General features: G+C 41.5%; 5 protein-coding genes across 9 annotated transcripts; 2 read left to right on the top strand and 3 right to left on the bottom strand.

The window, feature by feature from the left end:
- Positions 1-86108: 86108 nt before the first annotated feature.
- Positions 86109-88335, bottom strand: HTR5A (5-hydroxytryptamine receptor 5A). Its single transcript, XM_030943470.1, has 2 exons — positions 87598-88335; positions 86109-86652 (listed from the first exon to the last, which is right to left on the bottom strand). Exons 1-2 carry the CDS (start codon positions 88333-88335, stop codon positions 86323-86325), a joined length of 1068 nt encoding a protein of 355 aa, XP_030799330.1. The 3' UTR covers positions 86109-86322.
- Positions 88336-108152: 19817 nt separating this feature from the next.
- PAXIP1 (PAX interacting protein 1) lies at positions 108153-140112 on the top strand. Its single transcript, XM_030971892.1, has 21 exons — positions 108153-108298; positions 113105-113239; positions 115136-115179; positions 117751-117814; positions 118160-118273; positions 120157-120801; positions 123583-124297; positions 125132-125226; positions 126179-126274; positions 126597-126734; positions 128033-128154; positions 129115-129299; positions 129425-129468; positions 132044-132111; positions 132482-132584; positions 134749-134917; positions 136459-136559; positions 137714-137848; positions 137932-138007; positions 138527-138587; positions 139062-140112. Exons 1-21 carry the CDS (start codon positions 108209-108211, stop codon positions 139075-139077), a joined length of 3216 nt encoding a protein of 1071 aa, XP_030827752.1. The 5' UTR covers positions 108153-108208; the 3' UTR covers positions 139078-140112.
- Positions 140113-187386: 47274 nt separating this feature from the next.
- DPP6 (dipeptidyl peptidase like 6) lies at positions 187387-749762 on the bottom strand. 5 transcript variants are annotated; one of them, XM_030965353.1, is made up of 26 exons: positions 601753-601953; positions 358903-359017; positions 352468-352566; positions 329154-329248; positions 326180-326254; positions 305517-305569; positions 288417-288498; positions 271271-271391; positions 241607-241761; positions 240011-240108; positions 236030-236153; positions 235168-235206; positions 228284-228391; positions 227644-227735; positions 225969-226016; positions 223919-224037; positions 202353-202400; positions 199139-199237; positions 196751-196820; positions 193730-193924; positions 192253-192307; positions 191308-191413; positions 190411-190469; positions 189076-189148; positions 188903-188976; positions 187387-187632 (listed from the first exon to the last, which is right to left on the bottom strand). In XM_030965353.1, exons 1-26 carry the CDS (start codon positions 601951-601953, stop codon positions 187486-187488), a joined length of 2550 nt encoding a protein of 849 aa, XP_030821213.1. In that variant the 3' UTR covers positions 187387-187485. The 5 variants fall into 5 exon arrangements, 4 of the variants coding, with proteins under 4 accessions (XP_030821213.1, XP_030821229.1, XP_030821238.1 ...); XM_030965369.1 differs by lacking the exon at positions 601753-601953 and adding an exon at positions 749456-749762 and having other exon boundaries at positions 187486-187632; XM_030965378.1 differs by lacking the exon at positions 601753-601953 and adding an exon at positions 686373-686626 and having other exon boundaries at positions 187486-187632.
- Positions 749763-1087116: 337354 nt separating this feature from the next.
- ACTR3B (actin related protein 3B) lies at positions 1087117-1114683 on the bottom strand. Its single transcript, XM_030970998.1, has 12 exons — positions 1114547-1114683; positions 1107144-1107199; positions 1105187-1105311; positions 1104135-1104245; positions 1103658-1103753; positions 1103397-1103504; positions 1102023-1102166; positions 1101257-1101430; positions 1098721-1098813; positions 1089127-1089252; positions 1088659-1088742; positions 1087117-1088060 (listed from the first exon to the last, which is right to left on the bottom strand). The coding sequence occupies exons 1-12, from the start codon at positions 1114588-1114590 to the stop codon at positions 1087965-1087967; spliced, it is 1257 nt and encodes a 418-aa protein (XP_030826858.1). The 5' UTR covers positions 1114591-1114683; the 3' UTR covers positions 1087117-1087964.
- A 22777-nt stretch (positions 1114684-1137460) lies between these two features.
- Positions 1137461-1151487, top strand: XRCC2 (X-ray repair cross complementing 2). Its single transcript, XM_030964101.1, has 3 exons — positions 1137461-1137504; positions 1141834-1141915; positions 1147479-1151487. The coding sequence occupies exons 1-3, from the start codon at positions 1137466-1137468 to the stop codon at positions 1148192-1148194; spliced, it is 837 nt and encodes a 278-aa protein (XP_030819961.1). The 5' UTR covers positions 1137461-1137465; the 3' UTR covers positions 1148195-1151487.
- Positions 1151488-1153433: the final 1946 nt, after the last annotated feature.

Here is a 1153433-nt window from a genome sequence, read left to right as displayed (position 1 = left end):
TTGGGGCTCAGGAGCAGGTTGGTGTGCAGTGAGGCTGTGTTTTGATTAATTAATGCTGTGACTAAATGAATCTGTCATTCCTTGGCTGATGAAGTTACCTTGCGACACAACAAACTGATTAGATTTTGCTGGGAGCCAGACTGTGATTTGTAGGGTGCATTTAAAAACCACTGTGCAAGCAACTATGTGCAGGAATCCTGGTACTGTTTTCAACCCCTAATTCTCTGCTCTTTCCCTTGAAAACATGTCCTGAGAGCTGCACAGTGGATTGATTAATAGGCCAACACTTCAGCTTTATATTGTGATGATAAAAAAGGGTGACACAGGATTGGGTTCCCAGTTACTTTATGCAGGAGCAAACAGCATCAGTGTGTGCAGAGGTCTTTGGGCACAGCCCACCTGTCAGGCAGAGCTGTGTGCCCCTGAGTCCCATCTGACAGGGAACATATTGCAGCACCAGGGAAAAAAATGACAAAACAGCCAAAGTGTGAAAAAGTGAGGGACACAGACCTTCAGCAGCCCTGAGTGCATGGAAGGACAGACCTCAGGGAGCAGGGCAGCAGAGACCAGCTGCAGCACAGAAACCTGATGCAAAGCCAGTCAGTCAATACCTTTAATACCATTTCTCCCCCAGTGTCTGGCACACTGGAGTGAGGACAGGGCCAAGGCAGAGCTTTCCTGCCCCCAGCCCCACACCATCCTCTGCTGCTCCCCTGCCCATACCAGAGCAGCAGAGCTGGCTGGCACCCCTCCAGCAGGCCCTGCATCCCAGCAGGACAGACATCCCACCAGCTGCATGAGAATGAGGGCTGGGCTGAGACAGGAGCTGTGCCCTTCCCCAGATGATGGATGGGGACTGTCGCTGTCTCCATGGGCAGCAGCCCCCAGTTGCTGTTGGACACGAGCTGTTTTGTAAATCTGATGGTGTTTACACTAACAGGGCTTGATGAGCCTCATCAGGTTGCAATGCAAATGTTTCTGCATCAGCTGCTCCCAGAAGGAGGAGGCCATCAGCACCCAGCAAACACAAGCTGCAAACAAATTTCAGTTCCCACACGTGCTCCAGAAAGGAGCCAGAAAACAGAATTTTGTCAGGAAATAGATGAAGAAGCTTGAAGGCTTTGGCAAGAAACTTCTACAGCCAGAATATCTTGGCAATGATAATAATATAGGCTTCAAACTAGGCAGTGTTTCTCCTGCTTGTAGAAGTAGCACCTCACTTAGGAAAGGGACCCAACCAGCTGGCACGAGATTCTGTCTGAGGTCCTTCCCCACTGGCTTGTTACTCAGGAAGCAAAGAGCTTGTGTTACCTGCTGCGCAGGTTGGTCATCCTGCTCTGGTTGAAACGGGCTGCAGTGGCATGGGTGCCATCTTTGGGTGAGACCTGTGGGTGAGGGCTGAGAGGGGGCACCACCCTGGCACACCTAACGCTAACCCTAACCTAACCCTGACCCTCACCTAACCCTAACCCTCTCCAGTGTCCCCAGGGCTGGGGGTGCAGAGGGGCAGAGCCCTGGCTGTGCCCCCCACCCTGGCACACACCTCCAGCAAGTTTCAGCAGTCTGTTCTCCAGCTCACTGCTGACACAAAAGCAAAAGATAAATTTCATGAGTAAATATCCTCTTGACCACCATGAGAAATCCCAAACCTATCGTGTAAAATTTTGAATTGTGCTTTGTTTAAAGCTTTGTTTAAAGCAGAGCAACAACAGAGTTTTCCCAGTCGCAAGGCTCCAGACAGTGTTTGAAGCCTAACTTCAGATGTACTTCAAATGTAGATATTTGTCCCCTGACACCAGACCAAATCTTCCTCTCTAAATATAACAAAACCAGGCAAACGGTAATGCTTGGTAAGTGTGAACCAGGCTCATGGCATTAAAATGGGAAGAAGTCCTGAGGATTCAATGCACCATCCATGCAGACTGTGCTGTTTGATGGTAACAATCACACCGAACTATTTCCCTGAGCTGGACCCCAAACATTTCTGGGAAAAGAAGAGAATGGTAAGTCAAAGTTTCCTTGCTGTATTCCAGTCTGAGGTGAGGTGGAGGCCCACCAGCCACAGGGTAGATCTTGGCCTCCCTCTAGTGATGGACCTACCAACAGCAATGGAAACCCAAGCTCCAGCTTCCTCCCACCATCCTTCACCTCCACTCCTCATGCTCAAACCCTTCACCCAGCCAAGATCTCCTCACAAAAATACTTCCTGACATCCTTCTACTCCTCATTGGTGTGCAGAATTCCCAGTGCCTGGCTCATGGGATAACCCTCAACACTGAACCTCTGAACGTGTTCTGCTCAACTGTGGTATTTTCTGGGGTCCCTGTTGTTGGAAGGAAATGGTGAATCTGACTCCATGTTTCTAGAAGGCTAATTTATTATTTTATGATAATATTAAAGAATGCTATACTAAACTATAATAAAGAATTAAATATAATAAATCAAATATAATAAAATTATATTAATTAAATTATATAAAATTTAATATAATATAATAAATATATAATTATATATTTAAATATAATATAATAAATATACTAAAGAGAAAGGATACATACAGAAGGCTGAAAGATAATAATGAAAAACTCATTACTCTCTCTAGAGCCTTGATACAGCTGGCTGTGATTGGTCATTAAGTTAAAACAACTCACACAACACCAATGAAACAATGACCAGTTGGTAAACAATGTCCAAACACATTCCAAAGCAGCCAAACACAGGAGAAGCAAATCCGATAATTATTGTTTTCCTTTTTCTCTGAGGTCTCTCAGTTTCCCAGGAGAAGAAATCCTGGGGAAGGGATTTTTCAGAAAATGTGAATGTGACACTCAACAACTTGGGCTGATATTTCATAACCAGATTCCTGCATTGTGCAGGAGCAAGGGACATGAGCTTGTACCTTTCACTGCTGCAGGGATTTCCTGAAGGACACCCATCACTGCAGCCCCCTGTGCCTGTCACCTCAGGAAAGGCAGAGACAAGTGTGACACCCATGAGTCGTGTGGCCCTTGGGGACATGTCCAGCCACCAGTGTTTGTACTCTGCAGGAGCATCCACCTCCAATCAGGAATGCTGGAGAAGCGGAAGGTCTCAAAGCAGCTGCTCTGGAGTGACTTGAGGTAGGAGCCACTTAAATAATGTCCCTGTGTCCTGTGGAAGTGAGATGATGCAGCCTGGGAAGCTCAGAGTACCCAAAATCTCTGGTCTTGGGTCATGAAGAAACTCAGAGCACATTTACTTCTGTGAAATCCTTCAGGATGCACATGAACATCTTGAGTCATATGTGGTGGGCCAGTTTTGTTGGTAACCATGAGCTGGATGAGCAAGGACTCCATGGGTCTGGTGGCATCAACAATTCTGTCTCCTGGATTTCACAGCAAGGTCTTTCAGTTCTGTCACTTTTCAGTGACATTGTCTCTTGCAGAGCTTCTCATTTTCCATTCAGAACTTCATTGCAGGATGCGATTAAAATGAGAAAGTTTCTGAAAGTCATGCACTTGAGAGGAATGAGCAAGGGAAAAATGCCCTGAGGAATGTGCCAACATGATCAGGAAAGGCAGTTGGGAAAATAAATGAATAACATTGTTTATGAGACATATTTTCCTTTCCTTTCTTTCCTTTCCTTTCCTTTCCTTTCCTTTCCTTTCCTTTCCTTTCCTTTCCTTTCCTTTCCTTTCCTTTCCTTTCCTTTCCTTTCCTTTTCCTTTCCTTTCCTTTCCTTTCCTTTCCTTTCCTTTCCTTTCCTTTCCTTTCCTTTCCTTTCCTTTCCTTTCCTTTCCTTTCCTTTCCTTTCCTTTCCTTTCCTTTCCTTTCCTTTCCTTTCCTTTCCTTTCCTTTCCTTTCCCCATCCCCCTTCCCCTTTTTTATGATTTTGCCGAAAGATTTTTCCTAGTATGAAAGTATCACTAAGGTTGCTAAAAATAATTGGATTCCCACCTTCAAATGAAGTGGATATGATCTTGTATGTAAACATTTTCAAGCCAGGAATATGAAGAATGACATATAATTACAAGAGGGTGCATTATTTGGAAAATGCAGAAAATAAGCAATGACATTTTTGTGGGCTGGACCTGCTGTTCTCCTGCCACAGAGCTGGCTTACCATAAAATAACACTGATTTTTTTTATTGCTGTCTTTCTTGCAGTCAGACTGCCAAATAAGAGAGTACATGAAAGTTAACAATTCTGTAATTCTCCTCATTTTTTATGTATTGAGATTTTGAATATTCTAACTCTAAGCATAGTACTAAATAGACTTCAAGTGCTAAATTTTTTAATCAAGGAATTGCTAAAGGCACTGACAGCAACAATGCATAAACAGTCAGATTTAAACTCCTCATTAAGAAAATTCGTTACTTCAGGTCAGGATAACACTTAAGATATATTTAAGGAGCTCATGTTTATGAAACATTTCTATTTGCCTAGTGATGTTTTCAAGAAAGGTTCCTTTCTGCTGAAGAGAAGGTGTGCAAAGGGGTGTTCAGTACCCAGAATCATTTGTTGAGATGGTTCCCCTATAGGCTGAAATATTAACAGGGAAAGTATTTCAGAGAATCACACAGAGAATGGTGTCTCCAACACTAAAGAAGCTGCTTTAGCTGCAGTTATGCCAATAAACTGCTCTGGGGTGTTTTTAAGGACTCTTGTTTTTGACAGAGCTGAAAGGAGAGCGTGATGTTTCACTACAGCATCGAGATGTTCTCTGTCAGGGTGAACCCAAGGCCTTTCAAAACCCTTCATGACAAGGCACATTAAGTTCAGACCAAGTGAAAAAAGGTGTTGAAAGTCAAAAAGCTCTCAGGTGCAGACTGTACATCAAATAAGAAATAAAGCAGCAGCCTCCACAGTTGACAGCTATGGCAACACTGCTGTCATATACGTGGAGATGCATGATGGATTTGAACATAGGTCATCTGGGTGCTAGCTAAATGTCTAGTGTCCTTGGGATGTGGTGCTAAACCTGAGAAACCCCTCTAGCAACTGTCTTGTTGAAGCACAGGGTGTTTTTCCTCACACAGTTTTGGTTTTGAGAAGCTCCACACGGGCCCAGCTTTGATTTTTTATTTAGAGTCTCAAAAGTGTCTCAGCTTTGTGTCATTGATTTGTTCTCTGTTCAAATCTCCTGGCACCTAGTGAAAGGCAAATGTGAGCCTGGCTCATTCCTTCATCCGGTACAGCCTTGTCAACTTCAGAGCAATCTGGGAATAAGGATTGGGAAGAGACCCAACAAAACCCTGGGGGGTCGATTCAGTTCCAACCTGGGCACGAGAGCTGAAGGGAGAATTTCTGAATACAAATGCTGGAGGCTTCAATGTCACCTGTTGATAAAATAATGGAAAAAACCCCATGTGGTCAGCCAACACTTCATAACTGTCTGTTCCACAGTAGGGGAAAATGGGTGGCTGAGGTTCCAGGTCCCATCTCCTGGGAAAAAGGTGAAGCAGTGCTCACAAACAGGGACTTGACCTTTCCATCAGCAGCCAGCATGGTCCTGTTGGGATCTCTGCCAGGAAAAGCTGATATGACTGTGAATGAGTCCTGAGAGGCTGAACAAAAGGTGGTTTTGATGTTCATGTGCTCACTCATGAGGCTGAATCACTGCTGTATGGGCTTGCCAGACTTCTGAGCCTCCTTGACTTCCTGAAGGGTATGTGGAATTTGCCCTCACACATGGATTTATTCAGATACCTTTTCTCTTTCTCAGATCATTAGAGGAATTAAAGAATAGGATGGTCATTGAACAGGGGGATGAAGCAACTGAAAACCCCACCAGGAGCACATCAGACATGCTCTCTGAATGGCCAGATAATTAAAGGAGAAGATGAGAGCCACAAAACAAGTGCATGTTTAATCACAAGCTATAATATTTGCTCTTTGATCCTGACAAACTGAAAAGAAAAACCGTTTATGAAAAGAATGGAAAAATATCCATTATTAACATCAAATAGGAAATCCTTGTTGTGGCAAGGAAATGAAATATGGATGACAGATCAAAGGTATGTTCTGCAGAAAAAAAACCACCTGTAATACATAAATGTCTGCTCCCTTAAACATGGGGATTTCAGTCTTTGCAGGGCCCTTTTGAGAAATGCATCAGAGAATTTAGAATTATAGGGGATGAGACAAAAAACTTGTAAGATCCAAAATGAAAAATGCAAGATCAGTATTCTGAGAGAGAGACAAAAACTGCTTTTCTTGTTACAAAACTTGAAGTTACATAAGAAAAATTTAAAAAACTGACCAATTATTTGCCCACAAACCAAGTAACCTCTTAAAATGAGATAAAGTCCACCAGCAGAGACATGAGTGCTCTGTGCCTTCATTATCTGCACAGCAGACCCTGCCAAGCACAGAACAAATGCTGGGTGTTGGTATGGACACCTCCTGTCTGTCCTTCAGGAGATACCAACACCATGATGAGACTGAAGGACTGGTTAAGCTTCACCTTAAATAATGTAATTTGGATTGGTTGCCATAACTTTCTTCCTATTGCAAGGTTAAGATCTGAAACAGCATCAGACAGGAGGCAGACAGAAAACTCCCTAAGAAAAACAGAATGAAGCTGCTCCAGCCAACAAGGCAGAAACTGCTCCAGCTGCTCTGTAGCCATCACCTCCCTCAGGGCCTGGAGTATCCCAGCCATCAGACACAACCTCATCCACCACCCCAAAGGCTGAGGTACTGCCCTTCCTCATGGGAGGAAGGCTGTGAAGAACCAGGCTCTGTCATTGTAATTCTTGCTGGAATGCTTCTTCCTCTCTGATCAACATAAATGATGAGGTGCCAGCTTAAAATTTTGCCCTCCCCAACTTTCTGTGGGGCTCTGCACTCTTAATGTTGCATAAATGCTGATTTTGGCATTTAATAGTCTGTAGCTCAGAGCTGCAATAAAGTCAGACTGATCTAATAATGAATGACAAGCTTAATAATGTAACAAACTGGGAGCTTAAGTCAGTCTCCAGGGTTTAATAAGGCTGCCAAATAAGAAAGCTTTAGTTATGTATTACAGCCCTAATAGCTGAAAATGTTGGTGTGAACAGAGAAATGACAAATGGGGCTGATGAGGGGTTTTTTTCTGATGTTTGATGGACATAAAACTGCTTGTCAGACAAAGAGATGTTAGGTGTCTATTATACTGGTGTATCTATGGAATGAAAAACAGCTGCCTTGTGTTTGCTGTTTTGTCATTCTCATGTGTTTTTTCTGGTTTGTTTGGTCAGGGAAGACAGGGAAGATGTAGGATCATGATTGGAAGGGACCTCTGGAGGTCCCCCAGTTCCAGGACACACCTGGATCAGGTGGCTTGCTTTGTGCCATCAAGACTCCCCTTGACACCTCCCCTGAGAACCCTTTTTTCCCTTACATCTGCTCAAGATTTCCCACATCCCATTTCAGATGATGTAGAAGATCTGGAGCAGAATGCCCAGGGAGGTCATGGAGTGTTCCTCTCTGGAGATATTCCCCCTGGACTTGTCTCTGCTCCAGGTGACCCTGCCCTGGCAGGGGGTTGGACTGGGTGACCTCCAGAGGTCCCTTCCAATTCTGGAATTTCCCTAACAATTCTGGGATTCTGTGATCCCACTCCCATTTCATTTCAAGATGAACACCTGGCTGCAAAAAACTCAGATCTGAACCTGAATGCCAAGTTCTAAGATGTTGCTTTGGTTTCTTCTGTAGCTTTACTGCCTGCACAGGTAAGGAGGGAGATCAGCAGTCAGGGTTGAGAAGAGCACCTGAAATTAGGAAATGCAATAGTTGTTGGAAGCGCCTCCAAAAACATTGACAAATGTTTTCAATGAACACTTGTGGTGCTTGAAAAATCTGTTGTAATAAAATACTTGGTGTGTCCCAAGGAGGTGGAGAGATGAAGGCTAAAATCAGCATGTCCTCTTGCCCAGGAAGAGGCACTGCTGGAACAGAAGGGAGTCATGAATAATCTTAATATGTGCTGCTAGATCCTGGTTCATTCAGAGAGAAAGACAGGCTGAAATGGCAAAAGAGAGATCTGATTGCCTGGCAACCCACAGGAAAAAAAAAGAAAAGGTGAATTAATCCTGCAATCTCAAATTAAGTACAGATAATGTGACTGCTGGGAAAATGAACACGAAAAAGTCAGAACCTCTCAAGAGCTCCATTTTTTCCATTAATTTTGGATATCTTATTGATATAACGTTTCTTTATACACTTTCAAAAGAGACCTAATACTTCCAGACCCATAATTCAGCCTCAGCTAAAGCAGAAAAAGCTGTTGCCTTTTATGACAGAGCTAATAAACTCATGTTTGCCACATAACCCATGTCAGAGGAGAGAAGTTATAATTTGCAATTTCCAGAAAATCTACCAAATAGTCTGAAGCTGCATTGTGATATACACAACAGGAAATCAACAAGACCCCTGTAAAACGACATTGGAGCCTTGGAGATAGAATATGCAGCAATTATAAAGCAGAGACATAGGCGTCATATTTCTCATAAGCATCATTAAAATTAAATTAGAAACAACGCTTCAAAGATAACAGATCATATTTTGCTTTAGCATTATCTTGGTTCTCTGGGGCTTAATAATAATTTCCAGAGAGAAAACGTCTCAGATCCACCAGGCTTTCTGGAGTTTGCCCTGTGGTACTGAGAAGAAACTTCTTGTCTGAGTCATTGACTACCTATTTTGGGTCATAACCCCTTGTTCATTTTCCTCCAGGCTTTGTCACAGCAAAATCAGCCAAGGGTGAGCAGCTGGGGTTTTGTAAAACTTAACACAAATGGCTGCACAGACAGGCCTGTGACCACTCATGAACCTGGAGTCAGTGGCTACACAACACTCGTGTAGCTGTTCATGCCATAACCTCTGCCATCAAGAAATCTCCAGAAAATTGCTTCAAATAATGCAAAATCTTTAATTGCAGAATTAAAAAAGCAGTTTTAGACAAGCTACACACCTTGGCTTGGCCCAGAAAGAACCTCAGTTAGAGCTGAGAGCAGATATTGAAATAAAGACAGTAAAAAAGAAGAAATAAGTAAGAGAACCTTGGGGAAATTAAAATGAAAATGAAACTCCAAGGAGCTAAATTAAATAACTGTGACACCATTAAAGTGATAAGGAAGTGTGTAGGAGGCATTTGCAGAAGAAGTTGGGAGATTTCTGAGCCTGGATGGCCAATGAGGTGTTACAGCACAGCCCCAAAGGCACAAGGGAGCACAGCAGCTCAGGGTGTGCCTGAAGCTCAGATTCTGCCCTTGGTGTTGGCCTGGTTTGAAAAGACAGGTGTCTGCTAAGGAAGGCAGGAGCCTCCCTGAAAGGGAAAATGTAAACCCCCTCCCTCCAAATTGTTATAAATCTGAGATTAAGTGGCTCTCAGGCAAAGATATGGGAGCAGGAATAACAGTTCTTTATAAGGGAAGAAAATTTTATAAAAACCAAAAAACCCAACCAAAAAAAAAAAACAACACAAACCCAAAAACCCCAACCAAAACACAAAAAATAATCCAAAACCAAACCAAAACAAAAACCAAAAAATCCCCAATACAGTAATACAAAACAACACTGGCAGAGTCAGACCATGCCCTGCCCCCTGTGTGTCAGGGGTGGCACAGCCCCATCCCATGGGGGCTCAGCCCTCCTGCAGTGCCAGCTGTGCTGCTGCTGGAGCAGGGATCCTGCACAAGGGGGGAGTTTTCCTCTGCAGCTCCAGGGCTGCTGCACATGGGCCTGGGCTCCCTCTGGCAATGCAGGGCAGCAGAAAGCTGCTCCTCTGGCAATGCACTGGGCAAAGGCTGCTGTGCTGTGCCAGGCTCAGATTGGATCCAGGTAGGAATGCTTGGCTCCTCCCCTGGGCGCAGCATCTCCCCATGGGATGCTGGAATTGGATCAGCCATGCAGGGACACTCACTGGCCATGGACAGAAGATAATTAGTAATTAATGGCCCATGAACAGAAGAGATCTCCTGGAGGGAGGATTGGCTGTGGAAGAGATAAAGAAAAAACTGCCCAGTGAGCAGAGATAACTGCCCCACCTCTGACAGATGGGAATAGAATTTCCCTATTTCCAACCTCAGGCAGGTGTGAAAGGCCAATCCAGGTGCACACAGCAGGAGCAGCAGTTGTTCCAGGATTCCTTTGGAAAGGATGAAGGAAGAGCCTTTTGACTCAGGCACCTCTTGCCAGGCTGCCCAAGGAGCCCTGGTGGGGAGGTGTCCTCATGGGCCAGATGGGGTGACTTCAGAGAGCCCCACAGGAGCAGGCTCTGATCACCTCCACATCCTGCCAGCTCCTTCTCACCCTCCTGGGAATGGGATGTGGGGTGGAAGGGCAGGGAGAGGTAGCTGCCCACCCTGGGGCAGCTGGAAGTGTTTCCAATAAACCTTTATGGCGCTTGCAATTTCCTTCTAGTGGCAGGTCATGCAGTCAGGTCTTTGCAATCCCTGCTGGTTTGATTGCCAAGTGTTAATCAGACCCTGAACAGAAGGAATTCTTAAAATAATTGCTTCAAACCCTCCTTTTTGCTACTTTCATATTTCTGAAAAAGTCTATTGAGAGTAAATGGCAAGAGAAATTCAGAAATTGATTACATATATTTTTCATCCTTAGAAGCAAGAAAATTATGGAATGGGGTAGGCAGGAATAAAAAATGAAAGAGCACATAGAGTTGGTAACAGAATCAGAGGCAGTGTAGGTTCAACCTTTTATAGGTAACACTTGAAACAAGAAGTGAGGCCTCTTTATTACATTGATAAAGGCTTTTTCTAGCTCCAAGTTGCCCATATAATAAGATTTTGTTTCCAGTCTCCACTTTCTTAGTCCCTTTCTGCTCACTTGTGCCACGTTCGTGCTGATGTAGCTTTGCATTCCTGCCTTCCTTTTGTTCTTTAGATCAGCCTGAAATTCTCTCAGTCATATTTATTGTGTAGTGTGAATGCAGGTTTTCCTGTCTGTCCTCCAGGCTCAAATCCAGGGAGGGAGGGAGGGAGGGGGAGGGAGGGAGGAAGGAAGGAAGGAAGGAAGGAAGGAAGGAAGGAAGGAAGGAAGGAAGGAAGGGCTGCTGGTTCTGCTAGGAAAAAGCCACTAACTGCCCCAGGAAATGGGAGAGTTTGGCTCTTATCCAGTTTCAGTTTTTGCATTTTGGCCATTCTTTAAAAAAAGTCAAGTAGATTAAAACTGTAGTATTCAAACTGGACCTGTCCATCTTGTTTGGATGTCTAGGACTTCTGAACACCCTGCTGTCTGTGCTCTGATAGCTGGACCCTGGCCAGATCATTTCCTTCTCTTTCTTCTTTCCAAACCAGCAACATAATTTTATTCATATTGAATTTATCTGGAGAGAATTGGTCACTGAGGGGAATGGTCCTTGACCCATCTTTTCCTCTGCTTTTTTTTTTTCTGCAGGCAGAAGAAAACCTCTGGGGTTTTCAAGTTTCTTGTGGCATCCCAAGTTCTCTCAGACCTGTGTGGTGAGGATGGGTGGGATGCAGCCTGCAGGTTCAACCAGGTTCTCAGGAGACTCTGCTCCTTTCATCTCCCACTGGACGCTGATGCTTGCCTTGTTACCCAGACACTCAGTCCAGTGCTCTAATGTCTACTATCTCTGCCAGAAAAGAACAAACATGATTTTTTTAAATGAAAATTTCTATGGCTGTAATGCCCAGAGGTGCCAGCCTGGTGCTGCACAGGCAATGAAAGCAGAGAGATATCCCACAGGTGTGGGCTGCTGCTGAGTGGAGCTTCCACGTGGGCTGAGCCCTTGGCTGTGCCAAACTGACCAGTGAAGTTTGAAAATCTTTCTGGAAGTTTTGCACCTGTCTGGAACTTTTAAACCATTCTGAACCGTTCATTCTGTGTTTTCCCCCTTTCTAGATGACATATTCCTATGCATATTTCTGTATTTTGCATCCTTTCCAAACAAGAGAGGAACCTGCTGGTAGAGGAGGAGAAGTTTGGTTTAGAGGGATGAAAATGTTTTTCTACAGTGCGTAGTGGTGTTGTTGTGAGGGTCCCCAGGATGAGGTGAGAGATGAGAATTGACCCCAAGTTCTCAGAAGGCTGATTTATATTATATTATATTATATTATATTATATTATATTATATTATATTATATTATATTATATTATATTATATTATATTATATTATATTATATTATATTATATTATATTATATTATATTATATCATATCATATCATATCATATTATATCATATTATATATTATATCATATTATATTATATCATATCTATACTAAAGAAAGAGAAAGGATACCGACAGAAAGCTAGACAAGAATGAATAATAAAATCTCGTGACAGACTCAGAGTCTGACACAGCTGGCTGTGATTGGTCATTAATTAAAAACAATTCACATGCTGGGTAAACAATTCTCCAAATCACATTCCAGAGGAGCAAAACACTGAGAAGCTGAAGCTTCCCAGCTTCCCAGGAGAAAAATCCTGGCGAAGGGATTTTTCAGAAAATATCACAGTGACAACAGTGTAAAGCCATTTGTCAGCCAGCACCATCAGAAGTAAAGCACAGGCATTTTGGGAGGTTGCAGAGTGTGCTTCCATAAGGAATTAGGCAAAGTCCAAGCTTGAATCTCACCTGAGGCCTGGGCAGGGGTGCTGGACCCCTCATGGGGGTGCTTGGTGGCACCTTTGGTGCTGCAGGCACAGGGAGGGGACAGGGAGCAGGGACACCATGGGATGTCCCTGGGGGTCTGGGACCTGCTCTGAGCAGCTCCAGGAGGGGCATGGGCAGGAGATCCCTGTGCTGGAGCAAGAATCAGGCACCTGGTGGTGCCCACACACCTGAGGCATTTCTGGATCAGCCTGGATTGCCATTTACTACTCATCTCCTTTGCTGTTTCCCTGCACAGGGTGAGAGCTGCTTTTGTTCATTACATGAGTTTCTATAAAGCCACGTGAGCTTTGTTTAGCTTGGCTACTCTCAAGCACGAAAATTAAAGCTAAATTAAAAAAGCAAAAGCCAGTGTAAATAGCCTTATGTCTCTAATTAAGTTGTTCTGATCAACCCTCTGCTGAACGTGTATTTTAAGGCACTTTTAGCTAATTTTTTAGAGATAATAAAATGTGATTTTTACAAGCTGTGGGCTGTAAATGAAACTCTGTGTTTCATTTCAGACACAAGGAAGAGCACACAATTGTAAACCAAGTGATAGGTGGTGCTCACAAAGTTGAAGCAAAGGTGCCTGGTTGTTTAACAGGTGGTGTTGGATTTGAGCCACCTGAGTTTCCTTTCAGAAGAAAATGCAACAGTTACACCCAAGCTCTTATGCTGCTAAGCTGGCCAGAATAAATTGGCTGAATTTCCACTTCAAGAGGCAACAAGAGCAGAAGAAAAATAAAAACCCACAAAGCTGAATCAGCCCCACTTTATTAATCACTGGCATCTAATTACCAGCAAGACACAGCATAGCTACCAAGTGTGATGTTTCAGGAAGCTGCTTATGCATCCTGATTGTGTCACAGAGTTGTGAAATTGCCGCATCTTTTTTTTTTTTTTTAATTCCTCAAGAAATGAGCAGCAATGTGGCTGCCAAGGACAGAGTCTGGGCTCCCTGTTTGGAGAAGGAGAGGAGCTCTGAGCAGGATGCTGGGGATGCCCCTGGACACCAGGGCCACACACAAGGTCAGCTGAGGGCCCCCTCTTGCCTCTCCTGGCAGAACTCCTCCCAAAGGGAGGAATGGATAGAAAACTGAATGTCTCAGGCATCCTGAGCAGCCATCACATCTTGGTGTCACCTTCTTTGGGGTTCCCACATCTCCAGAGCCCCTGGAGTCCTGTGGACTTGTCTCCTGTGCCCAGGAATCTGGCCTGGGTGAAGTTTATGCAGCCCTTGGGAAGTTGGGATGGAAGGTGAGTGCCCAGAGGTGTTCCTGAAAAATCTGTGTGTGTCACCCAACTGCAGCCTCTGACTTTTCTGTGCTTGCCCGGCCCTAGGTCTGCAATGAACACAGAGGGTGCAGAGTGTTTGGTAGTGGAGTTTCTATGCCAACAGTATTTGAATTGCTGATTTGTTTGTCCCTTTAAACCACCCAGCTGTCCTCACCACCCTCTCACTTTCACATCACCCCTCTCTGCCTTCACTGAGAGTTTTTCTCTCTGCACCTCAGGCATGGAGAATATTTGCAAAGAGCAGCTCTCCTGAAAGCTGGCACCTCTCCTCTCCACCAGTGCCAGCCATCATGCTGGGAATGGCACTGTGGATCACAGGAACCATCCAGCATCCCTGGGAAAGACCTCACAAGCCACTTCATCTCTCCTCAATGCTCTCCCTCCAAGGAGAGCTGTCCCTGCCCCTGGAGGAACTGATGTCATTTTCATCCTTGTGGTCACTGTTAGCAGTCAAGCAAGAGGATGTCAGATTTAATTACAGCATTTATTTACAAATATCTCTCCTGCTTTAAAGTGGAAGAGAGGAGCCCCTGTGCCTTCCTCACACAGGGCTCATGTGCTTCTATTAGAGAAACAAGTAAAACCCTTGCCAAAGGGGGTAAATCTCTAATCTTAGGTGGCAACACCTGCTTGTATTTCTTCAGAAAGCAAATAGCTGTAATTGATGACTTATTTAAAATATATGACAATTTTTTAAAAAATTGATTTCAGACTTACTAAGCAGGTGCTGTAGTAAATCTGGCATATCTCTGATGTACTGCTCTGGTAATCCCTGCTTGATTTTTTACTTTTACATGTATAAGTTTTAATCTTTATGACCACATTAAATAAAATAGGTAAGAGACTAGCAGACCTCTTTGGAGAAAGCACTTCAAGAAATATTATTTCAATGATTTTTCTGTGATCTGAAATTCCAGCTGTTTGGTTTTTCCACAGTCCCCTGAGCAGCTGTCCCCTGCCCATTTACCTGTCCTCATTTCCTTCCTTCTCTTAGTTCATCTAATACTTCTTTTTTTACAAACTTTTCCTGGTGCTCCTCTTAAGTCTGTCAGTCAGCACCAATGAGTTCTGAAGGGTTTTTACACCAGGTTTCATATTTTCTGGAGTGGCTGGTAATGGCTGGAGGGGGGGGAAATCACTTTACAGTTAACAGATCTTTTCATTATTGTGAGTTTATGCTTTCTCTGGCTGCTTTCTTTTGAACCTCTGACTAAGCAGAAGTCTGTTCTGATCCAGAGAACATGCAATTAGATCCATCCTGACTGATTTCCTGGTATTAGCCTTGTCTTTGACACTTTAATGGGCTTGTAGAAGGTGAAAAAGTTGAACTGTTTCTCTCCCTCTCACTTCTCATGACTTTTTAAGTCTGTCTGATGAGAACAGTGTGGAGAATGACCTGGGTACCAGATATCTCATCACAGCCACAGACAGACAAGCCCAGGCCTGGGAATCAGGCTGGTTCTGAGGGTTTGTGTTCTATACAGAAAGTCAGTGTGGAGGAAAGATCAGAGTCCCAATTCACCTGCTTTTAATATGCACCTGAATAAACTAATTGTTTATTGATTAATGACATGATTTCTCAGTGTTTTGAAGCCCAGAGGAGTGGAGTTTATCTGCATAAGGCAGTGACACTTTTGGCTATTAACCTGTGGCACTGAGCAGTGATTGCTTCCCTTCATCAGAAAACAGAGGAGGAACACCTTTGTTAGCCAGGAAATGAGAGACATCCCAGTGGATATGAGTTGGTGACACACTGGACCAGCCTGAAGGAGTCCTGTGCATTCAGTCTGCTGGAGCCTGGAGAATAACCCTGGGAATGCCATAAAAATGTCAAGGGAGGAGTTTGTTTTAAATTTAATGGAGTCCCTGCAGAGCAGGAAGCCTGCTAGGGTTTAGACATGCTAAGAAAGAAAGCTGCCAGGGTTTAGACATGCTCTAGGAAAGAAAGCTGCCAGGGCTGGAAATCCATTATGGGCATTGCCTGCCCTGTGAGTGCCCAACTCTGCAGCATTTGAAGCACTTTGGAGGAGCTTGGTGGTGCACTGTCATAGATATTCCCATGGCCATTCTCTTGCTGATCACTTTGGGCCTCCCTGAATCCCTTCTTTGGGCAGGGGGTGTGACCATGTTCACAGGGGTCTTAGGATGAGGGAAGAGACGAGGATCTGACTCCATGTTTCAGGAGGCTTGATTTATTATTTTATGATATATATTGCATTGAAACTATACTAAAAGAATAGATGAAAAAATTTCATCAGAAGGCTAGCTAAGTATAGAAAAAGAAAGAATGATAACAAAAGCTTGTGTCTCGGACTCTCTGTCTGAGCCAGCTGACTGTGATTGGCCATTAATTAGAAACAACCACATGAGACCAATCACAGATGCACCTGTTGCATTCCACAGCAGCAGATAACCATTGTTTACATTTTGTTCCTGAGGTCTCTCAGCTTCTCAGGAGGAAAAATCCTAAGGAAAGGATTTTTCATAAAAGATGTCTGTGACAGGGGGGTTTATGATGTTTAAGAGCATGAGATACAGAAGCAGCCTTCCCTCTTTCCTGTTAGCATGGATAATAACCAAATCTGAAATCTTCCTCTTACCTGGCCACTTCCCTTGGAACAGAGTTCAGCTTTACCAACAGCAAAAACCTCTGGAGCCAGGAGCATGATTTTAGCAGGCTTTTGGGACCATGGCCAACCTCTGGCAACGCTTCTGGAGAACAGAACCATGTCCTTGTTGGTGACAACCCTCCACATCCCAGGGCTGGAACCTCTGATTTCCTGTTGTGAAGGATCTCGCCTGGACAGCGAGCATGCCATGACGGGGCCCTGCTAACAATATCACTCCTTCAAGGCTGAAAGTTTACTTCCAGCATCCTTTTCCCCATTAATTGGATGACCTCTGCTGCCCAGCACTGGGCTGTGAATCAGGAAAAGGTCAGGCCTTTTTCATGGCTGCTCTTTCCAATTAACTTTTTGGTGTTCTCAGGCAGGGGTCTGCTGCCCTTCAAGCGTGGGAGATGCTCAGCATGCCACAGAGCTCAAAGGAGAACAGGAGGCTAAACAATCCTCCTGGGAGGAACCTGACCTGACTGCTAACTCTGGCAGAAGGAGAAATGGCCTCACTGTTTTCTGCAGAGATATCACCACAGTGAAGCAGCTCCATTTTCCGTCATCGGCTGCACTTCCATCCCTTCCCAGCTCTGTTACCTGCTTGGCCCAATCCATGCCTCTGATGTAGGAGTACCATTTTTTGTAGGACAGAACACTGCTTTCAGTATTCCCAAAATATGCCTGCAGAGGAATAACCATTTGGATTGAAACTCCATAAGCAATTTTTGACCCGATGGGTTTCCTATAACCTGCAGAGTTGTCAGTCTCTACCTGCCTATCCTCGCTTTCACCATTCCTCCTGAGGCTTTTTGGTCAGGCTTCTGCAGGTGAGAAGAAGTTTAAAGATAAGTAATTTTGTCTGAATTGGGCTAAATGAAAATGGGTGGCCAGAGAGAAGAGAAAGATGCACTGAAGACCTTTGTCAAAGAGAGAGTGGCAATGTGTGCTGAGACCATACCAAGTGCCAGCATATTCACAAAAATGGCAAAAACCCCTTGTATTTGTGAATGAAATGTGAATGAACCCCACTGAAGCGTGATGGGCTTGGATTTAAGCTCACTCCTTTCTAGAGCCAGCAAACAAGCAATGGGATAAAACCCAAAGGGCTTGAGGCTCTGGAAGCTCTGGTGCTCACTTTACACTAAAAGTAAATTCTCACCTAAAGGACAGGAACCCAACTCTGCCCTCCCCGTGACTCAACTACCTCCTGTTGGGAGGGTTTGTGTGTCCCTAAGTGTTTGGCTGATGCTCCACACCAGGAGATGTTCCACCAACCTCATTTCTAAGGATCTGGTCTGCCTGGCTTGGCCCTGAACCACGTCCTCTCTGAAACCAGTCTGTGGTTTCTCGTTGAACAAGAACAGCTTGGGATCATGGTTTTTTCCAGCTGAAATGGAGTTTCCAGCCTAACCCCTCAGGCACTCCAAATCAGTGGGTACTGCTGGCAGTTACAGAATCCCCCTCTGCCCCAGTGCCCCCTGCACAAGAGGAGGATGATAAATCTGCTGAAGGTGGTGAGTGCTGGGTTGTTGACTCCAGGAATGGCAGTGAAGTTCTGAGAGGTTTTGTGGGCACAGCCGTGAGCCCAGGAGCAGTTTTCAGTCAGAGCAGGCTTTGTGCAGTGCCATGGGCTGTGCCAAATCCCTGGGACACCTCTGTTCCTGGCTTTGCTCCCCCTCACTGGGCTTGCTCTGCCTGTCCCTGCCCAGTGGCCTGATCATCTCCTGGCACTGGTTTATACCATGTACACAGGCCAGCAGCAGCATCCCTTCAGCACAGAGGAGGGGAAAATGAAATTTCAGCATCCAGCAATAGGAAAGAAAGCTGCTGGGGCTGGAAATCCATTATGGGCATTGCCTGCCCTGTGAGTGCCCAACTCTGCAGCCTTTGAAGCCCTTTGGAGGAGTTTGGTGGAGCACTGTCATAGATATTTCCATGGCCATTCTCTTGCTGATCACTTTGGGCCTCCCTGAATCCCTTCTTTGGGCAGGGTGGTTTATGATGTACAGAACAGGATTTTTGATGTACAGAACAGGTTTTATGATGTACAGAACAGGGTTTATGATGTTCAGAACAGGGTTTATGATGTACAGAACAGAATTTATGATGTTCACAACAGGTTTTATGCTGTTCAGAACAGGCCCCTGTCCTGCCAATCTCACTCTGCTTTATCCCAAAGCATTTGACCATCTCACCAGCAAGAAATATTTGTTCCCATCAGAACATCAACACAGCAAAATCACCTGGTAAAATTTTGATTTCAGAAGCACCTGTTAATAAATGGGAATGCTGGAACTGGAAGTTGATGGGTATCCAAAGCTAAAGATTACCTTTATCAGTAGGGCATCTGTCATTGCTTAATTAAGATGCAAATCATCGCTGTCTCCATGGTGACCAAGTCACTTTTTGGTGTTGATGAAATACAAACAGCTGGATGTGCCCAGCTGAACTCTCTGTAAGGGAAGGGAAAACATGTCAGGGCTGGCTACAGCTCCAGCAGATTCTCTGCCAGATTCTGCCTCATCTCCCCCTCCAGCCAGCCAAAAGAGGTCTCTGAGCATGGCCAGGTCCCAGCACTCACACCAGTGATAACAGACCAAGGTAAGTGCTTAAAAAGCTGCAGTCAATCGAGAAATAACTGGCTGAAGGGATCTTGTTACTATTCGCTCATGGCTGAGATCCACCAGCCCTCCTGGGTTTGCTCAAAGATCAAATCCCAGCCAGGACAGGGGTTCTGCAGAGCTTTAGGAGCCACAGCCACATTGCTGTGGGTGGTGAGAGCCATCCTACCCAGCTTGCAGGGAGCAGAAGGGCTTTAATTACAGGCAAGTAAAATAATTACAGGAGCCATAAAGGTGTCTATGAGATGTACCTTCAGGAGGGATGCAGGAGTGAAGTTTTCTGCCCTGCAGTTGCCATTTATCAGGTTTGTCATGAAAAAACCCGGTTTTCTACACTTCTTTTGCCACACTCACCAGCTGGCCCATAAGGTCTTGTACACTCAAAGTGGGTGAAATACAAATATTCAGGCAAAAGGCCCAGGGCTACCAGCATCAGAGACTGATTTGTGCCTCTGGGTGTCTCAGACCTTGGGGCTAAGCTTGTCTGGGTATAGGAATCCCCACATCCACACCTGAAAAAAAGCTGATGAAAATGGGGGAATTCAGGACTCACATTAATTTTTTTTTTTAAGCCTGGACTTCTCCAAGCCTGTCTCCTGCCAAAGCTGGGTCCCTTGCCTGGTGGCTGTTGGTGTTTTGAAGCAGCCACTGCTGGCAGCTGTGAGACCCCAACTCATTGCACAACTCCAGGGACCCTGATGCTGCCTCCTGAGGGACTTTGGAGACTTCTCTGCCTGTCCTGCCTCAGTTTCCTTCTTCCTCACACCAAGGGATAACAATAGCAACCAGGTCAGACATACTGAGTCCTGTCACAGCACGTGGCCAGGGTACCTGTGGAAATCATGGTAGTCATGTTTTGGTTTGGTTTGGGCTCTGCTGCAGGAAATGCAGCAGATTTTCCTGCACAGACAAAGCCAGTGGTTGCACCTTGGACTTGGTGTGTGCTGTAGCCCCTGCTCTGGTGGCTCCTCATGCAGCTGTGTGTGTGCAAAGGTGCTTTGATACCACGCAGAATTTATCCTCCCTGCAAGAAAATGAGATTTTTTTCAGCAGGAATAGAGAGGTCAGCCCCACCTGAGCTGCAGCAGGAGAGTGGGATGGTGTTCACAGGGGTTTTTGGATGAGGGAAGAGACGAGGATCTGACTCCATGTTTCAAAAGGCTTGATTTATTATTTTATGATATATATAACATTAAAACTATACTAAAAGAGTAGAAGAAAAGGTTTCATCAGAAGGCTAGCTAAGCTAAGAATAGAATAGCAAAGAATGATAACAAAGGTTTGTGGCTCCGCTCTCTGTCCGAGCCAGCTGTGCTGTGATTGGCCATTAATTAGAAACATCCACATGAGACCAATCACAGATCTCCCTGTTGCATTCCACAGCAGCAGATAACCATTGTTTACATTTTGTTCCTGAGGCCTCTCAGCTTCTCAGGAGAAAAAATCCTAAGGAAAAGGATTTTTCATAAAAATATGTCTGTGACAGGAGAGCAACATTTGGGTGAGCACTTAGGCATACTTGGAAGGAAAGAAGCTTGACTGACTCCCAAGACAACGTCTTGAAGCAATGAGGAAAGAGTAATTTAAACACCAGCCACCTAGAGGCAGCTGTGGTAGCAGGGATAACACCCTCTGGCAGCAGCTGAGTGGCTAATTGCTCCAGTTTGGGATTTGTGTGATCATTCATTAGCTCTCATTTAATAACAATTTGCTCTGCACTGATGTGGAACCCTTCATCTCCTCTCCAGCAGCTCCACAAAGAGCAAACCTGGACTGAGATCATTGGCAAGGGAGATGCTGAGCTCTGGGTCTCTCTGTGGGGAAAGTGAGACCCAGGAGGGTTTAAGGGCTTAGCAAAGCTCTGCAGAGTGTCCTCTGCACTGCATCTTTGGGCTTCCATCCTCTGCACCTTCCTTTTCCTTTCACTTTCCTTCTCCAAGCAGTGTGAAGGCAAGCTAGAACTTCTAACTTTTGTTCCTTCTACCTTCTGATGTGAAAAAAAGAAACTCACAGCTGGTTCTGGAGGGTAAATCCCCCAAAGAGAAACTGTGCCCATGGAAGACACTGTCCTAGTCAGATATCATTGTCCAGAAGAGGGAAACTTATTTGAAATATGAGTCTCTGTCCTGGTTTAGGGCAAATATGGTAGAATCTCCAAAGGCCCTCCCCCCAACTGGTTCGGGAAGGATTCCTCAGAGAGAAGTGGAAAGAACCTGTTTATTTAACAGGCACAGCAACCCCAGCACACAGAATGAACAATACCGGATGGCACCGCTCTGAAAAAGATGACAAATTCAGAATGTCTCTCTTGGGGGTGGTCGCTCTGTTCTCAGTCTGTCCTGTGCTGGGGCAGCTGCTGCAGCCACAAGGTGCAAACTCTCGGTGTTCCCAGGTCCCAGTCCGGAGCAGGTTCAAGTTGGTCGAAAAAAAGGAAAGGAGAAACAGTCCAGGAAGAAATTTGGACTGTTTAGCTAAACTAGCTAATGAGCAGAAGCAAAAGCAAGCAGAAGCAAGAGCGAGAAAACAAAGCGAAAAGACGAAGCAAAGAGGCAAAAGCAGCACTATATACTTCCCTGTCTCTGTGTCCTGCCAGGCTGATAAGAAAACCCAAACAAAACTTTCACTCTTCAGAACCCACCTCAAAGGCACAGAACATAATATCCAGCATAAACAGAACACATGAATGGGGATACAAGCATCATAAAGTCACCCTAGGACAGTCTCCTTGAGCCAGGTCTCATAAGCTCTTGGAGATCTATTTCACACCCCAGATAGCTCAGCTACCTTAGAAGGCATAAAATCAGCAGGATGGCTTCTGTGGTAGTGTTGGAAATAAAGGCCAAAGGGGGAGTGTTTGACACTAGCATGGGTGTGTTGGTGTGCCAGCTGTTACCCAGAGTGCAGGAGAGCTTTCCCCTTTGGTGCAGCTGCCTTCAGGATGAGGATTTCACTACTGGGACAGGAGACACTGCCCTGGGAATGGGGGAGAGGCAGGACCATCAAGCAGAGAGGCATCACTGAGCTCAGGAAACACATGTGGTCCATCCTCTGCTGTCCTCAGTTTCCACCACGGAGCCTTCATTCATCCCAGCCACAATCACCAGGCCTGGGGAGCTGGGTCTCACCTGAGCCTGTGGCACAAGCAGGACCAAGCCTTGGGACGGCCTTTGGGATGGCCTGAGATGTGCATCCTGCAGCTGGTGGAGGCAGCCAAGGTCTGGCTGTGTCACTGCCATCCTCCCTCTGCTATAAATAAGAAGCTTGACTAGGCTAATATTTAAGCAGCAATCAATTTATTAATTAATATGTTAAAGTATGAGCAATACAGTGCTGGGTACAGTGGGGGAAGTTTTCCCTCCAACTGCACACCCATAGTTGGGGCTTACAGGTATTTATAGGGGTACTCATAAGCTTTCTCAGCAGTTTCTCTATACATTATTGTGATTTATTTTTTCTCAGGATGTATCCCAAAAAGAGTATCCCAGGTGGTGGTGGTCCAGTTTCCGAAAGAAGAAAGACAAATCTTATTTGGTGAAGTCCAGCTCCTCAGATGTGGGTCCACCTTTTAATTGCAAGGACTATAAATCTCATAACAGTGATGTCTAGCTTCTTTTGGTTGAAACTATAAATTTTTCAATTGATGTTCATCTTCTTTTCTCAAGCTGCTTTTCTCTGTTTTGTTAAGGCATGAGATAAGCATGTTTCCTTTATATATATTCTAAAGCTATACTTTCAAGGACACAAGCAATATTCTAAAATTATACTTCGAAAGGTTATTATTGCAAAACTCCTTAAGGCTTAACTACAAACAAAGAGCAACATCCTTAAAATGTTCTTAAATCAACTAAGGCTAATTGCAAACAAAAGACATTCAAAGGCCTTCTTCCATGCTTTACTTTCTTCAGTTATTATTAGAATTCATCTTTATAACTGTCTTATGGTAGGTTTCTATACATCTCACAATTACAAATACAGACATTGCTTGTGTGTACCTGACACGAAACACAGCTTTGTATTTCACACCTCTGTCCCTGGAGTGGTCACTGTGAGCACATGCTGTGCCAGGTGCTGGCCTCAGGGCATTGCTGGGGCCTGCAGCTGAGGCAAAGACCATCCATCCATCCATCCATCCATCCATCCATCCATCCATCCATCCATCCATCCATCCATCCATCCATCCATCCATCCATCCATCCATCCATCCATCCATCCATCCATCCATCCCACCCTCCCTCCCTCCCTCCCTCCCTCTCCAAAATCCCCTCTGGACCTGCTCTTCTGTCCATTTTCAGCCTTACCCACGTGCCTGATGGTGACTTCATGCAATCTCAGATGTCATTGTCACTGTCACCCACGTGCCAGTGGCACAGAGATTTCGCTTGATTTTGTCAGGAAAATTAATCCACAAACATCAAAGGTTTATGTCCAAAAAGGAAACAGAGGAGTCCTGTAACTTTATTTGAATAAAGGGAGAGGCCATGGGGCATTCCTCTAGGATCTCTCAAATTTTTGGAGGATGCAGCCTCCTTTTTTATCCCAATTTCTTTGCTGCATTTCCCTTCTCTCTTTCTCCATTGGCTGAGGTACTTGAGAGGTACAGACTTCCCAAAAAGCCTGATACCAAAGATTCCCCTCTAATGTAGAACCCTCCCTTTTCATTCTTAATTCTTATGGAATTTAGGGGTTTTTCTTCCCCATTGTCCTTTTGTCTTTCAATATCCAATTTCATTTATCAGCAAACCTAAAGTTTATTTATAAAAGCAAATATCGTTTTCCATTCATCAATCAGTGGAATCCTTCCCATTGTTTCTTTTATATCCCAGTGCTGGTTTTACCTACCAGCAGACCCACATCTTGTTTTTAAAGACAAATCCATCATTCCTCTCAACTTGAAGGCATCTCAAGAGCAGCCCCTGCTTGCTGGAGAGCTTTGTCACTGCCCTGACACAGAGAGAGGATTTCTCTCCTACCTTATGCCAGACTTTGTGCTCCTGGCCTGAGTAGAAACAATAACAGCAATAAAATAAAATTCCCTAATGAATTCCTCCATCAAGCTCCCTGGTGCATCCACACTGAAATGACTCTCAGGTGCCTGTCCTATACACCCAGAGCTCATTTTGGCCTGTCCCATCCACACAGAGCTCATTTCCTTGCCCAGCCCACACCTGGCCAAGAGCAATGAGCTGAGGCAGAGCAGGGCAGAGCCCAGGTCATGCTGGCCACAGCAGAGGCTGTTCTGGAGCTGTGATATTTGTTTTCTTCCCACATTAAAGGCTTGGGAAAGCACAGCACTTATCAAAAAGCCAGCAGGACAGAGCATGCATTGCTGATAGCAAGCTGCTGTTCTTCCTAATTAAAGGCAGGTCCTGGAAAGGGCTGCAGCTGTATTTATTATACCTGTGCCTTCATCCCTTCCCTCTCCTGCTTTCCTTTGCCACCTCCAGCCATTACATACCATCTATATCATGTCCAGATTGCTAATGAAGGCCTTGTTAGAACAATAATTGCTCTCTTATTTAGTAGGCTCATGATGATTATAACTGAAATACATTATCAGCCATAGGGCACAATCTATTTCAAACTGCAGTACACAGCAGCTGAGGTTTATGTTCCTTGGTGTGATTTCTTTTCCTTTTGTAGAAGCAATTATGTGCATTTGACTGTGTATTGCTATTGTTGAAGCCTTTTGTGCAAAAGTTAGTTGTGCACAATGTGATTAAAGATGGAAAAATCAAATTACAGGCAGCAATACAATGGGAGCAGCAAGTGGGCTCAACCAGAAAGGAAACCAAACACAGGAATGCAGTGTGCTCCCAAAAAGTGATCCGCTTCCACTCTCCTGATGGATTACCTTGTCAAGAGGCTGGATAATGGGGGAAATAGCAGTAACTGCATGTGTTCCTGTATTCCACATTCCAGGAATGGGGCTTAGCAGAGTGCTGATGGAGTTCATAGCTGGGTGATGCCAGCAACATTCAGGGACAGAGCCTGAGGAACCACTTTTTGCTGTTCCTTGTGTGGATAACAAAATATAGCTGCTACTCTTTGCAGTTATTTCAGCAGTAAAACATCTGAACTGGTGGTCTGAACCCCAGCCCTCTCTCTGGAAGCTGTTGGTGTGACACAGCCTCAAATCCAAATAGCCCAGAAGGTGCGCACACAAAGTACTGTGGCATAAGCTCCTTTGCCAAGTTCCTGGGGTAAGATAAAGCTTTAAAGACATTGAAAAAAGTTGTGTTGAGAGAGAATTCACCACACCTGCTTTGGAAGAAAAAAAAGATATGGAGATGTCCCGGATTGCCAAGCAAATTGTATTCTATTTGCCATCTGTATGGCAGCTGTCTTCTGTTCAGTGGGCAGTTTTCCTTATCTCTTCCACACTCACTCCTCCCTTGGGGGGGACATCTGCTGATAACAGCTATTGAATGTCACTGCATGGCTGATAAGAACTACAGCATCCCATTGGGAGTTGTGAGCCAGAGGGAGGAGCCAAGCATTCCTACCTGGATATAATCTGGAGATTCTGGAACACCAGCACAGCTTTTCTCCACTGGATTTCCCAGAGGAACAGCAGCTGCCTCTTCCACTGGATCTTCAGAGGAAGAATACACCCTTTTCTACAGGATCCCTGCTCCAACAGAACCACCCCTGACACTCCAGGAGGGCTGCAGCCACAATTCCAATGGGACTGCTACCAACACCCTGACCCACAGGGTGTCAGGTTGTGTTCTGACTCTGTCAGTGTTGTTTTAGTTTACTGCACTGTTTATTTTATCCTTTTATTTTCTTCCCTATTAAAGAACTGTTATATCCTGTTCCCATCTTTTTTGCCTGAGAGCCCCTTAATTTCAAATTTATAACAATTCTGAGTGAGGGGGTTTACATTTTCCATTTCAGGGGAGGCTCCTGCCTTCCTTAGCAGACACCTCTCTTTCCAAACCAAGACAGGAGAGAATGATGGGAAGCTTTTGGTCTTTATGCAAAATACTCAGTTTCCAAAAGCAACTGGACATCTGCGTACCTTGATTTTTGGCTGCTGAACTAAAATCTGTTAAAAGAAGTGTTTTGACAAGAGGTGGCAAACATAAATTTTCAACCAATAATCTACATGGATGTCTAAAAGGGAAACAACAAAGTAATTAGTAGCTTTAAATTTTGGGATTGAGAACAAAGTGTACTTGGCTTGAGCTTCCCAAGGAACACTTTCCTTTAGCCTTTTTCTCCAAGTTTGCTCACATTATCCAGTACATTTTTAGATCAAAAATTCATGTTATATACAGAATCTGAAACAATTTTTATTCTTACAGAAACGAAAACCCAAGGCTGCCCTTTCAGTTAGATGTTTCTTGGTTTTGCTATCATCTCTGTAATCTTGACTTAATCACTTCTGGTGTGCTGCAGGCCCCTTTTGGAAACTCCTGCCTCACTTGCTTTGTATTTCAACACTGGCAAAATGCTTGAGAAGAGGTTGTACCCCAAGATGTGCCACACTGGCTTTTCCTTGCAGAAACTGTCTTTGTCCATGTGATACCCAGGAGATTTTGGATGCATGTGGACAGATTCTTTGAAGGCTGCAGCAGGTCCAGCAGGTTTCAGAAGCATCAAACTCTGTCCTTGCCTAGCAAACACATTCAGAATCTCCAGGGAGATCCACAGAGCCCTTAAATCCAAACCAGAGGGCGTTGCCCAGCACCTGGAGGGCAGGTGTGCACAGGGCACAAACTGTCTGGGCTCATCCCTCATCTGAAATAATCAGAGCTGGGTTAAACCAGATGATTTATGGACATTCTATCAAAAAAAAAAAAAAAAAGATCCTAGGGGCAATTTTCAAGCTCTTGTGTGGGTTATAGGTGGTGTGGATGATTTAATGTAACCTACTGGACAGTGCTAGAGCAAGAGGTCCCAGGCTTGGATGGATTTTCTGCTGTTGCTGTGCGGCCCATAAATAACATTTACATGGGCAATTAATTACTTTATAAGGGTTTAGCTTGTCTGTGAGCCTCCAGCTGCTGCATGTAACAAAAACTAACATGTTTCCTGTTTTTCTTTTATAAAAGCTGTTTTACACCTCCAGTTCCCTTCTAATGTCTCAGAACTTAATTATCTTCCCCAAGACATTGGGAATTGGGATTTCTCCATGCTTACTGCAAATGCCAATTGCCAGTGCAAAAAAAAAAAAAATCCCCAGCCCACTGTATTCCCCTGAAAGCACCATTCCTAGGAGCTGTTTGCTTTGAATTAAGAAATGCTGCAATAAGGGCAATTAAATTAGGATGGAACTTAATATATAGAAAGAGTGGTAGGAGAGAAGAATGGGAGCCTAAATTCCACCTGACAGAGGTAATGTGTAATGGGACAGAGGTATGTGGCAGTACATCCAAGCAGAGGGTGGATGTTTTTTTCCCCTTTATTGGTACAACCCTGCCCAGTTTTTGGCATGAGATTTAGAATTTTGATAAGTTTCAGTGGCTTTCAGAAAGTCTGGATAATGACTGTTACAAATGCTTGTGATGAAGCATGATTTCAAAAAGTTAAGATTTCAGCTGAGGGTTAGAAGCAATTCATAGTGATCAGGATGTAAGTTAGATAGGTGGATGATAGGTTAATGATGATTAGATATTAAGCTAGAGCTGATTGTTATATTGTTTGTAGAAGGAAGTGGAGTAAGTCAACTGCTATAAGAACATATTGAAACCAGTAGAACAATGGTTGTGGTTTTGTTTGGGGTTTGTTTCCCCCCCAAGGAAGGAGAATCTTGCACAGGAGGCATTTATCTACTTCTCTTGAGAGCTTGGGTTGGCTCCTGGCTCCTCCACAGACTTCTTGTAACTTTGGTTCCTTCTTCCCTCTGAGGTGAGGAAAAGAGACCCACAGCTAGTTCTGGAGGGTAAATCCCCCCAAAGAGAAACTGTGCCCATGGAAGACACTTTCCTAATCAGATCTCATTGTCCAGAGGAGGGAAACCTGTTTGAAATATGAGACTACTCAAGCCAGGCATAAAATCAGCAGGATGGCTGCTGTGGTAGTGTTGGAAACAAAAAGGTTTTAATAAAAGGCAAAATAACAAAACTCTTTACAGAGAAAACCTGAGCCAGGTGCGAGAGGTTCTTGCTCTTGGTAAAACACCCCACAAAAGCCATTAGTTCCTTTGTTCTCTTCTTTTTCTAGTGAATTGCTCAGGTAGGACTTTTTGGCTCCTGTCCAATTGGCCATCCTTAAGTTTGAGGTGAAGTCTCTCAGGTCCTATGAGGTGTCTTTTTTACCTAATTGAGGAGAGAAACTTCTGGGCTTATTTCCTTTTTAAGGGGACGAAGGATAGTTTTGTCACTCCATCAACAGAGGGAACATTCCTGTACTTGTTCTTCCCAATCCAAAGGGAAAACTGGGGATGATGTTGTTCCAGCTTGGACTCTGCTGAGCACCTCTTGGCTCGCCAGCAGCAGATGGAGCTGCTTGCCAAGAACCAGGAGGAGGTGAGGCAGTGCAGGGCTGGCCAGGCTCACCAGGGGAGGGGCTGACAGAAGGACCAAGGCTGGGGACCCTGGGACCACCATGTCTATTTGGATATTGAGGGACATCCCCCTCTCTGGGACCCCCAACACCAGCAGGGCATCATCTCTTTTTGTGTGATTTTGTGTGATTGCCTCCCAGTTGCTCATAATGAACCTTTCCTACCCCTACCCATGGCTGCACCTCCCTGTCACTTGAGCCTGGGTGGTGACAGATGTGGGCAGCACTCAGGTGAGGGGGTGCCAAGGCTTTGTGTCCTGTCTCTGCTGCAGACACCATCCCCAGCCCAGCCCAGGGGTGTGACCGTGTTCACAGGGGTCCGAGGATCTGGGAAGAGACGAGGATCTGACTCCATGTTTCAGAAGGCTTGATTTGTAATTTTATGATATATATTATATTAAAACTATACTAAAAGAATAGAAGAATGGATTTCATCAGAAAGCTAGCTAAGAATAGAAAAAGAAAGAATGATAACAAAGCTTGTGGCTCAGAGTCCAATCCAGCTGATTGTGATTGGCCATTAATTAGAAACAAGCACATGAGACCAATCACAGATGCACCTGTTGCATTCCACAGCAGCTGATAATCATTGTTTCCATTTTGTTCCTGAGGCCTCTCAGCTTCTCAGGAGAAAAAATCCTAAGGAAAGGATTTTTCAGAAAATATCATGGCTACACAGGGGTGTTCAACCCAGTCCCTCCCGAGACTGTGACCACATTTGTCATTTTCATCACTTCATCACTCTCCTGGTGACCAGCTGGTACTCCTCAGTCATTTCCAGGAGGGGAGGCGCACAGGTATCAGAAAGCTCCATTTTTATTGAGTTCCCACATTCCTTACCTTGCATTTCACACCAGCGAGTTTTATCTCTCCCTGCCCACCTCAGTCCTCAGGATCATGAGCTCCTGTTTTATTCTCTCTGTTTACATATTGACGTTGCTCTGAGCTTTGCCATTAGCAGATTTTGTCAGGCATTTTCTGTGCCCAAGTAATTAACAAAAAATTGGTGTCAAAACTGCCTCTTAAAGAACTTTAGTAATAATTTCCCTCCCTCCTGATCCCTACCTTTACAGCAGTGCGTGTTTTTATCTCCCCTTCACACTGCAGCACATTTGCAGTTCATTTGGTTTCCACCTTCCCATCTGAGCTAATGCCTCAGATGCTGTTTAATCAAGTGCTTTCTCCCAGACACTCTGGATGAGCTCTACTACACTCTCTGCATCTGGAAAGCCTTATGAAAAATTATGTTCCTGAGCTCACTTTGCTAAGTCCATACTGTTATGTCATTATATCATATATACCAGTTATATCATTTATCTCCATTATGCTTTTCTTAACAATTTCATCTTAAATCTTGCACGTCTTTGAGGTCAAACTTGAGACTGATTTTACTCTTTTCCTTTCTTCTCTTTCCTTTAAACTTGCTATTTTCAGCCATTTTTGGCTAGACAGATGAGCTTAGAAGGCCTGCTGCTGCCCAGAGGTGTCACATGGGATTCAGGAGGGGAAGCTGATCCTTCAGTCTGGTGGATGTAAAACTCCTGGAGCTGGGGGTCAGTGTGACTCCACTTGCTTCCATGTTCATCCTCTTCACCACACTAAAGTTGTCTCAGATGCTCCTTTCACTTCTCTGAGCAACCCATCCTTGTGGGGGTTCCAGTTGTTGGTTTCTCTGGGTCTGGATTGAAGGCACTTGAGACAGCAGTTCACGTTCAGACTCAAGTGTTTATTTAATTTCTCATCAGTAAAACAGTCTCATTATTGTGAGTTGGGCAGCTTTTCATTACAAGGCACAAAATGGCCAACAATCTCAGGTTACAAGGTCTTTTAAGACTAAACTATCCAATTAAGAACTGACACCTGGATTATTTCCCCTTTTAACCCAATAACTGATCCCACAGAGCTGCAATGGGGACTTTCCTGCCCAATTACAAAATGCCACCCAAATCCATGGAGAAGAAGGAAGAAGAAGCATGAAGAAGAAACCCAGGACAACACCCTGTGCCCTCCATCTTGCTTCCATCCACAACACACTAAAAATCCCAAAACCTCAATTTCTCACCAAGTGATGCACCTACACTGCTCTCTATAATCTATTTCACACTTTTGTGGATTCTGGTCTATCTTGATGTCTAGAAAACTTCCTCCATGAATGAGGGTCAAAGTCAGTGTTTCCCTGGGGGTCAGGGCACACCAGAGCAGACAGAGAAATATTCCCATTTCTCTGTGTTTCCACATCCAACTTTTTAGAGATGGCTTCTGAAAATAATGAAATTCAGCTTCAATCTTTTTCTGCTTTATCCCTCTGTGTAATAACAAAATATCTTGATATTATCAACCCTGTGCTCAGCACAACCCCAAACCCAGCCCTACACCAGCCACTGGGAAGAAAAGTAATTCTACCTCAGCCAAAACCAGCACAAAAACTCTTGCAGTGCTCTCCTCTCCTTCCCTTTTTCTGACTCCAGAACAGGAACACCAGGTAACAGGATTAAGAAATCTCTGTTCTGGAGTGCAAAGTGTTCCTTACAGAGTCATCTTTTCTAACAAACTCCTTCTAAGGATAATTCAAATTAGGTCAGCCCAGGTTTTCTATTAGACTCCTTGTGATTTTTATTCTTTCACCTTAGGAGAGCATAAAATCCAACTATAAAAAGTTGAATTCTCTGATTTTGAAAATGTAGAGTCCTAAATGTATAACACAATACATTTAGGAGTTTTCTTGTACCACTGTGACCTCTTTGATGAAAGCAAGAGGAAAGTGTGTGTCTATGTGTCTATGCTTAATTTTTTTATTCCACTTTGCCTTCTAATAATAAATTCTATTAATATAGAAGTATTATAACAGAAGAAATAATAGTTTATAATAACAACAACAATAATTATTATCATTACTATTATTATTATTAATGTATTCTCTAATGCTGCTCTCCATATGTGGAGTCCAGAAAATCATCAATAACATTTATGCACAGAAAAATAGAATTTCTCCAGATAATATTTTAAGATCAAGTGGGATTCAGGACAAAAGCCAAGGCACCTATACTCAGGTGTCTCCAGACCTTATTCCTTTGTGAGCACCATGGCTGAGATCCATGGCAGGAAATTGAATTAACAGATCCTAGAGAGTTCTCCAGCTCACACTTGCTGAGCACCCAGCTGGGATTCAGGTTTCTCACAGAGTTGTCTAAAGGTTTTGGTGTCACTGTCATATTTCCTGGAAAAATCCCTCTGCCAGGATTTCTTCTCCTGGGAAGCTGAGAAGCCTCAGAGAAAATTCTCTGATCTGCTTCTCCCTGTTTTGCTGCTTTGGAATGTGGTTTGGAGATTGGTTCTCCAAGAGGGTTGTTTGATTGGTTCCGTGTGAATTGTTTTTACTTAATGGCCAGTCATGGTCCAGCTGTGTCAGACTCTGAAGAGAGGGTCACAAGATTTTCATTATTATCTTGTTAAACCTTCTGTAAGTATCCTTTCTCTATTCTTTAGCACAGTTTTAGTATAGCATAATATAATATAATATAATATAATATAATATAATATAATATAATATAATATAATATAATATAATATAATATAATATAATATAATATAATATAATATAATATAATATAATATAATATAATATAATATAATATAATATAATATAATATAATATAATATAATATCCTTCTAAGAACATGGAGTCAGATTCATCATTTCCTTCCTGCCACGGGGGACCCCAAAAATACCCCAGTTTTGGGGCGCCCTAACCTGCCCTGCCTGGCCCCCAGAGAGCAGCAAGAGCCTTTCAGATCCTGTTCCACTCTGCCTGCACCACCCAGAGCTCACAGGAGCCTGAAATGGCAGCAGATGCTCACAAATTCACAACTGAATTCCCTCCTCGCGTTTGTCCAGCTGAATCTCCCCCCAAACCTCCCAGAGGTGAAGCCCTTTGGTTTGCATCAGTGGTGGATCAGCAGATGTTTGCAGCTGGAGCCAGCATGGCAGTTTCTGTGTCACACGTTGATTTTCGTGCACTTTGAAATGCAGCTGAGAAAAAAAAACAACATCACAGAGCTGCTGCCCGGCATTCTGGGGCTTACAGGGGCTGCAGCTCTCTGCTGCAGGCAGTGCTGGCAGGAGAAAAAATGGGTATCAAATGACCACAAGTGCATTTGAACCTGCAAATTAATTGGAAGTTTCTAATTATCAGGACTGTAATGCTCCCCGAGCATTCCCAGGGGAACAGTACCAAATGCTTTTGAGGTAGATGAGTTTGCTAAACTGATCTGGAGACAAGGTTGCCATGGCTCTGGGTGAAAAAGCTTCATGGTGCAGGAGGCTCTTAATTGTCTCTGCAAAGTGGGACACTTTGAATTCACTTGTAATGATCTGTGCTCCACAGTGCAGTCTGGAGAGTCCACAGGTCAAAGTTGTTTCCTTGCTTCATAATGGTAAAAACGATCTGCCATTCCTTGGGGTTTTTTTATTGTTATTGTTTGGTTTAACTTAATATTTTAGGATTTCCTATCTAGAGAGAAAATTTGAAAATTCATCTGCTTTATGAATTTAAAAAAAAATTAAAATTTGCAACTTCTTTTTTACACAGCAGAAAATCCAATAACAATTAACTCTCTCAGGGTGTAAACATAAATAAGTGACCAATTGTTTCACTTGTTCTTATACATTTACTTCTCTGCACCAGTGAGTAAAACAGAAGTTTAATGAAAATAAGTTGAATGTATAAATTAAATCAATTATTTTTGTGGCTCACAGAACTTGTGAGTCTTCTGTGGTGTCACAGAAATACTTGGGAAGGATTTGCTTGGAGTGAACACAGTAGGAAGCACGTTTTGATGGATGCCATTTGCAGGGGATTGTACAGGCTTTCATTGATTTCAGTTTGTGGGAGTGCATCTCATTCAGATGAGAATAGAATTGAAGCTGAATTAAAAAAGGAAATAATGGGGTTGAACAGATTGTGAAAATTATGAATTCTGCTGTCAATGGGAAGATTTAAATAGCAAATGCTTCAATTATATTCACAAATACTTCTCTTAAATTGAGCTAACTGCAAATTTCAATATTATTTCCATATCTTGCCTATTACAGAGCTTTTTGAACCCATTTCTGTTTGATTCCTATGGAATCATCACAGCCCACATGGTTTTCCTCCTTGCAAGTTTCTTAGGAAATAGTCAGCAGTAATTTCCCTGACCCTTTTCAGTATTTCAATAACATTTAGTAGCAAAAGGTGCTGTTTAATGGAGTCATTGCCTTCAGACAGACTCTAGATAAGCAATAGACCTGTGCTGAATGAAGAAATTAATTTTTTTTTTCACATGGAGGTATGAAAAAAATTATATTCAAACTAAAATTCAACTAAAAATTATCAACATCTCAGAAAAAAAAAACCCAGATGGCCCATAACTTTAACTCTGTTTTTTGGGTTTTTTTCAGAAACCACCTACTATTTCTGTAGTCTTCCTAGCTCAGTCTTGCTCTCCTGAGATCACAGACCATTTTGGAAGCAACAGTAGATATGGTATTTTCTGGGTCCCCAGGATGAAGGAGGAATTGGGAATCTGACTCCATGTTCTTAGAAGGCTATTATATTATATTATATTATATTATATTATATTATATTATATTATATTATATTATATTATATTATATTATATTATATTATATTATATTATATTATATTATATTATACTATACTAAAGAATAGAGAAAGGATACAGACAGAAGTTTACAAAGGATGATCATGAAAACTCATGACTGCTTCCAGAGTCCCAACACAGCTGGCTGTGATTGGTCATTAAGTCAAAACAATTCACATGGAACCAATCAAACAACCACCTGTTGGATAAACAATCTCCAGACCACATTCCAAAGCAGCAAAACACAGGAGAAGCAAATCAGATAATTATTTTCATTTTTCTCTGAGGCTTCTCAGCTTCCTAAGAGAAGAAATCCTGGCGAAGGGATTTTTCAGAAAATATGACAGTGACAAGCAGATGCATGTTTAGAGATGACTTTTGCTGGGCAACCTACAAGGACCTGGAAGCCTCATCTCTCTCCATGTGGTGCTTAGTTGAAACTCTGCTTGTTTAAAAAAGAGTTTTGTGAACAGCTTGCAAAATGCACCAAAATAACAATGTGGTATAACATTTTAAAAAATACTTCAGGACAGGATGCTTTGCCCAAAAGTGGTAAAGCCCATAGAAGACTGATATAGCAGAGCTGGGATGAGGTCATAGGAGAAAAAATTGAAATAGAATTTTTTTTTTGTCAATGTCCACCTTAATGTATCCTGGGGATCACCTTTACTTGGGACTCAAAAGAAGCTTCATGCCAAAATGAGGTGCTGATAGAAGAGCTTATGAAAAAATGAGGAGTTACACTCAGGACTGGGAGCTATTTATCATTGTGAAGCCAGGGAAGAATCAGCTGAGCCATTACCAGTGGTGTATTTTGCTCCTTAAATATAGCTCATTATCAGAAAACTTCTCTAAAAATGGCTGGGGAGGGCAATGCAATAGGAAGTTTAAATCCTGGTGAAATTTAATAGAAGCTCACAATGCCTGATGTGCCCTGAAGGGCAGAAACATCACCTGTGTGTCTTTTCAGAGCCACCTGCAGATCCTCTTCTGGATTCCAGGAAAAACAAGCTCAAGCCCCTCAGTTTGTCTGCAATATCAGGGTTTGGTGATGCTCCACCTGCTCAGCTCTTGGACATTTGAGGTCCTCTTCCACCCTGCTTCCATCCTTCACCCCACACACAAACCCCTTCAGCTTTGGATCTCAGGGAAACCCCTGCTCTGGGAGACGGTCACTTATCTTTGGGGGCTGCAGCTGGTGAAATTATTTCTACAAAATGTTATTTTAACTGGTAAGTACAAGTAAGTGACAAGATGTGTAACCCGCGTAAATGTTTTTGAGTAAATATTTTGGGGGCAGAAAAATCAAGTAGTATGCAGAGATCATTTAGAAAAATGCTGATTAGCTTCAGAGTATTAGTGAAGCAGAAAACTGGCTTGGAACATGATTGTTAGCAGCTATCTTGAGAGCTTTATCCATTTATACCATGATTTTCCATACAAATGAGCTGAGGGATTAGTTTGCACTAAGTAGACTCAGTTTAAGAAAGACACAACAAATTCCATCTAAGAAAGAGCAGAGGACTTTTCCAGGGTTTTGGAAATGGACTTTCTTGTCAACTTGGCTGTTGCCAATGAACAACTTCTGGAGCTGGCTGCTCCCTACAACTCCTTCCTCCCTAAGAAAACTTGATATCCATTCTTTCAGTGGGGAATTCTGCGTTTACCCAGTGGGATCTGCAGAAATGGTTTGGGAAAGGCACCCCATTCCTGCCATGTTTGATTTGTCAGGTCCATCTACACCCTGTTTTCACTCTGGACCCAGACACTGTTTACAATTTGCTGCTGTCCCCTGTGCACAGCTCCAGGTGCAGCATCTGCCACAGAGCAGCTCCAAACCCTGTGCATGGAACAGTGCAGCTGCCTCAGAGAGGGATGCCTGGGAATCCTCTTGGATCTGTAGCCTTAGAGATGATAATTTGCAATCACAGCCGCATCCCAGCCAAGGAGCTTCCCCACACACATTTGGGAAGCAGCCAGGCTGCAGCTTGTGACAATCACTCATCTTTTAATGACTATCTCAAATCCTTGAGAATTGTTTCAATAATTCTTTGTTTACAGTTGGAGACAGGAGCTCTTGGGCACATCATCCTCTTTCAAGCAAACAGGCCACTTATTCAGTTTGCTTTGAACCCAAAGGCAGAGGTTTGCAGAGTCCTTGCAGCCTGACTGAGCATCCCCATCCCTGGAAGTGTGCAAGGCCAGGAATGGCAGATGGAGCACAGGCCCTGCAGCAGTCCTGTGCCCTTCCAGGGGAGCTCAGGCAGGGCACTGAGGGCATTGAAACACTGCCTGTGAGGCAAAGGAGGTGAAAGTTCCATAGGTTTTATGTATAATAAAATATTTTCTGATGTGGCTCATGTCACCATATCATCACCCCCAGCAGCTTCATGGAGCAGCTTTCCCCAGTTCCTACTCAGAACTTTCCTACCTGGCTGTAGCCTGGGTGGCCATAAATACAAAACTGTGCACATCTCAAATGTACCTCTTTGCTGTCATTTTCCTCTCTGAACCTTCATTCCTGCTCAGAACCTGTTGCACTCCTCTATTCTTCATCTGCAGGGTGCATAAATTAAATTAATTCATGTTGACTTATTGACTTTTTCCCCCAATTGACCTGAAAGCTTGAAGGGCCAAAAGATGATTGGGTATTTGCATGCATGAATTATAGGCTGATCAGAGCAGTGTGTAGAATAGGCAAGAACATTCTGAGAGTAGCAGGAAGACAGTTGCTGCCTTTTCACTGCAGGCTGAGCTGTGAGCTCCATGTACCTTGGTTCACAGGATCCAAACAAAATTGCCATCATCAAGCAGAGAAATTCTCATTTATGTAACCTCTGGGTCAAAAGTAACCACAGTGCTGAGGTGTTTGGGTCCAGCCAGTTCTTCTGTACCTGTATGTATCTGAATTACAGAATTGGCTGGGCTATGCCACAGAATCACAGAATTTTTGATGTTGGAAGGGATCTCTAGAGATGCCATGACAGGGTCACCTGGAGCAGGTGACACAGGGACACACACCCTGTGGGTTTGGAATGTCAGTTGTCACTGTCATATTCTCTGAAAAATCTCTTTGCCCAGGATTCTTCTCCTGGGAAGCTGAAAAGCCTCAGAAAAAAAGGAAAACAATATCATCTCATTTGCTTCTCCTGTGTTTTGCTGCTTTGGGATGTGGTTGGAGATTGTTTATCCAACATGTGAATTGTTTTGACTTAATGACCAATCACAGTCAAGCTGTGTTGGGACTCTGGAAGGAGTCACAAGTTTTCTTTAGTATCTTTCAGCCTTCTATCTGCATCCTTTCTGTATTCTTTCATATAGTTTAGTATAGTGTTCTTTTAATATAATATAGATCATAAAATAATAACTTAGCCTTCTGAGAACATGGAGTCAGATTTATCCTTCCTCCCATTGGACTGGGGGTCCCAGAAAATACCACAGTCAGTCTTTCCCAGTGTGGACAAACCTTCCAGAGAAAGCTGGGGGGTGGTGTATGAGAAGGAGCAAGGAGACAGGTGACAGCGGCTTGGGACATGCTGTGTCACAGGCATTTGCTGGACTTTGTTCACATTGTGACACCCAGGGCAGTTCCACCTGGAAGTAATAAAAAAAATCAGGGTATTTGGGAGCCCTTCAGGCTGTTGATCCTAACAAAGAGGAGGGAGAGGAGCTGTGTGGTTTCTGCAGAAGGCATTAGGGGAGGTAAGAGCTAATGCTGCTTGATGATGTGTGAGATAAAATAATCTATTCATAGCCTAAGGATCCTAAAAATGTGAGGGAAGCTAAGTCAGGTTAGACCACCCAGCCCAGGAATTTACCTCCACCAGAGGCCAATTGTGAGCACCTCAGGAACTGCACTAAGGCTCTCTCAGGATGCTGTCCTAGGCTCCAGTTACTTGTGCCTCATGGAACTGCTGGACCAGAGATAATGACCTTAATGAATATTGCTAATTATTTTTGAGATGATGGTCATAGATCCTCTCAGCTGTTTCCCTCCCTGATTTTTCTATTAAGAAATTTTTTTGACAGGAACTTCACAACATATTTGATCATCCCATCACTCTTTTCTTTAATTCTTCAATTTCTACAATATTAAATGTATACGATACTAATTTTCAGTAGTGCCAGAAGATCAGATCTGTTTTTGATGTACTAGCACAGCTTGTTTGTGTTCTTTGCTCCTTTTCTAACCCTTTCTTATCAATGTACTCTTTGTACCAAGCTGATATTCTCATGTAAACTCATGTTATAACCCCAAGATTTTCCTCCTGGTCGATAATAGCCCATCATTACACAAGCAAAACTATGATTATTTTCCCTGTACATCACTTCATTTTAATCTCCACAGACTTTCATGTGCCATTTCACTGCTTGGACACCTAGTGGCACACAGTGCTTTTGCAATTTTTCAGTTAACTCACGTCTACTAGCCTGAACTTGTCATCTGAGTTGTTGACCTGGATTGACTTTCTAAGGTTCCATTGATAAATACCCAAAGCAGTTTAGTGTGGGTGTGGCAGGTCTGATAAAGCAGAACAAAGATGGGTCTGTTCTCCACTTATACTGATTCAAAGGAAAAATTAAAAGCCTCCAAATCTAAGATTGGTACCTTACCTCTGACACTGTAGTTTTGTGCTTCAACTTCAGCATCCTCTGATGTGAACAAGATTCCTGTGCTCAACATGTGGCTTTTAGACAATAATATAAGCCAGCAAGAGGCTTAAACCAAAAAGCATGCTATGCAAGAAGTCTTTTCTTACCCAGAATTGTTCCAACAAACCTTGTGTGCAATTCTGCTGCAGAAATTCCCCTCCTCTTCTACTTTCCTCTAGACACATCACAGCAAACACATTTATTTTTGACACAGCACGAATTTCCCCACTATTCCCTTAGCTGTGTTTGTTTTCTACCTAAAAGCTGGTACCTGCTCTTTTAAAGAAAAGATGCTTTCAATAGAATTTTTCCCCTGCAAATCTGCCTTAATCTATTGCTGCCTGCAAAATAAACTACTTTAGCAGTGTTTCCCTGACCCCTTAGACTGAATCCTCCTGTCTGCTCGTGGCTGCCCCAGTTCAATATCTCCAGTTACTAGAGATGAATCTCTGCTGTGCTGAGATCATGCACAGCCCATGGCTGGGAAAAACTGTTTTCTCCTTTGCCAGGCTTGTATCACATTCAGTATTTGCCCATCTCACCACTTTCCTGGGAAATGGAATATGAATCTTCTTCTCCTGTGCTCCTCAGCCTCAGCACTGGGGGTATCTGAGTCATGGCAGGCCTGGGATGAATTTTTTGGTTTCTCTTATATTATTTTGAGGTGTGTACTACTGCTGCTGATAAATGCACACTTTTCTCTCTCTAGATATGAGCAGCTTGACATTTGAGCAATGAATTATGTTCCCCTGGTCATTTCCTAACTAATTTCTCAGATGAAACTGTCAGGCCTTGGCCTCTGCTCTCTTTAAACAAACAGCAGCCTCATGCAATTCGCACAAGGTATTGTTTTCCTTGCTTTGAAATGCCTTTCCTTGCCCATCACCATACAACCCTTTTCTCATTAGAATAGACAATTTCTATCATGATTTCTCATCCTCTGTCCTTTCATGCATAATGGCAATTTCATAACAAGGCTCTATTTCACCCTGCAGCTCTGAGATTGCAGGAACAAGTCCTTCTGCCCCATGGTCAGAGCATGACCATGTGCTGAACCTCATTTTCCTGAAGGTGGGCACACCATGGAAGTTGCCCTTGCCTGTGTGTGGATGCTGTGTGTGTGCAGAGTTGGGAAACAAATGACTGTAAGTGCCAAAAGTCTCCTTAGTGGACACCACCCCAGCAATGGTACCAATAACTTTCAACAAAGTAGTGACTGAGTGTGGCATTTTCTGGGGTCCCCCGTGGCAGGAAGGAAATTAATCTGACTCCATGTTCTTAGAAGGCTAATTTATTATTTTATGCACTCATATTAAAGAATGCTATACTAAACTATACTAAAGAATAGAGAAAGGATACTCACAGAAGGCTTAAGAAGATAATGATGAAAAACTTGTGACTGCCTACCCAGAGTCTGATACAGCCTGATGGTGACTGGTCCCTAGGTTAAAACAATTCACATGTTGGATAAACAATCTTCAACCACATTCCAAAGCAGCAAAACACAGGAGAAGCAGATCAGATAATTATTGTTTTCATTCCTCTCTGAGGCTTCTCAGCTTCCCAGGAGAAGAAATCCCAGTGAAGGGATTTTTCCAGAAAATTTGACAGTGACAACTGAGTCTATTGAAAATGGTCTTGATTTTGCATCCTCGAAGCCCTTCTGCTGTGGGGAAGGTGATCCCCCTGGAAAGCACAGAAAAAAGAGCCACTGGAGGTGTAATAACCCATGCAAGGGCTGTGTGTGTGTGAGAGTCTGTCCGAAATCCTGAATTTTCTGCCTCACGATTGCCAAAAAGACCACCAAAAAACAAGCTGAGCCAGTGCAGAGTGGGGAAGTTGCGTGCCTCGTAGCTACCTAGGTAGTTACCTGTCGACTTCATGGGGCATTCTGCCCCCTGATTCCAAACAATGGACCTGGACTCCCCGCCTCTCGGCCTGGCTGGCTTTGGACTGTGCCTATGGCCCCTTTCCAACAAGGAGACCCCCCCTGGCCTGCCTGCAACCATCGTGACAAATAAACAGAGATGCGGGCTTCTTCATCGACAGATCAAGACAAGAAGACCCTGTATCACCAGACCCCCATGTACCTTCTTCTAAAGACTGGGACTGAATTACCAAAACTTGCCCCCGTCGGGCGGTGGGGAGGGAGAGCTGTGCTGTTGGGAGGGGGGAAAATTGCCCAGAACCGAAGCGTGGGTACTGAAGCACGAAAACAATGGTACAATGGTTTCTGTTAGCCATCTGGACTCTGAGTTTATCTGGACTCCGTGTATCTGTACCCCGAGTTCTGTGTTTTTCCCTTTTCGTGATTTTGGTTGTGAAATCGATTCCCTTCCCCCAACGAAAGACAGTATAATTAGGGACCCTGAACAGCCGTCCTCCGAGATCTCCCCAGGACCTGGTACCCTGCTGAACTCCTGACGGCTGGACCGCGAGGATCAAGACCACGGTTTTGGTAGTTATGACCCATATCCCTTCCCTTTCCTCCCTTTCTTTCCTTGCCTTTTCCTCTTCTCTCCGGTTCCCCTTTTTCACCAACACCATTCTGCTGTGATTTTCAATAAAACTGTATCTGATTTGTTGCCGTAAATCCTCTGTGCCTTTCTGGTTATTTTGCACCCAAAAATCAACCCCGTCATCTGCACCCCCCCTGGGTCGGATCGGGACAGTGTGATGCTGAGGTGTGGGTCACAGGGCTTGGAAGCTCTTCAGGGGAGCACAGAATTAATCCCACTGCCCTGAAAATGGATCATAAAAATATATGTAGAAAATGGGTCATATATATAGAATATGGATCAATATATATAGAAATGGATAATAAAAATATATATAGAAATTCCTGGCAGCTGTCCCTAAATCTGTCCTAAGGGGAAGGCTCCACTGCCTCCAGGCACACATTGCCCTTCAGTGGTGCCTTTGCCATTTGCTAGGTCTTCCAGGGACACACAGAGCCCATCATTGTCCTCAGGTGACATTTCAGGTTTTACTTGGAAATTTTTTCTGTTTTTTCACAGGTTTTCAGTTCTGTGCCATTGTCCAGCTAATGCTTTTCAGTGGCTCCCTGTAAAAGGATGGGCACAATGCACACCATGATCCAGGGGATCTGGAGTCACTTCACAGCACAGAAGGCAGCATTTACTGTTCCAGGCTGGTATTTTCTTTTTCCAGGAGATCCCACTCTCCAAGGGCTCATATTCAAACAAAATCATTCTCTCTTTTCCTTCCCTGCCAACTGGCCTTTTCAAAGCTGCCTCTGGAAATACATGGGGCAAATTCTGTGATCCTTCAAGTGATGACTGTGAATAGGCTGATGTAATGGAACCAAAGATGATGAGACTTCAGTAACTGATGATGCATCATTTCTTCAGGGGGTGTCAGGTTGTTTTGTCTGCACACCATGGGCTGCATCCTCGGAAGATGATAAAATGCGTGAAGTCCCTCAGGAAAAAAAAAAGTTTGAAATTCTCTATTATTTTCTCCTCAAAATGCCAGCATCTATCAGACAAGGAGAGTTGTGCTGGTGTCTCCACCAGGCACCCTGCTTCCAAGGTGAAGGGAGCCACGAGCTGCAGGGTCAAGGCAGAGCTGTGCTGTCTGAGGCCAATGACTGCCTCTGAGTGGCTTTTTATCCCCATCTCTCTTATTTATTTAGTTTAATATTGACAAGCAATGCTAGAGCATGAGAGGAATTCCCTGTGGCCCTCCCTAAATCTGTTTTCTTCTCCTAAGTGCCCATGAGAAATATATGGAGGTGTTTTACCTCCTAGTACTTTATTTTTGTTGGGAGCTGTGGACACATAAAAAAAATCAGGATTCAGATATATGATAGCATGCCTTCTTCACTTTGGGATCTACTGCTCTAAGAAAAGTGCTTTTCCAATGGGCAGGTCACCAAATTTTAGCCTTTGTGATGCCACCAGTTTGCAAGGTGATCGGAAAGCAATGGACCCACAAGTTTGTAAAATTGTCCAGTTTGGGCTGGTCTAGAGTGGGTTCAGAACTGCATTGGATACTTTTCCTCACATCAGCTCTCTGGGGTGGTGGTGGTGAGGGAAGGTGTCCGGTGTGCACAGAGGTGCTCAGTGTGACCCAGAGCTGCTTGAACATGGACAGTGGCCTGGAAAGGGGGTCCCACCTCAGGCTGCCATTTTGGTAGGTTTGGAGTTTCTCTGTCCTCCCCAGATGCTTTCAGTACCTTGAACGAGACAGGAGAATGAGTCTGATGGTTAGATCACCTGTCACAGACAGATTTTATGTAAAATCCTTTAGTTAGGATCTTTTCTCCTGAGAAGCTGGGAAGCTTCAGCTTCTGCACGTTTTGCTGCTTTGGAATGTGATTTGGAGAATTGTTTACCCAGCATGTGAAATTGTTTTTACTTGATGACCAATGACAGCCACCTGTGTTGAGGCTGTGAGCAGTCACAAGATTTTATTATCATTCCTTTCTATTCCTTTCTAGGCCTCTGATGAAATCCTTTCTTTTCTTTTAGTATAGTTTTATTATATCATTTTCTTTTAATATAATATATAATAATAAAATAATAAATCAGCCCTCTGAGAACATGGAGTCAGATTCTCATCTCTCACCTTGTCCTGGGAACCTCACAAACACCACATGAGAGTTTCAGTAAACACTCCTCCAAGCTGGTGTGAATGACTTTTATTAACATTCCAGCTGATTTTCATGCTAAAGCTCAATATGCAGAAGTTCCTTTTTCATGCAGAAGTTTTCAAGTGAATCTGCAGTAACATTTAACTCAAGAGGTGTCTTCTTCCCTTGTTCTGTCTGTGGCACAGCTGGGAAGTGAGAGAATGTCCATCCCATTTTTTATAGGGAAGCAGCTTTCTCCAGGCTAGAGGATGACTGACTGACAGACCACACTGGCACTGTTTTCAACAGAAGTGGCTTTAAACTGGGTTTAAAACTGCTTTGGGAAACACACTTCCAATTACAATGCAGGCAGGGCTTTGGTGGATATGTAACTGCACATGTGTTTTGTGCATCCCTGAGAAAAGCCCCTCCAGACCCCATCACACGAGGATGAGCAGGAGATCTCCTCTCCAGCCCCTCATCCCCACCACCCTGCTCTTCCTCCTCCTGCTGCTCCACTTCAGCACCTCGGGGCATCGTTCTTCTCTAACACTTCTAATGCTCCAATTTCACAGGTTCCTGGTGTATAATTAGAAGTCCTGACATCCGTGTGTCGTTCCTCCCTGGTGCCATGGACATGCTGAGAGGAGGAGAGAGGCTTTGCTCCCTGTCTCATGCAGAGCCAGCAGCAGGCCCTTCTCCAGGACAATGATCTGTCAGCATCCCTCTGCCTCCCCGTAATTAGCTCTGAAGTTAACTGCTTTCCACCTCCCAAGAGGCCAACACCTCTGTGTTTACTTCTCACTGGAAAAAATCCTCCCACAGCCCCCTGAATGTGTCTGAAAGCCCCAAAATAGTGCAAATTCACAGTGACATGTAAATCTCTGCTTAATATCCTCTGACCTGGCATCACCACGCTTCTCAAACAGAGCTGTCTGGGCAGGAAATGCACAAAGCTGTGGCACTGCCAAGCCAAAGGGGCACTCAGTTAGAGGAGTTTTCAGGCAAAGAAAAGGCACAAGGGCTGTATTTTTAAAATGCTTGTATTTTATTTTTTCTCCCCACAGAACGGATTGTCACAATTGGGTGTTGCTGGGAATGGAATGGAATGGAAAATAATTGGGGAGCAGGAGGAGGTTTTGCACAACAAACTGGGGCAAGTTTTCCAGCAGAGCTGAACTCCAGGGACTGCACAGCCCCAGTGTGGAGCCCTCATTTTCGCTTTTTTCTCCTGCCCTTCTCTCTGGGAATGGACTTGGGCCAGTGGTGCAGCAGCCAAGGCAGATGCTATGCTGAAACCACACTTGTGTTTATTTTACCTCTGCCACCCATTGCCAGAGATTAGAAACATTGATTATAGCTTTCAGATGTCCAAAAGACTTCCACAAAAAAGGCTCTTTTTTTTTTTTTTTTTAAACATCTATATGACAGATTATTCACAGCAATGACTGCAGCCCAACTGAGCCCACCAAAAGGTTAATGAAAATTTTACCACTGTCTCTAGGGCAGCAGAACCATGTCAGAAACAGAACCTTTGTATCCAATGAAAAAAAAATTCTACTGGTTTCAAGTGACCTGGATTGGACTGTACATTTTTATATAGTGGGTCTTAACACTGTTAAGACACTTAACATGTGTCTATTCACATGGTAACTTATTTGTGTAGTTCTTAACAATTGCTTTTGTTACTGGGTTTGGGTTTTTTTAACACAAGATGACATTCCTTTCCCCCATTCCTGTTTGTGTGTATAAAGCACTTGGTAGGATGGAGTCTGGGATGGGTGATGGTGCTTCTGGAAGGGACCAGAGTGACTAAAACCAGGTAATATAAGGAAGAAAGGGAAGGGTGTGTTTGGGATTTAATGTTTAGGGATGTTAACTGTGTATCCTGTATAGAAGCAGGTCTGGGTTTGAGGATGATTGAGGAAGTTTTTTTCTATTTTGCCCTTGGAATCCTAAAGACTGAGGAACCAAATGGCTCAGGTGTAACAGAGACTGGCTTTACTCAACACACTTTTCCTGAGCCTGGAGTGTAAGCAGCCCTTTTTGGCTATAAATCTGAGCTGTGCTGAGATTTCAGCCACAATGGGGATTTGCATTGGTTCATCTGCAGCTCCTCTGGAAGCACTCCTTTACTTCATTTGAATTAAAGAAAGCTTAGTTCATATTTCTGGTAATGACTGAGGTTTAGATTGGCTTTGGATCACCCATTTTCTGTATTTATATGTACCAGGTTAGTGGGTGAGAGAATGGAAGTGTCCGATCGCATTTGTGTGATTTGTGCCTGACAAGGAGGAAAATATGGTTATGCTGTCGCTGCATAACTCATTCTGGGGTTAACCTATGGATACTTTGGTAGTTTGTTTCCCAAGGACATCAGGGATGACAGAGTCTAAGTTATTTCTCTACCCAAGTAACAAAACCTAAATAGCCATGAGCTATTTAGTAGTGATTCATTATCAGTTTATCCACTTTTCAAAGGCTTATATTTCTACACCTGCCATCCTTCTCCTTCTCTGTGTCTTGTAGAAATATCCTCAGTTAAGTAATCTTTTTGAGAGCTCTGACCAATAAAAGAACCTTTGTAGAATTTTGCTGGTTCTTTGAGCACAGCAGCAGCCTGGCTTTATAACTTGAAAAAAACTCCTATTTCTGTTTATTCCTGGTAAGCACCAGTCCAACTTTCAAGGACTTTTAGAGGTGATTACTATTATTACTAGAAAACACATTTCACTGAATGGCTGATTAATGCTTAGGTGGATTTCTGGGAATGTTCACTTTGTGTGTTGAGAGGAAAAGCTATGCATCAGTAGCATGTCCCAGCTCCTAAAAAAGTGTAAATGACTTCATGGTGAGATGATAGAAAATATCTGCATTCCAAGAAGCATTTGTTAGGATGGGCTTTCAACTCCTTCAGATCTACACTCAACCTAAGGGTTTTTTTTTCCCCCCAAAACATAAGATTCTGTTCTACCTTTCTTGTGCTTTCACAAATTAAAATTCAGTCCCAGCCATAGAAACTGCATTTTGGGAGAGTCTAAGTGGATTTTAAACATAATCTGGGTAATTCTGGAGACTAGCTCCCATCCTATCTTCTGTGCTTTTATCCTGCAGTGCGGACGATCTTCATGTATTAGTAAACAGAGTCAATATTCCAATATTCCTTCTGCCCCTAGCCAGCAAACCCACATGCTTTGAATTTCAGAATGAGTCTTTTGTGGCTGGCAAGCCTGTGTTCATAACAAGGGTGCCAAATATTCTGCATCATCTTGAAGTTCTGCCTTCCACTTCTGTGATCCCATTGATTTCAGGACTGCTAAGCCAAGCGGGGGAAAAATCCATCAAGCTAATTCTTGAAAAAATGCACTGAATATTCTTAGGCAGAAACCAGCTCAACAAAGCTGTGCCTTAGGTTCCATCAATATTGAAACATTCTTTTAAAAGTGGATTTTTCTTCTTTTAAAATAACAAGATATAACAATATGTACACAAAGGAAGTTAAAACCACTGATGAGCTGAAGACTTTGCTGTGTGCCACTGGGAACTGAACTCAAAGAATCCTGACATTTATTTCAGTGCAATTTGGATACTCCAAGATATAAAACCTCCAAGAGATGGTACAAAAAATGATGGCAAATGTACTCAACATGTATCCCATACTGTAAAACTCATGGTCCTTTTCAGATAGAAAGGCCAAAGAAATGTTAATTAGTGGACACCTATTTTCCTTTTTTAGTCTTTTTACAAAGGAGCAAAGCAATAGGAGAGACCAACAGTCAGGAGACATCCTGCATTTGGGATGGGTTTTCTTTTTCTATTTCCACCTACTTTGTTCCCTTCCCATCTTAATTCTAGATGCAAAAAACCCTAGAAAAATGCTGCAGAGTCAAAGGCTTGCACAAATGTGCATTGTTATAAAGCAGGTTGTGTTGTTACCTTTTGCATGGCTATTTCAGGCAGTGGCATCTCACAGGAATGCTCACAAGCCAGGAATATTTAAGAATAAACAGGACAATATTTGGAAATAGTTGATTTAAGTGAATATGTGCAACAATTTCCATGGGAAACCCAATTTCTCCTTGGCCAAGACAGGAGTGGCTCACTGCTCCTCAAGGGTTATGGCACGGAGGATGGAGGGGAAGGGGACAAGGACTGGCTTTAGCCCCCAGCTCTCCAGGCACTGACCCATAAACCTGTTCTGTGCAGACACAGGAGGAGGGCTCATGAGTGCTTTGCAGGCTGTCCTCCCTGTCAGCAGCTTATTTGGGTTCAGAAGCCCAGGGTGGATTTCCATAGTGCAATCAGGACCCTGGAAATCCTTGCTTCAAGGGACAGAGCTGCCACAGGGTTTCTTTACCCTACAGGCAGTGGGGAACTGATGCTGTTGTCCTCATCTGTTGGGGAAGATGAAACAGGAAAGCCTTATAAATATGGTTGCCTGGCAAAAGATTTTGGGAATATAGAAACTATAAGCGAGATTGAAATGAAAGCAAGCTTTGAGATACCTGAGCTACTGAACAACTGGAAAACAATGGTGTGGCTTGTGGCGGTGGTCACAAGGGTTCTTGGGTGAAGGAAGAGACGAGAAGGTTGACTCCATTATCAGAAGGCTTGATTTATTATTCTATGATATATACATATGCTATAACTATACTACAAAGAAGAAGCAGGAGAGCTTTTCAGAAGCTTGCTAAACTAAGAATAGAAAAGTAAAGAATGATAACACACGAGCTGGCCTTGACAAACTGCGAGAGCCAGCTCTGCTGTGACTGGTCACTGAACCAAAACATCCACACCAGACCAATCTCGGATCACCCTGTTGCATTCCACAGCAGCAGATAATTATTGTTTAGCTTTTGTTTCTGGGGCCTCAGCTTCCCAGAAGGAAAAATCCTAAAAAGAGGATTTTAGTGAAAAGGATGTCTGCGACAGTGGCTGGCTGAAGGTAATCCCCTTTTGATGAAACAATACCCTCTGCTTGCAGACAGCTCCAAGGGTCAGAGCAGACCCTACTATCTCAGCAGAAGGGGTCCAAAGAGGAGTTTTTAGGGTTTAAAATGTAACACAGTATAGTAATGTAATGATTCTTATAGGCTGTAGGTAAATGCTATAGGATTTGTATCTTGTACTAGATTGGTTAGTGAGAATCAGAATATTCAACACATAAGAAGATTTATTGTATTGTAATGGGAACTTTGCTCGCTTACCCCTTTTTACTCTCTTACCCCTTTTGCTCTCCTGCCTCTCTTACTCTCTTACCCTCTCATCCTCTCTACCCCTCTCTTCTCTCAGGCCTGCTCTGAGCTGTGGCTGGCAGCTCCCAGCAGGGCCCTGCACCCAGGCCCTTTGCAATAAACCCCAAGTTCCACAACCTGGCTTCAGAGATCTCTCATCTCTGTCCATCCCAACGATCCCACCCCCCGATGCTCCTACACTCATCCCTCCCCTTATGTCATCATATTGACCTTGGCTTGGGTGAAACCTCAATTCCCTTCCATTGGGGGCTGAGACTGTCAAGAACCAGCCAGAAATGCTCCCTGCTGACAGCACTGCAGCTATTGAGCTTGAGAAATGAGCTGTCAGCACTGCTGACTGAGCTACAATTATGGGTAGGAAGTAGCTGAGGAATAATGTCAAATCAGTGTGATGCTGTTTGTGCCACACTCCAATCTGCAAATGAAACAGGAGAGAAATTCTTCAAATAAATGATTTGTTTAATGAATTATTCAGCCAGCTTTAATTTACTCAATCAATCAGAAGTCCTCCAGCACCACAGGACATAAGTGGACTAATGTTTTTCCAGGCATCAGTACAGAAAGTAATTCCTGGTCAGCAGCACAAGTGCTCAGTGTTTTGGGCTGACAGATGTGTTCCTGGATATGGCTGAGTCAATGTCTTCTTAAAGCACATTTCAGCTGTCCTACACTGAGATTAAACTCATTTTCTTCTTCCTTAATCAGTTCTCTCCCCTGGAATGTCCCTGTAACACAGCAGCCCATGTGGGCAGCCATGCAAAGGTCTGTTCTGCAACGTCAGCCTGAGCCTTGAGGATGTGCAGGCAATGGCATTGTTGTGCACCATCCACCTGAGAAAGCAGGTGAGAGACAAATTCCATCATTTTCTCTTTGCTGTGAGGGGCCAAACCATTCCTCATGTTCAGCTTCTGTTCTGTTCCGAGATCTTGTTTTATAGGAACTCTCTGTTCTCCCCATTGCAGTTCCCATGCACCATAGAAACACTGACAGTGATATTTACATCCCACCATGAGCTTTCTGGAGGCCAAAAAGTTTCACAGCTGCTTTGTTTGGTAGTGGCTTCTCCTTTTCACGAGAGACTGGGCAAGCCACCTCATTTGCTCCTGTTTGTGTGGCACTTTCAATGTGATAAATTTCCCCAGCTACACACACCACAGAAAACTCTCCCTCTGGTGCTTGGCACTGGGGCTGTGCTGCCCCAAATACCCTCCCTCACCCGGTTTGGGCAGCTTTGTGCCTGCAAAGGGCACACAACAATTCACAGAGCTGTGTTTTATGCAGGCACAGGAAAAACTCCGTTCACCAGGCAGAGAAGTCTCATCCCAGGGGCAGTTTTGCCAGGATGATGCATCCACCACCATCACCCTTCCCTGGCCCAGCACTGCCAACAGAGCCCCAGAGCTTCAACCATGGGCTGCCAGAGCTGCCAGCAGGGATTGGCATGGGGACACAGCCAGGTTTTATTTTTGGTGTCACACCTGAAAAGCTCAGTGCAGTTCCATAGCTCAGGTTGGCTGGCACACACTGCTCAGTTCCAGGAGTACCAACTTGCCATGGGAGCAATCCCTGAATGAGGGATGCCATGGGAGCAATCCCTAAATGACGGATGCCATGGAAGCAATTCCTAAATGAGGGATGCCTGCAGTCCCCTGGCAGCTGCTGGTTGCTTGGATTTCTCTCCAAAATCGAGAGTCACACTGTCATCCTGCTCTTTTCCTGGGGATTAGTTTGGGTATTCCAGCTATTCAGGATAACTCAGCTCCAGCTGGAGATCCTCACAGGTGCTCAAAACGCTCCCAGGCTCCACCAGAATCATCTCGCTCATTTTTGAGTGAATTGAGGATCATGGAAAGCTAAAGGGCTTCCTAAGAGCTGCTGTGGGCTTCAGTGAGAAGCTTAGTGAGTGATGTCAGCTGAGGACAGATTCACAACCCCAAACCTCCAAATGACTCACATTCCCCTGCAGACTGAGGGCATTTATCAGCTTGGGTTTGATGGTAACAGTCCTGGGTCTCATAACCTAGGGAACATTTCACTGGTTTCAAATCACACCAGGAAAAGCCAAAACCAGAAACACCCAGAAGGAAGGAATGACCACACATGGTGTCTGAAGCCCAGAGTTGGGCATTTCTGCCTTTTTGGCTGTCCACAAACCCAATACTGATGGATTGGCAGCGAGTCAGGGTAAATCCTCTTAGCTGGGATTAGATGGAGAAGGTTAATGTGGTGTCTGGAGGCAAATGTTGGATGCTGGGGGTGGCTGGGCAGAGCAGAGTGCAGCTAGCTCCTGGCTCAGGAATGGCCATGGTGCTTCCAGGTGGGCGCTGGAGCTGTGGGGGGAACTGAGGAAGCAGAAAAGGGTTCAGGATCAGTGTGGGAACCCAGGACATCCCTCTGGCTGTCCAGGATGGCCAAGACCCCTGCCAGGGGGCTCAAAAGCCCTGTCATGGAGCCCAAAACACCTGTGGGTTTGATTATGACCCGTGGAGCAAAATACCAACCTTGTATGAAGATCTGCAAGCCACAGCAGTTTAAGTAGAATAATAGTGAAGTTATCATGGGGTGGAAAAGTAGATTTTGGGGTTTCTGGTATGGGGGTCCAGGAGGCAGGATGGAGGGAACTGGGTGTGTCCAGCCTTTCTCCTTCTTCTTCTTGGCCTCCATCTTCTGCTGTAATGTTGGCACTTTTAGATTGGTTTAGAGTAGCAGCTCAATGTCCAACATAGGTGATAGGTATTGGAAAGTAATTGTAAACATTGTACACGTAGTTTTTAGTATAAAGACATAACACTGCCCCGGGGCAGGCAGAGTGCCTGCACTGTCTTGCTGAACGGACCTCAGCTGGACAGGAGAAAGAATTTTATAGATAAGATACAATAAACAGCCTTGAGACCGAGAAATGAAGAGCTCTGACTCCTTCTTTGAGCATCAGGCTGGGAAAAGAGACTTCTAACAATCTCGGGGTCACAGCAACCCAGAAAGGCCCCGAGAGATCAGTAGGGGCAGGGGCAGGGCAGTGGAGGCTGAGCCACTGCAGCTACCAGGGTATGAGTGCTGCAGGCTGAGTTGTGGGTTTGAGATGCAAAACAGAGCTCAAGGGCTTTGTTTGGAGGTCATCTTCTGATCAGTGCCGCCACCACAGGAAGAGAAGTGCAGCCATGCTGCAAACAAACATCCTGAGCAACCTGATCCCATTGGAGAATGTCGCAGACATCTTTTATGGAAAATCCTTTCCTTAGGATTTGATTTTTCCTCCTGAGAAGCTGAGAGGCCTCAGGAACAAAATGTAAACAATGATTATCTGCTGCTGTGGAATGCAACAGGTGGATCTGTGATTGGTCCATGTTAGATGTTTCTAATTAATGGCCAATCACAGTCCAGCTGGCTCGGACTCCCAGTCCAGGACAGAAGCCTTTGTTATCATTCTTTGCTATTCTATTCTTAGCTAGCCTTCTGATGAAATCCTTTCTTCTATTCTTTTTGTGTAGTTTTAATGTAATATATATCATAAAATAATAAATGCAGCCTTCTGAAACATGGAGTCATCTCTCTCATCTCTTCCCTCATCCTGGGACCCCTGCGAACACGGTCACAGGAGATGTCCCTGCTTGTTGCAGGGGCCAGGGATGCTCTAAAAGTCCCTTTCAACCCAAACTATTCTATGATTCAATGAAACAACCCCTCTGCATCTTGGAAGTGACTTTCCCGTTCTCCTTGATGCTACTGTACAGTAGCTGAACAGCCTTTGTCACCCCCTGAAAGGAAATTCTGCATTCCCAACCCTGGATTGGAACTTGTAGCATTGTTTGTGATTAGGCTGAAGCAAAATCTTTTCTGTAAACCCCAAAGGATCCTTGTTTGCTTCTGACAGATGTGGTCAGATTCTCTGCTCTCTTTCACCACAACAAATCAATAGTTACTGTATTAAAGTCATTGGATTCACACAATCCAAAATCAATGCAAAGCAGAAAGAAAGCAAATCCACATTTTTATTACAGTAACAGGTATTGCAGTAAAAATTACAATTGTTATCACAGTACATTGTGATAATCATCATCAATCACAATACATTGTATTACAGGAACAGGTAATGTTTTGTCTACCCTCATATTGTGATTGTTATTCCATACCAAGGGTGCTTTCCCCTCCTCATTTGCATTAAGCCATTGCCTCTCATCTTCCTTTGCTTTTCCACCCCTCCTCTCCCACACCTGCCCCTTCCCACCCCACTGGCCAGGCTGAGGCAATCAGAGGTGGCTGTGCCTCTGTGATAACATATTTAAAAAGGGCAAAAAACTGCTGTGCAACAACAGCTGGGACAGAGGAGTGAGAAAAAGTGAGAGGAGCAGCCCTGCAAACCCCAGGGTCAGAGCAGAAGGACAGACAGGAGATTCCTCTGCAGCCTGTGGGGAGGCAGCTGTGCCCCTGCAGCCCAGGGAGGTCTGGGGGGAGCAGAGATCCTCCAAAAGCCCCTGGAGAACCCCAAAGCAGAGCAGGGGATGCTGGAAGGAGCTGGGACTCTGTGGGAAGCTCAGGCTGGAGCAGGCTCCTGGCAGGACCTGTGCAGAGAGGAGCTGAGGGTGACCCTATGGATGACCCTATGGTGGTGTTTGCAGGGGTCCCAGGATGAGGGAAGAGATGAGGATCTGACTCCATGTTTCAGAAGGCTTGATTTATTATTTTATAATATTTATTATATTAAAACTATACTAAAAGAATAGAAGAAAGGATTTCATCAGAAGGCTAGCTAAGAATAGAAAAAGAAAGAATGATAACAAAAGCCTCTGTCCTGGACTGGGAGTCCGAGCCAGCTGGACTGTGATTGGCCATTACTTAGAAACATCCAAGATGGGCCAATCACAGATGCACCTGTTGCATTCCACAGCAGCAGATAACCATTGTTTACATTTTGTTCCTGAGGCCTCTCAGCTTCTCAGGAGGAAAAATCCTAAGGAAAGGATTTTTTCAGAAAATGTGTCTGTGACATGACACGTTTCCATGCTCCTCAAGCAGCACACAGGGGAGAGACTGGTGCAATCTCTTCCCTGAAATCTGTGCTTGGATGTCAGCTGTGTGAGCCGCTGCTCGTTGATTATGCTCATGGCACACCTCTAGGGTGAAATTCAAGGCTTGAACCTTATTTTTAAAATTTTGCTTCTTGTTCTACAAGCAGGAAAAGTTCACAAGGAGGGAGAGAAACTAATCTGACTACAAAAGTTATTTCTCAGATGTTAAAAAATGCAAATGAAACAATGCCTGCCTGCTTTCTACAGATCCATCAGACTCACAACTGGTTCTCTTGGTCCTCCCACCATGCTTATTTTTTTGTTAATTATTTTCTCCAGAACAATTTCCCTGCTTTCTTGTCAACACTTCCACCCACCTTTACCTTCCCTCCTGTGTGTGATGAGTTTTCTTTCAGCATTTTCTTCTTTGGTTGAACCTAACAGGATGTGGAAAAGATGTTCCTTTCTTTCCAGGAGAAAACTCTTCTTCCTCTCGCTCCTTGAGCCGCCTGTACTGGTGCACTGTGCCTAAATTCCTCCCATTTGTGATTGATAAAAATCTAGACTTTGCTTCAGCATATTTCATGATACACAGAAGATTGACCAAGTACTTCTCATTAACTCTGCTGTAATTATTTTCTCACAATTGCACACTTTTCTTTAAGGAAAAACAGAAGGCAAGTAATCACTGAAATTATACGCAATTCTTGGAAGTCTTGAATGTTCCAAACTAATGACCAGGAGAACCACAAACTGTGCATTTCCACTTCTGCAATCTCTTTGTTCATTTGAGCTCTTTTTTAGAAATTATTCTTAATTTCAAAATGCAGCTGTGAGTGAAAAATTGGTTCCCATCTGTTCTGGGCTTCATGGTTTCTGCTTCATGAGATGCCTTCCAGAAATGCATTAGTTATACATTCTTGCAGAGCAAATGTGGGTATTGTCTGCAGAGGCATTTACTGTGGCAGCCACCAGGCATTAATAAACATGACACCTCTGCTGTGCTCTTTGAGCAGGGAGGTTTCTGCATTGTCATCCACCGAACAGCATCCCTGTTAAACAGGTAGAGCTGTGCAGTGATTATCAGGCAAAAAAAAACATCAGCTAATGAGTGAACCAGCCTTTGGAACAACTGGTAAGAAGTGTAATGCAAATCCCAGCCCTGAGTCTGAACTCAGCTGGGTGCTATCAGACACAGATATTTATGGCGCCTCTTGTGGGTACCAGCACAAATTCAGCAACAGGAGCTGGGTTTCTGAGCACAGGCCTTGGAACCCTTCATGTCTGCAGCAGAATGTGGATGAGGATTAGCAGAATAATGTGATGACAGATGACTGAGACTTTTCCCTTTTCTTTAGCACTGTTGTCATTTGGAGTGTTCTAGTACCACCTGCTGAATGCTGAAGAGGACCAAAGCATTTCCTCTGTGGTGAGACTCCTCATTTTTCCCATTTTACTTCTTTTCATCAAGGCTTTTCACAGCCTTTTCCTTGTGCAGAGTTAATAATGACATGCTTGGGTCTGCATGGCCTCCAATGTATGCAATTTTATCTGATATTTTGGAGTTGCAGCTGTAATTTCACCCTCCAGACCTGCAGCCCCATCCAGACAGGGCTGGTAGGAGGAACCAGAAGGGTTTTCTCCAGATTGAGAATCAGCTCTCAGAAGAGGAGCTCTTTCCAACAAGATTGTCACTGTCCATAGCTGAATTCCTGAACTCAAGGCTAGGATGGGAGCTGGAAGCAGTGCTACTGGGTATTTGGGACTGTTTAGAGTTAAACTCTGAAAAAACAAGTGAAGTCTTGTTCATGTTATCACACGTTATGGCCTGAAGTCCACTCAAAAAAACCTTCCAGGTCTCTTGTTTGTTTCTGTCTGAATTAAGAAAAAGGGAATTCATAGTTTGGAAACTCAAGAGACGTAGGAAACTGAGATGCACATAGAAATGATAGTCTTTGAGAAGGCTTTGCCTTGGGGATTTACTTTAGAGACTGCTGCTTTTTTTTATGTTTTGCTTACTGTCTTTTTTCCCCACCCCCAGGCATTTAGAACATGGCACAGAGCCATGGCTCAGTGGACAGCTTGGGGTGTTTTTGTGAGGAGCAGCTCTCATGCTATTTTCAGTTGCATTTTTTGTGTTGGTAGAAGAGCAGGTGTTGATTAACAGGATAATTCAATTTTGATTTCTTCCAGATTTATGAAGCCTTTGGACCTTCCATCCTGCAGCTCTCTCTGCAGGGAACCCCCAGACCACTGTGACCCACATTCCTCTTGGTGGCTGCACAAAAACCTCTGGATCTGGGATGGAGCAGCCTGAGCTCTCCCAGGGAGGGGCTTTCCTTGCTGGGTGGAGGGAGCAGCAGCTGAAGGGGTCAGTGGTGAATGCAGCACCCTCAGCTGAGTGAGCCCCACAGCTGGGGATGCAGGATGGCTGAGCCTTGCACTTGCTGTCTGTGTTGCTGCAAAAATGAAGGAGTGTGTGGGCTGTCCTCCCCAGCCATGGAATGAGTCTGTGAGCACCAGAATTTGGGTGTCTCCACCCCTTTGCCACGGGCTGCCTGGCCAGAGTAAGGCTGTGCTCTGCCTGCTTTGCCTGAGTCACCACTCATTCCTTGGTTTCTGCAGCAGGAAACTGAAACACTGCTTTTTTACCTCATCCTTTTAGCATTTGACCCCCATTTCTTCCCAATTCTGTAAACTTTTGGACCCGATGAGTTCTCTTCTACATTTTTTTTTGCACTTGTGTGATTTTGAGCTGTAACCCAGGCAACTCCTTCAGCTCTGAGAGCTTCTGGAGAGGCTGACTCTGCAGCATTGTCTGCGCTTCATCAGGGCTTTGCAGGGCTGCAGCTCACATTACCAAGCCCATGGGATGTGTTTAGTTATGGAGCATCCCTAGGACATTGTGGTCACAAACATGTTTGGTTTCCATGGTTTATAGAGGGAGAGGCTGACCTGGGTTTTTATTCTGAATTTCCCCACTGAGATTGTAGAGAGCTGGATCTCTACCTGTAAGTGCAAGAATGACAGTTCCCAATGAGGTTCAGTGGATATTTGTATTTTTTCTTGCACAGATTGTCTGGATAGTGGAGATGTGTCCCTTTTTTCTGTGTTCCTTTTTTTCTATATGCCTTGTATGTTCTCCATTTAGGCATACAGACATCATCTCCATATAGACAGCTCATTATCACAATATCTTTTTAGTTCCCTAAAACATATCAGGAGGGATTTAAGAGGTTAAAAAAACCCATCCTGATGAAATTTGTACTGGTGGCTGGATATATATTGTATTTGCAGGGAATGCCCTGATGAAGGCAGGAATGATGCATCTGACTCCATGTTTTCAGAAGGCTAATTTATTACTTTATAATACTATATTATATTAAAGAATACTGTACTATACTAAAGAATACAGAAAAGATACTTACTGAATGCTAAAAAGATAATAATGAAAACTTGTGGGTCTTTCCAGAGTCCCAACACAGCTTGGCCCTGATTGGTCAGAAAGTCAAAATAACTCACAGCAGAATCCAGTGAAACAATCACCTGTGGGTAAACAATCTCCAAACACATTCCACATGTGAGCACAACACAGGAGAAGCAAATGAGAGAAGAATTGTTTTCCTTTTCTCTAAGGCTTCTCAACCTCCCAGGAGAAAAATCCTGGGTGAAGGGAATTTTCCAGAAAATGTGAATGCCACAGATATATTTCAGCTGAATGAGTTTCCTGCACAGCTGAACACACTGTGTGCTTTCTGACAGAGCTGTGCAGTGCTTGGCTTTCAGTCAGTACCTCACAGAATCATTAAGGTTGGAAAAGATGCAGTGTTAGCAATCTGTGGGAGGAGATCACAGCCAGTGTCCAGAGCTGACATATTTTTTGCAAGTCCCATAACATTTAGTTTTTCTTAAGTGCCAGGTTTTGGAGTAGTGGCAGTGTGCTCTCTCCCAGCTGGAAAAATCTCACCTTAATAGACATATAGGAAAGTTTCATAGGTCAAAATACAGCCTGAAATTCAAAAAGGAGAAACTACCTACAGCCAAAATTGATAAAAGTTAGTGAACACCTGTGACTGTGTTCACAGTGGTCTGAGGATGAGGGAAGAGATGAGGATCTGACTCCATGTTTCAGAAGGCTTGATTTATTATTTTATGATATATATTATATTAAAACTATACTAAAATAATAGAAGAAAGGATTTCATCAGAAGGCTAGCTAAGAATAGCAAAAGAAAGAATGACAACAAAGGCTTGTGTCTTGGACAGAGAGTCTGAGCCAGCTGGACTGTGATTGGCCACTAATTAGAAACAACCACATGAGACCAATCACAGATGCACCTGTTGCATTCCACAGCAGCAGATAATCATTGTTTACATTTTGTTCCTGAGGCCTCTGGGCTTCTCAGGGGAAAAAATCCTAAGGAAAGGATTTTCCATAAAAGATGTCTGTGACAAACACCTGTGGCAGCTCAGTGAAGTGCAGTGCCTGAGTGTAGCATTACACTGGGCTGAAGTCTCCCATCACAAACCATGTGCAGAATATAAAGATGGTCCTTGACTCAAAATATTTATATACTGGTTTTTATTTTAAAACTCATTTTACGTTGGTGCTATGATTTCTGGCTTCTTGAGACAGTTATGAAGGGCAATACTTGTACTCAGAGTGGAGCTGGGCTGCTGCTGACCCCTGAAAGTCCTGAGTTTGATATCCTGTGGTGTCATGCTGAGATTTGCCATGACAAAAGCCCAGAGACCAGGTGGTGAACAGCTTCAAACCTCTATTCAGTGTGCTAGTTCATTAGATGCACCAAGGGTTTGAAGAAAAAGTCATTTAAAGTTGAATGGAAACACTGAAAAATGTCTACAGAGAGAAGAGAAATACCAGCTCCATTAATTTCTTGGGGTTTTTGTAATGAAGCTGAGGTAAAATTTAGAAATGCCATTTAGAACTGCAAAATACAAAGGTGACATTTTGAACACTGCAAAGCAAAGAAATTTTTCTCTCTGTGTTAGAAAATGAAATGGAGATTTTTCCCTTCCAATTCACTCTCCAGCCTCATCAGCTCTTCACCAAGCTTTGCCACCCCCTCCAGTCCTGGTGCTGTGAGGTGTGCTGGTGATTTACAGTCCTGCACACAGAGGTGAGGATCCTCAGTGGGGCCATGTGGAACAGAAACCTCATTGTGTTTGCTGGGCACCCCAGATGAAGGCAGGAATGATGAATCTGACTCCATGTTCTCAGAAGGCTAATTTATTACTTTATAATACTATATTATATTAAAGAATACAGAAAGGATACTTAGTGAATGCTAAAAAGATAATAATGAAAACTTGTGACTCTGTCCAGAGTCCAAGCTTGGCCCTGATTGGCCAATGAGTGAAAACAACTCCCACCAGAATCCAATGAAACAATCACCTGTGGGTAAACAACCTCCAAACACATTCCACATGAGCAAAACACAGGAGAAGCAAATGAGAGAAGAATTGTTTTCTTTTTCTCTAAGGCTTCTCAGCTTCCCAGGAGAAAACTCCTGGGCAAAGGGATTTTTTCAGAGAATGTGAATGCCACAAAATCTCACACATGTCTGGCCGCCCCCTTCACCCCATCATGGGCAAAGGCCTCCCCTGAGAGGGGCAGGAGGTGACAGGTTCAGGTGACAACAGCAGAGCCACTGCCCATTCTGGTGAGCCACCCTCAGCCATCCCTGAAGCACATGGGACCTCACAGGGAATATTCATTTATGGGTTCAGAGCTCATCTGGGGTTGCCTGGTACAATGCCATTCAAATTCTCCAACTCTTCCCTCTAGAAATTTCTTTTCCCTGCTGACTGTCCAGATCCTGTTTCCCTTATCAGCACAAGAAGTGGCGGAGCTGCTTTTTCCAACATCAAAGAGAGAGAAGAGAATTATTTAAAAGCCACCCAGGCATAAAAAACACATCTTGGGCTGGTGTGATCAGAGGCTACCTGCCTGCCATAGCCCTGCTGGGAAGGGAAGGGAAGGGAAGGGAAGGGAAGGGAAGGGAAGGGAAGGGAAGGGAAGGGAAGGGAAGGGAAGGGAAGGGAAGGAAGGGAAGGGAAGGGAAGGGAAGGGAAGGGAAGGGAAGGGAAGGGAAGGGAAGGAAGGGAAGGGAAGGGAAGGGAAGGGTGCTTTGTCATCATGGCACTGTGGGAGGTCAGCTGGTCAAATACTTCAACAAGAGTTGATGGTACCAGGAAGATCAGACAGAGGGACAAATAAGACTTATCAGTTCTATCTGGTCAATTTTTTTCACAAGGTTGTTTTGTGAAGGGCAGGAAATTAAATTTTTTGTCCTTTGACCCTCTGTCTTGTAGATTTCTGGCAGTGAAGTGAGATGCAAGGGAGTAACCATGACAGAAAAGTGGAATGATACAATGGCTTTGAGACTCCCAAACTCTGTATTTAGTGCTTAGTTTAGTGCTTTCAGCCTTAGCCAGGGCAGGAGAGAAAACTCCTTGCAGAAGTGATCTGCATATTGTGAATTGGATTGTAGGTGAAAGTGAAGTCAAACTTAGAATCACAGAATTGTTTAGGTTGGAAAAGACCTTTAACATCATCAAGTCCAAGCTCTAACTCAGCACTGCCAAGTCCACCACCCAACCATGTCCCTAAGGGACACATGTTCATGTTTTTGAAACTTTTCCAGGGCTGGTGACTCCACCACTGCCCTGAGCAGCCTGTTCCAATGCTTGACAACCTCCTTGGTGAAGAAATTTTTCCTAACATCCAATTTAAACCTCCCCTGGTGCAACTTGTGACCGTTTTCTCTCACTCTGTCACTTGTTACTTTGGGCATCCCGTGAGCAGTGTAAGGTGGCAAACAGATCTCCTTTGCTGTGGAGGTGTGTTGGGAAAAATCACTGCAGAGGGGGTTGGGAATTTCACTGCTGTGCCCATGATTTTTGTGAGAAAAAAAGGATCAGATTTTGCCCAAGGATTTTTGTTTTGTGGGGTTTTTTTGTTTGTGTGTTTGAGTTTTTTGTTTTTTGGGGTTTTTTTTGTTTGTCTGTTTGTTTTGGTTTTGGTTTTGGTTTTGGTTTTTTTTCTAGCTATTCCCTTGTAAGACTCCTAATATCAAATGAATCACCATGAGAAGTTTGAGTTGCTGCAGCTGTTACCTAAGTTACACCATAAAACACTGCAACTTCACCCCAGTTCCGTCCCTTGCTGATTTCTGCTCACGTCACTGGCATTTTTCTCCTGGTGTCAGAGTGGCTGAAGGGATTCAGGGGAAGAAAGCTGCTCAGTAAAGGAGCAAATCCAGGCAAGATGTTACAGATATGATGGACTTCTCTGGGGAGGGAAGCCAAGGCTGCCAGCACTGTGCCCTACAGTCCCAGTGGTGCAGCGCAGGCTTGGGGGTGATTTTCTCTGAGGTGGGTGAAACCTCTTTGGAAGTGAGACATTTAATCAGCACCTTTAATGTGAGGCAATGTCACAGATGCTTAAGCAGGAACTTGTATTCATAAAAGCAAATGTGAAATTACTCAGGAGTGCCAGCAGCCTGGGAGGAGATTTGCAGAGCATGGTACAGGAGGGAGCACGAGTGGGTGATGAGAAGCAGCAATTCAGGTAGTAACGAAAGCTTTAATGTCTCCTGCCATCCTGTGTGCCTCTGAGACTGGGCTTTGGGACCCAGTGCTGGCTGAGCAGGAAGCAGTGAGGTTCTTTGTGCTTGCTGGTTCATCCTACACTCAGCAAAGCTGTGCTCTGGATGTCTCTGTGCATCAAGGTGGTGAATCAGGGACTGAGCCTCTGCTTCTGCCTTGCACCCCATGCAGGACCCTCAGGTACAGAGCTCTGAAATAAAGAGAGGTCAGGGGTAAGACAGCAGAAGTAGCCAGGTTTTTAAGGAGAATTGTGAGCCAGGCAAGGCAGAGCATGAACTAGAAAAGGTCACAGATTTGGTGGTGGTTAAAAAGGATTTAAAGCCCAGAGGCTTTGCCAAAGGAGATAAAATCAGGTCTCTGTCAAGAGGAGCCTGTTTTCCTTGAAACACAAAACATCTGGGCAGCATCTTTCCATGACCAGCAAATGCTGAACATGTTGGGAGCCCACCAGCAAATCCCACCTTCTGAAACAGCAAACCAGCTCAAAAGAATGACACACAACCTGCTACAGAGCTTTTCCCATGGATCAGAGGAAAGCATGGATATTGAATTTGCAGGGCAGCCCTGATGAGGGGAGAGAAATGATGCATCTGACTCCATCTTATCAGAAGGTTAATTAATTATTTTATTATATCATATTGTTCTATATTATATTTTACTCTGTTACATTGCATCTAAACTGAATCTGCCAGGCACTCAACTCTGCTCACACTGCCCAGAATCTTGTGACTGTCACCCAAAAGTCCCAACACACACACACTGATAGGCCCTGACAGGCCAAGGAAACAAAACACCATCTCTTTGGGTAAACAATCTCCATATTGCATTCTACTTTGGCACAAACACATGCACAGCAAATGATAACAATTGTTTTTCCTTTCTCTGAGGTTCAGAGAATGTGAATCTCAGAAATATTCTTGGGAAGAATTGTGCCTTGCTTTTCTCTGTGAAGAGAAATGGGGCTACACATGGAAATATTGGGACTTACTGATATGCAGGGCAGCACAGGAGGCAAAAATCCATCAGCAGTAAAAGACTCAGTGTGACCCAGGGGCTGGGCAATGCAGTTGGCCCAGTTGGTGTCGTTGTGACATTCACAGCAGTTCTGTGGGGCTGGAGAAAACTTTGGGTTGGAAAGGTGTGGTGTTTGTGAGGGTCCCCAGGACGAGGTGAGAGATGAGAATCTGACTCCATGTTCTCAGAAGGCTGATTATATTGTATTGTATTGTATTGTATTATATTATATTATATTATATTATATTATATTATATTATATTATATTATATTATATTATATTATATTATATTATATTATATTATATTATATTATATTATATTATATTACATTACATTACATTACATTATATTACATTACATTACATTATATTACATTATATTACATTATATTGTTATGTTATGTTATGTTATATTTATTATATTATATTTTAAAACTATACTAAAGAAAAAGAAAGATACAGACAGAAGGCTTAACAAGAATGATCAGGCTTGTGACGGACTCCTCAGAGTCTGACACAGCTGGTTGTGATTGATCATTAATTAAAAACAATTCCCATGTTTGGATAAACAACCTCCAGACCACATTCCAGAGCAGCAAAACATGGAGAGGCTGAGGCTTCTCATCTTCCCAGGGGAAGAAATCCTGGCAAAGGGGTTTTTCAGAAAATATCACGGTGGCAGAAAGGACCTCCAGCAATTGGAAGTCACGTCAGGTTTCCTTCAACTTCTCCCCACTCGCCTTTGGATAAAGCAGGATCTCCCAGAGTTTGGAGGAAGCACAGCAGGAGGTGTTTCTTTCCATTTTCTTACTGTGACCTTTGCTAGAAAGCAAGAGTTTGGTGGAGCATGAGCTCTCTGTGCAGCTGGGTTTAATATGCATGAGGAAAAAATTGATCCTCAGCTGCCTTGTGACATTATGGGATTCTGAGTAAAAGTCATAAATCCAGCTTGCAGGACCAGGGAAATAAGTGATTATAGAGAAAAAAAAAAAAAAAGAGGGAGGCAGTTCTGTTAACTGCAGGCACAATGGAAAAACTGGCAAGAAAAAGGGCTACCACAAATGAAATACCATCCAGGAAAAATTAAAAATTTAATTAAAAACTGAAATTGCTCCTCAGTTCTCTGAAAGATGGACACTGAAATCAAGGAGCTGATGGTGGTGGGAGAAATATAATCTCTCTACATCTCATTTCCATCTGTGTGGGTTAACAACAACAGGAATTTGGTTCCTGTCATCATCAGATGTGTGGTGGATCCCAACTGAGGCACATCTGAGATGAGCTGAGCTGAGCTGTGGAGGTCAGTGATCAGATCCCATGGACAGCCACCTCTGTGGTGTCCACAGGTGACAGGAGGGACAGGTCTGCCTCTCCAAAAGATGTGGGGATTCAACAAGAGCCCTGGCCCTGCAAAGTGGTTGGGAAAGTCCTCTCTGGGGATTTCCTTCAGGCCAGTATGGGAGGTTTGAGAGATGCCCTGAAGGTTTGTCTGTGACATTTGCATTTTGAGATGGGGCTGCTCTGCAGGGAAGTTTTTGCAGAAGAAGATGCAAGAGCCTGAAGCTGCATTTTGGGAAGAGAGGATGTGCTTGGATGTGTCTGTATGTGAGGCAGGGCAGGGATCATGAGCTCAGTGTTGATTGTGGGAGAAATCAGGTTGGTGGGAGAAGAAATGGGGTGAGGATGAAGCTGAGCTCCTGCTGTTACTATCAAACACTTGAAATGTTGTCCAGCACTTGCTAAGGATCCTCAGGTCCAAGACTCATTTTGATCAGAATTTGGGAGATGCTCTTTGATGTGGATACAGCTTTGTTCAATACAAGATGTGCTGTGCTGGTTCAGCCAAAAAAAAAAGATACTGGGGGGAAGCAGATGGCAGCAAACAAAATTAAGTCACTTTTAAGATTCTTATCCATTAGCACAGACATATAACTCCCTGGAGACTGTACCAGGCTGGGTTTTGGTTTTTCTGTATTAAATTTTTAATATTGCCAGCAGAAGTAAATCCAGAGGATGAGGGGAAACTGCTTTTGGAGCAGAACAAAGCCTGCAGCACCTTGAAATGATGGCTCTGAGCCCGTGCATTGTTCCTGGCACATTTGGGAAGCTCGTGGAGAAAGCATTACAAAGCATGCCTATTGAATTTCAGATAAATATAAAGCACCTAAATCCTTCTCAATTTATTCATTGGAAATATCTTCTACCTTTTCTGCATATTGAACCCTCTACAAAACCTAGTTGTAGAAACACTAGTTGGGAGTAACTGGATTTGCCTGTTGGATGCTTTGATGTGCAGGATTTGAGCGCTTTGGAGGGGATTGAATAAGTGTCTCAGCATGCAAAACCAGCACAGATTTACCTGACAGGATCATCTGAGAGGCAATGCAAATAGAAATTTCGATAGAGAGATAACAGTGACACTAAGGCAGTCACAGATCCAATGGGTATAATCCAAAAGTATTCCCCAAAGTGGAGATTTCAGCTCCAGTGGTGGGTATTTTCTAAATGATCACTGCCTGCTTGGTTTAACAAACGAGACTTTTATTCCCTTCATTGATTTTACATGGGCAGAGAGTGATAGGACAAGGAGGGGGTGGGTTTTAAACAAAAGAGAAGAGATTTAGGTGAGATGTTCAGAAGAAATTCTTCATTCAGAGGGTGGTAAGTCACTGGTTTCCCAGAGAAGCTGTGGATGCCCCATTCCTGTCAGTGTTCAAGAGCAGGCTGTGTTGAGGCTCTGAGCACCCTGGGATAGTGGAAGGTGTCCCTGCCCACAGCAGAGGTGTTGGAAATGGTCTAAAGTTCTTTCCAACCCAAGCCATTCTGTGATTCCACATTTTCATCCATAATTAGCATTTTTTATCCTTCTCAAGCCATATATTGTGTTCCCAGTTCTTGAAAGGCCACGTGTCCACGCTCTCCTGGGTGATTTTGATTCTTGCACCAGGACAGATGCAAACATTCACAGCCAGAAGCATCCTCCAGCCCCCTTCACTGGCTGCAAGCTTGAAATTTGGCTTGTTTTCTCAAATTAAACTTCCCTGCTTTTCAACAGCTCCTTCACTTTAAAAACAGTTGAATTTGGAACCCCAAGGTCCAGACAAAAACCCATCTGCACATCACCAGGCTGCAAGCACACAGCTGGTTTCTATTATTTACAAGTGTCAATATTTCTAAACCACAAAGTGAAGAGCTCCCAGGGCAGCTGGGCAGTGCTGCATGGGAGCAGTAATGGGCATTACCATATATCTTCTTCTGAGGTTTATGTACTTTGCACTGCTTTCAAGGCAGCCCTCCTATTAAAAAAAAAACAACAGATTTGGGGAATCAAAGTTGTTCTTTGAACAAAAATGTTCTGAAAGAGCCATTCAGAAGAGAGGAGTTAAATGCTGCACTGGGTTTCTGAAGTGCTGGGAATATTCTCAGGCACTGCTTCATATGACAGGTTAAAAAAGGTATTATTTAAAGTATAGTTGGTTAAAATTATGGATGTTCAGCACTATGAAATACCCCCCAGCCAATCTTATCCAGGGATTTTTCATAAAAGCTTTTCACATAACAGGCAGAGCCTGCCTTGGTATCTTCAGTAGCTGCTTTTAAATTGCCTGCAAACTGTGAACAAAGTGGAGACAGCATGTGAAAACCCACACATTCCTTACTACAGAGGATTTAGTGCCTTTTCTGTCAAAAGATAACTACTACTATGAGCAGTTCAGGACAAGAAATCACAGCCCTGAAGCAAGCAGTGGGATACCAGGACAAGTTGAGTGTAATGTGTGGAGTGATCTCACTTTGTGACACTGATCCCACCTCTCAAAAATGCTTTGTGGGGACTGACTGGACCTGTGAAAGGGCTGCTGTGGTGTGGAGGGGCTGTTTCATGTGCCCCCCACCCTTTCAAGGTGGTCTCAGCATCCCCTCCTGCAGTGAAACCTCTCATTCTCCAGGTGGGCAAGAGATGTGGGACCCTTGCTGTGTAATGTGCCATTTGCAAACAGGAATAACACTGAGATTCAAAGGAAAAAAAGGAAAAAAAAAGCTCCATTTGCCTTGAGCTTGTGTATGTGGACTGAAAATACACAAGCAAGTGTCCTGGGTTGACTATACGATGCTTTTATCCCGAATTGTCTGTTCTGTTTATGCTGAATAATAAGTTTTGCACCTTTAAGACTCATTCCAGAGAATGAAGAGGGGAGAGAAGAAGCAGCAATTTGTTTTCACACACTGCACTCACTCCTCCACATTCCTGCTCCTGGACTGTGTTGTCTGAGAATGGACAGACAGTGGGACAGAGCTCTCCTTTGCTTTTAGTTAGTTTTAGCTAGCTGAGGCAAAGAAGTCCCTGGACTGTGGGGTTTTTTTTCCTTTTCTTTGGACCTTGTGAAAAATACATATTTTATGATTGGCTTTTCACAAATATTAAAATGAGTATTATATGTGTTGTGTTAGAAAGTAATGCTGTATTAATTCTCTTAAGTAGAGTGTTAAATATAGTTTTAGGTTATAACAAAATGTTAAAATAGAAACTATGCTATGTAGGATACTTTTTTTTTAAAGAAAGGGCTTGCACTGAGATAGCAGCCACAGGACACCTAAATCTTTCAGAGAAAGATAATTTATTGCCCTATTATCAGGAGAAATGAACTTTTTCCTGCCTCAATCAGGATTGGAGATGCCATCAGGATTCAGAGGAAGAAGCTGACACTGACCAGACAGAATCCTGTGTTTGAATGGAATTTATGCATCATGTATGAGGTGTATGAATATGAAACAGGCTGTTGGTTTTAAGGGTTAATCCTCTGTTAACGTGTATTCTGGGCTTATGCTGCCCAGAAAAAGGTACCCGGACGTCCGTAACTCTTTGTCTCTATTGTCTCATATTTGTCCTAATCCAAATTGTCCAAATTATTATTACTCTAATTGTATTAGCATTTTTATAACCATTTTTATTACTATTAAACTTATTACTAGAAACTATTTTTTTAACCATTTTTATTACTATTGACCTCTGGACTGAATAGCAGCAGAGCACCAGCAGCTCACGCCTGTGGCCACCGGGCCGGGCCTGGGCCACGGCATTTCCAGAGACTGGTGAGCTGAGCTGTACCCCGGGGAGGGGACTGTGAAAAACACCAATCACAAAACGCAAATGAGTTCACTCGGAGACAAAATAATTGCCAATGTATTGGGAAAGATGGTATAGACAGGATCTCCTAAATGGAAAACTCTTCTTGATGAAGATTTTATATTGGAACAAGAGACCTGGAGAGCCAGACTAAAACATCAACTCACTGCTTAATTGAAGAAAAGCATTGTTTTTGTAGATATAATGTATAAATAAGTGACTTCCCAATATCTGATGTCTCTATTTTCATTGGTGCTTGTTAGGCATCAGTGATCACTTTATATCTGCAGCATAGAGGAAAAATACAATTGAAAATGCCAAGAAATTATGTTCTAGATACTTTATTATTTGTAAAAGTAATTAGAATTCTACACTTGGTCTGATTTAGGTCTGATAATGACCTAAGTGAATGCTGCTGAATATTTCCAGATACGGAAAATGAATCTGTGAAGTTCATGCTTCTTCAGGGACAGTCTGGGAACACAGCACACATCCATCTTGAGTTTTTCCCTAATTTAAACAAAAAAACCCCATTCCAGACCAAGATACTTTCTTGCTTTCACATAAAATTCAGCTTCTGGTTCCTTTACTGTATGCGTGACATACCTAATATCTGATGCATGAGATATTTATAATTTTTGTCTCTTTTCTGACTGGTTACAGCTTCTGGCAGTCTGAACCAGCCATGTAGATCCTGCATGCAGATAAAATTGTGGCCACCAGCCAGATCTCCAGGCACATTCCCAGTGTCCAGGCAGGTCCATGACCAAACCATGGCAAGGTGAAGGTCAGCCTGGGATAATAGCCATGGTTGGAGAGGAAACTGCAGATCCTGTGTCCCTCACTGAGCCCCTGGCCAGGGAAAAGCTGAGGGTTTACAAAAATCTCCCACAAAAACTCATCTTTCCTGGTGTTGTCCAGATATTGTTGAGGCCACACCTGCTGCTGCTTCCTCAGGACAGTAGCTCTTCCAAAGGAATTGTAATTTTTTCCAAACCTTCATTTTTCTCTCTCATTTGTTTTGTCTTTAGCACATTTCTTAGTGAATTTTATGGCTTCATGGCCAGAAAGACCCCACAGCTGGGGAGGTCCAGGAGCATCTCAGATCCACCTCCTTGGTCATGAATTCAGCCTGGTACCAGGAAGCAGTTAAGGGGGAAAAGAGGTGGTCCCTGTTATCTCAATAGATAGTTTCTATCTTTATTTTTTTTTACTTAATTTTTTTTGGTAAATTAGCGAGTTGACCTGCCGGTTTTCATCCATATCCCAGGTAGTTACTGACTCTATCAGGGCACTTTGGATTAATCCAACCTGACAGGCATCCTTTGGGTAATTTTTGGGAAGTGCAGCCAAGGCTCAGTGATTAATTGTTCTAAATGGAGAGCAAGCTGTAAACAAGATTTTTGGCTCCTGCTCTGCAATGAGCATCCCCAAATCTTTGAGATGGATTTTTTTTTTTTCTGGCAATTTTCTTAAGCACAGCTAAATTTTGGCAGCAATCTGCATTCTGACATCTGGATTTAGATTAGTATGAATTCTGTAACTTTCCTACCAGGATGAGGAACAGTTTGAGGACCAAGGAGGCCTTGAAGTGATGTTCCAAGGGTGGGTGAGATCCTGGAAGTCTCCAGGTCTTTAATACCAGGCTCAAGCACTGCTCAAATCCAAATAGTGGTGTAATGTGTTTTTTTTTTTCCTGCCATTAACATGCCTCTAGGCATTTCTTGTACTCACTGCAGTTCTCTCAGTGCCTATCACTGACCATTTGGATCAAGAGAGTGGTTTACTGTTGGTTTTTTTTTGGATTAGCAGGCTGGGAGTCTGAGGCTGCATTAATGTTAATGTCAGCATCTCAGATTTTGGCTTCAGGGCAGTAATTTTTAAACATGAGGAAGAGGGAACATCGAAATATTTGAGGCAGCTGAATTCAGAACTCAGGCAGAAGTTGGAGAAATAATCCCAGATCTCTGAGTGACTGTTGGCACCATACCACAAGGTGCCCTCTAATTATCATTTCTATAGGTTTCCACCCTTGTTTTGTTCAGCAGCCTCAGGTCTTCTGCTACTTCTGGACAGAATATTTCAGAAAAAAAACCCAGATTTTTGCTTCCAAGTAATGGTAAGCTCTTGTAATTGGTAAGTAATTGGTTAGCTCTTCCCACAGTTAACAGCTTTGGAAAAATTAGCTTCTTTGGATGTGGCTGAATTTCACTTTGGCCCCTGCTGAGGAGGGTCCCTAATGTCCGAGTGTCCATGTGAGACAGGAAAGAGGAGGATGGAAAGCAGGCAGTGGGAGAAGCTCTGATCCATGGTTTCCTACAGGAAAGTGATGGCAAGAGCCTCATGAAGCTCCAGTGAGTTCCTCAGGAAGGAGATTTTTTTCCTCTCCCCACTTCATCTCCTGACATGTGAACATGGCTTCCAAACCACAGCACAGCAGCGAATCACCCATTCGAACCCAGATCCTGTGGCATGCAAACAGTCATGGGAGACACACCAGGGAGGGCAATACAGGTGTCAGGAGGCAGGGAATGTGCTGCTCCATGGTGCTACACTTGGTCATTACTTGCTGGGATGAAATTGTGAGTTTAGTGATTCCACTTTGTATAATTTGAGGAGATGTAAAACAGTTCAACACTACCACAACAGCACACATGTTGTGATTTGTCTCCATACCAAGCCTTCAGCTTGTGTCCCACTGAAACCCAGCACCAGCCCAGAGCAGCAACAAACTCAGCACTGAGCCCTGAATTCACAGAATTCCCAGAATGACCAGGTTGGAAGAGACCTTCAAGACCATTGAGTCCAACCCAGCCCCAGCACCTCAACTAAACCCTGGCACCCAGTGCCACATCCAGGCTTTGTTAAACACACCCAGGGATGGGGACTCCACCTCCTCCCCAGGCAGGCCATTCCAGAACTTTATCACTCTTTCTGTAAAAAACTTTTTCCTGATATCCAACCTGTATTTCCCTTGACACCGCTTGAGGCTGCGTCCTCTGGTTCTGTCAGTGCTGCCTGGAGAAAGAGCCCAGCCCCAGCTGAGCACAGGCACCTTTCAGGAGCTGTAGAGAGTGATGGGGGCAGCCCTGAGTCTCCTTTTCTCCAGGCTGAGCACCCCCAGCTCCCTCAGGGGTTCCTCACAGGGTTTGTGTTCCCAGCCCCTCTCCAGCCTCGTTGCCTCCTCTGGATGCACTTGAGCATCCCAAGGTCCTTCCCAAACTCAGGGGCCACAACTGGACACGCCCAAGGGGTGACCTCAGCAGAGTTCTAAACTCAGAACCTTAACTAAAACTGCTTCAAACTCATTCAACCTCTCAAACTTTTCTCCTGAGAAAATCTCCTTTCGTGAGCCTGCTCAGTTATGGTGACTTCTTTTCCATTCAGCCCAAAGGTGATGTCCTGAAGGCTCTTGCACAATGTCCTCAGTTGTTTTACCTGCTGCTCTGACTGCTCACTCAGGACTGTTTCCTTGTCCCAGCACTTTTCCAGTTGGACTCACAAAATGGCAGGAGATGTTTTTTGCACCCATATCTCTGATATCTGGAGAATGCTTTGAAATCTCCGAGAAATTTAAGAAATTCAGTTAGACATTTCCTTTCTAAGATGCTTTGAAAATATAAGCCCAAGTGTTCAGGTCCCTTCAAATTCTGTCTTCTGCTACTTTTTGAAAATGTAAATACTGAGTTCAGAACAACTTTCTAGTGCTCCCGCCACTGCTGCCAATATTTCTTTCTCTGTTTATTTACCCTCAGAAAGCAGAAGACCATTCCAGAAGCTCTGACTACATTTCTCTGACTTTTCACAGCCCAGCATTTTGTGGTGTGCCGATTTCAAGGGAGTCTGGCACAGCACCTGGCCAAAGCTCTCACCTCTCCTCCACCATTCACCATGACCATCTTGCAGGGCTACCTGCAGAGCTGTGCCCCCTCACAATGTATATTTGGGTCTAAAACAAATGTTTCCAAGCTTGCACGAGGAGCTCCTACATCTCTAAGCATTCAGGTGCCCTGGCATTCAGACTCACTCATTCTGTGTCTGCTGTTTCTCTCTGAAGTGTGGGTAAGACCAGACTCCACCAGGATGAGTGTCCAAGTGGGATCATGCACTGACAAGTTATTTGCATTTCACAAAGCCACCACTTCCCTCCCTGGGATGGATTCACTGCCCTCCTCTGTGTTTCAAGGGGCAAATCTTGTCAACCCTTACAGCTTCTCACTTTTTTTCTGCCTACTGCCAACTTTTGCCATTTTCCCCCACTTTAAAAGGCTTTGGGGATGAGTGGGTTCCAAAAGAATATGCACAATAAAATGTGGAATGATGACCCCAGAGCAGCCCATGGAGTAGGAGTGTGGGACCAGCCATGCTCAGAGCTCTTCTTGTTTTGGTGTTTTGTTTCAGCTAAACAGTGCTTCCCATGCAGATGAGCAACATAGCAAACTGGTGGTGTTCACAGGGGTCCCAGGACGAGGGAAGAGATGAGGATCTGACTCCATGTTTCAGAAGGATGATTTATTATTTTATGATATATATATATTATATTAAAACTATACTAAAAGAATAGAAGAAAGGATTTCATCAGAAGGCTTGAAAGGAAAGGACAGAATGGAATGATAATAAAATCTTGTGACTGACCAGAGAGTCCAATCCAGCTGACTGTGATTGACCATTAATTAGAAACAACCACACGAGACCAATCACAGATCCACCTGTTGCATTCCACAGCAGCAGATAATCATTGTTTACATTTCGTTTCTGAGGCCTCTCAGCTTCTCAGGAGAAAAAATCCTAAGGAAAGGATTTTTCATAAAATGTGTCTGTGACAGCTAATGTGCAAAAATTGTCTTCAGAAATACAAAAGATCATCTGATAAGTGGGTCAAAAGAGGACAATTCATATTCTGTAAGATTGCAGAGCTTGCTGGATCATCACTTCCAACTTCCAAAGCACAGGACAGAAAAGGGGATCCTGCAAGAGTGACCCTATCCTGCAGTGAGATGTCACTGCTTAATGTCAGTGTGTGTGCTCCGAGAGGCACAGAGTGCCACTGTGACCTTTGGGCAGCTGGAACTCACCTCTTCCATTGCTCTGTGGTGTTGCTGTGCCCCTTTCCTGCTGGTCTGACTCAGGGACAGGTGAGAGGCAGCTCCCAGGGGAGCTCCCAGCTCTCACTTTGTGGAAACCTGAGCTGCAAATGCCAGGAGTGTTTTGTTCTCCAGCACTGCCAGTCCCACCCTGCTCACCCGAAACTGTCTGCACTCAGAGCTCTTCCTCTCAGCCTTTCTTTCATCTTGCACCTCCCATAAATCCTTTTGGAATCTGCAGCTGGGGAGCAGCAAAAAACCCAAGTAGGGATCACAGCCCTTTGGAGGGAAGGATTTTACAACAGGTAGTAAAAGATAAAGGAGATGGGGTGTGTGTGCACAGATCAAAGGCAAGATCCACACTGCCTGTCTGCGTGCCTTGGGCATCTATCTGCAATGCTTAAACATGGGCTGGTGCCTGGGGTTTTCTGGGGTCTCCATGTCTGGTTCAGCAGCAGTGGAAGGGAGCTCAGGGGAGCAGCCCCTGTCAATGGCCAGAGGGGAACAGCAGAGCCTCCAGGAACCTTCTGCAGAGCAAGTCGTGGCCACAAACCTGGCACTTGGAGCTACAGATAAATATTTTATGTATTAACCTCATGGAAAGGGAGAAACAACCTCTACCCTCTTTCAACAGCATTCCCAAGCAAGTGCCATCAGCAGCAGCTCAGTGATGTTGGGCACCTCTGTGGGAATGGGGACAGGGATGAGCCAAGGCCAGGCAGGGCAGGGGGTCCACAGAGAGCCTATGGAGAGGCAGAGGCAGGGTGGCACCACGAGAACAGCACCAACCCAAAGGACACTGTCATGCTTTCAGAGCACAGCTCGAGCCAGGCATCTTCTATTCTTGCAGGGCAGAATTGTTTGGGGAATAACCTGACAATAATTGAGAAATGCAAAGTGCTGCCAAGAGAATAACACTTCTCTGGGTGGTGACTTCCTGCTCTTTGCCTGAAGGATTTTGAAAAACCAAATAAGAACCACATGGGACCTGTTTAAAACTCATCAGTAACAGGTATGTTTTGAAGTGCTGCTCCTACCCATGAGCCAGGTGCATCCATGTTTCACTTCTTGAGCACATTCTCAAAAATCCAATATCCACTTCCACTGAATATTGAAGGACTAAAAAGCAGTGTCTCTGGCATCTTTAGTGTGGGTGCTTTTGGCGTGAAACTGTGGGTTAGAAGTTCAGCCTGGTGCTTTGTCTTCATCTTTGAAAATAAGTGTAACACTTGCAGTCGTCAGTGGAAAAGCTTTTGGTGTGTAACACCCAACTGCAAGAGAGTGATTTCCTTTGGAGACCACAGGAGCCAGCACTTGAAACAGCATCAGTATTTTTGCCTTTGGACATTCATGTTCTTATTTACAAAGAATGGCCAGTAGTCAAAGAAGCAGTGTTTCTTTGTAAACCTGTTAAAAACCAATGGTTCTTTGTAAACCCGTTTAGAAAGCATAAATTTCCCCATTTTCTGGCAATGTAGCTGTAGTAGATCTGCTATTGTGCATGGATTTAATGAACCAGCTCCAAGGAGGTATTTGGGTAACAAGTTATTGAGCTAAAGAAGAAAGTCCCACTGAGCTCTCTCTCATTTCACCAAATAAAAAGAAACCCACATAATTAATTCCTGAGCTTTTCTCAGAACCGTGGTTTAGAGCAGCTAAATGTCATCTTAAATGAAGAGATGCTTTTATTTCCCAGACCCTCTCACTAACAGGCTGTGGAGTGATTTTCACACCTGGATTATCCTCAAGTGACAACCCCTGTTCGCACACCTGGGCTCTGCCTCTTTGCAAAGCCCATTTTAACTGTCTCAAGCAGAAGCACCAAGCAGCAAGAACAGCACAGGGCTGCCAAAAACTCTTCCTGTCCGACCAGCTCTTCCTTCACTTCCAGGAGCCAGTAGGAGACCCACACAGCCGTGAGTGAAGGTGCCCCCCAGCTGCCAGGCACATGGGGCTGCCTCCTTGGCACTGCACGGGGGTGGTTGGGCATTTTTGATCCCCACAGGGCATGTGGAGGAAGAGGAGTCTGAGTACAGAGCAGCAAACTGGCAGCTTGTCACCTCCCCAGCCAGGTGAGCAGAAACTTCAGAGATGTGCTGCCACATCAGCCCCAGCTGCACGTCCCTGTCTGTCACCTCCACACTCCTGACTTCTCTTTAATCCTCAAACCACTGGCTTTTCCCCCAAAATGCCAGTCAAATGAGTGATTGGAGGAGAGATGTTTAAGTTGTAGGCACAACTCCTTGTTCTTCCTCAGCTTCCCCCCGTGAGTTAGACACAGACATAACACACCCACACACCACCAAACAACTTCCACTCAACTCACACAGAGTTTTTTTTCCTAAAGGAAGAAAAAGAAGAAGGAAAAAAGAGGCTACTACATGTTTTACTATTTTTAATACTTGTGAGACATGTAGGTACAAGAATTCTCCTGATGATCCCTCAAGGCAGTAAGAAAAAGAAGACAATAACATTTTTTTCTCTATTTAAAAAGAAATATAGAAAAAAATTTCATTAATTCCTAGAACACTGTAAGTCAGAGTAGAGACTACATCCCTGCCTCCCACATGCAATCAGACAACAATACACTTCATTTAATTGCAGGCAAGGATGTGAATGTGAAGAGATAGAGCTGTCTGTCATATTGCAGTCCAAATGAATGAAGCCCCTGCAAGATTTTCCTGTCAGTCCAAAGCTAAAGACCAGTCAAAAAGGTCCAGTGGTACCCAGTGACAGGGCCAGAGGCAATGGAGACAAATGAAAACACAGGTAGCTCCCTCTGAACATCAGGAACTGTTTTTGCTGAGGGTGCCTGAGCACTTGCACAGGTTGCCCAGGGCAGGTGTGGAGTCTCCATCCTTGGGGACACCCAAAAGCCACCTGGACATGGTCCTGGGCAACGAGCTCCAGGTAGTCCTGCTTGAGCAGGGAGCGAACCAGGTGACTCCCACCCAACCTCAGCCACCCTGTGAACTCTCGGCCCCTTTCTCAACTCTGTCTGTAGCAGTCTCTGTCTATAACATCAACCCTCCATGCATAATGGTTAATAAAATAGCACTCATTCCTGAGGGATCACAGGGATTACCAAAACATTCTGCTAATCTCCTCCAGGAAGAGCTCAGGAGTTGTTTTATCTCCTCAAATCACATATAATTGATGCAATAAAAAAAAATTCAACAAGCTCTCTGAATTTTCCTTGGTAAAAATCAGTTTACCTTTGATTTACCTTTCCTTTTATCCTTGATCAGAGAGAGGCTTTAGTAATTAACATTTTGCTGAGACAGGTTTTTGTCCTTCACAGGTTCATTCAGTATTTCTAGTCAAGAGCAAAATAACCAAAAAACAGCAACAATGATGGATGCAGTGTGACCATTTCCCCATCCCTGGAGGTTTTCAAAGCCAGGCTGGATGGGGCATAGTGGAAATTGTCCCTGCCAGTGGCAGGGGGCTTGGAACTAGATGATCCTTAAGGTCTCTTCCAACACAAACCATCCTATGATTCTGTGATTCTAAAAAGAAATGCATGAGTGATTTTTTGTGTGTATGTTTTGTAGAAATATGTTTGTTTGTGTTGATATTTTCCAGTGTGTGGGGGCTGATTGTTGTGCCCAATATTTTCCTGGTATGTTTAGATATGTAGTGCTGTATGTTTGGTGGGAAAAACTCAGAGCAATTAATCTGGGAAACTGCTGTGTATATGTTCCTATGTGTCTTCTATTCTGCTCTGCTTGGAGAGCAAAGGATCCCACACTCACCTGTGTCTATAAAGTCTCATAAGGACATTTGTGGACAGAAAAGTTGCATCCTGGCCCCATAAAATAAACCAATCATTCTTCAGAAACAACATCACCCTACAATGTGGATAATTCTAGTTTTCATGTCTTTTTGCTGAAGACACACCCCACTTGGGGCTCCAGAGCCAGGCTGGGCAGCTGTGGCTTTGCCAGGAGTAGGAGTGATAGAGGATGCAAAGTTGGATAAAGAAAGGAGTCTGGAAATGTGCAGTGCTAATTCTGCTCTGAGGCATCTCAGAATTTAGGGCAATCAGAAGAGGCAGAGGAAGGAGGGCAGTGGATTTTACAGAACCACAGAATATGCTCGGTTGGAAGGGACCCACAAGGATCATCAAGTCCAGCTCCTGGCCTTGCAAAGAACCAACCCAAAGAGTCACACACATACCTGGGAGTGTTGTTCAAACACTTCTTGAGCTCTGTCAGGCTTGGTGTGGTTCAGAGGGCTGTTACAGCAGCTCTACACGGTAAGCAAGAAAGAAGTTTTCCACTTACAAGGGGGCTGTATGAAGCTGAGCGTTCAAATGCTGAACAACATGAACACAGTGCTCATTTTGCACAGTACTGAGACATCTCACAAAGCTGGAGGGGACCTGCTCAGTGACAGAGTGCATTTTTCCTTTCCTTCCACTGTCAGCACTAAGGTTTGCATTATTCAGGTTATTTAAGTGCTTCATTCCCATTCAAATAAGAATTAAAAAAAGAAGTCTCTAAGCATCCTATCATCTCTCAGGACTACATCTGGGGACAACAAAAAGGCTGTTGCTCTGTTTCCCCCCTGCAGCTGGCAGAAGGAAGCGAGTCACAATCCATCTCCCTCTGCCCTGTGCTGCCACCCTGGAGCAGATCCGAGCACACTCAGCTCACGTCTTGCCGAACCGATCTTGCCGCAGAGGAGCGAGAAGGCAAGCGGGCCAGATGGTAGTTTTGAATGCCCTCCATGCTGTGAGGAGCATCACCTCGCTGTGATCACCACGAGCATCACCTCGCTGTGCCACGCATCACCTCGCTGTGATCACCACGAGCATCACCTCGCTGTGCCAGAGGATCACCTCGCTGTGATCACCACGAGCATCACCTCGCTGTGAGCACCACAAGCATCACCTCACTGTGAGCACCATGAGCATCACCTCGCTGTGAGCACCACAAGCATCACCTCGCTGTGCCAGAGGATCACCTCGCTGTGATCACCACGAGCATCACCTCGCTGTGAGCACCACGAGCATCACCTCGCTGTGCCACGAGCATCCCCTCGCTGTGAGCACCACGAGCATCACCTCACTGTGCCAGAGGATCACCTCGCTGTGAGCACCACAAGCATCACCTTGCTGTGAGCACCACGAGCATCACCTCACTGTGACCACCAGGAGCATCACCTCGCTGTGCCACGAGCATCACCTTGCTGTGAGCACCACAAACATCACCTCGCTGTGCCATGAGCACCACCTCGCTGTGCCAGAGGATCGCCTCGCTGTGAGCACCACGAGCATCACCTCGCTGTGCCACCAGCATCACCTCGCTGTGCCAGAGGATCACCTCGCTGTGAGCACCAGGAGCATCACCTCGCTGTGCCATGAGCATCACCTCGCTGTGATCACCACAAGCATCACCTCGCTGTGCCACCAGCATCACCTCGCTGTGCCAGAGCATCACCGCTGCCCCGGGCGGCGTGGGGCGGGCAGAGCGCTCCATGTGCCGCCCGCAGCTCCGGCTCCGCTCCTGCAGGACAGAACCAGCGGCCCTCTCTCTGCTCGCCCTTCTCTGGGCATCCAGAGCCTCGTCTCTGCTCTCGGCAGGCTCTGGGCTTGTGCAGGAGCACACGGTCGGTAGGAGCAGGAGTGGAAGCACAGCGGTCTCCATCTCCTGGTGGCCGCGGGTCCCGCTGCGCTGCACGGGGTGAGCAAGCTGTGTTCAGACGGGTCTGAGGATGAGGGAAGAGATGAGGATCTGACTCCATGTTTCAGAAGGCTTGATTTATTATTTTATGATATATATTATATTAAAACTATACTAAAAGAATAGAAGAAAGGATTTCATCAGAAGGCTAGCTAGGAATAGAAAAAGAAAGAATGATAACAAAAGCATCTCTCTTGGACAGAGAGTCTGAGCCAGCTGACTGTGATTGGCCATTAATTATAAACAACTCTATGAGACCAATCACAGATGCACCTGTTGCATTTCACAGCAGCAGATAACCATTGTTTACATTTTGTTCCTGAGGCCTCTCAGCTTCTCAGGAGGAAAAATCCTAAGGAAAGGATTTTTCAGAAAAGATATCTGTGACACGAGCCCATCCCAGGAACGGGGGTCCTGAAAGAAACCAACGCCTCTCCCTTAACAGCGATGGAGAGACCGGGGCTGAGACAATTCCTGAGATAATTCCCTCTTCCCTCTTCATAAAGTAGGATCACACCTACTTTATGGTTTCGAAGTACCCAAGCCCACTGCAATTTCAGCGCAGCCCAGCAGCGCTTCATCACCCCATTTAATCTGGGGTTTCATGACCCATTCAGTTTATCAGGTTTATTCAGTTTACCTTCTCCATGGGCCCTTGAGGAGCAGCCTTGACTCTGGGAGCACCACCACGGCTCTGCAAAACTCCACCAAGCTATGGAAGAACTCCTCAGGGCATCTCCAAGACCAAGAAGGGAGCCAGGAGAAGTGGTGTGGACTGGGAGCTGCTGCTCAGCTGGGACTGCCAGACAGAAGGATGAGGAACAGGGGTCTGAAAAGCAGCCCAGCTGCTCCACACCCAGACACACCATGTACACATAGGTGTACCCTGGAGGCCAGATGACCAGGGAGGGGCAGGAGGTTCTGCCTTGCACCTTATGCTGGGGAATCCAGGACACAATCCCTTCAGGACAGTCACCTGTGGAATCACCAGGGGAAGGTGATGTAGTGCACACACACTGGGTGGGTATGTGGTGTCGTGGAGATGTGTGAGTAACAGTGGTGGACAAGCTGATCTGATGAGCAGCAGCAGATTTGCTGTCAAATAAATTTCATTTGAAAGTTATTTGCTATGCTCTGCATGCAAGCACTGGCCAATTTGATGGTTTCAGAAAGAATTTATAGGGTTTACGCTACTTCCAGTGTTCTCCAGGTGCCGTAAATGCTCACTTTAATAAGAAGCAGCCCTGACACTCATTTTGGTTGGCAACTATTAACAGCTTAAAAAGTAGCCCGGGGGCTTTAGTCAGAGTAACGTGCTCTGAAATCCCCTGTAAGGCCAAGGTTTGTGCTGCAAAGCTGCAGGAAGCAGAGAAGCTGCATCACCTCTCCTCAGCATCTACCTGCCTCCTTTTGAAAAGTCTCAGAAAAGCTTAATTACTTAATACCATGGGTTCTCAGTTTGTTTTTGCATTCAAATTCCAGATATTGAGTAACCCCTTGGGCCAGCAAGTGTGCTTGCACTTTGCATCTGCTGTCTGTTTAATATTCTCCCCAGCACTGTGATGGGAAGGTGGAAGGTCCAAGGCACGCAGCAGGAGCATCCTGCCTTAGTGCACCTGGAAACTTTGGCATCAGGTGAGCAGCTGAGGAGAGAAAAAACATCACAGAACTGCAGCTCCCAGGCAATTGTGAGAGAGGCTCCATATGCTCCAGTGCCCGCCTAAAGAGACATTTGGCAACGCATCAAAATGATTCCTCCCCCCTCCTCAAAGGCAGGTCTCCATTCAAACTGTGAAAATACGTGACCATGGCTCTGCTTTTCCCCTCTAAAGTCTGCCTGACAGCAGCACAGGTTGCTTGTGGGGCAGGATATGAGGCTGTTAGCAGATCTAGAAGGTGATCACATTCATTTTCACCACGCTCTATGTGACACAGGCTCTTCTGGGTGGGAAACAGCCTGTTTGATCCAGTTGTGCTGTGCCAGGGAGACACTGCAGAGGCAGCACCCTGAGCAACGTGTGATCAGTTTTCTGATAGCCAGAGCTCCAGAACAGCACCACAGGGGAGCAGTGAAAAGGTGGGACACGTGATGGACTTTGCAAGGTGAACCTGACCAGGCATGGTTTAAACTTTGGGACTGCCCAGCCCAGTGTCTTGTGAAGAACCAGGTGATCCAAACATTGAATTGGGCAAGAAGAAGCAGATCTTGGGGCTCTGTGGCACCTCAGCTATTGGTTTGGCATCTTGAGCCCAGAGACAAGGAGGTCTTCTTCACCAGCAGAGATGCTAATTTTGAAAGGCTGCCCTCCTCTGTACCAGCAACTGAGGCTGGTGGGACCTGTGCTTAACAGGGTGTGGGGATGGAAAGGCACAAGGAAGAAGCACTGATCACAGGCTGCAGCCCTGAACTGATGAAAAACGCAGTGTTTCCAACACTTGCACAGGACCTGGACTCAGGGACAGGACTCAGGACCTGGTGAGCAGCAGAAGTGTGGAATGGTACAGAGGTGTCCACCCTCTGCAGCCACCAGTGGGAAGGGACAGAGTGGACATCTCAGCCACGTGGACTTTGTGTCCTCTCCCAGAAGGGCAGTCAGGGCTGGGAAACTTTTTTTCCTGCAATTAGAGCTGCAGTGGAAGGCTTTTTTACTCCTCTCTTTCTCCTTCCTGCAGACATGACCAGATCCATGGTAGTGGCTGCCTGGCCACATTTGGTCTCACCAGAAGCAAGGAGGGGACTAGAAGCTGGATTAGGAACAGTTTTGTTGGGGATGGCTCCAGCAGAAAACCAAGGGGAGGGTACAGCTCCAGTTTTATCTTTCCCCATCCTAGGATAACCCCTGGAGCTGCACCCAGCCCTGTCTGGTCCCATCCATGGGGAGCAGTGAGGCTCAGCATCACAGGAGCTGCTGTTCCCCCTGCTGAACTGGATAGACAGAGAAAACAACAATGCACTGGGGGATCCAGGGAAAGGGCCCATCTGTCTTGCTTTTGAGGATGATTAGGGACAGTATTTGACTTGGCCAGCATGGAAAATGACACAGAATGGCAATGCTGAGGCTGACAGCCTGGCAGTGGCGAGGAGGAGGGAGGAGAAAAAGACGATGAACTGAAATCACAGCCTCTCCTCCAGTGACCAGAATAAAACCTACAGCTGGACAAAGGCAAGAAATAAGCCTGCTTGTTCCTGAAATGCTGAAAAGTCCCATATGTTCAGCTCCTGATGCGCCCCATCACAGCCTTGTCTCTCCTCCTGCAATCAGGGCCCCATCCCACTGCTCCTGGACACGTGCCATTCCCTCATGCCAGGTCGAAATGCTCCCAACCAGTTTTTATCCTCACTTCTCTGTAGAAGTGACCTTATTTTCTGTATTTACACCTTTCCCAGTCCATAAGTCACTAGCAATTATTGGACAGTTTGAACCTCACATTGGTTTCTTCTTCAATTTTTAATGGAGGCATTGAATGTTGTCAAGTTGGATTCATTATTGAGTGAATACTTTATATCACCATCAGCAATGAACCATGTGCTGCAATCAAAAGCATCAGTGTGATTTATTTTAATTATATTTATTTCCTGTAATTTTTTATTCACCAAGTTATTTATCAGCTCCTCCACTTCTTTTGCCAAGGATCAATTTCAAGCTGTAAATCAGTAACAGCATTTGTCTTAGAAATACTTGGCTGTCCAAATTTGCCTTTTTAAAATACTGGCACAACTCCAGCTCTTTTCCAGTCTTCTGCAACTTCCTCAGCACCTCGGTGTAACTGAAAATAATGAGGACTTAAAGAGCTCTTTGGCCATGTCCTAAATTCAATGAAATGGTGGCAATGTCATTATTTTCATGCCAGGGTGTATCCCAGTGGGGATGCTAATTTTGTCACGGATGTTTCACCCCACTGTTCTTACATGGAGCATTCATGGTGCCTGTATCATGTTCACCATGACTTTGCTGGAGCCCCAGGGGGATGCTCTACCCGTGATGGTAAAACAAGGGGTTCAAGAGTAAAACACAATGAACAAAGCAGCTCAAACCACTGCCTTGCAGAAATCCCTTTGACACTTCGTCAATCGCACCTCACCACTGCAATCACTGGAAGGAATAGTCATTAATTAACTTTGTCAGGTGAAATTTCTTTAATTACCGCAACTCTACTTCCAGGAAACTCCCACTTTCAGCTGCTGCTGACAGTCCAAAGGACACATCTCCTAGCAGTAATTTTTTTGGAAAGCCCTGGAAAATGACCAGGGGATGAAGTCATGTGTGGCTCACCTCTGGCTGTGTAGGGCCAGTGCATGTTCTGGAATCACCTGCCTGTGATGAGAAGAGAGCCCAACAGGCAGGGGGTGCAGGAGGAAGGTGGTTAGCCAACCTGTCCTGTAATCCATGGGCATTCTTCAATGACCTTTTCTTTCTTCCCTAAAAAGTAAAAGGAACCCAGAGCAGACTGCTCAGAGAGCTGCTGTTCCCTGGACTCTGACAGCACTGCAAGGATCAGCAGCAGCTGGAATTCAGCACACGCTGCCCTCACTACCGAGCTCCTGAGCAGATGTTCATTGGGTTGTCAGGGAACTGAGAGGGAACTAAATTAATTGTAAGTGGGAGCAGGTTAGTTAAATCTGCTCTGGAAGTATTATATAGCCATTAAACTGCGTACAAAACTCAATAATAATGGGTAATAATGTTCTTCCTATGAATTAAATAGAAGCTCAATTTATAATGCTGCTCGGCATTCAAACCAGAGTGTTCCACCTTCCTGGTACATGATCAACATTTTGTAATTAATCCTCACAAAGCCTCGGTGAGGCAGCTCTCTTCACACCACTGATTCTGTGTATAAATGGGAACAAGAAGGTACAAGATGCCTCCTTTGAAGCTGTGGTTGCCTATGTCTTCAAACATGATTTGCATCTCTGGGAGCCCACTCAGCATCTGTGTTTGAATAATGAGAGGTTTGTAAAAAGCCTCGGAGCCTGGATCAGGTGCCCAGGTCTCTTTGTGCCACTTCCCTGTGCTGAGATCATTGTGGCATGTTTCAGTAGGATTCTGCAGTGCAACCTCCAGAATAATGATATTTTCCCTGCCTGGTCATATTGCATTGCAGGGATGATCTTCAGAAGGAAAGCCCATGGTGTTAGGTCTCAAGTATGAGCTGCAGGAATCGGCCAATACGAAAGCTGCTAATCTTGTCAAGATTTAAAAGAACAAATCTTACCACCAACTGGAAGCTGTTTCTTTCCAGAAAATGATTGTATCAGATGTGGCCTGTCAAATAAATGTAAGTGTAATTTACACCAGGATGGTGGAATACTCATGACCACAGGCAAACTGGAATTATCTAGTGTCACTTCAAAATGATCTCCTGTCTCCCTGTCACTGTTTAAGGCACAGCATGAATAAACAGAGGGTGTAATGAAAGGGAGCTTCACCCCAGCACCAAACTGCAGCTAAAGTAGGGAATTTCCCACTGATTTCAGTTTAACTCCTGTCTGCTCACAGTGGACATTGAGTTCACAGCTGATTCCACACCCTGCACAAGGACTCCACACAACAGACACAAGAGAATCTGCAATACTGATCAAAGAGCAAATAAAAATGGCATGGACACAGCTGGGACTGGCATGGGGTTGTGCAGACATCATGTTAGCTGTGAAAAAGGGGATCTAAGGTCCAACTTCCCAGGTAATCCATGCTTTAAAGGGTTTTCAGTGTCACTCTGGGTGCCTAAGAAGTAGTCTCCTACTTTCAGGCACCACCAAGCTTAGCTGAAGTTCTTGAAGGCTTGAACAAGGAAGCATTTTTTCAAAGTAACTTTTGGCTAGACAACCCTTGTCACAACAAAAGCAGCAATTCCCAAACAGCACAACTCAGCATCAGCGATGGACTGTCCAGAGAAAGCAGCACAGCCTTTATATATTCAGTAAAAAAAGCAGTTTAAGAGTTTATTACAATTTTTGATACATCAGAGATGTCACTAATAATATTTTAATATATGTAGCAAAGAAAGAAAATGCTCTTTACTAGTTGGAAAGATTGGCCCATGGTTAGGGGGCAGGTCAGAGCCTCTTTCATGGGAGTTAGAAGATCATTCACATCCCACTCATCTTCTCCTTGAATTAATTAACATTAAAAATATGCTTTTACGAGACAAGACATGCCACATAAAAATCTGATTCACTGAAAAAAATTCTCCTTTGCTTTCAATGAGGGCAGGGTTTTACCCAATATTTCTGTCAGACTTTTATAAGATGGTGTTAAGGAAGATGTCAAGAGCTATCCTATTTCTCTTCTTGCCAAAAGGCAGGATCAACAATGTCCATGTCAGTGCTGATGGATGTTTGTCTAACTGGTCCTGAAAGGGCTGCAACACTTTAATAGCACCTTGACCTCTGCTTCCATTTTCACCTGTCCAGACACAGCAAAAGAAAAAGGGCTTTTATTGCCAACTCTGCCAGGATTTTTGCTTGGCTTAAAGGACCAGTGACAATTTTAACATCTGATGTCTCACGATCTACTACAGATAGAAATGAATACTACTCAACCCCAGGGAGCTTTACCATTCATTCATTGACATCTTTCCTTTTTATCTCTTCTTGAGATATCTGACATGAAATCAGGTCGTTCAGATTTCCATGCTGTATTTTTTTCCACCATTTTAATTGTGGTCTGATTTCAGTGGCTATCCCAGAACCAAGTTAATACTAAAGCTTTCCTTTATCTGCAGACCTGTCAGTCCTTCAGTAGGGCAGTTTAAAGTGTGTAATCCTAATTCTAGGAGTGAAATCCCAACTATTATAATTAAGTTGGCACCATGGAAAGGCAGGGAGGCAACAGAGCAGTAACAACCACATGGGATAGAGCCTTAGTGGGGCAGGCAGAGAAGGACAGGTGGACAAAAAAATAAATTTGCAAGCCTGGTCCTTGCAGAAGAGAAGCTCCATGGTTTGATTATGCTTCCAGAAAGAAATATCACCGGCCATTAACTGCCCTTTGCTTGCAACCCAGTGCTCATGGAAACAAAGTGGGGTTTTTGCTTTGGTTTCAAGTTCTGGATTGCATTCAGATATAGTAAAACACTTTCCTCATTGAAAGACAACTCGAAATATACCCCTTGCATCCCCTGAAACTACAGGAAATCTGCCCACAGCTGCTCAAAATACATTAATGTTTTAAAATGGGAAACAACAGGCAGGAAGATTAGCATTTACAGCTGGTATTTCTGAACATAAAGGTCTGAGGCAGATGCTCACACGTAGCAGCTGGGGAATGAGAGGTGAGTTTCCCATGCATTCTCTCTCATTCCAGGATACACCATGCATTAAGCTTTCACAATAAGTTTGTTTTTTTTTTTTTTTTAAAAAAACCCTGCTACATAGGATCCAAAAGCAAACAGACACAATTTGTTCTTCCCAAAGCATGTGAGAAAAAGCTTGGTACTTGTAGTCTGCACTCAACCCTTACCAAGAGTTTTATTTCCCAAAAAACCAAACACTTTGCAGTCTTTACCAGTGAAAGACAAGACAAACCATGTTTTCAGCCAAGCCATAAAATATGTACTCTCATATGTAATCACAAAACCTCCTGATGCTATAGAGTCCCAGCTCTGCACATGGGACAAAGGTGATTAATGCTGGGAGATTCCAGCAGCGGCCAAACCGAGGTTTCCTTGCCAGTGGACTCCTCTGCACCTTTGGTGCCACCAAACAGAGCATCACTGGGGAGGCAGGAGGAACACAGCAGGGCACTGGAGCAAGGATGCCAGGCTGCTGGCAGGAGAAGCCCTTACATGCTACTTGCTGGAAAAACAGCAGCTAAGAGGCTGGGATGGAGAGCCTGCCTAGGGACTGGGTCTGGGACATACGACCCATGGTGATGCATTTTTGGCATCACCTCAGTATCTGTGGCTTTGAACTTCCTCAGGAATTTGGTCAGAATCACTGACACTTAAAATCAGCTTCCTGGGGCAGCAGGAAAGCTTTTGCTGCTCACTACTGCCTAAAGAATAGGTTCCTGAAGGCGTTGTTGTAGTTTTTGTTGAAAGCAGTGTAGATGAGTGGATTAAAAAAGGAATTTGAGTAGCCCAGCCATAGAAAAATGCTCTTCCAAACGGGTGGGATGTCACATGAGCAGAGTGGGTTGATGAGCTCTGTGATGAAGAAGGGGATCCAGCAGAGCACGAAGACCCCAATAAGGATGCCCACCATGAGGGCAGCTTTCTTTTCCTTCTGCTCTCTCCACGTGTCTCCGTCCGTCTGGAACGTCACAGTGGCGTGACGGACAGTGAAGATCATCTGTGTCTGCTGGGCAGCTTCTTTCACCTGCCAAACACAAACACAAGTTGCACCACATGTACCCCCGTCAGGTGATCCCCCACAGCAGGTACAGAGCCCAGCAGTGCAAGCAAGGCCAGGGCTCCAGGGGAAACACAAGCCATGCATGTCACACTCTAACTGAGGGCAAGGTGGCTGTATAACCTCTTCTGGGTGATGGAGACTATTTAAGTGAGATTAGAAACTAGAGAGAGTACTGAGGGTACATGGGGTTACTCACAGTGCAGCACAATAAGATTACTTCCCCACTTACAATCTGATCAGAACACACACCCACATGCCGTGCACAGAAGACTGCTTACTTCCTCTAAACCCATTGAGTTTAAGAGCTCTTGGTAGGAGAGGAAAGAAAATTAGCACACATTTGCTTCCTCCCTGCAAGAAATCCTTACAGTGCGGAGTCACCGTGCCTGGGATGAACTGACACGATGCAGTCATGATTAGGAAAGATTTCCAAGGACATTCTGCACGAGTGCTTTCTGTCTGGGTGAATTCACAGTGTCCCCAAAGCCCAAGCTCGTTGCCAGGGTATCGTCCCCAGCAGACACAGCCGCCCATCCATCCACTGTCCCCTGCCCTCCCCAGGGGAGGGATGGTGACCCCTTACTCATGCTGGTGAGCACTGATTTAGCATTCCATGGGGGGACATCTGTGAGTCACCGCTCGCCCACGTGGAGCTCAGGCTCGCAGTATGTCCCAAAGTTGCTTCAGCTACACCTTGAGTGCTCACACACAGCTGGGGGCTCGGAAGGAGCCAACAGACTGGGTTTGCCAGCTTTGCAGTCTGCCTTCCCTTGGAAGCCTCCAGGATCCACAGGGCTTTGGTGGATCACTGTTCACTTGCACACTTTTGGTTTAAGTTTCCCCCACTTCTGCAAAGGCTTGCCTGCTGCCAGGGCTTGACCTGAGCAAAGCACAACCAAGCTGACCTACCTCCAGTGCTTCTGGTGTCACGGGGGTGATGGAGTTGCTCTTGTGAGATCCGATCCGAAACTTGGCAGCCCTGTAGATCTTCCAGTACACAAAGAGCACCACGCAGAGGGGCAGGTAGAAAGCCCCAAAGGTGGAGAAGATGGTGTAGGAAGGCTCCCGGCTGACTTGGCACTCTTCACTGTCCTCTGAGTAAGTCTCTCCCCAGCCAAAGAGCAGCGGGGCCAGAGAGATGAAGGCGGAGAGCGCCCAGGTGAGAGCAATCATGATGTTGGAGATGCGGCGCCGGGTGTGCAGCGTGTACTCCAGGTGGCGGGTGATGGACCAGTAGCGGTCGAGGGCAATGGCCGTGACGTTCCAGATGCTGGCAGTGCAGCACAGCACATCGAAGGAGATCCACACCTGGCACAGCGACCGGCCCAGCCGCCACCGCCGCCCGGACAACTCGTGCACCAAGCTGAGGGGCATGACGAGGGCCGCCACCATCACGTCAGAGACGGCCATGGAGGCCACCAGGTTGTGGGGCACCCGGTGGAAGCTGCGCACGCGGAGGATGGTGGCCAGGACCAGCCCGTTCCAGAGGAACGTGGCCACCACCAGCATGGCCAACAGAGTGAGAACCAACACGCTGAAGACGGACAGATGGGCCTGGCCGCCCTCGGGGCCGCCGGAGGAGCCGCTCCTGTTGCCGCTGTCCGGCGTCGTATCGGCGAGGCAGCTGAGGTTGAGCGGGCGCTCCATGCCGGGGCTGCGGGGCTGCTCCGGGCTGCGGCGGCGGCGGCGGGAGGCGCTGCGCTGTCCGCGCCGGGAGCGGGGGAAGCGCCGCCCTACCGCGGGCGCGGGGGTCCCCGGCCGCCCCCAGCGCCGCCGGCCGCGGGGGCTCCCGGGTGGCGGCCGCCGGGGGCTTCATCCCCGGCAGGAAGAGCCCTGCGCCAGCCGCGGCTGACGGCACCCCGGCCCGCCCCGGCGGCGAGCGGCGGCGGCTCCGCGGGCGCGGGGGGTGCGCGGCTGGAGCGGAGCGGAGCGGCGCGGCGCGGAGCGGCTGGAGCGGGGCGGCGCTGGCGGCAGAGCGGCCGGAGCGGGGCGGAGGAGCCTCGGGCGGCCCCTGCGGAGGAGCCGCGCCGCGGGCTGGCGGGGCCGGGGCCGGGCGGGCAGGTGAGTCCGCGTCGTGCGCGGGTGCGGGAGCGGCCGCGGAGGGAGAGGGAGAGGTGCTGCTGCTTAGTCATGTCCGTGCGCGGCTCGGAACCGGCAGCGGGCCGAGCGGGAGGGCAGAGCCGCCGGTCCCTGCCCCAGCCGGCTGTCCGTGCCCGGTACGTGCCGCCCCTGCCCCTAGCGCAGCCCGCTGCCCGCTGTCCTTGCCCTGCGCCGTGCGGGAATCAGCCCTGGCTTTGTCTCGGGGTGGCTTCGCCCCCTCCGGGCATATTCCGTGCCTGCCGCAGAAAGTTAGCATCCCTGTGAGATTGTCCCTGGGCTCCTCTAAAAATGTGTTAGTGAGGCGCCGCGGGAATTTCCTTGCTCCCAGATAGGCGACAGTCTGCGCCTAGGAAAGCTGTTAGTAACCCTGGTTATTCTGCGTGGGGGCAATGTGGCAGGGGATTATTTCTTTGAGAACTTCTGTGCTGGCATTTCCTAACTTGTTAGCAATTGTCGGGGCTTTTATTGGAGATAATAATTCACTTGACTGCTCTTATTAATTGTCTATTTAATAACATTAGCTATCAATGAAATGCTGGAGCATTTCCTATGGTTTTTAGCACACTAATTGTGATGAGTAGTGGGATTCTGGGCTTCCTAGCAGAAGTCAGAATCTAACCTCACCGAGCAGGATTCCCTGTGCCCCAGCTCCATGCAGGGATGCCAGCTCCAGCCTACAAGCCTTGGATGGCATCCAGGCAGGGCAGTGCTGGTGCTGGCACTCTGCTTCTCCAGACAGTCCTGGGATAACAGGTCCAAAGAGCTTTTCGGTCAGACAGGTGTGGTGAGAACCCTGCAGGCACTAACGTGGGGCTCACAGCTTGCATCTCTTGGGGGAGAGGGAAGGAAGGGCATCTGTGTTAAGATCAGGTGACAATGCCATTTGCTGGTGAACTGCAGTTTGAGAGAGAGAGTTGGGGAGAAGACACAGACAGAGATGTTCATGGAGTGCCCCATGCATTCCATGCTCATGGTATACGGAGGGTAAAGCCAAACTGGTGCTTCCTTCTGCCTCTCCTGAATCTCTCTGGAATTTTTAATGAAAACAGCTAGTCACAATAACAAAGGGTAATGAACAAGATGTTTTCCATTGCTGCTGCTTGTTCCTCCGTGCTACCAAGGGAAATGCAAAGCAGCGTTTCCAAAACAGGTCCAGGACCTTGTTTTAGTGGGACAGGATCTTCCCCATAAGAATTCATTCAGTGCTGTGCTACCCATTCTCAGAACCAGGGATCCTATTGTAGTACTGGAACAAATGCAGCCTTAGAGACTATATCATCCTTTTGGAAATAAACTGCCATCTTTTGTGGGGAGAAATTATTATTTTATCTTTTATACACAAGTACACAAGAATGCTGACAATTTTAGAATGATTAGGTTTTTTTAACTTACAACTCAAAGGACAAATAGGGTTTGCAGCCTTTCATAAAGCCTCTTGATTTAAAATTCCTGGTTTGTAAGGTGCAAAACATCATTGATTGTCATTATATTGATCAAAACACTTAGCAGCTCCAAGGCTGGGAGCTTTTTGTTGTGTGGGCTCTTCCCAGAAAAAAAAACCTATGACCCAGAATTAATAGAATCAACCACAAATGATAAAATATGTGCTCCTGAAAATCGATTATTATTTTTTGTTTCAGGAAAAAATAGACAAAAATTACATTTAAAGGGAAATGAAAATAAAATGTATTACATCTAAAGAAGTAAAAGTAGATAATGTTCTCGTTAAAAATCATTAATACTTTCATTATTTTACTTACTCACCTTAAAAAAAATATATATATTGGCAGATGCTGGAGCTGAATGGGTCAGTTGAGAAGTGAAGGGAAATACAGAATGTAGACTATATATATATATTTATGTGCAATTATATGTATAAGTATGTATATGGAAATGCAAAGATCTGCACCTGGGATGGAAAAGAATCCAGGTTGGGGACTGACTGGGCAGACAACTTTATTGACAGGAGGATCTGATGAGTCTCTTGGACACATCCTAGAGCAGGAGCATCCTGGCCTATATGAGCAATATTGTGTCCATCAGGTTTGGGTTATAACCATTTCCCACTATCCAGCAAACCCTGGAATTTTATGTCCTGTTTGGTGTTCCTCACTGGGACAAGTCCAGTTGTAGGTAATCAAGGCAATAAGCAGACTCATGTATGATGTGTAAAGACAAAAAGAACTGAGTTTATCACTCCTAAAAAGACAAGTTTAAGGGGGAAATCTTACTGCTGCCTCCAGTTACCTCAGGGGTGGGCATAGAAAGGGTAAAAGCAAACTCTCCTTTTGGAGGGGATGCAGTGAGTGAGAGTCACACCAGCAGCTGCCGAATTGGGGTGTTGGTTGGTGAGGAGCTCAGCATGAGCTGGCAATGTGCACAGGCAGCCCAGAAAGCCACCTGTGTCCTGGACTGCACCACAGGCAGCGTGACCAGCAGCTGGAGGGACCTAAAGGTAGTGCAAGAGAGCTGGAGGGGCACTTTTAAAAGGGCATGGAATGATAGAACAAGAGGTAAGAGCATTGGGATGATGGAGGGTAGGTTTAAATTGGATTAGGCCAGCATTAAATTGGAAGGAATTCATTCCTGTGAGGGTGGTGAGTCACTGGAACAGGTTGCTCAGAGAAGTTGTGGATGGCCCATGCCTGAAAGTGTTCAGGGACAGGCTGGACAGGGCTCTGGTCTAGTGGAAAGTGTCCCTGCCTGTGGCAGAGTGGTTGGAACTAGATGATGTCTCAGGTCCCTTTCTGCCTAAACCATTCTATGATTCTACCTTCCAATTAGAAATTAAGAAATAAATATTCACCTGGAGAGTGGTCTGAAATCAGTTAAAGTGGTTGTGAAATCTGCAACCGTAGCAATGTCCAATATTCCAATGGACATCACTGTGAATGACCTGATCTGACTTTGGAGTTGTCCCCTCTTCAGTGGGGGTTGGACCTGGGTGATCTCCAGAGGTCCCTTCCAACCTGCCTCATTCCACAATTCTGATCCTGCATTCTTTAGGTGTGTTGGCTGAATGCACCAGATTCTGGAGGTGACTAAATATTGTTGTTTTTAAGGACAAAATGCTGTTTACTTTACACAGATTAGTAAGAACATTCATTTTCTCAAACTGTTGATATTAAGCGAGCAGAAGGCCAAGATCTTTAGTTGAGTGGATAATGCTCGTGGAATGATCACATCTGTGAAAGACTCTGAGAAAAAGATCTGTGTTACAAAGTCAGGGTTATCTCACATCTTCACTGATGGAGCCAGAGGAACTAAAAGTGACAGGACTTCCCTGGGTTTAGCAGCATCCACTCCAGTAAAGACATTAAATCATGCTTGCTACTAAATGCCATTTACTGGAGGTACCTTCCAATTCAAAATATGTATCAGATGGTTGGAGGTTAGGAGGGAATTCACAATGTAATCTGTGTCCCTGCCTAAATGCACATCCAAGTATTAGCTGCTCCTGGGCAAAGGGTGAATGGGTTTCTGTTGTTAATCTCTGTGGAGATCTTTTGAACCTCTGCCCTTATAACTGGCAGAAAAGGGAGAGGAGAAGGCTCAGGAGTTTTTGCTGGGCATGCTCAATGAATCAATGAGAATTTCAGTCTCCAGGGTAGGTGGAGCTGCTAGGTTATACAAGGATTAAAGGAACACATATTCTCACTGTGTGTATACAGCGCTACTGAAAGCTGTGCTCAGTTGCCAGCCAGACTGCTCAGTAAGTGTGCATCCTGTCACAGCAATTTCTAAACCTCAGGTATTCATCACTTGAATTTCATTTAACTTTCAACCAGCCTCAGTCCTGCTTCACACCACATCCAGCCATGCTTTTTGAACACCCTGGAGAGCACCCACTCCTCTCCCGTTGTAAAATGGTCAAACATGACCACAGTGAGAATGCACAGTCTGTGAGGTTGCTCTCATACCCTCAGAGCCCATCCTCAGCTTGATGTCATTCTAGTCTTCTCAAACCAAGAGCACAGAATCATAGAATGGTTTGGATCAGAAGGGACATGAAAGATCATCTAGTTCCAACCAAGGCAACCAAGGTTCAAAACATCAAAACTCAGGCTGTGAGCTTGGATCATGATGCTTCATAGCTCATGTAAGAATTTCCACAGCCAAGCAGCTGGCTGCTCTGGGTAGATTTCTGGATAGGTTTCTCTCTTAGGTTTCTGGTGCTATAGCTGGTTAATAATCACATATTTACTGGAGCTTGGACTTACTTGAGGTTTTCTCACATGCCAGCCAAGGGCCACAGTTGGAATCACCCTTTCTCTCTACTTACTTCAAAGTGGAACAATTTTCTGACTGAGAAGCAGAGATTAATCCTGTTGTGTGTTACTAGGAGACTCAGTAGGATTGTGGGAGGACTTTGGAATAAGAACAAGGGGGACCTGAGTGCCCCACAGTGTCCCACTGAGTGACCGGTTTACCAACCTGTTTACCTGTTACCTGTTTGGGTCCTCTTGGTTTGGATGCTTTTGAAGAACTTTGAGAAGTCTTTCTGTCTTGGGAAAGAAATTAAAACAATGAGTTGAAATCCTGTTGGCTTTTTATTTGTATGACTGGAAAACTATTCCTCAGGAAGGTCTAATCCAGTTTAGGGCATGTAAGCTTTCCTTTAGGAAGCCACCAACTAACTGAATGACTGTAATCCCTTGAAGCCACTTGCTCCCCTCCCAAGTGAGGAGGAGAACTGGGAAAAAAAAGTGGACCTCATGGATTGAAAGAAGAAGTTTAATAATTGAAACAACATTAAGAATGATACTACTGCTAGTACTAATGAAAAAAGAGAGGAAGGGGGAATGAAATCCAAGAGACACACGGGATGCACAACACAATGGCTCAACACCTGATGGATGCGCAGCCCAGCCCTGAGCAGCAATCAGTGCTCTCAGCCAACTCCCCCCAGTCTATAACCTGGGCACAATGTTCTGTGGTGGGGAATGTCCCTCTGGCCAGCTGGGGTCACCTGTCCTGGCCGTGCTCCCTCCCAGCTCCTTGTGTGCTTGTTTGATGGCAGAGCACAGGAAGCCGGAAACTCCCTGACTTAGGGTGAGCACTGCTTAGCAACAACTAAAACATCAGTGTGTTACCAACATTCTCATCCTAAATTCAAAACACAGCCCTGTACCAGCTACTAAAAAGAAAATTACTGTGTCAAAACCAGGACAATGATTTCAGTGACATAACTAAGGTGTTGTTTAATTATGCAACAGGAACAAAGCAGAGCAAGAAGCAAAGCTGTTCAACAGAGCAGCCTCTTGCCTTGCCTAGAGCATGGTCCTCTCTATTTAAAGTCAGTGGGGTCTCAGTGCTTGTGTCTTTTGCATGTGGCCACAATTCCTTTGGCCTACAGGCAGGATGGACTCTGGTACCTTGCACTGCTGTGTATGTCTCAGTAAATGGACTGCCAGGAGTGCTCCTCTGTCTTCTGCCCAGCATGAATTAACTCCTGCTGGAATTAAACTCTTTGTTCTTGCATAGTGAAGAAACATGTTCATGGTCACAGGGCCAGCTGGAATGTAACTCAGTAAAGTCTGAGGGCAACTCCCACATCATTCACTGCCACAGTTAAAAGTTCCATTCTGGGTAAAGAAATTAAATGTAAATAAATTTATCTCTTCTTTCATACCTTAAGGGGCAACATTAATCATCTGTGTAATTTCAGGGGAGTCAGCAGAGTTATGCTAGGCATCAGACTGGCTTTTAGTCAAAGGTGCTTTGCAGTGAGCAGTTATGACAGTAATGCAATAACTTGGAGCATGCCTCGGGGGGTCCTGCCCTCATATGGCATCTGCAGTTTTCATTTATTACTCTGGTGGTAGAAATACTTCACACATACATACACCAGCACCTGTGATCTCTGATACCATGGTCAGTCCCTGAGAAGGAAGTCTCCCTATTGACTCTGGTGGACTTGGTGTCTACAGGCGGCTTACAAACCACAACAGAAAATTATCCATATTTCTGATTAAAAAAAAAAGGTTTAAAAATACTAAAATATGTTATGCTTCTGGGAGTACAGGGTATCCTGCAGTTCTGTGAATCATCTAGACTAGCAGGGCCATAGGCAAATAAGGAACTGTGCGTGGGAAGACTAGGTAAATCTAAGTTAATACATGAGCTTTGGCAATCAAAGCTGCCAATGCAAGCTGTCAGGACTCTGCCAGGGAGACAGATGGCATGATGACAGCAAATGGATGGGTCTCTAAAACTCAATTACCATTTCAGCTCAGACCCTTTTTCCATATGCCAAGTTGTGGAAGAGCTTTGTTTATCTTGAGCTTTATGCATTGTGACAGATAATTTGCATAGGTGTGAAGCTATAGGGAAGGCTGTTACAGTGTGAGGCTGAACATGAGTTCTTCTGTTTGGTGTTTTCCAGGTTACCTTTCTGCTGCCTCGCAGGTGGCAGGTTTCTGAACCTTTATTTACATAAATCTATCCATAGTCTAGAAATGTTCTTTTGAGCTGAGAGGCAAAGCGTTTTAGGATCTGTTTACCACATTAAGAATATAAATCACTCTCAACAGTTTTCTGAGCCAGAAGTTCTTCAACTTTTTTTCATATACCTACTTTCATCCCCATTACATTCCCTTTGACTCCTTGTCAGTGTGTTTCCATGCCCACTGGGCAGCCCACTTCCATTAGAGTGCTGGAGTGCCTTATTCCCAAACCTCCTCTCACTTTAACATCCAGGACTAGTTTTGTTATTGTTATTGTTATTTGTTTTGTTATTTTGTTATTGTTATTTAGTTGGTAATAGGTGCAAAAATTAAACCACTGATGCCATCCTCAAGGGATGTCTTTTCTCCCACTCCAACAACTTGATTTCCTTATAGGCCTTTGCTTGCTGCCTTCTTCCCTGGAGATCTCTGAGCAGCCACAGCCACATCCCTACCTGCCAAAGGAAGCACTGGCACAGTTGTACAGCTTTTCTCAGCTAGGGTACCATCTCAGTCTCTCAGATTCATAGTCACATTATGCTTCCTTCCAGCTCTGGAATATTTTTCCCCCTGATTATTCAGTGTAGCTGCATGTTTCCCTGCCCCGCCTGCCCAGGTCATGCAGGTCAGCAGAATGGGTCTTAATTTAAGGAAGGTAAATTCCCAGTATTTTAAAGCCATACAACATGGCAGGTCCTTAGAGAAAATAAGAAAGCTGTGGAATTTTGCTTATTTGTATTTCATACCTGCATTGCTGGGTGAGTGAGAGGTTCATACAAATGAGAAGAACTATTTACAAGTTTGAAAAAGTCAAATGGCAGGTTGTGACCACACACTTTCTGTCTGCAGCTAAAATGAATCTGCTCTCATGTCTCTGCAAGAAAAGTACTTGCAGATGTCTTCTGCAGGCTGATAAAGAGCTTGCCTCTGGATCATGGGCATGACAGCAAACTTTTCCAGCTATTTGAACAAAGACAACCATTTTTAATGGTCCCCAAACATAATTTCTCTTGTAGAATTTGACAATATCATGTGAGAAATATCGTGTTTTGGTCCCTTCTATCGCAGCAAGCACCTGATCAAGCAATCTACTTGCTACTGCTATGAAATTTTCTGAACCCTTGGGATGGAGAGGGTTGTATAAATGTGTCTAAATGTCTCTGTTTTTCACAAGGTTTTTTATTAGTAGCATCATTATTTTTAACAACCAGTATTCACTGCTATAACAGCAAAATGTTGCCAGACCTTTCTTAATTGTCTCGCACTGCATTTTATTAAAAACGGCAGATTTTTCTTCTGGCTGCTGATCTGTGATTCAAGATTGGAGATTGTAGCTGAGAGGTGGTGGCCCAGTGGTGTGTGAGCTGCAGCATCTCCCTGTGCTTCCACTCAGCTGCCACTTTGGGGACATGATGTGTGACACTGGGAAGATGCTCACACAAGAGCTGCTGGTGGGAAAACCTATCCAGCAGGAGGGGCTGGGGCCAGCATCTCTGGGCCACCCTGGGGTACAGCTGTGTGCCCTCCTGTGCTTGTCACACGGTGAAGCCACCAGGCTGCTGGCATCTGCCACCAGTGAGTTTCTCCTTTCCTTTCTGAGCCATCCCCTGCCTTTCTTTGAGTGCCTCCAGGCAGATGCAATGGATAATGTAATTCTTGTCCCTGCAGAGACTGACCTGCAAGAGACCTGCTTGGACTTGGTCATCTGGTGGATCCTGTAAGCTCATCTTTTGTAGTTAATTTTTCAATGTCTTCTCTGATTATTTTCTGCTTTCAGATTTTGACTGAAGCCTTGTTTTTTTCCGATTTTGTCAGGATTTTGGTGTAAATTTAGTAAAAAGTCTTCCATGTTGACACTACTGAATTATTCAGGGCCTGATAGGAACATACTTAGTGGTGTGTCTTCATTAAAGTCATCTGCACAGAAGGTAGATTTATATAGTTAAAATCTTGTCTTAGTTTGGAAAGGTGTCTGCTAAGGAAGGCAGGAGCCTCCCCTGAAATGGAAAAAATGTAAACCCCCTCCCTCAGAATTGTTATAAATTTGAAATTAGGGAGGCTCTCAGGCAAAAATATGGGAGCAGGAATAACAGTTCTTTACTAGGGAAGAAAATAAAAAGATAAAATATACAATGTAGTAGACTAAAACACTGACAGAGTCAGAACACAACCTGACACCCTGTGGGTCAGGGTGTTGGTAGCAGTCCCATTGGAATTGTGGCTGCAGCCCTCCTGGAGTGTCAAAGGTGGTTCTTTTGGAGCAGGGATCCTGTAGAAAGGTGCAGTCTTCTTCTGAAGATCCAGTGGAAGAGCAGCTGCTGTTCCTCTGGAAATCCAGTGGAGAAGCTGTGCTGGTGTTCCAGAAACTGAAGATTATATCCCGGTAGGAATGCTTGGCTCTCTCCCCCTGGGCTCACGTCTCCCAATGGGATGCTGTAGTTCTTATCAGCCATGCAGTGACATTCAATAGCTGTTATCAGCAGATGTCCCCTCCTGAGGGAGGAGTGGGTGTGGAAGAGATAAGGAAAACTGCCCACTGAACAGGAGACAACTGCCATACAGGTGGCAATAGAATACAATTTGCTTGGCAATCTGGGACAAATCTGAATCTCATTTTGGAAATAAAGGAATCACTGGTTTTTGAAAGGACTCCTCATCTGACTTGATACAACTTCAGCACTTTCTGGGCAGACTCTCAGTGTCTTTCCTCCTCTCCACATTTCAGCATCTTCATTGTATGCTCCTGTCTCTCCATTCTTCTCTGTTTTTCTGACCACTGGAGTAGTTAATATAAGCTGCTTTTACTACATCACCACTAGCAACTGACTTGGCTAGGATTATAAATGCAACTGCATAACCACAACAAAGAATTCAATGAAATACAACCCCAAACCCCACCAACATTTTCATGTTTTAAAGCCTTCCATTCAACATTCACACATATGACATCTCCTGTGCCTTGCTTTGACTCCTTGCAGTAGTCCCAGTCTTGCAGAGCTGCCCACACAGACATGTGCTTCCCATCCCTCCAGTTTTGGTGTCACTCCAGCCAGTCTGTAGGTGCTCAGTCCTTCTCCTGCCACCTTCCCTCCTGCAGTAAGGCCATGTCTTGATGGGAGGCTGCAAGTGGAGTCCTGGGTTTGAGTTGCACAAAGACATATGGTCTCTCCACAGAGAGACCTTCAAATGTTCTTCATTTCAAGGAGGCTTTCTGCTTTTATGACAGCTGTGACTGTAAGGAACCATAAATCCTGGTGTCCTTGTCCCAGGTAATCCCTCTTGCCCAGTGAGACACCTGCCCCATTAAACACCACATTACAGCCTCAGATTAATGACAAGTGTTACAAAAGAGCACCACAGGCCATGGAGAGCCACAGCAGCTTCCTAAGGGTGCGTCTTGCAAACAATTATCAACAAACAACCAGCTGGACTGTTCTGCAGAGTGAGGTTTACTGTACAGGCTGAGGCTGTGCAAACAGAGTTAGCCATCCATATGCCTAGCATTTATAATAAAAATTTATGGCAGCTGCTTTCTGTGAATGTCAGTGAAATAGGTGAGGAAATAGATTTTTTGAAGCAATCTATGGCTCTAGATGAATCTCTCCCATTCATTTCAAGGAGAATTATTATTCTGAAATGTAATAAGATTTTTTTCTATATTAAACTGAGATGTCTAAAATGTGGATATCTAAATCCTGTGGACTACTTAGTAAATCTCAGAAAGACATCCCTATCTGAAACAAGCTTTCTTTTCTTTAGCTAAATAATAATACTCCTCTACTATCTCTTATATCCTTTATCATTTCAAGTGAAGAGAGACATGCTTTTGCTGTACAAAAGCAAGACCACTCTCCAAGGTATGTTCAGTAAGCAATCAAGGCACCCTATTATGAGAAATTACCCTCCACAAATTTAGATACAGTAAAAGATGACATACATCCTTCTGTTCTTGTCAGCTTAAAATGCAAAGAGGGTTAGACCCACCTCTCTGCATGTCTCTCTTCCTTTCTTTGCACGGAGCCAGAGCAGGGGTCAGCCCACAGAACCAGAGAGGAAATGTAATCTTCTGATATTTACCAACTGGATTATTTATGGCTGTGTGAGTTGGTTCCCAGCATGCAGGAGAGTCACATGAAGCTGGGCCCTTCTGGGAGAGCAGATCTTCTCGTGGCCTGTGATGGACCTAAATATTTGCATTGATTAGATCCCACTTTGATGCTGTTATTTCATCATTATGAGCCCTGTGTGAATCATAAATTATGAGCATGTAGTATGCAGCACAGGATGTGCAGGGCACTACAGCTTGAGGTGGGCATGAACCTTTGGAACGTGGCCAGTGGATCCTTTTTAAGCTGGACTTATTTCAGGAACCCATCCTGATTCATGAATGTTTCATTTCAAGCATGTGCTTTAGTCCTATCCCAACGAGCAGAGTTTGAGGATATGCTTAAAGCTAAGAATGGGATTTTGAGGTATCCCTGACTCAAAGGCAAAGCATAGGAGAATTTTCACAAAATTTGAAGGCAAAAAGATTAGACTGTAGAGAAATGTAACTACAGGGAAGTCCCCTCCCTTTTAGGAGGGGGATACATTTCCTTTTAGGAAAAAGTGTAGAAATGTAGCCAGTTCTCTGAATGCAGACAACATTAAGGAAAATACTATACTACATATTTAGAATGAATTAAATCAATTGACAGCTATCCAGCCACAGAGAAAAATAATGTAATTTTAACTGAGCAGCAAAATGGTTCTGCCTAATAGTTAAACATCAGTGAGCTCCACTGTGTCTCATAAAATGCAGATCTCATTATCTGTTTGTTACATGCATTGAGAGATAACTGTTCAAGTTGAAAAGTATAAAAATTTGATTTAATTCAGTGACATTTTGGATACAAGAGGGTCAGGTTGGTCTTATAAGAAATAACAGCTTGGGGCATATGGAAGAGAGTGTAATTGAAGATAAGGCTCTAGCAAGATGAGTGGAAAATGTAATGAGAGTTCAAGGATACATTAAACAAATGCACCCTGGCCTTCACACAGTAATCACCTACGTGTGCCATAAGGCAAGCAGCAAATGTAATTGACTCCCTGAAGGAAGATCATTACAGCTTTGGTGCTTGCTGCCTCATGCCATGATCTCTTCTTCCATTTGCAGCACTGAGAATTCAGATGTGGGAAGTCCTGGGATCCTGAGGGGTTATGTAGGAAATAGAGCCAGCTCTAAATAAACCCAGAGACCTTTTGGTGGCTTTTTCAAAGATTAAGTAGATATCTGTGAGTATCTGCCTCAATGTCAAAGATTAAAAATGAACAACACTGACATGAATGGGGTAGAAGCCCCAGTGATGAAGGAGGGTGGTCCTTTGAGGAGGAGGATAGTCCTTTAAGCAAACAGGAGAAGTAAGAAGTTTGTCTGTAATAGGCCAAAATAAAGAGGAAACACTTTTTTGTGGCCTGGTGTCTTGAAGGGGTTCAGTGTGATCACAGTTTCTTGACTGTGGTATGGCAATTGTCCTGCTTTCCCAGTTCCTGGGCATTTAACCATATCAATTTAACCATCACCATATCTGACTGGGATGTAGGGGTATCAGGGATATGGCAGAAGTGAAAGACCTTACCAAAACCTCAGCCAGTTCCCAGAGGAGTTAGACCTGGAGGGATAAATGGATTGTAGGCTTTCCTGGTTCAGAGATCTATCTGCTCCTATTGAGGGAGCTCCAGCATATCACAGAGATATCTGTCAACTAACCAAAACATTTGGAGGCTTACAGAGCCTTTATTTCCCTGAAAGCTTCCTGTAAGCCAAAAAGGAGGATTAGAGCCAGAACTGGCCTAAAAGTACAAGCAGTTTACCTGCATTTGTCCTCAGCTTAGGCTCTAATGAGAAAGTCCTGACCGTGACACCTGTTTGTATGAATCCCAACTCCTGCTTAGTACTCAATAGTTGAAATCAATAAAATAGACATATTCTCGATATCAAATAAAAATTTTTTTGTTTTTGCATTGAAGAGTGGCAGACAATTTGGTACTTAAGTAACAAATGTCTCATTTCATAATGTTTCCTGTGTGGCATACTCAATCTGTTATTAATTAAGGTGGCACTGAGGTCCTGTTAAGATTGATCAGCTGAGCAGCAGTGGATTCATCTCTTGATGTCTTCAGATTAGAACTCAATGTTACCTTAGCTCACAGTAAGAGTATTTGGGGTGAAATTTAAGGGCAAATTATAAGGAAAACTGACTGGAAGACCTACTGCTTTCTTCTGGCCTCGAGGCTGCTATAAGAATGCTGTCAGAACACATTTTTCAAGAATGTCAGTTTAAGTTCTTCATTTCATTTGAAAATACGTGAGAAACAGAAATCAGGTTCCTTCTACAGAAAAGAAAAGTGGGATTTCAATCCAGCAGCAATAGCTACTTGTCTGCATAGTGCAGTCACATCCATGTCTAAGCACTGAGAACTTCCCAAAGCTGCAGCCACAAACATGTGACAAATACATTCAGCTTCTCTGTTTGTACTGTATCACAGGCAGATAATTTGCCTACCTGTGTCTGCATTTAAAGATGTGCAAGCACCTGTCTTTCAGCCACCCTGAAAATGCTTCTCTAAGCTTCAGCATTTGGGAAGGCCATAAAGCAGAAATGTGCTGCCAGGCTGGGGCTGCTTTTAGGGCTGCGACAAACAATGGGATGATCAATTCTCCCAGTGCTCCATGTGGAAGGTTAATCTAAGTGGCCTTCTGACCCTACACTCAGTAATTGGAGGAACTGCTTTGAAGATGATGCAGTTGCAGTGAAAATACATCAGCAATGAAACATTTTTCAATAGGTTTTACCACTAAGACCCCATGGCTACATATGAAATTCCCTGGTGGCACAGGTGGGCTGGTGGAGCTGCTGCCCTCTGTCTCTGCTCCAGAGGAGGAACCCTGAGTCACTGCCTGCTCCCAGCCAGCACTGGGTTAACTGAGTCAGGAGAACCTGTGTGAAAACAGCCACTTTTAATGGGCTGTTCCCAGAAAAATCAACACAGGTCCTCCCTGAGACACTGGAGCTTCTGTGTGAGCACAGGGATGCATCCTCAAGCAAGGGTCTTCTGGCCATTCCTCTTTCTGGATGAGTAAAGGGAATATTTAACTATCTGGACAACATACAGAAAGAGAGAGATGGGATGTCAATGTTTTATCAGCACAAATTTATGGTTTTCACTCTACTCAGAAGCACAAAGCCATAAATGAATCCTGGAGATCATCTCAGAGCAGTACCCAGGCTCACTCTTCACACTGTTCTGTAATATGCTCTGCAATGCCACCAACTTTAGTTGCCTTTTTATGCATTTATGCATTAATAATGTAAAAATAAACACAAGTGTTAGTGTTATTTGAATAACAACAACAAAAAAAGGATTTGGCACAAATAATGCCAAATTTGCTCATTTCTAGAAAAATTCATTTTGGTTACTTTGTGTTTCATTAGCTTTTTTCAAGCCTGCATGAATGAAAGCCCAGGCTCAAAGGAAAATTTGCATTCTCTATTGTTTTGCTGATACTAATTTACCCCAATGGAAGGCCTGTAAATGATGTTAATCTTGACAAGCTACAAAGAAGGGCTACAGGGATAATTACCCACCATATTTCTCAAACTCAGAAAATGCACAGAAATTGGTAGGTACCTTAGCTGGAGCAGAAGCAAGGACTTCTCTTGAGGTGCAGAGAATGGAGTCTATAAATTATAGTATCACATTTTATTTGTGGCAAATTATTTGTTCTTTCCCAGATCACTGGGAAGACTTGCATTCTTCTTTCCTGGTGCAATACAATCAGGTCCAAAACTCATTAAGAAAGTGTTATAATATTTTATATATGTATTTATATACATATGTATATATATAAAAAGTGTGTATGTACTTATATGTATTAATTATATGTAATTTATATAGAGGTGGTTATTGGCAGTCTGAGGGAAAGACAGAAAGAATTTATTTGTAATGGTGAATGAACCTTTCACATTCCTTAGCAGGTAACACAAAGGAGTATATCCCCTCTTTTAGCATTGTGTCTCACTTCTGACAAAAAATATCCTTACATTAACATGTGCTAATCAAAACATTTTCCCCCCAGCTCCTTTATGCTCAGTTATAGTAAAGGTAGAACTTGCTACTTGGCACTTGCAAAAAAAAACCTAAAAAAGTGTAACTATTATATTAAAAAAGAAAACTGTCAAGCAAATGACAGGAGATTCTCAGTGCAGTTCTGGAATTAGAAGAGAATAAAAAATGAAACTACCAGTTCCAAAAGAGCCTTTTAGGATTCAGTGTTGCTGTACAGATAATAAGAAAGTTTTTAATTATAAATCATATTTGCCATTGCAAGCAGTCCCACTGAAGGAAGGAGGAAAAATGCATAGACAGCTCAAGCCAAAACAGAGCCCTCTGTGTACCTGTTTTGCACATTTTGATTCTGATTAAAAAGCAGATCTTATTCAGGAAAGGAATAGAATTAGGAAATGGGAACGGAGATAATGCAGGCAGCATGTCTTTTGGGGTTTTCAACAACTTTCCAGGCACACTGAAACTAACATCAGCTTCTGTAAAACGCTGGGTACTTTGTGAAGATATATTTTGTTGGAAAACTAACATCTAGAGAGCCAGCTGCTACCAAACTATGTATTATTAACAAAGGACTCAGAAAGCCTTCTGCTTGCAGGAGTAAAACAAATACACAATTTAATCTAAACTTCAAATTTAATTAACTACAAATAAAAAACCAAGCTGTTGTTTTTTCACAAGCAATTACACCGAAATATGATACTGTAGGTGCATATGAATTTTTCATATAATCATTTGTGCACACAAATAAGGCATTTATGTAAGCATGCACAAGTCTTGTCAGCTTGGTGGGCTTTCACCTCGTGCAAGCAAAATTTAGATCACAGTTCTTCTGGAAACATGCTCATGAAGTTCTCTGTAGAGAGCTCTTGTAGTTAAGAGATCAGAGGAGTGTTTGTGGCACAGATAATGTGCTGTTCACATCTTTGTGGACTCTGGTGAAGACACACACCTGTACAAGGCCAGGGTCACATCAGCTCAGGGCGCTCCCAGCAGCAGGGGCAGCTCCAATGGCCTCACCCTGCCCTCCCTCTGGGGACACTTTGAGGCTCTGTGTGGTACCCTGGTTTGGGTTCCCACCCCCCTGTCTGCCCTGTGCTCATCTGGCTTGTGGAGATGGACTTTTGGTGGGCTGATGGTCCCTGGGATGGGCTGGAAGCAGCTTCAGAGGAACTGGGCTCCCCCTCCTTCCATTTCCATTGTCACTTTGTCACTCAGCTCGTGCAGATGAGCTTTACCTTATAACCTGACAAATGCATTTGAGGCTAAATACAGGTGAGCACTTTGCTCTACACCTGAGACCAGCCCACTGATCTGACTTGTTTCTGTCTGCTGACACGTGAGCAGAAGCCAGAATTTATTTCTGGCAAATTCAGGGGATATTTTTTCTTCTTCAATAACCTTTTTTCTTGTTCAAAACCACACTTTTTCCATCTCGTTTTCTGCTCTTGTGGTCTGGAAACAAGATTGCACACATGATGCAAAACTGGAACTATTCCTTTTTCGTTAGAAATAGTCTAATGACTAGGATTTAAATAATTTCTTGACAGGTGACCCACGAAATACACAAAGAAGTAAAAAATATGTTCATTAATCTAATTCCACTGCTTATTTAGAAGGTACTTAAAGGGAAAAACTTGTGACTTATGGGAGCAGTCTTTTCTTCTGGGAGTGGTCATTTTGAAGACAAAAAAAGTTTGAATAAAGAAAGCTATTTCTGTGTGAGAAGATTAGCAGCACTGCTGATAATACAACAACCTTTCTGCAATCTGGTACTGAGATCTACAGAATTTCTTTCTGGGGCCATTAGAACTGTTTAAAGTGCTTTAAGGCAGGTTTTGTGTAGAGTTGTTGCTGTGCATTGTTTCATGGCACATAATGAAAACTCCATTTTGTGTGTTCTGGCTGTGCTGCACAGCTGGTCACCTGCCTGGCATCTGCTCCAGTTGGGCAGGATTTTCCAAGTCCTCCTGCTTTCACCTGCTTTTTTCTGGGGCTTTGTCCAGGAGCTGCTTCATTTGGGGAGGGAAGTTGGGATGGTTTCATTCTTCTCATTTCTATAGAAAGCTCTGTGGCTAAAGAACACCCAGAGGATTTAGGCATCCCATGGCTATCCCTACCTTGTGCCTCAGCAAATTTACTTTTACTCCATTCAGGAAGAGGAGGACAGACCCAAAAGTCCATGTCCCACATCCCAGGTCAGGGCAACAACAACCTTCTCTTTGCTATATAGGACCAAATTTATAAAACAGTTTTCTTCTGGTAAACCTATTATAGTTAATTCTTAACCTTTCTCTTTTTTCACATTTCATTACATCTCCATACTGTGGATGGAACCACACTTTATTCTTGGATTTTTATCATAATTAGTGAAAAACAATGATTTACCTTTAAGGATAATTAAAATAACCCTTTTGAGTGGGTACCTTTTATTTGTGAAAAATTGATTTTACAGTGAATTTCAATGATTTGGTACAGTATTCTGACCTTATATTTCTACAGAATTTTCAAATTCTTGTGATTTAAAATAGCAAATTCATCTCATATTCTTCTGATATGACTAGCTGAACAAATGGGAGATCCAAGATGCAGTAACTGCAACTCCAGCTGAAACTTTGGGAAGGGGGAATGAAATGAAAAATGTGTGCAGGTTGTTTGCAGTATGGTTTTTGCCAGTATTAGCATAACTCCTGTTTTGAAATACTTGTGATCTTGGAGTTGTACAAAGAACCAAAAATTATGTGACTCTTGGAAAAAAATCCAAATAATTAAAAAAAAAAATAAGCAGAGAAGGAAAATCAAGAGCACAAACCCTCGGAGGACAAAACTTTGTTTTTCTTTGTGTGGAGCTGGAATATGTGATAGTGTAGGGACTTAAAATATAATGAAAGTATTCCTGTGGGAAAGGGCAAATTCTCAGTGATCACACTGAGAAAGATGAATCTGAGTAATGAATGGCATCAGGAAGAGGAAAGAACTCAGAGAAGAATGTGGAATAGTAACCTGAGTGATAGCTGTATTTATCAAAGAAAAGAAGTGAAAATTACCAGTGCTGGAAGATGCAGATGATTGCAGAGGCAATGAAATCCAACAGGAAAGGAAGCTCAGGAAGCAGCGGTGTTAATGAAATCTGATTGATCAAGAAGAATACAAAATGTATTTTGCTGCAGGTGAAGGAAGATTTCGGTGAAAGTAGTTCAGTTTGGTGTGAAGAAGTCAAAATGGATGAAAGATAGAGTTGGAAAGAGTGAAAATTATGGCACTAAGAAAGCAAAGGCTGGACATGGCAGCCTGGAGAGTGGCTAAAAGGGAAAGCAGAGCTCTGAGAAGTCTTTTCAAAGACAGCCCAGGACATACATGGCACAGAAGAAAATTACCCTGAAAAAGGATTATTAGAAAAGATAGAAAGTGAGATGAGAATATGAATTGTTGAAAGAAAGGGCTAAATGGATTTAAAAGCAGATGGTTATTTCTACTTTTTTTTTTCTCCTGCCCCACAACAAAACAGTGCACCATATAAAAGTTAAGGACTTTTTAGTTTGATTTTCACTTTAAAAAGTAAATTTCATTGTGAGGGTGGGCAAAACAGTAAAACCTTTAACCAAATGTCCTTTCTGGAGTAGAAGAAGAACAGGTGATAGGTTGGGTATTTCTTACATAGTTGGAATAGAAAGGAGACAATGTCATGTGGAGATTCAGGGGACCTGGGCGAAGCCTTTACCCAGTAAAATTTTATCCAGCAAAAGTAAATAAATGACTTGTAAACCCATTTATAGTTTCTACCATAGTTTCAAGAATAACATAAGTAAGAAAAGAGAGAGGCCTTGCAGGCAGGAGGGAAATAGTAGGTGCCCTGTCTTTTTATTTCACTAAGTCTTGCAATGCTATCTCTTAACATTGCTCCGAGTACGGGAGGGAATCATTGTCCACATCAAAGTATTATGAGGAGGTTCAAAACTTTGGAAAGCAGAATGCTTATTATATAGATACAATTATATATTATCTAATATTTATATTTTGAACATCCTTGTCAATGCAGCGATGTTTAAAATATACAACATGAAGCAGGCTCTGAAAGTGCTCGTTTCTTTCTATTGACTCTAACTTATAGAAAGTGATAATTATTGTTTTCTGTTTTCTAAAATAGGTAAGATACATCCCCCTCTAGGTGAGAACGCTTCGCTATCAATGTAGATGCATGCTTTGCAGTTTCTGAGGGAAAATAATTTATTTCGGTGGGGCTCGATGACCGTATAGGTCTTTTCCCACCTCAGCGGTTGTATGCAATGATTTCGGGAGCAGTCGGTGCACTCACTGAAGAGCTGGGTGTTGGAATACACACCACTGCCATCGGCCGCCGCTGCCATCGCCCGCGTCCCCTCACGGCGGGGCCGAGGGGCGGGGCCTGGGCGACCCGAGGGGCGTGGCCAGGGGCGGGTGGCTTCCCTCTCCCCGGCAATGGGCGGGGCCGGGTATCCCCGCTGCCCGCCTCTGTCGTTCGGGGCGAGTCCATTGCATCCCGCGCGGGGGGAGCTCCGGACCCGGATGCTGTCTGCCGGTCCGGTTCGGGGAAAGAGGGAGGAGCAGGGATAGCGCCTGTGGATCAGAAGCGGGCGCGGCCCTGCAGCAGCCGTGGTGGCTGATCGGGCGGGGGGAGCCGCTTTGTGGGGGCGGCTCTCCCCTCCCCCTTCCACCCCCCCTACGTCCCGGCGGGGGATGGTGTGTCCCGCAGCGCGCGCCTTGCTCGCGCGGTTCGGCGACTCTGCGGGGGGAGGGGGACGGGAGAGACCCGGGCCCCGGCGGCTTTTGCAGCGAGCGCGGGGGAATAGCGGGCAGGGGGGGAGCGCCTGCTGCTGCCGTCCGCAACCATGTTGGCGGACGACGAGGAGGAGCTGAAAGTCCCGGAGGAGATGTTCAAAGACGTCAAGTTCTTCGTGGTGGGAGACATCGACCCCAAGGTACCGGGTCATCCCTTCACATCGTTCCCGCCTTCCCCTCCGTCTCCCCCCCCATCCCGACGGGGGGGGGCACTGTGGAATCGTCCGGCTGCCGCGCGCGGGCTGGAGGCTCGCGCCGCCTCACGGGGAAAGGGCGGGAGTGGGGGGAGCGCGCGCCGGAGGGACCGTGAGGGATGGCCGGGGGGGAAGGGAGGCGGCCGGTCCTGATCCCGGCCCCGATCCCAGCCCCGATCCCGACTGAGCCCATGGGAAGCGCCGGTGCCGCCGCCGCCGCCATGGGAGCCGCGGCCCCGCCGCGCAGGCCCCGCCGGAGCCGCCTGAGCGGAGGAGGAGCGGGCGGAGGGACTTCCTGTGCCGTGCCGGGCCGGGCCGGGCGGGCAGCGGGGGCAGCGGCCGCCGCTCCTCCCGACTCGAGCGCTCCGCAGGCCCGGCCCCTCCCTGTGCCCGGTTCCGTACGGGTACACGGGGACAGGCCATGGGGAAGGTTCGTCACGGGGGGCCAGGCTGGCTCTTCCCTCCCACCCAGACCTTCCCGCCTTGGCGCGGCCCCGAGCGCGGCCCTGGTACCGCCCCGGGCCGCCCGGCGCGCTGCTGCTGTAGTTTAGGCCGGGGGCCGCCCGCCCCTCTGGCCGTGCCCTGGGTAATGCAGGTGGCCTGGCCGTGAGTAACAGCCGCGGTGGGCGAAGGTGGTTGAAACAAAGTTTTTGCGGCGTGTCCAATTAGACAGGTGTTTGAAGTGCACCCTACGGAGCTTTAGGACAGCGGCTTCCTGCAAGGAGGTTACTGCATGCTTCACGCTGAAGTTAAAGTCTTTGCCTCTCTGGTATTTGCTGCAGTAAAGTCTTAGTTCAGCGTTGGGTTACTTTAGCATCCTGTCCTGGCGCTCACTGAGCCTCGGATGCCTGTAAGTGACCTGGAGACACAGGCGCTGGCCTGTTCAGATGGTTTTCATTCCTATTGTGCTAAAACAAATACAATACACTGAAAGATCAGGATGAAAACTTATTTAGACAGGTCTCTAGATTTAAAATTTAGTTCTTAAGCCATTAAGTCTTTACACATAAAATTTTTAATAATGGCTTAGCACTCAAATAACAGATTCCTGTACTTACCAAAAAACCCTGCAGCAGCAATGTTAGTATTGTGTGTATGAGGATGAGTGCAAAAATCCTGTAGCACTCTTGCACATCATTTGTCACAGGAATAGTGTCCTGAAGAGCCTGTTCTTAGTTGTGTGTTGACATGGGAGGACAGTGAGCAGATTTCCCATAGAGCAAGTGGACAAGCATTCTCTTAAGCTGGTTTTCTTTCTCATCTTAAATTTTATTCTTCTTTGCAGTCAGAGTCATTGTCACAGGGCTTTGATTCAGAGCATTGAATTTGGGAATAGAGGTGTCAGTGTGAGGAGGTGGGCTGGGCTGGGCTGGGCTGAGCTCAGCTCCTGGGAGAACCCTCTGTACAGGCTTAAGCCCAGCTGGCAGCTAAGCACAACACAGCTGCTCTCTCACCCCCACCCCTGTGCAGTGTAATGGGGAGGAGATTCAAAAATTAAGCTTACAGGCTGAGATATAAGAACAGTTTAATCATTGAAAACCAGGTAAGGTACAATGGTAGTGGTAAATAATAATGGTGAGAAAAAGGGAAAGAAAGGAAGCCCCAAGCAAGTGATGTGCAATACATTTGCTCTCTGTGCACTGACAGGTGCCAGACTTCATTCTTGACTCCAGGTCAGTCCTTTTTAGGGGTAACTCCCCCAGTTTATATACTGGGCATGACCTGCTTTGGTGTGGAGTATCCCTTTGGCCAGTTTGGGTCACCTGTCCGGGCTGTGCTCCCTCCCAGCCTTTTCTGTATCTCCTCACTGGCAGAGCAAGACACAAAAAACTAGTCCTTGACTTAAGATAAACACTGCTTAGCAAAAACGAAAACATCAATGTGTTATCAACATTATTCCCACTCTGAATCCAAAACACAGAACTGTAGCAGCTACTGAGAATAAATTAACTCTTCTTGCTGAGACCAGGACACCCTCCTGTGGGTGTCCTCTGTGGTACCCTGGGGCACCTGAATGTGAGGAACATTTGTCAGGTGTGTTTTGAGCCAAGACAGAATGCAGGAATTGTAAATCAAACTCAAACAGTTGTTAGAGGGAAATTTGTCCCATTACTGATATAAGAATACAAATATCCTTGGCACTTTTTAGTGCTTCGTATACCAGTGGATGCCAAGTTGATTTTTTCCTCCTTCATCTTCTGGGCAGGAGCACACTTTGATCAGCTTAAATTTCTAAACGGTTTCACAGAAAACCAGTTACTGTAATAAATATTAAAACAGACCTAGCACAAGTGAGTATGCTAATCAAAACAAATCCAAGAGTAAGAGGAAAAAAAGTGATCTTTTTTCAGGTGAATAACTGCATACCTGCTGCCTATTAAAGCATGTGCAGCATAAATTGGAAGGGAAGCAAAAGTCTGGAATTGTGCCAAGGTGTTCTCTGGCAAATGAAGGAGAGTTCATCTTCAAATCCATTCCATTGGGTGCATTTTGCTGCTCACACCTTACTGAGAGTGATCAGTAGATGTCAGCTCCTCTTTTTGTTTTAATAAATGCGCTTCCTGCTTTCCTCAAACATAAAATCCCAAACCATCATGTTTTGGAAACACCAGTTAAAATCAATATTTCCTTCAGAAAGAGATAAAAAGTAATGCAATGCAGCACAAGGTCTTTGAACAGGATATTTGGGTTTTGGTTATCTTGTTTAATTTATTTTTATATGCCCATTGTCTTACTTCTTAATTTTGAGCTATTTCTCTTGTCTCTTCCAACACAGATTTTAGTGGGACAGAACATGATAAATTTTTTATTTCCCCTCCCCCCAAAAAATTAATTTAATGGGTATAAACCAATACTAAAAATGCAGAATTTTTACAGTGTTCATATTATGTTTTCTAGTTACAGGTATATGGTTGATACCAATGTAAGTGAGTTCTTTAATTGTGCCAATATAACTTTTCAGTCCAGGCACTACTTAATCTGAAGAAGTTGTGTATTCTGAGAGGAGTTTGGAAGTTGATGTGAGCTAAATTAGCCTGAGTCTTTTTTCATGACACATGAAATAATCAAATGCATTATTATCTTATCATATTTGTAGTGTTTAAACTACATGAAACCAGTGTAACTTTTTGTATAAGCAGATGCTTTGCACAAGTTCTGTAATGCAACATTTTTTTGATATTAAAAAATCATACTTTTAGCACCTTATTCGTAGCTACTTTGTGATGCTGTCAGATTTGGGTTCTCACTTTTCATGACGTTCACTCCTTTTTTTAGCCTTCCCCTAAATGAGCAGTTGAATTGGATTGTAGCTCAGGGGGAGCTGTGTGAGACAAGGAGCTCACGTGCTGAGACTGTTCTTAAATACCTTCTGTTTTCAAAAGTGCTTTATTTGGATTTAGCTTCTCCCTTTGGAATGATAGCATCCTGTGTTTCTTTATGGTTAACTGGATTGCATGAAGGAAGGTGTATCATGATTTAGGGGATTGGTGTGCGAAATGGAAACATGCACTTGTGTTTCTGGCACTGGTGAGAAGAACAGCAAGCTCTTGATCAATTTTCTTGGTTATTTTAGAGTAATTCTTCTGGTAATATTAATCCATTGCAGAAAAAAAAGTTGACTTTTGTTTTCTTTAATGGAGTTTTAAAGTCAGGTACTTCAGTCAGGAAGTCAGCCAAAATTGTCTCCTCATTAAGTGGTGATTTTTCTATCCCTGTTTTTCTGCTTGGCAGAAATGCTTTATAAAATAGCTTGATGCTGTGTTTTGAGAGTCTCTTTTTCAGTGCTTCTTTGAGGACCAATTAATTAATTAATACTTATGTTTGATGAATGCATTGCCTTGCTCTCTGCTGTTCACTGTTGTGGGCAGAGCATTCTGTTTTGAAGGGAATGTCCCCGGCAGGTTTGCAGGGACAGGCATCTGTCCCTGGCAGGTTTTGGAGGATGAACATCACCCCAGTTTTGTTCTAAATCAAAGGGAAATGAAACAATGATCTTAAATGGCATTTTTAACTTTTACACTCTTTTAGACTGTAATGTTTTAAAACATTTTTCTCTTCCTCCCCTCTACACCCTACTACCTCTCTGTTACCTTCTTAGTTTGAATGAAAGTCCTGGGTTTTGGGGCACAGGGCTGGGTTCATCACACAAATCTTTACAGCAGAACTGAGAGAACTCTGAACTTTTAAAGCAGCACCTGCTATTTGGTTCTTGCAAATTGGGAGTGAGCTGTGCTTGGGTAGTTGGGAGGTGTTTTCCATTCTCAGGGCACAGCAGTGGAGTGAGGCACTTCAGTTCCAGCTCCTGAAGGTACTAATTTAGGGAGCACGAGTCCTACTTGTTGAATTCTTTTATATTCAAACACTTCCAGAGATACCCTATGCAAAAACAAACACTTGGAAGATCTTTTCTTCCCTGCATGAAGGAAAATTGTTTTAATACATTTTTTGAGGAATACATGTTTTGGAAAAACCTTGACATTTCCCCAATTCCTACCCCATCATCAGTTATTTTGAAAAGTAGCTCTTCAGATGCAATGATGAAAATATAGAAGAGGTGTAAACCTTTGGCAGTCAGGATTTAAATGTGTTTGGCAGCTTCAGGAAAAGTTCTGGCCACCTACAGGAGGGCAGCCAAGAGAGAAGGTCATATTCATTCATCCATCCAGTGCCAGTGTCTTCTTGCAGTAATATTTTTCTCAAATAAAAGTTGCTAAAAATTACTGACTTCTCCCTGTCCTCTTTTGGGTTTAGGTTATCCAACTTCTGAAAGCTGGGAAAGCAAAGGAAGTTTCTTACAATGCACTGGCCTCACATATTATCTCAGAAGATGGGGACAATCCGGAAGTTGGAGAATCTCGAGAAGTTTTTGATCTCCCTGTGGTAAAGGTGAGTGATTCATCCATGATATTGTCAAGGTACTGACATAGATGCTTCATTCTTACCACAAAACATTCATCTTTGGATGATGACTGAATAAGACATGTCTTTAAAAATCTCACATTCTTGTAACACAAACTTTTATCCTGACTTGCAGATTCTGTTACAGTTCTGTTCTCTCCTTCTGCTTGTTGCTCTGTATCTATCAGTGGTGTGGGTAATTTTTAGTGTTCTGCTTTGGATTTTTTTCAGATTTTTCTTTCAGTCATCTGTGAGATGATGTCCTGTTAGTTCTACCTTAGAAGTATTTCTGAAGGAAAGGTTCTTAAAAGCTTTTGGCAGTGGAAAACTTCAATTTAGAATAAGTAGTAGATAGATGAAGGTTTTTTTAAAACATAAAATTGGCAAAGTGCAAAATAATTTTGTTGATTCTGCATATGTGTACTATGCTAATTATGGACTACAGAAACTTGCAGAAAATTAGGGTTTTTTTTTCCTCCTTACATAGTTTTTTAATGTTTTTTTAAGTATTTTTTCCTTTCTTACTTTGGAATTGCCAGTATTTTGTTACTACTTTCCAATAGCAGGGTATTTGTCAGTGAAAAATTATGGGCTTCATCTTTGAATACGTGAACTTGTCACTCTGGAAGTCATGAGAGAGATTGGAAGAAATAACACTGGATTTTCCCTGCTGCTACCTTTGAGTACATGATTTTGGGTTATTTTTTCCATACAGGTGCAGGTTGTGTTAGAGAATTTTGATAGGTTTTGTTATTAGAGCTCACCTGACAGTGCAGAACTGTGAATTAACTCCAAAAAATGAAAGGTGCTTGGCTAGGGACATATGGTAATACTGGGTGTGCTGGTTAATTTGTTGTTCCTTTTTCTGAAGTGGTTTTTGGTGTAATTTTAACTTCATAAGCAAGGAAACTGCTTCCATTTTCATGAGAAGGAAGGACATCAGCATCATAGAGAACACTTCCTGCTTTCTAATGCCACTTAAATAATTTAATTTGCTTCATAACTGCCAACTCATTTGCTGGAGGAGAGCAAATCTTTCACTAATGTCACTTGGCTTGACCTGAAAACATCACAGCATGATCTGTAATCAAGAAGATCAGACTAAGTATTAAAGGGACTGGAAGTCAGAGGCAGAAGTAGCTGGTTATAGGGAAAAAGGAAGATGAAAAACTTAAGGGAGGAAAAGATTTTTTTTTTCCCTGAGGACTGAGGAGTTAGAACTTAAGTATTTTTAGCTCTTTTTTGTATTGTGCCTTATAGGGGAAGGAGAATAACCAGAACTGGGACACCATAAACACCGTTGCCACAATATATTCTTTTGTTTGTCTTTTGAGGAAAAGTAATTCCATACTGAATGTGATGTCACTCTTTGCCCATTCTTCCTTACCTGCTGCACTGGGACCAGTGTCCTACATCTCCTCCACTCAGTGCCACCTCCCTGTGTCCCTTTGAGCCCTTCTGTCCCAGAATATTGTCAGAGGGGCCATCACTGCTCAGCGGCCAGCATTGTTCTGTCTTTAGAAAACTCATTCTGTGTAAGGCTATGGTTCTGCACTCCTTGCTGATGAGTGTAGGATAGGATTATCTGAATTATTTTTCTTAAAAGCAAGAACTTCAGAAAGGGAGAGGATGAATAAATACTGTAAATGACATGAGAGAAGGGGGTTGCTGCACAACCTTTGAGCTGTCTTATTGTGAACACTTGCAAATAAATGAAAAGTCTTTTTTTGCAGACTAAGTGCAATGTCTGTGAAACGCTTAGACTTCCAAAGCTGGGAAGCATATATTAAAACTAGCTATAGCATAAACTTGGAAGGTAATTCATATTTTGTGCATGTAGAGCAAGGATTTTAATGTCTAAAAACAGGTTTTTGTTTTTTCCAGCCTTCCTGGGTGATCTTGTCTGTTCGCTGTGGAGCTCTTCTGCCGTATCCTTTTAAGTTCAAAATTCTGTAGAATACATGTTAAAATGGATACCATTGAAGGATTCAAGACTGTTTCAAATAGCTACTGCTTAAACTTCTAAAATGGTCTCTTGTGCTTTGCCTGCCAAGATTGCAGTGTGCTTGGAGCTTCTTTGTCTTCAGTTTTCCTGTCCTTTTGCCTATTTTGTGCTTCACAGGCACTTACAGGACAAATGTTATCAAATGGAAAACAAGAGCTGGTAGGTGCAAGAATCCAGGTGTTCATATTAGGAATTTGGGCCTTAATGTGCTTCAGAGATTATAATTCCTGTTTCATACCCAGTAGTTTAAGGTGTGTGCCTTTGCAACTGACTGTGTTTCTGTGATGTGGTCTAGACTAGTGATTTGGGTCATTTTTGTCTGGACATAAAAATTCTGTTTGTTGTGCTTTCATCATCAGGATGAATGTTTAGTTGCTTATGTTACACGTTTCTAAACCTTTTCCCTGTCCATGAGGAGTGTTCACAAAAAAAAAAAAAGCTTGGAATTAGCTACATTTTCAGGCTTAAATAACCTAACATTTTGTTTATGATGTTTCTTTCACATGAAGAAGTTGCCCTATTAAAAATTTTTGTCTTCCATCTGCAACCAGGGTTTTTAAAAGGGTACTCTAATAGCTGACTGATACCCAGAAGAGAAATAAACAGATGAAAGAATGGAATGGTGCAGTCCATAACTAAATTGGAGCTATAAATGTGGGAATGTAGTTCTCAATGGCTATTGCTCAGGAAGTCTTTATTGTTGGAACAGTGGAATGGCCAAATGAAAAGACCAGGTCTCAGTAGTGACTTGTTCTTCAGTTGCATGGAAGGAGGAAGTTTTGTACACCTGTGAGCAATAAATGTGTCCTTGGACCTTTGACTTTCTAGCACTTCATGTCCTTAGAACATGGTGGGTTTAGGTTTTACTCTGAGCCTTATTGTGCTCACTAAAATGGGTTGTTAAGTCTTTACTTCATTTTAGCCTGTTTCAGTCTCTTTATGACTTCTAGTGCAGTGACATCTGGCCTTTCATTAGGGATTTAGGTACTGCCATAATGAAAAAAATACAGGAATTAATAGGAATAGCTTAGTTAATAGGAATAGCTTAAGTTTTTCTAGCTGATTGCTTTTGGACCCAGTTTAGGCAGAACATTTTTGTCTTTAGTTTATGTTTTAATTTGGTAATGCTCAGGGTGGTCATTGAATTTCTGAAGAACCAAGTCCTAGAAACATCTCGTGTCAGTTAGACATATGGATCTAATAAGAGCCATAAGCATTTTGTGTTGCCCTACCAATTCCAGTGCTTATTTGATGGGCATTTGCCTGTCAGTTGCTAAAGGTAAAGTTTAATATAGAAAGATTTTATACATTGTAAAAGCACAGTAATTTTTTTTCTGTTTCTTAGTGGAAGTTGTTTTCACCAGAGGGAACTTGAGATGGCAGAATGTTCTCCTGTGCTCTGCTCACTGATGTGTGCAAAGTCTGACTAACCTGCAGTAGAAGGGAAGTAGCAGAAAAATGAAGCTGGAAGCAGACTCTGTGAAGAAGGAAGGAGAGTTTCATGTGTGAAAACCGTGGCTATAATGCCTTAAAGAGGGCTGGCAATTTCTTTTGCAGCAAAAGCAAGAGTGAGGAGGGTGTATTTTTCAATGGTCTTGTATAGATAAAAGAGAATCAGAGCACTTCTGAGCTTTTGTTGATGGCAGGAAGAAAAGTGAGTTTTGCTGTGTTCCCTCTGTTTTATTGTGCTGCTTGTAACTTTTAAAAAAAGAGTCTCTTTCACTCCTGTTCTTTAGAGAGTGCTAGCTCCAGGTAAACTGATGGACCTCTTAAAAGTTAAATACGTCTGTCTCTGCTTTTATGTGCTAGCAGTGGGTACTCAGGCAGGGAGTAGACACATGTACACTTTTGAAAGATACAGTACTAAATTTCTGCCTTGGATGAAATGGAGAACAATTTAGGATGTTCATCAGGCTTTAACTTCTTGAGGTATGCTGGATTATGGCAGTAATTTATTCTGAAGTTTTAAAGTACTCTTGGCTTTGTCATCAGTTTGCTGTTTGCTGTCTCTTCTGGGCCTCAGATTGTGAGTGTTGCTGGCACATCTGTCAGCATCACAGAGAAAATAATTTTGTTTCATTTAAAAAATCTCAGTGTCTGCATGTGACACAATGTACACCCATTTCTGTAGTCATTTTTTTGTGACAAATGTGCATGGATCTTAAAACACAAGATCATATGAAAATGTGGAAAAGAGGGGCAAGTAGCAGAAGTCTGATGGTCCATCTGTCTTTCCCAGATCAGTTCTGGTTTAGAGTGTTACCAGAATTACTCATAATATTGGAGGTGTTCTGATTCAGTTTGTACATCAGGTTTTTTTCTTGATGCATAAACTTTTATTGCAAACAGACAATGTGCTTTCAAAGATGAAAATTTTTGAATGGTCAGATACTTGGTATGATCTGAGAACTACTGCACAGACTGTTTCATTTCCTTCTAATGTCCCTGAGGAAACTTATCTAATTATTTTGCATCCTTGACACCTGCTTTCCAGTGTAAATGGCTTTTCTCCAGAACCATGTCAGATCTTTTTTGGAGTCACTGCTTGTCTCTCTCAGGTAAGAAGTGAACCATATTTCAGTCTACTCCAACGTGCATTATGTGTGGGATGTTTGCTTTTTTTGAGGAGAGATACCAGCCTTTCTGTTGTACTATGACTTTTTTTTCCTCTTTGTTTTCTCTGTCTCTCTGCAGGTTAAAAATTACTCTTTAGTGGTTTTTCTTGTTGTGTGTCTTTGTCACCCTTTTTTTCCCTTTATTACTTTCTTGCTAATTTGGTATTTAAAAGTGATAGGTAATACATTAGCCAGCCTTGTAAATGGTGTGCTGTGGATTACTAACATTCTTACAGCTGAAGCCAGCTGGGTGCACAGAGCTAAAAGGCTTTTCCACCTTCTTTTTAGGTTTCATCTGAAGACCGAAGTACGCTGTGGGCTTTGATTACTTTTTATGGAGGGAATTGCCAGCTGAGCCTCAATAAGAAATGTACTCACTTGATTGTGCCTGAGCCAAAGGGGGTAAGAGTTTTTTACACGTACAGTTCTTGTTGTAGCTCTCATTTGCTTTCAAGTAGTCAAAAATTTTCCATCTGCCTGAAGTTAGAATTCTTAACACTGTTGATTAACAACTAAATTCAGCAAAATTAGGCATTGCAGCTATTCAGTTTGCACTTATTTTCTGCATGTTTTAAGCCTGATTAATTTAAAAGATGTCCAATTTCACACTGGTACTTGAATTCCAGTTTGAATAAAGAATTTTATTCTTCATCTTGTTTGTCTTAGCCTAATTTTGATACGTCACAGTTATTAGTGATTGTGATTATATTATAAATCCACAGATACAGAATCAGTGAAGAAAAACAAAGGACAAAATTGAAAAATTGAAGAATAAAACATGGGCTGGCACTGGGAGAAGAGAAAGTGTGGCTATGGGAAATGAATGCTTTCCCTTCTTTAAAATATAGGAAGCTTTGTAGGGCTGGGTTCTTTTTGCTGAATATGTGGTGTGTGTGTGTGTGTTGGTTTTTTTCTTTTAATTAAGTGCTTGATATTTTTTTAATTAAGTGCTTGATATTTCTTCTGTGGACTGTTTAGAAGGGTGTATTGAACACCATTCTAGTTGTCCATTTCATCACAATAAAATATAATGCTTGGGCAAAACTTTATTGCCTAAAATTTTGTTTGTAAGAACCAATGAAATGCATTAATAATACCTAACTTAAAAGCTTAAATAAGAAGCTTTTTAGAACAAAGGATGTTGTCTTTAGCTTGCCAGTCAAGAAACTTAAAAGAGGTTTTAGCATTCTCTGTCTGTAGGATACAAATATTTTAATGCACACAATCATTGAATAGGAACAATTTTATGGGATTATCACTTGCTACTTCCACTCCTGATGCTCTGATACACTACAAGAGAAACTGCAGCAGTTTGTAACAAGAACAGTTCTGTCACTAGGAAAACTTACATGATTGCTCTGACTAGATACAGGATGATAAAACAAGATTGTTAATAATTCTCACCAGAATGAAAGAATAAAATCTTGTGTTGGCAAATAAACTTGATTTCAACTCCAATCTCTTTATTGTGCATGAATGACACTTTCATTGTAGGAAATAACTTCAGAGAATCACTAAATTAATTTCCTCTGAATGTGCTTGTTGTTAATTTATGTTGTTTGACATAAAAGAAAATACCAGCTCAATCATTTCTAAATATTAGATCCTGAAGTAAGTTTCAAATTTTCGAAAGAAAGTTTTTTTTCTGTACTGTTTTGATGTATGTGAGGGGTTTCCATTAAAGAGGATATTCGAACTAATAGGACACTGATTCTGTGTCTATTCTATTTATTAGGAAAGGAAACAGTGAAGCTTTAAGATTGAAGATAGATTCCTGCTGAAGTGCTTTTTTTCCAGTGATCAACTTTTAAATATTTGTCTCTGTTTTGAAATTCTGACTTTTTCCCCAAATGCTTTTTCATAGTGGGACTGGTTTTTTTACTTTTTTTTACTTTTTTTTAACACTGGATGAAACATAAACTCTCTTTAGACTTGCATTAATGTCCTCCTAAAATCACTTGCATTTTAGTATTGACCATGATGTTCCTCACTGCTGGGTTGGAATATTTTGGTGATTGGGTTAGAGAAGAATTTTGCAAGTGAAGACATTCATCATCTGCAATTGTGCCTTCTGAGTCCTTTATAGTGTAAATGTGGAAAATTTGGTTTTTTTGCATTTTAATCTCTTGGAACTTGTAGTTCTGCCCAGTATAAGTCCTGTTGGATCTGGGCAAGATCACTCTCTTGGACAGCAGCCTTGTAATCTCTCTCTCCATGCTCTAGCCCTGATCTCAAAGAACTTGTGATTGTTTTTGTCTTTAAATCTTTTTTTTTTTTCCCCTCAGGAAAAATATGAATGTGCTTATAAACGGGACAGCATTAAAATTGTGACCCCAGACTGGGTACTGGATTCTATAGCTGATAAGAGTAAAAAAGAAGAGACTCCTTATCATCCTCGTTTAATTATATACGAGGAGGAAGAGGAGGAGGAGGAGGAAGAGGAGGAAGAAGCAGAAAATGAAGAACAAGATTCACAAAATGAGGCTAGTACTGATGAAAAATTATCAAGCCCAGCATCTTCTCGAGAAGGATCACCTTTGGGTGATCAAGCTTTTTCACCAAAATCTACTACTGCTGATAAGGCAAAAGGGGAACTGATGTTCGATGATTCTTCCGATTCCTCTCCAGAAAAGCAAGAAAGGAATTTGAACTGGACACCAGCTGAAGTCCCACAGGCATCTGCAGCAAAGCGTAGGTTGCCTCAAGGGAAGGACTCCGGGTTGATTAATTTGTGTGCCAATGTCCCACCAGTGCCAGGTAACATTTTGCCTCCTGATATGAGAGGCAACCTCATGGCTTCAGTGCAAGGTGCCCAAAGTTCTGACCGCCAGGAAATGATGGCCACGTGGAGTCCAGCCGTGCGGACGTTAAGGAATATTACTAATAGTGCTGATATTCAGCAGATTAATAGACCATCAAATGTAGCACATGTAAGTGTTGGATTTTTAATTTATAAGCTATTGGACTTTTTCTTGGGAGCTATAGTGTCCAAGAACTTCAGTTTCCTTTTGCTGTTCTTGAAATACCCAAAGTTAATACTTCCCCTTATTACTTAAAATTGTAGCCAAATTCATAACTTCCCCTAATAAGTAACTTAATTTCTAGCAGGTTCACAGAATGCATTTGGAAAAAAACATATGGAAGAGTAAAGCTGTGTATAACTGCAGCATGGTGTAGATTTTCAGTAAGGACTTCTTGGTAAGAGAGGGAGAAACATGAATTTAGAATTATTTTGCTAGTTCAGGAAACCTGGTTTCCTATCCTTCTAGAATTCTCAGTCAGTGCAAGGGAATTATTTATGCCATAAACTCATGAAATTGTGGAATTGATTGTTCCCACAACAGGTTCAGTTTATACTGCATTGTTCTGCTGGGCATCGTTAGGTTGTTATATAGTGTGCATATTTATGATGGAGAAGTCCTAACTTACACTTTCTTATGCCACTTGTGTAGTTGAAATAATTGCAGCTCTTGTGTTGAATGTATTTCTACAAGATAATAAAAAGCAAGTGAGCATGCTGCGCCTGCAGCATTGAAATGCTTAGATCTTTGTGGGAAGGGAGCATGAGTAAAGCAGGCACTGGTAAATGTTAGACATTTCTTCTACTTAAATAATTGCATTGGTGCCTTTCTTCATGTTCATCTGATGGTAAAACTTTGAAAGGTGCCAGAGCAGTACAGAGACTTACAGGCAGTACTTAAACACACAGTGTGGAGTCACTCAGAAGTGTTGATTCTGTGCTGATTATATGACATCTGAATACAAAGTGGAAATACAGGCTTATTTTAAATCTGATTGGATTCCTCTTCTCAGTGCCTTGAATTGTTTAAGGGCTGAGAGTTCTGGGCAAAGCCTGAGCAGAGCTGCCAATCATTTGCTCAGTTGGCCAGCATGGATAATTTGGCCACCACATCCTCTCCAGCCCAGTCACTGTGCCATCAAATACACATCACTGGTGTCCCTGTGTGAGTATTTCTCTATCAGCAATATTTGCAGAGCTACAGAGCGCTGGTGCTTGTGTGCTTTGGCTTGTCTCTGTTCACCCAAATTCTGCTGGAGCAGGGGCTGGGTCGTGATGTGTGAGGGCTGTACCAAGCACCCTCTCAGGCTGCTGGGCCAGCTCCAGCATGTGCAGAAAGGCTCTGCATCTTAGAATTGTGAATCTGCTTCCTGGAGGGAGGAATACCTGTTCTGCCTTTTCCCCTATAACTTCTCTTTTACTTTCTGCCCTAAATGATGAATGCAAGTCTTAGTGCAGTGAACGTTATTGGAAAGTTAGTGTTTAGTTTGAAGCTCAGATTTCTGCCAAGTAGCAAAATCTGTCATAAATCAGGTGTTTACAGATACATAGTTACTTTCTGAATATAGCCATAGAATGCTTTTGAAGGTTTTATCCCTTTATTTTGAAATACATGTCTTGAAGCTTCTGTAATTTTGGCTTTTGTTACTTGTTGTGGAGAGAAGCTCCTCACACCGAGCCATGGAAACATTTTTTGTGTGTGTTATTTTTAGTTATTGAATGTTTCTACTATGGTGCTGCTGAGACATGAGCAATGGGTGATGCATTGATAATCATGGCTGCGCATGTGTGCAATACCAGCCACATCAGAATTATTTAGATGACACCTGAGATGTTTTGGTGTGCATTGTGAAAACACTTGAGCCACCTCTCTGATGGAGAGTTGATGGATGGTTGAGAGGATACAGTAATTGGCTTTGTGCTCTGGTGATGGGCTTTGATTCCTCTTTTGCACACGCACGTCGCTGAAGGTGACACTGCGTGTGTTGAAGTAGTGAGGGTGAAGGAAACAAGCTTTGCAGGATTCATCAAAGCTGATTTCATGTTTAAAAGACTTCATGAATGGCAAGTCTAGAATTTCCTGTTGCTCCTTCTCATTTGTAATAGGTAGTTTATATTAAAATATTTTAATAAATATGTAGAACTCATCCTAATCGATTAGAACTTTGCCTAATTTTCCCTTTTCTGATGCATAAAAATTTGCTGCCTAACTTGTGTCTGCTTAGTGTGAAATGATTTTTCTCTTAACAGTGGATTATACATGTAGAAACAAAATTAAATTCTAGATTACTTCAGCACTCTGTAAACCTAAAATCTAGTATTCTTAAATAGGGAGGTTAAGTTGTTTTGGGTTTTTTCCCCAAGAAATCCTTAGTGCTCAGCAGATCAATGTTTCTTTGTTTTTTGGTATTGAGATTAAAATCAAGCTATATATTCCTGAATTAGTTCAAAACAGCACCAATTAATGAAGGTTTCAAACAGCACTAATTAATGAAGGTATCATTAGCAATTTTTAAGTGAAAATAGAACTATGGAACTAAACTCTGAATTTAATGGGCCAGTGGGATTTTAAAATTAATATTGCAGTTGATCAATGTAATTAATAATATAGTGTTAATAGTCATAATGCAGTTGGAAAATTATTAATAATACAGGGATGGGGTTTAATCTTAAATTGAACTAAAATGTGCATTGCTGTTTATTAGGAGTCACATGCAGCTCCACACTTCTCTTTGTGTAAGTCCTGTCTTTTCATTTTGCTATTAGGCAGTTAAAGATTTTTGTTTAGCTCACAAGGTATTTAGGTGTAGGGTTCTTTTCTTTTAGGAATTGTATTTTCCCAGTAGTTCTTTAAATATTTTTAAAACCGAATGACAACCAAAAGGTCACAAAAATAATCTTTGTTTTCTAGATATTACAATCACTTTCAGCACCTACAAAAAGTTTAGAACAACAAGTAAATCATAGCCAACAGGGACATCCAAATGTGGTGCTGTTTAGTCAAGTGAAACTAACACCAGAGACACATTTATTGCAGCAGTCACATCAAGCACAGCAGCAACAGCACCATCCTCTTTTACACCTTCAACCTCAGCAACTTATGCAGCTCCAGCAACAGCAGCAGCAACCCCAGATCTCCCAGCAGTCTTTCCAACAGCAGCAGCCTCACCAGTTTCCCCAGCAGCAGCAGCAGCAAGTCCATCAGCAGCACCAGTTCTCCCAGCAGCAGCTCCAGTTCCCGCAGCAGCCGCTCCACGCGCAGCAGCAGCTGCACCGCCCTCCGCAGCCGCTCCAGTTCCAGCAGCAGCATGTGCTGCAACAGCAGCTGCAACAGCTGCAGCAGCAACAGCAACAGCTGCAACAGCTGCAGCAGCAGAACCTGCAACAGCAGCAGCTGCAACAGCAACAGCTGCAACATCAGCAGCAGCAATTGCAGCAGCAGCACTTACAGCGACTGCACCAGCAGCACCAGCAGCAGCAAATGCAGAATCAGGCAGCGCAGCACTTAACTCAGACACCTCAAGCACTACAGCTTCCAGTTGCAGCCCAGCAGCCACAACACCACCAGCAGCAACAGCAGCAACTGCAGCAGCAGCCGCTTTTTGGGCACGATCCAGCAGTGGAGAGTTAGTAATTATTGCCTTCTGATCCTGGGAAAAAGTAGTTAATGACGTGAAGTGGGGTAGAATATCAGAAAGTAGTGCTGTGTTTACAGGATGGGATTGTAAGAAATGCCACTCCTGGCTCACAACTCTTGTTTCTGATTTTTAGGCAAATACTTATATAATATTACATATAATACTATTATAATGATAATATTATTATAATTAAAATATTATACTAATACTTACAATATTCTTTTATTCAAATAATAGCTAATGATGATCCAGCAATCTGAAAAGCATGAGAGTGCTGAAAACATTCTCTTTCCAAATATACAGTTGATACCACAAGCACACAACCTATACTTTCAGAACAGTGTTAGTAAATGCATAACAGATTGTTTTAAAACTTCTTTCCTTTGGAAGAGGGGGAGGAGGAAGCTTTCAAACAGCTACAATTCTGGAAATACCAGTAAATTCTTAAGATTCAGTATCAGAAAATTGTCACACTTACTTTGAATTATAGTAGAACTGAAAGCTTTTTGATTGTTCCGGCTGTTCATAGCTGAGCTCTTCAAAAGAGGAAGTAGTCTTTATGTTTTCTTTCTGGTGACCCTTTAGCCCCTTTTCATCCAGGAAAAAAAAACCTACTCTTAACAAAATCAACCTCTGGGTTGAGCTGTGCCTTAAAGGCTTTCAGATTTGGAATTTTGGATCTTACTTTTTCCAAGGAAGTACACTTAGGAGGTTTATAACCTGGTAATAGGAGGAGATCAGTGTAGCAAATGTGTTTTGAAATGAACTCCTTAGACTTTTAAGTATTTAATTGTTTGTTCTGTATGTGCCAAACTATTTCAGTTCCAGAAGAGTATTTCCTACTGGGCTGTGTCTTTGCAATTGCTGATTACCCAGAGCAGATGTCTGACAAGCAGCTGCTGGCAACCTGGAAACGGGTAAGATTGTGCATAATATAATAGAACATAATGTCATAGTCCCTAAATTCTAAACGAAAACATTGGAAGTACTTCAGCACTGTTCACTCTTCTTTAGGCATCCTTTTGTGTAATTCTTCTGTTACAAACTAAAAAAAAAATTATTCAACTGCTGCTGCCCAGGAAAAGGAATAGAAGTACTTCAGGTGTGCAGCCTGGTTGAATTAAGTCTTCAATCAGAACATAATCTAAATAAGTTGCAGCCTTAACTATTTCCCAGTTATTTATGCTTTAATCAGGCAGCTGTAGTACAGCAAATGTAATATAGCATCGCTGTCTAGCTTTAACTTGATTGTATAAAAACATTCTTTTTTGCATATAATTTTGGCATTTAGTAGCCTGTGAGGTATCCACCTGAGTGAATAAGATGGAAGAATAGAGTGTTTCTATTTTTTTGCCAACTTCTATTTTTCAGAAAAATCTGATTGTATCCTTTCCTAAGTAAGAGGACTTTGATGTTCTTCAGAAACCTCTGATGGATTTTATAGTTGAATTTTCCCTACAATTTTGCATAATCAAGTAAGCTGTTGACATTTTTAACAGCACTTGTGTTTATTGCTGAGATAGAATTGAATAGTTCATGAAAAATTGTTTAATAGTTATACTGCAAAAAATAAAAAACATGAGAAGGGTTATTTTTGTTTATATATCTTTATTTTGTTTATTTTTTTCCATTTCTTCTAAAAAATAGACTTTTTGTTCAGTGAAAAGCCACATATTTAATTTTATTTTTTGTTTTCAAAATTGTTCTAAAGCTTGATAACAAACCTAGTTTTGGGGGGTAACTCTTCAGTGAAGTGATGCTAATGATGGCAGTGTCCTAAAGGGTGGACTTTCATTTCAGACTTTTTGTTTCTTAATGTAATGTAAAAATAGTTATATCCTAGAAGTTCTGCACCTACTCTCTTACCAGATCATCCAAGCACATGGTGGGACAGTGGACCCAACCCTCACGAGCAGATGTACTCACCTTCTCTGTGAAAGCCAAGTCAGTAACATGTATGCTCAGGTGAGCCAGCTGGGAACCTGCTGGGTGCATGCTTTCATTTTATCCCTGGAAAGGCAGGGCTTTGCACTGTGTGCTTTATGCTTAGACAGCAAATATAAAGTTTCTCTTTTTTTTTTTATCATTTGTGGTTTTTTGGGGTACAAACTTTCATAGTGTATGTAGTAGACTTGTTCCAGAGAGCACTAAGGAAGATGCTATGAGAAAGAGGAGTCTAAAATGTGGAGAAAAACAATTAAAATCTAAGTTTTGATTTGTAGAAAAAGTGTAAGAAAAATAAACATATATTTTGGATTTTAAAAGCTGTTTGTGCCTGTATTCCTAGGCTTTAAGAGAAAGGAAGAGATGTATTACAGCACACTGGCTGAATGCAATCTTGAAGAAGAAGAAGATGGTCCCACCTCATCGAGCCCTTCATTTTCCAGTGGCATTTCCACCAGGAGGAAAGCCATGTTCTCAACATGTAAGAAGGAAAAGCTTACTTTGAAAGAATGCTTGCTTCATTCCATGAGCAGTATTAAAACAGAGCTAGAAAGTGCTTTACACATTTCTTTTGCCTTGCAAGAAAAGCTTCTGTTAATCCTAAGGTGCTGTGTTGATGTGGTGCTGCTGCCAGGTGTTTGTCAGTGCTTAGCGGGTCTTCCTGAGTTCAGAGTGGTGAGGAGTAACACCTGCTGCCTTTGTGAGTTACTGTCTCAGACACTGAGGGGCAAAGGTTGCCTGACTTACACACAGCAAAGTAGCAGCAATCCAGGCTGCACAGTTTAGAGCAACAGCACATCGAACAGCATGTACTTCCTTAGCATAACCCAGGATTTTGAGAGGATTTTTAAGGGTTTTTCATAGTCAGTGCTTAGCAAATACCTAAAAAGGAAGCCTGTGCTGCTAATCAGAGGATAGGAGGTCACAGTTCCATTGCCTGTGTAGTGAGGAGCTGTGAAAGTGGAATTTTGTGGAATTGAAAAACTCCAGTTCATTGAGAGGCATCTTGGAATGTACTATGCTGTGTAAACCAAGATGCCAAAGTATGTCTTGGCATTGGATTTCTTTGTGCTGGATGCAGACATATGGGATGATGGCCTTGCTAATAGCCTGTCCTGACTGACATAAAAAGAAATACAGATTTGGGAAAATCAGAGTATAACAACATGTGTGTCTACTCAGTGGTTAGTAGTAAATGTAATATGCAATGTAATAAACACGGTTTTAAACAGAAGTACTGTTGCCTTTCCCTATAAAAAAGGTGAGAATGGCAAAAACAAAAACCTGTCAGGATTAAAGATAATAATGGAAGATGAGGAATTGCAGTTCACCACCTATGATCAGCTGGCAGAGTTTATTTGGCTTTATTGCAGAGTAGAGCACAGTTTTCAGATTTTTAGAGTAGACCAAGTACGCATTTAGAGTACCAAGTAAGCATTTTTTTTTGTGTGTGCCTCTATGTAAATAGCAGCAGAAGGAAGATGGTGGACATGTGAGAAGCAAATTAGCTCTGAGCTCTTCCATAATAATGCTGTGGTCTCTGTAAATAAGAAAAAGCTGACCAGAAGAATGAAAATGATTCTTCCTGAATCAGAAGCCTGAAATTTTTATGTATAAACAAATCACTTTTAAATTGTACTGTTTGTGTCTTACAAGCCACGCTTTGAGTGCTTTATACACCATGCTGTGCATTTCATTGTAATGTAAAAAGTTAGTCATGGAAAAATATTTTGCGTGCCATCAACGTTCAGTTACTTAAAGCTGTCTTTCTGCCTGCAGATAATCTCTGTGACAGGATTTGTTGACAGTGACAGAGATGACCTCAAGCTCATGGCCTACCTAGCAGGTGCCAAGTACACGGGCTACCTGTGTCGCAGCAATACAGTTCTCATCTGTAAAGAGTAAGTGCTGCACTCCACAGTCCTTTGCTTTCTCAGCAGTCTCTTGCCAGGTAGTGCCTCTCTGAACATGTGAGGTGTCACTGACATATTTTATGGAAATCCTTTCACTAGGATTTTTCTCCTGAGAAGCTGAGAAGCCTCAGAAAAGAAATGTAAACAATAACTGTCTGATGGCTGTGGAATGTGGTCTGGAGATGGTTTACCAGCAGGTGCATCTTTGATTGGTTGCATGTGAATTGTTTTTAATTAATGGCCAATCACAACCATCTGGGTCAGAATCTCTGAATCTGTCACGAGATTTTATTATTCATTCCTTTCTAACTTTCTGATGTCTCCTTTTTTAGTACAGTTTTAATATATCATTTTCTTTTAATATAATATATATCATAAAATAATAAATCAGCCTTCTGAAACATGGAGTCAAGACTTTCACCTCTTCCCTCGTCCTGGGGACCCTCAAACACCACCCCAGTGAGGTGCTACATATGGCTCGTTATAATAGTGTTAATTGCAATCAGTTCTGCAGTTTGATAACAATAAACTTAGTGGTGTTGTTTCTTGAACTAAATTACAGCATATAATGAGTGATAATTTTGGCCTCTGAACATGGGCAAAACAGAAGTAATTTCTGACTTTCCTATTTTATAATATTCTTAAATGATGCTGACTCTTAGATCATCCATAAATAAAACACATTTTTTTAATAATTGTTCTAAAACATTGGAGGAGGGAAAATTTAAATCCAGGTCTAAAGGTTCCATTTGCAGCAGAAGTTCTCCCCTGACTGGCTTGTTCTGACACATAGAACAAAAGCAGTTTTTGGAATATCTCCTCTGTCACAGTGAAAACAAACAATAGACCAATAAAAACCACTGATATTTTAGGTTTATCATTAGAAATTGCTATTTTTACCGATTTCTTTGCAATACAAATTCTTTTTCCCTTTCTCTGCCCACCAAGGGCCAGCGGGCTGAAGTACGAGAAGGCCAAGGAGTGGCGGATCCCGTGCGTGAACGCGCAGTGGCTCTGTGACATCCTGCTGGGCAACTTCGAGGCGCTGCGGCAGATCCAGCACAGCCGCTACACCGTCTTCAACCTCCAGGACCCACTCTCCCCCAGCCAGCACCTGGTGCTCAACCTGCTGGGTAAGAGTCACAGAACCCTCTGCTCTGCAGCATTTTATGTGCCTGTTTCATCAGTAAGAGTGTGTTTCCTCTGGTACAAATAACTTGGCAATGTTGTCATTTTTATTCTGTTCTCCATTCCCTAGATGCTTGGAGAGTCCCATTAAAGGTGTCACCAGAACTTCTAATGGTATGTTGAATTATTGTATATATATACAGCTTGTTTTGATAAGATCACTCCTTGCCTATGCTGAAGCTCCTGGTTGTACTTCTTGCTATATTCTCTTTTACTTTGAGGAATCTTTTGCAAAATTAAGGAATTTTAGTGAGATATACAAAATTCAGTTACTGTTGACACACCTTGGGCTAGATGTTTCACTCTTCAATTTCTACATCAGATCTTTAGAAAGGGTTTAGTACTTTTTAAATCAGTGCCTAACACTGTGTATGTGAGACCACATAAGGGTTTTTAAGACAGAACACCCAAAATCAGTAAGAATTTTGTTAGAATATTGACTGAATTTTTAGTATGATACATAATGTAAGTTAAAGGTGGAACTACTTCATATCATCTCTCTGATGTATACTCAGAACTAAAACTGTGGACATATATACAGTGTGTTTTAAAATTAAAAAATATACCATAGATGCTAAAAAGTGTAGTTGATAACCCTGAAACGTCAGTGGGAATGAACAATGGAAAATTGTACCTTGAAAAACATACAAGAGAAGTAAATTTTTGTCATGAAGGATATACTGTGAACCGTGCAAAATGTAAGTTTTCTGCATATTCAGATTAAGCTGCAGTTTCCCTTTCAGCTCTAACACCTATCTCATGCTTTTGTATTGTAAATTTTCTTCCCATTTCAGATTTATACTCTATAATTTTTCACAGTGTGTCTTGATGTAGGTAAATTTGTACTACAGGGGACTCTCAGATGACATTTTATATTGCACAAAAACGTTTTGCCTCACCTCTTGTGTTTGGACCACTTGTATCTCAGTCACTTTTAGACTCTTTAGAAAAGAGGTGCTCAGTAACTCTCAATGTAATTTGCAGCAATTACATTTTTAAATGGGGGTTACATGTTTTCAATGGGGATTCTGGGCACTGTAGCTTGAATATCTTTTCAGCTCTAGAAACAGGCACTACTGTTTTCCTGACCCTAAGCTTGAAACATTCTTCTTATAGACCCTTGTGGATTTGTTTCATGGGCCTGTAGGAAACTCTCATTTAGAAAACGAAATGCTTTTAAAAATTTGTGGTCTTCATATTTTCCTGAAGATGGAAAACATTCTGTTGTTACAAAAGTCCTTGAGAAGATTCAGTATGCAATATTAGTATTTAAAATAGCTTTTAACTAACTCAGTTTTGGTTTTCTTACCACCACCCTTTGCATCCATATAGCAGTTGAGCTCATCTTAAAACTGGATACATTCTTTGTGTAGGTCATTTTACACCAGGTTTTTGTCCATGTTTTGTCTTGTGTAGCAAATGGAGACCTCAGGGGTCTATAATTTAGTACCTCCCCTTCTGGCCCATGTGAAGTGGGAATTTTGTGATTTAGATTGAAAGAAGGTTCTTGAGACAATCTAGTCCAGCTTTTTGTCCATGTTTTTGTCCATGTTTTGTCTTGTGTAGCAAATGGAGACCTCAGGGGTCTATAATTTAGTACCTCCCCTTCTGGCCCATGTGAAGTGGGAATTTTGTGATTTAGATTGAAAGAAGGTTCTTGAGACAATCTAGTCCAGCTGCCCTCTGGGTGCCCACCCAGGAATATGGTTTGGTAATAGAAAATGCTGGGCATGTGGAAGTGTCAGGGAGTGGCAGAGTACTTCACTGCCTTCACAGGAGACATTTCTATTTGTCTTGGGGTTTGGGGTCCTCTTCTGAGGACAGCTGTCTTGTCAGATGCTGTCGATGTCATCTACCTCTTGCATTTTCATAGTTGAAATGTCTATCAAAATGTGAAGATGTGCACTTTTCTTTCCAGCTGCTCATGCTCTGGGCTGACTAGCATAAAAATGCCTGGCCTGAGAGCAGGGAACAAACCCCTGTGGCTTGTTCCTCCCAAAGGAACATTCTCACAGCAAGGCTGGTACAATGCTGCCTGTCTTTCTGGTCATGTGCCTCTTAGCATTCTTCATTAAATTTCAGATATTGAAGGTTAAAAAGAAATAGATGTCACACACTCCTCCACCTGGGAGCTGTGGTTTCAAGTTACTCAGACCAAGGAGAACCTGAAAGCTACATTTGATCCCCCCTGGGCACCTGCTCTGGGGGCTGATCTGGTACTGGGGAGGTGGCACTTTCTATCCAGCTTCTGTTTATATAGTTAGGGAACTTGAGTTTATAACAGTATTTTCTGGGATATTACCATTCCATTAAATTTAGCACCAGGAAGAATATTGTATTCTTTATGTGCATAGCAAATGGACAGACTTTTCAGTCTCTTTCTCATTTAATTCATTGGCTTTTCCATTGATAGTTAGCAGTATTATTTAAATTAAAAACGTCCCAAAATATTTTATTTGGTGTGCATTTTCAGGGTTACCTAAATTGCAAAAGTGTGCATGTGTAATTTCAAAATTACAGTTTGTGGAGAAGCTTTGGCTGAATCTCAGCTTTGCTGTTGGTCTCATTGTGTCAGTAGTAGGTGCCCCATGTATTCAACATGGTGTAATTTTCATTTGTGATTAATTAAGGATAGAAGTTGTTTTCCCTGTTTAATTCAGATCTAAACATGGAACTGGTCTGATTTCAGGGTGTGAGGTTGCCTTTGAAACCAAAGCAGAATGAAGCCAGTCTTCAGCCGTCTTCCAAAAGAGCGAGGTAAGAACAGCGAGCAGCCAATGCCCCTTTATTGACTGTTCCTCAGAAGTGTCAGCTGCCCATCAGCCTGCACCATCCTGTGCCCTGCTCAGTGAAATAACTCTCAGTGGGCTTTGGATGTTGCCAGTTCCTCAGCTGGCAGGAATAAAACAATAACTGTGAGAGAGTTGGGAGAGTGCAGAAAGAGAAGAATATGTCATGTTTCTGCATGGTGGGGTTTTTTTTCCAAAAAAGTTGTGCCTAATTCTCATTCACATGGGTCATTCCATTGGTAAAACTTGCAAAAGTGTGCATGTCTAAATTTCAAAATTACAGTTCTGCAGCCTTGTGCCCAAACATCACATTCTGCTGTATTTCCCATATTCTGTAGGATTGAAGACCTGCCACCACCTACTAAGAAACTCACCCCTGAGCTGACACCAATGGTGCTCTTCACAGGATTTGAACCTATGCAAGTGCAGCAGTACATTAAGGTGACTTTCAGGCTTATCTCTTGTGAACTACATTGAAACATCTGACAGTTTTTAATGGATGTTGAATTTTTACAAAGTCTTGATAAGCATATACCTAGTGGATAAAATCCAGTACTTAGTTGCCCTGAGGTTAGGGTAGGTTTATGTGAAATGATTTTTATTTATATAGCTTTATATATAAAGCTGTTCTCCGTTAGTTAACTACTTTACATTACTGTGCTACTTGCTTTTCTTTTTTTCTATAGGACTACTTTAAAAAGCAAGAAAGCCCTTTTCATATTCGGTTTTAAATCAGCAAATTTCATGACCAAATTTAGGTGAGAAAAAGAGTGATAGTTGTACTGGATAAGACCCAGGATTCTTCTAGTGGAGTTGCTGTCTGTAGTACCAAATGCTTCAAAGACAGCTGATGACAAAGCTTGTGGCAGGTGTGAGATAAGTTCCTGTGGAGGTTTTGTTCTGTTCCCTAATAAAGCTGTGGTAAAACTTAAATGTAAATTATTTATAACATTCAGATAATGAGAAGTAACTGAGGCCTAGTTTGAATTACTGCATTTCTTAGAAATACACACTTTGATGTCCTCAAAAATATAAAGTATTTTCCTTATTACACCTATACTTGTTTTTAGAGTGGTTCAGCTTCAGAGGTCTTTTTTCCCCTGCAGTGTGTGCATGGAAGCTTGATACTGAATATTTTGGGACATAAAATATTTTCCAGTGTATCCCATAAAATTCCAGTATCAATTTCTTGTTTCTGTCCTGTTGGTTCCAGGTTAATTATATAGAGAATCTGTTTTGGTAACAGCTATGGCTCAGAAATTAGAAAAAAATCAACTTCAGCCTCAAAGCTCATGAAATTGAATGTAAACCTGGCAGCACTGATGATATCAAAACTCTGCAGAGTTTGGGTACCTAACTGGGGCTGGATGCTCTTCATCTTACTGAGATGGAGGAGTAATCTTTGTACCTGTATGGCCAAAGGGTCCCTTCCACATCAGAGTGCAAGTCTTGCAAGGTCTGCACGCATGGGTGTGAGTGCTTGAGGTGAACATAGAAAAGCAGCCTTTGCCTTTCAGAGGGGTACAATGTCCTGTTCACAAGGTGTTTGTTACCAGGAAGGAAGTAAATACTGGAGAGGTTCAGTGTCATTTTATAATACTTTCATGGGTCATCTTTTTGCAGACCATCAGAGCATGGTAGAGAAGAGCCACAAGCACTGTCTCTGTCTGTCCTGTATGCTCATCATCATCAGAGCAGTGGAGTGCACAGGGCTGCCAGAGACCTCTTAGGCCTTCCAGCAAAACTAACCCATTGTCCTTCTTGCTTTGGGACTCCCAAGCATTCATGCAATATAAACTTGTTAAATATTTATTCTTACAGATATTGGTATGGGTTTTATTTATTTGTGCAAATTGTTTGTCTTAATCTGAAGTCCAGGGTGCATGGTTACTAAAGCTGTCCAAATATTTTTTCATTCTTGAAATTTTTATGAGGGGAGCACTCTTTGTCTCTAACACCTGTGGTAATCTGATGTGCCTCACCAGCTCATTCATTGTGTCACTCATTCCTTCAGATAATGACTGGCTTAATTGATAAGGTAGCAACTGTGAGGAGCTAGTTTGAGTTTGGTGGCTTAACCAAGGAAAAGGGAATAGTTGCTCAGGATCATCAAAAATGAATGTGAAATATGTGTTTTTCATGAGATGCTTTCCTCTTTAAAGAAAAACCTAGAAAAATTTAAGTTTGCTGTAGCTACACTGTGTACTGCACTTTCCCTAAAAGAGAGCAAAATTATTATATATTCTTACTATTGCTTACTTCAAATTTAATATCCTGTTTCACTGAAAAAAAAAAATTAATTTGTGTCTTACAGTTAGTTCCTTGCTTTAAAAAAGCACAACCCAAAATCAAAAAACTGCAGAAGTGAGAAATAGTTTTCAGTCTTGCCAGGTGATATTTATGTCTGGAAATACCTGGATTTTCAGTGGCTGTAAATTCTGTCTAAATTAATCAGCTTGAGTAAAGGAATCACTGTAACACAGAAATCTACATTTACTATTTCATTAGGAGCTTAGTTTTATTTGATGATATGATACTAAGTTTCTTTTTTCCTCCATTTTTTAACAACTGTTCCATTCTGGTTTGTGTTTTGTACAACTTTCAGAAACTCTATATCCTTGGAGGTGAAGTAGCAGACTCTGCCCAGAAGTGTACCCATCTAATTGCCAGTAAAGTGACCCGAACTGTCAAGTTCCTGACAGCAATTTCTGTAGTCAAGCACATTGTAACTCCTGAGTGGTTAGAAGAGTGTTTCAAATGCCAGAAATTTGTTGGTAAGTTTAATTAGTGTCAATTCCTGCAGTAAAATAAATGTTCATTGCCGTATTTAAATACATTTTGTTGTTTTGTCTTCTGACTTCAATGTTTCTTACATTTTTCTAAGGAGTTCAGCTTCTGAAAGGAGAAATTTTAATTCTACAAGTCTGATTGTCATCATTCACACCTCTTGAAGAATAATCTGCAAAGTTTTTAAATAATGATATTAGCAGCTAGTTTGTATTCCACTTGAGTTAGAAGGTTGTCTTAGTATGGTTAAGCAAAGCTGTCACAAGAATTATGTGATTTTTTTTTTAAATCAGGTTCTCTTTCAGCAGAATATTTTGTTTCATTTAGTTTTCATTTGTTTTAATACAGTTTTTTCTCCTTAAAGGAAAGAAAAACACACTTAAAAAGTTAGTGTTAGGGTGATTAAATGGCTGGATATTGTTAAGTATTGTATTTCTTTCTTGTGTAGCCATTTTGTAGATTTTTACTCATGGCTGCATTATTTTTTAATTCACCCTTTCTGAAAGGGTGGTTTTTTGGTTTATGGTGATGATTGTTTTGTGCATACATAATTGTAAGAAAAAAATGTATAACATCACTGGCTAACCACTGTAAAGACTTGAATCTATGGATCATTAACTAATAAACCAGCAAACATTTTTAGAAATCTCAAGAAGGCAATTTGCTTATTTCAGCATCAGTGAACTGAGAAACTGATTAATTTGAAAACTCTTGGAAGATGAAGAAAAATAGAGGATTTAGGATGACTGTTGTGATCTAGTACTTGAAGTACTTTACTGAAATTCGGTTGATTTGTAGCTAATAGGCTGGTTCCAGTTTTGTACTTGCTGTAATGATGGAAAATACAGCAATTGTTTGCAAAAATTGTCTTGTTTCTTTTGTCCCTTGGAAGAGTATTAACACTGTCTCCAGCAAGTTGTCAGAATTGTCCTTGGACAGACCAGTTTGTACTCCGTATAATTTTTTTGTTTTGGTTTTTAGACTTACGGGTTTTGGATTAAATTTGATTTAGAAATGTGGTTTTTTTTCTTTATCTTTCCACATAGCTTTTGTAGAAAGATAAAGACTGAAATTCCATCCCTAATTAAAGAAGAAAAATTGGGTGAATAACAGGACAAATAAAACAGATGGAAAGTTCTTTCTGTTAAGACTGTGTGAGGACTTGAAGACCGTTTCTGGGCTCCCACAGGTGGTCACAGTAATGTGAATTTAAACTTAATCCTTCTGCTTGATCATTGTCCCTTGCAGAAAATCAAAAAATAAAAGTTTGCAAGTACCTCCAATAAGTTAGAAAAAGGGACTTGATAGGACAGTGATTGTTGTAAGGTATGCAAGTGTAAAACAGTTTAATTCTCCAGGTATTTGGGAGTCATCTTTGTAAGAAGCCTAATGAAGAGGGATATTTTAATCATGTTAAATTCTTGTAGATGTCTGCCACTCTGCCACCAGGATGTTCTGCTCAGATTCCATCCTGGGCCATGGGGATGTCTCTGTTTTGTGTGCCACATCATCAGTCTTTCTTTTTCAGATGAGCAGAACTTTGTGCTCAGAGATGCTGAAGCTGAGGTGCTTTTCTGCTTTAGTTTAGAGGAGTCTCTAAAGAGAGCACAAGTAGCTCCACTGTTCAAGGTATGCAGTTTGCCACAGCATTTAAATACTTGGGAGTTTTTCAACCTGATTTTTTCAGCATTGGGACCACAAGTTTTATAGCTGAAAGCAGTAGAGCAGGCTGGCATATAACATGAAACATTTGTTGTAAATTTTGGTTTTGACTTTATGCCTGTTTTCTGCCTAAGCATTGGGGTGGATGTAAACCCTCTGAATGACTGGATCCTGTAGATTTTAACCAGTCTCAGTATATTTGTTCCCTTCCAAAATTTAGAACATTGCTCTGTTACTTGCAAAAAGCCATTTATGGAAGGGACTTTCTTTTCTTTGTTTTCTCTTTTCTTTTTTACACCAGCCTTGTAACCAGAGCACTTGCCCTTAAAAATGGGAGTGTGAGAGTGAGTTTGCCCTCAGCCTCAGGGAGTTCTAGTGTGAATCTCCTTGGAGACTGCATTTCCACCAGGCTGTTTGCTAGGATGGTGTGAGATGTTTTTGTGCCTCTGGTTAAAATTACATTACAATGCAGAGAGGTATCGGGAGATCTGAGTTGCTAAAGATTCTTCAGCCTACCTGAATTACAGACTATTTATGGAGGTAAACCACCTAAACCAGGTATTTTTTCTACCTGTAATGAATAAGGATCTATATTTTCCATTATGTCTAAATGCTACATTTTGCTCTCATTTTTGCAGATTAAATAGCAAGGTGTTTTCTGGTTTCTATTCCTGACTGATAAACAGAGATAATCTACTTTGTGATTTAGTCACCTATCTCAGTCAAGTAGTAGAATAATTTTTGTAAGGAAGTAATAAATTGGGTGTTAATTAAAAGGTAAAAGTCCTTTTGTAACACTTGACATGTCCCTGTGCTCAAAGAAGTGAGGAGCATTGTTCTTATGTGTCTCACCAAGCTGTAGTTGTTACTTTGCAGGTGTGGAAATAGACACACCTGAACTATTCAAATTCATCAAAATTGTGCATTTGTCCCTCCAGGGGAAACATCAGCAGTAATTAAGGACAACTCATCAACTGATGAATCTGTGTCCATAAGCCCAACCCCAGCTTACAAAACCTGCCCTGTTGTATAAAAGTGTCACATGACATTAAAACTTCATGTTTTACAGAAATCAATTAGCATAATAATGCTTTTTCTTGTTCTTCCTTTTCTCTTTTTAGGGGAAATATTTTTACATTACACCTGGAATTTGTCCCAGTCTTTCCACCATGAAAGCCATTGTGGAGTGTGCAGGAGGAAAAGTATTGTCCAAACAACCTTCCTTTCGAAAACTCATGGAGCATAAGCAGAACAAAGTGTGTTAAGTGTTGCTTTGTAACATTTATTTATAATACCTTACCATGCTTTCCTGAGCTAACCATTACTTTTTTTCCTTTAGAGTTTGCCAGAGATAATCTTGATTTCCTGTGAAAATGACCTTCATTTATGTCGAGAATATTTCGCACGAGGCATAGGTAGGTGTAAGCTTTTGTTGTGATTGAACAGTATAACTGTGTCTTTGATTTTTTTTTCTATTTCCCAGTTATTATTATTATTACTATTATTATACAGATACAGAGATCTTTTGAAGCTTTCAGATACTAATAGAGGAATACATGGACTATCCTGCAAACCATGGAGAAATCCAAGCCAGCTGTTTGCTGGATATATCTAATAGTTATTTTGTAGACAGATCACCATAAATTTTTGAATTTTGCAACAACTGAAACATCAGTGTGTTACCAACATTATTCTCATCCTAATTCAAAGCACAGCCCTGTACCAGCTACTAAGAAGAAAATTAACTGAAACCAGGGCATCATCTCAGATTCATCAAGTGAGTGAGGGGTTTTCACTTTAGTTATTTTCACTTTAGTGTAGAGCCCCAAGAAATGCTGTACTTAGTAACAGTGCCAGGTGCAGTGTCAGGTGTGAGACACCTGCAGAATGAGGCAGAATTTCTGTGTGAACTGTATGAATTTTGATATTTCCAGATGTCCACAATGCTGAGTTTGTCCTGACTGGAGTGCTTACTCAAACACTGGATTATGAATCATATCCTTTTTGTGTAAAGACATTCTGCTGCTTAGGGGAGAATGGTTTACTAAAAGTTTTTTCTTAATTAGGAACTAATTAATTGTATTTTTTTAGGGTATGTAATGTTTACTTGGTAGAAGGATAGTTTAACACCCAGGAAAGTACCTTAAATTCAACATGGAATTACTTTTTGATGGGAAATACTTCAAAGGAGAAGGAAGGCAGGGTGGTCACAAAGGAGTAGTAAATATTAGTAGAATAAATTAGTCAATAGAAGAATATTAGGCAATGGGAAAAGAACTTTGCCACTGAGGGAACTATTTGGCACAAGTTACTTTCAGATGAGGAAAGCAGCTTTTTCTGAAGATCATAGACCCTGTTAGATAAATGCAGTGGAGGGACCAGTAAGGCCTCTGTGTCTTCATGCATGTTTTTTATAGAATTTGTATTTTGCTGTCATTTCTTACAGTGGTTATTCCTTAACAAGCTTACATATAAATTTACTTGATGGATAGTAAAATGCCTTACTGCTCCAGGATCCTTGGAGCATTATATCTAGCTGTTCAGCCATTGTACAAAACAACTAGAACTTCCTGTGGATGCTGTTTTCCAGCTGTTTTCCTAGGGATGATGAGCAGTTTAAAGCAGGAAAGCAAAAATAAACTGCATCTTTTTTAGGATGTGTAATTTTATTATGCTGAAACATAATTTACTATGTTTTGTATTATACTACCATTTTAAAAGAGTCCACTTTAGGTATCATGATGAGCCCATTTTTAAGCATTTTAAAATAAATTATGGTACTTCAGCCAAAAGTGTAATTTGGATGTAAAAATAAAAGGGCTTGCTATCTATTAAATTATGGATGTCGAAGATGAAAATGTTTTGTACTTTATTTTTATTTCTTATACTCTATTTTCTTTTATATTGATATTTTGCCCACATTTGAAATAAATGTACTTTTAAATGTTTTACTCTATATTTTAGTGGTCGTTCATTTTTTTGAATACTGTGCAAGAATGGCACTCTGGTAAGAGTAAATTACTCAAATCTTTTTCCAAGCAATGTGAAATTATTTTAAGCTTATTTTACCAAGTATGTTTTAATATATGAATCCCAGTGTTTAAAGGGAAATAATTGTAAATGTATATATGTGTTTTTACTGAAGCAGAGAAGCAGCTTGAAGGAGAAACTATAACCCTGCATATTCCACTGTTGTGATAACCTTTTGTTTGTATAGTGAGTTTTACTAAATAAATATTAAAAAACCAGTCTCCTGAATCTATATTCAGTGGTATTTCCTAAAACACACACAGTGCTAATAATCTGATTTGACCATTTTTGTCAGTTTAGATTCCAGCTGATGAAAAAGTGATCCTAAAAGCATTTTTTTTTCTTTCTGATCATCAAGGCAGTTCAGCTCTGATGCTGTATAGACAAGTGAGTATCTGCACCCCCCATAAGGAAATTACTGATTTCAAATCTCTTTTGTGTTGTGGCTTAAATCCAACTGGTACTTGGATTTACTGATTCTGTTGCCTTTCTCCCAGTGCCTTAGTTGAACAGAGTGCTTGAGTGAATGACAAATTGCTGCTGTAAGAACACAGTGGTAGTAAATGTCGAGATGAGTGAGGTCCCTCAGAGGTCACTGTGTGCCTGTTGCCTTTTATTGCTGCCTCTGGTTCTTCAGCTGTGTCTGTGTCCTGGCTTTTCTTTGGGAGCAATGAGGGCTGTATGAGGATCACTGGAATGACATTTCTACCAGTGTGACTTTTATAAGGTGGCAAAGTGGGATAAATGAGAATGTTGCACTTTGGTCACGTTGGCTTTAAGTGAATGAAAGGTTAAAAAGGTGTGGTAAGGATGGGAGGAAGTGGTAATTTTTCACAAATGCCATTTACTTATGTCAGGGTTCTGTGTTTATTCTTAGTGTGATGTTCAGCTCTCTGAAGTGCAGCTTCCTTTTCATTATGAGACAGATGAAGGAAAAGTCTGTAATGTGGAGACCTAAGGTTGGAAATTGATTATATGATTTTGTACTTTAAAAATAGTAAAAAAAGAAGGAGGGACTGCAGTGGGAGTTAACTGTTGATTGATGAGTTGTGGTACAAATTACTTAAATTGTTCAGACATGGACCTGGCAAGTCTGGTCTCCTTGTCAGTGGAGGGAGAGAACATCTCTGAAATCTGACTTAAAAAGCCCTGCAGAGACACATCTCTCAACAGTTCAACAAAGTAGTTTAGTTAGCTGAATCTTTCAGAACACAGAAGATAAATAAAGTTAATCCCACCCTAAAGAACGTCATAATACATTGCATGAATACTATTTTTACTGGAAAAATAAATGCACCTTTTTCCCACTTAAGAATGTAATACTGACATCATGTAAATCTCTGTTAATCTCTTTCAATGAAAAGATTTTCTTCATTGTACTCATTACCAAGAGACAGGAAGATTTTTGAGTGCCTTTTCCTTTAGAACAATTGTCAGCTGTTGCAGCTTTTGAATGCTTGGCAGTTTTGCGGCACACAGATCTTAACTTGAATGCATGTTTTGTACCTGTCATGCATTCAGCAGTCTGCTTTCCCAGAGATGTGTTGTCCTATTATATATATCCAGCAAACAGTAAATGCTGCTTTCAGAGAGACAGGAGTCAGCTCAGTTGTGCACAAAGTCAGGCCCAAGGCACAAGACATTGCTCCACCAGCTCCTAGCAGCTAAAGAGAGCTGCTGCAACAGCTGGGTGCAGATGAGAGCCTCACTGAGGGAAAACAGGTTTGGTTTGTGGGCAGTTTCAGCCTCAGCACCATAGACTGCTCCACTCCATGATGTATTTATGCTCATGAGGAGTGCTCAGCCTTGCAGGATTGGCTTCCTCCACGTTTTCTACAACGAAGCAATGTTGAGGATATGTAATACCTTTGCCAAAAGCTGTTAAGAGTTAAGACATGTGAATGCAGTAGCATCTGCAAGGTAAATTTCCTTATGAAAACTATCCAAAATGCTGTCAGATCCTGCACAGAGAAGCTTGAAGAAAACCAAATGTGATCATGGAACAAATGAACCCCATGGGAAACATGAGTGGTAGTGCATCTGTTTCATGATCAGTGAAGACAGTGTGTTTATTTAGCCAACATACAAGTATGACTGATTTGATTAACCTTTCAATTAGAGTGAAAAACACAACCTGCCAAGAAATAGTCTTTCAAGAACCACAGGAGCTGTCCAGAGCCAACTGGCTTGCACAGATGTTACTGTGTGTGTGATTAGTGATAGAGAAAGGGTTTTGATGGAGTATTCTGGTACAGCATTGCTGTTAGGAACATACTCAAGTGTAATACTCAAATGTCCATTTGATCCTGTCCTCTGTATCAGGGAAAAAAACCAAAACAACCATTTCATGTTGTTGGAAAAGATCCATAATACAAAGCACAAAACTTGAGTTGTGTAGAAAACCTGTTCTGATAAAGTAGTTTTTAAAGGTAAATTAGAACATGTCCAATAGCAAAGACATTCCATCAGTTAGGGATATGTTGGAAGTCAAGCACACTTGGTCTCCACTGGTCACTGTGCAGCTTTCTTTGCTGTGAGTCATCAGGTAGAATTGTGGAACTGATTTCCAGAAATAGAGCTGGAGTAGAGCTCTGCAGGTTAAGTGCCCAGTATCTCAAAGGATGGAGGTGCCATAACCTCTGTGGGCATTTTGTTTCTGTATTTTGCTACCCTCAAGAAAATAAATAAATAAATAAATAAATAATCTCTGTATTCAGTCAGAAAATGCATTGTTCCACAAGTGGCTGGTGATTCTCATTTCATCCCTACACCCTCTCTATGAGAGTCTGGCTCTCACCTTCTTTTTGTGAAGGCCAAGAGGCTCCTCCCAGGGGACAGGCATGCTTGAGAAGCTTCCTCAGTGGGACAGAGGAGCTTTCCCTGGAGGACTGAGCCCTCAGGAGATGAGCTCTTCTAAGGGAATTTTAACCTCCATACTGTGTATGCAGACAAGTGTGAAGAGTGAGGGATGCTTGGGAAAATGCTCCCACCTTCACCAAAGGGATAAATTTTTCTGATCTTTGAGCAGTGTTTTGTCAGAAAGAGACCAGGCTGGGTCTGCCAGGGAGGAAGCATCAGTAACAGGGAGCACTCCATATCAGACACAGCTTTGAGTGGCTTTCTCCTTGGAGCAAGCTGCATCAAAAAGAAAAACAGTGTTTTAAACTCAAGAGGCCAAATTTTATTAATATGTCAACCAAAATATTTTTAAATGAGGCAGCTTTATGAAAGAGATGGAATAGAAGTTTCCCTCCCTGCTTTTTGTGTCTTCTTAGGACAGATCCTCACTTAATTCTGTTTAACTTTGAGTGTTGTGGGCAATTATGCAGCCCTTTCTGGTGACAGGAATTTTCTTCTTACAGATACTGCAAACATCTCAACAAGCAATTAGAAAACCTCACAATTTTCATGGCTTTTGAGATTTGATACTTAAACTTGGTAAACTCACAACTAGTTATTGACAATAACTATGTCGTACAGTCCCTTCCTGACTTTGTGAGAGAAGATAGAGAAATGTCTTCGTTAGAAAAAAAACCAAAACTATTTGAACAGTATTTGTGAAGGCTGGATTAACCCCTGGGGCCCAAAAGAATGGAGCCCACCAGCCTTCCAGAGGCCAGGCTGGAGCAGAGGGAAGGAAGAGGAGCTCAGTGATAACTGCAGGCAAAGTCAGTCAGCCTTACCCAGAGGAACCCTCTGAAAAAAAAAGTGTACTTCAAAGCAGCTCAGAATTTTCCATGTTCTGTTAAAGCAATGGAAAATTTTCAAAGGAGAAAGGGAGAGGAGTGTGATTTTTCATATGACAATTGTGGCTTCCAGCCAGCATGGAGAGAAGCAGGCTGGAACCACTAGGCCAGCCTGGAGAAATCTGAATTGCAGATAAGTCAGGAGGGGTTAAAAAGTTACTGAGCTCTGTGGGGCTGGGAGCTGCAAGGATGTGACAGATGTGACATAAACCAACTTTGTTTATGCTGCTCACCTGGGACAGTGCAGCCACTGAGCCCTTGGGTGGTGACTCAGCAGCCTTCAAACCTGGGTGTGGCTGTAGCTACACAGATCCTGCAGGCAGGTGCAGGTTTGTGCAGAGACTCTGCAGATGTGACTGGAATGCACTGGAAAAAAAAGGGAGGGATCAAAAACAATCACATGCTCTTCCAGTGTAGCCAAGATATTTTCTGAAAAATCTTTCCTTAGGATTTTTTCTCCTGAGAAGCTGAGAAGCCTCAGGAACAAAATGTAAACAATGGTTATCTGCTGCTGTGGAATGCAACAGGTGGATCTGTGATTGATCTCATGTGGTTGTTTCTAATTGGTGGTCAATCACAGTCCAGCTGTCTCAAACTCTCTGGTCAGTCACAAGATTTTATTATCTTTCCATTCTTTCCTTTCAAGCCTTCTGATGAAATCCTTTCTTCTATTCTTTTAGTATAGTTTTACTATAATATATATCATAAAATAATAAATCAAGCCTTCTGAAACATGGAGTCAGATCCTCATCTCTTCCCTCATCCTTGGACCCCTGCGAACACCGTCACACTTCCAGCATCCTTTAGCTGAGGGGCTGCAAAGTTACAGCTCACATCACCTCAGGGGAGAGCTCAGACTGTACTGGCCTCTCCTGATTATCACTCAGCTGTGCTCCAAGGCATATTGAAGTCACCTCTCCAGCAATGTTTCAAACACAAACCCATGCAACTCCACTTGGATAGAGCGAGACTCCCACCTCCCTGCCAAAACCAGCACCTTCCCTGCTTCTCATTCAGTGAGTGTGTTGGTCAGTCCAATGCTTCCTACTCTCACATTTCACACTGCTTTTGCCCCTTGCTCCTTTTCCTTCTTTGCCTAGAGAAGGCTGCAGTAGCCATGAATTAAACTTTCCAGATTCTCTAGCTCCTGCTGGCCTCTAGAGTTCTTTACCTGGCCTCCCCAGTTCCACCATCTTTCTGACAGAGTACCCAGCTCAGTATGAAAACTATCCAGAAAAGTGCTATTTAGGGCATTAAAAGCAATATATTTTGTGTCCTTGGTCTCTGAACAGTCTCTAACCCTTCCAGGCTGCTGTCTGCAGCACGAGCAGCAACTCTCATTTCCATCTGTGCTCTTCAGCTTGGCTGTTGCTCACAGCAGGGCTCTGGAGTGGAAATCGAGCAGTTTGCTCAGGAGCAGATTCTCCACCGTTTCTTTGCAATGAGTATCTCAACATGTTGGGTTTATAGTGCATTTTCCTCTTGGAGAAGATACAGTTTTGTGTATCTTTATTTGTATTATTAATACAATATACAGTATTGTGAATTGCATTTCTACTCCCATGGAGCAGCCAATATAATGAAGTCCAGTTATTAAAGAAGTATCTCTCTTCATCTTGGTAAAAGGAAAGAATGTTTGTAAAATGCTTTACAAGGAGAGAGAATGTATTCCTAGAAGAGATGGCCAAGCTCTGAGCAATGTGGCACCTGGAAGAGAGGTTTTGTGACTGGAAACTCATTTATTTTATCATCATCTGATTAAGTGACATCATCCCTCAGCACAGGGCGAGCTGGGGGCTGTGGGAAGCCCTGGGAGCATCAGTCACCCCCCAGCAATACCAAGAGAGAACAAACCCTGCCTGGGGGCTGGAGCTGCTGTGCCTCTCTGTGCAGATCATTTTTGGATGATGAACTACTTACAGAGCCATTTTAAACCCTGTTCTCACATGGATGTGAGACACAGGGGCTTTCTGAGAACCAGGAAAGTTATAAGAACTAAATGAAATGCTGAACTCAATGGCAAAGGAATGCAGAAGATGTGGTGGGAGCTGAGCATCCCATGCTGGTGTGGTCTTGCTTGCTTTGAAAGATGCAGGGATAAGAGCAAGCAAGAGTGGAAACTTCATGTTAGTGCCTCTGAACAATGAAAGAAAATGTAGCCTGCCCAAAAAATAGGGGGTGTGTGTGGAATTTTTTAAGGATAGGAGCCTCTGGGAGCTGACAAATTGGTAATTATTCCATTTAAATTGATGTATATTGCAAAAAACTCGATTTTAATGAAACTAGTTTGGGGGTTTTTGACTAGGAAGGCAAAATGAATTATTAATGTATCAAATAATTAAGTAACTGATATTAAACTAATTGATAAAATGAAACAGAAACAAAACCACTATAATCAAACATGCTGAGTGTGGGGAAACTGAAATGGGAATTCTCATTTCCAGTTTTGCAGCAGCAACACTTCATAACTGCTGAAAAAAATTGTGCAGTTTATCCAAACTGAACAAACAAGGAGAGAAACTTTTGAATTTTTCCTCAAGCAGCACACTAGGCATAACTGCTAGCTTACCTCCTCCTCCTTGTGGCACCTCTCAACAGCAGGAGCATATCATGCAGCACTTCAGGGTGGTTCAGTCATTTATTCAGCTGATGTTATTAATTGTTTAACCTTCAGCTACACAGACCTCCAGAATTCATCACCCTCCCTCCACACACGAGCTGCAAACAGCCATGGAGCCCTTACTGAGCCCAGGTGAAGTTTCTGTCCTGAGCATCCTCTGAGGGGTAAGGAAAAAAGAGAGGCAGAAGTGGAAGGAGAAGTACATCCTTCAAAGGACTGTCAGGAAAATTACAGGTTTGATAGCACCATCCCATAAAATTTTCAAGCTCATCATGGGAAATATAAAGGCAGAAACAGCTCTTTTTTTACCTATAAAGATTTAAATCAATTTCTTCTCCTTTAAGAAACTGCCATACCAAACACCAGCTGGCACTAAGTTTTATTTCATAGTGGAAAAAACATGATTCCTGGGCTTCTCTGCTTTTCAAATTTGGCAATGACAAAGGAGGTTGAAGGAGCTGTTGCAGCCAGTGCCTCTTTGCTTTACCTTTTGCTGCAGAAAGTCTGGTTTGCTTTGCTGTGGTGAGTATGGCTCCCTGGATTTTTAGGAAAACAATATTACACCTTCACGCCCTATGGAGGGAATTTAATACATCAGCAAAAACTGAGTTGTTCTCTTTGGGTTTTGCCCTTTAGCTGCTGAATCCAGTGAAGAAAATCCAGGTAATGGATTTTCCCTGAAAGAAAACACGTGTTTAATGTGAAGCATGGGGGTAGCTGTACTGACCTCTCATGATTATACCAAATTCACACCCACCCCTAAAGCATCAGAGCTGGGGTTACCCAGACCAGATCCAGCCTGAAAATGAGCAACCCAGGCAGAGCCACAGCCACCTGCTCCCAGGAGAATGAAGGATTTTGTGAATCATAGAATTGTTTGAGTTAGAAGGGACCAGGTTGCTTCAAACCTCATCCAACCTGATCTTGAGGTCCAGGTTTTGTGCTGGATGCAGCACTGCAGGTGGGACCTCAGGAGGACAGAGCAGAGAGGGACAATTGTTGTCATCAAGTTTTAGGGGTTCCATGCAGTTGTTTCCTTAATGAAAAGTTTCTTACCTTCTTGGTGTTTCTCGTGGGCAGCTCCTCAGAGCACTGCCTCTTTCTTTCTTCTTCACAAAGCAACCACCTGACTCCAGTTCCACTCTCAGTCCACCACCCCACTCTTTTATAGCACTCTTCTTCTCATTGGTTACAGCTGTGGCATGTTAAAGTCAGGCCTGTTCCTAATCTTTGCTAAATGGCCCAGCTGCAACTCTTAGGGGTGAGATTACTTTCTACACTATTTTCTTATATTCTATCCCCCTACAGACAATCCCCTCCCTCCACATGCTGGCCATGCTGCTTGTGGTGCAGCCCAGGCTGTGTTGACTTTCTGGGCTGCCAGTGCACGTTGCCATTGTCATGTCCAGTTTTTCATCCCCCAGGTCCTTTTTGGCAGAGCTGGCTCTCAGTCCCTTCATTGGCTCTGTGTTGGTTCTGGGGTTTTCCCTGGCTCAGGATCTGCCCTTGGTGACTTCAGGAGCTGGAACTGACAGTGGCACCCAAAGCACGGTGAGCTGCAGAGCTGCCAGCTCCTGTGAGCTGCTCAGAGTTCCAGGGCCAAAGGAGAGCTGTGAGTGCTGCCCCTGTGTACTGAGCTGTCACACAGGGCACTGAGCTCTTTATAACACACAGAGCCCAGGATAACGATGGTAATTGAGTACTTAAAACAACAAAAAATCCTGTTGTGCCCTGGGTATGGAATACCAAATTAAATCATGTTTATTGCTCGGTGCTAGGCTGCTAATTTGCTTTGATTTAGAATTTATAAAGATAAATGTGGATGTGTGCATCTGCGTAGGCGGCTGTGAAAAGCCTTTCCCCTCTGTTTAATGAGCAGCACATTAATAGGGACTGCCTTCTTTTGCCTTCCCTTTTCCAATAGGATTGATTTTAGTCCCTTTGTTAGAGGGGATGGAGCCAGGGAAGGCCACTGCTCCCACCAGGGGTGTGGGAGATGGGGAGTGAGGAGCAGCCTCCTCTCAGGGTCTGTGGGATTCCCCTTGCCCTAGAGGAACCCTCAGGGAGACAGTAGGGACAGATGCTCACACTTTACAGCTCTGATCTTAATCTTCTTGGTGGCACATTGTGGAAGCCACTTGCACAAACTTACCCTGGTTTAGTGTTATTAAAAGTGGAATGAGCTGAAAGTTGGAGTAGATGTGGTGTCAGCATAACACAGAAAGTGATTCCTGTCTACCAGAACACTTTTCTTTAGGCCTAATTCCTACCTTCAGATGGTCCAGGGGATGACCCCCTGCTCCCACCTGCCTGTGCCCTGGTGCTGTTTGTTGCCCACCCTGTAGGAGCGTCAGGGGGTAGGACGGTGGGGATGGACGGAGATGAGAGATCTCTGCAGCCAGGTCGTGGAATTTGGGGTTTATTGTAAAGGGCACCTGGGTGCAGGGCCCGGCTGGGAGCTGCCAGCCACAGCTCAGAGCAGGCCCAAAGAGGAGCCCCAAAGAGGAACCTGAAAGAGAGAGAGAAAGCTAGAGGAAAAGGATGAAAGAGAAGATGAAAGAGAGCAAGGTTCCCGTTACAATACAATAAATCTTCTTCTGTGCTGAATATTCTGATTCTCACTAACCAATCTAGTACAATATACAAATCCTATAGCATTTACATACAGCCTATAAGAATCATTACATTACTATACTGTGTTACATTTTAAACCCTAAAAACTCCTCTTTGGACCACTTCTGCCAAGCTGTAGGGTCTGCTGTGACCCTTGGGCTGTCTGCAAGCAGAGGGTATTGTTTCATCAAAAGGGGATCACCTTCAGCCAGCCACACCATTGTTTTCCAGTCATTCAGTAGCTCAGGTATCTCAAAGCTTGCTTTCATGTCAATCTCTCTTATAGTTTCTATATTCTCAAAATCTTTTGCCAGACAATCATATTTATAAGGCTTTCCTGTTACACCTTCCCCAACACTGCCCTTTGCAGCCTGTCACACAATCAGACACTGCCCAGGCTGGGCACACCTGGAGTGCAGCTCAGCCACCCCTTTTTTGCTGTTTATTTCTCTCAAGAACGACTCCACAGATCACCCTGCCTCCACCTGCATCCAGCCAAGGCTCCCTCCCAGGGACCAGCACCTACCTGGCAGATACCTGTGGGTTTTGAGTCCATCAGTCAGAGCGGTTTTAAAGGTGATTGAACAAAGATATTATGAGATCATGTGTCTGGTGTGGGGAGCCTCCATGCTAGGCTGGTCAGCCTGGCCCCTCAGTACCCACATTTGTCAGAAAACACTAACTACAGACACCAAAGTGGAACAAAGATGACAACTTGATGGCTGCTCTTGGCAGCTCCTTCTCCCCCACTCATAAATCAGCCCCAAAATCATGGCAAAGGGGCTGGAGCAGCACTGCTGGGGTGGGATTGCACTGGCTGTGTTGCTGCAATAACCCAGAGTGGAGCTCAGGCAATTCTGCTGCTGTGTGTGCTGAGAGCAAAGCAGAGATGGTAAAGGACATCCTGGATGTTTGTCTGACATCCTGTGACCTTTGTCTGCCCTCTCCCTCCCCTGCCAACACGAATCTTCAATGGTCCACACAGGCACTGCTGCCATCTTCTCACATGGGCTTAATCACATACAGAAACAGGCATTAAAATTCAGAGATCTCCTTCCTTCTGATGTTTCTTGCAAAGAGAGAGGAATCAGTGCTTCTGGCCTTCAGGGATGGGAGCTTTCTCTGGAGATAGTTCTTGTCATCTTTTTTCCACTCATGGAAATGGTGATTAACTCTTTCAACTTTCCCAAAGTGGCTTAAAGTGACAGGCTGTTTGAAATATTGTTTAAAACCCTGAAGTCCTTGGCCACTCCAGGAGAAGTCTCATCATCCCAGTGTGACATCTCAAAGTCAACTGATCATGGGCAGGCCCCAGGGTGAGATCCAGCTCTTGTGCAGAAACAGCAGGAGGGTGCTGCCTGCCAGGGACCCTGGTTCAGCCTGTTTGCCCAGCGCCAGGCTCCTCTCAATCCCTGCTTCCAAGATCCATTCTGTGGCCTTAGGATTTCTAAATTTGGATTTTGCAATCTGTTTTGAGGGGAGAAAGAGCATCCCAGTTCAGCATTTGGTGTCACTGCCCCATTTTTAGCTATTCCCTCTCCCCGTAAATGACATTTTACCTAAGCTGGCCTGGCATCATTTCACATGAAAGTGATGTTGCCTGAGGGAATTCCTTGTGCTGGGTGGTTCCTGGTCCCAGGAGCAGCCTGGGCACGGTGTGAGGGCAGGGCTGCAGCTGCCAGCCCCAGGGATGCTGTGCAATCCAGACAAGGATGCAGGGAGCAGCACCAGGACGGGCAGACAGCCACATGTGTGTGTCTGGGTACCCTTTGGAGGGTGAAGGTTTTCCTTTATCTGCTCCTTCAGCAGCAGGAAACAGAAGCACCACTTAGAGTGTCTGCCCTCCCCAGGGGACAGCTCTGAGCTCAGCCTGCGTCTGGCACCTGCAAAAGATGAGCAGGTACAACTGTGCCCTCTAAACCTGGAAAAGAAACTGGAAAACTCCCCTGTTCACCTGCAAGGAATGTGCATTCCAAGGGATGCCTGATGCCAGCCCAGACAAAACATCTGCAGCCAGGGAGGGATGTCCCCACAACACCAAGCAGCAAAAGCTTTTCACCATCCATAGGGACCATGTCAGAACCTGAGAATCTCTTCTGCCACTTGCTCAGTCCCTGACTTGCAGCAGAACTTTCCCCTTGAAACTCCATTTCTCATGTTCACCAGCAAAGCAGGATTTCCTGAGCCCTTACAGGAGTTGTTTTCCTCTGTGTTTTGCACAGGAATTACAGCACATGAAGCAGATTTCTTGCATGATGAGAGGATGTTTTGCATACATCCCTTCAGAGAGCTATTGCTGCACCTCTGGGGAGCTGGACTGCTATATCTAATAATACACTTTAATTAAAATAAATAGTGCTCCTAATTATGTCTTGTCACACAGTTTGTACCCTATAATTTATCAGTGTGATGCAGCTATGAATAAAACATTAAAAACATATTCATATGTAATTTTACCCATACAAATGTACTGCTCATGGGCTTCTCAGAGTGCTCTTAGTCTTTTATGAAGATGCTGCAGGTCACATCATGGTTTTCTTAAACTGTGTTTTCATAACTTTAAGGAGCTCTGATTCAAGGAGCAGTTTTGTAGCTGTGAGGATGCTGAGAGCCATGAGAACAGTGTCTCCTAACAAAATATATCCATGAAGGGAAAATGGGAGGGAAGAAAATAAAAAGGGAGTTGCAATTTATAGCTAATGCCATGAATTAGGCCTACTCAAACAACAGGACCAACTTTCACAAGAATGAACATCACAATCATTCCAGGACTGGTGGAAATAGCTGGCACTTGTGGCTTCAGAAAGTTGTGGATTCATCCTGCTTGGGATGAAAATCATCTTTGCAGAGCATCATTTCACATCTGGAGTCTCTAAGTGATCCCTGCACTTCTGAGGGACAGCAGCCTCTGGCTCACTGCAATGGTTTGCTTTTATTCAGGATTCAGAGACAGTTTGAGCTCCATGAAACTTCTGGCTCTCTGAATCCAGGCTCATCTGACTCCCTCATATGAAAAGAAATTAAGAAGCTGATTGCACACATTCAACCTAAAAGAGAAAATGAAAAATATTGTCTGCAAGTATCTTGTCCCTTATTAGTCCTCCTGTTGGTAGAGAAGAGGGACTCTTCAGTTTTCAGAGTCATCCAGAATTGTTTTTTATTAACTAAAGTAGTTTAGTACTCAAATATAGGCTGTAATACTGGGTGTGGTACAGGAGGATCAGTGTGATGAGCACAGGGTCTGCTGGAGGTGCACTCCAAAATCAGCACTGACCAGGCAAAGGGAGCTGGGTTTAACAGTGGCTCCAACTCAAACCTGCTGCTTGGGAAGAAAGGTAACAGAAAAAGGAATTATTAAGCCAATTGTTTTTTGTTGCAATGGTCACTGAGGTATGTGATGACCTCCATGAAAATGTCACAGGAGGAGACACCTGGATTTGTGCTTAGCACTCCCTGCCTTCGGAGTTTCAATCCCAGACACCTGTGAAATTCTCTCCCTTGGTGCCCCTCCCTTGACTGAGATGGGTTTTCTACTTTTTATTTTTTGAGAGGAGATTGGGAGAGTGACAGAAATAGGAAATTTGTTTGGATATCAGGTCTCAAAAACACAATGTTGTGCAGTAGGGGCAGCAAATCACAGCACTGACCTGGATCCAGATCCTGAGCCCCCTCCCCAGGGTGATCCTCAGCAAACACAGGTCTGGGCTGGAAGAACTAAAGGCAAACTTCTCTGCAGAGGCAGGGGGGACACAGCAGCCAAAGCCTGAACCCTGGGGTTCCCTGCAGTGTTCCTGTGTCCTGGTTTAGGGCAAATGTGGGAGAAAACCTCCAAAGGGGGCCCCTCCAGAAAGCAAACCCTCCCCCCAACTGGTTCGGGAAGGATTCCTCGGAAAGAAGTGGAAAGAACCTGTTTATTTGACAGGCACAGCACCCCCCAGCACACAAAATGAGCAATACCAGATGAGACCACTCTTTCACTGCTCTGAAAAAGATGACAAATTCAGAAAGTCTCTCTCGGGGGTGTTCGCTCTGTTATCAGTCCCTCCTGTGCTGGGGCAGCTGCTGCAGCCACAAGGTGCAAACTCTTGGTGTTCCCAGGTCCCAGTCTGGAACAGGCTCCAGTGGTTCCAAGAAAGGGAAAGGAAAAACAGTCCAGGGAAAATTTGGACTGCCTAGCTAAACTAACTAATGAGCAGGAGCAAGAGCAAAGCAAAAGCAAGAGCCAAAAGCAAAAGCTGCGCTATGTACTGCTCCTGTCTCTGTGTCCTGCCAGCTGTTGGGCATCACAGACATCTTTTATGGAAAATCCTTTCCTTAGGATTTTTCCTCCTGAGAAGCTGAGAGGCCTCAGGAACAAAATGTAAACAATGGTTATCTGCTGCTGTGGAATGCAACAGGTGCATCTGTGATTGGTCTCATGTGGTTGTTTCTAATTAATGGCCAATCACAGTCAGCTGGCTCAGACTCTCTGTCCCAGACCCAAGCCTTTGTTATCATTCTTTCTTTTCTATTCTTAGCTAGCCTTTTGATGAAATCCTTTCTTCTATTCTTTTAGTATAGTTGTAGTATAATATATATCATAAAATAATAAATCAAGCCTTCTGAAATGCGGAGTCAGATCCTCATCTCTTCCCTCAACCTGGGACCCCTGTGAACACGGTCACAGTTGGGGGAGTGAGCAGGCTGATAACTGATTACAAAACAAAACAAAGCTTTGCTCTTCATAGCCAGTCTGGAAGGTACAGGACATAATATCCAGCATAAACAGAACACACGACTGGGGATACAAGCATCATAACGTCACTCTAGGACATCCTGTAACGCCTCACAGCGTGTGACAGGAAAGGCAAGGGTGAAAGTGCAGGATTTATGTCACTGCAGGGAGCTCTGAGCCGGGATGCGTCCCAGCAAAGCCTCCTGCACCCGCTGTCCCTCCGTGCTCCAGCTCTCGCCCTCCGAGGCCGCAGCCCCGGGAGCCTCCCGGGAGCCCATCCCCAGCAGCCCCAAAACAGCGCCGGGGGACACAGGCGCTGTGACAAGGTCCTGCCAGGCTGGTGTGTCCCGGGGACACCTCGTGCCAGGAGGGACACGGCGGATCCCGGAGCTCCCATGGCGTCCGCGTCCGTGTCTCTGTCCCTGTCCATGTCCGTGGCCGTGTCCTGTCCGTGGCAGGGGCAGTGGCAATAACAGTGGCAGTGCCCGTGTCCGTGTCTCTGTCCGTGTCTATGTGTCTGTCCCTGGCCGTGTCTCTGTCCCTGTCCATGTCTGTGTTTCTGCCCATGTCCCTGTCCATGTATCTGTCTCTGTCCGTGTCTCTGTCTGTTGTATCCGTGTCTCTGTCCGTGTCCATGTCTCTGTCCGTGTCTCTGTCTCGCTGTCTGTGTCCGTCTTTCTGTCCGTGTCTCTGTCCGTGTCCGTTTCTGTCCGTGTCCCTGTCCGTGTCCGTCTCTCTGTCCGTGTCTCCGTCCGTGTCTCAGTCCGTGTCCGTGCTGCGCTCCCGCTCTCAGCGCGGCCTCTGGCGCCCTCTGCCGCCCGTCCCGCGCCCCTGCGGGCCCCGCGCTGTGTCCGGAGCGCTCCGCTGGAGAAGCCCCGGGACCCCCGGGACCCCTCGGCTCTCACCGATGCCCGCCCCTCAGCCACGTCCCTCAGGGCCACATCTTCCCTTTAAAACACCTCCAGGGATGGTGACTCCATCACTGTCCCGGGCAGCCGCCAGTGCTCGGCAGCCCTTTTGGTGAAGGATATTTCCTCACATCCAATCTAAACTTCCCTTGGCACAGCTCGAGGCCATTTTGTCATGTCTATGTGACATGTCTATGTCTTGCTGTTTGGCAGAACAGACTGATCCTTTCCTGGCTACAACATCCTTTCAGGTGTCGTAGAAAGAGAGAAGGTCCCCCTGCGCTCCTTTTCTCTAGGCTGACACCCCCAGCTCCCTCAGCCTCTCCCCATGAGACTCGTGCTTCAGCCCCTTCACAAATGTGTTTCTTGTAGTGACAGCCCGAAACTGAACACAGGATTTGACATGTGGTGTCGCCAGTGCTGAATACAGGGGGTACGATCACTGCCCTGGTCCTGCTGGTCACACTGTTATTGATACAAATGAGGATGCTTGGTTTTTCCTCCTTTAAATATGAAGGAAAATATTATTTCCCTGCCCCAGTGCTGCCACAGCTTTCAGGGGTTTATTTCCAGGGATTTACTTTCCAAGAGAGAACTGAGATGTGGAGGTGCCACTGGCATGCAGGAGTGACATCTCTGCCCACCCACCCTTGGGCACCTCATCCTCACTTTGCTCACCCCAAGGGAACTTGGGCAATGTGAAAAATGTGTATTTTATGATTGGCTTTTCACAAATATTGAAATGAATATTATATGTGTTATGTTAGAAAGTTATGCTGTATTACTTTTCTTAAGTACTGTGTTAAATATAGTTTTAGGTTATAACATAATGTTAAAATAGAAACTATGCTATGTAAAATATTTTTTTAAAGAGAGAACTCGCACTGAGATAGCAGCCACAGGACACCTGAATCTTTCACAGAAAGAGAATTTATTGCTTCATTATCAAGTTCTTCCCACCTCGCTCAGTGCTGAAGATGCCGTCAGGATTCAGAGGAAGAAGTTGACACTGACCACACAGAATCCTGTGTTTGAATGGAATTTATGCATCATGTATGAGGTGCATGAATATGCAACAGGTTCTTGTTCTCCATCTCCAGAGGTTGCTCCCAGTTACAATTTGGCTAGGGAGCACTTGGAGAAGCAGATGGGTTTGGGGAGAGGGTCCCCACTGAACTCCTGAGCCTTGAGCTCAGGTGGCTGAGCTGCTGCTGAGGATGTGAGTGTGGGGCTGGAGATCAACCCCATCCCCATCCCTCTGCACATCCCTGCTCAGAGCTCAGTCCCTGCCTCTCTGTGAGGTTTCCTGATGGTCATCACTGAGTTTGGGCCTTTTGTGCTCATTCTGGGCTTACCCTGACTGTGCAGGTTCTGTGCCTGGAATGTGGGGAGTTTATGAACCAAGCAGCAATGTCAGTCCCACACCAATGGGAATTCGTGCCCATGAATTTGATTTACTCCTCTGACTTTTCCCTTCCTATTTAAAACTGCAGTGGCGGTACTGAGCCAGGTAAAAGCTGATCTCATCTCATCTCATCTCATCTCATCTCATCTCATCTCATCTCATCTCATCTCATCTCATCTCATCTCATCTCATCTCATCTTATCTCATCTCTCTCCACACTCCAGGAGAAAGAAATGTTTTCCAGAACAGCAGAACAAACATCATTTGCTTTCAGGGGACTTTCTCCTGTGCAACTTCACAGATCTGCAGGAATGTCACTGACTTTCCAAGAGGATATTTAAGGTTATCATTCAATGCAGGCACCTGCTCTCACTCAGAGCTCAGTATTTTGGGGCCTGTTATCTCTGCTAACACTCAGCAGTGGATAGGGGCTTGCAAGGCTTGAAGAGGGAGGACAGGCAGGAAAATTAGCACCTGCACCTGCACAGAGCATTGCATAAGACTTAGCCCAGCTAAAATTAGCTAAAATTGTAACATCCCATCCCAGTGTCCCTCTCCTTCTCATGTGACACCTTCCAGTTTTCTCTTTTATCTTCATAAAAAATAACTTTTTTTTTTTTTAAGGGGCATTTTCTCCTCTTTTATCTTTAGGCATTTTTTTTCTGGTTCTGTGGCTGAACTGACCTTTAACCTGTTTGACTGTCAGTGTGCTGGTGGGATTTACAGAGCAGCCAGTGATTCTGGGCTTAAAGAGTAACTTTCTGATCTAATCTAGTATGTCTTTAAACAAGAAACAAGGAAGTTTGAAAATTAAGGGATGGAGTTAAGTAGGGCAGTGCATCCCCAGAATGGAGGAGAGGGAAGGAGTGGAATGGAGCAGTGGAAGGTGGAGAACTCTCCTCTCAGATCCTTGCTTGGACTCCATGGAAATTGTCAGTTTGTCTGCACTGGGGTGGAGCAGGAGCACTCCCTCCTCGAGTTCAGGGTTTGTGCAGACAGTCAGCGCCCCTTGTGAGAAATGGTTACTCACTTTTCATAATTTAGAAAGGTTTATTAAACCTTACCAAAAATACAACAGAAGTGTGATGGATGAGTAATGCAATGATTGACTCTCACAATTAACAGACAAATAGCATGGATATAGGTGAAGAAAAGTTTTATAGATTTATAGCTATGTTGTACCCCCTTGTTATCAAGGGGTTGGGACATCTGGGAGGGCTGGCTTGTCACTATGGACATCTGACCTCCAATCAGGATCTGAGGAAGAGATCTCCACCCTTGGACAGTGAAGAAGGGGTCGATGGACAGAACTTTGGGAGGGGTTAAAGGGTTAAAAGGCAAAATCTCCATTGTGTGGGTGAGCTCATGGTAGGAAAATCCTTTGCTCCTGGTGCTGTAACCTTTTTCTTTATTCAGTCTTCTGTGAGAACAGCTACTCACTTTTCATAGTTTAGTAAGCTTTATTAAACCTTATCAAAAATACAACAGAAGACAGACTAAAGAAAAAAAGGTTACAGCGCCAGGAGCAAAAGATTTTCCCCCCCACATGCTCAGCCCCCTCACAATGGAGGTTTTCCCTTTTTAACCCTTTAACCCCTCCCAAAGTTCTGTCCATCAACCCCTTCTTCGCTGTCCAGTGGTGGAGATGTCTTCTTCAGATCCTGGATGGAGATCAGATGTCACCATAGTGACAAGCCAGCCCTCCAGATGTCCCTTGATAACCATGTGAGGGGGTACAGCATAACTATAAACCTATAAAACTTTTCTTCACCTATATCCATGGTATTTGTCTGTTAATTGTGAGTGTCAATCATTGCATTACTCACCTATCACACCCTAAGATCTGAATCCTTGCTTTGCTTTTGCCAGCCCTGGTGGATCCTCCCTCCCACCCGGATCCCTGTGGGTACCAAAGGAGGGCAGGGCTTGGAGCTTGGCTGCTGTGAGAAACGCCAAACACTTGTTTTTCAAATTTTAAAAGTTTAATAGCAATAAAATGGTTATAAAAATAGCAATATAATTAGAGGAATAATAATTTGGACAAATTTGAATTAGGACAATATGAGACAGTAAGAATAAAGAGTTACGGATATCCAGGTACCTTATCTGGGCAAAATAAGCCCGAAAAAGGACTCATGTGAACAGAGGATTAACCCTGAAAAACAATAACCTGTTGCATATTCATACACCTCATACATGATGCATAAATTCCATTCAAACACAGGATTCTGTCTGGTCAGTGTCAACTTCTTCCTCTGAATCCTGATGGCGTCTCAGTGCTGAGCGAGGTGGGAAGAAATTCATTTCTTCTGACAAGAAAGCAATAAATTATTTTTCTCTGAAAGATTCAGGTGTCCTGTGGCTGCTATCTCAGTGTGAGTCCTTTCTTTAAAAATAGTATCTTACATAGCAGAGTTCCTATTTCAACATTATGTTATAACCTAAAAATATATTTAACACACTACTTAAGAAAAGTAATACAGCATAACTTTCTAACATAACACATATAATATTCATTTCAATATTTGCAAAAAGCCAATCATAAAATACACATTTTTCACAGCTGCGGTGCCAGCAGCAGTGGTGACTGTCCCGGAGCCCTCCCTGTGTCCCACCCCTGGTGTCTCACAGCTTTGTGCAGCAGATTCCCACTAGATGGAGCGATGGCTGAGCCTCAGCAAACCCGTGGAAAGGCTTGGAAGTGGTTTCACAGGGGAAACAGCCACTGAACATAAAAGGTTTTATTTTCCTGAGACTTCTGTAGTAAAGTTTCCCAGCTGAGGTGTGAGGATGCCATGGGACAGAGAGAGAGAAACAGCAAGTGTTCCTCACAGCAGCTTGTGAGAATTTTTGGGAGCTGTAAGGATGTGATAACTTGTTAGTATAAACGATCTGCAGGTGATGTTTTTCTACTTCATCTTTCTGTTCTTCTCAAGGACGGTGTGTGAGGAAGATGTTTTTGTTAGTTAGCCAATCAAATAGAATCTATTGTACCACTCTATTAAAGCCATGCAGTTCTCTTTGTTGGGAAGGATGAAAGTTTGACAAGAAAGTCTCACAGATATGTGTGCTTGGCAGAAAGATTTTTGAATGTAGAGTCTGATGGAGGAATAGAGATGGAAGCAAGTTTTGATATAGAAGAATTGCTGAGCCAGTTTTACTGGAAAACCAAGGAGGCAAAGGGTGTGTTAGTTAGAAGGGGTTTTTATGGCTTAGAGCAAAGGATGAACCCACCCCAAACAAGAATATGTTTTTACCAAGCAGAAAGATTCCACAGGCAAACAAGTCAGCAAAGTTGCAAGGAGAAAAAAGGTCTCAGAATTTTCCAAAGAAAACAGAAAAACAACTTTTAGCCTAAACTGTAATGTACTAACTTTTAGTGATTGGAAAATAATAACATGAATATGGTAATTATAGTAGTGATGATAGGCTATAGATAACAGTTCAGGTATAGATTGGTTCTACTGTATTAAGATGCTCAACAAAGGAAAGTAAATAATGCACTGTAACCAAAACCAAAGGGTCTCCAGGCTTGCCTGCAGCTGGAGCTGGCAGCTGTTGGCACAGGCTCTGTCACTCACAGCTCTGGACTGCTGTAACCTCTTGGATGGAATAAACTGCATTTTGGAGAGCCCCTGGAGTCCTGCATCCCTCATTATGGCTCTTACACTCTTAAGTAAAGCCTTCTTTGCTCTTTCTACAATACTGCCTGTTCCTGTGTCATTCTCAGCACAAGAGTGGCAGAGGTATGTGAGGCAGAGCTCTGCTTCACCACATGGAAATTCAGTTTTCTTCCTGTAACCTGGGCTGAGGTGTCCTCCTGGCAGCTCCTGCTGAGGGAGGAGCAGCATTGGCACTGCTGCTCCTCTGTCACAGACTGTGACACCCTTGCACTGTGTCCCTGAGCCTGCTCCTGTCCAGAGACCCCTGCCCAGTGTCCCTCTCTCTGCCCCAGCCATGGCAGGACCCCATCATGGTGCACCTGTCCTGTGGCCATCCTCACAGCAATGCGGCATCTCCCTGGGGCTGGCTGCACTTTTGGCACCTGCATGTTCACCAGAGCCTCCCACCACCACCTGGGTGCTCGCTTCAGCTTGAGTGGGGTCCCCCAAATTGCAGCATGGATGGATTTCACCCTCTGGCACCCCGAGGCAGCCTGGGCCATGTGGCGCATGGGGCCCATGTTAGGAAACCTGGAGCTCAGGTGTCCAAATGCTGCTCCTCCTTCAGTCCACAGTGGTGTGCAGAGTGTGGCAGCACCCAAAGCCCCTGGCCACAGCCAGGGTGGGCACCTGGATGTGGGGGAGCAGAGATGCTCCCAGGGTTGGTGCTGCCCTGGGTCAGGCACATCCTCCTTTGCCAGCCCCTGGGAGAGCAGTGACCACTCTGGCTCTGTCCTGCATGGCCCCACATGCAGGGCAGGGTGCCAGGATGGCTCTGCTGGGGACTGTCCTCTCCCCTTTTATCCTTTTGGGGTGTAGCTCCAGCCAGGGGCTGAGTACAAATCACAAACGGGACAGGACTGCTGAGGAACGTGCCTTGAGCTGGTTTATTTTCCAGCATCAGCCTCATTACATGGTTATGCCAAGGGGAAGATGCCAGCAGCTCACATCCCAGGCAGCAGACCCAGAACTCAATGTTACAACTCACTTTAAAAGTTTTTTGACCAATCACACAAAGCAGAAGCACATTAACAGTAGTTCTATCCAACCACTGTAAGCACACGTACCTTTGGTTAAAACAATGCTGGCTTATTTTGAATACAATACCTGCTTGTGAGCCTTAAAACACAATGCACAGAGCTCCATTATTAAGCTTAGAACTCCCTAATATCTCTCTAGTGTGACCATGTTCACAGGGGTCCAAGGATGAGGGAAGAGACGAGGATCTGACTCCATGTTTCAGAAGGCTTGATTTATTATTTTATAATATATATTATATTAAAACTATACTGAAAGAATAGAAGAAAGGATTTCATCAGAAGGCTAGCTAATAATAGAAAAGAAAGAATGATAACAAAGGCTTGTGGTTCAGACTGTCTGTCTGAGCCAGCTGGGCTGTGATTGGCCATTAATTAGAAACAATCAACATGGACCAATCACAGATCCACCTGTTGCATTCCACAGCAGCAGATAATCATTGTTTACATTTTGTTCCTAAGGCCTCTCAGCTTCTCAGGAGGAAAAATACTAAGGAAAGGATTTTTCATAAAAGATGTCTGTGACACACTAGATATACTTTTATGCAGCTCAGAGAGTTATTCTAGCCAAGCATTAATACACAGACCATTGCTCTATTTGTCCTTACTTTTCTACTTTTTACATCATTTTTCTGCTGACCAATCTCATGGCTACTGCTTAGCTCTAACCACAGCTCTGCTGTCTCTGAGGCCTGCCTTTTGCAGCTTTCCCAAAACCCTCTGATTGTAAGGATTCCCCCAGGATTCCAGTGGCTCTGGAGGAGGGTGCCCTGTGCTGGCTGCACTCTGGGAACACCCAGCTGCTTCTCCTGACCTGGCTGTGTTTGGAGTGCTGCTCTGAAGTCCTGCCACGTCCACATGCCCAGGTATCCTGTGGTGCAGACATATGCTCCAGGAGCTGCAGTTCTGGCTGTTCCTGCAGGAATTGGGCTGTGGTAGAGGTGCTGAATCCCAGAGCTGCTGCCAGCAGGGTGGGTGCTGTCCCAGGGGGAGGATCTGGGTGGAGATGCTTCCATCTGACAGCAACCCCTCCTTCCTTGGAGATGATGCTCTGTGGGAGGAAACAGGCAGAGAGTGGCACATGGATGATAAAAGGGGAGAAGTACACAAGTTATAAAAGGTGAGAAGAACACAGGCGAGTTAGAGAGACATTTCCAGCTGCAGAGCAGCAGCCAGCCTGGGCTGGCCTCACTGATGGGTTTCACTGGGCAGTGGAACCTCTGTCCTTTTGCAGTTCCAGGTAATGTTGTGTTTCACAAGGGCAGAGGCTGTTCCTGGCTGATGCTGCAGACAAGTCTCCCCTCTTTGCAGCAGCCCAAGGATAAATCCATCTGCACAGCAGGAGGGTGGGAGCTGCAGGAACCCTCTGCCCACACACAGAATAAGGAATAACCACAGCCTGGGCAGCCTCAGGCAACACGTTTCAGAAGTGACAAGCTGGAAGGCTTGGCTTCCTCCAAGCATACCTGGTGTCCCCAATGAGTGATGAGGACAGGATCCAAGCAGGGAATCAGACATCCAGGCAGGCTGAAGGTCACCACACGCTCTCCATTCGAGCTGGGCTCTGGGGATGTGGCTGCTCTCCATGTGAGCCCTGCACAAATTCTGTCAAGCACATCCTGAAAACTTTACCCAACCTTGAAGTTTGGGGTTGGAGGAGCACTGATCTGTGGGAAATGGCAACTGATTCTCCCACTGAAAGGCTTCAGCTGAACATCACAGAGCTTCCACTCGAGGGCCTGAATTTCAGTTCGATGGCTCTTCTTGTTCCAGAGACTTTCATGGGTGTCAGGGATGGGAATTGTTTTACCCACCAAGAAACCACAGTAGGTTTGGGGTAATTATTCAGCAAAGATTGTGTAACACACAAAAGATCATTCTGGCAAGAAAGACTCTTCCAGGCAGTGCAGACAGACAGGTGGAAGAACATGCCTGGCATACTGGGCTGACCCTTCCTGTGGTTCATGGTGAGGTCTTTTCTGACATCTCTTCTGGAGATACACCCTCTGAACCCTCGTGGATTGATCCCTCTCTGTCACTGGGTTGCAGACCCAGCTGAACTTTGCTGAGTGTTTCACCTTTAATCCTAATGCAGGGGGGGGGTGAAAATGCAAGATAGAGAGTTTTGCAGCCAAGTTTTCTGGCCATTTGGCTGAAAAGGATGGGAAAAAAAGCAAAAAAAATTAATAAATTTACAAGCTTTAAAGATTTAATATTGATTAAGAATTATATGGTTTAATATGGAAATGTGCATATTAGCTGATTAAAATGCAGAAAAAATAATCTTATCTCTCTGTTACATTTGGAATGAAACTGACTTTTAAGTGAAATGTTTGCTGTGATTCAGCACTTATCTGAGCCTGAACTCCAGCATCATGACAGTATCCTGCTCCCAAAGGCTCCCTGAAACCAAACTGAAGCAATCCAAGAGGGAGAGTTTTCCATCAGAGCAGCTGCCAGCTCCCATGTGGGCATTTTTCCACCCTCTCCCACCAATCCCTTCCAGAGCAGTAGCTGCCAGCTGGGGGTGGCTCTCTGGGACCTTGGGATGCCCTCCTGCCCATCTGCTGCTGGCAGGCTGTGCCTGGTGCTATGCAGGTGTGCCCACGGAGTGCTGAGTGACAGGGGCTGTGAAATGCCCTAGAAAGGAGAAAACACAGATGTGTGTCCACTCAACACTTTTGTTTTTAGACCCACCTCAGTGGCATGGGGGAGCAGGGCTGCACTGGCAGGTTGGAAACGGAATGGTGGCAGGAGTTTTCCCATCTCATCTTTGGGCTACCCAGCGTGGTTGGCTGCTCTCCTGTTCCTGGCTCAGACTGTTTGAGGGTTTTTTGGTGGGCTCTGCTGGTGATGCCACTGTGTTTCCAGAAAAAAAACCCCAACCTGAAATAGCTGAACTTTTCACCCAAAGCCCATCAGACTTTCAGGGTGTGGGAGTGTGTGGGTGTATTGATCTGTTGTCCCAGAGCTGTGTCCTCAGCACACAGTCACTGTGTCCTAGTACAGCCCTCCTGTCCTCAGCAAAACTGCTAAATTGTCACAGACATCTTTTCTGAAAAATCCTTTCCTTAGGATTTTTTCTCCTGAGAAGCTGAGAGGCCTCAGGAACAAAATGGAAACATTGATTATCTGCTGCTGTGGAATGCAACAGGTGGATCTGTGATTGGTCTCATGTGGTTGTTTCTAATTAATGGCCAATCACAGTCAGCTGGCTCAGACTCTCTGTCCAAGCCACAAGCCTTTGTTATCATTCCTTCTTTTTTTACTCTTAGCTAGCCTTCTGATGAAATCCTTTCTTCTATTCTTTTAGTATAGTTTTAATATAATAAATATAATAAAATAATAAATCAAGCCTTCTGAAACATGGAGTCAGATCCTCGTCTCTTCCCTCATCCTGGGACCCCTGTGAACACTGTCACACTAAATAATGGATCTCCAGCCACAAACCAGACCCTGCACCAGAAGAAATCTGATTTGACCCCTGTGGTGCAGCTCTCACGAGCAGGGCTGTTGGATCACAGCACTCTCCTGGTTCCCAGTCAGAGCACACCCAGACCACAGCCACTGAAAAGCCACCAGAGTGACCCCCCTGCCCTGTCATGGGCAGGCTGTGGCCTTTTGCTGAGGGCTGCATGTGCTGCAGCTCTGTGCCAGGGCTGTGCTCCTGCCCAGGGGTCACTCAGAGCTGCCCCAGCGTCTCAGCCATGTCTGACTCTGGCTGCACTTCTGGTGAGTGCAGTGTAAAATAAAATAAAGCTGCCTTGTGTAAAATGCAGCTGCCTTGCTCTGCTCCTGTGGCATTTCTCTCTCTGCTGAGGGACAGAGCTTTGGCCAATGCCAGTGCAGGGAGGTGCCACTTGCAGCTCAGTTAATGTATGCTAAGTAAGAAATTTAATTAGCCAGTAGTCAGTCTGCAGGATAATTTGCTTGGTTTGATGTGCATCATTAACACTTCTTTCCTTTGTATGGGAATTATAAATTCTGCTTGCATGTGGGTTTTTTTTTTCTTCTATTTACAATTTCTTCCTTCTTCCTGTCACTGCCATCTCTCCCCTACTTGCTAATGAGAGATTAAAGTGAGCTTTGAATTGTACTAAATCATATGATAGAATAAGATAGGATAGGGTAGAATAAGGTAGGATAGAAGAGAGAGAATAAGGGGAAGGGAAGGGAAGGGAAGGGAAGGGAAGGGAAGGGAAGGGAAGGGAAGGGAAGGGAAGGGAAGGGAAGGGAAGGGAAGGGAAGGGAAGGGAAGGGAAGGGAAGGGAAGGGAAGGGAAGGGAAGGGAAGGGAAGGGAAGGGAAGGAAGGGAAGGAAGGGAAGGGAAGGGAAGGGAAGGGAAGGGAAGGGAAGGGAAGGGAAGGGAAGGGAGAACTTATTAAGAGCTTAAAGCATGATATTAAGGGCATTATTCCTCTAAAGGACTGACCATCTTGGGGCATGGACCACTTCACATTCTTCCCTTTTGTACCTTGTTTTGATAAAACTTGTCCTCTCCATGTGTCTCATACCTTGCATTTTCCAGGGAAGGGTACAGAAAAGTCTGTGCTCCCTCAGCCTAAAGAGGTCCTGCCTTCCTCAGCCTCCTCTTCTTCCCATTGCTGCTGGATGAAACATCCCTGAGGATGCCTGTGGCTGTCATGTGGCTGCTCTCTCCATATGATGATATTTCTTATTGACCATGTTCACAGACCACATCCATCCATCCATCCATCCATCCATCCATCCATCCATCCATCCATCCATCCATCCATCCATCCATCCATTTCCCTCTCCATTTCTTCCTCCCTCCTCTCCCCTGCTCCCTGCCACCACGCCACTGCTTCCTCGTCCCTGCTGCTTTGAAATCTTTTTTATTTTCCTGTTTGGCAGCCAGAGGTTGCTGCTGGGGGCTCACCTGTGGGCTGTGTGCTGCCTCACCTCAGTGCAATAAGAGGCCTCTTATTCAGAGGGCAGAGACAAGTTGATAGGTGGTGTTTTACCTCTCTCTGACACTCAGGGTTTGCTTTTTAGAGGCTTTTTCAGAAGCTGTTCATGCACTGTTAGCTTGAAATTGTACTTGCAATAACTTATTTCTGGAGCTTTTCTATTGTGCTGCCTGTGCTGGCAATCAATTATTAAGGCAGCTTATTTACAGGCAGTGCTGACTTTTGTCTAGCACCTCCAGTGAGATGTGAATAGCAACGTTTTTCCTTGCTGGCTCAGAGAGGCAGATTCATCCTCTTTCAGAGCAAGACTGTAATCCAAACAATAACTCTAACAGAATCAACCTTGCTTTTAAGAAAAGAAATTCAGCCTTTGAAATCACGTGTATGGGGCAGTAACCTTGGACTTGTTTGCTGTTGCTTTTTTGAAGTTTTTGTTTGTTTGTTTGTTTACTCTTTACAGCAAAGGCTGTTCTCAGTTATTCCCATGCTCCAAGGCTGTAGTCTCTGTAGCTCTTGCATTGGAGCAATTTACAGCAGATGATTAAAAATCTGGGAAAGGTGAGTCCCTCTTCCTCTCATGCCTATTCCTGGGAAGGAGAAGTGCAGTACTGACAGCTCAGCTCCCCTCCACCACGCTGCATTTTGCTGTGCAGCTGCAGGCTGGGGACAGTGCTGGCTCCTTTGTCACCCCCTGGCACACAACAGAGGCTGGACAGAAAGTCCTTTGGGACGTTTTTAGCATCAGCCTTCTCTGTCCCAGGGCTTTGGATGATCTCCTGTCCCAGGCTGGGGAAAAAGACAGGAGCTGCAGCCTCTGCTGCCTGAGGCCCAGCAGGAGAGGCCATCTGCAAGTCCCTGTGGGCTTGGAAAAGCCAACATGATGAAGGTGGGGCCCATGGCTGCACTAAGACCCGGTTAAAAGCCAAAATCACAATGGGGTTTGTGAATTTTTTCCCCCTTTCTGTAGGAGCATCGGGGGGTAGGATGGTCGGGACGGACGGAGATGAGAGATCTCTGAAGCCAGGTCATGGAATTTGGGGTTTATTGCAAAGGGCCTGGGTGCAGGGCCCTGCTGGGAGCTGCCAGCCACAGCTCAGAGCAGGCCTGAGAGAAGAGAGGGGTAGAGAGGATGAGAGGGGGAGAGAGTAAAAGGGTAAGAGAGCAAAAGGGGTAAGAGAACAAGGTTCCCATTACAATACAATAAATCTTTTTCTGTGTTGAATATTATAACTCTCACTAACCACTCTAGTACAATATACAAATCCTATAGCATTTACATACAGCCTATAAGAGTCATTACATTACCATCCTGTGTTACATTTTAAACCCTAAAAACTCCTCTTTGGACCCCTTCTTCCAAGCTGTAGGGTCTGCTCTGACCCTTGGAGCTGTCTGCAAGCAGAGGGTATTGTTTTATCAAAAGGGGATTGCCTTCAGCTGGCCACACCATTGTTTTCCAGTCATTCAGTAGCTCAGGTATCTCAAAGCTTGCTTTCATGTCAATCTCACTTATAGCTTCTATATTCTCAAAATCTTTTGCCAGACAATCATATTTATAAGGCTTTCCTGTTTCATCTTCCCCAAAACCTTTCCTTCATGGTAACTAGAATCCATCCCATCCAAGGCAGGTCTGGACCAACCAAAACCCAACCTGCATGAGCACTGGCATTCTTCCTTACCCTTGTGGTGCTCTGCTTGACTTCAGCTTAGAAAGTTTAACCAAGAAGTCAAAAATCCACCCCCTTTGAGACACCAGCTCTGCTGTTTATCTGCATTTTTCCAGTCCCAGCAACACTCACGATGCTGACGAGGCCATGGCTGTAACCACGTGCTGGAGGGGCCTCTTTCTGTCCAGAAATTTGGGGAATGCCTCTGTTCATCACCTTCCCCTTCCTCCAGTGGGACAGGAATCCTGTGGTGGGCTCAGTACCAGCATCTTGCTTCCAAGCCTTGCTCCTGAAACTGCCACAGTTCCTCCATGGACTTCCAACTGGACACCGCATCTGGAGGAACAGGCTCATGGACTGCTCTACAAACTGGCCAGGCATTTGTGCACTCCCTTAACTCATGATCAACACCTTCTCTTGCACAGGGACACACCACACAGATGCTGCTGGTGCTCACCTGGAGCCAGGGCTGCCCTACCTGTGCTTCCCAATGTTCTTTTCTCCTCCTTCAGGCAGTGCCTTTGGCAATGAGCAGCACCCTAAAGCAAGACCCCCATGGCTTTTCCTGACCCACTCTTCAAAATAACAGCTGTGTCCTTGGAAGGCTCTTTTTCACTCAAAGAAACACCATTTTATCCTCCTTTGCTCCCCCACAGCTGTGGCTCTGGGCTCTGGCAGCTGCAGGACTGAGCAGTTTTTTGGTGTTGTGAGGGTCCCCAGGATGAGGTGAGAGATGAGAATTGACTCCAAGTCCTCAGAAGGCTGATTTTATATTATATTGCATTATATATTATATTATATTATATTAATTATATTATATTATATTATATTATATTATATTATATTATATTATATTATATTATATTATAATTATATACTCAAACTATACTAAACAAAGAGAAAGGAGACATCAGAAGGCTAGACAAGAATGAATAATAAAAACCCATGACAGACCAGAGTCCTGACACAGCTGGGTTGGGATTGGTTATTAAATAAAAACAATTCACATGGAACCAAGCAAACATTCACCTGTTGGTAAACAACCTCCAAACCACATTCCAAGTAATCAGATAATTATTTTTTACATTTATTTTCTGAGTCTTCTTAGGAGAAGAAGGGTTTTTTTCATAAAATATCATGGTGACAGAGCAGGACCACAGGGCAGGTGTTTGCAGCCACTGGCACCAAGCCCAATGTTCTGCCCCTGGCACACAGCTGGACCCTCTGCTGAGGCACATCCAGGGGCTGCTCTCTCTCCCTGCCCTTTAAATATGTGCTTGAAAATAAAAAAAACACTGCCTGTGATGTTCCAGAGAGACAGATGCTGGAGAAAGTCCCCTGCCGATTTTGGGCAAGCAGGAGGACATGAAGAATGTTTCCAACTTTTCCAGAAGCAAAAGATCCAAAAGAAGCATTTTCTGAGGAGGAAGGCTCAGCTTCCTTTCATCTTCACAGTCTGCTCATCTTCACGGGTTCCCTTGGACCAAAACCCCTCAACCCTGGCAAGGACAGTGGATAAACAGAGGAGCAGCATTGGGTGTCTGGGTTTCAGGCTCCTGCATTTTTCTTTCCCCTCTCTCACCTCTTGCTCTCCAGCACAGTGGAGATCATTCCTATCAGCCACATTTATCTGCCTTCTGCACTTCTTTTTTCACCCTGTCCCAAAAGCTGCCAAGCAGATGGAAAGCTCTGAAGGATTCAATGGCCTTGAAGAGGTTTTGGGTTGTGCCCATCATGGGCTGTAGCACTGGAGACTGTTTTGAACATGCTCCTGCTGTAACCTGCTCACCCCAAACTTCCCAACTTAGCTATTCCTGCCTTTGAACATAGCAAATGAAAGCTTTAACTTTGCCGTGCTGCTTCCCTGCCCCTAACAGGGAGATTCCCCAGCCTCCCAGGGATGGGAGCTCCCAGTGCTGTGGGATGAGTGTGCAGAGAGACCTTCACAGCCACAGGACCCACAGGGTCCTCCTGCAGCCTCCCAAACCAGGCTGCTCAGGGAGGTTCATGGGCACCATCTAGGAAAGAGACACTCACAGAAAGTCCTTTGGGTTCCCCACTGCCCCAGGGATGTGCCCATCCTGAGTCACTGGCTCTAGAACTCATTCCAGTGATTTCTGCCCATGGGCAGGAGCAGCCTGACCTGGAGAAAAGGGTTTTTCATTCACATAGGGATTTTGGGGTTCAGTGTCTGTGAAGCTGCAGGTGCTCCAAAACATTGCTGGAAATGTTGAAACAATAAACAGCAGGGTTGGTGTTTTCCTTGGCTAATAAAACCAGCCCTTCTGTGTGCTTCCCCAGCCCTGTGGGCTGTGCTCCAGCCAGGAAGGTTCGTGCTGGGCTTATCCAGCAGCTCCAGGAGCTCTGCAGAGGACAAGGGGGACACTGACACCTTATCCTGATTAACACCATCCATCAGTGCCTGATTGAAACGAGCAGAAATGTTTCTTCCTTCTCTGCAGCAGAAGAGCTTTCTTATGCAGAAAGTGCTTCCCTTAATTACCACTCTGTAAACCCTCAGTGAGACACAGCACCAGCATTGTAGCTTAAGGCGGCATAATACCTATGGGGCTTTCCTTTCCTTTCCTTTCCTTTCCTTTCCTTTCCTTTCCTTTCCTTTCCTTTCCTTTCCTTTCCTTTCCTTTCCTTTCCTTTCCTTTCCTTTCCTTTCCTTTCCTTTTTCCTTTCCTTTCCGTTTTCCTTTCCTTTCCGTTTTCCTTTCCTTTCCTTTTTCCTTCCCTTTCCTTTTCCTTTCCTTTCCTTTTTCCTTTCCTTTCCTTTTCCTCCCTCTTTCCTTCCTTTTTCCTTTCCCCTTTCCTTTCCTTTTTCCTTTCCCCTTTCCTTTCCTTTTTCCTTTCCCCTTTCCTTTCCTTTTTCCTTTCCCCTTTCCTTTCCTTTTTCCTTTCCCCTTTCCTTTCCTTTTTCCTTTCCCCTTTCCTTTCCTTTTCTTTCCTTTTCCTTTCCTTTCCTTTCCTTTTTTCCTTTCCTTTCCTTTCCTTTTTCCTTTCCTTTTTTTCCTTTCCCCTTTCCTTTTTCCTTTCCTTTTTTTTTCCCTTTCCTTTCCTTTTCCTTTCCTTTCCTTTTTTTTTCCCCTTTCCTTTCCTTTTTTCCTTTCCTTTTTTTTTCCTTTCCTTTTTCCTTTTTTCCCCTTTCCTTTCCTTTCCTTTCCTTTCCTTTCCTTTCCTTTCCTTTCCTTTCCTTTCCTTTCCTTTCCTTTCCTTTCCTTTCCTTTCCTTTTCCTTTCCTTTCCTTTTCCTTTCCTTTCCTTTCCTTTCCTTTCCTTTCCTTTCCTTTCCTTTCCCTTTCCTTTCCTTTCCTTTCCTTTCCTTTCCTTTCCTTTCCTTTTCCTTTCCTTTCCTTTCCTTTCCTTTCCTCCTTTCCTTTCCCTTTCCTTCCCTTTCCCTTTCCTCTTCCCTTCCCTCTTCCCTTCTCTCTTCCCTTTCCCTTTCCTCTTCCCTTCCCTTTCCTCCTTTTTTTCTCCGCTATTTGCATCAGAGGTGTCCTTGTTCCAGTGATAGAACAGCAGAAAATGCACTGGCATGGCAATTCCTACAGCAATGAGAGGCAGAGCCCTGCTGTAACCCTCACATGGGGCAGGGGAGTTCAGGCTGAGATTGCAGATCCAGCTTTCACAGCTGGCTCATTTCTATTATCTGCTCATCTGTGCTCTCTCAGATTCTGGGTGAAACCTCAGCTTGGCTAACATCAGGGACAAAACTCCCATTTGCTTCAATAAGTTCAATATCTAATAATTTTTTTAAAATGCCATTACATGCTTCCTTTAAATAGATAAAGCTGTGTTTTAAAGTGTTTTAAAGCACAGATATCTCAGCCACTTAGAGAAGAGCATCAGTGGGCTTGTGAGAAGTGTGAAACTTTACTGTGAAACCTGATTGTGGCAACAAACCCCCCAAAAAAACTTGGACATAGCTTGGACACATGCACAGCAACAGCAGCAGAAGGGCATGTGTTGAACAGGGGTGTGTGCCTAATCCTGTGTGGGGAGATCTGGACAGGATCCTGTGAGGCAGAGAAAGGGATGAACAGATGTGCCTGGGAAGATGCTGTAGCCCAGAAATGCTGGCAAGCAAGCACTCCCAAAAAGGCATTGAGGAATTTTTTTGGAAATCAGGGCAAAAAGTGATTTTTGGCTGGGATAAATGCAAGAGAGTGAAGGTGAAATATAAAAGAAATGCAAGAATGGGTGGGTAAAATATAAAACAGTGCCAGTCACAGGAGGGGCTGTGAGGCAGGCACAGGGGGAGGGAAGAGCAAGAGTCACTCTGTGTGCACCCTTTGCCCTGCTGGAATGTGTAGAAAGTGAGAACAAAATCTTTATAATGGTTTTCCAGCTGTTGTTGGGTTAAGAAGGGATTGTTTCAGCTGAGCACATCAGCTGGTGTGATGGCAGGACAGAAAAATGCCACGGCACCTTGCACCTCAGCAGGGATCTGCTGTACCCAGCCCCTTCCCGAACATCGGGGCAAAACACAGCCTGTGAAATGCAGAAAATGCCTTTTGCACTTTAAATTGTGCTTTTTTTGCCTTCCATGGAGAGCAGTATAAAGCTGTGTGGTTCTACAAGCGAAGGGGACAGGGCAGAGGTGAGCTGAGGCTGGGGAGGCAGGGGGAGGGATGGCAGCCTCAGCAGGCACAGTGGGGATGTGGTGGTGCAGGGGGTGCCCAGATCCTGTGCTGGGTGATGGGAGGCTGGAGAGCCCTGAGTGAGGCAGGAATAAATGCTGAAAAAACCCTGGGCTGTCACAATCAGCAATTTGAGCTTTCCTGTGCTGTTGCTACAAGAGAAGAGGAAAATCTCCCTGTGCCAAAGTGGTTTCATGAGGTGGCTTTGACAAGGAGAATCAGCTCTCCATATTTGTGGGCAGCAGAAAGTGACCATGGAATATGGGAAAAGCAGAGCAACCCTGACGAAGGGAGGAATGATGCATCTGACTCTATTGATATCAGAAGGATAATTAATTACTTTATTATACTATATTATTCTATACTGTATTACATTGAATTTGCACAAGCACTTAACTGCTCAAACTTGTGACTGTCAGCTGCCAGTCCTGACTCGCACATGTGGATTCAATTGGTCAATAAATCAAAACACTCACATCCAATTATCAATTCCCTTCAGGTAAACGATCTTCCACAATGCATTCCACTTGTTCTAAAACACAGGAGGAGTAAATGAGATAAGAATTGTTTTTTTCTTTCTCTGATGTTCAGGGAATGTGAATCTTAGAAAATCCTCGGGAAGCTGTGCTTTGCTTTGCTCTGTGAAGAGAAATGCGGCCACAATGGAACCCAAAAATTCAGGAGCAAAGCTGTAAGCTTCACCTGGGTGCCTGAATTACAGTCCAAAAAAATACAAAACCCAACTTTCTGCTTCATGTTTTTGGAGCTTTTCAGGCAGCAAACAAACCCTGTTCCCAAGCAGAGAAATGGGGCAATCTCTGAGCACCTGTCAAAGTCCCAGTCCCAGTCCCAGTCTGGAGAGCCACGGTCCCTTCTCCACCCTGGTTCCAGACCTGCTCCTGGCAGTGAGAAGCAGAGCAGCTCCTGGCAGCACAGGGGAACAGCTGTGGGGTTTGCTGTGTTAATCTTCATGAATTCTTTAGCCCTGCAAATGTCTTTTCTCTTGCCTGGTGCGCCCAAGATATTGACTTCTCCCCAAGGAAGAAGGGATTTTTTCTCGTTTCCAAAGGGGCCACAGCCACATGAAATGCCAGAGGGTGGGGACAGCCTGGACTCTGAGCTTTGCTCCAGGCCAAGGTTTCACCTTCAATATCCTGAACAAATGACCAAATTGACACCCTGGAAAAAACAAAGTCCTGAAATGACTCTGCAATCAGTTTTACCCAGTTCTGGCATGACCACATTCAGGTCAGCCCTGTATGAGACACAAGAGACTCAAGAGTCCCAGGCAGACAAAGCAAACTGTAATCCCCAGAAGAAGAACAGGCTGTTTCAGCCTGATAGGAAATGTGGCTCTCCAGGGAGCTGCCTGGGGGCAGGACTGGTCTCCAAGTGGTGGGCCTGGCTTGCCACAGCATCAAAATGAAAAGATTGACAAAAGTTTTAATGGCTCCACAGCCCAAATAATGGATAATTGGTGTCCTCTATAGGTTTTTGATTGCTGATTCTGATAAGCAAATACACCCACCTCAGAAATCCCACAAATTCACAGGGGAAAATATTAATTTTTATAGGCCTTGCCCAAGACAATTTACCTAGCCCTCTGCCTTCCCTTCTCTCCAGCATCTCTGCATCACTGACATTTGAAAAACTTCCAGCAAGAATTTTCTCATCTTTCCTTGTTCTTCACCCTAATTTCTAGACATAGCATCTTTTTCACACCTAATTGTTCTAATTGCCTAATTATCTGTCTCACACAATTGTGATTCACAGCTGTAAAATGCTCTTTATCTTGTGGATGAACATCACATTCAGTTCCTCTCTTGGAAAGCAAGGTGAAGTCGTTTTGCTTGGAGGGAAGGATGCCCAGAAGCCAGAACACCATTTCCTACTGCAAATCCAACTGGATTTGGTTTCTGTCCCCATGCAGATGGCCCCAGGACCTCACAGGCCACATCTCTGTGTGCCACCTCTGCAGGCTCGTGGAAGGGAGCAGCAGGCAAAGTGCAAAATGTAGGAGAAAACTTCAGCATTCCTTTTTGCCCCTGGCAGAGCCAGATCTCCCTGTGCAATGTTTTGGGGTTCTACTGTTTGTGGCTTCTCAGGGCTTAAGGTCTTGGAGGAAGTAATTCCAGAGGTGAAACAACATGAAAGCAGGCAGAGCTGATTATCTGTCCTTCCTCTGCCTTTTGAATAAACTCAGCGTCCATCTAAATATCCAGTGTTCCTCTTCAACAACTCCTGAGGGCTCCATTAGCTGTTTGAGAGACTGCACTCGTACAACTCAACTTTTTCCAGTGTTTGAGTCACGAGTTTTGCACCACAGCAGGGTGAGATAAGTCAGGGTTGTGCTTCTGCAAAAGCAGTAACAGTGCCTGAATCTGTAATATTTTGGGGACTTCTTGCTAACTCCTGTCACAGACACATTTTATGAAAAATCCTTTCCTTAGGACTTTTTTCTCCTGAGAAGCTGAGAGGCCTCAGGAACAAAATGTAAACAATGATTATCTGCTGCTGTGGAATGCAAGAGGTGGAGCTTTGATTGGTCTCATGTGGTTGTTTCTAATTAATGGCCAATCACAGTCAGCTGGCTTGGACTCTGAGACCCAAGCTTTTGTTACCACTCCATTCTTTTTCTATTCTTAGCCAGCCTTCTGATGAAATCCTTTCTTCTATTCTTTTAGTATAGTTTTAATATAATATATATCATAAAATAATAAATCAAGCCTTCTGAAACATGGAGTCAGATCCTTGTCTCTTCCCTCATCCTAAGACCCCTGCGAACACCACCACAAACTCCAAATGTTCCTATCCTGAAGAAAGCATTGTTGGGAGACGTTGGAAAGCTGGGTGTTAGCAGCACAAACTACAGAAACACTGTGGAATGCTGAGCAAGGCTTGTCCCAGCACAGGGACACATCTCCAAATATCCATGGGATACTCTGAAATAAGTACAATCCAGCAGCCAGGGATCAGCCTCTTTCCCTCTGTACCCTGTTGAAGTTAAAGCTGTCAGAGGTGTGCACAGAAATGTGTCTGTTTACACCACTCTGCAGAGTGAGAAAGTGATGAGGTTTAAGCAGCAGACAACTGCCATATGTTCATATACTGACTGAAAGCCTAGAACTGCCAGTCTGTATTTGCTTTCCACAGTTGTATTTTCCACAACAGCAGCTAGACACTGTGGATATGCACTGGATTTACCAGGCTTGTGAAGTAAAAAAAGGTGCTGAGAACCTCTGGCTCAGATTCGTGGGGTTTAAAGTGTGTAGCAGGTGCCAGTGAATGTCCCTCTGCAAGTGTGAGCAAGGGTGGGGACAAGGCAGGTGGGTTTGTTTTCCTGTGTTTTCCATGAACATTATTACTGTTAAATTAAATAACCCACAGTACAAACACAACAAGACTCTGCCTCGTGGCTTCTGTGGACACCAAGCCCAGTGTACAAAATATGAGAGAATTTTAAGCTGTTCTCCCAGTGCCAGTGAATTCATTTGGAGGATTTGAAATTCCAGCAAGGATTTCCCTGGCAATACCCATGCCTTAAAGCAGGCTGGTTTCCTGTGCAAATGCAATTCCGGAGCACTGACCTGCCTTTCCCTGGGGTGTGTGGGGAGGGGAAGGCCGCACAAGAAGATTTTTGCTTCAACACTGGCACTTCCTTGCTGCCTGGGAATATGCTGGATGGTTTCTTGGACACCTCATATGTCTGCGCACTCTCTGGGAGAGCCAGGCACATTCATATCCAGGAGCACCAGAGCTCTGCTGTTGAACTGTGGTATTTGCTGGGTCCCCAGGATGAAGGAGGAATTGACAATCTGACTCCATGTTCTTAGAAGCCAAATTTATTATTTTATGGTATATATTATATTATATTATATTATATTATATTATATTATATTATATTATATTATATTATATTATATTATATTATATTATATTATATTATATTATATTATATTAAAACTATACTAAAGAATAGAGAAAGGATAAAGACAGAAGGCTTAACAAGATAATAATGAAAACTCATGACTCGCCAGAGCCTCAACACAGCTGGCTGTGATTGGTTATTGAGTCAAAACAATTCACATGAAACCAGTCAATGACCAGTTGGTAAACAATGTCCAAACCACATTCCAAAGCAGCAAAACACAGGAGAAGCAAATCAGATAATTATTGTTTTCATTTTTCTCTGAGGCTTCTCAGCTTCCCAGAAGAAGAAATCCTGGTGAAGGGATTTTTCAGAGAATGTGATGGTGACATTGAACCAGCACCACTGATGCTGCTCCCCTCTCCTTACAGACCCACGCAAGGACTGAGCTTACATGACATGTGTAGAGCCAAGGTTGGATTTGGAGTTGGAACTCTTGCTGCCACATCCAAATTGCCTGATTAGGAGAATAAGACACCCAGATGTTCTGTAATGTGGGTGAGCTCTGTAGGGGGATAGAATATAAGAAAATAAACATAGTGTAGAAATTAATCTTACCCCTAAGGAGTTGCAGCTGGGCCAATTAGCAAAGATTAGGAACAGGCCTGACTTTACCAGGCCACAGCTGTAACCAATGAGAAGAAGAGTGCTATAAAAGAGTGGGGTGGCTGGGTGAGAAGGAAACAGTTGGCTGCTTTGTGAAGAAGAAAGAGTTAGTACTCTGAGGAGATGCCCATGAGAAACACCAAGAAGGTCTGAAACTTCTGTGTTAAGGAGACAGCAGTATGGAACCCCTGCAATGAGATAGCAACAAAGCTCTAGAAAGTTTACTTTTTATTTTATTAAAAAGGAAGGAGGGAGAAGGGAGAGCTAGATGCAATTGGGTCCCCTAATGGGCATCAGAAGGGTGACACAATTCCCCTTTCAGTGATTCACTCCTGCTCTGTGCAGCATCACTGGCCCTGCCTGTGGAGCTTCCTGCAGCATGGGCCCAGCTCGGACTGGGCTGTGTGGCATTCTTGGGATGGGTTTTGTGGGAAATGCTTGAGCTACTGGCCTTGCACAACTCCCTAGGACACATCTGTGCAAAGGACACTGACCAAAGCACCATTCTTGCAGCACATCTGCCCCAGCAGCTCATATATATTGATAGATACATATTTCTATAAAGGGACCCTTTTCAGAGCCCCTTTGTTTCTGTTGCTTTGCAAAAGCCCCTCCAGACATACATTAAAGAGCTTCGCTGCTTTTGAAATGGCTTGTTTGCCTACTAGGGGAGGAAAAACCATCTCTGAAGTTGGTGCCTGAGCAGCACTTATATCTCAATTATCTGCACATTACTTCTCTGTGTGTGAGATTATGAGCTAACATGGTTTTCATGGCTTCATCAGCACCATTTAAGAGCAATATTTATCCCTGGTCATGTCAATCCTTTGGTCAGCTCAGCAACAAAGGTGATGCTTGCTGCCCTCTTGCCAGAGACTCCACTAATGAGCTGAGTGATTTATTCATTAAGGGCAGGGAAATCTGGGGCTTTATTCCAGAGGCCCTGGTGGGAAATTTGCATGAAAATTTCATGCTGTTCACTTGCAGGAGCCCTTCCCTGCTGTGCTGCCCTTCCCCTCACTGCAGGAAAAGGTCCTGCTGTGCTCCAGCAAACCCTTTAATAGAAATACTGAATTCAAAGGGGGTTTTTTTGGTAGTTGTTGTTGTTTTGAAAAAATCATGGGACCAGGAAGTTGTCTGTTAAAAAAAATAAAGAAAAGTTGGGCTTTGGAGTCCTGGGTGGCTTTTTGACAGCTCTGGCCATGTTGAAACATCAGAAATTTGCTCTGGTCCCATTAAAGATCGGAGAAACAACCCCTTTAAAAAGCTTTGGACATGCAAGAAAGCAGCTTCCCACTTCTGGAGCAAAGGTGTGGACCAAACTGGGTCAGCAGGTCTCCAGTACCTGGACATGAAATTAAATTTGAGTTTATTTTAGAAGTCAGGCTTCATATCCTCATATGGGACTTTCTGTAAGTCTGGTCACACTTGCAGTTTGACTCTGTCCTGCTTGCTTAACTGAAGGCATTGCAGGCATTGGCCAGGCTATCTAATATCAAATCCAGATAAAATTCTTTGTGTTGTTTCATGGAGGATGTGGGGATCCCAAACCCATGGGTGCACCCAGGCTGTGTGCTGCTCTGTGCTGGGCTGAGCCCCTGATGGCTTCTGGCCCCTCCTGGGACTCCTTTTCCCCCTTTTCTTTGCAGGAGGAAGGAACAGAAAAGAAATAAAAAATCAAACCAACATTTTATTTTTTCTTTTCAGAGGAGAAGTGTATTGGGCCACAAGACACAACCAGCAACTTCCACATGGTCCAGCCTGAAACCTGGCTTTAAACAGAGGGGGTTTGATGTATGGACCCCAGAGGAGGGGGAGCATGGGCAGGGGTGATGTGTGTGGGAGCTGATGCCACTGTAACCCTGACCTCAAACCCACCAGGAGCTGGACACAGCCTCTGCTCCTGTTTCTGGCACTCAAACACCATTGGGAGAGGGAGATACCTTCAGGAGGAAAAGCCTAGGGTGGCTTCAAGTGGGAGCTCCTTGGTGAAGACATGACTTGATCTGCTGGACTTGATCATTCAAGTCTGGCTCTGTCTGCAGGGAGGGTTCTGTCCTGCATGAAGGGTAAATTTGGGAGTGCAAACTTTGGGGTTGTTGGTTTAATGACCATTTGGGCAGCCCTCAGAGGGAGATGCTGAAGCAGACATGTCTCTGAAGGCTCTCAGGGACCACACACAACCCCTCTGAGTGCTGCCACCAAGCTCTAGCATTCCCTTCCTGTGGGGGGCTCAAGGCTTTAGGCTATTTTTTGAGGGAAAGGCAATTTTGTCCTCTTATTGTTGGTACTCCCAGCACTCCCTGTACCAAGTGCCTCAGGGGCCTGGGTGGCAACTGCTCTGCTGAGGCTCCCAAGCAATAGATACCTTCTGTAATTGCACCTTCAGAGCACTCAACTGGCTCCTGCAATGAGCTCTTGAATAATTGAAGCAATATTTGCAGGGTTTGCACTGAAGTACTAACAGCTGTGGTATGTTTTGATATTTATAAGCCAAATAAATTATGGATTAGTCAGTGCAGTGAGCCCAGCATGATGCTTATTACTTCTGGAGTGCCGGAGCTGATGGAGTGCTATTCATCCCCTTTTACTTCCATTGTGTGGCTGAGTATGACTGGTGTCTATTACTGGACTTAATAGAGCTTGCTTGCAGGTTTAAGTTCCAGTCCTGAGAGCTGATGGGGTGTTTTAATTTGTTCTTCACTCTACAGGCTTTAGAAAGCCATGCTGGGGCCATATCTCAGGGTCACAGGCCACCGCAGATGTGGAGGGGATTGTTTCTGTGGTAATGGGGATGGGTGCTGGCAGAATTAGCAGCAATTCTTAGCACTAAACTGGAAATGATACAAAATCCAATCTTCTTGGCAAGCTGGTCTGTGGGTAAATATTGTGTCTTCTCTAGGATGCCTTGTTCATTGCACAAACTTTTCTCCATAACTGAGCCAGCGCTTGTGAGATTAAACCCTTCATTCCATTTTCTATTATCTGAGAGTGTATTTTTTTATGGATGACAAAATTTGCACTTCACAAACGTTCTGAATATATTTCAAATTTCTCCTATTAGTGGGAGCTGCCCGCTGTGAAGGGATGAGGAGGGAGCAAGTAACCCATTGGAGCAGCAGATGGCATCCTACCCCTCCAAAGCTTCCCAGCACTGGAAAGTGTAATAAATACAGAATAGCAAGTGCCTGTTCTCTGCTCAGCAGCCTGGTAGAAAACGGAGGGGTTAGGAATCATTCCTTTACAAATAAAATGCTTTCTCTGTTTGCTTGTCCCTGTTTTCTGGGATGAAAAGAGATATCTGCAGCTGGTCTGCTCACCCACATCTGCTTAGCCCATGCAGCCCACAGAGCATGCCCTCAGGAAGTGGGCACAGGGAGCTGGCTGGATAAATTGGGTTGAAATAGGTGTTGGAACTAGGTGATCTTCAAGGTCCCTTACAACCTGTTCCAGTTCTGGGCAAATTTGGGAGGAAACTTCCAAAGGGGTCCCTGTAGAAACCAGATTCAAGTGGCGCTTCCTCCATCTGGTTCGGGAAAAGATTTCCTCAGAGAAAAGTGGAAACAACCTGTTTATTTAACAAGCAAAGTATTCACAAGCATAAAAAAAATGAATGATATTAAACAATCAAACCTCTTGCTGTTCTGAAGAGATGGCAAATTCACTCAGTCTCTTCTCAGTCCCTCCTGTGCTGGAAATGCCACGTCCCTGGCCCGAGTGGGCCACAGGTGTGAGCTCCTGGTGTTTTATTGGGTTTTCAGTCCAGAGAAGGGCTGAATAGTTCCAAGAAAAAGAAAAACCACAGTCCAGGGAACTTCTCTGCCTCAGCTAGCTAAAAATTAACAAACTAAAAAGGAAAGGAGAGCTCTCCCCCACGTGTCTGTGCTGCAGACAGCACAGTCCAGGAGCAGGATGTGGGGGACCAAGAGCAGTTTCTGATAACAAACTGTGCTCTTCTTCTCCCCCTTTGCTCTTGGAACCAGTCTTAAAGGAGCAGAATTTAATATCCAGCATAAACAGGACAGATCACAGGGGCTACAAGCACCATAAAGTCACCCTACGACACAATCCAAACCATGATTCTATGGAATTGTGCCACAAAGTGCCTGTTAGTCTGAATAAAAAGTTATAAAGTCTAGATTTGTTGTCTCAGCTGATGCCTTGTGAAGGCTGAGCTAGAACAGAGACTAGACAGAGTTAAAGAATAAAGCAGGGATTTATAAAAAGGCCTCAGTGGATGCACCTTGGGCAGCACAAGAGCCCAGCCAGGGCTACACCCAAGATGAACCAAAATGATCACAAAATGCATGATTGGTCATAGGGTCTCTCACTTTGATAAGTTCTGGTCCATTTGCATATTAGAGTTAATTGTCCAATTACAGCTTTAGGTTATGAAATCCCATCCTTCCTGTTTTTCTCTCTTCATTCTGCCATTGTTTATGCTCTTGGGCCTGACATTTGGATCATTTGTCCTTGGTCCCCAGCTAGAGAAGGAATTGTTTTGTCTCTCTACTCTGTGACAAGAGCTCACCATCCCCTAATATGAAACTCAAACCTACACACTAAAGCAGCACAATATCTGAAAAATATAAAGGCTAAAACCTGAGGTATCAAGCTGCAGAGATGTTCCATGTAGATGTTCCATGACATCCGCATTTTACTACACCCCTCCATGAGACTGGCTGACATCTGTACTGAAAAAACTGTGGCACTGTAACTTTTCCCTAAAAACAACTTTCTACAGGAGTTCCCAGAAGAGGTAAGCCAGGACTACTGCACATAAAGTCTTGCCTTCCAATGAAGTGGGGATTAATTGTTGCTGTGCAGAAGTCTGAGGCCGGCTATGCCCACAGAAGCACGCCAACAGCCTGTGTGTGACCGCTGCGTGGCCACACAGCTCTGACTCCGGGCAGGAGGCAGGCGAGGCGTACAGCAGCCTAAGGTGCTCTCCCTCGCAGCATGGCAGAGAACGCAGCACCTTGGGAGGCAAGGCAGACAGCAGCAGGAATGGGGCGCAGGCACGAAGAAGGCAAAGGAGGCAGACAGTTCTCCGCAGCAGGAACCGCAGTTATTGAGAAGGAGAGAAAGGCTGCAGAGAACTGCCCAGAGGGGCAGGGTGAACAGAACTTATAAATGATCCCAGAAGGGCGGAGCAACTCACCCCCTGGCCAGTCACAGAACATAACAGGATGATTGATACAATGAGACAACAAATGGGGGAGTTGTTGGGGAGGGGAAACCACTCCTGGTCCAATCACTCCCTGCCCAGTGTGGAAGGTTCTAGGGAGAGGGTGTGGGCAGAGAGTGACAGACAGAGTAGTTACCAGGGAAACCAAGGAGGGGCTAGGAAGGAAACCATAGATACAAGGGAGGGGACAAATGATCGACTTAAAGAGTTGGAGCACTCTCCTGGCGACCAGGGAGATGGACTGGGCTGTGGCGGGAAAAGGGAGCCCAGGCAGAACCACCTAATATAGAACAGGGGGGAACATGGAATGAACCAACCGTGAATAGCATAAACATTAGATATAACTTAAACATTAACTTATACAAAACACAATTGCGAACAGAAAAGCGGGAACAGAAAAGCGGCCGCGCCGCAACAATTAATTCCTCTTTTTTACTTTAGTTTCTGATGATGTTGAGTGAAGGGATGAAGGATATTTTCTCTTTAAAATCCTGATGTAGGTAAAGACTGTAGTTTTCCAACTATTATTGGCTGAGGCAGTGTTGCAGATACTTTAAAGGAAGTTTGGGCTGAGTTTGTGGCTGCTGTTGCTCTGTTGCAGATAAATTGTTTACAGCCTGTCTCTAAAGACAAGTGAAAAACTTTCTCCTATCCCAATTTCCTTGTAAATGATATAATTATCAGAATCATCACAGCAAAAACAGAAGTCTACTGGATCACAGAGACAGGAGGCTTGAATTTAATGTTTCTGGGGCTTCTACTTTCAAAAAATGCCTCTTCAAGAAGAACTGCAGCCCACTGTGCAGAGACGATAAGGATTAAAAATGATTCCACAGCTCTGGCTTTTGTTTCCACTCTGAGCTGGGACATTGTTTGCTCCTGTTCCTTACAACACCTTCATCACCATCATCTGACAAAAACCTTATCACCAGCTCTGGTACTGATAGTCCTGCAGCTGTGATTTCTGCTCCTGCCATGGCTCCAGCCCCTCTCTGACGCGTGCCTACTGCTCACATTCCAGTGCTAATTTCCTCAGTGACCATTACCTTCCATGAGCACAGCATTCAGGATAAAATTGCAGGCATGGCTGGTGGCTTTTGGGTGAAAATGTGCCCATATCCGTTATCCCTCAGCAACTCTCAGCATCATCATGGGTAAATGTGCTTCTTGCTCCTGGCAGTTCTGAGGGTGCTGGCTGTGATGAGCAGCTCCAAGGAAGAGCTGGGAGCCAGATCTCAGCTGTCTTCAGCTCACATTGATTTCTAGACTCCTACAGATTTCCTACCTAGCTTGATAGCTAGGAAATTTATGTTTAATGTGTTAGTCTTGCTTTTCTCATCTGCCTTTTGGCACCTGCCTTAGTGCACAGACTGAAAATGTCTGGAGAGTCTCCCTGTTACTCTAACCTTGTCAGAGGAGGGACTGTGTCTCAGGATGGGATATCCCACCTCTGGGCTTATTTCCCCTTTGCTCTGCAACACTTTTTAATAGATGACAAACTTTTGGCATCATGTGCCAGCCTCCTGTGGTGGCCACGTATCCCTGTGTGTGCCATGGCTCCTGTGATGGGAGCATTGCTCTGATGATGAAGGAGCCAAGTACAGGCAAAAGAACCTCCTCAATTCCCTGCCTTCTGCACATTCAAATGGGAATTTACAGGGAGCAAAAGTCAACCAGGGGCTGGCACAGACAGAATCTGGGCTCCTGACTCTCTGCACTCTTTTCCTGTGGTGTTTCAGAGCAGAACGTGGAGCAGAGGATTTGCCTTGTTCATGCTTTGCTCTGGGTTTGGTTTTTTTGGCAAAGGACTAACCTCACTTTGAGTGCTCCCAAAGAAGGTGGTGGGGAGCAGGTGTTCAGGATCTTCTGCAGGCAGGTTCCAAATACTCACTGGAAATTACATGTCAGTTCGAGTTACTGGAGCTGCTCAGCACAAACTGCAGCTCAGGACATTGACAACAGCTGTTACCACTGCAAGAATTCCTTTCCCAGCAAGGATGAGAGCATTCACATCAGCTCAGAGAGTTGTTTCTTGCTTTAAAATTACCTAAAAGATGGATTTAAAGTGAAGGAAGGAAAAAAAAAAACCAAAACAACCTGGAGGGAACCTTGCTATTCCACAGGAATATTGGAGCATGGTTTACTTTTGTGGTTTCCTGGGGCCTTGTTCCATCTGTATTTGCTTTTTACTCTTCTTTGCTCAGTCATGGAAATGGACATCTTGATTAAAGCTGTTCTTCCAGTGAGGAGGCAGAATGTAGCATCATGTAATCTGAGGCTTTTAACGAATGTCTCAAAGCAAAAAAAAAAAAAATTCATCATGCTTTAGCTATTAGAATAAAGAATTTATTTTGGTTATGGCTTATTGAGGGGGCTCACCATGCTAGTTTTATATTTGTCTCTTCCTAGTTTCTAAAGAGGTGTTTGCTTTCAGACTGTAACCATGTGAATGGGGAGAGGATGGAAGGTTGAAGTGGGAAGAGGAGGCAGATCTTAGCAAGTGCCCTAAGCTCCACTCTGAGCCTCCAGCTGGGAGCTTTACTTTAGACAGCAGAATAAAAATAAGCAAACATTGGGCTCAGTAAGACAACGCGATTAAGGAATTGGCAGCTGAGATCTTGAGCTTTTTCTGGTATCTTTTCCATTTCTGCCATTTACTCTTCATTTGCCAGTGGAAGCAGGCAGGAAGTCCAGGGAGGAATGACCACCACAGGGAGACAGCATTTACTCAGGTCAAGGAAGAAAGTTGTCCTCAGCCCAGCCCTCAGCCAGGCAGGTCAGGCAGCTCTGTGTCAGCCCCAGCAAGGGCTGCAGGGCAGATGAGCCCTGAGATCCAACAAGCAAAGTTAAAACATCCAGAGCCTGGTCACTGCCAACCTGAGTGAGGTTTGGGACAACATGGGGATGAGAGCAAATGCAGGAGTGTGACAGTGTTCACAGGGGTCCAAGGATGAGGGAAGAGATGAGGATCTGACTCCATGTTTCAGAAGGCTTGATTTATTATTTTATGATATATATTATATTAAAACTATACTAAAAGAATAGAAGAAAGGATTTCATCAGAAGGCTAGCTAAGAATAGAAAAAGAAAGAATGCTAACAAAGGCTTGTGGCTTGGACTCTCTGTCTGAGCCAGCTGACTGTGATTGGCCATTAATTAGAAACAACCAACATGGTCCAATCACAGATCCACCTGTTGCATTCCACAGCAGCAGATAACCATTGTTTACATTTTGTTCCTGAGGCCTCTCAGCTTCTCAGGAGGAAAAATCCTAAGGAAAGGATTTTTCATAAAAGATGTCTGTGATACAGGAGCACGTCCCAGGTACCAGAACTGGCCTTATACCTTTGGTCTCCCCCACGAAATGTCATTTTTCCCCAATGCAAACAGCAGACTCCATTGTTCTTCCTACAGGAACATCCCACATTCCCTTTCTTGTTCAATTTTTTTCCTTCCCACCCTTCAAAGAAGCAGTGTTTATTTGGGTTGAGTTCATGAGCAGAGCTTGGATAGGTTTATGAGCTCTATGCCTGAACCCACAGACAATTACAAACATGCCTGGCTGCCTGGCTTTGTTAATTAGCTACCAGCAATGCTTCATTTTTCCCTCTGTGGTTTCCTTCTGAATTAGTAGGGCACTGCTCATTAGTTCTCTTCCTCTTTGGGATGCCACAGTTGAACATTATGGCATCCACATATGCCAGGGAGCTGAGAGTACAAACTTGATTTGTTTGGACAATAAAAAGTAATAGTTGCGTTTAGATAATTGAACAAAATAACAGCAAAGCTATTTTGTACTGTTGCAATCTGTCCTTCCCTGTCCCAGTGCTCCATTTTCTTGTTTCCTGATCCATTGGAAAAAAAGACTGGAGTAAGTGTCCTCAATCATTTCTTGGTTTTGCTTTGAAATATGAAATTTCTCTTCTTCTAAATCTGGTTTGGTCTAGTGGGTGTCAGCTGATGGGACAACAGCAGCAAATCAGCATGTGCCAGTTTGGGCTCAATTCAACCAGAAACAGCACTTCCAGAAATTTAATGCTTATTTAGTAATTTAACACAAACTAACAACAGTAGCAACCAGGGTGGTAAAATAATGTTTTATTCCATGAATGAACAAACACTACCATGCCACATCCTAAAGTTCTTTCTACAAAAAGATTGTGGACAGAGCAGATTTTTACGTTTCTCAGTTCAAGTTCATTTCAGGCTCTTGAGCCTGTTCAGCGTAGCAAAATCTGGACACGCAGCATTCTCATGGTCTATTTGGCTTTTTGCCAGTTAAAGCAGATTTACACTGTAGTTCTTGTTCACACAATGTCGATGCACTGTAAATTAAAGGAGATAATCCCAACGAAACTAGGTAATTCCTGTGGTTTATCAATATATTTTTTCATGATGGTCAAAGTACAACCAACATTCAAAGCTTAAAATAAAGGTAAGAAAAAAGACACACTAAAGAACACAATGGAACATCATCATTGCTGTCAGGATGTGAGTTTACCCACAGTACTATGTAAAAAGTAGGAACTGGCATTGACATTCAAGCTGTTAAAACAAGAAAAGAAATGACATTAATTGTTATATTTCCAAGCTAGTGCTTCTAAGGAGTCCTGACCAGCAAAGAAGTGTTCCTGCATGCATGTTGAACACAAGACTAATATTGGATTGGGGATCTGACAAAGAGCTGACTTACATTCCTTTATATACAACAAAATGAAATATACAGTATTAATACTGGCTGTACATTTGGTCAGAATATTTTACAAGGAGCGACACTGTCAAAATTCTTATGATGCAGCACGTGGAAATGGATGGAGGTTGGATTTCTTTCTGAAAGCTGAATGTTTTCACAAGGAGTTTTAAAAGTTACTTTCCACTGCTCAAATGAACAGTTAGACCTTTTAAAGCAAAAAAAATCCTCCTTTTTTTTTTTCTTTTATGGTTGTCAAAACTAGTGTGAACAGAAGAGACAATTAAATGTGTTTGGAATATGCTAATCACTGACCTGGAATAAAACTAAGCCACAGACAGCATGTGCAGTAAATCTCTGCACATTGTCTCTGTTTAAATGGCTTTATAAGATGATGTGTGAGGTCTCTGGTACAAATTCCTGTGCCACAGCCTCACCTAGCTGTTCCCTAGCAGGTTACCAACCATTTGTTCCAACTCTAAAGAAAGAGAAAGAATAATCATGACTGTCGCATATTTTTCTACATTGCAATAAAAAATATCTCAATGTAAGCTGGTTTAGCTTATTTATGTGCATATTTTTCAAGGCTGCCAAAGAAAACACTCAATCTTGCTGGCAAGACCTATTTTGGGAATTCAAGAGTGAGTTTTTCTTTGCTTTATTCCAATAGATCTTTTAATATCTGGGTAGCTCAAGTCCCATTGCCTCATTAGACCCCTGAGGTCTAAAGTGAGTTGGTTAATTAATTTTATGTTTTTCCCCATCCAGAACAAGCTGAGAAGCTAATAAGGTAAGCATGAGACCCAATGAACAACAGAAGTAAAAGCCATACAGAATTAACAAATAATTACAGAGAGGTAAAGATCAGGGTAGCTGTAGTGATATTTTGCACAACTGGGTTTGTGTATCCTGTAGCAATGACAAACCTCCTGAAGATGGAAAAGAGCAGGCATGAATCTGTATCCTTGAAAATAATTGTGCTATAATCTTCTCTGTGTATTAGATTAGATTTTTTGTTCTGACACACTGTGATGCTAACTATAGCAACCTTAATGTGGATGATGGATTTCACTGCTACTGCTTGACTGCTTGACTGCAAAGAGACATCAAATCTTCCAGTCCTCAAAGTGGTTTCTTGAGGTGTTCCTTCAAGTTCAACGTCTTACCATTTTCATTCTATAAGTCATTTTGTGGCAAAACAAACAAAAAAAAAAAAAAAAAAAAAAAAAAAAAAGAAAAAACCCAACCAAAGAAAAAGAATATGTTGGTTGTGATGGATTTATTTCAGACAGCAGTTTCTGCTGAGTTCACCATGCTTAATGTTCTTCCATTTAGGAAGGAGTTGCTGTCAAGTAAAGCAGAGGAGCTGCTTTCAGTTTGGTTTTTTTTGTTTTGTTTTGTTTTGTTTTTAAATACATGCTAACAACATCTCTTTCTTCAGGAAAATGATCCAGTTGCATATTGTCAGAGAGATCTGCCTTGTGCTTAGCACGGACAAGTAGGGTTAATCATCCTCCTCCTCCTCCTTCAGTGGGGCCAGTGGGAGTTTGTCTGGAACCTGGAAACACTCCACAAAGAAGTTGACAATGGACTGGTACAAGTGCTGCTCCAATGCTGCATTGCTGAAGTAATGGCTTTGATCAGGGTAAATCTGTAAAGAAACAGGTAAATACACACCTTTTAGAGCTGAAAGTCTCAGGAGTGACGACCCACACCTGCAGCTTGAGCTGCATCTCCTCAGCATCCCAGGGCTTCCCACAGATGCTCGTGAGCCCTGCGGAATTTGGGCACCACAGTGCCCTGAGTGCAGACCTGCATCTTCCTTCACAAGGAACCTTTCTGGGGTGGAGGATTTTCTATTTAATTCTGGTTCAGTCTAAGAAGAACCAGCCCACACTTTCCTTGTGAAAACCAAAAAACTTGATGTTTTGGAGAGAAATTACATTAGGTTATATTGACTAAAATGAGGGCTTTAAAGCAAAAATGTCATTAATTAAAAAAAATGCTGGAGAAGTAATTAAATTGAAAAAAAAATGGTGAAGCCAGAAATTAAATTGTTTAAACTCAACTCAACAAATTTGGGCACCACAGTGCTCTCAGTGCAGACCTGCATCTTCCTTCACAAGGAACCTTTCTCGGCTGGAGGATTTTCCATTTAATTCTGTTCTCAGAAGGTTCAGTCTAAGAAGAACCAGCCCACACTTCCCTTGTGAAAACCAAAAAACTTGCAGTTTTGGAGAGAAATGGCATTAGGTTACACTGAATAAAATGAGGGCTTTAAAGCAAAAATGTCATTAATTAAAATAATTTAATATAATAAATATTGCTGGAGAAGTAAATAAATTGAAAAAAATTTGTGAAGCCAGAAATTAAATTGTTTAAACTCAACTTTGCAATAAAATGGAGCAGGTAACTTGAAGAGGATCATAATGGGTTGTCTAGGCAGGGATGCTAGGGTGGGTTAATTTTGGAACATTTAATGGCTTAGACATGGACCATTCAGCAAAATAGAGATATAATTTGGTGGAAGGTAGAGCTGTGCCATTCCCAGTGGGATGTCAGATTTAGGTGACATATATCTTTGTAACTTTTCTGGTTGATTTAATGTAAAACCCTGTTTCCCCAAAATTCATCCTGGATTTCTTCTGTTGTTCCCAAAGAAAGTCAACATGCAGAAATTCCTTATGGATATGTCTCTCACAACCTAATTTACTGTAATTCAATAATTGTTCTACAACTGTCCAGACCAAAACACTGATGTTGCATAAGCATGGGACTAATAGAAATGTTATATGCTGGTGCTACTTCTACTGCCAGGCTGAGTTTGCAAGTTGTTTTTCAAACCTTGCTTCATAACAGCAGCTCGAGTTCAAATAGGGAAATAACTGTTCAAATAGAAAAAAAAGAAACATATACTGTACCTGCAAGCTGTAATTAGCCTTTTCCCTAATTAGGTGTGTGATAAGGTCTGTAGTATGCTGAAAATGGATTTTTTCTGTAAAAATAGATCGCAATCATTAAAGAGACAAATTTAATTAACAAAAACCAAAGCTATCACAAACATATAATGAACTCAAATGATGGGCTAACTTACCATCAGCAGTAGGATGAATGATCAAAAATGTTTGGTCCTTTAGTAACGAGATTCTGTGTGATAATTTGCTGATCTGTGAAGGTAAAGGTTGCAATAAGATTAAAAATCTTGTTAGAAATTAGCAATTTATATGGAGGCAATTGAAGTGCTTATTTCCATTTAATACTTTATCACCAGGATTACAAGCAGACACCAGCACAGCATATTCTCCTGGCTACTTATAGATCTAGAGGTAAAATAAACCCCAGCCTGTGCTGGCAGGGCAGTGTCAGCAGCAGGAACACGTCAGAGACCCTCCTCTGTTCTGAAAATATTCAATAAAAGCCTGAACTGTAGAATACATGGAAAATATCAAAGCGAATAAAAAACTCTGATGAAAAGTGTGCCCAGGTTCCTATGCCTAATAATACTTCATGGGTCTGGAGGGACTTTGGTGTATTTTGGAAGCCAACCTCAATGAGTTCTGGCATTTCTGATACGAAATTCAAGTGTCCACTGTTGAGAACACCTTTGCCCTCAGCTTGTCCTTCAGATGCACAAGGGAATAAAAATACAAACAATTTCTAAAAGAACAAAAAGCATTTGCATTAATGTAGAGATTATGAGTGCAAAATTTGAGAGACAATGAGCTCAGAGTTTAGGTAGCCAGGAGAAACCTTCCCTTGTGAGGGCACAGGATGGAATCTGCTTTCTCTGTGAGAACAGTGCCAGACCTTTGCTACCTTCGTGTCTTCTGGCTGGAGACAAGGCTTGGAAGCTGAACAGATTTTCTCTATAACCAATTTTGTTTGTGTGACTATCCTTTATCAGGTTTTGTCTCCAAGTAATTTCAGCACAGGAGCCAACTGATCCCATCAGGTGTATTAAACAATGTCTTCATTAACTGCTGCTGTGCTTCCTTTTCCATGTCCTGCTCAGTTCTGGCACAGAGTTCTGCCTATCTGAAATATCACAAAGTTTGAGAAAGCCAAGCTGAGTTTCACTTGAATTTGTTTATCTCAGAGAGAATCAAAGTGGCAAGACCATTGGCAAGAACTTTCCAGGAGGTCATGACACTGTGTCCTCTTGGGCACATTTGAGTCACTCAGCTCCTTCCATCTCTAAAACTGTATTTACCCAATTTAGAGGGGCAGACACGAGGGCTAATCAATAAAAACTTCATCCATGATTACTATTAAAACAAGAAAAGCAGTAAGCAGGCTGAAGGACACCTTCAGAGCTTCACTAGAGAGTCCCTCTTGCATAACCTTGCTTCTTCCCAAAGGAGAACACATGGGAAGAGAGTTGAGAGCCAGTTCACATTTTATCAGGGAAATGCAGTGTCCATGCAGTTACCTCGTATGCTCTGTTATCAACCCCGTGCAAGCCCAGGTATCTTTCAGAAAAGGCTGAAGCTTGAAGAGAAGAAATGAAAATATCACTTTCAGTCAGGAATACACTGGTGCTTCTGAGTCAAATATGGCAAATGCTAAAAAAGCCCTTATTTTCTAACATGGCCTTAATTATAGAGAATGCATTTCTAAAAGTTTTTGAAAATGCACTAAGGATATGTGTGATACCACAGTCTGTCATCATCACCATGGACTTCTGGTCTCTAAATAAAACAGAAAAACCTTTTTTTTTTCTTTGTTAATGCAACTGAGATAGAAGAGCTCTATCAGGTTGTGTCTCTTTCTCCTTTCACATGGTCCCTTCTCCATCAGCAGAAGTTCCCTTTGGTCTCAGGGATAATTGCACAGCTCCTGAAGTCTGGCTGAACACCACTGAGGACCCTGGCAGCCCTCTGATTGTCACTGTCACTAAGTGCAAAGGGAACTGCTATCCCTGAGGGAAAGGACCCCCACGTGCAGGGCAGTGCTGTGGTCAGAGGCAGGATGGGCCAGGCAGACTGGACCTCAGCTTGCATGGGAGGATGCTTCAGGCAGGAAAGAAGCAGGTTCAAGGCACTGGGGGTGGTTGGTGGCAAAGGCTGGAGGGGTTTAAAAACAATTCACCTTTATTTAAAAGGACTCATAAAGTGATTTGATTGCTCTAACTACCATGACTGGTCCTACTGGTGCAGCTAAATAAATTGCTTTAGTGGGGAAAAAAGGTGTATGACTACTCCTAAAAAGACACAGAATGTAAAATAAGTAAGATCTTGGGAAAGAAAAGTGGCAGGTGGGAAAGGATAGGGAAGAAACATCACTTGTGGTCAGCAGGGGGGTCTGTGGGCTGAGGAATGGGATTTACCATATAGTCTGAAGTCTGTCACTGGGGAAAGAGCAGCTCCACAGGTGAACACCTGGTTGTCTTCACCAGCTGGAAGCATGTAGGTGCTGAGGTAACCACCATAATCCTGGAACAGAAATGGGATAGGGGTGTCACTGATCCTTCTGGGAGGCACTGCTGCTTTTGGGTTCAGAAACAGGGGTAGCTGAGACCTTGCAGCACATGCTTGGCCATTACAGAGCCTGTAACACCGTGCCCTGGAGAAACACAAACCAAGGGACATCTCCTGAAGGCAGGAGGGTGGTGTGCCCAAGAGCTGGCCTTTTTCATCTCACTTTATGGCTGTAGCTCTAACCAGATCTGTTACCTCTCCAAAATGTTTACTTTCTCTTACAGACTTTCTCTACTTAAAATGAGCATCACATTTCCTTGTCTGCTGCCAGCCTGTTAACAATTCCCTTCAGAGATGCTGCTCTACATGCAGCTCTCCTCGCCTAGTCCAAGCCCTTGTCTCTCAAGTAAACAATTTCTACTCACAGTCCCACTCTCATCTCAAACTGTTTGTACTTTACAGTGCCTGTTTCCCAGCCAGCCACACACAGCAAATCAGCCTCAGAAATCCACAGGCTTGTTGTACACATGAGTTAGATGTATCCACGTTCCCACAGGCTTTAGGAGACAAGGTGAAAATGAAATGGAAGTTTGCAATAGGAAAATATAATGAACTATCTGATGATGTTCTCTGAGCAGCAGTCACTTTTTGCACTTGGAAGTTAATTTAAAAGAAGTCATTGGTGAGTACATCGGTGAAATGAAAGCCTCCACCTTTAACAGCACTAAGCAAGGTGCAGTGTATCCCAAAAATAAAAGTCACCATTGATATATTCAATAAGTCAGGGTTTAACTCAGCTGTTTAGCCATATCAGCCAGCTGGGACAGCACACAGGAGCAATGTCACAGCATTACCTTCCCAAACACACCGACTCTTGTTTTATCAATGAAATGCTCCTGCAGCATTGTCCTAGAACATGAGAGAGGAAAAGCAATGGGTTAAAAATATTTTTCCCTTCAAGAGCAAAACCAATGTGATTTTAATCAGCTTTAAATTAAACTAGCCCCAGAAAAAAATCATAGAATGGTTTGAGTTGAAAGGGACCTTAAAGCTCATCCAGTTCTAACTTCTCTGCCATGGCAGGGACACCTTTCACTATTCCAGGTCACTCCAAGCCCCATCCAACCCGGCCTTGGACACTTCCAGGGATGGGGCATCCACAGCTTCTCTGGGCAACCCGTGCCAGTTCTCACAGCCTCTCACTTAAGAATTTCTTCCCAATATCTAATCCAAACCTGCCCCTTTTTCAGTTTAAAGCTCTTTCCCCTTAACACAGACAACCCAAATCACACCAAGCTGCTTTCACATGGATCTCTCTGATTTAATCTTGCAACCCCATGTGTTGGATTTGACCAAGGAGTGGCATCAAATAACCTCCCCCACTTCTGGAAGCCATAATAAGCTATTGCACTGCGATTGCAATACTCTGATAGTGGATTGAATGTGATTATGTGCAGAATAAATCTAACAATATGACAGGACTTGACATTTAGGGTTTTGCCCTGGTTATTCTGTTTAAAAAGTTTAAGGATTTAAAGATGGATTTTTTCCAACTACCAAGCAAGCAAAAGATTTATGTAGGAACAGATATTCAAGCTTGCTGGTTTGTAGCTGTATGACTGGATAGAGCTAAAAATAAATAGGCTTTGAACATGTGATACAGATAAGTGTGCTCTAATTTAGCTCTGTTTAAGGCTTGTTTTTCTCCCTCTGCTCTGGTTGACATGAGCTCCCTCTCACATGCAGTTGTGATTGCACAACATTGTCCATCCCTCCCATATCCTTGCTCTACCCTACACACCATTAAAGCAGCCAGGACTAATGAGTCTTGGATTAATTATCTGTGGTATTTTTGGGGTTCCCCGGATGGAGGAGGAATTTAGAATCTGACTCCATGTTCTTAGAAGGCTAATTTATTATTTTATGTTACTATATTATATTAAAGAATACTATACTAAAACTATTCTAAAGAATAGAGAAAGAATACAGCCAGAAGGCTAAAAAATAATAATGAAAAAGACGTGACTCTCTCCAGAGCCCCGACACAGCTGGATGGTGATTGGTTATTAAGTAAAAACAATTCACACGAAACCAATGAAACATTGTTGATAAGCAATGTCTAAACCACATTCAAAAGCAGCAAAACACAGGAGAAACAAATGAGATAATTATTGTTTTCCTTTTTCTCCAAGGCTTCTCAGAGATAATATTGTTTTCCTTTTTCTCTGAGGTTTCCCAGGAGAAGAATCCTGGGCAAGGAGATTTTTCCAGAAAATATTATGGTCACAATTATCCCAATAAACGAATTCCTTCTGTAACAGTGCCATTCACCTGACAGCTTCCAGCTGATCCTTCTCTTCCAGAAGGCCCAGCCTCCTCTTGACCTCGTGCAGCAGCTTGGCGCCCTGGAAGCCGCTGCCGCGCCCATCGAACTTGAGCACGATGGCGCTGTGGGAGCTGACCATGACGCTCTCCCACGTCACCTCAAACCTCTCTGTGACGATCTGGCTGCCAGGTGTGCCATCCCTGGAACAGAAACGGGCATCAAGGAAAGGTAACAGCGCCCAACGCCCTCCCCAGGGCTGTGGGATTGCCGTGGGTGGGGACCCACAGCCCCATCGGGCAGGGTGAGGGAACACAGGTTTCTGGAAGGGGACACCAGTCTCTGCAAGGATGGTGTTATACATGGATAATGAGATGATTGGCTCTCACAATTAAAAGATAACTATTGTGTGAATATTAAGAAAAGCTTTAGTGATGTATAGTTGTTATAAAATCGAATGAGGCCAGACTTTGACAAGAAAAAGGCTCTTGCTTATTAAAACCAACTACAGAGGACAGAGAGTCCGAGATAAGCTCAAACTCTCATGCAACAGCCCAAAAATAACAATGTGTCCCAAACACACTGGGTTGTCCCCCAAAAAGCAAGCCCCTCACAAGGAGAAGAACCCCCAACTCAACCAAAACCCTAATTTTTATAACCCCTCTCAGGTCCAGGATTGGTGGGTCTTGGATCCATGCGTTGATTGGCCAGTTTCTGGCGTTCTCATTGGTCCTTATCGATATTCATTCTGGACCAATCATTTCCTCAGGGCGTTGAATGATTGGCCAAGTCCCCTGTCCAATCACCTCCCACCCCCATTCGACCATCACCCCCACCAAATCCTGGATCTCCCCTCCCCAGGACCCACAACAAATATTCATCAACGCACCCCAAAACAACAATTCTCAACTCAGCACTAATTTAACACAAATTGAACACCATTTATAACACAGTTCTGTTGTTGTAGTTTAGATGTCCTCTGTTCTCCCCATAGTTCCCTTTCTCCCCTGTATTGTTGCCATCAGACAGCCTGGGCTGTGTAGGACAGGTAAAAGAAGGCTGCACATGTGCCCCTGGCATGGGGCAGCTGGGAATGGAAAAGCTTGGGGGTGCTTGGGGGTGGGCATGGCAACACCTGACCTCCAACCAAGTTACAAGAAAGCAGTTTCCACTGATAAATAGCAAAGAGGAGCTGACTGACAGACTTTGGGAAAGGCCAGGGCTGGTGATGCAACCCCCAGGGGTATAAAAGACTGAGCATCCATCTTGAAGACGAACTGGCCATGTGGTATGCACGAGGGGCAGTTCCCAGGGCTGCAGCTTTTTCCTTATATCGTCCTTTGTTATGTTTTTGTTAAGGTTTAATAAACTTTTTAAAATTTTCAGTGAGAAGTTGTCTCTCACAATGGTGTGCAAGAGGATGATTGTGTGGGATGGGTTTTGAGGCTGGGTGGAAGCTGTGGGTTGGTTTCTGCCTCCCTCTGTGTACAGCAGCCTCTAAGCTGAGGTTTGAACCACACCTGCAAGCACATTTCTAACAGGTCAGGATTCCTCCTGTGAGTAACCAGGTATCAGTCGAGTTTTGCCTTTATTATGTCTGCTCTAATGTATATCTGTTTTTTACCTTCCCCAGAGTTCTTTTTTGATTTCTGCTGAAGTCGTTCTGTCATCACTGCTTCACACAAGTATAGAGGGAAAGGACTTTTCTGAAGTTAAAAAAACAACTTAATAATGACCAATTTGCCTCAGAATTGAGAAGGGGAAAGGAGTGGGCAAGACGTCCTCTTCACCCTTCTGCTTAGGGTCTGATCCTGTACAGGGGAACCATCTTGAGAAATAGAGACCCTACTTCAGCCAGAAAAACCAAGGGATGATGATGATGATGGTGACGATGACTTTAAGCAATAATTTTAGGCTGAGATTACTGTAGAGCCACTGGCATATTTATCCACTTATTTTTTGTCAGTTTTGGGGTTCTCAGAGACATTGGGCACTTCACTGCAGGACTTCAATGCACATGTGTCTCCAGTCATTTACATTTATCCAAGTGAGACCCTGGCCCACCCAGCTCCAGGGGCAGCCTAATCAAGTGCTGGGTGCTTGATAAGAGCCAATCTTCCTCCAGCACTTTGGTAATGAAGCAAATTTTCTCTGCAGTAATTTAATGACTTAACAACATGCTCCCTGCAGTGGCTTTGTCCTTCATGGAGACTTTTGCAGGGTGGCACAGGCATTCACCAGGCATTCATCCCTCCTGCATGAGGCTTTCCTCTCATGGAGTGTTCCCTGGCAGGCAGCAAGTGATGCACTGGGATGCAGCCAGGGCCAAACGGGTTCTTCCAAGGTCAGTCAATTCCCTCCCGCAGTTTCTTTCCAAATTGTCAATAAAACCCACTCAGTAATGTGTATTATTGTTTCTAAGTGTTGCATAAAGAAATTCCCATCTGCTCTGCCTGCCAGGAGGAAAACCTATGTATTTAATATAAATGCGGTGATATTCAAAGGTTTCCAGCTCTCTCTTTGCTGTCACTTCAACAAACACCAGCACTTAAAAGGGAATGATTTCTGCATGAGGGCACCTAAAATTTGAGCTCTAGTAAGGCTGACTGAATTCCACTCTAAAATTACCTGTTAATCATAAGGTGGGTGCCCTAAGCAGTGGGACAGGAAGCCAAAATTCATCTTGCATTCCTGCTCCTCCCATTTCTGCCCCACAAGTGATTGAAGTGTGCATGAAACACCTTCAGAAAATCCCAAATTTACTCTGCAGGATTTCAACAGGGTGCCCTCCTGAGAGCTGAAAACCTTGGCTCAAACCTAGGAAAGAAGGAATGTACATCTCTTGATGTACATCTCACTTCAGCTGTGAAGTGAGAGAGGGTAGGAACCAATGTGCTGGACTCTGGCATTCTTTGTACAAAACATATCTTAAACATATCTTGTACAAAAACATATCTTTCTGATCATGGCCAAGGTTTCCAAGCTGCCCTGATAATGTGAACAGAAAGAAAGGACAAGAGAGAACTTACACAACCAAAAGCAAGGGGTAGTGAGCGGTGTCTGCAAAGGTTGCTGGCTTTAAGATCTGCATTGGCAATCCTAAGACAAAAAAAAAAAAGAACAATTAACATATATTTGATATGGGAATGTTGACATGATTCCAAAAGATTTTTCTGGTGTTTTGGCCACAAGTAAGTAGGAGCAAAATGGACTATCACCTTAGAAACACAGATGTTGCCAAAGAAAAGACTCACGTTGTGATAGCTGAGGTGACAAGAAATGTAAATGGGGAGTACAGTGTGAGCTGCTCAGTCATGCATCACTTTTACAGCATTCAATTAACATCTGTCAATAGCTACAATTTTCCTTTTTTGGCAGCTGGATGAGTGACGCAGAGAGAAATCAATATTTCAGGGCAGCAGAGAGGGAGGAAAATTGGCAATGAAAATGGTAATTTAAAACCCAATTAAGTATGGTGGCTGGGGGAGAAATAGAATTATTTTGCTATAATGGTGTGAGGACAGAGGGAGAAACAAGTATTTTAATCCTAACTTCCAAAGGGTTAAATTTTGTGGCAAACAGGAGGCAAAGGTGCTGAAGCCCAAGTCACACTGGTACAGAACCAATGTAAAGGAGGGGTGTGATCACTAAAGCTTCTTTTAACTGAATGTCATTTCTGTGGCTTTGTATCAGTAGCCAAAACTGCCTCCACAAAAACACTCTCTGCATCAACGACAGCACATTTATTTTTGAAATGTTAACTACAATCTAGATTAGCAAAGGCTCAGCAATTAAATCGGTATTAGGAGCATTTTCAGTAGATTAATACACAGATTAGCAGTATGGTTTAAGTGGTTTGCTTTGCAATCGTTGCCTGACACTCTGCCTAATTAGTTATTCCATCTGAATGCTAATAGCTGCAAATTGGATCAATGGCCCAGGGACAGCCAAAAAGGCCATGGATTGATTTTTAATATTACAAAGTGCTATGTGCAGTGTTCCCCAGGCTGCTCAGCCCAAAGCTTTGTAAACACAGGGATGGCACAGCAGAATGGGCAGTTTGTATTTATTATATATATATACACACAAGTATATTTTTGGTTAAATGAGAAGAATTGTAATGAGGCCTGTATTAAAAAAAATTTAGTATCAAGCTGAGTTATCCCTAGTAAACTGCCAGTCTCACATGAGCTGGCTCATGGGGGAAATATGGGTCCTTTATCCATCCTTTCCTGTCCATAAAACTTGGAATTGCATGTCTGTTCCTGTTATTTTATGCACTGGTTTATGTTCCTTATGCCCCTGTGGCAAACAGAACATTTTAGGGCCATTGTTACCCTTTTCAAATGGCAGCCATCTCTCAGCCTTTGTTTCACATTTTATAACATCTGGAAATGGCTGCAATCAGTAACCTGCCCCCAGCACAGCTCTCTGCTTTCGCTTCACTGCCTGTGGCCTGAGAAATACACTCCTGCTGGCATAGCAAACATTATGGGCCACACTTCGAACCCAGAGTCTTTGGGGTTTTGTTCTAGAGTTGCCACCATACGTGCAGGCTGGGATTTTGGGGAGCCTTTTTGCATCTCTAAATATGTGGATCTTCCCCATTATGGGGAAGGTAACTGCTTACAGCCAGAGGAGATGTTTCTTTAGGTTGTTTCAGGTACAGCTGCAGAGACAGGCTTATACTTTGGGTGTTTGCCACCAGGCTTTTCTCTCCCTCTTTGGTATATATATATATATGTATATATATATGTATGTATGTATATATATATATCCGTGGGGAATGATTATACAAGTGGTAGAAATAACACACCAGCTGCAGGTGCAAACTGCTCTAAGTGTTTGCTTTCTTTACTCCAGGTGAAATCTTCCTTTGTCTTTCCTCATAAAGTGGTTTTTTGGTTTTTATTTTTCTTTTTTTTTTAACCCTCCCAAATCATGGCTTTTTTGAAGAATCATAGTGACTCTAAAGGGCACTCATTCAAGAGTCATCTTCATTCACTGCAGCTCAGAGTGTGCACTGAGAGGCAGCCACAGCTGTAGGCAGCAAGCACACACATTATCCCACTCCAAACCCATTCCAAATGACACACACACCCAGGGCAAAAGCTTCCAGCAATGGGGCACCCCACCGTGTCATTTCCTAGAGTGGCTTTTTCTTCACAGAGAAAGTTTTAAGAGGAAAAAAAATCCAACCCTATCATTTTGCCTTTCTTCAGCTGAATTCTCATCAAATTCTGCCTCTGTAATAACCTCCTTATGTAGCACATTCCAGGAGAGTGCTTTGCAAACTGTGTGAGTTTATTGAGAGTCAAAGCCATTTTTCCTCCTGCCAGTCTAGTCAGGATGGCTGTATCATTTCACAGCTACAGCAGTGAAAGAGAAAAATAAGTGAGAAGAAGGGTGCTACTTACTGTAATCATCTACCTTGATTTCCATGTATTCTACCTTAGGCATTTGCCTGTCATTTACAGCCAGCTGCACATTTTCATTTACCTCCAGCTCAAAAATTTCTGAAAGAAGAACAAGACAAGATCACAAAAACTTTTGGCGCAGTTTGTGAAAATGCATTTTAGCATTTTATAGTCACCTTGATATATACAAAACAAGTTTCCTTACAAATGGATTTCCTTCTAGTCCTCACAGAAGTCTATTTCACTTAAATCTTTGAAACCCCTTCCAAGTTCTGCATTGGCAAAAAGCTATAGTCCTGAAATCAGAGTCATTCAGCTGATTTGCAGGAGGTGGGGAGGTGTCCTGGGACACTACCATGGGTCCCAGTCAGACATCCACTCATCATGCCAAGAGATCTCAAATGGAGAGGTCCTCAAGGCTGTGTCCAAATTATAGAAAATAAATAGGAAGGGGAGGAGACTATGGAGGCCAAAGCCAAAGTTGTGCTGCTGTGCAAGATAAAATCCATGGGAGGGAAAGCCAAGGGGACAGGAAGTGGACAAAGCCCATATAAACCTGCAAGGTCAGGTTTTGCAGCAGTCTTGACTTCTGGAGTGTTTCAAAATTTTTTCATTTTGCTTGTGTGTCTGACCCAAGGACTTCTGGGTCTGAAATAGAGGATTCCTTCCTCCTTCCTGGGATTTAGCCTTTATCCCCTCATCCTGGCCATGTGCTCTACCTGCTGAGCCTCTTCTAGAAAAAGCAGCGCCCTCCAGCAGCAGAAAGAATAAATCCTTCCCAGCTGTCAGGGAAAAGGCTCCTCTTTAGGGGACACCTCAGGCTCTGTGTCTCACATGGTGGGGAATGTGTGGGCAAAGCTCCTGAGCCCATGGAGGGGGGATTCAAAGGCTGGGGTGAGGGAATCCTGGTCTAGGGAGTGCTCATTCCCCTGGTACCAGTCTGGGTGTGAACCAGGGGGTTCCAGGGCATTATCTCTGCCCCATGAACCCAAGGAGGGTATGAGATTTCACATCCCTTTGTGTGTCCCTGATTGTAACTTCCCTTTTGAGACACACTGATAAATTTATACGTAACCCCAGCTCCTCAAATAACACTTCTGGTACCTGATCATCCTGCTCTCACTGCCCATCTCTGCTGGGCAGGCAGACAAACCCTTGCCCTTCCCAGTTAATATATTTCAGAGATGTTTCAGCAGTAGTTATTGCTTCAGTGACTATTCACCCTGCTTCTGCAAAGCCTGGCCCTTTATCAAAGCCACAGCCCCCACAAAAGTGGCAAAGCAACAGCCTATTACGTTTAGTTAAATATTAAGATTCTCATTTAATTATGGCACACACAAGTAGCTTTATCAGCAGAAAGGGGCTTGCCACGTAGGGGAATTTAGTCAAGCCCTTTTATTTGTTCATATAATTGCATTCACAGAAAGCCAGGAAGACTGTGGAGGAAATAAAAAGATTGGCATATCTCCTAAAGGACTTTCCTTTTTGCTTTAGGACCACAGGGAGCTTGAGTCTGTGGAGTACAAATGGTCATTGCTTAATTAAATGTAAGCATTCTCTAATATTCAGTGCAACTCACTATTATCAGATTATTGCAGAATACAGAGGCAGACTCCCTTTTATAGAGTAATGGGCTCATATTAAATAAGTAAATTCAGTAACATGCAACTGTCAGATGCCCTTCATTCAAAAGCAAAAGAATGAGGGGGGAAAAAAGAAAAGAACCAGGGGGAATGGTAATTGTATGCAGAAAATCATGAATTTCAGTAGAGGATGTGTTCTGCACGTGGGTAGACTGAGTTCTCTGTGTAATAGATACTACTCATATGCATCTGCAAAAGTAAAACTGGTCCTGATGTGTTTTGTTTGAGTTTTTAAAACGCTTCATTTACTGTTTCTGTTTTATGTTGTCTGTCATTTTATTCACCTAAAAGTATTTTACAGAACTGTACAGGAGGGTATAACACCACTCATGAGAGCACTATCCCATGCTGGTATAGCCACTCAGATGCCTCCGTGTCTACAGTAAAATTCAGGTGTTTTATTTAAAGTGGGGCAAAAAGAAAGTGACTTTGGAGCTGCACGTCAGGGTGAAGAAACTCTTCTGGCTGAAGGGCCTTGTGAAAATCAGCTGGGCTGCTCTGGGGTTATCCTTGGGGAGGGCACTGCCAAACTCAGGCTCTGCTGGGAAGAAGGAGGACCTGACACTCCCTGGTGCCAAAAGCCTTTCCTGTGACACTCACTGCCTTCAGTGGGAAATGAAGCAGGTCAGCATTTCACAGTAAATCTTTAGTATGAGTGCCAAATTTCTTGGTTTGCTCACTTTTTTTTTTTCTTCTTTTGAGAAAAGAGCAGTGAGTTGCTGTAAATCCAGATAAGTAAAACTTTTACTTGATAAGCCGGTATTGGCTTTGTGTAAAGCAGATAGAAATAGAATAAAGGTGTTGTTTAATACTTGGGTCACATCAGGGCCTGAAGTCGCTGACTGCAGTTAAGGATGGGCTAAATTCTTTGTTAAAATGAAAGATGGTGTTTTCCCATCAAAAGGATGGGAGCAGATAAATCTTGATTTCACGTGAGACCCAGTGCCACATTGCCAGAGTGGAACCCCAGAAGCTCCATGGCTTTTTGTACTCTGCATTGCCAATCTGCTAATGGTTATAAAGACTGTCAAATATTTTGAGGGAAGAAACCTGTTTTTGGAGTAATTCCAGCTTTGCACTGATGTAGATGCAAATCATTAGCATGACAAAGCTTTACCAAACAATAAGTGCTACAATCTCCATGGACAGATCTGGGAACCAGGCAGAGGCACCACTTGTGGGGCTCCCTCCTCTGCATTATCTCTGATAATTCATATCAGAGTGATTTTATTAAAACCACAGATTAGGCTGAATATTTCTTATATTTGTCTTATCTTATTTCTTATATATGGGATGCAAAACAAAATCAGAGGAAGACTAACAAAAAGAGAGATTTGAATTATGCATTTTTTTGAGACAGAGGATAACAAACATGCCTCAACCGGTTTTTTCATCCCAAACAGCAGCTGTTGTGATGGCAGTACAACAGCTCTGCAAGTCCCTCAGAAAACTTGCATTTAGGCAGAGTCTGGGGTCCCCAGGAGTGTAAGTTTAGCAAAGAGCAGCCACATCTCAGTGTCCTGCCTGGCTGCTTTTCTCTGAAGAGTTGCAAAGCTCAAGCCCATTCTTACTCTGTGCATCTGTTGTGTTGTGAACAGTCACCATCGGGACACGGGGACCTTGAAAAGGAGGAGAAAAGAACTTGGTTAAATTTCTGTCAGACACACACACACACACACACACACACACGTGAACCTGGATTTGAATTCCATTGAGCTGAAAGCTCTTGAGACTCGTTTTTCATGCAAGAGTAATCTAAAAAGCAAATCACACTGGTGTTAGAAAGAGTTTGTGACTAGATGACAGTACTGTAGACTCAAAGACATGTGAGGTTTCAAAGCTCTTTCCCAACAGACCACTAAATGCATCTTTCCCTAATTTGTAAACATTATAATTAGCACAAACACAATTAAATCACTTGCCTTTAAAATTATTCTAATGACACCCAAACATCACAGCACAAAGCATTTACATTTTGTATGCTATGGATAAATATTGCTGTTTTGCATATTATTTTCTCTTAATGAATTAAACACCAGCTTGGCTCTCACACTAAAAAGGGCCACATATTCTGTCTTAAAATGCAGCATTAGGGTATTGAAGCCAGCCAGTGTTATACAAAGAGGATTATCATTGCTATGCAGTGTACATGAGTGAAGCACACAATTCACTGCCACAGGATGCTGCAGCACTCAGGATGCCACCATTTCAACCACAGGATGCTGCAGGGTGCTTTAGTCCTTAGCACAGTGATCTGGGCTCATCTTCTTGTTCAGAAAGTCATCAAGTGGCTGATTGATAGAAAAATGGGATGGTACATGAGATCAAGCTCATATTATGGTTGTCAGCTTCTCTTTTTTCTTCACTTGTCATCTGGTGACTGCTCTTGGACGCAGGACACTGGGCCAAGGTGGGCTGACCCAGGACAGCCACTCACATGTTGCTCCCATGCCTGTTTGTAGATTTTTCCTTGGGCCTGACAATACTGCTCAGGATGGTGAAAGTGGCCCTGCAGTGATGAAACGGTGAATTCTTCACCTCAGAGACAGTGGATATCTCACTTTCCTTCCCTTTCCCCACACTGTAACGTGGTACAACAGCAGCAGGTGTGAGCAGCTGGGGGAAAGTGTGTGCCCAGCAAAGAGCCCAGCAGCAGGGCCAGGAGCTTCCCACGCCGTGCATGTGGGAAGATCCCAGAATCAGAGACCCATGGAATCATCTAGGTAGGAAACCACCTCTAAGATGATTCAGTCCAACCATTAACCCAGCACTGCCAAGCCCACCACTAAACCATGTCCCTCAGTGCCACGTTTACATGTCTTTTAAATACCTCCAGGAGTGGTGGCTCCACCACTTCCCTGGCCAGCCTGTTCCAATGCTTGGGAAACATTTTTGAGAAGTAATTTTTCCTAATATTCAGTCTAGACCTCCCGTAGTGAAACTTGAGGCCATTTCCTCTTGCCCTATCACTATTCCTTGGGAGGAGAGATCAACCCCCCTGGCTGGACCCTCCTTTGGGGAGGTTGTAGAGAGTGATAAGATCTCCCTGAGTTTCTTATTCTCCTAAACACCCCCAGCTCCCTCAGCTGCTCCTCACAGGACTTGTGCTCCAGACCCTTCCCCACATCTGTTGCCCTTCCCTGGACAGGTTTCAGCACCTCAATGTCTTTCTTGTTGTGAGGGACCCAAAGCTGAATATCAAAAACCCAACATTCTTTAAGCTTCAAAAGTAAGACAGCTTTAAGAGATGATATTCCCTGAGATTTCAACCCTTTTAAGTTGTTTTCTGAAGTTTTGGGATTCTGCAAATCCCAGATCCTGTGGGATCATCACTTGTGTAGGGCTGGCTGAGAACTTTCCTCTGAAATGCTGTAACTGGGAGTGTGCACACCAATGGCAACAAAAGCAGGTTCCTGTGAGCCATTCACACTGCTTTGGTGCATGAAATAAGTTCTTGAGGGCAAGAAAAGCTTTAAGGTGCTATAATTGTGTCAGTGGTTTTCCCTGTGCTGCCACATCCCATTGCAGGCAGTATTTCATCAAGAATTCACACCTATACAAAGAAAAGGCAGAAAATTATTTTATTTATAATTAACTTGACTAATATTGCAACTAATATCAGTTGCCCCCTGATTTTATTTCCTTGGAATCAAGAATCTCCTCCTGTGACAATTCTTTTGTTAGCACCATTTTTTACAATGCAGGAAGGTGAATCATAATGCACTAAGGAAAACAGGTTTGCTCACCAGGATTTAGCTGAATTTACCTTTCTCCTACTGATATACATTGATATGCTGACCATATTTATTTATAAATCTGCCCTGCTTTTTCCCTGCAGTCCCAGAAGCCAGACTGCTGGAAAAGCAGCAAATCTAACAAACATGGGCATGATAAAATCATCACTGAAAATCAAAGGAGTCCTCCCAAATGGCTTCAGTTGGAGCTAGAGCAGTCCTTTAATTAACACCAAAATGCCAACAAAAAGAAAGGGATAAAGAGAGAAACACAATGCATATAATAGTTTTATTTTCTATTATATTTTTCCTTTTTTTATTGTTGTTGGAACTGAAAAAGCTGTGAGAAACTAACAAATAAAGAGAAATTCTAGTGTGTAGTTTAGGAAGTTACATGTATTATATATTGTGTTGGTCTGTCTACTAACCACTGCTACTGTTACTGTGCCTTCTCCCCAAATTAATGTTCTTAAGCAAAGTCCTATATAAAGATACTCAGTTTGAGATAACATGAAATTTTAAAAAGTAATTAAAAATTAACAAGTTTCCTTGAAAAAGTAGATTTTTGACTTACCTAATTTTTGTTTTTTAAAAAACTAGCTAAAATAATAAAGATAGAAAACCACTGAGTAGAATCATCTCTGTGAAAAGGATTACTCTTAATATTAAATATTCTCAGTGATAGCACTCCAGCTAGAGAATGCACTTCACTTGTCAGCAGGCTGAAAGTCATCAAGAAGAAAAAGTTAATTTTTTTAGGAATGACATAAATTGCTTATTTCAATGCCAGCTTTTAAAGTGAAACAACCCAGTTACATGCTAGACTGTGTCTTTTAATGCACACACATCAGAGGTCTTTCAGCACTCACAAGCTGAGTGCCTAATGCCTGACAGGGACAGAAAGAATTCCTTGAAAGGAGAATTGTATATTCATTAACTGCCTCCCCAGCTTTATTTTTAAACCTGTGTTGGTGTGACAGTCCCATTACACATGCCATCTGCTAAACGCCATCCTCTGTCATGTGTGGATCTGAGAGGGAAACCTAATTTGTTCAATGAGCTGCTGGGAGCTGACAGAAGCAGGGTGAGGACATCCCCTGCTCTGTCTCCTTCCTCCAGAGCCTGTCCAAAGGGGCTTTGATGGGGACTCCTGAGCCCCAGCACATTTGGCTGCTTCTCCTTTTTGATCTGCACTGATGATCCATCCCCCGTGTCCACCTGCCCTCCTCAGGAACCTTGTGACTGCTCTGCCTCTTGCTCACTGGGGTCCTGAGAGCATGGGAGTGGTAGGACCCTTGAAGGGTAAAACTCACTGGTGCTCCTTGAAGGGTAAAACACAAAGTTCTCCCTCCACATAAAAAAAGTAAAGCAGATACTGAGCTGTCAGGACCCAGGACATCTCTCTGGCTGTCCTGAGCAGCCAAGACCCCTGCCAGGGGTCTCAGAGACCCTGGCACAGAGCCCAAGATGCCTGTGGGTTTGATTATGACCCGTGGAGCAAGTTACCAACCTTGGATGAAGATCAGCAAGCCACAACAGTTTAGGTAGAATAATAGTGAAGTTAGCATGGGGTGGAAAAGTAGATTTTGGGGTTTTTAGAATGGGGGTTCAGGAGGCAAGATGGAGGGATTTGGACATGTCCAGCCTTTCTCCTTCTTCTTCTTCTTGGCCTTCGTCTTCTGCTGTGATGTTGGCACTTGCAGATTGGTTTAGAGTAGAAGCTCACTGTCTAACATAGGTGATAGGTATTGGGAAGTGATTGTAAACATTGTACACATAGTTTTTGGTATAAAGACATAACACCGCCCCGGGGCAGGCAGAGTGCCTGGACTGTCTTGCTGAATGGACCTCAGCTGGACAGGAGAAAATTTTTTATGGATAAGATACAATAAACAACCTTGAGACCGAGAAATGAAGAGCCCTGACTCCTTCTTCAAGCGCCAGGCTGGGAAAAGAGACTTTCTAACATTTCTTGGGGTCACTCTGACCAGCTAAAGATCCCGACACTGAGCTGCATTGCCCTGTTTTGCAAAGGTAAGAGAGACCCAGCTCATATCTTATAATCTCATGACTGTTCCCAAAATCAGGGGCAGGCCACTTTCTGCATGTCATGGTAAAGATGCTGTTGGATTTCTTGCCCCAGAGGGGTGGCTACAGGCAGAGCTGTGACATTCCCCAAGGTGTGGGGCCTGGCACTGATGTTCCCTGCCACCTCCACCAAAATTTTTAGAGGTGGCACCACGCAGGCGCCTGCTCTACCTCTCTGCATCCCTGTGTGAGTGGGATGGGCTGTGCTTGAATGCCATTGCAGGCTCCACTCCCCTCTCCTGCCTCCAGCATTATACCAGCCAGCTCCAGCATCCTGACAGAAATCTCAATTATGTTTCTTTATTTATAGCTTAAGAGAAAGGAGCAAAACTATTGACAGAAAATCTGTGTACATCACACTCTGTACATCACAGATAGCTGCATGGTTAATAATGCTGCACAAGACTCTAGTTACATCAATTAGATTTTCAATTAATACAGCTGAAAGTCTGAGTTTATCATAAGGCCTTTGACTTTAAAACCATTACTGTAATTATCCATGCAAGAAGTAAATTGAGCTATATTGCTGTAATGACAACAGGCAGATTTATCACCCAGGAAGGGCTGCCCATCATGATCTGAATGGGCACAGAAACTCAGAGCCTCAGTAATTTGATAAGAAAAAGCACTGGCCGTGGTTTCTCATCAATTTTTAAGCATTTTTTATTATTACTTCTAAGAGGGTTTTGCTTAAGCATGAACAGAAAGAAGCAACTCTGGATATAAGGTAAGGTATAGATTTCTAAATTAAAAATGGAAAATCATTTTACAACCTTGAAGAAAACATTTACCAGACACTTGTTTTGTAATACTTTTTATATTCCAGAGTATTCCTGATGCCTTCATGATGTAAACAGCATAGGGAATTATATCAGTTAATATAACTTTAAAATGAAAGTAGTGATTATAAAAAGAATATGAAGTAAAATTGAAGAAAAGTTAATCAAAATTATAGAAGTGTTTAAAAAGGATAGAAAGAGGAATTGTTTTATTCTTCTCATCTATATTCTCAAAGGCTTCAATGTTGCAGATAATTTCAGACCAGAAGCTAAATTCACAGTGTGTAAACAATGAAAATTCAAATACTCTCTGCCAGTGCCACCAGCATATCTCTTAAGCACTGATGAATGATTTAAAAGAGCAGCTGCAAGGGATGGGAGCTGAAAGGGTCTGGCTCTGCACAAGTGAGATAATTGGCAACAGCCATCTCTATGTACAGATTCCAGATCTCTTTATTTGCTAATCCATGAATTATTTATATGTGCTGCATAAAGTTCATATGTTGGGGTGATGTTATCAGCCTAATAAATAAAGACATGGGGAGTTCCGTGAACCACTGCTCACAATTAAAAGATTTCCCCCATTTGCAGCATTTTCCAGCTGATGCTATGGACAGATGTTTGTGCTGTTTGCTTTGGCAACCCTGTTGACATAAACATCAAACAGATTTATGCTGCTATTCACCCTCCCCAAGGCATTTAATTTTTTAATCAAATCTTCACTTCCTCAAATGTAACTTGTCTTGTAAAATAATCAATCCTGGCTTGTTCTCAGGCAACCACTCTGATGGTGCTGCTTGTCTCTGCCCTGTGTGATACTGGTAATAAATTTCATGCTTACTTTATGTGGAGCAGAAATAAATGTAGGGGCTCTGAGGCAGCATCAGTTAGCAGTGACTAGAGGGAAAATGAACAAGAGATTTGGTCTTAATTCCACTACACAGAACAGGCCTGATGGGTTCTACAAAAGGTTGCTGGAAGGAATAAACATGGTCAGGTCCATTCCATGGGATTTTGAGAGGTTCTTGCAAACAGTATTGGGAAGCTGGGCTGGCACTGAGCACATCCCATCTCTGCCCTATGGACACCAAAGGACACAGAGCTTTTGGGTCTGAGAAGATCCTCCCTTGCTGCTTCAGGAAATCTTGTGTTACAAAGTATTGACAAACACCCTCTGAATATAATTGGGTTTGCTGATGTAATTCCTTCTGTTGTCTTGCTCTTCTGGGAGAAGCTGCTTCCAACTTGAAGCTATACTGGCTGTCACTCCTGTTTGCACCTTTTTGGGATTGTTCTAATAATGTTTTCTACTCATCATGAGTATTTCCATTTTAGTCAGAGTAGACATGTCTCCCCAAAAGCTCTCATCCTGTCAAATAAACTAGATTATTGTAACTCCCTTTTGTAGGAAAAAGTTGCTTTTCATCTTATTCTTTGATGCAAGGGTCGTTTTACATTCAGTTCCTCCTTCCTGAACAGAAATGACCAGAACTGCAGGTCATCCCTGCTGTTGAGGATGTCCTAATTGGATTTTATAGTGAAACTGCTACTTGCCTATTCTATGGAAAATTCCTTGCCTGATCCATCCTAAAAGAGCATTCACCTTTTCCATGACCCCACAGCAGGCAGGCAATTTGCAGACATCAGTGTTGCATGCCCAGGCACCCATCTCCTTTGCTGACGCATTTGTAACTTTTGAGCTTCAAACATACATAAAAATTTCTTGCCCTGAGTCACCACATGTCTAATTTTGCTCTTTCTATTATTAATTTCTCCCAATCCAGCCCTGCAAGACTGGATCCAGCTTTTCTCTAATATTTATCTCTGCCTTCTGATGATGCTTATCAGCTTTTTGTCTTAAATTCCACCAGCCTCAACGAGCTTTGGGTTCCCAGGCTGCCAGGGAACAATCTGGGTAAGGTCATTTCCCAAACCTCCTAATGAGCCCTGCTGTTGATCTCCAATTAGCCTCTTATTCCTCTTCATCATAATCTACTTCCTGTTCCTTTTGCTGGCACTTAACCTTCGCTCACAATTGCTTCACTAATCTCCCTCTTCTCCTTCTTAATTAATATCAGCCAATGAGGTCTCACACTGAGTGGGCTGAGCATTTCCTCCCTTTCATGAGGCCTTGGCTAAGGTTTTAAGAAGCATAATGCAATAATGCATGTGGATGGATCCAAAGAGGAACGTGGCCAACATGCAAACTCCAGGGCATGGAGCAGGTATATAACCACTGCAGTGATAATATCAGCTGTCAAAAGGAGGTGGATTAGGAGAATTTGTTTTCAGAGTTCATGAGCCTGACAGTGCCCCACTGGAGCTGCAAGTACCAGAGGTAGAAGGGGAAAATGCCAGTCCACATGGGGGTACCTGACTTCCCAAAATCCCAGGCTATTTTGACCAGTATGCTGGTCCAGGCTATGGAATCTGAACAGAAAAATCCCCACACTGAACTCCCTCTTTTTTCCAGTTTCTGTTCTATTTGAATACCTCAATTTAACCTCTTTCAATTCAGTTTTAATCCAAGCTTTCTGCAAACTCTGGAAAGAGATGAAACCAAAAGTTTACACTTTTGGTCCCTATTTTTAAAGTCTAAGTTTCTTATTGGATTAGTCCATGCTGGGTCTTCCTTCCCAATCCAAACCATCCCGTGATTCTATGATATTCAAGGAAAAAAAGATAATTCCTTGTAATTGCAGCATGAAAGAAAATACTCTGTCTCAGTGCCATTTACACCTCATTAACAGATTGAATAAACCCCCATTTAATATTTTCTGTTTATTTCATTAAAAACCTAATATAAATTGATTTAGATAATCTTAATTTATTCTTTTCCATAAGTAAAATTCTCTTGCAACAAAATAATGGCTTCCTAGCTAATTAAGTAATAACTGGTGCTGGATATTAACTTAAAAAACACCACCAACAACCCATCAATATCATTGCTTCACGTTGTCTGGTTATTAAGCTGTTTTCCTCTCATGAGTTCTCAGGTTTTAATACACCCTGAATGTACTGACTGCATTAATAAAGGGCTTAGCAACTACCATGCAAAGAGAAAACAAAAGCCAGCAATAAACCTTACAGCTGGTCCAGCTGGCAACCAAGGTGAAAGAAGCAGTTTTCCTCAGAGGAAGCATTAAATCTTGTGGGATGGTAACATCTGTACTACCCACTGCAGAATAATGAGTTCATCCAAGGTTGCTCATATAGCTGGAAATAACGCACATGCACCCTGGTCTTGACATGCAGGAGGCTTCTGCCTGATTTGTGAGGCTTCATTATTTGAAGCATCAGAGGAAGCCTGTTGTCATGGTCATTTATCTCCTGCCAGTGGAGCTCAGATAAAATTTTATATGTACAGAATGACCAAGTGACAAGAACCCTGGCTGGAAGCTGATGATAGATCACCTTCCTCTGGGCAATGCCAGGCAGCTCATATTTACAAGCAAGAGTCAAAATGAAAAGAGGGTGAAAACATGTAAAAGCAAAGAACACAGAGTGCATTGCAGGATGGGGCCATTTCAAAGGGGAGAGGAGTTTTGCTTTAATTCTACAACATTTTTTCAGGCACTGAAAATCACAGACATTTTCTATTAATTTTCTTATTAAATATTCATTCATATTTGTTTGGGTTCTTTTTCACCTGTTTTTATGTCACTGAGTGTTTATGGGGAGTCTACAACACATTAAAGATGTTTAAGACTAGAGTGTAATAGTTTATGACATAAATGAGAGATCTGCTTAAAGGAAGAAAAAACATATTGGAATATTCACAAAAGTCACCATTTTAATTAATCTCAGACTATAGAAATAACTGAAGCCATCACTTTAATTAGTCTCAAGCTATAGTCATAACTGTGTTGTTAACAGGAGATAGAAAAGAAGTTCTCACCCAACTCCCAAACCAAGAATACCATCCTCTCTTTTCCTGCAGAAAAAGCTCTGGTGGTACCTTCTGTTTGTGCCAAAGGGGTTTTCATGCCAGCCTGCTGTTTTGCAGTAGTACAGCATGTGAGGGAGTGAGAATGAGCATCCCCCACCCTGCCTTCACCCACAGGATCTGTGACCCATGAACTGCGCACAAAGGGCTTGAGGAGCCAGAGCCAACCTCGGCTGTTAAGTAAGAAAAGGAGTCAAGTGAATGCAAATGTGAATTATATAGTAATTATAATATAAATAGGGCCCGGAGATTAAGCCTGTGCATGCTTTCAAACAGCAGAAACTAATTTAGGCTTCATAAGCCTCAGGAAAAGTTCCAGAAGGTCACAGTGTGCCTGGGAGCGCTAATTACAGCCGCCCGCCACCGCGTATACAACAACCCGGGGCGGTGGCAATCATCCTTGTGTGGGAAACCACTCTGGTCACAGCAGATAACACTCACCCAGTGACCTGGGATGTGAGCAAGCCCTGGGAATGCCCCCCAGGCCCCAGCACGCTGCTGTGCCCGTTTAGCATCCCGCTGGGTGGCAACCTGCAGGCTCATGGCCGGGGCACGCCCGGTTCCTGCACGCCCTGAGCACATTGCAGGACATTCAGCTGTGTGTGAACATTGTCTCTGTGGTTCTGATGCATCCTGGGTTTTGTTAGACAGGTATTTTGGGCCTGGTTTTGGCCGGGATACCTGGCTTGTGTGATTGCACAAGGATAGAACCACTTGGGGGTTGACTACCCTGCTCTACCTAGACAGACCCTACTGTGTTCAGACCCCCAGAGCACACATTGCCAAATATTGGCTTTCTGCCCCTTGCTGGAGACCCAGAACCCAGCCAAGACTCAGACTGTTCAGACTGCTCAGTCTGCTCAACAGCTCAGACTGTTCAGAAAACCTGAACCCTCAAGACCTGCACATCAAGAACCAAGTAGCAAAAATTTATATTGAAGAATACTATAGCACTTGGTGGGATTTAAAAACAATATTACATCTGGGTGGACTGACAAAAACCTTTTTTTTTTTTAATGATATAGAATATAGACACCATTCTACTCTGGAATGCAGCAGTAATAGGCTGTAGATAATAGATGGCCCATAAAGAATTTCCAAATGATGCTTGGGGTGGTCCTGTGCAGGGACTGGGGTTGACTTTGATGATCCTTGTAGGACCCTTCCAACTCCGGGTATTCCATGTTTCTATGATGATGAAATCCTCACTGACGTTCCCTAAGACATTGAATTTAGAATTGTCCATTCTCATCCCCACCTCAGCACTTTGGTCCCATGCCAGCACGTCCCACTCCCTTGCAAGATCAAAAATGTTGGTAAAATCATCCAGTAAAGCAGCAGAACAGCTTCTAGAACTTCTGATCCTAGCAGAAAAAAAAAATCAATTTAATTTTCATTTAGTTCAGTTCCCGGGCCCAGCTCAGAGTGAGCCTGTTTGTGGCACAGGCAGCAGGTTGGTGAAAAAGCCCCTGAGGTGGACAGAGAATGGATCTGCACTGACTTTTTCTCCCAGTCCTTGTGGACAGGCAGTGCTGTGTTCCTCCGAAATGCACTGAGGAAAAATACAATAAGGAGCTTAACAGGGGGTTATTTCATTTCTCATGAGGGTGAGGTGGGGCCCAGGGAGGCACAACCTGTCAGGACAGCAGCAGAAACAACCTTCCCCTGGGTTTCCTCCTTCCAGACATCACCTGGCAGTTATTGCTTATGGTGTCAGCAGTAAAGAAAATATTTAAAGCCTTGCCTGAGGTCTTCAGAGCTACTGGCATGGCTACATGGAGCTGTAGCCTTTAGCTGGTGCATATCCCAGCAATAAAATCCAGGTATCAGCATTTCACATTTGTTTAAACCTAGGTTTGCCTTCTGCACTTTTATATCCATAGGCTCTTGACTTGGTTAATAAAACCCATTTTCAGTGCTAATAGTTATTTCAGCATCCAATTAAGTCTCTGTAGATCTCAACAACTTAATTTATCATGATATTTGCCAAAGGTCACCTGCCAAGCTCTGGCCCTCTTAGCAGGACCAGCTGCACTTGGAAAGCATTTGCTTGAATTCCAGTAGGAACTGAGCCTTGCTGAGATGCTTTGCCTTTACCATGATGGGCAGTTTTATGACATTTTTAGTTGATACAAATCCAGAAATCTTGCCAGGCAGCAGGCTTTCTACCTAACTAAATTTAAGTAGGGATTAAATGAAGGTATTTCCTTTCTGTGCATTTAATATTGTTTTCAGGCCCTGGAGAGAGATATTTGTACCCACAACCACAAGTTTTCCCTGGTTATCTGCCAGAGATGCTCCAAGCCACCATGGACTTGTCACCTGGGGAGGTTAAATGGGACCTTCAGCTTCTTTGTCTCTCTAGGAAAAGAGTTTCTATTATTTTAATTTGGGCGTTATGGACAGAAAAATCCCCTAATGAAATATTACCCCAGTAGCATTTAAGAAGCAAATTCTTCTAAGAATTCTTCTTCTAAGAAGCTCAGTAGCTCCATATCACCCACAAGAAGCAGCGCACACATGCACGTCTGAGCACCCTCCAAGTGAAAAAAGCCACAGGAAAATATTCCCCTGTGCAGCTACACTGGATCTCCCAGATCCTGATGCACTCCCAGCGCTGAGAAAACACATAAAGACGTGCTTTAAGCCAAAATGTTGTTACATTTTCCATATTTGCTTTTAGTGTTGCTGCTACAACTCAAGCCCCAATCCCTGATTCAAGCCTGTCTCTAAAGGCACTGAGTGCTGCAATGGGGGCACGGGAGGCTGGGCTTGCTGGAGCCCTGTCCTGCAGCACACAGAGGGCTCCTCTGATGCTGCAGCACCTGGGAGGACTGGCCCTTCACTTATTGAGGCTCATGGTGTAATCACAGGCTCATTTTTGGGGTGCTGTTGAGACAAGGCACTGCGGCCGTGCCTCGTTGGCTCCTCACTCCAGGGCCATTTAATCACTTTACATGCTGGTCCTGTCACAGGAGTGCTCTCCTGCATACTGATGGCTGGGTTGCTGTGCTAGGAAGGTTTCTCTGCAGTGAATAGACTGAAGATTCACTGAAGCTTTCAAAACCATTCTGGAAATTTATCTGTCTAAGAGCCTCTGTGCCCCTTGTTGTCACTGCACACCTGAGCACTGCAGTCAGTAATGGACTTCATTTTCACAGCACATCTAGGAAGCTGGAATGACAAGACCTGCTCGAGTTCTCTAAAGGAGCTTGTGACAGCAGGAAAAAAACCAAATCCATGTGTCCTAACCAGCACTTGGCAGCTGGTTAGGACTTCTCAGAGCACTGTTAGCAAATGTGTCTTTGAATCCTCCATGTTTGGATATGGGCCAACAAATTAAAGCAACTGTTGTAAAAACCACCTGTTGGCAAGTGTGTGTGTCACAGGGATCCACATCCTACTCAAGATTTAGAGAACCCAACAGTACTGTCCAAAAAACATGATTATTTTGTAACAGAAAGGAGAACAAACAAGCAATCCACCTGCTTTTTGCAGATAAATTGGCCTAAATATGGAGCTGGTTTACAGTTCATAAATAGCCCAGTACATTCAGGGACGAGCCAATGTGTATTTCCATTACGGCTTGCACTGATGTTTACCTGAGCATAACAACTGCTAATTACAATCTGGTTCCAGGGATGTTATTGATGGGACTGTGACATGCAACGTTTCTATGTGATATTTAAGGCAACACATGGGCAATGCAGAGAGGTTTAAAGCACTGCTTTATGCACTTGTGCTTTGTGAATCATTGATTTACATTCTGCTTGTCCATGGTTAGTTAAAATATCCTCGTCTCCAGATTTTCCATTGCTTTCCTGGGATGGTGGGTCTGGCCCAAATGGCACAGGTTAAAAGGTCTGATTAAATGGAGGAACTGAGGAAGATGTAGAGAGAGGTTCATTATTCTCCTGCCTGAAGGCATGAACCAACCTCTTATTGCAGGAGCTGGGCAGACACATCCCTGATGGGTACATTATTGCAAAAATCCTGAAGAGGGTTAATTATCCACCATCCACAATGGAGACAGGCTGCAGAAGGAGTCATATTTCTGGTCTGATCCAGGAGTCAGTGCTGCTTTTCCTTGGAGTACTGGCTTGCAATATGAAGATGGAAATGAGGGTCATGATACTTGACTCCAGATGTGTCCATAGGCAAGCCCCCAATTCTCACTGTGCCTCAGCTCCCCACTTGGCAAGAGCATGAAAATGATCATCTGGAGAAAGGTTGCAAAAGGATTCTCATACTTTTCCATAATTCAAATTAAAACTTAGTGCAGTATTTATTTTTCCAACAATAAAACTTCTACTCCCTGTAGCCTGATAGATATCAGTATAGGATTTTCCTGAGATATTAAATAATATTAAGCTCTTTCTGTTGAAGGAGCCATAAATGTAAAAATTGCTGCTAAAAATATCTCTGTGACATGGGCCCTTGATTTTGATGGAGTAACTGAAGAAAAATGTGATTCGATTCATTCACAGTGAAAGACAAATGTCATGATCTTCTGTCCTGAGGCAGAAAGGATTCAGACAGTTTTGTTCACAAAATAAGTCTTTATGAGTAGAACCTCTATTTTTTGATGAATGTTACATTCAAAATTTTCACAAGAGTGATATTTTAAGCAATTTTCATGTAAAAAAAATTCCCTGAAGCCACTTACAAGAAGTGCAGATGAAACAGACTGAATCCCTAAGTCAATGGGCAAAACAAAGCAAAATGTTATTTTGTTAGTGAAATTAATCAACAAATCCACGTGATTTATTGATTTTAATTTATCTTTTCTATGTCACACATTCATTTCTGTCTAAATCAGCTGGTAATCCCATGAGAGAATAAAATACTTGGAGATTTTCCAAAATATGAATCTTCTCAAAAAAGGTCAACATCTTTATGCAGTAATGACATGAAGTGTAGCCACAATACTAGAAACATTGCTCAGAATTTTATGTTTGCTGACATTAAGAAAAAAAAATAAAAATCCTGGGGGTTTAAATCTTGAGCTGAGCTATGCAGTGATGCTGGATGCTGAAGCTGGTGCTTCAAAGGTTTCCCATCCACCCAGCTGCTGGCTGAGCTTATCTCACACTGTTGATGGGATATGCTGCACATAAGGCAGCATTGATGATCCAGTTTTCCCATTTTTCTGACCACCTCCAGCCTCCATTAAAAGTTCCCTTGTCCAGGAGTGCTGGTCTGTGATTTTTAGTAAGAAACCTTCCCATGTTATTAAAAGAAAGCAGGAGAAATGCTGGTGAGCAATCCCTGACTGAGTTTAGAGAGATGGCACTGGTCAAGGGCACAAACCTGGGTTTGGATCCTGATCCCAACACCAGAAATGCTTCTCCTAAAGCAGCCCTCATCAGGAAACACTGATTTCACATCAGAAAACACTGATTTCTCATCAGAAAACACTGATTTCACTCAAAGGATTTCATGACACCCACACTAAACATTTCTCTGTCTATGGTAAACTCCAGAAGCACCAAACATTTCAGACTTCTGTCGTCTTGTGTTGTGTCCACATTGGTGGGCAGAACAACCTGGATACCTAAAAGGATTCCAAACCAGGGGTTTAGACCTCCCCACAGTGGAAGGCTGAACCTTGTTAAACCATGCTCTGGGCTCTTTGGCGCTAAAATGTGTTTAAAAGCAAAGTCAGGACAACCTGCCACAAAGCAGAGCCAGATCATTTGATGAAACTTGGTAGTGAAAATCTTTACAGACCCCAGCAAAATTCTGGAAAATAAAATAAATGTGGAACAAGAAAAGGACTTTTCAAGGCTCAGCATAAAGCTATTAAGTGAAAGCAGCAAGTGATGCTCCTAAGTGCTCCCATCTCCAGATGGTCTTTCCAAGCTTCACCAAGAGGGAGGAAAGAAGATAATTAAATTCTCAAGAAACAGTTTAAGGAGCTGAGAAGTTTATAGCTACCTGCTGCTTCTATAAAGAAAAAAACTTGCAGCACTTGTCTTTAAAACTCATAACAGCACAGACAGAATGAATGAATTTCCAATGGCATGAGAAACTTGACTCAGATCATTGCTAATTTGGTTGTGCTGCTCCTTCATTAGTATGAATCACTCTCAGAGGAGATCCTTAAATTGCAGAGTTTTTTCTAATCAGTGCTTTTGTACCACTTGTTATCTGTGAATGAGATTGAAACATGATTTTGTCTGGCAAGATGTAAGAGAAAGAAATCCTATTTTTAGGATTTTAAAGATTTCTCAGGCCTATAGGCACCCCTCAGTGCCTCAGGGCCAGCACTGCAGTGACAGAGCTGTTGTTACAACAGGGAAAAAGCAGATGTACCCAGACAAATTCCTTTTGTACTTGTTCTTTAGGTATTTTATCAAGCACAGCTCAGTTACAACATAACATTTTGCTCCACAGCTGCAGAGTTGCCTGCTAGGGAAGGGAGAAATGGCTTCATTTCTGTTACCTGTCATTATTGATCTATAGCATCTAGGCTAAGCTGCTGAGAACCACTGTGCCAGAGAGGAGCCAAATCAGGTGACAATATTTGAACATTTTTCTTACAAAAACCTGTTTTCTTCTCTCCAAAGAGAGAGGCAGCTTTAAGGTCATTTGGCCTGCACAAGACTGACAATAAAGGCTGCCAGTCAGCCACAGACACAGCTTCCAGCAGAGATAATATTCAAAGAAACAGGATAAATAACAGTGGTTTTATGGCATTTTGGAACAAAACAATCTTATTGTATCTGAAAGAAGAGGAAGGGCTAGTTCCCAGTTCAGTTACACTGCTGTCCCTCCTAAAGTGAAAGCTGTTTCTTCCCTAATTGGTCACTGGTTGAAGAATGACACACAGGGCAGTGGCCAAGGCACTTGTCTGTCACCAGCAACCATGCCAAGTGTGAGACAAATCTCCCCTTAGCCCTTGTTACAGTCTTTTCCCCTCCAATTTTCTTTGTGACATCCCTAAAAATGATGAATCCCTTCTTGATAACGCATGATTATGGAGAACTTTGATTAGCAGGCTGGTAGGCATCCCAAGAACAACTCTGCCCTTTCCCCCTCATTTCCATTGTGTATTAAAGTAATTAATTTCAGAGATGTATGCATAGGCCAGGGTCTTCCCCTCTAGTCCTCTTGCCTCAGGAGGCATTAACCCGTTGTGGGGAAAACCCACACAAAACCTAGGGCCAGGATGAGCCTATGGGTGAGGTCAGTTGGTGGAGAAGAACCAACTGATGGAAAGGATGCTTTGATGCCACAGTCTGCCATGTCAGGGACATGAACTCCAGGCTCCAGGAAACATTTGCCAGCTCTGTGAGCCCAGCTGAAAGTCTCTGTGATCTCACACATTTTTTAATGACAGTGAAGACACTGCAGCCAAAACACCTGAGTGCCGGAGTGCCAATTGTGCTGTGCCAGGAAGGGCTGCTTCCCTTGCTTTCCCCATGGACAGCCTCATCAGGAGTTGGGTTTTAGTGGTGCTGCCTGGTTACTCTGGGGAGAGACAGGAGGAGCCACTGAAGACAAAGTGTCCCCATGTGCAGTGGAAATACTAAAACACTGCACAGTTGACTACAGGGGTAGTAATTGATAGGGCTTCATCCTTCAGAGAAGGAGCTATCACCTAAAAATGGGCTTTAGTGCTTTATTGGCTGGTGTCATTCAGACTTGCACCCTATCCATCTGAGTCCCACTCAAGAAACAGGAATAAATTGATTCCCATAACCAAAATTTGCAGCTTCTTATCCTTTTCTTAATGAAATTAAAATTTACATCCCATTTCAGATGAGAAAAATCCAACCTCAATTAAATTTATGTATCAAATAGCAAACCACTTCCGTCCAGATTTTATTTCTCTTTATCTTAGAGGGAATCAGTGTGCTGGTTTATGAGAAGAGGCAGAAGTGTAAACCCGTATTTTATGGTGAAAATGACAGTAGGAGTGACCTTGGTCAAGCAGATATTGCTTTTTCAACCATGTCTAGAGGAGATAATCTAACAGCAGTCTGCAAAGCATCATGTTTCCTTAGATCCTGCTACAGTAATTCAATCATGAGCATATAAAATTAGATGAAAAATAAGGTAACTGGCCTTCTGGGACTGACTGATTGCAATAAATGCTGCCTCCTGACAGCAAGCATTACACTGTCCTCTTTCAAGAGAGGTTACCTTCTATTGCAGCAGCTGCTCTCATTTCAGCCTGTGCCAGGTAGCAAAGTTGTTAAATATATTCTGCAGGACAGCAAAAAGTATCTTAAAGAAATTATATGTTCCCTTTAAAGCATCAAAAGAGTGAGTAGAAATCTTCCATCTCTTGACCTTTGGGATCAAATGAGCGATGCCAGACCTTTCTTGGTTTTTTTGGAGTCCTTTTGGGGAAGATATTTTCCCTTAACCTTGCCTTTCATTTAAGTATCACAAAGAATTTATAAGCACTGATTGATTCCTCAAATCTTGCAAACCTTGCCATCCATTGTAGAGAAGTTCAGCTGAGCCACAGTCATGTCTGTGGCTCTAAACTCAAAGAAATTTGCAACCAAAGGGCACAAAAGAAGGGACAGAGTGAAGCTGAGATATGGTGGAGGTTATTCTCTGTCAGTACAGAAATTGTTTTCAAGCCATAAAAGTTTGCCCATGTGGCTGAGAAAATACAAAATTTTAAGCTATTACAGGCTTGATTACAGGAAAATAATTTAATTTAGCTGCCACCAAAGATACACATGGGGCTGACATTGACTACACCAGTGATCACTATGAACACACATTTTCATGTCACAGTCACAGAGCAGACAGCAAGACCTGAGCTCTGGGTGCTTCTATACATATTGATGCTTTTTATACATATTATGGAAATTTATGTATTTGATACCTATTTAGATACAAATTTATGCATGTTAGACATGTTATGGAGAAGAAAGCACTAAACAGCCACAGGTACTGTCTGCCACTGTCTGGTCTTGAACATTGGCTCCAACTGGGGGGATTTCTGGGGGGAAGCAGAGATGGGAACTCCTGGCAGAAGCCCTTGGGGAACAAGACAAACTCTTGTTCACCCTGCTGGGTTTGCTCTGTCTGCTGGATCAGCTACAGGATCTGCAGGGTCCCTTGATAGATCCTCATTCAAGGAGATTTTCCTTTTTTGTGTTATATGTTCATATATATAATATATATAAATAAATAAGATTTCTAAATAAGATTTCTAAATAAATAAATAAGATTTCTAACCATATATAAAAATACATAATATTTTCTGTTAATCTAAACCATACCAGAGCATGAATGCTTGTGAGCAATGACCCAACACCCAAAGGAGCTGAGGCATGGCCAAGCTGTGGCTAAGCAGTCTGAGGAGCTGTGCAAGAGGAATGCTCACAGGTAAGGATTCCTCCCTAAAAACCCTTTCAAAACCTACTTACTTCTCTCCTGAGCTTTAGAAATAAGGAATTTCTTGTTTGCTTTTCAAGCCTTTTCCTCTTAGTGGATCCAGATGATTCTCCATGAAACCACAGCACCTATTTATATGACCAAAGTCTGACAGGATGATGTTTTTATCCAGAAATTTGTGCTTCATCCACAACAGAGGTTTCCACTGACCTGGCTCACATCAGCTGCAACAGGAACCAGAGGGAGCTGTCCCTGCTGCAAGTGCAATCCACAGCACTCATATGAATTAGATGGATCCTACATGAAAAATGCCAAAAAGAAATGTGGTTCCCCAAACTGCTTGAAAGCAAATAGGTTGAAAGACCTCTCACTTTCAGTCAGGTAAATAAGGAATAACTCCACCAAATGCAATAGACTGATATTTTTATAAAATCACTGAAAATGGAAATTCTACCAAGATTTCTGTATTTTTTCATGTATGCATATTTTTTTTAAAGTTTTGTGAATAGAGACACTGAGATGAGCTCCACAGATGAAGCTGTGCTGTATTTGTGCTACAGTGAGATTTGAGGATTTAGTCCTGAATAACTAAAATTCAGACAAAGATATATTCAGCAGATGTAAAAATATCTAATCCTAATGACCTAATAATTGAGTTATTGTTTACAGCAGCTGAGAATCAGGCCCATAGCTTATTATGCAAAATCATTATCTTGTGTACTGGATTAATGTACACACTAATAAAACTAATTAATCTCTTCAGGTATCACTGCAGGTTTTTGTGGATGAGATATAATGTAATCAAAACCAAATCACCTCATAATTGTTGATAAGGCCCTTTAGAAACCTTAATCTTGTTATTCACAAATGCTTCTAATTACAGTAAAACAATTATCTTGGTGCAAAGGAAATGGACATTGTCTCTGGTAGCTCCTGACAGCTGTTCTTGAAATAAAAACAAGAAGAAAACTAAGCAAGGTTTTTCTTTTAAAGGGAGGAACTTAGTAAACATAATATTTACTACAGAACTGAATGTTTATTGACACATGACACTTCTCTGCATATGTCTGCCATAACTATAAATTCAGATTTATAGGTAAGTCCATTAAGTTAATTAGTCCATTAAATCAATTAGTGTATTGCCCTATTAATGCTATTTTTCTGTACTGTGTTATGCCTCTGACATACAACCTATCATTCCTTTCAGGGGAAAAACATGTTTTTACAATCGTCCTAGTCCAGGTATTTTACTTTATACAAGCCGTTCTACTTCTCCACTTTATCTTGATTATTTCCCACTTTACCCTCTCAAATATTCCTTCTGTACCTTGGTGCTCACCATAAACAGTGGCAGCAGTGGATGCCTGGCAGCCAGAGGAGGGGCAGCCCCTGCATCACCACAGAGCCCACTGCTGTCCCCATGACATGGTTACCACCATCCCAGATTGATCAGAGCCCCCTCCAACCTGGCATTGAACACTTCCAGGGATGGGGCAGCCATAACTTTTCTGGGCAACCTGTGCCAGGCCATCATCTTGCTCACAGTAAAGGATTCCTTCCTAAAAACCCTTTCAAAACCTACTCACTTCTCTCCTGAGCTGTTGAATATAAGGAATTTCTTGTTTGCTTTTCAAGCCTTTTCACAGAATCACTGGGTTGGAAGAGACCTTCAAGATCATTGAGTCCAACCCGTTCCCTGACACCTCAACTAAACCCTGGCACCCAGTGCCACCTCCAGGCTTTTTTAAACACACCCAGGGATGGGGACTCCACCACCTCCCCAGGCAGCCATTCCAGAACTTTATCACTCTTTCCATAAAAAACTTTTTCCTGATACCCAACCTATATTTCCCTTGACACAGCTTGAATCTGTGGCCTCTGGTTGTGTCGGTGCTGCTGGAGAAAGAGCCCAGCCCCAGCTGAGCACAGGCACCTTTCAGGAGCTGCAGAGAGTGATGGGGGCAGCCCTGAGTCTCCTTTTCTCCAGGCTGAGCACCCCCAGCTCCCTCAGGGGTTCCTCACAGGGTTTGTGTTCCCAGCCCCTCTCCAGCCTCATTGCCTCCTCTGGATGCTCTCAAACATCTCAACATCCTTCCTAAACTGAGGGGCCAGAGCTGGACACAGCACTCAAGGTGGGACCTCACCAGTGCCAAGTACAGGGGCAGAATGAGCTCCCTGCTCCTGCTGGCCACACCATTCCTGATCCAGGCCAGGATGCCACTGGCCTTGGCCACCAGGGCGCTCTGCTGGCTCATGTTCAGTCACTGCCAACCAGCACCCCCAGGTCCCTTTATTTCTGGGCAGTGCCCAGCCACACCATCCTCAGCCCAGAGCACTGCAGGGGTTATTGTGGCCAAAATACAGGACTTGGCACTTGGACTTATTAAACTTCATCTTGTTAGACTCTGCCCATCCATCCAACCATTCCAGGTCTCTCTGCAGAGGACATGCAGCCATTTGAGCAGCTTCAATCCCAGGAGCAGATGACTGGTATGCGTGCATTTTGTGTGCTATTTTGGATAATCAAGCAGAATTAAATTATATAGGATTAAGTTTTGTGGAGTTCTGCATTTAGTCTTGACAGAGCTGGAGAAAACTTCAATGACTCTTCTCCTGAAATGCATCCTTAGCCTTTTGGATACCCTCATGCATGTTCAAAATAGGAAATCCTCATTGGGCCTGCAGATTATGCCAAGTTAAAGCAGATCTATGATGGATGAACAGGGAAGATACACCAGATATTCTGTACTCTCATTGTCCATCAGGAACATTTCTGTAAGCTGCCTTTTCAGCAAACTGCCTTCTTGTTGTAACTTACTTTAAATCCCTCTGTTCACAGTATTATTGGTTGATGTATCTGGAACTTAGTCCCAGTCACCCACAGTCAACCCCACCTTGCTGGCTTCTCTCTCATAAATTTTCTGATGTTTTATATCCTCCAGGTTTTGCTGTTACTTTCCTTTAAGGATGCTTGTGGTGGCTGGGGAATCTACCTCTACCTTCTGTGCATGTATACACAGAAAAAGGTTGTAAATATTTGCTTTCTAGCTACAAGTAAAAATATAAAAGAAAAGAAAAATGTCAAGAGTAAAGCTTTAAAAGCAACATATTCATGGCAAGTCTTTCAAAGCTGACCTCAGGTACACAGAATGTCTGAAGATGTCAGTGCTGGCTCTAAATCCTGCCCCTGAGGTACAACAACTGCAGTGACAGGACCCAGCACATACCTTCACATGTCAGCAGGAAGTATTCCAGATTGTGGCTGAAGGATGCACTGAAATAAGTGCAGTTTTCAATCAGATCACAGGACAGGCACCTCCTGTTGAAGTTCCCATTTGTGCTTGCACTGAAAAAGTTAATACAATTCCATGAAGGTCACTGAGCAAATGTTATTTGAAAGCAACATTACTTGAACCTTTCTTTAGAACAAGAATATAAATCTAATGTGTCCAACATTAGTAAGAGACAAAGTATTTCCATTTGGTTGAGTTTAAATAGCAGTGATGGATTTTTTCCCCTCCTGCTTGCATAGAGAATATATAAATGGATACTGATGTCATTTTGCAAGGTCAGGTGGTTATGAAGGAAGACACAGTTTTTAGAAGAAAATTATGGTTGCAATTTCACAAGAGGAAGTAATAATTTGGTGGATGAAGGCATGAAACAAAGGAGCAACATTTCAACACTTATTTATATTATAACAGACAATAAAAAGCTGGAATTGCTTTCTCTAAGTTTCTTATTGGTTTCACCACTGGTCTGATTTGCTAGCTGCTGCCTCAGAGGCCAAAGCCCTTTGTACAGGTTTAAATAAAAAAACCCTCTGCTCTTAAAACCCCCAAGCAGAAAGGACAGGTTGTATTTAGGGATCTCTTGTTGAGGAAGGTAATGTGGCCTGTCCATTTGCTCACAAGTTTGCTGCTAAGAGTCCACAGAATGTTGAAGAATCACAGATTACTAGCAAATATTAATAGATACTATTTTGAAACTTCAAGAATACCAACCAAGAGATCTTTCTAGTATTACTGTAATGCAAATGAGTGGTTTTTGCTACCATTTCAAGAGATGAGGCTGAGCAACCTTTTTAGGATCACAGAGACTGAAATGAGTAATCATGGGCTCTTGTTTAGGCTCAGATTTTATCTCTGACTACAATTCTTATTAAATCTACTAAATCAAACACAAAAAAGGAGGGGGAAAACCCCTGAACAGGTCTTCATCTGCTCTTTCTCTGTTGTCTTTGTGGGGAGATGAGGCTGATGAGGCACCAGGGTGAGATGGATGCTGACAAGGAAGAGTGGGGAGTGCTTTCACTCATGCCAGCAGCTCTTGAACTCTGCCTGGACTCTGTTTTTAAAGTGAGGTTTTTCTTCTCATTTCAAAAGAAATGAAGGGTTAATTTAATTTTTAAAATTTTCTTCAAGAAAATAAACACTCAAAAAACTGTGGAGTGCGGTGAACAGACTTAAAGGTCTTTAAAGGAAAAAATATTCAATCACAGGTAATTTACTTTGCTCTAGGTTCCTTCCCACTGAGGAACAAAAAGATATGATGTCATGTGAGAGAAGGAAAATGTACTGACTGTCCCTTGTCCACTGTTGCCTTCACCAACTCTGCCCTTCATGGCAGATGTTGTGATGGCAGCAGGGTGACTGAGAAGAAAAACAGGACAAATGGAATAATGATTCCAAAATGTTTATTTAAAAGTTTGTGTTTCCTTCACTCTGTAATCTGCTTCCACAACATTCCACAATGGCAACACTACCAATAGCTTGCTGTAAAACCAGCTTTTTACTCATCATGTACTTAGGGACAATGCTAAAATCTTCTGGAACTGCAGAAAAAGATTTGTAAACATAAAATATTGTTAATTCTTTATTTCATGAAGAGGTGAGCTACTATGAAATTTCTCAAAACCTCTTTTGAAAAGTATAAAGGCTATAAAGTATAAAGGCTATACCATTATTTTATGTATCTCTGAATTCCTTCAAGTGCTAAGCAGTTCTACTTTGAACTGACTATCTTTTTGTGATAGTCAATCTTGATACCAATTTAAAATTTGAATTAATATGAGAAAATTGCTAAATGTAAAACATTTCCAAGTGTCAAGCATTTTGATTGCTATGGTTGCACTGTTTCTTCCAGTGGCACACTGAAAGATCTTGCAATGCCATTAAAGAAAAAAACTTAAGAAACTGCTTCTACTGCAATTGCTTATGATTTGTGTAAAACTGAAGAAATGGGAAATTCTGTATATGAAGTTAGTAAAGCACAAACCTGTATAAATGTCTTCTTCTTGGTGAATCTTCTGTGCTGTGGAAGTAGCTGGAGGGGGAAAATAAAAGTGAATTGCACCTTTAGAAGGGTGTTTAGAAGTGTCTCATGCAACATCTTCATTCATACTGCCATTTTCATGATGTTGTAAAACCAAGGGAAGTTTAAACTGAGCTAGGAAAGGATACAGAGGGACCCATCACTGAGAGGGTCAAGGAAGTAATTGCACACTGCACTGCAGTTAAAACAAGCATGGAAAACTTTGGGTCCTATACTCATCATGTCAATGGATCAAAAAAGGGTCAAGTGATTAAGTGGAAGCCATCCACCTTTTTACCTCAAGATTCATGGCTCAGAATTTCTTTTAAAGATCTTTCTTCTTTCTCTAGAGGAAGTTTTTACTTCTCTAGCCACATTTTTTCTTTGCCCAGCTAGTCAGCTAATCAGGGTTTGATGGGAAGCAGAGCCTGAAGCTGAAGAACACTTTGCTGTCCTTGTTCTGTGCTGAGCTCCTCTCTGGATAAACAACACAAGCTCTGCTGTGCACTGGCAGCTTCTGGAGGTAAAAAGGTGATGCTGCAGGAGGAGGCCAACCTCAGTCCCACCTGTGAAATCTGAATTAAACCCCCAGATGCATTTTGTGTGGATGATGCCAGAGCACAGGAGCAAATGTAGCATCCATGGGGTGAACAATGCCAGGAAGGGTTTTTCATCCCTGCTGATCTGCACTTGCCTAGGCACACATCTTGATTCTACAAATTGTGTGTGGCATTTTCTGCTTGACTGGCCAGTTAAAATACCAGTAAGACTTTGGTGCTAGTTTGCTACTTAGGCCACCCCTGGAAGTGTTCAAGGCCAGGTTTGAGGGGGAACCTGGTCCAGTGGAAAGTTGGAACAGGATGCTCTTTCTCTCCCAGCCCAAGCCATTCTGTGATTCTATATTTCTATGATTTTGTATTGTTCATAATATTGAAGTTATTGGTAATCGAGAGCATTCAAAATCTTGAGGAAGCAATGTGCTCTTAATGATCACTCAAAGTTTATTATATTCCAGAGACTATTTGCTCAACTGTTCAGTGACCTTGAGTAACTGAGAGGTGAGAACCTTGTATTCACCCAAAAGTTTTTCTGGAAAAGAATCTGTTATTTGATTCCAAAAGCTATCTAAATATTTTCTTATGTAATTTCTTGAAGTGTATTTGAAAAAGTGAATGTTTACAGAACTTATTTTTAAAGCATAAAGAGCAAGTGTGAAGAAAGGTGGGTTTGTTTTTCTTGTTTTTTTTTTTTTTTCCTAATTCTAACTAAATGCTTTTTAAATTTTTTTTCTCACTGCATTGGTATTTTTGCAGGTCAACAAAAAATTCTTTCCAAAACTGACTAAGTGGTTGATGAAAACAAGCTGCTTTCCTATAGAGGGAAATATAAGAAGTTACAGCAGGAGAAATTACTTGTCTGCACAAATATATTTAACAGTCATAGAAAGAGAGCTTTGAAATGTAAGAATGAATCAAAATAACATAAGTGTAATGGTGTGAGAGGTTAAACCAAAATGGAGACAGCTTCTCCTGCTTTCTTATGCTCACAGGTTCCAGTGCATACACAACACCTTTGTAACCAACCCAGAGCCCAGGGCTAAACAAAGGAAGTCTGATTTGTCAGGCCAAAGTTTACTTACATTTTCTGCCTCTTTTCATCATATGCCAGTATCTTTGTCACATCCCAATCTCCAGATGTAATAGCCTGTAAGTCATCATTGCTACTGTTGGGCTGTCAGAAAGAAAAGAGAAGTAGATTTCTTTATTGTTAAAACTTCTGAAAAAGGGAGATCTTCTGGCTCCATTGCCCATGAAAAATAAACCAAACATCTGCAATTTCCACCACTACACCTGCCATTTCTGTGAATCTGTAGGCACAGAAAGAAGAGAGAGTCTGAATCATCTTAACCATGACTCTACTGAAGATAATGAGGTGAATTCAGCACCAGAACAACTTCCAACCCCTTCCTCTAATGCAGGTGCCCACATGCTTCTCTTTAATCCTTTATGACAGGGTGGAGATTCACTTATCTACAGCTAAGGTGGCATCACAAAAACCAAACCAAACCAATAATAATGTTTAGGAAAGAGACAGTCCACTGACCTTTTTCTTTGGAAATTCACATTACCTTATGCCCAAATGAAGCATCATTGGAGGTTTTCTTGTATGCACAAGACTTTTTTTACATCTGCACCTCCCCATCTCATTGCTACAAGCACAGACACCACTTCTATTGCTGTCTGCCTCAGGTGAGACCCAGAGCAGCAGCAGAGAGTTACCTGTGAGGATGACATGGCAATGTGGTAGAAATGGCCACGTCCTCCCTGGGGAATGGCCCGGACGAAGAAAAACTTCCGACCGTCCCTGGAAAAAACGGGCTCTTCATTCTGTAAGAGCAGCAAAATTAAGGGGTGCATTAGTGTTAGTTGGCTGTATTTAGAATTGCTCAGCACTCCAACACCCTGTAAAATGAATTCACAGCAAATTAGAAAGTGCTCTTTGACAGGAAGCTGAGGCCAACAAAGAGCCCACTGAAAACTGGAGGAAGTTTTGAGTTTTGCTTCTTGCTCTTGGGAAAGCAGACAACTTTCAGCTGGGGGTGGACAGGCAGCAAGGAGAGTTCCTTGGCTATAAAGTCAATTCCCATTTTCAAAGCCAAAATGCACATGTGCAGCTGGCTGCTTGGGGCACTGGGAGCCTTTAGAGCTGCTGTGACAAACCCTGTTTGCCCTGCTGGAAGAACCTCTGTGTTCTTCCAGGGGAAACACAACTGAACAGCATCTAACTGCTGTCTTTTTCTACTGTCTTACAAATGCTTATCTCACTGAATTATTTATGAAGGAGAGGATCTCCTGCAGAACCCTTTGACACAGAGCTCCCAGGTGAATGTGGTGATTGACTTTTATTGGGTGACTGGAACTTCCCCCCAGAGATAGAAGAGACTCAGCAGAAGGAAAATCAAACACCACATGAGGCAAGCAAGCATCTCCTGGAAGGGAACATTCTTTTTGTGAACAAGAGCCCTGAGGCACATGAGAAGTCTCCACTACATGAAAAGGTTGAACAGCAACTTACCAGGGAAGGCAGAAAGTTGGTCCATGTGGTGGGACACAGGAGCACTGAACCAACAGGACTGGCTACATGAAGCTAACTCCAAGTCTCAATTAGTTGGGAGTGAATAATAAGCTGAACCTCTGCTGAAGCTGTCCTGTGATATCAGGATTTTCTGTGCCTGGATGGGCCCTTCCTTGGCTGGGCTTTGTGAACCTTTCTTTATCCAGGGCAATCAACAAGGGGATTGTTGCCAGCCTCTTCTGGGTCCTCTGCAGTTCAGTGTTAATCAAAGCCCTTGATATTCTGCTCGGCACATGCCAAGCACTGAACCACACTGAACCAGCAGGAATCTGATTGTACATGGAGACTTATGGCACAGCAAAGGAATAAACATTTTTATTTCCCATAAGCTAACACATTATTCTTACTCTATGTTCCTTTGCTCCTTTGTTCTTTACTGATTAATTCTTTTCTGCCATTTATCAGATTTGTCAGTGCTCTATTAGGTGTTCAAACAGTTCTTTTTGCCTTTTCTTTCCCCTGCTTAGGTTTTCAGTGTATTTTAAAATGTGCCCATTTGCAGCTTGTTGCAGCTCAATGAAATAATGGTTTCATTTATTTCTGACATTGTTCTGGAACCTGAAACACGAAACTCTATATTATTTCCAAATGTCTTTCATGACAGCAGAAACCTCACTGAATAATGCCTGTGATAGCTCAGGCAAACCTTCTGCTGGACAGGTTTTCCTTTCCTGAGGTAGGTAGCAATGAGCTCACCCTCCATTTCTGTATCTGTGCCTCCTGCATTATGTATTCCAGCAATATGTCTCTGCCAGTGAGAGCAGGCATTGTGCTGATGAGTTTGAGGTTCATTCAGAGCTACAGGGGAAGGGGGTTCATGGCACAGGAGACAGATGTGATGGGCTGATGATACAAGACAGTCTGTTTGCATGTTCCATTGCTGGAAAGGCAACACATGAATGAATGAGGCAGAACTTTGTGACAGAGATGACGACTTACCCAGGGGGTAAATGGAGAGACAGACTGAAATTCTCTTGGAATGGGATTTTATAATTTGGGGAGCTACACTGGGCATATAATTAAAGCATTCTGCATGTGATATGAACTGTCAGAACCTTTTGTCAACTGTTGTTGACTGAATCCCACAGTAATAGAACAGGACAGCCATCCTTGAAAATAATAGATCAGTTTAGTGCTAGTAAAAGACAATGCTTTTACTATGCAGCAGGTATGGAATGTTTGGAAGTTTTTGCCACAGGAAGATTATAGACACAGCTGTAATCAATAGGTGCAAAAAAAGTATTGAAAAAATCAATGTTTCATTAATAAATTTTAAAGGATATGGGTATAGTCTCAAATGTCTGTAATCTTTCTGTTGTAGATGATAGTGAAACATGAGGAAGTTATGCCACCAAATAGTTCAGGTTTATTGGAAAAGAGAAGGTAATGGGAGGCTCCTGGAGGGCTCAGAACCTCCTGGAGGGTTCAGTGCTGGAGCTCAGAGCTGCACAACTCAACTCAGTGTATCTGCAAATGGTCAGGAGGAGAAAACAAGGGGTGCCTCAGAGGCTTATCCTGAGTTAGGCAGAATCAGGATGGGTGAGGGGACAATGCTAAAAGCAGTCTGAGCTTCTGTAGATCCTAGAGAGGAGCACAAAGTCCTGGTGAGAAAAAGGTAGAGTGTATTCAGTTGTGTTTGGCGAGGGATCACTGAGAATCACTGGATCTGCAGCCACCTGAGGAAGACTCCTCTGGCAAAACAAGGGAAGACAAGGTGTGTACAGGAAGGTGGGGAGTGCACAGGTGTCTCTGACCTTGAGGATTTGCATGATCAAACACACACCAAGACAAATGTTTGAAAGAGAAATCTGATTTATGGTGAGCTGGAATTTATGAAAGATTAGTGGACACAGAAGTGCAGCTCCACCAAACCCACCCACACATTAACATGGGGCAAACAATCATCACATTTCAGCACCACCCAGCTCCAAACTGGTTTGTCTGTGCTCAGCACACTCCCAGCTCTTCTACAGGGCCTCACATGCTCTTGGACACATTTCCTCATAGAAATTAGTGGTAAATCAGATTCTTTGCATGTTGGTTTTATTGCTAACTGAGAGTTATACTTCCATAAGAATTATGATTTTCTGGTTCATCCTCGGGTTTTAAAAAGGAAGCAAATTAATCTGAATAACTGGATCCTTTCCAATTGATTCTCTGATGCATTTTCCCATCCTCAGCAGTCTCCTGCCCTCTGTCTGATCCACCTTTGCCCAGATCCCAAAATTAATGAATTTGCTGTGTTGTCAAATTACTCTTCCAATGAAATGCCCCAATACTTCCTGTGTCACAGGCCCATAGCTCTGCTAAACAGATAGATGTGACATGAATTCTTTTAATCCCTTGGTAAACACTTTGTTTAAATCCAGCAAGGAAAACACCCAATGTGCATTGACTCTAATGGGACAATGCTGACACCTCCTCTTGAGGGCACAGGGGGAAGATCTCTTTCCATCTCCTGACACACTCAGCCCCTGGGGCAATGCTGAGCTTCATCCTCATCCCTGTCCTCATCCTCTTCTGTGCCTGGGTGCACCACACCTTTGGCCAGGGCAGCTGCACCAAAATCAGGGTCAACAACTGGAGAGGATCCCATGTCTCTGGGTACAGGTCCCCTCCACTGGGTGAAGTGGGAATTCTTCATTTAAACACCAAAAACATTGTTTGCAGCCAGGAGCTGCTTTTTTCTTTCCGGTAGATGAATTTGAGTATTTGAGTTATGGAGCTTTGGGTCCTATTTCTACTGCATCCTTTGTCTTTAGGCCAAAATTAGGACAATTATGGGATACTTGCATGGCAAAAGGGCTTTATAGAATGAAAAAGTGGGTCCTGTTTGTAAATTCCTCTGAACTCTGTTTTTATTTTAAAAATCTCTTTTCATACCTCATATTAACTACATGTAAGCATCATCACTGGGTTATCATGCAGGATTAAAGCAAGGGAGTAGTAAAAGAAAAATGGTGCCAGGTTTTCATCACCTCCACCTTTTAAGAGAGTGAGTCTTTAGCATCAGACTGAGGTCATCTAAAATAATGCGCAAATAGGACTGGAAAGAAAAAGGCAACCCAAAGAAGTTGTTATCAGGGGAGGGCAGCCAGCCCATGCAGGCAGTTTTGGAGGTTATAGGTCTCTAAACAATTTTATGGTCTCCTAGTCCTGCCAATGTCAATGCCAAAGACTGCAGCCTTTGGTGGAGCTGCAATTGCACCCTGGTTTCTAATTAAATCCTTTTTTTCAGGCCACATTCACAATTAAATAAATAAAACAATTAAAATGCCAGTAAAGTTTATCATCAGCAGGTGTTCAGAAATTGCCTGTTTTCTCCCTTGCTGAATCATTGCCTGTACATGACCATCCCCAGAACTATTGGAAAAAAGCTTCTTTGCAGAAATTGAAACAAAACTGCTTACAGCCATAATTAGTGTTTCAAACAGTTTGTGTATTTAAGAAAAAGTATGAGTGAAGTTCAGTGTGACTCTTGTGATAAGAAGTGCACAAGCAAGTATATAAATAAAAGAAATATAAACTGTAGAGTCCCTGGACAGTTTTAGTGAACATGTGCCACCTCATCTGACAAAGAGTGACACTTTCTAACGCAAAAGTGTGACACAAAGAGTGACACAAAGAGTGACACATACTTTCTAACAATTCCTGTGTAAATATTCTTCATTATACTTTGAGTGGTTTATTCTATTTTTTAGCTGCACAGGGAGTGCCTGCATTATTTCTCTTTGCCTGTGTTGGAGAGAGGCTCTCCAAAGATTTTGGACTTGCATAAAATATATTCATGAACTTGAGCCCAGAAGGAAACAAGAGATTGTTTACTATGACCTTCCATACACAGGCTTTTAAATGCCACTGAGTCACCAAACTACTAAACAACAAAATTCAAATTCATGGCTTGTATGCTTTATCTCAGATCTCCCAGGATTTCAGACAGCTGAAAAAAGTCAACCCTGTCATCCTTGGAGATCACCTCATGTCCCTGGTGTCTTCTTGTCTCTTGCTCCCAGTTGGCTGTTTGTCCCTATTAAATTCCCAGGAAAAAGGTAAAACCTGTGCAAATAAACCTTTCAAACCAGGCATATGGAGAATTTTGGAGGAGTATTTTAAAGAACAAGGTAAGCAGTTGGATTCCTTGGATTCCTGCTGATCTAGAATTGGGACACTTCTCACAAGGAGGTTTTTGGGGTGGGCTGAACCCTGCCCAGGGTCCCTTGGCTGTGCGACCCCATTGCCACCACCCTGGTGCCACCAGAGGGGACAGGGCACCACCTGGCTCATTTACAAATATTAAAATGTCTCAACCAAGGAATCCTCATCCTGAGCCAAGCCACACTCCTGAGCTCCCTCAGCAGCTGCCTGATGTGCAATTCATCTCCTTCCTTCTTGAAGAGGTTAGTGGACCCAGACTAGCATTTAACATTTTCACATCATCCTCATAGTCAGGCACACATGCCATGAAAATACCTTTCCAGTTATCTAGATTAATGTGTCATAGAATAAAAGGCAAATACAGAAAAATACAATTATCCCAGTAATCATGTTCAGTCAAAACTAGAATTTTAAGTAATTTTGTTGTCAGAAATACTGGCAAAAGAGCTATATGGTTCTTCAGACTGCTACAAAAGCTTTTGAAGGATGCTATCAAATGTCTCCAAAGTCCATAGGAAATGTTATTTTGGTTTAGCACTGAGATGTCTGACTCATTTGGCTGTAATGAACATCCTTCTCTAACATTAAACTAAGAGTGTGCTCTCAAACTAAGTATATGCTTTTTGGAGATGTAGTAAAACAAAATGTATTTCCCTGGAGCAAGCCCATTAGAGACTGACAGATCATTTACTTCAGACAGGAGGATAAAGCACTGTCTTTTAATGTCTGTCCACGTGGTAGGTGACTAAATAACCACAGCAGAGTAAAAACACAAGTTCTACTATACTGTATTAATAATATAAAATGCAGATTCTACTATACTGCAGTAAATAGCAATGGAAGGATTATTTTACTGCTATTGCCTTCAAACTTATAAAATAAATAATGCCAGTTAAGGGTGTTTTTTTTTTAATATACAATATCTGGACAGTTGATTTCCCCTTGATTTGGCTTGTCTTTTAAGTTTTTGTTTCCTACTCAAGCCAATACACTCCTTATGACTGTAAAGAATATTTCAGCACCATTTTTGCTCTATATCAGCAAAAGATTATTTGAAATGCTTGGAGCACAAAGTCTATTTCCCCATAAAATAAATTTTCATGTGGATCACACACAGCCCATTGCTGCAGGACAGCCACTGGAACAGAGGAGAGCATTGTTCTTGCTGTGAACTGATGAAGTGCCATTTCTACAGGGTCTTGGCTCCTCTGAGCAGGCTGTGACAAAAATTTGAAAGGCTTTAAATCGGGACTTGGAAAAATATATTGAACAAGATATTTTGTGACATGCTGCTCCCTGTCTGGCGTTCACACAGGGCTTGAAAAACAGTTTGGTGTTGTGGCTGAATTGAGATCACAGCTTCTCTCTCCAAACCAGCTTCGTTTAATCTGAGGTCCCATCACAAACTGACTCCTGGGCAAGTGTTACATATGATATTTAATGACTCAACAGCCTATCTGCATGGTTTTGTCTCTGAATGGACAGAGATCCTCTCAACAAAATGACCAGAAAAAACAACCACAGTATTTAAACTGTCGTCATAAGTGTCAGGGCAGGGTATGAAGTGTTGCTTCTGAGGCTGATGAGTCCTATACAGATACTGCCAGTGAGTGATTTCCCACCCACATCAGCTTTTCATCTCTTTTAACTGCAAGTAAATTGCAGGCTAAGGACTATGAGACCTACCAGAGTGGATGGCACCTTTACTGAGAACTTGTTTATTACTGAGAAGCTCTTTTCTGTTATACAGATCATGCCATCTTCCAAGCAGCTCTCTCAAATCTGGAAATCAGTTTTTTTTCTCTTTGGGGAAAAACTCAGTGAAGCAATTATCCTACCAAAAACTTGACTACAAGGGGAAGATCACTCTTACCTGTCTGTGCAGCCAGGCATCGCTCTCGTCTTCGTGTTTCTAAAACACAAAAAGATCATTACTACCATACTTGTCAAATATTATATTTTGCCTATCAATGCATGAAGCTGTTGGATTGGAGCTGAAAAGTTGGTCAGAAATACAGAGAAACTGTTTAAATATGTGCTTCTGGAATGGAATCCAGTGGCTGCTTTCCTTGACTTTCCTTTCTGATGGATAAACATTCACTAGCTCAAGAAAGCATTTTACACAAACAGACAAAACAAATAAATCCACAAGACATATTATTCCCCAAAGAAATAAATCTTAAGAAATACATGGAGGCTGAAATGAAAGTTATTAAGAAAAGAACTTATCATCATGCTCTATGCACAGAATTGCAAGATCTTTTTCAAGGGATAGGTGTATTAGAACAATTTTATACAGTGGAAACACATGCCAGTTTAAATGATGGAATCTGCTGATCTTATATTAATACACTATTTGTATTAGTGTATTTATAGAAGGGATTAATTAACAATAATGAAAGTATGTGTAGATAAGCATGAGCTAGCTTTAATGCCATTAAATACATATAATGCAGCTAGAATGTTGCAAAGGTATTTAGATTGCAAATTGTTGAGGTATGCAAGCTTGTGTGTGGGTAAAGGTAATCAAGACAGGTAATCACTCTCCCTCAAACACACACAGAGTGTTCTTGGATTATTGGGTGTTAAAATTTTAAAAATTGAACATTGTTTGTATTCTGTCTGCCTAAATTAATGTGTTCCAGCTGGCTTTTCACCATGTAAAATAAGTGAAATAGTTTTTCCCTGCATGGGTTTTGGACACTGATGGCGAGTGCTCTGCAAACCCCTCCTACCTTGGTGCAGACCCCCGTGGTGGCATCACAGAGCGTCAGGATGGACACGTTCTGGGCCCTGTTCAGCCAGTTCACTGCCACCTTGGTGCTGGTGGCCCATTTCACCATGGTGATGTAGTAGTCCCTGCAAACACACACAAACCAGATCACAACACTGCCATCCTGAATTGGCACATGGCAGAGCAGCTGCTGCAGGCAAACAGGCCAGGAGAGAGCTGTGGTTTTAAAGAAAATCATGTCCTAATGTCACTAGACTGCTTTATGTATGGATTTCAACCCCTAAAAATGACATTTTTAGGGCTGAGCAGGTGTTTTATCTGCCACTTCTGGAAGTTATTTTCAAAGAAGAGACAAATACAGAGATAAAGAATCTTTCAAGCTATTCTGTCTTCCAAGAAGGATTGAACTGCCTGGAGCTACGAATTTATGCACAGGTGGAAAAGAAATTGCAAACCATTTCCATTCTGAGCTCACTAAACTGAGCTGACTCAGACCCATCACTATCAATGGCTGGGTTCTTGATGCTTATGAAAAGCTGATGGCCTCTGAGCATGCTGGCTACACACCAAAGTGTCCAGGAGTGTTGCATTAAAAGACAAATAGTAAGAAAAATAGAGTGTGGAGTGACACAGGGTTTCTGTGAAGCAGATGCAGCTGGTTGCCATAAAGACATCAGCAGAGATAGTTTGCATGAGCAAAACCACCCTCCTACACTGCCTGCAGCATCTTATTGCTGGGCATTTTCAGGTTGTGATGATACTTGGAGCAAGCCATGGGTGTGGGCTGCACAGTCCTGTAATTGATACCTTCAGGAAAAGTCCCATGCAATAGTGAGGACTGCAACCACCTGGGCTGGGCTGGAAAATGCAGGAATAAATTCACTGATGGCTGCTTTCTCAGAGCCAGGGCATGGTGCTACCACATGTCCACATCTGCAGCAATTCACGGCTCCACCACTTCATTTGTAGGGCACAACTCTGGCCGAACTGCCAAAGCTGTGATGTTATAATATACTGCTGGGCCATGTGGGCCAAGACATCCTTAAAGCATAATAAGACTTTTTACAGCATACAGTCTATAAAAAATTTATTAGTTCATTTGTTTGCTATAAAATATGTATAAGGAATTGTTGCTCTCATTGGAAATAATGCTCTGTGCCACTGGAGAGTCCTTTGTGTTCTGGCAAGAGCTCCTGCATATACTGAAGAGAAAGGGCAAAAGCACAAAGGTCTGTTTGTCTAGAAAAATAACAAGCTGGAAATTGATTTTGTACTTTTCAGTAATATTTAGTGCCTGAAATTGGCTGCAGGGAAAAGGAACAAAAAGCCTCAATGCTTGCATCCACTGCGCTTGGGGAGAAGGATATGCCCAGGTGAGACAACAGCAGTCTGAAAATTTAGAGCCTGAAATAAAATTGTAATTTTACTCTTCATCAGCAACAGTGTAGGCCCTAAGAGGAAAAAAAAACAACACAGCAAAATTAAACTGTATAGCTGTCTCTTCTTTCTCTCCAAAATGAACTGAGCAGATTCAGTCTCCCCAGAAAAAGAATGTGATTTTAGTACTTATTGCGGCTTGGAGCACTTCTTCTATAAATCCAATTTAAAGTTTCAAGGACATATATTCAATTTTTACATCCCTCTCACTATTTGAACACAGGAGCCACAGTTCTTTCTCAGGAACTTTTGATTATTATTTTAGGTGAATCATGGTCTGCCTTACCACCCTAGAGAAGGGCACGGAGTCTCAATTCCCCTCTGAACCCTCTTCCAGTTGTCAAGACCATGGATAACCCAGCCCACAGATAACTGCAGATACCTGGACAGTCATTATTCTAGTTTCTGAGTAGTGGGGAGTCTTTAATTTCATTTACTTCCCTTCACATCTCTTCAGTAGGACACCCAAGTTTTATGGTTCTCATTTTGCAGAGGAAAATGAGACAAGACTGTGTGATTCATCTCAGCTAATGTCCAACATCTGCTGCTCCTGCAGCTGCACTGGTGGAGCAGCCAGTGGAGAGAAATGGGAAATCAGTGCAATTCCCAAGCCCTCTCTGCCTGACCTGTCCCACATTTTATGTGGAGCTGATTTAGGGGAGAACTTGTTTCTTCCATAGAACAAAATCTTTACCAGCAGGTCCTTGAGCACTGCAATTACAGACATCCACAGCAGAGCAAAAGGGAAGGGACACCTTGCTTGAGCCCTGTCAGGAAGGGTGAAGCCATCCTGAGTTTTGCAATGGATTTCCACATCCCAGTAAAGACATTTTTGGTTTGGTTTGAATCATCTGAGACTGAGGTTATTGTGCAGCAGCCTTGTTCATGCCCCAGCTTTCCATGGCTGTTCCTGGAGGCAGGAATCCCAAACAGGAGGTGTGACTCTACAATATGGATATCTACAGTGTGGCCATGGTGACAAAGCCACAAACAGCACAAAGAACAGACAGGGATTTATTACAGGCCAAGGGACAGGCAGCAGCCCAGCTCATGGTCCCTGGGCACATCCAGACTGGAGTTTTCTGAGTTTTTCCATTATTTATTTGTTTCTGGCCCATGCAAGGGCCAGTGATGATTTCTGCACTTGAAGGAGATAACACAATCCCTCAGTTTGCCACCTGAGATGCAAATATGAGAAACAAGCTGGGTGGTGATTGAATTCTGAGCATCTGCAGATGGAACTCTTGAGGTCCAGTGTCCAGTGGTTTCCACCAAAATTAAAAATGCCTGTCAGGCATTAAATGTCATAGTGCTACTTTTCACCCTTAAATTTCAACCCCTTCTCTTCACTTTCTTTTTTTCACAGAAGAGCATAGCATTGGAGAAAACTTGACAAAAATGTTCAGAATGAAAGATATTTAAAAAGGACAAGTGATCAAGTGATCAATATTGTACATTTCACCCCCAAATATGTTTTCCCATCATCAGCTTTGCTTTGGTTTTTTCTTGGATTTTTTCAATTTGTTTTGTTTTCTTTTGTTTTTACTGAAAAATATCCAATTTCTGTGGAAAAATTCTGTGGAAAATTTCTTCTTTCAATTTTGAAAGGAAACAGGCTGTGGCATATGTCCCCTTTATTCTCAGCTTTATTAATTGTACTAAATCACTTTGCTCCAGAAAAGATAAAAAGAACATGAAATACCACTCTGTCCATATATCATCTGCACTGAGCACACTGAAATGCTTCAGATAGGATGTGTCTGCTGGAAGATCCTTATCACCAGCTTCCCCTGTGTTCTTGAGACTCCTTTCTGTGACTGAATGTACAGTACATCCCTCTTGCCTCTTTTAATAACATTTTATCACACTAATCTTCTCATTTCAGAAAACATATGCATAATCAAAATACACCCCTATTGCTCTGGCAGCACTACTTCTGTCATCCCTAGAGATGGCAATTGCCATGGTTTTGATGAAATATACAGGCACTAATTAATTATGATGTATTTTGCATCATTTTGCAATATTGATTGCAACTAAATAAATTATGGCCACCCATACCCATATAGAACAAATTTATGAACAACACTTGGATCCTGCAGTCAGAAATTATTGCTGTAATTAAAACCTTTCTGAGTCTCTCTGTCCGCAGAGAATGCTACCAAAAGAGAAATTATATTGTTCAGGAGCCACCATTCTCTTACTGTGATGGGGACACTGTGATTCTGAATTCCCACCTGCTGTACACAGGTCTGAAGTTGTGTTTTTGAAAGGCAAATACCCATTTGATTTGGCCACAGGTCATACATCTTTTACATAAATGTGTTTGGATTATTTCAAAGTTATTCAGTGTAAACCTGTCCTAATATAATGTTCTATAAAATGCATGTAAAAAGACAAGTAAATGGAAAAAAATAAGCAGATTTACACAAAATGAAACTTCTGGATAGCAGCAGAGAAAGGTCCAGTGTTAAAAACTGTAAAATTATCTTGAAAATAGCCCAAGGGAACTGGGGCCAGCATTGAAGGGTGAGAAAGCACCTACCTCATTCTCTGATCATCTGGGGGAGTCATTTCCAGGTCATGAGTGGGTCCATTCAGACCAATCACGTGCAAAGAAATAGTTGGATTTTCCATTCCAGCCTGGAGTTTAGGAAAGAATAAATTACCATATCATATACAACACAGAATGGTTTTGATTTATTGTATCCCCATGGATTATGAAAAACATTCCCATCGACCAGGATATGGATTGGACTGCTGTGGTCTTTCACAGGGAGACTGCAAACCTAGGGATGTGGCACAGAGGTGTGGAGAGGTTGGCAGGCACAAAAAAAGGGAAATTTTACTCAGGACCCTTCTAACCTTAGTAAAAAATCATATTTTTCATGACAACTAGAAATTTTGCTATTTCCTGCACCTTTTGACAAAAGATTGTCTAATAGCATGATGGTTGATATAGTGAAATACTGATTCATTTCATACTGTAGGAAAGGGCATCTCCTGCTGAACCATTGATTTCCACAAAACCTCCATATTTGTGGGTACCTCTCCTGCTAAATTATGCTCCAATTTGAACCAGCATGTGAGGTCTTAGGCAACCAGTGCTTAAAGCAAGAAATCCAGAAGGAATGAGTGCAGCAGACCCCCCCTGTGCTGCTTTAGAGCAGGAAATTACAGCAATACCAGCAGCAGTGAGTCTGTGCTGCTGGAGAGCTGTGCCAGTGCTGTGCACTCCCTGCAGGTCTGCAGTCAAGGGGAGATTGGCTCTTAAGTCTTTTTCTGTCTTTCAGGCACAGCAAACCTCTAAAAGCAATGTCTTCTCTGACATTAGGCTGTCCTGGATATTCTAAGGAAGCCTAAATGCTACATTTTCCTTCTATACAAAAGGGAGCCTATGTAAATACAGAATATATGTATGTATGTGTCTATCTCTATCTATCTATCTATCTATCTATCTATCTATCTATCTATCTATCTATCTATCTATCTATCTATCTATCTATCTATCTATCTATTATCTATCTATCTATCATCTATCATCTATCTACTATCATCTATCATTATCTATCTATCATTATCTATCTATTATCTATCTATCTATCTATCTATTATCTATCTATATCTATCTATCTATTATCTATATCTATCTATCCATCCATCTATCATCTATCTAATCTATCCATCTATCTAATCTATCAATAAAAAAATCTAAATATAGAAATGTATCTAAATATAGAAACATGTCTAAATATAGAAACATATCCAAACACAGAAATAAAGGAATTCCAAGCCCTCAGACACCAACAACCCCATCCTGGAGACAAACCCACAGATAACATCCAACTTCCACCCGTTCCAGCATGGAAGCACAATTGCTTTAGTGTGTGTAAAAAGCAAGGATTTTTAAATTTTATTTTCATTGTCTGTAGAGTTACTAATTCCCACAGAACCAGAAAAGTGCAATTTTAGAAATGCAGCTAAAGAATGTGCTAAATGCACATTTACTGAGGAACAGCTGATCTGTTTATTTTCATTGCTTATGAGCGTGCATTATTAGTCTCCTGTCTGAGCCTTCTGGAAATAAGCAATTATTTATTTCTGATAGAGCAGCAGGAAATATATTTTTATTTTCCCTTACCTTTGGATAATGGTAAGTTTTAACAGTAGGGTAAAGGATGCCTGTATATATTGGGATCTCCATGGTGGGGACTCTTGAGGCATTAATTGTTGCATATGCCAACCTGGTGCCATCAGGAGACCACCAATGAGCAATGTGAGTCTTCAAGATCTCCTCTAATTAAAAAAAAAAGAGAGAGAGAACAGAAAAGAAAAGGCTATTAGAGGTAAATTATCAGTTAGCAATAAATGAAAGAGTGTAGATATGAAAATCCCAGTCTAATCACAGCACAGGGAGGATGCCACAGGAATATCAATCAAAAATACTCATCAAATTATGCCATATACACAAATGAGCACAATTGATAACAATTACTCTGTATTTATAGGTTATTAGGCTTAATTACCTTTGCTGAAGAAACATCAAATTATTCGTATTAGTACACACACTCATGACAGCATAAAAGGCACTGCTGCTCCTGCCATGTGTCCTGCACATCATTAGGGTTCACAACATCAGACTAGACACATATCAATCAATTTAAACAGTGCTTATACAAGTGCTTCAGCAACAACTTAAATATTCCTAAGTTCTGTTGCCAGTTGGGAATAAACAAATATAGAAATTTTCTGCAATTTATGAAAGGCTGGAACTCCAAAACAAGGTACCAGGCCATAGAGTCTGTGCCTTGGATACCATCTTGACTTTTATTCCTATTTCTTTTTTAAATCACTTTTGCAAGGCATAAGCAGCCAGAATTAGAGACTGACCCTTTATACCACTGAAATTCAGGATATTTGAGATTTCAGTGATATAATTACCAATGAAAAGGTGCTCAGAAAAATGCCAATGCAAACATGTCAGAGTTCAAGTATGTAAGGAGAAAACAATATTGCCATCATGTGAAATTATTTTTAAGACTGGCACAAGCCTAGTTCTTATTAAATTCAAATTCAAATTTAAGTAGCTGCTTATTTCTAATACTTTTCATGTAATTGAATGTCCTTCATTGTAAAGATGAGTTCATCTTACAGATCTGCAGAAAAGCTGTAACATTCACTCTTGGTCCAAAGTGTCTCCAGTTACTGACATTTGGAAGACATTAACTTGGCTTTTTAAACCTCCCATTTTGTGAAAGACAATAATGTAATACATTTTCATTAAGAGGCTTAATATCATGTGAGTCATTCCTATTTAAAGCACCAGAAGAGCTTGCATATGCTGTACAGATTGATGGGCAGGAAGATGGGTCCCGTTACTTTAATGTGAGAATAAAAATTAGAGAGGCTACAGAGTGTTTCACCATGAAGTCCTGATGCACAGCTCCAAGCAGCTCCAATGTCTGCTGCCGTCACTGGTTATTGGAAAAAGGGATGTGGATTTTCTGAGTTCAGACCCACCAGGTTTGTACAGCACCCTCTGATGACCCCCCAGTCACACCAGGACATCCCTCTGGTCTGAAGAGTAAAAACTCACCAGACACTGTTCAATTAAAAAAAAATTGGATGAGCAATCCTTGGAGAACAGACAATTATATCCATCACAGGGTAAATAAACACTTTGTTCATTAAGACATGCATATGGCTTGGAATAAAACTCAAGGTAACATCAGAAAGGGTGCAAGGGAAAATTCATCCAGGATGCATATGGTTTTCAGAAATAACAAATTAATTAATCAATTCTTAATGGCAGCATGGAAGTGGGGTTTTTGAAAGATATTTAGGAAGTTACAAATGTTTCATGGGAAAGCACATCTGGCAAATTTGCTTTGCTGCATTGTCCCACCTGTTATATGTACATTTAAAAGATTCTGCTTTTGACTTTTATATTGGTTGCCCATTAAAGAGATAATGAAGAGCATAAAGGAAAAGGAGTAAAGACGGATGGCACATGAATCATTGACATTTTAACATTAATTAGGAGTGACTTTATTCAGCAAACATTTTCTCCAGGATCTCAGACTTAATGAAGCAGTTCTGCTGAAGGTCACATACCCAGGAAGGTTTTAGTGCAGGTTTTGTGGTCCTCTGTTAATGAGATTTAATTGAGTGAACCTTTGCCTTGAAACAAAGCCAGGACCTTGCTGTTATTGGAGAGATCAGTTGGTTTTAGCAAACCAGCGAACATTCTCATGGACTACAGAATGAATTACTACCAGAAAGTTCTTTCAGCTGAAAGAAAAAATTCTTTGCAATTTGCTCTTGTAGACAGTTTATTCATTGTGTTTGCATTTAGCACATGCTCTGAAAATCAGCTTCATTCAAAACTGCTGAGTTTAGTGTGTTCAAATCCTGCCTCATGTGTGAAAAAACAGATTCTCCTTGTACACCAAAGCCCCTCTACATATTTGGATCATGACCTCCTGACTAAGAGCATGAAGTGATAATTGACCAAAACTTTTGCCTTCTTCCCCAGAGCTTGCAGTCACTGAGTGCCTCATGATGTCAGGATGCTGTGAGCAAGCTGCTGAGATTCCTCACACTCAGATCCTGCTGGCTTTTTGCTCTTTCTTTCTTCACAGTTTTGCCTGCCAGCCCCAACAGGACATGCAAGCTTGAAAAATAGTGAGAATAAAGTTCTCACTGAACTGCCTTAGCTGAACAAGGGCTGTTCAGACCTGCTGGCTGGCTTCAAGCACAGGGTTTGAGACAAGTTATTCCATCTCAGCACATTTAGTAATAAATCACTCTGAAAGAGCTGGATGACCCTGCTCTTGAGTAGTGACTCTTCAGTGGGGACATGTATTAGCCAGTGATGTGTTTGTACTCAGGGAATATTACAGGATGTGTATTTTAATCCTATTTTCTAGTTGAGTATGGCCCAATTGAATCATCATTTCATAACTGTGTGAAACAAAGAGTCTTCCTAATTACCAGACCCTCAGGAAGAGAATTTGAAGTCCTAGGTAAGAGTATATTCAGTGACAACTGGGTGTATATCCCTCTTAGAGACTTCAATATGATTGGAGGAGAAAAGCAGCTGGAGGAAATACCAGAGGTGTGATGAGAGGAATGCTCCCTCATCAGGGTACCTGTTGCTGATTCCCTGGCTTCTGGGACTCTGGCTGGGCCCTCCCAGGGGGCTCCTCTGTCAGGGGAGAACCTCCTGGAGTGGTCTTGTGTCAGGAAAGAGACACACAGACTTTTTTGGTCTTCAGGTTCTCGTTTATTGTTATTTTATCTAGAGTTTTGCACGCTGTCCACACAAGGCTCAGCACACTGGAAAAGCACCACAAAAATGGCCAACAATCTCTTGTTCCAAGGTCTTTTAAAGGTAAATTAAGAACTGACACCTATCTTATTTCCCTTTTTTTAACCCAATAACACATCCCTAAAAGCCTGCAATGTGAACTTTTCCACCCAATTACAAAATGCCACCCAAACCCAAGAAGAAGAAGGAAGAAGAAGCATGAAGAAGAAGCCCAGGACAACACTCTGGGCTCTCCATCTTGCTTCCATCCACAACATACTAAAAATCCCAAAACCTCAATTTCCCACCTATGTGATACACCTACACTACTCTGTACAATCTTCTTCACACCCTAGTGGATTCTGGTCTATTCAGGAGTTTAGGGAACTTTCTCCATGAATGAGGGTCAAAGTCAGTGCTCCCCTGGGGGTCAGGGCGCCCCAGAGCAGACAGAGAAATATTCCCAGTGCGCTGGGTTTCCACACTGCCTGAGCTGAATTCAAAGTTGCTGCATTTGTGCATTTTGTGGGTGGCTCTCTTTGGGATCAAGACCTGAGCAATACCCAGAGTGATCCAGGCTGCCCAAAGAGGGAATGCCACGTCTTCTGAAGGATGTGTTTCCTGGTAGAAGCTCTCCTGCCCACCATCAGGGAGCAGAAGGAGAAGTCCCTTGTGGTGGTTCTCAGCTGCCAAGTAACAGGCTGTGGTTAATGTGGGATTGGATGTAGCATTTGGCTATGATACCATGTGGGTAATCCCTGGAAAGATATGAACAATGGATCAGAAGTTGGGTGGACATTTCTAGTAGGTCTGTCATCAAAAATTAGCCCAGCATGTGTAAAGTTAAGCAGCCACCAGATGGTTTCAAACAGCAATTTAATTCCAGCAGCTCTTGCAAGAGCAGTGAAATGGGAGACTTTTATCTCACTTCAGGTAACAAACTTCTCAAGGAATCACAGCAGATGAATCTGGAAGAGACCCCAGAAATCCTCTGGCTCATTCCTCCATGGATAATATCCGCCCCAATCCTGTAAAGATCATCACAAGTGGATTTTGCTACTCCTTTTGATACTCGTATAGCAACTTTAGCCATAGAACTGAAACATTTATCATTATCACGTCCACCTCTGTCTAAGCCCTGAACAGTCCAGTGAAGTGCATTCACACCTCTGAATTCCTTGATAGACTCAATGCAGGGAAAAGCATCAGGCTTTATCTTATGCCAGCTCTGTGGCAACCAGCAGGTTCTGGGAAAAACCCTGTTGTATGCACCACATTTGTAAATCCACAGAGATGGTTTCAATGTTCTGAACCATAATCTGCCACTGGGGCATTTCTAAAGACATTTCCATGACAAACCATCTTCCCAGGCTTGCCCAGAGCCTTAGACTGGTAGAGTTCTTCTTTGCTAATAAACACATGCATGTAAATGCCATGGCCATGGAGGTTTCTTCATGCTTTTCTAAAATCCAGCTAGTTCTGCAGCTTTTGTCCATCCTGAGCCATACTTGTGATTTTTTCCTTTCTGCTGAAGGTGGCAAAGTTCTGGCTTGCTGTTTGGTAAAAGATGAAGCCTTCACCAGTGACTGACTGAAAAATCCACTGGTAGCTTTAGGGTTACTTCCAATGATATCAGGAGAAAAAAATGAGAAAAAAAGATAATTTACAAGTAAAAAACTCCACCTTTTCCTGGGCCTTCTTGTTAGAAGACACAATAACTTGTAATTTTTAAGTGTGAGTTAACAAAAAGAGAGACTTGCACAAGAAGATAAAGATGCTTGGCCAGGCCAAACCTCTGACAGTCTGATCTGCACCATTGTCAGTCTTTTCCATCACTAAAAATAAAATAAATTAAAAAAAAATAAGACATCAGCAATTTAAGGTTCAAAAGCTCTCAGGGCCAGTGTTATTTATTGCTGATTTGGTAAACTACAGCAATTCTGGGGAGCAAAACCAATGGTTCTGTTTGTGTGATGTATTGTAGCTGATGCTCAGATTATGAAGTATTTGGTGTGCTGAAGACATTTTGCTGTTTTATTAAAACTGTTAATAAAAAGGAATTTCAAGCAAAATGAAATTAAAGCCTGACATTAAGGCCGTGGTTTACGTTGGGAAGGAAAGCTCAAAAGAAATTGTCAGTAGGATCCATCAAAAGAACATGAGAGAAAAAGAGATCAGAGAACAGCAAGAGGGTCTAGGAAAGGAGAAAACAAAGAGTACTGAGATAGTGAAACCCCAAGGGTTCTCATAGAAACATCAAATAAATACAAATGCTTATTTGATAGCTGCCATCTGTTTTAAAATCAATTACTAGATCATCTCAAAGCACCAACCACATGTCCAAATCGATTACTATTGTAGAGTGTGAAAGCAAGTATTTTTAGCCAGTTAGGGAAAACTCATTGTTCATATTCTCCTTTACTGACATAGGTTTCAGGGATGGCTGTGGAAAATGACCTTTTATTCCATGCAACCAAATTTTTCTCTCAGTTGCTGTAGTGTAGGTCTACACTGACTTCCATTAAATCATTGTAATAGATATAAAATGAGTGCAAAAAAGTAGTTATGCGTATGCAAATAGTATAAAACTGTTTTAGATTACCCTACCCAATCTGCATTTTCCTGTGTTGACATTATTTTGTGCTGATGTCAGCACGGCTGCACTGCTGCACTATTGATTTCAGAGCAATTAATCCTCTTTCACAGTTGTCTAATTGAGCCAGGTGGAAAAAAATTGCAATTCTGCAGGGTTGCTGAACAATTCAACAACCTTTTGTAGAAAACATAAAAATTTATGTGGCTGAGGTCAAACTATGGGCTCAGCCCAATTCCACAGTTCCTGACACTGAGATTAGCTTAGCTGGTCAGAGCACAGTGCTGATAACACCAAGGGCTGGGTTTGATCCCTGTGCAGCCCAGTTTGAGCTCAATGATCCTTGTGGGTCCCTTCCAACTCAGAATATTCTGGGAATCTGTATGCAAACAGCAACCCTTCTCAAGCTGCTTGTGCTCTTGTCCAAGAGATCCTTAAGAAAAATGAGCTGCAGTGCTCCCAGAGATCCTTAGGAAAAACAAGCTGCAATGCTCACCCCTGTGACCCTTTATTCCTACCCAGAACAGAGTCTCCTCTGCCACTGACAGGCAACAAGCTTAGGAAGAATAAACTATTTCTTGAGGATGTGCCTTAGAGAGCGCTTGATAAACTCCAAACCCTTGATCCAAAATCTCATGGTGGAGGGTGAGCAGCTCCTGCGTGTTTGGCAGCCATGAGAGGGTGGCAGCCCCTCATCTCAGGGAAAGGAGCCCAGCCAGGAGTTCTGCATCTCCTCAAGCCCAGGGAAGGTGAGAGCTGCAAGTGTCATTAGCTCTTCTTAGTCATCTGGTTTAATTGCTTGAACACAGGTTGTTTTCTGCTCAGAATGTCGTGCTGAGACAGCAGGAGAGGGTTTGGCCACTGCTTTTGCCTCCCTGGTTGCCAGATGCTGAGGGCCAGCAGAGAAGCTCATTCAGCAGGGGGGTTCATGCTGGACACTGAGGAAAACCACTCTTCTGTGTGGTCAACAGGATCATGTCTTGCCTCTACATCTCTAATGTGCCCCAGAGCTGCTGTGCAGCCTGAGCCAAACCCAGGCTTGGCAAATGTCAGAACCCAGGACCCAGGACCCTCCTCTGGCTGCCCTGGAGGACTCGAGACCCTGACAGGGGGCTCGGAGACCTTGGCACAGAGGCAAAAACACCTGTGGCTTCAACTTTAGCCCTTGGAAAAAACAATTACCAACCTTATATGAGGATTCACAAGCCACAAAAGTTTAAGTAGAATGATAGTTGGTTTGTTACAAGAAAGAAAAATAGAATTTTGAGTTTTTAGAATGGGGGTTCAGAAGGAGATGGAGGGATTTGGGCGTGCCTTGTCCTTCTTCTTTCTTCTTCTTAGCCTGCATCTTCTGGGTAATGTTGGCACTTTTAGATTGGTTTAGAGTAGAAACACACTGTCTAACGTAGGTGATAGGTATTGGAAAACTATTGTAAATAATTTACACGTAGTTTTTAATATAAAACTAAAGTGTGCCTCAACCCAACCTGCTGGACAGACCTCGGTGGGTCAGAGAAAGAATGTGATAGATAACAGCAGATAAACAACCTTGAGAACCAGAACAGAAGAATCCCGACTCTTTCTTCAGCTGCTGGGCTGGGAAAAGAGACTCTAACACATCTTGGGGTCATCCTGACCACAGAGACTCCGAGAGGCAAACAGGCAAACCCCACTCAATGTGGACACAAATGGGCTGTGGTCCACCAGCTGTGAGAGGGAGGTGGGTGACCGTGTTCACAGGGGTCCGAGGATGAGGGAAGAGTCCAGGATCTGACTCCATGTTTCAGAAGGCTTGATTTATTATTTTATGATATATATAATATTAAAACTATACTAAAAGAATAGAAGAAAGGATTTCATCAGAAGGCTAGCTAAGAATAGAAAAGAAGGAATGATAACAAAGGCTTGTGGCTCGGACAGAGAGTCCGAGCCAGCTGACTGTGATTGGCCATTAATTAGAAACAACCACATGAGACCAATCACAGATGCACCTGTTGCATTCCACAGCAGCAGATAACCATTGTTTACATTTTGTTCCTGAGGCCTCTCAGCTTCTCAGGAGGAAAAATCCTAAGGAAAGGATTTTTCAGAAAATATCATGGCTACAGAGATGGCTCTGGGTGACAACACCACAAGCTGCAATGCTCTGGAGGCAGACAAGTCACGGTGGGATGCTCGCTGGTACCTGGCCAGGATCCCTGAGGGAACACACAGGAATGAAGAGCAAACAGTGTCCAGCAAAGCCAGAGTGGGCACATCAGAGGCAAATCTGCCAGGCAGCCTGGCCAAATCCTGACCACTCCAACCTGGCCTCCTCATCCACACTCCCAACTACCAGCAGTAACCACCAATGTTTCTCTAGAATAATCTTTAGGACACCCATCCCCAAGAAGCAGGATGAGATCATGTTAGCATGGGACCAAGCTCCTGACAGACAGAAGAGATTTTCTGAGGCTATTAAATTCACCCTATTTCAAAACTGTTATTTTAATGTGGTTTGCTTGTTTGTTTTTTTTTGTTTTGTTTCTGTTTATTTTTTCCCCTGACCCATTGATTCTTCTAATTTGTTGTGTTTCCAACACTAAAGGATTCTGTGCTTGCCATATGAGTCAGGGCATTAGGAATGTTGTTTATAAGGTTATTGGCAAGTAGCTGCCAGAGCTTCTTGCAGCTGTTTGATTTGCTTGGGGGCTTCAAAAGCTGGATTTATTGAACACCTGCCTGATCCTATCTTCAGGTACACCTCTACAGCCCCTACAGAATATGCACAGGAGGCCAAGCTCAGACTGTAATAACTAAAAAATCATGAATGTTTAAAATCTCCCTCAATCATGCAAATGCATTTGTTGGAAAAAAGCCCAAATCCACCACCTAACACAAGTATGAGATGTCATCTGAGACATACAGGTGGATTCTTATAAATAAGAGAAGCATTCAGCTATTTGAATATAGTCAGAGTGTCTCCTCCAGGCCACCTTTACATTGTGACACACTGAGTGACCCCAGCTCTGCAAATCCCACTTGAGGAGCAAAAAGCCATGGAGAGGAGCTGTCCTCCAGGTTTCACATGGATCCTGGTGCCCATCAGGAGCAATGAGCAGCTCCTGAGGAGGTTTTGCACCTCTCCAGAGCCATCACAGCAGGCAGGCAGGGTTACCAGGTGTCATACACAAAGCCATACCATCCTGTTGACACATCAGTATTTTGGGGCCTGATTTTTAATAAAAGCTGTCCTCTTTCAACTAAACACACCAGAAAAATGTTGAGTTGCCTCCACATTCTCCCTCTCCTCTTTTTAGAAGTTTCTTTCTCTGTGCTTCTGGGTTTTTGTCACCTGTACCCCATCCTTAGGAATCCTTAATTTTCAAAAGCATTAATGATTAATGCTCACAACTGCTCCTAACAATTAGTAAGTGTCCTTTGCTTGTGTGAGTCATTCTCAGTGTCAGTGACAACCTTTGGACCACGGTGACAAGACTGACGTGCAGATTCCAGCAGGGCTGTGATCTGTCAGGATGCTCAAGATGTAATAATGAAAATGGGGTTTGAATTATGAAAACAGAAATATTAGCCATCCTACCCTCAGCTATTCCTGTTTCCTGCACTCACTCCAAAGAGCAAATGCATCTAGGAAGCCCATCTGCAGTGGAAAACTCCTGTCTGCCACTAATGTATGATAAGAATGTGTTTTTCCATCACCTGGCACAAAACTTAAACCCACAGCCTGTTGTCAGCTCTCCATGAAAGCCTGTTAGAAAAGGCTGTAGAAACATTTCCTGGCAGAAGTCTTTGGAGCAATTTGCAGTGCAGGTCACTGATGTGAGAGTGAATGCTCACTGCAAGGTCCTGTTGTAACTTCAGAGCAGAGAGAATTCACATGGGCCAAATGAAGCAGGGTTCCTTACAGACAAATCCTTTTCTTCTTTACCCCTCTGGTGCCACTGAACAGGTTGCTATGGCTGGAAATACAATTTGCTTATCTATGCAATGCAGAGAAACAAATCAGAGCTGTCATTATATGCTGAATATTTCTCTATTCAGATGTGCTCAAGCAGCTTCAACTTCACCTTTCCTTTAAATTAAAAGTTACAGGTTCTGTCTAACGAATCTGTGGGGTTTATGATAGGAGGAAGATGGACAGCCAGTCTTGACACAGGGGATCCATTTCAATAGCTGCAGAGGTATCAAGAAAGTTAGTAATCACAAAACCCTCGGAATCAAAAATTCATTAGACGATTGCAATAGTTCAAGAACACAAGTGCCCAAAAGCAATCTCTTTTAATGTTTCATAAAGAAATATGAGAGATAAGAAGACTGAACAGCCTGACATTGCTATTAAAGAACTTGATTCTTCAACCCCATGGATTTTTATCAGCACTTGCACAAGCTGTCTTTCATGTGAATTGCTTGCATGATTTATTCACCCTGAGCAGCACCTGCTAGTCACCTAGTCTGAGTGCTAATAAATGTCAGTTAATATTGCAAAATACAGCCCTGCTTTATGAAATGGGAACTGGAGCACATTGACTGAATTTAGTCTAGCTCCTAATTCCTTACCCAGTTTAAACAGCTGAAGTCATTGAACAGCCATTAAAAAACCACTCAGGGTATATATTGCCCTGTTATGGCAATATTCCCAGAGGTTTCAACTTGAACAGTGACTCAGGACCTGGCTAACTGAGAGGTTTAGCTCAATAATGACTCAGAGAGTGAATCTGATTTTACAGGACTGAATAATCAGAAGAACTACTGAGACCAATAGAATCACCAAGGAATAATAAAAAAAGAGAGCTGGATAAAAACAGAATTCAAATTAGCTTACAGCAATATTTCAGATAAAAAAAATGTTCTTATCAAATAAGAGGAACATTTATTATTAATGAAGGTAATGGTGTGTAATCAGGTTATGCCACTGATGGATCAGTGGGGTTTGATGACTGTGTTTATCAGAGTTGTGGCACTTGCATGTTGAGCACAATTGTGCTCTTTCCTTGGTGTGTGTTTTGAAGGTCATCCACTCTGGACCCAGGTAAGAATAAAGACAAACATCCCTGCAGGATAATGTCCTTGCATCAAAATCTCTTTTGTCCCTGCTACCAGGAAATACATTCTTTTATCAATATTTTTGATCTATAGACTCCAGTGCAGTAATCCTAATTCTACTGACAAAATAAGAGGAAAGCTGTGTCCCTGGGGCAGGGGCACCAACAAGGAGGAAGCCTTTAAGAAAGATGGGGACAAACTTTTTAGATAACCAGCTGTGATAGGAAAAGGGGTGATGATTTTAAACTGAAGAAGGGTAGATATATGAAAGAAGTTTTTACAATGAGTGTGGTGAAGCTCTGGCACAGGTTGCTGCCCAGAGAGGTGGTGGATGCCTCACCTCTGGTCACTCAAGGTCAGGCAGGACAGAGCTGGGCTTGGTCAGGGATGGGGTGCTCATGGCATATTTCCCATCACAGGCACCACCCCCATGTACATCTATATTCACTAATATTATTATTTTTGAATTTATGACCATCTGAATTTCCTCAGAGAGCCCAAAGTTTGTATCTCTAATGATCACTGTTTTTACTTTAAAGCTACAACAATTAGAGTCTTCTACAAAGAGTTTTAATTGGATAGTGAATTAAATACCAAATCAGTTTGACATGGAATTCCAGGTATTTAAATGTGGCAATGGAATTCCAATTATTTAAAATTCTTTAAGAATTTCATTGTATTGATTCTTCTATTCCCTGTTGTTCCTAATTTCTCTTGGTTGTACATTGATTCCATTATTTTCAACTTTTTAATTTCAGCCAACAAAAACTCTATCCAAAAGCCAGCATAAAAAAATTCTGTAAAAAATATCCCAAAATATATGGAAATGTACATATAAACACACACAGGGCCATGCAGTAACAGTGACAAGAAATTGCCTGTGTAATTGGAACTAAAACTGGTAGGAGTAAAACTTATTAAAAATCAATATCATAGAAAGGCAATTAAGAATTTTAAGGAAAAAAAGAAGCCCTGATTAATTAACTGCAAATTATAAGTATTACTTTGAATTGCATTGTACAGAACAGGCTCAAATTACCAATTATCCCTGCCCGCTTTGTTCAAAGATCATGAATGTGCATTTTAATTTATGCTGGAGAAAGCTAAATATGCTGAGAACCAGCATGCAGAATTTTGCAGAAATCACTGGGGATGAGGGTGAACTCCCCCATTACCATATAAATGACATGCACAGGCTTATAAATGCCATGCAGTGGATCCAGCTTGTATTGTTCCTTCAGATGTAGCAGGAAAATACCGGAAATTAAAATACAGCTTATAACCTGCCAGATAATAAATGTAACCCACACTGCACAAATCCCCATCTACCAGAGATAATTTTGTCTGCTGTTTTTTGCTGATTAAGGGTGGCTTTGGAAAGAAATACCCTCCTTTCCCCTCTTTATCTGTTGCACTTATTGGCAGGATAGAGATGGCTCCATTTTTATCTACCCAACAGATCACAATACCTAACGTGGCATAATCTTAATTTCCAAGGTCACTGTAGCCTGCTCTACCCTTAAAAAACTTCCGTCTTTAGTACTGAGGATAATTCCCACATAAAAAACAAAAACAAGCCAAACAAAAAAACCCAAAGCACAGCCATTTAAAAAAGACTGATTATAGCAGCTCCTTTCCCACCAGTATATTTTTACCTCAACATCCATGACATTAGCAGTGCTGCTGTGTTGAGGCTATGGCTGAGCAATATCTCACTATTCCCTGCAGTGGTCTGGGGACCAGCTCTGGTTTTGTGGGGTGTTTGTTGAGCACTTGGCACAGCCAGACCACAGGATGAGCTGGTGAGAACTTTCACAATGACAGACTATGAAATGTAGGTTTTGAAAAAATGTTCTGATGGCAAACATCATGAAATCGCAAAGAAAATGTTGTTGTCCTTGCTGAGTAGGGCCAGAAATGGTGATCTGTACTCTTTGCCATTTATTACTTACCACCAAAACCCAGTTTTCAAAGTCAGGTTATTCCTGGAACATTTGGATGTGGGTTCCACTCAGAGGTGCCAATTTTAATACATATATTTTCCTTTCTTTCTAAGACTTCCTTGGCTGTCTTTCATCTTTTCTTGGTAACTTTCCTCCTGGAGAGCCCAGCAGCTCTGGGCTGGCTGAGCACCCTCCTGCTGATGCCACGGGTAGTGCCTGAGGTGGGTGCTCAGCCCAGCTCCTGCAGGCACAAACCCTCCTGTGTGGGGGTGTTTGTCAGGGAGGGAGGCTGAGACTTGCTCCTCAGGCTGTTTCCAAGTGATATTTCTCTGTCATGCCCTCCAGTCCCTAAAGACTGTGTGCTCCAGCCTGCAGCTATAAATCCCAATTATGTTGTTGGCATGTTGGGTGGAAGGTTTCATCTTCATCAGGCTTCGCAGGGCTCCACCAGGTTATGAAAATACTCAAAGCATGGTTACACCATGATTGCACAGATTTTTGTCATTATCATTTTTATTTAGTGTGAAGAATTTAAAGGAATGCTAACAGGATATCTGGTTTCCCTTTTGCTGATTTATGTTCCCAGACTGAAAATGTGACCATGATACACTGCTACAAACACAAGCACCTGGCTGACTAATTGCCTGTAAATTATCTTTCTGTGCCTCTTGTACTCTGACAGATGGTTTAATGTGGTTTTAAGTCCAAATTCATAACTGGTATAAATAGTAATACATATTTACTAAGGATCCAGTTCTTCTTTTGTAATTTCATTATCAAATATATAAAGGAATGTAACTATCAGCTTTGTCCACTAAGGACTCAGTTGTTTGATGAAGCTAAACTCACATCTTTAATTTCTGTGAATGCACTCATGGTTCATTGGTTTTTTTTTTCTTGAAATTAAAAACAGACATTTACTTAGGAAAACTGTGCAGCCAAGCAATGATTTTATGCTTTCTTTCCTTTTTCAAGTGGTCAGCAAAGTACACAGTCTTTCCAATAAGTTAAACTAAAATTTTGAAAAGAAGTTAAATCAGACCGGAGATGTCACTCCATCTTTAGGCACAATTTAGCTGTTGGGTAGAAGGCAAAGGGCTGTTTCCCCTCTAAACCCTCTCTCAGCTGTGCTGTCAAATGTGTGTTTTATCATACAGGAAAAGATCAGGTCAAACACGGGACAGGGCAAGTCAGGAACCATCTCTGGATGTCCTAGGAAAGTTATTTTGCTGGAACCAAAGTCAAACTCTTTGTGGTCTGGTGTTTACTGTACTCAGTGGATTTGCATTTGCAATTTCTATGAAGTCCAAGCAAGTAATTCATGCAGGTCAACACCAGTTGTGGGAGGGAACAGAAGGTTCTGGTTCTGGAAGGTTCTGGGAGTAGGTTTAAACCTAATTTGCTCAGTCAGGGACAGGCCTGGGCTCCAAGCAACGCGGCTAGATCCATCATATTGCTGCCTTTTCCCTCTTCCAGGGGAAGAAGCTCTGCCAGGATGAAGGAAAACACACCTCTTGGCTTCTCCACTCTTCCTGCACCTCCCTTCAGCTGCAGTGCCATTCTGCAGGGCTGTGCTGTGAGATCTCCTCATTAAGGACACACTTTGATCTCAGTAATTGGGAGATCCTGCATTACAGACCCTTCCAAATGGCAGCTCAGTTGTTTTGAGGACTGCACTTCTCTCATGCTATTCCCACCTCTACCTGGAGCTGCAGGCTCTCTGCTAACGTAGCCAGAGCAACTCCACTAAAAGTTACTATTTCTAAAGCTACCATTTCTCCTTTTGGGGTTTATTATTCTGTCTTGAGTAATTTAAAATCTCAAAAAAGCACTGAAATATTCCTGATGCATGCCCAGCTTTCCTGGCTCACTACTTGCCAGCTCAACCTCCAGTTCAAATTACTCTCAGTTGCAAGGTCAAAATCAGATGTCCAAAATTCACAGGCAAGCTCTTAAACAGGAGGTGTCCCATAAGCAGCCTTGTGTTGCTGTTTCTCAAACAACATAATATTTTAGCTGGGTCATTCCCCAGAGAGAGTTTTAAAGGGATCCTGGGTGTGCAGAAGGGAGCTGCTGCTTTGTCTCAGCGTGTTGGCACTGGGGCCATACAAGCAGGGTGACAACTTCTCCCACCATGGCTCAGGGTCTGGTTTTACCAGCAGTGCTCACAAGCCATATTCACAGCTCCACTGCCTCTGCTGAAATGGGGAAACTCTCAAGGAAGGAAATTCCCAAATCTACTCCCTGCCCCACAGAGCCAGACAATAACCACATCAACTCCCTATACCTGCTGACCTCCCCTTCCCAACAGTGCTCACCCTCCATAATTGCTGAGATATCCACAGCTGTAGCAGATATGGGAAAAGGAATGAGGAGCACAAAAGGATTCTACAGGACCAACATTTAGCTGGAAAATGATTTATGCAGTGGATCATCACACACACAATGTGGGCAAGGAGTGCCTTCAGACATGCAGCCCTTTGGGCGTTGGGGTACAAGAGTAGAGAGGAGGCAGAGTTAAAAAACAAGATCACACCAAAGCACCATAACTAATCCTTTCCCTCCTCATGGATTTATGCAACTTTGTGCTGTGCCTCCAAGGGGCAGCACAGCCTCAGCTATTGCATTTCAAACCCATCAGCTGCTGGGCACACAGTTCTTGCCTCCTATCCTATTCTCACCATTTCCAGCCTGCTGGTGATACTCCAAAATGCATGACAATTTAAGGGTTAGGATGGGTCAGTTCAATAACCAAGTGAAGCTTAATTTTTTAAATGAGGTATTGAATCTTTTAAGTCATGTCCATGGCTACAGTCTGAGGCAAAGGCTGGAAAATCAAAACAAATGCAATAAATACAATGATCTCCAGATAATTCCCTTCAAGTAAGATTTATTTTGATGCCTGTTTTCAGACTGCTGCCTTCAATTTTAAAAGCACAATAGCATGAAAACATAATGCTTTGGTTTTAGGAGCTGTTTTTCTTCAGCTCTATTTCTTACCAGTTTCTCAAATGTTTAATCTAGCAATCATGAAAGCCTCCTTTAAGGAATTGCTTTTGATCTACTCTTATGCAGTAGCTACTGATGGCCATTTTTTTTTCTCCTGCTATTGTTGTTAAATCAAATACAAGACAATGACTCAACTTTGAGCAAAAGCAAAACTAATGTAGGAGGCAAATGCTTATGAGTCATTTGTGTAAAAAGGGAAGTGATTTGCTCCTTTTTTCTGGGATTTGAAAGGCAGGTAAGAGTCCATTAGTCCCTTAAGGATGCAGAACAGTTTGACAGACGCTGGGGCAGCTTTAAAAACAGGCATTTGCCTTCTGCTCACAGGGTGCCCTGTGGGTTGGAAAGGTTCTTATTCCTGTGGAAATCACTAGGAACTAGCCCAGCCTTCCTGCAGAGTGGCACATCTCTGCAGCTGTGCATCCCTCCCGTCCTGTGAGCACAGCTGAAGGGGTCTGTGCTGCAGGTGAGCCCAGAGATGTGCTGAAAACAGCCACATCTGGGTTTTCACACAACACTCTGCACCTTACTTGGGTTCTAGGGACTAAGGTGAAACTGTGCCTTCAGTTTTGTGTCCTAATTTCTCTCATCTCATCTAAAACCAGGTCAATAATTGTGCCTCAGTTTGCCTGTTTCTAAAAAGATGGTAATAATTCCTGTTCTACCAGGACATTATGTGAAGTTTTATTAATTGATGCTTGCAAAAGGCATTAAGATCAAGGCAGAATAATTGCCTCAGTGGAGGTCATAATTAGACTTGTACCAAGAGCTACATCTGAGCATCAGCTGTGATGGTAATTTCATCTTTTTCTTGCACTTTAGCCACAAGTGTGGGAGTGCTGAGGGGGGGAGCTGCTCTTAAATACAGAGGCAGCCACTGTATTTAGCATCAAATCAAGGCCTTTATGAACCCAAGGGGTGCTGTGCACAGACCAGGGGAAGGTTCAGGCTGCAGAAAAGGCAAGAAGCAGGGCTTGCAGCAGGACAGAGCTGTCTGGAGGGATCAGCAGCAATCCCTGCCTTGGCAGGACCCAGCTCCCCTTGGCTGAGGGTCAGCTCAGGGGTCAGCACTAATCTGATCAAAAAGGGGATTGCGAAAAGCTCATCCGACTCAGGCTGTGAAATCATGCTCTTGAATCCTAATAATTTCTGCAGCAAGCAGTTGTCATGCCACGAGGAATTAGGAGCTGGAGTTGAGGGGTGGGGGGAGAGCAAGGTGACGCATTTTTGTGAATCCCAAATCCTGCTGTAGGCGGAACTTCCATAAAAAAATTACATTTCCAAATAATCTGTTCTAAAAAGTACTTTGTGAAACATTAAGGCTCATGTTTCTAAATATTATAGAACTGGGAAGTATCCCAGATTTATCAGTAAAATTTGAAAAAATAAAAATTCATGCAGAAACGTTAGGGATGATTTCAAGAAGACGTGCAACAGAATGATGGATTTTTGTACTCAAAAAGCTTATAAATGACATCATTTTTAAAAGAGAACTTTCTTTTTCTATCCTTTTCTGCACTCTGCTCACTTTTCCACTGAATATTTTATGTAACAGCATTTTGTATTAAAATTCAAGTCAAAACCCCCACAAACACACCACCAAAAACCCAACTGCACAGGCTAATCAAAAGCAAAAGAGGATTTAATCTCACATTGCTTCTTTCCAATCAGGATGCCATTTGCATACTATATTTTTTTTCCAGCAAATCATGCAGATTTCTGGCTGTTTGCAGCTCTCCTCTCGAATCCTGATGGAGAGAGGAGCTGCTCCAGCCCTCCACAGTTTTACCACATGGTGGCAATGTAACCTCCACCTTCCTGCTCAGGAGGTGAGTTGTCTCTGATTTCCTCCTTCATTACTTCTTATTCACTCTAATTATCATATTTGTAGGTGGCAATTACAGACTTCTGAGTTTCTGCTTTCCATTTCCTCAGTAAATTTAATACAGGCTTGTTGGGTTTATTTTTCAAATAAACTCTGCAACATTTCTAAGGACATTAACCCTCTAATAGAAGAGTTTTTCTTCCAGTTAATGCAATATTGCATGTTTTTCTGATCTCTAATGAAGTTTTGAGGACCACTCTGAAACTTGCCAACAAGCATTCATGTGCCCTTCAGCATTAACCCTTTGCTTTCAAGATAGGAGTTCTCTTTAGACTATGTTGCTTTTGTTGCTTCATTGGAATTGAGAACAGTCTCAAATTATTTAAAAACAGCTTAAAAGAATGCATGAAACACAAAAAAGAAAAATTAGGAATATGTACAAAAGAATGACAACAACAAAAAACAGTAAAATATTCAGCCTGGAAAGGAATTACAGGTGCAGAAGAAAATGTGATCCATGAGAAAACATGCTTTTAAAATCACACAAAGTAGTCTTGTAGTCTTCATTTTAAATGACTGTGATCTTGAGAAAATGAAAAGACAAGATCTCTTTGCTACTAATTTTAAAATCAAAAGTCTACATCTAAACTGTAATGTAAACATTTCTGTCTGCACTTTTGAAAAGTGTGGATACTTCTTATATATAAATATAATATATGACTATACCAGGTCTCAGAAGAAAGGTTCTATTCTCTGGTTCACAGACCAGGCACCACAGATTTAAGGTTTAATCAATGATAGCCAAGAACACAACACTATATGTCAGTGAAAACATTCAAAAAATCTTGAAGCAAAACTGAGAGAACTTTAAGGAATATACACATTTGTTAGTGACATCAGCTTCTGCTTAACTGTACAATTCTGGTCTGGATCTAATATATGAATCTATACATACTGAATGAGATTGTAATTGTGAATTTTACATCTAAATTTCTGGCAAATATTTCTGGGAACTATTTCTCAGCTAAGAGTTTGAAATTCAGATAATGTGCCCAACAGGGTATTTGCAGGGGTCATCCTCTGCTGTATAACCAGTACCAGGTGAGATGGAGAGTAAATAATTTCTTGGTGTAGCTTATATCCACATAGCCAGTACAGGTGCAAAACCATCTAGGACACCTCACTACATCACAGGAAATTTAATGAATAAAAACACAGAGCACTTAATAGTTTGCTTTGGTACTATATGATACTTCCACTCATTAAAATCTGAAAAAAACTTTAAAAGTGAAAAGACTTCCCTTCTAAATCCACAGTTAAGGAACTTGTTAAGAAGAAGTATTTTGAATAACTATAAATAAAACACAGTATTTAGCTCTTAGCAGCATTTTGTGTTCCTGTGCTGTTTGATGCGATTCAAAGCAATAGAATAAATTTTTCCAGCACAGAGTGACATGCAAGGACTTTCATGGTCTTAAAACTTCTTAGGGCTGGAGAATATGGCACAGCAGCTTTTTAGTCATTAAAAATAAAGTAAAATAATAAAAATAAAATAAGATATTCTAATCACGATTTTCTGGCATGCAAACCGGCTGAGGGAAAGTTCATTCAGCACCAGAATGACACAGGCAAACACAGGAATGACCACAATCCCTTTAGAAGAAAAGAACTGGGAAGAATGGCAGCAAATTCAGCTCTACAAGGCCCAGCTGTGCTGTGGAGATGGTTCTCAAAGTAAGAAACTGTTTTAAATGGAAAGGGAGGAAAGCAGGCACAGAGGCTGCCTTGGTGGGCCATGAAACGTGGCTCACTATGTATCCCCCATCTCCAGACTCTGAGAAATGCTGGTGGATGTGGGCAAGAGCGGCAGGGAGCCAGAGAAAGGTGCAGGTCTGAGCAGTGCCTGGTGCAGTTTGCCATGGACTTGAAGGAAAACACCTCCTACATGTCACTGCTTTGCTTGGTCTCTGCAGTCCTCATCCCAGGAGAGGACTGAAGGTTTCTGCCATCCCTCTGGAGTTGGTCCCTGCTGTCCCACCCTGGCTGCTGTGCACCTGTGTGTGATGTTTGCAGGCACCTGGAGTCCCAGCCTGGCACACAGCAGCCAATGCATCCCTGCCCACTTATATTTTACTGCTTAACCCATCCAAAAGCTTTAGGGTCATCTTTAAAACCTGCCATTTCCCCCCAGTTTTATAATTGCTGCTCACTCTGTGGCACAGTTTCCCCTTAGACCTGTACTTGAAGACTGGAGAGCAGCTGGTGCAGAAGCTGCACCATATGGTTGTTACTTATAGCAATGTAAACTAATTGAGTGTTGAGGGCAAAACAATCCCTGGATGTTTTATCTCTCAGGAACTGCTGGAGTGTCAATTGATAACCTTAAAGATCAACTTTAGCCCTTCAGCTCTCCTGACACAGAGCAGAACCCAGCCAGAGTCAGCTCCATGGCCTGGCTGGTGCCAACACTGCAGTCACCACTGGGCTTCTTTGGCACAAGCTGAGGAATTCCCTGCACTGTATCACCCACATCCCTCTTGTCTTCAAGGACTGAGGTCCTGTGGAGAGCAGGGAACACTACTGGAAAAAGTCTTGCATTCCCAGCAGCAGGATGTGAGCATATTTGTCATTGTGCCTCCCACAGGGCCAAGCAGAGGCAGCACAGACAGGAATATGGAAGGGTGTTTTTCACATACAAAGACTTGATCTCTTGCTTATTTCATACACAAAGATTTAATCTCTGCTGGAGGAAAACATGGACTTGAGCTTGGTAGGGGCCTCCCAGGTGCCCAGCCAGCCCTTAGCAGTGGTGCACCCTTTACATTTCACATCATTACTCTTCTGCTCTTCCAGCCCCAGACCCACTCTGACCTCTGATTGCTTTCAGATGGCATTAGGATTTGGAGTTGTGTATTTCTAACTGTATTTCACTTTGGTTCTTTGTCTTTTTATTTCCCTTTAAATTAGAGAAGCCGATGTACACACATTATAAAATGACTTGTGTCATAATTTTGGATGTTCTTTAGATCTCCCTGCTATTATACAACAAGGGACAGGCCAGCTCTCTAGTGAGAATCAGAAATCACAGCAGAATTTTCATCCTTTTCATTTAGCTTTCTCTCATTCTAATTTGGACAGAGTACATTCATTTTTGCTTTTTTTTATTTCTTAAGGCAGATACTTTTTATTCAGGCCAGGGAACAGTAAGACAAATAGGAAAGTTATTTAAACAGCCTGTAGCTTTTGCACTGGCCTTAACTTCCACAAGCAAGACTGTATCAAGAAAAAAACCTACAGGAAATTACTTTTTAACTCAAACTGATGGAATTACACACTAACATAAAATTTCTATGACTATCTTTCAATTTCTTTGTTCTTTCTGTAATAATTTCTTGATTGCAGCACTTTAAAAACATTAAGCTTTCTTTCTTTCTCTTTCTTTCTTTCTTCTTTCTTTCTTTCTTTCTTTCTTTCTTTCTTTCTTTCTTTCTTTCTTTCTTTCTTTCTTTCTTTCTTTCTTTCTTTCTTTCTTTTCTTTCTTTCTTTCTTTCTTTTTTTTCTTTTCTTTCTTTCTTTCTTTCTTTCTTTCTTTCTTAACATGTTTTCAAATAAAAGTTCACGAACACCCTCAGAAGAAGAAAATTACCAATTTTCCTCAGGGAAATAATGAGGCACATATAAATTTATCATGATAAAGAGCTCAATCCCCTACAACCATTATGTACAAGCAGTTTATGTGTGTTTACCCTGTTGTATATAAAAACAGGCATTCTTTGTAATCCCAGAGCCAAAATGTCTAACTGCAAAGATATGAGAAAAAGACATCAAAACTATACACAAGATCATAAAATTGTAGTTCCAGAAAAAGCCCAAAGAAGTCTTAATCCCCTCCTTGCACTGAAATAGGATTGATGTTTATCTCAACAACCCATGACAAAAATCTGTTTAATTCACTCTTAAAAATCCCCCAGGACATAGATCCCTGCAGTATCCCTAGGAAACATGCCCTAACAGCTGTATTTCCACCCTATAATACCGTACATCACTTTTGTACAATTTAATTAAATTCTTTTAATCTCTTACAACATTCTACAGCCTGGAAGACTCCTCCATGTGTCACAGCCCTCCAGATCAATTCTACCAACATAGAAATGATGCATTTTTGTTTTACATGCAGTGAAACTGATCACTTAAACACATTTTTTATGTTTTATACTATCAAACCACAGAAATTATTCCACAGAGGAAAAACATGGCTTTTAAATTTGACTGGATTTGAATATAGTCTCTAACATGCCACTTTTTATTTTCTGGGAATAATAGTGTTTTAAGATATTTCCTCTGAAACCCTGAAAGTGGACATAAAGCATGAATATTACAGCAAGACCCTCTCATTCAGCATCCTGGTGCAGATCCAGGGCATTACAATTATCTCCATGGATTTATTCCAGACTTCAACTTAGTGTGGCATAGGTCAAAATCTGTTCTGCAAGATCCAAAGTGCTGGTCTACTAATTAGTTATTAAAAATACCAGCATAGTCAGAAAATGAGGACACAGCTCTCCAATAGGCAATTTAACCCAAGGCCACTGTAATAAAATTGGTGCAGAGAAACAGAACTTGTGTGCAAGCAGAAAATCACAATAGCTCTGTTATACAACTCATAATTCACTTTTTTTTTTGGAAATATTTGACTCCAGTGATACAACACATATTTTTTGTGATACCTACCAGGGCTTCAGGGCAAACAAGAACAACTTCACTCACTGAACACCTCTGAAAGCACTGGCAGCTGCTGGCTGTGCTGCGACATCAGGATGAACAGCTGGCTTCCTTCCACTGCCCCAAGGAGATCACTGACCACTGTAAATAATGTTCTCCTTTCCTTCCAAAAGCCATCCTGAAGCCTGAATGATGCTGATCCAGAAATTAGAGGATGACAGGTGTTGGTTTTGGCTGGCATCCTCCTTCCAAACAACCTTCTGCAGAGAGGGAAGGTTAAGGACTGGGCCAGAGCTGGCAGGGTTTCTCACAGTGCGGTGCCGGATTTTGAAGCCAGTCCAGGTAACAGCACATTTTAAAGCACATTTTAAAGTCCAGGTAACAGCATATTTTTAAGTTTTCAGGAGCTTGTTGGTTTCCAGGCAGGCATTCACAATGTGCACTGTAAATGGTTCAATTTTTCCCTGACCTTTGCCAGCTGAGAAGGGCCAGAAGCCTTGTCCTGGTGATGCAATCTGCAGTGGGAGGTTCCTTGGGACAGGGGAACCTCTACCAAAGCCAGGAGGTGATGGAACTTCTACAGAACCTTTCATGACATCATCTGGTGAAATTTAAGACTCTCTTTCCCTCTGCTTGAACATGCATAAGGCAAAATAATGTTGCATCTAGTTTATTTTCCTTGCAATTGAATTTGGTGGTAGAAATATCCACTTTTAGTGGTAGAAATATCCACTTCAAACAAATGGCTGAGGTCAAGAGCTGCTCTTCATCCTTTGAATGCAACTAAACTGGGCAGTTTTTATGCACATTTGGTATAAATCAGTGTGCACATAAGAGTTCACAGAAATCTAGTCACCTTAATGAGCTAAATAATGGCTAACTGAGACTTGGATGGCTCCAAGTGCTGCACAGCAGCTGCATGAACTCAATGGGCAACACTCAATGATGTCCAAATGCAAAACACAGGAAAACTTCCTATTTTACTATGGGGACAATGCCACCAAAGCACCTCTCTGCTTCTGCTACCTCGCCTGAGCAAGCACACAAATGAGGGAACAAATTTCATGCAGATTCCCCCAAAACCCCTCAAAAATGCCAGCATGTACTTGAGAGCAAACTAATGGATTTTTGACTTGCATTTCTGGCACTATCTGGTGTCATTTCCCAGTTCCTTATGATTTCCAAATTCCCTTTACCCCACCGCAGCTGTGTAGAACTGCAAATTTACCCATGTCCATGGGATATTTTCTTTGTGGCTGAAAATATGAAAGTTCTTAAAGTAAAATCTAGATTCTCTGTCCCAATGATTCTTACATATCTTGTCAAAATAGAATAATTTGTAGTCCCATTAAGGCTGGTTTCTTTCACTGTCTGCAGAAGCGACTTTAGTATGGCAGAAGATTTATTTATCCAGACTATCTTAAAAAATGCAGTGATGAGTCAGTCTAATTCTTCATGTCATTCTCCCCAAGCAGGTTTTGGAGCTTCTAATTACTGGGAAAGGTTAGCCCTGCCTGTGAAATACGAGGATATGTCATCTCCTTCTCTGGTGGCACTAAACAGGAACTTTAGGACATACTTGCTTTCAGGCCAATTATGAATGTCCCTTTTCACATTCAGGCATAATTTGATCATCAGAGTTCCTGCTTCCTAGCAGAAGCTCAGCATTCTCATGTTATACAATGAAAAATTGAGCACACAGATGAATTAGGTGAGGCACTGCTTCAGCAGACTTACTGACTGCTTTCCCAGTACTAAGACCACTTCCAGAGTCTCAGAATTAATATTTCTAAATGTAAGAAATATGTCTACTTCACTTGCTAGAAATGCTATAGGCATAAAAGATACTGGTCAAAATAACTGATATTTGATTTGGCAGCTCCTGCCAGGCGCTGCACTTCCGAGACCAGTCATACATGTTCTAAATTTACCCTCTGATGTTTTTTCGTGAGCTGCTGATTAAATTATGGAAAAGATTTTTCTTTATTACTGTGTTCTCTTTCCTCTCTTTATAAAGTGTACAAAAGAACAGAAGCACTATTAGCATGAATCAGCCAGCGGCTTTGGATGTGTAGTTCCCATAAGCTGAGAGAGAGTTTCAGGGAAATGTATGTGAGGGGAAATTGGGAGCCTTTCCTAGATCTTGCAGCAAAAAAATTCTGCAGTTTCATTGCCTTAATGCCGATGACATCCTGGCCTCTCCCACCAGGTGTCACTGCGAAGTCACACAGGAGGATCTGCTGGTGATCACGCAGACAAAATGAAGATTAATAAGGCATGGGAGTAATCTCTGAAAAATAGGCTTTTTCCCCCTCCTCCTCCTGGTTCCTAGCCAAAAAAGGAAACACAGCAACACCACTGTGTGGTAGCTCAACAAAGCAGAGTATCAGCTTTAGAGGATGACTGTGTAAAGCTCATACTACTCAAAAGATTTAAATGTGTGTTGTGGGAGCTGGGGCTGGGGCTTGGCTGCCAGGAGTGGCTCCCTCTTGATGTCTGAGGATGAAGAGGTGTCCAGAGGAGACATCCCAGCCATGGTGTCAGGACAAAGTCTGGAATGGGGATTCTCAATTTGAGATGATTTTGAGATTTAGAGATGTCCAAATTTAGAGACATCCTCTGATCCTCTGACAGTGACATAAGATAAGGGAGTAACTCACATGCAATTCTTTTTTAACTCACTTCTTATTTTTTAACTCACATGCTATTCCTTCCAAAGTCCCTAAGAGCCACAGGTGTGTCCCACAGAACAAGCTACAAAACTGTTCCTTTGTTTTTCTACTTTCTACTCTAATATCTGAGGACACATGCAGCAAACTCCTCATGTCACACTCCATGCATGCCAAAGGACCATCTATAGGTGAAAATCCTTCCTTCCCCTCCCAGCAGTGACAGAAGCACTCTCCACTGTGTCACATCCTTGATTTCCAAGCATGCACTCAGAGCATAACACCAGAAGTTATCCAGCTTTATCTGTGACTTGCTCAAGGAGATCACACCAGGACTTCTGAGCACTGCAGCCCAGAGGAGGTCCCTGTCCTGCTCCAGGGACCCTGATTAACCCTTCTGGGCTGCTCCTGGTCTAGCAGCAACATGCCAGTAGGGAGGGAAGTCCTCCTGCCCCATTCCCCAGGATTCAGCATCACATAATCCCAAAATCAACAAATTTCCAAACTGCAGCACAGGGACGTCTCAACCTTCTTTTGTCACTTAACAGAATCATGGAGGTGACCTCTATCTGAGTACCCTGCTGCCACCCCTCCTCACAACAGCTCAACAGCCTTTCCAAGTGCTTGGTAGCAAATTAAGCCACTTTAATTACACCATGACAGAATTAACTTCTGTGGAAGAGTGCTCTAAAAAAAGCATATAAATGAAATTAATTTTACCTGCAATTCACTTTTTAAATGCATGTTATTTTTAAGCTATTACTCCTCATATACAGAACATATAAATACTCTTATCTTGTTGCTTTGGAAGCTCTCTTTGCTACACCAGCACTTGCTTTAAAATTATCTGTAAGACTTATCATTGCTAAAACATATTCTCAAACCAACAATGATCATACAGCAAACTGAAATAAAAACCACTCTTTGCTGCTGCTATGCATTTAAATGTGTAGCTGATTTCAGTGGCAGAACTTTAAACTCTGTTTTATAGGATATCACTCTATTTTAGTACAAGCATTTATCAGGCACAGCTCTGAAAATGTTAAGTCAGACTATGAAAACATTGTCAGTGCTTATTTTAGTAATAAACCCCATGCTTAATCTATGCTTTCATGTTACAGTAATCTATGTATCAATCTATAACCTTCCAGCTAAATGCACTAAGTAGATTAAGCTCTGATTGATTTGAAATGTTTTTCACTATATTATCAAAAGTCTACAGATCAGCATAAATACCTCGAAGAAATTTTTTCTCCTTTGGCAGATTTACAAAAGCAGAGCTTAACTTGAATTGCAATGAACTTCTGCATTTTTCCAGGGCAAAAAGCCTGTCAAATGTACTCTAGATCTGCTGTGCTTGTGGACTCAGGAAAAACCTGTGATTAATAGTGCGGCGCATCTATTCTGTCGTGACAGGAGCGATGACATTGTGAAGAAAAGTGTCCCCCCGAGGTCTGCCATTCATGTGAAGTGCCAGGAGCCACCCCAAAGGGTGGCACTGCTGGGTTGCCATCTGCAGAGCTCACTGTGCAAACAGCTCTCACAAAGGGGAGGGGGAATTGCTGTCAGGGTGCTCTTGCTACGTAGATGAAAGTCGTTAAAAGTCATTAAAAATCATCTTCCCCAAATAGAAAACACTTTGAGTTTTTTTCCATGCTGCACTCAGGGAAAGTGAGAAGCAGGTTGTGAGCTGTCACAGAAACCCAGTGGGTGCTGCAGGGAGGCTCTGCTGTCGCTGCCAGGGGTCACAGAACTTCAGCAACAAAAAGAGCATGGAAGGGAAGAGGAGTGTGCTGAACTCTCCCTGATCCTGATTCTCACAGCTCCTCTGCAGACTGCCTGCTGGAGCTGGCTGCACAGATGGAGGGAGAGTTCTGCATATGCTCAGCGCTCATCCTGGTAGCTCGCTGAGATGGCAGCAGTGCAAACAAACACGGGCCTGAGCATCCCACCCAGCTCGGCTGGGAGCTGGGGAAGGCACGGCTGCAAACCACAGCAGGAATGGGGGAAGAGTAAAAGTAGTCTTGAGGTGGCACAGTTCAGTCTTTGCCAAGTTTTCAAGTATTTCCATTCAGGTAAGTTTGGATTTAAAATGTAGTTCAAGTTTATCCCACAGAAGAGGTGGCATCCAAGAAAAGGCAAGGCTTTGGAAAAACAAAGGTGACAGTGTGTTGGCAGAGTATCCCAGGTTAAAGCTCACTGGCAAGCACAACTGGATTCTCTTGGAGCCCACTGGGGAGGTGTCTCTTATTTCTCAGTTGTTCTTATCCATTTATCCCCATGGAATATCCAGCTTCTTCTGGATCCTGCTCCATCCATCCATGCACGTAGACAGCTGGTGTCTGAGCACTGCAGACTCAATGACACCTTGGCCCCACATCTGGTTCAAGCACAAGTTCTCAGTCCTGACACCAGTCCCAGGTTTACCTCCATGAGGACTGCACAAGTGATGACAAGAGAAGGAGCTCAGCTCACACAGCTCAGCTCTGGATTTGATTTTGGGTTCCCATTAGTTGGGAATGTTTAAATCGGGTTTTCCTGTGGGACCTTCTACACCTTGCTTGTGAAAAAAGAGAATTATTTAGTTCAATATAAACTGTATTAGGACACAAAGTGACATTTCCAAATCCTGATTTCTTTCAAACATAACCCCAGTGAACAACAGGTCCAATGGTCCTAATGCGCCTCATGCCTCACAGGTTACAGAACCTGGCTTGGCATAAGCAGACTGCACTCAATCACACATTCATTTCTTACCAGAGCACATTAACATAAAGTTAACAAGCAAATTCATTATAGAGGGCAAACCTGAAAGTCAATGTCAGCCAAGAAATTGCCTGAGCAATCCTGTAATTGAATAAAAATAGGTGTCAGCAAAACAAGTGTCATCCTGGGCTTGCTGATGTGCTGGGGTTCATGGGCTTGACAAACTCCTCTCAGTGTGGTGCTGTGTGTGAGACTCTGCAAGGAGACCTGATGTACTAAATGATGTTTATCAGACAAATATGGGTGGTAGGAGTAGGCACATTTGACCTCCAAAGTCAAACAGCCTGCCCACAACTTCACAAGAAAATTAATAAAGTGAAGGAAAACTAGCATTTTGATACTTCTTAGCCACTTTTCTGGTTACAAAGCGCTTTCACAGCACAAGGAGGACACTTGCAAATATGCTGTATTGCAGTAGAAGTATGTATTTAAATGTAAAAGATAATAAACCTGTATCTGATTTTTCCACTGATGAGTTTGATGAGTTTGTACACTGATTTATGGGATCGGCATCTTTAGGAGGGGCAAACAAACTCATTCATTTTAATTTCCTCATTTCTGGGTCTAAGGACCCTGGTCTAGCTGTGATACAGACCAATTTAAGTAGCGATACCTATTTTTTCACCAACTAACTGTTAATGGCATTTTGTAACCTATTCTGTTCCATTAAGCCTCAAGAGAACTGGGAGCAGCCAACAGGACACAGTTCACAGATGTATCTGGAAACTTTCTCTCTGTAGAAGTAAGAAAACCTTGGGATTATGCTGGGACCTGTAGGAGAAAGGTGACTTTAGAGGGAAGCTGTGTCACAGGAAAGAGACACTGCCAGGTCCAAAAGCCAGGATGCCTGTGAGAAGGAACTGCTGGCAGCAGCATTAGTCAGCAGCAGAGAGGGATGCATGATAAGGACCTGTTATACATCTAGATACAGACATAGATATATAGATATAGATATATATAGATATATATATATAGATATAGATAGACATATATATATATAGATAGATATAGATATGTAGATATAGAGATATAGATATAGATATATAGATATAGATATATAGGTATAGATATAGATATAGTATAGATAGATATAGATATAGATATAGATATAGATATAGAGATACAGATATACATATACATATACATATACATATACATATAGATATACATATAGATATACATATACATATACATATACATATACATATACATGTGTGTGGTTTTTTTAAACTTTTTATTCTGATATATTACTTTAAAAGCCTACAACAATGCCCAAAAGAACTGGGAGTGGTGAGGATCCTCTCCCAAGCTAACAAGCAGCTGAGATCACTTTTCAAGCAGCTGCTCACACACACCAAAATGGCCATTTTCCAGCTGAAAGGATCAAAGAGAACAGAGCTCCAAAGATGACCCTCCACCCCCCTGTCAGGCCCATTTTCACAGGAAAGAAGCCAATTACCGGGGTCTGCTTTTAGAAATTTTTTTAGGTGGCAAGATGTGGGCAGCTTCCAAGGCCCACCTAGTTCTGTGGAAAACAGCTAATCAAGTAAAATTGTTTCCTCGCTTTCTCCTTTAAGATAGAGCCCCTTTCCCTCCCCATTTCTGTCCTTTCCTGTGATTTGAAAACTGGCACGTCCATGAGTGATTGCAGGTGCCATTAAATAATGAAGCAGTTCTGTTCATTAAAGCCCAGTGATTTATTACCTTCAGACTAAGGGAAACAAAACAGCCTGAAAACAGAATTCTTACACCATTTCACATTATTTCCACTCCAGCACACCAGGCAACTCTTAGAATAGCAGGTTTTCAGCTCTGTGGTGCACCAGTGCCCAGAAATGCAATGCTGGATGTCTAATTCCAGCAAGGTCTGTAATTCTAGAGCATGACTTAAACTCATAACTAACTGCTGGCCTAAATGTTGTGTCCTACCTTCATAGAGCCAGTCGCTGAGCCCATTGAAAATAACACCTTCCTTTCCTGTGGAGACCACTCGGATGGCTTGTTTCCCCACATGGGCACAGTAATAGATGTTATTCTCAAAGATAAATATCTGATTTGAAGGAAAAAAAAAAAAGAAAAAGAAAAAGAGAACAGCATTAAGCAGTGGCTCCAGCATAAAATGTTGCATTTTGCTTTTTACAATAATTGGCAGTACGAAATCACATATCACAGTTTATGGCATCTTTTATCAAAAAAAAAAAGGATTTCCACAGCTTGCTTCCAATGCCATCAGCTAATAGAAAGATGCTAATTTACAACAAACTGAAGCCTTGGTGCTTTGATATAAGCTTTGTTTCTCTCACTCCTGTCTTCATTTCTGAAGAAACTGAACAGTTCAGTCAGAGGGCATGAGATGAAGAGTTCCACTGCTCAGGTTTGGAGAGTTGTTAGAGCTATTGCTGTGAAATGTTCCTGTGAATCAGGCTCTTTATTCATGTGTCTAAATGCTGATCAGGAAGTAAAGCTTTAGCCAGCCACTAATAAAAATATTGTTCCATGGCATCTGTCTTTATCATGAGGTTAAATTGTTCTGTGTTCCTCTGCCATCGATAGCACAATTCCTGTCCCCTCACCCCAAAGTGAAACACACCTTGCTCTAAGTAAAGTCACAGAATCACAGAATCACAGAATCACTTGGTTGTAAAACACCCCTAAAGTCTTTAAGGTCCCTTCCAACCCAAACCATTCTGTGATTCTAAGATCACTGAGTCCAAGCATTAACCCAGCACTGCCAAGCCCATCACTAGAGCACATCCTCCAATGCCACATCTACACATCTTTTAAATACCCCCAGAGATGGTGACTCCATGGGCAGCCTGTTTCCATGCTTGGCAACCCTTTCTGTGAAGGAATTGCTCTGGAAATCCAACCTAAACCTCCCTGGCACAGCTTGAGGGCATTTCCTCTTGTCTTACCATTTGCTCCTTGGGAAAAGAGACAGATCCCCCCTTGCTACCCCCTCCTTTCAGGTAATTGTGGGGAGTGATTTGGTCTCCTAATGCCTCAGGTTTTGGCTTTTATATTTTTCAGATTCTGTACTGCTTTAGTTTGTAGTTCTGAGCTTCATATTAAGGGATAGTAAGCTCTCTTCACAGAATAGGGAGACAAAACAATTCCTTCTCTAGCTGGGGACCAAAGACAAATAAATGATCCAAATTTTAGGCCCAAGAGCACAAACAATGGCAGAATGAAGACGGCAAAAAGAAGGATGGGATTTCATAACCCAAAGCTGTAATTGGACAATTAACTCTAATATTCAAATGGAGCAGAACTTATAAAAGTGAGAGACCCTGTGACCATTTTGTGCCTATTTTGGTTCATCTTGGGTGTAGCCCTGGCTGGGCTCTTGTGCTGCCCAAGGTGAATCCATTGAGGCCTTTTAATAAATTCCTACTTTATTCTTTAATTCCATCTGTTCTAGTCTTTGTTTTAGGTCAGCCTTTACAAGGCATCCACCCTCTGAGCCTCTTTTTCTCCAGTTAAACAATCCCAGCTCCCTCAGCCACCCCTCCAAGTTTGGAGCTCCAGACCCTTCCCCAGCTCCATTGCCCTTCTCTGGACATGATCCAGCACCTCAAAGTCTTTCTTGTTGTGAGGGAGCTGAACACAGGGTTTGGGGTGCAGCCTCCAGTGCCCAGGACAGAGGGACAATCACTGCCCTGGTCCTGCTGGCCACACCATTTCTGATACAGGCCAGGATGCCTTTGGCTTTCTTGGCCACCTGGGCACACCTGGCTCATGTTCAGCTGCTGTCACCCAGCACCCCCAGGTCCTTTCCCCACAGGGCCACTTTCCAGCCACCCTGTCCCCAGCCTGTAGCACTGCCTGGGGTTGCTGTGACCCAAATTCAGGACTTGGCCCTGTTGAGCCTCTCACCACTGGCTCTTTTTGTAGACAGGCATCACATCTGCTGACCTCCAGTGACCTGGGCTCTCCCCAGTTAACCAGGGATTCTGGTAAATGATGGGGCAGTGGCTCAGTGAGCACTTGTGCCATCTCCCACAGCTCCCTTGGATGGATCCCATGCAGTCCCATAGATTGTGTGTGTCTGAGAGGTGTGGCAGGTCACTGACCCTTTATTCTGCTCCTCATCCACATCTTTAACACATTTCTAAACTCTATTAAAACTGAAAAGATGTTATCAGTAAGCTATTTAGACTGAAATGCAAACTGTTAATATAATTTAGTAGACATTTATAGGTGGGTTTTTCTACGCTTGAAGATATTGGAATAAATGTTATGTATTTCTACCATGATACTAGAAAGCAATTTCTCACGTTATGAAATGAGAGAATTGGGAAAAATATTTGCTTTCATCTTCTGCTTCACATCCTATTATGGTATATGTTTCACCCAAAGATGAGCTGGAAAGATTCCAGAAAAAAGTATAGATCTTAATTTAATTTTGGCAGGAGTTATAGCAGGTTTGCCTAAAGGTAAAAATTATTACTGAAACTGTAGCTTGCTCTTCTTCCTTTTAAACTAGGAAGAGCTGCATTCAATGAATAGATTTTGAAAGTAAAAATACATTGTGGAAGATATTACATTCTCTTTCCTACCTTGAATTTTAGTAAACAGAGCAGCCAGGTAAGGTATTCCAAGTAAAGAATTTTATGTATTAGCTAATCTGCATATGGGGAGGTTGTTGAAGTTTAAATGTGCATAAAAATTGTGAAGACTAAGCAGAATAAGATACTCAGAATTCAAATAAATCCAAATCTCTGTGTCTGAGTACTAAATGTGTTAAGGGGTGCTTGGGTAAGAGCTCTTCTATGGCAGGCACACAATCAAGTGGATTTATTCAAGTGATGCAACCCTTCCCTTGCCCACATTCTTCCAGCAAAATAAGGTTTGCAATATTTTGTACTATAGTTAATGTTTTATGAGTTTACAGAAAAAATAAAGAAGGTGGATTGACAACCTACTCCCACCCTTGCCTTTTTAAGGTGTTGCAATGTTTCCATCTTCACTGTTTGATCTTTCAAAGCTTCATTGCACTCATCAGGCTGTGTGAGGTATCTGGTAGCTGCAGTGGAAAAATAATATAGTGCTCTGACTTCAAACTGCCTCCCATATAATTCAGAGCCAAACTGCAGCACCTCATGGAGATTTGAAAATTATCCTCCTAACTACAGTGCCTTGTACCCTAAAAACGTCAACCATAATCAAGATAAAAGATAACTGAAGCAGCACAAGGAAGATTTCTGTTTAATGTATCTTATAAATTAAGAAAAAGCTTTTGGACTTCTGTTATTCATCAAGAGAGAAATGTCTTTGGATTACCTCACATCCCATGTTAGAAACAGATTTGAAGTTATTGTGAAATACCTGTGTAACAATTTTTACTGTTTTGGCTTCATGGCATCAAAGCAGTGCTTTCTATCAAATGATCAATCCTGCCAGCTAATTAGAGAATAAGAAATTTCAGTAAAGAAAAGTAGTAAAAATATGTTCAGACATCACATTTACATGACTTTATGCCAGCTTTGCATAGCACTCCTAGACAAATTTAAAATTATGACAGAAGGGATGAAGTTCAGTTTTATGCCTCTCTGTACAGGAGATAAAGAGCAGAGCCCAAATTTCTGGTGTCTTTGCTTTTCGTGTGCATATTTGAGCAAGACTTTAACCCAGACATTCTTGCAGTACATGTGCCTTAAAATCCAACACTGAACACAACTACTGGCATGGAAAACCAAGCTGTGCTAAGCCAGGAGAGCCCTGTGCTGAATTCCATGTCCCTTTTCATCATGACACATTCAACACAGAGGAAAGAGAAGATATTCTGAAATAAGAAAGAAGAATGGAAACATCCATACATAGATTGAAGAAACAGAAATTGCTAACACAACAGAAAAAAAAACCAAGGAAGATGTAAGTTCTACAAGATGATGGACAGACACAGAATAAAAGGAAAAATGTATTTTCACCATTTAATTTCTCAAAAACAACAGGCAAACCAATGAAACCTAGAATATTTTTCCTAATGAAATCAGAATTAACATATGGAACTTCCGCTGGATCTAGCAGAAGACCTCTCTTTCTGCTGGATGTTTTAACAGATGCCCCCAAGATTAAACACTTAGCAAAAATAACTGCAACATCTGAGGGGATTAAGATAAAGTTTGGGGTTTTTCAAATGAATTCACTAAATCCCAGGATAATAAAAATCAATGGATTTTGCTCTTGGCTTTGTGTGGCTCAGTATGCGACTTTCAGCTGTAACCCCTTTATCCTCAAGTATCAGCACACCACTAACTCCTGTGATCTGGGAAGAAATCTCTGCCTGTATGCAACTAGTGTTAGAATTGAAAACCTCAAACTATTTGACATCCTTGCACCACACAATTAAAATTGGAGGAAAAAAAATATGAGGGTGATTGGACCACAAGCCTGAGACAGGAAGAAAAGTCAAAGCTTAAGTATCTGGTAAGATAAATTTATACAGTAGGGTAAATATTTGATCTAACAACAAATTAAACTTAAGTCACTTCAAACATGCAAGAGCCTTAATGATACTGATTGATTCAAGGATTTATTTAAAATGCTTTTGCAACTGCTTAAGGGCTTCTAAAATAATTCTCTCTACCAAACTGACCCAGAGTGGTGTTCAGCAATTATGCTGCATTAATTAAAATATTGGTACCTTTAAATGGATTAATTTATGGATTCTTTTTGGAATATAATGAAAATCATTTCCTTAAGACTTAAAAAGTCACAGTGACCAACTATTTTGAGTAGGTAAACATCTCCTTTTACAGTTGGTCAACCTACCTTCCTTCCAGCCAAAGAGATGTGTGAAATTCCTACTTCTCCATAGATCAAAAGAATACAAATTCATGTGCATTAATCTGCATTTTTACTTCTCCTATTTATTTACCAGCTGTAGAGTGGCATTCTAAGTTTATGTTCTCTTTACCCCACAATTTCTAATGTATAACTTGTCAACTGCATGAGCTGCATCACTCAAATTTCTCATAAAGTTAATGCCTGGATGTTTATTACTTTAAGGTATTAGCACATTGAGAAGCGAAAATGTTTCCTACACCTTAAAGGCTCCTTTCCACACTGCAAGGTGAGCCCACAGGATTTACCTGTGAGAGAAGAGATAACATGGAAAGGTTGGCACTCTGACATGGAGAGTTTGAGCAACAAGAACTGGTTTTCATGTACAGAGTCACAAATCCTTCCTTGGCACTGTGTGCTGGGTTTGGCTGGGGTAGAGTTAATTTTCTTCCCAGTGGCTGTGTTCTGGATTTGTGCTGAGCACAGTGTTGATAATGCAGAGATATTTTTGTTAATGCTGAGCAAGGTTTACACAGAATTTTCTGCTTTTTGTGCTGCTACGCTGTCATGGATGCTGGGGGTGCCTGGGATGATGGGAGGGGACACAGCCAGGACAGGGGACCCAAAATGACCCAAGGGCTGTCCCAGACCACACAGCATCATGAATATATAAAGTGGGGGAAGGAGAAGGAGGAGGGGAACTTCTGGAGGGATGGTGTTTGTCATCCCAAGTCACTGATACATGTGATGGGGCCCTGCTCTTCTGGAGGTGGCTGAACACCTGCCCAACCATGGGAAGCAGGGAATTAATTCCTGTTTTGCTTTGTTTGTGTGCCCAGCTTTCACTTCTCCTATTAAACAGCATTTATCTCCACCCATGAGTGCTCTGGGTTTTACTCTTCTGGTTCTCTCCCTGATCCCACTGGAGCAATCAGCTGTGTGGGGCTTGGCTGCTGGCTGGGGTTAAACCACCAAACCCTTCTTTAAATTCAAAATCAGTTCAATCTTCCTTTGAGGCTTAAAAAGGCCAGGTACAAAAAGGAATGCAGAGTGAGTGGGGAAATAGAACTACAAATAAACACACTATTGTCTCCTCATCCAACATGATGTATTTCATTGTTTCTTGTTTTTAATGTCAAAACTTTATTTTTTCTCTTTCTGCTCTTTTGTTGGAAAACCAGTTTTCCTGAGAGCACATTCTGAATAATAAGAAAAGAAACAGAATAATTTAAAGACTTTTTTGCACCTCTCAGAAACACTTGTATTTATTTTGCAGAATCAGTAAACAAAAAAATCTACGAAAAAATACAGACCTGCCACTGGTTAAAGATGAGCCCATCAGGAGCACTGCTAGTGCATCTGTGAAAATGTATTTATAAAAGGGTGAAAATGCTGGGTTTGTATGTATGTGAGAGGAGAGACAAAATGTGAGAGAAACACAGACACCATGGTCACCAGTGGATGGGGAGGGGTAGGAAGAGAAGCTGTTTATTTTTGGGTTTTTTTTCACTCTCACAATTCTGTTACAATTAATAGCAAATTATCAAACTGATTTCCCCAAATGGAGTCTGTTTTGCCCCAATGGCAACTGGCAAGTGATCCCCCTGTCCTTAGCTCCACCCATGAGATTTTCACAGAATTTTCTCCCCCAGGCCCACTGGGGAGGGGGAGTGATAGAGCAACTTGGTGGGCAACCCACCACAATAATCTCACAAGGGGATTTAAAGCCCCTTTAATCAAGGACTTTTTAAAAAACTTTTCAGCATAAGAAATTTCCTTAGAACAGTCTGACTCATGTCCATTTTTTTTGGGTTTCAGTGATAGGAATGTTTTGTGCTGAACTGTATATTAACTGTCTACATATTTATATGGTGTTATTCATCACATTGATCAGAATGCCTCTGGAAAATACACACAGATTTATCTTACCAATATGTTCAGGAAGTGGAAAAGTATTATGTCTTTATTTATATGCTAAGTGGCTGGCTGAGGTCTGTAACAGAGCCACAGCTTGTAAATGTGGTTTGGAAATGTCAGACCATGGACACAAGTAGTTTTGATTGTTATCAAACCCTTCCTGGAAATGCACAAACAGAAAGACCTTCCCTCTACACCATTTCTAGTGCTCTTTAATTCCATCCAAATATTTTGGAGATATCCCTTCTTAGCTGGTTTTGTTTTATGCTGCCATATGGAACCTGGAAGCTGAGGACAGTGGAAATGAAAAGCTGCAAAGAGAGAGATTCCCTGCTGTTTGTTTGAGTTAAATCCTGACTGTACCACCCAGAATCAGCCTGGGCCTGTCCTCATCCATGTAGCATCTTGAAGCAGAAACAATAATTGTGTTTTCATTTTGTGATCCCAAGGAAGTGTGACAAGAATTGTACCAGAAAGGTCTTGGCATTTTGCACTTTCTTCTCTTACATCAACTTCAGCAGAAAAATGTGTGATCAATTCAAAATCAGTTCTAAAGCTTGTTGCTGATTGATTATGCATTATTTAATGAATACTCTGCCAATTTCTTTTGAGCCTCATAAAATGCAAACTTTGATGTTCAAATAGCTGTCATTAATGTATTCTGTCATTAGTGTTTTTCCTAATGCATATGATGTGATTACACCAGCTCTTATCAGTCCTTCAAAGAGGGTAATGAAACCATAAACTGCTCCTCACCAGTGAGTTTGCATAATAAGATCTAGTATTTTAATTAGGTTTTTCTTCTTGCCATTTAAAAATAGTTTGATACCAGGTGATTAAAAAAAAACCACAAGACAAAAACCTTCAAAATATTTTCATTCTCTCCCTCAATTGGTTCATGTTCAAACTTAGGAAAGAGACAGAATACAATTGTGACAGAGGAGTGAGATAAAGAATTTTAAATCAACTTTTTTTTCTTCACAAAATGAAAATGTCATTATTAAGACCAGTGATTACACAATTAAACTCTTCTACACAATCAGAACATTGCAGAGGATCACATCTTAATAAATAATTGACAGAAAAGGCTACACTTGCAGTTTTCATACCAGACCATTTGTCTGCTTTAATTCAAAGTAAGAAGCTGACTCCTTAAGACACCAGGGATTTAGAAGACATTGCAGTTTCTGAAGGTATGCCACAATGAGATAAAGCTTAGTTTAATTCAAATTTACCTTGCCCAGACATAGGCAAAGGTAATGTTTACATCACAGGGAATTTTAAACCTGTTTAAAATAACTCTGCTGGGAAGATTTCAGGACAGAGAAGCTAAAAAAAACGGGGGATCACTACAGGCAGAGAATACAGAAGTGAAGATTGATGCATGTAAGAATCATGCTGATGCATGAACACATCAAAATCAATATTCATGACTCATCACTGGGGATGGAAGACTTGAAAACATCTGATTCCAGGTGTAAGAGCTTGGCTGCACAGAAATCAGTGCAGTGAAAAGAAATGAAGCTGTTTGTGCAAGGGAAACCACCAGAGCCGCAGCAAAACTCAAACAAAAAAATCTCCTGCCTTCAGTGGCCTTGACTGAATATTTGGAAAAGGAAATTTAGAAGAGTCACCCCTAGTAAATCATGAAAATCTCCTGATTTTAGGCACATAGCTTGGAAACTGCCAATATACCTTGCAAAATAAACATTAAGAAATTAATTTTGCTTTCGTTACATGTGATCAACAAAGCCACCGAAACGTCAGAGAGAATGGAAAAAACATTCCTTCTTGTCTTCAAATGAAGAAACATTTCCTATCTCTGTGAGCAGTGTCCAGAGCTCTAGAGCAGAGTCTGAAGGGTTCCCCAGAGAGGATGTGGCTCTCCAGATCTGGAGGTGACTTCTGCTGGGGCTGGGGGAGGTGATCTCCTTGTGGGGCTTGGATGTGGGTGGAGGAAGGAAAGGAGCAGTGGGAGGGCCTGATCCCAGCTTTCTGGTCAGGAGGAAGGAGATGTGCCCTTCTCCATATAAATGGAAGAAGGCTCACATTTAAATACCCAGATCCTCATGGGGAAACTTAACCTTTATCTCCTGCAGGGCCAAAAAAACCCAAGCACAATAACCCAGGAGATGCATGGAGGGCATTTGTCCTGACACAGGTGATGAAGGAGCTGATGGAGATGTTCTGCTGGACCTCACACTTTCAAACCAGGAGAAATTACAGGGCAAGGTGAAAGCTGGGAGTAGCTGATGCTGCACACACCATGAGGTGGTGAAGTTCAGGATCACAAGAGGAAATATGGCAAAAAAAAGAATGAAGCCCTGGAATTTAGGAGAGCAGACTTTGGCCTATTCAGAAACTTGCTTGGAAGTAGCCCCCTTGCATTCTCTCTTAGGAAATCAGTAGAGATTTAAGATCTTATGGGTTTAAATGCCTTTAGACAATCCAAAATTGTCAAAACTAATACTTGAGATAAAGTCCCAAATAATAGACTATAGAAGTAATGGCAGATTTCTATGATATGGAGACACATTCCCAAAATTTTTCCTTTTAAACTGGGTACAGAAGAGATTTTTTTTTTCTTCTTGATTCTCTCAGTTTAAGCCCTTCCGTGCATTAATATTCTTCTCGATTTTTTGCAAGTTTTTTTATATTTTTGACATTGCATCGTTACAGATGCTGTGCATTTCAATTTGTGTTCTGTGAGCAGGTTAGACCACAACATGCATGGGTTCTAATCACACCTAGAATCTGCCAAAGTACAGACAAATAAACACTTATCAGAATTCTAGAGATTTAAAAATGTCTGTTTCAAGAAAAATGTGCTGTCCTATTTTCTGTTCTTCAGGGAAGAAAGGAGGGTTTGTTTCACCTCAACAAAGAGAAAGAGCCATGTCTGCTTGTATTTCATTGCCCTGTATTCTAATGGGGTTATTTTAATTTATAACTGCCTTGTTATATAAAAGAATGTAATAGTAAATGTACCATTTAGTACGGAACTCTGCTTCTGCTTTTAAGTTCTGCTTGATGGATTATCGTGTATTCTATAACCTAATATCTCTGATGGTTATGTAGGGCATGACTATAAATTAGATTATTTAATGTGAGATGATACAGTGTTCCATTTAAAATACTTTATTGTGTTATAGAGAGAACACCTGACTAAGAAGAGCACAAAGATTATTTGTGTCAGCATAAAGAAGGAGGAGAGCTAACAGGATTTTCCATGAAGTTTCCTCATCTCTCTGGTAAATGGCAGCTCCTGGGGAAGGAGAGAGCAGCACCACAAGCCAAGGTGGGACCCTCCTTGAGTGGCACTGCCCCGTCCTGCCTGTGGCATCCCAACGTCTGTAATTTCCCCACACTCTCAGCAGTGACTGCTGCTGCCTAAAGGATAAGGTCAATATTTTCATGGCAGCTATCTAAAAGAAAAGGTCAATATTTTCACTGCAGTTTTAAGAACCACACTTTTCATAAGCACATATTCCAAAGGACGTCCTCCACCTACCAATGATTTGTAAGACGCCAGGAACACTTGTGCATGGACAGGAAGATAATTTGGCAGTCAGATCTCTGAAATGAAAACTGCCCCTAATAAAAAAGAGTGGTTCACTATCCATAAATCTCAATTGAAATTCAAAAAATTTCTGTAAAGGGAGGGAACAACTTCCAGTGGCACTGACCCAAAGCTGGAGTGTTTTCCTGCTAGGAATATTGTACAGTAGCAGGCGAGGAAATTTGGTAACATATAAAGGAAGAGAATTCAGTATTTCCTTGTAAAGGAACAGGATGGTGAGTTCCTCTAAGCTAGAAAATCCATGGATATTTGCATTTCTTGTGAGAACACACTCAGTTTCCTTAATGCACACTGTGAATGTCAGTGACATTTAATGCATCAATTCTGTAAGTCCATTTAAAAGCAGGAATCTATTGCTGTAACTTCACCAGAAAAGAAAGTGACATATAAAAAATCAAACTTCACCAGAAAACAAAATGACAGATAAGAAATCACAGAGGAAGCCTGTGGTAATGTCTCACCCCCAGGGGAAAAGCCTGCATCATCCTATGTGTCACATTGGGTGTAAGGGCAATTATTTCTGATTTATTGGTGAAATTCTACACAAATAGCAAATTTCATTTTGTCCTCTGAAATATTTCACAGCCACGAAAGGAGCAACATCCTATTTTAAATAAAATTACCTAAATATTCCTTCAGTAACATTTTATTGCAACACCTGCAGTTATCCTAAATATCCTGCTCTTTTGCCACCTGATGAAGATGCAGTAGCAAGGGTGCTGGGAGAAGAAGAGATTGTGACCATTTGTCAGCAAAGAACATAACACTGACAGTGCTAAAGCCTCCCTTTAGGGGCACAGGGAGCCAATCCTGTTTTTAACTTTTCACATCCTTGTCATTCCTTTGTCACCAAGCCCAGGGGTGACAAAGGAATGACAAGGATGTGAAAAGTTAAAAATAGGACACTGCTGCCACTGTAAACAAAGAGAGAGCATCAAAGGAATAAAACCCCAACAAACAAAACAAAACCTAAACACAACACTTTCCAGTGGAATGATTTGAATAAAGTGAGGGGAGAGGAGAAAGGAGCAACCTGTCCAGGTGCTCAGTATATATGTAATATGTTTAAATTAAATTTTCCTAAAAAAATCATATTCTTATGTTTGAGAAGGGGATGAGGAGATGGCACATTATTATGCTGAAAATCTTACTTTTCCAGAATGTAGATCCCTCACTATGCTTAAATAGGTCTTAAATAGACTTTGGGGTTGGGGGTGGAGTGAGACAGGGCAGAAATCTTTTTTTTTTTGCAACAAGCAAGATAAGCAAGCCAGAATAATTACATACAGTAGACCACAGCTAAATATTGATTCATATGTCATTGCAAAAAAGAAAAGGTGAGGGAACAACAGCCTGAAAATAATGATGCAAAAATCTATGAAAGAATGGTAGAGACAAATAGAACTACAGCAATTATACACAGAACAGTCTAAAAGCCCTGCTGGAATAGGAACAACAGCAGATGATTCAGTGCCTCTTGTGGAAATGATCCTCTTCCCTTGATTTCTGTGCAGCCCTTCTGCCTGGAACTAAGCTGGCATGACAGGCACAAATTCAGGCAGGGGAAAAACTCCTAATTAGAGGAGTCACTCCAGTTTAGTTCCAGGTGTCATCATTTAACCAGCTTTTTCTGCATCTAGATATCCTAGTTGGAAAAACATTGTACTACAGCATTAAAAAAATTATAAAGGAAATAGGTAGGTTCTGGTCATGTGCAGCAGGATCTATCATTCAAATGTTTTATATATTAAAAAAATCCAATGGTTCACTTAATTGTATTGCACTTTTTAATATTTATGACACTAAGCTGTTTACCAGCATCAGCATTCACTGTTTGAAGGCACCTGCAAACCCCTAACATGGAAGAGGCTGAAAGAATCACTCCATTTTTTCCCCTGGCATTTGCATTTCCCTGAAATAGAGATTTCTTATTGCATATTCTGCACCTGCTGTGAAACTTAACTTCTGTTACCTTAGAACCAATTATAAACTTGATTGCAGCCCAATCTACAAGAAAAAGAGATAGTTCCTGCTCCAAAAAGAGTTGACACTGAAAAAGGCTTATTGCCTATGAATGCAGGAAAAATCTGTTTTGGCCCTTCTGTGGGGCTGCAGTAAATGCAAGGACATGCAAAACTTCCAGCAACCCTAATCTGCTTTCTGGATGTTTTCTGTACTTAAAGAAACTGTGTAAACAATAATAGACTGACTGGTCAGGAGAACTTTAAAAGAAATGTTTCTCTTTGTAGAAGAATAAATGCTATGATCTATGAGAGAGATTTTTTAGAATTATAACTGCTGCCTCTGAAGTTGTGCAAAACTGCTTCCCCCAGCATCTGATGTGTCACCATTACCATTAATATCTGTCAGGATGGTTACAGATTCTGATTTTGGAAAAAAAAAGAAAATAGCAGCACAACAGAAGTGCTTCTGCTTTTGATATTGGAGTTTAACAGCTCCTGTGAACTGTATTTAGTGCTGTCAATGCAGACAAATATTCACTGCATTTTATTAGAGCAGGCCTCCTGCCTCCTCTCTCCTTGTGGCAGCAGGGCCCTTGGATATTCCTTGTCCTTAATGCAAATACTTTGAGCCTGGATGTGCTCATTTTGGGGTGACTTAGATAAAAGCCTCCTGAAAGCTTTGGGTTTATTGGATTCCTTGAGCACCTCAGTTAAAGAGATGCACTGGACAGTCCCTGAAGCACTGAAGCACTCCTGAAGCACTCCCTGATTTTGTCTGTGCTGCCAAGAAAAACAGCGAAGAAAACCTCTTCACACTGCACTCACTTTTCTTGATAAACAGACAGGTCCAGGCCTGTCAGCCACACAAGTTTAATGAAGCTGAGCTCAGGATCTCAGGCACCATTAACCTTTTCTTAGATACTGTTGGGACAAATGTACCACAGGAACATTGCTGAGCTCTCAGCATGTGGGCAGAGCCTTGGAACATGAGATGGAACATGATGAAACTGGTAAAATATTCCAATAAGATCAATTAACAGAAGGTTTTTATGTTTTGGTGGCAAAATCAGAAGTGGGTAGCTGTTGAGTCATAGATGGCATGATCAGAGAAAGAGAAGAAATCCAAGGAGTGAAGATTCTTGTGCAGATAAGCATGCCCAGAACAGGACAAAGGTACAGAATAACACTTTTTTGCAGTCCTGTCATGCCACCCACAGCCTCATATTGCTGGAAAATATCACACAAACTGAGGATAGTACAGTCTGTTCACTAAAAAGCCACCAAGCACCATGCTGAAGGCCAGTAGGCTGATGAAATGGAATTCTAAGTGTGGCTTTGGGCTGTGAGGTGCACCACAGAAAGGATGGATTTTTCCCATAGGCATTTTGCATAGTCATTTACACCCACAAATAGTGAATATATCACACAGCTATTCCAAGTTAACAGTGTTTTTCACTTATGCTGGAAAGGCAGAAATGATGATTCATGCTGTAGGACAAATGAGAGGAATGAGCCCTTTATTAACAGCCAAAATTAGGGAATGTGTTCCCTCTTGCATTGAAATTAGTGGCTCTCTTTCTAATGACTCTGGAGCTCACACTGCTGAGGGCCCCATTCTTCCAACAGCTTTGTGAGATTTAATTTGTCAAGACTTTGGCTGAGATCAGAGAAAAGCTGAAGCATTTTTTCTGAGATGCCAGAAGTGAGAGCTTTTTTGCATTCTGATCTTCTGACAGATTTTCTCTGATCCAGTATCTGCCATTATTTAAACAGCTCAGTTGGCATGTGTGGCACTCTGCAGGCTAGTAAGAAGTCAAGAAACATGCTCTGAGGACTTAATCATGCAAAAATTGGCATATAATTTAATGAGAAAGGACAAAATAAAGCAAGATAAATAGAAAATTGCTCCTGGGAATCTTCCACTATATTTTTAATTGCAGAGAATGCAGATCATTCAGGTTCCTTCTATTTCAGATTTATTTCTTTTTTGAATGATTAGACATGCAAGAGAGAAAGAGGTCAGGCTCAGCAACCCAAAGTTCCCCTAGGAAGGATGAAACAGAAGCTACAAAGGGGATAAAAATTCTGGAACCAAGCCCTCTTACTCTCCTGCCCTGCCTTTCCTTTATGTTGCCAAAAAAGAACAAACCAGGAGATTTCAAGGAGAAAGCTATTTTATTTCCTGAAAATTGGGGTATCTTCAAGGTGATGCAAACCACACTTGCCCTTGGCTCCCTCCTTTCCTGGGAGATGCAGGATGGAGCCAGTGCTCAGGGAGTGCAGCACCAGGGCTGACACACAATTGGGGTCCTCCTGATGCTGCAGGACCCCCCCAAACACCCCCAGGAGCCTCCTGGGACCAGAGGAGCTGATTTGTGGTTCCCAGCTACTCCTTTCCCTCCCACTCAACACATTTTCCCTCCTTCTCCTGCAACACCACTCAGTGCACATTTAGCAAACACATTCCCGCTATCAAATTTTAATAGGCTTTAATTTTTCCTCTGTCTTTGCATCTCCAAAGAAGGTGACATGAATTTCACTGGCAATTATATTCTGAGTAACCCAATTAGTCCTGAAATACAGAACATGAACATGGTGTGTTTCTAGACCTCATTTATTTTTCTTGTAGGGTTTTTTTTTTTAATTTTAAAAGCTTCTTTTTTCCCTCTGGCAATTCACTGCTGATTATTAGATGTAAAAAGAAGATATTGATGTATGTAAAAGCATGTTTAGTTTATAAAGTACAGCTATAATTTTATTTCAAGGTCAATGACTGGCAAAGAAAAGGACAAAAAGGCACATATGTTAGAAGTATGACAAAATAATGCTTAAAGTACAAGTGAGTTGCTCCTCATCCACCCTGACTCCAAATGCAAGAACAGGAACTAGAGCTCAATTACAGGCCAATAATTTTGCAAATCTTGAAGTAAAAAAAGACAAAAAGAAAGACAAAAAAAGGACAAAAAAACTAAAGGAAAAAATAAGTATGCAGAACAATTTTGCTGTAGCAAGATTTTTCTGAGATTCATATGGAATTCAACAAACAAAGGGATTTTTAAAGGTAATATATATATATATACATATATATATATATATATAGCATATACCTCACAGAAGGAACATGCATGAAACTTGATGTCTTCAGGAATTCCTGAGGGCTTTGAGTTTTCATTCTAAATTGCTTTAAAAATATGTTGGAAATTGGTATCACCCTCTTCAGCATTAAATGATAAAGTTGGTTGTAAAGAAGACTTTTCTCCTGGACTGTGCATACTCTCCTGTTGGAGATATAATTTGTCTATTTTGGTATGAACATTTTTCTTCATTTTGGTATAAAATCTCCTTAGATTTTCTTTCCAAGGTGGGAATCAGCTTGGTAAAATGAGCACGATGTGAGTGAGCAGCGAGCTGTGGCCACAGGTGCTGAGGGCACACAATTCACAGCAAAACTCTGTAAAAGGAAGGAACACTCACTTGTGGAGTGGAGAACGTGACTAATGCCACTCAATATTAGATTTTGATTAGAAAATGTAGTTTTTGTTACATATTGTGGAACTCTGTTAGACTTAAAATAGAGCTAGTGAGCAGTGAAGGGAAAAATGTTTTGGCTTCCTGTGCTAGGTCCTAAAGGTATTCCCTGCACGTGGTGGGAGATTGGAACAAAATGATGTGTGAGGTCCCTCCAGCTGTGTGCAGTGAAGGCAAAGAGCTCCTCAGAGGACATTTTGCACAGAGATAAAGGCTGCTGACTCCTCTCTCTGATCAGATCTGGGGTCAATGACTCTCAAACACAATTTTCCTGATGGAGCAGGAGGAGGGAATCCTCCTGTTGGAGGAAGGACTTTCCTGTTCCTGTATCTGTTTTGTCCAACCTGATTTTCAGGCTTGCAATGATAATGACTCCCATTTTTTGTTTTGTTTTGTTTTTGGTTTTGTTTTTTTTTTTTAATCACAGAATTTAAAACAATCTAGTTAAGGACACAGACAAACAGTCCCCAAGGAAGGACTGGGAACAGGAGATGCATGCCAGATTTTCTTTTATAATGAGCTTCATTTCTTGGTATAAAGCTTCCATATCAAAAAATAAGTTGCCACTTTTTCATTTCTTGTTATGGTAGAAAGAGAATGTTTGGAATATAGAAAAACTTAATATTGGATTTGCACCAGGGAATGAAGCCAGGGGATCTGGCCAGGAAATACATGCTCTGAAAAATGGGCACATCTAGGATGGCAGTGGCTGAGGGCTAAAATACTGGGGATGTTAAGATTTTTGCAGTATGAACAGCTCCATGAAATATAATGAATCCCTGACAAGTGGTGTGGTTGGTTTTTTTTTTTTAAGCAGCTCTGAAAACTTTCCAGGATCCTCTTCTAATTCTGTCTATTTTGCAAACAACCACAGGGCAAATTCAGGGCAGCTCTGTTCTAGAGAGATGCATTCTCCAAACGGGGCTGCTAATATTAACATATCCCCAGAGCCAAGTTTGCAAGTCTGAAGATGCCCTTGTGAAGCAATGAGATGCTAAATAAATCAAACTATTATCTCTATAATCTGTCCTGTGTCCAACACTGGGAGAAGCAGGTGCATCCTCTCAAAAAGCTTTCATGAAGTGTTCTTTCTCTGCATTTTTAGACACGATTACTTTGCAGTGAACGGATATATTTGGGAATTTTATAAATAAATTACACGATAGAACAATCATAAATAAATGCTAGAAGCTACCACAGGCTTCAAGAAACTATTCAAAAAAGGAATTATTATTTTTTTACTTCCAAGCAATAGCAGCATGATCTCTAAATACATTTGCACACTTGTTTTTTCTCTTACCAGCTGTTGCCCTTTTGGACCCCAACCAGCATACTGAAGCTTTGCATTGCTGACCTCAGGGGGAAACAAATTCTGGGGATCCCTGCAAAAAGAGAAAAATAAGATTTCAGCTTCAGAAATGCCCTTGTTTCAGGTGCTGCACAGGCGTGTTTTGGAAATACATCACAAACTTGTAAGATGCCTTTCAACCAGGTTTCAGCAGACTTTTTAACAGAAAAGTAAACACTAGCAAGTGTTGGTAAGATCAAGCATTTAATTGACAATTTCTGTTTCTTATTAATAAGAAGCTAAACATATTAGTTCCACTGCTGACTTGCCTAAGCCTTAAGAATTAGTTCAGGGATGACAAACAATGTAATTGTATTTATCAACTCTGATCATGTCCACAAAGGATAAACAATAATTCTATATTTTAATCCTACTGCCACAAGAAAAAGAAAGTTTCGTCTTCTGCACCCAATGACTCTTTTGCCTCACACATTTCCTTTGAGTATGATGGAAAAGATTAGCAACTGTATGACAACTGATACATAGCCTGGCTTCAAAGGGAAAAACTACTATTAACACAAAATACCTATTTTTTTTTTTAGAAAATAAAATCAAAATGCTTTTCTGGTTCTTTCATCCATTACCTTCATTTTGTAGCAGAACACAAGCGACACACAGTAAATGCAACATGGAAAAAGGAGGCTTTTTTGGTAAATGTCAAAGCAGCATAATGTCATTTTCTCCCAGCATAGATAGCATTGCCTTAACTGTATTTATACTCAGCACAAATAATTACATTACATATTCTGAAGTCACATTGCAACAACCCTGTGTATCGTAATATCCTACAAACAAGAACTCTAATAAAGCCTGTATAAAATGTGCCTCATTAGAAGATCTCAAACTGCTTGAAAAAGTAAGGCTATTATCATCACTGGTCCACAGACAGGAATAACAAGGCAATTTGAGGCCAACATCACCAAAAAACAGAGAAAACAGCTCAACCCTGCCTGGCCTTTAAGCAAAAGGCCTTGCACAGTGTTTTGCAGAGCATGTTTTCAAAACAGAACAGGAGCTGCATGCAGTAATTCAGCACAAAGTGAATTTTCTTTGTGAAAAATGCCAATCACTCATTTTTCAAATGTTAATAGTTTTACGGGTTAATAGTAATAAAATGGTTATAAAAATAGCAATATAATTAGAGTAATAAAATTTTTGGACAATTTGAATTAGGACAATATGAGACAATAGAAACAAAGGGTTACCGTACAAATGTACGGTTCCAGGTACATTTCTCTGGGCAGCATAAGCCCAAAAAAGCACACACGTTAACAGAGGATTAACCCTTAAAAACAATAACCTGTTGCATATTCATACACCTCATACATGATGCATAAATTCCATTCAGACACAGAATTCTGTCTGGTCAGTGTCAACTTCTTCCTCTGAATCCTAACAGCGTCTCCAATGCTGAGCGAGGCAGGAAGAAGTTCATTTCTCCTGATAATGGGGCAATAAATTCCCTTTCACTGAAAGATTCAGGTGTCCTGTGGCTGCTATCTCAGTGCAAGTCCTTTCTTTAAAAAAAGTATCCTACATAGCATAGTTTCTATTTTACTATTTTGTTATAACCTAAAACTATATTTAACACACTACTTAAGAGAATTAATACAGCATAACTTTCTAATACAGCACATGTAATATTCCTTTTAATATTTGCAAAAAGCCAGTCATAAAATACGCATTTTTCACATCTTTATTGCCTTTTTGGGGCCTGGTGCAGCACCCCAGTTACAGCCCCTGGGCTGCTCCTTCCTCTGCACTGGGGCTGTTGGAGCAAGGACAGCACAGCAGCAAGAGGAATGCTCAGAACTGATTTTGTGCAATCTTTCCACTGCGAAAAAACCCTCATTTCCTCTGAGCTGTTCAAAGGCCAGCCAGAATCAGGGCAGACCCAAGGTGGGGACCCTGATGGCCACAGGTTCCCCCTTCCATCCCTCCTGCAGGTGCAACCCTCACAGTAACGCTGGAGGTTTGATGGAGATGGGATGGACAGAGGATGTGGAGGGGCAGGAGGGGTTTGTTGAGGCACTGGCACTTCAAAGTCTGTGTGTACCATGAGGGGCCCAGACAGCTTTCATTTTCTGCACGCAAAATGTCATCCACAGCTGCTGCCTGTAGAGCAAAATTGTGTCTTTTATTATGTTTTTTCCTAGAAGGTGTCTTTGTGAGCAGCCTAAAGTCGTTTTTGTAGGGTATGGATAAGAGAACTCATAATGCTCACACTGAGAGCAGCCACAAAATTCCCTTTGCTGTAGAAAGATGAACCACGTCACCTGTTCTGGATTGTGTGTGTTAGCTGCTTAAATTTCCAGTCAGCTATGCCTGTTAGGAATCAATCTCTCTGTTTAGCTGTCTTGATTATCTTAACAGAGAGCAACCTCTGAGGGTAGAAGGAAAAGAGGAAAACAGTGAATCAAATCAAAACCTCTTTTGGGAGAAAAAATAGCACTTCACTATTTGTCAAATGAACTATCTAGTTCTTGGGTTATTTTGCCCATGGTGAAAAGAAGAGCAAGAAATTACAAATAGAGGGGGAAATACCATCCCAAAATAAACAGATTATACAAATTGTAAGAATTTAAAGCTGTAATGCTTCAGATAACACAGGTGGAGCTCAGGGACAGACGTGCCAATTACAGCAAATAATTCAGACCAGAGCACACACAAGTCCTGTCAGTTCTGTTCATTGCATCATCTATTAGAAGAGGAAAACTCTAACACAGCGAAAAATGCTGCATAAACCAGCTTTGGTAGCTGATAAGGTAGAAGAAAAAGGAAAGAGCTGTGCTGCAGACAAAAAAAAAAAAAAAAAAAAAACCCCCCAAAAATCCAAAACAAAACAAAAAGCAAAGCCATGCAATTCTTTGGTATAGCCAAGGAAAACCAGAATTGCATCTCCTGAGTTCTTGAGCTGTTTCAAATGGTTGGGAAGCTTCTTTTGTAGCAAAATCTTGTGTACATCCATCCTCATGCTGTGAGCTATTCCCTTCTACCACAGTCTGTGAAAGCAGACCAAGATCCCAGATTTCCCCCACAAACGCTCCTGGCTGATGGACATATTCATCTTGGTATTTTTTGTCTTGTTTCTCATCTTTTGAGGAGAATCTTCTTCCCTGAAGTAGCCACACTCACTCACCCACCTGCAGCAAAGTTCAGTGCCATGTGCAAGGGGTTGAGAGGATTCTCCTTGCCCAGCCTGATCCCTCAGGCTTCAGAGGAACCACAGGAGTCACCTGAAGCTGGGCTGCACCAGCAGTGGTCAGAGGAACCTGTGCTGTCAGCAGGCCCAAAGGTGGCCTAAAAATGGAGTTTACTCACTTGAGAACCTCACTGTGAAAGATCAAATTCCCACACATGTATTTGGGCTCCATTTGGTGCATGGTCCATGGTGGAATATGGATGGAATTCCTGCTCTGGAAGCCCCAGGCAACCCATTCCAAACCCATTATCAAGGACTCAGAGATAGCTTTGGGTTGGAAAGGACCTTAAAGGTCATCTCATTCCAAGCCCCTTGCCATGGGCAGGGATGCTTCCTACTCTCCTAGGTTTCTTCAACCCCCATCCAGCCTGGCCTTGAACACTTCCAGGTATTCTCCGGGCAAATTGTGTCCTAGCTAACCATAAGTGAACTTCTCTGGGCTATTTTATCAGCCAGAGAGAGAAGGAGGAGGGAGAGTTGTCCACACAGCTGCTCTGGGCAGGACTGGCACAACTCTGTGATGCTCTCTTTGAGAAAGCTCTTAGGGATCCTCAAGCTGAAAAATCCTTTTGGAGAGCATTTCTCAACCACATTTCCAATTATCCCATGCTACTCTGGGCATTTAACTCTCCTTTGTTAAATTCCTGTAGGGGAATCAGGCCAAATGCACACCTGTGTGCCCGGAGCACTCTTCCATTTTACAGATAAATGGGATCTCACGCCACTCAGCTTCTTCTGGGAAGTATGTTATGCCTATTAAGCTATTGCCCTCCACAGCCACACCCTTCCTTCTCCTCCAAAACAGCCTGCTTAAAATTCCTCTGCACTTTTTTTCCCCGAATCAATCAATATTATGGGTCATCTCAGCCTCTCCAAAGAGCCAGTGCTCCTCACAGACCCTCATAATTAGGGCTTGTTTGGATTTGAGCCTGTCCCTTGTGAGCTCATTTGTGCAGGATGCTGGCATGGAAATGGGCAATTCTGAAGGCAGTCTGTACATCTCTGGCTCCTGCTTTGGATGAAGAAACAAGTTCACTGCATCCTCACAATATTTTCACTATTTCCTCCCAAAAAAGAACCTTAATCTTAATTTCTGGCCAAAGAACTGGCAAGACCTTATTAAACTGTTGCCATTATTCCTTCCACTTTAAAAATGATTGATCTTATAGCTGAGAAAGAAGGGAATAATACATTTTAGACCAGACAGAAGATGGAGCAGGTGCTACATAAACTCTTCCACATTAAAATGACATTGTCTGGACCAGAGACTGTTAAATTGCTCCAGACACGGGCATGACCTCAGCACCATTGTTCAAAAACCATTTCTGAAGTAATAAATTGAGAAATTTGCTCGTTTAAGTGAAGTTTTTTTGCCAAAAAATCTCCCCTCAAAATTTCCAAACAAGTCCCTGAGTGCAAGAAAAGTGGTGACTGCCAAGTCATCTCTGCTTGCAGTTGAGCTCAGAACAAGATGTAGAATAAAACAAACTAATCAATCATGTGTTACCTGCATTTGACTTTAAAAATTACTGTGATTAATGAGGAACTTGTCTGAAAGAGTTTGTCCTGGTTTTTGCTGAAATGTTTATATCTGTGTCCCTCTTCTGACATTTTCTTCCAAAGAAGGCAAATTTCCCTCTGAGATTTTGTGGCACTGGTTCTCCTTCTGAGCATAAACATGATTAACTCTTCTATTTAAAGTTCTTAAAAAGCACCTTAAAAATACCCAGAAATTTTCCATTTTAATTGAGGGAGTGGCTCCCTTTACTTCAAGAAGAATATTTTACAATGCAAGACTGAAAATGTCTGAAACTGATAAAAGCAGTCAAATTCTGGGGTATGGTATAAGCTGCTGCTCTAAGGTCTGTTTTCATAACTTCATTTTAATTTCAAACACAGAACAACAGGATTGGTATGGAAATTCTTTGAATATACTGCCACTGTGAAGAAAAATGCAACAATTTTCACCACAGGCTGCTCTGATATGTCCATCCTCTAAAGAAATAATGTAAACTATGTTTATATGTTTTACTGGAGAAAAATTTGAAATCTCCTTACTTCACTATGTCATAATTTTGGAAAACATTAATTGTGTCATTAGTATGTTAAATGTCAGTAGTTCATAAAAGTTGAAGAAATAAAGACAGCTACAAAAACATGTGGGGAAGGCAGAAATATCTCTTCTTGTTATCTGCATCAAGCCAGCACTGAATATTTTGAAAAACAACAGTCCTGAGGACATCAGCTCACAGTATTTTGAGCATTTTTTATAGTTAAGTATAAAAAACTATCTACCTAAACTATCTGTCTCAAAACCAGAACTCAATGTCTTCACATCTACCTCTAATAACATAAAATCCGACAGCATCTAAGACAGATTTCTTCTTCCTTAGAAAAAGGTAAAGAAAATAAAGAATAAAATAAAGAATAAATTCAGAAGGGCAATAAAAACCTGGAAACTTCTTAATATTTAAGAGTTTTTGATGCATGATGAGGAAAGAAAAGCAAACTTGAGGAAATTTGCAAACCCAAATAAAAGGATGTAAAACATACAGGTTAATTAATAAATCTACAAAGAACCATAGATAAGGACATGGAGGAAGAGAGAAAGATTTCTAAGAGGCAGGAATGTAATTCCTTGGGAAGCACACACACCATTTTAATGAGTTATTTTTAATGACTTGACACTGTTAAATGACTTGTTTACTTCAAAATTCACCAAGGAGAAGAGAAGACAGGTGCCATTAAGAAAATTTCTCCCCAGGAGATACAGAGCCCTGCTGAGACTCACAGTGAGATAAAATAAAATATCATACAAGTGGGAATAAAGACTTGCCAGAACAGATAATCAAGAAATCATACTGTTAGAAGATGCAACTAAAAGAACCCTCCTGGAATTCTAATAAAAGTGCTTAATTAGATGGGAAAGGCTCTTCCATTCATCTAGGCTCATCCACTATTAAATATTTAATTCTCACTCACACATATTTTCTTTACAGCAAAAAAAAAAAATCTTCTCAATGAACAAAAGTAGAAGGAGATGATGAAAGTAATTTGAACTTATTAATTTAAACTGCAGATTCACATCAATTCATTCAGCTGTTCTTAAAAACATCAGTGCTCACCAACCATTTTTTCCAGGATGAACTAATTCCATGGATTTAGTACATAAAATCTAAAAAGAAGGGAATCTAAAACATTTGTCTCTAATCTGGCAATTCTTTTGGATTCAGGCCACAATTATGAGCTCAGAGATCTTTTTTTAATATAGTCTGCCTGTGTCTGGAACTCCCCATCAATGTAATATTTGGCACTGAGCCTGCAAAACCTTGCACTTCACCAATACCACTTTAAAATCATAGAATGGTTTGGATTGGGGGGACTTTAAAAATAATTTATTTCCAGCCCCCCTGTCATGAACAATGACACAAAAACCAATCACTTGTCAGAAAAGGAGCCACCAACTTCCATTGGTAATGGTATAAGATGATGGCATACACCTGCCCTTCTAGTCTAAAAAAAAAAAAGATTGAAAAGTGCATCAGAGACTGGTACAGAGCCCTGAGTTGCAGTGATGGAGGCTGTAAAACATTGATCAAAAACTCTGCATTTCCCCGAGTAAGCAAACAGTGGAAATGGACCTTGGGTGCTGCTAACATTACTTTTAAAATGATGACATTATCATGTTTCTCATGTGACCCCTCTAAATCACAGAAGACAGAGTGAATTTTTACTGTATTTTTAAATGGAACTTTTGTTACTGGAGTAATATTTTGTCTCCTAGAGACAATGAGAGGCAATAGCACTCAGGTGATAAATGCAACCACTTAAAAGGAATTTTCTCTTACTCATGTTATTTTCTTTTACTCTGTAGATCTTTCTCAGTCAGCTCTGACCTCAGCACTGCGCAAGGCATGAGGTAAACCCTGGATTTACCAGGATTTCGTTAGTATTTGTCCACAGCAGAGACATGAAAAAATGAAAATCAAAATATATGAATGCTGTAAAGAGGTCTAGTCAGAATTGCAGCTAGCCAAAGATCAGCTATTCAAAATATGGGGGGAAAAATGCAGGTTAAAGAGAAAGAACTTGATAAGCACTGAGATATTTAAGAATGAGCTGGGAAGATCTTCTGGATGAGCCTGGGTTGAGTGTGGTTCTTCTGAGCAGCTCTGCCGATCTACAGGAAAGGATGTTTGTGATGAAACCTGAGCATTTTCCATCCAGCTGACCTTGTCTGACTTTCAAACACTAATAAAAATACGGCACCGTGATGTGATGCCTGCAGAGAGCAATCTGGGATTATTAGTACATAAAATGAGATACAGAAATGATCTCCTACCACCAGAGACAGCAGAAGGGCCTCGTTACCAGGAGACTTCCCTGGCTGCTGGGTCACACTTCTAATTGGGCCAGAGATTGATTCTTGGGCTTGTGCTGTAAAATAATTCAACAGCCTGTGCTACTTGGTTTCAAACCAAACCAGAGTGACTCAGGATTCTCTGCTTTCTTTTTGAAAACTAAGTCTTTGAGCAAATCTTATTTCTACTCATGTCAGGAGATCCTGGAGGTCTGTGTGTAGGTTCTCAGGGGTACTGAGACACTGTCACCCTGTTTTTTAAAGTTTTTCAAAGCCTTCTGATGTTTACATTTTCGTAACAAACTTTCTCACACACTTTATGTAAATAACTTACTGTTTTGCATTACTTTTATGGAGGAGCAGAAATTTAATGGACTGTTGGTTTGTTCAGTGTCATTGGAGAGGTGGCACTGTCACCCTCCAATCCACTGTCACTTTTGGAAATCTATAAATGTTAGAGTCAGAAATTAAAAGCTCTCTTTTTTGCCTTAGAAAATCCAGTGTCTGCATCTTTCTGTTTCGTGTCCTAGAGTGACAAGACACCTTTCTAAACAGCCTTTCCCCACACAGACTGTGTCATCATCAGTTAAAATTAACAAGGCATACATTTATTTGTGCCATTATTTCCATTTTTTATCATCAGTGATGTGATCACTTTCAAACACCCCCCCACCACAATCAGCCTGGTTTTTGGGTATGGTTCAAAAGTGGGTGGCAAAATGCTCTCCTTATTCAGAGGACAAAAGCACCACTCTAGCTCTGCACTTCTGCCCCAAAAGAGAGATGGAGACACCTGAAGTAGGCACACAAGAGAGAATATTTACATTTGAGAGGGCGTATAACATATAACATATATAACATATAGCATCTGCCCTCAGAGCTCTGCACATGGAAGGTCTCTTCATTTCTCTTATCTCCTCCTCATGCGTGACATGGGAAAGCAACTTTTTCTATTCCAGTCTTATCTCCTCAAATTTCTAGTGGAGCATTCAGTAAATGTTGGGGTAAGGGCTGAAGAGACATCAGGGCTGGAGTGACACAGTCTGGGCTATCAGCCAGGTATTTTACACCTTTGCCACAAAGAGATTTTCTCAGCGGTCACTGTGCCAAGGAAAATTCTGGCTGTAGCATCCATTTTCCACCCAGACGTCCTCTCTTGCTTTCCAAAATATCCCCATACCCTTGTTCTCCATATGTTTTGAGCTCCACAGGGGTTCAGGATGCCCATTTTGAGATAAAAGGGCATTTTTAGACTACTAAATTTGATTAGGGATTACCTGAGGAGGGGTCACAGCACCAACGAGAAAGAACAGGGAGCCCCAGGACATGGTGGGTGCACAAGAGCTGTGGCATGGATGGCTACATAATTCTCAGAGGTGGGGCACTGTACAGTCCTCAGTGGCTGGCACAGGTCCCTGTATAGCCCTCACTGTGTGACCTGAGCCCAGGACCCATTAAACCCCACAACAGGAGGAAATGCCCAAAATCTTGCAGGTTTGGGTCCTCAAAACTGACTTTTTTTTTCACATGTCCGCAAACCAAGTTTGCTTTTTGTAGGAACACATTCTTTGTGCTGTGCAATCAAACAGCACAGCGTTTAATGGGCTGAAAGTTTATTACCCAACCACAGCAAGGAATAAGCCAGGCTCACCCTGCAGGGTGGCTCTGCTTTCCCACAGCAGTGGAGCAAACACAGCTCCCTGGGGAAATCTGTGTTTTTTGTTTGTATCCCAGTGGAAACTCCATCCAGTACCTTGAACATCAGGGCAAAAATGCAAACAAAAATTCCTGATTCCCACTATGAAAATCCACCTACAATTTTATTCCTGGGAAGGTGATCCATGGAAGCAGCAACTGTACAGGCTGTGGTTAGTCAGTGCTCTGCACCATCATTTTATAAATTCCCTTTCATCCACCTTTGTTTCCTTTTTCTGTCAAAACTCTGCACTAACTCAACCTGACTGAGTATGAAAGAGGAGGAATACCCATGGCAAGGAGCTGATTTTTGGTGCTGATTTTTGGGGCTGGAGCCCCCCAGCAGTGACTGTGCTTTGGGCTGACCACAGCCTGGGGTCCAGAGGAGGTTCATTCATCCTAAGGCATGAATACATTTCCATCTGCAGACATGTTCTCACCAGTAAAGCACATTTTATTCACTATTTAGACTTTAAAAGGAACCCTGCCTCCATTTCAGAGGGTGCTGTCTCAGAAAATCACAATGGGAGAATTTGCTTCAGACTTTTTTTCCTTTTTTTTTTTCCTTTTTTGATGAGCCATAAGCTATTGACCTTTTCTGTAACATAAGGAGGTTGGTTGCTGGGCTTTTCTCTGCTAAAGTGCTAACATTTGTGTCTAACTATTAATTACCGAAGTTTTTTTTTTTTTTTTTTTTTAAGTCATTACTCTAATTCTTAATATCAAATCCTCCCCTCAGGGGACCATTCCTTATTATTATCACTACACATGGTTTCTAAGGTGTCCACCCACATCACAACTGATTCTGGAAGAAAGAAGTGTGTGGTAGGAATTGCTTTGCCTACACAAGAAAGGAACATTTCACATTAATAAAATAAAAAAAAAAAAAAAGCTGTGCAGTGACCTGCATGGGTGAGCAAGTAGCAAATCCCCTGGGGAAATGATGTGGTGTTGAGCTGCTGAAGTGGATTTCCTCCCACCAGCACAGCCAAGAGTCCTTCCTGAGCTGCCTTCCAGGCTGAGCTGCTTTCAACCTGCCACAGCTTGGAGCTGGGTGATGCTCAAATAGCAGCTTTGCTTAATGAAATGCTCGTTCTTTCTTTTCAAAGAGGCCCAAAATGTGTCCATAGGCAGTGAGCTGGTATGTGATTTAACCACTATTCCAGTGATTTACAGAGTGTTTAATTCAGAAGATTATAAAAAGCAAGAAGCCAAACAGCTCCATCAGGGCTTGAGCCAAATGCCAGCAAACTCAGATGAAAAATTCCTGTCCACATCAGAGGATATAAGGTCAAGCTCCACCATCAAGCTACCAAATGTAACCATTCCAAGTTTTCTGTTGTCAAAATGCAACTGAAACAGCATCTGACATCATGAGGATGTTCTCATTTATAGTCTGGCATAAAAGCCACCACACTGTGCAGAAGTGCCCTAATTAACCATATAAACTATCTCAAAATGTGATAAATTCTATATAATGATAATTGTTAGAGAGGGAGGAGAGAGGAGTAGAAACAGCAGGTTCTTCATGAACTACAGAATATATTTTTTTACTTATTTAACAAATTTCACATTTTCATTTGGTTTTACATACCTTTTCATAAAGATTTTATTTCAACCTCTACAGATCATTCTTGGGGGAAAATGAATTCATCTGCTCTAAGTAAAATTTAATTAGCTGAAAACAGGTTTTCTTAAATACTGTACTTTTTCCTCTTAAAATAAAATGTGGGCACTAGTGCAAGTTTATAAATGTTAGAGTGAAATTGTGCAGCACTCTGTACAACAATAATTACATTTTGCATCCATTGGGTGGGTACAATTTCTCTTCTTGCTTTGCAGATGGGGACACTGAGGCACAGGATTTTTTAGTGCCACAGACTAACAGGCCAGATGGAAATAAAATAGAACAGACTTGATCAAATGGGCAGATTTCTGAAGTAAATTCAGTTCCCTGAAGTTCTTTTATCTATGATTTTAAATAATGAATCACAATTTCTTTTTCCTGTGAACATGGAAATGGGAACACGTGCAAGGGTGAACTTCTTGTCTTTCAAAATATACAATAGGATACATACAAAACTGATTAAGTTCTCCCTAATTAACTTTAAAGTCCATTTCTTTCCTGCCAGTGGCTTGTGAAAAAAATAAAAAAGGAGGCAGGAAGAACAGTGGGAGTTCTGCACAGAGATCTATAGACAGCACTTTGAAAATTTACTCACAGTGAAGCACTGGCTCGGTTCCTCTCCCTGTTATCACTTCTGTGGATCTCCAGCACGTTTTGTGCACTCACTCCACTCCTGGGACTTCTCTTGAAGTTACTGAGGCTCAGCATGGGGCACTTGTGCAGGATTTTCCAGAGCTGTGAAATTCCTGGCAGTGCAGGCAGGAGGAGCTGAGCTCAGCTCCCAGAGCACTCCACTTTGTGCTTGCCATGTTCCTCTGAGTCCAACACATAAATCCAGTAAGAAATATGGATTCTGCTTAGAAGTAACTCAATTCCCTCTTTCTCAAATGCAAAATCAGTGAGGAGTGGGAAACACTGCTGATTTTCTCCGTGATCCTGGTAAGAACATTTGGAAGCTCCCACTGACAAGTCCCAGCTGGATGGGCTAAGAGCTCCTACACGGGGGTCAGCACCAATCCCTGACAATGGGCTGTGTCCAGAGAGAAATGGTTCATACAGATCTGGGTGAGTGCTGGGAGGTCTGAGAAAAACATGTTTTATGCTGGGCTTTATTTGGTGGAATGCAAAAACAACTGTAAAAAAGTGTAACTTTCCTGCTGGCCACAGCAAAAAATTAAATACAGAAATATCTCCTTGGATATCCTATCCAAAATTAGCTCTTGTTTAGGACCTGCAGTGCCAGATCACACCAGTGGTCCAGCAGCATGCACTGGTGTTAAAATACCTTAACACTGGTGAGAGAAATCCTGCAGCTGGGTTAGGGAAACATCCTCCTCAGTCCCAGCCTGACCATAAAAACTCTGAAGTAATTAAGGTTTTTTTCCCCTTCTTTCACTGAAAGATGTGAATCACTAAGATAATTAATATTAGGGCCACAAAAGAATAAAACTATTTTCAGTGCCTAGTTTTTGTAAGTAGGTTGTTGCCTGTATGGCTACATTTTTATTTTCCAAAATTAGGAAAAATAATATTAGTAATTAAATAAAATATAATCTTAGTAAATAACTAATATTTAAAATTAATATCAAAAATTAACATTAATAATGTTAACGAATAAAATAACTTTTATTAATAAAAATATAAATAACTTTTATTAATAAAAAATTAATATTATTAATTAATTAAAAATAATATTAGTAAATAACTGTGTATGGTGCTGGAGTTCCATATTCCCCCAGCACCTTGCAGGACAGCTCCCTGTTCCACATCTGGACCTACATCTGGATCTCGGTACCTATAAATTACAAGTAGTTGGCAACTGCAGTGCTGCGAGTGCAGCTCTGGGGCTACGAGAAGAGCTTTGCAAAAATATTTCTAACGGAGACAGCTGCCAGCAGCTCTCAGGAGCTGTATCTGAAAAGCAGCAGCGTTCAGAGGATGGGGCAGGACAGAGATGCTCATCCCAGGGAGCTCAGGGATGGTTCCACTAGGCGGCACCCGGCGCCAGCAGCGCGATTTTGGGACAGCAGCAGGAACAGAGCCGGGAACACGCGGAAAGAGGAACGGAACACAACCCCTGCTCACATCACCCAGGAAAATGTGAACTGCGGCTCTCAGCCCCCTGAGCAAACCGCGAGCCACTGAAAGCAGAAAGCAAATGAGTCAAAGAGTAAAAAAATTTTTTGTGATTCGTGTCAATTTTGGCAATGGAATCAGCAAATGCTTATACCTGCTGCGTCGAAAATAGACACAAAGGAAGGCTTTGAACTTTCAGACCAAATAGCCGAATTGTCCCAGACATATTTTATGAAAAATCCTTTTGCCAGGATCTTTTCTCCTGAGAAGCTGAGAAGCTTCATCTTCCAAATATTTTGCTGCCTTGGAATGTGATTTGGAGAATTGTTTACCCAGCATGTGAAATTGTTTTTACTTGATGACCAATGACAGCCACCTGTGTTGAGGCTGTGAGCAGTCACAAGATTTCCTTTCCTTTCCTTTCCTTTCCTTTCCTTTCCTTTCCTTTCCTTTCCTTTCCTTTCCTTTCCTTTCCTTTCCTTTCCTTTCCTTTCCTTTCCTTTCCTTTCCTTTCCTTTCCTTTCCTTTCCTTTCCTTTCCCTTCCTTTCCTTTCCTTTCCCTTTCCCTTTCCCTTTCCCGCCTTCTGATGAAATCCTTTCTTCTATTATTTTAGTATAGTTCTAATATATCATTGTCTTTTAATATAATATATATCATAAAATAATTAATCAGCCTTCTGAAACATGGAGTCAAGATTCTCATCTCTTCCCTCACCCTGCGAACACCACCACACCAAATAAAGCATTGAAATAAAAGAAGTGTAGGGGAGTAGAAGAGATGAGGTAGCAAGATGACTGATGCTTAGAATAAAATAGAGGAAGTTTTGGTAAAGCAAAGATATTGCAACAAAGCAACTAAATGCTTATGTATAATAAAAAGCTTGATGCACTTGACAAAATCATGTAGCAGACACCAGTGTAAGGCCTCCCTCCAGATGACCACAAGGACAGGAAGCCAACGACCACCTGGAAAGATGATGAAATTGCTGATGCCAGCTTATTGATATTTGCTGATTTGGACAAACCAAGCACATTGGAAAATGCTTTGAAGGTTTATAACCAGTATATATACTTTGCCTAACTTGTAATTGGTGTGTGCTGTGAGTGGAACAGTGAATCCCCAGCCACCCAGAGCTGCTTGCTTCCTTTCTTTATGATAAAAGATATAGAAATAAAATTCAGATTGACTATTGAAAATTTTATATCAAAAGCAGTGGTGGGTTTTTACCCCCAATTTACCAAGAGGCTGTGAGAAAGCTGAAATAACAGAAGAGAGGTACTAAATCTGTGTGATCTCTTTCTGCTTCCTCAGGCTTGTTTTAATTTTTAAATCAGATCCTTTGAGTCTGTGTCAGTGGCATCTGTTAGTTGTCCTATACAGACCCAGTGTGAGGAGTTTACTTTGGCAACAGCTCGTGTGGAAAAATGCTTCAGTGCTGTGTAAAATACCATTTGGGAACATAGGTACTGAGGACATTCCCAAATTGGTTTGTCAAACTTATTGAGAGCTCAAAATGAAATCTGGAAAACATTGGTATGAGCTCCTTTTGACTTCAGGCACAGCCTGAATCTGGAGAGCATGCAGAACGTGGCAAAAATAATTAGAAAATTCCCTTTAAAAACCAATTTATGCTGGCAGATTAATGGCATGTTATTTAAAAAGTGATGCCAGAGATTAGGTTAATTGGCTTCCTTATTAGTTAGCCTCAGCAGGGGAGTAGCAAGGGCATGAGTGGGTGCAAATTCTAAATTGCCTGGCCTTCCATATCGTAGCTGAGGATGGGGAATAGGACAGAGAGAAGCAGCACAGGGAAAGGGACCCTGTCACAGCCTGTTTCCAGGAGGGACACTTGGAGGGGACTGAGTTTGCTCCCCAGCAGTCACTGCCTTGGCCACTGAGATGGAGAGATGCCAAAGGCCACAGGCACACATCGACAGGGTGAAAGCTGTGCCTGCTGGCAGAGAAGGAAAAACTGAAAACAGTTTGTAAAAATGGCAAAGGGGTCATTGCTCAGTGCAGAATTTTGTCACTCCTGTTATTGACAGGTGGAGGACAAGGATGGCTGCTTGTGGATGGCAAATTCATCATCACCAAAGAAGCTGGAATGTCAAACTGAACTGAACCTTGTGCTGTGCCCTGCCCTCAACAACCTTCATCCACAGATATCCACCAGAGCAATAGTCCTGTGTTAAATGTTAAATAGGCGATGAAGAGGGTTTTATAACTTCATCCAACAGAGGTTCTACTGTCAGCTGATGTATTTCACCACCTGTTACATCACGTTCACTGGTCACCTCCTAGATCTGAAGTAACAAAGTTTTCTTTCCCTTATTTCAGTGAAGGATGTGAATGACTAAGAAAATTCATATTGGACCCTCTTTGTTCATGCACCACCCTAAAATATAGAGAGAGCTCCACAGTGAGGAAAAATGCCCATGTTCCATGGACACCACTCACATGCACCATCATCACCTGGAAGGTCAATGAAATATCAGCTGCACAATGCAGTTTACAATGCCTAAAAGCCTAAACTCTGCAAACCACACCTTTACCAACATCAGACTCAGTGATCCTTCCAGCCCTTCTTCAGCTCGTGGCCTCCTGATCCACCTCCACCATCACATCATGCTGTGGGGCCACCAATGCCTGACACACCTGTGTGCTTTCTGGTGTGCTCTCACTTTCCAGATTTGCCCTTTATGCTGGAAACTCCTCCTCTGACATATCCAACCCTTCAGTTCCCTGCACCACTGCCCAGCCAAACACAGAGAGCAAGGGGAGCCCCAGCAGAGTTGGAGCTGGAGGGAACAAGGAGCTGCTTGTCAGGGACAAAGAAAGCTCATGCAGCTACAGAAAACTTCTTGGACCACTGTATTGCTAATTTTTAGCATTTCTAATACATGTTATGCATGATACTTCTATTTTTTCCACCTTTGTTTTGTCTGGAGTAGAACTGCGCTGTCAGTCAAGCCTTTTTTGCTCTTAGCCAGGTTTGCTGCAGACACAAAGCTTATGTGCTCCTGCTGTGGCTTCATCCTGCTGCTGAACACTTTCAGCCCACAAGCTACTACTCAGATATATTGCCAGAAAGATGGAGTTTTCAAAAAACTAAGCATATTGAGTAAATCCCCAGAAAAAAGCCAGCTCAATCAACCAACCAACCAAGAAACCAACACAAAACAAAACCAAACAAAACAAACTGAAACAAACCAAAACAAAACCAAACAAAAAATCACACACACACAAACCTACCCCCTCTCAAAAAAAAAAGGAAAGCAGAAAACAAAGAGCAGATTGTGACAGGGAAAGGAAGAGGCTGAAGAAGTCTCGAGTGTGTCACATGGACACTACAGCTTTAACAGAGTTGATGGTGAGAAATCTCCTAATTTCCATGTTCCAACCTTATATGGAAACAAACTGCAACTAATCAAAGCTAAAGAATCAAAGAATCATAGAATGATTGAATAGTTTGGGTTGGAAGGGACCTTAAAATCAGCCAGTTTTAAACCCCCTGCCCTGGACAGGGACATTTTCTACCAGACCCAGCCGGCTCAAAGCCCCATCCAACCTTTGAACACTCCCAGGGATGGGGCAGCTGCAACTCCTCTGGGCCAGGCTGCACAACATTCAGAGGAAAGAAATTATTCCCAATATTCGGTCTAAACCTGCCCTTTTTCAGTGTGAACCTTGGCCCAGCACTCCATGCCCTTGTAGAAAGTCCCTCTCCAGCTCACTCCAGGCCCCCTTCAGGCACTGAGAGGCTGCAGTAAGGTCTCCCCTGAGCCTTCTCCTCTCCAGTGCTCTGGTGAGTGGCCAGCCATGGCTCTCAGCCAGACACCACCATATCTATATTCCAGACAAAAACCCTGAAATCTGGAATATGAAACGCAGCCTGACTCTCTGGGGAAGCTGAGTACTTCTGTTTCCAGACTTCCTCATCTTTTGCACAGCACACAGCTCAGTGGATGCTGCAGCTGAAAGCCAGGCCATTGCAGAGGGCTGTCACAGGCAGCCATTTGTCACCATGCACATTGTTTTGCAGGATTCTTAATGGCTGAGTTTTTAAATGAAGACATTGAAAAATTGCTTACCCATGAGGTATTTTGCTGAGGACATAATATGCTGTATATGAATGCTGATACACCTGCAAAACAAAATTAAGAAAAAGACAAAACAAAAAAATAAAAGAGATTAGTAACTGCCACCTGTGTTAATAGAGCTCTTTTTTTTGCAAAAACAGTTTAGCATTTGTGGCTGAGAAGCTCTCCTAAACAGTTCAAAATGTGTAGTGGAAAAGCACAATGCATGAATGCACTTGGAGCTGTTGTGTTTCCCATCCTGCACTTTGTGATGGTGTTTGGCAGAGCTCACACACCCAGATGCTCGGTGTCATGGTTGCCATGGCCACCAGGTCTTTGATTAAACTGGGGGCACACAGCATCTGCAAGGGCTAAATTTAGAACAGCCATTAATGAGGACACCTTGGTCAGCTGGAGACATTCTCCATCATTATAACCAGACACAAGGCACGGGGGTTTTGTTGCTTTATTTCCACATAAATAAAGCAGGGAGTGGTGCTGGGTGATATCAGAGAGGGTTGTCAGGCCCCTGTCAGTCAGGAAATAAAACTGTATTCAGTCAAGGCATAAAGTTGACCTCATGTTTGTGTGACCTGCTAAGTTGCATCTTCATATCAATCTGTGCTCTGTGGACCTTGGGGAGGAGCTGGGCAGCTTGCACAGCAGCTCATCTCACAGGGCACAGTTTATTACTTATTTTCTAAGTGGTAAATAATAACAGCAGAGTCAATGCCAGTGATTTAACAGGTGGTGATTTTCCACTGGTGACAGCAGTCCTTTACAGTGATCAGGAGTCAGGACATCAGTGTGAAAGGTTTAAATATGAATAATTTTATACAAATTTATACAGGGCATCACTTTTTGAAATTCTGTCCTGTTATTATATGCAACTAAATAAGTAAATCTCCCAGAAATCAAAATTTCATTTGGCTTCTACTTAAATCTTTAAACCATTTTGGCTGTTCAGCAGCTCTCAGAAAGCATCCTGTCCCAGAGAATAAAGGAGAAATTTCTTGAATACTTGCTTCATCAAGCAAGTTTGATCAAAGTTATTTTTTCCTAGGCTACTCTGGTTTTGCACAAGTATTTTTTTTTTAATGCTTATGCCAAAAAACGATGAGATGTCCTGGATGGTGCTGGGAGCCCCAGCAGGGGCCATGCCCAGCACATCATCAGTATCTCAAGCAAGCATCACTCACTCCCTGCCCCTCTGGAGGGCAAACCTGCAGGGTGGTGTCCAGAAGAGCCCTGCAGCTTCTGGGCTCTCAGTGAAGAGGCAGATAAACATGAGGCACATCAATAAACACAAGGCACAGCATCCTGCAAATATCAAATCAAACTCCTCTCTTTGAAACCAAGCACTGAATCCTTACACTACTGCATGAGCTCCCTGAAAAACAGGCACAGAGGTGACAGCGCTGGATTTCTATCTATGAAATGCAGAAACTGATGCTGATTGATGGGATTTCCTTCTTGCCTGTGCAATTCACTCCCTGCATTGCAAGGACATCATGAGGTCACATCCCCAAATCCTATCTCCTTTCAGGCATTCAGATCCATAAGGACTCTTCACACAAGGTGATTCTATGGTGTTTTGGTATCAGGGAAGGTCTTGGAATATAAGTGAATTCCCCACAAGCCAGCATTTATTTTAGTACAAGTGTCCTTTTTAGATCCACCTGTGTCAGATGATGTCAAATAAATTATCATTTCCTCATCCTCACCCAATCATACCAAAGAGCTCTTGAATCTTCTGATGTTGATACCTGAGACCTGGCTGATGCGTGCAGCCTTAGAGTTTACTCCAGCTTTGATGACGTCCTGAAATGGATACAATTCCTTAAAGAGAAAGCACTGGAAGACTGAATCTGCCTGCAGATCTGAAAAACCTGGTAATACATTGTCATTAAATACTGAGACATTTCTGTCTTCCAATACCCTGGCAGTAGGTTGGAGAAAATGATGTAGATATATAAATTCTGATCTGAGGCTGGGATGGTCATTCATGGTTATAAACCATGCTGTGTTGTCAGATAACAGAGAAATCAGCCCCCCAAAATGAGTATAAACAGATGCCTTCAGGAGAAAATCACAAAATGTGGCAGGCTGGAGGGAAAAGAAACAGCCAGGGGAGTCTTGAACAGGACACCTGCTGATGTCCTTGCTTGTGGTGTAGAGTCCTACAGCCCTGCTGGAAAGCTCAGAGTTGTCTTAGAGGAATTAATGGGGACTGAGGCAAAACATTCTCTTTGCTGGGAGAGCTTAGGACTGAGGAAAACAAAAGTTGCAGGACACTCAGAGAGCTCTTTTATTTTCTCAATGCCATTTGTCATCATCTTGGGTTTTTGGCCAGACTCTAAAATATCTCACATCAGCTGTGCTGTAGTATACAGACTTCAAAGGCTTGCAGCTGGCAGAGTTCACTCACAGGAGCAAAATTTTTTTCAGATAAATCCTTACAATGTGTAGGTTTGCTTATGTAAAAAAGATCTACTTGTATGAGCAAAGATTTCAGGATCAGACATTTATTATTAACATTACAGTTGTTAAGGTCACAAGCACATGCAGCTCAAAAATCCCTCTCAGCCCAACTATTTCAAACCTATTTGGAAAATACTCTGCCAGAAATGGTACTAAGCAGAGAAGAATCCAAGAGAAAAATCACTTTATGTCTTTCTGAGAAATTAAATGACAGCTCTCCTCTTAGATATGCAAACTAAATGAAGTTAACTGAACTTTTTGAGAAGATAACTGTGCTTGCTTAATATCTCTACTAAATTTCTGCTGGGGTCAAGATGAATTTGGCTATTCACTTAGCAATAGGGAAATCCCACAGCAGGGAAAAGTGTGGGGAAGAGATGAGCATTCTTCCCAAATCCAAACTAAGCCTCAGAGAATGGAGAGTACTTAAAACTCAGCATTCTCTGCATTAATCCTGTCTGCTGCTGAGGCTTGGCCAACAAAAATAGCTGTATAAACTCCATGTTCCCCTTTTCTATCAAAAGGGATGCCATTGACTGATTTGATTCTCTCAGCTCTGATTTTTAGCTGGATTCCAGAAGCATTACAGCTCCTCTCAGCAGAGAGGCATATCTGGGGATGGCAGAGGTTTTGGCAATTGTGCTCTGTAGACTCTGTGTGTCAAACCATTCCACCAACATGGGTCACAGCAGGTTTGAGAGTGCTCTGAAGGGCTCTGGGAATCACCACAATCAGGTCACAGAAGCTCCCATGCCAGCTGTCACCAACAAGTGCTGTGAAAGTCATTATGACAAAACCATTGGGCCAGAAACACTCTCCTGCTGGGCTTCTCATCCCAGGTCACAGCACAGATCTTGTTTACTTTCAATCTAAATTATGCTCTGCAACACATGCATGTTTACACTGAAATCATACAGGGACTGAGAGACAGATCTATCTGCTCCACTGAAGTCTTGGAAAGGCAATTATCTCTCTAAAATTCAGAAGAATGCAGGGCTAATTATATGTGGCAACACCTTGTTGTGAAGCCACTGACCTCATTTTATGCAACCAAACAGAAGAAGCCTGGACCTGGTCAGATGAGAGCAGAAATGGAAACACTGCAGCACATGGAGCAGCAGAGAAGGACATGTGCCTTTCTCAGGCCACCAAATTCCAAAGGAACAGGGAAATTGGGGTTCCAACAAGGTACAGAAAGAAAATGGAAGAAGCAATTTCTGTGCTCTGTCACTACAGAGCAAAGTGTGGTGTGAATGGTAATGTCTCCTTGGAAACCCTGGTTTAAGTGCTGTAAGGACACAGGTCCTTGTCCAGCAGGGCTTACTGAAATGGAAACTATCTGTTATTCAAGCATAGAGTGGATTTGGACTCATTTATTCATTATGACTCTTCATATACTTTAAATTAGAATCCACAGCTCTTGTATTTGCCCCAGAGTAACTGCAGAAATATGTGACACATACCCAAGAAATTTGTGAAATGGCTTTTCAGCACCTTATGGCTGCTATGAAAGATTGCACTACCTGCTGAGGGTTTATCCCAAGCATCCAAAAAAAATAGTTTAGTTTACATTTCCATCTTCTGTCTGTTTGTTTCTGTCTCACTTTGTGGGCTGATGCCAGGCCAGCACCAGCAATAATCAAGATTTATGGAAGGATTTCTTCAATGTTTGCATGACAAGATGCTGAATCAATACCAAGAAGAGGCACCTCATTTCGAGGAGGTTTACAAACAAAGAAAGGGGGGAGAAGCCCTTGGAAGAAGGCTCCCCAAATCCACTCATCTTCCAGCAGGCTTTTCTACCAAAAGAGCTGATTTAGGAACTTCTCACCCAGTGTATAAAACAGCTCATGGATTCTGGGATTAAGCCCAGGTGGACTGGCTGCCATGAGCTCATTATTGTTACTCACTTGATAAATACAGGAATAAAACATGCTTTGCATCCATTTTCTAAATGGCTCCATTGAGCCCCTGGCCCTTTGTACAGTAGTGTTATTTACATTAAAGAATTGCCCAGAAAACTCACAAAAAAATCCCATAAAACTTAGAGCTCACAAGGGACCAGTACAGGGCAGAGCAGAAGTGCAAGCTGTTTGCAGCTTGCAAGGCTAAATACAAAATTTTCAGTGTTTAGTGTCTTTCTTTTTCAGGAATCACACATTTTATCCAAAAATCCATCCCAGGCCTCCCAAATAAAACTGAACATACCAAACAGTCATCAGAGAGAAAAATGCACAACAGTTTGCTAAAGCCTGAAAATAGCAAGAATATATTTTAATGTGATTAATCATAAAGCACCCAGGATTTATCTGGGTAAAATTACTCATTTTTTATTCTGTAACAATAAAGTATATCAACAAATAATAGATCCCCTCAGGATTCTTAACAGACCCCGGCTGTCTCAAGAATCTATCTGCTTTTACACTGTGCAGTAAGAGAGTAAAAATATATCACAAGTGGCTGGTGAAACAGGAACTGCCAGATCCATTTAAAGGGTTTCCCACAAAGAGTCTCTAAAAAGACATTTGCTGGAAATAGATTACACAGCCCATTTTCCTATTTATATGAGCAGACAAATCCCCAAATGCACATATGAATGTCAAGCCAATTGAATAATCCCAAGCATTTGACATAATTACATATTCCACCTTTCAAAATGGTCCTGGCGCCCTTAAACAGTAACTAACACTGTGATGCAAAATATGCAGGTAAAAGATGATTTGCCATTTGGCCTTTAGTATCTGTGATATTTAACCAGGCTCTGAAGCTGACAGATTAACAGGGAAAAGGGAATAAAGTAGAATGCAGGAAGGCTGCTGCTATGCATTGGCAAATAGCTCATGTATTTTGTACCTTGTTTTCTCACAATGGTGTGAAAGGGAGGGGAAAACAAGTTCAGGAGGAAAATACCCAGCAAACATTAGCCAGAGGTTGAGTTTCCTTCTCCTGCATGGACACAGCATCTGTGTAAAGGATACCACACTGCCACATGGATTCTTCTATTGTCAGCCACCAATAAGCAAATCCGATGTTCACTTCACAGGGTAACTGTGTTGTTCATCAGATCTTCCAGGAGAGGAAAGGATAATTTTTTGACTAAAAATACCTCACTGCCATAATCTGTTATGGTAGTCTGTGGAGGATTAAAGCAGGTCACTGTACTTGTTTGCAGAATATTCTGTATCTTTTATGAAAGTCAACATTAAGAACTGAATTTTTACTTAATGTGTCAACATCATTTGCCTTGATCAAAATTCTTTATGATACCATTGGTTTCACTGAACCCTTCTGTTTTGTTGAGAAGAAATCCTTCTTTTGCCATGACTGTTAACTGGCCCTCCAAAAGGATGAAAAATCCATTCCTGTACTTGACCACCAACTTCTGTATAATGTTTTGCTCAATTTTTGTGCTTTTATTCTCCCCTCTATTTGTGATTTAGAGCACAAGGGGTTACCTCTGGCTGAGGCATAGTTGTTTAATGCTCTTTTCATTTTTTCCCTCAGTGCAGACAGAATGGTCAGCAGTGTTCTCCTCAGCCCAACTATTTTTGCAAAGGATTTTATTTTATTGCTAATAGGCACTCCATAGTAACCAGCTTGGAATTAGATTCTCTCAGAAACATCATGCTATCTTTTCTTTTTGTGTCACTGCAATTAAAAAAAAAAAAAGAAAAACGACCGTAATCCATACTGGTATTTTGTACCCTGCACTCACTGAATCGTGATTGCTTGCAAGAACAAAACAAATCAATAAAGCTGTATAATTTGAGGCGTCTTCAACATTCTCACCTTTCAGATTCATTGTGATACTGACCTATTTTGCTTTCTTCTGAGACAGCATATTCTCTTTTGTCCCTGCATTGAATTATCCCTTTACTCTTTATCACTTCTCCAGTAGAGTCCCATGCTGTGAGTCAACCTGCTTGCACAGCCCTCTAAGGAACTCTGCCCGTTTCTCTTCGTGCTTCCAATAAATTAGAAACCCCATAATGAAATGCTATCAAGGAGCATTTCCTGAGCATTGCTTCAGCTGGCAGCCAATACCCCACAGCTGTCATCAAACACCTGATTTGGGATGCTCTTGCCTGCCGTGCTGTATCCAGCTGATCAGCCACATGTGGGATGTGCTCACAGCCACACAAAGGGCACTCTGGCACTGCTGGGACACTCCAGGACAGTCTGGGGAGCTCAGGGGAGGGCAGAGATGGGGGAAATAGGTTTGAGCAAGAAAGGTGATGAGAAGGGGGTCTCTGAATCAATCAACATACAGAGAATTTGGCAACCGGTTGCCTGTGCTATAATAGTCTCTGTATTCCAGAGGAATTAATTTAATGTTTTTGCAAAAGGAGGAAGATATAGACTTGGGGAATGCATGTATTAGAGTTGTTAAGGGAAGTAAAGCTTTTTCTTGCCGGGAGGGGGGAAGGATCCTGACCCAGCAGTGTAGCTGTGCCTGGGTGGGGTGACACAGCCAGCACCAACCTGTCCGTGCCTCAGAGAGAGCCAGCAGCTCTGTGCTCACCTCAGTCACACCAGTGAGCATCATCCCACTCATTTCCATATAGGAAATCAGCAACTGGGTGTCTCCAGAGCCAGGGAGAAACCTCAGCATCTGATTTGGAAGAAGGCAGTAATACAAAAGGCAGTGCATCATCAGGACTTGTCCCTATTTTGCAAATCTTTTAACCATTTAGTTTCTTAAAACTGAAAATTCAATCGTTGTCCTTGTTGTTTAAAGGACAACGAGGACAGCTCTCCAGCCATGCAGAGCTGTGAATGCCCTGCCACCCACACCAGAGAGGCTTCCTTGGAGAGCAATCTCACATCAAGGTGACATCAGGGAGGGACAGCACATTTCTGCCATGGGGACTTGCATTTTGGAAGCATTTATAACCAAGCTGAAGCTGATTGTGGTGGGGTCATGCACCACAGGCAGCACACGTGGTTAATATGCAAATCTCTCCCACAAACATCCAGAGGCTGGGCTGGGATTAGAAACTGATTTTCCAAGCACCAAACCAAAGGTCTCTGAAACATCAAAGCCAAGGAATTATTCCTTGACAAATAATCTCATCTCAAGTTTGCAAATCAACCATAAATGAAGACTGACAGCAACATCCACCACAGCAATGGATGGACTGCCATGCTGTAAGAGAATGCTGCTAATTCACCTCCCACAGACTGATTATCTATCTCAGTTGTTTCGTGATAATAATTCTTTGTTAAAAGATTAGTTTTCAAATTACACTTTTGAGAGCCTTCTACTGCTGCCAGCACCAAAAGGGAATTTTGAGGCCAGCTTGAGGATTTATGACTTTGTGACAGCAGCAGGGTGGAGTGGATGCTCTTTTTGTTGCAAATGCAGCTCCAGAAGCAAGTCAGGCCACAGGTATTAACAGGCAGCTCGTGTGCCAGCTCTCACCCCTCAGAGAGTGTTAATCCAATCTGCCAACTGCTGCTGCACTCTAGTGCAGCTCTGCCCTGCCAAGCGATTACAAAAGGCTCCTTTTGCTCCAGAGCCACCTGTCCCTCACAGCGCCTCACTGGCACCACAAAGCCCTGCAGCCGCTGGATTAAAGGACAACAGCTACGTTTTTAACTGGTAAATGAAATGGGGGCTGCAAAGCACTCTGTGGGATTTTTGCACCAGCCTTTGTGCACTTGTTGATGCTCAGGTTATTGGGAGGCAGCTGCAATGAAGTTACAAAGAATTATGAATGAACATTATCAATAATGAGCTCATTCTTTCGTTATCTTTTTAAACTTTTGTAGGGGGATAGGTATAAGTAAATAAAGGTAGTATAGAAAGTAATCTTACCCCCTAAAGAGTTGCAGCTGGGGTAATTATTAAAGATTAGGAGCAGGCCTGATGTTAACAGGCCATAGCTGCAGCCAATAAGAAGAGTGCTATAAAAGAGTGGATTGGTTGGTTGAGGGGAACTGGAGTCAGTTGGCTGCTGCGAGAAGAAGGAAGAGTCAGTGCCTAGAAGAGCTGTGTACAGGAAACATCAAGGAGGTGTGAAACTCTAGCAATATGGAACCTTTGCAATATAATGACAACAAACTTTTGTCATATGAACTTCCAGGTTTCCCCTCCCGCTCTCTATTCAGAAACTTGCAATTGAGAATGAAATTGTCCAGTACATAGCTGTGGTTCTAACACACCAAACAATATATCTAAGGAACAGAAATAAAAGATGAAGTAACATTATTGTGTATTATGAGTGCAAAAGTAGCCTGAGACCAAATAAAATATTCAGGACACAGCAATTACCCCAGACGCAGGAAACATAAAACACCTTCAGATCCATACAAACACACCTACAGAAACACACAACCATGATTCCTTAGGAATATTTGGGATCATAATAATCCCAAAGTCCATCCAGTTCACTTCCCTGGCTCTGTGGCCCAAAGCCAATTCAGACAGAAGACAAGAGTTATCTGATTTACAGACTTCCTTTCCCAAAATACCTTCCCAGGCCCTTGCACTTTGCTACCTGGAGTGCCTCTCTTTGCAGCTGTCTACCTTGAGGGATGTCCCTGCTGCCGACCTCTCCAGTCATTCTTTACAAGCATTTCCCCTTTTTGCACCTACAAACTCCTGCAGCAGCTCCCTTTTCCCAGACAATGGTGCCAAAAGCTTGTGTGGGTTAGGATCCCTCTCAGCAGCCTTTGATGTTTATTTTAGTTTTAGAATTACACCCTGAATTATACATTTTATAGAGGCAGCCAGGGTTAGCTGGTGGAGGTGGGAGTTTACAGGGTTCACATCACATTCACTCTCACCTTCATTGTCTTTGGAGCTGCAAGTCTGAGGGCTGAAGGACAGCATGAGAAATGAAGGCTTAATACAGCTTTTATTGAAACATTAGATAGTGCCTTCTTTCAAACAAACATTTCTTGAGCTGTGTGGACACTGACTCTGGAAATATTCTAAAAGCCTCTTTTTTGTGAAGTTTACAATGCAAATGGTAAAGCTTTATAGAAATTATGTGAGAACCAAACCATGAAAAAGTGCTGAATGCTTAGTATATCTAATTAATGTATTCATTTTTCAATAATTCACTTTAGAGGCAGAAATTAACAGCTACAGAACCACAGCATATGTTCTTTCTAGTAAAATTTACTCTTAACATGTAAAATTGCTTTTTCTACTGTAGCAGCTGAGAATGGGAATACTACAAAGAAGTTAGCACTGGCATTGAAATTTTTATAGTTGGTCCTAGGCTCAGGGCACTTTTAGAAGGCTCAAAGAAAAGAATCTGAGACAAGAAATATAAGTCTGTCAGAGAGCATTAGAGAGCAACAGTTTAAAAGCAGTGAAGTGGATGTGAAAGAGATGAAAATACTGAGATGCACGCCAGGAACCTTGGTCAAAAATCCTCTCCCCTTCAGTGAGAGATTCATTTTCCAGTTCCATATGAGATCAGAAGACTCAGAGCTGTACCTCAATGCACACACAGATCTAATTCACTGGAGGAGACAATTCTATGTTCTGACAGGAAGAAAAAACAAACTGAAATCACACAGAAGGCAGGAAAGAATTTTTCTTTGTTATCTTTGTGATGCTGTGGGCAACTTCCATGGGGTAAATGGTCTGTGGTGATGGAAACCATCTTTGGAAAGCAGGGGGAGAGCAAAGGGGACAGGAGGGAGCACAGAGCCTGCCCTGCTCCTTGCCTGCTGCAGAACCCTCCACAGCCCTGCCACCAGCAGCATCACTCCTGCACACAGAAATATGAGGACTCAAGCATTTAAAGACATCACTAAAGCCCTGTGATTCCTCTCCCTTTTCAAGAAAGAGCTTCTTTCGAGCAGAGAATAGAAGAAAGAAGAATAGAAGATTCCATTTTCAAATCTGGGTCATTAGCTGCCCAAGGAGGAACATTAATTATTGGTTTTAACATCAAGCTGGTAAAAGCAGAGTTCTGCAGGCAGTTAAAGAGATAAAAGGCACTTGTTCAGGGTAAACACAGACAGCCACTCACTCCTTGGATTTCAGATGTAACTCAGCTAAAGAGGAGGACATTTACGTCAGAAGATTTGCATTTCTGAGTGCAGGAACTTCATTGGGGTGCCCAGCCTAGCAAGAGCTGTTTTTCCAGAAGAGGGCACTAAATATATATTTTTTTCCTATTTCAGTGATTAAAAATTAAAAAAAAAAAAAACACCACAAAGGACTGTAAATCAGAAGAATTAGATTATAGACTGCTTCATCTGTTTCTGCAGAGACACCAGAATTAAATTCTTTCTAGTTTTGCCTTCTGAAGCTTTTTAAATCACTGTTGTTTTCTCATTTTTTATGCTACTCCTAATATATTTCTTTTCATAACATTTTAAAATAACCACCTATACTTATTACAATTCAGCACAAACCAGGAACTTTATTGTCCCTAAAAACTTAGGACGAAAATTTATGCTAAAAAGCAGGAACTCATCTCTAATGTAATTGTGAAGTCTCTCTATGTTGCAAGGAATCTAATTATTTGTTATATATTTTTTTCATACTGGTATTAATTTCATTCCTTGTAAAGCAAAGTTACCCACTAAGATAGATTTCCATACAAGTGCAAGAAAGAAAACTGTTATTATTTTAATGCTGCCCATCTGATTTTGTCTGTCTAGGGGACCTTGTACCTTATCTTATGAAGGCTTTATTCAAAAACAAATTGCAATTTGTTCTTAAAACATTTTTTTGAATCTTATTAAGACATTAACCTCTACCACTTTGTTCAAGTTAGCTCATCTATACACTCAGAAAAGGAAGCAGAATGACAAATACAGCCTTATGCAAGCTAAGAAAAGTTGTTTATTTTTGTATCATAGTGTTTTGCCTTGAGGCTTTTTTTTTCCTTCCCTTCTTGATGAAAATTTCATTTACTAAAGAAAATATTTACAGAGGAAGACTACTGATAGCTGATACTGATACATAATACACCTATGTACTTTTGCATGACAGACTAATTATTTCTGAGTTTATTTCTAGAGGATGTTCCTCTAGTCTTCCTTGGAACTGCGCATTTCCTTTGCAGTTTACTGATGGGTATCTGTGCCTGTGAATAAATGCAGGATACAGTTTATTGGCCTTTGCTACGTAAGGAAGGCTGTCCAACTTAGTCTTAAAAACAACTTTGCACTCAGTCATGTTTGTGCAATTTCTGTTGAAGTCTCCCAGCTCAATTCAGGAGGCTTCAGGTTTAGTTCTAATTCAATTTATCTGCATTGTTAGGAGAACAGCAACGGTTTAATCCATTGTTTTTAATAGGAAAGCAGTTAAAGCTCAGCAGCTGAAATCAGCAGACTCTGTTTTTAATGCTCTGCATTTCAAGTTTTGTTGCAGTGATCAGACTAAACAGTCCCTGGAGTGAAGAGAATGGAGACTGGATAAGAAATTGGGCTTTGGTGCAGTTTTCCCAAAACCACTGCTATGTAGGGAGCAGGCAGCAGCAGAACTGGAATGTGGGGATGGAGGACTGCAGGCTGTGCTGAGCTTTGCTTCCCAGCTCAGGCAAGCACCTCATGTTGTGTTTTATGAATGCTCCCAGACCATCATTTCAGAAGCACAGACTTCCCCCTGGAAACATTCCCAAAACCAGAGAGCAATAGAGCCAAAACTCTGGTATCCAGTGTGGTTTTATTGTTGACCATGGAGAGCTGCAGGCCCCAAGTCACCACAGTGGCTGCCAATGATAAATCATGGAATGGTTTGGGCTGGAGGATCATCCAGTTCCAACCTCTCTGCTATGGGCAGCAACACCTTCTACAGACCAGGTTCCTTCAAAGTTGAGATGATCCCACTCCAAGAATACCTGCTGAGCATGAGGAGAGTGCTCACTTTTTGTATTTTAGGGGTGCAAACATATTTTCCATGGATAATAAACACAAGCAGCCCCCACCCAGCCATTCCTCCTTGCTGACACTCAGTGCCTATCCTTTCCCTTTTATTAAGAATGGAAAACAAAGTATGCAGACTTGGGATGTGTCTTTTCATTCCACTTTTTTTTCTGCCCCCCAGTTTCTACTGAGTTACAATGCCAAACCCTTAAATTTTAAATAAGAACCCATGACCCCATGGCTCAAGGATCCTAAGTACCAAAATATCTCTACAGTATATTTGTTTGAGGTCCTAACCCCCCTCTAACTTCTTGTTTAAACTATTTTTTTTCTCATTAAATCAAGCTGTTCCAAAGCAGAAGAATTGCTGTCAAAAGCAAAGAACCATCCAGGCTACATAAAGGAGTACTGTTCTGCTGGAACTTTGTCAAATGAACAGTGAGGGTCCCCCAAACCAAAATAAAGAATAAATTCGATCTGTGTTAGTCCAAAATTGGCCCTGAAATTTAGCAACATTAAATTAATTTCTTTAGTTTCTCGCTCAAAAGAAAACTCTAGGATTCAACTTGTCAGTAATTATTGCTCCACTGGCCTGTAATTGCGTCCAAAATTTTCTATTCTAAACAAACAATGGGATAGAAATTGGTGGAAGAACAAATATTCTCACCATTTGATGACATGTTTGCTCAATTAGAGTGGGTATCCACCCTCCTAGAGTAAGAAGTTTTAATTCTGTAAGCGCAGGCAGCAGAGAAGGTTTGGCATCCAAAGGGCCCTGCTGCTGAAGGCACAGCTGAGGACACCTGAGAGGGCAATGTTTGCACAGCTCTGTAATAGAGTTTTGAAAACCCAGGGATCCCCTGAGAGTTGTGTGGCAAACTTCCCTCTCTCTCTGTGCCACTGCAGATATCAAATATTAATTAGCCTGAAACAATTACTGATGCCAACACACGACACACGTTGGTACCTCTGACAGAGATATTGCTGCTTGTGCCTGTGCTGAGATTCACTGGTAGGAAAACTCCCAGCTGCTGAAGGGTCAGGTATTTGATTTATTCAGAATAAACTCAGCTTTGGTTTATTCAATGAAAGGTGGCCATGAAGAGCTCATCTCCTGCCTTAGATAGACTCCCCAGGTTGGACAGAAAAGCAAATGGGAGTGTGGAAATGTTTTTGAATCAACCTTGTCTGACGCTTTTGAAAATTCTGTTTTGTCTATCTTGTTGAAAACAGCAGATGAGGGAATTTGTTCATGGTGGGTTTGAGATTGGAAAAGATAGGCTGTCTTTCACAGAGACCAGATTCATAATTAAAAATTACCACAACAAGCTCCTTTAAAAATAAAATATTGCCTTTAAGTGTTGTCAAACAATAGCTGCTGCTTCAGCTTCAAATCCAAAATAAACTATAACCCACAAAATTAACCCCTTCCATGCTGTTAGCACATTCTTGTTAATGCAACACTTCTGGACACACAGGCCTTAGCTTTAGTTAGGTAAATGTAGCTGGAACACTGCTGTTCTACTACAAAGAGGTTAAACAGAAATTATCAAACAAGATTATCACATTGCTAATCTTGGCTTTTAAAATAATATCACTCAAAACAGGATCTGTAAGAAGAAGGGGAGAGAAAGGTGGTCCCCACCTTCAGCCTTGACACCCCAGAACAACCTCACTGACAGCCCACACAGGCACACACATAAAAATTCTGCCATTTTCAGAAGCTGTGAGCATTTCATTGAAATATTAAAGATTAGCTGAATGGTATTAATAATATTTATTCTATGGCAAGTAACTGAAGTTGTTGCTTTCCTGAAAATTTAACAAATTATCAGATTTGTTGAGTGGCTGGCCTATGTGTTTCCACTAATTCATTAATAACTTCTGCTCTTTAAAAAAGCACTGGATGACTACATTCATACAACTCATTCTTCATTCCCAACTACATTCATACAGTTGATGAATTGAGAAAAAAGATACTCTGCCTAAAGATACACACATGCACAGATGTAATAACAGAAATATTTTAACTAATATAAACAGTATGTGGATTGAGCATTTTTCTTCTTTTTGTTTAGTAAGTGCTTTATCCTAATCCATTATTTATCCTAATAACAGTAACTATTTCTCACAAGTATATGAAATTACAGTGCTTTAGGCTTGAAAATGTTGGAAAAATAATTTTAGCCAGCAGCCTTTGATATAAGTGAACGATGCCCTTATATTGTACAATTTCCAATAGAGGAGTCCTTCTGATTTATGAACAGCAATTCAAAACTGTATTCACATTAAAGAGAGGATATGAAAAACCATAAACATAAGCTTTTCACTTCAAAATGGCCCCTTCAAAAACTAATAATTTACAACAAACACCAAAAATTAAATAACAATCAATAAAACAGGTAGCATTATTTTATGACAGAAATATTCTATCTGTGCTCACTTTATCATGAAATCACTAAACACTTTCAGTGTTCCTGAAAATAACATTGGGTGAGAATGAAAAAAATAAATTTGAAATATATTTATTGCCATATAAAGGAAACAGATTTATGTAAGCCTATTTCTAGGCCTGGTAAATCCATTTCAATTAAACAACAAATATCATGACTACAGTCTGAGCAGTATTACTGATGATAGTTATGACAGTGTTCAATTTTTAGAGGTATATTTATCATAATAATGTTTATCACCTAGCTCAAAAGGATGTTGTGAAGATTCATTAATATTTATACCCATTAGTGTTTTGGAAATGACAAGCATTACGTTATTTTAATTTTTACACAACTAATTAAATTAGTATGAGGTTGTAATTAGACCAGAAGCACAAACACCATTCCTTTCACATAACAGACAGACTTGGAGAAATAATAAAAAATAGTAACAACAACAATAGTAATATGTTGCTTTCTATAAATAATGCTTTTTTACTTCATTCACACTCTAAATACCAAGTCTAAGCTTTGCTCTGCGTCTTTCTGAGCTCTCTTTGCTCCCACCACTTTTCTTAGAGATACAGGCAGGGAGAACAGAAATACTGAACTCACCATATGAACTAGGCTAAAAAATAATTATTAAGTGTGTTCTAATTACAACAATGATTAATTCTTTCCAGAATTGGATTTGGATTAAAAAAGAGCATTTGGATTAAAAAAGAACATTTCTTTTACTGTGAAATAGGTAACAGCATCTGTTGTATCAGCTGCAAAAGCCTCTGAGCCCTAACTTTGTTCAGAAGCCTTTTTAGTTTGGTCCATGCTAATCAGCCAGCATTTCTGAGTGCAATTGCCCTTAACTGGCACAAACACAGTAATGGACTGGCAAAATTGGACACAAAGAGCAAAAAGTTTTACAAGGAATCTTGGCAGCTTTAATTCCTCTCTTGCATGATGACAACACTGATTCCTAATAAAGGCAACTACATATTCACTATTTAACATCTCAATACATCACTCCAGAAAAAAAGGTTTTCTTCTCACCTATTTCCTCTGTTTCTTTTGTTCCATTACACAAATTCCACTGGTAACTGACTGCCACACAAAGCTGCACAAGCTTTAGTTACTCGCCATTGCTCTTACCTCAGTCATAGAAATGCCATGAGATTTAAGGGTTGCTTGGTCACTTGGCTATTTAGGAGACCCCTTTTGGAGACCAGGGGTACCCACAGAGGTGGTGCCAGCCCAAAGACCTGTGTGTGTCCCCAGGAGGCACACAGAGCTTGCCCGTCTATCATAAAAGCAGGCAACCCGACAAGGGGAGAGAATGATACATCTGGCTCCATCTTATCAGAAGGCCAATTTATTACTTTATTATACTGGATCATATTAAAGAATACTATACTATACTATACTATACTATACTATACTATACTATACTATACTATACTATACTATACTATACTAAAGAATACAGAAATGTTACTTACTGAATGCTAAAAAGATAATAATGAAAACTCGTTACTCTTTCCAGCGTCCCAACACAGCTTGGCCCCAATTGGCCAAAGAGTCAAAACAACTCACACCAGAATCCAATGAAACAATCACCTGTGGGTAAACAACCTCCAAACACATTCCTCTGTTGTGCTTACAACACAACAGAGAAGCAGATGAGATAAGAATTGTTTTCTGTTGGGAAGGATGAAAGTTTGACAAGCAAGTCTCACAGATATGTATGATTGGCAGAAAGATTTTTGAATGTAGAATATGAAGAAGGAATAGAAATGAAAGCAAGTTTTGATATAGAAGAAAAGCATTTCTGAGCCACTCTTACTGGATAACCAAGGAGCCAAAGGGTGTGTTAGTTAGAAGGGGTTTTTATGGCTTAGAGCAAAGGATAAACCCACCTCAAACAAGATGTTTTTACCAAGCAGAAAGATTCCACAGGCAAACAAGTCTGCCGATGTTGCAAGTAGAAAAAAGATCTCAGAATTTTCCACTGCAAGAAAACTGAAAAACAACTTCTAGCTTAAACTGTAATGTACTAACTTTTAGTGATTGGAGAATATTAACATGAATATGGTAATTATAGTAGTGATGATAGGCTATAGATAATAGTTAAGGTATAGATTGGTTCTTCTGTATTAAGATGCTCAGCAAAGGAAAGTATATAATGCATTGTAACCAAAACCAAAGGGTCTCCAGGCCTGCCTGCAGCTGGAGCTGACAGCTGTAGGCACAGGCTCTGGCACCCACAACCCTGGACTGCTGTAACCTCTTGGATGGAATAAACTGCATTTTGATGAGAGCAGCCTAGAATCCTTCTCTCATTCAGGCTCTTACAGTTTTCCTTTTCTCTGAGGCCTCTCTCTGCCTTTCAGCTTCCCAGGAGAAAAACCCTGGGTGAAGGGATTCTGTTCAGAGGGTGTGAATGCCACACCTGCCAGTGCTGCTGGAACCACGGGCTGGGCAAGAGTGTCCTTGGCCAGGCAGCACTGCAGAGAGCTGTGAGCCTCTGCCCCCCTTCTGCTGAGCTGCTGTGGCCAAACCCCATTTGCCCACATGTTTTGGGGTTATTAAACCTCATATCAGAGCTCCACACACTTGTTTTAGTGATGGATGATCTGAAATCAAGGTTTCTCCACGGAGGTGTTTATTCCCTGATGCTTTCCTGAAATTTCACTCTGTTGTTTCAGCCTCAGGTTGCACCTTGTTGTGGTGTAAAGAAACTAAAAATAAACAGCAGGAAAACTGTGGGAGTATTTCAAGACAAAGGAGCTTGGTGCCTTTCCTGTGACCTTTCCAGAAAAAGAACAAATCTTCTGTGTTCAAGGTTAGAAAAGCTCCCTATTAGCACAAGGCTTACCCAGAATATTGCTGCCTGAAAGATTAAACTTCTGTAAATATAAGCACTGCAAAAAAAAAGCATTACAATGAAATCTGACTTTCATTACAATGAAGTCTGACAGCCAGACTAGCCACAATGTACCCACACCAGCTTCACAGCTGTCTGCCAAGCTTCCTGGGAGAAATATGTTTTAAGGAATGTGCTTTAATTCATTATCCTTTAAAATGATGAAGTTATAGAACTGGAAAACACACATTAGCTGCCTCAGTGTCTTTGCAAAATAGGTGTCTGGCAGTTCAGTGCTGTGTTATTCCAGTGTGGGTGTCAGTGCTGTCACCCAGACCAACACTGAGCAGACATGCTTCTGTGCAAATAAATAGAAAAATATAGAAGCAGCTATTACTGGAAGGAAATGACTTTGTGGCACTTTTCTTAAAAATATTCCACTTCATTGGAGTGACACATTGTGCTTTTCTATTTTGATGTTTATTCCTGGCTGGTATTGAACGTAGAGGCTGAATCCATTCATTTCAGAATTCAGACAAATTATTAATTCATACTATGCATATTAAAGCAGCACCACTGTACTGTGTAAAAAATGATGAAAATATCTATGCTCACAAACAATTAAAAGGCAGCACATCACACTTTCAAATGCCAAAAAAAAAAAAAAGAAACAATTTCTGATGGCTAAAACATAAGTATGAAATAATTCCAAGAAGCTCCTTTTTTGAAATTGTAGAATTAAAGTTTAAAGACATGTCCTCTGCCAATACATCTCCTGAAATTTCCTTTTGACTTTGCAACAAGGACAACTGCCCAAGGCTTTGCTGATCAATTCCTTGTGTTGCAGAAAACAGCGTAATTTGAATTTTGTCCAAGAGTACAGTTTGAAATGCAGAAAATGTGAAGAGCTAACTAACATGCAATTATTTGCAGCCACAGTCTGCATACCAAGGGAGAAGAAAGCTGAAGAAATAATTTAACTGTTATTGCCATTTTAATACACAGAGCCACCCATCATGGCTGAAGGCTGCAATAACCAAGGCTGAACCCAGCTACCCCTCTATTAGCATGCTTCAAAACACAACAAAACAAAACAAACCCAACAAATTTTCTTTTCTCCATAAACATGGATCTTAAAGGAATAAAAGAGGGTTTGTTTTGTTTTGTTTTGCTTCAGGAGCTCTTGCTATATAATAATGCCTGAACAATTTGCAATGTTCTCTTACAGTGAGTATATGCCACATCCTGAAATGTTCCCAAATAATGTTTTCAACTTCCCACCCTGGGTTTTCCTTTCTAGAAAAAGGTGTGCTGTGATGAAGGGAGCACAGGTGCTGTGTGCTGCTCTCTCTTCTCCAGATAGGCATCTTAAGAACCACAAACTGAGTATTTTTCTGTGCCTAAAACTCACAGGTCTGCAAGCACTGACATGCAGAGAGGAGGATGCAGAGGAAGCACATCCAGCCCATCCCTTTCCATTCCCATGGCTCTCCTGCCCCATTGCCCACATCAAGCACTCCTCCACAGACTGAACACAAAGTCTGGGCTGTAAAAGCCCCCCTAACTCTGCTTCTTTCAGATCTTCAGAGTGTGCAGTCCTTTCAGTGGATAAAGCTTGAGAATAAAAAGTTATTTTCTCATTACTGTTTTTCAGAAATTTAACTTTTTCTCTCTCTTTTTTTTTTTGGTTGTGGTTTTTTTTGAGGTTTTTGTTTTGTTTTGTCATTAAAGGCATTTTTCTGTCATTCTCAGAGGAACTGAGGAAACCCTCCCTCCTCAGGGCTCTTCCAGCTTGCACATCTGAGCAGAGTTGGCACAGGGCTTCCACAGACAAAGGCTGATTTCCACTAAAAGAAATGCATTTTGCAAAACATCTCTGGCTTACAAGGCAGGGAAATTTGAGAGAAAGGCTTTGCTTGCTCAGTGACCCTTAGGCTGTCTTTTCCATGTTTAGAATTAACTTAACACTTCCCCATCCATCTCTGTCTAGAACTCAGCTAAGCTTCAGGTAAGTGAAGTCACACCACCAGTAATTTCCCAAGAAAAATCATTATGAATTACTCCTTAGGTTTCTGATAGTTTTACTTTTCCTTTTTCTAAAACCAGACATGCTTCTGACTTTCATAGCACCAAGTCAGGAATAACTCCAAAGATGATAGCAGAGAGAAATCAGATAAGCAACAGAGCTACAACTTCCACTGCCTAAAGGCCCCACAAATTTCCTTTGATTAGCAGCTGAAATGTTATTTACATTGTGGAAAAAAACAATTACAGCTGTCAGTGAATTAATTATTTTCATTTTGAAGAATTGGTGATATTCTAGACTATGGAAACAAAATATATAGGGCTTATAGTTCATCCAAGTAGTACAGCATAGCTATCACTCAAACATTTCAGGCCTTGTACCAGCAGAATTGAGAAAGACAAAAATATTATTCATGCAGAAGAATTGCTTCCCCCATGTTTGATTCTTTGGTCATCATTTAAAAATGACTCATTACATTTTTCCCTTTTGAAGTCTGCTAAAAAATTTGCTGTAATCCAGAACTTAGTATCAACCTAATGGTGATTTTTTACAAATGATTTATACCTAACCCTCAGAAGAAAAGGATTTATAATGAAAGTGATAGCTCAAGCCTAACTGCAGCACTGGGAATGGTGACACCATAATTAATGTATTATTTCAGTTGTGGGAGACACTGACAGCAGCTTTTTGTTCTCAGGAAGAAATTTATAGGGTGATGGAAAAAGGCACAGTAGAAAAAAGAAAATCACAGAAGAGGAATAGAAACCCTTGTAGCAAAGACATGTCCTTACAATCCCCCTCCCAGAGGCTATAAAACCCTGGCAGTGACAGTGTTTCCTCACAGTCTAATTTATACCTTTCTCCTCTACTAGATGGCAGTGTGACATGCTCTCAGAATCGCTAAGTGAGGGGGTTTCTTGCTTTCTTTCATAGGAAGCAATTAATTTAAAATATCATCTTGCTGGCATAAAAAAAAAAAAAAAAAAAAGAAAGAAAAGTTTGCCACTGGCTGTGTATTTTGAAATCAAATCTGTTTACTTACAGGTTCAACATCAAAGGCAAACAGTGCATATTCCCTGTCAGGTGACACCTCATACCGGATAGCCTTTAAGGAGACCTGGAAAATAAACACAGTTTTGAAACAAATATTCATCAGTTTTCAAGCTAATGACACCTAGAACTAATGGTTATGATCATCTCTCTAAGGATGAAGAATACTGCCAGAAGTGTCTTGAAAAATATAGTATCTTTTTTTTTTTTTCAAACCCCAGAAATTTTATGTGGGCACTCATAAGAGAAAGAATAAATGCATTGTGACTCAGAGCAGGCAGCTATATTAAAAAACCCAGAATTTTCCATGCTGCACAGTGGCTGGTGAGGTGGCAGGTGTAGGCAGTAGTTAGTAGAAAGCTCTGATAAATGGCAATTTATTAATTTCCTCTCATTATCTGTATTCACTGGCCAGTGCAGAAGATAAATGCAAATAGCTTCTGGAGCAAATTAGTAATAAAGACACCACTACCTCCTGCAATTAAGATAACCCAGAGGAAAACTATTCTGTTTTCCCCAATTAAAAGTTTTTGGGATGCTGCAGTGATCCAGTGCACCCTGACCTGGGCTCTGCAAAAATCAGCGCTGAAAATCTTGCTAACAAGAAGAAATGCCAGGCTATCTCAGACCTGCCAGGAATTACCTTTTAACAGCTCCACTTTTCATTTGTGTAGTGAAGCCATTTCTCCTCCCCAGCATGTTTCAGTATAATGCATTGCTGGCACAGATGGCACCAAGGTCAAAGAGAGGTGCCACTAACACATCACTCATGCACTGCCTTTTAAATCTCACCCTCTCACCTAACAAATTAGATCTAAGTCCTTGGGAGAGTCCCACAGGGCCAAGCTGAAAGGGGAATTGGGGAAAGTCCATCCCAAGGCCAGTAAGGATGGTGTGCTGTGGGGACAGCCAGAAGCAGAGGGGACAGGTGACACCATCACAGAATGATTTGGGTTGGAAAGGGACCTTTAAAGGCTGTCCAGTCCAACCCCCTGCAGTGAGCAGGGACTGTTGGGGCTTCTAGCTGGTCAGAGTGACCTCAAGAAGTGTTAGAAGGTCTCCTTTCTCAGTCCTGCGCTTGAAGAAGGAGTAAGGGCTCCTCATTTCTTGGTTTCAAAGTTGTTTATTGTATCTTATCTATAAAATTTTTCCTCTTGTCTAGCAGAGATCTGCTCAGCAAGACAGTCTGAGGCATTCTCTCTGCCCCCAGGGCAGTGTTATGTCTTTATACTAAAAATTACATATACAATGTTTACAATCACTTTCCAATACCTATCACCTATGTTAGACAGTGAGCTTCTACTCTAAACCAATCCAAAAGTGCCAGCATCACAGCAGAAGATGGAGGCCAAGAAGAAGAAGAAGAAAAGCTAGACATGCCCAGATCCCTCTGTCTTGCTCTCTGAATCTTCATTCTAAAAACCCCATAATCTACTTTTTCACCTGGTGATAAATTCACTATCATTCTACTTAGTTTATCCTAGCTTGCAGATCTTCATCTAACTTGCTCCACAAGTCATAATCAAAACTACAAGCATTTTAAGCTCTGTGCCAAAGTCTCTGAGACCCCTAACAAGAGTCTTAGCTGCTCAAGGCAGCCAAAAAGATGTCTGGAGTCCTGACAAGGGACAACTTCAGCCAGACCAGGCTGCTCAGAGTCCCATCCAACCTGACCGGAGCATTTCCAGAGAAGAGGCACCCAGCACCTCTCTGGGACATCTCACAGGCTGCTGACCCAGAGCAGCTCAGGATGGGGAGGGATGGGAGAGCCTGGGCACCAGCAGGGTCAGCATGGAGACAGATTTTATTTACAGAAGACAGATTTTATTTAATTTTATGTTAATAACATGGGGAAGGGGAAACATGACCAAGTAGCAAAAGTTTTCTTCCCCAGAGCTGGGAAGGAGGAGGAAAAAGATGTGTCTGAGTAAATGTAATGGCAGCTCTTGCAATGGGGCTTTGTGGGTTAATGTGCAGGTGATCTGCAGATGTATTTACTGAGAGGGCAGAGGAACAAAGGTAGAACAGGCAGTAGGGTGGAAAATGGCATGAAAATGTAGGATTTTCTTGTAGCACTATGCTTTTCTTACAAATGGCAATAATTAAAAACCAATGGAATAAACAAGAGGCCAAATGGAAGTAATTTGACTTCAACAGACCTTGACATTAAACCTTGGAATTGTAAAGAAAGGGGTTACACTCTGGTAAAAGAGGATTGCTTATGTGATGCAGTAAAGTTTGAAGGTTAAATGCAGCATGCGAAGTTTAAATTTGGGCCCTGACATAATAATTCAGTAATAAATTCTTTGTCTCATTAAAAAATAATTAATACAATTGATGTACTAACCTCCACAACGCTGGTTTCATCTACTACACAAAAGAATGCTACAAAACACTTCTATCACTATAAGAAATACTCTGTATCAGATGTGACTTTGTTTTCTTTACATTCATTTTAATAGTCATCTACTAACTTCCCACAAAAATTTCTTAGGGTTTCTCTCAAATACAATTCCACTTCTATTCCTTAACACTGCTCATAAAAACCACTGAAATCACATTTCAACCATTAGGCAAGAAAAATCAGCAAATGCACAAATAAAAAATAAGTATTTGCATGGAGGAATGTAGAGAATGGCAATAGACATTAAATGATATCAATTGTCCTTTTTATTAAGCATGCAGAGATGAGAATTATGCATCTTTCAATTATATATGATATGCAAGACTAGCTGCAAATCTCTATATGATACTTTCCAGAAGTATGAGAGAAACTGAGCTTGCAGAATAATAACAAAAGCTGGAGTTCAATCTCACATTATCCATCACTGCATAGCCCATTGTAGCACCAGTGAATTGCTTCTCCTTGACAATACATGAAGTTGAAACCCAAGTCATTTTCTGCTTTACTGATCCAACTGCAAGAGAGCTGTGAAATTCAGCTACTTGTCATAGAAAATACTTACAATTTTTTTGTTTTCTATTAATATTGTTGAACTGTTGGTTTCGACATTCCTCAGAATCACTGTGCCATTCTGGTTTCTATAAATGAATTCATTATCTGCAAGGAGGAAAAAAAAAAGGTAATTAAGGAAATCTGAAATTGTGTTTGTGTGGAACCTAATTACGGACTTAAAACCAAAAGTAACGCTGGGAACTTTTTTCTGAAAAACTCAAATTATTTTTTAACACAGCTATTGCTAAAAGTGGCTTTGAGGACAGCCATAAAACAATTGGTTGGTGTTTGTCACATGTTTGTTGTGCCACACTTTCCCTGAGATGAATGCAAGAGGGACCTGGTTTGAATATACATACACAGCATGCTGTATAGTTAGTGTAGAAAACAACGTCAAAAAAACCCATTCTTTATGATTAAAGGTTTCTCAGTTCCACAGTCTCTGTAGGAGTTTAATAAGCCTGGAAAATCTCTGAAAGTGAAAGGCAAATGACCCCCTAACAAAGCAGATTCTGGAACTTAATATTGTGCTCCAACTCTGACATTTGTGCTGCAGACTTATACCAGCAGGAGAAACATGCAGAGAAATCAGCATTTGCACATGAAACAAGGCAAATCAGCTTGTCTCTGTGCACTTTGGGACTACTCCAGCTCTCAAGACAGGCGGACAAGAACAAAAATACTGGTGAGAGTGTCCAGCTCTCAAAGCACACAACCTGCCTGACAGAAAGGCTGGGGCAGACATATGAAAGGGACTCCAAATGAGGGTTAGGTAGCAGGTCAAAAGTTCAGGATGAAAAACATTACAACAATAAAGGGATGTCATAAACTGAAGTTCAAGTTTGATCAGTGCTTACATGCACTGCCCTGCAGATAAAACACAAAACCTAACTCCCAAGCACTCTGCCATTAAAGGAATTAGCAGTTTTTCTTGGCACAGGACTAGGGTTATGGTTTTTTTGCAACTTGGCTAAACTGAGAACTGATGGATCCTCCCAAACCTCTGCTTTCTGTCTCTGATCTTACCAAACCTCCAGTTCCAGTTAGGGAAACAATTCCTCACCACCTATCATTACGGTGGCTGCCCAAGGAGTGTCACCATGATGGAACAAGGGCTAGGGACATGTGGATGGTTTAACATTACCCATAGGGTGTCCTGGGATGAGTCAAAGGCGATTTTAAACCCTCTAGGATAGGTACAAGTACAAACCCAGCTCACTGTAACTGCAGAGGTGTGCACTGCCCAGCTGGGGTCACCTGCTCAAGGCTACACTGGGTTTGGAGACTTGGTGCTTTCAAAACCTGGATGTTCAGACCTGGAATACTCCTTATCCATGTTCCAGTCTTTTATTTCCATCCTGGTGATGGTAATCCTCATCACAGTCACTAACCGGCTTTATAAAATGCTCTGAAGGTGCAGATGAAAATCTTCTATGCTCTACTTATTGCTGTCAATAAAAAAAATTTCCTCCTCCATATCACAGATTTACACACAAGTGAAAGAAGAAGAAACTTCTCTGAGATTGGGATGAATCAGATTCTGTAAGGGCAAATGGCTGCTGCAATACAGTTGATCCTCTCAGAACCACAGGGTTTTAGAGACTTTAAGGTTCTCAGAATCCAAATCAGAGCAGTAGCCCTGCAGACTCATAGGCAAAGTTCTCAAAGCATAACTATTTTTAAATTATGAAATAGATTTTATCAGAAACTTCTGTCTTGAATAAAAAAAAAGAAGGATCTGAATTAGATTGACTTACATTTATCTTTAAAGTATTTCTTCATACAATTTATGACTGAACAAACTAAGGAACTTAAACTTGAGAAAGAACTGATTGAACAGAGCTAGGACAGAAGTCAAAAAAGTCATAAACAGTATGGAGAAGATAAAAAAGGGATGCTTATTCCCTGCCTTTTCCAAAATAAATACTGGAAGGCACCAGACGACACCAGCCAGTGTCAGGTTCAACACAAATAAAAGGGATTATTTCTTCATACTGAAGGCAAAGTGTGGAAGTCACAGTCCCAGAAGAGAGCAGGTGCCAGGGCTGCAGGTGGATCCAAACTATAATTAGAAAAATGGAAGAAAAATCCATCAAATATTAGATGTCTTGAAGGGGAATGCTTTTCAGGAAGCTCATGAACCAGCCATTGGGAGAGACTGAAGGAATATCCTGAATCCTCAACTTGAGAGATTTGCCTGCTTTTCAGAATCTTCCCTAAGTATTTGCCCTTGTCCTGGGCCTTATGCCAGAAGAGACAATCCCTGGGGTCTGATCCAGCATTAACTTATTTACACCTCTAACTTCCAGCTTCTGTATCCAGATCCTTAAGAAAATTGTTTATGCCAACAAGTTAGGAAGTGAGGCAATAAAAGATTTAATTCTTTGTACATACCTGGTCTTTATATACTCAGGCCACAAAGTCTGAGGCATTATTTGTTATAAAAGGAAAGTATGCAGCCTAAATTTTTAATTTTCAGAAATATTTCAGGCATTCCAGAAAAAAACCAGGAAAAATTAAACTGAGAGACAGACTATTACCTAATTATCAGACGTGCTGAAAAATATTACTGCTTAAATAATCACCCTCTGTCAACAACACAGAATATTTTCCAATCCACACTAAGTTCCAGACAGAAAAAAAATCATGTTTTAAGCATGGCCAGCAAAACATTTGGATAATTGTAAGGCTCTCAGGATATTTCCTAATTACAGAAAAGAAAAGAGCAATGAAATTCAGTTCCAAGTTCAGAACATAGGTAAAGTAGCCTATTAATCTAATGAGTCTGTGAAGCTGCTTCTTGAACATTGCAGGAACTGATGGAATTCACATTACTGCCCATAATGGCATTGCTACCAAATTTTATTGCTCCTTATGCTCCAAAAAACCCCCATAACATTTTAATAAACTATGAAACTTCAAGATTACATAAAAGTTGTTCCATGGTTGGAAGTAGGAGATAACAGACTTTCCCATTATTTGTTAAGCCGTAACAAGTTTAAAATCAGGTGCTAATCTACCACATGTACTTTCAGAATGCATAAAAAAAGAATAAATGAAGCAATGCTGATTTGTTAGGGCTCTAAATCTTGCCATTATATTCAATACCAGCCATCAACACACTGTCTGAGTTAATGAACAGAAAATTGGTCTGCTTAAGAGAAGAACAAATTGATCTGCATTATATTCCAAACCAAACACTGTGAAGTTTAGCTGGGTCTAAGTCCTCAAAAGATGAATAATATTCCTGGACTTCTGTTTTGAAATGTGTGATTTGTTCCAGTGCAAGAGCATTTTTTAAATGGGACATACCTCAATCAAAGCCAGAAAGCAATGCAGTGGCCTCTCTCTGTAATGAATTCTGTCCAGCAAGCTGATGAGAATTTGCAGCCTGATTTATAGTTGTCACCAGAGCTGATAAAGGTCATCACTGTATCTCATTTTTTATATCTGCCTTTCTTTGGGTCTGGTGTTCAGTATAAATGATGCTGAAAATTATAATTTTCAGGCATGCAGCCATTTGTTCAATTTCTTCAATCTTTCTTGGATTTTTTCCATCTGTTCTTCACCAATGAAGTCATGGATGTCCCATCCCTGGAGGTGTTCAAGGCCAGGATGGTTGGAGTTTTGAGCAATCTGATCTAGTGAACGGCACCCAATGGGGTTGGAACTGGGTGGTCTTTAAGGTTTCTTCAACCCAAACCTCTCTCTGATTCTATGGTTCAATAGCAAAGTTCACTTTTCCAACTCCTCACCCCTCTTTCAACTTCCAGTAAATTATCTGGGTGATATATCACATTTTCTGACTGTGGATGTAGGCATAGGTATGCAGTCACACTTGGAAAAAAAGTGACAAATTGCAAAAAACAACAGCTACCAGAAATAATGGATCAGCCTGATAAACCAGTCTCTCCTCTCTGGTAATGTGGACTTGAGAGAAGATTTACTGCACTAAATTTTTGAACATTGATGCTATGTTTTTGTCAATGGATGTAGTTCCTTCAAATTATTTGCACTCAAACTTACTCTTTCTAGAAGTGAGGTTGTCCCAAACCTTCTTGTCTGGTTATTAAGATACTAGCAGGACCATGCCTGTGAGGGAAACTTTCATTATTTGTCCAAGATTATGGAAAGCAGAAAGCAAAACTGAGCAATAAAATATGAAAATAAACAAAAAAAATTAAATCCAGCTCTAAAAACTATTTTAATGAAATTGTGATTTTCTATAATTTTAATAACTGATGAATGAAAAGAAGACAAGAAAAGGTTATGAAATTCACATGCAGCAAGTCAGCAGCAAGAGACAGTGAAAGAGAGGAGGTAGAGTCAGAATTGTTGGGGCCACTCCAGTGTTTTAGATCAACAGATTTGAGGAAAAGGCAACTTCCTAAGTCCTGATCAACAGACATGAAAGATAATTGAATGAGTCTCAGTATGATGAAAGCCAGCATCGAGGGAATTATCATCTTCAATCCCTAAGATTAAGGAAAATTGGTGAATGGAGGAAATTTGAGTACTGAAGTTGTTCTAAGCCACTTCAGACAAACGAGCCTCCAGATACCAGCAGGGCTGGCAAACATTACCCTGTGTCAGGAGAGCAGAGAGCAGCAGCTCCTGTGGGACCTCTCCGGGGATAAAAAAATTACAAAAATAAAAAAAAATATTAATTTAATTTAAGAAAGGAATGATTTGGGTAAGCTACTGAATTCTGAACCAGGTGAAAAGGTTGGCTATACACCTATCAGCACACACTCACCAGGGCCAAAAATAGCAAAAGACATCACAGGTACCTAGCACAGAGGAAACACTTAGTATTTTACTGGGACGAGTCACACTGTTGGTGTCTGGGAGCAGCCCCAAAAGCTCATGGCTGGACTGCTTCCCAGGCAGGCTGGGCTCAGCTGAGACCATCATTATTCACACCCACAACCCAGGCACACAGCAGAGCCCCAGGGGAGAGAGCAGCTCAGCAGCAGCACCAGGCATGGATGTTCAGTGCCACCATCCCCAGAGCTCACAGTGAAAGTAAACCTGGGGGGACTCTGAAATTCCTGTAAAAATGTGATTTCTGATGGCACAGGTGGGGCAATAGCACAAGCTGTGGTTAACAGGTTGCTGTGTGAGGGGTCAAAACCCTAAAAACCCCTTAATCCTGCCAGATGCAGCAGAAGCATCTATCTTCACAGAGCCTGCTGTCTTCAGGGACTGGCTTTGAGAGAGAGAGGGGACCTGAGGTTTTTGGACATAATGGAAGCAGAGTGGAAAACAACAGAACAGGGTAAATTCACAGAGGAAATAGAAACTGTCAGAAAAAAACCCCAAACCAGCAAACATTGAGAAGCACAAAACAAGAGGAATAAGGTGCAGGATGGCATGAGCAGGGAGAAGGATGAACTCAGGCAGTTTTATGGAAATACTTATTTTTCTTTTCTTTCACGAAAGGGGAAATCACATTTTATTTACCAGGCCTGCAGGATTATTAACTCACTTAAGACAGTATCTGCCTATCTGGAGTCAGGTAGGAGAATGGCCCCCCAAGACCTACACCCCTTGGGGCAGGCAGAATTTACTGCTCAGAAAAGCACTGAGAAGAGAGGCTGAGCAAATGCCAGGACTGTGCCTGCTCACTGACTGCTGCAAAACTTCACCACACAGATCATCATGCAAAAGAAAAGCCCAATCAGCCCCCAATGGAAGCCTATTCAGGTGTCCAGAGAGATGCAATCACAAGCTCAGGTGGAAAGAAGGCTGTTGGGATGATGCATTTAATGCTGTGATCTGTTGTTCTTTCAAGACATGCTGCAGTGCATCTATTTGATATTTCCAGCATGTACCCAACAAACAACTGCCTCTGAAATTCCCTCCCCACAGCAGAAGCAAAAACTGTTTTGATATGAGCTGCTTCCCAGAGAGAAAATGCAGGGAAGGTTTCCCAGCCCCTGTCCCCTGGTGCCTGGGATAACAGAAAGTGGGAGGCAAGGATCACAAATAGGGAAGAGCAGCAAAACCCCATTTCCATGCCCACAGCTTTATTGTGCCCTCAGTGAGCTCTCCTTAGGGATGGGCCCTGTAGAGTTTGGCATTTGTAATTTTTCACAGCCCCTGCCTCTGTTTCAATGCACCTACCCCCACCAGTAACTCCTTTTTCTTCTGCCTTGCTACTTTGCCTGGAAGAAATAAATAAGAATTCCTTAGACTCTGTGATGCAAGGAGCAACAGGGGACAGAGAACAGCTTGCCTTTAACAACATTGCAACAGCCTTTAATTCCAGGAGACAACTGGAATCCCATTTTTAGCTCTCTGCCATTATGGGTCATTATCCTTTTACTGTTCCCAGCACTTTTTTCCCCACATGCAAGGCTGAAAGAAAAACTTCTTTAAATAGGAGATTTACTGTAATCTAGCTAAATACTGTATAACACATTGAATTGGTATATTAAGTAAGTGCAACAAGATAGAATGTGCTTTATTATGTAAGAAGTGGTTTTAATTGCTCATCATCTCAATGCAGTTGTACTTGGTGCACCAATATAGTGCTTTTACAGTAGTACCAGTAAAATAAAACACAATTATAGCTCAGGAAAATTCCCACATCAACGTGCATCTCTAGCAGGCTTGTAAATTAACTTGTCAAAAGCTCCAAGAGACTGAGTCTTGGGAAAAGTTAAAACTATAAAAATCAGCAATGCTGGTGTGTTTCTCTTTTTTATCTAATCCTAACTCTTTCAAGATTCAAGCCAAAAAAAAATTAGTTCAGCATCAAGCCTGAAATACAGGCAGAGCACACCCTCAAAATTTGGGTCCTAAATTTGAAACCAGGTAAAATTCTGCTCCTCCCTCATTTGTGAGGATGAACTCCTCCTCAAAGAGCCCCAGTCTGGGAACTCTGTGGTGTTATATTCACATTTTTTGAAAAATCCCTTCACCCAGGATTTTTCTCCTGGGAAGCTGAGAAGCCTCAGAGAAAAATGAAAACAATCGTTATCTCATTTGCTTCTCTTCTATTTTGTTCATGTGGAATGTGTTTGGAGATTGTTTACCCACACGTGATTGTTTCATTGGATTCTGCTGTGAGTTGTTTTCACTCTCTGGCCAATCAGGGCCAAGCTGTGTCAGAACTCTGGAAAGAGTCACGAGTTTTCATTATTATCTTTTTAGCATTCTGTCTGTATCCTTTCTGTATTTTTTAGTATAGTACAGCATCCTTTAATATAATGTAGTGTCTTAATAAATTAGCCTTCTGAGAACATGTAGTCAAATTCATCATTCCTTCTTTTGTCTGGGGGGAATCCAAATGCAATACGGTGGGCTCAGGTCATGACGCAGTGGCACAGGCTTGAAGAGCTGAAATGCATGTGAGAAACTGAGACCTCGTTTCAACTTCAAATTACTCCTTCCCAACTTCTATCTGCTTTTATAACACATAGAGGGGCAAAAAGAGAGACACTACAATTAGGCAAAAACTGAATGAGACATCCTCTGGTCTAAATCCATTTTTATTCCATCCAGGACAAACCACCTTTATTACAAAACTGCTGCAAAACCCTAACAACAGCAGTGCAACCTCACACCTTGTTGCTTGGTGCCCTCAATTTATCTTTCTAATGCCTGCAGGGAGGAGGAGAATGCACCACACTGAGATGACTTTGGTGTATTCCAGAGCTGAGAAATCTCCCTCAAAAATTCTCTGCCATCTCACTCTCCTGTTCAGCTGTGCTTGTGCCATGTGCTCTAGATGTTCTGGGAGGAGAAGTGATGACCCCTGGGTTACTGGACAGCTGGAGACAGCAGATTACACTCATCCCTTTGATTCCCTGCTGGAAACATTTCACATTCAACACAGGCCAGAAGCAATTCAACCCCAGACAACTATTTTCCCAGAAAATGGTCCTTAATGCTTTTATCCACACCCTACATATTTTTCACAGTTTCATCATGCAACTGAAGAGAGGAAGAAAAAAAATGCAGCCAACAAGTAGCAGGAATCAGCTTATCCCAGCTCCATGGAGCAACTGGGGTGGGTGCAGAGCCCCAAATACAAAATGGCACAGATTTCACTGGAATATAAAAATCCCAGGGCTTTTCCCACTGTAGTTTCTAGCTCAGATGAGAGCCCAAGTCACCACTCCTGCTTGTGGCACCCAGCTTGGCTGTTCCATGCAGGGACACTTGCTGCAAGCCCTCCCTGGTTGTGCCCCAGGCCAGGGCAGCATCACCCAGTGACCTCCCTGTTCTCTGCCAAAGGCACCAGGTCTTTTCTGCCTCATTTGGTTTGGCTTCACACAGGGGAGTGCATAATCCAAAGTGTTGCACCTAAATGTAATAATCCACTTGACACTGAGGGAAAAAAGGAATCCATGAATAAATTTTCATTACAATGTGACCCCACAGCTCTCTTACTTAATTTCTCTGTGCATTCCCTTGCCTCCTTCTCTTTGCCCCTAAACAAATTGCTCTTGTTAATGGCCATGGTGGGCAGAAAGAACACATAAAGTGTTTTTCCTTGCTTTTCATTATTATTATCATGGGAAGATTACTTGAATTTCAGTGCAGACTGAAGGAGACTGCTGTATGTTAACAAGCAGGTATGCTTTGTGTGCAGCTGTGGGTAAAGTTTTAATTATCTTTGCTTGCAATATTTCACAGTCCCTCTTATGTCAGCCTGTCATTTCAGATGTGTCTGGTGAGCAATGATTGTGATGAAGTCTAACTTCATGTGTGAGGAGTCTGTCAGAGTCATGGCCATCACCCTGACCTCAGGCTTTTGAAAATCAAGGCAGACAAGACACGAAATCCAAGACCCCAATACACATTTTGGTTACAGTCACCATGATATTTTCTGAAAAATCCTTTTGTCAGGATTGCTTCTCCTGAGAAGATGAGAAGCCTCAACTTCTCCATGTTTTGCTCCTCTGGAATGTGGTCTGGAGATTGTTTATCCAAACATGGGAAATGTTTTGAATTAATGGCCAATCACAGCCAGCTGTGTCGGACTCTCTGAGTCAGTCACAGGTTTTCATTATTCTTTTCTAGCCTTCTGATGTATCCTTTCTCTTTCTTTAGTATAGTTTTAGTATATAATATAATATAATATAATATAATATAATATAATATAATATAATATAATATAATATAATATAATATAATATAATATAATATAATATAATATAATATAATATAATATAATATAATATAATATAATATAATATAATATGTATAAATCAGACTTCTGAGAACTTGGAGTCAAATTCTCATCTCTCACCTCATCCTGGGGACCCTCACAACACATTACCAGTGCACAATTTCTGGTTTTGGAGTGGTCACAAGAGGGCACCCTGCTACAGAGCCAATGAAAACATTTTCAACACTTGCAAAGAACCATTAATAATAATTAAATTCAGTGCTGGGCAGGAGACTGGTGTGCTGAGATGGCACTGAGGGAAGGAAATGGTACCTGAGTGAGAACAGTCTTCCTGCACCCAGCTGCAAGGGAGCCACTAATGGAGAAACACTTTGCAATTATAGGTAAAATCCCACTGTTTTTAAACCAACTGAGGATGGAATGAAAAAAAATCATGTCAGCTAAGCAGGGTGGTGAGGCAATAGAAGAGGCTGCCCTGCCCAGAGAAGCCATGGATGCCCCATCCCTGGAAGTGTTCAAGGCTGGGTTGGATGGAGCTCTGAGGAAATTACTTTAGTGAATATGTCCCTGCCCATGGCAGGGGGTTGGAAATGAATGATCTTTCATTTCCCCTCCAACCCAAACCTTTCTGTGATTCCATGATGAGTGAGGAGCTTTTCCTTAGCATGGCACTTTGGTTTGGTTTGCCTGCAGTTGCTGGGTCAGCTCCTACACAGAGTCCTCACCAAACCCCAGAAAAGATTCCTGAATTCCTTATTTCACTTCTTCCTGTTCCTTTTCCTCTCTCTACCATGGAACCAACGTAATCCATCTGTTACTGCCTTTGTTCTGTTGGTCTTGAAGCACCAGCAGTTCTAAGAAGAGAGCTGTGCTGATGGCTGGTGCAGAAGCAAAAGGGCTGATAGGAACTCCTGGTTCAGGTGCAATGGGTGAAAAATAGTTACACCAAAAGAATGACTGCTCCTTCCTTCCAATTCTCATCAACCTTCTGTCCAAAATTACCTTCTCAGTGGGTTGAGAACTTTCAGCAGATGAGATTAAATCCAAAGAAAGCCCTTATTCAATGAAAAGAGCTTGACTTCTTCATCTTTTTTTCTTATTTTCTATCCTTACATAACTTCTTAATAACTCAGGGCAATTCTTTTTATTGTGCATTTCCATGCTTCTGTCATGCTCTTAATCTTTCTCTGGACCATTTCTATTCCCATTACAATCTTTCTTTTTTGGAGGGAGCAACCGATGCTCACTGCAGTGATCAAGGTGATAATGTCCCTCAAACTGGATAAATAAAGGCTGTTCTCAGTATATTTCTCTCCAGAGTATAGTTCAATATTGTTTCTCCTAAAAAAGTTGATTGCAACAGAAAATTGATTATGCTCTCAGTTTCCTGCCCTAGAAGAAGGAAAACAAATGCAAACTATGGAATTCTAATAATCCCTCTCCTGTTTTCTTATTCATAGTCTTCTGGCTGGATAGTTTATCTATATTAGCCATTCTGTGTCAATTAGGAAAAAAGCGGGAATATTATAAATACTGGTGTATATTTTAAAAAATATCTTCCTTTGTGAGGCATTCAAATTAGAAAATACATAAAGAACATGCTTTTATGTTAAAGATTAATTTGGTTTAAGGCCATTAAGGCCATATCTTGTGCCTGCTGCTATGTTTGGTATCAGATTCAAGGCAAAAGGTAACAGCAAACTCTTACAAATGCTGCCCCTGAAACTGACACCTGGAAGAAGGAAAATATGAAATACATAGAGAAAAAAAATATATATACATATAAATGTATATATATGTATATACATATACATGTCTATGTATATATACACACACATATATATATACATATAGATATATATACACATATATACACAGATATATATATTCTTGGGCATATATATATGTATATATATGTGTATATATACATATATACACATATACATACACATATATATATATATACATATATATATATTCTCTTGGGCATGTTTTAAACAAGTGTTTTAAGATATTTTTTACATCATTGTTCACAGTCTGCTCCTCCTGGGAAGGAGAACAAGGAAGGAAAAGACACCTCCAAATTATTAATAAGCATTTTGGCTTATGCATGAGTATTCCAAGCAATTTGTCTTGTAAAAAGGAGTCAGTCCATCAGCTGAAGCAGCAGCAGGCAGTGGAAACTGCTGCACATGGCCCAGCATATGTGCATTAACCCCTCTGAGGGGCAATGGGCCAGCCCAGCCCCCTGGCTCCACTCCCTGCTGGTGCTGCCAGGGGCTGAGCATCCAGAGCCAGCTGCAGGAGCAGGCCTGGGCATGGGCTCCTGTCCACCAGGAAATGGGAAAATTGACTGCTGAGCAGAGAATAAGTGTTTATTAGGTTGGTAACAAATTAGAGTATTGGAAAAAATTTCTGGACCCTGTCTGGGGAGAATTGGTGGATTTTAGATGTTTGTCCAAGTCTTGATGGTTCTTCTCAGTCTGCCTGAAGGCACCACCTTACTTGGCAAAGCCAAGACTTCCAGCCAGACCCTGGAATGGTGTACTCTGCATACATGACCACATGGAACATAACTGCAATAAGACCACAATCTCTCTTAACTGCTGGATTCACCACCATTCACAGTGGAGTCAATTTTTATGGAGTCAAGTGCATGCCAATATAATAATAATTCATCTAATAGATCCAGACTTTTGCCCATTATGGAGGAAATGCTTCTGAACTGATAATTTTTTAACTTTTCTTGGTTTCAACACTGCCTTCTTACTAGACTTTGTTTACACAAAGTTTTTTTCACCCCTGCCATTCTGCCTTCCCTGGAAAGCTAAAATGCTTTGAGGATAATTACCCAAATTTTGTCAATTATTATGAAACCTAAGAATTGGACGACAGGTATAAGGCTTCAAAAGAACCTGATATTTTAAAAACATCTTTTCAAATGCTATTAAACAAATTTGTCTCCATTTACCTCCAGATAAGTTTAACATTTGAAGGACCATTTAGAAATAATTATAATAATATCTCTGCGTACTAAAAATATTTTTATTTATTACATTTCTTTTTTGAATCAAAGTAGATTATTTTTGTGTGCTACCTGTCCCCAGAGGCTGGGACTTTGTCAAGTAGCAAAATGAAAACAAACCCAGCAGACCCAGTGGAGATTTCACATGAAGCTAAAAAGCCCTGCTGAGGACTTGGATCACACAATTTTATGGCTTCATGATTACTTGGTGTGGCATGATTTGGCACAGGGACCTAAAGATTTTAACTCTAACACACAGCAAAATCACCTGGCTTTTCTTTAAGGCCAGACAAATTATACTGCATGCATACATTTGTCTTCAAGTGTCATGAAAGTCAAATAATTTGAACATTTACTCAAATAATTTGAACATTTTTGAGAAGTTAGCCCAGACACTTCTGTGCACCCCTTGTGTGTAGTTCCCACTCTATCCTCTCTAAAATTATACACTAGAGGTGGAAAACATTTGTCTTAAGTCCTGATCTAAGGCTGACCTAGCAAAGCAAATAGAAACAAGTTTCCAAGAACCCCTCCTCTTGCAACAGGTCTTAGGTCAGTGACACTCAGTGATGAGAGAAATGCTGGATGCAAGAGGCTCTGGAGGGTGCTTGGAAAGTGTCTTAGAAGAGAAAACTATTTTGGGCAACTAAACAGAAAATACACAAGAGGAACTGAGGATTCTGAGATAAAAAGTAAATGAGGTTCATTGCCCTTGTCAACTCATCCTTGTGCACACACATCTTGCCTCCCATGGAAACAGGATTTTGGGCTGGGAAAACCTTTGGTCTCCTGTGCTCTTAATTGAATTTCCACTGATGTGAGGTTTTAAAGTATAATTACATTCCCTTGATCAATGATAATTACCTCATTACAAATTTCTTTTAATGAATTATATAAGTCTGGGACTATTTCTCATGGAAAAAAACTGCTTTTCATACATTCAACATCTTAATCCAGTCAGGAGATCCAAGCTCACTGGGGACTTTTTTTTAGATAAGTAAATCTTTGCCTGCTAAATTTTCAGTTACAAAGATTTGATATAAAGTTTAATCACCAGAAATACAGTATTTCCTGTCTTCAAATTATTTAATTATGGTATCTCAGCATATATTTATTTAATGTTCATTAAAAGGAACAAGTAGAATACATACTGCTCTAATTAATACTTGGTAAACATTCCATGTTCAACAAGTGTCCAAGAGCAGTGGAGCAAGCTCTGGGAAAGCTACTGAGTCAGGAAAATGTTCTTTGCACCAAGTAAAAATCTCCAAGAAGCAATCAAAGTTGGGCAGGGCAGCGTGAAAAACAGAAAATTGGCTTGATTAAAATATTTAAAAAAAAAAGTTTTAAAAAGTAAGCAAATTGCATCCTAGAGAACAAAAGGTTCCCATGGATGGACTGTGTCAAAAGACAAACATTTCTGGAGATCACTACTGACGTATCAGCAGTGTGTAGGACTTTGGATCAATGGCTTAACAAGAGGCTTGAACACCCCAAAGAGCTCTCCTTTCTCCATCACCTCTTTACAGTCCTCACTTGAATGTGCTTTTTGCTCAGCATATCCTGCAATTATGCACCTCATTTGTTCCATCTGTGCTTTCCTGGGGGCTTATCTCTTAAGTGCCTCTTTCCTAAAATGTTTCCATCCTTAAATCAGCCTGACTGTTAAGAAAACCTTCAGCAAGTCCATGCAAACCCTCTTTCTTGACCTTCCTTTCCTACAGTTCAAAACTGAGTCTTCTTTCTATCTACCCACATCTTCTAAGCAGTGCTGGATCCAAGCAAAATAAAATTTCTTCCTCTCTCCAGAAGCAATCCCCCTCATGGTGAAACACTGCCAAGCTACTGGGGAAGGGAGACCACCCCCCTGTGCTGTGCCCAGCTTGCTCCAGCACCCAGGAGTAGAGCACAGCTCCTGTTCCTCTCCCTCCTCTTGCCTGTGCTGCATTCCTCTAAAGAGTCAAAGGAAAAAAACCCAGCAACTTAATTTTAGTACAAATTCAACCTGCAGGAATGCAATTATGGCCATCCTTTTTAAGGCTTATCACAGACAAGTTTTGTCCCTTCAGTGTCCCCTTCCCCAAGGGCTGGGGACAGCTGGAGCTCACCCGTACCTGGTTCACAGGTGTCAGCTGGGGAAGGGCATCTCTTGGTGTCACACTCTTCTTGTATCTATTCACATGGATTTTATAACTAACACCCACTGAGAGAACACCTAATCTCTCTCCCATTTAAACTCCTGAAAAACCAGTGCCTTTCCTTCAGCTCTGAGAGCAGCAGGGTTTTGATTTCAAGCCACTTTGAACAGGATGACAAAAAACCTGATCCTTTTCCTGCCTGGATTTAAACTGTTCAGCACACAGGCAGGACTGTGGATGTGGTTCTGTGTCTGTGGTTCAGAATCACCTCTGTTGTGAGCCACATTCTTCAAAGTCCCCCACAGATGCTACTGGTCCCTCCGGCAGTGTTTCCTTCCCACTTCCATCCCTGCTGTTCTCCTTTGTTTATTTATTTATTTATTTATTTATCAATCAAAAGGCTCCCCACTGTGAATCCAGTGTCATTGCAGTATCTCTGCCTGGCTGGCAGGTAAAAGGACCCAGCACTGAATTTATCAGCTTTGCATTCACCACCAAGAAATGAGCCTAGAAATGCTGCAGTTCACCTTAGAGCAGCTGATGGGGAGGAACAAAGAAGGCAGCTTCTACAAAATTCCCAGGGATTCTTACCTCAAATATACCGACAAATTTAACACACAACGGAGCCCAAACTGTTCTAGTTTTCACACACCTTTTACAACTTCAAATTATTCCTTGATGCTGCTTCTTTCTGGCAGACCTGTGTCTGCCAGACAGGAGGCATTGCCTTGTTTCTGAGCTACTTTTAGGAAAAGCACTAATTTTAGTGGAGTAGAGCTTGAAATGGAAATGGGGAATCTGTTTTTGTTAATGGCTATAGAAAGTCTACAAAAGCCTGCTGGTCCAACATGTGAGAGTGGGATGTTGGCTGTTCAGGGGAAGTCTATTTTTCCTCTTTTGTTTTTAAAAATATTGGTGGGAACAGAATTAGGCAGTTATGGGCAGTAGACGTTAACAGAACCAAGACAAGAAGAAACAAAGTCCAAGGAATTCTCCTGCCTCTTCCAGTCATCTTTGATTCATTAAATGCTCTCTTTGATACTGCCACAGCAGCTGAATGTATTTTCCAGCTCTTCATCATAGGCCACTAAGCTACTTCTCAGCAGTACTGACTTCCAGACTCATTTTCACAATTCACACAACTCCAGCTCCTGCTCCACCTGGGGCACCCTCAAGATCCTTCCTGCTTGCCTGGGCTTCTCCCCAGAGTGACTGTGCAGCACCACATTGTCCATCCCCTCCTCATCACTCATTCCTTGCCTCTCAGTTCTCCCAGGTGACCTTCATGCCACAGCCCTGTCCCTGACTCCTCACTCATCCTGGCAAGATGCAGAGACATAAGATATAGAAAGATATGGCACTGGAGGCCTGGGGCCACTTTTTAATGCATGTGGGTTTTCAGATGTTCTCTAACCAAAGCCAGGTGTTGATACCTCAGGAGGACATTTGACTCAGAGGCTCAACAGCAATCATGATGAGCAGGAGAATGATTAGAGTTCAGCAGGCTTTGGAGAAATTAGGTTACCTATGGAGGCTTCTGAATAAAAGGTTAGGCTTTTATGGAAATCTTGGCCTCCTCAAGACATCAAACTACTCAAAAAACCCACATACAAAACCCCTATTTGACCATTACTGTGTTACTTCTGCTTTTCCAGGGTGAGATATTTTTCCCAAACATGACTTTATGCAAAAAATTTCTCCTTCTAAATTCAGAAGCTGCTGTAAACACCAAAGAACTATTCTCTCAGCCCAAAAGCAGCACGTGTCCCACCAGCACTCCAGCACTGCAGAGAAGAGTGCACTGAGGCACTGCCCAATCCTTGGCACCACACTCCTCCCCAGCTTGCTCCTGCAGACTGTATTAATTTTTGAAAGAGCCAAATTGATTTCCCATCTCATTCTCTCTAGCGGTAATGAACACAAGAGCTACATGGCAGGAATGCTCTCCCCCATGGCCTATTATAGTCTCTTAAAAATCCATTAATTCCCAAGTTTCCTGTCTTTAGTGAACAGGTCACTGTCATTGCTGAACTCTGTAGCTGCCCAGAAGCTGAAAGTCAGGAGCGGGACAAATTCTCTCCAGTGCTCTCAGATCACAGAGCCACAGAAATCTCTGAAAAAGATGATCCAGGATGGGATGTAAAATCAAAATTATGGTTCAAATGGTTAGCATATTCTTCACTTCTTCCTCAGTGTGGCAGTCATGACAGAGCAAGATCTCTTACCTACTCACTTCATGTCACTTCATGAGGGCTTAGAATAAGGATAGTGATCAACCAGCTCTGAAGTGCATGGACACTTCCATTGGCACCAACACTACCCAGAAGTTAATTTAACAAACATCCAAATCTTTATGAATCATAACAGAGGTTTCTGAAGGCCATCCCCAGCAAAACCATGCTATGTTAGACAAGAAGAGCTTTCTTAGTCCTTCCCCTGTATTTTCTTCTGACCCACACATCATTTTCCTTTAGTAAGGGTGTCTTTACTCTCAGCATAAGGTCATCCTTATAGGCTGTGGGGCTCTTTGTAATGGGGCCTGGAAGTTCACTAAACCTTAGACACCACAATCCAATGTGCTGTGCACCAGGTGTCTTGCTGTGTGTTTCAGAAAGTATTTAAAAAACATTATAAAAGTCAAAACACACATAAAAATACTGCAGAAAGAAGCTGCCATGAGCTTGGATATGAGGTTTGAATGAAAGTGGAGAAAGTTTTCTTTGAACCATTAAGACCAGTAAACCCATTCATTTCAGTCTTTTAAACACACATTTAAAACACATTGAAATGAAGGAGCTAATATTTCTAATTAAAAAGGTGGGGAAATATTTTGGTAGAATAACCCAGTTTTCTTTTTGCCTTCACCAGATCTCCACTAACAAAACCACCTGTGAGCATTTTCTACCTTAAATTCATTTAAGATAAGACAGGAGCTGGGATGGCATTGGGGATCAAGGATGCTTGCACAGGAAATTCCTTCCTAAATAGACCCCAAATGTGCACAAGACTGCAACATGCAGTGTCCAAGGAAAGCAACTTTGTCCTTTGGATGCCAAACAGAAAAAATGAGGTTTTTTTCCCGCTGAGAGCCCAGCCTTGCCAAGAGAAAGGCTCCTGCCGCCTTTACAGTTTGGATGGTCACTTGCAAGCTGTCAATTGCTCTCTGCAACTCCCTGACAAAAGGTTGTAGTAAAGTGGGAGTTGGCTTCTTCTCCCAAGTAACCAGTGATAATACAAGAGGAAATGACTTTGAGTCATACCAGATTTAGACTGCACATTAGGAAAAATTTCTTCACTGGTCAAACACTGGAACTGGCTGCTCAGGGAAGTGGTGGAATCACCATCCTTGGAAGTGCTCAAACCCCGTGTCAAGGTGGAGCTTAGGGACATGGTTTAGCGGTGGACTTGGCAGTGCTAGGTTGATGGTTGGACACAGAGGTCTTTTCCAACCTTAATTATTCTATGAAACATTTTGGCCCATGGAGAAGCAGCCCAGAGAAACCTGCACTCCAGTCAACCATGCTGTAGCTTCTAAGAGTGCAGTTTAAGTCTAAAGAGCTGTCAAAGCAGCACCTTAGCACAAAACCTTTTTCATAATGAAAAATATTAGCACTTACAAAGTTCTTAATATCTATGCAAAGCAACCTATAAATAATTCATTTACTCTACAGCATCTGGATCATTTGAAATGCATCAGTGCTTTTATCAATACAGTGCAATGGATTTACACTGCAGAAAAGAGGCTTGAGGGCATTTGGGCTATCTAAGTATTGTTGATCTGAGCATTATTACTAAAGGTAAACTGAAATAAATTACCTCAGTCACTACACTGTGGTTTTTTCAGCATGGTAAATAAAACCTATTAGTTCTAGGTCATTAAATTCAATATTAGGCTTTAAAAGAGCCCAGAAATTCTATGATGTTATTAGAGAAACATGCAACAGAACATATGTGCTTCAGTATTACAGATAAAATTATTACTTTGTTATATTTAGATATTAGTTATTAGTGTATTTTTCAAAGGGATTTTTGAGATAAAAGCCCAGCTGCCATTCTCAGAGGCAAGCTGGGCACACCATGGTCCTGGCTCTCACTGAGTGGCAGGCTGCCAAATAACTGAGACATTTCCGAAAATGTCATTTGAAGCCTCTTGCTAATTCACTCATTTTTCCTCTACTCATAAGAATAAATATTATTTTTCCAATATTACAGGTGAAGCGAGTGGGCAGGGACCTTGAGAGAAGGGCTTGATTTTCACATTTTTTAAGTTCCTGTGACCCTAAACATGTCGTTTGCTGTCCTGTACCTCAGTGCTCCTCCCTGCTTGAATATATTGTGCTGTCCTAATTTTAACCTTTATCCTTCCCCTTTAGCTACAACAACTTTGCAAGGATTGCCTCCCCAGGTCTGGCCAGTGTTTAGCCCAGGGAAAATGCTCTCCTAATTGAAATCTCCAGTCACTTACCTACAGCCCAAAATCCTGACAAGAGCCACTGCTAGATACAATGTCTTGCAAGATGCCTACAGCAAGGCTGGAAAAACATCCGTCCAAAGAGTAAAGACTGACATGCTGCACCCAATCCATTGCAATAAACTCTGTCAGGATATTATAGGCTGCTCTGATGTTTTTCTAACTAAAACAGCATCCAAGTACTTTCAAAGTGGGAAAAAATCTATTTGCCATTTAAGTACAAAGACAGAAGATTAGCATAAGTCTTCACAAGTGGCACATACAGTTCAGTCTCCACTGCTTTCTTTTACGTGATGCTCCCTCACCATGAGGCAGGAGTGCTCCCAGGATGTGGGGTCAGACTCACAGCTGGCAGAAGCCACTGCAGCTCAAAAGGGCCACAAAACCAGAATGCACCACTCAACTTCGACTGCCTTCTCAGGTCAGGTCTAAACAGTGACTATGAATTATTGTTTATAGAAGAATTCAGACGACCGAGCTGCTCTTCAGCACAAAATTACAACAAATTTCTTTACCCTGTTTTTTGTTGAGCATCACAGGAACATTGCACCATCCCATTGAGATTTTCAGAAACCTGAGTTAAACTGCTGTGTGAGAGAAATTACAGGAAAAGCCCAGTAATTGCAAAGCCTAATTACAAGGTAATGTGGTGCTCATGAGCAGAACTGCTAAACAATTAGGGACCAGACTAACGAGCAGGCCACCTGTCAGCTGGGAGAGGGCTGGAGAAAGGCTGGCACAGGACACTCCTGACAGGCTGTGAAGGGGGGTATGAAAACAAGGAAATGTTCAAATACTACATTTAAGATACGCAGTATGAAAAGAGCCACTGATTGGAGCTCATATGCTTGTTAAATATATGAACACTATAATTGTAGTTGTACAGGAAAGGGAAGCTCAGCGCAGAGTGTGAGACATGGAGGGGTGAGGAGAGCAGTGCAGGAGGGGTGGGAAGAGGGGCTGGAACAGAAGCACAGCTCAGATGGACTGCTGGATAGGGGGGTGCCAGTTAATCACCAGCAGAACCCAAAACTTCCTGTACTTCTCTGCTTTACAGCTACTGTAGTATAACACAAATGCTGTGCTGTCCTGAAAAACGAAACCTGCGCAGTAAAGTCAGCTTTTAGTCACACTGCAGGAAAAACCTAACCAATAGCAGTCCCTGGAAGTGGATGTAGGAATAAACTCTGGAGTAGTCCATTCTAGTCACAGAATCACAGAATGGCCTGGGTTAGAGGAGATCTAAAGATCATCCAGTTCCAATCCCCTGCCATGGTCAGGGACACCTTCCACTCTCCCATGTTGCTCCAAGTCCCATCCAGCCTGGCCTCAAACACTTCCAGGGATGCAGGGATGGGGCATTCACAGCTTCTCTGGGCAACCTGTTCCAGTGCCTCACCATCCCCACAGTAAGGAATTTATTCCCAATATCTAGTCTAAACTTGCTCTCAGTCAGCTCGAAGCCAATCCCCCTTGGCCTGTCGCTATGTGCTCTATGAATACATTGCTCCACTCTGGACCACTCAGAACAGAGCGAAAGACAGCAGAGGTCAGGACAGTAGAAGACAGACGCTAATTAAACAAAGTATTCTTTCCTCTCCCTAAAACAGTGGATAAAGATGCAAACTGAAATTTGAAATTACAGTGGCATCACAAAAATTATAAAATGTTCAAATTTACAAAATTTTACAACTTTGCCACCCCTCACTTTGTGCAAGTAAATTTAATTGCAATTCCGATTTTAAAAAATGCAAATATATCCACAAATGAGCCACAAGTTGTGATTGGAAGCTGAGACAAAGCCTGTAATCTTTACACTGAAAGTGTATTTATGTCAGTTTTGAGGCTGGTTCTTTTCTTTTGTCCTAGGTGCTTTAAAATCAATAGAATAGAATGAAACAGAGCTATTGATTTGAAATATGTTATTTTTCCACATGCCTGCTGAGAATCAAGAAAACACTAAAACATGAGTTCAACGCATCAATTTTGTGAAACTTTCAGCACATTTTTAAGTGTGACCCTGAATATAAATATTTTATTTATTGAAACACTTGCTCTAAGACTCATTCTAGTTAAAGAAAATATCTTCCTCATTCAGTATTTGAATCAGCCCCTTGCTTACTGGGGAGAACACAGATATTTTAGTGACTGAATTATTTTGGGAGCAAATCCCTCAGATGATTCAAACACTCCTAAACATGCAACATTCTTCATCTCTGGCCACCAACCTCCTCTCTTCTGCAATAATGTAGAGGAAAAGGAAGGAAACAGAGCTGTGATGAGCCAGAAGGACTGAATTTTGCAGAGCTCTGAATGACTGTGATATTTTGCTGTATGATTAACAGGAGAGGAAGGGGAAGAAGGACACACAACAGCTACCCATTTATTTTATATTTATATACTTCTCTTTTAACTGTGTGGATTCCCACAAAGCATCAGCTAGGTTTGTAAGCAGTCATCCATCCAATTTTAACATGCTATTTTCAAATATGCATTTTTTTTCTTTTGCTGGGGCATTCCAGCAATCTTGTTATACTAAGTTAATTAGTTTGGATTTGGCATTTTTGGAGTCTTTCATTTGCATACTGAAAAATAAGAGGCCAATAACAACATGTGCTTAGGAATCTGGCTACTGGTCTTTTATCTTAATCACAATTTCACCACTTAGCCAGCTAGAGAAAGCTATAAAAAATCCAACCATAATACAGAAAAGCAACTAATATTGTAAAATGGCTCTGGGTCCTTGGATGAATGACATTTTAGATGAGCATCTTGCCCTTAAATGCAAAGTCACCTTTGGGTAAATCTGCAAGGTATCTATTGGCTTCATAAAATTCCTTTAGATGTATTAAAATCAGTGTCTGTATTTATTCATATCAAAAGAAAGGAATAAGTAATTTTAAAATTTCTCTGTGTGTTTTCACAATATGTCTTTTGCCTATTTTATCTCTTACAGAAGCAATATTTTAGTAATTTCAGAAGCAGGACAGCACTGGAGTAATTAAGGGTACATGAGAAGGAAGAGGTGAGTTTTAAAATACTCAAAATCAGAATCTTAATCTTCATACAAGTTTATATGACTAGTATTTGACCATAATTGAAAAAGCAAGGAAAATGCTGATTTTTCATAGCAGACTGCAGTTGTGGGAAAACAAGCCTGATGTCTACATAAAGTGGACATATTCATCAGTGGGGGGATATTATACCAGCTCTGTGGCAATACCTCATTCTCTGTTCTTGCAAAAGTTTAGTTAATTCATTATCATTCCCTCCACTATGCTCTATTTGCTATAATCTAGCAAATAAAGAAAATAGCAGCCAAGGTCTCAGTAAAACACCTTTTCCTTCATTAGGGCCATTAGGATATCTGTGCTACAAGGAAAAGGATCCTAGACAAAAACCCCTGAACTGCAATGCAGCTCATATTTCCATTATCACCATTCCCAGCAAGTGGCTGTGGGGAGCACCATTCCCAGGGAGAACACAGCCTGGAAAAGAACTCCTGCACTCTGCAGGTGTGTTTGTGAAGGTGTTTATTGTCTGCAGCAGCTTTCCCTCTGCTTGAGTGGGTGGCAGAACTTGCAGCTGGGGAATGTGTTCATTCAGCACTACCCTTTAACACTCTCTCTTTTCATTACCGGTATTAAAATTGTTCCCAATGGGCACAGCAGACAAGGAAAGCTAAACAGAGGAAGGATTTGATCCAGTTCCCCATTAAATTCAAAAGAAAAGCTAATAACTTCCATGATAATAAGAGCTGGACTGGAAATCACATGAACAGCACACCACAAATCATTTTATTCTCAACAAAGCTTGTTCTGACTGCAGCAATTTCCGGGGAGAGCTGGAATCTACATCCCCCAAAGTAGCTCCACTCCAGCAAATCCAACATGCATTAATTCAAGCATTATTTGGTTTTCCCCTGGCTGGAAAATGTAAGGCAGCAGAGGATAAAAAGAGCACATGGCTTGTGTGCAAGCCCCAGCCCAGCTGCTGCTGGAGCACTGTTTGCCTCTTGTTTAGCATTGCTTCTCCTCCCTGCCAGGAAAAAAAGCCCAGATTTGATGAGGGAATATAAACCTCCAGTTTTGTTTATGGTAAAATAATCACTGATGGTGCTCCAACCACTTCTTCCAACCATGTGTCACATCAACTACTAAGTTTTGGATGGTCTTGGAGAAAAAGGCTGCTGTTTTCCACGCCTATTTATGAGCTCGCTGGGCAGGCCTAGATAAAAAGTTAGAACTGTGGTGTTTGCATGTTTAACAGGAGGAAAACTGGAATGGGAATTTGAAGGTTGAGATGGGAATTTGAGGAATTTGAATTTGAGGAATTTGAGGAATTTGAATTCTGGGCAAATAGCTCTCACTGCTGGAGTTAGGACACAGACAAGATGATCTCCAGAGGTCCCTGCCCACCCAAATAGTCCTTGAACCTGTAATTTCAGGAGCAACATAAAGAACTAGAGGAATTAAGAAGGACATAAAAAAACAATGGCCAAGGAGCAAGGAAGCAAAGCAAAGATACTACAAAGTGCTCAAAACTCACCAGTTATCCATTTAGCCTCTGGGTCATGAATCTTAAAATCATCACTGAAGAGATCTTCCACTGTTATCTTCTTCTTCTGAGACAAGCTGTTATCTTCCACTGTTAAACATTCAAAAATAAACTCCCATTAATTCAGCTTGGAAATGTATCTGAAAGCACAGAAACTGTGGATAGTGACATATCTCATTTGGAAACAGTCCACATTAAGCTTTGTGTCACACACAGATCCCTTCCCACTGCCAGTGTAATTAAAGGAGCACCTAATGGCTCACTAACAGAACCCTCCTTGCTATGTATGCCTGGTCTTAACAGCTACAAAAATACCAAGAAATGGTCCAAAACACATATTTTCAGACATAACATGATCAAAAAAGAATCTAAGTCATGCAAATCCACCTATAGGTATCATAGTGATATATAATGCTTAGTATTCAACAGGTAAACCCTAAAATATTTCTGAAATTATGAGCTACAATTAAAAAAGTATTTTAAATGCCCAATATTTTTACAGCTTATATTTTTATTTCCTTCATTTTTAACATAAAACCATAGTTGGAAAGGTGTTTAACCTTCTAACTAAGGGCTCATACAGATTACTTCAGAAATTCACAAAAGATATTCCATGGGAATCAGACATTTGGTTTCAGAAATATTTTTGAAAAGTCTATGAGACATAACCCTTAATCCTTAGGTGTTGCATAGCTTGCCCATACTAATTTTAATTTTTAGTGAAAAGATATGCAGTTTCATTTGTAAACATGGAAATATCAAAGCTGAAAGTTTTCGAGAAAAAACAACAAATTTGAAAGCCCAACAATTTTGATTAATATGTTTCCTCTTTCCTTTTCTCCTATCAAGTGTAATATTTTTTGTTTTGACAAGCAGTCACCCTCTATGAATAATTTGTTGTCAACATTCAATTTTTTGCTGAAATAATATTTTCATGGAAACCTTTCAGTCAGCTGTAAATACATTTGCTCTTTTAAAGAAAAGAGGAGGCCACATTCTGAATATTTCCACATCAGGAATGTGTGTTCCAGCATCTTTCCTCATGACAGTATCCTCATGCCTGAGGTTTATTGGCAGCCTTAGATATCTTTAATATTGTTTAGTGCTAAACTTACACTGAACACTTATGATTAGAGAAGTGGAAGCAGACCCTGAAGGCACTTATTTGTGGAAAAAAAAATTCTTCTTTGCTGTACTAAATTGAAGCCCCTGAGCTACCTAGATGACAGAAAAATACCTGTGAACAGTGTTTTGTTCCACTAAAAGGTGTTTCAGAACAAACTTTCACTTTTACCAAATGAAATTATATTCTTCAATGTTCATATTTTTCCCTAGTCTGGCTGAGACTTCAACCACACTGTTCACTGTGGCTTCCAGATTCCAGAACACATTGACACAGTTCCTCAGCCAAATCCCTCTGTGTGACAGCATCATGCCAAGTTATTCTGCATAATTTTATTTATTAAAATGGAAAATATAGGTGACAAGGACCCCAGGAAATAGTTCCAATTAATTTCACTGTGGTGCAAGTGCCCAGAACAGGGTCCCCAGGGAGGTCAGATGGGGCAGAGCCCACACAGCCCTAGGTTTGTGCCTGTCCCAGGAGATGCTTCCCAAATGCCCTCTGGAGGAACACACGAGGGCAGAAGGACAGGCACAATCAAACCTCTGTGCTGGAGATTTGGGGAGAAGCAGAGTGGGACGCCCTTCCTATTCCTCCTTTTTGTGCCGGTTGTGGAACAGTTTGGGAGCTGCACCATCTCTGCTCCTCCAGAGCACTCAGCTCCTTGTGAGGGACAGCAGGAAGAGAGGCAGCACCTGGACTTTGCATTTTAGGAGCCTTTCTGAGGAATGAGGTGAAATTCCCTTCCTGTTCCTGCCTTGGGCTGGAAGAGCTGCAAAAGTCCTGTGCTGGACCATGAACTACATTCATCTCAGCCACAGAGCTGGAGAGACAACAAATAAACTAAATAATAAATCCATCAATCAATTTCAGTAATAGGAAAAAAAAGAGATTTACTGGCCTCTCTTCTAAGAGGTAGATCAGAGGCTTATTAAGAACATCTGCTCCATTCCTCTGGCCCTAATGGAGACATTTATGGAAGAAGAAATGCAATTGTGGGATCTCAGGCGCCCCACTCTATCCTGAGCAGCAGATTCTAAGTGTGCCTCAGGGTGTCTCAACCAGCTGGTGGAAAGGTTTGCTGTCCACACCCAGCTGCAGGGACCTGGAGGCCTCTTTGGGCTTATGGAAGGACAGCACTAAGCATGTGCCACCGTTTTTATTTTACATTCACATCCCCCACCCAGCTCAGCAGATCCAGATGGCAGCCCTGCAAGTGGCACAGGGACTTGGGATCTGAGTGCCAAGTCACAAACCCAGCATCCAAACTCCACAGCTATGTGCTGAGAGAACCAAGCAGAAACTGTGTCCATATTGGTTTAAATTCAATGTTAGAGGCTTACAGGAGCCCTGTGTTTGGGTTCATCTGCCTGCTCTTCATCCTTGCAGCCAAACAAACAAGAATGAAAGTCTTCATCCTTGCACCCAAACAAGCCTGGGCTGATCTGACATCCCACGGCTCTCCAGAACAAAGATCCTCCACAAATCCAGAAAACTCCAACAAAAAGGAGTAAGGAGCTGACCTCACTGCCTGTTTTGCTTCTTCTCTTTCAACCTTTTTTACTCAACTCTAGGCACACTGAGAGGCTGCTTGATAGGTCAGAAGGCTGCAGCCACCTTTTGGTGCCCACCTTTCTTTCTATCGCCCCGGCGCTCAGCCACAGGCTGGTGTTGGATGCTCTCCTCACACACCTCCTGGCCTGTTGTGCATTGCATGAGAGGGACAGTGCCTCCATCTCTCTGTGCCAGCACACCAGGAGTTCCATCCCCACCTCAGCATACCTGCTTGATCCCTGGGCAGATCCAAACCCTCCTTTCCCCCAGATGGCCTCTCTGTACCCAAAAGGCAGTGGCGAGATGTCATTGCAGGCCCCCAGCTGGGTAATAATTAGCATTGACTCCATCATTCCAGATGGCTGATCCATCACAGTATTATCTTATTAAGAAACCCATCACCCTTACAGACAGTCACGATGCAGGTGGACCCAACTGGTCCTTCAATCCAAACACCATCACCATTGTTAATTAAGAAACCACCCTTTAGCAAACAAATCTCCATAACACATTCCACATGTTCACAACAACAGGTGCAGCAAGTGAAGATAAGAATTGTTTATCATTCTTTCCTCTGGTCTTCTCACAGCCCTTCCCAGGATGATGCCTGGGAAAGTCGTGCCTTGCTCTCCGTGGCCAGAGAGCTGCTGCCACAGCCAGACAAGGCAAACAGGCAATCTTTCTCCCTTCTGAAAAATCCCACCTGTTTGTAGTGGTATAAAATACACATTTATATATAACTATGGTTAACAAATTGCTCTCCTGCACAGCTGGTCAAAGGACAGTGCCTTGCCCTGGGTATCACAAGAGCTACAAAGCTTTCTAGGCAATGCCTTTGACTGTCAGACAGAATGTTGTGAATTAATGCTATGCAGTGACTAGCTCAGTAACACTTCTGAGAAATAGTTCTTATAGATTTTTCAAAAATTTTAATATGGATTAGGGTGTACCTTTTTTTTTTCCAACTAAAAGGTCAGATTTGAAAGGAGAAAATGTGATGTACATCTCCAGAAAGCTTTAAATATCAGGAACAGATGTATGAGAAATCAGCCTCTTCCTAAGCACAATGTCTAATGGAATTTGGGAAGGCCTTAATTTACTCAAATTTCTGTAGGGCTGGGTCCTCTTTTCAGCTTTGCTCTTTGTGTGTGTGCATGGGCAGACTTCTGGAAAGTTCTGCATGTCTTTATATAAATATGCAAACAACAGAATGGGACCTGCACAGGTGCCACATGCTGTGACAAGTGAGGAGCTGCCAGTTAGGAAAGCCTCAGGACAGCACTGTCATCATTTCTATAAATTATTTTACATTTTTCAAAGGTGGATGAAATGGCAGGACCCACACACCATGAAATTGGAGAAGCTCAGCATAGGCAATGGTGTACGTGTGGTGTTCTATAGTGTAACTAAATGAAAACTTCCACCTTTTATACAGATATAACTATAGTGTAATTAAATGTAAACTTCCACCACTTTGGATCCATAATGAAAACAGAAGCAGTTCTGAGTTCAGAGTTTTTGTATGTGCATGTAAGACACAATTCTGAAACATCAACAGCGGAAAAAAACCAACCCAAGCCCAGCTTATCAGCACATCAGGTAATTAGAAATCTCAAAAATCATGAATGGAGATTTCAGCAAAGAAAATGACTTTGCATATGCCTAAGTTTTAAGCACAGAGACCCTCTCAATATCTGGAGGTGTTGCTGGGTACATAATAAAAACTGTGTGATTTATATGTGTGCATCTGTGTGTACACACACACCAAAGGGAGAATGTCTTTGTGCATGTATATAAAATAAATATATAAATAAATACACTTCTGAATTTTGTTTATAACTGAATGTGAATATTTCAAGAAGGAGAAGAACAAGGAGGCCCCTGGAAACTACAGGCCTGTTAGTGACATTTCAGTGCCTGGAAAAATTGCATGGAGAAGATTATTCTGGGAGGTTTTGAAACACATCTAAAAGAGAATTCAGTCTTTGGTCACAGCCAGCAAAGCCTCATGAGGGCAGAGTCCTGCTTATCAAACCTGATTTCACATCATGACAGGGATTGATCAAGGGATTCCCACATTGTTCATCAAGGGAAACCAGTGGATTTAAGGATTTTGGATTTTGATGGAAGTGACACCCATGGTCCCATCCAGGCAGTGCTTTAGCTTCAAGAGAACTTTTTAAGGCTTGTGGGTATGGACTGTGTAATCAAGGCTTTCCTGTGCATCTTTGAAAAGTCTGTGCTTCTGTAAAACTGCAGGCAACATTTGCATACCCAACAAGTTGTGCCTGATGTGAGTGTAGTCCACACACCACGCCCCAAAACATCTCAGAGATGAACAGCACTGTCCAAAGATGTTGAATCCAAACACCAGCAAAATTAATTTAATAAAAGATCTTTAATTAAATTTAACCTTAACTAATTTAATTACATAATTATTCTCACATGACCTCATGGAACTTAAATTTGCATTGAAAACTTCAGGATAACATGAAATGAACTGAATATGGCATGACAATAAATAACTGAAAAAATAATGCGATTGTTTCACTCATTTTCAAATTAACTCAATGCACTCCTGTATTTCTTGGTTTGTCCCTCTCTCCAGCTCCTCAAGCAGCACAATTATGGGATAAGAATTTTGTCAGGGAAGATGGCCTAGGCCTGCTGGACTGAATGTATTTTGCATGTAATGAGCTGGAAATTTTTTGCTCCACAATTTCTGTCTCGTTTTTCCACTTCACTACCCTGTGCTCTTCCAATTCCTGAGGTTTCATTTCTCTCTTGCCTCCATTCTGTTCCTCAGCTCTGTGTTCTCTCTCCTGCTGCTTCCTGGATTCTACCATGTACTCATCCAAGAAGGAGTCCCTGTTCTTCTCCTCTACATCCCTAAGCAAGGGACCTTTGCCACCCCCTGGGTTTTGTAGCTCCTCACCCTTTCTGACACTGAATTCTTTTTTCTATGTCTTGTCTCTTATTTTGTTTGTCTTTTCATATTCAGTTCACAATCTTGTCAGTGCTGCAAAAGCACTTTATTTCTACTCCCTAAGTAGGCAGGGAAATTTTCAGGGCTGTATAAATGCATAATAATCAATAATCATAATGACACCACATTAAAATTCAAGCCTACAATGTCAGCAGCTACTGTAAGAGAAGTAATTTACAGAGGTTACATGCACAGAACTTTGCTGAAACTTGGTAAGGGGATTAACTAAAAGAATGCCTTATTGGGAAGTTACTAATTACTTGCTGTGGATAAGTACAATCTGGTATATCATTATCTGATATTGCTTTGTAAACACTGTGGTCTAAACTAAAAATTAATTCAACGGGATGGGATTTAGGTGCCAAGGCACCTAATGCCATTTCCAATGGTCCAAGATATGACACTCAACTGGCAACTCCATGGGGACATGAACTTTAGGAGTTCCTGTGCCCTTACTGACTGCCCCTTGTGGGTTCTTCTCCCACCCTGGCACATCTAAAATGACATTCCCCATCCATGTTAAGGCAATCAAGTTCCAGGCTTGTGCCCTCAGGTCAGCAGCTCTGATTTCTGAGCTGAAATGTAAAACTCTAAAACAATCTCACTAAGAATAACCTTGAACTCAGCATCACACTGAGATAAAAGTGAGGAAGGAAGATTCCTTTGATGTCGACTTTGCAGTTAGTTTGCAATCCCTTTACTCTTGGAAGTGTAAAATTACAGAAGAAAACCAAACTGGAAGTGAGTTAAAGGTTATAAATACCTGGTGTCAGGAGTATGACAGAGGTGACAATCAGCGAGCAGATAACGAGAATAACAAGTAAGGCAATTGCAATTCCTTTCCAGTTTCTTTGAGGAGGATTACTCCCCACCAGCTCCTAGAAACACCAAAAGAAGATGAACATTTAGAAAAGGGCACTTAGACAAGGCAACAGCACAGAATCCAGACAGCAATGTATATCTACAGCCTGTGACCACAGCGGGTGATGCCCTCGAGCCAAACACAGTTCAGGCTGTTATAATTCATGGTGCCATTAATTGAATTCATCCCAAATAATTATACAGCAAATAAATGCAATGCACCCACAGGTGGTTCAGCAGTGGAACCCACATTCCCCATTACCTCCTGGCACACGGGCAGCAACCCCCATCCCAGCACTCATCCAAACTCACTCATCAACGCTGATTTCCTACAAACCCTCATTAAGTCTGGGAATGAGGAGCTTTACAGTAACCTTCAAGAGACTTTCATAATAAGATGTCAGAGAAGCATACAGGAAGATAAATAATTCACAGGGGCATGCATAGAGATAAAAATCAATAAGGATATCCCCAAGAACTTTCCTTGCCTTCCCAGAAAACATGACATCTCCTCAGGGCATACTGCATGCACTTCTGGGTTGGTAGGTCTGAGGAATTGAAGACAGGGTTCTTGTCTAGCATATACATTAAATTTAATCACATCCTTAAAACTTCAGAATAAAAACTCCATCACCACTCACTGATTAGCTCTGACTGCACTGTGGTTGCACCATATGTTCTGCCTCTGATGTACACAGCAGCCCTGCTCCCAGGACTGAGGTTTTTATGAAGTGCTGCGTTCGCATTCGCAAGATCTTAAAAATTTATTCCACTTTCATGTGTTTTGCTGGATTCCTCTTAGCATTTTGCACTATATGTGGTTTCATGCATGCATTGAAGCACCCACAGGAACTGTATGAAATATTAGTGCACTCAGATTTTCTGGGAGGCTGAATTCACTCAAGGGATCTGGTCACAGCCAGAACAACTCTGGATGCTCCTCCTCCTTGTGAAATTCATCTATTTCAGTTTTTTTTGCCTCATTTCTTTATTATGAGGGATGGTGTGTCTAAAACAGAGCTGCTGGTACTTCTTTAAAAGACTATTTTATTTCCATTTTAAATTTTTTATGAAAACAAAAAGCTTTCTAGGAGACTCAGTTCGTCTGTTTTTCAGAGTTTGCTTTATTTCTGCTTCTTATACACAGCAACAAGACTGGAAGGGAGAAGTCAGGCAAACCTCACAGTTTTGTTTTCAGAAGATGCTGGGAAATATTTTTTAACCTTTCCCTAGAATTCATTTTACAGGAAAATATAATGTCTAGAATCACTTTCTATACATTTGGGGATCTAGCCACTACAAAAGCTATAAATCTGCAATGGAAAGCCAAGTTTGAGGCATTAAACACCTGATGCACTCCATCATCTATTCTAATTCAGGAAAAGACATGAGGCTTCTCTTCCTTCTGGCAAAGAGGGGTAGAGGTGAGGACAGCCTCCCTTCCTTGTCTCCCCCTTGTTTGTACTTGGCTTTCTATTTGAATTGAAAAATAATTATAAAAACAATTTTGTAGTTACTATTGCTACTGGAGAAAAATTTGAAAAGTAGGTCAGGAGCTTTGAGAAATGTAATTTTGGCATAAAGCAAGCAGAATAAACACTCCCATTCCTACAGATTCCTTACCCTAAATATGAATACAAATGTTAATCAATTTAGTCTTCTAATGCCATTTTTAGGAAATCGTTACGATCTCCAATTTTCAGGTGATGCGAAAAGGCACAAAACACAGTCTGTGGTTTTCCAAGGGAAGGAAATTTATAAATAAGCCAGGGAAATAATGCAGGGCTTCTTAGTAGATGGCAGAAATATTCTTTCTTTCACATCAGGGTACAGGAGGGTCTAGAGAGAAATAGGAGAAATGTGGAGAAGCAGGTGAGAAACCCAGCCAAGCCCTCAGAGTGTCTTGGGACAGAGGTAAAACACTGACATTGTTACAGAACTGATGGCAACAGTCACAGTCCTGAAAATAATCTAACACTGTCACCACAAATGGTCAGAAGTTTTAAAAATGAAGAAAAAATTAGCTCATGGACTTGAATAACATCTACAAACCCAGATGTAGTTCAAGAGCTTAATAGCACCTTGCATGAAGTGTGATTTTCCCATCCATGAGTCCCAGTGTGATAGAAATACACACACATACTTGAATGTTCAGGACAGCTGTACTTGCACTGAATCCATTATCAAGTCAATCCCATTAATTCTCCAGGCATTCAATCAATATTTGAGCAAAATCTCAACAAAAAAAGACTGTGAATTTCTAGAGTACCAAGAGGAGGAAAACTATTCATAAGCAAAATATTGGGGTTTAATACACTGCAAAGAAATAGGAAAGAACATTTTCACTTTCAAAATTCTGTCAGGAAATTTCCCCTGGTAAAAAGCAAGGAGAGATAAATGACTTTTCAAAGAAAGACAAACAGCTTTATTCAGCACAGGTTTGCAAAGCTGCTCTTTTGTTCTCAGTCATTTGAAGTCTCTTTAGATGGAATCACTTACAGCAAAACTGCAGACACGTCACACCATTTTCATGATAGCCACCTCAGATTATCCCTGTCTGTATTTCTGTTAATTCCAGAGGGATGTTGCTGTGTCACTGTGACCATCTTTTACCTCCAGGGGATTACAGCCCAACCAGCCTGTGCTACCCCCTGCCCCGGGCAGCAAACCCTCATCCTTCACTGGGATTTCTCACCAGCAGGCATCACTGCTCAGGGGAGCCTCTGCACTTGGGACTGAAGCCAGGAAGGTGTTTAATTCAGCCCTGGGCAGGTACTGCTTCAAGCACATAAATGGTGTTGAAGAGGCAGCTCAAAGGGTGCATTTCCAGCACAGAGCTCAGAGCTGGAATTTGCCTGGTCCTGAAAGACCCAGCTTGCAGAGATAAACATGGAGATCAAAACTGACCAGCAAGCAGATGCCTTTGTGTTAATCCTAAAGATACCAAATGTGGGTTTCATACTGAAATCTGAGCATATGACACAAAGGGAAATAAACCAAGCACATATGGTTTCTGCTCTGATGAAAAGGACATGAAAGAAAACATTGAAGTCACTGATCAGTAGGAAGCACCTCCTCTCTGCCTCACAGGAAGCACTAACACATCCTCCTGACCTCTGCAAGCCAGCTAAAGCCCTTCAGCCTGGTTTTCTCCTTCTTTTCCTCTGCTGCTTGTTTTTCACCTCCTTCTTCCTATTACATGAAAACTAAATTGATTTTGGATTTGGAAAGTGAACCAGATGTTTCCACAGTTTTTTACATAAGCACACTTCATTGATGCGGCATATTAAAACCTGCAAATGCTATCACTTACATATTCACATTTGTGATTGAAAAACCTCACTAGCCACCTGTGAAGTTGATTTTGGAGCCATTAATCTAGACATCTACGGTATTTTAAGACTCTAAAATACAGATCCAAGGTGACATATTTTCCTGCCTGTGAAAGAATCACTGTGTTGACACGTTATGGATGAAGGCTGGATGTTCTCCAACCCAAGATGTTGTCAACAAAATTATTCCTGGCATGTTTATTTGAAACCTGCCAAAAGCCTGCCAGCACAGTGGTCATATTACTATAATATAATGGCTTCTTAAAACAACTCATCAAGCACAAGTTCTTTTTTCTTTTTTTAATAACCGTGTCTGTGTGGCTGAAGGGCAACATAGACATCACTTGTGAAGTGTAGGTATTATTTAATAAAACTAATACATCCTGGACCAAAATCTTTGAAGTATCAGCAGTGAGATAGTCATGGTTGGCCTCTTAGTCTTTTTCAACACAGAGCTGCAATAATGAATAAATCCCAGGTGTGTTACATGAAATGTTATATGACATAGACACATTCCAGATACAGGGGCTGGATTTAGATGTTCCTTGCAGAAGCAGGTGACACTGGGCCATGGAGACTGAGCTCTGGACTCAGTTATACTGGTGTAAATCTGAAGCAAAGGACAAAAGAAAATCCAAGACATTAATGGTATGAAATAAAAGCAGATGCAAGATGTTTTGTTGGCCTCAGAGGTGGCAGGATGGGGATTTATAATTTTTTAATTATAATAATTAATAGTAATTTTGTAGTTTCCATACTCACTACTCTTGCAAGATCTGTTTCTTTCTTCTTTTTAATTTATTTCTAATTTTTGACCTTAAATATTACACTTATAAACACAGGAAAGAAAAATACTTCTGACAAGGTTGTTAACACTGTTAATTGAAAAATGTGTATTATACCTCTCACTCATGCCACCTGGCTCTGAATTAGGACTTCTGCCTGATGAAATGTGAGTGACTGTTGTTGTCAGCAACTCAGCTTATCAAGTCCAGAACATGGCACAGAATCAAAATAAAATTTTGTCCAAGACAAAAAACTCCTGTGAAGTTCAGTGGAAAAATAATCTTGTTGTTAATTAGTTCTTTATAATACAAAATTGCAGCAAATTATACCTGCTGAATAGTACAACAAATGAGCTGAGGAGTGGGTAACCCATACAGTTATTAGATTATTAACCTTATGCTGCAAAAATGAAACACTAATTGCAATGATAATGGCAGTAAACTAAATGAATTGCAGTGGTTACAGCAGGAGGTTTTCTGAGATTCCTGGTTATTCTGCTGATTGATACTGCATTACTGTCTCATCACAATCCTCCTGCCTGGATCCTCTGCTCCTCTACCTTAAACCTAGGATGGAGGTTCTTCATGGGCAGGAACAATTTTTGATACCCTGCTTGGCGCAGAAGGAACCTCAGTCACTACAGAATTTAAGAAGTATCATTACACAGATAAACAATAATAAGCATGTAACTGCATCCTTCTCACCTCTGAAGTCAAGCTGAGTTACTCTTGCTTGGGGATATTTTATTTATTTCCTTTCCTTTCCTTCTCCTCCCTCCTTGCCTCCCTCCTCTCTGCTGCTGCAGACCACCCTGGGCTGGAGTGTGATGCAGAATAACAACCAGGATCCAGACAGACACAGAGCCTGAGCCCCAGGCTACAGAAACTCAGTTGTTCAGGTGCTAAAGGTGGCACTTCAGAGTGAGAGGAATAAAAACTTGCTCTGTTTTTACAAATGAGGCATGGCATGTACGTGGGCTTTCCTGCAAAACCCCAAAAGAAATAAGAGGGATAAAACCATCTGCCTGTTGTGCTGATGATAGACAACTATATTATGTTTTTCTTCATCTTTTGCTGATGCTTTTACTAATAGGGAGCAATGATTTAAGCAACAGTGAACATCTTTGCTGCCTACTCCCCAGCACTGTGAGACAAACCTTTTACCCTGCACACAGTGCAGCACAATCCCCTGCCCAGCATTTCTGGGAGGCTCTTTTATGAATGCCCTAAAGCCATTCTGTTTGGTTCCATCTCCTCCCACCATTTTCTGCAAAGTGCACACAGGCAAATGTTCAGAGGCTGGGCACTAATGGTGAGTTTGAAAGTGAGTGAGGAAAAGGCTGTACCCATAACACTCAGCTCCCCATGAATTTAAACCTTGCATGTTTGCTGCTTTGGTAGAGCTTTCAGTCTTACATGTTTCTATTACAAAGCCAATAGAAGAAAATGAATGCCATCTGCATCCCACACACCTCAGTGTAGCTTTAACAGATGACAAGTCTTCCACAGTTTGGAGCAGAAGGCACTAGATCCTCAGTTAGCATTGACTGACACAGATCACTGGCTCCACTGGAGCCCAGCCAGTCTGTCAGCTACAAATGAAACCCAGTGCTGTCGCTAAGTTAAAAGAAAAATAAATCTGTAAAATGATTTAAATCCAGTAATATCTGGAATTCCTAGCTGTTTTGGATTGCAGAAATGGATATTTAATAACTTCCCATCATTTTTTATAGGCATTATGATGAAATGGTTTTGGATCACCTCCAGGCCCTGCAGTACTAAAAGATTATTTTAGCTTCTCTGTGTTTTGAACTGGCATTTCACGTGACTTTTGTACCCAAGTAGAATTACCACACTACAACACCCTCCTATGCCCTTCCAGCATATGTAAATAAGCACCACTGCCATTTGAAACATTCCCAAATTATTCCTAGTGCTTCAGGACAGAGTGACTCCATGGAACTTTCACAATAAATGAGAACCTTGGAACGTGGACTCTGAAATCCTGCCAGAAGCCTGTTCTCAAGGTGACAAAATTCAAGCTGCAAACACCATCTAAACCTGTTGCACTATGAGTGGTTCCAGCCAGTCATATTCTGACCATGGCCAGGAGGAAGGAGATGGCAATACTGTACCTGTGTATGGCACAGGGCATGCGTGACTACAGATATTTTTAGCCAAGAAATGCGTTGGCCTTGATTTAATGACATTTTATTAATGTCCTTCACTTCCCTCCATCAGTTTGGTTCATTCTGGGGCTGTAACCCAGATGTTTGTATAGCACCTGGCACAGTGGGACTGTAAATCCTCTCAGGGGCCCTTAGCTGCTACTGTAATTCAAATCATAATTAAAGACCCATTCCCAGTACTGACAGAGCCCATAAAATCAACAGCATTTCTTTGATTTTATTTCAGTGTTTGATATAAGCACACACATTAACCTGCAAATCATCTCCTGCAGCGAAATATCTGCCACACCACCAGTAAAACTTGCTTTGATGCTCAGGATTTTATTCCAGAGGAGGCTGTGTGTTCCCCAAATCCATGAAAAGCCCAAATGCCATAGATTGGATCACTGATCCCTATGCCACAGCACTTGCCTAGCTCTAATTTTTCCACCACAATTCTTTCACAGCCTCTCTCCAAACTCAGCCACAGCACACAGGAGCCCTGAAACAGCTCACAACCGTGCAGAAAGCATCTGCAAAGAGTGCTGCTGCCAAGGCAGGCCAGGATGGCAACTCCCTACTTCATTTCTTGAAGAATTATGATGTCAAGAAACAGGAAAAGAAGCTTTCCTGAAAGATTTGAGAGCTTGGCAAAACAACGTCTCAGCTTTTTTGTCCCCTCTAATTCTAACAAAATGGCATTCTGCTTATATTTGTAAAAAGGCAATTGCAATTTTTAGTGAAACTGTATTTCAGCACAAAAAAAAATTATTCAATTTATTGTGGCAGTGGTGGTTTGGAGACATTTGGCCTCAACGTCAATTTATCACTCCGAAGACCAAGAAAGAATCTGTGATAAGGGAAATAGTGACGTGTTTAATCCCCCTGGGTAGAAAGACAGCATTAAAAATTTTGTCCAATGTTACATTTTATAAATTCCTAAGCTTTTTTATAACTTAGTTTACAAATAATTTGTTTCTAAATGGTACGGAAAGGAAAACATGAGGCAAACAAAGTTTCATTCCTAAATAATTTGCTTGGGAGCAATGTGATGAAGAGCTCTGAAGGCAGCCAAGGTTTGAGGTCAGTGTGCTGCAGAGACAGTGGGAAGAGGAATATGAAATCCATATGTAGAGCAGGGGGTGGGAGAGAAAATGGGCTTTACACAACTTATTTTCATCTACCAGTCATTTACAGTTTTGAAAAAGACAAATTGTTTAATGCATGGATGTTTCAAAGACAATGCAGTTGCATAATTCATCATTGTACTAATATTTATATGAAAATGATACTTATAATTTTACCTTTAAGGGATAATTTTACTTTTAATTTTCTACTGTTTCTAGGACAAAGTCATTTTTGTCATGTAACTCTCTAATATTGCAGTATTTAGACAAGATTTTAAATAAAGTTATGGAAAGAATATTCTTTGATATAAATTTTAACTGAGTAAAACAATGGGAAAAGAATGTGTGAGGGCCTGCGTTTTACACAATTCTTTTAGATGAAAAGACATTAGAAGCTGTGAGAGCAGGATCCAGAATGGAGGCTCTTCTCTCCCAGCTAAGTGGCTTTCTGCCCAGTCTGCACAGCCCAGAGTGTTTGCTTAGTCTCTGTCCACTTCATCTCATCTCTTGAAAAATTCATTGTTGGTTTCACAAGTAAATTCAAACCAGTAAATAAAGTCACCCAAAATCTGTTCTCTTGTCCCAGGGGTGACTGGCTGTGCTGTCCTCTCACCAAAAGCCAAACTCTTCAATATTGGTGTGCAGCACAACCCCAACTTTAGCAAAACAGGCCCACTCTGTACACCAACTTTTTCTGCAGCATTCCTGGGACAGTCCTGCTATAATGGGCCAAAACCACACCTGGGTGTCGCCCTGTTCTTCTAAAGTTCTTCTAAGCCTTCTGATGTTTACGTTTTTGTAATGGAGTTTCTCACACACTTTTCATGTAAGTAATGATTGTTTTGCATTCTTTTCTGGAGGAGGAGAGGATTGATGGACTGTTGGTTTGACCAGTGTGGTTGGAGAGGTAGAAATTTCATCCTCCAATCCATGGTCACTTTTAGAATTCTATAAATATTGAGTTCCAGAAATAAACGTGCCTTTTTTGCCTTGGACATCTCAGCACGTGAGTGTCATTCATTTTGTGTCATATTGTGACACCGGGGAGCACAATGACAAACCACACCAGTGATCACCTGTGCTCAGTGCTCTCCATCCTTCTGGGTTACCTCATCACAGAAATGCAGCCCTGAACTCCTTCAGCATCCCAAAACCTTTGCATTAGTCCCCAGATCCCCCCAGCTGTGTAATTCTTACAATTAAGGGAAATCTTTTGCTTGAGCCCACACTGTTACTCACACAGAAGTAAAGAGAAATGACACAACAGCAAAAGAACAGATTGTTTTATATATTTTATAATGCTGACTATTTGTTCCTGCCTAGCAGTGACCTATGCTGACATCCATGGGCATCACTTGGATGATGAAGCAGAGTCCACAGGCTGTGAAATGTCCTCAAAGTAGCTGGGATACATCTCACTTCTCCCAATGGGATTTGCTTGGGTATTTCTCAGATATTCTTGAACCAGAAAACACTTCATGGACATCCTGATTTGATGTTCATGAAGTTGGTTTTTTTAAAAAGTTTAAATTTCCCCAGATCCTTGTCCAGCACTATCTTAGGACAACTGCAGTCTGAAGAATTGCTGCTCTTTGAAAGGTGCTTGGGCTCTTCGCATGAAATGCAGCAGCTGGCTCAGCCCCGATGCTGCTGTCAGGAAAAGCAACTCCAAGATCTCCAAAGGTTTGTGAGTCTTATGCTTGGTCTGTTTTAATTGATTTGTGTTTTTGCTAGGACTCTCACAGAACACTACAAGGCTTTGCAAAGTCGTTTATTTTAATTTTCCAAACTTTCTGGTTGACAGGAAACACAACCAACAAACATGAAGTCATTTTTCCTCAGGAAAGCAAGATGCCAAATTTCCCACACTGAGTTGTGTTAACTGTGGCACAACACCACAGCAGCGTGACTCCTCGTATAGAAAGAACATTTTTATTGCTCATTTTTCATTTGAAGGAGTTATCCTTAATTCAACACAATTCTGAGATTCAATGAGTAAATTGCAGAATGAAATGGAAACACCCACATTCCCACTCAAAACAGAAATTAAATAAAAAGAAACAAAACCGATTAAGACACAAATTGCATTTTTTTTTCCTCTTGATGGTCTTCTATCATTTTATGAGGGTCACTGCCACCAGGACCACCAGCAGCAAAACCACTGCATTATCATGATCATTTCTAATCTCCTTCAACAATTCATGTTACCATCTCAGGAGCACTGACAAAAACACCTCTTCTCCTGAGTCATGCAGGTGGTTTATTAAAAACTGCAGGGATATTATACTGAAATAAACAGGCTGCAGGATTTGAAAAGAGAAAAATCAGCCATACAGACTTGATGACTTATGTGTGACAGCTTCATTGCATCCCATGGAAAAATGCCCCAGAGATGGTAAGGAAAAAATGTCCTAGAGAAGTTTCTTCTCCACACCTCACCAACCTGTTATTCTCATGGGAAGCAGGGTTTGGGTTCTGAAACTGAAGGCTTTATCAAACCCAGCAGGCAGAGCCATGGCCACATTTCCCTACAGAGATCAGCAGAGCTTTGGATCAATTTGTGATCTAAACAAATGTTGTAAAGGTCCTCTGTCTTCATCTCCCTGCCCATGTCACTCGTTTTGCAAGACTTAAAGACATCCTGAACTTGTGATGCTGAATGAACCTTCCAGCACAGACCTCCCTACCCAGCACCCAGTCTGAGCCCTCTGATGTGGTGCTGCAAACAGCACAGTGCACCCTGCACCTCCTCAGAGCTGCTCAGGTCCTGAATTCCCCGTGGCTTCAGCAGGATTCAGGCACAAGGATGCTCCTGAGGACCTTTGCCTTGCTGCCTCTCTTCACCTGATCCAAGTTAGATAAAACTCCTCCACAACTGATAAAAGAGTTCAGAAGTGATCAAACACGGAGCAGAGACAGTAAATGACAGGGGCTGGAATACTGGTATTTTTAAAGATAGATGAGCATTAGCACAGCCAGAAATTCATTTACTATGTGAAAAATCTATTCAGAGCAGAATGGGAACTCTACCAATTAATACACTTCACAGATGTATCTCTTCAATAAGCAGAGTTACAGGGATCATTTCTCTTTGACACACACCATAAGGGAATGAAAAGGTTAAGGTAGTGTATGTGAGAGCATTTTTAAAAATCAATTTAAGGGAATTTTGTCTGCTGTAAATTATGCTCTGGCACCAGGGAAAGCCATCAAACTCAAATTAACAAAAGGAACAAAAGAATTTAATCTAAAACTACATAATGATTGTATTGCTCATTGGTGCACACAAAAAAAGCAGCAACATACATTTAAATTTTACTTCCTTTGATTACAAAAAAGCTATTAAAAGTGAAAAATAATGTTGAATCATAATTAAAAGCAGGACTCTCCCTCCTACCAGCCTGCAGAGCACAACATTTTCTGTAATGCAATATAAAGTCATTTTGGTTAGGAAATCCATTTGTCAGCTCTCCTCACATCGCCAGATTGGGACCCCTGTACCTCCTCCTGCACACACTTCTGTAATCTCAGAAAAAGCAGGGTTTGGCTTCTGAGCTCCAGACTTCCCATTCAGCAAGACCTGACCTTGGCCTTGATACAGCTGAAGGTGTGAAGCTTCACTGGGCTCATGGCACCTGCCTAGAAGACCTGAAACAATTTTCAGGTTTCCACTAATTTCAACTGGCAGAAGAGCAAACTTCAGCTGAAATCCTGTTTTTTCAAGAGATCCAAAACAATTCCTGTAACTTCATGGCACTGCCACAGGCTCTCCTCTCCCCATCATCTGGCTTGAAAACTGTGGACTCCTCTCCCACTCACAACTATACACAGGGTGTCTTCTCTCCATGGAGGGGACACAGAGCAGGACAGTGACATTCATTCTCAAAGCCACAGTCAGAATGTCTCTCTGAAGTGACACAGCCCCACACTGCGTTTGCCAAAATTATCACCCATCACAGCCCTTGTGCTTTTCTCAAGTGACATCTGCTGTCACAAGCTCAGGAATTGAAAGGTGGCACTGAGGCTCCAACATTTAATGGCACGCCAAAGGAATGAAGAGAGGACATGACACAACTGATCTGTGCTCTTCTCTTGGCTGCTGTGCTGGTTGCCAAAAGATACCACGGCACATGAAGGAAGAGACAGAACCTGTGAGCTCCTCATGATAAATTAGTATTATTATTTATTTTCCTTCCATGGCATTGACATAAGCACCCACTTCGTTCCCCCTGTGTACTCAACAGCTTTCCACCACTGGAACTTCCCTCTGTAGAGAGCAAATAATGGTCAGTGTAAAGAATCTCAGTTATTTATCTTCATTCATTGCCAAATGAGGAACAGAGGCCATGGTGGTTTTGCTCTTGGCATTTTTCACCCCTGGAGTGTCCCCCACATTGAGTATCAGGCTCTACACTCCCCATCATCCGCTTGCAAACTGTGGATTCCTCTCCCCCTCACAACTATACACAGGGTGTCTTCTCTCCATGGGGAGGACACAGAGAGGACAGTGACATTCACTCTCAAAGCCACAATCAGAATGTGTCTTTGAACTGACACAGCCCCACATCATGTTTCCCAAAATTATCACCCATCACAACCCTTGTGCTTTTCTCAAGTGACATTTGCTGTCACCAAGCTCAGGAATTGAAAGGTGGCACTGAGGACTGCAACATTTTATGGCACGTCCTGTGTGAACAGAATGAAGAGAGGACATGACACAACTGATCTGTGCTCTTCTCTTGGCTGCTGTGCTGGTTGCCAAAAGATACCACAGAACAGACAGATCCTGTGAGCTGCTCAGGATAACTTAGTATTATTTATTTTCCTTCCATGGTATTGACATAAGTACATGCTTTGTCCCCCCTGTGTACTCAACAGCTTTCCACCACTGGAACTTCCCTCTGTAGAGAGCAGATAATTATTTATTTATATATATCAGTTATTTATCTTCATTCATTGCCAAATGAGGAACAGAGGCCATGGTTGTTTTGCTCTTGGCATTTTTTCACCCCTAGAGTGTCCCCCACATTGAGTATCAGACTCCAAGTTTCCCTGCCTGTGTCTTCACAGTACCACGGGATTCTCCACCTCTACTTCCAAAAATTCTTCATTTGTTGGTAAAAAATGGCAAGACTATATGACTAAACAGAGCTGTAGTTTTTATGTTTGATGAGGCTGATATGGACCATTTATTCCCTACTCTTACAGCTGGTTTGATCTATCAGTGAAGAGACTATTAAGTGGTGCTCTTGGTTGCCAAGAAAAAACACAAAGTTAAAGCAACCATTGCAGCTAAAAATTGAACACAGAAAAGGAAGGGAGCCATGGTACTAGAAAAATTGCGATCATTTTTATTACATTAATTTGGACAAGGGTTGTGAGGGAGCAAGGGTCAAAGAAACCCAACCAAAACCAACTTGGTTTGCACAGATTCATTCACTGCTTTGTTTTGCTACAGCAGTGAAGTATATATGCATATATCTATATATCTATATCTATATATATGTGTGTGTGTGTGTCTGTGCATATATATCTATATTTATATATAGATATATGTAGATATATATATCTATATATAGAGATAGATAGATGGATGGATGGATGGATGGATGGATGGATGGATGGATAGATAGATAGATAGATGATAGATAGATAGATAGATAGATAGATAGATAGATAGATAGATAGATAGATAGATAGATAGATACAAAGACACAACCTTTTCTCTCCATATCTTGTCATGGGAAAGCAGAGACTCACCCTTTACACACCCTTAGCTTTGTGCAAGAAGTCATTTCTTTTTCACTTACTACTTTTTATCTCCTTTGAAATGTGAAATACACTGTCCTTCCATATGCTGAGTGGAGCTGGGCTTTGGCTTCTCTGAAGGAGCAGCTCACAAGTCAGTAGCTGAAGCCTCCTCCCCATCAGGCAGCAGTGGAGAACAGCAGCATTTTCACCCCCTCACCTAATCCTTTCCCCATATGGTCAGGGACTATGACTACTGAATAATTAATTAAAATATGTCTGATCAGAAGTTTAAAAGAATTAGAGGAATTGAAGTAAAAGCCAGTGGCTTCCTTTATTTTTTCTTCCCCATTTTATTTCTTTTTCTGCCATGGCCTTCTTTGAGTTCACAGGGAATAAAAAGGCCCTTGGTGGTTGTGTACTCCAAGTCCCTGGAGGTGTCCAAGACCAGGTTGGATGGGGCTCTGAGTAACTTGGTTTAGTGGAAGGTGTCCCTGCCCATGGAAATGGGGCTGGAACAAGATGGCCTTTAAGGTCCCTCCCAACCCAAACCATATCCTAAATCTGAAATCACCCCTCATCCCCATTTGTGCTCCTGACAGAATGGTGGCTCTTGGGGTCATGTACCTGCTCTGCGCCTCCCAAAGCTCAGCAGAGCACCTTGAGCTGAGCTGTGTTTGGAATATGGACCTGTCTGAGAGCTGGGAGTGTGGCTGGGGCAGCCAGTGCAGCCACAGGGTCCTGGGACCTCAGAGAGAAAATTTAGAGCTATGGTTTATGAGAGTCATTTACTTTTTAGTAATAGGATGGAGGAGAAAAAAAAAAAAGATGCTTTATGACCTCTCCTTTTTAATAAGAAATATCTCAAGACTGCGTCTTAGTACCCAGCTGGGTTATTGGAATAGCAAAGTAACACTGATTATTTTTGTATACAATATTTTTTCTTTTAAAATATTGTCTTATAATGCAAAATGAAAAAATAATCTTATGCACAGAAAGTCTCACAGCAAACTAATGGGGCACTACAAACCTAGGATTGCTCTTTTTATTCTCATTTTACTGGAATTTATTCAAAAATATAATCAGAATCCAGCTCATTCTCTTACATAACCCTTTGTGAAGGACTCTTAAAATTCACATCACTTTTCCCTTAATTTCCATTCTGTTTAACGGCTTCATCACCATTTATTTGTGATTTTGGTATTTTTTTTTCCCTCTTGTGAGAGAGAATAACCTCTCCTGGGTAATAGGACAAAGAGTTGGAAGCTGTTTGCTTCTGTTGTGCTTCTATAAAAAAATACATTAAAAAAATTCCTTTACAGGGAATAAGCCCAGTTCTATTTCTTTTTTTTTCCCTGGGGTCTGGTGACACAATTCCAGCAATGCCAAGTCCAGCTGCAAGTGCCACGTGAGGAGGTGCTCTGAGTTCCACCACTGCACAGCCCATCCCCTTTGCAGGCTGAAGATGTGGAGTGCAAAGTAATCAATCTTCCAAGGCCCTAACAAGCCCCTGTGCTACAGCCTGAACCTTGCCATCAGCTTCTAGAACAACAAAAAATGCCCAGCACAGACAGAAAAATATAGCTGGAGGCTTCTATCAAATTTCTTTGTGAAATTACAGAAGGTAATTAACATTTGTCCTGTAACTTTTCAACGGAAATGAGAACATTTGCCATCCAGATAGGAAGTCATTGTCTCCCATGGGAATGAAAGACATCTTGAGATAATCCTGATCCTCTAACAAGAATTCTGAACTCAGAAAATCTCAAAAGATGGGCCTATGAAATGCCTGTGCTTGGGTTTATGGTCAGCATGGACCTCACAAGAACCTCTCATATTCTATAGCATCCACACTTATATATCTCATAATTATAAGACAACTGCATTTTCACTTGCATGAAGCCTTATAATAGGAATTAAAAATCTTAAATCAAAAAATGCACCTCCTAAAAAAAAAACAAAACTGGAAAGACCAAATGAGAGAAATGGTTGAAAAAAGTTTGATTTTGACAGACTACTTCGTGCTTGTACTGGTTAATTTTTCTGATTTTGAACTAATCCCTCTGCCTATCAGCTAGTCACTCCACGGTAGAAGTGAACCATGTGGGGGGGAGCCCATGGTGTGGATCCAGTTTTTGATCCAGTAATGGACAGTTCATTAACCTCTCTCAGTATTGATGCTGATTCCCAAATCTGCATCTTCCTGCTTCCTCACTGGTTTGTGGCTTTTGCTGCCACTGTTTGGCCAATAATTTTCCCTTCCACAGTATGAGGAGATGAAACACCCTCACTCAGACTAGAGTTTTTGGGCAATATGGAGGGTTTACTTGGTCATCTATGCAAGATATTTGGACAATTGCATTGAAAACAGGGTTACATTTTTAAAAGTCATTTAGGTTCTTGACTGCCCTCAGTTTCCCTGCAGGCAAGGCTCCCAAACATCTGTGAAGATTGATGCCCAGTGCCTAAGCACCTGTCCATTTGAGTATCATTTAAAAACCATCTTCCTTTCCTCACATACAGCAAAAAAAACCCCAATACCCCACAATACTTTTGAGGTGGGGGAGCAGCCTTGAAGTTGAGGCTAACCCACAAGAGGTTTGCTTTGTGGGGCACAGAGAAGGGTGCAGCTCCCCTGATTTCTGCTCAGCAGGACAGGCCAGAGCTCTCCCTTGGCAGCAGCACCTCTCCAAAGCTGCGCCAGGTAACCAAACACATCCTGAGGTGCAGCTGGTCTCACATCCGTGCCCAGGGGCAGCACAGCTGTGGTGTGACCAGCAAGGGGGGATGTAAGGGCAGAATTCCCGGTAAGAGGAGCAGGAGGTAACACCTCATCAGCTGTTTCCATCCTTGTCAGGACAGGAGCATTTGAACCTGGCTTAGAGAGCACTATGCTGCCCGTTACCTGCTGCTCTGCACAAGGAGATGTAATCCCTGTGCATTTTATTAACTCCTCTTATACTGCATGAATGGACACCACACAGAGTTCCAGCTTGCTGCTTTCACTTAAAATTATTAAACCATTGGATGCAGAGGGAAGCAGAATCCCTGTTCCCTCACAAAGTGCCTGAGCTTCTGTCACAGAGGCTGATTTGGCAGAGGACACTGCCATGGGCGGACATGGGAGCAGCAAGAGGTGGGGATGCTTGGTCTGCCTGCTGATGGGGAGCACACTTGGAACCAGCCTCTGGAAAAATGCTTCCCGTGTCCATTAGGGATGACATTTACCTCAGTCCAGATGGCTCTCATCACCCTTTGTGCACCAGTATTGATGCAGGAAGACCTCAACATAGGGAATAAAGTGCTCTGACTCCAAGATTTCAGAAGTCTGACCAAATGCTTTATTAAACTAGGTTATATTACACTAATACTATACTATATTAAGGAGATATTATACTAAAAAAATACTAAAGCAAAACCCATGACTGTCTCCAGACAGTCACGACACAGCTTTGACCTAATTGGCCAATCAATCCAAACCACCATAACCGGAATCCAATTAACAAATCACTCTGGGTAAACATCTCCATAGCACAGTCCACACGTGCCAAATAACAGGAGCAGCAATCTCCATAACACATTCTACATGTGCCAAACAACAGGAGCAGCAAGTAGAGATAACAATTGTTTTCTCTTCTCCCTCTATGCTTCTCACTGCCTTCCCCAGGAAAAATCCTGAGAGGGAAAATTATGTCTCCCTCTCTGTTCAGAGAATGTGAATTCCACACAGCAGTTAAGCTACGAGCTCTGAGGGATGGTGTGTGCAGTTCCAACTGCAAGTGTCAGCCATGTGTGAATGTACACAATTTTTATATTAATATAATATAATATAATATAATATAATATAATATAATATAATATAATATAATATAATATAATATAATATAATATAATATAATATAATATAATATAATATAATATAATATTTATGTATAAATATATATATAATATATACTATATATATATATATATATATATATATATATATTAAAATATATATAAAAGGAAATGTGGTGGGCAATTAAGCAAAGGAACAAAAAATAGGTAACTTCCAGAAAAGGAAAAATGTGACTCTATAATAATTAGGCTTTACCTTTCAGTCAATGTTTCATTAAGTAACTGTACGTGCCTCAGAGTATTGTTGATTTCTTCATCCAAATAAAATAAAAATTTAACACTGTGCATTATTGGCTGCTTCTAAAATCACTAACTGTATTTATTATTTTACTAAATCTTTTTGGTACAAATAAAGAAATGCGGTTGTCAGTTAATGCATGATCCTGCACAATGGATTTTCTCTCTCCTTTCTCTCACTCTCCTACATATACAGGGAAAATATTGCCAGAAAAGGCAGTGGTTTCCTTTGGCCTCACATGCCCACAGACTCAGCTGTAGATGAATTCATGGAAAGCATTTAACAGGATATTTTTCTGTAACCATTTAGAGTCATGTTCAAGTCCCACATACTTCAGTGGGGTGCAGACATGAGTATGCCAGCACTGCCTAGACTTTTTGGTGTATGACTTCCCAACACAAACATTTGCCCTGCAGAGAAAGACCCAAGATCCAACATAGATGTCTAAACAGGGATATCCTTTCCCTGGCAGGAGGATGCCTGCCCTGTGCACAAACTCCTGCAGCACCTCCCTGCAACACCCAGCCCTCTCTGCGCAGTGTGGGGAGCTGAGCCCAGGAGGATCTGGCCCTTAATTAGGAAAGGAAATCAAATATTGTGGTGTTTCACATGCGTGGTGGGTTGACCCTGGCTGGATGCCAGGCACCCACCCAAGCCACTCTATCATTCCCCTCCACAGCTGGACAGGGGAGAGAAAATATAACAAAGGGTTAATGAGTTTAGCTATGGATAGGGAGAGGTCACTCACTAAAAACCATCGTGGGCAAAACAGACTCAGCTGGGGGATATAAACTGAATTTATTACCAAAAAACCAGAGCAGGATAATAAGAAGTAAAATAAATCTTTAAATCTTAAAACCACCTTCCCCTCACCTCTGCCTCCTTCCTGAGCTCCTCCTCCTCCCTGCAGGCAGCACAGGGAGGTGCTTGGCCAGTGGTGGATCCATCCTGGAGCTGCCTGGCATGGGCTGGACATGGGGGAAGCTTCCAGCAGCTTCCCACAGAAACCACGCCTGCAGCCCCCTAACAAAACCCAACCTCTCTAACCTAACACAACACACTAATGGCTCGAGAATATAAATTATGTTTGACATAATATGTTAAAGAGCTCGTAAAACTTCATCACCATGGCAGAATATATCCTGTGTTTTCCTGCTTTTTAATAATTCTAATAAATCAGATAAAAACGATACCACAAAATAACATTACAAGAGAAGATTACCAGGAGAGTGAAAATGAGAAAAAATGGGTGCTACCACAAGGTTGGTTGGGACAGAAAGGTTGGGACAGAAAACAAGGGACATAAAACAAAAACTTCAATTAAATTTCTCTGTGATTGATAGTGTAGATTTAACCACTCCATTACAGAAGCAAACCAATGTCAGTTTCCTTGCCTTGCTTTAGCCTGCATCTCAAGGGAGCTTATAAATAGTTAAACAGTTATATCAGAATTCATCAGTTTTTAGAGAAAAATTAAACCTCAACATTGATATCTATGATATAATGACTTACAAGTCACTGCATAATTAATCTTGATATTAACTGCATGCACTTGTGATATATGATTTATTATGGGTTTTTCATCTAAATTCTTCTAAGGGTATTGCTTCATGCACACACAATCTAATAACTTCCAATGCAGTAGCAGGTGCTACTTTATAATAAAGACATTAACATAGTTGAAAAAAACCCCTCCATATCAATTACTCATCCTCTGTTTTCACTTCTCCAATGAACTTGATAGTGATTAAAAACTAATCTGGAAATACAGATTTTGTACTTCCATCTTCATCCTTACTGCCCTTTTCATCATTTTTCATACTGAATTTTTCTTGTTCCAGAACCATTTATATAAATGTAGTTTCACATACCTACACCCTTCTTAAAGGTATTCAGGGAGAATAACATGTGACATTCTCTATTGCTGCCTCTGTTTAAATTGGGAGTGCTCAGGGACGATTAAGCATTTCAAGAGGCAGCTCATTCAGTTTGACTAGCAAGGTTCTTCTGGATGATGCTGTAAAGCATCGTAGGATACAACCATTAGTTTTATTTTGGTTTGCAGCTCTAAATTGTCTTTCCTCCTACTTGAATGCCAGCTGCCCTCAGACAGATGGTTCCTTCCTCATCACCTTCATCAAGGCAGCCATCAGAGATAGTGCCTGAGACAGAGAGAGGTGCTTACTTGTCTTTGATGAATGCTTTCTGAGAGAGCTAAAAGGGAAAGCCCCACACATCAAATACTTTGAAAAATGCTTGAAACTAAATACAAAAGTAAAGGTATTCCTGCAGCAGCCAAGAAGCATATGTGGGAATAAAATGTAATGACCATAACTGACCACAATTGACCACCACAGAAACATAACTATTCAGAAAGGATATTTCCTATCTAAGATCACTTTACACTTTTCTCAGATATTATTCCTCCTCAGACTATTAATTCCTTTACAGATTCCTCTAAATTCAGCCAGCCTCCCAGTGAGGTAATGGGATGATTGGATAAATTAGCAATTACCAGGATTTGCTGCAGTTTCCAAAGAAGATGGTGATGCTTGGGTTGGCAATGCCCTGAGAGGGTGAGATGCAGACATTAGATATACTCATATACCCACCACAAATAAAAGAGAATTTACCACTAGTGACTATCACTCTGCTTAATAACCAGATTTTCAAATTCTCTTCAGTCTTGGCAGTGGACAGTAAATGTTTTCATCATAACCATGACCTCCCTGTGTCAGAAATTGTCCTGGCATTACTTGTAAGGGCTTAATTAGAAGAGGCAATGTTGACCCTAAAACCCCTGTTAAGCAAGTACCTGCTGACAACCTGAAATGTTTCAGCATCATTAGTGCACCTCTGACATAGCCAGCAGACAAAACCCACGGCATTCTCTGAAAGTTTTAAGGTGATTCTAGCAACCCTGTGCATAACAAAGGGCTTTTGGAGTCCTCCTCTACCTCTACATATTTCCACAATGTCAAAGAGTTAATTTGTTAATAGGAACCAAATTTATGTGAATTGGGATCTGTTTCAGGAAGCTTTGTCTTTTGCTACCTCATCCTGCCTCAAGGCAATGCCCTGCAGCAGATTCACACCTGAAAATTCAGTATTCTGGCCACAGCTAAAAGCAGCTATGCTCACCATATGTTAACTGGTTAAAATAAGATCCTTGCACACATGTTATGTGATGTGATGTGATCTCCTTTGAAGCAGGCAAGGAGTTAACCCAGGGAGGCAGAAGTTGGTAGAGAGCACAGCACCCAAGTCCAAGCAGGGGGCACAACCTCCCTTTGCTCCCCTCCCTAGCAGGGTGTGCTCACACACAAAAACTGGGCTCTGTGTCCCACAGCTGCTCTTTCAGGAGAAAACCCACGAGCTTCTCAAACTGCTGGGAAGTCCAAAGCCAGATCCATGCTAAGTTAACAGCTGTTTGCACATGACACCCTTAGAAAGGAGCTTGCTGTGCTGTCACTGCAAATAACAGACAACTGCTTTAGTTTGGTCTTCCATAACCATTCCCATCAATGCCTCAGAGTTTAAAGATCTAATCCTGTCTGCAAAATTCAATTAGACTTTGCAAGAAAAAAAAAAAAAGATTAGTCATTAAAGTTTTAGATAAACACATCTCAGCTAAGGTCAAATCTGCACCACTACTCCTGTGAATTTCAGCATTAAAGAAAATCAATATACTGTGTCATATACCTGTAAAATATTATCTGCAGTACCACTTGTTTTCTCATTTGTGCAGGAAGTTAAAATTTAAGTCCAGTTTTCAGTGACTGCTTATTTGCTATAAATATTAAATAAAATAGTAAAAGGACTATCACCTTCTAGACCTGCATGTTTCTTTTTAGAATAGGTGGCCAAGTAATGCCCTGACCTTTAGAGTGACACAGGAGGGAGAGCCCTGGTTCTGAACAGCCACCCAAAGGGGAGGCAGCCCAGTAGCCTTTTATTAGTCTAACACAGAAGTGCAATGACAATTTCAATTTGCAATCAAATAAAAATGAAAATTATCCAAGCTACATTTTCACTTTCTGTATTTCCTTTGCTTGTTTTTTCTGCTTTCAGGGATATCTCATTGTGGGGGGCAAAGAAGAAGTTTTGGAGGAAGGAGAGAGTTGCAAATGTTCCTCTGACTGGTGGTATCTAATAAACCCCAAGTGCAGAGGAGACACAACTGAGTTTTTCTCTCTCTTCTAAAGCATGTACATTAATAAATGTTAATTTTATCAGACTACAAAGTCTGTCTACAAGGTGATTTTCAAATTCCTGTTGATTTAGTAAAGAACTTAGGTGTTCAGCACTTGCAAAAACACTGCTGTTTCAATAGACACCTTCAGGCAGATTTAGGTATTTAACCTGGAGAGTCAACATTTGCGGTTCTCCAGCAGGATTACCTGGGCTTCCAGGGCAAATTTCTACATCCTCAACTACTCTGCCTGTTCTGCTAACCTGGATCCTTGCCTGGCCCCTATAAATGTGCCTATATGAAATTTGTTGGTGGAGATGTGAGGTTCCTGCAAACTCAGGAACAAATCCTTAATGAGCCAGGAAGTGAGGAGGAAGCTCTTTTATATTGCTATTTTACTGAACATTTGCTCTCCTCTCACATGTTTCTGGGAGGCTTTTCAATGTGAACTTTACTCCTAGAGCAATCTGATAAGTTCCTAAAGAACTGACAAGAAAATCTTGAGGAAAAGAATAAAAAGCAGCTTTTTTTTTTTTTTTTTTCTAAAATATTTAATACCTGGAACCTATAAAAAATTGTTGAAGGTCTGCCAACACTTCCAATGATTTTCAAAGTCATACCATTTCTAGTTGCTCCAGAACTGCTGATATCAGCAGGCATGCCCTTCTAAATAATTTATTGGCATTTCTACATAAATTAGATACTTAAAGGTGAAGATGCCATGAACCTTGTGGAGGCTGAGTGCTCACTACATGGACTGTAATCCATCAACCCAACAGACAGATTTCCAAACTGGCTTAAACCTCAGCAGGCTCACTGCTTGGAAATAGTTCAAGGACTCCAGAGACTGCAATACGCTCTTGAAATGTCACTTGCAGAAAAAGTACATTCTACACAAAAATAAATCACCATAAAATAAGGTAGAAGCCTCAGAGAGTTATAAATTGATCATTTAAATCATAAGTTTGTTACTGCTCACAAAAATAAGAAATGCAAAAAATATGTTTAGCTTCAGCTAAGGACAATGTATCACAACATACAGGGCAAAACCATCAGCTAAAACACACATTTGCATAAAGCTAAATCCTCCAGTAAAACACTTTAATCTTTTCCATCAGTTTCTAAAGTCACCATTAACTTTTTTTTTTTGTTATTCCCCAAAAAAACCTATATAATTCTGGTTTGCAAAATTTAGCTATTGGAAAATGTGATGTTGGCATTTCACCTGTAATTACTTTATTTATAGAGGCTCCAGACTGCAAAGGAAACAGTCTGAAGAAGAGGGTGGATGATATTTCAAGAAGAATGCTGAGGGTGGGAAACTGATGAAAAAAATGCTTCCCCTAGCAACTAGCAGATAAAAATCTTAAACCTTCAGAATTTGTTTTTAAATGAAAAAGGGAAAAAATTATCAAAGAAAGAAATCTCCCTTCCTGGCTAGAGAATCACTGCAGCCAGGGGTGTGTTGGATCCATCATTTGAATGGATCCCTGAAACACATTTTTATGAAGGGGTAAGAAAAGCCAGTGATGAATTAAATGTTAAAGGGGATGTAAAGATGATAAAAGCAGTGCTTCCATGAGAAAACAGGAGTGGTAGGAGTGGTAAAGTTGCTATTTGAGATACAAACAAACTCATGCTTCAGGTTTTAACTTTTATATTTTTCAGATTCTGTGCGGCTTGAGTGTGTAGTTCTGAGCTTCATATTAGGGGGTGGTGAGCTCTCTGCACAGAGTAGGGAGACAAAACAATTCCTTCTCTAGCTGGGGACCAAGGACAAATGATCCAGATCTCAGGCCCAAGGGGCATAAACAATGGCAGAATGAAGACAGAGAAACAAGAAGGATGAGACTTCACAGGCTAAAGCTGGAATTTGACAATTAACTTCCATATGCAAATGGACCAGAACTTATAAAAGTGTGAGACCTCATGACTGGGGTAACAATTTTGGTTCATCTTGGGTGTAGCCCTGGCTGGGCTCTTGTGCTGCCCAAGGTGGATCCATTGAGGCCTCCTAATAAATCCCTACTTTATTCTGTAACTCTGTCTAGCCTCTGCTCTAGGTCAGCCTTCACAAAGCATGAAAACAAGATTGAACAAGACTACAATGGAAATAAGCAGGTCAATCAACACAAATATCTCAAGCTATTAATTTGCAAAAGGTAAAAAAAATATATATAATCAGGAACTCAAAATAGTTATGAAATCAATAGTAAAGGCCTAAAAGTCACAGAAAGCTGGAGTTGGGACCACAGTGCCTGCCCTCCCTGTAAGGATCCAGGGGCAAGGGCAGGAATTCCTGCCTGAATACAAATCCTGGCTGCATCTGTTCAACAGGCTGATGTTCTCATCGTTGGAATTCACAGGAATGCACACAAAGGAAAATGCCAGCATAGGGAACTTTTCAGCTCTTAGCCAAGTAATTCTTTGCAAGAGTGTATTATTGGGCTTTTTTTTTTTTTCTTTTAAATATAGTTCATAACACAGGCTCAGACTATGTGGGGGCACAAACAAAAGGAATAAATTAAGTGGGTGATGATTATAAACTGGGGAAATTCCAAGCACAAAAAGAATTAGTAGATTCTGGATTTTTTTCCTATTTGTTCTCTGAAAGGCTATTTTGACAATGAATCATAGATGTTTTGCCTGCTCTTATTCTGTAACTAGAAAAAAAAAAAGAAGACTAGACATTTGTATACTTTCTGCAAACCCTGAGTTTTGCCTTGCTCCTTGGTTCTCTGGTTTTTTCAGTGTTTGGTTTTGATTTTGACAAATCAGCTCTCCCATCACTAACCAGATTATGGGTTTGGGGCCTAACAGAAAATAAGGTTTGGCATCATCTTTCTTGTGAGAAGAGATGCAGAAATCTGTTAATCGGAATTCACTCACTGTAGCAATGTTAACCACGCCTGACTTCCTGCCTTGCTGCTTTGCCATTCCTACCATTGCTGCCTGTTTGAGATGAGACACTCAGAAGAAATTTGGTTTTGCTCTCACATTTACACAACACCATTATTTTGCCTTAATGGCCAACACACCCTGCTTAATGAAACCCAGCAACAACTTCATTACATCCTGCACTGCTAATGATTTGGTAGTCACCTAACACATTAATCTTGATTCAGGGCTCACTTGAAATATTTATATAGTATAAAATGCTTAAGTGGAGGTCAGTTGCATGCAGAGCTTCCAGGAATAAATTGCAAGACTTTGTGTTGCCTCCAGCTCCTCCTCAGTAGGAGAACATGCCTGCCTCCAGCCTGGGCTAGGGTAGGGAGCCAGGTTTAGGAAATGATCCAGCAACTGTGGGCAGCAAAATCAGCCATATGGCCACAAGCATAAGATTTTATTACTAAAGAAAGGACTTTATTTTCACTGCTTTTTAGAATCTTAAAGGAACAAATGCTTTTAGGTGGTTTCGTCATAATTCCCTTGACATTAAAATTGTGTGCTGGCCCATGGAAATCCAAGCTACAAGACACAATGCAGACAGCATGGGACCTAGAATAAAGGCAGAGAGGTGTATCCCTGAAATAACTAGAAAGGCCTTTAAAATCATAGAATCATCAAAGTTGGAAAAGATCTTTAAGGCCATCAAGTTGAACATTTGACCGAACACCACCATACCCACTAAGCCACGTGGTGAAGTACCACGTCCACTCATTTTTTGTGCACTTCCAGGAATGCTGACTGTACCTTCTCTAAGCACAAAGCAGTCCCTAAATCTCAGACAGAGCTGCTTCTGCAAGCCTGTTCCCCAGCCATATGAGGCTGGCAAGGCCATGCAGGCTCACAGACTGCTAAGCTGTAACTTTTTGCCCCTTTTCCAATCTCTATCTCAAAGCACATAGGAAATGTCAGTACTGCTTCCAGCAGCACTCACTTTATGTGCTAATTCTGCGGGCGCTACGTGGTGTCACTGACTTATTTTCTGAAAAATACCTTTTGCTAGGATTTTTCTCCTGAGAAGCTGAGAAGCCTCAGAAAAGCCTCAGATAGTTATGTAAACAATAACTATCTGGTGGCTGTGGAGTGTGGTCTGGAGATGGTTTACCAACAGGTGCATCTTTGATTGGTTGCATGTGGATTGTTTTTACGTGATCACCAATCATGGTCCAGCTGTGTCAGACTCTCTGGTCAGTCACAAGATTCTATTATCATTCTTTGCTAGTCTTCTGATGAAATCCTTTCTCTGTTTCTTTTTGTATAGTTTCAGTATATAATTTTCTTTTAATATAATATAAATCATAAAATAATAAATCAGCCTTCTGAAACATGGAGTCAAGATTCTCTCTTCCCTTGTCCTGAGGACCCTCAAACACCACCACAATGTGGTTTTCTGCTGGAGCATTTCACCATGGGCTGCTGGCTCCAAGGTGCTGTTGAGGCTGTGAAAGCTGGGCTTGATGAGGAAGAATCCAACACAACCCTCATTTTCTACACTTTGTTCTCTTTGCAGCTGTTTTCGCTCCCTGTGCACTGTCTGGTGACATGAATCATGGAACAGAAGGAACAGTTTAATCAATAACATGCTTAATTGCTAAAAATTATTCCACAACTGCAAACTCACAGCCAAGAGACCACACTATCTGTCACTGAAGATGCATTATGAGGGAGAAACAGAGAGGTTTAAGTGTCATTAGCAAAACAATAATAAAATAACCCATAAAAATTGAAAATATGAGTTAGTGAGAGCATATAAACATAAAACAGTGAGGTTCCCAAGATGAAATCATATTGCATTACAGATAATTCCATATAATGTGGTTCAAAATGGCAAACTGCATTTGTGTTTTAAGGTGTGTAGACATATTTATTATGAGCAGCCAGTTCATTCTATTGTTTTGTGAACTCAAGGAGAAATGTAGCTTCCATCAAATTGAATTGCATTAAGTGGCTGCTGCACATTGAGAAGAAGATATTCTGTTGCTCTCAAGTGGCAGAACTATCTGCAAATGTGTATGAGAATAGGAATTTCTGAATATTAGACACTGTGTCATATAGCAGTGATTACAGTGAGTCTGTTTCAGCTCTGATCCTTAAATTCAATGCTTCCTTGAGCACTTACTCACTTTGCTAGGCAGATATATGTGAAGACCCCAGCAAAATAATCTGCCTCAGCACTTCTGCTGTAATTAAATGCAGTTGCACGTTGGCACAAGTAATGACCACCATCTGCTCAGATCCATGGCTGGTCTGTCCTTCACCACAAACCACACATCTCCACATGTCCAGTAAAATACCCATTCCCAGCTGATTCTCCAAAGCACCACATGAATAATCTGAATTTGCAGCAGGTTTGTTACAGATGAGTGGTTATATATTTGGCCTGCAAAAATGCTTGTCTGGGTTTGGATGCTGTAATACTGTTAAATGCTTAAAAGAAAACATACTAAATGACCCAGGCTGCAAAGTCAGGTCTCAGGGATTAGAAAAAGCCAAGACTTACACTGTCTCATCAGGCTGTAAGCATTTGGATACACTACCATGTCCTGGGTTTAGCATATCCTTGCCTAAAAATGTATCTCTTTTATTTCACAAAATTTGTTTCATTCTATGGGCATGCTCAATGCTACTATTTCATTGATTATTTTTATTCTATTGGTATATCTCATCTTTTCATAACTCACCACTCAAATCTCATTAAATTTAAAGGTTATTAACTCCCTTGAAAGTGTCCCCATTAGCATTTCTAAACCCTCTGTGAAGTCTGGGCTCTCCCACTGTTCACATGGTGGATTTGCACATCCTCTGCAGCATCCTCCAGGACAAAGCTCAGCCCTCCAGCACTGCTTCCAGCTCCCATTCCTGCCTGAAAGGACTGGCATGGTCTGTCACCAGCCTGCCTGGACACCACCTCTCCTGAGACTTGCAGCCTCCTATGGAATCTTTCTTCCTAACAACTGTTTTTAAGGAAGTAAGAATTATTATCCTTGTTTCACAAATGTATAATTAAGGCTAGACAGATGACTGTCCAAATCTACTTCTCATCTAGATGACTGATCCAAAATTCACTATGTCAGTCTCACCTTCTGCAACCAATCTGGAAGAAAGCTTCACTATGCAAGCTCTGCTTAATCTCTGAAGTCATCAAGCTTGGAGAATGAATGGGATAGAGGATCCAGTGAAAAAAAAACTGGGCTGAGCACTAAAGGCTGAGCAAGGATAAGGGACACTCTATGGGACATGTGTAAGGGACACTATATCCTTGCATGCAGCCTGATTCTGCTGATCAATGCACAGGCAACTTTTGAGTGAACACTGCCAATGAATGTGACCATCTCTCACCCTCTTGGGTCTTCTTTTCTTTGCTTTTATGGACCTTTGTTGAACAGAGAAAGATTTCTTGGTATTCCTTTCACGGACAACAAAGTGCAAGAGCAAAGGCCATGAGCTGTAACATGGGAAATTTTGATAAGACACAAAAAAATCATCATAACAGGTGTGGCAAATCTTTGCAACAAGGGCTGGAGAGGCTGTCACCCCCACCCTTGAAGAGTTTCACAGCTGGACTGCATGAGGCCCTGAGAAACATGATGGAACTGCAATTCTTCCCTGCTTGGAGGAGGTTTGGGCCACCTTTCTGCAGCAGAACCTCCAATCTAAGGTTTTCTGTGACTGTCCTGTGGTATCTCAACACAGCTTGTGCTGCGCAGTGGGGGACATTGCCCCTCCTGTAATGCGGACCTGCTCACTGCTCAGATGAGAGGGAAATAAATGGATCACACTAGTGACCCACTTCATTTTGAAGATACCATTTGTACAATCATATGATTGGTTATTTAGGCATGACCCCTTCTAGGTCACCCCATGACTGAGCAGCCATCACACAAATCTATTCTCCCAATGAGGTGACACAGTCTGGCTGAGGTAATTAGATCATCATGGCCAGAAATAGAACTGAGCTATATATTGTCTGACATTAGTAAATTCAAGGGAATGAAATACCTTGTTCCAAATTATAGTATCATCCATCTAGACTTTCTGATGGTCCTGAAAGACAGATGATCCAGCAAATGGCTGTAATCATCATATGGGTACAGTTTAACTCCCTAAGACATGTTAAAAGAGCAATATTTGCAGAATTATCAACCTGCAAATGTGAACAGAACTTTCTGACTGGGTAGGCTCAGTGAAACATTTTAGTGAAATTTCAGAAAATATTTCCTTTGAAAATTTTTTGCTTTCAAAAGGTAATTTAACAAAGAACTTAAAGATGACCACAATTAACAGATTTACCATTAGTAATAATGAATATGTTAAGCTGACTTCATGATCCTTACTTTGGAACAACTCTTCTCTGAGACAGCTCAGAAGTCTTTTCTTATGAAAACACAAGACCAACACGTGCCTCAGTAAATGGTGTTGAAAAACTACATTTGGCTCAATAAAAGAGGACAGACCTTAGCTGCTGTTTCAGAGGCCAAAACATGGTGGCCATTTTTGGAAGGGTCATAGCCCCTGTGTACCCCAAATTGTTCCTCTCATGTTCCTGACCACCATGAGCCAAAAAAGTGCCAAGGAGCAGCCAAAAGGAACAGTAAGAGCAGTGCTCAGTTCCCTGTCCAGCCCTGACATCAACTCATTTATTGATGCAGTGCTTGCAGTGCAGGACTATGAATATTGCTGGGAGACATTTCTCCTGCTGCACAAAGACCTCAGCAGTGCACAGTGTTATTTATTTCTGGCAAGGTTTTGTGTATTGTATACAAGTGCAAAACATGATTCTTGACATCCACAGAGCATCATCTGAATTTATCACCCAACAACTCCTACAACAAATAATCCCAATTAGTTCTCAAGAAAGAAACCTCTGGACCGTACTTGTTTTATAGGAGAGGAGTTTCTGGAAGCAAATACTGTCTCAAAAAAAATGAAAAGCAAGAAGTTAATCCTGACATGATTTATTACCCCTTTCACCTCGTGCAATACTTCAATTGTTCTCTGTGTCATGGTCTGATCCTTTAGTCCTTTCTCTTCTAAATCACCCTGTTTTTAGCAAAGAGAGAAAAGTCTGAAGGACTAGGTCCTGAACTCCAACCAATATTCTTCTCAGACGAAAATGATGCATTCTGCCTGCTCAAATTGCCATGATAGTAGGTGGCATAGGAAAATGTATTTTTTTTTTGTAAATAAGGTTAAGTTATATTAATTCAGTTTTTCATCTGAAGAGAGTAGAGAATTTCCTTCTCCCAGTTTTAGTGGGTTCAGTAAGTCAGCCATGAATAGAGCATGTGGGGAGGGAATGCAGAGTGTCTGTGGGAAGATCCATACAAAACATGCAGATGGGATTAATCTACTCATTCCCTCGTTGTAATTGCAGTTCCACAGAAATTCTGCTAAAAACCACATTTATTTGGCAGTAAATAGGATGACTAATTGCAAAGGATAGCTGCACATAAATTCCAGACTGAATTTTTTGGCATACTTCTAATTGTCATATAAAAGAAAATGACACACTCTCTACTCATTTTTCTTAATTAAATGCAAAATATGAAATTATTCCTACTACTCTTATTGGTGGAAATGAAGGCTGTTTCGATTTAACTATGAATTACAGCATATGGTTCCCTGATTACTGGTAAACTGTGCAGCAGAAGTCCTGGACAGATGATTCCAGACGAGGATCTGGCCATGCCTGCACTGAGACCCATGTAAGAGCTCTCAATCCAGACTAGAAAATTGTTCTGTAGAGTTCTGTGAAGGATATGTGGCCTTAAAATAATGACTACAGGATTAGGGTTGGGATTTTTTCCCCAAAATTCTCTAAATAAATGTCACATTAATTTCAAACACAAATTTTGCATGGTAATGAAGGTGCTAGAGCAATCATTACCTGCCTGTGACCTGTTTACAGCAAAAAGCTTTTACAAACACTCAGCACCCAAAGTCATATGAAATATTTGGCAGCAGAGGATGAAATCAAATCTTTTGTGTCCCAAGCAGAACCTGACTCGCCATAAAGAATTACTAATACTAGAAAAAAGGGTAAGATAAATTATGTAAAAATCATTTCCTGACAGCCTTGAATAATGAAACAAAAAATCCTTTAAAATAGCACAGCATGTAAGATACTCTAAATATATGTGGCATTAAAAACCCTCAATCCTGCAGCAGCAGTACAGTGCAAGTCTAGCACAGACCAGACATGTTTCAGCAGTGCAGAGGGAATTAAATGTTCCTGCCTTTATCTGCACACACAAGAAGAGCTCTGTCACTCTTTCCACATAATGGGATGCAAAATATGCCAGTTTATTAATTGCTTAACATCCACCAAACAGCACAGTATTTCCCAAGTGGCAAAACACGTGTAAGAGGGAAAAAAATTCCAAACCCCACAACTAAACTGCAACTTAAAGTGTGGCAATTCTTAGCACTGGACATAAAAGAGATTCAATAGGAATGCATTTGGTTGAACACTGTCACTTGCCCTGACTGTGAGCCCTTCTTTATGCATGAGGATTTTGAAGTCTAATGAGTATGCACAGAGCATTCCCACTGATTCACCACCACAGAGGAGAGATTTGACTGGGATTTCATCCAGAAAACAGCTAAGAAAATAGAAAAATACAGGTAGGGGGAAAGCTCTGCTATGCTCAAGGATTCTGCCTTCTTTCCATGGTACGGGTACCTTGTATGACTGCAGATATTTTCCCTGCCTTGCTGCACATAAACCCTCTGTAAGCAGACTTTTGACATGTTTCTCTTAGGAAGTTCTCCCATATCAAAGGAAAATGTGCTGCAAACCAGGGCTCTGACTTGTACATCTCACACACCGAACTCCTCTGCTCTGCACAGGAAACTCAAATGTCAATATCATGTCAGAGATAGACAGACAAAAACCATTCTCAACTTTTTTTGCTAAGCGAGTTCTGCCAACTTTTCAATAATTAAAGATCATCAATCAAACTCAAACAGAAACCAAATTATTATGTTACTTGCAAAGCTACAGATATTTTCAAAACAGAAAACCTAAAATTTATCCTTAGCTTTCTGGATTTGATCTTTCCAACACATTCATTTCAAGGGATTTTTTCTTCACCTGTTTGATTGCTCTAAGTTGAGGTCTCCATGTAGCCACTTGCCTCCTGGAGTGGGGACATGAGGAGAAATGCCAAATATTGTGAAGAGGTGTGATAAAAACTGTGGCTCACAACCCAGCTAAGCCTCCTCCTCCACTCATGTTTTGCCAGAGGGAGACAGATGAGCCCCAGAATTGCCTCACTCAGATTCTCACGGGAAACTTGAGGCTATTTTGGTGGCTACAGAACATCCTTGAAAATGGAGAGAAGGCTGCAGTCTTTGTAGTAGCAGTGTCTGGTCAGGATTTTAGTGCCATGGGTCAGGAACACAAGCACTGGGGAATTTTTGAGAAAAAGGCCCCACAGAGACTGCTGAGAACACAATCTTTTATTGCTTTTCCAGCCTCACGAACACATCTCGGCACTGGGCTATTGACTCATCTGTGCCAAAGACAAAATTTTGGGTCATGAGATGCACATGGTTATAATGACAATCATGAGATGCTGGCTACCCCTGGAAATTGTAATGTCAAACCAAGTCTCTTCAGCTCAGAGATACAAATCTCCTTTCATTTTCTGCTGCTTAAGGAGTGTCAGTGATGATAGGACTGACTTCAGGACACAAACCTTAGATGTCATTTAAATATATCAGTTTAGGGGAAAACATCAGCAAGATACAGCAACCATATGAGCAACTCTGTCAGCCAGAAACATTTTATATCTAAACATCAAATTCTCCAGAGAAATCCTCAGAGTCAAAGAAACGGCAAACCACTGGATAATTCATCTTCATAATCTTGGTGTGTGATTCTTATCACTGACATGCTACTACTCTCCTGGCTCCTACTGGAGTTTGACTCCTGTTAAAGGTTTGCATTTGGTCTTATTGAGGGATAATGCAATAAAATCACCTTTTCCTGTTTTTTTTTTTTTTTTGAGTCAGTGAGGGACTCAATGCCAACCTCCAGGTGGGAAGCTAGAAGCTAGATCTTATATTTCTTTCACCAGTGTCAGTCTATTGCAGTACCACTGATTTCAGTGACATAACATGTGGTTACATGTCACTGTCATATTTTCTAAAAAATCCCTTTGCCAGGATTTCTTCTCCTGGGAAGCTGAGAAGACCCAGAGAAAAAATGAAAATAATAATTACCTGATCGCTTCTCCTGTGTTTTGCTGCTTTGGAATGTGGTTGGAGATTCTTTATCCAACAGGTGGTTATTTGATTAGTTTCCTGTGAATTGTTTTGATTTAATGACCAATCACCATCCAGCTGTTTCAGGACTCGAAGCAGTCACAAGTTTTCATTCTCATTCTTGGTAGCCTTCTGTCTGTATCCTTTCTCTATTCTTTAGTACAGTTTTAGTATAGCCTTCTTTAATATAATATAAGTACATAAAATAATAAATTAGCCTTCTAAGAACATGGAGTCAGATTCTCAATTCCTCACTTGTCCTGGGGACCCAAAAAATACCACAGTTACATCTGGAGAAAGTTCAATTTGATGGTGTGAGCCCTTCTCCATCTGTAGCTGGAAACCAGGAAAATTTGTTTTGAGAAAACACAGTTGTGCATTTTTCCCTTTTTATACTCTTCTACAACTATCTGTGAGTGAGATAGATCTGAGACACTAAAGGCACTAAACTACACGGGTCCTCCGTCTGCTCTCCTAAGGTCATTCCTCTATTCTTTGTAGAGCAAATATCTCCAGAGTGCCTCTAGCCTACTCATTTAGCCTGTAGAGCTATACCTCAGAACCCATTTCTTTAATGGCATAAAACATTTTGGTCTTTTTAAGTGGAGATCGTAAATAATGCACTGTATAATACATTTTAAAAATCACCTGGTATTGAACAAACCATTTAATTTAACTTGGCTAATCTGGAATCAATATTATAATTAATTTTCTACTTCATCTGTCTTTTGAAGTGGTGGAACAAACCAGTTTGTGTCAGTTCAGCCCTGTAGGATTGTGTGAAATGCTGGGGTTGGATCCTTATTTACTCCTGCTAACTAAGACTGACCAGTGGAAGGGTTCCTTGCTTCTAGGAATGCTTTATAGAAGCAATTCATTGTGGATATTCTCAGTTCAGTCAAAAAAAAGAACAGAGAGTCCTAATCATAGTTCACCAATAGTGTGAGAGAAGATTCCTGAAGGCCAGTCAGGTCTGAGGTGCACCACTGTTTCTATAAGAACTGTAGATTTCTAATAATAAAGTGTCTTTTCACGCCTTCTGATGATGGAGTCTCTGTATCACCTTTGCCTGTCGCCAGTACCCCTTTGGTGATAATTCATGACAAAAGAAAACAAAGTTTCATAACTTCATTCTTTGATTTAGCGTCTGATTTGATTTTTAAATCATTAGTCAGGATGAACTGTACTAGCTTAACTTTAGGCAAATCACAAGGAACTGCCTGCCCTTTGTTTATGTGGATTGCTGAGGTACTCCTGGGCTAACTTTGCTTGAAGGAGGCTCAAGGTAGAGAGACTAACGAGAAAAAGGTGATAGTCCCACTGGGTCCAGTGAAGGAGGAGTCTGCCCTGCCAAACTCCTCCAGTGCCTCCCAGCACAGCGCCCAGGTCTCCAGCCAGTGTCAGGGGCACCTGACAGAGCCTCCCTCACCCTTGTGGAGAAAGAAAACCTCTTGGCTTTACTACACAGTGCACATTTTACATGCCAGCTAGGGCAGCAAGTCTCCTAGAAAAAGCAGATTGTCACCAACCCTGCCACCCTCTGGTCTGTTAATGACCCCAAAGCTGAAGGATCATCAGAAATCCTGCTCACACTTCAAAGGTTTTCCCAATTACCAGTCAGCCAGACACAGGGCCAGAGGGAATATCCCTGGCTGAGAGCTCACAAACACAGCCCACATTGCAAAAAGAGCAGCTGCTACAGAGGTTAAAACTTTCCCCTGCAGTGAAGAGCTGCTCTGCAGTCCTTCAGTTCCCTGGGATGTCCAGTCCAATCATGCTACAGGTGTATTTTATACATCACTTTCTGAAAAAGTGTTTATTTTATCTGTCTCTCCCTTAGTAAAATAATTTTCCCATCCCACAGGAGCTGTGCAGTGAAATTGGAATTGGGAAATCCTGGAAAAGTCTACTTTTCACTTCTACCCTAGCAGCAGTTTTAGGAGTCCAGTGCCCAGCCAGAGGCGTGGGTCTCTTGGCTTGGTGTGATATCAAAGCTGTAAATGAAATAGTTAGAGAATGCAGGCCCTCATAGAGATATCAGAATGATTTAATGACTTAAAACTTCCTTACCAGAGTCTTCCAATTCCCACAACCCTTGTTTAGCTTAATAAGCGCTGTGAGCATGCAGATTTACTCACCAGTATTGGGAAACTCTGCTTCCTTTAGCCTTGTGATGAATAAAAAATGCTTCTTTTAGGGAAAAAAAGGCTTTTATGGTCCAGGGAGTTTATTAACATGATTTGAGTAATCCCTTAGAGATTCAGAAAGCCAAGAGTAATTCAAGACAGCAAAACTGTTTAAACTTCCAGATTTCTAGGGCAAACAGTGATTTCCTGAGAGCTCAAATCAGGAGGCACTGGCACAGGCTGCCCAGAGAAATTCTGGATGTCCAATCCCTGGAAGTGTCCAAGGCCAGGCTGGATGGAGCTCTGAGCAACCTGGTTTATTGGAAGGTGTCCCTGCCTGTGGTTTATAAATGCCTGAGGCCAACATCTCTGCATGGTTAAACCCTCTCTGTAAAACGTGTTACTGTTACACCCAGCACAGTAACCACATGTTGGTATCTCAAATAAACACCAGTAAACACTCTCCTGGCAGCTGGGCTTTCTTTGGAGGGGCAGAACTATTTAAAAAAAGAAAGATGGCATGCAGAGATATCAGTTCCCTGCAGTGCTGCTGCAATCTCTCAGTGTGCTGAGTGTGGCCCAAGGGACATTGCTCCACCCAGCTCCAGTTCCAGGCACTTCTCTGATCCTGCTCTGGTCACTGCCCCAGCAGCTGCATTTCTCAGGAGCCCTCCAGGAATTGTAATGCAAGGGAAAAACAAGTGTACAGTTGAATGACTTGGAGATCTTGGAATCTTTGTCCTTAAAATTGTGCTGGTGGCAAAGTCACACTCTGCTACAGCAGAACACCATCAGAAATGACAAAATCAGGACAGACCCCTGATTAATACAGTTTGCCTCCTTGCCCTTTACTGTATCTGCAGTGGCTAAAGCTGGAGCTGGCTTTGGGGAGCATCTCTGAACCCAGACTGCATTAAGAAATACATTTTCCCTTCCCCTGAAATTTCCTTGAAATTCCTACTTGCATGCCTCAAACCCTTTTATGATCATTTTCATCCTCCCCTAACATTCCCCTGTAATACATGTGCTACTGCAGGTTTACTGATTAAAACCACTCCAAGAAAAGTCTGTATGACTTGGCTTTTCATAATTTCATTTAGTAAGAAAGAAAAAACAGCAAAACAACAAAAAAATCCATCTATTTTATCTATTTGCCTCACTGAACAGCAATTTTTGGGAAGTGTTGTTACCCAGCTGAATTTAGCAGCACACTAAGCTGTTGCACAACTGACAAATAGAGACCAACAATTATGACAACAAGAAAGCAAGCTCTTTTCTGGGAATTACTGGGAAACTTCTGCCCTTTTGACAACTGAGATCTCCAGAGAAATCCCCTTGTTCCTTAGCCAGTTTAAAATTTTAAGATGAGCTGCAGCAGGCAGCAAAAGCAGTAGTCAGATGATCTTCTTCCCACACCAGCCCTGCCAACTTCAAAGGAGATTCACAGGGTACAGAGAACAATTAAGATTGGTTTTCAGAACATTCTGGCTCAATACAGAGCATCACTGTTAAATTTTGTCCAGTAGCCAGTGTATAATCTCAGTTACAGAAATTTTGAGGGACTTACGAGAAGAAAACAGGGGACATTTGATAATTAACCCTTCTGAGACCAAAAGAGATCAAATTCAAAGCTGAAAAAACAACTTGAAAAAAATTATATTAGCTAAGAGCCCTCTGAGCAATATTCTTAATGTTAATTCTTAATTCTACTCCATTGGGAATGCAAACTACAGGACAGCCTGAATATACATCAAAAGTTATGTCATAAAAGTGTTTTTGTACATGAAAAGTACTCAAAGTGCAAAACACAGAACTTTTTTTCCATCCTGTATGTATCCATAATGTATAACCACCTCTGGGATCTTTTTTTAACACCTGGTCTTTGCTTGCTTTTTGAATTAAGTAGGACACTTTCATCACACTAAATTCCTCATTTTGACCCTTTTTTTGCACTACATGTGCTGATAAAAAACAGGGGATTGTGAGCACTTTTGGGGGCAAAAATGCAGTATTTGAATATCCAGAAACTACCACATAAGGGCAGAGAAATAGCACATGCTATGCTTTGTGCTAAGAAAACCTCTCACAACTTGCAGAAGGCAACACAATATTTATCCTCCCAGTAGAAGGGACAGAAATAGTTAACAGGCACATATTTTTCATCCTTCATCTTCCAAGATTCATCTGGGGGAAAAAAAACCCAAACTGTGGCAGAAGGTATTTTTAAATAAATATTTCTAACACTTTGGAGCTAGTCAAATTTTTTGGAACAGAAGTGTTGAACCTGCCACAATCCAGTCCCAGACAGTAACACTTCAGCTGGGAATGTGCTAATTTTGATTAAACCTTTAGAAAATGTGTTTTGTGCTTAGAATGGTCTGAACATAAGAGACACCATGGGCAAGAACAACAAAGAGAGGTAAATATATTGAGGTGGCTGTGACCAGCAACTCAGAAGTAGGTCAGGAAAATTTACTTTACCAGTTTCAGAGTTGAGAGCTGAACTTGGCCACTCATGGTCCCAGGTGAATGTCTTTATTCTGCACATGGCCAATCTGTTTTCCTGGTCCAATTAATATTTAATTGTTTATGCAGCTGCAACAAGAAAGGCTGAGAGGAATCCAGCCCAGAGCAGCTAACAGCTGAATGGTTAGCACATTCCTTGGGGAAGTGGGAGAATGGAAAATGCTCTCGTCTCTTTGCAGTTTCTTTAGAAGCTCTTTTTTTTTTACTAAGATCTTGCTCAGTTCTTGGGTTTTCACCCACACAAAACATGAAAAAGGGCATATTTGAAAAAAAACCAAAAAGGCAATAACCCCCACAAGAGCAAACAAAAATACTCAAACAAATGACAAATTTGAGCCTCTTTGCTAGATGGAAATATTTCTTCCACAGATATCCACAAAAGTGCAGTGTAACTTTGGTCCCTTATGGACTCTCAGAGTTGTTGAGACTCTCCCCACTTCTGCTCTTCAGCAAAAGATCCACTTTTTCCCCCTCTTTTGAAGACATTTCACAGCAGGTTCTGCACCAGTAGCACTTATACCCAGAGCCCTGCTTGTTCTGACAGTGACACTTTTCTCTCTGAAAACTGAAGCCCAGGGTTAGTAGAAGTGATCAGATTGGCCAAAGATCATCGAATCTCAACAAAAGAAACAAATATTAAAAAGTGAATTAAAAAAAAAATAAAAAGCTTTAATACAGAAAAGAAAAATCGGTGATTTCTTGTTTGCCCAAGCCTTTTATGCAGATCACTTCTACCCCACCCCCTATGAGAGGGAGCAGCTCTTTCCTTCTCTCCTTCCCCCCCTCCCTCACCTGCCCTTTTGGAAAGGCTCCCAAGGTCACTGTCTGTCTTCTCAGCCTGGTTAAAGCACCTCTGCAGTGTCTGAGGTGTGTGTCAGAGCAGATGCTCTGCATCCCTGAAAACCTCAACCAGGATGTGTGACACCACCAGCCAACACAGCCCCTCCCTCCCTCCTGCTCCTGGGTGATTTTTATTCACAAATTAAACACACAATGTGTGCCCTGATGCAACCACTGCAGCAGCCTCTCAACACATTGCTTGCATTATTTATCACAAGGGTTTCTCCTGCCCTTCTCCTCTGCCAGTGAACTGAACCAGCACAACTCTGAGTAAGGAATGTTTCTTCACAACTTGCTCAATACACAAAAGTTACAAAGGGATCCCTGGGAATTGAGTGATTCCCACACCTCCCACAGTGACTGTTCTGGATTGCCAAGCAAATTGTATTCTATTTACCATCTGTATGGCAGCTGTCTTCTGCTCAGTGGGCAGTTTTCCTTATCTCTTCCACACCCAATCCTCCCTCTGGGGGACATCTGCTGATAACAGCTATTGAATGTCACTGCATGGCTGATAAGAACTACAGCATCCCATTGGGAGATGTGAGCCCAGAGGGAAGAGCCAAGCATTCCTACCTGGATATAATCTGGAGATTCTGGAACACCAGCACAGCTTCCCCACTGGATTTCCCAGAGGAACATCTGCCTCTTCCACTGGATCTTCAGAGGAAGAATACACCCTTTTCTACAGGATCCCTGCTCCAACAGAACCACCCCTGACACTGCAGGAGGGCTGCAGCCACAATTCCAATGGGACTGCTACCAACACCCTGACCCACAGGGTGTCAGGTTGTGTTCTGACTCTGTCAGTGTTGTTTTAGTTTACTGCACTGTTTATTTTATCTTTTTAATTTTCTTCCCTAATAAAGAACTGCTATTCCTGCTCCCATATTTTTGCCTGTGAGGCCCTTAAATTTAAAATTTATAGCAATTCGGAGGGAAGGGGTTTACCTTTTCCACTTCAGGGGAGGCTCCTGCCTTCCTTAGCAGACACCTGTCTTTCCAAACCAAGGCAGTGCCAAATACCAGCTGCCCATGGCTAAGTCAGCCATTCAGCCATGGGGCATTTGCAGGTGACACAGCCAGGGATGTTCCTGCAGGAAACCATGAGCTTTGTTGGGAGCTCCTACACTGCAGAAATCAGACACTGATCCGTGCAGAGACTAAATCTGCCCCGCACCATGAGAAGATGGCTCATCTTGTGGCACTGCAGCAGTCAGTGTGCAGTGGCAACATTTATTGACCTATCCATACAATTGATGGCACAATTAATGGCAATTTGGTTCCAGCAAAAATGCATGTGATTGACCCTACTTCATTAGTCTGGAGAGTATTTTACAAACTGAGAGCAAAGTGCTGTGATTTAACAGATGAACTACAATAGCTGATTCATTTAATCTTATTTCAACTCTGACAAACCCAGTTACCTTTCAGAGATAATATATTAATGAAATAGCCAAGTATTGGTCCAAGAGTAAAGAAAGCAAGTGTCTTTTGTCTGGATTTGTATTTCAAATAGATTTCCATGTCCTTAACTTTATTGATTCAAGAAGTAGGTATATGATTAGACAGACAGATACATGGAGTGTTTCAGCTGATCTATATTCATGACACCACACAAAAGCAGTCAAACAGCATTTTAGCTTTAATCTCAGATATCTGACTCCACATAAATTCTTTTTCTAAGCCAGAACATCAGTTTATGAAGCTGCAGCTGGAATAATGACATGAAGAACAGCAGGACACCTTTGCTGGTGACAAAGAACCTAAATATCTTTTAATTGCAGTCTGTGGTGGGAAAATAAGTAAGGCAGCTTTCCTAGCCTCCTGCATTGGTGAAGGCACAGACAAACCCTTGTGGGTTCCCAGTGAAGGACTGAGACTGCAAAGCAGCTTTGACATTGCCTTAGGTGGGCCAGAACTCCAGTCCCAAAGGGCAGAGGCATAGCAGAGCTCGAGCCAGCCAAAGCTACAGAGACAAAACATTAATAAGAGCAGCAACAAAAACCATTCTGACAAAACGTTTCTGCCAAAGCATTTGATTAATAGAAAGTTGATTTTTTGCCTTGTGATGTTTTCAAAATGGGACTGCTCCTGTCTCCTTTCAAAGGTATACTCAGCACAAACCAAGACAGACAACAACCTTTTCCATTTGGTTCAAAGCTATTAGCTTTCCCCCAGCCCTTGGGAAAGAACTATTTTTCATTTTTGCTTTGGAACGGCTGTAGAGAGAAAAAGTCATCATTTGCACAGCACCATGGGTGTGACAGGCTTTGGAATGGGAAAGAGCAGGAGCAGATCCATGATCCTCTGGCATTCCCATACCCTGGAGATTCACCTGGGCAGCATGGCAAAAGAAAACTGCATGCAGTACCCATTAGGAGAAAACACACTAATTACTAATTAATTAATCTGGTATTTTCAAAACACCGAAAAAGAACTTAGGGAGCTAACAAAGTTGCCTAATTCCCCTAGGCAATATGATAATCCCAGCTCCACCAGTGTGAGACAGTACACAAAACAAACTGCTGTTCCTCCTGGGGGTGTCTGTCAGCTCTGATAGCTCAGCATCTCCACAGAGAGCCAGAGCTGTGTGGTTCTCATAGAGAATCTGGCCCAAAATTATTAACTTCTCTTAAATGTGCTCCATTTTTAACCTTATCTATGTGCTTTAAAGGACAGGGAAGCCCAGCTCAGATCACACAGTTTATATGCACTAAGCTGTCAATACAACATCCACTACACAACATAATCTGAACTAGGAGCCCTATCACTCACCCTGACTTGTCCTTGATCACACTTCCTTTAGAGACTTGGAACAGCTGAGAGGAACAGCTCATGCTGAATAAACCTCCAGAAACCTGCAGCAGTGAAAATCAGCACCAGTGCTTTCGGGGCTCAGGCTCCCGAGGGGAGTGGGAGGAGGAAGGGCAGCAGCTGGCACAGGCTGGAGCAGGCTGTTGCTGCAGGGGCTACTTGCTATCACCTTCTCCTCCTCAGATTTTGTGAGGACACTTGTTATTCCTGCCTTCAGCATTCGTTCAACACATCTTGCTGGGCTGCCTTTCTGTGCCGTTTGTTTTCTAATGGATTCTTCAAGCACATAATTAGCCCTCAGGCCGAGTCAAAGAGGCAAATTAGAAGCCTAGAGGAATTAGGAGCCAAAAAGGCACTTGGAAATGAGCATTGAAAGATATTCGAACTTGTCTCAGACCCTCACACATCCTTCTGGTGTTGCAATAGCTCACAGCAGTGGGTTCTACGCTTTTCTACTCTCCTAAGAATTCTACTCCTTTTTATGAAGCTGAGGGATTTAATCTTATCTGTTTTCTTCCACCAGAATTGTATAAAGCTTTCTAGGGGTCTGTTGCTTTCTGTAACTTCCATTTTACTCCTGTCATACATCATCCTTACCTGCTTTCTTCGTTTTTTAAATTTTTTTCCTTTTTCATTTTTTATTTTTTTCTTTCCTTTTTTTCTTTTCAAGATAAACTGTTTGCTGGAGAGAAGTTCAGCCTGTGTTGATTAATTCAGCAGTTAAGTCTGCCTTTGTTTTTCTTGTGAATTTTAAAGATGCAGACGGGATAGCCTTCCATCAATGATGTTATCAAGATATTTTTTTTTGTTTTAAGCAAGCAGTACCCCATTGCTGATTTCCAACACAGAATCACCAGTCATTCCTATACAGTTTGGCTTTAAGGGATGGAGTCGTTGGCTGCTTTTGTCTCTTACATAAAAGAAGAATCAGCCTCAGTAATCAGAGCTAAATCCAAACACTAAGAGGAAAAAAAACCCGAGTCTACTTCCCGGTGCCAAAAGCCCCACATGCTTACTGCACAAAGAGAGCACTGTTAAAGCCCCTCAGCCAATGCTGACTAACCAAAGATCTTTTAGTCTGGTTAGAGATTTGACCAGCTCTTTGATAACAATCATCAGAAAACCAACACATTTCACCCTATTCAATCACCATTGAGCTGCCCCTAAATTTTCCATAGGAAAATTCACCTGACAGTTTCAGTCATTTCTCATCTTTTACCTTTTACCATCTAAAAATGTTCAGGTACAGGTTGTCCCATGAGACAAAAGACATTTTTTTCATTTGATCCTATAAATTACGTTTTCTGATTACTGCAAGATGCTAAAAAAAAACCTGTAGGTTTGCCCTTTTCTCAAATCTAGACTTTTCCATTTTCAGATTAAAAGTTTTACCTATAAATGACAGTTTTGCTGTGTTTCAATTACATTGACATCACAAGACATATTTCCCCATGACAGGTACATTTGTCCACTTCTGTGTATCACCCTGGTGCAAAATATTCTGTAGGAAAGCCAGATTCACAAATCTTATCTCTCAAATACATTTCAAAGTATCATCCTGCTGTGTTGATCCCTAAAGTTCAGCAATAGGGCATAGGAAAGGATACAGATCTAGCCCAGTGCTGGAGAGAAAACACCATTGGAGAGGTTGTTTTTTTACTCAAGGCTCCTATTCTCTAAAACTTGGGACAATAATTTCTGAAATCATTGCTACACAGAGTATTCAGGAAAAGAAGGGAAATTAAAGCAGACTGCTTCAAAATGAATGAACAGAGCTCTCAGTGTTAGCCAAAAGTACAATGAGATCAGGACTTCCTACCACAAGTGAAATGCCCAGTTGATGCTGGCCAGGCAAGTTGTTGCTATTCATGGAGATGATCTAAGTTTTCTTTTTGTTCTGGGGGTATTTCAAGGGCTTTTAATACATAAAATTGTCATAATGAGAGAATCAGATTGGAATTCAAGCCACAAGGATGCAAGGCCAGGCATGAAAGACTGCAGCAAGCTAGGGTCCAGTTCAGTACTCTGGCTCAACAGTTTCCTACATCTCCCATCCACTCAAGGATGCTGGAATTAGATCTGAGAAAATAAGTATTTCTTACTCCAGGGTATGACTGTTTCCTACCAAATGAACTCACCTAGAAGACTGGAGGGTTTCAGAAAAAATTATTAAAAGCTCTCCAAGACAGAGCAAAAAGAAGGTGCCATGCAAAAAAAATGGATTTTTTTTTGCCCTTCCTCTGAATCTTTGGTTTCTAGGCAATTTTGGCTGGAAGTTTTGATCTGGTACACAGATTACACAACAAGAGAAACCAGTGATAAACAATTTCTGGTAGCTGAAACTTGTGAAAGTGGTAAACTACTATTGTGTAACTCCTATTTTCAGAGAATCTAGGTTGTATTAGCAGTACTGGAACAAAACCAAGCAGGCATGAAAGCATCAATTCACATATTCTTCAGGGATTTCTAGAGAGAAACTGAGCTGCACTACAGGAATGAAATACAGACACACTCCCTGCCCTCTAAATAGCCAAAAACCTCTGTAGGCCTTTCTCTTGAGCTGCACTGCCAAAGGAAGCATCAGTGTTTCAGCCTCTCAGAATTACCAATTATTATCTATAGAGCAGAAAAGGCAGAAATGCAATTTTACAACAGTTTCTGTATAAGACACAAGGGAAGAGTAGAAGAAGTTTCCTTGGTACCTAATGATCAAAATAATCTGGGCTTCTATCTGCTGAATATGAGCCACTGATGCAACAGTTTCTGAAAAATACAATCAAATGAGTGAATTTTAAATATGATCAAATACCAGAAGAAATCACTGCAGAAAAATACAGCTGGGAAAAAAAATCCTCAAACTCTAAACAAACAGAATATTTCTTTAAAGGATATTGAGCTCACCTCCTGCTCCCCTCAATAAAATGAATGAGATGCCTTCTCATCCCATAATGAGAACAAGCACAGTAGTCTGAAAACCTGCCACAAAGGATGTGCTACAATGGCCTTGCAATGTTTTGTACATGTAAGAACAGTTTCCACTGCAATATTGTGTCTATAGCAAAAGGTTCTGGCTGAAATTGCTTTCACAGTTTCAGGCAATGCAATTGATGCATCACCCCAGCTTAAAGACAAGCAGAGTTTTATTTGAATTTCATGGAATGACTGAATATGGAAAAGAAATGAAGAACAAAGGCAATAGAATAACACAATCCCATAAATACAAACTCAGTGTCAATACTATCACAGAAATTAATAAAGTCATTGGTTTGTAAGATTGAGTCTCTTAGGCTAAATGAACATTAATGGAAAGAAAAAGATCAGGACTTAACTATATTTGTTCAGTACAGGACCTCTCACTACAGGAAAGGTTTTGAGATGCTGGCCTGTGTCCAGAGAAGGGAAACAGTGATGGGGAAGGGTCTGGAGCATGGAGGAGGAGCAGCTGAGGGAGCTGGAGGGGCTCAGCCTGCACAAAAGGAGGCTCAGGGGACCTTATCACTCTCTACAATCACCTGAAAGGAGGCTGTAGCCATGTGAAACACTTTTTTCCTCCCAAGGAAAAAATGTTCAGAAAAATGGAAATGGCTGCAAGTTGCACCAGGGAGGTCTAGATTAGATATTGGGAAAAAAATCTTTCACTGGAAGAGTGGTCAGACATTGGAATAGGCAGCCCAGGGAAGTTGTAGTGTCACTATACTTGGAATTGTTAAAAAAGTCTGGATGTGACACAAGGGAACAAGGTTTAGTGGTGGACTTGGCAGTGCTGGTGTAACAGTTGGACTCAATGATATTTAAGGTCTTCTCAACCTTAAGGGTTCATTGGTTTCATGATTCTGTAGTTGCTTCAGAGAGAGGTGAAGCTTCCTTGAGGACATTGGCACAGTCAAGAATTACACAAAGCACTGAGGAGTCACTGTGTGAGATATTGTTTTCTATGCATTGTCCAGTTAATCGTACACCAGTAAAATATTTGCTAGAAGTTACAGGCCCCAGGATTTACCAGCGTATTTTTCCTGGGTTTTTTCTTTGTTTCTTTGGAGGTTTTGTGTGCATATTGTCTATTTGTCTGCCTAAGGAATTCAGTTCTCTGTAACAAATGGTTAGATCTCGAAAGTTATGAAACTGCATATAAATAATCGAGGATATCATCATGAGTAAGTTACATAAATGGTTTTCCAATTTCTATGTATGGGAAAAAATTCTGGTCTGCCTTGATTTATGTCTCACTACAAATTTTCAAGGAAGCTCACACAGGTGATAAAATAGTTTGTGTCATGAGATCATTTAGGAATTAACCATTGACACAATAAACTTTGGGCACGTTAGGGCAGTGTTGAAGGCTTAACTCAGAACTGCTTTTCTTTGGAGATCTTGCTGAAAACTTTTACAGTTTTCTTACTAAATTTTGTGTAAGTAGAGCATGATTGTACACATCTTCTAGGAGAACATCTGTATGCCCTTAATCCAAGGAGAAACAGAGAAACATCCAGCGAGTTGCTTTGATATCCTTCCAGTTCCTACTTGAATGACAAAACCTATCTCAACTTTTGCTCCCTTGTTCTCATGGGAGAGCAATTTCAAGAGTGAGCTACCAGTAGCCTTGCAGTAAACATCTAAATCCCATATTTTATCTGTATGACTGGCAAGATTTGAAGATTTTAATATCTTTCATAGAGCAATTGATAGCGTTCTGGCTGAAACAGATGTAGCAAACTTCAATCCCAGTACAAAGCAGGACACACTGTTCTGAATTTCATTTAGTTGTGTTAATCAGCTGAACAACTTGAGAGAAAAGCTCATGAAGGGTAATCAGGGGAAGAGGTGATAAGGCTCATTTCCTTATCGGCTGGACAGAAAGTGGAGCAGAAAGGCTTTATCAAGAGGAAAGGCTTATAAAAAGATTGTAATTCAAAATAAAAATGAAGCTGTTGTATCTGTATTTCTAATATCCAGCAAAGTTATGCACTTTATCCCAAATTGCCTTCCTCAAAGGTATTTTATAATCTCCCCTGAGAACCCAGCTCAGGAAACAGAGATAAAGTAACTGCTTGCTGCTTCTTTGAGTACCAGTTTTCTGTCTTTTTCCAATTATCAGCAGAGAAGTATTTTGGTGCAAAGTCACTGTTTCACTCACATAATTCCAGGAGGGTATTTGGAGCACTAGAGAAAATACCTCACACTGTAACATTTCTATGTGTGGAGCTCACTGGTTATTTGGTTGACAATAACTGGTTTTTTGTCGTGGCTTTGGAGATATTTTGGCAACTTTTCTATTTGTTGTTCTCACACCACCTCATTCTATCAAGCTTCTGATAGTCAGTTTGGTAAGGTTTAGGAGAGTTGTTCAAAGGATAGCAGTGAGAGGGTCAGCAAGTGTTATTTTTCTAATTTAGGAGGAGTCATGGAGTGATTTCCTGTATCCCCTCTGGGATAGTAGCATAAAACCCCTGGACATTTTCTATTTGAGTGCTTAAGAGTGTTGTTCATGTCCTTTATGCAAACATGGAATTATTTCCATGAAAAAGCATCCTTCTGCATGGAAGCTGCCCTGAGATGGCTGGGACAGGCTGTGTGCATTTTCCCCTCAGTGTAGGCGCAGACGCAGCAATATCTGACTCCATCACAGCACGGGGGCTGTTTTCAGTAAAAGCTTGTTGTGTGGAAATGTGTAGGCCTGTGAGTTCTCTATAAGGAATACTTTATAGATTGCTCTTTTTGCTGTTGAATATGATACCTACCAACTTTTTCTGCTGTAGGAATATTCTTAAGACAATTTGATGGAGGACAAGGTAGTTAATGTATTTGTGCTAAAAAAACAGAGAAAAGACTTGGTACTTGTCAGGCTGAAGAATTACATGTCCTACTCCTTTCAATCACATTCTAACTGGGTATATACTTCCCTGCTGTCCCCACTGAAAATTCACTCTGGACATCCATCTGTGATTCGATGTTGCTTTACAAAATCCCATCAGCTCTTCAAGTCCATTTGTTCTGGGGATTTCATTATGTGAATATTTCAAAATCCATTTGTCAATGAATAGCAGAATGGCCAGTCCTTTCTTGGGGTCAGTTCTCACTGAATGTTTGTTGCCTTTCTACTGACAGCTGAATGACAAACCAGTGCAAGCAGAACTATTTGAAATAATAAGAAACAAGCCTATTTCTATGCTAATATGTTTGAAACACTACGTTTTTCTGACAATACTATAATGTTGGAGTTTATAAAATGTCTATACAATAATTGGTCTGTTGCAGTGCTAACAAACAAGGATTCATTATTCTAATTTTGTCCTTCATTCTCTGTAACCTTTGCAGAAAAAAAAAAAAAGCTCATAAATAAGTGGTGATAAATGAACAGAGAACTAGACATATTTACATGGACATAGACTTCATATTGAAACACTAATTACTGCAGGCAAATTTAGTTTTCCCTTTAATCAGATTTTACAGGTAATTAGCAGTTAACTAAGATTAATTACAATTCGTTTTGTGTTAATGTCATCCTTTGGTCACAGAAAGTTTACACAGTATTTTATTTACCAGATGTAAAAGCTAATTCTTACATAGACATATCAAGGTTATGCAAACATTTTTTTTAGCTCACAGCACACCTGTAGTTGTGTTAAAAATATGCTTTTGCAAGAGATACCCCGTGGGTCTCCAGAGAAGCACACAAGAACCCCAGGCACACCAGAACTCCTGTAAAGCTGCTGGGTGTTCCACTCAGCCAGACTGCCACATCATTGAGCTGTAACCAATAGGGTCACCAGAATCATTAAGGTCAAGAAATTCAGTCTGCAATCACCCTCCTGCATCCCACCTTGCAGTCAGATCCCTGCAGTTCTGCAGCCTCTCTCCCACTCCCTTCCCCAGTTCCAGATGCAGGCTGTGAGGACAAGAGGTTCCACAGCTGATGAGCTGTGCTGCGCTGTGAGGACAACATGTCCTGCAAGTTCAGGGAAGCTCAGCTGCTTGGTGGGCTCTACAATTGTATCCAAGCATTCCAGTCCTTCCAGTAAAGCTGCACCCTGCACCCAAAGCCCCTCACATCGTGCAGAAAAAGGATCTGTCCCAGGAAAGAGGCATTGAAACATCTTACAGAGACACCAGAATCCAAATCCAGCCTGTAGATTTATGGCCAAATCTGGCTCTGGGAAAGATCATAGAAAACTTGTAGTAATAAAAGATTTGCTTTGCAAAAATTCAAGAGCCTGAGAAGGTTGATGTTCTTGACTTGGAACCAGGTTGCACCATGCCAAGATGCTCTTGCCATGCTCCCAACTTCAGTAAGTCTATAATTATGGTTTGCTTTCTTCTCTCCTATTGCAGTCCATGTGCTGTAGCTACTCAGTAGTATCATGCAGGAGATTCACTGCCTGAAGGGCAGGTCTTCCCTAGATGAATGAACCTGATTGACCAAACTGACTCCTAAAGTATTAGAGTCACCTTTTCTATCCCCTCCCAGGCCACTTTCTAGGGATGTGTGAAGTACCCTGTCAAATAATTGAGCTCACATTACAGAAGTTACTCTCTTGAGAACAAAAGCACCCCCTGACCTGTCATTGTTCAGGAATGTGAAAATGATTTTTAGGTCTCATCACAATAATCAGCAATCAGAGCTGTTACTGACACTGGAGACTATAAAACCCCACATCTTCTGAATACCTGCTCAGAAAGTGAGCTGTAAAGGTCAGACACAAAACTCGAGGGAAGCTTATGGGCTCCAGCATCTCAGAAGGTATTACACTTTAAAGATCCTACTTCCTGGGGCAGGACATTTGAAAAATGGTATTTTGGGTATACCTCATCTGTTTAGAACAGAGAAAAGGTCTATAAAATAAAAGACAGTAGTTGAAAGACAGAAAGCATCAATAACCAGTTTTCCACAATGGAAAAGGTGGCAGAGCTGGAGCAAAGCTCACTGGTGAGTGATCTCTGTGAAAGAGCAGATCCCCCTGTGGAGCATCACAGGCTCAGTTTCACACAGGCTTGATCTCACTCAGGTCCCACACATGGGCCTTCTTTTCTGGCTGCGCCCAAACCTTCACAGGCATGGAAAACTCTGGGATGTGGATGACACCAAAACTCTGTGAATCTGGGGACTCAGTGCCACATTCAGATGGAGGAGGTAAAGGCAGGGAAATGCTGAATTGATCTTTCCTCCTCTCACATGCAGCTTGTGCCGGTGTCAAGTGAGAAAACACTCATTGATGGGTTTTAATAGTCCTCTCTAAACCAAAAAAGGCAAAGATGTCATAGGTCATAGTCTGATCTCAGACAAACAAAAACAAATGGCCAGAAATCATTGTGCAAATCACACAGACGTTTTCCTGCTCTGTTTTCCCATTGCTTTCTTGTTGACATTAGTGAAACAAACCCAAGAAAAATACAGAAGTATATGAACCAAAACTGAAGAAGTGGATATATACTGAACCATGACTGTTCACCACATCTGACTGTGGAGCACACTGAACACTGCTGAGCCTGAATGAGGAAATAAATCTGGTTGAGAACTGAATAATGGGGAGTATTTCATCAAGCTCACTTGAGGCAGGAAAGCAGGAACACACACTCAATGTCTGCTCACTGCAAACCTTCCAGCTGCAGTTACCAAAACCACAAAACACATTTCTGAGTGTAAGACTAGAGTTTGAGGAAATTTTTTCTCTCAAAACAGCGTGAAAAACTATTCAACTCCATCAATTCCCTCCTGCTCAAGTGAAAAGTCTCTTGTGAACATCTGCCCCAGAAAAGAACAACTCAAATGCCTGGAGACCCTCAGAGCAGGGGAGGCTTGTCAAGTCTTTCTTTACACTAGGGAGACATGGCCTTTGAGTTGGCCATGCAGCAGTGGGAAGATAATTCTAGAGTCACAGTACAACTGCACAACAAAAACCCATTGGTACTCTATTTTTAACTTCTCAGATGAGCCATTTAGCAGTGAAATAGCTTAACAATACCCTGCACTGGTAACCTGTTTTAATCTAGTGATTTCAAAACATATTTACTTGGTAAAGCTGAACCTACATCACCTCTGGGAACTCAAAACTACTTTATAGAATCTTTTTAAGGGAAAAGTGAAATGTCCAGGGTGAACAAGTGATCTTACCAAGGCTACTCTAATAGTCAGCCATAAGATTGGAAACAGGAATAGAAACAGTGACAGTCCAATTTTCATGCATTAATCCTGGAAGAGTACTTTTCCTTTTGCAAGTGTGTTGCAGAGGTGATCACAATGATTGCCTGCAGCAGTTAGATCTACTAATAGAAACAATAGCATTAAAATTAATTAATTTAAAATTTAAAGAATGAATTTAAATTAATGAAAATTAATTCTGCCTGCATATCAGATTCATCTTTGTATTCTCCTAATTAGGGCCCTCAAGCTCCTTTGTTTATCGATCCCCCATCTAGAGAATGACAGACAGAATGTCATTGTCACTCTGGCACCAGAGCAGTGGTCCAGCTCCAGGCTGACCTTTGCAGGAGCTGTGAGTCTGTCCCAGCACTGGGGTCCCACATGGTTGGGCCAGGCTGCTGTGAGTGTAGGACAGGGGTTACACAGCTCTGCATCCATCCCTCTGTAAAATTCCTCTTCTCCCACTGAAGCAGATGTGTGTAGAGAAATGGCTTTTCCTTTCCAGCACTTCTGTGCTCCACACTATTTTATTAAAGTGGAGAGTGACAGTTCTGGCAAGACCTTGGTATCTGTTTGATATTAGGAGGATATTTTTTCTGTCCCCTTCATCACACGACGTGGTGATCCCTGCAGTAATACAGCAGTGAACCAGGTGATCCAGAAAAACTAAATCTGCACTCCAGAAAGCTGAGCTGTCAAGGCTGATAGAGGAGGACCTGTTGCTCTTATTCCTGCACAATTCTGCATAACTCAAGGACAGGGATAGACATGATAAAATATTTTTAACGGTCCCAGCTATTCATTTCCTTGAACCCAGCTCTGTGGGGTTCAAGGGACTGCCCTTCCTGCTGCTGAGCTGTAATTAGGCTATCACAACAAGGCTTCAAAGAAAACACTTTTGAGCTGAAGTTGCTGCATGCATGTGTGAAACTAAAGTAATAAATCTGGCAAGATGGCACTGGGGGTCACAATGATATCTGAGAGTTTGCACAGCACCGTGCACCAGTCCTACCTGGGGCCCCTGAGCAGTACACAGCATTAATATCAATGCTCCCTAAGGACAGCAAGTTCATTAAACTCAGCCAGGAAGCAAAGTGAACTCAGTAGACAGTGGAAAAAACCACAAGACAAATTAAGTGAGACTTTACATTTCATTCACGTGTAAGAATTCCAGAAGCTTCCACGATTTCAACAAGCTATGCAAACCATCTTTCAAAAAGAACTGAAAAACTGAGACAACTTTCAGTAGTTATATAAGATATTCAAAACTACTGTAGTTTATGCAATATCTCAAATGCTAAGCAAGGACACAACACCCAATTTACATAAAAAAGTTCTTGATAAGTAGTACATAATCTTTAAATCAGCAAGAATTTAGAACAAATTGGTTATATCTGTCTTCACTAAGAAATTTTTAATTCTTTTCCCTTTCAATACTGTTCTGTAACTACTGCTCTCTAAATTCTTTATACTTTAAAATCCCTGAGGCTGTAGTTTCTATGACTCCAAGCATCATGTTGGAGCATGCCAACACCAGCTTTTATCTCTTCTACAGGCTTCTTATCTTCTATCCAATCCAGAGTATCATTACTTTCCATTGCAGCACTCCATTTTCTTTCTCTGACTTAATTTGCGCTCTTATGATGCAATATTTGCATTTTTCCCAGTATCTCCTTGTGACAGAAATGCCTTCAAGAGCAGTCAAAAAAAATTTATTTACTTCTCCCTGATTCTGAGTCACTTGCCTCTGTTCTGAATCACTGTGAAACGCTGCATTAAGTGCTATGCTTAGAATATATTGCAAATAAAATGGGATTTAAAATACATTTTAACTATCAACTCATGTCATGTATCAATATGAGCAATGAATTAGGAGGCTGCAAATACAGAACCACCTATAAGTTGAAACAAAATCCCCATCCTTCATGTCATTTAGATGAATAGGAGAGCAAGCTAGCTATCCTAAGTGATGGCAGGCATCTAAGTCTGAACTATATTTTCAGAAGATTTTGAGATGTCTCATCCTGTAACATTAGAGGAAGAAGCTTTTAATGAGGTCTGACTCATTAAATTATAGTTTGGCTCATGGATTCCCCAACTGTGGTGCCTGGAAGTGTACCCTCAGTCTGTAATCTTTGGGCCACTACTGGTTCACAAAACAGCCCCCTCAAAAGGTAACACAATTCCCACCTAGAATGAAAACTCAAAGCTTTAACTGAGCTATTTTCTTATGCTGTTCTGCACAAGAAGATTTAGAACTCTTTTATAAGAATATATAGCCTGTGAATAAGATAGGGTGAAGACAGATCTGGATGTCAAAGGGTGAAGGCAATGATGGAAATGCAGAGGTCATTCACAGAGGGGATGCTCTCATGGTGCTTGGTTTTGGCACCTTGGTTTTTATTCATTAACCACATTAAAACCATCAAATTTTACAAGAAACAGCTGAGAACGTGACTCCCTATATTTTGCAAGTCTGCAACATATTATGAGACAGCAAAAAGAAAAAAATAAAATACCTTCAGTGCTTTCTTAAGGCTAATATTCTCTGCAGGTAACTTCCTGAGCTGCTGCTTTCATGTGGCATAACCCTTAGTGCAGGCAGAACATGAACATGGAATAACTTTTCTCTTACAATGAGGTGCACATTGTGAAAAGGATTCATATAACCCCTCTCGATTCAATATTTGCAAGTAGTACCAGTCCAGCTTTCTGCAATCATTAATGAAAAGATCAGTCTGGAATTTCCTTCTTCAGCAACAATACACAGCAGGAAACCATGCAGCGTGACTGAAAGTGATTAATAAGATTTCCTTGAAATAGGGCACTGACAAAATTCCCCTAGTACTTTCAAACTCCAGTGAAGTGAAATCAAACTGAACAAAACAACAAAGTGAGCCTCGGTTTCTATATTGAGGATCAGAACAATGCTCTAGCTGAGTGGGTACCCTATTTCCAACTCACACTAACACTTTTAACCTCAGAGGGATGCATTTGTGCTCTACAGACAAGTAGGAGGAGCCCAGACCAGGCAGGGCTCTTTGAGAGCAGCACATTTCAGTATAAAGAGCTATGTCTCAGAGAGCAGGCAGGGTTGGATAAGCAGCAAACCCGGCCCTGTATGGGATAGCTTAAAACTCCCAAATTGAATGAATACTTCAAATGATTTAGTAACATTATTTACTTCAATAAAAACTAGATACTGCAGGCTCACCAAAGGAGTATTTCAGTATATTTATGTTCTTGGGAAATGTCCATAATTTCAGTTCTGGTTTTATGATGAAATTTAAGGGCTAAGTTCAGAGAGGTGTATTTATTCATCTGTTTCCCAGGAAAGGGGGGCAATGTGTATTTATCTTTGAGTATTAAGGTTAAGAGTACTTTTATTTAAGGTTAAGAGGTGTCCCCTTGTTTGCTCTAAGTAAACTAGGATAATATTTCACCCTTCATAATGCTGACTCTCTTGATCAAGAAATAATCCATCAACAGACAGCAGTATCAAATTCTTTTTTACTGAGAAATGGCACAGAATAGTCATAAGATTTTTTCAGACGAGAACAATAAAATGCCAGCACTTAAAACTGAGAGCATCACTACTGCATGAGGAAAAAAAAAGAACTCTTATCTAAATATGCTGGGGGAGAAAAAATAATCTTCAACAAAATTCTGTACACAGAGATGCAAAATATCATTCTCACATGCACCTAATCACAACTGGTTCAGAGCTGCCAGCTCAATGAGTGCCCTGAGGCCAACAACTGCTGCCTCTGAAATCCACACTACCAAAAGAGCTTCCCTCTTAAATCAAAATACATCTTTTAAAGTCACCTTACACCTGAAAAACCTACTAACAAACAGTAAGTAGCCAGCAGAGTATTTAAAATAGATGTCCCAAGCATATGGCAAAAAACTGAAAACAAATTTAAATAATGATTTATGCTATTAAGAATTAGGATTCTCTGTGCAGAAATCTTGTGTATGATATATAGAGAACAGGAAATTAGAGCTATTATTCCTATAATGTTGCATGAAAAACACAAATGTATGTACAAGCCCACACATAGACATATACATAATCCTTAACCCTTTCACACCCCAAGACACTTTAATTTTATCTCCACATATCAGTTATGCCCCTTTCTGAAAAGCAAAGATTTAAAATGGTTGCTTCCTATTCCATTATCCTGTCTCACCTACTTGATACAGCCCTTCTGCTGCATGGTGGCTACAATAAATAACCCATGAAAATATTAAGCTTTATTTAATTACTTGTATTATAACATCTTTCAATGATCACCTAAAATTTTTAGTAAAGGAAGATCTTTGGAATAGATCAAGCAGCCTGGAATGCCTTTTAATAAAATCAGAGACAGCACAACTGACTTTTTGTAGTCCTTCAAAATAAGAAATCAAAAGCTGGAATCCTTGATTTTCAATTTTTACTTTTTTAATGCAAATATAAACATACCTATATATAAAATAAATTGAATTTTATTCTGTGTTTATATGACCACTTAAAATGCTTCCTGCAGTGGATTGCTTCCCTTGGGTTGGAGACAGCAGGAGAACCTTGTACAAAAGCATGCAAACTGTGATAGCCCAACAGTGATGCAGAATACAAAGCCCCACCACTGTGAATTTTATGGTTCTCTCTTCAGCTCTTCATAAAGGGAAGAGAATCAAAGAAAACAAAATGTATTTTTCATGGGAACTTCTAAAATTAGCATTGACACAGAAATTCCCAGCTGAACGTCATTGTTTGATCTGTCTTTATTGTATGAGTAAAAATTTTTTTAAAAATGTATCTCCTCTACACTTAATAGATCTACTTGCCTGAGTCATGTGTGCAGGATTTGCCCATAAATATGGCACAGCCAGTAATATAAAGGCTTGAGAAGGTAGCAACTGCAATAACAACTTATACTTTATTCATTGCAGATGCATAACTAACACTCTCATGTACCAAGAAATGAGTACAAAAAATATGGGTGAAAAGGGGGGCATAGAACAGCCTGATTGATATTTAATAAACACATTGGGCTACAACTGAGATCATGTGTATTTGCAACACATCTTGAAAAATTAAGCTTCCTGGTGACATTTTTATCTGGCTCCAAAGTAGCTGAAGTTTTTTTGTCTCAATTGCATTTGGAGGAAATCAAAAGCATTGCCACACATGGAGAATCTCAATAATGCCCATGAATGCTGATACCCTCACTCCCATGCTTGTCTTCTTGGAGAGAGCAGCTCACCAAGATAACAACTGTTACTGAATAAATTCTGCATTTAATTGGAATTATTTCACACCTGATACTAGCTTGCATTTATCTCATTAGTAGTCACTTATTTCCCTTTCCCCTCAGTACCTCTTATTTCTGCCCATCTCTCCTGAATGGTCCATGTTGGTTTTTTTGACAAAAGTCCCTTGGGGGCCATATCTCTTTCCTACTGCAAATTTTATTCATGTCAGCACAATACAGCCTAAATTGTTCCTGGCCTTCCAGTGGTATTTCAATAATGCATATTAATATACAATAATAAAGCATCTGTGTGGGCTGGGAGTATGGTGGTGTTCACAGGGGGCCCAGGATGAGGGAAGAGATAAGACTCTTGACTTCGTGTTTTAGAAGGCTGATTGTTTATAATATATATTATATTAAAAAAATTATATATTAAAATTATACTAAAAGAACAGAAGAAAAGGGTTCATCATAAGGCTAGAAAGGAAAAGAATGGAATGATAATAAAATCTTGTGACTGACCAGAGTCCCAACAGAGCTGGACCTGTGATTGGTCATCAAGTAGAAACAACTCACATGGACCAATCAAAGATGCACCTGTTGCATTCCACAGCAGCAGATAATTGTTTTTCTTTTCCTCTGAGGCTTCTCAGCTTCTCAGGAGAAAAAAATCCTGTCAAAAGGATTCTTCATAAAATGTTTCTGTGACACAGGAGAATTCTGGGTGCTTCTCAGAAATCAGCACAATGTCAGAGCCTCCCCTGAGCTGAGTGTGAGTCCGAATTCCAGTTTGGCAGCCTCATCTCCATGAGCACATCCTGGGGCTACACATGGATCATGAATGAGGATTATTTGCCATTATTTGCCATTTGCAGCAGACTCTGCTCTGGGGCTCGTGTCCCTCCCTGCAGAGCTGTAGTGAAGCCACGTGGAGCTGTGTGGGCACAAATGTTCTGCTACTGAGAGAAAGCTCTGGGGCCATGAACTCTGCTGATGAGTGGTTATCAACTTGCTGGCCCTGGGCATCAGGGAAATCCTGAATTTTCAAGGGAAAAGGGAATGGCACTGACTTCTTCACACTCATTTAAAGTCTTATGTTAATCTGCTTCATTTTGGCTGAAAATCTTCAACACAGGTTGAAACTTGATGATGTGGATGGTACAAGTAAGGCTGACATCTCACAAACTTTAGTATAAATAGAAAAATATAACAACAACAAAAAAAGTAAAAAAAGCAGAACAACAACAACAAAAAAAGTAAAAAAAGCAGAATCAAAGAAGATCAAAGAGTTTATTATAGGAAAATTACCAAAAAACCCCCTAAGAAAGTTAGTGAATATCTTTAAGAGAATACAGGGAGATGAGCAGATGGATGGAGAAGAAACGCAGAAAATTATGGAAATTAAGGAAAGCCAAACATTACAGCTATAAATCTCCAGTGGTTGTATTCTGTCTGGGGATTAATAAATTTCAAAGCTCTAAAATTGTCTCCTTATTCAGACCTTCACAGAAAACAAACCCATTACTTATGCTAATATAACTGTCCAACACACAAACCCCACACATCCATGCAATTCCAGCTGGAAGCCATTAGTCTGCCTGGACTCCTCCAAACAAATTACATTTTTCCAGGTAGAGGTTTACAAAGCTGTTGAGTCTTTACTACATGAGTTTTCCCTCTGATGTATCTGAGACAGAAAATCCATCAGCTTCACACTTCATTTGTGGTGACATATGCTATTCCCTTGGGAATTCTACAGCCACCCAGGATTTACAGCCCACTCCCAAGCTGCAATGTTCCTGTCACCAACCACTATGAAATCTGAATTTCTTTGCTTGAGGAAAACTTGTGGTAAAAGTGCTAAAAACTAAAGGAATCCTGAGAAATGGGAGCCAAAAGGAACAATTTCCAATCTTTTTTTGCCCAGAAGCTCAAGCTTCACTTTCTGCACAGACTCTTCTTCAACATTAAGCCAACATTTCCCTGTATAGAATTCATTGATTCTGGTTCTCTTCTTCCCCTGAAAGTTTGTGTTGATGAAAAGGGAGTCTCAGATCTCTCCAATACACACAAAAAGGGTCAGGAAGCTTTACAGCTGTGATCTGGACAGAGTTACAGCCCAAGTCAGAAAATTGGCCATGGAAAGGGAAGCTCCTCCATGTGCTGCTCAGCCAGCTGGCAGGTCACCCAGGCCATGCCACTGCTGGGCTCATGTTCCACCCATTCCCCCTTCAGAGATATTAATCTGAGTTTCTATATTCCTGTTCACCCACTAATTTGCACATTTGGATTTAACACACTTGAAATCACTGCCTGTTCCACCACATTTGACTGAGATCAGTGCTGGGCTCCAGAACAATTGTCAGAGATGGACAGAAAGGTGAAGGCACAGAGCATGTTGAACATATCCTCCCAAATCAAGCCTAGAGGTGTTTCTTCAAGGAAAAATTGTTTGTATCATTATTCAAGGACTGTATCCTACCAGAATGTACAGTTTTAGGTATAAACTAATCTTGCAAACCACTTTATTCCACTTTTTTTTTTCCATATTGCAAGCTGTCTGTATGAGTGATGCAGACATCCTTTTTCTCATCCCTCAGCAGCCACTATCACTTCCTATATTTCCTGCTGATTACCAAATAAAGAGTAATTTCAGATCTTTTGGTTTTAAAATTACATTGGAACTACCTTCATGATCCACTTTAGTGGCATGCTGTCTCAGATCTGGTTTCAGTGTAAGCAACTGAAACATTTCTGCTGTATGAATTACAACAAGTAGATCAGCTCATAATGATTCAATTTGTTCTTCCATAACTCTCTTGACCCAATAGATTTCAGATTCTGTGGTTCATATCTATGAAATTTATACCATGATAAATACAGAAGAGGGAATCACTTTTACAGGCTAGGAACTCAGCTAGAGGAGGTAATCCTAGCTGTAACTCTTTCAAATAGAAGAGAAATATTCTATAAAATCCAAACAACTTTCTTTTGTGTCAATGAAAGTTTAAATAACGTCTGTATATATTTTGTGAAAAACATTTGTCTTTTAGTCATTCATAAGTGTATATAATTGTTACCTGAGATGAGGTAAAAAGAACTTACTATGAAAATGTTATGGGATACAAAAGCCACTGGAAGAATGACAACTCATATAAGATCTTTAAGCAGAGCTTTAGCTGGAACACTTTCTCAAAAAATTAAATATTGTAGCTTTGCAGGATTGTGTGGAAGGAAAATAACATCAGCTGTTAGAGAGTATTGCAGGAAACCAGAAAGAAATTAAAAGTCAGTAAAAAAAATTAATATCTCTAAACCAGCAGGATTCTGATCCCTAATCACAGATGTCATGTGCTATTTTAAATGCCATGGTCTACCCTGCCTGGCTTCCCCTGCCACTCCAGAAAGATGCAGCTCTTTAGTTCTCTGTCTCTGACATGAAATGGCACTAAACACTTACATTCAAATATTTTAATGCCATTCTTAATGCCAGGGGAAACCCCCCCATAATCCTGTCTGAAGTCATTTGCAGACAATGAATGGTTCTGAGGGAATGACTGCTTGTGGGTAAAGTCCTTTTGGCCTAACTTCAATCTTCCAATGGTACCAACTTCCAGCTCTCACAAATAAGAAAGGCTTTTTCTTAAGCAGTTATCACAGCAAATCAGACTCCAGTCTGGTTCCTACTAGAACAATGTCACATAAATTCCTCTTTATGCATGCTTGTAGGCCCTCTACTATAATTCCTAGAAAAAAATATAATTGATTTTTTAGCAACTCAAGTATACTGTAGATCCATTAATCCAAATAATATAATTTAATAATTACTCTGATGACTAATGATATCCCCGCTTATAAGCGGCAATGAAATTTCTCAATATTATCCTTGCTCAGGTACAGTAGGGTTGTTAAGAAAAATTCAAGTTTACTGCCTGAGGATGTTTTCAAGTTCATTGGTCAAAGGGGCTGAAGTGAGTAATGGTTGTTTCATACCATTTCAAATAGAATACCTTTATCAGAAATAAAGCATTACTTCCAACACAGCACTTCAAAGAACGTGCTCAAGTCACTGCCAGACTATCCCTAAAGGAACTTCCAACATCCTCTCGTTAACTCAAGCAAATTCATGCTCTGTGTAACAATGGCTTCTCCTGTGCAATCATGTTCCTCTGAAAACTCCTCTCAAGGCTCAGGCAGTGCTGAGGAGCCATTTCCATTTGTCTGTTTACATGGATCCAATGAAAGCTTTAAATACCACACATTTTCCTAATATCGGTAATAAAACTGAAATATTGCAATGGAATTACTCATAATAATACCACACAAAAAGTTGAAAAATATTATGAAAAAAAAGGCAGCCATTAAGCATAACTTGAAGCCTGCTAATCAAGAGATACCTGTTATATCTTTGATGTGTGTAAACTGAAAGAGGGACATGAAGAAAGTGTTTTCTTGAACTACACAGGGAAGTTCTGGCGAGTTATCCCAGAGAAAAAGCTTCCAAGGGGGTCTTTTCTGCCCATGTGCCAATAGAGAAATATGTACAATAATTGCATTTGCTTTTTCTCAGGAGTAGACATTGCCCTAGTGGACACAGGGGGGATGTCTCACCCAAATTCAACATCAAAAGGTGTTTGAGGAGGAAACCACCCAAAGGCAGTGCTGCTACTGCCAGATCAGACAGCGGGGATGCAGCAGCAGCAAAGGCACAATTTAAGATTTATTGAATAACTCCTACAATCCAAGTGTGCTTCCAGCAAAACTGAGCCCATAATTCTTCCCTAACACACATCTGTAAGTAGATTGAAGACATTTTCCAACATTGATATTATTGTCATTATAGTGCAAGAGTTCTATTGTCACTACATTGCAAAGGTTCCACATTGCTAGAGTTTGGTTCCTCCTTGATGTTTCCTGTAGGCAGCTCCTCTAGGCACCGACTCTTCCTCGTCCCCACAGCAACCGACTCCAGTTCCCCTCAACCAACCAATCCACTCTTTTATAACACTCTTCTTATTGGCTGCAGCTGTGGCCTGTTAACATCAGGCAGGCCTGCTCCTAATCCTTAATAATTAACCCAGCTGCAACTCTTTAGGGGGTAAGATTACTTTCTATACTACCTTTATTTACCCATACTGTATCCCCTTACATGACATGACTGACATCCTGAACTCAAGAGAGGAGCAAGGAGGATGAAAGCATGGAATAATAAATCAGAGCTGTGCTGAAAGAAGGATCAGAGAAAAAGTAAACAAGTCCTGATTTTGACTGACTTTGCACCCCAAAATCCCAGAATCCTTCCCTTTTATTGCCCATCATATTTCTTAAGCATCATATTCTGCACAATTTGGATATCAGGTGAAAAAAGAAATCAAGCCTGTGGTTAAATTCTGGAAAATATAAGTCATTTAGAGCAAATTGCTAAGAAACAGAATTTTGCTGAACAATCATAGATATGCAAGAGTTCATGGGAGATAAATAACACGAGCTTTTAGCAAGCATTGTAAGTTCCTGGGAATGAAACCAAGAGTCACAAAAGAAATCAATAGAACTAAAAGGAAAACAGTGTTTCTAGTAGTAGGGCTTTGTGCCTCCAAATAACACTTGCTTTGTGGGTACTTTTAAAATAATACTGACATTTCAGGAAGCCTTTTGAGAGAAATTCCTGGTTACACTGCATTCTCTTCTTATTTATACATACCAGTTCCCAGAATTAAGAGTTTGGGTTGGGTTTGTGGTTTAAATGCTTTTGTTTTTCATTAGAGTTTTCTGTCATGATTTGGAGAAGATTGAAACTGGAATATTTAATCAGCTTTCTATAAATATGGCAGACCACATCTTGTTCACTTTAACAAAATTATCCCAACAGTGGAGCCATTTGCAATGGCTTGTGCAGGTGAACAGGTGCTCTGGGGTGGCCCAGGTCCTGCAGGGGAGAACCTGCAGAAACGGACCAGCTCAAGAGCTGCAGAAACCTTCCTACATCCTACAAAATTATTTCCTATAAACACCTCCCAAGCATTTTCCTGCCACAGTAGTGATGAATTCTTTTCCCATCCAGCTGAGAAGTAATTTCACCATGCAGTTCTACAAAAACAGCTGAAGTCTATGAGGCAATTCTATATGAAAATACATTAAATGCAGCTTTGTAGTGTTCACCATGATTCCAGTGTAGGTAAAATCTCATGTTCATAATGTTTTCTTTATCTTACAGAAAGTTTCTGGAATCCAAGTTTTTATTCTCTTTCTTGCTAAATCAGCTAAGCTGGAACAAGGAACTGATTTTTTTTTTCCTTTAGAGGTACAGAAACCTCAGAAATGCCCATCAAACCACTGGGGACGTACCCTAGAACATGGAGTTTGGTCTTGGTCACTCAGCAATGATCTTGCTCCTTGTAAAAATAAATCCTGAAATGGGGTGGATGGAGTGAGATTTCAAGCTATGAAATAAGAGAGGCTTCCATCTCTTCAGATGGGCATCCCCGAGTGCACACCACTGCTCTTAAGAATGCATTTAACACATAATATTACAGATTTTGTGGCACATACCAGTTGGGTAAGAGAACAAAGCCTTGTTATTCCTAAGACTGATTTATATCTAACACTTAAAATCTCATCATCACATAGACTGCTGCTATTTTATTAGGATTGTTAGATTTTTTTAATAAAGACAATAAAAAATGAAACAATACAGAAATGGGATTTAAAACTGAGTTTGGTAGTCATTAAATAAAGAGATGAGATATTAGGAAAGAGGAAATAATGAAATCACTTGGTTCAAATTCCCCTCAGAACTGTGTTGCCAGAATCACAGCAGACAAAAAAGCAATGCAGAGCCTCTCTTTTGTGCCACCATCCAGCCAGGCTTGCTGAGCTGCATGTTGAACTTCCCTCCTGAATACAACAATGGGAGAAGAGAATCCACTTGCAAGTGCACTTTTCCTCCTTTTCAGAGTCCCACTGAAGAAAATACTGATTTTCAAAAAGTCACACTGCTTTGGGATGAGTACATTATTCATTCCTAATCATCAATCCTCAGTATTGTAATGTATAACCCTGTAGTTCAGGATCCTTTTCAAACCCTAGGAAGAAAGTGGCCTTTTTATTATCTTATTTCTTTCTGTTTCACTGTTGGTGCTCATCAACAACATAATCTCTTGCTCTGCACTTAGTTGTTCATTTCCTTGGAAACAGAAACCACAATAATGACCAGAGCTACCAGATAGTATTACAATTTGAATAAATACAAGATAACCTAAAAATGGGAGTTAGATTTGTGACTAAGAGAAAATGAAGGGTTTTAGAAAGTCAATTGAATTTGAAAAATTAAATGAAAATTTGAGCAATGATTTCACAGAAAGGACAGTATCTTCATCTATTCTTGCCATCTCTAGGTGTGGTCATCTCTGAGCCAGAATTCAGCTGTCAGGCCCTTTCCAGGATGGCAAAGAAACATTTTCCTGTGATGAGCATCTCAGCTCGTACATGGGTGTATCTGTGTCACTGAAAGATTATTTTTGCTCTTTGGTACCACAGTTCACCCCAGTAGGTGGAAGCCATGAAACAATGGAAAAAAGACATGGTGCTGGGCCAGTGGGTTTCCATGGGAGCTGACAGATGTTTTCCAAAACATTCCATTGGTTTGTGAGAGTGGAAAGCTTCCAGTGGTTAAGACAGGCGTTTCAATCCAATTCCTACCCCTGCAGTGAAGAACACTTCGATTTGCTTTTGCTGCTTCTAAGGAAATAATGTTTTCTTCCCTGTGAGAAGACATAAATTGTAGCAGTTCAAATGGCTCTTTTTTACTGCTAAGAAAATGTGCAGGATCAGGGAGTCTATGCCAAGGGTATGGTAGAAAATTATACTGGAGGTGGGAGGAATGCACTGTACCATCAATTCAGTACACTCTGACTTCCAAAGTTCAAAAGAGACATGGTAAGTGCCATTGGAACAGCTAGGATAAAAAAAAAATCTTCTTTTTGCAGAAGAAGACAATTACTTGCTAATAATATAAGACATTGCTTATGTAAAAGGGACAGAAAAAGTCTTAAATGGGTAGGGGAAAAAAAGCAAAATCTCAGCATGCAGGCTGGAAGACTGTGTCTGCAAAGGAGATGAGAAAGGAATTAATGCTGCTAAAATTACAGTTGTGACCCAACAGTTCTGGATACTGCTACTGACTCTACTAAAGATTCTTTGCCTGACTTTGAGAAAGCCTCTTCTTCAGTGAGCATAAAACAAATTCTGCTCTCTGCAGGCCAGATTCTGCCTCCTCTGTGTGTAAAACAGGAATAAGAAAACTCAATTTGTCAATTTATACTGCCAGATCTTCATGGCAGTGTCTGATAAGAACCTGACACAATGAGGTTTTGATCTCTGATGCTTTCTGCAATATAAATAACACTAAAACTCGACTCTGGGTCATTTAAATACCACTCAGTGCATGTCAGATAAAAACCTTTGGAGGTTACCACAAGGTTTGTGATGCTCAGAACCAGGTCAATGGAATTCTGCATTCAAGGTTAATAAGAGAAATTGTGCCTACTCATGTTATGCACTGGCAAACAACAAACACTGCCAATACCTAATTTTAGCATCTCACATACAAGGTTGTTCTTAATAGAAAACGCTAACAGCCCTTAGGAATGACAAGAACTTCACTGAGTTCAAGTATCAAATGCTGTATTTTTTTTCTCAGTGTATTTTTCAGGCAGTGTGTAACATAAATCCTTGCTTGTGACTTGGAAATACTTAACACTGGTCTAGCTGTGCTCCCACTAAAGCCATCCATAAAGTCCTTTTGTCTCTACTGGCAACAGAGAAAGAGCTTTTGAAAATCTCACCTGTAATCAACAGTAAGAAACTGAATCTACCTTAAGGTTAAGGTTCAAACACAGGCAGTAGGTTGGGCAATACCAAACTCAAACCTCAAGGTTCATGAGCTGTAATTCAGCCCCCTGTACATTTGTATTGTGCAGAAGTCTAATTATACATCCCACACACTTTCAATGCCTCAGACACTGCACCAAGTGGTTGGTGCTCACATGTAATGAGGTCTCTTCAATATTTCATTTGATCCTCACTGCATTTGCAGCCCACAATCCCAGCCTGCTCTAGAGGCAGAGTTATCAATTTTCTCACAGTGGTTTCTATGGAGCTCATCACTACAATACATGAGTGCTTCAAATATTCATCACTTTCTTTCCAGAGCACATCTACGTGGGGAAGGGAAGATGTTCCCATCACACGGATGGAGAGCTGAGTCAGAGAATGATTAAGGTCAAACATTTTGCTAATTTAGGGTGTTTAATTTCAGATGCCTGAGATCTGATTTTATTCACAGCAATTATCATAACTTTATATAGTTGAGTGTAGCTCCTATCTAGTTCAATTGTAGTTAGAAATGTCTAGCACTTCTGAAAGTCAGAAAAAAGAAAGTTTAGAATCCAGACTCTTACTTAACAACTATATCCAACTGAGCATTGGCAAAAAAAAAAAAAGGGGGGGACAAATGGGGAAGAGCTAAACCTGGAAAAATTTGGCCAAGGGTATCACTCAGAATGATGTAGAAACTACAGAACAAAGGTATGAGGGTCCCCATGACAGCATTTAACCTCCTCAGCTATGAGAACATCTTTCTTGGTCCTTATTCTCCATCTGACACCTTCAATGACTGAGCCTGAAGTCCTAGATAGTAACACATCAAAGTTACTCCAAAAATCACTCAATATCAAAGATGGCTCTTTTGAAAGTCCTTAAATAAGGCATTTTGGTTTCTTTCAAGATTCCCAACATTTGTTTCAAAACTTATTTGCTTTTTTCTTTGGATAGAAGAGGTTGGTTTTGAGTGGGTATTTCCACTTAGATGCACATGTCTGCATTTATTGCTTGATAATATGTGGACATAATGAAAATAAAAGTAGTATCTTGAGTAGTTCATTAAAGGACTATCATACTTTGAAAAATAATTCTTAAAACCAGCACTTTTTGGAGTTAATCAAGGGCCAGAATCCTTTCCTTTTGCAAAATACAGCCAGCCCTATGCCACTAACACTGCTAGAGCCAAAGGGAAGGGGGAAGACCACTTGGAGAATTTCAGGACAGAAACTATCCATAGCTTCAGATGCAGAATTTCCAGAAAGAACAAGAAGCAGAGGCTGATGATGATTTATTTTACTAGTCACTTCTCCTCATCCCCACATATATATTTTTAACACACTACATCTATTTTCAAGGGAAAGCTCCCCCTCCTCCAGCCTCCACACTTTCTCTAGGTCCTCTTGCCCTCATTAGTTGTAGCTTAGAGAAAATGCTGTCACTTTGCCGCGTTATGAAAAGCAGAAATAGAGAAATTTCAGGGATTTGCCTGAAAACCTCATCATATTTCTTTTTTCATGGCCACAGAACCATCAGTCTAGGGGGACAGCTAAAAGCAGCTCTGTCCACCTGTCCCTCATGCCATTCCCATTTGCCCACTAAGGAATGACATATACTCTGCTGCTCAAGGGAAGCAAACACCTTTGCAAATGATAAAATAACTCTTTTCACTGGCAGTGACAGAAGACAGTGAATTTCCTGAGAGAAAGGCTGAGGAAAGCACTGAAGGCATGGGAGGCAAGGGTCTGAGACAGAGCTGGATCATCAATTTGTGCCTCTGTCCTCTCCCTGTGGAAGGAGAAGCAGGAATTAAAGGTAAGAGTGCAGCCTTTCACATTAGGAGGACTAAGCAGGCAGCCAAAAGAGTCTGTTCAGGCTTCATGAGCTCTGCCAGCATCCCAGCCACTGAGGTTAAATTCATTAACAGCTGTGAGGCACTCAGCACAGGAGGAGGCAATATCAGTGCACCCAACAAGCACTTCTGGGGCTCATTTTATCCTGTCACTGCAAAGCACTGACCCACAGCACTTGGATATTTTTTTGACACAAAGCAGCAGATATAATGAAATTCTTCTTCCTTCAGGAACAAATAACCAACCACTTCAAATTTAGAACCATCTGCAGGGGAAAGGCAGTATTTTCTACTATTTTTGAGAGTTGTGCACCAGTCTGCTTTTATTTCCCTTGTCAGTTATTACTTAGGCCAGTAGAAATCCAGGGAAAGCTGGAAAATGCTGCATCTCCAAGGGGAGAGATAGTGCCTAACACCTTTCTAGAAGCATTTTAGATTTCTAACAGTGATTTCTTGCTCTCAGGTTCAGAGTTCATTGAATACTGCCAGGCATGAGGATTCATTTAGTGATTTTCATCGTGGGTTGTATGTCTCTGTATCTGTGTGTGCACACATGAGCATATGTAATCAGTGTGCACATATTCTCCTGATGGACTATTAATATCCATGGATGCTTACTACAGTCTGGCTTAGGAGGAGATTCTTTAAAACACTGTCAAATCTCTAGAAGTGCCCATAAAGATCCAAAGACCCAAGTGTGCCTGACCTCATTTATAAGAATCCAAACCTGAGTAGTGGAATGAATGGATGAATAAATCATTGTTAACATTCTCAAAATGCTTAAGCAATGTAGGACATGTCTACAAACTGCCTGAAGCCAGTGCTGACCCAAAGTGCTTGTCCCCACAGCACTGATCATCACTGCAATTCGTGGGCTTGGAGCCTGAAATGCAGGAGTAACACAGCCCTGGGCAAGGCACTTCATTCTTGTTTTAATCTTCCCCTTCTGCCAAGTGTGGGGAATGCAGTTCACCTACATCACTGAGATGTCAGAAAGAATATTTTTGAAAGCAATTCAAAGACATAAAGCATGAAGGATGTGTTAGGCATTATTAGTATTATATGTGGAAAGAGCCATTTTAGCAACACACATCTTTCTGCAAGGAAGATATGTTTAAATAACATAACCCTGTAATTAAAATTGATTTTCATTAATAATGTAAACAGTTATTGTAGAGCATCTCCTGATGTCTGAGATCTTTCAGAGTCTGTTATATTCCAACTAAAAAAAGAAAAAAAACCCCATATTCTATAACTAAAATGACACTTCAGCTCCATTATTTCCTCTTGGATGCAAAGGAAAAAGCAAAAATTCAACAGGGCTATCTAATGCTTTAAAATCTGAGCAAGTGCTGCCTTTTCCTTCTTAATGCTGTCCAAAAGACCACCCTCAGTTTCCTGAATTAAATGCCATCATTTGACTACACAGGAGTTCAAATGTGTTTGTTTCAAGTGTGCTATTTTTCAGATGTTTTCAAAAGAAAACAGAGGGGAAAATAAATGACCAGTAATCACAGAAACCTTTTAAAAAAACATCCTTTTTAATAAGCAAGAAAACTGAGCCTTCAAAGCCCATGCATAAGCACCTGCATAATTGGCTGGGTTTCCAAGAGCACTGAGCTTTCAGTGGTCCCCAGTGAGACCAACAATAGCTTTTGGATGCTCAACAATTTATCACGACTCAACAATTTCTCCCCTGGGCATCATTTACTAACAATGTGGTCTACAGAAAGTGGAGACAGTTGAGACTGACATTTTTGGTTGGACTTGGAAAATTAACTGTATTAGGCTCCCTGAAAACAATAATTCCACTTATTTTCTTCCTGAATCTCACAGCAAGAATAAAAAAAAAAAAAAAAAAGGAAAAAAAGCAAACCAGTGTTAATTTAAATGAGCACTGCACACTAGGACTCAAATGCAAATGCTGTATCATGCTGCTAAAGGTTACAAAAAGTAATGATTAATTAGTCTTTTTCCCTGCTCAGGTTTTAGTTGTCTGTCAACAAAAGGCAGTAGATGATTGCCTGGCTAAAATAGGCATTATTTCCAGCTCTCTAATATCCCTGAAAAGCAAGCAACAGTTCAATTTGCCAGCAATAATTTATTGTGTAGAATTAAACTTCTGCGAGCAATCTCTTCTTATCTGTTACTTTCAACATCTCTCACAACTATTTGATTTTCTTCCTGGGTTTTCATGTTAACTGGTCATCTCCTGCCAAATCTCAGCTAGCTAAATAAGTCCCTGAAGCTTGTTGAGTAGCTCTAGCTGTGTTTTATGCATGCAGAGTGCATTTCACAACAGACAGAATCACATCATTCAGCAGCATGACCAAGACAAAAAGACGAAACTCAGGAGGACATTTGTCCCAAATGCTCTTAAAAAAAAAAAAAAAAAAGAAAAAGAAAAAAAGAGCTACCCCAGCTTATTAAAAGCTAAATAATGTGGTCAGAGTTTGAAGCATTGCCCAAGTGACAAATAGAGTAAGTGGCTAGCAGGCAGTGAAATCTGCTGCTAAAAATGGACGGGAGCCTTCTGTGGCACCCTGAGCCATCTGCCCGTGCCTGAGCAGGATGCTGCAGCCAGGGAATGGGAAACAACAGAACCTCCAGAGCCCTCTGCAAACACCTCCCAGGCACTGAGAGGGGACCTGAGAGACCAGCAACAGCAGCAGCTGATTCTGCAAAAATCTCTCTTCCCTTAAATCTGTAATTCCTGCAGGCAAGGGTCACAGGTGGATTTTATTTATATATTTGTCTATTTATTTATATTAGAGAAAGATCCCAGTCTTCTCTCATTCACCAAAATTCCACAAAATGGAAAGGAGTGATTTTTATCAGTCTTGAGCTAACAGTCTGGCTTGCTACAAATTTTTTGAGTATCCTCTCCTCCCTCACAGAATATTAAATCAAAAGAATAATGTAATGATAAGTCATATTTGCAAAGACAATCAGCACAAATGGACAAGTGAATGCCACATTTTTTTTTAGACAGATCTTCACTTTTGCATACTGCCAACAGAACAAGTCTTGAAGAATCCCTTAACTGAAGTTGATCTATTCTTGATTTAGCTGTATTAGCCGTGTTGATGAATACTACACAAAATGAAGTTCAATTGATTTTTGGCATGGGAGCCAAGCACTAATCATAATTGAAGGTTTCTATGATTGAAAGAAACTCTACAGAAACTGTCAAGGCAATGAAAAGTAATGAAGTATAAACATCTGAGTGTCACCTCAATTCAGTCTCCTTGGAGCAACTGTCATCTCTTGTTTTAACAGCAGTTTCAGCAATAAAAATAGATAAAAGTTATGCATTACACCTGACAAGCAGCAAACCACACATAAAAGTACAAACAGTATTTGCTGAGTAGCTTGCAACAAGTGAATTCCTGATTTTTTCTCTTTGAACAACATAAACCTTCACTCAAGAAATGGGCCAAGGAAAAATAAAACAAAGGCTCAGTGGATATTGGAGGCTGTGTTTCTTGAAACCCATAGGCATTTGTGAGCAAAAATGGAAGTGCCTGGTTAGAATTGAAGGAAAAATAATCTGGAAGATGGTTTGTAAAATGTGGATCACAGTCTCCCCGAACACTGACTCCACAGAGAAAATGCACACTTATGTAGATTCATTATAATCTCTCATGAATTTCTTCCCCAAACCTCTGCTACATCTATTTTTCTACACTGTGGGATTATGCACAATTTATGTACTACAGCCTTATAAGCTGCTGTAGCAACTTATAAGAAGAAAGAATCAATTCTTTCTCCCACTTTTTTCATAGAGGCCAAAGAAAAATGACCAAAAAAAAGCTGTTTGGGAAACAAAACCAAAGAGAAATAAGCTCTACTTGCAGAAAGAGGACAAGAAGTAGCATGAGCACAGACCATCCCAATAGGATTCATTTAGGATTATATTTTTAGCCTCAAGTACATACTTTATTTCTCATGTGTATTTTACATGGCCTGTTGAGCTCAATTACTTCATATCTTTGTGTACATAGAACAGTATTTCCAGAATGCTTTATTGCAGAAATAGCAACCAGCCAAGCCCTCTTTACTTTCCTAGAGAAAGATGGGAAAGAGATTTATGATGTTAATTGTGTGTGTGGGGGGGTGTAATTAACTCCAGTTTTATCAAAGTTGGAAAAAAAGTTTCAGTTTTCAGATATTTTAAACCTTTGAGAATAAACTCAGAAGTTTATTGCACCTTTGGGCAGCAGAAATATTTTTGGAACAAGTTTTTTGATTTGGTAATTCTTCGTCCCATTGAATCCGATTTTAGTCTTTTTTGGTTTTACATTTTACTGTAGACACACACAAATTAGGTAAAACTAGGTTTATGGTCCAAACATACTCAATAAAGATCCAGAGAATGGTTCTATATGGAATGGTTTGGATTGGAAGGGACTTGGGACTAGACCATCTCATTCTGAGCCCCTGCCATGGGCAGGGACACCTTCCTCTACCCCAGGTTGTTCCAAGCCCCATCCAACCTGGCCTTGAACACTCCCAGGGATGGGAGAGCCACAGCTTCTCTGGGCAGCCTCTTTCAGAGCCTCACCACACTCACAGTAAAGATGTCATTTCTAATATCTAATCTAACAATATCCTTTCAGTTTAAAGCCATTATCTCTTGTCCCATCACTACATGCACCTGTGGAAAGCCCCTTTCCAGCTCTCTCATACCCCCATTTAGGCACTTGAAGGTTTTCTAAGGTTTCTCCAGGGCCTTCTCTTCTCCAGGGTCAACAACCCCAACTCTCCCAGCCACAGGAGAGGTGCTCCATCTCACCAATCACCTTAGTGGCCTCCTCTGTCCTTCTTCTATCAGGGACCCCAGAGCTGAACACAGGGCTCCAGGTGGGCATCACCAGAGCAGAGTGAAAGGGGACAATCACCTCCCTCGACCTGTTGGCCACATTTCTGGTGACACAGCCCAGGATGTGGTTGGGTTTCTGGGCTGCCAGCTCATTGTATTTGCATTTCTCCCAGATGAAGGCAGGAAGGATGAATCTGACTCCATGTTCTCAGAAGGATGATTTATTATTTTAAAATATTTTATTATATTGAAGAATGCTATGTTAAACTATACTAAAGAATACAGAAAGGATACAGACAGAAGACTAAAAAGATAATAATGAAAACTTATGACTCTCTCCAGAGTCTCCACACAGCTTGGCCCTTATTGGCCACTGAGTGGAAACAATTCACATGAAACCAATGAAACAAACACCTGTGGGTAAACAATCTCCAAACACATTCCACAAGGGCAAAACAAAGGAAAAGCAAATGAGATAATTATTGTTTTCATTTTTCTCTGAGGCTTCTCAGCTTCCCAGGAGAAAAATCCTGGGCGAAGGGATTTTCCAGAAAATGTGAATGTGACACCAGTTCATGTTGAGCTTCTCATCCACCAACACCCTCAGGTTCTTTTCCTCAGGGCTGCTCTCAAAGTCACCTGTCCCTCCCCTCCTTTCAATCCCAAGCCACAAACTTTTAGTCAGCTCCCCACCCATCCCCAGGCAGAGCTCCATGGAGATTTGAAAGGTTTCCCCAATATATTTTGAGCTGGATGATTTAATGGGAACATCCTTGCACAAATGAACTGCATTCTACAGAAAAACAGCCATGCATCATAGTTTCAAGCAGCTGTAATTTACAGCAGAGAGATCACTGAAGACTTAAAACCTGGGCTTAGCCTGTGACAGGGGCTGTGTGCTATTGATCACCAGAGTCTCTCCAGAATTCACAGCAGGATGCTGAAGAACAAAAAAAATAAAAATAAAAGAAGTTGCTCCCTTTTGGCATGACAGACAAGATGACAATTTATTTACTGATAACACTGATTTACTGCCCAGATGCTAAGAGCATTAACACTGACTGGAGAAGGTCTAAAATTTATAGGAGATTGCAGGAATTTTAGGAACATACAGGAATTTATAGGAAGCACACTACCTAGAATGGAGGTTTGTCAGGGAACCTACATGGTCCCCAAGTTCATTCTATTTACCTCCGACCTCAAGGTCAGGAGAACACCAGTGTGGACAGTATCTCCTCACAAGAAAGAGGATGGGAGCCTACAGGTGATAAAATAAATATTCTGAAACAAATAATGAGGAAACCAGACCCACAACCTTATTCCAGTGTGTATACAAGGCCTAATTTATATTGTGCTCCTAATCCTGAAGTCCATTCTCAGACAGAGAGAATGAGACAGAATCAATCAGGTTTCCACATCTCTGAGGACCTAAGAGAAATCTGATTTCTGAAAGAAGCACTTCTCTCTACCATGATAGAGCAGTACAGAGAACTGTTTATATATCAGCCATTTCTATAATAAAAACCATGTGAAAACAGATTGAATCAGCTGAAATAAGTCTGTTAGTTACAGGTTTGTTGCTTTTTAGATTAAAAGCCTCAATTTTCTTCATAAGAATTTTCAAGATATTAAAAGGTAGTATAGGGACCAGCTCAGGGCTTGATGAAGTCAGCAGATTTATTCTCAATGTAGACACTCATGCAAAACATCTCAAATTTCAGATACATACACTTTCCAAAATTTCTTGTAGTTCTGTTTTACACATGGATGCTCTGTCATCCTACAGCCCAGTATCAACACTGAATTCCTTAACACATTTGAGGGAAAGATGCCTTATACACAACAACTCAGCCTTGTAGTCTCCCAGATGGGCTTGGGAAAGCCCAGTTTGTAAACAAGGCACAAACCAAAAGAAGACATCATCTATTTACTTATTATCACTCTCAGAAGTGGGAAGGCAACATTTCTCAAGCAGAGGAGCAGTAACTGAGGTTAGCTGGTCCTGCCAAGAGATCCTGATTTGGACAAGCAAGCACTGAACAGCCCTCAGCAACCAAAGTCAAAGCATTTCCCAATCAATATAATCTCCCTAATGCACAAACTTTATGTGCTAAGTACTTTCCAGGGCTGTTTCAATCAATTTCTCCTTGGATTTTTCTGTCCCATATTTTTACAACTGCTCTTTATCTGGCTTGTTTAGCTTGTTGGAATAAAACTTGTAATTATACCAGACTTGCAATGGCAAAGTCAAGCACCAATATAATCCATGTAAAACCATGTGTTGTACCTTACGAGGAAAACACCATGGAAAATAAATCAGTTTAATACAACTGCACCCTCCAATGATTAAGCTTACAAAGATTAATCTCAAATCCTTGTTAGAGTCAATGGATCAGCATTCTCAGCAATGTTTGTAAATTAACTTCTAAATCACAGATACTGGGACATGAAAATTAGAAAAAAGGAAGGTTGTTAGATTCAACTAAACTCTGATGTGCCAGGGATTCTTATGAAGAAGCAAAGTTGAAAAACAAATTTCCTGCTTTGAGGACTAGTCAGTGCTTATTACACTCACTGCAATGCCATCTGCAGAATCTCAAATTTAGGTAATAAAAAAAAGAAGTTTTGTGATGTTTCCCCACCTTGAGCCATTGCTCCTGTTTCTCTAACACTTCTGTATCTCAGAGTAATAACAACCATGAAGGTTTTTCTTACTACATCCTTCAAGCTATATCACCTGATTTTCCATGTATCATCCCAAGCCTCCTCTCTCTCTCAACATGGGCTAAGTTGCAAGATGTTTTTCCTGTCCATCCTTGAGTTTCTTTCTGTCAGTAGGCACAAAATGCTGCAAGTGCATTTGAAAATAACCTGTTTGCTCCTGGCCATGAAAACAAAAACATGAACGTCTCTCAAAACACTTAAGCACAGTTACAACTTAATGTGCCATTTGTTAATTCCAACAACCACATTAAGTATCAGACCCCTTTAAACCCAACACAAAAAGAGTTGAGAGGTTGGTCACAGTGTGTGATTAAGCTAAATTAATGACCCAAAATGCATTCCACATCATATGCTATTACATGTTTATTACAGTATCTCTGACAGTCTAAATTAACAATACATTAAAGTCTAAGTTGAGATTTCACTTTTGACAATATCTTACTACAACTAAGTCTTAAATATCTGCATGTAACTATTTGGCCACAGACATAACTGAAGGTAATGGAGTCAAAAACTGCAGACTAATTGCTGCAGATGAAGCCTTATTATCTCTCCAATTTCAAGCTCAGCAGCAGTTAAGCAGCAATAGAAACTACTTTAGCCAAAGCATTGTGAAACTTTATGTAAAATTTACTTTTATTTTACATGTCTTATGACGTTATAAACAATAAAAGGAACAGCCATTTGTTTTCAGACCAAAAAATGATGTTAAGCTGAAGGGTTAAAAAAAAAGATAACAATTCAGCCTCCAGATCTGCTTGGTTTTGCTGTTTCATTCAAACTCATGAATGGTTTTTTGCATGTTTTTTTAACTTGTAAGCTTAGCTTAACTCATCAAAAGTGTTTCCTTCAGTGTATCTCACCCTCCTTCACCTTGAGACACACTCAGGGCTTGGCTCCCTGCTCAGCTTAGACTTGTGTATTGATGGAGGTGCAATGAGGGCACAAAGCTTTGGCACCCTGGGGTGGGTGGTGGGTGCCCACCAAAGGGCTGAAAGGGACACACCAAGCTTGAGGGAGCAGCAGAGATGATGTCTGGATGCTCCTGCTCCCTTGGTGACTCTCCAGGATCCCACCACTGCCTCTTCTCCATCCCAGCACTCACCGGCTCTAACAAAACTGGTCCATCCTCTGCCCATAATAATCTTCATTTCAGCTTTTTTAAGGTGTTGTTTGAGACAGGGAAATGCTCCTCCCTCACCAGCAGAGCAAGGAGGTTGTCCCATCCTTTCACCAGCCTCTCCTGCCAAGGCCATTAGCCCAGAGACACATTCCCAGGTGCTGGCACTGCAGGGCCATTTGACAGGACAAGATCCCAAAGCAGAGCCTCTGTTACGCCTCTGTGAGCAGATGTTGTTCAGCAGTCTAGGGCAAAACCCTCTCTGAGAAATTATGGTCTACCTGCACTTTTCACCTGCAATTTCTTTCACAAAATTGTATCTCATAATAGTAATAGCCCTACATTTCTTGCCACTGAGCATTTATCATGCAGACAGCACACAGGTTGTCTCTCAATAAAAAGCTTCAGTCCAGCAGCAGTAAGGGCAGAGGCAAGCAGGGCACTCAGTGATGGGGAGTTCAAGGGAAAATGAGAGAAGCAGAGCCCCTTCCCTGAGCAAGAGGGGGATGATCTTGGTCATTTTCTCCCTTTTGTTGCTTTGGCAATCTTTTTCCCAGCTGGCAAAGACAGCTGCTGCCTTTCCCCACCATATCCTTCACACAAAAAGCAGGCCATGTCTCTGGTTACTGTGTTATTTAAGTACTTGTTTTGAAGGCAGGGTTTTTCTCTCAGGGTATCTGAGAGCTGCCCAAAATAAACCCCTCTTTGCTGCTTTGCTCAAGGCAGGCAGGTGAACAGGGGCCTGAAGCCCCTTCCTCCACAAGCATCTTTCAGCAGCAAATCTGTGAAAAACGCCAATCACTTGTTTTTAAAATTTTGAAAGTTTAATAGTAATAAAATGGTTATAAAAATAGTAATATAATTAGAGTAATAATAATTTGGACAATTTGAATTAAGACAATATGAGACAATAGAAACAAAGAGTTACAGACAGTCTGGGTACCTTTTTCTAAGCAGCACAAGCCCAAAAAAGGACCCACATTAACAGAGGATTAACCCTTAAGAGCAATAGCCTGTTGCATATTCATCCATCTCATACATGATGCATAAATTCAATTCAAGCACAGGATTCTGTCTGGTCATCATCAACTTCTTCCTCTGAATCCTAATAGTGCCTTCGAGGCTGGAAGAAGTTCATTTCTTCTGATAAGAGGGCAATAAATTCTTTTTCTCTGAAAGATTCAGGTGTCCTGTGGCTGCTACCTCGCTGCAAGTCCTTTCTTTAAAAAAAGTATCCTACATAGCATAGTTTTTATTTTAACATTTTTATATAACCCAAAACTATATTTAACACACTACTTAAGAGAATTAACACAGCATTACTTTCTAACACAACACATATAATATTCATTTTAATATTTGCAAAAAGCCAGTCATGAAATATGAATTTTTCACAAAATTCAATCCTACTTCTGCTTCTATAATTCCCATAACTAGTTTAGAGAGTCAATAGCCACTCTCTAGCCCCCTCACCATCTCTCTCATGGATCACAGAAAAGTTAGGGTTGGAAGGGACCTCTGAATATCAGCAGTTTCCTAAATTTTATACAGTAAAGGATTTTCTATAGTGAAGGACTATCACTAATGGAGCTGGGAAGTAGCTATGTCCTCTCCACTACCATCACACTTCAGAGCTCCCAGCAACTTCCACAACTTTTTCAGGACTTTCCCTCTACACCCACCAGACCCTGAGCTCCAGCCTTGGCTCATCCCCTCATCCTGACTTTCAGGAAGATGCTCTCCATCCATCAGCCTGCCCAGCACCAAACTTCAGCTTCTGGCTTCCGCTTCTGAAAGGTTTTGGTTTAACCTATGACCACACATATCCTTGGCTCATCATCCCCCCATTTGCATTTCCATTTAACCTCCCTGGCTCCCAATTATACTGCAGTACTTCTTCTGAAAAAAATATTAATTACTCCTTCTCGGAAAAGGTCTCTGTATGATGCAATGGAGAGCTGAAAGATACATCTCCATCTTACCTTAAAGTATAAAATTGCTTCAAGTTCCCAAAATCTTAAAATCATGCAATTCTGTGCATTATCTCTCTCTCATTTGCAAGTTTGCTCACAACTGTCTCAAGTCCTGACAGCATTTACCTTTATCTTGATATTTTTCTGCTGAAATTCTCATTCATATCTAAACCTTCAGGATGAGTTTTAACTTTCAGGTTTCTCCTGTGACCCTTTCCCTACATTCTCCAAACATCAAGAAGTGCATCTCTCTGATATCTCAGGTACTTGTGCAGCCTGAGTCCCTGTGGTATCTCAGAACTCCATATTTCACATAGCTGTCTTCAGGAGACTCCCAGATATATTTTTCCCCCCCAGTTTTAGGCAACATGGACTATCTCAGCAGAAGAGAAACTGCTGACTGCCACTAAGGACCCAACACTCTTGCTCAAAGCCACAGTGGATGTCTGCACACAGGAAGGACTAAGTTCCATACTCCACCACTGAACTGCAACTCAAAGCCAATGAATAATCCCACTCAAAATTTGTCATTAAATCAGAAATTCATATCAACTTGTCTTTCCATTCTTGACCCCCTTCACTGATTTCAAATACAGGCCCCTCTCCAAATTTATGTTTAACAAAGGTTTCAAAGTTAGTTCTTCACTTCTGCACTTTGAAGGAGTGTGCACAGCTTTCCTGGTCCATTGCTGCTGGCACTCTCCTTTCCCTGATTCTTTTTCACTTACTTAAATCCTACTTAAGAATCAGAGTGGGCAGAACAGAAAGGTGAAAGAAAAGATGAAAAAAAAAACCAGACAAAAGATCAAAAAATGTGAATATAAAACATAGAGAATATACTGTGTTAAAAAATAGACATTACTGTACTCTACATAATTTTAAAAGTGCTGCCTTCCCTCACATCATCCAAAGTGACCATGATTCACCACAACTTAATGCCTGATAAAGATCATAATAAAGCATCATTAAAGAGCTGAAAGCAGGTACAACCACTGTTCATGAAATGCCTGTAGCAATGCACAGCACTGCTAATGGACCACAACTACAATGACACATCAAATTCTGTGAGAGTCCTGTGGCATTCAAATACACCCCCATGACCCCAGATTAACAGATTATTCTGCCCTTATCCAACAGCAAAAAAAAAAAAAAAAAAATTTAATGGGAAAGAATGCAACACAAGTCACCTCTGCCAGGAATGGAGGGAGCAGCTGTACCAAGGACAGTGGCACAGCACACTCCACTTGGTCAAGGAATAAAGAGCATGTAAAATTTACACAATCTTAAGCAGCATCTTTTAGAAATGTACAAACTTTAGAGGCTGTGGCCTTCCAGAGGCCTTCCAGAAGAGTTTCCACTTCAGCACTGGATACTGAAAAGGCTTCTCTGCAGTCTCTTGTTTTGAGACTCCAGCTTTACACCAAACAAGTTCCTTTCCACCTCTGTCTCCCCCTCCCCATCACTTTGCTGACTGCATTCCTTGTGGCAAACTAATAACTAGAAAAGACTGCCAGTGTGATGCAATTCCATACAGCGAGTACAGTGTCCTAGGGAGTGCTATTACAGAAATTTAATCTCTTGAGGAATAGATCAGATACCATTAAGAGAATGAAAAAATGTTCTCTATGATTCCTGGAGAAAGCCTGTGTTGGGTCTAAAGACATGTAATTTAAAGAGCTGTTATCAAGAAAAAAAAGTATTTTTGAATAGTAAATAATATTTAAATATTAATAATAAAAAGTATTCTATATGAATATTTTTTAAATTATGCCCTCAAACTGTTTAGTATTAGCAAATACTAAACAGTCCCATTAAAACTAAAGAGACCTATTGATTTCTATGCAAATCAGAGCTTTCTCCTTTTTCCCTTCTCTTTGGTAGACACCTCCCCAAAGTGGGTTTTGCCCCTGATTTCTGCACAGCTGTAATAACCTGAGCCAGAATATTGCAATGAGAATGAGGGATTCTCACAAGCAGGGCCTCACCTTTGGGCTGTGACAGTTCTCAGCTGCAGCCAGCAATGCAGGAGCTCTGCTGTCACAAGTCACTGAGATAACACACGAAATTAGCTCATCTCCCAGGAGACTCACTCCCACCTGTTCAACAGCTCCAGGCCAGGCTCCTTTCAGCCCAGTGCTGAATCTGGGCACCTCAGAGCTATTCCATGGTGCTATTCCATTCCTCTGCATGGATTCTGTGCCACTGGGATGCTGCACTGGGGAGTCTGACTGTGCCAGATAATGGCTCTGTGAATCAGAGCTTTCTTGTGAATTCACATCTCAATCTGCTTACAAACATTCAGTGAAAATGTGGAACTTCAAACCTTGCTAGAAAAGAGAGAGGGTTCAGCAGTGGCTCTTTGTGATCTAGCATACAACAGAAATATATTGACAAATAAAAGGGCAAAGTCCCTTCCCTGCTTCAAAGAGATAAAATTCACAACTTATAATTCACCACTGCACAGCACTGACTGTTTACAATGTGAAGGGATCTTGCACTCTTTGGACATAATTTGTATTGCTCATGTGCTGTAGGGAGGCTTTGCTGTCACAGAGAATCAGGATTGTTGCATTCTTTCATGCAAAGCATGTAGAACCAACCAAGACATTTGGTACCCAGGGGCAGTGATTTTCTGGACAGCAGCCAAGTGAGCAGAGAAGATCTGGAAAGATTTTAAGTCACACCTCAGAGTTAAAAACAAATATATATACATATATAAGGATATCTTTGGATACAGGTATGTAGCTCACATGAAGTTACATTTGTTTGACTTTTAGTCCTTTTGTTCCTTTCAGAACTGCACTACTGACCAAATCTCAGTTGTACACAGCTACCATGCTCTCACTCACATTTTAAAGAAGACTCAGAGTACAGAAACTGGCTTCATTGCAAATGATCCTTAGAGGAGATGCTGAACAGCTGCTAAAGAACATGCATGCCAGTCTGGAATTTGTTTGAAATAATCCCCCAACCAAAAATATGTATTTGGGACCTCAGTATCATCTCTCTGACTCTCACAGGGTGGGTACACACCACTTCCCAATGCGAGCACACCCATATTTTTTAGTTTAATCTGCTCTGGGAATGAATTAACAGCACAGGACTCAGCTCACAATGATAGAGAACATTTACCACCTTGCAGGAAGACAGCAGGGCACACAGGGATTGGCATCCCCTGGTACAGGAATCCCAGAATTACCTGAATTAAAACAACACAGGGGGACTGTCTGCATAATGTGGCTGAAGTGCACACTTAGCTTCTTATTTGGATAAAGTTACACAAGTAGAGGCACATTTCAGCATAGTATATTAGATACTCCAACTGTATTCACTCTTCAAGATACTACAGGCTATTTCTGTGAAGTAGAGTGGCAGGGGAACATTAGCAGCATGAAATATTAATCTTTCCATCATTTTATTCTTGAGTCTGGCCTAGGTTTTCCAAGTAAAATGTGTTCTCTTTCCACTTGAAGACACCACACCTCTGATTTGGAATTCCAGCTGTTCTGTAAAATTCAGAATTGATTACCTTAATGACAGCTAATAGGCAGAACTGTTCTATTGATCTGATTCCACTCCTCCATGGAGCCCACTTCAATAAGGCAGCCCTCAAGCTATTTTGTCTCCTCACTTATTTTTTGGTCTTTTACATGGATTCCATGCAGTCATTAACAACCTTGTCTAGGACACGAGCACATTTCAGAACAGGATCTTGCTCCCCATAAGCCCTTGACAGTTCTTTTTTACACAGCAAAAGAAATGAGAACAATCCTTATCCTCAGTGTTCAAATACCCAATTAACCAATCAACCCTTTAAATATGTTTTATAAAAATTGTTCTTTGAGAATCTGTGATCCTGTTATACTTGATATGCTGACTCACTTTCTAAAATATTTAAAAGACTCATTTTAGCATTATGCCTGTTACCACATTTTCATTAAAAAATCAGCCTCCTTATCTTTATATATGACTGCAGAGCTATTTGCATTCCCAAAGGCCATTAAAAGTAGCAAGAATTGGGCTAAACTAAGATAACAAATTTACAGGCTTATGTTAAAACACAGAGATCTTCAGCCTGTATAAATAGCTAAAGCTTGTCAGAGTACTTGACCTGCTGTTGCTATTTTCTTCCCTCTTTTTAATGGAAAAGTGTTTTAATGGCATAACTGAGGGGGAGAACAAGGTTCTCAAGTCCTCTTGAGCCAGATCCTGGGTCTATCGGTGTCTTTGCCACGCACTCCTGAGCTCTGGGTTGAGCAGGAAGCAGCTGTGCTGATGGTGCACTGCACTGTGTCCAACTCCAACCCTCTGAACAAGAAACCACAGCTGCACCAGGAGCAGCCAAGAGCACAGAGACAACCACGTCCAGCTCACATCTTGATCAAGCAATCACAACTTGACAGTAACAGACAGCATTACTTATCACTTACAGAATGTTCTCTGTACATGATGTCCAAAAGACTTAAGAGTTCAGACCCATGAGACAGATAAGCAAGGAGATAAATGACTGGAATTCTGAGCAGTTTAACTGGCATGGAGATGAGCAGCACTGCTTATCAGAAAGGAATTGTATAGAAACATTTTTAATTACCTGAGGAAGAAAGGGATTGCCTGCCTTCAGCAGCTAAAGCAGTGCTTTGCTTATCTCCACATCCCAATCATTTTCTAATTATTATCATTTCTGTAAATCTCAAGACAGAACACGACTTCATTTGCATATAGACACATGAGTCTAAAGTAGATTTTTAAATTTATGCCTGCAAAGCTTCTGCAGACATTTTCAAACTTTCCCCACCCTGTTCCTGCAGTGTCTATTCATGGCCAGCTTCTGTTTGGGTTAGTGTGGTAGGACACAGCATAGATTTAAGCCAACTGTGACACTTGCTTGCCTCTGGATCCAGGGAATGTCACAGCAAGGAACACAGAAAAGGGATGGACAGAATCTCTTACGACAGCAGCAGCTGCTACTGAAAGAGACTCAGTCCTCTACAGCCAAACCAGCACTTTGCCTTCAATTTTTCTCCAAGCTACATTTTTCAGTTTCTCGATCACTTTTAAGCAAGGAAAAAAAGCTCAGTAATTCTTGATATGCATAAGCCTGGAAATAGAATTTCAGCTAGAAATAGAATTTGAATAGAGCCTTTTTTCAGTTATGAACAGTTTTAGATAAAATAAGGGTTTAGATCTGCTTTTGGTGTTGGAAGATAAAAGTGCACTCAAATCAATAGACAGAGATTGGATTCAGCCCCCTGCTGTCAAGCCATTTTACTAATAATGTATTGTGAAAACAATAAAAGAAATGATGGCAGTGAGCAAAGTTGCTCACAGACTCAGACATTAATATTCATCAATATGATTGATATTTATATATTCTTGATATTTCTATTTCATGCTCACACTAGGGCAGAGCTGAGAGATCACGTACTCCCAGAATATTTAAGTGCACCATATGGGTATAATTGCAATTCAGCCAGTTATGGAATCTACTCAATCAAGATTCTGCATATACTAAAGACCTATTATGAGCATTTTGTACTTCATGGAGGAAGACCAAAGTAGCAAAGACATGGCATGCCCACATCAAAATGGCATTAGGCAGGTAACACTACTTGAAACAAAACCACCCCTGCTTTAGAAAAACGCAGCAAATACTTCTTGAGTTACAAAACTCAACACTTTTACACAGCTTCAAGAAGGAAGACGGGACAGCCCCATAGCCCTCTTTGTTCAGAAAAGGCACTTATAAACCCCTGCCTCCCAGAAACATAGGTAGATTTTAACCTGCAGCAAAAAGTAACAAAAATATATATTCCAAAAGCATTGAAGAGACAAGAAAAGTCCAACACCTGCAGGGTTAGATGAAGGCATAGTTTCTTAACCCCAAATATCAAAGTTGTTTTCTTCCTGTTTCCTCTGAACCATTGAGCCTGCCTGTTTTGGTCATTGGTATAATGTCACCCTGAAAATGCAGATTATATCATGCTATTTGTGGTGCTTAGTGTCTTCCCATGCTCTCTCCTTCCCTAAAATACTGTACCAAAAAGAAAAAAAAAGAAAAACAGTACGTGAGGCTCTCAGCCTATCACTCCAGGAAGAACTATTTTAAGAAATAATTTGTGCCCTCAGAGATCTGTTTAAATTATCCTCCTGTGCTGTCCTAACCAAAGATTAAAGTGGAGAACTTCCAATGTCTTTAGGAGCTGAGGAACAATTGCAGAACTGGAGGGTCTGGGCTCCACCACGGTGCCCCAGCACAAGGGGGGGAAGGTGGGGATGAGGAGAAGGGACATGTTGATGTGCCAAGTGCCCCCAGAGCCCAGGAACCTTCACCAGCCTCAGCTGGAGCTCTGAGATCGCAGCCAGACTTTCCCTTATGCCACCACTTCATAACTCTGCCCATCCTTTACAGCTGAGGATATATTCCCTTTATTTTCTGCCACCCGCTGCTTTTTAGACAGGGAAAGTTTTGACTTCATTCCATCCTGGTAAATGCAGACAGAGAGGAATATCCTCCAAAATACAGGCTTGACAGAGAAAATGAGATCTTTAACTTCCTACCTCTCCAGAAACACAAAAAGCACCTACCAAGAGAAATAGATTAACAGAGTTCAGATATGCTGTGAGCACAGCAATTTGCCCCAAAGCCTGTAGGAGTTTTACCTACTTGCAGCTGCTTTTTGCCCCCCCTGCCATCCCTCTTGCTTGTGCATAGCCTAGGCACACACTGTACCCTGAAGTGCCCCTCCAAGACAATGCCAGGCAAGAAAAATTCACTGAAAGTGCATGACAAAGTCAGAAGCTGCACACGACTTTTACAATTTTATATCTATCTGCAGAAGGGCTTTTAAATACCCTTGCCCCCTTCTTCCAGTGAGAAAGGGCCTCCATCCCAACATATTCTCCCCCTCCCAGCACACATGTAAGGAACAAGTTAGAGAACAAACCTCTATTGCCTTCAGCAAGAGGTGCAGGCTGTTAAAATCATCACAATTTCAGCTTCCCCCCAAGTCTCCACACACACTGAGAAAGCAGACCTTGAACCCAGCTACACAGCACTTCCCTCCTGCCACTGGCTGGTGACTCAGTTGACAATTTTAAGAACACACACCAAAAAGATTTTTAAAAAATATCATAACAATCATACGAAAAACACAAAGCTACACATTGCAAATCTGCATCTGTTTGAAATTGAGGAAAAATAAGCATTACCTGGTCTTGCTGTTGGGCTTGTTTCCCTGATGCATTTTGCTCCTTGGCTGTAGTCATGCTCACCTATTTGTGCCCACTGCAGTGGCAAACAGGATTTTACTCTGTGTGTGTGTGTGTGTGTAAGCTTGTCTGTGTGTTCAGACATACACGCACACACACACACACACACACACAAAGACTAAAGGGATACGGATGAGTAACTAGTCCATCACTTAATCACCAGCTGAGAAATTTCCCACCCCCGCAAAAAGAAATAAATAAAAATGCAATGTAAAAAAGCACTAGTCTGGCTGTCTTCCCCCTTGAGCCTCTAAAATAAAAGCAGAAGCAGGAGCAGAGAGAAGGATGCTGTGGGGGCTTCTTCAATTAGCAACAGCCTCTGCAATCGTCACAGAAACAATGATAACTGCTTGGCAACCAGCAACTGGCAGCTCGGAGCCGGAGGCAGCGATGTGGTCCTCGCTCCCTCCCCACCTCCACGGCGGCCGCCCGCGCCTTGCGCATGCACCGGGCTGCTGGGGCTGGCGGTGCATTCGCCGGGCTGTGCACGGCCGGCCCTGCTCCATCCCCCTCCCGGAGCGGCGGACAGCGGGGCCGCTGCCCCGTCCTTCATCCCCCGGGGGCCGCTGTCCCATCCCGTATCCCCCATCCCGCATCCCCCGTCCTTCATCCCCCGGGGGCCGCTGCCCCGTCCTTCATCCCCAGTCCTGCATCCCCCATCCTTCATCCCCGCGGGGCCGCTGCCCCGTCCTTCATCCCCAGTCCTGCATCCCCCATCCTTCGGGGGCCGCTGCCCCGTCCTTCATCCCCGCGGGGCCGCTGCCCCGTCCCGCATCCCCGCGGGGCCGCGCACCCGCGGAGTTTCTGGCAGGCGCGCTCCCGTCTTCTCGCAACTTGCGGAGGCTCCGTCAGTGCCCGGCTCTGAAGCAGAGCCGTGCCAAGGGCAGAGCTGCTCAGCAGAGCCGTGCTAAGGACAACCTCTGCCCAGCAGAGCCGTGCCAAGGGCAGAGCTGCCCAGCAGAGCCGTGCTAAGGACAACCTCTGCCCAGCAGAGCCGTGCCCAGGGCAGCCCCTGCCCAGCAGAGCCGTGCCCAGGGCAGACCCTGCCCAGCAGAGCCGTGCTAAGGACAACCTCTGCCCAGCAGAGCCGTGCCCAGGGCAGACCCTGCCCCGCTGCCAGCGCGGCTCCCGAGGATGCCGCGCTATGCCAGGGTTCCCAGAGATGGGACCGACGCTCCGGGGAGCTGCCCCCTCACTGCCGAAGGGTGAAAGGTGGCCCCCAGCCCCCTCCATGTCCCCGATGTGCCGGGGGCCACCGTGCGTGTGCGCTGTGGTGGCTGCCATGTAGGTCACGTTGCAGGGTGACACACGGGCACGCGTTCCCTGCTGCAGCTCGCTCCCTGCAGCTTCTCTGCCATAGCAGGGATCTCTCCGGCTCATCGGAGCTGTCGAAGGAGGCTCCCGAGCCCGCTCGCCCACCTGGCTGTCACACGGGGTGACACGGGCTGTGCCGAGCACGGGGCACACAGCCAGAGCCACATTCTGCGAAGGAGCCCTCGCATGGGCGGACAAAACTCAGAGCAGCATGGTTCGGCGTTTGCTCGGGACTGATGGAGCCCTCACTCACCCCAACACCTGGTGACACGAAAATGCCACGTTCGCTGCCTCTCCCATCTTCACCTCCCACCCAGCACAGCCGAGATGGAGCCCAGAGCTGTGCCCAGGGCTGTAGTGCTGTGTAAAGATAAATGTTCTCTCGCTCACGTGGTACCGGGATCTCGGCTGAGCCTGCTGAGGAAAGGGAACATCACAGTGTTTATCTGACAGGGAAGTGATTATGCCTCATTTGTTACCCGATTTTACAGCACGGATTTATTACACAAGGTCGCATTCACCAACACCTTTGCAATGTCTCCTGGGATACTTTTGATCCTTGTTTGAGGAACAGACCAAGGCCAAGCCAAGTTTCCCTAAAGGTATCTACAAGGCACCACTCAGACTCCCTAACTGTTTCTGCATTTTCACCATGACATTCACAGGAGTTCATAGGAACCATGGCATAAAAGATCTGCAACACAGAATTGTGCTGGTAGTAAACTGGACAACCTTGCCTTTTCTCAGGTGCCACAATCCAGCCAACAGCTCCTTTAAAAAATAAGTGAATAGCACCTCTCTAACAAGAAACAATAATTTGCATTCAAATCTAACAGCCTGTGTTGATTTCTTGCTGAATTATACTCTGACACAGTCCTAGCTTACATTGCAATTCCATCCCTTTAGTCCCCATAGTTTAAGTCACAGTATTTTCTAAATGTTTACTGTGAGGTTGTTTTTCATACATTTTTCCCCAGCCATCAGAACAGAATTGTTTTCAAGGTTTTGTATAAGTGGATCAGTTTGAATTTTCCAATTGGCTTGGTCTACTTTTCTATGTGTTGTGAGCGGTAATGAAGGCTTGCTTTACTCCACACTTCTGCTATTTTTCTTTCCAAGAGGAATTCAAATAAAACAAAACTGTATTTGGAATTGGTGTGTTGGTTTTGGGTTTTTTTTTTGTTCTGAGATTTTTGTTGTTTAGTTGGTTGGTTTTTATTTTACTCCTCCACTGTACATGCTGGAAATTTCTGCAAAACAGGTCCCTTTTTAAAACATGGGCCATTCACTGTGTCCCTGACCCCTCAGTACCTGCACTGGCAACCCCTAAAATTAATTGCACTGCATGCCCTCCCCCTGCAGATTCAATTCTTTCACAGTTAACAAGACACAGTTTTAACTGTTGTTCTGGAAATGGCCACTCTCCCTGACAATGTAGATTTTTTTTCCCACTAAGCTTGTTGTTGGACACAGAAGAAGTTAATTGTGCTAATTAGTCCAACAGTTGGCTATGCAAATGCATGTGGCTGAGCCTCATTACAGGGGTGCATGAGGAGGCTGCTGTTCTGACTGCATCTCCCAGTGCTTGGCACAGCCACCCCAGTGTTTCTGAAATGCCTTGATCTCCCTGCCTGGCTGTACCTCCTTGTCCCCCCTGACCAGGGCAGGCTGCCCCATCCCCTCAGGTGGCCAGCAGCTGCTCACTGCCTGAGGATGTGGCAGCAGGGGCAGTGACATCCTCAAGCTCTCTGTCACCCTCCTGCCTCCATCAAAGGGGTTCTGAGGTTGCCAAACACCTCCTGGGGAGACACTGGGGGAGGAGCAGTGGCCACTGCCATTCAGAAGTGGTTATTAGTCACAGGCAGAGAATGATCTCCTCACACACCAGCAGGGTGAGGCTGTCCCTCCTGACCTCTGAGCAGGGTTAGGGTACCAGTGCCATTGCTTGGCTGAGTCATCCCTGATGAAGGATTAACTCAGCCCTACCAAAGGACAAGAATCTGCACCTGCCAAGGCCAGCAGGCAGAAGGATGGGTCCCAGACAGCCCCATGTGGGGCATGGCAGGAGGCACTGGCAGACAAGGACACTGGGAGTACAGCCTTCCCATCCATCCCTCCCCACAGCATCCCAGCTGATCACAGGGACACAGGGGGCAGGTTGTTCCTTCCTGCCAGGGTCAAATATACAACAGCTGTTCAACCTCTACTACCCACACCTGAAACATGCTTGTCCCCATGCCCTGCCCATGCCATGGCAAGGTGTCAATCTCCAGACTCACTCCCTGCCCACACAAACTGCGTCTCTATCTTGAGCATCCTCCATCAATACATGTGGTCTGCACTGTGCCACCACTGGGACAGCTCAGGAGCCCATTCTGAGCACAGACAGCTCTCCTCATTAACCAAGATGCACGTTCAAAATGCCAGCTACAACCATGTGAATGCCATCCCCAGGCTTGACAGCAATTACCTCCTCAGGCCCCACAGCAGGACAGAACCAGCTCCCTCCCATCAGGAGAGGAACCAGCAACCAGTGAAAGGAGCTGTTCCAGCTTCTCCACTCATCTTCACCCAGAGTGCTTGTTTCAACAAAATCATGCAGCACTGCAGTAATACAGATAATTTTTAATTACCTTGTAACAAATTAGTCACACATGTCCTGGAGCATTTTCTGTTAGAAGGAAAGTGCTTCACTCTCCTGAGACTGGCAGGAACAAGATTGTGGTCTGGGATCATTCTTAAAATTCTCCTTGGAGTTCACAAAGTCACCACAAAGCTTCTTCCTGCTCAAAGATTGCTGAAAACCTTGAACACTGCAAAGAGGAATTAATGTTCCAGTGGCTGTGGAGGATAAGGTGGAACAAAAGCTCAAACTGTCACCACCACAAAGACTTGCGAACTCCTAGGAGCTAAAGAACACAACCCTTTTTTATGATGAAGCATTACAGCAACATGTGATAGCAAAAGGAGCAGTTTGTTACTGCTCCCAAACATTTTTTGGCAGATCAGGGTGCAAGGCCATCCTTGATTCTGCCCTTCCCTGGCAGTAGAGGTGTCTGGATACAGAGCAGCTCCTTTATGGGAAGCAGCAATGGGCTCTCAGGAGTCTGCAGAGCATTCCTGCTCCCTGTGAGTTACAGAGGCCAGAGCCACCAGCAGCCTGAGCTCACAGTGAGCCCTGCAGCTGCACACATCTGTTCCAGGGAGCACAGACTAAGAGCAGGGATAAGCAGCAGCAGGTACAGTTATTGGATGCAGAACCCTTCTGCTCCATTGAAACCCGGGGCTTGGCTGCACCACACTGGGTTATTTATTTCCTTTTTATTGCCACAGCAAGGAAATTGAAGCCAGTGGGCAAAGTGGGTAGAAATTAATTCTACTTGATTAACCATACATTTGATCAGTCTGCTAATGTACTCCTTTCTCCAGAAAATGACCAGATTCCATGGAGAGTTACATATCTGAATTTTTGGGGGTCTAAGCCATTAGTACCATTAGTATTTGGGGTGCAGTAATGTGTTGCCTCCAGGAGAACACAGCACTCAGTGTGGTTTTGTACATCCAGCCCCTCTGATCCTCACATTTGCTGAGAGCTCCCACTGGTTTGGCTGATTGGCTCTGGGTTCAGGAAGGACACAATGCCCAGGAAAGCACATGGTAAGAGAAAAATCCACCCAGAGGTATGTTACAAAGGAAAAGGTGTAAGGACTACAGGTTTTTAGGACCGTTTTATAGGTAGCAGATGTTTTAAAGACAGCTCAGGAAGAGAGACAGACTGCCAGCACAGGCATCCACCTTGAGAAAGGTGAGATAAACCTTTAAAAAATGTTACAGCCATGGATTTTAGCATTCAGTCATTGGAAGTCAATACTGTCCCACAGGATGGAAGGGGAGCAGTGCTCAGTGAGTGCTGGTGCTGCTGTCCAAGGTGTGGAGGCAGCAGAGGGGGGACACAAGGCTGGCAGCTCCTGCAGCAATGGTGGGAGAAGATCTCCCCAAACAATGCTCTTCTAAGATCAGCAGCACACTCCAGAAAAGGTAAATCACTCAATCTCCACGACTGATAAAATACCTTTGGCGCCCTATTCCACCACCATTCCAATTTTCATAGAGAAATTCCAAGAGGAACAAGAGGGAAGGGTCCATAAAAATAAAGATGTCCATGGTCCCAAGATGTGCCAGGGCATGCTGGTGACCAGCTACCCCTCCTCAGTCCCAGTGTCAACATCTCATCCACACAAAAAGCAATGGCACAGCCCCTGTCCTCCTGGACCTGCATGGCTCAGATGCAGTGGGTCAGAGGGGGCTCTGCCTCCTCTGCAGACCCCTCTGGAGGCCAAGGGCTCCTCATACAGAAGGTGCCAAAGAGCAGAAAGCTGTGAGCTGCATGGTTAGAAGCTCTTTCTACAGAAGTTTGTGCTTTAGATGCTTCAGAAGCAGGCAGACATTCTGGCTGTTCTTTCTGGAGATTTCTGTTCTGTGCTCATCTGAATGAGCTTTGGAGAGGGAGAATTTTGTTTTGTTTTGTTCGGAAAGCACAGTTTGTGCCCTGCCCCTCTCCAAGAATGTGACAACACTAATATCACATTATTGCACAGCAACATCCCCAGTTGGAATTTGGAATTGGAAACACTTAGTGGGAGATCAGCTGACATCAGCCCTACTCCCACAAAGGCTGCAGAGCATCTCTATTGCCTACACACCATCCCCAGCACTGCTTGTCACAATAGTTCCTACTAGAAGACCAAAAACCACTTTAATTCTTGTTCCCAGTTAATCCCTAGCTTTGGCAAGATTTCCCAGCTTGTCAGTGGACATCCCAAAACTAATTTTATTATAAAAGAAAGGAAAATCTTTGGCCTTTAAGGATATGCACTAATTAGCTGTATCTTGCCTCAGCCCTGCTACTGTTGCCCCTCTCTGGTTGTCTCCAACGTGTTGGTTCTACCAAGGGTCAGTCATGGGAGAGTCTCTGTCCAGAGGAACTTTCAGAGGCTCCACTGAGGACCTCTCTGTCTTGGGGATCCACTCAGTGATTTTCCAGATTTCAAAGATTCTGTGAAAGGACTAGAGGCAGTTACAGATTATGAATATAGTTACAGTTAAAAATACATCACATTTCCATTACACATGACCAAAGCCATTAAGAAAGCATGACCAAAATCATTAAGAAAGCAATCTGGTGTGCTATTTTCATTTAGCAGATCAAATCCAGTTTATTCAGTCAATGCCATTAATTAGTCATTTGCATGAATATCTGTTCCTACAGGGGATACACTTCAAAATGTTCCCACAAGTATGAGAACTCCTGCTATCTGAGACAGCAGGTGTGTGGCAGCAGGGGACACGGGGACAATGGGAATTGCAAGAACAACCTGTGTGTCTGCATAATAGTCCTGTGGTGTTGTTACTATTTGTCCATTACCAAAGCCTCACTAAGTTGCTGCTTTTTTTAATTTTTTTTTTAATCTTGAGGAGGAGAAGGTGGTTTAAAATTATTGTAATAGGTTGATTTAAAGCACTGTATTCTGCTGCTTCCCATTTCTTGCTGCCTCTCTGAGTTCCAGGACCCCACAGTTCATGGTAAACAAATAAGACAACACAGGCATGCAAGCTGTGAAGGAGTCTGCCCTTTCATGCACAGCTAGAGCTGTTTTGCATAGCACTTTCCTGCCTGAATTGGAGTGTGTCTCTGGGGAGCACAGCAGGCAGGTACTTGTGCTCTTCTCACTTCAGGATTCTGCACCCACTTTGGTTTTCCTACCCTAAAGATCAAGTGTGACAGTCAGGCTTTTCTATTGAAGTGGTTAACTGTTCAAAAACATTACTTTGAATCCACTGTGGGGTTATTTTTTGAGTCAGTGTATATATTTTAATACATCATCCCTGTCTCAAAGGCAGGGGATGAGCAGTGCTACAGTTGTTTGAATCTGTGTTATCCCTGCAAGGAATACAGACCCTGCTGCTGGCTTTTCTCTGCCCCTCTGCCTGCTCCTGCTGGTGTAACCTTGGCAGCTGCAATGCAACAGATGCCTCTTTCTCCCTTGTTTATCCGTGTGAGAGAGACTTCTGAGGCCCCAGCTTCAGTGCCAGCTGTGAATGGTCTCCAAATTGCTTTTGCAAAGTTTGCTTCCTCACAGTCTGGCTCAGTGTTCCTGCTCCCCGTGCTCTTAGGGATCAATATTCACTGACATTTTCCCCCCATAGATCCTGGTTATTTCTAGGTAGCATCTGAATTCCTTCCTTATTGACTCACCGTGTGTTCTTTCTAACTGTCCTTTCCTTTCCTTTCCTTTCCTTTCCTTTCCTTTCCTTTCCTTTCCTTTCCTTTCCTTTCCTTTCCTTTCCTTTCCTTTCCTTTCCTTTCCTTTCCTTTCCTTTCCTTTCCTTTCCTTTCCTTTCCTTTCCTTTCCTTTCCTTTCCTTTCCCCCTGTTTTACTGAATAGCCATAACATATATTTTGGAATTGAAATATCCCGGTGAGAAAATGTAAAAGGCATCACCAGGGATGAGAAAGTACTCCCCCAAATCACTGAGAATCAAGCAGAGAATCCCCATGTTCACAACAGCTGCAAACATATTAGGCTGTTTAGCAGCCTACTGCTTGGAAAAGAGAGAGCCTCATCTTCATTTTTAGCTCCAAAGTGATTTATAGGATGAATAAATGATCTGCATATAAGATGATGACTGGTTTAAATGTAAATGTTGTGAAAGACTTCTTATGTAAGCACATACATTGCCTGAGAGATCCTTGTACATAAAAGCTGCAGCTGGAGCAAGTGGCTTTTTAAGCATTTGTTTTATGAAGTACACTTTTCATCACAATTATTGTTATTTTTCATTTACTTTTATATCAGCTTTAACCAAAAAAAAAAAATCAAAAAATACTTGAACTCACAACATGAACCACACACTTTTAATAGCGAGGCTATGCAAAATAATGACACTGTTAAATGGCTGAGTAAAACACATATTCATCCTAAAGATGTCTCATACTTGAAAGTTGTACCAAGACAATCTCTGCAGTCTCACAGGTGATGGAGGCATAAAGGCCAAACAACTTCAGTTTCTGACCATAAAACTGTGGATCCTGCAGGCTGGAGAGGCTGAGCCCACCTTTGGCCATTTGGAGAGGATCTCCTCAGGACTGCCATCACCTGTAGCAGAGGCTGTGACCACTGGGCCCTGAGGAGTGCTGACCCACTGAACACCATGTTAGCCTCATAACTATTCCCAAACAACACCAAGAGGTGCAAAGATGTCACCTCTGCCACCTGCCCTGGTGCTTTCACTGGTGTCAGTGCCTCCCCAGCAGGCTCACAGGAGCTGGATGGGTTGTGGTGACCACTGTCCTCAGTTTCTGGTGGGGACTATGGTGGCTGTGAGGATTTGTAAGCTGGTATGGTTTTTATCAAGTGTTTCTAGACTTCTTGGGATTAAATCTGTTATGGTAAGCATATGTTGCTGCATTCCTGCTAGCTCTGTGGTAGATAAGCTTTTCCTCCAACCTAAAATAACCTCCTCAAGAATCTGAACAATGAAAACACTGCCAACACTTGTCTTCTCTAAAAGAGGCACAAAGGGACCCAAAGCCCCTGTCTGCTTCATGTCTTTATTTTTGGAGAAGGCAAACCCACAATATTTTCAGATTTCTGTTCTCAAGTCTGAAAGTGGAAGGAAGAGGCAGAAAACAACACTTGAGCAAAACCCCAATGAGCAGATAAAACAAGTAATGCACAGATTCATGTCACCTCACCCAATTTCCCCCTGTGTGCCTCAGTACCCACCCTGCATTCACCTTTCTGGACTGCAGGTCTTGCACACTACATGTAATTATCCCAGAGGACACACAAAACTGTTACTGGTATGTTGAAAGCCTTCTAGGGGAAATGCAAATTATGGAAAATGGGCCAACTGGAAAGGTCTACTCAGAACTCCAATGCAGAGGTAAAAGTGTGTGCTTACTAAAATAGATAAAGGAGGTGAACAGAATTGGCTTGTTACTACTGTACCCTCAAGAGTTGCTTCTGTTGTGATGAAGCAAACAGGAACCAGAACAGTGCCCTGCTTCCATTTTTTTTTTAAAACTGACCAGCAGTTTTGATGTGCCATTTGTACCACCTTAGAGAGCTTTCATTTTCATAAACATGCTAGTACTGTGTCACTGTTTTAACTGCCTCAGACAGGTATTCTTCAGCCATGAGGATACTGCACCAAACCAGATTCCCAGCTCACCAGACAGTGAGCTGGGAATCTGATTTGGTGATGATGATGACACAGTAAAGAAAGTGGAAACATTACAGCATGATGTACAAACACATGCAGTACATAACTGCCCAAATATAAACCTAAATGGAATAAATAATTCAAGTAGTGTGATGGTGAAGTCCTGTTCTCATGTATTTATTTGATCTAGCTGTAGCACAAGAAAATTAACACAGAAGAGATGCATAACATCTATATATGCTGTACATCTTAGAGGAGAACAGCAGGGCTCTGGGCACAGCAAAAGACCTCTAAAAGGGGAAAAGACATCCTTTATTTAGCCTTGAGAATGTTAATTAATTACAGAGACAGCAGGTATTCAGCAATGCCACCTTGGGCACTCAGGTGGGGCTGGAGCAGATTCACGGCCCCTGATGTCCTGCAGGCAGAGGGGCTGAAACTCTCACATTGCCACTTGAAATGACAAAGGGTGCCTCAACCCTGTCCCTACTGGAAACAGGGGTGAGTCTTCAAAAGGCTGTGACTGTCAGTGCACAAGAGCAGCAGCAGCAGAGATGGGATGTCCAAAATGTACAGGAAACATAAAAAAGTCTCTTACCAAGAGTGCTCCCTGTGCCTTCCCATCCAAGATCTGTGTTCCTTTGGGTCTTACAGCCAGGCTGAGGCACAGGGAATGGCTCTGGATGTCTGAGTGTTGCTGAAGGGTGCCAGGAGTGCTGAGCAACACTCACTGAGGGACTGAGGACCTCTCAGTTAAACTCACTGGGACTCAGTATTTGAGATTGCCCCAACACAGTTTGCAGAGCTTCACATTTATTTATGAATATGAATAAAATATGGTACAGCCTCCCCAAAACATTGCACAGGTACTCTGATGTTAAATTTTCCCTCTCTCAGGGTCACCAAATGTTGAATTTGCAGGCAAACCAGACGTGGAAAGAGATGAGAATCTTGACTCCATGTTTCAGAAGGCTGATTTATTATTTTATTATATATATTATATTAAAAGAGGATGATATATTAAAACTATACTAAAAGAATAGAAGAAAGGATTTCATCAGAAGGCTAGCTAAAAATAGAAAAACAATGGAGTGATAATAAAATCTTGTGACTGACCAGAGAGTCCAAGCCACCTGACTGTGATTGGCCATTAATTAAAAACAACCACATGAGACCTGTTGCATTCCACAGCAGAAGATAATCATTGTTTACATTTCATTTCTGAGGCCTCTCAGCTTCTCAGGAGAAAAGATCCTGGCAAAGGGATTTTTCATAAAATATGTCCATGACACTCTGATGTACTCAATCATAATTTCCCACACTCAACCCAAAACAAGAAGTGTGTCCTTTCTCTAACACTCACTAGTGGGTTTGTCTCCAACAGAGTTTTCCCTACATAATTGTTTGATTTGATATCTCTGACCTTTTGATTTTACCATATTCTGAAGACAGCAAAGCAGAAATAATGATACAAACATTTCAAAGTAGCCTACAGCTGGGAGCCTCTGAATTCTTGCACAAAAAAAAATCTGTGATTTCATTTAGTTTGGAAAATAGCACAAAGAAGGGAAGTTGAGATATTTTGAGACTTACAGAAAGTCCCATAACATGGTTACACAAATTTATGCACAAATGTGGACTTTTCACCCTGAACATAAAACCCTTAGGAAATCACACAAGTATGAAATGTGAGCTAGAGTGTGAGAGAGCAAACCAGAGTGAGCCATTTTCTTATCACAGATAATTAGTGCATGTCTCATTTACATACCTCTCAAATTTCATGTAACTGCACATATGAAATATCCCCATCATGTGTGCACACATAAAAATCAGCTACAGGTGGTGCATGTGACTGCTGTATATGCTGAAATCCAGCACCAAAGTCCACAAAGAGACAAAAACTGAGCCCAGCTTGCTGTGACCCTGCCCTGGTTACAAGAGGAGATGCAGGGGCACTTAGAACCCACCAGGGTGGGCAGCAGGAGACCAATGTCATGTGCTCAGATCAGACTTTGCTGTAAACAGCGTGTCCTGAAAAGCCCTGCCCTGGGTCAGTGCCCAGCTCTACCTGTGGAGTATCTTTGGAAAACTCAGTTTCACATTCATGCATGAATTTATGCTAAAAAAACGTTGCATCACCCATCACTGCATTCTCTGTTGAGCAAATCAGGATTTTTGAAACAAGAAGGGGCAGATTTCATCAGTCCTGAGAACACTATCAGCCTTTTATTGCAAATATTACCCAAAGACATCTTTTTGGACATATTTTCCAGGGATAATAAGGCAGCTTAGGGCTTATATTTATTCATGGAATCAGCAGTCTTTTCATTTCTATTGTTCATCTCTGTAGATCAAGACTTTGACTGGTGTGGGAAGTGACTGCAGGATGGGATGTTTAGAGGCTTAATCTGCAAGAGCCTGAAATAATGGAAATAGAAGCTGGCCAGCATTAAAATAAATAAATAAATAAATAAATAAATAAATAAATAAATAAATAAATAAATAAATAAATAAATAAATAAATAAAAATCCTATCTGCCTTATGGCGCAATCCAGAGCACCAAGTTAACTAATTCTCACATTGAGTTGCAGTTTGGTGACACCAGAACAAGCAGTAGCTACTCTGAGAGGATTAATATGAGCAGAAAATGAAGAGATTGATGGGCAATGTATCTGAGCTCAGCATGAAAGGGAAACTGTTGTACAGAGCTTTAACAGACATCATTCTTCAGAAGTACCTGCACTGATCACTTCACCCCTTCCAGCAGTCAAAGAAAAGTCAAAGTACATGGGAAAACTCTAAGCAACAGATCAGGCTTTTAATTATGTCCAGAAATGAAGAGACAAGCTTTCCAAAATAGATAAATCTATTTCCAACCTTTTCCCCTCTTCATAGATGCCAGAGACAGGCTGCATGTGATTAAAAGCTACAAAAATAGCAGTTACAGTCTTGCAAGGATGCTTTCCATTGGCATTTTCTTTCAACTGATTTCACTTCAGATAATATTGACAGCAGGATGCCACAGACCTGATTAGACAGTTCATCTTAACCGTTGAGTGCCAGCCTGAGATTGTTGGTTCAGCTATGTGGTAGTGGTAGAAGGCAAATAAATATTCACTTACAGTCCGTCCAGCACTACATTTTAATATTTTCTTATCAAGTGGTCCATTAGGATGGCATGAATTGCAACAAAATGAACCCTTTTGTATCTCACTGTTAAATAAACTCTGCAGTCTCACATTCCTTGATACAGACACATTCTCCAGCAACACAGAGGATTCAGACAGCTGCCTTAGAGAAACCTGTTCTGAAGATTTAATATTCTCCCCAATAACAATATGGTTTGTTAACAGAAGTTTATGCAAACACAGATGGTAGAATAAGCCCTTGTGATGCAGGTAGGCCTTTGCTGAAAGAGTAGAGCTCTCACTGAATTGTAGAACATGGTACCAGAAATCACTTCACTTTGACTCTCCTCCCGTGAGGAAAAGGGGTAGTTAATTTGTTTGGGATGAATCCTTTTTTGGGGATACAGAAACTTAAGCATATTCATCAGATTTTGCACTGTAAATGAGGTTTAAATTTCTATAATCAGAGATAATTGATTGCAAAGAAGTCTGATAGAGCTTCTACCCTGGCAAAATCCTGTACAGCTTCTCCCAGGCACTGAAGCTCCTTGATGTTACTCTGCCTCTGTGAAGTGGCTCAGAGTGGCTGTAAGTGCAAGGCACATCAATTTTGAAGCCCCCTTACATAGTCAGAGAAAGTGCAATTCCAACAGTTAAAATGAACACCCATTTTTTGTGTGCTGAAGTCAAAACCAAAAAAAGCATCTCTTCATAGAATAGTCCTGTAGTATGGTTGCATGCAATCAATACAGCCACCATGTAAGATCATTGTAATGAAAATGAAAATTTTCTAAATGAAAAAGAACCTTTTCCTTTTTATACAGTATTTGTATCACAACAGCACCAAGGAGCTGCACAGCTGGGGGTTCCCTGTGCTTTGGGCTAGAGGAGTTTTCAACAGAACAACAGACCCTGCAGAAAATACCTTACAGTCCCAGCAAGAACATTCTGCCTGCCACCTGCACAGCACACTGTTGCCTGCTCCTGAAGAGATTTTTTTTACTACCAGTGACTTCCTCTCTCCACACAGGACAGATATTTCTTTTTCCAGCCCTCACTTGTGAGGCACCCTGCAGAAGACTCTTTCCACGTGTGCAGCATTGCATCTCTGTACCCTTCCTGCATGCACAAAGATTGAATGGTTCACATTCAGTGGCTTTTGGTGATGTTACACCTCAGTTTGGGTTGAGCAAGGATTTAAACGTGCAGTTCCCTGCACAGGTGAAGCTCACTGGCAGGTGACATTTGATGGAACCTCCACCAATCTCAGTGTTCTGTTTCCACTTTCTGTGCTGGGCTTGGACACCAAGACCACAACCTTGCTGGGGGCTGTGACATGGTATTTACCCTGCAGCTCAGAATTACCAAAATGTGCAACTTTGTGCTAAGCATCAAGAGGTAATTCAAGGTCCAGGGCTTATTTCCTTTCACACAATGCACATTAAAGAGTCATTCATGAATAAGTCTCCTGATCCTACCCAGTGGGATGTGGTGGTGTATTTATAGCCCAGAATCCATTACAGTTAATACTGCACTATTTACACTCATCTGCCATAAATCTAATTCTGTTGTTATGGCTGTCCTGCTTAATGTACTCCAGGAATGCTCTTCAAGCCAGTATCAATTATATTTGCAAATAAACTAATGCTTTGGGTTAAACAAAGTGAAAACATTCTTCCTCTGAGAAATTTAGTACTTTGTATCTGCATCTATTCCAAGTGAATCTTGTTTTTTATTCAATTAAGCACCACAGATGACAGCAACGATCCAGAAAACATTAAATGAAAACATTGATTCTGCAATAATAACATTGGATGAGCCATGAACTGCTACCAGTAACATAATCCTGACACATCAAACTCAATTACAACTTCAAAATAGTGCTTTTATTTCACAGTAATTATTTAATATTATTTTTCAGCTTGACTCTTTTATCACTGGCATTTGCACCAAATTGTCTCTAATTTAAAAGCTGATATTTTGTGACCTCAGCCTAAATACCTGGCACATAAACTACCAGATAGCACAAATGTTATGGAATGTGTTCCATGTGTTATGGAATGTTATCCTGTTCCTCTTTGACATTGCTGTTTTCAAGATTAGATTGTGCAGGCACATCAAGCCAGAGCCTTTGCACCAAACCCAGACATTCATTTTTCTTTGTCTTTTGCAGCCCAGCAGGTCCCTGATGATGGTCTGGACAGGTCAGGCTTGAGCCTTACTGGAGTTAGGAGAGTCTGCAAAGGGAAGGTCTTTGACACCTTTCCCTTCTGCATTAAAAATACAACAAACCCCAATGAAAACCCACATCCAGAGGTTTGAAAATGAGAGAATAAAGAATTTCCAATCTAAACCCTTGTGCCATCATGGACTTTGATACAACACAAACTTTTTTCAATATAGTGTCTCATAATGAGTGAGACTTTATCAAACCTCCATCCCTGCCTCAGTATAATGGTTTAAAAGCCAATATCTATTCTCATTATATCCATAGCACAGCCCTTAAAATGTCACTTTTCCCTTACAGATCAGGAGTCTTTGCAGCAACCTTCTTTATAATTATGTTTATTATCAGCATCAATTTCCATTTCTCCAGGCACCCCAGAGGAACAGCAGATGCCTTTCAACATTTACAAGGCAAACTGGCAATAACTGCTTTCTCCACTATGGAAACTCCATCAGTGCTGGGGTGATGTGAGGCACAGCAAACCCTAGTGATACCTCAGTCAGGCACTAAGGAATAGTACCTGCCTGATTTTTCCAGGATTCCCTTCAGCTATTGATCCCTTACTCAGGACTAAAATATATCTGCAAAAAAGAGATTTATGATAAAGGATAGTGCAGACAAGCATGTTTGGAGAGGTTGCCAGAAGGTACAACTAAATCTTCAGGAAAGACTCATGTGTGGAGATTTCTTTAGAGTCCTCACACAGTGAGGCATGTGAGAAGCCCAAATTCCATTAAAAAAGAAGAAAAAAATCAATTTCTGGCCTCCCTGAAGAAAGGGGAAAGACTGACTTCATTAACACAAGGTGCAAAACCCAGTAGAGAGAAAAAGAGGCCTGAAAATACATTTCCTTCTAAAATGCTGGTACTCTTTTTCTTTATTTTAAATGCTGATATATTTTTCTTTTTAGTATGGATTATCACTTCTTGCACATTCAGGTCTGACAGTAGAGCAACTCATTCAACTAAGCATTTAGCAAACTTGACAGTATTTAGCTCTAATAACTTGAGAGCCTGAGAAAGCACAGGAACATCATCATTTCATGCATCAGATCTGTTTAAGAACAGATACAAAGTACTGCTCACAAGCCGGAACAGAAACAATATTGTCCCAGCAGTAAAATCACAGAATGGAAAAATCATGGAAATATTACCCATTTTCAAGTTCCATAAAAAAAAAAAAAAAAAACAAGAATAGCAAGTGAAGAGGATTTTGGTCATGCTGATCTAGCTAGTGAAACTGTAAAGGAAAAATAGAAGTTTAATGCAGGGTAATGAAATTGTACATTTTACATTTTCTTCTCAGCTTGAGGAAGACCCCCTGGTTAAAAGTGAATTTTAAGTAGTTTCCAATATGTAAAATTTAAAGGCTTTTTGTGGTTTCATAGTTAGTTGTGCTGCTGCTATCTGTGATAAAGTGATACTAAAAGGCCTGAGTGCATCAGTCTGGCAAATATAATAAAATTGGTGCCTGCAAATGCAGCCACCTTATATGTGAGGCCATTTCTGAATGAAGGACATATTTGCAGCAGCAAGCAAGATCAAAAGCACAAAACACATTACATTGGATCAAGTTAATGATCAGTTTAATACAGCTTGTATTATGACAGCCAGAATCAGCCAGATTAAACTACAAAAATACTTTCACAAACCTGCTCAAAGGCACAAATTTTCTGTTATTAGTATTCCTCCCAAAAGCTCTTTTTATATATTTCTAATCTTTATGCTGATGATTGTGAATGCTTTTTGTTCATGTAAACACAGGAGCACACTGAAGACCTGACTAGAAATACAAATGGGTGAATTCAATGTGCAGAAAACATAATTAATTCCAGGAAATATAAAAACCAGGAAGGATTCTGTGCTTCCAGTTTAGCTTTTATATTCATCCCCTATACTTAAATTTTAATTTCAGTTGTGGAGCTTGACTATCTCTCCTAAAAGGTGCTGCTGCTAATCAAAACAGCAGTACTCTTAATTTTGATATGTTTCCATATTCTTCCCAAGCCTGTGAGAATTAATCTCTCATCTCCTTTTGTGGCAACAAGTTCCATGTGTGAAAATAGCATCTGTATTCAATTTGAACTCAAATATTAGAAATGTGAGACTTATTGCTTGTTCAGAAGTTTTAATTTTCTCTTCCCTGGACCACACCTTGCAGCAGGACTTCAAGAGACACAGGGAAATATTTGGGGGGTAGGTAAGGACAACTATATAACAGGAGTCTGGGTGGAAATCTCATTGCTCTGGTTTCTGCTACCCTGGTTTCTTCCTCTCTGTAGCTTCTTGTGCAGCTGTTCATCAATGACCATAACCATTTGCATGTGAGGAAGGGGAAAATATGTCCTGATATCCTGTTTAGTCCCATTCCCTTCCTTCAGCCTCTTCTACTCTGAGAGGAAAGGGCTCCAAAATTGAGGATTCCTGGCAGGACACCTTTGATGTCCTCCTTGTGGTCTCCTTTCCAAAACTAAATATGTTTAAGAATTCTCCAGTCAGTAAGATTTACTTGAGCTTCTAAATATACTCATCAGACACCTCTGAGCCCAGCCCTGCATGCAACATTCCCAGCGAAACCACAGTGCTTACTTATACAATTATATAATTACGTTATAATTACCCTCTGTATTATCCTGTCCGATTTTTAATGCATTTCAACATCTTGTATGCGTTTTGTTAATTCCCTTTTTTTTCCTGAATCCTGCTAAGCTCCTGGCCTCAGTGATGTATTGTGGTGATGTGGCTCCAGAGGTGCACTGTCATCCAAGCAATTACTGTTGTCCATTATCAACTAATTTCCACTGTCTGTAGGAAAACTCAAGGTCACACTCTTGCACTGCAGCTTTGGGCTGATCACCCAAAAGAATATACCACTAATAATTACTATTTAAATGCTACCACAGATGAATAGCAAGCACATGAACAGTGGTTCAGCTCTGAAGATTATGCTGGAGGAGGAGATTACCACAATGCTGGATCCTTGAAGGTGCTGAGTACTTACAATTCCTATTTTAATTCCTGCTGGGTCAGTGCAAGGGTCTGGCAGGGTTGGATGCAGCACAGGTGTGGGAGGTGTGCTACCTTTGCACCATGGGACAGATCCCACTTGCAATAAAAATCTCACCTGCAAGACACCTGCTACTGCTTCAGTCTGCAAAAGAAGATAGGACACCCCTAGAAATAAATACACCCCTAGAATGAAGAGAAAAGTGGGGAGGGAAAAAAAGTTGCCCCTTTGCATATCTACTGTCCCACAAAGACACAGAGAGTCAATTTAATGCTGACCTATATCACTTTGGAAGGTGAAGAGACAAGGAAAACATCACACACAGGAAAGGGGTGGACAGCTGCGCATTGCTGTTGCTTTGGGAGCTCCTATTGTATTTGCATTGCCCCCAGACGATGGCAGGAAGAAATGATGAATCTGACTCCATGTTCTCAGAAGGTTAATTTATTATTTTATGATACTATATTATATTAAAGAATACTAAACTAAACCATACTAAAGAATACAGAAAGGATACTTACACAATGCTAAAAAGATAATAATGAAAACTCGTGACTCTTTCCAGAGTCCTGGCACAGCTTGGCCACAATTGGCCAATGAGTCAAAACAACTCACACCAGAATCCAATGAAACAATCACCTGTGGGTAAACAATCTCCAAACACATTCCACATGAGCAAAACAAAGGAAAAGCAAATGAGATAATGATTGTTTTCATTTCTCTCTGAGGCTTCTCATCTTCCCAGGAGAAAAATCCTGGGCGAAGGGATTTTTCAGAAAATGTCAATGTAACAAGCTCCCATCTCTAGCCAGGAGCAGGAATTATCTTTGGGGAAGGAACCCAGCACAGAGGGAAATGTTAAAAATATCACACTGCATTCTTCATTCTTTTCTAATAAGTATTTGCTGACATGGCATTCAGCTGTGCTGGAAACAATCTAGTTTGCCATCATTAATACTTTATGAGGCCAATCCTCACCCCTGACAGAGCTGAGCTCCTTTCAATCAGAATGGTGCCTGAGGGGCAGCCCCTGCCAGCAATGGACAGGAAGTTTTGTACAGCCTTAAAACTTGCACAGCCTTGAATAGCTTGTGGTGGTTCTGCCCCTCACTGCACCTGTACTTTGGCACAAGGAAGCACCAGGTTTTCCCCTTTTTCTTCTATATCTTAAGTCTAAAGCTCAAAACAAGAAAAATATTGCACAGGGATGTCTAACCTGATCCAAATAGATCATGCACAATATATGTTTGCTCTTTGGGTTTCTGTTATCCTCCCTCTGCAGTGTTATTGACACAATTTGTCCTCCCTGAGCTAATTTTTAGTCATTTTCAGGAGGTAATGTGCATTCCTTAAGCAGATCAATATTTTGCATGTTATGCTTTCAGAAAAGTCAAACAAATTATGGACTTTGTTTGACATTTGTCTTCTGGCACAATAATGTGTTTCAGAAAGTCAAGTGAATTGATAAGCCAAGAACTCCCTTTCCTAAGTCCAAGCAAAATATCCTCTGTCAGTCATATTCTTACCAAAGTGTTGCTTTGGCACTGGATTTTTCAGGAGCATTGCTTATATATAGCAACTACATCAGCCATGCTGCCCAATCCTCTCCAGCCACCCCATCCTTGGAGAGGGATCAAAAAAACATCTGCCAAAGCTTTCAATTCCACTTGCTACTCCCATCTCAGTTCTCAGATGTAACTCATCTGGATCCCATGCCTTGACAATTTTTAACAGCTCTAATTGCCTAACTATCTGCTCTGGCATAATCATAAAACCTTTTAGCATTTCACATGGCCCCCAGGAAAATGTATTCTAGTCTCTGATATGACCTTCAGCTTTTTCTCTAAATACTAATGGCACAGAACTCATGGAGGCTTTTTGCAATGACAATCTCATCTGTCATTCCCTACTCATGTCTCTGAATGCCCTCATTGACCTCAGCATTCCTACATTTTTTCTGTGATATTTAAGGACATTGCTGCTGTTTACCCATAAGCCAGTTACTGTCTAGCAGGCCCAGTTTAATTTTTCAATGTCTTTTTCTATTTTCTATGCAGTTTTTTTAAAGGAAAGTAATAATTAAACATTCCCTCAATCTCTTTATACACATGCACACAAATATGCATTTGGGAATAGGTTTTAGATGCATTCTAGTTTAGATAAGTAACTTTCTTTGTTTAAACCTCCAGCACATTGGGACACTCACAAAAGGAAGAGAGGAAATAATCTGAAAAAAAAAACCCTTCAAGTTTTTACATCCAAATCTTTGAGGGTTTGATACATCTGATCCTTGAATTAATCTCTGTTTGCAGAAGGAACTTAGGGGCTGAAACACTGGAGGGAACCTGCTCTCAGCAGAGACCCTTAGGGCCACATTCTCATTCCTGTTGAGCTTCCTCCCTTGCTACTCCTCTCAGAAAAACATAAGGAGAGGTAAAATAAATTAAAATAAGAATGAGGATGACACTCTTTATCTTCTGTCTTTCCCAGAAATTCAGCCCTTCCTTGGTAATTTTCCTCCACATAATACACACCAGGCTGAACTATTCACCGCATGGGATCAGCTCAAACACCTCATGGCTGGTGACAATTTCCCCATTCTCAAATGCATTTTCTCAAACATCTTCCCTTTTACCATGTTGGTACCTCTGTTTTCTCTGCTGAAACCTACACCCATAGGCTGCTCTGCCCCTTGGGGTAATCAGCCACTCCAGGATATTTCAATTCAGGCTCATTAACCACTCCTCCTTCATCTTCACCACAGGTTTTGTGTATATTCAAACATCCCCTTGGTAATAAAGCACGCAGACCAGTAGCAGTCAAACAGAGAGGAAAGATTCCTGTGTTCCACGTGTGTCTGAGCAGTTCCTTGAACAGTCCAAACAGACATTCAGCTTTTTGGGAGTAATATCACACAGAATCATAGAATCTGATTCCAACAATCAAGAGCTTGTGTTGGAAGGGACCTTAAAGATCATCTGGTTCCACCTCCCCTGCCGTGGGCAGGGACGCCTCCCACTAGACCAGGTTGCTCAAAGCCCCACACAATCTGGCCTTGAACACTTCCAGAGATGTGAATTTCTTCTTCATATCTAATCTAAATCTACCCTCCTTCAGCATAAAGCCATCCCCCTTGTCCTCTGCCCTTCTAAAAGGCCCCTCTAGAGCTCTCTTGCAGGCCCTCTTTGGGTACTTGGCCTGCAAATCTACTTTTCTCATAAAATGCTCTCAAGTAGGCCAAGTTTATTTAAGCATATTCCCTTCCTCCCCTCCACCCAAACACATTAATTTGTGTTAGCAGAGATGAAGTTAACTTCATTATCTGTGAGGGTTTATAATCTCCATGTCCCTTTGTAGTCTTTTTCTTTCCTGCCTATTACTCACAGTTCCTCCCTATACAGAACCACACACAAATTCATTAGCAGACTGTTTACTCCCTCTTCAGGATCATTAAATGGAGATGCTAAATGAGACCTGACCTAACACAGCTGCACTAAGCATTTCCTTGTAAAGAGACTTTCCCATTTATCAAAAACTCTGCAGTAATTTTCAGTCCACACAAAGTTGTTTCTATTGAGGCAATTTCTAAAAGTTTTCAAATTCATACTTGAGCCATTACTTTAGGCTGACAGAAGTTAGTAATAAAAGACCCTTAACTCAAACAAGAGTTCTTCAAGACATTAAACTGATGTCTGAGGAAGCTCTCTCCAAACCTTTATGAAAGGCTGAATACATTTATGGAATCATGAAACAAAACTGGAAATGTGTGTTCTCTTCAGCTGGACACACTGTGTGCAGGGCACCAGCCACAGCCAGCCCTGGGCTGCTGAAGAACTCACATCAATTGGAAGGAGCCCAGAAGAGGCTCACAATTTTCCAAAAATGCGTCATATCTGAGTGAAAACTTGAAAGCATTCAGATGGTTTAATTTAGAGAGGCAGATGCTGAGGAGATGTAACATCTCTGAGGAATGGTGTGGGTATAATTAAACTTGCCTTCGGACACAAGGGTGAACGAGATGACCTTTAGAGATCCTTTCCATTCCTATTTTCTCTGATGCCTTGATTGGGGAGGTTGTCTGCCCAAATTTCTCTCACAGACATCAGCCATCACAGGCAGAAGCCCTGCAGCCCTGAGCCTTTCATTCTGCACCCCAAATGTACCCACAGCTGCATCTCCCCCCAGACCCCTTGGCTGAGGCATTGGCTGCTCAGCGTCCTGCCAAATCTTCATTTCAAGGGTGGAAATTCAGCAAGGGCTGTAATGAAGGTAATCACTGGAGCTGTTGCACCTCAGGACACCAAGGTCATGGGGAAAGCCTCTTGTGGTGCATCAGAGAAGGTCCCAGCTCTGGATGCTCCCCTGGGACACCCACCAGCCAGAAACTCACATTTGGAAGGTGTGTCTGGGAAGCTGCTGGCAGTGCTGCTGTCTGTTCCAGCATTCAGGCTGCCCTTCCCTGAAGCAAGATATCCCTCAAGTTCTGCTGCAGTTATCTTACTGGCATTTTTCACACTTCTAACCACCCTCTCGGCCTTTCTAATGAAGAGATCCTCAGCACAATTTATTACAAGAGGTCACTTGCATCAAAGCACTTGTCTCCAGTCTTTATTTCTGATAATACTTGGAGAAAAATATCTTCCCTCTATTTTTCTCTTCCTTAACAAACAAGGACATGAATCATTTCCCATTTATCACTTCTTAACTATCACACTTGGTCTCCACAAACCCTTCCTGGCACTCCCAAAATGCTGGTGAGTGAACATGTATATTCCTGTAGTGTAGTGGACATGGGGATGGATGTTCACATGTAGTGAACATCCATCCCCATCTCCAAAACAGCTGCTTTTTATGCTCTCCTTCATTTGTGAATTTGCACAATCTATTTACAAATATAAATATTTTAACTATATTAAGGCTGACATGTTTTCTTTCATGCCCATAGTCTGCAGATTGAATCTGCAGCTTAATTAATTTGCACTCAGAGTTCCCATCTCTCCTTCCCTCTGACCAATGGTTCTGCTCTGCTTTGTGCTCCCTGCTGCACTCACCACATCCTCCCCTGCTTCCCTGGGGTTATTAATTGTTCCCTTTTCTCAGGCAAAGCCTGCATACAGCTGGACAAAACTTCTCCCATTTAGAAACAATTGTCAGCTCAGGCATTTGGAAGGAGGGGTATTTGGTTTTAATCAGGTACTTTGGGTAACTTTGTGCATCTCTGGTTTGATCATCAAAGGGGAAAAGCCACCTGTGTTTTCTTTTAAAAAGCTCTGTTTGACAGCTGGTTGTGTAACACAGCCCAGAGGGCAGATGAAACTCTTGGTGAAACACACAGAATCTTTTCTTTGATCACAGAGCTTCATGTAAACACTTTCCCTCCATTCCCTCTGCTCTTTTACCTACAACACTCGCTCTCACCCCACACCCCCCAGCTCCTTGCAGCTCTCCTTCTGCCCTGGCTCTGTGCAGAACCTCATCCCCCCCCATGTCCCCAGGCCAGGCAAGTCAAGTCACCCCACATTTCAAAGGAAAAGCTGAGATTTTTGCCAGTTTTCCATTCTCCCCAGCAGTTTGGCTCCTGCTGACCCAGACAGCCCAGAGCCTCCCCACTTTGTGCAGCTGGGAAGGCAGAAATGTTCCTAAGGCACCAGGGGAGTTGAATTCTCTGCAAAAATACATCCCTTGCAACACCCTGCTGGCTGCTAATGACAGCACAGCTCCCTCCACCACCAAGAGACACGGGAGAGGAGTATACATGAAAAGCTGATTGTGTCAAGCCTCAAACAGAGCAATGCTTCTTGTTGTCTGCTTTCCCACCTGCAGCCAGGCATTGCTGGCTCTGAGCTAGTGGAGCATCAGTAAAGGAGGTTACATTTGCAATTACCATGTGAGAAGCGACCCACATATAGGAAAACACGAGCATTGAATAATTACAGACATAAGGCAATGGGTGGAGGAGTGCCCTGTGCCAATTTTGCAAGGAGAAGGTGAGCCAGGTACTCCCTTTTGCTTGAAAAATATAGGATTAAAAAACCGGGGGGGGGGGAAAGCCGTTTTGGTTCTTTTTTCCATACCAAATAATATGCAAAATAATGCTTATTCCTATTCTAAAACATTGTTCCCTGCTGGAGAAGCAGGATTCTGGATCTGCCACACCACATTGCTGCCATCATGTTAAAGTCCACGGAGAGCAGGCTGAGCTCCCACAAATCATGGGCTGGACACTGCCCAAACAGACTTCCCATGGCCTCAAAAGCGGATAATCAACCCCTGCCAGAGCCTCACACAGTGCTGGGGAGCTACCCAGTGCTCACATTTTGTACCACAGGAATCACCAGGAAAGAAAGCACATTTGGTATTCAAAGGTAAGGCTAAGATCATTGTGGAGATTTTGGCAATTGCCCTTATCCTAAATATAAATATAATTGAAAATAAAAATAACATATAAATATATGTTTATATAATATATATTCTATAAATAACATATATATTTATAAATATATATTTATAATAACATATCATTATAAAAATAACATGTATATAAAGATACAGATATAAATATAAATATAGATATAGATATAAATATAGATAAAAATATAAATAAAAATATAAATAATTTATAACCATAAATATAAATATAGATACAGATAGAAATAGAAATGTGTACACGCATTTATAAATATATATATCTACATACACACAATACATGAAATTTTCTGTAGTTCTGTAGACTTATGCCACAGAATGTTTGTACATCTATGTACAACAGCTCAATGTGCCATCTGTATAAATTTCTGCTGCATCCATGGCTACAGCCTGGCTGTCCTCTACACCAGGTATTTAATTTAATGCTAATACTCAGAAAAGGCTGAGCAAGTGTCTGAACAACCACGCAGCAAAAGCAAGCAATGAGGTAGAGAATGGATTATCCCCATCCCAACACACAGCAGACTATTTACTAGATTTTATTTTTCTGCAGTAAAAATACTGCACTTCATAAAATTACTTGAGTTACAGGAAATGAAACAGATGAAAAAAACAGACCCAAACTTGAATATATCTGAGTAATATCTTAGATGAAATCAATTTGCACAGACTGTGAAAAATGAAGAATGGGATTATAAAGGATTATTTTAGTACAAGCTTTTGATGTTTTGTGTAAATGTTTTTGGTATTTTTGTTCCTCAAGAGAGATGTTTAATGACAACTGCTGAAAATCTATAAAATGCAGTACTTAGGAGCACCATGGAGCTGCCTTGAAGTTGTGAGTGAAATTGCATGCAGAGGATAAATATATGTTCAGCAGCAGGAGAACTACCAACAGAAAAAAAAAAAACAGTATTAAAGTATTTCTATTCTAACACTTTAACACTTCAAGCCCCAGGTGAAATCTTACTTTATTAGGCACAAAATTTAGTAATAGCCAACCCAAAGAAAGGTAACTTGTGGAGCAGAAAAAAAATGCTGGCATATTATCAAAATGTTGATTGTCTAACAGAGTATTACAGAAAGAAGTACTCAGCCCTATGAATCCTGGAAAACATCATTACCTCTCAGAAAATTTAATTACCCCTTACATCTGTCCAGCATCATTTTCTTCAACCATTTACAGGCATCAGAGTTTTGCCTGGTGCACTGAAAAATACATCTACATCTAGAAATGTCAACAGGGGAGGAAACACCCAAGGATTTTACAATAAAAGGAGAATTGTCTCCTCCCTGCCAGGAAAAGCCTCTTTCTGAATCAGGCAGCTCAACACACTGAGACCTTTCCAGGCTCATGGTAACCTCAAACCTGACCCCACCATTCTTGCCTCTCCAGACAGTCTGTTTGGAGATAAAAACTGGCTACAGTACTGCATGTTCTCTTTCCCAAGCAAACTAAATGAAAATTTTAACGAAAAGCCAATTGATCTGAAGGGGACAGAGCCTTTAAAAAAAAACCAAAAAACAAGGTTGTTGTTCGCACATAAAAAAATGCAGTACTTGCTTTTTTTTTTTGCAAAGTCAGCTTGAGTGCTCTTAATTTAAAATCTCATCAGCATAATCTTCTCTCTTTTAAAGAGAGGAAACTAGTGCCCAGTGATGACTTATGGTCACTGGAAGATGTTATCTCTGCTTAGCTGTGGCTGTATTTGCCACTATATAAATCTCATAGACCAAGTGGGTTATTCACTCGACTGAGCTGCGACAGGTAATAACACAAACACTGCTTCAGGTCCTAATGACACTTTGCTGTGGATCCTAAGAAACTGCTTGTCCTATTAGATGGCAAGAGTGTTTTCTTGAGTTTGGACTCTATATAAAAACTAACACATGAACAGAGCAAAGAAAAATGTTATTTATAATCCTAAATACCATACCATTCCCCAAAGTGACAAGATCAATATTGCAGCTTGGCACTTGCTGCTGTGACAGATGGTGCTATTAAAATACTGAGCATATCTTTTCTGCAGGAAAAAGAAAAATAATAAGCCAGGAGATTATATGTTGTCCTCATCCAATTTGCATTTTAGGTTACTAAAAATTGGTAAAAAAAAAAAAAAGAAGCAGAAAACACATGTTCCTCTTTTAAATATAACAAAACAGTGAAAAGAACTATTATATCCTTTTTGAAAGAGAGAAGTGAGGGATGCTTGCAGCAGTGTAAAGACTATCAGAAAAGGGTTTTCATTATGTTCCCGACTGTATTTTGCATTAATTTCACCAGGGCATTTTCATTTTTAACACAAGTACAAGAACAGATAAGGTTGGGAAGATTACTGATGTCTTTGTGAGCAGCTCCATCCACTCTGCTGGGAGCCTTTTGTAAAACACACCTGAGAAAAGCTCGGGCAAGTGTCAGTTGTTTCCCAATTCCCCAGGAATTTCAAATGAAGATTAGTTTAGGTACTTACAAAGGGTCAGCACTCGCAGAGCTCATTGTGCTGCTGAAGAACCTCTCAGCTGAAATCATCTAAGACTCAAAGCCATCTGCAACAACTTTTGCAATCAAGATTACTCATTGATAGAAAGTTCTCCATTTTTATTTCTACCTATTAAGATTTTCAATTTGTTTTAATTGCCTCCCCTCATCCCCATCTCTGGTCTTTAATTCTCTGTTGTGAATTTCTCAGAGTTGCAACAATTGGCTTTGCTCTAGTTATTTATTTATCTGCTGATTTAGATACTCATGCTTAGGCAAAGAGGAGGCATTGGATGCTGAATCAGGAATCTTTTTTTTATTAACTACAGCTCTGCAGAAGATTTTCAGTGTAGACCTAGACCTGACCTCTCTTTTCCTGTGCTCTTTTAAACTGCTAACCCTGCTCAAGCAAGTTCTGTTCATTATCTTCTTTTCATTACATTCTTTTCATCCTCAAGGAAGTCTGGCCATCTAGGTGATTCAGAAATACCTTTTTTATTAATGAGAAGTGGATGGATAAAGAATTTCCATAGTGACAAAAAACCCCAAACCTTCCTACTGGAAACTTTATCTTTTGCCAGGTGCCTGTGTGGGTTGAGTAGGTGAGCATCTTGACCAGCTGGACAATTTCATTTACTATCTACAGGAAACTTCTGTAAATTTCTTTCCACAGTGACTCCACTCAGTCAAACACTGGATTCTTCAAAAAAGTGTTTCTGTGGGTTTCCATGCTCCTTCAATAGTGCTGGACAGGTTTGGGTAGTGACGCAAAAGTTTAGGGATGGCTGCTGATGTTTGTTTTCCTGATTCCCACACGGGAAGAACTGGATAGGAGATGTTTTTAAGGCTTGAAAACTGGGCAATAGCTGCTTTTCATGTGGGTCAGGAATTGAAATCTCTGGACTAATAAAGAAGAAGGGTCTAGTCCTAATGAATGCAGAAATTTTTATGAAAATATAATCTAAAGAACACTTCTAATGAAGCAGAATCTAATAAATTATAAAATCTCCCAAGAAGAAAATACAAAGTTCAGTATAAAGCATATAGCCACAAAAGATTGCAACAGGAAAGTTCAGCATTGGAGCTGCTAAAAGTATCATATCAAAATCTCTGTTCAAAAATTGGAGCAGAAAATTAAAGAATGGTGAACCTCCCCAGGTAACCCTTCCCTAGGGATACAAAGAGGTGCTGGTCAAAAAGAACTAATTCCATTAATGTAAAGCAAGTCAGACTGTTTTAATTTGTCTTTCAAGTGATGCTTAATCCAGGCTGCAAACATGTTCTGGAATTGAAGACACAGAGCATTATTCCAGGTGCTCCAAAGGAAGGATAAACCAACAACTGTTGTGTTTTACAGAGGTGTAAATCCAAATCCATTAAATTAAAAAACAAACAAAATTGCAAACAAACAAAAAACCCACAAAAAAACCAAAACCCCAAACCAACCAACCAACAAAAATCCACTCACAATTTCATTGTCTCCATGTGTTAAGGCCCTGATGAAGTGGAAGAATTGTGGTAAACTATTACCTTAAATGCACCAGGAAATTTTTTTGAGCCAATTAAGAAGGCTTAATTTACCCACCAGACAAAAAAAAAATGAACACCATTGTTAAGAAAAATAAATAATATCTGATCAACTGATAGAAGAGATTTGGTAAATGAGGAAAGGAAGTCAAAATGTGCTTTGGAAGAATCATGTCAGGTGATTAATCCTACAAAGAACAGAACTATGTATTTATAAGGATCAGATAACTGTTTTAGTTGTTGCAGGCAGGGCTAATAAAGAATAGTCCAACAAGAACAAATACAAAAAGCCTGAAAGAAAAATTAACCCCAGTGCTGTTAAATACAATGTAGTCCATCCTAAAGGCTAAATTTTGAGAAAAAAACATCAATTTTTAATCAGAAACTGGTTTATGTCTATAAATTTCCATTTCTGTTGAATTGAAAAGAAAAAAAAATAGAAAGAGACAAGACTTTTGATGCCAAGAATAAAATGTAGAATGAGAATAAATAAAATCAGGGAAGGAAGAATGAGAGAATTACATAATTCCAGCATCACACAATCACTGCCTCTGTAATTAGTGCTGACTGAGTCAACAGCTTTAAGCAGCCACATTTTGAACAGCTTGATCTTGAAGTTAAATTCTACTAGAAGCAGCAGAAATATTTGTCCTGATATAACCCTCTCTTGGATCTGGGTAAACAGAGGACAACCAGCCAGCCCCAGGGCAGATAGGTGGAATTTGAGAGCCCTTCATTCATTGCCCAGGAGATGGAAAGCCCTGCAGTACCAGCAGCAATTCCCTTCCTCTTTGAGTGCTTTCAGACTCCAGGGATGGGTTTTTTCTTCATATGCACAACATCTGCTTCTGTTTACAGACTTGACAATCCTCCAGGAGCTGCAGCAAGGTGATCCTTACCTACTGCCCTGCTGATTTGAGATACTTTTTGATAGTCACTTAAATTTTCCTTTCAGGGAGTTTCTAAATAACCTAGAAAGTCACAGTAAATTATGAGCAATCCCTTTTTTTCCCCCTCAGGGCATCAATGGATGAAAAAAAATGTTACAAAATTAACTTACAAGGCATAGTTTGTAAGGAACCCAGGACAGTCCACAAAGCTACCAGAGAGCTTTCCCCAAATATTATTAACCAGCAGGATGCATGAGGTCAGGCCAGAAAAACTTTCAGGCAAAGAGAGACAAGTAATAAAGTCACTTCCTCATGTGCAGTTCTACTTTCTGGGTCTCCTGCAAACCTCCTGCTGGAAATGGGCTGGTACAGGGGTGAAGATGAATTAACCACCACTATGAAGGTGAGAAATAAACCCAGTTCCCCAGCAGCAGGGTGCCCACAGGAAAGTCTGTTAGTGGCAATCCTGTGGTGTAAAAGTGGCAATCAAAGAGAATGAGAAGGTAAATGATTCAGTCCAAGTGCAAGGAAATAAAGGAATTTCTTTTCATTTCTCTGCCACTTCAGAAGGTGGATGAGAAATATCCATCTCAAGGTGATGCTTTACAGGTAATGAAGCCAAGGTACTCACAAAGGCAGATGTATCAAGAAAAGAGGTGAAAGAACAGTTCAATAAATTAAAATGCAATATATCACTCAGGCTGGTTGGTATCACTCCAAGAGTGGAGAAGAAATGAAGGTGAGTGACAACATAAATGTATATTTTAGCATTAAACCATTTGAATCACAGCTGTAATGTCTGTTTATTAAAAAGGATGCCAGAGAGTGAAATAGGGACAGGAGCTTTGCCTTCCCTTGTCTTGCCTCAGTGACAGGGGAGGGCAGAGGGGACACTGAATGAGGACAGCATGGGTAAAAGCACTTCAGTGCTTACCATAAAGAATGGGCAGATTTGGGCAAACCCACAAACCACTGTGGCATTTGCCAGAGCAATTGAGCCAAATGAGATGAGAAGGGGAAGCTGAGGTCAAGCCACTAATTGTGTTACTCCTTCTCCAGAGAGACATAACAAAAAAAGCTGATGGATAACAGTGGATTCCCAAAAAGTCATTCCAGAGTCCTCAGGGTGGGATTTGAGTAATAACCCAGGGATGGAGGGGAATGGATTTCTGCCACATTTTAGGAAAGACAACATAATATTACATGTGCAGTTATTTTGACATCCTGCAGGGTGATGGCAAAGAGTCCTAAAACTGGAGAGTTGTCACCATGGTATTTTCTGAAAAATCACTTTGCCAGGATTTTTCTCCTGAGAAGCTGAGAAGCCTCAGAAAAGAAATGTAAGCAATAATTATCTGATTGCTTGGAATGTGGTTTGGAGGTTACTTACCAACAGGTGCACCTTTGATTGTTTCCATGTGAATTGTTTCTACTTAATGACCAATCCCAGTCCAGCTGTGTCAGAATCTCTGGTCTGTCACAAGTTTTTGTTATTCATTCCTTTCCAGCCTTCTGATGTATCCTTTCTTTTTCTTTAGTATAGTTTTAGTGTATCATTTTCTTTTAATATAATATAATATAATATCATAAAATAATAAATCAGCTTTCTGAGAACTTGGAGTCAAATTCTCATCTCTCCCCTCGTCCTGGGGACCCACTCAACACCGCAACAGAGAGTGGCTCCAGCTTCATTTGGCCAAAGGAATATGCTCACAACTGAGCTCTCCACAAGACCTTTAGCTTCCTAGTCAAGAGCTATCCATCAAAATATCCCACAGAAAGCCTGAGAAAACCTAGGTCAGAAATTGTACTCTTAATGCGCCATTTTTTTCTCTCATGGCTATAAAGAAAGCCATGAGTGACCAGGTCAAATACATGCCCAGATATGAATTTTTCTGGCATTTGTACTTCAGAGAGACATATCCTGTACAGCCTTACTCAATGCCTTTAAGGCACCATTCTTGTTTTTCCCACTGAAAATTGTATCAAGCCTGCAGGGAACATGCCAAAACTGCAGACCAGCTGCAGAGCCAAGCAGGGTCCTGCCTGCAGCACATCAGTTCCCAGTAGTGTGAGAGATGTCAGGTGGGGATTGGGGGCCAGTCCTTTCAAAAGTACCAAAATGTGAATTGAATCTTTCAAACTCCTCAATTCAGCATCTTTTGCTAATTGCAGACGTTTGCCCTCCTCGCCTCCTTAGAGAAAAGTGGGTTTTGCAGGGAAGGAGGATGAAAACACCAGACTGCTGGAGTGTTTTCCTAGAGAGTTATTATCTGTTCAGCCAAGGATGAAGTTCCAGGGAGGACACCAAAACCTTCTAACTACTTTTTTTCTCCAGTCAAATGTTAAAATGCAGCAGCTGTTTCCCCATGGAAGGCAGTGCTGTGAACATGGCTGGATTTTCATTCCACATTGAATCTTGCTGAGGCCACAGTCTCCCACAGAAGGGGAAGAGTATGAATTCACTCAGGTCAGTGTATCTCAGGAGTTACCAAGCTTCCAGACAAGCTGAATAACAATTTCTGTGCATGTTCTTTATTTGAAAAAGAAAACATAAACTTTAAAAACCCATCAAAAAGATGTTACCTATTTATTCCTGCTTTCATCAGAAAGATCAGGGTTTTTTGACCTTAAGGTGAGCACAAATCTGATCAGAAGAATAATTTCAATGACCTCACTGTATCTGATGATGCTATTTTACATGGGTTTGTGGCAGGCAGAGGGAACCACAGTGCCCCAGTGACAGGTTTAGCCACCAGCTCACCCTGCAGCTCACAGGACACATTATACATTGTAAAAGCCCAGAGAGGATGGAACAATCACAGAATTCATTTCAGATCTTGCTGGAGTTTCAGGTGTGTCAGTTTATCAACCTCTTCCCCCTCAATTCTCATTCTCTCTGTTTAGGATTCTGACTAAGAAGATAATAAGACTTTTATTTCTCAGAGTCAACAACCTTATATAGTTTCTCTCCTAAATTTCTAGGCAAAAAAAATCTTTGCACTCCCTTGATTTCTGGCTGCCAGATCTGTCAGGTCAAATAAACAGCTTGAAGGGGTTTGTCAGGCCAAAAAATACGTTAATTTAAACGGCAATCCAAGACCATGTAATTTTAGGACTGAAGTTCACCACTTACTGTGCTGCCATTGGCAAATTTGGTCAGGATCCCAAATATTTCTGGATCCCAACCCCAGAACCAGGAAACCACAGAGATCAAACCCTCAGCTGTGATTCCAGGATGTGCAGCCTACATAAAACCTCTCAGCTCTTTTGGTCCTCTAGCTCCAGTCCCCAAAACAGCCTGTGCTGGGCAGGTCCTGGAAGGTCCAGCAACCTGACAGATTTCCACAAGACCCCCTACAACACCTTGTGAGCCTGGAGGCTCCAGCATAAGCTGCCAAGTTGATGGAGAGAAAGAGCAACTCCAAGATCCTGAAATGTCCAAGAGGATCACCTGGGGCAGACCTGCCCATTCTCTTTGCGGGTGTGTTACTTACACTATTTAATTGCATATAATTTGATTATATCACCCCAGCAGGCTGGGCTTGGGAGGTTTAGGTGAGAATTTTTCCTATTCAAGACAGCTAAAAACTGGCTTTGCTAATGCAGGGAACTATTGGGCTGTTTGCTTTGCTCCTGGGGAATTCTCTGCCTGTCTCCCACACAAATATTATCAGTCCCATTTGCTATCCTCAGTTCTCAAGAATTTATGTGTAGGCACCAAAAAATGGGAGAGTGCATTTTAGAAACATCCTTACAATTTTAAACTGCCATGAAGCCTGACTCACAGAAATCTATTTACAAAAGCTCTCCTTAATCTAATGCATTAACACACAAATATATGCAGAAACCCAAAAATATGCAAAAACCTAGAATTGTTTGATGCTTGGAGTCAAACTCCGTTTTGCCTGTGCCACACAGAGTTTAGTCATACCAAGAATTTTATCAGGTGAGTATATTTGTAGACAAACATCTACAGTTATTATTGGAGTATTATCCCAATATTACTGGGTGGAACGTGCCTGGGCTCATCTGACCCTTGCTGCTTGACCAAAGGCAGCAGCTGTGGTGTTTCACCTCAGAGACACCTTTGGCTAGCTGTATGTTGCAGCTAGGCACTTGGATCGAGTCCAGGCAAGCAGGAACTCAGGTTTTACCTCTGATGGAAAGGCTTTAGGCGAGGTGAAGAGGAAAAGGAGATGGATTCTGCCAGAGGGTTGATCCAGAGTTTTATTCCAGGGTCACAGGCCTCCGAATCTTGGTAACGGCTCCAACAGAATGACAACCGCATGGTCTCAGTGTGCTTTTAAGCCCAGGGGGAGGGGGAGGAAAGGGGCAGGTATGGCACCAACCAGGTAGGAGCGGGGGAGTCTCAGGAGACAAGTGACACTTGGCTAGGCCATTGACCCCAGGCCTGAGGGGCATCTTTTGAACTTTTGCCAATCACACGACGCCCTTGATGGAATGTTAAGCTTGATGGACAGTACTTAGCAGGAAGCAAGGAGGAGGGGAAAGGAGAGGTTGGCACAGCTGAGGGACTGGGATAGGTGAAACACCATATTGCTTCACACCACAGCAGTTATGATATGGTTATATTTTGTGTTCTAGATTTTTTTTTTTTTTATACTGTGTGCAGTTTCTCAATGTACCTTTTCTGATACTGGAAAGATTTCAGTGCTCTAACACTTCACATTTCTTTATCACCTCTCTTGCAAAGATCCCCAAGCAATCCAAACCAACAAGGATGTCTTATAGCACCACCATAAGCTCCACGTAATTATTTCCATTTCAGCCACTGGGGAAGCTAACAAGAGACCTAAGTCTCTTGAAGTAGCAGCAGAACCTGGAATAGAAATTTGGAGCTCTAGCTCTGATCTCTGATCTAACCATTAAAAATTCTGGCTCCTGCATGGTTTCAATATCCTTTGCAGAGAGAAAGAAAAATTTAAAAAGAGCCTGCTGTATAAGGAATCATAATTTTTCATTAGTTCTATGCTGGTCATCCAGAGAAAGCAGCCTCCAGTGCTGAGGGTGGTGAGCTTAGGAGACCCAAGCTCATTCCTGATCTTGCACATTTATTCCAAGCAGGCCACTGTCTCTGTGCCTGTTTCTTTCCTGAGGAATAAAAGTACTGCCTTATTGAGCCAGTTGGAATTAACCCATTGCTTCAGCTGGTGCATTGCTGCAGAGTATGAAGAAGTGCTGAAAATCTGCATGCTAGGATGAAGTTAAAATTGGCCTTTGCTTCAGCTGAAGTTATCTCAATTTATGAGCAACTGCTTCTTGAAGCTTTCCCTTTGCAGAGCTTTTCCTCAGAGCTCTGCAGCTCTGCACTTATGCTTAAGTTAAATGATTGTATCCCACCAGGTCTTTTGAGCAGGATAATTGGCAATTACTTATTTTTGACATATGCAGGAAATCTAGTAAAGCATAATTCAAATTCTGTTAGCAGTGATGAACTCCTTTTGCAGAACAGTGCATTACAGTGCTCCTCTCCACTGCCAATATCCCTGGCAGCTTTAATCACATCTCAGAAGTATTACGTGCAGCACATTGTTTCTTATCTGCAAGGTCCATGCTAGAGAAATTCTTTTGTTGTGTAACCTTGAATCCTTTGCCTAAACTTTTTGAAACTCCTGCAACCCCTGAGTGGTTGAAAAGAAAGCAGAACTGATTTTATCTTGTTCCTCTTTATTTAAATGGCTGAAGCATAAAGTGTATTAATTATCTCTTGCTCTTGTTAAAAACAAATACATCTAGGCATGTAAATTGCCAAACAGCAGCTCATCTTACTGAGACATTTTTAATGAGAGTATGAACAAAACTGCCCACAGACATGCCTGGTGGAGCTCTACCTAGAAACCAGAGTAATAGGCTCATTACAAAAAGATTACACATTAGATATGCTGCTCCCTCAGTGTGAGTGCAGATTATCTGAGTGCATTTAGAAAACAATAATTTTACCATGAGTAAATTACACCTTAGGCCATAGGATACAACGTGTGTGCAGCACATCACTGTATTTTAGCTGCATCCAGAGCCTGATGAATTATATCAAATATCAAATCATGCAGTAATTGATTAAAAACTCATTAGTGATGTTTTACTTTTGTCAAACTGAAGTTTTAAAGCTTTAACTGAAGTTAAAGGCTGTACAACAGAGGGAACCCTGGATAAAATTTTACAATTTCGGCCTGTTTCCAGGTAGTAGGAGCATTCTTAGTTTTGTTTCTTTCTGAAGAATTGAAAAATAATTTGAAAAGAAAATATTGGTAATTATATTGGAAAGGTTTAAATTTTTGTACTTGTTCAAGTCCCTGACTTAAAAACCTCCATCCATATTCAAATAACATTTCTAGGGAGAAGCTGGCACATAGACTCAAAAAAAAAAAATTCCACCTAACTCCAGCTGAAGACAAATAAGCAAGACTAAGTAGAGAAGACTTTGTCCTCAATGCCATATAGACAGAATTTCACTCTTCAGTAATATCAAGGCAACTTTTAGAAGTGTGTGCAGCACAAGATAATATATACTTTATTTTAAAATACAGCACCACATTTCTAACGTTAGTGCTTATTGAGAATTTCTGTACAATTTAATTAGGTGGTGTGTGAAGTTATTGATCTGGTAGTTTAAACACTTTTTAAAAAATTCACTCCCTTATAAGCTACTGAATTTTGTAGTGATGTCATTCTTAGAGCTTACCATTATCAGTGCAATAAAAGAGAAGCCATTTCTAATTAGATTTTCTTAATGTGATACTGTTCATTATGGATTGATTTTCTCTTTCCCTCTGCTATTTCTAAATGAGGTAGGTGAAGTCTCATTTTTTTGCAAGTAGAGGTTAATTTTCACTGGCAAAGAAGCAGAGAAATTGTACAAAAGGTTTATGAAAACCTCCTTAGGCGACTTTGTCAGATCACCTCATGTTCTGTTTCAGTATCATTAGCATTCCAGCCTCGAGCTCCAGCTCTAATAGATGCTGAAAGATTTGCAATATTACCCAAACTTGTGAAGAGGCTCAAACTTTTTGTCTGTAATGAACACAGATTGCACTACAGCAAAGCACTGCTGCTCAGAGGCTGGGCTGCTGCTACTAGGTGATTCACAAATTGGCAGCCACTGCTGAAGTGATTTGTAGCAGGGATTTTAGTGCAGGTAAGCACAGATAAATGAAGGACCTTTCACTCAGGGACCTTTTTTAGGTTATGTTGGGAAGACAGGCAGTGAGGGCATCCTCTCTCCACAAACTCCTCTTGGGTATTCTCAACTCAGTCTGGGGACAGAGAAATGCCATGAGGGGTGAGGACTCCATTTGGTCATAATTTTCAAATTTCAAACTAATTCTTCAAGTTGCACATGCTCAGCAAGTGCCAGCTGCTCAGCTCCCACTGGCTTTGGGTAGGAAAAGTTCTAAATGGTGTGTATTGTTTGAGATGAGGCAGCCAACAAGCACGTGAGCTCTTATGGGCAAAGCATGGGGATGATGTCAGTTCTTACACCAAACTGGTGTGAGCAGCACAATTCCAGCAGCAACTGGCCTGAGCAAACTTCCCTAATGCCATTTACGTGAATGCCTCATTGATTCAAAAATTAAAACTGAGGCAAAATATGAAGGGCTTCATTTCTATTCAGGTAAGTGCTCTGAGCACAATGCACAGGCATCAGGAAGAGTTAAGCAAAGACTGAAGGTGTTTTCTGCTGTGATCGGAGACAAAAGTCAGTTTACCAAACACAGCAGCTTGGGCACGAGCCATCCCTTACACAACTGATAAATGCTTTCCTGTGCCTTGTAGCTCTTACATATCTCTAAATCAATGACACTATGACTTCCTTTACTCAGCTTGCTGAGATTGAATTAGTTTCACAAAATCACCTATATCCTGGGGTTTTTTTTTAGAAAAGTGTAGTGAAAGGATTTGCAGAGAGTTTTGTTACCAATTTTCCTCTCAGCAAGGAAAGATCTTTCCCGCTGTCACCAGGCACATGTGTCACATGTGGTAGGAACTCAGAATTGAAGAAGAGCTGCTGCATCCTGGAGAGGCATCATCTATCTACCAGTCTAAAACAAAGGGAAAGTCTTAAAGTTCAGATTGCTGCTGGATTTTTCCCTGCATTATTCAAATAATTTGATCATTTAAAAATACTCTTTTGGATACCACGAACTCAGAGCCATGCAGAGAAGCATGTTTTAAGGCAGACTTCAATGAAACCATAGGGATTATTGAACACATGATAAAGCAGAAACAATCCCATGTCTAAAAGGCAGGAAGAAAAGAAACAGAATGGCAAAAGAAGGTGAAAATCACACTGGCATCACAGATTGGTCCACTCCATTTAGCTGAGTCAATGTGCTGGAGCCCTCTGACCTGCCCTGCTCACTGTTCAAAGAGCAGGGGAAGAGAATATTGATAAAATTGTGGCAGAAGCTGGAGTGCAAACACATCCTGGTGGCATGCTGGCATGTGTGGTGTTTGTGAGGGTCTCCAGGACAAGGTGAGAGATGAGGATCTGTCTCCACATTCTCAGAAGGCTGATTTATTATGATATGATATGATATGATGCTATACTTAAACTATACTAAAGAAAGAAAGGATTACAGACAGAAGCTTTAACAAGAATGAATCATAAAAACTTGTGACTGACTCAGAAAGTCCGACACAGCTGGCCATGATTGGTCATTAAGAAAAAACAATTCACATGGAACCAATCAAACATTCACCTGTTGGTAAGCAATATCCAAGCCACATTCCAAAGCAGCAAACACAGGAGCAGCTATCAGATAATTATTGTTTTCATTCCTCTCTGAGCCTTCTTAGCTTCCCAGGAGAAAATCCTGGGCAAAGAGGAATTTTCAGAAAATACCAGGGTGACAGGCATGCATGGGAATATAGAAGGGTTAAATGTAAAGGCAACAACTCCAGGCTAGAGGGGTTGCTAGGAGATGGTGTCCTGCCTTGACATCATTCATCAGCCTGTGACAAACTGTTCCAACGGCACAATAATCCTATGAGTCACAGGTCTGTGTGCCTCCACTTAGTGTGGAGAAAACAGCTCTCACCCAAGGGTGAAGCCTTCCCCAGGCCTTTTATGCCTTTTCTTGGATTAATTCTTGTTTTTAAAATAAGTGAGTTACTGTGGTTTGGCGCAGACCTCAGTAAATTCTACAAAACCCAGCCAGATGTTAGAGGTCATCTTTATTTATCCAATAAGATCAGGACTGGTGCAACATTCATGTCAGTGTGAAGGACACTACTCTGAGCATGAGTGAGGTTTGGGTCAAACCCACTGGCAGAATTTCTGGTCTGAAGATCCTGAAGCCAAGAAGAACAAAGGGATTTCAGACAATAGAAGCCATGAAAAATGAGTAACATATGGATTATTAATAGCAGTGCCTGCACTGTGTAAAGCAAGCCACCCTTTGAGAGAGCTGACAGTGAACAAGGTTGTGGCTGGGCAGAAGGTGGGAGGATGTGCTTCACCACTGGGTTAGTCCTGTTAATTTTGCAATTCTCACTGCCATCTGACAATAAAGTCAAACTGAATGGCTGCAGGTTGTATTTCTCCTACTGATGCTGTCAGGAGAAATTACTCCTGTGAAGAAATACCAATGGAGAAGCTTAAAGAAACAAAATCACAATATTTGTGATCACTTATGCTAAGAGAGGAAACATGGTCTTGTCTTTTAAGGAACACATGACAAATCTGGGTGTTTTCTCTCAGTCCTGCTTTGCCACATTTGACAAATCACTTCTCCCATGGCTGTGTCATTTGTCCCTAAGGCAAGGATATTGATGTTTCCTCTCACATTGTTTCATCTTTTTAGATTACAAATTCTGCAAGGAAATAACATTTCTTTATCATTAATGTAGTATGCCAGTGCTTTAAAAGCATTAATGGATTATACCTTCACTGCACTTCTGATGCTAAACACTAATAATAATAATCTCTTTTGGGAGATGGAGTGTTGAAACACAGCCCAAGCTGACTGATGTACCCAAGGTCACACAAGAAGACTGCAGCTGAGCCAAGGCTTTGGCCCCAAGTTTTTGCTCTACACTTTTATCAACAAAACCAGATAAAACAGGTGCAGAAGACCCTGGGAGAGGTTGCTTTTTCTGACTCTCCTCCAAAGAACTAAATAAAGTTCCCATAGGCCATTCCTGAAAGATGTTCCTCCAGGATGTCCTGTTACACCGTAAGTAGTGGGGACCCCACACTACTGAAAATTTATTCTATTTCCCCTTTGCTTAACATTGCCATTATTTCCTGATGTCTGATGACAATCACCCATTACTGTAGCCTGTAATTTCTTCCCTTAATCACAACAAACATGATTGGTAACCATTCTTTCCAACACTTTTAATGGAGGCCTCCTTACAATGTCATTTTTTCTCACATATTGCACAATGGTTTAAGGTAACTTCTACAGCAACTCATTAATTTTCTCCTGCTGTAACCTGTGTCCCTGTTCTGTCATCCTTTCAGCTGTGCACCTGCAAGAGGTGTTGAGTCTGGCTGTCCTCCAGGCTGGATAAAGCCCCTCAGCCTCTCCTCACACAGTCCCTGACCCAGCCCTTGACCATCCTGGTGATCACCCCTGCCCAGTTTATTGATGTCTTTTTTTTTCTAGCAATCCCCAAACTGGACACAGCCCCTCAGATGAAGTCTCAGAAGTGGTAGACAATGGGGAAAGAGTAGGTATAAAGAGCAGAGATAAATCATTCAGAAAGTAAAGGTAATATTGCCTATTTTATCTATTTATGACCCACAGCAGCCAGGAATTTATTTTGTGGTAGACATGACCTGACTTGCTCTTGAATCCAAAAAGAGAAAACCATATGTGATTCTGCCAAGAGGAGAATATCAAGCTCAAGAGCCATTCCTCCCATGAAGCATTATAATTCCAATTATAAAGACATATTTTGATTCCCACTTCAAAATATATAAATGCACTCTCTGCCCTCTGTACACCAAAAAAAGAACTCAGAGTGCCACAGATTTTTTCTAAATCATGTCTTTAAATAGTATTAGGGCACGACAATATCAGTCTAGTTTTGCTGATGAATGCTTAATGGTTTTGGCTCATGATTATGCCTCCAATGCCAGGATAAGTCAATAGGATTAGGCCCATTATGTCTCTCACATCTCTGTTCTGCACAGTTCAACTTCAATAAAATATATTTAAAGGGTATTTACCTGTCTCTGAGGGGTGGTGTAAGGATAAATTCAGCAGTATTCCCACAGCAGACTGAAAATATATCTGAAATTTTCAAAGCCACCTAGCGGATTTTGATGTACCGTTCCCATTAATGTCAGTGGGAAGAGTATATCTCAGAAATCTCAGCTGTAAAGCACTGCAATACATGAAGAATAATGGCAAACACAAAATTTAAGTAGGGAGCATAAGAAGATATACCTAAATCAGTGTTCCACATAGAAGTTTTATTTCTAATTTTTATGTCCTTATACCGGCTAAAGGAAATGAAATCAGTAAAATGTGAGTCATCTTTTCTAATTACCCTGTTAAAATAAAACTAATCAAATTATTTTTGGAGATCAGATGTAATGATTGCCTCATTAATAGTCTCTCTTTTCCTCACGATGACCACACTTACTTCATGTTTTTATTAATTAGGAGGTTCTAGAACCAATTGCACAAATTAAGACCTAATCCTGTTAACAATGATCCTATACATGATATTTGGGAAATTCTGCAAGTTGCAACTTGACAGAGAAGAACTTCCAAAGACATTAGATTTGGTCTTTTTGACAAGTCTGGCTGCTGTTTTACAATAACCTGGGGAGTTGAAACTCTTGCTTTCTGTAAAATAATTTCCCAACAAGAACAGCAGAAAAGAGCAGCAAATGGAGGGGGAAGGAAACCCAACAAACCAAACACCGAAAAACAAACAAAAATTCCATGTTGTTATCAATGTGGATAGGTCTGTAGCACAAAAAAAAGAGACAGTGAGTAGGCTCTGCTGATGGATTCCAGGGGTCAAGTACGCAGTCCCCTTATGTCTTGGAATGACAGGAATTTCCAGGAAATTACTTTCAAACCCTAGGAAGGGGAAGCTGTGCAACATTTGAGCCTGCAGCTCTTGCCATATAACTCCTTCCCCAAGAAAAAATCTATGAGGTAACATCAGATTGCAAGTGATGTGAAAGGAAAATTCTCATTTAGGAATATTTCATTCTAAATCTTCTCTAGTGTGAAAAGACTACTTGAGTCACAAGGTAAAGGAGAAAAAGGTTTCTAAGGTAGATTTTAAGCAGTAATCCTTAATATATTCTACTGCATTTAGAAATATTTTGTAGACTCACAAGCATAAAAAATAATTTATTTGGAAACAAGGCTCTCATTGCCTTACAGATTAATTGAATAATGATGTATTTTAATAGGTGCTTATATCCTAATTCACAAAGTTTACAAAGATTTGGATTCCCTCCAGAGTTGCTCATTCCTCTACACACTTAATTCCAGAGAGTTTAATAATAATACTCTGATGACTTTCAACCAATAGTTCCCCTGGAACCTCAGAAAAGTGCTGAAATGGTAGTACAAAAATAAAACTACCTTAAAAAAATAAAAAAACCCCAACACTTTATAACATTTTCAGAAGTAGAAATATTGCTTGCAATTTTTTCTGGTAAATACAGTTCCTCTGAATGAATCTGCTTAAATCAACTGAACTATCAGAAGCAATAAAAATCCCTAACAAAAGAAGAGATAATGCAGTGGTAAAGGAGAACATTTTCAGCTCATCACTGAGAAACAATTAGCAAATTAAAAATAATTAATGAAAGATTATTTTCAAGTAATAACCATTAATCTTAACTCACTAAATTTTAACACACTCCCTGTTTTTGAAAGCTTAATTCAGATGTGAGTGTAACCAGGATCCTTAAGAATGGTGTAATGCTGTTATTGGGAGCCTTTTGGTTTACATCAGAAAAGGAGGTATTTGAATCCACACAAGTGGAATGGGAAAATATAAGTAAAAGATTAACAAATGAAGCTGAATGGTTCCAAAAGAATAAGAATTCTGGTGGTCTGAATCATCTCTGGCTTTGAGATGTATTTCAGACTGCTACTTTTTCCAAAAACTAAGGATGAGCTAATTTGAATACAGATGTGAAAACTGTTCATTAACAGTAATTAGTTTTTATTTACAAAATTTAAGACCAGACTCAGATGAGGTTGAAGAACTCACAAGACTGATCATAGGGTACTGAGAGTAAATTAATGGTAGTGTGAAACTGATTTAGTGAATTATGTTTTGGGATTTTTTTTCCTTTAGTCCCTTTTCTGAAACATTATACATTGATCATTGCCAAAAGTAAGATACAAACCCAATAGATGAACACCTTTTTGACAAGAACCATTGAACCAGGCACTAAGTGGGACTCAGGCTGGACTTGGAACATGAATGTGGCTCAAGCTGAACACAAAATTGTAAATGGTGATTATTTTCCCCTGTGATTGAATTGCTAGGTATGAAATGGGTCACCCATCTACTCCAGTCTATTGTATTTGCTTTCCCCCAGACAAAGGAAAGAATGATGAATCTGACTCCATGTTCTCAGAAAGCTAATTTATTACTTTATGATATTATATTATGTTAAAGAATGCTATACTAAACTATACTAAAGAATACAGAAAGGATACTAAAGAATGCTAAAAAGATAATAATGAAAACTCGTGGCTCTTTTCAGAGTCCCAACACAGCTTGGCCCTGATTGGCCAATGAGTGAAAACAATTCACAGCAGAATCCAATGAAACAATCACCTGTTGGTAAACAATCTCCAAACACATTCCACATGAGCAAAACAGAGGAAAAGCAAATGAGATAATTATTGCTTTAATTTTTCTCCAAGGCTTCTCAGCTTCCCAGGAGAAAAATCCTGGGTGAAGGGATTTTTCAGAGAATGTGAATGTGACACCAGTCCTCCTCAACAATAATGTAAAGGTACCCTGGAGTGCTGGCACCAAAACCAGCGAGGAAATGTTACATATGGTAGGGGAAGTGTGTGACCTGAGGATTCAAATGGCTGTGAAAATGTCCAAGACACCAGACTAGAGCAATATTATAATTTCCGCATAAAAGGTAATCTCACTGATTTGGAAGATGGCTCCTGCCCCTGTTGTTAATTCAGGTACATTGTGTCTGGCACTTGCCTTCTAGGGTTACTCTTTTATTGCTTTCTTGGCTGAAATACCTATTTCCAGTGAAAAATCTCCTCAGTGTACCTGAGGGACAAGGATCTGCTACAGCAGGCACATTTCGATAATAGGAACTCTCAGTAAGACAAATGATGCTGTGGTCCCAAAGCGTTCAAATCCACTAAAGACCACTTGATATACCCAGGGCAGAGTCAGCACAGATGGGTCTAGAGGAAACTGCAGTAGGTTTTAAGTCATTCAACAGCTCCTTTGAATGCTGACCTTTGAGGGGAAAGATACACCCAATCAGGCTGTGCAAACCAGGAGTTCCAGAGCCATCCTACATCAAGATGTCCAGTAGAGAGGAGATACAAATCTTATTAAGTGTTTTGAGAGACTGACAAGTGTACTAAGAAGACCCTGCTCATGAAAAATGACCACGATTAATGCCAACACGGTGCCCATTGGTTCCAAGGATGTAAGTAAACAATCCAAAGGGATTAGCCCTGCCTCACAGCCATAGTGCTGGCATCTGAGGAGCTCCAACAGTGCAAATGGCCCCAGAGCATGAGTGAATGCCATTAACTCAATGAGTAATTGACGACAGACACTTAAAACTCCAGACTGCGTTAAATGTGCTCATTAATTATCATAGCAATGCCTGGGTGGGGAAAGGTGTGAGGGAGCTGCTAACTCAAAGGATCTGGCAAGAGGTAACTGAGTCAGCTATTCTCCCCCCTCCACATCATATAGAACCCTCTGTGCTTGCAGAGTCCTCCCTAAATCACCTTGGCTCATTTGTTGTCTTTTGGGTGAAAAAAATATGGAAGCCACTCCATCTTCCCTTCCCTCATCAGTTTGCCTAGAGACACACAAACACTCAAAACCTCTGCTAATTATTTTGTTTGGATGATAACTATAAATTCTATTTGTTCTCACTTAAGAAGCCTCCAGATGGACTCCATGCACATTCCATGTCCCATATTTAGGTTTTCACTGCTCTAAGGAATTGGCCAGCCCTGCCAGTTCTGCACCAACATACACAGCTACAGTTCATTGGCAGTGTGCTTTTGATGAGCTTAGTGATAGTTCCACAGTATCAATTATCTTTAGATTTGTGAAGCAAAGCAAAGATGATGAAGCAGACTGTACCAGCTCTTAATGCAGAACTACACAATGTATAATTTAGCATTTATTTTACTGCCAGCCTTCTCTATATAATGTGTTAGTGCACAAAATAGCCTATCAAATGCATTAGCAAACAAAAGCTGTATAAAGACTCTTATAACCAAAAGGCAGCTTATGAATAATTCCCATTTCCATGCATTAGGAGTCATCCAGATAAAACACATAAAGTGCACTTAACTTGTTCCAGTGAATACCTATAAATTATATGAATAACTGTATATATAATGCATATAATATCAACATAATATTTCAGTTACCTTAAAGGATAAAGTTGCTTTCTTGGATGACTTTGAAGACAATTTGCAAGCTTGCTCAATTTATGCTGACAGTAATTGCTGTACAGCTGCCTGATTTAGACAGAGGGGAAAAATGGATGCACTATACAAGTTACAACAACAGAAGAAGAGCTGCTGGGCTACCTTTTGTGGTATCATTTGTACTCATTGACAGGACTACTGCCAGCTGTTCAATTATCTGTCCAGAATACTCCAGAATACACAGTGCTTTATTGGTAGCTAAGGCAGAAAAAAAATCCCTACTTTTGACTCACTTAGTACTTAGCAGTAGGTAAAGAAAACACACATTTATTAGATTAACATGGAAGATTTGGGGAGTATTTCAAAACTATGATGGCAGAAGAAATTACATGTTTTGTGCCCAGGAATATAAAAGTTATAAAGGAAATTATGGAATGCTCTGATTCTAAACAATTTTTGGTTCATTATCAATATTAAAATAACACCAAACTACATCTACAAGTCTGCAAATAACACAAAAACAGAGTTTTGTGTGTTTGCAGAATCAGCTGTGCACATTCAATTTTCAAGGTGTTTGTTTGCTTCCACACTGAAACGCACCCCTGCTTTACCCTTGGATAAATAAAGATACAACAGTCACAATTCATGGCATTGCTTCTGTGGGTTTTAAATTTTGCCAAGAAACCTTCAAGCAAGCACTAAGCTGCAGCAGTAAAGGATGACAGAAATATCAAGTCATCAATGCAAATGGAGGGAAATGAAATGGACAATTGTGGTTCCATGATTTAACCTCACAACTGAAGTCACAGAGCCTTTGCAATACTAAGGCTCCCCTAATTACATTTTTTGTAGGATTCAGCTCTTGGAAGGAGCATGAATCATGGGTTAAGATGTAAAAAGGGTCAGAAAATTCGTATTTATGCTCAGCTGTATACTGAGACAGCACACAGCAAAGGCTCTGGCATAGGCACACATCACCTCAGAGACATGCAGGACTGCAGGGCATTAACTTGCTTTTAGGTAATCAGGAAATATTGCCATCATCCTCAACTCACTTTCTTCTTTGGGATTGCAGCTGACTAATTACCACCAAATAATTTAGGAACAATTAAAGCATTTCTCAATGCTTGTTGTTTGAGAGCAAGTTCCTTGATGGAGTAATGAGCAAAGGCATACACTAATCACCCATTAACTAGCAGGGTGCTTAAACATCATTTCATCTTGCTCTAGAAAGGGTTTTGTGCTGCTTAATTTAGAGCCTTTGGTAGACTCAAGGGTTGAAGGCTGCTGAAAATGGAATCCAAATCTCTGTTTAGTTAGAATGTCACATGATACAGCCTCATTGCCTTTTGATTGTGAATATTAGAGATTTATGCCTTTCTTTCATCTTGTGATCTCTTGGGATGGGTATTTGTCCTGTAGAATGAGTATAACAAGCTGCAAAACTAAGATGCCACATACAGAAGTTACACAAATGATTTTCTTACTGAATATTCAAGAAAGATTTGCTATGAAAAATAATCAAGTTTGGCTCTTTCCTGGTTGTAATTTTGCTGTGTTTTACCAAGGGGAGCACTACAGGGACTAATTCTGCCCTATCTGCCCTGGTGAACAACACATTTGTAATTTAGAGAAGCAGATCTGTTACCAGAGCCTGCAAAGCCAAGTACAGGAAAGAAGTTTGCTTATCCTCTCTTCACGTGACCCCAGAATGTAGAAGGCACAGAGTGAAATAGCAAACATTTTGTGCATCTTCAGCTTGCCCTCATCTTTTAGTTGCTCCCTGCTCAGAAAAGTTTTGCTCTACCTTTTTCTCTTCCACTTTCCAGCTTTCTGTACAGAGAATCTGTCACAGACAATCCTGAGCAGTTTATGAATTGTTACCTATATCCCCTCTCACTGCTCTTGCTTCTGGCTGTGGTTGCAAACTCAGCTGTGACCCTGCAGAACAACATCATGCCCTCAAAAAACTCTGCAAAAAGGATTCACAGAACTCCTCACTGGCTTCTTATTTTAATCCTACTTTTTAAACCCAGGTTTCTAATGATTTTCTAATATGACTGTGTTGTATGTGTGTCTGCCCTGCTCAGTTTTGGACTTGTGGCTACTCAAAAAAATTGACAAAATAAAGTTCAACAAATATATTAAAATTCTCACAAGTTTTGTGCAAGTGGGCAGCCTGGTAGGGAAGACAGATGAGAGTAAACATCCGTATGAAATGAAATGAGATGACAAAAGCAATCCTGTTAGGAGGCACTGGAGAATTCACCCCAAAGACCATCCATGGCAGAGAGGATTCAGAAAATTCTCTAACCACAGAACTGCAGCTTGTAAAGAAAAAAATTATTTTTTGCAAGGTTACTCAGATACACAGAACTTTGTGGGGAAGATCTTAATCCTCTGCTGCAAATAAAGTATGCATTTAACCTTCACAGAAGACATCTCACTGGCCTTTACTTTTTTCTTTGTCAGTGAATCTGACTTTCAGTTAGCAGATGATTTTTATAAATTACATAACCAGAGAGTAGATTCTTGGTGCTTATTATGGAGTGCAGAAAACAAAACACAACTGGAGTAACTCTCTGAAGTATTTCAGTGAGGTTATCAGCTGAGGGCTTTTGGCTTTTTGGAAGTGCAGGATTTGAAAGATTGTGGACAGCTCTAGGTCTCTCAAAGTAAAAACCACATATATATCACAGATTAATAGTGAAATCTATTGTTAAGCATCTGGTCAATGTAGGAGCCTTCTAGTGAGTATTTGTAGATAATTGGAAGGTGTTAGTAGGTATGAATACTATGGGTAAGCCAAACATAAAATTATGCTAGAATAATTAAATATGCTAATAATAAAATCATGCTAATTAATCTAGACTCCCAGAGGATACATTTTTTAAAATCTACATTTCTTTCTGTTAGTCCTGCTATTATTGACTTGATACACATAGGCTGGGGCAAATTTACACCTCTCTTGGTGACCCTAATGGAAATAAGGGTAGGGCAGGCACTGAATCCCTTCCTTCCTCCAAAGGTTTATGGAAATTCCTCCAGCCACTGAGTCCTGAAATTCTGATTTCTTTCATGTTTATGTAGAAAAGTATCCCTATTGCAAACAGTGATTCAGCAGAAGAATTACAAGATCCCTTGAGATTATCATAACCTTTTATCATAACCTCACCCAACAAGAAAAAATAAGAGCATTAGGCAAGTCACATTTTGCTTTCAGGCAGAGATTTTTCAAGGGTGTTTCACTGTCATTGATCTATGCACAAATCTAATCCTGATCACTGCTGTGTCTAAACCTTCCTCCCCCCCTCCGTGGAAATTATTTTCCCAGCTTGCTTGTGCAGTGTGGAAGTTTTATTTCAGCAAAGGGACCTGCAGCCCATGGTCTGAGGAAATGGTCTGAGATTACAGGACTGTGCTGGTGACAGCTGCAACCCCAAACCAGACACCTGAGAGTAAGCTCAAACCAGCAGTGACCTGTTTTTCTTGATTAGATTTTGCAGCAGCAAGGCCAGGCAGAATTGCAAACACAAAGGCATCTGTCAGGAAAATGAAGTCTCAGTATGGATTTCAGTGAGTCTGTAGCTGGAACAGTTGTTTTAAAATATTTATAAGACATTCACAATTCACGAGTTATAGGACATTCAGCCAATCACATTGTCAAAATCTCTGAACAGATATTGGAGGGTGCCTTCTATTTTAGAAATACACAGCAGTTGCTCTATGGTAACAATTGACAATAAGGATATTGGAAAAAAAAAACCCTAACAACCACAAAAACAAGGAAACAAACAAAACAAAAAAACCTAACCAAAAACCACACCAAAAAACAACAACAACCAAAAAGCCCCAAACCATAAGGGGTTATTTTGTCCCTGTAGAAACAAATGTTACCACAAGTGCTTACTAGTACCTGTACGAGTATCTCTGTCCAAGTGTTGCTTTACTCCCTGCTCAGGCATCACTTCACCTTAGCTGCCTGCCACCACTTTTCATTTTGATCACATTTTCTGAAATCTGGCTTGTGACTGTGATGGAGAACAGCCTTGATACAGCCTGAGACAAACCCCAGCAACAAGACAGGGCTTGCACAACCTTGGGAAATGCAGCCCTAAGTCTCAAGCATAGTTTTGGGGCTTTGGATGGGACCAGTGCAAGTGCCTTGTGCCTATGGAGATGGGAGTAGGAAGGTGCTGGTCCCTTGGCCAAAGGGATTGCAGAAGCCCAAGTCCATTTTGAGAAATTTTGCAGATCCAGAACAAGAGGGTTTCTCTCCCTTAACTAAAAAACAGAGGAAATCTTCACCTGGGTCAGCTTATCTTTCCAATTCCCTATGAACTTCCCCATGCTCATGCAACCCAAGCAGCACCACTGACACATCTGATCTCTGCTCACTGCAAAACTTCTCTTTGCATCCCTGGGTTATGAATATTTTTATTCTCCCACCCTGTGCCAGCCCACCAGCCAAGCTGGCCACCCCAGTTCTGTGTCCTGTGTCCCTTTTTGTGACATTGCATTTGACAGGCAGCTCCTCAGGGCTGTGGCACGAGCTGAACACTGACACTGGGGCTGGAGAAATGCACAGCACAAAGAGAGAGCAGCACACAACAATGGCTCATGTTCCACATCCACACTGCTCAGAGTAGCTGGGGATCCTTTATGGGCTTCTGGTGGACAGGTGGTTTTCACACTTCAATCATTCCCTCACAACGTGCAGATTTTCACTTCAAAGATTTGGCAGTGTTGAAAAGGGGTTTTTCAACCTACACAGAGTTCATTTCAGTTAAGAGAGGTTCATCTTCCCCAAGTTTGTACTGCTGGAATGGCTTTGCTGCTACAGTGTTCAAAGTTCTCTCCAAACACCTTTTGATGAAGCAACACACCTCTCCTCCCTGAGGAGCTCTGCTGCACTTGCACATCCACAGCCATGGGTAGTGTGCTTATGGGGTTTTCAGGTCTGTGTGTGTAAGGAAGTTTATTTAGGTATATTCTTCTGAGTTACATATGGCACCAAGGACTCCAGATCTATATCAAACTGCTATTTGTATTGAAGTGTGTCAATTTTTGGCCTTTTTTCTATTCTTCCTCCTGCCCCCTGTATTCGTGAGCATAAGAGGAATCCTTGCCCCCAGGTCTGGGTTTTCAAGTGAGGGGATTTTGCTGTTTGTGAGAAGGCTTTTTGCACAGGCCATCCCTCAGCCAGGGCTTGGCTGAGTCCCAGGGAGGATGGAGATTCAGCTCCTTCCACTGCAGGGAGGCCAGAGGACGGATTAGGGTTGGTGAGTGAGTAATGGACTTTGATACTGTGTCAAGCCATGTAAGAAAGTTATCTGAGCATGCCAGGAGCTTATAAATGAAAGAACCACTTCAGAGATGTGAGAAGAACAGGCCTGTGAGACTTAATGACCCAAAGAAAATCTATCTTTTAGTTAGGAGATGAATCCTTAGATGACTGACCTAAATCCCAAATAATTCCATACAACAGCAGGAAGACTGAGCTAAGTGCAGTCCTATCATTCAATCTTAAGTCTTTCTGTAGTACTGTAGAGCAAAAGATAATGCCAGGAACAACAATCAGATATCCAGAATAATGTAACAATACATGAAGGAGCTTAGCATAGGCAAGCAATAGCTGCAGGCTTCATTTGCTCTGTTTAGTTATGCTAATAGAAAATAAAGATTTCCAGAAAGATTAGAAGCAAAGAGATTCAAAAGAAGTGGCCTGGAGCTTTCTATAGGCAGAAGTCAGAAATCCAGCTGGGTTACAAATCAGTGAATAAATATATTCATTACCTTACAGAGAGAAAAATCATATTAGCAGTACGGGTATTTGTTTACCATGGTTGCATTAAGATAATTTAATAATGCCCTATTTAGTTGCCTTAGAGAAATTAAGCTAATGCCATACAAGTTTTAGACAATAAAAGGCAGATTGGTTTGTACCAAGATGGAGTTCCTCAGCATTGAGCCTGCTTTACATCAGCAGATGGCCTCAAACCTCTCATGAATCTTAACACAGACTGAGGTAAGTCAGGAAATATTTTCTCCACTATTAAGTTACCTGCCTGTCACTGTTCTTTTTCTGTTCTGATTTTAACAAATTCTCCACTTTTTTACATTTATTTTCTTTATCACTTCCTATCCACATAATCACACATTCATATATTCTGTGTGACTGTAATGCATGTATCTGCCACATCATCTCTGTATGCCCTTCTAGTAAGTATGTAAAATTCAAAGTAAAATTATTTGTATTCACTAGATCAAGAGCTCCACATGCTCAGTATCTCATAGTTCCCAACTCATATCTGGAGTCTACACAGCAAATTGCATCCTGGTGTGCTCTCTTGCCTGATAAAGTCATTTTCAGAATGAAAAGCACAGGCAGGTTCTGAGAGCCTTGCACAGGTCCATCCCTTTTCTTCCACTACAGCACATCTCCCCACCAGCTGAAATGCTGCCCCAGACTATTCTCAGTGCCAGCCCTCTGGGCAGGGACACACTGAGGCTCTCAGGAGATGCTGTGCCAGCCCCCAGTGGTGTGATGTGGTTGGAATTTATGTTTAAATGCTGAATTTGCCTGCAGTTCTTTCAGGCTGAAGTGTAAAGGTGAAGTTTTCTATCTAGAAGAACCTGCAAACCCTTTTGTAGTTTCTCACAAACAAGCTGGTTCTGAAAGGTGCTGAGGAACTCCAGTGCATGCAGCAGTGGATATTCATAATTCTGGGAGAGCTTTACAGAATTCACAGAATTGGAAGGTTGGAAGAGACCTTAAAGATCATTTAATCCAACCCAGCCCCAACAGCTCAACTAAACCCTGGCACCCAGTGCCACATCCAGGCTTTGTTAAACACACCCAGGGATGGGGACTCCACCACCTCCCCAGGCAGCCCATTCCAGAGCTTTATCACCCTTCCTGTAAAAACCTTTTTCCTGATATCTAACCTGTATTTCCCCTGGTGCAGCTTGAGGCTGTGTGCTCTGGTTGTGTCAGTGCTGCTGGAGAAAGAGCCCAGCCCCAGCTGGGCACAGGCACCTTTCAGGAGCTGCACAGAGTGATGGGGGCAGCCCTGAGTCTCCTTTTCTCCAGGCTGAGCACCCCCAGCTCCCTCAGGGGTTCCTCACAGGGTTTGTGTTCCCAGCCCCTCTCCAGCCTCGTTGTCCCCTCTGGATGTGCTGAAGTGCCTCAAGGTCCTTCCCAAACTGAGGGGCCAGAACTGGACACAGCACTCAAGGTGTGGCCTCACCAGTGCCATCCTTTCCAAGGAGCCTAGCCTGGAAAATGAGACTTGCTTGCTACAGTGAACTCCCTCAGAATTAATTACTGCTTATTTTGTCCTGAGAAACTCCTAAATGAGGGGCTGAGGAATAAATTTTGCCATAGGTGGTCTAACAGATTGCTGTCTCTGGACCATACCAACCACTCTGCACAGACACTGTTTCTGCCAGAACAACATTAGCATTTCTTTGTCAAAGCACTTCTGGCGCAAAAAGGAATTAAGTAACTTCTTTTTTTCCTATGAGGCATCAAGATAAAATATAACACAGTCTGCAAAGCAATTAGATGCAGCTCCATCCCAGGCTCGTGGAGGCTGGAATTCATTGCAGCAGTTGCTGTTTAGCTCAGTGCATAGCACAAAAGCTAGAAAATCTATCTCTGATGTTGTTTGCCCTCTGCACATCTCACCAAATTCAAAGACTATTGGGTCTTGGGAATTAGTGATGGAAAACAGCACCAACCTCATTCAGACCACCTTTTTAGTGATGCAAGACTGGTTTCCTAAATCAATATTTTACTGCTTCCTCTAGGTCAGTTGAAAATTTTAATATAATAGCAAAGGGATTGAGCTGCATCTCCTGTGAACTTTTTTACAGCTGAGAGATGTTATAGGCAGTACAATTTTCTTTATATTCAGCATGTATTTTCCATTTAATATTTCATTCCATGAGTGTAAATTAAACTCCAACTTGTTATGACAAATATTTTCTTGTTTTCCCCATGTTTATATCTTTCATAAATATGTAAACTGTTATAAACTCTCATCCACATTAGCTGTCATTAAATCAAAGCACTTTATACATATTTTAATGTTCTTTCTTGCACTAATTGTTCCAATCCTTTAATCATTTCTTTCACTCAGAGTGTAATCCTATAAAAGAGTGCTGAAGGAGACAAAAATAATTCATAGCAGAAAGTAAAACAAAGAGGCAAACATGATTTCTGGATTTGATTTGGTAGGAAGAGAGGCCAAGGGATCTCTTCAAGACATTTTTAGAATGAATCACTTTTATCACAAATCAAAAGTAGAGTCCTCTTTACTTTGTGCTGGTGTACAGCACCAAGAAATTATGTGAGGAGACAGACAAGAAATTATGCGAGGAGAGAGTGAGGAAGAAAAATAGGTGCAGTTTAGATACCTGAAGGGCACCAGCAGCAGCACACCCACCCAGCATCCCCTGCACAGCAGAAATCCTGGGCACCAGGCTGAGCCCAGACCCTGAAAACTCCTGTGGGAGTCCCATGGGCCCCTGAGACCCCAGTGAGAGGGAAGCAGGAGCAGATTTACAGTCAGGGCACTCCCAGCAGCCAAAGAAAGAGCCTGAGAGCTTTTAATAATGAATTTCACTCTCTCTGCAAAACCTTCATGAGGTGTGTCTGGCTGCTCAGACACAGGCCTTGGAGCATCCCAATGGTTTTAGAGTGCTTAGGAGCAGAAATATGGAAAATTTTCTCTGATTGTAGCATTAGAAGTAGCAGGGAGATATGAGACAGGAGGAAGGCTTTCCACAGAAACAAATAGCTGGGCTGAACCAAGGAAAAACACAGAAATGCTAGTCCACATTCAAACATTTATTGAAGAAGAATCCATAGAGAATTTGTGTGTCACCACAAACCCTATGATCTGTGAGAAAATATCCATGTGTGTTTAAAAACTAAAATCTCAGCTTCATTTTATTATTTTGTTGCTTTAAAAGAAGCTGGATTTGCTCTAAGTAATATATGTGCTTATTGCTTCATTTTCTGAGCAAACAAATGATTCTGGCAGTTTTGACAGGGAGCACCACTACAGCTGAGAGCTGGAAATCTGTGTGTAACATCTATTTAAAGCACCTCTGTGAAGAACTGGTGTCAAAAAACTTCAGTCCACTGTACTGTGGCTTTTAGTGTCAGCCATCTATCCGTGTTCATATGCTCCAGAAGGGATTGCTCTTCACCAAAAGAAAGACAATGCAATGATTTGTCCTTCTGCAAGAGGACTTTTTGCTCTACAGTTGCTGAAACTGTAGCAGATTTTGTGGAGAGCAATATCCCATCTCCTTACTGTCAATGAAGTTATTATTTGAGAGATGGTTGGTTCTCAGGAACAGCCCAACAAAAGCAAAAAAAAAAAACCAGTGAAATTCAGAAAGCATAAATCTGTTTGTTTATTGTGGTCCAGCAAGTGGTTGCTCCAAGCTTTTTGGGGAGTAGCAACAGGACAAGAGAGGGAATGGCAAAAAATGCCATTCCAAATTTTCCAAACTCTGCACAGGTCAGATCCTTGTTTCAAAGTAAATGATCCTAAATTCTATCATAATATTTGCTCTTCAGCCAGGAGTCTGGCCATATTCCCAAGGCAGCACCAAGGCCTTCTTCCTGCTAAGGATTCAGCTCTGTACAAGTCCAAAATCCAGATGGGGATATGATTGTGGGGTACACCAGAATAGCCCCTCTCTTTGTCACTGCACATCTTTACCCTCCAAGAACATCTGTGGGATGCACCAACACAACAGACATGTTCAAAACAAAGGGGACTTTTAATTATACAGAGATTTCCACAACAAAAAATGGCTTTCCCAGATGGTGGGGACTGAGATATGTTAAAATATATATTAAAATATATATATGTCAGTCTCTGAGGCTGACAGAATTAAGCCCTCAAATGTACCCTATAAGGTTTCCATCCAAATTTATCTGTGCCCTTTTGGTCTTTTTACCAGCAGGAGGGTTTCTGCTGGCACCACTCAGCTCCAGATCTTGTCCTTTTCTTTGTGCAGAAAAAGGGAAGAGCATTTCCTTTTTGTCAATGAGCAAGAATGATGAAATTAAGACTGACCTCAGGAGGATGCAACAAACCTCCCTTCTTCCCTCTTGGTATTAGAAGAGAACAGAGTCAACACAGAGAAATATTTTTCCTGTTTTCCTCACATGTGAGCTGTTTGGAAGCCACTGGTAATAAAAGGAAAACATCACAGGAGAAAAATGGCCAGAAACTCAGCAATGGTATGTCTGAAGTGAGGACAAAAGTGATCTGGTAGGAAAATTCAAATGAAAAATCTTCTGGTTATTAACTTGTGGAAAAACTGTCCAAAAATCACTGAAGGAGAAGGAAATAACCTTCCTGACCAGTCCTCCAGATTAAGGAGAATTATGGATTTTCACCATATGATATGAGGTGTGGGCAGCAGCCAGACACCCTCCCTGAAGACAGGAGCTGTAACACCTTGTCACAGAGCACCCAGTAAAAGGCAAAGGGACTGAGCCCTTAGATTTTGGTAGAGTTTGCATAAACAAATTCTTTATGAACTGAAAGCTGTGTCATTTTATGTATTGCCATCAGAAATCATTACTTTTACATGGCTTTTACAGTTACCAAATTGGTGCAATTATGAGGATTTCTGCATTTGCCATTTCCAGAGGCATTCTGAATTATTAGCATTGCTTCTCTAATACATGCAATTTTTTTACCAGAAGGACACCATACCATTAATTCTGTACCCTCTCTAAATGCAGCAATTATCTACCAAACAGTTATTCTGTGTTATGCTTCAAGGATACTTTCACCTTCCCACCCTCCAGGGCTGTTGCTGGGCAAAGGAGAAGTCACAATTACCCTCCAGGGAGAGAGGGTCAAGAGGAGCCCCAGGACAATTTCAACTTTCTTTAAAAAAAACAAAAAACAAAAAAAAACACACACAGAACCCTATAATAAATTATTGTATGTAGACCTTTACTGACTCTGTTATTTGCCGTTAAATTCTGCACTTAGTTCCCATGAGTATAACCTATAAAATTTTTAGATTAAATATTCAATCTAGCAGGGCACATGCAAATTAACCAGCAGCAGGGTTCCTCAGGTGCCAGCCTGGACCAGGCTCACGAGTTTTCTTGCTCATGTAAACTATTTGTGGGATCAAAGATGCAAGAGCTTGGGTAATAAACACTTGCTCTCCACTTAGAAGAGGAAAACCCTAACTGAGATGGGTAAGAAAACCCCAGTGGAGATGTTCCAAAAAGGGTCAGGGCTGCTCCCTGCTCAGATTTTTGTGTTGGAGAGGGTCCAGTTGCGCCCATGAGCTCTGTCACAACAAGCTCAGATCCCACAGAGCACAGGAACCCCTCACTCTGTGGGGGATGGGGTAGCAGCAGGTATCCCCAAGGAAGATCTGCCTTGTGCTGGGGCCATGGTCCAGGGATGAGCAGCACAACCCATCTCTCCCTACAGGCTCTCAGGAGATCAGAAATTGCCCATCAAGAGTCACTCTGTTCTCACACAGTGACATCCCCCACATCCCTCTAGCAAGGAGTACATTGGTTCTATTAAAATCTTTGACATCAGTATTTTTGTGAGTCCTTTAAATACAGGCAATAAAAAGCTAATTTTTGCATAAATACATATTTTTACTAAATGTAAATACATTACATTCAGCTTCTGCCCCATTGAACCTAACCCTAACTTTTTGGAAGACAAACCTGTTCACCAGTTTGTTTAGGGGTGGGTTTTTTGTTGTGGTTGTTTTGTTTGTTTGTTTTTGTTTTGTTTTTTTCTGCTTGGAAGAAGCTGGGTCCTCTTTGGGAGCTTAATTCGCAAGACTAGAGTAAAACTCCTATATCCAATTGTGGCACATAGACCCTTCATTTCCAAAACTCTGCCAAGAAGACAACTGTGGCTATAGAAAATTATTCAAAAGCCAAGTCCCAGCTCCCCATCCTTGCTTTTAGGATGTGCTGATGTAGAGAAGAGAGCAATATGAGCCTGAGCTGTGGTGGGAAGAGACCCTTCCACCCTGGAGGTAAATAATGATGATCTTTAAGGTCCCTTTCAACCCAAATAATTTTATATTCTATGAATACAAAATCAGAGAAGCTGTTCCTGTCATCCCTGAACAGGAGGGCTGAATTCTTGTGCTGTCCTCCTCCTTTCTCCTCCCTTCATAATTTAAAAATAAATTAAAGCAATTATGAATATGTTGAATCTCATTTAAATAAGAACAGAAAATTTGAAGCTGCCTCTCTGTGCAAGCAATGCAGCTAAGCCCCCATGCCATGTGGCTTGTTAAATCAGATGTACTCATCCAGAAAACCCTCAGCACCTAACACTTGAGCTACAGTAACTTATTGGAGGTCTGCTCATGACTACAAGGATTTTACTCCAGAAACCTCAGATCCCATCATTCACAGTGAAAATGCTGACTAGAAATGCTGAAGTTTTTACAGCCTGCTGTCACTGCTAGCAGTGATTACAGCCATCAGCACAGCATCACTGTCTCACAAACAGATGTGCAGTCAGCTTCTTAGCATGGTCTATTGTGAAAGGTGGATCAGGTGAAAAGTGATTTAAAAAAAAGAGTTAAGCTGGAAATACTCATTCTCATTTTCATTTGCTTACTCAGTTTTCCATTTTAGCTTTATGTTGCTGAAGTGTTTGAACTGCAGTGGTGTCACACTCACATTTTCTGAAAAATCCCTTCACCCAAGATTTTTCTCCTGGGAAGCTGAAAAGCCTCAGAGAAAAGGGAAACAATATTAATCTCATTTGCTTCTCCTCTGTTTTGCTCATGTGGAATGTGTTTGGAGATTGTTTCTTTGGATTCTGGTATGTTGTTTTGAGTCTTTGGCCAATCAGGGCCAAGCTGTGTCAGGACTCTGGAAAGAGTCACAAGTTTTCATTATTTTTAGCCTTCTGTAAGTATCCTTTCTGTATTCTTTAGTATAGTTTAGCTTAGTATTCTTTAATATAATATAGCATCATAAAATAATAAATTAGCCTTCTGAGAACATGGAGTCACATTCATCATTCCTTCCTGCCACGGGGGACCCAGCAAATACAATACAGTGGGATATTCTGAGAGTGTAATTTCTATTGTAGAAATGCTGCCCCTGTGCTACAGACACCCTGATGTCATCTCTGGTATTTACAAGCAGCCTCTCTGATATCTTCAGATGAAACAACCTGAAAGGAACTTGCTAAGGCAGCCAAAATGTTGGTGGCAAAGGGTTTTTCACCCTGGGAGGGTCTCCTTTGCAGTTTATTGCCAGGGTTTTACATCTCACAGGAGAGGGAGGTGAATCCAAGTCTATCAGAGGACCACACTTAAGGCCCTGGTCTGTGTAGCTATGGCTCAGCTACATCTCAATCAGCTCTATCCAAAAATCTCACAACACTGCCAGGACAGTGAACATCTAATGCCATTCATTTTTCAACAATTCACTAATTTTTTTTCTGACAGGGCAGTAAACATTTATAGATATGTTGAATTTTATAGGCAGTTCCCACAGAAACCAAAAGAGCTGTTGTCACTAATGGAATCACTCATCAAAATAAGGGTTTGCAGGATCAGTGTGTTAAGTTTCAATATTATTTTTTAGTCATATGAGTTTGCAAAATTCAAATGGGGAGCAGAAAGCAGCTTTTAAAATAGTGTGTGTTACATTAGTATCTAATGCTGCAGTGGGATGTATTTGCAGATTACTTTACCAAGTCCACTTAAAACCTTAAATCAAGCCATTTAAAGCTTGCTCACTGCAATTTGCAAGCATGTGTAAATTATTCTTTAATCCAGTTTGCACTTAACAGCTTTACCACAGTTGAGAGTCTCCTACTGACCTCAGCGATTGAGCAGTAAAAGATCTACCCCTTAAACATCAAGTGAATTAAGTTCTCCTTTTTGGACCAATACACCAAATACTAATATTTAAATATAATTAGAAAACTTATAAGAGCTATAAAAGGAGTAACACACAGCAAAATCTGTATTGTACATTTCTATTGATCTATGAGATTTTTCTCACTAGTTTCATGACACAAAGGACAGGCCCTGAATAACTAAGACCAGTTTGAGCAAATTCATCTTTGCAAGGAAGGCCTCTGTAGCACCAATTGTTATGCCCAAGAACACATTAAAATGTTATTTTCAGGAATATATAAAAATGGTTTTCCTTATTATTTTAAATCAGTGTAATATTTTTCTGCCACCCTCACTAGCAAAATACATTTCACAGAGAGCAACAAATGGCCAAATGCCTCCTCAAGGTGAACATTTGACCTTTTCAGTTTTATAAACAGAAAGTTATAAGTGATTGATTCACATTTATATGAAAATGGTTAGTTTTGAACAGTTTTCTTGGTTCACTTGTCTGAGCACTTTCCAAGTGAGTCTATGGCTGAGTCCTGGGCCAGAACAGGAATCTCCAGAGGGGAGAATGGTGGAGAATCCCGATTCAGCCATGAGAAGTCCTTGAAAGCAGAGGACTTGGAGTGGGCACAGCTAAACCTTTCCACAATCACAGGAATTAAAACCCACACAGAATCATTGAATATTTAAGCCCAGAAAAGTCCTCTTTGGACTGGAAAAGATCCTTGAGTCCAACCATTAACCCGACACTGCCAAGTCCACCACTAAACTGTGTATCTAAACACCACATCTGCATATTTTTGGAACACTTCCAGGGATGGTGACTTCACTTCTTCCCTGAGCAGTCTGACGGCTCTTTTGATGGAGAAAGTTTTCCTAATATCCAATGTAAACCTCCCCTACCATAACTTTAGCCCATTTTCTCTTGTCCTGTTGCTTGTTACCTGTGAGAAAAGAGCTGACCCACACTGGTTAACCTTCTTTCACTGCTGCTCCTCACCTGGAGACAAAGGAGTCTGAGGGACTGGAGTTTGTCCCAGCAGAAGCAGTGGTGATGTGAGATGTTCCACCCAAATCCCTCTTTCCTCCTCCTTTCCCCCACCTGATCACAAAGCCAGCAAAGGGAGGAGAGGAGAAAGCAAAGGGAAACCCACAAAAGCAGAAATCCTGACCCCTCCATTGCCCTCTGCCAACACAATAAGCAGTTCTCCCATGATATCTCCCACACCTGTACCTCAGATTTAGGGAGTCTCTGTGAAGATATCTCCCACATCTTTACCTCAGATTTGGGGTCTCTGTCACCTCTCAGACCCCATTCCTACCGCCAGCACTAACCAGATCATCCTCGGGCAGGTCCCCGCTGCTCAAGTTGCCAGAGGGCTGCTCCCCCTCCTGGGCTTGCACCCATGGGTGCTGCAGGCTCATCCTCTGCTGCAGGACCTTCCCTCCAGGATGTGCTCAGCCCAAGCCTTTCCCCACCTGCCTGTGCTGAGAGCTGTTCCCAGACTTTCAGGTGCCTCCTCCCTCTCTCCCTTCTCCTCTCCCAGTCATCCTTCTCCCATTAGCGCCTGCTGCAGAGGATGGGAGCAGCATCCTTGGAAATGGAAAGTGGGGAGAGTGCTAATTGATGGGCTGCTGCAACCATTAGCCTCCTGTCAAAGGCTACTAGAGGGAGAGGCAAAAAAGAAAACCATCAAGAAATTTCCGGAGATTGTGTTCCCTTCCTAAATCCATCTTTGCTCATTCAAACCTGGGGCCATCAACTCTTACATCAGGTCTGGCTTGGGCAGAGACACTGCAGGATGCTCTGACACAGCAAAGCCCAGGAGCAGCTGTCCTGCATGCTGCAAGGAGGAAATGGAATTTTCCAGATTTAAAGCTGCACCATACTAATGGACAGTCTGGAATTTGCACTCATGCCCTGTGCTCAGCAATGACAGGGCAGATCAATGCCACTCCAGGGAGAAGGAAAGCCCTAAAAGTCTGGATACATATTCTGTTAACAGGTTAAAACCCTTCAGCCTTCTTGCCTTTAAGGCTGGGGCTCAGGCTATAATTCTTTAAAAATATAATGTATTTTAACAGCATTTAAATAAGGCATTCTTTTTGTATCTTGGTCCCTATACATGCAGACACAAGCTACTTAAAATAATCTTTATCAAGATGTGTATTTAAGAATCAGAAAGACTTAAAAACTGCTCCAGAATCAGTGTTTTTATACCAATTTACAGACTAAAATACAAAAATTATGAAGTAGGAAAGCACAGCTGGTGGTGGAATCAGTGACAGTTCCAGGAGCTCTTCCTGGAGAGAACAAATTGCTCCAGCCCACTACACTAAGCATTTCCCAGAACAAATTATAGGGACTTTTCAAAAAGGCATATTTGCTCCAAACACCCCTTCAAACACTTAGCATGAAAGGCCATAATAAGGTTTTATAGCTGTCATAGTCTATTGGGTCAAAAACACATTAAAAAAACCCAGAGCTTAAACACTTACAGGTATGATGGATCACAATGGAGTGTCCTATTGAGTAAATAATGCCGCTCTAAACTCTTTTCTAAATAAAGGCTTACACAAGAGAATCAGTGGCTTCCAAGTAGCCATTATGTACTTTCATACCAATTTCCATGTTTCCATGACAATTGCTTTACTTTTTTATTGCTAAGAAAACTCAGCACAGTGGTTTTTTCCAAGCTTGGAGCAAGGGTTAACCAGATATCTCTGCATCAGGAAGAACCATTACTAACAAGGTCTCAAAACAGCCCAGTACCTGAGATAAATATTATAACCCTCAGTCCTCACCATAGCCCAGCAGTCCCATCAAATACCATAATCTGTAATTTGCTTTATAATGACTGTAGGCAGACTTTTTGAGCAAATGTACTCAGAATTGAGTACAGAAAGATTGATTGCTTATTGTTTCTGCTCTTTTTGACCCTATAATTCATTTCCCTGGGGTTGTTTTTCTGGTGAAATTGGCTTTATGTCCTTATTGGGCTGAGTTGGCTGTATCTTCAGGGGTGTTTATTAACCAGCCACATCTCCAGCAGGAGTGGGTACCTGCTGAACACTTTGGAAGATTTAACTGTCAATGATATATTCCAACACTTTGAAGATCAGCATGAAACACAGGCCAGATCAAGAATTAGTTGAAAACAATGAGAGGCTTCCCATGGATGGCAGAAACCTCTGGAGGAAAAAAAAAAGTGAAGTTTCCTTGCCTTTTTCTGAAGGACATTCTATTTGGTGTGAAAAATGACAGATACTTTTCAAGCAGTGCTATCTTAGAGTGTATATAATATTTCAAAAATATCTTGAAAGCTTCATATTTTAATAAACAGTTCCTACATCCATTTTTTATTAATATGTTTTTAAAAGAGGAGCAGAGAATTAACAGTGTGAGTCAGATCATCAAGAAGGCATAAATCATCACAGCTCCACTGGTTTCAATTTATATTGCTTCTGAAAAAGACTCTCTATACCTTTCTGGAATCACAGAGTGAATTCATCATCCCCAAATAATTAAGGATTTAATTTAATTATCTGTTAATCTCTTCATTTTATGACTGGCTTCTGAAGGATGGCAAGAACCACGGAGAGCTTATGCAAGGGATGTTAATGATAAGTACAGTGTAAATCATAATTTTGATAGATCCATAAATACTGAGCAAGTTAATGGTGGGAGCTAAGTGGAGGAAGGGACTGTGTGCCATATCATAGACATATAATCTCCTGCATAAATATATTATGGCTTATTATAAAAGCACACTCTGCACAATATAAGGACTAAACCTTTTGGTTTCATCCCAACCATAAAAGTCCTCTTGGAGATTTTGATGCACTTCTAGGCAGAATAGTTTGGAATAGGAAAAAGAAAACAGTAATATTTAAAACTGACATCTGATTCTGCAGAAATTTAATTTTGAGCTATATTACCCTGAAATGCCAGGTACCACAATGATGGAACAGGGACAAATGCTTCAGGGAGAAGAGCAGAAAATGCATCAATTAAAGGATGCCTAATAGCCTGCAGTTAAATAGCTTTCACAAATAGGAGGTAAAGGACGAAGTGTTCAGCTGCACAACAGCAGACACAGCTATATGCAAATAAAACACTTCCATCCAAGAAGGACATTTTGTCTCTTACAACTAAACCACTCCCAGAGCCCATTTAAGCACCATGCTTTGACTACAGTAATTATCTCATGTCACTTAATATGATATAATATCTACTTATGCTTAATGGATCTGTTTTAATTTCTAAGGAAACTGCCTGTTTGCACAAATGAAACTTGTATGATGATTAAAATATAATTTTCGCTCAGGCAATAACACTTTTCAACAAACAAAACCATAAATAGAGATGTTACATCTATTTGAAGACAGACTTATAAATGTGAATGTCCTCTAGTACTCAATGCCCTGACTATAAATTGCTATATATTATGGAAATTAACCATTTCTCATCATTGAATACCAAACAAAATGAATGAATATAAAACTAACTTAGCTTTGAAGTGGTCAAATCAATGTTATCACTAAGCAAGTCAACTGAGCTTCAGATCAGGGAAAATACACATTATTTAACTAATAATGCAACATAATTTACATAATTAACTGATATCAGAGCCCCATCTGCTGAAAGCATCTTAACAATTGTATTTAAAGACTTTAAAATTCCTTTTGAAATAGCTGCTCTTTGCAGCAAATCTTACAATGAGAAAAACCCCAAACTTTTCAAGGAAACCCAGTTCATGAGACAACAGAGATGCCAGTTCCACTTGTTGCACCACATTGACTTCACATTTTTAAAAAATCATCTGTTTAATTTCTCCTATTTCCAACCTATGAGACATTAAATTGTTTATGAAGTAAATATGACAACGTATTATTATTTAATTTGACCACTATGCTACTTCCAATGCTGCAAGTACTTTAACCATATCCCACTTAGTTCAGCTCTACAGCATATACCAGCTCTAAAATAAAGCCTGAGGGGAAAAGAGGCTTGTTTGGTTTTGTTGTTTTTTTTTTTTTGTAATGCCTTTTTTATATTCATCCAACCTTAAATGGCATTTTTAAAGGCCACAGAGGAAATCAGTTTAGCTCAGTTTCCTCAAGAGCTCTTACTGTATAAATGTTGTTGTTGCAAATTCTCTGAAACTTTTCTCAAAAGTCAAATAAACTTGAGCGCTTAATGTCTCGAGAAATTTGCAAAGATGCAGCTAATATGCAAAAAAAACAAAGAAAAAGCATACAATCCAACCCTGCAATAAAATCTGATCAAGCAATGTGCATTGCAATCTATTCACTACCATTGCAATATTTCTAATAGATTGATGCATATTTTTCACTCACCCTCCATATTTTTTTAAATCTCTTCATTCTGGACAAATTGGTTTTGTTCATCTCTGAGGTCTGCAGATCAAATACATATCCTATGTGGCTGTAAACATATTTTACAACCAGTCAGGAGCCTAAAACAGCAGAGTGATGGATATTCTTGAAAACAGAGGCACTCCCTGGCTTTTAATGCTGCTTCCAACAACCACACAGTCCCCAGCTCAGCATAAAATAACCAATAGCTGAACATAGGCATAAAAAAAAAGAAAGGAAAGCCAAAATCCCTTCTTTGAGATGATATAGGAAGAAGTCTTGATCCATCCAATGCTTGATTTAGGTCAGTGAAAAAAAAAAGAGCTATTATGTCAGCCATCCAACTTTAAGATGACTTGTGAGCTGACAGTCGTGGCACTTTAAAGCACCATCATGATGAGTCTTTACAAAGGGATTGTTTTAATCCTACAGAAAAAAATTAAAAACTGAAAAAGAAAAAAAAATCCAAGCTACTTAAGCAGTATGGAAATCACATGATGTTACAAAAATGTCTTAAATGTGCTGCAAGGGATAGAAACTGAGAAATACCTTATGAAGTGTTGTCTACTTTATTTCTGTAGTTTCTTAAGGGTGGGAGATTTGTATGATGGTGGCCATCTACAGACCTGTCATTCCTCCTAAATGATTTTTAACTCTTTGTCTCTCTTTAAATAAAAATAAAATATCATGTAAAATAGAAAACACAGAGATTTTTTTTTTTTAAGTTCCCTGAAAATCAATCCGTTACTCATGAAATTGCACCAATTCTTTTAGGAAGGAAAGACATCAGTGAGAGAATCCAGGAGGGAGATACCATAGAAAGTCATAACCATTAAAATTTTGATAACAGTTCATGCTACCCAGCTCATAGGACACTATAAGAGAGAAGGACCATTTGGTTTTATTGTTCATACATCTGGGCTTCTTATGTTCCCTTTTAAAATTTCAGGAAATGGAAAAGAAAGCAGAAAGAGCGTGAAATATCCCTCTCTGGTAAAACATAAAACCCCCTACCATATCTTGAATCCATTTCTGGAATCAGAAAATAAATTTGTTTGACAAAAACTGATTTATTACTGGCAGTTACAACTCCAAAGCTGATCTTATGCACTGTGGGGGAGCAGAACAGGCCACCTCTACACAGAGGAGACCCTTTTGAAGTGTCAGCGCTGATTGAAAACCCAGGGGTGTAACCCAGGTGCTGGAAGGAACTCCTCCAGCAGAGTTATATAAGAGATCTGCTTTGAATACCTGGTGTTGCGACTGGCTCTCTCAATAAGAAAAGGGGTGGCCACCATATTCTTATGTGTTTGATGCTACTTTATTTGTCACATTGTGACACCACACTGTAGTATCCCACGAACTGTCTTGCCTTGGTCAACCCCCAAGTCCCCAGCCCTGGAACTACTGACCATAGAGTTAGCCCTCCCCCATGGTGGGGAGGAAACAGACTCTCCTATGGACTTTTGTGTCACAACTTCCTCTGGTTTCTCCTGTCACTGGCTTGACATCCCTGGTGGCCACCCCCGTTCCCCTGGAGGCCAGTCTCCTCTGCCCCCTACCCCTTCCTCTTTATAAGCTGCCTGCTCCACATGGTTCTTCCTCTTTCTAGCCAAGTTTGCCTTCAGGAACTGTGTTACTCCACTGGAGTAAAAACTTGCCTCTATAGCTGAGCCAGTTGTGGTAAGCGTTGAGTGGAGGTTTGAATGAGTTGCCTGAATGTTAACTCAACTTGCTTTTCGACAGGAGATGTTTGTTGAGGACAAGAATTAGGCAGCAACACCCACCATTATAACACCCACATTTTTAATTGGCACCCAACGTGGGTCTTCACACCATGCATCTCCATCTTTGTGCTACAGCAGCACAGAAGGAGCACAACTCCTCTTCCCCTCTTACAGCACAGCGTAAGTGTACTCAATCAGATTACACTGAATGTAAGACCATGTTGTCATTATATTGCAAGAGTTCTGTTGTCATTACATTACAAAGGTTCCATATTGCTAGAGTTTCACACCTCCTTGATGTTTCTTGTAGGCAGCTCCTCTAGGCACTGACTCTTCCTTATCCTCACAGCAGCCAACTGACTCCAGTTCCCCTCAACCAATCAATCCACTCTTTTATAACACTCTTCTTTATTGGCTACAGGTGTGGCCTGTTAAAATCAGTCCTGTTCCCAATCTTTAGTAATTGGCTCAGCTGCTACTCTTTAGGGGATAAGATTACTTTCTATACTACCTTTATTTACTTATGTTCTATTCCCCTACAAGACCACATTTGATATTCTGGTTAATACTCACACAGCCCTTATGAAACCTTTTCTCTCCTTCTCTGCAAGGAAAGGCAGAATAGTTGTAGGTCTGAACCTGTGATGTTCTAATTGTGTAAGGTGCCAAGCAAACCCACATGGGGATGTGCATTGACCTGCAGTTTGGGACCTGACCCATGCTTCCTAATGGCTGTGAGACGTTTCACTAAATGTAAAGATCCATTTCAAATGTGGATACCAAATTTAGTTTACATTAAGAACTGTTATGTGGTATTATGGAAATTACAGACTGGTCCTGTGCATCTAATTGATTATTTTAGTCTCACATTTAGTATTAGAGTCCTAATGTTGTTCTATGAGGAGCATTCCCATTTATTTTAATGGCAGTGGAATCTGACCTTTGTTCAATAAAAAATAAAAGTGACTCATCTCATGTTTATCTGAAAGGACTAGCTATACCTCATTAAATTTCTTCATACCCCCTTAGTAATCAGCCTCTCAATTATCTAACAGTATTCCAGACTTTTTCAGACTTAATTTTCTGTCATTCTGGCAACACACCCTTACTCTGACTGCCATTGAAGAGATGGATAATAATATTTCGATTTTCTCTGCATTTATTCTTAGTCAGATTAGTTAATGATTAGTTAGATGTAAGAGAACATGTAGAAACCCTTCTTGACGTGATGCAATTAGTATTGAGGCCCCAAGCACTTCAGTCAAACTCAGTGCAGACAAGTGCTGTTCTGGGAGCACGTGCTCTGCCTCCAGGCACAGCTGTGTGACTTCTGCATGGAGCAAACCCACAGTGACAGCTTTATGCTGACATGTGCCTGCCCACTAAGCTGGGTCACTGTCTGAGAGCTATTCTACTCTTTACTGTCTTTGTTTACGCACCACTAGATACCCGCAGCTGAAAGTGCATTTTCCTGAGCTCCAGTGATACCCCAAACAGAATGGAATCTCTCCCTGAAGTGGTTCCTCTAACCAGTAGAAGAATGTGCTTTGTATTCCTCTGTCCTCAAAAGATGGGGATGGACTTCTGGCTTTCCATGCTGTAAGAAGCAAAATTGCCCAGGAAAATCCTTTTGCTTGCTGTGACCAGGGCTGAGAAACAACACAGTGCATTCAGGCCAAGGCCAAGCCAAAGAGGACTCTGCCTTGTGGATTTCTCCTTTGTGGTTTGAATGTTATGGTCAGGAGAGAGAAAAAATATTTCTTCTGAATTAAAGCCACTGCAGAATCATTAAAAATGTTTTCACCAAGCTAAGGGCTTTTGACATTCTAATGTGCTGAAAAGTGGTTTTCAGCACATTTTCAGCATGGTTTCATAATAAAATCCTCATTCAGAAATAAACAGCCATAGTTCATTCACTATACTCATTACTTAGACAGAAACACTTTAGGAGAGCAACTTCTCTCTGGACTCCGGAAGTCTGAAGCCCACAAATGTCAAAGCACTGGAATTTCCCAGGTCTTGCTGACAAGGTGAGGGGGTTTGAAGAGGTTGGAGTAGAGCCCAGCTATTAATGACCAAATCACTCTTTCATGTCCTTCAACTCCTTTCCATAAACTCTGACCTCTAAATAAACCTCCTTACAGGAAATGTAAGATGTAAGTGTAATTCCTGTTCTCTCTTCACTGAAACATAAAACTTCTCCTACATGACCTGCACTTTGGAAGAAACAGGTGAAGAAATGGAGGCAAACACAGGTATAAAAAGAATGATATTGATGTTTTCAAAAAAAAAGCAACAGCAACTGTCAAATTTCCCACAAGTTCTTACAGATGGTACTTCAGTATTAACTTTCTCCATTTGGCTGCCTTGGTGGGTTCCACATTTGTGCCATTGAGCAGTGGCTGCTGCTGCTGTGGGTTTTGCTGCTTTGCTTCCAGGAAGGTGAGATGCTCAGCTTTTACCCAGTAATTTAGTTAAACATAATGGAGTGAAATCATCCCAGAATATTTACTGCAAGCTCAAAATCCCACCTCAGCTGCATTTACTGAGTGCAATAACACTGTGTGTGTTCCTGTAAGTATAATTTGGTTCCTATAGCAGCTCTCAAATTAACAGAAGAGGAAGAAGATTTGATTACAGCAATCGATCACAGGATTATAAACCTCCAGTGTGGAAGGCAGGGAAAACAAAATCTGCACTGCAATGAGTTACTGGGAAAGTCTTTGCTTTCCAGTAATGGCTGAGAAATATTAGTAGGAAATCACAGAGCACTGCTGACACCTCATTTGGATAGTGGGTGCAATTTTGGTCACTCATATTTATAAGAAATGAAAACAAAACCAGAACAGATGCAAATAATGGCTGGTAAATTATTGGGGCAGTGGAGAAACTGTCTCATGACAGAAGCTACTGGAGCCTAATTAAAGTAAGGGTGCCATCTATAAATATACTGGGAAAGGAAGCAGAAATGGGGAAAAGCTATTTAACCCCAACTTTAACACTGACACAGGGCAGATATGTATAAACCAGAAAGAACAAATGCAAGCTAAAAATCAAAAAATGGTCTGTGGCCATCCAAATCTGGGGTATCTTCCTAATACAAGCAGAAAGGAATAAATGTTACACAAATCTAAAGTCATTGTTGAGTGGTTTATGAGGGGGACAGGATGACAGGGTGCCTGCATTATGACATCCTGAAAAGCTGCTACCAATTTGCTACTCCTCACAGTGCTTTCCTGACAGAATTAGGCAAACATCTTTGCAAATTGGACCTGATGCTTGGCTGCACTGTGAGCCCCAGCTGTGACCATTTTCTGCTCCCAGAGAGAACACACTGCCCCACAAAGTGATCTTAGGACTGCTCTAACTTTCTCCATTTACCTTCATAAGCCCCTGGGTCCAATTGTCACCTGCTCACCAGGACATGATCTGATCACACCCCTGCACTGGGGATCAGTCACAAAAGCCAGGTGCAGAATGTTCTGACAAGTAAAGAAAATACAAAAATCCAAACAAACAAACAACCAAAAGCTAACAAAAAGCTAGCAAACAAAATCCACAAAAGAGGAAAAATATGTCAATCTGCAGTCCTGTTTGCTGATGATGTCCTTAGAAGTGAAAGAAGCAGAATCACACTCTGGTTGCCATCACAGCTCATTAACTGACTCTGGAAATGGATATGGTACCCCAGAGCCACAGCCCAAACCAATGAACAGGGAATGTGAGATTCCAAACTCATGGGGAGAAAAGCAGAGCAAAAATACCCCTTGTATTATTGCAGCAGAAGTAACTGCTGGAAGTAAAAGAAGCAGAATGGAACACCCAGCTCTCCATCTCATTTCATGAAGGTCTTCTAATGGCTTGGACATGTGTCAGTACAGCTGAGCTGTGATGAAAACAGGTGATGAAAACACACAAGGCCACAGTGGCAGGAAGATGCTGTGCCCAGCTCTGCCCACAGATAGCTGTGACTCATGGATGGAAGCCTGGAGAGAAGAATTTTCACACCTCCAGCTTTCCCCTGTCTCTCCAGCCTGAGCTGCCCATTGTAGCCTCCAAAGATGATGGCAGCTTTTGGCCAAAATACAGAAAACTGACGTGTTCTGTTCTTCCCTCGCCTCCAGGACTCATTGCACTCATAAGTCTGCACTGATCCTGCTGCATGCTCAGGAGCAGGGAGTTGGATACCAATCTTTGCCTGTTCTCAGCAGGGGGATAAGTCACCCCCAAACAGTTTTGTTCTGCTCCTCCTGCCACCATCAGGAGACTAAGGACAACATGCTCATTGCTATCCCACACTGCCCATGTGAGCCACACAGACATCTGAACAGAAACTCCTGCTCACTTTATTTCAACGACAGACCCAGGACACACTTTTAAGAAGTTCCTCCCTTGAGTTGCACTGCAGTGTGCAACCACCTCAATTATGGCAATAAAACATTGTGAGGTGGCTCAGAAAATTCCTCTTTTTTTACCAGGTTATCTTCAGGGCAGGTCAGTTCACTATCACACACTGATCTGGCTCACAGCAGGCATTGTGTACAAACCATTGTGTTGGCAGGCTGAGACAAGCAGCTCCCTTCTCTGGCACTGCCTTCCAACCCATCATGCTGGGAGTTTCACTGAACTCCTGAGCCTGCCCAGTGCTTCATGGAAACACCAGCCCTCACAGGGCAAGGAGTCAGCTGTTTGCAAGCAAAAAGCACTGGGAAGAAGCCACAGTGCAGCAGTGTGAGAGTACTGAAGATCATTAGCAGTAGGAAATAATGTCTATTTAATGATCTCTACTATTTGCATATATATTAACTCAAATGAATTCTTCAGCCACATCCATGCACTGTGCTAGAGAAATATGAAGGGGGGAAAAATATCTTTTCTCATATGTAAGTGCACATTGGCAGGCATGGAGCCTTTGCAAAATGCAGCACCTATTTCTGCTTAGTTATTCCGAGTCACACTCAGTGGCTGATTTCCAGCCTGTAGGAGATGGAAGAGAGAAGGCTTGAAAGCAGCGTGGGCTCCTGGTGGAACAAGATAATCTGAGACAACCTGCCATCTCCACTGGCTGTCACTAAAAGGCCCCATTTGTTATAGATTTTATACTTTTTGCAAGCAGTGTCTTCATCAAACTCAGCTACACAGGATTTAGGATCCCAGTATGAGGTGTTTAACAGTTTCTCCTTCCCTCCACTGCATCTGTTCTGTCTCAGCTTGTATAAAAGCTGCAGAGAAGAAAAAGCAACATTGTCCCATTTCTGCCAGCACGTTGAGACCACAGCATACAAGATATCAAACATCTTCACTGAAATTCACTGCCAAAAGTCAAAATCTTCTCACTCATATTAAAGGTAAAACCAGACAGAGATAAAAGAGGTTTGTTTTTTGTTTAAATTATTTCTAAATCAGCTCCCTGAAAACTTCCATTCTCACCTACATGACAGATTCACAGCGACACCCACTCCTGATTTGCACCACTGGGCTGGCTGTGAAGCCCTGATTCCTGGACCAGCACTGATCATCCATGACATGCTGTGCATTCAGGAGCCCAAAGTCTTGGACCTTGGTCTGCAGCAAAAGAGGGTCAGGACTCTGGGGTCTCCTCTTTAAGGACATCTGGATGAACTCTTCTTGCTTGGGAGAAAGAGGGCTAAGAAAAGGAGTAGGAGTGAGAAGTGGACAGGTTTAAAGACAAAAACCAGTCAAATCAACCCTCCTGAAAGGCCAAATCTGTTAAAATTGTCAAATATGAATGGACAAGAGATGTGGGATCCATGGGAAGATGCACTGGTCAGAGTTACCAGATCACTCTGAGCATCTCCTCTTTCCAGGCACCCTGCAGCTGGGGCAGCCCAGCTAAGCAGAAACTTTCAGGACAAGCAGCTCCAGGGCTGTCCTCCACTGAGTTTTGGGAGTTTGACAGCTCACTGTGAACCTCTTCTACATGTAACAAATTACAGAAAATTATATTACACCTTGTTGTAAGAAAGTCTCATTTCTCTGGAATTAAATTTAAACTAACCAGTTTACAAACTAGGAGTAAAGAGCTAAGCAGTTCCTGTCAGATATTTTTCCATCCCTAGTTTAGAAACTTCCACTGATGGAGATGTGACAACCTTTGTAGGCAATCTAGCCCAGCAGCTACAGCTGGAAAGTTATATTTCCAAGCTTATTATTGTATGCCATGTCTACATCAAGACCTAAGGATAGTTTTCCTCTTTGTCATTACTCTAGAGAGAAATAAAAAATGTCACTGTGTGTTCCTGTGACATCAGGCATTAAACAGTGCCTGGGTTTATGCTTTAAAAATTAATTTTCCATATATGGTATAGATTCATTCTCAGGCTTTATAGATGTTATTTTATAGAGACAGTTTCTATTTCTCTCCCTTATTAGGTACAGATAAAATTGTCTACATTGTATTTAATGGTGCATTGCACTCTGTGTTTTGTCTTTCTAAATTGTGTTGCTCTCTGACATTGATTGGCGATACAATACTGTGCCTTGAAGATTTCTGCTTTTGTTTATCTATCCTGTGTATCCCTGGCTTGTTAGGAATAGTAATGGTTCACCAGCCCTGGTTTTATTTTCACTAAAGTTGCTCAGCCACCTAAAGTCAGCTTGTCCCAAGTCACTGCAGGCAAAAAATACATTACACGAAAGGTCAACAAATTAGGCTTAAAGAAAATACACAGAAAGCAATTTTCTACCCCTAAGAATATAACCTGTATTTTAGATAAACAAATATTGAATTATAAACAATATGAAATATAAAGCAATTAGGACACAGATGTGGTGACTTTCGAAGGTGCCAGGCATGGGGAGGACAAGTCACTCTCTACATGCAGTGATTGTGCCACCATTCCCTCAGGGTTTTTCCTCCTTTAAAGGACAAACTCTACAGGGGAAGTAATACCCAATCACTGCCCCTGTTCAGACAGATTTTTCATCTGAGGTCTCCAGCAAGGTGACCAATTAATGTTAATCCAGAGGGCATTTTGTGTGATCAACCATTAGCGATGCAATCAACCCATTCACGGCCATCTACTGCCAACACATTTGGCTCATTATGAAGATGGATCATTTTGAGCTGCTAGTTAGAGGGAAAAGGCTTCTTATCCCACTCCCATAATAATTCAGACTCTGTTAGATGTAATTACTGATGGGCAATAAGGGAGGCTAAGGAAAGGGACAGAGTGAAGTATGTCCTCAAGAGCCTTAAATGCTTTGGATCATAATTCCTTAAAGCCCCTTATCATTCTAAAAACATTAGCTTTGTCTCCAAAGGTGGGACTCATTTGGTGAAACACAGACATGTGAGGTCTGAGCAAAGCCATCCTGGACACCTTTGGAAGTCCATGGAGCTCAAGTCTGTGGAGTCAGGGGTTCCTGAAGGAGGCACCTAAACCCAGGCAGAAGAGGCAGCACCTGGAAATGCCATTATTGCTCTTTGGATTATAAAGGGATTTTAAGGTGACTGGATCAAATGGAAATGTCTGGGCTTCATTAGAACAAATCCTGCCCTGTGAGCCTCCTGAGCAACTTTTCCCCACCTCTGATAAAATCCTTCAGGCTTCAACCCTTGCCCATTTTTTGCACTTAAGCAAGCAGGATTGGTGTGTGCATCTGGATGCAGGTGAGCACACCAGGACAGGAGGGATGGTAAATGTGCCCAGGGCTGGGTACCAGCAGATACCAATGTCCCACAGGGAAGTGCATTTCTTTGCTCTATTTACTGGGAAAGCAGAAATGCTGGCAGGCTCCTTCTGCCACTGGATTTGCAAGCAGCTGCCCAATGACCATGATAGTGGCTGGTTAGGGCACTTATAGCATTCTCTAAATGTTTAATATTTTATTCCTCCCTTGAAGCATCTGGTGTAAGTCACTTCTGGAAACAGAACGTTGGACCAGATGGAGCATTAGTCTGTGACATTCTGATCTGGTAATTCCTATGTTAATTTTTATGACAGTTTTGATGGGCATTGGCCACAGGGCCCAATCAGAGTCAATTTATTATAGGAAAATTCTTTTTTTCCCTTTTCCTTTTCTATTGAAAAGCACTTTTTTTTATTTAATGTTGATTTTCACAGGGCAGCACCTGTGGAGAAAAAAAGAGGCATTGCACATTTCAGGAGTTAAGAGGTGGGCTCCCACTGCAGCCTCAGATACAGAATGAAAAGGGGAACATTTTTTACAGTTGTTATCTGCAGATTTGGCAGATGTCTTTTCAACTATTTAGGAGCTTAAGTACTGTGAGATATGCACCAGTAAATGCAGCATTTAGTGGTATTACAGTCAGCATCATAAAGAGGCCTGAAGGCTCCCTTATGAACCCCAGTTATGTTAGCTCAGAAGGGGACAGAAAAAATCTATGATTACAACATGCTACATTTTCAGAAATGATCAATAATCCTGAGCATATCAGAGTCCAAAAAACCCATCACAAGTGATCATAAAGGGAACTGATTTTCATCACATTTCTGAATATCAGAGTTCTTTCCATGCTACACTCAAGAATAAAGGCATCCCAAACTATCAGGCACCATCAAAATGCCACTCTGAGATACAGAAATCTGTCCTAAACTGCACAAACACAGTCAGGTTATGCTGTGCCTCCACTTGAAGACAGTTTGATTGATCAATGTCAGCTATGAATAATACTGACAATTTCACAGGCACATAATTTTCTCTAATTAAACCTCCAGCGTCTATCTAGATACTTCTCCCTTATGTTGTTTGTGCTTATACATCTTTGTGATGCCAAGCTGTGAAAAATAACATGGGTCATATAATCTTTTCATTGTTCTTTTCTTACATGAATGTATTAATTCCAAAAAACATAGAGCAAAAATATGAACAAAAAGATTCATGACCACACTTCAGTGTGGGTAGATGGGAGTCCTTGCAGGCATTTTAGAGATTAGCAGTGCAACAAATTATTAGTTCCTCTAAATATCTGGTTCTGGCTAAAGAAACTAATCATATAAAACGGAATCATTAGCCTTTGGCAAACTGCCTCAGTTCCTGTTAGAACAGGCTGGTACAAGATGAGAAATTGAATGAGGTGGTTTGGATATTTTTTCTTTTTTAATAGCACAGGAATGCAGAAAAATTTTGCCCATTAATTTTCATGTACTGAATAAGGCCTGAAAACATCCAGTAAAAATAGATCTGTTGTTTTGCCGTTGTGTTCATGAAGGATTCCTTGTCTCTGTATGGCCATTTAAAGTATACACTGTGATTGCACTTAAAAGTTAATGGGAATTTTCATGTCATTTTTGTCAGGGTTTTGTTCCCTTAAGTTACAGTGATAAAATGGCAAAGTGGTGACTTATCCAACGAATTTCTCAGGGCTGCACCCTGAGCAATCACACACTCATCACTGCTTAAACAGAGTTTTCTACATAAACTTATTCTGGGGTGGGTTTGTACCAATAAGGCGTCACATGGAGTAGAGAGGACACTAAGCTGCACCATCACTGGTGCCATCAGCCTGAGGTACAGTAGAGCACCCTGGGGCAACATGAACTGTGGAAACCCAGGGCACTGGGAATATTTCCCTGTCTGCTCTGGGGTGCCCTGACCCCCAGGGCAACACTGACTTTGACCCTCATTCATGGAGGGAGAAAGTTTCCCAGACTTCAAGACAGACCAGAATCCACAAAAGTGTGAAATAGATTATAGAGGGTAGTGTAGGTGTGTCACTTGGTGAGACATTTAGGTTTTGGGATTTTTAGTGTGTTGTGGATGGAAGCAAGATGGAGGGCACAGGGTGTTGTCCTGGGTTTCTTCCTCATTCTTCTTCTTCCTTCTTCACCATGGGTTTGGGTGACATTTTTGTAAATGGACGGAAAAGTCTCCATTGCAGGCTCTGTGAGATCAGTTATTGGGTTAAAAGGGAAATAATCTAGATGTCAGTTCTTAGTTGGATAGTTTAGTCTTAAAAGACCTTGTACCAAGAGATTGTTGGCCATTTTGTGCCTTCTAAAGAAAAGCTGCCAAACTCACAGTAGTGAGAGTGTTTTACTGATAAGAAATAATAAACACTTGAGTCTGAACATGAAACTACCATCTCAAGTGCCTTCAGACCCAGAGAAACCAATACTGAGGCAAATGTTCCCCTTGTTCATAACACCAGAGCCCAGAAAACCAAGATTTAGGGACAAGAGGATCCTGCCATTTCCTGTCACCCTATGAAAGAGGGACTTGTAGCTCATAGAGCTCAGACAGAAAAAATTTCCTGCTGAAATGCCCCTTTTCAGCTCACCCCTCACATCTGTGTGACCTCCTTTCCATAACAAGCCTTTGCCAGAACTGTTTTTCTGCTTCACAATAGAAACCAGTTGGGCAAAACCCAGTCCTCTGAGAGTGCATCTGCACAGGCAGTGCTGAGAGGGGGAATGGCCTGGGAGAGACTGTGCATCTCAAAAACGTCACTTGGAGAATTTTTTTCCTGTTACCTGAGTAGCCAAGTGTCTGATTTACACTGAATTGAATAATATGGCTGCATTTTTTCACATAAAGAATTAAAACAGCTTGAGATAAAGGGTGAATACATGAATGAATGAATACAGTCTCCTACAGTATGATCACAGAGTCCACAGCAAGCCCCCACATGAGCAGTGGAAGCACCTGGGGATGCAGAGGGGTCAGAGGATGTGAAGGCACTCAGAGCCTGTATTTCATACAATCATCATCACAGAATCATTAAGACTGGAAAAAAATCTGCAGTATCATCAACTCCAACCACCATGACCACCAAATCATAGTCAAAGTGCCACGTCCTTTTTTGTTCTGAACACTTCCAGGAATGGTGACTCCACCACTTCCCTGGGTCTGAACATGAAACAGGCCCTGGGGAGCCTGTCCCAGTGGGCTCTTTCCATATCAGGGGGCATGGAAAATGCAGTTCTAGGAATTTGTCACCGTCATATTTTCTGTAAAAATCCCCTTGCCCAGGATTCTGCTCCTGGGAAGCTGAGAAGCCTCAGAGAAAAAGGAAAACAATAATTGTCTGATTTGCTTCTCCTGTGTTTTGCTGCTTTGGAATGTGTTTGGAGATTATTTATCCAACAGGTGGTTGTCTCATTGGTTTCTGGTGAGTTGTTTTGACTCAATGACCAATCATGGTCAGGCTGTGTTGGGACTCTGGCAGGAGTCACAAGTTTCCATTATTATTTTTTTAGCTTTCTGTAAGTATCCTTTCTCTATTCTTTAGTATAGTTAGTATAGTATTCTTTAATATAATACAGCATCATAAAATAACAAACTAGCCTTCTGAGAACATGGAGTCAGATTCATCATTCCTTCCTGCCATGGGGCACCCTGCAAATACAAGAGGACTTCCTGCAAAACGTGGCCCAAATTTGCTGGTTGCCTCATCATGTCAGCCTGTGTCTCCCCAAAACCACCCCTGCAGCACCAACACTGCCAGTGTAGCATAGGGGAGTAGAACCAGGACAGAAGGAACTTATAGTAGGGATAGGAAGGCAAGCCTGAGCTGAGAGATATGGGATAAGAAAGATCCTCTTAGAGCACAACTGAAAAGATTGAAGGCTAGGGAAGAAAGAAACAGAGAATCTCAAGGAAACAGTGATAAAGCAGCCTGGTGAGAAGGATGTGAATAAGAGAAGGTTACAGGAGCAGGAGGTTGCTGAAAGGCAAAGAAAGATGCCAAGAGGAAAGATACCTGGTCCTGACAAAGTGGGAACAGACAGAAGAAATGTTATCTGGGGCAGAGTAGCTCCCAGAATAGAATATGATCTTCTCCCCTCTTTGGAGTAGGAAATTACAATTCCTATCTATAGACATGTTTGAACAACTTCCACATTTTTTTCCTTTATTTCCCCCTGTTGCCTCCATCAAAACCTTCAACTGTCTGAAGTCACATTAAGCAAGTTCTAATATTCACATGGAAGATTCATCATTTGTGTGGGGGGTAAAGCACATTTGTGACATTGCCTTCACCTGCACAATGCTGTGAGAGGCTGGTGTGAGATGAGATTTATCCTCTGAGCTGAAGTGCTTGTGAGGGCCATCAGAGTTCAAGGAGCAATATATTAGTTAGCAAAGCCTACTTTGGAAGAGTTCTGGCTCTTTTGTCAAGACAGATGATTTTTTTGAACTGATTTCTGAAAGGAATAAGCCTTTGAGAAAATCATTAATTCCATCCTGAATACAATAAACAATAAGAGGAAGAAAGAAATGGCAGCCTCCTGCTGAGTTCTCTGAAAATACATAAATTTCATTTTTCTTAAAATTACTATCAGGAACATTGCTGGACAATTTTTACCCATTCTGTTGATTTTTACAGGTGTCTAAATTTGCAATCTGTTCAATAAATAAGTTGGATGATTAGAAAGAGGTTCCCTGTTGGATTTCCCAGCCTGTTTGTTTCTTTGGAGATGCCTCTCTTTTGTTACCACTGGAATTAGGTGAACTAGTGCAAGATTTTGGGAGCCTCTTGTGTGTCTATCAGAGAGAACATTGAAGTGGTCTCACCAATCCAGTGAGAAAAAAGATCCTAAGAGAGATCAGTTTTGTCAGTGGAAACTCTCTCCCACACTGCTCTCTCCCCACAAGTGATGAGTTTTGGAATGGCTCAAAAAAAAGTGGGATATCTGTGCTGTGTTTAGGCTCCTAATTTATAATGCATGCAAACTATTGGCAAATATGTGCTTTTTCAGTCTGGCTGCATCCATCAGACCCCAATTTGGATCCTGGGGCAGCCATCAGATCTGAAGTGTTTTTCCCATCCTTTGAGAAGGAAATTAAAGTTTTGAAAACTAAAACAGGCTGATGAAGAAAATTACCTATTTTTAAATATGGTCAGTCAAGAGGAAAATCAGACCAAAAATATTCATGTCTCTTCAGAAGAACTGTGTTAATCTAACACTTTCAGTAAAATTAAAAGAAGGGGAAATATGAGAGAGCAGCAAAACTTGAAGAGCTGATGCTAATGACTCTACCTCTTGTAATGAACAGAGGGAACTGTCTAGACCAGGAGACCTATTAAGTCTTTGAGAATAAGCAATACCTCCTTTTGAGAGTGAGAGGTTCAATTAAATAATCTGAGTGAGTTTTTGGAGGTTTGGCCAAGGCAGCTTATTTATGGGAGAGTGCCTCTGAAATGAGCCTGCAGGCCCCAGTGGAATGGGCTTGGCTAAAAGGTGGCAAATTCCATCAAAATCATTAATGATGTTACTTTCTGAATTCTGCAGTGCAGAGGATACCCCTGGGCTCAGGAGTGGTGAGATGAGCTGGAATAAAGCACTGAGTCTGTCAGAAGTCAGTCAAGCTTCTAAAAATAGTGCTCAGTGTTTTATTCATAGGGGTAAATTACCTAATTTCAAGTCCCTTCATGGTGTTCAGCTCTCAGCAAGGCTGGGATTGGCTTTCTGCCATACAGATGACCCCTGTCTTGACTCAGACATGCGAGCCTCAGAAAAAAACCAGTGAGAAGCAGCTCTGAAGGGAAACTGAGGCAGAGGGGCTGTAAACAGGGTGACAGCAGAGAGCGCAGAGTAACCATTTGATGTACTTTCAAGTCTGACTCTTTAAGAACTCTTATTTATTCTAAAAATAGGTAAATTCTTTTTGCAAATTCTTGATCTACATTTTCCTTTTTTCCCCCTGATGTCCAGGTATTAATTTCCTGTGTATACTTGATGTATGAATTAAATACATTTGGCAAGCAAATTTTTTTTAACTACATTTGAAGGTACATACACACATGTCAACTTTTAATTTATGCCCAGAAGTCCCTTTTTGCCAGTTTCTTATATAGTCCACCTGGCCACCCAAAAGCCAAATGCTATAAATTGATTGGCACAATGGCAGATCATTGCAGATTTTGAAAGATTCTTTCAAGTTTGATGTGAAGGGAAGAATGTGAGAGCTCATTACACGTGCCAGGCTATAATCTGCTTGTTACAGTTATTTCATATTAGCTACAATTCCTTGTGTTAATAATTATCTCTTGTAGAGAAGTTTTTTCAAAGCCTTTCCAACATTATTCACTAGGCCTGGACAAACAAAAGAGGCTAGGGGGACTCTGTTTTTTCATTTGATTTTTTGCTTTTAAACTTTTACTACATTTTGCCCTAGGAATTCCATTGTCATCAGGATGCTATTAAATTAGGGGCACTAGGGAATCTTTTTGAGTTTGAATTTTCAAAGGCTCTACTATGCTTATTTTTTGCCTTTTTTCACTAATATGTGGACAAGAGTTCTACAGATTCAATGAAAAAAATGCACATTCTCCTATTTTCCTCAATATCAGAGAAGAAACCACACGAGCTGTTAAAAACTAATCCCTCTTAATATGGACTTCAGTCTTGGAAAATAGTGAATTGAGGAAGAATGACGAATCATTGTAATGAAGAGAGGCATAAAAAAAGGAGCAACCAGCAGAAATGGGATTGAAGTAACCCTGGACCTCAACTCACCAGAGGGAAAAATATTTCCATGGTAAGAATAATCTGTATTTCAGCCTGTAGAATAACCTTCCAGTGCATTTCACACAAAACAACACTGCAAGATATTTGCAACAGAACTGGACAAGACATTGCACAGCAGGGGATACACAAACTGGATAATCTAATAGATATTTTCCAATCCCAATGCTTGATGGTTTTGGAAAAGAAAAAAAAAAACAATTGTTACAGTAAATAGAATAAATCTCTTACAATATCAAGCAATAAAGCAGCAATTACTAAAGGTCATGACTATAATTAAACAGCATTATTTATTTTATTGCCAGTGCCTCATTTTCTATTAAGTTAGATGCTAACCCAGTTAAGATAACAGCAACACTGAATTCTAAATATTTTTAAAAAATCTTTGAGAAACTTTATTGCTGGAGAGTTGAATCTCTTTTGTTTATGCAATGGTTAGAATTGGCACCTTTTCACACAATATAGCAATACCTAACATTTTCTTCAATGTCAAGGTTAAAATTAATTTTTAATGCTTGCCTTGTTGTATTTTTAGCTGTATTCATTCATTTTTTCAGTGTAGGCTCACTCATCTGAATCCTATTTGCTTGCCAAGTTCTCTAAGTCACATTTTGTTAATGCAGCTCATCTACTACTGAAAGTACAGAACAATATCATGATGCTATTTCCTCCTGTTTAAATTCCTTCATTTTAAAAATTGGGATGGGGACAATTTTCCACTTCATGATGTGTTAATACTCACTAGCAGACTTTATTATTTTGTCAAATACTACTTCTGACAATCACATTTGTGCTACTATACCTCAGCATTTTGATTTCCAACTCCACACTGGTTTCTTTATCATTTGTTTCCGTAAGGTTTACTTGCAGGTGTACCTGGAGTTTTGCCCTTCTGCTCCAAAGGTAATTTCTGGGTATGAAATTCACACCCTCAGCTTCCCATTAAAGGCTGATGGAGAGAAAAGTCATTAGAACCCCCCTATGTAGAAAAGGCTAAGCTAGCACGGAAAATAAGGAGAAAAGGAGTGGAATGGCTGGAGGCCATGAGTCCTACAGTGTGAGACACAGAAACCACAGAGCTCCACATTGCCAAGGCACCCATGGCTCTGCTCAGGCAGGGCTCTAAGGAGGCTTTCATGGGTCTGTTCCTGCCCTGCATTTGGACCTGGGAGCTTGCTCAGCCTTCCTTGTGAGTTTAACCCAGAGTATCGGCAAGCAGAACTGATCCAAAGTGAGGAGCACCAAGCAGCTCCTCACCCATCTCAATATCCAGCAGTTTGGAAGCTGAGTGAGCACAGAGATTTCCCACAGGCATTACAGATCAAATTCTTCCCAGAACTGCAGTTCTGAGCCAGCCTGTGAGGCACAGTGTTGGGAAGGACGAAAGTTTGACAAGCAATTCTCACAGATATGTATGATTGGCAGAAAGATTTTTGAATGTAGAATATGAAGAAGGAATAGAAATGAAAGCAAGTTTTGATACAGAAGAAAAGCATTTCTGAGCCACTCTTACTGGATAACCAAGGAGCCAAAGGGTGTGTTAGATAGAAATAGTTTTTCTCACTTAGAGCAAAGGATAAACCCACCTCAAACAAGATGTTTTTAACCAAGCAGAAAGATTCCACAGGCAAACAAGTCAGCAAATGTTGCAAGTAGAAAAAAGGTCTCAGAATTTTCCACTGCCAGAAAACTGAAAAACAACTTCTAGCTTAAACTGTAATGTACTAACTTTTAGTGATTGGAGAACAGTAACATGAATATGGTAATTATAGTAGTGATGATAGGCTATAGGTAAAAGTTGAGGTATAGATTGGTTCTTCTGTATTAAGATTCTCAGCAAAGAAAAGTATATAATGCATTGTAACCAAAACTAAAGTGTCTTCAGACTTCTCTAGAGCACAGCATTTTGTGGTCTTTTCCACAAAATATATATTTTAACTCTCCTCACAATCATCCTATTCAAAATGTTTTCTAAGTGGTCGCCAGCTACAGTGGATTTTAGGTTTATAATCAAAAAAAACACAATTGAGCACACTGAAACACTGGATTCTCAGGGGCTTGGCTACAGGGGCAGAAAGTCATCATAGAGGAAGAGATACAAATATGTCAAAGGTGATGAGGAGAGAGATGAGGCTGGAGAGGTGGCACAAACACACTCAGGAAGAGCAGCCTCAGCCAGACAAAGCTGGGATGGAGTTCCATGTTACAGTTCTATCATCAGGGGGACCTTAGACAATTTTTCTATTTATTTTATGAAAAAGTCCTACTCTGTCACAGGTTTGGTTTGTGTAAGGCACTGTGGCTTCAGCTGAGCAGCACTCCAGACATGGAATTGGGAATTCCTGTGAGCTGTGAGCTGGGCTGCTTCTGGGACAGCCAGGAGAATTGTCCACTTCCCAGCACAGCAGAAATAGTAGCATTACACAGCTTTTAGTTACATCAAGAACTGCAAAGATGATGACTATTATTCTAAGCTATAGAAAAGCCTCCCCTATTTCAAATGTTTATCTCAGCTAAACAGAATGCTTTGAAGTCTTCGAATCCCTATTTCTCAGCTAAACCATGCGGACTTTCAAAGGCATCTGTGCACTCAGGAAAGAGAAGAAAATGACAGATCTGAGCCTCATCCCTGCTTTTCAGCATTTACCCTGTGCAATAGATTTAAACAAGTTGGAGGATCCAGGACAGCTCAAGAGTTCAAGTTTTGCAACTTGAAATTCCAGTGCATTGTCCTTCTACCTCCTATCTGCATTTCAAATTGTATTTACCAAGTGCTTCAAATTTTTCTTTATAACAGGTTATTAATCTGACACATGATTTTGCAATACTTGTGCATTCAAATTCCTGCATAGTTTAGCAGATACATCTGACCTTGCTATTATCCTTCCTTTAGGAGATTTATACAGCATTCCTGCTTTGGAAAGATCATTAATTAGCATGCCAATAGAAAAAAATGAAATTGCCTGCCATCTCCTATGTAAATGCTTTCCCATCTGTTCCTTTCTCATTTCCTCTGCACAGACTCTAGCAAAGGTAGTTTTCGTTTTTATACTGGTCTTAGAAAATAGTGCAGTCATTGTTTTGCAATTTAAATCTGTTAAATGGTGTTGCATTGTGCAATGTGGCTCTATTAAAGTAATATATGGATTCATGCAGTCTCTCAGTCTCTGAGCAACCTTCCAGCAAATTTGGTCGATGTCTTTCCTTAATACCTATTAATTCAGCTTAAGGTCTAAAGAGTCAGAGTTTTATATTTTTGCATCCAAGATTGCTACTAATAATTGTTTAAAAAATTATTCCATTTATTAATTAATAACAACTTGGAAGAGTATTCCTGTAACAGCCCAATTCATGGAGAAAGTTTCTTAGACTTCAAGATAGACTGGAATCCACTAAAGTGTGCAATAGATTATAGAGAGTAGTGTGGGTGTATCACTTGGTGAGAAATTGAGGTTTTGGGATTTTTTAGTATGTTGTGGATGGAAGCAAGATGGGGGGCACAGGGTGTTGTCCTGGGTTTCTTCTTCATTCTTCTTCTTCCTTCTTCTTCATGGGTTTGGGTGGCATTTTTTAATTGGGCAGAAAAGTCTCCATTGCAGGCTCTGTGGGATCAGTTATTGGGTTAAAAGGGGAAATAATCTAGGTGTCAGTTCTTAATTGGATAGTTTAGCCTTAAAAGACCTTGGAACAAGAGATTGTTGGCCGTTTTGCGCCTTGCTAATGAAAAGCTGCCAAATTCACAGTAATGAGACTGTTTTACTGATAAAAAATAATAAACACCTGAGTCCAAACATGAACTGCTGTCTCAAGTACCTTCAATCAAGACCCAGAAAAACTGACAACTAGCACCCCCACAACTGGTGCCTCCATGTAAAAGTAGCAGGGGGGTTCCACGTGGTACTGAACACACTCCACAGCTCTTAGCTCTGCTGTGATAACAGGATTCTAGTCTCAGGTCCAAACCTGTGGACTGTGTGGTCCTCCAAAATGCACTGAGCCCTCACTTCCCAAACCAAACCATTGGCTCTCAAACCATGAGGAGCTCATGCAACACCCAGAAGAGCTCCTTGCACAACATAAAGGCCAAAAGTGTCCATCCCTGTTCCGAGTTGCTGTTCACCAACAGTAAGAGAAGAAACCCACAGGGATCATCCAATCCAACTCCTGGTCCTGCACAGGATGCCCCAAGAGTCAGAAAAGTGTCTGAGAGCATTGTCCAAATGCTTTTTGAGCTCTGTCAGGTTTGGTGCTGTGACAACTGCCCTGGGGAGCCTGTTCAGTGCCCAACCACCCTCTGGGTGCAAAACCTCTTTCTAAAATCCAACCTAAACCACAGTTTCAGGCCATCCCCTCAGGTTCTGTCGCTGTCACACAGAGCAGAGATCAGTGCCTGCCCCTCCTAACCCCCTACAAGGGAATTGTAGCTGCAGTCAGATCTCCCCTCAGTCTCCTCCAGGCTGAACAGACCAAGGGATCTCAGCCACTCCTCATATGTCTTCCCCTCAATCAGTATTTTGTATTTTCTCCAGAAAACAGACTCATTTTTCAGGGGCATGGAGGAGAGGGAGCCAACACAGCACCATTACATTTAAAAGCAATGATTTTTAACTAGATCATTATTGTCAATGTTTCAGATTTGGAAGCTCAAGATTTTATTTGACTGCTCATCACTTTCCACCTGGGCGATGAAGCCTGGCATGATCACTGCAGGTTGCAGTGTGATTGTGTGCTGTGTCTTTGCTTTATGTTTCCTCTTTATTGCAGGTTGAAAACAGTTTCCTGCTCACTTGTGTTCAATAAAGTTTTGCACCGCGTTTCCAATGAATTTTCTGGACATGGAATTTTAGAAAGTAATTATCCAAATATATTACTAAGTTGTCTTACTCATAAATATCAAATAGTAACATAAAAGAAGCATATGCTGTTGTGGTTCTCCAACTGGGTGCCAGATGGCAATACTAAGATTCAGACAGAATCTGTGCTAGAGTCAATTGGGAATAAACCACCACTCAGATAACTTTTTCTTTGCAGTAGGAAACACAATTTCAAGGAAAATCAACATTTTCCTTGTGTCTTTCAGCTCACATATTTCAGTTTTTCATATCAGCACAACTGAAAGAGAACGTTTTGTTTTGTCAAAATGAGGGCAAACGCCTTCATTTGAGTTAAACCATCAGGATGAAGACAGAGCAGGGTGTATCTGTCACAGGTCAGATGCCTGGTGTCCCTGTTTTCATTTCAGACCTGGTTCCCAGGTGTCACAGCCTTGTCTGAGGTGAAGGTGACAGAGCATCCAGCCGGCACCCCCATGTGTGTCCTGGATACCCCAGGGATGTGTCTGGTGTGGGATTGAGCACACAGAGCCTGTACAATTACATGCTTGAATGCACCCATCATTTTTCACTCCAGCATCTGAAAAAAAAAGCTGGTTTAAGGGCATTGAGATTTTTCCCTTCAGCCAAACAAAATGTCTGGCAGGTCAAATCAGAAATATCAGAAATTCTGATTTTCCATCCAGGTGTACAGCACTGCTGAGGGAAGGGGAAGATTCTGTGGTATTTATACCTCCAGATAAGACAGGATGTCTTCTTGGATGACAAATTGAAAGAATTGAAGGGTTTGACCCAGAGACAGGTGAAATAAAAGAGGAAAAAAAAGTTACATGACCCGGTGGTCTTTTGCAAATGTTAATCTTATAAAAAATAGGAACTTGTAAAGCACTACACTTCAAACTATGTGAAAAACAGGAACCACAAATAACCTGCAAGGGAAGACAATGTTTTTTAATGAGGTTTAGTAAGCTTATTCTAGGGTGAGATGTGGAAAATGCAGTGACAAGACTCCCAGGCTTTGATCACAAATGTGACACCTCCTGGCCAGACAGCTTATCTTGTCTGGTAGCTGGCTTATTAAGCTACTCACTACCACACTGTCTGAACCCAAATTTAAATTCTTAAAATTATTGGGCAAAGTTATGGATTTGGATTGTTTTGTAACTTCAGCACAGCACGATTTCTTCATGTATTAAAAACAGCTCAATGATTTTGACTTTCCTGCCATTTAGAATTTGCTGCAGACTTTTTGCACTGCTTTGTTGGCCTTTCCCTGCACAATCTCTGCTTCTTCTTGCAGGTATCATCTTCCTAGAAGTTTAATATCCCACTCCAGTTCATTTTAAACTTGAAGTTCATTTTTAACTTTTTTAAAGCTCTATTTTTCCAGACTGAAGAGGGGAGATTTACCCACATACAATGTCACACCAGGTTTCTCCTCTTTCTTATCAGTGTCACAAGAAAGATACTTTCTGCTGCTATTCATTGTCATTGCTTTCCTTGAGTGTTTAACCACTTCCATTTCCCTTTCTTCCCTGCACAGACACAGTGTTTTGTTTTGAACAAGAAAGCCCAGCAGAGAGTCTTCATTAATTCAAAAGCCTTTCCAAAAAGGGCCTTATATTTTAACTTCAGTCACTTTAGCCAAAGGCAACACTGGTAACTTCAAGGAAGAAGTACCTATTTAAGTTCTTAAGAATAACTTTCATCTAATGTTGCCTCCCATTTCTCCCTATCAAAGCAAAGCAAACATTTTCGTCTTTCAGTGAACAGATTATGTTTTTATGATAAGCTCATTAGAAAATGAGTCTGCTCTTCTAGAATAGTTTTGTTCTGCATATCCTTGATTTCCTAAAGTCTTTTACTTGGAAAATAGAGAAAATCTGATGTGCCAAACCTTCTGAGCTGGCTGCAGCCATGACTTTCCACTGATTGTCTGCACCATGCACACCATGGCTGTGAACATTCGTTCTGCACTCAGAGGTGCAAATGCACTGGGACATCACTCTTTAACATACCAACAGAAATATTCATCCTCCTTTTCACCCCCAAATACCTGAGCCTTCAGTAGCTTTACACTCTGGAGTCCTCTATACCACAAAAATACTTTCAACACATGGCTTTCAACAGATAGATCAAAAAGGGATGGAGTTTTTGAGCTTTCTGTATTCTAAGCAGGAAACTGATTCTTCAGATGTGCCGAAGATCAGGAAACATGAAGTAATCTCAGACTGTGTTGACAGAGACTCCAGAATATCTCTAGAATCACAGCACATCATGTCTCAGTCTGAGCTCATCCTTTCTCAGGAGATACCAGGGCGGCCTGGAGGGAGACCCAGGATCTGTTACTCTGCTACAGCAGAAGGAGGATGCCATGTGGCATTCTGAGCCATCTGCTCTCCTAGGTTGTTCCCTGCATGTCTCATGAAGACACAGCAAAGCAGAGTCACCTTCCCTGCAAAACTGCACAGTGATTTTGCAGAAGTTGGGAGTAATAATGGCTTCTCCTGGGTATTTTTGATTCATAAAAACAGCATTGTATAGTATCTCATACAAATAAATGGGATATTTTATATCTTATAATTATATTTTATAGTTTCTTTCTTTTCTTAGCAAGTGTTTGCATTTGAAGCAGAAGGTTCTGTTTCCAGAGAAGCACAGCACAAACACCAGCCTAACCTTTCAGCTGAACATGGCTTCAGCTTCTAGAGACAAGAAAGCCATAACAATTTGGGCTGACACCAGAGACTGAACTGCAGCATCCAGGAGCTGAAAGCTTTCCTGGAGTTGATGCGTGATCTCCACATAAGAAAGCATTCTTCAACACACTTATGTGTGTTCCTGGACCACAGAGGAGGACACCTTATCTATGGTATTTTCAAGGTCCCCATGGCAGGAAGGAAATTATGAATCTGAATCCATGTTCTTAGAAGGCTAAATTATTATGATATGATGTGATGATATGATATGATATTATATCATATATATAAAATAATATATGTTGTTTATATATATTATAATAATATAATACATATTATATTATATTATATTATATTATATTATATTATATTATATTATATTATATTATATTATATTATATTATATTATATTATATTATATTATATTATATTATATTATATTATACTATATTATATTATATTATATTATATTATATTATATTATATTATATTATATTATATTATATTATATTATATTATATTATATTATATTATATTATATTATATTATATTATATTATATTATATTATATTATATTATACTATATTATACTATATTATACTATATTATACTATATTATACTATATTATACTATATTATACTATATTATATTATACTATATTATACTATATTATATTATACTATATTATACTATTATAGTAATTATATTATATTATAGAATGCTAAAGAATACAGAAAGGATACAGCCAGAAGGTTTGACAAGATACTAATGAAAACTCATGACTCCCTCCTCAGAGTCCAACAGAGCCTGACTGTGATTGGTCATTAAGTCAAAACAATTCACATGTTGGACCAACAATGTCCAAACCACATTCCAAAGCAACAAAACACAAGAGAAGCAAATGAGATAATATTGTTTTCCTTTTTCTCTGAGACTTCTCAACTTCCCAGGAGAGAAATCCTGGGCAAAGAGGATTTTTCAGAAAATATCATGGTGACATCTTATCATCTCTGATTCATCCATTACAGCAACAGACACCAAAAAGTTTTCTTTCTGCATGGGAGGCACAGGGGGGACTCGTGTGTCTCTAACCAAGTTCTTTACACTGAAGCACACTGAGGAGGGAGTAGGGATCATCTCTACTTTTATTTAACAGGCTGGAGATGATGTCAGTAGCCAAGAAATCAGTTTTAAGCTACACCCAAAGGACACTGCAAGGGGCATTCACTGCGGGTACCCCAGGAGAAAATCCAGAATTGTGCTGTGGGGATGTCAGGCACAGGCAGTCCTGTAGATAACTGGCTCATGCAAAGGGAATGCAGCAAGGAAAGGCAGGTTTCCCTCCCTAGATGCCACTTGTCCCAGGCCTGGGTGCACCAACAGACCCTGCAAAACCTCGTCCCCACTCTGGAAGTTTGGCTGGGCCAGGTCAGCTCAGATGGGGCCTGGCTACAGTCTGGGTCCAGGCTCCTGGGAAGGGAGCAGTGTGAGAGCAGTGTGAGAGCAGCTGGGAGAGGCTCCATCAGGGGCTGACCCCCTCACCTGGGGCCTGTGCCCCTCCTTGCCCTTCCCCTGGGTGATGCTGACCCCATGCCTGAGCCTGGCCATGGGTTCTGTTGGTCCCAACTTGCTGATTTGAATTCTTCCTTGACTGTGGACCTGTTTACCCTACAGATATGCCGGGAGACCTCCCCTGTTGGCAGAGCTTGGCTGCCATGGCTGGGCCACCTCTGCCTGCCTTGCTCTGCCCTGCCCTGACTCCCCAGACCTCGATGACTTTTCCTTGCTGAGCAAATCCGCTTTGGGCTCTGCCCAACATATCCCCTCTAACAGGACCCAACAGCCACCTCCTGGTTAAAGTGAGGGATGAGTCACTTCAGGATGGATTCAGAAATTATCTAATAGTGCATAAAAATAGCTTCTGTATCTCAAAAGTGCATTTCTAGAATTCCCAATCACCTACCAATTGAAATGGCCATTTATGTAAGTACCATGGGGTAGTGAGACATAAAACCACTCACAATTTTTTTCCTGCATTCAAAACTACCTTAGAGGTTTTAGAAATTCACCTGCTACCTCACATTCAAAGAAAATAATCTCACGGGTTTAAATATTATATTTAAACTGAGCATTCAGTTTTATTTCCCCTTTGAATGGAAACAATAGATGCCAGAGGAAGGAGCATGTGAGTGTCACATCACAAACCCTCCTCCTGCCTGCATTTCAAGGACAACCAGAAACAGCTTGGTCCCTCAATGACCTCAATACTCACAGTCTGAAAAGAACAACCAGAGCCCTCAAAGCAGACCAAACAGCTGAATAACAAAGAACCTCAAAAGTATAAAATCAAACTCTTTTTCATAATGGCCACATGCAAATCAAAAGCCTTTCATACTCATGGTGATGTTTAAATTCATTTAAGCATTGTAGAGATCAAATTTCAGGTTCCATAAGAGGGAAATACTAAAAAAGTATTCGACATCACCTCAGTTTCCCTGAATCCTTACATCTCACAAGACTCATTGTCCACTTCATTGCAGAGCTGCAATGAGTGTGGGATGAGGGGGCTCAGTCCACCAGAAATCCAGCATCAGAAAAATTGCTGGTTTTATACTGAACTGATATCAGGAAACAGTTTCCCTTGAATCAACAGTGCCTAAGAAAAGTAAAGAAAGCAATACAGAGCTGGTAGGGTCCTGCATTAACTACTGTATCTTTCTTAGGCTCTAGGGCAGATAATTTTCTTGTTCTTTACATTTTTAATATGTAAATCTGCTATTATATAGTAGACTGATAGTTCTGCAAACAAGCTACTCATCCAGAAAAATGCAATTACTTACCAAAGGGATAATTAATGATGGTTATAATTTTGCCCACAGCCCTTTCTGAAATTAGAGCCTGTGGACTAGTTGACATGTAAATATCTACCAGGAGGCACTATTTACTGTTAAGTCTTACCATTAAAATAAAATGAAAAAATCAGACAGAAGACTAAAGAAGAGCAAAGGGACATGGAAAAAAGTGACTTCCCAAGGATAGCTGCAGAACACACACTGCCTGCACCATAAACCTTCATCTTCACTGCTCTATCCCTTTTGCCATATGTTAATACAGACTCTGCATTTTGAGCAGTTGTTTCATTCTAACATCATTATTGGTAACTGTTGAGAAGCCCAGAGCAGAATCTGTTCCTACTGAACTTTCCTTAATTATCACTAGATGTAGTCTTAATGGATTGCCTGGAAGTGTCAGTAAAAATGAGAGAAAGGACCGTGGTTCGATGAGGTTAAACTTAAATTAAAATCAGGGCCTTTATAAAGGATCTGAGAAAGACAGAAAGGTTCATTCTTTCCTGGTTTTACACTTTTTCATTAAACATGCCTTGAAAAGCATCTTGCACCACCTTTGAGTTCCTCATTCACTCACCTCAGGCTGAACTGACCTTGCAAGAGAGGCAGTGAACACAGCAGAAAGCCAGTGGCCACTTAGCAGGGCAATTTAAGGATGAGCAGGAGTTTCCACTCTCTCCAAAATCCTTCCAAAACTCACAATACCAAGTCTGAGAGGCAGCCCCAATGATGCAGGCATGGAGCAGCAGGATGGCAGTGCCCACTTGCTTGGGGAAAAAGGGCAAAGAAAGAGGATTTCTGAGGAGGAGCAGAATTGTGACTGATGGAGGCTGAGACCCAAAAGTGTGGAGTCATGCTGTGGAGTCAGCAATTCTCAATCATCTGCACACGTTTTTACAGCTAGAAAAATACACCCTAAACAGGTTAAACTACCCACTGCGACAAAAGCAGGCGCTGCTTGAAGCAGGGATGGTTCATTTTCCCTGTTGTACCTGTTACGTTCACTGGAGTCTAAGCAGTATTTAATACTCCTCCAAACAGGGCAGAAATAATGCTTTCCTGGTTCATGTCCCTAGGCAGAGCTGTGATTAGTGACATTTTCAGGTTGCTGTCACATTTATTTCATTAGCATGAAATAGAATTGAGGGTCTAGTTTGGAAGTGCTGTTTGCAGCTGCAAGGGCTGTAAAAAACCCTAAAATATGTCATCTGAGCAAAACCACTGAATTCATCCTCAGAGTGTAGATGTCTGTGAGACAACAGAGTTAAAGGAAGATCAATATCTATTCTGGTCTCCTCAAAAGATTCTCAGATGTGAAATTCAAACCCTGAACTGGGGCAATCATGGCAGGTATAATTATCATACAGTACTGAGATCCCTCACAGGCATTTTTCAGGCCCAACACCCTATTTATTGCCACTTCCACTGTGAAAACCTCCACAAGACTGTAATGAACTGCATCTGCAGAGTCTCATGCAATGATAAAACCAAAAAAGGTGGAGAAGATTAAGCAGCTTTTGGGGTGGGATTGGCCTTGCAGAGGGACACCTGAGTATGACCACACAAAACATCTCCAAGTTCCCACTACAGACCATGCAGATCCAGTCAATGCAGGTAATGAAGTTCCAGGCACAGTTCAATTGATGAGGCATAGATTCCTGTGTTAGGGTGATCCGAATTCTTCTGATTCCACTAATTTAGTCAACAACCTCCACTATCATGGGAACTTAGTGGGCTGGATCACATTGAGATGCCTACAGCTCTGATTTCATCCTCAGGGTTTGTTTCAGTTGCCTAAATGCAGGTAATGGCACCATCCAAAACACTGTTTAAATATCTTATGACCTTCCTAGTGCATTAGTATCAAACTCATCTCTCTGCTATTTAATTTAAAAAAATACCTTTTCCATCACTCTTGAAGCTCTAGTCAAATGTTCTCCATTTGGTGGAATAAAACAAAATTTCTGCCCTCAAATATTCAGTCTTGTTTATCTCTGAAGCACAAGCCAATGCCAGGGCAGCTCAAGGAGCAGAATTAAAATTCATTCTGTGAAGATCTATATAAATGACTCTTAAACTATCATCTGAACCACGCAAATGTTCCAACAGGTACTGTTATATTCTTCACCATAAATTGATGAATTTGACAGGTTTAAGGTTGTGGATAGGTTTCTATCAGAGAAGTATGGTTTGCTAGTGATCACTAAGTTTGGAAACTGCTGCTCTTTCTTAATTATAATAGAAAATAAAGAAAATTGAAAAAAAATCTTCTTGCTATGTTTGCTCAACAACCAAAAAAGATGATTGGGCTTTTTTAAAGATCTGTATTTCTACAAATACTGCTTTACATCAGGAAAGACCTAGGTGATATGGTAATCCCAATGTTCAAGGAAAATGCATGGATAAAAGCTCACTGTTTATGAATGCTATAAAAGGCAGGTTCATCAAAAGACCTATTGGATGACTGTCAGGAATTGTACACACCCACAGAATGGTGAGTTTTTCCTGAGTTTTGCTGTTTTAACTGTATTCTCTACGTAGTGCTCTGGTCTGTTTTTTTCTTGAAGCATCTGCAGATAAAACACATTTTATCTGGCTGCAATGACATGGTTGCTCTTTATCTCTCTGCTTTGTCTGGAGGTGTGCCAGAGGAATGTCACTACATCATTTGCAGTGATGCATGGTCACATAAACTCCAGTGTCCTGAAGCTTATCCTTTACAACTGCACAGGCAGACTTTAAGGACTCCTGAAAGAAACAGCAGAGTCAGTGCCTATGATTCTGAAAAAAAAAAGGGTATTCAACTTGGTTTTATTTGAACTTGTTACTTGGGCCTCACAATTAGAGGTTATTTTAAAAGCCACTTGTTGTTTTCTCACCACAGAATAAACAATGCTGTGCCTTCATTTGTTTGCTTAATCAGTGTGTGGAGATCAAATACACAAAGAATGGAAGGACACATCTTTTTCTGACAAAACACATGGAGAAAAATTAAACTTCTGGGAAAAAATGAATAAAATTCAAATTTCCCAACTATTCTGTTGACTTTTATTTACAGACCTACAGTTAAGGGCTGCTGTCTGCACATTATTTTTTGTCCTGAGCAGTGTCTCATTCCTTCTGTGGGATTTCCAGGATCAGAAGTTACCATCTAGGTGGAAGCAGGCTGCAAATTCACACTGTTTGTAGGTGGTAGGGGCCAGGATAACTTCAGGGTGTTCTACATCATCCTACTGCATTAGGAATATGGAAAGTATTAGAAACTCATAAATCAGTATCTGTGTAAATAAATGCCACCAAAATATATTCCAATTCTAGCAGTGCAAAGAGTATAACCCACTTTTAGGTTTATCAGTTATCACTTTGATAAAGGAACAAGAGGAAGGTGCTACAGGAGCAAATCTCTTTGAGAGCAGCATTTTCTATATCCTAACAAACAATCCCATCAAGAGGCCATCAAAAAAAAGAGGCATCACTTGAAAGCAGAGGAAAGTATGATAAATAACTTTGACTTTCTCATAAAATTTTTATGCTCAGTAACGTATAACTGCCAGAAAAATATTTTGGAAAACCATTATATCCATTCAGTCTAATTAAATGCCTAAAAAATTGAAAGAATTCACTGCCTAGTTCCAGATGGTATGTGAGATGTATTGGCTTTTATATTAGAAAGAGTGATTGCTAAAAATACTGATTTTAATGAACCCTACAGATATGTAAGAAACTTTTAAAATAGTTTGCTAGTAATGTTGGCACTTTTCTTTAAAGAAAATCCAATTCAAATGAGAAAAGAATAAAGTAAAAGGTCTGTCAGGCTAAAAAAGCCCAACTCAATCCTATATAGTAAATATAAATAAAAAGCTTAATCAGGGTTTATTTTTTTCTTTTAGTCTCAGGTGAGGTGGTAACTCTTTAGAGAAAGCAACTGAAGTAACAGCCACTTCCCTCCAGCCCCAGGGAAATGTTCTCTGATCTGTCAAACTGTGTGTGCTGTGTTCAGTTAGGTCTGCATGGGAAGACACTGGAAGTGAAGACTGAGTATTCTACAGCTAGGAAATTCCTGGCACGACCTGGGAAGCCATGAAATAACATTGAATTTGCTGCAAGGACAGTTTGATCCTTCATTTTCTTTCATCTGCTCTGTGAAGAGGAGGTTGTTGTGTTATTAATACAATGCTGTCCTTGGTCTCCTGGCAATGTCACTTGTCCTGCTGCACCTCTCCTGGGGTGGGGAGCAGAGTTAATCACAGTTTCCTCATAAAGGGAACGGGCTGGAGGAGGTGGCCAGACTCACTCGTGAGGGCAGAGGTAATTAACAATCTGGAATATCAGAGGTAGAAACAGCTCTATGGCTGATGAAGGCAGAGCTTCAAAAGGGGAAAACTTGAGCTCTGCACCTCCTCATCCCTGATGAGATTGGTTTGCTGTTCCCAGAATCACAGCTTCCCTGCAGCTCCCTAAATGTGGCACCTTGATACAGACAGGGCAAATGCCCAGACCCACATGTAGGGTTTCCACCAGGTTTCCACAAGGCTAAAAATCCCACAGCATCTCCAGGAAATCTGTGCCCGGTTCTTAGGAATTGTCATCAGAAGGTCGTGGGACACCAAGGGTGGAATTCAACTTGCAAATTCAAATACCTAAAATTAAGGACCTATATTAACCTGAAAATCATCTTTATTTCTCTAGGAACAATTGGCTGTATTGTCTAGATATGTACAGGATGTAATGGGAGTTTAGACCCTCCTGAGGACACTGATATTCAGATGTCTTGATCTGTGAATTTAATCCCCCCTCCAGTACCTCATAATATTACCAAATGAGCTGATACATATGGAGTGGCTTTCAGAGCAGGCATCCAGGAAGACTGCAATGACCAGAGAACTACCCTATTTCCCAACTCCTCTTAAAATTCTGCCAGAAAATAAAAAAAAATTCATTTGTGTTTAAAAGGACAGTAGATTTTTTGTTCATCCAAGACACCACATTGGAAGGATACATTATTATATTTACAACTATAAATTAGAATTATCTTCTTAGCATTTCTTCTTCAAAAAATTAGCACTTAGGCTGCTGCAAAGAAGCTGTGCTGCATCTGTATTTTGATTCCTTCATTTTGCTTTCCCCAGTATGTTTTAAAATTTGTATTGGAAGCCATTGGGGTAAATACAAGGATGTCAAGTGAAAGTTTAATGGTCTTTGCATGCAGGAATTCAGATAGTACAATCCTTTCTGCCCCTTACATCTGTAAATGTGATTATATTCATGGTGAATCATATGGTCAGCCACAGCATGGAGAGGCCAAAAGTTGGCACGCTGTTTGTGACTTACAAAATCTCTTGACTTTGAGGTTACTTCTTTTATATGTAATTGGATCTAAGGTGTTTCCTCTTATCTTCCTAAATCCCTCTGTTTACTTTCAGTACAATCTACATCTGCAAGCTGCAAAATGGATTTGATGCTGATGTACCATTTTTGACAGAAAATCTCCTGTCCCACTTCTCAGACTTTCTTACAGAAGTGTGAAAGGAATATTCAGAGAGTGCCTTAAGTCAACAGGATTAAGGACTGTCAAGTGCCCTGCTTAGTCCTATCTACGTGCTAAGGATTTTATTGTACTTTCATGAGAATATTTGCACTGGCAGTTAGGGATATCTCCAGGGTTTAGCTTTCTTTTTTTTTCCTCTTTAATAATAGCTAGGGAGGTAAAAGAACTGCCTGTTGGGATAAGAAGTTGAACTCCTGCCTGCCCAGCTCTCCACTGTCAGTTTAACTGAGCTCATTGCATAACCTTTAATCTGACATCCTTTACACTCAGCAGTGCATTATCTTACCAACCCTTTAATTGTCAGTGTGCACCTCTGCTGATGACTTGCAGACCATGACCAGGCATCAACAACTCCCTGGGGAAACCTCCACAGTGCAGGGAGATCCTGGCTTGGAGTGGCTGAAGGGGAAGATGGGAAGGTGAAGCAGGGAAGGAACCTGACTTTTGGAGAGGAGGCAGTGGATGGCAGGAGAGCAAAAAATCATGGCAGCCACCAAGGAAGAATAAGCACTTAGAAAACTGGGCAGTTTCTGAGAAACAGACAGAAAACAGGGTAAGATAGAGAAGATGGAGAAATTATGAATAACAAACAGATTTTTAAAAAGCCTGACAGGCACAATCCTGGCCTTAATAAATCCTACTATTCCTGGTAGAAGCAGAAGGTAAATGATGCAGATTCTGCCCCAATAAAATGGGAAACACCTTCTGCACTTTGGTGCTCTACAGCCCCAGAGTGAGGAGGAACTAAGATTCAGAGTGGTGTCTGCTGGAAAGACATAATATATTGAACTTGAAACACCTCAAAAGAGAAAAAAAAAAATAGAAAAAAAAATCACAGAAAGAAATCCACAAGAGAGCTTAAAAAATAATTCAATGAAACATTTCCAATATAACTGGTGGGGATATTTTAAAAAATATACTTTCTGTGTTAATATTTCAGAAAAAAACCCAAGAGTTTAGAAAAAATCATAGTGAATCAGAAAGTTTCTCTTTTTTTTTACCTTCTTCCTAATCTTCACCTTTATTCTGTCTTCCTTTTTTCCTCTCATTCCCTCTTTTTCAAAAAAAGGGGAAAAGGCACAAACCAACCTTTTCTCAGCTCCAGAGAGGTGAGAGCAGAGAGAAAGGAAAGAAGACCAGAACAGTGGAACAAAAATACTGTGTTTAGTTTGGAAAATGTATAAAACTTTATGGCAAATTCAAGTAAAAAAGGTGGGAAAGGGAGGGAATGACAGGGAATTTCTTCCCCACAACAAAGTCCGAGTCACTTCTTTTACATGTTCCCAGCCCACACAAACAAGTCCATTTAGAGACAAAAATAATGCCTAATTTATTAATAAATGATAGCAAGTCTGCTAATATTATATCTGTGTTTTATTAACATGAAGCAGTACAGTTGCAGATCTTCCAATTTACTGCACATCAAAGAGTAATTTTGTATAGTGATTATGTATTGAATGTTTCTACTTCCATCCAAAATGTTTGTTTGTTCAAGGCTGAAGAATAACACACCAGAAAATTGATAGAGCTTTTATGGGATGCAATAACAAGGAAAGATTGCATTGACTTGGCCCATTCAGAGTCTGAGTTTATAAAGTAGTCCTGGGCTGTGAAAGAATAGGACAAAAAAATTTAAAAGTCAAAACCTCTGCTGAATGTTCCATACATATGGAGGAAGCTGGGGGAAGGAGGATCTAACAAGGTCTCCTGGCCTGCCAGTGCTTATGTCCTAATCAGAGAAAACACAGAGAGTCCCCAGGAGAAATGCAAGGTCTCAGAGTCCAGCTCTGCAGGGCAGGGACCATCTGCCTGCTCTGTGTTCGTACAGAACCAAGCCCAGTGGGGTCTTTGTTAAAAAAGTTTAAAAATTCTATTGGCTTTTAGCTGAAGGTAATTTAGAGGCTGCATTTGGGGAACACTGATGGGTCAACAATGACCTTGACTGCTTTATTAAGATACCATGGCCACGGACTCATAGCAGCCAAGATTTTCCTGTTCTGGGAACATTTGCATTTAACCAAAGGACATGCCATTTACTGGCACTTAAATGCTCTGTAAGAATACAAGCCAAAGCCCAGTGGTGTTATTGCCTTTTCTAATTCTAATTAAATACTACTGTCTTGCTTGACCATGAAAAAATTGCAGATTTCATCCTTCTCAACTGTTACCTCCAGAGATGGAGAGAACTTGAAGAAAAACATCAGAGAAGTGAGATCTGACATCTATAAACCAGAGAAGAAAAACTGAAGTGTTGTAGAGTGTGAGATGCCTTTATCTAGCTGCTTCTTTGATGAGTTCACTCAGAGCATTTACACTGAACTGGGGCTGAAGGTTCTGTGTCTTAAACATCCCCTCCACTCAAGGCAGACTGTCTGAGTGCAGTCCTCACAAGGGCCCTGTTCATTACCAGAGGAAGATGGAAGGAAGGAAAAATCCTCCCACTGTCCCAGTCTGGATTTATGAGCCATTTTGTTCTTCTGAAGCAGGCAGATGTCAGAAATGCTGTAGGGTTGATCTCATCGTCCTCCCATCAAGACAGATGCTGACCATCACTTAACCCATTCAAAGATATTTAAAACAGTGGGCACTAAAGTAGAATTGGAAAATAATTAAAATGCCCAAACAAGGCAGAGTTCCACCTTCTGTTGTAAATTGGCATCTTTGATATTGTTTTTAAAGATGATCAAGTAATTTCAAGGCTTTGGAAGTCACAAAGTGGAAAATGTGTTGACTGCCAATATAAACATGGGTTACAAACATCTTTAACAGAACACAAAAGGGTGAATTTTTTTCACCACAATTCCTGGCTTAGACATAGTAATTATGCTGAAAGATACAAAGTGCTCTCATGAAAGCTACTTTTCAAAATGGTTTATAGTTTTTTAGTCAAACAAGTACAACAGAAAGGGCCAGCTAATCCAAATGGAGTAAATCCTGATGGATTAAAAAAACCAGCTTAGGTCAACAGGCAGTGGAGCTGCCTGGGTGATGCAGATACAAATGTTTAAAATTCAGCAAATCTGTCGCAAGAACAGGTGGGGAGCAAGAGGGGTGAGATCCTCCTCTGAGCAGCTGTCCTCTGGCAAACACAGAAAAAAGCATTTCACTGCTCAAATGAAGACTCTGCACAGGGCAAAACCTGGGTTCATTTTTACTGCCAAGACACATTTGGTCTTCCTCCTCAGATATTCCAGTCAGGCTGTTGGAGAAAATCTGGTACATCAGACTTCCTTCCAGAGGGACCAGAGCTTTGTGCATACTTTGTTGCACATTCTTTGCACCTTTTTAAGTTGAAGTAGACAAAATAATAAGCCATCAGCAATGGCAGACTTAAAACAGCACATCATCATGCTCCCAATGTAATTATTTCATCAGAGAGAGGTTAACTGAACTGACAGGTGTGCAGTGCATGAATATGAGCCTATGACACAGTGTCTTGCTCAATTTTTACCCTATAAGTGCCTGCTATATGAATTTCAGAAGCTTTTCAGATCTCTGTTTCACTGAAGTGGAACCTGCTTGTTGTGGTTTTCCTTGTGGTTTCCTTCTTTCAGAAGGAATTCTTTATTCTTGATTAAATAAGACTACACTGAGATTCTTGAAAAAAATATTTCCTTACCATCAAACTATGAGGCATGAAGTATGGCTCACCAAATTAAGTATCTGCCATAATCTCTGCTTTAGTTACCTTTGATTTTTTACTGTGCTTATGTTCTGAATGCAAACAACAAAAATGAGATCCATGAGTTTCTAATGGTGCTGCAAGAATTTCTGTACCCTGACCATTAAGTGTCATACAAGAGTGGTCTAAGAATGCTCTCCACAGTAAGAGTGACAGACCTCAAGTGATAAAAGAGATTGCAAATAGAAATAAATAAATTCCTTCCTACGTTACAGGATGCATAAAGTACTCATCTTGTTCAGACCACAATTAAAATTTCATGCTGGAAGTAACGACTTCCAGATCTGCATCAAGAAAACACTATTCCTCATTTTCCTTTTCTTAAGCTTTCTCCACTTTGTTTCTATAGAAAGTATGAGGTACAACGGTCAGACTTGAGTAAAAATAAATCTATTTATTGCTAACATCACTATGGCCAAAGTGATTCCAATTTGATGTGTGTTTGTTTTTCTGACTATTTGCAACTAGGGAAAAAATGCCTATGCCTGCATTTATTTTGCTCAATAGCATTGAAAAACTATATAAAATCCCTCCTTCACCTGAATATGCCCTTGAATGAAGGAAATATAATAAAAGAGGAATCAAGTTCCTTCTATGACAAAGCTATGAAATAATACACTTCATTGTTTATTCTACCAAAGGAGATTGAAACCTCTGTATTTTAGAGTCTGTTTTGGATATTTCAGGCCACGTGTGTGTTTAAATATCTGTCAGGCTCAAAAGAATAATCATAATAACAACAAAACCCACAATAATAATAATAATAATAATAATAATAATAATAATAATAATAATAATAATAATAATAAAAAAAAAAAAACAAGACTAAGCATCTTTTTTTATATACTAAAGCACAACTATTCAACCATGGCTCCCATGCAGGTAAATTAAAGCACAAATTAACAGAATTAGGCATGAGCTTAAATACTGTGGATTTCAAAGGGACAGGAGCCCATCTTCAGAAATGAGTCCCTTCACTAGACTTATGATGACAAATGCCTGTTGCAATTCCATGGTTTATCAAGCTCAAACTACATTTGGGAAAGGCACAACTGTGTACATTTCAGTATATTTGATTTCATAAATACCAGCTTCTCTTGATGCATGTGGAATACATTTAGTAGACTGAGAACTTCAATGATGGGAATGCAGTAAATCAGCAACTCACCCAATGCCAATACAAGTCCCTTCTTATAATGAGGCTTTACAGAGATTTCTGTTTGGTGATTTATATCTCAATATCAAGTTGTGACAAAAGTATGGAGTTTAGATCCAGGCTTTAATGTATAAAGAACCAGAAGTGTTTCTCATATCTATGCTTAAGTTTAGAAGAAAAGATTGAGGGCATGACCCAAATCCTTAGAGACTTTCTGCTTCCAGTACCCGGAATCATTTGTCCTTCAAGGCTATTAAATTTTAATTTTTAAAGTTTACTACTAAGAGAATGAACGGCCTTATTTATCTCCACATTTCCAAGCTCATAGTTAACCTTTAGGATATCATATCATTTCTGAAATGGAACACATTTAAATTTCAAACCGAATTTCCATCATTTAAAGATCTATACTGTGTCATGCATATGTTTACTCATAAACAGGTTTGTTAAGAAAGGGACAGTCTACAAATGGAATTAGTTTTCTTTCTTTAAAATGTCATAAACCCCACCACTTTCTCAAAGTCTAGCCAATATTGCAGCCTGAAGTTAGGACTTAAAGAATAACAGAAATTATTGGGTTTTTTGCATTTTCTGATCAACTGAAATATTTTAGATTCAAACCAATTTTGGTGCAAATTGCTTGTTAAATGATTTCTGTTCAAGTTTCATGTTAGGTGTAATATTTTTATAATGCAATAGTAGTATACAAAATTATATACATATTTGCATTGTGGTTTGATTTTTTTAGATATCTTTTACTAAGTAATTATTGAGCATCAGGCATCAACAACTTCAGGGTTTTTTCAAGCTTGTCAAAAAGCTTAATTATTCTTAGAATCATATTTTTTCTCTGCTAATAAACTTATCTGTTTCTTACTCAAAATCAAGTCCATTCACTCTTGTTCTGCTCCTGACTCACTACTCTCCATTTCCTAAGTTCTTGTGAACTGGAGAGGCCTTGAAATCTTCTCATTTTAAATCAAACAAAGTCAGTCTTTAAATAAGCTTAGTTTAGTTTTTAAATCCTGCCACTCTTGCTTTCCTCTAGATTCCTTTTGATTTGTACTTATAATTCTGAAACTGGGACTCAAATCACAAAAAATATTATTTCGAGCAGAATAACTATTTCCCACATTCTTTTAATGCTACTTTTATTAAAACTTCCCTCAAGAAATTCCTCGCATCTTTACAACAGCATTAACAATGTCTACTTAATTTATGATCTAACACCAGTTCTTTCTGTGCTGCCCAGTGAATTATTCTCCATTTTATATATCTGCATTTGATTCCCTTCAGCCCTGTGGATAGTAATTTGTTTATTTACCTTTATTTTAATGATTTTAGGCTATTTGACAAGCAGCTCCATGCCACACTGTATCCTTATCCTGCACTCTGCAGTGTCTGTAACCCATCCCAGGCTGGCATCAATAGGAAATATCAGCAGGGAAGATTTTCCTCCATCATCCAAAGCAGTGAGAATATGGACAACAAGGCCCAAGGTTTGATGCCTGGGCACATTCCAGTGAAATGCTCTCCCAGCTCTACAGAAAATCATGAATAGGTTACTCTACAGCTTTTCAGGCATCTCTACACCCGTTTTGAGACCATTGTACTTCTACACTTTTTGGGCAAAATTATTTGGAATGGTGTCAAAAGCTTTGCTAAAATTCAAGATATGTCACACCTATCATTTTTTATCCCCTTGGCAGATCCTATTCTTTTACAGGGATGACACAATTTATACCTGACAAACCCACAGGATTTATTTTTATCTCCTTATTATGCTCCGCAGGGTTATTAATGAATAGATCCATTCTCCTTTGGGCTATTGGAGTCAGCTTGACTGGTGCACCATTCTCTCAGGTTTCGTCTTCCTTCCTCGTGGTTCATTCCCCAAGGGTGGTTCATTCTCACAGGTAATTTTACCCAGACACTCCTAAACTAAATATGTTTGACTTATCTACATATTTTAGAGTGTTTTCTCCTCCCCTCTTTTCTCCAGGTTATCTGTCTCCTTGTTAAATTTAATCACTTTAATTAAAGGGTCACAAATTTCTTTTAGAAGACTGAAATTAAAAATAAAAATTTTAGCCTTTTCCCAGCCATCTTGCTTTTTTCTTTCCACATTATGTAATTAGTTTTGGGGTTTTTTTCCTTTCATATGTTCCTAATGTATTTATACTGGATTTTTTTTGTGGCTTTAGGTGACTTGCTTACTGCAAGTTATTCTGTACCTCAGCTCAACCTCCTCTCTTTCCAAATTATTTTGTGTTCCTTCACATTACCTTTTGAAACAGTCTGATCTCTGAGAGCTGAACTTTATGGAGATTTTCGCCCACACTAGAAAATACCAGAAAACCATCATGCCACAGAGTTTCCCCCATAGCACGTGCCAAGCAATCTGCTCAGATGCACAAATTTTTATGATCACAGAAATATCCCACCTGGGAACCTGCCCTACAAGACCACACAATTCCTCTGCAAAGAAAATTCAACTAATTTAAAAATCTGATCCAGAAATGTATTGTGGTTTTGTTGGTTTTTTTTTCTCCTCACTGTGCCCAGTTGTGTAATTGCCAAGTCTTTCATAAGTCAAAAAAACATGATGAGCCAGAGCCACAAGGAAAGAACCAAATGAGCTATCATTTGTGGCTTTCACATACCATTCTTTATCTTGATAATACAATTTAAAATTATAGTGGTGAACATGCAGAAATGTCAAGTGTAATAGCATTTGGTGGTGAAATAAAACAGGAGCTGGCAATCTGACTGCTGGGCTCTGCTCTGGAGTCCTGTGGTACCTTTTCCTATTCAGCTTTTCCAGCTGTGGGGAAGGGCTGTCTGTCAATACAGCCATGTGTTATTGTCAACCTATTTGTCCTTCCCATCCAAGCAGCAGCAATTTCAGCTGATTGCTATGCAGCCTGAGTAATTTGGGCCCTGCTCTCCCAGACACTCTGGTGGCAGCTGCATTTCCATGGCTTCCTGCAGCACACCTGCAGAAGGACTGCAGTCCGACGGCTGCAGTGCTACAAAACACCATAATTAGACCAGATTTATGGCTGAAAGGAACAGCTTAATTTCAAGGGAACTGGGATTGAGCATTCCTGGATAGCTGGGATGTTACCTGGTGCAAAAAGGTGAGTGCTGCTACTTGGCATGCAAAGCAATCACTCTGACTGCTGAATGTGGTGGTGGATTTTACTGTGACACTGCACCCAAAAACTCCAGCCTGAAACAGGAACTGAAATCCAAAGCTCTCTCCAAGCATCCACGTGCTCCAGTGCACCTGCACAGATCCATTTGAGCCAGTCAGAAAGGGTTTGATTGCAGGGGAAAATCCTGTGCTTGTGTGTTATTTCCCACCCTTTGATATCATAGCAGCAGCACCCAGCAGGGTTCTGAATCAGAGCCTCATTTACCACCCACTGCTTAATGTGAGCTCTTGCCTGGGATTGCTTTCAAGGGTAGGTATTTGCTTTTAAACTGGGCTCTCAAACAGCCCAGGGTGGTCAGACAAGGACACTGGCAGGGGGAAGGGCATCTCCTGCCTTTAAAACTTCCCCTGGGTTCTATCAGTTTTGAAAAATAATAAGGGAAATTAACCACATAACCTGAACCTTCATTCACATGCAGAGAGATAGAAGCCTGCTCGTTGAGAAGTTGTGACAGCAGCAAGAAGAAGTAAAAGAGAGCTCCAAGAGATTACAAAAAAACTCCACTAGGTTCACAGGAATTACTCACTGACTGATAAATCACCACTGGGAAATAAAATGCTTTGTTTCCAATAAACATCCTATGTTCATTTACCCTATACAAAATGAAAGATGATCCTGAAAACAGCTGAAAGGAACATTTTTCAAAACCTGTGAACACCAAAAATTGGTTTATTCCACTAATCCACGCTGCAGACTTCACGCTTTTGTTCATCCAATTCACATATCACTATACTTTTAAGACTACTACTTCTTCATGGGATTGTCCTCTGACCAGTGATAAATCCCTAAATGCAGTAGAGGTAAAGGAAGAAAGAGTTCAAGGACTAAAAAATTAAGCTTGATTTTCCAAGCAAATAGTCCTAGGTAACAAGTTAAAAAAAAAAAAAGAGACCTGTAATTATTTGATGTGGTGCACACATAATAGACTTTGAGGCAATTATTAAAGAAAATTCAGATGGCCAGAGTTCATTTCCTGTGCAAAGCTCCCCCTCCTCTGAGATTGTAGGCAATTGGGCTATGTAGCCTCAAGCACAAACCTCAATAACTTCATCTTTGGGGATTTCAACCCATTTGATCACTTTAATAGGAAAAGTGATGTGACACCTGTTTGTAATCAGCCTGGTTTCCTTAAGTAAGTCACTGGCTGCTGTATGAGAGGTGTGAGTCCACAACCCATACCAGTTTGTGCCACAAACTGGGCCCCCATCATCTGAGAACCTTTGCACCTTTGCCTCTCAATATATCCCCTGGAAATAAATAATGAAATGCTCAGCACTTCTCAGTAGTAATGCTCTGATGTGAAAACATGTACTGTATACCTTCTGCTCCCCTGTTTCTCTCCTGTGCCTAAAACCTGGGCAGGGATCTGAGAGACCAGCTGGAGCCCAGCTTAGTACTAAAACTGAGTATTTGCAATGCTAATCCATTGGATTCTGCATCTTTTGCACCCTCTCCAATTGTATGTGGCTTCTGGAAAGAGGATAAAGAAAGTTAGGTATGAACACAGCAGAATGAAAACTATCAAGTAACAAGGGCTTGTTTAAAACAGAAATTATTCCAGAAAGGGCTGTTCAAGAGAAGCTATTGCAAATAACTCACTATGTGCACAGTCTTATGCATATAAATATACAAAGTGTGTTTCAAGGACCCACCTGTGTGACAACACAGAATTCATTTGTGTATCCTGTACCAAGGACACACTTGTGTGTTCTTCTGCCCACATTAAAAGTGAGCCAGACCTAACCCTATTACCAGCAGAAAAAAAGACCGTGCTGATGTCTTCTTTCTTTTTTTTTTCTTAATTTTTAATTTTTAGTGCATGAACAGAACTTGGACCATGCCCTGAGGTCCAGAAGAAGCCAGTGCCACAATGTGCTGGGCCCATTTTTAAACAGTATTAGACATAGCAGAAGAAGCCTGGCAGATTCCCACTCTTCCCAAATGGGGATAAGCAGCTGTAGGATGAGCAGCTTGAGATCAACCTACCTGAGAAGCCAAGAGAGGGGTAAATCAGTAGAGAAAACCTCTGCTGTGAGGAGACTACTGAGACCCATGAGCAGAACCAACCATGGGCCATTCCTATCTGAGCACCTTCTCTTTGATGCCTGATTATGCCATGTTGTGGTTTAGCCCCAACCTGGTGGGATGAGGAAGGCAAATCAGAAAAATGTAAAACCCATGGGTTGAGATAAGAATAGTTTAATAACTGAAATTCATCAAAATATAATATTAATATAATAGTAATAATAATAGTAGCAGTCAAGTAATAATATGAAGAAGAAGAAGAGAGAGGAGTAAAACCTACAAGAAACAAATGTTGCATGATATAATTGCTCACCACCTGCTGGCCAATGCCAAACCCATCCTGAACCATGCTCAGCCCCTCTCCAGGGTAGCTCACCCAGTTCAAATACAGCGCATGGGGCTCTCTGGTATGGAATATCCCTCTGGCCATGCTCCCTCCCAGCTTTTTTTGCACTTCCTCCATGGCAGAGCATGAGACACCGAAAATTCCTTGGCTTAGGGGAAGCTCTACTTGGCAACCCAAAACATCAGTGTGTTATCAACAGTATTGTGAATCCAAAGCACAAGCCCTGCACCAGCCACAGAGAAAAAATGAACTCCATCACAGCTGAAAGCAGGACACTCTGACAAGAGCTTGCCTGTGAATCATATTTGTGTAAGGCTGTCTGTACCTCGTAGCTGACAGGAAACTAAACTGCTTCTGTCATTTCTTTATTTCATTTTCCAGCAATTTTCCACCAGTGTATGTGGGAATTTAAAAGAGTGACAAACTCATTTTGGGTTTGTGCTGCAAACCCGATCAGCCAAGGTTTTGCTCACATTCCACGACTGTCTGAAGAGATTTGGCAGAGCCTTAGATCCAGCTGGTGCTGGATGGGGCTTGGGCAATGATGCACTTTCCAATTGACCTGATAAACTGGCAGTCTTGGATGGCTGCATTCTGTCTAATTTGCAAGAGCTGCTACACAGAGCTTATTGGAAACATAAATTCCGGCTTTCTGGAGTCTGTTTCTACAGGTACCTGATTTTGCATTTGGATTCTTCCTGGTGAAATCTCTTGTTTCCCTAATCCAAAAGACACTATGATTACAAACTAAGGGATAGAAATTATTTGATACTATCTTCTATAATGGAATACAGGAAACACAACCATATATACAACAAGCACTTTCCTTCCATCCTGCATTTCACCTTCTGAACACTGGGTTTCACACAGACAAGACTCTACTTTTTCCCAGCACATTTTTAGAAAGCATGACTAATATGGATCAATTTTCATAAAGAGTTTATCTCTAAATATTTCTATATTTCATTTTATTTCTCTGCCTACTACAGATAGATATTTTGTTACCTATTTTTTACAGCTCTTTTATCTTTCTTCTTGCCCACTGAGTAGGTTGCTACCTGCATCTCTACCCTGTCTATATTTCTTTGTTGCTTTAATTCTTCAAATGTAACCTTTAAAACTGAGCTCTTTGTATTTCTTAACTTCTTTGAGTGACATAGAAATCAGCAGAAGTGGTAGAAGTTTATTTTGGAGTTTCAACAGAATTATCTGGAATTTCTTTTTTTTACAAGAATATTCTAACACATTTTTGCCTGCAGTTCACATATTGATGGACAACATCCAGCAACATCTGCTCAAGGGAAGTCACAGGAATAAATGACTGGTTTAAGAAAAATTGAAAAACCTGGTGGCAAGGACAATTCTCCAAGTCACAGCTTGCCTCCCAGTAGCTACTTTTCTGTGGTTAAACTTCATTGCCCAGTCTGAAGGGATGACCCAGCCATGCTCAAAGAGGAGAGACTGACATTGTATGACATGAGACAGAAGACCAAGCACCTGCAAGATGAGCTCAATGTAAGACACTCTCCTGTCACTGTCATATTTTCTGAAAAATCCCTTTGCCAGGATTTCTTCTCCTGGGAAGATGTGAAGCCTCAGCTTCTCCTGTGTTTGCTGCTCTGGAATGTGGTCTGGAGATTGTTTATCCAAACATGTGAATTGTTTTAACTTAATGACCGATCACCATCAGCTGTGTCAGACTGAGGCGTCAGTCACGAGTTTTTATTTTTCATTCTTGTTAAACCTTCTGTCTGTATCCTTTCTCTTTCTTTAGTATAGTTTTAGTATAGCATTCTTTAATATAATATAATACCACAAAATAATAAATCAGCCTTCTAAGAACATGGAGTCAGATTCACTCATCTCTCACCTCACCCTGGGGACCTCAGCAAACTCAACACTCTCCAGGAGGCCTCGCCTTGTTCCTGCTCATGGGTGAAGCCATGAGCATCAAGTGTTCCATGGAGAAGGTGACTGATGAGCTGAGAGTCCCTGAGAACAGCCCTTTGGGTTGACTGCAACACACAGGTCATGGTCTGGTATGTCCTACAATTTAAGGGTTTGTTCGGCATCAGTTCTCTAGTATTTTACTGCCCCACCATTTATGGAATGAAAGGAGCTGGTGTATCCTCTTTGAAGGGTGTAAAACAAGGAACTGATCTACAATGTAAAAACACTGAAATGGAGCACAAGGACTAATTTACTCACAACTAGCCTGGCCTGCGGGAGCACCTCCATCCATTTGCAAGAAAGAGAGGCGTGGGGGCTGTAAGGCCCTTCTTGCAGGACCTGAGCAGAACATTCCTTTGAGTCTTGGCCCTTGTTCCTTCTCCTTGCTCATCTCAACAATGCCCTTTCAACACACGCTCTGGAAAAGCCTTTAATGTGCACAATTATTGGAAAGAAAGCACAAATCACAGAGAAGAAAAGATGTGCAGAAAAGTGAGTAATGATTTTGTGTAGCTTTGATTTATTGACTAGTGGAAGTTATGTATGTATGGTTATTTAATGCCTGTGGCTGGCTGAGCAAATTTGTTACCTAATTCAGAGTGCTTAATGCTGGATGGTCATTATGTTGCTGTAGGCTTAATTAACTGGTGGGTGGACTATGGGTTTTAATATAGCTTGAAGGAGTTTTTTTGTTTTAAGAAGCAAATGCTTTATTAACTTGTCCTTTTTTTTTTGCATACTGTCCCAGTATTAACTACAAAAAACGTCAGAACATACCAAAGTCTTCCTGTCCTGTCCTTTTTCAGTAACAGTCATTTTATGTTCCTAGACTATTCAGAAATATCCCCTCTAAATCTAAATCTCCAGGCATAGTTTAAAGAAAAAAAAAAGATTTTTGAATACATTTATGTCATCAGAGCCTTTCACATTTATATTTAGTTGGTACCTCTCAAGATTTGCACTGAGCTGATTTGATGGTGGAGCAGACACTGCTCTGGGTCTCAGGGCATGTTCAGTACAAGCCAGGTGATGAGCTTGATGAGTTGACAGCCTGCTTTGTCTCCTGATTTTCATGTTTCTATTTAAGTATTTAAGTGTGTGACTCAGCCCTGCAATATTTCCACACTGACCCATGTCCCCATGATATTTAGGGGACAGCCACACAGGCTGCAGGTGATTTGTGATTTATGTCTGAACAAATGGAGCTGTTCATTTACCCTGCATCCAAGGCTTCATTACATAAATCCTGAACTAAACTCCTCTTTGTCAGAAATTAGACCCTGAGCTATCTATCTGGAGAATATTTACCTTCACAGAAGTAGGAAGCAGCAACTTGGAACAAAATTTTAAACTGCTGAGGTATTTGGAAGGGTCTAGAAAGCAGCTCAAGGAATCTTTCTCCCTCACAAAGGCAGGCACAAATGCATCTGATGCAGCGTCCACACAGGTGATGACCACTGGTCCCACATTTTCCAGGAACATCCCTGTCTGGCTCACAGAAACCATAAGGAAGGCCCTTGGCATGTGGATAAATTCGTGCTTTATTTATCAGAAACTTTGCCCTTTTGTCATCCAGTGACTTCCCTCATCAAAACCCTGATGATGAGAAGGTCACACTGTTAAAATTCTGAAATCCATCTGCATCATTTCCTCCCCACAGCACCCAGGACAGCATTGGGTCTCCTCATCAGCTCTCCAAGGGAGAACAAAAGCACAGGGAATGTCACCGTGTCCCCCAAGGCTGGCCTGTGGTGAGCAGCAGGGAGGACCAGGACCAGGCACAGTAGGAAATGTGAGAATAATTTCTCCATGGAATTAACCAGGACATGCACTCTGGAGGCAGAGTAGCAAATGTGAGGATAATTCATCCATGGAATTAACCCCTTCACAAGCACCTCTGGGCTCCACACCAGTCCTCACTGCTGGGCTTTGCTTCAGCAGGTCTCAGCTCCACGTGTGGCTCTCAACTGGCTAAGTGAGGACTAAAATATTAAAAGATTTGCAAAAAATGCTGCTCATTTTTATACTGTGTCAGTTCATTTATTACTATGTATCATTTAGCATTATATATTTGCCACCAGTGCATCTGGTAGCAATTACTTTCCTACTGTAGACATTTCCTATTACCTAATGTAGACATTTTCTATTAACTTCTCCTCAGTGTAAGCCACGCTTAACAGTGCAAAAGGTGTCAAGGAATCTGAGTTCTGACCCATGGGGTTTCCTGGAAAGCACTGAAGTGGTTAATTTATACAGCTCCAGTAAGAATCAAAGTGCTTGGCAACAAGAATATCATATAAACTCTCCTCAGTGCAGGTAGTTAATTGAGTCTTGCAAATTTTACTTGCCTGCTCAGCTGGGATGAGTAATTATTTTTGATGGGCAAGTAAATTGCCATTAGTATTTCCATTCTGCTAAAGCTGGAAGATTAGTCTTTGTGGCTGAGCTGATAAATTTCCATTACAGTTTTGCAAGTCTGAGCGAATGGATGTAGCTGCGCTTTCAAACCCAGACACAAAATGTGTCCTTACAGGTACCAAGACACAAAATGTGTCCTTACTCAAACACAGAGCCTCTTCAACATGCAGCAGGAGTGAATCCTGCAGAAACACTGACACCTACTCAGCTCAGGGTCTTGCTTGGTCTCTGCTGTTTTATCAGGAGCAGCCACTACCTGAAATGCTACACCATGAGTACATACACCAGGACTGCACTTGCTGTGTACCTAAATCCCCTGTTTACTTCATCTCCAAATGCCATTATATTGAGCTTTAATACAGCTTGATAGGATGAAATAAAAAATGCCTTTGGTTTCCTTCCTGTGGTTGGTGAGCATGACTTTGGTGTCCTCTCATCAGCTGGTTTTGTGCACTGGGACAGAAGAGCTGTGTGCTAATATTAGCTGCTGTCTGGCAGACTTGTGATAATCTGACTTTTAATGCTTTTTATTAATCTGAAGGGCTGCTGAGGAGTGACTCTATACCTGAGGTTGGAGAGGATGCTGTGCTACAGTCAGTATGGCAGAAACATACTGGGCTGGATCTCTTGGATCACATCTCCTCAAGCTGCCCCAAGCTGTCTCCTGAAATGCCTCCCAAACCATTGCTGCTCTTTTCCCTGGTTTCAGTTCCAGGCACCCAACACCCAGCTGGAGCTCAGCACTCAGTGGATGTTACAGAGTCTGTGCAAGGTTGATGGAGGACACAAACCCCCCACAGAACAGGCAGGAGAGGTCATGGGTGAGGAGCTGATTGCAGGAAAATGACTTGAAGAATGCATTAGCTGTCACAATTCTTTAAGAAAAAATCTTTCTAATAGAAACTTTTGGCTTGAGAAATAGCAATAAGGACCAGTTTTTAGGATTACACAGGCACTTGACAGGGAAGAGGTGTCACAGCAGGGACAGCACGAAGCAGCTGGGAGAACTGGCATTTGGTGCCTGAATTTGATTGCAGCAGGTGCACCTACCCTCATTGAGACACATCCTCCAGCAGCTTCCCACTGTGCAGGAGTCTGCCCTGAGCTTCCAAAATTCCCACCAGCATCCACAAGCATGGAAGAAAGCTTTAAACAGACGGCACAGTCACATTTGTGCCCTGTGCATCAGAGGGGACAGCACAACCCCTCACTGAGGCAAAGGCACACCCTGGAAAGGGTTGCACAATCAGATGAGGTGAGGGAGGCAGCACCTTTGTCCCTGCACTGAGTTCCTCACCCCTCCTGCTGACATTCCTGCACCAACAGGTCCGTGGGCTGTGGCTTTCACATTCTCTGAAAAAATCCCTTCGCCCAGGATTTTTCTCCTGGGAAGCTGAGAAGCCTCAGAGAAAAGGAAAACAATTCTTATCTCATTTGCTTCTCCTCTGTTTTGCTCATGTGGAATCTGATTGGAGATTGTTTACCCACAAGTGATTGTTTCATTGGATTCTGCTGTGAGTTTTCACTCTTTGGCCAATCAGGGCCAAACTGTGTCAAGACTCTGGAGTCACCGATTTTCATTATTATCTTTTTAGCATTCTGTAAGTATCCTTTCTGTATTCTTTAGTATAGTTAGTATAGTATCCTTTATTATAATATAATATTATAAAGTAATAAATTAGCCTTCTGAGAACAGGGAGCCAGATGCATCATTCCTGCCTTGGTAGGGACATTCTCTGTGAAAACAACAGATGTGCCTTCTGCAAAGGCTCTCTGTGTCCTCTGATTAAGGAGGGTCAGATGGCTGCACTGGCAAAAAGCTCTTGGTGAATTTTAAGCTGTATCTCATTCTGCAGGGCTCTTCCAGGAGACCTTTGTTACAGAGTCCTTACAGCCCTTATGTTCTCAGAGATGCTTTTCATGCACTCCATGTTTCTCTGTTCTTCTTTGTTAATAAGGACTCAGGAAATCACTGCCAAGTTTCTCATACCCTTATTAACAAGTGGATGCTGTGACAGTGTTTAATTATTAAATAAACCTGCAGTCTGAAAGTAGCTGGAGACAGAGAAGGACAAAAAAAATGTGCAACATTTTTATCAGATGCACTGAAAAATGGCAAGAAAATATGCCTAGCAAAAAAACCTGATCAGTATATGACACAAAATGCAGAGATTAGCCAGATTTTTAAAACTGGTTTCACTGACATTTATAGATGCAGTAGAATGTATGTGAGGAAAGATTCTTTGGAAAGTATTTAAAACAAAAATTGAAAAGCACTTTATTTGGGAGAAAATTACCAGTAATTTTAGCAGCTCCAACTCCTGTCTACAGCAAAAATAACTAAAATAAAACAAAATAAAACAAATGTCTCCTAGACACTACTAACTTTCTCTCTTCCCTTCCCATAACTTCATTTAATTGTGGTTTATACCAACTGCAATTCTATCCTACTAATGTAGAAAGATTCAGGCTCCCATGCTTACACATCAACATCCTGGCAGATAAAGCACATTATGGGGCACTAAAGCTCAAAGGAGGAAATGAGCATTTCATTTGGAGCTAAAATGATTTTTTGTCACATTTCATTGCAGAGTGATGCTGTGCTACTCCCAAAGCTCAGGGGTGCAAACCCAGAAACAGGCACTGCACCATCAGTTTTTAATTACATGGGACAAAAATGATGTCTGTTTCTGCTGACTTTCAAAGAGCATCAGCACACCTGCCTGCTGTGCTTCTGAAAAACCTTCCTTCAAGGATTTCTAAATAATAGCAAGGCATTCCAATGAGAAGCAGCTGAGGGATCTGAGGTGTCTAACCTGGAGAAAAGGAGACTCAGGGCACCCTTATCACCCTCTACAACTCTCTGAAAGGAGGGAGTGGGGAGGTCAGGCTGAGTCTCTTCTGCCACATAAAAACCAAGTGGGCATGGGGAAATAGCCTCAAGTAGTGCTAGGGGAGGTTTAGGTTGGATATTAGGAAAATCTCTTTACCAAAAGTGTTGTCAAGCACTGGAACAGGCTCGAGGGAAGTGCTGGGCACAAGTCCTAGAGGTGTGTAGATGTGGCTCTCCACATGATTTGGTGATGGACTTGGCAGTGCTGGGTTGGACTTGGTGATTGTAGAGATTTTTCCCAACTTCACTGATTCTATGGTTCTGCAGGGATACATTACTTATTAATTGCAAGGTGCAGTGAGTGATAGTGTTGGTGAAATTTCCACCAAACACATAGAAAAGGGGATACAGATATTCCCTGAAGTTACTGGCTTACTGTTGAAAGAAAGGGAGTTTTTTTATTTCTTCTTACCATGGAAAAAAAAATCTGTATTCTAATCACATCACAGATGCAAACTGAATGATTGAGGGCAGTCCCAGGATTTGAAAGCATATCCACTCTCCCACCTTCACTGCATTTCCTAAAGCCACTAAATTTTGTATTTCTTTCACCTTACAAATTCTCCAAACAGCCACTCACACATCTTTATTTTGACTTATCAAGGGAAGAACTTATTCAGCCATACCTGCCTGAGGGGATTTATCATCTGGCTTAAGGCTGCAATTCAAGACATTCTCAGAACATAAAAACACAGCAGTATTTTACTGAGCACCTTTTCCAGCAATCTATGCAAATATATACATTGCTCCTTGGCTTTTTTTTTAATTTTGTTGCAACCAGGCAGAGGAAACTATCACAGTGGCATGAGGAGATACAATCTAATAAGTGTGCTGGATCAGAATTATTCTGACAAGGTTCAGTGTAATAAATATATGCTGAAAACAACACCTTGTTAATCACCAAAACATATTCCCTTATAGACACCAAGGCTTAGACTGGTTTATGGGCAGCATAAGCCAACCAGGGTTTGACAAAGCATTGAGAAAAGAGATCATTAGTTTTTCAGAGCCATAAATCTCACATATCCAGTTTTTAAACCACTGACAAAGTATCTCCAGGGATGGACTAAATTTTTCAGATGGCATAATTTCCCAAGGTCTAGAGGCAAAACTGCAGGAATCATGAAAAGGACTCAAAAATGACAGTTTATTTTATGATTTATTGTTTAACTTGTAGCAAAATTATTATCTTACTGAACTAAAGGACTGCATCTCTGGTCATGCTGGCAGGTAGAAAATGAACACCATCAATTACTAAATCAAACCAACAGGTAAGAGACCTCCTGGAAAGGGAATTTAACATGGCATGTGAGGGACATCCATCCATCCATCCATCCATCCCAGTGAATGTATCACCAACCTCAGTGGAGCTAAAATTAAAGGCAGAAACCAGCTCCAACAAGTGGAGAGAGAAGAGCCAAGATGTCACAGAGAGTTTGGGGGATAGGAAAAGAATGAAACTGAGATTTGCTCAAGTGGCTCTCAAGTGTCTTGAGACTAAACCCTCAATGATGAGGGAATGATGAAATGTCCCACAAGAGCCCAGTTTAAACACAGGTAAAGTGATGCACAAAGAAGAAATGACCCTAAAGTTTACATAGAGAATGATGGGTTTTCAATAATTAGCACTCAGAGGGGAGAGCTTGGGTTAAAACAAACAGATCTGTGAAAGTGTCAGCTGGTGATCAGGATCTGTCAAGGATGCAAGTCAAACACTGCAAGTCATTAGGCAAGAAACAGGGAACAGACCAGAAAAAACTTACAGGACAACGGTCTAAACAAGGAGGTGCTCTCACAAAAGGTGAGCAAGGAATGCTTGTTCATTCTATCTTTCAATATCATAATTATGCAACATTGTATCTAATACTCTAAAAAGGGACATGGATTCAAAAGCTAATGGACAAATTCATAAAAGAAAAACTAATTTAGGACTGCTAAAAAGACTGAGAGGTCTGGCTTATGAAATTGCTGGAGGCTACAAAGATGTACTTGAAAAGAACTAAGAACATGTTCAGGAAATCTGAAAGTCTCTGCATTTCAAGATACTTGGTTAATATCTAAACAACCAAACCCTAAAAGACTGTGTTGTTTTTACAATATTCTTTTAAGAATTTATTAATCAGCCGCTGAACAGGAAAAACACTGCAATCATAATTTGCAGAGGATCTAGATACAGAAATGTGTTTTGTACTCAACAACAAAGATAAATACACAGAAGAAAAGGCTGATCTAAAAACAGCTGGAGAATAGAAGAAAAGGCCAAGTTAATTGGATAAATTTATTTTAACTGCTCATTGATCCACCTCTAGTGATACCATAGTACAGCATTCTCTTATTTCCTCTTACTTTACTGTGAAAACTCAAGCAGTCTGATGTAGAGTCATGATCATCATGGGAATAAGTTGTTGGTTGGGCTGTTCTATTCCTTCATGAAAAAGTTAACTAGCTGTATTCTAATGGCTTTAGCCCTTGCCATGCTTTACACTGTAGCTCTGGACTGTCACACCAACAGAAAATCCAAAACTCCATCAAAGCGATCAAAATGTATGACATAGCAGTGTGCTTCTTAAAATGTCAGTTTGCTCTGTTAAATCATCCTTAAGCTCTAACAACTTCTCTTCTCAGCAGAAAGCTTTAAAAGTTGTCCATGTTTTGCATTATAACCTTGCTAAATATCACCAGGCTTAGAAATCCAAGAATATCAAGCTGCCACAAGTACTCTCATTTATATGTCATAGAAACAGAATGGTTTGGGTTGGAAGGGGCCTTAAGGACCATTCAGCATAACCCCTTCCTGCCACCTTCCACCATCCCAGGTTGCTCCAAGCCCCATCCAACCCAGCCTTAAACAGTTCCAGGGATGGGGCAGCCACAGCTTCTCTGAGCAACCTGTGCCAGGGCCTCACCACCTTCTCAACAAAGAATTTCTTTCTAATATCTATTCTAAATATAACATCTTTCACTTTAAATCCTTTACTCCTTGCACAATCACTCCATGCTCTTGCAAAAATTCCTTCTCCAGCTCTCTTCTAGCCCCTTTAGGCACCGGAAGGTCTCCCCAGAGCCTTCTCCTCTTCAAGCTGAACGACCCAACTCAGCCTATTTTCATGGTAGAGGTGCTCCAGCCCTCTGAGCATTTTTATGGCCTCCTTTGGGCTTGGTCCAACAAGTCCTTGTCCTTCCCATGTTGGGGGCCCCAGGTGGGATCTCTTGAGAGCAGAGTAGAAGGGGCAGAGAGGGACAGAGCAGAGAAGGGCAGAATCCCCTGTTGTCATCTTATCGCAGGGGTTCCATACTACTGTCCCCTTATCACAAAAGTTTCAGACCTTCTTGGTGGTTCTTGTGGGCAGCTCCTCAGAGCACTGACTCTTCTTCACAAAGCAGCCACCTGACTCCAGTTCCCTTCTCAATCAGCCACCCCACTCTTTTATAGCACTCTTCTTCTCATTGCTTACAGCTGTGGCCTGTTAAAGTCAGGCCTGTTTCTAATCTTTGATATTTGGCCCAGCTGCAACTCCTTAGGGGTAAGATTACTTTCTACACTATCTTTATTTCCTTATATTCTATATATGTTTGTGCTTGTTTTCACTTAAGGATTTTGCTAGATAGTGACCCACAGCAAAAACTCTTTGTCTGCTACATAAGAGCTGTAGTTCTTTTTTTTTTAACTGGACACATGACAACTCTTGATCCCTGATTTTGTTTAATGGAACCCATGGGGAAAACATTTTTTGGTTTAGCTCTTTCCCTGCTAGCCAAGCAGTAAAATGGGACATTTTTCAGGAAAATAGTCATAGGAGTAACCCTTGAAGTTCTCTCTGACTCACCCTTTTATTTACATGTACACCAACTCAACACATAATAAAGTGAAATATCATCTTTTTAGTTAAAAGGTGGAATAGCTCTTAAATAATGATCCCAAATATGTTGGTAGCTAATTCTGTGGTAGGGACAGGTGGTTACCTGATGTTAGAGGATGGTGTTGAGCGATCTAGGATCACTCATTTCATTTAAAGAAGCAGAATTCTTACAAAAAGGGGTATTTATAAAGGCCTGCTTTGTTGATAAGCCATTCATCTGCAGGTGTTTAGGAATGCCTCTGCCTCCTTGGCACTTAACCTGAAGGACAGCAAGAGCAGCACTCCTTTCTTTGTGAGGAGCAGCCCTGACATCCACACCCTTCCCCTGACTCCTTGGACATTATTAATTGCACCTACATAGCTCTTGTTTCTGCATCTCTCTTCTAAGCCATCACAACATTCCTCTGATGGGAAAAAAATCATTTTTGGGCATAGCACATAGCCTGTACTTTCCACAGCAATGAAATGTACAGAAAGACTCTGCTGAAGACAGCCCAGGGGAATTTCCAGTCCCTTACACCACAGTTTCCCAACTACCACTGACAGATGTTTGTGTTCTCTGTTCTGAATTGTTCTCTTCACAAAAAGTACTCTGTATTCTTTCTTAAAGCCATGTATAATTATAAAGTTTCTTCTAAAATCTGACCAACATGTTATTGTTGCAAATTAAAATTTCCCAGTAGAAAACTTTATTACAAAAAAAGCCTTTTAATAGCTACAACACTTAATTTTTTTCTCTTCAGTTTTCTTTTATTCAATTAAATGAATACAGTTTTTCATATTTCTTTCATGTTCCTCAACCCTTCTGAGTTCATCTGGAGTCCTTCCAGCTTCCCTAATTTCCCTCCAAGCATACACCCAGCATTCAATTTCAGACTTCTCTGGTACCAAATAGAAATGAATAATTACTTCCCAAAACTTAAATACAACCATCAATATACCCTGGAATGAGCACCACCATTTCTGCAGTTGCACACATTTTGGATCTATATTTGACTTGTCAGCATCTGTGAAAGCCACAAACCCCCTTTCCTGCAGGGAGCTGCTTAGGCAGTTATTCCCTATTTTGTCCTGGTGTCAAATGCGTTTCCTTCCTAACTACAATACTCAGCATTTGTTTTTCTTGAGTTTTATCTTATTGATTTCACACTGTCACTCACATTTATCATGATCATCTGAAATTCTATGCCTGTCCTCTTTGAGAGTGCTTGCAATTACAATTTTGAAAACTTTAATTGTACTCCTTCTTCCATTATCCAAAATGCTTACAGAACAAATATGCAGATATAGTGCACAAACTCTCCTACTCATATTAAAACATCAGCCTTTGAAAAATGACTGCAAGCATGTGGAAATCTGTAGAAAGATATAATCATTGTATTAAAAGAAAAACACACACACACACAAAAAAATTCCTCAGTTCAGAATTTCAACAATTCAAAGCCACTTTTTCCCAGTTCCTGCTTCCAGGGGTGCTTGTAAAGGAAACAGCTGAACACAACCCTTTGTAGGGATCCTACAGTGATTTTCATATGCTGACACACCACTCCCAAGGGAAACTGGCATTTAAACAGGGCAAAGTCATAAATTCCAGATAGACACTAACATTAAGTTGGAGTCCTGTTCTACCTGCAGCAATGCAGAGAAAAACCAGTTATCCAGCACAAGCAAATTGCCCACACAGATTGAACTATAAGCTTATATCTAAATTACTCAAATCTGCTTAAAGGAGTGGTAGCCTGTTACTGATGTGCCTACTTCATTATTTAACACAGGAATTTAACTCCTCACTCTTTTCACAGGTTCTGTCAGCTATCCACTAAAAAAAATTGTGTAGTTCAAGGTACACCTATTTGCCAAATTGGTTTGGAAACAATGGGGTTTCAGTTTATAAAAAGTTGTGAAACATGACATGAATTTGCAAATATTAATCTTCCATTTCCAAATAGTTTTTTAAGATGAATGTCCTGAGCACTTTAGATTCACTGAGCTCGAATTCTTCTTCAACTCCCCTTACAGGTCCAAAACACATTTCAGGCATGAAGCGAACATAGCCTACCCACTCAGGGCCCTCTTATGAAGCTACAGTCCCATAGCATCTGGCAGGCTGATGCAGTATTTATCCTCACCACATTCCCAGGAGGTAAGGAATGCAATTATCCCACTGTAACAGTGAAGGGCTGCAAGCCCAATAGATGAATAGCTGCCCATCCATGCAATAGAGCTCAGGATAATGATTACCAAAGTTGGTACAAGCTGAGCCTGCTCATGAATCCCCTGAGAACCTGTATTTTTGGGTGAACCATCATGAAAACATGAAGTCCTGCTTCAACAAGCAGATTTTGCACCACTGTGGTGGCCACCAGCAACATCCACGGCTCCCACAGGTTGTGGATTTCTCCTGTATTCACAGCTTTACCTGTCAGCACAGTGAATGCACTGTGTGATCTCAGCTGTTATCTGGGTTAGGGTCACTGGAAAAGTGTGGCAGGATCTGATGCTGCTAATGCTTCAGATGTCTTCAGGAGTTACTCAAAGAACAGCAAAACTCAGCAGCAAAAACATCCCCGGTGTGACCAAAGAGAATAGCTCATTTCAAAATATGCCCATGGGTTAAAAAGCCAGTTCAAATCATTAGCTTTTATTTTACATTATTTTCCACCCTGAATAGCTCAGTTTGTACAGTTACATCATAGGAATCCCAACTCAATGCTAATGCACTACTCTTCAAACTGCATCAGTCTGGTGGCATGAGAGAAGTGTACAGGCAATTCTGCAGCTGTCATTTTTCCTAATGAAGAAAGCATTCCCTACATCAGGTTTGGCCTAAAGAACCTGCAACAACAACAAGTCACCTGCTATCCTGCATCCTTTTGGTCAAACCCCACAGCATTAACCAGCTTCACATTTCTGCCCCACACAGTGATTGCTGTAAATAATTTTGTCCAAGGATGGTGCTTGCACAGATTTGTCTGTCTAGAGCAGGGCTGAAGCAACAAGAGGGTTGGCAGAGGTGGAAATAATAAGTTAAGAGTAGCCAACACACCAAAAAAAACAATCAACCAACCAATGAAATGAATAAAAACAACAATAAAATAAAAGGAATCACATGGGAAGAAAACATTCTATGACAATGCAAGGCAGACAGGCCAAATCCAGCCCTGATGTAACCTGTGCTGCAAGAGTGTCCTCAGTTATCTGTGTCCCACACATCCTGCAATGGAAAAGTCAGAGAAGTGATGACAGTGCCAATAGTTCCATCTGAGGACACATCAGTGACACCCTCATCACACCCAGGCCTGCACAGGAAACCTCCAGACTTCTCCTCCTCTTCCCTGCTCCCACAAAACTTCAGAACTCCTCTGCTCAGCATCATTCCTGCTGAATTCCCCCTTCCCTGGGACACAGAGGTTTGATTACAGCAACTCGCACTCCCATGAGCAAAACACTGAGATTTCCAGCTGCACAAGAAACTTTTTAGCTTTCTCCCAATGCACACCAGGACATCTCCATCCAGAATTAAAGCCTGCTCTTGGCCACACCTGATGTGTCTCTGAGATATCTTATCATCCTCGCAGGTAGCAGGGGCTTGTGAGCTGGCTGGAGCCTGTTGGGTTCAAATATTTCCAGCCAGCACAGCACACTCAGGGCACTGGGTGCCCACCCCAGCCCTCCTACCTGTTTCACTGGAGCTGCCTCCTCCACAAAGAATTCTTCCATGGCTGCAGCTGCTCAGGGCTGTGCAGGAACCGGGGCGAGGGGCGGGGACAGGGGTGGAGGGGAACCCTGGAAACTGGCACAACCTAGATACACGGGCTGGCAGAGCCACCAAGGTTTAAAAAAATCTTAATTAATTACACAGAACCCAGCGAATTTTTGAACAACTGAGCTGGCTCTGGGGTTGGTGAGGTTTTTTTTTTTTTTTAAGTTTCCAGTGAGGCAGAAGGTACTTTCAAAAGGTCTTTGGTCACTGCAGAGAGGTAAGCAAGGATGGCAGCCATCCTTTGAAGAAGACACACCACCAGCAGCCAGCAGCATGCCTTGGCATGAAGCTGAAACAAGACCAGAAGGAGTTTTTTATCATTAGTGGTATCTAAAAAGGGGCAGTTATTTAACCATGCTTGTGATGGTGTCCACAGGGGTCCCAGGATGAGGGAAGAGACAAGGATCTGACTCCATGTTTCAGAAGGCTTGATTTATTATTTTATGATATATATTATATTAACACTATACTAAAAGAATAGAGTAAAAGGTTTCAGAAGGCTAGCTAAGCTAAGAATAGAAAAGAAAGAATGTTAACAAAGGCAGCTGTCTCGGACTCTGTCCGAGCCAGCTGGGCTGTGATTGGCCATTGATTATAAACATCCAACATGGACCAATCACAGATGCACCTGTTGCATTCCACAGCAGCAGATAACCATTGTTTACATTTTGTTCCTGAGGCCTCTCAGCTTCTCAGGAGGAACAAATCCTAAGGAAAGGATTTTTAATGAAAAGATGTCTGCGACACATGCCAGTGCTACAGTGATGTTTAGAAGAGATATTTGGAGTGCAAATGTCTCTCTGGAGCAATGGCAGGTGGGGAAAGCAAGGCAGAGACATCCTGCAAGGGCACCCAGAAGGTGAACAGGCTTTGCAAAGGCTGATCAAGGGCCACCATGTGACGGCGTTCACAGGGGTTTTCAGGTGAGGGAAGAGACGAAAATGTTGACTCCATGTTCAGAAGGCTTGATTTATTATTTTATGATAGACATTACACTAAAACTATACTAAAACGAGTAGAAGGAAAATTTTCATCTCAGAAGGCTAGCTAAGCTAAGAATAGAAAGGAATGAATAATAAAGGTTTGTGTCTTGGACAGAGAGTCCAAGCTAACTGGGCTGTGGCTGGCCATTAATTGTAAACATCCAAGATGGGCCAATCACAGATGCACCTGTTGCATTCCACAGCAGCAGATAACCATGTTTACATTTTGCTGCTGAAGCCTCTCAGCTTCTCAGCAGGAAAAATCCTAATGAAAGGATTTTAATGAAAAGATGTCTGTGACACCACCACTTATGGCTTTACTTGGGTCAACTCATTAGAGTGACTCCGAAGGGAAGAAATTCCTGCAAGGACAACAGCTCAGGCACTGCCTTTTTCCCTGCAGAAGCACTGCAGGCTGTACCCCTGTTCTGGGATACATCTCCATGGCATCACTGGCAAAATTCCCTACTGATTCCTAAGGGTCAGGATCTTCTGTGCCTTGATCTGCAGGATCATCTGTGCCTGCAGGCACAGAAGAAAACAACTCTCAGGTGAACATCCAGTCTTGTCATAGTAGCTAGAGGTTTTCATAAGTCACCAGGAAAGTATTTAAAATAATTTGAACAGCTGTAAAAAACAGCAGAGGATTCCTGACATAATAAAAAACTGTTCCCCAAAGTGCATGGATTTGGAAAAAAAGTTATTAATTGAAAAGTAAGTGATATAGGGTGGAGAGTCATATAACTGATGAAGGGGAAATGCACTTCAGATCTTCACAAAAAACAAAATGAGTTGGAATCTCTCAGCTTTTCACATTACAGCTTTCTTCCTAGCAATCATATTTTTTTTTCCTTATGCAAGTCAAGAAAATAGACTTTGAAAGATCAAGAAACCCCAAGGAACTCTTTAGAAAAATAAATCTACTCAGAATTTAAAAAAAAAACTACTACAGTGCAATCAGACTCCAAAAGCAAACACTATTGGGTTCATTGCTAATGAAATGACCTTAAAAATCTACATTTCATTAAACGTGGTATGCAACAAATGCCACAGGGGAGACATTATTTTATTTAGTAATAGCAAAAGCTGTCATTTTCTGCAACAGCCTGGGGCTACAGAAAACCATATTCCCATGAATAATTAGCATTTGGCATTAAGAAGTATTTTATCAAGAAAGCTGCCATAGTTCTAAGTAGCCCAAGCAGAAATGTTGGAGAGTATTAATGAAAAGTTGACTGTTGATTGTATCTATTAATTTGCCTTTGTAGAGTTAAAATCAAAACCTTTTCATTATAGTAAAATTTTGTTTGAATGTTAATGAAATTAAAGCCATATGAAAAATTCTGTTCAAGGAAGAAGAAAGATGGAAAATATCATCAAGAAAAAACAACTATTTGCAACATTCTGACTTGAAAATGGCCCTTTCCTGTGTTAACAAATAGCCCAGTTCAGTAAATCACATAAGCAAATTCTTAATTTTAAGTATACAAGCTTTTTGGGACCACACTTGAGGCTTCAAAATCTTATCTGCTCTCTACATTTTAAAAGACAGGCTTCACAACGTTTTATTCTATGTAAGAACTTTTGCTGCAAAAGCAAAATTTCATGATCTTTATGGCCTTTTTCACCTGTTTGCAATTAATAGTTTCTTTTTATTTCTGTGAGCTGGGGCCAGAAAAAAAGAATACAGTTTATAGCATAAACCTGCTGGCATTTCTAAAGGACTTAGCACAGGAAATTGTTAGATATCAATTTCCCTGCAGTAAATATGCACAATTTCACTTTTATGACCTGGCACTCAGAGGTAAATGTGAGGTAAGCTGAGTTAATCAAGCCTGGGCTGACTGAATGATACCTGGAGCAAAATGGGAGAAACAAGCTGCCTCCCAGAGCTGATGGTGGAGCAAAACAGGCTCATTTCAACAGCTCTGAATCAGCTGCCCTGAGGCAAATCCTGTAGTGCAGTAACAGGTTCACATGGCAAAACTCCACAAATCAGGAAAGTTCTTACATTCACCAACTGTAAAGGATGTTTAAAGTCATTTATCCAGAAATCCTGATGGTTGCAGGTCTTCTCTGAATTTGAGTTCTGTTTGAATTAGACAATCCATTAGTCCTAAGTAAAGAAATCCCAAATAGGACTTCATTACAAGATTCTTGGCAATTTTTTTTAGCTAGCAGACTACACCTACCTACCTCCTTTGGAAAATTTTCCCTACCTTCAATTTTCTTTACTCTGCTCTATTTACCTCTCTTTCAAGCAGATCAGAGAGATGATGAAATAGAGACCTGAACTTTCACTTCAACAAACAAATATTTCAAACTCTCCCAACATAGTGAGACATGTTTCTCCTTCTCTTATGCAACAGCAGAAAATCTCTTGATCCTCTTCATTGTGCTCAGTACTTTTTGAAACATGGGCACTTGTCACACGTGTATTTTTAATTAACAATCCCATCAGGATCAGTTAAAATCTACTGTAATTTCCTGCTTATTGAAGGGTCAAATACATGTGAGCATTTTTGAGCACACCAATGTACAAGGAGCTTGTTCTTCCCTTGATACCTCTCAATACACGAAATCTTTTTTTCGCAGACATTACTTCCCTCACCCTTCAAATATGACCCATATTTTTGGTGTCATATCTGACTGACTTGAAACAGATGGGGTTTGTGTTTCTTCAACAGATCCAACCCATCGTTCATTTGTCACATTATCCTCAGTATTGACATAAATGTCAATGTAACATAATCAGAAAACTTGGTCTGCCATTGCCTCTTGCATTCTTATGGGTGATTTACACAAGTTTTGGGAGAGTGGACCAAGAAGCAGCTCATGTAAGACTAAGCACATTTACTCTGTGATGGTTCTTCAAGTACAATTACACTATTTTAAAATTATTGGCCAGATAACAGCCCAATCTTTCTACACATGTTGACAATGTTGATATCTTTAGAATTTCATTATCTTTGTCTCCTTACTCTTACTACTAATGACTTTTTCTTTACTTGCATCCTGATTTAGTACCTTTATATTTATAATCACTTCTCTATCTGTATTTAAAAATCTCCTTGCACCTTTTCTCAAAAAAGATAGGCTAGAAAACCAAAATAGTAATTTTTTCTTTCTAGACTGAGTAATCAGGTCGCTTAGAGGACTATTCCTGAGCAGAACACAGAGAGAGGCCCTCTTGCCAAAATGAGTGTATCTGAAACTTTCCTGAGATTTAGTTCCTGGAAGTTCATGGCCTTCAGCGCTTGTTGGGAGTTCTGGACTCACACTGACATGAAAAAACCACAGCAAACCTCTGTCAAAGTTGTCAGCTGTCAATTGGCCTTTGTCTTTTGAGATTTTGTCATTTCTACTTGATTTCTCCATGCAACTATTAAGGAACCCAGCCTTGCTTGAAAAATCTGAACCCTTAGTCAACCTTCAGAGGAACTGGAACCTGAATTTTGAGAACTTAAAGCCAGGGAGTTTGGCTTTCTCTGGCCTTTTCTCACAAATATTCTGCATAGGTCAGATGTTGAGTAAGAGTGTAGCACAAACTGGCACAGACCTTTCCTGCATGAGGGAAATACCAGCAGCAGCCTCCCAACCAAACCCAGCTCACCCAGGGATGTGGGGCTGTGACAAGATGCTGATAACCTGAAATGCTCTTGCCTTTGTTCAATCAACAGTACAGACTGGAAAGAACCATAATCTTTTCCAGTTGTCTTTTCAACAATATTTATCACTTCACTTGCTTTTACCAAGTGTTTGGATGAAAGTTATAACAATTACAATCTCTGAAAAAAAAATCCTCTGATATACTGATCTTTGCATTGTAAACAGAGAGTTCAAGACAGAGGGATATTTTTAAAAATCCAAATAGTGCAGCTCAGTTTTATTTCTTCTTTGATACTGTTCTTTTTTATGTTGCTACAGTATGTCTGCTCCGTGTGAAAGTGAGGTTGCTATGGAAACTACTCATTATTTTTCAATAGTAGGCTAGCTACTTAATAAAAATCCTACATCTTTTTAATCCCTAGAGAGTCCTAATTTATCCCATACACAGACTTTCCCTCTTGACAGTTCCTTTAATATTCACTGCACTGCAGTGCACATTAATCTGAACATGTCCAACAAATCCACAACTTACTTCTGAAACCAACTTTCCAGAAAAGTTTGGGGTTTTTTAAAAAATATTTTTTTTAGCTTGTCTTTTACCTGCTTATATTTCTGTGAAAGATTGTAGGTATGAACAGCAAAGCCAAGAGCTAGCCTGTGTAAGAGTCAGACATGGAAGAAAAAATAATAAAATTCCTTTCTATAATAAATGGTAAAAGGTGCAGGAAGGGGGGATGGACCATGATCTGGTTAGTCTGGAATTGGAGTTAATTCTTTATGGTGCCACAGCCTTCCCTGGCCAGCACAGGCAACATTCTTGGTCTCTCTTTTCCTCAATTCACCACCTGTAAAATAGGTGGTGTCTATTTAGTAAATGGGAACCAATTTCTAGAAGGAAATTTCCTGCTTGGAAATTGGGGCCCTCCCTGTTTGACAGGCTGAATTCACCAGGGACTGTCTCAGGCACTGGGGCCACAAACCACACCAGGGCAGCCAGAGGGTGGGAGCTGTGGGGACTCCACGCTGTCACCGTGTGTTAAACTTCCCACTTCTCTGCTTAGACATCAGACTGTCCCTCCTATTCATTTACTTTTTTTTTCCAAATAAGCAAATTAAGTAAGTATTAATAATTAATCAATTAACCCTTTCCTACCTAAATCCTTTTTATATTGGGTTTGATATTCTACACTGGGTTAAGAGAATGTTGTTGGTTAAAGGTCCTAATTTCAGAACCTCTGCTAGTGTTTAAAAGAGACTCCTCTCTTAGACCAAACACTTATTCCCCCCTTGAGGATGTAACTATTCTGAAACATTCATTCCCCTCCAAGGATCTGACTATTCCCACATTTCTTACTATTTATTTGAGGCAGATCAGTGGTGGTTCAGTGGAGCAGCTCTTATCAGAGCAAGAAAGAAAACCAAAGAAGCTGCAGCAGCTAATTCTCTCACCCCCCTTGAATTAGGCAGGTTCCTCAGATTACTGCAGAATTTAACTGCTCCACCAAATGACAAAACTTCTCCAATAATACATTCTGAACAAGCAACAGGAACTCCAGAATTTAATGAAAGCAGAATTGGACTAACAGAAAATTAAACTGTCTCAAGCATTTCAGAGATTACAAACAATTGTTTCATGCTTGTTGCTGTGACTTTTTTCCTCTACATTTTCCTCCAGACAACCTTGCACACAATTCATATGGGCAATCACAAGTAAACCTGATTAAAATTCAGCCACGGATGAGGGCAGCTAAAGGGAAACTTAAAGCTAACAGGTCTAGATTTAAGTCTTCCTACAAATAATCAGCTTTTCCTCATGGGATTTCTAAGAGGAATCAACTTTCTCATCATTCACTGCATATCAATCCTTGCACTGTGCCATTTAATCTCATTTTTAACACAGGAATGAACACATTGGGGCTTTTATACAATTCATGAAACTTCCCTTCTAGCAGGCTGCTTACAGGTATTCCATATCAAAATCAGATAATGTAAATAGATAAATAATTTACCACACAGAGTCTGAAAGGTTTAAAGTCTCAAATGCCTTTGCCACCAATTCAGGTAAAACACTTCCAACATACTTAACATTCTCCCCAGCCTTTTTGTCTGGTTATTACCCTCCTAGGACAAGAAACTCCAGAATTTATTCTTGTTCACTGTAATTGAAACCCCTTCCTGCATGAGTTTTTGGCTTTTTCCTGACCTCAGCTCAGAAAAAAATTCCCCGTGACTCTTTTTGTATTGCACTTTTACTTTGTTGAACTCTGTCACGTTTTTAGCATTTCCCAAAAGACAGAATATGACCCACAATGATTTTCAAAGTTATGTAGTCCCTGAACCTACAAAGCTCATAAATATATCCTAAACAGCTTAACTGAACCAAAGAGTTAATGGTACATTGTAGGTGGACACACAGAGAGTTATAAATTTTATTCAAGGAGATTTCAATAAGAAAGCTGAAACTGAGATGAATTTAACTGCAGGGTAGGAAGCAGAGTGCTGGAAGGCATTAAAGCACTGAGGGTGGGACTCAGCAGCTCTTTCCTGAGCCTGATTTCTCTCAGCAGAAAGAATTTCTGTTCAGCAAACCCTGCCCTCTGGTGACTAAATGCCATTAGTGCCATGCATATATAAATATTTGGGGGATTGCCTCTTTGCACATACATTGCCACAAAAAATGTAAGCAAACATCCATTCAGAGGCATGATTTGAATTTTATTTGCTTCTTCTTCAGATATTAATGAAAAATATTGGGTTTTTTCTTCTGTTTCAGAGAAATGTTCATTCTATATATCCTGTATATTACGTACATAAATATTTCATTTTGTATTCACCCTTCTCTGGAAACAACCAGCCTGATCACACAGTGCTACAGATTTATTGTCCATAAATAAAGCACATCTTTGGATGGACAAACATCATATTTGTACAATCAGAAATCAAAGCCTTCCACAGACAATAAGAAAATTGTGGAATCCAGGTATGTACATATCTTTGACAAAAACCTTTTTTTTCAGAATTCCTATTCAACTGTTTTATTTAAAGTTATTTGCTAAACTATTTTCCTGAACAGATATCAGCTCAGCACACAACTGTGCTTCTTTCTGAGCATTATAAACAGGGTCTGCCCCCCTCCCATGGTGCAAAACTTGTGTGGTTGTAGCATAGACATCTTTTCAATTGCTCTAAACCAAAATCCAGGCAGGCATCAAAACCAAAATAGCAGTTCAAGGGCAGAGATCAGCAGGTCAGTGGATTTTTAGAGCAGTTGCCAGAGTTTATGTATTCACTGGCAACTCTGCTGAGAGCTGCCAGGTGCACACATTGTGTTTCTCTTCCAAAACTAAGGAGTTACCAGAATTTTCAGTGGATTTTTTTTTTCTCTGCCAATTGTTAGGCAGCATCAAGGCCTGGCACAAAGCTTGTCATGCTGACACACACCTGGACAGGCAGGTAGAAAGGGAAGGGAAAGGCCCATAAATCACAATTTCTTCCCTGTCCAATGGCTGCACACCACACAATATTACATTTTTTGCCACTCCCAGGCTGGGAGCTGCGTCACCCTGGTTTTTTAAGATTTTCTAGGCCTTCTGATATTGACATTCTTGTGGTGAACTTTCTCAGACACTTTCTGTAAACAACTGATTGTTCTGTCTTCTTTTATGGAGAAGGAGAAAGTTGATGGACTGTTGGTTTAACCAGTGTCATTGGAGAGGTGGCACTGTCACCCTCCAATCCACTGTCACTTTTGGAAACACTATAAATGTTGGAGTCAGAGAATAAACTTCCTCTTTCTTCCTTCACCTTGAGAATGGTGGTGCGCTTGCGTTCTTTCGTGTCTTATAGTGACAGAGCTGCACAGTGGAGGAAGAGTTGGGTACCAAGTTGCAGAGAAGCCTTGAAAACAGGCTCCAAGTGACCCCAGAGCACTTAGCTGGGACTGGAGGACAGCTGAAAGGCTGGAAACAGCTGGGAAAACTGGTTAACAGAGAGCATTTCTATTGCTCTCACTACAGCAGGACCCACTCACTCCATGGTGTTAAACACCGCAGCTCCTGCAAAGATGGCTTGAGAAGGTATTAAACAGATACCACAGCCAGAAACTTCCTGCTCTCCCCATCCTCTGCCAGAAACACAAATGTCTGTGGGGCCACATGATGGGGAAGCCAGAAATTACCCCAGCAAAGGGAAGAAAGACAAGTTTTACCCAGAATTCACCCTTGGCTCCCAGCACTGGAGCAGGCAGTTAAATAATTTCCATTTCCCATCATTTTGTTCCAAAAACTGAAAAATTCTTCTAACCCTCATGCAGTGGAGAGGCAAGGGAGGGAAAGGTGCTGCTGAGCAGCAGTGGAAGATGCCTGCTGGCTCCCCAGGCTTATCCTGCAAGTCAGCAAAGCTGTTCCCCTGGCCCAGAGGATTCACTGGGGAAGCAAAATACCTGCAGAGACCAAACCCAGCAAGAGAAGTGTGGGTGCTGCTGCTGCTGCTCCAGGGAAATGTCCTTCTGCACAGCCTAAGGCAAGGAAAGTGCCCCAGGCAAGAGCAAAGCCACCCAATACCCTGAAGCTCCAGGGGAAGTTTAGATTGGATACTAGGTGTTGGGGAAGATGAAACAGGAAAGCCTTATAAATATGATTGTCTGGCAAAAGATTTTGAGAATATAGAAACTATAAGTGAGATTGACATGAAAGCAAGCTTTGAGATACCTGAGCTACTGAACAACTGGAAAACAATGGTGTGGCCGGCTGAAGGTGATGAAACAATACCCTCTGCTTGCAGACAGGCCCAAGGGTCAGAGCAGACCCTACTAGCTTAGCAGAAGTGGTCCAAAGAGGAGTTTTTAGGGTTTAAAATGTAACACAGTATAGTAATGTAATGATTCTTATAGGCTGTATGTAAATGCTATAGGATTTGTATCTTGTACTAGATTGGTTAGTGAGAATCAGAATCAGAATATTCAACACAGAAGAAGATTTATGGTATTGTAACGGGAATCTCGCTCTCTTACTCCTTTTAATCTCTTACACTTTCGCTCTCTTGCCCCTCTAACTCTCTTACCCTCTCATCCTCTCTACCCCTCTCTTCTCTCGGGCCTGCTCTGAGCTGTGGCTGGCAGCTCCCAGCAGGGCCCTGCACCCAGGCCCTTTGCAATAAACCACAAGTTCCACTACCTGGCTTCAGAGATCTCTCGTCTCTGTCTGTCCCGACCATCCCAATGTTCCTACAACTAGGAAAATATTTCTTCACTGTTTTTAAGCATTGCAACAGGCTGCTCAGAGAAGTGGTGGAATCTCCATGTCTGGAAGCGTCATAAAAACATGTAGAAATGACATTTGGGGACATGGTTTTGTGGTGAACAGGATTAATAGCTGGATTCAACAATCTTGGAGGTCTTTTCCAACCTTAATGATTCTTGGATCCTTCGATTCTTGCTAATGCATGAGGCAAAGGCAAAGCAGGCATGAAAAAAACAAATAAAGCAGTAAGAACAACAGAGCTCAAAGCACAATCAAGAGAACAATTATCAGGCTAAGAGGAGACACATTTTATGCTTTGCTACTTTCTCTCAGTCACAGCCCTACCGCTAATTAGAACAGATACGATTTTCAGGCAGAGTGGGATTTTCAAGTTAATGGTGCCCTTAAAAATCTTTTTTCCTGGCTTTCATTGCTATTCATGGCACAGGAGTTTGCTGTCACTTACCCTGACTCAGCAAAGGTTTTAAATGCGTGTGGGTTTAAGTTCATGCTTAAACCAGTATGGAGTGACAACACCATGTATGGAGTGAGAAAACTCAGGATGGGTTTTGTGCTGAGCCAGGAGCCCCACAAGGAGTGCCTGGAGTCCCTGATTTCCTGATCTCAAGGCAGGGAGGCAGCTGTGCAAGCTGCCCTCAGCAGCTGAAACAGAGCAGGAGGCTCAGGTGTGGCTCTGGGCTCAGGGCACTGACTCATGGATAAGGGACACATGGGCACAACCTCAAGTCAATGTGACACTAAAGCAGCTCAGAACTGCTGTGGAGCTCAAGAGGTGTCAAGAGCCAACAGGTGCCAAAGAACCAGAAAATTTGGGGCACAGCCTGGAGCAGTGGGAGAAACCAGAGCACCCTGCCATCTAACTGCAAGCTTGGGCAATTGAGTTCAACACAGTTTTGTACAGGAAGACTGCAGAACAGGATGGCCAGCAAAATGGGCTGTGCCACTCCCAGGTGCCTTGAGGCTGATGAAACATCATGAGGTTTCAAGGACTGTTTCAAAAAAGCCAAGAATCTTCCAAAATCTTTTATGTGTGGCACCAGTTCCAAGTAGGACTGAAATTGCGCAGTGCAAGGCCCAGTGGCTCAGGCCCTGGATTTGCAGCACTGTGTGGCTCCATCACCTCATGTAGCCCACACAGTAGGCCAGTGCAAAGGAGGGTTTCTGCTGTTGCAATGATTGTCAAAGTGCTGATTTACTGAAGACTTGCTGAATGGCTTGGAGACAGAGAACATTTCTTTATTGCTGACAATGTTGAGCCTGTTCTTAGTACTAAATTGCTGGAAAAGGAGGGAGAGAAGAGGCAATTTACTTGCAATTGTCTTGTCTCCAGTTCTGTCGCTTGCTTTATATTCTTGTTTTTGTCTCCTCATCTGCTCCTGCCATAAATTCCTGGCTGTGCTTGTAAAGCCTTTTTCCTGTACCTCAGTGCCCAAGGGATGCAAGCCATACACTGAGCTCACCTTCTGTCACTGGGCCTCGGGAGGGCACCACCAGAGGCTTTGAGGGAACACTGTGATCTTCATTTCAGTGACACGTCCTGTTCATGCTATTTTAATTGTGGTTTAGTGGCTTCCAGCCAAGGCAAGGAGTGAATTTCAGGGCAGAAGGCAGACAGCTTTATACTTTCGCTCCCATCTCTGATACCAGCCATGACTTCAAACCACCCTGTAACTTGAAAAGTGCATTACAATGCACGAGCGTGCCAGCCTGGTGGCAAAGCCACTAAGATGAAAAGCAATGACACACATCTCTTCTTTCCTCCTTTTTGTGCTCATTGTCCCTTACTCTCTTTCTCAGTTTTGTCTTCCCTTCCTTTTATCTTCACCTCTTTTCCTGGAGATGTGGAGAACTTGTACAGCAGTTTGAAACTCATGAGTTTTATGCAATTCTCACCTGGACACTGAAAATCAAAGTGAAGTCTGAATCACATTGCTTAGGGGAGACTGGGGCCTTCTGTCCCCACTCCAGCACAGACTCACAGCATGAGGGCAGAAGCACAGCAAGGCTGGGCTCCCACACATTTTCTTCAGCATGTTAACTTCACTGGAATCTCTTCTGCCCTCCCCACAACATGTATTCCAAATATACTGCTGATATAAAGCAGAGACATCCAGAACATCCAGACCTTCACTGGTCACCCTCACTTAGGGAAACCAAAGGGGTTTTTCACCTCATTGGTAAATAATAATACATTTCTTGCTTAAAGTAGTTTGGCAAATTTATTGCATTGCACCCTGGGATTGCTCTGACTAGACACAAGGTCAGCCTCTGTCCCAGTTTCTCTGTTTCTAGGCAATCATTTAGACTGCAGAGGGGAGCCCTGTTCCTTGATATACTGAACTAGGACATAAGGGGATCAATTCCACTGTGCCCCCAAAAAAAAAAAAAGTTTACCTTACTGATTCTTAGAAATAAAAGTGGATAGGGGCTGGCCAGGTCCTGTGTGGAAACACAGAACTGATGGCTTCACTGCAGGGGTAGAGCAAGTGAAGGGTGCATCAGGGCTCAGGTGCACAGTAACAGCAAGGTTTCTTTCAAATTATCCTCTTCTTACAGAAGACCTTTCTTTCTTTCCTTTCCCCTTCCAAGAGCAGAGAGTTAATCTTTGAAGCTCAGTGCCCTAGGATTCTGTGTGTGCCAGAAGTTTATATGTGTTTGTATGAAAAATCCAATGACATGGCCTTGGGCACAGAAACATCCTCAGCCACAGGCTGCAGGGAGGACATGCTGGGGGAGCTACAGAGTCTGTTTACACTTGTGTAATATTCTTTCTCCAGGCTACTGACAACTGGCAAGGAGATGAAAAGAGAAACTATTTTGACCTTTGGAGTGATCCAGTCTACACTCTGCTATGCTGTCGTATTGCAATTTACTTGGTGACTTCAACTTTCTTTCAGAAGCTCAACACCCGGAATTATAGAAGCAAATCATAAAAGGCCTTGAGGGACTTAGAATTGTTTAATCTCCTGATTAAATTAATCAAATTTTAAATTGTGTAGGCTTGAGTCTACAGTTGCTGGGAATTTGCAATATTAACGCTACACACCTTTCATTTCAATGTTTGCCTCCTCTATTTCTCCTAGACAGTGCACCGATCAACAAATAAAGATCATTTTTCCTGCTGTCCTGTGGCAGGAAGGAGCTGTGAGGCAGCAGGAGTTAGGCTGTGCACTGCTCTGGGTGCTCCTCTCCCTGTCTGTGATATGTGCAAGAGAACAGCACATGCACTCCCTGCCAGGGGACACACAAGACCCACAGGCAGCACTCCTGGTCCTGTGATGGAATAGGGATCATGATGGGAGCCCTTGGAATGCCTCCACATCCTGTGCACCATCCCAAAAGCAACAAGGAGCAGAAAATTCCTGTATCAGGAATGGTGTGGCCAGCAGGAGCAGGGAGGTCATTCTGCCCCTGTACTCAGCACTGGAGAAGCCACACCCTGAGTGCTGTGTCCAGGTCTGGCCCCTCAATTTGGGAAGGACATGGAGGGGCTGGAGCACATCCAGAGTGGACAACGAGGCTGGAGAGGGGCTGGGAACACAAACCCTGTGAGGAACCACTGAGGGAGCTGGGGATGCTCAGCCTGGAGAAAAGGAGACTCAGGGCTGCCCCCATCACTCTGCACAGCTCCTGAAAGGTGCCTGTGCTCAGCTGGGGCTGGGCTCTTTCTCCAGCAGCGCTGACACAACCAGAGCACACAGCCTCGAGGGAAATACAGATTGGAAATTAGGAAAAAGTTTTTCACAGAAAGAGTGATAAAGTTCTGGAATGGCTGCCTGGGGAGGAGGTAGAGTCCCCATCCCTGGGTGTGTTTAACAAAGCCTGGAGGTGGCACTGGGTGCCAGGGTTCAGTTGAGGTGTTGGGGCTGGGTTGGGTTCGGTGATCTTTAAGGTCTCTTCCAACCCAGTGATTCTGTGAATTCTGTGAAAAGTAGAATGTTCCCTCCCAGGAGGGAAAGAAAGCTACCCAGGACTGTTCCAGGTGGCAAAACAGACATGCTCAGCTGAAGCTGAAAAACTAGCCCAACTGATCAATGTGGAGTCCAATGCCTCCCTGAGGATTTCCATTGACTTTGCTTCTGAAAAGTAAGGAGTTCACTACTCTGTGCCTTGATCTGGAGACTGGCAGTCAAGAGGAATGGCAGAGCAAACCCAAATTCAAACCATTAATGGTGTCCCAACAGAGCAGCTATAACCCAGGCTCCACTGGAGCCCACACCCCTCATGGCCCTCACAGGATGGAATTTCAAAATTCCTGCAGAGGTTAATGCACACATGGTCAGCTGGTTTGCTTTAAGCTGAGATCCCCAGCTCAGATCACAGGGTCATTCTCAAGCCCTGGGGCTGGCAATGAACAATTTATATTCCATGGCCCATATCCCATCCCAAATCAGCACATGCAGCTCTCCAGAGGCATGCAGAGGGGTTTGTTCTGTGAACTGAGGGGCTCATTGAGATTCTAGTTACAAAACAGGTTACTTCAGGGATGCCCACAGTTTGAATAATTTAAAGTCAAACTGGACAAACACAAGAATGCATTATGCAGAAAAGCCCATTTTGGAAGGATAGGAGATAACCTTCTTAGTCTCATCTCTCTCCTCATCACTTCTTAACTGTGTTAAGAACTTTAGCTGGGAAATGTTTTTCCCAGTAGAGTAACACTGGGGCCATCCTGTGAAGCGCCTGTTTAAAAATCAGACCTAAGCACATCAGGAAAACCATCCTTAGCTGCAGTGCTGAGGACTTGGAAATGTAGCTTGTGAATCATTAGATCTCTGAAAATCAGCTTCTCCAGCAGCTTCAATTTCAATTTCAAAATACCCCAAATTATCAGGGTCAGTTTACCATCTACCCCCTTGTCTCCTTAACAGGAAAGAGAAATTAATCTTTCTCTCTGCATCAGAAGTGGCTTCTGTCAAAATGTTTTTCTGCACATATTCCCAGACTATTCTCTTGGTCCTTTTGTGACCATTATTGTATTTTTTATTTCTGCTTTTTCTCTCAATAGGCTGTTATGTTTGATCACACATCTATAGTATATTTTCTGTAAGAGAACTGGCTGTTCCCCTCCTTACTTATTTTTCTCCTCCATTTTCTCTTTTTTATCCTTGAATTTTTTTTTGGGGTTGCATACAGAAGCCACAAATTCATCATTTATATGGCCAAGGTAGAAGACTGTAGGCCACCTCCACAGATACTTAAATGCCAAAGCCCAGCAAAGTTCAATTCTCTCCCAGACCAGACTCTAATATTCAAGCTAATTATTATTATTATTTGTAATATTTTTTTTATTAAAAAAAAAAGTGATACATTCTAAATCTTCATTTTCTGCTAAAAGTATAAGAGGCAAACACTACTAGAAGTGAACTTTTTCACTCAAAATTCAGCAATATCATTCCACAGAATTTCCATTCTGATCAGTCCCATATAGACAATAAACAGGAAGTTTTCTGGCTCCTAAGTGCTAAGAATTAATTTGAATTTCATTACAAGAGATAGGGATCAGGGAGAAATAAATTAGGAAACACTGTATATCTCCATACCCAATGGCAGGAGACTGCAGCCCACACTCTCTTTGTTTTAGCAGGTTCAGGTCCCTGGAGCAGTGAAGCCCCAGCAGCAAGTTCAGCAAGGCTGGCCATGCAAACACAAACTTCCTGTCCCTGGCAGGCATGAGGAGCCCACAGTGAGATTTGTGGTGCCAGGAGTGATTTCCTAATGGCACCCAGTCGAAACAACCTTTTATCAGACATGGCTACACCTACAGAAGTTGCAGCTCTACCTCCACAGTTGCAGTAATTCCTTTCTAAACATTTGCAGCAGCAAAAGAAGAGGTATTTTTAATGGCATTAAATGTAGTATGTAGAAAAAGAAGTTTAAAAAAGTGGCATTATCACAGGCCCACATTTATAGAGCAGTAGTTTCTTCCACCAACAAATATACTGAGTGATAGCAATGTTTTCAGCCTCCCAGAAGAGATTGATGCTTGAAATGTGAAGCCAGACAAATTCAGAAAAATCCAGGTGAAAAAGGAGGCACGGAGTTGAGAGCAAGGTCATTAATGGCTGCATGACTTAAACACTCTGATGTACTCTGTGTCACTGGGGCATGGTCAGGTCACAATTACACTCAAAAAGTTCCTCAGCTCAAAGCTAGCACAGCTCCTGGAAGCTCATGACCTGTGGAAGGAAGGTGTCAGTCCCACAGCTTCAGAACCATTCCACCTCAGGAGCACTTTGCATTTTTGGAGATGCTCCCAGCCACACTGCCTGCACTGCTGGGCCATGCCTGGGTGGGATGAGGCACAGCTCTGGCTCCCAGAGCTGTGCAGCAGATCAACCCTGGCAGCAGCAGCAGATCCCCTTATCCCACAGGCAAAGGAAGTGCAATGTTTCCTGAGCAAGAAACTTCCTGTTCCTAAAGCTAAAAGAGAGGGATGGATGGATGATGGGAGGATGGACGGACGGATGGATGATGGGTGGGCGGATGGATGGATGGATGGATGGATGGATGGATGGATGGATGGGTGGGTGGGTGGGTGGGTGGGTGGGTGGGTGGGTGGGTGGGTGGGTGGGTGGGTGGGTGGTGGTGGGTGGGTGGGTGGATGGGTGGGTGGGTGGGTGGGTGGGTGGAAGTGTTCCATGGATCACATCTGACCTGTGAGATACCACAACAACCAGAGCAATTGGATGATTGCAATTAAGCTTACCATCTCTAGTAAGTGCACCATTTCTTAATTTATTAGAGTCCAGTTTAGGCTGACACAATGAAATGCCATGCCAGGAATGTGTCCTTATGAATTCTGAGTCTTACAGATATAATCAACACATGGACACCCAGACATTTGTTCTGGGAAGGGGTAGAAGACATATGAGCAGTCCATCTGCAGAGGAGATGAGAGGCTCCCACCAGTCTCAGGGAAGAAGAGAAATATACATTATTATTATTAGTGGAATGTTAAAGCAACAGGTCATCATTAGTCAGGAAATATAGAACAAGATGACTAGGACAGGGAACAGGGATGCTGAAGCTTTATGCACTAAAAATTCAAGTGAAAATCACAAGTTTAGTCTGAGATTTGAGGCAGCAGAGCAGATTGCTCTCACCCACAGTGACCAGTCCCTCCCTGTGTCCTCACAGTGCCACTCACAGCTCAAGACTGCTCTGGGAGAGGCACAAACAGGCTAAAGGATGGATTGTTCCTTGGGGCTCAGGATCTCTAAAGGATGGATTGCTCCTTGGGTCTCAGGTGCAAACAGACAAGCTGCAGCAAGCAATAAAATCATCACTTGGCTGCTGATGTGCAATAACTTTCTTTGTGAACGCTCTTAGCCCATGGAAATGTGAGGTAATTTGGATTATCTTAGCCTTTACAGGGCTTACTGCCTGAGAGCTGCCACTTGTGCCCAAACTTTGTGATTTCTGCTTTACCAGGTAGATGCAAGCTCATTGCAAACAGCAGATGTGCCAGCTGCCCTTGCTTGCAATAAACACGCCAGCACTTTTCCAGCAATGCACAAACTCCTGTGCTTTCCAACACAGGAGCTCAGGGTGACTGGTCCTCTCAGAGTTACAAGCTCTTTACTGGTTTATTATCCAAACTTGGAATCACAGCTCTAATCCAGCAGGTTTTTGTGCCCAGGGGATCAGATGAACTGAACATAATCATGGAAAACAGTGAACATATACCCTATGTCTCCAAGTAGTTTAGAAGTACTCCTTTTAGCACCAAATACTGCTCTATTTTACATTAAATCATAATTTATTATTCCTGAATGCCAACTACTAAATATGTACAAGCCAAAAACTGGAATTTAACTTTCTTTAGAGAAAGAATTTTCAACAGTCTCAGGAATCTCATCCTTACTAACCTTACTTCCAAACAGACCACACTTTAAACTTGTTTTCTTGGTGGCAAATTCTATGTAAATTTTGTTCCCATAATACATTTGTGTCCTCAGAGCCCACGCATGAATAATTTCTTCTGCATTCATTCATAAATTTGTTTCTTTTAATTTTCTTCCTCAAATTTAATCCTTCGAGCCACTCAAAACAAGGAAAATTTCTATCTTCCAGGTACCTGAAGTCTCTCCAGACTCAGAATTTGGAAGCAGATCTTCTGTAATATAAAGCAATAAAATAAAGGATCCTGTGGTGCTCTATTTCTCTCCTAGCAGGAGGACTCCTGCTTTCCATTAAGCAATGATGAACATTTCTTCCTGTTGACTCCTCCAGGAACTCTTCTAAAACCCTGAGGATGCTCTGTCTTATTAAAAGTAAGAAAAATTTCTAGGTATGTTACATCAGCTGTGAAGTTCTGCCTAAACTCAGTGCAGATACACACAGAGCAGAAAAATGAATGGGAGACAATATTTCAACTATTCTTTCTCAGGAATAAAAGAACTAAAACTACAAAAAGATAAACATCTTTTGAATAGCTTTAGTAGAGGAAAACTGGGTGAGGTAACAACTAGAATCATACAACTAGAATAATTATGATTTTGTGGAAAGTTTTTCTTTTCACTTAGTTGTTTTTGTCCCCCTGTTGACCTCCTGGAATATTATTCTTGTGTATCCCAGGCCAAAGATTTTGGAAATATGCTTGGAGGGGATACTGAATTCTTTTCCATGTGAACTGATCCACTTTGCATGGATCAGCTTAAGTGATTATGTAGGTCAGAGAATTCTCAACCATGGGGTTCTAACACACTCTTGGAAATAAACCCACATACCTGGGTTTAAAACTGCTCCTAGGCCTGTTTAATTATCTATAAAAGGTGGTAGGACTTCTATAAGGCAGACCCATAAAATCCTGTATATTTGTGATTAGGAAAGTTTCTGAAAGATGATTTCACCCATCTGGACAGATTGCTACAATTTCCTTATTCTATTTTAATTTAGTCTAAATTAAATTGTCATTGCCAAAACTGTCCCTAAAGTCAAGACAACCTTGTCAGTTTAATGTAAACTGATATTAGGGAGTTTAGAAAGAAATCAGTTTATTTGGAGAACTGCTCAGCTAAGTTTACCTAATTACCCAAGCACAAACCACATCTCCTCAGTGCCAGAAACTGTATCAATACCAATAGAAAGGTAAGTTCTACCAAAATAATTTATTGTTAGTGCATATTACAGAAGATATTCAGGCGCATACAAAAGGGAAACAGATAGTGAGTGGAAAGGGGTCAGAGCTGGTGATTTAATTTCCTAATGAGTCAGGTAGAAATTACTAAAACACACCCTTTGCTATCAGAAAAGAGTTCAGCATTCTAAATTAATTACATATTTTCTGCATTCTGACAACTATGAACCAGAGAGAAAAGGAACCTCTTTCCCCACAACAGCTGATCCTTAAAGAGGATGAGAACAAAATTATTTTCAATTCCTCCATTAACTCAAAGGTCTGTGGTCACTCTCCTGCATTTAATCCACTAATGAACCTCTGGGGACTCTGTTTGCTGACATGCAATGCCACCTCTTGTTTTCCTGCTGGCTTTTGTAAGAAGAGGTTGTTTCTGTAGACTCAGCTGGGGTCTAAAAAAGGTTCAGTTTTAGGAAGAAGTCAGCTCGTGAGAGAGGAATCTGAAGGGCTCATGCACTTGAAAGCTTTTCTACCCACAAGACCAGTTACCCTAATAAAAGAAATTACTTCTCCCTACAAGTCTTGCTTTAAGCACAGCACATTTTTGGGGTCTCTCTGGAACTGATACAGTGCAATGCAACCTTAATTTAGCCTCATCCTCAAGCCCTCAGGGATTTCTGATGAAAGCCCTCCCTCAGGAGTCACTGGGGCCACGGTGACATGCATGACTGGAAAGCAGCAACATGCGGTAAATGAAGTGCTGAGCTGGAAAGGTGGAGGAGGAACAATTTCATGACTAAGCAAGACGTGCTGAAGACACAGATGATTTCCCTGTTTCTCATGCAGCCACATTCTGTCATGCTGGGCCAAACACCGAAGCTGAATTTTGCTAAGTGAGCACTACAGTGTTACTTGCTTCACAAATGTTCACCTCTGGGACTTCTGGTACTGTCTGAGAAATGCTGAGGGTCAGCACTGCCACTGAGCTCACAGATCTGTGTTTTAGACTCCCACAAAAATAGTCTTTACCTCTCAGTATGTAGGATATATTAGGAATTGCTCCTTAGCTCAGGGGAATAAACCCCTCCTCATGTTCAGCAGCTGTCCCATGAAAACAAATTCACTAGGTTTTGAGAAGCATTCAAAAAATTGTGGCAGTAAATGCTAGAAAAGAATGCAAGAGAAAATTAAACAGTATCTGAAAAGAGTACAGACTAAAGCCCAAGGCCATACATTAAACAATGGGCAGGAAATCAAACATTGAAGAGGTTTTCATTACAGGACTGTGAGCTCAGGAAGAGGGGTACTGTGCAAAAAACCCAAACACAACCACAGTGACATGCAATCATTTAATTAAAGACGCACAAAATGCTCAAGGAAATTAGAGTAACAAATACAAGAAAAAATTAATGAAGAGATTCACTAGAGCAACAAAAAGTCCAGCACTGTTGATATTTTTTGAGTGGTGATTCCTCTGGTGCATCTAAAGCAGCCCTGAAAAACCTCTATCAGCAAACAGAAAGTTTACAGCAGGGTGAGTAATCAGTGGATAAATTAGTTCTGACTAATGTGAACGATCAGCAGCTGAAAGCTTGCACTGCCTCAGTGCAACAAAGAGCTTGTGGTACCCTCAGCTCTCCCACAGGAGCCTTGCACTGAGCCCTGCACAGCTCTGGCACGAGGGACCCTCCTCCCTGGGGCACACACAGCCCTGGGGAGGCACTGATTTAGATTGGCTGTGTGTTTGGTGACATGTGAAATTCCAGATCAATTAACCATAAAAATCCTGAGTCCTCAACCCATATTAGCACTTTGAAGCAGTATGAGCTCTGCTGCTTGATCTTTGCTGTCTTGAGAAGTAGAAAAAAGAAAGAGTTTTAGTGCCACACAGTTTGGACATTTTGTTGGCTGAATAATTTCTAGCACAATGCCTTTTAGCCCAGGGCTTAGAAAAACCATCAAGAACAGAAAGCTCAAGTAAGATTATAGGATATAACAAGAGCACTTCATCTTAACAGCAGTGTGGAAACAATATCAGATGGCTTTTATTGCATAACCAAAATCTTCTGAAAAATCTGCCCAATACAACCTAGGGATTTAAATGTTCCTGAAAAATTAAATGCCACATAGGAAGAGAAGCCAGCTTTCTAACTCCCAGTCATGTGCCACAGCCATGGGTCTGGCTGACTTACTGCTAACGTGCAGCTTGCCTTCCCTCTGCTGCTGGGATGAGACACCTGGAGGTTATTTTGGCAATTTCCACCCCATCAACATCATCATCACCCCATCATTCATCAACCCCTGAGCACCCAAACCACTCCTGTGCACTTGTGCAAAGCTGTCACCTGCATCCTCTAACCACACTGCCAGAGCACCAGTGTCACTGCTTCCCCTCAGCACCCACTCCAGAAAGCACCACTTCTGCTCTTTCCCTCCTGCACTGCTCAGGAAAGGAGAATTCCCTTCTCCTCTCTCAATGCTGGAATAATTGGTAAGAAATTTGCTGCCTCAGAGCAATCCTGCTACATTAGACCTCTTCCCAGGTATGTGTGTCATCACTTGATTTGGAGAAGTGGCTGCATTAAACCAGCCTGGGCTGTGGGTCAAGTTCTCACAAGTGCTCAGGGTCACACACAGCAAAGGACACAGCTGCTCACAAGCCATTCCCTCACTGGCATTTAGAGCCCACTGTGAGCTTGAAAAATCAGCACTAGGGATACTGAAGGGAAAGTTAACAGGAATTACCTGGCATTGCCTGTGGTAGCCCTTCTTGGGTCATTTTTACATTCACCTTCTGCTGAGGAGCACAGCCCCTCATCCTGGCACTCTGAGCACCACCACCACACCCAGCCATGCTCACTTTTCCTCAGTTTTCTTTCCACCTCTCCCATGTTTTCTGTGTTCAGAAAGGGCAGGAGAGAGGAGACCCCTCCTGGCTCTGCAGCAGCAGCAGCCAAGAACTCAGCCCGGGAGATGGAGTTTGGAACAAGGCTGAGAATGAATCCCAGACTTCTCACCAGAAAAATGCCACACAGTTTTGCTCCTCCAGGGGAGGCCTCTAAAACAATTTTTGTTTCATTACTCAAACATTCCAACACATGTTAAACCCACTCTGAGCCCATACAGTGCAATGAGCCATTGAAGGGCACCAGGTGTGTTCCTACATGAAGTGAACTCTTGCTCTGCCTGTTTGTGACAGGAAACACAGAGAAACCTTATGAACTTGTGTGCTTACAGCTGGGAAATTCTGTCACATGAGCAGTGCTGCTTCTATGTCCTGGAGGTGATTTGTATTAAAAAAGGAAAATAGTGAGGCCATTCAAATTCAGGTCAGTGTTCTTGATCATTTGAATGTATTGAGCTACTAAATTCCCCTAAAATCTACAACTCAGGTAGTCTGGAGATAAGATTCATATGCTACAGTGGTCCTATAACAGAAAAAAGTTGTCTGATATTCTGTTTCTCATTCATAGGCTTTTCTTTGCAAACTGTCTTTGTTATGGAGATAGGCAAAGTTACTATGAAGGACTCTGAGGCACTGTGTAGAAACACTAAAGCCAAGCAAAAAAAAAAAAAAAAGAAGAACCTACAATTCTAGAACAATAAGGGAAAAAAACTGCACTGAATTAGATTTTCCCCCACAGAATATTTGCTGCATAAATGTCTACAGATACTGCTGCCCTCCTAGTGACAGACCTCTTGACATCTTCCCTCTGGAAATGAAAAAGTGTTTGGCCTACAGGGGAGGTAGCTGGAAATGTTTAGAGAAATATCACAGACATCTGACACAAGTTGTTTGAAATGCAGCAATCAAGGGACTCTCAAATAAACCTGACTGAACTAGCTTAAAAATACCTTTAAAGGACAAATTCAGCCTTGTATAACCCATTTGACTGTGATTATTTTTTTAAACAAACACAGAGTCTAATAACCTTTACCTCATCTGGAGATTCTTTGAAAAGATGTTTAGCCTGCATAATCAAAACTGAGCTCCTGTTACCTGGCTGGAGGCAGAGACCTCTTCACTGGCTCATGCAAAATTTCAGTATGTTTAGTTTAAAAAGTGGCCTTTATGATTTCTCTGCTTCCAAGGGCAGGCATACAATATCAAAAAGAAGGATTTCTGAGATCTAGCCCAAAGCTAGATATATCTTTTATCTTTGCCCAGCCTTTCCAGAAGACTCTTACAATACTTCAATGCTCAAGATCATGAAAATCTTGTTATTTCCTGCCTAAAACAATTTATGACCATATCAGAGCCATCAATTCTTATTCCAACAATATCCTTCATATAAAAAAAAAAACTTTACTGTCTCCAGAGAAGGGCCCATTGACCTGAATAAATGAGAATCAATGATTGTTGAAGCTGACCAAGAAAAATGCTGCAAATGCCTCAGTCTGACAATGAAACTTTCTCCTAGATAGATATCCTGAGGATGGACAGATTCTCCATTTCCATCATTATCAGCAGAAGGAGAGCCTAAGTCATGAAAAATTCTATTCTCCTGGTTTGATAAGACATATTAAGTATAAAAAGCCTCTTTGCCTTTTAGTCAGCACACAAATTTTCATTTGGAAACTCTGAAGATTATGTCACTGTGATGTAAAAAACATATTTTGGTGCTGCACCTAGCTGGAATTCTTTGAGCTCCAGAGGAAGAAAAGAGAAGTAAGCACTAACTATGAGATATTTTCTAAGTTTTCATCAAAAAGTTCAGCAATGTCAGCAGACAAACTCTCAAATAACCCATTTGATTAAAAGCCACCACCAGATTTCTTCACCCAATCTTAGAAATTTGGGGTATCTAAACAGAGGTTAAGAGGCTCAGTTTCCAAATATCTGGTTGCCCATTTACCCCTTAACCAGCCTCTGCCTCACATTCATGAAAATAAATGGGATAGAAAAATAAAACAGCCACATTTTCTTGCTTGTTTGGAAAGTCACAGGCAGCCCATATGAAAGGAGGGAGAAGGAGAGAGGAAAGGCATTCCCTAATGCCCAACATGCATTTTACAATCAGTCCATAAATCATCCTTCTTCTCTTTGTAGAAATGCCCTGAGCAGAACAGAGCACTCCTGGAATGGTTCATTACTTACAAACATTTGATGAAAGTGGATTCAGATTTTGGTTTATGATCCAACATGCTGGAGGAAGATGAGTTTTCTAGATGAGACACAGGCTGTACACACAAAGCAAACTGCTCCTTTCTGCTTTTCAGTGCTGTCCAAGGTGCTGGGTTAAAGAAAAACCCAGGAGTAGGCTGCTGCCAAAATGAGCCCCACAGTTATCACTTGTCCCTGCTAGAGACATTGATCCTTGTACAATTCATCTTCACAGCATTGTGCAAAATAGGAAAAACCTCTGTTTCACAGCTCCTTTATAATTTTTTTCTTTAAGTTGCCTTAAGTCTTGCAGTTTATGAGTCTTTCCCTCAATTATGAGCTATCTCAGCAATCTGCCTTTCAAGCAACGCTCACCAAACCTTTCTCAAAGGGCCCTGGAGCCTGCTGATTGAGCTGTCTCACAGAAACCTTGCTATTGGTATACCTTTGGAGTGCTTTTAATCATTTTATGAAGTTAGGAAATCCTCATCTATTAAACTGCAGCGGACCACAGAGAAATTTTATGGCTTGTCACCAGTCGAGACCAGCTGAAAGGAAAGCAGAACGGTGCTTTCAAATTAAATTACAGTTTTTCAGCTTGGGCTGGCACAATCTGTCTTCAGCAAAAGAGGGGCCTTGTGTGGAACTTTCAGAGCAAATTCAACCCTCTGATTCACACTGCTGCTCCCTGCGTTTTGCACTGAGCTGCAGTTACAAAGGTGACTGTGGCACTCTCAGGCATCCTTCCAGCCCAAGAGCCATGTGCTATCTGCCATTTCCTATTTGGAAATATCTGTGCTATTTCCAAATAGGAAATCTCCTATTTCCAGGAGAGCTCCAGCTTAGCACACACAGGGAGGGACAGTGAAGGAACATGGTTATAATTTGAGGGATTTCACATGTAGATTTACTGAGTGGGATTAAACTGGTTTTAACCTTGCACTTCACCTTCTCTGCTCAGTGCCATGAGGCCCTTTCTGTAGCTCATCCAAAAATGAGAAAGCCACCACAGAGCTGTGCAGTTGTTATGAGCACCTTGGGAGGAAGGAAATGTTCCTTCATGACCCAACATGAGACAGAGGATTTCCTTTCTTTTGCCTCTCCTCTAGGATCAAGTTTGCCCATTGCCTGGAGAAGAACAACTTACTGAGGAACAAATAACTTGCTAATGACTGAATTGTAAAATTAGAACAAAACAACAACAAAAATAACCATTTTGGCCATGTTCATATATGCTCTGAATTTACATCCTGTGAATGTGCTGTTATCTTCTCTGAACATTCATGGAAAGAAAATTTCAAGCCCCCCTGAGTTTAAATGGTCACAGACAGTGAAGGTGCTCCTGCCCAAGGGAAAGAAGATTTTTAAGATACCTTCCAACCCAAACAATTCTATGATTTCCATGATTTCCCTAGAGACCTCTCCAAACATCAAGCACACACTTCTTCACAACCCTGTAATACAAACAGTTAATCTAGGCTGACAGTACACCAAAAAGAGAGTATATTCTGGTGTAAAGTGAAATGTAAAGTGTTTTCTAAGTGACAAAATATACCTTGAATTTGTTATTCACATTTCAGACATATCATAAGGATATTTTTTTTTCCTAAGACTGCAGGTGTAAAACTACATAGCTAGTCACAAGTTAAGTATTTATAAAATACCTTCTTAGAGACATTAAAAAGGAGGAGAGAATGAGAACTATACAGCTTTTCAGTCAGGTATTTTATAAAGATATCAAGTATTTGCTGAATTCTAAAGAGAAAAAAAATGGGAAAAGTTATCATAGAACCAAAATACAGCAGAAATGGCTTCCAGTCTCTTCTCTCAGGAGGCACCAGAACACTTCATGAGAGGTGGAATAAGAATAGAAGAGACATTTCAGGAAAAAACATCAGACAAAAAATGTCCAGTCTTCCAGATTACAAACAGCCTACCTTCCTATCAAGAATGAGCTGCTAGATTAGGCTAAGTAGAAGAAAAAGGAAAATATGGAATATTCTGTCTCAACCATAAAAAATATTTAGCCTCATAGGAAAAAAAAAATTTAGAAGCAAAATTCCTTATCTTCCATTATCAGAGCTGGCTTCCAGTGCTGTGCCTCATGGCTTTCCTCTTTCCTCTTTCTTTCTTTTTCCTTGTCCTCTGTCTGTTTCTCATCCTCTTGTTTTTAATCTTGCTCCCAAACTCTGCCTCATTCTTTCCCCCAGAGACAAATTAAACTGAGGACATGGATTGAAAATTCCCACCCAGGTTCTTAATGAGTGTATCATGGCTGTGTCTCCTTTTGGGCAAAGGAAATCTCAGAAAGGTTTTAGCACACTAAAGCTGCCAGCACAGCCCAGACACCCCACACACACAGAAGGCAGAGAGTCCTTGAAAAAAGAAAAAAAGAAACCTTAGGGACAGTAATCACAAATTACTCCATTCTGCCCATCTTCCTTTCCATATTTGCTTCCCTTTTTTTCCTCAGTGGCTTTTCCCACCTCCCAAGTACTTGACTTTTAGCCCAGACACCCCTTCCGTCTATCAAATGCTTGACACCCATGTTTCTGCTTCCCCAGGACCAACCTTGTCACTTTACCACATCAGCCAGGTTTCCCTTTGTGACAACTCTTGGCACGTTTTCCCCCTACCAACCACTGCTCCCTTTTCCACTTTAGCAGCCAAAGCACAACAGTCTGATAACTGCTCACCCAGTATCATGTATCTCCTTATTATCTGCTACATTATCCTTATCTAATTGCATGCACTTTGGCTCAATCTGACATTTTCAAAACTACAGATGCTTATTAGCTTTTCTTAGCTAAAAGAAAAAATGTGCATTATAGTGATTATCAGTTCCTGGCAGTGCCTGTGAAACATTGTAATGAGAGAGACCTTTAGCCCACCATAAACAAGCACAATCAGGGCCTGTTTTGGTTATTAGCAATGCTCCTACAAATGTTGCCACTGTCAGAATTAATGACAGCACTACTAATTATTAATAATCTCATGTTTCTGTCCATGGGTTCTTTTTAGCCCGAAGCTTTAGGCCCAAAGCAAAAATTATTTAATTCTGCACCCTTCACAAGGAAGCCACAAACGAATTCACGGCCCTGTTTCCTTTTTGGTGCCCAGGAGATGCAGGTCCTGCCTCACCAAGATGAATAACTGGCTGAAGATCATGCAGCAGGTCAGCGGCAGACTCAGGAACTGCAAGACTTCCCTAAGAGTTGTTCCAGTGCTCCACCACTGATCCATGTCCCCTCAAACAGAAGGCACCTAAATGTGCCCAGAAATCAGAGAGAATTGCCCACTCCTTGAAGAAACCTGTTTCAATCTCACCATCTTCAAACACAGAGAGTATAAACAAGGCAAGTACAATAGAAGGGGTTACTGTGATCCTAAACCTTGGCTATGTCAGTTTTAATTAATGACTCTTGTTTGCAATGACTCACTGTATGTGTTCTGACAAGTGTTTGTGCTGCAGTTCATAAGAGAACAAAGAAGCTGCTTCAACAGCTCCCACTTTATCAGAGACACCATTGTGAAGCACTATAATACCTTCAGTGTTTTCTCCATGTGTCTCCTCTTGTATCTGGCACTACGCCAAAAAATATTTTAAAAGAAAAGAAAAAAACGAAAAAGAAGTTAACATAGAGCAGGCAGAGGAACTGTATCAATAAAGTGCAGAGATTCAATAGGCCTAGCAGTAAGAGTAGTAGAAGTGAAAATCTTTGGTTCACTATAAAGTATTTATGTGTCTATGGCAACATGGTTGTTGATTTCTACAGCTTCCCTGAGAACAAAGTAATAAAGTTCAGTCTTTTAAATATTGCTTTTTTTTCTAGCACCCAGATGAAATAGAAAAAGAAAACCCAAAACCAAATCATATTTAATACAGGTTATAGAGAAACATGAGGAAAGATTAAGCAATAAATTACAAACAAAGATAGGATTCTACAGTCACATGAAACATAATCCCACAAGCAATCTGTGCAAATCTCAGAGCTGTGTATGCAATAAACTTATCTTGGGACAATCAGTCTCTTATGCAAGAGGTCAAACTCTATTTAAAGCAGATCCCAACATCCCCTTTGCTCTCTGCTCCAGTCTGCTCATGCTTTCCCCTGAAACACAAGACAACCCAACCTATCCTGAGAGGAGGGCAAGGACACAGGCAGGAGCTGAAATTTGCAGGGCCAGAGGGAACATCCCTGGGAAGTGGCTGCAGTGGAGCCATCTGGGTTTTGCTGGGCACCATCCTTAGGTGACAGGGCAGGGAGATAAGGCTGCCAGCAGCCCCCTGTTAGATAGGGAGGGAGAACTGACTCATGGCTTCCCAGAATTCTTCTCCCATGAGGGAGCTGACGGATGGGAGAGAGGAAGGGATGAGCTGTGCTTGCTGCCTCTATGACTTAAAATGGATTCAGAAGTTTTGGAAGCAAAGTGGAAGAGCCCTGCACCCCAGAGCCACCTGCAACAGCACCCTACCAGCCAGCAGCAGCAGCTGCCACAAGATTCCTTTTCTGTGACCCTGCTACAAGCATAAGTGTCTGTTTTGCTACTGTTAGCAGGTCATACTTTTTCCTTTGCCAAAGGCTGGCCTTATAAATAAAAGTCTTTTTAAATCCCCCTTAGCCAGAGGTGCTGCAGGACACTTGAATTCTTCTTCACAGACACAAACTGTACAGACTGGGCTCTGCACACCACTGCTCATACCCTTGAGAAGGGACAGCAGCCAGGACCAAGCCTCCTGCTGCTGGACTGCTCCCTCTGGCCCTGCCAGAACAGGAGGAAAGCAGCAGGAACAGGGACCCTGAGCAAACCTCCTGCAGGGTCTGCTCACCAAGTGCCTTCAGATCCAGGGCTTGGAGGCTGCAGCAACATCTGTAATTGCTCGGTCTGCATGGGTTTCATTTCTCCTCTGACCAAAATATCACAGCTACATTCTTTTATAGAGAGTTTGAGCTTATTTTAATGGAAAATAAGGAACACAAACATGCTTTTGTCATAAACACTTTAAAATCAGTGACTGTGGTATAACTGGAGCTGAGGTTACCAAGCATTTCCCACTGCTGCATTTCCATTTCATGTAGCTCTGTATATCCAAAAGAGAAAGCCTGGGGAGAAATTTGCATTTGCTTTTGAGTTCTGCCTAGACTGAAATCTGCTTGAAATGCTGGAGCAGATGCTATTGACAAATACAGAAAAGAAATATAAAAAGCCCCAAACCACCCCCTCCCTGAAATACTCTAATGAAAGCATTAAGATACTGCTGTCCTTCCTTTTGGATGCTTTACATTTTCATTTGCTCAAAGCAAACTCCAAAACCTTGAAGAGCTGGAAAACTGTCAGAAATGAGTGCTAGATACAACAAAGACTTAAATGTGCCAGACTTCACAATTAGCTTTACACCTGTAAGAATATCCATGGTGATAACTGGAACAATTTTTAGTCTTAAAACCCCTGGGGCCCAGAACCAGAAACTGCAATAGCTCACAAGGCTGAGCCACAGCAGACCATTGCTGCCATAGAGCTGAGATGGACTGTCCATGTGCCCCCTCAACCTCCAATTTTCCATCTGCAAAGTGAATATAGTAGTAGTAATAATAATAATAATAATAATAATAATAATAATAATAATAATAATAGCAGTTTTAAAAGGCACAGAGACTGCACCTCCTGGAAGAATCTATGTAACAGCTGAGGTCTACTAATAAGCACCTTGTTTAGAGTAAAATAATTTACACCTTGTAAGTGATAAACAATTTAAAAGCATATTCAGTTTTCCTCAGCAGAGAGTCACAAAATTGATCTTTTTCTAATCACCTCACACACTTCAGTACCTCTGTGTAAACTTAAATGTTTGCAGAGTGAATGAGGACCAGACCCCTCCCTACCTCTCCCCCTGCCTCCATCTTGCAAGTTCCCCGAGGCTTAAAAACTGTATTAATCTTTGCTGTAATCTTTGGGAAGACTTTCAAGTGCTATTTGACAAAATAAACTATGAAATATCTCTAAATTAAGGTGCTTGAAAAATAAGATGCAATTAAAGCTCTGGTTGTATGTGGAAAATTTATGTTCCCAAACACTCTACAGGTGGAAATGTTGTGAAGGACTTCTCTTTCCAGCACAGAGAAACCACTGCCCATTCTCCTTCAGAACACTTTCCTGGATTGCCCCACCACCCTCTCCCTCTGTTCCCTCCTGCACAGCTCTGTGCTACAAAACATCCATGACCCCAATGCCCATTCCCACTCTCTTTTATACTTATACACTGGCAGTAAAGATTATGGCACAGTGATCTATTCCTATAGATGAATGCACACGCGCAAAATATGCTTTAACTCAGTTAACCCACCCACACTGAATCTTACCAGCACCAAACACCCACAATTTAATGGATACACATAATATTTTCAAAGGTGCCTATATCAATAGAAAAAACTAATCCAAAATGAGTATTTGTGCATCTAACTAGGAAATATATTTCAGTATCTATTTTTGTGTTTGACCACAAATCTTTCTAAACACTTTGAAATGACAAAACTAAATTTTCTGCATGTACTTTTGAAAAAACACACTATATCACAACCAATGGGTGAAAATCAGTGAGAGAAAGAGGCTTTTGGGAAAAAAAAGGCTTTTTTTTTTTTGCTTTCCTTTGGGAGAAAAGAGAAAAACATTCCCTTAGAAGGAAGGTTTATTTCTTCCTCCATGTACTTAAACTATTGCTGAACCCTTTCTTATGAAAATATTTCCACCAGAAGGTGAAAAAGAGTTACAAAACTGCCATCAGTTCCAGCAGACCTAGAGAAAGCAGGAAAGAGTTGAAGAACCCCCACGTGTAGGTGTGAGTGTGTAAACAAGGGGGTGGTTGATGTTTTTCCTGCAAAATCCAGGAAAAGCCAAGTGCTCCATAGGAACGGTGTGATCACCAGACGCTGCCACCCCTTGGTCACGGGATGAAAATGCTCACACCTCACGGCAATGTGATGGGAATCATCCTGCCCACCAGGCAGAAATTCCCCAAAAATCAACCTGCAGTTAATGAAACGTAATGGGAGGCTTTGCTGCACCAGCACAAGCATAAAAATACATTAGCCCAAAATAACGTAAAGCTTTTTATTTTATGGGACAAAATCTGTTGACTCTCAACGAGCTTTTTCCAAGCTGGGATACTGACCCTAAGGACTGCCTTCAGTCTGGCATTTCCTGAAACAAAAATACTAATGGGTGGAGAACAGCACACACTCACAGATTTATATTTTTTCCCCACCTCCTATGTCTTTAAAACCCCTTGGAAACCAACTTGAGCTGCTCCAGCCCTGGGCTCAGTCTCTGCTTTCTGCACTCGAGCTCCCAGCTCAGAAAGAGAAATAACACGAGTTGAGTACTCTACGTGAAGCACCCCAACCTATGGCACAGTTCACTACTATTAGACAGATGATTCAGCCTCTTCACACAGTTATTTCTGAATACTTAAAAATACATTTGCTCTGGTAGATTTTTTAGTGTGTGCATCATCACCATGGCTAGGGAAGACTGCAGAAACAGAGGCGGATTTTAAACTGGCAGCAAATATCATAAGTTTGTTTAATTATAGATATAGCCATAAAGTGAAGTGTAAAAAGTGTATCACTTGCACATGTGTCCAATATTCAGTAATCACAAAATATATGATGAGCTTCTGTGCAAATATAACCCATGATTTTAATAAGATGTGTAACTATTCCTTCTGAAGGAAGTAAGCTGTAATTTTTATTCCTTTCAAAAGGTGAGCTTACAGAATGTCAGCAGGGCCTAAATATTTCCATGGAAATATCCATTCCCACTCTCTGTATCTTAATGGCTGGAGGATAACTGAGTTCAGCTCCAAGAACTCACCAAGAAGATTCTAGGAGAATCTTACAGACTTAAGAAGAGGAGATACTTACAGACTTAAACAGTTGGTTTTGCCCATACACACAGCAGTACAGATCTGTAGATAGACTTCTGGTTACAATTCAACTTGTTACAGCTTACAACCAAGTCATGGTTTCTGCAGTCCCACAAACTCCTCTATACGATCAATCCATTCATCTCTTTAGGAGAAAAACAGCCCACTTTTGAAAAGCCTGTTGCCTGAAGCTCAGGCCTCAATATTTCTGAGGGTTCTGTCCCTGACACACATTTCTGGGAGGCAATATCTCCTCCTGTTAGACAAATGATGAACTGAAAATTAACACTTTCAATTACATGCAACAGCAAGCCTGATGTACAAAAATACTTTTTTTTTTACACTGATGGCTTTGATTCTCACTTTCTGAGACTCATTCTGTTAACAAAGGATATTTGATTTACTAAATCCCTAATTTATCCAAGAACAAAACACAGTTTTACTGAGGCACCTCAAAATTATCTGCATTTATATCTGAATGAAAACCTTCTCAAAAGGTAAATAAGTCTGAATAATTAATTGCAGAACTAATAAAGTATAATATATGGCCAAATGTAGTTTGAAGCAAATGCAAAAAAGAAAGAAATATTCAGAATTCAGTTTTTGAAAGAATATTCAGAGGAATTAAAGCTTTTGTACTTTGGGATTATCTTTTTTTATATATGCTTAAGTCTCCAATTAAAGCTAATAAGAGTTTTGGCTAAGTAATGAACCTGTAAGAATGCAGCACATGGCTTTTCATATAAAAAAATGTTATGATATTTCACTGGAGGATTCAATATTTTTAACAGATAACTTAACAATTCACATTAAAAAGTACTTCTGTGAGTGACTTATAAAATGGATCAATATTCCACGTTACAGGAAAGTGTTGAATTTTTTATGCACCTGATTAATGCATTGTTATCATCCCAGTAATTAAAAGGAGCGGCATTACACACAATCAGCGTGATACATCTTACTCAGCACCTCCTGGCAGTTGCCTGCAAAAATTAAACTCATTTATCACTGTGATGCCAAGAAAGAAGCCTGGAAAAGATGAAGAAGCTCTATTTTATGGGAAAACATTTCTCAAGTCAACATGTAGGAGAAAATCCCTTCCACTGTACAATATGCAAAACATTTCTCTCATCAGTCTAAAAGGTAAACCAATCAAAATTACCATTTAAAAGGTAACCTCATCAATCTAAAAAAGAGAATTATGCTAACAAAATTGTATAACCTGCTATACCACCACACTAAACTGAATGAAGAGTTCTCAGAGATGTTTCCTCATCTAAATAAATATAGTAAAAAGCTAATCTTATAACAAGGTAAATATGCCATCTGAATTTTGTTTAGAGCTCTTGCAATATCTTTAATATTAATGATGCCATAGAGCCAACTAGGAAGTGGTTTTCTGGGGTCATTTATACAGAACCTAATTTCTTTATTACTCCTCTTGTAAACAACATGATTGTCTCATCAGATGAAAAATTAACATGAAAATTTTGCAAGACTTAATCCAGTTTTTTTTTCAGTAGTTTGGTCTACTATATATATTTTCTCATATACCTGCCGCGAGTTGAATCATTGTAAAACCTTTAAAAATCTAAAAATCATAGTAAAAAATTTAAAATTCAGAAGAATGCTGTGACCTCTACTTTGCTGTATTTTTATGTTACTAAAACAATGTTCTCGAGTCTGTCTTAATGGTACTTGTAGGTCAGCAGTTGTCATATAAAATCATTACTGGTTTTGATTTTAATTTTCTTAGGGATTTACTCCCTCCTTTTAACTCTTTATAGATTTCAAGCAGTATTTTTCCATCAGTAGTACTTCCAGTGGACAGAATGCTTACTTACAATGCTGTGACCTTCAAAGGCAACATCCTGTCTTTCCCTCTGTTTTGTTCTGCATTGAGGTCTGTGCTGGTGCTTAAAAATACAGCACACATATTTCAGTAGGAAAAGTCATCATCAGTAACCCATAAAATACACTCAGTTCTCTCCCTTTTATTAGTCACATGACAAAGTTAGGAACAGAACAGCCTCATTCTCAGGTTTGTTTTGATATTTCCAAGTGTGGGAAGGGAGAAAACCCTTTGTTTCTATATGTTTAAGTTCTAGATTCTCCAAGTATATTGATGTCAAAAGATGAAAGAAAAGATGAAAGACAACATGAATGCCCAAGTTGTGCAAGACAGAAAACAGAAGTCTGATCTGAGGAAAGAGTTTCCAGTGCTGTCTCCTTAAGCCCTTCCCCATGATGAGCAATAGCACATACTCCTGGCACGCTGCACAAACAGACCACTCTCCTTGGACTTGTCCCATGCTCTTTGACAGCTCTCTGCCTCACTTTCCCCCTTCCCTCAAGGCTCTCATGCCCAGGGCTGCATTTTTCTCGTCCTGAGTGAGCCTGACTGCTGCCACTCTGTCTCTGCTGCTCTCGCCACAGACAAGGGCGGGAGGTCACTGTCAGCTCGCCCCAGCACGGTCCTGGGAGTGTTTGGAGAGCAAACAGCTCCTCCTGACCCCGGACAGGAGGGGTTCGGTACCGCAGACAGCTCCTCCTGACCCGGGACAGAGGGATTCGGCACCTCGGACAGCTCCTTCTGACCCGGGACAGGAGGGGTTCGGTACCGCAGACAGCTCCTCCTGACCCGGGACAGGAGGGGTTCGGCACACCGAACAGCTCCTTCTGAACAGGGACAGAGGGATTCGGCACACCGAACAGCTCCTTCTGAACAGGGACAGAGGGATTCGGCACCTCGGACAGATCCTCCTGACCCGGATCAGGAGGGGTTCGGCACCTCGGACAGCTCCTTCTGAACAGGGACAGAGGGATTCGGCACCTCGGACAGATCCTTCTGACCCGGGACGGGAGTGGTTTGACGCCCCGTACTCTTTCTGACCCGGGACAGGAGGGGCTCGGCACCTCGGACAGCTCCTTCTGACCCGGGTCAGGAGGGGTTCGGCACCCTGGACAGCTCCTTTGACCCAGGATAGCAGGGATTCTGTATCCCGGACAGCTCCTTCTGACCCGGGACAGGAGGGGTTCGGCACCCCGGACAGCCGCCCCAGCCCCGCTCCGGTTCAGCACCGCGGACACCTCCAGCCTCCCGCCACCTCCTGCCGGCGCCTGGCCCCGCGGGCCGGACCCCGCTCCCTGAAACACGCGATTTAAAGACCATTTCCACCGGTTTGTCACGACTTCATCCTCCCGACCCGAACGACCCTCTGCCAGGGACCACCAGCTCAGGTTCCCCAGTCTCTGCTCTCCCCTGTGAACTGCCGAGCCAGTCCAGGGGACTTTCTCGGACAGGTTGCTCCCTTTAGAAACAATTCGCACTAAGTGTCCACGTGAGTCACCCCAAATCCCTGCTTCTGGGCACACTTTTTTGCACTTCGTTGCAGAAGACACCAGGCAGGCACAGACAGCAGTGTCCCTCAACAGCGCCCAGCAGCCCCTGGCGCACCCACCCACACACCACCCTGAGGGGATGGGGAAGAAAAGAAAAAAAAAAAAAAAAAAAAAAAAAAAAGAAAGAGAAAAACTTTCCTTATAGAAGTTAAAGGATATTCTTATAATTTTTATTATCCTGGAGTCTGTCAGCAGAAATCACTCGCACATGCTAAACTGCAGGCTTTCCCCTGCTTCCCCTGCTTCCGGACTCAGCGCTTCTGGTGACCAGAGAAGCGGCTCCAGACATCTGCTGCCTCCAAGCCCAGGAAAGCGACATTAAAACAGTGAGGAAAATGTGCCTGAGCCCAGCCCTGGAGGTGGCACTCCGCTGGCTCGCAGCGACACCTAGAGCCCAGCACACGGCCGGGAAGGGCCCCGTGTCCCCAGCCACACCGGGAAAGAGTCACCGGTGGGTGCAGGCACCCGGGGAAGGACCCGGTGTCCTCCTGCACTTGGCCAGGGCCAAGGGACAGTAGTGCCAAGATCGTGAGCGAGTCACAGGGAAGAGGCAGTTCAGGTCCCTGTCACTGCTGTCCCCCGGGGCTGTCAGCGTTCAGTCACCTCGGGGAGAGGTTTAGGTCGATTGGCCCCATCGCTGACAGAAGTGCACTTGCTCTGTAAACCACAAAAGTCTTTACGAAGGGACGGGAGAATGGACAGGGATTTAAAAGATAAACCGAGGGCATTTCCCTCCACAGCTCTCTCCTCTGAGTGAAGCAGCCCTGCTGTAGTGGCTTGAAGCTGTGCCTTGCTTGGGAAGGCTCCCAGAGCCAAAGCTAAACCCTGCTGCAAAGCTAACGCGTCCCACTCGGGCAAGAAGTATTTTTAACAGACACAAACATTATTCCCAGCTGCAGCCATTTGCTTCCCCTTGTGTGTGCTTCCACAGAGGCAAAACACACTCAAATCCCTCTGCAAACCTAACACCAGCCAGCCATGCGGAGCCACACGTTTTGATCTATCAGTGGCTCTTGTTCTGAGTCTGTCCCCCTCCTCGCCACCCCAAAAGAACCAGGGGCAATCGACCCAGTCTAGTTTAACTCCATCGGACACAGCAGGCAGCCAGCGGCCTGGATTAGTCACTCGTTACTAAGGCGATATGCAGATGCACCCTTTGAAGGAGCGGAAGGTGCGCGGCCGAAGTTTTCGGCATCCCCGCGGGGCCCGCCCGGGGGCAGAGGGGAGGGGGGACACGGAGAGACCCCGAAACAGCTGCTCAGGGGTTAAAAAGTTTCCCTGCTGCCAGGTTGACAGGAAGGCGAGGAAGGAGGGACAAGGTGAAGACTTCTGCCCCGGGAGAGTGTTGAAGGATAAAACACGGAATAAAAACAAACAAAAAACCAAAAAAACTAAAAAAAAAATTAAAAAAATAAAAAGGGGATGGGGAGCCTTGTCGCGCAGCTTGGGGGCAGCAGGACGGAGTTGGCACCTGGCGTTTCCCAAGGTGCTGACCCCGCGCCCCCAGCCCCGCTGCACGGGAGCGCAGAGCCGCGCAAGGAGCTCGGTACCGGGGAGAGCTGCGGGAGCAGCGCGGGGGCGGGCGGGTCCCGGCTCCGCTCGGCTCCCAGCGGGCTCCGTCCCGGACCATCCCCGGCACTCCAGGGCAAGAAGAGCAGCGCAAACACCCGCCTGGAAAGACGAGCGGACAAAACCGCAAGAAATCGCTGCCAGCTTAGAGGGGCACACAGCCATCCCGCAGGACAGGGGGCGGGGAGGGGGGGGCACCCAAAACCCAACCCAAAACCCAACCCAGCCCCACGCGAACCGCACCGGCGCTTACATCCTCCTCCTCGCAGTCACTTCGCGACTGGTACTGGAAGCGGGGCCGGCTGCCTTCCTGTTGCAATGGACGCGGGGTCTTGCCGGCAGCGCCGTCCTCCTCGCTGCTCTGGGCGCCCAGGAGGTGACTCGCTTCGGGGGGAACAGGGAACGAGCGCGAGGTGTTGATCTTCCCGCTGAACCGCTGGTACAGCGAAGCCATGAAGTCAATCCGCGGGAAGCGAGGGAGAGAGGGAGGGCAAGAGAGCCGCTTCTTTTTTTCTTCCCCTCCTCTCTTCTTTTTTGGCTACAGCATGCTACACGCGGGTGAGGATCAGTCCCACATCAGTGGGAGGGAGAGAGAGGGATGCTGCTCCCCGGTCCTCTGCACCGGCACCCGGAGAGAAGCCGGGGGGTTCAAGAGAGCAGAGACGCGGGAGTGATGAGAGAAAGAAGAGAGAAGATAGATAAATAAATAATAAAACGCAATCGAGCCGTAACACCACAGGCCCCGGGAACGCTGCACCATCCAGTGTTGGGAAGGAAAAAAAAATAGAAGAGAAAAAAAATAACCAAAACACTCCACGAAGACGTACCCCCGATAATGGCGCCTGAGTGGATCAGCATTAAATGTGCTTTGGGGGTGTGCGTGTGTGTTTGCAAAAGCAGGGAGGAAAAAAAAAAAAGGAAGGGGGGCTGGCTCAATCGCTGGCTGTCAGCGGCTCCCCAGGCAGAGGTGGCGGAGCAGTCGCCTCCGAGGTCGCATACCAACAGTGTGCACAAGCGAGAGGCAGAGTGACAGAGTGTGTGAGACGGAGTGGAAGAGGCTGGGAAGCCTCATTCAAAGCACGTTGCTCTTCTTGGGAAGGAGGGCTCTTCTACGATCATCTCCTTTTCGGTACCTTCTGGGTTTTTTTTTTTTTTCCTGCCTATTTTTTTTCCCGGGGAAACAACTCAAAAAAAAAAAAAAAAAAGAAAAAAAAGGAAAAAAAAGGCAACAGACACCTGATCGCCAGCCGAGAGAGAGAAAAAAGAGGTGGGGAGGGGGAAGGCGAGGCTGGGAGGCGGGACCGGCAGCTGGAGGGGCTCTGGGAGGCCGCTGGGAGCGGAGAGGCTCGGCCCCGAGGAAGGGGCGAGGGGAGGGAGGGCGAAGCCTCCCCCTGGCCCTGCCCTGCCCCAGCGGGCACGGCCCAGCCCGGCCAGCGGGCACTGCCCGGTGGCCGTCCCTCCGCCCGTCCTGCTTCCCCCCACGGCCGGGGACAGGAGGGAGAAGAGAGAGGGATGCGGGTTTTTTGGAGGTGGTCGTTGTCGTCGCTTTTTAAAATAATCCGGTAAATCGCGTCTCTTACTATTTTTGTATTAATTCATTTTTGCTGCATTAAAACGTGCTTCAGCGCCCCTCAGTGGAAATCCGCCCGAAGCTGCTCCCGGCGGCTCCGGCCGGGGATAAACAACCGCGATCCCGGCGGCGGGGATGGAGCCGGGGCTGGGCTGGGGTCGGGATCAAGGTCGGGGTCGGGGGTCAGATCCGGGGCCGGGACACGCCGGGAGCCCCCGGCACGGCCTTTGCTGGGCCCCGCTCCCCCAGCCCGGGAGCCGCGGCCGCCGCTCCGAGCTCCGGGCGGGGACAGCGAGCGGCCCGCGGGGCACGGCCCGGGCGGGGACAGCGGAGCTGCCAGCGGGGCACGGCCCGGGCGGGGACACCGGAGCTGCCAGCGGGGCACGGCCCGGGCGGGGACAGCGGAGCTGCCAGCGGGGTTCTGCCCCGCCAGCCCAGCGCGGCTGCTCCGGACAGAGGGTGACAGTTCCTGTTGCTCCAGCGCCAGGCACAGGGGTTTCCATAGCAACAGATGCTTAGGTTAAAAGGAAAGTGGCAGAGTTGGTGTCCCCTCTTCTGCTCTCCAAAATCCTCCCCTTTGACCTCTAAATTTGCAGAGATATTGGGATCACAACACACAAAGCATAAACTGGTGTTTGCTCATTCCTATTGAGAGACTTGCTGCTGAAGAGCTCACTAACTTTGGTATAATTTAACTAGTGGATTTCATGGACTAAAATTCTGCTTACAAACCTGTTTTGGCTTGCATTTATAGTTGTTAAGATAATACCATCTCTGATATGTGCAATTTCATCAGTCTTTTAAAAACCCAACTTCAGTAGATCATGCATACAATATTCTAGAGTGCAAAAATTCCCCCCTCCATGATTTCAGTGACTGCCTGATCAAAAATCACTTTGTGTCTGAATAGTTTCATCCACTCCTTTTTATTTGTGTCTTCAAAGTCAGGCATGAAATGTCTTAACATTTAGATGAAAAGGGAACCTTATCTCATCAGGAGAGAAAACAAAAACAAACGCTCTATCTCCTTCCTGATGGAACTTCAAAGAAGGAATCATTTTGATCTTCACAACTGAGATGCTGACATTTAATTAAAAAACAAGATGAGCACACAATGCTCTGAAGCAAAGGTCTCTGGCTTCTAAGTCATAGTGACATCCATCATAACAGAGGTAACTTTCCAAAAGCCACTTGGGCCCCTTGTAACTTCTGTTTCAGGCACAGATTGGCTACCAAAAATCTGGACACATAGCTCAGGTAAATCCCACCTCAAACTGCATAAATGATATTTGGAATAGTCATGGCCTTATGGATACTTGGAATTGGTAACAAACAGCACTGGGGAAAAAAAAGGAGCAAGAGAATAAAATTAAAAGAAATAATACATTTTTAACTTCTAAGGAAAAACTAGGACACAAAGGAATAATCAAAGAAAGCCACAAAAAGGCAAGACAAAACCACTAGGCAGGAAAAAACAACAAAGATTAAATGTCTGAATTAAAAAGTTTCAAAGAAAGTACAGAAAAAAGAAAACATTCAGCATCACAGCTAGTTCAAAACCAAAAGAGCCTCTAAGGACCAATTCAGATCTAAATACATTGTGGTTTTAATTCTTAAGAACCAAGATTTCACATAATAGAGTTTGCTTAGTCATGCACACATGTATTGGACATGTATGTGTGTACACAATTCCTGGAAAAATTATATTAGGGGAACACAGAATTGCAATGTCAAATACTTGAAAAGCTCAGTAAAAAAACCAACAGTCAAATGGTTCTCAGCCACCAAGAGATCCTGATCATGTAGCTTTGGGCTGTGATTCATTCACCCAAAAATAAATAATTACAGCTATTTAAAGGCACTTCTGATTCCAGCTCTCCCCTCCATGGCAAACCAGGGACAGCAGAAACAATTTAATGCCGTGTTCAGGGTATCATGGTGGGTGAAGGATGTTTGCTCCAGTTGGGAACTGCAAGACACATTTCTGTCACCCTGTTTCAGCCAGAGTGACCTTGTGTGGAAGAGCTTTGCAGGCAGCTGGAGGCAGAAATATCTTGAAAAACCCCTGCAACAAGATGCACCATGATCAGTCTGCCGATGCCATTGCTGAAAGCAGGAGGATTTTTCTGAGTCATAGGGACCCAGATGATTGCATTAGGGACTCTGGAGAGCACTCCAGCCTGCCAGGGCACAAGTTAGCTCAGGATATCCCTGCAAATGTGTTATGGTAGCCCTGGCTGTCTGCTAGGGAGGGAGCCCAGGGCTCCTGAGGCTCTGCTCAGGGCTGGAAGCACCTCTCCCCTCCACCTGCAAGCCCTGGTTCATGTGCTGTTCATCTGTGCATGACTGGGAGCCCAGAGTCCTCTACAATGTCCTTGTTCTGTGACCAGAGAGTGGCACACAACGTGCACCCAGACAGGGCATGGAAAATATGGAGAAAAAGCCAAGAAACACAGAAAACATGGAGACATGGCAGCAAAATGGCACTAAACAAACATCACATCAGGAACGGGGGTTGCATTGCAGCAAAAAACCTTCCCAGCCAATGGCAAGATTTGAGAAGTGAGCAATTTGTGTTATGAAACATGTGTAAAGAGGCAAAATATTTCAAAAGTACAAACATAAGGTTCTTGTCTTGAAACACACATCCTACATGTAAGGAAAATCCTTTCCATCCTTTCCCTAAACCCTTCAATGAGATCCCAAGATAAAAATCAAGGCATTTCAAAACAAACAGTGTCCTCAAGCGTCTTTTAGTTGTATATTTAATTCAGTATCCAAAGTTTTGAAGGGAGGTTTGATTCCTAACTAGTGACATTTCCATCAAAATAAAGTGTGTTAGTTAAGACATTTTCCCTGCAGCACCAAAGTATGTTTTACTGACATTTTTAAAGCATTCAGAAAAAAATGACACTTTTTTCTCCCCATGTTGTATAAATAAACAGCGCTCCCATATTTCAGCACTATTAATGTAACACAATCAAAAGCAGGTCAAACCCAAGTCCTACTGCCTTTAAAACTTTACATTAAATATTTGGTTTCAGACAAATCAGCTCAGAATAACACTGGCAAAGAAACAATCCAGCAATATTACTCCTGGACATTTTTTATTTAGATATAACTTCTGTCAGGGAATTCATGCATTGTTATTCATGTTCCATTCTTCTTTCTGACAAAGCAATTTATGAGCTTGCCATCTAAATAATATAGAGTTTGTTGCAGACAGAGCTAAACATGTTTCTAGTTTTCAAGTGGTGATAGCTATTAAGGAGCTGATTAGTGTATTTTTTAACAAAATATTTTTTTCAATAGTTCAAGTACACTTTTTATTTTTTGAACTGTTATAGTTTCATTTTTCAATGAGCTTGTAAAGGAATTTCAGAATTTCTTGGTTATTTTTTAAATATTACTCTCAAAAAGGCCAAGTTAATATTTTCTCTTTAAATGACTGTGTTTATTAATATAAAACACCAAGGGTTTTTATAATAGCAACTGTCTAGGCACTAGAGAGACAAAGATACAATATTTTAACTCCTATTACCATGGTCAGCCGAGATAAAATCATCCAGCTCATGAATCTCTAATGGCCCCAGGCTTATGCCTCCTATACATCTGCTGCCAGGTGTCAGCTGGAAACCCAACCAGACCAGAGCAGGAATTCCCTTTCCCGTGTCAGTCCCTCAGGACACACTTGATCGTTCATTTTGATCTAATGGGAGTGTTGGGGAGAGCACTGCACTGTGGCAAGATGTGACAGTAGGGCTGCAGAGGGGCAGCGGATATTGTGGAATTAGCATGCTGAGTGCTCACTTTCTTAGCTCATTATTTGTGCCAGCAGCATCTCAGAGCAAGTCATGTAGAAATGCAGCATTGGACAGTGAGTGAGGACATAGAGATGCATATTTCTCTCTGGAATCACACACTATTCAGAAAAATAATCCTGCAGGCCTTATAATGATTTAAAAAATTAAAAGAAATAGAAACATTGTTAAAATTAGTTTTCTGGGCACCACAAGAATAATTCAGTCTTCCACAAGTGGTGGAATGAAGGCTTTTGTGGGGAATAGAAAACACTGATACTCAACTACTGGGAATAATAGACAATGGTGGCTTCACAGGATACAAAATTTTGGGGAAAAAAAGAATGTAGGCTGGAAGAAAAGGCTCTTCAGGAGAAGAGATGTGCCCAGAGGGAGCCAAGAAGAAAAAAATCAGAAGCATATAGAAGAGGCAGGGACACAGTGAAGTACCAGGAGGGCTGAGAGAAAAGGGAGATGAAGATGAGTGAGGTCAAAGAGGCAGAGAAGAAGTGAACCAAAACTGTCAGAGATGGAAAGCACCAACGTGCCTGGGGAGCAGGGAGCCAGGCTGGGCTGGTACAGGGTTAATTGGAGCCACACAATGGGAGCATTTTCAAAACCAGGGAGATCAGCTGCTGCAGAGGGCAATTCCAACACCTGGTGGATGAATGTTCTCTCAGGGGTCAGTAAGACGGGTGATTTTAACCACTGAGAGTCCTGATATCCACCAAGGCCTAATTAAATGAAATCAAGAGCACGTAGCTGAACATCAGCAGGTTCCTCCCTGTAGTGTGAGCAGGACTGTGTCCAAAGGAAATGGGTGAAAGTCCTAATGCTGAGGGCACTTATAAATAGCCTGTATGAGGCATTAGAAAATGTGCTGTAAGGCATAATCCTGCCAACTGGCGAAAGTATAGATCACATGACCAAGAAGGTCTTTCCCGTATGGTTTTTTATGATTTTGCAGTTGGTGCAGAGGTGATGAAAGGCAGGAAAAAAAAAGAAACCAACACAGAAGAGAGGAGTCTGGAACAATGGTTGTTCCAAGTCTGGTGCTAAAAAAAGGTTATGCCAAGCCTAAGAAAATACTGATGTACATGTGTTTGTACAGCTGCACACTACATCAGGGTCCTGGCTTAGCCCCATAGCTGGTACTGACATCCATACCAATAACATTTGTACTGCAGACTGTCTTTCTTGTCTTAATTAACATTCTGTTTTTGGGAGCTTTATCTGAGAGAAGTTAGGATGAAATCCCAATTATTCTGTGTCTTCAAGAGAAGCCAGGAAGTGGAGCATTACAGATAAATACATCTTTCTTTGGATGCCATGAGCTGCTGGCATCCATGCGAGACTTGGCCAACGTTACTGAGCTGATCTCCACCATGCACATTCCTCTCTGTTGTGTAACCTGCCAGGGTTTGGTACTCAAGTCAGATATGCCATGACAGCAACCAGGTTGCCTGATTAATCTGACCTCTCAAGGGGGTTTTCAGGAAGAAAAGGGAACATATTTGTCTTCAGAAAGGCAAAGCAGGCTGTGGGAGGTCTATCAGAAATGCAACCATCTTGCAAAAGCATCCCTCTGTCACCTCAGACTGACTCAAGGCAAGAGATACACTCAGCCCTAGATGTGAAAGGTTCCTGCTCCATTTGTGTGCATGAGCCACATCTGCACACCCTTAATTGCCCAAGCTGGGAGAAGCTGATGCAATTCCTGCCTAATTCACCACTGGAAAATTGGCAGCACGCAGAAGCAAAATACCTTGGAGAAATTCTGAATTTCCACTTCCCAAAAAGCACTTGTGCATGAAGAATCTTGGAGAAGCAGGAGGAATTTAATGAGTTAGCATTTCAAATGCGTGCCACAGGATTCAAAGGGAGCAGACAAGACAAAATAATTTAACTGGAAGACTTTTTTTTTTTCTAATACAAAAGATTTTCTTTAAACAGATCTGACTCCTTAGACGAGCTGTCAGGTTTTTTTTTTGTTGCTTGGAAGAGAACTAAAACCTAGATTTACTAAAAGACTCGGGGGATGTAATGACACAATTTTAGGTTTTGGAACCCCCCAGATGAAAGGAAACCCTAGAGAGAAACATGTATATGCAAGGGAAAAAAGTATATTTAGAGAAGTGGACATCTCAAAAAGGCTACCCTAGGCTAACCAAATATCCTCCCACTCCTTTGTTCTCCTTCTGGCCCTGCCAGACATATGTTTCTTCCTCCAGTTTGGCACAAATTCAGCATATTCAAATGTTCTTCTCTTGCAGCATTTACAGAGAAAGGAGCACTGATGGAGGTTTGTAAAACCTCTCCCTTTGAGGGAGCATGTTGGATATTCTCTAGGAATAAATACCAGATCAATCTTGAAGGCTGTAGGTACAATTCATCCCAGCTGCTGCCTCCCAGCAGGATTACAGACAGGTGAGGAGCTGTTGTGGGATGTCTTCATGGGCACTTCTGAATGTGCAGAATTGCCACTGGGGCTACTTGAGGAAGTTTTCAGGCTGAACAAAAAGCATCTGATGAGCTCCAGCCATCTGAAGCTAAGTAGGCTGTGGACAGGGGTTTTATAGATCACAGCTCTAGATTAACTGTCTGAAGTCCTCTGAAATCACCTCAAAGTAAATAATGTCATTATGGATTTGAGACTAATTTAAATTGGTTGATATTTGTGCTTCTTCACTCTCAGTGCTGGTGCATGTCCTTTCCTGCCTATTTGCCTTCATAAATTGATTAAGGAAAGAAGCTTACAGGCTTCCTCATAGTTTTCTAAGTACAAATTACACAGTTTGTCCAAATTTACCCGTCTCAGTAACATAAAGTCAAAAATGGCTGAGGTTTGTGGAAGCTATTTTAAAGGTTTGTAAATGTTTCTGGTCAAGTGCCATTATGTAACAACAAATATACAGAATTAAATATGGCTGTCAAACAGTGCATTCATTTTTTAAAAGGTGGCAGACACAAGGACAAGAATTGAATACTGATTGGAGACTAATAAATTACATCTTTACCATAACTTTAAAAATATTTATGACCTAAGATGTTTAGGGTCAATAAACAAGCCAAGCAATGAGATGTTTTCATTTTAAAGGTCTCTTAGGATGTACCTGGATTAAACTCACCAACATATGTGCTTCTTTTTAATTTTACTGCACTCTTTCAACATATGCCAGAGGCACTAAACTTTGCAAGGCTATTCAGCAACATGAGGTACTGGAATACACACTGGAATTATCAAAATCAGATCAGCGATAGTATAATCAATATGAGCTGTTGCTTTGGAAAATTCCAGTGGATATTCACATGAACCTTGATGTATTCACTGCATGTACCTAAATTTAGGGTCATTTTATTTCTAGTTTCTAGTTAAACTGAGAGAGATCTTATTGGCTTAAGTTATATCTTTAAAAAACAAATAAACTTAATGCTTTGTGAAACAAGCCAGACACACACCTAGTCACTCCTGACTTGGAGATAGATCCATAGATAGATCTATATTATTTTCATATACCAAGGAATCATAAAAGCATGTCAATGAACTGAAGAAAGTATGAAAACTAACTTTAGAGACGTTCAATAATTTCACCACACAGACAAAAGCAATTCAGGACTCCACTAAGTGAGAAAAACACAAGCTGCTTCATCATGATCTGAATAAGAGCCTGACAAAGGCAATCCTGGAAAATTCTGAATGCAACTGATCATTTCAAACCTCTGAAAAAGGTTTGTTCTTCCAGAGAAAAATAATCTAATTCCCTCCAACACAACTTCAGCAGCACAACTAGACCTGCATTTTGTAAAAGCACCTACATCTGAATGCAATTGTTGAAAAAAATGAGGCCACCATGACTTAAAGAAGTAACTTCTAATGAAACATCACTTGATACACTGGCTGATGCCAGCGCTCCAGGAATCTTATCAGCAATGGGCAGGTGGAACCAGCATTGCCATTTATCTGGAATTTATGGTTCTTAAATCACTGAATTTTTTCTCAATGATACGTCTTCAATGATTTCATATAAACCACCACAATGTAACCTTCTTCAGCTTCATGAGGCAGAGAGAATTTTACCATTTTTCTGTGGGAATTGTTTATTCTAGCCATTATTCACCAACTTAAATATGTCTTTGCCTATGCAGTAACTTGGCAAAACAGAACGTGCTGCTGATTCTGGGGGTGATAATTTTAGTGCAAATTTCCTTCACTGAGAAAAGAGTACCCCCATTCAAAGGTGTCTGTACTTCTGTTGGTGCTGCTTGGTATTTTTGGAAGTGGATGATGCTTCAAAAGCAATGAGCATGGCCCAGTTGTGTCACCCAGAAACATACGGGTCCTTGAAGATGGAGCACACGTGGCACCAACACTTGCGGCGCATTATGACAAATGCAGGCAACAACTTGTCAGAGGTGGAAACATTTGCTGGATAACAGAGATGACATCAGCAGAAAGTAGAACAGTCAGCCCCAAAATGGGGCAAAACTGTGTTTTGGCTAGAATAGGATGTGCAGGAATTTAAATGACCTGGGATTTTCCTACAAAAGACGTCTGTCGTGTCTTGACATGCACAGCGCTTTCTTTGTGTTAAAGAATTTGCAAGAAAGTATTGGAAACCAGTTTGTATCAGGGCTCAAGTCCTATAAGGAGTGTTTGAGGGAGCTAAGGGTATTCATCCTGGAGGAAAGGAGGCTCAGGGGAGATCTTATTGCTTTCTACAGCTCCCTTGGAACAGGTTGGAGCAGGTTTCTTTTCCAAGGATGACAGGAAAAAGTTTCAAGTTGAGCAGGGGAGATTTAGACTGGATATTACAGAAGATTTCCTCATGGAAAGGGATGTCTATCAGGCACTGGACCAGGCTGTCCAGGGCAGTGTGGAGTCACTGCCTGAAGGTGTTTAATAGGTGTGTAGATGTGGCATTTGGGACATGGTTTTTAAAGGTGGGTTAGCAGTCAGCATCAATGATCTTTTCCAAACTAAATAATTCTATGATTATATGATCCTATGGAAGAGGGAAGAAAACACCTGAAAGGGGCTCAAATCTTTGGAATTTCCCAGTCTCCTAAACCTGAAATAGTGTTGCTTTCAGAACACTCATGGAGGCCTATTTCTAAATGAGTACAGTGGCAATCATTTAATCTTTGTCCTGCTTTTTCCAGGGAGCTGCAGAGGAGCACTGCTTAATCTGGGATGTTCCTGAGCTCCTGATCCAGGCAGGAGGGGCTCCCTGTGACCATGACTGAACCTTGACTGGGATTCTCGTGCTGAGCTTAGCTCCCCCCTCCACCGTAGGCAATTCTCTAGCCAGGCCACCTAGTTTAAGAGGCAGCAGAAGCTGCCTGCCCTGCCACCTTGCAAGCCCCACACGTGCCCCAAAATGTCACAAAATAGGTTTGTGGGTCAGCTGCAGTGTGGGCGCCTGCATATCCCAGCTTAGTACCACAGCCATGGTGGGAGAGGCCTGACTGCACCTTTCTGCTTATTTTAGGAGCAGCCTAAGGCAAGTTTACAATGTAATCTCCCTCTCTCTTTTGCTACCAGTAGTGCTTTTCTATAGGAAAAAAAATACAATAAAAAAGATCACACTGTGATTTCTAAGCTGACGGCAGGCCTTTAAGATCAGAGCACAGACTTTAAATTTAATATATTCCATCACACAAAGTTTTTGTCTATTATATAGCTCATATTAGAAAATAGTTGTCATTTCTTTATCAGATCCCTTTGGAAACTCACTGCTGTTGGACCCTGCCCTCTACTGACATGCTTCTCTTCTGAACACAATGCAGTCTTATACAGATGGCAACCTAGATGGCACATTTAAAATAAGTCGTTTTTTCAAAAGAGAGGTAAAAGAAAAGACAGGAGGACAAAGTTTACAATTCTAGTGATGTCTATTTTCTATGTCAAATAGCTGAGAGAGGGCAAAAAAGAAAAAAATAAAATTAAATATTAATAATAATCTGAAGAAAATTCATTTGGATCAATACAGTTTTATAAATAAGAGTCTGGACTGCCTTCTACCCTCCAGAAATAAAACTGAATTTTTTATTATGTTTTTCAAGCCTGTTCTCTGAGTTTGATCCAGAAAAGACACCAGACATGGAAGAAAGGGGTGATAAGCTAGCAGCTGTGCCATTCCGCTAACCGCACAGCATTAGCACGCAGGGCACAAAGCGGCTCTGGGGGTGAGGGAGCACTTCCACTCCCCCACCCCGTGCACTGTGTCCAGTACAAATTAAGTGACAAGAGAGGATCTGTGGTATCTGTATTCACTTAAAGCAGAGACAACAGCCATTAAAGCTTACAGTAAATTTCTGAGATGAAATTTCTCATCAGTGTTTTAGAGGCCAACGGATCTGAGGGATTTGCTCATGTAGGTCTGTCCTGGGGGCAGGAAGGTGCACAGGCTTTTTGTCCTTTGGCCTTTTGTTTTACAGAGCAATGACTCTTTCTACTAGGAAGGCTCAGCAAAATTAGGAGGAGATGAAACATCAGGAGAGGTGCCACTTGCTAATTTTGGAAGCAGCAAGGCCCCAAACCAGGGCTGTTCATTGGATCTGGTGCCCAGCTGCTTGTTTAAAATGGGCAGCTAATGGAAAAAGAACTAAACCACATGGAAAGCAAAAATTCCTTAAGAAATGGCATTCATTCTTCTTAAGTCATTGTTATAAATGTCACTGGGGCTGGTGTGTGTGCTCAAGAAATTGTGTTTCTTATGCCACACTTGTTCCATGTTTGTACCGCAGTCTGGAGGAAAACCCCAGCGTGCTGGTTTCTCTTTCCATAGGGTTCTCATGTTATTTATTCTATACCAAAGCCAGAGTTACTGCAGGCACAGGGAACACTTTATACCCTCCATAAAATCATTTGACAACCCAAGGAAAACTTCCCTGAGACTGTTGTGCAGTGTGATTAATTGCATTTAGTGGGCACTTCACCTGAGTAAGGACTGCAGGGACTGACAATACCTGAGCATTGAAATTATCCATAAGCCTAGAAATAAACATTTGAGGAAGAAAACCAACTGTAAACACAGATCAGCATCACCACTTGAGGGTGCTGCAGTAGTTCTTAAATATCTACTCAAAGATGTGCTGCCAAGCAGGTACTGTACACAGAGCTACGCCACAATAATTCACCTAATTACCTCCTTGGAGGCACTCAGAGCGTTTGGAGCTAAATTAGCACAAAATACTGCTGAACAGGAGAGCCTCTTCTGAAATAGAGGTTTAAAATCCTAAAAACCTTCCTAACTAACTGCAGTGCTAAAACAGGATTCTCCTTCAAAAGAGCTGGGAAAAGGAAAAATTAAGTCAAACATAAGAGGCCCCTCAATTACACAAGCACACACATTTCCAGCTTCAAGAAATTCATTACAAGTATAAATTCTCAGCTCTGCACACACATTTCCTTTGACTGTAATACAAGTGAATATTTTTCAAGGCATATCAAATTGATTTTGCTATAAACTATCGCAGGATTATAGCCTTTTTGAATAGTCTTCACTACAGGAAACACACAGAACTGGTCTCTGTGGGAAATATATTGAATAGTCAGTAAAACACAAAGCAATATCAAAATACAGTAAAAATGTTCCAAAAAAGCCACAGCTACCTAAATGAAGAGCCTGTGTCAAACATAATCTAGGATTCTCCTATTATATAGAAACTCCTTTCTATAATAATAATCAAAAAGTTATTTGCTTGTGAGGATATAAAAACATGAAAAAAATGATAAATGAGGATAATGATGTATCTTTTGAAATGTATGAAATAATTTTGTATGTGAAAAAATAGTGACTGAAATGAGATCTCATTTGTAAAGTTTCTCCAATTCCAGTTTTTTAATCTGACTCTTATCAGGTACTCAAGAGAGCAGGTCAGGAACTATATCATGATACTCTTGGGAAATCCTGATCCATCCAAGTTAAAACTGATGGTGGTAAAAGAGCTAGTTTAAAAGAAAATTCCCTGTTCAAAGACTTTGGTGGAGGGGGATTTATTACTTAAGGTAAGAAGATATAAATCAGCCACTTTCAGCCAGACTATAACAGCAATTTAGATCCCAAAATTAAGTGATTTTGAAATTTGGATGAAGAATGGGGAAAAAAATAAATCATTTAAGTTGAACCAAACAATTTGACTCCTTGGCTTGACACAGAGCAGACAATTGCAGGACTTAACACCCATCCCAGCTCAGAGCAGCAAAGTTTTTGAAGCCTTAGTTTCTCCCAGCTCTGACCTCCTCACCCACTAGATGTTCTGAAATTTTCTTTCTGAAACTATTGGAAAAGATGATGATTACCTGGACCTCAACCTTGAAGTCAAAGTACTGCAGTCAGCTGGAAGAGTAAGAGTGCCCTGGTGCAGGGCTAAGCACAACCCAGGACATTCCTCTGGCAGCCCTGGATGGCTGAAGACCCTGGCAAAGGGCTCAGAGACTTTGGCATGGGGTAAAAAACACCTGTGCCTTCGATTTTAGCCCATGGAAACAATTACCATCTTTGTGTGAGGATTTACAAGCCACAAGGGTTTGAGTAGAATGTTCGTGAATTTATCACAGGGTGAAAAAGTAGAATTTTGGGGCTTTAGAATGGGGGTTCAAGAGGCAAGATGGAGGAATCTGGGCATGTCCTGTCTTTCTTCTTCTTGTCCTCCATCTTCTACTTGACACTTCTGGATTGGTTTAGGGTAAAGACAGACAGTCTAACATAGGTGATAAGTATTGGAAAATTATTGTAAATAAAGTACACATAGTTTTTAGTATAAAAAGATAACACCACCCTAAGGGTGGTCAGTGTGCCTCAACCTGACCTTCTGGAAAGATCTCAGCAGGTCAGAGAAAGAATGCATTAGATAAGAGAAAATAAACAACCTTGAAAAGCAGAACTTGGGAAGCTCGACTTCCTCTCTTAGAGCATGGGGCTGGGAAAAAGACTTTTAATACCTTGGGAGCCATTTCAGCAACCCAGAACCCGAGAAAGCACCAGGAATAGATCTTTGCAGTGACAGGGAAAGAATCTCCCCCTCTTTCCATGTCCTGTCTCTCCCTCAGGGCACTGCTCAACAGCAGCTGCTGCTGAGGTGGATGCCACCCATGATCCACAGCTTGCATTGCCCAGGGCTCTGCTCTCAGAAATAAGGAACTGGTCCAGTTTTTGAAGAAGATTGATTTCAACATGATGAACATCTTTCTGCAGTGTGTGTGCACTGCCCAGTGAATGCTTGAGCCTCTCCTTCCCCGCTAAAGATGACAGAGGGAAAGCAATGAGATGAGGGCGACTGTGTGAAGAGCCAGAAATTCATTCTGCAAACTGTGCTTCTTCTCTGGCCTTAGCACTCTAACAGCCTAGAGCCATTTGGCCCCTAGATTGCAATACTCAGCAACAGAAAAAGAGAGAATAATCTACTATAGGCACCTTTACAGAGACAGGAGTAATCGTTGAGGCTATGTAGCAAGACATTGTTTTATTAAAGCATCTGAAGTTAGAGCCAATATGTCAATATTCGCTCTCTTTATAAAAAGTGTGTCAGAAATAGGCAGACAATCTTGACACTATGTGGGTTTTCCTACAGCCTATTCATTTCTACATTGCATTGTTCAACCTGTTATTTTTAAATTTTCTTTACTTTGCACACAGTGCCCTGATTATTCCATTGAGAATGGCATCCTTTAAATACCTCTATAAATTCCTTTACACATGATTAACATTAGCCCAAGACCCATCTGATTCCCTATGCCAAGGTCACAAATACCAGATAAATATTCCCAATGAGGAAAATAAAAGATAGGTACAATTTTTACAAGTTAAAGGACTGCTGTGAGGACTTCTTTTGAAAGACAAAAATAAGAAAGGAAGGTAGAAAACCAACTTGGCCTCATTTAAAGTGTAATTCCATCTCACACAGGTGAGAGCTCCAGCTTGGCCTTCTCCTGCAGGAAGTGTCAGCAAACAGGCCAGAGTGATTTGGCTGCTGGATGCACAGACACGAAGTTGTGATTATTGAAATGCATCTTTACTGCATAGGAAATTGTGCCTCCAACAACTTTTACCAAAGAATTTACCTCCTATCAACTTCAGTCAGACCAGGATTTAATTTTGGGCAAGCCTCTCTGATTGTTTCACTTCCCCAGCAGTAAAATGTGTGCAGAACAACCTCCACCTACCCCAGAGGGGGCTGTGAAGATTAATGGTAGGAAAGCACCTGGATCCCAAGGACAGACATTTGTCCTAGTTATGTCTGTCCATGAAAAATGATCAGAACTCCCTTGTTTCTCAGAAGATGGTCATGGTTACTAAAAAAGACATATTCAAGCTGTGAGTTATGAACTCAAACACCAGAATAGTTGAAACTATTAACAAGTAACATGTAACGCTGGAAATGTATTTCACTGGGAAAAGGTCAGCATTAGAGATAGGAGACAGCCTTTCACATTTGAATAACTCATATCACCCTCTCTTCATCAGTCATGTATTTCCATAACTGCTTTCTTTCAGTCATCTCATTTAACAAAAAGGATTTATGCTTTGTGGCAAACAGCACTGTGGAAAAGACATATTTATTGAGTCTGCCATTGCAAAATCTTTTCTAAGTGTTAGGAGCCCTCAGATTTTTCAATAAATAATTTTATTATTTATTGCACAATAAACACTCCTAGTTTATATTTTCTTCAGTTTAATTACACCAGGAACATGCTGGGTAACATTTCTAATTTTCCTCCTGTAAATAACTGGTGTCAGAGCAGACTCCTGTGAGCACTCATCAGAGATGAGGAGCACTGACACTCACTTTAGACCCCTTTGGTTTCCTACTCACAAATGTTTTTAAAACATTGAAATCTTTGGGCAGAAATATTTCATTCAAAGGAGCATGTGGCTGTTTGGTGTCAACACACAGGAGGTGCAGACAGCTGTGCAAACACTGAATTACGGCAGAGTGCAAAACTCCCAAACTTCTCCACAGAAGCATTTCAAAACTTCTGTCCTCCTACAAGAAGATCTTGAGCACTGCATTTTGTGCATAGCAGGGTTAGGATCTACCATCCTTTTACTCATTTGTGTGCAGCGTGCAGAGAAAGGGGACAACAAAGTAATTTCATTATTCCTGCTCCACATTCTTCCTTCATGGATTCACTGATGAGCTGGAATACTGAAACTGTTGAGATAATTGGCACAGGCAGTTAATAAGAGACTGTTAATGTTTCACTGAAACACAAACAGCAAAGGATAAATAATTCCTCCCTTAAGATCCAAACCAGAAAGAATAATTAACAGCTGGAGGAGAGGGAAGCAAGAAGCTAGAACACACTCCAGAATTCCCATCTGCTACCCAATTCTGCAGGAAAATGTGAATGTTTGTGCAGTATATAATTTATTCAAACATCTATCCCACATCAGCAAATCACCTGCACAACTCCCTACTGAGTTCAGTGACAGCAGAATTGCACCTGAAATTGAAAATACTCATCCTTGGAAATGGGAGATCCTAATAAAGTGATAATTTGGTCAACTTCTGTAAGAAATGTTGTTCAGTCTGTGTGGTCACCAACTGTTGCAGTGTTGTGAGGGTTCCCAGGACGAGGTGAGAGATGAGAATTGATTGCAGGTTCTTAGAAGGCTGATTATTAAATTATTTTATTTTATATTTTTCTTTTTTATATTTTTAATTATATATTTTTAAAATTTTTATTTTTATTTTATACTTTTTGTTTTTCTTTTATTTTTATATAATTTAATTTATATAATTTTTAAATTTTTAATTTTTATTTTTAATTTTTAATTACTTTTTTCTTTTTATTATTTTTAATTTTTAAATATTTTATGAAAATTATATACTAAAACTGTACTAAAGAAAGGGAAAGGAGACATCAGAAGGCTGGACAAGAATGAATAATAAAAACCTGTGACAGACCAGAGTCCCGACACAGCTGGACTGGGATTGGTCATTAATTAAAAACAATTCACATGCAGGGTAAACAATTCTCCAAATCACATTCCAAAGCAGCAAAATATGGAGAAGCTGAGGCTTCTCTTCTTCCAAGGAGAAGAAATCCTGGCAAAGGGATTTTTCATAAAATATCACAGTGACAAGTCTGCATGGAAATCTTTGCAAGATCAGGGCTACAGCTTTATAGTATGGTCGCCTCATAACCCAGTATCCTCCCCTTTGGCCTATGAAGAGTTATAATCCTTCTTTCACTCCTTGCTTTCTCCACCTCTATCATTCTCTTTCCCGTTAAGAAAAAAAGCTTCACCACTTCTCAATACTTCATAATTTCTTTTGCTCCTTGGGGAAAGTGAGAAACACACAAAGCAGAATTAAGACTGAACAACCCTGTGTTTTAATTCAGGACCCCTAGAAAAAACAGCTGTAACTAACTCAGCCTGTATTTCACGCTACCTCAGGTAGTGAGTGCCCTACCACATTTTCCTCAAGAAGACTTTTTTTTTGCTTCAGAGGGATTTTCCCCATAATCCTCTTCCTAGGCCACAGGCAGCTCTCTCCAAGCTTATTTCCACACCACATTTTTGCTTCCTAAGCCTCATCACCATTTGTACTCCTTTTTGGCCCAAACATACCCCTCTCCCAAGCACAGCCCTGGCCAGACACTCTACCAGACTCTCAGTTCCTAAGTCTGTGTCACTCTTGTTCCCTCTGAGCTGAAATACAGAGAGCGAAAGCCACCAACTGTACTGGTAAAAGCCACCACTAAATATTTTTGCTCTTTAAAGGAGATGGTCTAAACTAGAACATCTATTTCAAAAAAACAATTTAAAGGTTGAGCTTTTCAGGTGTTTGCAGTACGTGGTTGCCTGATTCCCATTACACACTGATGGTGCTATATGTAAAAAAAATACTGCCCATCACAGTCTGCCATTCATGCATCCCTCCCAGAGTTCTGCCAAGCCTCAGGACATAGCAGAGGAAGGCACTTGTACTTGGCCCTTACAGCAATTCTCATTTGCTGTGTATCAGTAAAAGTTCCCTTTTTTCTTCTGAGGTCTCTGCCTCTTTAGGCAGCAGGTGAGCAAGTTTTGTAGCTGACAGCGGGCAACACCCCTGTCGCCTCCCTTGTACGAGGGGAACCACAGAACCTGAGCTGTTCTTGCTCCCAGGCTGTGCACACACACAGAGGGCTCTGCAGTGCAGGGCAGCACACCTTGGGAAGGCAGGAGTACAGAAGCAGTGTTTCCATGCCCAGACCCTTTCCTGTTTCTGGGATTACTGACGGGCTGAGGAAGTGGCTAAAGAATCCCATCCTTTTCTCAAAATCATCAGACTAAATCACTGAAGTATTTTCTATCTGCAGCACTGAGAGGCAGTTCTGGAGGAAAAGAAGGATTGGTAAAAAAGAGAATGGAAATACTTCATGTGCTATGACAACATTTGTTTATCCAGATTTAAAAGGATTCACAGATCTGCCTCTCCATGGGTCTCAGTGCCCTAACATCATTAACTACTCAATAGAATTTCAACAGCTTTAAAGTCATCAGGTTCACAGAAATCCAGGCAGCAAACCACTTTGAGTTGTCACTTACTTCAGTGCAGGTAGAAGCCTATTCTGCCTTTTGCAGTGTACTTCAGTGCTTTAAATATGGATTATTTCAGTCCTTTGAACAGAAACTCATTCCGCAGTCCTAGAGAACATTCTTCTAATTGCCCTAGCTTTTAATGGACACACAGGTTGGGTGTTGTTAAAGTTCCATACCTTCTTGGTGACTTCTCATGGGCAGATCCTTGCAGCACTGACTCCTTCCTTAGAGCACAACCAACAAACTCCAGCTCCTCTCTCTCAGCTAACCCACTCTTTTATAGCACTCATCCTTATTAGACACAGCTGTGGCCTGTTAAGGGCAGGCCTGTTCCTAATCTTTGGTAATTAGTACAGCTGCATCTCCTCAGGGGTGAGATTACCTTCTGCACCATCTTTATTTTCTTACATTCTATCCCCCCACAGTCAGGCACCCTTCTGATCTCAGCTTGATGATGCAAGTTTGATCCTTGTGCTGGACAAGCTCCCAGCATAACAGATCATAACTGGCATCTTGTGCACCATCCATGACCTCAAAATGACCAGTGGAGATCCTGGGTTGGCAATGCCAAGCAAAATGGTTTCCTCAGAAGCAGGAGCCTTGCATCTGTAAATGTGCATTTCCATAGCTGGTCTGTGACAGCATGACAGTAACCTGTTCATAGATGACCAGGTATGGACAAGGCAGCTGAAAAGGAAGGTCAACAGGCATTGTCCAAAGGAGATCAGATGCAATTCTTTCTTTCTAAGGCACAGAAAATACCTGCCTCCTCATCTTAGCCTCAAAACCTCCATATTGCTGTAGCTGAGGTTCAGGCAGTTTGCTTTAATCCACCCCGAGACATGACTGGAGAGAGAAGATGACTTCCAGCACTCCAGATTCAATCTGAAAATGCTCCCAGGTACCTCAGTGCTTGTATAGGCATGGGGTGGGGCACACAAACATGCAGATACAAAGCACTGGCAAATTTTGGAGCCTCAGTCCAGACTGGAGACATGCAGGGCTTCCAAACTCTCAGCAGTCTAAAGCTGGGACTCAGGCCTGATCCTAAGTCCACTAAGAGTCTTTTCACAGGCTGCAGGTGTTAGGCCTCTATGTACTGAAAGAAGAACTGAATTCTCCCAAAAGCAACAAATTAAACTCAGATAGGTACTGGCTAGGGGAGTAGAGCATTGATGAGATACTATGTTCATCCCTGGGATTATTTATATCTAGAGAACCAGGCTTCTTGTTTATCTGTAAAGAAAGCACAGCCACAGCATGCTGTCTAAATGAGCAGTATTTTGATCTCTAAGTAAGCTTTTCTATTTACACAATTGGGCAATATTTCACTCTCCTCCTGCACTCTGAATTTTACCTGTGACGCCCTTGTCTACACACATCTTTCATGACTCTGGCTGAAATTACTTCCACAGACATTTCAAAGCACCACCAGTCATTTCACAATGTGGTAGAATACACGGCATATGGCAACTACAAAATACATTTTAATCTTTCCAAAACCTGTTTCTGTTGATGACCCATAGAAGGGAGAAGTTCAAAACACTATTTCTCTGCCTATCTTCCCTGCCTAGGCTCTGACATTACAAGATGAGAAATGTTATGAGTCTGAATGAACTGACCACCTGCAATAACCAAATTTCTTTCTACTATTTGAACAGCAAATATGCACAGGAAATGCAATAACCTTCTATATATGTCAAAAGGGCAGAGGAATCCTTAAATTCAGTGGTCTATTTGTATAATTGCCAAAAGGCTCTGCAATGCAGGCCAGAAATTTAGAACAAGTGGGCAGTGTTCTTTTCAAGCTGGAATAACACTGGTTTCCATTTAGAAAAGCAATGCAAAAATCTAATGCAGCACAAAAAGCATTGCATGAAAGGAATTTTTGATACCACTCACTTTTGCAATTTCCCTACTGCAGATTTCCTTCCTATTTCTTTCCATCTCAAATCAAAGCAGCAATCTTTGCTTTCTTAAATCATCACAATGACTTAATGCAGGCATTTTACATCCACCATGGCCATGATTAATGGAAATAGATTTATCCCCACTGCTTAATGTTAAACAGCTGAGGTCAGGTTATATGCTAATTTAAACTTCAGATAATCCTCCTGGCATCAGTGGGATCATGTATGGCACAAACCACTGCTCCAGTTGCATTTCTGTCTCCTGAAGCCTTCCCCTGCATCTTAACAAACATCTTTGGTGGGGTTCTAGTGGGTACAGAGCCATGAGAGTCATTCACAGCAGATGGTATTTTGTGCTGCTGCTTGCAGATGGCAGTACTGGGATTTGCCACTCACAAAAAAAAAAAAAACAACAACAAAAAAAAACCAACAAAATCAAAACTGGCCTAAAACCAGACCACAAAAGCAGGACAATAAAAAAACCACAACACATATTTTTGTGGAGCAGAAGTAGTGAAGCAAACTTTTCCAGCTAGGCAAAGGTAATGGTTAAATCCTCTAGTGTCCAATGAGGTATCAGCTCCAGCTGGAATTTGTCCTGCAGGTGTGCATTTTATAACAGCTCTTCCTTTAGAAGTCCTCAAGGGCTTGATAAGACAAAAAAAATTACACAGCATTCTCCCTTTAAAGGCCTCTGAATTTTGTATTTTCTTACCAAACTACCTATTTTAAAGAATATTGTATCATTTTTCCAGAGCTGGTTATGAAAGTACTGAAAGAGGCAAAATCAGATAGAAACACACCATACATGGGTGCCTCAACTCCTTTGGAAGCTTCTTTGTAAAAGAAGCAAACAAGAGGGAGCATTGCCATCTTATTGCAAAAGTCCCATACCTTCTCGGTGATTTCTTACAGGCAGCTCCCCACAGCACTGACTCCTTATCAGCAGAGCCAACAGACTAACTCCACCTCTCTCTCAACCAGCTAACCCACTCTTTTTAGCACTCTTCTTCTTATTGGACACAGCTGTGGCCTATTAAGGGCAGGCCTGTTCCTAATCTTTGGGGATTAGTACAGCTGCAACTCCTCAGGTGTGAGATTACCTTCTGCACTATCTTTATTTTCTTATATTCTATCTCTCCACAAGAGAGCATTAGAAAAGTATTACCATCTGCAGCTGGGGTCTTCAGACAATGAAATTAAGCACGCTTAAAACTTACAAGCTCTGAAATCCCTCTCTGGGAAGGTGTCCCCCTCTCCACTGGCTGTAGAGACCCAGCTTCCTTTCTAAGACATCTGAACTGAATGCTGGAAATTAATCTCTCAGGTTGTCAATTTTGAAGACCAAAGGCTCTGTGGATTCCCCAAAACATTCCCCCAGTGAAGCCAGGGAATTTTCTTTGTCAAATTGGAATAACCCCTGGATGTGAGTCAGTCTGTGAGCAGCCCCTCCATGAGATGAAGCTCATTCCTAAGGACCTCCAGGAAGAGAAGCAACCACATTGCTTATACTGAAACACAGCTGGCACAAAAGCAAAGAATGGAAAAATTGCAAAGATTCAGATCTTTTGTGATACAAATGGGGCACATCCTCTGGGATATTTGTGAGTACTGAGATGTGTTGTGAGGTGAGCACTGTTTCAGCAAGAGAAAGATGCTGCATTTGGCTAAAAAGCCTGCTCCACCTATCAGTTCAGTGTTGCAAAACTGCAACACATTTACAGGAAAACCTTCACCATTACAGCACCTGTTGCTACTGAAAGGCCATCTGGGATCACTTCTACTTTATTTCTGGTAAAGCTCCATCCCAAGCTCAGCTGTAGCCACTGGGGTTCTGTTCTGACATTTGTAAGATAACTGGTAGGCAAGGACTGCCTGCACTCCCTGAAAAGTCTCAGTGATCTTGTGAAATAACTGAGCACAGCTAAAGAAGTATCAAGAGATGCAGAGTTAGAACTAGTGAAAGAAAATAGAATCTTATTACTTATATTCTAGCAGCATGCAGGAACCACAAGTGGGATCTGAGTCTCAGTGTGCCAGGCAACACATAAATACACAGTGGAAGCCAATTCCAGCTCTGAAGAGATTACAGCCTTCAGAAGCAAGAGGTGGGGGGGTGAGAAAAGAAACAGAGAGAATTAATATAAACACATCAAAACCAGCCACAGAGCTAGGAGTAAAAGTGTCTCTTTCCAGGCTCTGAAGCCTCTCCTCTGTCCTGTCATGCTGCCTGCTAATCACAAGTTTGACATCTTTAAGACGTTCACCTTCCACAAGATCTCTGTGAGCCAAGCTATGGGGAGCTCCAAGTAGAAAGCAGATTGAATCACATTCCCAGAAACAAAAATGATCAGTTTATTCTGCTATAAATCTTCATGAATCTACACTAGGTTATTGCTCCTTTGTCCTTTATTTCTCTTTTACCATCTTTTTTTTTCCTAAGTAGGTCACCTCATCTCCTGAAGTATGAAGCCGTAAGACTATGAAAACATAAAGGAGATTTATTTCTCGTTGTGTGCATGATCTTCTCTGCTGAAAGAAGTATGGGAATGACAACAATGTTCATCATCAACTTCCAAGAATAGACAAATGCCTTTGTTAGGCTTCTGTGGCATGTCTCAAACACAGGCAGCATGAAACCCTCAGTGAAGGCAGAAGAACTCTTGCCATTAAGTTGTTCACTAAAACACTTGAGCACAATCCAAGGGTGATAAAAAGGCAGAGAGTAATTTCATTTGAGAATTTTAATTTGTTAAACTTAACATAAGGCATTAATGTGGGGGTTTTTTTTACCTCCCTGTGCAAGACCTCTCTGTTCCTAGATACACATTTATATTAAATTTATGATTTACAAGCATCATGATAGACTGCCCTTTGGTAGCCTCTTAAAGGGCTATCAGTCACATGATTCTTCACATACGATGCTTAATTACATTTTAATAAGTTGATCTTGAGAAAATAAAATCCTCAACAACTTAAACCCTGGGCATGTCTAATACGTGAGGTTTTCATAGAATAAAACCAAGCACCTCTTTTTTTTTCCTCAGTATTCTTATTTTGCATCTTTTTTAACTGATTTCTGTTTATACTGATTCTAGAGGTCTCAGTTCGCACCACCAAAAAATGATGTTATCAACAACAGATGCTTGTTCTTGGGAAACACCTCCACATGAAACAAGGCAAGATTGAATAAACCCACAGAGTGGAGCAGAGCCTGCATCCAGGCTGTCTGTAGTGAAGGAAAAGCTTGTGGCTATTTTATTAAGAGGTGGATGCCAATGCTATGATTCCAGAGCTATTTATGACTGTAGCAGACAGCACACACAAGCTCCCATGTGCACATTAACACAGAGTGTCCACCAGATTCATGAAGGACCTTGATTCACTAGTGGACATTTAAACAAAAACACTGAAACGCTGACTTTCCGATCTTATGGAAATGCTGACATTCCACTGCTATGGAAGATGCTTCTGACAATAGATTAATGACATATGTTCTTAAAAAATTAATGATATTTTTAAGCTGTTCCATATTCCAAGCTTCTCTGCAACAGGCAGATTCTTTTTGTAATATAAGCAGTAAAAGTATGTGGAATAGGAAAATCTCTTTAGAAGATTAAAACAGAAAAGAGTGCACTAAGAATCTCTAATTTTGAAGGAGTTCCTAAAAAAATCTCAATTTTTCACTTACATTTAAAGCCTACTAGCTTCCCTCAGGGCCAACACCTGTTAAGATCCAATACCTTTCTTAGGAACTAACCACAAGTCCATGGACCCTGCCATTACCTGAAATGCTATCTGCATTCCTCTGCATCTACTCACTCCCTTCATGTGGATACATTTTTAAACCAAAAGTAGCCCTTCTTTCTGGGCATCCTTTATCAATGGCTCTTCCTTACTTTTGACAAAGCAGAGAACACAATGTTCAAAGCAAGAAAGCTGCTGTGTGCAAATAAATCAATGAAGTTCACAAGAGGAATTAGGTATCCAGCTATGCTGATATCTGATTTCAATGGAATCAAAGGCAACTATACTAATGTAGTGTCTGGTGACCTAGAGTTTCATTGTATTCACAGGAAAGTTTAAGCTCTTCAAAAAACTTGTTAATAATGCCAGATGACAGAGTTATGCAATTTTCTGGTCCACTTGTTTTGCAGTTTAGAACCACTCACAAGCAGCTTTCCCACACTCCAAAAAATTTGATGAAAAACACTATTTACACATAGCTGATAGCATACATAATAGCTGATAACATAGTTCTGATACCAGAAACTCTTCTCAATCCCTACTTCAGCTGTATCCAGGGCTGGAATAGAGATCTTTTCTGATGATTAGGAGGAAAGTGTATGTGAGAGCTCCTAATGCCTCTGGTGACTGCCAGTCCAGGTCCCTCGTGTGTGCAGAGCCTTTGCAGCCACGATGTCTGAAGAACCAGAGTTTTCACACCACTTAGATTTTACAACTTGCTCCAGGAAAACTGTGAGCAGAATCACTAAGAAAGGAAACACCAAGCAACTACTAAATTCTGAGACTTCATTTGACCTGCAGGAGCAGAGAGTTTGGTAGCTCTCCATCCATTAGCATTACTGGCCAAGGCTGCTCAATAAAGGCTTTATGTGAAAGCATAACAAGCACAGCAGGCATAATTCTTCGTGTTCCTGTGGACAATGGCTAAATCAATACTGAGCACCAGCCTCAGAGTTTCCAGATAGCAACACTGTAAGTCTTCCTTCTTCATATAACTTCTCTAACAGCATGCAGTAAACCATTCAGAAGGCAAGGAAAAAATCCTGCATTTCAACACAACAGCATCAATTTTCCCCTTCTAGATTGTCTTCTGCTGTGGCAACAGGACAGATAGGGCAGTGTGAAGTGTGCTACCTGGACATGAATTCACTTCTATGGATTTGCTCCTGCACAGTGGAAGTTCTCCTTTGTGATATTTAGATGAACACCACTATTACCTCCAATGCATTGCTCATTTTCAACCTGCATCCTCAATTATGTCTGCAAGGTCACACAACTAAAACCCAGCAGTGACAGAAAAGCATCTCAAGCCAACACTCTGTCTGACTTTCTTTAGAAACAAAGCATGGAGTCCACAGTTAACTCATTGCTTCTTAATCATCGAGCTCTGGGCCATGCTGTACCCTCACTGTACCAGCTGAGCTTTATTTCACACCTTTAACCTCCTACAATTTAAATATTTATAGCTAAGCTCATTACATAAGCTCCATTTATAAGTAATAACCACTGTAGGTCAGGAGTCATTTGATCTATTTCGGCACCTATTTCACAGAGATGAGTTCTGTGCCAGCCTTGCTAAGAGCACTCACTGGATCTCCACAGATTTCAGCAGGAAACCAGGATGACCAGCTGAGATGCAGAATATCCACCCCTCATATGCCTACATTCCATCAGGAATCCTGAATCAGTCCTGCCCTGTGTCTGTCAGTCTCCTGAGTGGGCTGGAATGCTGATCTCACATAAAAGTGCCATAAAGAAAAAGCCCTTAAAGGCTGTTCCATGTGGCTACTGAGGCAGAGGCCAGAGAAGGACGAGGCAGAGCTGAAATTGAGTGGCCCTCAATAACCACATGTTCTGACACCTTCTTGGGCAGAATTTACCTCAGTAAAAGGAGATTTCCAGCCTTAAGACACAGCACAAGAAACACCACAGCTACTAAACAAGGGATATGCCTGGGGTCTGATCCAAATTGAATCTATCCAGTGCTCTCTGTGAAATATTTCTATGTTCGTTAAATAATTTTCAAGTATGCCAAAATCAAAATAAACCAAGTATGGTTTCTTAATTGCATGTGTAATCACTTCTGTAGTATATATGTAAATGCCATAAATAAAGGCACTGAAAACACACAAGAATAAGAACAAAATATACATTTTAAATTTCTGCAAAACCTCGAGCTACCTAGAATTCCTGGCCTCAATTCCTTATCTGACTTGAGAGCACAAATGCCTTTTTGATTTTCAACCATTAACTCTTTTGTGACACTGGGATGTGCAGGCCAATTAACTTGAGGGTGGTGAAAACTGCAAAGGTCCCTAAAGAACAGTCTGACTTTGTGTGTGTGAAGTCACTCATCAGGGAATGCAAAAGGAAAACCAAACAGAGCCAGCCCCAGCCACAAAGGTGATGGAGAGGACAGGGTAATACCACAATCAACTCCTTTCACAGGAAGAGAACTGTTTTCTAGTTAAATCCTCTTTCACAGAGGATTAAGCTACTATGAAAAAAAATAAAGAAGAAGAACAGTGTCTGCATAACAATTCCAAAACTGCACCATCTGTAGACAAGCATCAGAGTACTTAAAATCCCACTACTGAAAAACCAGTTTGGCAGTGTCTGCTAAACTCAGAATCAAGTGTAAGGAGAAGCCAAGATTAAATCTATAGAGATACTCAGATGTGGAATCTCTCTTCTGTCAGATGTGGCTATATCTCCATGCATCACAGGCCAGAGAAAGAGAAGAGCCAGGCTGCAGCTGCAGAGCACAATCCTGTGGGGTCACAGCACAGGGAGAAGCCACGTGTGTTTCAAATGTGAGACGCTCAAACCAAGGGACTCGAGAGTGTGAGGTGGAAGCCAAATGTGTGATCTTATACTTCATGCATGAGACTCATCAGGCCTGCCTACAGCCTTAGAAAAACACTCACAAACCAATTTCAGCCAGCTGGTTTGTATTTTCATTGTATTTCCTAGGGGCAGAAAACAGAGTCTGCCCACAAACTGCATTCGTATTCTCCTCGTGTAAATTTTACTTTTCAGCACAGCTATGATGGGTTTAATTTCACCTTGATTTCTTTGGAGGGTAAAAGCATTACAGAAAAAATAAATTTCTTCTGCTTTGCCTTCAGCCAGAGAATGACAGCAGCATTCTCCCTGTGAAGGAACTGGTAATGCTGCAGTGATTTTTATCACTAGCACTTGTATCTCCTGGATATTAATAGATGTTTGGAAAATGCTGTAGTATCTCTTTATTTATAAAATATAACTGGGTATAATTCTGCAAAGTGATGAATTCCTCTGTATCAGGAGCTGAGCAGATTGCTTGCCTTAACTCTGCAGTTTACATTAATGGACCACTAAGGTTTGGCTTGGAAAGGAGATCATAATATCCCATATTATGCAATCACCATCTACTCTTGGCATGTCAAGGGCACAACTGCAGTCCCCCCACCTGCTGCCAAGTCAACAAACGTGGTTGCACCACCTGCAAATGCATCCAGATCATTACAGTGAGCAGGTGGGTCTGATTTTGGAAAAAGGCTGACCAAGACATTAGTCAACATCAGGGTATCAAAATTCAGACAAATTTTAAGCTGGAGAAATAAAAAAAAAATATAATACAATAAGGACAAGAAATTGCATTTCAACAATAATGAGGTACAAAAATAAGGACTGGGAAATTTACAGATATGTGGAAGTTCTGAGGAAAAGAACTTTCTACTAAAACAGTCCTTAAACTTGATATGAAGCAATAACACAACACTTATGGGAAGTGCAAATACTGTGATGGAGTCAGTAAAAGGCAGAAGAGTTTTAAATACACTTCCAGTAAGATTTTTACTAAATTTAGCATTTAGGTTTCTGTCCCCATTTTGAGATACAAAATGCTGATCAGTGTGGAGAAAGTATGGAGAAAAACAAGGAGGAACATGCAAAAGAAAAAGTAACTGAGGGAGTAAGATAAAACCCCAACAGATTTGTAACAGCTGATTACAAGGGAAGAGGCAAAAATTGCTATGCCTGTGGTGGACAGAACAGACAGTACAGGAAGATAAGAAAGGGAAAAGATTTCTATAGCATCACCCAGGAAGAGTGAGAAACCTACCCCATCAGAATTTTTGTAACACTGAACAGGCACATCCCAAGTGTGACTGAGGCAGAATGATTCTGGATTGCAGCTGAGCAATGAACTAAGCAAAACCTCATATTTCCCTTTAGCTCTGTATTCCTTTCTTGTTGGTGAGCTTTGTTTCTTTCTTGTTTTGCTTATCCTGTGGGTGAGCAAGGCAGAATGCCCACAGTCTGGCTTTCAGATCCTGACTGGAGATTGCAGGGTGTAAACACATAGAAAAGAAATATTTATATTCTGTGGAAACTGCACACTTGAAATGGTAAAATTCCACAAAAAAGTTTCAGAGCCTTCAGAGTAGGTATTTTAAAGATGATTTTCATTATACTCCATATTTCTCACTTGATTATAATCTGGTTCTATTCTCAGTTTAATAGGCAGCACTTTTACTCACTTCAACAGCATTATTCCTCCTGTTTTCTCACTCACTGCACTAAATGAGGGTAGACCCAGCCCTAAACGAGTAAAATGGATTTAGCATTACACAATTTCAAACTTCTGGGTATTTTTTGCCATTTACTACTGTCCTCCAGGTTTCCTTTATGCCTATAAATTGTCTCTTTGATGGCAGTGGCAGGGATGTTTTTGTGTAAGACAGTGTTTGCTTCCATAAGCCCAGGAAGACAGATGAACCCCTGCAGAACCCTGCAGCTGGGGTGAGATTGATCTGTAACTCAGTCCAGCAGTTTTTAAATACAGGTAACATGAAAAGCTCTCCAGCAAGCTGCTGAATGCAGCAGTCTGTTTAAAAACAATTCAAGAAGTGACTGAGCAGATTCATCCCATTGTAACAAAATTCTCACTGGATAAGACAAGCTTCCTCAAAAGGCTGGGTTTTCCACTCACTTTCTGTGACTCCAGGCCCTGGTAAGCTGCACTCCTGAGTTCATTAATTCAGCAGCATGAAGTAAGGAATATTGAGAATCTGGTGCTCTTTTCAGATCTCAGTCCACCTGTAGAGAAAAGCCCTTATAATGTTCAACATTTTACACATTGGCTGGAGTTGAGGAAACACATTATTACCACAACAATAACTATAATGACCTGCAAGTTAAACTTAACTGGAAACACTCTGAAAGTCCATTTTAGTAAGTGTTTTAAAATTGCATTCAATATCAAAGCTGTGCTGATCTCCAGCAGTGCCACATCATTGCTCCTGAATATATCAGGAGCATTGGGCGTCTTCCAAACACAAATTTCATTTTTTCAGACTTAAAGTTTCTCCAGTTTCACAATGTTAAACTGGAACTTGTAAGATCTGAACAACAAGCTTATAAATGAGAACTTGCCTCTTTTTATCCTGGAGGACTCCCTGAAGGAGTGTATACCCAAAACAGGGGCATACCTATTTAATATCAAGAACACTGGGCTGGCAAAGGTAGTTTGAGAGACTGTCCTTCAAGGATAAAGGATGTCCAAGATACTTAACCTCTAAAGGCTCTGGGAAAGTCACAGTAGGTAACTTTTAGTTTGTTATTCTCAAAACATAGTTGTCTTTTGCAGAATCAAAAGGTTGAAGAGTCCTTTTCTTGTTGAAGTACAATCCAATTTAAGTCCCCTTCCAAACTCTGTCTCACCTAGGAAGATAACTGGCCAGCCGGAAGTTTTTAGGGAGCCAGGAGACATAAAGTTATGTCATGACCCTTTTTTGTTTGAAAATTGAACCAGAGAAAATCCACAGAGCTGATAACACCAAAATTATCTTCCCTTGCAAGTAAAAATGTGTAAAGTAGAAGAGTTTTTCAGGTGGAAAAAAGTTTCATTACTTTCACAGCAAAGAAATTCTGCCTACCTAACAACACTACTAACACCTTTATCATAAGAGTAGTCATTATTGTAGCTTTTGTAAAGGACAATTTCTGATTTCTGCATATATTATAAGCAGAAGGCCCTAGAATCCTGGATAAGATGTAAAAAGAAAGTGCCTAAGATGGAGGTAAGCCCAAAAAACCCAGAACTTGGAAACCAGTGTTGAATCCAGAGCTGGGGTTAGCTGAGGATGCCTTGAACATTGTGTGGATGATCAATCAAGACAAGCACTCCAAAGGAAATGCTCCACCTGTGCTCCCTGTGAAAGAGCTCCTGCAGAGCACCATTGCTGGAAGACATTTCAGCAGAGAACTGTTCCTTGATTGCGCAGGCTGCCAACAGCTCAGAGGATCTCTTAACAAGCCACTCACAGAAGAAATCCCGAGCATTGTCCTGTCTCAAGTCTATGGTAATTCTCCTGGTCAAGGGTCAAGTCCTTTGGCAATTAGCAGAATAAATTAGTTTGTAATCACCTTGGAGGAACAAGTACCTAATCAATAGGGAGGTGCTGTGATACATGACTAAAGCTATTCACATAATCACATAGCTAGAATGTCCTGGTTTTGAGTGACATTTCCTACCCAAAATAGCCTGGAGGAAGAGAAGTGCTGTTGACAAATGGGAGCTGAGTGAAGCTGTTTGGGAATGCAGGAATGGTGGGTTGCCTTGAGCAGTTTAAGGGAATCGGTGCGTATGGCAAAACTACATCTCTGAAACTATTTCAAAGTTAAGAGTTGCAAGAAGCTATTCAGGAAATAATGTGAAAAGCAGGTCTGGTGGCATCAATCAGAAATTCATAACCTTGTACTTCATGGGAAATCAGAAAAAAAACTGCACAGAACTGAAACTACGAGAGCAAAACCATGGAGAAATCAATGGACAAAATAAAAGTGCCCACTGGCTACACCTGGGAACTCGAGCTCCCCTCAGTATCACTGTGTGAAAAACACCAATCACTACTTGTTTTTAAAATTTTCAAAGTTTAATAGTAATAAAATGGTTATAAAAATAGCAATATAATTAGAGTAATAAAAATTTGGACAATTAGGATTAGGACAATATGAGACAATAAGAACAAAGAGTTACGGATGGTCCGAGTAGAGTACCTCATTCTGGGCAACATAAGCCTGAAAAAGGTCCCCCGTTAACAGAGGATTAACCCTTAAAAGCAATAACCTGTTGCATATTCATACACCTCATACATGATGCATAAATTCCATTCAAACACAGGATTCTGTCTGGTCAGTGTCAACTTCTTCCTCTGAATCCTGACGACGTCTTCAGGGCTGAGCAAGGCAGGAAGAAGTTCATTTCTTCTGATAAGGGAGTAATAAATTATTTTTCTCTGAAAGATTTAGGTGTCTTGTGACTACTATCTGGTGTGAGTACCTCATTCCTTTCTAAAAAAAACATCCCACATACATAGTTTCTATTTTAACATTGTGTTATAACCTAAAACATTTAACACACTACTTTAAAAAATTAATACAGCATAATTTTCTAACATAACACATATAATATTCATTTTAATATTTGCAAAAAGCCAATAATAAAATATGCATTTTTCACAACTGCATGCTTTGCTTTGGTAGGCATTCACCATTTATTAGCACTAATGAAATTGTGTCCTGAGTGCAGCAATCAGGGGTATGCTCAAAATGTTCCAAACAGCAGACCTGGAGTTTGCTTCTACTTTAAGATGAAAGGTCACAATTCACATAGCTTTTTGTCTGGATCTTGCTCTGACATAACCTTTAGTACCTCTGATGCCATCCAGAAGGACCTTGACAGGATTGAGGAGTGGGCCTGTGCAGACCTCATGAAGTTTGACAAGGGCAAGTGCAAGGTCCTGCACATAAATTGTGACTCGATTGAGAGTGACATGAAAAGTTGGATATGACCCAGTAATGTGTGCTCACAGCCCAGAACCATATCCTGGGCTGCATGACAAGAAACAGAGTCAGGAGGTTTAGGGAGGGGATTCTCCCCCTCTATTCTGCCCTGGTGAGACCCATCTGGAGCAATGTGGAGTCAGAGCTGTTAAAATCTGGGGTCAGAGCTGTTAAAGCAGGTTCAGAGGAGAGGTCAGAGGGCTGAAACCACTCTCCTATAAAGAAAGGCTGAAAGAGTTGTTCACCCTGGAGAGGAAAAAGCTCCAGGGAGATTTTCCTGGAGCCTTTCAATTCTTAAAGAGAGGGGGATTATCAGAAAGGGGGACTTTTCACCAAAGTCTGTGGCGACAAAACAAGGGGCAATGGTTTCAAAATCAGAGAGGACAGGCTTAGATTGGACATTGGGAAGAACTTTTTTACAGTGAGAGTGTTGAGACATTGAAACAGATTGCCCAGAGAAGCTGTGGGTGTCCCATGCCTAGAAGTTGGATGCTTGGATGTTTGGCTGGTTGGATGAGTCTTTGAGCAACCTGATCCTGTGAAAGATGGTCCTGCCTGTGGAATGGGATTTGGGCTACATGACCTTTACAGGTTCCTGCCAACCCAAACCATTCCAGGAGTCTGTGCACTGCCTGTGCTTCCCAAGCAGGCCTAATTGCATTCAGTTCTGGGCAATTTTCCTTTGAGAGTCACAAAAAAAGACAAAATTACCCTAGACAGCTTCTCTGAAGCAAAAAACAAACTGCTTCTGCAAGGGAACTATGGACTATCACACAAGATGGATTACATATGCTCTCTCTTCCCAAGAGTTTTTAAGAGAGCTCAATGTCTTCTTCTAAAATGCCCAAATTACAAAATCCAAGGTTTCCATTTGGTTTCTGTTTCCCCTCTCTATCAAGACTGTTTTTTCTACAATTTCCAAATTACTAATCAAAGTTTCTTAAACAAGGAGCCTCAGTCCAAACCTCAAGCCCTCATTTTATCCAATCAGCACTTTGATAAGATTTCAAGATCTTTATCTGTATTGTTTATCTGTCCTAGATTTCTCTAGGATTATTGACTTGACTTCCTGTAGGAGGTCAAAATAACTCTCTGGCATAATGAACAAACAGGAACAAGCTTTTGCAAAAATAAAAGGAAAAAAAACCTTCCAGATTTCTCTTTCCTCGCCAGATTATTTGAGCCACTGCCATGTGCCGGGGCCCAGTACAATCACAGAGCAGAAAAATGTTCAGGAAACATTCCAGTCTCATGTAAGGTAGGAGGCAATACACTCTGCAAGTAAAATTTGCCAGCCAAAGTAGTACAGAAGCTCCACCAGGTCCCCTGTGGACTTGTGTTGCCTAGAAGCTCTGATTAGATTATCATAATGATCTGATTTAGGCCACAAAATCTATTATTCTGAACCAGCACATTATCAGAGATAATTTTGTAAACTGGTGTCAACATTAGAGAAACTCAGATTACCATTCAATCGATACCTGGAACATTGAAATAAATTCCTTGGAGTCCTGATGTGTATCTAGTGCATCAGTAAGAGACTGTAGTATTTGCAGAACTCAGGGCAAGTATCAAGTCTATTTGCTTAGTCAAAAAGGAGTTCCCTGGATTTCTCTGAAATTTCTCTTGCCTAACTGACATTAGCTAACAGCTGCTCTTAAAAATCTTACTGCTTGTAGTAATGAATCCAAGGAAAAACTCTAGGATGTATTGACAGCACCAACCTTCCCTAACCACCTCCTGTGCAGGAGTAGGTTTTCTGACAGCTCTTCAAAGAACTAGAAAGTCTGCTTTGGAAACAAATCAGTAAACTTCCCAGCTGGCAAGACACCAGCTTTCCCTGATGCATTCCTGTTATCAGCTAATTTAATGATGCAATTCAATCTTCCTCTGGGTTTTATCCTTAGAGATCCTAAAAGTACACATTCATCTAGAAGGACCCTTCCCATGGATAACAAGTTTAGATTATCTCTTTTGACTCACTCCATCACACCAGGCTTGGAAGTGAAGTGAGGGTGAGGTACATTCTGCACAGCTCTGGCTTTTTGGCCACAGCATCCATCAATTAAAGAGTCAGGAAAGAAGAGCCACCCACTAAAAAACATATACTAGTGGAAAAGGATAAGCTAAAGCTCCTTGCTGCTTCTCATCAGTGCACAGGAGCAGTAAAGAACTGCTTTAAAACAAGCCATGAAACCAGCCTCAGTTTCCAAAATAACCCATGTTGCTCTGGATGCTTCCGGCTAATTGAATTATCTGGGGAAGATTTTAAAAAGTCCAGAAATTCTCCTGATTGTCTTGCCCATAATTACCTGAAACATGTAAGGTTAGTGCAAAATTAATTCCTCATTCTGAACTGGTGTCTTCAGCTCCTCAACCACAGTAAACACCTCACAGTTAGGCTGATTCCCCTCAGCAGAAATGGTTAACTCTCTCACTGATGGGTATATTGGAGGAAAATACTCTGCAAAAAATCACAGCATTTAAATTTTTTTAATACACAACAGTTTTGCAACCCAAAACATCAAAGAGGTGGGGTTTTTTTTTGAGATTTTACCATCGAAAAGAACAAGACCATAAAATTGGGGCTGTTCGGCCTGGAGAAGGGAAAGTTGCGTCGGGACCTCATCACAACCTTCCAAACAAGTATTTGAAATTGTGCAATTGTATCTAAAGAGATGAAACTTCTTTTGTCCCTAAGCAAAGTGAGCAAAATTCATGGAGGTGTCCTTTAAGGAAATATATATTTAAGTTTCCTTTATTTTTCTCATTGATTGGCCACAGAACACAGGTTTATGATGCATTCTGATGCAGGCATCAGTTTTAAGGTGACTTGGGAGTCAAACCAGGAATATTTGCTTAAAATTGTATCTCTGCTGAGCAATAGCAATTGGTATGAGAGACACAGCTAACAGAAGGCACCAGACACACAGCTGCTGCATTTAAAGTCAGGTATTGTGTCAGAAAATAGCCCAGCAGCTCCTAAAATAGGCCTCAGAACACACAGCATAGCACTAGACCCCTGCAATGGAAATTCTGCCAAACCCCTTCAAACCTAACAACGTAAGAGTGAAAGGAAGTGAAGCATTACTCAGTTTTGCTTTTCTAGCCTTATATACTCACTGAAAATCTAATTTTTACCTGTGCATATATACATAGACACATATATACCTGAGAAAAGCCTGTGGTGACCTATATATTACAATATTTCAGATTACTGCACGCTGCTAATATGTCCCATAATGCACTTTCTAAAGTCATATCAGCATCTTTTAAAAAGGCTGTAGTATGGGGTAGACTACTCAAAGCCTACAACTAGTAATTTAATCCAATCCAGATATGCCATAAAGATGTTAATTCAGCAACTATAGGAAGGACAGGGAAAAGATATAATTTTACACAGCCATAGTATCTGTGATGTCCCAGTGTCAAATCACAAATAGCAAAAAAATGTGATCTTCTAAAAGTCTGGCTGATCCAGGCCAGACCATTCTATTTTCTGTCAAAAAGAAAGCATGTTGATTTTTAAAACCAAAAGGAAAGGAGGATATGTAGCTCTGAGAAGTCTCCAAAGCAAGTCAGGTAGAAGTTATTTAGCTGATTTACTTGGAACAGAAAAGGAAAATCCCTATGGGTAAGCATAATGTTGGGGACATGATTTGGTATTATATCTCTTGCTTCTTTATTCTATGAAATACATTTATTTTATTTTTTTTATCATTTTTACCTTCTATGTAATTTTATGAAAATTATAAGACAGACATTAATGGAAATCTGACATTTTCTGGACAGTTTTTAGTAGAATTTGTTTTATTAAAATTCTTGTTGCAACAAAAACTTCACAAATGTGTCCTTGCCCTCTATTTACAAGCAGAGCTAAGTAGCCAAGAAATTGTAAATCTCACATTTCTATATTCAGACCACAGTTCAGTAATGCAGAAAACCTGTTTGTAAGGCTCACAGCACCAGATCAAAAATTTTCTAGCTACACGACACACCAGGCTGTCCAATAGAAGCTCATTCTGCTGGTCTAAATCCATTACAGAAATATGGACAGAAGTTGAGGTTGTACCAGCAGATTTTTGGTGAAATCAGGTATAATTTTGCCTTCCACAGCAGCCTTGGAAGCCAAAGGAGCTGACAGAAATGTGGGCATGTGCCAAACTCCAAATTAGATCCAGCCCATCTTGCTGCATGGTCCAGTAGTCCACTGCAGATGAGTACAGATGATTTTGAAGTCACAGCTTCTGCCTTCTCCAGAGAACACAGACAGTCCTCTCTATTCCCACAGATCTCCACTGGCCTCAAACTTTAATTGGGTTTGAAAAGCTCAAACAACAGCAGTACAGGGCGAGAGGAAGTCTGGACCACAGCACAGAATAGCAAAAATGGCTTTGTTTACAGTGGTTCAGCAATTCTGGGCAGTTCAATTCTATCAGAAATTCAGAAATACAACTCAAAAGAGGAGAGATAGAAATAGTACCCACCTTGCTGCAACAGAGGCTTTGGAGTGACTGAGCTATTGGTCAGTTTTCAGAGCTCCTGAGTGTTTAAAAAGTTCAGACAAAAAACAACTTTTTCTGGTGAGGTAATATCTCTGAAAAAGTCTCATTTTCCAATGAATTAAAAAAACTGTTCTCTCTCTGCACATGCAAACCTTCTAAGAATGATGAGTTTTGCAATTGAAAAATCATGCTGTTTCTTGACAGTACATAAGGAAAATACTGGTGCAAGATAGTTATGGCTGCCTGCAGTCTGAAATCAGGTGTCTCCTGGAGGGCAGGCCCAGCAGAAATTCTCCATTACCAGGACAGCAATGACACTCAGCTGCACCACTTCTGTTCACACCTGCTCTGAGAGTGCATGAAATACAGGGAGTTTTAAAAAAACTATTGGAGTTCAATACAGACTGAAACTGAGCTCTCCAGTCTGAAGCAAATCGGAATGTTCAAATATTTCTGCCTCGTCAATGATGCATTGCCTTAAATGTTGGTTGGCTGCACTCATTTTTTTGAGGGGAAATAAAATATTTAAAACAAAAGCATAATAAACTATTTAATAACTCAGTCATCAGTAGAAGTCACAAAGACAGAACCTATAAAACAGTCACATTTACATCATTGTGTGGTAATAAAAATGTCCTTAACCTGACATGATTTGTTATCAGGATGGTGTTTTTTTCTTACAGTATTTTCACAAGCAGGAGATTGAGGAGCATTTGTAACTTTTTACTCTGTTTTAAGGGGTTTAGATATCTGAAATGATGGTCTGCACTATCTGAACTTTGGCAGTTAACTAAAATTGATCCTCAGCCCTGTGTGCAAAACCACATCTCGCTAACACAAGCAGACATCCAGGCACTCCATCCATTATGAAGTACCTTTGAAATACTATTCCAAATGACAGTGGTAGCTTTTAAAATGAGTTGCAACTGAGAGTGTATTTTAAGAGGCTAAAATAAAACATCAATTTGCATGTGACAACCAGGGAGATGTGGGAGAATAATAACACCTGTTTGAAATGGTCCTGATGTACAAGAAGATCCCTCAGTGTTTTCAGCCACTCCATCAAGTTCATTCCTGGACAAAAGAACTTATTTCAATGCATGGATTTTCCCAAACATGTGGTTATTCTAACAGAGAAGGAAAACATGCATGTGCTTCTATTCTAGAGCATCTGGATTAGAACTTTGTGCAGGTTTTGCATAGCACCAGACAAAGTCACAGCTCAAGTCTGTGAATTAGGTTCATAGGTACTACTCAACCTGAATTAGTATCTTTTTATGCTGGGTGAACATTTCCTTGTAAATATGGGTAAAAATTAGATAAAATATCACTCTCTACCCAACTGCACTTTTAAAAATTCTGCTAATGCTGTGCCATATGTCTAGTGCAGTATGCAATAACCTGAAATTAATGAGAAGATATTTGAGGATCTATTATCTTTTTGGTAGCACCTGCTGCAGTCAAGTTTCAGAACTCCACTGAAGATTTATAATGTTTTCAAAAGTGTGTTTTCATATAGGGATTTTGAGACTGGAGAACAAACCTAAAAATTATATACCAGTGTTTTCTTCCATCTATGTGTGCATAGAATCATACAACCATAGGATGTTAAGGAGTTGGAATGGCCCCTAAAGATTCTCTAGTCCCAACTCTCCCTGTCAAGGGAAAGAACAATTCTCACTTGACCAGGTTGTTCAAGGCCTTATCCAACCTGACCTTGAACACTGACAAGGGTGGGGCATCCAAAACCTCCCTGGACAACCTGTTCCAGTGTCTCATCACCCTCATGGTAAAGAACTCCTTCCTAGAATCCAAATTCCCCTCTTTCAGTTTGTACTCATTACTCCTTGTCCTACCATTTGTATGCTTGTATATTTTTATAGTATATCCAATTTATCAAGATATTATTGTTCATTAAATCAACAAAATAAATATTTAAGTAATTACCTTCTAAATACAAGATAATATTTTAAGATCTGATGTTTACAAACAGAGAAGGGCTCCTGGAAGAGCAGCTGGTCACTAATGGTGTCCAGCAGGGCTCAGGATTTGGGCCAGTTCTGTTTAATATCTATATCAATGATCTGGATGAGGGGATTGAGTGCACCCTCAGTCAGTTTACAGATAACAATAAATTGTGTGGGAATGTTTATCTGCTGGAGGGCAGGGAGGCTCTGGATGGGGGATCTGCCAATGGAATCCTGGCTTACACCAGAAATAGTGTGACCAGCAGGAAAAGGGCTGTCCCTGTGTGCTCAGCACTGGTCAGGTCATACCTGGCGTGTTGTGTCCAGTTCTGGGCCTCTCACTACAAAAAGACTTTGAGGTGCTGGAGCAAGCCCAGAGAAGGGCAAAGAAGCTGGTGAAGGGTCTGGAGAGTGATTCCTGTGAGAAGCAGCTAAGGGAGCTGGGGGGTTTAGTCTGGAGAAGAGGATGTAGCAAGGAGAGTGTTGGTCTCTTCTCACCAGCAACAAGTGGCAGGACAAGAAGAAATGGCCTCAAGCTGCACCAGAGAAGGTTCACAGTATACATCAGGAAGAATTTCTTCACTGAAAGGGTTTTCAAACTTTGAATCAGGCTGTCCAGGGAGGAGGTGGAGTCATCATCCCTGGAAATATCCAAGAAATTACTGGATGTGGCACTTGGTGTTTTGGTTTAGTTGATATAGTGGTGTTCACTCAAAGGTTAGACTTGATCTTGGAGGTCTTTCCAACCTTAATGAGTCTGTGATTGTATTCCAAGTAGTACCCAGAGGTGTCACAGAAAACATGATAAAACCATAGACCAGAAAGTCAGGACTGAAAGTTTTGAGAACTTATGAATCAATTACAGTGCTGAACTTCCTTAAATAATGCCAGAAGTCTAAAAATCATGAAATCCAATAATTATTTATTCCTAGTGCTTTTATTTGCCATTTGCTTTTCAAATGACTGAGATTTCCATTTGCAAGTTCCTTCATAAGCATCATGGACAACAACTACCTTTATAAATACTTAATTGAATATTAGATTTTCCATTAAACACATGACTGCATGGCTGTAAGATGGGAGACAGATTACTATATACTGTTCACTGTACTCTCAAAGACATAAAAACTGATAATACAAAGGCTATTATTGCCTTGATGTGCATGAGATTATAATAGCCAGATATAACAAAGATAGGAGAGGAACATAATAACAAGTAATAACAAGACCATGGCATAAACAGAAAATGCATTTTCATTGAAATAAATGTTAATTACTTCCTAATCCAGAATGTGCACATCTATGTATAAACCCCACCCCAGCATTAGTAAGAGAACAAGTAATTGCAAAGCAGCAAAGTATCTCATTATGTTGCTCCACACCTCTCAACACCTTTTACAAGGTCTATTCTTTCTATTTTACAGGTGGCAAGAGACACACAACGTGTCCAGGAGCAGCCCAAGGTCACTGAGGTCAGTGCCAGCACAGTCAAATCAAAGCACCTCACTGGAGGTTATTTGATGTGTTCATACAACGGTGCATTTGTGATTTCTCTCCAATTTCTGTTTGCTACACACTCAATGACAGAGACCTGATTAAGGATTCTTAAATCAGGTGTGAAGAGAATACTTTTTAAAGGTGTATTGTGGATAAAGGTTAAACAAAGGGGAATTTTAGAGAGCCACTGACAAGACAGTGTCTTCTGCACACATTTCTCCAGTGCTCATTTTTTCTCCTGGATAAAACTCCTCTTGAAACAGAGGTGCTGATTTTTCTAAGTGTTTTTATTACTTCAAAAATAGCAAGGTAAACTGATAATTTCTCTGGCCTAAGGGATATTTACATTTATTTAGTTTTTGATGTGACAAGATAGAGTTTATAAGATGTCTCTCTAGGACAGATATGCTGTTTAAAAATAAAATGAAACAAGCAGTGACAGTCTGAATTACAATAACTGGTTAATTCAAAATGCATAAACAGGCCCTAGGAGAACCCAAGGCTCCCCACTCAAAGATAAGTAATTTAATCAGCTGCCCAGTGGGTCTTGTGATATCCTGTGCCCCATGAATCCCAAATTGCATTCAGGTTAAAATTTTAATAGCTAAAGGGAAAAGGTTCTTCTACATACAGGAAGGGACATATGGGCTTGAGCCACCTTGACAGAGGAAGGAACTCATGCTTTATATAGATGAAAACTCTAACCACAAGGTTTTGCAGAAGAAAATATAAACTATCCCTGCTCTATGCTCCTCCACCATTCTTTCTGAAGCAGCAGCTGTGGGGTCTTTTCAGTAAGAGGTAATGAATGCCTGCTAAGGGTAGCAGCACCTACTGGAACAGTCTTGCAGGGATCTGGACAATTTCTCCTGACCTGGCACAGGCAGAATGTTGTTCCATTGTGAAAAAGAGACAAACCTCAGCATACAAAAACAGGCTGTGCAGGCACTTGGCAGACTAAGATTAAAAAGGAAGATATTAAACCCACATACATATCCTGGGTTTTAGGCTAGAGCTGATCCAAGAGTTCCAGGACTGTAATTCTTAGTTTACAGGAGTAAATTCTTGACAGCTTCAGCTTTAATCAGTTGAATCCTGGTTTTTGATTAAGTTCTCATTCCCTACAATAAAGGTGTCTGTACCATCACTTTACCCCTGGTCTGTGTAAAAATTAAGACTGGTATGGACTGAAGACAACCAGAGGTTCTACAAAATTATTACTCAATCCATGTATGAAAAAAACCCAAACCATTAAAGGAGTGAAAAATTATGACATGATCAATTGCAAAAGACTAGAAAGATGAGTACCCAGAAAACACAGATATTTAATGGTGGATGACAATCTTAATGAATTAATTTTCACTCCAGAAATTGAATAAGGCTCTTCATTGCCTCATATATCACTGAATCATTTGTTTAGCACATTAGCCAAACACCATGAAAGCAGAAGAGAAGAAAGCAGATCTTGAAAAGAGTTTGGTGAAGATGTAAGACAATCAATACATTTTCACATGGCTATCACATAACATATTATATTTTTGCAACCATTTCCCTGGAAAAAAAAAGCAAGTACAGTTTTAAAAATGGGAATTCTTATGGCTAACAATTGATAAAAATAATACAGAAATGTAGCAAAGAGCAGTGAGAGTAACAGGATAGAATACCATCTAATAGAGCAGCCAGATGGGGATTCTGGCTGGCAACTGGAAGAAAATTATTTTCTACAAAAACCTTTGCAAAAACTTGGAGACAATGAAAGGAAGAACAATTTGTATTAACAGACCTCATGAATATTATGAGAACTTTTACAATCCATTTGCAGAAAAAAATGAAAGGCATATGAGACAGACTTGCCAGGAATAATGCCTCAAATCCAGTAACAGCTAATGAGAGTGTTTAGTCAGTACCAACATTCAAAAGGAAGAGAAAGAAAAGAAAGGAAAAAAAATAGAGAGAAATACCTTTCCTCTTATAGCAAGAACCAAGAAATTGAGCATAGTGGTTGGTTTTTCCTGAGCAATGAGGGGCTGGCAGGTCTTGCAGTAAGTGGGACCTCTCTGCAATCAACATGTAACTCTGTTGCCATCAGAGATTCCTAGTCAGAGAAATGTTTGGAATGTTTGATTTTATCATGTAGGCATAAGGATGCATTGCACCTGCTCTAAGAGAAGTGGTTGTGATCAGCCAAGGTAAGTGATCTGACAGGAAAAAATCTGAAACAGAAAGAGTCAGACCAATTACTAAGCCCAAGGTCAAAGGAGAACAAGAAATAGAACCAATACAGAGGTATTTGGGTCCAGGATACACAGAGGGAGTGTGAGTGCAAGAGGCTAAAGAAAGACAGGCAGGTCATGTGCTGAAAATCTCTGTCTTGTAATTTTGAAAAGCACAACCATTTACAGAAGAAAGGCAATGTATGCAGTTACTGAAGACAGGGATTTCCAATTAAACAGTGCTACACAAAGCGACTTCAGCAAATCCAAGGGCATCAGTGTGTAGACACTACAGGAAAGAACTGCCAACAATTCAATCACCATGTTGGCAGTTATGCTGTTAGGTCAATGACCAATTCTGTTCCAGCAGGATTGAACAGCCAGCTGCAATGTTATCCCTGCAGCTCTGACAAGGCACTAACAGCAGACCATAATACTTGTGAGCAAGAGCTGCCTATAGACAATAAAGCCACATTGAGGCCAAATGTGAGGTGTCAATAGGAGAGTCACAAAAAACCCAAGAGCAAGTACTGCATAAAGTTCACATTGGCTGACATGCAGAACTGAACAGGTCTGGGAAGCACAGGCTGTGGATTTAATCACAGTAAAACATTAGGAAAACTTGAAGTGATGCAGGCATAAAAAGTGTCACAACAGGGTTTATGCTGCATTGCATTAAAATTTTAAAAAAATGTATTTTCAGGCAATGGATTGAAAATAACATGTCATATATCCCAGGAAAAGAGTGAAATACAGAATTCACGGGAGGCATTTAAAGATATAATGGAATTAAGACTGTCAGTGGCAAACAAGAAGATTATAAAAATTGAGGACTTTGACTTAAATCCACTTTCTGCAGCACTGCATGGGAAAGTGCTCAAAGGTATCTGCTCCAGTTTCTCTAAGCTGAGAGGTCTGGAGATGTTCAAGCATGGACTGTTGACACAAGAGAAAAGTTCATCATGAGTAGCACATCTCCTGTGTTGAGTTCAAACACACAAAAAAAGTAGACGCAATCAGAACGTGGTGAAACATTGAAGTGCTGTGGTGCCAGTTCCTTCCATTTCTCCATGGAAGAAGGCAGAAGTGACCAAGAAACTAAACAGCACAGGCAAGAGGGGAAAGTATGGGTTCCTCGCTCTAAAACATGGAAACTGCAGTTATCTCCTTCCAATAGACAGAAAGTCAGGATTCTGCTTGGTCTCTTCAGAACAGGCAACTGCAGCCTAAGAGAAAAATTATCATCAAACCAAGAAAACAGTTGAAAAAAGCTCAGACCAGGGAGGCATCCTACTGAAGCAAAGAGGCCAAGAGCACAAAGCCATTGGAAAAAAAACACCTGGTCTGCTTCCAGCTCTGAAACAGGCACACAAAGGAAATGGGCTAAACTGCAGTAGGACACAGCATCCTCCACAGCCAGGGACTTCGGGAAGTGGGGTGGGGACAGAAAAGTGGAGAAGGTAACTGTGGAGTAAATACAAAAATATGGATCAAAAATGATGATCAGGGCAAGAAAAGAGATTTCTGCTTGTGTTGTGTTGAAGAGAGAGAGCAGAAATCAAGCTTAGGGTCCACTACAGTGTCAGTCAGCAGCAAAGTCCTCTGCAACACCAGTAATAACAGGAAATGGTTGACCAGTGCTTGCCAAAGGGCTTGTTACTAACAGGGAAATGCAAAATGTGCTGCAGAGTGGCAACCACAAGAACTACACAGGACACTGCATAGGACTTACATGGTGCTGCACAGGTAGCAGGAGGAAAGCTTTAGAGGAGCAGCAGAAATTTTGTCTATTCCTGGACCACCTGGAGTGAATATGAGCCCAAATTATCACATCAGGTAAAAAAGATCCCTTAACCTGTGACCATTTTACTGTCAGGACTCCCAAATCCTCTCAGGCTATTTCCCAGCAAGTGAAATTATTCCCAGTCATGCAAAGGGAGAGTAAATCACAACAATTCTTATGTGGCAGAGGGCTATTCCTCCTTGCCCAGGCTGTTAATGACTGCCTCAAGCACAAGGCATTAGAGAGGTGGGCTGGAAATGATAACAAGTCAAGAAATCAGCCAAACATGAGCCAATTGCACTGAAATAGCATATTTTGATAAAGGTGTACATTAATAAATATTAATAGAAATACTTACTAGTTGAAATCCTATCAATTTGGTTTATGTGCATTGATTTTTTTCACAAATCTGCAAATATCAGCAAGGTTCAGCTGGCAAGTCCCTTCTCAGGGCTTTGCAACTGTGTGCTCAATTCATGAGTAAGAGCTGGCATCTCCAGCAATATTGCCAGAAATCTTATTTATCTATTTATTTATTATTTATTATTTTAAAATTCAACTTTGAGTGCGATGTCACATCCAAAATGAGTTTTTCTTGCCTAGAATAAAATCACTCCTCATCTCTTCACATATCACTCAGACACTGTGAGTTTAAACACCTTTTCCTCTGCAGGTCTTGTACTCTGGAACTGCTTTTTACACACTGCTATATTCTTGTGCTTCCACACCTATACAAACTCCCTCAGGAGCCATCACTGGATCTCTTGCACTCCTGACTGCTGCCAGATGCCTCTAACCTCCACAGAGCTACATTCTTCTTACACCTACTCTCCTAAAAACATAACTGGGCATATTTCTGTTGCATCATCCCCTTCTCCATCTCTATTTCACCCACATTTTTTTTTGCCTCTTGTTGTCCATCAGGAACATCCTGCAGAACCTGTGGCTACCACACCTGGCCCTTCTTCCAGAACAAAGACCACAGGTGCTCCTGGAGTATAAATAAGCATATAATCCATCAATCCTCAAAACTCACCAGGACACACCATTCTGCTTTTGCCTGCAGCTCTTAATTTGCTTCTGTCTTTGCTGTTATTTATGATTAAAAGCCTTGACTCTGTTATTTAACTCCGTGAAGCATGAAGCTTATATGAGATGGTGCAAAATGCAGGCTGGATCTTACAACTTGAAACACTTCATTATATTAAGAAGAAAAAAGAGGCTTATGATTAACTTTGATTTCCAGCCACAAAATGAAACAGTTCAAAGCCATTTTAAATATGCTTCTCACAGTAGGAAACAGAATAAACCAACAAAATAAACTAAACATTATAATCAACCCAATTATTACCTTCTATTAGCCAAGGGCTTAAGGGATGAAAAACATCAGCATTTTAACCCAAGTGATGCAGTACAGAGACATTACCCTGGGAAATGATTTTTAGGCTACTTTTAGGTTTATCCTCAAAAAAGATTTGCCTTTCCTTTCAAGACATTCAGGTGATTGGTCTTATAGGTGTGCAGGTGAGAAATTAAATCTTAGGACTGAGTTCTACTGTCTTCACATGTCTCATAGACAAACATCAGCGAGAAATGTGGGGGATGGAGTATAATAGTTTAATAATAAAAAACCATTCACATACAGTAATTACAAAAAATTACAAAATCTGGCAGCAGCATCAGAAAGATGAAGGGGAATGGCATCCACAAGGATCCATAAAGCAAATAAATACCCAGGGGACCTCACATCATCCCTGAGTGTTTGGCATTGTGCACAGCTCCAGATCGCTCTCTGCAAATAAAACCGACTACCCCTCCTCCCTGGGATTTAGAGGAGCATGATGGATGAGATTTCAGCCTTTTTTCTCTCAGTGAAAAGCACAGGAGGTGCCCTTCTGGGCAAGATGAGGGGCCCAGGAGGTCTCAGCTGAACCACTGCTTCCCACCCTGCTGTGCCCATCAGAGGCACTGGCCCCTCTCCCTCAGCATGGGAAACACATGGCTCTGTTGACCACCAGAAGGGATTTGCCCTCATCAGTGGGGTTTTCCCTCCCTCTTCCCACCCCTTTCTCCTCTCCCCACACTTTTCTCACTGATTCCTCAGCTCTGCTTTCCTCCTGAGGGGAACCAGGAGCTGGGGGATGGGACACCACTGAGAAATACAATTTCCATAGTAATTTGTAGGCTGCTGAACCACTGAAACTGCATTGTGGAGATGAATTTATCCTTCTGCTTTACAACATGCACTCTTGCTGCTGTGTTTAAAAGGTTGACATAACTCACCCCCCTCCCCAGGTCCCTGAGGAGGCTCCTCACAGCAAGTGGCCTCAGCTGCCTTGGCACTGAGATGGAGCTGGAGGGGGAAAAGCTGTTCCATAGGCAAAGCCCTGGGAGGTTTTTCTCATGAGAGGGAAAACCAGTGGGAGGTTGGGCATGCCCAGCCCCAGGAGAGCTGCAGAGAGCCAGGGTGAGCAGCCAGGGAGGTTCATGGCTGGGCTGTGAGGGCAGGGCATCTGCCAGCTCCCTGAGAGGTGTGGAGGCCATGGAGGAGGGGGAGGATGTGGTGGTCACTTGCTGAGCTGAAATCATCACAAAGCCAGTGAGAAAGGGAAGTAAAATCCCCCTCCTCAGTCAGGTCAAGGCTCACCCTGCTCCAGGCCCCTTCTACAGCTGAAGGTGCTGATGGCTCTTGTCCCTGCACCCTGGAGTCCCCTCATCAGTTTTCTCATCAGCCTCCCATCACCTTCCTCAGGGCTCAAATCAATCACCAAAATGAAAACCTCCATTATTGTTGGGGCTGTCCTGTGCAGGGCCAGGAGCTGGACTTTGATGATCTCTATGGGTCCCTTACAACTCAGATCATTCTGTGATTATCCTCATTCTAGGAAACCATCCTCCTTTCTCCAGCTGTGTGTGGCAGTGAGCAGAGCTGAGCCAGTCACAGCCATGTTAAGGCATGGCTGCCTCAAACCCTCATCCCAACCAGTGCAGCACTCAATTCCTACTTCTCCTCTCCATTCTTTGGGACACCCCTTCTTCCATGAGCCCAAAATGGTTCACCATTTTGTTATGGTAATGAATTTATTATATTTATGCTGGCGCCAAGCCTACCATAAACTACAGCAGCTCCCTGGAAAATAGTTCCTTTGGCTTAGTCAAGTAAGCCATTTTATTTATGTCCCACTTAAACACCTGAGTGTTGAATGCTGTATTTAAATGGGACAACAAATCAATACTCAATAGGGGATGTGTGTGAGGAGGGGAAAACAAAAATATCTCTAGCTTTGCTCTCAAAACATAAATTTGGAGAAGCAGGAGGAAAAGATGCCCATGAGACTGAGTAAAACTCATCTGAACACATTCACCACAATCCTTATCTCTGAGAAACAATTACTATTACAGATTCAATTAATCCTTGTTGTGTGTTAAAATTAATAGAGTAGAAGGAGAGAATGATGGCATAGATGATTTTTGATCAAATTTGAATGTATTTGTTTGATTTGGGAATAAAAGCTTGATTTAAGTTGTTCCATTTTCAAAATCTAACATTATCTACTGGGATTTGCAGTAAATTGATAGTTATTGATTGTCAATGGTTTGGATAATGAGACTTGTTTCTCCATACCCAAGAGATATAGAAGAGTTTAAAAGAGACCTATGATGTATCAGATCAAATGTCACTCTTTCTTTGGAGTAACGGACAAGATGTTTCCCATCTTTCAAAGAATCATCATAGAAGAATTTGGGTTGGAAGCAACATTAACGACCATCCAGCTCCAACCCCCTGCCATGGGCAGGGGCACCTTTCACTAGACCGGGTTACTTGAATCCCCATCCAACCTGGCCTTGAACACTTCCAGGGGTGGGACATCCACAGCTTCTCTGGCAAACCTCTTGCAGTGCCTCACCACCCTCCCAGTAAAGAATTTCTTTCCACTATCCAATCTAACCCTGCCCTTTTCCATTTGAAGCTGTTTTATCACTGCAAGTCCTTGACCAAAGTCAGTTTCCAGCTCTCTTGTAGCCCCTTTGATGCCTCAGGTTTTAGCTTTTATATTTTTTCAGATTCTGTTCTGCTTTAGTGTGTAAGTCTGGGCTTCATATTAGAGGACGGTGAGCTCTCCTCACAGAGTAGGGAGATGTTGCATAGATTAAATGAACGACACGCACAAGCTGTGACATCTAAGGTAAAAAGAGAGTAGTTTATTTTCAAACTCTAATATTTATAGACTTTCAAAAGAGACCATGGATTGGAGGATGAAATTGCCACCTCTCCAGCCACACTGGTCAAACCAACCATCCATCAATTCTTTCTTCCTTTAGAAAGGTATGCAAAACAATCATTACTTACATGAAAAATGCGTGAGAAACTCCATTACAAAAATGTAAACATCAGAAGGCTTAGAATAACTTAGAAGAACGGGGTGACAGGGAGACAAAACAATTCCTTCTCTAGCTGGGAATCCAAGGACAGCCAATGTAGATCTCAGGTCCAAGACCAGAAACAACGGTGGAGCAGAGAAAATAAGAAGGATGAGACTTCATGGGCTAAAGCTGTAATTGGACAGTTAGCTCCAATATGCAAATGGACCAAAACTTATAAAAGTGTGAGACTCCATGACCTGTAGTCCATTTTGTGGCCATTTTGGGTTGTGCTGCCCAAGGTGGAACTATCTGGGGCCTCTTAATACTTTATTCTTAACTCTGTCTAGTCTCTGTTCTACGTTAGCCTTCAGGAGGCATCACCTTTAGGTACTGTAAGGTGCTCTAAGGTGTCCCCACAGCCTTCTCCTCTCCAAGATGAATAACCCAGCTCTCCCAGCCTGGCTTCACAGCAGAGGTGCTCCAGTGCCTGGATCATCTTCATGACCCTTCTCTGGACTCCTCTAAGAACTCCATGTCCTTCTCACACTGGGGGACCCAGAGCTGGATGCAGCACTGCAGCTGAGGTCCCACAAGAGTAGAAAAGAGAGGCAGAATCACCTGCCTTGACCTACAGCCCTTGTGGTGCAGCCCAGGACACAGATGAGTTTCTGGGCTGCCTGTGCACCTTGCCAGGTCATGTCAAGCTTCTCATTAATCAGCCCTCCCACCTAAAGCACAGCATTACACACAGCATGATTTGGAATGCCAAAGTCCTTCATGCTCACCAAGGGCCCATGGCAGCTTGCTGAGCAGGGCATCACAGAGTTACAAGAACCTTTCTGGTTCAAGAGTTACAAGAACCTTTCTTGTAAATCTTTCAGATTTACAGAGGACATGGAAAGCATCAAGAATGTTCACCCCCACTGAACCTGGATTTCTTACCTTTGAAGAAGCACTGCTGATCAATAACAAACATTCACAACAGCACCAAGAGGACACCTTTATGGTTATGATGGAATGTAGGCATTTACTGCCAAAATGTGTTAAAAATATTTTCACTGAGTAGATTTTTGTTTTGTAGTAAGGCCATATATATCAGTAAGGGAGCTCTCAGAATAAACATTTGATGCTGGCAGATTAATTCTCCATGAATAAATTAGCTCAGATTTATGGCCCTGGCATCACATGTGAGATTAGGCATCCACACAGTGTTGACAGGCTCATCAGAATTGTCTTGACAGTTTAAGTAACATCTTTTGTCAAACTTTGCACCTTTGCTCCTAACCCTGTTTTCCTGAAGTCAGCAGGAAATTCCCATCATAAATGCCAACATTTTGCTTTGCTAGGGATTTTTCTGTAACTTTGTTTTTTTTTATTTCTATTTGCTTTCATCTATAATTGCTGATTTTGTTTTGCTTTTATATTATAATTTTTCTTCCTCAAATTAGTTTGTCCCAGTTACCAAACAGCTCAAAGTTGGGTGATTCTTATATTTTTTTACCATAATCAATATTTAATTATTTTTGCCTCAGATATTTACTTTATGAGTAGAGTCTAGAAATTAAGCCTGTATCTTTTTTATTTTTTCCTCTCAAAATTACTACAAATGTGAGGTACCCATCCTACAGTCAACACCAAAAGCTGCAACAGGCTATCAAGGCATTGTGACCTCATTCCCTCTGGCCTTTAATCCATACAGAGATGTCACCCCAGTCCTGCCTAGAAAAGCTGAGTGGTTTCCAGGCTTCAAGGAAGCAACCTCATAACTTTTTAAGTCTGTTCTAGACTTCCTGACAGCTTTTTTGCCAATATTACAATATAAAGTATCAGAGATGTTAAATTCCTCTGAGAACAGTGGAAGCGTAAAGTCTGTCATGAAGCTTCTCAGGCCTTACTCCAAGCAATTCCTGAATATACTTTTAATAAGTTAAATGTGTATATGATCTTACCAGATACAGGGTATTGAATTTCTTATCTGTTCTAGGAGGTCAGTTTTTTACCAAGCACTTTATTTATGACTAGTGTCACCACTCCATAAATTCTTTATGTAGACTCATAATTTAGGTACCAACATGTGCTATCAACATTTTATTGAACATCCCTTGTTTTTTCTCTGCCACACTAGTTGGGTTTCCTTTTCTCTTAGAGACAGAAGCGGAGTAGCTTATTGCTCATGCTAGAGAGATTTTGGTCAAGAGATCTCAAAATGCCCAGGTACCAATCTATTCCTGCTGTCTTATTTGTTAGTCTGTGCAATTTACAATAAGTCTGTTGTTTTACAGTCACAAGTGTAAGTTCCTGTCAAGCTCTGCAGTCTCTCATCTTGTTAATCAATGCAACTCATGTTGACTCTTCACAGGAGTCAGCCATTACCAGAAAGTGGATTATTATCCAGCAGCAAAGTTTCAGCTCTGGATTACTGACCTAATTATTCCATTCAGCACATGTAACTCTGGGGGACAGGATAATGTTGTAGAATTGCTGAATTCTACAAGTTCAAATAATTTCTGTTGTAATACCAGAGGGTGCCAGACCAAGGAGTCTGTGTGTTAATAATCTTTGCACTCTTGTTGCAGGAAGCTTTGCTCAAATTTACCCTGATGATCTGCTTGCATCAGGAAGGAGATAAATTGGTGTTTCTTCATAAAAAGTTCTAATTGTAGGGAGTGTAGATAGCTCCATTTCCCAACTTGCTTAAGAAAATTCATGGAATCAGGGTTTGCCCTAATTTTTCATTGGCACAATTATTTTATAGTTGTAGAGGTAAAAGAAATGCAATCCTAATTTAGACAATATGTACTGATTGAAAACAAAATCACCATTAAAGGATGAAGAATCACTTTTTGAGCAGACTCCTCAGCGCAGACTCTTTCCAAGCATGTTCTGGGAACAAAAGATGGATGTAAAAATAAGCTACATACTCAGTTACAATCCCTTGAAATTATCAACTAATGTTTATCCAAACCCAAAACTCCATTAATAACAATAAATTTATATGTTCATTGTCTCTGAGTTTGTCTAGAGAAATAGGATACTTCAAGAAGAGATTTTAAGGCAATGTTTTAACTGTGTTAATCAAATATTTGCTTCTTTGCTCACTCTCCTAAAAGAGAGACTTGACAGTAGAAATGAGGTTTATCACTGAGAGAGCCAAGCATTAAAAGACTGAACATGTGATTGTTGCTTTTGTTCAGATGTTCCTTCTCATATAAAAATGCTGAAATCCAACCCCAGAACAATGCACTTTAGAAAGGCATTTGTACAGAGCAACACTGAGCATCTCTTCCATGTCATATTCTCCAGAAAATAAAAAATCCTTGTGCTAGATTCCTGTCAGAAGCTGCTTTTAACAGAGCTGACACGTAAGTTGTGTGGCATTATCTATTGGTTCCCTGGGTTGCAATAGGGAGGGAGAATTAAAGCTCCCATCAGTTAAAGTTTGCCTCCCATTTCAAAGATTTAAAGTGATATTTGCAGTTTTCTTTATTGCTCAGGGATCTATTATTTGGAAATAGTACCACCAAACGAGATGGATCCTTTGTGGTGACAGTCACTGGCATGGAACAACTTTGCACTTAAGACACCAAAGGAACCCTGCTCAATTAAATACAGCCCTAATTGTCAACGTTTATAATTTTTACTGCGGCCATACACTAACCTCAAGATTGCGGTCTCACTAACCTCAAGATTTCATTGATATTTTATAGAAAAGAAAGAGGAATTGTCCCTTCTCCCACAGCAGAGTTTTCTTATGCACAGCTGTACGTGGGCCAATATCAATATGCATTTTATTATCTGCATTGAAGTGGAGTCCTGAGGCAATAAATACCACTGCAATACACCTGTCTAAAAATCCTCCACTTTTATTCCTCTGCCACTATGTGGGAATAGGGATATAGAGGTTAATGACAATGCCTTGGATTTTTTCCTGTAGTGATGATTTAAGCTGCAGTGAAGGAACCAGTGTTTTCTGGGCTGGTGACTAAAAGCCACGCCTAACACCCCCTCCCTTTCAGTAAAACAATTTCTTATTTAGAGCTGCCAGCAATAAGAGCTGTGATCCTCCCAGGGGTATGGGGCAGTGTGTGGCCATTGGGAGCCACGAGCTGCCCTAGAAAGAGCAAATGTGGCAGGTCAGGAATTACCCTCCAGGTCACTGGGAATAGCTGTCAGGACTGGGAATCACGCTTAGTATTTCTTGTTTTGCAGCCTCATCCTAGAATCAGCCCTGATCCTGCTGCACGTTTCACAGCATGTGCTGCCAGCAGGGCTGCAGAAAGTGTCATGACAGCCTGAATTAAAACAGAATGCTGTCATTTTTGATTGGGACACCTCAGTGATTGTCTTCATTTCACTTAACACATACAGCTTCCTTCTTTTGTCTGGTATCCCTATGGAGAGGATGCTCCCCATGAAATAAGATGCAATTAATATTATTGTCAACATTAGCAACATATTTGCATCTTAACATGAAACCCCAGCAACACATAGTGAAAGCTAAAATAAAAGAAATACTGTTACAGCAAACAAAGAGAAAATCCTTGTATTACCAAAAAACCAGCAGCAATTCTACTTGAGATTTTCTTCACATTACCAGATGGGGAGGTGGATCAGACAGAGACGGGGAAAGTAATGAGACATTCAATGAGGCCAGCTTCTCTCTCCTCTGATCTATAAACTGGTCAGAGGAATGCTTATCTGCTGTGCTGATAAACCCTGCCCTCCCAGTGTCTCCACTCCAGCAATGAGCACCAGGAAAAGCTGCAGAGTCTTTCAGACACCTCAGAAAATAAAAACAATTGTGGAAGCAAATACATGAGGAGCCTTTGACCGTTCACAGAAACACTTGCAGTGCTGCCTGGATTTCCACCACAGTACACTAATACACTGTGAACTCCAGCTCTCTCCACCTCTGCTTCTCATCTTCTGCCCCCAAGCTTCACTTCACACCTGCTTCATTGCTTTGCTTTTAGCTGAGTCCCAGCTGAACAAGCAGAAGCACAATGAAATGTCCCTGAAGCTCTTATGAAAGGGCACTGCCCTGCTCTGTGCACAGACTGCCTCTGTGTTTGTGTGAAGTCTGAAATGAGGACTCCCGACCTTTTTCCCACTAAGCTACCTCACACAGACCACACACTTTTAAGGTAAGACTTGCCTATTCTGGGTCTCTGCAGTGTCTGAGATACCAGGGAGCTCTCCTTGGTTACTTGGCAATAAAAGCAACTTTATTACTTACTATCAAATGAAACAGATAATAATGAAGTTCTTCCCCAGAGAAAAAATATCTGTTAAATCTACAAGGGAAAAAAATGAACAACCTCATTTTAATATCTTTGTAAATAGAAAGACCTCCTTAATCAGCATGAAGCTTAAATGAGGTACTTGCTTAGCAGGGACACCTACACATGAAATGATTTTCAGCAAATTGTCTGAGATGGCCCTCTCCTCTGGATAATGTTCATGCCAGAGGCTGAGGAGTAGGACATTACAGGTACTAACAGGAACTGCTGTCCTCTATATTACAAGCTGTGACATTCAGATCAATTTTCACAATGTATCCCATCTCAATTACAGCTGCATTTGGGCTTCAAAGCCAACCCATTTCAGTACTCAGCTGCACAGGAAAATTAACTGCTGTGGCTACGAAGCAGAAAAAAATACGTGGCTATGGATAAATTGATAGCATTGTATTACATGCATTCTAATCTTAAATAAAGTAGGTTTTATTCTGAAAGAATATTTACTATGAAATTAAGACCTACATGGCAATGGAAGAACAATTAATTTTTTTCTAGTCATATTGCTTTTCATAGTGGAAAATGAAAATTCTTGCAGCATTGATTATTACCCTGCATTGCTACAGTGATTGATTAACCATTGATGAGTGTGTCAGCATTCACCCTGGCTGGTGCCAAGGTTGCAACACTGCTCATTCATTTGGCATTTTCTGCTTTGTACCACATTTTATTTTCAGCTTTCCTCCATATAATATTTCAGTCTTAAGGGCCTTTGCTATGTGGTCATTGTCCACAAAGGAAAACTAGGACACTGCATCACTCCAGAAAATGAAATGTTTATTAAGGATGGGAATTATTTGATCAAATGTAGATGCTTCTGACTATCTGACTTCTGAACTGACCATCCTCATCTCGTTTCATAGCCAGCAGCCCTCATGTAAGACGATTCCTCTCCTCCTAATGTAGATATCTAAAATAGGTCAGAGGAATTGTACCCTAAACATGCAACTTGCTCTCAACTCACTATCATGGAAGTCCAGAATATGCAGCAGAAAAAGCAGCAGAAATGCACACAGTGGAGGACTTTTTTGCATGTGTCCTGCTTGTATCACCTCTTTGGTGGTTTAGTTTCCCTCCTGAATAACTGACATGAAGTTATTTATTCTCCTTTGAAAAGCAATTTTTAACTCTGTGGACAAGAAATACCACAGAAGTTCAGTTCTTTTACGAAATTACTAAATGGGCTAAAATTTATTGTATCTAGTTAAAATAAATTAATTTATTTAAATCTAAACTGAATTCCTCACAGGAATTATTTAAATTATGTTCATAAATTGTTAGTCTGGTGACCCTTTGCCCATTTAAGCACATTTAAGTCGTTTTTTACATGTAATCACCATAGCGTAAGAAACTAGTAGCTCCTGTTGAAATGGAGCAAAGTTCACAGCCATTTCTGAATTACTGAAATCACAAATGGAAGTTTGACAGCCTTTTAGTCACTTCTGATGTAAAAAGAAAATCCAGGTTTATGCTTCTGCCCTAAACTCTGCAGCTTGTAATGAAAAAGGCTTGTAATGAAAAGGCACCAGGTTTGAGAAGTCTAGTTCATAAAGATAACAGAAATAAGTTGTCACTCATCCTGCTGGGGACAGGCTTTTATTAGACAAAGGCAGTGTCAGACCCCCAGGAGACCTCTGCCAGAGAGCCCCAGGAATATTCCTTTAATTTATATTTGAGATGACAGGCTGGTATTTCTGCACCACCCTGAGCAGAACCACCTGCTTTACCCACACTGGGATCAGTCTCTGCCTCTCTGTGCTCCTCCATCTTCCAGCACTCTTAACTCAACAAAAGTAACTGCATTTGACATCTCTGAGCTCTTCCAAGGAATGTCTAAAAAGCCAGTTGATTAAAGTGGCTCTAGACCTTCAGTACAAAGCATTATTTAATCAGCCGCCATAAGGAAGAAACATATAGAGAAAAAGAGGGCAGTAGTAAAAAAACATAAATCCTGTGTTTATTTACCTTGTTTAGTCTTTTTTTAAGAAGCTCCCCTCAGTTTAGGTAAATAATTTCAGGTTGAAATAGCAGAGTGTCCTGCTTCCAAAACATCCTCTCTACAACATTCTTATCAATTTGCTTGTTATTTTTAACTCAAATCCATCCCAGTGTCCCCTAGGTCAAGAGAACCTTGACACTAATTCCTAAAAATCACACAATTTCACTTCAATTATGGAACAGGTCTGGCTACACAGAGAGTCACTACCTAATATTGAGTAAGGTTTACATTTACCCCTGTGGAAACTCTGCAGGGACCTCTCTACAAACAAGCTCTGTGTTTTCTCCTTCCCTGGCAGTTCTCAGCACTGCCTGTGCTGCTGTGACAATCCAGGGCCCAAGAAATCCATCCTGAGCTTTGGAATTGGTGACTTTGCTCCAGGTGTCTCCTTTATTCCAGTCTGCCTCACAAGTTGCCCTACCTCAATTTACACTTTCAGGAAGTTATGAAACAAGAGTAGTGACATTTCCCAGTTAGAAGAGACATCTTCAAAGCTAGTGCTGGTTTGCTGGAATTTATTTTTCTGGAAAAATCAGATCCTCATTCACTCCTTTCCTTTTTCAGCTTTAGAGGACTGCAGCACTGAATAACTTAATACCTGAGCTATAAACAAAGCCCTTGAGCCCAAAGAAAGAAAAGTTAAACTTCTGCTAGTCCTAAAAAACACAATGAGAGAACACCACTTAACCTTTAGTTTTGACTGCACCTGGGAAATTCCATCACCTCGGGGCCATTACAGCTGTGCCTATTAGACCTGCTCTCAGCAGGGTTACTCAGGATGGAGGACTAAAACACTGGTGTCAGCTGAGAGTTCATCACTTGCAGATGAACAAGTGGGACACTTTTAGATTTCCCAGTGGAGGATAGGCCCTTAAGGCTGCTTTGTGCCTTATCAGGAAGGAAGGGGAACAAAAAAATAAAAACCTAAAAGCACTTTGCTTTGACATCTACCTTCAGTGATACAGCACTTTACTCCCCAGCAGGAGGCTCAACCTTGTGAAACAGATTGCACTGTAAAAAAATTCAACTGTCACTTGAAAATGCTGAAAATAAGACATTAATGCTGTGTTAGAGAAATTATGTATTTCTTTAGCATTGTTTGTACATCAAACTTAAGTTAATCTCATCAGTCAGTTTGCTGAGAAATGAAAAGCTGGTTTTGAAATATTGAAATGGCTTCATTTGGACATGGATTTAATGGACCAAAAAAGAATCCATGTACATACAGCCCTAGAAATCAATATTTAAACTTTTCAAGAGAAAGTAATTCTCAATATTTTCCATTTATGAAAGCAGATCTTGATACTAACACACCAAATGCAAGTAATTATTACTCATTTTGGTAATAGGCAGAATGACATGATCATTTTTTGAACTTTCAAGAAGTTTTGATAAATTTTAGAAGGAAAGGAAAGGAAAGGAAAGGAAAGGAAAGGAAAGGAAAGGAAAGGAAAGGAAAGGAAAGGAAAGGAAAGGAAAGGAAAGGAAAGGAAAGGAAAGGAAAGGAAAGGAAAGGAAAGGAAAGGAAAGGAAAGGAAAGGAAAGGAAAGGAAAGGAAAGGAAAGGAAAGGAAAGGAAAGGAAAGGAATATTTTCAACAAATTAGGACCAGACATCAGGCAGAGTTAATCAACCACTGTATTAATGAAACACACTTCAAAATAATAATTTACATCCTGATAACAACCTTCAGGCTGGTAGATTTCTTCTTAGACACAAATTTGCTCACTTTTTATCTGCCTTCATACTGATGATTTCCCATGTCCTTTTGAATTCTTTATCTCACACCCTTGACATTTTGGAGACCAATTTTTTCTATCAGTTGGATTGGAAATCTTAACTTATGGTTTCTTTTTTTTTTGGAAATTACTGTTAGTTTCATTTTGCTCTGAGCACCATGGGACTGCTCTGTAATTTAGGCCTCACAGGCATTAAAGTCAGACTCAGTCATTCATAATTAAGGGTAAGGATTATATCATGTCCTAAATCTCCCAATATCTTTTTCTTAGCTGTTCAGTCAGGCTCACTAGATAAGATAATTTTCCTGTGCTCAAAACAAGAGCTCTCCCAGCAGATTGCTACACAATGGGCAGATCCTAAAATTCTGCAGCTCTGGCCCTTTGTGCTTTGTGGTGAAGAATATCTTCCACCATCATGCAGGAAAAAAATGTCAATCCCTCCAGAGAAAGCAGTGGAAATAAGTAAGGTCAAGAATGGAACAAATCCCACAGTCAAAACACAAAAGGGGCAAGTGGGAAACTAGATGAACTCCAGACCTTTATCCATAATACTGGGGACAGGTTGGAGGAAATAGAAGAAGGAATTCTTGTGTGTTGCCGTCAAAGAACTGGACTTGGGGAAGATGAGAAATTACCTTGTAATACTGAGTCCAATTTTCCCAAAAACAACTGGACCCAGGCTTGTTTTTCTTTAACAAAAGTAGGATGTGGTTTTCGGGATAGGTCAGACAAGGACAGATTAATTCTCCACCCCCAAAGAACCCTTTCCCAGTCTTCATTCTTAAACATTGTTGAGTGGCTCTCCTTATTCTCACTCCTTTCTCTGGAAAAGACTTCAGTCAAAGAGAAACTTCCAACATGTAAATTTAAACCAGCTTCACATCCTTTCCATCAAAAACAGTTCTGAATGTAAAAATCTTGGTGAAAATTTATAATGTTGAGTAGCCTTGAAATATCTGCTTTATTAATGTTTTTTTCTTTTACTTGTTACTCTTTGAAAATTAATTTTTAAAACACTGAATATATGAATGTGAACTTCAGCTGGCACCTTCTTTCTCTCTCGGAAGATGTGACAGCAGGAAGAAGGTGATGGCAGCACCTCTTGTGATGGGACACATGAGGACCTCACTTTGTTCTGTGTTTTACTGTGCTGGATGTTCTACAAACCATTGTCAAATTCCTAAAAACTGCCAACATGAACAAACACTTACCTTGGCCCTTTGGGGATGCTTAGCACCAGTCAAGCAATGGAATATCAGGTCACATACATATTTCACCTCCTCACAGATGCAGATCATGGGAATAAAATAAAATTGGCCTAAAGCAAACTTCTTAGGCTGTCACTGTAGATTCATGAAGGGATTACATGAGACCATGGCCTACCATGTGTTCAGATGGTCTTTGCTTAGAAGAAAATTAACAAGTTATTAAGTTGGGGAGGAGGGGGTGTTGTTTGTTTTTGGTTTTTTTAAGTACACACAGCTAACAAAACCAGCCACCTTTTTGCCTCAAACCTCACACTCCACAGAGCTCTATCATTGCTTTCCTGTAAAACTGGAGGTGGGCTGAAAGAGAATTTGCATCCTAGAGCGGAAATCAAATCAGTGCATCAGAGTTATAAGACCTAACACCAGCGAATAAGCTGCAGTGATCTTATAAACCTGTCCTGTGGGCAAACTCTGCTCTACTTTGAGAATTCTATTGTGAAAGTAATGAATGTGGGAATTTGGAAACAAACCACAAGACGTGTGCCTTTATTTGCGTGTTAATCCCTTCAATGCTTTTCCATGTCCCAGCTATTTCACAGCTGGCAGATATTAGTGTCTATCCTGACTTCAAAGTGAAAGTTCAAGGCCTTTGCTTAAGTGTGCATGGGACTCTACCTTAGTGAATTGCACATGTTCTTTCCCCACAGTTAAGTTCTTTGGCTACACACTTTGAAGCACAGTGCCAAAAATGGGCACTCGTTGCAGATCCCTGACCAATCGCACCAAATTCTGTCTTGGTGAAATAAAATAAATCAAAGGTATTTTTGTCTGAACATGACACAAAAAATGTTCAAAGCTTAGAAACGCACATGAAATCACATTTATTGAGAGCCTTCTGATTACAGGCAAAAAGCAGGAATCTTTTGTTATGTAACCTACTGGAAGAGGCCCAAACACTTTGCCTGTTGTTCCTTGGGTAAACAGGCAATAACTATGGGAGAAATGACAGAATGCTGTGCTTCCCTTCTGCTCTTTCCCTCAGTTCTTGCTTGCTCTGGGAAACCTGGCCTGGCTGTCTCAAGGGCCCTGGCCTCCCACTCACAGTAGCAGCTCCAGAACCGTAGGTGAGGATGCTGCTGTGCCATAATAACCTCAGAGGGCAGCACTCTTCTGTTTTTCAAGTCCCCAGGGTTTCATTAGAGGATCTGCTAAATCAGGCTTGTATAGTCTGTCATTAACTGCAGAATTTAATTACGCTGATTTGCATTTAGGAAAGACTGAAGCTTGCTGAGTTGTTGCTGCTATCATGCTGTGTTTATCTTTTACTCTGTTTTCTAAGGGTTTTTTTTTTACAGTGCATAAAGGTCAGAGGGACAAACATTCTCAGTGCAAAGCCACTCCTGAAGATGCAGTCACACTGGGGATTTGGGTAAATGCTTACTGGTAAGGGAACAGACTCAGGAGCAGCACTGGGGTGTACCTATCCTGCACATCAGAACAGCCATCAGCAGCTGGGTATAATCAAAAGAAATTATGAGAAGAGCAAGATGATCCATTGAGGCTCTGAAATGTGCCCATGGGACAAACATTTGCAAACTGCTTATTTAAAACATATGAGTTCCCCATACCCATAATGTCATTGAGAAAATGCCTGCTGACTTCAACAAGAGCTCTGCTAAGCTTGACACTTTTGGTAATCACATCTGTGTCACTGAACTGCTGATCAAGCTTTTTGTCCTCTTTTAACTACATCACCCTGGATGAGGAATTGATTAAAAAACATCCCAGATTGTTCTCTCACTGTTGGAGTTTCAGTGATCTTGCCTGCAGTATTGATGTGGTTTATGTTCTGAGTATTGACAAAAAGAAGTGATTTCCTTCAGAGTTCTTGCAGAGTGGAGAATAGGAACTGTGCTGCTGTGGCTGAAAGTCTCTTTTCCCATCTTCCAGGGTCTCTTCTGCACCAAGTTCCTACTTCAGCTCTCTCTACATCACCACAGGTCTAAGAAGCCCTGTGGAAAGCTCTTTCTATTCTCATTCTAAACACAGCCAAACACAATCACTCTGTGCCAAAAGAAAAAGACTGCAGCTGGTAAGGAAATTAAATTTACTCCAGATCATCCAGTAATGCATTATAACATAAATGATGGAGAGATAACAATCAAGACATGCGTAACAGTGTATCAGAGAGCACTTTAAAAGTTTAAGGCTTTATCTAAAAGAGCAAAAAACCCATCTAGCTACCATGTCTTTTTTCTTTTTGACTGGTGGATGGATTAATAAAAAAAGCAATGTATTAACAGCCCTAGTATGACATTTACTCTGTACTATTCATTTATCTCACAAGTCTTTTGAATCCCAGTAAATGCTACACCTTTTGCCATTTGTTTTTAATGGAAGACTAATTCCAAAACCCAAGACATTCAAAACAGATCACAAATTTTTTCTCCAGTGCAACCTGCCCCTAACGGGGCCTTACTGCCCAAAAATGCAGAGATACTTTACCAAGAATCTTTAATGTGTCTTCTCAAGTACTGGAAAAATGAAAGCTTGCTAGAGAAATCACTCTTGTAATTCTTGCTTTCACACCATCAGATTTTAAAAGATTGTATATTAGAACATAAAAAGAATTATGCCTTATATTTTTAAACATTTTAATGTATTTTTCATTATAATTCCTCTACTGAACCTGCATTAAAAGACTCAAACAAAAATCCAGAAAATCTAAATCACTTCACTATCTTTGCACCCATGCTAAACACATGCTCAGAAATATTTCAATGTTTCCAATTAACAGGATATGAGGCTTACTGCAGAAACTGACAAAAATTTTAAAACATGAAGAATTCGTGGAAATTTTTTCACTCTCTCTGAAATTGCTTTCAAGTACCTGGAATTCATTGCTAAGCACTGTACAGACATGATGCTGTTTAGACTATTAGATTTCAATTTACATCACAGAAAAATGCATTTTTGAAGTATTTATATACACAAAGAAGAATAACATTAACTGCACAGTGGAGATGTTATCACTTACAGCCACTCAGTGCCTCAACTACAAATTAGAGGATAATTAATTTAAAATAGTCCTGTACTAAAACGCAGAATAGAGTAGTTAAAAGAAAAAGCTGTAATAGTTCCCATGGTAGAATTTTCTTTATAGAAAGACATGAATGTTACATCAATTTGCTTAACAATGAAAGCTTGGAACAGGTTGTAGAGTAAGGTTTATCTTATACAATAAAGTGCCTTAAGCAAGATCTAGAGGCGCAGCTTGGCATTAATCCCAAATTTGTCTCAGCTTTCACCTCGAGGTCCTGTTTCACCAGATCTCTATTGACTGGATTCCAGACATACAAAAGTGAAGCTGTAGCTAATTTCTTACAGGCTTACAAACAATCCAAAATTATTTGATACATCTTTGTGGCAAACACAAGCAGCTGTGGAAGATCCACAATCCCTGAAGCTGGGAAAGGGCAGGGTTGGACCAGTGCAGCTCCCAGCACTTGCTGCATCACCACTGTGTAAGATCTGGCTGGCAAACACTCACCCGCATGAGCATCCCTGCACATGACACAGTCCCCAGGGACTTCCAAGTACAAAACACAGGCGCAAGTTGCTCATGCACTTAAAAATTTACAGTTTCAAAGCCTTGACTTCCACCTACGTCTCAGATGAGGGAAATTATTGCTGCTCAAGGCCAAACTGTTTCAATTGCACATTTGACTTTCCAGCAAGCATATTTTTCTTACAGAATAGACCTTTTTTTTTAAGTATATTCATATAATGCACTTTTCCTTTCTAAATTTTTCTTTATACATCTATGTAGAAACACACAGTGTAGTTTTCAATTAAAGTGAAGAGATAACCTTTTACAAGGAGTTTCATTCTTCTCAAGCACTTAAGAAGACATAGGTTTTTGTCTTTTCCTCCCACCCCATTTACTGAGATAATGACTTAAATTTATTGAAGGTTTTTAACTTCAGGTTGTTGGATTTTTTCAGCATATTCAAATGTGTCTGTAGCCTCAGTCCACCCACTTGGGAAAAACGAATGCATATAACAGTAGTGAATAATATATATGTATTAAACAAAATTCTTCCTTCTTGAGGTATACTTCATGTTTCCTAAGGCCAAGCTGGCAGAACCCTCAAATCTCAGGTAACTGTGGTCTTTGCATCTGCTTTCCATTATGCTGCAGGAATTCTGGGACAAGAAAACAGATTTTTTTCTGTGCTATTTCAATGACACTCAAGAGAAATGGTCTTTCATACTAAGCATTTTCAAATGTCTAGGTAAGTTTTACAGTTATTAAGTTATTTTTTATGTTTCAAACGTTATTTTAAATGTACAAAAATGTTATTTTTCATTTTTAAACTAGTAAGAGGATTAGTGATAGAGGATTTCTCTACAGTGGCAGAGTGTTGGAAGGACCCTAAAAATCATCTTATTCCAATCCCCCTGCCATGGGCAGGGACACCTTTCACTAGACCAAGTTGGTCAGAGCTCCATTCAACCTGTCCTTGAGCACTCCCAGGGGTGGGGCATCTACAGATTCTCTGGGAAACCAGTTCTAGGGCCTCACCACCCTCACAGTAAAGAATTTCTTTCCAATATCCCGTCTAAACCTGTGTTTTTCCAGTTGAAATCCATTACCTCTTTTCTCATCACCACATGCCTTTGTCAAAAGTCCTTCTCCAGGTGTTAAATAGTCCTGGCATTGGAAGCATCTCTAAAGTCTGCCTGGAGCCTTCTCTTCTCCAATACAAACAATTCCAGCTCTCCCAGCTTGTCTCCTCAGGAGTTGTGTTCCAGCCCTCTGAGCATCTGTGGCTTCCTCTGAACTCCCTCCAACAGCTGCACATCTCTCTTGTGCTGAGGATCCAATCAAACCACAGTACTCCAGGTGAGGCCTTACAAAATACAGATTGCTGGAAAGCACACCACTGTTTCCCAGGAAACTAAAAAAAAAATAGCTTTAAAATTACTTTAATAAAAGACAAACAACTTCAATTAAAAAAAAATTAAAAAAGAGTTTCCAGCCTGCTTCTTCTGCCTGTAATAAAACTACTACCTGTAAGCTACTTCCTTCAAACAAATCCTTATACAGCCAGGAGTCAAATTTGCAGAATGATTGTATCATCCAGAATGATATTAATTCTAAAGAAAAATCGGGAGTTCTGAATTATTAAGGAAGAATGTCATTGAAGTTTTCATTGAACATCCATATCCTGAAGCCATATAAATGTCACAGAAAGCCACAGCACTTTGGCTCTAAATCAGGGCAATTCTTAACCAGTCAATCAAAGCACCTCTGTATTTAAAGCTAAGCATGTGCACAGTATTTCCTGCTAAATCAGGGCTCAGATTCCCACTTCACTTTATGAATCTGTGACTATCATGCTTCTAAGCAGAACTGAGGGTCTTAAATTCCAGAGAAAATACTTATAGACCTCAACAGAGGCTGCTTTGTCTATATGGAGGGAAAGCTACAACATACTAAGCTAGGAATTCACAGTCCAGTTGCTGTTCTATGTCAATTCCCCTGGTGAACAGTTGGTGCCCTTGTTCATTGTAAGTTTAAACACTTTCAAAGTATATTATCAAACAGCAAATAAAGGTTTTCTTGATAGAGGCTAAAGAGCTGTTTACCCTAAGATTCTTGGAATGCTACATGTAAATTTACTTTGTAGATGGACAAGTTACACCACATTAAGAATCTGCAAAGATGGCCCTTATGGAATTAAATGCCTTTAATTTAATTTAGCTTAATCCACTTCATGAGTAAAATAAACAAAATGAAATGAAGGCTACTTTAATTCTGAATGAAAGTTCTGTGTGGCTTAAATAGCCAACTGAAAATTTTTTAGTTAATTCATAGAATCATAGAATGGCTTGGGGTGGAAGGGACCTTAAAGATCATCTCATTCCAACCTTCCTTCTATGTGCAGGGACACTTTGCACTAGACCAGATTGCTCAGAGATCCATCCAACCTTCCTTTGAACAGTTCCAGGGGTAGAGAATCCGTAACTTCTCCAATGAACTTTGCTGAAGATCCCCACATGGATGGTCTCTGACAGTGGTCAAACAGAAAGAAGAAGAGACAAGTGATCTTATATAGATGTTCCTTCTTGTTTACAATACACTAATAAGGAACAAGGCAGAGAATAGTAGCATTGTGTTTTCATCCTGGCTCCTGCATGCCTAATTGTGGCCCCATTTTAAGAAGACACCATTCTCGTGGTACTTTTGGAGCAAGCCTCTGTACAGTTCTGTGCACACAGGATTCCACTACAAACAAATGAATCAGTGCCAAATGAATCGCCGTGTGCTGACCCTCAAGAAGAGGTCTGCGGGATAAAAACCAGGGAGTGGGGCAGGCACTGGCCCAGTGATGTGCTGAAGACAGGTTCAGCCTTCCTTGCTGCTGGTGATGGGCAGCACTCAGGACCGAGGACAGTGCCCCAGCACTGGGGACAGCGCCCAGCACCGCGGACAGCGCCCGGCACCACGGACAGCGCCCCAGCACCACAAACAGTTCCCAGCACGGTGGACAGCGCTCATCACCGTGAACAGTGCTCAGCACCGCGGACAGCACCCCAGGACCAAGGACAGCGCCCCAGCACAGCGGACAGCATCTGGCACCACAGACAGTGCTGGGTACTGTGGACAGTGCTCAGCAACACGGACAGAGTCCAGCACCGTGGACAGCTCTCTGCACCATGGACAGCGCCCAGCACTGTGGACAGTGCTCATCACCGCAGACAGTGCCCCAGCTCTGTGAACAGCGCCTTAGCACCACGGACAGAGCCCCAGCACCGTGGACAGCATCTGGCACCACAGACAGTGCTCACCACCCCGGAGAGTGCCCAGCACTGCAAACGATGCCCAAGCACTGCAGACAATGCCCCAGCACCACAGACAGCAGCCAGCACTGCGGACAGCGCCCAGCACCGAGGACAGCGCCAGTACCCAGCACCACGGACAGCGCCCGGCACGGCGGACAGTACCCGGCACCATGGACAGCGCTCAGCACCGCAGACAGTGCCCCAGTGCTGAGAACAGCGCCCTAGCACCATGGACAGCGCCCAGCACCATGGACAGTGCTCAGCTCCATGGACAGTGCCCGACACCATGGACAGTGCTCAGCTCCATGGGCAGCGCTCACTCCACAGACAGCGCCCCAGCACTGAGGACGGCACCCCAGCACCGTGGACAGTGCCCACACCATCCACTCCCTCCCACAGGATTTTAAGCCTTGCCAAAAGCCTGTCCAAAGAAATGCCTTTGAACTCAGATTCAGCAGGGAAGGTAGCAGAGAACAGGTTGTTCTGAAAGCACAGTGTTCAGGCTGGCCTTTTCCAGGCCACTTGGAGGATTATTCTATTTCCAGACAACCAGGCATTCAAATCTCATCAAGGCTTTTGGAAAACGTTCGACTAAGCAGCAACTCTTATCCTTTAAAAAGGATGCTCATCCTTCAAAGCTCATCACTCAAAGCTCACTTAAGTAATGAGTTGATTCTGTGATTCCAAATGTTCAAGGCCTGAAGGGAACCACAATTACACTACAGCCTTGGGTTTCTTCTTTGTTTCTGTAAGTAAAGGCTGAAGAGGAATTATTGTAATATTCATCAACCTGGATGTAGAAGCACCTTCTTGGTACATGCTGCTGTCAGTTAAATATACTCAGGATTTGGTGCCTTTATTCTTAATTTCTAAAGGCATTGTTTGTGCATGTGTGGTGAATACAAATACTATGTCTCCACAAAAACAGGCAGGGAACCCGCTTTTGTACAGGAGCAGAGTGCTGACATCTTGCTGCAAGTGCTGAGCTGGACTTAAAATGGACAAGAAGAGCAGCGAAAGAGTGAAAAGAATCAGTATTTTTTATAGCGTCTGTCATCCAAGGATCTCTAAATGCTTTTTAAGTTACCCCTCAGCAAGCTGAACAATATTCCCATGTGACAGACAAATGTTAAGTTGCCCACTTTACAAATGGCTGAACAAAGATACAATGAGGCCCATTAGAGAAAATTTGCAGAAATAGAGATTTTTTTCCCACCAACGTCGCCGCAAAGCCCTGCCACAAATATGTTACAAAGGAGCCATATACCTTATTCTTCAAAGCAGGATCAAACTGCATCAACAGCCAGCTGCAGACTGAACAAAGAGAGCACATCTACCCTCCAGAATACCCTCATCTCCAAAAGAGGCAGAATAGATACCCCCTCCATACCTGTCTGACAGGCAAGCAGTCAGCCTTGACATATATGAAAAGGAAAAAGGACATGGTATTGTCATCTCAGAGGTAGATAGAAAATTGAGATCCTGAAAGACACACTAAGATGAAAAAATAATAGAAACCCCCATATTGCCTGCTGCTACTTTTACTGTCTCACAAAATCAAGACACAACGTTAATTTTATCCAAGTTTGCAAGTCTATAACAGTAACGCCTGTAGCAGCTGTTTTGGCACAAGTCTTAATACTTCACCTTTAGGCAGGTTTGAAAAATCAATATACTGTGAGTTTCCACTAGAGACAGTAATTAAAAAAAAAATCAACAAACCAATACCCAAACCTTCAAATGAAGTGATTATTTTATATAATCTGCCCAATGACTGTCTGAAGTTTCACTGCTCTAACTTTTAGCAATGAATAATAGCCACCTGTAAAACAATCTGATTAGAGAGCACAGATTTCATCTGTTATAATTAAAAATCTTGTTCAATGCCTTTCACTTCTTTGGTAATTTGGTTGGAAAATTCAGAGTCATTTATGAAAGTGATAATTGGGGTCATTTATAGATCACACCAGCATACTCACAGCCCCATGAGTCTCTGCTGTGCAGTGCTGGGGCAGAAACAAAAAAATCTAAAAGAAACAAAAACCTTCTGTGCAACAAAACCATCCTTTAGTCTATTTGGGTCAGTCCACTAGTAGCCAGGAGTTCTTGCCATTACAACAGAGAAGACTGCAGACAGCATGGCTGGAAATACAAGGTCCTTATGCACTGAAGCTTTGCAATGAAGTATCAGTTCTGATTTTTAAAAAAGACCCATTACCTCAGTCTCAATAACATTTGGCATCCAAATTTCATGATAGAGTGTACAGAAATATGCACCTACACTGCCAAGAGCTAAATCCAGTGCTTTGCTTTGGATTCAATATTTATCAATTGCATTTTATGAAAATATGCACTGAAGTGCTCCTGGTCACATTGCTGAGTGGAAAAAAAAAAACCAAACAAACTACAAAACAACAAGAAATAGGAACACCACAGTCATCCAAATTCTCTCCTATTGAAGTTCAAAAGACTGTCTGCCTCTCCCAGCAAAATAAACCTATGACCTACATATCCATAGTACTGCAATGGTATAGAGAGATAAACCATGAGGAGGGCATGACTTTCATCCCACAGCACACTTGTGATCACAGAAAAGGCCTGAAGAAAGAGAGTGTGGAAGCTAGATCTTCCATACTGGGGAGAAAAACAAGGTTAGGACTACAGCTAAAAACTTTGTTACTGATGCTTTCATAGAGTTATGTTAGAAAATTATTTAGGAGCACACAGTCCATGTAAGGAGCAACAACATTACAAGAACTGAAACAATATTTAAAACACTAATCCTTTGTATATTAGCTCCAAATAATTGGTTGAGTGCTATGTTTCAGTCCTTTTCTTCTTTTTTTCTTTTACTTCTTTCTGAGGGAGCTCACATGACATACAGCATAAAGTTTGAAGGGGTCCTTTATGAAAAGACAGCAAATCTCCAGGCCAGCTCTCATGCACAAATTGGTTTTGGGTCAGTTAGCACCATTCTTGTAGATTGCTGATGACTGCCCTGGGACACTGGGATCTCTCACCACAAACATACACCCCACCCCACCCCACCACCCAGGCAAATCTGCTATGGAATAAGGATTACCCTGAGAGATAGTATTTCTCTCGGAGCTGTTTGTCTAAAGCCAAGACACACATCTCAGCAGATTTAACAAGGCAAACAAGGACAGAATAAACTGTATTTAGAAAGAGTGAACAGAGTGGGGACTGTGATCAAGGTCAAGTTTAAACATAGTCAGTGCATGACAGCAGCTCTGGTAGATCTATCCAAGCAGGTCTGGGATGATATTAGATTAGTCATAGGAACATGGTTCTCAGAGCAGCTGCCTGACCCAGATTCACTGCCAGTGATTACTTGAAAACAGGATAAAGAGTGCCTTTATGTACTGTGGTTTCACCTTGAGCATCATTTCCCTCTCTGCGCTCATCTTAAAAGACACAACTCTGTATGATATACACGGAGAACCAAGATCTACATGGGTGGTACCAGCACCAAAATGATTACCCCAGATGGGATTTGGATCCATCCAGGCATGTTAGAAAGTTTTGTCCATTTGGAGATCTTAGAATGCTGTGCTTGAAATCAACCCATGGTGCACACCAAAGACTTTAGGGATGCCTGCACTACTCACTCAGCAGCGCACTCTTGATAATGAGTGACTTTGAAAGCAAGTTTTTAAAGGAATATTCATGGCTGCAAAGGAGCTATCACATTCTTATTGTAAAAGCTGTAATGACTCTCTGGGGCCTCAACACAAAGAAAGCTACACACACCCATTACAGATCTCAAACAGCAGCTCTTTTCTGATGAAGACAGAGAAACCAGGCACCTCTCAAAAACTTTCCATCCTGTAGGGAGTTCTAGTCTAAATTCTCCTCACTTTATCCCTACCAACAACTTGAAAGGAGTCAAATCAGGCTAGAAACACCATGTTGAATATTAAAGTGGTTGTGAATGCAGATTGTGGTCTTGCATAAGCAAAGGATGAATTAGAAACAGACTAATAGCCTATGTTTAAAAATGTTTTTTTCAGTCAGCTCAATTTACAATATATTTTTAATGGTATTGGCAGGCTGTAGATGGATGGGAAAATTATGTGTTAAAAAGCAAAACCGAGGTGAGAAGAGGAAATTAAATCTCCATTTAGCAGAAAAATTATTTCAATATTTGTTTTCCTTCCAAATCAAGATGAAAACAAGGACTGTTGAAACTTCCCAATAAACAAAACCAGTTCCCATCAATCAAACCCTCATTTTATTAAAACTGAAATAATTAATTTTCCACATATTATTTATATAACATAAAAGCAAACAGCCATCAAGGATTACATTTCAAAGGGTTTTTTTCAGATATCAGAGTTCAACAGAGTACTCTAATTCATCTTTTTCTAAGCACTGCATTATCAAAACCATAATGTTCCTAAATGAGGTTAATGGCAAAAATACACAAAGAAATATTTGATTTGGAAATTTTATACTAGACTCCACTATCTGCCAGAATTTTCTTATCAACTGAAATATTATCAATTTTTTAATTACTAATACAGAGGATGTTGTCTAATTCAGTAAAAAAAGTTAGCTTCTGTGCACTACCTGTGACAAATTCTGCTTTGGTTCATACTAAAACCCTGCCAGCCCCAAGCATGGACATGAATAGAAGACATTACCCTCAGTTTTCTTTGTAATTTGGTATAAACCTGTTCTACAAGTGTACCCTGACCAGTATTGTATGGATTTACAGATTCCTATCATCCCTTATATTCAATACATCAATGATTTTTGTATCATTTAATGTAATTCTAATTATAGATAACCACTTCTATTTAGCACAATAAGACACAGTTTATGTACTAAACAAATACAGATGGATATTATGGGAGTTTAAATTCCATAATCAAAACTTAGAAAGAAATGGAATGGAAGGAATTATCAACCTTACTCAACAAATGGAAAGGAAGGTAAAGCCCAGTGAGAAGCTCCAGGCAGGATGTGGTTCCCACAGAAGGGGGTGGTAGAGCTGCCCTGCGGGGACACAGCTCTCCTGTGCATGGCAGCAGCACGAGATATGTCCAAGGTCACACAGAAAACCACTATCATATTCCCTCTAAATTCAAATTTGCTGTGTTCCAATCCAAGTGTATTCATTGCAGGATACTGCTTCTCCTCCTTCTCCTCAGAAACCATGAGGAGTCCCTGAGCCTGCATGAAGGAGATAAGCTGAGGATACCACAGTGGCCCCTGTTCAGCACAGAGCATTGCACCTGTTGGCATTTAAACACAGGGTTTCCTTTAAATTTCATTTTTTATGACTAGTTCAAATGCAATGCCCACTGGTTAAATATCTCACCGTCTCAACCCTATGCAAAGGCCCTACAGTTCTACAAATCACGGTTGTCTTGCACATCCTGGAGCCTCCAGCAGTCAGGAAACCTTTAAAGCCATTTGATTCCATGCAGCTTTGGCAGATAAACAAAGTGGAAACAGTGAAATGTTACCACACTCTGCAGTCACAATGGACATCAAGGTCAACATACACTATGAGAAGAAAACTACACAGACTATGGGGCTCAAGTGACACATTCACATAAAAGATTTACTGTTCAGATGAACATGCTGAATTTTGATCAGATGCTTTACATTTCATTACCACAGGTTAGTCCTTACTCTCATTTACAGTCAAATCTCTAGGTTTACTTTTCTCCCCATGGCAGGACACATTTGCATTAACAACTTCTTAAGTTGCTCCATATCAAAGCAATGTGGCACAGGTTTTTCAGTCAGATTGCAAGACTTACACTTCCACTCCAGCACAGCACACACAGAACTCCATCAATATTCCTTTACTTCTCACCCCAGTCTGTCTTTGCTGTAGTTAATTGTTAATGCCTTTCTTCTCTTCGTGAACTTGTTTCTCTATGGAATCACCAATACCATTTTTGCCTCTCTTCACATCTTCAGCATACATTCCTACTGCTTGCAAACAGTGTGTAGCAAACAATACCATTCTTTAGGACTTTCCCTGATAACAATTCTCTCTGCCTCACACTCCCCTGTCCTCTCACAGATGTGTGCACTCCGTTTCACCGATGCTGCAGATTCTCAAATGGACTTTCTTGCTGATGGTGTTCTGTCTCACCTCATATCATAAAGTGTCTCCCTGCTTCTCCTCTTCACCCTTGATGGTTTTACTCTCATGATTTACAGCATTTACAACTAGTCTTTCCAAAATAAATGCCCTATTTACCCACAGAAATGATATGGCTTGGTTGGCCTCCCTTTAGAAAGACTCTGTCTAAGAATGGAAAAGTAGTAAAACTGAAATGGGAGTCAATTAATAAAGAATTAAAGCATAGAAGTATAATTAATGTTACTCCATACAGATTTCTGCAAAATAGATCCTGTCAAAAAAAGCCAATTTCATTTCTTGATGAAATTACAGATTTGATTGATAAAGGTAATGATGCAGGCATGACAGACTCAGACATTTGGAAACGCACTTGGCTTCATTATTTGAACATATTCCATCACTGGATTTTCACAGCCCCAACTGTCTGCTCTCCTGTTTTCCAGTCACATCTTTCAGTGGCACGAGTGCCATCACATGGCTGGGGAGATCAGGAGATGTGACCTTCCCCCATTCCCATATATTGTATGTCACCTACCACAAAGCACAGGTCCTTGTTAGCATTCAGCAAATGACTGACATCTCTTTCTGAGCATGTGTGAAATTAGTGTAACAAGCTCCAGTGCAATACCATGTGGAAGAAAATGGTATTTATTAGCAAAATTTGAACATGGTGGTTTTATCCACTCACTCATTCTCTGTCTCTCTCAGAGTTCATCCATCATACTGTCAAGTGCACTGAGATGTGTGCTCAGGTAGTCTGGCACGTGTCATGGCAGACAAGGGTTATCAACTATTAAGTTCTCATCACAACAGTCATGACTGGTAATGACAAGTTAGTTTTTTGGCAAATCTTTTATAATTTTTATGAGTCAGCAGTTGAGAACAGCTGATCCTTTGCTTCCAAATCTTGCCTACTTAGGCATTCCTAAGTCTTAGTGAGGTTGCAGGTCAGTAACTGATTTTGTTTATATGGAGTTTTTCTGAAAAATAAACATTTGTTTGGCAGGCGTAACATTTGGTTGCATAACAGGGAAAGAATTGTCATCACATACACAATGTGCTAGTACCTTGTGGCCTTTTAGTGTCCTTGGAAAGTGAGGTCTTGTGCTGGAGAGATGTCTGTACTGTGACTTTTTTGGGCTTGACAGTACAGCACATTGCTCAGCTTTATTGCTGGGAACAATGTTCTCAATTATCAGCATCTGTCATTCTTCTCACACTTATTTCACTGTTTTTTTCCAGTGTTTACAGAGACATATTTGCATCTGTATTTAATTCAATGTTAGCATTTCTGCTACAAGTCTCCACAAGTTTAGTTACATGAGAGGAAAACCAGCTTACTATGAGAATCTCCAAAAGGAGAAAGCACAAGATACAGAATCCAGCAGAGTGGATGTGCCATTTTGACACATTTACAAGGCACAAGAGGAATAAATGAATTCACTTTTCAAATAGCAAATGTGTTTACTGGGCTTAGCTTGTGTGATCCTATGGACTCTCCTAGCCCCAAGCAGAATTTCTCCAGCATACACCAATAAAAAAGATGTTGTGCTACAGTTACTTTAGACAGCTTGGAACTAGACTTCGTATCCTCCAACCCTATGAGTTGCAAGTTCTTGATGTGCTTCAGCTGCAACATTCCTTGGCATAGGGGGTCTACCCACAAGGGGAGACTGCACGTGTCCTGACTACAACTCGCTCTTTATTTCACTCCAGGAGCCAGGATTTGAGCATCTGTTTCTCACGTGGCAATTCCACCTCCAAGCTGCCTTCCAAGCAATGCTGCTATCTCCCTGCAAAAGGCACAGTTCACAAAGACAGCCCATACCAGAGCCTTCCCTGCAGACATGATGTACGCTTAGGACACATCTCATCTCCTTCCTACTCTGATCTAGCCTTGTCTTGGGTTGCAACCCCTGCAAGAAACAAACACACATTCACACATCACAGAACAAAATAACCTTTCAGGACTGAATCCTGTTCTTCAAGCTGAAAAAACCCCATGGAATTTATTTCAATTCCAGTAACAACAAAGCCATTTGGGAACAAGGGAGGTTTCTGCCAAGTTATGTGCAATGTGGATGCATCAGTCACTTCCAGAGAGTGACTGAGTGTTCACAAGGTGGTTCAAGGCAATTCCTGATTCAGCTGGGGCTCTGTTCCTCCCACAGTACCCAAAAATGAGTGAGCAGGCAATGAATGTTAGCAGCCATCAATAACTATCAGTTTATTATGGATTCAAAGATTGAAAGCTTCCCCTTACACAAATGCAAAATGCCCAAAGCCTCCCAGTCTTTCCATTATTCTGCCTTTCTGCAGTCACGTCTATTCATAATGTGTTCTCTTCACCACAGCAGGAAGCAGAGAGCGCAGGAGTGCACTACAGCCATTTGTCACCATTCTGCAGATTAGTCCACTCTGTCTCTATGTTTTTGGTGATGGCACTGTTAAATATGTAATGTTTCACTAGCATATAACTCTTAAAAAACTTAAGGGGTTGGGCTAAAGCCAACCAATTAATCTGAATGCGAAAATTAAATACTAGGGAACTCTCTAGAAACCAGAAATTCAAACACGATAGAATAGTATAAATGATGAGAACAGGGGAAACTTTAGAGGAAACCAAGGCAGCCTCTCTCTGAAAATACTGAAAAGCTAAATTTTGTGCCACTGAATTGAGGTAAAATGATCATACTCCTCTATGACAGTGTTCACAGGGTTTTCAGGATGAGGGAAGAGATATAGATCTGACTCCATATTTCAGAAGGCTTGATTTATTATTTTATGATATATATATTACATTATAACTATAGTAAAAAGAATAGAAGGAAAAGTTTCATCTCAGAAGGCTAGCTAAGCTAAGAATAGAATAGGAAGGAATTATAACAAAAGCCAGCTGTCTCGGACTCTGTCCGAGATAGGTCGGCCTTGATTGGCCATTAATTATAAACATCCAAGATGGGCCAATCAAAAATCCACCTGATGCATTCCACAGCAGCAGATAACCATTGTTTACATTTTGTTCCTGGAGTCTCTCAGCTTCTCAGGAAGAAAAAATCCTAAGAAAGGATTTTCATAAAAAGATGTCTGCAACACTCATCCACATCTATTTAATATCTCCCTGAAAGCGGGCGCTCTTTCTCCTCATTTCAATCCATCAGAAGACCAGCATAGATAATGTGATGTTCACTGCTACAGTTTTACATTTTGGCAAGTTGCTTCTAGGCATTCTGTGGGGTCAGAATGCCCCCACATTTGGTAAATAATAACTCCCTTTTTCCTACAATAACCCCTTATTTTTCCATAGATGGATTTCTCTGCCTCCATCTCATCTTACTTGCTTTATTGAATAGATGAATAGATCACCTTTGGCTTCACATAATTTTGCCTTTTCTTGAGAGACTCTTGAGCATCAAGCTCTCTTTTTTTCCCCTGTACTGAATTAGAACTCTTTTGATTCCATTTTTTTTTATTGTAGACACCAGCACAACGGATTCTAATATCACAAAGAAACCTGTGAGGACTTTATATTTTATGAAAAATGTCTGCAATTTATACATACAGCCAGCTTCAAATCTTAAACACTCCATATCACATCCAGGTGAGGCTTAAGGACAAACACATGCATAATTCATGAAAGCATAACCATTATTGGTAGCTCTGTAGAATAAATAGTCCTTGGTAGACACTGTGTATTTGAAGGATGCACCATATTCATGCTAGCAATATAGAGCCAAATTTGTATTTATGGTGTACTTGCAATCCATTCAATTCTGTTTCCATTTGAGCACACTGGTGAAATAGAGTGCAATATTCTGTTTCAGTTACCAGCACAAGATGCACAACTCAAAGCAGAGCTCCCAATAGCCAGAGAGCACAGAAGAGCTGATGACTGCACAGAGTCCACCAGGGATCTTGTTATGCCAATCTAATTAACCTGGAAAATGCTCAGCTAGCACCACGCTCTGGGCTAGCACACAGATGGAAAATGGGCTGTTCAACTATTGTGTGTGCAAGGCAGGCTTCTCATAACTCCCAAGTCAGCAGAAACATTTAAGCATATGCTTACCATTAATGTTAAACAGGTGCTTAAGTGCGTTCTGAACAGGGAACATAACAAGGAGCATGCCTCTGGAGGACGCGAGTTTTGCTTTAATTGCTGTTGCATGTGATTTATTTGCTACTCTTAGATATTACCAACGGTCTCCTTCCCCTACCAAGACTGCAATTCTGTTAAAAATTGAGTAGAAAAATAGTGAGAATACTCTCTTATAAAAAAAACGCAAAAAACCGCAAAAAACAAATCAAGGCGTATCTATAAAACCCAAGATACTAGAACAGAGAGGAGTAAACTTTAATTTTAAACTTTCTAGAACCCTTTTATAGATTTTGATTCCTAATGGCCAAATCCAACCAAAATGAACCATCCTTAATGATGCTTTTGATGCATTTAAAATGTAGATGTACATGGAATACAACGCACAGAGAATAACTCAAAATCAACATAGAATATAACATGAACTTCTCTTCCCTGAGAAAAACTTTAAATAGTGAGATCAGGAAAGGCTCAGTCATACTGATATGAACTACAATTAATTTCTGATACACACAGCATTTTATACATCCTTCATGTAGACCACAGATCCAGTTTTTAACAGAGTCAATAACTCAGAGCTCATGAATAGTCATACTCCTGCATTACAATCACTTGCTTTACAGACTAGATCTTCCTAAGTGGTACTTTCAGCCCCCTCACAGCCAGATGAGAAGGAATTATTACAAGCATATTTTTTATATCCTTATAATTAGGCACTAGAAAAAAAGCAATACAACCTTATTTCTAGGTTACTTTGGTTATATCATAGGCTGGAGGAAACTACTCAGTATTTACAGAAAATATGCCAAGCTATATTTTCAATTTTTCTCCACGTTTTTAATAAAGTCAGTCCCAAATGATAAACAAATTAAAATGTTTCATTTTCAGCATGTTTTCTAGTTTAACATCATCACTAAAACAAACATAAGCAGAAGTGCAGGCATGCAGCATGCTCAGGGGAGCAGCTGATGGAGCAGCTCATGGAGCCTTCCATGGTGGACAACTTACAAAATGAGATGAAGTAAAATATACAGAGTGCCTGTCTTAACCATCTCACTCTGCTTGCTTTCTTCTGCTTGCTTTCTTACCATGCAGTTCACCCATTTTATTTTTTTATTGTTAACTGTTATTACCTTTTAAAAATTACTGAAAATCCCTGGTGACACAGGACATGGCTGTGTTATGTGTTGAGACTCAGCTCTGAAAGCACCTGAGCCTCAGAGAAAAGTCTTTCTCATTTCAGCAGGAGCAGTAAACCCATTAAGTTTGGCAAAAGTTTTGCTTGAGTAAGTGCTGAATAATGACTACAGAATGAGGCTATGCAATATGTGACTGGAATTCATGCCAAGTCTGTCTACACATGCCTGAGTTGACAAAATCTCCTGGCCAGTATTCCCTGTGATTTGAGAGGGATTTTCCCCAGCATTGACCAGTCTGTTTGCCATCCAGTGCTTGACCTGGGCTTGCAATGTTCACCACTGCAGCTCATCCCACTGTCTTATTTTTTTTTCCTCATACTTGCTTTGACTGGACATTTGTGTGCATCTCAGTATAACCCCTTAAATCATCATTCCATAGTAATTGGGGATGAGATGGTGGGAATATTTCATAGAAACAGAAACACACTATGAAAAAGGCCTTCTCACAAGCAAAATCCTGAAACAGTTGCTAGAGATGCAGAGATTTTGCAGCTCTTCTACTGTGCCTTGCAAGTTGGCAACTTGAGAACCACCTATTTACAACTGAGGGTTGGACTCAAATCCAGATCCACAGATAATAATTATCCCTCTGATCAAGATATGACAGGCAATTCCACTGCTTCTGCTCCCACTCTTCACCTCTGTAGTGATGAAGAGGATATTGCTGGGCATACTGAAGCCACGGGGAAAATGTTGTGCTCAGAAACCACCAGCAAGGCACACATTTCTTCCCAGAGCACAGCATAAGCATTACAACACAGGTGTTCCAGGAATTCCCAAGACCTCACCTATATCTCCACAGATGCACAAAGCCAGTTTTTGCAAAAACAGAGTTTAGGCATAATCTTGATCACCTGCTCCAAGGGCAAGAGGACACTACAAAAGCAAACTTTGCATGCTACAATGCAAGCTCTGTTTGTACAGTCTCCTTAAGAGGATAGAAAATCTATGCAATCTACAGGTGAATGCATGCTACAGCTGGATCCCAGTTCTCTGTGTATTGTGAGCATTCAGGCTCTAATCGTTTAGATTTATTTTTAAAATTGCATTTTCAACTGCAGCCTTTTCGAAAGGACTGAGTACTAGGGGAACTTGCTAAATGCAATGCTCCATTGGGAAGGAATGCCAACCTTACTAAGTGACAGCATTATGCATTAGTGGATTACATGAGATTTAGAGTACATAAAACAATTTAATAAATGGGCTTTGCTTGTTAATCTCACGTGAGTCACTGTGTAGTACAATACTGTACAGACAGCACACATGCAAACACAGACCTAGAAGAATAAATCCTCATATTGCACTTGTGATGGCATTAAACCATTTGGATTATATAATTTTAAAGCCAAAGGTGTATTATAATGTTCTAGGACAGCTCAGTTTATACAAGCTACAGACCAAGAGATTTCTGCTAGAGGATGGTATCCTTCTGAGATGGAGCTCCTCTCCTGCTGCAGCTGGGCTGTGCTGCTGGGAGACTGGATCTGCTTCTGCACAAGCTTGCAGAAGAGCAAAGCTCCAAATGAGCAAAGCTCATCCATCTTCACGTGCTACTGCAGATGTGGTTGACAAACCCTGGGCAGACGTGCAGAGTAGTTTTTGCCTGATGCAACAGAGGAGGCTGGAAAGGGTTCTTAGTTTCACTGAGCATGCTCTGGATTATCTATGACTATGTTTAAGCAACAGACAGACTCATCACTTAGATATCTGCAGGGTAGATGTTTATGGTTCAGCTTGTACCCCATAATTCCTTGAGTCAATGGAGAGAACTTGGCATTTCAGAGTGCAGGTACTCTGGCCCATTTCACAATCTACATGAAGATGGGATGAATCATGGCCCAGACTCCACTGACTAATTTGTAGAGAGAGCTCAAGCTGACTAACTTAGATATAAATGTCTATACTGTAGAAGCCAGTGTTTAGTCAGAGGAAGCCTATGCCCATTTTGTTCTAATGAAGAATTACCACACTCCCATGGAGACCGTTCCAGCAGTTCATCACCTTCACTGTAAAAACCAGGCACTTTATCTTCTGGTTTGGAATGCTCTTAACTCCAACTTCCAGCTTTGAATCTTGTTTTGTCTTTGTCAGCTGCATTAAACACCCTGTTGGCACTAAGGGTTGTGTACAAACCAGAGGTGTTCTTGGGGCATGATGCTCCACTGCCTTCCCCTTTATATAATCAGTGATGCCAATACTGAGTGCAAAGCTCTGCCAAGCAATGAGACCTCTGAGATATGCAAGAGTGACACTTGAAACGTGCTGTGTAGTATCTGCTGGCAGTTGAAAGACTCATCCCACAGTGCGGAAAGAGAAGCTCTCCTCATCAAATAAAGCCTCAGGCCATCAACATCTACAAAACTTACATTTTAGGTATTTATCTTAACAAGCAAATCCAGACTTCATTAATGAATAAATGTAACCTCTCAAATACGAATGCTGCCTTCCCAGCTGCACAGACAGCTCCGTGCCTCTGTTGCTGCTCAGGGCTCTACAGCCACCTACTCAGCTGTCATTCACTAAAATCATAACAGACCCTCCAACTTCTCCTCCTTTACTATTTGGGAAAACAGTGAAAAGATTCAGAAAGAGAGGGAGGAGATAGACTATCCTGTGAAAAGTCAGACAACTCAGAGGAGGAAGGGAGAAATTAACACAAAGTGCACTTTTTTCCTTGCATAAGAGAAACCAGAGAAGCTGCTGAGGAACACTGAAGAAAAAGATGCAGGGGTGAGGAGCACCATCAGATTCAAGATTTTGAACCCTTCTAACAGTGAAAATTAGAGTTAGACCACATGCCCTCCTTCAATCTCACAGTGCTAAATAAAGAGCCAGCAAAGGGTAATGCTTCCCACAGCTCCCAAAGTTATTCTGAGACAGCCTGGCACCTTGTATTTCTCATAGGTCCTGCAACTTTAGTAGATCCCTAACAATTCCAGGCTTTGAACTTCTCTATCCCCTAAATAAGGATATATCTAAAAGGACACTACATTATATGGACAATATTAGGATCCTACAAATCTTGTGGAGCTCTCTGCTGTCCCACCTTTAATATAAAAAGACTCCTGATTTCCACCAACTAGCAGCCTGATATTAGAACAGTTTCAGCATATCTTACAGCTTCCCCACAATGCAGCAATTCCAGCACCTCCCATGCTTTGTACACCTGCTGCACATAACAAAAGGAAACCCTTGTTTCCCTTTGTGCCTGACCCAGAAATTATACCAGAATGTCACAGTCCTCAAAACATAACTTGCCTTTCACTAAGCAGCTGCAGTCCCAAAGATTTTTTTTTTTTTTGCTGCAATTCTTGCTGTAGTATCAGCAATTGAATTCCTGCCTGGCTTTAAACTTCAGCTGAACTCATGATAGCTCACCTGGGAACTGCTACCACAGCTCCCTTGCCTTCAGCTCCGGAGCTCCCTGTGTTTCAGCTGAGGTAGCAGACGACTAAGGAATAGTACACAAAACCTGAATTGCATCTGGCTTCTCAGTCAAGCTGAATATAAGACATAGGGAAAGGCTAAAATAGCAGGGAACTGCACTGGATCACAAACTCCACCACTTCAGCGTGAGAGTTTCACAAAAAATTAATCTTTACATGGCTTCTTTAGCCCTTGTTAGGAAAACTGCATTTTTGGCTGAGAAGAATTTCACCCTCTTTCAGGGCCATGTGATTGAACACTGCAAGAAACACACCTGTAGGTAAATTGTGGCAAATAAGGGAAATCACAGTGGAACACCAAAGTCTTATTTATTTTAGTAAGAATTTATTGCTCCTGAGAGGCACCAGAGTCGTGTTTCTCAAGGAAGAGCAGGAGCACTCCTGGGATGACAGAGTAGCTTAGTCTTCATGCCAATTGTACCCTTGTGGTCTCTGATGCCTCAGAGGAGCTAGCAGACTTCTGAGGAGATAACATCTGCCACCGGGCTTATTTTATTTAGGTTTTTTATATGTACATTAAAACTGCAGCTATCAGAGCTGGAATTTAAATGGTCAAACTGAAAATCTAAATCTCCAGACTCTCCTTCAACTCCTCTCATTGAACCCAAACTGTCTCTTTTGCCCTATTCATAGATTTTTCCATCAGAGTAAAGCAGAAACATGACCCATCCACCATGGCTCCTCGTGGCAGTTTCCAAACAATTGAGCAACTGCAGGTTAGACTGAAATTCAGAACATGAGTTTCACAGCCATATCCTCATAACACACATAGATAAAGCAGGGTGCTCACTGCTTCCACTGACCACTGAGTGTGCCAAAGTAACAGCCTGCTCACACACAGCGCATTAATTTGCCTTCATGACCCCTCTGTACCCCTCCAAACCCATTTTTCTCACTCACCTAATTGTCTACAAGCAAAGGTGGTAGCTCCTTTTTACCCTTGTTGCAACTGTACCTCTAACAAATTGGGATTTTCATGGGTGCATGTAAGAGAAGAATCTGGCACTACAGAAGAGGCCCTCTTCCAAACAGCTCTTTTGGATACATTTCTTTGCAAATCAATCAAATAAAACCAAACAAACAGCCTGTGTACATGATAGATCAGACCCTGGGGAAGCACAGGGAAGTGTAGAATAAAACATGCAGTTGGCATTATTGTGCTTGACCTGACAACTGGACGTGTAAGGAAGAAGTCTGGAATATTTTAATGAAATAATTTATATAGCCATACCTAAAGTTAGGATAAAATGCAAGTGCATTAAATTTACTTCCAAAAGTGATAAACATTTATCTCCATACCATATTGTTGCACATTAACTTCAAATACACTGTGGAAAACTCAAGGGTATGTCAGTTCTTACTAGGAGAAACCACTGTGTATTAATCACTCCCTACAGCTTTTATGTAGAATTAAGAGAAATTCCATTGTAAGAGCCTGAGCTATTTCTGTAAGTTGCATTCCCCTGGCTCAAATGATGAATGGGAAACACAGCAGCAAAATAAAAATAGGCACCTTTCCAGGTAAATGCTGTTGTTTAAAAAAAAAAACACAAAAAAACCCAAAAAACCAAACAAAGCCCTGGTAAAATACTGCCACAGGGATAAAAACATATATCTCAGTGTCACAAGAATGGCTTCATTTTTTGCTGGTCTAATTAGGTAATAAAGAAATCACAGGTGTAGTGACTCCATGAGCTATTACCACACTTAAAAAGGGTCCACTGCATGGCCAGGGACCAGTGTGTCAGTATTATCACCTGCTGTCACATCATTTTAGGAATGAAATAGCTCAATTTAACAAAGATTTTTAAAGAGAAGAGAAATCAATACATAGTTAGAAGCTTGTCAGGATTCTAAGCAACAGCAAAAGTGCCAGAAAACAAACAAACAAACAAAAAAAAGTCATGGTGGGCTTTGAATTTTCAATGACTTTGAATTCTGCTGAGGCACTTACTGCAGGGCACACTGTAATGCACCTTCTGGGATTCCACACACCCTAACCCTGTATCCTCAATCACTGCCAGATATGTGAGGGAGGACATCCACAGCATAGGATTTGACATGTGTAGTTCAGGACTATCATTTTAATTGTAAAAAAAGTGATATAAAAGAAAAAATACTATTTTTTAAACAAACAGCTTAAGGAAAATAAGAACATACTAGGCTTAACTTGTTGGAACTTCCATCCAAGGCATACCTCAGTTTTCAGAATGAGGTCTGCTAAAGACTATCTTGCAGAAATATAAAATCTATTCAAGTATCTTAGACCTCAAATATTCGCCTAAACTTCATTCTTGCTTAAATAAACTACAGATCCAGCTGCAACCACAGAGTAACACAGAAACCAGGTGTGTGTTTGGTTGGTAGCCCATAAAAACAGACATTATCTGAATAAACCACCTGTCTCCTCCCCCCAAATCAAATGTAGCAGTTTGCCTGTCTTTAAATTTGATGCCCAGCATCTCAAAAATGAGGTCTCCAAAGAAAAACCTTGCATTCAAGTCCAGGGAGGCTGCCCCAAGTGACAGATGTAACTGTGATTTAGCACCCTGAGGGGCCAGATCCTGATCCTGTCTGAGTCAGAGGCAAAAACTGTTGTCTGTGGCTGAAGGCTGGAGTTGTGGGCAGCCCCTGCTACCCAGCCCTGAGTGCAGATCCATCTCCCAGCCTTTGCTCATCCTGCAGAGCTGTGGATGTGTGGATCCATTTTGCCACGCTCTGAAGCACCAGGCAGAAATCCCAGCAGAAGCACCAGCCCTGTGCTGAGTGGCAGTGGGGGAATCCCTGCCTGCTCCTCATTCCCTGACTTCAGAGACCAGCAAGGAAAATGGGCAAGATGTTTTTATTAATTCTGTGATTTTACACGTTGTGTGTATGTGAATTAGGCTCACCCTGTACTTGACTCAAACAATGTCATCTCAGCTTGTTGATTATTTTTTCTTACTCATAGAGAACATTCTAACCAAAGGCTGTAATGACCACTAGGATGAGTAGCTTAAGCAGATAATAATCTAAATTTTTCCACCTTGAAAAAGTTCCAGAGCTAGATATTTCCCAGGCTGTTAAAAAGCACAATAAAAGGAACACACTGCAATCACACAGGCTGTGCAATTCTCTTGGAAAAAAAATAATGTTTGTAGAAGTTCTTGGTCAGTTCCCTTACTTGAATTCACAGGTCACATAGCATTGCACCTTCCTCTTAAACACTACTGCTGGAAAAAGCAATATTATTGGAGTTGGAAAAAGGAGGCACTTCCTTAAAAAGCCAGCAAAGCATTTTACTACAGAACTTGATTAAAGGATGGTGAATACTTTGGCTGCTTCTTGAACACATCAACAGAAGGCATGAGAGAAACAGATACCACCTTTGTATTAAATATTAGCATTTCCCCTCACAGGGGAGGCAAAACACAGACAGGAGTGCTCTGCCTGAGCAGACAGGGGACAGGAGACCAACAGGTACCCTTCACGAGCTTCAGGTTATATGAAATGAGTTGGTTTGAAGGCGAAGCCCCCTGAAGCCTCTCCCAGCCTGCGGTGCTCCCCCGCCCCACCGCAGCGAGCTCCTCCCGGCTGCGGAGCCGCCGCATGCGGGGCCCCGCGCACCCCCGGCCCCGCCGCCCCCAGCGGGTCAAGCCAGCAGGCAAAACACACCAATATATTTCCATCAGCACAAGATGGCAACCAGCACTTCTTCCGGCAGAGCAGCTGGATGCTTTTATTTTTTCCTTAAGGGAGGAGGGGGATTATTGAAAAGGCTCCTGAGTAGGTTTTTTTTTTTTTTTCCTTTTTTTTTTTTTTTTAATGGCATGAAGACAAATGTTTCTAGTAGTAATACCGGGGGGAAAGGCGAGGCAGCCCGCACAGCCCCCCGCTCACGCACACACACCGTGGTCATCAACTTGGCGAAGTTGGCCGTGCCGGGGCGCGGAGCCCCAGCGAGCCCCGCTGCGCCCCACTCCCCCTGCAAAGGGGGACACCCCAGCAGCCCCAAATCCCCCGCGACCCCTTCAGCGGGGGGACAGACACCACGCGGGGCAGGGACAGCAAGCAAAGCCCCCTCTCGTGCGTCCCCGGGCAGCCCAGCCCCAGCAGCGGGGGCTCCGCACCGACCGCGGCTCCGGCAGCGCCGAGCCGAGCGGGGAGCCCCGACACTCACTCGCAGTCACCGGCGGCGCCAGCAGCAGCCACTTACCAGCATATTTCCTTGCATTTTAGCCGTTTGAAACATTGCCTTTTCCTTCATTGTTGCCGTGTGTGTGCGTGCGTGCGTGTGCTGTTCCCCCAGAGTTACTTAATCCAGCGGCTGGATCACTTTGGTGAAGAACTGGCGTGCACTTGCGATGGCTCTTTTTGGTGTGGAGTGGAGGGGACTACGAGCAGCGGAGGGGGGAGGGTGCCTGCTTGCTATCTTTTCCTTCCCCACCCTTTTCAATATATATTTTTCCTTTTGACCGAAAGGCGAGGGGAAAAAAAAATAAAAAGGCAATAAAAATAAAGCACCCCTGTCAGAGGAGAGGCGAGGCAGGGAGCAACGGGGGCACCCAGCTCTGTCACCACCCGGATCCAGGCTTTGCCCTGCGGGAGCCGGCGGGGCGGGGTGGGCAGGAGGGAGCCGCACACACGCCCCCCGCCCCGGCCATGCCCGGCCGCCGCCCCGGGCCCGGGCGGTCCCGCCGAGCCGAGCCCACCCCGCAGAGCAGTTGCAGAAAAAGGGAGGGTTTGGAGGCAATAAATAAAAAAGAGGGGAGCTGGAGTAGGCGGAGGGGCGGTCGCCCCCTCCGCTGGCCGTGCCCGGCTCGCCGCTCTCCCGGGGGGGTTACACACGCTTTTTACAACAGGAACCGGGGAGGGTGTGGGGAGAGGAGCCGCCTCTCCGGCGTTAACTGTTCACCGGCTGAGCCGCCGCGGCCCCGGCCAGGCCACGGCTGGTGCAGGGAGGGTGGGGAATAGCACGGCGCTGCCGCGGGGAGCGGGGGATGCTCGGCGCGTTTCCATGGCTGCGCCCCGGCCCGCCCGCATCCCGGCCCCGCAGCCCCCCGGACCCTCGGCTGCCACCCCGCAGGACACAGCGCGGGGCGCTCTCGGGGCATGGGGAGCTGCCAGGCACTTGTCCCCAGCGCCAGGGTTTGGGATCCGAGGCGAACCCTCCGCACGCCGCAGGAGCGGGCAGGGGGATGCCGGAGCTCGGTTCTCGCACGGGAAATGCAAAGCCAAGGGCATTGCCCGCGCCGGGCTGCAGATGGACCCGGCCGTGGCCTCTGTGCCTTTCCGGCGGTGCCCACACTTGTGAGAGGTTTCCCTTGGCTGTCACTGCAGTCCCGCTGCCCCACAGGTGGCTGGAGCAGCCGCTGGAAGACTGTGATCCTGCTGTGATCCTGCTGTGATCCTGCTGTGATCCTGCTGCCCTTGTGAGAACGTGGTCCCTGCTCGCCTTGGTGCAGCTTTCCAGGGACAGAGCCTTGCCACACATCCCAGAGGTTCACACCTCAGCTTGCACACAGAAAAATAATGCTTGTGGAGTGTGGTGTCTCTTGTCTCTCCCTGAAGCACCAGAAGCAATTACATTTCAGGAGAATTAGGTGCCCATTGATTTCACAGGAACAGGGATGATTTGTGTGTTGCTCACTCATAAGGAGAGAAGAAACTGAGAATTGATTTGCTTAATATCTGAGAAGGGAAACCAAGAAGAAAAAGCAGGAACTCTTCTTATCATCCAAGGTTTAACCAGGCCAATGGCTAAACCAAAAGTTCTTTCTTTTCTTTCTTTCTTTCTTTCTTTCTTTCTTTCTTTCTTTCTTTCTTTCTTTCTTTCTTTCTTTCTTTCTTTCTTTCTTTCTTTCTTTCTTTCTTTCTTTCTTTCTTTCTTTCTTTCTTTCTTTCTTTCTTTCTTTCTTTCTTTCTTTCTTTCTTTCTTTCTTTCTTTCTTTCTTTCTTTCTTTCTTTCTTTCTTTTCTCTTTCTTTTTTCTTTCTTTCTTTTCTTTCTTTCTTTCTTTCTTTCTTTCTTTCTTTCTTTCTTTCTTTCTTTCTTTCTCTCTTTCTCTCTTTCTCTCTTTCTCTCTTTCTCTCTTTCTCTCTTTCTCTCTTTCTCTCTTTCTCTCTCTCTTTCTCTCTTTCTTTCTCTCTTTCTTTTCTTTTTCTTTTCTCTCTTTCTTTCTCTCTTTCTTTCTTTCTTTCTCTCTTTCTTTTTCTTTCTTTCTCTCTTTCTCTCTTTCTCTTTCTCTTTTTTTTCCAGTGCGGGAACTGCAGACATGTCCATGCATCCTTATTTTATGCCCATCGGTAGCACTTTGAATTCTGCTCCTTCACAGTTTGCAGCATCTTCTTAGGCAATGGGTGTTCACTAGAAATAGGACACAACCTGTGCAATCTCATAGTGTTGTTCACACTCTAGTTTTCTTCAAGCCACCCAGCTGTTGAAAGATATTTAAATACAAAATGTCACCCAAGACACTAAGCAGGTATCTCAGAAATGGTGGCAATGGGAGCATTGAGACTCCAGGACACTTGTGGCAAGTGCCAATGGCAGGTGATGCTGATACCTTTGAGTGTTACCTGTGAGAGCTTTTGCTTTACAAAAATGCCACCCCTCACTTGAAGATTTTGACTACTCTCTCCCTTGTCTTTGATTCTTCATTATGTTCCTCAAACTCTGGTCTTGATTTCTTTAATTTTGGTGTTTTATCAGGCAGATCCTCTTCCATCTCAGTTTCTACCCTTAGGTGTTTCAATTACAAAGAAATGCAAAATATATCTGTGCTTGACTGTTAATAGTCCCATTTGCCTTCATACACCAATAGAAACACTTACTATACATTGAACTCTGGCAGTAGTGGGGTTTTGCATATTTTTACCTCAGATTTGTCATAATGCAGTTGCAGTGTTTATCTCTTATTTTCATTTCATATTTAATTTATGCACTATTGGCATAAAAGTAGCAATTATCTTGATTAAAACAGCTTTGTTTAAAGTTGAGATTACTGGCAAAATGTTTAGTTTACCACTGACAATATCTAGGGCTTTTTCTTTTATTAAACATCAACCAGGGTCCATTTGGCTGGAATTTTTACATTACTGTGTTTCCACTTCTGCCATTGAAGGCTGACCCTATAATCCAGAGATTTCCAGAAGCAGGAAACAAAAATCTTTTTAGGTGTTGTGCAAAATAACACTGACGATGCTGTGGAAAAATGCCAAACACCTTACGAGAGAGAATTCTTCTTTACAGCTTTTAATTCTTATTTTCTGACTAATTTGACGCTTTGACAAAAGACATAGTGAAAACTCTGATACGTTTTATGACCAGAGTCCACCCTTGGAAGTTTCCAAAGCTAAGTGGGTAAAGCCCTGATCAGCCTGGTCTGATGTGAGAGGTCACCTTGTTCTGAGCAGGAGGTTGGGTTGGAGACTTCCTGAGGCCTCTTCCAGCCTCAAGGATCACAGCACCCCAGAGAGAGTAATCCTCCTTTTAGTTACAGATTAAAATATCTCTTTAACAAATGACTTGTCTGTTGCTTTCTATGATTCCAAAACTGCATCCCTCGTGTTCCCAGAGAGTTCTGGTAATACTGATCACGACCTTGGCTGGTAATTTTCACTCCTAAACCACTTTTGCTTGGCTGATGGAACAGCCAAGACTTGGTCTCACATCTAGAAGTGTGAGGCTAAGCTGTGCTGCAGATTTCTACCTCAGGCTGTGGCCAGATGATTCTGTTCAAACAGTCAATGACATTTTCCTTCAGATTTGGGACTTTTAAGGCAGCTACAAGTGATACCACCACATAACTCCCTCAAGTGCATTAATCTGACTGGACTCCTTATCATCCACCATTCAGACACCTTTTGAGCTTTTCTTCTTGATGGATATTCTCCATGTCACTTTAATGGAAATTCACTGGAGCTGCAACAAATACTCTAACTGAACAAGGAATCAAGTTTTTTATGATTAGGAAGTGACATGGTGAATGCAGAAAGATGATCTGCTATTTCTTCTGTATTTTTGTAGGGAACACATTTTTTTGCTTCCTTTGAATGATGTGGAAGGACAGACAATCACCCTGGGACCCAATAAAGTAGTATGATTTAAGTAGCTAAAAAGCCTCCGTATTTAAGACCAGAGATCTAGCCCAGGAAACCTCAATAAAACATGAAAAAAATTCCTTCAACATATCAGGCTTTTTCTCAGAGGGAAAATGTGAAAATTCATTACTTTTGCATTCCTCGGTTTAGTCTCAGTGCACCTCCTTTGCCAGTACATTTACTTTTGATATGAATGTAGGAAGGTTTGGCCCAGACTCAGCTGCATCTTAACAGCAAGGTCTGAAGTGAAACCCCTGTACAAAAAGGGGTTTTTTTTGCAATCTGTCCATTTGTATCTAAGGTGTATAACAGGAGGAAAACCCTGGGAAATCAGAACGTTTTCATTTTAAATATGATCTGGAGATCGCCTCTGTACCTCAGGTACTATGACAACACCAACATGGCATCTTCATCCACCAACATTTTTATAGGCCATTTTGAGAAAATGTGCTTTTCTTACAACTCTCACAGAATGAGATCTAGAAAAAAAAATAAAGCCTCATAGATATTCTATTCTTTGTAGGTTTCAGTACTCTGAGGCTGACTTTCTTTATCTGAGAAGGAACACAGGCTACAATGCTTACAACCTATTCACAATGCTTTATTTAAAGCCACATTGATAAGAGACTGGGAGAATTTATTTTATCAAATAAAACCCGTTCAATGCATTTGATGCTGGCTCTCCTGACTCTCCAAACAAGCCTAGGAACAGTCCTTCTGAATAGAAGGAAAGAATTAATTTCACAAAGTATTAGCTGGCTGCAGAGCACAGACATTCATTTTTTCAATATTTTGAAAGAAAAATCTTTTAAGGATGTAAGACCACAGACAAATGCAACAGCTGTTGTACTAAGAGGCAGTTTTAAGAGCATCAGGATTTCACTTCCTCTCCTTAATTTAAGGTTACTTTTTACTGTCTCCAATAAAAGTATTTGTGTTTTCAAACATGACAAATAGCTTTTTCTTCTCAGTCAGACCCTTTTGTGAGGATCCTGTCTTCTACCTGTCAGCTTGATGCCACAAGCCTATGCCCAGGCTTCTGTCCAAACCTAATTTCAAGACTGTTCTCTAAGATTGGGCTAAGCCATTTTACTCTTTTGCTCTGAGTCCTCCCCATCCTCTGCATCCCACCAGGTCTCCAGCACGTTGTTTTGTCATGTGATTCTCATCTAATTCCCTTCACTGGGCCCACAGTCTGAGCTGAGCAGGCGGGGAGGTTGATCTGCACTTGCTGTAAATCATCCATGAAAGCTGTTGACTTCCAGTAGAAATGCTCAGGAGGAACCTATCCCAAAGGCTTGAGATCAAACATCACTCAGAGTGGGAGGAGCTCAGGAAGTCTCCATCCCAACCTCCTGCTGAAGCAGAGTCAGCTCTGAGGTCAGACCAGGTTGCTCAGAGTTTTGCCATATCCTGAAACCCTGTGGGAGCTGGGACTGCACAGCCTCACCAGGCAACCTGTTCCAAAGGCTGACTGCTCTCATAAGGATAAAGATTTTTCCTTTATTCAGTCTGAACTCTTCTTGTTTCAACTTGTGCCTGTTACTTCTCATCCTCCTGACACACCTCGCTGTTAAGAGCTTGGTTCCACCTTCTCAAAACCTCCCTGAAAAATTGGAAAGATGCTGCCAGGTCTCCCCAAACCCATCTCTTCTCCAGGCTGAACCAGACTACCTCCCTCAGCCCCTCTGCAAGGATTAAATGTTCCAGTCCCTGACCATCCTGGGGGCTTTCTGCTGAATTTGCTCCAATTTATATCAGTCTTGCAGTAAGGCCTCAAAACAGAACCACAGATGTGGTCTAATGAGTGCCAAGAAAAGGAGACAACAGCTGAGGCAAAGATTATCTCTAGTACTTGCTTTGTTATTAAATTATAATATTCAAGAGGAAGAGAATTGGTGGAATCCCAAATGAAATGGCTGAGTGCTACACTGTGCAATCCTAAATAAGTCAGAAACATCTTTAGTAATAGTAAACATATTCCATAAGAGTATTTTGTAATGCAGCACTGAAAAAACCCTCAGAGAATTACAGCAAGGAATAAGATTTTCTTCCTAAGTGGATCAGTTTTGAGAATTTCATTGCTCAAGCCAAGCTACATGTCTCTTATGGAAAATCTTCACTCCTAATATCCTAAAACTTTGCCCAAGTGTTTACAGCTTCTAGTCTTGACTTCTAAGGAAGTCTTGGCTTGTCTTCCAGAGAAGAAACTGGATGGAAAGATAAAGTAAATACACAGTTAAATAAACTTAAAATTTACTTCTGAGGATCACTAATTCTTCAAGAGATTAGAATAATGACAGAGCAGCTGCTGTTGAAAAGTTAATATTTGCTAGCTCTTACTGCATGAGGGTGCTTAAGCCATCTTTGCTAACATAAATGGAAGAGTCTGAAAAAAAGGAGATTATATTATCTCAGACAGCATCCTCTGTTTCCTTAAGGAGAAGTGAATATGATAGAAACCTCTGAATTTTGGAATTATCTATATTTTGATTCTTTTTTTTAATTCTTAGATTTTGTTGGGTTACTACCAACCTGTTCTCCACCTCATTTTTCTGACAGCATGTTCATTCTCTTCTTATCCCTTCCAGTGTAATGTTGGACTTTAAAACTTCACATGTTCAGGGAGTTTGCAGAGGAACAGCTGAACACTGTTGTCTTTGAGAGAAGACTGATATGTTCCTGTTACACCAACAGGAGTGTATTTTCCCAAGGGTATAATTGGACAGTTTATTCCTCCTGTACCAATATCCCAGGGGAAACAGTGGGGAGCTCAACACATCAGGTGTCTCCTGACACTACTGAGACACTGAACTCACATATGTGCTTTGACATTTAGTTCTTAGAAAACTTAGTAATTTTTTAGATTCACCAGGGATTTGGCTTGAGACACATGACCTGCAACTCAGTCAACTCCCCACTAGCCCTGAGTGAATTATCCCCTGCAAACAGAGTGTGGGGTCAGTACAGAGATCCTCAGCTTGCTTTCATGTGGCCCATGATAAACCCAAGAGCTTACAGGCTCACATGGGGCAGTGCCTTTTATTTGGTGTGCTGATACCTCACCTGGCCCAGGCAGAACCTTCTGTGCTCTCCCAAAAGCAGATTGGATGGGGAGGTCTCAGGCTCATCCACAACAATAATGAATGTCTTGTATTTTCACTTGCTTAGGTAGAAGTATTTCATACATGAGTCCCTGTCCACACTGAGCACAAGGTTTCCACCTAAGACAAGCAGCAGAGAAACTCTGTAGTACAGCCCAAGCATGAAGTGATGTTGACAGCTGTAGGAGGGCAAAATCTGGAGGATTTCTCCTAGAAGTATAATTCTGCCTTAAGGCTTCTTGTTTTTTCACATTTCCAGCTTTTAAACTCCATTAATAAAAACTAAAAATACACAGAGTTCAAATAATTACTTCTCCATGAATGAAATTGAAGTTGCTAAGGGATTCAGAGTAGGAGGAAAAGCATTCAGAATATGATTTCTGCATCATGTCTGGGTGTATGAAATTTAAATGCATGGGGATGCTAGGAAAATCTGGGCAACATCATTAGAATTACTCACAGTAACAGGAAAATGCTAATAAGAAGCATTATGGGACCTGTTTTTCAAGCAAGTACCACTTCTGGTTAATCAGAGCTAAAGTTTTTTTATACTACCAAAACTACAAGTCCTGCAGTAGAATGATAAACTCCTCATTAATCTCTTCTAGCAAGGATCCTCATCCTTAGAGGTACTTTGGATTTCCATCTGGACTTCACCAATTCCAGTGCCCAGCAAATGGATCCCATTGTGTTAATTAAGAGTATCCTGTGCCACCAAGCTTCTCCCAGTACTACTGGAGACTCAGCAGAGCTTTAAAAACAAATCCATAAATCCACAAAAAAGCCTAACTAGAATAAAGTATGCTGAAAGCAACATATGTGCTAAGGTTTTCTCATTACCACTGAAATGAAAATACAGACAGACTTGTAGTAAACATTTGAAAGTTTGTTATGCAACAGATTTTATCCTCTGAAACAAGTTTAATTTCATTTCAATGCAGTTCTGACAGTCTACATTTTTTAATCACAATTATGTTGAGAATGCAAAAAAGCATCAAAATCTCCTTCACTCAAGCGTTCACTCCTGACAGTGATTCCAGCCAAGCTGGAAAGATACCAAAACCACAAGTCCCAGAACCAAGAAGGATCTCACATATTGCCAAGAAAATGCCAAGCACTCAGAGCCAAGGAGGCTCATCCCACTGAAATCAACACAAGTCCTGCCACTGAAGCCACAGCTGCAGCCAGGATATAGCCATAAATTTACCTTCAACACCACCATGAGTCAAGTTCTACTGGTATAAAACAGCACAGTTCCCACTTAAACCAAGCAGAAAACCTGGAGCCACAGAAGAACCTTGTGTTTAGCACCAGCCCCAGCGATGGCACGTTGCTCAGAAAGCATTCTGCCTTTGGTATATGTTATTTCACTATTCCCATGCATTAGTCCTGCAGATAACTTATTTTGTGAATATCAATGGACTTCTATTTAATTTGTGAAGCTGTATAGGATCTTTTAGGTAGATAATTTAATGCTTGCCAACTTCCATTAATTTTTAACTAGGCTTTCTAGCCTGGAAGACATACTGAAACATTCTCATTTCAGATCAGGTGGGTCTATCTTTTGATTAAATAGCCAATTTTTTTTTCTTTCATTGTGATATGGATGATTAAATTTCTCTGCTAATTATCTGTATCACCTCAGAACACCCTGTGCCTGACATAAAATATTTCAACAAAATAAGACTACATTTAATTGCATTACTCCTTTTCTTGATGATGAGAGGTTGATATAAGCCTGTCAATTCACTTTGAGTTCTCTACCTTGAGGGCAAAGATAACATTTCTTGCTCTTGGATTATGTTCCTACAACACCAGCAAATTATTTTTTTCTCTACTTTGTAGTGGAATTTCAGTGGAATTTTAGTACATTAGGTGACCAAATATTGCTGTATAGGCATTTTAACAGTTTACTCTTCTTAGGTCTAAGCTAATTGTAAGCTAATTTCTTCATTTTTTGAGGCCAGGTACCAAAGTTTCTTTCCTTTTGAAGAGCTTCATATCATGCTTACAAATAATCTTGTTGTTTATTGGTGTGAATCGATTGCTAGGATGGTGTTTTGGAGCTCTCCAAAGCCAAGGATTTAGTTAATCTGTTGTGACAATCACTCAATTTTAATTATTTAAATATATGAAAGTGTGAACTCTCTAGATTAGGGCCTTCACTTTATCACATTTATAAAATATTGGGGCAAACAGGGACCTGACATCTATCCAATAATATAAAATATTACCATAGAATTATTGTTTTTCCACTGTTAGTAAGATGGTAGAGACCAAGAGTTTATCTCTGAAAGTCTAAAATATTTAGGAAGAATAGTCAAGTATCTAATTATTTCTGTCATTTTTTAGCTCCAAATCAAGGTATATAGAATGCAAACAACAATTTACATCAACATTTTGCCCTCAGTTAAAGACAGTGCTTCCTAATGTGGAGGTAAAACTTTTCCTAATGGAATCAAAAGGAACTTTGGAAGTTATTATTTTTCTAGGTATTCGTCTAGGTATTAGTTCAGGTTGCCAGCCTTGGGGTAGAAGAACCAGAGTTTAAACCTGCTTTGGACTTTATTTTGGGGAAGTTCTCTTTTACCTGGAATCATAAATTAATGTATTCTCTCAATACCTTTCTAATGCACCCTATTGTGTCTAACTTAGATACAGTCATTTAAAGGTTAATGAGGAGGAAAGAGTTAAGTAAGGAAAATGGTGTTCATTGCAACAAATGCATGGAAAGCAACAAACAAAAAGCTCTAGAAGTCCTATCTCTAGAAGAAAAAATAAGGATTATGCCATCCTTCAATTATGAAGACACATAAATGGGGTTTCGGGAAATTCAGCTATTGAGGCTCATGATCGGGAGGTGAGAGGAACCTCTGGAGACTCTCAGTTGACTTAGGCAGATCAAGTGTCTCCAAGTAGATGAACAAAAATATTAGTTTTGTTCAATACAGGGATGCAGAGAGCAGATTACTGGGATACTGTTCCAGGTTGTAAGGCAAGATTCTATTACCATCTGTATGGCAGCTGTCTTTTGTCAAGTGGGCAGTTTTCCTTATCTCTCTCTTTGAGTGATCGCAATCACTCCTCCCTCCTGGTGGACATCTGCTGATAACAGGCTATTGAATGTCACTGCATGACTGATAAGAACTACAGCATCCCATTGGGAGATGCTCCACCCAGGGGGAGGAGCCAAGCATTCCTACCTGGATATAATCTGGAGATTCTGGAACACCAGCACAGCTTCCCCACTGGATTTCCCAGAGGAACTGCAGCTGCCTCTTCCACTGGAAGACTACACTCTGAGGAAGACTATACTCTTTTCTACAGGATCCCTGCTCCAACAGAACCACACCTGACACTGCAGGAGGGCTGCAGCCACAATTCCAATGGGACTGCTACCAATGCCCTGACCCACAGGGTGTCAGGTTGTGTTCTGACTCTGTCAGTGTTGTTTTAGTTTACTGCATTGTTTATTTTATCCTTTTATTTTTCTTCCCTATTAAAGAACTGTTATTTCCTGTTCCCATAATTTTTTTTTTGCCTTAGAGCCCCTTAATTTAAAATTCATGGCAATTCTGAGGGGTGGGGATGGTTTGCATTCTCCATTTCAGGGGAGGCTCCTGCCTTCCTTAGCAGACACCTGTCTTTCGAAACCAAGAGAGATACTCTGCAGAAAGGTATGAGAAAAAAAAAATGGTTCAAAACTTTGGGGTCCCTCTCTCTCTGTCAGTGAAGTGACTGTCCAGGCAACTTACCTGGCTACTGAGTGACCATCCTGCATGGAAGGGAAGCAAAAACTTGACCCATCCCTTTGAACAAAAACTCTTTGTGCCTGGAGTCTGGGGAGAAGATGGCATCTGCTCATGCTGATCACTGGGTTGCCATTGCAGCTCCTCTGATTGCAGCCACATTTCCAGGGGAGAACAATTTCAGTCTTTTGGGTGCCACCACCTCCAGCAGGCATATTCCCCAGCTGATCCCAAACCCAAGGATTTTCAAGATGTCTTTCTCAGAGCAGCAGTGATTGAGGGATCCTGGCCAAGGCTGCTGGCAGGAGGAGACTTTGAGCTGCAGGCTCGGCGGACAGGAGAGGGCCATGGCCATGATGAAATGCAGGATGCTTGTCTGGAATTCAGTGTGGAGCCTCTCTGTGATTTCTGTGGGCTTTCATTATCTACTTTGTTTTCTATTTCAGTCTCAGTTGTTCTCTTTCTTTTTTTTTTTCTGAGAGAGAAGTTGAGTTCAGTGCTTGGTTTGGCAAGAGGTTACGTACGTATCATCTTTTGCATAACAAAATATAATTAGAAAATGTAAATATAACTTAACTCCATTACTGCACTGAACAATAAAATGACCACAACACAGGTTACTGTGGTGCTCTGATAATTCATCATCCAAATTACACACCACATCTCCATTAGACTGCCCTTTTCCACAAAATTCATCTTGCCTTGTTGAGGCTGAAAAACAAAACCAATTTATTAAACACCAATACAAATGAAACAATGAAGTTCAGTGTTTGGAATACAACATGAGGAAACATTTTGAGGATTACAATCTTCTCTTACAGATAAGAATATATTTTTATGTTGACATTTTTAAATACGAAACTATTCTTCATGAGTGATCTTATTTTGAAATGCAGCTGGTTTACATCATGGGAGTTCATAAGACATTAACTCTTTCTACAGGATAGATCCTTGGTTAATTGATCTTGGATTTTAACTACTGGATTTTTTTACCAGGTGTCTTGTGCACATCATGGATATGGACAATGTACCTTACACAAGGAAAGTTAACCAGAAACAACAAGGGCATAAAAAGGCAAAGCCTGGTTACGAGAGAGCAAAACCTTCTCCTCACACAAGCAAGGAGAAAATGTGAAAGTTTCTGTGGGAATTGTGGTCATGAAAACTTTTATTTATCAAAACCTGCAAATTGTGTCTAAAAACTGTTTAGTTTTAAAATTTATGGTTAAGAATTTACTAAGTCACTCATTTCCATTGAAGATGAGTCCTGTAAGCCCCCCACCAAATGACATTTTACAGATTGCTGAATATAAAAAAGTCAGGCTACCATTTCTCATAAACTAAGCTAAAATATACTTTTTGTAACCAAAACTTGCATATTTATAAGAAAAGCTATTGACTTCTGTAATATCTGTATGCAAGATGTTTTACAAATTGAACCCATCTCAATTGTCATTTATAGATTAAAAAAAAATCAAGCAAGAGGAATCATTGATTCTAAGGATGAAATAGTAGCAAATTCAAAATGTAAACAACACGTTTTAACCAATCCATACTGTAAAAGGACACAGAGATCAAGCACACAGCAAAATGGGAAGAGTCAGAATAACATTGCCACAGTGGCTCTGAAATGGAAATATGTGGAACAAAAGGAATTAAAGACAGTAGAAGACTTGGAGCACTAAAGCAAGATGTGAGTGGAATTCAGACATTTGGGTCTACAGATGAAATCATAAGAATTTCAGCTCAGCCCACACCTCACTCTGGTACCTTTTCAGCTCCATGGGCATTGAGGTTTGTGACCTGCACAGTTGTCCTGGGTTCACACAGACCTGGGTGCCTCAAGCCAGTGCCCTGAGTTGAGTAGCCATGGTGCTCCACAGCTCATTTGTGTGCCTGGGCTGCCTGAAAACCAACATCCAGCACCCACCCCACAACTTTTGGGTCCTCTCCTCAGCCTTTTCCATAAAGAAAGAGGTGGATCCCCAAGACCTCTAGGGCCAAGAGCTATAACACACATGCAGACTCCCTTAGAAATCGAGGAGGAGAGCTTGGAAGCAGTTTTTATGGAGAGAAATGGCATTATTTTCTCAAAACTTTACTGAAAGACAAAATTTATATTCCTGTGTCTGCTGCTGTAGCTAGAAGTGGATTGAGATCCTAACCCCAGGCAGCCACTCACTCTCTTTTGTCTCTCCTTCAGTTCCACACGAATCCTTGCTACCTTCTTGAAATTCAAGTGTTCTGTGTTTTTGTAGAATACAAAGAAAATAACTTCTGAATTCAAAACAGGTCTTACAGATCTGGGCCAAATTCAGAGTGGAGTAATTTGATGTAACTCCAAATGCTGCATGAGTTTGGCCATTACAGTTTGTATGCCTTACTTCCTCTTGAAAGAATTGATTTTTTTTTTAATTAAATAAAAAGTAGGCAGTTTTTGGTACAAGAGATACAACTTGTCCCTAAGCAGCTGTAACATGCAGTCTGTTAAAGCAGTTGCTCTGATACTTTTTACCCCTTTGTAAGAGAATTTGAAATGAAAGGTGCTTATGACACAGGAGATAGGAATATGTCTTCTGGTGCTCTCTTTTTTTTTTTTTTGTGGTGTTCCTCAGGCTGCTCTTGCCTGTGCAATAAATACTCCATCTATTCTGGTTTCAGCTGAGTCTGAATTCTGTGTGAATTTATGCGTCTATGAAGTGAATAAATTAGATGTGAGCTGAGATGCAGGAACGTAAGAGAAATTATTTTCTTTCCCTTATAACTCCCACAGATTAGTTCTAGTGCCATAGCTATTGTTTTTAAAATTAAAAATGGCAGACTACCAGTTGAGTTAACACAATACCTCTGTAATACCTACAGAATGGAATCCAGGCTGGCTCCTGCACAGGTAAAATGGACGTGGGTGTTTCCTCTTCTTTCATGTGCATTGCAGAAAAATGGCTTGGCCTAAGTCCCCTGTGAGAGATGCTGCACAACCTCCTGGCTGGTTTTGTGCAATGTGCTCATGATCCAGGCCCTTTTTCTTCTTTCTCTTCCCATCTACTTCAAAACCCTTTTAAATGGCTTGTCTTCAAGGACAATCAACCTACCCTTCACATTTGCTTTCATTTTCCCAAACTGTTTTCCATGGCTTATCTCCATGTTTTCTCTCATCCTCCAGGATATATTCCATGTACCTTTCTTTAAAGTAGCCTGTGCTCTGCAGTGGTCTAGAGCTCAATTCTCAGGCCTGAGCTAACAAAGCCATTTGTGCAATTGTTTACCATTTGTGTAATCATGAAGTGGAAATCTGCGTGCTGCCCTGCAGCCTGCACAGCTCCAGCCCATAAATGCAAAAGGAACTAAAATGCTGTGACATTTTTATGAATACAGAAGCAATTAAGTGATGGATGTAAATTTGTAAAATCGTATTAATTACAGAGGATGGATGCAGCACAGAGGAAAGATGGTTCAGTGAAGATTTGTCATGTCTGCTGATATTCTTCTGTGACCTGAGGCACAGTTCTTGAAATGTCTATAAAGGATTCACTGTCTTCCACAGGGCTGAGTGCCAGGGAGCAGCAAAAGCAGAGCTGCTCCTCAAGGGAGAAGGAGCTGGGAGACACAGGGCAGCACCCCACAGACCTGAGCAGGGCTGTGCTGGTAAGAACCTGAGCATCCATCCAAGTGAAATGGGGTGTCAGATGCAGGTCTCTCCAGCAAAATCCAGCAGGAGAGCAGCCTGAGACAAGCTACCCTTGAGGAAGGTTTGGGAATTGCTGCTAGTAAAGTCCAGGGTAAGGAGCACACACACATGGACGGTCCAGGTTTCTCTCTCCCAAGGGGTGACCCTGGTCTTGGGCCAGTACAAAGATGAGGCCAATCAGGGAATAGGGAGGGAGTGGCTCAGGGACATGGGAACAAGGGAAGGAGCCAATGGTGTCTTAACATCTTTTTGAGGGAAGCTTCTTGTGTCTCCCTAAACCAGGGAATGCCCCCCAGGATCTCCACAGGGGTGAATCCAGGGAGGGCATTGTCTGTCCAGCCAGTGCCAGGACAGCAGGAGGCTGGGCTGGGCTCACGGACACCTGCAGATTTGGACACCTGAGCACAAGCTTAAACAGAGCTCCTGGACCTGGCCAGAGATGTGGACGCAGGTGCAAGATGAGGCTGGTCGGGCAATTCATGCACTCACAACACTGGAGTTAAGCACCCATAACCTATGAGGACCCAGACCTTAGCTTCTCTGTGCACCAGTCCATGGAAAAATTAGGACATTTCTAGTTCTATTCCAGGCTTCTCGTTAGGAAGCAGGTTGTGATGTTCAGGATTTGTCCTAAGAATATCACTTAGAAGCCAAAAGTCGTTACAGTCAAGGAAAGAGCTTTGCCAGCAATATTACAACTGTTCAGGTCTTAACCTGCACACTCTGTTCTGGAATATTCACTATCAAAATGGGAAAAAATTATCAATCAAATAACAGAATTTGCAGGTCTGCTTGCACCCAGCAGCCCCCACCCAGCTCCTCCAGGCACTGGGCAGGGTCCAGTGAGCTGCCTCCCACACCCAGCCTTGTTCACCCTTTCAGAGCACAGCTGTAGCATCTTCTCTGTGGAGGAGTTCTGTGCCGCCCAAAAAATCCTGAAATCTCAAATTTCAGGGTACATAAGATTCCGGATGGGACCTCCATGCAGTTCTACTTCAGCACAGAGGGGCTGGTTAGGAATGATTAAAAAACCCTGAACCCCACAGTCACAGGAGCTCCTTACAGAGCAGAGCTGTTCTCTGTGCAGTCACATCTCCTGACTCAAGGAGTTTGCACCAGTTTCTGCCTTCAAACATTTTCCAGTGCAACCAGATTGTGCCCAGCCTAAGACACCACTGCACAAAGCTCCCACAGAGATTGAGAGAGTGCCTGGGACCCTATAAGACATCAATTACTGGGACAAAATCCCGGATTTGACTTTTCCTAAGGACATTCTGAAATCAAAGGCTGATGAGGGAGACTTCCCTGGACTTCAAGAGCAACCACCACGGTCAGAACAGTCCGTGGGATCTCCACTGGTACAGCAGTCCTCCTTTTCTGCCTACACACCATTCAAATATCCAATCTTTTTTTGAAATCATTTCTTCCCAATCTCAAACATCTGACTTTCCTCTGGCTCTTTTGGAGGTGCTGCCCCTGAAATGAACTGTAGAGCCATGGGCACAGTAATTCATCATACACTTTTCACCACTGATCATTTGTTGCCTACCCCATTTTTCCCAGGGACTTACTTTAACTCCAAAATTGATGGTGAAATAAATAGACAAATAAATCAGCCAGACAGAAATATCTCTCCTTCCATTACCTGATGCTCTAAGATATGCTGGTTTTCTCCTCGCCTCCAAATTCAGTTTTGACTGTGAAGCAGCTCAGATAATATTCAATCTCCATTCCTCTTTCAGGTTATCTGTACATAAAACCAGCATGAAAACAGCAACCTGCTGGCTCTGGAAAACTGCAGTGCTATTGGAAAGAGCTTTCTGAGTTTCAGGGGTTTTCACCACAACCTTGTAGCACACCAGGGTGCAGATATATAACTTCATAGCAAAAAAACCCCTGAACCTTGTCAGCACAACAGCTCTCAGCAGCTTTCTGGTTCACAATGCTGCCAGGGGATCCAGGGACTAAAGGAGACCTGTAACAGGAGCTTTACAAATGCCATCAGCTGATCCTGACATGCTTTGGGCACTGCCAGAGGGACAGACAATAGTGCCCCACTGTGCTGTCTGGTCTTCTTTCAGTACAGATAAAATCTGAACACAGAGACAGAACAAAGAACAGCTGAGCAGCGTCCAGTCAGACGTTGATTTACTTTTTGGAGCTAACATATTTTTGACACAGCATTTCTGGTTATAAACAGAGCCTGGCAAACCTAAAAATTATGAGCAAGGACAGAAATTTGAAGTGGCTTGATGAGACCAAGAAATCTTCTTTACTAGCTCACCCAACAGGGGAAAACAACAAATGAGAAATTACACTAAAACAAAAAAAAATTGCATTGATTTGTGCTTCAGCCAGCACAAGTCAACACAATTCTGTTCAGGTCAGAGAACTTATCCTGATTTACATTAGATGAGCACCTGGCCCCATATACTTTATGATTCATCACAGCAGATTTAACTTTCATGGGTATGACCTCCTAACTCTGGGATCACTCTTGTAGAGCTGGTGTCAAATGCAGTCTGTCACAGATGTGTATGTTTGTAGCTATTATTTCAAGCACACACCAAATGAGGCTTGAAATCCCTGTACATACTTAGAATTAAGATGCAGCATTGCTTCATGCCTTGACTGCAAGTAGCTGCATCCCCACTAAAAGTGCTCAGTAAATGTGTGGCAAGGAGCCTGACTGGCAGAGAAAGAGCAGGAGCTGCAGCCCCTCAGGGGCTGTTTCCTGGCTGTGAATGCAGCTTGCTGAAGACCCCAGGCCTTGCTAGAAACAAGCTGTCAGAGGGAAAAGAGCAGATCTGTTTGTGCAGCTGGCTCCTGTCAATCAGTTTTTAGTTTATTCCTGATGTTCAGAATTGCTCCCGGTGCACAAATTTTCCACCCAAAAAAAAAAAAAGCACCAAAATAACCCTGTGTGAAAGTAGCCCTGGGTGGACACATTTGTAAAAAGAACAGTTCTTAACAAAATAATTCAGGCAGCCATTCACACAGCAAAGATGACTGATTGGAAAGATGACACAAGCCTTGAGCGTGAGGTGTGTACATGTTATATCATGTAATGGGAAACTTCCTTGGGAATAACCAGAATATATCTGGCCAGTAATAAAACCAGTGATGTAATTTTGCAATCCAGTAGAGGGCAAACTTAGCCTATATATTCTCAAAGTGCTCCTGAGACAGTGCACGGCTGATGTTCAGACCTGTTTATCTTTCATTTGATAACCTACAAAGATATTTAGCAACCTGCAGCACCAGGATTTATAAGACGAAGCTGCTTCAATCATATCTATAATTCACTGACTCTTCAGACAAATCAATGTTTATTACAAAATCAACAAACTGATAAGGAACAACATACACTTTGAATATTTTCCATTACCATACTGTTTTATCCCATTAATTCCAATATTTGATTAATCAGCACTTACACACCTATTTTCTGGAGTTTGCCCACATACATAACAGATAAATGAAGAATTCACCTCCCTGCTCTTAATAACACATATCAGAACACCAGCTTCAAGCAGATTTATCTGCTGTCTAAAAGAGTAACATCTGCTTTAAACCTGGGATTGTGGGCTATGTGAAGCAACGCAAGCATTTTTAGAGAACATTTTCTCGAAGAACTTCTTTCCCCTAGTACAAAATCATGTTGCTGTTATTGGCCATGCACTTTGCCCACAGCCTTCCCAGCTATTCCTTACCCTGGCCAGATGAGCTGCATGGTCCATTTTTGTTTCTCAAAGTCTGTAGCACGTGTGTCTGTTCCTCTCACAGAAATCGTGGCTCACAGCCAGCAGCTGGAGGTGCAAGGAGCTCAAGCTCAGCTCCTCAGCTCTAGGGATGAACAGCAAAGCTGGTGCCTGTTCTTGTTGGGAGCCCTCAGAGACTGCCACAACAAACTCAACCTCAGAGCAAAGGTGTGGGGACATCATCACTCACAGGGACTGAGGGAAGGAGGGATTCTGCTCACACAGGTGAGATTTAGGGGCTAAGTGACTTTTCTTGTTAGTGGTGGTTTTTTTTGGTGGAAGTGTGGTGGTGTTCGGAGGTGTCTTAGGAAGAGGGAAGAGATGAGGATGTGACTCCATGTTTCAGAATGCTGATTTATTATTTTATGATATATATTATATTAAAACTATACTAAAAGAATAGAAGAAAGGATTGCATCAGAAGGCTAGCTAAGAATAGAAAAGGAATGAATAACAAAGGCTTGTGACTGACCAAGACAGTCCAGACAGCTGGACTGTGATTGGCCATTAATTAGAAACAACCACATGAGACCAATCACAGATGCACCTGTTGCATTCCACAGCAGCAGATAACCATTGTTTACATTTTGTTTCTGAGGCCTCTCAGCCTCTCAGGAAAAAAAAATCCTAAGGAAAGGATTTTTCATAAAACATGTCTGTGACATGGAAGAGCCAAAGGAACCAGGACTGCACTACTGTGAGTGCCATCCATAGTGAGAGGGACTCTTACGGGAGGCTCGGGTGAACTCACTCCCCAACACTCTCACAACTCAAGACACTTGAGTTTTACTTGCAAAGCTGCCACTGGCTGATGGGTAAACCTTGTGTAAAAGTTCTTCTCTGTTACTGCAATAAGGCAAACTGGCAGCCTGTATAAAGTGCTGAGATGAAAAGCACTGAATTCATGCCTGAGTTTTGGGAAATGCCACTATTTCTATATATATACACTATATATATATACTATATCTATACTTCTTTCTAGAAGTATATATATCTACATACTTCTTTCTAGAAGTCTCCCTCTTGCAGAAAGCTGAGTAGCCTTGCTCAGACCAGCCAACCACTTGTGCTTTTACTTTGAGCTTCAGTGACTATCCCCACACTAAAATTTCAGCACATTATTAAACACCCCCCTGGCCTGGTGCCAGCGTGCTCAGTAGGACCCAGATTTCTGTTGGCTCTTCAAAAACTGTCAATAATGTCCTCCCTTGGAGTCTCTAATCTTTGAAACCTTTAGGGAGCTAATGAGGGAATGCACACATTTTTTTAAAGCTCACAGACAAACATGAACAAACACCATTTATGCTCAAGCAAATCCAGGAATGTCCACCTGAAATCAGCTCATTTCCTCAAGAACAAACCCAACACAACCCATTTCAGCTGTGATGCTTTCAGCAAATCCATCTTATAGTCTACCCAGCTGCTGCCCTTCCTGATCTAAATGAGCCATGCGTCATTAATTAACCTTTCACATCATTGATCATATGGGGGACACCAACCTGCCTGTCTGAATCTGTCATCCCATCCATCAGTACCTTAAACTGACACCACTAAGAGTCACATCCTCTCCCTTCCCCAGAGTTAGCAGCAGCTGCCTTGCCTCATGCCTCCCACAAAACAGATTATTTCCTCTGAAGCTGCCAAACAAAGACATCAAAAATCAGAAAGGGACCACAAAGGAAAAAAAAGAGACAAAGAAATGTAATCAGCACAAATATCTAAATCTTTTTCCATAGGAGAAAAAGGCTGTTGCAGGGCTCAGAATCAGACCAGTTCTCTTTTCTGCCTTTTCAGTGTGAAGTTTAACTGAGAAGAAATGGCTAATGAGAAGGTTAACCTCCTAGACACAGAAATGGACATATATCTACCCATCTGCTCTCACGGAAAATGCATATAATGGAATCAAAACTCTTCTTCACCAGAGCAGGAGCTACACAATCCCTTTGTTATGGGTGAGTTTTCTGCAGAAGGAAGGAAAAATAAAAAGTAAGGCTTGGCTTATTTGGCTGTGAGTAGATAGATTGTAAAAGATGTGGTTCTAGGAAAGAGCAATAAGGTACAGGTAAATGCAGGCCACAGGTGGCATGGAAAAAGGAGAGTACCAAGGAAAGGTCCTGTGTAAGCAGAGCAGCAGAAACCTTCAGGTAAACACCCTCAGGCTCTGCTGGGAGATGTGTCATTCCTGCAGCTTGGGGCTGAACTGGATCAGTTAATTACAGAGGCAACATTGGTCACCAGCAAAAGCCAGAAACTGGACCACATCCAGTGCAGCCAACAGTACATTTCTCATGAAGAAATTTGAATTCCTCTTGAAACATGAATTCCTAGAGAGGCTAATGATTAAATACTGCTGGGCTTTATGCAACATCAAAAAGAATATTATTTGCAGTTTCATGCATTCACTAAAGAGAAAAAAAAAACAACTTATATGGGATTTGCACAACTTAACATAGTTTCTTATAAAGCAAAAATTCACTATTTCTTTTTTTGAGTGTACTTAATATTTCCTGTGCATCTGACAAACATCTCAACCCTCTTCTATTTTGCTGTATTAATTTTACATCCATTAGCAATTTCTGTTGTTGCAAACACTATGGTCAAAGAAGCTGATACTGAGGAATTTGAGTCTATTTTAATATTAGACTGAGTTGGCAAAGACCTCAATTTGGAGCACTTCTCAGTGGGTCACATAGAAGCTCTCCACAAGGATCACCAGACAACTGAATCCCTACAGAGTTCTCTGTCAATCTCTACCCACAGATATAAACTTGGCCCACCACTGGTAACCAGAGGCTCCACTAGGCACCAGGCACAAAAGAACATCCATAGGCACCACACACAAAAGAACATCCATCTGCCCATTCTCATCTCTTCTGCTCACCTGGTCATTGCTAACCCCCAAACCAGTTTCTTCAAGGGATGTCTGTTTTAATCCTGGCACTGGGTGAGGTGAACTGGTCACCACAGCACAACTTCTTAAGGAGGAAGTGCTACACTAGAAACTAAATACAACTTGAGAATGAAGAGGGAATGATGGGAGTTTCTCCTGCAGGAGCTGAGACACACAGCCCAAACACACCATTTTGGCAGTGACTTTTCAAAATTGACTTTTCCAGCATTAAGGGTCTGAGCGTATTTCACTGTCAAAGATCTTAACATTTTAATAGATTTATTTCATTTATGTACTTCAGAGACACACATGACAGGATGATGCTTTCCAAGAAGGCAAGCACTAGATGAATAAGACAGCTATTATAGTGAACTCTGGCTGTGAATTTAATTCTCCTGTTTGACACAGGCACACTTGCTGAACAGTCTGTGCCAGAGATGCATGTTTAAGCAGGGCACTTAATCAATATTTACTATAATTTTGAAAGACGTCTGAGCACAGCCTGGGAAGGAAGACAACACTTGATGAATAACCATCAGTGAAACACGGGGCTCTAAAACTTTCCAGATAATAAACTGCTCACAGGGCACTGGGTGTCAAAGACAGTTAAATCCATATTATAAGCAGACAGACCTGGGTAATGCTGTTTTCAGCCTTCTGTGCTGTGTTGTCAACTGCAAAACTTGTGTACCACAATAATTCACTTTTTATCATTAAATGAACCGTCTGATAGTCTGTGACTCATCTGGGCTCTGCCAGTCTGTCTTCCCCCAAGCTTTGCACCCTCACTTCCTAGAGACAGCTTTTGAACCACCCTGTCCAAAACCCTCTGCAGTTCTCCACTCGGGGAATCATCTCAAGAAAGGCACATCTCTAAGTGCCAAGCCAGTTTTTGGTACACAGTGACATCTGGATGGACCCTCTGGTGCCAAAGGCTGTCTGAGCAGAACTGATGTGGACCATTTGGTAAAAAAAAAATCTAAATATGGAGAAGATAATTTTCCCCACAGCATATGAAATACATAGAAGGGGTTCACTCCAATTTTACTGACGGAAGAAAGGAATTCTGAATTTGAAAAAAAAAAATCACCATTTTAATTCCTCACTAACTTCCCTCACTAAAGGGAATTAAAAAGTCCATCAAATTACAGAAAAGTTTCAAGTCTAAAGCATTCCAATTACATATGAATTATAAATAGATACATGATGAACAGAAATATAATTTTTTTTACTGTGACAGCCAAAGCAAAATTAATCAAAATGGTAAAGTAAAACCAAAATATTTTCTGTATTTAAACAAAAAGAAACCTGACACAATTAATTTACATTCATTCTCCATTTAAACTTTTATCAAAACTGAAACCAATTTGTTCCTGAAAAATATGCCTACTTTGATTTAGCTGTATTTCCTGATGGTTGTTAAATTTGAAATGTTTTTGATCATCTCTAATTGAGAGACCTCTAAAACTCTAGAAACTGCTCAAAACAGAGAGACAGATGAGAGAGATGTGACTAGATGTCCATAAGTACGTCAAATGGCCATTTGATGACAGCCTGTGCCAGGAATATGAAGAAAGAAAGGAATAACGTTTCCAGTAATGTTTGTGAAATATTTTTTATTCCTTCTCATCAACTCTTACACATTGAATGATTTCCCACACCTGAAGCATCAGGTTTTAGGCCTCTGCTTGAGTCTTACTTTACCAGTGAGGCCCATAATGTCACATTTCTTAGTATAAAGAGATGAGCATGTGGAGAGTTTTGTAGCTGAATTAATAAATCTGTGTTAACATCTTTTCTGCATCTCCCAAAAAACCTCAGCTATGTGCTTCTTTTAGGCTCTGGTTTTTCAAAGGCTTTCATGGTTGCTTAACCCGAAGAAGATGAATGTATATTTCTAAATGTTACATTCATTTTTAAAAGATGTATATTTTTTGAAGTGAAATAGATACTCAAATCTCTGCAGCACTGAAGCACCAGAATACAAACTCCCTGAAACAATCTTCATATGTGTCTCACACACTGCTGTCAGCATCTTTGGTTCTTGCTCTAAATCAAACACAATGTGAGAGCTACAATAATAAATAATGAAGTTTTCAGGACGTGCTTTTGGGAGTGTGTGAAAGCATGAAAGAGAACTGTATCTTTTGTTTGACAACAGATGAAGCCAGTCACACAAAATCACAGAATCACAGAATAATGAGGTTGGAAGAGACCTCTAAGATCATAGAGTCCCACCTATGCCCTAACACTTCAACTAGACTATAGCACCAAGTGCCATGTCCAGTCTTTTTTTAAGCACATCCAGAGATGGTGATTCTACCACCTCCCTGGGAAGAGCATTCCAGTACTTTATTATTCTTTCAGTGAAAAATTTCTTCCTAATATCCAACCTGTACCTTCCCTGAGGTAGCTTGAGGCTGTGTCCTCTGGTTCTGTCAGCGCTGCCCAGTGGAAGGGACCGACCCCACCTGTCTGCAGCCTCCCTTCAGGAAGGTGTAGAGAGCAATAAGGTCACCTCTAAGCCTCCTCTTCTCCAGGCTAAACAGCCCCAGCTCCTTCACACATTCCTCCCCATCTTGGATTCACTCAGCGGTCCAAAGTGACCTCCATGCCCTGTTGCTGGCGTGCCTCATGTCCCAAGGCATGTGGCAAGTCCTTTTTACAGCTCCCCAAGCCTTTCTGAGCAAGGGCAGTGCTCTGGCCACCAACCTCTGCACAGGGACAGGGGGAACCTCAGGAACAGTGCAGAACAGCTCCTTCCCTGGCACACAACTGCATGTGGAGTAGGGGCAGAAAGGGGAAGCATCCTTTCAAAATCTGCTGAAGCGATGTGGCCACATCAATGCAAAAGTTCCCCTACTTCTTGTGGGATTCACATTCTCAGAACCTGAGAGAAGCAGAGAAAAGAATGATCAAAACAATTCTTATCTCATTTGCTGGGCCTGTGTTGTGCCAAAGTGGAATGCATTGTGGGAGATCGTTTACCTGAAGGGAATTGGTGATTGGATTCTAGTGTGAGTGATTTGATTCATTGGCCAATTGAATCCATGTGTGAGTCAGGACTGTCGGCTGACAGTCACGAGATTTGGTGAGTGAGTGCTTAGCAGATTCAGTTTAGATGTAAGGTAATATAGTGTAATATAATGTAGAATAATATAGCATAATAAAGTAATTAATTAGCCTTCTGATATCATGGAGTCTTCCTCATCACTCCTCCTGGACATCGGGCAAAATATCACTGATAACTTCTCCCTCTGAATTTACCTCAGACCCTAAGGGGAGAACAGTGGCCTAAAAATCTGCTTGGGAGGAGAAAATATCAACCACAAGTGTCAAATAACCCTATACTTCTAGATATGTGGAGGAAAGCAACACATACACTTTCTAGAGCATGAAATGGGTTTTCTTTTGCTTTTGAAATAAGCTCAGAATTATATAAATGCTACCAAAAAATAGGGAATGCTGCTACTTCTTCTACTGGAGGTAAAATTTCCTATTTTTAATCCAGATTATTTCTTCTCTATTGGATCTTGAATAAAGGTGACTGCTGTTATTTTCAATTATTTGTATTTGTCACCATACAAATAGAGGTGAAACAAATCCAAGTAAGATCAGATTCTGAAGAGAATGATGATGACACCGACACTGAGCCTGTGCTAGGAGAAAAGAGAAGCTTGTCTTGTTCAGCCTAGTGAAACAGAAGCCCAGAGGGGATGTGAATGTTGTCTATAAATACATCAAGGAATACAATAAGAGAGGAAACAGAGCTATTTAAGCTAAAGGACAACATTGGCACAAGAACAAATGGATATAAGCTGGCCATGAATAAATTGAGGCTGAAAATTAGAAGAATGTTTCAAAGCAACAGAGAAGTGAGGCTCTTGAACAATTTCCCTGTGGGAGTAGTGGTGGTAAATGACCCAATTTGTTCTAAGATGGATCAGCTAATTAGTTTATGAAAGGGTTTATCTGACAGAGGCTGACTATGGCAAGGGGCTGTCCTCAGCCCCAGATGCCCTTTACAGCCCCACATTTCTAAGTAATTTAAGGTATTAATCCAGTTCCTTATTGAATGGCATCTCATAATGGTTTCTAAATCCAAATTTATTGTTTTTCCTGAGTGATTCCATTATGCAACACCACTGACATGCCCATTACCTTTCAAACACCAAAAAAATGACCCTGCTTGCAGGAGTTGTGGTTTAGTCTTTTTTTTTTTTCCCCAGACATGCGCCAGATTAAGCACAAGCAAAGTGGTGTTCAGATGTTTAGGGCACAAGGGGTGGGGGTGGTAGACAAAGGTAAGCCAAGGCAAGAGCAGCATCCTTGTAAAAATACTTTTGAGGGAAGCAAACCACGACCTACAGCTCTTAATCTTAACATTTCCATCTTGCTTCATCCTTTATACACCAAGCATTGAGTGTTTTGATCAGATTTAAGCAAAGTTGTGAACTAAGGCGGTTCATAAATTTCTGAGTGACGGAGATGGAGATAAGTGGCCCTCTGGAGGACAGGGGCAGTTCTTGATTACTCATTTCTGGCTGTTCATCATTTCCAGCTACCTGAGAAGTCAGGTCTCCTCCTGCCACTCACTTGGTGACATTTTTTCCTTGGTACCCTGTCAAACCCCCTGGCTGTACCAGCCCTTGCCTTGATAAGTGCTGATGTGTTTGTGAAGATGCACAGAGAAAAATACAGCTATATCTATTCCATGAACTTCTCATCCTACACAATAACAGAGTTTCTTTTAAATATTTGGGGGGGTTTAGTTTGTTTTTTGGTGTTCAGTATTTGGAGTTTTTTTATTTTTATTTTTATTTTAAGGAATGGAAACACACTTTGGTTACTTGAATGATTACCAAAATATTATTCTGGTCAACTGAAATTTCTCATTTCCCACTTTCCAAAGAAAAAAAATTTTATGATGTAGGCAGGTTTGGTGAGAAAACTTGAAGAGGAGGATGATGCTCTTTTGTGTGTTCTTAAATGCCCAGCACATTCTTTCCCCCAGGGTTACAGCCTCTCAGTGTTTTCAGAGTTTGAGGGAAGGAGGTCGGGGGTTTTTGGAGGGGGTTGGGTTTTTTGTTTTTTGGTTTTTTGGTGGTTTTTTTTGTTGTTGTTGTTATTGTTGTTTTGTTTTTTTGTTTTGGGTTTTATTTTTTTTTAGTTGGCTTTTGTTTTACTTGGCATTTCTTAATTTGGCTTTTTTATTAAGGTAAATCCCTTTCAGAGAGGATTGAAATTCATCTTTGTGAGTTAAGGTACTACCAAAAAAATCAACAGATGAGGTGTTTAAGGGCAGAAGAAAATTGCACTTCATAAACAGGGTAATTCTGGGGCAAGGATAGTCTATTGTCTAAATGTCACCCTGGTACTTTGGGTTTCGAAAAGTGAAATTGTACAGTTGAAAACTGGCTGTAATGTGGTGTTTTCAGTTTGAAGTTTTTAAGTAATGGAGGCTTTTGAGTTATGCTGTTTTTGTTCATGTGAACCACTGGAGAGTGAGCTTCAATATTTCTAGTTAAATTGTGAAAGAGATGGAATAGGAATATCCTTAAAGGACACATTAAAGGATATAACCTTTCTTGCAGCCAATTGCCTACACATAAAGTCCAACTAACCAAACAGGTGACCCCCAGTTTTTAAAACACCACTGAACATCCTGCGCAGATCATTTGGAGTACGACCCCATCACGATCTCAGCCCGGGACACTTCGTGCCTACTGAGCTACAAGTAGGAGGTCAGCCTAGGGACAAAGACTGAAAGACAGGGTATCAAAATTAATTCCCATGTCCTTCTGCACCTCCTCAGACTTTACAATTAGTGTCAATCTTGCCAGCATTTCCTAGGGCACTCAATTTCCCAGCATCCAGTTTGTGCATCAACCACAACATTTTCTTCTGCATCAACCCATTGTGATACACAAAAACCATGGCTCAGAACAGCTGTTTTGCTACCAGTTTGCACAGTTATGTCTATGTAAAAAGATAAAACAACCCACTGAGCATCTTCTGTCCAGAGGCCAAGCATAGAACTCCAGCCATCCAGCTGCAGTCCCTTGCTCCTCCAAAACAGGGAGCATATGGTGGCAGCCCACTGGGAATGTTCTTTAGCCTCTGCTGTGGCTGGAGCCGTGCCCAAACACTTCTGAGGGCACCAACAGAGGAAAACTCTGCCAGCAGCTCTGTAAACAGACTGGCACCATGGACAGTCTGGCAGGTGCTGCCCTGGCCCTGGGCAGTTCACTGCATGGTGCTCAGTGCATCAGGCATTTCAGAGGGAAGTGAGACCTCTGTAGTCCTACAGAAGTTTGCTTTTGTGCCACAGAAAAGGAGACTAGCAATGATATCATAGCAATTTCATTTCTTTTTTTTTAGAAAATCCCTCAGAAGACACTATGGGGAAAATCTGTGTTTGATCCAAAGCCCTCTAACAGCAACAGAAAGACATTCACAAGAGCTTCAGTGGCTTCTGCTAGGCTGGGAGAGAAAGTAATACCATGGATTAGAAACTAGGTAAAAAGAAAACATTAAGAATACGTAGCACTTTTCAACATAATAGGATCAGAAGAGGTTTTTTACCAAGATTTCAGTTTATAGATTTTTGGGGTAACATTCTCAGAATTGGCAACACTTCCAAGCGAGAGAAATAGCTGCAGTCAGGCTAGGAAACACTGAAAAAATGTATTTATACATTAACAAGGCATATGATAGGCTGATTAGATCAAATCTAGTGGTTTGTTATGTGACCAATATGCAGGGAGGCCAAATTTGACATAGTTATGCAACTTTGGCTATTTTGATTTGGGTGCCAAGCTATTGCAGCAAGTAAAGATAAGCACATATAAAAAGCATTAACCATAAAGGACAGATCATCAATTACTGTAAATTGGTCCTAAAGCCAGTAGACTTAAATTAATTTAGGTTAGTTTGGCTATGGCATTGTGACAGCAGCACTGCCAAAAAATCTAAAAGTAATCATGGGTAATTTTGAGTTCCTGTAGCATGAAAGGGCACTCATAAAATAGGATTGCTCCACAGGGACAAGAGTTACCAATAGATTAGCTATGAAAAACAGACCAATATTTTTATATTTAACCTTCTGAAAAATTACTGAGGTAGCACTGTGTGTAAAAGGTTCTGGAAATAGATGAAGCTCCTGAATCTTCATGGATATACACTATATGCTATCAGAATATAAAAATACTGATAGTTTTCCTCAGTGCAAGGTAAAGACAAGTTAAACTGAGGGCACAACTTTTGAGATGGATGAGTGAACTAAAAAGACTAAATTTTCTGAAGAGAGCAGCCAACTCCTTCAAGTGTATGCACATAAATTGATCAAATACTAAAAAAACGTATAAGGAGCAAATACTTCATGCTGTAGGTGCATGCATTCTGAAGCAGCTATGTTTGGATAATGCAAAGCATAAGCTGTTTTTTCAGGTACTTTCCAGTAACACAGTGACTGGTGCATGAAATGAGTGAAGCTGAGCTGTTACAGGAGCCAACACCTGATTTACAAGTTCAACAATACTGGGAGATGAAGACAACAAAAATGGAGATGGAAATTTAGATAAGAGCAGGCAAAAACATCAGAAACCAATTATAGAAGTTTTAAGGTGAAACCCAAAGAAATTAAAAGTTCTTTTTGATCCAAGTGCTGATTCAGCCTTTGATGTTTTGTTTTGGTGGCTGACAGATATTTCCCTGATATTATTCTGCTTATTCACTGAAAACAACTTCACACAATCCTTTTTTTCTTTTTTTTTTTTCTGGAACATCATCTGAAGGCAATGTCCTGAAATGGAATTCAAAGGAAGTTTTTTCTGCTAGCAGTACTGAATTTCCCTTTTTTGGCAAAAACCTATGCGAAATAATGTTTTGCTTTCATTAGGACCATGCTGTAGTCTCTTCCCCTATTCTGCACCTGCTTCTGGACACAGAACCAGCAACTAGGTCCAGATTCCTGCATCTCATTTAGTCTTTTTGCCTGACTGCTTCCACCTTTCATCCCTTCCTAAATCTGGATCCCCCGTTGGCCAGCTTGGCTGCAAGGCAGGCAGCATTTACATCACCTGCAATGTGTTGTGTCACTGCCACAGTGCAAAATTCTGTTCCAAGGGAGGTCCTCCACCAGCAGCACAGCAGCACAGAGGCATCCAAAACAACGACAAAGGAATCAGAAAGGTGTGAGAAAAGTTTTAGAGTTGAATGGCAAGGTTCCCTAAGATTGAATCATAAAATTGTTTAGGTTGGAAGAGACCTGTATGATCAAGTCAAACAGTTAACCCAGTCCTGCCAGTCCTACCACTAAACCAGATCCTCAGTGCCACATCTCTACAGCTTTTAAATTCCTCCAGGGTTGGTGCCTCAACCACTCAATCACCACAGGTTCAACATCCCTAGCTCCCTCAGCCTTCTTCCAAAGGTCATAAACTCCTTTCTTCTCCTGAGTGCCTGCCAAAGCCTCATGTTCAGCTGGGTTGTCTTCCCTGCTGACTTGCCCTGCAGCACATAGGAATTTCCTTCTTGAAGAATGTCCAGCCCTCCTGGACCTCTTTGCCCTTCAGGAGTGTCTCTCAAAGGACTCTCAGCTATGCTTGGAATTTTTCCTCTCTGCTGTACTGCATTTCCAGCTGACATCTGGTAGGTTGATGTCCTCCAAAAGAACAAGAGTCAGCCATAGCAAGATTTATCCCAGGTGCCTATAAATATTTCATCTGCCTCTTCATCCTGTTTTTTAACAGACTCCCACCATAATCCTGCTCTGTTGGTCTTTTCCCGGGTTGTTACCAATAAACACTGAAGCTGATTGTCACCAACATTGTGCTCTAGACAAGTTTCTCAAGTTTAGTCCTTGCAAAAATGAACCTGGCTGCAACAAAATCCACAGAAAGCAGCGCAAACTACAGCCTGCAATAAATTCCACAAGTGCAACATTGTGATGATTAAGATTAAATATGAGCATCAATGCTAGTATTTCTCTCATTTCCTCTGACATCTCAACCTCGCTCAGGCATAAGTGTTTGATATTTTCAATGGAAGGAAATGTACATTTCCAGCAGTTTTCATCTGAATGGCTCAGCTAGTGAAAAGCAGTCCTTGGGAGGTGTCTCTTTCTTCCGGAATGTTGTCCCTTCAATGAGTAGTTCACCCACAGAAATTAACTCTGACAGCCCTCAGTTAGGAGAAATTAATTATACTCCAAGCAAGCAAAGAAATGGAAGAAAGAAGGAGCTTGTAGTGTTTCATATATTAACAGTGGGCACTTCCACTAGCCTCATGAAAAGCTAATCTTTTTTTTTGAGCTCCTCTAGTTCCACTTAGATATTTTAGCATTTCTTAGTTTCACACCGTGTTGGAGCAGGACTTAAAGTATTGGCATGAATAGCAAAATTCTTAATGGACTCTGTGGCCTCTTACCCATTTTTCTTGTTGCTGACAAAATGTCTTTTTGATACAGGAATTCTCTATCTTTTTTTTTTAATGGCATTGATTTCAGTTTTTGGGTTTTTTTTTTGCAGTTATGGGGTGGATTGCTGGGGGAGCTGTTTGCAAAAACTGCCAAGATTTCAGAATGTAGGAGATGGCCTCATTATGTCCTCCTTCAATTAGTCAGGGTCCCATGGACTGTAAATACAATACTGCAAAAGTAATATCAAAGGATAATTTCTCCTATAATGTCAAAGATTTCAGTGATCAAGGCTACCCAAAGAGCATGATTAATTACCTTAATTACCTTTACACAAATCCTCTGTGTTCTTCTTTTCCTCCTGTGCATACTGATGCATTGCTGCCATCATAAACAGATTTAAAAAGCCAGGGTTGCCATACTTTGCGTGGAAATTACTTTTTTCCCCCACAGTATTTACCTGCAGCTGTTGCCACATCAATCTTTCTTCAAAGTTTCAATGCCTTCTCTGCATTTTTTTTTTCAGGCTGATGCAGTTTTGTGACACCCACTATTTACTCTGTCCTAGCGATTCTGTGCATCTCGTTGGGCTGTATTCACATTCAGTTCTTTCACTCTTAATAGGAATGAATTTTCCTTCAGCTGTCATTTTAATACATAAACTGTCACGTCACAAAGCTTACTCATACCTATAATGCCAGTGATTTCTGCCTTCCCCTGTATTTTTCCCTTTTTTTTTTTTTGTTCCCCTACAAAGCACCGTGTTTCAAAGAAATAAAGGAATTAATAGAAAGTGCTAAACCACTGGGCTTCTTTGGAGACAGGGGCAAAAGATGCCCAGTTCCATGGGAAAACATGCTGATTCCCACTGATTTTAACCATGTTCAGTGCATTAAATATAACCCCATGCCAGTATTTTACAGATCTGCTGTGCACAATAGACAGTAATGGCGCTGTAGAAGCTCTTAGGGCCTTTTATGAGAACTCTCAATATGAGAGAGTCTTTTATTCTTTTTGACAAGTGGATCCTTTAAACTGCTCTAGTAAAGGAAAGAATAGAATAAGGCAAAGCTAAAATTTTCGCTTTTGCTCAGCATGTCCAGATCAATGCTAATTAAGACAAAATATAAAAGAGGCTTCTAGGGATTTTGAGTCTAAATGTAATTATGTGTAATATAACTATTAAAAACAGATCAGAAAGCTTGATGCTGAGTTTTAATGAATCCCTATTTCTCTCAGACTGAGACACGTGGAGTCATACACAGAGCTATCTGAAAAGCATTCACAACAACCCAAATTTAGACCAAACTCACCTGATTTTGGGTCTTGTTATGACAGTCAATCTATTAGAGAGTTGCATAATCCTTTTGCTGCTCTATATAGGCAGTTGGTGCAATGAACAGAGCAAAGAGGGGATGTGATTTCAGTAATCCATGCAGCTGAGGAGGCTTACAGCTCCATTCTGTACTAGATGATTTTTTTTTTTTTTTTTGTCTGGGCATAAAAGTATAATTCTTTTCAAGGTCAGATAAAGTATTTTGCAATAGTAGAAGTGGAAAGTACTGAAAGAATTTAGTATACAACCAGACCATCAAGCCTGCACTGTTTCTGGAAAAGATGGTACATAGCTCCCCAGAGGTGGGAAGGTGCGTATTTTTTACTTTTCTTTGGTGTGTGTCAGAGATTTCTGTGTGTCATTCAGAGTTGGTGAAATGTTTAGGAAGGGAAATTCAAAATTGCAGGCTGTTGAAGTGTGCCATGAGCAGAGAACTACATTCTATCAAAGAGCCTTCTGCAGATTTTACCTGTCCATCCTCTCTCCTCTATGGAGAGAGGATATATTTTAGTAGAAGACTTGATAAAGTTGGAAAAACTGTCAGGTTTTTGGATACACAATGGGTTTCTCCAGGTCAGGCACAGAAATACCTATTTTCAAAAACAAGTGCAAGCTAAGAACAGCTCTTCAGAATTTACCATTTATCTGAATCAGACTGTCTTAGAGAAAAGGCAGAGTGCGTCTATGAAGCAGGAGGGGATGTTTTTCAGAGATCAGGGTGACAAAGGCGATTTCTCCTTTGGCAAATGGAAAGGAAGACAGTTAATTCATCAGTGGTGAAACATAAAAGAGTCATAAATTGTACCAAGCTGGTATTTGGGTTCAGCTCACTCCTCAGCTGCAGGGACAGAGATTAGAGGTGACATCAGCACTGACACTGGAGAAGGGCAGCATCCCCATGGGACAACTGAGTTGAGTTTTGCAGGGGGAGAGTGAGACCACGGCACTGTGGAAACCCAGAGAGGGCCGGGGGACTCAGAGCAAAGCACTGATCATCACAAACGCTTTCCTGGAGTGCTGCCACCATCCTTTGGCAGGATGCAGAACAGCACCGGCAGCTCTGCTGAGCAAAAGGAGCCTATCCCTCTCCAGAGAGGTAACAGGGCAGTTTCCACCACTGCTCCTTCCAGTGTCCCTCTCAGCTGGAGGTCAGACTGGCAAATTTATGAAGCCACTGTGGCCAAATCCAAGTTTTTATCAGTATATGCTTGAACCTCTGCATTTTCAGTCACAACTCAAACACTCCAACTCCAATGAAACCATCGAAATTATAAAGATCAAAATGAAAAGGTTATGCTACCACAGTGGTTTAAAACTTTCACAACTTTTATCTGCCTGTGACAGTTACACCTGAAGGCTATGGCTGGTACACACAGAGGGTGGGATTTTCAAATGTACCATTGATGTGACCTGGCTTTTGCCAAAGGCAAACTCATTCCAGTTAACTAATAATCACTGCCCTGCAAATATGTCATCTTGAGTTATCATCCTTCCACTGTACCAAGAAACGGCATGAGTTAAAAAGCCCTGAGGGCTCCTGGGCCCTCAGACACATGAAATTTCCCTGGAGATGAATACAACTAAATGCTTTACAAATCTGTACTTTTTTTCCTGCTGATAGAAGAAAAAGGACAGCAAAACTGGCCGGGTGGGTGAAAGATGGAAAAGAATCTTTTCACCTGTACACCTGATGCTCCTCTTCATCCTGGTTTTTAGTCTCTCTAATCTGAGCTATGAATTTCAGGGTCAGTAGTTAGTAGGAAACAGCAAAGATAGTGGGATAAATATTCCTTCAGGAGTTCACTGGTACTGAAGCAATGCTAGGTCTTACTCTGCAATGATGCTGAAGCTGTGTAGGCTGAATGAACGCAGCCATCAGCCAGCAGGAAGTCGTCAAGCATGAGTTCCTACAATACACAGAAATACCATGGAAAGGGTATCTCTCCAGGGAAATGATCCACAAATTAAAGCTGGGAGTTCTGCAGCAGCACTCACTCTGTCAGCTTCTTGCTCTGTCTTTTAAAGGCTGTGCTACTGTGTTTACTTCAAATTCACAGCATCTGATCTTCCTATAACACAGTTTCATAGTTTACTCTGTTCAGAAACACAGGAAACATTTCCAAATCAATTTCCAGTGTGTCTGAGATTCCTGCTGTAAGTTTTTGAGCTGGGATGCAGAGCATCAAGGCTGGGGTGGAATTGGTAGAATCTTTCACCCATCTCTCAGAAATATCTTCTCTCTTAGTACATTTTATGTTAGCAGTAATAACCATTAGGTCAGAAAAAGCTCAAAGCTTTTATACAGGTTACTTTTTCCTTTCTTTTTATATAAATCAAAGAATTATCCTCATAATCATCTTGCTTGAACCAAGATGATGAGAGAAAATGTCCTGGGGCACTATCTAAGGTGTCAAGGTCACAGGAGAAAATACATTCCCATGAACAATAAAGGTAATGGTTGTTCTTTTGAATTTAGTGTAACATGAGTTCAATTTTAATTGAAATTTCAGCAAAATTACTTCAAAACTTCTCTTCTTCCTGATAGTGTAAATGCCAAAAATTATAAACTCAGATGAGCAGTATGAAAAGGAAATTATTTATTCCAAAGGCATGGGATCAGTCTGCACAGATCTTTCATAGCCCTCATGTCACATGCACTTGTGGTGCTGCAGTTCAGAAACCGTTTTTTTTCTCATACAGCATTTTTCAGTGTTTTCCTATTAGAGTTTTAACATTACACGTTGACTTCCTTATTTTCTTGCATCATGGATTAAAATCCACCCAAAACATTTGCAAGAGTACAGTCTGAAACATGCAGAATAAGAGAACATATTCCAAAGTCCTGAGTTATATTTACCAAGGAGTTTTTTTTACTGTTTTTCAAAAACAAAAGGCAAGGGACATACCCTACCAATGGCATTCTAAAGGGATAAATCCAACTCCATGAGAGACCCCTAGAAGAAAAAAAAACTTTTTCAAAGCCCTACACATGAGAGATGCAGGTTCCTGGATTGTAAACTGTGTTTAAACACTCAGTTGTACCCATATGCTAAATTCTCCACTGCTTTTCAAATTAAATAAGCATTTTCAAGAGGACTTGATCTCCTATTTGCTTGCAACCTTTTTTTTTTTTTTCTTATTTTTTGTTTGCTTGATTTAAGTACTACAGAAACTTTTAGGTTTGAAAAGACCTTGCAGATGATTGAGTTCAACTGAGCACTGCCAGGTTCACCACTAACCCACGTCCCTCAGTGCCACATCTACACATCATCTTTGAAATACCACCAGGGATGGTGACTCCACCTCCTCCCTGGGGATCCTGTTCCAATGTTGGACAGCCCTTTCAGTGAAGTTTTTCTAGCTATACAATCTAAACCTATCCTGGTACAACGTGAGTCATTTCTCCTTGCCCTGTTCCCTGTTGCCTGAGACAGGAGTCTGACCCATGCCTGGCTCCACTGTCAGGGGGTTGTAAAGATTGATAAGGTCCCCCCTGAGTCTCCTTTTCTCCAGATTAAACACCCACAGCCCCAGCCACTCCCCATCAGACTTGTTCTCCAGACCCTTCACCAGCTTTGTTGCCCTTCTCCGGACACACTTTGTCAAGATGGAGCTCTAAAGTTTGAGTCTATGGGAATTAACTATGGAAAGGACAGGAAGGACAGGACTGGGAGAAATCCCTTTAGAACAACTCATGTGAGGAAACTGCTCGCACATCAGCCCCCAGCCAAGCTGCATCTCAACAGCCACTGGCTCCTCCCTGTGGCTGTCCCCACCTGCCTCCACACTGGCTATGGACTGAGTGATAGCTGCGCTCTAGAAACAGAAACTGAACTAAAGAAATGAAATTAGAATCAGTCCCCTACAGATGGCTCTGTCACTGTAAAAGACACCTGCTCTCAAATTAACACTTGTTTATATATAAATTTAGAACACCATAATAAATTAGCACCCACTCAACAGAAATGAGCTCTTCTGAACGGTGCTTCTCTTCCCAGTGGATAATGGGAGGGGAAAATGCTTTTTCCCTTGAAGGCATTCAGAACAGAAATGCAATAGCAGCACAAGGAAGTGTTGTGGATGGAGTAAACACTTTCCATGTGCCAGCATTTACCCTGCACAGAAGACTTGGTTGGTAATTTTGCAAATCCCAACTTGGAGTAGGCACAGAGTACCTATATCAATGCCTCAAATCTAAAAAATGTACAGTTGGGTATTAAATCAATAAAGTGGTCAAGCTTAAAGTTCATGCAAAAAAATGAAGAAAATAATAGGTCTAAAGAAAAGGAAAAAAAGTAATAATAATTTTAAAAATTATTAAAATGAGAAGTTTTAGCACAGAGATCAGGAAAGTGGTTTGGAGCTGTTTAAGAGATTAGGGACTTTCACTGTGAGGAAAAGAATCCCAGATCAGTTAGTTCAATGTGCAGCTGAAATGAAGGCAGCAAACAAAATATGTGGTTGCTAGGAGGATATAACATAAATCAAAAGCACTACTGTAATTGCTATACACTGTAAGAAAGTGATAAGACCTCTCTGGGTATATTATACCTAGTCTTTGTTATCATCCCAAGGAAAGCTCCCATGCCTTTTCAAAGAATGCAGTGCAGAGCAAAACAAAGTGAGCAGCCAGCCGGCAAAATTTAAATTATTAACTACAGATAGGGTTTGGAAGAGAAACTGACAAACAGTAAAAGACAAGGTATGACAGATGTGAGTCTGAACATTGAGTATTATTGACCAAAAAAAATTCTGTGTATGTCTGTCAGCCCCAAAGTTTGGATATTAAATTCCTGTCCCTTCCTGAAATCAATGAACTGCACAAACACCTCCTAACCATCCCTGTGCCCACCACTTCCCTGAGGGTAGAACAGAAGTCTTTTCAAAGTCCTGAACATGTTCTGGTCAAAAGTAACCTCCCTTTGTAGCTAGTCCCAACCCATCAGCAAAGATCCCAAGTGAGATCTCATCTTACACAAATTCAGTGTTGGATCTTGATCCTTCCAGCAGAATGAAAGGGATTCCTGAAATACCTTGGACAAAGAATTTCATGGCACAGTTTCCAGTTGCAGAAAGGTGAAAGGACTTTCCTGCCTTCCAGGAGTAAGATGACAAAGAATGCATTAAACAGCAATGGAATAACTTCAATAAAATATTACTTCTCTAGACATATTGGCAGATTTTCTCTCCCCTGCGCCCCAGACAGATTCTGACAGGTTTTAGAAATACTGGATGCAAAATATGGAAAGGATGCTTCATACAAAAGTCATGGGACACAGCTCTTAGTTTCCTCATGTGTACAAAAAGATAAAGAATTATCCAGAGTCATCACACCTGAATTTTGGCTCTTGACTCAGGGCACAAAGTTGAGAATGCAGGTACCTCTAACTACAGTCACTGTCCCAGAATGGTCTGCCTTGAGCAGTTCAGTTATGGCCCTTCCTAAAGAGATCAAACTGCAGCCCTCCTGCCAAGGCAGAGCTCCTGTCCAACACTGCAACCACTCCACTACATCCTCAGTGCCTCCTTCCAGCTGGCCAGACTCTGCCCTGGGCTGTTGGTTCTCACCAACTCCCTTTTCCTCCACACTTCAGGTAAATCCAAAGACCATGGGTTGTGTGTCCTCGTTTGTAACTCCTGTACCCCCATTGCCCACCTATTTATTGATCCATCAACCTCATGTTTAAGTTTGTTAAATATACAGCTATCCACTTAAACTGCAGCAATGCAGCCATAAACCACAAGCTATAAATAAAAAAAAATGCATTACCTTTTTTCTTATTGTATTAGAAACTGAAACTGCAGTGAAGTCACCAGTCTATTTTCCATTAGGAATGACATGAGTGTTCTGCAACACTTTTCAGCACAAGAAAAACAATGGCCAAACACTGACACTGCTCAGGCCAAGGCTGGAAGCTCTGAGACAGAGGATTGTGAAGAATGTTTCATATATTTGGTGGAGAGAATTGCTTTTGGGCAAGTCCATCAAGCTCCACCAACTGTAAAGAGAGCCGGGAGAGGACCAGATTTCTCACTTAAATTTGTCAGCAAGGTTGGATGAACCCAAGCACACAAGTCCCTGTAGCAAAGAGAACCAGGGTTCTGCATCAAGAATAAAATGCTGCTCCTGTTAACCAAGCTGCCTGTTGGAAGTGGGAGAGGATTCTATCACATGGATATGATTGAAAGGGTTACTGCACAAAATTAATGCAAATGCTAGAAAAGATTCAAGAAATAGGGCAGAAACAGGACTCAGGACCTGATAAAGTGATAGCCAAACTCCATCTAGGCTCAAGGAAAATGAAAAAGACTGTAACATTCTGGATAAAGTCCCTTGTAGTTGGGGAAAAAATGACCACAAAATAAAACAAAAATTCACAAGCAATTCTACCTAGGATATTCTTTATCAAAATGTCAGAGTTCACATTTCTCTTTGCATTTAAAATAAATAAGGAGTAAATCTATATGTGTGTGTATAAAGTATGATTATTATAAAAGTAACTCAATATTTTCATCAAGAATGGGCTCACATCATGCAATGTGCTGTGTAAAAAAACAGAAAGAGCCTGTGCACCAGATATCCCAAATTTCAGAGAGGAGACAGCGCATAGACATGGACAGACAGACAGGAGAGGAACAGAGAAAGGGATGAAGGATGATAAGGAGGAAAAAGAAAAATAATTTGAAAGATGATAAAGGATGATAATGAAATAGTTTCATAAATGTGTACATGGGGCTCCTCTCATGCAAAGGAAGAAAGAGAGTCCTTGTTTGAAGATGTATGTGGGTAAATGGCTCCCACATGTACAATCACATCTTGTGATGATGGCTCAAGCTGCTCATTAGCTGTTTTTATTGCTGTTTTTCTTTTAATTCTTGCACACACAACAATAATACTGAAAGGCACTGAAGGATGTCTGGACCTAGATATAATTTTTTTTCTGCCCAGCTTCTTCTACTGAAACTGCTTTCATTCCCCTGCCACTTGTGCTGTCACTGGAGTCATTAGTGGGTGTTAGCTCAGCCTCCTTTGGGTCACCCCAATCCTCACACACCTGGGGTCATTTCCCCAAGGAGTCCTACCCCTCATGGCAACTCATGAAACACTACAAATTACCTGCTCGCCCTAAAATGGGCAAAACCTGCTAAAAACTACACACTTCCCTTTAATTTTCTGGTCTTGAGGGCATGGAACACAGGCTGTGTTCCGAAAGGTCCATAACCCTGCCATGGCACAGCCAATGCTCACAGTAACAGCTGCTCCTCACCCCCAAAAGGAACCAACCTTTCCTTGCAGAAAGGATGTCCACAAGCTCAAAGAAAGAAGCAGACCCCTGATGCTCCACCATGATGTTGTTACCTCAGGAAGGCAGCATGGTCTAGATGGCAGTTTCTTTGCTAGAAATTTCTCTGCTGGGCTGTTTTCCAGGAATCTTAAGCAGGATGCCATAACTTCTTTATTTGTAAGTTACTCATAGCCCTTAAAATAACATTGTATTGCTGTCTGGAAGAACAGAGAGAAACTGAAAGAGGGGAAAATATTGGTTCCCTGGGAAATGAAACTACTGAAGTCTTGTCTTCTGTGGCTCATGGAGAGATTCTCTGATGTCTAACAAGATATCAGCTCCTGCTGATGCTTCTTCCTTGGCTAGAGCATTCCTATGTCTCCTTTGTACAGTGCCTCCAGTATCTCAGTGAGTAAATCCATACTGTAGCCTTTAATATGGTGGAGATACAAAAAGAGTTTCTCTCCTTTATGAAGCCATTGATTTTTATGAAGCTTGTCAGACCTTTCATCACATCTGGCTGATACTGGTTGGTTGAATCAAAAAAAGCTGCTGGAGAGAAGCAGAGGGAATTGTGCACTCACACCCACATTGTGGTCACATAACACCTCATTTTCCCAGAAAACCAGACTGGACATCTTCCTCTCTGTACAGGCCATTGAGAAACCACTTCCAACAGAACGGAATTGTTCACACTGTACCACAGAGGAAAGTTCTCAGCACGTACTCTCTGCTAACTGTGCTCAGTATCCACCAGCTCCAGGCTCTGAATTAACATGCAGACCAGCAATACAAAAACCCAGTCTTTTCTGCAGTTTCTATTCATCAGTTCAAGCAGGGATGAATGTACTTTATTTTTCTCCCCAGATGGTTGGAAGCTGCAAAGTAATTTAGCAGCCTATGTTCTTCTGAAAAAATTATCATGCTTTTTCTTTCCTGGGTGACTTCTGCATCCCCTGCTGACTGCCTTAATGGTACTGAGAGTTATGGAATGATATTGTCTTTATTATGTGCCTTTTCAAATTGCATTTTGACACACAGTCTATCCATTCCTGGGTCTTTAAAGAAGAAGCTTTGCCCAAGTGCCTGCAACATCTAAGTAACAGAATGGTTACCTTGAAAAGACACTGAGAATAAGCCAAGGTGCCTTTGGGACAAGAGTGCTCATTTTCAGTGCTTTCATTTTGCCATTCTCTAAAGAGCCCATGAAACTACTTACTGACTTGTGAGAGAGTTGGTTAAACACTTCAGAAGAAGTTTTCCTCTGGATTTTAGTCCTAGCTTGGAGCTATACAGAGAAATCAGGAAACTGTGATTTTGAGGAAGATAGTTCTCTTTCCTAGGGCCTCTCAAATGCTGGCATTTCCTGCCTCTTGTGCAGCCAGCAGCACTGGGCATGGCTGTGAGACTGATCCCCTGAGACATAAAAAGGGAAAGGGCCACATGTCTCTGTTAATAAACTAACCAGAGTCAAGGGCCATTTGTGGGCTCTGGCCCTGAGGCCTTTACAGATTTGCTGTTAACAAAATCACCTGCATGGTTTTGACCTTTGACAACCACTGCTCCTCCAAGCAACTGCTGGGTGCATTGGGAATCAACACAGCTGCTGGCCATTGCCAAAAAGCAGATTTCATCCTTTCTGGGGGGGCTCCAGGGCTCAGCAGTGCAGATGCAGGCAGTATATTCCAGATGGCTTCAGTGCCTCAGAGCTGTCCCAGGCACACTGAAGCTGCTGGAGCCAGGGCAGCCCATCAGTCTCAGTGAGCAGCAGTGTGCAGGCTGTTCTGCATGGGGGCATCATGGGGACATCACAGGGACATCACAGGGACATCACATACCGTTCCTCCTGCTGCCTCCCTGTGAGCCCCAGACATTGCAAGAGAGACCCCACTGAGGGTGCTCCGTGCTGGGGTACCAGGGACACTCAATTCAGCCCCTCTAGCACTCACTCCAAAGGCTGTTTGTGGAGGTTTACAGGGTTTTGGAAGAGTGCTCTCCCCTGAGGAGTGCGGCCAGGAGAGGAACAAGTTGTGCTGCAGTGGCACAGGACTTCCAGCCAGCTGCTGGCACCCAGATCTTGGGCCACAACAGATAATTCACTCTCCTGTTGACACAGAGCTAACAGACTTGGGCCAGAAGGGATCAGAACTCATTTAAGGTGATGGCCATCATCTTGCCTAGCACACTGGAGACTTGAGGCAGGGCCATGCCACCCTGGTTCATGCCAGAACCCTCAGCTGGACCAGGCAGCAGCATCCGTGTTTCTCCAGAGCACAGATGAAATCTGTTCTGCACACTCAGAGGGACTTCTTCCTCTGCTGTTTATGATCAGCTGGAAAGAATCCCCTCCTGGCACAGAAAAACCACAAGAAGCAGTCAGGTGTATAAAACCTCCCCTCAAGAGTACATGCTGAGAACTTTCCTCTGTGGTACAGTGTGAACAATTCCATTCTGCTGGAGGTGGTTTCTCAATGGCCTGTACAGAGAGGAAGATGTCCAGTCTGGTTTTCTGGGAAAATGAGGTGTTATGTGACCACAATGTGGGTGTGAGTGAACAATTGCTTCTGCTTCTCTCCAGAGCATGGATGAAATCTGTTCTGCACACTCAGAGGGACTTCTTCCTCTGCTGTTTATGATCAGCTGGAAAGAATCCCCTCCTGGCACAGAAAAACCTCACACCACAAGAAGCAGTCAGGTTTATAAGACCTCCCCTAACAAGCTGCTTCAGGGCACCAAGCACGAGCACATCTCCTAAATGTTCCTGAATATTCCAAGCTGCATCTCCCTGCCATTTCTTAGTCCAACAGCAGCGGCTAGAGGGACCTGGGTCTTCCCAGCCATCCACTGGCAAGAGCTCTCAAGATCAAAATCCCCCAGGAAAAGGCAGGTGAGGCTCTGCCCTTCCAGAGAGGAGCTGCTGAGCAGAGCCAGTGCTGTCCAAGCACTGGGAATTGGGGATCCACAAGCCTTTTCCCCACTTTCTGCCACTAAACTGCGCTTTTCATCTCTGATTCCACATTTCACACATTATCTGTTGTTTATTTTGGGGCTTGATGAACAGTAGGGATGTCTAGCACACATCTCAAATACAAGGCTACTGTGATTCAAGCACAAACCAATTCTCTGAGGCATCTCCTCAAAAGAAACTGAAATTTTTGCCTCTTTCTCTCCAGCACCACTTTGTCTTTTGGTTCATCTCTATTCCTTTTAATTTGCCTTAACCACAGAGGCCAGAATGAGATTAAGTTTGGGAAATGTTCTGGCATTATTGAGAGATTTAGCCCTGCTGCAACAAATCCTTTCATGCTTCTGGTTGCTAATTACAAGCAAATACTTTGATAACTGTGGAAATCACTTAACTCTCCTTCCACCTTTCAAACACTGTGTCAATGTATAAATACACATCTTAATCCAGTTTGATCACAACCTGAAATGAATAAGCTAAGAATAGGCTCTTGCAGCTTAACACATGAAAGTTGAAAACATTTGCTTACTATTTGGGACCCATTTCTATTTGAATTAATGAGCACAGTGCTATAAATATCTAATTTCCATGAATTTCAAATAATGTGGGAGCACATCTGGGATGGCAGTATTGGGGAAGAAGCATCTTTGCTTCTTTACTGCAGCAAATCAGTGATATTTCCATTTAAACTTGAGGCCCCAGTGACTTTTTTCCTGCCAACTCTTGACACCTTGTGGAGAATTTGTAGCCAGTGACCACTTCTGCTGGGAGAAACAATATAGAGCCTGGCAAAACCCCACAAACCCTAATCTGCTTAATTAACTGTGATACAAGTAGTATTCACATGAACAAGTGAAAAGAACAGAATTGAGCCTATAAAAAAATTCAGCACTGCTGTTAGAAAAAAACATATTCATTGTAAGGAGGTATAATTCTCGCTGTATTAGGATGCTTGACTTTTATCTCTAGTATATTATCTTTCTGAATGCTACTATGAATGTGCTGCCTTCTACAGTGTTTTTGTTTTATCTGACAGCTCATTCAGCTCCCTGATAGCAGGCTTTGCATTTTGAGTTTGAATATGCCTCTGCCACACACCTACAGCTTTCCATCACAGGCAATAAATGGATTTATTTCATTCTTGTCTTAATTTTGTTTTGTGCAATTTTGTTTTCTCCAGACAGATGTGGCTACATTTGTGCTAAAACTCTATTGCCAGAAATGAAGATCAGGAATGTAGAAGAATTCTGCTCAGACCAAAAGCTGAGACTGAGGATGGATGGATGGATGGATGGATGGATTGGTGGATGATGGATGGATGGATGATGGATGGATGGATGAATGGATGGATGGATGGATGGATGGATGGATGGATGGATGGATGGATGGATGGATGGATTGGTGGATGATGGATGGATGGATGATGGATGGAGGGATGGATGGATGGATGGATGGATGGATGGATGGATGGATGGATGGATGGATTGGTGGATGATGGATGGATGGATGATGGATGGATGGATGATGGATGGAGGGATGGATGGATGGATGGATGGATGGATGGATGGATGGATGGATGGATTGGATGGATGGATGGATTGGATGGATGGATAAATGTCAAGTCTCAAAACAGCAGTTCCTGTTGTTGTGTGGATTTTTCTTTTTTCCTTTCAATGCACAGACAATTGCTTCATCCCTCAGTCAAAGTAGTTCTAGGATCCTTATGTTATTTAACAAGATCTGGCAGAGGTTTTCCACTGGAATAGGTTTCCTCCAGGAAAAGCCTGATTGAGAAAACCAGCTCTGTTTAGGCAATCATACCAATTTTGACAAAATTTTGGAGGAAAGATACATTCTGACTTTTTATCAGCTCCACTCTCAGCAGTTGACTCAGGCACAAAATCCATGCAGAACTCAAACCTCATCCTTTATAGATTTTCACATATCCTGACTCCTCATGTAAAAAATTTGAATGACCAAAAAAAGAGCTGTGTTAATTAATCATTAACCATTAATCATTTCTGCATTCTGTGGTATGAGACTTGAAATGTTTCTCTCTCAATGTTGTGAGAATAAAAAACCCTCTCTGTGTTATTACTGCACTAAATTCCTGAACATGGCAGGGCATTGGTGGCTTCCACACATGCCAGTGTGCTTAGAGCAAGGGAAGTGCTGCAAGAAAAACTTTGAGAATGGTCAGGGCTCTGCCTGCAAATACTTGAAGCAAAACTGTGCCAGCTCAGCCAGCCCTGAGTCACAGGCTGAGGCACTGCACAATCACAGAGACATAGAGCCCTGTTCTTTCATTGGACATGTTAATGCATGGGCAGCCTCTGGTGCAAGTGCAAATGCTGCAGTTCCTGACTTCTTCCTGCAGCTTTCAAACAGCTACTGAAATGTTTCTATTGTGAATGACATCTGTCTAAATCCATGAATAAAACATGCTTGAAACTAGTTCCTGCAAAAGGTGACTGAACACCCAGCCTTTGGTCCAAAAATTCCATCTGTAGAAACAAAAGGAACAGCTTTGGTTATAAAAGAGGGAAGGAAGGGAGGAAGGAGGGAGAGGGAGGGAGGGAGGGAGGAAGGAAGGGAGGAAGGGAGGAAGGGAGGAGGGAGGAGGGAGGGAGGGAGGAAGGGAGGAAGGGAGGAAGGGAGGGAGGAGGAAGGGAGGGAGGGAGGAAGGGAGGAAGGGAGGAAGGGAGGGAGGAAGGAGGGAGGGAGGGAGGAAGAGGGAGGGAGGAAGGAAGGAAGGAAGGGAGGAAGGAAGGAAGGAGGGAGGAAGGAAGGAAGGAGAGGGGAGAGGAAGGAAGGAAGGAAGGAAGGAAGGAAGGAAGGAAGGAAGGAAGGAAGGAAGGAAGGAAGGAAGGAAGGAAGGAAGGAAGGAAGGAAGGAAGGAAGGAAGGAAGGAAGGAAGGAAGGAAGGAAGGAAGGAAGGAAGGAAGGAAGGAAGGAAGGAAGGAAGGAGCTCAGATTTTGCCAAAGAAATAATATTTCCAGGTCCACAGTTCCTGAACAAGTAACCATCTTAATTAACCACCACAAATCTCTGTAACTGACTTGCAAAACCATACTAATTAGTAAAGTGAGTAGAAGAGAGAGTTTTTGTAATATCAGACATTTTCAAGGGAGAAAATACAAATAACAAAGGACAAACAGCAGAGATCAAAATTTATCTAAGATGATGCAAAGAGGGCAATGTCCTCTGATCATCCATCCATCCATCCATCCATCCATCCATCCATCCATCCATCCATCCATCCATCCATCAGTACTTGAACCACAGTGAGGGTTACTCTTGGTAGTGATTTGGGAATCAGATCCCTGAATCTATGAAATCTTAGCTTAGTGAAAGGAAGGCTTGACTATGCAGAAATAATCCCTTAGACATAAACCATTGACCAAGTCTGAGACTAAGTCTGGATCTAGCTGCACCTAAACCCAACTCTGAGGAGTTTAGAATGCAAGAGGTTCTCTGCTGAATCTCACGACTTAACAGGAGGGTATCCCTGACAGTTTTGTTCAACTCTGGACTCTTGCAGGAAATAATCAAGTGTACCTTGCCACTGAATTTTGTACAATTAAACTTCATAAAATTTTCAGTTTACAGCAAGAAACATTTTGCCGCTTCGCACTTATGAGGGAAATACATTGTTCCATATGTAAGATCTGAAAAAAAAAAAAAAGAAGAAAATTAAGAATAATTACAGATCTGAGAATAGAAGGAACCAAGCTCCTCATCTTGGGTTGAAGTCAGGAAGGACCCAGGATCAAAGCCCAGTGTCCTCAGCCCAGTCTGCTGCAGTGGGAGGTTTTAAGCTCTGCCTGTTAACCACATTTTCAAAGACTGATCTTCAGTTCACATCTCCTGATTTTCTTGTCTGAACTGTACAGCACCAGTTAATTGCCTCTGTCTGAAGTTGCCTCCTTAGCATATAAAGTCTTTCCACATTTATTTCTTTTTCTTTCTGCAGTGCACGGTCAAAGCAACTTTTAAATAGAATTACAGAAGTAACTGAAAACCAAGGAGATTGCAACTTGAGCATTTTCAGATGGGAAAGAGCAGATTAAATGGATGCCATGGTAAATTAAAAAAAAATCTAATTAGATAATTCCACTCTAAAAAAAATAAATCAGTGTAAATCTTTTGGTTAGGATTTTTAAGAAGCAATTTGTAGATATCTAACTTTGCTAAATAAATGGCCTCATTCTTCTTCTGTTGGGGGCTAAAGTCTTTCTAGAAACAGTCCCCTCACAGAGAATCTCAGGTTGGAAACAAAAACCCCCTCAGATGCCAAGACAGCAGTCAATAGTTGCAAATACTGGCTGTTCTACCTGCCAAAGAGAGGCCAAGATCTGAGTTGAAAGCTGAAGAGGAAAAAAAAAAAAAAAGATAGCTTGACACTGGTTCTCATCTTGAAAACATACAAACCCAACACAAGTGCTAAACAGATCAGCACAAACTGAAATTAAACTACAGCACAGCCTAAAAATCAAGGGACAGGCAAAAATAGAATAGTCAGGCCAACAAAGTTTATTTTCCCTAAAGGAAAAAAAAATATGTAACTCCCCCATAACACAACAAGTATTATAGAAGCTAAAGAAGAGAAAGGCACAGATTTCAGTATGCAGCTTATTATTACATCTGAGGTTCATTACAAAATAATTAATATGCTGCTGCTAAAAGATAAACCAAATTGTACAGAACAGTCCTGATTTTCAGCCAGGCTTAAGACCTGTTCAGAGAAGGTACAGAGAAGGAGCCTTTAAAGCAGCACAAAGGTGGACAGAGTGATAAATAATGCATGGCAGAAGGCAGCCTCTATTTGCCACTGTCATGTGAGGATCTCTTGGCTTGATCCCCTGGAAAATGGGGTGTCATGGACATATTTTCTGAAAAATCCTTTGCTAGGGTTTTTTTCTCCTGAGAAGCTGAGAAGTCTCAGATGAAAAGAAAAACAAGAATTATCTGCTGCTGTGGGATGCAGCAGGTGCATATTTGATTGGTCTCATGTTGTTGTTTTTAATTAATGGCCAATCACAGTCCAGTTGTCTCAGACTCTCTGCTCAGTCACAAGATTTTATTATCATTCCATTCCTTTCCTTTCTAGCCTTCTGATGCAATCCTTTCTTCTATTCTTTAGTATAGTTTTAGTATATAATTTTCTTTTAATATAATATATATCATAAAATAATAAATCACCCTTCTGAAACATGGAGTCAAGATTCTCATCTCTCCCCTCGTCCTGGGACCCCTGTGAGCACCACCACAATGGGGTCTCCATCACTGGGGTGCTGTGAAAGGGAAAGAGCTGAGGGATTTTATTCAGCTGGAAGTGTGTTGATGTGCCCTGAATGGTGTCCTGTGCCATGAGGGCTTTATAATGTCCAGAGAGTAAAAGATCCCTGCTGAAAGAGCTGCACTGCTGCAAAAATACAGCCCTGCAACACTTCTTTGGCCTCGAGGTTTGACTCAAATGTGAGGGGATAAAAAGGAGTTGCTTTCTGCTGGGAGGGGCATGTCAGAGTTCAGTTCCCTGTGTTCCAGCACAGCTCAGATATTTCAGCATGGTAGCAGGCTTGGCCAGCTGGCCCATCACTGCTCTCTGCCTGTTGCAGAATTTTCCTGGGATGCTGGAAGTTCCTGCCTGCTTGAACAGCCTTACAGCCACCTCTGCTCTCTTTGCTTTCCACAATTTCTTTTGTGGTATTTGGCTACACCCAAAACTCAATGTCAAAATATGCTTTAATTGCTCATATAACACTCAAATTTTCTTCTGAAACTTTTCTGTCAAGCATAGGCCATGACTATGACCTTAAACTGGCAGCCAGCTATTGCTGGCTATCAATCCTTGAGCCAAACCCATGCTCAAGTGAAATGGTGCACACCAACAGCACAGCACTGCAGCCTCCTTGTTCTGGATCAATAAAACATGCTCCTCGTTCATAAAGAGTGTGATTTTCTCAGTCTGAGTTCTTTCTCATCTTTATTTGATGGAAGAGGCAGCTTTGTAGAAGCACTGCGCCTGGTTAGACAGCAAAACTTTTTAATGGTTTCTATCACTGCTCTAAAAATCTAAAATTCACCTCAAGCCACAGCAAAGGAGGAGGATACAAGTCAGCTTACAGAAAATTAAGCATGCATGTATTCCAAAAACTTCCACTGCCCTTTTTCCTTCATGTCATGAAAGAATTGGGAAAGCAAGGATGTTACAAAGAGAAAAAAATGCCAAAACCTCATGATCAAAGCATTTTAAGGAGCAGCAGAGCAATTGAGTGATTAGCAGAGCATGTATGAGTCCAAATGAACAAAACCCAGAGTCTGAGTGAGGAGACCTCAGAGCTCCATTCTAGAGAGGCATTTCTGCTTCCTCACCCACAAACTGTGCTGGGGAATGCAGATCCTGTGTTCAAAGGTACCAAGCAGCATTCAGCAAAAAATAATGGCTTAAAACACTCAGGGCACTACAGAGCCCCCTGCTCCTGCTCTCTGCATGCAGCAAACATGGGAATAAAGCAAAGAAGGGAGATTCTCGGGGATTTTTTTTCAGGGCCTTGCAAATTAAGGCTAATTAAATATTTTAGAGGAGTTTTGCTCCCAGCCAAGTGAAGGATTTGTGTGTTTATACATATCACGGGCATGTCATGCAGAAAGCCATCAGAACTGACCAAATGAAACAGGAAAATCCCCTTTGCAGGCTTGTGACCTTAGAAACAATAAACTATTAGGAATATTCTGTATTTATCCCTCAGGAGTTCTGTGCACCTCCCAGTGCCTAAAGGGAGCCTACAGAAAAATTGTAGAGGAACTTTTTTACAAGGGCATGCAGTGATAGGATAACTGGTAATGTCTTTAAACTGAAAGAGGGCAGCTTTAGGTTAGATATTTGAAAGGAATTCTTTATTGGGAGCATGGTGAGGCACTGGAACAGGTTGCCCAGAGAGGTGGTAGACGGAAATAAAAGACCCTATAAAGAGCTCCCACCTCCCATGTAGTGGAAGACAATTGTGCAGGGACTACCAAATGTCATGTTTAAACACAAAAGTGAAAAATATCTTTCAAACTCCAGTCCCTGCTGTCCTGTTTCTCAGTTCCACTGTCTCTAAAACAGTAATATTAATCAAATGTAATTTATTCAATCCAATCTACAGCAAACAGTAATTATCTGTAGCAAATCTCAATAGAGGTTTGAGGAGCTAAAACATTGCAGCAATGGAGCCCACAGACATATCCTAGCTGATTACTGTCTCTTTTATAGTCCTTATCTCCTCCCTTCTGAGGATAATGCATCTAAAAACACAGTTCACTAAGTTCTGGTAGAGTTTTGAATATTACTTTCTAATGTGTGCATGTGTCCCTTTAGGAATTGATGTTTTCCCCACAGACTTTACAAATTTTTCTGTCACTTGGCCATAAAGTTATTTTTAATGGAAAAATATACCTTCTTTAAAAAGCACAACTAAATTAAATAACCTTCTAAATGCAACAAGCCAGAGGTCGCCATCAGAAAAAAAAAAAAGATTAAACCAACTCTATTTCCCCTGAAATAACCTTCCTGATATTTGCCTCTCTCGGAGGTCTAAATATTTTATATCTTCTTTCCTAAATATTAAAGAACCAGGGTAGAACTAAATGCTAAGATTTAACAGTGGGTATAACAAGAGCTGTTGGCAGTACTGAGACAGCCTGAATTTTCTTTACCATCAGCCATGTGCTGAATTAAGCCCACTGAGGTTACGACAAGAGGACTGAGGGAAATGTCACCATGCTGGCATTTAACCCACCTTAAGGGAGTGGAGAATGAGCCTTGCCTTTGGACACTGAAGTAAATACCCCATCTTTAGTTCTTGGAGCAGTAAGGAGAGGGTAATATGCTGTGCAAAAATAATATATGGTACCCAGAGAAAGCTGTGTATTTTTCAACACAAGATCTCATCATTAATTAACTTTATTTAGAGCAAAATCTACAAAATAAGGCATGGCCTGAGCAACAAGTGACTAGCTCATGTTTATCAGGGTTCCCAAAGGAACCAGCAGCCAGAGACACTGACATTGATATCATGCTCACAATTTCTGGCAAAGCATGATTTAACCTTGCCTGCTTTATCTACATCTGCCTTCTGCTCCACACAGAGATTCATACATCTTCTGTGCACTGATATCAGCATTTTTGAAATCTTATTTGCCTATTTCAAGAGAACTGGTATCTTTAAATTCATGTGAGCATCCTTTTTCTGTTGGTCCAGACAATCCTCTCCAAGGATTCATCAAGATTGAAATGCAGACATCAATCTCAGTCAGATCCGAATAAACAAAGCTTTGCTAAAACCTGAATTTTAGGAAAATAGACCCAGTCTTTTTTTCCCAAGCTCTGACTGCTGTGCCTTCTATTTTTGTAGATAAATCACTCTCAGCTTTGCTGATTACACCCTGGTATTCAGCCATCCATCTGGACACACAGGAAATGTCCTGGCTCTTGGGAAATGGCAGGCAAGGATTTAATACCATAATTCTACCCACACTGACAACTGGTAGCACAGTAGACCAGGCTGATGCTACCAGAAGGATGCAATTTGAGATTAGATGTCTACATTGGGGTCTTTATATGAGTACCAGGTGTCTAAACTCCTATTAGAGCCAAGAGGGGTCTAGTCAAAGGAAATCAATGGAATACAAGCAGCAAGTCAGGGAGCAGCCAGCCCACAGAGGCCTTGCAGTGAGTTCCATCACTCCCTGGACACCACTATGTCCCACTGACTATAATGGGAGCTTAGGTACTGCCTGTCCAATTCCACTGACTAAATGAAGATATCTAGCATCATTTGAGACATCCCAGCATCTCCAAGACATTCTGTTGGTGCCAGCAGACACAACTCAGGAGCTGTGGGATGTTCATGTCCCCGGGCAACAGCAGCTGGAAGAGTACATGGCACATCTCACACACCACTAGTGCAGAAAAATCCTGCTCCTAAGTTACATGTGAGCAAAAATAAATGTCTAAATATTGGTGGTGTAATCCTAAGCTGAGTTCTATCCTTTAAGGATCGCCTTACATTGGTTTTCCAATTAGTGCAGAGGGAATTTAAGTCTTTCTGAGGATTCATTCAAGTCCCTTGCAGCACTTTGGCATTTTCCCCCTCTGCAACAACACTACCTGTAAACATTTTAGTTTTCTTTTCTTTTTTTTTTTGTTTGTTGGTTTTATTAAATGAAATTAATAAATTTCATTTATAATTCTGTAGAGGTGCATAGGAGTGCTGTTACACCACACAGAGACAGAGAGCCAAAATGTGAAGATTTCTTGATATTTACACATCAGAAAGGCCATTTCCCTCCAGTGATGATCCAGAATATTCTTCTGACTCATCAAAAATTATCTCTTTTTTGGCAAACACCATCACCTGGACCCCATGGTGCTGTTGACAAGATCAGGCATGCTGGCTTTCAGATGACACATGGGACAGAAGATACCTTTTCTACCACACAATGTAAACGTATACTTTTGCCCTGGTAACACCTATATTTTATTACTTTATTGCAGTATTTGGATGCATCTGTGTACTTCAGCCTCTGCAAAGTACAGCTGCTTCTCAGCTAAATACAGTCAGTGTTCAGATGAATGTTTTTACAGTCTTGCTTAAATTGCTATGTCTGGAAATGACAATGGTAGGACCACAGTGACATTGGCTCCCTTTTCCTAACCCTTTTTAATTTCTATTTCCAAAGCATGAGAGTACAAAAATGACAACTTCCATTGAATAAAATACTGAATTTTTTTCCTCAATGATGTCCATATCAAAATCCAAATCTAAGAAATGCTAACAAGGAAATATAAATGATCTTTCAAGAAAGAATAAGTAATTTATGTTAATATCTCTACAGACTATAATTTAAAGTGCTGTAGTCCTCATTTTTGTACAATCACTAAAACTTTAATCACCAGGAACTATTATTTTTCATTACTGATTCTTCAATAAACTTTATATTTTACACTGGAAAAGGTTTAGGGGCAATTCTTCCATCCGCACACAAGAGATTTTGGGATGTTGCTTTTGCTGGCATTGCTGGAAGTCAGACATGGATATATTTCCTGTTCTTAAAGAAAACCAGGACAATGTCCCTCTCTTTCAGTTAGTCCATATCAGCTGCCAATCAGAATTCCTCTGGTGAAAAATATATGTTGTAAAATATAATGAAGCTACAGCAGGAAAGAATGTGGGGAAGGTTAGCTGTTGGAAGTCCTTGCTGTCGAAGATAGTTTTAGCATTTTGATCACAATGCTGTGATGGTGCACAGCATTGATCACTTTCCATTAAAATCATAAAAAGCACTGAAGTTTTCTAAAAATGAAAAAGGATAAAAGAGAAAAATCCCAAGAACAAATTCCTGACATAACTAAAGAGTTTGAGGGCTCATAAACAACTTCTTTCCTTCCTCCTTCCTTGGCTAATACCTTTGTCACTTCCACTGTGATCATGCATGGCTAGAAATTCTCAATGCAGCTTCTAAATGGCAGCTTGAAGTACCTTCCTAAGAGCCACCACTGCCTTTTCAGTGGCCCATTAAAGATGTCTGTGTTTCAGTCCAAATCAGCCCTTTAGTGCCCCTGAGCTGGGCAAACCAGCAAGGCAGTTTATTTTTGTGCTACAAATGCCCTGTAAAGGCAAAAATATACACAGATAACAACAACAACAACAACCACCAAAATACAGGCAAATTTCCCTTATCCATTAATGTAAAGGAAAACCAGCTGGTTTTATTCATCAAAAGTAAATTAACTCCTTTGTAAAATGGAGTATTCAGTGCCCTCTCCTGCCATAAAAAAATCCACCCAAAACAGGAGCGGAGCAGGCATAGGAAGGAAGCAGGAATGAGCCCTAAATGAGAGAGTGAAAGATACAGACAGGGCACAGATATGTTCTGTAATATTGCTTCAGCCTTAGGGAATTCTAACAATATCAAGCTAACTCAGGTGATTAAATTTGGAACAAGTCAGAAAATGTGAAGGTAGAGAGCATGCAGAGATCAGGACCTGGGAAATTGGAGGATAGCCCTGAGCTGCTGGAGGAAAGATCTGTAACAGTAAAGAGTGGCTAAAACTGGAGTAAATGACTGAAAAACCTCAGTGGCCTCTGCTGGCAGATTTAACTGTGCAGTGGGTGGTCAGACAAGAGGAGTGGCAGTGAGGCAGCACAGTGTGGCAAGGGAAATGTGTCCCACTGCTGCTCCCAGAGGGTTCCAGGTGCAGCCCTGGTGTTCCCCAGGGTAAGGGAAGCCTCATGACCCTCAGTGAGCTCACACAGATATCACTGTGTGATATCTCAGCCAAGCACCAAGATATAAAGGGAAGAATAAAGTCCTAAGCTTGAGGGATGACCATAAAGCAGTGAACAAATTTATAGCCCAAGTTCTTTGATGCAGGAAGCAGTATTCTGCTATCTGGCTGTTCAATTGAATCCCAATATGCAACCAGCATTCCTATAGAGTCCTGCAATAGAAGTAACACTGATGTTAGTCCCTGCTGCTGGCCCCTTTCCTGGGCTTGTACCTATGAAAAAGTCTCTGATCCTCCACTCAGGAGAAGTAGTTAAAGCAGTGGCAAAGGCTCTGTGTGAGGTCATTATCTAGCAAAATCAGACTTGAATATAAAGCTGCACTAAAAATCTGCAAACACTAGGATGGCTTGGATGCTAAGGGAAAGTCTAAGAAAAGTCAAAAGCCTAGAAGTATAAATTGATACATAAAAAAGGAAATTGTATTGTGTATCTGCTGTCCTGAGTAGCAGTAAATTACCAGCAGCACACATCTGTCTGCCATAATTTCAGCTTCTTCCTAGCATTCCAATTTTGGGTGCCATCTGCAAATAAGAAAATTAGCTGCTTTCAAAATGTTGATGTCCTGCCCTTTTTCAATTTGCCAGCAGAGCTGAGAGGGGCCCAGTGCTCACCATCTTTGTCAGACCCCAGGCTTCCCCCTGGAGCCCTCACAAAGGACAAGCCCAGACTTTGCTGCAGTGTATTTTATTCTGCCTAGTTGAAGACATGACACCAAGGAGAGCTGTACATGCTCTCTTTTTAAATCACCCAAGGTTTCATAATTTTAACAGCCTCCCTTTCAAGCGAGCTGAAAAATTAATGTGGTCCCTGCTTATCCTCCATGCACTCCACACCTGCAGCACAACTCAGTCTTTTGGGTGCTCTTCCCTCCAAGGTTGTCTTTTGGAGCAAGGTTTGGATGACATGGAACAGGGACTGTGCAAACAACCGTATCTCTGTCCCTTCTCTACCTTTTTTCCTTCATTCCAAGGAATGATTGGCCCCAAAATTTGTTAAATTCTCAGATATTAAGCAGAGTAACAAGGCCAAAAATAAAGATGGGAACCCCACTTAGTGGATTGCCAAGCTATCCTCCTCCACCAAAGAGCTCACAGACCATGCAAGGGAAGAGCTCATCCTTACTTCCACTAAAGAACTAAAGCATGGGCAGAACCTTTGTCCCAGTCTCAGTGAGGTGGAACTACTCTGTGGCATTCACATTCTCTGAAAAAATCCCTTCACCCAGGATTCTTCTCCTGGGAAGCTGAGAAGCCTCAGAGAAAAGGAAAACAATTCTTATCTCATTGGCTTCTCCTGTGTTGAGCTCACATCTGGAATTTTTTTGGAGATTGTTTACCCACAGGTGATTGTGTCATTGGATTCTGGTGGGAGTTGTTTTCACTCATTGGCCAATCAGTATCAAGCTGTGTTGAGACTCTGGAAACAGTCACAAGTTTTCATTATTCTCTTTTTAGCATTCAGTAAGTATCACTTCTGTATTCTTTAGTATAGTTAGTATAGTATTCTTTAATATAATATAGAATTATAAAGTAATAAATTAGCCTTCTGAGAACATGGAGCCAGATTCATCATTCCTTCCTTCATCGGGGCATTCCTGCAAATACAATACTACTGCTGATTTTTGTGAGTTCACATCAGATCACCAAGTCCATGCCTACACTGGCAGGTTAAAACCAGGCTAGAGAAGTTTTTATTGTGGCAGTATTATCTGGCCTTAAAAATCAGCTACCACTTATGATAACTAGCAGTGTGAAAATGCAAAGCCTAAAACACTCAGACATTACCCCAGTGTAACTCAGGGCTTCATGCAGGAATCAGGACATTCCCCTCAAATGTTTTAGCAAACTTTATTAATGTAAATGCCATGAAAAGCAGACCATCCTTGACTATACCTAGATAAATACTTCATAAATCAGTGCTACCTGATTATCAAACTATTTCACTGATAAAAATAAAATAAACTAAAACAAAATCCTAGTATGTCAATCTGCTTATTTTAAAACCAGCATAAAACTCCCCAGTATAATGCAAAGATCATGAACATCAAACTCTCCAAACTAGGCACAGGCAAACAGCATGAAAATAAAGAAAAGCACTAAATAAATAAATGAATGAATCCAAATCTCTTTCCTAGGTTTACTTAACAGTGCTGATATAGAAATAAGCCAAATACATTCTACTGAGCAAGAAATTGAGTCTGAAGATAATCCCTCTTCTTTTTTTTTTCTGTAGCCTAGAGGTCCTTTGTACTCCCATTGAAATCCTGGCCTCAAGTAATCCATACAGCACTCACAGCATGATATTATATCTATTTTATTGCAAAACACAATAATCAAAATGCTAAAATAAATCTTCTTCCTATTATTTGATTTAAACATTGAAGTATTGAAGTGGCTAAGCTAATTTATTTTGATTATCAGCACATTAGTCTTGGTATTATAAATTAACCCCACAATTTTAACAGAGCTTCCAGCTACCTAATGTCTAAAAATCTGATTTTGTTTAAGCACATATCGTGCTAAGATTTATTTTGGAAATTTCAATTAATCAGTTCTGGTCTATAAAAAGTTAATATAAAGCGGTTTGCTGTTAAATGACATTGGCACTCACACATTTGCTCTGTCCTACACCAGTTAAAAAGCCATTGCACATTCCCAGTTATATTGCACAGAGCTCTGGCTGCATTTTTAAAGCACCAACTGTTAGTTAATTTTGTTAGCATAAACACCCAATAAAACTTTATGGCATGTTCAACTCTCATTAAAGATGAAAAACAGCAGCAGAGCAGCACCCACAAACGAACAGGGACGGTCCTATCACTGCTGATGCCCAGAATTCATTCAGATTCAGGGCCCAGGGCTTCCTGTGCCTGAGGACACTGCAGGGATGCAGAGCACAACATCCCACGCGCTGCTGGAAACCCCTGGAGCCCCACACAGCTCTTCCATAAGGCTGCAGGCAAATATTTCATGGGGCAGGAACACTCTTTCTCCAACCCTTAAAATAATAGCTGCTGTAAGCAAAGTCCACCCTTGCTGGTGCGTATTTGCTCAAGGCTACAAAAACCACAGCTCCTTCTGCTCCCTATCACCCAAAATATCCCAGATAGGATGCTCCATCAACACCAGGGCTAGAGGAGCTCAGGGTTCATCCTGTGGTTGGATTCTCTCCACTCAGGGAAAGCACAACCCCTGGCAGGAGGTTTTCTGATCATTCAGGACATTTACAGAGTCAGCCTGGCCATCTCCCTGTGTCTTCCCATCTTTCAAAGGGGTGTTTGAGCCTTCCACTGAAATTTCTGGTCCTGACCCAGCATCATTCATCTTGCCAAATTTCCTGTTTAGGGGACCTTTATGAGACAGCTGACACTCAGACAGTTGCAGGAAGAGCTCTAGGGAACATGGCTGGAATTAACTGCCAAAAGCCATCAGGTTTACAGGTGGAATTACAGAGAAAGCAGATTTCAATGTCTGAAATAATGGGAAGATCAAATCAAGAAGTTCCCACAGCTGTTACTCCTAAAATCCTTAGGGCTGCATTGGTTAAGGCAGTAAAATTTCTAAAATCATCTTTCCATTTACATCAGCAGAAGCAGAATTTCTGTCACTAAATTCAGCACCCGTATCAGATAGTGTCCACTGAAAATTACAGTTTGCAAGAAAGTCAGAGACTGTAATAAAAAAACCAGTTTCAAACACTTTGCCTTAAGTTCCTTGGCACGTCTTCGTGATTTAGTGTTCACCACTTGAAGTTTTGATGGGTTTTGCCTCTGCAGCATTGTGAAAGTTCCTCCCAAAGGATGTAGAAGGTAGAGGATTCTCACAAATTGGTACAGAAGAAAGAGCTAAATCAACACAAGCTCCACTACTTGTGCAAAATGAAACCTTGCTACTTAAGGAGCCAAACTAATATCTGGATCCCTAATGGACAGAGGACCCAAGTGTACAGTTTTCTCTCTTCTTTGCCCACAGGCTTTTCCTGCTGACACCTGCCCTGGGCAAGGGATTTCATGCTTCACAGAGAGGGATACGCTGGTGGGATATGGGGAGCACATGCTGATGAGCCTGCTGGCTCCTAAATGGACAATGATTAGTATGTCTTTATTTTCTGTGGCAGAAAAGCTCAACTTTAGTCTATCATCCCTACCTAGTCTGAAATTTTTTGGTGGTTTACTCGTGGTACTTCACTGCCTGCAAAACCAGAGTAATTCTCTCATTCTCCCAGATTTTTACTTCTTGTTGTCAACTTAAACCATAAATACACTGAAGGCCAAGGCATTTCTGTCTATGTGGGGTCACAGCATCCAGCAGGATGGGGCATTGATCTTGTCTGTTTCTCTCATGCAATGCTATATTAGACCACTCTGAAGGGTTGATGTTTTGAGATGGAAGTGCAATTTCCAAGGGACTGCCCTCTGAGTAAGGTTGGATTTTGGAGATAGCTGACCAATCATGTTTTAAAGCCCTGGCAGCTACATCCAGTCCTACTTTAATACTTATTAGGTGTGGAAGTCAGCCTTGAACTCCCACTAGAGCATTAAAATTAGGAAACTCAAAACTACACTGCTTAGCTGTGCCCATGCAGGGTAACTTACCACTTACAGTAAAACACAATGTGCAAGTAAAGCTGAACTTGTTTCTGCTTCAGCAATAACACAGAGGAGCAAGCACAGCTTCCTTATCTCAATTTTCTGCATCCAAGAGTCTTAGAAATGCTGTGCCTCTATTGCTTCCATAACTTTGGAGGTATTGAATCTCTCTGCAATTAAACCAACATAAATAAGTAGTAATTCAATTGAAATCAGTGGAATTCATGTGAGGGGAATAGTTCATGTAAAAGAGAAGGTAATTAGATTTAGCCAGTGTAGATGCAATAATCTCTTATTAATCGTTTAAGGAATAAACTATAAAACCAAATTCCCTCATAATCTGTTAAAAGGACATCATGGACCTCTTGCCCACAGCTGTACAATTGTTGTCCTGTTCCTTTAGACCAGGGCAGCCAGAACACCCTGCATCAGCAGTTTGTTTCTCTCAGAGGTTAAATTTGTTCTTTTCAAAACAATAAGAGAGAGCAGCCAGGGCTACAATCATAACTGCATTTTCAGTTCTGCTTAATTGAGTGTGATTTCCTTTAACAAACACTTCGCATTACTGCATCGAGTTGTTTTCATAACTGCATTCTTACATACCAATACTGCTAATTAGGACAATTGTTTCTCCTTTAAAAGGAAAGAAAGAAAATAAAAGGAAAGAAAGCAAATGATTTGCTGTTATTCTTGAGCATTCGTTATTGCTGATTAAAAGTGAGGTTACAGTTATTCAGGTGAATATTCTAACTTTGTTTCACCAAGCTTTTTTTAATGCTTACATAATTAAAGCTGGGAGAGGAAAGGTGTTTTTTAGCATTTGCTACATTCCAAAATGTGACATGATTGAAACATCTACCATTTGCTCAGGTTTAATGCAGATTTGTTTCCTCTTACCATACAGGGACTCTCATCACTGCTGTTGAGGCAGAAAAAACACTTGTCTCCCACCTACACATCAGGATTGGAATGAGGAAGAAGTTAAAGCCTGGCTGGACAAAATAAAGATATAAATGCCTAATAAACACATAACCAACCCTCCAAACACATAAACCAGTTTGGGCATTCATCAGTGGTGTCTTAAGCTGCGTATGATGATGGCAAAGGAGTTGGACTGACATCTCACCTGACAACAGGAATCAGGTTTGGGTGACCTGATCCAGAAGACATGCACTGACCATATCCAAGTCTGAGCTCCGCACAAAACAGCTAAAACAGCTGCCATTGTTCAAAAATACACTCAGGGAGAAGTCAGAAGAGACTGAATAGCAGCAGGATTGTGCCAAACGTGTCCTAAGGTACTGCTGAGGTTGCTGTACAGAGCTGGGGATTTAGACGGTGCCCTCCAAATCGTGCATGTCAGCCAATGGTTTGGCTAAAGGCATTTTCATCCAAAATCCAGAGACAGTGCATCCCCCTGTCCCCAGGAGACACTGTGAGTTTCCATCTTACCCACTCCAAAGAACAGCCCTGAACTCTGCTCTGCTCCTTCCCCAAAAGGAGAGATGAGAGGACTCCTGCTGTGCAGCAGGATGGGGCTCCTGCTGTCTCCTGATGGGTGCAACAGTCCCCAGAAGGATGGAAGCTGGTGGATCTCTGAATCCTCAACACTTAAAAGGACACCAGATCCACAAATCCTGCTCCACAGGACACTTCCTTTCTCACTGGGTGAGGATGAGGAGGGTCCTCAGATGAAGGACCCCAAGTATAGTTGTTTCTAAAGAAAGCACCCCAAATTATTTCTATAGCTTTTCCTCCCTGAAAACAGATGAATTTGGGAGTCCTGACATGAAACCAAATGTCTTTTCACAGTGTCTTCCTTGATATTAATTTAAGAAAATCAGCTAAATTCAAGACACAATTTCTGCGTCATGTATTGGATGGTGTGGGGTTTTGTATCACTGTATAAAAGCCAAAAGCCAGGAGCTGCAACATGTAGTGTTGAAAAAGCCTCAATCCCCATGAGGACTTAGCCCTCATTAATTGTTTCAAGTAATCTGTCGAAATGTGGCAGCTTGGAACTGACCCCCAAAATTCTTCTGGCAGGATGTGAATGAGTTTGCAGTGAAGTGCACTTCCTTTACCAGAGTTAAAACCTGCTCCTAGCCCACACAAGAGAGGTGGGTGGGTTTTGTACAGGCTTGGGCTGCTCACCACCCCAGCCACCCCAACACATCAGAAATCTTCCTGTGACACAGCTTTCCATTACAGCATTGGGGTGAATCCTCTTGCTTTCCTCCCACAAATTATCTTAGGGAAGGCAAAGGGATTAGTCACAGGCAGGAAAAAAGAGCATTAGAAGCTGTATGTACACAAACTATTTCTCAAAAATAGTTCTCTCTAGACAATAAATCAGTCTTTCAATAGCACTCACAAGTGGCTTAGAGCTTCTAGCTCTTGGTTAGAAACAGCTGAAAAACATGACATAGAAATGTTAAAAATATATACACCTTTTAGTGGGCATGCATTACTAGAGTTTGGAATTGCAATCAAGCCCATCTACTTAAGGGCTTTAATTGTATCCCTCCTTTGAAAAGCTACCTCTCTTGCTCACCACAACTGAGCACAGCTGTAAATCTTGCAAAAGAAATGTGAAGTCTAAGTGCCCATTGCCCAGCAAGAGGGAAGCTCAGGAGAAGCCAGGAAGAAGAGTGACCTTACCTCACTGAGCTGGCTTTTGAGCTGACACAACATAACTTTTTTGGGGGAGGGAAAAACCCCTAACATGTTGTTTCATCAGCAGCAACAACAAAGTGATTTATGACAAATTATTTGCTCAACACACTCCCCCTTGGGAAGACCTCAGCCCTCACCCACAGCTGCCTCTTTGCCTCCATAAACTTCCAGTTCTTCTGGAATTTCCTTCTGTTCTCCTTCCTTCCTCCCATTCCCTCCCAATCTTTGCACAGCCTGTGATGGGCAAAGGACAGATGCTCTTGTAGCAACAGCCATGTGGGACAGGGTGGGACAGATTTCACTCTGCTTCTTCCTTTACTCAGGTATTAAATAATCCTTCTGTATTAAACAATTGATTTCCATGACCCTTGTAGCAAGCTGACACAAGATTACTCTTATTTTGTCAGTTTTGGTTAAAATTGGCTGCAAGTTCAAAAGTTAGGAGATTAGGAAAGTTAGATAAATCCTGTTTGTGGTTCTGTTGTTTTATTTTTCATTGAGGTTTTGTTTGTTTGTTAGTTGTTCAGAAAAAAAACTCAAACAAATGAAGCACAGATATGAAACTTCTCATCAGCATTTCTAATTTCTATGCTTTAGAAGTCAGAGTCACAAAATAACTTGGCTATTCTGCCTCCTGTCTACTCCATCAGAAACCTCTTAAGGATCAGTTACTTGATTTTTCAGCCCCATTTGATAAACTCTCATTTCAGAACTCTGCAAGGTTTCCTTGAAACTAAATCAGTCATGCATGGAGCTTTCTGTGTTTTAATTAAATCCTGAAATCATCAATCATTTCAATCTCATGACTTGAAAAAAAAAATTATTTATTTCCAATGGAAAACATATCCAGCATTTGAAAATGAGACAAAAATGCCTTCAAGGCAAATAAAAATGTATCAATTATCATGTGCTAAGAATATACTCATTTGAGCCCCATCTCTTTCTTCTGCATTAAAGTATTAGGTCAGCAGCTTGCTACAATAAATTATTACTGATATGCAATAACCTTAGCTGTTCGACCCAAAACTCAAAGAAAACCAGAAAGTGCAAAGGAAGGAGGCCCAACATTCAAAATTCAGGCAATATCCAGAGGACATTCAATTTAGGGCCCTTGAATTATGCAAAGAGCTTAGGTACTGGTTCAACTTCAAATATATGATTAGTCATGGAGCTAAGAAAATAATTTCAGCAGACTCATCTAATCTGTTTGTTTACTTCCACAGCCCTCATCATGTAGCATCTTTTAATATTCACATAGCCTTTATGATTAGTGTGTTTCATCCTAAAAATACAATACGAAAAAAGGAGGAACAACTGGAGGAAACACTTCACAGAAGGGGAGGTATGAAGTAAATCTGTGCGCCTAAGAGTTTGTAAGGTTGGGTCTACACTAACTAGATGTGAAGTGTACAACCAGGTGAGCAGCAGCACCAGCATCTCAAACAACACCACAACACCAAGTCTAGAGGATGGAACAGGACATCAGTATTAAGAGATAAAAAAAAAAAAAAGTTAGCACAGCACCATATGTGGTAGAATGTAAGTCTTGCACTTCTTTAAGGTGCATCCCATTAGGTATTATAGAATCTTATCTCTCTATCAAATACCAGCCCCAAAAAGCACATGAAATCTTGGGGACAGTGGTGTGTCCACCATAACAGAGAAACATAAACACAGAGAAACACTTCAAAGAGTTGCAGAAGAACAACATCAACAGAATTGTCTGTAGGAGGGCACATGCATCTGACTTCACAGCACTGATACTCTGGAACAAAAAGTAGTTGTGTAGATATAAGGGCTATGTTCATCACTACCTAAAAAAATGTTAATGCAGGTACATGCGCCCAGTTACAATTCTGCTGAATTCAGCAGAGTGCACAATAACGTGTTTTATCTCAGTTATTCCTTTTTCATGCTGGCTATGCAAACACACCGTGGCAAGAAGTTAAAGCAGTGGCTAAAGCAGTACCTGGTCCCATGTCTCACTCCCCAAACCCTTACCTCCAAAGCATTTTATCCCGTTTGGAGAAGGTGCACGAGTTCTGACCGTTCCAGCACTTGATGCTGAGAGGCCGCAGCACCCTGAATGCCCAGTCCAGCACCCACCCAGGTCTCAGCCCGAAGGGGTCACCCCTGTCCGGAGTGACGGAGCCATCCAGAGCCATCCCTGGCCCAGCTCCCCGCAGGGAGACAGTTCCACATCCCGGGCGGCGGCGGGAGCCGGGCAGAGATGCTGAACTTCGCCAAGTGATGGGGGGCTAGCGGGTAGCGCAGGGATGCTTCCCGGGGCGGGGAATGCCCTCTCAGCTATAGGTTTGGGCACCGGGAGCCGAGGACGGGGCACCCCCGCCGCCCCAGCGAGCCCCGCTGCCCGCGATGCGCAGCCCCGGCCGCTCTTACCTTGGAGCCCTTGCCGGAGCAGCGGACGTGGTTGCTCACCCCGGCCGTCTGGTTCATGCTGGGAACGGCGGGAGAGCTGCAAAGTTGGGCTTCGGGCGCGACTCTCCGAGGAGCTTCAGGACGGGGATGGCAGCGGGCAGGGCAGGACGGGCTGTGCCCGCAGCGGGATTGTCACCCCGCGCCGGGTTTGTCACCCCGCTCCGGGATTGTCACCCCGCACAGAGATTGTCACCCCGCACCGCGACTCTGCCCCCGTCCGCGGGGTCTGCGCGCTGGCGGCGCTCCCGGCTTGCCGGCTCCAAAACAAAACCCGAAGCACCCCCCAGCCCCGCTTTCCTCCCCCGCCCTCCAAAGCAGAGGCGAGGCGAGCCCGGCTCCGCCCGCCCCCCGCGCTCCGGGGCCGCCGCGGCAGCGGGTGAGGGCCGAGCCCCGGCTCCGCTCGGCTCCGCTCGGCTCCGCTCGGCTCGGCTCCGCGGGATGCTCCGCGGGATGCTCCGCTCCCCAGGGTCCCGGCCTCGCCCCCGGACCCGCTCAGTCCTTCGGCATCGTTTTATTGAATCCCCCACTCGCGGCGTGGGCAGCGGAAATCGCGTTAAAGATGCCGCGGGTTCCCGCAGAGCTGGGGTTTGACCCGCTGGTGGTCGGGGTAGTGAATCCAGCTCTTTACAGCGAAAGAAACGCTGTGCAGATGTTTCCTTATGACCAAGCTGAAGGATTTGTGTCTTACTTTTTTTGAGCAATTCCTTTTCCAGGTATGCTAGAGTTCAGGGTTTAGGTTTTGGCTTTTTTGTTGTTTTTCGTTTTGGTGAGATAAGAGCTGCACAAGCAGCTGTGCTTTGCTGGTAAAAAAAATGCTGCTTTAACTTTGTAGGGTTTTTTAAAAAACAAACATAAAATATCCATGTTTGGGATATTATTATTGGGATATTCTTCCTATTGCCAGTCCATCCCTCCACTTCAGCCCATGAGGTCAGACACCACCTCCTCTTTTATTGCAACAAAAACATGGCAAAACTCAGTTCTCAGACTAGCAAAAGAAAACAAATAAACAAACAAAAAACTCAATGTACTGTATGTTTGAGTAACAAGATCTGGACAGCCAAGGCTAAAAGGATCCACACTTCATCTTAGCAAATCAGGGTTTCTTTTTCTTGGAATTGATCTATCCAAATAGATTGCTTCAAGTATTTTTAAGTTCCTACAGCATACTTTAAAACCTTGAAATAAATAAAACCATTTCTGGATGCTGCAGAAAGAACAGAAATATTTGCTTGTCCTGCCCCAGAGCCTGTGCTGCTTTAGAGAAGCTCAGCTCCCTCTTTACTGAAGGGCAAATAGCCCACTTTTAAATGGCTGCATCTTCTAGTCCTGTGGCTAAAATAAATGTAAGGAGCCCATCATGGAGGCTGACAGCAGAATAAAGTGTAGTTAAAAGGTAAATTTAGTTAGAGGCACCTGGTTTCAGCTCAGGAGGCAACAGAGAGGACCCAGTGCCACCCTGTGTGGCCAAACATCCCTCCCTGTCAGAGAGCACATCGCTTTTGAGATGAGAGTGGCCATCTAAGGACTGGTTTTATCAGACAAACAAGTCCCTCTGGGCACAAACCACCTTGTCAGGGTCAGTCTTTCCTCCTCAGGCAGCTGTCCTGTTGTGATGGCCACACTCTGCTCCTGAATCCTGCAGTGCCAGCTCCTCCTTAGCTCACTGCTGCCAATGAGTCCCCCTCAGGGACAAGTGTCCCACCAATCTCAGTGAGTGCTGGCACCCTGGCTGCTCTATCAAGCATGCTCAGCCCCAAACCCTACCTTATCACTATTCCCTGCTACAGCTCTATGATGGCTTTCACTTTTTTACACTAATTAAGATCTGAAGTTTCCTACTCTGACTGCTCCGTTCAAGTGCTTTGGTTTTCATACCTTCCCAAGGAAAATACCTGCTAATAAATCCAATTATAGACTTAGAGTTGCATATTTGATGGGGCCTGGCATCATCATACTCTCTCAACATGATTTGTTGCACAGAGACATGCAGAAGTCCCTGGATTATTTGCAATTGTACAAGTGAGCAGAAGAAATTTGGGGGAAAAAAAAGAGATGGGCAAGAAAAACTGGTTAAAGAGATTTCAAATCCATGGCAAACCCTTCTGGCCACTACATGGAGCAGGTGAAAAATCTATACTCTTTTCTCTCTTTCTTGCACAAAAAATATTTTGCATTATACAGATGGATCATGGGAGTGTTGTCCCACTGGCTTTATCAGTTTTGTTCTGAAACAAAGCAGAAGATACCACTCCATTCCTCATTTCTGAGCAGAAGGCCCCTCTCCATTCTGTGACCAGTCAGAGCAGGCAGGGAGTCTATTTTCACCATAGGGCACATTTTGTCTTATTCCCTGGCAAGAGAGACACAAGGAAAGTCTCCTGGTCTCTGCCACTTTTCCGCTTAATTCCTGTCCCATCATGGGCATCTCTATTCTCACCTAAAACCGAAACAAACCTTATGGCTCTGAAACTGCCTTCTTTATAGGAAAGAGCAATTTCCAACTGAGAAATCAGGGAACATTCACAGAAAAAGGATTTTGCTTTCAAAAATGTGAGCAAGCACGTTGATGTTTACTAACTCTTGAAAGGAGGCTACTGAATGCATGGTGGAAATGCAGCCTTTGAAATTTGGGAGAAATTTCAATTTCTGCAAAGGTGTCTCTACATGATCCTGGGAGAAAAAAAAAGTCACCACTATCATTCTTTGCCCATCCCACATCTGCCTATCTACTTCCAACTTCCCTAAGGCAGGACCTGTGCAAGCCCACAATGTCCACCTTCATTTTGGCCCTTGTTTCAGTGAAGGCCCCTAACTTCTGCAGAAAACCAACAGTGAAATCATTACAGCCTATAGTTTTTTAAACTGGAGTGGCTTATATATCTAGAAAAGAACAGATAGTGCCACAAACAGCACAGTTTTCCAGTGCCTGTGAGAAAAGTAAGTGACTTATAGATTAGTATTCGTAGACTGCTTAGTGAAGTGTGAAGGAACAACAATATACTGTCATATAAGCTGTGGCATATAAACATCCCTTGGCATTTTACACTTTGAAAAGGATTATACATAAGCTTGGCTGAGAAGAGTATTAAAAAGGAATCTCAGTCATACTTTTGGGGCACATTTAGTAATCTGTCTTCGGAGCTGAGCTAAAGCTATGCAAAATGAATGCAAGGAAATCCATGCAATCATGACGTAAGACTTAAAAACAAAACAAAATTTTAAAGCCAAAGTTATGCCATAAAATTTAATTATGTGTGGAGGACTTTTTGAGTTCTTCAAATTCATACTTTGCAGATGAACTCTGTAAAGCTAAGTGAAAATCAAAACTGAAATCCAGAGTTTTACATATTTATCCTGACTCCAACAGCTGAGTCTTTTCAAGAAATATCCAGTGTCACAAAACTCAAAGAAAAAACACAGGACTGCCAAGACTGTTGCATGCAGCTAGTTTCAAGTTCCAGGTTAGATTTAGATGAAGACCTTTGAAATATTTCTTAATGTTTTAAGTTCTTCCCAGGAGCCTGTTTTGATCTAAATTTGAGCTGTCTGGGGCATGGTAACACTGCTCTCTGAACTCCAGGGGTTTTGGGGTTTTCTCAATAACATGGCAAAGACACAACCCTGCTGATTTCCCTCTCCAATATTTTCAGTAGGAAGCTGCCTGAGATTAGTCCAACACCTCACCACTAAGTAATTTTGGACATCACTTGTGATGTAACCAGAAAAGCACATCCATTTTGAACAGGTCAAAGCCACAGTACAGGGACATAGAAACTGAAATGTGAACTGGCACTTGTACAGAGTTCAAAGTGCTGCAGAAACCACCAAGGTTCACCTTGCTCTCCACCTCAGCAGAGAAATGTGGTTTAAGGCTGGTTTAAGGAAAACAGAAAGATGAGCAGTCAACATGCAGTGAGGGCAGAGAAATGGAGAGCATGGGAGGCAAGGAGGATGTGAAAATTGAGACCATGGAGTGCTAAAGAACACAATTCCAAAAATCAATGCAGTGATGGATCAGGAATGAATGCAAAAGGCACAGCACAGGAAGGCTATAATTAGATGGTTTAGTCATAGCCAGGAGCCTGACTGAGCTTTTTGAATCCACTCAAGTGGACAGAGTTAGTGCAGAGTTTGGTTTGATTGTTACAGTTCTTCTCACGACAGCAACACAGAGCAGGCTCACAGGAGCTTTCAGTCTCCCTACAGCAACGAAGGGTAAAAGCCCCAGCACACACAGGGCTCTCTCAAATGTTCTTCTAACAATGACAAAGTGATACCTGCAGACAAGAGCATCTCCTACTGCAGCTGTGCTTCTGGGAGTGGCGTGGACTCAGCAGAACTCTGAAAGCAGGAATGACCCCAGCAGCCCTGGACATGTTCTGCCCACACTGTGCTCTGTGGCTCTGCTGAGGAACTGCAAAGAGGCAGCTCCAGTCTCACTTTCCTTTCATTGCTACCACAGTGGGGGTTAATCAAAGATAAGGTAATGATGGGGAAAATGCCAGTGTAGAGTAACACTGATGGGAACATTAAACCTCCCCAGAACAGAGACATCTCTATAGACTTCCAGATTTGTCATCAGGCAGGGAAAAAGAAGCCTTTTGAGTGCCCCAACATCTTGATCATGAAGAGAAATCTTTGTTCAGCAGACCCTATCATGACATATCTATGCTGACTGAGAGGGAGAATACCCAAGCTGCTGCTGCCAGATCAGAGCCCAGCTTGGTCCAATATCCACTCCTCAAGAAGGATCAATTTCGGTTCTGTGCATTCAAAGCCAGGTCATGGCACCTCCACAGCCCCCTGCAGCCTGCAGGCCTGACTGGTGGAAAACTGTCCCTGAAAGAAGTTGACCCTGTGAGGATCTCAGACGGGTGTGAGCACCACAAACTCCACACTTTTCTGGTCTTGTTTCTCTCAGTGTACTCACATCAGCTCTCATCTCAACCAAGTCCATCCAGTCTCCTCAGTTTCCAAATGTTTTTTTACAGGGCCTGTTTTTCCCCTAAGATGTGATGGCAAAAGAGAGCTTAAAAAGCAAAAACCAATTAATTCTACAATGCTGAACTCCTCTGCTCTCCCACAATATTCCTCTTGCCTTTCCCTGCCTGCCTATCTCATCCCACTGCCCTAATTCATGAGCAAGTGGTTTCTCAAACACTTGAGCACAAGCATGGAATGTGGGCTCCAAGCTTTGCTTTTGGCTCAGCTGCTGATCCACTGAGTCCTTTCAGCTCCCTGGATCACCCACATTTTCTTCCAGCTGCTCTTCAAGCAGCTGCTCTAACACCCTTGGGGCACAGACAACCTGCTAGATTTGATAAGGGAATTTAGTGGAGGCAAAACACCCAAGTTAGTTAGAAAACAGCCGACCTCACCTTTATACTTTGTAGGCCACACAGGCTCTAAATTCACTGAGTACCAGAAAGCCCCAGCTGAGGTACTAAACCTGCATCCCTTAAAAGTTTTGAACTTATCCAGTGGAGAAATTTGGGCTTACAAGGCCAGAGAACACATGGCCAGGGTGAACATCTACAGTTTGGGTTCTTTGGGCTTTTCTCTTTTTAGTATTTCTGGGGTTTGTTCCTGCTTCTGGAATTGCATTTTATTTTATGCTATGCAGCTGCTGGATAAGCAGTTCTCTGGCCAGATGCATGAACACTCCCAGGTGAATGCTGTAACTATTAGGAAAGTTTTAAGCATGGCATTATTAAGTAATAATTTACTCATTCCATTTAGTCTACGAGGTCTCCTTATCAAGGAATGTTATTCATCAGCACCACTCTAGCTCTCACTCTAATTTATTTATACTTAATGGCCTTTCAAAGACATCTCTCCACATTACTTTCAGGCACCAGAATATATATGGGATATTAAATCACATCATGATACATGACATGTTACAAAAATATTGCATAATTTATATAGATTATAAACATAAGAAAAATCATCCAATAAACCCTGCCATCAAATGTTCTTCAGGCTAGATTAAGGCTACATGAGCCCTTTTAATATAATAAATAAAAGAGAAATCATTTCATTCAAATCTCACCTTTGCAGAAGAAGCAAGCTGCGTGAAGCAGATGAAAGATTGGTATATCTGCACTGAAAATGAAGGCCATCTATCTAGCTAAAGCTCACCTGCAGGTGAGTGAGAGGGATTTTGGCAGTGATGCCATAATCCTGCTGACCATGAGGCAGTGACACATTTTGGCCATGTCTGAGTTGGGTGACACATTCAAAGAGCATCTCTGACCCTTGCACTGGTCACCACTTACATGTTTTGAAAGTTAAGGTCACCTCTGACAGCTGCCCAACAATGCACAAAGTCCATAATAATCACAAAGAAAAATCTTTACTAGATACTACTTAAGTTTCTCTTTAGAGAAGACTGAAGGGAGATCTTTTACTTTGGCATATCTTTGAAAAAGAGAAATAAAAATTAAAAAACATCATATTAAAAAACAACTAAAATTTTAAGATCCACAGTATCTCATTTAAAGAAATGAAGTGTAGGTGGAATGGCTGTCTCAGAGTTGCTCATAGGAGCAGTAATCCAAGTCCATTTCCCTGGATTTCTCAGTTGCTCTTCACCTGTCATGCTGCAGAACAGCAGCTGTCTCTTGGAGAAGCACTAAAACTCCAGTGAGGTTTTTATGGGGTTTGCAGTTCCTCAGTGGATCATAGACATCAGAGAAGGACAAGGAGATTTGGACCTACCAAATAAGAATTTTTATAAAAAGTAATATTTTGAAATCAAAACATTAAAACTGTTCAGCAAAACATATTAAACTCTTCCCTCAGTGGTTAGGAAAATAATTGGGTTCTTTTCTTTGAGGAGGTGATGAAATCCACACTGCCCTTCCTGAGGATTTCTCAATGGTCAATTTTGATGGAAAATTCCCAGGCAGGCTTAGTTCTCATTTTTGTTCTGTGTGAACTACTTCTTAGCATGAAGGATGTGCAACACAGACACGCAGTATCCCCAAGGCAAATAAAGCATTTGCTTAGATGGAAAGGGAACAGTAAAAAGATGTTTTAAGGCAAGATTCTTGAAACCAGATCAGTTCTTCTGAACGCTTCAGTTACTGGACAACAAGCCCAAAAGATCTTCCTCATTTTCACAAAGTGCTGAGCTGTAAGCTTTCACTCCCTAAAATCAGGTGCTTTTAAGAAGACTTGCATTAGGCTCCTGAAGAGTTCGTGTAGCAGCTTCTGAGTTCTGAATTGTGTTTGTAGCTGTTTATTTGGTCAGCTTGGGGTGGAAATCAAGGTAAAGGAGGAGAAACCTATTTCCCTCCAGTGTGCAGTGCCCTATGCCACAGTCCCCCACACCTCTGACTGGGCAGTTCCTTCTGGCTTGAAGGGTCTTTGCTCTCCCTTTACTCTCCTGTTCTCAACAAGGAAGAGAAAGTTAAAAAAACTAAGTGATTCAAAAACCTTTTCAACCCCAAACTTTAAGACAATACAATTTTCTGCAAAATATTCTCTTTTAACTACATCCATAAAATATATTTAATGCCTGGCTGTCTTCCCATTGGTTAGAAACAACCACAAACCCCCTGTTCACTCTGTGTAAAGACTGCCTGTTGCCTTCCAAGACCAACTGTTCAAACTTCCATCTTTTACAAGCCAAAAAAAAAAGTAATTTGATGCTGAAATAAACTCCAGTGTTTGAAAACCACTGTACAGAAACACAAATAAGCTGATGAAGGTGACATTAAGTAGTAAGAGCTGCACAGAAGCAATCAATCTGTGTTCCCTTTTTGGGGTATCTCTCTGGTGATGCTGGGTTGATCAGGGAGGTTTGATATACATGTGGGTGGTGAGAGGCAAGCTGGGGTGGAATATCCATTATTCCTCATTTCAACACTCAGGAACAACCCAAATCATTGGCTGAAGCCTTGGGCTGGGATTCCACATTGGAGTCCTGTTCCCATCATGGCCACCACAAGCTCTGAAGAAGTCAAAGAGCCTAAAAACACATTTCTGGAGAGCTCTGTAGCAGACACATGAAGTAACACAGCACTGAAATTCTCAAACTGTCACACAAGGTTTGGAATGATGGCCCAGGAGTCCCCCTCACTTCCATCCTACCACTTCTCAAGCACTTTCTTGCAAAAAACAACCCAAACACAGAGATACATGTCAAAAAACAGGGAGTAAATGAGGTACGCTAATTTTGTACATGAAGATTTTTCAAGTTTTCTTTAACCCTTCAGCAACAGAGCACTAGAGAGCAGGGTTTAGCCTTGAATGCTCAGTTTGGGGCAAGTTTTGTTTATCACCTGGACAAAGCAGACAGCAGAGCAGGATTGGTGGCTCTGCAGCACAAGATGGGATCAGGAATCCCCTAATGCAGGACTGCAGCTCCTGCTCTGCATTGTGAGGCCAAATTTGATCACAAAGGTGGACTCTGAAAGGCAGCTAAAGACAACAATTTCACATCAGCCAGAAAATTTTTGCATTTTCTGGCTCATTTCTCACAAAACCTTCTGCAGCTCCAGAAGGGCTGGCTTCAGAAGACTTCAAGCACAAATTTTGGCAGCAAGACTTTTTATACACTGAACAAAACACCTTTGTGCATCTTATAGGTCACAGTTTCCTACTAAAGCCTGATTTAGCAGCATATTAGTTACAGCCTGAATTTAGATTAAATGGGGCTCTGAACCTGCTCTCCTTCATCTCATCTTCCTTTGTTCAGACTCCCCTAAGTCCGTTTTCCTGGATCCTCCCCCCTCTCTGCTCTTCAGCTGCAATCCCATCTCACCCCAGCGCTTCCTATCTGTCAGCAGAGAGTTACAACAAGTAGAAAATTACAACATGTCAGATCTGGTGTCAAACCCCGGGTGTTAGAAAGTCTCTTTTTCCCAGCCCCGAGACCAAAGAAGAAGACAGGATTCCTTGGCTCTTGTTCTCAAGGTTGTTTATTTTTTTCTTGTCAAATACATTCTTTCTCTGACATGCTGAGGTCTGTCCAGCAGGTTGGGTTGAGGCACCTTGATCACCTTCAGGGCAGTGTTACCTTTTTATACTAAAAATTACGTGTACATTACTTACAATAATTTTCCAATACCTATCACCTATGTTATGTCTGTCTCTACTCTAAACCAATCCAAAAGTGCCACCATCACAGCAGAAGATGGAGGACAAGAAGAAGAAGAAGGAGGAAAGACAGACATGACCCTCCATCCTCTTAACCCTCATTCCAAAACCCCAAAATTCTACATTTTCACCCAGTGATAAATTCACTAACATTCTATTCAAACACTTGTGGCTGGTACACCTTCACACAAAGTTGATAATTGTTTCCATGGACTAAAATCAAAGGCACAGGTGTCTTTGACTCTGTGTCAAGATCTTTGAGCCCCCTTCCAGGGTCCTCCAGGGCAGTCAGAGGAATGTCCTGGATTCCGACAGTCAGAAAGCTACAACAGGTTAGAAGGTTACTACTGGTTAGAAGGTTACACCTGGCCATCCAACCCAACCAGCTTCAGGTAAAGGCCTGATGATTGGGTCAGGTCTATGAGCCCCCTAAAATGTGGCTGCAATTAAACTATAGATGGTGCCTGGTCTTAGGTACCCTTCCATAACACAAATTTCTTTTTTCAACACAATCCCCAAATTAAGCCTGGGTTAATAGTGCCTGCAAATCCTCCTGCCTAGGGATATCAGACATGTACAAAACCTATTGTATCTGAAAGTACCCTGGTAGCACAAATCCTGGAAATACACATTAGAACATATTCTATTTAAAAGGGCATTTCAGCCTCTACGTTTGTTATGATTTAGCTATGGCTTACTTTCTGCTTGTTTTAGGTTTTGGGTTGTTGGGTTTTTTTTTTTTTTTTTTTTGGTTTTGGTTTTTAAGGCAGGCAATATTATCTCTCTAGGGGTATTTATTGTGGTGTTGCATGGGAACAAATTTTTGTTGCCAGGGAAGACAAAATGGCATATCCCACAGCAAATACATTCAGGAGAATTAATAGACAGCAGGAGAAAACTTTTGAGGTGACAGATTCTCCCTGCATCAAGGGCAGCAAATGAAGCAATCATTGCTATAGCAGTTACCAGAAAAACTAGTCATGCATTGCTGTGCAGGTGTAAGTGCCTTTTCTTCTTACTTTTTTTTTCCTCCTGCATGCTGTTTCTGATGTCTTTATCAAACCATTTACAGAAATAAGTTTTTCTATGTGGACTTCTAAATAAAAGTGAAAATCACAGAGGAGCTTAGAGAAAACTTGGCAAGAAGGTGCTTGTTAACTTAAATGAATCAATATTTAACAGGGAGCTACTTTGAAACACAGAATGTGTCTAGACTCTCCCTCCACCTCCATGTAAGAGATCAATGAGGGATAATTTGCACTATGGTGATGACACAGTCAAATCCCAGCCAGCAACTCAACACCACGCAGCCACTTTCTCACTCCCCCAGCAGCATAATGGGAGAAAGAATTGGAAGAGTGAGCAAGAGTGAGATGAGAAAAATACAGTTTAATAGAACAGAAGAAGAAAGGGAAATAGTAATAATAATAGTAATAAAAATAATAATAAAAGTAAAGTAGCTAGAATATACAAAACAAGTGAGATCACCACTCACTGGTTGCCATCAGGGGCAGAACAGACTTGACCTGGGGAAATTAACTGGTTACTAATCAAAGAGAATGGAATAATGAGAAATAAAAATTAAATCTTTAAACACCTGCCCTCCACCCCTCCCTTTTTCCTGGGTTTAACTTTAGTCCCAAATTCTCTACCTCCACCCTCACAGTGTCACAAGGGCACAGGGAATGAGGGTTATGGTCACCACACAATGTCTCTGGTCCCCTCTACCAAATCCTTGCCATGCAAACCCAGTGCAGTTCCCAGCATTATTCTCATACTGAACCCAAAATACCGCACTGTGCCAGCCATTAGGAGGAAAATTAACTCCATCCCAGCCAAAACTAGAATAGCATCCACCCCTTATCCTATGCTGTGATGTCAGGTCCAACATTTTCCAGTTCATCCCAATTAATCACAATCACCTTTCCTGTCTTTTGATATACACACAGAGTGTTGGATTGTTGGAGGTTGAAGCCAGTTATGGTTCCAACACCACTGTGTTTGTCTGCTTCTATCACCAAAATTCATTTGGGATTTTTGGGTTATTTTACTGCAATGATGTTGATACAGCAGATGGTCAATCCAAAACACAACACTATACCTGCTAGAAGAAAGAAAACTAACTCTTTCCTAGTTGAAATCAGGACAGATGCTTTATAGGAACCCCATCCTAAAGAATTCATCAATAAGATGAACAAGCTTGCAATACAAGCAGGTACTACCTAATTCTAACTAATATTGAAAGAATACCAACCAGATTTTTAAACCAAAAAACTATTGTGGCTTTTGTACTTAAAGCTGTAAAACCTCTTAGGGGTTGTGGTCTGTGTTAATTACAGTCTGTCCAGGGAAGGGAGGGGGAAGTTAAGTTGATCTTTTTAGTGATGAGTTATTAAAAAAAAACCAGAAAAAAACCACAAAAAAATCTACTGAAGCATTACATTCAAGGCCAACACATTGACCTGGCACTGCACATGGGAGCTTCCATAACAACATACATACAGCCTTAATCTGACAAATAAATTAAGCCACTGGAGTGCTCTTGCTGACTTGCTACATTTAGAATTAATCAGTGCAGGACTAATTAAGGGGCATGCTATTAAGATATTACAAATATAAAACTCCTATTTTCTTCATTAAAGGTTGCACAGAAACAACATCCAGTACTGGCAATCTCTGCAAGTACAGGTTTGTTCGTTGCAAAAGAACTAGATTCCAGTTGTTGTTTTAAAGTCATTTGGTCTGGTTTTAGGTACTTCTCACGCAAAGTTCTGGTAAGGCCATCTCAGGATGGGTCTATGGGATGGTAAAAGGCAGAGGAGGGGTCAGGATTTCTATGCCTTGTCCAGAGCAGATGGGATCTCACAATATCCAGGTGCTGAAAGTGCTCAGCTGAATCAGCAGAGTGCCGAGCTCACCTGAGTTATATGGACAAAGAGTATTGAGAGTGACTCAGCCATAAATTCCTTTAGTGTTACAATCAGCAACACAAGTTCTTGTTACTCTTACTTTTTGTTCTAAGGTATTGACTGCAATAAATGAAAACACCCATTTGACACTGAGGGCCTCACCAAGTTCTTGGAAACAGAGATCCTAAACGAAGCATTAGAAATTGGCAAAAAAAAAATACCACACTGAAAAAAAAAATGCTGAAATGCAAAAAAGTGATGCTCACTGAAAAAAACCAAAAACAAAACAAAAAAAAAACCCCAACCAAACCCCAAAAAAGCTCCCCAAAAATGAATCTACATCCAGATTATGCTTTTTTCTTTCCCTTGTTTATAGTTAATATTTTTTTTTTTGTATTTCTCTCATACCATGCAGCACAACCACTCATTAGTGGAAAAAGAATATGAGGGAGTTCAGGTGAGAGACACCACAAATATGAAGGAATTTGGAACTGGACTTTTAGGAAGGGAGTTTTCTGGTCTCCAGAATAGGACCAGGCTCAGTGGAAGCATTTTCTGCTGCTGGTATGTTTGCAACAGTTGTCCTTGACTCAGGTTCTCCAGTACAATTTAGCTTCATGCTGCATCCCTTTCCTCAAGAAGGAATTGCTATAGTCTTGGTCCTTGTTGTCCCAGGCCAGCTATTTACAGGAATCCCATAATAACTCTGAGACTCTTAATTCTCCATCCAGTCTGCTTAAAAATGCCTTAAGAATGCCAGTTCCTGCAGAAAGTTTTTGAGACAAACAGATCAATGTATACTCATTAACAGAGACATTCACAGCACAATCATGTCTACCTACATCTATATTTATATTTTTATCTACATATTTAGCAAATTGAGTTGAAGGATCAACCACATGTCTGCCAGTACCTATTTAGTTTCTTCTGAAGATGCTAATTCCAGATGGATGACAATGATGATATAGATTTATTGCGAGTCTACAAGCGGATGATCCTAATTTCAGCCTATTAAGTTGTTACTGAGATACTTGTTCTCTGCATGACAAAGTCCAACCCATTTTGATCTCCAGAGACTAATCAAAGCTTTTATTCTTATTGTAATTGTGGAGTGAGTTAGAAAATGTGAACTGTAGTTGGCCTTTGGCTAGTTTTCAAGTTTCATACTGAAACTATTTTTAATTTAGGTTTTAGACCTAAGCAGTTTTTAGCTGTCATCTGTGACAGCTTGAGTGCAATGTCCAGCATTTCTGTGAACTCAGTAAGCTTGATGGAATAGGGAAGAATCTGTTGACTAAACAGGAAGTTTTTTATGCTGCAAAGGTCTTTAGGATACAGAAAAAAAAATGGTAAACACATGTAGCAACCTGATTTAGGTCAACTCACGCAGTCAGAAATTATGACTTTTTAGAAGTCTCTCTGAATAGAAAAAATAAATAGTAAAATAGTAGAATTATAAGGATTCAGTCTTTTATTATGGTCAGCAAAAAATTGAAATTCAAGAGATTTTTCTTGCTGGACTTTCACCCTTTATTAAAAACCAAACAAAACAAAACAAAAATCTAATAAACCCAAGCAGGAACAAATGTATATTGTATAAATAAAACCACTGGCTTTTCATTCTCTTTCAGTTTGTTTGATAAGAAGGTAATACCATTTCAGTGGAGTGTCAAATAGGTATGTTCCTTTTATAGGTTCTGGGAAGTGGAGGACTAGAATTTTCTCTTCTGTAATTCTGTTTTCTTCAGGATTTTGATTTGATTTTTGCTTCAGATTGATTTTCTCTGGGAAGGAGATTTCCCTGGAATCTGATTCTGCCCAACTGAGTCATTGTTCCAATTATCATGACATCTAGCTATGTTTCTTGCAATTTTCAATGTGTTTATTCTCAAAAAGGCTCTTTCCCCTAGTTACAGAGGGGGATATACAAGGCTAGATCCAAAAAATGCCTCTGCTCTCACTGATGCTCTCTCACCTCATCAGGGAGGTGAAGAATGAATATGTTTAATTTGGGTGCTACAAGTCCCCAGATTTCCCAGTTCTCAGTGGAGGGAGAGTTAGGAGAAGTGTCAGGAGAGCATGGGAAGGTTCTGTTTGTCCATCTGCCCCTCACACCCTGGGCTGGTAGGCACTTTGCTGAGGCTATCCTGCAGAAAACCACCTTTGGTTGTGGCATTCCTTTGAAACCTGGCCTGAACATGATCTCCATCTTTCAGAAATAACCAGTTCCTTAACCCACTCCACCATGACCTGCTGGTACTGGTCCAGCTTTATTTTACTGTGGGTGTTTTGGGTCCCTCTCCTACCCCAAGGCCACAGGTGAACCTGGGGTGTGAATGGGGCTCCTTGAGGGGAGGAAGGGCTGGGAACCAAGAAAATCACTCTCATTTGCTTTTGTTGCAGCTTCCCCACAGCTTTGGGATAAAGATCCTCTAGATCCAACAGCATGGCTCAAGCAGCTGCTGGTTTAGGCACTCTGGCAGCGGTTGAGGAGAAGCAGGAGGATGCTGCTGGTCCACTGTCTGCAGTGAACACTACAGGTTTCATATTCTCAAAAGTGATTTGGGTCCTTTATGGATACTGAATTATCCAACACAGGGTACTGAATTATCCACATGTAGATAAAAAAATAATATCCATGTGATACATAAGCCTGGCCCTACTGCAGTCTCCTTTGTAAGTCAGTACAGATCTCTGCTGTATTTCCCATGGATAGAATAGAGCTTAGGGATTAACACTGAATGGGGGAAAGTGATGCATTAAGTGCATCACTGGAACATAGGGAGAGTGGGATTTAAGGAACACATCTGCCTGCTGATCTCTTACCAGCTGGTGCAAACACCTTCCTCCTTGGGTTGTGAAATCTCTTCTGAGGTCCTGCACAGGACACTGAGATGATGTCAGGCTATTTAGCAGTGCAAGGGCTAAGTATTCAGATCCTCCATGGGCCAAGTGGGCCTGGGAGGCTGTTAGACTGCTCCAACCTCCCCAGACATCCTCTCCAAAGGAAAAACTGGACATGGTCAGCACTGTCACTATTCAACCTCTGTAAAGGAATCAGGGCAAGAGGCAATACAAACTTTACAAAGGCAATTATATTGATAAGAGACAAATCAATATTTGTTTAGCTCAATATCATCAATAATTAATACAGGTATACAGAACCATACCAGGATAGTGCTGACTCCAGGAACTCACACAAACATGTTCATTATGACTGTGACTTGGCCATGAAAGTTGAGGCTTCTTGCTGCCACCATACAGCTCTGCTTCATTTAAATTATGTCCATGCCTGTTCTATACTAGAATTCCAATTATTATAATTCTATGTTACAGATTATTAATTTGCCTGCTAAAAAAAGTAACAGGAAAGAAAGAGGGAACTGAGTTACACTGAAAATCACTTTCCAATCCTGTATGTTATGACTTAGCATAAAATGCATTTTATTCCCAATTAAACTATGTCAGGGCCTTGTTGCAGTGCTCCATTACCCATTCTCCACAAAGAGGCATGGCCCCATCAGTCTTGTGATGAGATGCCACCAAATAAGGTTATTATGCCAAGAAGCAATCTAGAGAGAAGCTATTATCTGGTTTTCTACAAAAGCAGTTTCTAGTCTTATTGGCTTGCATTATGTAGTAGAAATTGAATTTATATTGCAGAAATTGAACTTAGGAGGGTACAGTGAAACATGCATGCTACCCATTTTTCAGCCTAACTGTAGGATGTTAAACTTCCTTTAGAGAGAGAGTAGAGCTAATAGTCCAAGATCTTGATGTGCACAGTCAGCATCTCAGCTGAAGACAGTGGAAGGAGTCGTTATGATAAAAAGTGTTATACAAAAGTCATGCTGAAATCTATTTCTCACCTAAATATGGTAGAAAAAGCCATCAGGCCAGAAAAGAGACTGCTATTCCTGCAGATAATTGCAAGCGCCTTCACAAGATTTTATTTAAAAGAACAACTATAGCCCTTGCATGTGTAAATCCTGTCATTTATAAATGGAAGTTTACATGATTTGACTGCACAAGGATGAACCTCCATGTGCATAAATATGCCTTAGGGCCCAGCCTCAGATTAGAGAAATCTGGTCCTGCGAGCTCTGCAAAATTGAAAATTTGTTATCCAGATCTTGCTTTGAAGTATTGTGACTGAAGTTTTGCCCATGGGTTTACATGGGAATAAAATAAGGGCAAAATCTGTCCTCTTGGAATTTATTATTAATATTATCATTATAATTATTATTACAAGGAATTACTGTGATAATTTATTCTGAGAATTTAGAAATGTGCAGAAAATGTGCTGAAATTCCAGCAGAGGATTCTGTAATGTCCACTCAACATCAGCAAGTACACAGATTTGAAGGTAGACTATAAAATAATGCGCTAGGAATAGATTTGTTTGAGTTAGACAGAAAAATATTCAATCACAGGTGTTTAAACATGAGTATTCACTTTCAAGTTATTCAGAGAGGAAAGAAAATAAAGAGAGGGGAATGTTCATGGGAAAGGGGAAAGAACATTTGAAGCCTTTTTGCCCATTTGGGGTTGAGATTTGTTAGTAAAATAAACCAGATTTCATACTTCAAGATGAAACACACTCAGCAGTCTTGGGAGAGGAAACAAAACCCCCTCATGTCTCTTTCATGAGGCTTTGCTGCTTAACAGCACCTTTGGTTATGCTGTGATTAAATTGTTCAGCCTTGTGTTTTGATCCGTGATGTAAAACCATGTTCCATGGAGAGTGTCACCATGTCCTGTGTTCCCTGTGTTTGTAGCCACCCACAGCCTGTGCTCAGTGGAGTGCCTCAGTGTTTGCTAAGATAAATATGGGGCCACTGCCCATAACATCTCTGAGTGCTGAAACTCCTACCTTCACCAAAAAGGCATTTGGAAAGGCGTGGTTTCAGGCTCATAAGAAAGGGAATAAGAAAATGAGTGCAGCTTTTGGGAGTAGCAGTTCTGGAGAAACCTCTCTGGCTTCTTTCAGAAACACCAGCATTCCAGGAGAATCCGTGGCCAGAATCCATCATATAACAAGGAGCAGCAAGGTACACTTAGTTTTAACAGGTGTTTGAACCTCTCTCTGTCTGCCACCATGAAGCTGGTACTGAAAGGTTATGACAACTCTCAGGTCCTTCTTCGGAGCTGTGCCTGAGCCCATCCTGAGGATTGTTTGAGGAAGAATGAGCTCAAGACATCTGTCATTGGGCCATTGTGCTGGCAGGCAGCAGACAGAGAAGAGAGGGAGTGCTGAAGATTCTCTATAGCGGGAAAGATTGCACCCAGTAGGGGTGAGGTCTTTGGGTGAACACTGCTTGGCTGTGGTGATGCTGACAGATTGTTGTAGCCCTGGGGTTGCTAAGGGATCACAGCTCTCCCTGAAGAACTGCAGGAACAGAAAAGGAAAACAGGAGGGAAAGACAAACATCCACTGCCAGACAGGGACCTAGAGATGGGAGGGAGGCACATCTGACTTCAGACTCCTGAAGAAACTTGAAGAAGCCCCAGGTGAAGAAAGTTGTTCTTCAAAAGAACCAGTAGAGCAAAGGAGACAGAATGAAGGAATTCACTGGCTCAGATTATCCTGGTCACCATTCTGGACCCTGCAGGTTAAATCTCATTATAAGGGCATGTGGAAAGCAGGCTCACTGCAGTTCACAGGCTGGACAGGAGAGTAGAAAGTGGTATTGCAGGGGTAGTTTTTATCCTGAAATTGCTGTGTCATGAAGATGCATTCTTATTCAGATTTGGGACCATGAAGGCCAAGGAGAACTGCAGCTGAGCACTCTACTCCCAACACTGCACTTCAGCCCCTCCTCTGGCATGTGGATTGTCAGTGCACACAGTCCTGGTCTTCCAAATCACCTTCCTAAGGGACCACAGGCAGGAAATGTCCATTGAGGTAACAGCTTGTGTAGCTGCAGGGCTGCACAGTCAAGAGTAACACAACAGTAGTAAGTCAAAATACCTCACCATAGCAAAGCCATCCCTCCCTAGGAAGTCCTCTGGATGATGCTAACCTTGAAGCTGACATCAGATTTACAGCTCAATTCTCTTGGGTAATGATGCTGATTACATCCATACTGAAAGAGCAAAGCAAGTTCATTTCCTTCTCCTCTGCAGTGAGGCTTCACTCATGGCTGCCCCAGGAAAGCCTGTGACAGGTTCCTGAATTGCTTGAGACATTTGGCAACTGCAGAGTTCTTTGTAAAGGATAGAAATCTTCCACTGCCCAGAGCAGCTGACAGCTGAAGAAAGATGATCAGCCAAATTTTTTGTTGTAGCCACTCCATATGCCAAGATAAGTAGAGTGGTTATACAGATTTATAGTTCTTGGATATCTAACTGCTTTTCTCCCCCCATATAAGATCTGCAAAACAGGTACTCAGTTGCTTAATGAAATGAAACAACCCTTCTTCTATTGACAGCAATATAAAATGTAAGCAGAGGAATCCCAAAATGTTGTTTTAAGGCACATTCACCTTTCACATGTGGTTTGAGTCAAAAATCCTGGGACTCAGACTGAGTGATTTTGCTGGGACAGGTATTTAGCATGGGACTTGTCTGCCTAGCAGGAGGTAGCTACAGTGGAGCTATTTCCCTGTGAGTTACCACTAAAGCCTCACTTTCTTGTCAATGCAGAGCTCATCTGTCACTCAATGGACCCTAAGACATGATAATCTCACTGTAGAATAGACATCAAAAATATATCAGATGAATAATCTCTGAGAATGTGTAGTTCCCCACAATTTATCTAAATCTGCACTTGTAGCTAAGGTTGCCTGAGAACCACGAAAACCAGGCACAGAGGAAATCCACTTAAATGATAAGCAGAATTCTCAAGTACCCTATCCATGCTGTTAGGCTGAGACCTTGCCCTGCTCTAAGCTCTTGCACTAATTGCTACATTAACAACTCCCGCACCTAAATCAGAGGGTCAGTGGTCACCAGGTGAGCCACTGCAAAGAGAAAGGGAAGGGACCAAGGCTCTTCTGACAGCTTCTGCTGTCTCTCACTAAATTATTCATTCCCTAGGCCTTTTGATAACCAGGGATAAGGAGGCTGCTGACAGTTTGCAATGGCATTTAATTTAAAGCTGCATAGTTCTTGTTTCTTGGTGTCCTGTCAGGAATTTGATCACCAGCAAGGCTGGAAATAAGTGCTGCTGGCAAATACTCTTGGCAGGGAGCATTCAGAGCCAACACAGCTCAGCACAGCCTTTGAAGGAGATTGCTTGGGGCAATCCTGCTCAGGTACATTTGCACTGCACATAAATCTGATGATGATCCTAAAGAGGCAAAAAGTTTTAGGGGTAGTTGAGGCACTGTTCAAGGTGGTGTCATGAGCATTAACCGGGTCAAGACTCAGACTGAGGGCTCTGGTACAAGTTCCCAGGTATCTTGGGAATATGAATGTACCAGCATACCTACTATAACTGCATTATTTAGCATATAGAATCTGACAGGTTACCAGATTGAGTAATTTCAGTGGTTCACACAGGAATATTCACTATTTTAAATATATGTTTAAATATCTTCTCCTGACGACTCTTTATATTCTGAGGAAAAAAAAAAGTGGTGTCTGAGGTAATCCTTGGTGCTAATCTGCAGCATTTCTCCTCACATGTTTTGTCTTTCTTTTTTTAGGACAGCCAGACAGCTTTCTTTGGGAACAGCAATGCAGGCAACTATCACCATATGCTGTGTGGGTTCCCTCTTTCTGCTCCTCAAAGGAGCTGACAGCCTTGCCGGAAAAGAAACAAAACAGTGTACTTTAGGCTCACAAAAAGAGGATTTGAAGGTTTTATTCAGTATCAGAATTAAAAAAAAAAAAAAGAATATAATCTTACATAGGAAAATTCAACCGAGAAACCTCAGAATAGTTCAAAACCTGGGACATTGGTGACCCACTTTCCCACTTGAGTCAATGTACCATTCCTCCTTGGTTTCTCCTCTGACTGCAAAGGAACTTGTACCATTGGGATATGGGTTGCTCCAGACACAGGTAAATATTTTATACCTTCTGTTTAAGAGTCAGCATTTCTGTACTGGGAATATGGGATTGACTAACCATTCTCTAGTGATTTTTTTTTTCCTGGTGTGATGTGAGGATGAATATTTTCATTACACCAGCTGACTTGTGCTCTATTCTGTTGTCCCTAAAAAAAGCAGTCAGCTCTCCCTTACAGAATCTCAGATGATTGCAAAGATAATCCCACCACTCATGCAATGCAAATATTTTCACCATGATGTCGGTGGGAGCTGTAGGTGTGCAGAGCTGAACAGTTGTACCTGTAAAACATCTGTATTGCTAATGTGAGGATTGCTGTTCTGGATTTCAGCTTGTGTTTCAACTACTGCAAAATGTGTTTTAACTACTTGGCCTGCTCTCCCAGAGAGTATAATTTGGCTACTTACTCAGCTGACATCAAAGGTGTTCTTCTCCTGAGTTTCACAGTGCCAACACTTAACAGAATTCCTGCCCTCCTGAAAAATGCATGTGTGAGATAAAGCACTGCTGAGGGCAGTTGGCTCTTGGCTACCTGGGCTGTGGGTTTTCCATGCCAGAGCTTCAGAGCTGACTCAGCTCTAAGTGAGAAAGCACATGGAGATACAGCTCCATTGTTTCCAGGGACAGAAATAAGGCCATTCCTTTCCAGGCTGTGCCAACTTGAATTAAAAACTTGTTCAGAATAAAAACCACTCTGTACATCTAGAGCTGACACTGGTGCTCCTCCTGAGAACTGGTTGGGCTGAGATCTGGACCACAACTTGTACAGTTCCACATTCAACCAGCTCTGGTTGAGCAGGGATCATTGTTTCCAGCCACGACAGATCAAGGCACATCTTCCTGGTTTCTGCCAAGTATCATGACCAAGATAACAAAGTTCTCTGCCAGGATCCCCTCCAAGATAGCTGTGCAGGGCACTGAGGCTATGAGTGTCCTCAGGACATCTGAGCTTTCATCTGGAGATGGTTGAAGTGCACTGACTCCTATGGCCATGGGGAATGAAGGAGAGAAGGTTTATTTTTTTCAAGGTAATGCTATGCAATCAGGATGTGGGACCAAGACTGGGAAAATATTCCTGAATCCCTTGGTACAGGCATAACCTGAGTGTTATAAATGATCAAATCGTGAGCCAAACTTATAAGAAAATTTAGCAAAGATTTATTAATTTGTCTGTGAGACCGAAGTTCTGTCGTCGAAACCACCACAGCCAAAGAGTCAGTGTCAAGCCCGGGATCGGCGCTGGGTGAACACGGATCTGACTCCGAATGTCAGGGTCTCCTCCTGTTCACGAATGCTGCTTCGCACAGCAAGTTCTTATACAGTTTATTCTGCCCGAGCCAGAGATGACCGAATGTTCTTTGTGACTCTTCGCATGCATCGCCGTGGCCTTATATGTGCAGAGGTGGATTCAGTCCAGGTGTCTCGATGTTGTCAGTCGGCTCCGGAGAAGCCACGTATTCACAAAGACTGCTACCCCTAGAACAGGGCTGGCATAAGTGGTTTCCAAGGACTCCTCCTTTGGCAAGAGGCAGGGTTTGCAGTGCTGGCTTGGCAGAGGGAGTGCCAGGAAGAGCAGCAGCTCCTCCCATCCTCCCTGGATGTTTGCTGGATCACTGGGGCTTGGGAAGCTGATCCCAGTGGGGTTCATGTCTCTCTGCAAGTGCTGCACACAGGAGGTGACACTCCCAGGGGCCTGGGGACATTTGTGCCCCTGTGCTGCCCATGCTAAGAGGAGAGAGGTGTTTCCACCAGTGTCAGACATCTTAGTTAATTATCTTAGTTAATTATCTTGAATGTAGGGAAGGGTTAAATAAGAGCTGAAACATCTCCTCAATTCAAACTCTAGTTGTGCTTGAGAAAAGCAGCTGAATGTAAACTATAATGGGACATGGAAAAGTCCTGATTCAGCTACATATTTAAGCATATATATATAATTTTTCAGCAAATGTATCATAAGCAGTTGTTTATACAGAGCTGAATTAGGGCCAAGTTTCCCTCTTGATGCTAGGTTGTGATTTTTTTTTTCTACTACAACCCACTGGAAAGAAGCTAGGCAACATTTTTGTTAATAAACTTTAGAACAGATCATAATAATTCAGCTTTGATTTTCTCATAGGATTTAAATTGAAAAAAGAAAAAGGCAATGGTGCTTTTTATGTCCTCTAAAGTTTATTGATATCTAGGAGAAATGCGTTTTCCTTTCAGAAAACCAGAGGATGCTTTTCCGGAAGGGAGAATATTCAAAGGGTTAGATAGTAAAATCCTACATTACCAGCATGCATCTTATTTCAGCATGGCAACTTCTTAAAGTAAATGGAGATGGAGTGAAAACAAAGTCTTGGCAAAGTTGTGTTGACACTACCCTTGACAGCCCTAGTGTTAGAGGATTTATGTTCTTCAGAAACAGAAAGAAATCACATTGGAAATCAACTCAAATAATCTCAGTTCAAACTGGAGTGAAATTCTTGTCTGATGCCTTTTTCTTTAGGAAGTTTAAACTGAAGTCCCAGTTTGGGGTCATGTCATTACCACATCAAACATGACTGCACTGAGAATATATTGTCCCACAAATGAAATGCCCTGTTCCCTAAAAATGCAATATGCTGCTGAATATTAAAGTGAAAATCATCATCTTTCTAATTGCAAATAAATAATAATGAATTGCAAACATATAGTAACAATAAATAATATATTGGAGTGAATCTTGCATCCCTACAGCCCTACTCAGACCAAGTATATGAGCCTCTTCAGAAACCTGGAGGACTTTAACTGCTAAATGAAACATTTTGTCCTCTTTGGTGTCCTTCATTATTCCAATTCACAAACAGATATTGTTGTTTAGCCCAGAAATTTGTGTTTGATCACAACATTTATTTCAGAAAGCTGCACTGGCTTTAAGGAGAAACAAGTAGAAAAATCTGTCATTTCCTTTGGGAATTTCTCCAGCAGTTACATCGTCATGCTAATAAAAAACATGTCCTTTTTTCAAATTTAGCTTTGTCTTTACTTCCAGACACTGTTCTTGTTATCCTTTTTTAGGCTAAAGAGCCCTTTCAGAAGCAGGACATTTCCTGTACATCACTACTCCCACAGCAGCAATCCAAGTGGATTCTAATTTTTTCCATTAGCTGGATGGGTGAACCAAAGTGTCCTGGTTTAGGACATCTTTCTCTAATACTAAAAAAAAATTGTACTTTTACTGGCAAACCTTTTAAAATTAATGCAGTGTGAAATATGGACTAAGAGCTATGAGGAACAAATCCAGTAGATGGGGAATTTCCTTTCTCACTTGGTATCTATTATCATCTTTTTACTTTCTTTTCCTCTACAGAAAATATTGCTTTAGTGGAAGACAATACATTTGTTCAAATCATTTGGGTGTTTTCTAACATGTCTCTTTTCTAAGAGATCAGCTGCGCTTCAGCACAGGTACAGAGGCTCTGGTGGGTGTTTGGGATATTATTGCATCTACTGCAGCAGAAACAAGCTGTGAATTTGCCCAGCATCACCTGGATGGAAATATGGGCCCCCCAGCTCCAGCTGAATCCCTGCTTCTGCATTTTGGCTGGGGCCAGCTCAGCCCTCTGCAATTCAGCAGATGTGGAGGTGTCTGCAAGCTACATGGTCATGCCTGTGTGTCAACATGGCTCATCCCTCTGCAGGTCAGGTTATCAAAATCATTCTTCTTGGTGTAAAGAAGTCAAAATCACCATTTTCAATCCTAAATTTCTGGGAATTCAAAGTTTATTCCCTCAGTTTCTTCACTGAAAGACTTCTACTGAGCTGAGAAGGAAGAGAATGAAACTTGATGCTGCAAGTTTATTGCCTCCAAGTTCTTTATTCATAAGAACTTTAGCAATGGCATTAGAGAGGAAACACAGTGCTCCTGCATAGGTCCTTAAGGATTATCTACAATTAAGGCTCCTGCACAGACTCTGTGAACAGCTAAATCAAAGCCTTTTGTCTCCAATATGTAAGAAGACCACCTGACCCAACAGTCTGTAGCAACTTTAAGAAGCAAACAATAAGGGTTGAAAGAATTGAATTTCAAGTTAAGGGAGGGTTGCATTTAAAATCCTTCTGACTTCAAAGAAGGTTTAAGATAAGTACTTCATAACTGAGTTTATATCTTACTAATTCCTGCTGCTCCATTGTTACACAGGTTTTATATTCAGAGTCCTCAGCACAGTGTGACCCTGTACCAGTGGAGACTTTTAGATGTAGCCCTTATTCTACATTACAAAAGTTCATTTCCCAAGTCCTGCTAAGCACCCAATGTCAATATAATGAGATCAGGCAGCAAAGTTTTTCTGTTTTCCCTTATTTTTTTCTTAGCTATTACCTACAGAGCTTCCACACCTCCCAAAGGCTAACTAAGCAAAGGCTATATTTTTCAGATGATAATTTACTTGTTATGAAGCACTTAACTTTTAATCTTAGTGGAGCATGACTATTTTAGGAGACATTCAGGAATTTTTTGGTTCAGCAGTGTTTAGCTGTACCCTTCATTTCCAATACATGGGTTTAGCAGCGCAAAGGAAAATTATTAATGGACCAACAAACTGGTGAAAGTTCTGAGATTACAGAATGTTATTATTTGCCTAGATCTCCCAAAATCATCACTTGATATCAAGCCTAGAGATATCAAGCCTCAACTGTCTATGAAGGAAAATAAAAAAGATAAGAGAATGCCTTAGTTGGGAAATGCTTGTGGGGCAGAGAGAATTCAGCTGCTCAGGCTCTGTCAAACTGCATCACTTGTTTCACTAACTTTTAGAGAAAAGAAGCATATAGTTTGCGGATTTAGAGTTAAGATTGCAAACAAGGTTTGCAGATAAGGAAAGCTACAAATGTAAAACCAGCATAATTATTTCATATACACCTTCATCTCCCTGATCTCCATTCAATTTAAGTTTAATTATTGGTTTAATCAGCTGAATGGCATTATGAGGAATCACAAGGTGTTAGGGAATCCATTGCTGGCTCAAGTCCTGAAGAGAAAGCATCTGCTCCACAGAAGAGAGGTAAACCCTCTATTTCTGTTCTCTGCTCCCTCATTTTAAAGCCCTCTGGCACTCAAGCTCCAGGATTTTCTTCCAAGTGTTTGAGAGGTTCCAGCTGGGTCCATCTGAAGGATAAATTACCTTTTACCTGAACCATCATTTGGCTTTACCTGTTCATCTGTTCCTTTCTTGCTCTCTCTAATCAAGTTGTAGATCCCACATATGTGGATCGTTCACATATGTGAATCTTTCATCAATGTTATTTTTCATAGAGTAAAATCTGTTTTTCTGGCCACATATGGGAGAGAAGGGATCCTTTTTGCTATTTCACTTGAGCAGAAATTTTATACACTGCAATTGCTCACCTTCTGTACAAAACAGCTGGGACGGAACAGAGATTTGAGCACAGGCTTCAAAGGCAGAGGGATGGATTACTCAGCAATTTCACACTGATGAAAAGTTTCTCTCAGAGATCTTTAAATCTAGTTGAAAAATTAGTACATTCTGTTAAACTGTATATATAACCTGTCTAGATCATAGAGTCCTTATAAAGTTAGCTAATCAACCCCCTGTCTGCATACTCAATCCTCAATCTATCTACAGCATTTTATTCCTTAGCTTTTAGTTTAATCTGAAAAGGTAAAAAGCTGGCATGCAGCTCAGAGAATGCTTAAATTGATAAAAAATAACATGCTTAAATACAGATAAAATGCATGGTTTTGTGTGTTTTGTTTTTTAAGAATTGTGGTTAAAAGAACAATGTAGAGGAAGCATTTAAGGGAAAAAAAAATCACTTTTTGGGTAGCTGAGGTTATGCATCAAAGAAAAAAAAAAGCACTTTTCCTATCGCAATGAATGCACAGGCAGAATGCAAACCAAGGCCTTTATTGTTCAAATCTCTGAATATCTGTTCCAGGTGGTCCATCTGCAAAACCTTTAGTGCCAGAGGATGATCAAGGCATAAAAAGAGCTCAGATAAAGAGTAAGTCCAGATGTGACAGCTGAAAAAGTGACTAACAAAAGGCATAGACTAGATGGTACTCACCAAAAACTAGGTGAATACATATATGCAGATACTGAAGTATAAAATAGGTGAGCTGCTAGGTAGTACCTGGTCTTTTGTTTAAAACTGTCTTAATATCAAGGAGTAAATGGCCTCATAATGCTGGTTTAAAGGATTGTGGAAGAAGAATCAGGGAATTGAAGCTTCAGGGCAGGATGGTTGTCACACTGGGTAAATTGGTAGAAGCTGTAGTATATCAAAAACTAACAGGCACCTTGACGAAATGTGGGATATATCAGGAAAAGCTGAGTGTCACCATCATATTTTCTGAAAAATCCCTTCACCAGGATTTCTTCTCCTGGGAAGCTGAGAAGCCTCAGAGGAAAAATGAAAGCAATATTTATCTGATTTGCTTCTCCTGCGTTTTGCTGCTTTGGAATGTGGTTTGGACATTGTTTACCAACAGGTGGTTGTTTGAGTGGTTTCATGGGAATTGTTTTAACTTAATGATCAACCACAGCCAGCTGTGTCAAGGCTCTGGAGAGAGTCACAAGTTTTTCATTATTATCTTTTAGCCTTCTATCTGTATCCTCTCTCTATTCTTTAGTATAGTTTAGTATAGTATTCTTTAATATAATATAGTATCATAAAATAATAAATTAGCCTTCTAAGAACCGGTAGTCAGATTCATCATTTCCTCTCCTCAGTGGGGGACCTCAAAAATACCACAGCTGAGACTTTTGCAGAGAAAGAAAAAGATAATGTTGCTCAAGTCTATTGGAGTACTTTGAAGGAAACTTGTCTCTGCACAAAAGACTCTAGTCTGATGATGTAACTCCTCACATTTCCTAAACGCTTTTGAAAAATGGTTTTTCCAGATATTCTTAAAAAGTTAGTTGTTTTGGAATATGATTGTGAATAATCTTTGCATGGACAAGCAGTTGGCTGGGAGGTAGGAATAAAAGGGCAGGAAAGTGTAGGGTTGTCCCCAGTGCCACCCTACAGAGGATGCCAGCACATGCACTTTTCAAATTATACACAAAGGACGTGGAGAAGAGCCTTGTCAGTGAGGAGACTTGCTGATATTTTATTATTCAGATTAGTAAAAGACAAGTGAACTGAAAAGAATTGTGGAAGAATTATAGTACTATGTGACTTCATGATTAAACAGCAGATGAAATTTAACACCAAAGTGTGAAGTAATGAACTTCGTTTTAAAAATGCCAAAAAAATCCAAGCACAATCTTAACTTTGCATACATGATTATGGGCTGTGAGCTAGTTATTACCACTCAAGAAAAACATCTTGAGGTTAGAAAAGTCACTTTCATGCATCTATTAGCTGAATGCTCACTGACAATCAAAAAATGATAAAATAAAAAGGAGAAGAATAGAGAATAGAACAGAAAACATCATTATGCCATTATATGAACCCATTAAATAATCTCACGTTTGAAGTAATGCGTGCAATTTCTATCCTTCCTCTTGAAATGGATACAGACAATTGGATAATGCACAGAGGAAGTTGCAAAGGTGAACAGAGGTACAAAATTATTTCCATATAAGCCACTAGACTGAATAGAACCACCAGCAAAGATACAAGTTGTGAGCGTCACAGTGGAGGAGGCAAGGTGGTGATTGCACTTCACCCTCATTGTACAAGAATTGGAGGTCATAATTAGAAATGATGTGAGGTGGCAAGTTTAAATCAAAACCAAAAGGGTGGGTAATTTTTTGCACAATGAATATTTAAGATGTGGTAGTTTTGTCAGACTTACAGGTGTTGTAAATGCTAAAAGTTTGCACAGACTTAAAGCAATTACTGTAGGAGTTCAGGGGAGAAAAAGGTTTGGTGGACAGAGGGATCAGCCAAGTGCCTGGGCTTCCCTGGACCTGGCACAGGGCGGGCTGGGTGAGTGCAGCTGCCTGCCCACACCCTCCCCTCTACTTGTGTGAGTGCAGCACTCTCAAATGGCATCAAATACATTTTTCTGCATGTCTTGGAGACTATAAAAAAGGCATTGGCTGAGGCACAATTCTTTCTTCATATCACCCCAAAATGGAGTAAGGTTGTACATTTACTGTCCATGTCAGAGACAGTTTTGCTAAGAAAGCTCAGTAGAAAAGACAGCTTGCACCTCTTAGCAAAACCAGAGCAGACGCTCAGCCCCTGCCACCTTCTCCTGCAGGGACAACCCCTCATCCCAGCCCAGCTCCCTCTCTGAGCCCTGGGAGGTGCCCACAGCAGGGCTGGCACCACAGGATGGTCCCACCCTTGGGGAGTGTGAGCCCCTGCTCAGGGCTGAGCTCCCAGGAGCTTCCAGCCACTCCTTTCACCTGCAGCCTCCCTGAAGTGCAGCATCTGTCACTGGGGATGTCTGGTCACCAGAACTGTCCCCTTCTCCCCAGCCATATGGAAGCTGGCAGCTTGGTGGGAGCAAGTGTGAAGAGGTCTGAGCTACTCCTGCTCCGGTTAGAAAGTGCCTGGGTGTCTTTAACACAAAGAAAATCAGGCCCTTTGTATTCAAAGAAGGATGAAGCTGCTGCATAATTAAAATAATCTAATGGCAGAAAGTCCAGAGGGAATTTGCAGCTTCCAGCATAGTGGATTTTTAAATACAAACATTTTAAAAAGCAGTAACATATCTGTATAATATACAGCTGATTTACAGCCTAAGTGACAAGTATCTTGGGGTTTAAAAAATAATCTCCTCTATTTCAATTTTCTCTGTATCCCCCAGCAAATGTATGCACCACAGCCTGAGAGACACTACTAACCCTGCTGAAGGATGTTCTGATGAAACAGCTGCTGCAAACAAGTGTATTTTACCACAGCAAGAAAAAGAGCATGAGTACAGTGAGGTGCAAAATGACCCAGTCAGCATTACCGTGTGTATTTACCTAGGCTAGAGCTCTGTGTAAATAATGTATAAGGAATGATTCTTTGCTGTGTCCTAAGGGAGGCACAGCAGTTACAACAGATCATCTTAATAGGACATAGTGTCTAGGAGGCCCTGGAATATTCCTGATGTAAAACTTCTCCCACAGTGTAAAGATGTGCTTGCTTATGACCTAGCTTTTACAAATGCTTGGATGACCCATAAAATGCCTTTTGGGCAATATTTATTTACACATAACTCATCTGAATTTACATGGAAGTGTGAAATGCACAGAAAGCTGCTCAACACCAAGACACTCCCATGGAAAGATGCTCCTCAGCCATCATTCTGTTTGATTTTTTGGTATGGAGATCCAGGGTGACCATGATTCATCCAGAATGACAAGAAACCTGATGGATGGCAACAGAGAAAGCTGATTGAAGGGTTAAATGTGGGTGAGTGCTGGGGCTGGGAAGGGAGGAATGGTGCTGGCACCATTTACAGAACAGAAGCAATAAGAGGAAAGTCTGTAAAAAAGAAGCAGAAAAAAACCCCATGGACACAAGAATAGTAAGAAGAGAGTTGTTACTTAAGGGGACTGTAAGCCATAAAGTGTTGAAGAGGAGTGAGTAATAACATTAGAAGAAGCATCAAGGAGGATGGGAAGAGAGCTGAGATCTGGAGCCATGGCCAAAAAAAGAGTTGTCAGTGAGAGGTCAGGGAGAAGCTAAAATTGGGTGAAAAACAAGCCAGAAAAATGGCTGGGGGAATATAAAATGGAATTAATGGTTTTCATCAGCATTTCCAGTTAGCTGAGAGGAGAAGGAAATTAGGGAGGTGATAAGATTAACAGAAAGCAGGTGAGTACAGCTCTGGCAAGGAGCTGGGTGTGATGGATAATGACTTGTAAAATCAGCTTAGCTAGTGCTTTTTCTCTCAGAAATGTTTAATGTTGGAGGACTGGACCACTTCAGGAAAGGAAGCTATGAAGGAAATAAAGGCAGCTAATAGCTGGGGATGCAAGATTGATCAATGGAGGAAAGAACTAGGAATAGAGAGCAAGCAGAGACATCAGAGTGAGAAAAACAAGGGAGAATGAAGGAAGAAAAGACAAGATCATGAAGAAAGAAAGATGGAGAGGGCTGCAGCTTTGACCCACTTTGTCACAGTTTGTTAGTCTAGGGATTCTATCTGGGAGCTGAAATCATAACTGAAGGAGCACAGGGTAAATGCTTGCAGGAAATTCCTCCAGTGTCCCTGAGCCCTCACTTGGCTGTTAACCATACACTGGCACAGGTTAATCAAAGCTGGAGTGCAAAATTAAATTTTGAGGGAGAGCTTGAATATGTGAGGGGAACACAAATGGAAGAGATCTACACAAAGCACTAGAAACAGAAAGCAGATGAAAGAGGAGAAGACAGCATCACTGAGATAATACCTTGTCCTCCACAGAAGTGCCAGAAACCACTTGTTACTCATATTGAAGAGAGCATGGCAAGGAAAGCTACTGAGAGAGAGCTGTAATCACCACAGAATCATCATAAATGCTGAAACATATCCCCCTCATGAGCACATTAGCAGCTGAATCACTCAGCTTCTTCATTAGTCTGCGCTGGAACAAAAGAGAAGGGAAACAAAGAATTATATTTTTTTATAAGGAGTTATTTTTTCTGAGCAAGCAAGTGAATCACAAGCCAGCATCCCAAAAGAGAGTTCCTGTGCAGAACTCATTGCAGGTTAGTTGTACATGATTTTATATAAAGTGTTGGACATATTGTAGAGGGACCAACTTGTTGCCATTTCACGTTTCCCAGTGGAATGCTGTTTCCACACTGATTTCTTTCTCTTGACAGCTCTGGTAATACTCTGGATGTGATGGGTAATGGCTTGTAAATGCTGTTTAGGAAAAAAAAAAGTTGCCTTTAGTTTGGCATTATGGAAAATCTATTTTTCTTCTATTCAGATGTTTTTGCACCTGGCTGCCAGAACCCAGACATGGGCAATACAGGGGCAAGGGAACACTGGGGGTCCCTTTGCTTTCCACAAGCAATAATCAGCATTTTAAGACACATCCTGAAAATATGGGTTTAGGGAACATGAGAACAGTCACTTTTTCTGGATCCTCCTCTGGCTGTGAGACTGAAATCACAGCTCCTCCTTTTCTGTCAGTAGTATCCTAAGTTTTCTCAGAGTAAAAAGTATCTCCATTCTCTTTGCACGACATAACAAGCAGAGCCAGCACAACTTTCTTTTCCATGGTGGCCCAATAAAACCTATACAGACTAAGAGTTTTCAGCCATTTCACACAGTATTTTTCATAGTGTGGAGGAAACCACACCTGGAGAAAATACAGCAGCCTGTCCTGGCCTCCTGCTTCCCTCCCAAGCCTGAAAGAGGATAACTGAATAATAGAAAAAGCTGTGCCCATGAGCTCAGCAGTCAGAGTCCATTTGTAACATCAGTAACAGCTCACAGCACCATTTCCCAGCTTTTCTTCCCCTATCCATCTATCCTTTATCACTCTTCTAGGGTGACTTTATGAGGCTGAATTGTATCCCCATTTGTCAGTTTAGCCCAGAAGCAAGTTTTGCACCTTTAAAATTAGATCTGAGGGTGAAGGGTAGGGGAAAAGGAGAAGTGGTGGAATGTCTGAGGTGGTTGTTTTCAGAACACAGAGATAGAGATCTTCAGCATTTTTCTCTCCTGGACTGTGTTGTCTGCAGCACGGATGGACAGCAGGAGAGAGCTCTCCTTCCCTTTTTAGTTTTTGGGGTTTTTTAGCTAGCTGAGGCAGTGAAGTTCCCTGGACTGTGGCTTTTCTTTTTCTTGCAACTGTTCAAACCTGCTCTGGACTGAAAACCCAATAAAACACCAGGAGCTCACACCTGTGGCCCACTGGGGCCAGGGATGTGGCATTTCCAGCACAGGAGGGACTGATAAGAGACTCAGTGAGCCAAGCTACCCCCCACAACATGGACCTTCTGAATTTGCTATCTCTTCAGAACAGCAAGAGGTTTGATAGTTTAATATAATTAATTTTTTATGCTTGTGAATACTTTGCTTATTAAATAAAGAGGGTTTTTCCACTTTTCTTCAAGGAAATATTTTCCCAAGCCAGCTGGGGGAGGAGCTGCTTGAATCTGCTTTCCAGAGGAACCCCTTTGGAAGTTTCCTCCCAAATTTGCCCTAAACCAGGACAATCACTCAAAGGCAAAGATGCTGCCAGGCATCTCTGTGTCTTCCTTAGGGCTATTATTACTTGTTCTTTAGGTAACAAAAACTTGTACAGAAACATAAAAGGGAGCAACAGGAAATACAATTGGTGTAAACCATGCTGAGTTTGGGTGCAGGAGACTTTTTCCATCTCCTGGCTCACACAATCCTCTGCAAGCAGTGTCACTGGTTTGTACATCCACACTGTGACCAAGAGGATGGCTGTACACAAGGTAATATCAACAACTTTACAAATACAGACAATTTAAAGAATTCAAAGCATTTTATACCTGATAATTTTATTATATTTCACATGAAAATGGCAGCAAAACAGCTGAGACTAATTCTGCTTTCACACCAAGGGATTGCAGTGGAGAGGTGTTAGGATGGGGAAAAAAAAATCAAGGTTTAACTGCCTATATATTCCCCTCCTGTCTGAACTATTCCCATTAGTCTCTCCTCTCTGTTTGTACAACATGCTCCCAGGCCTTGCCAGCTCCAAGTTTTCACAGCTATTTGTTTTATGCTATTAATTCAAAGCTGATTTCCCTAAGGTGAGCAGTGACTTTCCCTCTGCTTTTCCATCTCCCAACATAGCCCTAAGTGAAGCTTTAAGGAAGCTGGATGATGCAAAGTGCATACCAGCAGTAGCAGCAATATCACATTTTCAGTCTCTCTCTTGAAAAATTATTTATAGTGAAAAAAAGATAGGAAGAATGCCTTTAAAATCAGATAGAGCTTAATGCACACAACTTGCTAAACCTCTGTGTAGCTAATTTATGGCTTACAGTCCCCTAAAGTAACAACTCTCTTCTAACTATTCTTGTGTCCATGGGGTTTTTTTTTTTCTGCTTCTTTTTTACAGGGTACATGTATTAATTCATGATTCAGGTGCAGTAGCTGTAGTTGGACTAGAATTATTTTGGGGGAAAGAGGGTTTTCTTTTTGGTTGCATCCTTAGTGCTAGAACACCCACACTATGTCTCAGCAAGAACAGGGATAGTCAAAACCCTTCTGGAACACAAAATTGCAGAAGTACAACAATTCAGGAACAACAGCAGAACTCCTCCCAAAGTCAACTGGTGCTGCTTCTGCAAGGCTGGTTCTCATGCACAGGCAGCACTGGGTGATTGTGACTGAAAATTACAGAGGTCAGTGAAAAAACAATCAGTGGAAATATCAAATGGCGATGTTCAGCTCACACTGGTGGGTACATGTTTCCTCAAGAAGCATCACTCAGGAAAAATCTCCCCTCGTGGCCATCTGGACTTCCTCAGGGCATGCAGTGGATACTTGTGTGCTTCTCCCAAATTCTGCTGTCCCTGTTAGAGATAGCTGCAGATGTGTGCACAAACCCTTCAGCTGGACATTGTGCATCCCGCCACTGCCTCAAGTAAAATTGCAGGCTGGCAACTTTTTTGACAAATAAGCAGCAAGTAATGAATGGACATGAGCAGAATGAGATATTAAAAGAAAAGCTGGGTAATCCACAGATCATGTAACCAGTAGGATAAATAACAGATGGGCAAAGATAATCTTGGATTGGAGACTGAACAGTGAAAATGCAATAGAGTGACTTAAGATGAACTTGCAATATGAACCTGTCCTTGCCAGGACCCCTGGCACAGACTCCTTTTACCCTAGCAAGGATTTAGAGTCAGGAGCTGTAGAATGCAGCTCCCCCTGAACTGAAGCTGGAAATTAAAGGGAAAGAAGACGAGAAAACAGCCCTTTTAATCCTGAGAAAACACCTGGGTCTTCTATTTATGGAAATGAAACATGGTATTAATGTTTAAAATAAAGTGACAACCAACCATTAAATCTGCCACAGACAGGAATAGAATTCTTTCAGGGTTACTGGAGTCAATGGTGATCTAAATAGGCATGAAATGAGGTTCTGAATGATTGTGGTGTTTCTTTCCTTTTCTCTAGGGCCACAACTGGGATATTCACATCACCAACAGGGGAAGCAGCCACTGCTTCTGGAAACAAACCAGCACAGGGAACCTCCTAGGAGAGAGCTTGTTTGGAGGAGAAAGCAAAGAAGCCATGGGCAGCATGAGTGGCTGTTTCTTGGCTTTACTGGAAACTGTGTGTTTGTTTTGCTGCTTTTTTTCCCTCCTTTCACTGTGTAGAACACAGTCCCTGGAGAAAGCAGAACACACTCCCTGGAGAAAGCAGACTTTACCCAGCCCCCTAAAGGCTCTCTGCTATTCAAGCTGCCTAATTACCAATAACGTCACATCAACTCATCTGAACCCCCCTGCAGAGGGATTACAGACCTTTGGGGAGTCAGATGAGGCTGCTAAGTCTCAATTCACTTTGAACATTTCACAGATAGCTACTAATCACAGGCAGGCTCTTCTGTGCAGCTCAGGAAGCAGGGTCATGTCTAATCTGGTAAATCAGTGCCCCTGTGCCATTGTTCTCTGGGTAAACACAGGGCATGTGTGACCTGGGGGTGACCTGGGCTTCCTGCTCTGCAGCCAGCAGATTTATGAAACCAGACTGGGTGTATCATGAGTAGAAACTCTCTGATGAGGTTGGAATTGAGGATGATTTTAAGCAGTTATGGGCTTATCATGAGCAGAAACTCACTGATGTGTATCATGAGTAGAAACTCTCTGATGAGGCTGGAATTGAGGATGATTTTAAGCAGTTATGGGCCTTTTGTGGGGTAGTACTTTAAGTTGGATGCTTTGAATGTTATTAATTTAAATTCCCTTTCCACACTAGAGAAATGAGGCTTTCTACCTGGAAGATTACTGCTGAAGCAAATAATTCACTGTTGATCTTATTTGTTCACTGAAAGTATGAATCTGCCGGCTCCTGAGGATTTGACACTGAAGAATGGCCACAACTAATTCTGTGAAAGATTCCCAGAAAGGCACAAATTCTCTTGCTGATTGCATTGAAGTGCTATCACCCAGACAAAATCACAAAGGACCTCTCCTGAAATATTACTTACAGGCCTTGACATATCTGTGACTTCCCTGGAGTCTCCTTTGCTACCTCACTAACTCTCCCAGGGAATGAGAATAAGTTGAAAACCGAAATTTGTGACCCAAGAAGCATTCTCAGATTTGAGATTTAATCTGGTAACACAATGAAAACACAAACTCAGTGTTGTTTATTTGTGGTTATTTTTGTCTTCCCTTAGCACAAAATAGTTTCACATAAGGTACTTGTCCTTACTGAAATATTTTTCTCTTGAGAAGATCAAGTTGTTCTGTTTACTCAGAAATTGTTGGATTTCATTTTATCTTAAATTGAATGGAGCTCTGAGAAATCTGATCCAGTTGAAGATGTTGCTGCTCATTGCCAGGGGTTTGGAATAAGTGACCTCAGGCATTTCTTGGGTGTTTGATCACAACCTACCTGCAGGTAGAAGCCAAACTCCTCTTGATTTTAGCTGTGTACCTTTACCCCTAGGAGCAGATCAGAGTGAAGGTTACAAAAGCAGCATTTTTTGCAGCCAGCCCAGGGATTCTCAAAGCTGTCATGAATCAAAAGGAAAGTCTGGCATGTTTCAAAGAGCCATTTACCAACTGTCCCCCTTTTATCTCACTGTGGAGGCAGGGGAGGCAGGTGGGAATGTGTGGAGACAGCCAGATCCAGATCCTTCCCCATTTTGATGGTTTTCCTTGCTCTTCTAAAATAAATGTAAGTCAAGTGGTGATGTAATTTACATCTCAAATGACACAAAAGCTGCAACAGAAGACATGTCCTGCAAGGTGACTATAGTTGGATATCTGGACAAGAATACCCAGTCTATTAAGAATTGAAAACACTTTCAAAGTTCTCTGTCCAGCTGCTAGACAGAGGCACAGAAAAACTGTACTGTTCAGAGCTGTGACCAAATGACAGAGTTTATAACTATTATTTTATGATTTTTCCTCAGACTCTCCTATCTTATCTATTATTCATATTTCTTCCCCTTGTTTTAGAGAAGGAATAAGCCAAACTGAGGAATATGGATAACACTGCCCTGGAAGTTGCGTGTTAAAGAAGAAAATTTAATGGAATGAAACTTTAGTATCATCTTTGGGTCTGAGTTGATGTGCTGTGGGGCCTCTGGGGAGCCTGGCTGGGTATATTTAGATCTTGAGGCTTTCATTCAGCGAAGCACTTAATCATGTGCCTTGACATTATGCTCCTGAGTGCTCCTTCTGGACTTCTCATCAGGAGTCCTCATCTCTCTGACCTTGTTCATGAACATGTAGCTACATCACTAGGTTCATCTGCATTAAGGACCTTAATTAGAAAAGGACTTCATCTGAAAGGTTCATAGCTGAGCTGAGGGCAGGGGGGAAATCAGCTTTTGAAATCAAGCCACTCTGTGTGACAGCCCTTAGCTGTGAATTTCTGCATCTGAAGCTCTTGTCCAGGAGGGTGCTGCCTTCTGCCTACCAACCATGGGGGTGCAAATATTGCTCTGGGTGGGATTCACAACAATTCCAATGTCAAACACAGTAATGACTGCTGTCTTCATAAAAGGAGGCCAAACAAACTAAGAAATGTGCAGCACAAAGGGAACACTGACACTGCATAATAAAAAAAAAGGTTTCTGTACAAAGCCATGATAAAAAAGTTTACATTTGTCATCGCAGTTAATTGTATTGGGTGTAAAATTAATGAGCCTTACCTCTAAACTCCATTTAAGACAATAGTTAATTGCTTCATTTTAATAAATTTTGGCAGAATGGCGAGTATAACAATGACTGAATGCTCAATTATTACCTAGGCTAGAAAATGAAGATATACAGTATTAATGATATTCACAATCTGAAAAGCAATTAGGATCCTGAAGGTAAAATATACAACTCACTTAAAACCAGGGTAATAAATGAACTTTCTTATCAAACACAGGGGAAAACAAGGTCTTAGAAGCAAGATATCTTATTGCTGGGGATTTTAGCTTGATTCTTATATTGTTCCCCTCCCTTGTGTCTGTGACATGTTCAGAACCTGTCAACAGCAGTGTCATGGGAACAGGAGAGAGGCAAGCAAGGAGCAATGCATTCCTGCTGAACAGCTGTTGAGGCATGAACTATTTCTGTTTCTGACAGCAGCTTGTGCTGTACAGGGCGGATGTAGGAGCTGCATTAGAGAGCTCAGATTTACAGCAGCACCAACAGAGGAAAGGGGCATGACAGGTCTGGGAACTGAGGGTCAGAAACAACAAAAAAAAACTTTGGACAGAATTAATCTTCACTGCAAATATGTTCTACAGCTCAGACACGCAGTGGTGTATTGCTGAACCATAAAATTCTGGGGTGTGGAGATGCTGTTCCTACTCCTACCACTTAAATTATTGCAAACATCTCTTTTCCCTCGATTGTGTTTCTTCTGTGGGCATTGAAAGCTCTCTAGAGCAGGACATGTCCCCTTGTAAATGGAGTGAAACAGGAGTTGTTGGTCTCCAGGACATCTCTGGCACCTCCAGAGCTGCCCCAAGGAGCCCTCAGAGAGCTGAGCCCTCCTCAGGAGGGGCCTCCTGAGAGCACCATTGCAGTGACCCCCCTTGTATGGCAGGGGCATGGGGTGGAGGGGATTTGGATAAATATTGCTGGAAGCGGCAATATTTCTTCTCTCTTGCACCTCTCCACGCGTATTTTTTTCTTCTGGGCAATGTTACCAATCTGATGTGAGAATGTTTACAAAACCAGCTTTTTCATCGAGCACTGAAGGAAAAGTCTAATTTTTTTGTTAAATTCCTGCAGCCCTCAAATCTTTGAGATGCATAATATTACGCTTCATCTCAATTTTTCCCAATAAAGAGAAATTAGGTTGTTTCAGAAGCACAATGTCAGTTACTCTAGGTGGTCTTTAACTAGTACATTGTACAGAAACACCTCTCCTTTTGATTTACAAATTATTATATTCCCCAGAAGTCCAAAGTCCTGTATGCATTCATTAGCAAAATTTCTGCCTAAACTCAGGACATTTTCTGAGCCATTTTCTGTTTCTTTGAGAAATCTCTTTTCTTGGCAGTTTGCAGCCCTGTATTTCCATTTTCACAACTGCTTTTTTGGTTTCTTGTTCCATGACTGATTGTGCTCTGTTTATCTATATTTAATCACATTCACTATTTGATATTACTTCAGAGTCCAATTTCAAAGCCCATTATCATTTGTGGGTCTTTAGCATAATCTAAACACCAGAAAACCTTGATTTCATTGCCATTATACCCAGTGTTAACATAAACAATAACAAATCTCACATCCCACAGATGGCTTTTGCAGAGTCTCTCATGGATGTTAAATATTCTTTTAAAAAAGATGATTTCTAGAATTAACCTAATTTTAAGCACTGTGCTAATATCTCATGCCTGTATAACTCTGCTTCTTAGATGTTATTTTAATTAGGAACCAAAGAATTGGGTTAAAAGCCTTATGAATTTTCTACTCAATGTAGTGATTGGTTTCATCACAGAAGCCTTTACACTGACAGTAAAACTCATGTTTCTAACAAGCCAGTGAAGCACAACTCTTTTTTTATCAAATCACATGGGCTTTCCAAAGTAGAGCCAGTATTACATTTTGTGTCCTTTAAAAACAGATTCCTCCTTTAAACCAGATCCCTTCACAGGAGCTAGGACATATTCAGGTGGCTTTGGGGGTTTTGTGACAGATCAAATGTGCAGCCTAAGCGGAACATGAAAATCCTGACAATGGCTTCTACTCCTGCCTCCTTTTTTTTTTTTTGGTTTTTAATCATGGCTGCTAACTGGCACTGCTTTTCTAACAAATATTTGCAAGATGAGCCTGTTTCCACCACTTTTCTACTCTCTGTTTTCTGAATCCCATCAGCTAGGGCTCGTGTATCCTGGCTGAGGCAGGATGCTCACCTGAATTAATCCTTGAAGCAATTCCTATTCACCCAGCTCCGAGACCTGTAGAGCAAGGTGGGCTTTGTGTGCTTTGACTTTTCCATGACTTTTTGATTTAGGGCCTCTGCCAAGGCATTTCAACCACTGCACTGCTTGTGCCAGGCAACACCTGAGATTTTTCTCAGCAGCTTTAGTGCCCCTTTCCCCAGGTGAAACTATGGCAGGAAATTTGCCTTTGTGCCAAGGATGACTGTGCCAGTGCATAGAAAACCTATTGAGCTGTTGTTTTTAGAAGTCAGTTTGTTTTCCCCTGGATCAGTAGAGACTTCTGAAAGCTTGACAGCAACCACCTTCCAGGCTTGGCTTTTCACTGAGGTTCCTCCTGCCTTTCAGCCCTTACTCCTCCTGAACTCTGCTTGCATGGAGACAGTGACCGAACTTGCTTTTCACAGCTCCAGGGCACACCCAGATGTTCTTGTAACACATTTCAGCTCCTCAGAATCAGGGGTGGCCAGTTTCTGTCCTGGGCTTCCCACAGATTTTTCTTCTTTGCTGCCAGTGTGATGGTGGAAAAGGGAATTGCAGGGCTAGACAGAGTCTGATTAAAAATATAAATAAATGAGAGATAAGGGAAGGAAGTCAGAAAAAATGCTTGAACAAAGAGATGAGCACTGGGAGGTAGAAAAGAGACCAAGGAAAGGGAAATAAAGCTGGGACCAAACAGTCAAGCAGGGAAGAGAGAGACATCTGGTGCACTGGCAGAAAAACCTCTGAGCATGGTGGATGGAAAAGAGGTTCAGAGTCTCCTTAGACTCTCCTGCCACTGATGGAAAAGCATGAAACCCTCTGGCCAGCCACTGCCCTGCTCTTCAGTGCCAGTCTGCACTGGGAACAGTGACCAGCTCCTGCTCTAGTTCACTGATCCCAATGACCACGACCAAAGGCCAGAGCTTCACTCTGCTGGCTGTGGGACACAGACTGATTTATGTTACACCACTTGCTGAGATTTACCCTGGGTGGCAACAAGGTTCTGTTTGGGTTTTTAACCAAAGCAGAATGGAGGAGCCTTAATATTAAACAAAACTGTCATTAAAAGACCATTACTGGAAAGTCAAACAGTCAAATATGAAATTCAGATTGACAGCAGAGATCTCTCACTGCTATAAACACATCTTGTAAGTGAGAGACGTGGAAGCCTTAAATCCCTCAAAAGTTATCACTCTGGGTGCCCTTTTCATAAAAAACCTTAAAACAATGAAAAATTAGTTCTGTCAGCAGTCCTTTCCTCTGTGATTGTAAATGTTTATATGATATGGGTCAAGAATGAATTTTAGACATTCTTTTTCCAAAGGAGGAGTAAAAATCTTTGACAAAGACTGCAAAGAGTAAAAGCTGGACAGTTATATCTGGAGAGGGAAGTAACCCTATCAATCTAATTAACTGCTTTAGTATCTTTGAAGATGAGAATTGATTCTTTAGAGCTCACCTGTGTGGAGGGAAGGGTGAAATAACAGAGTGGAAATTAGCAGCTTGGAACAACATTTCAGTTTACAGCTCTGTAAAGAACCTCCGGTGTGTTAAGTGATTTACTTAACAGGAGGGTGTAAAATCTGGAAAAGGGAAAATAAAAAACTCACATTTGAGATGTATTCTGCTGATACCCCAGCTCATACTGCTTAGTCCCTGCAGAATTCAGTTTTGCAGTGTGTTTTACAGACATAAATGGCTAGATGCTTCCCCAAGATCATATGGGACACCAACCAGAGCTCCTTGTCCCCTCCTGAGTAAAGAGGCGACCTCAGCTGAGATATGAGAGCCACTCAAACCCAAGAGTATAAGGAGATGGGGGAGATGTTTGTCTATCTCCAAGCATCTGAGATAGTCTGACTATTAATTGTGCCTTCTCCCAGGGTGACTCACAGAACATTCTTGATGTAGAAAATTCACCAGATGTTGTCAGCACCCGGTCTTAGAGAGGAAGACCTGAAAGGACTGCAGAAAAACTGACTTTTGGAAGGGTTGGGAATTAATAGGAACCAACTTCTCAAACACTCATGGTATTTTATATTCCTGACAAAACAACTGAGGCTGCCAAATATATTGCTTAAAACAGGTTAAAGTAGCTCGAAAAAAAATAGGTGATTCTAAGGAAATAATCATAAACCTGTCTTTGGCCACACATCACTCTTGAACTTTGCTTCAACTACAGTACAAGACAAGATTATGGGTTTGTCTAGGGACAAAAGTGAAATTTATTTCCCTGTAATTTTTTTTTTGTGCTGGTTTTAGCTAGGATAGAGTTAACTTCCTTCACAGGAGCTATGCTTGGGATGTTTTAGTTATTGCTGGGCAGGGCTTACACAGAGCCAAGGCCATTTCTCTTCACCTGCCAGGGGGTTGTGAGGGGACACAGCCAGGAGAGCTGACCCTGCCTGACCACAGAGATATTCCACACTCTATGGCATCATGCCCAGTGCATAAAGCTGGGGGAAGGAGAAGGAAGATGTTCAGAGTGATGACTTTTGTATTCTCAAGTCACCTTCATGCCTGAGGGAGCCCGGCTTTCCTGGGGGTGGCTGAGCCTGTCCATGGGAAGTGAGGAATGAATTCCTCGTTTTGCTCTGCTGTTGTGTGTGGCTTTTGCTTTGCCCTTTAAACTGTTTTTGTCCCAACCCACAAGTTTTCTCATTTTTGCCCTTCCAATTGTCTCTCCCATTCCACTGGGAGGAGCTGTGTGAGTGTCCATGTCAGCCTTAAACCAGGCCATGGACATTTGTTTTAAACTTATTTAAACAAACATTTCAAAATAGATGGAGGCAATTTTCTTCCAAAAGGAGAAGATTAAGAAGCCTGCACACCAGATTGTCAGTCCTCCACCCTTCACAATAAAAGGTGATTTATCATCAGCAAGCAGTCTGAATTACATTTTTGGAGTCTGCATCCTGCCACTTCTTCTGGACAGTAGAAAGAATGGCTTCATGAGCAAACATGAGACAGAAATGAAGAGCAAGGACAACTACAATTCTGTCCCTGACTCTTGCAACATTTCCTGATGGCACTGGCAAGTGGTATGGCCCCTTATTTTCTGTCTCAAGTTCTTCAGGAAACCACCATTCATTGGTGCTTTTAGGGTAGTTCAGGTCTTTAGAGGGTGAGGGCAGAACTATCTCCATACTGGACTCAGTAGCAGTTCTGAATCCACACCAATTACAGGAGACAAATGATGAAATTTATATTTTTATTGAGGACCAACTCAGCAAAGTCATTGACCATTTTCTAGCTAACTAGTGCTGTGATTCATCTCACCTACCTTAAGAGCCAAGCTGGTCACCCTTCATGGTCAGTGGGACACAGAGGCATTTTGGGGACTTAATTTATCACCTGTATTCACAGTCTCAGGCTGCTGAGCTGTTCCCTACCCTGTGCAGCTCCCATCCCCTTGCTCAGATATGGATGCCTACACTGCAGATGAATTTTAGCCTCACTGCCTGATTTTCAGAGAAGCTGAACACCCAATTTTTTTTTAAATTTCAGAGGCCTGTTGAGGTGTTTGGAAATTGCTGCTGTTTAGCCTATTTGTGGCATAACTTTCTCAAACCCCTTGACTTGTCAAGACCATGAGGTTGTAAGAGCTCGTGCAAAATGTCACCTTGGTACTTGCAGGACACTTTTCCCTCAGTAGATACATCCAGGCAGGGACATCTGTTGAAACACTTCCTGCAAAACGGATGGGAAAGGCTCTTTCCTCAGAGTCTCCTCATCCTGGCAAATCCAGCTCCTAATTTTTCTCTTATAGATGTCTTATAATTCTCTTATAGAAGGTTGGGATCTGAGCTACAGCGGGTCGTCTGACTCCCTGAGCCTTTTCAACATCAAAGATTAGGGCTGAAAAACTGTCAGAAAGTTGGAAGCATTTAGGGCTGAGTGAGCCTCCTCCAAAGCAGCTGTATTAACCCTACCATAAAATTAAACCCATCCTCTCCAAAGCAGATGTGTTTTTCTGCCTGATGGAAGTCAATGGAATTTTAAATGTGATTCACCAGGGCCAAGCTTCAGAGCTTTCTCAGTTTTAACCCTTTCTTGTGCATTCCACTAGTTGAGATTCTCTTATTTAGCTCAGCTCCGAGAATTTGGGGAGAAAGAAAGTCTAACAAACTGGTTTTGCTTGATAAAGGTAAGTACACTAGCTACTTCCCCAGTGGAAGTTCAGAAATTTTAAGGAAATGGTTTTCAGTGGACAGGAAAATGAAACATGAAAAAATTGGAGTTGTTTAGAAACTACAGATCTACTAACTTCTGAAGGTGTTCAGAACTTCTTGAGTAAGGGCTGAAGATAAATTAATATGTGGTGCCTCCCAGTGTGGTAACCAAAATGTTCTCAGAGTTACTTTTTGAGGCAATGTTTCCATTCCTCATATTTTATATTTTGACATTGGAAAAAAAATCACATTTGAGAGAGGTTAACTTAGCAGAGGTTATGCTTTTGCTAGCTTTCCTTGACTGTTTTGTAACCAGTTTTGTAGAAAAATGTTTCTATTCTAACCATGTCTCTCCTTTGTTATTGAAATGCTTCCAGACCTGTTGGTCTCACCGCAGACTGTGCAGGGTATTGCAGCTGTCCAGATCTGAATTCAGATAAATAAGAGATCTCCCTTATCTATCTCCCTAGTTTCTTTCTTGCTTGAGCCATGGTTCATTTCAAGAAGTTAATTAGTCTTTGATCTTCTCTTCTTCCTACAGAAAGAACCTTCTCTGATTTCAAACACATTTTCCTACCAGCGCTGATTTTAGTGGGCTGCACAGAATGTGTGCAGACATCCCCAGGAGAGGAGAGAGCAAAGGGACCCTTTAGCCCTCAGAGCAATGTTCTTGCCCACCTCCCAAGTGTTGTGGTAGAACCCCTCTGATCAGCTGCACACACTCCAGACAAGGTGTGCACAACATTGATGTTTGCTGAACACCCACAAGTGACTCACTGAACCCTGATGTCTTCCCTTCAGATCTCTACAGTGGGGGGAAGGAGTTTCCTTCACCCAAAATCTGCAATGGTGGCTGTATCTCCGTGCTCCACACTGGAATTAAGTGTTTAAATGACCCTGTGCATCTAGAGTCCTGCCCAGAGAATAATGGATAAAGGACAAGGGATGTGGAGAGCAAAGAGGGATGGTCAGGGGTGCTGAGCACCTGTGGGAGTGAGAAATAGTTGTCAGGGTACCTGTTGCTGATTCCCTAACTACTGGGACTCTGGCTGGGCCTTCCCAGGGGGCTCCCCTGTCAGGTGAGACCCTCCTGGAGTGGTCTTGTGTCAGGAAAGAGAGATGCATTGGGTTTTTTCTGTCTCCAGGTTCTTGTTTATTGTGATCTTATTGAGAGTTTTGCATGCTGTCCCACCAGGCTCAGGGCACTGGAAAAGCACTTCAAAAATGGCCAACAATCTCTTGTTCCAAGGTCTTTAAAAGCTAAACTATCTAATTAAAAACTAACACCTAGATTATTTCGCTTTTAACCCAATAACTGATCCCACAGAGACAACAATGGGGACTTTTCCGCCCAATAAAAAAATGCCACCCAAACCTATGAAGAAGGAGGAAGAAGAAGCATGAAGAAGAAACCCAGGACAACACTCTGTGCCCTCCATCTTGCTTCCATCCACAACATACTAAAAATCCCAAAACCTAAATTTCCCACCTAAGTGATACACCTACACTACTCTCTACAATCTACTTCACACCCTAGTGGATTCTGGTCTATTTTGGAGTTTAGGGAACTTTCTCCATAAATGAGGGTCAAAGTCAGTGCTCCCCTGGGGGTCAGGGCACCTCAGAGCAGACAGGGAAATATTCCCAGTGCCCCGGGTTGCCACAAGTTGTAAACAATGTCTAAGCTTGGTGTGAGACCACAAGAAGAGGAGGTTGGGCTGGAGGCACCTTCAGCTCGGGTCCTGCCAGGGAAGCTTCCTGCAGATCATCCCAGTTGAGTTGTAGCACTGGCCCTAAGGAGAAATAGGGGAGGAACCTCTTCCTGCTGGCATGGACCAGCAACACCCAGCTCATCTGCTCCTGACCTTTGCAAACAATAAATGTTTCTGAGACATGCTGCTGTGAGTGAGCATGTGTGAGGAGAGATACATGTGAGCCCTGAATTTATTGTCTGTATTATTTCATGATTGCTAGTCTTAATACACTTAGAAAGATTCAGAGGATGGAGTGAAGCAGCAGGCATGAGATACCACATAACTAATCACGGCTCAGCCAAATCCCCCCCAAAAAGTGAGCAATATTACAAAGGTGCTTCCACACTCTTTCTTGATTCATTTTTTTTGAGATTTCTGCCCAAATAAGGGGCGTTGGAATGAAGGCCCATGGTGATATTGCCTGACCTTGGAACTCACACCATGCAGCAACCGAGCAAGGACATGGAAAAGAAAAAGTTGTTAATAGATTCTTCAGGGAAAAAACCCACAAACCTAAGACAGAAATATTGCATTCAATCAGCACAGCCTGTCAGCCAAATTCTGGTGCAAGGAGCTCTTTTAGACTCCATGAGCTTATTCTTAAAAGACAAAGGAAAGGTGTTCAAGCCCAAAAGTGTGACTGCAGCTCACTGTGTGATACAGATAATTACAATTGCCCTTATGTACAGCCACTTACCTGTAATTAATTCATAAAATAATTATTGCAAGAGTGCTGCTGTAGTTAGATTTTACATTGAACTTCAATAGAGAATTCTGCTGCTGCTGAATACCAAGAGCTAAAAATAATCAATATGAAATAAGGGCTGCCATAAATACTGGATGGGACTGATTTGCCCTGCATAAGGGAAAGACAGGAAACAGTAAAAGGAACTGGTTCAGCACTGAGGGAGAATTGATTGAACATGAGGTAGTGAAGGACTGAAGGTGCCTCCTCCTCCTCTTCCTCTGGGGTGAAAGTTCCTCTGTTTGGGCTTTCCATGGTGTGTGCTGTCAAGTGCTCTAATTTTCAGCTCATAATCTGAATACTGACCACTTAAAAATTGAGCACAGAAAGTCACTTATTTTGTTACACAGTAAAGGGAAATAAAAAGAGCCAAAAAAAATCCAGAATCAATCCTTTCTCAGGAAGATTTATGTGTGGCACTAGGACCGTGAGCCACAAAAAGGGCAGGTTTCCATTTTACCAAGAACTGGGATAGATTTAAGAGGACTTACAGTATCAACTTTCACAAATATTCCTTCTGATATATGCATATCTCTTCTATCTTGGTTTATTGAGCTTCACTTTCACCACAGTGACATTGCTTTACCTTTTCCATCTGATTGGACTTATTTTACTGCTGATGTGGGATGCATGAGGGAGGTTCAGTCATAAGCCCAAATGTTTTCCTCTTCTCCTCTTTTCCACTGCCATCACTCTGGCACTGGCCATGCAAGGAAACTGCTCTTCATTATTTGCAGACACTTCACACACTGGCCAGAGGTCTGGGTCGAAGCACAGGATTTTCCAAAGACATATCTCCTATGGCTTCAGGAGACACCCACATGTATGGGTGTGTGCCGCATAGCACACCTCCAGGAAAGACACCAGACCTCCCTGGTGCAACTGGTAGAAGATGTCTGAGTTTTCCACATGACACACCTGCTGGTGAGAGCTGGGACAGAGGTCAGAAATTATTTAAACTCATCTATTTATCTTGGAGCTGCAGAACAGCACAAGACTCTGGCACAGCTCATCAGCCAGGGGTTTATATGTTTGTCTTCCCCTATTCCTGGGTCATTTCTGAGCACAGACAACACCAACCTTACCAGAGATCCTTAACGCAGGATCTTTACAGTGTGAGAATAAACTGTTCTTATCTAATTAATTAAGCAATTCCTGGTTAATTGCTTTCAGTGATTAATCTGGAGTAGGAATTTCCTTCTTATCCCTGAAGAACTTAGTTTCCTTAACAGTCTTTGGTGAGATATATAAGTTTTTTAAACTTCAGCTCCTTTACAATGACAAAACCATTATCTTCATGCTCTTTGGCTCCTTGCAAATAATCCCGAGACATGCGAAAGACATAACTTCCTTCTTTTTTTTTCTTTTTTTCAATGAAAATCCTGTTAAATCTTTACAATATTTCAGGGTTTTGTATCTGTACTTCCTAATTCTGTTTTTTATGGTATCTTATACTTTTTTTGTCTGGTGTGAAAGACAGAATCACTAATCTCTGGATTCTCACACCACTCCTAAAGCTTTTTTAAAGGGTAATAATGTATTTGCCACTGAGACTGTGTTTATTGCCCTACATTGCTCACACAGGAAGGCTCATTTTAACAGTACTTAGTGATTCCTCAATTTCATATTTGAATACCATTTGAATGCTTGAGTTACTATATCCAGCTTTACAATTAGCACTTCATTTCAGGCCACCTTTTTCAGCTCTGCAGCAGTAAAGCAGAGTTTGGGTGTAGGAGTCTTCCAAACCTGTAGTGATCCATGAAGCAAGAATATCATTTCACTCCTATATAAAATAGCAAGTACTTCCCTCTCCAGCAAAGGTAGTTTATGAATATAATAAGAGGTTGCAATATTTCAAAGTATTTTCTCAGCTTTTGTTGTCAGTAATAAAATGTTGAAATAAAATTAATAAAATATCACAACAAGCAGTAGTAAATAAATCCTTCCAAAACCCATTAGAAGGCACTACTGAAGGAGCAGAACTGCACATTAATTTTTGAATTACACACACATGATAAACCATGGCAAATTGAGTATCTTCTGTAGGAGTGCTGACTTAATGCCCTGTCACTGTGGACCTGCTGCCTCCTATCCCCCTACGGATAACTCCTCCCCTGAGAGTTCTGTGGCTCTAATCATCCCTAAATGTGAAAACCTGGAGCTCATTATCCCATTGTGTTTGCTGTGCTGAGAGTGACCTGCCACTTTTTGCCAGCCTGCACGCAACTTCTGAAACTCTCAGTGAGATGTTTTTTTGCCAATTGGGGTTAAGGGCAGGCTGGATTTGGGGTTTTTGGGGTTTTTTGGTTTTTTTGTTTGGTTTGGTTTGTTTGGGGGTTTTTTTTGTTTGTTTGTTTGTTTTGTTTTTTGTTATGTTTTGTTGTTGTTGTTGTTGTTGAGGTTTGCAGCTTCCCACAAGTTGCGCTCCGGAGAGCTGCAGTTGCGTTTTTGATGCTGTGGCATCCAGACCTTAAAATGACATTCACCCATCTGTGCCAAATGCAAATCCAGCCTTAAAGGGTGGCTGCCCTGGGACTCTGCTCCTCCCAAGAATGTCTTTCCCTGCAGCATCCTGTGGGAGCTGTGAAGCCTGGAGGAAGCAGGGACATTACTCACCTGCAGGTAGATGTCTGCAGGCAGGGTGTCCAAGGGGAACCAGGCCTTCCCAGCTCCCCTTGGAGCTGCTGTGTTCATCTGAGCACAGCCTGGAGCAAGTCAGATGGCTGGCAATGCAAAAAGCTCTGCAGATTATCAAGAGACCTCAGGGTAAACTGCTCCAGGGTGGTCGCCCACCTTCCCTCCCCTCAGCCTGGCTGTGGGTTCTTCTGGGAGCAGCACAAGCAACCAGAGAAACTCAGGAGACCCTCAGGCTCCTTATCTATATTTTTTCACCTTTTTGCTTCTATTTTTCCCTATCAGAGCAGAGGCAGAGGGGAGAATTTCCCTGAGTTTCCCTGCAGGGCAGGCTGTCCCTGCTCAGCACTGGCACCATATGTCCAGGGAAGGGCAGGAGCAGGTTTGTCCCCGGGCAGCTGGCCAGGGGAACAGATGGCTGCACCAAAGCACTAAAGACTGTGAATCAACCCTGGATGTGGAGGGCACAAGTCAAATAAAACCATTTAAAGGTCTGCCCAGCCTGCAGTCAGCCACCAGTTTTAAAGGAAAAGACACAGCATTTGGAAGGAGTACTGGGGGGTTAATTCTTACTGGTGCGGCTCTATGAGTCCCAGTTAAGTGGCTAAAAGAAGAGAAAAGTGTCCCATTCTCAGAAAGAAGAGCCACTTCTGTCCCCAGAATATTCCTCTGATAGGAGAACACTTTTGATTTCAGCATAGATGTTAATCTGTTTGTTTTCTTTTAACAAACCGGGCTCAATTGCTCTGAAGAGCCCGGCATGCACCATGGCAAGTGCTGTGCCATGCTTGATGCTGTTCCAGACACAGGGCAATGCATCCTGCCTTGGAAGGAACAGTCTGAGACAGGGAAGTACCCTCTGAAGCAAAAAAATCTGTGCAATGAGGCCAGCAGTGCTGCCTGCTAAGATTGCAGATGACTCCTTTCTTATCTAAACAAGAAGCAGAGAGCATTGGGAAGGAGCAGAGCCAGTTTTTGCCTGCTTGGCTGTGCTTTTTGGCCACCAGGTCAGGAAGGTGCTAAAATCTGCTGCAGAGGATGCTTGCTTTACAGACTCAATAAATCTCTGACTATTCAGATGGAAAATGAATAATAATTTGCTTAATAAGTTTTGCATGCACAATCCTTCCAGTTTTGATCAAGATTTCATTTAAATTTGTTGTTAAGAGTGAGGAAATCTGTTTAGGTTTTCTTTAAGCAGAGAAAGCCCTTTCCCATCTAATAGCAGTTTTACTATTTTCCTAATCTTGCTTTGCACTAGTCATGCCCTGACTGTTTTAAGGACACAAAATAACAAATATTTCACCATGTATTTTCTGTTGTTTTCTTGGTGTCATTTTTGGAGCTGTTATTTTAGCATTTATCAGAGATAAATATTTTTTTTAATATGCGCAGTCAAAAGTTACAGCCACTGTAATTAAAATTGCAGAAGAGTTTTCATAATAAAGCCTCCTAATTCCCACATATAAAGCATCAGATTCTATTTGGATTCCTTCACTAACATTGTTCACTGATGAATAATATTCATTTATAGATCTCATGGGAACAGCAGTTTAGAATGGCTGAAGGAAGATGATTAAAGGGATGATAAGAATCGCTTATAAAGTGTTAGAAACTCTGGTACATGCACACCTCATTAGCTGTCTGGAGACAGTTTTCATAGATTTATTGCCAGAGAGGTGGTGCAGAGGAGTGACAAAGGTCCTGCCTGGGCTCCTGCTGCGGCACAGCCTGTCTGTGTGTCCTTGTCACCCTCACTTAGCCACGAGCTCTATGGGGGTGCTGAGGCACCAGGTGCCCCCAGCTCTGAACCAGGGCACGCCACTGCAGGTGCGGCCATTCGCTTCTTGGGGACACATTTCTGTGCTGCTGCTCCTCCTGTGGCCCCCTCACCAGTCTGATGGATTCCCCAGCTGAAAGCAGGTCTCCAGCAGAATTAAACCTCTTCAGGTGCCCACACCTGATAGCAAGCCTTCTGGTTTCTTCCTTATTTTTTTTAATGCAGGAAATCAAATGTCCCAGCCAAGGCATGGAGATATTTCCCTATGCTGCCCAGAGGGAGGTATAGAAGTGAAATATTTTCCAGCTCTATGAGAACCTCTGAGAAATGCAGTGCTGGCACTGGGATGTGCCTCACCACCCCAGTGATGGGCTGAGCTCTTCACAGGGCTCTTTCCTCCCCATGCACCAGGTGGCTCAGCATCCACACCTGCCTGGGCAGGGAGGTGGAAAACAGCACAGTAATCAAGAAGCAGGCTCTTTTTCCCTTCCAGCACAGCTCTGCTGGGGTGATGGCTCTGGGAAGCAGCACCTGCACTCCTGAAATCCTGCTTCCTGTGGAGTTTGATGTCTGTGCCCTGGAGAGGAAGGGAAAAAGAAAATGAACAAGCAGTGTGAAATTAAGTGTCACCATTTGAATAGAATCTGCACAGTGTTGCTCCAGGCCATGGCTTAGCTGAGAGGTGATAACATCAGGGACTTCTGTTTAATCCATGCCACATTTTCTGCCTCATTTTGGCTCTCCAAGCAGCACCAGGTGGCTTTGTGCTTCTCAGCCTTGGCCTTGGACACAGGAAGGGATAAGGGATGGCTCCAGGACTTGGCTGAGAGGGATGAGCACCTTTTACAGGATTTTGGCGCTCACAAACCCCTCCAAGCTGTGCAGCCTCCACAGAGCTGTCCACAGATGCCAGCCTGTGGCTGTAACTGAGAGAAATCATCATTCAGCAAGGCTGGACCTAAAGCTCACAGTATGCTTTCATTCTGCTGGGAGAAAATAGATCAGGAAATTTTTTAAAAGCACTTCTTTTCACAGGTATTTTTTTCCTTGCCACTTTACAGCAATGTGAACTGAAGGAGGGGCTCGGGACTAATGAATTTTGACCTGTTTAGTCATAAGGATTTATACCTGTGGCTTAGAACTAATATTGACCAATCAAATGGCTCCCCAAATCCTGCCCATTTTATAAAAGTTAATCATACCCTCATGGCAAGCCAGGTACAAAATAAATTTTGATTTACCACCTGTACTAAAATGATCACTATTTTATGCTGGTCATTAACAGTATTTCACTCTGGAGAATCGTTACATTTGAAAACAGTAAAATGGTTTGTATCGCATAATGATATTATATTTGGGCACCACACAGAATACCAAGGGCTTATTAAATTTGTGTCTGAATGGGAATTTGGTTAAAAACCTGAGAACTGCAAGTGGCAAAAGTGTGTATTATTTTCAGAAGTTTGTTCTGTTAACACGTAGCTGGTGTAAGAGTAACTTCTCTGACTTTGGTGCTATAAGTGATCCTGATCCATAAATTACTCACCAATGACCATGTAAGAGGGCTGAATATTCAGAATTGTTTCCTCTTTGGTCCAAGAAACTTAGAATTATAGAATCCTGGAATGGTTTGTATTGGAGGGACCTTAAAGATCATCCAGTTCCTACCCTTGCCATGGGAGGGGACACCTTCCACTATAGCAGGTTGCTCAAAGCCCCGTCCAGCCTGGGTTTGAACTCTTTCAGGGATGGATCCGCAGCTTCTCTGGGTAACCTGTTCCAGCACCTTGCCACCATCATAGTAAAGAATTTCTTCATGATATCTAATCTAAACCTGCCCTCAGTCAGTTTACAGCCATTCCCCCTTGTCCTATCACTACATGCTCTTGCCAACAGAGAATATTGTTGTGGGTAGGCCTAGATCTTACAGCAGAGCTAAGGTTGTTAAAATATGTAATTGCTAGATTTCTCCTTTTTTATTCGCCATTCTTCAAAAATTGTTTCCTGTGTTAGGAACTACATGATGTGATTGTCCCAGAGAACAAATATGTTACTCATAATCCTGACACCTGAGGGTTCAAAGAGGAGCAGCTTCCTAAAATATACATGTGCATGCATCACACTTGTGCTTGTACAATGCCCAGATCCTGGAGAGTTCTGATGAGGATATTCAAAGAAACCTGAGGGTGCATGGGCCAGCAAAAGCATTTCTGAATCAGCCTCCAGGAAGAACTGTAAATAACTGCACCACTACTATCACAGCAGTCTGATTTCCCTTTCATTGCAGACCATTTAAAATCATGCATTAAAATGTGCAGGAGAGTGGGATTGAACAAAAGGTCAAGAGCTTTGTAGGGAATGTGATTTTCCTGCCCTGTTGTTGCCTTGATAAATAACATCTGAATTTTTCAACGTTTTCAACGGTTTATGCACAGGGACAAAGCAGCTGACTTTTAAGAGGTAGCCACTTACAGAGGTGCCTGAGTGAAAGGTGATTTTTGGGCAGAATTCTTGTAGCTGCTCATATGGTGACCCCTCTGAAAACACCACCTGGGGTGTGACTGCTTTGAGCTGTTATTTTAAATCTCTGAAATTTCATCTGAGATGGTACATTTTGTTTGGTTTACCACAGAAAGGGAGAATGTAAATGAAGCTCCACATCTCAGCTCGCTACTTATTTTATTTTGCTTGGCACAACATAGCTGCTGTTAAAAGCAAGAGTTTTACATACAGCTTTCACTCACTATTATTTTAAAGCAATTTTGTAATTGCTTTAACTTCCTCAAGCCTTTGCAGATACAGGAATTTTCAAAGCAGCAGATCACAACCAAGGTTTGTGTCTATTGTATGTCACCTCTTAGGAACCAGAAACAAATCAGGAATCCTCCCAGCTCACCCCTCTCCCCTGTTGTATGTGTGATTGTATAAGCACTGAAAGAGAAGGCAATTTCAGTCTGTAAATCCAAATCAATTTTAAACCTGAATCACTAAAATAAGTCAATCTACAGCCAGTCAAGTTCATCCAGAGTAGGGGAAGAAAAATCCAAATAATGCAGAAAACCCCAGAGAGGATGCACACATTCAAAGTGATATGGATCTGCTCAGAAATTATGCCCACAGATGAACCAGGGTTAAATTAAATTGTCCAGGCTTTCAAATACCTTCCTTAAACTTGGTTATTTGCTTATCACTCCTATGTTTCAGGTTTTGCTCCACCACAGTGCCTTGCTTTGCTCCTCCCATCATGTGTTCATATTTCCACCTGTTTTCAACAGCTGCTTGGGAAGAAACAAAACCAGAAAATCTACCAATTATTTGGCTGATCGTTTTACAGAGCTGGCACGAAGGGAAGAGATGGGCAACTGAATGTACTGTTTATCTTGTTCTAATCAAAATTGTTATTGGGTTCTAATTCCTTGGATGGAATGAAAAACCCCAGTCTTGAATTAATGGTGAAGCTTGGAGATGGAGAGAGTTGACAAAGCACTTTAACAACCTGCAGCTCTCTGAATGGCAGCTGATAATGAGCTCACAAATTTGTGACTTGTGAGAGCTCATCCGTGAAGGGGGAATGTAAAAATGGCTTTTATGAGTTTTAAAACACTCATAACTTTATTAAGCTCTCCTTTTCACTAGTAAAATAAGTTTAATTGCCCTTCATGGCTGAAGAATTATGTTTATTCTAAAGTGATTCATTTTTGTCTCCTGTTGAAAGGCTTCTTTTCTTTTGCCTTTTCTTGTGCACCTCTCAGCTGTTGACTCGGCAATGAAAAGAGGGGAGGAGAAGGCTGTCACCAAAGCTCTGGCAAACCACTGACATTTAATTCTTTGTTTCCACTTGATGGGTTTATACCGCTCCAGTTTCTCCAGTGGTGTGAAGGGACTAAGTTCCCTTTGACAGCCAGTCAGAGCTGGGAGCCTCATAAACATTTCACCATGACAAGACCTGTAATTAAAAATAATGATGACAATGAGCATTCAGCAGCGACCAGTCTTGAAACTATTTGTGAATGTTTGGGTTTTAGAAACCACATCTTGTGAGAGTCACAGGCCTTGCTGTGCTGGCTGGATGCTCAGAAGATGATCATTGTGCAGTGATCCTGGAAGGTTTTGGTCCATTTTTACATACATGCGTGTTGTGTACTACAGGATTTCCCAGAAATCATGTTGACTGAAGAATTCCTGCACCATCTTACTTTGGAAGAGTTTCTCATAACTCTGCTTGCCAATGTTAAGCCAAATTTCATGAAATTAAGCTTCAAGCACTCTTCTTCTTTCCTAAGGAGATCTTCAAGGAGCGAGAGCAAGCATTGAGCCAAAAAATCTAAATTGAGTTCTGTCCTCTTTGTTAAGATGCCTTTTTCTCATTAGTGGTAGTTTGTTCCTACACTTTTAATCTTAGCTATCAACTTTGGAAGTTCTTACCCTGTTAGAGTCAAGATCTTACAGCAAATTAGGCTGGCTGTGAGAAGAGACAGGACCTGTCTGCTGTACAACCTGGGAACTCTAACATGGACCTTTGTGCTGAAAACAGTTGGTAGAGGAAGTTTTTGCAATTCCTAAATTTGTGCAGTAGTTTAGTTGGAGACTTTGGCACCTACTGACAGCACAGCACAATACAGATTAATTCTGAGAAAGCTGGAATTCAGAATTGAAAAGCAGAACTGAGGTGGAAAGCTTTATTCCAGGGGAAGAAGATGAATAGACAGAAGGCAGAGAGCAAAACACTGAAGCAAAGGGGGCATTTATTAGGAACCTGGCAGCCAAAAATGTGGACATTTTATGATTGCAGTGTTACTGTCTCTTGGGATGCTTGGCTCCATTTCTAGCTAACCAGGTTGTTTTGTCCCAGAGATTTAATTTCCTGTACACACAGTTTGTCTCATCACTTTCTTTTTTTTTTTTTTATCAGCGATGATGGAAAAGCCCAACTCTTCTTTTCCTTTTTGCATTTTGGCAAGATTCAATAATCTCTTCAGCAAATTAACAGGCTGGTCATTGGCTGAACCATCGTTTTTTAAGTGAGCCTGGCTGCTGGAGCAAGGCAGATTTAAAGTCACAGATTTCATGTTTAATGCAAAATACCTTTATTTTGGCAGCAGCAGCGACTGAGGAGAATCGGGGAAGTTTTAATTCACCGGCTGTAAGGACCATATGTACACTATAACATTGTAGTCTAGTTACTTACTCCAGCAGAAATTACAACTGAGCAAAAGGGACTTGCTGAACAAGGTCTGTCATAAAAATGGGTACAGCTCATCAGTTCTCAAAAGGAACCATTTCCAGAAGGTCAGGCTGGCCCCTGGCTCCCACTGATTAGCAGAGATTCAGATGTTTTCCCATTCCTCCTACAACATTTTACAGCTCTGCTGTTTCTAGCAACCTGAAAATGAGCACATTTCCCCTCCCCACAGCCCTACACTGTGAGGCAGGACCAAGGTTTTCTGAGACTTCCCTGAGACAGGGATGTGTTCTTGCTCTCATTCCTAGGGGTTTCTTCAGGAATTTCATGGGCTCATGGTGCTGTGACCCCTATGTCAGAACCAGGCCAACAGACAGCAGCCAATTCACAGTTTCAGCCAGGATTTTCAAGTGCTTCTGTGGCTTCTTCTTTACAAAGGGGCAGGGTTTGTTCCACCTAAGCTGACACTGCACTCCTCCAGTCTATGAGCCTGCCAAGGTGTTTCCTTCAGTCTGTGGAGAGAAACATTTTCATGTCAGGACTGTAGGCATCTTTAGGATGAGATAAAATGCATCTTAACTTCTCTGAAAATTCCCTGGCTGAGTTTCCAATGGCCACACAGGGAGCCCAGGATAACTAGCAACCCCCACACAGAAGCCTGCATTTTATGTGTCTAAATTCTGTTAGATTAATTCCTCAGTAATGATCACAGTGAGTCAATATTCTAGTCAACAAGGATTTTCAAATTAAGTGTTTTGATTGCCCTTCTGTCCTTCACAGTCCACGGTGGAAAGAATTTCCTTTCATTTTATTGTTGCAATTTTTAACCTGGAAATTCAGAGTCCTGACTGTTGTAACCATGCGATACAGTTGTAACAATGCAAACAGTAATGTAGTTTCCCAAATTAATAAGGAACTGGGATTTTACTTTAAATTACACATGTTTTCTGATTCTTCAGAGTGCTTATTTTGCATTGTAAGGTGATTTGTGTCAGGTTAACTGCATTAAGGAAAAGGAGATTTGTGTTTGTAGGATCTATCGAAACATCATCTCACCCCTGATGTTCTAGTCTAATGGGATCTGAATTAAGTATTGGCATCTAACCTCTGTTAGCAGATTGAATCTAAATTATTTGTATGAAGGATTCAAGGACATCACTTTCGTCCTTGCTGCTATTCCCTCTTGACCAGATGGTCTACAGCTCATGAAGAAAACATTCCTGCTTTTGAGATTGATGCAGAAAGTGTTCCTAGAGGAGGAAATAATATTACAAGCAAAACTCTGAGCTGGTAGAGGGGCTTTTCAGCAGCTAAGTGCTGTGTCTTGCAATCTCCTGATAAATTTTCCTAAATACTATATGGCATATCTGTCTTCTTGATTAGGTGATTTCCTATAGTGGAAATTGGTTTTCTCTGTTCAGATAGGAAAGTCTCACTTACCTTCCATCACTGAACTATTGCACCAACAGAATGTTTGACAAAAACTTGACATTTTTGCAAAAGGTAATGCTTCCACGAGGAAACAAAGTTTGTGAGCAGTGTCTGGTTGCTGCCTGGATGGTGCCCAGAGCCTGACTTGCAAGCAGCTGTGCAAGAGTATCTCCATTTGGAGACCCATATGGGTTGCATGATAATCCCCAAAGTGCAGTTCTGACATCCAGCTCCTACATGACCACTGTTGCTAATGCACAATTCTGGTTGTTCTTGGTTGTCTTAAACCATAGATAAACATTTACCATCTTAGTAAAAGAGTACAACAAAACAAAATAACAAAAAACTGTCCTTTTTGAGCCTTTCTGTATCTGCAAGAGAATTTTTTAATGTTTGTCATCTGTGTACAATTGGATTGGTTTTGCAGTGAGAACTATCTGAGACACTTCAGATTCTCCATCCAGGGTATTAATCAACACATCAAAATGGAAAAAATTGCTCTGAAGCATAAAGATTTTTCTAGGTACAGCACACAAGAAGTCTTCAGGACAGTTCAAATTTCCCACCTAGAGAGTTACACTAAGTAATTAAATATTTTGTATGAAAGGTGGCAAGAAGTGAAGTCAGTCTGTTTTAGCTTTCTTGGTCCCCTGCTTCAATCGCTGTTCTGCTCCTGGGGAGCTGGGGAGCCCCTGATCAAGTGAGGAATTTTTAGGTCCTGACAAGAGAGCAAGAAGGCTCAGGAGGAAAACAGGAGGGTAAGGCAATCTTGCAGGTTCATACAGAGTTGTGTCACCACTTCAGATGGAGCAAACCACAACACGTGTAGATGGAGGAACTCATGGCTCCTGACTGCACTGAACAGCCCAAGATGTGGGTCCCTTTTCCTCTTGGCTTGTATTGCTGCTGCTTTCCTTGGGCTCCAAACACTGAGGAATAAACTTCAAAGCCCAGAGTTTTGGTAAGAGCACTGGGAGATTCCATTAATTTGCAAACCAGTCTCAAAAATAACATTGTGACATTCCAAATAATTTCCTCACCTTATATGCATTATATTTTAGAGAAAAGAGACAATTCCAAACAGAGATACAGACAGAAAACTCTAACGAAGGAGTAACAAAACAAGGAAGAGGCAAAAGATAATTTTACTACTCACTACACATTTCTTTCTTTTCATATAGCTGGTCCTGGTTTTGCTCTTTTTCCCAACTGTTTTGCTTTCATATTTGAAGTTTTTGCAGATCACTGCTAGGCTGGACTGTTTGCACTAAAAGCTTATTGGTAGATTGGTTTATAGAACTAAAAGCTCCCTCAGACCATGAAATTTTAATAAAGTGAAATGTATTCATTCTTATGAAAAAGCAGATGTAGGGAAAATGAATTGATCAGGAATGTCTGATAATCAATTTCCTCTGATAAGCACACAGAATAATTATTCCTTCAGAGCCCGTTGTTTAATCTGCCTCCCCTGCTCATGTATCTTATGGACAATCCATCAGCACTTCCCTGCTCCCACCAGGAGCAAAATGATATCTTAACAACACAGCTCTCAGATGGGGATTGTTCAAGTATTATGTGCCAAGTACATCATCAAAGCAATCCCTTCCTGAAAATGCTCTTCAAAAATCTTTAACCAACTCCACAAAATAAAGATATGTCAGGATGAGAACACTCATTGCAAGTGAGATTTAAAAATGACAGCATCATTCAAACCAAGCAGTAGCTGTTAGAAACAATTTCATGGTCTCATCTGTAATGACTATTTAAGATTTAGTGTTGGCATCTGCAAATGGAGGTCAACAATGTCTTTGATCTGACTTCTGGTCAGCTTGCTACTGCCTTGGGAATAATTCTTTGGAAAACAAATGGAAAGCAAGATGATAGAAATAGCATCTTTATTATTGACCACAAGTTGATAGCAACAGCATGTTAATTATTGAGCTTTTATGTCAGAACTGGTGGTCTTGGTAAGGAATACATTTCCTCGCAGGGCTAAGCATTGCATAACAGGAAGAAAAAGTGTCCTGTCCCCAGAGATATCCCACATGTGGGACAAGTGGACAGGTGGGGCTGCTTCTGACCAAACACAGGTGCCTGGAGTCACAGAGAGACCCTGATATCCATTGCAGACATTGGTGAAATAGGTTTTCAAGTAAGTCACCTAAACAAAAGGTCTAACCTGGACTAGGTGAGTTACATCTTCCCTGTGCCTACCAACCCATGCTGGCCATGAGAGTGACAGGTTCAGAATTTCACTGCAGGCATCCCCAGGCAAGCAAGGTGATCCCACCCCAGAGACCAGCCCAAGGAGTCAGTGAGGTTAATGCAAGTCTCACTGGCTGATATCCCAGCTGGGCAGAGGCAGAGGTGACCAGCAGAATCACAGAATATCCTGAGCCACAGGAAGGGACCCACAAGGATCATGGAAATCCAGCTCCTGGCTGTGCATAGGAAAACCCCAAGAATCCCACCATGTGCCTGAGAGCATTGTCCAAACACTTCTTGAACTCTGCCAGGCTGGTGCTGTGACCACTTACCTGAACAGCCTGTTCAGTGCCCAGCCACCCTCTGAGTGAAGAACCTTTTCCTAACATCCAACCTAAGCCTCTCCTGACACAACTTCAGGCCATTCCCCCAGGTTCCATTCATGGCCACTGAAGAGCAGAGATCAGTGCCTGCCCCTCCTCTCCACCTCATGAGGAAGTTGTATCTGCAGTGAGGCCTTCCCCTTCCCTCATTCTCCTGTTCACCATTCCCTCGTTCACAAGTGAAAAGAAAGTAGTGAATACAGCTACCAACAATTTCTGTCTCTGCTGTGCTGTACTGGAAGATTAAGATATTTCCTGACTGGTCTGCAATAGACTCAGAGGGATGAGGGGGAGTGAGTCTAAAACAGCAGAGGTGGTTCAGGCTCTCCTTGTCTGTAGCTCAAAAACCCTTCACCACACTCAGCAGTGCCCCTGGGGAAAACTCCAAACTGAGGGGACACCAGGCTGAGAGCTAAGGTGACACCCCCACCAAATGTGTGCTGCATTCCCCTTCAGCTGAAAAAACATAGAATTGAACATCAACCACCTGGCTGGAGAATGGGATGTCTGTGGCTTCTCCCTTGCTGCTCTCAAGGAGCAATGCAACAATTACTCAAAACACACTTTTGGGTTTCCTGCCCTCCAGGAGCACTTGTGAGCTATGAAAATAGAGTACAGAGAGCAAGCTGTGGAAATTTTCTCAAACTAATAAATTCCTGCAGGGGAGAAGGAGTAGGGTGTTTGTCTCTGGGCGTGCTGGGCTGCATGTTCAAGATTGATTGCTCAGCTGAGCCCCATACTGAGGGAGAGATCTTATTTCCCTTCTGGCAAACATTAACTTCCTCTGCTTTCCTCTTAGATTCACTAATCCTTGAGGGAAATATTTTGCTGAATAGAACAGCATTTTTTCTGGTTTTTAATGCTAAATTATTCTGCTTGTGCACAAATCTGACCCTGTGAGGTGCTCCGTCCTCCTGCTTGCTCCAGAAATGAGTCAGGATGCACAGAACCTCATGGTTTGCAAAAGGATCATAAGATCTTCCATGTTCATGCTCATTGCAAGTAAAACAAGAAAAATGTAGCACCCACAGCTGGCAAACCTGCTAACCAAACATCAATGCTCTCAAGAAAAGCAGAGCTGGGCTCTGTGATGGCTGTGCTGTAGCTGTTCTCATCTGCAAGAATAATTAGGAGCTGAATACATTATTTAGCAACTACTCAATGAGCTTGCAAATGTTGCAGATACTGGGTTAAGGAAGGAATATATAATTTTTCAAGGGCACTTTGCTTTTCAGATAGCACTGCTGGGTCTAGGAGTAAGTTCTGTTAGAGGTGTCGTTTAGGAGTTTATTTCAGACAGAAAACTGACACATCCCTTGTCCTGTAGTGCTGTTTTCTACTAAGTATGGTCAAGCTCTCTCTTGTGGCATCAAATTAAAAATGGATTATGATGTTATGAGAGTGCTCAAATCAGTAGTAAAGCAGAGTGAAGCGTTTCTCTAATCAAATCTAAATCTAATCATTTCTTCGTAGGGAGAGTGATGCAGGACCTGGCCTGAGCACCTAGATTCCCTAGTTACTTTCTGCATAGGAAAATCAATGAGAAATGAGCATTGTAAGACAAACCATAAACTTTAGCTCTCAGAAAAGGCTCTGAATGGGATTTTCAGATGTTTGCTTGCACCTTAAAGTAGCTGAAGTAGAATACTTAGACTTCTTTCCATCCAACCAGCTTCTAAACCTGATGTGGATCAATAGGAAAAATGACTTAGTACAATTCTTTTCTGCCCTTTAAGTATTTTATTTTGAAATACAGAACTTGGAGTAAAAAAAAAAAAAAGAAAGCCAGGATGGCTAGGATGACCAGGATAAAATAAAAGGTATTGTTAAAAAAATAAAAAGGCCATATTTGAAGAAAAAATTATGTTTAGCCAAGCCAGTGTTTGAAGCAAAGCAAGTGATGTAACTTCCTAAAATGTACCTATTGCCTTTTACCTCACTAATGATAGCATAGAGTTTGCCAAGTAAATGGAGGACTCTGATGCTCAGGCAGAAAAAAGAAATTACCTCCACAAACACCCCTGGGTACCACTGAGAGAGACAGCATCTCTGCCAAGGACTTCTGAGCATTACTGTTTTTGGAAGCCTATAGGCAGCAGCTGCGGGCTTCCTAAATTATGTATGGGATCTACACAAACCAAACTGGCTTCCCATTCATAGGAATGAGACCTTCAGAGGTCAGCTCTGCTCAGAATCATTAACATATTGCTGACAGGTGCCTGCACAGCTTCTTCATAACAACCCTCAAAGGTGGAAATGCTGGGCCCTCCTAGAGCTTCAGCAACCTTAAAAGGTTTTTCTTAATGCCTTACAAAACTCTGCATTGTTGCTGACTAATGCTGGTTCTTTACTCCTACCCAAAGGAACAGGCTGAGCAGCTTATTCCTTGATGTTTATAACAATTTTTGCATCTCTGAAGGCTGTTAATGTCCCTCATCTTTCACTGAACAACTCCAATTGACGCCTCCAAACTCCCACAGGTGGTCTGCATTATTACTGCTGTGCTCTGGACTGAATGCTGTGGTTGAGCTCAATCTGTATTTTTCCTGCAGGGAATGGGAGGTTCCATTTCTAAGCATGCCATGCCTAATTCCACGACCCCACTGACCCATTTACCATAGCACCTGCACATATACCCCAAGTCTTTTCTGCAGCACCAAAACCCACCCCAACACTCCCTAGTCAGTGGTTTTGTGCATTTGATCACCTTCACCAAACTGGAACCAGATACTTGCCATTACTGAGCTACCTAATCCAGTCTATTCTTATAAATATATAATCCCTAACAGCATCCCTTTTGTAGCTTTTACAGGAACAAGTCCTACCATAAACAGCTGACAAAGACATTCACAGCTTTTAGGATTTTTCTCTATTTGTTGCTATTACATGCTAAAATGACATTTAAAAAATTACCAACATCAAGGCACCATCAATTTTTGAGAATTAAAATTTCCCTTCTGTTTCCACCAGTTTGGGAGCAGGTGAATAGTCACTCACCCTGCCACAGGGTCATACATATAAAGGCTTTGGTGGATTAATTTAATATTGAAGGAAGCAGGGCTGAATGTATTACTAGGAGGTTTGCAATACAGGTTGTTTCACACAACCCAGAGAGAGGCCTGGGAATATTTTATCCGAAACTTAAAAGTCACTTATGGTAAATATTCAGTAAAATCTGCCATCCCACCTTTTTCACTTCACTAGAGAAATATTTCCCTGGAATTTCAGTCCCTGAGAATTTCCCTAGTGCATTCCTGTGCACAGAGATTAGGAGATAGTATGTCATTATTAGGGGCACAAGGAGCACAGAATACTCTGATGGGCTTTTACTGACAGAAAGAAAACAAGTTTAAAAATAGAGGTAAAATACAATAATAGATTCATATGGAGTGATAAGGGTAATTCAAGAGGAGTCACTTAGCCTGTTTAAATTTCAAAGGCAACATAAATGAGGTACCTGAATTCAAGTGTTCATGTCTGTTGGCTATTTTACTACCAAACCACTTCCCTAAAGAGCAGCAGGAGCATTTCTGCACTCACACCACGTGCTGGGCTCAATGGGAGAAAGGGCAAAACCTCCCCAATTTCAAAGATGCTGCTCACCATGAAGTACCAGACTTGATATGTAAATCACCTGGGGGCTTTCTCTCTGTGGTCAGCTGCAGTGGGGAGCTCAGAGCTGCTGTGATCCACGGACTTGTGCTCCAGAAGGATCTTTAACCCAGCTCTGCCTGCGTTCCCCACACTGTGCATTGTGCCTAACACCACTTCAATTTTAACTTCAAGGCTCCACTCCACAGGAATGGCAGAATTAAGCCTTGCATGGAGCTGCCTGGGCAGTAAAACCTCAGGGACCAAGCCATGCATCAGAGTCTCACTGCAGCAGGTGATGCACGAGCACACATCTACAGCTCAACACAGACATATGGCCCTAAAAGCCAGATATTTCACATGGAGGTGCTGAGGCAGTTAAACATGCATTACAAGAGGAACAAGAAGAGCTGTGCTCCTGCAGCAAACTATCCTGGCTGATGGAGAGACAAATTTATTCGCATAGATCTAGATACACTTTTTAAAGTTTAAGTCAGTTTGTATAATTCCTATTAGAACAGAAACTAGTAGACCACTAGAACTTCCACACACTCTATTAAAAATAAAAAAGGGAAAAAATCCCTTAAAAATTCATTTTGAGCCATGGAAATCAAGTCTGAATAATATTTATGCAACAAAATAGATTAGGAGGTGTTGTTTTTCTAAGCATTGATCTAAGTTATGTATTAAGCTTGGCAAAGTTGTATGGAGGAAAAAGCACCTTTTGTTACATTAACTGATTTACTTTGAAACAACAGACAGATACCAGGCTTAAAAGCTCTTTGCTGAGCCAGGAATAGATGGGCCAAAATTCAAAGGTGAGCATGAGCTGAGAGCAAAGGATGGAATTTAATGATGTTCTCTTAATCAGTTGTGGGGGGAACATAAAAGAAAAAGTTTGATAGCTGTAGTAGAGAAGAAAGAGTATTGCAAAGGAAAAGGTGCCATGAGAGTAACTACTACTGGACAGAGATACACAGAGAGAGAGAGAAAAGCGAGAGTAAGAATTTACTGCACGTGGGCAGTTTCACTGGGAAGCAATTTGGAGTGGTGCTGAAGGGGGAGAATTAAAACGTGCCATGAATGTTTGTCTCTGTTGAGGCTGTGACTTTTTCTTATCATGAGTAATGTCTTTTGATTGCCACCTTTGGAAAGTGTTTTGGAGCTTCTCCTGGAGGACAGAGACTGAGAGAGAGGAAATTGAGTGTCCGTGTGGAAAAAGTTTTTAGTCTACTAATAACTGGATGTTTTTGCCATTCAGCTTTGCCTGTTATTTTTTCTGTCTCATGTAGGTTGCTATAGCCATAAAATTTCCATAAGGATGCTGTGTAGTAGGTGAAGGGAGGAGCCTTGGCATAGGATTCAGGAATATTTTTAAGACTGGGGACATTGGCAACTTTCCTACATATTATTCAAGGAATTAGCTGATTCCATTTGGTACATATTCTTCCTTGGTATTTTCCTTCTAATGATGAGTTTGGTAGTATTGGTGCAGCTTAAGGGGTTTGAAGCAAGTTTCTGAGAAAATATAAAAGAACTGGTTTTGTGCAAAATATTTACTTTCCAAGCAGCTTCTTCAGACTGTCAAGGTGGGTATGGGTGCCCTTAGAACAGATGTGATGGTGGTGAAAACCTGACAGCCTATTGTCTCTTTTATAGTAGGTTTTGGATGACTGCTGGGTTTGTGTTCACTGGGCTGTGACTTGCACATTTTTATATAGCACAATTTTTTGGATACCATTTTTATGCTGACCATGGTTTGCTAGACTTTGATACTGCTAGAAGAGCATTCAAGAGATATTTTGATGGTAGACTGAAGTGTCTTAAATGTTTCTTAGAAAACAGTGAGGGAGTCCAAAATTTCAGCCCAGACAATATAGATACCACCTGTGTTTCTCAGGTAAAAGGCAGACTGAAGCTGACTTCAAATTGTGGGGGTTTAATCCTCTTCAGCAATGCTGAAGCTGTTGTAGAGACGCCTTGGTGCCCACTTCTGTTCAAACAGCCAGGAGGAGCTATGTTGGCAAAGGTTATTAAAAGATGAACTTGGCAGTTCATTTGGGCTGGCAGGATATTTAGGCTGGCCTACAGGCTGGCTTTATTCTGACAGGTCCTCAGTGCAGGCTGTAGGGACCAGCACAGGCTGGGCTGCCACCAGGGGTGGAATACGAGCGTATATCCTGCATGACAAAGGCAGCAGCAAGGTAGTTTGAGTGGCACCATCAAGTTACTTTAAATTTGAAGGTGAGAGATTTTACTTTGGCCTGGAAGATGGGATTGTTTACCTAACAGTTTCCCTATTTTAGCCAGGGATGAAAATCAATCCAGAAATCTCTATCGTCTCTCTCCAGAAAACCTGCTTCACTTACAGCCTCAATTCAACAAGCTTCAAAGGCTACTAAGTATTTCCATGACTTTTCAAAGCAGTGCCATCTGCTTTGGCTGCAGCCTGGACCGAGATCCCTGAGCCCTGTCTGGCCACACAATATAGGAAGACAACTCCCAGGCAGTGGAGTCCTGCCACCAGTCCTGGTTCAGCCACTGCTGCTCTTCCATCTCCAATCCCACTTGGGAGCAGCTGTTTCTCCATCCAAACAACCCAAGGCCCTGCAAGGACTGTCCTGGAAGGAGCATGAGCTGTTAACAAACAATAACAATTTAATCTGAAGCCCACTGCACATTACTGCATAGAAGCCAAGGGCACTGATTGAATATATCAAGCTATGGCTTGGATTTCTGACAGCCATGTAATGAATTGAGATTAACCATGCAGTGACCACTCAGGAAAGGATTATAGTCCAGAGAAGGGAACAAAAATGAAACGGCAATTATTTGACAGCAAAATAATTATTTATAATTATTATAATGAATAATAATTATAATTATAATCTTCTATTATTATTTATCATTAAAAATAATTATAATTAATTATAATTATTTGACAGAAAAATAATTATTTATATCCCAATATTCTGAGTGCTTAGGTAGACACATTGTAGGTCAGTGAGAGAGAAAAAAAAAAGGAAAGGTGGGGAAGGAAAAGACAGAAAGAGAAAGGTTGAAGGGGGAATAGGAGGGTAGTGGAGAAGCAGTGCTCAATCATCAGATTCTTGTGAGAAAGGAAAGGGAGGTTTAGATTGTATACTGGGGAATATTTCATCACTGAAAGGGTGCTCAAACATTGGAACAGGCTGCTCTGGAAGGTGGTGGAAATTCTCTATTAGTGTGATAGTGGAAGATTAGGGGAAAAAGAAAGGATTGCTGGACCTGAAGCAGAACAGCACATAGGAAAAGAGAATCTGATTAACAGTGTTGCAACTTTCCTTTGAAGCAAGAAAAGAATACACAATATTTCAAAAGATGCAAATTATAGACAGGGAAAAAGACAGTCCATAAAGAAGTCTGTGGAGGCTGAATCACAGACAATAGCAAAACTGAACTAGGGAGGGAAAAAAGCAAAAATTACAGGAAAGGACAACAGGTTTTTGTGCTAAGTACTAAGCAGGAAATTACAGGCAAAGAATGCAATTCTAGGAAAAATAGCAGCTGTACAACACAATACAGCAATGAAACAATGCTTGCACCAATGAAAAGTCACTTATGAGGAGAAATTGTATCCATGAAAACAACAACGACAATAAAAAGATTAACAATATAGGAACAACTGAAGATGCAAATATTTGGGTTAGAGAAAGGGTAATGATGGCACAGAAATCAGTGACAAGAATCTGATCAAATCACAATAATGGTTTTCACAGTGTTTCTTTGCATCTTGTATGAAAGAACTGCTTACAGCAGATGTCTTTCCCAGAACCTCTAGAAAGGCACAGACTTCTTCAAGCTTCTTGTTATTATTGTTATTACTGCTGGCTTTATAGGAGCTTAATGGCCTCAGCCATGGGTCACAGCTCCCTCTGTCCTTTGCACGGCACAAATATTCAGGGTGACCTATGACATGACGTACTTATGACACTTATGATTTATGACCCATCAGGAGGAACCAGAGCTGATAAACAGGAGAAGCAATAGTTTGGTAAATTTGGGGGTCAGTCAGTGCTGACTCTTCTGGAAGTGTCACTGAGGTGTGGTGGTGTTCGCAAGGGTACCAGGATGAGGGAAGAGATGAGAATCTTGACTCCATGTTTCAGAAGGCTGATTTATTATTTTATTATATATATTTAAAAAATTATACATTAAAACTATACTAAAAGAATAGAAGAAAGGATTTCATCAGAAGGCTAGCAAGGAATAGAAAGGAACTGGAATGATAATAAAATCTTGTGACTGACCAGAGAGTCCGAGACAGCTGAACTGTGATTGGCCATTAATTAAAAACAACCACATGAGACCAATCACAGATGCACCTGTTGCATTCCCCAGCAGCAGATAATTATTCTTTACATTTCATTTCTGAGGCCTCTCAGCTTCTCAGGAGAAAAGATCCTAATGAAAGGATTTTTCATAAAATATGTCCATGACAACGGAAGAGAAAAAAAATGTCCCATTGTGGCCTACTATGATCTGGACAGTTAGCTGGCCCCGGGACTGGTGTGGTTCATGTGGCTTCTCAAGCTGTTCATGACCTTCAGGAAATTGCAGTACTTTGAGAAAAATGAAGAACAGAAGTCATGTCACATTGCTCCAGGGCTGCATGTTGTCTTAGCAGTGCCTTTCATGCTATCAAGGATTTTCCCTGGCAGCTTCCTTTACATTGCTGGCTCCTCACTCATCTCATAAATTACTGGAAGAGGTCTTAACTTGCACTTCCAGACAGAGCCTGGGCTGACAGAAAATCAGCAGTCTGCTACGTTAGTGCCAGAGCAATGCACTTGCACTTCCAACTCACTTGCAACATCCTTCCATCCCCCCCAGCTGCAGAGAGGGGCACAGATAAATCACTGCAGACTTCAGACTGTGCTTGGCACACAGAACCCAGCCTAAGATAAAGAAGTCCAGATATTCTGCTTTGGGCATATTATCAATCAGAAGACTTGCGTGGCACTGAGCAATTTTAATTTTCGTGTGTAAACAGCTTGTTCTGCAAAACCTGACATCTCCTGATGTATCCAGAGGTGACAGGGAGGAACATCAGCATCAGTGGAAGAAACGCGGGAAATAATGTCAATTGGGAAAACTCAGAGTCTTTTAGATTTCCTTAATTAGATTTACAACATTATTTAAATATCCCAAATGCCCTCCCCTCACTAAATAATTAGGAAAGTGAATTAATGTTTTGACATAGTTCTGGTTAGTATACAGCATTGCTTAGGCAAGAACAATTTTGCTAAAAAGTAACTAACCCTGGAGGCTGGGGCTGTGATATTCAAAGAAAATGCTGTGAGTTCCAAGGCTAATTCTAAGGGGAAAGGTGAAATGTGAAGGAGAACCTTTAAGTGAATAGCAATCCAAGTTAAGCACATTTTAATGAAAAAGAAATGCTGTGTACTGCTGCTCCTGCACCAGCTTTTCATCCAATGGAAGGGTTTGATGAATGTGTCTCTTCATTGCTTTCCTGGTTTTGCACTTGACATCTCTGACCCAGATTCTGTGCATCAGCTAGTGGATTTAGCTGACTAAATGCAGGTGGCTGTAGCTGAGGCCGTCACTGCAGGCTGCCTTTAAAGTCAGGGGAGGTCCAGTGAACAGGGCCAGAGGAGGGGGAAACCATTGTACTGACAGAGACATCTGAAACAGGCCAGCTGACCTGCTCTCAAACTACCTTTTCATCTCCACTGACTACAAAGAGTCCCATTGAGGCAGACCTTCATGATAAATCTGAAGGGGTAAAGCTATTTTGATCCCTCTGTAATCATACTTAGGTCTGACAAATTCCTTCTTACTCACATACCCTCTTTTTTCTGGAGTGATTTCAAGCCATTAACTAAAAAAAAACAAAGGGAATATGGTGCTGCAGTTCATAATAGAGATTCCCACAGGAAAGCCATCTTCCCAAGGCATCTTAGCATAGCCCAGGGCTGGAATATGATCTTTAGAAGCAAAGGCCTGAAGATGCAGAATCCATAGGGAAAAAATTTACTTTCAAGCCAGATAATTCCCTTTCCTGAATCTGGGAATTCCAGACAACTCTGTCCTTGAGGCTGAGGGGAGAATCCTGTCCATAACACAACAACAGAATCAGTCTGTCTTCATAGGACCACCAAGCATCCGCATGTGTTAGCAAACCTGAAAACCTCACACCAGCCCTTCAAACTTGGCAATCACCTACAAGATTTCTACCCTCTGCACCACCTTGTACATTCAGGTTCCTTTCTGCCTTGCAGGGTGACAAATTGAGCTTTGTTTCCCTCATCAGTTCCCACTCCAGGTTCTGTAGGGCAGATGCCATTCCCACACCTCAGGACTCACACCATGGACACAAACCCACGCTCAGTGGCAGAGTTGGGGTCAAGGTGGGTTGAGCACAGGTGTGGTCAGGAACTTTAACTCCCACCCACTGTTGTTGTTGTTGTTGTTGTTGCTTACTCTGCTTCCAGCTGCCTCCACAGAGGTTTCACTGCAGGGCTCTTGTAACTCAAGGCTTCATTATTTCATAATCTGGGTTGAGTTTTGGTGGCCAGGGAATTCGTGTCCTTCTGTATCACTGTCACAACAAGGACAGGCTCTCTTCCTCTGTGTGCTGGATGGAGGCAGTAGCACAGGTCCTGGCAGATGGTTTTCACCACCACATAAGACAGCTCTTCCACAGCACAAGGAGAATTCTTGTCTCTCAGTCAGAAGCATGAGAGGAGTGATTACAGCATCTGTGCTGTCTAACACAGCCTGTGGGAGGCCATAAGCAGCACAGCTACACTGTAGTCACTGTTGTTGCCCTTTATGGTCCTATTTTTCTTTTTATTTTGTTCATTTTATACCTCAGTGCGCACGATGGTTTTGGCTGTGCCTCCAGATTGCACAGAGCCAGCTACTGTTTTTGTAGAGATCTGTGCACCTTTCCCATTAGCCAGCTTTATGCTTCCACTTGCCAAATCACTCCTTGTGAACAAGCCAAGCAGGCCACTTCAACATCAACCATGGCAGCGAAAAAATAAGCATTTCCTGTTATGGGTGGGTTTGCTCCTTTGTCCATGCCTCTGGCTGACATTCTCTAGCAGACACTCACCAGCCTCTGGCTTGCCGGAGGCTGGGAGAGTCTGGACACAAACACAAAGCAGATGTTCCCAGTGAAAATGCTGGTTTTCACCCAGTGGTTTAATTGTCTTTGCCCTGCACCTAATTCTAGGTTCACCAAGCCTTTTTAGCAGCTACTTTGTGCTTGAAAGTAGTCTCCAAGTCTTTTTCACTCTGGGAATGGTGATTCTCATAAGTGATCCAGGTTTCTCCAAAGAGAGGTGTGACTTTCTTACCCCACATGCAAACCAGACCTCTCCCCCAAAATATCTTCTCCTCTTCCCCTCACAATTTTCTCATTTATACATCCAAAAATGAGCTAGAGTCCCAAAGGTATGAGAGTATTACCAAATGTGGATGTTAACATAACAATTCTCTTGTGAGAGTTTGGAGATTGTTTGACACAGTTCCAGTTAGCAAGCTCTAACACGTAATTAGGGTAAAAAGCAATTAAATCAAAACTCATCTGGTTTATGTAAACTTATTTCCCATTTTACAACAGCAGTGCATTAGGGCCATGGTGCCCCACATGAGAATGAGATGAGAAATAGGAATTGGGATCACAAGTCTGAAAAGGTTCCATCCAACATGATGAAAGAGTGCACAGCAAGATGTGCTTAAGAAACTGTAATGGAAATATTTCTGATATACTTTCCATCAAACAGATGCCTTTGAGCTTATGGTTTGCCAGGCAGAGCATGACAACTGGTTAACAAGGATAACAGAGCTGGAACTCAAGCTGTGTGGAAACTTCTATTTTTTGGTGCATGTAGCCTGAAATTCTTTATCTGAACATCTGCTTCATTAAGAGATATTGTGATGCTATTCACAACAGCAACAAAGAGCTACAGAAAGCACTATTCTCTGTCTCTTTTTCCTGCCCATGTCCCTTAGCCCCCTTCAAAACTTCGCCACTACAGATGTGTGCCACAACACTTACTGTTGGCTTTCACTGTGCTTCCCCAAAAAAAGGGTAATGAGCTTCAAGGGAACATCATGGAAAGCAGGCCAGCGATTTCTGACTGTCTGAAGTAACAATTTATGCAATTTTATTGCTGTTTCTGTTTCTGAGAGAGACCTTAAACTGGGAACAAGGGAATATCTCCAAGTAGTCTGCAATTGTCAGAGCCCTGCTTGGAATCAAGTTGAAAAGGCTGAATTACAGAAATAGTTTTGGAATTCTGTGCTCTACTGATGACCAGCTGCATAAGGAGGTAGAATTTTAAGTTGTCCCTCAGGCAGGATTGAAACATTGCTTTTACCAATATTTCTTCCTTCCTCAGCCTCTTTGGAAATTCATAGGAAAAAATGAAGATTACTAGAAAAACCTGTATTGAATATCCTCCTTTAAAAGGAGATCAGCTTTATGCTGTTTAGTTGTTATTCAGTTCATCCTTTTAGTTAATCTTGCTTACTGCTGATTTTGCCTTTGATTTCTTACCTGGTGACCTCCTGTTCCAGCCTCATTTACAGAGGGTTGGCCAAAGAACACAGAATTTTTGGGGCAAATACCAAGGATACCCTGCCTTTACTCACTGATAACCTAGATAGACTAATAATGATATTTTGATTTAATAGCTAAAACAGCCAGAGTGAATTGCAGCCAAGTCTATCCTCCAAAGAAATAGCAGCAATTTCTCGGGAATGTGCTACAATTATCCAAAAGGTGGGTGAACAGGATGTGGGACTCTGCAAACCCCAGCAAACATTGACAATTCCCCAAAATTCCTTCTCCTGCCATAGCATTCAGCACATGGAGAGACTGGATTTATGACTTCAGCTTCCAGGTAGCAGAGCAGTGCAGGTGTTAAGCCAGAAAGGAATGTAGATTTCAATTAACTTTTTTCCAGATATTTGCTTATCTCTAAGCAGGCATGATATGCAGGAGGAGGATGAGTGGGTGTTGCACCTTGCAGGCTGTTCTTTAAAAATTAAAGCAAACCATATCTTTATTCAGCAAGGTCTGGCAGTTGTGCCTTTAAAAACACTTGGAAAAACACAATCAGCCACTAAATGCTTGTGCTGGGACCTACTCTCCTCCACTGTCTCCTAGGCCAAAAATTAAATAAGTGGTGTGGACAAATCCCTAAAATTTCAATGGAGTGAGCAGCAAGGGCAGTGAGGAGCTGTTAATGACATTAATAAAAATTGGAGTTGTTGCTACACAATCATGGAGAGTTTGGGTCAGGGTTCAGTGATGCCTTGGTGAAAGACAGATATGAAGAAGCATAATTTTCACACGGATCTGCCTTTGAGGAGAAACTTTTCTGGGACCTGGCTGTCCCCACAACGAATGGAACATACCCAGTACACACAGCTCAGTGCTATAGGTGTGCCTTGCTTTAAAAGTCTGCCTGAATGGGTGTAGGTAAATTTTGATGTCCCTAGGCCACAATTTTTCCAAAATGAACTGCATGAAATGAATCAACTTTATAAAGTAGAGTTTTCTTTTTCCTTTTCCTTTTCCTTTTCCTTTTCCTTTTCCTTTTCCTTTTCCTTTTCCTTTTCCTTTTCCTTTTCCTTTTCCTTTCCTTTTCCTTTTCCTTCTTTCTCCTTCTCCTTCTCCTTTTTTCTCTGTTTTTCCTTTCTAATTTTCTTTTCTTTCTCCTTTTTGCTTTCTTTTCCTTTTTTACCAAGGCCTTATGTCCATGTGATCTCCTGGGCATTGGCACATATACTTTGGTTCCTGGATATGTGTTTAGGAGTTTAAGTTAAAAAAATGCTCATCATAGGCTCCTTAATTGATTACTGCAATAAGCACTAAAGGATGTGAAAGGCATCTCTGTCTCTCTCTAATCTCTGTGATTGTAGGAGAAATATGAGAAAGAATTTTTAGAACCAATAATATTCATAGACTAAACATCTTTCATCCAGGAGAGAAAGACAAAAGAACCCAAAAAGTGTGTTAAAACCCAATAGCTTTGTTCATAAATCAATTCATTCAGAAGAATTTTTTTCTTTTCCCAAGCATTTGGGTAGAAGTAGATCATGAGAAAAAGCTCTAAGAAATGCCATGAGCAATGGAGAAATACAAAAAGCATTTTGCTTCTTCACTGACATGTTTAACATAAAAGAAATTTAAACATGATAATTTTTCAGCTCAACAGTTTTTGACATTCTAATGAGAAAAAATTTGAGGAAATAAGAAGAAGAAGGAGAAATAAAAATACTACATTAAAAGGTGCTCCAGAAGCTTTGTGTACTAATGCCCAAGCACATTCACAAGGTATATTTTTTGATGATTATAGCTGGATTTACCATTAATATAAAGTTTGGTTTGTTTGTTGGGTTTGTTTTTTTTTTAATTAAACTAACTCTCAACAAATAAAGATGAACACAATTTATGTCAAAAATCATCTCTCCCTTCTGGTGGTGCACTCCACATTAGGCCCACAGTAATTCTGCTTCTCTGAAACTACATGTTGTGTTAATTCATGAAACTTGAATATTGAACCAGGCACCGGCTATTGCATTTTGCCATAATAAATAATTTAAAATTTTATAATCACTCTATTTAGTTTAAAGCTCACAAAATTATTAATTTCTTGTTCACCTCACACTGGGCCTTTGTCTGGAGGAGATGATTCCCCCAGCCTCAATGGTGTCAATAGTGAAAACAGATTGGAACTCTCAGGCTCCACCTCTCTCTATTCATCCCAGTCCTCTCTTTCTTCTGTCAGAGCATCCTGGGGAGGACCCAGCCCACCCCAAGCCCAGCATGGAGAGTGGCACAGACAGTGTTACTTTGACCATGAAAAGTCATTAGTAACCACCCACTGCTTACAGACTTGCCTTGCCATCAAATGGCTTGGAAAAGTCTAAAACTAGGCACTGTAACAAATGCCAGCTTAGTCATGTTTCATTTCTCCTGCTTAACAGTCCTGATCATTATTTTCCTTACAGTGAGGTAATTAAGTGTATCTGTCATGTATTAGACTTGTAAGGTTACAGGCATTTGGTAAAACATTAAATGAAAACTGCAGTGATTCAGAGTTGTTAAATTTCTAATATAATATTAATCGTCACTCAGACTTTTATGCATCATGCACACACAGTCACATGCACTCTCACTCCTCCTGCTTGATTTTTCAAAACCTTTCCTTTATGTGAGTCATTATTTTAACAGGGCAAAACCAGAATGCTTCTGTCTCTTTGCAAAGCGCATGGGCAGCTGCTCCTCACCTCCAGCAGGCCATGGAGGGATTTCAGAGTATCCCAGAAAAAAATGGGAACTTTTCAGTCAAGGCAGTATTTATATTTCAGGTACCAAATCTGGGGAAAACCACCTGTGCTGTCTCTTTTCCAGTATGAGAGGTTGCACCTGGAGACAACAAAATTCCCAAATACAGAGTGGAACTAAGGGCAGCAAAACTGTTCATGAGGACTGGGACTCCTGCAACCCTTCTGGTGCCAGAGACACTCATCTGGGTGCTGGGGAACAGCAGTGCACATTTAGGCTGCCTTAACTCTGCTGTCACAAAGGTTAAAACCTGGCTTACTTGGCAGAATTAGGCCAGCAGCAGCTACTTTGACAAAACTCACCATGAGAGTTGCCAGGTAAGTATTTTTCCACATTTCTATCAGGGTAGACAGAGCAGAATTTTATTCATTATTCCTCCATAATTTGCTATTTCCTTCTCTGGAGGTGCCTTATTGGTTCATAAGCCATAAGCCACCAGCAGTGTCACTCACATTATTCTCACAGTTTTATTCACAAAGCACTTTCTAAAACTTGGTGGTTTCTACTCTGTCACCCATGGAGCCTGCCAAGTGAGAAGACTATTCCTACAGAGTCAGAGAAAGGTAAATAAGAAAAACAAGCTTATTTTCAGTAGGTTTAAATTTGCTACACATGCATCCTCCCACCAGGGAGTGGTTGCAGATAAAAAGTAGGAATACATACATTTAAAGCACTAAAAGCTTCTAGGAGATAGCAGCAAAAAGCTTTTTTCCCGCTAAAGATGCATTCAGATGGCTAAATGCAGCTCCCTGCACTTAAATATTCTAACCCACACTGGTCCCACAAGGATCCCATCAGAGTCAGTGGATATTCAGCATGAGAGGGAGCAGAGTCTTGGGGGTGCAGCTCCTCTGGAAACAAGCATCTGCAACGCTGCTGTAGGTGCCCATTCCTCTCACTGATTGTAAAGGAAGCCCAGGATGATACTAGAGATGTCTAAAGCTATGTGAGAATAAATCCAGCTGATTTATTAAGCCCGAGCAGCTGAGCACAGCAGGGCTCAATAGCCAGCTCTTCCCTCCCACCCTGAGCAGTTGTGATTCCTGTGCACCCTTCTGAGCTAAATTCAGCAGCTCTGGGCTGGGGAGGGCTATGACAGCTCCTCTGCTGTCCAGAGAGTTCACTGCTCATTCTCACTGCCTCATCTGCACCATGCAAGCTGCCCCCAGCAGAAATAAACAGCCTTGTCTCACGAGAGAACAAAGGGAAAGACAAACACCAGCAAAGATGGAATACCATTCTGTCACCAGGCCTTTTGTAACAGCATCAATATTTTAAACAGCCACCGTGGCCCTGTTCAAAAAGTGGGCTGCCTTCTTTGTTTTCTTGAGATAAACACAATATTTTTCTTTTTAATTTTCCAAAAATATCCCGTGGGTTCAGATGTGTCTACTGCCTCTGTTCAAACTGGAAGAAAGAATTGAGCAGCACTATAAAAAGAAGTTTGATATCCAACAGAAAAGGTTCTGAACAGCTCCAGAGGCTGTTGACAGGCTTAGTTCAAAAGATGGCTGGAGTAAAAAGAGGAGCAAGGAGAATTTTGTAAAATGTGCTGTTGCCACTGAAAATATTCTTAAGCCCACATTGCCATGGAGATTTTTGGATACAGAAGGGATCAGCCAAGAGTTTTCTTCTCTCACCTTAACTATCACTGCCAAATCCATGGTTTGTGGAGATGTCAGCTTCTAATAGTTACTGGTGATGAGGGTTTCAGCTGCCTGATGTAACATCATGCAAAGTGTAAATATTTGCAGCTCTGGTCTCCAGCAGACAGGACAGACCCAAGGAATGGCTGAGCAGGCACACAGGGATGGGTTCTGCTCACTGCTCATTTTCTCTCAGCTCTTTCTCCCTGTCCAGGCAAAGCACCCCAAATGCAACATGACTGACTGGATGCCTGTTTGTTAGTGACACACCAGAATGACTTCTCAGACATTTTGATCATCCCTAGAGGCACAAACAACGTTTGAAAGGCTGAAATGTCATTTCCTCTCTTCCTCAGCAAACTCCTCTAGCTTCTGACCTGGACCAGCTGTAGGTCAATCTGGTGCCCAGATCTTCAGCCAGTGCTCTCCTCTGCTTGGAGGAAAGCAAACTGAAGACAGGAATGAGCTTTTGCAGAAGAACACAGGCAGCAAAATCCTCTCTATCCTCATCCTCTTGTGCACAGTCACCACCGGTGCTGATGTTTTTCAGTAGGTAAATTCTGGGTGCTTGCCTGGAGAAAGATGTGGGATTTCATCAACTCAGAACAAAAGCTTTTGTTCTAGCTAATGTGCAAATTAAGTATCTTTCTCCTCCAAGCACATAAAAGTATTTTAAAAAGTGGAGAGCACTGATTTAATAATTGAATAAGAAGAATTTCAAGCATTTCTAGTAGCCTTGGTCCTTACAGTAGTCTGCACACCCTTTGGAAGCACCACTTTCCTGTGTCCATCCCTAAAAAATGCAGGTCCCACACTTTCTCTCCCCTTCTAGTAGATGATTAGGAAAAAACCCCTAACCAATATTCACAGTGGGAGCAAAGCAGAGGACTAGACCTGGGCTGGTGCTGCCCAGGAGTGGTGAGCCCAGCCCTGCTCCAACCTCAGGAGAGCTGCCCTTAGGGGAAACAGAGCAATTACTGAGGCAGAAGAATGAGATCCAGCCTCATCTGCCCATCCACTGCAGCTTCCACTGCCTACCCTTTAGTTATTTTATACCTGTTATAACAATGCTGCTTTGTAGGAAAATGGGAATTTTGGCACATTTTATGAGCTGGAAGAATTCACAGTTGTGAGCCACAGCAAGGAATGGGGCAGGTAGATCTGCAGCATACTGACTGGTCCTGGTGGCAGATAAAAGAACATGATGAGATTTTAGGAGCAGACAAGTCTGTCTTTGACCCACATAGCTGGCAGATATAAACAGTATTGCAGAGACTGGTGGAAAACACCAAAAAAAATAAAAAAGGGAGAGGGAGAGAGAAAAAAAATTCCATCACTGGTGCTCTTGGTGCTCTTGGTGCTCTTGGTTCTGATTTCATCCATTTGGAGTTTGGATGATTTGCCTGTAGAAGTGGTAGCAAGATCAGAAGTTCTACCAAGTGTCAACCTCCTTTCCTTTGGCTTCCTCTGCCATCCCTAACATCCAGAGGCAGGGCTTTATCAGAGGAAACTCTGGGTATCCCAGGACACAGTGTGAACCCTGCATCTCTCCAGTCCTGGGTCAGGGGGACCTTGTGGTGCACCATAGCTCTGCCAGCTGATGCCAGAATGCAGCTGCAGTATTTGAACTGTATTTGGATACAAAATACAGCAGGATTTATCCAGACTCAGGACACAGGAATAAAAAGCTGCTCTCTGTCTTTGGCTATGGCTGTTTATCAAACCAGATATAAGAACCATGAAGGTTAAAATTAGCTGTGCTCAGATCCTTTTGCGGTTCAGCTGTATTACAGCAGCACTAGAGGTTGCAATCATCATGTGCTGTTCAGGTACAAATCTGCTTTTCTGCCTCTGTTTATAGCCCCTTGCACAACCTGCCCCTCTCTTATCCACAGTGTGACAAGACTGTCTCTAAAGGGCTTTTTTCCCCTTTAGCCAGGTCTTGGTTTGCATTATTTAGTTATCCGTGACATAACCAGAACTGCTGGCTGGGCTTGGATCAGCCTGGACCTTGGAAACAGCATTCCCTGTTTCTGTGGGTGCCAGCACCAGAAAGGAAACAGGAATGGCAGCTCAAAATAAGCTGCAGCAAGTATGAACTATAACATCACTAAGTAGAATAATTTTGGCACAGCCCAAAGTTCTTCCTCCAGCTCCAGCCTAGCCAGCAAACCTCCCAATGACAGAAAATGCATTTGTTATGATTTCTATAACAAGCTTAATTCTCTGAACAACCAGGTGTGACTGATGGAGATTGCCTTTCTCATTTGCTCAGTCTTGAATCTTTCCCTGGAAGATCTCCAGGAAAATTCTTTAATGATAATTTTTCTTCCACTTCAGTTGCTCTTTATGAACTAGGACAATGAGTGGGCCATCCCTTTTTAAGTGTCCCTAAAGAGTATAGTCATATTTGACACCAAAGAGAACAGTGCATAATAAAAGAGAGCCATTAGCAAAGACTTCATTCCTGTCAAAAATTTGGAGAAGCAGAGGGATAAAAAGCACTGCAAGGATCTTCAACATTTTTAAGTAAAATACATGATCTCTGCAACCAAAACAAGAAACAGATGCATTACAGAGAACAACTTTCTGTTGAAAGTAGGAGAAATGCTAGACAGACCTTCAGACTTTGTGGATTTAATTAAAAAATTATAAAAAGATTATGAGAGGGAAGCAAATACATTCAGGAAAAGACATATGTACAAAACATTAAATCTTTGATTTCGTTGGCCCTTTTAAATTTTATTTAACTGTAGCTTAAAAAAAAAAAGGAAAACAAAAGCAGAAAGAGAAACAAAAAAAACCCCTGCAAATTGGCAAACAAAAACAAACAAATAAACAAACAAATCTGGGTATTAAGTGAGGAACCAGATCCAAGGGAAGGGAGCAAACATCTGGAACAGCCTTGATCAACTCAGAAACTTCTGTTTGAAAGGGTGTCTCTGTACTTATTGACATGAAGTAGTGTATTAAGAACATTTAATGAGAGGTAAAGCTGTTAGAGGTCTTTGCACACCTTTTGTTTACTGCAAAAAAAGTTACTAAAATAGCAAAATACATGGCCGTAGCCACATGGTGCTAATGCTGTCACTAACCTAACTTCCAATATCAGGTTGTTTATAATTTCCTGCCTAAAGGCATTTATTGAGAGAGTTAGAAAGACTTTATTTGCTGCTTCTCTGTCTAGGGAGGTGGTTGAATAGATGTGAGTGTAGCATCTTCTTCTTCAGAGAGTTTGATATGAGGAAGAAAAGATTTTTTTCCAGAAAATTGTTCTGTAGTCATATATGAGACACACAAAATTCATTTGGTATTATTATAAAAATGGAGAATGACAGAAGCATAATGACTTATGGGTATGTTGGAAAAATTAGCACCAATATTACATTCTTCCCTTAGCACTCTTATGAGGAAAAAAAGAATTAAAAATAGTTTTGGTTTGACTCTATCACAAATGCTGTTTCCTGGGAATATTATGATGTCTCATGTCACAGGAGCATGATTTTCACTGCTTTTTTGTTTATAAACCTAAAAGAGAGGTGGAAAATACCCCACCACTATGTATTTAGCAAATCTGGAAAAGTGGCAAATGTAAGGAAACTTCATTTCTTTTTGCACATGGCCTTTGCCTGGTTGCAGACTGTCAAAACAAAACAAAACAAAACAAAACAAAACAAAAACCCAAACAAACAAACCAACAAAACAGTAAAAAATCAGATTGCAAAGGCAGTTACTTTAAAATATTGAGATCTCTCAACAGAAGCTGGCTGAGCTAATTCCTCATCTCTGCTTTCTGAAAGAGCAGAACTACTTAATGCAAAACTGAACACAGAAAATTTGGATCAAAAGTGCTGTAAAGAATTAATGAAGGAATGGAGCTCTGAGATAGCTGAAACAAAAGCCCACACACTTCTTTTGTCAGGTGGCTCCATCAGTGCTGGTCATGGGAGCAGGCTCCAAAAGCAGGAAAAGCAAGTCCTGGACCTGTCCCAGGTCAGGATTGACCACGTATTCACTGCTAAACAAGTCACACCAGGCACTGCTCTGCCTGGGATGTCACAGGATGTCACACCAAGGCTGGGCACGATTTATTTCTACTCTCTCACTGCCTGGTAGGTATCCTCAAATAAATAATTTCACAGGGCTTTGGGTAATATTCCATTTAATCCCCAAGAGACTGAAAGCTCCCTGAGGCATCATCTGCTATTCAGCATTACTAAACAGTGCTGAGGCTCTGAACGTTGCTCTTAGAAATATTTATTATCTTTGTGTTTTGCAGCAATGTTAAGCAATCATCACCTGGGTTCAGGATCCTGCCATGGTGGGCCTGAGAAAAACACATTCACCCACTCTCTTAGTGAACCATAAAATTGCCTTTCCAGGCAATTCATAACTGCCAGTATGAAATTCGCTTTTGTTTGTGGTTTTTTTTTGTTTTCAACTTATAATTATTTACATATAACTCTACTAATTTTAAGCCAATTGCTTTGGGATTATTACTGTTTATCTTCTGAGCTCTAAGTTGTGAATAATGACATTTCCAGGCTTTTCTCATTAATCATAAAGCCATTAATGTGTTTACACTCAATCAGAGGTAGAGAAGAGCTGTACGTGATCACAGAGAGGGTCTGAAGAAATATTCTAAGTTTTCTGAGCTTTGTGAAAAAAAATGGCATTGACAGCTAGTGCTTCATACAGCTAAACCCTTTCACACTGTTACAGGCAGGATAACCACTTGCCACCAGCTGCTAAAGAATATGTGTAAAAATAAGCAGCAAAGATGGGATAATGGTGTTGTCTATTTGCCAAATACCCTGCAGTAAATTTAATTTCACCAGTGGCAACAGGTTTTATGTAGAGGCTTCTTACTGAAATGCAAATAAATGTGGTTTATACATCAGAGAAAGAACCTGTGCGTCAGTTTAAGTCAGATTGTGGCATTTTTTCCTTTAATGTGTTTGAAATTGGCCATAGAGTATAAAACATACAGTGCAGATAGAACCTTCAAATGCATGCCTATGAGCTTGCTTGGCAAAGTCATTATTCAGTGTGAAAGAACTGGTAGTTTAATTCAGAAAAAATTCCAACTTAGAAACCTTAGGGTTAGTACTTGGCAATGTCATCAGTGGGTTTTTTCCTTCCTTTTCAGTGTAAGGAGGCAGTTCTGCCTTCTCTAGTCAATGCAGGTAGTGCACAAAGCATGGTGGATGAGAATTGACTATCTCACTGTGGTTCTTCAACTCAATACATATTGATTTGTGGGTCCTGTGACCTAAAAAAGAAGACAAACTATATTAAACTTCAAAATAATGTAAAATAAGGACGGGTTTCACCCAATTAGAAAATAGAAAGTACATCCCAGTATCATTCTTGTGGTAGGGATGTTAAAAGACATTGGCTTCTGGAAACTATCACTTACCAACAGTGATTTTATGTTGGCTACTTTGATCTCTGGCCAAGCTGCCTCACTGGCACAGAAGTCCTCACAGCCATATCAATCCTGCCTGCTTCAGACAGAGTTCAGTTCAGTGGTAATTCCTAAAGACATCTTGAGACCCTGGGACTGATACTATTGACTGGCATTTAAGAGAATTATCTCCAGCTCTGCCACAGAGTTCGTGTATCACATTTTACAGACCCAGGCATTCCTTTCCTCTCCATCTGCCTGAGGGGTAAAGGCCTTGACCACCCATCCCCCCAGGGTTCTGCAGCCCTGATGTCCAGATGGGGATCTGTCACCATGATATTTTCTGAAAAATCCTCTCTGCCCAGGATTTTCTCCTGGGAACCTGAGAAGCCTCAGAGAGGAATGAGAACAAAATTATCTGATTGCTGCTCCTGTGTTTGCTGCTTTGGGATGTGGCTTGGACATTGTTTACCAACAGGTGAATGTTTGATTGGTTCCATGTGAATTGTTTTTCATTAACGGCCAATCACAGCCAGCTGTGTCAGACTCTCTGAGTCAGTCATGAGTTTTTATTATTCATTCTTGTTAAACCTTCTGATGTATCCTTTCTCTTTTTTCAGTATAGTTTTAGTATAGCATAATATAATATAACATAATATCATAAAAAATCAGCCTTCTGAGAACTTGGAGTCAGATTCTCATCTCTCACCTCGTCCTGGGGACCCTCACAAACACCACAGGGATTGACCACAGCATGTTGTAACCCCTTCTGGCACACAGTTTCTGTGAGACAGAAGAGGCCAGTGAATATCTGCCTCTTCTCCTGGTCCTTCACCATGATGTAATGAAGGTATGTTGTGGACCTGGAAGATGTGCCCTGCTTCTGCTGGGTTGGTAATGTCAAATTAAATGTCAAAAGCCATCTCCTCTGACCTGGTTGAAAATTTCACTCACTCAGTGAAATTATTGAACCATGAAGAGGAGGAGAAGAACTGTGGTGTTGTGAGGTCCCCAGGACAAGGTGAGAGATGAGAATTTGACTCCAAGTTCTCAGAAGGCTGATTTATCACAATATATCATATCATATCATATTATAGAAAATGATATACTAAAACTATACTAAACTATATAGAAAGGATACAGACAGAAGTCTAGACAAGAATGAATAATAAAAACCCATGACTGACCTGAGTCCTGACACAGCTGGTCTGGGCTTGGCCATTAAGTTAAAACAATTCACATGCTTGGTAAACAATTCTCCGAATCACATTCCAAAGCAGCAAAACAGGGAGAAGCTGAAGCTTCCCATGAGAAGAAAACCTGGCAAAGAGACTTTTAATAAAATATCACGGTGACAACAAACCATGCAGGTAAGGGCAGCAGAAAGGGAAGGGACACTCCCTCTCCATGGCAGCCTTTTTAAAGCCATCTGAGAAATCACATTTATCTTTGCTATCCACATTTGTCATCAATTCATTCAGTTCCATAAACTCGGTTCCTGTACTCAAGCACATGGTAATTCTTCCCAAATTATCATATTCACTGTTCTACTTTATAACCAGAACATAATGTAAATGCTCAGAGACAGTGCTCTTGTTACAGATTTACTGGTGGCACCAAGGACAGGATGTGGCCCTTTGCTGTGGCATTGCCTGTGAGCTGATCAGCAAGTGCTTGACCCTGTTCTTTTATTCTGATTTTTGCAGGTGAAATTGTGTTTCTTCACATCTTTGTTTGGATGCTGAATGTTTTATTTTAATGTGACACATTGAGGTGAAAAATTAACAACTAATAATACATTAAAATAATCATTTCATCTTCAGTAAAAATAGATGTGATATTAGATGCAATATTTGCTGGCAAGACACAACTGACCTAGTCTACCTGGTAAAGAATTTATCTTTTGAAGCCAGATATGTTGAACACTTCAGATGGAAACAGAGATAATTACATAAGAGTTTGTTGTAGATATTTTATTACAGAGCCAAAATAAAAGCCCTGCTGCACTCTCCCACTCTACCACAGCCAATGCAGACTCATCCATGAAGTTGCATGCAGAACTGAATTTCCCCTCTGTGAAACTGGAAGATGCTCCTCTGATGGCATTTATACCAACCCTTCCAGCCTATGAAAATCTCTACTTTGTAGGGCTGTATAGAGAATTCCAAGCAGGAATTAATTTGCTGAGAGGGGTTCCTAATGCCCTACAGTCTCTTGGACCCATTTCTTTCTGCTCCGGGAGAATAATGCAAACCTGCTTGAATTACTCTGGGCCCAAAGCAGAAGAGTTGCCTGATCTCTGCTCCAGCCACTGGACCTCAGCAGAGAATCTGCTGAGGGTTATTAGTGCAAGCAGATCCCTGTGGGGATAATCAGGCGAGGAGGGCCAGGTGTCTAATAGCTGGGGTTATAACTGGCTTGTGGAGCAAACCTTTACCTGTTGAATCCATCCTATTTTCCTATTATCCGTCTCATAAACATTTTTAGAACACTACCTGCACCATACCTATGGGACATTTTCCCACTCAGCTTCTTTAATTCCCTCATTTACCTCTCTTTTGCTTCACTGTTCCCACACTGATATGTACAAGTCGCCATTATTACTCATTATTTGGACTTAAGAATGTCCAAGGACAGAAAGTCACATCTCTGAAAGATTTGTCAGGAGTTTTGAACAATCTTTTTCTTCCTTTTTTATTTTCTTTCATTTTCCTTATTCTGTTTTCCTCATTCTCTTTTTCAGTTTTTCTCTCCAAAACAGCTAGAATGGTAGGAACACTTTTATATTGATGTACAGTTTGGTGCATGTTCAGTGAAAGTTTAAGGGGATTCTTTGAAAAGTTTTAGCCTCAAGAGGATCTGTGAAAAGTTGTGCTGAAGGGAACTATTATCAAAGACCAACCCATGAGCCGGCAGTGTAGAAGAATAAAAAGAGTGTGAAGAAGTAAAATATCTCCACTGCTGTACTGAGGCATTGAGCTTGCAACAGTATGGCTTCTGATGGCAACAGAAAACAGGAATTAAAAAGAAAGAAGAGCATTTACCCTCTTCTAGGAAGCTCTCACCAATTTTACAAGGTAGGACATAAAAAAAAAAAAAACAAAAAAAAACGACACACAATATCAAGGAAACACTCCCCGAAACATTCAAGGGCATGTAAATGTTAATAACCCCTGACAGTAACCTTCTGACTTAGTTGGCAGCGCCCAAGTGTGATTTTTTTTTTGGAAAAAAGGAACAAAAGTTTGAGAGAAATGGATTTTTTTTCAAACGACATTAAATAAAGTGTCTTCACTGGAGATGCCACTCAAAAAAGTTTTCTCAATGTAACTTCCTTTTCAGTCCTCCACAGGATATTTCCTATTTTTTGATAGAGCAAAGGATATTTTCTATCACTCTTGACAAAAACATCTAGTAGCAAAGGAAAGCAGGCATAAAGAATTCAAGGAGGAATTTGTAAACTGAGTTCTCAAATTCTACAATTCCCTAAAGTCCAAGAACTCCCAAAGTTTTATTTTCTAAGATAGTCTCAAAAAAGTAGAACAGAATTGGACAGAGAAAGTCTTTCCCTCTGCAGCAGAATTTGATCCCATTGCAGTGACAGCCTCTAGATTATCTGAGCATCCTCAAATGATGTGTTAGGAATTGTTTGACACCTTGGCAAATCCATATGCAAATAAATCTGGCCTGAATTTTAGCAGTGTGTCTCAGACAAGAACGGGACATGTGGATAAATGTAGCCACTCCCAGTGTTCTCTCTTCCAGAAAAGTGACCCAGAAGATGTCGAGAACTGCTCCCTGTGTGATTATTTCTCAAAGTTTCCTCCAACAGTGTTGGGAGGCTCCTCCTGCTTGTCAGACAAGTCTGTCCTCTCCCTTTGAGCAGTTCCACTTCCTTACTCATGCCTATAACTTGAATTAACTTTAGAAAGCCATGTCCTTCTCAGGGCCACAATGGAAGGAGACACTCTGGAGTGGAGATGAGCCAGACAATCCATGTGGATCATTTACCATCCACAAAGCATACAGATTGCTACTGTGTTATCTGCTTTTATCTGGGTCATGCAGGTCAGAGATTTTTAAGATATTTATAGAAAGGTAAGAGAGGCAGTTATCAGAATTTTCTAAATCACTGGCATGCATTGAAATGAAAGACAAATAGCCATGAAGGTACTTTACAAGACCTATTCAATACCAACATGCAAAAATGCTTTTTAATACCTAGCCTGTGTATTGTCTTATACAAAATATGTGTAATTATTTTAAATAAGAAAGACAAGGTTTAGTGGAAAATTATTTTCACCTGCTTCTAAAAAGAGCCAAAACTTCTTGTTTCTGAGCAGCTCTGTGAGTCAGGAGGACACAAATGAACTACTGGACAGTACTTCCCTTTCCCCACCCAAATCTCTGGATTCAGGTCCAATTTTACAAAAGACAACATGTGGGGGACAAAAAGAGGCAAACCACTTTTTCTCTATGACATACTCTGATTTTTTTTGTTTAGCTGGCTCAGAGAACATCTGTCCTCACCCTGCAGACCTTCCTCCCATCTTATGCTGACCAAGGACATAGAGGGGAAACCCAAAGCCACACAAGTAATGTCCCACATCAGAAATGTCAGAGGTGTATGGCTGCTGCCTCCCTGCTTTAGATACCTCCTCTGGAGGATTTGTGAAGTGCCTTTTCTCCTTTACTATACACTTTGTCCTGTGTACCAAAGGAAAGGAAATGCAGTGCATGCTACAGAGAAAACTGATCCAGTTTCCTACTCTTACACAAACAAACCTAAAAAAAAATCCCTTCTGGAACCTTGATGCAGAAAAATCACAATAATATGTGCTAAAAAGCCCGATGCTACTAGGAACACTCAGTACATCCTCCTTATGACAGCTCTAAAATTAACAGTTCTCCATTGTTCTTGCCTCCTAGCAGCCCAATTTTGGTTTAAAAATAGGAAAAATTAATCTTTCCTGTTCCCTCAGATAGCCAGGAGGAGTCCCAAATCAAGGGGTAAATATGGCATAAACATGATGTCCAGGGACATGGACAAAAAAGGGATTTTGCTTTGTTTTTCTAAGTTCTTGAATCAAAACTGATTCCATTCATTTAAAATACAATGACTTTAAAATCCTCTGTAAGCAAAATAGACCATCTCCTTTGGACAATCTTTTGTGCTACTTAAACTTTTATGGAAAAAAAATATTTGTTTTTCACCAACCTGTTGGGATTGGCCCTCCTCATGCTTGCCCTCACCACCACCAGCAATGTGACTGGCAAAGGCCAGGGAACTTACTAATTTCCAGAAAGTAATGAAGCAGGGTCTGAGCTATCTCCCCTCTTTCCCTGATGGATGCGCACAAGGGCTGGGAGATCCCTCCCTTGTATGAATTCTGATGTTCCCACATTTACTCCTCCTCCTGACTTGTATTAACTTCTTATTCAGAAAAAAAAAAAAAAGATATTATTTTAAATAGAAACCTTGCACAATAAATGTACCAGCTGGAAAAATTCCTAGGTAAACACATTTACTAGACCTTGTGGTCAATGGGCTGGAAAAACATCCTTTGCATTGTGCACAAACTTAAATGATGATTTAAACAATGAGGGATTTAAGGACTTGCACAAATCTGCTTAAGTCAGGTCTTCATCTTGTGAAATTCTTTTTCATGGAGTTTCACAAATCTTCATCTTTGCTCTTTTGCAAAGTGAACGCAATATATGTTTTATATTTATGTAAAAAAATAAAGCAAACAAACTAGAAAAAAATCCCCCAAAGAGTCAACCAAGCTTGAAGTGCTGCTCCAAATAAATAAGCTCAGATGTAACATTATGCAAATCAGTTCATTTGAGACCAGCTTTCAGGTGTTACAGTGATGATAATGGGATCATTTACAAGGGGATGAAATAATATAAGCCTATGTAGGGCAGGAAAGGATGTAAAAAAAGCAAAATGTGTGTTGGGATTCCTGTTCAGGGCTTCACCTCTTTGGCTTTGCCAGATCTCCCTCTAAAAAAACCAAAAGCTCTGGGTATGCAAAGAGCAAAGCAGGCAGTCAAATGCATTATGCATTATTTTTTGGCAGTCTTTAGAGATGACTTAGTTTCTCTTGCCAGAAATTTTCTGATTATTTTTTCTGCTGCTTTAAGGAGAGACTGCGTTGTGCTTGTCTACACCTTGTTTCCAGGCTGCACACACTTTTGCATTTTAGGCTGATGTTTATCACTCTGTGTTTACCTTTAAAAAGAGAATCTGTTTCCAGCAGTTATAGTTATTAATTCTTTCATCTCCGTCTCTATTTGTTTCATCTGCATTGCTCTGCTACATGGTTGATATTCTTTATTGTGCTATTATTTGCCTCAAATATGTTTCACACTGTTGCATGAATTATTTTTTGACAGCTGAACAAAGGCATGATGTTAATCCAAGGAAGCCATCTGCAGAAAGTGCTGTTTAACAAGAGCAGGAATGTCTGTGCAATGTACCCTATCCAAAGAGGAACAGCAAAAACTGGGAACCATCAGCCTGTGGGTGTCATCACACTGACAAAGCCAACAGCCCTGGGAAGTCATGGACCAGTACCATGGCTTAAACCCAGCAGGAATTAGAGAAATTAAGCACCATGAAGGCACTCACTCAACCCTCCTCTCCTCCCTCCCTCCCTCCCTCTGTGGAATACAGAGGAGAATCAAAAGTGCAACTTGTGGGTTGAGATAAGAGCAGTTTAATAATTCAAAACAAAGTAAAGTACAAAAACATTGGTAAATAGTAATAATAACAGTAATGATGATAATAAAAAGGGAAAAACAACAACCCACAAAAAAGTGATGCAACTATAGAGTTGCTCACCATTCATCATGCTGACTGATACCAGATCCCCCTTCCTGAACCCACATCAGTGCCTGCTTCCAGGTAATTTCCCCAGTTTATATCCTGGACATGCATTCCACGGTGTGGAATACTGTTCAATACCCAAGCTATGCTCTCTCCCAGTTTTGGACACTGATTATACGCCATACATGCCTCATCCTTGATAACAGACCTACCCATGGCTTATGTTTCATTCTCAAGTCCCTGATGTATCACTCAATAGGTTTCAGTTCTGGAACTGTAATCTTAAAACCCCACTTGCTCACAGGGCATGTAATAACATTCAAAAACCTCCATCATGCCAGAAAAGTTATCCTTTTTACCTCAGTGAACACAAAACTGCACACTCTTTTAAGGTTGCTTAACTTTCAGCTGTTAAAACTGAAGCAGACACTTACCCAAAGCACTTACATATATCACAGAAGTAATAAAAAGCTAATGTCTGTTCATTTATTTATCTTCTGAAAGATGGCCTGAGTGCTGCCTCACTCAGCACTGGGAGGTATGAGTAACTCCTGAGCCCAGATAATAAATACTTATATTACTCCTTATTACTGACAATTGTACATGGATGCAGTAGGGACATTTAGGGCTCACTGTGCCAAGGAGAAGGGGCCAGGAGTTGAGTCCTTTTAGCTGAGGAAAAGTCACCCTATTCAAAAGGGTTGGAGGCAGCAGAGCAAGAACATCCTGATCCTACTGACAAATGGAGAAAGCACAACCCTGTCAAACACACACCTTTTGTAGCTCTGCAACTGCCCCTTCACCCTCTCCCCCCACAGAAACCACAGCTGTCCACTTGAAATTAATTCCAGCTCTCCATGTTGGCTCCTATTCAAGGTTCATTCAGATTTTTATGGTTGGTCCTGTTTTCCCATTCATAGTCCCGACAAATAATGACAGCATTCAGACAGCCATGTGAAGATTTCATAACAGAGACTACAAAATAACCAAGATGCTCCCTGCAGGCTGGTGAGGTGTTTCTTCTCTTTGCTTTGGGAAACACCAAAACAGGAGCTGGACATGGTTTCACTGTTGTCTGAGAAAGGAGGATGCTGTAGGACAAATAGAGACACTGAGATCCTCTCTGTGGAGTAAATGTTGACAATAGATTTGAGTTCATTGAGTTTTTAATATTTCTATTTATTTACTTATTTATTTATTTGATATGTCTTAGAGCAAGGTTTCAAACTTCTCCCAGCTGCAGTTACAAGAAATCTAAAAAACAATTTTTTATTTTTTTTTGTTTACTGATGAAATCCATCTCACTCACCATTTTTCCAGTAGGTGACCATTTTGCCCTTGAGAATGTAGATTAAAGACTTTTTATTAATTACCTCATGTTCTGCCAGAAGTCGGAGAGGCTCCTGAAGTTCCCTGGCCATGGTGTGCCAATCTAGAGAGCGGCTAAACAACTACAGACAGTTCAAAGAGCCAGTGAGACAAACCCTCTTCTGATTTACTCTCTGTGCAAGCTGGCTGAAACTGTGAAGTTGTGAGGGATGTAAATCAGAGCAGGGTTTGCCAAAGTCTTTTCCATGCAATTTTTAGAGATCTTAATAGCTTGCCTGCTCTTGCACAGAGCTATAGAGCACTCCTGGGGTGGTGGCAGAACTGCTGAGATATGGGGGAGTTTCTGTCTTTTCTTGGGGAGCTGTTCCTTGGCTCCAAATGCAATGACTCTTTGCATCCTTACTTTTAACAAGATCTTTGGAAGGACTAAAATGCTAATAATAATTAGAGCATCCCTGTAGAACATCCCTGGGATGGTGGCAGCACTGCTGAGATATGGAGGAGTTTCTGTCTTCTCTTTGGGAGCTGTTCCTTGGCTCCAAAAGCAATGACTCTCACATCCTTACTCTTAAAGAGATATTTGGAAGGACAAAAATGCTAATAATAATGGTCTCCTGAGCTGAAATCTGCCACCAAAAGGCTATCTGTGCTCACATTTCTCATGAATTTCAGTTTTCCCACCTCAGTGCAAGCGCTCATCCCAAATCACTCTCCTAGTGGTCCACAGCAGGATTGGAATGTCTGAGTTTAGTCACAATTGCCTGGTGAGTTTTCTTGATTCTTTAGCAGTGAGAGGAGACCTGAAAGAGACAAATCCCTTTTTCACTTGGTGCTAGTAGAGAAACATTTCCCTCATCACCATTTTAAGGGCACTTGGCCGTTTTCCATCCTTTCTTCCATGAGATTCACTCTGAAAACTTATCCATCACCTTCCCATCTTGATGAATTTCCCTTTAGCTCTCCAATCTCAGTCCTGTGTCTATCCCATCTCAAATGCTATTAGAAAGTCCATAAACAGTCACCTCCACAACACCTCTGCAGAGATGCAGCAACACCAGGTTTATTTCACAGGAAGGAGAGTTGTGGGGTTTTTTTCTCCACGTGAAAGAATCAGCACTTTGAGAACACAAACCAGTCTGGATATTCTAACCATAATCTCAGCTGTGACTAGGAAATAGATCTTACTATTCTGTCACCAGAACACGCCATAACATCTGTGGTTGTATTACATAGTTTCATGAAAAGAGGGGGAAAAAATTAAACCAGAAGTCTTTTCATACACAGGAATCTATTGTTTGATTTTGAGACTACAGAAGTAGTTCATTTCAGCAGTGCCAAAATGTTTTGCAGAGATAAGGAAATAATATATCAATTTATGTGATGCCTTTGCAATGCTGTAAAAATACATATTGGCATGGGATGGAGCAGAATAGACAAAATTAGTCTGGACAATAGAGTCAAAAGAAAGCATTTTTTCCTATCAAAATAAAATGAGAAAAAATCATTTGGATTTTCTCTCATCCTATTTTGTGAAAAATTACACATTCTTGCACACATTTCTATTTAAATAACTGGGATTTTTTTTTTTTTTTGTGGATCCAAACTTTCTCATAAGCCCTTCTAATGATTCTCTCTTATCTTGTGAATCAAATATAGTAAAGTCATCTTTTACTAACTGTATCCCACTTGTGGAAAATAAGGACTAGAGCATGTGGAAAGGAATCAGAGAAATGTGAAGAAATCAAAAGCAATGTGTTTTCTTGGAATATTCTGCTGAGAAAACAGATTCCTGGGTGCTGGAAAAGCCACAGCTTCTATTTGCCCATAGTAAAGCATTTCAAGAACTGGATAATTACCTAAAGTGGTCGGCTATTGAATTTTTCTCTTCCCCATTGGTATGAGAAGTAAGCATGTACTTTTTGCTGGGCAGAACAGTAATCAATAGGTAATGGAGAAGTAATTTGTCTGATGACATCAACTGGATGCCAGTCCTTCAGCACCTCTACTAATAAATGTCATGTATCCATGCCAGGAGACTTGAGATCACATTGAGCTTTGAAGCCACAGTATTGACTATGAGCTATTTCTAAATAATGTCTCAATTTACATGGCTGGCTTCCACATGAGATTCTAGATTAGATGTGCCTCTCATTTCCATTAGCTGGAGTTCTGAGCAACTCCACTGACTAACTCCAATATGAAATTAATGTTGCTGAAGGCAAGAATTTGGTTCACTGCATAAGTATCAGAGGCAAGTTTAATACTTTACAAATCTCTAGCAGGACTCAGGGTGAATAAACATCTCTCTGCTGAAACCAAATATCTCACCCTGGAGATCTACACATCTAGGTCAATGTTCTCCAGAATGGATTGATCCAGGGATAGCTTTCATTTCTCTAAAGTAGATAAATAATTTTTTAAATGCAATTTAGGGTTTCAGTTTTCAGCTTGTATTCTCTTGTATCCATGGATGTCTTCAGAGAGCAGAGATTTCTCAGGGCACTGCAAGGCAGAGGAGTCCTTTCCCTACCTGGGGAGCTAAAGAATCCTGTGATCCATTATTTTCCTCCTCATTCCATCCCTCCTCACCCCAGATCTTGGAGGCAAATTTGCCAACGCGATTCCGGCTCACAGGAACAGTTGCAGTAGCTGTGAACCATCTGCTTTCTCTCCTTTCCTGTGGAACAGACTGAACTTCACCTCATGTCACTAGTATCTTCACTCCAGCCCTATGTGCCCATTTTTTCCCTGTTTTTCCCTCTGTTTTATCCGACACTCACTGTTCTAACCCTTTCCCTTCACTGAGATTTCTTCTAAAGCCTCTTGTGTCTCATTAAGTCTTTGGGCTGTTCCTACACCCTGTGATCACACACATGATTATGCTGCTTATTAGTGATACTGTCTTTGAATTCAGGGATGCAAACTGGGTCTTTCACTAGCACTCAGGGATCTGCAGAGGCAAATAAATGGATTCATGTATCATTGACATTGGCATCTTTGGGACAAGCCTGTGATGCTGACAATAAATTCTTGTCCAGTGACATCTATGCAATAGTGTGGTCTGAGAGAACTCTCAAAATGCATTGGTGTGGGTTTAAAAGAGGCCCCTCACAAGGAACTAAAACTCTTCCCCTGGGTCCAGTGGGGTCAAGTTTAGGGCTGAAAATTCAGAATGTAGAGATATGGTTGCATCAAAGTGTGTGTGACAGCACCCATTAACAGTCTGTTACACTCCAAAATCTGATGCAATTCAAAGTGAAGTGAGCAGATGTAGCACAACATGCTCCCAGCACATTCCCAGAGTCTCACAGGAGCTCTGCCTCTATTCATTTTGATTTGAAACGCAATTAACTAATACAAATTAAGGAAAACAAGAGATAACTGTTAAATCTGGCTGTAAAAAGAACATCATAACACAACTGCCTCAGTGTCAAGTTTCTACAAGAATTTCCTTGGATAGTACTGAGTCCAACGGGATCTGTACACACACAGTAAATAATATTATTTGTAGCATATGTGCAAATATCATATTATTTTCTGAGAGACTGCCCACTTTTCCAAAACACACTTGCATCACTGTTTATAGGGGAAATATTGTGTATTAGCACCAGAAATTGTGCCTCACAGATAAAGTAACCTGAGTGTCAGCTGGCTAAACACCTATACCAACATTCCATTCTTCCAGTTTAGTGAAGTTCCTCTGCAGTCAGTAAAAGACAGGCACTGGGTATTTTTGAAAATCAGGCTGTTTTTATTTCAAAGGCATCTCTGGCACCCTCAACCCACTGGCTAAAATCCCATTAGCAGAGTCCCATGAGAAATGGAAAAAGGACTGGTAGTGTTGGCACTTCCTAAGTCCCTGGCCCAGCCTGCAAGTGACACTGCTGTCATTCCCTTCTGCTTGTCTCCTTAAACAAGGAGAGGAATATTTTATTTTTCCTTTTAACCACCAAATTGAATGAAGAAAGGAGTTTTACTGGGAATGAAGTATGCAGCTTCATGTGAGTGAAACTCCCAGTAGATTGATATCTAATTTCCAGAACAAGATTGTTGTTAATTTGGGGGTTTACTTTCAGGTTGGGGGCTTTTTGTTTCTGCTGAAAAAAATTGAAGGATTTTAGAAATAGTGGAGTTTTGTTTTCAAGTTTCACAAATAAATTCTTTCTAACATGATGGAACATTTCACTTTAACAGCTTCCAAAATGAAGCTCTTGAGTTTGTCACTTTGAAGCCTCATTTTCCATTCAGAAGCAGAGGAAAAACAGGAGGCTTTTACAGCCCACCCAAATGAAACCAAACATTTCAAAATAAAAGTGTTTTGATTACAGTGTAAATAGATGCCCACAAAAACAGGCTCCATCACAACCAAAGAAAGGGCTGGAGACAGAGGTCTGCAAAACCTGACAGCCTCCACTGTATGTCTGAGGGGATGGCCAGGACAGTGGAGCCATGAGGGTAGACCTCAAGATGGTTCATCTTCTATTTCTATTTTTCTTGCCCACCTGCACTTTCTTCTCTGTTAAATCTCTGCCTGTGCCCATGATCTTTTACATGCTGCTCAACACAGCCTGTTCTGCAGCACTGGGAGCTGCTGTCCTCTCCTGGACACAAGTGTAGACAGCCTGATGGAAAACTCCAGGTCCTCTGCCCAAATATTTCACTTTTTCAGCCCTAAATGCAAATATTGTTACTGTTGTGGCTGGAATGCAACTGGGGGTCATAGTTTACTGTTTTGAATTCTGCCTGCACCTCAAGGTAAGGAGAGGAGGGTCACTGGTTGCTATTTGCTGGAATTTTTACTCTGGTGTGTGGGTCTTACTCCTTGCTTTGTACAAATTAAATAAAAAGGGAACTGATGAGAGTTTAGTTGGTTGGAAGGAAAATTACTTCCTTCAGATGAAATTCCTGGCAGAATCTGTACTTGGACAGAAAAGGTTTTCAGTGTGAAAGCACAGGAGCTGCCCAAGCCTAAGGAGAATGAATTCATACTTGAATTGTTGTGTACAGCTTCGACACCTGCCTAACATTTTTAGAGGACCCCAAGGATGCAAAAAGCATTTCTCAAAACCTCCTTTTACCTTCTTTATTTGCCTCAAAACTATGACAAATAATCTCAGTGCCTGTTGGAAGCTAAAAAATTACGACTATGCAGATTTGTAAAGAATTGTGCCAAGATTATCTTGGCAAATCTTGCAATCTGTAACCTGGTTCTTCAGATGACAAGAAATGTCAGGTGCTAGTTGTGTAATTTATCGTGTGCCATTGCTGCAGGAACTGGCATGAGTCACCATGTGCTAACCCAGAGGAAATTACTTCTTGCTATTAAAAAAACCCAAACAAAACAAAATTATAAACAGCAACAACAAAAATAATAACAACAAAAAAACCAAAACAAAAACCAAACAAAATAACACCTTGAAGGTGCATTTCTCAGTGTTTATTTAACATAGATCTGCAAACTAATAACCAAATTTTGTTTTCAACACGTCTTTTGCCTTAAAGACCCAGACATACTTGAATTTCCTTGCTAGGTGTGCTTAGGGGTAAAACTTAAGGCAGGAAAGACACTCTGGTTTTGACAGGTGCTGATCCCACTTGGCCACAGATTATCCTGGCACACCAGCACTTTTCCAAGCAGTGGTCTTTGTGCTCACCAGAGCTAAAATAGAGACATGGAATTGATTTTCCAAGGAAATGGCAAAATGGATTGAGTAATTTGTGAAGTATTTGGAGTGTGACTGTTGGTTTTATTGTCTCAAAATGATTCAGGTTATAATGTGCTGGCAGTGAAATATGAGAGCTGTGGAAACAAAGCACCCACGAGGAGAACACATCTACCTATGGCAAATCTCTACAGAGCTTTTTGCCTTCAATATCACTTGAGCTGATGTTTGCTGCGTCAATTTACTACCCCACCCAGAAAGCATTTTTGGCAAGTTCCTCTTATGTTGTCATCATAATATTCCTGAAAGGGGGAAAATGCCACTAAATATAAAGTGCTTTAAAAAGACACTTCATGACAATTATTCATGAATAACAGACATCTAAACAATTCATGTGTTTAATTGCAACTAATAAGAGATAAACCAGAAAAGTTTAGCAATTAGGAGGGATTTTTCCCTCAGCTCACTTTGGAAACAAATTCTGCAGCAGCAGCTCCTGTGAGAGTAGAAATGATAAATGAGGAGCTGAGGACATCTTTTTTCTTTAGCTTTGTAGTTTGGGATGCTTGAAATATGAGAGACAAAGCAATATCCTCAGCATATTAGATGACAACCTTTCCATTAGCTGAGTGTGACTGAGGAGAGTGTGTGATGCTGCAATGACCACAAGAGAGGCAATAAACAAAAAGCTCATAATCCTGCAGCTAATCAGGTCTCCAGATATTTGGTTCCAGCTCTTTCACAAACTCTTTACATGTGACCTTGGACAAAGCACCTAGGATGAAATTTTCCAACATTCACATCCTCAAAGCCCTTAAATCTGTGATTATTTTTTTCAAAAATGCACCAACAAAAATTAGAGAATGCAAGTTGCTAGACTTGCATAATTTGCAGTGTTGCACATTTATTCTCCTTGTTCCTACTACCACCTACAGCTCTATCTCCTGTATTTTTCATACCTACTGGTGATGAGCTCCCCTCATCAGAGAAGGTGATTGAACAGAGACCTGCAGAATAATAGCAGTAATAATAAGAAATATCTAAAAGAGGAATAATTTCAGAGAAAGGAAAAATTGAAGAAACAATCACACTAATGTAAGTGTTCTGTCATAAATTGATGAAATTGCAAAACAGCAGAGCAGCACTGATGACTTGGAGGGAGTCTGATAAATGTGAACTTGATCTCTGTGACAAGGAGAAAAGGCTATGAAGAAAATCAGACTGCTAATTCTTATTGCTTTTGGAGTCCAAGGAGAAATAAAAGTGATGTATATTTTGTCAACTGCAATCAAGACACTTGGGGATTTTCTTGGGAGGTCATGATGGCACAGTAGAAGAATAAAGCATAAAATCCATTCTAGCTGCATTCAGATTATCAACTCCAACTTCTCTAACCATTTCAGGATGTGAAAAAAGAATGAAAAATGCAAAACTCTCAAAATAGAAAGAAAAAAATAAATAAAAACCCACACCAAAACCCATGAAAATCTTCCAGGCTGTGTGGCTGAGCTCTGGATGTTCAGTAGCACAACAGACACAAATTGATTGCATAGGTCACCAGAAAATCTTGATCAAGGCAACAGGTCACACACAGAGCTGCCCTGAATGGTAACACTTATGCAGAAGAAGTTTTTGATCTTGATATTGAAGAAGACAGTGACAAAACTTCAAAGGAAGCAGGACTTCAGAGAAAGAAGCACTGAAACCAACATTACGAAAGACATCAAATTAATTTTTAATGAACTAGTTTTGGATCAATCATCCAGTTGTCACCAGTGATACACCCTCTGCAACAGTGATTCAGATGTTCCACAACAGTTATGACTCCTAGAGAAAGCACAAATCCAGTGTGCTTTATAATGACCAATATAAAGTCCTTTATGCCACAGAGGAGCAACTGCACAGTCTGCTGAGAACGACATAAAAATCAATTATTCTGTTCATAAACACAGTCATAGAAGCCATTGCCTGTTGGGAGGAACACACAACAATATCCTAATTGTGGAGGAAATGTCCTTTGATATATTTTATGGTTTAGAATGAAAGAAACAATGAGCTGCTGTAATATAATTCTGGTTAAGTGGGAGGTTCTTGCATTAACACCCATTGTAAATCTCCCACTGACTCATTGGAGGCAAAATAAAAGATAAAGAAGAGCTCAAGTTTAAAACACTTATCACCCACAATGTCCTATCAGCACTGTGGGATGGAAGCTGCCTGTGGAGTCCAGAAGCACCTGAGAAGGACACAACCCCCAGGCCTTCTGCTCACTGGAGTGGCAGTGATTGGGTGTCTGATCAGTAATAAGTGGAGCTGACCACTCATTTTCAATTAACTTTCTTCCTTCAATTACACTGTGAATTACACTGGCTGGCAGAGGAATCAACAGAGGAGGAGAGTTCTTGCTAGGGAATACAATAATTTATATTTTCTGGTGGAGACTTTGAAAATCAGGTACTTCCACATTAATCAATATTTTGCAATATTGACACTTAGAAAGAGTAGGGGTTTTTTTTCACAGAAATAATGAAAAAAAGATCCTTTCCAAAATTTTTGAATCAGCTTTTTGCAAAACTTCTGAAATTTTAAAACACAAGTTTGTTTCATTCTGATGTGCAAGCAGATATTGAGGAATTAACACATCCATTAGTATAGAAATTCTATTCTCCATATGGTTCTGGTTTAAAACTTTTCTGCTCCATCTTCCTCTGATCATGCAACTACAAATGGAAATGTGAACTCAGATATGCAAAGCTTTCTTCTACTGTCATTGCTTTCCAGGATAAAAACCAGCAGAAAAAGAAAATACAGGAAAATATTTTTCTCCAAAATAAGTTTATTTGATATTTCCTCTTTACACACCTGTATTAAAACCTTTGCTCTCCTACCTGGCAACCATTCAAGCAGCACCTCAAAGCAAGGAGAATTTGATGTGAACATTCTGAAGTGTTCACATTTGTTTTCAAAGTGAAACTCTGTTTCTTTTTAAGAGGGCACAAAATATACAAACCCCAGGACACTATGACTCCCCATGGTAAACCTGTGTATTTTCACAAGGTAAAAATATGTAATTATGTGTCTCTGAGAGAAATTTGGGTTTTAAGCTTAAGAAATCCCTGCCACAAGGGTAAGCTCATGCAAGCACTTAATTTTGGCTGGTGCTGAGCTCTGTCATTCTCATCTGCCAGAGTACTGAGCATTCTCGTTACTTCAAACATGTCAGCGATTACAATCCCCAGCTGAGGCTCAGGCTGAAGTGATTGTGAGAGCAGCACCAAGTGCAAGACTTCCATTTGGTTTCATGTCTTGGGGGGAAATTATTGTCCTGGAAATTGGAAATTTCCAGGAATTATCGGAATTCTTGTATGGAGGACGTATCATGCAGTGGATAACACAAGGTCTGATCAAGGCTTACAAAAGAACCCCTGTATTACCTGAGCTGATAAATTTATGTCTTTCCTGCAGTGTCCATGTGTAACCAGTAGAAAAATCTTGGTGTCTGCACCTCATCCACGTCCCCACCATCTTCCTCAGGTGGGGAACTCTTCCCCTACATAGGACTCCTGTGATCTTCAAGCCTACCCTACCATCCACCTCCTCCATCCTGAGGGAGCTTCAGGGATTTTAGAACCTCACTCTTCAGGACTTAAAACAGCCACCTGTGATTAGAGGCTGGTGTGGGGAAGCAAATCCACCTGTATCCTGCCAGGTTCTGTGGCTTCCCTCTGAAACTCTGTGTCTGTGTTGGTGTCAGAGGCAGGATTCTAAGCAAGGTGGGTTTCAAGTCTGTTTTCAGGTGACAACGTCCCTGTATTCCCTGAACTGCATGATTTGCCTTTTTTCCTTAGATCAGGGGACTTTGGGACATAGAAAATATCTTATGAGGTTTATAAAACGCTGTGTAAACTTTAACTAGAAATTTATCTCACTGAGCAATAATGATAAAGAACAAAGTGTGAAATCTAAGCATTTAGAGAGAAGGGGTTTTATTTCAGAATCTGTACTTTCCTTGCAAATCCAAAAGCTCATATAATGATGTGAAATAGAAAATGTTCCTTGACAGTGAGCCAAAACCTACAGCTTTAAAATTCCATTTTCAGATAAAACTTTTACTTCCTACGTTTGGGTGACCTTTGATTGGGATGGTTATAATTATTATTTTTACAGAAACAAAATTTGAGCTAAGCACTTTCAGGAGCAAAGGCAGGACAAATTCTTTAAGCAGAAAGAACATTTGATCCATGGATAGGAGCTAATGTCCACTTTTACATGATAGTGGATCATTTTTCAACCCATGTTATGTTTGAAATATTACTGTTTGTGTTATGTTTGCATGGCAAGGTTTTGGTTGTGGAAGAGCCACAGGCGTTGCTTTAGTTTTTATTTCTCATTATCTTACTCTCATCTGATTGGTAATTAGTTAATGCCAGTAACTTTTTACAAATAATTACCTCCTTCTTCCCACCTCTACCTTCTTCCTGGGCCCTACTTCACTCCCAATTTTCTCTGCCTTTTCCCCACAGCAACACAGGGGGACAGGGAAAGAGGATTGTTCATCACACTCTGTCTTCTGCTCCTTCCTCCCTGTGGGCAAACTCAGACCTCTTTACCTCTCCAAGACAGGATCCCTCTCATGGCAGACAGTCACCCCTAGACTTTTCCAACATGGATCTTTTCCATGGGCTGCATTTCTTCACTAACTGAGACACTTGGCGTTGGCTCCATCACAGGGGAACTTCTGGCAGCTTCTCTCAGCAGCCACCCCTGTAGCTCCCCTGCTACCAAAACATTGTCATGCAAACTTATCACATTACTCCAATCATAATTTCAATTCAGCATTTTTTAAATTACTATTTTTAGTTTCTGGTGCTTTAAAGCAGGGAAGATATTTTAGGCGCTGTCCTTTCTTGCATGCTTGCTGCCCTATTTGACAGATCCAGGGGGAAGCACTGACAGTACCCCCACAATCCCTGAGTCTCTGTGCATCTCCCAGTTTGGTCCATTTTGGTTCCAGTGTTGGCCCAGCCCTGCTGCTCTGAGCTCTGTGCCTCTGACCCTTCTCATTCCCCTCCTGCCAGACTGCTCCCAGGAGAGGAGGGGAGGAACAGCCCAGGACAGGCTCACTGTACCAAAACCATTTGAATCTTGGGAAACTCATGTCAAGGACCATTGTCAGTCAAACCCACATCAAAGACCATTATCAGCCATGGCAGTACAGTTATTATCATTATTAACACAGGGTACAGCTGCAGCCAGAACAAAGTGATGGAGGGCAATGTGCTGAGGTGTTCCATGAGCTGTAAGAGCTCTTCAGCATTTCTAACACAACCCCTGCAGGAGCAGCAGTTCCTCACTGGACTCCTAAATTTCCAGTTCAGCCACTGGATAATAGTGGATCATTATGAATGAGGCATCTATGGGAATGCAGCTTCCTTCACATGCATGAGCTCCAGGTAAGGGAGCTATGAACAAAGCTTGATGCTCCTACCCCTTGTGGCTCCTGGGCTTCAGAAATCTGCTCCTTGGGTTTTATTCAGACAGTTTTACACCCTTTTATGGAGTCACAACTCTTTATTACAGAAATATTCCTAACAAAAGCTGATTCTAATAGCTCCCTCTCTGGTAGGATTTTTTTTTTTCCACCAAGTTTATAACTCTTTAAATAAACACTGCCTCATACTTTTGCATCCCCTGTATCTCTCTTCAGTTAATTACACTGAACTTCTCTTGACCTCTTGTTCAGGCAGAGTAAAAATGAACAGGTTGCTTAACTAAGGATGACCTGCTTGTCACAGCAATGCTGACAGCTCTGCAGTCACAGCACAGCCCGTGCTGCCTTCCCATCCTCCAGGGCTTCGTGGCACTTTTTTTTGCAAGGGTATCTGGTACCTGGAACAAGGAGAAATGGCTTTAAACTGCAAGAAGCCAGGCTTAAATTAGAAGAAATTAGAGGCACTGGCACAGGTTACCCCAAGAAGATGTGGATGCCCCATCCCTGGAAATGTTCAGGGCCAGGTTGGATGGGGCTCTGAGCACCTTGATTTAGTGGGAGGTGTTCCTGCCCATTGCAGGGAGTTAGAAGGAGATGATCTTTAAGGTCCCTTCCAACCCAAACCATTCTAGGATGCTCTGGACTAAGAGGCACCACATGACAAGTTTCATAGTAAATGCAGCTTCTGTGTCTTGATCATTGCCGAGCAAAGAACTAAAGCTGTTTCAGCTTCAAATTTCAGGGACAAATTGAAGCATTAGAAGAGTTTCTTGTGGACTTAAGCCTGCCCAAGCCCATGGTGCAAATGTGCACACCAGGTGATATCATTGTGAGTCTTTAAGGAGCTTTGTATGAAGCATCACAGGGCAAAAATGAGCCGGGAAGAGGTGATCTTTGTGTCATATCACAGTGAGCTATCCCTCACTTAAACATGCATTTAAGTCAGTTCTTACTATGTGAAATATTTTGTTTCACTTCTAGAAATCAAAATCTTCCTACTGAAGTCTACAGCAGGGATACTTTTCTTGTCCCTCTTCAAACAAACTTCATCTTCATTCATCTAAATCTGTTATTGGAAATGGCCAAACCTTTCAGAACAGTTCAGTCAAAACCCTAATTTGGGAATGCCCCTGATAACAGAATGTGATTTTAACAGCAAGAAGTACTTGCAGAAGCTTTATTTTCATGAGTGCAGTCTTGAGGAACTTTTACAAAACCCTGAGAGAAGCCAGTCCATTGCCATCAGGTGGGACATTGGCTCAGAGCCGCACATTCCTGCAGAAGGTGCTCCAGCATCTGCAGACAAATAAAGATTATTTACCTTGTCTTACACTGGCTCTCTGACTTCCCTTCCTTTAGACAGCCATGCTAAAATGAATGTGGCAGTTTTTGCAGAAGTAGAGTTAAATAATGGCAATAAGGAGCACCAAAAACCCTTAATCAACCATGCTTTACCACAAGGAGAGTTAGAGCAAGAAACAAAATTATTACAGCTCTGTTGTCTTTCTAGTTCTGTTTTGATTCAGGGCATGAATTTTGTCCTGATGCTCTCTTGCTCTTTGTTCCAGCTCACATAGGATAAACATTGTACTCAACAGAAAGGCCACAGAGCTCAGTCCTTTGGAATTAGCCAAGCCCTCAGGGCTGGCCAGCTGGAAGATGTGGGGATGAGTGCTGTATCTTTTTCATGAGAATTCCCCAAATGTGTCCAGAGAAAGACAGGAAATTTCCTTTGGTCCCCATCATTTCTCAGAAGTCAGGACATTTGCATTTAGGTTTTTAAAGGTAGGGTTAATAAGCCTTGTTCCAGCCAGCTGGCTTCAAACCCTTTAGCCAGCAGGAATTAAAAGGAAATGCTGAGCACACCTACACAACAGCAGTGTATTATCAGCCCAGTCCTTGCCTTTTCCAAGACTATTCTTCATGTATGACACAAAAGTCAGAGAAAAGCTATCTCAGTACCAGGACACAGCCAAACTGATTTGAATGAAAAGGCAAAGTCAAAGAATTGATAAACCTTTAAAGAAAATTAAATTTATGTGGCGGGAAGTCTTTGCTGCCACTGGGCTCTCTAATGACTGGGATCCAGTGGCAAAATCTCCAAAGTGCTTTGACATGTCATGTCCAGAGGCTTCTCTCCCTTTTGACTGCACACCCAAAGGCTGTTTGCCATTTCCATTATGTAAGGCAATTCTTTCTGGCCACCACTGCCTCTTTTGCCTGAGTAAAACACACACTGTCTCCCTCCAAGAGCAGTGTAATGTGCAGCTTCTGCTAATTTGAAGGGCACCCCTCCTCCTCCTCCCCTGATGATCCAGGAATACAGCAGTGAAGTACCTTAATGGTAGCATCAAATAGCCTCATGCCATACATTTTTAATTTCTGAAATGGTCCTTGTTAGAGTTTCAGGGTTCAGAGAACTAGTGTGGAATGTTGCTAAAAGGGACAAAAACTTCTTACCTAAAAATAAATTGTTTTCCAATACCTGCTGCATCACCTCAGTCAACTACTGACAGATTTTCTGGTGACTAACATGGCTTTATTACCACAATATCCAAAGGACTGATAATCATTAAGGATTTTTTTGCTTTTATCACCCTAGAGATGTAGTAGTGAGAAATATAAAGACAGTGATGGTTGAAGAAAACGTGGGTGGACTGTGCAAGCTCTTGGCACAGGCTCTGAGAGCATGTTCACTATCAAGAGGATTCTGAACTGCCACCACACTAGAGGTCATCACACAGCCCTCACTGTCAGAAATGTTTATCCAACTTCAATTTCCAATCTGGGCCCTGAGGAGTTCGGTTCAGTTGTCAGAGAAGTCAGTCCCAGGTCTTTTTGCACCCTCTAATGACAAACTTTGCTTGTTTGGCCTCCCAGATCCTGTTTGCCGAGCAGTTGGGCTGGATCTCACCACAGCCAAATAGGAAATGTAATTAAAGGCTCCTTCTGAGTACATAGCACTCCAGAGGGCCTCCTGAAGTGACTTAGAAAGACAAGTTGCAAAACTGTCCTTCCTTTCTTTCTTTCCTTTTCCCTTAATAGACGTCCAGCCACTATTTCCAATCTTCCCCTCCACTCAGAAGCAGAACAAAGCCTATTGCTTTTCCAAGTAAAAGTCCACTTTTGAAGTGAACAGTGCTTTATTTCCCAAAGGAAGAAATGGAACACACAATGCAGAATGTTCTAGGGCTGAGTCACAGGTGTTTTGATAGGACAGGGATGGGAAAAGCAGTGATGGATACAAATTGAAAGAGGGTGAATTTAGGCTGGATATTGGAAAGAATTGTTTTACTGTGAAGATGGTACAACTGGAGCAGGAAGGTGGTGGATGCCCCAACCCTGGCAGTGATCCAAGCCAGGCTGGATGAGGTTCTGAGCAGCCTGGCCTAGTGGAAGGTGTCCCTGTCCCTCCTGGCAGGGAAGTTGGGACTAAATGATATTTAAGGTCCATTCCAACCCCTTACTATTCTATGATTCTGTGATCATCATTAGCTGTTATTTCCACTGCCCCACAGCCTGTGGTGGTATCATGGTCCTTTATCTCATGCTGACCTCTCCTTGCTGCAGAACCCAGCAAACCTGGAGTGCTGACTCAGATGGGAGAGAGAGGTTTACACTTGCAGCTTTCAAAAAACATTAGGATGCTACCTCAGATCATGATAAGACTTTCATCTCTAGTAATGTCAAAATTATCAGGATGACTTTTATTTCATATATTTTCAAAGCTTCTATATGAGCTACATAAAGCTGAAGCTAATCTCATTAGCAATGCAGAGACAGATCAGAGCTGTATCACAAACTCTGGTGGTTCCATTAGGATTCGTGGTGATCAATAACTACTGAGCTCTTAGGGCTGCCACACGGAGAGGAAAAAAATATAGATAATCCTTTAAAGATCTTAATTATGCAAAAGCAAAATTATTATTTTAATGAGCCAAAAGTATTTAATATTAATCTAGTTGCAACAACTTCTGCCTGAGGAATGGGGATGGCCTACATTAATCACTGAGTGTATGAAAGCAGGTGATGGCTGATAAAAGAAGCAAAGTAGGCAGCATCTGGCAATGGGATCTGCTTGGAAGTTTGTCTGCTGGTAGGCACTGAGCTGTGGGATGTTTTGTCTTCATTTCCCTGAGCTCAATGCTCAGAAATTCTAAATGGGGCAATATTTTCAAAATAGATCTATTACAAGCAGCCAAGGAAATGTTTCTGGGTGTTTGGGCCTTTGAGTAGGTCAGAGGGGCTCAACCCTTTCCATGCTCTGAATTCATGTCTCCAAGGGGAAAAGTTTCAACACATTCTTAGTCTCATCCCATTTCAACAACTCTGCCTTGCATTTTCCTTGTTCCTTTTGCAGTATAACTAAGAGAGAGAGAAAAAGAGAGAAGAGGTGGATTTTCCATGTGATCTTTGGATCAAGACTTTGTGATCTAAGTCTTGAGCTGCAGTTGTTGCTAATCAATTTGAAAGCATTTCTTCCTAATATTTAAGCTATGTTTCCCCTCTTTTAATTTGTATTCGATTACTCCTTTTATTATCCCTATCCTTTCAAAACAAGCAGATAACGGGGCCTTAATGTAAACATTTCAGCCTCGAGGTACTGAGAAAAAAAGCCACACAGAACAGCATAGGCAGAGCAGTCATATCTAGCACCCAGCTTGTGACTTTTTAGTACTCAGAGGTTTTCACATTTAAATTAAACCAAAGAGCTACCAGGCTGGGAATGGTGAAAAGCAGCAAAAGGCCCAGTGGTAGAAAAGGAGTTTTGAGGAAACAAGTGCAGATGTGACATGGAAGGGAAGAAAGGGGAACCAACTTCTCCAACTGGTGCCTCCCTTATCCTGTGGCAGAGACGAGCACTTTGCACAGAGTGAACTAAAAGCCTTCTCCTCTCTCTTGGAAATCCCAGTGAACACATTTAGTAAGCAGTGACATGACTAACTGCCTGCCATTCCCAGAACAAACCCAATTTACTGCAACCATTTCCCCTGAGACACCTCCTTCTACCAGGGTTTGGACAGCAGGAGCTATCCCAATAGTGCTGCCCTCTCCTTTTCCCCACCAGTGTCAATTCCCCAGGAACTGGAGGACTGACATGAGGTGGATGCACACCACAGTTCCACTCTGGATATAAAACTTCTGCTCTGACATCCCCTTGATTCTGGAAGAAATTGACATCTAAACACCTGGTAGCTCAGTGTCTAATTTAGTGACAATGTTCCCTGACATTTCCACTCTTGTATTATCAACTTTGTGAAATTATGCCCGCTACAAACAGAGACTGCCATTTTCTAACAGTTTGGTCAAACTGCCCCAAATTTTTCTCTGGCCTGGTTTTCAAGAAACTATGCAGATGAGGAGCCTGTGAAGCTTTTACAGCTGGGCATCAAAATAGTAATGATTGGCATACCTTTGCCATGGTAGCCATAAAACCAGCCACAAAACAGGCCCATCAACACTTTGAGGCAAAGAGTAACAATTCTCCTTCTGAAAGTTCAGCAGGGACAAAATTATACATCTTTTGGTCATTAAGGGAAAAAATCTATTTCATAAAATTGAGATGTGCATAACTATATACTGCAGAGTACTGTTGCTCTCAGAAAGACAGTACATCTCTATTTTTAGAAAATAGCTTTACAAACAACGATATAAAAACAAAAATCATTTTCTTAGTTTAACAAATCAGCACTTTACTGTTACTTTTCAGCAACAGAGCTGTGTTTTTGCTACTGGGGCTCCATGAGCAGAAGTTTAAAAGTGTGTTAGCCCCAGGTCCCTCATTTACTGTCAGATCCCCTTAGAGGAGTGCCTGTACCTGGGAAATGGTCATGAAGCAGCTGCCAACGAGTGACTTCGTGCTCCTCAGGAAAGCATTCACATGTCCAAACATTTCTATGGCTACTCATTTGGAAGGACAGGAACACCAGAGCTATCACTTTGTAAATAATGCACCAGTGGGCCACTCTCAACTATTTTTCCCTGCAATAACTTAAAGCACTTTTCCAAGCTGGTGTTCTAAGCATGCAATGTCATCATCACCATTTTCACAACAACTAAATTTCTGTTGGGAGGTATTTTTTAACTCCTGTTTGATACTAGGACTGAAAAGACTGCAAGACTACAGAACACTGTTTGATTGAACAATTGATCTCAGGTTTCCATAGTTACACACTAACAACTAAAAAAATAACTTAAGGCATTAATCTTCTATTTATTTCAATGGATACTGAGCCAAGATTTCTTCATAAAAATGTTATGGTTCATTTTCCCCACTTCCCTGCTAAGAGAGGGCTTGTTTAGGATAGACCTGTCAGTTAAAGGAATATATATTCAGATCTGCAACTTTAGGTTGTACTGCCAGACACCATGATGGTTCACACAGCAGCACTGTCAGAGATCTGTCTCTGTGCATACAATGCACTGATTAGCCATCTGTGTATACAATGAGGACACAAATGCAAGGAACTGCATAGTTCTGATTTGCCTTCTATCCCTTCCCAAGCTAGGACAGAAGAAATAATAGCTCTTTTCAGCTCAAAGTTAATGCATTTTGTTTGATGGTTAGATGAAGTGTAAGTGAGCCATATAAGAATCATAAGCTGCATAAGAAGTGTAGACATGAGAAGTATATCTGATTAGGAGATGTGCATTTTCTTGGAATTTACAGTACTGCTTGTTCAGAGGCATTATTGTGAACAGTAAGTAACATTTCGATTTTTATAACTGTCATAAACAAATAGGCCTGAGCCTTGCTCAGCATACAGCCACCTGCTCTTTCACTGTACACTTTCTAAATAATCTCTCAACTTTTCTATCAATCCCTAATGAGGGACTTTTCCATCACTCAGAGAAGAGGGACAGTCTGTTGCATCCATAGCTGATACCTTCATCTGGATAGTGCTTGAATTTTCATCTCCCCTCTTTCAGTTTAAAGCCATTTCCCCATTGTCCCATCACCACATGCATTTGTCTAAAGTCCCTCTCCAGCTCTCTTGTAGCCCCTTTAGGTACTATAAGGTACTATAAGGTCTCCCTGTCAGGACCCAGGACATTCCTCTGGCCGCCCTGGGGGATTCGAGACCCTGGCAGGGGGCTCAGAGACCTTGGCACAAAGACACCTGTGCCTTCAATTTTAGCCCATGGCAAAAATTATCAACTTTGTGTGAAGATTTATAAGCCACAAGAGTTTGAGTAGAATGATAGTTAATTTGTCACAGGGTGAAAAAGTAGAATTTTGGGGATTTAGAATGGGGATTCAAGAGGCAAGATGGAGGAGTCTGGGAATGTCCTGTCCTTCTTCTCCTTATTCTTGTCCTCCATCTTCTGCTGTGATGGTGACACTTCTGGATTGGTTTAGAGTAGAAACAGACTGTCTAACATAGGTGGTAGGTATTGGAGAATTATTGTAAATAAAGTACATGTAGTTCTTAGTATTAAAATTAACACCACCCCAAGGGCAGTCAGTGTGCCACAACCCGACCTGCTGGACAGATCTCAGCAGGTCAGAGAAAGACTGTAATACATAAGAGAAAATAAACAACCTTGAAAAGCAGAACTGATGAATCTCGACTTCTTCAGTCACAGGGTTGGGAAAAAAAAAAGAATTTCTAACACCTTGGGGGTCATCTCAAGCACAGAAACCTGAGGTCTCCCCAGAGCCTTCTCTTCTCCAAGATGACCAAACCCAGCTCTCTTATCCTGTCCCCATAGCAGAGGTGCTCCATCTCTCTGAGCATCTTCATGGCCTCCTCTGGGCTCACTCCAACAGGTCCACACCCACCTAATGTGTGTTGCTGGGCGTGTTTCTCATGAGCATCAATTATCTACTGCTTTGCTTTGAAGAAGGAGATGCCAGATAAAGACATTTTCTGCAAAGGTACAGATAAAGATCTTCTGCAGGGTAGCATGAAGAGAAATCTCTATATGCAGTAGCTGGGAAAGATTAATGAAGTGGCAAAGTTATATACTAGCCAGTCACCTGAAGCTGATAACTTACAAGCAGGTAGATACTGAAATCATTCACATTTTTTCTTGTCCACGTAAAACTGTGTCTGGCTTCAGGACTTTTCAGGGACTGAGCTGAGCCAGCTGGAACTCCTTACACAGAGCACGTTAAAAGATGATGATCAACCTGAATTCATTTTGTGAGCCTCTGTGGCTGGAAATGATGATGAACAACAAGAGAACAAAACCAAAACTCTATAGGAGAGTCTGAAGCACTGAAATGTGTTTAAGCCCACTAGAAACATAAATGAAATGTGATTTATTGTATTCTGAAGGCTGTGTATGGCAGCAAAAGAAACGATAGTGCAGTGAAGGACAGAAAAGAACTCAAAGGAATAGAAAATACAGGTGAAAGATCCCAGCTGCCCCACAATTCCTACCCTACAGAAGCTCTCTTAGCCCTGAGGTGACAAGTAAAAGAAGAGCTAGGAAGGCTTATGGCACTTAGAGAGGGAGCTGTTGACTATTTCTCACAGTATGACAAATAGGCCAGAAGAATAAGCAGCCTGCCAAACACCTTACCACACTTCAATTTTGTAACTCATTTCTGTGATATATCATAGAAGCCAGGAGAATAAATGGATTAAAAAACAGATTAGTCATAAGCTGTATTAATGGGTGGCAGGTCTACTGGCGGCTATTAAACACAAATGTTAAAATATGTTTAAAATTAAAAGATTAAATCATTTTTGATTCCACAGCCTCTTTTTTTTTTACTAAAATTTGCTGGACAGGTGAGACTTTGGTTTGCTCCCAGATGATGGCGTTTCCAACAGCCACAGCTCACAGCATCTCCTTGGTGATGGATTGCAGTCCCACACCTGTTCCCATTCCTTCAGACATTCCTTCTGTCTTTGATGCCCTTGATCAAGGGATGTTTGGGGTTTTTTTCTCTGACATTTTTGGTTCCCACTGAGTCTGGAGAGATTTCCTGCCTCCTCATTTTCTGGATGCTCTTGGAGCTGCAAGAGGGCTGTTCTCCTGTTCAGGGATGCTTTTAAAGGAGCAGGTTGTGAGTCCAGTTTTACTTCTCTGGCCACTTCATTCCTCACTTGCTGTTTTTATTTTTTGGCCCATCCTGTTTCAGATGACATTGATTGGATGCCAAATGTCACACATTAAAACAAGGGGGATTTGCAGCTCCTGAGAGCCCCTTGTGCCTGCAGTCTCTTCCCCTGCCCCAGCGCTGCCTCCACACAGACCCAGTACAGAGAGGTTCAGTGCATAAAACTCTCCTTAGCTTTAGACCCCTATTTTCAGGGAAGATAACAAGGCATTGGAAAACATAGGAAGCATCATAGAAGATAACTGGCACTCTGCAGGTGAGAAAAAATGCTTAATTTTAAACTTGAGGCACACATTCTAATGCCACTGCCCCGTGCTTGGCCTTTGCTGTAGCCAGCCCAGTTGCCTTCACTGCTGAGAGCTCCAAGGTAAAATGTAATGCTTCACTTTGAACCTCTCCACCATAATAAAGAATTAAATCAAGGCTCTGACTCACATTTCACAGTCCATTTAAGGGTAGCTGATGTTTAGGCTCTCACAGAGATATCCAAACTGAGCTTAGGGCTACCCCTGAACTGCCACAATCACAGCCCCCAGATTAATGTAAATCACCACCAGCTACAGTTTACATTAACATCCTGGGCTTCAGCAGTCCTGACTTAATTGCCTGCAAGCCTGAAATCATGGTTATGTAGTTTGATATCACTGTGGAAAGGGCTGGTTCCATCCCTCCCATTGCCCTGGGCTGTGCAATCCATGGGAGCCACTCTGCAAGCAGCCTCATTTATCTGGCTGCATCGAGGTCCTCTGGCTCTGCTTCTGGGGCATGGCAGGCAGCTGGGGCAGAGAGCAGGGCAGCTTTAGGCTATCTTAAACCAGCAATTGAACTGCATTCTTTATCTGACAGTTTTACAGGCCTGCACCAAGGCAGCACTTTTAGCCTGAAGAGGATGTTACCCTAGGGTGTGTATTTTAGACAAGCTCCAGGACTGGGGTGTCTGGGGCTTGCACCTGTAGTTGTCACAAAACAGAGAAGCAGTTATGTTTGTGGGATTTTTTTTCTTATTGTCTTACAGATGAAAATCCAAACCAAATTGCTCCAAAAATCCTGTACAGGCATCATTCTCCTCAGCTTCAAAAAAAAAAAAAAAAGAAAATCACTGTTGCCAGCAAGACAAACAACACATATTAAGCCTTTTTATTACCATGTGTAATGTTTTACTGGCTGTGAAATCACATTTTCCAGGATGAACTGTCTCAATACACTTCTGAAATATCCTGGTAGTGCTCAGTGTCCATTTGAAAGAAGGATTCTGTCCCAGCCAGAGGCAGCAGACAGAAGTCTTCTGCCTGAGGACAGCACAAGACACACAGCTCCATTCAACCCAATTCAGACAACTCCCCATCCTCCTGTTCACAGCAATCCAGCTCCTAAAGACAGGCTTTGGGATTTTTGGTGGATGTACATTTATTTTCCTATGCCCTAAAATGCATATGAAATCTTTAGTAATAACATTGATAATGACCACAAGGACTAATATTATGTACTTCTTTCATCAGCAAACAACACAATTTACCAAAAGAAAGGGATGCATTAATACTTCTGTTTATTTTTGGGTTAAATGAGGCACATCCAACCATGGACATCATATAGGCAATACTTACTTAATCTGTTCCCTTGAGTTCTTGTACCATTTCTTTATTCAAAATTCACCCAAAGTGCAGTCCTGGAGTTCTTACTATTTCAACTTTCCCATTGATGTCAAATTTTCAAGTTGAATATGGAAGGACCAGTTGTGTTTGAAACATTCCTTAAGTTCTTCATGGTTTAGAAGGACCTCTCAGTGCTTACAAGCAATGGCTGTCTATTAAATATATCATTAGAACAGGTATTTTGCTTTTCATGTGTCTGCACTGGATCATGGAGGAGAGATACAAAAGTAATTTTATGGTTCCTATTAGACATTATTAATTTGATGGTCGGGAGAATCCATTTACAGCAACACTGCTCTGCATGAGGTGCTGTGGAGACAAGCAGTTAATCAGAGCTCTTGATGCAAGGAGCTCACATCTCACATGAAAACTTAAGATCAATATCTGTCCCCTGGGGTTTTTCCCCTTTTTCCTGAAGCACACAAGTAATTTCTTCCTATAACTGCACAAATCTAAAAGGATTATTTCTCCAATTTCTTTCTATGCTGAGGATGCTGTTTTGGGGCAAGAGGATCTATTCAATCTATTGAACTTAATGTCTTGTTTCTGCATGAATAACAAAATTAAGAAAGATTTAAGAACTCTTACAGTAATGTTTTATAAAATAAAAAGAAAGAAGCATGAGGACTGGATCAACTCTACTCTCACAAGTACATATTGCAAAAATTTGAAACAACTATTCTCACAGCTCAGGTGACTCAAGTTACAGAGCTTTCTTCCAGATTTTTTTTCTCTGTGACTATTTAAGGAGTGCAGCAGGTTCAAGTAAACCCAAGTAATCCAACAGCAACCCAAGTCAAATCACATTTGAATCCATATTTTCTGCATTAAAAAAGCAGGGGCAGCCTCCAGTTTTTCTGAGAAAAAAAAAATCCCAGGTCTTTTTATGAGAGCTAGGGGAGAGATGTTGCTGCTGAGGTCCCAGATTGCAGTAAAACAACAGTATGATGCCACATGCAGGTGTTGGACTCCACCATGGGCACATCTGCTAAACCTTGGCCCCTAAATTAGTAGAGCACATGATGCAAATGTGTTGCAACAGGAGTTAGAGTTGTGCCTTGCAGTCCTGACAAGAACTCATCTCACCAAGTCTACAAAGTGACTTTCAAAACAGGCAATAGAAATATTTTACTAATAGCCAACAAAGTGTAAACCAGGAAAAAAATATTTCTAGATGCTTTATAAGCAAGAGAATGGGATGTCTGGGGAGGGAATGAGTGTTTAGCATTGGACATCTTCAAGAGCAGGTTTGACAGGAATAACATTGATAAAGGTGGTCCTGCCCTGGGCAGTGAATGTACTGGCTGAATTTGGAGGTCTTTTCCAATAACACAATGCTATGAATCTGAGAAATCAAATGACCTCTCCCAGTGATTCCTCCTGGGAGTTTAGGACAGACCTCACCACTCAATTTCCTTGCAGAAAATTGTAACTCATCTGTCTTCCTTTCACTCTGTGGACACAGTAAAACTGCAGCACACAATTCACACAGTGCAAGTAAACACCACCACTGCTGACAAACCTTAGCACCCCTCTAATGCAATTCTAATAACAATTCACCCCTCTTTTTCTCCTCAGTAATACCACATTTTGTAACTATGCCACAACTCTTCAGTTCTATCTGTCACAATTGAATGAGCCACAAGAAACATTTGGTTGTAAGGTTATTGAAAAAATAATCATAATCAAGGAGCTCCTAGAGGAGAGTGACAGATATCTGCTTCTTACCACATGGTCCTTCCAACACCCTCTCCTCTGGTCTTGGCAAATGTAATTTTGCCCAGTCGTAATCCCCACAAGATCTCAACAATATATTTTGCCCACCATTTGTTTTTCTCTTCACTCTATTTATTTTCCCACCACTTTTCTCCTCAATCAGATAGAAACAACCTCACTGTCTTATCTCTTTCAGTGTCTGTTCTCACCTTGCTTGACCACTGCCTACTTTTCACCAGAGCAATGTCATTTCTGCCCCTAGCTGGCCCATTATCCTCCACTGCCAACAAAGAACACTTTGTATTTCCACAAGGGCTTTCACCCCATTCTAAAGGCAGAAGCCAGAAGCTGCTGAGAGCCTCTCTCCATCTCCACGCGTAAACAAAGATAATTTTCTTCCAGAAGCTCAAGGGAACAGGAAGCCATTTGGATGCTCTGAACTGCTGAGGCATTTGTCAAGTAGGAATGCTTGAACATGGCTCAGGTGATGAAAGCAGCAGCACAAACCCAACCTGTGCAGCATCTTCTCAGCGTTGTGACTTGCATGAAGGCAATGATGATCAAAATAACCTTTTAAATATAAGCTCAGAAGTGCTTGAATCAGAGTGCCTTGAAATAGAAAGTGCCACTTCAAATAAAGCAGTGAATCAGAAACCTCAGCAGATAGTAAAACTATCTCAAACACCACTACAATTTATAGAGAGCAATCAATTAGTGGATGTGGGTTGGAAAGACATGAATCTTTTGGAAAAGAGTTGACTTTCTTTAGCATTTACCCACAGAAGGGTAGTGAGCCACAACAGAGGATCAAATTCTACTCTCTTTAAAGCAGCCAAACAAAGTCACTCTCAGGACTGCAAAAATATCAGATTCAGCTAATCCATCCATTTTGGGATGCAACAGAAGAAGGGTGACTGAAAAGTGCCAGAAGCAGCGCACTTTTCCTGCTTTAACTCCTGATGAGCTAACCCAGCAGGAGACAACCTCCACATTCATGTACAAGGAATTGTTGAGCCAAGTTCATCCCTCCCTTGTTCCCACCTGCCTTCCCCAGCTTCTGCTTTAGCTTGTGATTAAATCACCACATTAATTTTAGCTTTTTGGACACTTCTGAAAAGTTCCAGCTTTTACAACACATGTAAAACATATCACATCTGGGAGACTCAGGTCTCCAGCTCTTTGCAAAAGCATGACCCTATTGTTTAATTAAACCTGCTTTAAGCAAGGTTTCCTGGAAGTTTAGGGCAACTTTGTCCCTCTGCGTCTCCCTGCTATAGACACTGTTTTTTTTAACATGTCACTCCTGCAGAGAACCACAAACAATATTCAATTAAAAACAAACCACCTGCATTTTTTTAAAACCAACACAAAGAAGGATTAAACCATTTAATCCCAAAACAAATCCTAATCTTTATTTTAGTTCAATTTCCAAAGTGATCTTTTATGTGTTATTTTTACCCCAGCTGTCTAATTTTGTTTAGCATTTTATTGATTGGGCAGTATTTGATGAAAGGCATTTGTGGCCTGTGGGTTTGTGTTACATCTTTGTCATTGGTTCATCTTTCACTAAAAAGTTTAGAGCATTTTCCTCATCTTTTAATCCCAGAAAGCCATAAAAAGCAGCATTAACCACCTCTCTTCCTCCACAGGAAAAAAAAATCTCTCTGATGTAGATAAACCATTGCAATAAAATTTTTATCAGTGTAAAATAAGGAAAAAGTACATTTATCTATATAGGCAGGAGTAACTCTATATTTTGTCTAAGTAGGTATGAACTGTGGCTCAGGAACTGATTTTCTGTGGTTTAAGTTCACATTTGAATTCACTTTGACTGGACCTTCACCCAACACTGCATATATTAATTTTCCATATGTTTATAGGCATCTGTTCTACAAAATCCAGGTTATATCAATCTTAAGAAAGATTGATATATCCAACATGGAGAAAGCTGACTCTTTTTTTCTCAAAGGAAATGATCTTTTACCAAGAGCCATTGTAAAGTCTGACTTTACCAGTGTAAAATCTGACTTCACCATTGTAAAATCTGACTTCTACATGTATATTTAGGTATTAATATCCCAATTTTCCTTTGTTACTGGGCACATATTGGAGAGCCAGATCCAGAGTCTGACAAAATAGAATTACCTACCTCAAAAGGGTCATTTCTGAGCCTACCTGTGAGACCTGGAGTTTGGAAAACACAGATAAATAAGTAAACAAGCAGCAGCTAGGGGCTGGACTTTTCAGCACTGTCTATAGCACAGGAAACAGTTCCAGGCTGGGCACACGGAGGAGGAGCACAGAGCTGGATGCATTTTCTACCCCAATCCTGCAGAGATCACTTGGGCCAGGCTATTGCTGCCATGGGGAGGGGACACAGAAAAGTCACAGCTGGAAGTGGGAGGAGGTAGGTCCTAGGGAGACTGGTGTGGACAGCACTTCTTCCCCCAAAAGGTCACTGTCACCCTGCATACCCCACCCCTCCAGGAGCTGCCTGCCCAAACCCCTGGTGTGTGTGACTGTGACCACCTTCCCACACTGATGTGTGCTGCAGCATCCCTGACAAGGAAATCCAGAAACAACATCTATTGTATTTGCAGGGATCCCCAACAAAGGATGAATCTGACTCCGTGTTCTCAGAAGATTAATTTATTATTTTATGATACTATATTATATTAAAGAATACTAAAGTATACTATACTAAAGAATACAGAAAGGATACTTACAGAAGGCTAAAAAGATAATAATGAAAAATTCATTACTCTTTCCAGAGTCTCAACACAGCTTGATCCTGACTGGCCAATAAGTCAAAACAATTCACAGAAAACCAATGAAACAATCACCTGTGGGTAAACAACCTCCAAACATATTCCACATGTGAGCACAATACAGGAGAAGCAAATGAGATAAGAATTGTTTTCATTTTCTCTGAGGCTTCACGGCTTCCCAGAAGAAAAGTCCAGGGTGAAGGGATTTTTCAGAGAATGTGAATGTGACAAACATCCAGCTACTGCAATGTTATGCTGAGGAAAGTGCCTTTAGCTCATCCAGCTGAAGAGATGACTGGGCAAGAAGTAACCAGGCTTCGGGGGTGGGGGTGGAAAACCTGTGCTGCTGAGGGGGTCATGGCAGACTCCTGTTTCCAGCTGCAGGTGGAAGGTGAAGGATGAGCGTTGTCTCAAGCTCCCAGGAAACTGCTTGTTCCAAATCGGCAGAACAAATGATCATTTGGTTTTTTTTAAAAAGGGAGAAAAAATTAAAATATACAGAGTTATGGAGTGAAGATGAAATTACTCATTGTGTCAAATAATTAATGAATTTGAAGTCTTGTCAAGAATAAAGTAGGAATTCAAGCAGGAATAAAGATTATACTCCGAATAGTAAACTAAGGCAATGATTCTTATTTCAGATATGTGGCCATCTACCACTAGGAAAAGTGGGTAAAAGAACCCACCTTTTACACATTTGGCCAGTGGATGATACAAGCTTCAGAGTGAGTGGGTTTAGCTGTAGCTAAAACAAAACAATGAGACTAGAAAGCACTTAAGGCTTAGGCCTTTGAACAAAAGTTCAGTGCATATCTTATAGAGAATAAGTAAAAATTAATTAACTTAAGCTTTACTGGACAAACTCACCATTTAATTTAATCTACAGTGCTATAATTAACAGTCTCTGCTCTGGAGAAGATCAGTGGAGGAGCTGACAAGTTCATCTGAGACATTTTCCATTTATTTAACTGTTGCTGTCTGAGCAAGTTGCAATCTGTCAGAAATGGCCTTGCCTGGCTCACAGCATTCCTGTACAGCAAAGGAACTGCTCCTGCCTCTGTTTTCCAGCTGAGGATTGAGGTCTAGTCCACTGATGGGCTGGGGCACTGCAGGGCTGAGTGTTACCACAAGCCTGTCTGCAGGGCTAGAGCTCTGAGTACCACCAGCTGGAACAGTAATTCAAGAACAAAGCCTAAGTCTGTTCTCTCTGATGGTGTGCAGGTTCCATTCTGTACCCCACTGTGGGAGGGAAGCCCTGTGCCCCAATCCATGCTCCCAGAGTTCCCAAACCTAAAGACAGGGGTTCCAAGCACTCCTATGACACAGGTGTCCCACTGGCTCCATCAGGACAGGTCAGAAGAGTTCTTTTTCCCCCTGAAGCTTCACATCACAAAGAAACATGCATCATTAATTACCACATTAAAAGACAATCACAGTGGCTGTGCATAAATTAGTAGCCTTCCCCAAATTCTGGCTTTCCCTAGCCTCTGTTTGCCTGATTTTGTAGTGCTACTGATGTTTTCAAAGAGTTTTTACAGCGTTAGCACAAACATACATTCCTATCTTCATGCCACTTATGGTTTATGCAGCCTCAACAGGCCAATGCTATTATTTGTCTGACTCCAACCATCTGCTGTTCCACAGACCAGAGAATTCCAGACAATGCCTTCTGCATGCACGACCCAACATTTAGCTGGGAGTCTTCTTTCAGAAAGCCATCTCATTGACACTTTGCATTTTTTGTACCTCTCCTGGGAAGGAGTTGCATTTGAAGCCTGAGTTGCCCAGACTCTGCTCTGGGCAGACTATTAGGCTCACAAGGTATTTCTCCTGTGTGGGAGATTTGGCAGTAAGTGGTTTTAAATGCAGCATTTCCGCTCATTTCCCAGCTTGAAAATGGAATGTTAATCTTACCACTCTGCAGAGGAAAGCTATATGACTGGCTTGTTAAAAAAAAAAAGGGAACTGCAAAAATGAAAAATATGAAGAAAGTATTTTGAAAAGATACTTCTAATGTAATTCAAAATGGAGACAATGGGATGCTCAATCATCTTGTGCTTCCCTATTTAAAATATCATCTCTTTCCAGCTTCACCTGTGCTGTTTGTTTCTAGCTAAAAATATATGCAGTTCACTTCCTTCTTAAAACCATAGTGTATGAACTACAAAGCCAAGTACTTGAAAGTGGGTCTGTCTGCACATTTTGTCCACTCCATCCTCAGTAACTCAGAGATGTAGGACCCTAAGAACCATTTCAAATGGTGACAGCTGAGAACAGAGGGAGAAAACAGAGACACGAGTTGCCTGGGGGCTTTTGGGTGTTGTTTTCTTTTCATCTTTGGACACTGGACAGTGGAAAACAAATCCCCAGGTTCCTTTCTCTCTATTGACAGCAAACAGACTCAGTTATCCTCTCTTTCCACCTGCATATTCCCTCCAGAGGCTGATGCCAGGAAGGGCCAATCATGATTTGCCTTGTGCACAGCAAAACAAGTGCTCTGATTGTTAGCCCAGTTTCAGAAAAGCTGGTCAGGGATGGGGGGTTTAATCTTTAATTTCATGAAGTGTATTTATAATTAAAACCAGTGCAGCTGAAGTGCTGATTCCAGAGTATTACCACATATTGTGCTCAAAAAGGGCCAGGAGTAGAAGGCACACCCAGACAGACCAAGGCACTATCTAGGAACCACAGAGGATGTTAGAGGACATTTCTGGTAGAAATATGTGGATTTAGTAGCATAAATCCTATTGCAACTGAGGTACATGTTCCTAAACCTCTTAAGTCAGCATGTAAATCTCCTATTTATATCTTCATGGTCAAAGTCAAGTTTGTTTTCTGTGCCTTTTAAAATCTTTTCTGCTCAGAGCAGCACCACAAATAAATATTTAGTGTGCCAGTACATTGCTAAATTATTCATGCTTTAAATTCATAAAGGGGAAAGACAATCTTCCTGGCTTTACACGCTCTCTTGGAGAAATGTGTTATTCATTGGTGATTTTAATTTCATATGCATCTTATTTGTCAGTCAGTGCAAAGCAGAGTTGGAACATAGGGGGAAAACTGGCAAAACATTTTAAAGGTATTTAATGTCACCCTACTTATTTTCATTAATTACCAAAAAAAAAAAAAGGAAAAGGTGTCAGAGTCACATGAAAATATTTAGAATGCTCACAAAATTGAGACACCTGATTAAACTGGATCCAAGTGGCACCATTTAATTTTGCTGTGGCGACATGTAAGAGCCCTGTGGAAGGTGCACACCTAGGCAGGATGCTGTCCACCCACCAAATTCTGCCTACATGTTACACAAGGTGGGAGTCAGGGAAACGAGAAACCAAGGGACAGCCACTAGTGAGGGATGTTAAATGAGCTGCACATGTCAGATACAGTCACCATGGGGGGCTCCAGAGATCTGATGGAAGCTGCAGTCTGCATGCCATGGGAATTTAACAGGATTCACAGAATTCACAGAATTCACAAAATCACTGGGTTGGAAGAGACCTTAAAGATCATGGAGTCCAACCCAGCCCCAACACCTCAACTAAACCCTGGCACCCAGTGCCACATCCAGGCTTTGTTAAACACACCCAGGGATGGGGACTCCACCACCTCCCTGGGCAGCCATTCCAGAACTTTATCACTCTTTCTGTGAAAAACTTTTTCCTGATATCCAACCTGTATTTCCCCTGGTGCAGTCTGAGGCTGTGTGCTCTGGTTGTGTCAGTGCTGCTGGAGAAAGAGCCCAGCCCCAGCTGAGCACAGGCACCTTTCAGGAGCTGCAGAGAGTGATGGGGGCAGCCCTGAGTCTCCTTTTCCCCAGGCTGAGCAGCCCCAGCTCCCTCAGGGGTTCCTCACAGGGTTTGTGTTCCCAGCCCCTCTCCAGCCTCATTGTCTCCTCTGGACACACTCAAGTGATCAATGAGCATGCAAGTGATGGTGGTGGAATAATTTAGATAATATAATGGTGCCCTAAATATAATAATTTAGATAATATAATGGTGCCCTTCTGGCATGGGCCAGAAGGGCACCATTATATTATCTCTAAATTATTCCACTACCAATTAAGTTCTGTTTATAGGTAAAGAGTTCTTGTTTATTCACTCTTAGCAAATGACTCCTCCAACCCAACCTGAACAAGAAAAATATATTGAGACCATCATCTCAGAACCATCAGCAAAACATCTGATCTGTTAATGCTGTCAACAGGATGAGAAACCCCAGCAGTCAAATTGAATTATTTCTGGTGAAAGGCATCTACCTACTAGAAGGAAGAAGAAAATGGACAAAGCCAGTATGAGGGGATTAAAGTTCTAGATAAAACATGAAATAAGCATTACATTTCTTGTTTTAATAAGAAAAAAGAGGCAGGATTGTTTGTAAAGCCCAGGCAATCAGACTAATGGAGCACACATAAAAGATTAAAGTCATAACCCGGATAAAAGCCAAGTTCAGGGATCTCAGTATACCCAGGGTATGGAAAAATCCCTAGCCCAGAACGCTGGAGGGAAAAAATCCCAGTACATAAAATCAAATCCCGACAGCAGGAACTGTAAAAAGCTTGCTGGATTGGGAATAGACCCATAAAAAAAAAATAGCATGGCTGGGGGAAAGAGGGAATTCAGCATGAAAATCATCACTGTGGGCCAGGACTTTTCAGAAGTGATATTTCCAGTAATGGCACAGCATGGCAGGTATTGTCCCACAGGAATAAACAAATCCCTGCCTTTAATACTTCACTACATAACTTCAGACCCCTGCGCTCTAGAACAAAAAAGATTATTTGAAAGAGATGCTTAAGACTTGTTGTGCAATTCTATGAGACAATAAGTTTGATCTCCTCTTACTCTAAAGTAATTTATCTTCTGTTTAACTCATTTGGTTTAAAAAATGAAAGAGAGAGGATCATTCTGTAAAATGTGAGATGATGGATCGAGTATAAACCCTAGAGGGAGGACTATTAAAAGAAATACTGGAACAAGGACCCAGTAAATTTGGGCTGAGAATCATATTGCAGTTTCTTTTAGGAGAGTGAGGATTTTGAATGCCTTGCTGAAATGGAGGAAAGACAATCTAGTTGATCTCAAAATAGAGTTTGTCAGATTATAAACAGGATTTACAATCTTTACAAAGGTGAAAGGTGTTTGGACTTCATGACCCAGAACCACCCAAATAGTTTTTTTGTAACTAGCTGTTCCAGAGCTCAGTTTGGAAATGAAACACAGAGTGGCACTGTTTTTGTGTGAATTAGGAAGTTTTTAGAAGTCCTTTTTGTGATCTTTGCTAAATAACACTCCTTACCTACCAGACAGGAGCATGAGCTTCAAGGGCATCATCCTCAAAAGTTCGTAAAGTGCTGCCCACCAAGTGGCCCCTCAAGCCCTGAGCTTGCCCAAGGTAGTACCAGAAATAAGAAATGGTGCAGGTGTATGACCTGAATTAATAAATCCTTTGGGAATGCAAGATGGGTCAGCTGGACCTCAGCCTGAGCAGCTTTACTGCTGCCAGGGCACAGCTGGCATCTCCCCACAGTGCTGCCCTGTGCTGTGTGTGGTGCCAGCATAGGTCACTGCTGGCCCTTGTCTTCCATCCTATCCCACAGTTTAACATGCCAAATTTGAGGATATTGAGGCACAAAACCAGCAGTGAAATTATTCTTCCAGTTTTGAAAAAGTTCCTGGAATGAAGCGCCTGTGTTCCAGGCTGCAAAAGCTTGAGCAGGACTGTCATTCAAGGTTTGCTTGTATTCAGTTTGTTCAGCTCATGTCCATGAGGCCCAGGCACAGTGACCCCCCCCAGTTATGGTTTGTAGGATCCCACAGCTCCTGGACACAGCTGGTCACCACATCCCTGCAAACCTTTCACCAGGGGCATGAATGAGTGAGGTACACCTGGGGCTGAGGCATTCCTGTGGTCAAGAAAGTTTGGAAACTTTTCTCCAAACTCTGTCCAATAAATGAGAAAATATCTTCTTTTGAGGTGCTTGGGCTGGTGGATTTACTTCAGGTTAATCTTACAATATTAGTTTCAGAAATAAGCCTCTTGTTCCCAAGATTAGGACTCAGAAACCATGTTTACAGTTAGTTAGAGACAGTGTTTTGCCAGACCTCCAACAGGTGAATCTGTGGTCCCATTTCTCTCATTGCCCCTCACATGATCATTTCAGTAGTGACTTAAAAAGCATTCACTGGTAGTGTAAAAGAAAGTTGCATAAAGAGATCTCAAATAGAGTGCAAGACCTCCAAAAACTCCTAACCTCAACAGAAGTCTTTAAAAGATCCTGTCACTAAAAACTGTAACCTTTGAGAGATGAGAGGTGGGATTATTTCACCAGGCAGGTAATTGCTGCCACAGATGTTGCCCTGGGACACTCCAGGTAGTCTCTTTACAGTATTATCCATCTTTCCCAAGTATTCAGAAAATGGTTTCACTTTAGGATTAAGGAGGGTGAACTGGGTGTAGCTTTGATGAAGATGTAGAAATCTCATAGAAAGAAAGATCCATTTTATCTTGTGTTTAGAAATATCCATTTTAGCCAGCATTCAATGTTTTTCCTATCTGTTTTTCTTTTCACAAGGGATGAATATTTTAAATGCAGGTCTCAGGCAGCAAAGGTATTGAAATACGTAAAAACAAAATGAGTTTAATAGATTGTACCCCTAAATTTTACTCACAAAGCAAGAATTAGCCAGACTACCAGGTCAGAAAGAAGAAGCAGAAAAAAAAATTTTAGTATTTATGTCCTTTGCCTGAAAGTCTGTGTTAATAATAGTGAAAAATAGAATGGAAACAACAGCCTTACATAAACTTTATGATACTTCATATCCTAAACCAAGGATTGGCACACTGGGACAAAGGTACTGAAGAAGAACCAGCTTGTATTTTTCTCCAGTGCAAGGAAACAATGGCCATTGGGGTATGATAGCTGATGGCTTAGGAAATTAAAATAATGTCAAATTTAAAAAATGAAAACCCTAAAGGTTCAAGCTCTTACCATGCAAGGACTGACAGAGACAGAACTGAATGCTTCCAAGGAAAACATATATAACCACTCACAGATATTGCTGAAAACTGTTGTCCAACCTCCAAACTCTACCTGCTTTTTACCATCCCTCCTCCTTTCTATACCTTTCCTTTCCTTGGGGAATTTAAAGGAGCTCTCTCTATTAAGCCTGTGGAGACAACACAAAAGCAGACCGGTAGGTGAACATTTGCAGCTTTCAAAGAGAACAAAAAAAAGTTCTACGTGACTCTAGAAGCACAAAACAGAGCAGATAAAAATAATGGTGAAGTTAAATATGGAAATAGCAGGAGATTCGGCTGACTTAAAAGGGAATATTTTTAAATATTTTTGGCACAGCAAAAGGGTGCCGAGTTTTAGAAAGATGACTTGAGGGAAACTGGGAAGAATGTGAAGTTTGATGGTTAACCCACTTTGTAAAAGCTGCAACCCAACTTGCAGCATTCAGTGCAGCCCTGCAAACATGACCTGGCCTGTGCATGGGCATGACCCCAGCAGACCTGCCCGCCCCAAGCCCACCTGTGTGGCTCAAGAATTGCAAATAGTACCCTGAGCCCAGCTCAGCCTTGGTTGTGGCTGGCTCAGCAATGGCTTTAAATGTGGGTCTACCAACAGTAAAATATATTTTCTGTTGTCATTTGAAGGCTACTCTTCTTGTAGAGATAAGCCAGGCTTTGGCTGCTAACATACCCCCAAGGCAACTTGCTGCAGTCAGAGCATGCCTGGGGAACTCAGGCATGAGTTTCCAGCAGAGATATGGCTCTGCCTCGTGCTTTCAGTGGTCTAAGCTACACCAGGATGACTCGGGGCAGACAAGCCCCCCCAGGCACACTGACAAGAAGCTCGTATCTGCCGTGCTGACTCTAAGGTGGTCAATTTGAGTCTGTATTTTTGAAAAAAATCTATGGAAATCATGTTTTCCTACCGTTCTGAGAACATCCTGTGTTCATAAAACCTGAACAATCCAAACCTCCTCAGATGTGAAGCTGCACAGAAACTCACAAAACACAAAATAGAGTTTTGTGCTTTCTTCTTTTTTGAACATTTATACCAAAACCAGCAGTCAGTCCAAAGTCAAAACTCCATAATCCATCAGTAAGCAGTCCAGTCACATCCCCAGTAGAGAATTTTCGTATTAAATTCCAAAAACACTATGAAAAGTTGAGTGTAGAGGAGGGGAAAGTGATTCTCCTGTCTGCAGGAAGCCAGACCATTTGTATTCCTGAGGAAGACAACAACTCAAAAAGCTGCAAAGTCATCAGGAACAACAGGCATATGTTCTTCAGATAAATACAAGTGTTAGAACATTTTGGGGGAGGAGCAGAATTGCCCAAGGCTCCCTGGCTTTGCAATCTGTCAGGGAGAAGCTTCATCAATAATTTATTAAGAGAGGAACAGTTTGCAAGATAGCACCTCACACTTAGTGGGAACAGATGCACTGCAGTGAGAGGACCCAGCTGTGCTCAGGGCTGCTTGTGTTTGATGGAAGGCTGTGGCATTGTCCTGCCTGAAGGGAAGGCAGAGGTTCAGAACAGTGTGGGGAGAGTTTCACTCTTTTCTCCATGAGCCACTCTGGGCAGGACAGACCCTTCCTCTACTCTCCTTTGTCACCACGATATTTTATGAAAAATCCCTTTCGCCAGGATTTTTCTCCTGAGAAGATGAGAAACCTCAGCTTCTCCATGTTTTGCTCCTCTGGAATGTGATTTGGAGAATTGTTTACCCAGCATGTGAATTGTTCTTAATTAATGGCCAATCACAGCAAGCTGTGTCGGACTCTCTGAGTCTGTAACAAAATTTTATTATTCATTCCTTTCCAGCCTTCTGATGTATCCTTTCTCATTCTTTAGTATAGTTTCAGTATATAATTTCTTTTAATATCATATAATATTATATCATAAAATAATAAATCAGCCTTCTGAGAACTTGGAGTCAGATTCTCATCTCTCACCTCGTCCTGGGGACCCTCACAACAACACAACACTCCTTAATGCCACACCCATGGTTTGGAGAATCTGGCACAGCCTTGAAGGAGGTTTCCACGCCACACCCTTTCCTGAAAATGTGGGAAAACTGAGATTGGAGCTGCCATATTTTCAGGACTGGTAACTGGGGGCTGGAAAGCTTCAATCCCACACTTTGGTGTACATCATTGATAGTAAGCTCCTCACTGCTCCATACAGCAGCTCTGTGTCCTTGTTAGATGATGGAGGGGCCCCAAGGTTTTACAGGTGCAGGTTTGGAGGGTCACTTGTACCCCTGTGTGACAGCCCCAGGCTTTCTCTCTGCTTTAAGGACAGCAACACCTATATGAAGTCAGCAGAGTCCCTTCTTTTCCCCTCAGCAGCAGTCATAAGGTCTGGTCTCTCAGAATATGAAAAATCTTGCCATTTTGGTGGAGGGTTGATTTCCTGTTCTTCCACAGAATTCCTGTGTGCCCTTGGGTAGCTGCCCTGTACCATCTGGGACCTGCCCCAGCCAACAGATCCTGTATGTGAGCACCTGCTGGCAGAAAAGGAAAGGGAAGATAAGACTTTATCTGGGGGGAAAAAAAAACAGCCACCAAAACCAAAGGGGCAAACCCAAAACCTCCCCCTGGCCCTGCCCAGACCAGCCCTGATGGTGTCACAGAACAGCATCAGTGGGGGAGCAGGTTGTGCTGAGCACAGTGAAATGGTCCCACCATTTAAAACATATCAATCAGTTTAAATGGCTGCTGTCTTTCCTACTGCCTACTATCCAGATAATTCCTACCAGCCAGCAGCATTCCTCCTTTTCCCCACGGGATTTACTTTGACATGGGATAGTTAACAGATGTGTTGATGCTGTAGATAGGAAGATATGAGAATTTGGAGAGGTTGGAGCGGTCAAAGATAGGAGTTTAAACTAGTAATGTGGGTTTCTAAATGTGCCCACGTGGGACAAAAGCAGAAACTTTGTAAATCACTAAAATGGAGTCAGTGCTGGGAGACAGGGAAGGGCAGAGGATCAAATTTCAGGAAAGAAATACAGAAACACAGCAAGGACTGCAGGCACTCAAGGGCAGCAGCAGCTAGTTTGGATCAGATCAGATCTATCAGTTCAGGAAGTCTCTGAAATTGGATCAGGTCATACAAAGCCTGCCCCTTCTTCCAAGCATGAAATGGAAATTCTGTATTTTCACTGCCATGAAATTTGCATTTAGCTTTTTCTGCTTAGGAGGATAGATGCTTGTTACTGCACTTCAAATGTCATACCCCTTTGGAGATAAACACTGAACCACTCTGTGGGAACTGAAGCTCACAGCTTCCCTCTTTTGTAGCAGAATCAAAGTACCTGACCTGAGTAGGTGTTAAGACTCTCACTGTGCATGTCCTTTTCAAGAGGAATTGAAAATGTTCAGTGTTTCCTGGGATCTGGTCTGAAACTCGGTTTTAAGCAGAGAAGCAAAAGACTGCAGAAATGTAGTTTGATAGTGGCCCAGAGGAGTTCACATCCCAGGGAGGAAAGGAAGAGCCACAGGCAGGAAGCAGCACTGTGTTTCCATCCTCATTTTCCTGAGTGCAGAGAGCTGTGTCCCATAATAAATTAGCATGATATTAATTTAGGATAATGAAAATGTCTTTAAATAAGTGTGCTTTGAGACAGTCTAACTAATCCCAACTTTTAAGTAAAGTAGTTAGAAATATACATGTCTGACACACAGAAACATGCTTTAAAGGAAAAGGCAACATCTAATGAAGTTTTAGGGGTTTGTTCTGTAGTACCACATAGTTCTCTCCTGAACTAAGAGAAAATTCCTTTTTCTGTCTGTGGTGGGTTAAGCCATACAAATGCAACTGTGTCACATCAACTAATATGAAAATTGAGGAAATTGAGTAATACAAATTTTTTTATTATTTTTATAGCAGACAACAGCCTTACAAATTAAAATCACAAATTATTTTTCAAGCACTATGGTTAACTTATAAGAACAAACTTTTATTTGAGATGGAGATCTCTGTTGCCTTCTGTTCCAACTCTAGCAGTGGGTTCAGTGAGATCTCTGAAGCCCAGCTGTTAAGGGGTGTTTGGGGAATATTTGAATGGGCCACTGATTCCAGCTCACAGAAGAAAAGCCTCAGTGTCTCCTTCTGTAAGTGACAGTTATAGATTTACTAAAGGCTAAAATAATTTAGATATCATTTGCTTATAAATATCCCAGTACTATGTGGACAGTTGCTAAATTAGATTTGGAAATGTTTTATTTTCTTACTAAGATAGATGAACCAAGGAGAGCTCTGTTATTAAGCTGAGGAAGAAAGTAACCTTTAATTTACAGATCTGCCAAGGGGCTATTTGGAACACTGAATTATCCCTGTAGATCTCTAAATGAAATTGTATTTCCTTTTCATATGACATTATTCAGATCACAGATAACTTTGCTGAACTGCAGACATAAATGCTGCCTCTAAATTAATACACAGTCCAAGCCAAAGGCCACCAGGATGGCTGCATGGCCAGACCCAAGCATGGTGTAAAGACGTGGAGATCTATTGAATCCTAATCACCAGGGCTGCATTTCTGACCCAGAGAGTCATGAAGGCTTAGTGAGTTATGGTAGCAAGTTGTTTGCAAGCCTCAGGTATTGGATTAAAGACCAGAGGTCTTAGAATTGATGAAGTGTGAAGTTTTTTAGTAACCATAACAGCAGTATTTGTCCCGCAGTTTATTTTCTCTGCTTTGCACATCTCCTCCTCTCCACAGCAGGCACATAAACCAGAGCAGCTCTCACAGCTGCATACCTGCATTCATACCTCAGTGATTCATTGATTTCTCCCACTGACACTCAGCTCCTGGGGACACATCCTTGGAGGGTAGGGTGCTCAGGGATGTACTCCCTAATGGATGACATGCTGTCAGGGCTGGGGAGAAAGGTTTGCAGATTACTTCAAAAGATACCACATCCAAAACTCAGACAGTGTTCAAACTGCCATGAGAGCCAAAAAATCTTCAGCTGAGGACAGTAAATAAGAATTCATGTGAAGGTTCGTTCCCTACATACACTCATGACATCATCCATTCCTTGTTAATGTAGAGGAGGGCAAGGCAAGAAGGGATTTCTCAGGTCATTGTGTTTTCACCCTTTGTGTTTTCTGTTGCAGGCAAAGTATGTGCCATCTTCAGAATAGTCTGGTTCTGTATCCTGACCCCATCCAGAAGCTGCTCCAGAGCCTTGCACCTCTGATGGTTAGAAATCTCTAACTAAAGAGTATCCCCAGGTACTCTATGTTCCTTCACCTGTATTAATCTTCTTCTCTTCTCTTCTCTTCTCTTCTCTTCTCTTCTCTTCTCTTCTCTTCTCTTCTCTTCTCTTCTCTTCTCTTCTCTTCTCTTCTCTTCTCTTCTCTTCTCTTCTCTTCTCTTCTCTTCTCTTCTCTTCTCTTCTCCTGAGTCTCCATCCTGTGCATTTGCTCATCAATCACAGATTTATTATTGGTTGCCACACACCTGCTTATCTTTTCTTTTACCAGGCTGTAGAAGTTTTAGTCTTCACTTCTCTTTTCATAAAGGACACTTTCTTGCTCCTACCCACTCTACTTTCCTGATTCCTTGTTATTCATCTGATTTGAATGTAGATGGCCAGAATTTTACATTTAGATGTTCTAGAGAAAAATGTTACAATTCCTGATGCCTGACCAATGCCCTACACTGATGTCATTCCTTACCTACCTCTACTGGATGTGCTGGTGCCAGTGCAGCCTACCAAGGGATTTATCTTTTCATAGCCATGGTGTCTCCTAGTCACTTTGTGAAGGAAGGTATTTATCTTTCCTCACCATTTCTCCTTTATTTGTCTATTAAGTGATCTTGCAAGAATTATTGAAAAAGATTGTCAGTAACTTCCCTGAGACTGATATATCTCCTGTCAACTATTAGAGCTTCCTTTCTGTCATTTCACTGTACATTTCTTGCACTGGTCCTCATGTTTTCTACTTTTACTTGCAGTTTCTCACATGGCACTTTCTCAAATGTTTTTTTATACAAGGTAAATCCCATGGATAAAATCTCTTTATCAGAGAAAGGTATCAAGCAGCACAACCCTTGAAATGCTTTCCCTTTGATAAACGTGTGTTGATTTTTAGTCTGCTTTCTGTTAACCTCCATGTCTCTGATTTTTGCTTGCTTTCACAGTGATTCAAAGACTTTTGGTACAATTACAATCAGATTATTAATGCTTAATTGTCTCTATCACTTTTCAGACTTTTTTTTAATTTTTCTCTCAAGGACAGCATTTTCTCCAACAGTAATAACACACATTTATAGACTTACTGCTGTGAATGAATTCCACCCTTCTGACTTTTGGTATTGCAGGACAGTGATACACCAGAATGTCCAAGCACATTAATCTCCTTATGTTCACTATTACCTCACATTTAGCATTTATTTTCCATCCATACATCCTCATTAGCCAGCACACCTTTACTGCCAGGTCCAGCCTTATTCACTTTTTTGAAAGTTGATGCAAGGCAAACAATTAGGTTTTAATCTATATATTTTTAATCCTTAAATATTATTGAAACCCTCTTCTTTTCTTGTCCACACTAAATTTGAGATCCAAGGGAAAGTCTAGTAGTCATCACAACACAGACAAGAGAGAAGGGACAATGTCCAAAAAATGTTAAGAAGGCAAAGCTCCATTTAAATGTAATTCCCTTTTGCTGAGAACTGTCCTGTTTTACAGATGAAGGATGATCTACCCACGTAGGATTTCATTACCTTTCCTTTGATATATCAGCACATTCAGTGTTACAGCCCTCCCACCTGTCTGCTGTACTTTATTGTCTCCCATTACCTTGCAGCGCTAAATGCAGCCTAAACTGAGCTCCTCACAGCACACACCTGCCATTCCACAGGTCCATAAAGTGCTGTGCCTAAGAGGCAGCCTGAATAAACTATCAGAATGTAATAAAGATGACTGGAGTGCAATTACAGCTGCTAACTCAGCTTTGACAATGACATTTTATGTCAAGAACATCCAACAAATAGACAAACCATAGGCTGCATCTGGGAAAGCTTTGACTCCTCAGCAAACCCTGCCCTGGCTCTGTGACCTTGGGCCAACCTTTTACCTCTCCAGGTGTCCCTTTCCTCACATACCTTGTCTCTTTAGTCTTCTCTAGGGACAGAAGTCGATTCTTCTTTCATTTCTTTTTATTGGCTGATGCTTCTCACAACACAAAAAATATACCAACCTGTCGCTCTGATTTTTTAAGATTTTCTAAGCCTTCTGATGTTTACATTCTTGTAACAAACTTTCTCACACACTTTCTGTAAATAACTTATTGTTTTGCATTATTTTATGGAGGAGCAGAAATTTGATGGACTGTTGGTTTGTCCAGTGTCATTGGAGAGGTGGCACTGTCACCCTCCAATCCACTGTCACTTTTGGAAATCTATAAATGTTGGAGTCAGAAATTAGAAAATCTCTTTTTACCTTGAAAAGAACAGTGTGTCCACATCGTGTTATTTCATGTCCTATAGTGAAACCAACTCCTTCAGGTTCCGTTTCTGTTTTAATCCTCCACCACCACATGAAACCTGAACTCTTCTCTTCCGGTCCTGAGTGTTGTCACAAGCACATGCACACCTGGGAGTGAATGACACAGGTGGGAGTATGGCAGAGGAACAAAGTGGCTTATCCTTCACAAGCCCGAATTGGAACTTTATTTGAACTAAACTTCAGCAGAGCAGGAGCATCTTTTTCATTCTTTCAAGGACTGTGCCTTGAGAAGCACTTGCTTCTGTCAGCATCATACCAGAGGATTTACAGTAGAGGAGGTTTTTCCTCACTCTCATGAGGAAGAGGTATTCATATTTTCTTTCTAAAATACTTAAGCCCCTTCAAATCTGCTCCCAAATTCCCTTGGCTGATGCTGCTCTTTCCCATTTTGTCTGTCTTTGCCAATGAATGTGGATTTGACAGGCTGGTTAGAGAGCAAGAAAACTAGGTAAGTTTTCCCAGAATCAGCTTGTGGGACTTTAGGGAGTTGAAGATAAACAATGATAACTTATTATTATAAACAACCTACAACCTGCAGGTGTTGTTTTCATACTCTCTGCTTTCCTCAAAGATTGTTTATAAGAAAGGCATTTTGTTAATCAACCAATCAGGTGAAATGTATTAATTAATTGACCAATCTAGTCTATCTGTATCAGAACAATGTATAAAAAAAGAGAGAATCCAAAGTAAAGCAACAATACTGTACTAACCAGCCTTCTGGTGAGTCTGTGTGATTTCTTACTCCACAGAGACAAATGCACATCACAACAGGCTACAGATGTTCCAGGTCCTGGGAAGGTGCATCTATGATGATGTTTTTCCTTCTCTGGCAGCTATTGGTGTCCTGTAAGATATTAGAAAGTTGTCCCTAAAATCATTACTAGAAATAAAGCTCAAATGCACTTTTCTATATGTGGAATTGACCAAAAACTCAGCGTGAGAGCAATAAGTAATCACTGCACACTGGCCTTGTTTTTATTGAGTTATATATAAAAGGCATTGTAGCACTAGCTCAGGAATTTCTTTTTTCCAGAAGCTTTCACTGTTCTTTGATTGAAAGGCAAGTCAAGATGTTTTGACCTGTTCCACATGCCCATGCCTATGGCTTTAACTCCCTAACAATACATCTTCACACCTGAGAAATATATTCTGTCTTCTCCCTGCAGAGAAAGTCGCCTCCCCACGCTCTCTACTTTTCTTGGGAGAAAATCATGAACAAGTGTGAGGAAAGCAATGACTAAGGGAAATAAGAGCAGCTTTCTCTGATGGGTTGGCTCAACTCTAGCTCAGCTGAAGTCTTTTGAATGCTGAGAATATCTACCATTACTACATTTTGCCAAATGGGCCTTATCTGCTGTGAGCAGAGCTATCCAATGCACACTGGTGGCACAGTGACATTTTTCCCACAGCTGAAGCACATTTTCAGGTACAGCAGGGTGTGGAGATTGCATTTTCAAAGGCAAAAACCCTTCCCTCCTTCATATCATTGCTTTTCAACAGATTACTGAGAAATCGCCGGTGTTAAACTTCTGGGGCTGCTTTCTGACACAGACGTGTGAGATTTGCCTCTTCAAAAGTCGTTAGCAAGGTTTGAACCCCTGACCTGTGGAGCTGCACACAGACCTACACCTCTCAAACTCAAAGCTGAACTTCACCAGCTGCATTAGACTCTTATCTTCTTAGACAACAGGGATGCATGACGTACACTTTGAAGGCACCTGCAAGTTCTCCTGAAGCCAACTACTTGAGGGCAAGGACTTGGCCTCTCAGTATTTTGTGGATTTCCTTGCTCAGACCAGTCAATTAAAACACAGTGACATTTGCTACAATACTCCCTTTTCCAGCTGTCTTTTAGGGTTTTCAACAGGCTTTGGTGCTCAGCAGGAGCTATAGCGGGAGCAAGTGTCTGACATTTTAAATTCAATTCCGTGGCACTTGCCGGAATGACCCTTCTGAAATCAGTCACACAGCATTCCTCTCATCCACCTGTCCAAGCAGGCCTGACTTGAGTGAACGCCTCTGCTGGCAGAACAAGTTTTCTGTGGTAAATTTTTGACACATGTAGTGTTTATCAGTGAAGATTGAACTGAAGATGAACTCAAGTCAAACATTTCCCATAAGCATAAGCCACAAGAGAGAGATACAAATAAATCAAAAGAAGATAAAGACATCAACTTTGTTACTTAGAACAAGTCCAGTAGGAGAATGACAAAGGACAAAGGTGTTTTGAGCTCTGAATGTGTCGAAGTGAGCTGTAGAAGTACCACTCACTGCAGTCAGCAGCACCCACTGTTGAGTTGTTCAGTTCAGGTTTCCAGAAGCATTAAAATACTGAACATGGAGGGGAAGACAGAAGAAAAAAATGTAGAAATAAAATAAAATAAAATAAAATAACAACAACAAAAAAACCCACTATGTTTTCATGTCTGCCTGACTGGGATGATGATCCCAATCTATGTGGATACCCACTTTTGTGTTCTCACAAATAGTAGAAATTTATTTCATGGTACACTTCCCAAATGGTCACTGTAGTCCTCTTCAGTGCAGCTCATTGCTCAGCCATGAATCAACTTGCCTGTACCTTCTCTCACAGCTAATCCAACTCAAAAGGATGCTGCACTGCCAAGATCTACCCTCCAAGCTGTGGAGCCAGGGGGTGGTCTGGAGAGGGAGAGAAGACTCTACCTTATCTTGTTTTCCTCCCATTGCTGACAGCCTGGTTCTCCTCCTGTTTGTACAGCAGAATATTTCACATAGGCAGGAATGGTGCTAAGCTCACTGGGCCCAGCTCCAGGAGACTTGGAGGGTCTGTCCTCTACCTCCCTATGTGGTCACTCTCAAGACTACAAGTGTGTGCTCAAGATTCATCCCAATTTAACAAAGTGCTGCTGCTCGTGCCTCAATCTCTCCTCACTTTGTCTCAAGAAGTAAAAGCAATAATTGTATCTTTGCTCCACACCAGGGCATTCACTTCTGGCACAGAGAAGAAAAGTTTGGGGCTGAGCTGGACACATAAAACAAGACAGCTAATTGATTGGAAAGCATTCAGTGAGATATTCCTTGTAAAGGACTGATGAATCAACAAGACCTTTTGGTCTTTTATTCTTTTTCTTCAAAACCAGCGCATTTTTCTTGGAGAGGATGAAAAATCAAAATCTCCAATCAGGATCTGAGTAGAGAGGGAGACACAAATCACTCTTTTACCTCATGGGCTCATGTGCAGTTGCTACTCAGAGTGGTAGCAGACAGTGAGGGGAGATGGAAAGATGGAAAAATGGTGATGGAAAGAGCCCTTTCCCTCCTAACAAGCAGAGCACCCACAGGGAGTTCAGGAGAGAGACTTGACTACCAAACTCTTTGTTCTCCCAAGACTGCTCTGTTCCTCGACCTCCCCTTCCTCATTTCTCAGGAAAAATAAATAAGCAAGCACAGTCATTTTCATAGGTCTTCAATGCACATGGGTTTGGCACAAAGAACTCCTTGAAGCTCAACATTTTTCACAAGGCAGGAAAATGGATTCACGCTCACTTCTGATGACACAAACCATTTTCTGCTATGAACAGCCAGTGTTCAAAACTACCTCTGAACATCCATCCTTCAGCCAGCTCCTGAAATATGTGCCCCTTCAAATGTGCCTCTGTTGGGTTTCTGATTAGCCTTCAAAGGCTAATCTACCTCATGAGAATTTAATTGCTTAGGGTGTTAGTACATCAGGACCACAGCACATTAATGACCAAATAAAAGACGTTTTATTCAACTTGAAATTCTGTTTTTATTATTCCTTTTAATCATTTGAGTGGGCTTGATGATAAGAGGCAGAAATTTTCTCAAACATCCAAGAATAATTAATCTTGTTTGTTTATGCAGGGGAAATGGATAGATTCATGTAATATAAAACAAGGGCAAGGAAAAAGTAATTTTACACAAATGTCTTATTATTTAAATGCTTACTTCTGCTTCACTTGATTGAAGAGGACAAGGAGATCAGAAAAATGAAAAGTGTTTTTAAAAACTAAACAATCCTTCCAACACTCTCTTGTCTTTTTTCCTTCACATACAGGAATTGCTCACAGACAACATTGTGGCAATTTTAATGACTTTTGTTAAGCTTCTGAATGAGGGGAGAAAAGACTCACCCACACAGGGGAAGCTGGCAAGTGCAAAAATAACAGAGGGTCAGAAAGATGTCATCCAATTGAAATATTTCTTTATAAGGCCATGGAACTTTTTCAAACAGTAACCTACTGCTTGGAAAAGAGAAACACACTCCCATGGCACAGACAGGGATGCTGCCATGGGAGCAGGTGCACTGTCACAGCCTGCAAACTCTGGAACATGTATGAACCTCCCCTTTGGAGACAATGCTCTCCAAAAAATATTGCCACATGTTTTATTAGAGCCTGTTCATATGTGGATGCTGTTGTCAGGCACAATGAGGTCCTGCTCCTGGCTTGCTCAGTGTCTGGCAGCCTCAGGTGAATGGCTGAAATGAGCAAAGATGTCTCAGATGACAACAGGTCAGCCGTAATTCTGGATCAGCCATAACTTAGAGCAGCCCTGCCTCTGCTGCAAGCTTTGTCTTGTGGATCCACACGGATACAACAGGAATTGGATATTCCCAATTAGCATCTTTGTGGTGGTGTTCCCAGAGGTCCCAGGATGAGGGAAGAGATGAGAATCTTGACTCCATGTTTCAGAAGGCTGATTTATTATTTCATTATACATATTATATTAAAAGAAAATTATATACTAAAACTATACTAAAAGAATAGAAGAAAGGATTCCATCAGAAGGCTAGCAAAGAAAGAAATGGAATGATAATAAAATCTGTGACTGACCAGAGAGTCTGAGACAGAGAGACTTTGATTGGCCATTAGTTAAAAACAACCACATGAGGCCAATCAAAGATGCACCTGTTGCATTCCACAGCAGCAGATAATCATTGTTTACATTTCGTGTCTGAGGCCTCTCAGCTGCTCAGGAGAAAAGATCCTAGCAAAAGGATTGTTCATAAAATATGCCCGGGACACATCTTTCCCTTAGAGATGTTTGGCTACCATGAAAGAAGGGCAGGCAAAATCAGCTGTGTGTTCCTGAGCAATTTTCTATCAGGAAAGGTTCTTCAGTGCTCTCAGAAAAGGGCAGCACAAAGAACAGGGAAGAGAAAATCTTCAGCCAGGTGGCAGCTGGGACTGGATGAGAACATTACCAGCACTCAGTACTGAAAACACTTCTGCCAACAGCCATACTAATAACTGGTTTTCTTCTGAGGTCACATTGCTCTCCTTCAGTAAAATGAGTTCCTACAGTGACAGTCGCAGCAGGGAGGACAGAGACACCCAAAAATTCTCTGTCCATCTCACACCTCAGTGCTAAGCCTTGTCCTGCACCAGACTGGCAGAAGATGAAATGACCCAGGGAGGTTTGACTAAGACACACTCCTGTGCTATTTGCAGTCTGAAGACATAAAAGGTCCTCAAAGCTGTGATTCTCCAGCACCTCCTACTGAGCAGTTGTGGAGTCCTCCCATACTGATTGATAAATGTGCAAATGCCTGTAAAGAACTAAGGAAAGTCAAGTCACAGTTTTCTCCTGTTCAATCCAATGGGTCTGGCTCACTCAACCTTGCAGATACCCTCCAGCCTTGCCCCTTGGAGATGTTTTCAACTGAGACCAAGAAAATAAACCCTGTAAACTCTCCAGCACTCACCTCTGGGCTGCCTTCTCTTCACAGGGGAACCAGGATTTACACATGGCATGGGACAGGGAAGGACAAGAGCACCAGGAGAATTGCACAGATTTTTCTAAATCCAGGACTGTAGTGAGAGGAAAAGCTGTGCAGAAATCAGTCCCAAAGTGGAATGAACATGATGAGCCTTCAAGTGTAAAGATTTAAACAAGGATTGAGCCCTGCAGAATGAGGGCTACAAGTCACAGCAACAAGTAGAGGAGCGTTTTCATCAGCAAGGACTGAACTCATGGGAAAAGACAATCCTTAGCTCTCCATCTGTCTGTCTGCAGTGCCTGATGAGATTTTCCAATCTTCCAGTAAAATGATTATGCAGTTTAAACATTCACTTAAAGTAATTCATTGCTAGACAATTTCAGAGTGTTTAATTCTGCTTGATTACCATTTCCCTTATTACTTCCATCATTATAGGTGCAGCATGAATTTTATTTGTTTTAGGCAGATGAAAGACAAAAAGAGACATAAAAATCTTCTGCTGATCCCTGGTAGCTAGCAACCTTTTTTGTTTGGAAAGGCAGACAGATGCAGGGTTATTTACTCTTTTCCAAATATGACTGTGCAACATTTGAAAATTAGACCTCAGACTTTTCTATTTGTTCTAATACTTGATTAAGCTGCCAGATGAACATTTTTCAGCATTGAAAATATACTTCCTTTCTACTTAATGACATCAATATGAATTACTGTGTTTAAATTATCTTCAACTTTTTAATGGAGTGTGTAAAATACTTTTAGGTAGATATGCAACTTAAATGTCAATCCTTGCATGCTACTTTGATTTCACTGAGCATTTTGAAAAGAATTTCTGGCATAATGTAACACAGGAAATTCAGCCATGATTTATGAAAAGCCTCATTTAACATTAATAGAGCTACAGGGACCATTTGCCCCTGGTCAGTGCTGTATTCTTAAGGCAGAGCACAAAAAAGTGCCTTGAAATATTCCTTGCAGTGCCACAAGAGTAGAGAGAGAGAGGAAGAGGCGGATTTCATCTTTACTGCTCAACCTTAACTGCAAAATTGTTAAAATAACAGAAATAAAATGCATTGAGCAATCTCAGGTAGGACAATCCAGCACACAAGGAAATTTCAATTTAGTTTTTTCATCCTTGTTTCTGGGCACCTCCAGTTTGCTGCACAAGCCCTGAAAGGGTACAAAAAGGGATGTAAAAGCACTAAACAGAGGAGAAGAGACCCTGTGACTCCAAGGTGCAGCAAAGCCCCCAGAGCAGAGAGTGCAGGGATGCACCATCCTTTTCCTCCCTAAATGAGCTACATCAAAAGTCTTCCCAGATAAAGAGAGAAGGAAATAACATAACTGTGTTGAGTTCAGAAGAGATTTTTTCCTAGAGAATTACTAAAAAGCCATTCACTTAACCTGCTAATGTAGTAAAATTATATTAATACAAAAATACATGGAATATAATAATACTATTATAATTTTGGGTCTTTCCCCATGCCTATTGTTAATGTGGGCTTGAGGAATTTGATATTTTTTGTAGAAAAGTGTCTAGAAAACCCCAAAGCTTTTCTTCTTTTATCTTCTCAATATAACATCCGTGCTTTCCATGGACTTACTGGCAGGCAGAGTAAAAACAGGTCCTTAAATGAGATTTACAAAGGGAAAGAATGATCAGAACAACAAGAAAAGTCCCACAGCAGATAGTTTCTAATGCTCTCTGAACCAACAGGATTCTTGGTTGAGCAAGTTGGGGAACCATGCCCAAAACCTGAGCTGGGAGAATGTCAGGGTGAAGTCCCCTGCAATGTCCTGAGGGCTGGATGCTGCAGAGGCAGGAGAGCAGCTGTCCTGGAGCACTGAACTGAATATCAAAGATAAGAAACTGCTGTCTTTTCACCAACTTTTATCCACACTGGGGTGGAGAAACTTGATTACTCGTGTTCCAGGCATCAAACCACTACTGACACCCACTCCTCTGGCTGCTTTGATTAGTGCATGCAAATACATCACAAAATGAACAGTCTGATTGCAGTAGCCAGCCACGTTGTGAGGCTGTCAGCACTGTCTCCTGAGTTACCCACTTGCTGCTGCCCAGGCTGCTGCAGGGAAGAGAACCTGCCCTCTCTTGAAATGGGTCTTCCCCCTCCAATCAGTCCCGTCCAGCCAAGGAGGAAGATGAATTCTCAAAAACTCCCATACTTGGTCTGACTGCATCTGAGGGCATTTAACTGTGAGTAGCTCAATGGAGGGCAAAAAGTGATATTGACCCTTCTCCAAGGCACTTTGAAGCCAGCGAATTTCCACAGCCTTGTCTCTTCTGCTAGTCAGCCAAATCACTCCTGCACAAGCCCAAAGGGCACAAAAGCTGTGAAGACATTGTCCCTAAAAGGCACAAAGGATTTCCTTTTTCTTCCTATCTCCCCAAAATCCTCTTCAGCCCTGATGTTCCTGGAGTCATTGTTGTTCTAAAGGCTTTTCCTCTCTGATTCATTTTAGATCCAATTTGCTGCCTTTGTACCTGCTATGAGGTCTGTGCTCATCTATGGAGTCAGATATTGCTGATCTTCTCATATTTTCTATTGTTAAAAGGGTTGGGAGTCATAAGTCCTATTGCAGTTCTTACAAAAGGGCATTCCTCTAACTTCTATCCAATGTGCTTTTTTTTGTAGCTGCAGGATGACATTACAAAGCATTCTGCTCCATCCCAGCCCCATGAGCTGCACACTGCCTGGCATCTCCTTGCCATCCCCCATATGCCACTCAGAGGTTTGATAGCCCAAAGGCTGGGCTTCAGACAGCAGCTCCTGTTAAAAGAGAATCACCTTTTTAATGAGCCCTTATCACTGGTAATTATTCTGCTCACAACTAGATGACAAGCTACTGGATGTAGGGTCGGGTAACAAAATTCTGCCTCATTAAAACCTCAAATGTTCTGACACAGCCATCATCTGTTTCTGCCACGAGCTGTAATTTCACTGCAATCACCAGGTTAGGTTACAAACCACGAAGTGTTATCCACTGGCATTCATTTGGCAAAAGAAAACCCTCCAAACCAGTACATTCTTTTCAATAGCATTCATGGCCATAACAGGTTGCTGATGAAAATAATCCCAAGGCAACCTTCTTCTGCAGGAGGGTCACTGGAAGGTTGAGGCATGGACTCGTGCAACAACCAGTGAATGCAGAACCTGACAATCACAGCAGTGATTTTTGTAGCTGCATTTCTCTTTACAGAGAAAAGCAAGCGCAGTTTCCCAAGGATTTTCTGCGATTCACTTTCTCTGAGAAAGAAAAAACAATTCTTATCTCATTTACTGCTCCTGTGTTTTGGAACAAGTGGAATGCATTGTGGAAGATGGTTTACCTGAAGGGAATTGGTTATTGGATTTTGGTGTGAGTGTTTTGATTCATTGACCAATTGAATGCATGTGTGCATTGGGACTGTAAGCTGACAGTCATGAGATTCTGTGCAGTTGAATGCTTATGAAGTTTCAGTTTAGATGTAATGTAATATAGTGTAATATAGCATAGAATAATATAGTATAATAAAGTGATTAATTAGCCTTCTGATATCCATGGAGTAAGATGCTTCATTCTCTCCCATTGTCAGGGTTGCCCTCTGTGGAGACCATGGAGGAGCATTCCCTGGTCTAGAGAGACATAAGAATCTTCCCTCAAAAAGCACTTAGACCCCACTGGCTCCTTCCCCTGTTCCTATGTCTGTTCCCATGTCCCTGAGCCACTCCTTCCCTATTCCCTGATTGCCCCTCATCTTTGTACTGTCCAGAGACCAAGATGAGCCCCCAGGCCCCTGGTGGAGAGAAAGCTGGACTCTCCATGTGTGTGTGTCTGGGACCTGATCATCTCACCACGTGGCTGAATAAAACATCTGTGGATATTATGCAAAGGTCCCTTTTGCTTCCTTACCCTGGACTATGCTAGCAGCAATTCAGCTTGCTACAGCCCTGCTTTTACTATATGATTTCCCCACAAGCAAAACCCACTAGCAAATTCAGAATTAGCTTAATTATTTGCAGCCAAGACATGTTAAACTCTTTTTCTAAGGTTATAGAGGTTAAGCAGCTCTTTTCTGTTTGCGTGTGTGTGTGTCAGGGAAACTGTGGGACAGTCCTGCTGTAACAAAACTAAATTCAAGATGAACAGAAATCTCAGAGGTGTTTAATGAAAATTGGCCGACAAAGAGAGCTTGTAAAGTACTAAAAGACGCAACATGAACACACACTTCATTAGACACCAGACAGCCAACCACAAGATATAACCTGGAGGGAAGCAGGCTGCATTAGCTCCAGTGTGAACAGACTAAGGTGCTTTTAACAGGGAGCCCCTGACGCCCAGCATCACTGGTGCTTTTAGCATTAAGTGCTTTGTTTCACAACAGGTTGGGAATGATAATTGCACTCAGTGGTGTAACAAGTCCTCCTAGAAACTGAAGTAATGTCTAACTTTTTAAATATTAATTTTGGAGAATGAGAATTTCAAGTGAACTGCCTGGACTAAGTGAAATCAGTGTTTTTTAACAGGCACATTTCATGGGAATTTTCAGCTCAGTTCTGTGCACAACTCCCATGTTGTCACTGACATTTGGAAGCCCTTGAGATTTAAGCACTAATCCTGGTTCATCCCTATCTGTAGGCTTTAATGTCAATATATTTAAAGGTTCGTTCTACAAAGGACCCATGATCTCCTCAGGAATCTGAAAGCACAAAAGAAGACAAGGACATTATTGGAAAAAATAATGATGCTGACACAGGAAAATATTAAACAGTTAAATAATTACCTCACTTCCACTAAACTGAGACAGATAATTAAATCATCTTATCTTTGTTCAATTTAAAGTGCAAGTACCAGTAAAGTGGAGCACAAGCAAGGAGAGCCAGTAAGGGAAATGCCACTGCCGCCACAAGATGTCAGATCTGGAGCCATGGCTTGATGCTGTTGAAGTCCAAGGGATGGCACTCCACCATCCTTGTCTATGATAATATTCAATATGTCATTGTAGAAACTTAGTGGCTTGCATCAGGGTGAAATGTTACCATAATTTAAGCAAAAAAAAAAGTTTTCCACTGAAATGTATTTTGCAAACTTTCTTTCATTTTGAACAGAATGGCAAAATAAAATCACAATATGCTTTGCATTTCACAGGGCTGTTTACTTAAGCATACTTTCAACCCGATTGAGGAGTCAATTTCCCAGTTCCCCAACAGGAAAAGACTATATAAATATCATCAATTCAAACAGCAGCATCAATAACGATATTTACTCTATCTGGGAAAAAAAAAAGAAAACTCAGGAGATTAATGACTAAACTTGTCCCAAAGACAAAATGTTTTGCTCTCTTCTTAATCTAAGCAGCAATGCACATGCTCTGTGACCCAGGGCAGTGACAGCTGGGTATGTGCAGGAAACACTGCACATGAGCAAGATGTTTGGCAGAACATTTGTCTTTGGCACTGGAGGAAAAAAATCCTACACATGCTAAGCACGATTTCTTCCCCTTGCTGACTGCTAGACCAGAAAACCTTGACAAGTCTGCACCAGTTAGAGAAGGCTATACACAATGTTTTCAGAAATCATCAGGTTTATTATAGAACATCAGCAGGAGGATGATGTTGTCAATTATTTAAACAGGTGATTATGCAAAACACAATTACCAAACAATTTGTATCCCTCTTCAGAGAAACCTAAACAATGTTTTCCATTAGTGAAAAGCTGAATCTGCTGCCATTCCTGGAGTTCTGATAAGTAAAAAGAATAGCTGAGATAAATGCCTTGAGTCACTGTATGAAATCAATATGCCATCAATGAATTTTATATTTATATTCCTACATAACATCCCAAGTGTTATGGATAATCAGAGGGCAGTTCAGTGACATCATGTTCATTTATCTCATATAGTCAAAAGAGGTCAATTATGCATCTTGTAAGTCTCATAATTGCTTATATCAGTTAATTCTGTCCTCAGATAAATTGGTGAAAACATGCAACAGCACTGTCTGCAGAGCTGTTCTCCTCTGGGCTGCAAGCAAGTACTTATAGCCTAAGGGGAAAGAATTGCTGAGTGTTTAAATACTGCAAATCCCACCAATGTTAATAACAGACAAAATCATGCACCTGCACAATTTAGTAAATAATTCTTTTCACTCTGATTTCTAAGCTGGACAATGCCACCTGAGCCATGGTCATTTAAGTGGGCAGTGACAGGAGCTTTTTGGGGTTCACATTTGCAGTTGAGCTAAGCAAAGCACTGAACTGAGCTGCCAACCATCCCTGTAGTTGGTTGAGCTGACTCTATAATTCAGAAAAAAAACCTCTAGATCTTAAGTTACTAAAGCTTCACTTCTCCTTCAAACCAGAAACTCTTGGATTTGGGGAGCCTTCTTCAGGGTTCACACATGACCAGAGTAACTAGAAAGAAGTTGAGGTCCCTTAACCTTTAACAGCTAAAAAAATGAAGGGTTAAATCAGAATATCTCACATCAGGCTCACATTATAGACAATTGAGAGAAACTGGCACTTCTAAGGTGAGAGCCACTTGACTAATTTTAGGTGTCTGCTTCAGAATGAGATAAATTGCACCATTGATACCAGCGACTTACACTGACTAAATAGATTTAATCAGGGACATCTTGAGTAACTCAGACAGATATCTGTGTTGTAGGTATCCAGATTTATTCAGACAAACCTCTGTGTGGGTCCATAATCAGTTTTCTAAATGTAAGTGTACTTCCTATGCAAAATGCCCTTGGACATCAGGGACGTGAGTCTGGCAGACAAGACACAAGACTTACAGAAATCTGCCTCCTGCAGTGACACTGTTTGGGTGGGAGATCCTTGGACACCTCAGCTGGCCCCAGGTGTGTTTGACCCTTATTATGAGCAGGAAAAGGAAATGAATGGCATTTTTAGACAAGCCAGGGCTCCACACCACCTTTCACAGTGGCAATGACAGCAGCAGCAGCAGCTTGGTGCCACGCATGTCCAGGGAAAGGAGTTGAGCCATCTGTGCCCAGCAGTCAGGTCATGCTGCAGGCTGTCCCCTGCCAGGCAGAAGGTGCTTCCCAGCAGGATCTCTGCAGATGCCACCGGCTGCAGGCCCTGCTGCAGAGCTCCCATTGCAGCCCCCAAGTCATGATGTTTATCTTGCCAGCTTACTGAGCTCTGCTTCCAGAGCTGGCTAGTTGCTTTGCCATTACTCAACTACCTGAAAGGTAGATTTGTGGCTTGGAGCAATCCAGTCTAAACTAATTCATGAAAAATTTATAGCAATTTTGTGTTGTTCCAATTCTCACCTTTGGCTGAAATTGCTCTTCTCCTCACTTCTACTCTCTCCTCTGTTACACTCACAGGCAGCAAGTTTTCTGCAACAGACACACATCTTTTCTCCAAAGAGTAAAAAAGGGAGAAGAAAGCATCTCATTTTTCTTTTTAGGGAAATGAGAAGATAGTCTAGTCATTTGTAAAATGAAAATGCTGCTTAAATAACCCTATATGTGTCTGTTCAGTTAACAGCCTGAAAGCAACAAATTAAAAGTGCAAAACATTTTTCTTCTCTACCTTGTTAGAAAGGATTAAGACTGGTCCTTCTTTTCTCCAATTTGGTATTACAGGGATTTACATCTGGTGGGAGCCTGGAGAGGTGGCTCCTGTTCTCTGGCATTGCTATCCAGTGTGTAAATCACTCACTTTCAAAAATGAACCAGGATTGTCTCAGATTTTTTAGAGGCTTCTGAGATGAGCCAGACACTTCTGTCTTCTTCTCAGTATGTTTTTCTCGACATTTCCTTACAGTTTAAAATAATAAAACATCAGTCTTGTTGCAAGTGATGCACATGAGGAAGTAACTATAGATTAGAATGAAGCACATAAAGCTGAAAAATTAGATGCAGTAAAGGAGGCTGGAAGAATAAACAGTTAAACAATGGTGGAATAAAAATATAATCCTTTGAGAATCTTTGAAATAAGACAAATTTCCATCAGTCTGAAGCCGTGCTCCCAGAAGGATGAGTCTAATACTAGACTGAGGTCCAAAATTAGCCTTACTCTGAGACACAGGTGAAGAAGAAAACTGATGTCTGATCAGTCAGAGATCGATGCCATATGTATAAATAGATATTTGACCTTCTCAGTTTTTTGGAATGAAAAAGCTCTTCCTGGATGTGTTAGTTTTGAAGAAGCTCCAACAGCCTGAAGGTTGACTGCTGCTCTGTAGCTTTGGAGACCTGGTTTGCTGCCACTTTGCCCCAGCCCCTTGGTCATCTGCCTGGTTGATTTTGAGAAACTTCAGTGATTTTCCTGGCTCTGGTTCTCAACATTCCATTTTTACATGGTTTTTTGGGTACTACTGCTGACTAGAGAAGCAGTCACCCTCAAGCAGTCACTCACTCACAATGAGGGGATGTTTTCCCTCTAAACAATTCTAGTAATGGGATGGGACCACAGAAATAGAAGACACCAACTTTTATAATGAGAACTTCTGGGATCTCAAAGGTTCTGTATCTTGTATGAGAATCTGAATTGGTCTGCAGGCTTCACACAAAAAAGTAGAGAAATAGGAGTCATGTATCCTTGCTCCTCTTTTCTCTGCGCCTATGCTAAATTTAATTCAGCACTGTCCTTGAGGTGAATTTGGCCTTTTGCAGATATTCAATGATTTTGGAGTTCTATACAAAAGGAAATTGATGTCATAGCTACAATTTATATCAAAACTATGTTGTTGGTTGTCAACAAATGAGTCCATCTGCATTCACTTCCTGACATGGCAGTGAGCAGGAGGCACAGGCACAACTGCAAACCATTTGTATTCTCAGCAGGATGCAGACTGCCAGGGGCTGAATGGAATACATTAGCTTCACAGGATTGTTAAGTGTCCAGTACAGGTGCTAGAAACTATAAAATAAGTAGGTCTGCTGAGCAAACCCTACAGAAGTTTACAAATCTCTATATGATCTGTATAATGAGCTGTGATGATTTGTACTGTTAATCCTCTAGCACGCACTCCAGGATATCTTTCTAAAAAGGTGGATTTCAAAAGGCCATACAAAATCTTCCCTGCAAAAATGCCTAACCTCTGTGAGTTCAGCCTAAATCCCAGCAACATTAAGACAATCTTCTCGCTGATTCCAGTGGTGTTTGGATCAAGGCATTTATCCAGCCATATAGAAAACACCACAAAATGGTGCAGCTCAGGTTTTGATGAATGGACAAGCTATAGGTCACTGTCGTGCGCTGCATCAGTTACCCTGGCAATGGTGTGCAAAGCAAAAACATTAATTCTATTATTTGTCAGAATGTGAGCTTGGCTCAAGAAAGCTCTTGTCCTCTGCGCAGAGATATGAATCCTTGGGGTGTTTGCTGAGGTAGTGTTGATCTATCTGTAATGCAAAAGAGGCTCAGATATTCATTAAATACACCTAAATTACAGCATCTCCTGTCTAACACAAAAATATCATCAGAATCAGTAAATGTTGTTCTACCAGTCCAAACCAAATACACAGAAAAAATAGAATGAGTGTACAAGCATGAGAAGCCAACTGTGCCCACAGCAAGCTCGAGAACATTACTAATAACAGCCTTTACAATCCCACACAGCCACGTCCTCTGTCTGGGAGCATCTCCAGGAGACCTCACAGCACATGTAGCAGCAGTGCTATGAAATCTGGGAAGTTTTATGGCCCAGACTGGCACAATTGCTAATGTGCTCAGAGAGGAGAATCTAAGTGGGTTTTAAAGATTAAAAATTCAAGCTTGAACCAAAAGACTTGGACAGCTTAGGTCGGTGGAACAGAACAATACTTGAGACACACAGACTTGGGTGTCTCTGGCTTTGGGATGAAATCTGAGGTCCATGTTTCACCTTCACTTTTTTGTTGCATCAAAATTAAAGTAGACTTATAACATGTGAATAACAGAAAATTTCTTTTCTGAGGTTCTTAAGTGCTCTCTGTTTTTATGGATTTCAGTGGGCATAGTTTTCATAAAAATTAAGCCACTTTAGTACTTCCAAGCATTCCAGAAAAGAGAAAAGGGAGTACTTCCAATACTTCTCAAAGACCCTTTCAAACATCAGTGCTAAGACCAGGAATTCTCTGAAGATTTTTGAACTGGGGAGGATGTGTCAAGATCCAGAAAACAAAAATATTCTCTTACTGTCACTGTCTAGTCTTCAGTGACACCTGTAAACACACACAGATCCACTCATAGTACAAATTTACCCAGAACTTGCAGTCAATATAGCCAAAACTGCAAGTTTGCCACAAAACATGAAACCTGTTACTGCAGTTTCCAGTTCTGGACTGCAAGTTTCACAGGAGGCTTGTTTCCTGTCTCTGATAAATGCCTTTTCAGGTGGTAAGGCTCCCTTTGAAAGCATGAAAGGTGTTCCCCTTTGAAAGTGCCTTCTGTGGAGATTAGGCATTCCTATGATCAATTTTTCATGCTGCCCTTTTTCTGTCTTTGTGAGATTCTGATTCTCAAATGATAACCTCCTAGAGTCATTGCACATTATATTTTAGCTGAGCTATCATTAAAAATAGCATCCTCATCATATCTCTCCCAGATAAATCATCTTATATTATGCAGGACTTTCTTTTCCCCAGTGAAAATAGTGGCAGGATTTCCTTCACAGAGAACAAACTGCAACATTTTCCCTCAAAGAGATAGACATATTGACCAGAGTCGAATCACTTACAGTGAGGAATTGTGGGCAAATTGCTTCAAATTGTTTAAGGTCAAAGTTGAGTGATTGTCAGGAGAAGTTAAACTTGAGACATATAAGATCAAATGCAGACCTCTTGTCGTTTCTGTTAATAAATCAATCCAACAGCTGAGTGCAGTCTTTGCCTGGTAACTGTCAATAGCTCAGATAAGAGCCAAGAAGCACACAGGCTTATATCCAGCAGGAGGAATAAAGCCAGACTTAAAAATAATGTGGACTTGCATAATTTTTTAGATTATAGCCCTTGATTTGTCTACGGTTAGAATAAAAATTACTCTCAGAGAGATTGTTATCATGATGTAGCAAGCTTAGTCAGACCCAAGGTTTATCAAAGCTCTCTGAAATTTCTGGTGTAGTTTCTTGAGAACTGATCCTATAGAAGTCTCTTTTGCATGAAACTAGTTATAAGTGGAAAACTGTGCATTTGTTGCTCAGGGTTTTATTCCAGAAGGAAGCCTTTGAAAGGTAACTAAAATTATCTATGAGACTGTATGTTCCTACCTGCTAGAGAGCAGCTCTGCTGAGAAGGACCTGGGAGTCTCGGTGAGTAACAAGTTGGCCAGCAGTGCCCTGGTCAGGAGGGCCAATGGTGTCCTGGGGTGCTTCAGTGTTGGGGAAGATGAAGCAGGAAAGCCTTATAAATATGATTGCCTGGCAAAAGATTTTGAGAATGTACAAACTATAAGCGAGATTGACATGAAAGCAAGCTTTGAGATACCTGAGTTACTGAACAACTGGAAAACAATGGTGTGGCTGGCTGAAGGTAATCCCCTTTTGATGAAACAATACCCTCTGCCTGCAGGCAGGTCCAAAGGTCAGAGCAGACCCTACTAGCTCAGCAGAAGGGGTCCAAAGAGGAGATTTTAGGGTTTAAAATGTAACACAGTATGGTAATGTAATGATTCTTATAGGCTGTATGTAAATGCTATAGGATTTGTATATTGTACTAGATTGGTTAGTGAGAATCAGAATATTCAACACAGAAGATTTATTGCATTGTAACAGGAACCTCACTCTCTTACACTCTTACTGTCTTACTCTCTTACCCTCTACTCTCTTACGCTCTTATCCTCTTTTACTCTCTCTCTCTCATCCTCTTTACCCCTCTCTTCTCTCAAGCCTGCTCTGAGCTGTGGCTGGCAGAACCCAACAGGGCCCTGCACCCAGGCCCTTTACAATAAATCCCAAATTCCACGACCTGGCTTCAGAGATCTCTCATCTCTGTCCATCCTGACCGTCCTACCCCCTGATGCTCCTACACTTCAGGAAGAGTGTGGTCAGCAGGTCAAGGGAGGTGATCCTGCCCCTCTACTCTGCCCTGGTGAGGCCACGTCTGGAGTGCTCTGTCCAGTTCTTCAGTACAAGAGAGACAAGGGGGTACCTGGAGAGGGTCCAGCAGAGGGTCACAAAGATCATAAAGGGTCTGGAGCATCTCTGCTATGAGGAAACATTGTGGGAGCTGGGCCTGGTTGGTACAGAGAAGAGAAGGCTGAGAGAGGATCTCATCAACACAAATAAATATCACAAAGGTACTGTCAGAGGATGGTGCCAGACCCCTTTCAGTGGTGCCCAACAACAGGATGAGGACCAATGGCCACAAACTAAAACACAATAAATTCCTCCTCAATGAGAAGAACTTCCTCATGTTGAGGGTGGCAGAGCACTGGACATGACCCAGGGAGGTCATGGAGTTCCTCTGGAGACATTCCAAACCCACCTGGAAGAGTTCCTGGGCCACCTGTTCCAGGTTACCCTGTCTTGGCAGGGGGGTTGGACTGGATGGTCTCCAGAGCTCCCTTCCAGCCCAAACAGTTCTATGATTTTGTGATTCTTCACCAGTACACTCATGTGCACAGTGGAGGACTGTCATATTTTCTGAAAAATCCCTTTGCCAGGATTTCTTCCTCTGGGAAGCTGAGAAGCCTCAGAGAAAAATGAAAACAATTATTATCTGATTTGCTTCTCCTGTGTTTTGCTGCTTTGGAATGTGGTTGGAGATTGTTTATCCAACATGTGAATTATTTTTACTGAATGACCAATCACCATCCAACTGTGTCAGGACTCTGGAGAGAGTCACAAGTTTTTCATTAGTATCTTGTTAAGCCTTCTGTCTGTATCCTTTCTCTATTCTTTAGTATAGTTTTAGTATAGCATTCTTTAATATAATATAATATTAATCATATCATATCACAATAAATTAGCTTTCTAAGAAGATGGAGTCAGATTCATCATTTCCTTCCTGCCATGGGGAAAATACCACAGAGAAGATCCTAATTGGGTGATGAACTCTCCCAGAACAAAACCCTCTGGGACTATCCTGATTAACCCACCATTAGGGTCTAGAATTGAAGCCTCCTGCCATAGGTTTCCCATCAGGAAGAACTCTGCTTATTCAAATAAACTTATACTCAAGCTGTCAATAAGTGAAGCAGACAATGCCTGGGCCATGATAATTGTTACCCCATGACAAGTAGCCCAGGAGTCCTATTTATATGAGATCCAAAAGAAAATCTTGGGACACTTTCTACATGACTTGATAATAATATGCATGTGCTTGTCTATAAAGCATGGGTCTTTGTTTTGGATTTGTTTGTTTGTTTTTATAAGGAGGTGCTATATAAAGAGCTTCATGTGCAGACTATAAAAAGTACTTAAAATTAGGTACATTTGTTATGAATTCATCACACATTCCTGTAACACCTTTAATCCTTCAAAAGGACTTCACAGGGTGAGTGAACAAAGCCTAGCAAATAGGGCTGCTCTAAATATTTTCATTGAGCCTTCAGTCTGTACAAGCTGGATCTACACTCACAGAGACACTGCAAATTCTCAAAAACCTTTCAGACCTGGAGTGAGGCTGTGAAGCAAATCCCACCTGGCTTCTTCCAAACTGAAGTTCACTCAATTTTCCAAGAGCCTGCAGTATTGGGGCTGCTCAATCAGATACAGCAGAATTCACCCTGCCACATTCAGAAGACCTTTCTGCAGTAGGTGAGCATTGGGGCCCTCATTTTACAAACACACCCAGAGGCAGCTTGAAAACTGTGATTACAGATGGATTTAAAAAAGAAAAAAACTCAAACAAATGGGTCAAATAAAAAATAAATTATTTGTTACACATTGCTCACTCAGCATCCCTTGGAAGCAAGCAAATTCATAGCAAGGTCTGGAAATGCTGTGCTGTTCCAGCATTGGTGCATTTTTATAGCTTTCAGCTCTTTGGGTTTTTTTCCCTCTAATTGGCAGACCTTCAGGCATTTCCACAGAGGCAGGAATCCCTGGATAGTAAGTTAGCCTAAGCAAATTTTTTCCCTATTTCTCCTTCAGGATCCCTAAGAAGTAAACAGATCCCCTCTTAACATCCTACCCTTATCTTCCCTCCCAGTGACCACAGACTGAAAATCAGACTGTGCCCATATTTCTGTACATCTCCAGCCCAGACTCTTCATAGTTCTCTATCTAAATGAAGCCCTCCAACTTTCAGAGCCTGGTCCAAATGCATTTAAAACCTGTCAAGAACAAAACAGGCTCCTAAAGTAACATCTTAGGGATCATAGAGCTTAAATACTGTACATCAAAATCAGAAATGTTCCATTTATTGAGAGCTGGCTGGAACATCTAATAGCTCAAAGTTGCTAAGATGCTATTTTTTCCTTTTTTGTGTGCTTATTTGTTTTGATTTGTTTTTTGTGGTTTTTTTGGGGGGAGGGGTTGGGTTTTTTTTACTTGGTTTTGATTTTAGTTTGAGTTTTTTCTGAAGTAGCTGTTGGCTGGACTGATTCTTTCTCAGTTTCATTCTGAAAAAATGGGTCTTTTGTTGGGTCCTCTGAAGGATGGACTGTGAATGTTCTCAACTGTCTCTAGAGAAACATTTCCAGAATTCTGTCACTTTATGAGCCAAGACATTGAACTCACATGGAAATAGAAAATGAACTGGAAAATTAGAAGTTTTTGTAACAAAACCAGAACTCTTCACATGCGAAAAAAAAAACCTCTAGGGACCAGTTTAAGCCCTAAGAAAAATTTCTAAATCTTTGCTTTTTTCTTTTGAAAGAGTCTGGCCATCCTCCATCTATTCTGATCAAATACCTGCTGGTCAAGGAGGAGAGTGACAACCAATCTTGACAATTGTTGATACAAAATCAAAATGACAGAGTGGATTATGTGCTCAGTAAGAGATGAGGAATGGCTGAGAAGCCACAGAGCACGAGGTACTTGATTAAAAGTGCCTTTTATCTTAATTCAAGTCAAAATGGCACAGTAGACAAATTTGCCCTAATCTGTTCAAGTTAAGCAGTAACAAGAGGAATAAGTCAATATTTGAGAAGCAAAAGTGATGTGCTTATGCTAAAAAACTTGATAAAAGCAAGTAAACCCTGTTTCTTGCTCTCTACAGTTTTAATATGTTGAATTGTCTCCACAAGTAGCATTTATCAGCGGCTCTTACAAGGCATCAGTTGGCACCTGGTAATGTCAACTTCTGCCCTAAGAAGTGGGCTTGCATTAATGCCAATGTGAGATTCTGTGTTTAACACTTTTCACTGGTTTGTAAATGAAATGGACTCAGGAACAGAGTCATTTTCACATGGGACTACTCCAGTTAAACACATTCTTCTGGAGGGGACAAAAGAAAAGCAAAATACTGTAAAGTGTATAGCTGATGCAGTCACATGCCATTCTGCAGATTTAAATGAAGTTTTTACACCTCAATAGATCCTCCTGCAGGAGTCTCAAACTCTACAGAAATGAAACAGTCCTCCCAAGAGAGAGTACAATGTTCTGGAGTCCAGATAAATTTAAATATCAGCCTGATGGGAGAATCAAATAAAATCCAAGAAATTGAATCCTTCAAAAATTATGCTGGTGCTTTTGAAGTCCACAAGGCCAACATCCCAGAGTTTCTGCTTGTCTTTCCATGCTGCATTTCTGCTCATTACAGATTTGGCTAAGCCAGCTGTTTGTGTGCAGAGGTGCCACCCAAGGAGGAATACAGATGCTCTCTTTGCATTTTGAGGCTGAAGGTGATGGAGCTGATCACAGCCTGGGGAACCCTCACAGGTCAAGAGGTGCCAAGGCCTGCATCTGGACAAGTCTGGCACTCACCAGGCTCTTCATCACACCCTGTACTCCTGCCAAGAGCTCACTTCTCATAGCTAAACATCCCTTATCCCAAAACAGCCTCAACACACATGGCCCAGGATGGGTTTGGTTGATTCCTCGTAGCCCGAGGATGACTGAGAAGAGGTGAGACAGAAGGCCTGGCTGTGCAGTGTCATGTTTATCTCATATGCAGACAAAGGCTTCCAGTCCCTTCCAGGCCTAAAGGTACAGCTGCTCAAAATTTTATGCCTTGCCTTCATTCTATCTCCCTTCCCTTTTTCCCTTCCTCTTCTTCCTCATCCTCTCCTCCTTGGATGTTGTCATAGCTCCCATCTCACATCAAAACTCGGTGCCTAAAGGTTTTGTCAGTGACAAAATTTCAGGTGTTTCCATGGCACCTCCATAAAGACAGGATTTTCCAAGAAATTCCATTTTGTAGATTATTTGGTGCATGCAAGGTCTGAGGTAAAAGCTGGGAATCTTAAACTAATTTCATAGAAATGACAGAAGTTTTTCAGCCTTAAGTGCTCTCAGGAGCATTTTTTTTTAAACCATTTGTTTCAATATCTTTGCATAGGAACAAATACTTGGAGTAAAGAGACTCTGATGCTAACACACAAAGAGTCAAATGCACAGTTTGTTTCCTTTTGCTGCACAGTTGTCCTGGCTACAACAGTAAAAAAGTGTATTTGTCACCAAACCAGTCAACCTTCTTGAAATAAACATAGGAAGCCACAACTCTATGGATAAGAGGGTGTAATATTTTTTAAATTATTTTCTTTGCAGAAATGAATCTAAACAAGCTTCTGCAGTGGTATATATTGCAGTTTAAATGATTCATATACCAGCTTACTTTACAGTTTGCGTGTGATGCATTTTAATTTTTAATTTAAATACAAAAAACTCCTGGCAATGTATTAAGGGTGGTTAGGAAGAGAATACAATCAGGATTTGAGGAACTGTTGCCTAAACACAGCTTCTATAAAATATGTTAGTGTGGAACACTGAAGGTATTTCCCCACCACCATTATAAATAAAGGATTATATGCATGGCATGATTTGAGAAAGGACTTGATTAAGTCCAAGACTAAGAGATATTATTTAATTAATCTCCCCAGTACACTTCATTTACAGTTCATTTTTAATAGGTAAACTGTTTTCATGGCAAACTGAGTGAAGTCTTACTTAATTTTGGGTTTGGTTTCTATATGATAGACAACAAAAATAAAGAAAATCTATTCCAACAAGGACATTATTTGACATTTTGCTAAATATTAATGGGCTAGTAAGATACAATTTGCCAAACTTGTCATGATACAGATATAAAATGCAAATGTTTCCAGCAAGCTGTCAGTCAGATAATTATAATTGCTCAAATAACTTGTATTTGAGTCAATAATTTTCCTAATTTTATATGAACAGATGTTATTGCAATCTATTAATTAAAGACAAACATAAATAAACATTTCTACAAAGGATATTTCACGAAGAGTACTCTATTTTCAGTTACTATGTAGCATTCCCTCACATCTACTATAATATAACAAACACATTCCACATTCATTGGGTGTTCTGAGCCCAAGGGCCTGGTATTTATGAATGTTGTATTTCATGTTTATCTCAGTAGCATACAAGTATTTTTGTACTGCTGAAGGCTGATGAGATTCCCTGAAGCCTGTAGCCCCTGCCTAAGTTACCTTCTCTCACATCTGCAGAGAAGCACTGTGACAGAAATAATAATCTGCTCTGGGTCGATTATGTTCACACCACCAACATAACTCTCCTGAATGGGTCAATTAGAGCAAATGCTGCCAGTGAGCCATCCTACAAATGTGGGATGGTTGCCTCTTTATGGCTGTTTTCCCTAAAATTCTGAAGGCTGTGCTAATTTGCAGTGCATACATTAAAGAAAACAAAAAGAGAACAGCAGAAGCATTTCTCACTATTGCTCAGAGATCGGGTGCTCCCCCAGAAATTGTTATAAAAGGCACTCCACCCTTTCTCTCAGAGCTTTCCAAAATTCCTCAGCTGAGGCCACTCTTCTGTCTGCAGGTTGATTCCAACCTGCCAGGCCCATGACCTTGAACATAAACAGTAACTATTGATTTTCCATCAGGCATTTATAAATGCCTGGTACCTTCTTAGCCTATAAAGCACAACCATAACCCGAGCTTGGACTTCACAAACAAAACAAAAGGGGTGATAATTTACCAAAGCTCATGCCAAGCCTTCTCTTTAGATTTGGCCATTCCTTGTGTTTGACTGTTAAATCTACAGCCCAATCCCTGCATCCTAAACAGCCCTTCTTTCACTTCAAAGCTGAGTGAAATGTATGCAGGAGACAAATTTGGGAGCCTTGGTACTCTTTCCCAGGCAGACGGTCAACAGCTACTGGAATTAAGTGTTTGTGAGAGATGCACAGTAGCATCCAGTCTTTGAAAGATGTGGGTGACAGCAAAACCACCATTTCCCCTGTTAATTTGTTACATTTGTTATTTCTTGATCACCCAGATCTCTGGCCATGAAAGAAATGGAGGTGTCAGTGCTGTTTGCAGAAAGATGAAGCCCAGAAATGTCTACAAGCATGGAGGACTATATATATTTTATTCAAGGATTTAAGTGAAGGTGAAACAGGTAGAAGAAGACAAAACCCTTAAGACTTTAGATTTTCTGGTCTGTTTCCTGTCTCCAAGATGACAGCTTGCCTATGACTTTCCTGGGTTTGCAAAGTTTGGATTTCCTTGCTCTCCCCATTCTGGAAGGGCATGAAGCAAAGTCTTGAATGAATAGCACCATTAAAAGAAATATTTAGGCATAATCTGGGTCCACATAACATGAGGAAACTTTACAGGTCTGTCAACAATCATCAAATACTTGCTAGCCTTGGAATAGAGCAGTGATTAAAATATTACTTCTTTTCTCTCACTTCTGGCCTTGTGCCACTGTGGCAGAAAGGCTCTTCCCTTTCACTCACTCTTTTTCTATTGCTTTCTGCTGTGACATCTTTTCGTCTATTTCAGTTTAAGTGAACAGTTTCCCTGATCTGTGCTTTCTGAAATCATCAATCTCCTGGCTACCTTTTTACCTTTCTGCTTGCTAAGGACAGTGTGTTTGGACCTCAGGTAAAACCTCCTCTGAAGCCTTTACTTTTGAATGAACCTGGTCAGATGACAAGCTTTGCATTACCCAAATCAACAGTTATGAACCTATGTGGAATCAGCATCAAATGCAGTTAAGGTTCCACTTCACTACTAGATTTGGCAATTGTTTGTTGAGATTATTGATTCTCTGCAAAATAGGTTGCAAGCTGACAAGTGCACTGCGCTACTGGCTATGGCTCTGCCTTCTGCTTTTCCTCACAAAGAATCATCTCAATTATGCCATCACTCGGTGCCTCTTAATCCAGACCCCTTGGGTCTCCTATCGCCTTTCCCTTCATCACCCTTGATTCTTGTTCCACTCCTCTCTCTCTGCTGCTCATGGCCTTGGAGCTCTGAAGCTAATGAGAAACAGTTACAAACTGCAATTTTTCAAATATTATTACTTTGTATTTGTGCTGGCAGTTTTTTTCAGAGGAAGGGCAAAAGCACAGATCTGACCCACAGTCACTTAGCTGTAGACTTAAGTCTTTAGCTCAAAATACAGAAGGCTACATCTTCCCAACACTGTGACTGCAAAGAAATATTTACCGTGGCTAACATGACATTTTTATCCACTGATTCATTCTCTGGGGTTTTTTTCAGTTGGAATTGGAAAAGAAAAAAAAAATTTATTTTTTTAAATTTGCTCTCCAAGAAGTATCAGTTCAATAAGTGATAAATATGTTTAATATAAATTCTGAAGTCTTTTATTCAAGGTCTTTCATACCAAACTGTGATTTGGCATAATATCAACATATCGGGCTTTGCATCAGAGAGATACATTCTGGCAAGAGATGGTTTCAAAGGAAATTGGGCTGATTGTCTAGGACATACAAAAAGAATAAAACCATTTCCCTGTGTTCACAGAACAGCAATGACCAGAATAAAACAACTGAGATTTTTGGCATTAATATGTCGTCAAGAAATAATCTTTGAGCCTGGCTAGGCACAGCTTTCCTTTATCCCTTACAAATTGCTGGATTTGATTAGCATGAAGAGAGAAAAAAATTCTTGAGCTTAAAAACTAAAGCGCTCCTGGCTCTGTTCAGAAATAAGCTCTAAACTTCATAGCAAAATTTAAAAAATGGATGAGAATCAAGTCTAGATGTATATATTTGTCTGTATGCAGAAGGAGCAGGAAGAGATGAGAGAATCAAAGTATAGGAGCAGTCAGGAAGAGAAGAAAAACAATGGAAATAAATAAACATGCAGAGAGAGATTCTCAGCTGGGATAAATCACTGCTGCCCTGCTAAGGTCAATACATCCAGACAATTTTTATCTTTAATACAAGACCCTTTGGCTTCAGCTGTGGTAGACCAATTGCATTTAAACACACACCATTTATTTTCAAAACTGACTGTAGGCAGAAGATACAATACTCACCCCACAAAACTTCTCTAGTACAGTCATTTTTGAATAACAATTTCATCCAGGCTGAAGCAGGCAAATGTTTGGACAAAAGAGGGATAATACCACCCCCAAACAAAATTTGAAGGAACTATCACCAATGTCCCTGACACAAGGCAGTGGAGAAAGTCACCCTCTACCAGCAAGTTCATGCATTTCTCTCCCTCTGTTGAATTATTTCCTGTGGTTTCCTTTCCCTTTTCCCCTTTTCCCTTCCCCTTTCCCTTTTCCCTCCTCTCCTCTCCTCTCCTCTCCTCTCCTCTCCTCTCCTCTCCTCTCCTCTCCTCTCCTCTCCTCTCCTCTCCTCTCCTCTCCTCTCCTCTCCTCTCCTCTCCTCTCCTCTCCTCTCCTCTCCTCTCCTCTCCTCTCCTCTCCTCTCCTCTCCTCTCTCCTTTCTAATCCAATATTCATTACACTGGTCCAGATTCAGCTTCTACTTAAGTTTTCTGTACTGACTATGCAACACAAAAGGGTTTTTAAATCTCCTTCATGTAAGTTCAGTCCTACTGAAACAGGTTGTGATTTCTGCACATGCAATTGCTCACAAACAAGTACATTCGTTTTCTAATGACAATTTTACCCAGACATCTATAACAAAACTCCTGCTTTAATGGGGGAAAATCAGGAGACACTGCCAGCTGAATGAATAGTTCAGCTTTTTTACAGAGCTGTTCTTGGAAATAAAGCCTGTTTTGCAATAAACTGTTCCCAGGACTGAGCCTGATATTTGTTTTCTTGTATTTATGTCATGAGAGCTCTCTAATGTGAAAAGATGTATGTTCTAAGTAGCTACATAATGGCTTCCCTCCAAAAGGGCCATTACAGGCTGTAAAATAAATAGTATTCATTTAATTCCTTTTGTAAACATACACAGTTTGGAGACAATAATAACACAGAGAAAGTAAATTAAACCACAGAAAACCACTGCATCCAAATGAGTTTATGAAACCAAGGGAAAAAAAACAACAGCAGGATAATGGAAGAGAATCTTGTGGCAAAGGTCCCCATTCAGCAAACTATTTAAGCATATGCTTAATGGAAGAAATGGTCCTGGGTAACTTGCTGAATTAATACTTTGGTTATGTATAGACATATGATAAAACAAAAACAACCTACAACAATCACCAAATGAATTTAGAATGTTCAAACCCCACAAAATTGATTGACTGGTCCCCTAGTTGACAATCCAAAAAACCTCTCCACTCCACTAGTGAGACCCCCAAAGAAGGTGACTGCAGTGGATCAGTTTCATCCATCTTGGCCACACCTTCCAGGGAAGCAGCTTCTTGAGTAGCAGCCTCTGTCCAGCACCCATTCGTTTGTTCTTTGTCCAATTTATGACTTTGTATTTGCTGTTGAAAAAGCCACATTGCTTGGCCAAGCTCAGCTGGGCAATCAATGCAGATCATTCCATCTCCATCACACCTCCCCTCATTATTAATATCACTCTCCCAATATTATTGTCATCACCTTGCTTTATCAGATGGGATTTTATTTAAAGCATTGACAGAACTGTTAAATAGCAATCTTTACTAGCAGGTCACCTGTCCAGTAATGATCTCTAATTTACAGGAATGTTTTGAGTTCTTCCCATTAGCAGCTTTTAATCAATTCAGTGCATCCATGTTGATTTTCTACTTTTCTGTGTGGGACTAATGTAATTTTTTAGCAAAGTCTAAGTCCATCAAAGGGATATCTTTCTCCTTAGCAGCATAGTTTGTAAAGCTATCAAGTAAAGTTATCCACTTTAGTTTGACAAGATCTACTGCTAATAATCCTAGGTAGATTAGCATTAATTACTTTACTGTCTTTTAATCCTGTATCAGTCAAATCCCAGATTGACTGTTCCATTATCTTCTCTGGAATCAATGTCATGCTGAAAGAACTGTAATTACCCCGGTCATATGATTTATCCTTTAAAAACATCAGTATTTACTTTCCTGCAGTTTCATGGTCTTGCTAACCATCAGTTTTAAAGAACTTAAGGGTACTTCCTTTAAAATTCTTGAATATAAGTTTTCCCCCTCTGTTCTTTTACAGTCCTTTAGCTCCTTAGGAGTTGTAACAGGAGAAATATTCATTCTGAGGGAGTACCACTTATCCAAGCACTCTTTCCATCCCAGGCCACAGGAGCAAGGATGTCCCAGGGGAATCCAGAGTTGCCACTGGCACCAAATTCTTCCAGGGAAAGAGCTTTTCTCAACGGGGCATAAATCAGCACTCAGTTTCAGGTATGGAGCAATCCTTACCCGGCTCAGGAGAAAGGAACATTTCCCCATCCAGGGAGAAACTTTGGTGGAAACTGAACTGTTGGAGAACACTGAAATCCAGGCTGTGCCATTCAGCAGTATCTGAAGGATCAGACCAAAAAACTCTTTTTAGGAATGATTAGGGAACAAGTACATTGTGATCCTCACTGGGCATAGCGAAGGGAACTAGGATTTTGTATCTCATTACTCCAGCACAGTTTTCCTACTACACAAGAAACAGGGTGGCTTCAGGCACTAGAATTTCACCAACAATTACGATGAGAATAATTTGGTTTGTGTTTTTCTTGTTTGAGTTTTTTTTTTTTTTTAATTTGGGGAGAGGGTGGAGTGTGTGTTAGCACTATAATGTGATTTAAGTATTTTTTGTATTTCTCTTTTTACACAATCTTGTTAAAGCAAAAACAGTAAAGAAAGATTAATCCCTCACTATGTTATGTCCCAGTGCTTCAGGTTTTCAAAAAGGACTGAAATCAAAAAGCTGTTTAACACTGGGTCAATATGATTTATGGTGTTTTAATGGCATCACTACCAAATCAGTCACCTACTATGTTTGTCTCACTAAATTAAGAGTTAAGGTAGTGAAGGTAGTGGCAAAACCACAGGCTATTGAATGAATACCAAGCATGATTAAGTATTAAGTGGCAGAACATAAAGGGTTTGATTTTAGGACCAAATCTTTTTACTTATCTTTAGAAGCAAATCCTTTTGATGGTCCCTTAATTTTTGCTTTGTTATTTACTAAGCACATGTCGCTGTCATATTTTCTGAAAAATCTCTTTGCCCAGGATTTTTCTCCTGGGAAGCTGAGAAGCCTCAGAGAAAAATGAAAGCAATAACCATCTGATTTGCTTCTCCTGTGTTTTGCTGCTTTGGGATGTGGTTGGAGATTGTTTATCCAACAGGTGAATTGCTTTTGACTTAATGACCAATCACAGTCAGGCTGTGTTGGGACTCTGGAAGGAGTAATGAGTTTTCAGTATTATCTTTTAGCGTTCAGTCTGTATCCTTTCTCTATTCATTAGTATAGTTTTAGCATATCATTCTTTAATATAATATAGATCATAAAATAATAAATTCTCCTTCTAAGAACATGGAGTCAGATTCATAATTTCCTTCCTTCGACAGGGGACCCAGAAAATACACAAATGCTGACTTTACAAATCATGAGTTCCTTTGCCATGCTGAAGTTACATTTGGCTGTGTCCAGCTTGCTCTTCTCTAACTTTGGGAAGAGGTCTGCATTCAGCACCCAATTTGGTGTAAGAGAACAGGTACCTTCAGAGAAACCAGGGAATGTAACTTGTTCATTTCCACAGCACCAAGATGATAGATTCTGCCCTCAGAGTGGCTGACAGTGAACTTGTCCCTTGCTTTGTACAATGTTCTGGAGAAAATAATACAATATAGCTTCCCACTGTTGTTCAGGCTCCCACTTCTGACACCACTGGGTTGTGTGAGGCAGGTGACAATGTGTTGCACACATACCCACAATGGCATGTCTAAAGAATTAAATTATTAAAGGCACCACTGCCAGAAGCTGAAAAATGAAGGATTGAATTAAATACCTCCAATAGAACCCTTTCTTCTCCCAAACCCCCTTCATTACACAGCAACCAAAGGACAACAAATCAACTCAATGGACCTGTAAGACAAATGGGGAATAAACAATTTTATTTAAAGGTTTCAGGGAAGTATGTGTTGCTTTGCTGCTGTTCTTGTTTGCTGTTGTTTGTAGTTTTTAGAATATGTCAAAGGTTTAGCAAATTCTGAGGTATGAGATGACTTCACAATGAAAAATGATCTATTCAGAAAATGTCAAAAGTAGAATGTTTGGCTGCCTTCAAACTCTTTCGTTAGGTTGGCAGAGGGAGATAGTGTGTGATAGGGAAAGACAGAGAGATTTAGAGAATTTTATTTGCTTTGAGCAAAATTTTTTTGCAGATTATAGATATCTGTTGTTCTTGCTTTTAATAGATATATATTTGGGTAAGACCACAATTTTTTTACAGAATATCATAATATAGTAAATTGCAATTAACTGTGGAAGCAGCCCCATCACTCCTCTGCTCTGACACTGGTATTAAGGACTGACAGAGTCAAATCCAGGAGTTCTACTGCATCATCAAGGGATTTGCCTCTTCTTGCGGTTGCTGTGAGCCCAACCTCCCTCAAGATGACAAGATGTAGGAAAGGATATGCAACATGCACTCAATCTTTTGCATGAAAAAAGCCCTCAAGCTTTTTGCAATGCAGCATTTTATAGCAAATTGCTGAAATTTCCCACTCCTGGAGCACAGATGCCAGGAGCTCTGCACAACTGCAACAACTACAGCTCTGAGCACAAATCCCAACCACGCGTGCAAATTCATTTGGCTCACAAAAATATTTGTACAGTTTATAGACATACAAATTTCCCAAGGCTTTTTAGTAACACTAAATATCTTGCTATTGTTTGCTCATGGCCTTGGGTAAGAATTACTAAATGGGTGCTTGGCTTAACTGTAATGGAAAGCGGATATGAAAATAACAGGTAACAGCAATATAAAGCAAATGATTCAAAGCATCTCCATTAAGGCATCACCATAAGCATCAGAGGATTAAAACATCACCATAAGCATCAGAGGAATGGTTATGAAACAAGAGCACAGCACTTTCCTCCTTAGCTGCTCCTTTGTGAGAAAGGAAATGGATCAGGTAAAAGACAGAAAATCTATATCCATTTTTTCTAAATGGCCTCTTACATCAGAGTAACACCTCAATATCATATTAACAATTTTATAGCTTAGCCTATTGGATTCACATGAATTTGATATCTGGTTTTTCTTGCTGAACACAACTCTTTGTGGGCACAAAGGGCTGCTGTGGACCTGATGAGGGTCCTGTATGAAAGCAGCCTGCTTCCCTCCACTTTCAGGCCCTTCCATGGTGCTTCCAGCACACAGTGATCTTTGGAATTCACCTCACATGCAGATGATTTTTGTTGGTTTTTCTCTAGTTTGTTCAGGTATTGCAGAGAGTGACAAAAGCAGGGCTGCTGTCCTGTCCTTCTAAGTTCTTCTAAGCCTCCTGATGTTTACATTCTTGTAATGAAGTTTCTCGCTCATTTTTATGTAAATAATTATTGTTTTACATTCTTTTCTGGAGGAGGAGAAACTTGATAGACTTGGTTTGTCCACTGTTATTGGAGAGGTGTCACTTTCATCCTCCAATCCACTGTCACTTTTGCAAGTCTATAAATGTTAGAGTCAGAAAATAAACATCCCTTCTTTTTTATCTTGGAAGTTCCAGCATGTGTGTCATTTTATTTTGTGTCCTATAGCAACATGGGGCATCAGATGTGGTTCCTTGGACCTCTGCTGTGAAGGAGAGTGGAGAAGCATGAGGTGGCCAACATGCAGCCAACAGCACTAGAGAGGGATGAGGGGATTTTTCATTGGCTCTACTGGAATGGGACGTAATGTCCATGCTGGGATGGGCTGGCTGAGCTGGATATCAGTTGGGTTAATTCAATTTCTGCTTGGTGCTGTGAGGGTCCCTGGGCAGTGAATCACCCCTGTGGCTCTCCAACAGCCACACCAGCTGGGCTGGGTCAAGTAACATTTACCTAATATTTCATCAGTGTGGGAAACCAAGTTCTAGATCTTGTGTTTATACTCTGGATTTTCCAGACTTCCCTGCTGGGACAAGCCTTTAGCCTTTTGAAGGGGTAGATAAGCATGAATAAAAGGAAGTGCCTCACTGAACTGAGGACTGTCACTCCCCAGGGATGGGCCATCCAGGCAGCTGGGTCAGCCTGAGACTCAGTTCCCTCCCAGTTGTGCCTTTCTCCTTTCTGTGCAATCACAAGGGTGGTTCTCCCCGGCCTGGCACAGGCACCTCTGCATCAGTAACACCCCAGATCCATTGTCAGCTGCTGCAACCAGTCAGGGTTCATGCTGCAAGTGTGTCTTTAGCTCTGTTATCCTCCACTTGATCTGTTTTCTGTCTCACCAGGGTGCAGGCCATTCACTTCTGGCTTCTTCCATGTCCAGAGACGCCTTTCTCACAAAACAGCCACAAAAGCATCAAACCAGCACAAAATCTAGTCTAATTGCCCTCCAACCACATTGATCCCATCTTCATGGTGCCTGTTAGTGCTACCTGCTATTTGTATCCCTTTGGGTCTTTGGAGTGCTGCCTCTCTATTTTAGGAGTCACCTCATTTACCCCAGACACCTCCCTAAATGTCCTTGCATCTGGAGGCCATCCACTCTCACCTTCTGTCCATGTAACCATATCACAACAACCTCCAGAGCTGCAGTCCCTTGGCCTAGGATACTATTTCTGATTTACTTGCCATCACTCAGGGCCTCTCCAACACAGTGTGTGTGTGCCAATGATATACTTTATCCACTGGAACTCCCTGGTCCTGAGCTTCCCTCAGGGGAGCCTGGCTCTCTGTCATATTCACAGTTGGATGAGCAACAATTTTCCAGAGGTGAACATAGAAAACTGAAGCCACTAGTTCCAGGCAGATACATATGTTGACTTTTCAACCCAAATCTAAAATCTGAAGTACATATATTTTATTTTTCCAAGGCAGCTATGCTCCAGTGCTGCCTCCAAAATTCAGTGTGATGGGCATCTTTCTCACAGCCCTGTTCCTCAGACTTGCCTGCCAATTTTATATTAGAAGGTGATGCCTTAGTACTGCTGGGTTTGCTGCTTGCTTTCCTAGTCTGACACTGTTCTGTACTGCATTAACTACTGCCCTTGGGATGGCAGGAAGAAATGCATAGCAGGAAGAGTTGGGGCAGAAATTGTTAAGTAAGGTCTGGCTTACATTCACTTAAACATGACTCAACCTTTGTCTCCATGCCCAGTCAAGAGAATCTGTATTATGAATTATCTCACCCTAAAGCTGATGGCTAAGTAATCACATACATCATCCTCTAAATTGCTCCTTTCTGTTAATTGACTGAAAAAAGGAAACAAAGTAAGATAAAATGGTTCCTCTCTCTGGGAGGAAGAGCTCAAGTGCTCAGAGTGATCCCACTCTACCTGTATAATTTAAACCATGTTCATGGCTTTCTTCATACTCAGACATGACCTATCTGTGGCTGGAATCAATTATCCTTAAGAGATACCCACTGGGAGCATAATCAGCCACTGGAAGCTGGACAAAGATGACACCCAACCCTCCAACAATTCTTCCCCTTCTCTGTGTAAGTGGAGGAATGTAAAATACTGGTGGAGATACAGGTCTGTATAAGAGTGTGATATGGGCATAAATTAATATCATCTTCAGGAGATTGCCCCCAGCAGCTGCTGTGATCTGCATGGGAGGCACTCACAATGCACAGGTTCCCCTGTTCAGTGAACAACATTTCCAGCACACATTTATATTCAAGACTGATCCCTGCTAGGTGTCCCAGGGGCATATCAGCATCAATGTTCAGAAGGAATATGTTTTCTAACATATTAGAAACTTTTGATCAAGTGTTAGGTCAGTCTCTTCACATGCCTGTCATCATGTCCCTTCAAGTCCTTTACTCACAGTGGAGTTGGGGTTTTTCCCTATTATCTCTAAAGAATAAGTAAGTTTGCTTCCTTTTTAGCCTTGGGCCTATTTGGTGGAAATCAAAATAGACTGAAACACAACTGGTATGTGAGAAGCATCATTTTTTTCTAGAATATTTTCACTATCTCTACTCACTTAAGAGCTTAAGCTCACCATGACTTGTGCTGTCAGCCAGTTCCATCCACATGACACCCAGAAATGCTTTTCTGATGCTTAAATATAGTCCGAAAGCACTGTCACACCCCATCTCCCGAGCTGTTTTTTCTTTGCCTACAAGCAGCATCTTACTGTAGGATGAAAAGCTGGAGGATTTCTTCAGAAGCTCTGATTTCTTTTCTGCCTTAAAATAACTAGACTCATAAACAAAGCAGAACTGTGCCCTCAGAATCAGGTAGTGCTGCTCAGTGTGTGATCACAGGAGACAGATGAAGGCCCCTGTGGCCTTGGTGGCTCTCTCTGTTGTGTAGTTGAAGTGTTTGTGTACAAATAAGAATAAGGAGTTCTCCAAGTTCTCCTGTCACTGATTTTTCTTCCAAGTTTAAGAGATTCATGTGACCCATCATGTCTCTTATGTATGACAAGGTGAAGCATGTCTTGATCAATGGTGTGATTCTTCTCAAGCTGAAGATGACATCTAGGATGGGTCAGATGAGCCGCTCCCTAAATATAAATATTTCTTTCCCTTTAAGTAGAAGGGAAAGATACCTAAATTTGGATGAAATCAATCTTGGCAAAGAGGTAGACTGAACACAGAAAAAGTAAAGTAGAGTTTGGAGTCACACAGCAGTTCAGGCACTGAATATGGAATAAAATGCAGGTTCTGCTTTGTCTGTTGTGATATTTTTATCCTGTTGAACCTGTTCTCCCCAGAGCTCCTGAAAAAATCCAGGTATTCAGTCTGATATTTGTGTTGAAAGGCTAGTGGCAGAATAGATGCTGAAACTGCCCTTATGCATCATAAGGAAGCAATAAAGGGAGCAAACTTGTTTTTTCACGCTTCAGCTTTGTAATTCACCATAAAAGGGAAAGGCTCCCAATAGTGTCTGTGGCATCCAGAGTTCATAAGAGCACTTGCTGTAAGACCTGCTGGAACAGTGTCATCTTCTCTAACAATCTACAGCAACTTAAAAAAAAAGAGCCCTATAAAATTGTCTAGGAGAAAGAATCAAATCCTAATGAAATTACAAGAGCCTGCAAATAAGACTGCCATAAAATGATAAAATGTTGTCCCCGTCCTACCTGCTCTGGGCAAGAGTTGCATTGCAGTGGCCAAAATTCTCAATGATTTCTCTCCAAATAATGTTGGCAGGTGGGATATGTGCTTTACTGATCTACAGCCAATTAAATATTTGTCATATGACAGCCCAGGAAAATGCAGTGGGAATTCCAATCTGTGGTTTAGCTGTGTTTCAGAGATCTCTGAACTCCTTTATGCTCCACTGAGAGGCCAAGGCTACAGAGAAGGCTGTTGGTACTGAGAGCTTGATAGCAGGATAAAATTAGGAATGCACAAGATACTAGACAAACATATTCAGAAATTGTAATTGCCATTAGATATCTTCATGGGTTTCTGTTCATTTGAGTTCTTGCCAGTAGTGTGACACCATTGCCAAATTGTATCCAAAACTACCAGGTGTGCAACCCAGTGATAGAAATTGTCTTTACTCAATCTTAGGAAGAGGTAAACACTTGTGATACCTCATTGTTAGTCTTGTGCTTGGAGTGTGGAGTTTTTTCCTTTGTTTTCCAAAAAAAAAAGTAATCATTTTCAGGAGAAGAATAATGTGTGCTCTCAGTTATCATCTTTTACCAGCATACTTTCCTTTTGCTCTGAATTTTGCCAGCATGGCATCACCATGTCTTTAATCCCTGATAAGTTTTCATCTCATCTAAGGATATTCACGGGGCAAGAACAAAGTCAGAAGCTGAGCAGGCATGAGTCTACTTCCATCCCAGCTGTATCTGGATCCAGTTTTGTAGCAGGGTTTAATAGCACAGAGTAAAAGCCACCATCTGTGATGGTAACTCCCTGCATTCATGATTTAGAAACCTGGTTTTCTCTCCTGTGAAAACTACACCAGCCCTGCTCAGTAATCCTCCAAAAAGCACCTGCAAATTCATTACAGACATAAATGCATACAAAATAGAGAATACAATTCATATAAAATAGGGAATAGGTTTCTTAGAATATCACATTATCTCAGGGTAGAATGAGGTATATTTGATGGCTGCTAGTTCTTCACTCTAAAGCTTCTTCCTAATACTACCAACTCCAGCCAAATAAAATAAAATAAAATAAAAAATATATATATAAAAAGACAAAGTGAAGTACATATCTGGGATATGCTGGCATATGAAGACCTCCCAGAGCTGTACCTAAGAAGAGTAAGATTTTCTTTCTCTGCCTCTGATAAGATCCCCTCCTCTCCTGCCTTGCAGCCACCTGCAGGTCCAGTCTGTCTGGAAAGGATTGGCAAATCGGTGGTGAATTAGTGAATTAAGGATCAGCATTCCCACTCCCAGCAAAGACCAAGCACTGGCTGTTGATGAACTGAAATGTGTTCAAGGGGATATTATAGTCCAAATTTTGAGGGTAGCTTCCATGCATTCTTCAATTTGTTCTCCACCCTGTTGCTCTCCACACAGGCTGGCTGTGAATGGATAATTTCAGGAGCAGGGATTGCAGCTTTGTATGCCAGAAAATTCCCTGAGTGGATCCTCTAAAGTGGTTTTTGCATGACCTGAGTGAAATAGAAATTATCTTTTTAATACATTCAGGGATTTCAGTTATCTGCAATAGTTCATTGGAGCAGATGGTGAGATGAAAAGCAAATCTTGCCTTCACACTGAGCAATGCTCTAGGTCTGATTCAGACCTGCACAGTGGAAGCCCCACTTTTAACAGAGACTAAAATGAACTGAGATTCAATATCCCTACCACCACCACAAAAGTCCAGTGTAGTAGAGCTAAACTCCAATAGACAACTTTGGGAAAAAATGAGAGAGCTTGTTAAAAAGTTAAATCAACCAGCTGAGGGAATTAAAACCTTTTAGGCAGTATGAAGACCACTGAAGGATGGTGAAACTGGAAGCACAGTGAATATCACCCATTAAGGAAATCTTGAGAAAGGATAACAGGAAAGCAGGATGATGACACAGGAAAGAAAAAGAAGTTATTAGAATTAAGAAGGCATAATTCTACAGACTGAAACTGTACCCAAAACCAATAATAGTAATAAAAATACTAATGAAGTATCATAAATTCTTTATAGATATGGGAGGTACCTTGGTCTGGGAAATCTTAAAATTGGGAAAATCTCAAATTGACAAACCAAAACCACTACATAAACACAAAATAAAATCAAGCTCACAGAAAAAAAAAAACCTTTTTGAGAAGCAAATTACTAAAAGATTAAAACAAATAGTAATTTCTTCTTTCAATACACCAGGAGCAAAATGCCAGCCTAGGGAGCCTGTAGGGCCAACTGACAATCCCAGTGAACAAGGATCACTCAGGAAAAACAAGGCCATTGCCAGGCAGATAATAAATTCTTTGTACAGGTGTTAGCTGTAGAAGAAACTGAGAAGAGTCTTGTATAGCCTGTAGGTCTGTCTGAGACTGAATAATCACAGGAGAGGTGCTGGGACAAACAGAAAAAGTCAATGTCAGCCACTGACCAGGGCATCCACTCCTAACAGAGCCCAGGGATGACATAGCCGAAATACCAATGGCAACATTAAACCTTTGCCTTAAAGCTCTCTTGGGATCAGAAGATGTAGCAGGTGGAAAATGAAAGGACCACAGGGGGCCCTGGGATAGGAAAAGCCTGAATGCCTGGTAGTTTCACCAGTCGAGTTAGTAAAAGGTACAAGAAAAACAAATCAATCTTAGATTGTGTGATTCGTTTCAGATTTGACTCCCATCATAGTTAAGCATTAGTTGAGTTGTCAGTGGCTGTAGGTGGTGCTGTTGTGTGTCAGGGAAGAGCTGGAAAACACAACTGGCTGAGCCCCTAAACTCAGTGCTCCCAATACAGCTTTTCCAGAGCCATTCCCTCCACCCCAGGGACTTGCAGGAGCACTGAGGCTTGATAAGCAGCAGCAGGATGCACTGCTAGGATTAATAGACTTTTTATCCCAACTGGAATGATCACTCTTATGTTGTTAACGCTCCTTTGACATCTTGCGCTGGCTGCTGCAAAGGTCCAAGCTGTCATGTTGGTGCTTCTTTCATGAGAGCAAAATTGCTGTTTCTTCAAATTAATACTGAGTATAAGTATTTCTGCTGGTAGCACATCAAAGAATGAATCTGAATTGTCAAAAAAGCTCAAGGGAAGCCAAAGTTTCAGGAAGCACTTAATGCTGGTCTGATTCTGCTTGTTTTAAGCCAGTCAAGTTTCACTTCAGCTTTTTAGTTCTCAGCTGGGTGTTAGAGAGTTTATTTGTGCTAAGGCCTTCAGTAGGGCTCTAGGGCACAACTTCTTGATCGCAGAAATATAAACAAATGACCTCTCCACTCACCCCTGCTATGCAGCCCAGCTCTGAAGTCATTTACTGTTTGGAGGTGTTTGAAATCCAGGCCTGGCCAGATTGTTTCTGGAGATATTGATTTATCAAATCACAAGACATGGGGTCGCCATCTGAAAGCACAGACACAAAGGGCTTTTGTCTGGTTGCTGAAAAGACCAAATAGCTCCTTGTGGTTGTCCTCCTCAGAGCTGTGTCTCCTCCAGCCTGCTGCCTGTGTCTCACCCCAGCAGTGCCAATCTTTCACAGCACAAAGCACAGAGCTCCAGCAAGGAGGCATTGATACCAGCCATGGACTGGCCAAGTGAGGAATAAAGACTCTTGTGCAGGGTTGCAAACCTGCCTACAAAGCAGCAAACACTGCTCTCTGGAAGAAAAAACAATCCTTACAGTCCTGTTTGTTCCCATCTCTTAGAAGCCAATGTGCTGGCATGTGAAAATGTATTACCCAATGCTGAGAGGCAGAATTCTCTACAGCACTGGTCTCTGCAACTTTACTTTTCCTCTTAAAATTCATTTTTTCCTCAGATCGCCATTTCCAACAAAAATGTGCAACAAAAAATAATCAAAGCCAGAATCCCCTCCTTGCTTTGACTTTCCTCATGCAGGCACAGAAGCATCTGGAGCTTCTGACAGTGACACCACAGCCTTGATATAATAAATTTATGCCACCAGAAACAGAATGTCCAGGCTTGCACACCAGATACACCAAAACAGATTACTACTTCAGAGATTTTCTGCTTATTTCACACAGAAAGACTCCTTTAATTCTCTCTCTGGGTCTCAGCCACGTGGGTTTTGCAGCCTGTTAGTGAATTATAATGGAACAGTCAAAAACTGCTATTGCCAGTGAATTTTGCATGGAAATGCTGACATATCCTGACCATGGGCAGCAGCAGCACTGCAGAGACTGATGGACAGACAGATCACCCTGATCTGAATGTAGCAGGAGGACATGGCTTGCTCACTTGCAATTCAGGACTGATACACCCCATCCTCCTGTGGAGCATGGGGGCTGCACAGCACACCAGCCCTCTGTCGTCATTGGGATGCAAGGTGCATCTGCCTTGGAGAAAAATCCTTGGGAAAAGCGCTTTTCACATCGTTTCTGCAGCTTCGCCTGGAATGAAAAATCACTTCCTTGGGTTTTTCTGTGAAAGAAAAATGGGGTTTTTCGTGTGGATCAGCAAGTAGAAGAGTTGCTTTTTCTTCCTGCTTACTGATAGAATCGGGTTTATCTCTTTCTTAAAGCCATCTCTCCCTGGCCATTCTCCATCTAGGCAGAGCTCTAACAAACACTGACACGCATCTGAGGTGTAAAAAGAGGAAACCAAATTCTGATCCCACTTTTGCCACAGTAAATCTAACCCAAATCTCCTGATTTCAGAAGTGTAACTGCCCTTGTCATGCAGCTGCTACCTCCTGGTACAAGAAATGGAGATACAGGAGATAGCAGGAAAGATCTGCAATTGAGAGTTTCTGCTGATTCCTAAAATAAGTGATCCATTGGGATGCAACATCCTAAAGGAATGTTCTGTCTTCCATTAAATGCTTCTGATAAGAAAATTTACTCCAATTTTGTTCTAAACCACTGTGACTTTCCTGATTTTAACAGAACAACTTGTTTCAGCTGAGGATTGGCCATTAGGACCACATAACTGCACCATAAATTCAAAGACTCCAAACTCTCATATGGATGGATATTAGGAATCATTCATGGTTTGATCATTTGGGAGCACTGTAATCTGGCTGGTGAGGAATGTACAGTTTGCAAAATGGACTGGATTTCAAACAGCAGCCAGCATTCAAGTACAATCAGGCACCACAATGGTGTTACAGGAACATCTGGATGTGGTGGCTGGGTTTTCTTTGCCTCTCTGCCAGTAGGTGTGGGCATGTCACACATTCCTTCTTTATAGCAGCATCATGTGGAAAATTATATTCTCTTTTTACAGCAAGATCAGATCTGGAGCTGAAAAACTTAGAGGGTAATTTTTTAAAGTTTTTTAGTAATTTATGACAAAGCCGCACAATAAATATGGTCTTTTCCTTCCTTGTGTATTTCCCTTCTCATGCATGCCAGCCCTTTGTGCAGCCACCCACTTTGAAACCAGACTCCTTAACAATTAATCAATATTTAAACCTGAATCCACTCAATTATTCATTTAAACAACTGTCATGCATTAGTGTCAATAAAAAGCTCCAGAAAAGATGGAGAAAAGAAAGAAAAGAAAAGAAAAGAAAAGAAAAGAAAAGAAAAGAAAAGAAAAGAAAAGAAAAGAAAAGAAAAGAAAAGAAAAGAAAAGAAAAAGAAAAAAGAAAAGAAAAAGAAAAGAAAAGAAAAGAAAAGAAAGAAAAGAAAAGAAAAAAAAAAAAAAAAGAAAGAAAAAAAAAAAAAAGAAAAAAAAAGAAAGAAAGAAAAGAAGAAAGAAAGAAAAAAGAAAGAAAAGAAAAGAAAAAGAAAGAAAGAAAAGAAAGAAAGAAAGAAAGAAGAAAGAAAGAAAAAAAGAAAGAAAAAAAGAAGAAAGAAAGAAAGAAAGAAAGAAAGAAAGAAAGAAAGAAAGAAAGAAAGAAAGAAAGAAAGAAAGAAAGAAAGAAAGAAAGAAAGAAAGAAAGAAGGAAAGAAAGAAGGAAAGAAGGAAAGAAAGAAAGAAAGAAAGAAAGAAAGAGCTGTTTAAAATGCTCATAATCAATGAAGAAGAAAATTAACATTAGGAAAAAAGCTCATCAATAAAGATCATCTTACAGATCAAAAGCAGAAGTCACAGACATGAATGTACATTTACTATTGTATAACTCTATAGTCTGCAAGCAATGCTCTGAGCCGAGCTGTAGAAATCCTACTGTCCAGCTAAAGGCTAATGGATTTGTATAGGGACATCTTGACCCAAAAACTCCTATGACTGGTGATGGTGAAGATGAAGGTGACCCAACCTGACTTCCAGTTTTGAGTTTGACTTTGCATTTGATATTTGGCAGAAATTATAAAATTAATCTTTTATTTGCAAGACAAATAAATTGACTGAGAGGTCTGTGAACACCAACCCATGAATTTCTATTTTGCAGGACACTTTCTCCAGTTATCCAGAGCGCTGATAATGTGAATATTGCCCACAACACAGCAAGCAGTTAAGGTTTAGCCCTCCCCAGTAAAGCACAGTCATACCAAAACAAAATAAAAGTCACACAAACAGATTATACATACACACCTTTCTAGTGAACCATCTCTAAAAGGCTCTGAGCAGTGGCACTGATGGAGAAAACTCCTTGGGACACCTGCTGCCCAAAGAGCATCACAGCTGATGGGTACTGCAGGGCCTGTCACATGCAGACTTTGCTTTGCCCAAACCTGGGGCCGAGTGAAGCCAGGAGGGTTGGATCCATGTTTTATGGAATCAGAAGCTCTCCCTCTTTTTCTGAAGAGTGTTTCCATCTCCACCCTCCAGATCTGTCAAAATCTGTCCTAGGAGCACCCGTGCAGTTTGTGTGTGAGAGCAAGGACAGATTCCTACATCTGGTCCTCATTGTCCCTTCCCACATCTGCAGCCCCAAGCTGGGTCTGACCTTAGTGTGCAGCTCATGCCTCCCACACCATCCCTACAGCACCAGTGATGCACAAGGATCCAAGTTCAACTCCAAACTTTTTTGATGGCAATGTTATCACTTATATAAGCCCCTGAAGTTTTGTAAGGTGGAAATTAGTGATACAACATTTAAATCCACACTTTTCAGTAGACTGCATAAACTGATACCCATCAGCCTGTCTCCATTCTCAAGCATCACTGTGCCAGGTATGGAGTGAAAATGAATTTGATATATGTAAGTACTTGTTTAGCTTCAGGGTCCTGTTAGGGCTATGTCAGGGAATTGAGAAAATAGTCTAGACTTGTAATATATTTTTCCCTGCCAGCAAAAATGTATTTACACTGTTTAAATACAGGAGACATTGTTTTTGTGGGGCACTAAGATAGATTATTTTGATTATTTTGACTGGTTTATCACACACAGAAAGAATGAATGATCATTTGAGGTCAGAAGGAAGTATCTTTATTTTCCCCTTGCTGTTGTTCTGTTTTGTTTTGTGGTTTGGTTGGTTATGGGATTTGAGTTTTGAGTTTACATTTTTTTTTTCATTTTAAATGTTTTTCTTGTATCAAGTAATTTTTTTCACTTAAAACATTTCTATACTGTCTTTCCTGGAGTCTAGGAGCAGAAGCCATATTTAACTCTGAGAGCTCCCTCTTAAAAAGGACCAGGAATATACTGTTCTAGTCACCATTTGCTGGAAAAATGAAATTTTAATGGGTGAGATCACATCTCCAACAGGAGTTGTGGACCAAAATCCAAATGTTACCTGACTGTGAAAATTTGCTATTACTTTACTGTGTAACCCCTTAGCTCTGATCTTTGCCTCAATGTATTCTTGCCAGGTGTTCCTGAGAAGGTCTGAACCCACAAAATATGACACCAATCAGAGGATATTTGTCAATACTCTTGAGCATTAGAGCAATAGTGAATTATGGAAAACTTCTTCTATTGCTTGAGACAGTGGAGTCTTTGCTTCCCTTATGTGAATCTTCCTTTCTCTGCCTGGTGGCATTGACATTGCTTTCCCCCTCTGCAGCCCAAACCAACATCTCCCATTTATTAGCCAACAGTGTCAGAGCTGCTCTCTCAGTATCTCAGTCACTGCTGTGCAACATCAGCATTTATGCAGCCTCACATATGCCAGCTGGTACCCAGCTCCCCACTAGGATTTAGTCTCAGACCCACAACGGCTGTTAAGTAAATAATTCCATCAAAATCGCTGAATGTTAGATGGCTAATTCCTATCTGGACAGTTGTATACCTTTGAGGACCAGGGTCTTGGCCACACCAATGCCATTTGGAGTAAAGTATATGTGCCTTGATTAATTTTTTAATGAGGCCGAAATTAAGGTTGCTTTATGATGGGAGTTAAATGTTATTTGTCCCTTTACAAATCACTAGTCCAAGAAAATGTGGTAAGAAGCGGATGTCTTCTAAAGGCTGTAAGTTCCCAAGGGCAGAATAATTAAATTTTCCAAAATACTTATCATAATTATGTTTTGTTCAAGAGATTAGTCGAGCTCTCCTCTTGGGATCAATTATGAGTCATCCTAAACCCAGAAGCAAAAAAGTTTTTCTGTAAATCCTATTGAAATGAGTGCCAGCTGTTCCACACAATAAAGTAGATTTTTTCTCCCCATACATTTTAACATGCTAGTGAAGTTATTAAAACGTTGCCCTTGGTCATTCTCCAGCATTTTGCACAAAGCACTTGAAGGTCACTGAGGCTGGCAATTAGAGAGTGGGATATGCAAAGGAGCCACGAGCCAGGTGCAGGAGTCTGTTCAACAAGAGCACGTGGTTTCTGTGAGAGAAATTAATGTTGCTCTGCATTTTCTGATGGAAAGAAGCAGCAGGTTAGGAGGTTAGAACAGAACAGCAGAAAAAAATCAAAAGGCCCAATTCTGATTATCTCATCATTCCCGACCTTCAGCAACTCTTGTGGAAGCAGATGTCTCATGTCCTGCTCCTGCAAAAAAGGTGTCATTCTAATAACTTCAGCATGAGAAAAGTGGTTTGGGGTGCTGATTGTCCTGATATGTTTCTAGGGACAGCATAACTCTCAATTTACAATAACACCCCCTAAAAATCACATGTGAATGGAACCTAACTCTTTAGCTCTGTAATTCTGACCCCCTGTGATGCTGTACAGGTACAAAAACTGTCAACAGCTTGAGTACTGACACAAACACCTTTTGTTCATGTTCAGAGGTGGTAGAAATTGTCAAAACCTTATCCAAGCCTGCTACTTGAGACCAGAGAGTTAAAACATTCATAAGGCAATGTTCTCCAGAACCTTTCTGTTCCCCAAAACAGGACTGGCACAGGCCAGTGGATCCAAGCACATTTCACAACTGAACCCACGTTGCAACAAGACACCCTAGGCTTTGCTTTTGTGTTTTTAAGCCTTTGACGCTTTTGGAAAAACTTTGTATTTATCTGTATTCGTCTGCTATATTCAGCATTTAAAAGATAGTCCTGAAGATGATTGGAGAGGAAAAAGAAAGAGCAAGTGGTTCTCCAGTGTCTTAAAGAAGTTTTGAATTTGTATTTCTAGGATGGTAGACCCCTTTCAGTGGGGGTAAGGATTGATTCAGAACTGTCCCATACTGGACTCTGGCTGGATGACACCAAGGTGCTGCTGTTAACACCACAGAAAAGAGAAGCTTCACACCCTGTATCATTACACATGCATTGCCCATCTCTCATCTTTGACTGGTTTCGTGAACTTGATGATCAGCTGAAATTACAAAGGAAGGATATTCTCCATAGGGAATAATCTGCCTGTGACAAGAAAAAGGAGATTCTATTGACAGGAATTATCTTCTCTCATTATTAAAATAAAACCCCTAGTTTTTATTCATTGTGACAAATCTCCTTTCTGCATCAATTAAAGACCTACTGAAAAGAGAAAGATTTCAGTGGGCAATTTCTTTCATGGTGCTTTGCACTAGAAAAGGATAAATTTATCAGCTCTGACTGTGAGTACCATCAGCCAATCAGTACTGAAAGGTAAATCAATTGCTTGAGCCAAACAGATCAATAAAAAATGGAGTCATTAATTTTGCTCAAGACACTTTACAGGATATCATTTGCCTAACAAGAAGGAAACACAATTACATCAATAACCTCTTAGGGTTAGAAAGGTCTGCTATAAGAAATAATTGGAAGTGATTATAAAGATCAGATTTTCACATTTACAAAGATTAAAGCATTGCAAAGTGTGATCTCTCCTTTGAAAAGCTATTTCTTCAACTGAAGGGTACTGTAAGCAGGAAGAAGAAAAAAAATAGCATCTGCATTACCCAAAATTCAAGCCAGACAGTTTAGGAAACAGTGTTTAGAATACATATAATGCATTAATCTTGCCAACAAGAGAGAAGTGTCACTTTGTCTTTATTGAAAGTAAGTCTGTTATCAAAGTGGTTTCTATCCCCATAGAGCACAGGTCACCATAGCACAGATACCTGCCTGCACATGGCCCTGCCCAGCCTGGGGAATCCTGATGTCAGAGGGTTTCCTCACAGGAAAAGCCTTCTGCTGACAAAATCAGCAGCAGAATCAAGGCCTGTGTGGAGATGGATGCTATTATCACACCGTGTGTCTGCTGCAGGCTTGTCTCTGAAGGACACAAATGACCCTCAGACTCCTCAGAGCCACAGCTATAGCAGCTGATTGACAGGGTATCTGCATGAATTTATTCAGCCTAATTTTTCAAGTGGAGATTGCATGCCAAACTGGCAGCTCCATTCCCCAGAGTAGTACCTGGTTGTTTGGCTTCACGTGGATTGCACAAGCACATCAGCATTTGGTCAGTTCCTAAAGCTACCTGCACTGGGTCTGCAGGTGATCACCTGGCATGGCTGCACCCAGCCAGGTCCCACTGGATACGAAAATGCAGCATAAGATACTGATCAATATGAAAATGCAGCATAAGATACTGATCAATATGAAAATGCAGCATAAGATACTGATCAAGGATGAATCTAACAGAAAGCACGTTGCCATGAGCCCCAGAAGTCATGGAATAGAATCCTAAAGTAATTTGGGTTGGAAGAGACCTTAAAGATCATCTAACTTCATCCTCTCTGTCTATGCAGGGACACCTTCCACTACCCCAGGCTGCCCCATCCAGCCTGGCCTTGGACACTTCCAGGGATGGGACATCCAAAACTTCTCAGGAAAACCTGTTCCAATGCCTCACAGTAAATAATTTCTTCCTAATATCCAATCTAAACCTGCTCTCTGTCTGTTTAAAGCCATTCCTCATCATTCTATCTTTTCCTGCCCTTGCAAAAAGTCGCTCACCAACTTTCCTGCAGGCACTTTCAGGTATTCCTCACTCATCTGGGACTAACCTGGAATAGAGCATTCCTCACATTTTAACAATTTTCTTGGCCAGCCTCATGCCCTCAGAAATTTTTTTCAGGCTCCCTCTCTCCAAGCAAGGGCTAAAAAATTCTGGAAAGGTCTGGAAAAAAAAAAGTGGAATTCAATAAAAGTATCTGTACAACTGAAGGGATGGAAAGCTTGAGAGTGTGACTAAAAACCAATTAAACACAGGACTAATGAGCATGCTGTCTGGTGTACATCAGAGGACTAATGCCAAATGCTGCTGAGTGCAGAACTCCTTTGGAAATTAAATACTAGAAAAATAAAGGTCTATACTGAAATTAGTCTAAAACACGTAAGATATCCTAGCTGAAATGTTTTCCCAGAACCAACTTTCTCTTAGAGCACTAAGATATCTTAGACATCACCTCAGTACACGTGGAGGATATTTTTACTGAGGCCTTGCTCCTGATTTTGCTTATGCTGATATTATATTCTATGATTTTGATGGGATTGCTTCTGCTCACTCAGTTTGGGTGTAGAGCAACAGGTATTTCTAAGTCTGGCATATTGGCTGTGCTGGTAACCACAGTGGAACAGAACAGAGATACAACCAGGATAACAAAGAGAAATTAGGAGACTCTCATGTGCACTGGAGTGCTCCCACCAAGCTAAAAAGGACTGATGTGCCTGGTGTACATCAGTGACTTAGCTAAGAAATGGCTGCACAAACAAACAGGCAAACAGAAAACCTGTCAGGAGACTGTCAGGGCCAGTGAGCACAGCTGACAGTGACAAAGCCAAAGACAACACACAGCAATAAAAAAGCCCATTAAAGAAGCACAAGAAGACAAGAAAGGAAATTAGCCAGGCACCAAAGAGCATCCCATTAGAGTGAATTTGGTGTTAACAACTGCTACTTACAGTCATCATATGGCCTTAATGAACAATTTGTCTTTGCCAAAGCCTGATGTCCACACTGCAAGCCACCATGTTTGATGTCCTTTTAATGATCCATGTGTTCCATTTGTAACAGCCCAATTAACAATCAGACTCCAATAGCTCTAATTATCATCTACTGTTAATATTGTTTCTGTACTGTGGCGAGTTTGTTAAACCGCATTTTGCAAAACTGAGATTTTCTAACTCAAAGTCCTGCTCAGCCTGTTAAACTTCTGGAGGGTAATGAACTGGTAAGGACAAGAAAAATATAGCTACAGAAGAAATGTCACTGAGCTGCTGCAGCAATTTCTCCTTTCGGGCCCAATTCTTAGCTGCAAAGAGTGTTTTATGTGCGCAAGCCATACGACACAGGGGCTGTAAGAGCCCAGGGGCTGATGAACAGTCAGCAAGAGAGAAACACTCTCTGTTGATTTACTTGCTGAGAGAGGAGCACACACTGCTGGTCACTGCTGCTGAGCATCACTTCTTCCATCCCAGAAGTCAACATGCTGCAAACAACAAAAATGAGGGGAAAGCTGCTGTTCCAGATGCACAGAGGGCCCAAGTGTGCACAGCTGTGAGTGGAGCAGATTAAGAGGATGGGTGCTGCTGGGGAACCCAGATAATGCTTCTCCACAAACAAGGCATGGAAATGGCCAGGAATGCAAAGAGGATTTCAGTACTCCCCACAGGCCAACACAGAGGTGATAGGGGAAAACTCTGATTTATTTGAAGGGCAAGCTAGAAAACTTGCCTATTTACATCCTGTCTGCTGAAACTGCATCATATGAGGCAAGTACAACAAAGCAAAAGTGAATGGAAAAGAAAAACAAAAACAAACACTACACAACCTCACCACAAATTCCACCAGCTCTTGAACCCATTACATATTTCCAGTCACTTTTTGAGTTCACTGATGCAAAGAACAAAATTATAACCAGATGATGATGTGGATTGACTTCCTATCCACTAACAATGCCCTGCGGGAGTCCTTAGAGGTCCACAATAAATATAAAATAAACAGCTTTAGAGCATCCTTCCTATCACCTCATTATCTCCTTTGAATATAATCCAGTTTGGGAAGGCAGACTCTCAACTGTACCTTTCAATCTTTGTGTATATGCTGAACATTGGGGTTTTCTTAGAAACTGTACATGCATATAGTGGGTTATAGAAAATACAATAGCTAATTTAACTCCATTTTTAGCTTTTTATACCCTGGGTGGTGTAAAAATAAATTAGGACTTTTTTAAGATTGGACTGTAGATGCTGAAAGAAAAGATCAGTCCAAGACCAGTTTTCTTTTCATTCTCCTTGTTAATTCCTGTTCCTTGATTTTCTGCATAAATTGGCAATATCTTTCTATACTGTGTAGCATTGGATAGCTAGCAATCTGGAAAACAACAAAACAACTTTCTATTTCTTTCTACCTATAGAAAGCAAATACCTGATCCTTTTTTTTAGCAGGTTATTTTTATTTTTGCATTAAAAAGACAGAAAAAAAGCATTTAGAAAATCTTTGAAATCCAACAAGATTGAGACTAAGCTAACTCAGAAAAAATCTGTATAAGACAAAAAACACAAAATACAAAATATCTCACAACTTTCCCTGTTGATAGCATTTAAATATATTTTACTGCAATGTATTAAAAGGTTTGTGATAACCTGATATTTTTATATATTTAATCACAGCTAGAAGATCTAAATCCTCAGAAATCTAGTGCAAATTACATGTGGGACTATTGACCAGTGAATATTAAAAAACACACAGAGGCAAGTGAAACAAGGCTACCGAAAAGAACCAAGGCCCTCCTTGATATACCTGATAGATGTCCTTTGAAAAGTATCTGGAAATCATGTTAAGTTTTCCTATTATAGCAATGGGCAAAATGAATTTTACTAAGACTAGCAGATTTTGATCTTAATGACAGAAATAATTTACCAGAAAAGGCAGAGGAAAAAAGGAGGATGTAAAAAGGGACTGATTAACAGCTGCACTTAGACAAGATCAAATAATCTAATAAAATTAAGTATCTCTGCAAGACCAAAATAAGATCCAGAAAACTAGACTCTGTTTGAGTCAAGTAATAAAGATGTTGTAGCCCATAAAAGTTTATGTGGAAACCTACTCCTCTAAAATGATAAAAACTAATTTAACCCAGAATAGTTATGAAGTTACCAAATTACCCTTTTTTTAAACTTTCTTTTAATGTCAGTCATATTTCATTGATCCCATGACAGATCTCAGTGCAGCACTTGAGTTTCCACCCTGTGAAATTAGACACATAAATGAATTTTTTCTCTCTTCTGATATTTCTGAGAGCTTTTACTGCTATTCCCAGACTTTTACCTGCACTAGCATGTCAGTAAGTTGTTTCCTGCCCTAAAGATTTTGTCATATTATTGATTGGCTTATTTTATATTTGGTGGATGGACAGGTAGAAAGCGCTTTTCTGAAGTGTCTTCACAACCCCCACCTTTATGCATCTCTAAAATGAGCACTTATCGTAATCAATGGAAAGAAATAGGCACTTCTGGGGGCTTCTCTTGACTCAGATGTCTGTGTTCAGGAGGTGACTCATACCTTTGCAGGGCCTTTTTGTCTCCACTGATATTAAGGCAGACTGAGGTCATTAGGTCAAATGTAAATTTGATCAGACAACCTGCCCACCCCTGCTAAGTGCATTAAAATGGGGAATGTCAAAAAAAATTACTGTTGCCCTAAATTATATCTTCTTCCTTTTTCTCCTCATTTCCTGCCTGAACCAGCTCCCTAGGGATGTCGTGTTGTTACAGGAGAAAGTTTAATTAATGAGTTGGTTCTCCACAGTAGAAACTTCCTGTTATTCTCAAAAGAGCAATGTTCATCCACAGGTTTGGCATTAGCCATGTCACAACCCAAGTTACTTTGGCTGTTTGTGGGGCAAGCAGAACATGCTAGAGAGAATCATAGAATCATTTGGGTTGGAAAAGACATCTAAGATCCACAAGCTCAGAGCACAGACACATTCTACAGCTCAGGGTGCCCAAAATGCACACAGTTTGTGTCACACAAACATGACCTGGACCTCCAGACAATGTTTTCCAGCTTCCTCCCACTGCTTTCTGTTCTTCTGTTTCTTTGGACCAAGCGGTGAAGAGTCATGACATAGGAGAGGGATGACAAAGAGTGAATTTGTGAGATGGAGCCACATCTCCAAACGTGTTTTCGGGCAGGCCTGTGCAAACATGGGGACCTGTGGCAGCAGCTCTCTGGCCATCAAAGAGCAAGGCACAACTTTCCTTGGCATTGTCCTGGGGAAGGCTGTGAGAAGATCAGAGAAAAGAATGAGAAACAATTCTTATCTTCACTTGCTGCACCTGTTGTTGTGAACAAGTGGAATGTGTTATGGAGATTTGTTTGCTGAAGGGTGGTTTCTTGATTAACAATGGTGATGGTGTTTGGATTGAAGGACCAATTGGGTCCACCTGTATCATGACCGTCTGTAAGGGTGATGGATTTCTTAAATAAGATAATAAAGTGATTGATCAGCCTTCTGAGAAGCATTGCTAATTATTACCCAGCTGGGGGCATGCAGTGGCAGGGACCCTCAAGGGGAAAGATTTCTGGGTTTGTGCCATGGCCACTCCCTTCCTCTGGCAGGAGAAAATAGAGACACAAGCCACAGTGTGCCTTGACACATTCTACATCTGCCTCCTTGCTACCTAACACATGAATCAGCCTCTGTTTTGAGTTTCTAGGTTAAGTGAATCAAAATACTATTTATAGACCAATAATACAATATGAAAAGTATTCTTACTTCCAACAGTATGCACAGTAATTGATGTTGATGCCTGTTGACTGGAAGATAAAGGGGGAGATAGGGAAATTCAGTAAGCCTGGCCTCAAATCCTTGGGTTATTTCTACTCTCTGCAGAGGGTTTTGGATGCAAGTGTCTGTGAGCCCTTCAGAGAGCTCAAAGTTGTCAGCACTGTGTTATTGCTAAAATATATTTTTTTTATTTTGAAAGTTAGTGGCTGATTTATGATAGTTTTCCTTTGCTTATAGAGAGTATAATACCAGCTGATTTCTCTATTGGCAGTGACAAACTGTGGAAGACTGGAGTGGTGTTAGTCTTTTCCTGAGTTTGATGTGAAGCAGAATTTTCTCCCAGCAGTCTGCAGCCCACAGCCATATCCCATGTAATGCTCTTCCACCTGTGGTATCCTGTCACCTTATGTATGCACACATCTAATGTATGTTAATTTCCACCACAACAAATAATTGTGGCTGAAATAGCTGGTCCAATGAGAATTTTTGCTGATTTATAGTCTACCCTTGTCTATACTATAGATTTAAAGTGATCCATCTACTGCTGAGCACCTAGAGCTCCATTTGGATGGACTCCTTATGGCAATCAACCACAATTTGCAGGACAATATCTTTGCCTGCTTTCCAACAGAGGTGATTCTCACTGGTGGAAATTTTGGCTGTCACAAAGATGATTTGTCATTGTGCAGTTGTACCAGTTAGTGAAAGTGGGGAGATGTGAGCTGTGGGCAGAACTGTAGCACACACAGTCCCTTTTGGGGTCTAACTTAGTTGCTGGTGAATTAATTGCCATTAAAATATATGCAAATGAGCTGGGGTTGTCAAGAAAGAAATATATTACAAAATTCCCTATTCTGCTGGAAACTGGCTGTAAAACATAATAATACTCATGGAGCTCAGAAAGCTGCTGAACTGCTGACTCAGAGAAGATGAGGGATGCACACTGCAGGACTACTGTGTGTCCAACTTGTGTTGGTCTCCTAAAAGTTTCCAGCATATCACCACCTACTGAATATCAGCCACAGGATGAACTTCTAGACAGTCTTTTGGTCTGACCAGTGTGGCCATTCACGTACACAGTAATAAAAGGAGAATTAACAGATCCAGGTCAAGTACTTGAAGATCACTAAGAGCCCTTTCTGGCCCTAAAGTCCCAGTCTTGTCCTTATCAGACATTTTCCTCTGGTAAAGATTTCAAATAATTAAAAATTCAGACTTTAGGGCATATTTCATGTGCTTCAAGATTAAAAATATGGGAATATTTTCCATACTATTTGCACAGTCTCAGAGGGCTGATTCCTTACCGATGGATTTGGGTTCATGCTGCCTTCAGAGAACCAGCCTTTAGCGACAATGACCAAAATATCTGTGAAAAATACTCAGATAAAAAAAAAAACTCCAAAATATATTCATTGCAGTCACAGACTAAGAAAAAGTAGGAAATGAACTTCAAACAAAACAGATATACACTGTTGATAAAAAATCCTGATTATAAAAAACCTATTCTAAGAGAATGTGTTCATCAGATCTAGGATAGCTGAGTTTTTCGCAGCAGCAGAAGGAAAACCATCCACTATGAAACTGCATAACAGTTTCCCTTCTTTGGGAAGGTTACTCATGAGAACTATCTTTTTTTTTTCCTTTCACCCAAAAATCTCTTTTTTCATCCTATCAGATTTACCTAAGTTGCCCTTTAAAACCACTTGATTAAATTTAGACTGCATTCCTTCACAAATTTTGTTATCATCTTCAGGTAGATATTCTGTTATGTCTAGGTGTTTACATGGAAAGCAGATGTATATACAGAGGCAGATCTAGAAATAAATACATAGATTTTAGAGATTACCTCTTCATGCTTCTTATATCCTGCTTAATTCTAGCTGGTATGAGCAAGCTCACACACTTAGATCATGAATTAGAGCAGATTAAACTCAATGGAAAGCTCACACTGACTTCAACAGATATTAGATCATGCTACAGAAAGGGTAATAGACCTTTCAGTAGAGAAAATGAAAGTGTAATAATACCCTGGCTTAGTGTATAATCATGTCTTCATCTAAGAGCAAGCCTCAGTGTCTGCAATAATCCACCGACTTCTTACAGCTGAAAGGTTTACTCTTTTGGCTCACATCTTACTCTTTTGGTACCCAAGGTCAAGGATTCATTTCCTACCAATAGCCAGGATGTTGGAAGGGAGGCATGTGGTATTTGCTGGGTCCCCAGGACGAAGGAGGAATTGAGAATCTGACTCCATTCTTAGAAGGCTAATTTATTCTTTTATGATACTATATCGTATTAAAGAACACTATACTAAACTATACTAAAGAATAGAGAAAGGATGCAGACAGAAGGCTAAACAAGATACTGATGAAAAACTCGTGACTGCTTCCAGAGTCCCAACACAGCCCGACCATGATTGGTCATTAAGCCAAAACAATTCACATGGAACCAATCAAACAACCACCTGTTGGATAAACAATCTCCAGACCATGTTCCAAAGCAGCAAAACAGAGAGAAGCAATCAGATAATTATTGTTTTCATTCTTCTCTGAGACTTCTCAGCTTCCCAGGAGAAGAAATTCTGGCAAAAGGATTTTTCAGAAACTATGACAGTGACAGAGGCAGCTGTATCTGTGCATGAGACAGCCATGGAACAATGTGAACTCTGGCTTTTACAGGGATTTGTCAAAAAGGAATAATATCTAATAGAAAAATTTAGTTTATTAATTCTTCCTCTAAACCTCTACTTCAGACACTATAAACCCCAGTTTTTATTGACAGCACATATAACTGGCACATAACTCTAAGTTTGCTGATAGACACAGCTTTTTGAGTACTGGCATTTATGATATTAAAATATATGTAACTCTGATTATTGCAGAAGCTATATCTCTGCTACTAAACTGAAAGATGTCAGGCAATACCCCCAGACTCTAAAATGCTGTTCATCCTGGTACACTGACAAGGGCAGATTTGCCAATATCTCCTGGAATCCCACAAGATTCCTGGGCAGATTTGATCATTCGCAGTAGATTACTTTGGAACATAAGAGAACCTGGCAATATGCACATGGACTGGTTTGTGTCACATGGACGTCCTGCCCAGTGCCAAACAGTTGGAGACAAAGGATTTGAATCTGTCTCCCAGCACATCTTCATCCAGTCCAGAGGAAAACTGGTTATTAAAGTCCGTTCCAGGTAACATTGCTGCATTTTGAAGAGTGGCCAGGTGCACTAGAGTGAAGAATATTGCAATTGCTGGTCTATATTCCCTGCATTATAAACATTAGTCTGAGGAGGTTTCAGTGAAAGGATTAACTGCAATGATAATAATAAAAAAAAACTTTTAAAAAACAGACCAGATAACAAAGATTTATATAAGAACATTTTCCAAATGTACATGTTTTCAACTGACATGTATCTTTTATCTGTCATGTAGGATGTGAGAAGAAAAACCAATATGCTGCTGCTTCAGCTCTTGATAGCATCTTATCAGCACTGTACAACAATGAGTCATGTAGAGCTTTTCCAGCTCATACCTGGGTGAAAAATTATTGACTGCGAGGAGGAACTACTCAGAAAGAAGATAGCAAAGAAAAAGTATACATACCTTACATCTCTGAAAACTCTCTCCCTTGTATTCTTTGTCACTGGGAGACAGAAATAACAATACCAAAGGACATAAAATTAATCTCAGAACTCCAGTAAAAGCATATGGAGAAGGCTGACTCCAGCTAATCAACTTTGACAGTCTTTCATCTGCTGCAATATACCATGAGTACTCTCCTTACAGGAAAGATAAATGGGTGTTTGAGGCAAGAAATTCTCTCTAATGAGAGATTCTGACTGGTACAAGTTGCCAGGATCAGTGGGAACATATTCCCAGCCCATCATCACCTCCACCTTGCCTTTTACTGTGTCTCTTGTAACATTTTCCATTCCTTCCACAGATTCCTGGGCTCTTTCATTTTTAAGTAAGCAGATGCAGGAATGCAGATGCTACCTTGATTTAGCAATAACCTCCTTTTCAAGCTGTCTTCTACCAAGATTGTCAAGAGCCATGACTTCCAATCCCATCTTCTGTATTCTCTCCACCCCATCCCACTGTCCATCAGCAAAACAAGTTTTTATATACATTCAGGCCTACAATGGCAGAAAGAAAACTTCCTTTCAAAATAGAATATTTATTTACTCAGGTGTAACTAGCATAAAGTAAGTTATAAAATGGGGAGAATGTTCAGTCACAGATATCACAAAGCCAGAGCTTCTCCACTTTAGTTCTCAAGTTCTCATATTAGCACTTTAGAAAAAGTCTAGGAAATAACTGACATCCCCCAGATAGGACTCAGCAAAAAATCAAAAGTGCCCATTTTAAATTAAAAACATTATATTTAAACCTAATCCATAAAGAAAGGACATGGACTTTTAAGTTAATAATGATTTCAGTTCAGTTTTCCAGAGACAGCTTCTCCTCCTCTTCCTGGCCTAGGAAATACATTGCAGCATAAAAACTTCTAATGATATTAGCACTATTGTAACTATGGCATAATAGTGTAGATTATCATGGTATTGTAACTAAAAATATGCAAAATGTCCAATTCTGTTATCATTGTATTGATTTAGCTGTTCCACACACCTCAACAACAGCATCACTGACTCATGCAGTGAATTCAGCTTTACACCATTTCAGTTCTTTCAGTGCCACACTATAGAAAATCTCCCTGCCTTACCTCACAGTCTCTGTGGGTGGGATTTCATCTCATTTAAAACACGCACAGAAAGGATGTCAGCTGCCAAACAAATACCCGAGTGTCTCTTTATGGTCATCAGGAAGAATTAAATGATTCAAGCATGTGATTAACTTAAATGATTTTAGGATGAGTAGAATAGCACCCTATAAGTCCCAAATTTTGACTGTGATGCCTGTAAAGGAAGCCAAGGAAGATGAATTCGTCTGGAGTCATCTATGCAAGTAACTCTTGTGCAAAAAAGTCTTGCTGTTTGAGTTTTTCCAGAAGAATATTGACTTTGTTCAGGATATCGGACAAAACTTGAAGTATGATTTAAAAGACTGAGAATGTCCAGCAGGCTTAACAAAATATGCCTTCCTCATAACTTCTTAACTGCCATTTCCCCCCGCTTAAACTTTTAAATACTCATTTTTTTCAGCACAGCTAAAAACAGATGTGATTCTCCCCTAAGAGAAGAGTTTATTAAATGGCAAACCCTAGTGGGTTCATTTTTGGATGAGAAATACCAGAAGACCTGAATAAAAAAGAGCACTCTGTTTGTATAAGGTTTGTGATAACTGTAACAAACATCTTCTCTGCAGGGTTGAGGCTTTGTTGGAACCACTGTTTAGGGACAGAAATAACTAACAAAGACAAATCAGGGAATGCAAAGGAGAAGAGTGAACAATTTACCGGAATCAAATTATTTTGTCTCATTAAATGTAAGTGCTACAGCTGAGAGCAAATCAGCACTTTCAAATCAGAAAATCAGCTCTGCCAGCTCCAGCAAGGAGCCATTACACCCTTCTGCTAATTCTTTCAGGGCTTGTACCCACACCTGAGAGGCTCTGAATGCCTTTGGCTGCCCCAAAACCAGCCAAAGTGATGGATGCTCACATCACCACTAAACTCAGTATTTACTATTTACTAATCATGTTGTTCAGCTTAGAGATTCCAAAAAATGGTTAAACACCACACAGCACTCCCTTCTTCCCTCACACAGTGGGATGGGAGACAGAATTGGGGAAAAAAAAGTAAAATTCTTGAGTTGAGATAAAGACAGTTTATAGGACAGAAAATGAAGAATAAAGAACAATAATGATCAATAATAATTATGATACATAAGCAATGCACAATGCAATTGCTCTTTACCAACAAACCCATGCCCAGCCAGCTCCCAGTCTGCACCCCTGGCCGGCTTTCCCCACACTTTAAATCCTGTGATGCCATGTGGTCTGGAATATCTATTTGGCCAGTTCACAGAATCACAGAATGACTGTGAATGGGTTGGAAGAGACCTTAAAGATCACTGAGTCCAACCTGGCCCCAACACCTCAACTAAACCCTGGCACCCAGTGCCACATCCAGACTTTGTTAAACACATCCAGGGATGGTGATTCCAACCCCTCCCCAGGCAGGCCATTCCAGAACTTTATCAGCCTTTCTGTAAAGCTTCTTCCTAAAATCCAACATATATTTCCCTTGAAGCAGCTCGAGATGACCCCTTGAGTTGGGGTCAGCTGTCCTGGCAGTGTCCCCTCCCAGCTTCTTGTGCCCCTTGAGCCTCCCCTCTGGTGTGAGAAGCTGAAAAGGCCTTGACCTAAAGTAGGCACTGTCCAGCAGCAACTAAAATATCAGTGTGCTATCAGCATTATTCTCATTCTAAATTCAAAATGCAGACCTGTACCAGCCATTAGGAAAAAAATTAACTCCATCCCGCCTGAAACCAGGACAATCTCATAAAGCCTTTTTTCCTTCCTTCTCTGACTATAAGCTGAATTTGTAGTAGAAGGTAATTTGTAGTTTTCCTTTGAAACAGAGAAAATATAAATTCTTGATTTTGCAGAATTATCATTAATTAAATCATTAAATAGTATCCATTGATTATGCCACTGTAACCAACCATAAGGCAAAAAACCACTGCAAACATTTCTCTTCTGCACTCAGAAAATCTGGCCATCCTTGCTCTCAGGACAATGAGTTAAGAGAAGTAACAGAAACACAATAAACTTTTAAGAAAACATTGACAGTAATCTTTTTTCAGCCACTTACTCTGCTTGTCACTGGATCTCTCTGGGAAATACTCAGAGAGTTCCTACAACTTATGAGAGACAATTTTAGTAAGAAGAAAACTAGTAAACAGATAGAAACAAGTGATTATTAAACAAGAATTTTTGATTTGTACTGGCTGAATTATTTATAACAAAACATTCACTCATATAATTGCAAAGCCTTATGTAAGACCACAGCCATCAAATTCATTTATTACATTCTAGAAGTACTCCAGTATATATCCTTATAGCAAACATAAGATCAAACACAGGAAAATCAACAACAACATAAACACAAACTGAAAAATGAGAGGACTGCTTTCAAAACAAAAAGAATAAATTTATGTTTAATTATTCAGTAAAATTACTTAAAACTACAAAAGCAATGGAACTGTTATTAATGTTTCCATTAAGAAGCAGCATGTCATTTCTCCAATTAGGTTTTTTACTGTTAGTGAGAGGCTGTCACTCTCTGAGGGCTAATCTGTGCTTCAAATGGCTCTTGCAAGAACAGGTTCAGATCAGCCTCAGAGACAAAGCTGAAACAGAACTCAGTCTTCTTGAAATGAAGAATGAAATTAATTAGAGCTTGTTTCCTGTCTGCTGCATGTTGGTTGAGGTGGGCAGTGATTCAGACAATAACTATAATTTAGTCCATCCCAGAAGGAAAATTATAGCAGTTCAGGAGTATTTTTTTTTAATATTGGTTGTAAGTGTGCAGAGCAGACTGTCTGTAATTCAGAAAAAACAATAAGCTGGTGAGCCAGCAGAAAGAGAATGATCTTCCAGACTGTGGCTGAGCCACGGAGCTGAGCCAGGACCCCCTGATCACCAGCTCTGAACTGCAGCAAACAGGTGCTGCCAGGTTTTTATCACTCCTCTCTCTCCTGCTACACTCAGCAGATACACAAAGACATTTAAACAACAGGATGAAGCTCCAGCACAAACACACAGTGCATTTGGTACACTCCAGTCTCAAGGAAATTTCTTCACTACAGTTCCAAACCATCAGATGCAAACTAATCCGTGCTTGAGCTGTTTCAGTCCAAACACTGATGAAAGGACAAAATCAGTTTTGTTTTGGTTTTTTTTGTAATGTTGTCCAAGGCAAGGAGCCTGCCCAAAACAACTACTGTGGTTGATTTTTTTACCATCAAGTATAATCAGAACCCAAACCTGTTGCAATGGGGATATTTCATTTACTTTGTTATGTGATGAAAATGAGAAGCATTGCTGAATTTCACGGAAAGCGCCCAAAAGCACAGCAAAGACTCCCTCCCTAATTGGTGCTTTTTTTTTTAAGTTGTCATTTGCAATCTTATTTTTCATTTTGTAGCTAATAATCTGTAATCTTTGCAGCTCATCTGCCACCTTGTGGCCCATCTGCAGAGTTTTCTTGGAGCTGAAAAGGAAGAAAGAGCTCCTTAGCAAAACCTCTGCATCTGTTCTGCACTTGCCAGCCTTCATTATTATTAGACTGATTAGCTTTTCATTCCACAGTGTGAAAAATTAGAAATCTAAATAGAAATCATCAGGCCATGTCTGTAAACTATCAATATATATTTGGTCTGGTGAGTTGTATATGAGTATATGTGGGGACAGAATCAGTTATATCTATTAAATCATATATGTGAATTCTGAATACATATATATATATATATATATATATATATATATATTTACACACATTGACAAAAATGAGGCTGGAAAAGGCCTTGTGATCTCACCTAATGAGTATTTTTCTGCAAAGCTGGACCAGATCTGATGGATCATTCTTGATAAGTACCTAAGCTTTTCACAAAATCTTCAAACGACAGAGATTGCTCAACCTCACAAATAACCTGTTCAAGTGCTGACTGTCTTGCTAGCAAGCAGCTGCTCCTCTGATTTAAGGCAAACCTTTGTTTTTAATCCCATCACTTTCTGCCCAGTGTGAACAGAAAGCAGAGTTTACTCCTTCCTTTCACATGTACAGAAAACATTAATGAATTTATATCAGTTTCAACTCTTTCTCTGATTTAACTGATTCTGATCTGGGTAAATGGGGGATATTTACACTAGAACTATCTGGGTTCAAATTATTTCCAAATAACTAAGGAGATTGCATGTCCAATTTAAATCTCATTCAAGAGGCTTGATTTCTGAAGTGTCACTTTGCAAAAATAGGTCTCTGTACAGTGGAAATAAAAAGGAAACTAGAAACTGGGACATCAGAAATAACTGGTTGGTTTTGAAAATGAAAGTGCTGATATTTATTTATGAAGAATAAATCAACATTTGTAACTCATGGTGATAAAAGTTTTAGCTAAAGAGGGTCCAGGTGTTTGATCTTGCTGTCTTGGCATCTTCCAAAATTACAGCGCACACACACCCCTCCCTTTGAAAAAAAATTTAAAATTGCTTCAAGTTTTTTCATATTTTATCTCAATTTCAAAAACAAGCAGCTACTCCATCTGCTGCAGCAGAACACATTTACAGAGTGGAGCTGCATGGGCTACATGCTAATACCATTGTGTGAGCTGCACAATTACTGCTCAAAGACAGATTAGATCTGGACATCAAAAGGATCCCAGAGAATGTGCCAATTTGAGGTGTTCATAAGGAGCACTCACTTCTACAGCTAGTGCCATGCTTATTAAAGGTACTTATGCACATTGCTGATATTAAAGATACCCCTCAATCTTATCTGGTTATTTATTGAGAGCTGTTTTTATATTAAATGTCATCTGACATACAGCTTCCTTGGCTGAAAGGGTGGAAGAAAAATGTACAGCAAAACTCATCAGGGAGATAAAATAATTTAATACCTTTTTCAGCCTTTGTTTTGAAGTGTCCTTCCCATCCCCAGTTCTGTCAAGCACAGAAGTTAACTACATTCTTTTCCTTCTGTGGCGTTGCCTGCTGATCACCAGTACTTCAGTCCACATCATCTCTTTTTCACACACCAATACAATCACGAGACCTCAGCTACAAATATGACAATATTGACTGTGGAGAGAGAGACACCCCCCTGCAAGGTTGGCAGGTCCTTGCTCCAGCTCCCTTTAGGCACATTTGAAAATGCCAAACCCCTCATTAACACCAGCCCAGACTAAATTAAGCCTCGTCCCATGTCAGTACATGGCCACAGGTGAGTCACAGCTACAGCATGTTCCACACCTATTCTGGCTAAAGCACTGGCCTTATTTTTTTGGCCTCAAGATTGATTGTAATGGCAGGTGGATTAATTCAGTCCTGAACATCTCAAGTGGTCAGAAAAGCTTGGCTGTCATTTCCTGACAGGAGATAGAAAAGTTAAAACACAGACTACCACCGAGGGCAATGACTGATGCTTCCCTTGGAAGATCACTGTAATTTTTGCCTGAGGGCATTTATGGCACTTGCTGAAGGGTATCCCCCTGCTGATTTACTCACAAACAGATCAATATGTTGGCTGGGGGCAGAGAAAGTTGTAGGTTTTGAGATAATTTTGCCCAACTACAGCTGCTGGACATGGAAAGAGTTGAAAAGATACCTGCCAGCCATGTGGCCAATGCCTTCCATCTCTCCCAGAGGGAGTCTCAATGCAAAAACACAGCACTTTTTGTGGGAGCATTGACCTCAGCCTGTCTCCATGGAGGCACAAGGTTGTCTCCAACTCCTTCTCATCTGTCCTGCCAGCCTGGGTGCCTCTCACAAGTTCTTTTCAGGCAGTGCAGCCCTGCCACTTTGTTTGCATTGGTTCTGATGCCTGTGATGGAGAAGGTCAAACCCCAGCTGCCTGCCCAGTGCAGGCTCTGTGCTGGGAATGGGAATGGGAAGGAGCTGGGACATCAGTGAAGGGGCTCAGCTGCAGCTGCCTCCAGGCAGGGGATGCATAGGGCCATGCAAGGAATGCATAGGGCCAGGCAGGGGATGCATAGGGCCATGCAAGGAATGCATAGGGCCATGCAGGGAATGCATAGGGCCATGCAGGGAGTGCACAGAGCCATGCAGGGAGTGCACAGAGCCATGCAGGGAGGGCATAGAGCCATGCAGGGAGGGCCTCGAGCCATGCAGGGAGTGCAAACAGCCATGCAGGGAGTGCATAGAGCCATGCAGGGAGTGCACAGAGCCATGCAGGGAGTGCAAACAGCCATGCAGGGAGTGCATAGAGCCATGCAGAGAATGCAAACAGCCATGCAGGGAGTGCAAAGAGCCATGCAGGGAGTGCACAGAGCCATGCAGAGAGTGCATACAGCCATGCAGGGAAGCTGCAGGCTGCAGTCACCACCACATTTCACCAGGCTGAACCTCAATACCACCATTCCCCCTGGCAGCCAGCAATGCCAGGAAGCCTCTCGTGCAGCAGACAGTTCTGAAGTGGGACATGAGCCCTGCAAACCCCTCCAGACACTCTGTCTCTGTTTTCTGACCACACAGCATCGACCTCAGCACATTCCTCATCAACAACTTGCACATGTCCTCCATGAGCCCCAGGCTAAATATTTATTGGAAGTGGGCACAAGGTATGACCTGCACTCTGCTGCTTTCCCCCTGAAGTGTTTGTGCTGCAAAATAAAACACTATTGATCCCTGCTTTAAAAATCACAGGGTACAACAGCTCCAGCTGCTTGTGTGGCAGAATTATAACGTGTCACTGCTTCTTGTGAAGTGTGAGAGAGCAGGAGGAGTGACCCTCACAGCTCTGAAAATGGAGAAGCTTCACCTGCTTCACCTGTTTGATGGACTTTCCTCTGGGAGCAAACACAAGACGCCTCGAGTTGTTTCTTACACAAAAGCTCCTCCTGCCACCTCTCTGTGAAGCATGGTCACCAAGAAATTCAAACAGTGTCCATGGTATTACAAGGGAGACCTTGGAATTACATGGAATTATGAGGGAGACTGGCTCCTTTCCCATCAACCAAGAGCATGAGGGTGTTGCAGAGGCCTCAGAGCAGACTCTGCCCGAAGTACCTTCCAAGCAATTAAAAAACATTCTAATGAAGCACAGAGATGGCCAGAGCAGGGTACAGAGAAGACATCTTCCATGTGGGCACTCAAGACAGGTTTCAGATGAAAACCTCAAAGGAAGTGACAGAAAAGAGAAGAAATAAAAGTATAACCAAACTGGCCAGTTATATCCTCATGAAGGATGTCTAAGAAGGAGGAGGCAAGGGAAGATTAAATAAGGTGGGCAGAATAAAGATGGAAAATATTTACCACAGCCTTTGAAGGAGGAAAAAGGAAAAAATAAAATTTACAAGCCAGAGAGCATCCCTGCAGAGCATCTGATGGGATCACAGCTGGGTCCCATGTGCTATGTCTCCCTCAAATTTCTCTTACATATGTATTTAAGACCATCTGCATTCACTCTTTGCTATTTCAGAACTAGTCCAAAGAGCTCCCTTGAATAATACATTTTTTGTCTGTACCAATATTTTAAAACAAAGCAGTTCTGCATTATTTGTTCCAATCTGTCTGCAGTTTAAATTCTGCCACAGCAGAATGTTTCAGCATGAAATGCATTTGAAATATAAAATTGTTTATGCGGCTTTTTCCCCCCTTTCCAACTGAAAACAACCCAATGTACCAGTTGTAATGGATTTTTAAACACATTTATCATTAGTGAATCTTTTCAAGGAGTAAAAGCCAGTAAGTGGAACATAAATGGACCTTCTTTATAATATTTCCCCATGGTATGGCTGTGCACTAAAATATGTGCCAGAGCCTTACACCCTCCAACAACATTTTCTTTGTATTTGCCATGAATGAAATTTTCAGATTAAAAGAAAAAGTTTAAAAGGGAACAACATCTTTAATTACTACAGTTAAGCAGACATTCTTCTCTCAGCACAGATCTCCCCACTGCCATTCATTATGTAGGAAAAGCCAGACAAATCTCTTCAGACTATGAGGCATTTCCAGAAAGGACTTGTTGTCTTTCCCCATCAAGGAGCTGAAAGACATCTGTTTCTCAAATGAATAGAGCCAGAAGTAGCTAAGAACATCCCCAAAACCCCAAGTTCAGTCTGTTCTAATTTTCCTAGTGTCAAACAATGGTAAATTATTTGCCTACTTACCTGGCATGGACACAGTTTTGTACTGCTCTTGCTGTGAGAGGCTCTAAAACACTCTGTCACATCTGCATTTATAAATTCTCTGAATGCAAAAGTGTTGAAGAAAGACCATATTGGCCACGTTGTTATTGAGATCATGTCTTGCCTCTGGGGAAACTCTTGCAAGCAGGGAATTTATTTTATTACTCAATTTGTCCAGAGAGAGTGAATTGTGAATGGTTTTTTGATTGTCTGGAGTGAAAGTTAGATTTGCTTTTTCTGAATATCTCCCTGCACAGTAGAGGTGTTATCCTAACTTTACTAAGAACTCAGTTTAAGAAAGCATCTAGATTCTATGCCATAGATTTTTTTTTTAGCAAGAATTTATTTCCAAGGCTTCAAGATTTGCCATTGTTTGGGGATAATAAAAAGTATATCTTTTACTTTCCCATTGGCTGTCTCAAAATAAAAGATCCCTGAATCTGTACTGTCACTAAGAACCCAACCCATTAGGAAAAGCTCTAAATTACTTATCCAAGGGCACTACTATGAAAATGTTACTAAGTAGAACATGAGTCTTCATTTCAACTTCAGAATCAGCAATAAACTGCATGCCACATCCTAAAAAAACTATCAATAATTACAAAGAATATAGGAAAATAGTAACATCACACCTATCAGTTTAAAAAAGGAGGTTTGAGCAGGGTTTCAGCCATGCCTAAGAAGCAGCTGTGGATGCAGAGGATTGCAAAACTTCACATGCCTATTGACCCAGAGATGTAAGAGTGGCCAGGATTTCTCACAGTGCTGCATCTCTTGTAGTAATGGCTGCTGTAATAGTTTTATGGCCCATAGAAGAAAATTAGTGTATCCAGGCTGTAAGCTGTAAACTTGTGATCCTTGACACCGTGACCTGAAAATATGTGTTTCATTTGCTGAAGCTCTGTGCATCTTGCCACTCACACCCCTTCCAGTCTTGGCTCCATGCAGAACATAGCAAAAGGCCTAATTTTACCCTCAGAAAGGTACATGCAGACCTCAAAGGCTTCAGACAGACTTATCTGGCCATAGCTGAACATATTTCAGCAGCCACTACCACTTGCTCTATGCTGCAGACATGTCTGCCCCCATCAAGAGATCAGGGCAAGATTCATTGATGAGAGAGAAAATTAACAGTTGAAAGACTAAAAAAAACTTGAGTAAGGAAACTTGTTTAAAAGAAATATGTCATATGTTCTTATGACATATTTGTTTTGATTAAAAAATGATTATTAATTGAATTTTTTTTAATCACAAAATGCCTCTGCAATTATAGCAAAGCAAAGAAATGGAAATGAACACATTTATAATAAGGATGGAATCAGAGGAGGCCAGTCTCCTAAAACCTCCTGTTCTATAATCACAGCTGCATGAAATATGTAGGCAAAAGCTCAGTGTTTTTCCCAGAAAACAATTTATATCTTGCTAGGACAGTTAATTATGCTCCCTGCTACTTTTCAAAACACCTTTAAAGGGAAGAAATCACATATCCCAGATCCCTCAGCCTGACAGCTCTGACTGCATGGCTCTTGTGTTCACTGACATCTTTGCATCTTTATTGTGCCTTTAATACACATTGACTTAATGTGGCAGACAAAACTTAACTTCTGCCTGAATATGCTCCAAAACATCTTTGAGAGTAATGATGCAAAAAGAATCCTCTCGCTCTCCATCCCCTCCCTCCTCCCTCCTGTGTGTGTTCATGGCAGGACAGGCAGACACATGTGCATCACTCATGCATGGATGTCAGCACAATTTTTCATGCTTATTTTTTTAAGCTGAGACATTTTGTTAGAAAAAAATACCTCAGTTTAGATACTCAAGTGTCAAGGAAAAAAAATCCACATTATTATGATAGGAATTTTTTTGCTTTCATGTGTGCCAGCACAAACTTCATTTGGACTTGATGTTAGCAGAACTTGAATGTTTATGAGTCTGCTTTTCATGAAGATTTATTCCTGAGGCACATTTGAAAACCTCACTAGTGATGTGTGTCACCACTTACACAGTGACAATATGGGGTCTGCCCATTGCTGCTCCACCTGCACCTGCTATAAAGGAAAATACTGGCTTCAAACCTTTAGAGCTCAGGTTTTCTACATGGTGAGTATATGAAAATAATTCTTGCCTCCACCCTTTTTCTTGATATTCTGCTGCATGATACTATGACTACAAACCTGCTCCTGCTTTTTGTGATGCTGCACAGCTCTGATCTCAGAAATTTGGGGGAAAAACAACTAGTAGTGATGCTTCTGCTTCTAAGGATAGAGTAATGTAAAAGGCAAAACCTGTAGCAGGTCTCTGCTATCTCTTTTCTTACATCATACACTAGAGGAACAGAACTGTCATCAATATTTTTAAGTCTTTGCTGTAGCCACTTAATTAGAGTTCTCTGCAATTTTCAGAATTTATGCCTCTAACTCGACTCTAGTTAATATTTTGCCATGCAAACAATAAACATTATCGGTGATTATTACTGCAAAACATGTTCATACCGTTTTAAGTGCCCTGTGTTTTGCAGTGGCAAGCACTGGGAATGCTTTCCTGGATGACAAGTCCCCTGCACAGCTAAGCTTCCCTCTTAGGTCAACAAAATAAAACAAGACAAATTGCAGGATAACAGATCAATAGACAGAAAGCCTGAGGGTTTCTGGAAGAGAAAAAGAGATGGAAGAGTGGAAACTTTAGTGATTTTAGAAAGTACGAAGATAAAATAAATAGGAAGAGGCACAGTAACAGATGTATAGCACAGGGGAAAGCAGCGCAGAGAAAGAAAATGTAAGAGTGGATGAAGTTCAGCATGTAAAAGATAATGAGAATGAGCCAAGAAGAAATTTTCTCTAAAAATAGCTTGAAAATTAATGAACCCGGCCCTAGTCCTCACAACACTACCAGAAAGGCTCAAGAACAGGGATGTTTCCATCCCAATCTCTAAAAGCCAAAGCACAGCCCCATGTTGCTACTGTAAAGAAAATTAAACCAGCACACACCATTACCCTGGGCAGCTTCAGCCAAGTGGTTCCTCAGTGCTGCAGTGTCTGCACTGGGTCAGACACATCCTACTGCTCATGGCTAAATTACACAGAGACATTGCCAGCCAATGGATCAAAACTGCCTTCTCCCCACTTACCAGCTTGGGAAAGGCAGGAGACACAAGTTAGATAAAAACACAGATCACTGCATGTTTCTTGGAGGTTAAATAAAAATCCACATGAATGATAGAATATGGGAATGAGCTAATATAAATTCACCTGAAACACCATTCAAGACTTAGCAGGCAGCACAACTGTTTCACTCCAAATTCTCATCATACTTTAACAATTTTGAAGGCAAACAAGACCTTGGGTAATAATCACTGTCTTGCAAAACTGTCTTCTGGTTTTAAGGATCAGGTCTTATTTATATGAGGAGGGAACACTGGGGAAATCAAGATCAACAAGTACTTGTGGAAGGAGACAAGCCCTCTTTAAAAGCTCCCTGCTGGAGGGAACCCAGCACTCCCAGTGCTTGTGGGGGACCACTGAAACTGGGTCCAGTTTCCATGGCTCCCACAAGCCTCTGGATCCCATGGGGTAAAGCCTTTGATGGATCTCTTTTGCCTGGAAGACCTTTAGGAGAAAAGTGCAGCATCCAAGTAACCTCAGCAGACCAGTGAAAACAAGAAGAAAAGGCTTCTCCTGGGTGCCCTGTGCATTGGAATACCTGTTCTTGGGGTTGAAAAGCATTTTAATTTCAAGATTAAGACAAAACAACAGGCATGGGATGACAGGATCAGGCACCCATTTGCACCCATCATCCCTTAGGTCCAAATTGATTCCACAGTTTCCTCAAAACAATCCAGAAATAACAATGGATTTTAAAGACGAATATTTTTAGCGCAAAATTGTAGCAGAAGCTGTAATGCCCTAAAGTAAGTGTAAGATAATATTATCCATGTGTTTTAAAATTTTGTTAAATTCTAGTTTTCCACTAATATATTTCTATTCTAGATGTATTCTAGAATATATTCATAGATGTATGAAGACTATAACTAAGGAATAGATGACCAAGTACGGCTTACCAGGCTGGGTTGGGGTTGCTGTTACTCTTGTGGGTATCTGGAATTCTATTCTTGGGCTCTATGAATTGGATGGGGCAGGGGCACCTCTGCAGAGCTCTTTAGCCCATCTTAAGCTGAATGTCAGAAAAATCAGCATGAATTTGCTTTGTAGAACAAATGTGGGCTCCTACATGGGGTATTTCCAACATATTAATCACACAGTGATCATATAGACAGCCTGATGGGAATTGGTTTTAGCTAATCCCAGCTATTTAGCTTTGCTGGTGTTCTGACTTTCCACTACAGTTAAAGCAAAGAGAGGCAGGCCTAGAGAGTGCCCCTTGCTCAGACACTGCTAAGACAGGATGGAATACCTCTGGATGCTTCTCACTGCCTGCCAGCTTCAGCAGGAGACAGAACCATTATTTTGAGAACTTCTGAACATGCATACAGCCCAACCAATATATTTGTGCTTTAATGTGGAATACAGCCATGGTTTGAGCTTTCCTTTTGCCAGTGAGTCTGAATCTCAGTATTTTGCTGAGGCAGTGAACCACTCAAACTGAACTGGTCCCTGACTGAAAAACCCACAAATCAATGTGTTGAGCTGTGTGCCAGGTCTGGGGAGAAGCAATCCAAGCATTGTCCCATTAAATCTGATTACACCCAAACAAATACACAGAGCCATGCAGCTTTCAAGGGCTCACTTCAGACAAACCAATCAATATTATCCCACAGTATTTTCTTCTCTCTGTATAAAAGGTTAAACATCCATTTGACTGACACACATCCCAACCAGAACACCAAAGCAATACAGAAATATGAACAGATAGCATTTAACTGTGTATTTTAAAGTCATGCCTAAAAATGTAGCCACAGATGTGCACTTGAAAAACAGTGAGGTGAGTCAGACACCCAGCAATTACACTGTACTTAAAATGAGTGAGAAGGTTGCTGCTGGGAGGTCAGGAGAGATCATTTTGTCAAGCAGTGTTAAATGAAGCAGTTGCCTTGTGTCTTTCTTCTGAGCTGCTCTGTGGAACACAGGATCCAGTAATTTAAAGATCATGTGAAGAATAAGGCAGAGAGTTTTCAGAGAAAAAAAAAAAGGCTGGCTGTGTCCATTTGCTTCCATTTGCAAGAGCATGGACAGGAAAAGATGAAAGATGCCTTTGCATGTCAGTCAGTGCATCTCGGCAGGCTCCAGCTCTCTGCTGAAGGGGAAACAGGGACTCTGAGGCTCCTGGGCAGGATCTTTGCACAGCAGTGAGGCTTGATTTCATGCACTGAAGTTGAATTCTGGCATCCATTGACAGGCAGGGCAGCCTGGATGTTGAAGATGTCCCAATTCCGCTACTGAAGGTGTGATGCCATTATCAAAATCATGATGCAGCTAAATAACTTTTTATATGGAATGAGATGTTCAGAATGTAAAAAGACTGCCCTGGTGTTTCTATTCCCAAAATTTTCTTCGGCATTTTCATCTGAGCTCACCATTTTTACTGTTTTCCTCTATTCTGAACATTCTCAGCATGAGGTATGACAGCTAAAGGGAACAGGAGATTTCCCTTGTCCCCTGAATGAGACAATAATTTGAACTACAGATTTATCAGACCAATATTCTGCAACTTTGATGTGAGCACCAGCTATGGTTCATGTGCTGTGCTCAGTTTTCCGTGGTTCCCTGATCCACCCATGGATTTGCTGACCCTGCATCCAAAATTCTGGACCTTCCAAAATTCTTGGTGTTCCCCAAGTGTCTTCTTCTGTACACAGTGCAGATCTATTTAACATTCCTTCACCAAACAGCAGCACACAAGAGCTTGGCACTATTTTCCTTGGAATAGCAATTATACATAATGTAGTGATGTCCATTGTCCCAAGAGGCAAGAATCTGAGTGCTACTGAAAGCAGTGAGAAAAAGATGTCCAGTGTGAAAGTTACCCTTTGGCACAGTTTAGCATATTTAAACACCACTAACTTTATGTTGAATATTCACAGGGCTTTTAGAGCCCCCAAGTGCTAAGCTGACCCCCAAGTTTGTCCTCTGTGACTGCAGTGGAAGCACATGATAGCATTTGCCCTTTAATGGGATTTCAAAAGCCTTTACAATCCTTTAATAATAAAAAAATACAATCAACAGAAAATAAAGCTGCACTTTCAATTAACAAGGACAATTACTTCTAATTGTAAAGCTCATACATTTTTCAAATGAAGAGATATAATTTTGCCTTAATTGGCAGGTGCAGTGAATAGGCAATTAAAAACACATTAAATTTGGACCCACAGATAACAAGGAGCAAATTTCTGTCCTGAGCAGATTACAGTTGTGAATGTGCCTCTGTTGTCACTTTAAAGCCAATAAAGGGGCTCCCTGGGCATATTTCATGGCTCCTCCATTATTACCACTGAAGATAAGGTATCAGCATTTCCATTTCAAACAGTTGGGTTTCAGGGGGAGTTGACTAAATGATCCTGCAGACAGAAGTGTGTCATCACTCAGCCCAGGAGAGCTGAGTGTGGTTTTGAAAACACTGGGTTGCTTTTTGCTCCCATTAGTCATGCAGTGCCTGCCCTCTGCATCCTGGTGGATGAGCCCCAGCAATTAAACAGTGCTGGGGACAGTGCTGGTTCTGAAATAAGGATGTTCTAATGGAAATCCCTAACAGAAATATTCCCCTTTACCCCTTCACACATTTAACTGTATTTTAAAGTCACATGTGCTATGTCTGCTGCTGGCAATTGCACAAAGTTGATAGCAAAAAAGGATTTCTCACTCCTTCCCCTGGTCTCACTCCTGAGCATATCAGACAGCTTTACAGAGGAGCTGGCTACCCCTTGAACTGAAGCAGATAAGCCCTGGAGAGCCACGTTCTTCTCTGCTACACAGCATCATCATGGGACAAATTTACATGTGAATCCCTTCATGCTGCTATTTATCTGCAAACCAAGAATGGCATATGCAAAACAACAGTCACAGCTGAATGTACTTTGCAAACTACAAAAGCTTCTGGATTCCAGTTCTGTTCATCTTGTTCATTTAAATCCTGTCTCCTCCCAACACTGTCTCAGTCAAGGAAACTGAGGCTCTCTGAGGGCATTAATGAGAAATATAATTTTTGATTCCTAGAGATTACTGGATTATAAGTGTAAAATGACCTCCAAGATCAGAAGTTATGTCCATCATCTTCTCAAGCTGGAGGGGTAGCAGAGGGGTAGAGAGGTGAAACCCAGGCCTTGTTCATAACAACTGATCAAAACAGCATTCACAACAGATGCTTGAAGAGCCATGCCATAGTCCTTAAACCTCACCCAGCAGTAAAGCTAATTTGGATTAGAAAATTCATCTAGTTACTATTCATACAGCCCAGGGAATTCTACCACCTGAAGCTGATAACAGACATCTTTATACATAGGATTTTCAAAGCAAAAACAAATCAGAAATCACCATTCTCTGTTTTTTATGCTCAGGAAAGCAGAAAGCACATATTTCATTACTGAGATTTATCATGCTCATGAACATATTCCATCAAGACCTCTTTACTTGAGCTGCTTGCATGCCTGGAGCTAAGACACAGGAGAGCTGACTAAAAGTAAGACCAATCAGATGCCTAAAGGTAAGTCTATCTAAGCACCTGGCTGATTTGGGGCTGTTAATGAAATCATTCATGGAAACCCAATTCATTAGGCTTTAGTCTTTATTGATTTCTTGCCAGGACAATTTATAGAGTTGCAGAACTCACAACTTCCTACAAAGATTCTTGTAGAAGTAGTAGAAGCGTGAAATGCAGAAAGGGTCCTTGCGATCATGGATGAGCAGCTCTGACTCCTGCCAGTCCCCCAGAAAGCTCATTCAGTTCTGCAGAGGAAGGGAATTAGGGATGTGGACCCAGGAGCAGCCCACAGTTCACAGTGGGGACTAATCCAGCCAATGGATGTTTTTAATTGGAGCTATGAGAGCTGCCACAACAGACCTAACAGGACAAAGAAAGCAGTGGGTTTGTTTCAGGGGCTCTGACCAGCCCAGTGAGAGTATAGCTACAAGTATTGCTGTAATATTGATCTCTACAAATACAGATAATACTGCTTCTAAAGCCCATTTGCACAGCTCAGTCCTTTAAATGTTCTCTTTCTGCAACACCCGAGGCAAACACCATGCTAAGGGCCAGAAACAATTTCTGTACAGATGAGACCTCTGGTAGCCAAAAGCTCTTATTTATTTATTTATTTATTTAGCAGAGAGACCTAAACTTTGACTGGTTTTGCTAGATGGCATTCATGGCACTGTGCTGATGGCTGCCCTCCTTTGCACTTTCAGCTCTTAGCTGAAGGACATTGCTCATTTTGCACTTCACAGCGTCACATTCATTTTTCTGAAAAATCCCTTTGCCCAGGATTTTCTCCTGGGAAACTTAGAAGCCTCAGAGAAAAAGGAAAACAAATTCTTAGCTCATTTGCTTCTCCTCTGTTTTGCTCGCATGTGGAATGTGTTTGGAGATTGCTTACCAACAAGTGGTTGTTTCATTGGTTTCATGTGAGTTGTTTTGACTCATTGGCCAATCAAACTGTGTCAGGACTCTGGAGAGAGTCACAAGTTTTTCATTATCTTTTTCGCATTGTGTAAGTATCCTTTCTGTATTCTTTAGTATAGTTTAGTTTAGTATTGTTTAATATAATATAACATAATAAAATAATAAATTAGCCTTCTGAGAACATGGAGTCAGATTCCTCATTCCTTCCTTCATCTGGGGATAACCCAAATACAATAGCACAGCACCTATCCCAAAAGTTCCCTGGTTCCATAAAAAACTGAACCAGCAGCTCCCTCTGAGTGCCTTAAGCAAAGTTTTGTGGTGATGCAGCTAACCTGAAAGGAGAGTATGGTGACAGGTGAGTTTCTTGGAGTTGCAGATATTCCCAAAGCTGCCCAGGAAGCAAAGTGTGCCCATGCTGCACTGGGTATTCCCCTGCCTCTGCATGACTTCAGGATCCACAATGATGCTGCTCAAAGGAAGATCCTGAGATTCCAGACATCTCTCCAGAAGCACCTGCCAGCAGCTAAATCTCTCCAAGAGAGACTGAGAAGCAAAATGGCAATGGAAATCCAGTCTCTTGAAGTCAGGTCTGATTCACCTGAGGAGCAGAAAGAATAAACTCCTTCACCTAGTGATGGGTAGCAGCGGTTCCTGCAAGATGCATGGTCAGGGGTAACCTGGAAGTGCAGAATTGCATTACACCTCTTGGTGCTCCACTTGGCTACTCCAGGTTCCACAGCCACCAGCCCCAGGGCTATGGAGCATTGCCAAGCTGTGCAAAAGGAGGAAGGAAACTAACAAATATTAATAACAAGTGATATGAATGAACTGTGTAAATGAGGAGGGTTGATATTACTGACAAAGCTCCCTAGGGCTCCAGTGCTTTTGGATCCGCAACCATGATATTTCTCATCATTTTGTGGGTAGATAGATAGAGACAGCTCAGATGGAGAAAAGAAATTGCAGGGCATCAGTCACAGAGCATGTCAGGAGAACAGGTAGGGAATTTTCTGTTTAGAGGCTTCTTTCCTCTCAGAGGATGCAGAACAGAAGACATTTGAGTGAGGAAGGTCAATGGACTTGAAACTGGGCTTGATATATAATATTTCTCTGTACTATCAGAGAAAGGGCAAATGATAAACCTAATTTTGCAATGTATTTGCATCTAAAGGTCAAAAGCATTGCTATAAATAAGGATTTTAAGGCACCAAATTTTATTCACACATCTGAAAAGAGTACTCCAATATTAAGGCGATGAAAAAATATTTGCCTGAGAAAAGCTGATTTTTACCATGTTAAAATATTCCATGTACAGCAGCCCAAGTAGACTAAGAGGCTATTTCATACTTGGGTTGTGAGATGCATAAATATGATGCATTACATCAGGGAGCATTAAGATATATTTATAATTTGAAGGACTTTAGAGACTGTTTCAGTGGGGAAGATAAGATACCAATAAAAAAGGAAGTAATCTTGAAGAGGGCTGTGTTGTATCCCTCAGAAAGCAAGGCAGCAAAAGATAAACTGTGACCACAGGCCCATACTTAGTAATTTTCCTTTATAAATATGTATCAGCTAAAAACATGTACATCTAGTACATCTGTCTCAATATGTGTGTAAAAGCCTAATCAATATGAAGGATAGCAGAGCATGGGCTGGGTGTGGTGAATGCACAGATGTTGTGATATATGAATATGTAAGTGGAAGCCTGGGATGGCAATGAGAGCATGGACACTGCTATAAATACACTGGCGTGGGCTCTTGGCACTGATCTTGGTTCTTAAGGGCAATGCTGAAGCAGCAGTTTGCCACTGCTTTTCCTGACTGGTCAGTGCTAATCAATAGCCTTATAAATCAGAGCATTTAGGGCACTGCCAGTCTGATTCCTCATGTAAACACTTCTCAGGTTCAATTAATGGCCAGCCAGGTCTGCTGCTCTCCCCCTGCCTTCTCCTGATGCAGCACTGAAACCAGGCTGCATGTAGTGTGGTACCCGGAGTTGTTCTTCTCTTCCAGTGGTGATGAAGGAAAGGAAAAAGCATCTCAGCCTCCTCTATCAGTGGGATTTCTAGGTTTGCTGCATTGCTCCTGACTCCACTGGCCTCGCTCCCAGCTCACTGCTGTGTAATCAACAGGGAAGGTCTGCCTTTGTGGGAAAAAACCTCATCTGGAGGAGGACCACGTGAATACAGATGGGAAATAATGTAGTGAACCACAGGCATGGACAGACCAACAAAACAAATATGTCCCTGCAGATTAATGCACACATTAAAATACAAGAAACAAAAGGAATAACAAAAAACTGGTGAGAGAGAGAAAGAGAGAAAGGTAAAGTTACCAGGAAAATCCCTCAAGGATCTGTCCCAGCATTTGTTCAGCTCAGCATATTCATAAATGGTTTAAGGAAAGGAATAAATAATAAAAACCTATTCAGAACAGTCAATTCTGTGCTGATTTCAAAGGCTCACAAAAGGAGCTCACAATGCTGAATGACAGAGTGATAAGATTGCAGTTAAATTTCAATAGTAATGAATACAAAGTAATGCTTTTGAGAAGAAAAAAACATCATCACACATACAAAATTATAGGTTATAGGAATTAGAGAGAGGGAAGAAAAAAAAAGGAGAGGTCTGTATAGGAACTGTGCAGACAAGAAAGACTGCCAAGAATTATTCATTATGCCCAAGAAATAGCTAGTGTCAAATGCAAAGATCAGAAGGAAGAAAAAAAAACCCAAAACCAATAGAAATTATTTTGTATGCATTTCATAATTAAATTGTGTAACTCACTGCCACAGGAAATTGTAGAGAAAAAAACAAAATCTGGTTTATAAAAAAGCTCAGTCTCATTGATAGAGAATATGTCATTGCAGATTAATGGTGGCTCAGAAATTCCTAGAACTGCTGTTTGTCAGGAGCTGGTAGGATATACCAGATAAAAATAGCTTCCCTTACAACCTGTTAATCCTCACCTGGGGGAATCACGGATTACAAACAGAGAAAGGATTGGATTCTGCCTACTTTTAATCTAGCCCAGGATTCTTATTTTTTTAATAACAATATTCTTACCTACTTTGGGGGAAAAAAAAACCAACTACAAGACCAAACTGCCATACATTTCTATGTAAACTAGAGAAGGTGTAGAAATAATGGGATATACTACTCCAAATTTCCAACCTAAGGAAAAAAGGGATTATCTCCCTCACTTTCCTATGTATTGGGATAATATCCATATCTTAATCAGCATCTCTGCTTCCCCCTCACTCTGACTTTGCCACAGACTCAATTGCTCCAAGCTGACAGCTTGCCTGGCAATGTAGGGACTGTAGGTCATGAACAAAAAATGTCCTGTTTGTCAGTAATGATTCACAGCATGGCCTTAACCATCTCAGAAACCCCATCCAGCTCTAAAATACAAAAGCTGAATGATAAAACTAAAAACAGACAGTTTTCTTGCAGTTCTCTCACAAGCCAGGTTTTCTGCCTTCTTTCCCATCCACCACAATCAGTATTTCCAGTTCCTCACAGTAAAGCAATTTGGGCCTCATGTGCCATGGCTGGTGAGCACTGGCTGGGCTCTTATGCCCAGGATGTATGATCCCATAAATGCCTCTTTAAGTGGTTGCCCCCTTTTTCCTTCCTTGGAGTCTCTTTGGTCTCCTCCTTCTTTGGTGTTCCCTTTGGTTCCTTCTTCTTTTGTCCTCTACTTACCTAAGTTTTAAAGATAGCATTAAGGTCTTCAATTCTCATACAATCATTTAGGTTGGAAATGACCTTGAAGAACATCAAGTCCAAATGTTAACCCAGCACTGCCAAGCCCCCACTAAATCAAGTCCTTAAAAGCCACATTTAAAAGACCTACGCATCTTTTAAATACCTGCAGTGATGGTGACTCCACCATTTCCCTGGGCAGCCTGGTCCAGTGCTTGACAACCCTTCTGATGAATAGTTTTCCTGATATCCAACATAATCCTCCCCTGGCATAACTTGAGGCCACTTCCTCTCATCCTATCATTTGCTCCTTGGGAGAAGAGCCTGACCCTCACCTGGCTACAGCCTCCTTTCAGGTGAGAAGAGTGAGAAGGTCCCCCCAAGCCTCCTTTTTCTCCAGGCTGACACTCCCAGCTCCCTCATCTGTCCTTCACAGGACTTGTTCTCCACCTCCTTCCCCAGCTTGTTGACCTTCTATGGACACTGTCCAGCACCTCAATGTCATTCTGGTAGTGAGGGGACAAAACTGACCACAAGAGCCAAGATGTGATTTCATCTTGGCAGGGACAGAGGCACTCCATCACTGAGTGGAAATGGCCACCTGCACCAAAAGCTGTAGAAGGGGAACAAGCAGACCAAAAGCTCCATTACACAACTTTGATTCCAAGACACAAGGGTCAAAAAAAGTGTCATATCTCTCTTTTATTGTATTTGCATGGTTCCCCCAGATGAAGGAAGGAATGATGAATCTGACTCCATGTTCTCAGAAGGTTAATTTATTATTTTATGACACTATATTATATTAAAGAATACTAAATTAAACTATATTAAAGAATACAGAAAGGATACTTACACAATGCTAAAAAGATAATAAAAAAACTAGTGACTCTCTCCAGAGTCCTGACACAGCTTGGCACTGATTGGCCAAAGAGTGAAAACAACTCACAGCAGAATCCAATGAAACAATCACCTATGGGTAAGCAATCTCCAAACACATTCCAAAGCAGCAAAACACAGGAGAAGTAAATGAGACAATATTTGTTTTCCTTTTTCTCTGAGGCTTCTCAGCTTCCCAGGAGAAAAATCCTGGGCAAAGGGATTTTTCCAGAGAATGTGAATATCACACTCTTTGTCTGTAGAGCTTATGAAAATTCAACCTCCAGGGACAGAGTCATTAAGAGACAATCCCAGTGAATATTAAAGGAAGTCCACCATTTTCCCTAGCAAAACAGACAGAAAAAATCAGCTTCTGGGACATTTTAATTTATAAGAATATATTAGAGAACAAAAAGGCCCAAAGTCATAAACATTTTCATTGTTTTCTGTTTCACTCTGAAGAGGGATCCTCTTTCTCTCTGCAGCATCTGATGAAACAAGAAGACACAAACACAGCCAAAGGATGGAAACAAATTGCAGACCCCATCCAATTACACAGTTCAAATTCTCAAATCATATAAACTGCAAGCCAAGCATTTCAGTTCCATTTAGTCTAGAACAAGGAGAAGAAAAAGATTCTTTGAGAAAACTCATTTTGTCTGAAAACAAAGCACTGCCAGCCAGCCATGAGCTGCAAGTTCAAACACCTTTGCTAAAAGATGTCTATTCATTTGCAATTTATTGGATAGCATGGACCTGTCCATTCTGGTTACATTTGCTTTTTTTAAATGCTTGGAACAGTGAAATATACGATTAATCATATGCAATATATATTCATTAGGTAAATTTCAGATGACAAATCAAATAGATTACTTTGCATAAACATTTCTCATAAAATATGAGAGGGCATCATATTTATTAAAAATCATAAACAAGTGGAGACTGATTGCCCTGCACATAAAAGCAATGTAAAATAAACACCTCCATAAGCTACAGTTTCACCACTTACCTCCACAAGCTATTCATACATACAATCAATTTATAACAGCAAACAGGGTCTGGGTTTTGCCATTTTACAATTATTATTCCCTCAAGAGAAAAACAATATGAAATTTTATGGTAACTTCTCCTTTACTTAATACTGCACATAAATTATTGTCAGGTCACAGGGAGAAAATAAGCAGAGTTAGTCTCTTTTTTTTTTCCATTCCTTCTTGTCTCCTTTTTGGTTTGTTTTTTTGTTTTTTTTTTTTTTATTACTGCTCATTTTGAGAAATGTATTCCATGAGAACATTTCCTTCCACATTAAAATATAATCATTGTTTGTGGGGGGGGAAATGGGCTATAGGTCAAGTTTTATTGTTGCCTGCTAAGAGACTGGCCACTGCTATAGAAGGGCATAAAATCAGCTATCCTGCAGAACCAGTACAGCACTGAACCAAATTAAAATAAATTATTTGAGAAACCAGTGCACAGTGTGTTGAAGCAACACAGAGATTTACCATAAAAGCCTCTTCTTCCCACAGGTGAAAGCCTGAGAACAGTCAATCCCTTGGGGAGCACCATGCAAGGCTACCCAGAGCTGGCACAGCACTGGAGAAGGGAGAAATCTACCCTCAACTCCCTCACTGCAAACATAAATCCAATATATACAGGGTCCATAGCAGACAGCCTTTCCTCCTGGAGTAATGCAGGGCACAGGGGTCAGCCCCCAACACTACCTGGAGCTCTTTAGCCTTTGGAATTTTTATAAATCATTGTACCTGACAAATACATTTCAAAGCAAAAATAAAAATTAGTGGAGAAAGTGGTGCTAAATGCAAAAATCTATCACCTCTGGCTGAGGAATCTGCTGGGCCACATATCAGAGGCTGGAAGAATGTGCTGGGAAATATCACTGTGTTTCCTGCCTCTACAATTGCCCACTGTCAGAGAGAGTTCTGAGCAAGATGAACCTCTGCTCTGGCCTATATCTGTTTCATAGCTGATCATTCTCAGTTAACCTAAGCTAAAAATGTCCTTCATGTTTTTCATCAAATACAAGTAGAAGCTTGAGTATAAATAACCATGTGTGTCTGGTGCAATGTGCTCCAAGAAGAACTCCAGAAAATCGGGCCAGTGAAGAAGAATGAAGAGGAAAAAGTTGGGTAAGGAAAAGTTGGAAGCTATGGGATGCAAACACACCTAATTATCACTAATGACAAATGTCATAGAGGCAAATGTAAGGTCACACCACTTAGTGAAAACAAGCACTGATACCACCATGAACTTGTCAGTGCTGTGCATCATTTTTATTGGCACAGTCTGAGAGTTTGCTGGGGGGAAGAGATTGGTTTTTCCTTCACTGACGCAACCAGCCCAAGGACAGGGCTTTGAAGAGAGACAGCAAAGACAGGTTCTTGTCAGAGACTTTCGGAGTCTCTAGGTGGTCAGAGTGACCTCGAGATAAGTTAGAAAGTCTCTTTTCCCTGCCTGGCAGCCAAAGAAGGAGTCAGAGCTCTTCATTTCTTGGTCTCAAGGTTGTTTATTGTATCTTATCTATAAAATTTTTTCTCTTGTCTAGCTGAGGTCCACTTAGCAAGACAGTCAGAGGCACTTTGGCTGCTCCCGGGGCAGTGTTATCTTTTCATACTAAAAACTACATGTACAATATTTACAATTCCTTTCTAATACTTATCACCTATGTTAGACAGTGAGCTTCTACTTTAAACTAATCTAAAAGTGCCAACATCACCCAGAAGATGGAGGCCAAGAAGAAGAAGGAGAAAGGCTGGACATGCGCAGATTCTTCCATCTTGCTTTCTGAACCCTGATTCTAAAAACCCAAAAAATCTATTTTTCATTTTGTGATAAATTCACTATCATTCTACTTAAACTTTCATGGCTTGTAATTCCTCATATAAGGTTGGTAACTGTTTTTTCCAAGGGCTAAATCAAAGGCACAGGGGTCTTGGGCTCTGTGCCAAGGTCTCTGAGCCCCCTGGGCAGGGGCTCAAGTCTTCCAGGGCAGCCAGAGGAATTTCCTGGGTTCCCACAAGAGACTGCACCTCACAAAGGTCTTCAAGAGCCTAGAATTCTTAAAAAATTGCTTTTCCTGTGATTGATCTACACTGTGGGTTTTTTACCTTATGCAGAACATTCTTAAATGTGAGAGCCTCAAGGGTTTAGCTCTATTTTTCCAATTGTGTTAATAGAGAACAGCCCAGGGTACCAGATTAATACTGAGTCAAGAGAATAATTAGTGCAAATCTTCATGTGTGTCCCCATCAACCCAGAGAGTTTTACAAGTCACAGACGCATCCCAGAGCACATTAATGGCTAACAAAGTCTCCAGAGGTGCTTTAATGATTTACACCAGCTAGCCTGTACTTTCTGAGCTTTGGCCTGTTGCTTTTCAAATGAGCAAGGTTTTCCCAGAGGAAAGAAAGCAGGAAAGAGGTAGTGGGAATTTAGAGGTGAAGAGAAAGAAGGCATATTGGAATCCTTTTGTCAGAAAAAAACTCAGCAAAGCTCTCAGAGCATCCATGAGGATCCACAGTCTGAACTGCACCAATCTGCATCTTGGGTTCAAAAGGGATTGAGCTCCAGGATTGTTATTTTGCTCTCCTTGCTGTGCTGTCTGTATTTTATTGCTTAATCAACAGCACGTTTCTCTTTTTCCTGTTATTCTATCCTCCTTTCTCCTTATTATTAAATCCTACCCTCCTAAATCCACCCACAAACATGCAATATTTTGAAACGGCATCATCCATCTTACCAAAAGGATGAAATTCTACCATTTGAATTAAAATGAGGAAAAATAACATGGATTCTATCTTTTCAGGCTGAGTTACTGCTTTAATCCATCATGCTGGCTACAGTGGTAAATGATGGCCCAGAACTCCTGGAGACCACTTAATTAGCTTTTAATTACCCATCACACTGATGCTGTGATAAGAGACATTGTAGGTTCTTGATTTCTACATGAATTGCATGAATGGCTGTGATTAACATAAATGCTGTGAGATTAATACAAGTGGTTTTGGAAGAGATTATGATGAAATCTTCTCAAATAGAAGCAAGAGCAAGCCATGCTTTGCGGGTTAAATTACAATTTTTCTTCCTCCCCCTCAACATTTTAGTGCTACAGTGCCAGATAATGAATTGCCTTGCATGCTCTTACAGCTATTTGCATTTGTAGTAGGCACTTCACAGCTGGTTTTCAGGGGAGAAGAGGCTGCATTACAACAAGGTTCTGGAGAGACAGCTTCAAACATGCATAGGTGACATGAATATTCCATAATAATGTTGTCCTTCTTTTGCCACAGGAGACAGGTCCTGCAGGATAATCTGCAAAAGATAAATACCACAAATGGACATGAAAAAGTATACAGAAACATAGGAAAAAAATTTGTACAACTTCTTGTCAAACCAAGTGGCATTATTGGTTATTAACTTGACCTATTACATCACAGTGGTGCGAATTCTGTTGAGGAAGGCAGAAGCAGGAATAAGAAAAGAAAATACTGCATTGCTCAGCTGTAAATATTGTTTATTTTTTAATTTCTTCCCCAGATGCCACACTTTTTGACAATGCTGAGATTAACAACCACTCTCAAAACGTGTGGTCAGCCTTTGCACTCAAAACAACATTCTCTGGTTTCATTCCCTGGTAGGTCTTGATAAGGCTTCTGCAGAATTTTTGATGCAGAGCGTTATCACACTGCTGTGGTATTGATTGATCCACTATGATATGGGCAGGAGGTGCTCACACAGGCTTGAAATCCCCTGCTTGGGCTTGCAAATATTTCCCCAAGGCAAGATTTATGCTACTGAGAAGGGAAGAAGTAAAAAAAAAGTTCACAGGGGTGTAAGAGATGTAATTCCAGCTCCTAAACTGTTTGTATATTTTAAAACATTTGTGTAAAAATGCATATATTATTTCTATTCCTTGTCCACAAACACTGTGTCACTGGGGATTTCTCAGTGATTTGGAGGGAAAAGCTAATCTTCCTGCTTTCCATAGCACAGCTGTCAGTTTTCTCAGGCTGTGTACCACAGCCCATTTCAGGATCACTCTTAATTGGTGCCTGAGTGAGAGCTGCAGTAGCTGGATTTGCTGCTGCTCCTTGCCAGCAGACAGCACAGAGCACCCTGGGAGCTCAGAGAAGAGATTTGCACTGGCTGAAAGCACCAGCTCAGGGCAGGGCTGTACATCAGAGCACAAAACCACAGCCAAGAAAGGGGCCACTTCAAAATTCAGACAGAAACAGACCATGCAGATTGCAGAAGACAATTTATTTGAAGTTTTTTTCTCCTACTAGTAGTTGCAATGATAGCTGTGACATTTGACTTTACAGCATCAAGTGGGCTGAGTCACTGACTAAACAGCACTGCATTTCCATTAATTCAATCACTGAACTGCTTTCCTCCAGACTGATTTTTTTTTATTATTGCAAATTGATCTATACTCCCAGCTCTCTTATTCTGTCAGAGCTCACACAGTGATAATAGCAACCATGAAAGTGCAAGTGCTGCTCAGTACAGATGAACACAGGACCTAAATTATTCCCTCATAGTAGTCATATATTAATTTCCATTAGTTACTAATTACCAGTATTTAGCATCTTTGGACTCATGCAAAGAGACAGCATGAAGTTCCTAAATCTCCTATACAACTTGGCATGTGAAAGGAGCCCTGCTGTAACTCAGCTCTGATTTAGAGCTGGTGGGAAATACTACAGTCTGTGACTGCAGCCTCAGGAAATAGCAGGACATCAAAATCTGAATGTTTTTATAAAACTCTCCTAGGAAAAAAGTTCTCCAATGAATTACGTTCTCCCTTATCTTTTAGATTTGAACTTTGCTCTGTTCCAAAGTAGTTCTGTGATGGTACTCAGCAGCAGGTACGTGTCCTACCCACGAATGGGATGAAAAATGCTCAAGGAAAAGAAAAATTATATGTTATTTTCCAAAATTTGTTGCAGATACAGTCACACTCTCCCTGGACATTAAACCAACCAGGATAACAGGTTAAGCTATCTATAAACTAAATAAGTTCTGCCTTTCAGTGGGAAGAATTGATTAGAATGTGCCCTTGCAGGAGCAGCCTGTAAGGGATGTGGTGCAGAGCACAACTACAAACTCCAGAGAATAATCAACTGCATAAGAGAGAAGAAGCAACTGATTATGCAGCTCTTCTACAAAAAGAATTTGAGATTTTTAGAGGATCACAAAGTAAAGAGAAGCCAATGTCAAGCTGCTTTAAAAAGAGAAAAAAGAAAAAAAAAAAGGAAAAAAAATACCAAAACATAAAACAACTCTTGAAATACAAACAGAATTTCTTCTTTGCAACTCAAAGTTGACCTAAGAAAAGTTGACCACTAAGATAACACTCTTCTGCTTTGAGCATCAAGTTCAAGGAAAGCATGCATCAGAGAATAGAGAAAAACAACACCAAGAGGTGTAGAAAATGTGACCTATGGGAAAGGCTTGGGGCTCAGTTCAGTTGAAAAAAGGAGACCAAGAACACAAACATCAACAACATAAAAGACAGAAACAAAAGAAAGACAGTAATAAGGTGTTCTTCATGCCTGCTGTAGCTAGGAGATAGATATTCAAAAAAAAAAAAGCCAAAAGCTGGAATAGATGGTAAGGAGGGGTTTGGGCTGTCATCATTAGAGATTTCCAGGAAAATGGCAACTAAACTTCACCCTGCACCAGAGAAAAAACATCATTCCTTGTGTCAGCTTCAATAAGCACAAGACCATTTTGTCCAGCAGAGCCATTATCCCTCAGATCCAAAGCAGACAGAGCAAACCAACCCAGTCTTGTGCTAGATAAAGGCTCCTGCCTATCTGTGTAGTTTGGTTTGAAACTGCTAATTAACCTGCATTTGAGAAATGCTTCAAGATGCTCTAAAATATGAAGGTGGGCTTGGAGCATGGAGGAAAGCAGATAGAACAGAGAGAAAAGCAAAAGAGAACAAAGCCAAATAGTAGGTTGGGTTCTGCTCCTGTGAGCTGTGCTGGGAATTCAGGGCAGAATTTGTGGGGGGTTAAATGGGGGCAATTAACAGAAACAAATAATCTTTTCTGTTGTACAGACTCGTTAAGGATGTCATTTACATGATGAGCATCCAGCTGCTCTTGCCCAATCCAAGTCCTGACAGGACAAAGGAAGCAGCCTCCCTATGAGGTGTCTCTGTCTCTTGGATGTCACAGTCTGCATGATCCAATTGGTGATCACAGGGGGAAGAACATTGTTGGGTTGTACCAGGGCAGAGCATTAGAAATAAAATTACTTTTTTAACAAGAGGTTCAAGGTGAATCCTAACTGGATTAGGATGTTCTATTACATATTGTTTCTGGTCCAGCTGAAGAAGAGGTGGTCCTTTAAGATTTTTTTTTTTTGTGTGGAGAGGTAACTCTCACAGTCTGCAGTTCATATACCTCAGAGTATTTCAGGTTAGATAACTTGTGAATTCATATTTCCGCTTCTTTTTTTATGAGTTTCTCATTGCATTCTTCATATTGACATTGCTACTACCACAGCATATTTTCCAGCTACTTTTACAACACCAACCAGAGCTTCTGCTTGATATCCACTTCCATCTGCCACACCTTCACATAGGCTTGCTCTCCTTAAATCCCTCTTTCCTTGTTATTTCCTGTGCAAAGATCATAATCTTCAATGACCAGCTATCAAAGAGGGATCTAAGGTCCATAATACAAAAACCACCCACTTTTAACCAGGGTGCTGGAGTTTGGTAGATAGCATTGCCACCCAGGGGCTGTGTACAAATCACCAACAGGACAGGACTGCTGAGGAACGTGCCTTGAGCTGGTTTATTTTCCAGCATCAGCCTCATTACATGGTTATGACAATGGGAAGATGCCAGCAGCTCACATCCCAGGCAGCAGACCCAGAACTACAACTCACTTTAAAAGTTTTTTGACCAATCACACAAAGAAGAAGCAAATTGACAGTAGTTCTGTCCAATCACTATAAGCACACGTACCTTTGGTTTAAACAATGCTGGCTTATTTTGAATACAACACCTGCTTGTGAGCCTTAAAACACAATGCACAGAGCTCCATTATTAAGCTTAGAACTCCCTAATATCTCACTAGATAAACTTTTCTGTAGCTTAGGGAGTTATTCTAGACAAGTGTTAATACACAGACCATTGTTCTATTTGTCCTTATTTTTCTACATTTTACATAATTTTTCTGCTGACCAATCTCATGGCTACTGCCTAGCTCTAATCACAGTTCTGCTGTCTCTGAGGCCTGCCTTTTGCAGCTTTCCCAAAACCCTCTGATTTTCTGGATTCCCACAGATAGCACCAGGAGCAGCACACCCATCAGCTGAGAACTGCAGGTTTGTACCTCATGGACCAGTTCAGGCTTGTCTCCTCATGGGGCTCTGCTGTCATTAATTAGGGGACTGCAAACTGGGGCTGCTCTTCGTACACCTGACACCTGGACACCCCCTCTCCAGCCACCAGCACACCCAGCACAGCCTCTGATGGTGCCACCAGATGTGTCTGCACATCACATTCCTATTTCTCACTCACTCTGTGACTAAAGAGCTGCACAGAAAATGTACCTGCTTTAAGTGAAAGGAAGAATACAGGGGATTATTTCACCATAGAAGAACATACCAGCCCAAATTATTACAGAGTTCATGCAATTGGTCAGGAAGAAAGCAAGAGCAGGCTGTAAATCACACCTGAATTGGAAGTGGCTCTGTGCCTCAGAAAGCAGCTGTACAGAACACCATGTGGCTCATGAAAAAATTCAGGCATCAGCCAAGGGTATCCAGCTATGGCATGTATTTCCCAAGTCTCCCCTCATGGTCAGTGAAAAACTCACTTTTTACTTCACTCCAACTCAGATGGTCATGGGAATTTAGAGGTTGAATCTGATTAAAGATTAAAACACAAGCTGGTGTGCAACCATACACATGCATCTAATTTCTGAATATACTGCTTTTACTGAGAAGGGCCTAAATATTGTGGAAGTTGAGCAAAACTTTCCCGCTCATTACTTTTTCTTCAGCCAGGTGACACCTAATGGGGAAAAAATGTCACACACATATTTTATGAAAAATCCTTTTTTTATGATCTTTTTCTCCTGAGAAGCTGAGAGGTCTCAGAAACTAAATGTAAACAATGGTTATCTGCTGCTGTGGAATGCAACAGGTGCATCTTTGATTGGTCTTATGTGGTTGTTTCTAATTAATGGCCAATAACAGTCCAGCTGTCTCGGACTCTCCAGTCAGTCACAAGATTTTATTATCATTCCATTCCATTCCATTCCTTTCTATTCCTTTCAAGCCTTCTGATGAAATCCTTTCTTCTATTCTTTTAGTATAGTTTTAATATATCATTTGCTTTTAAAATAATATATATAATAAAATAATAAATCACCCTTCTGAAACATGGAGTCAAGATTCTCATCTCTTCCCTCATGCTGGGACCCCTGTGAACACCACCACAAAAAAAAGTAATGAGAAAGCTGTTAGTCTTGAAACACAGAAGTAAAATTCCTGTGAAAATTAAAATATCAACTATGCCTACAAATTATAAAGTACATACCATAGCATCATATGCCCAAAGTGATGAAAAGAAGACTAAATGTCATTCTTTTATACTGGCATACCTTAATTTTTTGAGACATGGATTTTGCAAATTGAGCAGCTTTAAATGTGTGTGCATACATGTAAAGTGGGAGATCTGTATGGTTTCTTATAAAAAAAAAAAGAAATACATGTCCAGTAAGCCTTTTAAGATGCCTGGGTGCATTTTTATCATTCTACATGTCTGAAGTATTTTTTTTTCAGGATTTGGCACCGCTTCTACATGTCTGTAGTAATGTACTTTCTCTTCACAACTTTTTATGATCCAATGATCCATCTCTCTCCCCATGTTCCCACAAATAAGACCAACAGAAAGAAGTGCTGAACCTCGCTTTGAACATGAGAAAGGAAAATACTGCTGGAATATCCTTTCTGAGAATGCTGCAGCTCGTAATCCTCATTATCTTGGCTTTCAGAGGACCCCAGGTCTGCTTTGAGGGCACATGAAAATCCCACTGGGGATGGCCCTTACAGGGTTTCAGAGATTCAGAGGATGTGTTTGCACATCAGGATTGAGATGATCTGAAGGAAATGTGGGAAGAAGGAATCAGACAGAAGAATGGATCAGAAGGATGTCAGTTCTTCAGACAGCTACTTTCTTGCGTCCAAAAAGGCTTCTCCTAGTTAGTTAGTGCTCTTTCTTGTCTTAATTTTGTTGGATTTTCATGTGTCTGATAAGCTGCCTACATCCAGGAAGAGATGCTCCATTAACGTGCATGTAGAAATTTAGAATTAATAAGTCAGTAAATTGCCATCTATTTTCACCCCAAACTGCAAACCTGATACATTTATCTGCTTAAATACAATATTAAACACAAATTGCAAGGTTTCTTATTTCACACAAAATCAACCTTTGTTATCTTTTTTTTTTTCTTTAACAGAAAGAAAAAAAGGAAAAAAAACCTCTTTTTTATTCCTCATTCTTCTTTTGGCTAGGGTTCCAAGAAGCAATTTCTTCATCCCTGAGGGACACTACTTCTGCAGCACATTGCAAAAACAAAATCCAACCCTCACATAACAAAAACCAAGAACACAGTGCACAAGCAGACTCAGACTTCAGAATTGCCACTCTCAGCATTCAGCCTTCGCAAGTTTTCCCTCATTACAAGAGACATTACTGGTTGCTGATACACACAGATGCAATTAAGAGGGAGCAGAAAAAGGATTCACAAGCAAGCAGATGAGCTTTGTATTTGGAGGGGAATTAAAAGCTGAATCATTTATTCATTTTTCTGTTTTAGCAGTGAAAGAAGGGTATAGACATCACTATGAAGAGTCTTGCAGCAAAGCTTGTAGCGTAGATATAAAGTGGATTAAAGAGAGAGATTTCTTTTATGCTTTGTGCTCTTTCTTTTTTTTATAGCATTTATTTCTGCTTTTCAAAAACTGAGGACTATGTTTTCATTTGGATCTCTATACTGATGTTGCTGACAGAGAGGACAAAATTCTACAGACCACTGAAGTCATCAGAAACCACTGAGAGAAATAACTTGGAGCAATTTTTTCAATTTTTATCTCAACCCAAGAGACTTTGATGATTTTCAGCCAAATTTTCACTAAAATAATTTAATTTCCTGATAACCTACTTTTAATCTATAAACAGCATCTCTGTTCCCTCTTTCAGAGAATTTCCATTTTTGAGTATTTCCGGCAGAACATTTTAAGACCCTCACTGGGAATTGCCACATAATGAATAAATGCCAAAGCTGAGCTGAGATCCTGAGCTGACCTCCAAAGCTGCCTTTTCATGCTTTCCAGGGACATTGACATCATTCTGATTTTACTTGGGACCCCAGAGGAAGCCTCAAACAGAATTAATTTAAGACAAGAGATTCTGCCCTGTGTGCTGCCCAGGGGATTCAGGATTGCTCTTGAGATCACAAGGCAGTCATGAATACACTCTGAATGTGAGCAAACATTGTCCAAATGGCCCAGGTGAACCAGACCAGCTGCTATATTGGCATTAAAGCTGTGCCTTCCCTGCTGAAAATTAAGAGTTCCCCATTTGTTTTGTGGAACCCTGGACAGAAAGAGGTTTGTAGGAAAGCAGGAAATTACATCAGCCTGAATTCTCCTTTGCTTTCCCTTGCCAGCAGTTCAAGCACAACTCCACAGGATGCTGCTGGCTACAGGAATGAGTATTGGGAGCACCTCAAACACATGAAGTAGACTGAATCATGGGGATATTCAGTGCACCTCAGCTCAGACACTGTGGTAGGAGCACAGGGTGACGGGTTCAGTGATAGATGTCAATAATTCAACTGTCTGGAGGATTTTCTCTGCACTTTATGAACAGTGTGTACTCAGGAAGATGAACTGCTCTTTTCAGAAGCAGTAAACAACCCATCCTCCAATCTTTTTTTTTTAATAAAGTGCTGACAAAGATTCAAAGTTACTATTTGAGGGTGCCCTTCATTGCCCCTTATTGAGATGTGCAATTTGTACACCTGCCCTTAAAAAGGAGGTGAATAAACTGATAGTGAAATCTACATTCATTTTGGAGCAGTAACTTATTTCTAACCACATGAGCAGTCCCATTGAATTCAAAATGGCTCTGCCCATTAAGTCTCTGTTTTGACTTAGTCATCCTGAAATATTGTTCTGTCCCATTCTGAGTGCTGCAAACTGCTGGACAATCACAGGCAATTTCCACAGCACAGGCAAACTGACTCAGCTCTCACAAGGCTTGCAAACATCAAGAGAGAATAACAAGAAGAATTTCCTTCCCATATTTCTCAATATATCCCTGAAAATGTTCAGATTCGAACACCAGTGCCTTTCATGAACACAAAAGCTTGGTTTTAAACACAGCTGTGTCAAAAGGAGCCCTTTGGTGGCTATCAAGGGACCTTATGTCCCTGCCCTAAATTTTAGGGTCTCCAGTGATCCTGTAAGATCCCAGTAAGTCTTCTAACTCTATCAGATCCATTGGGATCTGAAACTTTTTCCCACAGTGCTGCCTGAAAAAAATCCTATGGCACCTCAGGACTTTCTACAGAGTTATTTAGTAGAGGATTTGGTTTTATTATCAACAGAAGTCTGCAGTATGTCATGGTTTGCTTCCACAGCAGCTAGCAATAGCCATGAATAAACCATGAAGATGCATAAGAGTGTTCATATATCTCAATTACATCATGTTTCCTACACTAATTAAGAAATATTCATCCAACTTACTTAGACTCTGTCACGTATTCCATATTGGTCATGTCAGTACTATACTTATTTTCCTTCCTGAACCCACTCAGTATTGACAGATTATTTTGCAGGCATATGTATTGCCCAGCCTCCCTACCAGCCCCTAAATGAAAAGGGAGTAATCCTCCAGAGAAGTTTTCACTATGGATTTGCATCTCTCCTCAGATTATTAGGTCATCTTCAGCCCCAGTTCATAATATCTAATTACTCTGTAGCCTGTTCTCAATTATTTAAAGCCCAGCACTTACTTATTGAGTTTTATAGTTTAATGTTAATAGATCACAGGTTAACTGGTTCAATATTAGAAAAGGAGTCACTGGCTCAGTAATACAAAAGGAGTCAGGATTATGTTGAGCTCCTCAGTATTATTAATCAGGCTTTAAAGGGGGAACAGAGAACAGCATATGTCAGCCACAGCAGGGTTTGAAGGAGAAAGTCAATATTTACAGACATGAGTGTCTCCTACCTGAACTGCACACAATTCTGAGCAGCTGGGGCTTGATAAAGTCAGCTTCAGACTTCCATGGATCAGACCAGAGCAAAGGAAGTGATATCAAAAAGGCAATACTTCACCCAATTAACACTAAAATAGATAGAGTATTATTAGATGACTGTTCTAACTGACTGGGCAAGAATGGTACAGGGTTATCATCAGACAGACAAAACAAAGGGTAAACTCCCCATTCTGCATCTCTTTCCTCCCCCAATCTGAATGTGTTAAAGATATTGTGGTGGTAATGCTGTAGGTTTTTAAGGATCCAAAGAAATATGGGGAAAGATGACTTTATTTTTATTAGACTCACAGATGTCGTTTGAAAAAGCATAAAAAGCTTTTGATCATCTCTTCAGTACCTATGGGGTAAATGGGCTGCTTGCCATGGTATGAGAGGGGAAGACAAACCAGACAGTCAGCAGCTTTGATCTTCCAGATAATGGTAAAGTAAAATCCAATCCCACTACCTCTGGTGCTTTATGAAGTGTTCAGACCTGTGGGTTTTTTTGGATTTTTTTCTTTATCTTTCAACCTGTACATTCAGGTGATTGAGAAACAGCTACCATGGGCTAACTGAGCCTTGATAACCATCCACAGGCACTGCTGCCCACAGCAAGCACAGTGTAATACACTTTATTTTAATCTCAGTGGAAGAAGCTTAAGAGCTCATTATCTCACATTTACCAGGACTTAGAGTGCTCCCAATACAGTGATTTCTGCTATTCTTCTCTTAACTTTTCAGAGATAAACAGAGGAATATTTTGTGACACAGTTATGAACTGACAGACCAGTCTCCAACAGCCCTTTCCCTGTTTTTTAGGAAGACATTTTTGACAGTTTTTATTAATTTTATATGAGAAATCCCTTTTTAGAATAACTGTAAACCACATCACCCTTCTCCCAAGACAAGTCTTAGAAGGAATTTCTCTCACTTAAGCAAATAACAGTATTACTAGCTGAAATCAGGATTTTCTTTTAAGCATGAGCTTAGTGTAACTGGACACTTAACAGAAATTGTTCTAAAGATTTGCACAAAGCTTTTCTGAAGACCAGGATTCAAAAAGTCCAGTCTCTTCTATGACTCAAATTATTGGGCCAGTTCTAAAAACCATAACATGCCTAACCCTGCTGTTCTCAGCACTTATTGTCCAGAGTAGGAGTTTATAACTTTATAATAAATGAAATCATTGCCTTTTGAGGAGGATCTCTCTATTCACAGAATTCTGTAGCTTTTAGGCCTTTAAACCCACCATGCTTCTTCTAAGTCAAAAATTCCAATTACCCTTATTAGTGCTAGTGAAATTGCTTGCAATATCTTTTTTTTTCTTTTTGTTCACCTGCACAGAACAGAACAGAACATTTTGCCACTCCAACTAGAGCTTTTCACCTGGAGTTTGCTTCTGAAGGAGTACAAGCTTTTAGGGGAAAGGTGAAACAAACAAAAGCATAGTACTGAATGCATGGAAGAACACTAAATCAAACTGAATCATTCTCAGAATCTGAGTTCAGTGACACTGAGACTCCATTATCTGCTGCAAGGTGAACCTAAGCCTCCTAAAGTATCAAGCATTCCAGCTTTCAAACCAGCAAGAAGTTATCAGCCTGTGTGAAAGCTGACAGCACAAGAAAACTCTTATTGTGCAGCAGACTGCAGGATTGAAAGCCCTTTGTGCAGCTCTGGGGGCTGAGAACTCTCTGGGTCACACCAAGATCAGCACTTGGCAGCAGCCAAGAGCAGAGGGGCGGTGGAAGAACTCTCCCATGGAGCCAACACCTGCCAGGAGGATATTCCTGCCCCACGGAGTCTCCAGGTGTCCCCTTCACACAGCTGTTACTGCCCAGCTCCTCAGCAGAGGCAGAACAGCAATGCTTTATCTAGAAAATCCACCCAAAATCCAGGGAAAACTGCTCAGCTCCTTGTGCATCCAGGCAGGACACACCCGAGCCTGCAGCTCTCGTGACACCTCAGCACAAGGAGGAATGGAGGGGCTCACCTGACAGACACCAACCTTTGTACAGGTCATTCTTGGCCCCAGAAAAGTCCAGGTTAATGGCAAATCACCTCTGGGACAGCTGTTTGAAAGAACATCAGCAGGGAAAATCCAATCTATCTTCTTCTGGGTTTTTTTTGGACTTGGTGCCTCCAAGTTGGGCACCATGGAAAATTGGCTTTTTGCCTATGCAGGACCACACCCTACAGCTCTCCATGGATCTGCCTTGTCCTCCAAATCCTGTGCTGATGATGTCTGGTCCCAGGGATACATCATGGCCCTACAGGCTTCTGTAATGACACCTGTATCCACAGCCCCTGCCCCCAGATCCCCAAATCCTCAGTGGTAGCTACAAACCACCAGCTCCTCACAATACTGTGAATGACATGAATTGGGATGCACTTTCACATTATTGATAACTGCAGGAAAATATAAGGATTTGCATAAAACCATGAGCCCAGCTTTGATTATTTAGGTGCCTTTTGTCTTATCTGACAGAGAGTCCTATCCAATTATAGCTCCATACATACAGAGGAAGCCTGTTACATTTCTCCTTCTGTGAAGGAAATGTGGTTTTTCTTAGATGGATGGCATCAGCAAAGCCAAACAATACCCTTGTTGGGAAAATATTGCCTTATTTCTGAGGAAAAAGGATGGCCTTTAAGAGGTCAGGACAGTTTTATGTAACCTCTGACTAAAGTCAATAAAATTTCTACAATAATTATCCTCTTTTCAACTCCTGTTTCCAAGAACTCCACCAGCAGCAAATCCTTATCAGTTTCTATACCGCCACTGCTGGAATTTCCTTTACATCAGCAACATGTACTTCATTATTTTTACTGATCTCATTAAGTAAAACATTTAACTGAGCAGGACCCAAAATTAACAGGATTTGGGGGAGCCAAAAACTAAAACACCATCCTATTCCATTTGTCTAAACTCAATTTCCTTTTATGAGATTCCCTTTTTTAAGCTGTCATTTTTAACCATTCATTTTAGTAGTAAATTTTTTTTGAGTTAGCAAACTGTTCAGACTGTGAAACTGCTGCTCTTTTGCTGACATAAGTGCTGAGAGTACTTCTGGAGATGTTCTTGTGGTAGTCTCCTTTAGTGAGGTGATTCAGTCATCAGTGAGTCTGGAAAGACTTGAAGATGATGAAAAACTGGAGGCATTTTAGTACAGTAGAGGCATTTGAGGGTTTATCAGGCGGTTTCTTGTCCTTGCACAGCATCACATCACATCAGCCCCATGGGACAGCTGTGCTTCCAAATCACTGTGCCCTGATCACACTGCTCCATCTATGCTGTGTCACTTCTCATTTCAGCAGCTGTAGCTCAAGCACAGAATTACAGTGAAGATGGTGCAGATACAAGTGCCCTGTTGTAGCATCCCATGAACACTCCTTCCTTGGTCAATCCCCAAGCCCTCAGCCCTGGAAACAACAGTAACTATTTACCATAGATTAGCCCTCCCAAAGGGAAAAACAGACTCCCCCATGGCCTTGGTGTCGCAATTTCCTCTGGTTTCTCCTTCCCCTGTCACTGGCTTGGCATCCCTGGTGGCCACCCCACTTCCCCTGAAGGCCAGTCCCCTCTGCCCAGCCCTTAGCTCTGCTTCCCACCCCTTCCCCATTATAAGTTACCCGCTTAACATGGTTCACCCTCCTTCCCCGGGTTTGCTCTTCAGCTATGATGTTACCCAGCTGGAATAAAACCTTGCAAAAGCCTTTCCTGCCTCTATTGCTGAGCCAGTTGTGGTGAGTGTTGAGTGGAGGTTTGGCTGCATTGCCTGAATGTTAACTCAGCTTGCCTTTCAACAGGAGAGGTTTGTTGGGGACAAGAATTAGGCAGCAGCACCTACCATTCTAACGCCCACATCTTTAGTTGGCGCCCAACGTGAGGCTGGAACTCACAACCCTGGGATTACGAGTCCCATGCCCTACTGACTGAGCTAGCCTGCTATTGTTCATAGATGTGCTCATCAGCAAATGGTAGTTGGAAGTCCTCAGATGGATTAAAAACCTTTTTTTGCGTCCCAATACCAAAAGAATATTGAGAGAAAGCACAGGAATGCAAACAGTTTCTATGTTGGAGTGCTCAATATGAGCTCTGACATCTGTCTAAAGATTTTAGGGTATGTGAGCAGGTGACTCTGGTGGCCATTCAGTCCTCCCCAAAGCTCAGAGGTGTTGCTGACAAGAACTGGAGAGTGGGAAGATTAAAATGAGAACTCACAAGAGAAACCAAGTGATTCCTCCCAAAACCACATTTTCCTGCAGCACTGCAGGGAAAGACAATCTGTATCTGCAAAGTGTGTGTCAGCCTCTGAACTGCCTCATAACAACATCCTCAGATAACAGAGGAGGGACAGCAGGGGAAAGAACCACTTGCTAAGGTATTTCTTTTTAGTACTACAAAGCCAGACATTTGTGTATTTTCCACTCTTTAATGGTTAGTCAGCATTTCCTAGAAAGAAATCAAACCCAACATTTGGAGAAAGGACTGTTGTCCTTTGAGTGTCTTTCAGTAGCAGCCTTTTCAGCAGCAACTTTTGAACCACAAGGTCTATGTTCATTTCGCAGCCTTTTTGGGACTGACCATGGCTATGAAATGGGGAGAAGCAGGGAAGAGCCCTCATCCACAGAGAGAGATTGGAAAGCAAAGTGACACTGTGTCATCGTGGCTGTCCCTGATGCCAGTGGCATGGGAAAGGAGCATTGATTCCATGAGTTACATGTTACATGGTTGCTCTAAATTGTCTCTTGTTTGGAATTGCTTCTCTTCCAGCTCTTGCTGAGCTCCTTGTTTGGTGTCGTAGACATGTTTTATGAAAAATCCTTTCCTTGGGATTTTTCCTTCTGAGAAGCTGAGAGGCCTCAGGAACAAAATGTAATCATTGATTATCTGCTGCTGTGGAATGCAACAGGTGGATCTGTGATTGGTCCATGTTGGATGTTTCTAATTAATGGCCAATCACAGCCCAGTTGGCTCGGACAGAGAGTCTGAGACAAAGCCTTTGTTATCATTCTTTCCTATTCTATTCTTAGCTAGCTTTTTGATGAAATCCTTTCTTCTATTCTTTTAGTATAGTTTTAATATAATATATATAATAAAATAATAAATCAAGCCTTCTGAAACATGGAGTCAGATCCTCGTCTCTTCCCTCATCCTAGGACCCCTGCAAACACCACCACAGTTTGGAATTGCCCTGTGCTCATGACCATCAGTAAACACAAGTGTTTTCAGGGAAGAAAACAGAGTGAGAAGGTTGGGTGGGATGTGGCTCCCTTCCCTCCCTCCTCAGCACCAGGCTCTTCACTTCAGGCTCTGAACACATCAAAGTCGTGATGGTTTCTGAAAGATGGGGCATCACGTTCTGAGGTTAATGGAGCAAGGTGTATTACAGCAGAGCAGGAAAAGTCATCAGGCCTGATTTATGCCTGCCTCTGGAGCACTACCTGTGACAGCAGAAGATTTAGGCAGAGGTGGTTTTGTTTAGATCTCCTCAATACACCCAGATGAGAGACACTGGAAAAGTACCACAGTTCCTCCATGATCAGGAAAAACAGCAGTGCAGGAAAGCAAAAGTGAATGCAAATTAAATTTGCCCCAGGGAAGGCATGATGCCAAAGGACAAAGCAGGATCATCACCTATAAAATGTGTAGCTCCAGAAGATGGTGAGCGTGTTCTAGTGGCTCAGGGCTGGGGTAAATAGAAAGACCAGCCTGCTCTATGTTCTGTGGACTGTTTAACACCACACTCTTGGTTCTTTCTGACCATCTTCTACCCTGAGGGAATTAAAATTCCAGCTCCATGGCTCTGCTCTCTTTTGGTCATTCCCTCCCAAAAGGTCTCATCCCAAGGGAAGGCTCTGCTACCCCGCCCTGGTACCAGCCCTTTCTCACACAGACACAACCTTTCCAACAAGTCAGAGAAATCCAGCCCGCTCACAACCTTCTGCAAGGCAAAACTCTGTGTAGTCTGAAACACCCACTGCTCCTGCTCCTTGATGTCTGGAGCCACACAGGAAAAAGACACAGAGCACCTCAGTGGGAAGAGGAAAAGGAGGGGTATCAGGAGAGAAAAATTAAATATGGGAGGATGATGCCTACTCTATTAGGGGAATATCATATAAAATGCAGACCAGGAAACATCACTATTATAGAAGTTATTTATTTAATTGAATTTAGTTCGTTCATCCTCCCTTCCATGTATTACTATTTTTTATTAAATTCCACATGGCCAAGATTTTCATCTCTCATCTTGATAAGCACTGCTATGACATCACATATGGAGACAGGAGTGCAGCCAAGCAGCCTAACAAGAGGCACCTGAACTATTGGGTTAGACAGCAGAACCAGCAAATCTCCCTTAAAATAAGAATTGAGAAAGGAAACAATTCCTGCATGAAGAGAAGTAGGGCAAACAGCTAGTTTTCCATCAAGAGGCAAAGCAGTCTGTCAAAGTAAGAAGAAAATATCACTTTTGTTTTTGTAAAAGTAGGTGGAAATTCTGTTCCATAAATAACTTTAAATATGCTAAAGAATAGGCACGAATGCACAAAATTGAATATAGCACTGCATTCACCAATGAGGGAATTAATAGTTGTTTCCACATATGCTATAAAATAAGGGTACATAGAACAGCCCTAAATGAGCACCCAAGTACTAGGGTGCTCATGAGTTTTGGTAATAACTCCACAGAAATATCTTCTGGATTTCAAAAACTTGGGATTTTTCCATCTGGGTCTAGTTAAATGATGGTTTTTTATTCTCCAAATTAAAATGGGTTAAACAAAACAAAAATCCTAACACATAGGCCAAGAGAGGATACTAATTCCTTTTCTGAGAGAAAAATTTAAGTGCATAGGAAAATTATTGTAGAAATTGGAGACGAGAGTCTCTTTGAGGGGAGCAATAAAAACTTTCATAAAAATGAAAGGAGGCTCAAGCAGAGAAATTCTTCAAGAATAATTTCAATCATGTGGGCAGAAAAATTTTACAAAAAACAATGCATAAACAAAGTACAGCAAAAAAAATAAACTTAAAAGTATGAAGTGTATTATTTGTAGCAGCACAAAGAACAGGAAACTGATATCACAGGGAAAGAGGCAGGAGTTTTTCTTAAGGAAGAACAGGATCAAAGTCAGCACATGTCTGGAGCACTATATTAATATATTAATAAGATTTATTTGAGCATGAGTGACTGGCAAACACAGGTGAAGCAGGATTGAATTATTACATGAACCTCAAAGGAATTATTATTCAGCTGCAGAAGATTGCCAAAAAGCTGCCAGGTTCAACTCAGTTATGATAGCTATGGACTCAAAAAATGAGTATGACCCAAAACTGGCAGCAAAATAGAAGCTATATCCCGATACTTTTTTTTTTTAATAATCAATTAACTAAATATCAAACCCCACTCTTTTTTTTTTATGGAAGAAGAAAATAGGTTTATAGTTTTCATCTCAACATTTTGTTGAACAAACCAGGTTGATTGATAATGCTAAGAAAAATAAAAGTAAAAGACTGCAATAAAAGCAGTGTTTGCAACAGTAGTCCAGAAATATTTTGGAAAAACTTCAGACAACTTGTGCATAGAGAATATAACCAGAACATGTATTCTTACGTGCCTTTTAGTTCTAGAAAAAAACCCTCTTTGATCTAGAGAAAGCTGACTTTTTACAAATAAGAAAGTATTACTGTGGCTGATTTAAGAACCGGGGTTTTTGCTGATGCCTTGGATTGAATTCCTGACAAGGAGAGCCTCTCCTGTGATTTCAGGAAACCTTGCTGAGGAAGATCTGAACATCCTTCACTTAGTCCCTGGTGGAAGACAGAAAATATATGCCTTCAACTCAGTCTGAAGGAGGAAGAAGTCTCTCTATGCCTTTTACTTTTATCAAAGCTGGTAAATTTAAAATGTGAAATGGTCTTTTTCCTTTTAAGCAACCGAGCACAGGGCTGTTGAAGGTTGCTGTTTCCCTACATCTGCCATATACTACATTTATCCATAAATAACTACAGAATTCCCTTACAACTCAAAACTCTGAGAAATGTTGTAATAGATTTTTTGTTAAAAAAAAAGAAATAAAGATAGCTGACATAGTGTAAATATTAAAGGTAGATTTCTTGTAAGTGTATAATATGTATTTAATTCTACTTGTAGTTTAGTCAATGATTTTAGAAAAATCAGGCTAAAACCAGGAAAAAGATTTATGGCATTTAGGAACCTATCCAATTTCCATTGCACTCATTATTTCAAGGAAAAGCAAATGGTTTCTCAGGGGAGGTGTAAAAAAGCACAATTTAAATTGTACAGACCAGCTCATGCAGGGCATTGAAGACTGATCTATGCAGGGCCAGCTGCTCTGCTCAGAAACCCCATAGTAAATTCACTTTACTACCAGTCACACTGAAATTTCTCTAAAAGCTCACCAGTTTAGCAGAAGAGAGCCCAATGCTGGAGCTGTAATTTTCTAGGGGAAAAACCCAAAACTAAATTAAATTAAACAAAACAAAAACAACAAAAACCAACTACACGACCCAAACATACCTGGCAGAGACTCACGATTTACCCTTCAACTCTTTGTACATGCAAGCAGAAACATGCCAAATGCCAAAGTTTTTAGCCAATATTGGCAATAAACAGCCACTGAAATTTTGATGATAGAGCTGTGGAGTGGGAGAAGTGGAAGCAGGACCCAATGTCTCTATAAGAATTCTCCATGGGACCATCAAAACCAGGAGGTGCTGCACTTCCCTCTCCCTGCACAGCTGGCACAGTTACAGGGGAAAACCAAATGTAGTCCAGGCAATACAACAAAATAGGAAAAACAGAGCAACTCTATGGGGTGCCCTCACCACAGCACAGATGCACTGAGAGAACCTCTTGGATGTCAGGGTTGGATGGATTCTTTCTGGGGATGAGAAGTGCAGATCTGCTTCTCACGGCCTGTCGAGTTTTATCTTCTTTTTCGGCCTTGGTCAGGGTCAGGATTGAAAGAACTCAAGGTGGTATTTCGTGTTTGGAGTCAGATGTTTATTAGTTCTTATCTATATCACAGTCTTACAGGGCATGAGTTCTGCAGCATTTCACTAACAAGCTACAAAATGGCCCCATATCTACCTCTACAAGATCTTTTAAGGAAAAACTATCCAATTAAGAAATGACACCTAAATTACTTTTACTTTTAACCCAATAACTAATCACCCATGTCCCGCAATGTGGACTTTTCTGTCCAATTACAAAATTCCACCCAAACCCATGAAGAGCAAGGTGAAGAAGAAGGACCAGCCACTGCCCTAAAACCTCCATCTTAGCTTTATATCTATTACTATATTCTAAAAACTTAAACTCTTAAATTTTCCACCATGTGATACTACACGCTTCTATTCACACTTCTATATTACACACTTCTATAATCCCAGTGCTATCATTCAATTTTGGAAGCCTTCTCCACGGCCTCAGGTCAAATGCAATATTCTCTTGAGGGTCTGTGCCTTTCAACACAGAAAGTCTAAAATTCTCAGCATCCAGGGTTCCAAAAGTGACCTGCAGCATGGGTGACAGCGTTGTGGCCTCTCCATATGCCCTTGCTCATCAGCACTACTGAAATGACATCTTAAACTCAACAAAACCAGAAGGACCTCCAGCTGCTCAGAGGACCTGAGACAAGCTTCTTGTGCAAAGCACTGTTCCAGAGAGATAACCATTCAAAGCTGATAGGCTGCAGGAGCCATAACCTCTTAGCTGTCACACAGGAGCTGCACAGTAATTCCCACCCTTCACCTGCTCTTACTGATTTTCCTCCAATTCTAAATCGAGTGCTCGCCCTCCAGAGACTCTCAGAATCAAAAGCTGTGCAGCCAGGCCCCTGTGCTCTGCTGAGGTTGTTCAGCTGACACCAAGAACAGAGGCACGAGACTTTAAAGTACCTTGCAAGTGCAGTGTAGCTGCTTCATGGGCTTTGATCTTGCTGCTCTGTGTTTCCAGGTGAGTGATGGCATGCACAGCAGGAAAGGAGGAGATTCAGCCTCTAAACACACTGGGAACAACAGTACAACATGAGCCATGGGTAAATCTTACCTCCTGAATTACTGGTGCTGCAGCTTGTATCACAGGTCATACCCCTCAGACCGGGTCTTGACTCTCCATCAGTTTTTATGTGACCCTTTGTGCCATTTTGCAGTCTAAGAAAGGGTTTAGAAATACAGAAGGTGAGATCCTCCACAAAGGCTGCTTTTCACCTGGGAATGGGAAATGTTAGGGGTAAAGCAAATTGGCAGGGGTCCTTAAAGCCCCTCTCCCTGTGCCTCAGCAATGGCTAGATAGTGATGAGGAAACAATCTCTTCTGTTGGTTGTTTATCCAACATAAGGCTAGAATAAAGCTATTAAAGGACTGCAGAAATCACAGAGGGGCCAGTGGAAAAAACTATATGGGTTATAACTGATGTTTCCTTTGTAACTTAATCTTCCTTAAGTTCCCTGGGGAATGAACAGCCAGGTTCATACTGGCTCTTACTCCTCTAAAAAATTAAGTACAAGACAAATTTTGCTCTGCTCTTTATATTTGCAGTCATTGCCCTTTTAAAATAGAGAAAGGAGAACTTGAAAGGACACACTCTTAAGTACTTTTCCTGTAGTTCAACTTTGTTTTCATTTTCTCTTCATAGTTTCCAACAGCCCCTTAGGAGCTTAAAAACAAACATTGCTTCGTTCTCCTTCCAAATATGTCTCCTTCTATTTGTCAAACACTAATTCCCTGCACCCCTTGTGTTACTAATTAAGCTTAAAATTAACATTCGAGTAAACAACTAGAACCTCGTTTGTGCATCTGCATCATCAGAGATGACAGGAGAAGAAATGTTATGTCAAGTCCCTATCCTCACAGCACGTCTCCTGGAGCACAGTGGTAGCAAAACCAGTCAAGTTTCAAGCCTTGCTATTCCACAGGGTTACCATAAACAACAACAGATCTTCAAGGCAACCTTCACTGATTCTCAGATGAAGGGAAAGAAGAATGACTTTGGCTTGGAAAAGTCCACAAAAAGTTACCAAAAATTCCTCCAGCATTTGTTTCTTGTGAAAATTCCCACCCCTCTGACTGACATATAAAGAGAAAAATATGTACTAAAAGGCAATGGGCGCAGCAACTGACAGGCAACTACCCAGGGAATGTCCAGCTTGAAGCATTATAGAAAAAGAAGGATGTCGTAATGGTGACAGAAAAACAGGCTGTCACACCCTTTTGTACAGCAGTCATGTAAGGAAGTGTGACTATTTCATGACCATATATTAGCTTTAAGGGTATAAATTTTCTCCTCCTCTATACGTCATTTTTCCACAGTTGACAAGTGAGAGCTGAATGCTTCTTACACAAATAACAAAGTTTGATTCCACTATCCAGAGATTCAAAAAAGTGGGCAAAGCCCCAAACAGGAAAATCAAGATAAATTCCATACATGATCATTTCTTTTAAATTACAGAAATACATATAAAACTGTAAGGTTTTAATCTGGCTGACCTGTATTGGGCATAGTGAAACCCTACTGGCAGAAAACCCACCAATTCCTTGAAAGACACATTTGTTTGAAGAGCAGAGAAAATTCCTTTTACTCAATGAAGGAAGGGTTCGTTTCACCCCAATAGAACTCTCTGGAAGTCACAAGAACAAGGCAGATGTCCCAACTTCCTCTACTTATATGGAGGACACATGCTCCACCAACACAACATTTATTTTTAGGTGGGGGAGGCTCTCAGGGCTTGTGACACTACTGGTGTCTGAAATACAAAACACTCAGGTGTAATCCTGACCTTGCGGTCTCCTTTCTCCCTTTGATAATTTCCTCTCACAAGTCTAAGAGGAGCAGTGGCAATGGCTGTGATTACATGCATGAAGGAAGCACTAATGCAACTGAAATGCTAATGGCTCTGGACAGCTTGCAAGGTATTTTCTACCATAGAGCATAAAAAAAAAATACTGATAGACTCTTACTGTCTTACTGTGATTTCTCTGGGACTTATCTACAGAGCAGATCACTGGGGCAGTCACTCATGATAGCAGCATTTCTGGAATAAATAGTCTTTTTATTAGCAAAATGAGAGAGATGTGACCTGTGGTAAGTATTTCTGAATCTTTCAATAAAGTTATGGAATTTAACTGGAGAACAAGAAGTATGGAAAGGAACAATATTTCAAATTCAAATATTTTCCTGTTTTGAATTTGACTCTTGATAGTTTGCCTTAAGTTTTGACATTCATGGGTTGGTGTCTCCCAAAACAAATTTCATTTCAGATTCTTCTCCCACTCCCTGGCAGTGACATCCCAAGAGCAGTTACAACATCAGCTCTTACCTCCTGTGGCACCTGCACACAGATTTTCTTGCCTTTATTGAAGATATTCTGCATCAAGCTCAATAGTGTTCGTCTTAATTCTATCCCTTCAGTAATTTATGTTGGTTTTTTAACTAAATACAGCTAGAAGAGCTGTTCTCTATATATCAATCCACCAAGTCACTTGAAGTTCATTTTCGCAGATTATTTATGCCGTCTTTCTGACATGGAGCCATTTCCTTGAGCTCAGAAGGTGGCTTAACACCTGCCTGACTACCTAAGTGGCAATTTAATCTTTAATTGGAAAGTACTATTTCCACTTTGCCAAGTGGCTTGGAAATATTACTCTCTGTAATATTGCCTCTGTACAGAACTGATCAGAAGGAAACTTTGCCATGGGTTCTGTCATTTCCTGCAGCTCACACCAGAGGCTGGGAGTGGAAAACACAGATGTTAGTAGAGTTGGATGCCTGAAGAGATAAATTCAGCTCTCATTTTACCAGATTCAGGATGACAAGGACAGGGAAGCATTGTTATCATATAGGCAAAGCTGGGATTTGAACCTGTTTCTGCCAAAGTACAAGCTGACAAGCTCCACCCAGCCTCCAGAGATAATAAATACACACGCACATTGCCGTGTCCTCATTTCTGTGCAGAGTGCAGAACTTACCACAACAAGTGCCTCAAATACCACCATTTTCCTTTCTCCTCTTGAAAACTGAATGCCACTGAAGTATTTACAATTTCTACACCAAGAATTACATTTCCTAAGGGTTGCAATCACCCTGAGCAGAGGATGAAACCAACAACAAATGCAAGTCCCCTGCCATCACTTCATTATGCATCTCAGTGTCACACAGCCCTTGTGTGACAGTATTGAGTCTGTACTTCCAAAGTCCACAGCAGGGCTGAGTGCAGATGGGTTTGACAGCAGAGACTCCGAGGAGCAGCCCAGGGGAAGGTGTGGTGGGAAGGAGTGATGGCAGCTTCTGACAGATGGACAGTATCTCCAGAAAGGGGATGTTATGGGAGACAACTCCCCATGGAAAAGACTGAAAAGAGAAAATTACTCTAAACTGGTTTCTAGGGGAAGGCTCAACCTTGTCGCCCACTGAAATCTACAGAAAGTCAAAGCTGCCAACTCTGAGACCCAAGGTTCATGAGGTCAACTGCAGGCACAAGGCTGTTTGTGAGGAGTTCAGTGGGCACAGCTGAAATTACTTAGTTCAAGGATCCTGGTGTGGGTTTGGTTTGGTTCATAGAGAGTGGCTGTGTCAGCCTGGTGTCCCACAGAGAAAAGGGATTTCTGAGAGCAGAATGAGTTTAAGGCAGAAGGAAGCAGGACATGGACAGGCTGGAGTGAGTCTGGAGGAGGTAATGAAGATGATCAGAGGAATCAGGCATTTCCTCTATTGTGAGGAAAAGCTGAGAGAGCTGGGCTTGATCAACCTGGGGAAGAAAAGTCTCTGGGGAGACCTTAGAGCACCTTGCAGTACCTAAAGGGGCTACATGAAAAACAGAGACAAACACTTTAGCAGGGCCTGTTGTGATAGCACAAGGAATAATGGTTTTAAATTAAAAGATAGATTCAGACTAGAAATAAGAAAGAGATTTTACAGTGAAGATGGTGAAACACAGGTTGCCCAGAGAGGTGCTGGATGCCCCATCCATGGAAACATTCAAGGTCAGGTTGGAGGGGGGTCCCCATCTCTTTGAAAGCAACCCTGCTCATTGCAGGGAGGTTGGACTAGATGAGATTTAAAAGCCCCTTCCAACCCAAAATGTTCTATGATTCTGTGAATTTCACACTATAAAATGGAGCACATTTAGAAGGGTGAGTGCAAAATGCTCACAAAATTCTGGACTCTCTATCTCAAGGGACAGCTGACCAATGACTAATGTGCCGAAAGCTGTGCAAAAAAAAGAAAATCAGCCCAAAGCATGAATATGGCTCAGGAATTCTTAAGGAAAGCCATTTTCTGAGCATCCAGAGGAGTGTTCAGCAGGCAGAGCACTGAGATGCTAAGCCCTGTCCCATTTTCTTATCCAGTGGAAATACAAGACTGGAGAGGTCACACAATCCCTCGTGTGTGAGCACCATGAGTCCCTCTCCCATCAGCTCTTGCTCAGCATTCTCTGAAAATGATGTAACAACACACACAAGCCTCCAGATTTATGGGAAAGGGAATCATGCTGCTCCTCTAACAATCTCCAGTAGGGAATTGCCATTCTGTTACATTTGTTTGCTCAATTAATCATTCAGCCTTACAAGTATGCAAACCAAAGGAGTATTGATCTGAGAATCCATTGTGATGTGTTGACATGGAATGCTGTTACTGGGGCTCCCCATGGAGCTCTCCAGGCAGACCCAGCCTCTCCTCCTGCTCAAGGCAGCTCTCCCTGCCCTACCCCAGCAAACCACCTGCTGTGGTAGATTCAGTCAGACCTGGGTACCCACCTCTAATGTATGGATGAAAATGATTTTTTGTCTGCTTATGTAAAAATCTGAGATTGTAATCGTGTTATTTTTTTTAAAGTTTTTTCAATTTTAACCAAATTACTCTGAAAATTTGAGTCGAGGTATTTGTGTCCTCTGTCCCAGGTGGGTATATGGTCACTGTAAAACTAAATGAGACAGAGCTGGAATACAGGTTGTCCATTCATCTAACATTTATTTTCCATTCTATTTATCTAAACACAACAATGAAGAAAGAAGATGATTTGGAAGGATGGGAAAAAAGGAAGAAAAAGAACAGGAAGGAAAGGAAGGAAAAACTGTGTTCTGTAGGATACCTAAGTCACTTCACAGTTAAAACAAGCACAAAAGCATTTTTGTTCCTATTCATAAGCTCCCTCCCCCTGTGCTGTTCTAACAAAAGCAGTTTCAATGACTTTACATCTCAAGAATGCCAAATGAACCTACCTTTTATATTGCAGCACATCTTTTTCCATAGGATAACTATATCTCACAGTGCCTTAAGTTTTGCTAATAGATGTGGTTGTTTTACTAATCCAATCTGGCCAAAAAATGGCACCTTCATATTTCAATAGAAGTTCAATGGCTCGTACAAGAGCAGGGACATAATTCTGCCTTAGTAAGAGCTGTTAGTCCTCTTTTGGGAAGATTAATCAGTTTGCAGGATTCTTTCCTTTTGCCTATAAAATGAAGACTGTTCTTTAAGAGTCTTTAGCTTTACAAAAAGGTGTTGATTAGCTGGCTCAAGATCTCAGCACCTCTTTTATTGCCTCTTCCATTACCCACACTCACATCAGCCTCACCCAAGCTGCCCTCCTCCTTCTCTGTAGGCTCTCTGGCCACTCTCCATTACCTTCTCAGCAGGGCCATATTTCACTATGGAATGGGCAGGGGAAACAGGGCTGGCTGAGTGACATACAACAAGCCACGGTCTTGAACATTGCCCAGAGAGGTCCATAAATCTCCTCTCCTACTGTTTGTCGAAGAGTAGAATCCAGATATTCTTCTCTAATAGATCAAGTCCAGACCTTCCACCTTTTCTTTAAATGTCCTACATAAATCTGCCTACAAGGCGATCTCTTCCCCTACTATTTCTCTCGTGCTCCTACATTCCACACAACTTGAACCTGTCCCAGATTTCTCCTCAAGGCCTGAAGCGTTTCAACAGGGTTGTGCAGCAGGAAACCACAATGCTTTACAGAGAAATGGCTATTATTTTAATTTCCATGTGTAACAAGTAATTATTCTCACCTCATTAGTATTGTCATGGTAATAAATAACCTGTGTTGTTCTTGTATTGTGCAATACTGTTCTAATAAACTTGCATTGCTTGCATATAGCATATTACTATCAAGAATGAACAGCAAAGAAAGGCTTGGGCACGGTTTAAAAACTTCTGGTGGGAACTGACCCAACTATGTCCAAAGAAACTTTGCAAACTCGTTCCCAGCACAACTTCATGAAGCAACTTTGCACTGAAATAGCTCTGTAATTAAACTTTTAAGAGCAGCAACGCTGGTGTAAGCGAAGGTCTGGGTTTCTTGTCTTGCCAGAATTGCTAAAGCAGGAGAGTTTTTTGTGGGATGGGACCTGGGACAGAGACCTTTGCCGCCAGCTGTTGCTACAATTCTTGTTGCCGCCAGGTAAGCTGTGATTTGTGACCGGCAATTGTGCTGATAAAAGCTTTGTAGTGAGGTTGTGTTGCACATGTGACACCTCTGCTGTGCTGTTTATGGAGAAGGAATAAGCTGTGGCAGCAGAGACCTCTCCTCCCCAGTATCAGCAAATACCCATCACCATCTTGGCCAACAACCACCAGCCTTCAGGTCTCACTCTCCTTGGAAATCCACAAGACATTGACTTTGGATTGTCAGTGTAGCATCAAAACCAGGTCTGGCCTCTTCTGTTGCTTATCACTTCTGACAGCATTATTCATATCTTCTTAAGTTTCTCTGAATTGTGTGGTTTTATACAGAACCAGTAAAAATGAATCACCAGAGCACCGGGGAGACATCCCCAGCTGAATTCTTGCAGTATCCAGGCTCCTTCCAGGCTTCTTCTTACATCCATGGAGAGAGGGATGCTGATAAGCTCTCACAAAACTACTCTTCCTGGCTGTTATTAACCCATTTTAACCTTAAGCCTAATCCTCCCTTCTCCTACATTCCCCTTCAGCAGCCATTTCATTTATTTTTGTTGCAAAAATTTAGAAACCCCACCTGAAAAATGTTACCCACACAAGAATAAAAAGCCAGATAATGTCCTGCTGTTCACACTTTGCTGTGCTAATTCCCTGAGATACACCACTGGTATAATCAGATTTAAATGTTCACAAATGGATCATAGTAAGACTAGTGATGAATGGTGGATTAAGCATTAATTATCATAAAAACAGATAAATAGAAGTGAAAATGGAAAATAAATTGTATTGGGTATAAGCAAAAAATCTTCCAAAGGATTAGCTGAACACTGTTAACAATGATGCCAGGAAAAGTACTTGATTGTGGATGCTGATTACTAGCTCTGTAACTATGTTCTTCTTAGCATTTTTAATTACTATTTACTTTCACTAAAATCCTGAAGACTGTTGTGGCTAATGCTGTTCAGTCCTAGAGATGTAAGAGCTTCCTCCAACATATGAAACCAAGCCTCAGGGAAGCAGATCTTCTAAAACCACAACCACCTTCTGTCTTTCAGGGAGCTGAACTTAAATCAATGGCCACATTTCCTAGCTGGACCCTGGCAACAAATTTTTGGGACACACAATACGAGAACAAGAAAGAAAAAGAATATCATTGATTTGTTTCATTCAGGCTACGTGTTAGAACATCAATAAGTGAAAATGAAGTAGAAAAATTCAAAGTTGAAGTTGATCATTTCAGGAGAGTTCAGTAAAATGATGATAAAAGGTGATGATGTTTTTAAAGTCCATTTACATGAAAATTTCTGGCAGATTTTGAAATGTTCTAATCACAGAATACTGCAGAATAAATCTATGCGACAAAAAGAAATAAACCTCTGGCTGCCCCAACTCAGCATGACAACAATAATTCAACAAAGGAAAAACAACATTTCAGCACTCAACAACGGGTAACTAACTTCAGATCTGTCTCTTTCAATCACAGATTATAGACAACTACTAGAAAACAGACTCTAAAGAAGATTCTTGCCCTGGCTGGAGAGGGTGAGAGGATCCAGGGCAGCAGATTTGTGCCACCTCCCATTTCAACCCTCCTTTTGCAGATCTCTTGGCAAAGCTGAGCTGAGAGCTGAGTGTTTATGTGCTCTGAACTATTTAACATCTTCAATAAACCCTGTGGCTGGGAGCTCATCATTTTACGTACTGAGAGCTCCATTAGTGATGGCTGTAAGTGACACTTTACATTACCCAGATGATCACAGGTGTAGTTTTTGCCAGGGGATTCTTATGTGGAAAAGACTGCACTGAGAGGCATTAATTACATTTCCCTCTTGGTTTTATACACACTGATTTATTTCCATTAGCTTTTTAAACTCAGAGGGAAATCTGGCATTCTTGGACATATAGATATTTTTGCCATATTTATGCATAACAGGGCAGAAATATTAGCCCAGTTTTAATGCCTGCTCCTACATAAAGCAAGCTTCTGATTTTATGAGTAGTAGGAATAGCATCAAGACTATTCTCATGCCTGGGTAGCAAACATGATTTATCATGTTAGACTGTAAATCCCTGTAAGAGCTGGATTTTGTTACCTCTTGAAAAGCTTTCCTTGTTGCCTGCAATGGTGATGGAACAAGACAAGGCATCCCAAGGCATCGTCAACACATGATCTCCTTCTTCTGCTGAAGGTCACTCTCCCAGCTCACTCTCAAGGAGTTTACTTGGGAATACATGACTGTAAGACTTTCTTGTCTGAGTGAAGACAGGCTTTGCAAACCACTGCAGTTTTATAGTATTTGTTTTGATGTAAAACATGCAAATGACATCCTGCTTTGAAAAGGATGACATGTATCTGATGTATCTCTCTAGCACTTTCCAGATTTATCTTGGGATACATGTAACATTAATTTATCCAGAGTCTAGAACTGAGAATTCATTTGGTAAAAGAGTTTCTAGCCTTTTAGATACACTAATTATTTATTATTTTATTTGAAATTATAAATTATCATGGCATTTTGTGGGTTTATACTTCCTTATTACTCCTTTTGATGCAGTAAATAAAAAGGAAGTGGCACTAGTAGATCTATAAGCTGTGCCCCAGCTGAGGATTTGCCATGCCTTAATCATCCCAAGCAATGCTGAGCTCAGTGCTCCTGAAAGACCTCCAGGGGTGGAAATTGTACATCTCCCATACAGCTCCACAGATCTTCCAAAAAGACTTTTCCTAACTGCAATATCATTCTAACCTGAACCTCCCTTTCTAGGGGTTGAGCTCACTTCTTCTTGTCCGACTCCTAGGGCATTCATACTCTCTATTTTTAGTAAATTGAAGACGTAGGTCACATTTTCTAGTCGTCTCCTTCTGGAGCTCATTTCTCAGGGTCTCTACAACTGCTCAGGATTTGCTGTAAATGTCTCACTACTCTGTGTCTATAGCAGTCAGCTGAGATCTCAGCACTGCTGAGACTGCAGGACTGGACCTCCAGTCTCTCCCAAATAATCACCTGTGCATACATCTCCCAGCCCGACATACAATAGCATAGTACACCAATGGTCATGAAGATCTGAGAAAAAGACAATGCGTAAAATTAGGTTTTCTTTCTTTTTCTGAAATGCTAATATCTGGAAAAACTTTCCCTCTAGAATGTCATAAATTAGCTTTCATTAATATGCAATTTAGACACCCTTCAAAAAAAATCAACATATTCAATTTTTTCTGTTACAAATCTGCAAACAGTTGCTTTACTAACTTTGTAAACATGGACAAAGCCCACATGTTCCTGAGTAAAGCTGTCTAGAGACATCATCCTCTAGCAAAGTCTTTATCTCCCGTGTAAGTCTGTGTAGGACAAGCACTTCTGCTGCAACCACAAAACAGACACACTGCTTTCCTATTCCCACTGCTTCCCACTCTGCCAGAATTATAACACAGGCCAGGATCTCTGCTGGGATCTGGGCTGTCTTTTTCATTTAGGGTTACACTGGAGGCTGCTAATCTCAGTGTTTTGCTACCATAATTGGATTAGTTAGAAGCATGAAATGAAGTTATACTTCTAGCTGACCAAATTAGGCTTGGCAATAAATTCAGTCCTGTAACAATCATAGAAGGGTATGAGTTGGAAGGGACGCAAATGATCATCTAATTCCAACTCCCCTGCCATGGGCAGGAACACCTTCCACTAGAGCAGGTAGCTCAAAACCCTGCCCAACCTGGCCTTGAACTTTTCCATGTAAGGATGTCCACAGCTTCTCTGGGCAGCCTGTGCCTGTGTCTCATCACCTTCTGAATAAAGAACTTCTTCCCAACATCTTATCTAAATCTCTTCTTTTCAGTTTAAAACTATTCCCCCTTGTCCTATCACTGACAGGCAGACAATCTTGATGTAGTGCTGAAAGCCCCTCAGTAGGAGATTTGACAACTCTGTGATACCTTTGTATTCCTATGTTGTGCTGGTCAGTGGTGTCTAAAGCTTACATTTAAACCTCCTGCCTTAATAGCTGCAAAATATGACAAGAATTCCTGATTCACTCTTTGAAGTTCTCCAGTGATTGTTTAACTCTTCCTATCTGCTTTTCTGGTAGATTATGGTCCATTGCAATTGGGAGCAATTTGTGGTGCAGTTTTACAAACCCACCTTGGTGAGGAGAGAAATGCTCAAATGCAATTTGGGAAGGATTTGAAATAAACTGAGAGCAATCTAAAGGGTAGGTCAGAGCACAAAGAAAGTAAGTGGCAATATTTGACAAGCCAGAAACATCACAGCTAATAAGGTGCAGCACAGCAAGGGAAGTTATGTTTGATTTTCAGTCATTTATAAGAAGCCCTTCAATTGCCTGTCACCATATTAGCATATTTAAATAGTTCTAATCTGGTTTCATCACTGTGATTAAAATTGCTGACAAGGTTGGATAATAATGATGAACAGAATCAAACAGCAAGGAGTGAGACAGTAAATGGATTTATAGAGGCATTAGGACCAGCAGCACACCTAATGCAAGAACAAAACCAGATCCAAGAGGAGAACTCAGGAGGCAAAATTACAAGTGACACACAAACTTAACTATAAATTTCACGCTTTTAGTAAGTTGGTCAGTGTTAGGAAGAGGAAAAATATATTAGATAAGGCAAGAGCACAGATACATAGATGAATTTACATTGGACTTTCTTTCCTTTTCTCACTTAAGTTCACTCTTTGAATTAGATCACAGATGAAGTGGGGGTCAAAGAGGGTAGAAGATACATGCATCATTCAAAAGGCACAAGTTAGGAGGCATTAACTCTCAAGTAATTTGCTCAGAGGCAGCAACTCTGATATGGCCTGTACTATCAGATCTGTTGATGGGCAGAATTCGTTGGAACATCACTGGTCCTGCCAAAAATAACTGAAGGGGATGACAAATGCTCAGAAACATCACAAGCCTGAAAACTCATGGGACCTTTCTGAAATTATCTTTTGCTTTAAGCGTTTTGATTTAAGTATTCCTTATCTTAACTTGGAATCTAGGGGAGCACTTTATTTGATAACTGAGAAACATTGCAAGTAAGGCTTCAAGGAAAAGCACTGATGGCCCTTGAAGAAATTGAAAGACATGGAAAGTATCTCCTTTCTGCATGCCCCAAAGCAATTCAAGCAAGGACTAAATTCAATCCTTGAGCAAAGCAGTAGCAGCAAAGTCATTTCCACATTAAGAGACAATTGTGATTTTGAAGAAAATTCACAGTGTGGAGGAAGCTCCTTTGTATTCCCCAATGTCTGCAACAGTCTATTTTGAGCTTCTGGGTTTCTGCAGTCCCTCCTCACTGGAGTTTGGAGCTGGAGCAGCTGCTGTTTCTGGAACAGCAGTATGGCTTTCCTGAAGGACTCCTTCCCTTCAGGCACCACAGCCTTGGGCACTGCACACTGAGAGTGAGATGACATCTGTCCCAGAGTCTTCTCCACACGCCCATCTTGAGTTTTTAATCATTTAAGCACCCCAGAACATTTCAGATCCCCACACACAAAGAGGATTTGCTGCTTTAGGCCTTCAAAATAAAGTTAGAAACCTGCTATCTTCTAATATGCCAATGCATTGACAGTGTGTTGTGGTATACATGGGAACTGAGCTCATGTACTAAATTTCAGGCTACCAGGAGACCATTCCTTCTCTCCTTTGTAGGGACTACAAGTCTCCAGAGAGCTGACAAAATCGGCATCTCTCTCTTTGTTCCTGCCAATGTGGATCACAGAGCAATGTCCCCAAGCTTGGATACTGCCCCAGGGTTCATTTGCTTGTCCCCAGGGACCATCATTAGGACTTGGGAGCATATGGACCCCACCCAGCATCTGCCTCTGCCATCCCCTGCAGAATGTGGCCCTGGATGTTTTTACAGAAGCAGCTACACTGCAGGAGAGCCTGTGAAAGCCCAGCAGGAGGGTAAAACAAGCAGAGAGAAACCAACTGGTATGTAATCAGAGACAGAAGTACATACAAAATAGATCCCTCTTATTCCTGCAGATCCATCTCCATTTCTATCTTTTACACCTAAGCTTTTTCCATTGAAAATGACAGAAGACAATATGTCACTGAGAACAGAGATGACAATTGCAAATGGTAGGTGTTTTCACTAGAAATTGCCAACACAAATTTTGATGTCTTTCTCCCATGGAGGCCTTCAGGGGAAAAAAATGATGCCTTGGGGGTTTTATGAAAAGCTGGAATATTGCAATAAAATATAATGCTGTACAAGGCTATATAAAATTTATGGGGCACCTTTTATGAGAATATCCCAAGGGGCTTCATATAATAGCTATAAAACAGTAAAACACATCAGGGCACAGATTTAATTTTTAAAATGGCAGAATATATATTAATGATTTACCATCTTTACTCCTCATTGGAGGTCTAAGAACACTAATAAAATGGTTCTATCAAAAGTTAATTTAGGTGAAAGGTTTTTAATGTCTGAATATGGATCACATTTTAATAAGTTCAATCGATTGATTAAAATAACACCAAAATAGAAACAAAAATGGTGCGTTTCATTCAGGAAGGGTTTCTGAATGGAAGTCACTGGAAATTTTTTTTTCTGTCCCCTAAGGTTTCCCAGGTCCACACCTCCCAAACTTGCAAAGGGACGACTGAGAGGAAATTAGCTGAGCAGAATATTCTGAGACATTCACCCTTGTAGCAGCCCACCTGCCAAAATGGTTCCATCAAGGACAGTATGTAAAAAAGGAGGAGGGTCCTGCCAAGAAACAGCAAGTAAGGAAAGCAAAGGAATATACATCATCAACAGCATTAGAAATGCCTTGGCGCCCTTTCATACCTCTCCTCTGGCATTGCTGTAACTGAGTTCTATGTCCCATCACCACCCAGGCCACCTTACATAGAAAAGTTGACAAAAGCCATGAAGCCCAGAACTTTCCCTGAACTCCCAAGGGTTAACAGCTACAGACTGATTTCTGCTCAATCTAAGTTTAATTTCTTTCAAACGAGAACTAGAACCAGATTGAACTGCAGCGCTGCAAATGAGTTGTTTGAAGAACGATAAGCCAAGCGCGGTGAAACACGCAATTAATACACTGAATAAGTTATGAACTGACCCCAGGGAATAAAAAGTAAAAGAATGGTGTCTGTTTCTCAGCTCTTTGATAATAGAAAAGAGGTCAAGGCTGGAAAAAAAAATCAAAATCATAGACCAAAGTGGGAACATCAAGTCGGATGGGGCAGTAACAATTAAATGCATTAGATGTTGTGAAAACTCAGCTACTGTATTTATCTGCTTATGTACACTGAAGTTTAACACTAAAATGACCACCAGCCCACATATTTCAAAGAACATCTGAGGAACCTATACACATGTAGGATCTTGAAATATCAAGAAGTGGCCTGGGCAGTCTGCTGGACTCGTTGTGTTGGCAATCTGTCTGTGGGAAGTTAAGTTGAAGAAGTAAAGGTCTTGCTTTGTTCTAGATTCCAAGGTCCTTCATCCCACATTGGATGGAAATGAGCTGAAGAACCAGCAAAACAGACTGGTTTAGAAACAAAAGATGTATCCTTTATGCAGCTATTTAGGGACAAGGAAAGTCTTTTGCCATGAACAAAGACCATATTTATGTGAAGTGCATCAACTGGTATTGAAGACCAACTCAAAACACAAACCTACATCTTTGAATTTGACTGCTCCTTGACAGTGTGTGTGGGAAGGCTGGGCTGCAAAGGCACCTGCAGCAGATCATCTGCTGGAACTGCTGCAAGTTTGGCTGGAGGATCTGAGTGGCAGCATTCCCACTCAGATCCTCCAGACATCCCCAGTGCACAGGCTGTGGGTGAGCACAGACACAGCATAACAGCCAGGCACACCCACTAGCAAGGAGAAGAATTCTTATAGCCCTAACTCCTGGTACTGGGAGGCAGAACCATGAGCAGAATGGGGTTTTATCCTCAGGAGAGTTATTCACAGTGATCTTCTGACCCTGCTCATGGACCTCTGACCATCTCTGCACTGCCTTCAGAGAGGACAAACAGACACACACACTTACATCCTCTGTCTGCAGCATCCATGGAGTGAAAACACATTTGTCTCTTGTCTGTAAACTACTGTAACAGTGAAGGGAGCATCTGGATTCCTCACCTCTCCCTCCAAAGACTTTGGAAGAAGGCACCAGATGAAGCCTGGTGTGCTGCAAAGGCAGATCAGGGATAGTTCTACAGTAAAGTAGACAAACAATCCACACAGGCACCCGCTGAACCATCTTAGTACCTGTCCTTGTCTCTGAAGGAAGCTGAAGGAGCTCACATCCTCCACACAAGTTTAAAAAATTTCTGATGCCCAAAACTTTGCTAACAGGTGGGCAAATTCAATTCCCAAGGACACTGAAGTCCCTGTATGGAGGGACTGGGACCCACAAGGGTTGAGTGCTCTGTATTGACAAAGGGCACACATTGGTCAAGCCAGCAGAAGCAAACCTAGCCTGTAATAGGGCTTGTCAGGCAGGATATCACCCAGCAGGCTTAATAGCTCTGACTGATCTGAAAAGCTGTAAATTAACAAAATCTGTATGTTTTACAAAATTGAGTAAGTAATCAAAGCCCTGCGGTACTGAAATGATAAGCCCAAAGATACAGCATAGGAGAAAGCTCCTTATTGCTTAATCCTCAGCTCTCAAGCAAGCCAAGCATAAAATCCTTTAATCAAATCTAATAACCTGGGATAATCTTCAAAATAATGTCTGCAAGGAATAACACATTCCTGCATTCATTAAAGCCTGAGATTTTAAAAAAATGGATTTTCATTAGCAGCGGTGCTAAAGGTATTCTCACATGTTGCATTATGCATAACTTCCCACAACTAAAAAAAAAAAAAGAAAAGAATATTTAAAACTCCATTGATTACACATTCTGACAGTATAAAAAACAGATCCCTGAACACAGTACACTATTTCTTATGTACAGGGAAAAATGACATGTAAGTGGAACCATATCAAACACCAAAACATGATGCTCTCTGTCCTGAAAAAATCGTCCTAGATATCAGAACTATTTATGGTTCATGAGAACAGATTTATTAAAAAGAAAAATCTTACTCTTTTCCTTGGTTCCTCAATGGTTTTTTTTAGCTGCCAAACAGTCTTTGAGGGGTTTGGGTTCAAATGTATCAATCAACCCACAGCATCATTTATTTCTAGGAAATTGTGTCTACAACTGTTTTCTAAAACTGAGAGTACACAAGGCTAAAACATATTGTCTTATGGAAGGTTTAAATGCCATTAAACACAGCAAACTCTGTCTTAATACAAAACATCTCAGAGTCTAACAAGAGTCATTTATGCCCCCTCTGCAACTGATAGATGACAAATGATAGACAAGTCCTAACTCCCTGCCAATTTCTCTCTTCAGCAATTACATTTTGCCTTTCTACAACTTTCTTGTAGATTTATTCCATTCTGAAGCATGACAAACAATGAAAATAGAAAAGAAAATATATGTAAAAGCTGGCAAAATTACTTCATTTCATAATGTGAACAGATTTGCCTGTATTACAAACAAGTGATCACAAAGATGTTTATTTTTCTGCTCACTCATCAATTGTGAAGTGATAATGTGATATTTACACATCACACAGAAACAAACAGTTTTCAATCAAAGGCTTTTATATGAATTTCACTCTCTGTCTGTGAAAGGGAAAAATCAGCTGTGCCATGGGATAATATCCCTCCTTTTGGTGGCTAGAGGTCTGAAAGCAAAGATGGAGCAGCAACAAGTGATTACTGCCAGCAGCATTCCTCATCCTCGTGTCTTTCACAAGCCAGGGTGGCATCAGCAGGGAGAAGGGTCACTGCCTCCAAACAGTAATGCAAATAAAAATTCCATTCACTTTCATTCACTCACACCACAGAAAATCAGGCTGGAAGAAATCCAGTCCAAGCCATGGCATCACCTGGTCCACTCACCTCCAGGCCCAGGGCATTCCTGACAGTCCTGATGAATATTTGTCAATGAAGTCAGCCCCAAAGACAGAGTCTCTGCAGCTCAAATTGAAACTTCCTTGCTGAAGGTCAAACCTTCTCCTTTTTCCATTTTAAAAATGTATTTAGAGAAAATACTCCCCTTTTTTTCTTTAACTAGAGAAAATAGGGGAACATGAGTAAAAGGTAATATGAAAATTAAATAAATAAGATAATATGTTTTTATCAGCATCCTTTTTTTAGCTTGAACAAGCCAAATTCTTTCAATGTTTTCTTGTAGGTCATGTTTCAAACTGTTCTCAGATAGAGAATAGATCATCTCTGTCTTGAAGGACAGCACTAAAAATGGCACAATTCTCTGTCTAAGGCCATCCTTTTGCTACACAGAAGTAATTACGTCACAGGGCAGCCTGTGCTCCTGTTCACACATTCCCTGTGACACTAAGTACTTTGCAATGCTTGCCATCATTCATCTCTGTCTATTTTGCAGCTCTCTATAGCCTCTTTACCCATCTCAGAATGTCCTGAGACTTTTCTTCTCATCCTATACTCATCTACTTGATTATTCCTACATAAGTGCAATCATTCCCTATTAAATAATGTTCTCATTTTTCAGGTCATACCTCCATTCTGTCAAAATCATTTTGAATTATGGTCTGTGTTGCTCTGATGGGGATTCTCATCTCAGGATCCTCTCCATTGTACAGGTCACTAAAAAAAACACTGGTCACAGCCAAACCCTGAGGAAACCTTGAAGGACTTCACTGACTAAATCCTTCACTTCAAGGTGAAATCCTTGTGTGTTGTGTTTTTCTGAGAGAACTAATCCATCTACTGTCATTTCCTCTAGACCACACTTCCCCAGTGTCCATCCACATTTTACACTCACTGGGTACCTCACTTATCTCCAGGCATCCCCATGGGAAAAAAGGTTGCTAAGGGCTGCTAAAATTCCTTGGACAGAAAAACTTCCCATGATCAGTTTGAGAACTCCCTCTGCTGTTTTGCTCTCCTGCTCTGGCTGTCATTTCACTCCTTTGTGCTACAGGTATTAGCAGTGCTGTCTAGCTGCTGGCAAGTGAAGATCAGCACAGAATAAAGCACTCATCAGTTTAGGCTTCTCCAAATCTTCTGTCTATTAAGTGTCAACATTTGGACCTCTCCTAAGTAATGTACCTTGCTATTTCATCTCACTTCATGTCTTAACCTTTCTGATTAGGTCACTGAGAGCTCTCACAATGCCTTTATTCCCCTTCTTAGTAACCTGACCTAATTTCTACTTTCTGTATCCTTTTCTCCTGTGTTTGAAGTCAATGAAAGGCTCATAATTTAGCCAAGTTGATCTTTTACTGACTTCTTATCTCTCCTCCACAAGGAGAGAGCCTTATTAATATTCTTCTAAAAGGAACTGCAGCTTTCTAAAATTCCCTGTTCCATCAGTCTTGCCTCCCAGGCAACACCTACCAATTTTTTAATATTGAAGCCTTCCTACTTGAAATCCATGGTTACTGTTTTGTTGCTTATGTTCCTTCAAATCCTGTGAATCATAAATGTATCATTTCATGATCATTCTCAACTAACATGATCTTTGTCTAAATATTGTCAAGCAGTTTTTTTTCATTGGTCAGTATTTAATCAAAGTTCACCCTATTCTTCTTATCTTAATTAACTTTACCAAAGTCCATGAGAAACACATTCAAAGCACTTGCTGAACAGGCTCCCTCCGAAATATATTTTATTTGCAGCAGATATGTGGGTAACTAAGAACCTGAATTAAGATTTACAGCTCCTTCTGCTTATTCATCACGCTTCTTGCATTACAGTGCTCTCCACTCCTATGACTTTGTGAAGAACAACCCAGCCTGGTTTTTATGTCCACCTAAGCCACCATCTTTTATGCTATTTCTCACTGATCAGTTCCAAGTCAAAGATCTTCAGTGATCTCCATTTCTGTTCATGCCCTTGTCAAACATCATTCTTAGGTGAGGAAAACAAAGACCTCTGGGTATGTAGCCATGAATTTACTTCCAAGATGTGTGTTGTCACTCCTTGTACTGATCTCAGAGCGAAAGGGCTGAAAAACAGCACCAGCTGAGCCCTTATTTCTCTCACCCTTTCCCCTTCTCAGCCCCTCATGACCCCTCTGGCCTGCAGCACTGAAATGTTCACTGAAAAGTTTAAGACCCCACAAGACAGGAAACCAGAACAGGTCAGTGAAACAGAAAGCTGTATGTACATGGCTGACCATAGCAGATCAATCTGCCTCAGCAGTTCAGTGAAAGGAGTTCACCAGCTGGACAGAGACAGGATGATCCAGCAGTTGCACCATAAAAAGGCAGAAGTCGGCACAATGGAAGAGGGGAAAAGACATTCACAGAGAAAAATGATGCTCAGAGAATCACCAGCTTTGGAGATTTTCAAACTGGACAGAACAAGGCCCAGGTCCCTGAAGACAAAGTCTGTTCTACTGAAGTCTGGGGCTGTGATCCTGCTCTTTGGCCTCCTTTCACAATCCTGACTTTTACCTTCATGCAGTCAGTGTTGTCAAGGTTTCTGCCAAACTTCACACAGCCCAGCGCTGCAAGCATGAGGTTCAGCAGGGTCTCCCCACTCATCAGTTTCTCAATCACTGTGTCAAGGAGCTGTGCTCAGTTCTGTCATCAGAAATTTGCTGCATTCCCTGTCCTGCTGGGCCTTTCCAGCACATATCATGGTGGCTTCAGTTCACCAGGAGGTTCAGGGATTGTGAACATGAGGTTTCTGCTTGTTGTTTGAATACAGTCTCACATATTATTTTTTTCCCTTCATTCTAAATGCTATGTATTTTGTGAACATTAATACAAAAATCCAGCAAAGATGGAAATGAATTTACAAATTCACAGCAAGTCTAGAGCACTATCCATTACTTATTAAAAAACTTGAAGAGATGAAATGAAGATGCAAAATTAAAGACCCTTTCATCTGAAGATGGGGTCATAAAAGGCTTTTTTATTAAAAACCAGACAGGTTGTAACTATTAAAAAGCAAGTCTGTGAGCTCTAGGGGTGGATTTCACACCGCTGCAGTCAAGATATATACAGATGTGCAAATATCAAACAGTAAAAGAAATAGGTACACAGAATCCTAGAGAAAGTCCAAGAAGATATATGGATGATAATCTGTAAGCAAAATTGGGAAGCCACTGCAACAGAGATGAATTTTGCAAATGGTGGAAAGCAGGAAACAATGCCACAACACAGCAGTCAGTATGACTACAGGAAACAACAATACTACAGGAAAAAAAGTTCAGGCATCTGCACAGGCAGTGAAAAAAAAAAGCTGTGTTAATTTTTAAAACTTATGTTCCAGTGTACCAATAAGTCAGTGAGATGTGTGTTTTAACACAGGAAAGAATTTTTAATCATTGTTCTTAAGAGATCTTGTTCATTAAACACAGCACACACAAGATAGACACAGAAGAGCCAGTGTAGCTAAAAAAAAGACCAAATTAACACGGTGGGAACCACTAAATTTCACAAAACAGTATCCTATACAGGATAATGTATGGATAATGTACAGGATCCAAAGAATGGATCTGATTTCTCCTTGGTTGCCAGTAAAGCAAGGAAAAAAGGTAATGTTATATCAGAATTACAAAATTCTTTTTCATACCTCCTAGAGAACCTACTGAACCTTCCTCAAGCAGGAGTTTTTGAATGCAGGCTGGAGAACAGTCCCATGTGGATAGCCTGGATGTACCTGCATGACACCATCAGAGGGAGGAGGCCTTCTGTACATTTTCCCTGATTTTCTCCTGTCTTCACCTTGGAAGAAAATGGGCCATTCTCTTGGATTGCACAATTTTTGGTTCTGAGATGCAGCTGGACAAAATTAAACAGAAGTGTCAAATTAAATGATATGAGAAGTTGAGCGTTCTCCTCCCTCACAACAATGCCATGGGATGTAGCAAAGGATCCAAAATGACATTTTTGTACCTTCTGTGCCATGACAGAGGAAACTGGTAAAGCAGGATGCTAAATTCATGAGCAGAGCTGAAACCCTGACATCTGTTTCCACCTCACTACAGTAAAGTAGAATTTAAATATTATACAGGAATATTTATAAAAATGTGACTGGACAGCAAGCCAGACAACTCATCTGAAAATGTGAAAGGGCTTGCTGATGGTCTGGGGATGTGAGCTGCAGCAAACATTAAGAATGACTGAAGCAAAGGGTCTTAAACCGTAAAAGACCAGACTTGAGTCTCAAACAAGAGCTATATTATTTTAAAGTGCAAAAAAGCCTTGCCCCATCACCTCATTTTCAAGTAATATTGCATGTGCCAAGACTCCAAGACAAAAAGGTTCAAAACTCAGAAGAAATATGTAAGCCCCCTGCAAAGCACACAGAACCTGTGCTAGATTAGCAAACTGCCATGGGGGCTACAGCACAAGAGGAACCCAAAAGAGAAAAACCTTTTGGCATCAGCAGCAAACACCAACTTTTGACCTGTTGAAATAAATCAAACTCTCTTTACAGAAGCAGCAGGGAGGGCTGAGAGCAGAACTGCTGCAGAATCACAGAGCAGGCTGTTTATTAGCCTCTTACACACCCACAGGTCAGGGAGCTACTTGAAGATGTGTACACAAAGTGAAATAGATGGTCCACTTGCTATATTGACCCAAGCAAGTACCTATGAATAACATTTTCAAGCTTCCCCTGGAGTTGCAGTTTCAAAGCAGAAACTAATCAATGAGCACTGGCTGTAAGACCCAAAAGAGAAACTAACAGATACCACCAAAGAGGAATTTGCAAATGTGGAAGTACTTAATCACAACTAAAGTTCAGCTTGGGTCCCATTAGTAATACCACAAACACTTTCAAGAGCAGCTAATGATCTGAAACCAGCAGTAAACCTGCATGCAAACATGATAAAAAGCTTTGCATTGAATCTGCAAGTCTGCAGATGAACCAAAAGCAGATCACTGAAGAAGAAACATTGCAAATAGAAGAGAATCAGTCTGTGTGCATGTTTTTAATATCAAAACTCTAACACTGTTGTCTGGGATGCTTCTCAGGGCTGAACAAACCAACTTCTACACCAGTGGAAAGAAAAATGTCAGAATGAATATCAGAATCAGAAAATCCCAATAAAATTGGATAGTTCTCATTTAGCCACAGATAAATAGAGGCATTGAAGAAACACCAAAAGAACAGAGATGTCAAAAACAAAATAAATGAAGAAAATTGTTTTCATAGTTCAAAATAGCAAGAATTTGCTAAAATGGACAGTCCTAAGCCAAGGTGTTATGTTACAGAAATGTTACATTTCAATTACAGTCACTAAGAAGAGATGAAGACAAGACTTTTAAATAAATCAAGCTTTTGAGAGAAGCCTTTTGACAAAAGGAAGTGAAAGGGGCAGGCACCTGATAATCCATGCATTGGCAGCTCAGCAGAGTGCTGCCCCAGAGGGCTGCAGAACAGTGGCTTGGAAAGATTGTGCTCCCTCCCAAGACACTGAAAGTTTGCCTGAAAGCAAACTAAAGGGCTATACCAGTTATTGGGTTTATCAGAGTTTACTAATTTAATGATCATTTATTTAGAAAATATACAAAGGGATTAAAATCGAGCAAATAGAGATTTCCAGGAACTGAAGCCTCCTTTTGCCATGATTTCTGTATCGTATTGTGTTTTCTGCAAGATTTCATGTTCAAGTAAAGCAAACCCACACAGAGTCTGATTAGAAGATGGTATTTGTGAATAAGCATTTCATGTCCTGCAGGGGTAGATTCAGACTAGATATAAGGAAGAAATTTTTTTAATTTGATTTCTTACAATAGTCTTCAGTGAAACACAGGAACAGGCTGTCCAGAGACGTGGTGAATGATCCCTGGAAACATTTGAGGCCTGGCTGAAAGGGGCTCTGAGCAATCTAATGTAGTTCAGGATGTCCCTGCTCATTTCAGAGGGGTTAGACCACATGACCTTTAGAGGTTTCTTCCAATCCAAACCATTCTGTGGGCCTGAAATCCTTACAAAATGCCCTTCCTTTAAATAAAATTGTCTTTGATGGTCAAGAGGTACAGCAAAGAAGCATTTATTTTCTGTTGCTTTGAGTACTGCACAAGAGCCCTCCATGCTGAACAGAATTCAAAAATCATGAAAAAGGGTTATTAAACTCCTGTTTCATAGCCAGCTTCTGTTCTGGCTGCTCACTGCTCCTGAAGTCCAATTCACTCTCCTTAGCACTCTGTAACAGGAACAAGTTAAGTTTACATCATTCCTTATTACCACTGTAATCACAGGCCTGAGACAAGATTCATATTAGCCATTTTCTGCTCTTGTTGCATCATTTGTCAAGAAAATGAGGAATAAGAATTTCAGCACCTAATATGCTCTGTGAGTTATAGGATTGTGCCAGGATTATACTCAGCTTTTCTGATAGCTGGTAGTTCTCTGTCCTACCTTTCTCTGCTTGCATCTGCTTGAGAGCTGACTTATAGCCAGCCATCACTTCACTTTTCTAGGGAGGGCCTTCACTTCTAGACCTGCCCAAGCTCTGGCACCTAGCAAACAACCAAAAGAGGATGGTAAATCTATTAATTGAACAATAGCCCAGCCATAAGTCCGATTCCTCAATCCATTTGGGGGAGCTTGCTTCCAGCTCCCAGGTGTGAGCCTCAGCATGCACATGGTCCATTTGCAGCTGTACAAGGAGAAAGGATGTCAGGCACAACTTTTTGTATGTGTGCGGATCAGGTGGGTGATGGATATAAACCACAGGAGTGTTTAAATTGAAATGGGTATGGCCATTGAGCCTCCACATAGAAATACACGAGGTATTTGGTGTTTGTTTTGGTTTTTGGTATTTTATTTCACTGCCTTTGTGCTCACTGAAAGGTCTCCTCCAACACCCCTGTGCTGAGGGTAAAGCTAAGGGCAGTGAAGTACTCCTTGTGGTAGAAGATCAAAGTAAAGACTACACAAGCCTGTGAGAGCAGGAAGGATGCACCCAAGGGTGAAGGCTGATGCATTTAGGATGTGTTCTCTGTGTCCTGGAAAGGTTGTGGTGGCTGGGGAGGCTTGTGATGACTTGAGCAAGACAAACATCAGATGCATCTTCAAGGATGGCAATAGGAAGCTGGAGCAGGGGCTCAACAGACTGGAGAAATGAGCTGGCAGAAATTTCTCAGAGTTCAGGAAATTCCCTGTACGTAGGGAGGAATAATCTGGACACTGGCACAGGCAAGAGGCCAAGCAGCTGGAAAGCTGCTCCACAAGTAAGAAAAGATTCACAGGTGCTGGTGGGCAAATTGAGGGCACCACTGGAGCAAATATAAACAACCAATTAGTGGGTTAAAGTACAGAGAACTAGTCAAGAGAAGTGATTTTTCATCATTGTTTGGCACTTGCAAGACAGCATATGGAGTACAGTGTCTCAGTTGGGGCTCCTGTATACAGGAGGGACACAGACATACAAGAGAGAGTACAGCAGATGTTCCAGAGCCTGGAGCACATCGAGTACCAAAAGAGGCTGAAAAATCTGTTTTGGTTCTGTCTGGAAAAGAAAGAGGGTCCAAGGGAGGATCTTATTACTGTCTTTAACTGCTTAGTGGGTGGTATAGACAGAAGACACACAAAATGCTCAGAGAGGTAAAGTGCAACAGAACAAGGAGTAAGAGGTATTATTTACAAGAAAAAATCCCATTAAATATAAGTAAAAGCTGAAAATCCTGAGGGTAGCCTGAAAAATCCTGAAATCAGTGTCCTCAAAATCATTTACAGCCCAATTGGAAAAGGCCCTGAGCAATATCACCCAACACTGAAGTCAGCCCTGCTTTAAGCAGGGCCTTAGACCAGAGAGTCTTCAGCCTGATTCATTCTCACTTTGTGATAGAAGAGCAAGTTCAACATCAGCCCTTTTCTTCACTGCCTTTGTCTCCAGCCTTACAAGGTTGTGTTGTTGTCTCAAACACTCAAGCACACCCTCCTCAGGGAGCCTTCTTCCACGTCTCTAAATCTTTTGAAGTATTCTAATGCTGCCAGTAATTACTGTCTACCTTTGTATTATGGATGGAAAGTGGCACATTGTTGAATATGAAAAGTAAAGTCACTCACAATGCACATTCTAACAACAGGGAACTTAGAGTGGAATTAATGACTGATGAAACCACAATGAATTGAGGAAAGGGTAATGAGCTCCCTGTGGCCTCCACTGTGCTGCCCACATTCCATTATCTGCTAAAATCTCTCTTCAAAAATCTAGATTCCAACAATATGTGAACTGAAACTAATGAAAACATCATCTTAATTAACACAATATGATAAAACAGTTGGAAAGCACCTCTGAATAGCAGTGAACAGCAGCCCTAGATGAAAACAGACATACACAGACATAGATGTTGAAGAGAATTCCTTGCTGTAATTAATTTCTTGCATGAGAGTTGATTCCAGGAAAGTATTTACACATCTTTCTTACAGATATATTTTAATATTTCAAATAAGATGTTCCAAAATATTCACAGAAAAACTTTCATATCAAAAAAGATAATAAGTAGATGAAGCTTTCAGTTTTCACCATAAACTTGCAACCCTGATTCCAACAGAAACTGTACAAAGCTTTTGAATGTGTTTGTACAATTTTATGGCTTTCAGTCAAATTCTCAAGTTCCTGCAAGCCTTCCAACAGCTGCCTCCCACACAGACAATATCAGAGGGGAATGAAAAACAGGAAAGCCTCTCTTCTGCTCCAAGACACTTCTTGCATACTAACTTGATTTAGGAATGGTATCACAGGGAATTTTTATAATGAGACACTGCCACCCTGTTTCACAGTTACAATTTTAGAACAGCAGGATGTCTCTAGAGCTCTGCTAGACTGAACAATTGGGTTTTAGCCATTGTCAGGGTCCTCAGGGGACAGATATTTACAGAAGAGGAGAGAAGGTTAAATGTTATCGGTATCTTGGCGTCCTTGGAGTCTTTGCTGAGGAAAAAAAAGGTAGATTTTTCCCCTCCCTATTTTGTTGCTGTATGTTGGACCAATTTAGATTATTGCCCAGTTCCTAGGGCAGAAATTCTATTGCAAAAGAAATTCTAGTTAGTCCATCTCTGGATACATATATAAGGACTTTTTAAGTGAATTGGTTTTTTCTCCAAGAGATATATTTTGGAAAAACAGCCTGTATTGGGTGGAAGCTGACAGGAGAGGATAGGTTGTGTTTGTGGCACCTCTGCACTTCTGAATTCAGGTTTCAAAGTGACTCAGGGCACAGGCAGGACCAGCAACAATTTGCTGAAAGCTGTCCCTACAAAAGCATCCTCGTGTTGCTCCTTCAGCAGGGGAAGCACTGTCCCAGGTCACTGCCCTGGCAGGGACACAGATTCCCACCATGCAGATGTTTCTTCTCCCTCATACCCTTCCTGAGCTGTGTTGGGAAAGAAAGAGAAAGGATCAGGGTGATCTGTGCAGAAATCACTGTCCAGCCAAGTATTTGCCACCCTGACCATTCCCTTCAAAGCCTGCTGCAGTCACCTCTGCCCAGGATCTCCTCCTGAAGAAGAAATCAAATCTAATGACACTGATGCTGCCCATCACCGCAAATTGGAAGGCTCACAGCAGTGTTTCCTTGTTGCCATGCAAGGTCACTCTTGGTGTTCTTTCCCTTCCTCAAGAGCTCTGTGTTGTATTTGCACATGTTCACTGGGCAGCCACTGTGAGGTGGATTAGGGGGAGCAGCAAAATAAAACAGCACAAATGACAAGGAGATGTGATAAGATAGCTGGCAGGCCTCCCTCATATTCCCCCTCACATTTACAACTTCATCTGCCTATTATCTTTTTTGATATGAAAGTTTTTCTGTGAATATTTTGGAACATCTAATCTGAAATATTAAAATATATCTGTAAGAAAGAGGTGTAAGTACTTTCCTGGAATCAACTCTCATGCAAGAAATTAGTTACAGCAAAGCATTCTCTTCAACATCTATGTCTGCATATGTCTGTTTCATCTAGGGCTGCTGTTCACTGCTATTCAGAGGCTTGTTTAGCTTTCACTGGGCTGCAGAAATCACAAGAGGCCAAAACTTGTTTTTCTGACCCGAAAAACAAAAACTTCTTTTTCTGACCAGTTTTGCTGTCTGGATGGTGGAGGCTCAACATCAACATAAGGCACAGGCAGCTTCCCTAAGCTGGAGTTCCATAGCAGCAAAATAAAGGCGAGGAAATGTGGGCTAAATAAAAATGAACTGTCTGTGTGCTGTCTCCCAGTCATTGTCCTGGGGACTGGGAATTCTGCATGGAGCATCCTCCTTCCCCCATTTGGGTACCTGCTTCAAATGGCTCCAGTGCCATTTGTCAAAACACAGAAGTGCTCTGCAGGGTCAAAATAGCCAGCATGCCCTTTTGCAGCAGCTTTTCTCATAGCTCACAGCACCTAACTGGGGATTTGCACAGCTCAGGGGCAGTGCAGGCTCAGCACACACCCAGCTGGCTCTATCAGCACGTGTCAATCACAGAATGAAAAAAAATATAGAATCATTGGAAAATACCTCTTTGGAAAAGTCCAAAATGACCCCAACACCACTGTGTTCACCATGGTTTCATGGTGGGTCCATGCAGGGGTGGGGTTGGTGACAGCCAATGTATTACACCAGTCCCTATATAGCACCAGGTAATATAACTCAGATCAAAAGCAGGATATATTCCCATTAACATGAGTCCATTGCTTTCAGATGAGGATCAAGATCAAAACAATCTGATAGCTATCTACAAAAGACTAGACATATCTGCATTCTGCCTCTTTTTTCAAAAGTTAGAGGCCTATGTCATCCAGCTCCATGGAACAAACACTTTCAGGGTCCAACTCACCTGACCCATTGACCAAAAGGAGCATGGGCTGTGTGGGTTTGGCTGCAAATATCACTGACCAGGGGTCTGTGTACAAATCACAAACGGGACAGGACTGCTGAGGAACATGCCTTGAGCTGGTTTATTTTCCAGCATCAGCCTCATTACATTGTTATGCCAAGGGGAAGATGCCAGCAACTCACATCCCAGGCAGCAGACCCAGAACTAAATGTTACAACTCACTTTAAAAGTTTTTTGACCAATCACACAAAGCAGAAGCACATTAACAGTAGTTCCATCCAACCACTATAAGCACACGTACCTTTGGTTAAACAATGCTGGCTTATTTTGAATACAATACCTGCTTGTAAGCCTTAAAACACAATGCACAGAGCTCCATTATTAAGCTTAGAACTTCCTAATACCTCACTAGACAAACTTTTCTACAGCTTAGGGAGTTATTCTAGCCAAGCGTTAATACACAGACCATTGTTCTATTTGTCCTTACTTTTCTACTTCTTACATAATTTTTCTGCTGACCAATCTCATGGCTACTGCTTAGCTCTAAACACAGTTCTGCTGTCTCTGAGGCCTGCCTTTTGCAGCTTTCCCAAAACCCTCTGATTTCATAGCTTCCCGCAGCAAATGGCTTGATCACAGACATCAGAGATAAATACCTTAATGACTGCACAGCAAACTGAACCTGGGGAGAATGATACCAACTGTGTTGAGTTGTTCTGACACCAGCAGATAAAGCAGAGCCTCCTCTGGGGCTGTCTGAAGCCACTCTGCTGACTTCCGTGGAGCTGCACTGCAGAGCATCACTACCCCCATGAATTAATGACCAGGCTCTTTGACATGGACTCATTGCAAAGAGCATTGCTAGAGTCCATTTGGAGTGCAATGAGTACAACAAAGATCTCAATTAAAATGAAATATTATAATCCTCTTTTTTTTCCCTGTTCTTTGTTTCCCCTCAGCCAAACACTTGCAGATTTATAGTGAACAAGAAAAAGTGCAATAGGAGTTCTAGGTGGTAGGTTTTTGTTTTAAGGAAAAAAAAAAAGAAATATTTGTCATGTACTACAGCCACTGTTGTATGCATCAGCACATGAAATATGACCCAAATTCCATCTTCAAAGCTATCACAAGAAATATTGTTTGTACTGAGGGTTCGTAAAAGGCTCTGGCAAGTTATTACATTTATAGTCCACTTTTTTCTTTCCTTAAGATTTCTCTTCAATTTTTACTCAAAAATCTGGGGCCAGAAAAATCACATTTGAGCTTAAAAAAATAATCTCTCTCCCTCATTTCCTCTCAATTTGATAAGTTAGTCTTTGTACTCAGCTTACAGATGCTTTCTGCAGAAATGCATAGTTACAATACAGCCACAATGTCTTAAAGCAAAGAACTGATATTTTATGAGTCATTATTGTGAAATAGAGTTTAGAGTAGACTTTAGTATTCCTATTTCCCAGCTGTATTGCTGCAATTTAGCTGCCTTCATGAAACATCAGCAAATCCCTTATCACCCTTAGTACTTGCTGGTCTTTTCTTTCTGGTTTCAGATTAATGTGCTAACAACAAAAAAAAAATAATAATGAGAAAATACATTTGCTTATTGCCCAGAGAGAGGAAAAACTGGATAGCTCCCTGAACTCTGTTGCTGAGATCCTTTCCTTGGAGTGTGTTGGGCTGGAGTGCTTTGGAAAAAAAGGAAGACTAAAAAACTATTTTAACTCTGCTGCCTGATAATACCAGAATAAGGAACACACAATGAAATGATGAGGAATAATGAATAGTTGTCTAGTGGCTTCTTCTGAATCTGAGACTGCTCCTTCACTGGCTTTTAGGACATGGCTGGGATACAACAAAGAGTGGAAAGCAAATCCTTTTGGGATGTTTTTCTATCTCTAAACATGTACTGCTCACTTTAAAAGTTAATTTCTGTGAAATTTTCAGAAATTTCTGAATGAAATGAAAAGAAAAATGTTATAATTTACCTTAAAGTACCAGTGAAATTTAAGAAGCAAAGCATTGAATTATTAAGCCCAAGAAAATAAATATACATCTCTCTATAATTCAGGTTAACAACATCTAGGATGGCTGTAGAACTGTGAAATCTAAAAATAGAAATATCCCATGGGAATATACAACTGCTGCCTTTTGAAACCATGGAGACTTTATGACTGGACATCAATCCATTACATTTCTGTCATCATTCTCAGAGTGCAGAGGTCACACAAGGGTTCACAAAGGAAAAGGAAAAAAATGATTCAAGGTCTGTAAAATCAACTTGCCACCAAGAGTTTTAAAAATGCTGTTTGGCTTGAGTGATGAATTAGTCTATAAATACCTACTCTAAGAAAGAGATTTTTCTGACTTAACAGGATCTTTAGGTCAGCAGACAAAGGCATAACAAGGTCCAATGTCAAAGTGAAACAAATTCCAGCAGGAAATAAAAGCAAATTTTTAGGAGAGAATGACAAATCTCTATAGGATGCCTACAAATGACTAAAACCCTTCGGCCACCCCTTTCAATTAAAAAATTTTCCTAAAATTCAATGTCTGGGAAAAATAACATTAATTCAGGGAGACAATGCAAAACAGGTTTGCCCAAATCCCAATGTACATTTACAGGCACTCTTTTTCTCTGTGTTTCTGCAGAGGAAAATAATGCTGTGTTCAGAAAGCACCTCAGAAATTGGTTTCCAAGTGGTTCCTCACAGCAGCCACCATGGCATTAACCATCAGCTGAGATTTCAGCACTGGAAATTTTGCTTCAAAACCCATTCAAGCTCAATACACAGGAATGGGGAAAAAATTAACTTTGCACCTTTACCTGGGTTCATCAGAGAGTGTAAAAATATTTCCACAGTCATCATTCTTAGATGGACAGGCATGAGTATTTTATTTCCTAGCTACACACAAAAGCAACCCTCTCCTTCCCACTCTCTGCCAATACCCAAACTCTGCCAAACCCCTTTTGTGATTGCCCCATTCAGAGCAAGTTCCTAAATCAAAGTGAGAAGGCCCCTCTGTCCTATCCAGTAACTGTGAAAGCCAGATATTAACTCTACCCACATAAGCAGGATCTCTTTCAAATCAAATGTACAAGTGCCCTCTGGCAGCTTAAAAATCTGGATTTCTCTTCAATAATTTCCAAAATTACATTCTTGCTTTTTTACATTATTTATAGATGAATTTGATTTTCTAATTCTGTAAGGAATAATTCTATAGGAATTACAAAATAAGTCTCTGTGGAAAGGGTAGGTATATTTTAATTTTGCTATAAAGATTTATTTCCCATTTTTTTGCGTAGAATGAAACTGTCTTAACATGTAATATGTAAAACAAGAATAAGCCTTGCTCTCTGCACCTTCTGACACACCAAGGTTGTTTCAAATGCCCACCAGAAAGTTCTCTCAAGAGTCACTGACTCTTTACACCAAAAGACAAGCAGAGATTTTTGTATACAATCCTCCATCCATTCCCATAGCTAAGAAACAGCCATCAATTTTCCAAAGATTTGAACCATGAATCCTGCTCCAACCATTTTTGTAAGGTTGATTTGAGACAAAAAGGGCTTGGGCAATCCTGCTGCCTTTGTGCATTCCCTTAACATCAGAACCACTCAGTGATAATTGAATCAGAACCATTTCAGTGAAAATTTGAGGAGAGGAACTGAAGGCTTAGACACATTTAGATCCTGAAAGTTTTGTGAAAAGTGGTTCCAATGCAGAGGAAAGAAATTAGATCAGCACTACTTTAATTATGGAGTCAGACATCAGAGAATCCCCCTGAGCACAGCACTACAAATGCTGTTAGAAATTCAGGGGAAGTTTCAGTCAGAGCCTGCACATAATTTGCTGGAAGATAATCCAACCACACAATATAAAGCCACAGGAAACCAAGATTTCAGTTTCCTCAGTCACAGAGCACGCTGCTGTATTTTTAGACCTGCTTGGATCTCACCTCTGCAGCTCTTCTCAAGACCTGTGGGCTCAGCACTAATGAATTAACTCACACCAACCCATAAGCCAATTTTACTAATATTTAGGGTTTGCAGGCTAGAGCACAAGAATGGTATTCACCAGCAAAATCTTCAACTGTAATGAATTATAATATTCAGAGAAAGCAGCTGAGACTCATCCAGCAGTTGCTGTTCTCAACACAAGAGGCATCAACCAATCTTAAAAGGTTTGGTTAATGCCTAAGGGATTTTTATGAGAGCCTTAAAAAACATATGAGATTTTAAGAAGGATAAGGATTTTAAGAAGGATAAGGATTTTAAGAAGGATTAGCACACAAGAGAATGATTCAAAAAGTGTAGAGTACTGCACAAAAGGCAGAAAGATGCCAGAAGCAAGAGAAAGATAAAAAGAGAAAGTTGTGAGATGGGAGGAGATGTTGGCAGGCTCAGAACAATGTGCAGTCTCAGAATAACAGGCAAATTATAAAAATAGAAAAACCTACTAAAACACATCAAACTAAGAAAAGGAGGACAGAAGAACTGGCAAAGATTGTAACCTGTCTAAGAAATGGTGCAACACCATCAGTAAATTCTGCTTGATCTAGCAAACATGCAAGCAGTTCTCTGGTAAAGGTGTAGCAAATTGAAGCTGCTTTGCCTAAGGCCATTTTCACCGTCATATTTCTGTATATCTTGTAACACTACTTCACAAGTCAAGTTTCATTTTCCATCTCCTCCAAGACATCAATTGCCCATTGATTTCTTCATTTCAGAATCCATTGACCTCAATTTGAGCACAAAGGGGATTAAGATGGCCATCGATTCAGCAACAGTGGATTAAAGTCAGTACAGACACACTCGCAGCTACTCACTGAGGAGACAGGACCACCAAAACACCAAACTTGCACTGAGGGAAACATACAGAGCTGCAGCACAAACTGACAGCCAGAGCAAACAGTCAAAATGCCAGATCCAGTGGAAAATAATTGTTTCTGTGGAATCAAAAGCTTCAGAGGGTACATTCCAGTTTTACCAAAAAACCACAAAATTTCCCCTCTTTCCCCAGCTACAAGAAATCCAAATTAAAGCAAGAAAAGATAAACACTATTAACTCATCTTCTCCTAATTACATGTCTTGGTGTGCACTTAGTTTTTCAGTCAAATTCTGCTTCCACTTCTTTAAATAAAGTCCCAGTGACAATTTTCTTCAGCCATTTACACATCTTCATTAGGCAAGATGCTGTTCTTCACCCTGGTATATCTGGAACCAATTCAGCAAAGCCAAGCCCTTAATTTATTAAGAGAAATCATTTTGGATCCATGCATGCAGCTGAAATTGAGGCTTTTCCCACTGATTCTTAACAGATGTTGTGCATATGTTTCTTTAAACCCTTAAGGCTTCAGAGTCAGATACAAATTTGCTTTAGCTCTGCTTTACACATTTTGACAGAAACTCACTCATTCTTGTGGTATTTTTTGGGGTCCCCGTCATTGGAAGGAAATGGTGAATTTGACTTTATATTCTTAGAAGGCTAATTTATTATTTTATGATACTATATTATATTAAAGAATGCTATACTAAAACTAAACTAAAGAATAGAGAAAGGATACTTACAGAAGACTTAACAAGATACTTATTAAAAACTTGTGACTGACTCCTCAGAGTCTGACACAGCCTGACCATGATTGGTCATTAAATCAAAACAATTCACATGTTGGATAAACATTCTCTAAACACATTCCAAAGCAGCAAAACACAGGAGAAGCAAATGAAATAATAATACTGTTTTTTTCTCTGAGGCTTCTCAACTTCCCAGGAGAAGAAATCTTGGCAAAGGTATTTTTCCAAAAAATATGGCAGTGACACATTCTTGCTATCACTCCCTCTTGCTGTCTCACAAGATCTGAGTTTTATAAACTCATTAATCAAACTGTGAAAAGAGCTTAAAGCAGTCCAGGCATGTTTAATGTGCAAGGGAAGCAAAGGTCTGAGCTGAGCGAAGTTTGAGCAGGAGGTGTGACACTGGCCACTGGCTCAGTGGGGTTTAATAGGCACCAGCAGAGGCTGCACACACTCACAGGACAGCCTTGTGCTTGCTGTAACAAACAAGATTTGTTTGTTATACGTTCCTTTTAAGATATGTTCCATTTTAGTTGACTGAATTTGTCATGATGCAATGCTCGCAGACAAAACCCTTCGTACCCAAGGGATGAACTGCATTGACAAGAGCTCAATTCCTTCCATCTTATTCAGCAAATGAGGATTGGGTTAAGACTAGACTAAACCCAGGATTAACACAGACCTCAAGATCAGCTGCAGATTGCCCCACCCTTGTTTCTGTTGGTGTTAATATAGAAATACATTAAATGTTATAATGAACTAAAGCATTCTGCAGTCAAACCATATTCCAAAGAGAGTTACTACCTAGGAACACCTGCAATACAATAAATTAGTTTTTCTTGTTCTATTAGGAGATAATGAGACATTTAACTCAAAATCCTCTCATTGATCTGAATGTCACATGTAATTTTAACTTGACTCAGAATAAAAGAAAGTGCAGTATTCAATGTATTTAATACATTATCCATTACATCACAATATTCTATGATCTGTGGTTGATCTTACATTGTTATTATCAGTGCCATGTAAACCATCCACTACAGTAATATTCAAGCTTAAAAAATAAACTATAGAGGAATGAAAATTCATTATTTCTGTCCTAAACATTCTGTTCTCCGTCTCAAGGTAAAAGAATAATGTTCTCTCAGTGATAAGAACTAAACAGAAACCCTAAGGAGATTGGAAGAAAGCCTTTATGAAACTCATCTTAAAACAATTAAAATACTTTTGCAGATATTTACTCTTGCCAAATTAAAGAGGCTGTCCTCAGACACATCTGAATTACAGTGGGGAAAAGCTGCTCTCAGAAGTTCAAGGAGATGAAAGCTTGTTGTACCTGCTAGGACCCCATGCTAAAAAAATACTTTCAGTAGCCACCAAATACATAGGTCAAGTTGAAAAATATTCTGTTATTGTCATATTTTTGAAAAATCCCTTTGGCCAGAATTTTTTCTCCTGGGAAGCTGAAAAGTCTCAGAGAAAAAATGAAAATAGTATTATCCCACTTGCTTCTCTTGTTTTGCTGCTTTAGAATGTGGTTGGAAATTGTTTATCCAACATGTGAGTTGTTTTGACTTAATGACCAATCACCATCCAGCTGTGTCAGACTCTGAGGAGTCAGTCGTGAGTTTTTAATTATTATCTTGTTAAGCCTTCTGTAAGTATCCTTTCTCTATTCTTTAGTATAGTATTCTATAATCTCATATCATAATAAATTAGCCTTCTAAGAACATGAAGTCATATTCTCTATTCCTCCTTCATCCTGAGAGCCCTAAAAATACCACAAAATGCTACAAAGAGAAACTTTAATTATTTGCTTTAGTCCCATTTAGCTCAGCAGGAGTCACCCAGGGAATACACTTTATGAAGTTCACTGTATTTTTCCTTGGTGAGGATGGTCTGCTAAACCCCAGCTAAGTGCCTGCCATCATATAAGGATTTCTCATTAGGTACCTAGAGAAGAGTAATTTTTGACCTAAAACTAAAATCAATGTCTCAGTTGGTGCTTTCAAATCCCCCTCTCTGCTCTCAAGCACATCAGCCCTCTGCCAGTACTGGGAAAAGAGCAAAGGGGCAGAGCAGGGCTGTGATCTGGACAATTCAGCCTTCCCTCTGTGGGGATCAATAGCACAACACCCACTGACCCCAGAGAGATAGGAATAAACCTCCAGAGCCTGGAAGTTTGCTCTGAACTCCAGAAATGCTTAAAACACACACATTACTTCAAATAACATATGTGAGCATGCAGATCCTTTGCTCCCTCTCAACTTTTGCAATCTTTTCTGGCATCTGTAAAGTAGAAATGCAAAAATATTTCTGTAAATGCTTGTCTGTAGATACAGTGCTAGGATGTTGACTTTTCTCTGTTTACTCTTTCCAGCATTAACAGCCAGATAAAGTCAACCAACAGAGTTATCCAGCTCAGTGTAAAATAAACACCCACACTCTCTCACCTGTCTGTTCTACTGAAGTTACTCAGAGCTGGAGTAGCAAATATACAAGATTAACATCTCTTGTAAACACAACAACTCGTTATGAAACAAATCCTGAGTTTCAATAGCTAAATCCTGTGGGACAGTACAGTTAATTCATTAATTTACCAAGAGAATGATGTCACCACTGTTTTTAGAAAAAACATACTAGTGACCAGAGCAAATCAAAGCAGAATGTTCTTTCAGTAGATTTTTATTTTCACCTGTACTTACATATGGTATCAATCAAATAATTTATTAGTACTTCTGGAATGGTTGATGAACTACTTTTGTTTGTCTCTCTTGATAATTTAGCAAAAGAAGATATAATTGTGATATGTTTCAAAGCAAGATCATCTCTTGTACTTAGATGTCATTGCTCACCTTTCTCAACTCGCCCTTCTGGGAAATCTGGAGTTAGGAAGATGTTAGCAAAAGGCTCATTTCTGATGAATGCAACATCTTCTGTTGCAGTGTATATATTGCTGATGTTAATAGTATTCTGGTTTTATTTTTCTTGATTTAATGTACAATTTTAATAACTGCTATGACAGAAAATTTCTGCAGTATTTATATGGGCAACAGTAGGAATCTTTCCACCCATCAACTTCACCAAGTTATTTTCTGCTTGTCCATCCTCATCTAATCTATTGCATTTATCCAACAGTCCATTAGTGCTTGTTTTTATGAGTACACATTTTATTTCTGAGAGAACTGCTGCTTACCTGCTGGTGACCAGCTTGCAGCTCATCTGACTTTCCATGAAGTTTCCCTCATTAGAATCCTAATGCCCAGCTTTTTATTAAATTCAAAAGTATTTTTAGCAAGAAACCACTTCAGTAGTTCAGAGAATTTTTCATCTGTGGCCTTTCCTTCTTAACAAACCTATGGTGGCATCAGGAGATGGAAACATCTGTGGATCTGGGAAGCTCAGGAGAATATCCCATTAGGTTTTATCCATTGCTGATATTCAATTTGCAGTTAACATTCCTGAAGTAAAAATTGTGCCTTGCCAGGAAAGGAACACTCTTGATTCCTTCTTCAGTGTCCACCTCTTCAGATGACACCTGCATGTCATCTAATATTATTAAATACATTGTAGGCAGCAAAACAAGGTTACTGATACTTTTCAAATAAAACTAAAAATATAAGACATATAAACAACAAAGGTTACAGCATAGGTGACTATCAGGATGGAGTTACTCATCTGACAATTTTATCACATATAGAAAGTTGGACTTCAGGGAAGCCTGAAATATACCCCTAAGACAGTTTAGTGCTCAATATCAAGTTCACCATTTTAGATTCCAGGCAAAATCATTTATTCATGCAACACTTTAAAGAACAATGTATCATAAACTTCACCTGAAACTTCAAACTGATGAAATTTCAACCAGAGGCATGTTAAAAATAAAAGAATCAGCTGTGAGACAATTTCTTAGAGTAGCCTCAGCCTGTCCAGAAAAGAAGATTAGTGCATAAAGATTACCATATGCACACACTCTTTTACTTTACAAAAATTATTTCAGGCATGGTCTGACTGCCCATGAGCACCAGTCCCAGAGTGCCTGGGAAGCTCTAAGCTGACACAGAGGGAGCACAGGCAGATGAATGGATTATTTATGTATTTACACTTGGTTGCATTAGAGCCTTAAAGGGCTTATGGCCAACACCAGAGGTGTTACCATCCCATCAGCAAGGCAAGACATAAGCCCTGAAAGAAGGAAAAGCTTTGCATTTTCTTAAATGAGCAGAGATATGCTTTTCCATGGATCACTGAGGGAAGCAATAATTGCTTTGAGGCTTATTGCAGTTTAGGCAGGCTGAGTTTCTCAGCTGCTCATGGAGGATCATCAAAAGGCAGCATGCAAATGGGGCAGATGTTAAAAATTTCTACAGTTTTTGACAGCACAACAGTTGAAACACTTTGTTGCCAAAGTCCTTGGAGGAGATAGAAAATGACAAGGCTACAGAAGGGACAGAAGTGTCCTTTAGATTACCCACAGTCACTCATATGGGTACCCCAAGAACAACAGTCAAGGTGGAGTGTGAACCTTGGAGAACACAACTTAAAGGATGCATCTTCACAGTTTTGTGCCAAAATCTGTCAGGTCTTCCTCCATATACCTCACACGTATATAAACTATTTCCGACCAAAGAAAACCAATACATGTGTTCCAGATTGCAAGGCAAGATATATTCTATTACCATCTGTATGGCAGTTTTCCTTATCTCTCTCTCTCTGAGTGATCACACCCACTCCTCCCTCCTTGGGGACATCTGCTGATAACAGCTATTGAATGTCACTGCATGGCTGATAAGAACTACAGCATCCCATTGGGAGATGTGAGCCCAGAGGGAGGAGCCAAGCATTCCTACCTGGATATAATCTGCAGATTCTGGAACACCAGCACAGCTTCTCCACTGGATTTCCCAGAGGAACAGCAGCTGCCTCTTCCACTGGATCTTCAGAGGAGGAATACACCCTTCTACAGGATCCCTGCTCCAACAGAACCACCCCTGACACTGCAGGAGGGCTGCAGCCACAATTCCAATGGGACTGCTACCAGCACCCTGACCCGCAGGGTGTCAGGTTGTGTTCTGACTCTGTCAGTGTTGTTTTCGTTTACTGCATTGTTTATTTTATCCTTTTATTTTCTTCCCTATTAAAGAACTGTTATTCCTGCTCCCATATTTTTTGCCTGAGAGCCCCTTAATTTCAAAATTATAACAATTCAGAGGGGTGGGGAGGGGGTTTACATTTTCCATTTCAAGGGAGGCTCCTGCCTTCCTTAGCAGACTCCTGTCTTTCCAAACAGAGACAACATGAAATGGCTTTCTCTGCTGCCACTAACCCTTGAAATCATGGATATACAAAAATGACTCCCAAAACTGCTTGTGTCTTTGGGCTTCAAAAAGAAACAATCCATTGTCTGGTGATCTGCCAGGCAGCGTTGAAACTTCATTTAGAATAATTGCAGGTATAAAAAGGTTACTGAAGTCAAATAAATGGCTGAGACTTCAAGAATGCAACCTCATTTGGAGCTGCTATTTTTAATATGTCTGATGTTCAAAGGAAAACCAGAATAAATATTTGCTTCCAGTCAGGTCCTTCATTGTCACACAACATCACACAGCAGAGCACCCTGAGAGAAGCATCCTTTGATCTGGAAGTTTATGTAACTTCCCTATTCAGTCACTTGTCATGTGCCAGGGGAATTTCAAGATTACAGGAAATCCATTTGTCAGCCCTCAGCACAGCAAAATGTTCAGGCACATCCACACAGATAATTACATGTCTATAGAAAGATCTCAAATATTTTCCAAAAGTTACCTCTTTCTATAGAGTTAAGGTGAGGGTTGCATTTTCTTCACAGTGGCAAAGATGAAGATAGTGGAAAGACACTTTTGACTGAATAGTAATTATGTGCTAAAAATGCATGCTAAAAATTTCTTGGTGCTGTCTTAGGAGTAGAATAGTCTCATATGAGATGTGCACAAGTCTGTGACACAAAAGATTCAGTGAAGGGCAAATTATAACAAAAAAAAACAAATTACAGAATAAATTATTTAGTCAGATGTGCAACTTATTTAAAAACATCACAGAGAAAAAAAAAATCTCAAAAATTATTTCATTCTGTGGCATGAGCTGGATCCTGAACACCCAATTTCATACAAATAAGATAAACTTACCCTGAATCAATCTTTTTCTCTGGGAAGAAAAAAAAAGTTGACTTTTAAGGTCCTAAACACTGAGAGGCAAAACCATAATACAAGGTTGGATCTGAACATTTGGATTTTTTAAGAAATACATTGTACCTGCTGGCTCAGTGCAATGAGTACACACAATCTTCCAGAACCTTCAACATCAGTTTCCTCCAACTTTTTTAAAACATGTGGAATTTATTACATCCTTTCCTATCTCTAATGCAGCTACAGAAAGAATATTTTTCTCTGTGAAAGGATTTGAGCAGATGCAGCATCTTGCTGAATAGGGATTCTGCTAAGGCTGAACTTCTATTAAAATTGTCAGTGGGAGAGGTATGGATTTTTATGACTAGGTTTACGAAAACAAAATGTACTGGAAATATATAAAAACTGATAACATGCAGCATTTTCACCAATAAATTGAGGCTTGTGGTGACTGACAGTACATTTCAAAGCAGAAGAAATACACATTTGAGATAAAATACATGTGATTTACCAAGGGAAATGCTGTTTTCCTGGGAGAATGTCTGAAATATAGCTTTTTCTCATGATCCTGTTCATTGTGATCTGTTGGCAAAAAGCCAGTGAGGCCCCAAAGGTCACAGGTTACATTTTGGAGGACACATCAGAGCAGGATCCATCCCCTGGGGCTACACACAGAGCCCAGAGTGCTTCCCAAAGCCTTTGCCTCTGCCAACACAGCTCTGCTGAAGGAGCATTTTCAAAAGAAAACCTCATTTTCCAGTAAAACATTTCAGATAACACCAGCTCCTGCTAAAATGCTAATCTACCTCTGCTTTTAAATGCAACATTTATGGTTTGCTAGATCCACAAATTAGGTATCCATATTACATTTGCTCTGTGGTTTTTTCTTAATGTGCTGTTGAAAATGAGTAAAATCTACAGTTCAGAAACCCTGTGCCTTGCTGAGGCATCTCTAAAAAACCCAGCTTGGAGATAACAAAAGAACCTTGGAATCATCTGATGGTCTCTATTTTGTGAGTTTAATTTAATTCTTTTGCTGAACTCAAAAGCATTCTGTCTGCAGAGCACTTGGAGCTGCAACAGTGACTGTGCTATCATCAAATTCAAACAAATCCCACGTGTATTTTTTTCATCCTATGGAAATGGTCATGACTTACAGGAAGAAGCATAATTATATATTCATCTTGGGTACCATTAAAACCAGAAAGATTGCTCTATAAGATAGATTTAGATATAAGAGTGAGCCAGAGGGAACTGAATCTATAGAGAAGCTTTGCTGAAAGATCGCTGTAAATTAAATCATTTCAAAAGCATTCAAAATAGGTTGGTAAGCAATTCTCCTAGAGAGCTTCCAGGGCTTTTTACAGCTTTTGAATGATTACAGATCCCTAAAAACACAGAATATCTGTGACATAATAATCCCACTATCAACTCTGGATGATGGCTTTATAGGCTTAGTGGTTATCCTGCTCTAATTATAAATAAAAACCTTTTTTTTTTTAATAAAGCTCAGCTTCTGTATATTATCCACATTACTGGAAGATGCAGTTTTGTCTTATTTGTGTCTTATGCTGAAAGAAAAACAGCAATTTTAGCTTCTAGTAAATTGTCCTGAAGGTTTTCAGTGCTGCCTGGCAGACTCAGATATAAAGTGCAGCAGAAATAGAATTTAATTCCAATAATGAAATTCCAATTTTATACTGTGATGAGATTAAGAAAGCCAGGTAACATTACAGGATAAATTATGGGTATGTAAAACTACAGCATGCAAAACATTAGGCCACTATTTTATTACTCAATTACATATTAATATGGAATTAAAAGACATCATGGTGTGATTTTATTGCTAACCACATCTGTTTGCATTTTTTATAACCAACCACTGAGTCCTTTCATAAGAAATTTCCTTTTTAAAGCCTGAATTACCATGCCAAGAGAAAATCTTTTAAAATTCAACAATCAAAAAGGCTAATCAAAAAGGTTTAATAAAGGCCTTCTACTGGAAAATGGTGTTCATTCAAAGCATTCTCTTAGGATAATTTCAAACTTTAAATGAAAAGCCTAAACCACTATGAATTAAAAGGGGGGTGGGAGGAAAGAAAGTGAGAGAAATATTATAAAATCTGCCCAGAAATGCAGGTTCTGATGTGGTTCAGCAGTTCCTAATGCAGATTTTGGTGCTGTTTTTTCTGTCCTGGTACTTGGGCCAGATCCCAGACTTGGCTGCCCATCTCCTACATCTTCGAGGTGACTCACCCCAAAAACACAGCTCACCCAGTCCAGCCACAAAGAAAATGTTTACAACTCAGTAAACATTCCAGTACAACTCTTAAGTGCCACAGCTTTTTTAATTTGCTTATTCCCATTGGCAGCCAAAGAACAGGGAAGGTGTGAACAGGTGGATTTGTTCTGGTTAGTATGGACAGGGCACATATGGACAAACTCCCAGTCATGTCTAACTCATGCTGGTTGGGTTTACATCAGGGTATTCTGCTTGGCTCAAAGCAGCAAGGAAGTTCTCCAGTGGATCCCCATTATTTTGGTCTGCAGCACAGAGAAAAATAATGTTGGCACGTGTGAAATAAATCTCCTCTGGAGGAAACAACCGAAGCTCTTCCCCAGGTGTTCACCAAAAGCAGTACAAATCCCCCCTCCCAAAGAGGGTGTAGGGTTACAAACCAAGGGCTGCTCCTTTGAGCATCTTGAAGCTACTTATAAAGTGGATAACTCACTCCAGAGCAACAGGTTAAGTTTGGTTTGAAATAAAATCTATCATAGTGTGAGGCTAAGGAGGGCACTCATCATCAGCTCCTCTGAAGGGTCTTTCCTGACACAAACACAGCCAATTCTGTCAAATTCAGACAAATAATTTCCAGGCCTGTGTGCAAAAAGAGCCACAGCCAAAGGTCCCTGGTGCTCATATAAATTTAAGTATGAACATCTAATGATTTTATTGAGTGTTCAGACTGGTACGTATGCACTGGAATAAATGCTGCCCAGAGCTCTGTGGAAATCAACCTGTCCTCTTTTAGTCAGTGCTAAGCATCAGCCTGGGTATGAGACAAAATCCAGGCACAAAACCAAAGCAATCTGCTTTCTCGCTTTGAAGAACAGCATCACTGCAGCCTCATGCAGTTATTTAAATGTTTTTTCCTCACCAGATCAACCTCATGAGACAAATATCTAATTTTCTTGGAGTTCCCAGAGAGGCAGCAGTCATAAAATCCATGTTTCAGCATCCTGCACACAGCACAGACAATGTCAAGCAGAGCAGATGTCACCATGCTCTTGCATAGAAACGAGGGAGCAAACAAGTGGCCCGTGTCTTCCCTGCACCTGCCAGAAAAACAAGCAAGAGGCTCATGTGGTTTGCAAACAAAATTCATTTTGCAGCTCTGAGTAGTACAAACTACTGAAAAACTGACCCCTCCAAGCTGTACAATCTTTCTAGCAGGGTTCCTGCATATTAGCAGCAAGGAAAAGAAATGGCAGCAATATAGCCACAGCCTCAGCTGTGCATTTACACCAGCTCGTGGTTTTGACACCTCCTGTGGCTCCAGAAGGGACAACTTGTGGCTCAGCCACGTGCAGAAGTACCCAGAGCTGCTGTCAAACCAACCTGCCTTGTCTATGTCTCTGCAAAAACACAGAGCCAAGATAATCCTTTGTTCCAGGTTGCAAGGCAAGATGTATTCTATTACCATCTGTATGGCAGTTGTTTTTGTCAAGCGGGCAGTTTTCCTTATCTCTTCCACACCCACTCCTCCCTCCTTGGGGACATCTGCTGATAACAGCTATTGAATGTCGCTGCATGGCTGATAAGAACTACAGCATCCCATTGGGAGATGTGAGCCCAGAGGGAGGAGCCAAGCATTCCTACCCGGATATAATCTGCAGATTCTGGAACACCAGCATGGCTTCTCCACTGGATTTCCCAGAGGAATAGCAGCTGTCTCTTCCACTGGATCTTCAGAGGAGGAATACACCCTTCTACAGGATCCCTGCTCCAACAGAACCACCCCTGACACTGCAGGAGGGCTGCAGCCACAATTCCAATGGGACTGCTACCAGCACCCTGACCCACAGGGTGTCAGGTTGGGTTCTGACTCTGTCAGTGTTATTTTCGTTTACTGCATTGTTTATTTTATCCTTTTATTTTTCTTCCCTATTAAAGAACTCTTATTTCCTGCTCCCATATTTTTTACCTGAGAACCCCTTAATTTCAAATTTATAGCAATTCAGAGGGGTGGGGAGGGTTTACATTTTCCATTTCAGGGGAGGCTCCTGCCTTCCTTAGCAAACTCCTGTCTTTCCAAACCGAGACATCCTTACAACAAGGAATAACTGGAGGGATAGAGAGGGAAAAAACCCAAACCCAAAGCTTAGAGGAATTCAGGAGGTACATCTTGTGAATAAGGGTGTTGAGGGAAGGGACATGTTGTTTGCTGAAGGAATGTGTGCCTGGCAGCTGGTGTGAGGCACAGAGGAAGGCAAAAATGTCGAAGGAAAACCAAGGAGAGAACAAAACCACAGCCCTTGCAATGGGATACAGGAGCCTTTTCCTAGGGGTGGGTGTGCTGTGTGGAAAGGGAGCTGGAATGCTACAAAATGATGCAGGAGTATGAGGCAGAAGTGAGCCCAAGTGATTCAGCAGGACAGGCAGTGGTTCCCCATCATGAACCTCACTCACAGCCGGGTTGACTCCTTGGGTGTGGAAACCCAGGGCACCGGGAATATTTCTCTGTCTGCTCTGGGGTGCCCTGACCCCCAGGGGAGCACTGACTTTGACCCTCATTCATGGAGAAAGTTTCTTAGACTTCAAGATAGACTGGAATCCACAAAAGTGTGAAATATATTATAGACAGTAGTATAGGTGTATCACTTGGTGAGAAATTTAGGTTTTGGGATTTTTAGTATGTTGTGGATGGAAGCAAGATAGAGGGCACAGGGTATTGTCCTGGGTTTCTTCTTCATGCTTCTTCTTCCTTCTTTTTCATGGGTTAGGGTGGCATTTCGTAATTGGGCAGAAAAGTCGCCATTGGGGGCTCTTTGGGATCAGTTATTGGGTTAAAAGGGAAAATAATCCAGGTGTCAGTTCTTCATTGGATAGGTCAGCCTTAAAAGACCTTGGAACAAGACATTGTTGGCCATTTTGTGCCTTCTAATGAAAAGCTGCCAAATTCACAGTAGTGAGACTGTTCTACTGATAAGAAATAATAAACACCTGAGTCCTGAACTAAACATGAACTACTGTCTCAAGTGCCTTCAGTCCAAACCCAGAGAAACCAACAGTTGGGCCAATCCATTATTTACTCATTACTTAAATACTGCAGTGTTGGCCACAAAGCAGCAGCTGTGGACATCTGTATCAGTGGATGAAGATATTCAGAATGAAATACCAGAGACAAATATTCCTATCAAACCCCCAGGCACTGGCTGTGGTGCACCCATAGCCACAGGCTCCCATTGGCCCCACAATGCCCTGGAACCTTGCAGACAGTCTTGTGCACAAGCTGTGATCCACCCCTGCCTTTGGCTTATCAGAGTCGATGAGGGAAGGGAACAGTGCTAAGGAGAAGATCTTTTGTTCATCTTCCCACAAAGAGTTCCTATTCCAAGGAAGGTGCTTCCCCATTGCCAATGTTCTTGTGAGATGAACTACCCTGGGATCTGTGCCTTCCAGGAAAAACAAATTGCAATAGCTAAGAAATGCAGTGTCATAGCCTCCAGTATCAAAAATTAAGTCATGCTCTATGATATTTACCTAGATGTGAGCTGCAACAGTTTCCTGCAGGCATTAAACAATAAGAATTAACCAAGTTGTGTGCAAGGAAAGGGCATGGCATCCCCTCTGGTAGCTGCTTTGCTTTCTGCACTTGGCACACCTTTTACCCATTTCAGTTAAGGGGTAAGCTTTTAGGGCAGCTGAGCTATTTCTAAGGTAATAACAGAGACTCAATGAGCAATATTTATCTCCTGATGCAAATGGTAAACAGGGGACAACAAATACCTAAATTTAGTGTTTGGCCAGGCACCAAATGTTGTATCAGGAAGTGATATTCTCTCAGTGCCAAATCAGAAGTGAGAAAGGCAATGAATGATTGGGTACACCTCTTTGTCTTTAATTCACATTGTCCCTTATGCTAAGGTCTCTGTAGCAGCCTGATAATAACAAAACCAGAAACAACTGATAGGTGATAGAGCCAAGCAGAACACAGAGGAGCTCTCTGAGACTTAGCACCATTTGTCAATGGGCTGTTCTCAGCCTGAAATCTGCTGCAGGAGCAACCCCTGACTCTGCTTTTTTGGAATAGCACAGGAGGCAGGGGAAAATCAAAGCCATGCAAGCTCAAACTCATGTCCCATAAGCAAACCCTGGGTTGCACCACCTGTCTGGGCACCTCAGTGCCAGGCTGGGAGCAGCAGTTCAGGCTACAGCAGGATGTACAGACAGCTGAAAATTCAGCTGGCAATAAAAGGGTCCCATGTCATTCATGGATTCAATTCAACTTCTGACAAGCACAGCAGGTGCTGTGGGATGCAGGGAAGAGGCTGGGTGGTTGCTCTCTTGTACCCTAAATGCTTGCAGCTAAGGCAGGGGATGAATCTGTTCAACAGCACCTGATCCCTTCTCACGGCCAAGCTGGGAAACACCATCCCATGTGGCTTGAAAGGGGGGAGCATCATCCAGGTACTTGAAGAGGGACAATTTCAATAGGGGACAACTGGGCACACAGAGCCAGAGAGTTGTGTGAGAGCTGTGAATATCTCACATGGGCTGGCTGCAGCTGAATGCATCAAACTGGTGTGTGGTGGTGTTTGTGGGTCCCCAGGATGAGGGAAGAGATGAGAGTTTTGACTCCATGTTTCAGAAGGCTGATTTATTATCTTATGATATATATTATATTAAAAGAAAATTATAAACTAAAACTATACTAAAAGAATAGAAGAAAGGATTTCATCCAAAGGCTAGAAAATAAAGGAATGCAAATAAAATCTTGTGACTGACCAGAGTCCCAACACAGCTGGACCTGTGATTGACCATCAAGTAGAAACAATCCACATGAGACCAATCAAAGATGCACCTATTACATTCCACAGCAGCAGATAACCATTGTTTACATTTTGTTTCTGAGGCCTCTCAGCTTCTCAGGAGAAAAAATCCTGGCAAAAGGATTTTTCAGAAAATGTATCTGTGACACTGGTGGAGCTGTGCTCATTTACACAGACCAGACTTTTTGTCCTGGAAAAAGTATCAAAAAGGACACTCTGCAAAGGAGATGCAGGGACCAAAGGAACAATGGGATTGTCACCACCTGCAGCAGGTGCAAATCTGAGCTGCTGAGTCAATATGTGGAGCACCAGCATCTGCAGGGGTGGGAGCATCCTTCAGTGCTTTTTTCTTTGTCCTTGGAATGCTCCTAGCAGTGCAATTTAATTTTTATGGCAGATTCTATAGTCTGAGGTGGGGATACATCACATGTAGCAGGGCAGGAGCAGTGGAGAGGATCAATTGCACCCTGCCTCTCATCTCATGCAGTAAGTTAATAATTCACAACTCTTTAATCCTCATCTCTGTCTATTCCCAGAAGTTTTGTGATTCTCTATTAGCTCCTTAGCTCCCAACAAATTTATATGCCTCATACTTTGTTTGCAGTACACTCTTCATTAAATTTAGATGCCTGCCATTCATCTTGTGTGCTCCTGCTGAGAGATGCAATAATGGGGAATGCTGGGACCAAGGGAATTTTGTGGGATGAGAAGGACATGGAGACATCCTTGTGCCCTCCCTACACACCTTCATGCAACTCCTGTTGTCTCAAGAGCCCAAGAACTCTCTCAAGAGCCCAAACACTTCCCATCTATCCACAGATGGAACTTGCTGGAGCTGAGCCATTAGCCCAAAATCCCTTTCCTCCCCATGGAAGGACCTTACAAACACAATCTGTCTCTCTTGTTGTAGATGCTCTGATGGTGATTGAGTCTGTACTGCTGAGCTTCTCTTGGCTGTGAAGGAGTCACAGAGCAACTACAGCTCTTGGGATTGTAGCTTTCACCTTTACCAAACCTCCTGAAATTGTTCTTCAGGGTTTTTTGTTTGTTGTTAGGGGGGTTTACCCCTAAAGAAGCCACCCTTGAAAATTATTTCCTATTTCTTACATTCCATTGAACAATTGCTTGTCATTTGCTTAACTTCAGGGGACTGCCAGAGATTTTTTCTTTTAGGCTGTTCTAATGTCTGTTCCACCTTGCTCAAGGAACAATAAGGCCTGATTTAAGGTAAGGCAAAATTTAGTAAAATATGCCTCCCCTTTGAACAAGATCACTCTTTTTAGACTATAAAACCAGATAATTTCATGGGAAACAGAATCAGGTAAAACATAAATTACAGTTCTTCTATTTTTCTTACTGCTCCCTAGAGTTCCCTGCTGTAACATTTATTTCAGTTTTGCATGATATTTAGCACTCTGGTGAAGAGGAGCAGCCACCTAACGGTATCCAGATATTTATGTCAGCAGCAAGTTTATAAACAAAAGCTATTTAACCTCTTCTAATGCATTGGTCCTACCAATGTACAAACCCAATGCAAGAATAGCACTGGAGAAGTCACCAGAAAAATAAACTAAATACCTCATTACTTAATGGTCTTCAGATTTATTGAAAATAAATCAAATATTTTCACCATAATCTTGAGTGAGGAAAGAGACCATTTTGTGGGAAGACTGCTGTAGAATAATAAAATGCCTGTAGTAAAAACCTCCTCTGTATAATTCTATAACCTTTAGGGGGGCAGAACTTGTCTTTTTTTAACATTTCTGGTAAATGAACAGTAAAGAAATATCTGCTGAAGATATCAGCTCTCCCCAGTGGAAAAATCATTCTTAGAAAAGCCTTGGATGTGGGTTGCTGGGATGAACCCCATGGCAAATATCCACAGCTGGACCTCAGGGAAAGCAGACCTCCTCCTTCCCATTAGTTTCTACCACTGCCTCGTAGAAACTCACCCTTCAGAGCAAAGATTTCATGTTTTTATGATGCGTGTTCAAAAGCTTTGATTGTATTTGCTTGCCAAATTGCCAATTTTCTTAACAAATTTAAACATCTCATGACTTTTTCTTCACCTGTCTCCTTCTTGGAGACTCTTTGAGGTAGAGATGACCCTACACCCACCTTGGATGCCCTGGACACAGGGATATCAGTATTCCACAAGGTTATTTCCCTGCACTACACAGCACAGCACACTCTGACCTCCAGAAACACACAGGAAAACCAAAACATAAAATTCAATCTCTTCTCAGCTGCAAAGGAAAACACATTTCTTCCCAACTCAACACATCTGACCAGCTTTTTTCAACAATGATCCCACCAGCACAGACACAGGGGAGCTGCCCTGGAGGATGACTGAGAAGAAAGACAGCAGCAGGGAGGAGAAGTTGTAAAGCCTGTCCATGACTGGGAGGGACAAGCCAGCAGCCACAGCCAGGACTCAATTTGGGGAGTGACCCATGCAGCCTTTAGATCACAGCTTGCACCTTCCTCAAGGGTCTCTCCTGCCTCTTTCTGCTTGGGTCTGAAAGCACAAGTTTGTCTTTTTCCCTCTGTCTTGCAACAAAGCGAAGAAGCAAGCAGTCACAACTCGTTCTCAAGGAAGGATGCTTACTAAACATGCACATTTTGTGAAGCTTCTGGTAGTGTTGTAGAATTCACAGAATCACAGAATCACTGGGTTGGAAGAGACCTTAAAGATCATTGAGTCCAACCCAGCCCCAACACCTCAACTCAACCCTGGCACCCAGTGCCACCTCCAGGCTTTCCTCAAATATATCCAGGGATGGTGACTCCACCACCTCCCCAGGCAGCCATTCCAGAACTTTATCACCCTTTCTGTAAAAAACTTATTCCTAATATACAATCTATATTTCCCTTGATGCAGTTTGAGATTAAGATTTCCCTTGGCGTAGCTTTCTATTAACCCTGAAAATACAGACCAGAGGACTCAGACTCTTACTACACCAAGCTTTAGTGTCTCCCATCAGACACTGAACTACTATTTAAAACTTACTGAGAGCATTACAATCTCTTCAAGTCCTGTAGTGAATTTCTTTTGTGCCACTGTTTGCTAGCCTGACTGACTGAAAATCTACCTGACTACCTTAGAAAGCTCAGTCTCTGCCAGCTGTGCAGGGCCTCCTTCATTCTGCCCAAGTAAGAAGCTATTTCAGTGGAAAAATACACTGAAGCTGCTTTTTATCAGATCAGAGGCTGCAATCACTAATTCAGTCCTCTCACAAGGACGCAGAGAGCCCAATGTCTTTCCGCTCTTTTCCACAGGCCTTGATGAAGCTGGCATTATCATGCTAAATTACAGTTCAGGACTGCTGTGCATGTACAGATTTATCAGAAGAAAGCTATTAAATGTCTTCAGTACTGTGCCAATTATGCAGTCCCCAACACATAATTAAGTAAGGCCCCAAAGTATGTATTTTAATCAATCCCTGTTCAGCAAAGCACTTATGTGCTGGTGCTTTGCTTCAACACTCATCCAGCAAGCACATGGATCCTTTTGTGAGCAAGGAAATCATAGGAGCAGTGAGGACTTCACCAGTGCTATTGGGGCAGGCACTACTGAGGTAAGATACTTTATTTTTTCGATAATGGCTTGTATTTTCAAAGTATCTCTATAAATCAGAAGCCAAGACCAGTTTCTGGATGGACCTTGGCACAGAGCTGTAACTAGGGCAAGTTAAGGACAAAAATACACAAGTTCTGGAGGAATTAGTATTCTTTACTACATCGTATGCAGCTGGATGAAGCTTGCAGAGTTTAGGCAGCAGAAATCTTCTTACAGTCCTGTAAAGCTCAGATTTATCCTGTGTGACCTGAGCTGGCCCCAGGTAAGCTCTGCTGCCTGAACAGCTCACCCAGGATTTCTCTGCAGTCAGTGGAGAGCACATGTAGATGCCAGGGATGAGGGGAAATGGCCTCAAGTTGCACCAGAGGAGGTTTGGATGGGATATTAGGAAAATGTCCTCACTATAAGGGTTGCCAATCATTGGACCAGGCTGCCCGGGGACGTGCTGGAATCATCATCACTGGAAGTCTTCACAAAACACATCAATGTGACACCTGGAGATGGTTTAGTGGTGAATATGATGGTGCTGGGTTAGCAGGGGCATTTTCCAGCCTTACTGGTTCTATAAATCCAGCCCTTGTGGAGGTTTCAATGAGGGTAGGATGAACCATGCTCTGTTTCTCTGTTTTTGTTGGAAAACCCCACATAGGCATTTTAGATTAAACACCTGAGTTTCATCTGACCAAATTCGTGTCCACCCAAGCTACCTCTGGGTACCAATGAAGATATTGATGTTGCACACTAACTAGACACAAGCTTGGCACCTTAGCTGAAATAATTAATGCCCTGAATACACTCATTTCTCTCTAGCCCAGCTGCAGGGAGGGGGCCACATCCAGCCCCATAAAAGTCAGGGCCAAGCGCTGCTTTGGGCACTGTGTGTTGTCGCAGATGGCCCCCAAATGCCATCCCAGAATGACACAGGTCTGGAGTAGCTCCTTTAGCACCACTGTGTGTCATGGGAGCTTGGTGGCACCCTGAACACCGCACAATGAACACCAACATGACCTAAGGTGAGCCTCTCCCTCTCCCACACCTCCTTGGGGTGCAGCAGATTTCCTTCCCCCTGCCAGACCAAGCAATAAACAAAACCAGGTGGCAAAGGCCACTCATTTACACACATCATGGGCTTTCTTAACCAGCAGAGGCAGCTCCATTTGACTGCTCCCACTCTCAGCGGTCATCAGGCATGGATCATTTCAGAGCAAAGTGGTGTATCTACCCAAAAAACAAAGAACCTATGAAAAACGTGTATTGACTCAGAAGTTGCTATGCAGCCTGAGCTACAGCAGTGAGAGCCTCTCTGTAATCCATTACAGCTGTGCAAAATGTAATAAAACTACTACAAGGTGCTCTAATTCCATTTACTAATAATCATAAAAGTATTTGAGATGCCTCTGATGAACCGTTTACAGGATGCATTTTTCAAAGATGATTTGTAGTCCAAAGAAAAGCCTTTAATACCATATAAATTAGATTTTATGTACAACAATATTTAAAACCATTGCAAAGGAGGTGTTTTGTTGTTTTATAGTCGCTGCTCAGTCTTCATTGAATAATTTCTTTGAAGAAAATGCTTGGCTTCTGAGTTCCAATGAATCACAGAGCAGGAGTAATATCATAATTTATCTTTTTTTTATCTGCAGATGCCATGGTCTTCAGTGTAGCTCTACCCAGTTAATCTGCACAGCTTCTGATGAATTGCATTTACTAAAACACACAAAATTATTTTTCACTTAACCAACATCCTGAGCAGCTCCACTGACAAATCATCTCCTACAATATGCAAACATACAAATGTTTTCCAGAAACAGGGGCTGGGTGTGCCAGAGAAATACTGGAATAAATAAAATCAGCCATTGATTGATCTGCTGCACCATTGACGTCAGCTAGCTTGATAGGTGGGAAGTGACTACCATCTTTTTATTTTTGTCTTGCCACCAGCTTTTGCCATCACTAGGCACTTGTGTGGCACCTCAAAGAAAAAGGCTGGTCTCACTCCAAAGCCAGATGCTTATAGGGGGGTTTCTTACACATTTGCTTTATGCTGTCTCTGATCTGTCACTCCCGCAGAAAAATTCTCCTTTAAGGTACAATTTCCTTTGCTCCCATTTCCTCTGGGAGAGCAGGAGATTCCTGCTGGCCCCTGCCAACATCAGCCTGGCTGTTACACTGAATTTTCCCATTGTGCTACAATAGTGAAGACATCTCCACTCCATGCACCTGGCAGAGGAGAGCAGACATCAGGCATTCTCTTGCACCCATGCCAGTCTGACTCCAGGCTTGCCTTAATCTCCCCTTCCCCAGCCCACAGCCATCCAAACAAGGATCAAATCTTTTTCTCCCATGTACATTTTGCACCCACTTTCCTTTTGAAAAGCTGGCCTAGGAACTCTTGTCCTCACCCCTCACAATGCCATGTGATTGAAATATTGAGTCACAAAGAAGTCAAGTTTTTCATTCCTCCACCAGAGTAAAACACATTTGCAAAAGACAATCTATAAAACACAGTGAAATAGAAAATCTGTCTCTCCACAGGATTTCAGAGCCTTTTCAGCAAACCACAATGTCACCATCAAAAGTCTCACAGAAGCAGCAGTGCTGGCTAACACTGCCAGTGGTACATGGGGTATGTTAAAAGCAGCACAGTCCTTCACAAAATCCCTCTGCCAACTTCATTCAAAACTTCCCCCACCTACAGCTTGTACTTGTAAAAGAAAACTGAATAGAATAAAGCTGGAAATCTGAGCAGCACTAGGCTACCATATTTTTTTTAAGTACGTACCAAGACCTATATTGTCATCAGCTTTTATTCCCCTTTTTACCCAATGGTGACAGAAAGAAAATGCCTTATCTCCAAAAGTCTTACTTTTTTTTTTTTTTTTCAGGGGCAAAGGGAATCTCTGAGGTCAGCTCTAAGAGCAGACAGAGAAGGAAGAAACTTCTGAGATTCAATACCACACACTGAAAGTGCTGGGATGAAAAAAATTTTGACAACCCTCCCATTCTGGCCTTCATCACCAAAAAAATGTTTGGGGAAGGTGGAAAAAAAAGAAAAAATAAATCAGTAATTTTGCATTTAGAGAAAAATCTTAATTTATTTGCTTATTTCTTGAATATAGATGTATACAAGTCACCATTTTCCTTTAATGCTCACACAGAAAAGAAATGACTGTGGAAAAAACTCTTTCCAGCCATGCTGTCCAAAAAAGATGTTGTTGATTCTGGTTTAAGGATTTGCCTCTGCAGTAAATTTTTATCACTACAATGCCCCATGTAATTCTCAGTTACTTACACACACACACCCCACACAGACAGTCCTACCCAAATGTAACACAGACTTTTGGACTTTTTTCCAGCTCAGCTTATCATTTTAACCAGTTTAAGTTGGGCTGATGAAAAATATTTCCACTGCAACAGAGGAGTTATATTTTCATGGTTACATTTTCATGATACCCAAGTCTCAGCCACATTCCTGGAGAGCAGCTGTGCTGGGAACTGAATAATCACCATGCCCAGAAGAGCCTGGGTAACACTACAGGACTAAATCCAGGGCAATTAGACAGGACCAGTAGAGTTCAACAGACTCAGTGCCCACTTTCCTGCATGTCAGACCCCAAAGAAGCAATTGCACCATTTAAATCTCCTTTTCCCTTCCCCACATGCCCTGCCTGCCCAGCTGTGTGTGAGCAGAGCAATTTGTGCTTCTGATTTCCCTGGCCCTTTCTTCATGGACTGTTATATTTGGAGCAAGACTTCAAACACACTAAGTTACTCATATTTCACTGCAGTCAGAGCAGCTGCTTTATACCTGTCAGTGGGACTCAGTCCTCAAACCTGAGCAAGGCAAACTCCTATTTGGGAAATTCCACCTGCTCCCACTCCATAGAAATCCAGAGAAATTATTCACAGGCAGTGCTGGTACAGCAGCCCAACAGTGACTACCAACTAAACCTTCAGGGAGGATTTTGGCTGGTTGTGCTCCAAGCACTAGAAACTATATAAATAGGAAAAGGCAGCAGGAGAAAGATTTCTATCTTTCCCACTTTGACATTACCTCTGCTGCTGTCAGTACACCTCCCCTGGCTTTCACTTTCCAGGCAGCAGAAACACAAAATGAGGCATAAATCCTGCACTTCTGATTCGCTCCCAACTTAAAATCTTTGGAGTCACACACCTTTACCTGGCAGCTGCCCTCTGCACTCGTGCTCTCAGCAGCCAGGCTGTCCTAGCACAACACAGAACACACTGTACAGCTTGAGCTGAAAGAAATTAAAAAACCCTTATTCCATAATGAGAATTATGGAATAATTCAGATAACTAGAGCATGCATCTCAAATCTCCAGCACAGACCACACTCTGCATTACAATTTGGTGTGAGCAGCAAGATGCTGAAAATGAGCGAGATGAAAATCAAGGCTGGGAGGAAGCTGCCACTTAACACCAAACCAACAGGGGAGACTAAACAGAGACTAAACAGCTGCAGGTGCTTTTGACTCCTACAGGTGTAAAGCATATGCTAGAAAATTGAGTGAGTTGTTATAGTCTGAGGTGAAGTACTGAAACTTTCTATTTCACCAAATTTGTTGTATAATTACAAATGTGGCAGTTTAATTTGACTTAAGTGTATTTCTGCAGGAATGAGAAGTGTTTTTCTTCATTTGGCAAATGCTCCCAATGCAAAACTTCTGACAGCCAAGATGCACAAAAGTTTGACTTCAAATCTTCAGAGAGTTTGTGAAAACAGAAGAAAGGAAACATAGAACATCCTATGGGAAACTGCTCAGAGGGGAGATGTTTTAGCTATTGTTTTCTGCATCCAGTTTTTATTCATCAGTCAAGAAAAATTCAAATTCCTCCTTAAAATCATAGGCTACATCTTGAGCTTTACACCTTCAGAGAGGTGCTAGCAGTGAGTGCTGAAGTGTGAGATGTGGTGTGGTGCATCCCAGACAGGCCATTCACAGCCAGGATTTCGAATTTGGACTGCCAGCAGCCACGTGCAGAACAACCTTTCCAGGATAGTTTCATGCAGTCATGGAAGATAAAATAGCATGACTGACATGGAAACTCAAAAAAGCTGTCACACCATGTAACAGTAGAAAATTCACTGATCATGTCCTCATGCACTATTTGTTGATTTTTTTCTGCCAGAGACAACAATTTCCAAAAGAGATGGAAGAAGGTAAAATGAACCATTACCTTAACAGAATGGGCCTAAGAAGTCTTGGCTGGTTTTAAACCCAGTTAAAATACCTGCTTTTTTGCCTGAGGAATATAGGATGGTAGAGGTAGCAGGACTGTAAAGATGGTGCTTAATTTGTTCCCCTTTCCCAAGGCAAAACTGATTAATGTAACTTGAACACACACATCTTCCCCATCACAAGCAATGTGAGCATGACAGCATCTCCAAAAGAAGTGTGACATTTTGAGGCATGAAGAAGACATCAGAAACTGCCCCAGAGGAGCATCACCAACCAGGCTGAGCTCAGCAGCCAAACCCCCAGAAAGGGAATTCTCCCACCTGTGTCCATTCTACCAAGTGCCCCCAGATCCCAGGCAGATGTGAACCCACGCAGAGCAGGCTGCAGGACCAAGATGCTTTTTTACATGGCAAACCTGCCACTGTGAGACAATTCCATCTGCAGCTGTTAGCTCAGTCTCATTTGAGATAAGACCTCCAGCCAGCAAACGTGGGCTCTGTTTGTAAAGGCAGGACTGCCACATTTCCAGTGCCGCTCCCCACCCCTGAATGCCAGTGCTAATGTTTTAGCAAATTACCTTCCAAATGTTGCAGCACGACATGCTTTAGAGGAGCTAATGAATCACACAGTAAAAACTAATTGCAACTTACACACTGTTTCGAGCTGAGTTTTGCAACATAAAAGCAATCAGGCAGCAATTAAAATGCTAATATGGGGCTGAACCTCATATAACTGTTTGCCAAAATCTAGTGCAACACAGAGCTTCCTGGAGTACTTGGAACAGATGGGATTTAGTAAGTAGGTAGTCATTTCATCAAGCTTATAAACCTTACCATGCTGGAGGAGGGTCCCCGCTATGATACATTACATATTTCCAGTATTAGTGGAAGTGGCAGTAAAGGATCATTACATATTTTCTTCTTTTGAATGGCTTTTTCTATTCTCATGTAAGTGATTAATAAACTCTTAGCAAGTCAGAAAGGAGGGGTACATACCAGATGCTCTTTCCAGACACAAACATTTTGAATTTCTTTTTGTTGTGGTATAGATGGACTCCAAATGTGGTGGTGGAAATCATCAAACCTACTTTTCTTTTTAATTATAAAATCTTCTTTTCACAGATTGTGAATTGAATGAAACAATTACATTTTAATTGGGTTCACCTCCCCCACATCCACTTTTTCTTCATTACATTCCTGATACTAAGACAATCAAAATACATTAATTAATTCAAATGGGGAATTATTAATTTTCAACATTATCAGCCTCGGAGAAATTACCTCTGCTCCTGGAACAAAGCTCTCAGGAAGAGCTTCTTCCATTGCATGTTAGCCTTTAAATTTTTACAATCATTATTGGTAACAGCACTGAAAAAGCACGAACAAGTTCTTAACTGACTTGCTCACCCCTTTGTTCTGAGCCACCTGCTAAGAGAAGCCAGGGAGGGAGACCACAGTGGGCACCTGGAACTCACCTGTATATGGTGATGCCATCCAAACTCCTCTCAGCTGGACACAGAACATGAGATACCCAAAATGTCCGGGTCTTGCCCGCTTGGATGAAGCTGTCCTCCAGCCACAGGGAATCTTGAGTAATGAGGTCTTGGCTCTTAGGTCTTTGCAGCCTTCCAAGCACAAAAGCAAGGCAGATCCCTGCCTGATCCCAAGACATAGTCAGACACAGATAATGAATACAAATAACAAAAAATTGATTGAAGTGTTTTCTTCTCACTCATCGGTGGCTTTCATATCCTCCTTTAGTCTCCTATTCAAAAATAAAGCTATTTTTCTCACATTTCTTACAGTCCCTTTCCCTGTGCAATGCTCTTCATGAGGAGCTCTACATGGAGGAGCACATTCCTTGATTAACAACCACTTCCTCACCATTTCATCCTAGCATCTCCAAACACCCACTTTCCCCTTCTTGTCTCCACTCTAGCCTGAGCTCCAGAGAAATAAGCAGCTACTGCTCCCAGCTCAATCCCAGCAGTAAAACCCCATGCTCAGCACACTTGCACTGCCCTCCCATGCATCCACCCTGAAAGGAAAACAGGACAGAAAATGCAGCAACTGTCCAAAGGCATGACAGATGCCTAAAATGCAGAAGATGTGCACAAAAAAAAGTAAGGAACACCCCTCCACCTTCTCCAAAGGATGGCAGGGACCCTAAATGAGAGGAGATAGGCTGGGGTTTGCTGTGCTCACTGCTGTAACTCCACCACCACGTCAGGACACAAGGTCTCATTCTGAGACAACTTTTGAGTTAATGAAATAGGAAACCTATTGCTCAGAGTGCAAAAAGTGAATCACCACTAAAGAAGTGACCTGCATTCTGAAAGAGTTCTGTCAACACAGGAATTGGAAACTTTAGGCTTGATTTCCCAAATTACCACTTTGAGATTGCTTTGAAAGAAAACTGACAGGACTGTGGAGGGGAAAAGGCACTATCACAGAAAAGTGTTTCTCATGACTGCAAGGCAGAACCTCCCTTAGCCAGGCTAGGGAAGGAGCAGATTTCACAAAAAGCCTAGTATTCCTGGAAGTCACAGAGATTTGCCTCTGCCTGTTTGCGCTGGGAGCCCAAAAAATGATGGGACTTTTTATGATCCATCATCAAATCAGAGGAGCTCTAGTGCCCAGCTCCACAGGCAACGCGTTCCTACAGATCCAACCTGTCTTTCTCAATGAGGGCTTTATATTAGAGAATAAAAGCTGCTCTGCCCTAAGGTTCTCAGTACAGAGGAGAGGAGCAGCGCCTTCATTTCACCCCAGTGAGCAGAGAGTGTCCAGGTGAAGGATGTGCCCCAAATCACACAACATTTTGGGTAACCCAGTGCCACCATCATCACATCATTCTGCTTCACTTACAGCACACCCATAAGGCAGTAAAACTCTGAATTCCTCCTTCCAGACGCAAACTTCCCAAGCCCAAACACTGAACTCTCACCAGTTTATGTGTCAGCTGGGGCCTGTGGCACCACCACCACCAATTTTAAGTAGTTCATTCATCCTACAGTAGGTGCTGACACTCCAGTCTGACCCAATTCTTCTGTTTTATTGGTAACTGTGACCTTGAAACCCGTGCATTGTGTAAAGGGGAAAATAGCTGTAAATAGTTCTAAGCAGTCAATGTTGGCTGATATTACAAACACATTAAAGAAATAGTGTTGGGTTTTGTCTCCTGGAAATCTGACCCCATAATGTGCTTCTGTACACATTTACAACAACCTGTAAGCACACACATTATCTATTTTTTTACCAGGCAGAAATAGACACAGTGCACATTTGAAGAGTAAATGCACTGAATTTAAAGGTAAGTAAATGAAAGCAAGGCTGAGATGCAAGCTGGACATGATAAAAAATGCTACTGTAATTCCTTGCAGTATTAAGCTCCGTAGTTCCATGTGATGCCTTGGGATAAATATTGCAATAGGGCTGAAGATCTCATTTCATTGTACTCTGGGAAGGGATTGGGTACTGCCTGCTCTGAGAGCCTTAGAAAGAGACTTGTTCAATGATTTCATAATAATTTGCTTTCATGCAAAGCTTTGGGATAAATGGGAATCATTCAGCATACCTGAAGCTATCCTGTCATATTATTGTACCTGTGTGTACCACAAAACATCTCAATGAGCAGTGAAGGCAGAAAGTTCTCCTCTGATTTAAAAGAATTTCTTACACAGAAATAGAATTTTCAATGATGGCACAAAAGCAACCAGATAATCAAAACAGTCCTGTGTTTCCCAAATCTACACTTTCTTTTGTTTTATTCTCATTTATCTCTCTAGTAACACAGCAGAGTAAAACAGAGAGGAAGAAAAAAATTAACTTTGTGGTTAGCAAGGGGATTGTGAAGGGATTTTAATGTTCAGGAAGAATACAAACAGGTACAGTCATGTCAAAATGAAAAAGTACTAAAAAGCACTTTCTATTCTAACATAAGGTCAGAGGAAGAACCTGGGATGCCATGCTTCACTCCTCTGTGAGTGGGAGATCCAGCAGTAACTCTGCTCATGGCCTCTGGAGCAAGCCCCAGGTGAGAAAATAACTCAGGGGAAGTCTCCCAGCCTGTTCCCTTGCAGGGAAATATTCATCTGAGGCTGCACTAATGACTGGGGAATTGCATAAAATTTCAGGAGCCACCCTCCCAACCCAGAGCAATAGATCTCACAGTGGGAAAGATCAAGGTCATTTTTGGAGATATTTTTGGAGGCTCAGCAGCAGGACAGGGGACCCTGGCTCCCTGTGAACAGCAAAGGATTGAGGCAGGTGTATTTAATGTACAACTCAATGCTCATGGTCTGCAAATTTCCTCAAGGCCACATCTCAGCACCAGCACTGTGAGGAACGGGGAAAACTTCAGCCAAAGCAGAGCAGTGCAGCTTCTGGGATCAGTGATGAGGTGAAAGATCCAACTGAGAAAAGAGCTGAAACGGGAATCAGAGCCCTGACTGGTGAGTTTGGGACTCACACAGCCTAGAAAGGGCAATTGTCCAGATCCTCCTCACCTATGAGGTGGATTACAAAACCAGAAAGAAATCACATGAACGGGCAATTTTTTAATAGTCTGGGGCTCCTGCAGCAAGTCCTCATGCCCAGAACCTTCTTGCATGACACCGCTGACATGGGCACTATGGCAGCAGTTGCCAGAATTTCTTTTTTTAAAGAAGCACTAGTGAGGTGAATGAAATTGGGAGATACCAGAGGCACTGTGGTCCATGGTATATTGCCATCCGTAGACAAAGTTTGATGCAGGTGGCCCCCAGGGATACAAGCACTCACCAGACACCTGCTGGTGGACAAGGACAGAATCACAGACATCATCCAGAGCCCAACTTAGCCATGTGAAGGGGCTTCTCAGCAAGAGGCAAAAAAGGTTGGACAGGTCAAACCCCAGCACTTTGAATGAGCAACTCAGTGAGAAATGAACTTTCAGGGGCATTCTGTGTTGTGGCTAAGAGTTTTTCAAGAGGTGAACCATCCCCACTTCCAAACAACAGCCCATAAATCACTCAGAAATCATCATCATGGGAGAGAGCAAATATGAAAATAAAGGTAAAAGTTAGAATGGGGCAAAAGATGTTAGCTACAAGGAAAGTATCAGCCTTTCAAGAGGAGTTAACAAAATCAGGCATAAAGAAATAAAACAGAATAAAGAGAGAGTGGAGGGAGACTGAAGGTGTGACTGCTGCGGTCAGCATCACAACATGGCCAGATTTGTAGGAAGGAAAAGAGCAGGAGCAGCACAAAAGTAGGTCAGGGAGTGAAGGATATGGGAAATTCAGGCTGTTGGAAAGAGGCATATCTGGGGATCATGACCTGACAGAGGTGGGATGGGATGATGGGAGAAGAGATAATAGAAACAGGAATGAAAGAAGCAGGAAAGGAGGTACCCAGGCACCAAAGGGATCATTTTCACCAGAAAGGTGTTAGCAAAAATGTATTAAATAGCCCTGTATGGGCATCTGAGGGCTTGTGCTGTGGGTGTGGGAGATTTGTTTTACACTTACTATGAGATGCTGGTGTACACATCAATTTTCCTCAAGCCAGGTCAAGAAGCCCGGGTTGAAACCACTGCCTGAGTGCCTGGTCTGTCTGTGCTCTGGTGAATCCCATAATAGCTTAGAGAAGTGAAGGCAGGGAAATACAGCAAAAGTGCTTGGAAGAAGTCAAGAATATGAAGCAAGATTGGAAGAACTGAGCTCCCCATAGAGGGTACTGACTTTGTACAAAAATAATGGGCAAAGTCAGAAAGGTGAGATTTGATGAGGACAGAGACATCAGGTCAGTGAGATGAAGGCTATAATTGAATACAGTGAGGTGGCAGCAGAGGTAATTAGGGCTCAATAAGCTGCAGAGGGCACAAATTAAATGAGGATAAAACAGAAGTTAAAGCACAAAGACAGTCAGCGTGCTGGTTTTCTTTGCCAATGGCAATCTGGCTGATGAAGATCAATTAATTGAATTCAAAGAGCTGGGATAAGCCAGACCTCCTGGGAAAAGAGTTTGAGTTGTGAAGAGGAAGAATAGAGCTGGTGAAAGAAAACAGGGTGGTACAAAACAAAATTAATTTGGGCTCCAAAGAAGATAAGAGGGAAATGCCATGAAAGGAAAAACTAGGAGAGAGCGGTGGCAGTGCAGGGAGGAAAATGCTGAGAGAATTAAAATTTGAGAAGAGTATCAAAGAGGGGGCAAACTGAAGAGTGGGAAGGAGAGAAGAGCACTATCAGAAGCAGGAGGAATGAGGAACATCTGTGTTATTGTCTTGTAGTCAGTAGACTGGAGCGCTGGGCAGTCACAGCCCTCACCAAACACTCTTCTCAGTGGCTAATGCCCTGCTGATGAGCAGCAATCCATTCAACACAGGATTTCACCTGCTTTTCTCCTCCCTTCATGTGAAACCATGAGGAAAGACAGAGTGATCTTCCTGCTAAACCATGGAAATTATAACGGGAAAGCACCGCTAATAATTTTCAGGGCTTCTCTCTGCTCAATACTACTGGGGAAAGCCTGGCTTGTGGTCAGAACTTTGGCTGCACCAAGCCATTTCCCAGCCTTTGCAGGCATGTGGTGTTCTTAAAAAAAGATACAAGGTGCCAATTCTCCACCACCTGGTGCCAGGGAGGCTCTTAGGTTGGTGCTGGGGAGATTGGGGGTGGAATCACTGCTGGACAGTGTGGCTTGAGCCCCAACACAAGCCTGGCCAGGATCTCCAGTGCTGTGTGAGGTGTCAGGCTTAGGGAGGCCTCTGCCTCAACCTTCTCCATAAAAAACTCAAGTTCTGCACTTTGTCAAAGCCCTCTCTAGAAGGAGGTAGGTAACTTTTAGGGGAATGAAACTTAGGTCTTATGGGTGCAGTGATTGAGAATAAGGAGGTGTAAAGAAATCTGTCCCAGTCCTCACTTGTTGGGTCCTTTCTCCCCAGATGGTTCTTAGCCAAGCAACCTTCAATGACTTCTGAAGATCAATGGAAATTGCAACCCTCAAGCTCTGTAGAAAATGTCTTCCTTCCTTCCTTCCTTCCTTCCTTCCTTCCTTCCTTCCTTCCTTCCTTCCTTCCTTCCTTCCTTCCTTCCTTCCTTCCTTCCTTCCTTCCTTCCTTCCTTCCTTCCTTCCTTCCTCCCTTCTTCCCTTCCTCCCTCCCTTCCTTCCACCACTTCCTTCCACCACTTCCTTCCTTCCTCTTGAAGGGTTCAGTGTTGCCCTTCACTCCCTTCAGAACTTCCTAGTCACCTCCTCTCCTACAGTCTCCCAGTTCCTGCAGGTTTTCCCAGTTAAGTGAGGAAAGGAGGGAAGGAGCAGTTCACCCTCCCAGGTCCTCCCTGACCCCAGGTCTACCATCCTGGAAAAGGTGATGGAGTTGTCCTTCTCCTTGCTGCTGCACAGCTCTCTGTACTTCAACACCTAAAAATAGCTAAATTCAGGATTAATACCCAAGATTCTTGGGCTCATATTAATTAGATTTGCAGCCTGGAAAGACAACACGGCAGTGAGATTTTTCACAATCCTGATTTAAATAGAGATAAAGTCTCCCTTGAGAAAGATAGTTCTCCTGTACTGTCCACCCAAGAGGCGGAACAGCTAATTGAGCTGATCCTAATTTAGCCAAAGACTGATGGTGGATATGGGCCAAATGCAGAGTGAATAGAACAAAACCTGACAAAGCTGATGGAGATCCTTTCTTTGTAAGTTCTTGAGAGGACACAGAGTATGTGTGTTTTAAAACCACTTATGTAGGATTATGATATTCTCTCCTACTGTGGAACAGTACATAACACAGATGAAAAAATAATTTGCCACTTGAGCAGTTTATTTCTCAGCCAGTTCATAATAAAGACAGAGATGAGGAGAAACACTTATGGGTGTTTGGATGACAAACATCCATAAGTGAGGATGAGGATGGCTACTTATGGGCGTCATTTTGAGAAAGAGAGCAAACTTGTTACTGCTGTACCTGACCACCTTCATAAGACATTCCTGGATAAACTGACTAAGAACTTCACTGGTGGTACCTGATGTTCATATTACTATTATTTAATTTTTGAGTCAAATGGGCTGATCTACAGCATGGCCACAAACTGTTCATTATATGGAACATATGTACATGTACAGAGGACAAATCTTGCCCAAAGAGTACCCAAAACCAGGGATTATTTTCTCTTTCTTTTTTTACTTTTTCTTTCTTTTTCTGTTTTGCAGCTGGGAATGCTGACAAGATTAAGCACTAAACTACTTGTTTAACGGCAGCAAAGTCTCCTCAGTGACAATCAAATAAGGTAGAAATACAAAAGATAAGGCTAAGCACTGCCCTGAGTGAGATGCCAAACCAAGGCAGGCATTGCTGCTGTTCATTTGCCCACGAATGCATGGCCACTGTTACAATTTTTGACTCAGCAGCTGCAGAGTGATGACCAAAACTAGCAGGGCTGGCACTTGCCACTTCCCCTGGGGCCTGACCAGAGCCTTTCCATGGACTCCCAGCACAGGCTCATCCCTGTACTCCCAACCTGACTGTCCTGGATTGCCAAGAAAATTGTATGCTATTTGCCACCTGTATGGCAGCTGTCTTCTGTTAAGTGGGCATTGTTAAGTTTTCCTTATCTCTTCCACAACCAATCCTTCCTCCAGGGGCACACCTGCTGATAACAGGCTATTGAATGTCACTGCATGGCTGATAAGAACTACAGCATCCCATTGGGAGATGTGAGCCCAGAGGGAGGAGCCAAGCGTTCCTACCTGGATATAATCTTCAGTTTCTGGAACACCAGCACGGCTTCTCCACTGGATTTCCCAGAGGAACAGCAGCTGCCTCTTCCACTGGATCTTCAGAGGAAAAATACACCCTTCTACAGGATCCCTGCTCCAACAGAACCACCCCTAACACTCCAGGAGGGCTGCAGCCACAATTCCAATGGGAATGCTACCAACACCCTGACCCACAGGGTGTCAGGTTGTGTACTGACAACTGTCAGTGTTGTTTTAGTTTACTGCATTGTTTATTTTATCTTTTTATTTTCTTCCCTATTAAAGAACTGTTATTTCTTCTCCCATGTTTTTTTGCCTGAGAGCCCCTTAATTTCAAAATTATAACAATTCAGAGGGGTGGGGAGGGGGTTTACATTTTCCATTTCAAGGGAGGCTCCTGCCTTCCTTAGCAGACACCTGTCTTTGGAAACCAAGACATTGACCCAATGCTGGACAAGGCTTTTGTAATCTTGGTTGGGTTTTGTCCACTGTAGACCAGAAAACTTAACGATTATATCTGTTTTTTCTCCTCAAAAACTGGTTTGGGTTTCTAGCACTACTTTGATTAGGCTGATCCAAATATGCAATCAGTCCAATTTATATTCCTAAAACAGACAGAAGTGCTCTGACTGGAGTCTGTATTTTCTGTCTGATTGCTTTTCATTTCACACTTCTTTGTTTTAATTACGATTTAAGATTAAATACGGAGATTGTAGTTAGTTGCACTCCATGGATATTGTACAGATTCAAGGGTCAAAGGAAAAGGAAAGGAAAAAGACAATACCTCATTGTTTGCTGTGGTTCCTATTACATGGGCAGTCGAGTGCACAGTGAGTTTTAATAGAAATTTGGTTTGACTGTGATTAAATGAAGAATATACTGAAGGAATTCTTCAGCTAAAAACTACAGGATTTTAATTTTTCTACCTGTATTGAGCCTAAAAAAGCTGACTCTGCAGAACTTTCTTGATCTTACTGATTGCAAGCAATTGCAAGATGGATGGCCTGGATTTTAAAGCATCACCTGTTGCAGCAGCTGGCCAAGTGTTTCTTAAATAGATCAACAAGGAGTTGATGGGAAAGAAAGGGACACAGTGTGGATTTTATTATTCCTTTCACTAAGGCCATTAAAATACTGCTTGGCTGGATCATGGGGTCTGTTTAAAAATTAATAAATAACAAAAATAAAACAAAAGAACTATGTGTAGTTTTAATAGAATTTGATTAATATCAATATTAAAATTTAATTAATATAAATACTAATAAATAATAATGGTTGAAAATCTGTTGCTTTCCTTTATTCTCTATAGTGAGAATTGAGAAGCAGTGAGAAGAATTTTATCAATAAATATGAACAATCAATGTGGTTTCAACAGTCCCCCATCTCCCTTTTTAATTACCCTCTGGTACAGTTTCAAGAGAGATGCTTCCCAGAACAGCCAGTAGCATTGTGAATGGTGCTTTCACAGCTGAGCTGGTGAGGAGCATAGTGAAGCACAGAACATGGAATAGCTGAGGGAATTTGTAGCATTATATTGCATCTCACATTATATTTGCTACGCTGATATAAAAAACCCAGTATCTGCACCTCCTAGGATTTCCAAGGTCCAGAAGAAAACAGGGAGGTGCTCAGGAGGAAGCAAGAATGGATGCCATGCCAGTGGTTGTACAGGGAGCTTTATGATCAGAAAGCCCTGTGAAATTCCACAGAAAGCAAGCAGATTTCTATGCACCAGGATTTAGTCCTGGACTCATCCAAAGTCAGGCTGGATGGGGCTCTGAGCAACTTGGTCTAGCTGAAGACATCCCTGTTTCTTGCAAGGAGGCTGGACTGGAAGACCTTTAGAGGTTCCTTCAAAAAACTATTCTATGATTTTATAATTCTTTAACTGTACCTTCATATGGATTTTTTCCATATGTGTCTGTCTAAATGATGCCCAAAGAGGGAGACCTCAGGCTGTGATTTACTAATTTCTTTACATTTGGATTTGCAATATTAAAAATTTATGACACATCTTTCATGCTAGGAAATACAGATAAAAAATCACTATGTCCTCTTGCTGCTTTTCTTCTCCTTAGGCATGGAGATATTGAATAACTGGAGATAAATAAACTAATCAAAATATTTTAAAAACAAATTACAAACTAAATGAAGAAAAAGAAAAATACCAACAGCTCTTCCTGTCCATTCCTTTGATGACTGTTAGATCATTTCTCAGACAGCAAACACATTTGCATTTTTTAAGAGCATGATCCTGCTCATAACTAACTGGGCATTAACCTGTTCATAATTAACTGAGCATTAGGAATACTGACCATGAAGGTCAGCAGTCTGTAAGCAGCAAGGATCCTGAGAGTTCTCCAAATTAATTGAAATATCAATAACTTAAGTGATGAGGCCCTTACTGCAAAACCTAATGAGGGTGTTTATTTACTTGCACTTCCTTGGCTCAATGGAGAATGTCTCCTTTGGCTACCAGAGGAGCAGAGCTTACACTTGGAGCCCAGCCACAGACACCCAGTGACTTCTGGATTTCTCTGAAGGTGTCAAATTCCTCTCCCCTTTTCAACAATAATGAACAATTAGTTGATGGTATAAATGGCAGCTTCGTGGCTGAGGAGGAAAATGAAGTGTCAGGACAAAATATCATGCTAGAAGAAAATCAAGCTCATCTTCTGAGATTTATGAAGAATATGGTGCACTAAACATGAAACAATAAAAATATTTATGGTTTTATTCCATCCTATTCAGTTTCTCATACCACCTATATTCATCAAAATCTGAGTGTGAACCTGAAAGTTGATTTTGTGAATGGAAATTAGGGTTGATGAGCCTTCCAGGCAAAAATTCATTGATGTGGCCATTCTCTGGGGCCCTGTCAGGGTCCCCAGATGAGAGAATTGTGATACCCTGTTCTGCAGTGCTTGAAGAAGATATTCTTGACTTTCTACTCTCTTTACAAAGGAAGTTTAGTAATTTAGGGTGATGGTAATTCCTTTTTCTCATGCCCACAAGAGTGATGCACAAAATTCAACAGGCAGTCTCAGAATTCAACAGGCTATTATAACCCAACATTTTTATTCTGTACTAGCCAAAAAATTCAACTCTTTCAAAATCTTATTTTTAATCAGTTCTAGAGTTTTTAGAGAAACTTCTGCAGAACACTACTGGCTCCCCATTCAGAATAAGTAATTGGAAAGTAGCACTTTCCACATCTCAGCCTTAAAAAAAGATACAGAAAAAATGAAATGCCTGATACTTTCTCATGCCTTATTAGCAATCATAGATCCAAGGCAACCTATCTACATAGTCTTACACTAAAGAGTGGTTTCCTAAAATTAATGTTTTATTGCTGTTTCTTCCACCCATAGATTGTTGTCCAGCACTAAACCAAGAAGAAAAGCATAACTGCACTTTACAAATGCCAAAATGGAGGGAACTTTCCAACTCTCACCAAGACCCTTCACAGGTGAGGCATTCCAGAACACACTCCCTCAGATGTGACAAACAGTGTGACTCATGGATCATGAAGTAATAATTATATAAATAAGTTATATTTGAAGTTATAATTGGCATTACAAAATAATAGAGATGAGTACATTTACCAAAAAAGAGAGGCAGTTGCTAGAATAGACATCAGGTTTACAAAGCCTAAGAAGTTTAAACTAAGAATCTTATTTTAAAGCCTTTTTTTTGTTGTTCTTGTTGTTGTTGACTAACAAGGAAAACCAATCACAGACAAAATGCCCATTGACATGACGTTGCCAACTCTCCCTCCTCCACTGCACCAAGGACACAAAGGGCTCCCATTCCACAGACATCAGCCCAAACTGGCGCACCAGGTCCCTGATAGATTATTAACCCTCCATATTTAGATTTTCAACTGGGGAAACTCCTGTGCCACTCCTCACCTCACTGCAGGAAGGAGCAGAGCACTCAGCTGCAGTGAGGAACATTCTTCTGTGGGTTCTGTGCTGTGCATTTAAAACACAAACAGTGCTCAAACAAATGGACTCAATTTAATTAAATCAATAGCCCAAGCAAATTACCTTTTCAAGTGTAAGTTTTATTAAGCATTATTTTACATTACTGAGAGTCTATTGCCAGGACAAAGAACTGGGCAAGGCAGTGAGCTGAACACAAAGCACTGATCCTCCTGGGAATTTGTTTTCCTGCTTATCCAACACACTGGTACTCAGCCTATTCCTCAGTTGAGAGTTTTATACAATGTCCTCTCCTGGTTTACTTCAATTAATATGAAACATAATCACTAATGAGATGCATTCCACTTGGAAATTTATTTATATAAGTATTGGAAACAAAAAGGAGGGGAGGAGAAGGGAAGGGAAGGGAAGGGAAGGGAAGGGAAGGGAAGGGAAGGGAAGGGAAGGGAAGGGAAGGGAAGGGAAGGGAAGGGAAGGGAAGGGAAGGGAAGGGAAGGGAAGGGAAGGAAGGAAGGAAGGGAAGGGAAGGGAAGGGAAGGGAAGGGAAGGGAAGGGAAGGAAGGGAAGGAAGGGAAGGGAAGGGAAGGGAAGGGAAGGGAAGGGAAGGGAAGGGAAGGGAAGGGGAATGAGAACTCATAGCTGTGGAGGCCTGGAGAGGGAATTAAAACACTCAGTAATAACCTTTCTGCAAGACATTTGGGGGACAGCCAAATTTGAACAGAAGGGATTTCTGGAGGGTTGTGAATATTTCCTTTAAAATAACCCGCTTGTGTTAACTTTTATAAATTATCAGGCATGCATTTCTTCTCAGAAGATAAAACAGGGAAGACAGATTGCCTTGACAAGTGATTGCTTTCCTGACTTAAGAGTAAGGAACCACATAACTTCTTGTACTTCTCAACCCTAAATCATGCTTGAGAGTTTGGTGTGTGCCATGAAGGTGTATGGGTTTAGGCAGTGGGCACACATTTCAGATGTTCTGCAGTCCCCAGGCAATCACTTTACAAAGTATTGCAAAGGAATCCAGAGCTCAGGGAAGGAGCTCTGACTGCAAGGCTGACACAGGAGGGGACAGTCTGACACTGGCCCTGGCCACCAGAATGGTGAGCTGGAATTCCCATCCTGTCAGCATCATCTCCTGTTGCAATAGCACTCCTGTGCTTTCAGGTCACCTGCTGAACAGATTGTCAGTGCCACATTCATTCCTTTTGAATCCTTCTGAATGCAGGAGGTGGGAAAAACTGAAGTCCTGGGAAAAACATCACAGCCAAGAATTTGGTGGTAGCAGTGAAAATCCTCTGATGGCAACAGCACCATCCTCTTTGGCATGGGAGCCAGAAGAGTTCTGGGAGGAGGGGATAACATAAGGGTTTCCTGGAACCCCCTGGGTAGTGCATGGGAGAGGGTTTTCAGGAAGTGGAATATGGAAGGATGAAAATTAATTTGAAATTGGTAGATGAGTTTCTGAATTTAATACACCAGGGGTAAGGACAAAAGTGAAATACAGATGAGCTCATCTGCAACCTTAAGGAAAATAAGGGGGAAGATGGGGGCATGCAGATTTGGTAGCCAGGAGGGAAGCTGAAGGTCATGAAGGACTTTTTCAAGGAAGGTAATAAATCTAAACTCTCTGTGTGACTGCTTGAGCTGGAGCACTAAGAAAAATAAAACAGACACGTTAGCACTTCAGAAAGGAATCCAAAAATCACAACATTCCTCTTGTACAAAAATTTCCAAACTCCCTAGTAAAATTCTTTCCTGGAATGAGAGGCAGAAGGGCAGGTAGGACTGGAAAGAAGGAGTTTTCTTGAATCAACATGACAATATAAGGGCCAATTTCTTCCCAGCTTCAGAAAAATAACTGGACAATGTGGAGAAGGAAATTGGTCAGCTCTCCAGAGGTGCTCAGCCACCCTTACTCCTTCTCTGTGCTCTTCTGTATTTTCTGAGCAGCAGTATATGAAATGGCTCACGTAAATAAAATGCAAGCGCTTAACTGAAACAGCCTCAAAGTCTACTTAGTGTCACTCCTGATATGTGGCAGTGAGTTTGGCAGAAACTCAGATCATTAACAAAATTTAACCCCCTATACAGAAGGCCTTTGGGCTCTTGGCAGCCATTGCCATCCAATGCTGGCTGCCTGCCTGTCAATAATTAAAATGCAATCTAAGAAATAATGGGAAATTACTACTTCTGGGTGCTTTTCTGATAGCTGAGCACTGGTTTCCTTGTCCTGAGCTAGGGGAGCTTTCAGACAGCTGCTATCCTTGAGTGAGGAATCAGAAAAGAGCTGCAGACAGCTCATCTGGACAGGTTTTTCTTTCAACCTGATGGCCTCCAAAATTTTCCTGAGGTTTGGGAGCTTTGTAACCCATTTCCCTGGCTAAGTGGTTCCTCAGGGCCAAGTGTTTGTGTGCCAGTGCCCCAGTGAGCAGTGTTGGATTGGAGCTCCCAGCTACACCTCAAACCTAACCTGAGATATGGGTGACAGGAGACCAGGGACCATGTGCAGCCCATCATCCACTAAGCGGATTTATTCTGAGCCTCTGGGGAAATGGGAAGGGAGTTTTGCTGACTCCCAGGAGAGTGAATCCCTCTTCACTGCACCTGTATGTGGCTGGGAGTGATTGATTTCCCTCCAGGGAGGAGGGATAAGGCACAGGCTGAGGAGTTGAGGGGAGTGGGAATCTCAGCAGCAGCCAAGCGTGCAGAAGGGGTTGAGTTTTGTCTTCATTAATGTGCAGACTTCCTTGCTCACAGCGTCCTTCTATTATGTTAAATGACACCTCTTCCTTTTCATCTGTATTTACACTGCTCTAATGTCAGGCTGTCACAGAGACAAACTGGGCACATTTGGTGCTTAACTTTTCTTCATAAATCCTGCTTTACAGCCTTATCATTATCTGTGCCTGAATTCTATTCTGTCCATCAGTGTGTCCCAGTTATGACCTGCCAAGGAAGACCAGAAGATTAAAGGCCCACCAACTTAGGCAGAGTGAAGTCACTGCCTCCTCTTCCCACTGCTCAAAGCCACAACACCCATGATTGCTCTCCCAGCCCTTCCCACTACTCTTGGTCCTTCCTCTCAATCTGGAGTTTATGCAGAGTTCTTCTTCTTTAATTTGCCATTCATCTAGTTTTTCCAACCATGTCCCCAGTTTCTGTCTCAAAATTTTTGCACAGAGTTATAGAATTATGGAACAGTTTGGGTTGGAAGTGACCTTTGAAGGTCATCTAGTCCAAACTGTGTGCCACAGTTAGGGACACCTCCCACTAGACCAGGTGTCTCAGAGCCTGACCCAAACTAGCCTTGAATGTTTCCAGGAATGGAAGATCTACTACCTCTCTGATCAACTTGTGCCAGTGTTTCACCACCGTCACTTTTAAAAAAATTATTTTTTATATCTAGTCTGAATTTACCCTGCTTAACTTCAAAACAATTCCCCCTCATCTTATCACAAGAGGCCTTCCTAAATAGTTTGCTCCCATCTTTCTTAAAAGTCTCCTTTAAGTACTGGAAAGGGGTCCTGGGAGCACACAGCACTAACCTGCCTCTCCTGTGAATCTCTGGCACCCAAATTTGTTGCCATTAGCTACCACAAAAACTTTGGTAAACTTTTTGATGGGAAGGAGGGGCATCAACATGACTTGTTTGGGTTATTCCTACTCTAGGACACCTTGTCCTGCTGCTGCTACAGTGTCAGTGCCTGGTTTTGTTAGATCCAAGGGCTTTAAAATTCCACATTAAACCCCTAGTAGAGGCTTACTTAACACATGATTAAGGAACTAGAATGAAACTGCTGCAACAAGCAGTTTTTCCCACTAAAACCTCTATATAGAAAAAATTGATAAGATGTCAAGTTTTTTCCTTTAACCGATTTATCTTCCCTGAAGAGTTAATAGTAAGATCATCTTGAATAACTAATCCACAGCCCTAAAGCAAAAGCTATCATTTATTTTAGCATTTGCATTTAAACAAAATGATATTACAATTCAGCAGGACATGATATGTAATCCAATAACCTGAGGTAATGTAATTCTATTCCATGTAGCAATTATTCCCACAAATAATGTGACCATACAAGGCCAGCAAAATTTATAGCAAGTATTTTTGTATTTACTGCTATAATATGACTAAATTCAGTAATAAAAAGTATAAATGCTCTTGATTTCAAAGAACTGATCAATTGAGCTTCAAGCATTCACTGGTAAAATTTCATTTGCTTCAGTACATCAGCTTTGTTGTACCATCAAAGCTTCTGATTTTTACTGAAATACCAATGTGAATCTTCTATTTATTTGAGGGAATTCACTACCAAGGTTAGTTTATTAGTGAAATATAATCCCAGGACAATCTTTACTCTTACAGAATGTCAAATCAGTATCTCAGTTTCCAGAGATCAAGTCAATCCCATCTGGTCATTAAACCACCAAGAGCTCCAGTCCTGGACTCTTCCAGCAGAAGGGGCTTTGGATCAGCAGCTCTGCCATAACTTGGATTACTGATCTCAGCCTGATGAGAGCAGCAGGCATTTTTACACAAATCTATAGCATGGCTACTGCTATAGGATTATGTTCTGATCAGGATTATGATCTGTGTGCGTGAAGGCAAAAGAATAGATCACACACACACAAAAAAAAAGTATATTTATAAGGAAACCATAAAGTGCTGGTGGAAAATATACGGTAAATTGTCTGCTCTACATTTTCCCTCTGACACATTGTTGGGTGTGCCAAACACAGGATTAGATGGATTTTCATTTGATCTTGTATGGTCATTCTCATGTTTTTATGAATTGTTCATTCAGTAGAAACTATTTCATCCCCCTTCAGACTGACAGCATGGCTTTCTTCCTATTACATGGTCAAGTTAACAAACTAGACATGTATAAATATTTTTTTCCACAGAAAGCCCTTCTGTACATAAGGCAGACATTTACACATTAAATGATGGAGTTGTTGGGCAAACTCTCCAGGAACCGTCACCTAGTATAGAACAGCATGAAGTCTACAAGACACTGACAATCTTTCACAGGTTTTTCAAACATCTTCCATAAAACACTTTTCATCAAAAGATTGACATCGGCTGAGTGGAGTTTGGATAGGCATCAGTATAACTGAAAGGTTTCAAACTTCTGCATTAATTACCTGGGGAAAAGACATCAAATTCTTCTTTCTCTAGAAACACAAATCCTGCACACAGCCTCTGTGTGCTGGAGCTCTTTGCACCAATGAGGAAAATTAGTATATCAATAAGAAAGCTGAAGACAATGCCAATGGCAGAAGACAAATAGCCTTGGCTGCTCCAAGGGGACCCCCCAGCCAGTCTGTTGTCCCATTCCCACCTGTCACCATCATATTTTCTGGAAAAATCCCTCCGCCAGGATTTCTCTCCTGGGAAGCTGAGAAGCTTCAGAGAAAAAGGAAAAAGGATTATCTCCTTTGCTTCTCCTGTGCTTTGCTGGTTTGGAATGTGGTTTGGAGATTGTTTATCCAACAGGTGGTTGTTTGATTGGTTTCATGTGAATGGTTTTGACTTAATTACCAATCAGGGTCAAGCTGTGTTGGGACTCTAGAAAGAGTCAAGAGTTTTCATTATTATCTTTCAGCCTTCTGTCTGTATCCTTTCTCTATTCTTTAGTATAGTTTAGTATAGTATTCTTTAATATAATATAATATCATCAAATCATTAATTAGCCTTCTAAGACCATGGAGTCAGATTCATTTCCTTCCCTTGTCTGGGGATCCCGAAAATACCACATCCACCCTTGAGCTGGGCGTGGCTGAGAGAGAAGCTGAGGAACACAAAATCATCAATCCCATCCTCGCCAAACTGTCCATCCAAGAAAGTCTGTCTCCAGCTCTTAATGTCCACCAAAATCATGCCAACCTACTGTGACAGTTCTGTAGTGGGACTTGTCAAGCAGCTTCAGTGACAGAAGTGTCACCTGTGGACACTGCAGGAGCTGCTGCCTGCACTGAGCAGGTGATGGCTGCACCACCTGCCTGGTAGCTGAAAAAAAAAAAAGGTGTGTTCTGCCTCTCCTAGCTCAGCAGGCCAGACTGGCTCAGCTCTGATGTCAAACTGTCACCACAATGCAGCCTTCTCCTTGGGACCATTATTTCAATGAATTGTCTCAATGTGGTGAGCTCCATGACAGCCCAGGGCAATGCATTTCACAAGCTAAGTGTTCATCAAATTCATTCAACATTGAGGTTCACATTTGCTACCTCTGAGTTTTCCTGTGAAAAATGGAGAAAGAACCCACAATTATTTCATGAGCAGGACAGGCCATTGCTGGTCTCATTCTGTAGTTTGCAGAAGCTCCAGAAGTCTCAAGGTTATCCATGGGAATAATGGCACTCAGATCTCTGCTGATATTAAAGGACTGTCACAGATTTTGCTCCTAAACCTTAACCTCTTCAAATAATAAATTACTTTCCTTCTGCTTTATTAGCTATTTCTTCCAGCCTCAGATTCTTTACCCCAGAGCAATAATTCCTCATAAACTTTCTGTTGAAATTGCATTTGTTCCTGTACTTTGCATTTTATTCCTTGTCTGTCAAGCTCTCTCTTCCCTTCCTGACTTACATGACTTACACTTTACACCTCTAAGTGCTTTGCAATTAATCTGCACTGCAATAATTTTTCATCCCTGTTGCTTTGTTCTTTTTATTGGTTACACCTTTTAATGTCCCCACCTGATATGGTATTATTTGCCTGTAAAAATGTCTGCCCAACTGTTGATGCGACAATGTAATAGCAATCATTTTCCAGGGAGCTGAGAATACAACTTCCCCATCAGTTCCTGGGAACTGCCATGATTTAATGAGTCTGAAAAGTATCTAAGAGCGCAGCTATGTCACACCAGATGAACAGAGCAGAAATGCCAGAACAAGCGATGGCTACCCAGGCTCCAGAGCAGCCCAGCCCCACCTCTGAGGGCATCAGTTTTGCTACAAGTCAGAGATTACCAGTGTGGGTTTATTGCTGTGCTAAGGGTGATGAAGAGCTGTTGAGGTCTGATCTAGCATCTCTGCATGACTCAATAGCCCAAATGATCTGTGTCTCCAGCAGAAAACTCCACATTAACTCGCTGGTGCTTGCAGTGGAATCAGCTGTAAAGGGTAGATGTGTCTAGAGGCAGGATAGATCAAGTCTCCTAGTGTAGCTGTGCACTAAGAGGGAGCCCATGGGGACAAGGAGGCTGTTTTGACCACAAAAAAAAATAAGCACAGGAGGCATCAGTCCTCTACTCTTGGAATCTCTAGTGATCAGGATGACTCTGAAATACATTAAGAGTCTTTTTTCTCAGCCCGGCAATTGAAGAAGGAGTCAGAATTCATCAGCTGTGGTTTTCAAGGTTGTTTATTATTTCTTATCTATAACATTCTTTCCCTGGCCTGATGAGATCCATTCAGCAGGTCAGTCTGAGGCACTCTGCTCGCCCTTGGGCTAGTGTCAACCTTTCATGCTACAAACTACGTGTACTTTATTTACAGTTATTTTCCAATACCTATCACCTATGTTAGACAGTGCGTTCCTACCTTAAACCAATCTAAAAGTGCCAGCATTACACAGAACAGGGAGGCTAGGAAGAAGGAGAAAGGATAAAACATGCCCAAATTCCTCCATCTTGCCTCCTGAACTCCATTCTAAAAACCCCAAAATTCTACTTTTCACCCTGTGATAAACTATTATTCTATTTAAACTCTCTTGACTTGTAATTCTTCATATAAAGGTGGTAATTTGCTCCATGGGTCAAAATCAAAGTCACAGGAGTTATGGGGTCTGTGCCAAGGTCTCTGAGCCCCTGGCAGTGGCTTGAGCCATCCAGAACAGCCAGAGAGATGTCCTGGCTTCTGACATTCTACTAGAAACCTAACCTACATACCTGTGCCCCTGGGCCACAGATTGTCACTTGGTGCTGTGGGTGAAGGAGTTGCTGTCACACAGACCTGCTCTGTCTGTATGGAGGTGCCCCAAATGTGGCACTCAGCCCTGGGCTACCTGGGCATGATGAAAGCTGGTGAAAGTCCTGATAGAAACTTCATGTGCCAGAATGTCCAGTAGCAGCTTGGCTACTGAAGCCAGCTGGCTGGCAAGCAAATCTGCAGACAACACAGAACTGCGAGGGGTGGTTGATGCCCCAGAGGCTGTGATGCCATCCAGAGGTGACTGCCCACAGCAGGCTGGAGAAATGGGCCAACAGGAATGTCACGCAGCTCAGCAAAGGCAAGTGCCAAGCCCTGCAGATGGGGAGGAGCACCCCCAGGCACCAGGATAAGCTGGGGGCTGACTGACTGGAAAGCAGCTTGGCAGAGAGGCCCTGGGGGTGCTGGTGGACACCAAGAGGAGGCCCTGAGGGTGCTGGTGGACACCCAGCTGAGCACAAGTCACTTCAATGGCAATGTGCCCCTGTAGCCAAGAAGGAAAACGGCATCCTGGGCTGCATTGTGAGAAGCATTGACAGCAGGGGATGGCACAGTGCTAAACATGGGTGATATTGGTCTGAATTGTTGTAGGAATGGGGGAGAACCATACCAGCTCACCCTGTGGCCACACAAACAGCCCTCTTCTGTCACAGACACATTTTATGAAAAATCCTTTCCTCAGGATTTTTTCTCCTGAGAAGCTGAGAGGCCTCAGGAACAAAATGTAAACAATGGTTATCTGCTGCTGTGGAATGCAACAGGTGCATCTGTGATTGGTCTCATGTGGCTGTTTCTAATTAATGGCCAATCACAGTCCAGTTGTCTCAGACTGTGTGATCAGTCACAAGATTTTGTTATGATCCCATTCCACTTCTTTCCTTGCTAGCCTTCTGATGAAATCCTTTCTTCTATTCTTTCAGTATAGTTTTAATATAATATAGATCATAAAATAATAAATCAGTCTTCTGAAACATGGAGTCAGATCCTTGTCTCTTCCCTTGTCCTGGGACCCCTGTGAACACCACCACACTCTTCCCCTACATGCCCTAAGTATGCCCCCCTGCAAAAATGTTCCCCTCTCACCCTCCCAAAGCTTTGTGCAGAGCCAGCCAGGACTGTCTGCAGCAGACCTTTGCAGAAGCAAGGCTGTCTAGGACTGGCAGGGAAAGGTGTATTTTTGCAAAGAACCTGAATTTGCAATTCCTGTCACTGAGAACAAGCCAAAGGTCAGTCCTCACCTCTGCCTGTCTCCCCAGCACAGCACAATCTCTATCCCCAAGATATGACCCAGATAGCTTTCTCCACTTAAGAATGCAGCAGCTGCACCATGGCTGCCCTTCAGTCATGTGTTTCTCAGGTTCACAGATTTGTAATGCCAGGAGGGAACATCAGGATCAGTGAGTATGACAGCACTGTAATACAGGGCATAACATTTCACCTGGAAATTCCTGCATAATTTCTGCTTGAACTGAATAAAGCTTACCAAGAGAAATCCAGCAGGGATGCAGAATCCACAAAATCGTTCGATGGAATATCACCAGGGCTGCTAGCTTGGGAAAAGTTTTGTGTTGTTACCCTGAATTTATCCAGCCTGAAGTTCTGACACAGCATCTCACCATGTCTTTGCCTGCTCATTTCCCCAGCCCTCAGTCTTCAGTAATTTTCTGTCCCACATAGGTGCTTACAGTCTGTAAGACATGTATTTATTTCTTCCTCTTGTAATTAGGCTTTTTGCCTAAACTCAGGTAATTTTTTTTAAATGTAAGTGGCTCTTCTTGTAGTAAGGACTGCATTGCACCTCCATTCAGACTCCAAGATAATTTCTGCCACTTACCACACTACAGCAGCAAACAGCAGTAATATCACTTTCTTTCTTTTGTTCCATTTTGCCCTGGATTTACATCTGAGGCTCCCATTAGATCCCTGAGCCCCACAATGATATTAGACACCCATTGCACACTGTTTATTGACCACGACCTCCCATCCCCTCCCCAAGCCAATGACTTCCAGGAGGCAGCCCCACATCCTGCCAGCTCCAAACACAACTCCACTTCCCAGGGGCACATTTGGCATTTGGATGCATTGAAACTGCTGGTTCTTTAAATCATTCCACATCACAGAGCTCTGTCTAACTACCCTTCCCTCACCATTTTTCTCCACTGCCAGCTGCTGCTCCAAACCACAAACTCTGCTAGCAATGAGCCTATCTTTTCCTTTGTATCATTAATAAATGCACTGTATTGAGCTATGCCCTGTGTGTAACTACTCACTGAGTTCTCCTGGTAAATCAGCTCTTTAAGACATGTTGCATGGTTCAGATGACTCAGTATGCCATTTATTGTGGGGCTTATTAGATGGTTTAATGGTCATTTAATATCATTGAGCACAATTGCTGCCATCCTCCCACCAAAGTCATTGTTCCCAATTCATGTCATCCCCTGGGGCAGGTACACCAGGATTACTTTGGTGCCCACAGGCATTTTAAGAGATGCACACCTCACTTTTGGGAGCCCTGAGCTACCCTGCAAACATCAATACAGTTTTAATCCAACACCAAAGAGGGCAAAGGCTCAGTGTGCGTGCCCATACATCCCTCCACACTCATCCATAACCACGTGGGAGGTGTGCCTTTGTAGATGTGTGGGTTTGCAATATCCAGCCCTGTCTCCGGGCAGACGCATTGCACCAACACATCACGGGCAGAGCAGCACTCTGATTAGAACCTGGGGTGATGGATGACCAAATCCTGCCACTGGGACTGTGAACAGCTCACAGTGCTGCAGCAGACCTGTACAAGACACCCTGTGTTACAAGAGGGATGCTCAGCAGTGGGGCAGGAGGAGCTGAGGAGCCTTCAGCAATCTGTACTTCAGATATGCAGTTAAATCTCCAGCCCTGTCTGGTAGGATTACACTGACAATTTGTCAATATTTGTTAAAATATCCCATATTTTCAGGGTGCATCAGGATCACAATCCATGCAAAGGGTATGTTCAGTTTCTGAAAGGTCACTCAATGTTATAGATGTGGCTGTTCAGAGCTATAACCTCCAATAACTCTTATTTGGCTTTTCTGCTTCTGTCTGATGTTTGAAAGCCCTTGGTAAGATACAACTCCATTGGCTGCACTGGGGTGCTCTCAGCACAACTCCCCACCTGAGATTCTACTTTACATTCTGTGGTAACACCCTTCTTGGCAGGGTCAGGTGAAAATTTCAAAAGCCCATTGATGGCTCCACAGCAGGAGGCTCCATGAGTTACAACTTGAAATTTTGTGGACTTTAACAGGGCCTCTCCTCCTAAATAATTTTGATGCTTTGGAAAAGCTGTTATTTCCAGCTGCCTCTGTTTAACAGCAGGATCTTCAGTTCCTGCAGAGGTTCTGTTTTGGTTGCTGCTGTTACAGTGCTAGTGAATATGGTGGGAAGGAATAAACAGTGGATCTGTTTATTTTGATGACTCCACTCAATGCATCTGGATGGAAAGATACAGAGAATTATTGTCTGATTATGTATTCTTTGGCATTAATCTCAGTAGCTGAAATGAAATATTAGGCTATTATGAAGTGTGAATGAGCTTCTAATGTGATTGGGAAGGTTAAGATTTGAGCAGTGGCTTGGTTTTCTCATTCATCTTCAGCAGGCCAGATGGTGTGTCATCGGGCTTTTATTGGTTCTTTATCAATTTTATTAGCCATGTGATTTGATTGATCTTATTTTGCCCGAGCGAAAAGATCAATTCAAAAGGTATAACTTACAAGAGCAGCTCCCTACCTTAAAGAAATAGAAGAGCCCAACAAGCATTAAAAATCTGTTGAGATCAGTGTGCTTAGAGGGGTTCCAAACACATCCACACAAGAACAAGAGCAGTTGTCATCAGAAGATGACGCCACCAGGAGACAGAGGAAGATGGATGTACTTCATCAGACTGGAGCAGACTGATGGCTCCTGGAGATGCAGCTGAGAAGAAGCATCAAGGAACAATAATCCTGCAGAAACAGCACCTTCACTGCTACGTGCAATTCATTGCTCAGGAGAGAGGCAGCTGTGGTCATGGGAAGCATCAAGAAGGAAGAAAGAAGCATTTCCAAGCTTGGGATCAGTTCAACAGCATTTCTAGAAGGGTCTCTTCAGATGAGGAGCCTGGAGAAGGCAATTTTCAAGGTCCCTGCCATCCCTTGGGACAGACATCACAGTACCTCTGACATCCAGCACCGTCACCTCCAGGCACATCTTGCCAGTGTCTACATGGAGACATCTGCAGATGACCTCACATTACACTCAAAGAGATCCAACCTGTCCAGTTAGTGAAATCTAGGAAGTATTAACCTCATCCTACATTTATACAGAGCTTAACAACTCTCTGCTATCTGGTCTCTCCATCAACAGGTTCTTCATGGAATAAAACGTGGGCATGTGGCTCACACACAGCCATCTCAATCTGAGAATTTACCAATCCCTAAATTTACATCTGCATCTCACCAGCAGTTTCTGAAATCAGGACTAGGATCTTTTTCCAAAGATAAACTATTTACTGGATAAACAATGGAGACATCCTAAATTAGGGGATACAAACACCATTCACACTGATGGCCATGGCTTTCCTGCAGTAGAAAATGGGCCCAAACAGGTACAAACACCACTGTGCTGCAACAGCAACCCAAACATAAAGGCAACAGGGGGATTTGTAAACCTCATGCAGTGCCAGGAGCAAGGCAGTGCTCAGCAGTGGGGTTTTACACCTCCCACCCTGCCAGAGCAGAGCCACTGAGTTGGAGGTTTGGGGATGGAGCAGCTTCTTCCACAGCCAAAGAGGCAGGGGAGCTGAGAGTACCTGTAGAACACACATCCTATTCACAGCCATGTGCTCCTCCAGCACCCTTGCCTTTGTGAAATCCCATCTAACAGCTTCCTGATAAGAAAGTGTTTCACAGTCAAGGTTAAAGCAAGAAATCAAAAAAGAGCACTGCCCCCCTCCCCACAGTCCAAACGGAACAGGGAGAGACACAAATAAAACGCCCAGTCAAGAGGAGGGAGGAAATGCTGATGAAGAGAGTGTGAGTGAACATTATGAATCCCATTACACTTCTATCTCACAGAGCAGATTGCTGCTGGCAGGAATCCCTGACGTACAGCCTAACTTGCTGTACAGTCTTATCACATATAAAACTGCAGTAATCATAATGCCAAGGAATGAGACAATGACAAATGAAAAAGCTTTCAGAAGTTAATGTTCACAACACACTGCCAGCAAAACACACAATCTATTTAATTAGTAAAATGCCATGAGATACTGCTCAATTCTCCATTCAGAGAGAGTGTGAGTAAATATGCAAGAGTGTTATAATCCAAAGAGATGGCTGCATTAAAGATTGAAATGTATGTGGCTGGTGAGATGCAGACACTGCACATTAAAATAAACACACTGCCTCATAAATTTAACACACTTGACATCATAATGGGCAATGAAAACTATGTCACCTATGAAAACAGCTGCAGATCCTTTACAACCATTGGCACAGACTGCATCAGCCCAGTGCCTGGCCTCGCTACTCAGGTGTTGTGCCACCAGAACAGCCATGGGTGTAAGAAGAACCAATGGCTCTTTTTTGGGATGGAGGGAATCAATGATCTCCCCATGCCATGGTGTCGGTTCTCTACACACATCTCCTTTCTCCATTTTCCTGGCTCTTCCCTTGGCTCTTTGGCTCAGTTTAGGTAGCAAATTCCACACTCTAAATCAGATGCAATCTCACCAGCCTCGGCCTTTTGTAACTGCTCTTCCCCCTTCTTCCTCTCATGCCTGGGGACTGAAATGCCCCTTGGTCTGTTCACAGTGTACTGGAACTGGTTTCCATCTCCACCAGACACCACCTGCAGCAGCTCCATAACATTCCAAGCCAGGAATGGGCAGGTATTCTGAACTCTTATTTGGCCACTGACTCCAACTATCATTCCCAAAGCCACCTCCATTGGTAAAAATATTCTTAAAATGGCATTCACAGTTCCCAGGAAGCTCTGGAAAGCAGTCCCAGCCACCATGATGTTCTCCAACCCACACAGTGTCAAAGGATAACTTTTATTCTGGGCAAGCTCAACATGGAAATCCCAACTCCCTTTGTTGTGCTGGGCCCAGCTGAGTGTGGAGGGCTCACCCCAGCACAGCTGATATTCCCTGGAAATGGATGCATTAGGATGAAGGAGTGGGGAAAAGGACACGATGGCACTGTCACCAGTTCAGGTCCCTGTGCATATTTTAGACCACTGTGTTGCACTTTCCATGTGCAGCATGGAATATTTAATATTCATGGGACTCCATGTGGTCCTCAGGATGTCTACCCAGCAAAGCATAAATTCTGTTCTCTGAGCAGTAACTTTGATTTAACATTGCTGGTGTCCATTCCTAAATCAGCTTTGATGTCTCCAAGTCCCTGCCACTGTATGTCTGCTTCAGCAAGTGATGCAATGATTCACAGTGAGCAATCTGGTTCATCAAATAATCTATTCCCTCACCTCAATCATTATTTTTAATTGGTGATTTATGGTTTTATGAGCAAAGCAGATTAAAAGCCTAGCACAGCATATTTCAGAGTGTGGTGCATAGTTACAACTTCTAGGATGTGGGTTTGAGTTCATATGTCTCTCTCAAGCCCAGGATTGACTGACACATCACAAAATGTCACTTCATTAGGAGACAAACAGAAATAATCCAAGCAGAACAATTTTTATTGATAAAGTGGAGCAGAGAAATATCAGGGTCACTTATCATTTTGTATGTGAGGAAGAGGCAATGAAATCTTTATCAGGAAATTCTCTCTGACAGGAATGCACTTAATCTTGTCAGAGATAACACAGCCACAGTAATGTAGTGCTTGATATTTATAATAGCTACAGTAGATAGCCCTACCCAAACATGCTGCTTCAGCAGTCCACAAGGCTTAAACTACTTTGTGTCAAATGCCTTTGAAGATTTCATTCCTCCCTATTTTTTGCCAAAAAAATCCAGTATCCAAGCACTTATAATATGTCTATTGCAATTTTTCAGCCTTAATACAGAGCACAAAAGGTGCCATGTGCTCTAGAGCTCACAGGTTTTGCTACAGGACTCTTGCACCTTAGAAGATGCTTCTGCAGGACATGCAGAAGGTTGATTTTGATTTTGAGAGGTTCAAAATGGTGGATAGGATACCTTTAACATGCAAAATGCTTGCAGAAATGCTCATACCACTTGTTTTACAAGTAGCTTAAGCCTTTGAAAACAAAACTCCTTTTGAATTGCTCCAGAAAGACTCTTTTGTTCTTGCTGCCACATTAGTGACTCCTCAGGAAAATGTAAGTACAGTCAATAACCTCCAACAACATGGGGAATATCCCAGTCTGGTGACATCCTCAATTCCAGAGCAGGAAATGTTTCTGTAAATGAAGCCATGATTTGTGTAGTGCATTATACATTGGTTTTCAATTGCACTACAATAGTCAAGAGACCTTATCTTTCATTTACTGAACTCTAAGGAATCCAAACCAACTTCCTCTGCCACATATTTGATGACAAATACCTCAAATGCTGACAGCTCTACATCCTTCTCAGTGAATCTCCCTTCAGTGTTTCATTACCAAGTTTTTTGTGATGTCGATTTTAAATTCTCCTTGTTGCAACCAAAATCCATCATTTCTCACCACATTCTGCAGGAACTTGAAAAACAAGTTATTCTTGGTAGCAGTCCTTTGTGTGTTTGAAGACTAGAACTACTCCTTCTCAGTCTTTTCATATTTAGGCTGAGCAAGTGTTGATCTCAATCTCTTCAGGTTATATTTTCTGCTAATTTGCAGTAGAATTCAGCTCCAGAGGATGAACCTCTGTGTAAGTACCTACCTATAGCTCTATACATGGAATCCAGGTGTCTAAGATCCCAATATAGTTAACAGTCAATCAACAAGAATTTAGAGAATGATTTTATTCAGCTTAAAGCAGGTATTTCCAGTGACTATTTTGCCTTCATTTTTATCAGCTATAAGAGCTTAGACATCTGCTTTGCCTCTGCAGATACACTGTAGCCACAAAATCTTAGGAATCTAAACCTGATATCAAATGATCCCCATATAATTTTCATTGTTTTCCACTGAACTGGTGGGCTCAAACCTCTGGGGCAGTTTCAAGCCCTCACCACTTGTTTCTCTCAATGACTGCATTCTAAGAGTTTTCCCCAAAATTAGTTGTTTACACCATATACATGTATAATAAGTTATTTATAGCTCAGACAAACAATTCAGAAGACTCCTGTCCTGACCTGAAAACACTAAATTAGCCAGAACTTTTCAGCCAGGGATTTTTTTAATGGCAGATATCCCAGGCCTAGGAATTTTAGAAAATATTAAATCTGGGGCTAGGGAGCAGTTTCACTGCTCCAGCAGCCTGAAAACAATTATAGTGATACTGGCAATCCTCCTGACCTTTCCACAGGGCCAGATGCATCATGATATAAGCAGGTGGACCATACAGCTACAGAGCTATGTCCTCATCAGGGGATGGGGGAATGTGCTGCAGCATCTGGTGCTGATCCTGGTGCCTGTCCCCTGTAAATCTTTCTCCTAGACAAAGCTCTGAGGAATGTCCTAACACCCTCTCTCTCCTGTGGAAGGGTTTTACGTGGACACTGCCACCCATACAACCTGAGCAGCCTCCAGAGTGCTGCCATCACTTTTTGTGCTGCAGAAATGCAGAGCTCTGCACAACGAGGGCAGACCCTGGGCGGGCACTCACAGGCAAAACAGACTCAGCAGCAACAAACAAAACAGAGAAAAACCTTGCCAGGTCCAGGGTCCCCAGTTTGGGCTGAGATGCATCTGTAAAAACATTCCTGCACCTCCTCACTCCCTTGTTCTGTACACACATTACCTTGCAGCCTCCCTGGCCAGTTTGCCCACTGGGACTGGTCCCAGCTCCTGGCAGCTGCATCTGTAATGGAAGAGAAGCCAGTGCATGTTAAATGGCAGCACATTGCTGCAAGATGAGATTGGAAGTGACTTCAGCAACAGCTGCCAACTGAAGCATCCTTGACTGTAGATAAGGAAATTTCATTTTCATCTGCGCTCCCCTACAGACCAGAGCACTTGACTGATGTTCCTAAAGAGCACCTAAAAAGCTGGTCCTGCTACACTCACCTGTGGAACAGGAAAGGGAAAACCACACCTTGCCTCTCCAGGTTCTTCAGAGCAAACATTTCAAACTTTTCAACTCTCAGAGGTGAGGTTCAGCATCCCCTGCTTCAAGCTGAAGCCCCCCTGAAGATCAGGATGGGGAGCAGAATGAAACCTCCATAATTCAAGGGGAAAAGGGATCTGGTACAGCACTAAAGACACACACAGCTCTATGGGGCCAGATGGGATCCACCCACAGATCCTGAGGGAGCTGCAGGAAGCTCTCACAGAGACACTTCCCATCATTTACCAGCAGTCCTGGCTAACTGGGGAAGTCCCAGTTGACTGGAAGCCAGAAAATGTAATGCTGATCCACAAGAAAATCCAGAAGGAGAATCCAGGGAACTACAGATTCCGTGCCAAGGAAGGTCATGGTGAAGATCATCAAAGAGGGGATCAGCTCATCCAGCAGGGGTTTAGGAAAGGGAAGTCCTGCCTGGCCAACCATACCTCCCTCTGTGACAAGGTGACCCACTCAGTGGGAGAGGGACAGGCTGTGGATGTCTACCTGGACTATAGGAAAGCCCTTGGCACTGTCTTCCACAGCATTCTCCTGGAGAAACTGGCTTCCCATGGCATGGATGGGTGTTCTGTTCACTGGGTAAAAACCTCTCTGGATGGCCTGGCCCAGGGAGTGATGGTGAATGGAGTTTATTTGAAACATCCTGAAATGGAAAAATAAGGCAGTTTTCAAGGTTCCTAAGTATTTTTAAATTATTTATTGTGGGTGGTTTTTTTCCTTACTTTTCACCCTGAATGCATTTATTTTGAAATGAAAACCTGAACATGATGCCTTGTCCTGCCCAGAACAAATTGTTCCCTGGGAAAGAAAGGTCATGGCAATGGTGAAGTTACACAGGGAGTTCTGCCTGACCCTCCAGGTACAAAACCAGACACTTGACCTAACCCTCTGCCTGTGGAACTCTTCCCAGCATCAGCAGCTTCCTGCACAGGCAGACCTGGCTGGGACATCATGTGTGGCAGCTGGAGCTGAAAGAGGAATTGATTTCATCTGTACTGAAAAGGACTCCATGCTCCACTTGATTTTAGTGCTGCTTTTGTGCAGGAATCTTTGAGACTTTTCTCCATTATCTCCACACATAAAAATGTATCCTGCCTTGAATTACAAATGCCAATAGTCCAGGTTTAAGAGATAACATTTTTGTAGCCCAGTACTGTGATGGTGTTCGCAGGGGTCCCAGGAAGAGGGAAGAGACAAGAATGTTGACTCTATGTTTAGAAGGCTGATTTATTATTTTATTATATATGTTATATTAAAACTATACTAAAAGAATAGAAGAAAATATTTCATCAGAAGGCTTGCAAGGAAAGCAGAGAGAATGGAATGATAAAATCCTGTGACTGACCAAGAAAGTCCAGACAGCTGGATTTTGATTTGCCATTAATTAGAAACAACCACATGAGACCAATCACAGATCCACCTGTTGCATTCCACAGCAGTAGATAATTACTGTTTACATTTTGTTCTTGAGGCCTCTCAGCTTGTCAGGAGAAAAAAATCCTAAAAAAAGGGTTTTTCATAAAATATGTCTGTGACAAGATACCAGCTCACTATAAAAGATGTATAAGCATAAATCCACCACACCCAGCTGAGACATTTCATTATTGCTCTGGCTCAACAAACTGGACATTGAGGTATGGGGCAGTCAGGGAGTTTGAATTTCATGGAAGTACTGATATTCAGAAATAAAACAGCAAAATTCTTGACCAGAGGGGAAAAGGGTTACAAGTTTAGTCTTGACACACATATAAACATCTAAAAGCCTGTAAACCCTCTAATCCAAGACTCACACCAAAGCAGGAAGGTTTGGGGGCTCAGTGGCTTTGCCACAGAAATCCCTGGATGTTTCCATGGACACAGTTGACTCACAGTGCACCTCATTTCTTCCATCTGTAGACTGAGCAAAGCAGCACTGCTGGGCTTGTGAGATCCTGCAGGGTTTATTTCATGAGTATTGAAAGGGAATCTGAACATGGGAAAGTGATAGTTCAAGATTCATGAAGCACCCAAACCTTTTTACCAAACCCAGACCGGAGAGCAGGGAGAAGCTCTGATAAGATAAAACCTACAGAGTCTTCACAAACTTTTCAAGACAACAGAATTCTTCTGTGTGAAACCACAGCTCCAGCAAGAAATAATTGGGGTCAAACTGTTGAAGTCAATGAGTGCCATCCCACAGAGAGCAAAGAGCTTTGGGTCAGGCTGTTAAGGAGCAGGCCCTTGAGCACGAGAGCATCCCACGAGCAAATGTGCTTCTCACTGGAAATCACCTCTTACATACAGCTCTGCTGACTTCAGAATTAAAAATGAGATTTTTTAAAGCAGATATTTGCCTTTCCACCGTAGCAGGAAGTCATTGTAAGGGAAGCTGAAATACTCCTCTGTCAGGGTGCCCAAATTTTTTCTGGAGATTGGACAGGCAGACGAGCTCAACAAACCCAATTTCTTACACAGAAAACCTATTCTAAGTCTTTAAGTGCTGTCATAAGTTTGGAAAACAATAGTCATGACCGGTTGGTGATATTAAAATTACTGTTTTGAAGAGAAAAAGCAAGCTGAAATAGCACATATCTTTGTCTAAGAGCTCCCTCTAGCTCGTCAAATAGTGTTCAGTACCACAGAACCATCCCTTGCACCACAGAGCAACACTGCACACATGCAAGTTGGATTTACAGAAAAGTATTGCAGTATGGAGTATACACAGCATGAAAATCCACTTCTCATCACTCCCATGGGATCGAGAACAACAATAAATACAAACCAGTAAGATATTAAGTTCAGTTTCACAAGACTTTAATTTTCCTTAATGTTAAATCCAACCAGGCTTTAGAAGAGTTTTTGCCCCTTCTGCAACTCTCTCAGAATCTTACCAAAAAACCAAAAAAAAAACCAAAAAAAAGGAAAAAACAAACCAAAACAAAACAAAAAAGCACCCAAAAAAAACCCACAAAAAAAGAAGAAAAAAATCCTCACAGCTCTCAATATTGTTTTGCCAATCTGCGTAATGCAGCTGATTTTCTCTGCAGGTTCACCGGGAGGAGATGGGAGAACAGAAATTGCTCAATTTCCTTGAAAGCCCTGCAGGCAGGACCTCTTGGAATGCACCTGGCAGCCCCTCAGTTACTGTTCCTGGTTCCCCAACACCCCTGTGCCCAGCAGCAGCACCCCTGCACTGTGTGGTGAGCAGCGGCAGCCATCCCACCTTTCCCCACTTTCTTCTGTCCCCAGGTAGGAATTTGGTGCCACAGGGTGCCTGCAGTGGCTGCTGGAGGGGCAGGGGAGGTGAAGGAGGAGATCAAAACAATTGATTTTCCTGAGGTAAAGAAGGTCACACCCCTGGAGATCACAGGGATGGCGCCACACTCCCCACACCCAGCACTTGCAGAGGTTGGACCATGCAGCTGCAAATGCTGGAAGCTCATGCTGGGCTTTAATTCACTGCCAGGGGCCTCAGCACAGCTCATGCAGAAAATAAAGTACAGCTGCCCTGCTCTGCTTTATTGAGCAATAGGGAAACTGGTTTCTCAGTCAGCTGTCTCTGTCTGGGGTGATGTCTGAACAGAGAGCTGGGTCTGGGTATCTGTCAGAGCTGGACAGAGCTGTGATAACAACTGGGAAGGGTCCAACAGTGGCAGCAGGAAGCCTCCTCCTCCTTCTGCATCATGGAGCACAGGCAGCACCATGATGGGGAGTGACTGGAGGTCCCTAGCACCACAAATCCACATTTAGGCAGGGCCAGGTATTCCAGTCCCCGCCAGTTTTCACCTTTTGTCGATTTTCCCCAAACAGACACTGTTTCACAGAAATCATCATGGTTCTTCTTCTTGATTTATGAGCCTTGAATGAAGGACTGATAAAGAAAGAAAATGGAAGTAAGACTTGGAGTGAAAGTCTTGAGACAGATCTGTTTCTGCCTCCTCCCACCACCCCCATCAGCCTCAGTTCAGTATTTCTCTTCACTAGAGCAATATTATTAGAATCACCATAAAACTTACATTTTTAGCTTTATACAACTTTCCCTCAGAAATAAGTCCTATCTGAACAGAAGAAAGTGAGAACAGGAAAAAGCTGAATTTATTAATGATCCCAAGCTAGATCAATACACTTATTTTTAGTTAATAGCTCATCCTGCATGTGAACATGCACAGTGCCCACACTCCAGCCTTGCCTCCAAACAAAATCCTGGTTAAATACCTACTCCCAGCCAAGGAGAGTACAGAACAGCAGTCAGAGATTAACTGCAAAGAAGTTTCCTTCATCTAAACTTAATTAATGTGCATCTTTATCAGGTTTTAGAAAATTGCTGAGAAATCATAAGCTCTGTGCAAAAAAAAAAGGTTTCTAGAAGTAGAAAGGTCTAGGGTTTCCTTTCTGGTATAAAAAAGATAAAAAAATGTGTTCCTATATCATCTGTAATTGTCCAGTAAATTGCAACTATCTGATTTTCTGTTAAAGGCCAAAAGGCAAGAATTCAAATGGAAATGTCTTCTATCTCTATGTTCTGTACATAAAGTAATGTATCAATGCAATGAGGAAGTTAATTGGTTTCATGTTGCTTAGAGTGCACATGGAAAAAAAATTCAAAGGACCCAATTTCTATCTCTAATTAGAATTTCTGAGGAGCCACATCGTGGAGACAGATTGTCAGCTTCCTCAGGCATTTCCTACTCATGCCAGTCAAATTTATGCACTCCATTTCCAATTAGTACCTTAATTCCCTTTCCACAGCTAACAAACTAGGGCTGGCTGATAGTTTATTTTAATTCACACAGCCACAGAGATCTACCAGTGAGCATCTGGGCAACTGGGTAAACCACCGTGTTGCAGTGAGGGACAAACAGTGCTACATGGATTATTTCTATTACAAAATTAAACCCATTACAATTGTCATCTAGGACAGTACTTTTAGAGGAGAAAAGAAGTAGGTAAAAAATAGCAAAAATATTTTGAAAACAATATGACCTGTGTAAGACATTCAAATAGATGAGAAGGCTTTCATGAATATCTCTGCTTTACTCACAGGGTCTTCTGGAAATCTGGGCTGGTTCTGGTTATTCAGTATAGTCTCCTTTTACTACATCGAATCCACACAGGAGGCTCTCAAGTCAAGCACCCCAGAAGGGCAAAGTCATCAATGGAAAATGTTCTTACCCACTGCAGGTGGCTTGGACTAAATGACCTTTAAAAGTGTCAACCCAAACCATTCAGGGATGCTATGGTCAGGTGTCCTTCCTCAGTACCCAACTACAGAAAAGTCAAGCAAGAAATTAGAAACTATCTTTCACAAATTCACACTCACTGCTGTTTTTCTTTCCTCCCACTCCTTCCCTGCACAGCCCAGCAAAGCAAACAGAAAACTCCTGCCACGCAGCAGCTTTCCCAAAGTTAACTGGTTTTATTGGAAGCCAGAGTGGATCCCAGAAGGGGCAGCACAATTCTGATGGCAATGGAGATCTTTTTTGGGACAGAAGGCCCTTGGCCTGGGACCTGGATGCTGATGAGGTGTTAGGTGAGTGTGGTTTGTGGGGTGACAAGTAGCACAAGGTGACTGTAAGCACACCACAGCAGAGATACTGTTCAACACAGGGGACAGCGTGTTCTGTCTGTGGCAAAACTGACACACTCCAGGGCAGGTGTAAATAAGAGCTGTTGGCTGGTACATGCAAGCAGAACTAAAACATGTTGTTCTACAGATGTTCTGGGCTATTTCTCCCTGCCCATTTGGTGCTGCTCACTGCAAAATGTCTTGGCCTTGTGTCTTGGTTTCCAAAGACAGGTGTCTGCTAAGGAAGGCAGGAGCCTCCCCTGAAACGGAAAATGTAAACCCCCTCCCTCCAAATTGTTATAAATTTGAAATTAAGGGGCTCTCAGTAAAAAATATGGGAGCAGGAATAACAGTTCTTTATTAGGGAAGAAAATAAAAAGATAAAATAAAGAACGCAGTAAACTAAAACAATACTGACAGAGTCAGAACACAACCTGACACCCTGTGGGTCAGGGTGTTGGTAGCAGTCCCACTGGAATTGTGGCTGCAGCCCTCCTGCAGTGTCAGGGGTGGTTCTGCTGGAGCAGGGATCCTGGAGAAAGGTGCAGTCTTCCTCTGAAGATCCAGTGGAAGAGGCAGATGTTCCTCTGGGAAATCCAGTGGAGAAAAGCTGTGCTGGTGGTCCAGAATCTCCAGATTATATCCAGGTAGGAATGCTTGGCTCCTCCCTCTGGGCTCACATCTCCCAATGGGATGCTGTAGTTCTTATCAGCCATGCAGTGACATTCAATAGCCTGTTATCAGCAGATGTCCCCCAGAGGGAGGATTGGGTGTGGAAGAGATAAGGAAAACTGCCCACTGAACAGAAGACAGCTGCCATACAGGTGGCAAATAGAATACAATTTGCTTGGCAATCCAGGACACCTTGGGATGCTGAACTTTTCTAAACACAGTTTTCTGAAAAAAAGCACAGCACACCACCCTGCTACCTCTAACCATTTGCTGAAGGGTTTTTTTACTAGATGTGTTCTAACCAATTACATAAATGTTAATTATAGAAGACAACAGCTATGCAGTCATTCCTGTGGCTGGGAAAAGGTGCAGTGGGCCATGTGCTCTGTAGCATTTCTATACATAGAGTGTTATTGTATAAGTGACCTAAATGGGATGTGAACTGTAGCTATGCATCAAACACTGGGTTGCGTTCCAGCTCTGCCTGATTGCACTGGCCAGAAGCTGCTAATTAACACCTGCCAGGTTCAGGATTCTACACAGGCAGAAAAGAGACCACTCTGTCCAGACAACCTGCAAGATCCCCTTGGACATTGAATCCTCCTATTCCACCACTGCTCCTAAACCAGGCTCTTCTGAAGGTGACAAAATTACAAGATGAGAACCAAGCAGCGCTCCCAGACCCAGTTTAATCACTACTGAACATTATATTCTGCATTTGATCTCTAATGGGACAGGAAGCACTGGACAGTGACAGGAGGAATCATTACTGACAGCTGGAGATCCTGCTAGGACTGATGAGCAATATATTTTGACTGTATAAAGGCATATAAAAATGGCAACATCTGTCCATCAGTTTCCCAATTATTGACATCTCCTGAAAGCTCTGCTCTTCTGTGTCACAGACATTTCTTTTATGAAAAATCCTCTCTCAGGATTTTTTCTGCTGAAGCTGAGAGGTTCAGCAACAAGATGTAAACAAGAGGTTATCTGCTGCTGTGGAATGCAACAGGTCCATCTGGATTGGCCCATCTTGGATGTTTTTAGTTAGTGGCCAATCCAGGACTGAATTCTCTCAGAGTCAGAGAGAGCTCCTTTGTTTTCATTCTTTACTTTTCTATTCTTAGCTTAGCAGCAGCATCTGAAAAGCTCTCCTGCTTTTTCTTTGTAGATAGCTATAATGTAGTATATATATATCATAAAATAATAAATCAAGCCTTCTGATAATGGAGTCAACCATCTCGTCTCTTCCTTCACCCAAGAACCCTTGTGACAACCGTCACACTTCGGATCCCCACTCACTTCTGTAACAGAGACAGCAAACCAAGCCCAGGACTTGGGGCTGCCTCCACACTTCCATCAAGTGTCCCAGTTAAATTTCAGCAAAGATCACTGAGGTGCATGACAGCATTTTTTTTACCATCTTCAAAAATCCCTGAAAAAGTGTACCTATTAATACCTGGACATTTCACTCTTCTGAGAATTATTACAAAAGTATCCTTTCAAAAGAAATTGTTACAGCATATAGGGATTCCTAATTCAACTCAGACACTGCTATAGCAGAATTAAGCACTATGATACATTAAATAGAAATGACCTTGGAAAAAAATGGTTGGCAATATACCAGAAGCACTTTACTTACACAAAAATCAGAGTAATGAAGGAAATTGCTGTTCAGTATCTATGACTTTTCATCTTGTAGGCTAACTGCAGTGGTGAAATTCCATTTGCTTATACAAATGTTAGGCGAGGAATAATAAATTTGCATCAGTTAAAACTTCATGCAATGAACTGGCCAAAAGCTTGGAATTTTTTTAAATTATTAAGTATAATTACAGGATCCTAATACTACAAGTAGGATTTAAAGCTGACTAGAAAGCAGGAGACAACAGGTCAATGCAGACTGTTCATGATGGTAGTGGTGGATGGCTGTCGGGAAATTCTTCATACAAACTTTTTTTCATCAAGATTAGGAAAACCAAATGCTTTTACATTCTTATCCAAGTTAAGCACAACAGCGAGTAAATCAGCTTTTTAAAAGCATTTGAACTTTTAGCAACTTCCCTAGAGAAAATTACAGAACAATAAACATACTTTCCCTACGGATCCCACAGAATAAATCAGTCTATCTTCTCCCACATTATGAACCTGCACAGCAGCTCAGGTTCTTGCTGAGGACCACCAGAAGTACTGCAGTGATCAGCAGGACACAAGGTAGTGCTGGGACAAACCCAGCAATCTCCAAAAGAAGATGGCACAGAATTGGGCACAGCATGGACCTGTGGAGCAAAGGCATGCAACCAAAACAGCATCAGGTGCCATGGGCTTTAGATTAAATGTCAGTACAACCCTCCTCCCCACCCCTCTGTGCCTTACAACCCTTTGTGTTCAAAAGTCAACTCAATCCAGACTAATGCAGCCGTTTGGAGTGAATTAACACTGATTTTGCCTCCCTGAGAAAGCCCTTGCAGTTACCTCTGACTGTTTATAACAGCTTGACTAACAGAATTATGCTGTGCTCCCAAGCAAGAGGACAAACTGAAACACCCTCCCCAGTACCAGTGAGGGACAGGACATCCTGTTTTCAGTCACTGTTGTTGCTCTTCTATTTTTAGGTTGGAGAAAACAAATTGCTTGATCCTGGCTGCTGCCTTCTCTGCAGTGCATGCTTTCCATAGGTGACTCCTTCCCAAACATCCCTTGTTGCTAGAACATCTATTGTCAGGATCCTTCCCAGCCAAGCAGGTAAGAGACACTTGCCTCTGCATGCAGGCTGTGTCTCACAAACTTTGCTCTAAAGCTGCCAACAAGTAAACAAATAAATGAGCATTATTCAGGAGCATTCACCCATGAAATATTGGTCTGCTTCAGCCACTGACATCCCATAGCCAGTGTGGGACACCACTCAGAAGACACCATTAGAGCACATGGGAAATCCATGTGATGGATTTCCAGATGTAGAAAATGGTGCTGTCCTGACAAGCAACACTATAGTCCAAAAGGACCAATAGTTGAGCTGCTCATGTTGATTCAGGAAAGGTCAGCCCAGACTGAGCTGCTGCATTTTCCCTGGTGTGTTCACAGGGAAAACTTTCCTGCAAAGAACCTAAAAGCCCTAAAGTGATGTGCCCAGCACTCCTAATCAATGCAGCAGAAAGACAGTGTGGGTAGCCCAGCAAATCACCTGTCTGTAAACAATTTAATTAGAAGGTTATCCTTAGAGTAATGTCCTAGGAAAGTGGCAGCCCAGAGCAAGAGAATATTGACAGCCCTGTGTGTGAGCAGGGAAAATGTTCTGGTGTGGGAGTGGAGAGGGCACTTTGATACTTTACCATCACCACTGACCCTTTGTACTTCCTACAACAAGTCATTTACTGTCCTCTACTTTTGCTTCCCCGCCTGAGGCCATCAAAATTTAGTCACCTTGAACAATTCTTGACTTTAAAAATAAAACCCACATCTAAGTGGAGGGTGTCATTCCTGTGACACAGAACTTGTTCTCTGCCCTTTTTAACCTCACAATTCATGATGTGGCTTGAAGAGAAGTTAGAATGGCACAAATAATTGTAGGTAACAGCACCTGCCTTTTTCTTCTTTGGAGTCATTCTTAATGGGTTAATTTACCTTTACCAGTCAAATCACATCTTTTTGATGAGGGACTCGGGGTGCACCTCAAAATGTTGAGGCAGTTGACGCACAATGTCTGATGTCAAAAGCAATTGCTGTTGTTCACTGCAGAGGAGCAAACCTGGCTGAACAAACAGGACACTTGACAGTAATTTTCAGTGTGCAAGACAAATAGCTGGATATTGTGCAGCTGAATGGCTGGAATGATAGATGGGCTCTGTATAATAACAGCCATCACACAGCAGCTCAGAGCAGGGAACAGAAGCACCACATTCAGTTTTACAGCACCAATGAAAACACCACCAAGCTGGATTTGTCCAAATGTCCTGAACAGCAATGCTGGACTGACCACTGAGATGCTTCACACTGGCTAAAAGGGATTATTTGAACTTCTGGCCAATGGATTGGGAACTCTCTATATGTTTAACTCTTATATGAAGGTAATGGTTGTGACTTCCAAGTTCTTTACTTCTCCTCCTGCTACACCAACAGCAAAGAGATCACACAGGGACTTTAGCCCACACCACAGGAACCACAGCACATCTTTTTTACCAGAACCCTTGGCACCACATCACCCTTGTGGAAGGACAAGAGAAGGACCACTGAGCAATTGTCATTCAAAGCCCTGCCAATACTTGTCACATTCCTCATCAATACCACAGGCAATCAGAGATGCCCAAAGGAGCAGGCCAGCTGTTCAAAAGGCTCCATGCAGCAAAGCCATGGTGTGGCTGTCTCAGGTCAAGGAATTCCCATCAAGATTATCATAAAAACAAAAGATCTGGTTCAAGGTAACAGTATCCCTTTGGCATCTCCTATCTTAACATCCATTTAGCAAACAAATACTGACGGAACAGGCTCCAATGCCTGCCCTCCTTCCCCCCAAGGAGTGGTCAGGATTCAGTCCCAATCTCCTTTCAGTGTGCTCACAGTTTAACATACTGCTCTCCTCCTCTTCATCTGTCTGCTTCTTCTTAGAAGCTCTAATTCATGGTTTGGAAAAGGTTAAAGCAATCCTAAATTATATGACATGAATTCATAAAGCTATTTAGGAGTTTGTTCTTTAAGTGGCAAGAAATGCAGACCCAGAAACAGGAATTACAGTCACTGATGAACTAACAGTTGCCTTTAGGATAAGAAGGCTGAATCCCTGTGTCTGAACTCCCTATTATTGAACTCCAAAGCTATAATAAATGCCTTGTTTGATGTCCCCAGCCCTCGATAAATCACAGTATAGCAAGTCTTTGCTGCCCTGTTTGTTAGAAGGAAGAGATGCTGACAGCTCAGTGAAGATAAGAAGCAAAATAACATTAAAAACAGATTCATGAAATACAAATATGGAAGGACCCAAGAACAGCTACAGTCCAGGAGTAAAATGATTTCAAAGACATCAAAAGAAGATCTTTAAACATAAGCAGTACTGTCACAAACAACAACAATGTGAAATGAACCTTCTCAGCTCTGACACTGCACATCAACCCCACACCTTTGAAAAGATGCAATATTCACACAAAAATTCCATGGGGCAGCTAAAGTACAGCATCACAAAGTACCACAGAATAATGGAGAAAGGATGCATGGAAAGAATAAACACTCACAGTTTATCTGATCGTGACGGTTCCACTCAATTTAGTGCTACCACCAGCTGGTAATTGGTAAATGGATGTCTGAATCAACTCAAAATTCAGGGCAGCATGAAAACATTATCAGAAATTTCATTAGGAAATGCAGTTTCTTTCCCTGCTTCTAGAAGCAAACAGCTTTTCTCAGCCTCTCAGAGATTTTAGTCCTAACCTGACCCTCTCAGGACTCAGAAAAAGCCTGCTGTTTCTGAAGAAGGGTTAGCACATGTCTGGCCTTGTCAGAGACTGGATATACCAGCAGAAGATTTAAGCCCAAGCTTGTGACACAGATTTGAGTTGAGGAAAACTCTTCTCACTCAGTTTCAGCTGCGTGTCTTGGTCTCACTGCATGGGAAGAAACAGGCAGTGCCACGGAGTCGTTGCTCTGACCTATTTCAGACCTGGGTGAATTGCACTCAGCAGCAAACACTTCCCTCCTCGGATTACAAAGAGAACCAAAACTGATGAGCTCAGGTTCAGGTACCTGAGAATCACTAAGTGGTACAGATGAACTCAGTCCTAAAACACAGCACATCATCTCAGGATTATAACCCTGTTTTCTCAGCACAAAACAGTGAGCTACCTGACTATCCACTAAATAATCAGGAATATCAAATGAATACCTTCCTCACAGAAGAGCTGACATCTTCAGCAGGATGAAAAATTGTAAATTTTTCATAATACCCCCTGCTTCCAGGAGGATTTGCTCACATCTAGCTCCACTCTGCTGCCCTTCACAGAGCTGAAAAACCCAAAAGAATGGTCAACAAGGCCAAAAAACCAAGAGCTCTAGAGGAAAAGATGCTCATGTGGAGCAGCTGCGCCAGGCTGCCATATGTTTGCCTTCCTAGTCAGCACTCACCATTCCCATGATGATATCAGAGATCATCTGGATTGAAGAAAATTAGTATCTGTTGTTAATTAACACCATGGAGGCCTGGTAGAGTGCTGAGTGCATCTCTGGCAGTACACAATACTGGTCAAAACATTAGATTTACTCAAGCTCACAAAACCAAAATAGCACTTACTTTGAGCAAACTTTTAAGAGGATTCAAATGAAATGAAAACTTATCAAAAAAAAAAGGAGAAAAAAAAAAAAAAAAAAAAAAAAAAAAAAGAAATCCAGAAAGCACTTGCCTGTAGTCCAAAAGGAAAGGAAAATCCCAACCAGATCCAATCACAGCAGAAGTGCAGTTTAATCATAATTTGATGTGTAATACTTTTATTAGCATCATTTGGAAAAGAACGATTTCAGTTTAGGGACTGAAATGCTTTATTTTCCTCATTAAAAAAAAAATATGTCTGTCATTAAAAAGTGTTTTATCAAAACTGGTTTTTGGACTAACCTACTCTAGCTGAGCAGTCCATCATGAATCCTTCCTTTAAACAAAAAATAAAATCAAAACAAAAAACCCAAACCAAACCCAGAAGATCCAATCAACCAAAAATAAACAACAAAAATATTAGTACCTAATTTTGGGTGTCTGGTTAGAGTGACAGGTACTTTCAAAAGCTACAGACCATCCCTCAGATGGGGGAGAAATCCCAAACAAGGAACACCAACCCCCCAGGTCAGAAATATCTGAATGGTCTCATGTCGCAGACATCCTTTTCACTAAAATCCTTTCTTTAGGATTTTTTCCTTCTGGGAAGCTGAGGCCCCAGAAAAAAAAAGCTAAACAATAATTATCTGCTGCTGTGGAATGCAACAGGGTGATCCGAGATTGGTCTGGTGTGGATGTTTTGGTTCAGTGACCAGTCACAGCAGAGCTGGCTCTCGCAGTTTGTCAAGGCCAGCTCGTGTGTTATCATTCTTTACCTTTTCTTTCTTAGCTTAGCAGCTTCTGGAAATCTCTCCTTCCTTTTCTTTTTATTATAGTTATAACAGATGTATATATCATAGAATAATAAATCAAGCCTTCTGATCATGGAGTCAAGGATCTCGTCTCTTCCTTCACCCAAGAACCCTTGTGACCACCATCACAGTCTCAGGGAGCTGCTGGTCTGCCTGATGATTTCTGGTGGTGGCTGGAACAGGTAAAATGTGCCTGCAAAGAGGCAGCAACTCTTCCATATAATTTATTATTCAAGTGTAAAAGTTTAATGTACCTATTTGAACAATTCAAGTGTGCTCTCTGGAGCAAAATTTTCTTTTTGCCTCTCAAAACACAATGCCTCATGAATCACTAAGTGCTACAGCCAGGACCCAAACATGCATGTAATTGCAAGTTGCTTGTTGCTCTGTACACACCCAGGAGCAAGAAATAGCTTTATTATTACAATAGACACAATTAAAGAAAGAGAAAATCAGGAATCTCACACAAAATTCACTGGGCTTCTGTGACAAATCTGCTCACAGCTGGAAGCCTAATATATTTAAGGGTGGCTGATTTTTAATACAATTTTTATAAGAATTTTTAGTGCTGCTGTAAAAGCCTGTGGCACAAATCATGATTGGAACAAGCAGACCTTCCCTTCAGAAAGAACTGAGCTGACTGTGCTGCAGTTTACTTCATTTCATGTTTCGGGTGTTTATATCTCTGCAGTTTAACTGATGGTTGTACTAAGCTGTTGCCCAGTCACTTTCAGCACCAGGAGAGGAAAGGGGAATTAATTTCACTGTTCCCTTCAGTTATTAAGACTTTGGAGTACTCATGACCCAGGGTCTCTAACTCACTGGATGGATTTAAATTACTGTTCCGTGAAGGATTTGCTTCCTTTGGCTCTAACTGTGAGCATACAGCCTAACCTGTGAAAAAGAAGGTAATGCTTTGTTGTAGTAATAAGCAGACAGGACTCAGTTTCTTCATGCAGAAACGCCAATCTTTAATGTTACAGCCATTTTTATACAGTTTTCAAGACCTTGGGTATAACTCTGATTCATAACTTTCTTGCCACTCAATTAATTGGTTAGAAAATGCTTGTGTCCATGCTAATATTCTCTCTTTCTCCAGGTGTTTACATGTTTTCTTTGTGGATTCTCATAGGACTGACTCCTTGTTTTTGCAGGTGCAAACAGTTCTCTTACCAGAGTTGTTGTGCTAACTGCTTCTCATTCCTCTGATTCCTTCTTATAGGAACTTACAGGCTAGCTGGTAATTCAGCAGAGCAAGGCCTGATTTTGTAAGGCCTTTCTTTTATAAGATATTACCTGTATGCCACAACACTTGGCTTTGAAAAGAATGACACCACTAAACTTGTCATCTGCTGATATTAACAGTTGATTTTTCACTGCTCTTCTGCTGCTGCACAAACCACAATGGCAACTGCATCTAGCAGTGTTATTTAACTCTGCTTTACTATTTCACTAGTTGGATCCATTTGAGACGGCACAGGTTCAAAAGACTGCATCTTGCCAAATACTGAGAACTGTATTCCCTGTTCTCAAAAATTACTATTGGTAGCAGAGTTGCCCAAGAAGTCTTCCTCTCTCCACTGAAAAGTCACATTTTGTCACAGGTAATCTTTTTTGTTAAATTAATCATTTAATCAAAACACCCATGCCAACTTCTTAGGACCAAGACAGAAGAAAATTTTGGCAGGGGGAAGAGGGAAAAAACCATACAGACACAAAAGGACAAAGCAGAATTTTTACTACAGTTTCAAAGTAGTTTCTGCTTGAAGAGAAAGAGAGAAGAGCTTTAATGTTCATGCCATTCACACAGCAGGCTGGCTCCAGCTGCCAGGCCTTATTTGTAGCAATACTCCAGAACAAATTGTTCAATTGATAGTTCTGTAAAGCCATCCAGAGAAATGTGGAAGTCAGGGAGGATGGTTCTTCCTTTCTCACATGTTCCCATCAGGAAGAAAGATTCTCAAAGACAAATTAGATGCTAGACACATCTCTGTAATGACAGCTTTACAGAGGTTACATGATGGTAAGTCATGCAAAACAGTGAAATGAAAAGACAAAGGAAAAAATCCTGTTAACCATGAAAAACTGCAAAAACTACAAAAAGTCAGGAGTATAAGCTGACCTGTATTGTTACATATGTACAACTTAAACATTTAAATCCCATTCTGACATTAAGAACTATAATGTCTTAAAACTGTAATGTCTTAAAAAGTATTATTTTCCTTTAAAATAAACCAGTCTTTTTTCATCACTGTTATCTAACCGTCCGAGGTTCACATTTCTTCAGCAACTATAGTAAAAGCACTCTCCTAAACCATCAATCAGATTCATGTAAAAACCAGCATGACAAAGATATGGGGTCTTAGGAAAATAAAACATTCTGTTTGAAATATTTAGCATCACTCTGCTACTCAAAAGACACAGGTTTGATTTATGCTGGCAAATTAAACACTGCCAAGGAACATTCCCAGGTGCTGGAGTGCCATCAACTACACCATTAAATTGTAATCATGATCCACAGCACCATTTTGGCCATGGCCAACTGTCAGTGAGCCAAGAAATGGCAGAGCACAACTCAGGAATCACCACAGTGCAGGGGGCAGCCCACAAAGCAGCCCAGATGTGGTCACTCCATTGGCACAGTCAGGGAGCTGAGGAAGAAGAGGCTGTGTCAGGCAAGTGGGTCTCAGTGCCACAGAAGGGCTCTGAGCATGTTTAGTTTACAAACATTGCTTCAATGACATGGGAAGCAAGATGATGCACTTCAAAATTATTCTAAGGTTTGATACTACCCTTTAGGAGAGTCATGCAAGTTGACAAAGTTAAATGGCATTTAGTTTATGTGTTGTAATTTGGCAAAAAGCAGCCTAAGCTTTCCAAATAACAGTTCAGCACTCTTCTGCTACTCCAGAGACAGTCCTTGGTTATATTCTCACCCATTTCAAATAGCACCAGCATTGGTTTATCCTCATTACAAGTAAACAACTGCAGTTCTTCACAGAAGTGTTGATTGCAGAGGTTCTTGGAGTACGTTATTTCCAGATATACAGAAATAAAATGTTTATATCCTACTACTTGTGCAATATGTAACAATGTATCATGAAAGCTCCCTTCTCCATTCCACAGCAATGGGGAATCCACAGCTTTTTGCTGATGTGTGAAGGAATAGTGCATAAGAGGAGCGAGTTTAACAGTGCAGGGCTGGCTACTGAAGCTTGTCTGCTTTCACTTCCTTAATACTTCAATTTCAGGGTTGTCTACTCAAGATCTGAGCTACTCTGACCAGTCCCTGCACGATAAACTCAGGGTGAGGGAAGGAAACAAGCATAACATAACACCAAACATTCTCCTGGACTGTATCCTTTAGTAACATTCCCCACGAGGTCACCAGCTCCTTAAAGCCAGTGAGTTGTGAACAGTATATCCATGAACTGCATGTTACAGGAAAACAGCCTGTAATCCCCCTATTAATCCTTGGCATCAGGGCACACACAGTGTAATTACAGACTGCAGCAGAATCATTTGAAAACTTTATTCCACAGGGCCATAATTAGATCCTGGCTGTAATCCTTTAATTGCCAATATCATCTAATGCATTACAGACATAGCACACAACCACACGAGCAAATGGGCTGAGAAGTTGTGCAAGAGCCACAGCAACAGCAGAGCCAGGGATGCAGGCTGTTAAACAAGGAACAATTCATAAACACCACAATATACAGCCTAGAAACACCAGGATTTCTACTCTCACTCTGCAGATTTGTTGCATTTGCATCAGTAGTTGGTGTCCAAAAGCAGCTGACTAGAAACACAAGTCACAACTATTGAAAAAAAATCTGTCAGAAATTGCCACTTATGTCACTCAACCACCAAGGAAAGGGCAGAAATAGATTTGTAGCAATTCTTTGGAAGAAGTTATGAGGACTTACACTGCAGTAGATGCTGACTCAGTCCAAAAGGGAGTGAAACCACACAGACCACACACCCCAGACAGCACACACCCAGCTGTCAGTTCTGTGCTCCTCTGTGCTCCAGGGAGGTGCCCACCACCTCAGCAACACATCTTTAATTGCGTTTTAACTAATTCTTATTGCAACTAACCCAACTACATCCCTGCTGCAGATTATCAGCAGCAATAGAATTACAAGCAATATAGGCTTACATTAAAAATATATTTCTCCTTCATACCACCTGTCAAAGGCAGTGAACAATTTTCCCTTTGTAGAAGTGGCTGCAACTCCTGTCATTACCTCACAGGGCTGGAAAAAACAAAAGCACAGCAAACTGCTGAAAAATTGCTTGAGAGGAACACAGCCTCCCAGTTAAACCATTACACTCCTTTATTTACTGATAGAACACATATAACACTTCTTTAAGTGCATCACAAACTCAAGATATATGGAGGCAATCATTCTCATAAATACCCTCTATTTACTGACTTTTCAAATCCACATCCACTCACTTTGTTTCCTATGCAGAGAAACACTTCCCCTGACTGGCAGCTCTGTTACTTCCTTGCCTGCATTAAACTGGAAGATAAATTGAAAAGGAGGGGGGAAATTCCTTAGTGATTTTCCATACATTCATTAATAACACAAGATACATTTCCCATTGTTGTTGGGAAATGTAAAGTCTTTCATTTTAGAATAGTCTAAGCAAGTGGGGAGATGTAACAGGTTCCTGGAATAAGAAGGCAGCACCCACCCTCCAAACTAGGCCTAAGTAAGAAACAATTACTACTAACAAAACTTTATTATATTCACCAGCTGAACTCAAGAGTATTTAAAGGGAAATATCACTAGAAAAGCAGGAGAGGTGAGAGGAAATTTGTTTATTTACAGGTACTTAGATGGACCCCATGCCTCTCCCCAGTATGACAGGGAGTAATAAATTACTTTTATTGTAATATATTGCTAAAAATACAAAATCTCATTTAAACCCCTAAAAGAGTTACCAAATTTTCCTTCTTCTTCCCAATTTCACTCAATGGAAAGTTGAAAAATAATCCAAATGTCCTGATTTAGTTTGTCCTCTACCTCAGCAATAGCTGAAGGCAGCAGATGGGTTCTCAGGCTCCTCCAGAGCCTTTCACCTGCCCAGCAGGAGAGAGCTGCAAGGCACAAATGCCACTTCTACAAGCACTGACTGCTTAGAGGGGACAAAACCTCCTTCCTGAACAATGTGACAAGTGCTGGCACAGCTGAGAAAGCTGCTGAGAGCTCTGTGCTGTGAGATCCCACTATGGCAGCTCCGTGTGTCCCCAGGCACAGGGGAACAGCTGTGCCAGCTCACCCTCACCTTGCACCAGAAAGAGCTGCAGCTCACAGGAATTCATCTTCCTAAAAACAGGCAGGAAGTGTAACAGTTGGCACAGGGAGAGCCAAACTGTGAACACACAAGCAGGACCACACAGGCTGTTCATTTAAACATCATCAAGGTAAAAGTTCTCAGGTTGTTTGGAAGCCAAAGCAGTAGAGCAGCATCCTTCAGCATTCTTCTTGGGTGTCGTGCAGGGAAGTGAAGCAGCTCCTCCTCAGCTCACTCAGCCACACTGCCTCAGTGTGCTCCACCAACAGTGCCCAGAGACCAAAATCAGGGTGGGTTCTTTTTATTTTTCCTCAGACTTTGAGCCTTTAAGAATTAAATGCAGCATTTGTGCATCGTATCATAGAATTTTATTAACTGCATGGAAAAAGCACTGCCAAAGGATGAATGAACCAACTGCTTTTAGATGCATACATGCCAGGATGAGATGATTTGTCTTCAGAATGTAATTATACTACTTTTAAAGCCCAACTGACCATGTCAGACATCTGCCCCTAAGGATTTGTCACTTATGCCAGAGCACACACTGGGTGCTAAGGTATTGTCTAAGAGGCAGTCCCCAGGAAAAGGTCAGGAAAAAGGACACAGGAATGAAGCCACCTGCCTGAGGTGGTGCAGCATGGGCAAAACTGACATGGCAACTGGCTCTAATAAATGCAAAATACAGAACTGTATCAATATCAATACAAGATCAATAATGCCAAAGAGAAATCTTTTCCATTGACTTTGGATCAGGCCCTGGATATTGACAGAGGAATCACCAGAGGTGAAACATCAAGAACAAAAGTGACCACAAAAGCAAGACATAAGTACATACCCTTTTGATTCTTTCTTCCATCACATAGGTTTAGCCTGCAGAAAAGCAACCTGAGAAGCTGGAAAGTTACAAACACTGCCCTTCACAACTTTTTCTTTACCTTTTGCAAAAATGCTCTTGCTGGAGACCAGTATATGAAAGTGAGGAGAGTGGCTATTTCACAGTTTTACCTGAGCTTTCATCTTCTGTAACTATCTGAAGGTACCACATAGAATTTCTTAATATCAAGCAACACACTTTCCAATTAGGCTGGAGGGTGCATATCTCTGCTCACCAGTATCCCTGGTGGTTTTTAATAAGGTTTTTGCTTGCTCCATCTCCAACACTTGTTTGACACAACAGCAATTTTTCCAGATGAGAGAAAACCCAGCAATCATAAAGAATGAATTATTTACAGAAAGATCAGTACTCCAGTACATGTCAAGACTTCACTAATTGTAGTTAATTGAAAATACCACACTGAACACATGCACAGTGCTCTCCAGGTTCATAAAAGCTTAAAGTGTTTTTAAATACTACTGAAAAAAAGGAGAAAGGCTCAGAAGATTGATAGCAGGAAGCAACACCTTCCAGTTCTAGAGCACTGACTCAAATCAAAGTTAATCAAAGGTAGAACACATCATCTGCTAACTGGCTGAGGGGGGCAGGTAATCCCTTTTTTTAATCACAAATCTTCAACAAAGCCATAATCCCCAATTACAGCTATGCAGATCAGTCTGAACTTCTTGCTGCAGTTTAGCTTACCTGAGCTCTGTCTCCATGCAGGCCCTCCACCTGAGCCATGCTGATCTCGATCTTTGAAGAGCATTTTTAAAAGACATTCAAGGCACGCTACAAACCAATTAAAAACTCAAAGAAACAAACAAACCAGAGGACCCAACCTAACAAGACTAATTTAGAAAACAGCAGCAAAACTCAAGACCAATTTAGGTCCCAGGTTCATTGTTCTATTCATAAACTTGGAGTTTCCACAAGCATGGTGAAGCACTCTAACAGATCACTGTGTTCAGGAAAACAGGGGTGGGGTGAAGTTGCCTGCAAGGTTAACACTTCAAATGACCTCACAGAAGTGTCCTGTGATCACCAGGGTCAAAGCAGGATCACAACCACTTCAACAACAGCTGTAAGAGCAGCAAATTTTTATCCTCACCAAGCTCCAGAAATGTATTATGTTTAGAGAGAGCACTCCTTAGGAAACCACGCTGGAGTGTAAGTGCCTGGAACTGGACTAGGTACCTGCTGGCCCTTCTTGTTTATGAGTCTTGGGTTCAATTCCTTCCTCTGTCCAAAAGAATTCAAAGCCAAAGTGCTCCTTCTTAGGTTAGCACCCAAAACACAAGGTGAGGGGATCATTTTCAGTGTCACTGTGGCTTTTCATTAACTATTTGCAACAAATCCATAAAATGTAACTGAAAAGGCTGAATCTCAAATTATCCCAACAGCAGGAAAAGAGAAGGGATTAATAACTCACATTTGCATTGGTCCCCTGACTAATCTCACCTTGGATTTTTTTTCAGCCCAATGACTGTTATACAGGGTCTGTAGTGTGGCAGGTAGTTCAGCCTTCCAAAAACTTGAAGAACAGGGAAATTCAGCTTCAGATCACTTAAACATCCTGAACATTCTTACTATGTGTTTTCATGAAGAGCAAACATGAGCACATTTCCTGGATTTATTTTCAATGCAAGTCTTGCTCACTTTCTGAAAACTTTTTTTTCCCTCCAAGACAAAATGTGTGCCCATGTCTTGTGTCAGAAGTTTTTATAAAAAATTACCTGCCTCCTGCAAATTTCAAGATGCCTTAATGATGCCTAGAGCTGTTTGCAAGCCACATGTAACTTCCCATGCTACTTGCCCAGCATTCCCTATTTTGTAGCACCACGTGAGTGTGCTGGTGCCTCAGCAGCCACTTTCTCAGTGCATGGAATGTGTAACTCTTCCTCTGAAGCCTGACTTCAGCCATGCTGTGCTCATGGCTCTGGATTCTGCTGTACAGGCCAAAATCCTAAGTAGGCAGCAGTGCACTGACAAACTTGAAATGCAGATTTAAACACAGACAAGATGATGTGACACTGGAACAAGCTGAAACAGTACACATTGTAATAGAATATCCATTTCTTTCTCAGTGAGAGGATAGAGCAAATTATGCTTCAATGTTCTTCCCCTGAGCGCTGAGCTTTAAGTTCAAAAGCATTCAGAAGCAGCTTTGAGTCCTGCAGTCTCATTCTGCCTAATTTCTAACTTATGCTGAAGAAATAATTGCTTGGCCTCAATCCCTCCATGCATGCTAAAATCAAATTGATTTGTCTTACAAAATTCTTATTGGGCTACACAAACTGCATAAAACCTCTGCTGACAGAGACAGGATAAATATCAGCAAGGACAGGGCAAGCAGGATCTCCTACTCTAATAGATTTAAACCACAGAAGAACAAAAGCTCTGTCCATAACACAAGAACATGTACCCATAACAGAATAGTTAAGCCCAGGAACAGCTTGCCCAGGTTTTCAGGATCCTCCACTCACAGAAACTTGACTGGCCCTAAGCAAACAGAGAGGATTTTGAAGTGAGCCCTGCACTAAACAGGAGTCTGGACCAGAAATCTCCAGAGGTCCCTTCACATTCAGGGTATGTGATCCCACATAGACTGATACACAAATGCAAAGCCAACCCCATGAGATGAAGTGGGGGAGTAAATCAGGACTACCACAAACATTCATAAAGATGTTAACAGCTTTTATTTCACTGGTGCAAGGCCCGTGTGTCATCCACCACTCACCAACAGCAAAACAAAACATCATCTCCTAAAAAACAGTTTCAGAAAATTCAAAACAAAGGAACAGTGGCTATAATAAACTTCATACAATACTGTAAATCACTTTGCATCATCCAAACATGAACAGATCCATTTCTATCATACATGGCTTATTTTTTCCCCAAAAAAATATACCAGCACTGATCCAATACATGCCTCACACCTGGAAATGCATAACATCATTCCATGACATTGACAGCTGTTCATGCTTAGAACTAGTCATCAATTCACCCTACCAATATCGTAAAATACAAAATGGTATGAAAACCTACATTTACGAAGTACTGTCCCAAATCCTGCAATCTATTCCATTTGGGTAAGTACCTGTATCCATTCCAGCTCCCCTAAAGGCAATGTGGTATTTAGTGCTCCATTGCTAAAGGTTTGATTGCAAACTCAGGGTACAAGTGGGAAAGGTTTAGATCTTTCCACAAGCAGTAAAACACTGCCTTATTATTCAAGATTCAGTTTCAGTAGTATTTGCACAACCTCCTAAACCAAGACTTACCTATTTTCAATTACCTCACATTTAGGAAGAAAGAAGGAAAGGCTCTGAGTAGTCAGCAGAGAAATGGCTGGTACTGAAATGACTTGGGGCTCTAAGCTGTGCTTTAGTGCACAATGGTGATCCAAATGCCTCAGAGTTAACCACATCTTGTTTCAAGTATTTACAGTATCTGCTGCCTTCCTCTGCACTGCAAGAGTTCCTTCACCAGCACAGTATCAGAGATCTTATTTCCACTGGACGGGCATTATGACATGACTCCAAAAACGGGATTATGACGACAAATACTAGGGCCATACTCTTCATAGTCCTTCTTGGTGTGACATACTTGGAAAAACTCTGGCTATAAAAATACAAAACAAATCCCCCCAAAAGTATAAGATAAATAGAAAAAAACCAACAACTAGATAACATCTTGGCATTTCTGTAGATTGCATCTTTATGACATTGTATTACATTTTGAATATTAAAATATGAGAAATATTAGGATATGAATACAACTAATCAAGGGAAGTTTGTCTGGTCATAAGACTGCTTTTAAACACAGCAGTAAGAAATCCCATTTGGCAGATAGCAATTGCTCCCATTTTCCTGTATTTACTTCTCTCATTTGCATTTAAGACCATTGATTTGGACTCTATATTCCAGATGTCCTAACTAATCTCTAGTGCTGATTTAAAGAATAAAGGCACTATATTGGAACTACAGTATCAAAACTATTAAAATATTTTAGAATTATATCAGCTCCTGATATCCTTACTTGAGCAAAGCTCCCATTTGGCCTGTACAAATTTTACTGAGATAAAACTTGGGTAAGGATTCCAGAATGTGACACGGTTTAGGCTGTCACAACGAGAAAGTTTAGAACTTAGTCCTCAGATCAAATACATCCAGAATTCAACATGCAATAAAAATTAAGAATAACTTTGATGAAGACTTACTGTTGAAGCCAGCATGGAACCTCCAAACCAAACTGCATAACGCTGCATGTGATGTGTTATCACTTGAACTTCCACTGGTTTGGGCTAAGGAAAACAGTTCATATTTAGTTGGTTTTCAAACTTAACATGGTCAGAGCCAGACACCTTCAACCCTCCATTTACATCACTTATTACTCAGATATGCTCCCCCTAGGAGACCAAGTCATGAAACTCTTCATGATAACTATGATGAAGGACACAAAGTTAAATCCCTCTTGCCTACTGCTCACACATCTCCTAGAAGGAAAACCAGAACCGCTAACAGTAATTTTAGAAGAGATGTCATACACTGCAAGGCTGCCGGTGCTTTTAACAACACATAAACAAATCCTACTGACTTTACAGCATATTTTCACTAGTGAGGTGAGAACTTTGAACTTGATTTCTGTCATTAGTCATGTAATAAATGCACTTGGAACACACACTCACTTTTATCCGACCACCACTGAGCTCCTCGCTGAGCCGCAGTCTCGCATCCACCACTCTCTTCAAATCCCTCTGCAGTCGTCGTCCAAAGTCCCTGAACATCGTGGAGCCTCCTGAGAGGACCACATTCTGTGCAGAAATTAAAAACATATTCTGTAAATCCATCTTCAAGCAAGTTTCCCAATAGTCAACACTGCAGAGGTGATTGTTTGAATTTCAGCATCATTAGGAAGTTGACAATGTAGGTAGAACACTTTCAGCAAATCACAGGAAGCTCATGGCTCCTTTACTTTTCTCCTTTAAATACAATTATGTAGAATGGGTTATTACAAAGGAGGATTTCATTAAAAACATGAGCTGGTACTCTACATACACAGAGCAGTAGAAATAAGATACTACATCAAGAAGTTTCTCTAGGGATGTTCACAGCAAGCAGTTTTAGCCCTGACACTAAATAAGGCTCAAGTCTCATCATATTACATAGCTACAAAAGCTACAAAATTATCTAGAACTCTATTTTCTTTTTTTAATTTCCAGAGTTCTTGAAAAAGGCACCACACCTTCAAAGAGAACTGCAGCACAGAGGAAGGTATGGTGCCTTTTCTCTTGCTTGTCTGGTATTACTAGTTTTCAGAGCAGAACCAAATGCCTCTCAGCCTGGACTTGTACTTAGATTCTAAACAGACATTTTAGAATTTCCCATACCTAATTCTGATTATGTTGCAGCATCCCAGACTAACAGAGAAGTAATTTCAAACTGGGGGATTCAAAACAGGACCCCTAGAACATAACATTGGTGGCAGCAAAAATGCATTTTATGATCAGAAAAAAGAACTCAACATGACAAAACTGCACATGTGCCTTTGCACAGTGCTAAAATCTTTGATACATGTCCACAAGCAACTTGGATCAGGAGTTCATTGTACACAGGCCCAAGGATTATCTCTCAGTAACATTTTTTGACATTGCAAACCAACACTGTGCACATAATGAAACAATCCCTGACCCACTGTTTTCAGCATGCACATGGATCCAAAGAGTCAAAGACATGCATAAGTGTTCAGACTTGCAGGGTGCAGAAATGCTTGGATTTTAAGCAACAAATAATCAGGGAAATCTTGTTTGTACCTTGTAAAGTAAGAAGAAAGCTATTTGTTTTGCATGAGGGAAAAAAAATATCCCTGCACATCATAAAACAATTACAGTAGGAAAAACTCATTTCTTCACAGCTTCAGATTATCTACAGCATAAAAGAATGCATGACAAGGCAGGTGTGCTTTAAAGAAAAGAAGCACGAGCCTCAATAACATTACTGAAACATTTCCAAAAGGAAAAGAGGAGGACAGAGAAGATGAAAGGAACCAGAAATCACAGCTCATCCTTAAGTTAAAGCTGGAGAGAGAATTCCCCCTACTCTCCCCAAACACAAGAACATCTCCTTCCCCTGCATCGAAGTGGTTATGCACTCCGCTTGGGAAAAGGAAATTGCTAATGGGCAAAAAAAGACAACAACCAACCTGAGTGATGAAACAGCAATTAAAAAGATGTCATCAGAAAATATTACCTGGAGATAATGAAGTTGGCAAAGAATGTGAAAGCAATAATTCTATTCTAAGCAAATTAAACTTCAAGCATACTCCACAAAGTGGACAATGCTATCACTAAAAATAGATTCCAGAATAAACCAAACAATAATTTTTCGAATACATCCAAGACCAATTCGTGTAACTACAGAGTTAGCAGCATCATTGAGAGGATCTTTCCACCCAGTTACCATTCCAGGGTTAGAGGCTAAGTTACATCTTCTTCAAATTATGATTATTCAAGTACTTCTACACACCAAAATCAGTTCAACAATAACACTGCCCAAGGAGACCAGAAGCACCAAGGTACAAATGTTGAAAAGATGAGCCACCTCATTATCACCTATCTGGACCAGCCAGGCTAAGCAAAATTCTGGATGTAAGTAACTAGGTGACACCTACTGCATTTAGAAGATGTTTAATTATACAGTTACAGTTCCCCTGCTCCCTGCACTGCTGTCAGTGCCAGACCAAGCCATGCTAACTGTTTAGCAGAAGACTTGTCATACAGCCTTCAGCAAGTTCTCAACTCAGCAAGTCAGGTCAGAAGGCAGGTACTCCCCACTAACAATGAAAGCAGAATCCATATCCATTCCAAACCCCTCAAACACCACCTTACAAAGGACACAATAAAGGTAAGATAAGATGGTCAGATTAAAAAAAAACAAAAACAACCCCCAAAAAACAACCAAGGGAGCACCACCCACCTCCCTCCACCCTGACCTCTTAAATATCTTCTCTAGACTAAATCTCCAATAAAATTCCAATAACTACTTAAAAACCATAAAAATAAAGCATGCTAAATACATCTGTGGAGAAAGCTTACTAGTGATATTTGGGTTTTCAGCTGTCAGAGCGATCTCTGGCCTCCCAGAGAAAGACATCAAAGAAGTTAGGCATTAAGGATCTGTTTTCAGCTGATTCCTTTAAAGAAGACTTCTGATCTTACCCTGCTCAACCACACTTCTGCTGGTTTAAGAGCTCCAAGCAGCCCACGTGTTTCTCAGCTAACACCAATTATCATACCTGCTGATGGAAAGAAGCTCCAGCTGCTTTCACTTTTATAGCTAACTGGCTGAACATTTAAGTTGTTTGAAAGAATGTGTTCCCTCAGCAGAGAGGGACAAAGCTCTTCCACACACCTGAAAAAGTTAAAACCACAGCAAGTAAATAAATGGAAGTAGGCTATTACTGGAAGGAGACCAGGGAGTGGATACCAATCACAGAATCATTAAGGATGGAAGAGACCTCAAAGATTATCAACTTCAGAGGGCTGGCAAGAAATTTCTCCCTTCTCATCTGTACCTTTTGCTTCTCTTATGAACTCTGTGGTACTGAGTTTCTCCTTGTACCATTTCTGGTATTATGCCTGTACAATGTAACACTGCAGAGATATGAAATTACATAACAAAGCAACCCAGCTCCTGCAAGAGAAATCTCTGACTAAATCAAGCTCACATAAAAATTCCAAAGAGGGAGATTAGCTCCTGAAGAACTCAGCACTGCCAAACACAAGGTGCTGAACTGGTTTGTGCATCTTCCCACTGCACTGTGGTGTGAGCACACTCTCAGCTGGACACAGCAGACTTTGCAGCACCAAACTGAAAAGCATCCCCTGCTTTTCTGGCATGTAAGAACAACACATCCCATTTTCCCTTTCTTTCCAGCTGACAGCCTAAATTAAAGTTAACATGATGTGACCAGACCACCAGAGACATGTAATGAGATCAATATATGACTGTTAATAAAAATTATTATGGGTAAAACCAGGAAGGTTCACAAGCTGAAGCCAAGCACTTCATTAGCAAGTGAATCAATTAAGCTACATGTCTCTGTTAATTTGGTAAAAACAGGCCACTATTTGCCAACACAGTATGGAAAGTAAAAGGATAAATATTGTTCATACCAAACAATAAATGTAGCACAAATAAGTAAATTTATTGTGAGAAACAGTATTTTAAAAATACATTTACTTCTAATGATAAAGAAATAATTTCTTTTTCCTTAAAATCATTCATTTAATGTTCATTTCACATTTCAAGTCACAGCAAGAGATTTTAGCATGACTTATGGTGGTGCCATTCTGCAGAAATACGCCTCAGACACAAAAGGAATCAGAAAATCCTGCAGATGCACTGAGCTATTGTTAAACCAACTAGCAGGAGTAATCTTACAAATTTATTTACAGCTGTGATGGGAATAAGCAGGGCTTCTGCTCAGTACTCCTGTGCTACAATGACAGAGTTGATCTCTTGGGGCTTTCATTTAAACACCACAGGAATACTGCAGTATTCAGCAGGAATGCTCTTCCTGTCCCATGTCCTGTCATGGTGCCAGCAGATGCCATGGCCTGGCAGTATCTCCACCTTTCCCTCACCCCAGAGCCTCCCCAGTCTGCTCTGGGTCAGTAACAGGGAATTTCTGTGGTGCTGGAGCACAGCTCAGCAAAGCCAGTCCTACAGTGCCATCTACCCACCACGCTGTGCAGCTGGAGCTGCTCTCACACCAAGGGCTTCTATTTACCAGCAGCTGAAGTCAGAAGTGGTATCAGGGGGTTTTTACCACCCAGTTTGTCCCTGCATGTGGGTTTGGCAGTTTAACCTGCTGAGTGAACACTGACACAACAAGGGCAGCCCAAGTCTCAAATGTAGCAATGAGCCTGACTTGATAATTTCCCTAAGTTTTCATTTTGAGACAGACTAATCTGAGTCCACAACAGCTGCACACCCAGCTAAGAAATCACCTTCTCTAAGGGAAAGAGTCCATCTGTCAAAATCTCTCCATGCACCTGTGTTTCCATGGAAAACCTGGATAATCCATCTCCAATAAAACACCACACTTACCAATATCCGACAGTCCCCAACCTCATGCAGAATTTTCAACTCGAGAAGTTGGCTTAGAAGTTTGAGGTCAAGGATGTTGTCATTGATTCATTATGATCTGAATCATGAATGCTTAAGCATGCTTGGCTAAAACCTTTCAGAGGTATTTCTGACAGAATTTACCTGGCTTCAGATGTCATTTATCTTATATTCTTTCTTTCAGGTATTTGTGCTAAAAACACAGCAGAGAAAAGTTGAAAACAATCAGTTGCTGGGACAGTCAGTGACCCTACACTTCTATCCTTTGTACTGGGAGAAAGCAAGGACCTCAGAACTTAACACTGCTCTCATTTAACTCTGGAAGTACCTGGGGAGAGACTCTAGATAAGGAAAAAAAGATCAAGTAGAGTGTGGAATAAAAGTGATAGTTTCTGAATCTATTACTAAGAAAAAGTACTGTTTATTAGGATAGCAAGCAGTTTTTAAAACTTTTCAAAGTTATTATAACTCAATTCAGGAGGAGACTGTTTTTTGACACTAAGTGCCAAAAACTCATGTCCTAACTGACAAATGTCAGGACAAGTTTCACACCACTTTCAGGTTGAAAAGAGACTTTTAAATACAAACACATTCCACACCAGCATCTGCTGTGGCTGTACCACAGGAGCAGATGCTCATCACTGATCCAAGCTGGGTGTGCAGTAGTTATACAGAATTTACTGGTGTACAAGAACCTGAAAGCTGGGGAAGGGTCTCATTTTTGCGCAGACCACAGCCCCCTTCATGCTACTGCACTCCCCTGTAATTTCTCTCAATTTCTGAGATATCAGTTATACTATGTATTCATATTATTTTAAGTACAAGAAAAGGTTGTGGAACAATAGTTAAGAAAAAAGGAAGCTAAGAAATTCTCAAAAAAATAGTACTAGATAAACTATACACCATTCTTCCCAGAAAACACTAAGGGTGATGGAATGTCTCACTGAGCCCCACAAATACAGGATTATTTTTAGCTGTATGCAGGATAGGTCATTTTTTAGTGATATTCAACACACAGGAATGATCAACATTGCCAGGATGCCAAACTGTTTCATCCATATGGTAAGATCCAAAATTTATCTCCTCTGTCATTTCTCATTTCAACTGAGCACTCGTTTTAAATTTCAGTTTGCTTTCTGAAGCTTTGGGTTTGCAAAAATAAAAAAAAAATTAAAGAATAATCCCACCAAAACCCACCTCATTTCTTCAAATTTCAATGCAAGTCCCTTGGTTTCTAACCCATACTATCTTTTTCTGTTTTAGCAGAAAGCAGCTCATCCCCAGCAACCCAGATCTCTCAACTCCGTGTTAGAGAATACAAATCAGTTTTTCCAAGCAATCACATTAAGATGATGTAATCATGGGAATTAGAGAGTGCATTGCTGGCAATCATTATACAATTAAAAAAGGCTTCATCATGTGTGAAAGGATGTTTGTGCTTGGTATTGAACAGCTGCAGGTTATGGGATCTTGTGGAGGTACAGAGAAGCTGACTTCAGTTGTGGGATGGATTTCTAAGGGTGCATCTCCCCCTCTCCAGGCCCCGATGGGATCTGAGAAATGCTCATCAGACCTCAGCCCTGACAAACTGCACTTGGACTAAGCCCTTCTTGAGCTTAACAGAAACACTGTTCCCAGAATCATCAGATGTTAAAGTGAGAACCTCTTTTAACAGCCTTGGAAACTTTTTCTTGCCCAAATAACAACTCAAATGAAATAGTATTTTTGTTATTGAACTTTCAAAGAAACTTACCAACTCAAATTGTGGCCAGGATGGGAAAGAACTGTGATTAAAGCTCACACTCTACTGGTCCTGTAAACAGCAGTTCAAAGTTGAATTCTTTTGAGCTCTCAATTCCCAGAAAATAAGGGGCTCATGTGTATGTCTCAAACACCAATAACTAAATGGCTGTGGAGCCAACCAAGGACTGTTGGTAAAAGGAAACAAAAATTGCTGGTAATAACCAGGGACTATTGGTATTAACACTGTGAGGAAGAACAGGATTTGGCTGGAGAAGAGGGGCCAGGCACACATTGGGCACTTATCCATGAGAACAAACCACACCAGAGTACAAGGAATGAGTGGGAGGAAGTTGGCATGTGCTACAGGGTGGCATTACTGCCACCCAAAGTCCCCAAAGCCCTCCAACCCATTTCCAGAAAGGCCTGAAAGAACAGACTGCATGTGGTAACTAATTTACATGGAAAGCAAGAAACCCATATTTGGGGCAGAGAAACCTCTCCATAAAAAGGTACCCCCACCCCAAGCCCAGGGGGTGCCCCCAGGACCCCCCAGGATATGTCATTGGCCAGACTGATGCAGTTGGATCAACACTGAAACCACAATTAGTGCTTCCTTTTTCTCTCCTTATTTCTTTAATTCATCTCTCTCTCTAATTCCTCTCTTCCCTTTCACCCTACCCCTTTACCTAAAACCTACTGCTGTGTGCTTAGATAGCAGGTCAGGGACTAACAGAAGAATTTCCACGCCAAGTGTGTAATTTATTAATAAAACTTTCAGACTCTCTGACTTTTGTAATTTCTTTTGACCAATGAGCATTTACAAATCTTAGAAGCTTTCTTCCCTTTAGGGTTGTCATAGATCTGGCTGAAGTCTTATCAAGGTTCTGCTGGTCCAAACATCAACACAAGGTAAGATAACTGGCCTTGTGAGAGATGTTGATCAGATTAGAAAACAGGGATACTGGCAGTAAAACTCAGAAATATCATAGGACATCAAAAGATGGGTTGTGGAACAATGAGTCAAAGGCTACATCCCACATAAAACCTGCAATAAGGGTACTTTTGGGTATTTTCTGCAGGAACACTGAGGAAGAATCCAAATACTTTGGATGGAAACTCAGCTCCAAAGCACAGGGCCTTGGCTGGCCACCACTCAGCACCATGGAAGTGAAACTGATAAACCTCAGAGAGAAAAGTATGAGTGGAATATTTCTGCATCCATACACTGTTTTATCAATGAGAACAAGGGATGCTCCTCCCTTTGAAGTCACCTTGCTCAAAGAAGACAGCAGCTATTACCATTAATAACTACTGACAACTCTCAGTACATTGCACAAGTAATTGAGAAACATTATTTTAATTCAGCAAGTATAATGAAAAACAGAAAAAAGGAAAAACAAAGCCTCAATCAGTGGCAAGCCAAGGGAAAGTTATTTGTCTACTGATTATGATGAGGCAGAAGTAACTTAACCTCAAATTTTAAACACCACTTTCTAATCAGTACCAAACCCTACCCTACCAAGCAAGGAAACTGCTCTGAGGAAGCTTTGGTCTCTTAGATAAAAAGCAGAGACCCCTAAGCACAAACATCCATTAAGGGGGTCCTAAACTCTGCTGCTACCTAAGCTTGAAGTCTTTGAAGACATCTACTGCAGAACTGACATATTAATCTGTTAAGTAGTTCAACTTCCCCTTTCATCCTGCCCCACAGATCTGCTCTGCAGTGCTACACCTCATTCTAGATTACACACAGTGTTTACCAGGCAAGGAAAAGAGACTGTAAAAATTTAATAGTTACAAATTATCCTGAGACATGACTTAGTTGGAAACTTAATGTTAATTCTACAAGGTGAGGAACACTACCACCTTTTACATGAGCAGACAAATCTCTGCATGCTATAGCTTTATGCTCTTATTTCCAAAATGGTACTGCTCCTGCACAAACTGAAAAAGGGAACCATGGGATGTGCTACCAATACAGACAAAGCTTGCCATGGACTATGCATGTCAGTACTTTATTTTTATTTTTCACTCCTTAAACAATCAGGAACTGAAAGTACTCTCTGGACTACACCCTGGGTTTAAGCAGATTTAAGCTGGCCTAACTGTTCTCTCCCTAAATATTTTCGGTTTTCATGTACTTTATAAGTGATGCAGTATTGACCACACTGCAGACAATGAGCAGGTACAAGACAAGACTATGAAAAAAAATATTGGAAACCACCACTTAATAAAGCAGGGGAAGGAGGGTAGTGAGAGCAGTAAGACCACAGTATAACCCTTGAAATGGGCAAAACCAAAAGTCCTTCATGCCCAAGAATTCACTTTACAAATGTCAGACACAATTGCTGCCACAGCTTCTCAGGGACAATACTTACCTGTGTATTGAGCCTTTAGAGAAACTTCTCTTTCAAAACTAAAAAGCAGCAAATATCTAGTGGCATTTAGAAGTAACACTTTGTTAAATTTCTATCCAAAGTTCACATTTCTCATCGTGGAGGAAGTGGTAGCCATGCTTCTGACCATGATGCTGGTATTTATTCCTCATAGGAATGTGGTTTTTGTTGATGGAGTGACAAAATTATTTTTTTGTTTTTCAAAAAGGAAATAAGTGTAGAAGTTTTTATTTTTAATTAGGTGAAAAGACATTTCATAGGATTTGGGATTTTATTTCAAACTTAAGGATAGTTTATTGGAAAGGAGCTAAAAAGTTTTGTTTGTGTAACTTATTAGAAAAAGAAGAGAACAAAGAAACTAATTATTTTTGTGAGGTGTTTTACCAGGGACAAGGAACTCTTGCACCTGGCTTGGTTTTTCTTTATAAAGAGTTTTGTTATTTTGCCTTTTATTAAAACCTTTTTGATTCCAACACTACTGTCACTGACATATTTTATGAAAAATTCTTTTGCCAGGATTTCTTTTCCTGGGAAACTGGAAAGCTCCAGCTTCTCCATGTCTTGCTCCTCTGGAATGTGATTTGGAGAACTGTTTACCCAGCATGTGAATTGTTTTTCATTAATGGCCAATGACAGCCAGCTGTGTCGGACTCTGAGTCTGTCACAAGATTTTATTATTCATTCCTTTCTAGCTCTCTAATGTCTCCTTTCTCTTTCTTTAGTATAGTTTTAATATATCATTATCTTTTAATATAATATAATGTCATAAAATAATAAATCAGCCTTCTGAAACTTGGAGTCAAGATTCTCATCTCTCACCTCATCCTGTGGACGCCTCAAACACCACCACACACTACCACAAAACCCATCCTGGTAATTTTTATGCCTTCTAAAGTAGCTGGGCTATCTTGAGTGTGAAATATATCTCCAAAAGCTCATGAGACCTAGCTTGAAGAGACTCTTATTTCAATTCCTTAAACAAATGACATGAATCCTACAAGGGAAAGGCCATACCTTGTATAACGGCCGCCGGACGTCGATGGGACAGTTCTGTATGACTTCATCCACTACATCCGAAATGGACTCCATGAAATCAGGGTTAGCAAACTAAAATGAAACAGAACAGGCATTAAGATCTTTTCATCCAAAGAACAGAGAAATTAAAAAGGCAGAAATAAGGCTGTGGAGAGACTTTATAATAGGCGATGAGTGGGAGTTTCAAGTCTTGCTTACCATTTATGCTACATTAAAACAAACACTTCTCTGCAAGGGAAATGAGAATTGCTTTTTTCTGCTAAGAAAATCAGATTCTCTTCCTTGGTCAGAAATTCACTGTTTACAATTTATGCACTATGCACTTTTATTGCCTGCAAGATGAGTTTGAGTTTTCCTGCAATATTAAACACACTGTTACCACTCACTGTGGTCCTGCCTTTCCTTTCAAGTGAGGTTAAAAAAAACCAGTGTGCAAATCAGAATGTTTCCCTGCAAAAAGATTTTAATGCTACTAAAATACTTCAGTTAAATTCCCACCAAAAAGTCAGATTTCTTTTCCCAAGCCCAGCAAGTATCCAATGTTCAAAAAAAGTATAAATAGTTTAAGATTTTGAGTGAAAGCAATGCAAACGTGAACACAGTGCTAATTTCTGCATCTATAAAACTAGAGAGTCAAGAGTTGCTAATGCTAATATAAAAAAAAATCTAGTGGAAATTTTCCACTTAAAACTTAACATAGGCTTTAAAGAAAAGAACTGGTAATAGCCCATGTTTTTTCCCTTTCAGAAGTTAAATTCTAAAAAAATTAAATTAATTACCAATACATAATAATATATTATTGTAGATATATTATAAGCTTTTGTGTAGAAGTACATGGGATTTAAATTCAAAACAAGATGTGGTATCTACATGGATGAACAAATAACAGTCAAGCATAACAAGTATACACTGAACTGAGAGAAAATTAGCAAAGGAAGTTGGCTTGGAGCTCAGGAGCCCTAAGAATGATGGGAGCAGTTCCCAAGAATAAAAAACTAACTTCCACAGTAAGAATTAATCATACAAGAAGCAAAAAAATGAAGCCACATAAACCAAAAAGAGAAGCTGCTGCACACTGAGTTTTCATCTGAATGAACTATAGCCTGAAAACTCCTGACCTCTCCATAAAGATATTGATAAAACAGCAGGGAAAAAGGAATAAATAGGAATGAGAGTTAGGGTATAACATCATCCCAGAACAGGGATAACAGAGCGGAATGTAAAATTGCAGTCTGCCAGCCAATACAATACGGTTGAAGAATGGCAAATAAAATCTCTAATTTAAAAAGCAGAGAAATAATCTGGATAGCCACAAACCCCAAGACCTAACTTCAGGAGTATTAAAGACTTCAGAAAGAATTCTGTAAACTGAAAATAGGAAAAGATTACAAGACAGCTTTACCAAATGCAGCTTTTACCTAGCTAAGCTGCTACCCTTTCAAGTGAGGAGTTATTGAAACACAACAAGAAATTCTCCTTGGATGCAGTACACATCATCATTATATTCTTCTTGTCTAAGAAGTCAGTTCAGGTTTGGGTGGTTTTTTCAATACAGCATCAAGAAACTACCAAGAAATGAAAAAAATGGAAATTGGTCCCTTATCCCATTCCCAACAGTCTTTTTAGAGACTATGGAAAGAGAAACTCTTGAAATAATGTTTGACATGGGATTCAGTGCTTCTCTGTTAAATCACGTTGGTAAACAGCAGGGAAGAAAAACTATTTAGCCCAGAGATTTACTTCTGGCAGAAGATCAGATGGCTACAAACTGACCAAAGAAGATTACAGCTGGAATTCAGACAAAAGGTAGCAGAAAGAAGCTTTTTAATATTCTTCCAATGAAGAGGGTAGAAAAAGGGAAACTTCACCAGTATTGATGTGGATTTTAATAAAACTTTTAAACAGTATTACAGACTATGGGTGCCTGAATAAGTTCAACTAAGTGTGCAGGAATGGAGAGGACCTGTATTAAAACCTAACTCCTTCCTCTCAACAATATCCTGAAACTCACTCAAACTGAACTATCAGAAATCAGAGAGATGAGGTACCGTAATCTTTCCCAGAATTGTACATAATACTTATGACCACACCAAGACAGAATTCAATAGACTTCCTTCAAGGATAAATTTATCATCCATGCCTTACAAACTGACTCATATCAGTCTGCATCAGATATTTAGAATATCATGAAGGCCATGCTTAGTAGTGCCCAAAGGCATTGGGCAGCATACAAAGTATAAAGGCAGACTTGTTCAAAGTGATGCTGAAAGAGGAAAATCCTATACAAAAACTGTGAAATGAAACAATTACTTCTCAAGTTCAGATTGAAACAGGAACAGAAGAAGATGTTTTAAACGTCAGACTGGACACCACAAAACCACTTTTCTGCTGTGCTGATGTTACCTGTGAGTGCACCTGGCTCGTGTTCAGGAGACTCACTGGCCCCTCACTGCCACGGGATGGCGCCCAGGCACCGGGAACGGCACAACTGAGCACAGCTATTCCCTGCTCTTACCTCGGGATGGAAGAAGATTTCTGGCCCGAGGAACCTCTCGTAGCCAACATCTATAACAAACTTGGTTTTGTTGATGGCGTTGATGCCCGTGTATTGTTTGATCCACCTGCGAGAGTCCCCGTCGTACTTGGCAAACTCCTTCACGATGTCGGGGCAAATGTAACAGTATCTCTCCTGGTAAGAAACACCAGGTGTTAAAAATAGCTGAAATCATCAGTACATCCGTGAATTAAAAGTGCAACACAGTCAGAACAGAAAAATGTGAGCATTATTACAGATGGAGCTGTTGAAGGGACTTTCCCACCCAAATCACTACTGAAGCCTCAGCCCCTCAAGGCACAAGGCCCATTTGCTTCCAAAGGGCTCCACACGCTGACTCAGCGACATTTGCCTCTCCCAAAATGAAAACATCACCAACAATAAAGAATTTCAAGGGCAAGCTTTCACTGCAAGAGCAGGCCTACACAATCACCCTTATTTTTTTTTTTTTTTTAAGTTCTATTACAAAGCAAACTTTAAACAACTCCAAAGTTGAAATACTGATTTAAGCTGCGGAACACACTCACTCCAAACAGCCTAGCATGAATATTTTCTTCCTCTTTCTCCTTCCCCCACACTTCATTGGATAAACCACCAGAAGCTGGTGTAATTATAATACACTGCCTACATCTGCATTTTTAAGAGAGCCACTGGCAACTTGCTAGAGCCAAAAAATTTGCTCACAGAGATTTACTATGTGTTTATTAAGAGATAAAGGAGGATGTACCTTTATGGCTTTTGCTGTCTCCAGAGATTGTTCAGGAGGAATTCCTACCTCCCTTTCCCTTAGAAGCTGCTGAATAAAGTAAGTAATATCTCTACCTGCAATAGGAATATGTTTGATGCAACTTCCAATTACATAGCCTTCTGCCTATGTAGGAGGAGAGGAAAAGACATATTTAAGGGGAAAACTTACTGTGTATCAATAATTAACATTCATTTTTATAATACTCTGATTTTCTATTAAAAGTAAAATCTTGAAACTTCAAAATCACTCTAAAAATATGCACCCCACTGCAAAGTGAATATAATTTCTATTTAAAGACATTGATTACCACATATAAACAGATATTGACCATCTAACAGATACACAAGTGATAAACATATCAGTCAGATCTGTATATATTAGTCAGATCTGATGGTTCCTTTATGGTATCATCAGAAAAGCAAACGTAATATAAATAAACTACCTGTGTTCTCTTTGAGAGTGAAAAATTAATAGGAAAAAAGTATAAAATTAAATTTCTCAGATAAGAAAAATCACATAGGAATAGAAAACAATAAGCACAACAAAACCAAGAAATCTACTTGCTGAATTTTTTTAGGATGCATTTACTGAAAACACTGATATTGCTGGACCACATTATTTCTTCCCTTACTTTTTTTTACACTTTTCAGAGTTTCACACAGTAAATGCTGCTTGTTCTCAGCACTGCCCATATGACAAAACACTGAGAAGATCAAATTAAGACCAAAATGCAGGATGAAGTTAAAGGGCATCAAATTTTCACTTCTAATATATCTGATCATTCAAGGACACAGTATGGTTCAAAAAATACACAAAATGACATCAGCAGATGTCAGTATGCACAGATATTTGCTGTATTATGCTCACATAACTAAACTGATGAGATTGATGATGTGTAAGAACAGGTACTTACATAAATTTGTACTTGTTTCCACATAAGCAAAGTGGAAACAATAAATCATACAAAAAGCACACATTACCAGATCTATTAAACAGTCGAAATGCAGGGTGTTAAAAAAGTTAGGACATTTCTTGTCAGACACTCTTGGCATGCAGAAGACATAAACCCATGATAATCATTGATATTTAAGAGAACTGAGGCATCACAGTAACAGAAGTTTTTACATAGAAATAGCCTTTTAAAAGCTGAATTGATGGTTCCCTACTGTGACTTTCCTGTGGTCTTCAAGCTAAACTAACGCATAATGGAATACATACTTTTGCAAGGAAAGAAGACCCAGCCAACACTAAAAATTTAAAAATAAGGTTTCATTTGGTGCTTCTTATTTAAATGTATAGTAAACAAACCCTGTCCAAAGCAGGGCTGATTTCAAAGCGCATGCTGCTCCTTACCACGGGGATCACGTGGGTCACTCCATCGCCACTGTCGATGACAATCCCAGTCAGAGTCCGCTCCCCAACCTGCCGTGACGTCCAGGAGGCAGCTAAGGCCAACACTGCCTACAGCACAGAGAGTTTATATTTAGAAGCAGGCAGAGTGCTCTAATTTACACTCCCAAAAAGTACAGTTTCAAACGTTTCACACACGCGCCTACAAAAGACAAAACACTGCAGCTGTTTTCTACTTTAGAAAAACGCATTCACTTTGTTCACCTGCACAGCAATGTAAAGTCCTGGGATGTTAAATGATTCAAACATGATTTCTGCAAGATATTCTCTGTTTTCTGGTGTGTTCAGCGGAGGCTCTGTCTGCAAAAACAAAGAGTTTTGAAAAAGCACTCAATAGGATCCTGCCTTGATTAGTATGGTATCAAGCTAATCAAAATTTTGGTAATTGAACTTTTAAAATCCTCAGTGCACTCAAAATAAAAAATTTCAAACAGAATTTAAACAGTGTTTGAAGCTTTTCAAAAGCAGTAGTTGACCTGCAGTAGCCTGCATCACAAAATTAACAGAATATAGTTATAATGCAGCTTTAAAGATTAGTTTTCTCCTCCCAACCCAAACTCTGTCATTGCTAGAGAAATAAGACATACAGAGAAAAATCCTCCAGCAGAGCTAATTGTGCTTGGAATGGTATTTGGTTTTCCTCTTACAAAACTATTTCCTTACCAGGCCTCATTAACTCACCATTAAAAAATAGTGATCCTCAGGCTCAGCTCGAAGGTACTTAAAAATGACTTGTTCCATGAACCTCTCCATGAGGTCCCAGTCCTCAACAATCCCATGTCGGATAGGCCACTGCAAGGGCAGAACTTGTCAGCACTGGATCATGCAAGGACAAAGAAACCCAGCAACAGGAACAGTCTGACACCTCATCTCACAGGAATCTCATCAAACCCATCCTGACTTGAATTCAGAGGCACAATTCAAATGTACCTCCAGCTCCCAGGTGCTTCCAAGCCCAATTCTACCTTGCAGGACCAGCAGCCATAGTCCAGACTCTATTCCTGTTAGTCTGTTGCAGAACTGTGGTTTTTAACCTCTTTTTGTATAAATTTTATCACTTAAAAAGTTGAGAAGCACACTTGGCTTCAATATGCCTTTCCATATTATAAAAAGAAATGAAGACCATATAGGCTATATATTTTTTACCTAAAATTTCTGGCAAGGATGATGTTTACATTTTGTTCAACGTTAAGAACACAGCTGACATTTAAGTAACACAGAAGGATGTATAAAACATGATTTTTTTCCATATAGTTCATAAGCCAGTAACATTTTGTAAGTACAAGAAGTCCTTTACTAGGGTATGGAAAATATGATTCACAGAAAAGCTGCATTGAAGACAGCCCTTCACAAAACAATTGTGACTTTCCCTGAAGCAAAAGTATCCAACACATTTCCCAATTTGTTTGCCATGTTAAAAGGGTACACTTTTAGCATGGATTTAAATATTCAGTGTATATGACTATTTTAATAACTCAGAATTTTGAAAACTGAACAGCTGCACTGTATCAATGAATATTTACACAAACACCAACCACACAAGGCAGCTCTAGTAAAACAGATATCTAAAAAAGGGTAAAGCCATGAACCAAATCATGCAGTTTTTTAAAAGCAATAAAAGTACTTTACAAAAAATGCAAACGTGTTTAGAATGGCAAACCAGAAGTCCTAGAACATTTCATCATAAAAATTTGAGACTTGGGAAAGGCTGTCAAAGTCTCCTGAATGCTCACCTTTGTAGCATAGGTAGGTTTATCTATGGCTTCATCTCCTATGAAAAAGTCCAGATCATCAACACCTTTCATTACCCTCCTCTGAGCCTGGTCCCCCACTTTGGCTGACTCTCGGATTGCAATACCTTAAAATAAACCCAAAAAAACCAAATCAAAACAAAATTAAACAGTGAAATACCAAGTGATTAATGTTTATTTACTTAAGGATACTTTTCCAGAAATAAAAATTGGGATATAAAAAGTAGAAATCATGTAAGTGATCTACTGACAAGCCAATAGAGCTAAGTTCATTCTCACTGCATCCTGCAGGATTCTGGTCACCCATCCCTTATTATTGAACCTAATAATTCACAGAAAATATGAAAATGCATTTTGTTACAGACTACAGCAGTCACTAAACCTGTACAAGTGCAGCATTCCAGTAAGCAACATAATTTTCTGAATTCCAACTCTAGAATAAAGACAAAGAGCACAGGAGAAGAAAAAAATAAACTGTGTATTCCAAAACAAGTATTGGAGTCATTATCCTGGTTGGTGAGAAAGAGGAAAGAGGGAGGGGAGAAATCAATTTGCAGGGCTACAGAGAAATCTCTGGAGACACTTATGCTTCCCATTAGCAGCCTTCAACTATCACTAAAATTATTAGATGATGGCTGCTGTAGGCAAGAAGATGAGACAGCAAAAATCAAATCTGGGGCAAGCTAAAAATAAAAATGGAATGAAGTACTGCTAAAATGTAACCTTGTTTATATAGTTTTCTTTTAATAGGTCATAATCAGGGTCTGAATAACATATAGCAGAAAATGCAGAGTAGGCAAGCATCATCCACAAACACACCAAATACTACTAGCACCAAAAATGACTCACAGTCAAACAATTCTTTTGGAAAAACATCTATCCCCCAACAGGTTTATAGCTGTATAAAACAGGAGTTACACCAAATTCACAGGAAATCCCTGCTATCCCATTTCTTTAACATAAGAAATTTAAATCTTTACCAGTGGTTTGGGTTTCAAATATTGCAATACTTAAAATAGTGAGACTGTAAGCAGTACTGCAGCTACACCTGGTGAAGAACTGTGTCCCCTTCACTTCTTTGGCCACCAATTACCTTTATAACCTCCTTATCTTTATACTTTCTCCCATGAGTGGCTACAAGGTAGTCTAGATACATTAATAAGTAGTTCATTGGCAAAGTTCACAAAAAGTAAAAAGCAGTGTTTAACATAAATGGAGTTAACAGATGCCATTAGAGATGTAAATACATAGTACTACTATTCATACATACATATATATATATATATGTACACAGCATTTCAGAAAAAACTATTAAGATGTCAATTAAAATCAAGAACACCAGAAAAGTATAACATTTTAAACAAGTTTAACACACACAAAAAAATTAAAGAGTAAATCTGTTCAACAAAAGCATGTTAAATGTGCAAGAACATTTTAATTGGTAAACACACACCCAAAAGGAACATTTTCTAATAGGAACAACTTTTTTGAATATTAAACTGTCTACAGTCCCAGACAATGTAAATAAGGCAGACACCACCTGCACTTTAGTACTTAATTTGATTGGGAGCCTTCCCCCAGATTATCCAGGCTATAACCATGGTGTCAGGTAGACAGGAGGTAAATTGCATTCTGTCTACTCAAGAGTCCTGGCCAAAAAATAATGGAGATAAAAAGGAAATTGGACTGGAGTTCTCTTCATCTTTGTCATAGCAACCAAGAGCTGGTTTAATGAGCAGCAGTCCTAGCTAACTGCAGATAAGGAGCTCTGTTTAGCTACACTCCAGCCAAGGATGCTAACAGGGTGAATATCACTTCCCAGATGGACACAGGACTATGAGGGCTGAGTTGGGAGTTGGAAGCATGTCATTTAATCCTCAAAGTGCTCAGTGACAGAAGTGTGTGTTACAATTTGGAGGGACAAAAAAAAACAACTCACATGATGGGATAATGAACTGAGGTTCTGTATTTCCTGCATAGCCAAGCTTCGTATACCTAGGGGAAAAAAAAATATCACCAGGTCATTAGAAGCACTTAGATGCAAAAACATGAAGAAAAAAATACTTTCAATTCACTCCACTTCTTAAAGTGAAGGTGATACATGCATCACATGCCATGACCATATTTTCTGGGTTATGCTTTCGAGTGTCACTCTGCTGAAAAGAAAACTCAAAGTGATAAATATTTTAAGTGTTAATTTATTTTTCAGACAACTTCAGCTTACAAATTTTGCTAGTGTTATTCAGAACTATCAAGTCTGAAAACTCAACTCTTACTTTTTCCATCTTGTTGACCAGCTATGACAAAGGACAGGCAGGTCACATTGCACCCTTTGGGAAAAATTAGGGCCACGCAGATTTTACCCTTCAGTTACCATGACCAAAGACAGCCTTAGACTTTACATATTTGTTTAATATTCTCAAGTACAGGAAAAAAAGAAATAAAAATAATACAGTATCACAAGTATAAACCACAGGAGAGAACTCTTGTTACAATCCTGATACAATTCCCTTTCAGGCCGTGAACAAACCACTGACTTTGTCACAGGTATATTATCTGTGTGTGATAAAAGACAAATACTACACCAAAGCAAGGCTGCACTGATGAAATGCTTTAGAAATGGGCAGCAGATGCTACAAAGCATTGATCATTTCTTCCAATATACATAAAATATCTATTTTAACAATTAAAGGCTTGAGAGGAAAGAAGGGGGAACAAAAAAAGTAAAATTTTCACATAAAACCTAAAAAATTTCTACAGGTGTTAGTGGCTGCAAGCTACTCCAGGTCTTTAGAAATAATTAACATCCCAGACTATGAAAAACAGCTCTATTTCCTAGGGGGGAAAAAAAGAAAAAAACCAACAATGACAACAAAACCCACATCAGAAACTGTTAAAAGAAAAATCAACCCAACTAAATTGATTGAATGATGGCAGAGACTGATGTCATTCTTGAGTGCTGCCATTAGCATGAAACAGAAGTACAGCAGCAGCAGGATTTGAGGGAATCAGCATTGTTCACATAATTTTTACACAAAAACCATAAAGCCATGATATTCTTAAATGAGACCAATCCCAGCCTAGGTCCTAAAGTGAATTTAAAGTCTTTGTCTGCATCCTATTCTCAATATTTGCAAATAATATTATGCCATGGCCAAAGAAGAGGTTTGCATCTTCATTAGCAGCTTGAAAAGTAGGTTCCTCTTTACAGAGTATTTGGTATAAAAATACTCATTAAGGATCACAGTTTTCTTAGATAAAGGAATTAATCTAAATTGAATTATCAATGACCTTGGACTTAAATATTTATATTTCAACTTCTCTTCAAAGCTATAGCTTCAACAGACTTCAAACAATAGTTAAAAAGCCATTCCCCCAAGGCTAAAAAGACAAGGACTGTGTTTTGCAGGCAAGGGTTTGTTGGGTTTTTAATCATCATTATAGACATATGCTTTCAGTCTAATCCAAATTGTTTATGCACACTTGCTGTGGCTCTCAGAAAAACATAATCAGGATGTTAAATTAGACTGACTGTAAAGGAGGACATTACTAGTAGAAGTTCTTTTTATGATTATTATTGCATAGATTCCTCACATTTTAGAATGAGGCCTACCTAGGGAATATTGTTAAAACATAACAAGCAACAACAGGACTTCCACTGGGATTTAAGAGCAGTACAGGCCACTTCCCCTTGTTTCTCTCTCTGAAATGAATCATGACTAAATGAACATAATGAAAACCAAGGAAAACATTTTTATTTGTTTAAAAGACCTAGTTTCAAGACTCAGAAATGACAATTAGGCAGAAACATCATGAAAAAAAGCCTTTCAAGCCTCAGAGACAAAAACCAAAGGCAATACACACACATATATATACTTTTCATACAGTTTTTATATATCTGTGTGCATGAATAAACTAAAAGGTTCTTGCAGTCTAACCAGAACTCATTTCTTAAAGTAAAGTCTGGCCAAGAGGTGAGTTCAGTTTGCCATCTTTTCCCCCTCAACACACATGCTAAACTCACACCCACTCACAGTATTCAAAAAAAGAAAACACTCTAAAAGTCAATTTGGGCTACCAGTCTGCAGGAGCTTCACCTTCCCTCTCCAGAATGGATCAGATCCCCCTACCAGGGTAACTTGTAAACTTACCAAACTCCTACAGCTCAGTATTTTACAGATTCATTTTTAACCTGGGTTAATTCTCCTACTAAAAAACTACAAATAAGTTTATTTCGCAGTATCATGAAAAAAATTATCTAAAGAATTAATCTCACAGAAGGTAACATATGGAAAGATTTATATTGCATGTCATTAATCCATGAAAGACTAATACTAAAACAAAGAGAATAACTAAATTCTCAGATCAATGGTGAAGCAGAAAAACAAAATCTATTAAAAAAGAAAATCTACTTAGGATCAAACCAGAGATAGAGTGGAACAAGCAGCCACATTTCAGGTGTTTTTGACAAAACCAAATGGAAGGGAAACTCAAATTTCTCCCAAGACTACTCAGGAAGAGAGGGGAAAATAGACTATGCAGTTGTGCAGCTCTTTGCTCTCCAGGAGCCTCAGGACATGGCAGACTTGGTCCCAGATCTCTGCTGTGCCCAGCAGGACCCAAACTCATTCCACCTCTCAAGGGTACATTAAAGTGTTTGGGTGACCCATTTCCAGCACCTCCTACAGAAAATATTCCCTTCCTTACATGATATTTAAATATTTACTGAACAGAAAGGCTCTGGACTTGAACAGTTACAGAGGGTACCTGGTCTCCAGTCCCTTCTCCAATGAATATTTAAGCATCTAAAACACAGTTTTCTTTCTCCTGGGTTACAGCCTAGCAGACTAATGGTAATGCAACATCTTGTGATCTGTAAAATTACAGAGACAGCTGTAGTGGAATGTGTAGATAATCAGTATTCCAACTTAATTTCATTAAAAGCAGCAATTTGTTGCCAGTGAGAGAGGAACCTACTGGAAACAGGCCAAAATATAGGATACTGCACTAAAAATTAGCAGAAAACTGATCCAATAGACTAAGGCTATTTCATGCAAGGAGATTTGGAGGACTACACATTTGGTTTTAAATCTCTGGAAATTACATGTTGTTGAAACAAGTAATTTCTAAAAATAGTGTGGTCTCTTTCATACTGTTTTGACCAGGTGAAGAGCTTGTACACAAACCAGTTTCACAAACCTTTGCATGAGGATGGGTCATCCCAACTCTGTTCTCTTCTGAGGTCCCACCAAGATGGAACGATGAAAAAACTTACATCAAGAATTGACTCCAAAGATATACAAATGGACTGCACTTGGAAGGAGATGCTGCACCCTCAACCACTTTAGAGAGAAGAGATATGTTTAGGAAAATTCTTCTCCAAGCATGAGAACAAATCACAAACTCAAGCAGTTGCTTTATCCATCTGAAAACACAAGACATCCAGTTTTTCTCTGTACAGGTATGCAAGAGAGCAAAGCCCAAATGCAACCATTTTAGCATTTGATCACTCACTATTGCTTTTTTCGTCCACATCTTTAGAACTATGTGTTACAGTCACACAAAAAACTTCTAAAAAGATAAATATGAAGTGACTAAAAATAGCAGAATGTTTTGAGAAAGTCCTGTAAACAAACAAATAGCCTCTGTAAATAGAACACTTTCCCTGACAGCTAAGAGGCTGAATAACCAGGCTGCTGCTGCCAGAACACCTGTGATGCCAGGCTGCCATAGCAGACTCTATTATCATTATTACAAGCATGTCTGAGGAACTTGCAACACGAGTTCTTCGTGAAGATTTGGAAAACCACTTTTGAAAACAAGGGATGGGAATCAAGAAGACATGAAGGAGAAAATATCAAATGGGGAAAAAATCTATTTCGTCTGCACAATTTACCCAAGAGCTTTTCAAAAGCAGCCACTATAAGAATAAAGAGTACAGTAGAGCCACTGGGTTTCTTGAGAAAGTCTAGCACTTTGCAGGACTGAAGCCTGTGATTATAAACAACAGTTAATTAACTCAAGCTCCTTAGACCCAGAACAGCAATTACAATAATGCCTGTTCAGAATATAGTAAGGGAGGGAAAACATAGCATATTCTGAGGCTCCAGCTATCTGTAACAGCAACATCATCAAAAAACACCTTGAGCTTCAAGTTTTAAGACCCAGTCCAGCTCACTTCTCTCAGAAATCAAATATTTACTTCTAAACTCATCTGTGAGACTTTGCCAAAGTACTTTCTCTTTACTAAAAAGGAATGGCTTCAATAAAATACACCCAAACCAGAAGCACTCCTCAGCATCTACAAATACACTGAAGAGGGGTATTTTAAGATTCCTTTGTTTTGCTCACCCACCTACTACTGTTCTGATGTCCCACAGCTAAATGCCAATTAATAAAACTGGTTATGAAGTCTAAAGCTATTTAAAACAGCAACACAAAAAGGCCTGGTAGTCCTAAGAAACTAAAAATAGCATGCCCTTCTCCACAAAAAGAGTGACAGCAATGTGTAAACTGATCACGAGGAGAATCTCGCGCAGAGAAAATCAAGATGTAGTGCATCAAAACTGTGCTATGTCAAGTCATTTGCAAATGCTAATGGAAAAGAGTATAGCAAATTATTAACTATTTCTATTTATTAACTATATTCTATTTGTGAATAAAGAGTGAGCAGTTTATGGCAAAGGAGATTCAAGTCATCTACATCCAATAGACCAAAGAAACATTATCCTGTCTTCCTATAAAAACATGTTTCTCACTGAAGGTTTGTAACTGTTTTTTATACACCAGTTCTTACTTTTTTTGAGGAATTCTGTTACTTACAAGACTGAGGCATGTGGCTGCAAATTACAGTAAATTAAGCCAGCCTCCTTATGCACAAAACAACAACAAAACCATTCTTTTAACAATTTTCTTAAAACTCCTTATATGAAAAAAAAAAAAAAGATGGCTTAGTGGCTGGACAGAACAACTCATTCAGTACTAGAGATTTAAGCAGAAAAGTATATTTTATATACACAATGTCCCACAGTGCATATACCTTTCCCTTTCTGCTATGCTCTTCCCAATTTTTCATCTGAAAGCCCTTTCATGAATAATTTGAATGAATTGTTTGAAGCTTGTAACCCAAAGCAGACTCATTCTAACAATAAAAAGGTTTTCAGCCCACACAGAGGAAAATTCCAGAGACTGTGTATCAATGAGTCAAGCTACTTCTTCTGGCTGCTTTTGTTCAGACTCGTTTCATCCTGAATTCTGCAAGACAACTTATTTCACATTCAGTAGTCTCTTTGCTGAAAAGTCTTCCATTTTTTAGTGCCCTACAACATAGTCAAGCACAAGTCCCACCAGCAGAGATACGTTGTCTCCTGTGGATCAAGATCACTTGGAGGCATTGAAAAACAAATGTGCATCACTTGGGGACTATCCAAACTCTTCCTGAAACAAAACAATATACATGTCCCTCCCCCACAAAACCCATCAGCTTTACCCATGCAAGCACTAAACAGATTTTAGAAATTCTACTTCAATTATTTCTTTGAAAGGGCACAATAAGCAATATCCTATCCTTATTTATTTTGTGTAACTGTTGGACAGCAATATCTACTGCTAGTGTAACACTGGAATTACTCCACAAACTGAAAGCCAAGGGGGTCTCCTGCAAAAGGCAGCTTTGGCATTTAATATATTTTCTGGGTTTTACAGTTTTTACTGTACCATTTTTAAAGGATCCACCCAGACCTCCCATTTCTCTCTAAACTATCAAGTAGTAATCCTGTAATATCAACAGATCTCTGGAGAACAGATACTTACAATATCTTCAACAAATATACAGAAGAAACTTGGGAAACTGCCAAGTATCTAAAGAGCAAGCAGAATTAGACACAAGGTAGAACCTGGTCTCTTTTCTACTTCCAAAGTCTCCAGCTGTGAACTCCAGTATTCTCCACTAAGAGAACAGAGCTGGTTTCTGTTAAACTAAAGTATAAGCAGAAACAGGCAAAGATTTCTAAAACTTTCATGACAGTTTAATACAGACATATTTCAAAATGTGACACACTTTTTCAGGAGAAGGCAATGTGGCACCACAGCACTGGAAAGTGCTTCCTGTGGTTACCTAGGGATTGGGGTTTCTTGATTCGGTTGGATTAGTCTGGGGTTTGGTTTTATAAAGATTGTTCCATTCAGGAAATTTTAAAGATAATTTTCCAAGTATTAAAGAAATTAAAATAGTGTTGCAAATTCCCTGCAGAGGAAAGGCTGAATTAATGCAATCAGAGAGACCGAGTCTGACAAGTAAAGCTACTGCACAAATAGTTACTCATGGACCGGTGCTTCACTTCCCCTCCTCAGAGCTGTCTGTAACTGCTGGGCCAAAGGAAAGGTATTAATTAGCAAAAGTACACCACAAATTCACTATTACAGCTGAATTACAGCTCCCTCTGACACCTCCCCCGCTAAGGCACAGCAGGACTGGATGCTGAATATCCATTCAGGTCTTCTCTAGCACAGAGAGGTAGGACAGAGCCGCTCCTGAAACGCCTCCCAAGCACAGCCTCTGCAATTCAGAGTCACTCCTGCCCTCAAAGACTTGAGTTACAAAACTTGTGGTTTGGTTAAGCACGGAATAAATCTCACACTGATCAGAGAAAGATGAAGGGATGACCCAATGACCGAGCGCATCACCAGAGCAAGGCAGCGCGCTCCCACCTCAGCTGAAAATGCTAAAATTGGGGACGGCAGGTTTCAAACAGGGAGAGGAGGCAGGAGCCCGCACCGAGAGCGGCCCGGGGCAGGGAGCTGGGCTCGCTGGGCTCCGTGTCCAGGCACAGCACGGCACGGACAGGATTGCCTCCGGCTCGGGCACCTCCGTGAGCCTCCCCAGGCATCGCCTTCCCAGGCATCGCCTCTGGACCGCTCTCAGTGCGGGCTCCTGGCTCCTCTCCCCTTCTGAAACCAGCCGTCCCCAATTTTAGCACTTGCATCATGCGATACTTCACAGCCAGAGGATACACACGAAAACGGGTCCCGAGAGAGAGGCGAAGAGGGCACACAGAAACACGCACGGCGGGGACACGGCAGGGCTGCCCCGCTCCGCGCTCCGGTGGATGGAAGGGCAGAAGGGGAAGAGAGAGGACAAGAGCGATGGACACCAGCCCGCTGAAGGCCAGAGGGGAGAGAAACCCTCAGCAAGCCGAGAGGCCACCGGGACACACGGCAGCAGCGCGGCCCCGTGCGAGGAGCGCACGCCGGCAGCGGGAGGCAGCGGAGGGGCGCGGCGCGGAGGCACCCCCCAGTCCCCAGCGCGGGCACCGGCAGCCGGTCTCCCCTGCCCGCACTCACCCGGTGCCGCCGTCGATCACGCAGGGCGGCAGGCAGCTCGCCATGCTGCGGGGCCGGCAGTGCGGGCCCTACGCCACCATCCGGGCGGCCGCCGGCTCCCCCGGCGCGGGCTCCATGCGGGCGGGCCCGCAGCGGCCGCCGCCAGCGCCGCCCCCCGCGCCTGCGCCGCCGCCCGCGCCCGGGCCGCCATGTCGGGTCAGGGCCCTGCCGCGGGCGCGGCGTGAGGGGGGAGCCGCTGCGCGGCCGCGTCTGTGGCGGAGAGCCGTGCTCGGGGTGGGTGATGGACTCGGCACTGCCGAGTCAGTGTGGTTGGGAAGAGCTCGGACGCCCTCGAGTCCAGTCTGCTACCCAGCACGAGCAGAGCACGTCCAGTCTTTTCTAAAACACCTCCAGGGATGGTGACTCTGCCGCCTGCCTGGGTTGCTCATCCCGAACTGAACTCCCGTTCCCCAAAGTGGACATCTCTGTATTATGAACACTGTGTTCAGTACAAATCCCAACCAGCCACTAGATACTGCGAGGAAAATAACCCCAACTAAAGCCAACACTTTCCACTCATTATTCCACACCACTGACATCGTGCACAGCTCCCACACACTCTCCTGCTTGTGAGAACACTCCTTCATCCATGTCAACCAGGGCCCCTGATGGATTTAATGAGCTTAAAATCTTCTTAAGTTAGATATTAAAAAATTTAAGTTGGATATTAGGTTGTTGATATTAGATTATTCTTCACCCAGTGGGTGGTTGGGTGCTGAACAGGGTCCCCAGGAAAGTGGTCACAGCACCAGCCTGACAGAGCAGAAATGTTTGGGAAACGCTCTCAGGCACGTGCTGTGGCTCTTGGGGATGTCCTGTACAGATCCAGGAGTTGGACTTGATGATTCTTGTGAATCCTTTCCAACTCAGGCTATTCTGTGGTTCTTCCAAGTCACACGTGATGGCAAAGGCTACAACACATGTTGCAGGGGGAATAAAAGGTTCACCACCCTCCAGCAAATGCTGCAGATGCTGCTGCCCCTCAGAGCAAGACCTGCCTCGGTTCACGTCTCAGTGAAGGTGGGGTTTGCCCCCGGAAAAAACACCAACATGGAACCAATCACTTGTAAAAACACAAAACACTCTTTCTTTGGGTGCAGGTGGCTGTCCTTCAGCCCACAGATCCTCCAGGTCAGCCCAGAATACCATGTACTGGTGCACTTGAGCACTTCAAACAAGACAAAAAAAAAAAAATATAGGCTGCAACAAACATCACCTGCAAAGTTGTTGACATCTAATTTGCATACGGGATAATGATGTGTGACTCAGCTCTGGTCACACTGCGAGTGCGTGGTGATGCCAGAAATAGCTCCTCCAGATGCCTTGGCCTGAGCATGAACTACAGAGCAAGCATGTTTCCCATGAAGGGGCAGTTTCCTATCCCCCACTCCCAGCTCCACATTACTTTTCCAGCAGCTTGTGCTGACTGAAGGCCTGTGGAAGAAAATTAATGAGATGCATGCTCTGGTCCTCATACCCAATGTTGGTGTGATGGCTATAGACTGTGCATATGTCCTGGGGGGGTTGTTCTGCTGTTTGCCACAAACTGAGCACACTTGCTCAACATATTTGTTCGCTCTGTTCCCCTTGGAGATTTTGGAAGATATAGAGCATGATGGAAGGGAGCCCAATTTGCTTGTTGGATGGGCTCCCTTATCGGTGGGTTGAAGCAGCGAATGTTCAGACTCTAATAAGAACCTCCAGAGCTGGGGATTGGAGCGTGATGGAAATTGTCTGCCCCCCCTCGTCTGGCCAGTGAAATCAAACAGCACATGGAAGGCGCTGCTTTAGCATCCAACAGATAAAAGAAAGAATATGCTTTGACTTTCCTGGCCAAAATTTCCCCTCTCCCATGCTGTTGCACAATATGCTGCACTGGGCTCAGAGAATATTTGCTTGTATGCTATATGGGCACATCACCATAAACTTTCTTACAATTCGCAACTTTCATTTCATTTTATTTTTTTAAAGAAGCTGCTGGCTGTTACAGCTGAGGAGAGAGAGCACCTCATCTGGAAAGGGGTATTGCAAGAGCTCACGTGCAGCTTACAGGCTCTCTGTAGACATTCAATTTGCAAACAGCTGCAGAGGTTTCAAACATTTGTGCCCTGCTGTTCTCTTTTCAAGCTGTTTATAGAGTCCCTTGGGCATTGATTACTACCCGGGTAGCTCTCCCAGCTGCTTGAGTGCTCCCTAACCCACTTCAAGCAGAATCAGCTGAGTTCAAACAATTTAAATAGAAGCCATACACTAACTGTGTTGTTTGTGCCTGAAGTGGGTTAGGGAGCACTCAAACAAGTTGCTTTGTTAGCAGAAGTGAGTGGAGGGGATAAGACGTAGTAACATCTTAAGCTGTTTCAGGAGATGACATCTGTCTGTAGTTTAAATAACATAGAGACAAGTCCATGGAACACCTGGAACAGAAATTGTGCCATGAAAGTGTGATGACAAATGCCAGCTGATGGTCTTAGAGCAGTGGGAAGTGTGAAAACATTCATTCATCCTGGTGCTATATTAGAAACCCAGTATGTAATGATTATTTGAATGGCAATAACAGTAACTAGTTTCTCAGGTGGAATAGGAAGAATGAGACCCCTGATCTAAGATACAGGGAATGATCAATTCTTCCAAATACATCATGATGCAGTGTTTGGAGGATACCCTGGCCTCTCTCTTGGAACACAGCCCTAGTAGTTGTCATTTCATGCTTTAAGCCCACAGATACCATTATCTCCTTCTGCTCTCAACGCTGCATACATAGGTCACTGCAGTTGCTGCGTTTAAGCTGTGCTGGAAGGGAAATGGACACCCAAGGAGGTCTCAGTTTGGATCTCTGTAGTGCCTGCCACAAGTTACATAATTTAAGCTTTGTTGTCTTATGTTGGTTTGTCTACACCCCTTTTCAGCGCAGCATCCAAATGCCTTCCAGGAATGTGTTAAGTGATGTGGCTAAAACCTGCCACTCTTTCATTTCAGGCTCAAAGGCAGAACTGTGTAGGCAGAGAGGGTTGGGGGTTTACTTTTTATTTCAGGGGTTTTATCTTAAAGTGTTGATGTTACTGTATGTTTACAACAAAGAAAGTAACCTAAGGGAATAGAAGGTGATGTAGCTTTGATAAGCCTTGACTCTCATGAGAATTTATTCAGCACTAACAGAGCAGGTCCCAAGAAACTCAGATAACTTTGAAAATGCACATCTGCACTCAGCTAGGAGAAGGGGGTGCTTGTGATGCTTTATGTGAAGATGAACTGCACTTTGTGTTCTAAATTGTGCATCTCCAAAGGTGATAGTGCCATACCCAGCTACATCATGTTGCTGTTTCAGGGAAGGGGTAATGGAAACCCAGATTTGGTTACATCTCTAATCTGCCAGGAGGAGACAGGGGTTCTTAAACAAAACAGATGCACAAGATTAGTGGCAGCTCAGAGTCCAGGGCCATCACCAAATGAATTAGCAGGTTAACCCATGGTGTTTGCATACCCTCAAAGAAATGAGACTACAAAAAAGGTTTTCTTTGTTTACATAACCTCTCCCCTGCTTGAGATTGCTTCAGTCAGCTTTTCCTCCTTACTGAGCTGCTCTGTAAAAGCACTCTGCTGTCTCACTGGTACTGATAACACCTAAGATCTGCTGAAGGACTGTGCTGCTGGCACTGTGGGTCTTCACATTGCCCAAACAACCTACCTGCATGTTCATGTTGAAAGGATTAGTTGTCAGGGTGTACATCTTCTTGTTTGGTGGCCACTTTCATAGAGGCCCCGAGAACATTCTCTTGCACTTCTGCCTCCTCACAGAGAGGTCACCAATATCTTGAATTGTGTAACTTGAGAATGGCAAACACTACCACATGTCCCCTGAAATTTCTGTGCTGTCCATGTTCATCCAAAATGATATGTTTCGGGGTATTTTTTAAATTACTTTCAAATCTAAAATTTCAATCTTTAGATTCATGTCCAGTCAGCATTCTTTCTTTAAACTTTGATTTTTGATGTGGAGAACTGCTATCATATCATATTCAGTGAATTACGTTTGAGTTAAATAAGCTGCCCCCTCTGATTTTGTTCATCGTACCAGCCAAAACCAGTGCTGACATCTCAGTCACAAATACAGGATTGAATTCCCGCCTTGTTCTCTAACTATCAGAAGTGATGACAACAAAAAGACACTTCAGAAACTCAGCAAGCAGCAGCACAAAAACCAGGGTTTTAATCCCTTGATCTTCATAAATTTGAGGCTGGTTTTAAGAGCAGCTGTTGCGCAGTTGTCATCATACAATCACTTAGGAAAGGTCACCAAGTAATGATGTTCACACACCAGCAATCCCAGAGTGTTGCTCAATCACTAGAAAGTAAATGGATGGAGGAGCTAAACCTTCCCCCTGGCTGCAAAGCCCCCCAAAAAGAGCAGTGACACAGTGTGAACGATTCATACAAAGATGTATCTGTAAAGCACACATTAGCTTATTGCATATTTACACCTGTGCACAGCTATTTCTAGGACCATTCTTCAGCAGGGTACTTCAGTCCACCTGCAATTTAAAGTACTTGAGTACTCCCACTGAAAACAACAGAACTATCCATGTCCCTGAAGTTATATGTCCTTTAAATAAGTCTGCAAATCGAGGCCTTTAATTCCTGCCAACCAGACCTTAATATACTGTGGCAAAAAACTACAGGCTGCTTATGCTAACGGTCTAAAAAAGTACTTGCTGTCTTCGAATTATATCAGGGTCTTATGATACAAGACAAGTTAAAGAGGGTTTGGTTGATGGAGGACAGAGATGCATTTTGTAGAATAAGTGTCTTATTTCTGAGTGTCTTTCCTAGTTGTGTATCCCACTGTTGTAGGATCCCTTGTGTTCTTCATAGATCCATGGGGGAACATTGCCATTACTGGCACCTGTCTGTTCAAAAGAAGTTTTTGTCTCCCAGCTGAAAATTTTTCGGTGCTTCTCAGGTTTCTAAAACATCTCCTGTGTCTGCATTTTCTGTGCTAGGGTTGAACAGAATCAGAATCCAATACTCCTGTTGATATTGTACTACCAGCCATGATATAATCAACTACTTCCTACCTTCCTCTTTCTATAAGCCACTCTAGATTTACTATTGGCGTGTATTTTCTTAAATTTTGCACAGTGACTTCCTACCTCCCTTTCCTGAATGGCCACTGTTAATTTAGATCTACTCAGAAACGTTTTGGATTCTATCTAATCTATTTTCTATTTATACCACATTCATCACCATGGTAGCTGAATGCCTTAGAAAGTGCCTTTGAGGTAGAGACTATGCAAAGCTTATTTTAAACCATTCTGATTCTTTGCCTTTAAAATTGAATTCTCTCAACTTCATCTTACCCCAGCTAAGAAATTGCCCTTTTGCACTTTGCAAGGTGCTGTCTGTAATTTGAAGCCAGTCCAACACTTGGGACCCAGTCTTAGCTGAGAATATCAGCTGCAGCAACTCTCACCTAGGTAAATAATACACTTATTGAATATTTCTCATATTCAAAGAGAAATATTATAGAACATATAGAACATTCATAATTAATTAAAGCAGCAGTTCCTCAAACGTGAGCAAAACCAGAAGACTTGCAGTAAACTCATGATGACTTTCACCTATGTTAACGTGCCCATCTACCTCAAAATCTGATTATTGACTAATATGCAGTCTAAGTCTGCATATTTAGGTGTATATGTATATATAATGACATAACTGTGTCACATGGTTTTAAAACAGGACACCCAATTTTGTTCCATATACTCAGTTCTGTGTACTTTGTGATGCTGCACCATGAAATTTGCAAAAAATTGCAGCTCTAATTTTAAAAAGAGTACACCAGAAGCCATATTTTTACATCAGAGGATTTTACACCTGCACTACTGAAGAATTCTGGCAAGCAACAGAAGGTCTAGCCAGTACCTAGGAAAGGTCTGAACTACTCTATTCATCCTATCTTGCTTAACAATCCCAGCAATACACTAATGAATTGTAAATTTAAGGAAGAAAAAATAAGTCTGTCCATATTGAACATGGGAATAGCACAGAGTCAGTTGTGTTTGTCAAGTTTTTATAGTAATTGTAGTGTTCACTTTCAAATTCCTCATTTGGGTTTTCAGTTTGGTATTCTTAGGAAAAAAGTTTATACTATCTGATAGTTTCTTCCCTCCCTCCAACAAACTCACTGGGCAATTTCAACCAAACTTGAGTCAGGGGTAGAGGCCTGAAAGATTTTCAGTAGCTGTGTGAAGAAAATTGATGAGAATCTAACAGGGAAAGGCCAATATTGCCCTCACAGAAAGATTTTAGCATCAGCACAGCTCTATTATTAGACAACAACAAAATAACAAATTACCCTGGCAGAAGCAACTTCCCAGGTGCCACTATCTAAAGGACAATTTGCTTATTTTGCCTGAAATAGCTACAGAAACCCAGCAGAAAGGCACAGAACGCAGCAACACAGCGACAAATTTGTCACTGTTGGAGCATGTATGGCCATCCAAATAAAAACCACCAAGACAGAGAGAGATTTAAGTTCATGCAGGGGTACTCCAGGGTGCAAACAATAACCCATAGATCTAGAATATACCATTATATTCTATAACAATATAGAAGCACCCTCACTCTGGGAAGTGCATCACCCATATGTGTGTGCTGAACCTCCTATCCAGTGGTTCCATCCTTGAATAAAATCTCCTGCAAGCTGAACTGAGCCTATGTTACTCTAGATTGACAGCTGCAAATCTTGTCTCTTGTGCACTCAACAGAACATTTTCTTTTATTACTGGCTGAGTCATTAAAATACCATTCAGATAACTTTTATGCAATGTGGTTTTTATCAATATCAAACCTGCTCAAGTTTCATGGTTTGCTAAGTTTCCCATGACATACTGTTCATAAAGCGTAGATGTGTTTGTCACAACGATGCCATCTGAAACCTCCTCTGAGGCCCAGAAGACCTGATGGTAATAGAGAAGTGATTTCTTCATCCAGCCCATGAAGCAAACAAGAGATCACAATAATCTGATGAGACGATATCCTCCAGCCCAGCCTACCTCTGCAGACATGTCAGTAGACTCGTTTGGACAAGCAGTTTGTTGTTTGTTTTCTTTTAAAATACATCAAATGAGTCCACACATCAACAGAGCAACAACATATTTTTCCAGTTACTAAATGCATTTGTTAATCAGCCAAACCAAAGATACAGTGAAGCCTCTTTGTGATGAAGTCTTTGGTTCTCAAAGTCACCGCAGCATTGTCACACACAACACAAACATCATTTTGATCTAATCAGGCTTTAAGAAAACATTTATTGTAGCTGAATACAGCTGTTCAGAAATCACAGACATCCAAACTGCATGTGACAGGATCAGCCCCAGAGGCACAAAACGGAGCCTGACCAAGCTTTGCTGCAGGAGTAGGGCACTAGCTGGTCTGAAGCACCATTAAAAGCAGCATGCCATTCTTCATTTCCTAAACCTCAGCTATTTAGACCAACTATCTCTCTGAGTCTGTGTGTAACTTTCCTAAGCAGCAGAACTATTTTTAAAAAAGCTTTTGAGGAAAAACTTGTGAATTTTTCAGGTTGCAACAAGTCACACGCCAGAAGGGCTCTGAGACTGGTACTGGCATACAGTGATTGGAGGTGGAAACCCAGCCTTCCACAGAGGCCAGGGGCTAATTCCCTTCAGTTACATGAAAATCCTGGGATATTCATTCTGCCAACAGTGAAATGGGCTGCTTCATTCTCCAAGGCCTTCCCACAAAAATATTCTCAAAAACTTGAGCGAGACCTTTATTGGGTATTTCCATATTAAAATTCCCCAGAATCTCTAGTTGGATTTAACTCACTGAGAGTATTCATCTATTTAACAGTAAAAATGCTGAGTGTGAGCCCCAGAATCTCTAGTTGTATTTAACTCACTGAGAGTATTCATCTATTTAACTGTAAAAATGCTGAGTGTGAGGTGTTGTTTTGATTCTAAGTTTACAGGTCCAATATCCAACAGCTGTCACTCACTGCAAAGTGCTCAGACCTGTGGTAATTGTCCATTGATTTACACCTTTTTTTCCTTTTCTACCTCAAGCACCATCAAGGTTTATGCAAGCCTCAGCATTTTAAAGTTATATAAGCTCAGTCACTTTCAAAACTTATTATTTCCCTATATAATATATCAAGGGAACTCATCTTCCCAAAGCAGTATTTTCATCTCTTATATGGACAAAGATAATTTTCTTTGAATGTTTTGCTGCTGCTTCCTCCTCAGCTCCTGTATCTCCACTCATACCTCCCTGCATCCAGCTCCACTTGTTTTGGGGCACTGAAATATCTATCAGCAAGCAGATAAACTAGGCTTTTTCCACAAAGTATAGAATTTTGCTAATGCATAGCAAAAAGTTTTGATACTGATGCTGTACACAGGCAACCCCCGTGTCCCGACTCTCCCATATCACGGCATCAGCGTTTGCGAAAACAAAGACTTTCAAGTCTGTGGACACCTGGTTTCACACACCACCTTCACGTACACCATACTGCAACAGGTCTGTTCTGCAACTGGAAATAAAAATACAATTGCAGCACCTGTAAACATATGCAAAGCATTGCTAATCTTTGTATCTGAGCCACGGGCAGCAGTGACGGCGCAGCCGCGCAGAGGGGGCTGGGGGTGATTAACAGAGTGCGTGGCGCTTGCATTGATCTCCTCACCCTGCCTGTTGCCCCAGCAAAGTAGATCAAAGTTAAATTAAACGTTCTTACCCACACTACAAGCAGACCCCCAGCTGAGGCAGACATGCACGGCCACTATGCCGTAAATCCTTGCATATCAGATTTCCTCTTGCCTGTACTCCCACTCTGAGAAAGGCTTGTAGCAACTCTTCAGAGCAGCTAAGGAAGAAGTAGTTCTTTGGGACATGTGTGGGTGCCATGCCTTTCCTCAGCTGGTTTTGTTTTGTTGTTTGTGGGGAGGTTTTTTTTGCATAAAAAAACTGTCATTACAGCAGCTCAGGCTATCATACCATGAGGTTCAAAGTAAGAAAGACTATCAGCAGATGCAAGCAGTGAGGTAAAGATTCAGTACTAATAATCTCAAAGCCTGACAAGAGGAAAGTGGGAATCACATACTGACCAAATAAGCAGATGCAATCAAGCAGCTGCACCCTTTACAATAGAGGAAGTTTTTATCTTATCTATTCATTGCAGATGCACTATTACTTTTCCACTTAGCCAGACACTGTGGCTCCCTCAGGAAAGGTGTGGAATTGGCCCGAAAAAAAAAAGGAAAGAAAAATGTTCATACTGTTTGAAAAATGTATCTGCTTCACAGTTTTGTAGATGAAATATGAGATTCTAATATAATTCAGGAGCTGAGAGTTCCATAGAATGAGGCAATAAAGATTATCCAGCAGCCACAGTCTGCCAGGCACACTGCAGGGACACAGTCACTGCATCATCACTTTGTGAACCCTTACTTACTTTTTAATGACAATGTCATGGGTCATCTCTCTGTACCACATCCCAGACACCAGCATTTCTGCTGGGATTTGAAAAAAACAAAATACAAGGGACTTGATCTATATTGACTTCTCTAACACAATTAAGTGGAAAAAAAAAAACAGAAAAGAAGGCTGCTGATTTAATAGCCAGAAGGTCAGGTCCTCCCCATTTACATTACCAGCAAATCAGCCAGTTTGGGGAACTCAAAATAGTGATTCTGGCCACTTATTGCAGTACCAAATAACTCCCAGAGGAACTTTTTGTATACATTAACATGTGTGTGTGTGTGTGTGTGTGTGTATACATCAATATCAACTTTTGTCATGACTTTGGAATAAAGCTTACCTGAGGTCTGAAAAAGAAGAAACATAGTGAGCCCTTAAAGGCTGCCTCATAATTTTGCTTTCTGCAAAGCTCCCTGGAAAAAAGTAAAATAACACGTGGTCTCAGTATATCCAAGTAAGCCTTGCACAGGAGTTCACTGCTGAACACAGGTGGAGATCACAACTGAGTCTCTGCAGCACACTCCCAGGGTGTAAAAGATCTGATTTGCTCTTCTTTCCCACAGCTCCCACTTCTCCAGCAAGATCTTCCAGCCATCGGAATAGAAACTGCTCAGCCCCATCTCCCATGACAGCTGGCTCACTGAGCTGCAAAGAGGACAACATTCAGTGGCCCACTGAGAAGCTAAGCACCAATCTGACTCCTTAATTATGAGCACCTCCAGAAGGCAGGAATCTGGTTCCCACTCAGTGACTGCTTGTATTTTTCCATTTAAGAGTCCACCTATCATTACCTACCTTCCTAGAGCTCAGTATTCTTGATCTGCAAGGGACAGAGACAGCCCCAGGCAGTCCCAAGTCAGGCATCTGGTCTCAGACACATCTTCATCTCATCATCTATCCCAGGAGCTTCTTCCTCAGCCCACAGGCTTCATCATGCCATAGATTCATTACAAACAAAAGGAGAGTTATTGCCTCCAGCACACTGACATGGCCTCTGAGCTATCTGTCTTCACTTGGAATCACTGCCTGATGGCCAAGAATTAGTTTTGAAGCATTATTTCACTTTAACCTAATGCCTGAAGCTACTGGGTATATCAAGTGTTTGGTTGTGTTTTCAAAAGCGCTTGTGCAACCTCAGATCCCCAGAGTCACTTTCAAACTGACTCATTGAAAACACTCTACAGCCTCCAGTTATCTCCAGAGGACAAGAGGTGAGTAAGACTGAAAAACAAAGGAGGTAAGAATATATATATAAATAGATCTGTGTACACAATGATAACATTCAACATCACAAGAAAAATTCATAGAAAGATATTTTACAAATTGCATAAACTGTTAAGTTTTGGAGTACGATGAAAAACTCCTTGATATAAACCAAGGATATATTTCCCTTTCAGTAGAGGATTCTCTAATGGTCCAGTGGTTTCTCTTATCAGTGCTTTGAACTAAATGATAGTTCCTCTGTTTGGAGGTAGGGAGATTCAAACCATGAAGAGCTTCACTAGCTAAAAACTTTTATTTTAAGCTGAACTATATGTCAAAGTAGAATATAGGTCTTGACTGTCACCTGACAGTTTCTTCTAAATTCCCCTTTGATGCCCAGTTTGGCACCCAGCACTTGTGAACAGGTTATTTCCTCCCCATCCTCATCAAGCAAACTGCCACAGGGCTGTCTTGTCTCCTTGCAGGTGGCAGGAAGAAGTGATCACAAAAAGGAAATCCTATCATAGCCTGATAAGCAATATTTTGAGCAGCTTTGTCTGCTAAAGGCGTCCCTGCTCCTACATTGTTTCTCCTTGTACCTCCTAGGTTGCTGCAAATAAATTAGAGCAGGGAGCTGAGCTAGATAACCCCCCACCTCTTCTTTTTCAGCCAGAGTTTTTTTAAGTCAGATTAGCTCTCCCTTTGCACTTCACCACATGCCCAAATGCTTGTGCCAGAGTAGCAGAAGGAGGAGTAAGAGAGTGGGAAGAAGTGGCTGGAAGTAGGAGGAGGTGAGGGAGCAGAAGGGACTTCTTCAGCTCTGAGGCCTGCAGCCTAAAAAAAATAACTCCCTCACTGGGATCAAGTACTCCTAGGGTGCCCTTGTGAGGATGGATGTGCTCACTCCCTGAAGTGCTTCACTTGATGAATCTTCATGTACTGGCAAATATCTAATTTACTGTAATGGAGATCTGCCACTGAACACATCTTCCAGCAGGGACATTACCTGTGACAGACACAGGGTTTCAGGCAACCACTGCCAACATCTCCCTCAGTGTGTTGGCCTTTGGGCTAGTGTATGTCTTCAGCCTTGTCTGAGGGCACTGAACAGATTCCCACCTAGAGCAACACTGTAAGCAGGCATTCTGTTGCCTCGGATTTCACACAGCCCACAGCGCAATCACAGAACCTGCAAGCAGCTCGATTATATTTAGAATCCCACATTGTCATTACTTTCATCCTTCAAAACGGAGGTGGGGGGAAATAAAGAACAGAGGCAGGTGAGGAATGCACAGCTGGAGAACGTAAGCAGGCATGGAAGCACTGGCAGGGCCTGGTTCACCTCCTGTTTAACTGAGATGGGCGAGCCTGAGAAAAAGAAAATGGGCATTTATTTCTCCTGTGGTCAACACCTGCTGCCCCTGCAAAGACAGTGCTCTGGTAATCCTCCAAGCATCGTTTTCTGTGCCAAGTCACTGCTGCCACTGAGGGATGAGTGGGTGGTATGAAAGGACACGAGTAAAAGAGCTGCCAGTGAGGAGGGGAGCACATGGCTGCTACCTGGACTGAAATATCCCACAGGCAAAGTACAGCGAGACAACACACCATAAGGACAAAAGGGACTGAAAATAAAAGGTGATAAAATGAAAAAAAGAAGGCAGTGGCACAGTTCATTTAGCCATATAGAGGTCAGTGCATGGTCATATGTAAGCAGAGATGCTTATAATTAATGATTTTTTTTTTTTTGCTAATTCCCTTGGATCTGAAGTGGGATTTTTTTCCAAGACAGGATCCTAAGAGAAAGAGGGCAATATTGAAGATACAGATAAACTTTGAATTCTACCTCCAAAAGATACTTCCACAATCACTCAATCTTATCAGCACTGTTTCCTGTTCATTCTCCAGGCCCCTCATTTATGTCTGTGTTAAAGCATGAGCAGAGCTGCTTCCAAGGGAAGTAAACTGACCTATTTATGTTCCCTTTTACTGCTCCTAGGGCAGGTTTATTTAACTTCTCAGAGGCACCTCATCTCTTGATAGCATGGAGAACACTTGCTCCTGCAGCTGTAATAATGGGTAACATCACCCAAATTATGCCTTCATTTTTTTATCTCCATGCTACTCTTTATATTAATTTGTGGAGCTGGGGATTGCTTTAGTGAAGGCTTTGGCCTGTTGAGGCTTTGCCAATGGCAAGAGGGAAAAGAGAATAGAGAGAAAGATTCTGGCTGTTTTATTTTATTTTTGAAGGAACTATTAGTTTCATTTTAGAAGAGCAGGCAAACATAGTAGTCTGCTGAAGCCTCCAGATTATGGGGTAAGAAGAACTTTTCCACAGCTCTGTTACTGTGTTAGTGTTATCCTTAATTTCAGAAAAAATTCCAGCAATATTAGGGGCTGTCATGTTCAGTTAGAAGATGAGGTGTTAATCTCAGAGTCCTAATGACATCAGGCCCCATCTCCCCTCTATTGCTAACCAACCCCATTCTTTTCTAGTCGTTTGTTCTCAGCATCCTCAGTACCAGTCAGACCAGTGATTCCACTGAAGTGATGCACAAATTTTGCAGATGTTTCCATGTCCCATTCTCCTTCTACAACTGCATCCTGAGAAGCACATTTTCCAGTTACCATAGACACAGATAAGTCTCTTCGAAAGCCAGGACCTTTGTTTATTGGTGTGAGGTGTCAGAAAGCCTGCTCTTATTGCATAGGATACTTGTAGTAATTTTTAATATTTCAGTTAACTTCTGAAATACCTGCTGGACATGGAGACGTTCTCAGAAATCCATGGTCAAGGGCTGTGCAGCTCCCACAAGTCTGCTTCTGCTTCCCAACTTTGCAAGTTGTCCTAGATCATCTCCTTTGTTATTGAGCATCTGTTTAATCAATCCAAGCAAGTGCTTGCATGCAGGTCTTTGGGGGAAGCACTGTAACACACTTGCTGCTGTAGCTATGTGTGAAATCATTCTTGTTGAAATTCTGCTGCCATCAGAGGATTTATCCAGAAATCATTTTAGCCTATGGATCTATCACGGTTCCCTCACAAATAAAAGGGTCGAAATGCCCTGTGTTGGGTCAGGCACAAAAACCATTTTGGATCACTTCCAGGTGATGCTGGCAACAGGGTATTTTCTTCTGGACACTTCATTGCATGATTTAGAATTTCAGGCTTTGTTTTTGAGACTAAATCTCACAAAGGATAAATTAATTTCTGAAATTTAACAGTGCTCTGAGGTATCCCTACAACTGTAGTCACTTTTTGCCAACCTAAATACAGAACGTGGCCTGGCTTCTCTCACTTCTGGTTTCATGATGCCATCTCTGCGCCAGGGAATTGAGCACCAAAACTGGGGTACCATCCTTCCTCTCACCTCCATCAGGTCCCAGCAGCATTGCAAGGCTGACCTGGTTCAGTGCACGACCACCAGCACAGCCCAAAGGACACAGCAAGGACCTGCAGCCCAGAAAGGGTTCACATCTTCCAGGAGCAGCTTGAGTTTATGTTGTTTTAAAGCAGTCAGGCAATTGCAACCTTAGCCTACACATTGAAAATTTCAAATTACTCAGCTAATTTAAGATTTAGTGAAGTGCTTAATGTTTCAATAGAACGCTGTTCACTGATGCACTGATTATCACAGGTTGTGGCAGTGAAAGAGGTGAACGTGTTTTCATGATTTACATAAAGAAAGTATGTCAGGAAACCCCATTTGAAGAGAAAGGAGGTCATCACACACTTTACCCCCCAGAGATTACGGTTACCAAATCACAGTTTTAAGTTTTTTCCAAATGTTTCTATAAGAGGAACTCTTTTTGTAACCTATCCCTCAGCAAGTTTGTTGCAACATGCATCATCAGAAGATTCAGGCCATCACTGCTTATATGAGTACATAGAACATACAGTTCATGGGAAAAAATGTGATTTATATTTTTTTAATATAGTTATTTAGAATTATTTAATATATTTATTTAGAACTACTTATTGCAGCTATATTTGAATGTTGCCTTACAAATTTGCTGCTTCAGTGAGCATTCCTATCAGCAGTTTATTGTGAGGGCATGTGCAGAAAATCGAGCATTGAAATAGGTATGATCACAAGCAAAGTGAACACATTTAAGAATTAGAGAAATGCTATTTATCCCAAAGTGAATTTTTTGCAGTAGTGTCAGGACACAATGCATAAAGGAAATCAAAACACAGGATAATGTTCCCAGAACACGACAAGCTGTCTAGCCTAACAATATTAGATGGCTATTTTCTTTAACAACCAGTAGGAAGAAGTTTACCATCCTAGGGGAGTTTCAGTGTTTCATAACCAAAAGAGCAAAGTCTTGTACTGTAATTCACCAGTGAGCTGAGCTAACAAGAACATTTTTTAAATCCTTCATTTTGACTATGGCCTCCTTTCATTCAAATATCTTAGTGTATTTAATGTTAAGATCAGAAAAAATGTTTCATGGGGCAGTTTTCACACTCGAATTGTTAACCTATGATGTCTCAGCAACTTCCAAAACACTTCTACCTGGAGATTTTGAAGATGAGATATTCATTCAACCCATTTTTATTCAGCCAAGAGAGTCCACAAGAGAATTTTTGTTTTCTGCCAGACTTTATTCTCTGATAGGAGAACTACAGATTGTTAAACAGTTGACTGACTCAATTCCGTGTTGCTGTTGCTCCCATGACCATCTTCCATCCTCGTGACAGAAGAACTACAAGCATGCCAGGGTGCAGGATGTCCTCTGCAACTCTCCACATGTGCAACTTCACAGCAGGTAATCCCAGCTGCCTTACACAAGAGACTCTCTGAGGCTGATGTAACATCCATCATGGATAATGCAGCTTTCCACAGTACCAGGAGACTGAAAAGGCTCTGAAAAAGCCATTGCAAAGCCATCTTTGATCCATAGCTATGGTCACAGATGTCCAGTTTGCACAGATTGGAACTTCTGAGAAACTTCTAAGCAAGGAAAACCCTACAGACCCAGGCAGGTCACAGGCAAACTCACCTGAGACTCCTCAGGCTGCTGTGTGGAAACAAGGATTGCAGAATCAGAGAAACAGGAATAAGCTGCTGAAGGCCATTTGAACCAAACTCCCACTCAAAGCCAGACTGTCACCAACTATAAATCAAACCAGACATGGATTTATTTGGCTGAATCTTGAAAACCTTCAAGGACCAAGATTTCACCACTCTTCCAAAAAATGTATTCCAGTGCTGTACTGTCCTCCTACTGAAGAAATTCTGCTAATGTCCATTTTCAGTCTCACAAGATGAAAACTGTAGCCCTTGCCCTCAAATTTGCTCCAAGTTTCCACATTTCGCAATAAGTTTCCAGTTTGTGTTGCTGCATGAGGTTATTCTGCTCCAGGTACCAGGCTTCACACACCTTACTGAATGTCTTAAGGTCCCATCCACAGGTTTTTTCAGCCCTTCTGGACTGAACCTCTGTTGTTCAGGGTGCTGATCATTTCCCTTAGGTTAGCATCACACACAGGTTTTTAGAATTTGCCTTCTCACTGATCACAATAAAAATATTGAACACCACCAGTCTTGGGGTACACAGCTACTGAGTTTTGGACTGTTGATAACTGTTCTTCAAACCTCATGGCCCAGTCAGTTTTCAACTGATCTAACAGGCTGTTCATCCAAGCTGTACGTCCTCATCTTCCAAATAAGGATGCTATAGAAGCCTTACTGAGGAGGCAATATATTACACTCATTTTCTTATCTTTTCAGCTAGTCATTTCACCATAAAAAGCAACCAGGCTGGTCAAGAACAATTTACCTTTGGTAAATAAATCCATCCTCACTCTTCCTTGTCATTACCATCTTATCATTTGTATGTTTCTAAGTGGATTCCTGAAGGATGTGCTCCATGAAGAGCAGAGCTTCAGGGGTAGTGGCAAGGCCAACATCACACAACACCTAAATTTATTCACAGATATCCAGATATTGGGGTATGATCCTGCTGCAAGCACAGCAGTGCAGGTGTAGTGAGGTTAGCTCAGACCCTACAAATAGTTTACAAATAGTAGGACAGACTTGGTCACTTGACTGAGCAGGCTTCTGTAGGGGCTTGGAGCCATGGTGAAATCAGAGTGCCACAGAAAACCTGTCTGCAGTGCCAAAGATGGGCAGTCACTGCAGGAAATATACCCCAGGTCTCTCTGACAGATGGAGCTCACAGGCTGTTCAGGCTCAGCTTTAGGTATCTCTGAGATGAGAGCACTGTCAAGTCCCAGTTTTAAGACAACAGTCAAAAACAACCCTGAATAGGGTCTGGAGTGAGGTAAAAGTCGGATATGGCTTGAACAACAGTTTACAGCCTTCCATAAAAACAAACCTTTTTCTATTACTACTGGCACCAGATCTGACAATGTTATCTCTCTACTTATATTTTATGCTTCCTAATTCCAACATATGATGGCACTTCACTTCCCAATATCCATTGACATTCTTTTGATGTATCTTTTGGAGTAGTGCCTAAGCACATTTGCAAATAGTTTAGTGCTCAATTTAAGGCTGAATATATTCCCAGAATTCCTTGGGCAATCAATTATTTATTACTTACAAGTGTTAAGATCAAAAAGAAAAGAAATAGATGTATATTCCATGCTGACAGGAGGTCCATGGGGATTAGAGAAAACAGAAACTTTAATGCTAAATTTGTGTAAAAAGGATAAAATGGGGATTCCCTAGTCAGTTAAAAAAAGAAAAGAAAAAAGAAAATAAAAAAAAGAAAATAAATGGCCTGGATTATACAGTTATTTTTCTTGTACACTTGAAATGTACCATTAGTTCTCTGTACCACATGGGCAAATTGTGGTTTGTCTTCACCAAGAAATACCAGTCAGCTTGAACTCAGTGCCAGCTACCCTACTAGAGGATGCCCTTTTAGCAGTGTGCCTAGGGGAGCATAAATAGCTAATTAATTAAGATACTGATTCACTCCTATTGACAGGCCTAGGATTTGTGTGAATTGTTCAGCAGGGTCATAGTGCCTGCATGGATTCTGTGGAAAACCTGGGGCTTGTAAGGGCATCAACACTCAAGCAAAGGGTAACCCACAGGAGCAGAATTTAGAAAGATCATTCATACTTCATTGAACAGCACTGTAGAAGGCAGAGGATATTTTCACAAGCATGTTTGACTGAGGCAAAATGTGTTTTATTCCCATCAGTGAGGTATGAGCAGAGAGGAAGGTTCACAAGGTCGAACACAAGACCTCTCCCTCCGTGGGCTGCAGGTCAGAGCTCAAGTACTCAGAGAAAAACTTCATCTGCAGTCACTGCTGGCTATGAAAGTGGCTTTACAAACCACAGGTTCTTCTCTGTAAGTCTTACTTACTTATTGCTAACCTGAAACTGTGGCCATAGACAAGCAAGAAAATACCCCTAGCTGGGTCACCAACAGAAACCCAGTCCAAGCAAGGGGTATCCAGCAATTGTGCAGTGAGCCAGTGCAGAATCATTCAGGCAGGACAGATGTAGCTGTGGTACTGTCAGTACAATGTGGTAAAAAACAAACGTGAAGGAATTTCAGCTCAGGAATACAAGCTGATGAAAGGCAAATTAGAAACGTAGACATAAATACAGATGAATGGCTACACAGAACAAGTTTATTTCTGCAAGATGAAAGGTAAAACAGAATATCCAGCAACTGGCCATGAAACTATTCCAGGCCAGGTTGGATTGTGCTCTGAGCAGCCTGGTCTACTAAAAGGTTCCCTGCCCATGGCAAGGGGATGGGAAATAGATGAGCTTTAAGGTCCCTTCCAACCCATACCATGTTATGATTCCATAGTCACAGATGCCAGAACTGATAAAGACCTGGGCTTGCTGTTTCATGGCTAGCAGTCCAGCTACCAGTGGATTAAATTATTTTCTCTTTGTGGGGTTGTTTTTATTTTTTCAACAAAATTCAGGAACTCTATCAGCTTTCCTGAGGTCAGTGAAATTAAAACACATTTGCAATTTAGGTTACTTATTTCTCAAATAAACAGATAAATGAGACTACCATAAAGCCCAAATGCATCTAAAGAAAGTGGCAGCTCTCCAGGTAAAAAGAATCAGCCATCTGCTCTAAAAAATAAAAGAAAAAATCTAATAAAACCCAGTGACACATCACTTCACTCATTGAGAGAAACTTGGAACAGTAAATCTGAAATCAGCTCCATGAAACTGGAGGAGTCACACAACAGAGAGGTTGCAACTAATCTGATGGCATTCACTACATGGAAACTCAACACATACTTTAAGTCTTAATTCTTACTACCACTACTACTTCTGTTACTATTATCAATCCTTTTTAGGTCTGCTTACAACTCTGAGATGGTCTTTAGTTGATAAACCTTTTGGGGTTTGAGCATTACTACACAAAGGAGGAGACAAGACTCAACTGGAAACCTTTCTGTTTTATTTCTAGGAGTGATTCTTTTGTATTATGACTTTTGGAAGAGTCAGTTTGTCACCTTTGTAATGAAGGTATTTAAGAGTCTGGACATTAATTGGGAAAACAACAATTGACTTTACTGAAAGAGTTTAGCTCAACTATATGAACAAACTGTTTTCAAGCTAGAAGATCTGTTTGGAGCTGGTTTGTGCTGGAATGTCACCCACACAAATCTTGTGAGGGAACATTAAGTGACAATACACTTATGATGAAGCTTATGTTGGAGCAAAATCTCTGTGGCTGGGAAATAAAACCAAACACTCTAAGGAGGAAGCATTTACATTCCAGTTTCTAAATTAGCTATTACTTAATTAAATATAAAAGTTTGATGTGTTTTTTCGCAAACATCCTCACACAATCTTTCTTGTCAACATATTGGTTTTCTTCATGCTTTTCCCCTTTTGTTTAAGCTCTTACCTCAGGCCTTGTTCCAGGACAGGGTGTTAGTTCTTTAGACTGCCATCTAAAGTCTAATAATCGAATTCTTGAGATTATTGTAGACCAATTGGCAATTTAAATTTAGGACTTTGCATCTTAAAAATAAATTAAATGTTTATATATACAGTAGACTCAACATCCCTGAGGCACCTGAGCTAGTCCTTCCTTCTCCAGAACCCATCCCAGTTTCCTTCTGCTGGCTGAAATTAACAATAGTGAATGTATAAAGAAGAAAAAAATTCCTTAAAACTACAATAAAAAGTAATTTTGCAAATCCACTTCAGATACCCTCCTCTCTTGCACCATCATTTTTTCTCACAACAATGCAGGTCTTAAACACATGCAGTGGAAAATACAGGATCCCAGCATGGGAGATGTTCAAAATCAATATTAGGAAATAGGAGTTTTCTTCGGAATACACATTTCATAAAGACAGAGATGCTCACCCCTAGAGTGTGATCTTTCTGCTCTTAGGAAAGTCCTTGTTCCTGCTGCTCAATGGCTACACCAGCAGTGCTGTGGCTCCTGGGGCCTCCTCGGGCTCCCCTCATGCCAGACAAAGGAAAACTCATTTTCTGCCTGTAAAAACAGGAGTGCTGGGGCATGGAGACCCTGGACACTATGAGCCTCTTAGAGCTGTGCTGCTTTAAGGAGGTTTCTGCTGTTTGAGAAGGGAGAGTAAGGGGTGGGTGGGATCCTGTACTCCTGAACCGCCCACTATCACTCAGAAACGCTACAGAAAAATATGAAAGAATGAATCATCAATAAATAAATAAATAAAGACATATAAATAGATAAATAAGCCTACCAGCAGCCCAAAAATAGAGGGTGAAATTAAAATCCTTGCTCTGGTGAAACCAATGGTAAAGAATTTCTCTACTTACCTATGTTACTGTTTTCCTCCTAAGAAGCAAGGTCAATGAAGAGGTTTGCCATGCAGGGAGAAAAATAAACAAACAAAAAAAAATGAACTATTAGAACTACATTGACAGCTTTGATAAAATATTACAAAATGTGGTAAGATGCCAGCAATGCTGACTGCTGATGTGCAATCTGCCTATCAGGGTGACTGGTGTGTTTGATTTACACATTTCTAATTGTGATGTACTAACTATTTCAAGCTATTAAATATCCTTAATATCTTTTTTTTTCTGCTCAGATGAGTTCTATGTTTTTAACCTCTCTCTCAAATATTTGCTGCTTGATCTCCATTGAACTGTGATACTTCATTTTGCATTGGATTGTAATGCCAAAGATGTGTTCAGCTGTGCAATGGAAGAGCTCCCACAGAACCCTACTGGGACTCTCACAATGGTGAGTGATGAGCTACGAGTGGGCTTCAGTCGACTGGTATTTATCTGTGCTGTATATTTATGGCTCTGAATTCAACTAGCAATCACTTTTTAAAAATTAGTACAACATCTTTAATTAGAGGACAAGAGCAACAAAGAACCTATAATTACCAAAAAAAAAAAATCATGTGGTCGATGCAGTGAGTAATGTCTTTGTCATCAATCTGCTCTTGGGTTAGGTCACTCCTCAGTCAGCTTCAAGGACAATCACTACTAATTAACAAAGCTTTTAAACTCTTCCAGGTGGCCCAGACCACTGAGGTACTGTAAGAATACTGTGATACACAGCTCTTCAGGTTGTCTGTCCCTTATGTTGGCTTCTTCCAAAATGCAAAGAAGAAACTTCCTTCAATACAGTGAAACCAAAAGTATTGTAGTTGCATTTTTGTGCCCTCCCCATGGCCATCCAAGTCTTTCTCACCATGCTCCTGATAATTTGGCACATGTTTCCATACACAGAAAAAGACAAAGACTACTCAGGCTGTGCAGAGCAACCATCTCCCTTCTGTACTTTAATGAGCACAATTAGGACTGGACACCAAAACTAGAGGTTTGAGTTGGGTAAAATCTGTCTGATGCCATCCATCTGGAGTTAGTCAAGTGGCAGCAGCAGGGTGTTTTGCATTGGAGCTCTGTATTTTGGGCTGAAAAAGGGTTGAAAGAGTAAACAAAGCTAATGCCTTGCATCTGAGGTTAGATTTTTTGTTGTGGTACATGCTAGTAGAAACTCTTTTGTGTAGACAAACATGATTTCTTTGAAGAAGCAGAGAACTCCACCAGCAGTTTCTCCTCCTAACTGTAAGGACGTGCAGTATCACCGATAACCTCGCTAGACCCGAAGGGATGGTATCACTACTGCTCTTTGATATGCAGATACTGGGAGCTGCTATTCTTATCCTGCTGGTTTTGCATTTAGCCTATGGAACAAACAAACAGGTTCTCCTGTGTTCTCCCTGTGCCCATCCCTCTTGCCTGCCCAGGTTGCACAACTGCAGTGGACGGGCCGTGGTCCGGGAGGAGCAGGTCCTGCTGCTGACCACAGCCTGCTGGTGTGACCAAGCTGCTGACCATCAGCTCCTGCCTCAGAGCATCACACACCATGCAAGCCCTGTTCATTCTAGGGACTTCTCAAAAATACTCTAAACCCCTTTTAATTTAAGCCAAAATTGATAGCTGGCTTTGGCAAAGAGCAATTTCGCAGGCGTCAAGAGTTTAATGGCAGCCACACGAACGAGCTTCCCTTGAGTCACAGCTCCCCAGTGCCACCAAGGAGCATCTCCTGAGTCACACCAGCCCAACCACCTGCTCCTTTCCAGCAGGAGCAGAAAAAACCCACACACACCTGGAGAAAGACAAGTCCTTAAAAATAAATAAACAGCTTGTCTCTGGGTGGGGGTCAGGTTTTTCTCTCAGGTAACTCAGGAGAGGACAAGAGGACGTGGTTGTAAGCTGTGCCAGGGGAGGTTTAGGTTGGACACCAGGAAGAATTTATTTTTGGAAGGAATTACTAGACATTGGAATGGGCAACCCAGGGAAGTGGTGGAGTCACCATCCCTGGAGCTGTTTAAGTGTAACACTGATCTCCGGTTTAGTGCAATAAAACATTTAAGGAAAGACTGGATGTGGCACTCGGTGCTGTGGTCTGCTTGGCATGGTGGCATTCAGTCATAAGTTGTACTCTGTAACTCCAGATCTCTTTTCCAAACTATTTGACTCTGTGATTCTCCCGGCCGTGTCCAAGGAATCCCAAACCACATAGGAAGGTCGGGAGGATGGGCCGCGGGGAATTGAGCCGGAGGCGGGACTCGAACCGACAACTCCGCATCCCGCAGGCTCCTCCCCGCGCTCCCGGGGGGCCGAGCCGCGCAGGCGCACAGGGCGCGGCCGGGCGGGGGGCGCTGCGGGGCGGCGGCGGGCGCGGGGCCGCGGAGCCGCCATGGGTGACGCGTTCGGCGGGGCGGAGTCGGGCACGCAGGTGAGGCGCGGCCCCCGCCCCGCTCCCCCGCTCCCCGCAGCCCCGGGCCCGGGCACACGGGCGGGGAGAGCCGGGCGAGGCTGTAGCCACGGGAAGAGGGGAGCGCTGAGCCTCCTCCCCCTCACCCCCACGGGCGGGCGCGGGGGAGCCCCCGCGGGGCCTCCTGAGGGGGCGGTGCGTGAAGGAGGGAGGGAGGGAGTTCCGCCCCCGAGAGGCCGCGGGGGCTTTCCCGGTGGATTTCCCGCGGATCCCGGAGGGATCGGGGCTCCCTGGGGCCGTGTTCTGCCTTTGTGTCGGGATGCGGGTGGATTCCTGCCGTGGGCGCTTCTTGGTTCGGGTGTATCGATAATTCCTTTATAAATATTCCCTTCGCGCTCCCCTCCCAGGCGGTGGAGGGGATGCTTAAGGAAGGAGACCTATGAGGAAGGTTTCCTTTAAAGGTTCGCGCTTGATGATCTTTAGGGTCTCTTCCTACTTTATGATTCTGTAAATAAACATTTTGTAAGCTGGAATTGCTTTCCTTCTCTTTAGGAGAAAAAAGGTTTGAGTTTTGGGATCTAGTGTTGTTTTATTAGGTTTTTTCCTATTTCTCGATGTTTTATTTGTTAGAAACTTCCACTTTTGATCAGCAACTTAATTGCTTGGAGATTTGTGTATAACTATACCGGAACATGCTGAATAGTTCACATAAAACAGAAAAGTGTGATAATATTTATTGTTAAAGCTCTGTGTGGTTTTTAGTGGCACTTGGGCTTTTAAGCCCTTTTGACACTTAAAAAAAAATTAGTACCAGATGTCCACTATTGGCAAATAGACGTGAATTAAGGACATGGGCTGTGCTCTTTGTCCAAGGGATAAATGCATTTATTTGTCCACATGAGTGGTGCTGACAGGGAATGCACATGGCATCAACTGCCTGCAGTGGATGGATATCCAACCTGCAACAAGGAGTTGAAGACCAATGGGTTAAGAAAAGTCACTGTATGAATACAGTGCCCAGACAATAAATGATAAAAGCACTTGAAACAGAGAATACTTAATTTAAACCAATACTTCTTTAAATAGTCTCATGCATAAAGTCAGATTTTACTGAGTTATACTGAGACTGCAGTATTGTGCTTTTGTTATTGAATATAATTAATACAACAAATTAGAACTTCTTGCAAAACACCTTTGGTTTATCACAATAAAAGTAATGATAAATAGCTTGCATATGTCTTCATGCCCAAAGTTTACAAAAGCTCAATCAGAGTGGTTATAGTGGTTGGGAGTTAAATTTTGTCTAGTACTCGAGATAGGTTTGTATGTGTAAATAGCCTGTAGGTTAGCTCACAGCGTCTACCAGAGCTGGAGTATTTAATTTGAATTTCTTTAACATTTTAATGAAGTAATCTCTCATTCCTGACAAGACCTACGTGTGTGCTTGCATTGATGCACAGCTCTGTTGGAACCAACAGAGTACGAGCATGTCGTGCATTAGTCAGTGGGACTGTCCATATGCATATTTGTTTATTAAAAAGAAAATAAATTATAAAAGGCATAGCTGAAATATTTGAGTCCTATCAGCTTCGTCATTATTGACATTTATCCCAGCTGCTGCTGAACTTTTGCTGTACAGCTTATTCTCTACATGTAACTGCACATCTGTGCAGTTTCTTGCTGGCATAATTACATTTTCAAAGAATACCTAAGAGTGAGGAGCTACCACTAGCAGGTTGCTAAAGGGTGGTGTTTTGTGTAAAAAAAAGATGAAGAAAGGCTTATGGAGGAAGAAATGACCGCTGACACTTTGATTATAGAATCAGAAGTCTCTAATATGGGATTTGAAATTGACTTGGGATTTGTATAAGCTCTTCCCACTCCAAGGTTCTCTCTGGGGGTGCTGTCTGTCCTTCTGTACATTGTCTGTGACAAAGCTTGGGGCACCTGGCATCCACCCTCAGATCACCCTGTACATGCTGGAGATTTCTCCCCCTCATATTCCAGAAGAACACGTGAGGAGGCAGAATGGGAAAGCCTCCCCTGGAGCAGAGCCAAGGTGGCTCTGGCTGGATTTGGAGCAGCCTGTGCTGTCCCTGTGTAATGTGGGCAGAGGTGAGGGATGCCTGTGTAGTGTCTCATCTCAGCTTTGCTTCCATCACTTGTGCTGCACTGTGGACAAACCTTTGTGAGAGTTGAAGGAAAATTGTTGGCTGTTTCTGCCAGGAACCCCGTTGCTCCCAGCATGGCACTAATGAGGCAAGTGCCTTTGGAGATTCTGCTTCAGAACTCGGAAGTAAATACAAGCTTGATAAAAACACAGGTGTGCTATCATCAGCAAATTACCATAAATTACCTTCATGAGCAGTGCTCAGAGAAAGCACCTGTAGTTATTTAAAATTAATCCATAAAATTGTCATTTAAACAACGACAGATTCATATTTAAACGATAGTGATCAATTTACTCTCTCTCAGTAAACTTAAAGAGTTGATAGTCTAAGAGGACACAGGGGCTCACTGTTCCAGAAAAAATAAACTGCAGAGGATATATTTGTTAATGTACAAATTAATTTAGGAGCAGGAGGCTGCAGCAATGTGTTTAGGCCAGCAGTAGTTGTGACTGCTGGCCCCAGCAGTGCCCATCACTGAGCCCCTGTTATCCCTGTGTGCTGCAGCAATGCTTCCTCTGCTGAGAAGTGAAGAGCATCAGAAAGCAGCAGCCTGTGGTGGTTTTCCTCTTTCCCTCAACTTCCACTGCTGACAAAGGGGTGAGGGATTCCTGGTACTTCTCCCCAGTGGGTGCAGCCTCTCCTCGCTGGTGGCCAGGCCCTGGCAGCAGAAGAGCTGCACATGCAGCTCTGGTAGTTGAGAGCTGCTGGTTTATGTGCCCCAAGTTAAGTTCCTGTGTTCTTAAGTATGTGTGTCCATCTGGATTTTTGCTTTGTCCAGATCATGGAACCCTGCTGGTTCCCAGGAGTTCAGCATGTGTTTTGTGCTGCACAAATGTGTGAAGTGTGATGGGAGGATCTGCTGATCCAGAGCAAGGTCAATTTGAGTGGTTTTTTGGCCCTTCAGAGGATGAGCCAGAAAACTCTCCTGGATAGGTGTGAAGAAGCCAAGGCAAATGCATTGACATTTTGTTAATGGAAGGGACTCTTAAAATGTCAATGAAAATGTCACACTTAGATTCCCATTGTGACCACTTGAAGGAAATTCAGGACCATTTAATGGAGTTTTATTTTACTCTTAAAGGCAAATACACACACACACAACTGTTTAAAGAACTTTTAAGATCATTCAGAGCAAGTGTTACTCATGGATATGACAAGGAGGAAAGCAAGAGAAGGCAGCAGTTGTTTGAAGGTGTGCGCTCACTGCTCTTTTGGTCTTGAGGATGGGATAAAACTGAACAAGTTTTGTTCAGATCTCTAAATGACAGCTGGGTGTCTTGGAGAGTGTAGTATTTGGCACCAGGGTAGGTACTCTGGGGACACTGAGCATCCCAGTAATGTCCTTTCCCATGTACGGGAATACACGTAGGGAATAGCAGCTCTAGTACCAGGGAAAATGTTCATTCTTGCTTACACAGTGTGCCAGAACTAATAATAACACAGGTTTTGTGAATACCTGTCTACTTGCTATGCAAATACCTCTCAATTTTAGAAACTGTCCATGATCTTTGAAGTAATTAGTTTTACAATGGACTTACTTTACGAGGGGCTTTGGAGAACTTGCTTAACAAATTCAAGCTTGCTTTAGAAAGGTTCTTGCAGAGCCACTGGTGACTAATTACTTTTGAACATTCTTAATCCATACTCTGTTTGAACAAGTAACTATGATATAATAGGATTGTAGCCCAGAGGAGTCCTGTGTAATGTTTCAGGTGAAATGCACATGGTTTTACTTAGATGCTCAGCGAAGCTGGCTCAGAGATTGTTGATGGGTAAGGTTTCACCTCTCAGCCTGTATTTTTTTTTGGAGGTGATGGTTGTTACAAATGATGTTCCTTCCCTTTGTTCTTTGGAATGGCAGCACTGCTGTGTACTGGAGGTGATCCCTCTCACTAATGTCCCTGAGCAGCTTTTGCTTTTTAAACTTTATTTCTCCTCATATCTCCAGTCCTCACTACCACTCAATCTGTGTGCTTGTTGTTTGTAAAGCTGGGACCTTCTGTTGCTGTAGTCCAGACTATGCATTTCCATATGTATTTATGAAAACACTTTTAAAATCAGGCTAATCTTTCAATAGGACTGTCATGGAAAACTGTCAGTTCTTAGAATCCTTTAAATTTGTGTCCTGAGGTTCATTATTTAAAGTTAACAGCATGGCTCTTTGTCTTGTCTTTAAAAGCTGCTTGCACGACTTGAGGGCAGAAGTTCTCTGAAGAATCTCGAACCTTGTCTGTTTGCTGAGGAAGGATCTCCTGTTCATGGTAAAAATGTGTCTTCATCCCATTTATAGAAAAATATTCATATAGAAGTATTCTCAGAGATAAGCATACAAGTAAATTATTTTGCTCTAGATCAGAATTTTAATTGTTGATGTAGTTCAATGCAACCTAGATAAAATGGAATAATGCAAAGTCACCCTTCCAAACATTATTAAATAGGCCTCAAAATCTACTTTATGCATATCAAGACACAGGTGTAGGTGAGTAAATACCGAGCACATTGGTCAGTGTCAGTAGTTTTCTAGCAATTTGTTCTAGAGTCTGTCATTAAACCTCTTTGTTTGTTTTCTTTAATCAGTGGTCTAGACAACCACGACAAAGTCATAACTGCAGAAATTTGCAAAGAACATAAGGTTCGGTAAATAGCAAAGAGTTCAGTGATACAGAGTTGTCTGGGTAAATTAGGATAAGGAGCATGAGCAAACAGTATTTTTCAATGAAGCCATATCATCATGCCATTCAGTCTTGACCTGAACAATCCTAAGTATACTTAAAATAGAACTTCATCAACAATTCCATTATGGCCATAGGTACTAATTAGCTGAATGAGTTCACAATGCAGGATCAACATGGCTCATAGGAACCTTCAGTGAATGAACAAGAATTTCAGATTGGAGAACTGGGGTAACCTTTCAATGACACCAGTACAAGAAATTTTAGGATCAAGGTTGGATATTTTAATGAAAGAAATTAGTGAACTAAACAGAAAAGAACACACTATTCAGGAAGTTAGACTGATTTTCCAGATTGTGTGAAATTTCATGAATTTCATGATGGAAGAGACAACTCTGATTACACAAGACTAAAAATATATATGAAAAAAGGCATGTGAGTGGCAAACAGTGAGGATCAGTGGTGAGGTACTGCTGTTGTGGAATTTATGTATGAGTGAGTGGATTTCATACGGCAAGTATGTGGCTTCAGTGGTTAACAGCACACTTATCTGCAGTTTAAATTCCCACAAATATGGAATGTTCAGAATAAAGAGCAGAAAAAGCAATAAAAAGAATCAGGATAATTGGATGAGAGATGATGCTTAGTCTTCAAACACAGTCACTATGAGACACTTTGTGTATTGTTTTGCAGCACTAGAAAACACATGTGGGCTTTAGCAGTACATGATTCCTGCCCTGAAAGTTTCCAGTGTGACATAACAATGATAAAGGGTGGAGAAATACTGCTAAGCCAGTGCAAGTAGAACACTGCAGTTCATTTCTGAACTGCTGTGTTACTCGCAAGAAGAATTAAGGACCAGGAGTGAAATTGGTGTATGCTTCACAAGACTCTCAAATTCTTAATTTTTTTAGAAGATGAGATATTGTATTTTTTCAAAACATAAATATTAAACAATCTTTTAGTCTGGATGTTTGGTATTTTTTAGTCAACTTTACACACAACAAACAAATGTTTGAGACTGAACTGGCTATGTACTGGTCAAACAGATTTTAAGATATTTTCTTGGGGATCACTAACTGCCCTTGCTGCAGTCCATAGTGTTACATAATTTCATGTCAAATGATCTGCTTTGCTCTTAAAGCTTTATAGGTTGTTCATGTCTGTCTGAAGACTGTTCCAGAACCTCAGTTCTAACATGGCTGGAAACCTAAAATTCATCACTGGTTTCTCTGTGCCAACAGAGTCATTGAGCTTTTGAAGCACTTGTATTTTTCTTCTGCTTCCAACAAATGGTATCAATTATTACCCATACTGGTCATGCTTTTTGGCTGACATTAATGAAGCTGCCTAACATATTAGCACAGCCCTTTAGCTGTATATATATAAATGGACTTCACCTTTTATTGCATTTTTGCTTTGTCTTTTAATACCACAGTATTCATGTGAGGCCATGTGTTATTTTGATGTGTGTTCACATTATTCAGTCTTAAATCCCTGTTGAAGGCCTACCTCTCCATTTGTCATGAACTTGACTTTTAGTGTGTCACTGTGGAATTCTGTAATAGGTTGCCCATGAAGTCAATACTGAACAGCTCTTCATCTCAAATGCTGTGATTAAAGCAATGCAAAGACCTAAATTATTCATTTTTTTCCAAACAAATGCATGAAGTTTCAATAAACTATCCAAAGGTTACATTTTGGTGAAGTGTTCATAACTTGCATGTCAGGGTACTGTAAAATAGGGACAGGTAATATAGGTATTAATGTGATACTCTAACCACTGCTTCTAATAATGATGGACTTGCATATTTAAGAGCACATAAGTACATTAATTACATACCATTTAAGCTCTTCTGGAATGGAGCAAAAGTGACACAAGCATTAAATAATCTTCCACTATTGCCAGTCTTATTTCCCCTGTGCCACTGGCATGAAGGTGTGGGTGTCAGTTTAAGGCTCTGATGTTCACCAATTGCATGACACCCAACATTAACTTGGAATAAATATTAGGCTTTTCTACTTCACTTATAAATGGTATAAATAATAGTGACAGCTTTTGCACAGTATTGTAAATGACCAGCCTAGGAACTTCAAGGTAGCCTACAATGTGAAACACACAAAGTTACTGCTGAGTGTTCCAGCAGCCTGTTTGTATCTGCAGTGTCAGAAAATAGTTCAACCAGCATTTTCAGGTGGATTGATTACAGACAAAAATAAGGCTCTTCTCATTCAAGAAACATAACACCAAACTGATGACCAGGACTGAACACAGTGTTTCAGTTAAAAATATATTAATCTTACATAAATATTTACATTTCTTCAGCATCATTTCATTTAACCTGCATGCCCATTCATAGGAGTGGGCTATTATTCTCTTTAGTCTGCCCATAATGAGCCAGTTCTGGCTGCCCTGAGCCAGGCAATGTGTTCAGGGACTCCTTAAAACCTAACTCTTGAATTCACAGTGCTGAATTTCATGTGAAATCACTCTACTCATCCATCTCCATCTGTTAAATCTTCACAAACTTAAGTTTTTATTAACCCAATTAGTTTGTCTTCTGCATGTTTTGCCAAGCTAATGGAACATTCATCTACTGATATGTTTAATGTCTGCCAACACCAATTCTAATAGAAAAAATTCCCATTAACTTTCTTCCATGTTAAAGTGCTGTTCCTGCTCTCCCTCTCAGCCTGTTCTCATCCTGTGACAGTATCTTTTTACTAATCCTCCTTTCAAAGTTGTTTTGACATTAATGGATGATGCTAGTCGTGATCACTCAGTTTCTTCTGTGACCTACTGTCAGCGTGTCAGAGGCTTCTTGAAAACGTTGCTGGCCTCACTTCCTCCTTTGCTGTGTCATGGCTTGTCCTCTCTGGTCCAGAGAAATGAATTTCCCCCCTTATCTTACTGTAACAGCCTGGTTGCTAATTCAATGAAACCCTACATTTATAGATGTTGCTATAAATGGCTCCTGTTTTGCACCCGTTCTCCTTGTGGGCAGCTCTTGGATAATCAGGAAGGAGCAGAAATCCCCGGCTCTCTTGAGGTTTTCTTGCAGTCCAAGCTGTTTCTGTTTGCAGAGTAACTCAAGTGTCTTGGTCCAACTACAAGGCAGCTGTGGATCTCTTTCAGCAATGTTGAGCAAGCTTTGAGGGGTGCTTGGCTGTCTTGCTGTTCACATTTATAAACCACCACCACTAAAGCCTCTGAGAATGATTTTTGTTAATCAACTTAGATTTTTTACTTAAATAAGTTTTATTACTTCTGCCAATAAAAAAAAAGAAAAAAAACCTTATCTAGTGTCATTCTGTAGCAAACAAACACCCTGCTAGAATGTCTTCAAATGGAAAAAGTGAAGCATTTATTTCCCAGAAGAATTTTTGAATCCAGCAGGTCATATTTTGCTGTAAAGGCAGGTGAAGCAGTATTGCCTGTTGGCCCCACTCAGTTGCTGGTCTGGATTCAGAAATGCCAACCAGGGTGGCAGAAGTTTTGTGTCACAGCCAGTGGCAAAAGATACACTTTGTTCCTTATCAAGAGCTGCCTTACACAATTGGTCTAAAGTACTGCAAGAGACAAAATAGGAGGGAATGACCTACCCAGTACTTTTAGGAGGAGCTCTTGCAAGCTGGTATCTCACCCTGCCAGGGTGTGGTTGTGTCTCTGGCACAGGCTGTGTGACAGCAGAGCCACTGGCTGCAAGTGACAGTGTCGGGCACTGTGACCTCTGCACAGAAAGAGAAAATAAAAACTTATGTCCCAGGATGTGTAGTTACCTTTCATCTCAGAAGTGAGGGAGCCATTCAGAACAGCTTAATAAGGGCTTGGGAGACAATCAAGCTTTTTAATAGATTTCAAAGGATCAGAAATTCATATAAATGATATTTCTGAGTGTCACTGAAATGGACAGACTTGTCACATCAGGTGTAAATTGCTTTTAACAGTTACAAAGGGAGAAGAGCTTGGTTTCTTCTCTACCATCCTGTTCCCCTGATCCCAAACTGCATCTTGATGTTGTAGGCACTTGTGAATGAGGACATCCTCTGGAAGTTGAGCAGTGACTTGAAAAACCCTGTTAACTCAGGCAGGCACAAACATGTTTAAGGGAAGTTGCAGTTAATTCTCTACTCTCACATCCCCCTATGAAAAGCTGTCAGGCCATTTGCACTTGCCCAGGCCATGGAAATCTCTCACCTTCCTGCAATTACAGTGGTGTGATTCTCCTTACTGCATGTGGTTACCCTTCTGCCTATAAAATCCAAAATGTCATAAATAAATAATCCAGTTCCCAAAATTAGAAATTTATAAAGAGCAGCTAATAAATTAACTTCTTCTAGGGTCTTGCTCTGATACAAGACATCAGAAGACTTTGGATAAGGCTTTAGAGTATCTTGCATTCACATCCAACAAAAGAACTGGTTTCCTAATGGAGTGTAATGCTGTTTTTAATTAACATTTTAAATTTTTATGATATGTATTTTATGACCCACATGGATGAGGTAATTAGGCTGAATCCTTTTATGAACAGAGATCCTTTGCTTCAGATAGAGGCCTTGCCTGGAGTTGAAGGAATCCCTGAGTCTCCCTTGTCAAAAGAAGCAGTTTCACATTATTATCACCACAGTAGAATATAAGTGCTAAATAAACTTACTGATATTCTCTTCACCAGTCACAGATTCCTGTAGGAATCTTGTGACATGCAGCATGTGGCATCTATGTGAAGTGACCTCTAATATGTCAATTTTTTTTGTTTTATCCTCTGCTTTGTTATTTCTTAATTGTGTGTGCATAGTTTAGATGGTTTCTTAGCCACTTTTGTATAGCAGCTTCCTCTTCTGCCTTTATCTGCCTGTAATGATATAGATGAAATCCAGTTGCCAGCCTTTTCTTGATGGAAGTCTCCTAGATGGTGCTGGCAGAGACTTTCACCCTTTGTTCACAGTTGATTAACTTCACTTTAGAGGCTTTTCTTGAAAACTGAAATATCTGTTGGTGGATGCTAACCAGGATTTAAACCATTTTATGAATGTCGATTAAAATGCATTTCCCAATTTGTGGAATAGTGAATATTGCTTCAGAAAACACTGAGAACCAACTCTGGGCTAGAAATGCTCTTACCTGACAACGTGCTGCTTTGTTTTTGAACAGGAGATGTTATTGAATTCCATGGCCCAGAAGGGACAGGAAAAACAGAAATGCTTTATCACCTGCTGGCCCGCTGCATCATTCCCAAAGCACAGGGAGGACTGGAAGTAGAAGTCATGTTTGTTGACACCGATTACCATTTCGATATGCTCCGGCTGGTCACCATTCTTGAGAACAGGCTGGCACAAGGGACAGAAGAAATGATAAAGCAGTGCCTGGGAAGGCTCTTCCTTGTGAGCTGCAGTAGCAGCACTCAGTTACTCCTCACTCTCTACTCTCTAGAAAACCTGTTCTGCGCTCACCCCTCGCTCTGTGTTTTGCTTTTAGACAGTTTATCAGCTTTTTATTGGATAGACAGAAGCAATGGAGGGGAGAGCCTTACCTTGCAGGAGATGAACCTGAAGAAATGTGCTAACTTCCTTGAAAAGCTTGTGACACAGCACCACTTGATCCTCTTTGCAACAACACAGACACTAATGCAGAAATCTGCAAACTCTGCAGAAGGCTTTTTACCTTTAAAACTTCCACATGAAACTGATACAGACTACAGACCATACCTCTGTAAATCATGGCAGCAAATGGTAACACACAGGATGTTTTTCTCTAAGCAGTGTAATTCTGCCAGCAGCAAAGGTTTTACTGTAGTTTCTTGCCACCTCAAAAGGAACCAGATAGTAAAACGTTCATTTAGTGTTGCAGAATGTGGAGTTCAGTTTTAATATCAGTTTGTTTTGTAAACATTTATCAAATCCTAGTGCTTAATGCATGATTAGGTCTAAGTACCTTCTCATAACTTTTCAGGTAGCTGGTTGTTGCTGGGTGATTAATAATTGTTGTCATCATTTTCCTGAAATTCAGTGAAGGGCAGGGAATGGTAAAATTTTTTAATTACTTCAGCAATTCCATCCAAACTAATGAGGACTGTTGACATTACTTGTTTGTGCTTAATCAAGAAAATAGTAACAAAAGACACATTAAATCCTGGTATCCTTCAGCAGTCTAACCTATGTGGCCAAATGCCTGTTGGAATTTCTGGGTCTTACTCCTCTTCCAAGCTGCAGAAGTAGGAGCCTACTTGTCTGTGGCAGAGGTTGCAAAGAGGCCAGAGTCCACACTTTATAAACATTGGCCTTGGTTTATTCCCTGCAGCTTTGGGCATAAGAAATGCCAGTTTTGCCTGAAGAAGAGGATTCATTTTCATAGCCTGTTAAATAGTGGTGATCCTGACTGTGTTGCTTCTCCTGGCTCTCAGCCTCTCCATGTACATTAGGGGGTGCTCAGAGGAGCAGGGATTGCAGGTATTCTGATGCTTAGAAATGGCTGGGATTGAAGAATCTTCAGCTATTAAAGAAATAGAGGCCTGGTTTCCATAACTGAAGGAAAAGTAAAGACCCAGCTCTTGGTACCTGTGAGTGCTGCATGCAACTAACAGTTCAGTTTTTGGAAATAATTAAGTACAAGTTATGGGTTATTTTGGGAGTGGAGGTTGTTGGTTTTTTTTGTCGTTTTTCATTTTTTAAAATAATGCACAGACTTTTTTCTCTGCCTTTCCTCATTATTCCTTCCCCCCTTCTTTCCCTTCCCCCGTCTCTCTAAGAAATCCAGGAATGCCACGCCTCTGGTCTTTACCAATATGTATTTGCCACATGTAGAACATTTGTGTGCAGGATTTGGCATGTAGCATGTTGCAGTTCTGGCAAAGAACATTCAGAACTTACAAGAAATGCACTACAGTTCTGGCAAAGTACACCACATTATTTATGAACCTAGAGTGCCCTTTGAAAGCTTCAAAGTACTTTACAAGAAAGAAAATTGCACACAGTACATTATTTAATACAAAAACTTACATTAGCTTACAAATTCAAATTACTCAAACAAGGGGGAAATACTTCTCACAGCGATGTTTGTTCAGTCATGTTGCACAGCACGTTTTATAGTTTAGATTGAAGAGATTATTAACAAAAATGCATATTAATAAGAAGTATCTAGCTCAGTATCTTTTTGAGGAAGATGCCTAAAAAACTCTGTTGTGAGACACTTACCTTTGAATTTCCTGACTTCTGAAGCAGCTTTATCAAGCTGAATGTATGTCTGGAATCCCAGCTTTGTACAGTTCAGTTATCCTCTTGGGTTCCACTGTGTCTGTTCACAATGAATTCAGTTTAATTATTCTTTCTGTGGGAAAAATTCCTTTTTTCCCTTCTCATTTTAAACCTTCCATCTGATCACTTCTTCGTGCCATCATTTCTTTTACTCTGACACATCATCAAACTTTGCCTTTTCAACATCTCCCCAGAGCTGATGATTTTATAGAATGTCACTTCATTTGTGCTTTCTCATCCATCAGCACCAATATGTATTTTATTTCAAAACCTGCAAAAGTACACAAATACATAAAAAAAATTAAAAACCATTCAGCCTAGAGTGGACCCAAGTTACATAGTTTACCATGAATAGACACTTCCATTATGAATTATGATAAAGGGCATTATTGAATTTTATTGTAAAAAAGAATGGGAAATTTCATGTAGAACTAGAGAACTTTAAAATCTGAAAATTCTAGGACTATGTAATTTCTACTAGAAAAAAATCAAAACGAAACAGACCCTCTTTCCATTTGAGACTACAACTCCACTGATGATTAACTTCTTTGTAAAATCATACTTGCTAAAGAATATGCTTGAGAAAAAAAACAGTGGATATGTTCTGGCATTCCCAACTGGAAAAAAAAAGCTTTATATTCTTCACAATGTAGTTTGTATTTTGCATTGTACTATGAAAGAAATGCCTAGATTGAAATGAAGCCAAAGTTCTAGTTGATCAAAAAGAGCACCTCAGGAAATTTTGAAATTTCCCAGTTTTATTTTTACTTTGAATGCAGACAGATTTTTTTAATTCTCTGGTAATTGTAATATTCATGCTCTGCACATTTGTTTTAGCTGAGGTGCTGAGCATCTGCATATCCCTGTAATGCTGCAGGAGAGATAGACAGTGCATAATCTGGGAGTTCACTGACCTCATCCTCTGCCAAAATTATGCCATTTGGAAAAATGAACCTTTAGGATACAAGTCTCAGAAAGATGCAGTGATAAAGGGAACATGGAAAGCAGCAATTTTATTTGTACCTTAATGCTCTGTGGATATTAAACATGGGGTTTGCCATTTTTTAAGTGGAGAATTTTCCAAATTTTGTACCGATTGTAGTTATTGGAGACTGCAGTCCATCTTTGTGAGCCAGGAACAGTGTATGAAATGTAGCATTATACCTGGAATGTTCTGTTTAATGCAGATCCTCCTCTTTCACCCAGACCTGAGGTACCACCCTGTCTCCAGCCCACTGTCTCACCTGGGGTGCCCTGAGCTGCTGCAGCTCAGTCTCCCAGGAAGGAAGCATATTTCAGGTTAGTGGGTCTGGTTTAAATCAGCCCTGCAGAAGAGCATGGAATCCATGTATTCCTGAACTTTGATTTAAGGTATTTCTTAGAAATGAAAATCCTTTCATGTCAGTGCCATTGTTCTTCAGCTCAGGGTGGTATTATTAAGGCTTTTGTAGACACAGGAACTTTTTACATTCCTTAGAATTTTGTTTGTTGTTTCATATGCAACATGGAATTAAAGCAGCAAGCTGGAAATAAAGAGGAACTAGTTCACCCTTTCCCCCATTCTTTTCATAGTGAGAGGGCTTCTTAGCAAAACCAAATTAAGGTATTTTGCAGGTTTTATATTTATTTTCTACTATACTGGTATTTCTATGGACACCTGGAAAGAAAATATTGAGTTTTATATTCAGTTAAAAGTTCTTTGTATTCCTAGGCTTTTTATAGAGCAAATAAAATACAAATAACAGTTTGCTTGGTTTAAGTTTGCACTTGCAGATAAAATTCAAGTTTCCTTTTTCTTATATAACTAATCTCAGAAACTTAATTTTTCCTGAAGTTTGGAAATGGCATAAGGTAAATGTTCTCCTGTGGAAACATACCTGCAGTTGTGTTTTTGCTGGAGAGTAATGGACAGAGGAAGAAGGAATACCATTTTTGATGGCAGCTATATAGAAGCCTTGGACTGTGTCTGAAGAGGAACATGACTTTTTACTTTTCTGTGGCTGCTCTAATAAAATGTCTCTTGAACTTCTTTATTCAAATGTACTTTTGATATGCAAATACCATACTGGGGCGATGGGCAACATCATTTTGCCATTACCAAGCTTGATGCCAAACTCAACACCCACATCAGCATAAAGCTGTGCCACAGCACCAAACTCCAGCTGGTGCAGAAATTGCAGTGAATTCTCCCCTGTGTAAAAGCTGCAGACAGGTGCAGTGTGTCCAACAGCTACAGAGTAGCACAGGACCCCCCTGCATTTTGTGAAGAAGGGGAGGCACTGGAAGGGCTTGGAAAACTTTGGCCATGGAAAAAAAATTCAGACAGGTAAAGGAACATGAGTACAATGCATGTGCATGATCTGGATGGAGAACTGATGCCCTGCAGCAGTCTCTGAAATCAAAGGTCTGGCTGTCCCTGTGTGTGAGAGAAGACAGCAGAGTGGCACTGGGCTATGAATAACATGGAGTGAGACAAAAGGGCCCGTGAACTTCACTGACCTGTCTGGCATGGCAATACTTATACAGAGAAGGTTGACTAGAGTGGGCCTGTATGTTGTTCCCACCTGGGAATATGGATTCCACAATGTAGATGCTTCATAACTTATTTATAATGAAAATATAAAACTCTGCTGCTCTGGACCCAGGAGGAATTAAATGTAAAAACAGACTTTTTTTTTTATGTTGGGGTTTTTTTCCCTCCAGCTCTAGGCACCTTCCCAACAGTGAGCACTTAGCTCCAGAGCACTCTTGCAGCTTTCTGTGGCAGGAGCAAGTTTCACTGAAAGTGAGTCCTTCTCTCCTTAGCTGAGGGTTTATGGGTTTATGTGCACTCTTTATTACTAGCACAGACTGGGCTACCCCAACAGGGAAGCTTGAACCCATGTGACACATCAGTTAAGTGGTAAGTAGCTGTGGAGGCTCGATTCTGTTGGCAGTCAGGAGTAATGTCACATTTGAGTAGATGGTTTTGAAGAAACAGGGCTGTGATTTCGTTTGGGAAGAGTCTGGCACTCTTCCCTCTGCTTTCCCACCCTGCTTTGCATCGTGCCCCAGCCAGCTGGTCCTTGTACCTGTGTGGGCCCCAGTGCTCCAGGAGAGCGGTGACAAGATGTCACCGCCTTGCCAAATGCTGGTGTGCAGCCATGTTTGCATCTTGGCACTCTCATTCTGCAGGAGTTGGCACAACCACTAGAGTTAATTTAAACCTTTTGCCAGGTTTCTTTCTCATACATCTCACTAGGCCTGTGCTAAAGACCTTCTAGCCGTGGGGGAGATAGGAAAGAGAAGAAATCTTGGGGTTTGAATATTAAGGACAAGATTTTAGGCCATTGCTCCAAAAAGAGGCTAAGCAAGGCTGTGAGGTTCTTGCAGTGGCAGACAGAAGTCAAGGCCCCAAAGGTGGCTTGGTAAAGGTCAAGGAATGGACTCTACATCTCCTGTCAAGGGATGAATAGGAATTTTGATGTAGAATATCTGCACACTCTCATGCTGCTGATGGAGAAGACCATGCTCTGTCCATTACTGTGGTGGGCAGTGCTGCATCTGAGACACATCTCAGGCTCTATCTGACAGTTCTGTCTCCATCCCAGTATCTCTGTGAGGAGGGAAGTGAAAGCAGAAGAGGTTGAGAAGAGGGGAGGCTGTTTGGGAAACTCTTCAAGGCTTTGCTGAAGTATGGGAAACAGGACAGCCATTCAGTCATCAAAAGCTGGCAGGCAAAGGGCTTCATTTCTCTCCAGAGCCTGTAGAAAAATGCCCATAGCAGCAAAGAATGGCTTTGCTAAAACCAGCACACTCTCAAAAGGTCAGGGGGTTGCAGGAGCAGCCTGCAGCCACATGAAGAGGGAAACCTGGC

The sequence above is a fragment of the Camarhynchus parvulus genome, chromosome 2 (genome assembly GCF_901933205.1).
Source record: "Camarhynchus parvulus chromosome 2, STF_HiC, whole genome shotgun sequence".
Classification (NCBI taxonomy): domain Eukaryota; kingdom Metazoa; phylum Chordata; class Aves; order Passeriformes; family Thraupidae; genus Camarhynchus; species Camarhynchus parvulus.
The sequence above is the reverse complement of the archived record's forward strand: the minus strand, read 5'-3'. Positions and strand labels throughout refer to the sequence as shown.

What these genes read in the sequence shown, in the direction of transcription:
- HTR5A (XM_030943470.1), bottom strand. Translation starts at nt 88,335, where the DNA reads ATGGAGCGCCCGCTCAACCTCAGCTGCCTCGCCGATACGACGCCGGAC. An exon ending in TGACACCAGAAGCACTGGAG is followed by an intron (nt 86,653 to 87,597) that starts GTAGGTCAGCTT and finishes TGTGTTTGGCAG; the next exon opens with GTGAAAGAAGCTGCCCAGCA.
- XRCC2 (XM_030964101.1), top strand. Translation starts at nt 1,137,466, where the DNA reads ATGGGTGACGCGTTCGGCGGGGCGGAGTCGGGCACGCAG. An exon ending in GGGCGGAGTCGGGCACGCAG is followed by an intron (nt 1,137,505 to 1,141,833) that starts GTGAGGCGCGGC and finishes TGTCTTTAAAAG; the next exon opens with CTGCTTGCACGACTTGAGGG. An exon ending in GGAAGGATCTCCTGTTCATG is followed by an intron (nt 1,141,916 to 1,147,478) that starts GTAAAAATGTGT and finishes GTTTTTGAACAG; the next exon opens with GAGATGTTATTGAATTCCAT.
- ACTR3B (XM_030970998.1), bottom strand. Translation starts at nt 1,114,590, where the DNA reads ATGGCGAGCTGCCTGCCGCCCTGCGTGATCGACGGCGGCACCGG. An exon ending in TGACCCACGTGATCCCCGTG is followed by an intron (nt 1,102,167 to 1,103,396) that starts GTAAGGAGCAGC and finishes CCTCCTACATAG; the next exon opens with GCAGAAGGCTATGTAATTGG. An exon ending in TCAGTGGTGGTCGGATAAAA is followed by an intron (nt 1,088,743 to 1,089,126) that starts GTGAGTGTGTGT and finishes TGTTTTCCTTAG; the next exon opens with CCCAAACCAGTGGAAGTTCA.
- PAXIP1 (XM_030971892.1), top strand. Translation starts at nt 108,209, where the DNA reads ATGTTGGCGGACGACGAGGAGGAGCTGAAAGTCCCGGAGGAGATGTTC. An exon ending in TTGATCTCCCTGTGGTAAAG is followed by an intron (nt 113,240 to 115,135) that starts GTGAGTGATTCA and finishes TGTTTTTTCCAG; the next exon opens with CCTTCCTGGGTGATCTTGTC. An exon ending in ACAGTTCTCATCTGTAAAGA is followed by an intron (nt 128,155 to 129,114) that starts GTAAGTGCTGCA and finishes CTGCCCACCAAG; the next exon opens with GGCCAGCGGGCTGAAGTACG.
- DPP6 (XM_030965353.1), bottom strand. Translation starts at nt 601,953, where the DNA reads ATGGCTTCGCTGTACCAGCGGTTCAGCGGGAAGATCAACACCTCGCGC. An exon ending in GATGAAAAGAGGCAGAAAAT is followed by an intron (nt 226,017 to 227,643) that starts GTAAGTAAACTT and finishes TTCCCCCTCCAG; the next exon opens with CTACTTCCACAGCACAGAAG. An exon ending in AATCAAGGTAGATGATTACA is followed by an intron (nt 196,821 to 199,138) that starts GTAAGTAGCACC and finishes TTTTTGTCTTAG; the next exon opens with GATTGCCAATGCAGATCTTA.